The 1153433-nt window shown below is 45.1% G+C and overlaps 3 protein-coding genes and 2 long non-coding RNA genes across 6 annotated transcripts in view; 2 read left to right on the top strand and 3 right to left on the bottom strand.

Annotated features, from left to right (window-relative positions):
• OXSR1 (oxidative stress responsive kinase 1) overlaps positions 1 to 84621 on the top strand; it is a 677967-nt gene extending 593346 nt beyond the window's left edge. The window contains exons 15-18 of the mRNA XM_085628862.1: positions 47536 to 47588; positions 51448 to 51516; positions 79209 to 79273; positions 81414 to 84621. Coding sequence (XP_085484988.1) covers positions 47536 to 47588; positions 51448 to 51516; positions 79209 to 79273; positions 81414 to 81488 — 262 coding nt within the window. The 3' untranslated portion in view covers positions 81489 to 84621. The remainder of the gene's footprint in view (positions 1 to 47535; positions 47589 to 51447; positions 51517 to 79208; positions 79274 to 81413) is intronic.
• A 148684-nt stretch (positions 84622 to 233305) lies between these two features.
• LOC146796337 (uncharacterized) lies at positions 233306 to 234111 on the bottom strand. The gene is made up of 2 exons (XR_014969610.1): positions 233983 to 234111; positions 233306 to 233621 (listed from the first exon to the last, which is right to left on the bottom strand). It is a non-coding gene; the product is annotated as an uncharacterized LOC146796337 (long non-coding RNA).
• A 36913-nt stretch (positions 234112 to 271024) lies between these two features.
• Positions 271025 to 763741, top strand: LOC146796336 (solute carrier family 22 member 13-like). Of its 2 annotated transcripts, none has more exons than XM_085628861.1 (10): positions 271025 to 271432; positions 570551 to 570654; positions 578631 to 578785; positions 594730 to 594898; positions 605330 to 605450; positions 614698 to 614792; positions 694546 to 694760; positions 750318 to 750426; positions 761519 to 761728; positions 762688 to 763741. In XM_085628861.1, the coding sequence occupies exons 1-10, from the start codon at positions 271058 to 271060 to the stop codon at positions 762764 to 762766; spliced, it is 1632 nt and encodes a 543-aa protein (XP_085484987.1). In that variant the 5' UTR covers positions 271025 to 271057; the 3' UTR covers positions 762767 to 763741. The 2 variants fall into 2 exon arrangements, with proteins under 2 accessions (XP_085484987.1, XP_085484986.1); XM_085628860.1 differs by lacking the exon at positions 271025 to 271432 and adding an exon at positions 437938 to 438386.
• A 13962-nt stretch (positions 763742 to 777703) lies between these two features.
• LOC146796335 (uncharacterized) lies at positions 777704 to 799863 on the bottom strand. The gene is made up of 3 exons (XR_014969925.1): positions 799836 to 799863; positions 788786 to 788862; positions 777704 to 777748 (listed from the first exon to the last, which is right to left on the bottom strand). It is a non-coding gene; the product is annotated as an uncharacterized LOC146796335 (long non-coding RNA).
• Positions 799864 to 963197: 163334 nt separating this feature from the next.
• LOC146796334 (uncharacterized) lies at positions 963198 to 1019536 on the bottom strand. Its single transcript, XM_085628859.1, has 3 exons — positions 1019492 to 1019536; positions 1004770 to 1004900; positions 963198 to 966729 (listed from the first exon to the last, which is right to left on the bottom strand). Exons 1-3 carry the CDS (start codon positions 1019495 to 1019497, stop codon positions 963468 to 963470), a joined length of 3399 nt encoding a protein of 1132 aa, XP_085484985.1. The 5' UTR covers positions 1019498 to 1019536; the 3' UTR covers positions 963198 to 963467.
• Positions 1019537 to 1153433: the final 133897 nt, after the last annotated feature.

Genomic DNA, 1153433 nt, shown 5'->3' with positions numbered 1-1153433 from the left:
TGAGGGCCATTCGGAATCCTGTAAGTGTAGTGATGGTCCGGAGGTGAGTGGGGATGCTGTTCCAGGTCTTTGCTGCGATGTAGGAGGAGGAGTGTCCTCCACTTCTGCTTCGGTAGATGTGGGAATATGGGCAAGTGAAAGGGTTGTGGAGGGTAGACCTCAGTAAGTCACAATAGTACAAGCCTTGAATGAGCCATGATATCCAGTTTGTTTCTTCAACAATGGTAATAAATAGCATATTACTCACTTCACGTATGTATAAGTTTGTGCGATGCAGTTTTTCATGTATAATATGTGAAACATCGGAAGAAATATATTTAATCAGAACCACAACACATAAGGCTATATTCAAGCCCTAAATAGGCCTAGTTTTACTTCTCCTGGATGATTGAAGCATGCAATTTGTGAGGAAGTAACCAGTGTTTTCAACGTTAGTTAGGCTATCTTGTTGTAGTGACATAGCACTAAACCTTAGCACTGTAGTTATAAATGGGAGTGTTAAAAATTGGGTTGTTTGGGAGGAGGTGAACCCCATCAACTTAACAATCAGCTGGTTAGGCCAAAGCCCAGTTCAGAGAATCTCTGCTCTACCCCTGATAACCATGGCAGAAGCCACAGGCAATCCCTAGAAAAGTGCATATTAAGTCGAGAAAATATTCCCAAATCAATTTAGAAAAAGAGAAAAGGTTACGGAGCAAAAAGTCATCAAGATAAAGGTGTCCGGTGGATAAGAAGAACAAGATATGTACATTTTTAATGTTTTAAGGCAAAAAAGCGCCTGGAAAAAAGTAAAGCACGAGTTTGCACATCACAATGACCTCAGTGCAACCATGATAGTAGCAGAGGACAAATACATCAAGGGGCCAAAGTTTTTTTTTAAATCTTTAGACTCAAGTCAAAATCTTCGAGCGGGGCAAATGCCAAGGGTGAGGTCAGGAAGGGTTCTTCAATGTCTAATACGTTGTCGTCAATCTCCAGCTGAATCGGTTGGCACCAAAAACTCTGGGTTGGGACAATCCTGGATTTTGTGACAGTTTAGGATGCTTCATTTGACATATTTGCAGACTTGCCAAGACCAAGAGGTTTCCTTCGGATTTAGTCACTTTTTTGGAAGTCATCGCCCAGTGGGGCAAAGCTAGAAGCTGTAGTTGAACAGTGCTCCACAAGGCTAGGTACCTTTTACCGTAAGGTCCCTATAAATCAGTTTTCAGCGCAAAATAAATCTCTGAGCGGGCAAACCTAGTTTTCTTTCTTGCCTTACGAACAACTTCCTTGGTGCAAGCCTCTGATTCATATCTTTCATATCTCTCTGACCCATATATCTGTACTGCAGGGGTCGGAAAACATGACTAGGCTACCTTTCCTTTGGTTAGTCCTTCAACACCTCGCTGATGAGGGCAGGCTTCTAGGCACCAGCTCACTCCAGCCAATTTCCTGCATGGTCCAGTACTCTGTGTTCAGCTGGGCCGATTTAAAGTTGGGTATTCTGCTGTTTGTATCTTTGAAATCAGAAAACGGGAGGCCACCCACTTGACCCTGGGACAACAGTTCTTGAGTCTTTGAGACATATAGTGCGTTCTCTTCCATTTGGAGCTTTCTTTCTCTGAGTGGGTTTTCTTTTTTATCTGTACTCTTTTCAGTTACTGAAATGTTCTGAGGGTGTGGTGTTTGATGTGCCATATTTGTCCTGTGAACAAGCCAGTGATGGGAGGAGCTCTGCCACCCAATCCTATTTTCTTGAAGTCCCTATCGTTTTGCAGCACTTCTTTGCCTCGCTGTAGTATTACCCAGGTGCCCTTGTTTCAGGATGGCATAACCCTTCTGCTACCAGGCAGGCCTGTCTTCGCCTCCTTAGCTACACCTTGGGTAAATAAGCTCGCCTACCATCCAACGGGGTCCAAACTGTTTCTCTCCCCCACTGTGAAAGGAAGCACAATCTCGAGGAGGGCCATAGGAATGTAAAGAAGAAATCCTCCCTAGCCTATCAAACATCTACGTAGGTAGAGCTAAGACTGTCCTTTGTTCCTCCATCTGTTCCTTTCCAATCCCAGATGGCTAATCCTGCTTAGTGATCAGCAGTTAGCTCCCCCTTGTCCTTCCTGTGCTCTGTGGCAGGCCATTGTTTTCTGAACCAGGGCTGTTAACTCTTCTAGCCAAGAATGTGTATTCCAGCTCTTGGAGGCATGATGAGTGACAGAACCGGTTTTAAGCCAGTTGTGGCTCGGACAGCCTAAAGAACAAATACATAGATCTGATGGATACTCCTAATCGCAGATTCCTCACCTTTAGAATATCCCTATGCACCTGAAATCGAGCTAGACATCTCCTATGCCACCAACTGAAGAAAGCCCTTTGTTTGCTATGGTGTTTCGGGAGGCAGCTGAAGCAATACAATTGCAACTGCCATAGAATTGCAGTTACCCATTATAGAGACAAAAACAAATATGTTGGCTGAAATTCTTCAACCAGGGCCAGCTACGTCTGATATCATCTGTCATTTAATGAAGCTCTTACCGTGGTCCTTTTGCCTACATTTTCTGTAACCTTCTGCCTGCCTGTCAGCCTTTTTGTGGCTAAGCGACATACACGGGCCTCCGGTGATCCTGTCTTCCTAACTAAGCACCCTGCACTTGAGAACCTGATTCTATAAGCTTCAACAAGCAAATTAAATCCAAATTATCTAGTATTGGGGTATCTTTAATAGATTCACATGCTTGAATCATTCCCCATCATCAAAGTGGGAGTCCTGCGGTACTAAAATAAAGTAGTCTGACATTTTTTTCCACAGGCTATCATAGTATTAGTTGAAGAAAACAAGGACCCCCTGAACAGCAAATAGTTCTACTCCTAGGACAGGGTAATATACGTATAGTAAAATAAACTCCTAGGCAATCTCCATATAATAAATGACCATCTATCATATTTCCATATCAATACAGGCATAATAAATTTTATTTCTTCATGTTGTTCATTTTTTTAGAAAAAGAAATTTCATATCACATTTTACATACAATATAGGCTAAAAGAAATGGATCAACAATAATAAAAATGCATATACAATACAATACAATATAAAATAGGTGGCAGCTTGTAATAAATAATCGTAATCAATACGATTATTCATTACAAGCTGCCACCTATTTTATATTGTATTGTATATGCATTTTTATTATTGTTGATCCATTTCTTGATGTTTTAAGCATTTTTCTCGTTTCCTTATAACAAAATATGATAGATGGTCATTTATTATATGGAGATTGCCTAGGAGTTTATTTTACTATACGTATCATAGTATTAGGCCATGAATTTAATAGCCTATCTACATCCTTTAAAAAAAGAAAAATGAGGACCAAAGTTTTGATACAACCAATGCATAGCTAGCAACCACTAGAACCTTCCCAAGAGAGGCTGAGTCACTTAGATTTTCCAGCACAAGTGTGGATAGGTAATACCAAAGTATTAGGGAAGCCTTTCAGGGGAGGAGAGCGGCTTGCATGTGAACCTTTGAAAGATGTTCACTGCACCTCATGTGTGATTGGAGTCTCCCTGAACTCTGCTCAGTTTTTCTACTTGTAAACAGTTTTTTAGGTCTCGCCTACGCAGCACGCATGCGCTGCTTAGGAGACCTTTAGCCGTAGTACAGCTTGGGGGAGTGCGCAGCGGCGCGCCACAAGGACGAGAGTGGGCTTTGAAAAAAAGCAAACAGATGTTGCTTAGCGCGCAGGTGCACTCCCCCCACCCCTCCCACTTGTTTACTTCTTCAAGGCTCAATCCCGCCCAGCTACAAGAGTTGTCTCCAGTACCGATATTCCATTATGCAACTTATATAATTGTGCTATGTGCTGCAAAATGGTTTACGCAAAATAATTAACTACAGAAATATACTTAAACAGTTTCCCGGAAAATGACCCTCCAGGCTGTGTATTGTTCCAGTCCAGAACAGTAAAGGGAGTGCCCACGGGTAATTCTGACTAGGATCAAAAGATGCCTGTGCCCACATTCTTCAAAAGATTATCCCAACGCCCCTTCCGCTCACCCCCCTTTCCCACCCGAAGTTTGGTTTTAGGTGCGCATCTGCTGACTTTAATTCCATTCCGAAATTAAAACGCAGCTGCTTTGCAACATGTAACACTTTAAAAATGTAAACATTTCTTCTATGGCGTCTTAGAGCTGAGATGATGCTCGACCGTGACTCCGCAAGGTGTGCTCCGAGAGGCGTCTCTTCTCCGATCCTTTGGTCCAACTCCACCCTGCTTTAACTCTTCTCCAGCCGCATTTATTTCTCCACCTTTCCCTTTCTTCTCCCCCTCATCTCTGCTCTCCGCTCCCCTTTAACTTCCTTTTCGTCCACCCCTTTCTTTCCCTCTTATCTTTGTTTCCCTTTTCAATAACCGTACCACTCCTCTTGCCTGCAGGGCCTTAATTAGGGCAGTTTAGGTGTTAGTGGTGTCTTCCGGGAGGTTGTGTCGTGGGCGTGACCGAGGGACAAACCAGCCGGGGGAGAGAAAGCAGATGGGCGGACTTTTGGCAACTGCGAAACATTAAACAGTTGCATGGCTAATAGAATTTTGTTGCGCTGCTTACAGCGAGCCTATTCTCTACATAATGGCACATTCTTGATGCTAATTTGGCTTTTCCTCCTTCACGGTGGCCCATATTTACGTACATTGAGCTTGATATGGTGAATTTTAATTCTTCCTTCTTTATGGCCCATAATTAACCCATATTGATTTCACTTCCTCAATCATTAGTGGACCTACTTATTGTGAAGCGATTTCCACATACAGTGGTTCTCACATGGCGCTTCTTTACTTGTAGAATCCACTATCCCTTATTGGATCCTCCGAGCAACTATCTTGGTGGCTCACCCCTGGCACCCTTAATGTTTGCGTACTTTCTGCCTCTGGGTGAGACCCTACGCCATTTCCTGGACCCGTACACACACGTGCTTTCTCTCTCTCTCTCTCTCTCTCTCTCTCTCTCTCTCTCTCTCTCTCTCTCTCTCTCTCTCTCTCTCTCTCTCTCTCTCTCTCTCTCTCTCCCCCTCTCCCCTCTCCCCTCTCCCTCTCCCTACTCTCTCTCTCTCTCTCTCTCTCTCTCTCTCTCTCTCTCTCTCTCTCTCTCTCTCTCTCTCTCTCTCTCTCTCTCTCTCTCTCTCTCTCTCTCTGCCTCTCTCTACTGCTCTACTTCTCTCTGCCCCTCTCTCTCTCTCTCTCTCTACCTCTCTCTCTCTCTGCCTCTCTCTCTCTCTCTCTCTCTCTCTCTCTCTCTCTCTCTCTCTCTCTCTCTCTCTACCTCTCTCTACTGCTCTACTTCTCTCTCTGCCTCTCTACTGCTCTACTTCTCTCTCTGCCTCTCTCTACTGCTCTACTTCTCTCTCTACCTCTCTCTACCTCGCTCTACCGCTCTACCTCTCTACACCCCCCTCTCTCTACACCCCCCTCTCTCTACACCCCCTCTCTCTACACCCCCTCTCTCTACACCCCCTCTCTCTACACCCCCTCTCTCTACACCCCCTCTCTCTACACCCCCCTCTCTCTACACCCCCCTCTCTCTACACCCCCCTCTCTCTACACCCCCCTCTCTCTACACCCCCCTCTCTCTACACCCCCTCTCTACACCCCCCTCTCTCTACACCCCCTCTCTCTACACCCCCTCTCTCTACACCCCCCTCTCTCTACACCCCCCTCTCTCTACACCCCCCTCTCTCTACACCCCCCTCTCTCTACACCCCCCTCTCTCTACACCCCCTCTCTCTACACCCCCCCTCTCTACACCCCCCCTCTCTACACCCCCCTCTCTACATCCCCCCCTCTCTACATCCCCCCCTCTCTACATCCCCCCCTCTCTACATCCCCCCCTCTCTACATACCCCCCCTCTCTACATCCCCCCTCTCTACATACCCCCCTCTCTACATACCCCCCTCTCTACATACCCCCCTCTCTACATACCCCCCTCTCTACATACCCCCCTCTCTCTACACCCCCCTCTCTCTACTCCCCCCTCTCTCTACTCCCCCCTCTCTCTACGCCCCCCTCTCTCTCTACACCCCCCTCACTCTACACCCCTCTCTACACACCTCTCTCTCTCTCTACCACTAAGTGGCAGTCGGAGCCTGATATCACTGCTTGTCCTTAAAAAAAAAAAAAAAAAAAAAAAGCATTGGCATAGCCAATAGGTCTTGCCTTTGTGGCCTTATAATTGTTTAACCATGCAACAGTTAATGTTGTTGCACCAAGGATATTGTGCTGCATAACTAAATTCTTATAAGATCCCAAAAGCGAGACCTATTGGCTATGCCAATGCTTGTTCAACTTGAAGTCTACCATGTCTGAGGAGATAAGCCAATTTCGCCCCTGCAAGACCTCTGGGAAAAAGAGGGCCCATATTGATGACCCACACAAAGATTGCATATATTGCCTTCACCCACAGCATGAGGTGAAATGGTACAACATCTGTTGCTCTTTCTCCTTCAAGATCTTGAGGGACAGGGAAGGCAGGCTAATCTTGTGGCCCAAAAAGACGCAGAGAACATCTTTTGATGAAGAGAGTGACAACTTTTCCAAGTCTCGTAAGAGACCCAGATCGCCTGAGGGTTAGTCTGAGGACGACTAAAAACATCAAGAAACCTCCCATCAGACTAAAGAGACTCTTAAAAAGGAGAAGGAGAAACACGGCAAATCTCCTCAGAGCCTGCCTTCCCATCGCATTCCAAAAAGTCTAAGGAAAAGTAGGAGTCTGCCTCTTCTTCAGACTTGTCGAGGCATAAATCCTCTTACAAATTCCCTCTTGGCGTCAGTTTCACCATTGACGCCATGTACATCTACGACAAGCTTCTCGTAGTTGAGACCATCCACAGCGGCAATGTCATTCACAGCGGCCATCGGTGCTCCCATTTCGTTGATGACTGATACCGTTGATTATGACCTAGTCGACGACAACACCATAGTCATCATTATCAAATAAACTTTATTCGGTTTCACAGAAATAAAACCATAAAAGTTGCAAAACATCCAAGTTGCATCAAAGAACATGATTCCATGAAATAACAATCCGAATTAAACATAAATGAAATACATAGCACAACCTCCCATAACAATCTGACAGTAAAGTGCAGTGTTCAAGATCAACTAGAATCCCCCTTTGATCTACACTTCCCCGTAAAATTATCTTGACCCTCAAAAACATTTCTTATCATCATTATGGATTAAAATCTTCATCCTAAGTAACTATTAGTCCAGACAAGCCCTGGACTTCACCGTGGCTTTCAGATAGTCAACAATAAAAAAAAAGTACAATCATCCTTCAGCATTTGGAGGTATAGGAGAGCTGGACGAGCCTGTTTAAAATTCATCTTCTTTAAAATGGGGACTAAAAAGTGATTCCAAGGAACCTCATAAAATTTGCAAAAAAACATAAAATGTAGCATATCCTGTGGGGACTCTCCGTCGCAGCCACGGGGTGCTAGCAACTGGCCTCTACTTCTCCCTCTGGGAATGGCAAACAGAAGGTGAAAAAGATCCATGTGAAACCTGGTCAATAAGAACCGCACGTAAGTGGATTAAAAGCACCATAGTCGAAAAAGAAATCACTGATGATGATGAGCCTGTCGACGATGGACTCATCAGCTACACACCTGTCGACGACAACATCGACAAAGTCTTCTAATGCAGTAGTACCGACAACTGTCCCATCAACACCACCACAACATGGATTCAAGATGAGTACGGAATCTCTACGACCTGAACTCTATCACCAAGCAAAGTTTCACCTTTGCTCCCTAGTCACTTGCTGGTTACAGAAAAAACGGAAAACGATGGTTCTTTTGAGACAGCTCATAGTCCGTCAGAGTTGAACGTAAAACGCCAGGAGGAGGATGAAGACTATTATGATGAGGAGCAATATTACCAGCATTACTACCCGGTTCTACCAAAACAATGCCACCAGTACATGTATTATGTAGATTCTCCTGGACCAAAGTCTCCACAACTGCTACCATCATTGATTCAGAACTTACAAGCTATGTTGACGGAATACAGGAAACGCTTACCGCAACCCCAAGAGGAATATGCTGCAGCACCACCACCGCCACCTATGGTACCTTCTACTCCAGCATTGCCTCCTCCTCCCACTCCTGTGATGACGCCTTGTCCCATCAAACCAGCACCTCCTAGGGATGATCCATCCTCCTCTGAGGATGTCGTGGAAAAGGGCGAAATTCAGGACCTTCCACAGGCTACGGATGAATGGGGCAATTATGTTATGCCCACACCATAATCACCTCCATATTATCCTTCAGTCTCTTCCCGAGGATATAGGAGGTTTTCATAACTTAAATGATAGGGCTGCTTCCAGATTTCACCTGCCGACTATAGTGAAGCAATCAGACTGCTTCCTCTAGGACTATAAAAAAGGAAGTCGGTGCGCTCCATCCCTATTATCAACCGTATCTGGCAAGAGAGTCTTTAAGTTATGAAATCACCAGCCACAGTGGTACCTGTTTTACTTCGTATAGAGAAGAAATATAGGGCACTAGAGGATTCCCCTGCCTGCCTAACGGGGCACCCCAAACCGGACTGTCATTTCTCAAGCGGCACAGCGAAATTTGAGGAATACTTCAACCCCCATCACATTTCCACCTGATAAGGACGGGCGCCATTGGATAGTATCGGAAAGCTCTTTTCATCCATGTCGGCGATAACCGTGCAAGCTGCTAATGCCTTGGCCATTATGGCCGCCAGATATTGTCTAATATTGAGGCCATATTTGGTCTTATCCCTAGGATGAAAGGCAGGAAACTAAAAAGACACTAGCAGAAGACGAACGCACAGCTACTGAAGTTAGTGACTGTCCCATGGACATAGCCACTACACGCTTTAGGCAAATAGCCGGTGCAGCGGTTTTAAGGTGCCTGTATTGGCTTAAAGCAACCGCATTTCGACCCGAGGTGAAATCTGAAGTCCAGGACATGGCATATGATAGCTACACTTTATTCGGGAAACACATTGATGACGCCTAGTTGGCGATTAAAACAGATACGGCCAAATCGCTGGAAATCCTGCAATATCAGTAGGTGCCCTTTTGAGGAGCGCTTGGACTGGGGTTTTTCCAGTTATAGAGGTGCTTACTAAGGCATTCAGCAGTATCCAGACCTATCAGCCACAATATCAACAGGGTTGCCAGCAACCAACAAATAGACAACCATCTACAGCTGGTTTCTTCAGACCGGGCTCTCGCAGTAAGCCACCATCCTAGGGCCGGCGACGCAGTCAAACAGTGACTGCAGTCAGGTGCCAGCTACTGCCCTCTCTCTTCCATTTGGTGCGAAAATCTCCAGTCACATCCATCAGTGTCGGAACATCACTACGGACCAATGGGTACTAGATTTAATAAACTATGGCCATACTCTAGAGTTTTTACAACGACAACTTAACGCTCCGCCAAGGGCATCGCACTCCCCTCATCTTCACTTATTAATCCAGATAGCCAAAATTATGCTCATCAAGGGAGCAATAGAGGATGTTCCTATGGCACAAAGAGGAAAAGGTTTTTACTCCTGTTTCGCCCTGATACATAAGAAATCTGGGAGTGGAGGCCCATTTTAGATCTCGGACACCTCAACAAATTTCTCCAGAACAAAACCACCAGGATGATTATGCTCTCAAATATCCTTCGGCTCCTCAACTGTGGAGATTTCATAACATCCCTGGATCTAGAAGATGCCTATTTCCATATCGGAATCCTGCATTCCGCCTTACCACATGGTGCAACATGCCCCCCATCCACCACTTACCTGAAGCGGAGCACTGCATTCTGGATGTTGGAGTTCTCGACCACCTTGGGAACTACTAGCAGGGGGAGCTTCGTTCTACAGGGCGGAGCTTTCATGATGACCAATAAAAGCGGCAGGAACATTAATCCGATAACGATGGAAGCCACCTGTGAACTTGGGCGCTGAGGAAGGCAGTCATTGCCGAAATGCATTCGCCATGTCATCTGTAATTCAATAAAGGCTTCCTTGAACTTCCCTTCTGGGTCCTGCTCTTTCGCAAGGATGAGATTCGTTGTATTTAGTCTGTGTCAGCCAGAGACACATTTCTGCGACCCCCGCTTCACCAAGGACTGGACCGAAACTGGCGCTGCTTCGGCTGTTCTGTTTACTTCACGGTAGTGAATTGGTTCGTGTCCGCCTCGAGGACTGGGAGCTCCGGAGCAGTGGTGCGGTGATTTCATTGTACTTTGGGCGGCGTGTATCTGCACAGCTGCCCCTGCTGATGAAAATCCTGAGACTTGGGGCTGAAGCGGTGAGGGGGCTCAGGGAAGCGTTTCTTGGACACCACAAGCAGGACATTCTGGTCACCATCCATATCGGAATCCTGCATTCCGCCTTACCACATGGTGCAACATGCCCCCCATCCACCCCTTACCTGAAGCGGAGCACTGCATTCTGGATGTTGGAGTTCTCGACCACCTTGGGAACTACTAGCAGGGGGAGCTTCTTTCTACAGGGCGGAGCTTTCATGATGACCAATAAAAGCGGCAGGAACATTAATCCGATAACGATGGAAGCCACCTGTGAACTTGGGCGCTGAGGAAGGCAGTCATTGCCGAAATGCATTCGCCATGTCATCTGTAATTCAATAAAGGCTTCCTTGAACTTCCCTTCTGGGTCCTGCTCTTTCGCAAGGATGAGATTCGTTGTATTTCCATATCCCTATCCACCCCAAACACCGAAAGTACGTCAGATTCACAGTAGTTGGTACCCATTATCAATTCATGGTCCTTCCCTTTGGCCTAAAATCCGCTCCTCAAATGTTTACCAAGTGTCTGGCCACAGTCGCTGCCACATTACAGAATCAAGTTCATCCAGTATAAACATACTTAGACGACTGGCTCCTATAAGCTCCCAACATCTCTACAAGCCACCAAAGCTACTGAAGCCTGCATAACACTTTTCCACAAGGTAAGCCTTACCATAAACCAACTGAAGTCTTCGGTTACTCTCAGTCCAACAATGATGTTCCTTGGAGCCAAGCTGGACACAGTTCATAGCAAGACCTACCTCTCTCTCTCGAAAGGCAGTATCAATTAGCTCGTTTGGCACAAAACATAATAAAAAAGCACTGTGCTTCAGTGAGGATATACAAGTCGCTCCTAGGCATGCTTTCTTCCGCGATCCACTTAGTTCCTCAAGCTCGTATCCACATGAGGCCCCTACAAGAAGAACTTCAACCTCAGTGGATTCAAGCAGTCGGATCCTTCAAAGATGTGATCTTTATCCCTCCACGAATGAGGGAGGTATTCAAACAGTGGAGCCTAAGTTCCCATCTTTCACAAAGCCTTTCATTTCCACCTTTGGTTCTGGATTTTATCATCACCACAGATGCCTCTTTGGAGGATTGGGGAGGCCATTTACAAGGCCTCCAAATTCAAGGGAAATGGCCTTCGTCCCAACAACAAATGCACATCAACAGGCTAGAACTCAAAGCCACATTCCTCTCCCTGCAGGCTTTCCTGCCTCAGGTAGCTGGAGCCTCGGTGTTGGTCCTTACAGACAACACCACAAGCATGTGCTACATCAACAAGCAGGGAGAAAACAAATCTCTAAGTCTATCTCAAGAAGCGCAAGAGCTTTGGAATTAGCTAACAGATCATGGAATGTCCCTGAAAGGCGAACATGCCCCAGGGCTTTGAAACACATTAGCAGATGCCCTCAGCCGGACAAAGGACAGTTGCTATGAGTGGGAACTAAATCAGTGTCAACTGGGCAAGGCATTCTCAGGTTGGGGTAAACCGGCATTGGACCTGTTGCAACGAACAAAAATACCAAATGGCAGTTTACACCAGCTTATTCCCTTTCCCGGGATCATGGGGGAATGCCCTTTCAATGCGATGGTCCAGAATATATGCCTATGCATTTACCCACATCCCATTGATTACCAAGGTGCTCGCCAAAATGAAGGCAGAATGCTGTCGCCTGCTACTGATCACCCTACGGGTGGCCCAGCAACACTGGTTTTCGGAGCTTCTTCTCCTGTCAGAGTCCAAGTCCTTCTACCTTCAACCAACCCCAACTCTTCTAACCATGAACGGGGGCCAGATATGTCACCCGGAACCAGCATCTCTTCAATTGCATGCGTTGCTCGGAAATTCATTGAATTTCGGGATCTGAACATAACACAAGAATGTAGAGATATTCTCACCTGGTCTCGAGCAGAAAGCTCCAACAAAACTTGTAGATTAAAATGGCGACGATTCTGTCATTGGTGCAGTCAAAAAGATTTGCATCCCTACTTAATACTCCATAGCAAATCCTTCCGTACCTACTCTCCCTGACTAAATCAGGCCTGGTCTACTCATTGGTAAATGTACATCTTTCTGCCATATCTGCATACAGATGCTCACTTAAGACTTCCTCTCTTTGTTCCACCAAAATTGTAAAGCAATTCATGAAAGGGCTCTTCCGAACCTTTCCTTCAGTAAGAGCTCTTCCTCCAGAGTGGCATCTCAATGTAGTTCTATCGCTGCTGATAATGCAACCTTTTGAGGCTATCCAAAGGGCAGATTTCTCATGTAGAAAATTGCTCTTCTTCTAATTCTAACATCCAGCAGGAGAGTCGGTGAGAAACCAGCTTTTACTACCAAGCAACCTTTTCTACACTTCACAAATGACTTAGTGGTTCTCAGAACGAATCCTAAATTCATCCCTAAGGTTCCTTCACAATTCCACCTAAGCAAGTCTGTTCTCAGAACTTTCTTTCCCAATCCTGCCACGCCAGCAGAACAGACTTTGCATATTCTGGGCATTAAATGGTGTCTTAAATCCCACCTGCCAAGGACAAAAAACATCTGCAAGACTGATCGTAGCTTATGGGCAAGGTTGTCAAGGTACCACAATTACTAAGGCGACCATTGCCAGATGGATTGCAGCTGCAATACAATTCTGCCAATGCAAAGCAGGCAAACCTTTGGCATGGAAGGTTAGCGCGCATTCAACAAGAACAGTCTACCTCAGCTGCTATGTTGGCAGGCGTTCTACTGGAGAAGATCTGCAGGGCTGCAACGTGGAAACGCACCCACATGTTCACGCAGCATTACTGCCTGGAATCAACACAGCTTAGTAACGCAACCGTAGGACAGGCAGTGTTATGTCATTTATTCCAATAAGGTGAGCCTCTTTCCTTAGATGCGTTTATTTATGTTTAAGGTTACTTGTGTTCAAAAGATGGAAATCTGACTAATTAGTTAAAAATTAACTTATTGGGTGGTGTTCATAGGAATTTTATTCTGTATTTCTATACATTTTGCATACATGTATATATTTGCATGAGTATATTCATGGAGATATTAGTTTATATTGCTATTTTCATGTGATAATGTTTCCCACCATCCGCAAAGGGTACTTACAATTGTTACAATACTGCTTGCTATTCTAATTCAAGCATGTAAAACTATGAAAGATACCCCAATACTGGAAAAGATATAAGTACTTACCTGTAACTGTAGTTATCCAGTGTTGGTATATTTCATAGATTTACATGCAAGCCACCCTCCTTCCCTGAAACTCCCCTTATGCTATCAGTATTATCTATCCACATTTGTGCTGGAAAATCTGAGGGACTCCGCCTCTCTTGGGAAGGTTCTAGAAGGTGCCAGCTATTAATTGGTTGTATCTAAAGTTTGGTCCTTTTATAAAAAAAAAAAAAAAAAAAATAGACAGGCTATTAAATTCATGGCCTAATACCATGATAGCCTATGGAAAAATGTTCAAACTTCTTTATTTTAGTACTGTGGGACTCCCACGTCGACAATGGGGAATGATTTAGGCATGTGCATCAATGAAAGATACCGATACTGAATAACTGCAGTCACAGATAAGTAACTTATTTCTTACCAGCCTCACAGAGAAAGATTCGAATAGAGTTAATGCTTTCAGAAATTGAATGTTTTCTTTGGCCAATCTAGTACTCACTGGCCCAAACAATGCATGACTGTGAAGACTCTGCCAAGTATGTACTTTGAGTTGGCTTGGATGCTAAAGACTGCATCAGCACAGCTATTGGTCCCAGTGTCATGGTTAGGGAGTATGCTTGGATGCAATCAACCTTGGAGACATACTTAATGGACTAGTCCTTCGAGGGGTCCAGTATATTTGGAGAAAATTCTGATTCTGCTCTAGCATGATTAAAGGATAGTTGTGGATTAAACCCAGATCAGTTGACTCGGGGTGAGTGCTTGCAATGTTCAACACTCCGTCCATCATTTCCTTTGGTTTTGCTAAAGGATAGTTGTGCCACAACACGATCTTATAATCTATTGACACCAGCTAAGCACTTTACCCATCAGTCTTGGTAATTCATAGCTATTCCCAGGTTCTAACTTATAAACCGTGCCAGCCCTCCCAACCTGTACCACAACAGCCAAACTATTTGTTTTGAGTTCGCAGATATGGCACTGACAGAATGTGTTCACACTGACATGGACATCAATCCTACACTGATTCTTCTCCTGCTGCAAAACTACCAAACTATTTGAAATTGTCCTCTCAGGCTCATGCCTTGCTGGTAAAAGGCACCGTATTTCCTCTCCAGCAGGATATCCATTATGTCTGACAGGTGGGGTCTTAACAAATTGATCCGGAGGTCTGCGCCCTGCCATTCATTTCCTCCCCACCTTGCCTTGCTCTCATACTGGAACTGTTGGAGAATAACTCCAATTCTGAAGCAGGAAGTCCACCTGTTGTTCAAAGGTGCTGTTGTGCAAGTTCCACATTTAGAGAAGGATGCAACTCACAATACTTCCTCGTTCTGAAGGGTCAGTATCTAAGGCTTATTTTGCACCTCTGCCAAGGTGGGAGGACAGGTTCAAAAGATTAATTCTAGCACGATCCTGTCAGCTCTATACCCATGTAGGAATATCAGAAGGCATATTTCTGTATGTGTCCCACAGCCCCACAGGAATTACTAGCGGGTCAGAGTTGGCAAGGAGCACTTTTAATTTCCTGTGCTCCCCTTCAGCCTCATCTTCACCCCTCGGTGTTCGCGAAAGTGATGGTGGTGGTCACTGCCCATCTTTGGAGATCAGAATTACACGCAATTCCGTTCCTTGAGGACTGACTGCTAGAAGCTGCCTCATCACAGTCACTTGTAGACCAGCTCTGGATGATTGATGGTAAAACACAATGCTAGGAGTTCAGCAAAGAGTTGAAGTCCCATCTCTGAGCCAAGCAAAGACCAATTCATTTGGGCAAATATGAACATGGTGGAGTTTAGGGCCTTTCCTCTACTGCAGCAAAAATAGGGCATTCAACATATGATTATTATGTTTCTGGGTCAGTCCTTTGTTTCAGTGAAGATGGCTCAGACTTCTGGTCTTCTCGCCTTGTGCATCTTTCTTATCCCAAACGCCAGGTGCCACGTGCAAGCCTTGCAGTGGAACCTTGTATTCCAAAGACAAATCATGCAATCAAACACACAATAGTATAATCATTGAAAGTCCACCTCGTATTGAGTGCTAGGCCGTTGGCAATTAACAGATCCAATCCACTGATGTTTATTTCTTCTTTTACTTCAGTCACAGACAGAAAAATCCAAAACACCACAGCTGTGAAAGAACTAAACTTCAGTGAATTGGATCTATTCATTGCCAACGGCCTATCACTCAATAGGAGTTTGACTTTCAATGATGATTGTACTATTGTGTGCATGAGTGCTTGATTTCTCTTTGGACATTGTGAACCCACCCAGTGGGGTTTGCTAATTAGCACCTAAGGTGACTTGGCGCTTAGCACGACAGCACCATTTGACATTTTTTTGCTTGTGGACATTGTGCTACAGCCCATGATTCTTAATAGATGTGCAGTCATTCAGGACCAATCGCCGAACCTTGTATCCCAGTTGGTCCAGCATCAGGAATGCCTCTCCGACTTCAATCAGATGTCTGACGATACGGCACAGAATTTTCTGTCATGGCTCACAAGTACCAAATTAGCTCACAAGTACCAAATTGGGGAGGCCACTTTCCCTCCCTCAACCAGATTTCATGGTGGTGCATCTTGTCACTGATAGTTTGGGTGAACCATGAGGGGCGTCTTAAGCCCAAGGTGCAGTTTTAACCCTGATGTGCACTGGGGTTTCTGCTAAGGCACTCACTAGGAGACACATTTTGTCTGAATGGAAAGAACACCTGTGTACCTTTCCACCACTATCTCTCTTGCCTTACGGTTTTTTTTCTTTTCTTTTTTTAAACCTTTATTTATAATTGTTGGCATTCGTGTACATTGATACATAGCATTTTATTTATTTATTTATTTATTTATTTTTTGAAACCGTTTATTGCAGTTCGTAAAAGTTACAGGTATGGGCCTACAACCATCCGGCCGGCCGCTAGAATGACAAAAACATATTGCACACATACAATAAAAGTCTCTAGGCAGTGCAGAGCAGTGAAACAGGAGTAATCAATGGTGCAGGCCACACAGCTCCAAGCCCACAGTACGGTTCCCTTTTCTTGAAACAAAACAACACCAAAAAACCACACCCGCAAGGCAACCCGCGATCCAAAATAACAGCACGTGCTCCATAAGTGGGGGATCCAAACCAGCAGCAAAACTCTGGAGAGGGGAATGGGAATAGATCAGGGACTGGGGGACCGCGCGCCCGCGGCTGAGGGAGGGGGGCCGTCTAGGGAGACGGAGCAGGCGAGGCAGCCGGTAGCAGTGGTGGCTCACAAATACCCCCGCGGTAGGCGTTCCAGGGGCCCCAGAGTTTCACCCACGCCCCAGGCTTACCTCTCGCCACATACACCACCTTTTCACGAAACATACACCAATCCATATGCTCTTTCCAGGCCGACACCGCAGGGGGCCTCTGGGATCCCCACAATTGAGCAATGTCGCGCTTGGCTATCATGTATCCCAGAGTCACCCACCGCGTCTGCGGGACGGAATAGTCATTCGGTTCCCATACATTCAGCAAGCATCTCCTCGCTTCAGGCAGCAGCGCAACACGCGTCACCACACGCAGGACCTCATGCACACCACGCCAGAATCGCTCCACCTTCGGGCACTCCCACAGTATATGCATGAAAGTCGCCAACGCACCACAGCCACGCTTACACATTCCATCACCAGCAAAACCCATACGCAGAAGCCTTGGCCCCGTCACGTAAACCCGGTGAAGGATCTTGAGCTGGACGAAGCGAAGGCGAGCCGGGATGGCCACCTCTTTCGGAGAGGCCACCGCGGAAATCCAATCCTCATCGTCCAGCTCCAGCCCGTCGGCAACCCAAGCCTCGCGGAGACTAGTCAGCAGGCACGATCTATCGTTGATCAGTTTTTTGTATATGAGGGAGATCGTGCTGTCCGGGACATGGCCATCTAGGACTCTGTCCTCCAGGGGGGAAGACTCCGGAATGGATGCGACATCCGAGAAGACGGAGCCCAGCGCATGGCGGACCTGTAGGTACCGAAAGTACTCACTGTCCTGCAGCTGGAACTCCGCCTGCAGAGTCTCAAAAGTTTTGAATCCCCCCCTCGTCCAGAGATCTCCCACCGTGCTGATTCCGATCGTGTCCCACTTCTCGAAGCCCTTCGACGTCCACAGGGAGCCCAACCTCTCAGACGCATACAGCGGTGACGCCCGGGTCAAACGGTCCTTCCACCCCATAGCTGCATTAGCCGCGTGCCAGACACGCACCATGACACGCGTCGGTCCCGTCAAACGGGAGTCGGGCGCGCCAGCGTAGAGCGCTCGATTGTAATCGCCACCGGGCAGGAGCATCTTATCCATCTCAAATGCCGGGTTCAGGGCGGGCCCGTAAAGGCCATGATTAATTGCAGCTAGTTGGGAGGCCCAGTAATACCGTTTGATGTCAGGGAGGGCGACCCCCCCATCGTACCACGGGAGCGTCAATTTAGCCAGAGCAATGCGCGGCCTCCCGTCCCAGAACAGGCGCCGCTGGAGGCCCTCCACCTCACGGAAATAGCGTGCCGGGACCAAGTCCATAGTATTCTGGAGGGCGTAGAGGAAGCGTGGCAGGGACATCATTTTGAACAAGGCCGCTCGGCCGAGCGGCGAGAGCGGCAGACGCCGCCAGCGCACCACGTCCTCCCTCAAACGCCGGAGGGGGGGTAACAAATTCCGCTCATAGCGAGCCTCCGGGTCAAGAGTGATATAGATACCCAGGTACCGAAAACCTTGGGAGGCAATCTGGATCGGACAGTCCCGTGGTAGGGCCGGAGCCTCCCCGGAAAGCACATATACACAGGATTTCGCCCAGTTGATGACCAGGCCTGAGTTGCGACCGAATGAACGCAAAACATCAACCAGGACGATCAGTGATTTACGCGGGGAGGCGAGATACAGAAGGATATCGTCAGCATAGAGGGACACACGGTCCTCATGCTCGGGGGTCCAGCGGAGACCACGGATAGAAGGGTGCCACCGCAGCCACTCCGCCAGGGGCTCCAGGGCCAGGGCAAACAGGAGAGGCGACAGGGGGCAGCCCTGTCGCGTACCCCTCCCCAGCGCGAATGGGGCCGAGACTCGCCCATTCACTACCACCTGCGCCAATGGGCCCGAATATAGCAATTTGACCCAGCTAATGAAACCCGGGCCAAACCCGAATTTTGCCAGCATCGCCCAGATGTATGGCCATTCAAGCGTATCAAACGCCATGGTGGCGTCCAAGGACGCCAAGATGGCCGGCTCCCGCACAAATGGGACACGCGCGAGCACCCCGTGCAAGCGCCGCAGATTGAGCGCCGTGTTGCGGTGCGGTATAAAACCAGATTGGTCTTGGTGGACCAAATCGCCCACCACGCCAACCAACCTGTTGGCCAACACCTTGGCGAGGATTTTGGGCTCCGCGTTCAAAAGCGAAATCGGCCTATAGGATGTGACCCGTTCACGGGGCCTCCCCTCCTTGTGGATCACCACAATTGTGGCTAGACGCTGGTCCGGCGGGAGGGAACCCCGCGAGTGGGCCGCAAGGAACATCGCGCGCAGGTGGGGCGCCAACACATCCGGGCGTAGCTTGTAGAGCTCGATGGGAATACCATTGGGGCCCATGGCCTTGCCGGATGCAACCGAGCGGATAGCCAAGGCAATTTCGTCCGAGGTGGGAGGGGCGTCCAGCGAATCCCTGTCCTCCACCGTTAGGGAGGGCAGTGCGATGTCCCGAAGCAGGGCATGGGAGTCTGCCTCCGAGCAGGGGGAAACCGGGGAGTAGACTTCGCGGAAATAATCCGCGAAGCAGGAGACAATGGCTTCCGGCTCAGTGACACACGCACCATCAACACTCTCAATCAAAGGCACCACACGGCTCGCTCTCTCCCTCTTATCCAACCACGCAATCAATTTGCCAGCCTTATCACCCACATCATACAATCGCCCCTGCTGCTCTCTACTGAGGCCCCTGGCCGCCTCCGTGACGAGGGCACGATAGGCCGCCTGCTTTAGGTGTAGAACATGCAACTTGTCGTCTGTTACCCCGCTTCCCAGGTCACCCTCCAGTTCTGCAATCTCGGCCTCTACCCGGGTCACCTCCTCCCGCTCGCGCCGCCGGGCATGGGAGATAAAGGAGAGGGCCTCCCCTCTAAGGACTACCTTGAAAGCCTCCCACAGGGAGATGGCCGAAGAGACCAACCCCACATTCTCAGCGAAATATCGCTGTAGGGATTTGATCAAATCAGCACGAATGGTGGGGTCGCGCAAATACCATGCATTGATTGGAGCCACCCTGCCATCCCCCCTCGGGAAGACATCGAGATGCAACAACAATGGGGAGTGGTCTGAGATACCCCGCGCCAGATGGCGCACCTCCCCCACCCTCCCTGCGTGGGCCGCCGGGACAAGGATGTAATCAAGCCGCGAGAGGCTACCATGGGCACCCGAGTGGAAGGTGTACTGTCGCAATGCAGGATGCTTTAATCGCCAGCAATCCACCAGGCCCAGCGTGTCCAGAAGGCCGGGCAGCCACGCCTGTGCCCGGGGGAGGTCCCTAGGGGGATGGCGATCCATAGACCCAGAGGCTACCGCATTAAAATCCCCTCCAACCACCAGCAGGCCACTCGGAAGGTCCAGAAGGAGGCGCCCCAGGTCCGCAAATGTGGTGGCTTGTAACCCAGGCGGGACGTACACTGATATAAAGATAAACACTCTACCCTCCATTCTTCCCACCAGAACCGTGTAGCGTCCCCTCTCATCATGGCGCACCTCATCAATCTCCAACGGGAGCGAGTTCTTGATCATAATACCCACCCCCCGCGAGCCCGAGGTGAAGCCAGAATGGGCCGCCAAACGATATCCCCGCCGGTTCATTGCATGAAAGGAGTTACCTATAAGGTGCGTCTCCTGCAGGAAGACAACATCTGGTGAAATACGTTTTAAGTACTGCAGGACCACACCACGCTTAATCCTATCCCCCAGGCCGTTAACATTCCATGACAACACAGCCAAATCCCTACCCCCCATCATACGTCGAAACAATCGGTCGTCCCCCATCGAGCATCCTGAAAACAACAACATAGTAGCGGGTTTGCCCTGCGGTGCTAACAAACAACACACCCCCCCCCCCCACCCCCCGGTCCCAACAAAACTCCCCCCTCCCTGCACCCCTGCATGAGCCCAGACAGCCCCCCCAAAGTGCAGTGTGCCTGTCGCCCCATAGCTAAAATACTAACTAGTCCCCCAGAGGAGGAGGGAAGCCCCCAACAGACCCCGCACGACCTCCATAGGAGGGGAAAATACGCAATCAATAAATGGTGAAGGAACAACGTCCAGAGCAAGGCCTATGCAGTCACCCCTCAATTCTGCTCCGGCGGGCCCTCCTCGCCAGCCGCGCCCCCCCCGCCCCCCCGGCCCCGATCTCCAGGCAGAGTGTCCAGCCAGTCCCCAGCCGCCTCGGGCCGGTCGAAGAAGTGAGTGCGACCATCCACCTCTACCCTCAGCTTAGCTGGAAAGAGCATTGAGTACTTGAGGTTCAGGTCCCTTAGGCGACGTTTAACACCAAGAAAGCTCTGCCACTGCTTCTGGACCGCCGGGGTAAAGTCTGGGTAGAAATGTACCTCCATGTTGTCAAGCTTGACCGGTCCCTGTTGTCTGGAGGTCTGGAGGATAGCATCTCTGTCCCGGAAATTAAAAATCCGGGCAATGAGAGGCCGCGGCGGGGCACCAGTCTTAGGTCTGCCCCCGTGGACCCGGTGAGCACGCTCCACCGCAAAAAGCTTACTCAGCCCCCGGGGCTGGAGATGGGTCAGGATCAACTCTTCCACGAAAAGATCCGCCGCCTCCGCCTCTCGTCCCTCCGGCACCCCCACAATACGGACATTATTCCTCCGGGCCCGACCCTCGGAGTCCTCCAGTCGCCGGTCCATCAGGGCGCTCGCCTGGCCAAGCCGGCGCACCTCCTTCTGGAGGGCCACCACGTCTGTCGTGAGGCTCGTTGTGGTGTGGGCCAGGGAGTCGACTCGGTCGTTCGTTTTGGACAAGTCTGCCCTCACAAGGCTCACATCCACCAGGACCGAGTCTATTTTTTGCGCTAAGGTGTCGAAACGCTGGTCCACCGAGGCCTTCATCTCTGCGATGGCGCCCATGACGTCCCGGAGGGTCAGATCCACCGGATGAGCGGATGGCTCCGTCGGGCCCACCGGGGATGCACGCGATGTCTCCGGAGAACCCTTCTGGAGCGTGTAGCGGTCCATACTGTTGGCCTGGAGCGCCGTGCCACGGCGGGTCGTCTTCACCTTCGCCCGGTCGCCATCTTGTTTGGTGGACATGCTGGCTCTTCCACCGTCGTGCCAAGCACCCCAAACGGGCCGCTGTACCAAGTCACGGGTGCCAGGGGGGGGGCAGGGGCGACCACCGAACCGCGGGTCAACCCACCGCCGGCGGGTCATCCGGGCTCCTGGACAAGGCCACACCACCACACCCCGCTCCGCAGTCCGACCCCGCCTGAGAGCTAGGAGGGCGCAAAAGCGAAAGTGAAAGTGCGGGGTACGCCAGTCGCCCAGCCCCGTTCGCCGCTGTTATTCACTTTGTCCCCGGATCGCCCCACTACTACGCGAGGAGAAGGCCACAACCTTCGATCGATGCTCCCACCGGCGTCCGGGGTCCGATTCGAGCCCAAAAAACGGGTGGCGCCTCAGCTCCGGTTCCCCAACACAGTCCCCTCAACAAGGACAGGATATCGCCAGGATTAATTCAGGAGGTCGCGGAGGTCCTCGGGAGCCTCGCACCTACGCGGCCATCTTGGTTGCGCGCTAGGCTCCTCCAGCGATACATAGCATTTTAAATGACAATGCAATTTTACAGTTGGCATCTCGTATATTGACAACACTCTGTACAACATGAGTTTGACAAGCGACATCCACTTTCTGGATCACGCAACCATGGGGCGCCTCATGGGTTGGTGATCGGTTCTCGTTGACACACAACTGACAAAGGGTTCCCAAATGTCACGGGGTCGAAATCTCAAAGGCATTAAGTCCCAGTAATTAGACAGCTGTTCATGGCAGTAAGCAAAGTCTTTTATCCAGTCTCTTATTTTGAACGCTAGAGAGCCACCCCAGCACATTGCAACCCTGCGTTGGGCGAGGAGAAATAGTAAGGTGGTGAGTTTGCAAGAGCTACTGGGTATCGCTGCCATGTGCCCCAGCAGTCCAGTTAAGGGAGAAGGGGACAATTGTAATTGTATAATTTCCCCTATCACCCCGAAGACCTCCACCCAGTATGCTGCTATCGCAGGGCACTTCCAGGCAAGATGAATGAAAACTGCTGAAACTGCATGGCATCGTGTACATTGAGAGTCTAAAGATATACCCATTCTATGTAGCAATATTGGAGTGCGGTAGGTGCTATGTAATAAATTGAAATGAATGAGGCGCAGCCTGTAGTTGGGGGACAATATTTGGAGCTGGCTGTAACAAAACGACCATTGCGCATCTGTGAGTGGGAGAGCGAGGTCTTTTTCTTGCCTTATGTTTGATGGAAGAACAGGACAGACCAGGCCTAAGTCATTCAGATTGCCCTGGACTGGGCCAGGAGAAAGTACTACCTTGTGTTTTTGAGCCTCGAGCATTTGTCCTTCAATCATGCTTCCACTTTGGGAGGAGCTCCCGTCTCAGCGACAGGTTAGGATCGTACATATAGCCTCCACATCCTACACCGCCATGCATGGAGATGGAGTTTAAGCAGTACCAGATAACTCTGTTAAACTTACTGACTAAGGTAATTGATGTCTATCCATGAAATTGATTTATGCTGCACACTTGGACAAATGTTGCCTGATGTGGTGCCCGAAACAGACTACTTAAAAGGAAAGCTTTCTGATATACTTTTGTTTATTCTTTCCTATGTGTAACAACGACCAGCGGTGGGCACAGTGAAAGGGTGTTTATCGGCCCTTTCTATTAATACCTGACCAAATATCTTTACGTCACCGCTTGTGATGCTTTTTTTTATTATAAAAGATTTGATAATCATGTTTTCCATCCCCCACCCCAAGCTATTTGTTATGCCTCAATGTGATCTGAATTTAGTCTTCACATTTCTCATGTGTGCGCCCTTCGAGCTTATGCAGTCCTATTCCTTAAGCCTTTTGAAATTTTAAAATGCCTTGTACTTTGCTCTTATGCTAGCACTCTGCATGAGTGAATTGCAAGTGCTTTCGATGGAACTGCCCTACTCCACCTTTTTTCCAGACAAATTGGTTCTGAGGAACCAGGTGGCCCTCTGACCAAAGCTTGAGACATCTTTCCACATTGACCAATTGATAACGGTCAATATTTTTTACCAGACCTATAACCTTTTTGAAAGAGAGGTTCCACCACCTAAACCTTAAAATGGTGCTGAGATTTTACATTTACTGCATAAAGGACAGTTGCTTGGATGATGAGCTCTTTCTGAGGGTATTCTGGTGCATACAAAAGCATACACAAGGAGATGGACGGAGTGTTGAAACTTTTCAAACACTCACACCCAGTCACAGATCTGGGTTGAATCCATCATCGTTCTTTAGCTCACTCCGCTACCCCAGTTCAGACAAAGCTATATGCAAATCAGTCTTGACCCTGTGCCTCATGGTAACAGTCCAGCCCGAACTGCCAAGCCATGTCTTCCATGGATCGGAAACAAGCATCCTGGCAAAGTGAGCAAGGGACCCAGTCTGGGCATACCCTGCCAACTTAGGGCGAACAACGCAAACACAAGGAGATGATGGACTGAGTGCTGAAACTTTTCAAACACTCACCCCAGTCAAAGATCTGGGTTAAATCGATCATCGTACTTTAGCGCACTTCGCCACCCAGTTCAGACAAAGCTATATGCAAATCAGTCTTGACCCTGTGTCTCATGAGAACAGTCCAGTCCTAACTGCCCGGACGTCGGTCTCTTGCTCACTTTGCCACTGGATTCAAGCTATCCTGGCGATGAGGGGTGTTACCCCGTAACTTGTCCCAGGATGCTTGTTTCCTGTTCAGGGAAGACCTGGCTTGGCAGTTCAGGCTGGACATTGTTGTCCACACCGAGGATCTGAACACCCCAATTGATTCCGCCAGAGAAATGACAACTTTGAATTAATTCCCAGAGTAGGGGGGAAGTTAAAAGCGGAAACGCCGTCTGGATGTTTTCCGACAGTGGACCTGATTATATAGCAGCGCCGGTACCGAAGTGACATCATCTTACTATATAGTTTGAGAGGCCAGTGCGACCAGCAAAGGTTTTTTTATGAGCTGAGCAGCTTGAAGACACACTTGCCTTTCTCCCATGCGCTTCACTGTGCTTTTTCTTTCTCCTGTTGCCCATGGCCTTATGAGGGCCGAATCAGTGGCCTGAAACGCGTCAACCAGAAGAAGAGGAGGAGTCCACATGATTAAAAAATCTTATGTAGTAGTGTACAAATACACACAACACATGAACTAAGTGGAGGGAGAAGCATCCCTCACATTAAAGGACTACCTCCCCTCGGATTTCCTGCATATTTGTGTTGTTTTGCAACCCAGTTAGAATGGATGGGTAGGAAGGGATTGGGAATATTTTTTGAATATTGAGCTTTGTATGTTTTACGTGTAATGTTTTAGGCAGTTTCATAATGCATCACAAAAGACATGAAAAATTGACGTAAAAAATTGTGGAAAGTTCGGTGAGTGGTTGAATTATTCAAAGTAATTACCTGGGGACTAGGCTCACACCTGGAGGAAATAATATAATTTTTTTCCTACCCTGTAATTTTTTCGATCGAGCCGCACACATCCCTTTGTGTTTTTGCTTTCAGTACTACCCTAAGTCACATGACAAGATTAAAGTATTCTTTTTGTGTGAAGATTGTAATTTTAAAGACATTGTAAGAGATTTAATTACACTCTACCCAGTTTGTTATGGTATACATTCCCCATCCCCTCTCGCCTGTCCTTTCTCTATCTGATAGAGACTTCTAGTCACATATTCCTTACCTTAGAATTATCCCCAGGCGTCAGACTGGTTCTGGCATTTTTTTCATGAGCAGCGCCACTTGCGCTTGTAGGTTGCGTTGTTCAGCTCCGTGAGTTGGCGTCTTCTCTGCGGGAATTGATGTGCGCGGTGCCTATAGAGGCGCCACCCCAGTGTGCCGACATAAGTTTCTTTTCATGACTTTCTACGCCAGGAGCGTGGAGCCGTGAAAAACATTGACCACTGGTGTGTGGAACTGGGGCACTAAAAAAGGAAAAGCCGTGGACCTAGGAATTAGTTTGCAGAGCGGGGAGGATGGGTGGGTCCATAAGGAATCTGCGGCTAGATAGTCTCTACCAGATATGGAGTTACAGAAGTATGTAACTTGTTTATCTGATAGACTTCTATCCACAGATTCCTTACCTTTAGAATAGATACCTAACCAATACCTAACCAGAGGAGGGTCTGCGAACCTGATTTAGACCAGAATGTTCTACAGAGTCGAGTGGGCTAGGTGCCCATCCCAATGTACCTGACTGTCCAGGCAGTAGTGCTTGATGAACGTGTGCAGGGAGGCCCACTTTGCTGCCTAGCAGATATCCAGGTCCGGAACTCCATGTGCTAATGCAGTGTTCCCAGGCTTTGCTCTAGGAGAGTGAGCACTCAAGCCCTATGTGGGATTTGTGTCTTGGCCAATGTGTTCAGATCTTAATGTAGAGTACTGTCCATGGGAAGATGTTTTGTTTCTGCAACACCTTCCCTTTCTTGGCTCTGAAATTTCCCAGGAAAAGTTGATCGTCCACCATTTATAGTTTTGTGCAGTCAAGCTAGAAGGACAATACTCTTTTTAGATCCAGCCAGTGGAGTTTGTCCTCTTCCTGAGAGGGATGAGGCAAAGTGTAAATGTTCGGTAAAGTCATGTATTGGCCTACGTGGAATGGGGTGACTTTGGTAACAAGGATGCTCAAGCCCGAAGGACCAGTTTGTCTGGGGGGAAAAAGATGTACAGAGGCTGTGATGACAGCACCTTCAGTTCACTGACCTTCCTAGTAGATGTAAATGCCACAAAAAAGGCTGTCTTGTTGGTGAAGAGCCTGAGAGGGCAGGTATGAAGCGGCTCAAAGGGAGTGCACATTTGAAATGTTAGAGCCAAGTTAAGGTCCCACTGAGGCATTGAGAAGGTAGTTGGAGGAAACCTATATTACAGAACTGCAACAAATCTATTTACAATAGGGGTCTTGGAGAGGGAAGGCTGATTTGGCAGCCACAGAAAGGCAGATAGAGTAGATAAATAACGCTTAAGCATCCCCAATGTGAACCCTGCTCGCCAGGATAAGGATAAACCACAGAACTTGGGAAAGGAGTGCAGGTTAGGAGTCAACTTGTTTGGCTGTACACCATGCCAAAACATTGCTCCAATAGCAGGCATATGCCATCTTGGTGGAGGGACACCAAGCTGCCAAAATACCATTACAGACTTAGGTTGTTGGGTCGAAAGCTGTTCACTGTCGCCACTCAATCTCAGCTCATGAAGGTGAAGCGTTAATGGGTTTGGGTGGAAACCCTCCCCTGCTGCTGCTGCGACAGGCAGTCATCCTGAAATGCAGCTTGATTGAAGGACCAAGCGACATGCTCAACAGCTTGTGATTCCAGACTCTAAGCCTAGTCCAGAGCCAAAAGGATAACTTGGTTCCAGTCGTTCCTGTTCTTCATGAGAACTCTGGGCATGAGAGGTATTGGCGGAAAGGTGTTCAGGAGATTTCCCTGATGCTGGGCCCACTGGAACTTCCGGTCCCACTGCAGAGCCCACATGTGCCAAAAGCTTGGAAGAGTATGGCTCGTGCTTCCTCCGAGACCATAGGCAGCACCTGTGCAACCAAGTCCCAGAGTGAATAGGAGTATAGGCTCTAAAGCCACGCAGTGTTCACCAACCACAGTGCCGGACTTGCAGAAGAAAGCCTCTTCTTTCTCAGGTATCCAGACTCTTGGGGTTTCCTGCCTGGTGGTGTGGTAAGGAATGCGCCCAATTTACTCTGGAAGTGGAGTCTTCGATCACCAAGCTGTCCAGGGTGGGGTGCTGGGTGAGGAAATTTGGGGTCCCCTGGTTTGCGGCAAAGGTGGTGGGCAATAATCGTATTCACAGGAGTCCCTGTGCAGGGCTTGGACCAGGCCCAGAGTAGGTCGTCCGTGAGGGATTTGTTAAACAGGAGAAGCGGTTCGAAAGTGGTGACCCCTGGGTGAAAACCCTCCGTCAAGATGTTTGTTTTGACAGCCACGGGAGGACAACTGAAGGTCAGGACCTCGGCCGCCCTCCTCACCACCATAGAAAATAAAGCTCCTTCCTTCATAGCCAAGGTAGGAGAGACCAAGCCATTATCTGTGGAAGTGTCCAGTCCACTGGCATCAGCCAAATCCTCACCGAGGATGCCCATCCGGCTGCGTATCGGAGTCTGGTTAAGCATAGGGACTGTGCCGCTGGTGGGTGCTGGAGACATCCACAGTAGAGCCGAAGAATGTCGAAGTGGCTCGACTGGTGCCAGTCTGTATCTGTCCATTGATGAAAGGGGCCCTACTGGCGAAGATCAGTAGGGTGCCCTCTCGAACCTGTGGGGCCCGAATGCGCTCGAGAGTGGACAGGGCACCCAAATATGTGGTGCATAATCTCATAATTCACGGGGTGGACGAGGGTCACTCCAGCTCCTGGAAACCCAGGAAGGCACAGAGACTGGCCAGGCACAGGCTTAAGTGTGGAGCCAGGTCTTGAATGCCAACTCTTCCTTTTCTCAACAGATGACTTAGAGGAATGATGTGAAGTTGAAGACCTTCTCGACGACTTGTTCTTCATATGCTTGTGGACTTACCCAAACACCCAGATGACTTCAACAATGAGCACTTGGAGTGGCTCTTCGACCGATTCCGGGACCTTCCTCTCGACTGGGATCGATTCAGTCGCGGCATTGCATGCCGAGTGGCAAGGAGCTTGAGGGACCACTTACTCATATCATTGAGGTGCATGGGGCAACAATCGACGGGGGTCCTGCCGTCATGGTTGCGCTTGAGGTGCCAAAGGCTGACTAGGTATATGGATCTGTCACTGGCATTTGCTGGTGACCGGTTACTCAGTGCTTGAAACCAGCATTCCTTGGGGACAACCCTACCACACCAGGAGACAATTGCTCAAAAATCTTCAACAAAAGGGTTGAAAAAAGGTCAGTCAAAAAGTGACTGGGGGTAGCTCTTCTCTGGATCTGCTCTGAGTGACACAAAAAGAAAAGAACTGACGTCTGTGTGCTGAGGTGGCGCCTATATAGGCATCACACACATCACTTCAGGCACGGACGATGCCACATGGAGCCTACTGATGCCACTTACCGGCACTCAGTGGTAGTACTTATTGAAAAAAATTCCGGATCCAGCCTGGGGATAATTCTAAGGTAAGGAATCTGCGGATAGATAGAGTATCTACCGTATAAGGCATTACCAAAGGAAAGTAACTTGTTCCTGCATCGTCCTCTCCTGCTGTCCCTCCATATTGCCTTATCACACCCGTTTTGTTTCATCCCTCATTCCACTCCCCACAGCTAAATCTATTTAATTTTAAAAAGTGATATGATGCAGCCAGTGCATTTTAACAAAAAAATATTAAAAAATCGCACTGCTGCTTTTTTGGGGGGGGTATTGTTTTCAGCTGCGTTGCAGTACAGCCTGGCTGCAAATCATTGCCAAAGCCAATGACTCTCGTAGGCAAGACCTATATTAGCTTTGGCAAACGTTTATTTTTATTTCAATACAAGTACTTCTACTATACAGTAGGCCGTGCATCAGTGATCCCTGAACATAGCAGCACTAATTTACTCCTCCTCTTCCCCCCCTACAACTAAGTTAAGAATTTACTATTCTCAGTTTTACCTACAGTGGGCGTCATACATTTATTTTCTAACACAAAGAATTAAGCTGAACAAATTCATCTTTTTGGACCCGGGCGTTGTGACCCGAGTAAACGCCCTCCAGGCTGTGGCTCGAGTTCACGGCCCTGTAGAGTTTCTGACCGATTCTCCCAGCTCCAAAGGCCGTGTGCCAAAATCCCACCCCTAGAATCTTTCACTAGTTTCCAGCCCATAAATTTATCTAGAGTTTCCTAAAGCCTGGAGGGTGGGACCCAGGAGAGAGCGCAGCCTGGCTCAGAGGACTCCATTCCACGATTCAGAAGTATTGCTTTGAGGAGTGGAATTTGACTGGTGATGACCTGCTGCGCATCTCTTCCCTGGAGCTGGAGAACCTTGGTGTGCAGAGCATTGGACACCAGGAGCTGATTCTGGAAGCGGTGGAGCAGCTCTGTGCTCTGAACTATGATCTGAAGACAGACAGCCTGGGCTCTCTGACAGAGAGACTGAAGAACGTGTGTGTGACGCTGTGGACCTTCATCCAGAGCCACAGAAGAATCTCTGCCTATGATGGAACAGCCATCCAGCGCCCTCCATCCGATCTCCTTGCGTGTGTGATCCAGCTGGTCTCAGCTGCTAGAAGCTTTTTCTCCTGGTTGAACAGGAACAGACAGGAATTTGAGTAACGCAGATCCTGAAAAAAGAAAGTGCAACCGTATTCCACGAGGGCGTCTGCCGAGCTCAAGTGCAGATGAACGCTTTGATTCAACTTTTCACACCAATGTCCTCCTGAATTCTTCTGGAGCTTGTCAGTACCTTCCGCCAGGGGAGATGCTGCGCTGTCTTGAGAACTGCTGTTGGCGGCCAATTGAGGACTCCAGAACTCAGGAACCAGCGGGGGCCGTGGAGCATTCCGGCAGCCCCTCCCACCTCACCTGGGGGGCTACATCTACTCCTTGCGTCTCCCGCTTCGCGGGAGACGCTGTGCTGTCTTGAGAACTGCTGTGGGCGGCCAGTTGAGGACTCCTGAACCAGCGGGGGCCGCGGAGCTTTCTGGCAGCCCCTCCCACCTCACCTGCGGGGCTACATCTACTCCTTGTGCCTCCCGCTTCACGGGAGACCATGCGCTGTCTTGAGAACTGCTGTGGGCGGCCAATTGAGGACTCCAGAACCCAGGAACCAGCGGGGGCCGTGGAGAATTCCGGCAGCCCCTCCCACTTCACCTGCCGGGGCTCTTTATTTATCCTCCGCTTTCCGCATCGCGGGACGCGTGCGGGCGGTCGCCGGGCTAAGCCCGGGCAAAGGGCGGGCCGTCTGAGGCCGTCAGGGGCCGATGGTGGCCGGGCAGGGCTACCCCTCTTGGCTGGACGAGCAGTGACTGGACTGGATTTCATTGCTGTGGTAACTACGTTATCATTCAGCCAAAGCTTTGCTCTAAAGTGATATTATTATATTGTTTATTGGAATTGTCCATTGGGACCTTATTATCTTTCAGTGATTATTTTTTACCTTTTATTCAATTGACTTGGAACTGTTAATTTGAGCCTCTGTTACCATAAATTTTTAAGATCCCCACATTGAGTACTATGGGCAAAACCAATCCCACCAATCCCTCAAACTCTCGTCCTTTTACAAGGCAAAAAGCAGCCTCAACTACTCCAGTTCCGAGTTTAACGGCCATTGATAAAATGTTACAAAAAACGATAGGAGTGGTTGCGTCGGCTATAGAGAATACTGAAAGACGTCTCTCACTTACACCTGGTTTGCCTCCCTCCTTGCCAACCGGGAACACATCTACACTCATTGCCAATTCTCCGGACTCGATGCTAGTGTCGTCTTATGTTGAGCTTCCATGTGCGCAGACTGTTTTAGATGCTAACTCTCCTATTAATCCCGCATCGCCTTTAGTTCCTCAGCGACAAAGGCATCAAAACCCCGCTCTAGAACTAAGAGGCCGAAATTACCCAAAAAGCCTTCTAAGAGCACTATAATTACCCTAGATGCTCTGGAGGCAGTCAGGCCCCCCTTCTCCATTTTAGCACCTCCGGTATGGGCTACTCATTTACTAATTGATTTCCAAGGCCAATTGGAACAACTTATCTATTCTCACTTTAAAATTTTGATGAGTAGAATTGATAAAGTAGTGTCACTGATAAACAACAAAGTGGAGGAGGAGAACAGCTACCTATTCCAACTGGGAATGCTACTGCGAAAGTGGTCCCAGGTAGTATCAAGCAGGCCACACAAGGCCATAGCCTAAATGATGGTTCTCGACTAGACAACCTGGCCCAGGGATTGGTTCCAATAAATATGCGCAAACGAACCGCTGCCCCTACCGTGCCTGGTCCTGTTCTCACACCCAGGGTGCACCCAGCTTCAGCTAGCTCGACCCCCATCCCCCTCCCTCCCCCGCAACCCACCTCCTGTTCTTAAAGTCATTAGTAAGCAGCGGGCGGACCGGGGCCTGGTGCCTCAAAACCCTGCTCTGAAGGAATCCGGTAATGGATTGCTACAACTTCCACCCTGCCCCCAGTTACCACCTGAGGCCTCTCCGTATGTGGTGGTTTTAACAGGAGTTCCAGTGTTGTCAGGTGAGCGAGGTGAATCATTCCCTGAGTTAAAGAACAAAATTATTTTTTGGCTGGACAGACCATTAATGAGATCGGGCCAGGGGGAACTCTATTTGCTAGAAGAGTTAGCTGGCTGGGGACCAAACCCAAGGATATTGGAGGGGATTGTGTGATTGTTAATTTCAGGGATCCTGGAGTGGTCAATCACATTCTTGAGTGGGGAGGCCCGTGTAATCCGGGACCAATCAATCCTCTCCCCTTGGGGTATTTTTACTCATGGGATTTAGTACTGGGTGGGCTTGTACCAACTTATCTCCATCATGGCCCACAGGAATTAGAATACAACATACCTGTAGCTAACACCTTTAGTGTTTTGAATAACGTGGCTTGACTATCTTATCGACGGGGGCCCATCGAAATGGTCCCCAATGTGGCCGTTTGTTCTGAGGTGGAGGGTGGGAGAGCTGAAGAGGGCCAACCCCAGCGGGCTTTTGGGGCTAAGCAAGTTGGAATGACAACGAACTCACCATCCTCAAGCTCAAACACCAGCCTTTTAGGAGATGGATTGGAGCAGGAGACCCATATAGGATCTCCCTCTTTTAATGTGCTCGAATCCACTATACCTAGGCCCGCAAGGGGTGAATTTCGTAGATCTTTAATTGGGTCCTGAAACGTAGCAGGGCTAGGTTCTAAGTTATCTAATCCAGACTGGGGTGAGTTGGTGGACAAATATGATTTGTGTTTGTTCCAAGAAACTTGGCTGTTGATTGCCCCCTTAAGGGTAGGCTATGCAACATTTCACATCCCGGCTGTGCAGGGACCCAGGGGACGACCTTCGGGGGGATTGTGTATTTGGGTAGCCACACATTTGGGGTGATCAGTCAAAGTAATAGATTTGAACTCTCCGGACATTCTCTGCATTGTAGTTAAATACTTGGATGGTTTGTCGGTGGTGGTTATTAATATTTATTTGCGCCCTATTCCCCAACGGTTGGGGTTATCTATGCTAGAGGCTCTGGACGAACTTCTTTTTATGTTCCCATCACCGTCACACAGAATTATCGGGGGTGACTTTAATTGCCATTTTGAACCCTTGGTCGGGATCCCCTCTGTAACTTTAGATGAGGACGCCAATTGGCACATTCAGGAGTGCTCTATGCACTCGGCAAAGCGCCTAACGCCTCTGGCTCTCCAGATCAATAAGATTTTAGTAACTCACTTCCTCAGAGCCTGTAATGGTAGACTCCCTCCTGATGCCCCTGGGAAGAGCACTTATAATAGAGTGGGTAAAAGCACAACCATTGACTATATTATGGTCAATGTGGAATTTTGGTCCCAAATGAGGGCCTTCACTGTAATTAATAGGGTAGCTAGTGACCATAATCCTCTGTCACTAGAATTAAAACATACATTGGGACGCCAACATGAACTGGGGGTGTTGGAGACTTTCGCTGACTCGAATCTAATCAAAGTGGCGGGGGGCAGACTCATTAGGTGGGTCAAGTTTGTGCTATCTCCTGATAAAATAACTGAGTTATATCAACATATTGCTAGCTCTCTAGCAGAGGCCTTAGAACTCCCGGTTGATAATTATGATCTTTCCTATTTCCAGGAGCTTGAGTATATCCATTCCAACCTTTTCTCTACCCTGGCTGACAATTTTTATACTACAGCGAGCAAGAATCCAGGCCCAATGGTTTAACAGTAACTGTAGGGCGGCTAAACGTGCTCTTGTTAGGGAGGTTAAAACAGGTTCTCTGTCGAGTATTAGAGGGGCTAGACACACCTATAAATGTATAATCTTGGAGTCCAAGTCGGAATGGGAGGCCTTGAGATGGGATAGCATAAAAGAAGCCCTGGAAGGATGCGATTATAGGGCCTTCTGGAACCTAGTTAGATCAGGCTCGGTAGAGGGGTCGTCCGCTATAATACCTAACCTGAGTGAGGAGGTTTGGATTGCCCACTTTAAGCCTCTCTTCACCCACATGGACACCGCATCTCTAGCAGACGTGGCTTCACCAATGAAGGATACATCTGCTTTAGCGCTATCGGATGTAAAGGATTCTGATTATCAACCTTGCACTATCCTCGAAATCCAGGCGGCCCTTAGAAGTCTCTTTTCAGGGAAGGCTCCCGGTTTGGATAGGATACCTGGAGATCTATTTTTGAGTGAACAGAAGGTTTGGGTTCCCTATATTCTGCTTTACTTTAATGCCATTTTACATGGCATGGAGATCCCCCCAACCTGGCGGGGTGCAGAAATCATTCCTATCCATAAGAAGGCTTCCCCACTCGACCCGTCTAATTACCGCCCTATTAGCCTCATCGACACCTTGCAGAAACTGTTTGCCCGCCTTTTATTATCAAGGTTGCAGTACTGGATGGACGAACATCACATCCTAACCTCCCTTCAAGAGGGCTTTCGTGCCAAGGTTTCCACAATCGATCAATTGTTCAGACTCCAGCTGGTCTACTGGAAGACGGTGACCATGGGGGCTGTTAGTCTTTACTTGATCTTTGTGGATCTTCGATCTGCATTTGACTTGGTACAGAGGGATAAGCTCTGGGCGTTACTGTTAGAGATGGGCGCTCCGGTATATCTGTGCCATTTGTTCAAACGTCTGCACCAAGGCACTTTTGCAAGGGTGAGGTATGGGAGGAACGCGCTGCTTTCGGCTCCCTTTGCGGTGGAAAGGGGTGTGAGGCAGGGGTGCGTGCTGGCCCCTAAGCTCTTTTCCTTGTTCCTTAACGGTTTGATCGAACATCTAATGGGAGCAAGGGATCTAGATTCTCCTAGTTTAGCAGCCCGCAAGATACTAGCCCTGATGTACGCCGATGATACCCTTTTGTTATCAAAATCCCTTATGGGTATTCAGCGAACACTGGACGCGTTTTGCTCCTTTTGTAGATCGAGAAATCTGGAGATTAATCTCTCCAAAACCAAATACATGGTTTTTAATGCAAAATCATCTAATTGCCCCCACCTCCATTTGGAGGGTTCCGTGTTGGAAAGAGTCTCCACTTTCGACTACTTTGGGATAACACTCAACGACAGGATGGAATGGGGGTCGCACATGGCTAAGGCAAATATGAAGCTTGCTCAATCATCTGGCGGTATACTAAAGGTTTATAATGAGTGTTCATTTAAATCCTTGGGTCCGCCGGTGGAAATTTATAAAGCACAGGCGAGAGGTGGGGCGCTCTATGGAGTAGAGCTATGGGGCCATGTCAGCGCCACCTCCCTGTCTACTACTGAGAATAGTTTCATCAAGCGCCTATTGATACTTCCCCAGAGCACACCCCTGATCCCTTTACGGTTAGATCTAGGTTTGGCCCCCATACAGGAGATCACCTCAAATCGCCCTTTGCTGTACTGGAGGCGACTCTGGTCTACCCCAGAGCTTCTGAGTTTTAGGGAGGACCTAAGGGATTTTTTGACCATAAGGGGTCTGGGAAAAATCCCCTGGCTAAAACACATTAAGCAGCTCTGTTATGCATTTGGGTATGGGAGACATGTGGCTTTTCCCCGAGGAAACTTGTGCCCTGACCACCAAGAGGTCGTTGGTCGCCACACTCAAGCAATATCGAATGGTTCTTATAACATCAAATCCATTTTTGGGTAGGTTGACCAATAGATTTCTGGAGGTCAAGGAAAACTATTTATTTTAGAAACTCCTGGACGATATCCAGCCCTTACTGGCAAAGAAGTTATATGTCCAATTTAGACATGGAACACTTCCAGTGCGGGCTGTGACAAACAAGTGGTCTAATGTTCCCCATAAACCGAGCTCTTGTCCTGGGTGTGAAAGTGGAGAGGAGACAGATCAGCACGTTCTGCTCTTCTGCCCTTTCTACTCTAAGGCCAGAGCTAAATGTATCGTCCCACTATGTAAGACTAGGGGTCTCCGGGATTATAGGGAGGTATTTCGAATTTTAAAACATGATACTACCCCCTTGATTGTGTTTACTACCTCCAGATACCTCTTCTCTATGTGGTGCGCAAGAGGCGTCAAAATTAAAAAAAAGTTCAATTGTCCGAATTGAGCCACTGTAATTATTGTAATTAAGAAGATACCCTTAACATTATCCAGCGCTGGGACTGACCTATTTTTCTATTTTAATAGCTATAGGATTTTATTACGTTTTTAATAATATATTTTAAGCCATTTTAGGAGTAATGTCTGTATTTTGAGCGTCCAGCATTGTTGTATAATGTTATGTTCGTATTTCAGTTATTGTATATATGTGCTTTTATGGTTTTCAGCCGATATTAAAGCTTTTGTCTGACTGACTGGCCTGGAGTTGTTCCTGTTTTTTGGCCCCTTAAAACTCCAAGGGTATATTAAACAGTGTTGATTTGTACTTCTGGTTTTACATGGGGGTATCCGCTCCCATTTTAAGGATCTGGTACGTTTTTATCTCTTGACTATTTGTGCAGTATTGTATAACTCGAAGATTATCAGTTTTTCTACTTGGGCAACCAGTTACATTAGGCAAGGTCCGATTTTCTTTGTTTGATTTTTTGACACGGGGCGACTAAGTGGTTTATCCTGAATTCCTGGATGTTGAGCCCACGCCGATATTCGAACCTGGTTAAAAAGCCTGCAGCTCCGGCCGCCAGACCACATCTCCCAAAGAGAGAGAGAGATAGACAGAAAAAGGATGAGGAAGGGTTAAGAATCTGAAAGACTGAGATGGGAAGTGTGGTGTGTAGGAGACAAAGGCATGACGTGGAATAAAGATTAGGCAGTCTCTTGGTATTCACCATCCACAGCATTTGACGGCGGCGCATCAGGCTCCTAAGAACAGCCTAGGGTCCATGCGTGTTTTCCCTACAAATGAAGCACTGGTTTTAGGTCTCGCAGCTACCCCGTGTATTCGCTGGAAAGTGAACAGTTCTACTTTTTCTAAATGCCACGTGTAACATCTGTAGGCCTCTTTGTTATATCAGGAGACAAACACACGGACAGACGCTCGGACATACAAACACCCCACCTTCCCATGCCCTACTTTCAACATTAGTATGAACTAGGGTTTTTTAGGGGCGCAGAGCGGTTTTTGTTCTTTTAACACCTTTGTTTGCACGCAGCCCAAGTGGAGAAGATCTGTGTGCTCTTGCTTATACCAGTACCTCATTTCTTAACGTCCAGCGTAAAGGTTCACTCCGTCTTACTTGTTGCTTGTGGTTTATTTTTTAATAATCATGTGGTTTAAGTCTTTGGGCTTTGCTGGGCATGGATCTCATCTCTGGTAATTCCTAACTAGTCTGTAAATCCGTGATCTAACATTAAGGAGGAGTCTTTAGGTCTGTTTGTGCAGTTGAGTTCCAACTAATGTTAAGATTAATGGTTACAAATTTCCAACAGCTGTTCCTTTAAACTTGCACTATTTCACAACCACCAAATGACACTCTGTTCCACCTTTGTGTTCAGCCCAAAGGTTGCAGATCAATGATATATTACAAGGGGAGCACTGTGGAACTCCTTAGTTGCAATTTGGGATGTACACAATGTTTTCTGCAATTCACATGCGGTCATCAGCACGTTCTTGTACAAATGTATGCGTGCCTTTGCTGTTGTATCTGGGGTGCGCTGATTATGCAAGTTGAGTGATCTTGCGAAGCCTGCCAGCTTCCAATTTTCTGACATCCCTTTTCAGTCAAACATTAATGTAGCGACGGGAGCCAACAAGCAATTGAGTGAAGGAAAAGCCCCCACCCGCCTGCAGAGCTCATCAAACCATCACCTTTGGCAACTTAACCCAGACGGTCTAGATAAACTAAGGAGAGAAAGTAGACCAGAAAAATGTAAGATGCTGAAGAACACCAATGTTACACTCTGAGAATCTTCAGGATAAAGATATAGAAAGCCTTCAGGGCGCCAGAGTGAAAACATTTTAGATATACCACATCTTATAACACAATACAGTTATTCTATGATTTAAAGCTAAACGCTAATCGGAAATAAGCATCATTATGTTACATTGGTAAATTAATTTCTGGGACACTGTAGATTGCCGTGCATTCCAACCGTAAAGATTTCAGTGGATTGACAGGCATTGTATTTTTCCATGAAACCTAGCAGGCAGCATCAGGAGAGCTACAGGGTTACAAATAGGAATGAAAAACATGAAGACCTCTTCGTAGGGTTGGTGACCGACTGATGAATTTAAAAACAGTGTTATAGTTCTCATACATTTTACTCTTCAATAAAAGTGTTTAAATGAAAGATCTGTATGCCCGCTGATGAGTTGTCCATTACATTGCAATAAGACTGGAAGGTGAGCTGCAGGCCTTGAAATTCCTGGCCTATAAAACAACCCTCCGATTTTGGGACAAACTGTGGTCCTCGAAGGTACACAAGTCAACATTTATCTGTGCTTCTCAAATTGGAAGGAGTGAGCGGTGCAGGTCAGAAATAGAATAGAGACCATTGCTGGGGCCCTAAAAATAGAGCAATGTAAGGTGGCGGAGGCATACCTCCTGTCAGCAGACGAACTAAATATGGCCTGTAGAAGGGAATCAAGATTGGCAGATATGGAGTATGTAGGTACCAAAGCCTCAGCAAATTATATTCTGGCATCATGGGGAGGGTGTTCCTTGCATATCAGCCCTCCCCGATGCCCTCTTACGCTCAGTATCGTTAAAATTTCAGGTAGCTTTGAAAGTCCGGTACTTTATGGGCTGAGAAATGTAATGCTTTTCTGGATTAGAGAATAACTGCACATGTGGGTTTAGGTTCCGGAATTGTAATGTTCATTTTCTAATTGATTCTCATCATTTTTATAAGATTTGTTGCCAGATTTTAACTGCTTTTTATAAAATATGGTATAAGACATGTGATAATGTACTTTGTACTTTTGTTAAATATGGAGTTTTAGATGTTGCATGTGCTTTGGCAAAATTAAAAAAAATATATGCTTAGACTAGTGATGGAAGACTATTAAGCCGGATATTCTAGAGTGCAGGGGCCAAAAGGAAGAATGGATTTGAACTGATGTTGGGCAAGCAAGGGTAATGTGTGCAGGGATAGGACAAATAGATTGAGCCCTAGAAGGATTGACTGGGTGGTGATTGGGTGAGATTTGCCGTTTTAAAATTGTGTCTTCAGATTTTGTAAATTTGCTCCGACTTTTAAAACATTATGCATTTATGTTTTATATACATTGTCTAAACATTAATAAACTAGAGCAGAGCTGATATTACCATTTTAATTCATATTGAATTGAACATTCAACACTAAAATGGAACTGGTTTCATCTGAATTCTGTAAAAAGAATACTTGAACATTCCTTATTTGTTTAATAGTCGAGCAAAGTCAATGAATGAGTACAAACTAATCCCACTTACAATTGAAGTTTAACGCTAGAACTAAATATTACTACAGACTTTTATAAAACAAACATAAAAAAAACCTTGCATAATTTTGTCAGTTTTTAGAGTAGATAACCTTTAAAAGAAAACACAAGAATACTTGATCTTGGAAGGTCACCTGAGACAGAAACAGGAGATAAAGGTGTGGAGAATGGATCAAGGGGGGTTGTCAAAGAATGGATGTAGTCTTGCGGTAGCACTGATATTCAAGAAAAGGATCTTAAGGGAGGTAGGCAAAGATCAATGTAGGAGGAAGGATTTGAACCATATTAGTAGCGCTTTGCCACAAAAGCTTATGTCATAGTAAAGTGTGTAAGTTAGTCTTTCTTGATCAACAGTTTAAAAGTCTGTCAGATGCGAGTTTAATTAACCAAAAGTATAAAATAGAAACAAATGTTTCTGAAGGAAACTTCTAACTGCTGAAACCTCACCTTGTGAATCTCTCCAGGAGCCAGACTAAATACAAAAACTCTTGCAGATGCTCATGGAGGCTAGGAGGTGGCAAAGTCTCCTTCAGTCACCACTCTGTTGCACCTCTGAACATGACATCACACAGCCACATATGCACACCTTCCTTGCATATTGATGTCAGTGCCTCTTTTTGCTCACTTTATCATGGATTCAAAGCTTGGCTCATACTGCGTTTTTTTTTTTTTTTTTACTGAACGTTTGCATTTCGAAACCTTTAACAGTGTTCAGGTATCTCACTCTTGAAGACGAGAGGCTTTAAATCCTGTCACAAACAGACATTAACAGACCCGCATGATGTTTGCCTATGGTGTCTCGGTACCAAGCATAACATCAAGTCCTGTGACAAATGCTTACTCATGCATCCAAAAGACATTAGAGAGCTTGAAGCTCAACTCTGATCTACCCATTTATGAAATGAGGTTGATCACGGTTCAATGCACTGCCCTCGGGTAAGTCGAAGGCAGGCCAAAGAAAAGACACAAAGAAGTGAAGCGCTTTGACACCAAATTGCTCCCACTTAAGGTAGAGGTTACATAGTCAGCGTTTGATTGGATGTTGACTCCTCAGCATATTGGGTTTTTAACATAGCCATGCTGCAGATCTTCAACTTCACCTTGACACCATGTGGAGTGGCTTCTGGCCCATGTCCCCGTTTAGAACCTCTGCTTGGGTGCCTTTTCCTGGCATCAATTGACCCCGAACAAAGTCAGCCTGCTCTGCCACTGATGGACTGGATTCCACTGCCACAGGTCTTTCCGGTTGTTTTCCCACCAGCACTGCTTGGTCCAATAACATTGGTTCTGCACCTAGTTTCAACACCACCCTTGAATTTGGATAGGCGTTCCCTGAGAGTTTGCCGCATGTCACACTACACCAACGCCCATCCTCAAGTTGAGATGGATTCCCCTCTGGTTCCTCTTCTCAGCAAAGGTAATTCAGGAGGATAAAGGCCAATTTTGGATTTCATTTGGTTGTTTTGCAAGTCATTCAACCAGTCCAGCATTGTGAGGACAATGAGAAGGCAGATCATTTGCTCCCTTCACATCATGCTGATACTGTTCTGTATCTTGATTTACAAAATGTCTGTGACTAATATACTTTACCTGAATCCACCTTGGATTTGCCCCCTGACCTAAGAAGGTACTTTATTTGCTTAGTGGTTTGGAAGGCAGCAGAGGTTTTGGAATTGCCACTCCCCACTTAGAAGACCAAACAAACCAATAAGAAGTATATTTAAACCCAGACCTTCTGCTTCTGGGCCTCTGTTACCATTCATTGAGGCTTTAGTTGACCCTATTTTGGCTGCCTGGTTGAAACCATTTTTGCACAGTGGTGAGTGGTCCGACTGGCTTGTGGCTAAGCTTGCACCTGAGGACCCAAAATGTTTGACCTTATGGCATTGTGATACAGGTTTATGCCTGTGAAGTGAGTCGTCAAATCAGACATACATTTACACAATGGGAAAGCATGGTTTCTGCTCATGCAGTGTAGCATTTAATCCCTTTGAACTCTTCAACCCGGCAATTGCCACACTCTGTGCTGACCATTCAGAACTCAGCTGCCAGATTCATTCTCAACCTCCCCAGACAAACTCGCATCAACCCCACCTCAGGAAGCTACACTGGCTGTCCATTGAGAAGAGATGCCTATTCAAGATGCTGATCCACACCTACAAAGCCCTTCACAACTAAGGTCCAGCATACATCTGCCACGGCATGAACTTCCACCAACTGTCCAGACACCTAGGCTCCTTCTCTCGCACTCACCTACCTGCATCCACTGAAGCTAATGTGGAGGTCGCTCATTCTCTTACGTTGTGGTGAAGTCCTGGAATGACCGTCCCCTTTACCTCTGAACCTTATCTTCTCAGCCGGAATTCAGGAAAGAACTCAAGACCTTGCTGCACAACTGAATCCTCTTTCACCTCTGGGTTCTCAGTGCCTCGAGACCCTCACGGGTGATTAGCCGTGCTTTACTTATTGATTGACTCTTTGGGAAATGGCACATGAAGTTTTGCCTGCTCTTTCAGAGGACCTTCATAACTACTTTGCTCAAGCAGTTCAGGATGTACATGATGCTGCAAGGCCTGGACACCATAGACTTGAGTGCCTAGTTACTGTACCTTTGTTATTAGAGGACTTGCCTGGATGCATTCCACTGGATATTCTGGAGACATAATGCTTCTTTGATGGACATGCCTTTTTTCAGAGCTAGGCTTTTTGGCAAGAAGGCGGACTTGGCCTTAGACTGGTTTAAGAATAGCGGAGGTGCTGCTTGCTCACTGGTCAGTCATCAATAATACAGTAAGTTCAAGGGTTATTCTAGGGCCTTGCGTTCCATCAACATTAGCTTTTGCAGCTGACCCAACAAAGAATGCAGACTATTTATGGTGCTAGTGAAAGAGGGGGTGCCAAGGGACAGAAAAACAATGACATTGGTTTTCCTCCTCTTCTCTTGACACACTTCAGTGTGTTTAGTTCACTCTCAAGCAGAGCAGGTAATTGCTCACAGTTAGGTGCTGGAGTCAACATTGCTTTCTGGACTAGTGCTTAATCATAACAAACCATTGGAGCATACAAAGTGTTCAAGTTAGCTATGTCGGCCCTTTTCTATGCACCCTTCCTTACATACCAATTTCCATAGGTAACACCAGTATGCTCTCGAAGGAGATACTAATGATGGTATCCAAGAGTGTGATTGACAAAGTACCCGAGGCAAAGCAGGAGATGGGATGCTATACACTGTTCTACTTAGTTCCAAAGAAGGATGGAGGCTTGAGACCATTACTAAAGCTCATGTTGCTGTACTTGTTTCTTAATAAGAATTTCAGATTGATAACACTTGCACAAGTTCTGCTGGCTTTTGATCAGAAGGATTGAACGGTGTCCATGGACCTTTATGTGCCGGTCCAGCTGTCACACTGGAAGTATCTCAGATATGCTGTGGGAGCCAACCACTTTAAATTTAGTACCATGGTTTACAGCAGTACACCAACTCTCTCAAATCTGTGCGAAGGTCACGTCAGTAGCCCATCCTCGTAGCCCCATGTATTGACAACTGTCTGTTGAAGCTGAGTTCACTTCCGCAAGTGTCCTGTCACTGGCAGTAGTGTTTTCCATAATTGAGTCTAAATCTTCTGTCCTCTCAAAGACTGCCCTTTATTGGGGGCTATCCTGAATGTCAGCTAGAAGGCTTTTCCACCACCGCAGCGAGCCCAGAACATTCGGCCTTTGATCCCGATGTTAGGCAAGAGCTTATTTGCCAGCCCTGGTGATTCTGAGGCTTTTCGGTCTACTAACATTGCAAATTCTGCCACACTCAGTAACACGGGCAAACCTTTCAATGGAATCTGCGTCCACTCTGGTGTTCGCATTGGGGAAGCCTCCAAGAGAATACCTGTATCATTGCCAAAGCGACTCGGCACTTTCATGTGTATATAACGGGAGGCATTTTGATATGCTACAGGATGTTCTCCTTACCGCGGTCAGAGATCAGAGTGGTGATAGATGCATCCGCTTACGGTTGGAGAGGTATTCGTAGAGATTAGTTGTCTTCAGTCTACAGTGGAGCAGCACCATCGCGTGTGGAATTGTGTGTCATCTGGCTGACTCAACTAATTTCTGCACTTTCTGTTAGATAACCTGTCTAACTGTAGACTCCTCATTGCTGGTTAGGAGTGGCGTGTCAATTTGTCTGCAGTTCATACAGTATTATGAATATTTATACACTCAGACCACAGTGGCTTGAACTCCCCTCGTGAAACCGATCATACACACACACATGCATGCATGCCGTCAGGCCGATAGGATGGTGCAAGTCCTGAGTTGCATTCACGCTAAAGACCCATTGTTGCACAATGCGGCATAACTGTTGGTCGGGAGGAGATTTATGGACCATCTAGATTTATCATGGTATTCACCACACTGTTGAACTTACCTCTAACTGCTTTATCGAATCATTCTCTAACTTGAGATGGTAATTTGCGATCCCACCCCCCCCAATTATGGAGATAGTCAATTGTCCCATCCCCTATCACATTGCCTTGGAGAACATGCATACCGACCTCCACGGACCCCCTTATTACTCAATATACCCACACGTGCAAACATTTCGGGCTGCTATCTCATGATTGAATGCCTCACTGTTGGATCACAGTTTTTTTTCTCCCGCATTCGCAGCACTGAGAGCCTGACTGGAATCTTGTCTTAACATACAGCTGCTGGATGACTGGGATTTTTTACTGGTGGATTTTGATCAAAGATTAAGTGAAGTGCGTTTTAAGTATAGTATTTTAAGATTCTTCACCGCTGTCAGTGGTCTCCAGCTATGTTACACTATGCCTGTCTTAGTGGGCTCACTCTGTTGGAGATGTGGCCTGTCTGATTGCAACATAGTCCATATTGTATGAGAATGTGATCGACTGAGGCCTTCTGGTCGGAGGTTTGGGATCATATGAGACAAGACCTTAGGGTAGCTAGACCATTGTCTGCCCCTATAGTGCTCTTGCATGATACTTATGACCTCCCTTCAGAGACCCAACATGTCCATAGATGGCTTTCCACTGCCATAGGGGTGGCTAAATTGGTTATTCTACATCTTTGGAAATGAAGCCTAATACCCGCTTTTCAGATCTAGGTGGATGACATGTAAGATATGGCATGTTTTGAACACCTCATTTATAAGCTAAAAGTCAAATTATAGATATTTCAAGAGGTTTGGGGTTCTTCCCTTAAAGTTTGATGTGCCGAACCAGCCCATACAACCCAGACGCCCTTGGCGAATCACATTCTACTTCACGTTCAATGTAAATCCCTTTGTTCACTTCCCAACTACCTTCCCCTTCAGATCCCCAGTTTTCGACCCTTTATATCCTCGACCTACACTATAGAAAGTTTGACATAGGTCTTCAAGTTGTACTTTCTTTTGTATGGGTGTATTATCATGCTTCGCCCCCCCCCCCCTACCCAGTCCGTGATGGTTGTTTTGTTCTTCTGTCCCCCTTGTTTATATTATTACTCATTAACTGCTTTATTGGTGATCTGGTTTAGAGATGAATTATCTGATTGTATTTTACTTTATTGATATTCTCGCCCTGTGTGGCGGTTGGTTTGTGCATCTTTATTGTGCCACTCTTGTTACTTACTTTAATTAGAAAACTACAATAAAGAATTGAAATACAATATTCTTTACAGCTAGTGCTGAAATACTGGCTCCAAAACTCCTGTCTTTTTTTAAGGATCCTCATGAGCATAGAACGCGGTTGCACATGCTAGTTGAGGCCTGCATTATTGTGATTTCTGAAGGCATAGAAAAATGTAAAGAGCATGGGCCCTAACACCCACTGTCCTGCCTAATGATACTTACATATTGGCTACTCTGCTCTGAAATGGCTGGAGATTTGTGGTGCCCAAACTTAGTCATCCCAATCAGTCTCGATAACACTCGGGACGATAACCCACTAGCAAGATCCGTAGACTATATGGAGTGAACTGGCTGGTAATGTAACTTGAGGCAGCCTGGTGGTGGCCAAACTTGATTATTAAAAAGCCTTCTACTCCGCATCATTGGCCTATGTGTTGCAGGTTCTGAGCCACTTTGGATTTGGACCCAGCTTCATATGATGAATCACACAACTGTATGTAATTGAGGCCAGAGCAGTGGTGTGTTAAAAAAAATATATTTTACAGCACGGCAAGATACATGGCTCCCCTGTAGTTTGTTCTTACAACTAACACCTCTTTCGATGTGATATTGATGGATGGTTGGTAGTAGGATTTTGTATATGTGACCCAATCACAAATCTCTTTATATTCTGACAAGGTGTGACTTTACCAAGTTGACCCATGCGCCATATTATTTAGGGCTCCGAGTGTCATTATTCACGTTGAGGTACTTGCTAGGCTGATAATTAACTGAAACGTAATTAAAGTATTTGTTTCTGGGGGCTCCTGATCCATTGGTGATTGCTGTAAAGTAGGTTCGAGGTGAACCTGATTTTATCAGGCGATTGTCGTGGAAAGGCATAGGGCAACAGCACTGACACATTTTCCTCCACTTGATTGATGCTGCAGAGAAAGGTAAATAGGTGGGTCAGCTGGCTGTATTTTTGTGCAGCTCATCTAAACCTGGCTATGTCAATTGTTATTAGTTTTTTTTATTGATTTTAGCGTTGTCCCACTTATTTCCAAAAGAGAAATCCTCATTTGCTTTGCTTGTGTGCGGAGGTAGGAATCCTTGAATAGCCAGTTTCATGCCAATGCTTCACTGGAATGTTGGTGAAATTAAAACCCTAAACCTATACTCCAATTTCCTGGCTGCCCACCTTCAGCATGTTCCTTATTAATTTGATGGGGGGACTTTGAGCTGCCTCATAGGTAATAGAGAGACTACAGTTCAGTGTGGGCGATTGCGTTCTCGGCTCTAACTCTGCAGCTGCTAGCCTGATCAAATATTTGGCTAGATTCCTGGTACAATGCACTTTTAGAGTGCAAAAGATTGCCACATATCACCCGAGTCTTAAATCCTCTTGTAGCCCTACTATACCACTCCTTGATTTGCTACCTTTAACACCACTAAGTGATGCGCTGAAGTGTTTTGGTTGGGCTTATAAAAGTATAAACCAATTGGGTAACATATTTGACAACTCAGCTCTTTGACCCAGAGTGGACTTTTAATCCATTGTGAGCTGTTCAGTGGGCATTGTTTCTGAATATACTTGGCTAAAAGCTAGTCTGAAGACCTGCTGAGATGTGAGATCCTTTGAATCTCTGGTTGGATACCCTTCTCCACTTTTTGTTGATGAACACGTATGAATGGCAGTTAGCAACTTATATTTATAGTTCTCTCCATGATCTAGAAGCATGTGATCCTGTTGGGGTTCAAAGGAGTACTATCTGTGAACTCTATTGCGTCCATCAATATTAGTTTCAAAATGATCCTTTATAAACTCACAAGGAGTTTCCTCACTCCAGCTGTAATTGGCAGGTTTCAATAATGATGTACCTCATGCTGTGCTACAAGTAAGACATTTAATGCTGTTTGTTTGCATGTGACATGGCCCTCCCGCTCTTTTGACTTGTTCTAGTCAGTTGTGATGGAGGACATGTTGGAATTTACTGGAGTACAGATTGAAAGGGATTCAAGATTGGCTGTATTGGTCTTCTACTGCCTGTGAAACCAGTTGTGCTTTGTGGTTTTGGTCCTATTACTAGCAAGCAATGCATTGTGCTTCTGTGGATGCGCAGGAGAATGCAATGTTACTTTTCTAAGTTAAGGATTTAGCACTTTGCAGAGGAAGAGAAAAGGCATTATTTGATCTGATTAGAGCATGGTGGTGGTTTCTCTGCTGTGATTATTCAGAGGACCTGTTAGCTGATTGAGGACAAGGGTTAAGGCGAGGGTTAAACACTGGGTAAATAATTGGTCTTTAACTTGTTTCCATTGATTTTTATCAAAGGTATGTTTCTAGGGACGATGTGACTACCACACTTTAATGAATACATACATTAATAATCTGGGTTTTGTTTATTATGCACTATCTCTTTTTAATTCAATGAAAAAGTTGATTTTTTTTTTTTTACTTAGTTAATTCATCCTTCAGCGTTGATTAAATGCAAGCATTTATGAATGGGTCTGTGAAAGTATTTTTTTTTATACTGAAACTTAACTGGAATATAATTTTAAAAGTTTTTGTCAACAGCACAGCTCGCCAAAACTTAAAGTTTTTATAATTCTCTAATATGATATGTAAAATATTGTAACTAACTTTAATCTGTATACATGCATCATACAATGTTTTTCTTTTCAACAGGAATTCAAAGAAAGAATTAAATGATATAAGATTTGAATTTACCCCAGGGAGAGGTAAGCTTGACAAAAGAACATACCTAATTCGGAGTTGCTTCTTAATTGTTATAGTTATTATACATTTCCGCCTTGTGAAATCTGATCATACGAGCCTTACGCTCTGTGCTAGATCTGGTTCTAAAACTAAAGTATCACGTAGTGCACATTTCACAAAAAGGATTAAATCCAGCCGCGGTCAGTGCAGGTAAAAGTGGTGGGGCGGTGAGGCCGTGTAAGGGGGGATTTCGAGAGATGATGCCGAGGGAAAATTATGTATTTTTCCCTCTGCATCGTCCCTCGAAATCCCCCCCTTACACGGCCCATGCTGTTACCTGCACGGACCGCACCTGATTAAATCTACATTTAGAATATATTTCTGACTTTGATAGGCATCAGATCACTAAGGCTCTAAGGAGTACTTGTAGAAATCTATAACAGTTGTAGACCTTCTAGACTACTCGACATTTCAAACTTTCCTTATGCAAATTTTCTACCAAAAGCTCACATGCTCGTATTGGAAACCTGCATGAGAATATTTTGTGGGTGGGATTCTGCCTTTGCACTCATTTTGTCCTGCACAGATTTTTTTTTTTGCTGAAGACAAATTCCTACCCCCCATCAGAACTCTGAATATGGGAATGTTTTCCTTTCCCACTCCTAACACTAACTTAGCCCTAACTCCTGCCTTAAACAGAAGAACATTTACATTAGTTTCTATGGTAGTAAACTGCTTGCCAGAGGTAAGGGCAAACCCTCAAACATAAGAATTTCTCCTATTCCTACAGATCCACCAAACCTTAAATTATGATTTTGTAAAATGTGGCACAAGTTCCACCATCATAGGTGAACTTTAGAAATGTGAAATTACACGAATCCCGATTCTGTGAATCGGGATGTGCATTGATTTACTTTCCACTTGGCTGCACTAAAAAGTTTGTTCAGTGGGCCAGAACAGTTTATAAAATATGGAAACCCAGTAGGTGTTCCTCACTGCTCAGTTTCTATCTGCAGAGGAAATAAAAAAAAGTTTAGTTGACCAAATGAATATGAATTTGTAACTTTATTGTGTTCATAAGAACCGTAGACTACACGTGCTTAGATTGTATTTTAATTGTATTCATATAGCGCTTACTACCCCTGATGGGGTGTCGAAGCACTTTTCGGCACAGTACTCCGTAACCCAAAAGGATTAGTGGTGGATTAGTATTGGGAAACAGGAGTATAGTATTAGTATAGGGAGGTAAAGGTTAATTTGAGCGGAGGACATACGAGTCTGTTAGTTGAATTGACTAGAGCAATGGAGTAACAATAACCAACCAATGAATGTAGAGGGCTGTCAGAAATCCTCTAAGAATATCCCACTTTTAAAATTCTCGCCCTTTTTCCCCCCACTACCTCTTCAATGCCCTGTCTCGAAACCACGCACAAGCCCTCACTCCTTTTCTCGCCCCTTCCTCGGTGCTCTTGCTGCTCCTTCCCCTTCCAACTCACACACCCCACCTAATCGCCACCTGTGAAATACTTACTTTTCTTTGTTTCTCCTCGTGCCCCTGCTTTTCCTCTGCTTTCCTTCACCCATGATCTTACTCTTCCTACAACACCCCTCCTTCCCTTGCGGCACTTCCCCATCTCCACGTATTTTACTCCTTATCTTTTAGAACCTTGCTATTCTTCATCTTCTTCCTCTTCTTGCCCGGCACTATCGGCCTTATCCTTGTCCTCTAGTTCCAAATCTCCATTGAGGTGCGGAGGTTCTTCAAGCAGCAATTGCTGCTGTTTCACTGCCGCCATGTTAAAGTCATGGCAAAGCGCATGTCACTAGCTGAAGTCCCAGGTACTCTACTTGACACACTTGTGTGAAACTGATTTTAAAAAAAACTCTCCATTTTTCAGTTTCTGTATTTGCCAAAGTAGGGAACGCTTGAAAACATGTTAACAGAAGTGTTTAACGTGTTTATCAAGTGCTTCTTCCAAAGATATTTATTATATCTATTGATTTGGGAGGAATTTGATACACGATTTATCAAGGGTTGAATATTAACTATTTTTTCACTTCTGTAAGTTGACGTGCATGTCTCAAGGTGAAGCTGTCTGATGACATATTAAGACCTCGCAGCTTCGTTTATTTTTTAAAAGTTAGCCGTATATTCACTTGATGTGCTTTCGTAACCTGTCACATCGGGGAACACGCAGGAGATAGCTTTAAGTTGATTTTGAAGTGAACATCGTGACGTATTGGCTTCAACCGTTGAATAAACCACTAGAGCAGTGGGAAGACCGATGGTCCATCACGATCCCTGCACACTTAGAAGAACACGAGGCAGAATCAGGCAGGGCCGTGAAAATGTTCCAGACTCACTGGAATAACTCGAACAAAGGCTGAACTCAATGTACTATTTTGTTGTTTTTTTCAGAAGAACAAGGATTTGCACATGGCCTGCTGTCTACTTTCACTTTTTGCAACGCTCTTGAGATTTTAGAAGAAATGTGCAATTTTTTTTTTTTTTGGGGGGGAGAAATGTGCAAATATTAATAGAAATCATTATCTGCTTTCTTTTCAGATTCATAGAAATTAACAGCAGAAATGTATCTACGCGCATTTAGGCTGCCCATTTTACCTCTTTCAGCGGAGACTGTTTTGCCCCCTGTTCCGGAACTGTCTTATGTTTTTTATGGATTTGGTCTATAATATTAATTTTGAAGTGGTGTCTCCGAGTGACGCTTTTAAAAAGTGTAGCTACTTCCACACCTAAAGTGATGATTTTATATTTTGTACACTACCAACGAATGAGAGACACATTCCAAGCAGGGGTTCACACCCAGTGCCAACCTAATTTTAATATTGGCTTGGCCTTTTTAATCCATCTCTGGGCGTCTGACCTGCTCCCAAGTAGATGCGTTACAGCTCCCACGAAGGGATCAGGCAAGAGACAAGTTTCAGGAATTTTATTTTTAGACAAATGCTTGAGACCTACCCTTTATCAACCCTGGGTACTTTAGCATCACCTCTCCTACCGAGTTTCGGTTCTGGGCTAAAAAGGACATTTCAGAACACCAACTGAACAAGGCTGTGTTAGGGCTGCGTTGACTTTTCAAAAAACTATTCTTTCAATTTGCCACAAATCTATTTAGCACTCAGCAGGTCGATATTTTCCGAAAATGTACGTTAATTAGCCTGAAAAATACCATATTGTTAGTTTTATTAAATACTTTAATTGGCCACAGTAGAACTTGGACATGGTTAAAAGATGGAGCTCTTAATACCCCCATCAGAGGTGAAGAGGAAGGAAGCGCTTCACACACTGCTTTAAGCAGAAAGTAGTTTGCTGCTTAAATGTCATCAAAAATAAGTGCCCAAGTATTTTTGTGTTTATTTTTAAGCTGAAGGTACTTTGACATGCACTATCATAAATAAAAAGCTGTATTTGCCACTGAAAGCCCATCAGAAATGAACGCTTCAGCGTTCTTTTCTTTATTTGTTTTTAAACTGAAGGTATTCTTGTGTAATTGCATACAATCATTTTTTTAATGGACCATGGATGTTCCTTCAGTGTGTTCTTCACTTTTTTAATTTTCTATCATTAAGAGTTTACTATTGAAAGAGCAATGAAGTTTACAAATCGTTCTCAGTGTCATATGGTTATTTATCACATTTTTATATTCAGATCATTGTATTTATTGTCATACAACATATATTTTATTTTAAAAAAAAGTTTAAAGAATAAACCTAAATTGTCATCCACGTGGTGGGTGTTGAGTTTAAAAATGAGAAAAAGGAGAATTTTCAGATTCTGGCGTCCTCAAGACTCAGTCCCTTTATTTGTAAGCCCTGTCGCCGCATTATCTACACAGTGACCTTTTTCTCTTGTTTTTCCAGATACCTCAGATGGCGTGTCTCAGGAGCTTGTCTCTGCTGGCCTTGTTGATGGCAGGGATCTTGTGATAGGTGATTGCAAGCCCTTGTTTTTGTCCCTGTCCTGCATTATTTATGTTACGAGGGAATTACATTATTGTTTGTAGTAAATGTTAAAATCCTTTGAATAACTTGTAGCCGGGGCATTCACTGAAACCAAACCTAATATTCTTTTTGACACCTTTTAACTTAGATGAATTTCAGCAGTACTAGTATGTACATTTCTTCCCATTCAAGTGTATAGAACTTTCTCCGGCAACAGCTTTGCTTTGTTTTAGCTGGCTTCAGACTGGGGTGGTCTGAAACAAAACATTATTGCGGAAATGCCTGAATGTTTTTAAATCACTGGTAATTACTGGATGCCTCTTCCATGCCCCTGTTTTCTGTTACGTTTACCGTTTAAGACAGGGGCCATCCATGTGTGCATATATGAAGCTCGACTTTACTCCCCAAAAGTGACAATTGAGCCTGCTAGCCCATCTTTAATGATGGTGTGTAAATATTTGGCCACAGTATTTAATTACAAATGTTACCTTCTAAATAAAGCATTCCCATTCACCAGTTTTTGGTTTTGGCTTTTTGGGGCATATCATGATCTTCATTCTCAAGGAGGCCTACATTTTTTTTCAATTTGTTGTAAATTTGAGAAGAAAAGAAATCTGGAAAATGCTCCTTTTAGGTAGGTCTAAAACTTTCCTGACCCCAAATCATCATTGCTCTGGAAGTTTGCTACATCACCTTAGTTGTATTTGCAAATTTGAGTAATTGTCAAGAGATCACTAAATAAGGGGGTTTGTCACCTTGCCCAGATAGTAGTAATAAGGGAATAGCTTTGTTTAAAGTTTCTTGACTGGGTTTCTCCGGTTTATGAAAATATTCGGTGAAACTTGCCCATGTTTTCAAAATCAAGTGCAAAGGTTTGCTGGTTGGTACAAATAAAAGAAAACCACCAAGCATTTTTTTTTGGGCCTGATCCGCCATGGTCACTATGATGTCTGTTTTCAATCAAGGCTATAGATGCGAGTATTAATTGGCTGCACAATCAAAACCTGGCTCTTTTCAGAATCGTTTGTCCCTGTCTTTCATTGAGTACGAAGATCCGTTTTCCCCTTTATTTTGGGAATGTGTGGTTATCAGCTGTGACTGCGCAAAAATCCCTTGCCTTACTGTATGTGGTTCATCTCCACTGTGGACCCCCCACACGACAGCACCTTCCTTAACATTCTTAAGTTGCAACTGTTTCCTGGTACTCCTCTTTGTGCGGTCCACTTACTCTGCTTGTCACTACAAAATATGATGACAAGTCTATAACTTTAGATATTATTGTTCCCTCTACCCACAATGTGAAAGACAGTGACCTAGTTGGCAGACTGTAGGCCCTACCACAAGGATTGATGCAAACTAATTTGAGCCCGTTTAGAGATGCACTGAATAGACCTGAGTGGTGGCAGTTGTTGTGGTAGGCAGATGGGACTTCAGATTGTTGGCTTTAAGGATAGTTTTTTAGTGGTGTGCCTTTTCACACTTCACCATACCTCTAAAAATGTCAACAACAAAAAACAGAACAACTAGCTCCGAGCTTGGGTGCGAGGCCATGATTGGATTTCTCAAACCAAGTCCTAGAGAACAGGATGTTTCATATCGGAATCTCATCGTTATTTTAGACTTGAAGTTCTTTCTTTCTCTATAGGGAAAGTAGTCCTTGATTTCGTGAATAACTTCATAAGCTTGCTCTTTCAGAATTTAAGAAAAGAAAGTGTACCTGCTTCCATCTTTTCTGTTTATTGCTATATCACTCTCACCGTGCCTCAGAAATTGGTATTGGGGGGGGGGGGGGGGGCAGAGTAACTTTGACAATACCAAGTAGTCTAGGCTCTGGTAAGAGTGCCCAGTAAGGATCAGTAAATCCCTTCAGTTTACTAGTAGATTTATCAATGTTCTCAAACCAGCTTCTACGTATTAATGTACGATAGGGCCAAGCTGTGCACCAACAAGTAGCCCACCATGGTCAGAAATTCATTTTGGATCGCTTGTGCTCCTGGTTAGAGAGTGTTGGAAAACGAGGCAGCATCTGTGAGGCCTGCACAAATAACATGACTACATTTCTCCTTCACTGGGAACCAAATGCCCAATTGTAGCACCTGACTCTCAGAGGGTAGCGTTGCAGAGCAGTCTGAGGCTTACTCAAGGGAGGTGGTGTGGGCTAGTAATCGCCATTTGCAGGTGCGCAAAAATAACACTCAATAATTGATTATCCAGTCTGTACTTTGCTTTATAAAAGTAAGAGTACATTTATTAAACACACACACTACTCAATACTATGGTGGGGTCTAGTACCACCACCACTCCCATGTATGCACATCATCTTGCCCCTAATGCAGTTAGTTGAACGTAGCCTGGAGCGAGGGCCCTGCGGCGACACCCCCCCCTGTATCTCAACAAGCATTTGAATTAGGTAACACTGTCTTGGTGATTCACAACCCTGACTGTGCATTTCCTACTGACCATGAAATATGCACCTCTACATCTTAAGGGCTAGCAGTCTGGGTTCTTCACCTAAGCGCAGCAGCAAAAATACATGTTTAAGCACCACTTTAGAATGATGGTACTCAGAGCATTTGGGTATCATTAAAATGCATGGCAATTACAGCCCCTAAAGGCATCACAGATGAAATCCCAGGATTACGCATATACACACAGACACCCTATCAGGAATGTCTGACAACATAACCCGACTTTGCTTATGACATCACCTTTATCAAGAACTTCAGTCCCTCTAAAAGAAATAACTATTAGTAAATGCATTTCGGTGCAATTACACCTCTTCATCTCCAGGGGATGCCCCTCTCCAGACATCCCCAACTCAGCCCTTCACTCCTTGATGCACTTCTTCCCTACACCCTCAGCTGTAGAACAAAAGTTCCAGCCCAGAAGGTGTTAAAGGCTGGCTGAGCCCTTGAGGGGTTATTCCTTTCAACTCCCCAGGAAACTTAGGGAGGAACAGCGACACATCACTTCCCTGCCCCTGCTCCCTCCTTGTCCAGCCTCTCGGTTTGTTCAAAATTGCCTCGTCCAGGGTCTCTGGCCACATGGTCCCTGAAACAAAACCCAATCCCCCCTTGCTGCCTTCCCTCCTTGGTGAAGCCTGGTGTTGGCACCCAGTGATAGCTGCTGATGGATGAGCCTGTAGCCCCACACATCTTCTCTTCGTGGAGAGGAGGCCTTAGCTTGTGGAAGAAAGGTCATCAATCCATCCAGCTGAGGTCAGCCCTCAGCCCGGCCCTGGTCATGACTGACTCAGAGAAATGTGACACTTCTGGATGACCCAAAAGCAGTACAAATATGACTTTGGACTCTGCAGAATGCTCCTTTTCACATCCGCTACAGTGGACGTTAGTGCTTGTCTGGAATCTGTAGGCCTTAGAAAGGTAATCTAGCCCATGGGCTCCACATCCTCATAGGGGAATAATGACGTGAAACACAGTAAAATACACTGACTTTCCCTGGCATTTCCTTCCCAGTGTATAAAGCCTATTCCATGTCACCACCCAATTCTGCACAAGTCCTGCCACACCCTTCATCTTGAAGCTGCTCCCGACTGCACACGCTAGGAATCTCTCCTGCGCAGCCCCTACATGTGTGCACACGCATGTAAACAGCCCGGTGTCCCTTACTCCAGCTGCTGAGCAGTGGCCTGGTCAAGCCAGGGGGACACCAGTAAAATTCCCATGCAGTTTCTTACATCTTGAGTTCACTGTGGGTGCGTCCCAACTTATGAGGCTCCCCCACAGTAAAAGCTCAACAATTAGGTGCTCAAAAAGCAAAAAATCCGGGCGGCCCATAGTGTCAGAACCACCTTCTAACAGAGAGCATATAGGACCTATCTTTCTCGCTGGGCTTCTGCTTTCGCAATGGACGGAAAATGATTGACATCTGGGGTGTCCCTCTATGTAATGGCATAGACACGCTAAAATGATGGAATTGTACTGATAGTAATATCCAGTAGTTTTGACCCAACCAACACATCACTTTGTTTAACAGCTATAAACATGGGCATATATGTAAGTTATCTGTGCTATTGGAGGTGGGAGTTCAGAAATCCTCTGATGAATTTCTTTGTCCTTCCTCCTGGACAGGCAAGACTATTGAACATTATATTGAGAGAGAAATGATTCACATGTTTGAATCATCATAGTCATTGAGCAGGGAGTTCCACAGTATCATTACAACAGAAGTTTCATACCAAACATACCCTAGAGGATGTAACCATGGCTGTTCAGTAGCTTAGCCACATCATAAAAATAACTAATCTTCAACCAGTCAGAGACCGAGTGAAGGCCATACCCTGAGAGTCCATCATCTTTAGTACTTCTATTGCACATTGGTGTGAAGGAAGTCTCCTTGATCCCTGCTCAAATCACTTCCGATAAGGTATTCTTTGAGATTTGTTCATACTTCTAAACAGTCTTCTATAGAGGTTTTAGAAGTCTTTCTTCTTAAAACGACCCCAAGACATCAGCTACTGCTAAGAAAAGCCTTTTTAAATCTTTTGGCTTTTGTGGGAAAAAAGATGTTCTACATTTTCATCTAAGATAACAGGGATGTGTAATTCCTAAAGCCCAACGCCCAGGACATATTGTTTGGGGTCAAGGGCAGCAAGTTTTCATGTATATTCTGTCCTTTAGACAAGTAGGCCCAGCCCCCTGCAGTAGTTGGCTGCCAGTTTGCAATACCACATTATGGACCAGGGAAGGGCACTGTCAAACTGCTGTTCACCTTGTATTTATGGTTCATACATTGAAAGCCTTTATTATTAGGGTGAGCTCTCCAAGTAAATGTTGTAAGCTCTGACTGCACTACTGATCGTGGTTTCAGTATAAAAAATAGTACACACGTTTTCAAAGTTTAGCAATTTGAGGCTATGTATGATGCTCCCAGAATGCTCTCTGATTTGATGCAAGTATTTGCAGAAGCTTGAAAGCAAGATTGATGATTCTTCGCTTTCAAAATAAAATGTTCCTAAAAAATAAAAGCCGGAAAAGAAAAATTATGCTAAACTACTGTGAAATTTCAGGTACCGTTTCTTTGCAGCATCATTTAGTAACACGTGTTAAAGCATGATAGTATTTCCCCAACATATTCATAATGGAAAATCAGTGTAACCAGTTTCAAAAAGATTATAGAAAACAAAAATAAACCAGCATTGGCAAAGCCAGTAGTTCTGAAATTGGTGTGCAGCTTTTTAGTTCCGTCAATGTGTGAATCGTTTCGGCATGGTTTTTGTAAAACGTTATTGGAGTGTGAGCTGCCGGGCCCTCACCATTATAACAAACATTGGCAATAGCAAAAATTGTTTTTGGTCTGAAAAAGCACACACTGCCACAGTAGTTAATGGCATTGAACAAAACTACTTTGTGTGCCGATATGCTCCTTGTGAAAGACCAGAAGGCTGTCACTCACAGTGAAGCCAGCCGATACAGAGAGAGAGACAGAATTTCATAAACACAGAAGGTCATGGTCAACGCCAGACCAAATTAGGGACTCCATTATTAAAGAAAGTCTCAAAAGTGCACCCATGGTATATATCCTTGCATTAAGTGCAGCTATATGGCTTTCGTGAATTCCCAAGAATTTACAGAAGTAGGAAAAGAAATGGTACTCCTAGAAAATATTTGTGAACTGCATTTTAGCATGAGCAAATATGCATGTGTAGATTTTCTCATGCGAAAATTAGAGTGTTTGAAAGTTCTCTTTCCCTCCCAGCATTTTTTTCTCAATGTTGGAAGAAGGTTTACGTCTGCCATTGTCGGGAATACATTTCCCAATTTCTCAGTATGGGAGAAGAGTTGTTGAAAACCCTTAAAACATGCAAGTTAGTAGGTTTGCACAGACTCAAAAGGGCATTCTAACCCTGGAACTATTGCTTACCACTACCTTCAACCCCATTAGTTAGATCTGCGGAAAAGTGGCAACGTAAGGGGATTGCAAGTATTCAAACCCTACTATGGTATGAGCCCTGTCATAATCAGAGAGGCTATATCAGAGCTATTATATAATGAGATTGCTGCCATAATTTGTTGCTGCACTACATAGCACCAACGGGACGAGTGGATTTTGTTACAGGACAAGTAGATTTATGAAGCAACCTGCCCCATGGACAAGTAGATATTTTATTAAAATCCACACCCCTGAAGATAGAGCGGCAAGAATTCTTAAGCTTCAGAAATCAAAAGAAGCAACTTCCTCAGATTAAAACGGAAAATTAGCACAAAAAACCCCACAAAAACATTCCTGAAACTACCACAAAACAAGCTGTTAAAGTCTAAGCACAGCAAATATCCTGAGGTACATAACACCCTAAAAAAGTCAAACCTTCAACTAGAACCATCCTCTCCAATGAAGTCTCACGATCAGTCCAAAGCTCCTTCCCTGGAGCCCCAGAAAATAAAATTTTCACCACCTGCATTCCCCTCACCTTCATTAAAAGCTTCTTCATCAGCTAAGATACACACTTAAACACCTTTGATGAGAGAACACAGTCTATGGTTGACTCCACAAAGAAATGTACAGTTAGACATCCATCAATGGCTTAGTTGACGTAGTTATCAATGATGCTGGTGTCGACAAGAACAGAAAAAAACGAGGAGACTGCTTTGACCTAAACTAAAATCTCAACAACACTATCTACAAAGAAATAGTCAACATCTCTATCAATGCCACACCTGTCGAATAGATGACCCATGGACAACCTCACCAGTGACAAGACTCCTTCTAGCGCAGATACCATCCATGGATAATGAATCTTCCTCAGATCAAATAACATAAATTTCATAGCCTGGGGTGCCATTAGAAATGATGTATGTAACCTACTTAACACAAAACAATATCTGAACAACCACCCGCAAGACACAAGGGTCAGAGAATGAAGGATCATTTGGCCACGCATGCAATCCTGGACAGCTAAGAGTTAAATGCCAGGAATGTGATGATGACCAAGAGTATTCCATATTGGCACAACATGCAGGAGAATGTGAAGAACCACATTTTTCATGGTCCTACAAGCTGTTGAGAGTCTCTCACCCATTGCACTGAAAATGACTCGTACTATGAGGAACAACAGAACCATGCCTGGACACAATCCAGATTCCAATAGCCCTTTGATCTGAGAAGGATTCTGACATATTAATTTTGGCATTACCAGATGAGTCCCAAACACAAGTTATACCAGGTCATCAAACCCTATAAAGGGTACCACCAACAGCACCTCCTAGACAGTAGCATGCATAACCTTTTACTCAGCCGTATTTTATGCACGAACACAACAACCTACCACCAAAGTAGAGTGTGAGCACAATTTGCCTTTAAAAGCAGTGGTGCAACATAGGGTTGCTACAATGACCTCAGTCTCTAAGCAGTGCAAACATGCAATGATAAAAAGGGCTGCTGGCCTTTAACCTGCTATTCCCCATTATATACTAGGGACTTGAAGGTAATTTCAATCCCCCTGGCCTATTATGTACAAGGGACTTATAGGGTAGGCCATTCCATTTATAAGTGTACCCTCATGTATGTATGTGTTTGCACTGTATTCTCATTGTGTTTTCACCATAAGACTGGTCCTGGGCCTGTCTGTCAGTCACCACCAATACCAGTCAGCAAAAAAATGGGAATGCACAAGGCACACAGGATGACTTTGCAACACCATCATCAATGGCATACTCGAGAACCTCTGTTCCACAACGGTCTGGCATGGTGGGGCCTTGACAGGGGTAGAGAGGCCTCCCGGGGGAGGTGGGAAGGGATATGTCCTCCCTGTGAATAACTAGTTTTACAAAAAGATATCCCTCCTGTAACCTCGAAAGGTCCTATGGTGGTGAAATGGGAAAAAGTAAAGGAAGGGGAGAACAACTATCGGGAAGAGGAGGAGAAGGCACTGACCAACTGCAGGTGCAGGTCACTTCATTCCACATATTACCATGCTATCACCAAGTAGTTTGGAGCATTACCTCTCGCCGAGAATGTTGGAGAAGCATCACATGAGTCCTCGATTTAGTAGACAGTTGACATAGTTTGGAATTTGAGAAACCTCGAACACCTCCAACCAGAATGCAACATCTAAATCTGCAGAGGTTGCAAGAGGAAATTCTCTCCACGATAAAGAAAGTGGCTATAGAGAAGGTCCTCTGATCGCCTCAAAATGCTGGATTTTTTTCTTGTTTCTTTAATCAGGAAAAAAGCTGGAGAATGGAATCCTTTTGTTGACCTTTGCCACCTCAATAGTGTTTTTGAAAAACCAAAAGTGCAGGATGGTATCCTTGCAGGATATACTCCACCTTATAAGGGAATCAGACTTTATGACCACCTTAGACTCGCAGGGTGCATACTTTCCCATTCCTAATCACCCCAACCATTGGGAATATCTGGATTTCCGGGTGGCTGGTTACCACTATCAGTTCAGGGTGCTGCCATTTGGAATAAAGTCAGCCCCAGGGATATTTACAAAATGCATTTCACCAGTAGTAGCACATTTCTGGAACCAGGTCACCTATTTTGATGACTGACTGATAAGTTACAACATACAGTTCAGTCAGGATTTTAACACAGGCATGGTTGAATTTGTTCTAAAGATCGGGCCTCATAGTTGATACTCAGATTGTCAACCAATCTACCACAAAAAAACGAAAAGTGCCTTCTTCCCAAAAGAGAATACAGAGATTGCATGATTTATCAGTTTGAATTTTATCCAAAACCTGGGTCACAGTATGCCAATTCAAAGCCTTATAGGCACAATTTTCGTCTCCTGTATTACTTTAATTCCATGTTGTCAATGTTGGACCTGGCCCTCTCTGGAGTGTCACCCCAATAACTTATTGCCTCCACCCTTTCCTGCTTTGCTGAATTTTTTTGTTCTGAAGGTCCTTCGCCTGCTAGGTCTGTTCGCTTCCTGCATTCTGTTGGTCAACCATGCACGCAGGCACATGAGGGCACTCCAGTGGTGTCTCCGCAGGCAGAGGTATCAACACAACAGATCTCAGGGGGTCAGTCAGGATCGCCAGAGAAGCTGCAGCGGATCTGTCTTGGTGGAACGTGGAGGACAATCTGACTCAAGGAAAGCCCTTTCATCTTCCTCCGTCTGTGACCGCAGTGATAACGGATGCCTCCACCCTAGGGTGGGGTGCTCATCTGGGGGATCTGGAGATCAAGGTCTCCAGAGAAAAGATTCTCATATCAATCTTCTGGAATTGCGGGCTATACGTTTGGCGCTCAAGGCCTTTATCCCTTCCATTCGCGGTCAGTCTGTTCAAGTCCTGACCGACAACACTGCCGTGATGTGGTATGTCAACAAGCAGGGAGGAGTAGGGTTGTACCGTCTCTGCAGAGAGGCCTTGCCGCTCTGGTCCTGGGCTCAGGACCATTGGATTTGCTTGATGGCAAATCATCTGGCCGGAGTGTTGAACGTGCGTGAGGACAGTCTCAGTTGGCAGTTCTCCGCTGACCACGAGTGGAGGCTTCATCCAGCGATAGTCAGACACATCTTCCAGACGTGGGGGACTCCTCGGGTGGACCTGTTTGCCACTTTCGAGAACGCGTACTGCCCGTCATTCTGCAGTCTCCAGTTTCTGATGCAGGGAGCGTTGGGGGACGCGTTTCAGTTGAGTTGGAGCTCACAACTCCTTTACGCGTTTCCTCCCATATCATTGATTCCTCGGGTTCTGAGGAAGATTCGCTAAGACCGGGTCCAAGTTATATTAATCGCCCGTATTGGCCAAGAAGGGTGTGGTACACAGATCTTCTTCACCTCTCGTCGCACCCTCCGCCCCGTCTCCCTCTCAGGGCAGACATCCTCTCTCAGATGGAGGGGCAGGTTCTACACCCCCACCTCCAGAGCCTGCACCTTCATGCCTGGAGATTGAACGGGGCAACCTGAATTCTTTTTCTCTCCCGCCTGACGTGGTGGATGTTATTTTTAGCGGCCAGGCGACACTCCACCAAATCTATCTATTCCTACAGATGGTCGAATTTTGTTAGATGGTGTGGAGAGAAATCTGTTGATCCTCTGAAAGCGCATCTTTCTGATGTTCTTTGCTTTTCACTTCATTTGGCTCAGCAGGGTTGTGCTGTAGCCACTGTTAAAGGATATTTGTCGGCTTTGACAGCTTTTCTTTGTTTGCCCGATCAGCCTTCTCTTTTTAAGTCACCAATAGTCTTAAGGTTCATTAAGGGGCTTACTAACCTGTTTCCGCCCACTCCTTTTATTATGCCCCAGTGGGATTTAAATCTAGTGTTGATTTTTTTAATGGTTTCTACGTTTGAACCTATGCATAGTTGTCCATTGAGATTTCTGACATTTAAAACGGTCTTTCTAGTTGCTATCACTTCGGCTAGGAGGGTCAGTGAGCTCCAGGCTTTGAATTCAAAGCCTCCTTTTCTGACCATACATGCTGAAAGGATGGTACTCAGGACCAGGGCTGCTTTTCTGCCTAAGGTGGTAACTCCCTTCCATCTAGGACAGTCCATTACCCTCCCTACTTTCTATCCTCCCCCTCCCAACGAGGAGGAGAGTCTTCATTGTTTGGATCCAAAGACGGCGATTAGCTTCTATTTGGATAGAACAAAAGACTTCCGCCAGCATGATCAGCTCTTTGTTGGATATGCTGGGCGTATGAAGGGCAAGGCAGTGCACAAGCGCACTTTATCCATGTGGATCATCTTGTGCATCAAGATTTGCTACTCCCTGGCCGGTAAGGAGCCTCCTGTAGGCATTAGAGCTCATTCCACCAGGGCTAAGTCATCTACATCTGCCTTGTCCCGGGGTGTTCCTGTATTGGACATCTGTAAAGCCGCAACTTGGGCCTCCCTCCACACTTTCGCGAAGCATTACTGCTTAGGTTCCGAAGTGAGGAGAGACGGCCATTTTGCGCACTCTGTTTTGCAGGACTTTTTTGGTATAAAAGGGTGGACACCCTCCTCTGGGAGTGAGACTGCTGTGGGATTCTAGTCATAAGGTGAGGAATCCACAGACCGATGTATCCATCAGAAGAACAAGTTACTTACCTTTGGTAAAGCTTTTTCTGGTGGATACAGTATCTGCCTGTGGATTCCTCACTGACCCACCCACCTCCCTGTTATCCACCCTTTTATGCCTTAAAAGATGAGGTATTGGTTATTTGATGTTTTTGTGTACTCAAGATTGTATTACCTCTATTTGTCCATGGTCGATTTAATTGAAATGTGAACTTATAGGAAATGTTTGCTTTCCTTTTTCACTTTACACTGTGTGTGTGTATTTGTGTGAATACTGTGTACTATGTATGCATTGTCTGTATGGTTGGTCCGCCCGTTTTGCCTCGGTGGCACGGAAAAAATGGGTGGAACTGACGTTATCACGCCGACGTGGTTTTCTTATGGCTCCAGTGATGTCATGCGGAGCCGCGTGCGGTGCCATGACGGTGAGACTACCTCGTTGGCACGGAGAGCTAGGAAAAATTTCCGCGGAATGCTGGCGCAGGGGATATTCATAAGGTGAGGAATCCACAGGCAGATACTGTATCCAACAGAAAAAGCGTTACCGAAGGTAATTAACTTGTTCGTTTGGTACGTCTCCATCAAGACAAGATTCTCTAGTAATTCCTTCAGCAGGGTCTCCCACAGAAGTGCCACCTTAAAGACTGTGCACTTCTCCTACCTCAGGAACCCCAGGGAGATCTAAGACTCCTAGGCTGAGATCATGATTTTTCTGTAGCTCACATTCTAGACAACTTGGAAAACCTCAATCTCATCATTTCAAGCTCTCTAGAATATTTTGGTCGTCAAAGATTTTTTCACCACCTACTTCATGAATGCATTACTTGTCTTCATGCTTTTCATTGATATCAAAAGCCAGAAGGTATTATCCAACCTAGGAACATTCACATCCAGCCAGGATTTCTCCCATTAATAAAAACACTTTTCTGGAAATGTTGATTATAGACAGTAATGATTTTACCTTATCTCTACCGACAAATTGTTCTACTACTTTGGTAATATTTAAGCATTGTGCCACCACTTCCACTGGTCGGTGTCTTCTCGACCTTGCAATGAACTCTTCTCCTTTCCTACGAAGGCCACTCCATCTTGACTTCAGCAAAAATGCAATCTACCCTCAGCTCCCTCAAGGAGACAGACTATCTTGAGAACGAAATGAGAATTTTGAGTTCTGTGTCAGTAGGTTCATGACTTAAGATGGGACAATCGTCTGTTGAGGCCATATTGCCAACTAATGACTGGATACACAAGCTGGAGAGTAAGCTTGGGGAAAACAGCTTGTAGGAGGAAGAAGCGGATGGCATAAAAATCTTCCTGAAGTATGCCAACTAAATAGCATACACATGATGGTAATAACCTGCAAAACTTAGTGGAGTCGGGGACAACAAGGAAGAAGCGAAAGAATGAAAAAGGGTAATGAAGGAACATGGATGAAACGGAGAATAACACTTTGAAGCGAAGAGTGGCCAGACAGAACCCGGATGCATTGTGACACTGTCAAGACAGACTGGTTGGTTTAAAAAAGCAAAGCTACCCCAGAAGAGCGAGATGTACACCAGAAACAAATACATCCATGAAGGATTGGCAGCCTATCTTGCTACTAAAGAATATGGTGGCCATGATGGTTTGAACAAGAAACAAAAAGTCCAGGTCAATAGACTTTGCATGAGTTCCCAAAATGACTTCCTGCTTGGTGTTTAGTGAACACCAATCTGTGTGCCTCGAGACACCCATCAACAGTCCCAGAAGATGGCACAAGACAACAGAATACCCCCCCCCCTTTAACCTGAGCCAGAGGAAACTGGACCATGGGGCAAAAGAGGCCAGTGCTCCGCAAAGCGACTGCCAGTGAGTGCCGTTATGAATGCGTTCCTGATACAGGTGTGTTTTTGACAGGCTGAGACGTAGATCTTGAGGATTCTTATCTTTTCATTTGTTTGTAAAGAATTATTGGAATTTTTTTAGTTTCATTTTGGTGAAGCAACACTTCAGGACAGACTTCTTCAACTCCACCTGAAGTCGGCACAAATAATGTTTTTGAAGTGGATGACCATGCTCGTGGCACATCTCAGGAGGCAGAAGATCTTTACAGATCAATATTTAGACAACAGGCATCAAAGCCTATCCTAACAGCTATCTCCTCAGCATTTCCATGTGACCTACTTTGAGTCGTCTGAATCTGCATGTCAATCAGAAAATGTTGAAATGAATTCTTGTGCAATCCATACACAACCTGGGAGTGGTGGTCAACACCCTAAAAGTAAAATTGATAATTTATACGAAAAACTATTGTTTCCCTGTCTAAAGTGTCGCAATCTTCTGAAGACTATTCACATGACAGAGTAAGAGATATTTTGTCAGTATTGCAGTATTTCCCAAACTGTGGGTCATGATGCACTGGTTGGTTGCCATCCAATTTCGGGTGGGTTGAGAAATAGCAATAAATAAAGATGCCCTTACATTTTGTATTTATCTTGTCACATTTGTTGTGCTTTATAAACAGAGGTCAAATATTAGGTTAGGTCCACTGACAAATGTCTGCTTATGTTTTTTAACATGGGGATTGGTGTTTACTTTTCTTTCTCTGAGTGAGAAGAGTTTTTAAAGTGAACAATGTGACGATCCTGCTGAGGTACACAGAGTATGAAAGGAAAGACTGTAGGATGGAATTTTGTGTTAACACAACATTTATAAACCTGTAGGTGAACTATACACATTTCAGAATATATCTATGAACAGAAAAGCAAAAATGAAGCAAATTTGTTTGTAATTCCGAAGTGTTATAAAAACAAAGAATTTAATAGGATCAAAATAAATCAAGACACTTTTACTTGCTGATACACAAATGATAAATGCTCACTGAAACCCAATTCCCACATATTACCGTTTGCGTGCTATATAGGTTTATCAGTAAAACTGTACTGTATGTCTTTGAAAATGTAGTGGCTGTTTCAATGTAAAATATGCTGTCTGTAATTGAGTGTTCTCTTCCAGGGGATCCTCATCAAAGTCATAAGCACTGAATATTCCCACCCATGTGCGGGGACCCCGGAAATAATAAAATTATATATGTAAAAAACATACATATATACAGCTCTGTATATGTATAAACATATATCATTTTTTCCAAGCAAATGCAGCCCCTATAAAAGGCTAGGCAATGTATATATACACATCCAATAACACATATAGGTATAATAATACACCTAAATCTTTTTTTTTTTTATGAGGTAAACACTCATGAGAAAGCAAAAAAAGAGGAAAAACTGTGGGAAACACAGATCTACAAAACATTGCTAGCCTGCAGGCTGCATTGCAATACAATACCATAGAGACTGAAAAGCCCTGTACAGGTAAAAACTGGCACCGTGCCTTTAAGGCAGCCCTGACTTCCATATCCCATCATGCCTCAGGGGTGACAGTTGGGTCAGTTGTTCTTTCCGGCTCCTTCAGTCAGGACCCTGGAATTCAGCTCTCTGCTTTTTTGACTTTTCAGTCCAGAATTATTGCTTTCTAGTATTTTTTTTAGACTTCTTCTTATTAATATCTGTGAGGAAGTTAGTATCCTGTATTTTTCTGACTGATTTCTACAATTTTTCCTGTCAGAAATATGCCTTCTTTATTTATGCCATGTCCATCTTGTGGCAAAAAGAAGGCCACTTCAGACACACATGTGGTGTGTATTGTCTGCCTGCCGGATTCTCACTCTCCAGCTACATGTCGTCACTGCAAAGACCTTTCCAAAAGGACATTAAATGAGAGAGAAAGGATTAGACTCTACGGCTTATCAGAACGGTCGACGTCGAGGCAGCTGGTCCCTGTTTGCTCCCCGTCGGGCTCGGCGTCAAAGACTCCAGCGGCGGGATCGTCGCTGAGAGGTGAGGAGTCCAGGGGTAGTCATGCTGCAAAAAGAAAATCGTCGTCGACTCTAGACACAGCGACGAAGCGGATGCGTTCGTCGTCGGCGACTTCGGCGTCGAGGGATCGGCGTTATAGTTCGACGTCAAGAAGACATCTTTCGACGTCCAGAGAGGATCGTTCGACGTCGAGAACTGCAAGAGAACAGTCGATGTCGCAAGAGGTTCGTAGGCGTTCGACTCCAAAGTCTACGACAACGTCGAGACCAAGATCGCCGTCAAGACCAAGATCGCCGTCGAGAAAAGAACACTCTTCGGCGAAGAGACTTATGACGTCGAGACGTTCGTCGTCTGAGCATTCGACGTCGAGGCAGGCGCCTCCGTCAAGACCGACGTCGAGGCAGGAGCCTCCGTCGGAGTCGACGTCGAGGCAGGTGCCTCTGTCCTCACAGGTCTCCAAGGCTGTGGAGAAGTCATTAACGTCGAGGCGAGATTCCCCGTTGGGGTCTAGACCTCCGTTCAGACTAAGCCCTCCGTCGACGACGAGGCTCTCGACGTCGAGGCAAGAAAAATATCCAAGGATCCACGCGGAGTCAAGTCCCAGGTCTCCGGTGATAGGCCTATCACCGTCTAGGCAGACCTCTGCAGTGGGGTATCAAGAGGTGTCGCATGTTCGCCTAACTATCAAGCCAGTCTCAAGGCGCAAATCCCCTCATAGACTGGTGTATACTACTTCTGAGCATGATTCACCACGTCCCATCTCTATCTCGCCTTCAGGATCAGAGAGCTCGGGATCGAGATCCGAATCACCGGAAATTGTACATCAATCTCCAGTGCCTGCAATAGAAGAGGATAATGCTATACCTCAAAGTCCTGCGAGGGAGATGCCTCAGGACTCAGCTATGTCTTACGCAGTTAAGGCCTCCCTAACAAGGTTGAGAGGCATGAACTTCCCATCGAGAGAGGTCAGATCACATTCTCGAGGGAGAGAATTTCGACGTCGTTCTCGAACACCAAGGAGACGATCCAGATCCTCCTCTCACAGAAGAGAGTCGACCAGATCGGGGAGAAGGCGCCGTAGGACTCCCTCATCCTCTCCGTCGACTCGGTCATCCAGAAGGGATTATTCGCCGACACTCTCGGATATACAACCTTCTAGGATATCTCCGGTGGATGATATCTCTACTTTCCAAGAGGTGTTGTGCAGAGGAGCTACAAAATTAAATATCCCAATGCCGATTCAGGAGACCACCTCCTCCATAATCTTTGAAACCCTGCATGAGCGTGCAGTGTCACGCCCGCTGTTGCCATTAGTCCCTGGTTTACTACAACCAGTAATGGATATTTTTCTCACGCCAGCGACCACCAAATCGGCGCCGGCGCGGATTCTAAAAAAGTATTGTCCGGCTCCGGAAGATCCTCTATTTCTAAAATCAGATCCTCCACCGGATTCTGTCATCAACGCTGCTGCCAGAAAGACACATGCAGTAGCTGGGTCTTCAACGGTGCCCCCAGATAAGGACAGTAAGACGCAAGACTCATGGGGGAGGAGAGTTTGCGGCTCGGCATCTTCAAGCTTAAAAGTGGCCAGCGCCTCAGCGCTTCTGGGGCGCTATGATAGATCATTATGGGACTCCCTCCAGAGGTTTATTGAAAAAGTTCCATCAGAAGACAGACGGGACTTTGAGGAGATTTTGCACGAGGGAAGTCTGGTCTCTAACCAGGTAATAAGTGCAGCAGAGGATGGAGCAACCCTAGCAGCGCATTCCTATGCACATGGAATCACAGCCAGAAGGTCATCATGGCTAAGGTTGACGGCTCTGAAGCCTGAAGCTCAGGCGAGAATACTGAATCTGCCTTTCTCGGGTAGTTCACTTTTTGGGTCTCATGCGGATGAAGAAATGGCTCGCATGAAGGCAGAGCTGGATACCATGAAAGCCGTGGGGCTTGAAAAGAGAAAGGAGTTTCGACGCCGCAGGGGGAACGATAGGCGTAACCTCCAACAGAGGGTTCAAACCCCTCAGTGGCAGAAGAACCAGGACCAGCAAGGTCAAAAGAAACAGCAATACCAGTCCCGCAGACCATCCAGGGGACGTGGTAACAACAGACAATCGAACGCAGGAAACAAGGCTCCAGGGAAGCAATGAGGAACCGCTTCCTCCGATGCTGTCCATTGCTCCGGTGGGAGGAAGTGTTGCTCATCATCTTCCAGAGTGGCAATCCATCACAAAGGACAAGTGGGTCCTAAATATACTGTTCATTCATCTCCGCTTCTAAAACAGCTAAGAGAAGAAGTGGCGACTCTTCTACTCAAATCTGCAATAGAAAAAGTCCCCAAAAAACAAAGAGGAAAGGGAGTTTACTCCAGATACTGATTCAAAAAAGCAGTGTGAAAGTAGAGTTAAGACCCATTTTGGACTTGCGGATACTGAACAAACACATCAAAAGGGAAAAATTTTGCATGCTGGCGCTCCACCAAATATATCCTCTTCTCCGGTTGGGCGATTGGATGTGTTCGCTGGACCTTCAGGACGCATACTTCCATATTCCCATCCTACGGAATCATCGAAAATTTCTCAGGTTTGTGGTGGGGAACTCTCACTATCAGTTCAAGGTTCTACCATTCGGCCTGAAGTCAGCTCCTCGAGTATTCACCAAATGCATGGCAGTAGTAGCGGCTGCACTGAGGCGCGCAGGAGTCTTCGTCTATCCCTATCTAGACGACTGGCTAATAAAGGGTCCATCGCCTCAGAGTGTCCGATCGCAGCTGTCGCTTTGCCTGAACTTATGTCGCAAGCTGGGTCTCAGAGTGAATGCCAAAAAGTCTAATTTCTCGCCAACACAAAGGATCCACTACCTGGGTGCAACTATAGACTCCGTGGTAGGAAAAGTGTTTCCTTCGGAGGAGAGACAGTCATCCATTATCCTCAAAGGCAGACAGATTCTATCCAACAATCTGTCGACGGCAAGACAAATCTCATCTCTGCTAGGGGCCATGGCATCCTGCATTTTCCTAGTACCCAATGCCAGGTTAAGGATGCGTCCTCTCCAGCAAGATCTCGAGGACAAATGGGATCAAAGGAACTCCCTGTGGGAAGAAAAAGTTTGCCTTTCCTCAGCGGCCAGGCAGTCAGTCAAGTGGTGGTTGAAGCCACTAAATCTACAGGTGGGGATTCCCTTCCATCAAGAACCCCCAACTCTGTCCTTAATCACCGACGCATCCCTTCAAGGCTGGGGTGCGCATTTCGGATCTCTACAAACTCAGGGGCAGTGGTCCAGCAGCGAGCAGTTGTACCACATCAACATGCTGGAGCTCAGGGCAGTCCACCTAGCCCTCAAAGCGTTCCTGCCTGTGATCAAGACGAGTACCATTCTAGTACAGACGGACAATACCACCACAATGTACTACCTGAACAAGCAGGGGGGTACTCGATAAAGGACGCTATCGCTGGAAGCTCAGTCCTTGTGGTACTGGATCCTAGCAAGAAACATCTCGATAAAGGCGGTGCACCTGCCAGGGGAACTCAATGTACAAGCGGACTTACTCAGTCGTCACTTCCAAGAACCGGAGGATTGGGTACTCAACGACGAGGTGTTAGACGTCTTCAAAGAATGGGGACGTCCGCAAATAGACCTCTTCGCGGACGAGTACAACACAAAATGCCGAGGCTTCGCCTCAAGGTACCACGACAAGGATCGATAGGGAATGCCCTTTTGATCGATTTGGTCAATGACATTTGTGTACGCTTTTCCGCCTCTCCCACTAATCCCCAAGGTGGTGACCAAACTGCAGAATTCATCTGCCAAGATGATCCTCATAGCACCGGACTGGCCGAGGCAGTGGTGGTACACGGATCTCCTGCACATGTCGATTCGCCCCCACAAACGACTGCCGTGCAGGCCGGACTTGTTGTGCAAGATGCAGGGGAAGATTTACCATCCCAGCCTTCCCTCGCTGAGCTTAACAGCATCGCTCCTGAAGTCCTCCAGTATGGCCATCTGAACCTTCCCCAGGAGTGTATGTCCATACTGAAGGAAGCCAGGAGGCCTTCGACAAGACACTCTTACTTCTGTAAGTAGAAAAGGTTTTACATATGGTGTGCTCAGCATCAGTATGATCCAACAACATGCCAGGAGGATGTAATTTTGCCCTATCTTCTGAATTTAGCGAGGGCGGGGTTGAAATTTTCGTCCACAAAAGTTCACCTAGCAGCCATTACAGCATATAGGCGTTCTCCTACGCAGCAGTCATTCTTTAAGTTGCAGGTGGTGAAGGATTTCTTGCAAGGTCTCAAGAAAGTCTATCCCCCTGTTAGACCTCCCTCTCCTTCCTGGGAGCTAAACTAGGTTCTGTCAAGGCTCATGAGTTCTCCTTTTGAGCCTATACATAAGGCTACCTTACAGCACCTCACATGGAAGACAGCCTTTTTAATAGCCATCACTTCAGCACGGAGGGTCAGTGAGATACAGGCCCTCTGTTCTAAAGAACCCTACACTACGTTTCATCTTAATAGGGTAGTGATGAGGACTCATCCATCATTCTTACCTAAGGTGGTATCGTACTTTCATGTAAATCAAGACATCTCCTTACCAACCTTTTTTCCCAACCCCTCCTCTCCAGCAGAGAGGGCGTTGCATTCTTTAGATGTCAAAAGGGTCCTAAAATTCTACCTAGATAGGACTAAGGCTGTCAGGAAATCTGATCAATTGTTTGTGAACTATGGGGTTGTCCGCATGGGCTTTGCTGCATCCAAACGTTCCATCGCTAGGTGGATTGTTTCAAGTATTAAATTGGCCTACCAGCTGGCTCAGAAGCCATTGGTTGCTCGCCCTAAGGCGCATTCTACAAGAGGGAAGGCGGCTACCGCTGCTTTTCTCAATCATGTCCCACTCTCCGAGATCTGCAAGGCAGCCACTTGGATACCAGACACTATTATCTAGATTCGGACACCAGAGCAGACACTCAAGTAGGACAAGCCTCCTTGAGGAATCTGTTCAATAATTGATTGGTTTTCATATTTTCTTACTCCATGTATAGTACATTTTTCATTTGCCTGCAGGTGGAAGGTGGGCTTGCTATTCTATTCAGTGCTTATGACTATTGATGAGGATCCCCTGGAAGAGAAGGATAAGTTACTTACCTGTAATCCTAGTTCTCTTCCAGGGGTATCCTCATCAAAGTCATAAGCAACCCACCCGCCTCCCCAGGCAAATGAGAGAAGTGTATTATTCAACATGGAAAAGATATATCTTTGTGTTTAGGACTACGGTCCCGCAAAGAACAACTGACCCAACTGTCACCCCTGAGGCATGATGGGATATGGAAGTCAGGGCTGCCTTAAAGGCACGGTGCCAGTTTTTACCTGTACAGGGCTTTTCAGTCTCTATGGTATTGTATTGCAATGCAGCCTGCAGGCTAGCAACGTTTTGTAGATCTGTGTTTCCCACAGTTTTTCTCTTTTTTTGCTTTCTCATGAGTGTTTACCTCATTAAAAAAAAAAGAGATTTAGGTGTATTATTATACCTATATGTGTTATTGGATGTGTATATATACATTGCCTAGCCTTTTATAGGGGCTGCATTTGCTTGGAAAAAATGATATATGTTTATACATATACAGAGCTGTATATATGTATGTTTTTTACATATATAATTTTATTATTTCCGGGGTCCCCGCACATGGGCGGGAATATTCAGTGCTTATGACTTTGATGAGGATACCCCTGGAAGAGAACTAGGATTACAGGTAAGTAACTTATCCTTCTGCTGCATGAAGATTTAATAATATATCTGCAACAATGTGCCCCAATATGCACCATCAGCCACGTACGTACTTCACCCTTTCCACTCTCCTGCTGAATACATTTGCTACACTTTGTGCAAAGCTGTTTTTTTCACAATTCTCATGACTTCATTGATGTCAGCACCTCCACTCTAAATATTGTTCCAGCCCACTGTTACTGTACTATGTCCCCAAGTGCATTTTTAAAACCAACCCCTGCAAATATTCCAAAGTAAAACTCTAGTTGAACCTTTGAGTCTTTGTTGCTGTTTCTATGTCTTCACAAAGCTATTTCAACAGAGAATGTTCTCACTATACGTGATCAAACACAATCATCATACTTGTGTATGACTTTCATACATACATTGAGAAAATGGATGTACTATCCACTTTTATCTGTAGAGCCAGGTTTGATTCCCACTGTTGGTTCTGGGCAAATCACTTATTGTCCTGTACTCAAAATAAAATTAATCTGACCATTTATAATGTTATCTGGTGCTCGGGTACAGCGCTCGGGTGCTTCAGAGCGTTTTTTGTTTTGCTAATCACTTTGGCCCCTTTTTCACAAATCTTTACTAAACTTTCCTGTAAAACGTTCATCCACCTCAGCTCCTTCCTGGTAGGTTTTGAGGAGATCCGTCAAGTGGGTGCTGAGAAAAGGCAAACTGAGTGGGGGAGGGCAGGGGCATGGGGGTGTTGTCCCCAAAACACTAAATCTCCATGCATTTTCCATAGACTTCTTTAAGATAGGTTTCAGCAAAATCGTCTGAATGGAATTATACCAAATTCAGCATTAAGTTTGATCTTGATTTGCAGATTGTGCTTTTTTTTGTTTTGGTGTAAATCCAATCAGTAGTTTTTATTGATAAAAAGTTTGTTGTATATTTTGGCAGCTGGGCTCGTAAGAAGCTCAGGAGCCTCCCGCAAAAGTGCAAAATCACAAATGGAGCCCTGATCGGACGAGAGGCCTGTTTTTCCTATGAGCTTGCACACGAATCAAGTGAGCACTCTGATTGGCTGGCTGTTGGAATGTTACAAATGAAATAGCCGCCATTAATGTTAACTGTGGAAAATTGGAGGTGTTGGGGAGATTACATAAAAAAGCTATATGAGGGGGCAGCAGAAAGGCATGCTGTCCCCCTAGATTTAAGAAAACATATCTAAGGGATAACTGCTGTGAAGAAAATAAATGTATATTGTTTTTAACTAATGTTTATGATCTTGTGAAACTCTCACGGGTTCACAAGAAGTAGATGAGTTTTCAATAGACTATTAGTAGAAATACATATTGTGGCCCCTGTGTTTTTGAGAGTAAGCGTGTAAGAGATAAGTACTGTGATGATTAGACGGTTGAAACCTTTTTTTTGTTTTGAGAATTGTTACTATCTCACAAGACTTTCGCCTGATCATGAAAAGTAGGATGGAATAGCTGAATATTTGAATACTCTGCTATGCACACTTGTTACCGTATGAAGGAGTCTTACTGGAGATGGTGTTTGAGCCTCTACTATTTATGCTCATTGGTTTGAGAAGAGTAGAGTTGAGGCTCATCCAAACACCCTACTACGCGCACTCATCATCTGAGATAGAGGTCTAGAAGGAGAGGTCAGTCTCTTCACACACCCTTCTACGCACTCCTATCATTGCAAGAAAAATGACCTGATATCAGAATTATAATAACTGAGCAAATAATTCCTATTGCAAATGTATCTGTTTAATACGCATACACATTTTAGAAAGATTTTGCAAACTGTGATCCATATCCTGTTTTGATACAATAAAAAAATATTCTTTTACTCAAATAATGTCATAACACAGCCTATTATAAAGTCATTCTACCATACATACACTCAAAAAATAATTAATTTACTTATAAAAAAAAAAACCTAGAAGTTCACTGAAAAAAACAAAGGTTAAAGTAATGTTACAGTTGGATGTAATAAAAATCGATTTTCATTTAAACAAAAAACTGAAATTCACTGAAAAAAGCAAAGGTTTGTTATGTGAGTTTCTCAGTGACAACATTAATGTTTTGAACTAAAAAGAACTACAGAATTACACCAGTTATAGCTAGCAGCACCCTAAGGTAACTAGGACTAGCCCCCGCCTGCATAGTTGTCTCATCATTCGTTTTATAGCAAATGTTGCACTGATATTATCAATGATGTCATAGAAGATGTCATGAGTGATGTAACATGGGGGCAATTAGCAGTTCATGGCGAGGGCACAAATTATAGTTACCTTAGGGCACACGTTATTGTTACTTGAGATAGCTCTACAGCTGTTTAATTCCTATGGTTTTGTGTTTGTAAAATTGAACCTAACTATAATGTCCCTGTAACCTTTGTTTTTTTCAGTGAATGTCTACATTTTTTAATGCTATTTCCTAACTATAACGTCCCTATCGATTCAGTTAAAAAATGTATTTCAGTCACAGACCATAAAAGTCACAAGTCAAAAATACTGTGAGCAAGCCCAATTAAAAGTGCACTAAATAATGAGACCTATTTAGAATACAATGTGGGCTCACTTGAGTGACAACATAACAAATGGCAACCTCATAGGTTAAAATTATGATTAAAATAATCCTAAATTACATGAGAAAATATTCTCAATGTTAAAATGACACATTGGATTTACATATATACTAAATATTTCACCACTATGCATAATGCAAGGAACAATACCCAAATCGACAAGATTGAGCAAATGAGTTAATCTCAGCCAGTAAAGGGTGAGAGTGAGATAACTTTGCGCCAAACTAGTTAAGCCCTCTCTAAGACCTTAGCAATCAAGAACACAGTGGTGGACGAGGTGACAACCCTGCAAATTCTCAGGGCGACCTATGCTGGTGCACTCCTTTCAAAAGAGATACAATTGATGGACGAAATATAGAACAAATCAAAAAATTCAAGAGATCTGGGTTAAATCCATCATTCTTTAGCTTTCAAGCATAAAAGGGGGACGGTCCAGCGCTCACTCTACTTCGAGTGGAAGGCACAAAAAAACAGCAGATGGTAATCCGTTTCTACACACACATTGCATGATAGTCAAAGATTGCTTCCCCCAACCACTTTTCAATTTGGAAGTAAATAAAGGGTGCCAATAAAAACCTTATGTAAAGGGCTTTGGTGGATGGAGGATCAATCTATTCCGAAGTAGGGTTCAAAAGGTTTTGAACCCTATGAAACTATCACTGAGTGACCCTGGGTTTAGATGGTTAATCAGCTTCATCTCCTTGTGTTCCCAGTAAAGAGACTTCAGCTTTTTGGCAGAGGAAGATGTAATGAATAAAGTATCTTTCCAGAGCTCTTGCATTCCTGACCATGTGGCCTACCCCCACATACAGCCAGGACTGGCCTGCTGTCCGTGCCTTTGGCCAACCCCCCAAAGGCAGCCAACACACAGACCCCCACCTTGGGTCTCTTTTGACCCCAGGGACCTCATCCCTGGGGCCCGGCCATATTCTGGAGAGGGGCATTAGCTCACCTCCCCGGGCCTCATTTCAGCCCTGAGGACCTCTGGCAAATTTTGTGGGGGAGGGCAGGTATGCGTTCCCCTCCCTGTACCCCATCCCCCAGGGCACAGCTTATTTGTTTTAGGGGAAAGAGTGCATTGTTTTCAGTGGGCTGTTTTCGGCCCGGGGACCCCATCCTCTGGGGCCCACCATTATACTTATGGGGAAGAGGGTGCGTAGCCCCCTCTTCCCCCCGGGCTTATTTCAGTCCCTGGGACACAGCCTTATGAAAATGTGACAGGGGGGCATGCGGCCCCCCCCCCGCCCGGTATGATTTTGGCCCGAGGACTCTATCCTCCGCGGCCCTGCAAGGTTAAGGGGGAGGGGAAATGCAGCCCCCCTTCCCGGGGCCTGGCCAATGACTAAAGGGGGAGTTTGCACCCCCAGGCATAAGGGGTCAGGAAATTCCTACACTGCCCCTGTGTTTTTTTCCCGTTTTTCTTAGGACATGTCCCAAGGTGGCTGTCAGCACTTCCTGGTTGAAGTGGTGGCAGCCAATCAGATCTCACCATGAGATCTTTCGGGTCTGCGGACCTTCCACGTCGCTAGATATACATAAATTGCTCTTTCTTGACCAAGATATAGCTTTCTGCCATATTTGGTTTAATTCCGTTTAGCGGTTCAGGCTGTAGTCATGATATATCTATATCTTTATCTATATCTATATATATCTACCTACCTACCTACCTACCTACCTACCTACAAGCAGTCTCCAGTAGGTAGCTACAGTTAGGGCCTAGTTTCCATATGTTAAGCGTTTTGTTGTTTTGCTAATATATTGGTTGCCTTGAGTGGTAAAAGGCTTTTGTCATTTTACAGTTTGGTGTGAATCGCAGAGTGTGCTAATACTATGCTTAAAAACTTTGATAGAAAAGCAGATATTTGCGGTGAGCACATTCAGAGTGTCACTGGTGTTGTAGGGTGCTCTATACAGTAGCTGCCTAAACTTGGCAACTAAACAGAGTTCTCTGCTTCTTTTTTGCATGTATATACACACACACACACACGTGTATACACACGTTTGTAGCATGTGTGGCTGTTTTTTCTTCAAAGAAGTCTTTCAAGTCACAGTCTCAGTGACTCCCCTGGATGTAAATGCACATGTTCGCTAACTCCATTGCTAGATTGTTTTTCTCTGCCACTGGGTTTGGTGGTGGTCCGGTGAGCTTCTAGTCTCGAGTTCATCAATTGCTATCATGGTCTCAAGTCCGCTGCCTTCCCCCCATCGCGAGTACATTCTTCGACATGTATCATCTTGACGTTTGCGCCAGTTTCATCCGTCGGTCCCTTCGGCGACGAGTGTGCTGTGCCTATCGGCCCCACGGCCTTTCAGGTTACCGCTTGTTCCCAGCTGCCTTCAGAGAATGGAGATGCTCTTCACATGATGGAATGAATGCCTTTCAAGCGATTACCCCCAGTGTCACTCTAAGTATCCCTGGGTCGACTTCCCTGCTGTGTGCAACTTGTGCCTCTTGCAGGACCACGACAAGACCCACTGCGAATAATGCAAAAAGATGCCACGTCAGAGCCGAGGAATGGTTGGCATACAGCAGAATGGCCCAGTCCACTACAGAGACACCTGACATTATTGGGGAAGCTGATACCCTGGGCGCTGAAAAGAAGCAGCAGGAGGCTTTGAGCGAGTCACCTCAACTACCAGTCAATCCCAGAATATATCGACTCTGAGGCAGATTTATCTCAGGTGGAGGAAGAGAACGCCCAGGTGGATACACTATCTGCTTTGGTCGGCTCTACTCCAGATGCCCCGCATAACTACTTTGCGTAGGTGGACGTATGTTGGAGCTAAGCGCCTCACCTCCGGGGAATGGGCTTTGAGCTGATAAGTCTCACAATACCACGTGCATCCTCACACACTGTCTCACACTACAAGCAGCACTCCCATCCCTCAGACTACCAATGTCACCCTAGCATAGCAGTATGCTCAGGCCTCTCTCAAAATTATCATTCTCACAAAACTGACCGCACTCTGAAATTCCTCACATACTATCAGTCACACATTACTGAAAACATGAACACCCTCACAGACGTGTAGTTTTGCACTACTGACTGCAATCTCACAACACTTAAAGTAGTCATCACAATATAGTTCTTATGCTACTCAGACTAGCAGTCACACTGTAGACAGCACTCACACATCTCTGATTAGTAGTGTCACACTACCACGAGCACTGATACCCCTCATCCACTAGAGACTGCACTCTCACTTCCCCCACATAGTAGTAGTCTCACACAATTGACAGTATTGTAACTCCTCAAACACTAGCTTCACATACTAAGTCACATCACTCACAAATAACCATCACACTACAGATGGCACTTTTACAACCCTCCAAATACCGGATTCTTAATATTGGCAGCACTCGCACCCCTCACAAAAAACTAGTCTCATTCTGCTGATGGCCCCCTTAGTCCCCTCACAAAATAGCAATCTTACACTTTAGACAGCTCCTTTATTGTCCTCAAAATGCAGCAGTCTCAGACTTACAGAATCTTCTTTTAGACCCAGAGCACTAGTCTCATGGACTTGCGCACCTAGCAAACTAGCAGTAACACTACTGACAGCATTGTCTTACCCTTAACACAACTTACCCTTAACACAGAAATAGTCAAAGGCGAGACTTATCTCCTTCATAGACTAGCAGTAATACACTACTGGATGCATCCCACCCCCACACTGACTAGCATATTCACACCACTTTTGCATCCATCACGCTAGCAGTCTCACACTACCATCAGCAATAGCACACTCCTCACAGTCCAGCGGTCTTATACTGCCAAACAGCACTCTAACATCCCTCTCAGTATTGCAGTGACCCAGCTGAAAGCCCTGTCACACCTCACAGCCTAGCAGCAAAACAAATAAAGTGCTGGTTCGTTGATTGATGGGTTTGTATGCGGCAATGTCAAGTTACAGAACTGTGCCACAATTTCCTAGCTAATATGGGAATCTTTCAAGAGACTTAGAATCTGCAGCAAGTAAGACTACAATAGGAATTGGTTGCATAACTCTGGCAATATTTCGGTTGGATTCTGGATTTCCCTGTAGATTCACCATGCCCCCTTGCCACCCCACCCCAACTCACCTCTGGGCTTTTTTGTGTTTTTCTTATCTCTTTTTGGAAGCAAGATTAAGAGGCACCTAGGGCATAGCTCTACTGTGGCACAAGTTTTATCCTGAATGAGGATACTTCAAAAACAAAAAAGCACGTCTAGGTTTTATTTCGTTTCCGTTGGAAACAAAGATTGTATTTTTAGACTTTAGATTCAGTCAAGTGCTTGGGGATTCTCAAGAAAGAAACATTTTAGTTAAGTAAGTAAGCATTTCTCTAACGAAACCGTGCCAGGGCAAGTAGATTTGCATTCATTAAAAAAAAAAAAAAAAGCATAACAATTTCACTGAAATATAGGTACTATGTCTGTCTGGGCTTGGAACTGAATAGCATATAATACTGTGCTGACTTCATAGCAAATTGTGTAAGACATCTTTTAAATTTTGTCTCCCCCCTCCCTCCCCAACCCCCAGTTGCTGCCAATTTGCAAAAAATTGTGGATGATCCTCAAACGAATAAATCGGTCACTTTCAAACTGGTATGTATCTATTTTTTTACATAGTCAACTGAATGTCATGTTTCTTCCCAGTTGAAAGATGTTATTTAAATATGAGACACTTTTCTGATGGCACTAGAGGGAGATGGTAAGTTGCTGAAGATGCGAAGTATATCCTCCTTTAACGCCTGAATTTGTTGCGGAATCAGTTCCTTGGTAGGGGAACAACACCGCAGGTAACTGTGACGTCCTCTCGACGTCTCAGGAGAATAGCAAGGCTGAATTGACAAATGCTTAGACTGTCTGTTTTTATTTTTCAATTTGGAGTGCAACGAGCACCTGTTGCGGGACTCATCACAAGAATGTGGACTGGTCACGAGAATGTGTATGGGTCCCAGTCCATGATTTCAAGCAGCTTGTTTTGTGTTTTCTAACGATGTTTGGCAACATACAACTTGTCTTCCTGCCATAGAAACTAGAGGCACAACCCATGCGGATACATAAGACATTGGTTCGCGACAATCCACACAATGTTTAACTCCCATGTTTTTAGGAGGTGTCCTCCTCCTTGCACACAGCTGCAAAATGATTCTCCACACACCTCTTCGAAATAGTACTGTTTAGATATTCAAGCAAGGATGCTAGCACAAGTAGGTTAATTGGTGCTGACAAATTGGTTCAATTTTGCCCACCCTGAACACAGGAGAGAAGGAACCATTATATAGTCTATGAAAAGCATGTGAATCCAGAACAGTTTCATGCTGCATAAGAAACTAGTTACTTGCCTGCACCAAATTTGTGAACGTGGATCCCGTCTAGACCCATATCCGCCCTCCACCTCCCTAGTGAAGAGAAGGGGCAAATAAACTACTAAACTAGATCAGAGCAAAACAGAACTTGAATAGGGAGACCGTGCACACTCGACCTCATAGACTCCTCCTATTGGTGATGCCCAACATTTTTTTTTTTTTACCAAGTCAGGATTTTCAGGCCCCAGGCTCTCTGTCAGAATAATGTAAAGTGTATGAATCTTGAAGAGTTCTGTGCTTCAACACTACTTTTTACAGGTAAGCAGCTAGTGTCTTGCCTCATTCAAATAGTTCATATGGGGCAGGCATGCACCAGATAACTGTTTCCCCAAACTAGACACACCTTCTTTGGGTCAGCTGGAGCAAAGAGTACGTGATATGGTGAACATGGCTTAAAGCTGAAGAATGGTACCATAACTTCAAAAGAAAACATAAAAGATCCAAAAATGTATTTGCTATGCACCCTGTGTAGAAATTTGCTTACCTTGAATTAAGCATTTAGAGCAAGTTCCATTCAATGGAAAAGGACTGGTATTATAGGAGTAAGAGTTTCTTACATTTGAACTTAAAGGTGGATTGTAGAATGCATTGCTAGCAAATATATACCCACAAACACAGTTACATCCCCCTTTTTGTAATGTTTTTGAATAAAATATAAAAAGTGGTCTGTGAAACCCTGTTCATTCTTTAAGCAAATATTATTCTTTTTTTCGGTGCTCATTCTGCTACCCCAGTACGCTAGGTTGCTTTAGTAAGCCTTTTTCGGATATTCCTAATTTCCCTTGCATTTCACCTAATCATCTTTGATAAAACTTGTCTCTAATTAAAAAAATGCTTGGGTGACTTAATACAAGCACTAGTTGACAGATGATTACATTCATCCCATGCTTGGACCCCATGCTTCACCCTCAACCTCATCATGGATAATGTGGCTTGCAAAAGAGACTATAGGATTCTGAGTTCGAGTTGACTTGATCAATGTTTCATTACCAGCACTACCCTAGCATTTTTTTAATTGCACAAAAGGAATGCTTAGGATCCAACAGCAATGAGCTGAAGTAGTTTAAAGGCCCATAGGGCTTCGCAATTACTGCAGAGAGTTTCTATACTATGCAGGTCACAGGGGCAAGTACAATCCGTGCTGACTCAGATCTGACTAGATACGTTGATTAGTACTTAGATTGGAGTACCAATAAATGTAGTTGTGTGCGTTATGTAAGTGGTCAGTGTTTGTATTACGGATCTATGGAAGATACTGTACTGCAAAGCTAGTGTTGCAGGTAGATAACATTTATTTTCCACTTTTTTGTTTACATGCTGTTTTGATTAGTTTCTGAAATGTAATACCCTGAATTCCTTTTTATTTTACACAGGCATCTGGTGTTGAGGGCTCCGATATCCCAGATGATGGTAAACTTATAGGATTTGCACAGCTCAGCATCAGCTAAGTCCCAGAGCACAAGATGGCCCTATGAGAATCCACACGTTCATCTTTATGACACTTCTGTTGGCCTAAAGAAACCACTTCTGCCAAAGAATTGAACTTCGGCCCCTAACAAGGAGCTGTAGCATTTCTCAAACAGACTCACAAGCTTACAGTGTAACTCAGTTACTCCAAAAGTAAACCATTTTTTGTAAATAAGGAGTGATTGGTAATTAAACGTTGGAATGTGTTTCATGTCAAACAAGCAGAACACACACTGGCAAATGCATGTCACCCTTGCTTGTTATTCCTTTACATTAGAAAAATACTACTGAACATCCAACCAGGATCCCACCACTATTCAAATGTTAATTCCTGTAATGTGGTTTCAATGGCTTGCATTAACCTTGAACTGCAAATAAAAAAGATCAGCAGAACAAATTTCCTGTCATCTCAGATTTTTAGCTGAAATTGTAATGTAAAGTTGTCTGAAACACTGTAACTGTTTTTTTCAGTTTGTCAGCTATGTTATGAAGAATAATACAATCCCAGTTATATTAAGAACTTCCATATCCCAGTTATAGTGATAACTTATTCCTAGAAGGCACTAAGTTATATTAGTACAGCAAGTTCTTTTTTTGTTCACTGACCTTATTGGAAGGAGCTCTTTGAATTATGTTTACCAATGGCATGAAGTGTGCAAACTTACAGTACAATAGATTAGGACCCTATAAATGATAGTCTGGAAAAGGACTAGAAACAGATGTGTCAGGAAATTCCTGCTTTCAGGTTCAAAGAGGCACGTCATATGTTGAGTGTAATATTGTGCAATTTGACACTCAGATTTATTGTTCGGCTAACTAGAGGAAAACTACTAAACAAAGTTAATATTGGATTTAAGTTGTGTTTTATTTAGTTATTGCACATACCTTTGAAGTGGTAATCCATCACACATCATTGAAAGAGTCACTTCAGACATTTAACAAAGCTTGATAAACCATCAACTATTCCATGATGTTTTTAGTCTGTTCAGTATATCAAAATTACTTGAAAGCCAAAACCCTTAATTTGCTTCGTTCCGTCAAAATTGTCATGCATCCAACGTTTTACTCTAATGTGATTCTTCTTTCAGTATGAACAGCAGGTATTTATTTTATATTATGCTCAAATTACAAAAGAAAACTAAATTATTCGAGGTAAATAAAATATTTTGCTCCTTTGTCTTTCATGAAATTCACTATGTTGAAAGTTCGATAACATTTATGGAATACACTGCAACCTACAAGAAAGCTCTCCACAACCAATTTATAGCAATAAGTAGTAGCAAATGTAAAGATGTTATACACAAATGAGTCAAGCCATGTTGTTTAAATGGCTATGGTCCTTCAACGTGCTACCAAAATTCTGTTTGATTGGGATCCTATGCAGATGATCCCACCCTTATGTCTTAATTGTATATGGTTTTCACAAAATTGTATTTAATCATACATCATGCACTTGTTTAAAGAACACACATTTACTACAATGTGAACAATCAGTGGTGGTTATTCTTTTTAAATACTCTGTCTCACAGTTGGCCTTGACGTGTGCAACTAGCTTTGAACTATTTTATAAAATAAAAAAAGCATTAGGAGGTAATTTAACATATAAATAGGAATTTGTTTTGTTTTCGTATAGATACAGTCCATTTTCAAACGTGTTACAATGGGAAAATTGGGCATATTATTTCTTTCTAAGTCTTTAAATAATATATATTTATATATTTTCTCTGAGCCCCTTCGGGAGTTTCCTGAATTGTGCATATTTTTTATACCACAGGTATTTTGAGTCGTTAAGTAAATATTAGATACCTTCCAAATGAGATTTCTTGAAGTATTCTAAAAGCTGAAATTACAAAGTTTTGAACATGTTCTTGTAGATGAAAAGAATTCAAAAGATAGAGTGGGTAAAAAGCAGGGTGAATGCTTTAGCTGATGCTGCCAAAGTGTAACACCATCTCTTACACCTGTAGTAGGTTGGTAAATGTTGTTTGTTATGCATCACTGTACTATTATTGAAGCGTTCTGTTAGACACCTTAATTATTTTTGCAGCACTGTAAAACAACTGAATGATTGAAGCAACTTGATTTCATTGAGAGACCCATCTGAACGTTACCATCAACCCTGTTTCCAGCATGCTTTCTTGTGATTCTTAGCTTTTGTTAGTTTGATACCCAGTGTGCGCTTAAGAAGAGCATTGTCTGAGTAGACCTACAAATCCTATGCCCTCTCTTTACAGAAGGGTCTCATTGAAATGTTTCATCTGAGAGCTAGTCAGTCCAGAGTTCAGTATTACCTTCACTGCCTCGAATGGCATATAGACTCATTTGCTTCTTTGGGCTGAAGTTCTAGGAAATGTTGAAAGGCTGCCTCTGTTCAAGTGAAGTAATGGCTTGCCTATCCTTGTCTGTATTGTTTCTGGACACTAGACCACCTGCTTTTAACATTGGTCGATGTTCAATGTGAGTGAAAATATCACATGGCTTAGAGATGTAGGGCCTGACATATGGTAGCTATCAAAATGTTTTCTTATGTAACTACAGTGCTTGATATTTTGTTATAAAATCAGAGATACAAGTGCCAATGCTGTTCATTACACACAATGTTTTTTTAACAATGCAAACATGTTCATTTTAGTAACCTCTAGCTTTGCCCCTAGAGCTGGTGTGTGTAAATGAATACTTAAGCAATGAATGATTTACCTGCACATTTGTTGAAGGCGTTATTGCAAGGCGTGGGTGATGTTTGAGGTGGAAAGCCACAGTCCCAACTTTTTCAGTCACTAAAGAGGTGAAATAACTGAGTTCGCCCTTGCTTCCTACCATTTCGAATGGATTATGAAATGGCTGAATACTAAGGTGTTTATTAAAATGCATTCTATTTTTTCTGGATAGTATTGGCGTTCTCTGTCCAGTGTTAATTAGTGGTGTATTGCTACTTATGTTCTGAGGCCATTTCATAATGTGATGCAAATAGTATGCAAGACCAGTGTTACACTGCCTGGTGTAATGTAGATTATAATAAAGGATGTAAAATATTCTGCCATTTTTCCTTTTTTGACTTTGTATTTTACTGCATGTTTCTCCTAATTATTTTTAATCAATAAAGAGCAAACTGTCCATTGTTGTGTTGCAGTATTATTTCTCTCTCTTTTTAAGCTTGGATTGCAATAGACAACCCAGTTCAGTAGATATTTTATTCATTTAGAACTTAACTGTGCCAAATGGTCTTCCAAAGGAAATCTTTTGAAATTGGGAATAAAGACAATTTGTTGAGGAACATAAATGACTAGAGTTGTACCTATTTTTTATAAATTATTTCAGTAATTTGTATTTATATCCTACAAAGCCATCACAAAAAGAGTCCTAAACATACTCAACAGGCTGGTCATTGCAAGAAAGTTAACTCTGTTTCATATCATGACCTTTGAAGAACACAACTGCTATGTTGCAAAACAGTGATGGTCTTCTTTTCATCTAATAAATAGGGATTTACTATATCGAAACTGCACACATGATCATCCTTAGGCTGGCTGACCATATGTTTATGGCAGTGGAAAAACTACTGAAGCTTTCACTGTCAGGTGGCCATTCCCCTGAGGTACTTACAGGAGACCATTGGGCATCTGCTCCTACCACATCAATATGGGTCTGCCAGGACCCCAAATCTCCTTGTGTTTAAGAGGACAATTATGGGCCTCATGGAGCGGTGTCTCCCAAATCATGATCTTATTCAATCTTTGAACCCGGTTGCTAATATGTAGTGCTGTTGCATTGTGCCAGTTCTGTTCAGTGTCCTGTTGGACCACAACTAGTTCAGGTTAATGAATGGTTTATATGTATTAGTATGGAGGATCTCCAAAATATGCAGTAATGCAAGCTTTGGATTTAAGAAGACATTCCAATGGCACCTTAATCAGTGTTTCCTCGCTACTTAGCCTGACTGCATTTTTCCAGAATTTTTTTTTTAGGATTTTTTAAATAGAAATTTCCAAACAGGTAAATTCACAAATGAAGAAAAAGATGCAGTTCCCTTGCTCAGTATGTCCCATTGATGTGACATAAGGTTGGGTGGAATAAATAGTGTTAATTGTGTCAGGGCTACATGACCTTTGGTCCTCAACCAGGGCTCACACACTGCAGGTATACATGGCCGTCTTATAGTTAACCTGTAGATCACATCCCACAGTGCACCAGTGGGACAGCATCAGATGCCCCTCTCTCGGGTCTTCGGCCCAAAATGAGTCATATTCCCACCTCCTGTTTATAGGACAGGCAAGGTCCCCGTATGGTCTCACATTTTTGGGAACAACCTCTGCCTTATACGTCTCTCTCAGGGAGAAGGAGCTCATTCACATTTTCTGCATCTTAAGGGTAGGGGTTTCTGGGAAATGTTTTGCTTGGCCACCAAACACCCTATCCCCATTAACGGTCGACAGTGGCTTGGGCCCCTTTCCTCAATCAGTCCCAGCAAGGCCATCTTTGGGTGTAATTGTAGTGGCCTCCACTGTTGCTAGGGTACACTTGACCCTGTACCAGAATTGTCTGATAGATGTGTATTCTCAAGTCACCTGCAGGAGTATACCTCTCTTCTCATCACAGCGGATATAGCAGGCATCTGGTTCCCTCCCCATCCCTCAGAGTCCCACACATGTGAAATATACTCTGTGGAAGTATTTTAATTAGATGAGCCGTAGGCGGGCAGAAATGGGCAAATCTTTCCGAGCTTTTCTGGACTTCCATCGTCTCCTAGGTTGCCTATATCATTCAGCCTTTATTTTTCCAGGTCTTTGAATCAGAGTGAAACTCTGTACTGTGTGATACAAATCTCTTACCCCCCCCCCCCCCCCCCCCCCCGCCACCCCCATTACATGACCATGTTGGCACGTTGATGAGTTCCGTGGCATCTGCTACATTTTTTTTAGGAGTGAAACAAAGTCTGGTGAGATAGCTGAATCAGATTACTGTATAGCTAGTTGAAAAGGCTACTTTCCTTGGAGCTTAAAGGTGTTAAACCAATCTTCTTTGGATAATCCAATTATATCTGCCTCCCTGAGTGGCTAAACTGTGTGCAGTAAGTTTGCTACTGTGGACCTGTACACCTAAAAGAATTTTTGTAGCCACCAGAGTGCCCATTTTTAACTTCAAGTGTGTTATGTTTCGGGATAATGTTTAGGTCTTTGATCAGATGATGTTAGGGAGAGAGAACGTACCCAAGTTGTTGGTACTAGTATAACTGGGCTCTGTGCAGATGCAATTCCTGTGGCTAATCTGGAAGTTTGATATACCACTTTTTTAATCCTCGATATTTCGGTAACGTCCCATAGTGCAAATCCTTGGAGCACTTAGACCTGTGCAAAGTGTGTGCCCGCCACAGGGGGGGTTTCTCATGTCAATCTGTTGCCTAGTTTAATTGCCTTTAAAGACTTGCTGTCAATACCATCATCATGGGAGGAGGGATATGGGCAGGGATGCATACCCATTATGGTAAGTGTAGAGGATGTAGCCTTCAAACAGCCCAGAGCTCAGTTTTGTATGTAGGATCTAAATCCTGCCTTGATGGCACTATCATACATTGAGTTGTATATCATCCCAAGACAGATTTGGAGCACCTAGCCTTTGAGACATCAATGGGCCTCCCGCCCCCCTCCCCCCCGGAAGCTGTGCAGTAGAGCCATCACCAGCTAAACCAGCATTTGCAATGCAATAGGTCTCGCATTTATGCGAGTTTGAGATATTGGCATTGTAAATGACTATGTCTTTTATTTATGTATTGGTTTTTAAAACCTGAATATAAGGCATTGTCATTTACAATGCCAATAGCTTAAACTCGCCTAAATGCTAGACCTATTGCATGACACCTGCTGTGCTGCTGCCATAAACACTGGGGAACTGAATGACAGAGGCCCTCAACCACCAAACCCGGCCTCCGATTGCTCCAGACTCCAGGAAATGCCCTGTGTCATAAATGGCCAAGTTGACCCTGTTTACAATCCTCCACACATATACATAGTCTCTCATGGGTGCGTGCGGTCTGTGCAATGGTGGGAAGTTATTGTCACAATCTCTGGGAGCCGGTGCAGGCACCTCCCTCTATTGTCTGGACAGATCTGTGAAAGAAGCTTGCAATAAATCTCAGGCACACTTAAATCACAGCATCAGCGCTGTGAAGACTAAAGCATGTATACTGCAGTGAAAATAATCCGCGTCCATCTGCCACTGGAACAGGTGCTCGCCTGGATGAGTTCTGTCGCTTCTCTACTCATGGTGGTTCAGAGAGGAGCCCACCCACCAGCAGAGCAAGGCGGGATAGGAGCATCGCCGGTTTGTAGTATACAAACAAGTCAGTGCTAGCATGCTGTCAGAAATGTGTTCTGTGGAATGGGATACTGTTTGTGGTCATCAGTGCCAGGCTTAGATTTTGGAAGGTTGTGAGGGTACCCAACATGCCGTAGGAGTGGTGCATGTCTGTCTGATTTAGATACAGTATGTGTGAACGTCTGTGCAAGAGAGGACGTTTATATAAGTGCAAGAAAGAGAGTGAAACTGAGAATGAGAAAAAGTGGTTTCATTTAAGTGTGTGTGGGTTTAAGAGTGAAAGAGTTAAAGCGACACTGAGTGAAAAAGTGCTTAGAATAGTTTGTGTTTTATGGAAAGAGGGAAGATCTTTTGTAATTGCATCAACAAGGTGTTGCCAGCGATACTGGATGGTCTGGTCAAGCAGCAGGAGGTGTTACAGCCACCGGCTGTACGTGCCGCGAGTGCTTAATGAGCCATGACGGAAAGCCATGCGCGGGGACGCGGGAGTCTGCTCTTTTTACAAAGCACATACTCGTGCTTGTGGCGCGTGGCTGCCAAAGCACATGCTTGTGCGCACTCCCGCAAGCCGTATGCCGCCACAAGTATGTGCTTTGTAAAAAGAGCTGCACGACGGCTAAAGGTCTCCTATGCAGTGCATGCGCACTGCGTAGGTGAGACCTAAAAAGGAACAAGCCATTTTGTACAGATAGTTTTGTAGGGTATACACACATTTTTGAAGACGCACCATTGCAGTCTGGGCACATCTCCCTATTATTGATAAAGGAAGATGGGACCATCGATTGAGATCACCTCCAAGAGTCCAGCACTGGAGTGATATTTAGGTTGTAGCACTGTGCCCAACTTTGAGAGATATATGGTTCAGCTCTAAATACCCCAGCACATCTAAAATATATTTCATTTTGTCTGGAGTTATGAAGTCCATCCTTCTATTTCACCCCTGTTCGAACAGAGAATATTGTGGATTTGGATTAATTTACATGTAGGCGCGAGTACTGCCCATACTGGTTTAGTCAATACATGGCTTTTGGACTAGATGGTTCAGGTCACAAATCTAAAGAAAAAGATCATTAGCATGGAAAGAGACCTGGTCCTCCTCTTTGGATGCATAGGTCAAAATGTCAGTATAAAGCAACCTAGCCTACACTCAATAGCCAAATCAAACAGTAAGAGCAACAGGAAGCTCGCTTGCCTGGTACCAATTGCACTGGGAAATGGGATTGAAAGCACAGTGCTTACCCACAGGTTTGCTGTGGGATTTGTTTTCAACAATCCGATTTATTTCAAGAATGAAGGACCAAAATCCATAAATAGTGCAGTTAATAGAATCGAATACCCTTTAAAAAATTGCAAGTTGTACTGCTTGGGCATTGTTAGTGTGTTGGTGAGGTAGATTATATTGTTGAAAGCAGAACACTCCAGCATTAATCCAGTCTGGCCATGAACCAAATTTCCTATGACCCAAAGTAGATGACTTCCCAGTGCTTTGGTGAGCATTTTTATTACAGTAGATCAGTCTGTAGGATGTGCAAGATCTCCTGATTGTCCAGGCTTCAAAAATACAATGACTGTGGCCTCTTGCGTGTCTGATGGCAGTTCATCATTCGGAATCGATCTTGCAAACGTACTATGAAGATGGTGAGCCACCAATAAGCAAAATAGTGTTAGAAAATACACTGGTAACCCACTAGGACCTGCATTTATGCCCGATTGGAGCTAATGTATAGCCTAATTCTTCAGGGTCCTCTTCGATGACTATCTCTCTATAAAACCCCAAATAGGAGAAGTGGTCTCCTACTGCTTCCTCCAACTTTTGTAGAATCCGGGAAATCAAAAAATATTTTACCTTCAAAGCCTTCATCCAAGTCCTTGCCTTACTCATCTCCATGATAGACTATTCTTTACCCTAGGTCTCCCAATAAGCGTCAACCACAGACTACAAGTACCAGAGAACGAGGCAGCCAGGCTGATTTTTCAACAACCCAGACACTGCCATATTAACCCTGTGATAAGACCGCTACATTGGCTCCCAGTGGATCAGAGTGCATTCAAAACAAGATGTATTATTCTTAAATCCCTTCATAGCAAAAGCCAAGCCTTTATATCTTTAAGAATTACACCCCTAGTCGAAACCGAAGGTTCATCTACTTGAATCTCCTGACTATCCCAAAATTCAAAAGAAAAAAATTGGGCGGAGCTAGATTCTCTGTGATTGTGCCCACAGCACATGGAACTCTTTTCCCCTGTGCATTAGATCCGCACCCAACTATGAGATATTCAGGCCACCCCTAAACACATTGCTCTTTAAACCAGCATATTTCACCTCGGATAGCGTTACGCGTCCCTGTTACCTGAATGGCAAGAAATCTATCTGGTGTACGTGCGCGTTACCAATACCAAGTAACATAGCATTGCTTCTGAGAACGCTGTGGGTGACACCCATCCCAATAATGGACTGGAAATACAGGTGCATCTCTTCCCTGAGGAAGCCAACAAATTTATCAAATGATAATCTGGTATAGAGGTACCACATTGGCCGTCACATGATTCTGTACACCTATGCATTAGTTCAGCAGGCAAGCAGATATGCCTAAGGATAAGATGCGCACATCCTAAACTTGGTGTGAATCAAAGAGCAGCATCAAAACCTAATCAAGGTAGGATAAGGATCTCTTTGGCCTAGAGAAGGTTTTTCATAAGTGGTGAATTGTTGGACCGTGATCTCACCTAGCACTAGTAAAGTAGCAGAACTTGAAGTACTGGGAATTTTAAGCCCAGCGGTGCAGGGGAACACACCCTATGACTTCGGGTTCTTCCTGTTTCAGACCTACAGAAACACAGAGTCTTCTGGGTGAAGTCAAAGATCAGTTTATTGGCTGCAGACCAATTACAGGTATCCAAGAAGTACAACAGCGTGTATGTTCTTAGGAGACTGCTAAAAATCACAGAAACGGGCTTCTCCTTAAATACAAAATATCCTGCTTCAGGCACACATTCCTTGGTTTACGATATGGCCATATAAAGTATACATTACAAACGGAAAGGCAGAGTCATGATGACCATCCCACATTCCAGTTAAGCCAGCCCGCAATTATTTACCCAGCAAGGCTCAGATCCCACATCAGATATCGATAGGCCCCAATAAACATGAGCATCTCCTGTTTGGAAAACAAGCCATAAAGCAGGAACAGTCAGGTGAGAAAGAGATTAGCTGGAGGCTCGTGTTTAATGTAAAGGCTTTATGGTGTGTCAAGCCCTGATGCTAATCACAGGTGGCCAGAGGACGGGGAACTCGTGAGACCGGACTGACCTGGGGCAGCGGAGCCAAGCTGCCCAGGTCACAGAAAAGTCAAAGAAAGGCACATGTGCTCTAAAAGGCCCGTATTTGCTTCATGCTATGTAGCCTATGTGAGGGCAACCATAAGATGGCCACCGCTCTAAAATGGAACCCACGTAGTGATGTATAATAGCGTATACACAGTGCATTCATAGCTAAAACGTTACACAAAGCACTTGTACATACCGCATTAACCATTCGCGGTTCACTAATACCGGGATAGACAGGGGTAGGGCCCTGCCTCCTACGTGGTCCCAAATTCTAAAGTACGACAAACTTCCATGGCAAATAGCTTTGGAGGGACGTTTCGAATGCGGTCTTTGAATGTCACGTGACCAGCTCATTAACCCATTGAGGTTTCCTCCCACAATTACGGGTCCAAATAGGGTCCACAGCAAATGAGAACCATTTTAAAGAAATATGGAAGTTGTTTGATGTGGTGCACACACGTTCATGGATTAGTGTGGGCTTCCTCTGATACTGAGATTGTCAAGTACATACGTGACTGACTATGCATAGTGATAGTGCGGCTTATGTGGAAAGGGGAGTTTTTTTTAATAGTATGGGTGGACGCACTCAAGTCTTCCATTCTCAGGAAGGCTTCTCTCCCTGCCATTAAGCTCCGACTACCCTTTTGCCTGTGGTCTGCAGCTTATTTGCCACCAAACAGGATGTTGGTTGGAACCTCCCCCTCCCAACTGTATAAAGTTCTTATTGTGTCAAAAATAGGTGCTGGTGGTGACTGTCATACAGTGTAAGATATTCAATATAATTCTTGGCGATTGTTTTCTTTGTAAATGTGTTTTAATTTAGGCTTTACACCTATGTGCTATGCCACATATAGATATCATATGTGAGACAGAAGATTGGACTGTAGACTGACAAGGAGTAACATTCACTTGAAGTATAGTTTGGCATGTTATACCCTTCCATGAAGGCAAGCAGTATATGATAGCATTACCTCTTCAATGTGTATCGACATTATCTTAGTTTGCCCTATATGAAGTTCAGCGTGATACTGGCAACACACGAGCGTCCATCCATGAAAATAGCACGGCTGGCAGAAGTGACATCACATGCGTTTGGACCCAAGATAAGATCACAGGGGTTGCAATTGCGTAATCTTTTAATCCAATGACACCACACTAAGTTTCACATCATCTATACCTTTATAGTATGACCCTAATGAACATCACTGAAGTAAAAAAAAAAAAAAAAACACTCAAGTCAACTCTACTTGCTTCACTTATTGACTATTCTGCAGCCACTGATCTGCCAGATGTGCAACAAAGATTTGACAGGAATGCTGCAATGATGTGAGATTGGTGCAGCTACCACATACCCAGCTATCTTCCCGATATACTGAAGTGCAGACTCATGGTCATTCAAAGCCGAAAGCCTGCACAGTCACAGACAAAGATCTTTAGAATCGTCTAACACCCTTCTGATGGTAACGTATTGTGATGATCGTGGTGCGGTGCAATAAAAACAAGTTTAAAAAAAAAAATGTTTAGGACCAGCCACCACATGCTCGGGTACAGCTTTAGATGTACAAGCACTGCATTCCCAGATAGTTTTAAATGACACAGCACATCGTCTGGTGACAAAATACCTTCCAAAAAGCCCAGACAGTTCACCATACCAAGAAAACAATGGACCCCGAATTTTGCACTCAGGCACAAAATCAATCAAGCATTGGCTTCCCAATTTGTCACAAGCTGTATGCTGATGAAGTCTCATAACCAAGTCCATTAAGTTCTGAAGAGGTCTATCAGGCCCTTCCATTCTACCCATTCGTTTATCTGCTGTAACAGCATAGTATATTATTTGTCTTCAGTTGTGTCTTAGCAGTCGCCCTCCAGGTACTGCATGTTTCTGTTTTTATTGATTTTTGTCCCTAAATTCCTGCTGTTATTGACCAGATTGGAGCACTATTTGGCTGTCATAAAGCCAACTTTAATGATCCCCGCACAAAGATGTGGCATATAAAAAAACCTGTATACGCTTTAAATCGTAAGTGTTACTGTTAGCACAACTAAACCGAATTCAGTTTACCAAACTCAGATGACAGAAGGCTGAGTTGTCCTTGTCAGAATGCAAACTTGTGACCTGCTGTTCTCAGTAAGTTCTACACTCACTGATCTATTCTGTTATGTTTCACAGGGTACTCCAAATAGGCCTGAGAATTCTCCTAACCTTTCACCTACATTTACTGTACAATAACACTACATAACAGGTTTTGCTATTGACCTTTTACCTAGTTAAGCGCTGCATAAAATGTGTGGTTTTACCCGAAAACTAGCCTCATTAGTTATGCATGAAGATTCTCAAAATCACAGCAGGATTACCATCTTCTGCATAATAACTATGTATAATAATAATAATAATAAAGCCACTTTTAGAGCGCTTGGTTACACTCAAGACGGTGTGTCCCCGCGCTAAGAAATGCTGATAGCTCCCTGAAAAAGGCCGAGGTCCGGAGCGGAAGATCTAAGGCTACAAGGAACAGAATTACTTAGGGAAAAGGTAAGTTTTTAATTTAAGTCTGAATCTAATTTCGGAAAACTCCATGCGCAAGTCAAGAGGGAGATTGTTCCAGTGCTTGCTCACTAGACAGCGAAAGGAGCTACCTCCCATCCTGGCCCTGCGAACGCGAGGAAGCTGAAATAGCATCGCTCCAGTAGATCGGAGGTTACGGGTGGGGCGATGGATCGTGAGAAGGTTTCGCAGGTAACCAGGACCTTTTATGCGAGAAGGGTATACCGTTCCTCTAGGTGTGCAGTAGTGTGAAGAGTACACTAGTCCCTGGGATTGAGACAAAGTGGAGAATAATGTCTAGTTAGCCTGGGAGCTAATAGCATGTGATGAATGGGGGAACCCACATTGGTGGAACTAAAACCCTCACACACCCAGCAAGCTAGGTGTCATGCTTCATCATCTGGGTTTTGCTCCTCGTCGGGTCGGCGCTGCAATTCCCGACGGGCACCCAAAGATGGGGCTCTTTAGCGGAGATCTTTTGTTCCTTGCCGAAGGTGAGTGCAAGTGAGGGCCAGGTAGGTGTAGACGTTGGTGAGTGTATTTTAAAACAGGGTTGGTTAGTCTGAATAATACATTTTATTCGGTCAGTAAACCACCCTATTAAAAACGAAACGAGAGGCGGTGGTCTGGACACAATGGGTCAAGGACTACTCTGCTCTACTCAGATGGTCAACATGTTTCTTGCCTCAAGGTCAGGGGGATCCGGCGGCAATTCATCAGGACCGGTGAAAGGTGAACTATCTACAAATTGTGAGGGTGTGTAAAAAGATAGTGTCTGGATAAAACTACCATAGGGAAGTGTCAGGAAAACTAAACACTTCCGTATTGGAATGGCCTAGAAGAAAAGGAGAGAGGAAGCAAAAACAGGCCAACACAGCACATTAAAAATACACTTTGTCATATATATACAATTCGTAGTCTGGAGCCAAGGACTCCTCGTATGCATGTCCAATATATGTAGCAATTGTGCTAAACAGGAGTGATCATGCATAAGTGGATGCAGTGTGAAGATACGTGTCAAGTGATAAAAAATCCAATCCACTCAGAATCTCACGTCATGAGGTCTGACAATGCTCACCTAACGTTATAGAAAGTGCCGCTCCAGTCGGTACATGGCGAGCCTCTTGGGATGGCGTGTTAGCCTACTGTGAATAGTAGTATAAATAGTAGTATAAACAAGAGGCTCAAACAGGTAGGTGTGCACGGATACCACACCTGCTAGTGCTAGGTGTTATCTGGGGAACAGGTAAGCAAGGTCCCCCAGTACCACGGTAAGCGGAAACCGCCGCCAGAGGAGCGATCCGACCCCCAGCCCCGAGCGCCACCCAGGAGATAGCACACAGCAGCCTGAGGGCCGGTCCGCCACAACAGCCGCGGTCAGCCGTCCACCGGAAACAGAGGGGATCCCTGACCGTTCAATCTAAAGATGTTGGTCGGAAGGTGGTTACAGTTCTGTCGCCCAAGGGTGGTCTGCAAACCTACCCCGCTCCGCCGAAACCGGGAAGTGTGGTTCGCTTTCCACTCCTCAGTTAAGAACCAATCCGGTAAAGTGTCAGCGAGTTCTAATTGGGCGTCTGCAAACTGACGATTAGTTTCGGAAAAACCCCGCCTACGTAGAGTGACTACGGGCGCCATCTTGGAATGGGGTGCTGAGGCAGCATCAGGTCATGTTTGTGCATCTCAGCGGCCAGGAAAGGGTCCCCGGGAATGTTAATGAAACCCATCAAGTCCTAGTCTTGTGTGTCAATGTCTATACGGGAAGATAAGGGACTAGTTGTGTGCATCCTGCCCAAGACCAGGTAATATGATTGGGTAGTGCGGGTTGAATCATGCCATTACGGGATCACTTGTTGTGTCAGTTCGAAGTCAGTGATATCCTGAAGGGGCTAAAAGGTATGTAGGATCGCTGTCGTATCTGAAAGTCTCAGTCCATCCCTTGTATCCTACGTTTGGTCAGGTTTATTGACAATACTCGGGCGGGTATCGGGATATCAATGTGTTAAGGTACCCCATGGTATATCGTCATTCAGACCTCTCGTGTCAGATGCCAATCTGTGCACCCATCTTTGTTCTAATCTAAACAAGGCTTGTGATGTAATACCTGGATGTGACTCTAGGACGACCCATCTTAAGGAGTCTGGTGTGTGATGGAGATTTTTAAAATGGCAGTACAGTTTCGTGGTCTCCTTTAAGCATCTGATGTTGCTTTTGTGCTCCGTGATGCGTGTTTTGATGGGCCGTGTCATCATCCCTATGTAGTTCAATGTACAGGGGCACTGCAACAGATAGATACAGTTGGTGGAGTTACAATTTGTATGACGTAACAATGTCCAGGTTAGGGTGTCGGACAGGATCAATTCCTTGGTAGTCATCGTCTGTTTGCAGGACGTGCAACTACCACAGGGGAAATGTCCAGTGACAGGTGGAAGCCCCCATAGAGTGCCCTGAGGGTTCTGAGCTACTTTTTTAGGTCTGGTGTGGATTAAGATATCTTTCAGATTTTGAGTTCTTTTAAAAGCAAATCTGGGTTGAGGCAAAGAGAGGTTTCCAGCAGCTAGTATGCCCCAATGTTTTTTAATTACTTTTTTCATGGTATTAGAGGAGGGGGTGAACGAGGTAACACAGGTCAAGATGTCGGTTTGTTCCCGGGTCTTGGTCTCGAGCAATACCTCTCTGGGGTTATTCCTAGCACGTTTCATGGCTTTTGTGATGGTGATGGTCGGATACCCTCTCTCTTTTAAATTGTTTGCTAGAATATCAGCCTCTTTTTTGTAGTCCGACACTGAGCTGCAATTTCTCCTCACACGGAGAAACTGACCGAAAGGTAAGTTGTCCCTCAATGCCTTGGGGTGGTGACTACTATACAGCAGAAGGCTGTTCCTGTCTGTTGGTTTTTTGTAGAGGCTAGTTGTTAATGCCCCGGACGGTAATCTGATGTCCAGGTCCAAGAAGGCAATGTGAGACGGAGAGATGTGGTTGGTAAATTTTAAATAGGGGTTCTGAATATTAATCCATTGACAGAACTCTTCACATCTACTCCAGGATCCCTTCCAAAGGATGAGGACATCGTCTATAAAGCGCCTCCACATGATTAGATTATCGCCAAAAGGATTGGTGGGGCTCTGGATGACCTCTTCCTCGAAAGCTGCCATATAGAGGCAGGCCAGACTAGGGGCAAATGTACTGCCCATAGAAGTCCCTTGGCATTGGTGGAACAGTTCGTTCCTGAATTCAAAGAAATTCTCCGTTAGTGCTAGGGATGCTAGGTCCATAATGAAAGACACAGGAGTGGGTGATGTCCAGTCTTCCTTTCGAAGGGCCTCTTCGATCACTGTTAGGGTTGCTTGTTGTGGGATATTGGTATATAACGCCTCCACATCTAAGGTGACCAGAAGGCTGATCTCCCCATTAGGTTCAAACCCTTCTATTGTTCTAAGGATGTCACTGGTGTCTTTGATGTAGGACGGTATTCTTTGGACCAAGGGTTGTAAAAAGTGATCTACAAATCTGGACAGTGGTTCTAAAACAGAGCCGATCCCGGACACAATGGGCCTGCCTGGGGTCGGTAAAGTTCCTTTATGGACTTTGGGCAAAGTGTAAAAGTATGGTGTTAAGGGATTACGTGTATTAAGGTAATCGGCCTCTTTCTTCGTGATCCACCCATTCGTCTCTGCCTCCAGGGTAAGGCTATTAATAGCGTTCTTCAACCTTGGTGTGGGGTCTAATGTGATGGGTGTATAGTATTTCCGATCACCTAGTTGCCTCCGACATTATCTCTCATAGTCGAGGGTGGACTGGATGACTGTAGCACCACCCTTGTCTGCTTGTTTAATTGTGATCGAGTGGTCGTCAGCCAGGGCCCTGGCCGCATTCATTTCCTCTTTAGAGAGGTTGTAAAAAGTATTAGACCTATCTCCTGTCACGGCTAGATCTTTGAGTATCGCTTTTTCAAAGGTTAGGACTTCTGGGGGAACCATGCCCGCGCTGGGGGTGAAGGTTGATGGATTATGTAGCCCAGTATCTGTGTTTTCTGCATCTGTAGAAGATTCGTTGTGAAAAAGGCTTTTAGGCGAATCTTTCTAAAGAAACTGTGCAGTTCGCATGCTTCCCTGAATTTGTCTACCCTTGGGGTGGGTACAAAACCCAGTCCTTTTCGAATCACTCGCAGCTCAACGTTGTTGAGTGGTCTGTCGGACAGGTTGATTACTAAGTCCTTCTGCCCCTGCGTTGGCTCCGGGTCTCCATCGGGGGCTGGACTTGGTCCTGCCACTGGACATGCTGTGTTCCTCGCCTTCGCCCTCTTCCTCTGCCCCAGCCTCTGCCTAAAAAAGGTTGGGGGTTAGCTCCTGGGTAGAATTGGGGAGGGCACGGTGGAAACATTGGATATTGCCAAAATTGAGTTTGTGGTGGGCCGGGGAACATTGATTCCCCTCGATTATAGAAAGTTCGATTGTTCTTTCTTCTCTGGTTCGGGGTGTCCCAACTGCCAGAGCTCGAGTTGCTATTGTTGGAGTCCCTCCTGCTATTGTTACTCGATTCCTCATCACTGGAGTAATTATTCCTACTAGGTGTGAAATCTGGTTTCAGGTAGGGGAAGATCCTTTCTTTGTCGAATCTCGAGATATCCTTCTGCAGTTTGGTAATCTTTTGTTTGAGAAGATACTCTCTATTCTCTGTTATTTCTGAGTTAATCTCAGCCAACTTGGTTTTGAAAGTGCTGTTAGGTACTGCCGATTTCATAGTAGACTCAGCGGCTTGTATCCGTATTAGCAAGGCATCAGCGAGTCTTTTGGCAGTATTGATTATAAGGACTAGGAGATCACGGGTACATTTCCAAGAGACTGAGGACCAATCCTTCTTGAATGGGGGATCCTCCAGAAATAATCTGGGGACGATATTGACGATCAGTCCATTAGGGGCGATGTTAGCCCTCAAATACTCAGTCATTACGGCTCCGTGCATCGTTATTCTGAGCCATTCTTTTTTGAGGGAGACTAAGTTAGACCAGTCATCCGAGTGGGACACGCTTGCTGTTGTCCCGTCTGCTCCTAGGAGTGACGGTGTTCTAAGGATATCAGTGACTGCATCCTCACCATAACTAATCCCTAATTCTCCATCCATTATGTGGAGTATGGGGAACAATGGCCACTAACCCAACGTGAGGGATTAGTCTGCTGCGGAGTGGGCCTACCAGCGTTAGTTGACACTGTAGGTAACCTCAATACGTTCCTGCGGTTTGTCAGCCGCGCAAGAAATCACAATCAAGCGAAGGAAAATAAAACCGGGTGGGCTATATTTAACGAGGTCCAGTATACAGTGCCCTGAAGTAGTTATGCGAGAAGGGTATACCGTTCCTCTAGGTGTGCAGTAGTGTGAAGAGTACACTAGTCCCTGGGATTGAGACAAAGTGGAGAATAATGTCTAGTTAGCCTGGGAGCTAATAGCATGTGATGAATGGGGGAACCCACATTGGTGGAACTAAAACCCTCACACACCCAGCAAGCTAGGTGTCATGCTTCATCATCTGGGTTTTGCTCCTCGTCGGGTCGGCGCTGCAATTCCCGACGGGCACCCAAAGATGGGGCTCTTTAGCGGAGATCTTTTGTTCCTTGCCGAAGGTGAGTGCAAGTGAGGGCCAGGTAGGTGTAGACGTTGGTGAGTGTATTTTAAAACAGGGTTGGTTAGTCTGAATAATAAATTTTATTCGGTCAGTAAACCACCCTATTAAAAACGAAACGAGAGGACCTTTACCCTGGGCAATGCGATGGGCAAAACAAAGTGCCTTGAACTTGATGCGTTCCTCAATAGGGAGCCAGTGGAGTTTATGTAATGCCATTGTTCCGGATGCCCTGCGTGGAAGGTTAAGTACCAGGCGTGCGGCGGCATTTTGGACGCACTGCAATTGGTGTATGCCTTTTCTACTTAGTCCTAGGAGTAGGGCATTGCCGTAGTCCAAATGTGGAGTGACTAGGGCATGAATCGATGTTTTCCTGGCACTGATGGGGAGCAGGTTGAGGACTTTGCGAAGTGTTTTTAATATACCAAAACATTTTCCTGTGATTTTGCTGACCTGCTGCCTAAAAGAAAGCTCCGCATCCAACCATATACCAAGGTTTCTAACGGAGTCCGCCGGGAGGGGGATCGCACCTAATTCTGTAGGCCACCAGGCCGGCGACCAGGCAGAGGGGGATTTTCCGACCACTAACAGTTCTGTTTTATCGCCATTAAGGCGTATGCAGTTGTGGTTCATCCATCCTGCCACAGATCGCATGCAGTTTGAGAAGTTATTGGCATCTTCTACCTGATTGTGGGTAAGTTTAATTATTAGTTGGGTATCGTCAGCATATGTGACGATATCCACACCAAAGGCTTCCACAATATGGGCTAGGGGCTCCATATAGAGATTGAATAGCGTAGGGCTCAGACTTGAGCCCTGTGGAACCCCATGACTCCGCTTACGAAGGGACGATTTGTGAGGAGGGCAGTGTACCTGAAAACTCCTGTTTTCTAGGAAAGATTTTATCCATTTCAGGGCTGATCCTTCAACTCCCAAGTCCGAGAGGCGAGACAGCAGCGTCGAGTGCAGCACGGTGTCGAAAGCTGCACTGAGATCTAATAGAATCAGCGCTGCCGTCTGCCCCTCATCTGCAAGTTGCCTCAGACATTCAGTGGAGAAGAGAACTGCTGATTCTGTAGAGTGACCTGCTCTAAAACCTGACTGTGTGGAGTGGAGAAGAGAGTTCTCCTCAATGAATTTCATAAGTTGACTATTCACTACCTTCTCCACGACTTTTCCACAGAAGGGGAGGAGAGAGATAGGGCGGAGATTTTGTAGCTGGGAAATGTGTATATTAGGCTTTTTTTTCAGGGGTATAACCTGTGCCATTTTCCAGACGTTAGGCACATGGCACTCCTGAAAAGATGGAGAAATCAGGTGTTCAATCTGTTCGATCATACAATCAAAGATTCCCTTACAGCGAATTGGCGAGATCACATCAAGGGGAGAGCCGGACTGGATACCGTTAACGATGGTAAGTAGATCTAGCCTCTCAGGAACTCTAAAGCATGTCAAAGGGGACATGGTAGCAGCGTCATTTTTCACTACCGAGTAATTGGTCGGTGTGCTACTTGTGATGGTCGCGTGTATTAAATCCACTTTATTTATGAAATAATCTGCAATGTCATCGCATAGATCATTAGAGAAGGTATCTTGGGCCTCTAGTCTGGTTGAAGCCGTAAGCTCCTTATAGATCGAAAAAAGTTCCTTGGTAGGATATTTAGCAGATTCAATACGTTCTTTGAAACGAGCGCCTTTGGCTGCTCTCACGAGTTTGTGATACGTTTTTAATTCATTTTTATAGCTCAGCTTATCCTCTGGGTTGTAGTTTTTCCTCCATTTACGTTCAGTGTTTTTACATTTGGCTTTCGCATCTTTGAGTTCTTTAGAGAACCAGGGGGCGGTCTTAGTTTTCCTGGCGGGGGGCTTGAGTGTCCATGGTGCAACTATATCCAAAGCCCTAGACAACCATTTTTCATAATCATCCCATGCTTTAAGTAGGGTATCGCTGGGAAGCGGGGGTTCTTTAAGTAGAGTGGCTCTGAAGTTTTCCTGCGTAAACTTCTTCCAGTCTCTACGTTTCAGAGGCCTAGGTTTATTCCTGCTGTGTTCCTGAGGGCCTAATTCAACTTCAAATGGAATAACGTAGTGATCAGACCATATAATTTGCATTGGTGTGGCAACTTTAAACCCTTCCCAGTTAGCAAAAATGGGGTCTAGAAGGTGGCCTAGTTGATGCGTCGGGGATATGGATAGCAGTCTAAGCGACTGTGATTTCAGAACGTCTATCACAGCCTGTGCCTCCTTACAATTATGGTCCTCAAAGTGGAAATTGAGGTCTCCTAAAATGAGAAATTTCCTATACCTAAGTGCATACTGAGTTATCAGCTCTGCCAATTTGTTGCAGAACTGAGAAGTCTTGCCTGGAGGCCGGTATAAGAGGAGTCCATTGATAATGTTAGTAGGGTTAGCTTTAATCGTAAAAAAGCCACCTTCACTGTTGGGCAAAATAGCCTTTTCTAGGGTACAGTGTAGGTCACTTTTATAAATCATTGCCAATCCACCACCTCTCTGCTTATCTCTGTCGATTCTGAGCAGGCTGTATCCTACAGGGACAGCTTCTAGAATTTCGGGAGTAGAGGATTCATCTAACCAGGTCTCTGTTAGAAAGAGGACATCGAAATTACCCTCTAGCACAAAGTCATGTATCTCTAATTTGTGCTTTTTGAGGGATCTACAATTTAATAATGTCAGCTTCAAATTTAGCAGCATCAAGTCATCCTTTCTCCCCCCCCCAATGTGAAAGCGGCATGTCGCACATTGAGATGTGAGAGGTGCCATAGACATGGTGTTGCGGCAACTATCTTCCACACTGGGGTGGAGGGCATGTAGGTCACCTGAAGTGTATCTGATATATATATATTATTATTTCTGTTATCAGAGGTAAAAGATGCAGGGGTTCTGGCCCCGTGCCCCGGTCGTCCGTGGACGGGCGCAGACGGGCTTGCCTTTGGCGCGCCGCCGGCGCGCCCGCTGCGCCCGCCCGGAGCGCGGACGGGGACGCGTCATCTTAATATCCAGTGGAATACGCTCGGGAAGCGTCCAACTACTGGACCGCTACCGTATTCCTTCCCCCAAGATGGCGTCCCTCCTCGCCTACCGGCGTCAGCACCTGACTCGGCTGCAGCGATCAGGAAGTGGCATCAAGGGGCCTCGTAGCAGCGTGGAACCTGGTCCGAGGGGTCAGTGGTGCAAGTAGGTAAAAACGAGCTATATAAAATATTTTACAATTTTTTAAAAATAATTCTGCATTCAGCGAGTGGGTGCCCGTGGGCAAAGGGATAGTAAAGAGAGAGCCCCCGGCTGCCGCCTCAGGGGTGAGCAAGAGCACAAGCAAATGTATAAGGGTCTTCCTTGGCCGAAATGACACAGCAAGGTAGAATCCCCTGAGGGTACCTTTTGGGTATATATACACCACATCTTTGCCAAGCAGGCAGAGGAGTAAAGATTTCCATGCTGACACAAGACGCTGAGGTTCCTGCACGCAGACACTCCAGCTCGCAGTAGTCTCGCGAGGTGTCCATCTCGAGATCAAGACAGGGTCCCACAGTCTCTTACTTCAGGTAATGGGGTGGCTTCAGCCTAGGGGGATTCTTGGCTCTACACCTACATACTAGGTACATCTAGTTAGGGTTGTAGCGTTGGAGTACGCACTATTAATGTCATGTATTTATATGATTGCATATATCCATTGTTTTAGCACTATGGTAGAAATCTACCATCCATTTACTCTGTTGGTGCTTATAATCATTTTTATCTGTTTCTGTCTTATGGTTATTTCAGCACACCTATTTTACACTAGAAGGATGCTGGTTCAATAAATGCTTATTGAAAACTTCCCCACTGTTTATTCTGTGTATCTCTCTGAGACAAAGTGAGCACGAGTGGCTGAACGAAAAGTACTGTACAGTTTCCACGATTCCTGATGGGACAGAGTTGTCATGTTCAATAGTTGCCAAGAACTATTCTCTCCTTGTTAAGAGTAGTTTACTGTGGCACTGTGAGCTAGCTAGGTATACAGGCTAACATACTCAGTGGGGGTGTCTGGAATCCATCTGGACACCAATCCCACAGTGTATGTTGTCTAAACACGCAGATCCTAATAGGTTTTAAGAACTACATGACAATTCTGCCACCAAGTTGCATTATAGCTAGGGCATGCGCTGACCTGTATCTGGTAATCTTACATATTCTATGATGTCAACATGTTTGCTTCCTTCTAATGAGACTCATGAAATCAAAACAGCTTTCAATGTATACATAACCACACACCTATTTGTATGAGAAGGTCTGCAGTTATTTTCTTATTTAATGATACTGTGCAGCCGCAACATTTGAGGTTAGCTGTGGATTTAACTCATGTGCCACATAGTGGACCATCTGCTGAACGATGTGCAGTCTAGCCTAATATTACTCAGTTTCTCGATCTGTTTAAAAGAAATAGCACACGATGCAACACAGTGGCAGCATTTAGCTAATTACCGTACGTTCACTGATCTGTCTGTTATGAATTTATGGTACTTACAAAGTACAAATGAATGCCCCAATTGATGGCCTGGTGAGGGCTTTTGTCATCTGCATGAACCCAATCTTTACATATTTTATTGTAATTCAATATGTTGGAAAATGGTCATGAAAATTAAGTGCTTCATTATTTGTGAAAATGTGCTTCACGACATAAGATACTGTTCTCCATACAGCGCATCATTTAAGATGCTGTTCTGAAAGCCACAGTTATTTTAAGGAGACACGCAGAGTACAGAAAAATCCCAACCACTTGGCCCTTCTTTTCAAAGTCTGATGTCTTCAGTCTTTCATTGTCCCCTAACGTGGCGCTATAAAGTCTGATGTCGCCAGTCTTCCATTGCCACCTATTGTGACGCTAGCATTGTACATATCTAATGTGCAGTTCTGGTCCTCCTGCTCATGAAGGACATTGCTTCTCGAGACCCCTAGTGTGGACAAACAGTAAACCTAAAACTGAAGGCCAGTTCTAAAACATAACTGGAAGACGGAAATTAACAGTCACCTCTTTTATTGCGATAAGTGTGCATGTATAGGCTGTTGGTTTTCTGCTGTGTTCACCATCATATATTTAACACAAACTGTTTTACTCTGTCTCTATTTCAAAAAGTGTCTGTTGGTGACCAACTATAGCATGTGGTGAATTTGTGAACATCTATTGCTTAAGAAACCTGTATGTATAGCATAGAGTTTGGATCCATTTTGTTTCAATGTATGTTAAAATGAAAACATAGTCTTACAGTACTGGCAAACAATGACCTACTTAATGATGCAGAATTGTATTTTGATTGCTGTATAATTTATTCAAACTTGCCTCCTAATTTAGGCTTCGATTTGGTCATAATTCCAATGCATGTTGTCAAAGTTAAAACACAACACATTTAAGCAATAATTTCTTTTTATTCAATGAAAACAAACTTTGGGACTTGTGGGTTTCTTTGAGACATGTTTCTTAAACGTTACAGCTGTGATGCATAGAACCAGTTGTGAATTCTATCTTAATTGTCTATGTTTTAAATCATCTGGTGGATTTTAATTGTGTTATGATATAGTTCTTCAAATCGAAATATTGTGTCTTTAATTTAGGCTTTCTTGTTGTCTTAGTATTTCAGTTTAAGAGCACTGTTAAAGGTACTAATGTTACCCGGTTGATTTGCATTGGTGATATTGTCTTCAAATGGAGTCCTCTGTGAAGGACTTAAACCAAATAAACTAAGTTACAAGAAGCGGCAAAATAAGTAATATGTTTAAAACGTTAACTTGTGAAAGTGAGCATAGTTCTTATAGATTCCAGTTAAATTTGTCTTTAAGACTCTGCCTTTCTGACTGCAGCAAGTGGCAGAAAGGACAGTGCCAGGGCTAGCAGGTACTACCTCTGGTGAAGCTTGGTCAATTCAGTTATTTGCACGAATACTGTTTCAAGGTGAAAGTATTATGTGGTATGTAAGGGGTGCCTTACCATATAACATTGTTACAGCAAACAAATGATGGACGGAATGCTGACAATGCAAACATTCTCCCCCAGTCAAAAGATCTGGGTTCATTCCATCGTTCTTTTGCCCACTACCCCACCCCAGTTTGGACCCAGCCATATGCAAATCAGTCTTGACCCTGTGCCACATGGGAAAAGTCCAGACCGAACTGCCAGGCCAGGTCCTCCCTGGACCGGAAACAAGCATCCTGGTACCGGTTTCAGGGTATGTCACCCTTCTTCAGCCAGGCCAGCTTGAATCCAGTGGCACAGTGAGCAAGGGACCCACGTCTGGGCATACCCATCCCACTTAGGGTGAAAAGTGTTACAGCAAACAAATGATGGACGGAATGCAGAACAAATAAAAACATTAACCCCCAGTCAAAAGATCTGGGTTAAATCCATCATTCTTTTGCCCACTACACCACCCCAGTTTGGACCCAGCCGTATGCAAATCAGTCTCGACCCTGTGCCTCTTGGGAACAGTCCAGACCGAACTGCCATGCCATGTAACATTAGCACAATACACAAGATGGAACCCAGGTACGCTCTTGTACACCTTCATTCAGTCCTTGTACAGTAGCAAAGAGCAGACAGGCTATTTAAAGGAACGTGTTAAGTATTTCACATCATCAACATGGACAATAAGTAATTAACATGACTCGAGAGAAATCTGCCACCAATTTATAACAAGCATTTGCAATGCAATAGGTCTCGCATTTACGAGAGTTTGAGCTATTGGCATTGTAAATGACAATGCCTTTTATTTATGTTTTGGTTTTTAAAACATAAAATAAAAGGCATTGTCATTTACAATGCCAATAGCTTCCTCTCGTAAATGCGAGACTTGTTGCATTTTCAATGCTTGTTAGATGAGCTTCAAAGACTTTTGAATGGAAGCATTAAAAGAAAACCTCTCATAACTGTACCAACAAATAGGTCTTTTTTCTCACCAGGCACATGGCATGTATGATTAGAAGCTGTGTAGAAATAGCGCTTCGCGGTACTGTTGTAAACACTAATGTACTGGAATCTTTATTTGAATCCCTTTCGGAGCAGTCAGTAAAAGTGGCAAATATAATTGAAAAATTGAGCAGTTAACATGCACCTTTTGGTTTAATTTTTCCAAAATGATCCTATATAAAATCCTACTGAGCAATGTGCTGGGGGCTACTCACTTGGTGCACATGGGGTCTAAGTTTATACTTTTTGATAGGGCTGTTTTAAATTACCAGTCCGGCCCTGGACGTGTTCCAGAGTCGAGTCAATGACAAAAAAGTGGTCCAAATGCTACGTTCAGAAGGGGGAGGGTGTGGCTTAACGGCCAGTGCAGCCGACTTGGGCGCTGAGAGATCCAGGTTTAAGTCTCGTCGTGTGCTCAACATCCTGTGATTCTGGGCAAATCACTTCCCCCTGCCTACGGATAGCGCCTACAGACCCTCACGGGTTATTAGCGGCGCTATACAAATCCAAGTATTATATTATAGTATAATTATTAAGAAGAGAAAGAGGCAGCCAAAAGACGAGGATCAAATGTCCAAGCAAAATGGAACAAGCATTGGAAATGCAATAGGTCTCGCATTTGTTGGAGCTGGAGCTATTGGTATTGTAAATGGCAATGTTTTGTACTTTGAAAAAGGTCTTGTGTTTGTTGGAGCTATTCACATTGTAAATGGCAATGTTTTTTATTTATCCTTAGGGTTCTATATAGCACGAACTTAACAGCCTCTGTTGTGAATTTCAATTCATCAAAGTTTTGTGAGCCCTGAAATTTGCACAAGTAAAGTGCTAACAGTATAAATATGGGCACTGTTTAACCCCTTCCATGCTGCGCAGATTCCGCCGCTGTGCTGACGGAATCTTGCGCGGGCGTGGTCATGACGGAACGGTTCCGTCATGAGCACAGCTCAACCGTGGCTCATGACGGAACCGTTCCGTCATGAGCACCGAAGGGGTTAATAAACGAAGCCACTGCAATACAAGAGCAAAGGTGACCGAGTGACTGCTTCTGGGTTTACGGAGTTACTTACACTCACTGCCCGTTAAAGCTAGCTAGCCCGCTACTATGAGTTTATCAAACTTAATGCTATGTTTTCTTATGTTATGCTATGCTATGTTTGCTATGCTATGTTTTGTGTATGCTATGCTATGTTTTGTTATGCTATGCTATGTTTTGTGTATGCTATGTTTTGTTATGCTATGCTTTGTTTTGTTATGCTATGCTATGTTTTGTTATGCTATGTTTTGTTATGTTATGCTATGTTTTGTTGTGTTTTGTTATGCTATGTTTTGTTGTGTTTTGCTATGCTATGTGTTTTGTTAGGCTATGCTATGTTTTGTTAGGCTATGCTATGTTTTGTTAGGCTATGCTATGTTTTGTTATGCTATGCTATGTTTTGTTGTGTTTTGCTATGCTATGCTTTGCTATGTTTTGTTATGTTCTGTTATGCTATGCTATGTTGTGTTTTGTTATGCTATGCTTTGTTATGCTATGTTTTGTTTTGCTATGGTATGCTTTGCTATGTTTTGTTATGTTCTGTTATGCTATGTTTTGTTGTGTTTTGTTACGCTATGTTTTGTTATGCTAGGTTTTGTTTAGCTATGCTTTGTTATGCTATGCTATGTTTTGTTATGCTATGCTATGTTTTGTTGTGTTTTGTTATGCTATGTTTTGTTATGCTATGTTTTGTGATGCTATGTTTTGTTATGCTATGTTTTGTTATGCTGTGCGTCGTTATGCTATGTTTTGTTATGCTATGTTTTGTTTTGTTATGCTATGCTATGTTTTGTTTAGTTATGCTATGCTACGTTTTGTTGTGTTTTGTTATGCTATGCTTTGTTATGCTATGCTTTGTTATGCTATGTTTTGTTTTGTTATGTTATTTTTTGTTATGCTATGCTATGTTGTGTTTTGTTATGCTATGTTTTGTGATGCTATGCTATGTTTTGTTGTGTTTTGTTATGCTATGCTTTGTTTTGTTATACTATGTATTGTTTTGCTATGCTATGTTTTGTAGTGTTTTACTATGCTATGCTTTGTTATGCTATGCTGTGATTTGTTGTGTTGTGTTAAGCTATGCTATGTTGTGTTGTGTTTTGCTATGCTATGTTTTGTTATGCTATGCTATGTTTTGTTATGCTATTCTATGCTTTTTTATGCTATGTTTTGTTTTGATATGCTATGCTATTCCATGTTTTTATGCTATGCTATGTTTTGTTTAGTTATGCTATGCTATGTTTTGTTGAGTTATGCTATGCTATGTTTTGTTGTGTTTTGTTATGCTATGCTATGTTTTGCTATGCTATGCTATGTTTTGTTATGCTATGCTATGTTTTGCTATGCTATGTTTTGTTTTGCTATGCTTTGTTTTGTTATGCTATGTTTTGTTTTGCTATGCTATGTTTTGTAATGTTATGCTTTGTTATGCTATGCTGTGATTTGTTGTGTTGTCTTATGCTATGTTTTGTTGTGTTTTGCTATGCTATGTTTTGTTATGCTATGCTATGCTTTTTTATGCTATGTTTTGTTTTGATATGCTATATTTTGTTGTGTTTTGTTATGCTATGCTATGTTTTGCTATGCTATGTTTTGTTATGCTATGCTATGTTTTGTTATGCTATGTTTTGTTATGCTATGCTATGTTTTGTTATGATATGTTTTGTTGTGTTTTGCTGTGTTTTGTTATGCTATGCTATGTTTTGTGATGCTATGCTATGTTGTGTGATGCTATGCTATGTTTTGTTATGCTATACTATGTTATGTTATGCTATACTGTGTTATGTTATGCTATACTATGTTATGCTATACTATGTTATGTTTTGTTATGCTATGTTATGATTTGTTATGTTATGTTAGGCGAGGCTATGTTTTTTATGTTATGTTATGTTTTGTTAAGTTATGGTATGCTATGCAATGGTTGTGTTTTGCTATGCTAGGCTTTGTTTTGTTATGCTATGCTATGTTTTGTGATGCTATGCTATGTTTTGTTTTGTTATGCTATGTTTTGTTTTGTTATGCTATGTTTTGTTTTGTTATGCTATGTTATGTTATGCTATACTATGTTATGTTTTGTTATGCTATGTTATGATTTGTTATGTTATGTTATGTTAGGCGAGGCTTTGTTTTGTTAAGTTATGGTATGCTATGCAATGGTATGCAACGCTAGGCTATGTTTTATTATGTTATGGTATGTTTTGTTATGTTAGGCTATGTTCTGTTATGTTATGCTGTTATTTTATGTTAGGCTAGGCTATGTTTTATGTTATGCTATGTTATGGTGTATTAAACTACTGTGGATTTTATAACATCCAAAAGCTGATGAATGGAGCGGGCTTGCACGTCTTTGGGCTTGTGCGCGCTCCCCTCCCTCCCCCACCACAGTACTTTGCATTTTGCCCTGTGTCTGTGTTTAGTTATGCTACGTTTTGTTGTGTTTTGTTATGTTATGCTATGTTTTGTTATGCTATATTTTGTTATGCTATGTTGTGTTATGCTATGCTATGTTTTATGCTATGCTGTTTTGTTATGCTATGCTTTGTTTTGTTATACTATGTTTTGTTATGCTATGCTATGTTTTGTGATGCTATGCTATGTTTTACTTTTTGTTATGCTATGTTTTGTTTTGCTATGCTATGTTTTGTTATGCTATGCTATGTTTTGTTGTGTTTTGGTATGCAATGCTTTGCTTTGTTTTGCTATGCTATGCTTTGTTATGCTATGCATGTTTTGTTATGCTATGCTGTTTTGTTATGCTATGCTATGCTTTGTTTTGTTATGCTATGCTTTGTTATGCTATGCTATGTTTTGTTTTGATATTTTTTGTTATGCTATGCTATTTTTTGTTGTGTTTTTTATGCTATACTATTTTTTGTTATGCTATGCTATGTTTTGCTATGCTATGCTATGCTAGGCTTTGTTTTGTTATGCTATGCTATGTTTTGTTATGTTATGCTATGCTTTGTTTTGTTATGCTATACTATGTTATGTTATGCTATCAGTGGAAGCAAAGCGTGAAGGCGATACACTGAGGACAAATGAGTGTGTGGCAAAGGAGCAGAGAGTGATGTAAAGTTAACGAAGGACAACATAGGAGGAAGGGAGAGATGGAGAAACATGATGCAAGCGTCGATGTATAGTCATGAGCGAGGAAACATGAAAATCTGCTGCGCGCTGACCACACACGTGCTGAAGACAAAGTTGAAGAAGCACAAGCGATTATCCTTACCATTTGTCTTATTGTGCCTTTACATTTATTTACATGTGTTAGAGGACACGCGCTGTAGATGATATGAAATGAAAGTACAAGCGATAATCCTTCACGCTTGGCTGCATGCTGTTAGTTGAAGATGGGTAAGACTTCCCTTGAAATCGGAACAAGCGCGTATGAATCAAGGCTCAGCAAAATAAAAGAAAATCAAAGGCGGTAAAAGGCTTGAAAAGTTTGTAGCGGCGAAAGTGAAAGTAATCGAGCAGAGCATCAAAGGGCTGGGTGAGAAGGGAGGGGGAATGCAAGGGTCAAAGCAGCTAAAGTGAAAGAAAGCTATAGAGAAGGGAGGGGGGAGTGGGAGCAGCTGCGCACGTGCATGTGATCGTGCACTCAAGGTTTAGGCCAGCCAAAACTGTGGGTAGCACTTTGAAAATCCCACATACAAAATGTCTCTTCGAGCCTTTGGCTCGCGAGACCTAAATAGTGGCCTAGAACGAGACTAGATAAGAGGGGGGGGGGAGAGGAGGAGTGGCCCGAACGCTACTCTTAAAAGCTGATGAAACACAACTAGTAGAAATGGACAAAGTATTGAGGAACTATGTGCAGCTGTTCCAGGCGTTCTGAATTTCCGGTACCAACGGGAATCTCTGTACGCAATTACGAGTTTGCAGACCAAGAATTACTTGGCATAATTCTGCATGGAAAGCTGCATGTTTAAAGCTACAGATCACATTTTTAATGAAACTGCACTACAGCAACAGCGCCGGCCCTGATATAATATTAATGGCCGCCGAGCAGCACGGTAGCAGCAGAAAGCCTTTTAGGCTCTTACGCAACATGTAGCTAAATTAATTATTTGCAGGGAAAGGATCCCATACCCCCGGCAGCCTCCGAGGGATCAGTGAGAGCCGGACTGCGGAGGCGCTCATTAGCGACCCTCAAATGTCCGACACCGGGAGGAAAGAAGAGGCCTGACAGGGAAGGAGACACAGCGACAAAGATCTGGAAGGGAGGGAGCGCGAGAAAGACAGGGACAGCAAGGTACAATGATGGAAGAGGTGGCGACGGAGCGGGCACAAAGAGGGGAGAGGGCGCGAGGTAGACAGGGACTGCAGATTAGACAGGGACAGCGAGGTACAATGATGGAAGAGGTGGCGACGCGAGAAAGGGAGCGGGCACAAAGAGGGGAGAGGGCGCGAGGTAGACGGGGACCACAGGTTAGAGATAGGAAATGATGGAAGGCTCGTGAGAGATAGCAGGATAGAATGGGGAGAGCGGGAGAGACAAAGAGCAGTAAATTCAGACCGAAGAGAGAGAGAGAGCAGTAAATACAGACATAAGCGAAGAGAGAGAGCAGTAAATACAGACATAAGCGAAAGGGAATGGGGTCGTAAGAGAGACAGAGGCATAGGAAAAGGAGGGGAGCCAGGTAGAGAACAAATGCGTATTACGAAGAAAACAAGTCAAGCCCGGCTTCTAAAGTGCTCCGGACGCGAGCGAGTGCCCGCCGTACGAAAGTGAAAGCAAATTTGTCACGGCGATATGCGGCGGAGCGTGGCGCGTGCGCTTGGCGGGGGAGCGCATTCCAGGCGGGGGAGCGGACCCTTTGAAGTATGATGCCGAGGGCGCCAGTGGGCTGAAGCGCTTCCCCAAACGGAGTGCATGGCGGCACGATGCACGTGATTGTGAGCGTGCTCGCCATGCAATCCACTTTTGGGAGCACTTTAAAATGCCCCTCTTACTAGAGTCTCGCATAGCGATTGCGTAAACGCAATAGCTAGGTGAGACCTAAAAATAGCTCTGTTTTTGATATATTTTTAAACACTGAAACGCAATCAATACATACAGGATAATCAGAATTATCAATTTTAAAGTATTACATAAATCATTGCTTTGTAGTGTAAAAAATATAAACATTGCGGTCAATGGAAAAACACATATATGCAATTGGGTACTTGGAGAGAGAGGTCAACTGGACCCACTTGGGGTTGTGGTCTCTTGATTCCCTAGACCAGTTCACAATAGCTAGCACTATTTTACCAGGGCCAGGGTGCAGAGATGCACTTTAGCTGCCAAACAAAGCTGTCAATCAGCCTTGCGGGCTTTAAATGGCTACTTTAGCAAAAAGGTACTTGCGGGTCATGTTGAGCAAAAACTTCTGGAGCTTAAGCAAGGAGTTGGCCCTGGACCAGGAGTCTCCAGGCAAATAGACTCTACCTGGTTCCTAAAAAGTAGGGGCGTATACGTCTTCCCTAAAGATAAGTGATGACAAAGAAAGGGGATATACTAATGTGTAGGAAAGTGGCTCTATATATACTGTTCCCAAATAGGTACAGTGTGTATAGAGTACACAGAGGTTTGGCAGAGGCTAAAGTTAGATATAACCTTACTCTCTAAAGTGGTAGCTTGGTCGAGCAGTAAGGCAGTATCAGAGGACAGTGTAAAGCATTTGTTGTACACACTCAGTCAGTAAATGGTCTCACACACTCAAGAATTGAAATCTAGGCCAATTGTTTGTATATTAAAATATATGGTTGTTTTATTTTAGAACCAACAATAGTTATCAAAATATACTTTCTCAGAATGAGATGCTTTAGTTAAATACTTTGCAATAGGCAATTGACTTTTGGATGCAATAGTTACAGTTTGCTGCAATAGGCAACACAATTTCAAACACAATAATACATTGAGCTCAATGGGAATTTTAAGTTCTATGCAATTGATTACTTTCAGGATTACTTTTCTAACTCCAGGACTGGATCCTAGATTCAGTCCTGGGACAGTTCTTGGAAACAAATGATTAAATAAGTTTTAGTTACTGTTGTGATTTTTTTTTTTTTTAACCCCTTCCATGCTGCGCAAATTCCGCCGCTGTGCTGACGGAATCTTGCGCGGGCGTGGTCATGACGGAACGGTTCCGTCATGAGCACAGCTCAACCATGGCTCATGACGGAACCGTTCCGTCATGAGCACCGAAGGGTTTAAAGAAACCTTTATTACACAATAAAATACATACAAGGGCCTACAACCACCAAGGCCGGCCGCTACAGAGCCCGAGGGCGCGCAATGCAACGCCACACATTCAAATGAACCAGAAGCGAAGCTCCCGGCAGTTCGTGAGCACATGCAACAGGCCGTGGCCATAGGCCAAGAGCAATCGGAAAAAACAGTTTAATTTTCTATTAAATACAAAACACACTCAAGGCAATGAGAGTCTGAAATAGCAGCGTGCGCTTCCCAGGACGGGGGACAACGTACAGTGTCCAAAGCAGTTCTTGACAGGAAGCGGTAGTGGGGGGCAATGGGAAGACAAAGCATTGAACACACCTCACACAATCTCGTTGAATGCGTGGCTAGGGGGACAAAGCAATATCGACCTCTAACGGCAGGGGCGGGGTGCAGATATGTCCACGATATAAATTCCATGGACCCTATACCTTCATCCACTTCCCAGGCTTGCCTCTCGCCACATACACCGTCTTTTCCCTAAACATACACCAGTCCATATTCTCCTTCCATACCGCGATCGTGGGCGGCCTCGGGGAGCCCCACAGCTGTGCTATGTTACGCTTAGCCACCATGTACCCCAAAGTCACCCACTGCGTCTGTGCCACATTATAGTCATTCGGTTCCCAGACATTCAACAAACACCTCCTAGCCTCTGGCAACAGAGCAACGTGCGTGACCTCCTCCATTACGGCGTGGATACCGTTCCAAAATCGCACAACCTCCAAACATTCCCATAGGATATGAAGAAAGGTACCCGACAGGCCACATCCACGCTTACACATTCCATCCCTCGAGTAACCCATACGTAGCAAACCGGGCCCCGTGACATACACTATGGAGGATCTTCAGCTGTACAAATCGTAAGCGGGCCGGGATCGCCACCTCTTTCGGGGAGGCCACCGCCGATACCCAGTCCTCATCGTCCAGTTCCAAGCCGTCGCCCGTCCATGCCTCCCGCAGACGGATCAGCAAGTCCGCGCGATCATTAATAAGTTTTTTGTAGATCAGAGAAATAGTGCTGTTGGGCACATAGCCATCCAACACTCTATCCTCCAGCGGGGAATATTCGGGAATAGCAGCAACGTCCGGAAAGACCGAACACAGCGCATGATAGACTTGTGCATACCGGAAGTACTCTCTATCATTTAATTTGTATTCAGTTTTAAGCATTTCAAACGTTTTGAAAGACCCCTTCGCCCAAAGATCACCCACCTTACATATACCAATCATATCCCATTTCTCAAAGCCTTTCGTTTTCCACAAACAACCCAGCCGCCCGGAGGCATACAACGGCGTCGCCCGAGTCAAGCGATCCCTCCACCCCATCGCAGCACTCGCCGCATGCCACACACGTACCGCGACCTGCGTGGGTCCTGTCAACCGTGCATCCGGGGTCACCGAATACAGCGCCCTATTATAATCCCCACCCGGGAGCAGTAATTTATCCATCTCGAAGGCCGGATTTAAGGCAGGACCGTATATCCCGTGGTTCACCGCCGCCAATTGAGAAGCCCAATAGTATCTTTTAATATCGGGGAGGGCGACCCCCCCATCGTACCAAGGGAGCGTCAACTTGGCAAGAGCAATCCGCGGCCGCCCGTCCCAAAACAGTTGGCGCTGAAGACCCTCCTCCTCACGGAAATAACGGGCTGGCACAACATCTAGAGTATTTTGCAAAGCGTACAAGAAGCGAGGTAGCGACATCATTTTAAACAATGCCGCCCGTCCGAGCGGCGAGAGCGGAAGTCGTAGCCACCTCGCGACGTCGGCCTTCAATCGCTGGAGGGGAGGGAGAAGGTTTCGCTCATAGCGGACCGCGGGATCCAGAGAGATAAAGATTCCCAAATATTTGAACCCCAGTGTAGCAATCTGGATAGGGCAATCCCGCGGCAGGAGGGGGGCCTCGCCCGAGAGGACGTAAACACATGCCTTGGCCCAGTTGATAACCAGGCCAGAGTTGCGACCAAGGGAATTCAATACGTCCACCAATACAATTAGCGACTGTCGGGGAGAGGTAAGATACAGAAGGATGTCATCCGCGTAAAGGGAGACACGGTCCTCAAACTCCGGCGTCCATCTAATGCCCCGCAGCGACGGCTCCCAACGCAACCAGGCGGCTAGAGGCTCCAAAGAAAGTGCAAAAAGAAGGGGTGATAACGGACAACCCTGCCGCGTACCTCTCCCCAGTGCGAGGGGAGCCGACACCCTACCATTCACCACAACCTGAGCCAATGGGTCAGCATACAGTAATTTTACCCAACCAATAAACTCTGGGCCGAACCCGAATTTCGCCAACACGGCCCAAATATACGGCCACTCCAAAGTGTCGAACGCCATAGTAGCATCTAAAGATGCCAAGATGGCCGGCTCACGTATAAACTCCGCTCTAGCAAGCAAGCCGTGCAACCGCCTCAAATTCAGGGCGGTATTCCGATGGGGTATAAAACCGGACTGATCCTGATGAATCAAGTCGCCCATGACCCGAACCAGCCGATTAGCCAATACCTTAGCCAGAATTTTGGGTTCTGCGTTCAACAGCGAAATGGGCCTATAGGAGGCGCAGCGATCTCGCGGCTTCCCCACCTTTGTGTATCACAACTATGGTGGCGAGACGTTGGTCAGGGGGGAGGAAGCCCGCCGCACGTGCTGCGAAAAACATGTCCCGAAGATACGGCGCTATCTTATCAGGACGCAACTTATATAGTTCAATGGGAAGACCATTAGGACCCACAGCCTTACCAGACGCGATCGAGCGAGTGGCCAAAGCGATCTCATCTGACGACAACTTCGCCTCCATCAATATTGCATCAGCCTCCGATAGGGTTGGCAGTGCAATGTCTCTAAGCAACAGATGAGAATCCTCCTCCGAACGCACAGAAACCAGAGAGTATACCCCGCGGAAATAATCCGCGAAGCAGTCAACAATCTCCACAGGGTCAGTCACACGCACTCCATCCATTCTCTCCACAACGGGCACCACCCTGCTCGCTCTCTCCTTCTTATCCAACCAAGCAATCAACTTTCCGGCCTTATCCCCCACATCATACAATCGTCCTTGCTGCTCTCTACTCATCCCTTTAGCGGCATCCGTGACTAGCGCTCTATAATCTGATTGTTTGAGGCTGAGAACGTGCAATTTCTCATCAGTAACACCCCGCTCCAAGTCCTCCCCCATTTCAGCTATTTCAGTTTCCAGGCGAACCACCTCTGCTCTCCCACACCTCTTAGCATGGGAGATAAGTGACAAGGCCTGTCCCCTGACCACCACTTTATAACCCTCCCATAGGGAGACAGCCGACGACACCGACCCCACATTATCATTGAAGTAGTGATCTGTGGACTTGACCAGTTCCGCGCGGATCTTAGGGTTACGTAAATACCAGGGGTTAATGGGCGCTACTCTCCCCTCTGCCTCAGGGACAACCTTCAGTTGCAACCATATAGGGGAATGGTCAGAAATACCTCGGGCCAAATGACGCACCTCCCCAATCATCCCAGCTTGGATCGCCGGCATAAGCATGTAATCAAGTCTCGAGAGACTCCCATGGGCCCCCGAGTGAAAGGTGTATTGCGCCTGTCCCGGGTGCATCAATCTCCAGCAATCTACAAGCCCCAAAGTGTCCAGAAAGCCACCCAACCAGGCCTGAGCCCTAGGGAGATCCCTGGGGGGGCGATGGTCCTCCAACCCGGATACAACAGCGTTAAAGTCACCCCCCAACACCAGAACCCCCCCAGGGAGTCCCAGGACCAGACGCCCCAAATCAGCAAATGTAGCCGTCTGTAACCCCGGAGGCACATAAACAGCAACGAGCGAAACAGTCCTACCCTCCCATCTCCCCACCAGTGCCACATAGCGCCCCCTATCATCGTGAAGCACCTCGTCCACCTCCAATGGGAGAGAGGCCCTAACCAAAATGCCCACTCCCCTTGAGCCAGAAGTGAAACCAGAGTGAGCGGCCCCTCCTATTTAGGGCATGGAAGGAGTTCCCAATCAAATGTGTCTCCTGCAGGAAAACAATGTCGGGCGAAATCCGTTTCAAAAACTGCAAAACCACCCCGCGCTTGATCCTGTCCCCCAATCCATTCACATTCCATGAAAGGATTCTCAATCCCCTACCCCCCACCCCACTCCCGTGCATGATATCCACATTCCGGAAAGCACAACCCGGACAAGTCAGCAGATAACTTCACATTGCCTTGCGAAACAAACAAACAGTCCCCAACACCCCCCCTCCCCCACAATCCCCCAACCACAACTCCCCCCTCCCTGCACCCCTGCTTGAGCCCAAACAGCCCCCCCAACTCGCAGTGTGCCTGTCGCCCTAACATATACCACAAAAAGAACCCCAGAAGGAGGAAAGGGCCCCAATAAGCTCCCCACAACCTCCAAGCATTTGAAGTGCATATTGTGCCAAACTAGAGTCCAGTTGAGCCAAGGTACAAAACGTCACCAGTCTAGTCCATCACCAGGAACCAAGTTCTAGTCCTGCTGCACCAAACCCTCTCCGCTCTCCGCCATCCGACCGTCCCGATCCTGTCCCCGAGGCAGGGCATCCAACCAGTCTCCAACCGCCTCCGGCCGGTCGAAGAAGTGTGAGCGACCCCGGAACTCAACCCGCAGCCTAGCCGGGAATAACATCGCATATTTCAGCTCCATGTCCCTCAAGCGCCGTTTGACGCCCAAAAATCCCAGCCGTTGTTTTTGGACCGCTTGCGTGAAGTCCGGGTAAAAGCTGACATTAGAGTTCTCAAACTTCAGCGGCCCGGCCACCCTCGACGCCTAAAGAATAGCATCCCTGTCCCGAAAGTTAAAGAGTCGGGCGATTATAGGCCGCGGGGGAGCACCCACTTTGGGCGCACCACCCGGAATCCTGTGGGCCCGCTCCACCGCGAAGAACTTGCTCAATCCCTTGGGCGCGAGACGATTGATCACCAGATCCTCCACAAAAAGGTCAGCAGCAGAGTCCTCCGATCTTTCCGGCACTCCAATGATACGAACATTGTTCCGTCTAGCCCTGCTTTCGGAGTACTCAAGTCGACGGTCCGTCAGGTCACTGGCTAGCCGCAACCTACGGACCTCCGTCTGCAGGGCAGCCACGTCCACAGTTAGGCTCGACGCAGCTTGAGCCAAAGAGTCGACCCGCTCGTTAGTTTTGGACAGGTCTGCCCTGACCAAATTCACATCGATCAGGACCGCGTCCAATTTATGAGCCAGGGTATCAAACCGCTGACCCACAGTAGCCTTCATCTCCTCAATGGCGCCCATGACGTCCAGCAAGGTCAATTCTGACGATGGGCCCGAGACCTCTTTGGACCTCTCAGGCAATTTATGCGAGCCACTGGGGATCCCTTTGTCTGCGCATAACGATCCATGTTATTGACCTGAGTATAGGCTCCCCTCCGGGTTGACTTGGGTTTCGACTTGTCTCCGTCTAGTCTCGCCGCCATCGTCCGGAGGCCACCAAGGTTGGCACCCGCCAGCCCCAGGAACAAGGACCAGGTAGCTAATTCAATTGAACACAGCAGTCGCAGACAGGAAGCCCGTGTATAGTCCGAAAGTCAGGCCAGACACTCCGCCATCCGCGCTCCACTGAAACAACAAAGTCCCTCAGCCGATATCAGAAAACAAACTTGAAAACGAAAGTGAAAGTGCGGGGTACGTGGCAGGTCAAGCCCAGCATGCCGCTGTTGTTCACTTCGTACCCGGGCACCTCCCCAAATCGAGATCGGGACCAAGGCAAGAGCAGGCCGCAAACTTCGGAGCGCAACCATTCCGGTTCCCGGCGTCCGATCTGAATTTGGAAAACGGGTGGCACCTCAGCGCAAGTTCATCAGCAAAAGCCCCTCAAATAAACCAGGATTTAGTCAGGATAGACGTGGGAGGTTGCGGAGGCCCTCGAGAGCCGTAAGCCTACGCGGCCATCTTGGTTGCGCGCTAGGCTCCTCCCCCACTGTTGTGATTTTTAAGCAATATTTTGCTATTTTAAAAGCCCAGGGCACACTCAGTCATTACCAATGTTATCCTACGGGAGGAAATTCACTTAGCAGGTAAGTGGGGTTATGGTTACTTTTTCTAGGTCAGTGTTGGATCCTGGATCCAGCACTAGTGTACCACCTGTAAGCAGTTGAGAAACTGTGTTTAAGATATACAGGTGATTTTGAACGAATATTTATAAGTTTGCAAAATCGACACAAGAAATTTCACAGAAAAACAGTCAATAGATTCCTATGGAAGAAAATTAAGTTAGTGGTAAGTACAGTTGTAAGTACTTTTCAGGGTCAGTGCTGGGCACCAAGATCCAGCACTGGGACCTCTCCTAATAGCAGGTGAGTATTTCCGTTTTCGTTACTCGGTTGATTTTAGGTGAATATTTTAAAGTTTAGAAACTCCACACTTAGAAGAAATTTCAAGAGAAACCAGTCAATGTTGCCCTATGGAAGAAAAGTGCGTTATCGGCTTTTGGGTAAGTACTCGACTGGCAGAGTTAAGGTTCTGGGCACAGACTCAGGGGTCTCCCAGGGTCAGGTAAGTACAGTTGTTACACCCTCAGTGTTATCCTATGGGAGGCAGGGGGCCCTTGGTTGGTGGCTGCTGACTAGCAGGGCATGCGGCTGTGGGAGCTGGGCTCCTGGTCACTTGCTCGGGGCAAATGGGGAAGTAGGTAGGAGTAGAAGTGGCACTGCCAGGGCCACTCGGGCAGCTGGGTGCAGGGTGGTTTTGAGCCTTCGGGCGCTCAATGGATTGCACTGGAAAAGCTCAAGGACGAACAAAGGCTGCAAGCTCGGGGCGGAGATTCTTCAGGTGTGACCACCACTTCGAGAGGTAAGGTGGGTAGTTAGAGGATAGGTAGGTACCCAGGAGTTGGGCACAGGGGGCTGCATAGCACCGGGTGCAGGGGTGCCTTTTGGTGTCGGGAAATCTTACCCTCTGTTGATTGCGGTTGGGGGGGTCCCTGGTTCTGAGGCTGCAGGCGTCGTCAGGAGCATCGAGGTGGGTCCTTGGGTGCCGGATTCGGGGTCACAGTTGCCCGGGGGTTCAGGGTTCGCGGTTCCTGACTGATGCCAGGGGTTAGTTACTTGTTTTGAGCAGAGCCACTGCTCGTGGGAGTCCCAGATGCTCAGAGTCGCAAGGTAGCCAGGTCCTCCAGGGTTTGTGAGGTTGCTGGCCACAGGAGGTGCCGGGATTTAGCAGGAGCGGGTTTGAGGGTCGACAGGCCGGTAGGGCTGGGGCCAAAGCAGTTGGTGTCTTCCTCTTCTTAGCAGCTGCACGGCAGGTCTTCTTTATTCTTGATCTTCTTTGCTGTTTCAGAATCTGGAATCTGAGGAAGCAAGGTTCAGGGTGCCCCTAAATACTAAATTTAGGGGCATTACAGGTAGGTAAAGGGCAGGGACCACTGGGTCCCTGTCCTGGGGTGGGTACCCCCCCTATCCTGCCACTCTCCTGTGGGAGGGGGGCAGTGGCCTAGTCCTGATTGGGCAGGGCTCCCCATCTTCAAGATGGCAAGAGCCTGGGGATGTGTTTCACCTCGCCTCCCCCACCGGAGGGGTGGGGTTGGCAGAGGCTGGCACACCCCCTATCCTTCCTTGGGGTTTCCGGCCAGTCTTCCCACCAGAGTGGGGGTTTAGAACTGGTAGGGGCCAGTTGCTGAGTACAGCAAGTGGCCTGGAGAAGCTCACAAAGGCGGCATGCCTTTGAAGCTTCCCCTGCCCATCCTGGGGAGGAGACCTAGCACCTCGCCCAGGATGTGCATTGTTGTAGGCCCAGGAGAGCGGATGGCTCTCTACCCAGGGGTCCAGCAATATGTCTGCTGTGTGGCAGCCTAGGCAGCCCCTCAGACCAGACGTGGATTGTAGGGTAGGTTCAGGGGGCATCTCTAAGATGCCCTCTGTCGTGCATTGTACATTAAATCCTGCACTGGCATTGGTGCGGGTTTAATGTGCTGAGAAGTTTGATACCAAACTTCTCAGTCTTCAGTGGAGCCATCATGGTGCTGTGGAGTTCGTGTTTGACGAGCTCCCAGCACCATATACTCTTAAATGGCAGCACTGCACTTACAGTGCCCAGGAATGGACCTGGGTACTGTAGGGGCACATGGCTCATGCTCCTGTGCCCACACCACTGGCATAGGGCACCCAGCTAGAGGGGTGGCTGATGTATGCCAGGGCAGTGTATGTTGTGGGCATGGCACACAGGGATGTGTGCCATGTCAACTCTCTGTTTTGTCCTGTACCCTGACACTCAGCCTGCAAGGGCAGTGTGTTTGTGTTAGGGTGCAGGGCCTCGAAGGGTGGCACAATAAGTGCTGCAGCCCTTAGAGGCCTTCCCTGGTCACAAGGCCCTGGGTGCCTAGGGAACCATTTACCAGGGGCTGACATGTGGCCAGGGTATGCCAAACGTAGGGGCACACCATGCAAGAAAGATGGCACTTTCTCACATAATGTAAAACACTTTCCCTCATAATTCTAATGTCCCCTTATGAAATAAATCAAAGTCAGAACTCTACCGTTTTTACCCATACTATTTCATCATCTATTTAAAACAACTAAAGAAGACTCAACAAAGGTAGAGTCCTGACTTTGATTTATTTCATAAGGGGACATTAGAATTATGAGGGAAAGTTTTTTACATTAGTATATCCCCTTTCTATGTCATCACTTATCTTTAGGGAAGATGTATACGCCCCTACTTTTTATCTACACTGTGTGGCCAATGTGAGCAAAGCAGCCACACCAGAAGAGGAGACAGATCCCCCTAACCATATTGTTGTATCGTTTTCCAGGTGGGTAACATCCTCGAGATACAATAAAGTGTGTGTTAGATTATTGATGCTGATTGAGTGGGTTAGCTGGATATTGACACATAATCACCATGATGGACCAACATTGTAATATAAATGTTTATTGTGTTCATGAATGAATGTGTTTTTATTGTGTATATTTTGACATTGGTTAAATAGAAGATGCTATGCAATGCACTACATGTTTATTGATAAGGATAACATTTGAAAAGTAATTTTTGAGTAATGTCTTTGTAGATAGTGTTGGGAGACTCTGAATGGTATTTGTAAGCCTGAAGAAGGTGGTGGATCAGACTATACCACCAAAACGCGTCGCTTTGTGTTGAAAGTGCACCCAAGCACTACCCGGTTTGATTAGGAGAAAATAACTTGGAGAAGTGTTGAACGAGGGTTAGCAACCTCAGTGCATATGTACTTGGTGTGCTTACTTGATTAATCAAGTTTGTGATGTTTTTATTGTCATATTCTCCCAGGTTGTTTTTAAGAAATGTTTTTATCAATGTGTATATTTAAAGTGTATTTATGATGCATATGTTGTTTTAAATATCGCTTTCATAAATTCTTTGCATATTTTGAATCGCATAAGGATCCTAAACAATAAAAAATACATTACACTCTTTATAATATTTTTTTGGTTTCTATTCGGTGTTGGTGATTTGGATAGTGTATGTATAACAGTAATGTGTATGCACAACAGTAGTGTGCATGCACAACAGTAGTGTGTATCTGTATGCTTAAAAGGAGCCAAAAGGGATCTTGTTTTTGGCAGAAGTGTCTGTGGGAGGAATTACAGAAAGGTGAAAAGTCTCCATACAACCAATACCTAAAAAAAGCGTTATTACATACTTGTACACGTGAGCTCTGGGAAACCAACTTGTCGGATTCATCCTTTAAGCAAGCCATAAATAAATCAGCAAAATTTCACTCCTTGCTAGTAGATAAAAACATCCTCCGTAAGAGAAAACATACTTGGATGGTAATCACCAATTATAAGACACTTAACCCAGCGCTGTATCTAAATATCACATTCTCGGCCTATCAAAAGTTACAAATAATGGCCCTGCTTCTAGACCAACTGTCGTCCATCGTGGATCAGCCAACTTGGGTCCATAAAGGGCCGAAAGAATGCAGACTATGTGGGAGCAGCAAAGAGGATTTCATCTTATAGTCTGCATTTGTCCTTAACTATCACAAGCATGAACCACTTTTTTAAAACACGCCATGAACACCAGAGGTATAAGGACATGCAGATCCGCAATTATAGCAGGCTTGGACCCAACAGACATCTCACTGAATGGTCATCTAATAAAGTTCCTTTCTGTACACGCGCATGTATTAAAAAATTAGTCTTGAGCATTGTAACCTAACATTAAATAAGACTGATTGGTCTTGAGACAGAACTTTGTATTTTGAAAATAATGGAGAGCAGGGCATGTGTTAATCAATGCTTTGGTCTAATTAATTGTAAATGATGTACTTTTGAAAACTTCAGTATATTATTAAGAGATTTGTTAATTGATTCGTGATATTTTATATGGAGTTGAGAGCTAACAACTATCAAACAAAAGATTTTTATGACTTTTTTAGGATTTATACAAACATTTTTTTTAAACTGTTTATTTTTATTGTTTTTCCATCAATATAAAACAGTGACAATAAGAAAAGGAGGATCACTATGACATTCTTCCGATATGACAAGTTGAGATACAATCAATGACAGTGGCACAGACCGTGAGTTCATATTGTACAGTGCATATACCTGACACAGGAGATCCATCCTCCATGCATGTACATTCAGTACTCTCGATAACTCTAGCTAGGCGGCTGTGGGAATTAAGAACATTAGATAACGGACCAGTGGCAGGTTAGCATATGGGACATCACCATCATTGTTTCGACCGTAACACAGGTGCTAGGGAGTAAAGAGACACTATATATCTCACAATGAGAAAAACAAAAAAACCGGCATCATGGTGATAGTACACATCAAAAAGTTCGGTCTGCATTATTGACTCATGCGTGATATAAGCCTGACATGTACATATCTTTAACGGTCCAATGTCGCCAACTCTTGAGGCAGGGATTCATCAGCTCGAGCGAGGAGGTAGCTCTGCAGGGGGCTCCATATATTTCTGGGTTTCAAGGCCCTGGGTATCGTTTCAGCATACAGAATTAATTGATCTTGACAATATATCAAATCATCTAGCCACTCCTTGAACTTTGGCGCACACCCCCTACCCCAGCGGCAGGCCACCCTACGCTTATCTAGCAATAATGCAAGGGCGAGAAATTTATGATAGGGCTTTGGAATGAGTTTAGTATAGCCTAACAATGCTAGCAATGGTGTGCACTCCAAAGGAATAGGAGCCATCTGACATAGGGCATCGAAAATTTGGGACCAGTACTCACTAACTCTAGGGCACTCCCAGGCCAGGTGTAAGAAATCAGCCCAGGCTATTACATCTATCACAACTGTCTGTGGTTCTCAAATTGAATCGGAACATTTTAACCGGGGTGTAATAGAGACGTTGCAAGAATTTGTAATGTGCGATGCGGAGTCTAGAACTGGCAGAGATCTGTTCGGTTTGGAGACAGCAGTATAACCATTGATCATCATTAATTTCAGACCCCAACTCCTGACTCCATTTAATGCGAAAGGAACTGGGGGAGTTTGTCTGTTGTGCGCGTATCGTGTGGTATAGTGCAGAGACCAGATGTCCCGGGGATGAAGCGCGTAGCAACATGTACAAGGGGGCAAATGTTGGGGGTTCCTGAGGGAATTTAGGTGTGATAGCCCGCATGCCCTGGTGTAGCCTGACATAGAGAAATATATCCAGTGATGTTGGTTGTACCCCTTGAAAAAGGTTCTCTGAGGTGCGGAATGTCCCATTTTGGTAGAGGTCACCCCAAGTGGTGATATTGGTGTGTTCACACAATTTGCGGAACCCCGTTTCTTGTAATAGTGGCATGCGTGGATAATAGGAGAGTGGGAGGAGCGGTGAGTATAACAACGGGCATTGAAGGGGAGTCAAGATGCGACGCCAGGCACCCACTGTGCATGTGATCGTGGAAGGCTCAACGTTGCGTGTGCCATTTAGTGGGATTGGGTCCGCCAACCAGTGCTCCGCTGCGATTTGCGACATATACCTGGGGGGATGGATCCAGTAAAATGCATAGTGAGCTTGCGCACATATATAATAAAGTTCAAAATCTGGTATGTCGAAACCTCCCTGAGCATACGGTTGAGTGAGTACTTTACATTTCAGACGAGGTTGCTTGCCCCCCCCCCCCCCCCCCATATCAGCCGCGTCATTTCGGATTGGAGTGTTTGGAAAAAATACCGCCCTGGATGGTATGGAATATTTAAAAACAGGTATAGTATTTGTGGCAGAACCACCATTTTGATCAGTGACGCTCGACCTGCGAGGGTTAGTGGTAATGAGATCCTTCGGGTAACATTTTCAGTGATCCGATGTGTTGGAAACGGGTAGCGTGGTGCAGAGCGGGTGGGCCAAACTTCGGAGGAAATGTGTAAAGCATCCACGCAACACACAGGCGACACACAAGGCACACTACAAAAAAGAGACCACACCAGTTTAGGTGAAAAACAGTATGTGTATTGTAAAATAAACACATCAGAAGGGAATCACAAGTGCGGATAAACTGTGCCAGCCGGCACCGGGTAAAAATTCACAGGGGGAGACTATTTTGCAGGGCAGGGCCAATCGGGCTGCTGCCAGAACCATCATGAGTCCACGAATAAATGAAAGTCCATAAGCAGTAATGTCTCACCGGCCGTACCTACTGGAGAGAAGACATGCACTTGGCATAAATCACTTTAGGCATTTATCAAGGTAGGCCTAAACATAAACCCAGCCACGTAGGCATTACGGAAAAACATTAAGCATAGAGACATTAGCATAGGGCATACTCATGTGAGCACCGAGGCATCATTATTATGAAAGCATTAGGCGTACCCAACTTGGCTCAGGCAAAAACCTAGAAATAACTCTTAGGCATGGAAACACAATTATGCAGCCTACCAGCTTACGTCACCTTGGGCCTAAACTCCTGAGGCATAAAAGCAAAATCACTAGGCATCAGTCATGAGGCATCGGTCACATTGGGCATAACATAACCTTGGGCATAACCTTATGCATATAAGCACATTATACTTCATACCCACACAAGTACCTTGGGCCTCTCCTCAATGTGAACATCAGGCCTACCAACAGTGTAAGGCATCAGGCATAGAATAAAAACATTAGACACAAATCCCATTAACAGTGGGTATAACATTAGCGTAAGTCAGAGCAGGCCTAAACCGGTGCATGGGGCATTTCCTTAGGCGTAAAAGCACATTATGCATTTTATCAGCATACATGAAACATGAGGCAGGCCAACATGGTGCAGAAAACACATAATGCCAAACATCAGTAGTGTGTCATGGGAATACCACCTGGGTGTATAACCCACCATGCGTCCAAAACCATATGCCCCTCTTGGCAGCTGCCCACTGTCCAGCGGGGCAGTTGTGGAAATTAAATGAAGCGCTGTCCATGGGATGCAGGACTAAGAGTCCTGGGGGCTGGAAAACAGTTGGAGCACTTCACGAGGCACTAGACAGCAAGCAGAGCACAGTCAATGCAAATATAGCACCCTGGCAGCACAGCGCTGCAGGAACCACGCCCCTTCTTCTCCTGGGCAGGGGCTGGAGGCAGCACTCACGAGCCGCTAGACAGCTCACAGTCCCAGGGTCCCACCCGAGGGAGTAGCGCCCACCTCCTGGGCAATGGAAATCTAGCGCTCCAGGGACAACAAGATAGCGCCTCTCTCTCCTGGCACTCCACATGCAGCGCTTACGAGGCGCTAGGGCCCAGAGGCACACAGTCCCACACACCAAAGTAGCGCCCACACACGCCTCACCTCCTGGGAGTGCAGTCTAGTCCCATATAGCGCTCGCCTTACGCAGGGCACACAGTCAGGGTCCCACGAGGCGCTAGGGTGCAGGCAGGGAGCACAGACCAGTCCAGTATAGCGCTCTTCTTATCCAGGTGCAAGGTAGCCGAGCAGCAGGCACTACTGGGCAAGATCAGCAGTCAGTGGGTACTCATCAGAACAGGGCTGTAGGTCCTAGGAACCATCATCCTCTGCAACGTGGCACTCCTGATACAGCAGCCTCCACTCCAGCAGCGGGGCTCTCACTAGCCCTGTGGACAGCAGAGGGTTTGCAGTTGGGCACAGGGGCCAGCACACAGGCCCAGGTGGCGGTACCTCCTAGCAGTAGGTCCCCTCACATTCAGGTCCACGCTCTGACTGAGCACATGGCAGCCCAGCTCCGCCTACCAGACAGTGCCAGCAGCTTCTAGAAGCGTCTGGGGAAACCGGGGACAGGGGGAGGTGTCCAGCACCCTGGGTGCCAGGCTTCCCTCCAAAAGCTGGGGTTGCTGGGAAATAACAACTAGACTGGTAACCCAGCTCAGTCAGGTGGCACAACCACACAGCCATGGCATCCATTTTAAAAGTTACATGTTTAAATAGGGAAACTCAGTCTGCACACGCCATTGCACAGCACGTCTTATGGCATCTCACACCACACATGGCCTATACATTTCTCTACCATGGGGGAGATAAAGGTGCGTACACCAGTGCACAGCATTTAACATTGGCGTTTAGCACGCATTTACATAGCATGTGGTTTCCCACTTTGAAAATCCCACATACAAAATGTCTCTTCGAGCCTTTGGCTCGTGAGACATAAAAGTGGCCTAGAACGAGACTAGATAAGAGGGGGGGGGGGGGGAGGAGGAGTGGCCCGAACGCTACTCTTAAAAGCTGATGAAACACAACTAGTAGAAATGGACAAAGTATTGAGGAACTATGTGCAGCTGTTCCAGGCGTTCTGAATTTCCGGTACCAACGGGAATCTCTGTACGCAATTACGAGTTTGCAGACCAAGAATTACTTGGCATAATTCTGCATGGAAAGCTGCATGTTTAAAGCTACAGATCACATTTTTAATGAAACTGCACTACAGCAACAGCGCCGGCCCTGATATAATATTAATGGCCGCCGAGCAGCACGGTAGCAGCAGAAAGCCTTTTAGGCTCTTACGCAACATGTAGCTAAATTAATTATTTGCAGGGAAAGGATCCCATACCCCCGGCAGCCTCCGAGGGATCAGTGAGAGCCGGACTGCGGAGGCGCTCATTAGCGACCCTCAAATGTCCGACACCGGGAGGAAAGAAGAGGCCTGACAGGGAAGGAGACACAGCGACAAAGAGATCTGGAAGGGAGGGAGCGCGAGAAAGACAGGGACAGCAAAGTACAATGATGGAAGAGGTGGCGACGGAGCGGGCACAAAGAGGGGAGAGGGCGCGAGGTAGACAGGGACTGCAGGTTAGACAGGGACAGCGAGGTACAATGATGGAAGAGGTGGCGACGCGAGAAAGGGAGTGGGCACAAAGAGGGGAGAGGGCGCGAGGTAGACGGGGACCACAGGTTAGAGATAGGAAATGATGGAAGGCTCGTGAGAGATAGCAGGATAGAATGGGGAGAGCGGGAGAGACAAAGAGCAGTAAATTCAGACCTAAGCGAAGAGAGAGAGAGAGCAGTAAATACAGACATAAGCGAAAGGGAATGGGGTCGTAAGAGAGACAGAGGCCTAGGAAAAGGAGGGGAGCCAGGTAGAGAACAAATGCGTATTACGAAGAAAACAAGTCCAGCCCGGCTTCTAAAGTGCTCCGGACGCGAGCGAGTGCCCGCCGTACGAAAGTGAAAGCACATTTGTCACGGCGATATGCGGCGGAGCGTGGCGCGCGCGCTTGGCGGGGGAGCGCATTCCAGGCGGGGGAGCGGACCCTTTGAAGTATGATGCCGAGGGCGCCAGTGGGCTGAAGCGCTTCCCCAAACGGAGTGCATGGCGGCACGATGCACGTGATTGTGAGCGTGCTCGCCATGCAATCCACTTTTGGGAGCACTTTAAAATGCCCCTCTTACTAGAGTCTCGCATAGCGATTGCGTAAACGCAATAGCTAGGTGAGACCTAAAAATAGCTCTGTTTTTGATATATTTTTAAACACTGAAACGCAATCAATACATACAGGATAATCAGAATTATCAATTTTAAAGTATTACATAAATCATTGCTTTGTAGTGTAAAAAATATAAACATTGCGGTCAATGGAAAAACACATATATGCAATTGGGTACTTGGAGAGAGAGGTCAACTGGACCCACTTGGGGTTGTGGTCTCTTGATTCCCTAGACCAGTTCACAATAGCTAGCACTATTTTACCAGGGGCCAGGGGTGCAGAGATGCACTTTAGCTGCCAAACGAAGCTGTCAATCAGCCTTGCGGGCTTTAAATGTCTACTTTAGCAAAAAGGTACTTGCGGGTCATGTTGAGCAAAAACTTCTGGAGCTTAGGCAAGGAGTTGGCCCTGGACCAGGAGTCTCCAGGCAAATAGACTCTACCTGGTTCCTAAAAAGTAGAGGTGTATACGTCTTCCCTAAAGATAAGTGATGACAAAGAAAGGGGATATACTAATGTGTAGGAAAGTGGCTCTATATATACTGTTCCCAAATAGGTACAGTGTGTATAGAGTCCACAGAGGTTTGGCAGAGGCTAAAGTTAGATATAACCTTACTCTCTAAAGTGGTAGCTTGGTCGAGCAGTAAGGCAGTATCAGAGGACAGTGTAAAGCATTTGTTGTACACACTCAGTCAGTAAATGGTCTCACACACTCAAGAATTGAACTCTAGGCCAATGGTTTGTATATAAAAATATATGGTTGTTTTATTTTAGAACCAACAATAGGTATCGAAATATACTTTCTCAGAATGAGATGCTTTAGTTAAATACTTTGCAATAGGCAATTGACTTTTGGATGCAATAGTTACAGTTTGCTGCAATAGGCAACACAATTTCAAACACAATAATACATTGAGCTCAATGGGAATTTTAAGTTCTATGCAATTGATTACTTTCAGGATTACTTTTCTAACTCCAGGACTGGATCCTAGATTCAGTCCTGGGACAGTTCTTGGAAACAAATGATTAAATACGTTTTAGTTACTGTTGTGATTTTTAAGCAATATTTTGCTATTTTAAAAGCCCAGGGCACACTCAGTCATTACAAATGTTATCCTACGGGAGGAAATTCACTTAGCAGGTAAGTGGGGTTATGGTTACTTTTTCTAGGTCAGTGTTGGATCCTGGATCCAGCACTAGTGTACCACCTGTAAGCAGTTGAGAAACTGTGTTTAAGATATACAGGTGATTTTGAACGAATATTTATAAGTTTGCAAAATCGACACAAGAAATTTCACAGAAAAACAGTCAATGGATTCCTATGGAAGAAAATTAAGTTAGTGGTAAGTACAGTTGTAAGTACTTTTCAGGGTCAGTGCTGGGCACCAAGATCCAGCACTGGGACCTCTCCTAATAGCAGGTGAGTATTTCCGTTTTCGTTACTCTGTTGATTTTAGGTGAATATTTTAAAGTTTAGAAACTCCACACTTAGAAGAAATTTCAAGAGAAACCAGTCAATGTTGCCCTATGTAAGAAAAGTGCGTTATCGGCTTTTGGGTAAGTACTCGACTGGCAGAGTTAAGGTTCTGGGCACAGACTCAGGGGTCTCCCAGGGTCAGGTAAGTACAGTTGTTACACCCTCAGCGGCACAGGGGCAGCCGTGTGCAGAGTGAGTTAGGCCCAGTGTTATCCTACGGGAGGCAGGGGGACCTTGGTTGGTGGCTGCTGACTAGCAGGGCATGCGGCTGTGGGAGCTGGGCTCCTGGTCACTTGCTCGGGGCAAATGGGGAAGTAGGTAGGAGTAGAAGTGGCACTGCCAGGGCCACTCGGGCAGCTGGGTGCAGGGTGGTTTTGAGCCTTCGGGCGCTCAATGGATTGCACTGGAAAAGCTCAAGGACGAACAAAGGCTGCAAGCTCGGGGCGGAGATTCTTCAGGTGTGACCACCACTTCGAGAGGTAAGGTGGGTAGTTAGAGGATAGGTAGGTACCCAGGAATTGGGCACAGGGGGCTGCATAGCACCGGGTGCAGGGGTGCCTTTTGGTGTCGGGAAATCTTACCCTCTGTTGATTGCGGTTGGGGGGGCTCCCTGGTTCTGAGGCTGCAGGCGTCATCAGGAGCATCGAGGTGGGTCCTTGGGTGCCGGATTCGGGGTCACAGTCGCCCGGGGGTTCAGGGTTCGCGGTTCCTGACTGATGCCAGGGGTTAGTTACTTGCTTTGAGCAGAGCCACTGCTCGTGGGAGTCCCAGATGCTCAGAGTCACAAGGTAGCCAGGTCCTCCAGAGTTTGTGAGGTTGCTGGCCACAGGAGGTGCCGGGATTTAGCAGGAGCAGGTTTGAGGGTCGACAGGCCGGTAGGGCTGGGGCCAAAGCAGTTGGTGTCTTCCTCTTCTTAGCAGCTGCACGGCAGGTCTTCTTTCTTCTTGATCTTCTTTGCTGTTTCAGAATCTGGAATCTAAGGAAGGAAGGTTCAGGGTGCCCCTATATACTAAATTTATGGGCGTTACAGGTAGGTAAAGGGCAAGGACCACTGGGTCCCTGGGGTGGGTACACCCCCTATCCTGCCACTCTCCTGTGGGAGGGGGCAGTGGCCTAGTCCTGATTGGGCAGGGCTCCCCATCTTCAAGATGGCAAGAGCCTGGGGATGTGTTTCACCTCCCCTCCCCCACCTGAGGGGTGGGGTTGGCAAAGGCTGGCACACCCCCTATCCTTCCTTGGGGTTTCCGGCCAGTCTTCCCACCAGAGTGGGGGTTTAGAACTGGTAGGGGCCAGTTGCTGAGTACAGCAAGTGGCCTGGAGAAGCTCACAAAGGCGGCATGCCTTTGAAGCTTCCCCTGCCCATCCTGGGGAGGAGACCTAGCACCTCGCCCAGGATGTGCATTGTTGTAGGCCCAGGAGAGCGGATGGCTATCTACCCAGGGGTCCAGCAACATGTCTGCTGTGTGGCAGCCTAGGCAGCCCCTCAGACCAGAAGTGGATTGTAGGTTAGGTTCATGGGGCATCTCTAAGATGCCCTCTGTCGTGCATTGTACATTAAATCCTGCACTGGCATTGGTGCGGGTTTAATGTGCTGAGAAGTTTGATACCAAACTTCTCAGTCTTCAGTGGAGCCATCATGGTGCTGTGGAGTTTGTGTTTGACGAGCTCCCAGCACCATATACTCTAAAATGGCAGCACTGCACTTACAGTGCCCAGGAATGGAGCTGGGTACTGTAGGGGCACATGGCTCATGCTCCTGTGCCCACACCACTGGCATAGGGCACCCAGCTAGAGGGGTGGCTGATGTATGCCAGGGCAGTGTATGTTGTGGGCATGGCACACAGGGATGTGTGCCATGTCAACTCTCTGTTTTGTTCTGTACCCTGACACTTAGCCTGCAAGGGCAGTGTGTTTGTGTTAGGGTGCAGGGCCTCGAAGGGTGGCACAATAAGTGCTGCAGCCCTTAGAGGCCTTCCCTGGTCACAAGGCCCTGGGTGCCTAGGGTACCATTTACCAGGGGCTGACATGTGGCCAGGGTATGCCAAACGTGGGGGCACACCATGCAAGTAAGATGGCACTTTCTCACATAATGTAAAAGACTTTCCCTCATAATTCTAATGTCCCCTTATGAAATAAATCAAAGTCAGAACTCTACCGTTTTTACCCATACTATTTCATCATCTATTTAAAACAACTAAAGAAGACTCAACAAAGGTAGAGTCCTGACTTTGATTTATTTCATAAGGGGACATTAGAATTATGAGGGAAAGTTTTTTACATTAGTATATCCCCTTTCTATGTCATCACTTATCTTTAGGGAAGATGTATACGCCCCTACTTTTTATCTACACTGTGTGGCCAATGTGAGCAAAGCAGCCACACCAGAAGAGGAGACAGATCCCCCTAACCATATTGTTGTATCATTTTCCAGGTGGGTAACATCCTCGAGTTACAATAAAGAGTGTGTTAGATTATTGATGCTGATTGAGTGGGTTAGCTGGATATTGACACATAATCACCATGATGGAACCAACATTGTAATATAAATGTTTATTGTGTTCATGAATGAATGTGTTTTTATTGTGTATATTTTTACATTGGTTAAATAGAAGATGCTATGCAATGCACTACATGTTTATTGATCAGGATAACATTTGAAAAGTAATTTTTGAGTAATGTCTTTGTAGATAGTGTTGGGAGACTCTGAATGGTATTTGTAATCCTGAAGAAGGTGGTGGATCAGACTATACCACCAAAACGCGTCGCTTTGTGTTGAAAGTGCACCCAAGCACTACCCGGTTTGATTAGGAGAAAATAACTTGGAGAAGTGTTGAACGAGGGTTAGCAACCTCAGTGCATATGTACTTGGTGTGCTTACTTGATTAATCAAGTTTGTGATGTTTTTATTGTCATATTCTCCCAGGTTGTTTTTAAGAAATGTTTTTATCAATGTGTATATTTAAAGTGTATTGATGATGCATATGTTGTTTTAAAATCTCGCTTTCATAAATTCTTTGCATATTTTGAATCGCATAAGGATCCTAAACAATAAAAAATACATTACACTTTATAATATTTTTTTGGTTTCTATTCGGTGTTGGTGATTTGGATAGTGTATGTATAACAGTAATGTGTATGCACAACAGTAGTGTGTATCTGTATGCTTAAAAGGAGCCAAAAGGATCTTGTTTTTGGCAGAGTGTCTGTGGGAGGAATTACAGAAAGGTGAAAAGTCTCCATACAACCAATACCTAAAAAAAGCGTTATTAACATACTTGTACACGTGAGCTCTGGGAAACCAACTTGTCGGATTCATCCTTTAAGCAAGCCATAAATAAATCAGCAAAATTTCACTCCTTGCTAGTAGATAAAAACATCCTCCGTAAGAGAAAACATACTTGGATGGTAATCACCAATTATAAGACACTTAACCCAGCGCTGTATCTAAATATCACATTCTCGGCCTATCGAAAGTTACAAATAATGGCCCTGCTTCTAGACCAACTGTCGTCCATCGTGAATCAGCTAACTTGGGTCCATAAAGGGCCGAAAGAGTGCAGACTATGTGGGAGCAGCAAAGAGGATTTCATCTTATAGTCTGCATTTGTCCTAAACTATCACAAGCATGAACCACTTTTTTAAAACACGCCATGAACACCAGAGGTATAAGGACATGCAGATCCGCAATTATAGCAGGCTTGGACCCAACAGACATCTCACTGAATTGTCATCTAATAAAGTTCCTTTCTGTACACGCGCATGTATTAAAAAATTAGTCTTGAGCATTGTAACCTAACATTAAATAAGACTGATTGGTCTTGAGACAGAACTTTGTATTTTGAAAATAATGGAGAGCAGGGCATGTGTTAATCAATGCTTTGGTCTAATTAATTGTAAATGATGTACTTTTGAAAACTTCAGTATATTATTAAGAGATGTATTAATTGATTTGTGATATTTTATATGGAGTTGAGAGCTAACAACTATCAAACAAAAGATTTTTATGACTTTTTTAGGATTTATACAAACTTTTTTTTTTAAACTGTTTATTTTTGCTGTTTTTCCATCAATATAAAACAGTGACAATAAGAAAAGGAGGATCACTATGACATTCTTCCGATATGTCAAGTTGAGATACAATCAATGACAGTGGCACAGACCGTGAGTTCATATTGTACAGTGCATATACCTGACACAGGAGATCCATCCTCCATGCATGTACATTCAGTACTCTCGATAACTCTAGCTAGGCGGCTGTGGGAATTAAGAACATTAGATAACGGACCAGTGGCAGGTTAGCATATGGGACATCACCATCATTGTTTCGACCGTAACACAGGTGCTAGGGAGTAAGGAGACACTATATATCTCACAATGGCAGAGATCTGTTCGGTTTGGAGACAGCAGTATAACCATTGATCATCATTAATTTCAGACCCCAACTCCTGACTCCATTTAATGCGAAAGGAACTGGGGGAGTTTGTCTGTTGTGCGCGTATGGTGTGGTATAGTGCAGAGACCAGATGTCCCGGGGATGAAGCGCGTAGCAACATGTACAAGGGGGCAAATGTTGGGGGTTCCTGAGGGAATTTAGGTGTGATAGCCCGCATGCCCTGGTGTAGCCTGACATAGAGAAATATATCCAGTGATGTTGGTTGTACCCCTTGAAAAAGGTTCTCTGAGTGCGGAATGTCCCATTTTGGTAGAGGTCACCCCAAGTGGTGATATTGGTGCGTTCACACAATTTGCGGAACCCCGTTTCTTGTAATAGTGGCATGCGTGGATAATAGGAGAGTGGGAGGAGCGGTAAGTATAACAACGGACATTGAAGGGGAGTCAAGATGCGACGCCAGGCACCCACTGTGCATGTGATCGTGGAAGGCTCAACGTTGCGTGTGCCATATAGTGGGATTGGGTCCGCCAACCAGTGCTCCGCTGCGATTTGCGACATATACCTGGGGGGATGGATCCAGTAAAATGCATAGTGAGCTTGCGCACATATATAATAAAGTTCAAAATCTGGTATGTCGAAACCTCCCTGAGCATACGGTTGAGTGAGTACTTTCCATTTCAGACGAGGTTGTTTGCCCCCCCCCCCCCCCTTCCCCCATATCAGCCGCGTCATTTCGGATTGGAGTGTTTGGAAAAAATACCGCCCTGGATGGTATGGAATATTTAAAAACAGGTATAGTATTTGTGGCAGAACCACCATTTTGATCAGTGACGCTCGACCTGCGAGGGTTAGTGGTAATGAGATCCTTCGGGTAACATTTTCAGTGATCCGATGTGTTGGAAACGGGTAGTGTGGTGCAGAGCGGGTGGGCCAAACTCCGGAGGAAATGTGTAAAGCATCCACGCAACACACACAGGCGACACACAAGGCACACTACAAAAAAGAGACCACACCAGTTTAGGTGAAAAACAGTATGTGTATTGTAAAATAAACACATCAGAAGGGAATCACAAGTGCAGATAAACTGTGCCAGCCGGCACCGGGTAAAAATTCACAGGGGGAGACTATTTTGCAGGGCAGGGCCAATCGGGCCGCTGCCAGAACCATCATGAGTCCACGAATAAATGAAAGTCCATAAGCAGTAATGTCTCACCGGCCGTACCTACTGGAGAGAAGACATGCACTTGGCATAAATCACTTTAGGCATTTATCAAGGTAGGCCTAAACATAAACCCAGCCACGTAGGGATTACGGAAAAACATTAAGCATAGAGACATTAGCATAGGGCATACTCATGTGAGCACCGAGGCATCATTATTATGAAAGCATTAGGCGTACCCAACTTGGCTCAGGCAAAAACCTAGAAATAACTCTTAGGCATGGAAACACAATTATGCAGCCTACCAGCTTACGTCACCTTGGGCCTAAACTCCTGAGTCATAAAAGCAAAATCACTAGGCATCAGTCATGAGGCATCGGTCACATTGGGCATAACATAACCTTGGGCATAACCTTCTGCATATAAGCACATTATACTTCATACCCACACAAGTACCTTGGGCCTCTCCTCAATGTGAACATCAGGCCTACCAACAGTGTAAGGCATCAGGCATAGAATAAAAACATTAGACACAAATCCCATTAACAGTGGGTATAACATTAGCGTAAGTCAGAGCAGGCCTAAACCGGTGCATGGGGCATTTCCTTAGGCGTAAAAGCACATTATGCATTTTATCAGCATACATGAAACATGAGGCAGGCCAACATGCTGCAGAAAACACATAATGCCAAACATCAGTAGTGTGTCATGGGAATACCACCTGGGTGTATAACCCACCATGCGTCCAAACCATATGCCCCTCTTGGCAGCTGCCCACTGTCCAGCGGGGCAGTTGTGGAAATTAAATGAAGCGCTGTCCATGGGATGCAGGACTAAGAGTCCTGGGGGCTGGAAAACAGTTGGAGCACTTCACGAAGCACTAGACAGCAAGCAGAGCACAGTCAATGCAAATATAGCACCCTGGCAGCACAGCGCTGCAGGACCCACGCCCCTTCTTCTCCTGGGCAGGGGCTGGAGGCAGCACTCACGAGCCGCTAGACAGCTCACAGTCCCAGGGTCCCACCCGAGGGAGTAGCGCCCACCTCCTGGGCAATGGAAATTTAGCGCTCCAGGGACAACAAGATAGCGCCTCTCTCTCCTGGCACTCCACATGCAGCGCTTACAAGGCGCTAGGGCCCAGAGGCACACAGTCCCACACACCAAAGTAGCACCCACACACGCCTCACCTCCTGGGAGTGCAGTCTAGTCCCATATAGCGCTCGCCTGACGCAGGGCACACAGTCAGGGTCCCACGAGGCGCTAGGGTGCAGGCAGGGAGCACAGACCAGTCCAGTATAGCGCTCTTCTTATCCAGGTGTAAGGTAGCCGAGCAGCAGGCACTACTGGGCAAGATCAGCAGTCAGTGGGTACTCATCAGAACAGGGCTGTAGGTCCTAGGAACCATCATCCTCTGCAACGTGGCACTCCTGATACAGCAGCCTCCACTCTAGCAGCGGGGCTCTCACTAGCCCTGTGGACAGCAGAGGGGTTGCAGTTGGGCACAGGGGCCAGCACACAGGCCCAGGTGGCGGTACCTCCTGGCAGTAGGTCCCCTCACATTCAGGTCCACGCTCTGACTGAGCACATGGCAGCCCAGCTCCGCCTACCAGACAGTGCCAGCTGCTTCTAGAAGCGTCTGGGGAAACCGGGGACAGGGGGAGGTGTCCAGCACCCTGGGTGCCAGGCTTCCCTCCAAAAGCTGGGGTTGCTGGGAAATAACAACTAGACTGGTAACCCAGCTCAGTCAGGTGGCACAACCACACAGCCATGGCATCCATTTTAAAAGTTACATGTTTAAATAGGGAAACTCAGTCTGCACACGCCATTGCACAGCACGTCTTATGGCATCTCACACCACACATGGCCTATACATTTCTCTACCATGGGGGAGATAAAGGTGCGTACACCAGTGCACAGCATTTAACATTGGCGTTTAGCACGCATTTACATAGCATGTGGTTTCCCACAAAAAGCGAAAAAATTCAGGGAAAAGGGCCAAGTCCAACACGATGCATCGCAGTGCTATAATTGAGGCGCAATTGCTCGTCCCTATCTCTAGTGATTACCACCCCCAAATAGCGCAGGTCCGAGTCGCACCACTCCAGCGGAAAGTCAAGGGGGAAACGCGAAGCCGCAGCGGTCAAGGGCAAAATTTGAGGTTTATTCCAATTTATATGTATCCCATAGAGCTTACTGAACACTATGAATTCCCTCAATAAGGGGTTTAGGTTGTCTTGTGGATGCCTTACATATAGTGTTATATCATCCGCATATAAAGATATGAGGATGTGTCGCAAGTTACAGCGAAGTGCCTTATCTTGATGATGCTGTCGCAACTTTGACGCCAATGGTTCGATGGCTAGCGCGAAGAGCAAGGGTGAGAGCGGGCACATCTGTCGCGTGCCCCGGGATATGTGAAACGCGTCAGATAGGTGACCATTGATTAATACCCTTGCCGTTGGTAGCTGATATAGCAGCCGTATCCAGGACAGGAACAAGGCGGGGAACCCCATTCGCTGCAATACCTCATAGAGATAGTCCCACTCGACGGAGTCGAATGATATGGTGGCATCCAGGAAGACTGCCGCCATTGGCAGCTCCGGAGCCACATTCTGCAGCACAGAGAAGAGGGTGCGAAGATTATGTGTGGTTGCTCTGCCAGGGACGAAACCTGCCTGGTCGGGGAGCACTAGCTTTTCCCTCAACAAGGCTAGTCTGTTAGTGATAACCTTTGCCAGTATTTTGGCGTCACAATTAATTAGGGACAATGGTCTGTAGGAATCGCAATGTATTGGCGACTTACCAGGTTCTAGTAATTAAGTGATTAGCGCCTCTCTCATAGGTGGGGGAAGTCTACCAGCTTCAAGCGATTCCTCATAGAGTTCCTTTAGAATGGGAGTCATCAGGTCAATATAAGTTTTATAAAACTCGGCAGGCAAGCCATTGAGTCCACGGGCCTTCCCAGATTGCAGCTGCATGATGGCCTCCTGTATTTCATCGAGTTCCAAGGGAGCAGAGAGGAATTCCGTTTGCGAGTTGCCCAACCAGCCGAGAGCAACATCACCTAGGAAGCTGTCTAATTCAAAATTATCCCTGCGTTGTGAGGTGTAGAGTGACGCGTAGTGCGTGGTAAAAGTAGCGAGGATGTCAGCAGAGTCGCGGTGCAGTATCTTCCCCTGGCCCTGTGATCTCTAATACACAATTGGAGAATCGTGGAGGTCTTATGGTGTCAGCTAGTGTCTTCCCTGGCCTCTCTCCATATCTCCGTGCCACCCAGTATTTCCCTCGAAATTTCACTTCATGATCTGCGGCTTCTGTGTATTCAGAAAGTTTCACCCTGAACTCATGCCTGATTTCTTTATCCCCACTCAACTTCATCCGCGCCTCTAGATTTTTGAGGTCAGTTTCGAGCCGTCGAATTGTGCCTTTCTGATGGATACATCTGCCAGTGGATTCCTCACCTTGTGAATATCCCCTGCGCCAGCAACATTCGGAAACTTTTGTAGCAGTCCACGCCGATGGGGTCGAAGATGACGTCACAGAGACACGGCTCCGCTCGCGACTCCACTGACGTCACCGGCTCCATAAGAAGACCTCCTCGGCGTGATGACGTCAGTTCCCTTTTTTCCGCGCCGACGACGCCAACGGATTTCGGGAATCGTTACTGGTAGCTTTACCTGTTACTTTGTGTTTATTCCGAAGTTTCTCTGTCTTTCTTCGAGAATGTCGGCAAGGAAGTCTGGTTTCAAGCCTTGCCATGAATGTGGCAAACACATGTCCATCACTGACCCGCATGACGACTGCGTTTGGTGTTTGTCATCGGACCACGATGTTGAAGGATGTTCGTGTTGCAGGAAGATGAGCTCAAAGGCTCTTAAGGAAAGAGAGGCAAAGCTCTTTATCGCCCGGATGAAGAGAAAGGAGAAAAGAGGTAGAAGAAGATCCAGGTCGAGGTCGAGGTCGGCTTCCAAGTCGACGTCGGGACATGCTTCAAAGAGCAAGAAGCATAAGAAGAAAAGGAGGCATTCGTCTCATCACAAGGCCTCGACGTCGAAGTCTAAATCGCCTGCTCGGCGTCGAAGGGAGTCAGTGTCTCCTTCTCCTGTTCCGGCTTCGCCTCCTGTTCCATCTTCTCCTGTGTTTTCTCCGGCTCCGGCTGATTCGCCGGTGCCGGCGTCCTCTCCGGCGCCGATGGCTTCTCCAGGTCCTGCAGGTCCTTCGGCTCCGTCTCCGACTCCGGCCCAGGATGAGGATGATCAGGCTCCGGGTGAGTCTGTGACGCCGCAAGTTCCACCGTCGGCGCCGGCAGGCCCGAGTCCGGTGTTACCTGACCAGTATCCAGCTTTCCCTAATCCAGGTCAGGACCCCTCGCAGTATCTCAATGCGATGTATGGGGTGTTCTCACGGGCCATGTATTCCTCTGGTGCACCTATGGGTCCGATGGGTCCGATGGCTTTTAATCTGGGAGTGCCGCAGGTTTATCCTCAAGCACCGTTTATGCCTTTCTTCCCAGCGACGCCGTCTTGGCAGATGCCGGCGCCGAAAACATCGACGCCGCTTCCCTCTTCACCGGCGCCGACTCGACCTCGTTCGACGCCGGCTGCTCCAGCTGATCCGCGTTCGACGCCTCTGCCGGCGCCGTCGGATTCGATCACGGCGCCGCCGACGCCGCAGGTGCGGATCCGTTCCAGGAGAGAGGCGCAGAGAGTGCTGGAGGAGAGGAGCTATCTTATGGATGAGGCTGAAGAGGGAGAATTGGTCGAATCCGATGAGGTGTTTGACGAATTGAAGGAGGCAAGTGGGTTGGATTTGTCTCCGGAGTGGGAGATCACTCCTCCTTCAGACGAACCTTCTAAAGACGCGGCTCCTTATCATGCTGTGATAAGAAAGGCTGCAGAGTTGTTGGACCTTCAATTGCCATCTGTTGAGTTCAAGTCTAATATCTTGACTGAGGTGTTGCACTCTCCAACTGCGGTGTCAGAGCCGCTGTTGCCTTTTAATGAAGCAATATTGGAGCCTGTGTTGGATGTGTGGCGCAAGCCTTTTTCGGCTCCTGCGGTGTCCAAGGTGGTTGCAAGGAGATATAGGGTGGCTCCGGGGGATCCTGAGTTTTTGTCATCACACCCTTCACCTGAAAGTCTGGTCGTTCAGGCTGCTTGTTCTGGACGTTCAAAAGGTGCGTTTCCTCAGGTCCCAGGGGACAGAGAGGCCAAGAAGGTGGACCAATCGGCCAAGAAAGTCTTTTCTTCAGCCAGTATGGCATTAAAGTCTTCTAATGCGACTTGTTTATTGGGGCGCTATATCCATGCGCTTATGGATTCAGCTAAAAAGTTGGCACCGAAGCTGTCGGAGGTGGATAGGGCAGGCTTCAGTGAAGTACTGTCGGATGCCCAGGCGGCTGCTCGCCAGGTTATACAGAGTGGCTTGGATACAGCAGACTCAGTTGCCAGGGTCATGGGGTCTTCAGTTGCCACCAGGAGGGGAGCATGGCTTAAGTCCTCCGAATTTTCTTCGGATGTCCAGTCGACCTTGTTGGACTTACCTTTTGATGGGTCTGGTCTGTTTGGGAAGAAGGCTGATGCTGCTCTCGAGCGCTTCAAAGAAAGTAAGGCTACGGCTAGGTCGTTGGGCCTTCAATCCCAGCCGAGAGGTACTTTCAAGAGGTACAGAGGTTTTGGAAGGGCGAGTTTTCGTTCTTATAGACCAGCCCAGCAGCAGCAGCAGCAGCAGCAGCAGCAAAGCTCCAAGGGATATAGAGGAAGGCTTAGGGGTCGCTCACGTGGCCGTCAACTCTCCTCCTCCTCTTCCTCTTCCTCAGCCCCTCCCACCACCGCAAAACAGCCCTAGATTCGACATTCCGGATCATGCTGGTCCTGTGGGGGGCCGGCTTACCCATTTTCTACAAGATTGGGAATCGGTTACTACAGACCTTTGGGTTCTGGATCTTGTAGAGAATGGGTACGCCCTTCCCTTTCGGGAATTCCCTCCAGTTTACCCTCCTTGCCAAGGTGCTTGCTCGGAGGACCACCGTCTTCTCCTGCAGGAAGAAGTCCTGAAGTTGTTTCAGAAAGGGGCGATAGAGGTGGTTCCGGAGCAGGAGAGGGGTCAGGGATGCTACTCCCGGTATTTTCTGATCCCGAAGAAGGACGGCAGATTGCGTCCGATTCTAGACCTCAGAATCCTGAACTTTTACCTGAAACAGGAGAAGTTCAAGATGCTCACCCTTGCGCAGGTTCTTCAGGCGCTGAATCAGGAGGACTGGATGGTGTCGCTCGACTTGCAGGATGCGTATTTTCACATCCCCATCCTGAAGTCGCACAGGAAGTATCTCCGTTTCACGGTAGGGTCGCAACATTATCAGTTTGCGGTCCTTCCGTTTGGTCTTACTTCGGCACCTCGAGTCTTCACAAAGGTGATGGCAGTGGTGGCAGCCCATCTCAGAAGATCGGGAATTTCGGTTTTCCCTTATTTGGACGACTGGCTGATCAAGGCGGAGTCGTCGGAGAAGGTGCTGTGTCATCTGCAGGATACAACTCGGCTGTTGTACAGATTGGGTTTTTCGATCAACGTGCCCAAATCTCACCTGGTGCCCTCTCAGCGCAACCTGTTCATAGGTGCGGTACTGGACACTACTGTGTGTCGAGCATTCCCTCCTCCTCAAAGGATTCTCGACATACAGGAAATGATTCCTTTGTTTTTCAGCGGAGCGGTTGTTCCAGTTCTGAAGGTCCTTCGCCTGCTCGGTCTGTTCGCTTCCTGCATACTGTTGGTCAACCATGCACGCTGGCACATGAGGGCGCTCCAGTGGTGCCTCCGCAAGCAGTGGTATCAGCACAAGGGAGATCTCAGGGAGTCTGTGAGGATCTCCAGAGAAGCTGCAGCGGAGATGTCTTGGTGGAGCGTGGAGGGCAATCTGTCCCAAGGGAAGCCCTTCCATCTACCTCCATCGGTGGCCACGGTGATAACGGATGCATCCACCTTAGGGTGGGGTGCTCATCTGGGGGATCTGGAGATCAAGGGTCTTTGGTCTCCAGAGGAAAGGTTGCTTCACATCAACCTTCTGGAGTTACGGGCGATACGCTTGGCGCTCAAGGCCTTCCTCCCTTCCCTTCGCGGTCAGTCTGTTCAGGTTCTGACGGACAACACTACCGCGATGTGGTATATAAACAAGCAGGGAGGAGTGGGGTCTCTTTGTCTGTGCAGAGAGGCCCTGCGTCTATGGTCCTGGGCTCAGGACCATCGGATTTGTCTGATGGCAAATCATCTGGCCGGGGTGCTGAACGTTCGTGCGGACAGTCTCAGTCGGCAGTTCTCTGCCGACCACGAGTGGAGGCTCCATCCGGAGGTAGTTCGTCACGTCTTTCGGACGTGGGGAACTCCTCGGGTGGATCTGTTTGCCACTTTCGAGAACGCGCACTGCCTGTCATTCTGCAGTCTCCAGTATCCGATGCAGGGGGCGTTGGGAGACGCGTTTCAGTTGAGTTGGGGCTCACGACTCCTTTACGCGTTTCCTCCCATACCCTTGATTCCTCGGGTTCTGAGGAAGGTTCGCCAAGACCGGGCCCAAGTTATATTGATCGCCCCGGATTGGCCAAGAAGGGTGTGGTACACAGATCTTCTCCACCTCTCCTCGTGCCCTCCGCTCCGTCTCCCTCTGAGGGCAGACCTCCTCTCGCAGTCGGAGGGGCAGGTTCTACACCCCCACCTCCGGAGCTTACACCTTCATGCCTGGAGATTGAACGGGGCAACCTGAATTCTTTCTCTCTCCCGCCAGATGTGGTGGATGTTATTTTATCAGCCAGGCGACACTCCACCAAATCCATATACTCCTATAGGTGGTCTAAGTTCGTTCTCTGGTGTGGAGAGAGGTCGATTGATCCCTTGAAGGCTCGTTTGTCTAGCATTCTGCAGTTTGCTCTTTCTCTTGCCCAGCAGGGCTTTGCTGTGGCCACTGTAAAGGGATATTTATCGGCTTTGTCGGCTTTCCTATGCCTGCCGGATCAGCCGTCCTTATTTAAGTCACCTATTGTGCTTAGGTTTCTCAAGGGCCTTACGAATAAATTTCCTCCTACTCCCTTTATTGTACCTCAGTGGGACTTAAACCTTGTACTGACTTATCTTATGGGTTCTCCTTTCGAGCCCTTACATAAGTGTCCCTTGAGACTGTTGTCTTTTAAGACGGTTTTCCTCGTTGCAATCACCTCGGCAAGGAGAGTAAGTGAGCTTCAAGCTCTTAGTTCAAAACCCCCATTCTTGACTGTGCATGCTGAACGAATGGTTCTCCGGACCAGGGCTGCGTTTTTGCCTAAGGTGGTAACTCCCTTCCATCTGGGGCAGTCCATTACCCTTCCTACCTTTTATCCTCCCCCTCACCCTTCCAAGGAGGAGGAGAGACTTCACCGCTTGGACCCTAAGAGGGCGGTGAGCTTTTACCTGGACAGGACTAAGGACTACAGGATTGATGACCAGCTCTTTGTGGGCTTTGCTGGCTGCAGAAAGGGTCGTGCGGTGCACAAGCGCACCCTTTCAAGATGGATTGTGCTATGCATCAAGATCTGCTACTCCCTAGCTGGTAAGGAGCCTCCGGAGGGTTTAAGAGCTCATTCCACTAGAGCAAAGTCTTCTACCTCTGCTTTGTCTAGGGGTGTTCCTGTGGAGGACATTTGTAGGGCGGCAACTTGGGCCTCCCTTCACACCTTTGCAAAACATTATTGTTTAGATTCTGAGGTGAGGAGGGACGGACATTTTGCCCGTTCCGTCCTTCAGGATTTTCTGGTATAGGGGGATGGACACCCTCCTCCGGGAGCGGGGACTGCTGTGGAATCTATTCACAAGGTGAGGAATCCACTGGCAGATGTATCCATCAGAAGAACAAGTTACTTACCTTCGGTAACGCTTTTTCTGGTGGATACAGTATCTGCCTGTGGATTCCTCACTGACCCACCCGCCTCCCCGTTGTCCATCCTTCTATTCCAGTGACTCTATGACGGTAGTTCTATTATTAATTTCAAATGTATTTATGACTGTCAAGGACATTGGGTTATTTCTAGTGCTTTGATGTTTCTTTTCCACACTGTGTGTGTTGATATGCATATTGTGTACTGTGTATGCTGTTTATGTACATATTGCTGTCAGTCCGTCCGTGTGCCTCGGAGGCACGGAAAAAAGGGGCGGAACTGACGTCATCACGCCGAGGAGGTCTTCTTATGGAGCCGGTGACGTCAGTGGAGTCGCGAGCGGAGCCGTGTCTCTGTGACGTCATCTTCGACCCCATCGGCGTGGACTGCTACAAAAGTTTCCGAATGTTGCTGGCGCAGGGGATATTCACAAGGTGAGGAATCCACAGGCAGATACTGTATCCACCAGAAAAAGCGTTACCGAAGGTAAGTAACTTGTTCTTTATGTCCTTTAGCACACCTGAACCATTTTTTGGAGCCACAAAACCCTGAAACGGTTACCTTAAAGGTAAAGGTAAAACTCGAATTTCATCCCCCAATTCACTGTGAAATACCATATCTAGAAGCATCAGAGGTTGTAGTCTCCACGCGCGCCGCGGTTTGTTATATCCTGGGGGCAATTGTGAGCTTGACCGAAGAGTGATCGGAGTATGTTCTAGCTAGTTGTGTGACATCTTTCAGTAGGGGGCCCATCCCTCTAGACAATAAACAATAATCTAATCGTGCCCATGAGGCGGACTGCGCCGTGAAATGGGTGCCCTCCTGTTCAGTTGGGTGTGTGTGTCGCCATGCGTCTAATAATTCCGTTTTCATTTGAATGCCGTGGAGGACATGGTAGGACTTGTTGTAATGATGTGGTGCGAGGTTTGATCTGTCTTCAGCTGGGTTGAGAGCTATAGTGCAATCCCCATCCCATATTATATGCGTGGAACCTATGTCAAGTATTTTCCCCCATAATACAGTAAAGAATTCGGGAGAGTCGTCGTTTGGGCCATAGCAGCTCACCAGTGTAACCGAATCTGTACCTAGCCGTCCCCATGCAATGGTGTATCTCCCATTATGGTACGTCAGCGTACCCGCTAGGACGAACGGTGTCTGCTTTTTTATAAGAATAGCCGTGCCTCTAGGATAAGATGAGTACGAGGAAAATAGCCGATGATCAGCCCATTTCATTGCAAAGGTGGAGGGGCGCAATGGATGAACATGTGTTTCCTGAAGTAGCGCAATGTGCATATGGTGTCTATCTAGATATGCCAACAGTTTTCGGTGCTTACGTGGGTCCCCAAGCCCCCGTACATTCCACGTGAGTATCTGTAGGGTCTGATGGGATAGTAGGTCAGTCAGGTGTATCTAAGATGTACAAGAAGTGATGACATGCCTACAGTGCACTGTGTGCCATTAACATTAGAATGCCATGCGTCTGTTTGTCAGAATACAGTGTAGTTAAGAATAACAAACTTGTCTGACCCCCCCCCCACAACCCCACCCTCCCACGATAGCACCCCAATTGTGCCGGAATGCAAATCCCCTCCCAAGTCCCAACATTTCCCCAATTAATCAATGCGGTCAACCCAGACCAATGTGAAAGAGAGATGTGTGGGGGATCACCCATAAAGGGGGAACCGCTGGTGGGTCACAGTCACCTCCCCATTCCCACCGTACCCCCCCGTCCGCCGGAGTGGTAGGGGAGCCCACAGGAGTGATAACAGGAGGGTGCTCGGCCCTATGCCGTGGAGGAGAGGTACCATTGTCCGGTTCTCACAGGTGACCCATTGTATGACCGGTACCCACCTCAGGAGTGTGATATTTACCAAGCCAATGTCTCTTAGCGAACCATAAATCCAATCTCCCTTAGATGCGATCAGACGCTCCTCTGTTGCGTGAGGTAGGCAAAGGGGGGGGTCCGTCGAGAGTCAAACCCGCTCACTGCAGGTCATAATCACCACCAAGCAACCAGTGTTTCACCCCTTCTTCCTTGCGACTCTTCTGCCAGCTCCGGAGAGCGGGACAACGAAGAGCCGTCATCTGAATTCTGGCGAGGTGAGCGTCTGTTGATACTTTTAAGGAACTCTTCTACTTGTTGAGGATTCACAAATATCTTTTGTTTGCCTTGGTGCGTGACCCTCAGGCGAGCAGGATATAGGAGGGCAAAGTCAATCTGCGCCTTGCGAAGTTGTTGTTTCACATTGATAAATTTGCGGAGCGCTTCCTGTACCGCTACCGTGAAGTCTGGGTACATGGTGAAGTTCATACCTTCATACGACAGTGTCTTTCTTTCACGTGCTAGACGAAGGGCGGTGTCCCGATCCCGGTAGTTAAGGATCCGGGCAATGATGGGGCGCGGAGCACTGCCCGGAGGAGGGCGAGGTCCGAGAGACCGATGGGCCCTTTCCACTGTCAAGTGCGCAGAGAAGGCGTCCACACCAAAGGTGTCACGTAGGAGTCGTTCAATGTAGTCCTCCATGCGTCCAGTATTTGAGGTTTCCGATATGCTGAGGATTCGAATATTGTTTCTGCGACTTCTAGCTTCAAGGTCCTCGTTCTTGAAGGTTATTACTTTCCGGATTTTATCCAATTGTGACACTTGTTTTTGCATATGAGCCGCAGCGTCTTCCGAGTCTGAAATCCTCTGTTCCGCGTCCTTGATCTGTTCATCATGTTTGTCAACTTTCAGCACTAAAAGTTCTAAATGGTTATTCATCGTGTCCATTTTGCCAGACAGGGAGGTGAGACTTTGCTGCATTGCCAGGAGTAACGTTTTGACCTAGTCATCAAATGTGTTGGATTGTGTCTGAGACGGACCATCCAGCCCCTGTGTTTGCTCCTCAGAGCTTCAGCGAGTAACTGTCTTTCTGACATCGAACACAAGTTGAGACTGTCGTCCCTCTGGCTTCCCCATCTTTGAAGCCCCGGGATAGAAGATGTCCGACGCCAGGATACGCTACCTAGATCTTGTGCGGAGTGTAGTGTGCAGTGGCCAGCAGCAGCAGCGTCAAGATTTGGGCGTATGAAGTCACCACCCAGGCCCACCAGGTCGTTCAGGATGCAGACGAAGGGGCGCTCTGGGGCACCGCAGATGGCCCTTGTGTCGCTGACAGCTCCCCGCCCAGCAGTCAACCGGGGCAGAACACCGCAGAAAGAGAGACCGACCAGCTACAGCGCCTACGGCAAAGAAGACTATCTGAAGACCCGGCTCAAAATCAGTGGCGTTGCTCGCGTTGCAATGGAGAGGAAGGGCTCCGATGCAGTGCGCACAGACCCTTCTCAAAGCGTGGCGGTGCACAGCACTCTGTTGCTTGCGGCGCGCAACGTCCCCAAAGCGCGCCGCCTCAGGGGCCCGATAGGAGGATACGTGAAATGATGGTCAGAGGCGTATACTGCAGCCCTCAATTATGCTCCCCAGATCATCGTCGCATTATCTTTCCAACCTGCGTAAGCCTCCAACTGGGGTGCAAGCGGTGATGGGGTCCCTCAGTCACGCATCACACAGCGGGGAGCGGCGCCTCCAATCCTGTGAGCACTGCAATGCCCGCACCAATAAGTACTCAACATCTAGGTGCAGCCGTTTCAGCTATTTGCATCCGCCACCTGTAGCGTGCGCTTGCGCTCCTCTGTGAAGCATACAACATGCCTTCCGCTTCAACTGTCCGCTGGACCCCGTGGTCTCCAGTGCTTTACAGCATCCTACTTGAGCACAATTATCAACTAGGGCCTCTAGGAAGGTCCCGATCAAACGCCTCACCTGAGGCCAGGAGCCCACTTGGAGACAGCAATCAAAATGGGCCCCCTGCAGCGCCCCACCTGCAGCGCGGGTTTAATGCTTGGCGTCGCAGGCAGACAAAATGCCGGAATTTCTGTGCAATCAACTTTGGGCCTGATATGGTTCTGCTCCGATGTGACCTCCTACTCGTGAGCCGCTGCCCAGCACGTTAGCGGTATACTCCGTGCTCGCTATTGCCGTTTCTTTTGCCTCATGGTGTCAGAGCGCTCACTGAGCTGGAATTGCCACTTTGTTCAGTTCCGTTTATCTGCCTCCGCTTCTTGAGGATGAGGCTGCGGGACGCCCAACGGCAATCTGGTACCCCACCAGGGTCCGCCGAGTTTTTGGCGCCAGTTCGCTTCCCAGGACCTCGGCCTAGCACCTCATGTGAAGCCGGCAGCTCGCGTGCCAGCGCCCGCCGCCCTCAGAAGCACTGCACGCTCAGTCAATCACCCGCAGAACGCAGGCATGAAGTACTGGGAATTTTAAGCCCAGCGGTGCAGGGGAACACACCCTATGACTTCGGGTTCTTCCTGTTTCAGACCTACAGAAACACAGAGTCTTCTGCGTGAAGTCAAAGATCAGATTATTGGCTGCAGACCAATTACAGGTATCCTAGAAGTACAACAGCGTGTATGTTCTCAGGAGACTGCCAAAAATTACAGAAACGAGCTTCTCCTTAAATACAAAATATCATGCTTCAGGCACACATTCCTTGTTTTACGGTATGGTCATTTACAGGTATACATTACAAACGAAAAGGCAGAGTCATGATGACCATCCCACATTCCAGTTAGGCCAGCCCACAATTATTTACCCAGCGAGGCTCAGATCCCACATCAGATATCAACAGGCCCCAATAAACACGGGCATCTCCTGTTTGGAAAACAAGCCATAAAGCAGGAACGGTCAGGTGTGAAAGAGATTAGCTGGAGGCTCGTGTGGGATGAAAAGGCTTTATGGTGTGTCATGCCCTGATGCTAATCACAGGTGGCCAGAGGACGGGGAGCTCGTGAGACCGGACTGACCTGGGGCAGCGGAGCCAAGCTGCCCAGGTCACAGAGAAGTCAAAGGAAGGCACATGTGCTCTAAAGGCCCGTATTTGCTCGTAATATGTAGCCTATGTGAGGGCAACCATAAGATGGCCACCGCTCTAAGATGGAACCCACGTAGTGATGTATAATATCGTATACACAGTGCTTTCATAGCTAGAACGTTATACAAAGCACTTGTACATACCGCATTGACCATTCGCAGTTTGCTAATACCGGGATAGACAGGGGTAGGGCCCTGCCTCCTACGCGGTCCCAAATTTCAAAGTACGACAGACCCTCCTTTTGCCCTTACATAGGCAATAACTATACTCACATCAATCCGAGTCTAGGTCAATATTCACGAGGTCATGGAGATGTTGCTGTAGCATCATCCTATTACTTAGCTCGTCCCTCGATACAGGTTTCCTTACACATAATGTAGCACAGAGGCCACATATTGCAGGAGCACACTGTATGCACAGACAGAACAGGAAAAGGATGGCTAAGATCATTCCAATGACCATCAGAATCTTCCAACCCCAGGCAGATATCAGTTCCCAGAACCACCCCACCAGTGACCAATCTCCCTTATCCACGTGTATGGATTCAGATATTTTATGCAGTTTGGAGATGGCTTGATAAACTGTTGGAGCGTTATCTGGTATGAAAATGCAACAACTAGATTGGATAACCTTACATACCCCACCGCGGTCTGCAAGTATAACGTCTAGAACCATACGGTTCTGCAAAGTCATGAGGCGATCCGCTTGGAGCTCAGCTGTTAAATTACCAAGGGCACCAGCCGTAACATTAACGGTGGATTCAACCACATGAGTCAGTTGTCTCAGGTTCCTACTATTGACCATAGGTCCCCAAAACAGCAGGAAACCCAAAAAGAAGTCTCCCGCTTCCTGACCGGCAGTATCCTCCTTACTAATCACGCCTCTCACAACTCTGGTCTTGTGATAGTCAGAGGCAGCAGTAAGTGTCGGCGGTAACAAATTTGCAATATAACATGTGCCCGAGAAATCAGGGGGCAACCATGTATATGCTCGGTCATTGCAGACAAAATATGTACCCTTGGCAGCCAAAAACGCAGGGGAAAACTTTGACGGAAAAGTGTACGTTTCAGTACAGTCACTTCTCCCCAGTTGAGCTCTTTGATTCTGACCATTACCTTGTAAACAGAACCGACCTATGTGGGGTACGACCCAAATTGGGGATGAAATTTTCCACTATCTTTCACCCAGACTAATACTATACCCCGTCGCGTTCCACCCTACATAAGCTCTCAATTCTTCCTTGGGTATAGATGAGTATGCGTCGACATCTCTGCTCATATCGGCAACTCCTTTCATTAAAGCTTTATTATTTGTGCTAGGTCTGATGGAACGCGGTTGTCGCGGGGAGTAGGCATCTAGTGCAAAGAGAAACATGGTCTGGAATGCCCATAACGACCCATTGTAATTAAACGGCAGCACTAGATAAGGAATACCCTTATTAATGGTATGTGGCATTAAACCACACACCCAGCAATTGCTTGTATTCATAACTAGTTGGTGCTGGTGCAGGAGCTGAATAAACGAGTTGTTCACAAACTCTGATCGTCTAGCTTGTTCATGTTCAGGCAGAGGGTGAAAAGAGTGTGAGGAGACAGTAGGAGGAGGTATAGGCTGTACAGTGGGTGCAATGGGCTCTTGAGAGGAGAAGAATACAAATCCTACGGTAAACACTATCATACTACATAATATAAACAGACATAATAATACAAAACGTTTGCTCTTCATTATTTTACACATTCTCGTTTTCAAGTTCATTTCCTCAGCGAGTCTCTCCATCTTGAAAAACTCCATCCTCTAATCGTGCCGCTCGCGGCGGGTGAGTATCTTCTGCTAAGGAGTACGCCTGTCGGTCCAGGGAACGCCCTAGACCAACCAGGACCGTTGACCTAACGTCTTCGGCCTGTACCCCAAAGTCTTGGCACCGCGACCCTGCGGCTGAACCCGGATGGTGGTTCGAAAAACAAAAATCAAGAAAGTCCTTCAGATGGGAGAGCTATGATATCAAAAACAAAACGGTAAGGGAAAAGAATATTTATTTGTCCATAGACCTTGGTCTTAAGTTATAGCGGAAACGGCCAGGTACTGTCTGATCTTGAAATAAGAGTTCAGGCTCTGTAGTGTCCAATCGAATTGACGGTGGCACAGCTTCTTGCAAAATATCGTCACTCTGTTGTGCTGAAGTTGTGCCTCTTACGTGTGCATCACTGAACGGCACAAAACGAGGTACAGTGTCTGTTTCAGAGTCAGCGATACCCTCCTGGACCCACCGGTCATATGGTAGAGGCAAAGGGATCCTCTTGATATGGGCGCCGTGGATCCAATTCTTTTTCCCCTTTACTCGAACAGCTGATCTTGTAGACAGAAGTACGAGGTGAGGGCCAATCCAACGGGGCTCATCGTTGCTTTTGCGCTGGAAATTCTTGATGAGCACCCATGTGCCAGGGTCGATAGGGTGTCCTGGAGCTTCAGAGGCCTGGGGGAGAGTATCATGCACCTGTTGGTGTAAAACACGCAATTTAGCCGTCAATTCATACAAGTAATCAAGCAGTACTGGATGTTCGATTTCGCTGAATTTCGTCGGTCTTGGCACACCCCATACATTGGCCGGGCGGCCAAAAATTGTTTCATATGGGCTAAGTCCCACTCGTGAGTGTACGGTCATTCTGGTGGACAGGAGCGCTAGAGGCAGAGCGTCAGGCCATTTAAGACCGTAGCTCGCCTGGATTTTGGCCAGCTTGAGTTTTAGAGCGCCATTGTAGCGCTCTACTAATCCAGCTGATTGGGGTGATTTGCAGCGTGGAACTTCTGCTTGATCCCTAATCCCTCACACACATTCTTCATCACTTGACCCACAAATTCACTACCATTATCACTCCACACCATTCTTGGCATTCCAAACCTAGGGAAAAATTCCTTCACAAGGGCTTTGGCTGTGGATAGAGCAGTGTTGTCCTTTAGGGGATATGCCTCTATCCATTTTGAAAAAGCGCAAACAACCACCAATACATATTTCAGGTTGTTGCACCTTTCCATGTGGATAAAATCTAGCTGCAAAACTTCAAATGGATATGATGGAGGCGCAAAATGACCAGCTGGAGTTGGGGTTCCCCTACCAGGGTTGTACTTCAAACATACCATACAATTCTTGACCACATTCTCTGCACACTTGGGAATTCCAGCATTCTGCCATACTGGAGCCAACAACTTACAGATTCCTTTCATACTGATATGTGCCATTCCATGTGCCATAGTAACCACTGGAAGCACATATGCATCAGGTAACAACCATCGCCTATGTTCTGACAGATCAATCCAACAACCATTCTCATCCAATTTACTCGTACTTTCTCTCCACTTGCTCAACTCTTTCTCTGTGGCTTCAGCTTGAAGGGACTTTACACTCTCTATCGTGTTTTCACACATTCCAACATCACCAACCCATCTTGCAGGGCCTGCAACATACATTCGAGTCTTCACATCTTTTGCTGTTTCTTTCGCGACTCCATCAGCGAACGCATTACCACGACCAACATCATCAGTGATTTTCTTGTGCGCACTGCATTTCATGATCGCAACTTGTAACGGTAGGGTCAGTGACTCAAGGAGATCATTCACCAACTTGCCATTCTGAATTTTAGCTCCATGCGAAGTCAGGAACCCACGTTCTTTCCACAATCGCCCAAAACTATGGGCCACGCCAAAGGCGTACTGGCTATCCGTATATATGTTCACTTTCATTCCTTCAGACAACACGCATGCTCTCGTAAGGGCAATCAATTCTGCCGCTTGAGCCGAATTTTGTGGCACACGTGCAGTTTCAACAATCGTGTGCAAAGTAGTGATAGCATATGCAGCAGTCGTATCACCATTTGGAAGCTTGAAACACGAACCATCCACCCATAAGGTACCATCACACTCAGTCAGGGGAGTATCTTTAAGATCTACTCTCCCTTTCGTCTCTTCTTCTGTTCTGAACAGACAATCATGTTGCTCAATCTCATCTAGGTCTGCTGGAATCGGTAATAATGTAGCTGGATTCAACGTGTTGCATCTCTTTATGTGTATATGATTTGTTAACAGTGTCAACTCATATCCGGATAATCGTGCACTAGTTAAGTGCTGTGTCTTGGTCCTGTTTAACAATGTGTCCACAGCATGTGGAACCATAACAATCAATGTATTATCCATCATTAGTCCAGCAGATTGTCGAATAGACATAGCTGCGGCGGCTGTAGCTCTCAGACAACTTGGCAATGCCCTCGCTACCGGGTCCAAGGTTGATGAAAAATATGCGCATGGACGCGGTCTGTCGCCAAAAGGCTGTGTTAACACTGATAATGCGCAACCATTCTTTTCGTGAACATACAATGTAAAGGGCTTGCTGTAGTCAGGGGTACCCAACACAGGAGCTGAACAGAATGCATTGCGCAATTCCACAAAACTTTTCTGACACTCTTCAGACCATGGAATAGGATTCGGTGTGTCTTTGCATGTTAATGCTAACAAAGGTTTTGCCAGCAAGGAAAAATTGGGAATCCAATGCCTACAGTATGAAGTAGTGCCCAAGAAAGCACGCACTTCTCTCTGTGTTCTTGGCACACTCAACTGTGCAATGGCTTGAATTCTTTCTGGGGTCAGTTTCCTTCCCTCCTTCGATAAGAGATGACCTAAGTAGGTCACTTCTTGTCGACAATATTGCAGCTTTGAGAGAGATACTTTGTGATGGAAGGCAGACAAATGACGCAACAATGACAATGTAGCTTCTTTGCAAATCTTTTCAGTATCCGCGGCGATTAGCAAATCGTCAACATACTGAATAAGGATAGCGCCACTGGGTAAAACCAGTGCATCAAGCTGCGCTTTTAAAGCCTGACTGTATATTGATGGACTTTCACAGTAGCCCTGGGGAGCGCGTTTAAAGCGGAAGCTGCGACCTCCTAAACTGAAGCCAAAAATGTCTCTACTCTCCTCTGCAATTGGGATGCTAAAGAAAGCATTCTTTAAATCGATCACTGAGAACCATGCAGCGGAGGCTGGAATCATGGTTGACAAGGCAGTTATATCAGGGACAACTGGAAACTGTGGCACAACAATCTTATTAACCTCTCTAAGATCAATCACGAATCTGTAAACAGGTGGCTGTGAAGGGTCCGTTCGTTTTAAGACTGGTAAAACAGGACTATTGCAAACGTTGCCTCTTGTCTCTTCAATTACATCCTTTTTAATCAAATCGCTGACAATTGCTAACAACGCTTTCTGACCCTCATTGGAGATCTTGTACTGGGGAATGCGTGGCAATCTGACATTGGCTTTTAAAGTTACCACATATGGCGGTATTTCCAGAAGACCCACATCATTGGGACCAGTAGCCCAAAGGACATCCGGAAGGGATGACAATTCAGGTGGCATTGCATTCTTAGACAAATACATCGGGGAAATCACTTTCTTACCTAATGTAAGTTGTACTCCTGAGGGAGAACAATATAGTGTTGCATGCAATCTTTTTAGCAAATCTAATCCTAGCAAATTTTCACCACAACCTGTCGTTAGGATGAGGGGTGCTTTTAACTCGCAAGGTCCAACAGAAAGTGACATAGGACTAGAAATCGGGTTCCTAACTGGGGTGCCAGAAAAACCTACTGAAACATTCATTTCGCCAGACAAAGGCGCGCCAAGGAGTTTTGAATGCATGATTGAACTCTTTGCAGCACCAGTATCCAGCAGAAAGGGCTCCGTTACATTTGCTGTAGTTACTTTAACATAAGGTCCGCTCTGATCCACTGGCACTGAAACAACTCCCTCTCTCTGTCTACGGCTGTCCTAGTAATCATCATCTTCTACATTGTCGTCTTCTGCATAATAATCATTATTGTAGTACTGAGCTGTATTACCAGTCGCGTTGGCTTGCTGATCAAAGCTATTTATGGTATTTTGAGGCGGAAGAGGACGCGCGTTCTGGGGAACATTTCCACGCCCTCTGCCTCTAGGAGCTTGCTGACCACCTCTACCTCTTGCGCCATACGCATTACTGTTACGCTGCATTAATTTAGGACAACTATATTTAAAATGACCCTCCTCTTTGCAATATGAACATTGGTTGGGACCTACAGGGATGCGTGGTTGATAATACCCATTCATTTGCTGATTATTCTGAAACTGTTGGGGCTGCTGATAGATATCTTGGGTTTGCCTATAATTATTCTGTCCTCCACGTGGCGGATAAGCCTGCTGTAAGAGGGCCTTTGTTTTCAGTTCTTTCGTTTTCTTATCTGTTCTATCCTTCTCATCTTTGTCTCTATTTTCATAATACTGTGCAGTAGCCAGTATTTGTGCTGAAGAGGAAACAGCCCAAGAACTTTCTGAGTCTTTTAATTTCTTACACAACTCGGGAAGTAGATTCTGTACAAATTTATCCACAAATAACCGTTGGCCACCTTCAGTGCTCATGTCTTGACCACTGTGGTCGATAAACGTTTCTTCAAACCTGGTAAAGAAATCGGACACTGTCTCATCTTTCTTCTGCTTGCATGCGGACAGTTTATCCCAATTTACGCGCATCGCAGGCATTATAGTCTTCATGTATGTGATAATTCTACCAGGGAGTTCTGCTACCAAAGGGTCAGGCTTCGCGCCACCAACTTGTCCAGCATCTGCAGCAATAATATTAGCCTATGTGTTACCCAATTCTGCAGCGTGATCTAAATTACGAATGGATCCCCATAAAGGCTGTGGAACCACATTCCCAAACAACATATCTATGTCAGCCAGATTCATTACACACGATTCTGCAGTTTGTGATAACTCCTTATAATATCCTGTAGGGTTTTTACAGGGGTCAGGCAATGTCTGTTTAAGCGCTAACACTTCAGATCGCTTCCAAGGGACATGCACCCAAACACGCTGAAAATATGGCTGAACAGGTGGGTTAGCAGCCAAATCACCAGGTCTCCAAACTGGAGGAACCTCACGCATTGGATATTGGCGTGCTTTTACCTTCTTCCCCACAGGGAAATCCTGCTCAAACAACGATTGCTGACAATCATCATTTCTGAAGGACAGTAAAATTGCAACTGCTTTATCTACATTGGGACCCACAATTGTACCTGTTTCAAAATCAAATCGCACTCGACACAATTCCTGTGGGTTTGGGTTTGCACCATTATCCTCCAATTCCTCACAGAGGAATTCACACATTTTGTCAAAGACATACCTCTGTTTCGGGGCATCCCATTGGTGAAAAACTTTAACAACTGATTCCACATTATAGAGTGAAGGGAAACCAATCCACCTATGCGCCAGATGATCTAACACCTCTTTCTCGTCAGGACCAGGCAGCTGACTACGCAATTGCTTACGTTGTAAACCAGGAGTTGCACTAGATGACCCAAAGAGAGACGACATTAAACTAGTAACTACATTAGCTAGTCGTTGTCGTGCTGAAGGAGAAGTTGAGGCGAAAACGGGGGGATAGACAGAGGGAAGAAAAACGGATTCAGATACAGGTACCGGGGTAGTGCAAGAAGGAGCGCCAGGGGAGGCAGCTGATGTGCTAGGCAATGTCGCAGGAAGCGCGGGGGAAACAGGTAACAAAACGTGGCCCTTGAGAGGGCTGCACTGCAGGGATAGGAGCCAGCTGAGGAGGAGCTGGCGGCTGTGGGAAGGCTTGCGGCATATTCACTGGAGGCTGCACATTTACAAGCTGTGGAGGTGCTGTGGCATTTTGCGCATACGGGGGTGGCGAACTTAGTAAATGGGAAATTAGGGAATCTTTTTCTTTCTCTTTTGCTTCAGGTTGCACAAGGGGTGACAAAACAGGGTAACATTTATCGATCCCTAGTTTGCGCTGTCTATGTAACTGTTCATTCATTTGTTCCTCCTCATTATCTTTAAATTGCACAGCTGCTTGCATCACTGACATACCTCTTTCTCTCTTATTCCTTTTCGCTAGCTTAATTTCCTTCTGTTTGGCTTCCTTTCGCCATAGGCGGAAAGAATCAAACATCGCCGGCCGGGCTTTCTTTTTAAACAATTTCACTTCCAAATTATCTAAGATATCTGTATCGAAACTACCATTTTGGGGCCATTTTAAAACACTGTCCTTTCTGGTGTATCGGATCCATACTTCATTATATGCAATGGGGCCCACGCCATGTTTTACATAAAGCTCATAAATTGGAGTTCCAATTGGAGGAACCGGACATGAATCCTCCAACTGGAAATCCCTTCCACAACCCAAACAAAACAATCTTCCAAATACACTAGCACCAGGCATCTTCGCTCACTAGTCTAGTTCCAAACTTCAAAGGATTATCGATTACGATAGTCTCGTGAATACACGAGTCCTCTGGCTTTGGCGTTTGCAAACTCCAAATCAAATTGATCCCGAAGGATACCAAATTCAAACTAGGAGACGCTCCACTTATACTTAACTGAATATCGATGATCAATAGCGTCACCAGAAGACTCTCTCGATTGTTTCGCTCTACCAAAATCGTCAAGGGTCCAAAACAGGGCGATTAATCAGGGCAGCAGTCCTTCGTAGCCGTCGGGACGCGGAGAACCTCGCAGAAAAGACTTTCGGACCACGTCGACATGCAGGGGTCGATGAAGTGGCGGCCTTCCTCCAGAATGTCCACACGAAGCTCCTCACGAACCTCTGGCTTGGACCGGTACCGCTGAAATCGCCCCGAGTTGGGCGCCAACTGAAGTACTGGGAATTTTAAGCCCAGCGGTGCAGGGGAACACACCCTATGACTTCGGGTTCTTCCTGTTTCAGACCTACAGAAACACAGAGTCTTCTGCGTGAAGTCAAAGATCAGTTTATTGGCTGCAGACCAATTACAGGTATCCTAGAAGTACAACAGCATGTATGTTCTTAGGAGACTGCCAAAAATTACAGAAACAAGCTTCTCCTTAAATACAAAATATCATGCTTCAGGCACACATTCCTTGTTTTACGGTATGGTCATTTACAGGTATACATTACAAATGAAAAGGCAGAGTCATGATGACCATCCCACATTCCAGTTAGGCCAGCCCACAATTATTTACCCAGCGAGGCTCAGATCCCACATCAGATATCAACAGGCCCCAATAAACACGGGCATCTCCTGTTTGGAAAACAAGCCATAAAGCAGGAACGGTCAGGTGTGAAAGAGATTAGCTGGAGGCTCGTGTGGGATGAAAAGGCTTTATGGTGTGTCAAGCCCTGATGCTAATCACAGGTGGCCAGAGGACGGGGAGCTCGTGAGACCGGACTGACCTGGGGCAGCGGAGCCAAGCTGCCCAGGTCACAGAGAAGTCAAAGGAAGGCACATGTGCTCTAAAGGCCCGTATTTGCTCGTAATATGTAGCCTATGTGAGGGCAACCATAAGATGGCCACCGCTCTAAGATGGAACCCACGTAGTGATGTATAATATCGTATACACAGTGCTTTCATAGCTAGAACGTTATACAAAGCACTTGTACATACCGCATTGACCATTCGCGGTTCGCTAGTACCGGGATAGACAGGGGTAGGGCCCTGCCTCCTACGCGGTCCCAAATTTCAAAGTACGACAGGCAGCGCCCCATGTGTAGTTCCAGGCATGCAACTGGGTTGGAATTTCCACCAAGGGTAGCGGGCACTTTACTTTTTAATCGCCTGGCTCTGTGGTCTCTTTCCTCCATGGAAAGCAGGAGAAATGGAGGATATTGATGCTGAGTTACCGGAGACTCACTGAGAAGCGGCCATTCCGGTTGTGCGCCACCTAGCGCCCCCCCTACAAAACAAATTTCTTATTGCAGTTTTCTAATTTATTAGAAAGTGTATTGTTGTGGTTTTAGGTAACTTAAACAATAAAAATAAAATGACATTTTACATCATGGCCTTTAATAATTTCCACAAAAAATGTCATCATCTGGCTCCCCATGTCAAATTCATGCAGTCATGTGATCCTTAATCTGCAACAACAGCTGAGATCAGACTGTGTCACAGTGTGTCCTGGATGAAGATCATCTTTTCTAGACATCTATGCTGCTGGACCGTTCATTTCAAACATCCACAGAGTAATGCACTGTATACTATATTTGGAAACGGATATGTGGTTGCTGCCTCAACAACGATGAACCTCAGAATTGATGACACTACTCATGTTGACTGGCATGCAGCATGCTATGTAGTACTAGCAGGGTGAACTACACCTCGGCTTATTTATCAAGCATACATGCACCTACCTTCAAAACGTTGACTCTTGGTTTTGTGTGCATTGTTCAATCTATGCCATACAAAACAAAGCTACAGTTTGATTACAGCTAATTAGTCCTCATGATAATGGACCAAGGATTCATTAGAGCATCATGAATTAAGTCTTACAGAGTCAGGACTGTGAAGGCAATTTGTGAGTACAAGATGTGCCACACTTGTGTTAATACACAATTAAATATTGTTCTTGACACAGCACAAGGATTACCCCATCCAAATACATAATGCAGACTACCATTCCTATAGCTCATTTGCATACCAATGAGTATGGTCTATGGATGTCTTTTTAAAGTGCGTCATTAATCAGGTATTCCTAGTACGATACATCAGACATTTGAGGCTTGGATGACAAATAACAATCAGATAACAAAGCTTGTTCACACTTAAAAAGCTCAAATCATGAAGAGACATATGACAATGATGGACACTGAGCATGGCTAGTTTGTGCTTGGTTGTTCTCTGTGGTATTACATTGACTATATGCAAAAAAGCATTGCAACCCCTGTAATTCCCTAGACCAACTGAACCCGACCTTGCACCCTCACTACAACCCAGGAACACCATCCTGTTCAACGATTGGGCACAACAGCACTACCCACATGTAGTGAGGACTGTGGTAAGCATACCTTCCTCTCTAAACATCATCCATCTGATGCTGCGGTCACCACTTGGCTTCTGCTACTCCAGTCTAAGTGGCGATGAGCACTCCATTTTGCATTGTGGATTGAGGGAAGGTCTGTCTGACACTTTCATGGCTTTTAATATGTCCAAACACAAGGAGATGATGGACGGAGTGCTGAAACTTTTCAAACACTCACTCCCAGTCACAGATCTGAGTTGAATCCATCATCATTCTTTAGCTCACTTTGCCACCCCAGATCAGACACAGCTATATGCAAATCAGTCTTGACCCTGTGCCTCATGGGAACAGTCCAGACCGAACTTCCAAGCCATGTCTTCCCTGGACCAGAAACAAGCATCCTGGGACCGGTTTCGGGCTAACAGCCCTCATCAGCCAGGCTAGCTTGAATCCAGTAGCAAAGTGAGCAAGGGACCCACGTCTGGTCATACCCTGTCAACTTAGGGCGAACAAAGCAAACACAAGGAGATGATGGACTGAGTGCTGAAACTTTTCAAACACTCACCCCCAGTCACAGATCTGGAATGAATCCATCATCATTCTTTAGCTCACTTTGCCACCCCAGTTTAGACACAGCTATATGCAAATCAGTCTTGACCCTGTGCCTCATGGGAACAGACCAGACCGAGCTGCCAAGCCATGTCTTCCCTGGACCAGAAACAAGCATCCTGGGACGGGTTTCGGGCTAACAGCCCTCATCAGCCAGGCTAGCTTGAATCCAGTAGAAAAGTGAGCAAGGGACCCACGTCTGGGCATACCCTGCCAAATTAGGGTGAACAAAGCAAACACAAGGAGATGATGGACGGAGTGGTGAAACTTTTCAAACACGCACCCCCAGTCACAGATCTAGGTTGAATCCATCATCATTCTTTGGCTCACTTTGCCACCCCAATTCAGGCTGGGGGTGAGTGCTTGCAATGTTCAACACTCCGTCCATCATCCTCTTTGATTTTGCTTTGTTCGCCCTAAGCTGGCAGGGTATGCCCAGATGTGGGTCCCTTGCTCACTTTGCCACTGGATTCAAGATAGCCTGGCAGATGAGGGTTATGAACCCGAAACTGGTCCCAGGATGCTTTATTCCGGTCCAGGGAAGACATGGCTTGGCAGTTCGGGCTGGACTGTTCCCATGAGGCACAGGGTCAGACTGATTTGCATATGGCCATGTCTGAACAGGAGTGGCGGAGTGAGCTAAAGAATGATGATGGATTAAACCCAGATCAGTTGACTGGGGGTGAGTCCTTGCAATGTTCAACACTCCGTACATCATCCCCTTCGGTTTTGTTTTAATATGTCAACACGTCTCCACGCAGTACAACATTCACAATGTGTTTCATCATGGACTTTGAACTTTGATAGCGTTCAACAAGTTGAGACTGCAGCTGGATGTAGTGATCATACTATAGTTGCCCACATACAGAGTCAAGCTTCCATCCTTCCACACCACTAACATCACAATCAAAGATGAATGATACTCACTGGTAGCGTTGGGGGTCATCAAATGTGTCGATCTTCCCCTGTGTATATGGCTGTGGTCCACCTAGGAAACATGAACAGATGTACAATCATGTTGGAATTCCGGACATATGTACATTCTATGCAAATTAAGCGTTAGCGTGACACATGCAGGTAATTACCAGACCATATAACTCCTTTCACATTAAGTACAGCAATGTTGTGCCACCTACACCTGGTCATTGTAAATGATGGATCAATTCCACATCACAGTTCACTGAATGTGAAACAAATATGTGTAGCATTCCTGTGAATTGGCATGTGCTTCGACAGATTCATCAGACTTGCCCTTACGCAGACACAATTGCACAATGATGTAAGGATGTCTGGTCCAACAAACTGGCTTGTGCATGCACATGTGTACACAGTTTTTTAATGTGATGACTCACAATACTTCTTTGACTCTTTACATGCTTGCAGCATGTTACACTCAATCTTGTTGCCTGATTGCACACTGATTGGACCTTGCTTGTGACTTTTGCATTGTTTATTGCACATGTCTTGTTTTTCTTTTGACTGCCAGCTTCCCCCTCCGTTCCTGCTGCTGATGCACCCGCAGTGCCTCCACCCTTACGATTCCAGAGTTGCAGCTGCGCATCCATAACCCCTTCCCTATTTGATGGTGTTTGATGCATGTCCACACAGCAGGAATGTATGACGTGACAATGCATACATTTACAACGCATGTCTTTACAATGCAGTTTTTACATTCCAACATCCTTTACAACGCATTCTTTTACATTGCATGCCATTACATCGCATTTTCAGAAACTGCCTTTACAACGCATTCCATTACATCGCATTATACCTTTACAACACATACCATTACAATGCATACCATTACATCGCATTTAAGGTAAGTGTTGGATAGTGTAGGGGTAAAAATTACTATTCTAACTCCAGTGAGTGCGTTGTAATGACATGCAATGTAATAGCTGTGTTGTAATGACTGCTATGTAAAGGTAGTGCGATATAATGACTGCGTTGTAAAGGTTGTTTCCCCACGGCAGGCATGCACAGTATTTGCTCAACAGCCAAACACCCTGCAGCCGTCAACAACCCAAACACAACCAGTGCCAGAGGTCATGGATCTCCCAAATCCATCATCTATGACTCAGCAAATGTCCTTGCACTGTACCAGTGAAAAATGTCACAAATGCAACCTGTACACACAGAGCAACAACCATGGACAGTAATCCTGACTACTCTGCCCCAGACCTTCACCACCGAATGCACACACACAAACTACGTACACATCAAACTGCACCAACTTGTGATCCCTGAAATGCATCCTCCTCAACGTGTCCTCCCTGCACAGACTAGCCATGGAGATCTGGATCATCATCAAAACCCTTGCACCAGATGTTGCGTTACTCACAGTAACCAGGGAAAATGCCACCTTTGCCAACAACATTGCCAACTGCATCACCAAGCCATATAAAAATATGAGGAAGTGCCTGCCTCTGTCAAGAATTCCTGTCATACAAGGGAAACACGCCCTTATGTAAACAGGAGAGCTGTTACATAACTCAAGGAAAACACGCCCTTATGTAAACAGGAGAGCTGTTACATAACTCAAGGGAAACACGCCCTTATGTAAACAGGAGAGCTGTTACATAACTCAAGGAAACACGCCCTTATGTAAACAGGAGAGCTGTTACATAACTCAAGGAAAACACGCCCTATAAAGGGAGGAACCGGGAGGTACAACGCTGTCGGATATTGTGTTCACACCGACGTACCTGCTTCGTGAAGAGCAGTGTTCCGGAGTGGTGCTCCAGTAAGGCAAGAACGGAGGTAGGTCGAGTCGTTACTCCCTGGGCCGTGTCTTGCCCCATCGTCACCTGTGAAGGACCCGGAAGCTCTACCGGTCAACCATTGAGCTTCGCTTTTTGACTCGGCTGAGTCCAAGCGCAGTGGCGCTTTTGCTGGTTGGAGTCGTAACTCCCAGCCCGACCAGAGACACAGGGACTGCCAGCTGTAACGCACACCAGGAGGTGTTTGCCGCGTTACAGACTCGGAAGTCCACAGGATCGATCGAGCGGCTGCTCTCGGTTCAGTCTTCTTGCTTGTGATTGGGGTATCGGTGACGCATCACCAGGAGGTGACTCCGCGTCCCGGTGCAGTCTGAGGAAGAGGTTGAGCGGCTGCTCCCTTCAGGTAGAGACCCCGGCTGGGTGTTTCCCTGACTCCTCGATTCTCCCCAACACTCTTCGTGCCCCTCACAGCCTACCGATTGGCATTGTCGGCCATTTCATTTCTGCCCTCTGTTGGCATACGCCGGGACCGGCGTATATGCAGAGGACGGTTAGGACCATCCGTGCTGTGGGCTGGTAACGTACTTAGCCTGGAGGATTCCAGTGACTATAACTTGTTTATTCTTTGTATTATATTTGCCTTCATTAAAACAACTAACCCTTCACTAGTGGTTGCGTCCTCATTGTCGTGTCTGTTAAACGATCCTGAGACGTTCAGGGCGTTACAAAATATCCGACCTTAATAACACTAACTGTCTCCCGGTCGATAACAGACATGGCAACACTTGATGATGTGCTGGCTGCTTTAGCGGCCATGCAAGTTGAAGTGGCTGCCTCTAGGCAAGAAACAGCCGATGTAAAAGCCAGACTGGATGCTATCCAATTGGACCCGCTCACGCCCAGCACCTCCCTCACGAATCAGACCCCTGCGGTAGTAGTGGAAATGCCGGTAGCCATCCCCTTGGCGACACCAGAGAGGTACAGTGGGGATCCTAACACAGTGCAGGTATTCCTCACACAAGTGGCGCTACATTTATCGTGCAAACCAAAGGCGTTCCCCACGAGTCAGGCTCGTGTGGCTTTCCTTATATCCTATTTGGCTGGAAACGCGGCACAATGGGCCGTACCTCTGGTGAGCAGGGACGACCCCCTCTTATGTGATTGGGGTGCTTTTCGCGAGGAATTCCTGAAGGTATTCGACAGAAGGGCTGACTCGTACACGGCGGACCGTGAAATGCTTGAGTTGAGACAGGGATCCAACGACCTGGTGCAGTATCTCAACGCGTTCCGAAGGCTGGTTGCGGAAACCAAGTGGCCTGTTGCTAAACAGACGGCGCTCTTCCATCAAGGGCTGTGCGATGAGCTCAAGGACGCCGTGGCTCATATTGACCCTCAACCCAAGACATGTGAGGGCCTTATCAACCTGGTATTACGGCTGGAACATAGGCTAAGTGAAAGAAAGGGGGATCATGGGAGAAAAGGAAAATCCCTTCCATCCTATGTGACGGTGGGAAGTCCTGAAACTTCCACCGCATCCAAGGGAGAACCCATGGACATCGGCGCAATACGAGCGAGCCTCACAGCCACGGAGAAAGAGTCACGCCGTAAACAAGGATTGTGCCTATATTGTGGCAAAAAAGGCCACTACGTACGTGAATGCCCTGCCAAACCGAAGACGTCACGTTATCGGGCCAACCGGTCGGTAACAGCCGTGGTGGACATACCGGCGGAAAACTAGAGGACTCCAAGACCAGAGAAGGGGCATCTCGGAGTCACTCATCCATCCCTTCACTTTCCAACTCGGTCACTAAGGGACAACGACACCTGTTTATCACGGTGCACGTGGGAGTGCATGACCAGTGGATACCCGTTGTGGCCATGGTGGATTCAGGGGCCACTGGCATGTTTATGGACCACAACGAGGCATGCAGGCTAGGGCTAGTGCTTCTTCCCAAAGCTGTACCCGAAGACGTCTATGCTGTAGACGGAAGGCGATTGGTGACGGGGCCCATCGGGCAGCACACGGGGGTCCTTCCGATGAGATATGGGTGGAACCATTTGGAACAAATCGATTTTAACATCATCCGAGCGCCCCAATATGGCGTCATATTGGGATTGCCGTGGCTACAGAAACACAACCCCTTTGTGGATTGGCCAACACATCGCATCGAAATGACGTCACCGTATTGCATCCTGCATTGTGGAATAAGAACGGAATCCCTTGACGCAGATGAGAGCGGGAGTCAGACGGTGGCTACAGCGGCAGAAAAAGATGTGGCTCTCCCCCAGGCTTATCACAGTTTTGAGGATGTATTTGATGAGGTGAAGGCGGAAGTGCTACCACCACATAGACAGTTTGACTGCCAGATCGACCTGGTGCCAGGGGCCAGCGTTCCCAGCGGCAGGCTGTATGCCCTGACGGAGCCTGAAAACGTGCATCTCCGGGGGTACCTGGATAAACTCCTCAAGCTAGGATTCATCCGCCCGTCCAAGTCTCCGGCCGCCTCGCCACTCTTCTTCATCCCGAAGGCTAATGGGGAGCTGAGAGCCTGTGTGGACTTTAGGGCATTGAATGCGATAACCATAAAAAATCGGTACCCCTTGCCTCTCATCAGTGTACTTCTGGAACAGGTCAAGAAAGCTCGTATCTACACCAAGTTGGATTTGAAAGGGGCATACCATCTGGTGCGCATGAGGGACGGAGACGAGTGGAAGACCGCCTTTAAGACCAGGTTCGGCCTTTTTGAGTACCTCGTCATGCCGTTCGGTCTGTGCAACGCCCCGGCAGCCTTTCAGTACTTTTTGAATGAGGTATTCAGAGAGGAGTTGGATATCTACGTGGTCGTATATATCGACGACATCCTCATCTATTCGTCCAGTGTGGAGGAGCACGTACACCACGTCAAAGCTGTGCTCCAAAAGCTGAGGGAAAACATGCTGTTTTGTAAACTCAGCAAGTGTGACTTCCACGTCACATCCGTGGAATTCCTCGGAGTGATGCTGAGTCCAGAGGGACAGGAGATGGCAGAACGAAAGATCAAGGCGGTGAAAGAATGGCCGGTGCCCCAAAGCGTGAAGGACGTCCAAAGTTTCATTGGCTTCACCAACTTTTACAGGCGGTTCATAGATGGATTTTCAGGAGTGGTGGCCCCAATCACACAGCTACTGAGGAAGTCCAAGGAGTTTGTCTGGTCCCCTGAAGCGAACAAAGCCTTTGAGGCCCTGAAAAGCGCCTTTGGTAAGGCGCCGGTGTTGGCTCACCCCGATCCGGATCTCCCCTACGTGGTGGAAGCGGACGCGTCGGATGTGGCGCTGGGGGCTATCTTGTCCCAACGCAACCACGACACAGGGGTGCTTCATCCCGTTGCGTACATGTCCCGCAAACTCAACGACGCCGAACGCAACTACCATATTGCGGAGAAGGAGCTTCTCGCAATCAAGGACGCCTTCACCGAATGGCGGCATTGGTTGATGGGGGCAAGACATGTGGTATCGGTGTACACGGACCATCGGAACCTACAGTTCATGACTGCCACTAGACACCTTTCTCCCAGGCAGCTGCGGTGGATGATCTTCTTTGCGGGGTTCAACTTCCGCATCACATATCGGCCGGGGACGGAAAACCGAAAGGCGGACGCCCTGTCCCGTCAATCTGCAGTTAAGGAACCATTGCCTGCGACCGAGCGTTCCATCATTTCCCCGAGGATGGTATTGGGGGTTATCCAACCGGATACTTTCCTGAGGGGAATAAAGAGAGGGATCAGGTCATTCGCATGGCGGAGGTGGCTCCTCAGTCACAGAGAATGGCAGCTGAAGGACGGGATACCCCTGAAGGGCAGGTGCCTATTGATACCCACGCCTAGGCTAAGGAAACAAGCATTCATCTGGTGCCATGACTCTCCATGCGCAGGTCATTTGGGCTTTGAAAAAACGGTGGCTAGCATGGGACGGCATTTCTGGTGGCCAACCATGAGAGTGGATGTCAGGAGGTGGGGACAGGAGTGTCCTACGTGTGCTACCATGAAGGCCGACCATGGCCGAACCCAAGGGCTCTTACATCCACTTCCAACCCCGGATAGACCATGGGATAGCATATCACTGGACTTCGTGGTGGGCCTACCGGTAGACCAGGGGATGACGGCAATACTGGTGGTGGTGGATTACTTGACGAAAATGGGGCACTTCATCCCCTGCAAGAGAGTCCCTACGGCCGGGGAATTGGCGTCACTACTCCTAAAGAATGTGGTACGACTGCATGGATTACCTGGGGTGATCGTGTCGGACCGGGGGTCGCAGTTTACTGCGCAATTCTGGAAGACTTGGTGCACTGCGCTGCATGTTAAGACCGCCCTGTCCACCAGCTACCACCCTCAAACGGACGGCCAAACCGAGCGCCTGAACCAAACGCTCAAACAGTATCTGCGATGTTTTGTGGACCAGGGCAGGGAAGAATGGGTCGACTTGCTATGGGTTGCAGAGATAGCCTATAACAACGCCACTCACAGCTCCACACAGTCATCTCCGTTCTATAGCAACTATGGCCAACATCCCAGGTTCTTGCCATTTCTACATCCGTTCAGAGAGGACAGGATTCCCGCCACAGCGGACAGGGTGGCACACATAAAAGACACATTGATGCGCTCAAGGGCTGTCCTAATAGAGGCCAAGAGAAGATACAAGGCTGCGGCAGATAGGAAGAGAAGGCCCGGGCCACTGTACCGCACTGGAGACTACGTCTGGATATCCACAAGAAACATGAGGTTTCGAAAGAACAGTGTGTTCCATCCCAAGTACATGGGCCCCTATCGAATTACCAAGTGTATGGGTCCCGTGAACGTGAAGGTGTGCTTGCCCCAGTCATTGCGGATACACCCTGTCTTTCATGTATCATTGCTCAAACCAGCACCCTCCAAGCCGTCTGGGACACCTCGGCCGGTATGCGTGGAGTCGGAGGTGGAGTATGAAGTGTCGGGCATACGGGCGTCCAAATGGCGCAGGGGGAAGCTGTGGTACCTGGTTGCGTGGAAAGGCTATGGCCCGGAGGAGCATTCATGGGAACCGGCTGAAGGGGTTCATGCTCCGCGCTTGGTCTCCTTGTTCCATCGGCGTTTTCCTGCCAGCGCTGGACCCGTGGGGAGCCGCTGAGAGGGAGGATGTACTGTCAAGAATTCCTGTCATACAAGGGAAACACGCCCTTATGTAAACAGGAGAGCTGTTACATAACTCAAGGAAAACACGCCCTTATGTAAACAGGAGAGCTGTTACATAACTCAAGGGAAACACGCCCTTATGTAAACAGGAGAGCTGTTACATAACTCAAGGGAAACACGCCCTTATGTAAACAGGAGAGCTGTTACATAACTCAAGGAAACACGCCCTTATGTAAACAGGAGAGCTGTTACATAACTCAAGGAAAACACGCCCTATAAAGGGAGGAACCGGGAGGTACAACGCTGTCGGATATTGTGTTCACACCGACGTACCTGCTTCGTGAAGAGCAGTGTTCCGGAGTGGTGCTCCAGTAAGGCAAGAACGGAGGTAGGTCGAGTCGTTACTCCCTGGGCCGTGTCTTGCCCCATCGTCACCTGTGAAGGACCCGGAAGCTCTACCGGTCAACCATTGAGCTTCGCTTTTTGACTCGGCTGAGTCCAAGCGCAGTGGCGCTTTTGCTGGTTGGAGTCGTAACTCCCAGCCCGACCAGAGACACAGGGACTGCCAGCTGTAACGCACACCAGGAGGTGTTTGCCGCGTTACAGACTCGGAAGTCCACAGGATCGATCGAGCGGCTGCTCTCGGTTCAGTCTTCTTGCTTGTGATTGGGGTATCGGTGACGCATCACCAGGAGGTGACTCCGCGTCCCGGTGCAGTCTGAGGAAGAGGTTGAGCGGCTGCTCCCTTCAGGTAGAGACCCCGGCTGGGTGTTTCCCTGACTCCTCGATTCTCCCCAACACTCTTCGTGCCCCTCACAGCCTACCGATTGGCATTGTCGGCCATTTCATTTCTGCCCTCTGTTGGCATACGCCGGGACCGGCGTATATGCAGAGGACGGTTAGGACCATCCGTGCTGTGGGCTGGTAACGTACTTAGCCTGGAGGATTCCAGTGACTATAACTTGTTTATTCTTTGTATTATATTTGCCTTCATTAAAACAACTAACCCTTCACTAGTGGTTGCGTCCTCATTGTCGTGTCTGTTAAACGATCCTGAGACGTTCAGGGCGTTACAGCCTCAACCGCCCTGTATGAGGCCTTTCCATTGCACTTCAGAGCTAACTCCGACTCACAAACTCAAGCTCAGGCAACAGGCCGCTCAACACCAAACACCTACACTTCCAGATCCAAGCCAAACAAGGACAACCCTGCGAGGGACCCTTTGCTCCAGACCATCCAGATTTTGAACTGTGTACACCACCTACATGCCGTTGCATACATGTACTACATACTTATAACATACCTCAACTCACAGCTTGACAACCTCAGTGTCAACAAATTTGCCAGCCGCATGGAAAGCCTTGCAAACGTCTGACAAAAACAACTTGTTACCACCCACAACCACAAGTCAGGGCAGAACATCACCACATCCAATACAGCCAGCCCACCTAACCACCATGGACTGACCAGCACGGCGTACACCTCCACGTCAACAAAGCATCTGCAAACAAAAATTCCTAAATGCACTCCATAATTGAACTGACACAAGATGAACATAGAACAACTTAAATCAGCCACAAACCAAAATGCCACCAGCACCTTGAACAACACAGACTTTACAGAAAATGGACCCCACAGATGGATCTCAAAATGTGTAGATGAACTTGCACCAGTATGTAACACTAACACACAGCAGCACAGGAAGCCAACATGGTTCAAGGCCAACCCACATCAATCGTGACGCACATGCAGACACCTTGTGGAGAAGCAGAGTAACAGCAACTCCCCTGAAGACGGATCTAACTACAAGAACATCATATCTGGATTCCACCCACACATCAGACTTACCTAAAGGAACTTAATCCCACACTCGATCCTCACAAACTCCAGCAATGCAAAGGAACTATTCAGCATCATCAGTTATTTTGGCAAAAAACACATGGATAATGCAGACATCTCTCCCTCCCAGGACCACTACAAGAAGCTCCACACAGATGTCATGTGCCTCCAAGACAAGTTCAAATACTAGACACAGGTCTCTGAAACCACACAATCTTCAAGCAACACCAGCTACCCCTCCATCACATCCCTGACAACAATCCGCACCCAAGACAACGCATCTACCATGAGAGGCATCCACTCATGATCACAAACGGACTCCTGTCCCACACCTCTTCCACAAAGCTGCTGCAGCCATCACTCCAGCATTAAAAGATAACACCACCGTCAATAGTGGCATTTTCCACGAAGTGCGCATGACTCAGACCAACATTCAATGATCTAACAATCAACAGCCTGCGCAAACCCCACCCTGCACATCTTCATTGCAACTGCTGTAAAGACCTGACTCTTCAACTGCACGCAGATTCTCCCCCCGCACATTCAGACCCTCACATGTGAGTAGCGCACTTATAATTTCAATTATTGGTTGGTTGGTTGGTTGATTGATGCCTCATGCTTACATAGACATCCAGATTTATGTATATCATGAGATTTACACAGGCTAGGGCCAGATTTCAAAGAGAGTGCCGCAGTGAGGCACCACAAGCCCTTTGTCTGCACCACACTGTGCAACTTTCTGAGCACTTGAATACAACGGGCCCAATTTCCAAGCCCCCTGTGCCACCAGTACTTCACTTGTGTTGACGTTCTGGTGGTGCCTTGTCCTGCTCAATATTTGCAAGGACATGAAAATCCACCCTGCATGACTTTCCATGCCCTTTTGAATATGCCCCCTTTACATGCAGTAGTTTGCATGGAAGGGATGTTCCATTGGTGTTGCTGCGAGTGTACCCACGCAACACCCATATCCACTGATGCATTGCCAGACTTACAATGAATCGTACATCTGGAAATGCAACGCCACCTTAGGGGTGGCGTAGCGGGGTGCATCTCTCAATGCCTGCTGCATTCTACAGCACACATTGGAAGATGAAATCACCTCAATTGTTTCTTTTTTGTGCTGGAAGGTGCCCCCTTCCTGCACAAAAACAATCTCCCCATGACGCAGCCAGCCTTGCACCTTGGTGCAAGTTGGCCTGCGCCGGCACATGGCAGCAGTTTGTGTGCCAGCGTGGGGGGAAGCACAGAGATGCAACATATTGTTGTAAATATGTTGCATCCCTGCGCTTCGAAAGTAACGCAGCTTGGCGCTGAAAAATTACTTGCTGCACCGTGCTGCTTTAGTTTCTTGTAGATCTGCCCCATGGTTTATAGCTTCACAGAAATATTTCCACCTTGGCACTGGTGCTTGTGTGTGTGCGCAAATATACCATTGAAAAGTCAACATCAGATAAATTGGTTACGACATACGTGTCTGTGACCACACAACATGCAATTAGTTCCTTGAGGTCAGATGCATTTTCTCCGGCACCATTGCAACACTACTGAATCTATCTGAAAATATGGACAGTGCAATGTATGCCATTGCTGTACACCTCTTACAAAACCAATATGACTCATATTATACATTTACTTCCCAGGTGGCCCACCGACCTCCAGGCCAAGATGGTCCAGCAAGTCGCCCTCTCGGTTGATCACATCCTGCCAGCGGTGTTTGATTTGGTGGGGTGTGCGTTGCACGTCAAAAATCCTTGCAAGTTGGTGCTGGACCCTGCCCCACCTCTGCTTGCGTTCAGGTGCTGGGTAGCCCTTGCTCACCTGGCCCCCGTGCTGATAATTCTTGGTAGGAAATAATAAGTTAGCCAGATGAGGCCACCAAACTGCCTGTTGGACAGGTTCATGGACATGCTGGAAATGCTCACCTATGAGTAGTTAGTGTAAATGAAACGTAAAAATAGTTTGAAATGAAACTTATTGAAAAATAAAATACAGAAAAATCAATTTACCCCACCCATATAATACTCCTACACCTAACTATCCCCATTAAACACACCCCCCAAAATACAACTATTTAGACCACACACAATACTTACAAGTGACAAAAGACGGACCAACAAATGTTAAAACTACACACAGGACTGACCAAACACACTCCAAAATCCTATCACAATCTCAGCACTCCACACAAACCTCCTCCACCAAGCACACTCCTGGAGATAGTGAGCTAAAGTGAAAGTAACTGTGTACTTCCTGGTTTACAACATTCTAGAATCATTGCATCATTTCCTGCTTAGATGCGACAAGTTTAGACGTTTTGCGTCATATTTCAGACGATACGTTGTGTTTTTGACTCAATTGCCATTTCATTTCACATCTGCATGCGTGACGTTTCTCTGTTTTGCGTGTGCTTCCTGTTTGTTGCGTTTGGCCCCATATGTTAACATGCATTTCTCAATACAAAGCTTGACGGCTTTAACTTTGGGTCGAGTTTTTTCCTGATGCTACCCGTTTTTGATTATTTGTGACACTTTACGGTCGGATGCGACATGTTTTAGGGGGTCTGAGTGAGTCAAGGCAGATTTGAAGATGCTTTATGTTTGTGACTTTGTGACACTTTACGGTAGGATACGACACGTTTCAGGTGGTCTGACACTTTACGGTCAGATGCAACACGTTTCAAGGGGTCTGAGTGATCAAGGCAGATTTGAAGGTGCTTCACACTTGTGACTTTGCAACACTTTATGGTTGGATACGACACGTTTCAGGGGGTCTGAGTGAGTCGAGGCAGATTAAAAGATGATTTACGCTTGTGACTTTGCAACACTTTACTGTTGGATGCAACACGTTTCAGTGGTCTGAGTGACTCAACCCAGATTTGTTAGTGAATAGATGGAATAATGTGGTGTTGTGCAAGAGATGTGTCACATAAAGTACATGTGTGTATCAACATGTTGCATGATTAATGATGAGTTGTGATGTTTTCTGTCACCAACATTCACGTACATCATGAGATATGTGTACATATTATTGGGAAAATTGATTAGTTTGTTTGTGGTACTTTTAACTTGCACTTGCACAGCAGGTGGATAACAATGCATCACGCATTGTTGGCACTACCTGCAGTACAGATGTTACCATGTCACAGCGAGGAACCATGTGGCTTCTTTTCAGGTCCCTTGCGGCACTGGTGCACCACTTTTCACATGTCAAACGTGACACATCAGTGGCACAAGGGGCTTTTGAATTTACCCTTGTGTTTTAGTGAGTGATGGAAGGTGCAGCTATGCATGTCATCCACACTACACAGACATCCTTAGATCATGGTGCAAGGGTGCCAGAACCACCGCATATCAGCTGTTTGGGCACAGTTGCAGGGTAGTACACAACAATGCAACATATCATTGTGATAATTGTAGCATTCCTGTGCTCCAAAAGTTCATCAGCTTGTCACAGTCAAAGTGCTTGCACTGGCATGCAGTGGCAGTTTCATGTTAATCTGCACATATATATTTGTATCTTATGACCTGTGAAGCAAATGGACACAAAGTTGATGCTCCTACTTTTTTTTTTTTTTTTTTTTTGGTTGAAGTGGAGTGTTTATTAGGAATGACATTTCTAATCTTTTTAATTTTTAAAACAACAGTTCTCAAGTCTTTTTTTTAACAAAAACATAACAACCATTCCAGAACATATAATAGCGACTTCCGGGTCCCTCTGGCTGAAAGGGAAGAGTGGGGGTCTCCTGTTCTGTCAAGCCAAGAAAGAGACTGAGAGTAAAATAATAAACAAACCTTCTCCAGGGTCCTATCATCTGACATAAATGTGCACAATTGGTTAATCAGCAAATCTGAAGGCCTCCTGGGAGCCAGTATTTGGCTTTACTTCATGGAGTAATTTGAGGCTTCATGTTGACAAAGGTTTATTGTTTGAGACTTTTTTTTATTTTATTTTTTATTTTGTTTATTCAGGTCAGCAAATACCGAACATTACAGTTAAATATATGCAGAGCCATGGCAAAAGCAGGCAATTACTGATACAATTTATCACTGTAACGTAGCATATAGATACCAATCAGTGTTTTTTTTACACCTAAAGTCGCCAACAAATAAACCATAACAAAAACAAACAATGGTACAGATGGAAGGTATCAACACCCTAACAGTTCGCACTATCGATTGATGCACGACTCCTGCAGAGGGGACAGCACGTTCGGAGAAGCACACAGCTAGAGTAATCACATTTGGACACACACCCCAGCGAAACGGGACCTAAGTGGGCTTCCTTCCCGCCTCCCGCCGACCCGGGGAGCTATCCACCCTGTCGCTCCACCCCGCAGACCGCGAGGCCCAGCTGCACCACCCCGACATCTGACCAACCCCCACCGCTTATAGTGTCATCCAGAGCTCAGCGGCACATGCGACCCCACACACACCTCTGATCAACCTTAACCCATATCATCAGATATTTCACCAGACAGTGAACCTGTGGCTCGTGGGGATTCCGCCCTCTCACGGGACCAGTGCAAAAAGGGCTCCCAGATGTCCCTAGGTCGGGAAGTGACCGGCATAGATTCCCAGTAGCATTCAAGTTGTGTGTTGCCATATGTAACGTCTGCCACCCAGTCCTCAAATTTAGGCAAGCACCTGTGTCCCCAACGTACCGCCACCTGTCGCTTAGCATAAAGGAGCAACAGCGCATGCAGTTTCCTAGCTTTTGGTAGAGTATTTTTGACATAACCTAGTAGCCCCAGATGTGGAGACGGCGTGTCGGCTCTATGGAGGATTTGGTTAATAGCTACAAAAATGCTCGACCAGTATTCCTCCAGGCGGGGACAGCTCCACGCCACATGTAGAAAAGTGGCATTTTCAGCCCCACACTTCCAACAAGTGTCGTCTTCCCTGAGGCCCATACGGTGCAGCAGCCGAGGTGTACGGTAGTATCTAAGTTGATGCTCCTACTTAATTTTTTATTGTGATACACAATTAGTGAAGGTGGATGGACTTCACTTATGTCCTTCAGAGCATCTTGTATTAGGAAATATCACTAAGACACAACTCAGCGCGAAACTATTCCCAACCATCCTTCTGTTCCTTGCCAATTACATGTTGTGTTTAAAGTTGGTGGTCAGAATTTCGTGCCCCTTGCGTTGACATTATGTCACTTTTTGTGACGCACTGGCAGCGCATTACACTGCCCCATATTCTCAAGGAAACGAAAAGCCACCCCGCGTACAATAAGTGCCCCAGGGGCACATCGGGCATTTACGCCCCCTGGCACTTTGGTATTACAGGAGGGGCTGCAGATGCTTGTGCGGGCCTTTCTGTAATACCGATAGCACTGGCGCATTTAAAGTGTCAGTGCTACCATCAGTCAAAGACTGCATCTGCCTGCAAGGGGATCTCTAATCCCCTTTAAAAGTGCAGGTGGGTTGGCGCCTGTACAATGAAAACATGGAGCGGCTGCTTTCCATCAATACGCTGCCCCTAGGGCAGCGCAAGTTTACGGCTGCCCTAGGGAACGCGCATTCACCATAATGGGGCGCATTGTCATTGGAGTTCCATGACCTTATAAAGGAACTCTGTCTCCGGCCTCGTTCCACTATATGGTTATGCAACACTTTTTTTTTTTGGAAATCTCTTTTTATTGTTTTGTTTTAAACAAGAACATTCTTTGGCAATTGACACAATAGGTAAGTAGAGAATTAAAAACATAAGTGGGGGAGCACCCCGCATCAGGATCAATAACTACTACGTCATGGCCTGCAATCAGGCTTATTTGTGATCACTGTCCCCAGCAGAGCCAACTACAGTCTCTTTGGCAGTCCCGATGTAGTCTCATCAGTGTTAACAGTATTAACCGTACCTCAGCCAGGTTCCGTGTCTATGCGCGGGTGCTCCCCGCCTCATTCAGGTAGTGAAGGACAGGCAAAATACCCGCAAGGCCCAAAGATTATACAGAACAAAACCTTAACGATGGCAGCATAAACTGTACATACAGGCTCAATACCCTCCCAGGTGTCAGTAAGCCCCCCGCCCCTCCACACCCCCCCGAAGTACCCCATGTGTGTGCCTCGGCTGTGAACAACGCTGTGCAAGTGTGGGTGTCGTGGCGCCAGGAGAGGAAGCAGTTAGAGGCATATCAGCTTGACAGAGGGGCATCCCCCGATCCGCCCCCACCCACGCCAGCTCCGTCGGTCGCCCCCTGCAACTCCGCGCAACGCTCCGCGCCTAGGTGTCTGAGCTCCCCCAGCAGCTGCTTCCAGCGGTCCGCCATGGGTTCCCTCCGCAGGCCCAGTGTTTCCTCCCTCTGGATGGCGGTCCCCTCAGCCCCGGGCCATGCCTGAAATGAGGCATTCCAGGCCTGTACACGCGGCGGGTCATGCGCTTTCCACCGTTTTGTAATGAGGCGCGCCGCTACCACTAGCCCCAGGTCTATGAATCGAGACGTCACCTTATCCTTACGCGATCGTTTAAAGTGGTGCAATATGTGTTCGGGCCAGTCGAATGGGATGCTGCGGCCCACACTCTCTAGTAGCAACCCACTGACCGATCTCCAGTAGGCACCCAACCGTGAACAGCTCCACAACATATGCAGGAAACCCGCCCCCGGCTCACTACATCTGGGGCACACTGCGTCTGTACGGTGAAAATACCGATTGATTAACTCCGGCGTGAGGTAAGCTCTGTGCACAATAAATAACTGGATTTGGCGGAACCGCAAGTTTCGGGGTATACGCACCGGGCCCTTGAGTATCCTTTCCCACTCCCTGTCCTCTAGCGGTCTTCCCAGGTCCAGATCCCACTTAGCGCGGAGGCTGTCCAGGCTAATGGACGACAGCTCCCTCAGTGAAGCTGCAAACCAGCGGATCAAGTGCCCTCCTCTCCCCATAACATGCAAGTATTGCATGGTCAGATGCAGGGCGGGTTCCGAGGCCATATTTCCCCACTGGGCGGACATGCTCGCTATCAGCGAGCGATGCGTCAGGAACCCCCCGGGCGGGAGCCCGTCCTCCGATACCAGGGTATCGTATGGTATGAGATCGCCCTCCCGGTACAAATCCCCCAACGTGCGCACATCGGCTCCCCACCAATCCGCCAGCATGGGGGCCGTGAGCACCCCTCCTCCACCGGGGGAGCCCTCCAGCGGTATTGCCGGCGCATACGGGACAACAGTACGCGTGAGGAACAAGGCCCTCCGGAAACACCTGTGAGCCACTTCCAGAAGGAGCGGTAGCGGACGCGTGATCCTGTGAAGGGGGTGAAAGGACCTGGTTATTCGCTCCAGGGAGTAAGGTGCCAACCCCGAGGCCGTGTCATCCCTGCCCCTATCAGCGAGCCAGCGGGCCACCCATTGCAGTTGAGCGGCTAGGTAGTAGTGCTCAAAGCAAGGGGCGGCTAGACCACCTCTGTCTGTCGGTAGATACAACTTCGCGAGCGCCAGTCTGTGTCTGGCATTGCCCCAGACAAAGTCCCGCAGCAGCTGACTAAGCTTACCAAAAAATGCGGGGGAAATGTACATCGGGAGGTTGGCGAAGTAATACAGGAGGCGGGGGAGCATGACCATTTTGGCCAGCGCCACCCGGCCTGTGATCGTCAGCGGGAGTGCGCTCCAGAAGCGTATCTGCGACCTGAGCGCCGTGACCGCCCTCCCCAGATTCCCATCGAAGAGGTCGGCCGGGCAGCGGTAGATTTGGATCCCCAAGTAGCGGAAGGTGTCTTCTTTCCATTGGACCAGCGTGCCATCCAGGCAGTATCTCGGGTCGTCAATACCGGCGCTAAAGGCATACAGGCATGATTTGGCTGCGTTCACACGTAGCCCCGAGACGGCGGCGAACGTCCTCAGCAGCCGCGGCAGCTCCTCCGGGACACGTCCCACATCTTGCACATAGACCAGTAGGTCATCAGCATAGAGCGACACGTGGTGGACAGCGTCCCCCAACTGTATACCATCTCCCAGGGTCGCCCGCACAGCCACAGCCAAAGGCTCAATTGCCAGGGCGAACAGGAGCGGGGAGAGCGGGCACCCCTGGCGGGTGCCCCGGCCCACCGGTATCGCCTCCGAGACGTGAGGGCCCAGACGGACGCGGACCGTGGGTCGCCTGTATAACAGGTCGACCATCTGCAGGAATTCCCGGTCCAACCCATATCGCATCAGCACCTCGGCTAAGTAACCCCACTCCAGGCTGTCAAATGCCTTCTCGAAGTCCAAGATGAGGCACCCCGCCCTGGGCCACCTGTGCACTGCCTCAGTTGCTACCCTGAAGTATCGCCGAATGTTCAGGGACGTTGACCGTGCCGGGACAAAGCCATTCTGGTCGGTGTGCACCAGATGGGGGACCACCGGCGCCAGCCGCTTCGCCAGCACTTTGGCGAGGATTTTGTAATCCACGTTCAGCATCGCTAAGGGACGGTAGGAGCCCAGCTCTGTGTGGTCTCTGTCAGGCTTAGGCAGGGAGACCAGGAACGCCTCCCGCATGGAAGGAGGGAGCGACCCCACCTCAAGTGCTTTATTATAGAGCTCTCTCAGCAGCGGCGCCAGGGACTCGAGGTATGCTTTGTAATATTCCGCGGGCAGGCCATCCGGCCCCGGCGTCTTCCCAGATGCCATTGATTGAATCGCCTCCCCTATTTTCTCCAGAGAGAGGGGTCCGGCGAGTTCCCCGTTGTGTGCCGCCGTGACCTCAGGGAGCTGGACAGAGGCCAGAAAGTCCCCAAGAAGCTGCGGGGGGCCAGTTCCCCTCGCTTTGTACAGTTGCCTATAGTGGTCAGCAAAGGCCCAGTGTATTTCACGCTGTGTGTGGACTAGCGTGCCATCCTCTCTGCGGATCGATCCTATAGGGGCACGCCGGTCCTCCTGTCGTATGAGCCAGGCCAGGAGGCGGCCCGCCCTATCCGCCCTATCCGCCCTAGCGTGCGTCCTGGCTGTGTGCGCAGCGTAGTTGTGGCACCGGTGCCGCTCCAGGAGATCCGCGTGCCTTACCCGAAGGTCTGCTAGGGTGTGTGAGTGCCGACCCCCTCCCTCTCCCTCTCTCTCGTGCTGCAGGAGGTCATTTTCCAGGCTTGTCAGAGAGTCCGAGAGGCCCCTGCGTATGTTCCAGGTGGCCCCCAGGCAGTGACCGCGAATGGTCGCCTTATGGGCTTCCCACTCCACCAGTGTATCACTCGCAGTCCCTTCGTTTGCTTCAAAGTATGCCAGAATGGCCGTGCCAAGGGAAGATCTAAATTCCGGGTCCTCAAGCGCGCTTGGCTGAAGCCGCCAGGTGGGCACCGGCTGCCGTTCCACCACCCAGCTAAGCTGGAGCCACAAGGGGTTATGGTAGGAGTGCGTGCGGCCCAGATACTCAGAACGCGCTATAAGTGGGAGTAACGACTGCGAGCCCACCAACCTATCCAGCCGAACGTGAAGATCGTGCACCGCCGAATAATAGGAATATATCCTGTCTCTCGGGTGGAGGGTGCGCCACAGGTCCTGCAGCGCCCAGTGCGCAAGCCAGTCTCCCAGCACCCGAGCGTTGGACTCCACCATCACAGCGCGCAGAGGAGGGAAGGATCTGTCCAGCTGGACATCTAGCACCATATTAAAGTCCCCTCCCAGCAGCCAGGGGAGCCCCGCATAAGGGTGCAGGATTTGTGTCAGGCGTTCCAGGAAAGACGGCTGATCCACATTGGGCGCGTATATCGACCCCAGCAGGATCGCCTGCCCGTTCAATTTTCCCCGCACCAGCGTGTACCTGCCCTCACCGTCCACCACTACCTCCTCGCACCGGAAGGGGACCCCCGCTCGCACCCATATCAATGTGCCGCGCGCATGTGCCGAGTAAGTAGTGCCATATGTGTGCCCTCTCCACCGCCTGGAAAGCCTGCCCAGTTCTAGCTGTGACATATGCGTCTCCTGTAGGAGGGCGATCCCAACAGAGTGGCGTTGTAAGTAGGAGAAGATGGAGTAGCGCTTTGACGGTGTGTGCATGCCCCGTATGTTTCAAGTCACAACATTAGTGTGCGCCATCGTAAAGGTGGGGAAGCCAGCCGGGCTGGAAGTAGAGCGTCCGCACCCGGGGAGGAGGATGTGGGGTCGGCCACACGACCCAGGGGATCATATAAATGCGCTGCCATGTGAACAGTGTAACTGTCGTGAACAGTAGAACAAAAAGGGCGTATTCCCAACGGGGCATCCGTCCAAACTTCAAGGAAACTGATTAACAATGCAATGTGTCAGTACAGTGTCTGATGGGGTACGCGCGGGAGTGTCGACTAGCTGGCACAGTGTCCCCCCTCCCCAGTCACCTCTAAGAGAAGGGAAAAGGCAGCAGCATATCTAGCATGGAACTGTCGCGCTGTCCGGGCTCTGGGGTGCGGTAGTAGGGACCCCCCACTGTAACATCCAGCGGCGCGCGCCACGGTCGAGCCGCCCTGCACTACCAGGCGCCCCCCACGCTAAGCCTGCACCCCTCGTGGAAGAACCCCTTCTCCCTCAGGTCCCCGTCCCCCCTCCAGTTGCACAGTTGCAGGACAATTGCGTGGGCTTACCCACCCCGCATGGCTCCCACCTCAGTGCGGTGCAGCAGTGTCCCATCACACCATCAAGTCAGCAGTCTGTGGGGTCACCACCGGTAGAGCCAGTTCCTCCGAAATCACCGTGGACGGGGACGAGGCACCACTAGTCCCCGGGGCACTGCACGCTCCAGTCTCCATGCAGTCTCCACCTGGCGGCGTTCCCAGAGTCGCCACAGCATCAAGGACCTCCTGTCGCTCCACTCTAATCCGCTCAGGGCTAGGCGCCGCCAGCCCCATCCGCGTCTGCTGTCGGGCCCCCCGCCTCCTGCGCCTCCTGGGTCCTCTCTCCGGGCGGCCATTAGGCGCCGCGCCCGCGGGTCTCTCCCCCGTCCATTGCCCCGTCTCCTCCAGCCAGTCCCAGACATCCTCCGGGGAGTCGAAGAAGCGGGTCCCCTCCTTTGCCACCACTCGCAGACGGGCCGGGAACAGCAGGGAGTAGGGCAGCGCCAGTTCCCGAAGTTGCCTCTTCACCGCCAAGTAGTTGCTCCTGCGCCGTTGCACCGCCGCGGTGTAGTCAGGGAAGAACATGACGCGACTACTGCCAACCATCGGGTCCCCAGATTTGCAGGTTTCACTCAGGACCGCGTCTCGGTCGCGATAGTTCAGGAGCCTGAAGAGGAACGGGGCCGGGCTCCCGGTTTGGGTTGCTGCATCGGCACCCTGTGTGCTCGTTCTACCACAAAGTGCTGGGATAGTGCCCCCTGCGGCAAGAGGTCCTTCAGCCAGCGTTCAGTATACTTCTCCGGGTCCCTACCTTCGACGCCCTCTGGGAGTCCCACGACGCGTACATTATTGCGACGGGAGCGCCCTTCTGCTTCATCGACCCGGTCTTCAAGTGCATTAACCCTGTCCAGCACATCCTGTAGCGCGGCCCCATGGCTCTGGGTAATTGGCTGGAGTTCCCGAAGCGTCTGGCCCTGGATCGTGACCCTCTCAGCCAGCCTGCGGTGGTCCGCATGGAGTAGCGTAAAGTCGGAGGTGACCTTGTCAATCCTGACTTCCAAGGACTCTCTCGTCTGCTCCAGACTGGCGCCGAGTTTCTCCACCGCCGCCAGCATGATGTCCATCTTGGTCGACAGGGCCGTCGATTGTGACTCCGCATCCCCCCCTGGACGGGACTGCGTGGCGTCCAAGCTCCCTGTGCGTGACTGTCCCTGCAGCGTTTTGTCACGGAGCCGGCCCATCACGTATTGTTGAGCCGTCGGCATCCGCAGGCTGTGTCCTGGTATCGCGGACGCGGCTCGATGGTTGCAGCTCTGCTCCTATTCGGTGCACCCCTCTGCGCGGCCACCAGTGCGGGCAAGCAGCAGGCCCCGAAGTCCGCAGGGCTCCTGGGCCAGTGTGTCGTGCCCTTCTCCTCAGGGCAGCGCACCACTGCCCTCCTTTCCGGGATGCGCCAGTCAACGGGGTTCCCTGTGGCTCTCCTCACCGGTGCCGGCCGCGACCAGCCAGACTTCCACCCGTCACTCTCCAGCCGCTCCGGGTACGCCCGACCGGCGCCCGCGGCTCCCTTCAGCGGCGCCGGCTGCGTGTAGGCCGGCGCCTCTCCGACGTCGCCGGGTACACCCGACCGGTGTCCGCCGGTAGTCTGCTGGGCCCCCGGGCACGTGGAATGTCACTGATCCAACCCGTTGGCCACCGGGGGCGTCTGGGGGCCCTCCCACGCCCAGCACGCCTCACTCAGCCACCCAGAAGTTCTCCAGCCGCCCGGGCGCCAGGGCTGCACTGTTGTTCTCCACGGTGGGCACCCTCTCCCAGTGGGCTGCCGCCGGCTCTCCCAAAATGGCGTCCCTCGCAAGATGGCGCCCGCTACCGCCCACACCAGTCCACAGGCTCCCGGCAGCAGGCGTCCCCCAGCCTCCGGCCCCTTCGGGCTGTCAGGTCGCTTCTGCACTCTGCCCCTGTGTCCCTGGGTCAGCCGCTCCGCTCCACCTCTCCCGAAGTGCACCTGCCCAGGCGCGGGCACAGGCCGTCTCTCCCCCCGCAACGGTGGCGCAGGCCGCTTCGCAGGCACCGCAGCCCCCAGCCACTCACTGTCCGTCGTGGCGCCTCAGCACTCGTCACCTCCGCGGGGCCCACAACGTCCCAGGGCCCCCAGCTCTATGTCCGCCATGTCCAGGCTGCAGGCCTCACTGCATGCGGGCTGCTCAGGCCAGCCTCGTTGCTCCCCCAGGGCATAGCTCCGCCCGCCGCCGTCACTGGAGTCCTCGCGGGCCGCGACACCACTCCTCCGCGCTCTACCACAGCAAGCCCTCCGCCGTACCGCAGTCTCCAGTCGGGAGCCCCCACCGCAATCGCGCGGGGCCTCGTAGAGCACTCCAGAGCACTCCGCCCTCCGTCCTCTGCTCGCCCGGCACGTCCTCAAGCCGGCGGCCACCGCTAGTGATCAGCTCCGCCGCGCGGGCTGCCTCGTGGATCGCGTCCAGAAGCGACCACCCCGCGGCTCCCGGACCTCAGGGATCGTCCCCGCCGTCGTCCCACACCCGACCAGCGCTGTACGGGTCAGGGCTGCCCACTTCCCAGGAGAACTGACAGGATGAAGCGGGGGTAACGGCCGGAGCCTCAAGCACTGGCGTCCGCCATGTTCGCCAGTTGGCCACGCCCCCCCATATGGTTATGCAACACTTTGGTGACTTGCAATATCCTTTTAATATATGGCAGGGATAATCTGCTCCATTTAGATAATCAAATCTCCAATAAACTGGAAAGAAATAATGAAGCATACCCACGCAAAAAGATTCTGTGTGTGCATGCAGTCGTGTGAGGGACCACTGTATGCAATAAATTCACTTAGATTCCCCATCACACAAAGACCCACGTTGACACTAATTCCCACCTCATTTTCAATGTACTAACCAGGCGCATGAGCCCAAGAAGATAGTGGGAATCATGTGTGTGTTCTTCTATATGGGGCATCAGGTGTTTGTCTGTTGCACATTTGCACAGGTCGCAGAACACCCTCCCATTTCCACTTACCTTCCTTCTCCCTCTCCCACAAACAACATACCAAAAACTCACAAATAAAGATAAATATTTTCAGACTAACACATGCGAATAATTAGACACACATACTGTACCTAAGTAACACTACAGCCTGCATGAGGTCTGACTGAGGATGCATTGTAAGCAGTACACAATCAATCGCCACCATCAGGACATCGCACCCCGTGAGTAAATATCATAACTTTTAGAGATGGGACTATAGAGAGATTTCACAAGGTATGTGCCTAATGCACTTATGAACACTTGCTACTCATTTTGATGAATGACATTTTATTAAAAGTTATTTACAAGTAATGTGTATGTCAACGCTGCCTGCAAAACTGGGTACAGTGCATGAGTTAATCTGAGTCTAAGTGATAAAACAGATTTACATTCATATAGTCAGCTGGGTCCGGTGGTTCAGTGGATTAATGTATCCATCCTAAGGAATCGGTGTTTGACCTAATGATCAGAGGTTCAAGTCCTAAAGTGTCCACTCATCCTTTTGAGGTCGAGAAAAATGAGTAGCATTGAGCTGGGTAACAATAAACATCTGTTATTTCAGCACCAGGAGACTACTTCAGTGCAAGAGATACAAGCTGTGGCCTTAAATAACAGGGGTCTCCCAGTTTTCCCTTTTGTAAAGCAGTGCAACAAAATCCATTTCCCATGATTATGTCAAAGTCCCCTTTGAGTCAAGGTTGGGAGTGGCTGAGCTTGCTGCTCTCATGAAAATTAAACAAAATTATCTGAAACATTTGAAGACAATCAGTTTAAGGCTGATGGCTTTCATATGCTTCCTGGTGAGTTCAGGCTCTTCAATCTTGTGTTTGGGGAAATAACACATCAGTTCAAACGGTTTCATAAACAGTCACTATCTTTTCAACGCTTTGCTTTGCCTTCCCTAACCTGATATTACCTTCCAAGGGGTTGTCTTGTTTAACCCTGAGCGTAGTTCGCGAAGGAGCGCTACGCGTAGCTACGCAAAGTGCACTTCGCACTACGCGTAGCACTTCGTGAACTGCGTAGTACCCTGTTTGCACTGTGCAAGATGCCGTTTTCAATGATTGCACAGTGCGGACAAGCATCCGGCACTGTGCAATCATTGAAAACGGCATCTTGCACAGTGCGAGCTGTAGTTTTCTGCAGCTCGAGTAGATTTTTACTCGAGCCGCAGCTTTCTCAACGCGGACTTGTAGTTTCTCATCGCGAGCGGTCGCAATGAGAAACCTGACCTTCCCGCGTTGAGAATCTCGCCGAGAGGTTTATTTTCCACGCTCGCGATCACCAACTTGATGTTGCTGATCGCGAACGAGGCCACCCGGCGTTTAGCAAGCACCAAGAGCATCGCGATGAGTTTGCGGATAGCATTGGGTACGTGCTTGACGAAGCCCAAAAGACAACAAGGAATCGGGTGCAATTTTGCTAATGGCATTACACACCTCCAGCCAAAACAAGGAAATCTTGGGACACAACCAAGCCAAGTGGCGAAATCCGCGCCAGGTGCCGAGCAACGCGCGCATCTGTCTCTGTTAGGTAGGCCCATTTTGTGTAGAGATATAGGGGTGCGTAGAGTCTATGCAAATATTTAAAATGGATAAGCCGCAAGCGATAGTTGGGGAGAGGCGCTTAATTTGGTTGCAGCAGTATTGCCAGTGTTCAGGGGAGAGGTCTATTTCCAGGTCTGCACCCCTTATCAAGCAGGGCAGCGTTTTCACGACGGGTGAAGAAGTTTTTGTCGGGGTAGATGTTAGCCATAGTGCGAATGCCCAGGTCAGCAGCATGGCGGGACATACCTGCAGTCTGCAGGGGGGAGAATGTTGACAAGTTGTATGGATGGCGCATAAAGCAGCCAGCGCCGGTGTACTTACGTAGCCCATCCCAGGCCAAGCGGAAACACTCGACCGTGTCGATCTCACCACGTGGGACTTTGTGTGGCAGAATTAGAGCAGTATGCAGCAAGCACGGGGAAGCAAGGTCCGCCTCAACCACCACGTGAGGCTGGAAAGGCGTTGGGTGTATCCAAAAGTGGAGAAAACTGGCCTGGGCGCACAACGCATAGAGTTTAAAATCGGGAGCCCCCATGCTGCCCGTAGCCAAGGGTAATGTTAAAATGTCAGAGGTGATTCTGGGCTGGCGTTCAGCCCAAATCAGTGTATTGATGTTAGAGGGAAGCTTTCGGAAAATTTGTGTCGTGAGCGGATGGGGAATGTTCAAGAAGAGGTAGAGGAATTTAGGGAGTACAACCATTTTAGCAATGGCGATGCGCCCGGCCAGCGACAGAGGGAGTCCCTGCCACATGCGCGTCTTGGTCTCAAATCAGTCCATTGTCCTGCAAAAAATTGGACTTCCACAGTTCGTCCACATCCCTGCTTAGCCAGATATCCAGGTATCTGGTAAGGCCGGTCGCCCAAATGTAAGGGTAATCCGGAGTAAAGGGCTTGGTCGTGTCAGTGAGTGGAAAAAGGACAGATTTGCTCCAGTTGACTTGGACTCCAGAGAGGCAGCCAAAACAGACAACCTCCCTGGTCATGGGTGCGAGATTCTCCTGAGGCTCGTGAATGTACATCGTGAAATCGTCAGCGTACATGGAAGTGACAAGGGCACGGGCCGGGAAACCGATACCCAGGTGCGAAATATGTTCACGCAGCCACGCCGCCAGGGGCTCCATAGCAAAGGCGAATAGCATAGGGGAGAGAGTGCAGCCTTGCCTGGTGCCCCTTAAGATGGTGATGAGTTCAGTGACCTGTCCGTTTACCTGGATGTGCGCCATGGGAAGAGTGTAAAGCAATTGAATCATGCGCAGAAAATTTGGACTGAAGCCTAATCGAGGGAGAAGATAGAAGAGGAATGGCCATTCCAGCGTGTCAAAGGCCTTTGTGGCATCCAATAATGCGGCCACGGCCGGAAGTGCAGGGTTGATCTAATGGAGGACCGAGAATATAGTGCACAGATTGTGCGAGGTGGAACGCCCCGGGATGAAACCTGACTGGTCAGGACGGGCTATCAGCGACATGAGAGGAAGGAGACGGTTGGCCAAAAGTTTAGCATAAATTTTGTTTTCGGTGTTTAACAGTGATAATGGGCGGTACGAATCGCAGCTCTCAGGGGGGTTTGTCTGGTTTCAAGAGAAGGGTAATCAGAGCTTCGCGGAGGAAAAGGGGGAATCTACCTTATTCGAGAGAGTCTTTATACATTTCGGCCAGATGCGGGACGAGAAGGGACGCTTACTGTTTATAAAATGCAGGGGTGCGCCCGTCAGAACCAGGGGCCTTGTCGCCCGGAAGTCCTGCAATAACTGTAGAAATTTCCTCCTGGGTAAATGGTTCATCTAGGTACTCCCAGTGACTGTTACCAAGCCACAGCAATTCAATTGAATCAAAGTATTGGTCCATAACCTCGCGTGAAGCTATCATGCCAGAAGTATATAATTGGGAATAAAAGGTGGAAATTCTGCAAAGGATCTCTGTAGGGGAGGTGGTTCTGCCAGCGGTATCATCGCTCAACGCTGTGATATAGGAAGCGGCATGCGGCTGCCGGAAGAGATTCACAAGAGTTTTGCCAAGGCGATCACCCTCGCCATATTGTCGAGCACAGGTCTCCCTACCTAGAAATGCGACCTCTCTATCAGCCTCATCGTGGAACTCAGTGAGCTTGGACCTGATCGATGCGAGCGTGGCAGGGCTAGGGTCGCAAGATTGCTTAAAGTCTAGAGCTTTAATGTCGTTTACCAGGCGTTCGAGGGAGCCCCTGATAGACTTCAACTCCCCGGATTGCTTAGCAATACATTCCCCCCTAATCACGACCTTAAAGGCCTCCCAGAGGGTTGAGGGTGACTCAACTGAGCCAACATTGTTTTCAAAATAGGCGATGATGGCGCAGTGAATGTCCTTGCGGAAGGCAGCATCACGGAGAACATTGGGAGGTAGGGGCCATGCGAACATATGGCAAAGTGTGAGTGGGAAATGTAGGCATAGGCACACAGGGGCGTGATCAGACGGGGTGCAGGCCATATGGTCCACGGAGGTGCCCCAGGAGGTGATATCTCGTGTAGTGATCCAGAGGTCAAGACGGGACCAGGAGCCACGTGAGCCCATGACACAGGTTCCCTTGTGCTCGCTGGGGTGCGCATGTCGCCAGACAACCAACAGAGAGTTATCAGCAATAATTGAGTGGAGGGCAGAGGTGGCCTGCAGGCGTTGGATGTGGTCCCCAGAGCTGTCAGGCACCTGCGAATGCGCTTTGTTAAAGTCGTCGTCCCAGATCAAGGGACAAGGCCCCAGAGAAGATATGAGTTGCCAAATATGTGTGAGGAAGTCGGGGTCACCTGAGTTGAGGCCATAAAGTGCAGCTAGTATCAGCGGTTGATTGTACTTTGTGCCCGCGTGGATCACATGGCGACCCTCCGGGTCAAGGAGAGAGTGAGTATTGTGCCAAGGAAGGCCCTTCCTGAAAAGGATGGAGACGCTACATGAGTGGTTAGAATAGAAGGAGGTGTATGTTTTCCTCCAGTGGCGAATTAGCAGCCGAGTTGCGGTAGCAGGAAGAAGGTGCGTCTCCTGGAGAAAGCAAACGTCCACTTGATGTTGGACCAGGTGCGCATGCATAAGGCGTGCCTTTCGGTAATCGTTCAGACCCCTAATGTTCCAGGTCCAGAATGTGGTGTCAGCCATGTAGCAGCATGGAGTGGGTGTGTAGTGAAGTGCCTACAGTTCATGGAAGGAGTGTCGAGAGTAAGTGCAGTAGTGTGCGGTACAGTGTGGAATACATATTGTAACAACATGCCAGAGATAGAACAGAACAGGAAACAATACAGGCCTCTTGCAAGATGCGCACGTCTTGGAACCCTCCCACCCTCCACCCACTCCAACCCCCCAATTAGGTTGAGCGTCTAGACCACCCCCACCCAGGGAACCCCAACTTGGAGAATTGAGTATGGGATTGGGAATTATCCTAGCGGGGTGCGTGGGCTCAGACACTTCCCCAGTGCCAAGTAGGCCGGGTGGCTGAGCATGATATATCTCAGAGGGAGTTAAAATAGAGGAGGAGACTTGCGCCTATGGCGGGCTATCTTACCTAGGGGGGCACGATCCCCGCGGAACAGCGCATTGCCATCCGCCATCAGTCATTGAAGGGCAAAGAGATTGCAGATGCCCTTATCCAGAATGGAGAAAGAAAACAAGGGGTAAATTGGTAAAAGGTAAATTGCAGCAACATTGCGTATTAGAAGAGCCAACATATGACATACGTGGTAGGAATACAAAGTTGGGCATGAGCGTCTCAATCATTGTCACTGGTGTGGCGGTCTTCTGAATTTTATACCCTAAGTTGCAGGGTATGCCCAGCCGTGGGTCCCTTGCTCACTTTGCCACTGGATTCAAGCTGGACTGTTCCCATGAGGCAGAGGGTCAGACTGATTTGCATATAGCCATGTCTGAACTGGGGTGGTGGAGTGAGCCAAAGAATGATAATGGATTAAACCCAGATGAGTTGACTGGGGGTAAGTGCTTGCAATGTTCAACACTCCGTCCATCATCCCCTTTGGGTTTGCTTTTTTTGCCCTAAGTTGGCAGGGTATGCCCAGACGTGGGTCCCTTGCTCACTTTGCCACTGGATTCAAGCTAGCCTGGCTGACGATGGCTGATTAGCCAGAAACCGGTCCCAGGATGCTTGTTTACGGTTCAGGGAAGACATGGCTTGGCAGTTCGAACTGGACTGTTCCCATGAGGCAAAGGGTCAGACTGATTTGCATATGGCCATGTCTGAACTGGGGTGGTGGAGTGAGCTAAAGAATGATGATGGATTAAACCCAGATCAGTTGACTGGGGGTGAGTGTTAGAACCGGCGGTCTCTAGTTGGCAGAGGTATACACTCCTGACAAATAGGGACCAACCAACTCTAGTCAGGGAAAGGGGATTACACACTCAGATAACCCCTGCTACCCCCTTGGTAGCTTGGCAGAGCAGACAGGCTTATCTCAGAGGCAGTGTGTTAAGCATTTATGACCACATACAGTAATAAAGTGAATACACTACAGATGGACACGACACAGAAGTTATTATAAAAATAGTATTTTTATATAAGGCTTAGCACAAGACCAAATAACGACAAAAATATACCACAGTCTTAATAAATACTCTTTGGAAGGAAAAATAATAGTTCAAGTAAGGTTTCTTCTCGGCAAATAGTTCTTTAGCAAAGTATTCTTCTGAGCACAGTTCTTTGGCAACAATGTAACCCCCACAGGAGTCACACGACGTCGAGTCTACAAGATTCCCAAGGTTCGGCGTTGACCGCGAGGAGCGCTACGTCGAGCCTGGAGTCGCAACAGACCCCACAAGTACAGTACCTTGAGAAACGACGAAAACGAGGATCCACGGCGTCGAGATGTCGGCGTCGAGGTCGGCGTTGATCGTGCCTCGGAGTCGGGTCAATCCGCAGCGGTGTCGAGGGATGTCGGGCCGGAGTAGCGCTCACGGCGTCGAGAAGGGCGTCGAGTCGATGCGATCAGCAGCGGCGTCGGGACGGGGTCGCCTGGAGGTGGAGCCGATACTCACTCCTCACTGGCGTGGATACCGGCGTCGAGATGGGGTCACTTGGAGCCGGGGCCGATACCCACTGCTCACTGGCGTTGCTGCTGGCGTCGAGACTGCAGATTTTCCCTTGTGTACTGGAAACAACACTTTCCAGCAATTCAGCAAATGGTGAAGTCCTTTGGCCCTGTGACTTCAGCAGGAGACTGGCACTCTTCCAGCCCTTGGAGATTTCCTAGCAAGTGTTCAGAGAGTACACACCAAGTTCCTCTCTCCTTGTTCCTTGGCAAAAATAAAGAAGCAGCTTTCAGGTTCCTCCACAGCAAAACAGCACTCTGGCAGAAAGGGGAGGCAAGTCCTTAGATCAGCAGGCTTCTTGTCCTTGGTACAGGTTTCCTTGTCAGAAGTGATCTGAGTTCTTGGTTCAGGGGTCCTTCTCTTATACCCCTTTTTCCCTTTGTTCCCTTTGTCCAAGCAGGGAGATTCCCACCATCTCAGGTTTGTTGTGGGTGTTGCCAGGCAGAGGCACCTGGCCTATTCACTGAGCAGGGCAGAGTCCTCAGCCGCCCAGCAGGAGGCGGAGCCAGTATTGTCACTGGCAGGAGCAGGGCTATCAGTCGCCCAGCAGGAGGTGGAGCCAGTATTGTGTCAGGCAGGGCAGGCTACTCTTCCCTCACTCTATGTGTAAACGCCCCATTCACCCCACACTGACTCATTCAGACCTCTGGAGCCACCCAGCCCCTGACACACACACCAAACCAGCAGAGACCGGTAGATAGTTGGACAAGAAAATAGCCACTTTCTAAAAGTGCTATTTTCAAACATAGAATTTAAAAACCATCCATCCTAAAGGGTGTGTTATTAAATTCTGAGTTCAGGGATACTAAACTCGACTTGCTACCATGCTCCCTGAGTCAGATAGATTATAATGGAGTTAATAATCAGTCTGCCCAGTCTGGCCTATTGGAGGCAGGTAGCCCTTCAATAGTGAAAAACTAAAATGGCTGTAATTCACTATTAGGTCATGTCACACACATCAGGGCATGACCTACCTTTTACCAACAATGCACCCTGCCCTAGGGCCTACCATAGAGGTGTCTGAAATGTGGCAAAGTGAAGGTTTAGAGACTGGCAAGTAGGTTTCCTTGCCAAGTCGACATGGCAGACAGGGACTGCACGCAGGCGCTGCGGTGGCAGGCCTGAGACACATTTTACACGCTGCTTCTGTGGGTGGCACAACCAGTGCTGCAAGCCCACCAGCAGCAGTTAACTTACACGCCCTTGGCACACGCAGTGCACTAGACGAGGGTCTGAACAGTAAGTCAACCAAGCCAATCATGGTAACACCAATCAATGTAACAATTTAACATAGGGAGCACTTGCACTGTGGCACTGGTCAGCAGTGGCCCAGTGCCCAAAGCAATAATCCAGCAAAAACATCATAAACAGAGGAGGCAACAGAAAAAAATGGAGGAGAGACTCATGCCAATGATGCCAGGTCTAACACGTGTCCCCTCCAGCTGAAATGTGGGGAGAACTACCCTTCACCCAGGGAGTCCTCATCACTAAGGCGGAAAAATCTGGACAGACCATCAGCATTGGCGTGATCGGTACCAGGGCGGTGTTCCACCGTAAAGTCCATCCCCTGTAGGGAAATGGACCACCTCAACAGCTTTGGGTTCTCACCCCTCATCTGCATTAACCATCTGAGGGGCCTGTGGTCTGTCTGAACCCGGAAGTGAGTCCCAAACAGGTAGGGTCTTAGCTTCTTCAGCGCCCAGACCACAGCAAATGCCTCACGCTCTATCGCACTCCACCTTTGTTCCCTGGGAAGTAACCTCCGGCTGATGAAGGCTACAGGTAAGTCTCGGCCCTCCTCATTCATCTGTGCTAGAACAGCCCCCACACCATGCTCTGAAGCGTCTGTCTGGACAATGAATTCTTTTGAAAAATCGGGTGCCTGGAGGACCGGTGCTGTACACATTGCAGTTTTCAGGGTGTCAAAGGCGTTCTGACAGGCGTCAGTCCAGATCACAAGTCTCGGCTGCTTCCTGGAAGTCAGCGAGGTCAAGGGGTGCACAATGTTGCCATACCCCTTGACAAACCTCCTGTAGTAACCCGTGAGACCCAAGAAGGCTCTCACCTGAGTCTGGGTTTTGGGCGGTTCCCAAGCCAGGATGGTATCTATCTTGGGTTGCAGGGGGGCCACCTTGCCGCTCCCTACTTGGTGCCCCAAGTACACCACTGAACCCTGCCCAATCTGGCACTTACTAGCCTTGATTGTGAGGCCTGCTCTGCGCAGGGCCAACAACACTTCCTGGAGGTGGCGCAAGTGTTCCTCCCAGCTGGCGCTGAACACTGCTATATCGTCCAGGTAGGCGGCGCTGAAATCTTCCAGCCCAGCCAATACCTGGTTAACCAACCTCTGGAATGTGGCAGGGGCATTCTTCATCCCAAAGGGCATCACACGGAACTGGTAGTGCCCATCTGGTGTGGAGAATGCAGACCTCTCTTTTGCCCCATCAGTCAAGGCGATCTGCCAGTACCCAGACGTTAGATCAAACGTACTAAGGTACCGGGCAGCCCCCAACCGATCGATGAGCTCATCAGCTCTGGGGATGGGGTGCGCGTCAGTCTTGGTGACCGAATTGAGTCCTCGGTAATCCACACAGAACCGAAGTTCTGGTGAAGCACCAGGCGCTGCAGCCTTTGGGACCAAGACCACTGGGCTGGCCCAAGGACTGCTAGAGGACTCAACCACCCCTAAGGCAAACATCTTGGAGACCTCCTCCTTGATATATGCTCTGACCTTTTCAGTCACCCTGTAGGCCTTGTGCCTCACAGGAGTGCTGTCCCCAGTGTCCACATCATGGACACACCACTGAGTGACACCAGGGATTAAGGAGAACAGATCAGGGAATTGTACCAACAGATGGCGACAATCTTGCTGCTGCTCAGGGGTCAGTGTGTCAGAGAGGACAACACCATCCACTGACCCATCTTTTTCTTTTGCACACAGGAGGTCAGGAAGAGGCTCACTCTCCTCCTCCATCCCAGCATCTGTGGCAAGGAGCATGCCCACTTCGGACCTTTCTAAGTGGGGCTTTAACCGGTTGACATGCAGGACCCTTAAGGGGTTCCTGGGAGACTTCAAGTCCACCAAGTAGGTGACATCGCTCTTTTTCTCCACAACCTCAAATGGTCCAGTCCACCTGTCCTTGAGCGCACAAGGTTCCACAGGGGCCATGACCCAAACTTTCTGACCAGGTTGAAGCTCAACCAGAGTGGCATTCTGATCGTACCACCGCTTCATCTCTTCCTGGCTGGCCTCCAGATTTGCCTGAGCAAGATCTCTGAAGCGCAGAGTCTGGTTCCTAAAGGCCAGCATGTAACTATATACATCCTGGGGAGGTTTCCTGGGAGATTGCTCCCAGCCTTCTTTGACCAGACTCAAAGGTCCTCTTACCGGGTGACCATACAAAAGCTCAAAGGGGCTGAACCCTAGAGACTTCTGTGGCACCTCACGGTAAGCAAACAGCAGGCATGGCAAGAGGACGTCCCATTTACGCCTCATTGGTTCTTCAAGACCCATGATCATGCCTTTTAGGGTCCGGTTGAATCTCTCAACCAGCCCATTACCTTGAGGGTGGTAAGGAGTGGTAAACTTGTAGGTTACCCCACACTCCTTCCACAGAGACTTCATATAATTCGAAATGAAGTTGGTGCCCCGGTCTGACACCACCTCTCTGGGGAACCCCATGCGGGAGAAAACACCCATCAGTGCCCGTCCCACCACGGGGGCCGTCACTGTGCGGAGAGGGATGGCTTCCGGGTACCGGGTGGCATGGTCCACCAAGACCAGGATAAACCTGTTGCCCATGGCTGTCTTGGGGTCCAGTGGCCCCACAATGTCAATTCCCACTCGCTCAAAGGGGGTACTGACGACGGGAAAAGGTTGGAGGGGAGCCTTCTGCTTCCGCCCACTTTTCCCACTTGCCTGGCAAGTTTGACAGGTCCTACAATGGATATCTGAATCCCTTCTCATCTGGGGCCAATAAAAATGGGTGACAAGCCTTTCATAGGTCTTGTCCTGCCCCAGATGTCCAGCTAACGGAACGTCATGAGCCAACCCCAGTAGGAAGGCTCTGAAGCGCTGGGGTACCACCAGCACACGGGCTGACCCAGGCTCAGCAGCCTTAGGCTCGCTATACAGGAGGTCGTTCTCCCAGTAGACCCAATGTGATCCTGACTGATCACCTGTCGTTTGGGCTGAGGCCTGCTGCCTCATACCCACGAGAGAAGGGCACACTTTCTGTTCAGCACAAAATTCCTCCCTGGAGGGACCACCATCCTGCTGCCAATGGGTCAGCTCGGGCAGGTCTCCCAGTTCGGCCACTTGTTCTCCTGTCGGTTCCAGGGCATCCCCCTCAGGGTCTGCTCCCTCCTGGACCGCGGGAACGATGGGGGACGGTTTCCCGCGCCCCCTGCCTCTTCTCTTCACGGTTGGGACCTGGGCCATACTTTCAGGCTCCGGGCCCCCATCAACACCCTTACTAACTGACATGGACCGGGTGGTCGCACACACCCACTCAGGCAGACCCAACATTTCCAGATGCGCTTTTCTCTCCACCTTAGCCCAAGGGGAGTCCTCCAAATCATTGCCCAAGAGACAATCAACAGGCATGGCGGGCCTCACAGCAACCTGAAGAGTACCTGAGACCCCCCCCCACTCAAAGGGAACTTGAGCTACCTCACACTGACTCTGTGAGTTGTCAGCAGCTACAACGGGGTAGAATGCATGAGGGACCACCTGCTCTCTGGACACCAAGTGACACTTGACAGCTGTCACACTCGCTCCGGTGTCTCTGAGAGCTTCCACCCTATGGCCATTAATGGTCACCCACTGCCTATATTTCTTAGTGTTACTAGGCAGAGGGGTTGGAGGGACCATTTCCACGTCTCCTAAAGAGACCAGGGACATTTCTGCGGGACCCCACCCACCGGGGGCACCCATCTCCTCCCCTCCCAGGGCTACACTCGCTACCTGACGAGGGGGTGCACGCGGCGGTGCATTCGAATCCTTCATGGGACACTGGGGATCATAATAGCGGTGTCCCACCTGCTTACAGGCATAGCAGGTCATGGGGCCCCTGTGAACAGGTTTACCTGTCGGGGCCTCTGGCTTCTTTACAGGGGGAGGCTGGGAACCCTTCCCTTGGTTCCCTTGGGGACTACTTTGGGGCCCTTTCTGAAACTCCCTCTGTTTACCCCTGTCCCCCCCACTCTTCTGCTGGGGACCCTGCCCACCTTTGGCTGAGTCTCCCACTGGACCCTTGTGGACCCTGGTACTGACCCAGCGGTCCGCCTCCTCAGCAAGTTTTCTAGGGTTAGATAGCTTGCTATCAACAAGGTGCTGGCGTAGCTCTGGAAAACAGTTATTAGACAAGTGCTCCCAAGCAAACAAATCATAAAGAGCATCATAACTATCAACCTTGCTACCCTTTATCCAACCATCCATGGTTCTGCAGCAAAAAGACACATATTCAACCCACGTAGTACCAGGCAACTTCTTACATTCTCTAAAGGTTTGTCTGTACTTTTCTGGAGTTAAGCCATATCTCAGCATTAAAGCATCTTTCATATGAGTATAAGACATCCTATCCTCAGCAGGAAGGCTCAACAAGGTATCTCTCCCTTCATTTGTAAAGCGGCTCCACAACCCCGTTCCCCAATCTTTCTCAGGGACCCGGTGGGCCAATAACGCTAACTCATATGCTTTAAACCATTGGCTAATATCTTCATTCTTACTGTAATCTTTGATCACATCTTTAGGAAAATAAAACCTACTTTCTGCAGGCACAGATGGAGTGCTGCCACCAGAGGGATTCAACTCTAAACTCTTAGTTTTAAGCTCCATCTCCCTCACCATCTTCTCACGTTCAAACGCTAATTTCTCTCTCTCAAAATCTAATCTTTTGCTCTCCATTTCAGCTTCTCTCTTGCTTCTTGCATTCTCTAATTCCAACTGCCCTCCTAATTTAAGTTTTGCCATCTCTAACTTGTATTCCCTCTCCTTCTCCCTGTCTTCCAACTCTTCAGGAGAAAGGCTCTTAGAGGAAACACTGCTGCCTGGAGATGACACTGGCCCACCTGTGGGCTCTTCCTCTTCCTCTTCTTCTTCCTCCGGGTCAGAGGGATCTCTGGCCTCTAACCAGGCCTTCAGCGCTTTGAGGAAGTCGCCTCTCAATTTGAGACCTGTGGTAGGAACTTTAAACTGCTTGCAAAATCCTCTTAGATCCTTTAGCTTGTAGGAATCTATCTTCTCCTGATCAAATTCCCCCACAACAATCTCCACAGGTGTAGCAGCTCCGGCATTCTCCATGGTCAAAACTGGCAGTGTTTAAAAAATAAGTTCCAGGAAAGCGGAGAACAAAAAAAATAGAATATCCTACCAAACAGACTGTGGCTGTGTTATGGTCTGCTTTCACTATGTAGCGTACACTAATCACTGCACATGAGTCATAAATGCAAAGTTCAATCCTCACCGCTGACCACCAATGTTAGAACCGGCGGTCTCTAGTTGGCAGAGGTATACACTCCTGACAAATAGGGACCAACCAACTCTAGTCAGGGAAAGGGGATTACACACTCAGATAACCCCTGCTACCCCCTTGGTAGCTTGGCAGAGCAGACAGGCTTATCTCAGAGGCAGTGTGTTAAGCATTTATGACCACATACAGTAATAAAGTGAATACACTACAGATGGACACGACACAGAAGTTATTATAAAAATAGTATTTTTATATAAGGCTTAGCACAAGACCAAATAACGACAAAAATATACCACAGTCTTAATAAATACTCTTTGGAAGGAAAAATAATAGTTCAAGTAAGGTTTCTTCTCGGCAAATAGTTCTTTAGCAAAGTATTCTTCTGAGCACAGTTCTTTGGCAACAATGTAACCCCCACAGGAGTCACACGACGTCGAGTCTACAAGATTCCCAAGGTTCGGCGTTGACCGCGAGGAGCGCTACGTCGAGCCTGGAGTCGCAACAGACCCCACAAGTACAGTACCTTGAGAAACGACGAAAACGAGGATCCACGGCGTCGAGATGTCGGCGTCGAGGTCGGCGTTGATCGTGCCTCGGAGTCGGGTCAATCCGCAGCGGTGTCGAGGGATGTCGGGCCGGAGTAGCGCTCACGGCGTCGAGAAGGGCGTCGAGTCGATGCGATCAGCAGCGGCGTCGGGACGGGGTCGCTTGGAGGTGGAGCCGATACTCACTCCTCACTGGCGTGGATACCGGCATCGAGACGGGTTCACTTGGAGCCGGGGCCGATACCCACTGCTCACTGGCGTTGCTGCTGGCGTAGAGACTGCAGATTTTCCCTTGTGTACTGGAAACAACACTTTCCAGCAATTCAGCAAATGGTGAAGTCCTTTGGCCCTGTGACTTCAGCAGGAGACTGGCACTCTTCCAGCCCTTGGAGATTTCCTAGCAAGTGTTCAGAGAGTACACACCAAGTTCCTCTCTCCTTGTTCCTTGGCAAAAATAAAGAAGCAGCTTTCAGGTTCCTCCACAGCAAAACAGCACTCTGGCAGAAAGGGGAGGCAAGTCCTTAGATCAGCAGGCTTCTTGTCCTTGGATACAGGTTTCCTTGTCAGAAGTGATCTGAGTTCTTGGTTCAGGGGTCCTTCTCTTATACCCCTTTTTCCCTTTGTTCCCTTTGTCCAAGCAGGGAGATTCCCACCATCTCAGGTTTGTTGTGGGTGTTGCCAGGCAGAGGCACCTGGCCTATTCACTGAGCAGGGCAGAGTCCTCAGCCGCCCAGCAGGAGGCGGAGCCAGTATTGTCACTGGCAGGAGCAGGGCTATCAGTCGCCCAGCAGGAGGTGGAGCCAGTATTGTGTCAGGCAGGGCAGGCTACTCTTCCCTCACTCTATGTGTAAACGCCCCATTCACCCCACACTGACTCATTCAGACCTCTGGAGCCACCCAGCCCCTGACACACACACCAAACCAGCAGAGACCGGTAGATAGTTGGACAAGAAAATAGCCACTTTCTAAAAGTGCTATTTTCAAACATAGAATTTAAAAACCATCCATCCTAAAGGGTGTGTTATTAAATTCTGAGTTCAGGGATACTAAACTCGACTTGCTACCATGCTCCCTGAGTCAGATAGATTATAATGGAGTTAATAATCAGTCTGCCCAGTCTGGCCTATTGGAGGCAGGTAGCCCTTCAATAGTGAAAAACGAAAATGGCTGTAATTCACTATTAGGTCATGTCACACACATCAGGGCATGACCTACCTTTTACCAACAATGCACCCTGCCCTAGGGCCTACCATAGAGGTGTCTGAAATGTGGCAAAGTGAAGGTTTAGAGACTGGCAAGTAGGTTTCCTTGCCAAGTCGACATGGCAGTCAAGGACTGCACGCAGGCGCTGCGGTGGCAGGCCTGAGACACATTTTACACGCTGCTTCTGTGGGTGGCACAACCAGTGCTGCAAGCCCACCAGCAGCAGTTAACTTACACGCCCTTGGCACACGCAGTGCACTAGACGAGGGTCTGAACAGTAAGTCAACCAAGCCAATCATGGTAACACCAATCAATGTAACAATTTAACATAGGGAGCACTTGCACTGTGGCACTGGTCAGCAGTGGCCCAGTGCCCAAAGCAATAATCCAGCAAAAACATCGTAAACAGAGGAGGCAACAGAAAAAAATGGAGGAGAGACTCATGCCAATGATGCCAGGTCTAACAGTGAGTGTTTGATTTGCTCAAGCGCTCCGTCCATCATCCCCTTTGGTATCGCTTTGTTCGCCCTAAGTTGGCAGGGTATGCCCAGACGTGGTTCCCTTGCTCACTTTGCCACTGGATTCAAGCTAGCCTGGCTGATGAGGGTTATGAACCCGAAACCGGTCCCAGGATGCTTGTTTCCGGTCCAGGGAAGACATGGCTTGGCAGTTCGTGCTGGACTGTCCCCTGATTTGCCTATGGCCATGTCTGAACAGTGGGAGGACAGCGGAGATGAGGAGAGGCCCAGGGAGCGCTGCTATAGTAGGGCGAAGTCACAGGCACAAAGAATGAACCGGCCAGGCGGAACAGCAGGAGGGTTGAATGAAGCTGCACCCAGACGTGCTCCTGTATGTGCCTCAATGAGTTGCGGAAGGTGCACAGGAAGGCCAGAGCATGCCGTCTGGGAGACCGCTGTTGTTAAGCGATGGCACGTCAAGCAATGTCTTACAGCTCCTGGACACCCTCAGCCGCAACCATCAAGCCAGAAGGGGCACAGGATGAAGAGCACAGATGTGGTGGGGAGAACTCGGCATCAGCGCAGGTCCACATGCACTATGCAGTGAGCCCCTGGCAGGAAAGGTGTCCCCAGATGCAGGCACCCTTCCGCTCGGCCTGCAGAAACAGCAGTGCGTGTCTAGCCAGGGACCGGAGGCGATCAGGCACCAGAGCAAGAAATGTCAAAGGGTAGCCGGGCTGTGGTCATTGAGGGAGGAGCACTATGCCCGACGTCGCCACGAGCACCCAGGCCCCCTGTACTGTGCGAGAATGGAGGCAGTTAGGCCGGACCCCAATCAGGCCCGGCTCCAGGAATTTTTATTTGGGTGGGCCAAGGGTACATTTGGGTGGGCCACTGCGGGCTCGATTTGTCGCATATATGTCTAGGCAGGTCTGCTTCAGGGCCCTCCTTTATCTCTTCTTAGTCTTACAAGGCCCAGTAAAACGCACTCTTTTCCAAATCTCTTTCTAAATATTATCACTCTCAAAAAGTGTTTTTTCCATGTAATGTTCCTTTGATGGGAAGAGGAGGTTTCTGAGGTGGGAGTATCAGGCAAGTGACACTTGTCGGGCTCCTTCTGTGCGAGCCTTCAGGGAGAATCCCTCTTCATTACTACCTCCACCTCTCCCCGGACTCTGCAACGCACACTTCCTTACAGGCTCCCTCTGTGTGAACCTTCAGGGAGAATCCCTCTTCATTACTACCTCCACCTGACCCCGGACTCTGCAACACACTCCCTTACAGGCTCCATCTGTGCAAGCCTTCAGGGAGAATCCCTCTTCATTACTACCTCCACCTGACCCCGGACTCTGCAACGCACTCCCTTACAGGCTCCATCTGTGCGAGCCTTCAGGGAGAATCCCTCTTCATTACTACCTCCACCTGACCCCGGACTCTGCAGCGCACCCCCTTACAGGCTTGATTATCCACTACTCCTCTCCAGTGCACCTCATCTCACAGCTGACCTTGGGCCCCAGCCCCATATCAGGCACCATTGGGCTCCACTTTCATTTTTCCCGGTAAAAACATTAGTAAAATCACCTTCAAACTTAAAACATTGAATATAGCGGTAAATATAATTAGCCACGCACTTTAAAGTATGGTCCACAGTAGCCCTTATGACCCGACTGCTAATTAAATAAACAAAAACAGAAAGGCCATGACAGGGCCGGCTTCAGCGCTGATGCAAAAGTCTTTTTTGGCACCGCACCAATAACCTCTTTCTCCGTAAATAGCCTTAACTACCACCTTCCACCAGTGCCCCTCGTCCCTCCATGGCCCCCGCTATTGACCTCCTCCTAGGATTCCCTCACTGCCACCCTCCACTAGTGCCCCTCATCTCTCTGTAGCCCCTCCCCCTCGTGACCTCCTCCTCGGATTCCCTCACTGCCACACGCCACTAGTGCCCCTCATCTCTCTGTAGCCCCTCCCCCTCATGACCTCCTCCTCAGACTCCCTTACTGCCACCCTCCAGCAGTGCCCCTCATCTCTCCCTAGCTCCCCCCTCCATCCCATGACCTCCTCCTCGGATTCCCTCACTACCACCCTTCACCAGTGCCCCTCATCTCTCCCTAGCACCCCCCTCCACCCCATGACCTCCTCCTCGGATTCCTTCACTGCCACCCTCTACTAGTGCCCCTCATCTCTCTGTAGCCCATCCCCCTCATGACCTCCTCCTCAGACTCCCTCACTGCCACCCTCCAGCAGTGCCCCTCATCTCTCCCTAGCTCCCCCCTCCACCCCATGACCTCTTCCTCGGATTCCTTTACTGCCACCCTCCACCAGTGCCCATCATCGCTCCATAGCCCCTCCCCCTATTGACCTCCTCCTCGGATTCCCTCACTGCCACCCTCCAACAGTGCCCCTCATCACTCCATTGCCCCTCCCCCTATTGACCTCTTCCTCGGATTCCCTCACTGCCACCCTCCAACAGTGCCCCTCATCGCTCCATAGCCCCTCCCTCTATTGACCTCTTCCACGGATTCCCTCACTGCCACCCTCCAACAGGGCCCCTCATCTTTTCGTAGCCCCTCTCTCATATGCATTTCATTTGTTGTACAGCTCTACTCATATCAGTGTAGTGAGTGTCAGTACTTTACACCACGCACACATTATACAGGGACAATGAATCCTACAAGTATATAAATCAGTCTACAGGGAATGTCACATAAACCAATGAGGATTACAAGGTATATGAATCACATGTCATCCATACTGGTGGGCAGTATATTTTAAGAGGGTTTGGTCTGGGGAAACAACCTTAGTATTTAAAGAGTATTCCATGCGGGTCAGCTTTACTGATAAAAATGTATATCTGCCCAAACATACTCATTTTAGCAACATTAGAATAATGAAAGACTGGGGAAGTTCTAACTATATCAGAAAAAAAAGCAAAGTTCTAACTATACCATTCATGTTTGTATGCAGCTCTTTGGTGACAGTTCATTGGTCACTGTCCTGTGTTAGGATTGTAACTTCTGAACTGCAAGTAGCACAAGGATCTCTGTGACAAAGGCAGTAACCCACTGAGCTTCCACATAAAATACATCTGCATTTAAAAACTGCTAACAGACAAATGATTGCTGTGCAGCAGGATCATTTATCACCAGCGTTATCTGGGCATTTTGTATTGTTTTATTGTTGTCCTGCATCGGCCATGATAATGATAAAAACTGTTTAAATGAAGCGCACACGAAGTATGTGTCCTGCTGGGCCTGCGCAGATTTAAAAAAGAAAAATAATTAGTAACACATTCTCTCACCTACTCTGTTAGTCAAACTTTGTGTCACGGACTGATGTGATAAGCAGCTGCAGGGGTCAGGAAAGGTGACAGGAATAAACAAACTTCTTTTCTCCTGCACTGCATAGAAAAAGAAATATCCACGCAGCAGAACATTGTCGCCTTTTCCATGTGGAGATGAAGGGGTGAAAAAATAAACAAAGCCTCGTTAACACGTAAATGGTCTTTTAAAGACCTGTGAAGTACTCGGGTGCGGCTGTGATAATCTCTAAAACTGTCTGTGTGTGCGCACCCGGGAAGCAGTCTCGGCCCGGGTTGACACGCACGAGGTGTGCTTGCGCGCCTGCCTTCAAGTCCCCACTGCGAGGGCCAAGGCTCCTGTTTGGGTGGGCCTGGCCCACCCGGCCCACCCGCTAGAACCGGGCCTGACCCCAATGCGCGTAGAAGTCTCACTTGATGAGAGGTGCTGGAGTCCAGATGAGGCCGCAGCATGTAGACATGTACCTGCGTGCCGGCCGACTCTGGAGCTAGGTGGGCCGAGGGGAAGTCAGGCATGTTCACATGGTCAGTGACTGGCTACCGCCCTCCCCCTATGACCACACCACCCCCGGACACAGCACCCAGACGTGGTATCTTTGGAAGGCGGGGGGTCGCGAAACCCCCCGGCCGTATTTATTAAGTACAAAAACAATAAATTTCAAATTTGCATGATAAACGGTTATACAAAATTCAGCAGGACATTAGATACATAATTGTCAACAGGTGTGAGTGTCTATCCTTAACAAAGACTCTAATACAAATTGTTTCCTAACCGAATCTAACATCCTCCTCTGCAATTTTGTATACTAACATTTCTGGGCCATATGGCAAGGTCGCTAACCGGTGTCAGGTCCTACTAGCTGCGCCTCCCCTACAGGTGTGCGCATGCGCAGCCGGGCCCGGTAATTACCCGGTCCACGCCGTGAACTTCATTTACCCACTAAAGGAGGGCCCTTACTCTGCGCCATCCGGTGACGTCATGAGTATGCGCGCGCGGGGTGGCTACCAGCCTAAGGAAAGCGTGACTCCCCAACCCGCGCCCCTTTGAAGCACCAGTTACCTTGCCCCTGAAGTTCTAGGAGGGGCCAATGGCCCCTCCCCCTGGGCGGGCACCTCCGTAGGATGATGCCCGCCCCCTCAGACCTTCAAATAGTTGCTCACCGGTCATGACCTTACCGCATGCCCCTCATACCTAATAAATACGACGACCTAAGGGAGAAAATTCTAAAGGACAACTACACTGACTAAAAACACAGGTCATGTATAACATCATAAAGCTACTAGGGAAAGAAAAGACCTAAACACGACTGCAACAGTTTACACATAATCCAAAATCAATTGCTACCTTGGGAGAAAAAGGCCTACAAAAAGCATAGTCAAAAACATAACTGCACAATACCATATTGATCACTACAATGGGAGAAAAAGTCCTAACAGAACAACCTCATCAGAAACTAACATTTCATGACAATTACCCGCGCCCAAATGCCCGCTAGTTGGGCTAACAACACATCAACCACGTACTCCAGGGATGGTGGGTGGGGAAAAGTTATCTGCCCCGAGCGCCGGGGCACGTCCTATGTGGGGGAGCGTCCAGGGAACAAGGGGGTCACCTGGGCGCTCCCCACCGCTTTATCCCCCCCCCAGTGGCCCGCCCCCCTCCCTTCCGACCCGGATGTCGATTAACGACATCCGGGTCATCCAGGCAGCCAATCGGCGGTAGGGCGCGCCCCCTAGTGACGCGCCCCACCACCGAGTAGTCCAGGGGGAGGTCGCCGCACAGCCATGCAGGCGGGGGGGCCAAAAGCCCCCCCTTTCCAGGAGAGGCGGGCCGCGAGGGCTAGAGACGCAGTGATGGACGGGTTTGTCACCAGTGTGCTTAGCCTTACTTGGGAGGAGGCGTTGGAGGTCCCAGTGTGGCTGCAGCAGTGTCCCCATACATGGGTCAGGTCCAGGGGCGTCAGGTAGGTACAGCCGGATGTCGTGGATGGCAGCAGGCTCACCAGGGTGGCGTCCCCGGTCCGGCCTCCAGGCCGCGACCAAGCAGTCGACCCCGCTCTAGAACAGCCGGAGCAATAATCCCTGGGGGGGGGGGGGCAAGCACAGCACCGGGCAGGCAGTCGCAGCGGGCAGTTAACCCCTCCTTACACGGCAGAGGGGTGCCCAGCAGGTAGAGCGGGCCGGCGCAGGCATCACGGCACCACACAGGAGGTAGGCAGATCGGTAAGGCCCCAGCACGGCACACACCACAGGCATCGCTCCTCGCGGCTCCCCTGGCACCACAATCAATTTACGCAGTGCAGGGAGGCAGTTTGGCAGATGGATGCCTCCCCCTGATGGCGGCTGATGTAGGATTTCTTAGCTCAGCCGGCAGAGCTTGCTCAGCGTGCAGCCATCTTGCCGCAATCGAGACCACGCCACCTCGCCATTTGTGAATGTTTATGTGCGGGAAGGGACACCTTCCTGCACATAAACAATCATCCCCTCAATGCAGGCACCCTTGCACTATGGTGCAAGTGTGCCTGCGTTGGTGCTAGGTAGCTTAATTTAGCGTCAGCACTAGGGAAAACGCAGGGATGTACCGTATCTTTGTAAATATGGCTCATCCCTGCGTTTTCCGAATGGCATAACAAGGTGTTAGCATTTTGTGCTCAAGGCCATGCTCCTCCATTCCCATGTAAATATGCCCATAGATTGCTAATCAATCAAGGAGACAAGTCTCTATCTTAAAATGCACTCGGGAACTAACTCAGAGTCAAAACAGTCCAGCATTATTCTGATGGGTATATCCTCTGCATGGTAAATAGGCATGCATCCCCTTCCAAAGTGCCCGACTGTAAAGATCCTGTCCGTAGTGCCACCATATACCCAGCACTATGAAACTGCTGGCCCAGTACATTGCCCTATTCTCAATTTTAGTGTAGCACTGACTACTGACTGTATAACACTGCAGGCCCAATACAGAGTGCTATTCCCACTTTGGGTTCAGCGTTGAACATTGCCTGTTTTGGCTTTCTCTCTATCCTTTTGTTTTTGAGGCTTTGTAAGGAGATCCTAGTCTTTTCTGCCTAAATTGTTGCCTTCACAATATTTGTTCAAGCACAATTGGGCTCAGATTATTGCCTCCATTATCCTAGATTAGGCATGAGATCGCAAAGTCGTAGATCTCACAAGGTCTCCAAGTTTCAATCTTGGGTGGGGCCCCATATCAAAGGCGGCTGCCAAATGATGAAGCTGAATTGCCCTGAGGGCTTTAGGAAAGATAGAAGCATGCAAAGGAATAGTTGTGAGACTAAGCAGGTTATCATTCAATTCCTAGCAAGAAAAACTAAGTTTTCAATCCTGCACTAAGTGAGCTAAGCAATCTTTGTAAAAGCAAACATTTGGTTATAATAGTGGATAACCAGAGATATCTTTTGAACAAATGTTTCTGAACAATAATGCAGAACTTGAAAAGTTCGAACTATTGCTGTACTTATTTTTAGCTAGTTAGTGGTAGACAAAGTATGTTTACTTTGAGCTCTAGAGCAGCACAAGAATGGAGAACAAATCGACCACGCCAATCCTTGGTCTGAGAATAACTCCCACAAAGCAAAACCAAGTTCTCAAGAACATTTAAAGGTGCATGTATAACCTTCATGAGAGAAGTATTGATAACTGTAAAAGAATTGTTAAATTGTAGGTAACATCATTAACCACAATGTTTACTTTTTCAGTGTAGAAATTCATGATCTCAGCATTTGTGAAAGTTTGTTGAAAGAAACCAATATCCTGAAAGAGATACCAACCTGAGAATTTTAGCACCCCTGCATAGGAGTAAACAGAGGTGATCCATTGATGGGCACAACCAGAGAAGTGACTATGATGGGTTTAGCTGAATCTATAGAAAGGCGAGAGCAATATTCCCCCTGTTCCTTATTACCTTTGACTAGATTCAGGATTCTCCTGGAGTGGTGACACATTTTCAGGACTTTTCTGACCACATCAATCATCCCATCTCCCAACCCTATCCCCTGCTCAAGGAAACATCTGTTTTCCCCTCTCTTCAGTATTCCAAATGGTGAAAGCATTATTTGGACTGAGTCATATTTAGTTCTGCTGTGAGAATAAAGTCCTGAGATCAATATTACGTTACTGTGTCTGTTGGTTGGCTGGGGAGGCGTAGCATTTTGACCACTAATGGCAAATATGGGAATACTCCCAAATCCCTGGATGGGTGAGTGGGAACACCCATGCTTCACTTACAGAACGCCTCCCTGGGGCAGAGTAATGGAAGGCAATTTGTGCTTTATTACACCATAAGCCACCTGTATTGTTCTCTTGTTCTGCGCAGCTTTAAATGTTTTTTATTTTATTACTTTAGAAAAAGTCTTTGTAGCAACAACTCCCAACTGTTCATCATTAATAGCACATTATTACTGCTGGTTATACAATACATTCTCCAGGACGGGTGACAATAATTAAATGACACATGGACAATATTCGTCAGTGTTAGATGTGAGGAGGAAGGGACAATCTCCCACTCCATCAGAGGGAGCAACCCCAATGTGCCTCTCCTCCATGTGTGCCCCTTCGGTATTCGCATCAGTGCTCGATGGGGGGGGGGGGCAGGATTTTTTCGAAGCCCCTATCAAGCCTGTGGTAAGTGTCAGGGAACAGCTCCGGTCCCAGGCCCCACCATGTCTCATTTGAACCCACCCACTAGGCTCCTTGGTTGCCCATGTTTATTATCCTTTATAGGGTTTTAAATACTGCATCTACATTCACTACTGCAGGATTCTATTGGTTGTAGCAATGCCTGTTTAATTCAACCTGTAAATGCCAAAGCTTGTTTAATTGTAGCAATGCTTGTTGCACGGCCTTCATTATGACATGTGATAGCGAACCCTCATATTGGTGGGTGTGGCAAGCCTTGTGCAACTGCATGTGGAGGGCCGTGGTTTGGCTCATGCTGAGGGGCATGATTTGCCATGTGATAGCCAACCGTCATATTGGTGTGTGTGACAAGCTTTGTGCAATTGCATGTGGAGGGGCGTGGTTTGCCGCATGTTTACAAGCACCTGTCCTGTTGGTTTTATAAGGGAAAGCCCTGCACATGCCAGTGCTTGCCATATTTCCTGGATTCCTGCAGGTTGCTGTCTCAGCATCTCTCAAGTGACAACGCCTGATCTGACTTCTTCGATTAGGCTTCCAAGAGGATTACTCACGCGTCGGACAAGCTAAGTGCTGCACATATCTTCCGCTTGTCTTTTCATCTTGTCTGGGACTTCTTGACCTTGCGCTTGGCTACTTCTTTCGTGCTCGGTGTAGAACATTAACCAGTGACTCTCTGAAGTGGCAACATTGTTTGAAGGAAATTTTCTTGGTTTCTGTCTAACACCCAAATACAAGACTTTTGAGAACAAGAAAACAAAGACTTTTAGTGCGCTAATTGCCCTTTAGGAATTAACGAACAGTGTTTGTATTCAGTATTTTTTATAGATAGTATTGTGGCATAATGTGCTGTACTTTCCTGTGACGAATTCAGAAATTGGAAACTAGTGCACGTTATGAATAGTGATATTTGTTCTTGAAAAACAAGTGCACGTTATGAATGGTGACATATGCTTTAGTCCTTTTATTGTTCAGTTCTGTCTTATTTTGTTTTCCCTTTGAATCTTTTATTTTGAAATACTTACTCCTGTTAAACCGAAGCACGAAGTATACTATAAACAGAAATCATATTAAATTCATATCTACCACCCCTTTGGATTATAAATTGATACTTGTATAGCACACTACTCACCCGCAAGGGTCTCAAGGCGCTTGTACGAATACCACTGTGGAACCCATCCTGGCTTTCCCTGTGAGGCGTCCACTCCTGGGCACCCCCAAGGTGGAGGCCAGGCATCCTTAGCGTTGTGGGGGCTGTTGTGGAGATTAAGCAAGCTATTGCCCAGAGTTGCAGAGTGGGACTCCATGATTGGAATGGCACCGAGGCGAGAATTATCAGGTCCGTGGAATTTTTGAGCCCAAGACCAGCCGAGGCGGGGAATTGAACCCTGGTCCCGGGCTAGCCCTCTGCATCGGGGTCTGCCGCTCTAATCAGTGAGCCACACTTCTCCACATATAGATATTAAGAGACTGCAAGTAGTCCTTGCATAAGGTGAATACATGTTTATTATATGACATTGATATATTTAAACTTGTGAGTGTGATTATGCGCGGAGAAGTGTAGCTATACTCATCCTTGTGCGCGGAGAAGTGTAGCTATACTCATCCTTACTATTTTTAGCATCAGAGTATTCCACAAACACTCTGGATTCCTCAGAGACCCAAGACGTGGTGCTCGGCTGGACCAGGCAGAGTGAAGAAGCAGTGTTTTTCTCTTCTCTTCTTTCTCATCCACTTCCCCTTCTGGATGATCTGCCAGTGTGACAGTGTTCTAGTCACAGCACTGAGAGGTGTTCTAATTGGGAGCATTCGTCATTCATCGCTCCTGCAGACATCCTGAGATTTCAGGTGAGTGGCCACGCCACATTCTTACAGTAAGATAGCCAACACCCCACACCTTGCAAACTTCTGTGGGCATCTCTTGGCTTTATACAGCACTAGTTCTGCCTCTATATAGTTTTGAACCTGCCACCAACATGTGTTTGGTGGACACCCGGGGGCTCCCCTATTGCTTTGCTAAGTCTCTTTTCACCCGTGTGAAACCCCAGTGTGCAGGAGTTCCATGCAGCTTTTAGTCTTGAAAGGGTTTTCAGCAGTCTTTATAAAACAAAGGCAAATTGTCCTGAGGAAATCACAGCAGAGTTCCTGTATTTTCTGCTCTAATCTTTGCAAAATGATCCAGTTCCTGTCCCATATATTTGTGGCACAATTTACCCCATTATGTGTTCCTCTCTAGTTTTAAAAAACAAATGGCAGAACTGAACTTGCTCTATAATTTCCCCCACTCTTTTCTGTTTCCTTTGGATCCTGTTTCTAGGATAAAAGCTGAACTTGACTAAATATTTCATGAAAGTCACCTCTGATGCATCTCCAATAAAAATCCATGTTGACAACTGATTGGATGCGGGTGAGGTGGGAAGATGCTAGGAGGAATGGGCGAGGTGTGCTAACTGTCTGTCTCCAGAAGGCTAAGGACAGATCTGAAAGGGCTCTGGGAGAGTTAAAGGCAAAAGGGTGATGAATGGTGGTCAGAGAATAAAATGAGAGGGCACTGAAACAGGTGGGTAGAAAGAGAGAGAAGGAAGGAATGTATTGAGGAAGAGAGAGAATGGTGGGGAGAAGGGGAGAAGAAGGGTCACTCCTGACAGGATGGAATTTCTGTAATATAGGTTTGGTATCAGGTGGATTTGGAGAGGAGATTTGATGGAAGAAATGGAAGAGAGCCATGTTGGGAGGGGGATGTGAGTTTGCCGCAGACCGCGGCACCCACAGGGGGCCACTAGAGCGGTCGGCACTTTAGTATCGCCTGGGCACCGGGTACCCCTCCCCGCCCCCCCTGGGGGGCAGGAACTCCGGTTGGAGTCCCCCCCTCTTCCTGCCCAGTGGTGACGCGAGGGGCGTCACTTCCGGGGCTTCTTGTTCTGGGGGGAGGCTATATAGCCCTCCCCCACCATGTTGGCGACCTCTTGATCGCCTCGCACGCCTCATTTGTGAGGTTGTGCTGTTGGTCTGCCGCTGGATATGCGGTCGAGTCGGGAAGTGAGGTGAGTTGCTTGTCCTCCCGCCCCCTCCTGGGTCCTATCACATATGACTATGGCCCGTATGAGACCCTGTCCATGTGGTAGATTCTCTGGCCCGGCCGCCCGTGGGAGATCCGCTGGTGCTGGCACCTACGGGTGGGATTGTGTCAAGGGTTTGGGACGGGGGCAGTGAGTGGGGGCAGGCTTCTCGGCCTCATGTGGTAGGTCAGTTCGAGCTCCTCTTATGAGTACCATGGCGCGTCCCCTTCCGGGAGTAGCCCCCTGAGGGTTGCGGGAGCGATGCGGCCAGGGGCTATAGGCAGCCCAGTGGGTCCGAACACGAGGGGAAGTACCGCGATGGTGGGTCGGCCGCGGCTGCCATTTGGGAGTTCAGTGCTGTTATTTTTTTTTCTGAGTAGTGTGGCTCCTGCACTCGGCGATGTCACCCGAGGTTTTAGTGGATTTCTAGCGCTAAGTGTATATAGCGCATTAATAGTGAGGCTGCAGTTGAAAGGTGGTGGCTGACTGCTTGGTTTGGAGCTAGAGCAGTCCTAAATTGCGTTGGTTTGAGACTGCTCTGGAGAGATGAAAGCCCGCCTTTTCTCAAAGACTCCATTGCGGTGGGATGAGAGCAAAACAATGGGTTTTGGAGAGGTGGGAACCTTCGAGTTTCCTTTTAGTGTGGCTTTTACTCAGATTGTACATAGTGCTTTCCTAGCGCTGATTGTAGACAGCACCGTCGAAGCTCTTGCGCGGCCTGGGGACAGGGAAGGGGTCGTATGCTTGTGGTGTGAGGTTCCCTGTGCTCACGAGTTACTGGGGGTGGGTCAGAGCGCCCTTGCCGGCGGGAGCTGTTCACCGCCGGCCCGCATCTCGCCCGCTTAGGGCCGAGCTGGTGGCTGCATCTGCCCAGTTCTTGTGCAAGTTTTTCAGGCTAGGAGCCCCCCTGGTGCTAATGAGCGGGGGGACAATTGGATGGATTAATTTGCCGCTCCTGCACTCAATAGGAAGGCAGGAATTAGAAATGTGATGGTGGTTTTGAAGTTTATACATGTATATGGGTGTTTCACTCAGAGCAGTCAGGAGCGCCTGGATGATCAGCAAGCTGTCTACCTTTTCGGAATGGAAGCCACGTCCTGACCGGGTAAGGATGGTTGCAATAGGCAAGGGCCTTTTCGTTCTTTCTTCTGACCCCCGGTTTGGTATGCATACAACTTTTCCATATTAGTTTCGGCTGGGCTTTCTGTTTGTCGCATGGGGCCTTCTGGCTGTCGGAGGGTCCCTAAGTGGCACGCTGCGCTTTGATGGGCTGGAGGCCCCTGCTCATAGGCATGTTTAACAGAGGTCGCCGCTGCCCCCCCACCTCCACCTCCATCTCAACAGGGTTACTGGTGGCGAGGGGGAAACGTGCCGGCGTAGACAAGTGCGGCGAGTGCAGCCACCGGTAGTGTGCAGAGGCGCGCTGCCGACAGGTGCAGGGGTAACTGGCCCCGCCATCAGTAAACCCTCTCATGAGTAGGGCCTGCCCGGACCAATTAACTGGCTTGGCCCTCAGACTGGTTTTGGCCGTTTCCGGGTCAAGGCCCTGGGTCTGGAGTTCCGCAGGCGTCGGGTTGCCTTGGTGAAGTGCGGGCCTCTGGTCGCGTGAATCGGAGGGGGGGGGGATACCAGCAGCACGGGAGCTGGACACGCTGTTCAGGGATGCAGTGAGTCGAGCAGAGGCAGACAGTTTTGTTTTGTGGCTTGAGGTGAGCAGTCTTGGCATTTTCGATTCTCGGGTCAAGTTCTTGCTTGTAGCGCTTTAAAGCGCAAGCAGGCACAGGTCTGATGGTCATATACCCTGTTTCAGTTGGTTGGAGCATCACATCAGCATTGAGCCCTCTGAGGTGGCCTGTCCACCCGGCCGCGAGGCATGTGTTACAGCTTCAGATGGCTACTTCAAGGCTTAGGATGTAGCATAACAGCCTGAACCACCAACGTTGGGCTGTGAAGCTTTCTCATCTTGTATTGTTGGGGAGGAAGATCGTACCAGCCGGATAAATACCTTGCGGCGCGGAACGGTGCGAGGATGCACTGGTTAACATCGTTATTGCAGCGTTAACGGGGGCCACGGCTGCGAGCGGGGCATTGGGGACATTTTGTGAAGAGGGTGCCACGCTCACTAACACCAGTCTTTTCGGCATCCCAAAATCAGGATGCAAGGTCAATTTGGGAAGCTTTTGCAGGGTTTCTTGCCATTGATTGTGCCGTGGTAATTGTAAACATTGTGGTAGATGTGTTTAACATAACCGGCGGCTGTGCGTAGGAAAGGGCAAAAAAATGTGACAAAAACAGCGGATACAAACCGAATGTCATAGCTTTTGAACCAGGGGAGTATCAGGACAACACCGTGGGCTCACGTACCAACACCCTATTGTTCATGTATGTTTATTCCAGCTATGAGGTGTTAACGCCACTTGGTGGCACTGTCCCACTGTTTTGTTGTTTCTCCCTTCTCGCCAGGCTTATACTGGTATAAGGCCTCGCTGGTCTTGGCATGAGTGGGTCTATGTGCTTGCCGGCGTGCTTGGGTGAGCCTGGTGGTAAAGGAACTTTGTCATTTAACAGAAACTATGCTTGAAGAATTTGAAGGTTGCACACCCTTCCTTTCAAGATAGGTGTGCTGTGCTTGTTTTGTTGGATATATGGACCGGCTGGTTGCATGACTTTGTATTCTTTGTAGCCTGGCAGAGAACATTATAGGGGGGAGGCTGACGTAATTTATGCCACGTCCTCAACTTATCACTGGCGGAGAAGAAAGCCTGCATCCAGTTAAGAATGCTTTTATGTAGAATGCTTATGAAAAACATTGTTATTTAATCTTCATTTAATTGTAGCAGCGCCTGGTGCCCAGTGAACCCTAGTGGCCTAAGCCTGCTGCTTATATGGTCAGTTATTGGCTTGCGTTCTCATATAGCACATGCCAGGTCAGGAATAGGTGGCCAAGTCCCTTACCTATACGTTAAGTACAGTGACATCAAGTGTAATGCCCACTTTGGGAAAAGTTACTGACTGCACGTACACACTCTTCTTCCAATTTCTAAATGTGTTTGCATACAATATTCGGGGATGGTGACGTGTTTTCAATACGGTAACACAGCAGCAGCTCGCTAACATTACTAAAAAAAATACAAAATTTTAAAAAAATAGGTGACTCTACCACTTGGCATATAGGAGGTTCTGTTTTGATCTAAAAGAAACCTTTTAGTGATGTTGTAAGTGGGGAACAAATGGCCCAAGCGGCGCATGGTGAAGCTTTGCAGGGAGGCATACCGGGGTCGGTAATCGGAGCGCTGTGGGTCATTAGTGCGACCATTGGTGTTAGTTTTGCTCTCACAGGTTGAGAAGAATAAAAAGAAACTTGTACTTGGTTGATGCAGGGGTGTAACAAAGGCCCCCGCAGTGCGGGGGGCCCGAGCTCCAGGGGGCCCCCTCAGCAAAGTATGCAGGCCTGAGAGCTCCTGAGTGAGCCGGAAGGGAGCCCCTCCATGTACTTTGCTGGGGGGCCCCCCTGGAGTTTCGTTACGCCACTGGGTTGGCGCCAATTTGATAAGGGAATTTGTTCTTTGCAAGCACATGGAGCTTACGCCGAAGGGTGTGGATTGTCTCATGACTTCAGCTTTGCGAGGATAAACTCCTGAGGAGTTGCCTCGGTTCAGTGGTCTTCATTTACTTAGCCTTCATGGCTGCAGTTCCAGAGTTTTCATTTTCCGTTATGTTCAGGTATAGCTCGCCACCAGCCAAGGTCACATGACTCCAGATGATGCGAAGGCAGGTAAAGAAAGCACCTTATTGGAGGTTCCCTCTTACAGCAAGAGCCTTTGCACCGCATGGAACTGTCACAGTTGATATACCTCTTGTTAAGTCACTTGGCATCCTGTTAATGATATCGAGCCAAGCCAAGGTCACATGACTGCAGATTATGCGAAGGCAGTTAAAGAAAGCATCGTATTTGAGATCCCCTCTTATAGCAAGAGCCTATGCACCGCGTGGATCTGTACAGTTGATATGCCTCTTTTTAAGTCACTTGGCATTCTGTTAATGAATATAGAGTTTCAGGTAGAAGGGGCAGGTTGTCTAGTATCGGATACGTCTTTATAATGCCCCAGATAAACTGCTTCTAATGGTTTCGTCTGGCTATGGCTGGGGTTTACACACATTTACCTGTTTTACAGGGGGGTATGGTTTATTTCAGTTGATTGGTGGTGGTGTTTAGTGTAATGGTTCCATTTGCGGTTGAGCTTGCTATTCATTGAAGGGAGACATTTAATGCAATGTTCAACACATAAAGGTGACAGTCTCACCATTTCAGAATGAAAGCATTTTCAATATGCTACGCAGCCAAGCCAGAATGGTGGCTTCAGTTATCTTATACTACCAACAGGCATGGTTAAAGCCAATGGTACTGGTGTGTTGTAGGTGTAGTGTGGTTTTGTAGTATATATACGGAGGCAATGACAGATGCCGCAAAACACCAGCTGGCAGCACACTAAGCTTAACACGAAATAACAGCGTACGGGTCAGCCATGTCAGTTTGCATTGACCGCGCAAACAGGAGGGAGCCTGTGGGGCACTGTGCTGCCAGAGGACTGAGGCTGAGGTAACACAGGCCTTGTGGGAGACAACTGCTGCCCATGTAGAGTGGTCTCATAGGCGGGGCGTGCCTACCATCGACAGTGAGGGCTTAAGAAGCAATGAATGCTTGGTCTTCTCGCATTGGCAGGCGAATTCTGGGTGGGCTTACCTCGGCATGTCACCTTGCAGTGGTTGCACTGACTCTCTGTACCCTCGTACGGGGGATCATCCTGGGACATTAGGGTTTCGTCACCCTTGAATGATACGCACAACTGGCACACATCATGTCAGGGTTTGTGTCACACAGAACTGGGGGATGTCTCAGGGGGCACACTCACTGCCTGTGGTCATGCTGTGGGATAATTATTGTTTTACTCTAGGAAACTGATCTTATGCCCAGGGTCTGTCTGTGTTTGCCACCGGTTACCAGCCCAATGGTGGGAAGTATAATTTTGTACTTATTCTGGAAATTACAATGCAATGAGAGGCGCTGTGAAATGCTGAGCTGCTTTGGGCAATTGGGCACGAGGGCCTTCATGAGGAACATCTGCTGGCACCATATAGAGACAGGTACCATGTACTCTGGCTAGGCATCCCTCTGCAACCATGGGCAGGTTTCAGGTCGCTTCAGTAAGACATATTCACCCGCGCTTTAGCCAGGGCAGCAGGCTGGTGGTGGTAGTTGTCATCTAACAAGTGTGCTGCGGTGCATAAAAGGTTTGGTAAACACTTCGTTAGAGCCAAATGGCGACGGGGTATTATTGACCTTGGCATTACCTTTATTCAGGAAAAGGGCAGGTAGTTGCACAGAATGTTCCCCTCTGGTTCCCACAGACTTGCCTGCCCCATGGGTTATCCTTCTATGGGCTAGAACCTGAGATTTGAAGGGGCATCTTCTGCTACCATTGTCCCAAATACGTTGATGGTCAACGCTGGGGTAGATGTACCATGAAGGGCATGATTACTACTTGGGTTTTCCCTAAGTTTTGGGGTCCAACTAGGTTGGAGCATTAATTCTACAGTCCTTAGGAAGCATCCAGCTTTCCTTCAATCCAAGTAAGGGCAGTTGGCAATAGATAACTAACAGCGAATGGGTAACAGACACCGGCTGTTCAGTGACATCGTGCCCCGGGGGCACGCGCGCTTCACAAACAGAGCTACAATCAAAAGGGTGCCAATTGGCTAAAACCAGAAATCAGGTTTAAGGTGTGTGCCTCTTGCCTTACAGCTGTGTGAAGCCAGTATCATTTTGAGGTACGCCCAGGTGAAAATTGGGTGCTTCTTAATGTTCTCATGACCAGTGCAGTTTGTGGTATCTCCCAGCGGATCCACTGAAACTGTACTGCAGCTAACATGAAACTGGGAATCTGTGATTCCGACACTGTTACGAGTTTAAGCATCCAGGGTCAGAGAAGGTTAGCAGGCATTGGCATCAGTGACCCAACGTCAGTTAAGCAAGCGAGGTGCACTGCAGAAGTTGTCATGACATGAAAGGGTGAGGTGTCGCCAATAGCGGGCATAATACATTCAAGGTCAAACCAGATTTCACAACAATAAGGCGTTCACCAGGGTTAGCTCCCAAAGGGGTCTATGCAATTGTCTTGTCAACAGGGGGAGGTAAGTGCACCCCAGTGCACTTACTTCCCTAAGTCACTTTACTAAGTGACCTGTTCCTGCGGTCAAGCTCAAAAGCCCTGCACGGTCAGCTAGATTAGTCATGCTTGGTGTGGACGCGGTCAGCCAACATAGTGTGCTGCCGTCCCAACAAAGGGGGTAATAAGGTGTCAAGCACAATGGGCTAGTATTGCAGACAGTGCGCATTGTGCAAATCAGACAGATTCTCGAAGAGGGTATTACTATGGGGTTTCACCACAGAAGGAGCTGAGCTGGTGAAATTCCCATAAGGAAGGCAGGGTAAGTGCTGGAGGGCAGCTTTGCTCATTGTCACATACTTCTAGTTATGAACATTCCTGTGCGTCATGATTTCGAAAGCTAAGGGAAATCAGTAGGGATGGTTCTCTTTCATCTAGATTTGCAGGAGGCTCTAGACAGGAGAGGTTGCGGGTAAGACTATAGCTGTTTTGGTGGGGGGCTCTGACGGCGACGGTGGCCGCCTCCAGAGCTGTGGCAGAGTTACAGGGCGATCTGGAAGCAGGCCGGTACCAAGGGTACCTCTGCGCGGCACCATAGGGGGTGCCAGAGCTAAATCTGAGGAGCCTCATGGGAGGGTCCTGGAAGCCGTGTCGGCGCCCCGCTAGTCCTTCGGGCGGTTGTGGGACTGAACAACCGGGGGTTTGCTATGCGACGCTCCGACCCGGGAAGAGGCGTGAGTAGAAGTTACCAACGGTCACGTGATCCTGTAAGAGAATCACTTGGAGGGCAGCAAAGGCGGGGTTCGGCCCAGTGCTGCCCGACTCATCAGGCGGGCAGTCGGCCCAGTTGGTTGCCTGCCCTTGGATCGCCCATAAGATAACCCACCTATTACATAACGGTGTATGTAATAAACCTGCAGCAATTGTACCCAATCAAACAGTCTGTGTTGTGTGTTTATTATTGGGAAATGTATATTGGTTGGAGGGGTGTACAGAGGGATGCCAATGCCGATACTATGTCGCTGACCGCGGCACCCACAGGGGGCCACTAGAGCGGTCGGCGCTTTAGTATCACCTGGGAACCGGATAGCCCTCCCCGCCCCCCCCTGTGGGGCAGGGACTCCGGTTGGAGTTCCCCCCTCTTCCTGCCCGGTGGTGATGCGAGGGGCGTCACTTCCGGGGCGTCTTGGTCTGGGGGGAGGCTATATAGCCCTCCCCCACCATGTTGGCGACCTCTTGATCGCCTCGCACGCCGCATCCCTCCCTACCGCTTACCCGGCGTGGTGGTGGCTGAGAATATTGTAATGTTTTCTTTTTTCGTTGCAGGCGGAGTTACAAGGCGATCTGGAAGCAGGCCGGTACCAAGGGTACCTCTGTGCGGCACCATAGGGGGTGCCAGAGCCAAATCCGAGGAGCCTCATGGGAGGGTCCTGGAAGCCATGTCGGCGCCCCGCTAGTCCTTCGGGCGATTGTGGGCCTGAACAACTGGGGGGTTTGCTATGAGACGCTCCGCCCCGGGTAGGGGCGTGAGTAGAAGTTTCCAACAGTCACGTGATCCTGTAAGAGAATCCCTTGGAGGGCAGCGAAGGTGGGGTTCGCCCCAGTGCTGCCCGGCTCATCAGGTGGGCAGGCGGCCCAGTTGGTTGCCTGCCCTTGGATCGCCTGTAAGATAACACACCTATTACATAACGGTGTATGTAATAAACCTGCAGCAATTGTACCCAATCAAACAGTCTGTATTGTGTGTTTATTATTGGGAAATGTATATTGGTTGGAGGGATGTACAGAGGGATGCCAATTACGATACTATGGGTTAGAGAAGAAAGTAGGATGTGAGGGAGAGTTTTTAATGAAAAACAAAATAATATAGTTACAATGAATGTGCAGTGTTAGTGTGCAAGCATTAATGAAAATAAAATGTGTTTAAGATGCAAAAATCTGTACAAAGCCATGGGATTTAGTAGTAGGCTTTAAATGGCTAAAGTCACACTGCTTGAAAAGTTGATTTGCTTAGAATGCTTAACAAGCACAAAACGTTTATTTCTTGTTCAGGAGCTGTCTCAGTGCTACGCTCTACGTCAACCATCAGCTTCAGGTGTCAATCGTCAATCGAAGGATGCTGCCAGGTCTACCAGGCCCGCTCTCCGCAGCCCTCGCTCCAACCGATCTGTTCTTGCTAGGCTAACGGAGCAGAGCAACTCGGATTTCGGACCGGACTGGACCAGATTTTTTACCGGCGCTGGCGCTCTATCTTCACTAATGTAATGTCGTGCCTGTGACGCAACAGGCACGCCACGTTTGGGTCATGTGACCCGTGGTTAATAAATACGGTCTGCACGCACGGACACCAGTTAGGCGATCGGCGAGCACGACTACCAAGCACACATCGGCTCCTGAAATCATTAGTGCACCACACCTGGTAACCACGGCTCCAGTAATTTACGGAGCGCCAGTAATTAACGGAGTGAGGTCGCTGTACACCCACGACGCTCGCGACATTACATTGGCGATGAGGGGTGGGCGTGCCCGGTACTCGCACTGAGTGGCCGCCGCGAGGGCGTCCTACCTGCCCTGCGGTGCTCGTGCCACGGTGCGCAGGCATTTTCAGTGTGGATGCCGCCGCATGCCGTGCCTGCCGGATAGATCAGACGCCGCTGAAGATCCCCGACGGAGGTGAGCTGCTCCGCTCCCCATCGCGCACCGGTGCACACGCGCGCACCCGTTCACGTGCGCTGCGCTGGGCCCGGCTCCACTTCAGCTGTGTCTCCCAGCACTGTGAGGGCTCGTGAGGGAGGAAGAGCGTCGTGCAGCGTGAAGAGCACTGCAATGCACGCGAGGCCCTGCAGGGAGTAACCACATTCTGGCCAGGCTGGAGGCAAAACAAAAGTGAAAGGCACAGGGGCTGCCTGGGGAAAAGTAGCTGTCACAGCTAAGGGACTGAGCTTCTACTGCAGGTCTGGGGGGCCTCAGAACATCATTGTTTCAGTTCACAAGCAAAAAAAAACAAACAGAAGGGTGGTAATGCCATTTACCCTGCGCCCTGACTAATCAGGCTAAAACAAAAAAGAAGGAAAAAGAAAGAAATACCACAACACACTCCAGACAAGTGAAAGCTGCGAAGCAGCAGGGGACAGTGTGAGGAAAGTGGGGTGAAAGAGACAGCAACGCCGGCAGTTGGGTGAGCGCCCCACAAGAGCGCCTCTTCACGATATAAGCACCATAAAACACTGCTCCATCGTCAGTCACTGCAGGGCATCATGTCCACAATTCCCCCAATAGAACCTTTCATCGTAGAAGGCTCCCTGTCTTCGCTCGCCCCTAAATGGAAAGACTGGGTGGAACGGCTACTGATCTTCTTTGAAGCCACCAAGGTACACCGAGATCAGAAAAGAGCAATGCTATTACACCTCGGTGGTAAAGATATACACAACATTACCAAGACGCTCAATGAAGCCACGCCAAAAACCCACAACACCCTAATAGTTGCTCTCAATGGCCATTTTGAGCCGATGGCCAATCAGGACTATGAGCGGTTCATTTTCCGGCAGGCGCGTCAACTCCCAGAGGAGTCCCTCAACACGTTTCACGCCCGCCTCAAGAACCTGGCGGCGACGTGCGGATTCTGAGATGAGACAGAGGAGATTCGGGGACAGATCATCCAGGGTTGCGCATCGGCCAAGCTCCGCGAAAGAATCCTGGAGGAGTCAGGAAAACCCCTACAGGACATACTAACACTGGGACGCACAAAAGAATTATCTAAGGCTCGGGCGGCGCACATGGAGGTGGCGCTACAATCCCCAGTCAAGGTGGAACCAGTGAATGTCGTAGCAACGAAACCGACAAATCGCTGGACGAGAAAGGAAGTGGGCACGGGCCCCCAAGGGCAGATGAAGACATGTGGCTATTGCAGAGGACCACCCCAAAGAGCAGCGGACTGCCCAGCAAAAGGAAAAAGGTGCTCAGGATGCGGGCGATTCAACCACTTTGAAAAAGTGTGCAGGTCAAATCGATTTCGGAAACCTCGTCAAGTGGTAAACATGGTTCCGGAAGAAGAAAAGGGGCCCAGTGACATGGACGATGATGAGGATGAAGAACGAGTAGTCCACAAAGTGCACATGATCGGCACTGCTACCAGGAAGGTGAGACGCCTACCCCAATGTCACATCCAGATAGACGCTCAGGATGTACTAGCAGTGGTGGACACCGGGGCTACCATCAACCTCATGGCCTCGGCATTGTATGAAACCATGCAACCAGTGCCCCCATTACGCACACAGGCATTACAGTATTTGCCTATGGACAGGACTCACCCCAGAAGATGCGAGGCAAGTTTAGAACTCGAATAGCTCATGGGTCTCGCTCAATCGCTGCTAATGTATACGTCACTAAAGAAGGACAGGGCATGCTCTTAGGGTGCCGGGTCGCTGAAGACCTGGGGGTCGTCAAGTTTGCATTTGGGGTACACCAGGAGTCCGTACAACACATATTGGAGGAATTTGCAAGTGTGTTTGTAGGGATTGGCAAATTCAAAGGCAAAGAGGTGCACTTAAACATCTACCCCACCGTACAGCCGGTAGCCCTGCGCCACAGGCAGATAGCCTTCCACTTACGTCCTCTGGTGGAGGAAGAGCTGAAAAAGTTAGAAGCAGCAGGCATAAGTGAGAAGGTCTCGGGGCCCACCCCGTGGGTTATCCCAATCGTCGTCACCAGAAAACCAAAACAACCGGGCGCGGTGAGGATCTGTGTGGACATGCGGCTACCAAATGCCGCCATTAAGAGAGAACGGCATATTACCCCGACTATAGATGACCTTATTGGGGAAATGGCGGGAGCCCGTTGGTTCTTCAAATTGGACCTAAGGTCAGGGTATCACCAACTCGTGCTGGACGCCTCCTCTCGAAATATAACCACCTTCTCCACTCATATGGGCCTATGACGATATAAACGCCTGAGCTTTGGGGTATCAAGCGCGGCGGAGGTATTCCAAAACACGATACATGAACTGATCATGGACATACCAGGCGTCATAAATGTCAGTGATGACATCATGGTGCATGCCACCACCATACCCGAGCACAATGCCAGGCTAATTCAGGTGCTTCATCGCATTCGGGATGCTGGGCTGACACTTCACAGGGAGAAGTGTGAATTCCTAAAAACCAAATTACAGTTCTTTGGATACACCTTCTCGGCCGAAGGTGTAAATCCGGATCCCGAAAAAGTTTGTGATGTCAAGGATGCTGTGGCACCCACCAATGTGACGGAAGTCCGAAGCTTTGGTATGGTAAATTATTGTGGTCGCTTCATTCGTGACCTCACCGCACTCACCCAGCCATTGAGAGAGCTCACGAAAGAGTCCACGCTATGGAAGTGGGGTCAAGAACAAGACAAGGCGTTCAAAGATATCAAAGAAGCGCTGTCCAAAGCCACCACCTTAGCGTTCTTCGATCCGAGGAAAGTGACTCAGATTGCCATGGATGCTGGCCCCACCGGGCTAGGGGCTGTACTTCTACAACGACGAGGCCCCGAAGAAGACTGGGCCCCCGTGGCTTTTGCCAGCAGGTCTCTCACGGACACAGAACAACGCTACTCGCAAATTGAAAAAGAAGCCATTGCAATACATTGGGGCTGCCGCCATTTTCCCCTATATGTATATGGCAAACCTTTTGTAGTTGCAACTGACCATAAACCGCTAGTTGCTCTCTTCTCCGGGACATCGTCCAAGCCGCCGCCGCGCATTGAGAAATGGATGTTGCAGCTCCAAAACTATAACTGCAAGGTGGAGTATCAGCCAGGATCCCGGAATCCTGCGGATTACTTGTCACGGCATCCCCGGGCCGCCACGGCTCAAGAACAGGAAGAAGCTGCGGATACGGAGGAGTATGTGAGGTGTCACGGCTCGATCCTGCCCCATTCCTCTCTCCATGAACGATCTGAGAATTGAGACGGAGAGAGATGACTGCCTGCAACGAGCCAAGGTGGCATTGAGGCATGGACGCTGGCAGCAAGCCAAAGAAGAGTGGAAAATTCTGACTGTGGAGGCCCAGCGGATTATGGACAGCTTAAATCACGTTCAAGATGAACTCACAGAGGACTCCTCAGGGTGCATGTTGAGAGGACACCGGCTGGTGATCCCAACTGCCCTTACGGAGAGGGTTGTCCAGCTAGCTCATATTGGCCATCAGGGGATGGTTAAAACTAAGTCCAGACTCAGAACCAAGGTATGGTTTCCTCTCATGGATGAGATGGTAGAGGCCACCGTTCGGTCTTGTCTATTATGCCAGGTGACGGGGGATGCTCCTCGCCCTGCTCCCATCATTACGGAACCACGACCCTTGGCGCCCTGGACCTGTGCTAGCCTGGATTTCGGCAGCCTACCCGATGGACGGCACCTATTTGTACTTATCGACGACCACTCCAAATATCCGGAGGTTGAGATTGTAACATCCCTCAGTGCCACGGAGGTAATTCCCAAGCTTGAAAAGGTAATGGCTACCCATGGCCTCATTCAGGAGTTGAGGACTGATAATGGACCCCCTTTCCAAGGACAAGAGTTGATGGGGTACCTCAAATCATTGAACATTCGACACCGGAGGATCACCCCACGATGGCCCCAGGCCAATGGGGAAGTCGAAAGGTTCATGCGAACCTTAAACAAGGTAATAAGAATTGCGTCGGACAAAGGACAGTCCCTAGAACTCGCAATTTTCTCATTCCTCCAGAGTTACCGTCAGGCCCCCCACACCACTACGGGAGTGGCTCCCGCACACTTGATCATGGGTAGGGTTGTTCATGATTCCATCCCCCATCACCCGCAGTGGCACCCTGATGTTCCTGATGACAATCGCGTGGATGCCAGACGTCTCCGAGCTCACGCTCAGGTTAGTGAGAAACGACGGGCGAAGGCTAGATGGCTGGCCTGTGGGGATATGGTGTTGCTCAGAAACCGAGTAATGGGTGGCAAATTCCGCCTGCCCTATGAAAAAAGTCCATGGACCATTGTGGGTGTCAGAGATACCCGAATTACTGCGAGGCGAGGAGGAGAGACAGTGACCAGAAACATGTCATTCTTCAAGCAGTACCAGCCTCCGCTCTCCCCGGTGGAGACCAGACCTGGGGATCCAGAGTGGCAAGGAGTAACACCCACCGTCCCCCGCCGGGACCTCAGTGCTAGGTCGGTCTTTCAGAATGGTCAGAATAAAGAACCGGAAGGTAATCCTGCTCCGGAGGGTGAGTCCAGATACGACACCTCGGAAGACGAGATCAGCACCGCTGCCAGCGGACCCGTTGCCCTCCCGGCTGATGGGACTGTTGGAGAGGCTGAGGGACGTAGCCAGGTCCGGTATCGTCTGCGAGAGAATCCTGAGCCCAGTTGTCGGTTGAGGGACTACTTCACGTAAGACTGATCTTATTTGTGGGAGTGAATTGGTGTTTCTAGAAAGTTTTTGGAGAAGGACAAACTTTGAACTGGGGGCGTTGCCATTAAGAATGTTTTATTGGTTTTGTGTTTGTTGGGGAGGAATGTAATGTCGTGCCTGTGACGCAACAGGCACGCCACGTTTGGGTCATGTGACCCGTGGTTAATAAATACGGTCTGCACGCACGGACGCCAGTTAGGCGATCGGCGAGCACGACTACCAAGCACACATCGGCTCCTGAAATCATTAGTGCACCACACCTGGTAACCACGGCTCCGGTAATTAACGGAGCGCCAGTAATTAATGGAGCGAGGTCGCTGTACACCCGCGACGCTCGCGACATAACTACCTCACCCGAACCAACTCAGCAGAGAAAGAGGTGCGGGCACAGACGAGGTGGAGTGAGGTGGAGCGTGTGCACGGAGTGGTGCGCAGCAGGCAGCAGGAGGCACGCAGGAGGTAAGGCTTAGCGCTGCAGAGCCCCCAGGCTGAGCGGAGCGGGCAGCGGTAAGTTGGTGCTGCTTGCTCTCCCTGTAGAGGCCCAGCCCTGCCCTGCCCAGCCCCCACTGTTATGCTCTGCTTTACGGTTCTACTGCTCCCAAGTCTGAATTATCTTGCAGCGCTAGACCGGGTCCAGGTCATATGTCTCATCTACGGCTACGGTCATGATTATCTACAGCTGCATCCTCTTGCTACTCCTCCACTTCGGGCTTCCTGCATCGGGTCTCTTAGGGGCCTCAGGCCCCGGGTGCCTGGGGAGCCTTGGTCATCTGCCAGCCACCCCAGCTCCCTTAACCCATACAGTCTCTGGCTATTGACTGTGAGACTAGAAGGAGACCAAAAGGACTGGGGCTGGGGAATGGAGCAGAAAAGAAAAAAAGAGAAGTACGGGTCTATTGTCAAGCTGATCCTGGCTCCAGGCCTGCCGAGCTGCTGCTGAGCTTTTGGTATTTGCATTTTGGAATCTGGCTGTGGTTTCAGCAGTAACTGCATCGATTTTAGTCCTTAACCGTACGTTTTTCACTGGGATAGTTACGCTGCAGATCCCGCTTAGCGGCCAGGCAGTGGTACGGTGTACTTTCCTGTTGTTATCTTGTTGCTCCTGATGATATTTGTTGCTTCTGATTGTATTATGTCCTGGCCTGACATCAGCGTTAAAAGGGCTAGCAGTCTACTACCTTGTGACCTTATGTAAGACCCTGCGACCACTGTGACCACTAGTGTCATCAGCTGAACCCCTGTGTCCCCTAGAGCTTCGGTGCATTGCTAAAGCGAGCTAAGAAAAGGGGGCCAATTAGTTGCTTTGCAATCCAACTGAACTTCTGCTTGCCGGAGGCAAATCGTTATACTATGAGGTCAGGTCGTCCAAGATGGTCCTTACAGCCACAGTCACAAAAGAGACTGTTAAGAAAAACCAAACTCAAGCCCAAAAGGACACATCACTTGGTAACGAGTTGGAACTTGAGGAAACGCTGGCCCATATAGAGACAATATCAAGTACGGAATATCTGAAAATGGCCCCTGATCAAGCGTCTAAAACTGTTACTGACTTTGGAGCACAGCTCTCCCACACCTGTATATTGGGCTATTTTAGACGATCAGATAAAGTTCAACGCAAGGGTGGGATGCCTTTGTCCACACATGCTCTAGTAACTTTATGCACACCTATAGGTCATGCTGTATGCGATGGTGAGTTACTTCAGGGAGGTGAGACAAGGGATTGTTCGCAACAGTCTGCTGATACTATAATCTCATGTTTGGTCTCATTCTCATAGTGCGCTTCCTCTGATAAACTCGTATGTCATTTGTTTGCCCTAGAGCCCTGCATGGCCCAATTGGTCACACTACTGTTTTGCAGGCTTGCAATGCATAGCATTTACTTCAATAAAAAGATTTAAACCATAAAAGCTTCTCCTGTAAAAGATATTCTATCTGAAAGAGGGCATCCTCAGGTAATAATGGTAAAAGCCCAACTTCCTTTTGAGCCAGTTCCTGAGTTTGCCAACTAAATAAGCCAGCAGTTCAAATTATGCTGCCAGCTCAAAAGATCCATCCTATACAGGCAGAAGGTAAAGCTCAGGTTGTAACCGACTGTTACAAGGACCCAAGTGAATGTGAAGTCTCTGTCATTTGTCTGGACAATATGCAGTCAAATCATAGCTTTTTCAAATCTCCTATATCTAAGAACGTGAGAGTCTGCAAGAATCTAGGAGAGTCTGGTAATCAGTCACTAACCAAAAAAAACAGGTTTGAATCCATTTAGTCCCGTAATACGTGATTGTGATTAATTTTTGTATTCACAGCCAACTTTAATCCCGCAAAAATGTAAACTTAGGAACTCTGACCAGGGGCTTAAGAAGACTGATCAAATAGAGAACTCTTTGAATTCAGCAGATCTTTTGTTTTTGGATAAAAATTATGTACTCATTTTAGTGGAAGAGTATCCCCTCAAACATCAAAGTTCAGAAAATAATGGTGTATCGCGAAATTTGATGGGTATAATGGATGCAGTAACAACAGCGTTAAATGTTCATTCTAACAAACTCGATATACGGGTGGATCTATTAAATAACCTAGCGGTATATGTTACAGGGATTGATACAAAGTTGCACAACCTAACCAACTTGGTGGTAAGAGCCCAATCTGATGTTAATACCCAACTAATCAAATGTACGTCTTCACATATTTTTGATAATGTGTCTGGACTCCCAATTATAGTAGTGTCTTTTATTGAAGAAGTTAAGAAACTACTTGTGCATCCGAATTCGGAATTACCTTTAACTCCCCATATTAGTTTCGGGTTAGGGGTAACAAGTGTGAGTACAAAGCTTCAACACGCTCATGTTTCTGCTCCGACAACTAGGGTTTTAGCCGGGGAAGCTAAGAAGTCAGAATCGGGTTTGGGCTTCGACACTGCAACAGATGGAAGTCCTATTTTATTAAGGAATGCTAATATAGAGAGAAGTCAAGTTTTAAATTCCCCAGCCCTAGGTGATAGCATTATTGGGAACCCCCCCGCGAACAAAAAGGCCAGGAAAAGGCTGTGGAAGGCCCTGAAAAAAGCTAAGAAAACTAAAGACTTAGGGCCATATGTAGGTAGCTAAATACCGGTCGGTAACGGCCGAAATTCGGGAAATATCCCGTTACCGACCGGTATTTAGTCAAGTGAGATGTAGGAGGCCAAAAACCAGTTTTCGGTAAATATGAAGCGGTAAATACCGATTCATATTTACCGATTTCTAAAATTCCGATTCAAATTTACCGAATACATATTTTCCGAATCGGTAAATATGAAGTGGTAATTATGAAGTGGTAAATATGAAGTGGTAAATATGAAGTGGTAAAACGGAAAAAGACATGTAGGTAAATTCGGTAATTAAGAAATCTATGAAATTCGGTAATTAAGAGTCGGTAATTAACACAGATTGAAAGCAGGTGGTAAGCATCAACAGTGCACATAAGCAATCCCAAAATGCAACAGCGTGGACAACATGGCCGCTCTGTATGTCATTGCAAGGCGCCTACGTCTACAGGCAGCAGGTCTGAGGATTTGGAGACGGGAGGAACGCATCTACAGACAGCGCATCACACTCTTCCAACAGACTGACGCAGAGATACATGAAAGGTACAGGCTACACCCACAAACCATCATGGACCTGATAAGGGACCTGCACCCATTCCTGGACCAGCCAACAAGAAGGGCGCATGCCATACCACCACATGTGCAGGTGCTCTGCAGCCTACATCTACTCGCATCTGGCAGTTACCAGGGGGTGATAGCTGCTGTGGGCGGTGTATCCCAGAGTTGCCTGTCCCGTTTCTTCAGGAAGTTCCTGGATGCCATGATGCAGAGAATGCACCACTACATCAGCTTCCCAAACACACAGGCTGAACTGCAGAAAACTAAAACTGACTTTTATCACATGGCACAGTTCCCCCATGTCATTGGCTGTATTGATGGCACACACATCCCAATCTGCCCACCAGCTGCCACTGAGCACATCTACAGGAACAGAAAGTCCACCCACTCCATCAATGTGCAGGTAATCTGCGATGCAGGGAACATCATCACTGATATTGTTGCGAAGTTTCCAGGGAGCACCCACGACTCATACATCTTCCAGAACAGTGGGATCTACACACGACTGCTTGCCGGAGAATTTGGAGAGGGATACCTGCTAGGTAAGTAACAGTGACGCCCCATGAAACTTGCAAATCAGAGTGTATTGAGGCATGAGACTGATGGTTCCCTTTTACTCACCTAGGCGACAGTGCATATGCCGTGCGGTCATTCATCCTCACTCCCTACCTACACCCAGCAACCCAGAGTGAGAGACGATATAACATGGCACACAAATCTACACGCAACGTGGTGGAGCGCACGTTTGGACTATTGAAAAGCAGGTTCCGCTGCCTCCACAAGAGCGGAGGCGCACGCCAGTACACACCCATCATCTGTTGCAAGATCATTGCCACTTGTGCAATGCTGCACAACCTTGCCACGAAGAGAGGTACAGAGGTGGAACTAACAGATTTTGAGGACAATGAGGATGATTCAGGTCAGCCAGAGGCCAACGCTGCTGGAGTGCCAACAGCAACAGATGGGAGAGAGAGACGGGCAGAGATCACATGCAACTATTTCTGAGTAAGTAAGGGGACACAGCCAGTTGTGGTATGTCATGACGTAGTTTTAATGCGGCACTACGCCACACCACCAAGAATATGCCATTCTGGCAACATTGCGTAATCACAAGTAGTAAGTCCAGGGTTACGTCACCCAATAGTCTTTGGCTATGCGGTGCTGCATTAATGTTTGCGGCCACACGCTACAGTGTGGGATGGCACGGATTGAGCCTCCTCACTAGTGCCAGCCCCAAGCCGCCTGCTGCTCCTGCGGGTATCTGGGACCGGGGGTGTTATGCTGCTGCTGGTGTCGATGCTTTCAGCAGCATCCCCTTCACCAGTTGTGGCCGCCTGACTAGTCAATAGCACCTCAAGTGCACTTGTGACCTGCACCATCCCCCGAGACACGTCGCTGCTGCAGTGTGTCAGGCCCTCCTGCATAGACACAGAGCGCCGGCAGAGTAGTGACGTGGCAGTTGCCAGCCGGTTGAGTGCCCTGGTGTGACTGTCCCTCCTCTACCGTTCCCGGCGCCGTGCAGCTCTGTCAGCATCATATTTGCTGCACAACAGCTTGATGGACTGGGACATGTCCTGAATGCCCGCTGCCATGTCACCCATCCCCACCGCCATTGCGCTGATGTTCCTGTCCATGTTGACAAAAGTGGTTTTCAGTCCCCGCATATGTCGCTGCACTGACATAACTGCCTTTGTTTGCAGGCGCTGTTGCTTCAGCATGTTGCCCTCGAGCCCCGAGAAGACCCCATGGCTGTCGACGTCTGCTGGTGGACTCTGCACCCGCGACCTGCGGCGCCGTCTTGCACCCGTGTGTTCTCCCTGTGAGGTGGAGGGCACAGTGGCATGGCTCCCATCCTGGGGCATAGTGTTTGGCTCCGGGCCCCTGCTGTCGTCAGATGAGGTGTCTAACGCTCGCAACCTGGCAGCAGCACGCCTCCTCGACCTCACAACTGCAGGCGGTGATGTGGCCGGTGACTCAAACATGAGTGGCGATGCTGGCTGTGGTAGAGGTGACGCTGGCTGTGGTTGAGGTGATGCTGGCTGTGGTAGTGGTGATGCGGGCTGTGGTGGTGGTGATGCTGGCTGTGGTAGTGGTGATGCTGGCTGTGGCAATGCTCCCTGGGCAGAACTTGTGCTGGCCAGAGCTGACCTGTCTTGCCGATGTGCCCTCTCTCCTGTAGCTTGTGCAGTCCTGCGCGATGTTACATCTGTGGACAGAAATGCAACATCAGCTCAGTGTACCTGAAGCCCTGCATTGCTAGCATCACAATAAATTTATGTAACACTCTCACATTGTCCTCTGCCTGCTTTTGGCTAATGTGTGTACCATGCATTGTTGTTCTGTGCTATTCAGTTCATGGTTGGGGTTTCCCTGACTACATCTCCCATAATGCATTCCCTGTCTGCACTAACACATGGACTGGAGTGGGATACTCATTTCACAATGGGGGATGTGGGATAGGGGTAGGGGGGGCTACATTGCTGTGCATTCGTCTTACCTTGTTGGGTGGCGGCTCTGGTAGAGCTGTCGGCATCCCCAAGCCCCACGACACTCTCGGGCTCTATTGTCGACTCCACCAGCTCCTCCAGTTCGGTGAGTGCAGGTGCCCTGTTAATTCCACCTCCTGTCCGGCTGGCCTCCTTCTGTATTTCCCCCATCTTCCTCTTTGTGACGATCCTCAGGTCGTACCAGCGCTTTTTAAGTACCTCTATGTCCCTGGGGGTCACTCCAACAGCATTGACCTGCGCCTGGATTCCCAGCCATATATTGCACTTCTCTGACTCTGGCACTTGCAGGGACTGCCTCCCAAACAGCTTCTGGTGCTGCTTCACCACCTCCTCCACTAGCACCTGGAGTTCCCTGGGGCTGAACTTCTGCTTCCTCCTCCTTTCCCCTTCATCTCTCTGTGTCCTCTGGCTGGACATAGTGATTTTGAGCTGCACAATCAGGCACTGGCTCCCTGCCTCTCCTCTGCACTCCCAGCCTCTCCAGGGTCTGTTGATCGTGTGCACCTGCCTGGGTGTGGCCACTTCCTGGTTGGGTGGGGTGTGGTTGCACAGGATTGGCTGTTTCATCCAGTCATGTGTTTTCGGTTTTCCGATTCGGTAAATACCGATTCGGTATTTACCGATTCAGTAAATACCACTTCGGATTTTACCGATCAGGTAAATACCACTTCGGAATTTACCGATTCGGTAAATACCACCTCGGTATTTACCGAATCAGAAAATTCCGCTTCTTGAATACCGAATGTTACCGATTAGGTAATTATTACCGAATTGATACCTACATATAACTTACCGATTCATAAATACCGATTCGGTAAAGTTCGGTATTTAAGAATCGGTAATTTATATTTACCTACATGAGGCCCTTAGTGGCTAAACCCAGGGATTGCTATTCTATCTTCAAATCGTCCAGTTGTAAGTTACAAAGGCAGGATCATTTCCACAAGGGTGCAGAACCTCCCCTTGATACGACTCAGACAAATCATTTGAATTCCCAATTGAAGGGCCAGGTACAGAACCTTCCAAGGGGCAGTAAAAAAGAGCCAGCAACCGTTACTGGCATTGTGGGTATCAACACTGGGACTGTCTCTAAGCAAAACGACAGCGGTACTCAGAATCGGCGAGACAGCAAAAAAGTCATGGAAACTTTAATAGAGAAATAGACTGTCATATACAACCAAAGACTGAATCAATAGCAAATAATCTGGCTATGTAATTGTCGCAAGATCACGCAACTCAGACTATATATGGGGCATGTCTGGCTGATGGGAACAGGTCTGGTGTCACCCAGAGACCACTATCTTCTGGAGGACATCAAACAAACTATCTAGCCAGTGATGGTTCAACCAGACCCAGCAATACCTTTAAGGGTCATGCCGGAAAATCAAACATCTAATATCGCAAAATTAGTTTTGCACTCCTTATACGAATCTAGGGCATACATGATAGTTTGAACTGGAGTTCAATTCTAAAACTAATTTCAACCATTCCTGAGCTATCATTTATTAAATCTACTGATCTCCTTTTTATATTGTTTAAACAAACACATTTAATTTAACCCCTTCAGCGCGGCGGGAATTCCCCCGCGGTGCTGAAGGGTTCGAGCGCGGGCGGGGCCATGACGGAACGGTTCCGTCATGAGCACAGCGCAACCGATGCTCATGACGGAACCGTTCCGTCATGGGCATGGAAGGGGTTAATCTCATGAGTCCACGATAACAACGTGGACTACCAATGAAATAGAAAATAAAATTATAGATTGAAGGTTTTATTTTTTGGAATGGGGCATCGAGGGTAAGAAAAGTACCTCTTCAAAATATCCTATTTTAGAGGCATTATTTCCAAGAGCAGAAAACAAAAGAAATAAGGTTGATAGCAAAAAGTCAGTTCCTTAACAGAGAGGTGCTACTGCCCCATTGAATTAACCACTTTGCAACACAGGTTTTCTAATTACCAATACATTAAAAGGAGTGCGCACCTGTGAATTGTTAACTAATAACAAAACGCAATTCGATGACTGGACATGGCTTCCAGCAACCCTTGCAAATGTGCCCTTAGAAGATTAGGACTGAATTTTGCCTGCTGCAAGTGGAAAAGATATACAACTGAGAATATGTTCTTGGAATGTGTATGGGATGGCCCATTTGTTGGCCAAACCTGATACTCTCTAATTTTTTTAATGTTTATGTTCCAGAAATCATGGAGAGAACAAGTAACTCAACAGCTTGGGTTTAGTGAATTTAATCTCCCTGCCATACACACTAATAAACTGGGCCGAGTGAAGGGCGGACTCTCATGCTATATTGCCACAGAATTGAATTTTACAGTAGAAGCAGCTGGTATGGTTACAATGAGTTCTGTTACAGTACAATTGCTATATGATGATAATGTTTATTTAAGTGTGAGGAAAAATAAGATGAGAACACGAGGGAACCTCATTGCGATTCCCATTAAGCTGCACAGCCTATTAGAATGAATTCAATGAATTAAATTCATAATCAACTATATTTTTCTTCAACTATTTTGTCCATTATTAATAATCCTTTTTTCTCTTTCAATTTCTTCAATCCATTGTACCCATTCGCTTTTTCTTGCAGTTCATAAAAACGCAGGAGAATGACTGTTTCCACATGTCACGCTTTTATTAAAATCACCCAATGCATTTCGGGAATGAATCCCTTCTTCGGGGGTTTCTAAGATACAAAAAAAATTTAATCGTTGTCAATTACATAATAATGCTCATAATTCAATGAACCAACACACCACGACCATATTTAACAGATGTTACAAAAACATTTTTTCTGAGGCTCTTGTATTAATTCCAACGTTGTTCACACTCAGTCAATGACTTCACATGCCTGAAATCAAGTTAGCAATAATATAAACGAATCCCTCGCTTTCTATACCTCCTTAAAGACTGATTAAGCTCTCAGAAATAGCAATCCTCAACTGCGCGCTAACTGTGACACATGCTGCTAAACTAATCCCTCACTTTCTATGCCTGCTTAGAGCCTATTAATGATCTTAGTAAACAATCCTCCACTGCGCGCTTACCGTGACATGTGCTGCTGAAATCTTGGAATCACGGAGCTTGGCTGCATCTCCGGTTTCATTTTGTTCCAGTACCTCTCTATGAAGCGCCCACGCGCTGTTAACTTTCCCCTTGATAATAAAGACTCAAACTGACTGAGAAAAGGTGAATGCTCACGTTAATGAAAATAACTGCCATCAGCTGGAATGTCACATGTCTTCTGGGATAAACTAAACTCCGCACTGGATTACGAGAGTTTCTATGCAAGTCACTTGAATACTGCTAGCGAGACGGACTGCTTAGCCCATAATGCCCCTGTGTGAAATAGGTAATCCACATTTACGAGACTGCCTAATGTTGGTATTTTGGACAAGAAAATATACAAGCCCTCAAAATGAAAAATTAAAAAACAGAATTAACTGCAATATTTACACATTTGCTTTTGCATGATGTTCACAAAATCTCACTGCTCAATGGTCACGGTCATATTTAAAAACAATATTCAGAACAATTTCTTTATGAACACAATGTTGCATGGCAGGGAAACACAACTCCTGCGTTAACGGTGTAGTGAACGCAATTTAATGTACTATTTCCACTCGTAGTTGCGTCCTGGGTGCAATCTCAACGGTTGGGGCAGAAAGTTCATTCAATATCACTGACATGGTGTTGAGATGCACACCGTTGTACTCTGTTCCTTTGAAATGTAAGCAACTACGAGTGGAAATAGTACATTAAATCGCGTTCACTACACCGTTAACGCAGGAGTTGTGTTTCCCTGCCATGCAACATTGTGTTCATAAAGAAATTGTTCTGAATATTGTTTTTAAATATGACCGTGACCATTGAGCAGTGAGATTTTGTGAACATCATGCAAAAGCAAATGTGTAAATATTGCAGTTAATTCTGTTTTTTAATTTTTCATTTTGAGGGCTTGTATATTTTCTTGTCCAAAATACCAACATTAGGCAGTCTCGTAAATGTGGATTACCTATTTCACACAGGGGCATTATGGGCTAAGCAGTCCGTCTCGCTAGCAGTATTCAAGTGACTTGCATAGAAACTCTCGTAATCCAGTGCGGAGTTTAGTTTATCCCAGAAGACATGTGACATTCCAGCTGATGGCAGTTATTTTCATTAACGTGAGCATTCACCTTTTCTCAGTCAGTTTGAGTCTTTATTATCAAGGGGAAAGTTAACAGCGCGTGGGCGCTTCATAGAGAGGTACTGGAACAAAATGAAACCGGAGATGCAGCCAAGCTCCGTGATTCCAAGATTTCAGCAGCACATGTCACGGTAAGCGCGCAGTGGAGGATTGTTTACTAAGATCATTAATAGGCTCTAAGCAGGCATAGAAAGTGAGGGATTAGTTTAGCAGCATGTGTCACAGTTAGCGCGCAGTTGAGGATTGCTATTTCTGAGAGCTTAATCAGTCTTTAAGGAGGTATAGAAAGCGAGGGATTCGTTTATATTATTGCTAACTTGATTTCAGGCATGTGAAGTCATTGACTGAGTGTGAACAACGTTGGAATTAATACAAGAGCCTCAGAAAAAATGTTTTTGTAACATCTGTTAAATATGGTCGTGGTGTGTTGGTTCATTGAATTATGAGCATTATTATGTAATTGACAACGATTAAATTTTTTTTGTATCTTAGAAACCCCCGAAGAAGGGATTCATTCCCGAAATGCATTGGGTGATTTTAATAAAAGCGTGACATGTGGAAACAGTCATTCTCCTGCGTTTTTATGAACTGCAAGAAAAAGCGAATGGGTACAATGGATTGAAGAAATTGAAAGAGAAAAAAGGATTATTAATAATGGACAAAATAGTTGAAGAAAAATATAGTTGATTATGAATTTAATTCATTGAATTCATTCTAATAGGCTGTGCAGCTTAATGGGAATCGCAATGAGGTTCCCTCGTGTTCTCAATAATTTGCAGCGCAAGTGGGCAGAGCGCGAAGTGAGCGAGCACGCCGACAAAGTAGAAACAGTGGAGTACATTACAACATGAATAAACATTTCAAAGGAACAGAGTACAACGGTGTGCATCTCAACACCATGTCAGTGATATTGAAAAATAAGATGACCCAGCTGTATATCTTATGGGATATCATAACCTCATTAGCAATTAGGCATCCAGATGCCGGTTTGACCCATCTCTGTTGAATGTAACTTACATCTGGTTGCTGTTAATCCTTTAGATAGAACGATTAATGGTATCGCAAATACGTACAGAAACAATCTGCACCAGCTTGGGTTTATTTTGTTAAAGGAAAAATCCTTGCAGAAATAAAGGCCAGTTCTATCTTTTAATCAGTCCAAGCATGGCTCAATAATCTATTACAAAAAGAACAATTGATGGCCAGAATGCAGAACAATGTTATACATTTACCCCAGTACAGAGATCTGGGTCTAAATCCATCGTTTTTTTTGCTCCTCGTGCCATTCCAGGTTGAACCCAGCCATATGCAAATCAGTCTTGACTCTGCACCCAATGGGAACACTCCAGTCCGAACTGCCAGGCCCTCTATAATATTAAATAATCTGTTACACCTTTATCTCAGATAAACTGGGCTAAAAAATTGCTGAATTTAAGGTGACTTCTCAACTGGAAAGTGACCATTATTCCCAAATATTAACGTTGCAACTTCCAATAAGTTGTAACCCCAAATTTAATGAGTTTCTTATTATGGTTCATTCTTCACATAATTTGAAAAGGCTGGTATGGCATTCGGATAAACAAGTAGAAATAATTATTAAGTTTGTCGAAGCCTTAATAAAGGATATTGATCAGTGCCAGGTGGGGTTAAAGTCAGCGCTAGATAAATGGAACTATATTACCTCATCTTTGGCGGGAAAATTTCCAGCACCAATAAAAAACAAACAAACCCATCTCTAACTTCCCCTAATAAAGGGTATTCATCTCAGCTATATAAATTAAAACGATCCCTCAATAGAGCTGTACGGAAAGCTTTTTCCCGTTGATACCAGCAATCTTATTATGCCCGTAAGGATAAAATGATGTTACTAAGAAGGTTATATAGACGAGTAGTGTGCTTGGCTAAATCAAGTTATCAAACAGGGCTATGGCATAGATTCTTACATGCAGCTAAACTAAATAATGTAAAAACATTTTGGGAGATCATTAACGATCTCGTAAGGGGAGGCAATAGGGCTTACAGTATTAATATTAAGGCGGATGATTGGGTAAGGTTTATTACCAATTTGTATGGTGTGTGCCATTCAGATGTAAATAGGCTAGAATTGTGCTGCAATTGTGAGAAAATCAGTTAGACAAATATAGAGAAAGTGAGCAGCTCAAACCTGGCGAATAACTTGGATTCTATAATCAGTACTTAGAAATCTAGTAAGTCATGAATAGAGCAAGTGAGCAGCCCTAACTTGGAGAATAAGTTTGATTTTATAAGCACTACTGAATCAGGCACTCTCCTGCGCTACCTTCGATCAAATGGGGCGCCTGGCCCAAACGGGCTTACTAATGCCATATTCCGTGCCAATATTGATATGTGGGCTGAAGTGTTGATTCCAGTGTTTAATGAGATATTGGCATTGAATATCGCCCCCATGTCCTGGCAGAGTAGCATTGTGCAGCCAATTTTCAAAAGCAGCCCAGTCCCCAACCCTAACAACTACCGGTTAATAGCCCTAACAGATGTAGACGCTAAGGTTTTGCCTCCCGTCTATTGATCGATTTGGAAAACTGGGCAGCATTGCCGGGTATAATCACAATTAACCAAACAGGTTTTCGTAAGGACTAATCCACCAATACCAATTTGCTGGCCCTCACTTTGCTAGCTGAACGGGCTGTTTTAAAAAAGCAAAATCTATATATTTTTTATATAGATTTGAAAGCTGTCTTCGATTCGGTTCCTTGAGCTCTACTATGGAAAGAACTGGTAGGATGGGCATTCCACGAAAACTGTTGGATGCCATAATACTGCCTTATACCAACACTTGGGTCCTGATCAAGTTAGTGGATGGTCATACTCTATCGCAAAAAATTAAAACCTCTAACAGTCTTAAACAAGTATGTGTCCTCGCACCCTGCCTTTTTAAACTATTTTTGTCAGACCTACTACATCACCTTGAGCCTGTAAATGCTCATCCTCCAAAAATTGCTGAGGTGCATTTTCGCTATTTACAATATGCAGATGATACCATTTGTTGAGTCAAACCCGATGGGCCTACAAATATTGATTAATGCTGTCAATGATTATAACTTAGTGAATGGCCTGGAATAGAAGGTTAAAAAAACTAAAATTATAAAAATCGTCCCGGTGAAACCTAAGACTGGTTCATGGAGGGCTAGAGGTGGGCCAATTGAAGTAGTGAAGACGTATAAATATCTGGGTATTTTATTTGACAACAGAGTCTAATTTAAAAGTCATTTTAAAGACTTAAGGGCAAAAACCTCAACTTTAATTTATGCCTTTAAATGGTTACATAAATCATTGAGGTGCCAATCGTATGACCATCTCTTCAAAGTCATGAGAGCAAAGTTACAGCCAACCATTACATATGGCTTGCCTATTACCAGGGGTAAAGATGCGTAATTACTGGACCTACTAGTAATTAAGGTCTATAAATCAATCTTTGGGATCCCCAGGTCAATTTGCCAAGCCAAAATTAGATTGGAGTTTGGCCTCCAAAGACAGTTTATGGTGTCGCAAGCGTCATTTTTGAAATGTACGTACTCCCTGTTTTCATCTGACCCTGATTCTTTAGCTAATACCTGCTGGCATGAAATAATTTGTTCCTTCTATACAAAGTCCTGGCGATCCCGCAGTATAACATGCCTCCAGAGTTCTGATCTGCAGATAGGACTCCCAGGATTGACAATGTCCAGTCTTCAACAAATCCTACAAAAAAGATTAAAACTAACTCATTTAGGGCCTCATGTAGGAAGCTAAATACCGGTCGGTAACGGCCGAAATTCGGTAAATATCCCGTTACCGACCGGTATTTAGGCATTTGCGATGTAGGTGGCAGATTTTCTGGATTCGGTATTTACCGATTCGGAAATTAAGAAATCGGTAAAATACCGATTCAGTAAATACCGAATCCAGAAATGCTATGTAGGGGGTACTCAAGTGAGTGCATCATTGGTGTCTGGATTCGTTATTTACCACCAACTACTAGTTGATGGTAAATGACGAATACCTTTCAAAAAGCATTTTTGTGCTATTTGAAAAGTGCAATGTGGCAGACATACATGCCCTTAGGGCATGTATGTGCGCCACATGTGCACACATGCACGAATCAGGGGTGCAACAGGGTGTCAATGTGACACCCTGCCACCCATGATAATGCCTCCCCTATTACCGAATCGGTATTTACCGAATCAGTAATGGTAACTGGCTTCCCATTCTTTCCTATGGGCCTCCAGGCACATAGGAATGAATGGGAAGGGATGCATTACTACCGATTCGGTAAATACCGATTCTTAAAAACCGATATTTACCGAATCGGTAATAATTACCGATTGGTTACCTACATTACATTTACCGATTCATAAATACCGAATCGGTAAAATTCGGTATTTATGAATCGGTAAATGTGATGCTACCTACATATGGCCCTTAATGCGGATAAGACAGCTTTAGTGGCAAAAACCCATGCATGGTTTGAGATTAATTCACACCAGTCTTTGCGAATCCAGCCTTATCTGAATGCCTACTTCTCGGCTCAACTGAAAGAAATATTTTTTTAAATCAAGACTGGGCACAAATCCAACCAAGGAGGGCACGATGACTTGGATACAGCATTGGCCAAGTGCAAAATGTAGACTGTGTGGGTTGACACGTATAACCTTATTGTACATAGTATGTGCGTGTTTAAAATTGCTTAAAATACGCAGCACACTTTTAAAACCCTTATTCCCCACAGCTGGGGTAAGATCAGCTCATCAGGCCCTTATTTTATGTCTATCAGGCAAGTCAATTCTATTGTTATGTAAAATGATAAAAATGTTAGCAAATGCTGAAAAATTGCTGGTCTCAAAAAGCGAGAGAGGGGCCCTTTAGAAACCAAAGAGGTGGGGCACTGGTAAAACCAAGGTCAAATAAAATCCCCTTTGTTTCAGTCAGTCACTCAATCTCCATACACCCCATATCACCAAAACATAAAGGTAACATAGACAAACACATAAAAAATGAAAAAATATTTTCACTATTAAAAAAAGACAATTTATTCCGCCAGTATATACAATATGCATCTTTAAAAAAAAAAATCACATTGTACATTAAAACTTATTTAGAATTTAAAAACACCCAATTGTAGAATCACAAACAGTGAGCATATGACGTCGCAAATAATACAGTATACAAAAATCATTACACCTTCATTAAAAAACAACAACATTGTGGGAGAACAAATCAGACAAAATATAATGTCATTAAATCAGCACTAGTCTGTGTCCAATCATTTGTTTCCTGTCGAAACTTCAATGCCTCTTGACTCAAAAATGTCCCAAAGTTCTAGCGTCCTAAGGAATGGCAAAGCATTGACGTGTTTCGGTGGGTATTATAATATCATAGCCACCTTCTTCAGGAATTAGATATCTCCCAGCAACAGTTTGTTCACTCAATTAACGTCAAAAACAACTTCAGGCAGGTCTTGATATAACTAATAAAACCCAACCAGTGGGGTTAAACACCATAAATGCTGTGAATTATAATCGCACAATGACCTATTTTAGACGTTCACTGGATGTAAATTACGGTGATAGGTTGATGAAAACTCCGATATCTGTAACTTAAAGTAGGTTAACTGTTGATTCCCTCAAATAAAAATCCAGCGAGGGAACATGTTAAGACAAAGAGAGGAAGATTTCTCTTAAAGGATGGGTCGCTCCTACCTCACCATCAGCCCACTTGTTATCTTCGAAATCTAGAATTGTCTGGGGCAAAATCCTCAGTATTCTATCCAAAAAATTGCTGGTGACTGCAACCTAAGGGCCGTTTTAACAGATTTGAAATTAAAGTTGTTCTTTTTATGTTACTAACACTTTGAATGATCTTGTTTTGAAGCTACTATGATAATCAGGTTCTAAAGAATAAATGAAAACACAGAAGCACTTTCATTGCTTAGTTGCAGAATAGCATACAATGTTCAAAGTTTTGGCCCTTAGGTAATTTCAAACAACAGGCTTCAAAGCGTTTAGATGCACTTTATTGCTTATTTGCACAATGGTTCATAATCTTTAAAGCTCACGCACCTGGGCACTTTAAAGCTTATGTGCACCATGTTACATATTGTTTAAAGTTTTTATTGCATATTTCTGGGAATGTAACCATACTATGTTATTAGTTTTATGATTACAGTGCGACCGTGATAAAATATGTTTATATGTGTTATCAATGTAACAGTATGGCATGTAACCATTCTTTTTGCACAGGTGTACATTGTTCAAAGAAATGGGAATTGGGTCTTTTTATTCAGGATTTTAATGTTGTAATTGTAATGATTTTTGTTAATCAAGAAATTAAGAATTATTATTATGATAAAGAATGCAGAGATAACTGAAATGTTTAACTCTTGACCTTCCCTTGAAAATGCTTTTCATAATAAGTAAAAGTTACATAAAGGTTTCATATATTTCTGTAAAATGTTTCTACTTATTGAAACCTCACTGTTAATAATTAGTTTTTGTCATTTAATGGGGAAATAAAGGATTCAAACATGTAGATTCAGCATTTAGGGGCATATGTATCAAAAACCGTATTTGCGATTCTCAAATGGCGATTTTTTGAGAATCGCTATTTGAGAATTGCAAAACGGGATGTATTTAAAATTCGCACATATTTTGAGAATTCTTAATATTCCTTAATTGCGATTAGCAAATGGCGAAATCGAAATTAAGGAATACCTGGCCCATAGGAATGAATGGGAAGCCATTCTCAAATTGCGATTCGCAATTTGCTAATCGCAAATTCAGAATAATTTTAAAGGTGCAAGGGTGTCATGATGACACCCTGATGCACCCCTGAAATGAGCATGTGTGCGCATATGGCGCACATACATGCCATAAGGGCATGAATGTGCGTTACATGGCACCTAGAAAAAAGCCAAAAAGTACATTTTTGAAAGAATTCGCAAAATACCACCAACTTGAAGTTGGTGGTAATTTGCGATTTCTTAAGGAGAAATCGAACAACTTGGGTGCTTGTTACATAGCATTTAAGGAATCGCAATTTGCGATTCCTTAAATGCTTACGCAAAATTAAGGAATCGCAAAATTAGCGATTCCTTATTAGTGCGATGCGAAAAAGGCTCATACATCGCGTTTTGCGATTTTCTATTCGCAAACGCTGTTTTCTTGCGAATCGCAGCGTTTGCGAATACAAAATCGCTTGATACATATGCCCCTTAAACTTGATCTTGACCCGTTCAACTAACATGTATTTCTTTTTTCCAATGAATGGTGGATATGCTGAAATATTTTTTCTTCTTCATTATATTGATGTTTTATCATCCACATAGACTATTGTTTAGGAACATGATAATTTAGAAGGTTAATCATCACAGCTACAATGTAGTTTCAAACTTAACATTATCGTCTGTGGACTATTGAATTTTGGTGAAAAGATGAGGAGTGATCCTGTTCCCAGGGGAGCGTTGAACACTGATTGGATGATTGAAGGTGGAAGAAACAAAATTTTGTAAAGCTTTGTGAAATGTGTAATATTACCCGGGGGGGGGGGGGATAGATGTTCCATCCAGCCTGTCAACTGTAGAACTAGAGGGCCTGACGTAGCTGATGGGCTTTTAGGAGCCAAATTGTTTTACAGGCTGATTCACTGTGCCACTCAGAAAATTACAAGCCTGTGCAGTTACCTCAGGATATGGGAAAAAACGCACCCAGATTGTTCCCTGTAGTATTTCCATTAACCAGGATCTAACGCATCTGGCACTAGCCTCATGGAACATAGCGGGCCTGCCCTCCAAGATGTCATCTTTGGATTGGATAGCCTTCATAGAGGATCAGGATATACTGGCTTTTCAGGAAACATGGGCAGTCAACCCAGTTTACCATCATGGTTGTCTTAATTTTTCTAAACCAGCACTTGGTGGGTGTAAAGGTAGACCCTCAGGTGGACTTACCATCTGGGTTAGACAACGCTCTTGTTTTAAAATTGAGGAGATCCCGACTGACCATCCGATATCTTAGCAATTCTTGTATGCTTTAAACACCCCCCACACCTAATGGTGATTAAAGTGTATGCGAGAGGTAATGTGGGAAGTAGAATGACTACGACAATTTCCTTACTCAATAGCTTTCTAGATAAAAATAGAGGCTTAAACAACCTGGTTATAGTAGGTGATTTCAATACCACATTCGAGCCCCTCGACTATGAGGATAGAAACCTCAGTGTCGATGAAGATGAACCATGGGGCATCCCCCTACTGGAGTTGCCACCAGTAAGGAAATGGACAGAGGCCGCCCTTCAGCTTAAAGCATTGAGTCTGTAGAGGGGCATTAGGGCTGCGAACGGGAGAAAATCCTCAGATCATCAGGGCTCTCACACCTACTGTAATGGACTGAGATGTAGTCGTATTGATTGCATTTTTATAAACCTTGAGAACTGGTCGTCTCTTATTGATGTGGCGGTGTGCCCTAGAAATGAAAGTGATCACAACCCGCTCCTGCTAAAGATGTCAGTCTCAGGCTATGTAACAGCACAATCTCAAAACTCCGAAATGGTGACCACTGATGTTATTAAGTGTAATGATATGAGGAGGGTCAAATGGTCAAGGATTGTACAAAATGAAAGTTCACTTGCCCAGATGAAGGACGTAGTAGAGAGCACATTAGTTGACCTCCGAAGGTTTTCTACCCAGGTTGAACTGAACGCTAGTACAACTCAAGTTCACGAGGACATGTTTGGAAAAATTAAGAGCTTCTTTATTAAACCCCTTAAAACCTGTAATAGGCCTCTCCAAAGCATGATCATTGGTATAATAAGCAATGTAGAGAAGTGTGTAAGCAACTGACTCAAGCTATCAGATCTAAAGGTCTGGGAAATATTAAAGTTAAACGGAAAATGTATAAAAATACACACGTTTTAATAAAAAAGACCTGGGACGAGTCAAGATGGTTGGAACTTTTGGAGGCCAGCAAAGAGAAAAATATGCAAAAATCCTGGCAGAGGAGGAATGGGCCATGCACCCCTAAACCATGTTGCCCAAATAAGTGGGTTTCCTTCTTTGAGGAACAATTTGCTGTTGTGGTCAATGACGCTGGTGATGACTTGTCTCAATTACCAAGGCCAGATTCGACTCTGTTTTTGCAAAAGGTGAGGTGGAAATTGCCCGGAATGCAGTACCAAGGGGTAGGTCCCCTGGCCCTAATGGGATCCTGCGGACTTGTTTATATATGATAAATTGGCTACAGTATATTCAGCTGCATGTGAATGCGACAGCTAGTGGAGCAAACATACCCGACTCATGGCGAGAAGCTGAAATTTTACCTATCTACAAAAAGGGGGATCGATCCAGTCCCAGTAATTATAGGCCAACGAGTCGAATTGACTCCACACAAAAAATCATGTGCAGGTTACTGTTAAATAGAATACTGTCATGGATTGAAGAAAATAGCATACTATCACCCTTACAGGCAGGATTTAGGGCACATGTAAGTACCATCGATCAGGTCTTTTGTTTAATTTAAATTTATTGGCGGGTCGTAATTTTAGCAGGTGGCAATATTTATGCCGCCTTGTTGATTTAAAATCAGCATTCGACATGGTCCCACATAACAAGCTCTGGACAGTTTTAAAAGACCTAGGTATGCCCTTGGAGCTCTTATCTCTTGTAGCCAAATTACACAAGTTCAATTTTGCGCCAGTTCGAAGGGGTGCACAGGGCAATACTACTCCCAGGTTTTCGATTTTAAAAGGGGTACATCAAGGGCGTGTTCTGGCCCCCACATTATTTTCCATGTTTATAAATTGGGTTGTAAATTATTTTTTAGCACGTCCCACTGATGGCTCAATGGTTCCAATACTTATGTTTGCTGACGATACCCTAATTATATCAAAAACTCAAGTGGGGTTGCAGCAAGCGCTTTGTCGCTTTGAGGCCTTTTGCAGAGATTATGAACTGGTGGTGAACGTGGACAAAACCAAATTTATGGTTCTGCATAAGCAGAAGGCGGTTAAGGGCAGGGTTCTCATTAATAGGGTCTCACTGGAACAAACAGACGTATTTACCTACCTGGGGATTACATTGGGTAGAAAGTTAGACTGGAACCCCCAGATAGACCTATTGGCACTTAAGCACTCACAATTGGCAGGAGTACAACTAAACGAGCATAGGCTTTCTCAGACCAAGCCGATAGGCCCAGTCCTAAAGATTTACAAGACAAAGGTCTTGGCATCCACTCTCTATGGAGTAGAACTCTGGGGTTTTGAGAATGTTTTACCACTTACCTTAGCCCAGAACAAATTTGTGAGGAGTCTCACTGACCTTTCTCAGAATACACCACTTACACCCCTATATTCAGATTTGGGATACAACATACTGGTTGAGGTTGCAAGATTTAGACCTCTTGCTTTTTGGCCAAGATTATGGTCAATCCCGGAGCTGTCACATTATGCAAACCCGCTCAAAGATGTTAGAGACGCTGATAAGTCACATAAGATAATATGGCTGCAAAAGATAAAATGCTCCCTGGTGAATATGGGCATGACCCATTTATGGGAAGATCCGGTTGGTAACACGTTTCCCTACAAAAAAGCTTTTTAGGAGGCCAATTGGACCATGATTAAAGAAAATGACATGCTATCCACTTGAAACCACATATTGACCAGTACCTTTTTGGAACATAAGCCAGAGTCTATGTTTGAAAACTTTTGGGACTATATTACTAAGCCTGGTGATAGGAAACTTTTTTATCAGTTTCGAGTGGGTACTCTACCAATTAAATCCTTTACTTCCAAATGGAAAAAGATCCTAGATAGTGAATGTGTATTTTGTCAGGGCCAGGATGAAACGTTACCATATATTCTATTTGTATGCCCGGCCTACAACTCTCCACGGAGCAAATGGCTAAAACCAATATGCTCTAACATCGGTGCTAGTACATGTACTACTGCTCTAAGACTATTGAAGAACAGTACCCAAGAGCCCATTGTGATAGCCCTAGCAAACATTTTAAGTTGGATATGGAGAATACGGTCCAATTCTTTAAAACTAACAGCTGCCATGGATTAGTTCTAACCTTATGTATGATGCTCTGATATTTGCCTGTATTTTTTAGTCTGTATTGGGCTCTCTTTAAGTATGATGCACAAATGAAATGAAAAGTTAAATTACTCTTGGTGTAAAGTGCAGCATACTATGAAGATATATTAAGCAGACAGAGTGGGTTTCAAACACAGGAAGTAATGGCGCTCAAATGGTAAACGTATAGGATTAGATTGCATGAAATATTTGCGAAAGGTGCAAACTGTAGGGGAGAAAACCCTAAGCCCCTAAATTGGTGCAGGAAACCTGACACTCAGTGAAAAGTATTGCAAAACAGTGCACACAATTCTTATTATATATGGTAAATAAAGTTCAAAAAACAGGATGGATCCCACGGAGATGTCAATTCTTCTTGATTGAAAAGTTCAAGCAACAGCCAGCCGACACGTGTTTCATCATAGAGATGATCTCTGAATCTTCAGGGCTGGAGAAATATAAAATCGTGACTAAAATCACAATTTAAAACACAGTGTCTATACATATAAATCAGAACCAAAGACATCCCCAAACTAGTGCATGACCTACATTAGAAAAGAAGACCAGAACAGGCAAAAAAGTGGCCTAGAACTAATGAGTTAAACCCCAACAAAAGTTTGAACAATTCTGTACATCATATTTACAAAATATTGCTAGATAGCCATCCAGAAATAAGATTGCAACAGGAGCATGTGACAGTGTGATCAGATTGATCTCCACGTGCGGAAACCATCACCCATATTGCAGACCAGAATTTAAAGTTTCAAAGGAGTAAGAGAGAGTGTATAGCCACGAGACACCCAAAGTGACGAATATATATATCCAAAACACCGTGAACATATTCACATGAAAGAGTTGAAGTGAAGAGGGAACACAGTATCTAATGTAGGTCATGCACTAGTTTGGGGATGTCTTTGGTTCTGATTTATATGAATAGACACTGTGTTTTAAATTGTGATTTTAGTCACGATACTATGAAGATATAACTTTTATAATGAATTATGTGCATTTTTCAATTGACGGTTTTATCATGTTTTTATACTTTTGTGTATTACCAACTATCATGATGTATTATTTCTTACTATTTTAGGAAACATGTTTTTACCTAAGATTATTTATTATGTTATTGTAAATATTCGGTGTGTCTTTTATGATCAGAATGATCGAAATAAAGACTAAATTGAATTGAATTGAATTGAATATTACCCCGGGCCGCCAATATTCACCACTTTGGCATGAAATGTCAGAGTGGAGAATGTTGACAGCAGACAATGTGGAACAGTTAAACTGGCAGTGGGAAGGTGCAAGCTGCAGAGAGGGCCCTTCCTGCCTTACTGGAAGCTTCTGTTATGACTTACTTATAAATGCAACAGTGTCCAGCTTACCTAGCCTCTGCATCCTGTTGATTCTAAACGATCACTATAAAATGTGTAGACTTAAATTATGTGTGTTCCTAGAGTAGACTCAGAATAAGCCTTTTTACCCACCACTTACCACACTCTTTTCCAGACATTAGTTCAGGCCCATTGATTCTTGTTTCTTTGAGACTCTACTGAGTTTCCTGAACCTCTCTTTATGGGAAGTTCTGCTTTAAATAATTTTGATCTATTGAGCTGACTTGAATGCTAAAGCTTTATGCTTTTCTCTCACTCTTTTGAACTAGAACTCTTTATGGGATCTGACTGACTCCTTTATCCCATATTCTTAAAATAGGAATTCTTTCCTTTATGGAATTTGCTTAATGCATTTTATTCAATCTATTGCTTATTGATTGATTTCTAATAAGATTGTAATGAGTAAACTATGAATTTATTTTGTGATCTTAATAAAGATGATCTACTAAAAGATTTGATTAATAAAACCCTTTAAGTCATACCAAACTCTCTTTATTGATTGGAAATAGACTAATGATTGTGATGATAATTTGAGATGTTCAGCTCTCCTCTTCTCTAAAACAAAGGCGAAGATCCATATGGCCTCAAGAGGTAAATCAGAGTTGGAATTAGCCTGTGTGATGGTAAACCGACAACTCTTAAATTAAAAACAGATTCCCACTCCAGCAGATGTGGATTTGTAAAAGAGAGCTTTTAAGATAGATTGGAAGGAGTTGTTTGAATGAGAGAAATATGAATTACTATTAAAGTGGGGGGGAATAAGGACTAGGGGCCATAAATGAGAGTGAGATTTGTTTGAAAGGTTGAGTGGTATAACGGGAGATGTCAGGAAGAGGGGGAATACAGTGAGCAGGAGAGTACAGGAGATGTCAGGAAGAAAGAGAATGCAGCGAGCAGGAGAGTACAGAAGAGTGTTATTTTAAGGATTTTTAAGGTCCCGGGCAAGAAATATTTTAGGGCCCCCTTTTCGAAATGACTTTGAATTTAATACCCATTTCCTGCTCATTGCAGTTTGCAAGATGCCAAACATTATTGAATTATGTGTTAAATTGTCTGAAACAGAGAAAATACATCTTTGCTGGTGTCCTAAAATCGTTCAGATGACACTACGTAGAGAAAGACAGAATTTGAGGAAGAAGTAGGCAGACTAAACAGAAGAGGTTGAGTATATAGACATAGATTAGATATATAGAGAAAATCAATTTCCCAGGGTGTCTTTTTGGAAGTGGGAGCCCTGGGCAACTGCCTACTTTGCCCATGCCTTAAAACATCTTGGAATAGGGAAGCCTGGGAGGAGGTGGTGTAGAGATGAGTTTATGGATTAAATCCGGAGGATAAGATGTCTCAGGGACATGTGAGGACATACTAGAATGTTGTGCAAAGTTCTATCTGCTAAGGGCCATTGTGAGGAGATGGGTGTCTGATGAGATTGCAGAGTCTGGGTAAGGTAGAAAAGCAATTGATGGAGGACTCCACTTTCAGAAAGGGAAGTTTTGAGGGTTAGTAGTTAAAAAGCAACAGGAGGTGCCACCCATGGAAGAGACAGTTTTCGAAATCACCCAAGATTACAGGGTGCGCCATGGACTGTTAGAGATCCAACATGGTAAAGATGTAGCATCTTAAAAAGATTTACAGAGATTACAGAGCTAACGGCTGTGTGAAAGATGCATGTTTTCGGTGTGCATTGGTGCTGCTTTCATTCCTTTATGTGCGATACTTTATTACTAGCGGAACTTGGAATAGATAGAAAGCAAGATAGATAGATAGATATATAGATAGATAGATAGATAGATAGATGAATCTCCCTTCTGTTCAAGTACTAAGTGGACCTAAAACTGAAATAAAACCCAAATTTATAAATTTGATCTTTACATCACTAACACAGACACTCCAAAAAGGTGAAGAGAAAAGGAAGGTGAGACAAGAAATAAAACTTCCAGATGATGCTGCACTGTCACTGTGAGTGCTTCCAGTGAGTTAAAGTAACACCACTGGGAGAGCAAAAAAGCCAATCACTGTTGTAGACAGAGCCAAAGGACACAGAGATTAGCATTTCCAATTTCCATATGAATTGTTTATATAAGTTTGCTCCTCTCTGGTCCTTCCATGCATCTTGTCATTCCCCGCATCTCCAAAAGTGTGTATCTAGCGTTGCGTTTTTAACTCCTGTGTGGTGTATGTACCTTTTCTCTATGAGAACTTTGTAGGATATGCAGTTAGTTTTCTATTACCTCTCCCCAGGGAAGAAGAGCAGTTTCCCTTCCACATACATGGTATGGACTGTGAACAGTTTCCTCTTCTTCCATGCCTCACAAAACACGTATACAGCATGTCTTTACAAGTTGACAACTGACCCAATTTGCAAGCATGGGCCATTTTTTAGCAATCTATTTCCCTAATGGGAGCCACTTTTATTTTGGTGCCCAAACCTATTTTTTGTTCCACACCCTGCTCTGAGTTACTGGCCTATGAGTCACTGTAGATGCAAACTTTCTGCTGATTGGCTGTCTGTGCTATCAGGGTTGGAGCAAAAGATAAAGCACCGAAAAACATATTTTTATAGAGCACGTGCTTATCTGATTTGCGTGAAAAAATCTGGAATGTTGCGGCAATTCTGGAAAGTTCTCAAAATGCATACATTAGTTTTCAATGAGTGACGCTAGGCAGGGCTCTGTGCGGTAACTTCTCTTTCCTTAATTTTAATACAGGAATGTCCCTGCATGGTAAATTGCCATGTCCTTTGCCCAGAGTGCCTGACTGTGTGTATCTGGTATCAAAACATTTGGAGTTTTAGCTCTGGTGGAACCCTAATCTAGTGTGTGCTTGCAAGCCTAGGCCTGTGCCTCACTATGAGTAGTCCCTGGACTTGTCCAACCAGGTTTGTCTTCATTTGCTGACAATGGACTACTGTCCCTGTCATGGGTTTAACATATAAATAATGATGACAGCATACCATGTTTTGAGAATTAATAGTGAGACAAGACATTTGCTTATCTAAGTCGGTGGAATAGAGTCCAACTTGTGTAAAATTCGATTTTGTGCACTTACCCTGTCCTTAGCACTAACATTTTGAGTACATGTTAAGTGTGCTGAAGTGATGAAGTGAGGAGAGTGTACACAGGACTCCTTTAGATTTTCAATGATGTTTTTTGGTTGGCACGGAGAAGCTGTTTAGTCTACTGAACCACTACCATTTTGTGAATGGTAGAGGTTGGTGTGGTATGGGAGTGTAAACTCTGCTGTGAAAGGTGAGGAAACCTTTATGTGAGACCTGCCTTTTTGTATTTCTCTGATTATCCTATCAGTTGGACTGAGGATGGCATGGTGCGCAACGCTCACACCGCTTTGTACTTCTGTTGTGGGTGCTCCAGGATGAAGACAATCCTGTTCATATAAGTATCACTTTACACAAAGGCTTTGTCTGGAGAATATTCTGGAAAGGACACTTGATAGGAGACCATCCAAACCAGTTCTGCAGCTTCACACAGTGGATCCACATTGGTCTGGTGGTTGTGTATAAAAGTAGGACCCACTTGTCTGTCCAGTTCTATGCCCTTTATGCCTGTAATGCGATGTGTTCTGCCCATTAAATCCGCCTGGATTGTTTTACTTTTTGACCACCTGGTATGTGACCTTTTTACTGTGGGTGAGCCTCACAACTGGTGGCTCACCCATGATAAATACACAGTAAATGGACTGCACCTGTTTACTACCAGTGTCTGCCTTTTAAGATAAGGCTGCTGCGAGGCAGCAATGGTAAGGGGCACCTGACTGGTTACATGTGAACACAACTGAGGAATGCGTGTGGGAGACTCCTGTTGTGTGTAGCCCGATAACTGCACACAGGTTGCCTGGCACAAAGGGGACTCTGAGGATTGGACATTCCCCCGGGGAAGGCCTCATTATGTTGGTGTACACTCATCGGGAAAGTCAATGTGGTTTACTGTCTTGTCTGCATTGACACTCCATCATACACCTCTGGGGAAGACTGCCTTAGAGTGCAGTTCCACTTTGTTTTGTCCTACTGAGACCAGTGAAGTATCAAACTGGAGTGAAATCTGCATGCCAAACCAAATATAAGATTTCCAGGAAGATATATGTACAGCTTATGGGTCATCCAAGGGTGTCATATTTCTCTGGCTCATCTCAGGATCAGAGCCCAGGCCTTTCATCACCCTGCTGGGCTAAATTAATTGCAATTCTCTCCAACAGCAGGAACAATGGCCTCCCCACACAAAGGGAGCAATTAACAGTGCTTCACTCAGCTCCTAAGAAGGTAATGGGTGGGATTGAAGGATCTGCAGCCATCAATTAGCTGTCACACTGTACCACTGAACAAATGAGGGAGCCCTGACCTCTGGAACCAACACAGAAAGGGGCTCTACTTTAAAGATTTGATGGGAACGTCCCTAGCAGTGATGTCAGCCAGAGGCAGAGTGGAGGCTCCAGAAGAGCTCTAAATAGTGATTCCTGCATGAAACCAATTTGAATTGTCCCAGGAGGGTTAAGGCAGGGGCAGAGCGGTGATGTAGCACCCCAGGATTGGCCAGATGTGCTTCGCTTCGAGGACGTTCTGCCCTCACTTAAAAGGTCTTGTGCAAGGGGGGAGAGCTCTCTCTTGGTTTTGTTTTCTTGCTGGATACTGGAACTGGAGATGGCAGCCATAGACAACTGACTACAGTTGCCCCTGGGACCAGTGGGACTCTTTCCATGACGGTGGAAGCTGATCCACTTACGTCCCCTGAGGACTAGTTGGAGGGAAGAACTGGGCTTCTTTGCCAAGGAGGAGAGAAGCCCCAGAGGAGAAAAAGGAGGTGCTGGTGCAGGGAGTCAGAGGAACCAGCTCCCTGCAAGGTTTGGCACCTTAAAGTTAAGGAGGCCTAGGGAAAGTGCTCCAGGTGTTAATGGCGCACCACCAGGAGCAAAATAAGCTCAAGAAGGATCAAAAAGGCCCAACAGGGCCCGCTATATGGAATTGGAAAGGAGAAGGATTTCAGCTTTGAACCACCCAGCCCCCCCCAGCGAGGAGCTCCATTGCAGAGTCTTGGATACCCCCTGGGGTGGGCCATTTTACCACGGTGGGCTTCCTAGGCTGTCCCCAATGATTGGAGCATGTGTGGGTACCCAGATGTGACCGCGCACCCCCTAAATGAAAAAAGGAGAAAACAAAAAGTAAATACCACATGACGCCATGCAGCACATTGAAGCAAGCAGGCTAGGCTGCTAATATAACATCCACGCTTCCGAGGGAGTGCCCTGTAATGCGGGATCAAATCAATCAAAGCATCATTTTCCTGCTTGTGGTGTCCCTAGGATGGTGGGGCTACCACCAATAACTGATAAGGAGAGTGAGGAAGCTGCAGGAGCACCACAGCTCCCTCCAAGGAAGCCAAGACCCATTTTCAAAGATTATTTACCTGAAGTATGGAGGGTATAGAAAACAACGACCAACCCAGGATTTCCTTTGGTCCCTCAAGCACTCCACAGGCTGGAGCAGGAATTGTACCGCTGGGTGAGTGGTGCTGTGCCCTCTAGGTTCTGACTTTATGGCTACCAACTGTGTGGCCTAAAGATTGTTAAAAAAGGCTCAGACACATTATATATTGGAAAATGCTTCATTTAAACGTGTTAATTCAAAATGGTGATGACAATGCCTTATTTAAAAAGTTGTTAATGCCGATAGCAATCCTTATTCCTGAGAGGTTGCACTGTTATTGTTGGTAATGCAGGGATGTTATCCCTGATTACTGATAATATGAGCACATTATTCCAATGCTTGCCTATTCTTAATATGTGCAGTTTTGATTATGGTTATGGAAGTCAGTGATGGGATGAAGTACTACCATACGAATCTTGAACTGCGACAACATTGACCTAATGTAAACTGACACCTCCATATATTGTTATATGCTGTATTGTATGTGAAGGGAGTGTACTGTGAATTTCGAGGCTATGACTCTTTGGGGAACAAATGTAATGTCGCAAAGGTATTTCCACCAGGATTATGTATAGTTGTAAAGTACTGCGTAGGATTTAGTAGCGTGTCCCCCGCCCAATGGATTCTGATACACACATATTGGAATCATGAGTCCCACTGCAAACACCTCACCAACACATTTTCCGGATTGGAATTTAGTCAGGTCAAACCTGATGATGTTTGGTGAGTGGAGTAATGCCTGGTAAATATACAAAATCTGCATGTTAAGTCCCACATTCAGGGAAAAACCTTCAATTGCTGCTACTTATTGCATCCAGTAAATACCGATGTTCAGGGTTTCATAATGTATTGAGTGCGATAAATAACCCACCAATACCGGGAAGTAATATTTGTTGCCTATGAGACGCAGTTGTATGACCTGAAGAAGACAGCTTTTTACAAGTGTCAAAGATTGTAGCACATACAGAGTCCACCAAGGAGTCACGGAGGGTTACCTAATAATAATAATAAACCAAATGTATAAGGCCATGGTTGCGCCCAAAGGCATGTCCCTGTGCTGGAGACAGTCCTAACTACTAACAGCCACCTCAATCACTGCTGCTGCTTTTGTGAGCACAAGACCACTGTGCCATTTGGGGTGGACATATGGAGGCACAGTCCGTGCTCCTCAATACAAATAGCTGAAAATAAATTTTCAGGAGGATATTACGGTTACCTCAGAGTGTTCCCTCAGAGATTGTTCAGAAGGAGCTTGAGATTTGGTACATAGAGAATTTTGTGAGACTACGACCTATATTAATATGTTTTTTGTTTGCTTAAAATGTTACCTAGATTTTAACAGGAAGAGTTTAAGGGACTACTTGGGAATGGACCATTGTTTACAGATACCGTGGCCGAGGTACATAAAGGCCATGGTGGAGGTGTTGGGTAAAGCTCAACTGTATAGTGATCCTGGGATGATCTCTCATACCGATATTGCTTGGGTCAAGGAGGCTTTTGTAGCATATATGCAGGGGGAAAGGGACAAAGGCGCTTTGATCAAAAGCATGTGCACTCACCATGGGATGGTGTCTTCCCTGAGTAAAATAGAATTATATCTTACGGTAGATACGCCGGTTTTGCACAGAAGGCTTTTAACCTATTTTCACCGAAATATGTTTCCTCAACTTTTAGAGTGCTGGCACAGATCCTCTGTTTCTCTGACCTGTTCATGTTATATGGGTGCTGCACAACACACCTCACATATTACCCTTGATAGAGTGGAAATTCGTATCCTACATGGAGTACCTGTGAGGGGTGCAATATAACCATGTGTAGTCCACTCCTGCATATTATTTAATGTGTGGTGAAATTAGGTGTTAGGAAACGTGTCAACCAATTAACATGTTCTCGTAAAAACTAAACCGATTCCATGTGCAGCTTTATTTTTTGGTTCGTAGGAATGTAATGAACACGTATAAACAATGCAGCACTCTTACATAGGGGAAATTAGTGTTGTGATGTACTGACATATTTAATGCATTCTGAATGTTTATTTGGCCAATTATGTAATTAAATTAATGTATTAATATAGCTACTGTACTCGCTTACTGAAATGTGAATGACTTGTGCAAACCCTTGCTGCATGTATAACATTGTGTGCTTGTTAGTTTAGCTTAAAGTGTAGGCCTAAGGCCGCAGCACAGCTGAATGATTGTTTCTGAAATTAATGCTTAGATTCTCATGTAGATTGTAGAATGCTGTTTCTGTCTCATGTTTTGTATTTCAGGTGGGCAAGCATTTGCTAGCGAAGAGTAGGGCATTCGTTCTTTAGCTAGTTGAGGAACACAGAAAGTTGTTAGCATGGCCAGCGTATGATAAGGTGAAAGGAGGTGATTTCACATGGGAGAAGGAGTAGGACCCAAGGAAAAATTGTCGCGAGGGGAGTACATGGAAAAGAACGGGGAAACGTTTGGCGTCATGGAAAAGTTTGTGATTTTACCTAACGTGGAGTACGTGAGAGAAAGGCATTATGGGACACTTGCAACATATGATCTTGGATATATGATACTTTGACAAGGACAGTTGCCCATTCCGACTTTGCCTTTTTGGACAGAGAGCACTTATGAGCTAGCTTGCTCTTTCCTTGAGAGTGTCTTTATACAGCTTGAATCATCTAACGGTAGTGAGATCTCTTAGGGAGACTTCATCGCTGACACCTTTCCCTTCTTTTGAGCTTCTTGGTTGAATGCTAAACTAGGGATGCCACTTTTAGAGTTGGAGTAAGGATAGCGAATGACCAATGATTTTCTCTCATGAAGTGCTGATGAAGGAGAATGTTGATTCCTGCTTTCTAATTACCTGCATACTGATTACAGAAGTGAAGGAAGTGACCCGATTAGGGCCACCTGGGTCACTCGTGACCACCTCTCAGCCTTGATAACAAATAAAGAGTCTGTCAGACAGTAGAGAATGCAAACCAAAGTATTTATTAGTAATACACTCGAGTGGAGTCCGGTCTGACCAGCCTCCTTGGATTGCTGCAGAGGGACTGATCTCTACCAACTGGGTAACGTATAATGTACATTTTCAGAATCACTGAAGATACGCCCAGACTGGAATTTTCCAGTTGGTAGCTAGTGAACAAAGAAGATACACAAAGATGTGTTGCAATCCCAGGATTGGGTACATGCTATCACAGGGTCAAGGTTACTCTGCCCGTACCAGCCGCTCCAAGGGTGGGAGCAGACCTATCTAGTGAGAAAGGTATGTGATGGCAAAAACAGTCTATTCATTTAGTACAGCGGAACTTAACCTTGGAGAAATACAAAACACAATTGCAGCACCTTTCTGCTGAGGCAGATAGAGTGAGACAGAAGTTAGCTTCAATCATAGTTCAAAATGGCAGCTGAATACAAGATGGTGCAGCAAATGCTAACTTACATACAGTAATGCAGTAGCAAAATGCATGCATACATTTACATTTCAACAGACCCTCCTTTTAGCATGAGCTAACCATAAGAAGTTGAGTAAATCGAGAGTGCAGCATAGCATATACACAACAACAATTTTCAGCATTTAGAACACTCCATGTATTCATCATCAAAGGAAGAAGAGTCTTCAAATATTTACTCGTCTATCTGCATAAAGCTATCTTTCTCCTTCTGAGTCATAATCACAGCTTTAGTATCATGGATGGGCGTCTTCTGCTTTGGGGTAAGGAATGTGATACAATAAGAGCAACAGGCCAGGAGACATTTTAAACAGAGGCAACATGTGAAGAAAATATCAGCAACTACCGCCAGGAAAGCAAGGATTTTCCACCCCAGGACTGAATATACCCCAGAACCATCCAGGGAGTGTCCAGGTACCGTTTTCTTGGTGTATGTTCGAAGAAAGCCTATGCAGCTTCTGTATGGCGGCATATACATTGGGGGCGTGGTCCGGCATGTATACACAACAGCTACCGCCAGTGACGCGACACCTCCCTGGTCAGCAAGGATGACGTCTAACACCATCGGTTTTGTAAAGCAGCAAGCCTCATAGCCTGAAGCTCAGCTGTGATATTCGTCAGAATCCCTGCTTTCGTAATAATGACCATTTGACAACTCTTGTGAGTCGATGAATATTAAGGATGTTGGACATTGGGCCCCAAAAGGCTACAATACCTTTAATGCCGTCTGTGAATTGTTGCAAAGTGGTATCTGTCTGATCCATATATTCTGTATTAATAACCCTTTGAAGTCGGGGCAGGTATGCACTCCTACGCTGCAATCAGTGGTCCATATGGTAATTGAACTGTGCCATATACCGTAGGGGAAGAAGAAAAGCGAGATGACATATACCGGACCACCCCCTAGGAAGTCACACATAAGCTTGGGATCCACAAACAAAATAGACATTACATGGCAGAAGCAAAGGCGGGCTACTATTCGTACTCAGAGTATATGTGTAATTGCAATTACTCTCTCCCACTTTCACCTTCCCAATGCCCTGAACACAGAAATCAGCAGTTGTGTTGACTACTGACACTGCCATTGCTTTGTCCGTAGTAACATTGCAAATTTGGAAAGATCGGAAATATTCCGTGTCATTGAACCCTTGGAAATCTAACATTTTATTTCGAAGCCATGTTTCGTTCTGTATCTGCTCACATACATTCATGCAAGCTGTTGGAGACAATGTACCAGGAGTCCCTTGTTCTCCTAACCCCGAGGGAGTAAACCCTTGATGGAAACATATATATTCTGTAACAGTGCAGGTGTCAGCAGATGTCATATTTATAGCAGAGAATCAAAAGTGATAATGCACCATAGTAAACAGTTCAAACCACCCCTCACAACTTCCAAGATAGGATAATGGCATTGATAATAAAATATCACTCTTATGTGTAACTGAAGGGAGCAACCCACAGATCCAGCAATTAGTGGCATTGGACGTATAATGGGCCTGATGCAGTGCTTTGTTTGTAAAATATTAAGTGTCAGGGCTCTGACCAGGAGGCCACTGCAGCTTGCACCACCCATCGCCCTTGTCATCGCTGCCAAAACAACTACCAACTATCTCTCTCGCGTGTAAATGCAACAGTTCAGATTATTCCAGGTCCCCAAAGCTAAAGGAATGGCTGGGGAGGCAGGTATTAGCAATTTTAATGTATATTGTATTCCTAAACTACTGCTGTTCTGCTCATCTCTAAGTTAGATGAGCAGCACCACCATGTGGTAGACTGTTCTAAGTATGGTGTTGACAATTAGGTGCCGGTGCCGGAAAGCCCCGGCTCCAATTAAGCACTGGCCTGATGCAACATTTGTAAAAATACATAGTCTACATATGTTTTTCGATGTTCTCCTTTGTGAGGAGCCAATGTAACAAATGTGTTCAGGGGGAACAAGAGTTGTCCCAACCAAGGAGCCTACAGGATACTTTTCCTCTAAAAGCCAAGATATTCCCAATACAAACATTAATGCAATTGCAACTATTACTGTGAAAATGATTTTGCTTTTTGTGGACCATCCCCGCTCTGGGAGCGGAGGTGTAAATGGCTGTTCTTCCTTAGCAATGGGACGACCAAACGGACACATTGTGAAATAAGAGGGTAAAAAGAAACGGAATAAGACTAAAAGCAAAGGCAAAAGTTCCCGGTGTCCGTTAGAGCCTCATAGGTAGACCCCTATTGTTTATCAACGTTGGCGCTATTGAGCACCGGTGGTGGAGCTGTACAATCCTTGCTGTTGAAGAAATCCCACGTTGCACAGAATACCGTACCTCCCACCAGGGAAGCACGTTCGGTCTATCCTGTCCAATGCACCAATCTCTCCCCTCCCTATAATACCATTGGTACCATAGGCAAGGTACACCCTATTCTGCACAGTCCATCCCTACTAATCTGACTTCTCCTTTAGTGCACTGTTCCTCCGTCGGGGCGCAAATTGTACCTAGCTACTCCAGGCACAGAGGGGTTAGGAAAAAGGGTGTCAGACACAGAGGGGCCAGTGGAAATGGGCTCCAGGTGAGCTTAGCGTTCGAAAAGGAGACGAAACGTGGGACTTGCTCCTACTCCAAGTCCCCAATGCCATCCTTGACCCATTGATTGTAGGGTAGGGTAGGGGCAGAGGCACTCTGCAGCAATGCTGGCTGTGAATATGGTACTTTCCGCCACTGACTTTCACTGCGGTGCGGTGCGGGTGGCAAGGAGCACCTGGACTGGTCACTTCCACACTCCTTTTTCTCTGAAAGTTGCGAACGAGTACGTAATCACCAGGCCGAATATCATGTCCTGGCCCCTCGGGTACTGGATCTGTTGCTGAATAGAATGCAGACTTTTAGTTAACTAATACAGATAGTCCTCTAACAGAGGATATTCAATTTCAGAAAACCTACGAGGACGTGGGATGCCCTATAAATATGTCGAACGCCCGAACATGACCTCGCTGGGTGACAGTCCTGTCCTAGAGTGCGCTGTAGCACTTGTAGACAAAAGGGCTAATGATAAAGCATCTGGCCACTGCAACCCTGTGCTCTCCTGAATCTTTGCCAATTTCAGTTTGAAAGTACCATTGTACTTCTCAACCAAACCTGCTGACTGGAGATGATTTGCAGCATGAAATTTCTGTCTGATATGTAGTCCCTCACAAACTAATTGAATAACTTTCACTTTGAAGTGGCCTCCGTTATCACTCCAAATCAAATGAGGCAAGCTGAAGCGAGGAAAGAACTCCTTCAGGAGCACCTTTGCAGTCACTTTGGCTGTGTTTTCTTTCGTGGGGTAAGCCTTAACCCATTTACTGAATGCACAAACAACCACCAACACATATTTCAAGTTGTTGACTTGATCCATCTCTATGTAATCTAACTGGAGGACCTCAAAAGAAAATGTGGGAGGTGCAAAATTACCAGGCGGTGTAGGGGTATCCTTTCCAGGATTGTGTATCATACACACCATGCAGTATTTGACCAAATGGGCGGCAGTCTTTGGGATGTTATCATTCTGCCTTACAGGGCCTAACAACTTACAAATACCTTTAGCACTAATGTGAGCTGGCCCGTGCGCCATGGTGACTATGGGAAGAACATTTTCATCTGGTGGGTACCCGGCAGGGGTGTCCACTGTCTCCCCTGCTCTTCACCCTGGAGATCGAACCGTTAGCAGCTAAATTGCGGCAACATCATCGGGACAAAGCATTACGGTGCAACCTGCGTCAGATCCTCATATCTCTTTATATGGATGACATCACCCTTTATGTCAGCACAACATTAACCCACTTTTACAGGAATTTATTGTCTTTGGAAAATTGTCTGGGGTCCATATCAATTGTGGGAAGTCACAAATATTTCCACTTACACCCGCGGCCACTCGGTTTCCCCTAGATTTCCCATTGGAATAGTGCGATACCGTCCTGCGCTACCTAGGGATCCGTATCTCGGGAGACAGGGAGGAACTGATGCGCCTTAACTATGGCACTACTATGGACCGTATTACAGGGTGTGTCACTCGCTGGATCTCACTGCCGCTTGCTCTGGCGGGACGCGTCTCCTTAATAAAAATGGTGGTGCTTCTGCAACGACTGTACCTATTTTTAAATATCCCACACAATCTGGGACGACATTTTTTTCAAGACACTACGGTCAGAAATGATCAGGCTGGTATGGGGGCAAACAGCCGCGACTACAATGGAACATACTCATGAGGCCCTACGCGCAGGGAGATTTCGATGTTCCGGATTTCGAGCTTTATTATACATGCGCACAGGCCCATTACGCTTATTACTGGTTCCATCCCCCCAGGTATATGCCACAGGTCGCGGTGAACCAATGGCTGGCAGACTCCATCCTCCTTTATGGTGTGATATGCGCCACCACTCGTACGCAAGACACGACACCCACCGCGATTACATGCATGGTTGACACCTGGAATCGTATCTTGACTCTCCTTCAATACCCTATGCTGTACTCGCCGTTGCTTCCACTTTCATACCACCCCCGCATGCAACTGCTCCAAGAAAAGGGGTTTCTTAAACTCTGGGAGCACACCCAAATTGCAACATGGGTGGATCTATATCACAACGGGATGTTACGGTCGTAAGACCAACTCTTCCATGGGATGTAACCCTCTTCTCTGGACATGTTTCTCTATGTCCGGCTCCACCAGGGCATGCGATCTATCACTCTGGAGTTCCCTCAGGAACCCCCCAGTTTCGCTCCCTTACATCTGATGCCACGAGCTGACTCTCCGGGACACTTGGTTTCCACCCTTTATCATACAATACACACTCAGCAGATGGAGTCTCCCTGCCCCTTTCGTGCACATTGGAACTCAGAACTAGGTTCCGAGCTGACGGATGAACAATGGACATACTGTTGTCTACAAACAGAGCAAATATCTGCCAGCGGTAGATTGCACATCACTCACTTTAAATTTCTGCAAAGCTTCTATTACACCCCAGTTAAAATATAAAGATAAGATATAAATTAAAAGATATAGAATGTTGCGAGAGCTGTGGCATTTCCGGGGCTGACTTCCTTCATTTAGCCTGGGACTGTCCACGGGTGCATGAATATTGGGTACAGGTTTGTGATGCTATGGAACAGTTGACAGCAATCTCCTTAGAGCGCACTTCTCTGATAGCTTTGTTAGGTTACACCAAACTCATCCCAAAACCATACCGTCGGTACCTCACCAATATTCTGTTGCTGGCTAAACGTCAAGTGGCTTGTAGATGGGGCAGGGGACGGGCGCCAAAGTTCAAGGAGTGGCTTAATGACTTACTATATTGCCAAGAACAATTGACTACTTATGCCGAAACACTCCCTATAATCGGCCTAAAGACATATGGGACCCTTTCAAGAGTTATCTTCTAGTGAATACACCAGATGCCCCGTCTGACACTCTGGAGGTGGTGGCACCATAGCGGGGTTTACATTGTGGGAGTATGGGGTGTGCCTGAGGCATATGTCGGACTGATCACTTCATCTTGCCTCCCTCCGTGACAAGCCTAGTGATGTGTTGCATTATATCATACACCAGTACTGTGATGTTGATGATAGGTTCTATCATGCTGATAGTTTCTTCGATTCATGTGTAATCAAAGCCAAGATCACTGTTATTTTTCTGCTTACTGTAAGACCTGCCTAGATGTGTAGTGAGTAGTAAGAGGGCAGGGATGATGTCCTGGACTGCACTACTACCTCCTCACATTGCAAACTGTTTTTCTGAGAGAAGGTGACATTGTTTATATTCCTCCATACTGTGTCTGTTAGTGTACGTTAATGCTTGTACTGTACTTTTTCACTGATTGGAAAAACCAATAAACACAAGTTAAAAAACAAAAACATTTGCATCTGGTAGCATCCATCTCTGCTTCCCTGACTTTTCAGTCCAACACCCATCCTCATCCAAAAGTGCTGTGCTTTCCTGCCATATCGCTAATTCCTCAATAGTTGCCTCACTTTGTATCTCCTTGACATTTTCCAACGTATCCCCAAACATGATGACCTCAGGCACCCACCTAGCGGGACCTGCTACAAACACCTTTTTCATCTTCGTTCGGGCTGTCTCCTTAGCTGTCTGGTCTGCAAATGCATTCCCCTTACCCACATTGTTAGTAATTGCCTTGTGGGCGCTGCACTTTATTATCACTAATTTCTTGGGGAGCTTCAAAGCAGACAAAAGCCTATGTATAAGAGGGCCATGTTGTATTTTTATCCCATGGGAAGTGAGAAATCATCTCTCTGCCCAGAGCCTCACAAAATTATGGGCAACTCCAAAGGCGTACTGGCTGTCAGTATGGATATTGACTGCCAGTCCCTCACAAAACTCACAGGCTTGAATAAGGGCAAGGAGCTCTGCAGCTTGGGCCAACTGATAGGAAACTCGTGACGTCTCAACTTCCGTGTGCAGTGTTGTGATTGCATACGCAGCAGTTGTAGTGCCATCTGGTAACTTAAAACAAGAGCCATTGACATATAGTTCCCCTTGAGGGTCAAACAAGGGAATGTCAGTCAAGTCTACCCGTCCTTTTGTCTCCTCCTCCGTTCGGAAGAAACAATCATGTATATCAATTTCCTAACTCTCAGAAGGGAGGGGTAGCAGCGTGGCTGGGTTTAGAGTAGCACATCTTTTAATCGTGACATGTGATGCAAAGAGAGTCAACTCTTAACCGTCCAGAGGTGCACTGGTGAGGTGCTGCATCTTGGTGTTATTCAAAAGTGTGGGGTACCATAACTGTGAGGTCAGTATCAAGTACGAGCCCAGCCGATTGCCTTATAGAGACGGCTACTGCCGCAACAGCTCTTAGACAGCTCTGGAGGGCTCTTGCGATGGGTCATGAAGAGCAGAAAAATAAGTACACAGCCGTTGCTTACCTCCAAAGTCCTGTGTTAAGACAGAAAATGCACAACCAGACGCCTCTTGCAAGTGCAGCACATACAGCTTCGTTTAGTCAGGCGTACCAAGCACAGGCGCAGAGCAAAGCGCAACTTTTAATTGCTCAAAAGACTGCTGACATTCAGGTGTCCAAGGCAAGGGTTCATGCAAATCTTTAGTGGTTAATGCCAGCAAAGGCTTGGTTAGAAACCAGTAGTTAGGGATCCAGTGCCGACAATAAGAAGTAATGTCAATAAAAGCACGCACATCCTTTTGAGTTTGAGGGATAGACATTTTAACAATGGTACTGATGTGCTCAGGCGTCAATCTCCTACCCTCCTTCGACAGTAGGTGACCTAAGTAGGTGACCTCCTGTCGACAGTATTGAAATTATGAAAGGGATAACTTTTGTCCGTGGTGTGCCAAATGCAGCAACAATTTAACCGTACTGTCTTTGCAACCCTTTTCAGTGTCGGAAGCGATGAGAAGATCGTCTACATATTGAAGAAATACATTACCTGAGGGAAGCGTGAGGAGTCCAATTGGGCTTTAAAGGCTTGGCTATATATACTAGGGCTCTCAGTATAGCCCTGAGGACCTCAACAGAAGTGCCTGCTGTCTGGATGGATCGGAATACTAAAGAAGGCATTTTTCAGATCAATAACGGAAAAGTATTTAGCAGAGAAAGGAATCATCATCAGAAGGACAGTAATGTCAGGGACCACTGGGAACTGAGGAACTACAATTTTAGTAACTTCGGGCAAGTCAATTCCAAAACAATAAACATCGGGGTGATCATGGGAGGAACCTGAAGGTGCCCTCTTAAGGATGGGCAGAATAGGGCTATTACACACATTAGCAGTCGTCTCTTCAACAACTCCTGACTTAATCAGATCCTGTATAATCCGCAACAAAGCTCTCTCCCCTGCTTGCGGTATTTTGTACTGAGGAATATGAGGCAAAATGGTATTGTCTTTCATTTGAATGGAAACTGGAGGTATCTGCAAGAGTCTTACATCCGTGTCACCCGTTGCCCACAACATGGGCCGCACGTCCTTAAATTCAGCAGGGTGGGTGCTGACCACATTCGGACCCATTGTCATGTAAACACTTTCCGGGGAACAATAAATAGTAGCATGCAAATTTTTTAATAGACCTAAGCCCATCAAATTTTCTCCACAATTAGATGTCAACAAAATTGCTGAGTCCACAGTAAAATGACCCACGGTCAGTGTAAGAGATTTAGAAATGGGCTTACAACCGGTACACCAGAAAATCCTCCTGAAACATTATTATGGCAAGACACAGCTGCCCCTGGGACCAGTGAACGAGAGATAGAGCTATTCATTGCACCCGTATCCACCAAAAATTCCTTAGCTGAGCCATGCAAATCTGCAGTAACATAAGGACAGTACTGATTTACAGGTATCTGAACTGGTCCCTCACTCTGTCCCTGGCTGTCTTAGCTGTGAGACATCCCTGTCACCTCGTCCAGATCATAGTCACTGTGATAATACTGTCCACCCCTATTGTCATCAATGTAGTTACCATCCGGACGATACTGTGAGGTGGCCGCATGCTGAGCTCTGTCCTTTCCACCAGCCCCACGACCCCGTCCACGAGAACTCCCTCCTCAAAGGGCCATGACTTTCTGCAGTAACACCGGACACTCGATACGCCAATGTCCCTCCTTCTTCCAATACGCACACTGATTTGGCCCTACAGGCGTAGTAGTCTGGCTAGTATGAGGTAGCTGGTGGGCCGTACCACCACGTCCCCTACCATTCCCTCGAGAAGCCTGCTGTATCAACACCTTTGTCTTCAATTCTTTGTACTTTTTCTCCACCTTCTCCTTCTCATCATTTTCCCTGTGTTCATAATACTGCGCCATACTCAATATTACAGAAGGGGAGGAGGTGTAAGTGCTCTCCGAGGCCTGCAACCGAGTTGCGATTTCAGAAAGCAGGTACGTAACAAATCTGTTAACGAACAATCGGACACCCCCTTCCACCAACAAATCCTGTACGCTAAAATCCCAAAACACACCGTCAAATCGAGTGAAAAAGTCAGACACACTATCATCTTTATTCTGACAATATGCTGTTAACTTGTCCCAATTTACCTTTCTCTGTGGAATAAGAGAGTGCATATAGGTAATAATTCGGCCAGGCAAAGCTGGTCCTTAGGCTTCTCACCAGGCTTCCTCTCCTGGTCCCATGCTCTAATCAGTGGTTCCCAAACTTTTGACTCCTGAGGACCCCACTGAGTCACCACTGGAACTCGGGGACCCCCAAGCAATTTGTATGATTTAAATTTCAAACGTTAAAACAGTAATTCGAAAAAAATAAACACATGTGCACACAAAACAAATAGTCGAAATACTAAGGATTTTAGGCGCATATTTACAAACCCCTACCACCATGGAAACATCACTTTTTGCAACGTTTGCGTGTCGATAGGGGCTTCGCCTTATTTACAAGGCAGCGGTAAACCACTTAATATGGTTTAACGCTGCCTTGTAAATAAGGCCCCCTTTCGCGCAATGCTTAGCGTGAAAGGGGTGGGTAGTGGGTATTGCAGTGGGCATTCCACCGCAAAACCCATTGATTTTGATGCTGCCCCCTATTCACAGGGGCAGTGTAAATAGGAGGCAGCGCAAAATTTCACACCAGGGAAAACCAGGTCTTAACTTGGCAAAACAAGGAGAAATGCTTTATTTCTCCTCATTTTTGCTTTTTCCATGTGTGCTGCCTTGTGGAGCACACATGGAAAAAGCAAAACGCCTTTAATTATTTATGTTCAGGAAGGTGACCCTTCCTGTACATAAACAATCATTAAAAAAAATTGCATTTTGTAACTTTCATGTGTGCTGCATTAAGCAGCACACATACAAGTGACAAAACCCAATTTCAAGATTGTTTATGTGCAGGAAGGGTATATAAACAATCTTCCCCTGCACGCAGACACCCTTGCACTGTGTTGCAAGGGTGCCTGTGTTGGCGCTACACTTCTAAGTGTAGCACCACCACAGGGCAAAATGTAGGGCTGCACCATATTCATGTAAATATGGTGCAGCCTTGCGTTTCTGAAGTGGCGCCGCGTGTCGTTAAGCCACAGAGGCTAACAACACGCTCCACCACTTCTTTTGTAAATATCCCCCTTAGTATTTTATATTGAAAGAATTTGCAAAAAACTAACATTTTAATGGGAAGGTTGGTGTTGCATCTCTGTGACTAACTTTTAAATGGTTGGTTTTATTTCGCAGTACGAGGCTCCTACTCCTGCCAGGGCCAGACTGGAAACCCAAAGCAGCCCTGGCAAATGTTTTCAGACCAGTCCCCATACGGTGCACACCAAGTGCATTGAGTGTGCCTGACCACTACAAAGGGGGCTTTGGGAGGCTCTCCCCCAAAGAAATTTAGGAAACAATGGTGCAGTCTACAACACGTTTATCACTTTACATCACACACATATAGAGACAATTAATCATAAGTGTAAATCAGTGTATAGAAAATGTTACATCAGGCAAAGGGAACTACAAGGTGTAGGATTCACATGTCATTTATACTGGTAGGCATTTTTAAAGCGTGCTTGGTCTGGAGAAGCACAAAAAACTCGGGATTCAGAACATAAGACAGTGGTTAGCATTGACTTTAACAGTAAAAATGTATTTCCACCCTAATAAACCTTTTTAGCAGCATCGGGATAATGAAAGACAGGGAAAAAACATAAGTTACTAACTTGTACCATGCAGTTTGCAAGCAGCTCTTTGATGACAGTTTATAGGTCACTGTGCTAGATTGCGGTTGTCACTTATGTACTGCGCTGTAACAAAATAATCTTTGTGACAAAAGCAGTAACTCACTCGCCTATGCACATAAAATACTGTTATTTAAAATGCACAGTTCACGTTCTTTGCAATAGGCATATTAACCCTCTGTGCTAAATTAGATAACTCAAAGCTGCCACAGGACAAAACTCTCATCTCTCCAAGCAGGTGCATTAATCACTGGTGTTATCTTGACACTTTTATTGTTGCTGGAAAACTGCTAATTATACAAGTGCAGTGCTTTTTAAACTGCTGCCTGCGGACCCCCTGGGAAAGTGTCAAGGACCCCTGGGGGTCCCCGGACCACAGTTTGGGAAACACTGCTCTAATCTGATCCCAGGTACCACCCAATTCCACAACGTGGTCCTGTGTGTGCACCTGCCTCCAAATACCAATGTGCACCAATAAACCAAAGAACATTTCAAATTCCGCAAGCGTCATCACTGTTGAGAAAGTGGCCTCAGTCAATTCCTTCTAATATGCAGTAGGCATTTTCCTAGGATCAGGCAGCTGAGTCTTAAGGGACAAAATCTCACCCCTTTTCCATGGAGTATAAATCCATTGTTCCTGGAACTGGGCCTCTACCCGGGGTCTAGTAACAACGTTATGCTGATCCCGTAGCTCTGGTATTTCAGGGTGATATATGGGGTGGACTTTCCTCATCGGTAATTGGGATACTGTCTTTGGGCTCTTCTCAAGCAGCCTACTTCAATAAGCGACCAGTGTTGGGACACTACCAAAAACCTCACCACGGGCCATACCGGCAGCATACACATTGTCCTTAATTTCTTAAATAATCTGGGGTGATACCTCATTGAAACACTGTTCCCACAGTCCAATCAAAGTAACCGGCATGTGCTTAAGGGCATGCTGCTGCACAAACGGCTCATAATCTTTCATCACACTCCACATAGCCTCCAATCTGTAAATGGGGTGACGAGGCCACTGAGCAGCCTGATTGGCTACCACCTTTTTCTCTTCATCTTCCACCTCAGACCGTAACAATATCCATCCCAGTCGCTCCCTAGCAGTCGCCCAGTCTCCGTCCCCTGTTCCGCGTACGGGCGTTCCGCTACTCAGTAATGTTGGGCAATGGAGGAACAGGGAAGGAGTAGTAACAGAAGGAGCAGGCACCAATGTTGCTAGTGACTGTATCGTAGGTGTGAGGGATGGCGAGAGAGATGGCGAAACAATAGGTGTAGCAGGGAGACTGGCAGTCATAGTAGCCATAGAAGGTGAAGCCGAAGAAAGGGCAAGAGGCACCGTGACCAACACAGTTTCATCCATAGTAGAAGAAACAGATGACTGAGGCTGCGGGATAACAGGATATATTTTCTGCTGGGCGTATGGGGGTGGAGGTCGAGTATCTAAAAATTCCCCCACAAATGTATAATTTTCTCCTCGGGCAACATAATACTTTTCACATTGTAATTGAAATTTTCTATCAGCACACTCTATTCCTTTTTCTATTTTCTCTCTATCATGCGCTACAGCTTTGTGAGTCACTGTCTGCCTTCTCCCCTTCCGGGCCTCTTTCTCTGCTTTCGTTCATCTCTGTTTAGCCTCCTTTTGCCATGTTCTGAGGGAATCAAACATCGATTGCCTACTTCTTTTCCAAACAATATATCCTGTAGAAAATTAATTTTCTGTTCATCAAAAGTGGACGGCCACTGCAACTCGGCATTGTCCCTGGTATATTTGTGCTATAACGTCCTAAACATAATAGGGCCAAGGCCATGTTTTACGTACATGTCGACATTTGGAGTGCCTTCTGGAGGCGCTGGCTGACTTTCTTCCAATCGATCATCAGCGGAACAACAACGACAGCCCACACAAAACATCTTACCTAGACACGGCATTTACAAAAGAAAACAGGTTCACTATTTATGCCGAGCAGATATTTGCAAATATATTACCAAAATTGGTCCTCAGACCTCATTAAATACAAACCAAGTGGTACCATGTTCACAAAGAACTCAAACAAATTCAAGCGCTTGTCCAAAGACAGTCCTCAGACAGTATCAAATACAAATCAAAGTGGCGCCATATCCACAAAGAACCAAAGCAAACTCACCTGGTGCACACAGATTAGGCGAAATTATTCTCAACTGTCGACTCTTCGGACTAAACGGTCAGATCCAGGGTTTCGCCATTCAGGACCTAGTCAGGATGATCCTTGGAAGAGGCACCGCCCGATCAGACAGATGACACAGCTTCGAGTACAAGACTCTCTTGTTCAGGGATCCCCGGTCCGCCCGCCTGACCCGACGTGGCCCTGACCTCCTCACTCAAGGATTGGCTACCCGATGGAGTCCCTGTTTGGGTGCCAATTGAAGGAAGTGACCTGATTAGGGCCACCTGGGTCACTCGTGACCACCTCTCAGCCTTCCTTACAAATGAAGGGTTGGTCAGACAGTAGAGAATACAAACCAAAGTATTTATTAGTAATACGCTCGAGTGGAGTCCGGTCTGACCAGCCTCCTTGGATTGCTGCAGAGGGACTGACCTCTACCAACTGGGTAACATATAATGTGCATTTTCAGAATCACTGAAGACAAGCCCAGACTGGAATTTTCCAGTTGGTAGTTGATGAACTAAGAAGACACACAAAGATGAGTTGCAATCCCAGGACCGGGTACATGCAATCTCAGCGTCAAGGTTACTCTGCCCGTACCCGCCGCTTTACGGGTGGGAGCAGACCTATCTAGTGAGAAAGGTATGTTATGGCAAAAACAGTCTATTCATTAGTACAGCGAAACTCAACCTTGGAGAAATAAAAAAAAATATTGCAGCTGCTTTCTGCTGAGGCAGACAGAGTGAGACAGAAGTTAGCTCCAATCATATCTCAAAATGGCAGCTGAATACAAGATGGTGCAGCGAAGGCTAATTTACTTAGAGTAATGCACTAGCAAAGTGAATGCATACATTTACATTTCAACAGAAGTCATAGTTCTTTTCTTACTGCATCAAGTAAACATGTTTCGGATTTCTATTGTTTCCTCTGTACTTCGACAGCCTCATGCCCAACTATTTTTGGCTTTGTCATAAATTCTGACTAATCTTCATCTGGCTGTCGATCTGGATTATTGCGGAGCTGTACTGAGTTACACTGTAGCTTACAATTGACGAACAAGAATGTTCTCCCCTTTACGCTTTTATGCTGCTTTAAAGAACCATGGGAGATTTGACAAGGGAGGAGATCTGCGCCCTTTCACCCTTATTCGCCCTAGGTGGGCGAGCCTACCACATAAGTATGTTCGACCCCCTCTTTTACCATCATTTTAAACAAGCCCAGCCGCCAGCACTTCTCTATTTGCAATTTTTAGAGAATTTTGTCATATGTTATTATGTCACACGTTTTTTATCTGGTGAGTATCATGCTAATCTATGAATTTTAAAATGACACTGTGAAATTATTTGTACTGTACTTTGTACTGTTATGATTTGCTTAATCAAATAGAATTAAATGAATCTGATGATGAGTACAGCCTAGCAAATTAATGTTCACTTTGCAATCACTGTCAACAATGTCCCCACGTTGTGCTTGCAGTCTTTCAACCTAACATAAACTAAAAAACAAAAACAGAAAAATAAATTGGGGTGAAAAGAGGAGCAGTGACTCGACATATGTGCATGTTTTGTCAATTCACGTCGACCAACGACACATGACACGTATAGCTTCTGCACGCTAATTGCACGCTAATTACCCGTGTCTTGCTTTAACGCGGGCAATAACTCTGAACGCCACTTATCCGTGCTGATAATCTCCCTCTATAGGGTTTAAATATTAATTCAACACCACATAAAACAGGCCACCTTTGCACCAGCCTTCTCAGACCAGGATCAGGATGGCAGACGTTGGAGAGGTCTTGAAAGCTGCTGGCGAATTTGGGCGCTTTCAGAAGCTGATAGTCGGGATGCTGTGCGTCCCATATTGTCTCCTTGCCCTTCCCATGTTTGGGCAGGTGTTCATGGGAATCTCCGTGCCCCACCACTGCAACACCAGCTGGATCCTCGCCCTTAGCCCAAACCTGAGCACCGAGCTGCAGCTGAACCTCACCATTCCCAGAGACGCGCGCGGCTCTTACGAGGAATGCTCCATGTACACTCCTGTGGACCGGGATATTGACTCCATCCTCAAGTACGGCCTCAACGCCACTCAAAGGTGCCAACATGGATGGGTGTATGACACAACGGAACATAAATCAACACTGGTCACCGAGGTTTGTGGTGCTTGAGTATTTAAATGCGTTTTGGATTGTTGATAGGTTGTTTTTTGCTTGGACAGAGGGCCATGTGAGATATGTTTGTAAAGCCAGCTGTGTCTTTCTCCTGCTGTCCCTTTGAAGTCACCTGTCCCTCACCTTTGTGACTAAGTGAGCACACATTCAGCCTTCTTGCGAACAATGAGAGCTTCTAAACGAGACAGTTTAGCACTTAATAACTTGTGAGGGTAAGACAGGGTGCCAGGATCTGAATAAGGCACAGGAGGCCCTTTCTCACTAACCTGAAACACATTAACTGCGAGTACCTATTTTAAGTCTTGTAACAGCACTCAAAATAAGCATTCAATGTTTGCAGGTGCATATGTTAAAGTTTATTTTGTAAATGTACAGTTTTGGGTGACAAATTATTTTTGAAAAGTGATGATTTTTATGATGAATCTAGTCGTAATCGATGAATTATTAATGTTACACTTGAAACGATTTTTAGTAGACATTTAGAAGTATGTTTTTTTAATGGAGGTTAGTTGCGTCCCATTTTTGCAAAGACCCCATTTTTATTAATATCGAAGCTGGTTTGGTGTTCTGTTTATTGTGTGATTAGAGGTATGTTTCAAATGTTTAAAAAAAATATATTTTCTGCTTACCCTCTTGATTTATTTGTTGAATTATTTTATTTATCCACCGCTCTCCTACCCTCACAAGGCCCCAAAAAGTCTGTTGAACAGTCAAGTGAATAGCTTTCCTTTGCAAGGTTGGCAGAGTGTTAGTTTCAAGTGTGAACTGTGAGTAAGTCGTTTCTGCTGTGCATGACGTATTGAGGTGAGCTTCAATTGCTTGTAGCAGCGTTTATCCATGGAGGTGAACGCAAAGGTGTGTGAGAGACATCCAGCTTTGCAATTGTTTTCCTAGTTTTGATTTATTTTTACTCTGCCACTGTAGCTTAATTTAACATTTTATCCCTGGGTGGGTATTTATTTTGGGGGTCCGCGAGATCCCCGAGTCAAACATAACCCCCAAGGTTTGGTTTTTTACTACTTCTGAGGAGACAGGTTGCTGTCCCATGGAATAGAGTTCCACTGTGCGATGGTACTTTTGGTAAGTAGGATTTCCCTTTTAGATGTATTACATTTTAGACGATTTGCTTTCATGCAGCTACGTACCTAATTGAGATCTCGAGTAAAAACTGCTGGTAGAGAATCATCCCCACCCCAAATTTAGTAGTATTTGGGAATAATCTCCATATATGTAGAATGACATGCCTACAACATGTACCAGATGTGCAAGAAGGGACATCAGACAGCAGGTAGTGCTGGGAGGCACATCTAATTTATTTGTTGCAATTCCTGTAAAATGTACATTTTCCTATTTTGCTACTTGTTAAAATCCTTACTGGTCTCTGAACAACGTTGTCAGTATGTGGCATCACAACCACCAGGGCGAGAAGCTGTGAGGAGCATAACAACTTGGAATGACAATGGTGGCGTAGCGGGGAATTGATTTTGGGGGCGGCAGCCTCCCCCCGCCCGCTCTTACATGCGTTTACCACAGGGAGGCAAACGCAGTAATCGCCACCCTCCGCTCTTACATGTATTTGCCGCGGTTTGGCAAAAGCAGGGACCGCCACATGCAGCAAAGTGGCTAGCTACGCCACTGAATAACAAAATCAGATATATTTGAATGTCAGAACCATGGAACTTGTGAAGAGGGGGAGCAGCACAGACTACTGACACCATGTTTATGTGAAAAATGCTGCTTTATTGAAACAGGTGCACATTACTAACAACCTGGGCCTGTGCCCTACAAAACTAGCACCTCACTATACAACGTTGATCACCTATGTTAAGCTACCCCACCCCAAAATTCCCTCCCCCATAACAACTTAATTCAGTAACAATGTAGTTGCTCCAGAGCTGCTTAACTGCAACTGTGACCTTTAAACTCCTCTCCCTCTTTTGCACCACTATTAACCTCAAACTAACTACACTTCCTACAGAACCTTTAAGTTCCTGGCTCATCCATGCGTGAACCTGTCTACCCCTTTCAGCCTGAATTGCCGCTGTCAACAACACTAAACTTTGGTATAACATGGCAACTTCTCAACCAACCGCCTATGCACCTGCTTCAAAGTGACAACCTAACATGTAACATCACTTTCTGCCCACCTGTTCCAAACAAACACCCACGGGGGCTCCAAAAAAGAGGGGGACAACCCCTTCCTCTAAAACCTCAAATTAAGGAGGTGGGAGGGCGGGTAAAAACTTTAGCTACAAGGTACCAGCCTTGTGTCACCAATACAAAATGGTAGATGGTCACCCAAAATGTCCTTCTTTATATCCCTTGGGCTACAAAATGTACCCCAAACATAGCCCACCCTGATCAGTCGTCTGACTGCTCCACTTCCCCAAATTACCTGGGGGTGAAGACCTCCCTATGGTTGGCTGCCACCCAAGTCCCCATTGGGGAAGAGGTAGAGCAGCACATACCACTGACACCAGGTTTGTGCGAAAAAGACCGCTTTATGGAAACAGGTGCACATTACAAACAACTTGGGCCTTTGCCATACAAAACTATAACCTCACTATACAACGATGATCACCTATGTTAAGCTACCCCACCCCTACATATCCCTCTCCCACAACTTACTTCGGTATCAATGTAGTCGCTCCAGAGCTGCTTAACTGCAACTGGGACCTTTAAACTCCTCTCCCTCTTTAGTACCACTATTAACCTCAAACTAACTAAACTTCCTACAGAACTTTTAAGTTCCTGGTTCATCCAGGCATGGACCTGTCTACCCCTTTCAGCCTGAATTGCCGCTGTCAACAACACTAAACTTCGGTAAACTATTGCAACTGCTCAGCCAGCCCCCTACTAGAAAAGGGGGAGTGGCCCTCGACAAACCTTTTTCTGCGCCTGGCCTGATACTTAATGAATAGTCAGGGCCTTGGCCAACTCAAGTTTCATCCAGAGCAAATACAGTTCCATGACCCTGAAGGACAAGTAAACTCTGTCCCCCAGAAAAACTCTGTGTCTTCATATGCAAATCGGAATGTGCCACTCTACCCATACCAAGTTCCCTACAGAGGAGCGCATCAGCTTAGTCAGCTGCCCTCTAATTCTATCTATCGCTGCCAGCTTGATGGCAGTGCGCAGGCCCTTCTGGAAACAAATCCGTCCAAAGCACATGGCAACCGGACCACTAACGCTTGATTAACCTCAAATCCTCCTTCATAGCCTTTATCAATGCCAGTCTCGTTTGTACACCTTAAGTCATTCTCCACTAAATGTATCAACAATAGATCTGGGAACCTACCCCCAACCAACACTCTATTCGCACCGATGATAAGCTCCGTCCACCTCATACCCCTTTGCCATTCCCATTAAGTGAATACATGTCTACATTAAGCCCAAAATCGCCCCATGACTGCTGGCTTTGGCGTGTCTTTCCGCTCATTTAATGAAAGAATGGCCTGCAATCCAGATATTTAGCGGTTGTTAGGGGCCCGGGCACCAAACCTGAAAAGAGAAACGAGCATGACCCACTGGAAAATGACTACAACATCCCCCCCAACATCTCAAACATAGCACTGGAAGCAATTGTATGACCATGTCCCCAGGCCAATGATACTCTCTCTACTCCAGCCCAGCCTCCCACCTGTTCGCATGCTTATGTGGAATGAATGTGTCCCAAGACCCTGTGCGTCTAAACCCTGCAGTGCTAGCGCTTGGCACAGAATTGCCAGTAGCTGAAATGCTGTCATCGGCTTACCCTTCTCTTGGCGAAGAACTCTTCCCCCCCCAGCAGATTGTGAGGCCAGGGGACTTTCCCCCATTAGACCGGGCAATACTTATCTATTGGATAGGCCTTTGACAGTATGCCCCTGCCCTGTCCTCTCTGATCAGTTTTGGATCTATAATGCCAAACCCTCAAGTCCTCTTCACATCTGCATACTTTCCCCCAGATCACCCCGTCTCTCCCTACCTCCCAAGAGTTCTGATGCCCGAATAATACCAAAGAACAACCAGGGCCTTAGTGAAGAAAATAGGATGAACTCTCCTTCATTTTATCAAATCCTGGAAACACAACAAGTACGTTCTGCAACAAACCCATAGTGAAAGGTCTCTTCTCCATGCCACCTCAGCCTCCTTCCCTATACCAACCTTCTGAGCATCTCTGTCCCAATTCACCAGCTGATGGAGAATAACACTAAGAGGGTTTGCAAATAAAAAGGCTGTGCGTGCTCGTTTTCATGATATGGTTACCCTTGACTGGCTTTTTGCCCCCCAAAATATCATAATAAATTGGACCACAATGTACCCCCGCGCCCAAGTATCCAACCTCCTTTGAGCTCCACTCACTAAGAATTCTGACCCTGCCTGGGAATACGCTGACCTCGTAGACACTGCTAATGAATTTACTACTAACTGGGGCATCTTCTGTCTCCTATTGCCCATAAGCCCTGAGGCATTTGGGTCCTTATTTTGTCCTCCTCTGTGCCCAGCCCATGGAACCTCTTCCATTGTGAATGAGACAAAGCATCGGCAATGCCGTTGTCCACCCCTGACACAAGCCTGTCTCTAAAAAACAAAGTCAAGCTGTAGACTCTTCAACACCAAAAACCTTGAGTGGTTTCAAAAGCTGTGCATCCTTTGCAGATTAGTTACTGACCACCTGCACTACTGACATGTTATTGATTCGAAACAGAACTCGCTTGTGTGCCAACTGATCTCCCCCATAGTCCTTGCTACCACCAAAGGTAAAATTCCAGATATGCAATGCTGTGGCCACCCTTCTTCCACTCCTGAAGCTATGCTTCGGCACTCCCTGCCAATCAACACCAAAAACACAGCTTCCGGCTGCGTCTGAAAATACCTGTGCTTCCCAGACCACTTTTGTCAATGCTGCTAGGAGAAACCCTTTATGGAATGAAGAAACACTCACTACAACCCCAGGTCCTCTTTGACCCCGCTCATAGCTTCACATATTGATGTGGTAAAGGCAACCCTGACAGTGCCAGCCCCAGTCTACTACAAAACTTCCTCCCTGCTGTCACCACCCTGCATGCGTAGTTCAAACGGCCCAGCAGCACCTGCACATCCTTCAACGTGACCTTTGCCTTAATCAACCTTGTGTCAAGTAAACTCTTATTTGTCAGTTTTTTATCCTTTGTTAATATGGCTCCCATATCCTCAAAGTTGATCTCAATCCAAAGAAAAGACAGCACCATACTGGGCCCCACTGTCATTTTGGTGCCAAAGTTACCCCCAAGAATCCATGACCTCCTAGAAACTTACCAGCAACGCTGGCAGTCTGTGAAAATAGGGTACCCCTCAAAAGAAATTGTCCAAATAGTGTGTGATACATTTGTGACCTGTATATTTAGTGAAAAACCATTGCCGAAGTGTGCTGGAGCCTCAAAAGGAGCACACAAAATCAGCCCATTGGGACCACTTTATCTGCATACCATTTACCTTCAAAACATATTCCTTGAAGCTGAAAGTTGGCAGGGTGTCCCAGAAGCAGACGTAAAGCCGACTTATTGTCACTCTTTGCCATAAGCGCCCCCTGTCCCATGCTCTTAACTGATGCTAGGGCCCTCTCAACTGATGAATAGGTGACTGCAATTTGTACTCTGAAATGAAATCAGTAATGGACTGTCCCTCAGGCCAAAAGAGGTGTTGTAGCAATCTAAATTGACACAGTTCCTTTAAGGAATCGCACTTATGGGGGATACACTTAGATCATCCAACGGCCAATCCTCAAAGGGCCTGCCATCCTATAGAACCCTGGGCGTAGTTTGCGTAGTAGCGCTACGCGTAGCTACGCAAAGTGCACTTTGCACTACGCAAGCGACGTGAACTGCGTAGTGCCCTGTGCAAAATGCTGTTCACACTGATTGCACAGTGCCGGATGCTTGTCCGCACTGTGCAATCATTACAAACGGCAACTTGCACAGTGCAAGTGGTCGTTTTCTGCAGCTCGAGTATATTTGTACTCGAGCGGCAGCTTTCTCAACGCGGACTGGTAGTTTCTCTTTGCGAGCGGTTGCGAGCATACACGACCACTTGCAATGAGAAACCTGACCTCCCCGTGTTGAGAATCTCGCCGGGAGGTTTATTTTCCACGCTCGCGATCGGCAACTTGATGTTGCTGATCGCGAACGAGGAAAAAAGTCTCGCCAGGATGTTATTTTGCTCGCTCGCGGTCGCCAACTTGGCGTTGAGGGGCGTGAGCAAGCAAAAAATGCCCGCTACGCAACGCATTTTGCACTGTGCTACGTGCAATTCGCGTAGTGCGTAGTTGTGCAAACTACACATACTACGCGAGCGTAGCGTAGTCCTACACCCAGGGTTAATCCTGAATCTCTTTGTCTAACCTGTCTGGTACTGCCTGTCTGTGTCTCCCTTGTGGTCATATTGTGAAAGCTAGAAGCTCGACCTGCCCAATCTAATCGGTGTGTAAGCCCTTGCCACCATTCACTGGAATCTCCCCTCCCTGTTCTATGCCTCGCCCTCCGCCCCTGTTGCTGTGGACCTGGATGTCTATGTTGCAGGCCCTACTGCTGAATAACTGTGTTGGCCGCCTGCTCTGTAGCAGTAGCCCAATGCATGTCTGCCCGCACCATTGGAGCACTCATGCCGGAACTTGTAGTTTTCCTGCGTGCAAGACCCGTTATTGAACTCCCAGCATGCTCCACTCCTCTCACTTTGCTGTCCCCATAGTATGCTGCCATAGGTCATTTCATTTCAATTCAAAAATATTTATTCAGGTACAAAAGTAGCTATGACAGTGTATATACAAGACATAAATAAATCTTGAAAAACATTCATACGCTTTTGTTTCATTGCCATTCTGGAATAATAGAAACAGTAAAATTACCATATCATTCTATTATTAAAACTAAAAAGCGGTCATGGTAAGCCGGGCCCTCACAGCTATTTTCAAGAACAATCCGACATGGAAAATGCATTCCCCATTGTTCAACTGGAGCAGAGTATTACATGCTTCTCTAAAGTAGGTAATGCATTGCCTCTTGATGTGTGGTTATAAAATGCTTTTAGTATACAATAGATAAAAATCACGGAATAATAAAATACTTAGCATTGATTGGCCCGATATGCCATTACACCGACAGGGAAAGGAGTCTAAGTGTGTTTGAAAGCCCAGTGGCAAGCTTAGCACATACTTAACTGTACCTGCCCTAAAGCGAAATAAAAAACTATGATCTCATTGCCCTATTGGACTTGTCAAATACCTTTGAATTGGGGTGTGCCCTTCCGAATTTATATTCAAATAAGCTATTACTCTTGACTCTGGAGACTTGTTCTTCAGTCTCTCTGCCTGTGTTAAATTAAAACCAGGTGGTCTGCAACTATATTTTGCAAATAGTGTGAGGGCCGCCTGGATTCTCAAACAGCTGTTGACATCCTACCTTATGCATGCGGGATTCTACATGCGCCAGCCAAGGGATATTTCTACCTTTATTACAAGAGAGGCAATCTTTGATGATGTCTCTAGTGAGGCCTCCCTCCGTGTTCCTCCAAATTGAAAGCCATAACAGCAATGAGTGGGCACTCATATAGTCCTCAAAGAAGTGGATATTCAATTCGCTATGACATATAAAATTTGAACTAGAAATTGGTGCCCCCAGGATTCTTCTGCAGAATCTATGATATTCCATTTGGATTGGGTGACTCTTATCAATACCCCAAACTTCAGCCCCATAGTTAGTTATTGGGAGACAATGTGTTTCAAAAATCTCCAATGAAGAAACTAGGACTCCACACCCCTTCCTGGGTCGTGGCAACCTAAATAATGAGCTGATGGATCTGGAGAATTTGTTCCCACTATATGCTATGTGTGCTTTCCATGGACCATTATCAGCGAAAAACATTCCCAGGTATGGAAAAGTGCTTGTGCATGTTAGACTTGATTCACCCACTTTTAAAATTGCCAAGTTATGCTTCTTTGGGCCACATGACAATAAAAGATTTGTTAAAATTAGTGTACAAATCTAGTGATGTCATAAAATTTACAAAACCACATACTAGAAAACAAAACACCTTCGAGGTGTGGGCCATCAACACATCATTGTCAGAATATAATAAAGCTGGTAAGAAAGAGCCTTTAATTTTGGGGACATCGGGTGTAGTGGTAAATAAAACGGGGTGGAGATCTTTAATATTTAAGATGAATAAGAGTGGGACTAAAACGCATCCTTGTTTCACACCTCTGAGGATGTCCACATCTCCAGATACCTCCCCCTGAATATTAGTTATTTTTCTTGCTTTCATGCCCCTGTGCAAATATGCCAGAAAGTGCACCAGTACTTCATCCATTTCAAGAGATATCAAGATAGACCACAGCTTTGAGCTGTTTACACTGTCAAATGAAGTGGTCAATACCATAAAAGCTAGGTATATTGGGGAATTTTTAGCTATAGTGTATTTTCCTATTAGCAGGTTGAGGTTAAGGCTCTTGTCCACCGTGCCAACCTTAGACCTGAAGCCATACTGACTGGGATAAAGTATTGACTTCTCTTTTGTCCAATCCTTTATACAGTTGCATACGCCCTACCTAACATTTTTAGGGTTGTGTCTATTAATGATATGGGCCTATAGCAACTGGGCTGATAACAATTGCCCTTTTTAAAAAATAGGCACTTTTATAGAGGTTGACCATGTGCGGGGTGGGGGGAGCGCAAAAGCAAGGCTGTTAAAAACTTTCAATAATACAGGTACCCAAAAACCGGGTTATATTTGAGGAGATCTACTGGGACCCCATCGGGCCGGGGGCCTTGCCCTCAACACTCTGGTTTAGCGCCTCTTCTACATCCTCCAAAGACAGTTGTACTACAGCAAAGTTTGGATCTGGCAGGGTATCACTATTGGAACATTCCAGGGCATATACCTTAGTAAAGTGTGCCTCCCAGGCCTGGCTTGTGATATTGCAGCTAATCTTTGTCTGTTTCTGATTCGATTGCTTCATCTCTTTTACAGCAGCCCTAAAGAGTTTGCTGTTTTTGTTGTCTGCCACTAAGGAGTCCCATTGCTGGTTTAATAGTTCTGCCTTCCTGGCTGAGATAACCCGCTTATATTGTTTGCCAGATTTGGCCACAATTTGGGGGTTCTTTGGGGGATGCCTTAAGTGCCCGCCGCAGCTGATGACTAACAAAAGAGCACTCCCGATTAAACCATCTAGGCCTATCAAGCGATGGTTTAGTCAGAACCATGAGCTCTTTTTTGATATTATCGCAGAGATGAACAAAAGCTACAGCTCCGGGATTAACGGTGTCGGCTTCAGTACGGCAAAACTGTATCAGGGATAGGTTCTCACTAATCACTTTCTGAAATAATTGTGAAGGTGCTCCAGCTCTCCATTTGAATCTCAATCTGTCAGATGAGGGATTGAGGTGCCCAGCCCTGATCTCCCTATTGTATAAGGGTTTTGGGGCCATAATAAATGTTACTTCAATAGGATTATGGGTGCGGTAACTAGAGGGGATCACTTTGCCATGTAAAAAAAAAATCTTCAAGGTTGGAAGATATGAAGATATAATCTATTGTGGTTGTTTGTCCTCAAACCCCGAATGCAGGGAGTGGTTGAGTACCACTACATGCAATGTCCATAACATTTTCTAGGTCATGGGGTGCCAGGAGAGGTGCTAGCTTGTGTCCTCTTATGTCAGAGCTATCTTGTACATTAGTGATATCTATGGTATTGGGATTAAGATCCTTTGCATATGCTAAGGGGGAGGGGGGTTATTGGACTGAGTCTTGCGTTTAAATCTCCCCCATGCCGAAACCCTCAAACTGACCACTGTCACTTGCAGTTTTTTGAATGGAGGATATGTATTCAAATAGGGATAACAATTTGGTGTTGAGCACAGTACTAAAATCATTATTGTAAAAGTTAGTTAGATATATAGTTGAGTCTCTTTTATACCTCACTATCAATAAATTGGCATCAACTATCTGAAGAGACTTCACACTGCTGCCTGCTTTGATGTTCACCCAAATCGCCAACCCACCCATTGCAAGCCCGTACCTTCATGGGGTTGCTAGGTTATAACAGCATACAAAGCCATTTATGTATGCATCATGCATCAACCAAGTCTCCTGGATCATTAAAACATCATACTGGCTAATAAATGCCAGCTTAGATTGTAACGTGGCTACGTTCCAGCTCAGGATTTTTTATGTGTGAACATTCTGATTTCCTGTTGTGCTCGGGCCAGATGTAACCTGCGAAGCTAGTTCAGGAGTCTGCTTATTAGACTCCGAGCTGAGCCTGCCAAAAGGAATATACCTTAGTCAATCCAGCCTTCTAAACCCTCTAAGATATCTGACGTATTCCCTTGTGTAGAGTTTGGGTGGTTTAATAGTTCTGCCTTCCTGGCTGAGATAACCCGCTTATATTGTTTGCCAGATTTGGCCACAATTTGGGGGTTCTTTGGGGGATGCCTTAAGTGCCCGCCGCAGCTGATGACTAACAAAAGAGCACTCCCGATTAAACCATCTAGGCCTATCAAGCGATGGTTTAGTCAGAACCATGAGCTCTTTTTTGATATTATCGCAGAGATGAACAAAAGCTACAGCTCCGGGATTAACGGTGTCGGCTTCAGTACGGCAAAACTGTATCAGGGATAGGTTCTCACTAATCACTTTCTGAAATAATTGTGAAGGTGCTCCAGCTCTCCATTTGAATCTCAATCTGTCAGATGAGGGATTGAGGTGCCCAGCCCTGATCTCCCTATTGTATAAGGGTTTTGGGGCCATAATAAATGTTACTTCAATAGGATTATGGGTGCGGTAACTAGAGGGGATCACTTTGCCATGTAAAAAAAAATCTTCAAGGTTGGAAGATATGAAGATATAATCTATTGTGGTTGTTTGTCCTCAAACCCCGAATGCAGGGAGTGGTTGAGTACCACTACATGCAATGTCCATAACATTTTCTAGGTCATGGGGTGCCAGGAGAGGTGCTAGCTCGTGTCCTCTTATGTCAGAGCTATCTTGTACATTAGTGATATCTATGGTATTGGGATTAAGATCCTTTGCATATGCTAAGGGGGAGGGGGGTTATTGGACTGAGTCTTGCGTTTAAATCTCCCCCATGCCGAAACCCTCAAACTGACCACTGTCACTTGCAGTTTTTTGAATGGAGGATATGTATTCAAATAGGGATAACAATTTGGTGTTGAGCACAGTACTAAAATCATTATTGTAAAAGTTAGTTAGATATATAGTTGAGTCTCTTTTATACCTCACTATCAATAAATTGGCATCAACTATCTGAAGAGACTTCACACTGCTGCCTGCTTTGATGTTCACCCAAATCGCCAACCCACCCATTGCAAGCCCGTACCTTCATGGGGTTGCTAGGTTATAACAGCATACAAAGCCATTTATGTATGCATCGTGCATCAACCAAGTCTCCTGGATCATTAAAACATCATACTGGCTAATAAATGCCAGCTTAGATTGTAACGTGGCTACGTTCCAGCTCAGGATTTTTTATGTGTGAACATTCTGATTTCCTGTTGTGCTCGGGCCAGATGTAACCTGCGAAGCTAGTTCAGGAGTCTGCTTATTAGACTCCGAGCTGAGCCTGCCAAAAGGAAAATACCTTAGTCAATCCAGCCTTCTAAACCCTCTAAGATATCTGACGTATTCCCTTGTGTAGAGTTTGGGTGGGGGGGAGGGTAAGAAGCCACATTGCCAATGGTTTGTAAAAATAACCTCAGTGGAGGCAGAAAATGTTAGAATTAAGGCTGCTAGTATCTTCTACTGTTTTAGTAAATTATGCGCAATGGAAGGCCTTCGAAAGTTAGCAATGATGCAGTTGCCTTCAATTTTTTTTCTAGAGTGACCAACCCACCCCACCATCCATATGTTGTTACTATGGGCAGGGTTAAAACTTTTGTGTTTGCTAAACCAGTCAACACATTTTGTAGTTTCTCACAAGATTCTCATTGGGAAACCCTCAATGGCAGTACGCCACCTAAGACCAAAATATAGGGGCCGGCTGCCAGTGGAAGGTCGAGGATATCAGTGCTAAACATGGCCTCTCTAACTTCTGTGGGTCAACCTGCGTTACTACAATTTGGATACACTTTATATCTCTCTCCACAAGTGTTACCAGAGGCAGATTCCTTCTGTAGGGATTTGGTGGCAATTGTTGTACCATTCCCCTTAGGGTCTTGTTCGGCAGGTAGGTCCAGTTTCAGTTGTCTATACTGAGTAGAATCAGTTAAATCGGTGCCAAATGTTCTTTGCGGTGCTAAGGCATGGGATGAGTGTAGTCCATGAGATGCAGTTGGAGGGATGACATGAGTTACATGGGCAATATCCTTATTGGTAATAGGCAATGAGGGAAGAAAGCAAACAGAGCCCAGTTTCCTCTCTAAGATCTCCAATCGATCCATCAGTGGTCTAAGCTTTTCATCCAGAATATTGCTGAATCATCTGCAAAGGGCTTCAAGTTGTAGAGAGTCAGCTGATGAGGCATCAATGGTCACGCTACTTGGCGTGTTCATTGGGTAGGGTCTGTGGTTGTGGTTGGGGCTGAGGGACATTTGCAGACTGAGGAGGTTGTACCCATGAAAGCAGTTGGTTATTATTGCTTGCTGTCCTGGCAGGTTGTTTCCTTTTATAAGCTGGCTGTTTGTTGGGTGGTCTTTTTCATTTTGCTGCTGTACTTTTGGGAAAAGTGGAGTCCACGTGTACTGTTGTACAACTAGGCAAATCAGGATTATCACTAACGCTTGGTGTAAGATTTGTGCTTATATTTCTGCAGGGCAGAATGTTAAGCGGTGGCATCTCCTCCTCGGGTAAAGAATCAATGGCTGCATTTTCCCCTGTTCCCAGTGACGTTGATAATGCCCCATAGTCTAGTGACAAACATTGCTCTGTTAATTCGTTCTCTTGGTAACAATTCCCACTCCTCTTTCCGACAGGGAGTCAATGGAAACAGAGGGGCGGAAAACAACGCAACCCCTTTCATTCCTCCTCTTTCCCATAGAGGTGAATTTAATATCTTCTCACCTGACTATTACAATTTTTTCAGATGGATGCCAGCGGAAATGCAGAAGCCCAGAACCAGGAGGGGGGGGGGGTCCGGCCCGGCCTCACACAGCTGCGGGCGGGTGCAGACGGACCTGGTCTTGGCACAGGACACGCCTGGGCATGACCCGCGTGCATCCTGCGATGAGGGACACCTCGGGCGGTTAAATGGCGCTCCAGCACCTACGATGGTCATTGCAGCACTTTTCCGGGCCAGGGCAGCTGGGGGTTGGAGTCTCCACTTCCCCCCTGTGAAGCAGCAGGTACAGGTGTACAGCTGGGGGCTCACGGGCCGTGGTTGAATGCGGTCCAACTGCTGCAGAGTATCCTCGCCGGCTCTCGTCTCGCCCGCAGATCTCTTTGTTTAACTTGTCTGACGCTGCCTGTCTGTGCTCGCTGGCAGATTTCAAATTAGCTGCCCTCGCTACACCCTCAGACCCTCATAGCCCAACCTAAACCCTCAAGTGAAATCATGCAGCAAAAGTCTGGTGTCTCCCTTGTGGTCATATTGTGAAAGCTAGAAGTTCAACCTACCTGATCCAATCGGCGAATGAGCCCTTGCCACCAGATCCCTGGCCTCCCCTCCCTGTTCTATGCCATGCTCCCTGCCCCTGTTGCTGTGTACCTGGATGTCCATGTTGCTGGCCCTGCTGTGGAATAACTATGTGGGCCTCCTGCTCTGTCTCAATGGCCCAATGCATGTCTGCCTGCCCCTTTGGAGCACTCACGCTGGAACTTGCTGTATTTCTGCTTGCTAGACCCCTTATTGAAATCCCAGCATGCTCCACTCCTCTCACTTTGCCGGCCCCATAGTATGCTGTCGTGGGTCAATGTCAATCTCTCCCCATTGTGCCTCCGGATCTAGGGCCATTGGAGCCTTGAACTCATCGACTTATTGGGGCCAATCATAACCACCTTAATGCGCCTAGATATCTCCGCATGATTGTCGCGCTTTACAAATTCTGTTTTCATTTAATTTAATTTCAATGTATTCGTTCCTTTCTGATGACATACATATATTTACATAATGCAACAAACCTCTCCAGGTACGGTTCGCAGTATACACTAGCACAAAAGAGAAATGCTGCTCTCCAATTCTCCATGGTCACGGGCACTTTCGGGTACGTGGACAGCTCGAATTGGATCCCTCCTTGTAAGTAAATCCCTATGAAAGAGCTGCAGCATCCCCACCTACCCCCTTCCATAGTCTTTCCTTATTTAATAGAATTTGATGTGCCCTTAATGGCTTCAACGTGCCCATGTATTGTGGATTCTTGAGCTTAACTCTTTTCTCTCCATTTTTCCTGATTTCTTAGTATCCTCTACCTCATTGTCCCGCTTCTTTGCCCCTACACTGGCAGTCTACCCTGTCACCTTAATATCGGCCTTTGATTGTTCTTGACCTGTCCCCTCCTTTTCTATGTATCCTCCTGTTTGCTGTTTGCTTCCCACAGCATTTTTCCCGACACTGTGTTCCTCTGTGCCAACACAAGTTTCCTTCACATAAATACCCTCCTCAAGTGGGCCTACCCGCTCACCAAGGCGCAATTGCCCCTATGCCCACCTATACCATTGTGGCGGCGTTCGCCCTGCGCTATCTTTCCAGGTGCCAAAGCCGGTGCCCTCTCAGTGGCCTGCCATTTCGCCAAGCCGCCCTGTCGCAAGGTTCCACCGCTTCTGGTTTGATTGTGCCATGAACCTGTATCCTGCAAAATACTACGAGCAGAAGGATTAGTGGACCCCCCAGCCCAGAGCCTTGTTGCCCCAAACTCTCTTCCTCAATAATCCAGCATGTTTGACCCCCACGAGTCCTGAAGAATCAACCCTTGCACAACCTCATCATTCCACTCTTGCATGTCAATATCCTGCAGTACCACGACACTTTCAACCAACTTACACTGGTGGGCCTTACCTTGTCTTCCTAGCCTCCTCGACGTTACAGGACGACTTGTCCTGTGCTCCGACCTGTTGGAGTTGTGCCTAACCTTCCAGCGTGTTGCACCGCCAAAGTTACCTAAAACCTTCTTGGGGCGGTGATAAAGTCGCCAACCGTCACTGTCCAAAGGGCCACACGGGGCGAGCCTTCTCTTCCCCTCAGGGCCAAAATGCCACACCAAGCTCTCCTGAGTCAGCTACCCTTGGTGCCTCGCCGACATGTGGAGAGTAAAAAACTGGCCGGGTGTGCTGGTAACAGCCCTAAACTGCTACTCGATTGCTGCCAACCCACGTAACTCTCCCGCATCCCCCTGCTCTTCAGACCTACTGCGAAGAAACCTGGGCTGAACCTCCCTGTCTGGGTGGCTCATATGCCAGGACACCTCTCTGAACCCCCCGATGACCGCTGATGCACCCCAGCGTGACCAAAAACTGCAATATACCCCAAAGGGGGCCCTCATACTGGTGTTGTCTGTCCCAAGACCTCCTGAGTAGTAAGAATGAACCCCTTTTCAAATTGCCCCCGCGGAAAATGCTAATGGAAAACCTGTGCTTGTGACCATACCCGGTATGCTACTCTCCTCTTCCTACTCCCCCATCGATCACTGGGCCCTGACTCCCGCCTGATCTGTGAGCCAGCTGATGGTATCCCAGTCTATGGGATTCCATCTCTCGTCTTGGGCCCCATGTAACCCTGTCCCCTGAAGTGCTTGCAGCATCCTCCTCCCTTAGCTGCTCATAACTAGCTATGCAATCCATGCTGTCTGCAGCCACTTCATGTAAGCTATGCTGCTGTCCTCAACAAGGCCTCTGACATTCCCTCCCTCCTCTGCTGCGCTCCTTCCACTCCACAAAGCCTCCCCAGCTGCTGCCTCGCACACCCACCTTACCTCTCCCCATTCCAGGGTCCGCTCCCGCGTCTGCGGTGGCCCCACCCCTTCACACAAAAGGCAAGGCCTCACCAACATACAGGGAGGCCTTGCGAATGTCACCGAAAACCTGGCTTCGCAGTCAGGGGATTTTCCATTTCCACCCATTATAAATGAAGCCCTACTTCAGGTACAAACATTTAGTGACCACTTCACTTTATCATTCGAAATGTACATCACCACAGTATTTACATTTTTTATGGTTCAAATTGTTTGACTAACGGAAGCCCAAGGAGAGGAAATTAAGACACACCGTATCCTCAATACAAAAGTGAACATTTGGCATAAAGCCCAAAGTTTGAAGCTTGAAATATCACCAGTTTGCGTTAGCCTAGTAAAATACTCAAACCTCTAAAAAAAGCAAATTCTCCAAAGAAACAATCTCAGTGGAGGAGGGGTGGGCCATAAGGACAGAAGCAAACTCCCACAATTAGTATACGCTGAATGAGGGACTACTACAAAGAAATTAAAACAAGAGCTCAGTGGGAGGGGCAGTCAGACCAAGTCACATATAAAAAAGCCAAAAATAATCACGTAATCAACTTGAGTGTTCATGGCGGATCTCCACTGCTCCTGCCTTCATCCAGCCTCTTTACTGAATTTAGGTATTCTCTTGCAGGACCTGGTTTGAAAACATGTATATTTTTTCACTGTCCTTTACATGCAGCCACTCAGGAAACCAAAGGGCGGCTTCTTAACCTAAGATCAAGATGTCCCTTTTCAGAGGTTGCAAATGTTGCCTTCTATTTAAGGCTGTAGGACTCGAATCTTAGAAGAGGTGGTCCTTGAAAGTGCCTGCTATCATATCTCTCTTTTTTAACTGCTATTTTTGTAAATCCTCTCCCTTTGCTGTGATCCGTTTCCCAGAGCTATAGCGCCTAGACACCCCAGGGTAGTAGAGCGCTCTATGAATTTAATTTCATTCAATTTCATATATTTCCCAAATCAACCAGCGCAGTATCTGTCACTTATACCCTTCACTGCCTTGACCACGTAACAATATCCTACTGACAAGTCTTCATTGGTGGAATGCCTAGAACTCTTTTACATCCTTCAGGTGGTCCTCTTCATCTCAACAGCATGATGATGGGGAAAGGAGAACTTGGGGCAAAAAAAACAATCCAAAAAAAGTTTGTTCCCCCCCCCCCCCTTCAGTATTTCTTCTTTTGGAAGCGACAAGTAGAGTGCTTCCTCAATAACACCCACTGTGTACTTCAAGTGGGGACCAGAGGACCAAGACCCACTTACTCTGTCCCACCACACCTCCCGCACTGCTTGTTCCCTCTCCACATCCTGTGCCACAAGAAGAAGCTAGTTTCACCCACCGGCGAGTAAGACCACCGCAGGTGTTGCCACGTCATCTGCGTCGTTGGGACCAGTATCAGCCATTGTTAACGGCACATAGCACAAATGAAGATGCCTTTTGGTGCTCATTATTAACATGCTTGCAGAACAGAAAGCTTCATGACTCTTGCACAATGGGCCGCAACCATCATCTAAAGTCAACCAGACAGTCTAAACCAGGGAGAGAAAAATTCTAAAGAAGCAGCCAAGTGTTAAGCTTTTTTAAAAAAAAGGATACAATGGATTGCAGCTGCCAGAGGTACAACGAAACAGAAATCCAGGGGTCCACTGCTTGAGCCTTGAGGATGCTGCATCTGGTTTGGACTTTCTTTAACATCCGAACTTGCAGGAGGTTTTGACCTGCAGAACATAGATTCCATATGGGACAAAAAGGGCATAGTCTCCTGATGTGAGATACTGGTGCTATCACCCAACAAGCTTTATACACATAGCCAGTGGAGTTATACAGGAGGGATGGACCAATTTATGCAGAAATAAATATAAATGGTGCATAAATTATGTTGCACCTGTGTCCATTGAAACATCTCTGGAACCATATAGTACGTGTTATATCTACATGTCTTTCTAGTCTACGGGGTGTTTACCATTCAAGACCTGAGACCTTGAAAAGCCATTCTGCATGTTTTTGATTCTTCTAAAGTCTGAGTGTCCTGTATTAATAACTGCAGCTTTGAGAACAGTATTGTGTGTACATAAATTTGCGTTAGTATAAAAAAATCATGACAAATAAGCAATCATTCTACCCTCCTCATGTGAAATCGATTTAAATAGTTACATTTTTTACTGACCCATACAAAAGACTTTTCCCAGTCCATCAAATGAGGATGTTAATAATATCTGAAAACTTCTGAATATATGACTTTTCCATCAATCTTAGTCTCTCTCCCTTTACTCAGGCTCCCTTTTATTTGTGATGACCCATTCCCTATCGCACCGGGGTGACATGTGGGGTCTCAGAGTGCATTTGAATTGCAGTTCACTCACTGAATATTTTCACCTAGTTAAATGCTTGTTTACAGCACTCAACAGCTGTAGGTGACCAGTTAACTTGTCTAAGTGTCAGGAAAATCATTCCACCCTTTGTGCAGCAATCCTAATATCGTTTGATCAGTTGGAGCTGGAAACTATCAGGTTGTTCCAGTGGTCGTACTCATACACCACACTTAGAGCACTGCACTGTATGTTCTGCTGCAGCAGCAGCCAATGCCAACACAGATGTAACAGGATCATACCACTGGGTGTTGGTGATTAGCCCAGCATTGCTCAAATTAGAGCCTGCCACCTGCATGTGACTTAAAGATCTTTACACTAAGCACTTAACTTTTCTGTCCCTGTTGAGTAAATTACCTCTTTGTCTTTTAAACCACCTTTCAGCCATACCTACAAGGGGCTTAGGGAGACACTTGGAAGTGAAATAATATATGTAAACTTACTGTACTCTGAGTTAGGACTAGATTTATCACTTTGGTATTGAAAAGGCTTGTGTAATGGAACTTCAATCTTTAATGTGTTCTGAGTACTTTTAGCTTCTAATTCAATGGTGAGTACTCTGTTTGAATGCAACAGTCCTCCCCTGGACCGGGAATTGTATCTTAGAAGCTAGCAACCTTTGGCACATTCCTAAGATACCTAATGAACTATCTGGACTGGTTGATAACACAACAAAAGCATAACATGTCGTAATACTAATATCTTAAAAAGTCACACTGTTTATCTAGTACCTAACTGACGTCCAAGGAACATTTGAATTGGCCTATCAGTTTTCTGGGCAGTAGCATATAATGCACTTGTTTGCCACCTAGTATGTGGGCGGGGTAAGACCTCCAGAAAAGGCAAATGGAATATCCCTTTCCCATTCTTTCTATGTATACTAAATCTTACCTTATATCTTATTTTGTCAATATGGTTAGGTCTGTCATCTCCACAGTTACAAAATTACATTATGCAACTGGAAATGCTTCAAATAACATTCCCAGTCTGTGGCTCTTAACCACCTATGAATGTTTGTCACAGACTAACTAATTAAGACATTAAGGACCGTTTAAGTCCTCCTTCTAGATGTTTCTGCATGAGCTCTCTTGGGTAGAGCCTCAACATTGATGTTAGTCTTAGCAGGGCAATACCAAATCTGGAAATTATACAAGGATAAAGTAATGATGCATCTGTGTTCAATTGCTTCCAACTAAGCTCTTGTCAGCACATACATTGTCAGTTCTACCTGTGACCTTGAAGTGGATCATGAAACTTCTTATTTAAGATGTACTTGAGTGATAAAATCTCTGGATTATGAACTGGGTAGTTTTCAGAGACATACAAGCCCCTGCTTGGGAAGGCATTCTTGATATTAAGGTACGAAGTCCATCTTTACCAGGGTCATCGTGGAGAATGTAATGTAACAATCCATCATCAGAAACCAACACTAGGGCTGTTGTAGCTTCGACATCGAAAGATTGAAAGCTTGTTTTCATTGTGCAGTCTATCTGCAGGGAAAGGTTTCACTTACTTTGTAATAAGGTGTTTCAGATTTCTTACAATACTTCACCCTCTTTCCGGTGTTAAGTGTGTAAAAGGATGGAATACTTTGAAAAGCCTGGTGCAAATCTTCTTTAGTACCCACAAAACCTAAGACAATTTGCAACTCCTTTAAAGAAGAGTCTTGCATATATGGTTTAATGGCCTCCACATTGGTAAGGTCAACGTCAATGTCTTTTGCTGATAAAATGTGTCCAATGTTTTTGAGACTGCTTCTGTGAAGTTGGCACTCAACCAAGTAAAAACTTTAGACTTATGTTTGAGTCATACTGGCACTTTCAACAATCTCTGCCTGGGATATTCATGAGTCCTACTACACACTATGATGTCGCCAAGATGTACCACCATATCTAAAACATGCATGTCTTCAACAGTCTTTCTACAAATTGCTGGATTGTGTACAACAGCCCTATGGAGAAACGGTAAATAAATACATAAATTATATCGTACAAGTCACTTCTACTTAATGTTATGATAGTGCCTCAGCTTCACCAAAAATTAATTTACCCGTAGAAAGAATTCTTAAGCTGTACACGTGCCAAAAAGAAAATAGTTTCATGCAACGTATGCTGGGTGTAAGCATTCTACAAATTTAATTCAAACTAAACCTTTCTCTTTATATCACTTGCTATGACATTCATTTCTTAATCAGCTCACAGGAAGCTTATTTTCCTTTCAAACCATTAGATTACTGACATATCATTGGAATCAAAAATATAGTATAACAGAAATATCATGTCAAAAATATTTTTTAACCACCATATCGATTTCTATCCTTATAATGGTAAATACAAAAATATTTTTTTTAATTAGTTTCAAACACCATTATCATTGAAAAACGTACAAAATATGGTTTCTTAATATATATATTGTTTAAAGTAGTAAATCTTATATATTTTAATATATGCCATTAATATAATGTAAAGGAAATACACCTCACTAAATGTAATAGTATAAATAAATTAATGCTTATATGAACACACATACATATATATAATAATGTAATACAATTATTGAAAAATACATATTTTACATTATATACTTTTTTGTTTAATTCATTAAATCTACGACTATAAAAAGCACATTACATATATATATATATATATATATATATATATATATATATATATCCACTCACGAGCCTTCGTACGTGGGAGCTCATGACCCTGCAGGGCAGCCTCTGACAGCGACGGAAACGAAGCATTCCGCTCAATTGCATCCAGCAAAGTAACAAAGAAAAGTCGAGGCACTGGTAGCATGTGACAGGCATTTATAATACCATTGGGCGGCAACATGGTGATTGTTCTGACGCGTTTCAGCTGGAATAGCCTTAATCATAGAACACTGATGCAGCTTGCCAACAGGTCTCATAGTCCCACAATGCATCACTTTGGTAAGTACCAGTTCAGGCAAAGTGCTTGTGATTTAAAATATCTTGCTGCTACATGATGTTGCCGCTATGCCGCAGTAAATGTCTCGTAACATGATTACAAGGGGCGATGAAATACCCCCCCTGGCATCCCTTGCTCCTTATCTTTGTGTCGAGTGACTTTCGGGAAATCCTGAAGTCGGAGCGGGTCAGTCTCCCCACATTAACATCCACTCACGAGCCTTCGTACGTGGGAGCTCATGACCCTGCAGGGCAGCCTCTGACAGCGACGGAAACGAAGCATTCCGCTCAATTGCATCCAGCAAAGTAACAAAGAAAAGTCGAGGCACTGGTAGCATGTGACAGGCATTTATAATACCATTGGGCGGCAACATGGTGATTGTTCTGACGCGTTTCAGCTGGAATAGCCTTAATCATAGAACACTGATGCAGCTTGCCAACAGGTCTCATAGTCCCACAATGCATCACTTTGGTAAGTACCAGTTCAGGCAAAGTGCTTGTGATTTAAAATATCTTGCTGCTACATGATGTTGCCGCTATGCCGCAGTAAATGTCTCGTAACATGATTACAAGGGGCGATGAAATACCCCCCCTGGCATCCCTTGCTCCTTATCTTTGTGTCGAGTGACTTTCGGGAAATCCTGAAGTCGGAGCGGGTCAGTCTCCCCACATTAACATCCACTCACGAGCCTTCGTACGTGGGAGCTCATGACCCTGCAGGGCAGCCTCTGACAGCGACGGAAACGAAGCATTCCGCTCAATTGCATCCAGCAAAGTAACAAAGAAAAGTCGAGGCACTGGTAGCATGTGACAGGCATTTATAATACCATTGGGCGGCAACATGGTGATTGTTCTGACGCGTTTCAGCTGGAATAGCCTTAATCATAGAACACTGATGCAGCTTGCCAACAGGTCTCATAGTCCCACAATGCATCACTTTGGTAAGTACCAGTTCAGGCAAAGTGCTTGTGATTTAAAATATCTTGCTGCTACATGATGTTGCCGCTATGCCGCAGTAAATGTCTCGTAACATGATTACAAGGGGCGATGAAATACCCCCCCTGGCATCCCTTGCTCCTTTTCTTTGTGTCGAGTGACTTTCGGGAAATCCTGAAGTCGGAACGGGTCAGTCTCCCCACATTAACATCCACTCACGAGCCTTCGTACGTGGGAGCTCATGACCCTGCAGGGCAGCCTCTGACAGCGACGGAAACGAAGCATTCCGCTCAATTGCATCCAGCAAAGTAACAAAGAAAAGTCGAGGCACTGGTAGCATGTGACAGGCATTTATAATACCATTGGGCGGCAACATGGTGATTGTTCTGACGCGTTTCAGCTGGAATAGCCTTAATCATAGAACACTGATGCAGCTTGCCAACAGGTCTCATAGTCCCACAATGCATCACTTTGGTAAGTACCAGTTCAGGCAAAGTGCTTGTGATTTAAAATATCTTGCTGCTACATGATGTTGCCGCTATGCCGCAGTAAATGTCTCGTAACATGATTACAAGGGGCGATGAAATACCCCCCCTGGCATCCCTTGCTCCTTATCTTTGTGTCGAGTGACTTTCGGGAAATCCTGAAGTCGGAGCGGGTCAGTCTCCCCACATTAACATCCACTCACGAGCCTTCGTACGTGGGAGCTCATGACCCTGCAGGGCAGCCTCTGACAGCGACGGAAACGAAGCATTCCGCTCAATTGCATCCAGCAAAGTAACAAAGAAAAGTCGAGGCACTGGTAGCATGTGACAGGCATTTATAATACCATTGGGCGGCAACATGGTGATTGTTCTGACGCGTTTCAGCTGGAATAGCCTTAATCATAGAACACTGATGCAGCTTGCCAACAGGTCTCATAGTCCCACAATGCATCACTTTGGTAAGTACCAGTTCAGGCAAAGTGCTTGTGATTTAAAATATCTTGCTGCTACATGATGTTGCCGCTATGCCGCAGTAAATGTCTCGTAACATGATTACAAGGGGCGATGAAATACCCCCCCTGGCATCCCTTGCTCCTTATCTTTGTGTCGAGTGACTTTCGGGAAATCCTGAAGTCGGAGCGGGTCAGTCTCCCCACATTAACATCCACTCACGAGCCTTCGTACGTGGGAGCTCATGACCCTGCAGGGCAGCCTCTGACAGCGACGGAAACGAAGCATTCCGCTCAATTGCATCCAGCAAAGTAACAAAGAAAAGTCGAGGCACTGGTAGCATGTGACAGGCATTTATAATACCATTGGGCGGCAACATGGTGATTGTTCTGACGCGTTTCAGCTGGAATAGCCTTAATCATAGAACACTGATGCAGCTTGCCAACAGGTCTCATAGTCCCACAATGCATCACTTTGGTAAGTACCAGTTCAGGCAAAGTGCTTGTGATTTAAAATATCTTGCTGCTACATGATGTTGCCGCTATGCCGCAGTAAATGTCTCGTAACATGATTACAAGGGGCGATGAAATACCCCCCCTGGCATCCCTTGCTCCTTATCTTTGTGTCGAGTGACTTTCGGGAAATCCTGAAGTCGGAGCGGGTCAGTCTCCCCACATTAACATCCACTCACGAGCCTTCGTACGTGGGAGCTCATGACCCTGCAGGGCAGCCTCTGACAGCGACGGAAACGAAGCATTCCGCTCAATTGCATCCAGCAAAGTAACAAAGAAAAGTCGAGGCACTGGTAGCATGTGACAGGCATTTATAATACCATTGGGCGGCAACATGGTGATTGTTCTGACGCGTTTCAGCTGGAATAGCCTTAATCATAGAACACTGATGCAGCTTGCCAACAGGTCTCATAGTCCCACAATGCATCACTTTGGTAAGTACCAGTTCAGGCAAAGTGCTTGTGATTTAAAATATCTTGCTGCTACATGATGTTGCCGCTATGCCGCAGTAAATGTCTCGTAACATGATTACAAGGGGCGATGAAATACCCCCCCTGGCATCCCTTGCTCCTTATCTTTGTGTCGAGTGACTTTTGGGAAATCCTGAAGTCGGAGCGGGTCAGTCTCCCCACATTAACATCCACTCACGAGCCTTCGTACGTGGGAGCTCATGACCCTGCAGGGCAGCCTCTGACAGCGACGGAAACGAAGCATTCCGCTCAATTGCATCCAGCAAAGTAACAAAGAAAAGTCGAGGCACTGGTAGCATGTGACAGGCATTTATAATACCATTGGGCGGCAACATGGTGATTGTTCTGACGCGTTTCAGCTGGAATAGCCTTAATCATAGAACACTGATGCAGCTTGCCAACAGGTCTCATAGTCCCACAATGCATCACTTTGGTAAGTACCAGTTCAGGCAAAGTGCTTGTGATTTAAAATATCTTGCTGCTACATGATGTTGCCGCTATGCCGCAGTAAATGTCTCGTAACATGATTACAAGGGGCGATGAAATACCCCCCCTGGCATCCCTTGCTCCTTATCTTTGTGTCGAGTGACTTTCGGGAAATCCTGAAGTCGGAGCGGGTCAGTCTCCCCACATTAACATCCACTCACGAGCCTTCGTACGTGGGAGCTCATGACCCTGCAGGGCAGCCTCTGACAGCGACGGAAACGAAGCATTCCGCTCAATTGCATCCAGCAAAGTAACAAAGAAAAGTCGAGGCACTGGTAGCATGTGACAGGCATTTATAATACCATTGGGCGGCAACATGGTGATTGTTCTGACGCGTTTCAGCTGGAATAGCCTTAATCATAGAACACTGATGCAGCTTGCCAACAGGTCTCATAGTCCCACAATGCATCACTTTGGTAAGTACCAGTTCAGGCAAAGTGCTTGTGATTTAAAATATCTTGCTGCTACATGATGTTGCCGCTATGCCGCAGTAAATGTCTCGTAACATGATTACAAGGGGCGATGAAATACCCCCCCTGGCATCCCTTGCTCCTTATCTTTGTGTCGAGTGACTTTCGGGAAATCCTGAAGTCGGAGCGGGTCAGTCTCCCCACATTAACATCCACTCACGAGCCTTCGTACGTGGGAGCTCATGACCCTGCAGGGCAGCCTCTGACAGCGACGGAAACGAAGCATTCCGCTCAATTGCATCCAGCAAAGTAACAAAGAAAAGTCGAGGCACTGGTAGCATGTGACAGGCATTTATAATACCATTGGGCGGCAACATGGTGATTGTTCTGACGCGTTTCAGCTGGAATAGCCTTAATCATAGAACACTGATGCAGCTTGCCAACAGGTCTCATAGTCCCACAATGCATCACTTTGGTAAGTACCAGTTCAGGCAAAGTGCTTGTGATTTAAAATATCTTGCTGCTACATGATGTTGCCGCTATGCCGCAGTAAATGTCTCGTAACATGATTACAAGGGGCGATGAAATACCCCCCCTGGCATCCCTTGCTCCTTTTCTTTGTGTCGAGTGACTTTCGGGAAATCCTGAAGTCGGAACGGGTCAGTCTCCCCACATTAACATCCACTCACGAGCCTTCGTACGTGGGAGCTCATGACCCTGCAGGGCAGCCTCTGACAGCGACGGAAACGAAGCATTCCGCTCAATTGCATCCAGCAAAGTAACAAAGAAAAGTCGAGGCACTGGTAGCATGTGACAGGCATTTATAATACCATTGGGCGGCAACATGGTGATTGTTCTGACGCGTTTCAGCTGGAATAGCCTTAATCATAGAACACTGATGCAGCTTGCCAACAGGTCTCATAGTCCCACAATGCATCACTTTGGTAAGTACCAGTTCAGGCAAAGTGCTTGTGATTTAAAATATCTTGCTGCTACATGATGTTGCCGCTATGCCGCAGTAAATGTCTCGTAACATGATTACAAGGGGCGATGAAATACCCCCCCTGGCATCCCTTGCTCCTTATCTTTGTGTCGAGTGACTTTCGGGAAATCCTGAAGTCGGAGCGGGTCAGTCTCCCCACATTAACATCCACTCACGAGCCTTCGTACGTGGGAGCTCATGACCCTGCAGGGCAGCCTCTGACAGCGACGGAAACGAAGCATTCCGCTCAATTGCATCCAGCAAAGTAACAAAGAAAAGTCGAGGCACTGGTAGCATGTGACAGGCATTTATAATACCATTGGGCGGCAACATGGTGATTGTTCTGACGCGTTTCAGCTGGAATAACCTTAATCATAGAACACTGATGCAGCTTGCCAACAGGTCTCATAGTCCCACAATGCATCACTTTGGTAAGTACCAGTTCAGGCAAAGTGCTTGTGATTTAAAATATCTTGCTGCTACATGATGTTGCCGCTATGCCGCAGTAAATGTCTCGTAACATGATTACAAGGGGCGATGAAATACCCCCCCTGGCATCCCTTGCTCCTTATCTTTGTGTCGAGTGACTTTCGGGAAATCCTGAAGTCGGAGCGGGTCAGTCTCCCCACATTAACATCCACTCACGAGCCTTCGTACGTGGGAGCTCATGACCCTGCAGGGCAGCCTCTGACAGCGACGGAAACGAAGCATTCCGCTCAATTGCATCCAGCAAAGTAACAAAGAAAAGTCGAGGCACTGGTAGCATGTGACAGGCATTTATAATACCATTGGGCGGCAACATGGTGATTGTTCTGACGCGTTTCAGCTGGAATAGCCTTAATCATAGAACACTGATGCAGCTTGCCAACAGGTCTCATAGTCCCACAATGCATCACTTTGGTAAGTACCAGTTCAGGCAAAGTGCTTGTGATTTAAAATATCTTGCTGCTACATGATGTTGCCGTTATGCCGCAGTAAATGTCTCGTAACATGATTACAAGGGGCGATGAAATACCCACCCTGGCATCCCTTGCTCCTTATCTTTGTGTCGAGTGACTTTCGGGAAATCCTGAAGTCGGAGCGGGTCAGTCTCCCCACATTAACATCCACTCACGAGCCTTTGTACGTGGGAGCTCATGACCCTGCAGGGCAGCCTCTGACAGCGACGGAAACGAAGCATTCCGCTCAATTGCATCCAGCAAAGTAACAAAGAAAAGTCGAGGCACTGGTAGCATGTGACAGGCATTTATAATACCATTGGGCGGCAACATGGTGATTGTTCTGACGCGTTTCAGCTGGAATAGCCTTAATCATAGAACACTGATGCAGCTTGCCAACAGGTCTCATAGTCCCACAATGCATCACTTTGGTAAGTACCAGTTCAGGCAAAGTGCTTGTGATTTAAAATATCTTGCTGCTACATGATGTAGCCGCTATGCCGCAGGAAAAGTCTCGTAACATGATTACAAGGGGCGATGAAATACCCCCCTGGCATCCCTTGCTCCTTATCTTTGTGTCGAGTGACTTTCGGGAAATCCTGAAGTCGGAACGGGTCAGTCTCCCCACATTAACAGCCACTCACGAGCCTTCGTACGTGGGAGCTCATGACCCTGCAGGGCAGCCTCTGACAGCGACGGAAACGAAGCATTCCGCTCAATTGCATCCAGCAAAGTAACAAAGAAAAGTCGAGGCACTGGTAGCATGTGACAGGCATTTATAATACCATTGGGCGGCAACATGGTGATTGTTCTGACGCGTTTCAGCTGGAATAGCCTTAATCATAGAACACTGATGCAGCTTGCCAACAGGTCTCATAGTCCCACAATGCATCACTTTAGTAAGTACCAGTTCAGGCAAAGTGCTTGTGATTTAAAATATCTTGCTGCTACATGATGTTGCCGCTATGCTGCAGTAAATGTCTCGTAACATGATTACAAGGGGCGATGAAATACCCCCCCTGGCATCCCTTGCTCCTTATCTTTGTGTCGAGTGACTTTCGGGAAATCCTGAAGTCGGAGCGGGTCAGTCTCCCCACATTAACATCCACTCACGAGCCTTCGTACGTGGGAGCTCATGACCCTGCAGGGCAGCCTCTGACAGCGACGGAAACGAAGCATTCCGCTCAATTGCATCCAGCAAAGTAACAAAGAAAAGTCGAGGCACTGGTAGCATGTGACAGGCATTTATAATACCATTGGGCGGCAACATGGTGATTGTTCTGACGCGTTTCAGCTGGAATAGCCTTAATCATAGAACACTGATGCAGCTTGCCAACAGGTCTCATAGTCCCACAATGCATCACTTTGGTAAGTACCAGTTCAGGCAAAGTGCTTGTGATTTAAAATATCTTGCTGCTACATGATGTTGCCGCTATGCCGCAGTAAATGTCTCGTAACATGATTACAAGGGGCGATGAAATACCCCCCCTGGCATCCCTTGCTCCTTATCTTTGTGTCGAGTGACTTTCGGGAAATCCTGAAGTCGGAGCGGGTCAGTCTCCCCACATTAACATCCACTCACGAGCCTTCGTACGTGGGAGCTCATGACCCTGCAGGGCAGCCTCTGACAGCGACGGAAACGAAGCATTCCGCTCAATTGCATCCAGCAAAGTAACAAAGAAAAGTCGAGGCACTGGTAGCATGTGACAGGCATTTATAATACCATTGGGCGGCAACATGGTGATTGTTCTGACGCGTTTCAGCTGGAATAGCCTTAATCATAGAACACTGATGCAGCTTGCCAACAGGTCTCATAGTCCCACAATGCATCACTTTGGTAAGTACCAGTTCAGGCAAAGTGCTTGTGATTTAAAATATCTTGCTGCTACATGATGTTGCCGCTATGCCGCAGTAAATGTCTCGTAACATGATTACAAGGGGCGATGAAATACCCCCCCTGGCATCCCTTGCTCCTTATCTTTGTGTCGAGTGACTTTCGGGAAATCCTGAAGTCGGAGCGGGTCAGTCTCCCCACATTAACATCCACTCACGAGCCTTCGTACGTGGGAGCTCATGACCCTGCAGGGCAGCCTCTGACAGCGACGGAAACGAAGCATTCCGCTCAATTGTATCCAGCAAAGTAACAAAGAAAAGTCGAGGCACTGGTAGCATGTGACAGGCATTTATAATACCATTGGGCGGCAACATGGTGATTGTTCTGACGCGTTTCAGCTGGAATAGCCTTAATCATAGAACACTGATGCAGCTTGCCAACAGGTCTCATAGTCCCACAATGCATCACTTTGGTAAGTACCAGTTCAGGCAAAGTGCTTGTGATTTAAAATATCTTGCTGCTACATGATGTTGCCGTTATGCCGCAGTAAATGTCTCGTAACATGATTACAAGGGGCGATGAAATACCCCCCCTGGCATCCCTTGCTCCTTATCTTTGTGTCGAGTGACTTTCGGGAAATCCTGAAGTCGGAGCGGGTCAGTCTCCCCACATTAACATCCACTCACGAGCCTTCGTACGTGGGAGCTCATGACCCTGCAGGGCAGCCTCTGACAGCGACGGAAACGAAGCATTCCGCTCAATTGCATCCAGCAAAGTAACAAAGAAAAGTCGAGGCACTGGTAGCATGTGACAGGCATTTATAATACCATTGGGCGGCAACATGGTGATTGTTCTGACGCGTTTCAGCTGGAATAGCCTTAATCATAGAACACTGATGCAGCTTGCCAACAGGTCTCATAGTCCCACAATGCATCACTTTGGTAAGTACCAGTTCAGGCAAAGTGCTTGTGATTTAAAATATCTTGCTGCTACATGATGTTGCCGCTATGCCGCAGTAAATGTCTCGTAACATGATTACAAGGGGCGATGAAATACCCCCCCTGGCATCCCTTGCTCCTTATCTTTGTGTCGAGTGACTTTCGGGAAATCCTGAAGTCGGAACGGGTCAGTCTCCCCACATTAACATCCACTCACGAGCCTTCGTACGTGGGAGCTCATGACCCTGCAGGGCAGCCTCTGACAGCGACGGAAACGAAGCATTCCGCTCAATTGCATCCAGCAAAGTAACAAAGAAAAGTCGAGGCACTGGTAGCATGTGACAGGCATTTATAATACCATTGGGCGGCAACATGGTGATTGTTCTGACGCGTTTCAGCTGGAATAGCCTTAATCATAGAACACTGATGCAGCTTGCCAACAGGTCTCATAGTCCCACAATGCATCACTTTGGTAAGTACCAGTTCAGGCAAAGTGCTTGTGATTTAAAATATCTTGCTGCTACATGATGTTGCCGCTATGCCGCAGTAAATGTCTCGTAACATGATTACAAGGGGCGATGAAATACCCCCCCTGGCATCCCTTGCTCCTTATCTTTGTGTCGAGTGACTTTCGGGAAATCCTGAAGTCGGAGCGGGTCAGTCTCCCCACATTAACATCCACTCACGAGCCTTCGTACGTGGGAGCTCATGACCCTGCAGGGCAGCCTCTGACAGCGACGGAAACGAAGCATTCCGCTCAATTGCATCCAGCAAAGTAACAAAGAAAAGTCGAGGCACTGGTAGCATGTGACAGGCATTTATAATACCATTGGGCGGCAACATGGTGATTGTTCTGACGCGTTTCAGCTGGAATAGCCTTAATCATAGAACACTGATGCAGCTTGCCAACAGGTCTCATCGTCCCACAATGCATCACTTTGGTAAGTACCAGTTCAGGCAAAGTGCTTGTGATTTAAAATATCTTGTTGCTACATGATGTTGCCGCTATGCCGCAGTAAATGTCTCGTAACATGATTACAAGGGGCGATGAAATACCCCCCCTGGCATCCCTTGCTCCTTATCTTTGTGTCAAGTGACTTTCGGGAAATCCTGAAGTCGGAGCGGGTCAGTCTCCCCACATTAACATCCACTCACGAGCCTTCGTACGTGGGAGCTCATGACCCTGCAGGGCAGCCTCTGACAGCGACGGAAACGAAGCATTCCGCTCAATTGCATCCAGCAAAGTAACAAAGAAAAGTCGAGGCACTGGTAGCATGTGACAGGCATTTATAATACCATTGGGCGGCAACATGGTGATTGTTCTGACGCGTTTCAGCTGGAATAGCCTTAATCATAGAACACTGATGCAGCTTGCCAACAGGTCTCATAGTCCCACAATGCATCACTTTGGTAAGTACCAGTTCAGGCATAGTGCTTGTGATTTAAAATATCTTGCTGCTACATAATGTTGCCGCTATGCCGCAGTAAATGTCTCGTAACATGATTACAAGGGGCGATGAAATACCCCCCCTGGCATCCCTTGCTCCTTATCTTTGTGTCGAGTGACTTTCGGGAAATCCTGAAGTCGGAGCGGGTCAGTCTCCCCACATTAACATCCACTCACGAGCCTTCGTACGTGGGAGCTCATGACCCTGCAGGGCAGCCTCTGACAGCGACGGAAACGAAGCATTCCGCTCAATTGCATCCAGCAAAGTAACAAAGAAAAGTCGAGGCACTGGTAGCATGTGACAGGCATTTATAATACCATTGGGCGGCAACATGGTGATTGTTCTGACGCGTTTCAGCTGGAATAGCCTTAATCATAGAACACTGATGCAGCTTGCCAACAGGTCTCATAGTCCCACAATGCATCACTTTGGTAAGTACCAGTTCAGGCAAAGTGCTTGTGATTTAAAATATCTTGCTGCTACATGATGTTGCCGCTATGCCGCAGTAAATGTCTCGTAACATGATTACAAGGGGCGATGAAATACCCCCCCTGGCATCCCTTGCTCCTTATCTTTGTGTCGAGTGACTTTCGGGAAATCCTGAAGTCGGAGCGGGTCAGTCTCCCCACATTAACATCCACTCACGAGCCTTCGTACGTGGGAGCTCATGACCCTGCAGGGCAGCCTCTGACAGCGACGGAAACGAAGCATTCCGCTCAATTGCATCCAGCAAAGTAACCAAGAAAAGCCGAGGCACTGGTAGCATGTGACAGGCATTTATAATACCATTGGGCGGCAACATGGTGATTGTTCTGACGCGTTTCAGCTGGAATAGCCTTAATCATAGAACACTGATGCAGCTTGCCAACAGGTCTCATAGTCCCACAATGCATCACTTTGGTAAGTACCAGTTCAGGCAAAGTGCTTGTGATTTAAAATATCTTGCTGCTACATGATGTTGCCGCTATGCCGCAGTAAATGTCTCGTAACATGATTACAAGGGGCGATGAAATACCCCCCCTGGCATCCCTTGCTCCTTATCTTTGTGTCGAGTGACTTTCGGGAAATCCTGAAGTCGGAGCGGGTCAGTCTCCCCACATTAACATCCACTCACGAGCCTTCGTACGTGGGAGCTCATGACCCTGCAGGGCAGCCTCTGACAGCGACGGAAACGAAGCATTCCGCTCAATTGCATCCAGCAAAGTAACAAAGAAAAGTCGAGGCACTGGTAGCATGTGACAGGCATTTATAATACCATTGGGCGGCAACATGGTGATTGTTCTGACGCGTTTCAGCTGGAATAGCCTTAATCATAGAACACTGATGCAGCTTGCCAACAGGTCTCATAGTCCCACAATGCATCACTTTGGTAAGTACCAGTTCAGGCAAAGTGCTTGTGATTTAAAATATCTTGCTGCTACATGATGTTGCCGCTATGCCGCAGTAAATGTCTCGTAACATGATTACAAGGGGCGATGAAATACCCCCCCTGGCATCCCTTGCTCCTTATCTTTGTGTCGAGTAACTTTCGGGAAATCCTGAAGTCGGAGCGGGTCAGTCTCCCCACAGTAACATCCACTCACGAGCCTTCGTACGTGGGAGCTCATGACCCTGCAGGGCAGCCTCTGACAGCGACGGAAACGAAGCATTCCGCTCAATTGCATCCAGCAAAGTAACAAAGAAAAGTCGAGGCACTGGTAGCATGTGACAGGCATTTATAATACCATTGGGCGGCAACATGGTGATTGTTCTGACGCGTTTCAGCTGGAATAGCCTTAATCATAGAACACTGATGCAGCTTGCCAACAGGTCTCATAGTCCCACAATGCATCACTTTGGTAAGTACCAGTTCAGGCAAAGTGCTTGTGATTTAAAATATCTTGCTGCTACATGATGTTGCCGCTATGCCGCAGGAAAAGTCTCGTAACATGATTACAAGGGGCGATGAAATACCCCCCCTGGCATCCCTTGCTCCTTATCTTTGTGTCGAGTGACTTTCGGGAAATCCTGAAGTCGGAACGGGTCAGTCTCCCCACATTAACATCCACTCACGAGCCTTCGTACGTGGGAGCTCATGACCCTGCAGGGCAGCCTCTGACAGCGACGGAAACGAAGCATTCCGCTCAATTGCATCCAGCAAAGTAACAAAGAAAAGTCGAGGCACTGGTAGCATGTGACAGGCATTTATAATACCATTGGGCGGCAACATGGTGATTGTTCTGACGCGTTTCAGCTGGAATAGCCTTAATCATAGAACACTGATGCAGCTTGCCAACAGGTCTCATAGTCCCACAATGCATCACTTTGGTAAGTACCAGTTCAGGCAAAGTGCTTGTGATTTAAAATATCTTGCTGCTACATGATGTTGCCGCTATGCCGCAGTAAATGTCTCGTAACATGATTACAAGGGGCGATGAAATACCCCCCCTGGCATCCCTTGCTCCTTATCTTTGTGTCGAGTGACTTTCGGGAAATCCTGAAGTCGGAGCGGGTCAGTCTCCCCACATTAACATCCACTCACAAGCCTTCGTACGTGGGAGCTCATGACCCTGCAGGGCAGCCTCTGACAGCGACGGAAACGAAGCATTCCGCTCAATTGCATCCAGCAAAGTAACAAAGAAAAGTCGAGGCACTGGTAGCATGTGACAGGCATTTATAATACCATTGGGCGGCAACATGGTGATTGTTCTGACGCGTTTCAGCTGGAATAGCCTTAATCATAGAACACTGATGCAGCTTGCCAACAGGTCTCATAGTCCCACAATGCATCACTTTGGTAAGTACCAGTTCAGGCAAAGTGCTTGTTATTTAAAATATCTTGCTGCTACATGATGTTGCCGCTATGCCGCAGTAAATGTCTCGTAACATGATTACAAGGGGCGATGAAATACCCCCCCTGGCATCCCTTGCTCCTTATCTTTGTGTCGAGTGACTTTCGGGAAATCCTGAAGTCGGAGCGGGTCAGTCTCCCCACATTAACATCCACTCACGAGCCTTCGTACGTGGGAGCTCATGACCTTGCAGGGCAGCCTCTGACAGCGACGGAAACGAAGCATTCCGCTCAATTGTATCCAGCAAAGTAACAAAGAAAAGTCGAGGCACTGGTAGCATGTGACAGGCATTTATAATACCATTGGGCGGCAACATGGTGATTGTTCTGACGCGTTTCAGCTGGAATAGCCTTAATCATAGAACACTGATGCAGCTTGCCAACAGGTCTCATAGTCCCACAATGCATCACTTTGGTAAGTACCAGTTCAGGCAAAGTGCTTATGATTTAAAATATCTTGCTGCTACATGATGTTGCCGCTATGCCGCAGTAAATGTCTCGTAACATGATTACAAGGGGCGATGAAATACCCCCCCTGGCATCCCTTGCTCCTTATCTTTGTGTCGAGTGACTTTCGGGAAATCCTGAAGTCGGAGCGGGTCAGTCTCCCCACATTAACATCCACTCACGAGCCTTAGTACGTGGGAGCTCATGACCCTGCAGGGCAGCCTCTGACAGCGACGGAAACGAAGCATTCCGCTCAATTGCATCCAGCAAAGTAACAAAGAAAAGTCGAGGCACTGGTAGCATGTGACAGGCATTTATAATACCATTGGGCGGCAACATGGTGATTGTTCTGACGCGTTTCAGCTGGAATAGCCTTAATCATAGAACACTGATGCAGCTTGCCAACAGGTCTCATAGTCCCACAATGCATCACTTTGGTAAGTACCAGTTCAGGCAAAGTGCTTGTGATTTAAAATATCTTGCTGCTACATGATGTTGCCGCTATGCCGCAGTAAATGTCTCGTAACATGATTACAAGGGGCGATGAAATACCCCCCCTGGCATCCCTTGCTCCTTATCTTTGTGTCGAGTGACTTTCGGGAAATCCTGAAGTCGGAGCGGGTCAGTCTCCCCACATTAACATCCACTCACGAGCCTTCGTACGTGGGAGCTCATGACCCTGCAGGGCAGCCTCTGACAGCGACGGAAACGAAGCATTCCGCTCAATTGTATCCAGCAAAGTAACAAAGAAAAGTCGAGGCACTGGTAGCATGTGACAGGCATTTATAATACCATTGGGCGGCAACATGGTGATTGTTCTGACGCGTTTCAGCTGGAATAGCCTTAATCATAGAACACTGATGCAGCTTGCAAACAGGTCTCATAGTCCCACAATGCATCACTTTGGTAAGTACCAGTTCAGGCAAAGTGCTTGTGATTTAAAATATCTTGCTGCTACATGATGTTGCCGTTATGCCGCAGTAAATGTCTCGTAACATGATTACAAGGGGCGATGAAATACCCCCCCTGGCATCCCTTGCTCCTTATCTTTGTGTCGAGTGACTTTCGGGAAATCCTGAAGTCGGAGCGGGTCAGTCTCCCCACATTAACATCCACTCACGAGCCTTCGTACGTGGGAGCTCATGACCCTGCAGGGCAGCCTCTGACAGCGACGGAAACGAAGCATTCCGCTCAATTGCATCCAGCAAAGTAACAAAGAAAAGTCGAGGCACTGGTAGCATGTGACAGGCATTTATAATACCATTGGGCGGCAACATGGTGATTGTTCTGACGCGTTTCAGCTGGAATAGCCTTAATCATAGAACACTGATGCAGCTTGCCAACAGGTCTCATAGTCCCACAATGCATCACTTTGGTATGTACCAGTTCAGGCAAAGTGCTTGTGATTTAAAATATCTTGCTGCTACATGATGTTGCCGCTATGCCGCAGTAAATGTCTCGTAACATGATTACAAGGGGCGATGAAATACCCCCCCTGGCATCCCTTGCTCCTTATCTTTGTGTCGAGTGACTTTCGGGAAATCCTGAAGTCGGAACGGGTCAGTCTCCCCACATTAACATCCACTCACGAGCCTTCGTACGTGGGAGCTCATGACCCTGCAGGGCAGCCTCTGACAGCGACGGAAACAAAGCATTCCGCTCAATTGCATCCAGCAAAGTAACAAAGAAAAGTCGAGGCACTGGTAGCATGTGACAGGCATTTATAATACCATTGGGCGGCAACATGGTGATTGTTCTGACGCGTTTCAGCTGGAATAGCCTTAATCATAGAACACTGATGCAGCTTGCCAACAGGTCTCATAGTCCCACAATGCATCACTTTGGTAAGTACCAGTTCAGGCAAAGTGCTTGTGATTTAAAATATCTTGCTGCTACATGATGTTGCCGCTATGCCGCAGTAAATGTCTCGTAACATGATTACAAGGGGCGATGAAATACCCCCCCTGGCATCCCTTGCTCCTTATCTTTGTGTCGAGTGACTTTCGGGAAATCCTGAAGTCGGAGCGGGTCAGTCTCCCCACATTAACATCCACTCACGAGCCTTCGTACGTGGGAGCTCATGACCCTGCAGGGCAGCCTCTGACAGCGACGGAAACGAAGCATTCCGCTCAATTGCATCCAGCAAAGTAACAAAGAAAAGTCGAGGCACTGGTAGCATGTGACAGGCATTTATAATACCATTGGGCGGCAACATGGTGATTGTTCTGACGCGTTTCAGCTGGAATAGCCTTAATCATAGAACACTGATGCAGCTTGCCAACAGGTCTCATAGTCCCACAATGCATCACTTTGGTAAGTACCAGTTCAGGCAAAGTGCTTGTGATTTAAAATATCTTGCTGCTACATGATGTTGCCGCTATGCCGCAGTAAATGTCTCGTAACATGATTACAAGGGGCGATGAAATACCCCCCCTGGCATCCCTTGCTCCTTATCTTTGTGTCAAGTGACTTTCGGGAAATCCTGAAGTCGGAGCGGGTCAGTCTCCCCACATTAACATCCACTCACAAGCCTTCGTACGTGGGAGCTCATGACCCTGCAGGGCAGCCTCTGACAGCGACGGAAACGAAGCATTCCGCTCAATTGCATCCAGCAAAGTAACAAAGAAAAGTCGAGGCACTGGTAGCATGTGACAGGCATTTATAATACCATTGGGCGGCAACATGGTGATTGTTCTGACGCGTTTCAGCTGGAATAGCCTTAATCATAGAACACTGATGCAGCTTGCCAACAGGTCTCATAGTCCCACAATGCATCACTTTGGTAAGTACCAGTTCAGGCAAAGTGCTTGTGATTTAAAATATCTTGCTGCTACATGATGTTGCCGCTATGCCGCAGTAAATGTCTCGTAACATGATTACAAGGGGCGATGAAATACCCCCCCTGGCATCCCTTGCTCCTTATCTTTGTGTCGAGTGACTTTCGGGAAATCCTGAAGTCGGAGCGGGTCAGTCTCCCCACATTAACATCCACACACGAGCCTTCGTACGTGGGAGCTCATGACCCTGCAGGGCAGCCTCTGACAGCGACGGAAACGAAGCATTCCGCTCAATTGCATCCAGCAAAGTAACAAAGAAAAGTCGAGGCACTGGTAGCATGTGACAGGCATTTATAATACCATTGGGCGGCAACATGGTGATTGTTCTGACGCGTTTCAGCTGGAATAGCCTTAATCATAGAACACTGATGCAGCTTGCCAACAGGTCTCATAGTCCCACAATGCATCACTTTGGTATGTACCAGTTCAGGCAAAGTGCTTGTGATTTAAAATATCTTGCTGCTACATGATGTTGCCGCTATGCCGCAGTAAATGTCTCGTAACATGATTACAAGGGGCGATGAAATACCCCCCCTGGCATCCCTTGCTCCTTATCTTTGTGTCGAGTGACTTTCGGGAAATCCTGAAGTCGGAACGGGTCAGTCTCCCCACATTAACATCCACTCACGAGCCTTCGTACGTGGGAGCTCATGACCCTGCAGGGCAGCCTCTGACAGCGACGGAAACAAAGCATTCCGCTCAATTGCATCCAGCAAAGTAACAAAGAAAAGTCGAGGCACTGGTAGCATGTGACAGGCATTTATAATACCATTGGGCGGCAACATGGTGATTGTTCTGACGCGTTTCAGCTGGAATAGCCTTAATCATAGAACACTGATGCAGCTTGCCAACAGGTCTCATAGTCCCACAATGCATCACTTTGGTAAGTACCAGTTCAGGCAAAGTGCTTGTGATTTAAAATATCTTGCTGCTACATGATGTTGCCGCTATGCCGCAGTAAATGTCTCGTAACATGATTACAAGGGGCGATGAAATACCCCCCCTGGCATCCCTTGCTCCTTATCTTTGTGTCGAGTGACTTTCGGGAAATCCTGAAGTCGGAGCGGGTCAGTCTCCCCACATTAACATCCACTCACGAGCCTTCGTACGTGGGAGCTCATGACCCTGCAGGGCAGCCTCTGACAGCGACGGAAACGAAGCATTCCGCTCAATTGCATCCAGCAAAGTAACAAAGAAAAGTCGAGGCACTGGTAGCATGTGACAGGCATTTATAATACCATTGGGCGGCAACATGGTGATTGTTCTGACGCGTTTCAGCTGGAATAGCCTTAATCATAGAACACTGATGCAGCTTGCCAACAGGTCTCATAGTCCCACAATGCATCACTTTGGTAAGTACCAGTTCAGGCAAAGTGCTTGTGATTTAAAATATCTTGCTGCTACATGATGTTGCCGCTATGCCGCAGTAAATGTCTCGTAACATGATTACAAGGGGCGATGAAATACCCCCCCTGGCATCCCTTGCTCCTTATCTTTGTGTCAAGTGACTTTCGGGAAATCCTGAAGTCGGAGCGGGTCAGTCTCCCCACATTAACATCCACTCACAAGCCTTCGTACGTGGGAGCTCATGACCCTGCAGGGCAGCCTCTGACAGCGACGGAAACGAAGCATTCCGCTCAATTGCATCCAGCAAAGTAACAAAGAAAAGTCGAGGCACTGGTAGCATGTGACAGGCATTTATAATACCATTGGGCGGCAACATGGTGATTGTTCTGACGCGTTTCAGCTGGAATAGCCTTAATCATAGAACACTGATGCAGCTTGCCAACAGGTCTCATAGTCCCACAATGCATCACTTTGGTAAGTACCAGTTCAGGCAAAGTGCTTGTGATTTAAAATATCTTGCTGCTACATGATGTTGCCGCTATGCCGCAGTAAATGTCTCGTAACATGATTACAAGGGGCGATGAAATACCCCCCCTGGCATCCCTTGCTCCTTATCTTTGTGTCGAGTGACTTTCGGGAAATCCTGAAGTCGGAGCGGGTCAGTCTCCGCACATTAACATCCACTCACGAGCCTTCGTACGTGGGAGCTCATGACCCTGCAGGGCAGCCTCTGACAGCGACGGAAACGAAGCATTCCGCTCAATTGCATCCAGCAAAGTAACAAAGAAAAGTCGAGGCACTGGTAGCATGTGACAGGCATTTATAATACCATTGGGCGGCAACATGGTGATTGTTCTGACGCGTTTCAGCTGGAATAGCCTTAATCATAGAACACTGATGCAGCTTGCCAACAGGTCTCATAGTCCCACAATGCATCACTTTGGTAAGTACCAGTTCAGGCAAAGTGCTTGTGATTTAAAATATCTTGCTGCTACATGATGTTGCCGCTATGCCGCAGTAAATGTCTCGTAACATGATTACAAGGGGCGATGAAATACCCCCCTGGCATCCCTTGCTCCTTATCTTTGTGTCGAGTGACTTTCGGGAAATCCTGAAGTCGGAGCGGGTCAGTCTCCCCACATTAACATCCACACACGAGCCTTCGTACGTGGGAGCTCATGACCCTGCAGGGCAGCCTCTGACAGCGACGGAAACGAAGCATTCCGCTCAATTGCATCCAGCAAAGTAACAAAGAAAAGTCGAGGCACTGGTAGCATGTGACAGGCATTTATAATACCATTGGGCGGCAACATGGTGATTGTTCTGACGCGTTTCAGCTGGAATAGCCTTAATCATAGAACACTGATGCAGCTTGCCAACAGGTCTCATAGTCCCACAATGCATCACTTTGGTAAGTACCAGTTCAGGCAAAGTGCTTGTGATTTAAAATATCTTGCTGCTACATGATGTTGCCGTTATGCCGCAGTAAATGTCTCGTAACATGATTACAAGGGGCGATGAAATACCCCCCCTGGCATCCCTTGCTCCTTATCTTTGTGTCGAGTGACTTTCGGGAAATCCTGAAGTCGGAGCGGGTCAGTCTCCCCACATTAACATCCACTCACGAGCCTTCGTACGTGGGAGCTCATGACCCTGCAGGGCAGCCTCTGACAGCGACGGAAACGATGTCAACGAGAGATGTGTAGTTCCTGCAGGACAGGAAGTCTGCAGGGAATAAAGTATTCCAATTCAGACTTCAACCTAATGAAAGAAAGTGCACAAGGGAAGGGAATCCCTTCAGGGTGGAACTAAAACCCTCACACACCCAGCAAGCTAGGTGTCATGCTTCATCATCTGGGTTCTGCTCCTCGTCGGGTCGGCGGTGCAATACCCGACGGGCACCCATACAGGGGCTCTTTGTCGGAGATCTTTTGTTCCCTGCCGTATGGTGCGTGCGTGTGAGGGCCCGGGAGTGTAGATGTAGGTGATTAAAAAGGTTGGTTGATCTGAAATTGAAGTTTATTGGCTCAGTCGACCACCTAGTTAAAAAAGGGGGGGTGAGTGGCGTAAAAGCTATATGTGCTCACAACGGATGAGTGGCTAGCTACGCTCAACTCTTATGGTCAACATGTTTCGCGCACATTGAGTCAGGAGGATCTCGCGGCGCTTCGTCAGGACCTTAAGTGAAGTGAAGTGTGCTCGAATAAAACTATCTACAGTGGGGTGAGAAAAGTAAGGGTGAGAACAAATGTTGGTCAACCCTTAATAGGCGCCCCTACCTTACGTATTTGATTTAAGAGGGGGTCACCAATTTATGTTAAAAAGAGCTCCTCATCAGGTGCATGGCGCGTCCACAGGGGGAGAAACACATTCGTTCCTGCACAGATATCCCCTGGAGGTTATTTAACCTGCCCGCGTCGCCGAACCCGGAAGCTGCCTCTGACAGCGACGGAAACGAAGCATTCCGCTCAATTGCATCCAGCAAAGTAACAAAGAAAAGTCGAGGCACTGGTAGCATGTGACAGGCATTTATAATACCATTGGGCGGCAACATGGTGATTGTTCTGACGCGTTTCAGCTGGAATAGCCTTAATCATAGAACACTGATGCAGCTTGCCAACAGGTCTCATAGTCCCACAATGCATCACTTTGGTAAGTACCAGTTCAGGCAAAGTGCTTGTGATTTAAAATATCTTGCTGCTACATGATGTTGCCGCTATGCCGCAGTAAATGTCTCGTAACATGATTACAAGGGGCGATGAAACACCCCCCCTGGCATCCCTTGCTCCTTATCTTTGTGTCGAGTGACTTTCGGGAAATCCTGAAGTCGGAGCGGGTCAGTCTCCCCACATTAACATCCACTCACGAGCCTTCGTACGTGGGAGCTCATGACCCTGCAGGGCAGCCTCTGACAGCGACGGAAACGAAGCATTCCGCTCAATTGCATCCAGCAAAGTAACAAAGAAAAGTCGAGGCACTGGTAGCATGTGACAGGCATTTATAATATCATTGGGCGGCAACATGGTGATTGTTCTGACGCGTTTCAGCTGGAATAGCCTTAATCATAGAACACTGATGCAGCTTGCCAACAGGTCTCATAGTCCCACAATGCATCACTTTGGTAAGTACCAGTTCAGGCAAAGTGCTTGTGATTTAAAATATCTTGCTGCTACATGATGTTGCCGCTATGCCGCAGTAAATGTCTCGTAACATGATTACAAGGGGCAATGAAATACCCCCCCTGGCATCCCTTGCTCCTTATCTTTGTGTCGAGTGACTTTCGGGAAATCCTGAAGTCGGAGCGGGTCAGTCTCCCCACATTAACATCCACTCACGAGCCTTCGTACGTGGGAGCTCATGACCCTGCAGGGCAGCCTCTGACAGCGACGGAAACGAAGCATTCCGCTCAATTGCATCCAGAAAAGTAACAAAGAAAAGTCGAGGCACTGGTAGCATGTGACAGGCATTTATAATACCATTGGGCGGCAACATGGTGATTGTTCTGACGCGTTTCAGCTGGAATAGCCTTAATCATAGAACACTGATGCAGCTTGCCAACAGGTCTCATAGTCCCACAATGCATCACTTTGGTAAGTACCAGTTCAGGCAAAGTGCTTGTGATTTAAAATATCTTGCTGCTACATGATGTTGCCGCTATGCCGCAGTAAATGTCTCGTAACATGATTACAAGGGGCGATGAAATACCCCCCCTGGCATCCCTTGCTCCTTATCTTTGTGTCGAGTGACTTTCGGGAAATCCTGAAGTCGGAGCGGGTCAGTCTCCCCACATTAACATCCACTCACGAGCCTTCGTACGTGGGAGCTCATATATATATTAGCTACTGGCGGTCGCCAGTAGATAGTTATAGTTAGGACCGTGTTTCCATAGGAAATCTCAAAATTCTATTTTGAATAACTTTGGCGCCGGTTGACGAATCCTCGTGAAATTTTCAAAACTAATGGGGCGCTCCGTTCAGCTCCTACCCTGAAAGTCTCGGGGTGATTCGTCAAGCAGGGGCTGAGAAAAAAGGGGGGTCCCAAAACACGTTTTCCCCATGCATTTTTCCATAGGACCTTTAGACACAGCTACAGCCCGAACGGCTGAACAGAATTACTTGAAATTTGGCAGAGAGGTAGCCATAAGGTCAAGGAAGTGCCTTTTGCAGGTGTGGTGTAAATCTGTTCAGTATTTCCTGAGAAAATAGCATCTAAAAGCATATCAATATCTATACGCGCGTACCGTGCGCGCACTGAGCAAGCCCTGTGCGCGCACCTTGCCGTGCGCGAGCGTAATTCTGATTGGTTGTTAGATGTCAGTAAATATTCGAATCGGTCGAAATCAGGAAGTGTCGGCCGCCATTTTGTCTGTCGCACTAAAAAGGAAAGGTGGAGACCGTGAACAGGGGGCAGGGTAGGGAGTTCTAGACCCCCTAGTCATTGTCAGGCGGGCACAGTAGGACCACAAAGGGCAAAAAAAAGATTTTAATTTGTTAAAAAACATCGCGAGGTGCGCGCACTCTACGCGTACCCGAAAAAACCTTAAAAACATCACGAGGTGCGCGCACCCAGCGCGCACCCGAAAAAATGAATAATTTTTTTTTAAAAAAAATCACTTTTAAGTGTTTAGATATTAGGTTACTCTAAAAAGAGCCCTTGTGTTCATTAAGTGTTTTTTGGTACCTACAAGTAAGTACCGATGCAGAGTCTAAAGTTCAAGAGGAAGACTCTGTTCCCTTCATCATTGAAATGTACACGTCTCCTCTATAAATGTCTTGCATGTTGTAACGCAAGTTGTTGTGGTATATAGAACCCATACCATAGTCTCTGAGGAAAGCAGAAACAGACTTATTGGCGTGCTTTCTTGCTTTGTCAATCTGCGGACAAAATTGGTTGGACCAGTTCCACTTTTGCCTTTGGCATATATTAGAATATACAAAGGCAGTTTGTGGAAAAAGTGACATCAATTGTCAGGTGTCCTTAATAAGCATTTCCAGACCTACCCCAGTTAAAGTGCCTAGGTCATTTCCACCAAAGTGCAAAATAATAAGGTTAGGCTGTGGGAGATGTAGAAAGGTTTTCACCAAAGGCATTAATTGGTGCCACTTTAACCCTCTCTGACCAATCCATTTAATGTCTACATTTGGCAAAGCAAGGTCTCTCACCATACCTCTTTTTTCTGCAAATTTTTCACTCCAGAAGACATAGCTGTGACCTACAATCCACACTGTGAACATCTTTTAAGGAGAACAGGATGCACTCAGGAGGTGTCTTTCAGTAGAATGGCAATATGAAAAGAAAGACAGTTGAAAAATGGAGGCATACATACTTTTTTTTAATAAAAAAGAACTCATTGGCTGTTTCAAACCATTCTACACTAAAAACTAGGCTGTATGTTTACATTTATTTTTAAAACCATCTTTTGGATTGGTTCAGAAAAATGTGTTCCCACTGAACATTACTTTGGATTAGCTGTTAGGTTTGAAAAGTCAAGCAGTCTTGCTCTTTGGATTTGAAACATTGTCTGCTGAACTTCTGACCTCTCTGCTCACACCTGTGTTCCATGAGCTGTTGCTATGGTAGCAGGCAGAAGTCATGTTGGGGGAAGGGATGATTTGCAAAGGGGTTGAAAGTAGCAACCAATAGAAATGTGTGATTCCATTTGAAAAAATGTGGGAAGGACTGTGATTTTTACATTAACATGTATATGTGGGAAAAAAGAGAGGGAAAAATTGCCATTTACTGGTTGTGGAGAGAGGAGAGAGGTGTACAGCTCTGAGATTCTGGATCTGATAATCTGCTGTTTGAGTGCCACATTTCTTTCTCAACTAATTAATTTTAAAGGTGAGTTATGAGTTTGAGAGGGGAAGTATGTGGTGTATTTTGATGTAAATAATAGAATTGTCATTCTTGTTTTAAAGTTGTGTTTTACATTTTGTGGTTTAGAAGATATTTAACTATCTTGAACTTGTAAGATATTATGGAGTATGTCTTCACTGTAAGTTAAGGTGTAGTGGTATCAGTGAGGAATATTGTTTTGTGACTAGAATTACATCATGAGTCTGCACACAGGATTTGTTGACAGAGATTTAATTTGTGTTGCTTTTGTTCTGTTAGCCTTGCACTCGCAGAAAAGGGGTAGTTTGTTATCTTGAAGTGTGATGGTTAGCATTCAGCAGAAATCATTTACTGACCAATGAGAGGAAAATGCAAACACATTTGAAAATAGTATGGTACATTTTCCTACCACTTTAAAAGTTGTGTTTTACATTTTATGTTAAGGAAGATATTTAAGTGGCTTGAACATGTTATATATTATGGAGTATGTCTTCATTATAAGTTAATGTGTTCTGGTATCACCCAGGAATACTGTTTTTTACCTATAATCATACCATGAGACAGTGAGCACACAGGAAATGTAAACAGAGATTTCATTCCGGTTGGTCTTGCACTATTACCCTTGCACTCGCAGGAAAGGGGCAGCTTGTTTTTTGTAACACTCTAGTCTAATCAGTCATCCTCTAACACATGGTCATGGACTCAAGGAGCTGTTAGGACATGTGCTCCTTTGTGCTTATCTAAACTAGAAGGAACATGTGTCAGTCTGTTACAGTAATTATCACTTGCTCTACCCCAGTAGTAAATGTGCTTTCAAATTGCCAAAGGAAATATCGCTTTCTGCCTAGAAGGAGACCATGAGTCTGTGTGCATACAGGAATTGTTGTCAGCGTTTTAATTTGTGTTGCTGTTGTTCTGTAAAACTTGCACATTCAGGAAAGGCCTAGCTTGTTTTCTTCCAATGTGTTGGTTAGCACTCAGCAGAAATCAGTATTTCAAAAATGTGAGGCAAATGCAAACACATTTGAAAATAGCATGGTAGATTTTTCAACAATTCTTGCAATGGCTGAGGTGGTTCCTACATGTTGAAAACTCCAATTAACCCTTACCACACATGTACTCTTACACACATGTCTGTACTCTTCATGCAGTTGTGGGAGTCTCCATGCAGATCTCTCTTGCAGCTGACAATACACAGTCTCCAGAAACACACTCTTTGCACACACGCAGCAGCTTCTGCTACACTCCCATGCGTAATAGTCAGCTCTGTGTGGTGTTTCAGATAGCAGTGTGTAACGCAAACAGATTCAACGTCACCAAGGCTCATTTCCTTTGCTCTAGTCTAATCAGTCACCCTCTAACACATGGTCATGGTCTCAAGGAGCTGTTAGGACATGTGCTCCTTTCTGCCTGTCTAAACTAGAAGGAACATGTGTCAGTCTGTTACAGTAATTATCACTTGCTCTACCCCAGTAGTAAATGTGCTTTCAAATTGCCAAAGGAAATATCGCTTTCTGCCTAGAATGAGACCATGAGTCTGTGTGCACACAGGAATTGTTGTCAGCGTTTTAATTTGTGTTGCCGTTGTTCTGTAAAACTTGCACATTCAGGAAAGGCCCAGCTTGTTTTCTTCCAATGTGTTGGTTAGCACTCAGCAGAAATCAGTATCTCAAAAATGTGAGGCAAATGCAAACACATTTGAAAATAGCATGGTAGATTTTTCATCAATTCTTGCAATGGCTGAGGTGGTTCCTACATGTTGAAAACTCCAATTAACCCTTACCACACATGTACTCTTACACACATGTCTGTACTCTTCATGCAGTTGTGGGAGTCTCCATGCAGATCTCTCTTGCAGCTGACAATACACAGTGTCCAGAAACACACTCTTTGCACACACGCAGCAGCTTCTGCTACACTCCCATGCGTAATAGTCAGCTCTGTGTGGTGTTTCAGATAGCAGTGTGTAATGCAAACAGATTCAACGTCACCAAGGCTCATTTCCTTTGCTCTAGTCTAATCACTCACCCTCTTACACATGGTCATGGTCTCAAGGAGCTGTTAGGACATGTGCTCCTTTCTGCCTGTCTAAACTAGAAGGAACATGTGTCAGGCTGTTACAGTAATTATCACTTGCTCTACCCCAGTAGTAAATGTGCTTTCAAATTGCCAAAGGAAATATCGCTTTCTGCCTAGAATGAGACCATGAGTCTGTGTGCATGCAGGAATTGTTGTCAGCGTTTTAATTTGTGTTGCTGTTGTTCTGTAAAACTTGCACATTCAGGAAAGGCCCAGCTTGTTTTCTTCCAATGTGTTGGTTAGCACTCAGCAGAAATCAGTATCAAAAAAATGTGATGCAAATGCAAACACATTTGAAAATAGCATGGTAGATTTTTCATCAATTCTTGCAATGGCTGAGGTGGTTCCTACATGTTGAAAACTCCAATTAACCCTTACCACACATGTACTCTTACACACATGTCTGTACTCTTCATGCAGTTGTGGGAGTCTCCATGCAGATCTCTCTTGCAGCTGACAATACACAGTCTCCAGAAACACACTCTTTGCACACACACAGCAGCTTCTGCTACACTCCCATGTGTAATAGTCAGCTCAGTGTGGTGTTTCAGATAGCAGCGTGTAACGCAAACAGATTCAAAATCACCAAGGCTCATTTCCTTTGCTCTAGTCTAATCAGTCACCCTCTAACACATGGTCATGGTCTCAAGGAGCTGTTAGGACATGTGCTCTTTTCTGCCTGTCTAAACTAGAAGGAACATGTGTCAGGCTGTTACAGTAATGATCACTTGCTCTACCCCAGTAGTAAATGTGCTTTCAAATTGCCAAAGGAAATATCGCTTTCTGCCTAGAATCAGACCATGAGTCTGTGTGCACACAGGAATTGTTGTCAGAGATTTAATTCATGTTTCTTCTATTTTGTAAGAGTTTGACTGGTAGGAAAGGATCAGCTCATGTGATAGGATTTGAAAAGTTTTTTTTAAAAAAATGTAATGAATTTAAATTACATAAAGGTATTTTTTTTAGTTTTTGCAGGTATTGGTGAGCAACAGTGAAAAAATATAAAGATGCCTATAAAGTCAAGAAAAGAAAAGAAAAGAAACAACAACTATATTTGAAGATGACTGATAAAAAAAAAATAGGAGGCGAAGCACGTGTTGGAAAACAGAAAAAGTCTTCTGGTAAGCAAACTAAAGAATTTTTAAAAAATATCTTCAAAAAAAAAAAAAAATGATCGAAAGATACATTCAAACAGTGTTTCAAGTACAAAACAACAACAGAGTCGACAGCAAAAAGAAAATGCTAATATAGACTCAGAAGTTAGGAAGAGTGACTTAACACGGAAAATAGATTTTAAAAACATTCGTCGAAAAATGTTTCAGAGAAGAGTGATGTTAAATTTGCTGAAGGATGTGAAAAAATATAAGAAAAAAACAAAATTTTATAAGAAAAAGAAATTTATTGAAAGTATTGTTATGAAGGCTTTAGAAAAAAAAACTATTCATTTTAATTTTAAACAGGATGCGTAGATTAGATAAATTAGTGAATGCAATGAAGTCACAAAGCAAAAGGAAAAGAGAAGTAAAAAAAAAAACTTTTGTAAAGTGTTCTTAGGAGAATGGAAACATAGTTCAAGTACTGAACCAGTTTTTAATGAAGAGAGTTATCTTCAAAGTAATAGTTTGTTGCATGCAGTTGACACCAATGGTAGAGCTTATGAAGTTAAGGATGGTTGTGTAATGGAAAAGGAGAACATGGTTCCAAGAAATGAGGAACAAGTGATGGCTGATGAGGTTATGGGAAGACGTCCTAAAGCCCCAGTGTACACTTGGAATTGTAGTAGTATTTGTACTGTGCGTCAGGAATCTATTGATAAATTACATGACTTTCTAAGAGAATATAGTAAAAAGAGTGTTAAACAGAAAATTAAGGTGCTTCAAAGACTAGATCCATGCAGAGTGAGAGAGAATACTGGTTTGCAAGGACATTCTCTGGCTTGTCTATCTAGGAAAGTGTGTCAAAGTGTTTATCACCATTTTAGGATGCTGGCTGTTCATCATACTTCTAATGAGAAAGTTTGTGAGAACATTGTATTTTGCTAAAAGTCCAGCACTAAAGTTAAATGATTTGAATAATGCTCTGTTCCGTGGATCTGTATCAGATGTAGTGAAGGTTACTGATGAAATTCAGTTTTGTTACTTTGGTCCAGAACAAGAAAGTGCAGAAAATGACGGTTATTGATGAAAATGTGGAAGAGAATGTAGAACTCACTGTTAGTAAAAATTTTGATGATGAAATGACAAAATTTGCTATCATCTCTAATGAAAGACCAAATATTACTTGCATATGTTGCCGGAGAAGCCATTACAAAAATCAAACAAGGAATGTTGATCTGTATAAAAAAAGTGAAAATGAAGATAATTATTAGTGGAAAGATTTTGCAACATATATATTTCTGGAAAATTGTTTTGATTTGGGTGAAGATCAGCGTATTTGTAAATACTGTTATAACAAGTTAGAAGAAAATAGAATGCCAGCTAGAACTGTACATAATAATTTAGAATTGGTTGATATTCCTCCAGAACTTTCTGATTTAAATACGTATGAGTCTATACTCATTCAATGTGTCCATCCGTTTCAGACCATAGTGCGTATGGAGCCAAAAACTGGTAAATTACCACCTTCGGATTTACAAAGAGGTTTAAAAGGAAGAGTTGTCTATTTGCCATTAGATTTGAAAAAAAATATGGAAACAATTGATGCAGATACTTTGGAAACTGAACCATTAGTTATTCTGGTTAATGGTGTACCTACAAAGAATAAGAAAATTTGGCAGGAGCTGGTGGATGTACGAAAAGTACAAAGAGCAAATTTGTATTTGAAAAAAATAAATAAATGGTATGAAGCCATTTATATGGATGAAGATGAAGAAGAAATACTAGAAGACACAGGAATACCAACTGGGCAACTTGAAAAAGTGGATAAGTCAAAAGAAGAAGAAATTTATGAACATTTCAGCATACATCCTCTACATTCTAAAGAAGTTATGGGAAACGCTATTTATCTGTTTCAGATGAAGAAAGCACAAGGAACTCCCGTGAGTGTATGGGAGGAGAGCTTGGAAGCTCGTTGTTTTCCCCAGCTGTTTCCTACAGGAGAAGGAGGACGATATGATGAACGTCCAGTACAGATTCCTGCTTCTGAGTATCGGACTACAAGACTATATGCAGAAGATCCGAGATTTCGTCAAAGTATTCCTTATTTGTTCCATCTTTTATTTGAAAGTGACTTGTCAGCACTATCTTATGCAGTAAATCACATTTTGAAAACTGGAGTACATCTACGTAATGTGACTGCAAAGGATTTTATGAACAAAGTGCAACAGCGAAATGATCATTTGGAATCTCAATTGATCAATTTGATGGCTTGTCAGCGTGGGACGAATGAATATTGGTACCGACGCCATGGAGAATTGAAATGTATGTTACGGAATTTAGGAACTCCTACATGGTTCCTTACCCTAAGCTGTGCTGAGTACGCTTCGGATGATCTTCTGGATTTTCTTCGAGAGGCAAATTCAAATATTGAAAACATCCAATACAAGACAGCAGGAGAATTGTGCTCATTGGATCCAGTTAATGTTTGTAGATATTTCAATCATAGATTTGAGGCTATGATGTCCTTCATCTGCAATAAAAAAATCCACCTCTTGGAGAAGTTGTGGATTTCTTTAGGAGAAAAGAGTACCAAGCCAGAGGTGCTCCTCATATTCATATGCTGTTGTGGATCAAGGATGCTCCAAAATTTGGAACAGATTCTCATGATGCAGTTTTAAGTTTCATCGAAGGATATGCAACATGTGCTATACCTAAAAGCACAGAAGAGAAAAATTTAAAAGAGCAAGTTTTACGTTTCCAAATTCATCGGTGTGGAAAATACTGTCGACGAAAGTATAAGAGTAAAGATAAATTCTACACAAAATGTCGATTTGGATTTCCACGACCTGTTCTTTCAAAAGGAAGAGTAAACAGTTTTATGTCAGCTGTGCCACATACTATTACAAGAAAATCGCCTAAGAATACCTACAACCTAAGAAGAAAAGAAGAGTCAAAATATATAAATGACTACAACCCAGTCATTTTATCCATGTGGAATGCTAACATGGATATACAGTATGTGGCTGACAATTCTATTGCTGTTGCTCGCTATGTCACATCTTACATCACTAAATCTGAGAAAACGGAATTGAAGGAAATGTGGGAAGAGATTTCTCACGAGAAGACTGTCAGTAAGAAGCTGTACAGTTTCAGTTTAAAGATGTTATCGCATCTAGAAATTGGATCCTACGAATGCTCAGATAGGTTATCATCTGCAAGTCTGTACTCGAAATCCAGAAGAATAATTTGGGCAAGCTTAGGCCTTGCAGGAATGCGAAATCGGGTACTGAAATCTATTCGAGAAATTGAATATTTAGCAGAGTTCGAACCAGAAAGTACAGACATTTTAAGAACAAACATGTTGGACACATATTATCCACAAAGAAGTCATCACCTTGAGAACATGTGTCTCTATGAAGTGCTGCAGAATTTTTTTTTTTTCAACGGAATGTCACAGAAGATATCATCAATGGAAAATATAAAGTCATTGGTGAGGAAGGATGTTTGGTGAAGCAAACAAAAGGAAGTTTGATAAATCACCGGAAGCTGAGTTGCGACACTCCTGATAAAAAGGAATTTTACTACTTGGCACTTTTGCAGCTGTTTAAACCATGGCGTTCAGAGGAGGAACTACTTGGAGAATTTCAGAGCTATGAAGATTCCTTCAATGCTAGCAAAGATACCATAGAATGCAGTGCTTTCACAACTTATGTTCAAATGTTAAATGAAGAAATTGAACAAGAAGCAACAATTGCAGCTGAAGTAGCTAGAGACAGTTCTCAAGACAGTCAAAGTTCTGGGACATTCAGTCAAGATCCTCTAGGACAACCGATCATCGAAAATGAAGCAGCAATAGCTATGAACGAAGTGGAAACAGCTATGAATCAAGCTCAGGAAGATTTAGTAGACTTAACATATTTGGAGGAGCAACTGAATGAAGAACAAAAACAAATTTATGAAGAGTCAGACAAAAAATTGATCACGGATTACTACATGAAAATAAAGAGTGCTCATGCACATCTTTTGAACCAATGAGAATGTATGTAAGTGGACAAGCAGGAACTGGAAAAAGTTTCTTAATTAATGTAATTAGAAGCTACCTACAGAAGAAAATGGATTCCATTTTGTCTTGTGTTGTTACTGCTCCAACTGGGTTAGCAGCGTATAACATCAAAGGAGTTACCTTACATCGTTTGCTAATGTTACCAGTAGAGCATGAGAACAAAATACAGTACCACAAACTAGCAGGAGAAGCATGCTTGGAAGTTTCAAGAGTATTGAAGAAAATGAAAGTACTCATTATTGATGAGGTAAGCATGGTATCAAACTTAATGCTTGCCTTTGTGCATTTAAGAATGCAGCAAATTCTGAAGACAGACTTTGACGTCCTATTTGGAGGAAAACACATCATAGTTTTTGGAGATCTTTTGCAACTTACTCCAGTTAAAGGACAACCGGTATTCCATACACTTACACATGAAGACACAAAAAAGTCATTAGGAAGTATAGGCAATGTAAATATTTGGACATATTTTGAGTATAAGGAACTCATTTGCTTTCAACAGAACAAATAGTTCCAGAGAAAATATACAAGGAAATTGCAGAAAAAAATACTGTAATCTGCTTAATGCCAACACTACTTGAATGTTCTGTATTCAATCAAGAACTTTTGAAATTGGAAAATGAAGAGATTATAAAACTGGAAGCTGTGGATAAAATAGAACATGAACGAATAACTGTTATATTGGCAGGCAAATTGGGTACTAAATTGGATTCTCTGGAGAAAAACATTTCAAAAACAGCAGGTTTGGAAAAGAATCTTTATGTGTGTATGAACTGTAGAGTAATTTTAAGACGGAATTTGGATGTAGAGAAAGGTTTAGTGAATGGAGCTATGGGAAGAGTTGTGGGTTTTATTAATTACCAGAAAAAAGTTGGAATTGAATGTTTAAAAACAAAATTTGATCAGATACAAGAGGTTAAAGACATTTGTCGTTGTTCAGTTCGTTTCTTGCTTGTGAAAGACTTATATGTGCGTAGGAAGCAGTTTCCATTTTCTCTAGCATATGCTGTAACTATTCACAAGTCTCAAGGATTAACTGTAGATAGTGCTTTTGTAAACATTGGATCTAGTGTGTTTAAAGAAGGTATGGCATATGTTGCTTTGTCACGTGTGAAAAAATTATCTGGTTTATTCATGATAGACTTTGATGACTCAAAAGTAAGTGCTGATGCAAACTGTGTAAAGGAGTATAATAGATTAAGAAGAAGCTATGCTCCTCATTTAGGTCAGTATCCTGTGTTTGAAAAACGTGTTGTTTGTCGGAAAAGGAGATTTGAGGATATCTGTAATGAGGATGTACAGAAGAGAAAACAAAAAGATAGTGATGTGACTGCAAGCAAAAAGAAAAAGGACAGTGTGGAAGAGGTTGTTGGTTGTTATTTTGAAAATAGCTCTGGTGTCAACTGCTACGCAAATGTAGTGCTGAATGTTGTATTTTATCTTGAATTTTTGCAAGAGCAGATAACACTAAATCATGAAAAAAGATTCTGTTCTTTGCTTAGTCTCCTCTATGAGAAGCTGAGTAATTATAAAACTAAAATAGAAAGTGCTTCTGATGTTAGAAATCTTTTAGATGTATGTTCTGGACGTACACAGTTTACACAAAATGTCCAGCAAGATGCACAGGAATTCTTGATGTATATCCTGATGGTACTGGAAGATGAAGGGGTAGAAGTAGAAAATGTATTTGGTGTCTCTTATAAATGGGAACATTGTTGTGATAACTGTATGAACACAAGCAGTAGTAATGTTGATTCTGAAAGGTTCCTATATTTACCATTACCAGAGAGTAAAACAGTGACTTTTAGTAAATTAGTTAAAGATGCTAATCACAACATGGAATGTTCTCAATGTAAATCAGACATGTTGTCAACGTTATTTTTAAAGAAATATGGACAGTATGTAATTTTAATGATGCAACGTTGTAGAGCTGATGGTTCAAAATTGGACACTTTAATAAAGAAGTTTACAGGACAACAATTATCAATATCTGGAAAAACTTTTGTTGCAGTTGCAATAATTTTTCATGATGACCTTCTATAACTTCTGGTCATTACACAGTTTATCTTAAATGTGAAAAAGGATGGACACTGTGTAATGATTCTCAGTTGATTTTCAAGCAACGTTTGCCTTATGATTTACCCAATTGTTACCTAATTTTTCTGAAACCAAAATTTTAAATACTAACATCATCATTGGAAGAAAGCATTATTAACATTTAAAAGGATTTAAATTTGATATTTCGCTCAAAAGAGATTTTAAACTTACCATTTGGCCGTAAGGAAAGGTAAAACAAACAATTATGGACTTCTTTGACAGATATTATTTTGGAAAATGTTCTTTTGCAACAAGGTTTACAGACGTTATTTTTTGGAAATTGTTATTCTTCTTAAAAGGTATTTTTAATATTTCTATTAAAGTATGTTTTAGTGAGGATACATTTGGGGCTTTTTTAAACAATCTTTCAGATTGTTTTTTTTTTGCCCGCTGTTAAATGATGAATACAATTGATTTCACTATTTTCAGTGAAAATCAAAACATTCTGAAAACAGCAAAAAAGGGCAAAAAATTGCTTTGCTAAATATGAAAAAACATGTACTGTTTAATAAAGTGTATTGTTGAATATTAATACTTTTTTTCTTTTTTTCAGAACTAGAAAAAATTTTTAGAAGATGTTATTCAGTTATCTTTGCAACTAAATAAAATGATGGTCAGGTAAGTTTAACATATCTGTATGTGTCACTGGTTTCGTTTCATGCTTCCTTTTCTTCACCTCTCCTTACTCTACTTTTCTCATTTCTCTTCTCATTCTCTCTTCCTGCTTTACTACTCTTTTGTAACTTCCTCACTCCTTCTATACTACTCCCCTACCTTTACTACCTCCATCACCAATTTTTCATCCATGTTTCTTTTTCTGTATCCATATGTCTTAGTCTTTTTAACTGCCTTACTCCTTGTCAGTTGTTTGCTCTCTGTGTCTGTATCTGTCACTCTTGGTTTGTCTGTTTTACCCTTAATTTCCTTAACATCTCTGGGGCACATTTACAAGCCACCTGCGCCACCACTACGTCAATTTTCTTGACGAACTAGTGGCGCAGGGTGCTCCTCCATATTTACAAGGAGAGGATAAGCCTCGTGTGTCTTTTCCTCTCCTTGTAAATACAGCCAATTCAAATGCAGCACTAAAATGAGCTATTATGTTTTTTGGGTACCTATACATAAATACTGATGCAGAGTTTAAAGTTTAATAGGAAGACTGTCTTCCGTTCATCTGTGAAATGTACACCATCTCTTTTTTAATTACTTTGCCACTCCCCGCTCTTTCTCAGGGAGTTCCTGAAGGTTTACTAAAGGTGGAATTTTTTTTTTAAAAACCCATTGGGTGCGCGCTGGTTGCGCGCACTCTAAAAAAAAAAAAAGAAATAGATTGTAAAAAACAAGTTGTGGTGTTTTGATTTTAGGTGGCTCTAAAAAGAGCCCTTGAGTTAATGTAGGGATAGAGGAAGAGAAAAACGAAAAAAAAAATAAGAAACTTATGGCCTCTCGCAAGGATGCTCCTCAAATTTTCTTTGAATGAGATCAATACTGCTCTCACCCAAAGTAATAAGACGACCACAATCCATGCAGTGTGTACTCATCCTCAAAAAACAAGGACGAATATCCAGAGGTGTGGTAGAAGGTGAAGGCACCACTGCAGAAGAAGTGCTTGCCTGAGCTGCCGAAGATGTGCTCGGCTGAGCTGCTGCAGATGTCGTCGGCTGAGCAGGTGGAGGGTTTGCTCCAGAAGCTCGACGAAAAGTCACTGGATGCATTTTCTCAACGTGCCTCGTCATAGTATGAATACTAAAAGAATACTTCTTGTTAGGATTCCCACGTGACAAGACGCGCTGACACAGTTTGCAGGTGACCTTTGGTGCATTCACCTTCTTTTGTCCCTCTGGAAAAGTGAAAAACTGCCATATAAAGGAGTCTTTCTGCTTCCTCTGCCTCTGTCTCTCAAGAGTGTCCTGCTCACTCTCAGAAGATGGCTGCTGCTCTGCCATTGTATCTCAACACACAGATTAGCTCCTTCTCCTAGGGAATCAGAACTAACAATGAGGGGGGTGGGTGTGATTTTGGAAGAATCTGGAAATTAAAGTACTTTGAACCAATGAAAAGTGATGTTTCTGGATCACATGACTTGCCATGAGGGGATTGGGTGTGGTGTTGAAACAATCTGAAACTGAAAGTAATGAAAACCAATTAGAAGTGTTGTTTTATTCATCACATACCCCGAGGTGCGCGCACCGAGCAAGCTCCCTGCGCGCACGGTACAATTCCGCATGCGCGTACGCGTATGCGCGCATGCGCTTACGTACTATGCGCGTACGTAACGCGCATACGCAGCACACGCGTATGCGTAAACGTCAGCGCGCGTACTCTACGCGTATATGGAAGTGTACCGCGTGGAGTACGTACGACGCACGTAAGCATGCGTACGTACGCATGCGTACTAGGTGCGCGCTCCTAGCGCGCAGTAAAACGTATGTATGCGTACGTAAAAAACGTACGCCGGAATTCATGAAAAATGTACGCAAACGTACTAGGTGCGCGCTCCGAGCGCGCAGTAAAACGTATGTATGCGTACGTAAATAACGTACGCCGGAATTCATGAAAAATGTACGCAAACGTACTAGGTGCGCGCTCTGAGCGCACACCCCAAGAATTTATATAAAAAAAAAAAAGTGGACATAACTTAATAGAAGATATTAACTATGCTGTTCAACTTTATCTTAATTAAAACTTAAAAAAAAATGAGCCACACCAAATTAAAGGATACAGATAATATATAAATGTATACATAGGGAAGTTTTAAAAAAAGAAATATTTAAAAAATATAAGTAAAAAATACAAAAATTAGCTTTTAAAAAAACGTACAAATTCACTGAAAAAACCATAGGTTTCACACACGTTATAGTTAGGAATTAGCATTTAAAAAACCTTGCAAATTCACTGAAAAAACCATAGGTTTCACACACGTTATAGTTAGGAATTAGCATTTAAAAAACCTTGCAAATTCACTGAAAAAACCATAGGTTTCACACACGTTATAGTTAGCTGGACATTTTACTCGTAAAAAACCAATGAAATTCCCCCGTTATAGTTAGTTCAGCTAACTATAACTCGCGCGCCCGCAATCCACTGCTGATGACGTCACATATTACATCACTCATGACATGGTCAGTGACATCACTGATGACATCACTGATGACATCTCAAATGACATCACTGATGACATCACTGATGACATCATCCTTGTGATAGAGTAGCACATCTTCTCACACTCTAATATAACCTTTGATACACCGAGTAAAAATTTAAGATTTTCATTCTCAAAACCATACATACTGCAATACCAATAACTACATACCCAATTATTAACTCTTAGGTCTACATACACCTCCACACACTCACCTGTACAGTCACTCATACTTACAGTCACTCCATACAAAAGTATCATATGAATTTATACACACACCTATATAGACACTCACACACTACCAATCATCCATAGAGGTACTCTCACACTTACTCAATCATGCAAATAATCACACTCCCATTTACTCATCTAGGCAGTGAAACACACTCAAGTTCACTTACTCATAAAAATAGTATCACATTCTTACGCTCTTAGAGAATCATTGATTCAAGCACACACTCATCCATACAGTCACTCTCACAATCACACACTCTCACATCTACCCACTTATATACTCTTACACGCATATATACTGCCTTTCACATATGTAGTTAGTCACACATGTACCACTGAGATATACATTCAATCCCTAACACACTCATACATACACTCACCCAACCATACAGTCCATCACAGTTGCACTCTTAAAACCATGCACCATAGAATCACCCACTCACACATCTATGCACAGAGTCACACACACCCTACCCACACAAACACTCAGGCACCCATACTGATACTGAGACAACCAATCAATAACCCATATATACACATTCATATAGGTATTCACAAAACCATGCAGCCACTTATACACCAACACACAGACACATACAGACATTCACACAGTTTAGTCACTAGTCTGCAGTAAGATACATTTAATGACTCACTTATAGAGTCAGTAACACACCTAGAAAATCATCCATTTAAACACTTGTACACCCACTCATTCTTAAACAGGCCTTTCCCTATATATATTAAACATATTGAAATTTTTGAAAAACAGATACTCACTAGATGATGTCATCAGTGATGTCATCAGTGATGTCATTTGAGATGTCATCAGTGATGTCATCAGTGATGTCACTGACCATGTCATGAGTGATGTAATATGTGACGTCATCAGCAGTGGATTGCGGGCGCGCGAGTTATAGTTAGCTGAACTAACTATAACGGGGGAATTTCATTGGTTTTTTACGAGTAAAATGTCCAGCTAACTATAACGTGTGTGAAACCTATGGTTTTTTCAGTGAATTTGCAAGGTTTTTTAAATGCTAATTCCTAACTATAACGTGTGTGAAACCTATGGTTTTTTCAGTGAATATATATATATATATATCTATATATATATTCTCTGAAAAAACCATAGGTTTCACACACGTTATAGTTAGCTGGACATTTCACTCGAAAAAAAACATTGAAATTCCCCCGTTATAGTTAGTTCAGCTAGCTATAACTCGCGCGCCCGCAATCCACTGCTGATGACGTCACATATTACATCACTCATGACATGGTCAGTGACATCACTGATGACATCACTGATGGCATCATCAATGTGATAAATTACTGCATCTTCTCACACCCTAATTTAACCGATGATACACCGACTCAAAATTTCAGACGTCCATTCTCAAAACCATAGATACTCCAATACCAATAACTACATACCCACTTATTAACTCTTAGGTTTACATACACCTCCACTCGTTCATATATACAGTCACTCATACTTACAGTCACTCCGTAAAAGACTATCATATGCATTTATGCACCTACATAGACACTCACACACCACCAATCATCCATAGAGGTATTGTCACACCTAGTCAGTCATGCAAATAATTAATCACACTCCCATTTACTCACCTATGCAGTTATACACACACAAGTTCACTTACTCATAAAAATAGTACCACATTCTTACGCTCTTATACAATCATTGATACAAGCACACACTCATCCATACAGCCACTTTCACAATCACACACTCTCACATATACCTACTTATATACTCTTAAACGCATATATACTGCCTTTCACATATGTAGTTAGTCACAAATGTACCACTGAGATATACATTCAATCCCTAACACACCCATACATACACTCACTCAACCATACAGTCCATCACAGATGCACTGTTAAAACCATGCACCCATGGAATCACCCACTCACACATCTATGCACAGAGTCACACACAGCCTACCCACACAAACACTCAAGCACCCATACAGATACTCAGACAACCAATCGATAACCCATATAGACACTCATATAGCTATTCACAAAACCATGCAGCCACTTATACACCAACAGACAGAAACATGAAGACATTCACACAGTTTAGTCACTAGTCTGCAGTAAGATACATTTAATGACTCACTTTTCCAGTCAATTACGCACGTAGAAAATCATCCATTCACACACTTGTACAGCCACTCATTCTTCCATAGGCCTTTCACTATATATATATAAAACATATTTAAATTTTACAGAAACACACAGTCACTGGAGGATGTCATCAGTGATGTCATCAGTGATCTCATTTGAGATGTCATCAGTGATGTCATCCGTGATGTCACTGACCATGTCATCAGTGATGTAATATGTGACGTCATCAGCAGTGGATTGCGGGCGCGTGAGTTATAGTTAGCTGAACTAACTATAACGGGGGAATTTCTATGTTTTTTTTTTAGTGAAATGTCCAGCTAACTATAACGTGTGTGAAACCTATGGTTTTTTCAGTGAATATATATATATATATACACTGACGAAGGCTTATGCCGAAACACGTCTGTTTTTGATTTGAGTGCACACAATAAATCCTGATCCAGATTTCGTACTAACGTGAGTGCTGGTCCTTACTGTTTTGAGTGATAGTGGAGCGTGATATATATATATATATATATATATATATATATATATATATATATATATATATATATATATATATATATATATATATATATATATATATATATATATATATATATATATATATATATATATATATATATATATATATTCACTGAAAAAACCATAGGTGTTTTCAGCAAAACTTGTGGACGAGTACGATGAGTACAAACACGGCGCCCCCCCGAGCGAAAACTACTGCCACTGGGCCGTTATGTTTGCGAGGGGAGAAAGGAGGCAGCGCGTAGCTGCCTGAGAAGGATGCGGACGAGGATGTGAGCTGAATTGACACACCCAGGTGGAATATGCAGTTTGAAGTCCAGCGCCATGAACTGTGGGGCATTAATAGGTGTCTGTTTTCCCGTCACTGTATGAGGTACCACGTTGGACCACCAGTACCATCATGCAGTTCTCCTGGAGCCCAGCGGCACCGTCTCACTCACCTGACTGTAGTGGGAGGAGCTGAGAGACTGCTTATCAGGACAGATCTCTAAGCAAACAGTTGAATTCACCAGCCTGTGATACCGGCACTGATGACGGCCACGGAGGCCAGAAACGCGTCTGCCATTGCTTCACGGACTGTTTAGCCAAAGCTGGAAATTTTGCTCATTAAATTCTTTTCCGCATCCGGAGCTGTGTCCTGCTTGCTTTTGTGTTTAAGGTGAGCGTTGGATTGTATATATATATATATATATATATATATATATATATTCACTGAAAAAACCATAGGTTTCAGGGGTGTTATAGTTAGCTGGACTTTTCACTTGTACAAAACCATTGAAATTCCCCCGTTATAGTTAGTTCAGCTAACTATAACTCGCGCGCCCGCAATGCACTGCTGATGACGTCACATATTACATCACTCATGACATGGTCAGTGACATCACTCATGACATCACTGATGACATCTCAAATGACATCACTGATGACATCACTGATGACATCATCCAGTGAATGTGTGTTTTTCTGAAAATTAAATATGTTTTATATATGTATATCTCAAGGTCGATGGAAGAATAAATGGGTATATAAGTGTCTAAATGGATGATTTGTTTTTGAAAAATTGATTGTGTAACTGACTGATTAAGTGTATCATAGTGAATACATGGCTTAGTGAGTAATGTTTAAATATGTAAATATCTGTATCAGTCTCTCACTTTGTGTATAAGTGGCTGCATGGGTTGGTGAGTAGCTACATGGGTGTCTATATAGGTTATTAGTTGGTTTTTTGAGTATCAGTCTGAGTGTCTGCATGGTTCGGTGGGGGTATTACGTAGTGCATAGGTGCATGAATGAGTGACTCACTGTTTGTATGTGTTGAACACAGCATGTGTGCAGGACTGTATGGGTGGATGAGTGTGTGTATGGGTGTGTTAGTGAGTGAATGACTGTCTCAATAGTGTCTTTATGAGTAACTACATATGTTTTAAACTAGTATATGTGACTATTGGTGTATATATGTGAGTATATGTGAGAGTGACAGATTGAAAGAGTTCCTGTATGAATAAGTATGTGTTTCTATAAGTGATTGTTTAAAAGACTAAGTATGTGTAAGTTTCCGTAGAAGTAAGTGTGGTGGTGTGTGTATAACTGTATATGCAAGTAAATGTATGTTTGATTCTTTATTAGCATGAGTGACTATGTGTGTGAGTAACTCTATGGATGAGTGGCATTGTGTAACAGGATGTATAGGTGTATGAGTTCATATGATGAGTGAGTACATGTATGAGTGACTGTATAGGACTGTTGGTGAATGAGTGGATGTGTATGTGGATCTTAGAATTACTAAAGAGGTTGTTGTAACTGGTATTGGTATGTCCATTGTTTTGAAAATTTTAGTCTCTATTTTTGAATGTGTGTATCAAAGGTTATATTAGGGTGAGAGGAGGTCTGCCACTCTATCACAAGGATGATGTCATCAGTGATGTCATTTGAGATGTCATCAGTGATGTCATGAGTGATGTCACTGACCATGTCATGAGTGATGTAATATGTGACGTCATCAGCAGTGCATTGCGGGCGCGCGAGTTATAGTTAGCTGAACTAACTTTAACGGGGGAATTTCAATGGTTTTGTACAAGTGAAAAGTCCAGCTAACTATAACACCCCTGAAACCTATGGTTTTTTCAGTGAATTTCTGAGGTTTTTTAAATGCGAATTCCTAACTATAACGTGCCTGAAACCTATGGTTTTTTCTGTGAATTTCAAAGGTTTTTTAAATGCTAATTTCTAACTATGCCTACAGAGATAGGACATGTGAAGAAAGAAGAAAAAATGCACAGAAAGAAACAAAAGAAGTGCAGAAAGAAGCAACAGAAGTCCTCAAATACGAAGATAAGTGCAGGAAGAAGGATAACGTGCAGAAAGAACAAAAAGAAGAGCAGAAAGAAGCCTTGTTGCAAATTCATCCTGTACCCTCAACTTTTTCAGACGGATACTGGTGGTAACTGAGTCTGACTAACCAGTCCTAGAGCCAGTGCTATGTTAAAAGACACTTAGAATACAGTGAAAACACCTACATACACTAGGGAACATTATGCGTTGGGGTCCCCCTGTGATTAGCATGACCTCCTCTGTAAGCCCCTAGTATATAATAGGGCATGGGGATTAAAACTACCTCTTAAAACAGGCCACAGGGCGTTTTTGCACACGTTAACTCAGGCCCCGTCCCCTCCCTTCACCACTGTGTAAACACGCCCTGTGTCCGTTTTTAGTTGGGAGATTACGTTCATTTGAATCCTGAGGGTCCCTAGGGTCCAACTAGCCCACTAGGTACCTCCAGTAAGTGCCACAGAGCTGCGTTGCAGAGAGGTGTAAAAAGTGGCACGGCCTGGACCACCTCTCTGCAATGCAGCTCAGTGGCGCTTAATGGAAGCACTTGGTGGGCTAGTTAGCCCCCAGGGGCCTTCAGTTATGAAGGGAAATTATATCCCCAATTTAAAACGTGCCATAGTGCGTGTTTGCACACGTCACCTCAGGCCCCGTCCCCTCCCTTCACCACTGTGTAAACGCGCCCTGTGGCTGTTCTAAGTTGAGAGATTAAGTCCCCTTGAATCCTAAGGGTCCCTAGGGTCAAACTAGACCACTAGGTACCTCCAGTAAGCGCCACAGAGCTGCGTTGCAGAGAGGTGTAAAAAGGGGCTTGGCCTCAGAACACCTGTCTGCAGCGCAGCTCCCTGGCGCATACTGGAGATGCCTGTTGGGGGCGCGTTTGCAGAGTGCTGCACGGAGGGGGCATGGCCTCCGGCACGATGCCAGTCTTTTATTTATTTTAATTTTTTAAGAAGGGGGGCTGTGTGGTTCCCCTTCTTATTCTAATTTATTGGCCCTGATGACCCCATCCCCCAGGGCCTGTCTCCTAATTATATTTTTTTGACCCCAATTCCCAGGGCCGGCCACTGTTTTTTATTATTTTTAAAAAATATATATTTATAGACACACCTAGGACATGCTGGACAAACCGTACGTACCTATCACCATGACGATTTGCGTGATATTCATTAAAAGGCGACTGTGCATGCAATGAATCCACGTGGAATGTATTTACACCACTAGTGAAGCTCTGACATGTCTGATGCCCTACCGTGCCTAATCCCGGTAGACACCCTTGTAGTTTATTTATACAAACATGGGTAGCTATTGACGGGCACATTTAATACACATGCACACCAAGCCATTCAAAGGGGATTCGACAAAAATTCGACCAAAACTATGCAAGAAACCCCCCTCACGGTTAATTAAACACACATCCACTGCCGGATGTGTAATACTTTTTATTTTACTCTCTGGAAAGGGGACGAACATCACTTGAGAGTCAGAGCGCTCCTGACAGAGCCCAATGCTGTGTTACACCCACCATTGCCTGCCGAGTACAACACACCTCTGTGTTGTATTCCACTAGCTAGTGCATATGCTATGACACTCTCTAGCCCATGTGCACTGTAACACCACCCCGTGAATATGTCATGCCACACTTGTCTTCGCACGGGTTATATTGCCCCATCTAACGTGCCTTCCTCGATGCCTATGTTATAAAGCACAGTCCTATGCCATACATATTACAATCTGGAATCCATATCTTTGTCACAGTGCATATGCAACGTTTCACTCCCCAGCACATATTTTATATTACAACTTTAGAGACTAGTTAGGTTACACAACACTGCCCTGTGCATATTACACTCCAAGGCGCATATCGCATAGCACGCGCTAGTGCCTGTGCTATCTCGCGCTCTCCAATGAATCTGTCATTGCGCACAATGTATTGCATATTATATTTCACGCCCGGTTCATCTTATATCACACTTTTTGGTGCATAGCTTATACCATACACTATATCTAGTTTTCATTTTCAATCGTGCTCTCAGGACTATGTTCTATATAACACTGTGTTCACCTACCCTTTTCACGGGCATTACATTTTGCGATAGGGGGTGGAGGGTCAGGGGGTGTTTCTGCCAAGTGAGCCCGGAGTCACAGTCACAAACGTCCTCTTCTTCCTGAATAAAAGTGAGATTATGCTGCATACTTGTTCATATTTTAAGTAGTTCGCACAGACACAATGTTTTAAAAACAATAAAGTTCCTAATACCCGCCTTCTCTAAACAGTTAGCTTGCTGCCCCATCCCCCTCCTCCCTATCCTCTGTTGTGTGAATCCATGGACTAGCCTCCTCCCTCCTGCCATGCATGGTCTGATGTGCTGACACTGCCCCCAATTTAGTATGATGTACCAGTCCACTCCTCCTGCCCTCCATTGCCCAATTCTATGCCCCATCATTGACCTCCTGCTTAAACTCTGTGCTTAGCTTGCTGCCCCTATTCTCCTTCCCCCTGCTCTCCGATGTCTTTGTGCATGCCCCTGCTCCATCCTTTTTGCCCACCATGTCCCATGGACCTGCCACTCCTATCTACTCTGAGTGTTCTGTTGAGCTGCCACTCCCCTCCCACCTGCCTAGCATTGTCAGATGACTGTAACCTGTCCCTGCCACCTCCACCCTGCCTGTCCACATGCCATGCCCCTATCCTCTTCCTCCTGTCCTACATGGTCCATTGTACTGCCACACCCTTCTGCCCTCCCTGGTCTGTTGTGCTGCAACTGCTCCTCCTGCCTGCCCCGTGTGGTCTGTTGTGAGGCCCCTTCCCCTGAACTTTCTTGTCTGTGCACAGGTCCTGACCCTCCCTTCTATCCTCCATCGTCCTTTGTGCATGCCCCTGCACCCTCCTTCTTGCCCATCATAGCCATTGTGCTGCCACTACCCCTCCCACTTGCCATGCATGGTCTTCTGTGCTGCCATGGCCCCTCCCACCTTCCCTGTGTGGTCAGTTAGCTGCCCCTGACCCCCTCCCACCTTCCCTCCATGGTCTGTGTGTATGCCATCACAGTCTCACTGTTGCTCTTCATGGTGTGTCTTGCTTCTAGTGCCCATCCTGCCTGACCTCCATGGCTATCTTGCTGCTCCTGCCCTACCACCTTGCCCCCAGCCCTCTGTTTACATGTGCAGACCCCTACTCCCTCCCTCCTGGCTTGTCTGTTCCATTGTAATGCCCCTGATCCGTCCCTCCTGCCCTTTATGGTCTGTTATGCTGCAGCTTTCTCTCCTGTCTGTCCATTATGGTCAGCTAGCTACCATTGCCTCTTGCCCCTCTGTTCTCTGTTGTCCATGTGCATGGTCCTGTTCCCTCCCTCTTGCTTTCTATGGATTGTTGTGCTGCACTCCCGTCCTGCATGCCCTGTGTGGTGTATTGTGCTGCTGCAAACCCTGATGCCTGCCCTGCAGGGTCAGTTTGGTGCACCTCTCCATGTCCCTCCTGTCCTCTGTTATCCAAGTCCATGTCCCTATCCCATTTCCTTCCATGATCCAATGTACCATACTTGCGAACATTTTGAACTTGGTAAGAGGGAGATTATTCCCTTTGAGTTACATTGAAAAAGAGGATATTGTAGACAGGAGACAGATCAAATAAAGCCCATTTGAGCTTAAAAACATTGGACGTTTCCTGGCTGAATCGGGTCTGTTGGCATGTATGGTTGTACTACCATTGCCTCTTCCTTCTGCCCACAATGGTCTATTACATTGCCACAGCTTCTCTTGCAAGTCCTGTATTGTTGGTTTGTTGCCCCTGCCCCCCTTTCCACTGCCCTCCATAGTCTGTTGTGCTTCCACGGCCCTTCCTGCCTGCTCAGTGTGGTTAAATTGTTGCCTTTGCACCCTCCTACCTGCCTTCAATTTTCAGAGTCCGTGCCCCTGGCTTCTGCCTCTCAACAGTATCCTAATGAACAACTAGATTGCTAACATTCTATATTTATTACAAAAGTGTGGAACGCCTGACGTCATCTTGATGTAATCAAAACTGTAATACCTAGATCATTTCCTTTAGAAATTACATATATGAGAGGGTCTTATTGGCATCAAAATTATGGTTAGTGCTCTAAAAGACTAAAATAAGGACATATTTTCTGAGTTTTCAAATAGCTACAAAGCACTTTTAAATTATTTGTTATCTTTATGTTTTTTTATCCAGTTGACCACTTGATTAAATGTTGCACTTAGGGGAGAGGATGTGGTGTTACTTCCAGAACTGCAGACTTTGCAACTGGGGAACCAGGTTGAAGTTTCTGCTTCAGCTCGACATTCTGTGATTCTGGTCAAATCACTTAGTCTCCCCATGTCTACAACCAAAATGAATTTGTTCTTGTGTGATGTAACCAATGCTCATGTAAAGCACTCCAATACCTGACAAGTCTGCACTATATAACACTGCAAAAACACAAAATAATAAGTGTTTTGCACATTTCTGTCATTGGGCTATATTTGGGCTACATCTGGGTGATTTTGGGCTACATTTGGGCTCTTTTGTCTCCGGTGGCCATCTTGGGAGATTTATTTGTTATGAAGTTTCCTAATTTCCTCATGTACTGCAGTCTCCTCAGTAGGAAATACTTTCAGTTTTTTACTTTGATTTCATCAAGAAGGCATTCAGATGTGTCACACATTTGCCATAAATTCAGAATGTTAGCACTCTTTTTGCTCATTAGATCACTGTAGTAAAGCTACTGCTCACCAGGGAAAACTGCTGCTGGTATTGAAAGTGCATATTTCAGTCTGCATGTCAGAATTTTTTAATGAAATAGAAGAGGATTTGAGAAGTCACTCAAAATGTGCCCTAATTTTTCTTTCTGCAGCACTAATCATACTTTTTATGGAAAAATGAACCCCCTCGTTTTGTTCCTTTTTAAATGAAATGTTTTAAGAGTTACCACTTTAATCCAAGCAAGATGGCTTCAGGTGTGCCATACGTTTATCATAAGTAGGACTGTTAGCGCTCTAGTAGTTCTTTGGAACACTCTGGGAAGCTGCAGTAGAACACAAAGGAATCAACTGACAGTCTCTGCCCTTGTTGGATGTACATGTTTTACGGAGAATGTCAGACTTCATTCTCACATGACTGAGAAAGATAATGTGAATTTACAGAAAATAAGCTCTCAGTTTAGCTTATAGATCACCTTCCAAACCTCTGTGGGAAAAGCATGAGAAAATATTTTTCTCTCAATCATGATATCCCAGCAGAAGGCTTTTTCACATGGTGAAATCACCTTAGAACATACCACAATTCCTAAAATGAGTATGGTACCATCAACAAATGATTTATAATGTAACTAAAGTCTTAAAACCTTCTATTAACTGCAATGCTTTTTAATGAGGTGCTATCATGTATATTGGTCCCAAGATGGCTGCCAACACTTCTTGGATGAAGTGCTGACAGCCAATCAGATCTCAGGATGAGATGTGTGGTTAGGCTCCGCCCACATATATATATGATTTTAAATGCTATTTTCTCAGGAAATACTGAACAGATTTACACCAGATCTGCAAAAGGCACTTCCTTGACCTTATGGCTACCTCTCTGCCAAATTTCAAGTAATTCTGTTCAGCCGTTCGGGCTGTAGCTGTGTTTAAAGGTCCTATGGAAAAATGCATGGGGAAAACGCGTTTTGGGACCCCCCTTTTTTCTCGGCCCCTGCTTGACGAATCACCCCGAGACTTTCAGGGTAGGAGCTGAACGGAGCGCCCCATTCGTTTTGAAAATTTCGCGAGGATTCTTCAACCGGCGCCAAAGTTATTCAAAATAGAATTTTGAGATTTCCTATGGAAACTAGGTTGTAACTATAATTATCTACTGGCGACCGCCAGTAGATAATATATATATATATATATATATATATATATATATATATATATATATATTACATCCACAAACAGGGAAATTCCAGGAGTGAGCCCGTGGTCAGGTGGTGGCTATTAAATTCCAACACTTTTCTCCAGATAAACGCACTCTCAAAGAACATGGTGCTCCAAAGAAAACCCTTTATTGCTTGCTACGCGTTTCGACAAATTAATGTCTTGATCACATGAACAGAATAGCAACATGAGCGTGCATATGTAACCAAAGAAAGCGACAAAGGACTACATTGATTTAGTCTCAAAGCCTGTCCCAAAATTTGGGCCATCTTGTAACAGTCAAGTAAAGCTTATAAATATAAGCACATTACTGTTTATATTGCATTTAAATAATGAAATTTCATCAAATGCAGACTTATTCACATTTCATTATGTACATAAAAAGGAAGTCATAAGTAAATAAATACTTGACATTTATATCGCACTAGTGGCTAAAATATCGACATACAAGTGCAGTAAACAGATTGGTAAATTGCATTTTTTGCATTTTTCTTGTGTACTCGAGAATTTTGCACGAGGGCATACGCATACTCAGTTTTGCTGTCCGTGTTCACATAAATATTATACTTAGTGAACATAATAATTTCTATCGCACTAGTGGCTTTATTACAGCGTTTAAAATGCAAAAACTATTACATCCAAACTTAAAGATATAAGAGGTTCATAACAGACTGGTTGTATAAGTAATAGTTACATCTATAGTATACAAGCTCATGTCAGAGACTATAGTATAATCATGATTGTATAAGTGCACTAAAAAGTGCATCCATCTAAAATTCAGGTAAGTATTATATGGTGCCTGGTATTTTGGATGTATCTCTAAGATAGATTCCTGCACCTAGTAAGTCGAAAATTAATGGCCTACATAAAGTACAAGTACTAGAGACAGGGTTACTAAATTCGGCATATGCCTACTAGTGAAGGTCCTCGTCCAAACTAAAGTGAAATAAAGTGAAAGTGATCAAAGTACGAAATTATTTAACATAAGATAAAGGTTAAAAGGTCTCTTATCTTGCTTCAATGTGTATCCAAGCCCGGGGAAGAAAAGGGTAGGGTACCCGTGAATTGACCATGCAATACGGTGGGTCCCTTCCTTTCTTCCTGTGAGAATAGAGAAGATAAAAGACAATAAGTTCACTTTCAATAAAAATTTGATTCATAGTCAAAGCATAGAAACAGCAAAGTACATGTAGTCTAGTTCACATAACAGAATCACAGTAAAAGTTTTATTCCCATGGAGGTGTGTTGCTAGTTCATCATCAAGATTATGGCCCCCAGGGAATTTAGTTTCTAAATCAAGTATCCATTAAGACTCTTTCTTTCTAAGAGCTAATTCCCTGTTACCCCCTCTATTGCCTTGACTTACTAGCTCAATCGCATATAATCGAAGTAAAGAGCTATTAGATTGATGGTATTTTTGAAAATGTCTGGCAATGGGGTAATGTATGTCAACATTAGTGATTGCTCTGAGATGTACCATAATTATTTTTTTGACCATACATGTGGTACTCCCTACATACCTGAGTTTACAGGGACATTCTAGGACATACACTATGAAAATGCTGTTGCAAGTAAGCAACTGGTGCATTCCAATTTCGTACACGTCCAGGAATACTAAATTCCTTGACTGACTGGCTAAATTTGCACGATCTACAGTGCCCACATGGGAAAAAGCCTTTGAGATCATGAAAAGTGTTTTTCTTCATTTCTGTAATATCCCCTTTAACAAGGATATCTCTAAGACTTCTCCCTTTTCTATAGGTAATGACAGGCCTCTCCCCTACCTCTGAACCTACAATGTTGTCAGCCTGGAGAATATTCCAATTGTCAGACAAACTTTTTTTTAATTTTCTTGGAGTGACTATTGTAAGTAGTTATCACTCTGGTAACTGATTTAGTTGGATCCGATTTCTCTGTCTGATCCAGTGATTCTTCTCTGCTAACATTGGGAACCTTCTCCAATGCTTTCTTCAAAACCCATTCAGGGTAGGCTCGTTCTCTGAATCTTTCGAGCATTGTTTCCTGTTCTTGCATGTATTTATCAGTGGTACTGCAATTCCTCCTTGCCCTCAGTGATTCCCCATATGGAATGTTCCATTTAAGAGCCTCCGGGTGGTCACTGAGGGCATGGAGAAGGCTGTTTCCGGCAGTTTCCTTCCGGTACAGACTCGTAACTAGGTTGCCTTCCACGACTTCGATCCTGGTGTCTAGGAATTCTACACAGTTTCTGCTGATTTTATGGGTTAAAACAATGTTATACTTATTGTTGTTAAGTTTCTCGATACATTTTAAGGCTTCTGATTCACTTCCTTTCCATAGTATCAGTAAATCGTCGATATATCTGAGCCAAGTAACTACCGACTTAAAATCATCAGCCATGTTCATGTCAGAATGGATTTCCTCTTCCCACTTTCCGAGGAAGAGGTTCGCGAAGCTCGGCACGAAGCACGTACCCATTGCCGTGCCCTGCACCTGCTTGTACAGTACCCCATCAAATAGAAATATATAATTTTTAAGACACAGTGATATTATGTCTGCTAGCATATGTGTATGTTCCAAATACATATTCCTCGAACTCAAGAAGTGCATATATGCTTCTATGCCCTGGGCGTGATCTATGATGGTATAAAGTCTGTTCACGTCCAGGGTAATGAGAGAATAATCCTCTTCCCAGACAAAGCCTTCAATTTTGTTAAGAAAATCCTTAGTATCTTTAACATAAGATGGGAGTTCAATGACATATTCAATCAAAAATTGATCGACATTTTTTGAAATATTCTCCAATACATTTCCTACTGAAGATACTATGGGCCTCCCCAGAGGGGTAGTGGGATGTTTATGAATCTTAGGTAAAAGATATAATACAGGTAACTTCGGATAGTCTCTTTTAAGAAAACAATATTCGTGCCACGTAATAATGCCCAATTCTTGCCATTCAGAAAGTTTTTCCCATGTAGTGGTTATACTAGCATTGTAGTTGGTTGTATCACATATAAAATAAAACCTTACATCATTTAATTGTTTTTTGGCCTCTTCTATATACAACAGCTTGTCCCACAAAACTATGTTTCCCCCCTTATCAGAGGGGCGTATAACCATGCTACTATCCTTTGCCAAGGACACAATCACATTCCGTTGTTTAAGTGATAAATTATAGTTTGCGAAGTTGTTGTTGCTCAAACTATGCGTTTGTTTCTTCAATTCCTTAGCAACCACATCATGAAAGGTATCAATGGAGTCATAAGGTAAATTAGGATAAAAGACAGATAATCTGGGATCATATCTACATCTGATAACCCTAGCAATATGAGCCTTACAGTCGGTGATGCTAGCATTCTACACACAGTACTAGACCTGGGGGCCAACACAGAGAAATCAGCCACACAGGAATGGTCAGACATTGTTACTGGGATCATATCTACATCTGATAACCCTAGCAATATGAGCCTTACAGTCGGTGATGCTAGCATTCTACACACAGTACTAGACCTGGGGGCCAACACAGGGGAATCAGCCACACAGGAATGGTCAGACATTGTTACTGACAGAGCAGCTTGTACTTCATTTAAACCGCGATCTGTCTTTTATCCTAATTTACCTCATGACTCCAGTGATACCTTTCATGATGTTGTTGCTAAGGAATTGAAGAAACAAAAATATAGTTTGAGCAACAACAACTTCGCAAACTATAATTTATCACTCAAACAACGGAATGTGATTGTGTCCTTGGCGAAGGATGGTAGCATGGTTATACGCCCCTCTGATAAGGGGGGCAACATAGTTTTGTGGGACAAGCAATTGTATATAGAAGATACCAAAAAAACAATTAAATGATGTAAGGTTTTATTGTATATGTGATACAACCACCTACAATGCTAGTATAACCACCAAATGGGAAAAACTTTCTGAATGGCAAGAATTGGGCATTATTACGTGGCACGAATATTGTTTTCTTAAAAGAGACTATCCGAAGTTACCTGTATTATATCTTTTACCTAAGATTCATAAACATCCCACTACCCCTCCGGGGAGGCCCATAGTATCTTCAGTAGGAAATGTATTGGAGAATATTTCAAAATATGTCGATCAATTTTTGAAGGAATATGTCATTGAACTCCCATCTTATGTTAAAAATACTAAGGATTTTCTTAACAAAATTGAGGGCTTTGTCTGGGAAGAGGATTATTCTTTCATTACCCTGGACTTGAACACACTTTATACCATCATAGATCACGCCCAGGGCATAGAAGCATGTATGCACTTCTTGAGAAATATAATGTATTTGGAACATACACATATGCTAGCAGACATGATATCACTGTGTCTTAAAAATAATATATTTCTATTTGATGGGGTACTGTACAAGCAGGTGCGGGGTACGGCGATTGGTACTTGCTTCGCGCCGAGCTTCGCGAACCTCTTCCTAGGAAAGTGGGAAGAGGAAATCCATTCTGACATAAACATGGCGGATGATTTTAAGTCGGTAGTTACTTGGCTCAGATATAGCGACGATTTACTGACAGTATGGAAAGGAAGTGAATCAGAAGCCTTAACATTTATCGCCAAACTTAACAACAATAAGTATAACATTGTTTTAACCCATAAAATCAGCAGAAACTGTGTAGAATTCCTAGACACCAGGATCGAAGTCGTGGAAGGCAACCTAGTTACGATTCTGTACCGGAAGGAAACTGACAGGAACAGCCTTCTCCATGCCCTCAGTGGCCACCCGGAGGGTCTGAAATTGAGCATTCCATATGGGGAATTACTGAGGGCAAGGAGGAATTGCAGTACCACTGATAAATACATGCAAGAACAGGAAACAATGCTCGAAAGATTCAGAGAACGAGGCTACCCTGAATGGGTTTGAAAGAAAGCATTGGAGAAGGTTGCCAATGTTAGCAGAGAAGAATCACTGGATCAGACAGAGAAATCAGATCCAACTAAATCAGTTACCAGAGTGATAACTACTTACAATAGTCACTCCAAGAAAATACAAAACATTTTGTCTGACAAATGGAATATTCTCCAGGCTGACAACATTGTAGGATCAGAGGTAGGGTAGAGGCCTGTCATTACCTATAGAAAAGGGAGAAGTCTTAGAGATATCCTTGTTAAAGGGGATATTACAGAAATGAAGAAAAACACTTTTCATGATCTCAAAGGCTTTTTCCCGTGTGGGCACTGTAGATCGTGCAAATTAAGCCAGTCAGTCAAGGAATTTAGTATTCCTGGACGTGTACAAAAATGGAAAATACACCAGTTCCTTACTTGCAGCAGCACTTTCATAGTGTACGTCCTAGAATGTCCCTGTAAACTCAGGTATGTAGGGAGTACCACATGTATGGTCAAAAAAAGAATTATGGAATATCTCAGAGCAATCACTAATGTTGACATACATTATCCCATTGCCAGACATTTTCAAAAATACCATCAATCTAATAGCTCTTTACTTCGATTCTATGCGATTGAGCAAGTAAGTCTAGGCAATAGAGGGGGTAACAGGGAATTAGCTCTTAGAAAGAAAGAGTCTAAATGGATACTTGATTTAGAAACTAAATTCCCTGGGGGCCATAATCTTGATGATGAACTAACAACACACCTCCATGAGGAATACAACTTTTACTGTGATTCTGTTATGTGAACTAGACTACATGTACTTTACTGTTTCTATGCTTTGATTATGAATCACATTTTTATTGAAAGTGAACTTATTGTCTTTTATCTTCTCTATTCTCACAGGAAGAAAGGAAGGGACCCACCGTATTGCATGGTCACTTCACGGGTACCCTACCTTTTTCTTCCCCGGGCTCGGATACACATTGAAGCAAGATAAGAGACCTTTTAACCTTTATCTTATGTTAAATAATTTCGTACTTTGATCACTTTCACTTTATTTCACTTTAGTTTGGACAAGGACCTTCACTAGTAGGCACATGCCGAATTTAGTAACCCTGTCTCTAGTACTTGTACTTTATGTAGGCCATTAATTTTCGACTTACTAGGTGCAGGAATCTATCTTAGAGATACATCCAAAATACCAGGCACCATATAATACTTACCTGAATTTTATATGGATGCACTTTTTAATACACGTATACAATCATGATTATACTATAGTCTCTGACATGAGCTTGCATACTATAGATGTAACTATTACTTATACAACCAGCCTGGTATGAACCTCTTATATCTTTAAGTTTGGATGTAATAGTTTTTGCATTTTAAACGCTGTGATAAAGCCACTAGTGCAAAAGAAATTATTATGTTCACTAAGTATAATATTTATGTGAACATAGACAGCAAAACTGAGTATGCGTATGCTCTCGTGCAAAATTCTCGAGTACACAAGAAAAATGCAAAAAATGCAATTTACCAATCTGTTTACTGCACTTGTATGTCGATATTTTAGCCATTAGTGCGATATAAATGTCAAGTATTTATTTATGTATTTACTTATGAGTTCCTTTTTATGTACATAATGAAATGTGAATAAGTCTGCATTTGATGAAATTTCATTATTTAAATGCAATATAAACAGTAATGTGCTTATATTTATAAGCTTTACTTGAATGTTACAAGATGGACGAAATTTTGGGACAGGCTTTGAGACTAAATCAATGTAGTCCATTGTCGCTCTCTTTGGTTACATATGCACGCTCATGTTGCTATTCTGTTCGTGTGATCAAGACATTAATTTTTCGAAACGCGTAGCGAGCAATAAAGAGTTATCTTTGGAGCATCATATACTTTAAGAGTGCGTTTATCTGGAGAAAAGTGTTGGAATATATATATATATATATTATCTACTGGCGGTCGCCAGTAGATAGTTATAGTTAGGACCGTGTTTCCATAGGAAATCCGCAACATTCTATTTGGAATAACTTTGGCGCCGGTTGACGAATCCTCGCAAAATTTTCAAAATAGGTGGGGCGCTCCGCTCCTACCCTGAAAGTCTCGGGGGGATTCGTCAAGCGGCTGCAGAGAAAAAAGGGGGGTCCCAAAACGCGTTTTCCCCATGCAATTTTCCATAGGGACCTTTAGTCCAAGGTACAGCCCGAACGGCTGAACAGAATTACTTGAAATTTGGCAGAGAGGTAGTCCCCAGCTCAGGGAAGTGCCTTTTGCAGGTCTGGTGTCAATCTGTTCAGTAGTTCCTGAGAAAATCAAAAGTAAAATCATATATATATGTGGGCGGAGCCTAACCACACATCTCATCCTGAGATCTGATTGGCTGTCAGCACTTCATCCAAGAAGTGTTGGCAGTCATCTTGGGACCAATATACATGATAGCACCTCATTAAAAAGCATTGCAGTTAATAGAAGGTTTTAAGACTTTAGTTACATTATAAATCATTTGTTGATGGTACCATACTCATTTTAGGAATTGTGGTATGTTCTGAGGTGATTTCACCATGTGAAAAAGCCTTCTGCTGGGATATCATGATTGAGCGAAAAATATTTTCTCATGCTTTTCCCACAGAGGTTTGGAAGGTGATCTATAAGCTAAACTGAGAGCTTATTTTCTGTAAATTCACATTATCTTTCTCAGTCATGTGAGAATGCAGTCTGACATTCTCCGTAAAACATGTACATCCAACAAGGGCAGAGACTGTCAGTTGGTTCCTTTGTGTTCTACTGCAGCTTCCCAGAGTGTTCCAAGGAACAACTAGAGTGCTAACAGTCCTACTTATGATAAACGTATGGCACACCTGAAGCCATCTTGCTTGGATTAAAGTGGTAACTCTTAAAACATTTAATTTAAAAAGGAACAAAATGAGGGGGTTCATTTTTCCATAAAAAGTATGATTAGTGCTGCAGAAAGAAAAATTAGGGCACATTTTGAGTGACTTCTCAAATCCTCTTCTATTTCATTAAAAAATTCTGACATGCAGACTGAAACATGTTCTTTCAATACCAGAAGCAGTTTTCCCTGGTGAGCAGTAGCTTTACTACAGTGATCTAATGAGCAAAAAGAGTGCTAACATTCTGAATTTATGGCAAATCTGTGACACATCTGAATGCCTTCTTGATGGAATCAAAGTAAAAAACTCAAAGTATTTCCTACTGAGGAGACTGCAGTAAATGAGGAAATTAGGAAACTTCATAACAAATAAGTCTCCCAAGATGGCCACCAGAGACAAAAGAGCCCAAATGTAGCCCAAATATCACCCAGATGTAGCCCAAGTATAGCCCAATGACAGAATGTCCCAGAGTGTTCTTAAAAACAACTAGAGCGCTTACTGTCTTCATTATGACAAAAGTATGGCACACCTGAAGCCATCTTGATTGGAATAAACTGGTAACACTTAAAACATTTAATTTAAAAGGAACACAATGAGGGGGTTCATTTTGCCATAGAAATTATGATTAATGCTGAAGAAAGAAAATGAGGGCACATTTTGAGTGACTTCTCAAATCCTCTTCTATTTCATTAAAAAATTCTGACATGCAGACTGAAACATGCAATTTTAATAGCAGGAGCAGACTTCCATGGTGAACAGTAGTTTTACTAATGTGATCTAATGAGCAACTAGAGTGCTAACTTTCAGAATTTATGGCAAATGTGTGACATATCTGAATACCTTCATGATGGAATCAAAGTAAAAAACTGAAAGCATTTCCTAGTGAGGAGACTTCAGTACATGAGGAAATTAGGAAACTTCATAACAAATAAATCTCCCAAGATGGCCACCAGAGACAAAAGAGCCCAAATGTAGCCCAAAATCACCCAGATGTAGCCCAAATATAGCCCAATGACAGAAGTGTGCAAACCACTTATTATTTTGTGTTTTTACATTGTTATATAGTGCAGACTTGTCAGGTATTGGAGTGCTTTACATGAGCATTGGTTACATCACACAAGAACAAATTCATTTTGGTTGTAGACATGGGGAGACTAAGTGATTTGACCAGAATCACAGAATGTCGAGCTGAAGCAGAAACTCCAACCTGGTTCCCCAGTTGCAAAGTCTGCAGTTCTGGAAGTAACACCCCATCCTCTCCCCTAAGTGCAACATTTAATCAAGTGGTCAACTGGATAAAAAAACATAAAGATAACAAATAATTTAAAAGTGCTTTGTCGCTATTTGAAAACTCAGAAAATATGTCCTTATTTTAGTCTTTTAGAGCACTAACCATAATTTTGATGCCAATAAGACCCTCTCATATATGTAATTTCTAAAGGAAATGCTCTAGGTATTACAGTTTTGATTACATCAAGATGACGTCAGGCGTTCCACACTTTTGTAATAAATATAGAATGTTAGCAATCTAGTTGTTCATTAGGATACTGTTGAGAGGCAGAGGCCAGGGGCACGGACTCTGAAAATTGAATGCAGGTAGGAGGGTGCAAAGGCAACAATTTAACCACACTGAGCAGGCAGGAAGGGCCGTGGCAGTACAACAGACTATGGAGGGCAGTGGAAAGGGGGGCAGGGGCAACAAACCAACAATACAGGACTTGCAAGAGAGGCTGTGGCAATGTAATAGACCATTGTGGGCAGAAGGAAGAAGCAATGGTAGTACAACCATACATGCCAACAGACCCGATTCAGCCAGGAAACGTCCAATGTTTTTAAGCTCAAATGGGCTTTATTTGATCTGTCTCCTGTCTACAATCTCCTCTTTTTCAATGTAACTCAAAGGGGAAAATCTCCCTCTTACCAAGTTCAAAATGTTCGCAAGTATGGTACATTGGATCATGAAAGGAAATGGGATAGGGACATGGACTTGGATAACAGAGGACAGGAGGGACATGGAGAGGTGCACCAAACTGACCCTGCAGGGCAGGCATCAGGGTTTGCAGCAGCACAATACACCACACAGGGCATGCAGGACGAGAGTGCAGCACAACAATCCATAGAAAGCAAGAGGGAGGGAACAGGACCATGCACATGGACAACAGAGAACAGAGGGGCAAGAGGCAATGGTAGCTAGCTGACCATAATGGACAGACAGGAGAGAAAGCTGCAGCATAACAGACCATAAAGGGCAGGAGGGACGGATCAGGGGCATTACAATGGAACAGACAAGCCAGGAGGGAGGGAGTAGGGGTCTGCACATGTAAACAGAGGGCTGGGGGCAGGGCAGGAGCAGCAAGATAGCCATGGAGGTCAGGCAGGATGGGCACTAGAAGGAAGACACACCATGAAGAGCAACAGTGAGACTGTGATGGCATACACACAGACCATGGAGGGAAGGTGGGAGGGGGTCAGGGGCAGCTAACTGACCACACAGGGAAGGTGGGAGGGGCCATGGCAGCACAGAAGACCATGCATGGCAAGTGGGAGGGTTAGTGGCAGCACAATGGCTATGATGGGCAAGAAGGAGGGTGCAGGGGCATGCACAAAGGACGATGGAGGATAGAAGGGAGGGTCAGGACCTGTGCACAGACAAGTTCAGGGGAAGGGGCCTCACAACAGACCGCACGGGGCAGGCAAGAGGAGAAGTTGCAGCACAACAGACCAGGGAGGGCAGAAGGGTGTGGCAGTACAATGGACCATGTAGGACAGGAGGAAGAGGATAGGGGCATGGCATGTGGACAGGCAGGGTGGAGGTGGCAGGGACAGGTTACAGTCATCTGACAATGCTAGTGTTCTGCTCGATTTTCCCAGTCTTCTTGTATTAACAGGTGATTGAATGTGACTTCAGTCTCTTACCATTCAAGCCTAAGGGTTAGAGTAGTGGATGGAGCCTATTTACTAGGCACTTCGACATGATTCTGTGCTCTTCCCCATAGATCAGGGCTTGCACATGTAGCCTAGGGGATAGATTCGTTAGTATTAGGGATAACCTGCCCTGTAGTGAGGGTATTTCATAGTGTGCTGAATGCAGGCCTGGTAGGCCTCAAACGGGAGAGACTCCATCTTTCTTTCTGCTCCGGCAGCTTGGGATTCTTCTAGGTCAAATGTGGTGTTTTAGTTATGAGGTGTTATTCGCTTGGAGAGAACCGGTTCAGGCCGGCCCTTATCGAAGGATTGTATTTTTCTTCATGCCGAAGACACTACATCAGGCCGGCTGGCTGGGAACGTGTCCTTGGTACGGGGAGGTACAAGAATTTGGTGGGCGGCAGGTTACGGGCCGGAATTTTCCATGAGGAAATGCACCTCTATATTAGTGAAAGTCTGAGGCAGTTACATGTTCAGTCCGTAGGCGGCATCTAGCCGTTAGCAGTAAAGCTACTACTTATTCCAGGGAAGACAGACGCCATCTTGAGGGCGGAGAAGAACTGAGAGATAGATGCTTTCCTAACAGAATAACCAGAGAGGAGAGAGTAGCCGATAAGGAAGAGGTCCCAGTGACTCGGAGAAGGGTGATTCCAGGCGAGCCGAGGCACAGACGAGAAGGGAGCCTAGATGACCACTGAGTGCAGGCTACATACTACTAAGGTGATGTCGACCCTTTCTTATTAGAGTGTACAACTTAATCTTTCACTTTTCTTTGCAGGTTATGTGTTATATCGTAATGTTATGTGATTGTATGTGCAATGAGTAATAAAGTATCCAGTTTGTAGTGAACCAACATATGCTGTGTGTTCTTGTATAAGAGGGTAGCCTATTCTTCTAGTCAGCTGCGGCTACATGAACAGATGTTAACCCTGATCAGGTAAGTGGTAACTGAATAAGGGAAAGAGGAGCCCCTCAAACCTGAGAACAGGCTATGCCCGAACTGGCAATCCTTGTGTGATCTGATGAATAGTGAGACTGATTCCCTTTTTGTATGTTATGGTGATCATAGGATGACCTGTCGTATAAGACTGCCGTCTAGGTAGAGAGGTCTGGATTCGTAGGGGATCGCGAGGCCGCCAATTGTGCTGAGACTGCCGTCTGGGTAGAGAGGTCTGGGTTCGTATGGGACCGCGAGGCCGCCACTTGTGATACTGTCGTATGGGCAGAGAGGTCTGGGTTCGTATGGGACCGCGAGGCCGCCACTTGTGATACTGTCGTAAGGGCAGAGAGGTCTGGATTCGTAGGGGATCGCGAGGCCGCCGATTGTGCTGAGACTGCCGTCTGGGTAGAGAGGTCTGGGTTCGTATGGGACCGCGAGGCCGCCACTTGTGATACTGTCGTATGGGCAGAGAGGTCTGGGTTCGTATGGGACCGCGAGGCCGCCACTTGTGATACTGTCGTATGGGCAGAGAGGTCTGGATTCGTAGGGGATCGCGAGGCCGCCGATTGTGCTGATACTGTCGTATGGGCAGAGAGGTCTGGGTTCGTATGGGACCGCGAGGCCGCCACTTCTGATACTGTCGTATGGGCAGAGAGGTCTGGGTTCGTATGGGACCGCGAGGCCGCCACTTGTGATACTGTCATATGGGCAGAGAGGTCTGGATTCGTAGGGGATCGCGAGGCCGCCGATTGTGCTGATACTGTCGTATGGGCAGAGAGGTCTGGGTTCGTATGGGACCGCGAGGCCGCCACTTGTGATACTGTCGTATGGACAGAAAGGTCTGGATCCGTATGGGATCGCGAGGCCGCCGATTGTTAGATCTTGGTATGCATAGTAGGAATCCCCTGTCCTTAGGTGATAGATATATGTGGTTGTAGGATTGTAAATAGGTTCTAGGGAGGGGGTAACGTTCTGGCTGGGTTAGTGAGGCTCTGATGAGCGAGTTCTATCTGATCCGAAAACCCAAGCAGAACATTTGGCGTCACGAACCGTTTACGAAACCTGTGTGCGTTGTGGTTGTATTGTGTTTGTCTTCGGCGTGTGCGTGGTTTTGTTTCTATATTATTTGTATATACCTGCGTGTAGTTTTCTTTTCTCTTTCTTCTTTTTCTTTTTCTCTTTTTCTTTCTTTTCAAAGATGTTTTCTAGAAAGTTGAAATCTACTTTTAAGTTGCCCGTTGATATTCCCGGCTGGGATTCATCGCCTTATGAAGCCTTAGCCCGTGAGTGGGCTGATTCTACTGGTTTGAGTGAGAATTGGAATTCTTTTTTGGAGCTGGCGGAGCCGGCTAATGTGATTACTTGCTTACAGAAGGCGCCGGTATCTAAGGGTGATGAGCTTCCCGTTTTAGGGCGCAGAGGTTGGATTGTTCTGTCTGCGTACAGGATTCTCCATGAGAGGTTGTTGAAATTGCAGAACTTGCATAAGGATTTGGAAGCGAACTTTGTTGAAATTCAGAATGCTCATACTTTGTTGCGGTGTCAAAATAAGTTGCTTGCTGACAAACTTGAGACGTACCAAACTATTGCAGAGAGAGCGGCTGTGCGAATTGCCCGTTATAAATACAAAAATCGGCGTGGTCGAGTTTCGACGCGGAAGGTGCGTCTGGTCGTGGCGAAAGCTGGACTGGATTGGAATCCTGATGAATGGGATGGTAATATCTGGAACTCGAGTGATTCTCCTTCCTCGGGTGAGGAGTCTGCCAAGCGCGAATCCTCTCGCTCCGGCCGTGCTTGTAAATCTGCTTCTTGCGCCTCTGATGGTGCACCCCGTGATTGCGCTCGTCCTTCGAGCGGGGTCGATGCTTCTTCCACTGATTGTTCCTCTACGTGTACTGGTCGAGCTCCTTGTGATGCTCATCCCGCGGTCTCGGCGCATCCAGTTTTTCGACGGAAGGTGCAGCAGGCTCCCGGTGCTCCGAATGGTATTGCTTTAGACTCTTTGGAGGATTTTACTCAACAAGAAATTAGTGATATTTTGCAGCGATTTCGGCAGCGAGTTGGTGAGCCCTTGCTCACATGGATGGTGCGCCTTTATGAACTGGGCGCTGCTGGCATTATGTTGGATGCTGGCGATTGTTTGAAGTTTTGCTCCTTGAGTTCGGATTCTACTGTACAGGATCATTTTCGTAACTTTAATGGTGGTGGTCAAATTTCTTTGCTTCAATTGGCGACTGAGGGTTGTAATCAAAAATATCCTACTGAGTCTGACTGGCCTGTGAATGACAAACCGTGGTATACTTTGCGCGATGCTGCGCAACGTCTCAAAGAGGAGGTGATGTAAACGGCAATTTTTCTGAATACTGCTGACCGGTTGCTTGATGCTTTCTTGACATCTTCTGTGCGGAATCGTATTATTCGTTCTTCCCCTGTTGCTTATAAGCAGGTCATGATGACTTTATTGATTAATCAGACTGGTAACATGTTATCTGTGGTGCTGGAATCGGTACGCCAACTCGGTGAGTTGGGTGAGTGGTTTAAACCTGAACGGCAGTCCCGGCCTGACACTCGTACTCCTGGTGAAAATAAATTTACTAGACGTGATATGTTTCTTGCTCTTCTGGCTGATGGTGTGCGTAAGGAGGACATTGATGGTGAGACTACTTCTCGTTTGTGGGAAATGTTTCGCAAACGTGGCTTGGATCGAAAGGAGGGTGCCCGGCGTGTTCGGACAACTGAGTGTGATCGTGGTTTTTCTGACGGTAGCGGTGATGACGACCGCCGTGGGCGCTCTGATCGTCGTGATGATCGCCGTTATGCGCGTGATTTGTCCCCCCGTCGTGAGAGAGACAGGGAGAGAGAGGCAGAAAGAGAGAGGGGGAGAGATGATTATGTTAACAGCAGACGTAGAGATGATAGGGATCAATCCCCTGAGTTGAGAAGGAGAGAGGATCGACACATATTGGCCGATCGAAACCCGCAGTACAATGCAGGGAACAGTAATCCATTTCGTAATGGAGATGGATATGAACAGGAGGTATCGATACCTAGGAACCGTGAGAGTCTTTATCCTGATTTATCCTGGTACACAGAACACAATAAAAAGGACTAGGAAATAGGTCAAGCTCCAGTACACAGATGGGCTCACAGAGATAATAGACCCTATGTAGATATTGATATTTATTGGAGACCTCGTAATATCCAAAGGGCCCGAGCATTGGTAGATACAGGAGCGGAGGCCACTCTTATTCATGGAAAATCAAAGAAGTTTAAAGGTCAGCCTTTTACAATTACCGGATTAGGTGGAAAGGAAACTCCCGCAGTTCAAACCTTACTTGAAATGAGAATAGGTAGAATTCCTAGAAAAGAATACTCTGTATTAGTGGTGCCACTCTTAGAATTCATAATTGGAATTGATATTTTGAAAGGAATGACTTTGCACTTAGATGATGGATGTTACCAATTTGGAACTAAACATTATATATCGTCCAGGCCTGTACGGGTTGGTCGTTTAAGAATGCCCCCCATAAAAGTTCCTCAGGCGACAAAAGTGGTTCGTCAGAAGCAGTATCGTATTCCAGGTGGTCATGAAGAGATTAGTACCACTATTCAGGAGTTGGTGGATGCAGGAGTTATAACCCCAGTTACTTCTGCTTGGAATAATCCTGTTTGGCCTGTACGTAAGAGTGATCGCATGACTGTTGATTATCGAGAATTGAATAGACACACACCCTCTTTGACTGTTGCAGTACCGGATGTTATTACCCTAATTGAAAGAATCCAGAAACATCCAGGTAAATGGTATGCATCCATTGATATTGCTAATGCTTTCTTTTCGATTCCGATTGCCCCTGAGTGTCAGGAACAATTCAGTTTTACGTGGAACGGGCGTCAGATGACGTTTAGAAGTCTTCCTCAGGGCTATGTGCATAGTCCTACGATATGTCACCGGCTGGTGGCAGAGCATCTGTCTGAGGTACCAGTTCATCCACAAATTCAGATATGTCACTATATTGATGATATTTTGATCCAAGGTGAATCACAAGAAGAAGTTCAGACCCAATTGGATAGAGTCATTGAGTGCTTGTGTGAGAAAGGTTGGGAAATCAACCCGGATAAATTACAAGGTCCATCCCAGGCTGTGAAATTTTTGGGTATTAATTGGCATGAAGGGCACCGAGAAGTGATTCCTCAGGTTAAACAGAAAATTCTTGATTTTGCAGTTCCGAGAAATAGGAAAGAAGCCCAAAGCTTCATTGGTTTGTTTGGATTTTGGCGCCAGCATATTCCTCATTTGAGTCAAATATTGGCTCCTTTGTACCAGGTCACTCGTAAAAAGAATGCATTTGAATGGGGTAAACCACAGCAAGATGCGTTCAGTCTAGCAAAAGAAGCAATTCAGCATGCTCTGGATTTATGGCCTGTATGTGATGGTGATGTGGATTTGAATGTGTCTGTACAAGGCCTTTATGCAAATTGGAGTTTGTGGCAGAAACAAGGTAAGAGTAGAGTACCGTTAGGTTTCTGGACCAAAAAGTTACCTGATGCTGGTGAGCGTTATACACCTTTTGAGAAACAGCTACTTGCATGTTATTGGGCTCTGGTGGATACCGAGCAATTGACTTTGGGACATGATATAGTTTTGCGACCTGAAATTCCTATCATGCAGTGGGTTATGAGTTCGCCGAAAACTCACCGAATTGGACACGCTCAAGAGGCGAGTGTGATTAAATGGAAATGGTATATACAAGACAGGGCACGTGTGGGACAAAAAGGAGTTGCATCTTTGCATGAGCAGGTGGCACGGGCGCCATCAACTGAAACTGAGAGTGAATGTTCCGTACCCTTAGTACAGGAGTCTCCTGTTAAGTGGGGTAAACCTTTTGATGATTTGTCTGCAGAGGACAGAAACCATGTCTGGTTTACGGATGGTTCAGCAAGGTTCATAGGGACGAAACGGCATTGGAAGGCAGTGTCCTATAATCCGATCACACAAAAATTGCTGAGTACAACTGGTGAGGGTAAGAGCAGTCAATTTGCTGAACTCTATGCTGTTTATCAAGTTCTGAAACAAGAGTTACCTGGCACATGTCATATTTTTACTGATTCTTGGTCTACTGCCAATGGACTGGCAGTTTGGTTACCGACTTGGCATTCCCATAGTTGGAAAACCCATTCCAAGGAATTGTGGGGAAAAGAATTATGGCAGGAGATTTGGGAAATGCTCCCACAGAGTACTGTTACAATCTTCCATGTGGATGCTCATACCCCGATAGACTCTCTTGACAAATTCTTTCATAATATTGCAGATGAGAAATCTAAAATTGCTGAGGCAGTGGTGGACACGCAAGATTCTGATATTACGGGATTGGCGAAATGGGCCCACCAGAAAGCAGGACACTTTGGAGAGAAAGCCACTAGCAGGTGGGCTGCTGATCGAGGAATTTATATTCCCCTAGATTTAATTAAAAATGTTATTCTACATTGTCCCATTTGTCAGCATATCAGGCAGCGCAAAGTGCCCCAAATTGTTAAAGGTCATTTACATCGCGGGAAATTGCCCGCTCAAATTTGGCAGATTGATTACATTGGTCCACTTCCTATGAGTAGGAATTGTCAATATGTTTGCACCATTGTTGATACATACAGTGGCCTGTTGGTGGCCCTTCCCTGTAAGCAAGCTACCCAATTGAATACTATTAAAACATTGGAATTGATTATGATGTATTATGGTGTGCCATTCCAAATTCAATCTGATAATGCATCCCATTTTCGTGGAAGATTGGTACAGGAATTCTGTGTGGAAAACAATATTGAATGGGTATTTCATATACCATATTATCCACAGGCCTCGGGTCTTGTGGAGAGGTTGAATGGCCTGCTAAAAGACCAACTTCGCAAATTAACAGATGACAAGTATAAGAATTGGCGAGATTTTTTGACTCAAGCGCTATTGATTTTGAATAACCGTCCTTTTCTAAATGCTGAATCCCCACTTATGCGTTTGTTTCCTCCGAATGTTGATGCTAAACCTAACGAGATCAGAGAGACTGTGATGTACTGGGAGATTACTCCCGGAGCTTTGGCTCCATGCAGAGCGACCCCAGGGTCGGCAGGTTTAGACTTGCATGCCATGGATGACACCATTATAAAAAGTAAAGATCGAGTCATCATTGAGACAGGTGTTGGTGTTCAGATACCACCTGGAAATTTCGGATTAATTGCCCCTAGATCGGGGCTGGCTGTAAAAGGCATTCAGGTGCTTGGAGGAATCATTGATAGTGATTATCAGGGAGAGATTAAGGTGCTCCTGCTGTATAGCAGTGAGGTTGACTTACTGATACATAAAACTGACCGAGTGGCTCAATTGCTAATAATGCCTGTCTTCAGTGGTGAGATGGTAAAAGGCACTGCCCCAACGTTGCTAACTGTATGAGGCCAGAAAGGTTTTGGCTCTACAGATAATCCTGGGGCCAGAGTTTGGGTGCAGTCGCCTAAGAATCCCCCTGAACAAGCAGAGGTCATTGCAACCGGTCAAGATAACACCATTTTAGTTATGAGACCAGGGAAAGATAGCTGGGAAGCAGTCCCGGCTGACAAATGTTATTTACGAGAATGAATAATGCCTGTATTTGATTCTCTTTCAGATCATTCTTTGGACTGTTGCTGCAGGATGTGTCGGCGTCGGACTGTTTTCGGGCTGGTGCGACGAGAGAGGAGGGATCCCATCAACCCGGGATGAGTTGAAAACCCGAGTGTCGCGTTCCTTCGCTGCGTGGGATTCGTCGCCAAACTTTTGGGTTACATTGGCCAAGCAAGTGACGAAGACCCCTCATTTCTGCTTGACACAGATGAGATCGGTAACTGATATATTAGCAACCTGTTTGGTTGCTGTCCCTGCTTCATTGGAGACCCTGACTCATATTTTTAATATAACAAATGCTCGTCCCAATGTTCTTCTGGGCGATTTCGCTGCCCATGAGTATTGCCCCTTGTGTACTGTACTGTCAGACCCGATACCGCCTGTCCAGTCCCAAATAGTTACCTATAATATCACACAAGGCGATTTATGTTTTTTCCTTACTTGTGATCCTAGTGCGATTTCTGAATGTATGCGTTTAAAATTGAAAGGTGCCACCTCATTCACCGCTCATGAACGAACTTTGTGCTTTCAAAGGACACCGAAAACATGTACTTCTGTTCGGAACAACATGACTTGCAAGAGTATGGTAGTTACCCCCAGTCACTATCGCACGATGTTACTACCTGCCGGATGGCTTTTCTCATGTGGTAATACTTCCTGGCCATATATCCCCGCAAATATTTCTGGAGGCCCTTGTGCCATTACTAGACTGAGCTTGTTAATGTTTTCCTCACATCCCAATGCCAACTCTCGTGTGATCCGAGATACAGTGAGGTTACAGGAGGATTGTGACTCATCTTTGCATTTATATTCCAAGTCTGAATACCTTAGCCTGGCTGTTTCAATTGCTGGTGTTCCTGCTTTGGCAGTTTATAATGCCAAATCTATTGGGAAAATGGCCTGCTGGATGGTAAAATCCATCAATCATACTTCTACAATCCTGTCTGACATGCTATTAGACGCCCAGGGTGAACGAAGGGCTATCTTACAAAATAGAGCGGCTATTGATTATCTTTTGCTTAAACATGGACACGATTGTTCTGATTTTGAGGGTCTTTGTTGTTTTAACTTGTCGGATCATACAAAATCCATTCAGGTTCACATTGACAAATTACATGACTTGACAGAAGAAGTTAGAAAACACATAGACCAGGGCTGGTTTGACTGGCTCTTTAATTGGTTACCTGATTTACATATGTTACGTCAAATATTAGGAGGTATTCTGATTACTATCGCCATTTTGATTTCCATCTGTTGCTTTATTCAGTGTATTCCTTCACTACTTCAATTCTGCACACCTGGTACTAGACATAGATCAGTTAGTCTTGTTTCATATTATTCTTCCACAGATGTTAGTTCTGTTTAATGAATGTATAATAGACTGAAGTCAAGGGTGAAATGTTCTGCTCGATTTTCCCGGTCTTCTTGTATTAACAGGTGATTGAATGTGACTTCAGTCTCTTACCATTCAAGCCTAAGGGTTAGAGTAGTGGATGGAGCCTATTTACTAGGCACTTCGACATGATTCTGTGCTCTTCCCCATAGATCAGGGCTTGCACATATAGCCTAGGGGATAGATTCGTTAGTATTAGGGATAACCTGTCCTGTAGTGAGGGTATTTCATAGAGCCGTGCTGAATGCAGGCCTGGTAGGCCTCAAACGGGAGAGACTCCATCTTTCTTTCTGCTCCGGCAGCTTGGGATTCTTCTAGGTCAAATGTGGTGTTTTAGTTATGAGGTGTTATTCGCTTGGAGAGAACCAGTTCAGGCCGGCCCTTATCGAAGGATTGTATTTTTCTTCATGCCGAAGACACTACATCAGGCCGGCCGGCTGTGAACGTGTCCTTGGTACGGGGAGGTACAAGAATTTGGTGGGCGGCAGGTTACGGGCCGGAATTTTCCATGAGGAAATGCACCTCTATATTAGTGAAAGTCTGAGGCAGTTACATGTTCAGTCCGTAGGCGGCATCTAGCCGTTAGCAGTAAAGCTACTACTTATTCCAGGGAAGACAGACGCCATCTTGAGGGCGGAGAAGAACTGAGAGATAGATGCTTTCCTAACAGAATAACCAGAGAGGAGAGAGTAGCCGATAAGGAAGAGGTCCCAGTGACTCGGAGAAGGTGATTCCAGGCGAGCCGAGGCACAGACGAGAAGGGAGCCTAGATGACCACTGAGTGCAGGCTACATACTACTAAGGTGATGTCGACCCTTTCTTATTAGAGTGTACAACTTAATCTTTCACTTTTCTTTGCAGGTTATGTGTTATATCGTAATGTTATGTGATTGTATGTGCAATGAGTAATAAAGTATCCAGTTTGTAGTGAACCAACATATGCTGTGTGTTCTTGTATAAGAGGGTAGCCTATTCTTCTAGTCAGCTGCGGCTACATGAACAGATGTTAACCCTGATCAGGTAAGTGGTAACTGAATAAGGGAAAGAGGAGCCCCTCAAACCTGAGAACAGGCTATGCCCGAACTGGCAATCCTTGTGTGATCTGATGAATAGTGAGACTGATTCCCTTTTTGTATGTTATGGTGATCATAGGATGAACTGTCGTATAAGACTGCCGTCTAGGTAGAGAGGTCTGGATTCGTAGGGGATCGCGAGGCCGCCAATTGTGCTGAGACTGCCGTCTGGGTAGAGAGGTCTGGGTTCGTATGGGACCGCGAGGCCGCCACTTGTGATACTGTCGTATGGGCAGAGAGGTCTGGGTTCGTATGGGACCGCGAGGCCGCCACTTGTGATACTGTCGTAAGGGCAGAGAGGTCTGGATTCGTAGGGGATCGCGAGGCCGCCGATTGTGCTGAGACTGCCGTCTGGGTAGAGAGGTCTGGGTTCGTATGGGACCGCGAGGCCGCCACTTGTGATACTGTCGTATGGGCAGAGAGGTCTGGGTTCGTATGAGACCGCGAGGCCGCCACTTGTGATACTGTCGTATGGGCAGAGAGGTCTGGATTCGAAGGGGATCGCGAGGCTGCCGATTGTGCTGATACTGTCGTATGGGCAGAGAGGTCTGGGTTCGTATGGGACCGCGAGGCCGCCACTTCTGATACTGTCGTATGGGCAGAGAGGTCTGGGTTCGTATGGGACCGCGAGGCCGCCACTTGTGATACTGTCGTATGGGCAGAGAGGTCTGGATTCGTAGGGGATCGCGAGGCCGCCGATTGTGCTGATACTGTCGTATGGGCAGAGAGGTCTGGGTTCGTATGGGACCGCGAGGCCGCCACTTGTGATACTGTCGTATGGACAGAAAGGTCTGGATCCGTATGGGATCGTGAGGCCGCCGATTGTGAGATCTTGGTATGCATAGTAGGAATCCCCTGTCCTTAGGTGATAGATATATGTGGTTGTAGGATTGTAAATAGGTTCTAGGGAGGGGGTAACGTTCTGGCTGGGTTAGTGAGGCTCTGATGAGCGAGTTCTATCTGATCCGAAAACCCAAGCAGAACAGCTAGGCAGGTCGGAGGGGAGTGGCAGCTCAACAGAACACTCAGAGTAGATAGGAGTGGCAGGTCCATGGAACATGGTGGGCAAAAAGGATGGAGCAGGGGCATGCACAAAGACATCGGAGGGCAGGGGGAAGTAGAATAGGGGCAGCAAGCTAAGCACAGAGTTTAAGCAGGAGGTCAATGATGGGGCATAGAATTGAGCAATAGAGGGCAGGAGGAGTGGACTGGTACATCATACTAAATTGAGGGCAGTGGCAGCACATCAGACCATGCATGGCAGGAGGGAGGAGGCTAGTCCATGGATTCACACAACAGAGGATAGGGAGGAGGGGGATGGGGCAGCAAGCTAACTGTTCAGAGAAGGCGGGTATTAGGAACTTTATTGTTTTTAAAACGTGTGTCTGTGCGAACTACTTAAAATATGAACAAGTATGCAGCATAATCTCACTTTTATTCAGGAAGAAGAGGACGTTTGTGACTGTGACTCCGGGCTCACTTGGCAGAAACACCCCCTGACCCTCCACCCCCTATCGCAAAATGTAATGCCCGTGAAAAGGGTAGGTGAACACAGTGTTATATAGAACATAGTCCTGAGAGCACGATTGAAAATGAAAACTAGATATAGTGTATGGTATAAACTATGCACCAAAAAGTGTGATATAAGATGAACCGGGCGTGAAATATAATATGCAATACATTGTGCGCAATGACAAATTCATTGGAGAGCGCGAGATTGCACAGGCACTAGCGCGTGCTATGCGATATGCGCCTTGGAGTGTAATATGCACAGGGCAGTGTTGTGTAACCTAACTAGTCTCTAAAGTTGTAATATAAAATATGTTCTGGGGAGTGTAACGTTGCATATGCACTGTGACAAAGATATGGATCCCAGATTGTAATATGTATGGCATAGCACTGTGCGTTATAACATAGGCATCGAGGAAGGCACGTTAGATGTGGCAATATAACCCGTGCGAAGACAAGTGTGGCATGACATATTCACGGGGTGGTGTTACAGTGCACATGGGCTAGAGAGTGTCATAGCATATGCACTAGCTGGTGGAATACAACACAGAGGTGTGTGGCACTCAGCAGGCAATAGTGGGTGTAACACAGCATTGGGCTCTGCCAGGAGCGCGCTGTGACTCTCAAGTGATGTTCGTCCCCTTTCCAGAGAGTAAAATAAAAAGTATTACACATCCGGCAGTGGATGTGTGTTTTATTAATCGTGAGGGGGGTTTCTTGCATAGTTTGTCGAATTTTTGTCGAATCCCCTTTGAATGGCTTGGTGTGCATGTGTATTAAATGTGCCCGTCAATAGCTACCCATGTTTGTATAAATAAACGACAAGGGTGTCTACCGGGATTAGGCACGGTAGGGCATCAGACATGTCAGAGCTTCACTAGTGGTGTAAATACATTCCACGTGGATTCATTGTATGCATAGTTGCCTTTTAATGAATATCACGCAAATCGTCATGGTGATAGGTATGTACGGTTTGTCCAGCATGTCCTAGGTGTGTCTATAAATATATATTTTTTTAAAATAATAAAAAACAGTGGCCGTCCCTGGGGATTGGGGTCAAAAAAATATATTTAGGAGACAGGCCCTGGGGGATGGGGTCATCAGGGCCAATAAATTAGAATAAGAAGGGGAACCACACAGCCCCCCTTCTTAAAAAATTAAAATAAATAAAAGACTGGCATTGTGCCGGAGGCCACGCCCCCTCCTTGCAGCACTCTGCAAACGCGCCCCCTGGCGAGTTGTAAGTTGGGGAATTAATTCCTCTTCAATACTGAGGGTCCCTGAGGGCCAACTAGCCCAACAGGCATTTCCAGTATGCGCCAGGAAGCTGCGCTGCAGACAGGTGTTCTGAAGCCAAGCCCCTTTTTACACCTCTCTGCAATGCAGCTCTGTGGTGTTTACTGGAGGTACCTAGTGGTCTAGTTTGACCCTAGGGACCCTTAGGATTCAAGGGGACTTAATCTCTCAACTTAGAACAGCCACAGGGCGCGTTTACACAGTGGTGAAGGGAGGGGACGGGGCCTGAGGTGACGTGTGCAAACACGCACTATGGCACGTTTTAAATTGGGGATATAATTTCCCTTCAATACTGAGGGCCCCTGGGGGCTAACTAGCCCACCAAGTGCTTCCAGTAAGCGCCACTGAGCTGCATTGCAGAGAGGTGGTCCAGGCCGTGCCACTTTTTACACCTCTCTGCAACGCAGCTCTGTGGCACTTACTGGAGGTACCTAGTGGGCTAGTTGGACCCTAGGGACCCTCAGGATTCAAATGAACCTAATCTCCCAACTATAAACGGACACAGGGCGTGTTTACACAGTGGTGAAGGGAGGGGACGGGGCCTGAGTTAACGTGTGCAAAAACGCCCTGTGGCCTGTTTTAATAGGTAGTTTTAATCCCCATGCCCTATTATATACTAGGGGCTTACAGAGGAGGTCATGCTAATCACAGGGGGACCCCAACGCATAATGTTCCCTAGTGTATGTAGGTGTTTTCACTGTATTCTAAGTGTCTTTTAACATAGCACTGGCTCTAGGACTGGTTAGTCAGACTCAGTTACCACCAGTATCCGTCTGAAAAAGTTGAGGGTACAGGATGATTTTGCAACAAGGCTTCTTTCTGCTCTTCTTTTTGTTCTTTCTGCACGTTATCCTTCTTCCTGCACTTATCTTCGTATTTGAGGACTTCTGTTGCTTCTTTCTGCACTTCTTTTGTTTCTTTCTGTGCATTTTTTCTTCTTTCTTCACATGTCCTATCTCTGTGGGCATAGTTAGAAATTAGCATTTAAAAAACCTTTGAAATTCACAGAAAAAACCATAGGTTTCAGGCACGTTATAATTAGGAATTAGCATTTAAAAAACCTCAGAAATTCACTGAAAAAACCATAGGTTTCAGGGGTGTTATAGTTAGCTGGACTTTTCACTTGTACAAAACCATTGAAATTCCCCCGTTATAGTTAGTTCAGCTAACTATAACTCGCGCGCCCGCAATGCACTGCTGATGACGTCACATATTACATCACTCATGACATGGTCAGTGACATCACTCATGACATCACTGATGACATCTCAAATGACATCACTGATAACATCACTGATGACATCATCCTTGTGATAGAGTGGCAGACCTCCTCTCACCCTAATATAACCTTTGATACACACATTCAAAAATAGAGACTAAAATTTTCAAAACAATGGACATACCAATACCAGTTACAACAAGCTCTTCAGTAATTCTAAGATCCACATACACATCCACTCATTCACCAACAGTCCTATACAGTCACTCATACATGTACTCACTCATCATATGTACTCATACACCTATACATCCTGTTACACAATGCCACTCATCCATAGAGTTACTCACACACATAGTCACTCATGCTAATAAAGAATCAAACATACATTTACTTGCATATACAGTTATACACACACCACCACACTTACTTCTACGGAAACTTACACATACTTAGTCTTTTAAACAATCACTTATAGAAACACATACTTATTCATACAGGAACTCTTTCAATCTCTCACTCTCACATATACTCACATATATACACCAATAGTCACATATACTAGTTTAAAACATATGTAGTTACTCATAAAAACACTATTGAGACAGTCATTCACTCACTAACACACCCATACACACACTCATCCACCCATACAGTCCTGCACACATGCTGTGTTCAACACATACAAACAGTGAGTCACTCATTCATGCACCTATGCACTACGTAATACCCCTCACCGAACCATGCAGACACTCAGACTGATACTCAAAAAACCAACTAATAACCTATATAGACACCCATGTAGCTACTCACCAACCCATGCAGCCACTTATACACAAAGTGAGAGACTGATACAGATATTTACATATTTAAACATTACTCACTAAGCCATGTATTCACTATGATACACTTAATCAGTCAGTTACACAATCAATTTTTCAAAAACAAATCATCCATTTAGACACTTATATACCCATTTATTCTTCCATCGACCTTGAGACATACATATATAAAACATATTTAATTTTCAGAAAAACACACATTCACTGGATGATGTCATCAGTGATGTCATCAGTGATGTCATTTGAGATGTCATCAGTGATGTCATGAGTGATGTCACTGACCATGTCATGAGTGATGTAATATTTGACGTCATCAGCTGTGCATTGCGGGCGCGCGAGTTATAGTTAGCTGAACTAACTATAACGGGGGAATTTCAAATTGAAATTAAAATGACATACTGTCCATATTTCTTTAAAAATAACGTTGATAACATTTCTGATTTACATTGAGAACATTCCATGTTGTGATTTGCATCTTTAACTAATTTACTAAAAGTCACTGATTTACTCTCTGGTAATGATCAATATATGAACCTTTCAGAATCAACATTAGAGCTGCATGTGTTCAAACAGTTTTCACAACTATGTTCCCATTTATAAGAGAGACCAAACATATTTTCTATTTCTACCCCTTCATCTTCCAGTACCATAAGCATATACATTAAGGATTCCTGTGCATCTTGCTGGACATTTTGAGTAAACTGTGTACATCCAGAACATACATCTAAAACATTTCTAACATCAGAAGCACTTTCTATTTTAGTTTTATCATTACTCAGCTTCTCATAAAGGAAACTCAGCAGAGAACAGAATCTTTTTTCATGATTTAGTATTATCTGCTCTTTCAAACTTTCAAGATAAAATACAACATTCAGCACTACATTAGCGTAGCAGTTGACACCAGAGCTATTTTCAAAATGACAACCAACAACCTCTTCAGCATTGTCCTTTTTCTTTTTGCTTGCAATCACATCAGTCTCTATTTGTTTACTCTTCTGTACATCCTCATTACAGATATTTTCAATTCTCCTTTTCTGACAAACAACACGTTTTTCAAACACAGGATACTGACCTAAATGAGGAGCATAGCTTCTTCTTAATCTATTATATTCCTTTACACAGTTTGCATCAGCACTAACTTTTGACTCATCAAAGTCTATCATGAATAAACCAGATATTTTTTTCACGCGTGACAAAGCAACATATGCCATACCTTCTTTAAACAAACTAGATCCAATGTTTACAAAAGCACTATCTACAGTTAATCCTTGAGATTTGTGAAAAGTTACAGCATATGCTAGAGAAAACGGAAACTGCTTCCTACGTACATATAAGTCTTTCACAAGCAAGAAACGAACTGAACAACGACTAATGTCTTTACACTCTTCAATCTGATCAAATTTTATTTTTAAAAATTCAATTCCATCTTTTTTCTGGTAATTAACAAAACCCACAACTTTACCCATAGCTCCATTCACTAAACCTTTTTCTACATCCATTACTCGACAGTTCATACATACATAAAGATTCTTTTCTAAACCAGCTGTTTTTGATATGTTTTTCTCTAGAGAATCCAATTTAGTTGTCAATTTGCTTGTCAATATAATAGTTATTCCTTCATGCTGTATTTTATCCACAGCTTCCAGTTTTATAATCTCTTCATTTTCCAATTTCAAAAATTCTTGATTGCATATAGAGCATTCATGTAATGTTGGCATTAAGCAGATTACAGTATTTTTTCCAGCAATATTCTTGTATATTTTCTCTGGAACTATTTGTTCTGTTGGAAACAAATTACATAGCAATCGACTCTGTAAAGCTTTTCTGCCATGTTCTGTGAGTAGTCCAATTCTGATATCTTTGAGAATACTTGCATAATCATCATCATTTGCTTGCCGCATATTGGTAATGATTTCTTTGTACTCAAAGTATGTCCAAATATTCACATTACCTATACTTCCTAACGACTTTTTTGTGTCTTCATGTGTAAGAGTATGAAATACTGGTTGTCCTTTAACTGGAGTGAGCTGCAGTAGATCCCCAAAAACTATAACATGTTTTCCTCCAAATAGCACGTCATAGTTTGTCTTTAGAATTTGCTGCATTCTTAAATGCACAAAGGCAAGCATTAAGTTTGATACCATGCTTACCTCATCAATAACTTTCATTTTTTTCAATACTCGTGAAACTTCAAAACATGCTTCTCCTGTTAGCTTGTGGTATTGTATTTTGTTCTCATGCTCTACTGGTAACATTAGCAAATGATGGAGGGTAATTCCTTTTATGTTATATGCTGCTAACCCAGTTGGAGCAGTAACAACACAAGACAAAGTTGAATCAGTTTTTTTCTGTAGGTAGCTTCTAATTACTTTAATTAAGAAACTTTTTCCAGTTCCAGCTTGTCCACTCACATACATTCTGATTGGTTCAAATGATGTGCATGAGCACTCTTTATTTTCATGTAGTAATCCATGATCAATTTGTTTTGTGACTTCCTCATAAATTTGTTGTTGTTCATCATTCAGTTGTTGTTCCAAATTTGGTAAGTTTATTAAATCTTCCTGAGCTTGATTCATAGCTGTTTCCACTTCAGTCATGGCTATTGCAGCTTCATTTTCTACGATTGGTTGTCCTAGAGGATCTTGACGGAGCGTCCCAGAACTTTGACTGTCTTGAGAACTGTCTTTAGCTACTTCAGCTGCAATTGTTGCTTCTTGTTCAATTTCTTCATTTAACATTTGTACATAAGTTGTGAAAGTACTGCATTCTATGGTATCTTTGCATGCATTAAAGGAATCTTCATAGCTTTGAAAATGTCCATGAAATTCATCCTCTGAACGCCATGGTTTAAACAACTGTAAAAGTGCTAAGTGGTAAAATTCCTTCTTGTCAGTAGTGTCGCAACTCAGCTTTCTGTGATTAATCAAACTTCCTTTTGTTTGTTTTACCAAACATCCTTCCTCACCAATGACTTTATATTTTCCATTGTTGATGTCTTCTGTGGTATTCCGTTTAAAAAGGTAGTTCTGCAGCACTTCATAGAGACACATGTTCTCAAGATGATGACTTCTCTTTGGGTAATATGTGTCCAACATGTTTGTTCTTAAAATGTCTGTACTTTCTGGTTCGTACTCTGCTAAATATTAAATTTCTCGAATAGATTTCAATACCCGATTTCGCATTCCTGCAAGGCCTAAACTTACCCAAATTATTCTTCTGGATTTGGAGTACAGACTTGCAGATGATAACCTATCTGAGCATTCGTATGACCCATTTTCTCGATGCGATAACATCTTTAAACTGAAACTGTATAGCTTTTTACTGACAGTCTTCTCGTGAGAAATCTCTTCCCACATTTCTTTCAATTCCGTTCAGATTTAGTGATGTAAGATGTGACATACCGAGCAACAGCAATAGAATTGTCAGCTACATACTGAATATCCATGTTAGCATTCCACATGGATAAAATGACTGGGTTGTAGTCATTTATATATTTTGACTCTTCTTTTCTTCTTAGGTTGTAGGTATTTTTAGGCGATTTTCTTGTAATAGTATGTCGCACAGCTGACATAAAACTGTTTACTCTTCCTTTTGAAAGAACAGGTCGTGGAAATCCAAATCGACATTTTGTGTAGAATGTATCTTTACTCTTGTACTTTCGTCGACAGTATTTTCCACACCGATGACTTTGGAAACGTAAAACTTGCTCTTTTAAGTTTTTTTCTTCTGTGCTTTAGGTATAGCACATGTTGCATATCCTTCAATGAAAGATAAAACTGCATCATCAGAATCTGTTCCAAATTTTGGGGCATCCTTGATCCACAACAGCATATGAATATGAGGAGCACCTCTTGCTTGGTACTCTTTTCTCCAAAAGAAATCCACAACTTCTCCAAGAGGTGGATTTTTTTATTGCAGATGAAGGACATCATAGCCACAGATCTATGATTGAAATATCTGCAAACATTAACCGGATCCAATGAGCACAATTCTCCTGCTGTCTTGTATTGGATGTTTTCAATATTTGAATTTGCCTCTCGAAGAAAATCCAGTAAATCATCCCAAGCGTACTCAGCACAGCTGAGGGTAAGGAACCATGTAGGAGTTCCTAAATTCCGTAACATACATTTCAATTCTCCATGGCGTCGGTACCAATATTCATTAGTCCCACGCTGACAAGCCATCAGATTAATCAATGGGAGATTCCAAATGATCATCTTGCTGTTGCACTTTGTTCAGAAAATCCTTTGCAGACACATTATGTAGATGTACTCCAGTTTTTAAAATGTGATTTACTGCATAAGATAGTGCAGATAAGTCACTTTCAAATAAAAGATGGAACAAATAAGGAATACTTTGACGAAATCTTGGATCTTCTGCATATAATCTTGTAGTCCGATACTCAGAAGCAGGAATCTGTACTGGACGTTCATCATATCGTCCACCTTTTCCTGTAGGAAACAGCTGGGGAAAACAACGAGCTTCCAAGCTCTCCTCCCATACACTCACGGGAGTTCCTTTTGCTTTTTCATCTGAAACAGATCAATAGTGTTTCCCACAACTTCTTTAGAATGAAGAGGATGTATGCTGAAATGTTCATAAATTTCTTCTTCTTTTGACTTATCCACTTTTTCAATTTGCCCAGTTCGTATTCCTGTGTCTGCTAGTAAAACTTCTTCATCTTCATCCATATAAATTGATTAATACCATTTATTATTTCTTTTCAAATATAAATTTGCTCTTTGTACTTTTCGTACATCTACCAGCTCCTGCCAAATTTTCTTATTCTTTGTAGGTACACCATTAACCAGAATAACTAATGGTTCAGTTTCCAAACTATCTGCATCAATCGTTTCAATATTTTTTTTCAAATCTAATGGCAAATAGACAACTCTTCCTTTTAAACCTCTTTGTAAATCTGAAGGAGGTAATTTACCTGTTTTGGGCTCCATACGAACTATAGTCTGAAACGGATGGACACATTGAATGAGTATAGACTCATAAGTATTTAAATCACTAAGTTCTGCAGGAATATCAACCAATTCTAAATTATTATGTACAGCTCTAGCTGGCATATTATTTCTTCTAACTTGTTATAACAGTATTTACAAATACGCTGATCTTCACCCAATTCAAAACAATTTTCCAGAAACAAATATGTAGCAAAATCCTTCCACTTAGAATTATTTTCTTTTTCACTTTTTTTTATAGAGATCAACATTCCTTGTTTGAGTTTTATAATGGCTTCTCCGGCAACAAATACAAGTAATATTTGGTCTTTCATTAGAGATGATAGTACATTTTGTCATTTGATCGTCAAATGTTTTACTAACAGTGGGTTCTACATTCTCTTCCACATTTTCTTCAATAACTGTGTCATTTCCTGCACTTTCTTGCTCTGGACCAAAGAAACAAAACTCAATATCCTCACAAACCCTCTTCACATCTGATACAGATCCACGGAACAGAGCACTATTCAACTCATGTAACTTTAGTGCTGGACTTTTAGCAAAATACAATCTTCTCGTTTCAGTATGATGAACTGCCAGCATCCTAAAATGGTGAAAACACTTTGACAAACTTTCCTAGAAAGACAAGCCAGAGAATGTCCTTGCAAACCAGTATTCTCTCTCACTCTGCATGGATCTAGTCTTTGAAGCACCTTAATCTTCTGTTTAACACTTTTTTTTTACTATATTCTCTAGAAAGTCATGAAATTTATCAATAGATTCCTGTCGTACAGTACAAATACTCCTACAATTCCAAGTGTACACTGGGGCTTTAGGACGTCTCCTCATAACCTCATCAGCTAACACTTCTTCCTCATTTCTTGGAACCATTTTCTCCTTTTCCATTACACAACCATCTTTAACTTCATATGCTCGACCACTGGTGTCAACTGCATGCAGCAAACTATTACTTTGAAGATAACTCTCTTCATTAAAAAATGGTTCAGTACTTGAACTATGCTTCCATTCTCCTAAGAACACTATACAAAAGTTTTTTTCACTACTCTTTTTCTTTTTCTTTTTGACTTCATTACATTCACTAATTTATCTAATGTACAGATCCTGTTCAAAATTAAAATGAATAGTTTTCTTTTTAATTCCAAAGCCTTTGCAACAATTGATTCAATATGTTTCTTTTTCTTATAAAATTTGGCTTTCTTCCTATATTTTTTCACATCCTTTAGCAAATTGAACATCACTCTTCTCTGAAACATTTTTCTATGAATGTTTTTAAAATCTATTTTTCTTTTTAAGTCATTCTTTCTTACTTCTGATTGTACATTAGCATTTAGTATATTCTGTCGATTGTCTTGTTGTTTTCTACTTGACACACTATTTCCAGTGGATATATTTTTTAAATTTTTTCTTTGCTTGAGGATGTTTTTTATAAAATCCTTAGTCTGCTTACCAGAAGGCTTTTTCTTTTTTCCAACATGAGGTTCTTCAACTAATTTTTGTTGTCCAGTTGTCTTCAAATATAGATGTTGTTGCTGTTCTTTTCTCTTTCTTGATTTTATAGGCATCTTTAATTTATTTCAGTGTTGTTCAGCAATACCTGAAAGAAACAAAAAAAAAAATACCTTTATGTAATTTAAATATATTACTATATTTTTTATGAGCTTTTCAAAACCTATCATATGAGCTGTCCCTTTCCTACGACTGCAAGTCTTACACAATAAAAGCTACACAAATTTTAAATCTCTGACAACAATTCCTGTGTGCACACATACTCGTGGTGTGATTCTAGGCAGAAAACGATATTTGATTGGCAATTTCAAAGCACATTTACTACTGTGGTTTTGCAAGTGATAATTACTGTAACAGCCTGACACATTTTCCTTATAGTTTAGAGAGGCAGAAAAGAGCACATGTCCTAACAGCTACTTGAGAGCATGAGCATGTGGAACCTGGGTGAGAGATTAGACTAGAGCAAAGGAAATGAGCCTTGGTGATGTTGAATGTGGTAGCGTTACACACTACTATCTAAAATAACACACAGTGCTGAATACTTAGCATGGGAGTCCAGGAGAAGCATCTGCCTGTGTGCTAAGAGTGTGCTTCTGGAGACTGTGTATTGACAGGTGCAAGAGAGATCTGCATGGACGCTTGCACAACTGCATGAAGACTGCACAGATGTATGTAAGAGTACATGTGGGATAAGAGTTAATTGGAGTTTTGAACATGTAGGATCTACCTCACCCATTGCAGGAGTGTAAGGAAAATCTACCCTGTTGTTTTCAAATGTGTTAGCATTTGTCTCTTATTTGTGAGATATTGATTTGTGCTGAATGCTAGCCATCACAGTTCAAGAAAACAAGCTGGCCCTGTTCTACGAATGCAAGTCTTACAGAACCAGACCACCACGAATTAAATCTCTGACAACAATTCCTTTGTGCACACAGACTCATGGTGTGATTCTAGGCAGAAAACGATATTTGATTGGCAATTTCAAAGCACATTTACTACTGTGGTTTTGCAAGTGATAATTACTGTAACAGCCTTACACATTTTCCTTATAGTTTAGAGAGGCAGAAAAGAGCACATGTCCTAACAGCTACTTGAGACCATGAACATGTGGAACCTGGGTGAGTGATTAGACTAGAACAAAGGAAATGAGCCTTGGTGATGTTGAATGTGGTAGCGTTACACACTACTATCTAAAATAACACACAGTGCTGAATACTTAGCATGGGAGTGCAAGAGAAGCAGCTGCCTGTGTGCTAAGAGCGTGCTTCTGGAGACTGTGTATTGTCAGGTGCAAGAGAGATCTGCATGGACACTTGCACAACTGCATGAAGACTGCACAGATGTATGTAAGAGTACATGTGTGGTAAGGGTTAATTGGAGTTTTGAACATGTAGGATCTACCTCACCCATTGCAGGAGTGGAAGGAAAATCTACCCTGTTGTTTTCAAATGTGTTAGCATTTGCCTCTCATTTGTGAGATATTGATTTGTGCTGAATGCTAGCCATCACAGTTCAAGAAAACAAGCTGCCCCTTTCCTACGAATGCAAGTCTTACAGAACCAGACCACCACTAATTAAATCTCTGACAACAATTCCTTTGTGCACACAGACTCATGGTGTGATTCTAGGCAGAAAACAGTATTCCTGGGTGATACCAGTACACCATAACTTATGGTGAAGACATACTCCATAATATCTTACAAGTTCAAGGCAGTTAAATATCTTCCAAAACATAAAATGTAAAACACAACTTTAAAACAAGAATCACATTTATATTTTTTATATCAAAATGCACCACATACATCCCCTCTCAAATTCATAACTCTCCTTTAAAAGTAGTTAGTTGAGAAAGAAATGTGGCACTCACACAGCAGATTATCAGAGCCAGAATCTCTGAACTGTACACCTCTCAGCAGAACCAGTAAATGGCAATCTTTCCCTCTCTTTTTTCACACATATACATGTTTCAAATCACAGTGCTTCCCACATTTTTTCAAATGGAAACACACATTTCTATTGGTTGCAAATTTCAACCCTTTTCCAAATGATCCCTACCCCCAACATGACTTCTGCCTGCTACCATGGCAACAGGTCATGGAACACTGGTGTGAGCAGAGAGGTCAGAAGTTCAGCACACAATGTTTCTAATCCAAAGAGCAAGAGTGCTTGACTTTTCAAACCTAACAGCAAATCCAAAGTAATGTTCTGTGGGAACTCATTTTTCTGAACCAATACAAAACATGCTTTTAAAAATTTAAACATATAGCCTAGTTATTAGTGTTGAATGGTCTGAAACAGCCAATGAGTTCTTTTTATTTAAAAAAAGTATGTAAGCCTCCATTTTACAACTATCTTTCTTTTCATATTGCCATTCTACTGAAAGACACCTTCTGAGTGCATCCAGATCTCCTTGAAAAATGTTCACAGTGTGGATTGTAGGTCATAGCTATGTCTTCTGGAGTGAAAAGTATGCAGAAAAAAGAGGTATTGTTTAAGACCTTGCTTTGCCAAATGTAGACATTAAATGTATTGGTCAGAGAGGGTTAAAGTGGCACCAATTAATGCCTTTGGTGAAATCCTTTCTACATCTCCCACAGCCTGACCTTATAATTGTGCACTGTGGTGGAAATGACCTAGGCACTTTAACTGGGGTAGGTCTGGAAATGCTTGTTAAAGACACCTTTGTGCAATTGATGTCACTTTTTCCACAAACTACCTTTGTATATTCTAATATATGCCAAAGGCAAAAGTGGAACTGGTCCAACCAATATTGTCCGCAGATTGACAAAGCAAGAAAGCACGTCAATAAGTCTGTTTCTGCTTTCCTCAGAGACTATGGTATGGGTTCTATATACCACAACAACTTGCGTTACAACATGCAAGGCATTTATAGAGGAGACGGTGTTCATTTCACAGATGAAGGCAACAGAGTCTTCCTCTTGAACTTTAGACTCTGCATCGGTACTTACTTGTAGGTACAAAAAAAACACTCAATGAACACAACAGCTCTTTTTAGAGCCAACCAACATCTAAACACTTAAACTTGATTTTTAATTCAATTTTTTTATGGGTTTTTTGCCACCGTGCGCGCACCGTACGCGCACCGTGCGCGCTCCCCGCGATATTTTTAAAAAATTGTTTTTTTTGTGTGACCTAAGGGGTCTTTCATGGTCCCCCTGAGAAGGCCTAGGGGGTCAGGGACTCTTTACCCTGCCCCCTTTTCATGTTCTCCACTTGTGTTTTTAGCTCTCTTCTGCCTCTAAAACTCAAAATGGAGGCTGGGGGTGCGCGCACCGTGCGCGCACCCCGCGATTTTTTGAAAAAAAAATAAAATTTTGAGATTTCCTATGGAAACACGGTCCTAACTATAACTATCTACTGGCGACCGCCAGTAGATAATATATTCCACCAAATGCCACAAACGCTGCCGAGCAGCTTGCGGGCTGGTGCCTCGGTTCGGACTGCGGTCATCATGAAAACATTAACCACCAAAATCCCATACCAGGAAATTACGGAGCACTCTATGGTTCACAGTCTTCACTTTAATTTGACAGACGCGTTTCAGCAATTATGCCTTTTTCAATGCCATAGTGTTCCCATTAACCATTTCACCACTTTTAAAACACTCCCGTCTCCTCTTCATTGGACAGGAAAAAGTGCGTAGGAGAAAATGGACTGCATTCTGCTCAATGTTATTTATTTACCCAGTCCGCCATTATGAGATGCATAGTTCCTTCATAATCTCTCAGTGAGTATACTGGTAAATCTCATTACAGTAACGATAGTCACTTAGTAAAAACGAGTCAGAGCACGGTAGGGCGATGTACTAAGTCTTCAATGTGCCACATTGGTGAGTGAAATTTCGTACATGCAATTGGATATATTGGTGCTCTGAATAACTTGTTTCTACTAATTGACTACGGGCTATTGGCTGATCCTCCTCATTAATCTGCCTACCAAAAAGATGCATAATGGAACAAAGGAAAAAGCAAAAAAATTATAAGAGATATAAGTGTTCCAAGTGTCCATCAGAGCCTCACTGGTACAGGCTCTTATCGTCCATCAGTTGGCACTCTTGAGCACCGGCAGTGGAGCTTGCTCCGTCCTAAGCTCTTTCCTAATCTATCCCATGTCGATAAAGGTGGTATACTTTTCGAAGTATACTTTCCTAACTAAGTTCAAACAACAAAAGAAAAACAGAGGCAATGGTTTCATTTATCCACTCCCTCGTTGGTACTGTTACTCAGCACTTTCCTACCTTGTGCAGCCCATCCCTAGTCTTTCTTTTGCTTTGACTCAGTGGTCCTCAGCTGAGGACGTAAGTTGTACCTGGCAGCTCCAGGCACTGTATGATCACTGAACAGAGGCTCCGGGATAGCTCGTATTTCCGGTGGGACAGCCTCATTCAAAACATCATCGTTCTCTTTGTCTGTTTGGGTCCAAACCAACTGTACATCACTGAAATTAACAAATCTGGGCACCTGTTCACATTCAACGTCTCCTATTTCCTCCTTGACCCACTGTTTGTAAGGCAACAGCAAAGGTATTATTTTGCAGTGGGTCGCGTGAACTCAATTTTTTCGACCAGCAACCTTTACAGCCGTCTGTTTAGCCAGAAGGACTTGCTCAGGACCTTTCCATCTGGGCTCCAAATTCTTCTTCCTCTGAAAGTTACGAATAAGCATGAAATCTCTGGCCAGGACCCTCTTGTTTAGGAGGTAAGGAGTCTTACACCTTTTGGTGAATAGAACACAAACTATCCATCAATTGCCCAAGGTAATCAAGCAATGCAGGATATTCAATATCAGAGAATTTTTCTCGGCCTAGGGATCCCCCAGACATTTGCTGGGCATTAGATAATCTTCTCATAGGGAGATAAGCCTACTCTAGAATGTGCAGTAGTCCTAGTGGACAAAGGAAAGGCATCTGGCCATTGCAACCCTGGCGTCTCCTGAATTTTTTGCCAATTTCAATTTCAGCGTCCCATTATACTTCTCAACAAGGCCCGCTGACTGCGGGTGATTGGCAACATGGAATTTCTATTTAATATGCAAGCCTTCACATATTAGCTTAATCACTTTCCTATTAAAATGAGAGCCATTGTCACTCCAGATAACTCTGGGCATTCGAAATGGAGGAAAACACTTTTCAATAAGTACCTCTGCTTTTGTGATAGTCATATTGTCTTTAGTAGGGTAAGGCTCCACCCATTTACTGAATGCACATATGACCACTAGAACGTACTTGAGATTATTACAATGTTCTAACTCAATGAAATCCCTTTGAAGGACTTCAAAGGGGAATGTGGGTGGTGCAAAGTTACCGGATGGTGTAGGGGTACCTTTCCTAGGATTGTGCATCAAACAAATCACACAGTTTTTCACTAAGTGTGCAGCTATTTTGTAAACATTGCCAGAACACCAAACTGGGGCTTAGAGTTTACAAATACCTTGTGCACTGATATGAGCTGGGCCATGAGCCATAGTAACCACAGGGAGTACAAATCCATCAGGTATCATCAGTTTCTGCTTTCCTGAGAAATCAATCCAACACCCTTCTTCATCGAAACGTGCTGTCCTCTCTTGCCACACAGCTAATTCTTCTATCGTGACCTTGCTTTGTATATCTTTCACACTCTCAACTGTGTTTTCAAACATAGTGTTCTCTGGAAGCCATCTAGCTGGGCCTGCAACAAACATTCTCTACATCCTACTCTGAGCCATCTCTTTGGCTGTCTGATCAGCGAACGCATTCCCTCAGCCTACGACATCTGTCACGTTCTTGTGGGCACTACACTTCACAATAGCCATATTCCTAGAAAGTGCTAGTGCAGATAATAATTGTAATATCAATTGTCCGTTTTGTATCTTAGTACCATGCAAAGTAAGCAACCCTCTCTCCGCCTACAGTTGCCCAAAATTGTGTGCATCCCCAAATGCATACTGGCTATCTGTGTAAATATTGACATCTAATCCTTCACTCAATGCACAAGCTCATATAAGGGCAGGAAGTTCTGCTGCCTGGGTAGATTGATAGTGAACTTGTGATGTCTCTACAACTGTGTGTAATGTAGTGATAGCGTAAGCTGCAGTGGTGGTGCCATCTGATAATTTAAAACAAGAGCCATTGACTTATTGTTCTCCTTTGGGATCAGATAAGGGAACATCAGTCAAGTCTACCCGTCCTTACGTCTCTTCCTCTGTTAGGAAAATACAATCATGTATGTCAACTGCATCATTCTCGGAAGTGATGGGTAGTAACGCGGCTGGATTCAGAGTGGAACATCTTTTGATCGTAATATATTTGGCAAACAATGTCAATTCATAGCTGGTAAGACAAGCACTGGTGAGGTGCTCTGTCCTTGTTTTATTCAAAAGTGTGTCCACAGCGTGGGGTACCATAACTGTGAAGTCAGTATCGAGTACGAGTCCAGCCGACTGTCTGATGGAAGTGGCCACGGCTGCGACCACTCGCAGGCAACTCGGGAGGGCCCTTGCGCCAAGATCAAGCAAAGCAGAGAAACAAGCGCAAGGTCTCCGTCTTTTGCCAAATTTTTGAGTCAAGACCGAGAGAGCCAAACCAGCCAAACTGTGGATGTCTAACACGAAAGGCTTGTTGTAGTCAGGAGCGCCTAGTACTGGAGCAGAGCAAAGCGCAGTTTTTAATTCTTCAAAAGATTGCTGAAAATCTGGCGTCCAAGGTAAAGGCTTATGGGCTTCTTTCGTTGTTAATGCAAGCAGGGGTTTGATTAGTAAAGAATAGTTAGGGATCCAATGTCGACAGTAGGAAAGGATGTCTATAAAAGCACGCACGCTTTTTGAGTTCACGGACAGGGCATTTTATTCATGGTACTGATGCGTTCTGGCGTTAACCTTCTACCCTACTTCGACACAAGGTGACCAAAATAGGTGAACTCCTGTTGACAATACCGAAACTTCGAAAGAGAAACCTTGTGACCATGGTATGCCAGATGTAACAATAATTTCACCGCACTATCTTTGCAACCTTGTTCAGTATCAGAAGCAATTAACAAATAATCAACATACTGTACCAATGCATTGCCTGGAGAACGTGAGAGTGAATCCAACTGACCTTTCAATGCTTGACTATAAATGCTAGGACTTTCAGTATAGCCTTGAGGAGCTCTACAGAATCTGAAACGTTTGCTAGCCAGTGAAAATCTGAACAAATACCTGCTGTTTGGGTGTATGGGAATGCTAAAGAATGCATTTTTTAAATCAGTGACAGAGAAAAACTTAGCAGTAGATGGAATCATTGTTAAAAGTGTGGTGATATCAGGAACCACTGGGAATTGCGGGACCACTATTTTATTGACCATGCGCAAATCAATCACAAACGATATACATCACCAGCACTGTTGGGAGAGTCTATAGGCACCCTTTTTAGGACCAGAAGAATAGGACTATTGCAGACGTTACCAGTGGTCCCCTAGACAACTCCATTATGTACGAGGTCCTGAACAATATCAAGGAGAGCTTGTTCTCCTGCCTTTGGTATTTTATACTGGGGATTGCTTGGTAGTATGGCATTGTACTTCACTCAGATAGAAACTAGGGCTATGTGCAATAAGCCCACATCAGTGTCACCAGTGGCCCATAATGTGGGTGGTACTTGATCAAATTCAGGTGGATGGGGAACATCTTTAGATAGGCATTGTTGAGTAGCCATGTCAGGCCCCATGGTAATATAAACACCATCTTTGCGAACAATATATGGTAGCTTGCAACTTCTTTAATAAGTCCAAGCCTATCAAATTTTCACCACAATTAGATGTTAAAAGGAATGGGGAATCCACTGTAAACAGGCCAACAGTAAGAGCAAGAGAGCGCGAGATGGGGCTCACAACCGGTACTCCTGAAAAACCGACCAAAACATTATTATGGCCAGGCAGGGCTTCCCCAGGGACCATCTGTCGGGAAACAGAGCTCTTTGTGGCACCGTGTCAACCAAAAATTCCTTGGCAGATTCTTGCAGATCCACTTTGACATAAGGGCCACGGTGTTCGTAGGTATGTGAACTGGTCCCTTACCCTGTCCTTGGCTGTCCTAGCTGAAAGACATACCTGTCACATCATCAACGTTATAATTGTCACTATAGTACTGTCCTTGCCTGGTGTCATCAAAGTAATTGTAGGAATGGTCTACAGAAGCAGTGGTATGTTGTTGTCTATTGGTCCCACGACCCCTGTTTCCAGGACCCCTTATTCTAGTGGACGAAACATTTTGCAAAAATACATGGCACTGGCTACACCAGTGACCTTTCTTGCAGTAGGCACACTGGTTCTGTCCCAAAAGTGTCATGAGTGGCAGTCTAGTGCATGGAAGTTGTCGTTGGGGTCCCCGCCCTCTAGTGTTACCTCAATATGCCTGTTGCAATAATACCTTTGTTTTCAGATCCTTATTTCTTTTATCAGTTTTGACTTTTTCTTCATTGTCCCTATGCTCATAATATTGTGCCATATTCAAAATCACAGAGGGGGAAGACGTGGACCAGGTGCCTTCAGATGCTTGAAGTCTAGACATTATTTCGGGAAGGAGATTAATGACAAACTGATCCACAAATAAACGGTCTCCCCTTCTGTAGACATATCCTGCCCACTATAATCCAAAAATATCTCTTCAAACCTGGTGAAGAAATCAGAAACACATTCATCTTTCTTCTGCCGATAGGCAGTCAGTCTGTCCCAATCAACTTTCTTAGGAGGGATGAGTGTTTGCATGTATGTTAATATGTGACCGGGTAAGGCAAGTAACTCAGCACCTGGTTTGTCTCCTGGCTTTCTATCTCGAGCCCAACCCCTAATGTGTCCCATGTTCCACCCAACTCATCATACTAGAAGAGGCAGCTTTTGTCAATTCTTTATAGTAAGCAGTAGGATTTTTCCTAGGATCGGGCAGGCTAGCCTTCAGGGCCAGAACCTCACTTTTTTCCAATGGGTATAAACCCATTGTTCCTGAAAGTGGGCAGCCACAGCCTGTCTGGTAATCACCCTATGTTGATCAGTCACTGCAGGGATTTCCGGGTGGTAAATTGAGCAAACTTCTCGCATTGGGATCTAAGTTATGCGAGTAGGACTCTTATCATGTTGTCTGTCTCTATACGTAACTAGAGTGGAAATATTCCTGAACACTTGGGCCGGCTCCATGTTAATTACATAAGCACCTTCATTATTATCAAATAGGATTTGGGGTGCTTCCGTTTCCATGTGCGTGCACCAAAGGTCAATTAATGTGGCGTGTTGCTGTATAAAAGGGTTGAAGTCTCAGATTAATTGCCATATGTCCTCAAGACTGTAAATTGTGTTGCAAGACCACCATATTGCCTGATCTGCTATTAGTCTTTTCTCTTTATCCCCACACCAGATCGCATTAAAGGACCTAACCGTTCCCTGAATCCAGTTAAATCTCTATCTTCCGGACTGTGTGCTGGTGTGCCAGTGACTAGTGTTAATAAAGGATGAGTGACTGTAACAAGAGTAATGGGAATCTCTGCAGCCATATATTGGGATGTAAGGGGAGGAGTATGTTAACTGGGGCGGTAGGGGCTATTTGCAGGTATGACGAGCAGTGTGCGACCTATTTCGTATTTGGGGCGGTAGGGGTAGTGGCTTCAGAGACTGATGCACCAGGTGTGGGTTGTTGTTGCTGATGGTGAGCAACGAGATATATCCGTTCTGGGGCATATGATGGCGGGGGTCGGGTATCTAATAAGGTCTCCATAAAAGTATCCCCATCTTCCTGAGCCATATAGGACTTATGAATGTGCAACCAAAATCTTCTGTCTTTGTGTTCCATTCCTGTCTCCGACTTGTCTTTATCATAAGCTACAGCCTTTTGTGTAAGGGTCTGCATATTTCTTTTTCTGGTCTCTTTCTACATTTTTAATCGCCTCTGCTTGGCCTCTTTATGCCAAGTACGAAGGGAGTCAAACATAGACTGTCTACTACGCCTTTTAAACAACTGTTCCTGAAGAAATTCTATCTTCTGTTCGTCAAAAGAGCCTGTCAAAGGCCACTGTAACTCTGCATTGTCCCTCGTATATTTGTGCCATAACGTACTACACATAATAGGGCCAAGGCCATGTTTCACATACATATCAAAATTAGGACTGCCCTCAGGAGGTGCAGGCTGGGATTTTTCCAACCGTGCATCTTTAGAACAACAATAACAGCACAAACTCTGAATCTTACTGAGACCAGGCATTGTAAAGAAAAGAGAAACAAAATTCTTACTTTACCTGGCAAAGTATTTGCAAACACTTTTCACCAAAACAGTCCTAATCCTGAAACAAAACCCATTTACAGTGGTACCACATAAACTGCAACAGACTCACCTGGGAAAGCTATGCACTAGCACTAACAAAACTTAGCAAGGAGCATTTCTCGGAATCCAGCAGGATTAGTTTCGAACAGCAGGAAAATGGCGTCTAAAGGAAAATGGCATAGCGAATGCTAACTTATACATGGCATAAAAAGCATCAACGAGCATCATCTAACAGATTAAAGATTGTAGTGAATGACTGTTTCTCATATATGTGTGATTGATTCTTAATATGATCTATGCTAACTCTAAAGTGTATGCTATAGGCTTAGTGTTGCATTTAATGCTTGTTTTTTACACCTAAGTGAATTGTATCTGTTGTGGCAGTAGTAATGGCTAATGTTCTCCTGAGCTATTTTGTAGTTACTGTCAGACCTCTAATGCCATATTAATCTATAGAACAATATGCCACAAAACGAAGTTTAGATTATGTCATCAGTGATGTCATCAATGATGTCATAAATGATGTCATAGAACATGACATGAGTGATGTCATATGTGAGGTCATAAGTAGTGCATGGCGGGGGTGCAAGTAATAGTTGGTGCTGAATTTCTGTGTTTTGTAGTTCAAAATTTTAATGTTATCACTGAAAAATTCACCTAACTATAACATTACTTTAACCTTTATTTTTTTCAGTGTACTTCTAAGTTTTCTTTAAAAAACAAAAACAGATCTTTTTATCACACCTAAGCATAATGTTAATTTAACCTTTGGTTTTGTCAGTTAATGTCTAGTTTAAGTAAAAAAAAGAAATTCTGTGTATGTATGGTAGAATAACTGAATAATATGTTCAGTGTGTGAACATTATTTTGAAAGGAAATTGTTTTCATTTTGTAACTTAACAGGAAAGGGTGCACACGTTGCAAAATGTTTTAAAAAATGTTAGAGTACAAACAGAGTAATACAACAATATTTGTGTTGAGACTGCCTATTTCCTCAGTTATTCTGACTCTCATATTAAGATATTTTCCTAGCAAGTTCATTAATATTGTAATAGCATACTTTTCATAGCCTTTGTATGTGTTTTTGCATTAAAGTTGTGATTATAATTCAGAAATAGAATAATTAGTTTATTTTATTATTGTATAGTATTACGTTTCATTATATAAATCTATTTTTTAAGTATGTGATTCACTCGTGAGATGCTTGCGGGCATCGAACACACAATCCCCTGTGTGGACTCCAAGTGGGCTGTACTTCTTTTTCAGCTCTCACAATCTACCTACTAGGTTGTGTATTTTAATTAGGTTAATACCAGTGTTTCCTTGTAATTCTAAACAAATTAGGACATTAAAGATGCTGATTAGCTTGGTAAAAAAGGGTTTTGATGTGTTCTAGGAAATATATAAAGCAATAATATTTTTATGATTTCTCGAGATGCTCACTGGTATCTCGTGGGAGGTCCATGAGAGGAACCACGCCCTAAGGAAGGATTGTGATTGGTTCATATGGATGTCTTTATTTAGAAAAAGAATAATCCATCCTTTTTGCTTTATTTCCCTATTGGATTTTGGTGAGGGTAGGTATATCTGGCTAGCTCTCCTTTACCTTTTCACTTCCAACTCAAAGATGTCTTCATCAGATTCTGATGAGCAGCCAGGGGCTGCACCAGCTCAACCACCTCAGCCTCCCAAGGAATCCTTGGTGGGGCAGTACATTGGCGAGGTCGCAAGAAGGTTTCTGCAAAGAACGTTATCTGTAAACTTTGCAAGAAGGAGTTCAGCCGGGCGAGCAGAAATAAACAGTACAGTGTGAGTATCACAGGCATGTGAAGGTACCGCAGATCTATGCATATGCAAAGGCTTACTCGCACAGAATTGGCTTGTGCTGTGGAGCTCGACAACTCTTCAGGGGCTTCTACATCATTTACTCCACGAGATACTGTGCCTGCATAGGTAGTAAGTCCAGTAGCAGACAATAATCCTGATTACCTAAATAAAGCACTATTTTGCTGCTTGTGTAAGGAGATCATTTTTTCATCAGAAACAAGCAGGTCTGCCCAGGAGAAGCTTGTCCAAGATCACAAATGCCCCTCTAGACAGTAGTTTATCTTTTTACTGTTTTTTCCAAATGTGTCTCTTTTTTGTTTTTAAGGAGCTGTTGCTGGTGCTTGTTTCACACCTAAAGTTGTAGGTTTTTGTCCTACCCTATTGAAAAAGTTTTAAAATCAAACAATGTTAAACGTTTTAGAAGACAATTCTTTTTATACTTGTAGAAAACGGTTAACAAAAACTGCTCTTTTCAGAGCCAGAAAAGCCCACTGTAATTGGCGACTGTCGCAAGCCACTCACAACATATCACGAGAGCTCCTGAGAGCCGGGGAGGCAATTCCACATTTGCAGTCTAAGGAGGCAGTGCTTCCAGGTTTGTTCTCTCTAACCTCTCACAAGACCGCACTTTTTATAATGGAGTTTGCATTTACACTAAATATATCACGATGTAATATTTATAATTTATATATACCGGACTGGTAACAGTGTGCATAGTTTAACGAGATGCACTCCATTATATAATTGTGCGGAAAAATAAATCACTTCGATTTATGAAAAAACACATGTTTTGTATGCATGAGCCCAACATTGGTACAAAGCACACATTGATACTCATTTGTTTTAAGTCTGTTAATTACTAATAGAAAATGTTCAATCATTATATAGTTGCTATCCTTGGTGGGCTACATACTGACTATAAATATGAACTTGAATGCTTTTTCTCCATTTATATCTACATAGAAGTTGGCAAATATTATTTCTTCTAGAACTTTGATGTGGAAATATAAGATAGGAACTTGGAAGTTTCCAGGCTAATCTCTGCTTTACTGTTAGAGAATCATCATCCCATTCAGTCCTGCCAGATGAACTTTAAGGTAGACTGTGTAGTGACCAGAGTTGATTGAGTGTCCATGATGGAACATAATAGCCACAGCAGTGTATTTTTTCTTATGAATTGATATCTGACCAGCTATAAAGGTTGTGATATCAGTATTGATTTTGCTACCAGTGGCTTTGCATCTTTGTTGCATGAGAATGAGATATTTCCAACTATGTCTTACCACTAATGTAGATAACAGTTCTGATCTGCATTCTGGACAGGAGTTGTTCTGTAGAACACTTACAAATAGTTTTTCAAATGACACTAACTTGCAATATGGTACTGTAAGGCACATAAATTGCTCTGACTGAATGTCTGTTCTACATGAATAGTGAAAATTGACACATTCATGCTTCCATGAATAGTTTGTTGTAAAGAAATTATTAATTGCAATTCCCTCATTTTCTAATACATTTAGAGCTACCATTAAAAATTCCTGTACATCTTGTTGCATGTTCAAAGTGAACTGTGTACCATCATTACAGTGGCAAACTATATCACATATAAATGCAGTAGAATTAAACACATGTTTTTCAGTCTGCACTAAACTGAAGAGAGCTGTCAAAGCTTGACCTAAAGGTTTCTCTTTGTTTTGAACAATGTTTTCAACCACTGGCTGTAGGTGGAATAGAACATTAACTACTTAATTACAATAACATCAAACTCCAGAAGTATTAGAAAATGGAAAACCTACTACATTACTGACTTCATTAGTTTTTAGCTTCTTCAACGTCTTTCTAGCGTCTTGACTGTGTTTTGAAACTTTTGAAAAATCTACAATCCCAGATCTTTTATGTTTTGTATAACTTGGATGTTTGTCAACAATGGGATATAAGCTGCAATGTAGAGTATAGATCCCTTGCAAGTGATTGCCTTCTATCACACATGATGAGTCAGCATTGACTTTTCTCTCATCAAAATCAAAAAGATACAACCCTGACAATGTCTTCACCCATGATAAAGCAACATAAGACATTACTGCCTTAAAGACTTTGTGATCTATAATTATCATAGCTGCAGCCAAACCTAATCCTTGAGATTTGTGAATGGTGAAAGCACAGGCCAAGCAGAGAGGAAACGGTTCTCTTTTCACAAACAGATCATATTTAATCAGAATATATTCATACTCTTTTCTGTTGGGATATGTAATAAAGCCAAACACATTCCTCATGCACCATTCACTAATGCCTTCTCGCCATTCAGATTTTGTTGCAGTTTTTACAGAGCTTTTGTGTCTTCTCTAAACCAGCAGTATGTGAAATTTGCTTCCTCTAGTGCTTCTAGTTTCTTCGACACGGATTGACATAGTGGTAGTTTAAACCTTGATGTTTCATTTTTTCTTTACTAGTAAGAGTCACTATCTCCTGCTTTTTAAATTAAGCATTTCTAAGTTAAATCATTTGCACTCATCCAATGTTGGCATTAGGTAGACAATCTATTTTTGAGTTTTCATAATGTGTTGTAATATTGAAGCTGGTGACTTCTCGTGTGAGAATAAAGATCTAACCATGTAAAAAGCAACAACTTTTCCTAATTATTTCTATTCTCATGTTTTTAATATATTCGCATACTCTGTCTCATATTTTGTGTCAACTCAGCGTACTGGAAATGTAACCATATGTTAGCATTTCCAATACTGCCTAATGATTTTTAGCTTCTTCATGAACGCGTTTTTAAAAAACTGGTTGAGCCTTGACTGTAGTGAGCTGTAGAAGGTCACCAAAAGCTAGGACATGTTTACCACCAAACAAAGCATCATAGTTGGTTCTAAGGACTTCTTGCAGATGAATGAAAGCTAGCATTAGGTTTGATAGTATGCTAACCTCATCAAAAATCAGAACTTTCAGTTTCTTGAGAACTGTGGATTCTTCATGACAAGCATCACCAGATAACGTTAGGTATTCTAATTTGTTGTCATGTTCCACAGGAAACATAAGCAGTCTGTTCCATGTAATTTATTTAATGTAGTGAGCACCTAATCCAGTAGGAGTAATCACAATACAGGATCACTCACAGCTAGTTTTCTCTGAACAAATGCAGTCAGCACTTTAATCAAAAAAACTTTCCCTGTACCTACCTGAGCACTAACATAGAAAAGCGTAGGCTTGAATGTTTTACAAGGACATTCAGACTCACTATGTAGCACTCTATGCTCGACAATTTTTGTTAGTTATCAAACATCTTTAGCTGTTCTTCATTTAGTTGTGAGATCAAACCTTCTAAGCCAATGCTCTTACTCCTTACATGACCTATAGCATTTTCTACTTCATTCATAGCTATTGATGTCTCATTTTCAATAACAGGTTGGCCAAGGGAATCGTGACTATTAAGCCTTGTGCTTTGACTATCTCTTGAGCTGCTGTCCTTTGCAAATTCTACAGCAATCGTTTCCTCCTGTTGGATTTCATCATTTAACATTTTCTGATAAGTGGGAAATACTTCACATTGAATGATGTCTTCGGCTGCATTGAAAGCATCTTCGTAGTAGTCATAGTCACCTAGCAGTTAGGTTTCTGAATGTCAAGGTTAAAAAAGTTGCAAGAAAGCCAGGTAAAAGAATTCTTTTTTCTCACTTAATAATAGTAATAATAAATGTTTATTGTTTAGTTAATCAAAAGCTTTTAAAAAAAAAGTTTTTTATTAAGTTTTAGATACATTGCCATCATACAATTATGAGATAACAACGAGTGGCTTGCTGCACTTACAGAAACGTTATCGCCCCCTGCCGGCAGGTGAGGGTATATGTCCGTAATAATGGATAGTCAGTATTTTTCCATGGAACTGTACACAGCCTTAGTCAACAGCAGGCAGTTGTGTGTCCCGCATTCTCAGGCAGTCCAGCATTGGTGTCCAGATGTCTTTTGGTCTGGAAGGTGGCGGTAGCGCCTCAGCATACAGTGACAAATTGTCCTTGCAGTAGACTAACTCTTTAATCCACATCTCAGCCTTAGGAGAAGCCCTGTCCTCCCAACAAATTGCCACCCTTTGTTTTGCCATATTTAATGCAATTTTTATAAATCTACCAGTGACACCTTTAAGCTTAGGTATGATACACAGCAGGCATGCTTTGGGGCAGCACAGAAGCTCAACATTCGTCATAATTTTCAACCTAGCAATCACGTCCACCCAGAATTCCTGTATCCGCCCACAGTGCCATGCGAGGTGCATGAAAACAGCTCCCATGGGAGAACATGGCGGTTAGCGGGTCGCGGGAGGCCCCGAAGGGTCCGGGCGGTTTACCGTGTTTACCGTGTGTACAGCCTGTAACAGCTTATAATTGTTCGTGGAAGTTTATCGAGCCTTGCTGGACTAGTGAGAGAAATTTAATCTTGTAGGTCTGGGGTCTATTTTTGCGTTAACCCTGGAGGACGGAGTGCACCTTGCTGGCGAAGCCGTGGGCGTGTTTTCAGCCCGGTGCGGTGGACGCGGTGGAAGAATTGGTAATGTGCTGCTGACAAATATCGGATCGGGCCCAGGCGCTGCGGTGTCTTTTTTGGCGTGATTCCCCTGGACCTGCGGCGGAGGTGGCGGGGATAGCTGTTTTCGCTCCCAACGCGGCAGCGCTGGCAGCCGCAGGCGAGAAGTTGGACAAGAGTCAGGGAGTGCAGGTTGCCCTGTGGTCACGGGCGGCTCTGGGGGTGCGTCGCGGGCGAAAGGGGATAGCGAGATTCCCCATTCACAGCGGCAAGGGCAGAGGAGGTGGATGCGAGAGACTCGAATCCCCACAATCCACCAGAATTGCACCGGGAAGCGGAGAACAAGTGGAGCTGCTGGAAGAGACGGTTACAAAGCAGCAACAAACAGTAAGACTTAATTGTATGGAACTGGGGAATTTGGGAGGTCTGTCAGAAAAGAGGTCACTAAGAAAAATAAATGAGAATCAGCAGGCACTAAAACAGTACCGCGGTATGCCTTAAGAAGTATAGGCAGGAATTCACTAGATCATTTAAAAACAACTGATTTGGATGTTTCAGATTATAAGACTACCATTGGTTGTGAGGCTTCGAACACCAAGAAGCACATCAAAATAGCAAAATCTAAACCTAAGAGCAAGAAAAAGGCGAAGGCATTAATACAAAATCAAACAAAGGCAAATTTTATGCCCTCATTAAGAGATTATTTTAAAGCAGTGCCTAGTACACTGATATTAAAACCGGTAGACCATATGTCTACACATAAAGAGAGCAATCCTAGTAGCTCTTGTAAGGTACTTCAATTTCCTGAGGGTATATTAAGTCCCAACAAGTTTCAGCCATTAGTAGGTATGTCAGCAGAAGAGGGGCCGGAAGAATTTTTAATGCCAGATAAAGGCGGCGATACATTAAATCTGACTGAGGATGGAACTTCTTCAGCGTATAGCCACATTCTGGATAAGGAAGCAGAGCACACTGAAACATCAAAAGAGGCCATAACGAATTCACCCATGCCTTGGTCAGCTCTAGATCTTTTACAGGCCCTAACGGAGGAAGTGAGACGCAGGTTCAAGGTGTCAGAAAAAAACCAAGCTGAAATTAAGGTATTCTGCGAGAAAATGGAAGATAAGTTAGATTCATTGACAGCGAGAGCCGCAACTTTAAAGATCACGGTGGCGGAGCTAACAGTAAAAGCAGATGAGAATGCAAAAGACCTTACTAGATTAAAAGAACGTGAAATTGGCATTTAGGATAAGTTGGAATCTATTGAGAACTCTCAGCGGAGAAATAATCTTCGGTTACTTAAAGTCCCCGAGGGAGTTGAAGGAGACAATATCAAAGAATTTGCAGTAAAACTGATTAAGCAAACAACTAAAATTGACTGTTCAGAGCAAGTTCTTGCTGCTGATATTCAAAGGGTGCAGAGGGACCCATTCAGACTAAGTCCAAACAAAACCAGACCCAGAAAAATCTTGGTTCACTTCTTGACTTATAATTTAAAAGATGAAATACTGAACAAAGCACTGAAGTCGAATGTGCTAAGTGCGGAAGGGTTCTCCTTTCAAATTCGGTCTGATGTCTCCTCCATAACAGCGTCTAAACAGTGGAAGCTGGGAAAGGTATTAGATCCTTTCAGACAATTAGGTGCAACAGCACAGCTTAAATTCCCAGCCACATTAAAAGTGATGTTCAACAAAATGCACGTATTTAGGCGGGTGGAGGAGGCAGAAACCTTTTTGCAGTTTATTTCAGGGCAAGGTAGTGGACCACTGGCTCGATAGCATAGCGAGTCCTTTCTGCTTGAAATTTCCAGGGTAATTCCGTTAAAAAAATTAGGGAGACTAGAAGAAGACCTTTAAATTAACCTTTGAAAGCACTAGCAACAACATTAAGAGCTATGGATTTTTAACAGTCCTGACCAATGAGAGGAAAGCCTCAAAGGCCAGGGTAGGGTCATAAGAGGAAGAGTGGGGGTTCTGCAGGGGAGCACAGGGGTGCGTGGAGGGGGGGTAAGGGGACGGTCACTGGGTGGGGAGCATAAGGGGGAAAAAAAAGTCCAATTCGCCAAAACAAATCTCATAAGCAATTTATCATTCACATAAGAAGAGATGACACAGGCTACAGTTGATAAGGCAATATATTTGAGGATGATGTCATGGAACATAAATGGGATGAGGGTAAAACATAGGATGAAGCGGATATTCCAATACTTGAAAGATACTCCAGAACAAATTCTTATTCTCCAGGAAACACACTTAACCGAGAAAGAGATGAGGAGTCTGTGCAAAACTAAAAGCTGGATTCACGAAGTTATATGCACTACACAACAGATAACAATAAAGGGGCTGACTATAATCATAAAAAAATATCCTGCTTTATCAGTGGAAGGTTTCAAAGTTGACAAAATGGGAAGATGGGCTATAGTTAAAATAAGGTTCCATACATATAAATTTACACTAGCAGGATATTACGGCCATAACCTTGACGACCCAGCTAATTTAAAGAATCTACTGGCTGAGATACTGCTTTTTCGAGATCCCTTAATACTGGCAGGTGACTTTAATTTGGTCTAGACCCTGTAATGGATAGGTATTTAAACAGCAGAACACCTCAGAATTGTAAAATTAGATCTTTATTGAAAAGCACGATGAAACACCTTGGGTGGATGGATATATGGAGAGAAAGAATGGGACAAGGCATTTGACCGGGTCAACTGGACCTATCTAACTCATGTATTGAATAAATGTAATTTGGGGGAAAATTTCTGTAGGGCAGTTTCTTCGATTTACCAAACTCCAACAGCCAGAATTCTGATAAATGGCAACCTCTCTTCTTCTATAGCAGTTCAGAGAAGAACAAGGCAAGGATGCCCTCTCTCACCTTTGCTTTTTAATTTATATGTAGAGCCTCTCGCAGAAAGGATTAGAAGGCACGAGGATATACTCCCTTTTAAATGCAAAAACTGGGGAAAAAAGTATCGTTATATGCTGATGATATGATGGTACATACGTCTGACCTCACGACAGCTATCCCTATCACATACAGTTTAGCACAGCAATGTGGTTGTATCTCGGGGTATGAGATTAATCAGTCAAAAACTGAGTGTATGGCCTGGAATATGAACGTTTGTTCCCCTACATTGAAAATAGAAATATGGTATCTAGGCATTAGAATTACCCAGGATATTAACAATATAGTTGATACAAATCTACATAAAAAGTTGGGCATACTTAACTCTGACACTAATAAGGAGAGTTAACTTGGTAAAAATTATGCTTTTACCAAAACGTATTTTTCTGTTTCAAAATATACCATTAGCTTTTAAAGAAGAAGGTCTAAGGAAAATACAGGCAAAAATAAATTCCTTTATATGGGCCTCCAAAGGAATAGGAATTTCGTATAAAAATCTTCGGAGAAAGAAGAATAAGGGAGGGTTATGTATGCCTGATATAATCTTTTATGCATGGGTTTTTCTAATGAGGACAGGGAAAATGCTCATGAGTGAACCAAATGCCTCAGATATAGGGAAAATGTTTAGGGAAATGTTGCAGGATTTAAAAGGAGGAGATCATGCTTTTTTATACAAATTTGGAGATACACGCTTCTTCAAGAAGGTACGTCTGAAGTCTCTAAAGGATTTAGTTAACACTTGGTTCAAAATCAGGAAGCTCTTAAAGATCAGCTACTACAGTGAAATGTCTCCTATCTGGGATACACCAGGCTCACCTGAGTGGACTAAAGATTTATTAGTAACACCGCTAAAATCAGCCGGGATAAATTCTTGGGCTCAACTTATTCCTGAAGGATGTTTGTTATCTTGGGAAGACCTGAGGGTAATCACGGACAATCAACTATCCAAATTTAAATATTTACAAATAAAAAGTTGGTCCTAGGCGATTGGTATAACGGTTGGCTACACGAACGATTTAGAGAAGGCCTTAAGAATGAGACAACGAAATAAGAAAGAGGTGGCAAATCTGTACTGGCTTCTGATAGATCTGGCAGATGGAGATTTCACCCTTCCATCGCAGCTGTGGGGCGAGTGCTTAGTGGGTTCCAGTACAGAAGCAATATGGCAAGTATCTTATGATTTACTATACTCTAAGCTTTCTAAGTTTACGAAGGGAGCTATCCCATGCTGTCTAAAGTGTCAGCAGGAAAAAGCAGACGACGATCATATGTTCGTAAGTGTCCTAAATTACATCAATTCTGAGGTTCTGTGAGGTATGGAAGACATATTTGGTTTTGATATCTAGGTGAGCACCTCTTTAGTATTCTTTGGTATTTTTTCAAACTATGAACTATTTTCTCTAGATAAAAATAAGCTGTGTTTTTACCTAATTCTACTTGCTCAGAGAGAAATCTGTAAATGCTGGATTAAGTGCACGCCTCTGACTTTTTTAGATTGGATAAATTCCATTAAGTATTTAATGAAATTAGATAAAGCTATATGGGAAAAGAAGAGCAAGAGAAAGAAAGAGTTTTGGTTGCCATGTAAGGTTTGGCTGGATAATTTATGAAAGCTGGGGAATATATGTCCAATGATTATGCCTCTACATAGAAATACTTCACCACTCGGGTCTGTTCTGGGGGCCAATCAGAGTTGAACAGACCGAATACGAGAGGTTCTGTCTAAAGTGCATCCATTTAGACCAGAGTTCTCTTGCTGGTGCCAATCAACTGTGGGGCCACAGAGTAGATCAAACCAGCTCTGGATACATCTAATGGGGTATGAGGACAAGAAAAAGAAAAAAAAAAGAAATCAGCTCCCATGGTGCCACACCTCTTACATTCATCTGTTTCCCTGAGACCATATCTCCGTAAGCCGACAGGCGTAAAATACATTTGATGCAGGTATCTAAAGTGTATAATACGTAAATTTCCATTTGGGGTATGGGCCTCAATTAGCTGAGAGGTATATTCCCACTCCTTCTGCGTGATTTGGAGCACTAATTGTTAATTCCATCTAGCTAAGCTACTATTGTCCCTAGCTGCGCGATAGAGTCTAGTGATAAGTTTGTGTCTTTTTGGGCTTAAAAGTAGCATGTGTAAAGTATGCAGCGTTTGAGGTTTGTGTGGGAAGGTGGGATAATGTGCATTTACCGCTTCTTTTAGTCTGCGATATGTAAACGGGAAGAGCGGGATTTGTTTTGTTACAGTGTAGTCCCTCTAACGTTAAAAAGGTGCCCTGCAGAAACAAATCTTGCAGTTTATCTATGCCTGCTAACTGGAGTACACGGGCAGCCCCTGCCTCTTGTCTGACCGATAGTGCTGCATGATGTGCGAGAGGAAGCAGAGGCAGCTCCCCTCACCCTATCCCACCCACAACAGCATCCCAATTATGCTGAGGACAGTGTTCCCCAATACCCCACCACTGAGAACCAACTAGAGAGAAAAAGAACTATAACGGGGATCACCCAGTGGGGGGTCATAAGGAGCCCGGACTCCCTCCTCACCGGAGGTGGCCAGGCAGTTCAAGGTACCAGTCAATCCCATTACTAATATTGATCAGTCAACATCAAGGTCATGTGCCCAGTGCATATACTTATCAAAGAATGGCCACCATCTTCAGTCTGAGTCCGCCGGGTCCTGTGAGCCCTGAGACCATGTTCTCTTTTGCGCAGTTTTCAAGAAGTCTTGTACAGCTATGGGGGTGTTGTACATTTTCATATTCAATTTGCAACCTTGCCGTATATAATATGACATATGTGATGTTGGCCTTCTGCAGTTGCTTTTTGACCGCAGTAAATTCTTTCCTTGCCGCTTGAACACTAGCCGTGAAGTCGGTAAAAATGGCAACCCGGAATCCCTGGTATTGCAATTCAGCTTTCTTGCCGCCCTGCCAGAGCACCGTATAGCGGTCTTGGTAGTTTAAGAGTTTTGCAATCACTGGTCAAGGGTGTGTGCACGGTGGCGGTCTGGCCGCAAGAGTTCTGTGGGCATGCTCGACCCCAAACATTGCTGACAGGCAATCACGGCCAAATAGATCAATGAGCAGTTGCTCCACGTACAGCTCCATCCTGCATGTGTTGGTGGTCTCCTGAACACCCAAGATGCAGCTATTGCAGCGCCTAGAACGCGCTTCTAGGTCTTCGTTCTTGGCTTGAATTATGTGTAGAAGTTTTTCCATATCCGTATACTTGCTTGCTATGGGTTGGGCTACATCCTCCACGATGGAGATTCTCTGCCCTTCCGCTGCGATTCTAGTTGCTTGCTTTTAAAGTTTGGTGGACATGGAGTCCATACGCTGATTTAGAGTGTCTATTTTACTGTCTATGGACAGGAGACTTTGCTGCACGGCTTGAAGCCTCGTCGCCAGTTGCATGAGGTCTGGCATAGCTGGGGCCTGCTCCTCCAGTTCGTCCTGCCCTCTCTGCGCAGTTTTTGTGATTTTTTTAGCTTCAAACGTGAGCCAGGCTGACTTTTATCTGGTTTGCCCATTGCGCTTCAAAGCTGTTAGGGTCGCTGAGTGGTGCTTCGGTATAACAATCGCAGCACAACGCGGTGGCTTATATGCTCAAAATTGCAGCGTTTGGGGGCTAAGTTCGATGGCTCACCAGCACAATGAGCGATCCTCCTGGAGTCAGTTCTAATTACTGCAGCCGCTGCTCAGTACCTCCCAGGTGGTGCAAATCTAGTCACAGCTGAGGCCTGCTTAATGGTTGTTTAGCTGCGTGGGAGTTTAATTTTGTCAGCAATCCGGTTCAAGCGCCTGGGAGTGCGGCCAACCCAGCGCCTCTTATTTAGCCTAGCGAGTGGGGAATGCCATGGAAGCCGCTCCTCCTCGGTGCAGTCACAGCAGAGACGCGCGCACCCACCTCAGGTCTGTCGCTTTAGGCCTCAGGTGCCTGTAGTCAAGATGGCGTCCGTACCAGACCGCTGGAGGCTGCAGTTAGCACTGCTGTGTTATGCAACTATTCCAGTATGTGCTACGGACAGAATGCACAGTTTCAGAAGGCGCCGATACACCGCCTCCCAGCACCGGCGGTTATGTCGCTCGTTGGTGCCCTCCACTCACTTCGCATAGGGCTGTAGTCGCTTATCGGAGTTGTGTAGCACTGTCAATCTTGCACACGGCGCTCGTCTCGCAGCCTCGCAGTTCCCAGCAAGGGCAGCTCACCAGTCCCACCTACCGCAGCGGGTCACATCGCTGACTGTCTCACCATTGTAGGGTTGATGTGTTACAAGAAGCGGGGTTGTAGCTCAGTGGATCATCAGCTACAATTGCGGTTAGTCGCACAGGCTGCGCGGACACCGCCAGGCCTCGCCGGTCCACTCACTCAGTCGCAGCGGTCCAGCGCCACCAAACGACTCCACCGGCCAGGATCTGCTGCTACACCTCGTCCGCAAGTATTTTACCGCTTTTGAAGCTGTGGGTGCTGGGATGAAAGGATTATTAACGGATAGTGTCCACCTGGCCAGGGGAGCTGCACTAAAGCACGGTCATCTTGCGCCGGGCTCTCCAGCCCCCCCCCCCAGTTAATTAAAACCTTAATTTTTCTGCATGAGTAAAAGTAAGCAATAAAATGTGTTTTATTTTTATATAAAAAAAAATAATAGGCTTTACATTCTCAATTGTTATATTTAATGATGTTCATATGCGCGTAATGAGGTTCCTGGCATGCAATTAAAACCTTACTAATTCATAAAATTTCCCCATTCTGCCGCTCAGTTAAAAGATCACTTTTCAGGCCTGCTTATGAGTATACGAGCATTCTCCACTTGCGTGTCCTGAACAATAGTGTTTGTTGTCAGTTCGTAGTTTTCTCTTTCTACTTTGCAGATAGCATTTTATTTTGCAGTTCCTGATTGTGAAGTTTGAGAAATGTTATCAATTGGCAGTTTATTTGAGGATCTGAAGGGTGTAGCCCTGTTATTATGGTGGCTGTACATGTCCTTATACTTCTGATATTTAGAGCTTTTCTTAGTAATGTGACTCATGCTGTATGAAGTTTGGGGCATGTGCAAATTAGATTAATAAAGTCCTCTTTGTTGGTGCTGCAGAGTCGGCATAGTGTAGTCCCTTTATGGACCCAGGTTGGCTGGTCTGCAGTTGATGGTAGTTTTCCAAAGCGAAGAGCCATCAGTTGTCTTTTTTGATAAATCGAAAATTTAATACTTAAATAAGGTGCTGGTGCTATCTCAACCTAAAGATATTTTTGTCCACTAACAAGAAATGCAGTTTTGCAGTTTTGTTTAATACTTGCTTAAAGGTTGGATAAGACAGGTTGTTGTTCCATAGCTCGCCCATCCAAGTAGATGTTAGGGCTCTTTGAAGATATTGATTGGGGGTGATTTTTTTATCATTTTCAAATTCCGTCCAGATGGCCCTGTTGTCACTTGATTGACAGCTTAATTTACAATGAATAATGAGACATGGTTTTCCATGTCTCATAACACATCTGTTCCAGCCAGTCACCTCAAACTTAACTTGCTCAATGTTCTCATTTACGTGATTCCTGTATGTACAGTACTGCAGTACTTCATACAGACAGATGTTTTCTAGATGGACACTTCCAATAAGGTAATAAATGTCCATCATATTTGTTTTAAGGAGCTCAGTGCTTTCTGGATAACATTGAGAAAGATACTTAATTTCAGTAAACCATCTCAACACAGTTTTTGTGTTGATGCCAGGCCTAAACGAGCCCAAATTATTTATTTAGACTTCCCGTTTAAGCTTGAAGAACTGAGTTTGTCACAAGTGTCATAAGATCCAATTTCTCTGTGTGAGAGCATCATTAAACTGAAACTGTAAATCTTTTTACTTAAAGACTTCTTGGCTGATATGAAGTGACATACCGTGCTACTGCAGTAGCATTGTCTGCTACAATTTGAATATCCATGTTGGCATTCCACGTGGACAGGATTACCGCATTGTAATCATTGCTAGGTTTTGAAGCCTCACTTCTTCTCAGGTTACATGTATTTTTAGGTGAGTTCCCAGTAACATTGTGTATGACTTCAGAGATAAAACTGTTCAATCTTCCTCCAAAACTACACAATGGGGCATATTTACAAGGGGATATCGCCTCCAGAATGTCACTTTAACAACATTCTGGTGGAAATATCCCCTTCTCCTTAGTTGCAAAGTAGAGCTAAGCCACTTAACGTGGCTTGACGCTGCCTTGTAAATAAGTCCCCTTTTCACGGTTCACTTAGCGTAAACAATCGCCCCTGCAGCGCATGCTCCCTTGCAACATAGCACAAGGGTGTCTGCGCTGGCGCTAGGAGCACAGTATTTTTTGTAAATACGGCGCATCCTTGAATTTTAAAAATGTCAGAGCACGGTATTACTAATTTTGGCATAACACTAAGCTCTGACATTTTGTTGTAAATATCCCCCTTAGTGCAGTATTTCCTTTTGCTCTGTATCTCCGCCGACAATATTTGCCACATTTATGCATTAGCTTGCCCAAGAAAGTCATGAAGATCATCACAAGCATACTCTGCACAGCTCTAAGTATCAAACCATGTAGGTGCACCTTGATTGCCTATCATACACTTCAGCTCACCATGACGATGAAACCAATATTCATTGGTACCACGTTGGCAAGCCATAACATTCATCAAATTACTTTCTAGTACCTCACCTTTACCATGTACGTTTTCCACAAAATCTCTCCCAACAATGTAATTCAACCGTGTGACTCTCAATCAAACTGTGGAAAATGTATGGTATATTTTGCCTAAAGCGGGGATCTTCAGAATACAATCTACTGCATCTATATTCTGATGTAGGAATCTGTAGTAGACATTCATCATATCTACCAACTTCTGCTGTAGGAAAATGTTTTGGAAAACTCCACACTTACTGGTTCTCATTTTGCTTGTTTCATTTGGTAAATTTCTAAAGCATCACACATCATATCTCTAGAATGTAGAGGGTGAATACTGTAATGTTCATATATTTCTTCTGCTTTGCCTAAATCAACCTTTTCAAACTGAATAGAAGGAGCTGAGGTATAACTTTCATGTAACCCTATCAATGTTCATAAGTTCCTGCCAATGTTTTTTCTCTTTAGAAGGTACTCCATTTACTAGAACCACTAGTGATTCTTCTTTTAAATATATAACTATAGTTTCGATAGTCAAAGGCAAATACACAACTTTAATTTTCAGACCTTTTAGAATTTCAGAAGAAGGTAATTTCTTATTTGTAGTCTCTATTCTAACAATGGCTTGGAAGGGAAGTACTGTTTGTATGAAAATAGTGTCATACACATTCAGATTTTGAAGCTCAGCAGGAATTGGAAAAAACTTCCAATTTGTTATGAATACCTCTAGCAGGCATTTTCTTATCATCCAGCTTGTGAATACAATATTAACGGGCAATATGGGTTATGCACAAGTCAAACCTATCTTAAGTATTCAAATAAAGAGCAAGTTTAAACCATTGTGCTACATCACTCTCTTCTGTTTTTTTCACAAATATGAATTTTCTTGACTTGTGATTTGTAGTGAGTTTGACTGCAACAAATACACCCTGTCTGGATATTCTGCAGTTGTTCTTGAAAATGCATCAATTTCCTTTCTTAAATTCTCTAACACTGTGCTAATATTAACATGTTCAGTGTTGTTCTCTACAACCATCCCACTCTCTTCACTTGGCCTTTTAGGACCAAAATATTGCATTTGAATGTCATCTATTACAAAAGTGACTTCAGAATGAGTACTTCTTAATAGAATATCATTTAGTTTTTGAAGATGAAGAGCTGGACTTTTTACAAAATACAATCTTCTTACAAGATCACGCATTTTAGTGTGGTGCAGAGACAGCATTCGTGTATGATGGAAAGTACTGTCACAAAACTGTTGTGTTAATCAAGCCAATGAATGTCCTTGAAGGTTTGTTACTTCCTAACTCAAACGGATCAGGTCTTTGGAGTACTTTTATTTTTTGTTTCACAGTTTCATTGCTGTATTTTTTTAAGAAGAATCTAAGTTTGTCAATAGACTGTTGTCTTATGATGCACACATTTCTACATTTCCACTTTAAAACTGGATTTTGAGGACGTTGACCTATTATTATTATTTTTTATTTTTATTTGTTTTATTAGGTCTTGATTACAAAGAAAACAAAACACATTAAAGCTTTCCATACGACATAGCAAGGACAGTTTCTTCCGGACCATTTAGACATGACGTAACCAGTGACATATTGATGTTTCTTATAGCATATAGCACCCAGCCACGAGAAGCTATACCAGATCAGTTTCTCAGATAAACCAATGTCCCAGTAAGCCCCTTTACACCATCCCCAGGATTCTTTTATCAGTCACTCCCTGTCAACGGTGGACAGGCAGGGTCATCAATCTCACCCCCATCTGTTTCTGGTTGTGCCAGACGGTATAGTTTCAAAGGTCCCGTATTTCTCGTGGACGGGATGATGGCGGCATCAGTTCAGCATATGTATTTAGATGTGCTTGACAAAATATGAGGTCATTTAACCATTCTTCAAATTTGGGAGCTCTCCCCATCCCCCATCTTCAGGCGACCCTACGTTTGGCCAGCAGGAGCGCCAACGAAATGTACCTCCTGGACCGTACATCGAGGTCTTTTGTATATCCTAACAATGTGATAAGTGGTATGTCGGTATGTGTAGTCCAGTCATCTGATCGAGCGCCTCTAGCACTTCAGCCCAGTATTTCCGGACAGGGGCGCAGTCCCAGGCAAGATGTTGGAAGTCAGCACCCCCCCTTGCACATCTGTCGCAACAGTCAGTGTCTCTCAACTGAAAGCGCAGAAGTTTTGCAGGCGTGTAATATAGGCGATGCAAATATTTATAGTGGATAATTTGCAGCCTGCTGCTGGCAGATATTTTCTCAGTCTGTTGACAACAGTAAGTTCACTGATCGTCTGTTAAGGGGAGATCTAGTTCTTCATCCCAACACGCTTGCACTGCAGCGGTTTCGTGTGAGCTGTCTGCTTGGGTGGTTTGATATAGCATAGATACAACGTGTGTGGGAGTGGCATTCTGGAGAAGGGCATGTAATGGGGTCATGGTGGGAGGTTCATGTGGGAATTCTGGGATAAGGGCCTTAATGTCTTGTTGTAGTCTAACATACATGAAGAGTTGTATAGCAGTGGGTTAGCTATCCAAAGAATTCCTCTCGGGTGCAAAATGTTCCATTCTTGTATAAATCCCCCCAGGTCAGGGCTGAGAATTTCCAGAGCATTTGCTGACAACCTCTCTCCTCTGTGACGGGGAGATCTAACCCCCCTTGGAGAGGCAGCAGGGCGGAATACATTATGTTAAGTTTAAGGCTGTTGGCCAAGTCTCTCCAAGCACTGTTCATGCAGTCGACTGTAGTCGAGGAATAACGTTTGCGGGGGTGGGCGAGCTTAGATAGGCCGAATAGAGGGTTGGAGCCATGTGCCCATTCTCAATTGCTAGGTGGGGCATGTATGGCGTTGGAGTCATCCAATACGCAGCGTAGTGGGCCTGGGAACAGCTGAAATAAAGTTCCATATCTGGAATTTCAAACCCTCCGGTGACAAATGTTTAAGTCAGGGCTCCCCATTTTAATCTAGACTGTTTACCCCCCCCCCCCCCCGAGTAAGTCTGGTGAGCTGGGATTTAAGAGTTTTAAAAAAGTGTCTAGGGTCATATGGGATGTGGATAAATAAATACAATAACTTAGGGAGTATTACCATTTTTATCAATGATGCTCTCCCTGCCATTGAGATTGGCATGGCAATCCATCTGGTAATCTTGTCTGTCAGAATGTCTAGCACCCGCCCGTAGTTAGCTCTCATTCATTCCTCTTTATCTCTTGTCACCACGATACCCAGGTATGTGATTACGCCATCACACCAGCCGAGGGGATAGTCTGGATCAAACTTGGTGGCTACGGCTGTGAGAGGAAATATTTGAGATTTGCTCTAGTTTATGTTAATTCCAGACAACCTCCCAAACTGTATTAATTTACACAATATCAGATTGAGGCTGTCCTCTGGGTTGCGGAGGTATAGGGTGAGATCATTGGCATATAATGAGATTAGAATTTGTAACTCGGGATAGATGATGGCATGTTCTCGATGATGCTGACGTAGTTTAGCTGCTAGTGGCTCCATCGCAAGCACGAAGAGGAGGGGCGATAAAGGGCATATCAAAAGCAAGAGAGCGAATACCATTTATTAGTATGCTAGCCTGTAGATTGGTATAGAGTAGTTGGATCCAAGCCAGGAAGGCTATGGGGAATCCCATCCGTCTAAGAACACAAGCCAGGTAGTCCCATTCTAGGGAGTTGAAGGCTTTGGCAGCGTCTAAAAAGACTGTCACCGTGTTCGCTTCAGGGTCAATGTTCTTCGGGACAGCAAATAAGGTTCAGAGGTTATGCGACGTCCCTCTGCCAGGCATGAAACCCGACTGGTCTTGCAACACCAAGGCAGTCACGAGGGGGCTGATGAGATTCGCTACTATTTTGGCTAGAATTTTAGCATCGACGTTGATGAGGGAGAGTGGCCTGTACGAGTTGCAGCGATCTGCTGGCCTACCAGGTTTTAGGAGGGGTATGATGAGCGTTTCGCACATTGTCTGGGGAAGGACCCCAGTGTCTCTCACCTCTTCACAAACCTGCCTAAGAATTGGGATGAGGGTGGAGCTGGATGCTTTATAAAACTCAGCTGTAAGTTTGTCGGAGCCAGGGGCTCACCAGACTGTAGTTGCATGATCGCAGCTCTTATCTCGTCATCTTCAAAGTCTGCCAGGAGAAACTCCCTTTGGGCATCTCACAGCCATCCTAGCGCTGTATCTTCAAAAAATGGGACACAACCTATGGGTTGCGTTCTGTGGGATGTATATAGTGTGCTGTAAAATGTGGCTTAATAATAATAATAATAATACAGCAGCTTATAGAGCGCGACAGCTACACCCGACAGGTGTGTCCCGGCGCTAAACCTCAGGCACTGCAGCAAACGAAGAAGGAAGAGAGCCACCTCAAGAGTGTTAATCTGATTTGAACAACCAGGTCTTCAGGGCCTTCCGGAAGCCAGGTTCTGTGCTAGCCTGACGAAGGTAGCCTGGCAAGGAGTTCCATAGTGTGGCTGCACTAACCGTGAAGGTTCTCCCACCCAGGCGAGATTTCCTAAAGTGGAGGGATTGTAGCAGGTTTTGGGAGTTTGAGCGCAACGCACGGGTCTGTTTATAGGGGCGCAATCTTTCTTTCAGATAGCTCGGGCATTTACCGCTTAAAGCCCTGTAAACCAGGGTCATGGCCTTAAAAACGATTCTCTTCTCTACTGGAAGCCAGTGGAGTTTCAGAAGATGCGGAGAGACATGGTCTCGAGAAGGCAAACGACAGACCAGTCTCGCAGCCGCGTTCTGAACCATCTGGAGTCGATGAATCGCATATTTTGGCAGACCAAGGTACAGTCCATTAGCATAGTCAAGCCTTGAGGAGACTGTTGCATGGACTACAGTTTTCCGGCAGTCTTCTGGTAAATACAGCAGTATTTTCCGTAAATTTTTTAATTTACTGAAGCAAGTAGCTGAGACTTGCTGTATTTGAGCTAAGAAGGAGAGATCTGTCTCCCATCTCACCCCTAGGTTCCGGATGCATTTGGCGGGGGAGGGAGGTGGACCCATTTCTACCGGCCACCACAACTCTGCGTCAGGGACACCGCCCTGACCGAAGAACAATACTTCGGTCTTACCCGCGTTCAGCTTTAATTTGTTTGAGTTCATCCAAGCCGCAATATCCCGTAAGCAGCCTTTGAAATTCTTAAAAGCCTCCTCCGTCTGCTCCTTGAAAGAGAAAAACAACTGGGTGTCGTCCGCGTAGGAAATCGCTTTAACACCCCAGTTGGCGATCAAAGAGAAGAGCGGCGCGATGTATAAATTGAAGAGTAGGGGGCTCAAGGCCGAGCCCTGCGGGACACCACACCACAGCTGTTTCGGATCGGACTCATATGGCTTAAGGGCGACCCTCTGAGTGCGGCCCCTCAGATAGGATGTCAGCCAGGACAGAACTTTACCCTCAAATCCCGCGGCGTGTAATCTCTGGATCAGTATAGAGTGGTCCACGGTATCAAACGCCGCAGATAGATCCAAGAGCACCAGCATTGCCGAGGCTCCTGAGTCCAGAGCCCATCTAACTGACTCTGCGACCTCGAGGAGCGCGGTTTCTGTACTGAAACCGGCCCTGAAGCCTGATTGTGTATCATGCAGTGACCCTCTGAGCTCGATGAAGGAGGTCAGTTGAGGTTGCACCAGTTTCTCCAGCATCTTGCCTGGGGCGGAGAGTAAGGAAATCGGTCTGAGATTACTAAGATCGTCCGGGTCACCATTCGGTTTCTTTCGTAGTGGTAGGAGGGTTGCATGTTTCCAAGAGTCCGGGAAGATTCCCGTGTCCAGCGATGAGTTCCATAGCTGGAGTAATGTATCCGCCATAGGGGCGGATATTATTTTCCATAATTTAGGTGGGCAGGGATCATCAGGAGCGCCTGAGCGACATTTCTGAATTATGGCTAGAGCATCCGTTAATAGTATAGGCGTGAAATTGATAAGCATGGGAGAATCTGACGCGATTGTAGATTTGTCTGGCGCGATAGTTGGCTCCGATGGTACAAAGGAGTCATAGACCTTTAAAATTTTGTTTTCAAAGTGATTGGCTATTTTGCCACACAGGGCTGGGGTGGGTCTGACATTGGTCTCCAGTCCCTTAGGGTTAAAAAAGGATTGAACTACTTTAAAAACCTCGCGACCGGAGTGGTCTGCATTCTGGATGCGGTTGATAAAGTAATCTCTCATAGCTGCTTTTATGTCCTTATGATAGTCTTTTAATGCTTTTTTGTAGGAAGCCTTGGTTGAGTCGCTATAACTCACTCTCCACTGGCGTTCCAATCTTTTGCACTTACTTTTTGTGGCTTTAAGGGCGCAAGAGAACCAGGCGGCAGTCGGGGACAATCTCGTGGATTTGACTACTCTAACCGGCGCTACCGCGTCTACTGCAGAGGCAATCCATTGATGGATGGAGACTGCGTCTACATTTGGGTCAGAGGATAGGTGGGGACGAGTAGCTTAGGCCAGCTTCAGTCAGGTTTTTCCAATTTCTCTTTAGCGTCCAGCGGGAGCCCTCCGCTTGCCCACCATTTGGCAGGGTAAAGCCAAAAGGGATCAGATGATGATCTGACCACGTTAACGGAATTGGACTCTCCATATTTAAATCAGTAAGAGTGGTAAATACTAAATCTAAGGTGTGGCCTGCAATGTGCGTGGGCGAGAAAACCTGTTGAATGAGATCAATGCCAGCTAAAGCAGATATAAGTTGACCTGCTTGTGCGCTGTTAGCATCGTCAGCATGTACATTAAAATCTCCTAGAACTATAAAATTGGTGTACTTTACTGATTTTTGGGCAATTAAACTGCATAGATTCTGGAGAGCCGTTGAAGCACAGTCAGGGGGTCTGTAAATAAGGATGCCAGCAAGGGCAAAAGTCGGATTGAATTGTATGCAGAAATTAAAACCCTCAATGCCCTGCTCAGCCAGCGAGTCCGAGGATGCCATCTCCCACGAATCCTTGAGGATAATGGCCACCCCACCCCCTCTCTTTCCGCCCTCCCGATTGGCGTAGAAAAAGTTAAAGCCAGAGGGTATAGCCAGAGCAATTGATGTAACCGGCTTAGATGTCCAGAGTGTTTCTATGCAGTTGTCTATGCTTGTCAGCTACTTCGAGTATAGTAGTCAAGAATCTAGGTGGTTGGGTCAATGCTGTGAGCACCTTCCCCGGCCCTTCTCCCTCTCCGTTCTGTCGGTCTTGGTGATATTTCCCCCTGAATTTACATTCTCTCTCTGCAGTTTCTTGGTATTCTGTCACCATCTCTCACACTTGTGCCTGCAGTTCTGGGGTAGATGCCTCCTGCATTTGAGCGTCTAGGTGTTTTAGGTCTTTTTCCAGTTTGTGAAGTGTGTTCCGAATGTCTTTTAATATCCCTCCACCCTTGGCTATGCATCTTCCGCGGATGGTTACTTTGAACGCCTCAGACACCGTGGAATATTGTGTCACTGAATTTGTATTCCATGGGAAGAATTCCTCTACCTCTTGTTCCAGTTCAGACTTAAAGACGGGGTCTAAAAGTGCATGTGCAGGCAGGTGCCAAGACCTGTATAGTGAATCCTCGTAAGGTGAAGTAATAGTTATAAACACAGGTGAGTGGTCTGAATAGGTACGCGACAAGTGTATTGCTTGGGTTAGCCATGATTTCAGTCCCCTGGATAGGACCCACCCATAAATACATGACCATGAGGAGTGCACTGTAGAATAGCAAGTGCCTTCTCTAACGTCAGGCATCAATCAACCTGTGCTCCATGGTGATATTTTTTAAATGGCGTTGGGCATTTGAATAGTGGTGTGGTTGCGGGTGTGAGCGATCCACGGCCGGATGCAGTGTGGTGTTGAAGTCCCCTCCCCAGATCACATGCATAGAGCCAATGTCTAGAATTTCCCCCCACAGGATGTGGAGGAATTCGGGATTATCAGCATTGGGGATGTAGCAGCAGACAAATGTTATGGATTGGGAGGCCAGATGTCCCCATAAGATGCAGTAGTGCCCTAGAGGGTCTCTGTATGAACCCACGGCTGTGTAGGGGCGACTGTGCTTGATTAGTATTGCAGTGCCTTGTGCATATGTGGAATACGAGGAGAAGCAGCGATGTGCTGTCCAGCGGGCTGCAAATGTGTTTGGCGCGGCAGGGCCAAGGTGTGTCTCTTGTAGCATAGCACATTGTATAGTATGCCTGTCTAAGTATGCTAGAATATGTCTGCGCTTGTGGGGGTTGCCTAGGCCACGCACGTTCCATGTTAGGATATAGTAACTAGGGGGACCGGGGCGGTTCATCTCGAGTGTGTGAGTTAATCTGTGCATTGGGCGTCGTGGTCATGTCATGTGACCGAACTGCGTTAGGTTGGCGAGTTGTCGTCGTGTTGTCATTTAATGGTGCAGGAAGATCCTCCCCACCTCCCCCCACACACATCAGCTGCCCAAACTTGCTGTGGCGTAAGTACCACCCGTCCCACCCAACCACCTCCGTAACAAAGTTCCCAAAGATCTAGATCATATTGGGGATTTCCTATTGGGTAGAGTCTAAAGGGCGACAGTGTCTCCTCGAATGTATGAAGGTGCTCAGGAACAAGTATGATGTCCCAAATGGCCAGGTGACCCGTCGTCTTTCTGTGGGAGAATTCGCGTGCTAAGTCCACACATAGCGCCACTGATAGCAAAGGTGTGTTTTCTGCTGTGTGGGCCCAGAGTGAAGTTCGTGTGTCCCACAGCATTTGCACGAGGCTGTATCCACGGGCGGTCTGCAAGAGTGTTTTAATGCTTTTTTCATTCTATATTTGATAGAGCAGCAGTGGCGTTATTTGAGCATAAGGGAGACGTTTGTCCGGAGGATTTCTTAGGTATGGATTTCAAAAAGTCGTTGACATGTTGGGGGTTAGTGAAACAGTGCTGCTTGCCTTGAGATGTGACTTTTAAGCATGCTGGAAATAACATGGCATAAGCAATGTCGGAGTTTCTTTTTGACAGAGAGAAACTTTTTACGAGCTTCCTGGACCGCCATGGTAAAGTCCAGGTATATAGCTATCTCTGTGCACTTGAACGATAGCATCTGTTTCTCTCTCGCCAGTCGCAGAGCGGCATGTTGGTCCCGGTAATTCAGTATTCTTGTGATTATTGGCCTTGGAGTGGTTCCCGTGGGGGTCGGGAGGCCAGTGATCGGTGCGCCCTTTCCACTATCAGCATCGTGGAGAATGCTTCTCTGACAAATAGCGTGGTGAGCAGTGGTTCAACATACTCCTCCATTTTACCCGTGTTTTTAGATTCCGATACACCAAGCATTCTAAGATTATTTCTCCATGACCTGGATTCCAAGACTTCGTTCTTTGCTGCTATCACTTTCAGGACTTTTTCCATGTTTAGTAACTTCTCTTTATTTTCAGTGGAGGTATCCTCTAACTCCGAAATGCGCTGCTCCTTGTCTTTAATGCGTTCTTCATGCTGATCGAGTTTGTCTGTGACATTATCTAGTTGTGTACACATGGAGTCCATTTTGGCCTCTATTGAGGTTAGGCTAAATTTCATAGTGAGGAGAAGTTCCTTCAGATCCTCTGTCGAGGTGGGCACTCCTGTGATGGGTGCATCTGTTGTGTCTTCTTCCACGTCAACCTGCGTTCTGGAGGACTTATGAGCTTCAAATGGTAGTTTAGTTTGTTTCCCATCTGCCTTCCCCATGGTGAACTCTGTGCGTTGAGTTATCCAGCTGTTTACAGTAGAATTATTTGGGGGGAGAGGCTTGGTAGTGGAAGATTAGGTATGTGTCTGTCGTTGTTGTGGGACAGTGGCAAAGGTAACGCTGCCTACTCTTCAAGAATGCAAGCGGTGCTTAGCAGCCACCCCGCAGGGTGTCGTTGGCTAGTTGGTTCGCACCGTCTGGTTAGGGATCATGTGGTCATAAGTGCTTGAGGAAGTGTCAGCCGCAGGTTCTTCCTCATGGGAGGTGACGGCGTCCAATACCAAGAACAATCACCGAGTAGTAGGTCCGTAATGCTGAGCTGCGGTGCACGCATCGCATGTTTCACTCTCACTGGCTTTTCCGCAGGAGGTGATGCAAGGGGTCTATTAGCATTGGCTGCAAGTGAGCAGGGCTTTGGCGTATGGAGCAATGGTTGTTTAGTTATCCCCCCTGTGATTCGATGTTTCCTAGGCCTTCTAGGGTGAGGGTTGGTCCTTGGGAGCACCTGTTCAGGGCAGTAGGATCTGAGTAGTGCAGTGCAATCACTTAGAGTGGTTGGGCTGTTGTAGCGCAGTGCTGCATGAGTAGGCGCATTAGCAATAACTGTCAAGGTGTGCGCTTCAGGTCTGGTGCTTCCACTGTGATGACCACAGTGTCCATTGCATTCCCCTCTGGACGCGCTTGGCTTGTGTCCGCTTCGCAGCCGTGAGTCCCGGGCTGCAAGCAGGAGTCTTGAGCAGGGGGAAGGGCGGCCGACTTATTGCAGTTCACCTCGCCGCCTGCGGCTCCCAGGTCTCAGATCGGCCAGTAACAAAAAAGTGCATGCACCCCCGGGACTTAGCTGAAGTCGTTGGCCTCAGGGAGAAGGGGGGGAGGCAGTAAGCGCGCCTTCGTCTAACAATGCAGCACCCCTCTCACTGCACCCGTGACGCTGCGCATGCAGTGTCTTCAGTGTTGTTGGCAGCGGGTGGAGATGTAGTCTGCAGGTGCCGCCGGTGGTGGTCTCGAGCCCCCGTCTGATGCTGCAATTCAGGATTGGATTCGTTTATGCAGGCGTCCACGGGGTTTGCTAGAATGCCTCGCTCTAGTTCCCCGAGCGCCGCTGGGACTTGAACGTGTGTATCTTCCTCTTCAAGCAGGTCTGCCGACCTGTGCTGGTCCGGTTCTCTTCCACACATGGCACCACCCGCAGGCGACACCACGGTGGTAGTGGTTGTTAGAAAGTGCGCGCGCCCGCCATCTTGGGAAGTCTAGAAAACCAAAGTAGGGTTCTGGCTCAATTGGCAGCAAGGCCAAACCAATTATCATCAAAAAACAAAACAAAAGCCAATGCTGCATTCAACTCACCTACACTTTAGATGGTGAACTGAGTGAAACAGTATCACTAACAACCACTTTTTCCGTTGGATTTAATCCAGAAAATATTTCACATTTTACATTAGATGAATTTTCAGTTATCAATACATATTCATTACAAAAACAGACAAAATAAGCAACATTACAACAACAATATCGACATTTTGACTAAATTTTGTACAATTCGACACCACAACATACAAACTGCACTCAACCAAATAGACGTCTCAATCATACCACTCAAACATCCTCACTAGGCAATATACATGATAAAATATTGATAAACAATTAATGAACAAACAGGCCATCAGTAGACAAAACTTAGCATAGTTATGAATCACTACACTGTATTATTTAGAAAAGATTGGCCAAAAGCGGAAGGGTCTACACGTTTCGAATCCCTTTATGTGGAGGGATTCTCATCAGGACCAACACTTTGCTGAAACAAAACAGAAAAAATATTTTACTAAAGTGACCCCACTCTATTGTATTGTGGCTGCACACATTGTGCTGAGTTCTTACCTTAATATAAAAAAGCCGAATTTTTCAAAGTTGTTGCTACTTCAACTTGTAGCCTAAATGAATAAAGAACCAACAATTTGTCACCTCTTCATGACTCTATGACAAAGGAACAGACCATGTATAATCGCCATCAAAGACTATCCCATCTTACTTGTAAGGCTGTGGTGTGCGCGAGAGCTTGGAGGGTCAGAAAGTCTTCTCTCCTCACTGTGCTTCATACAACAACAAACACTTAATAGGCAATCAGTCTTACTTCCGTTGGAAAACAAATCTCGACGTGAGCTCAATCTGAAAAACGAACAACGCGAACTGCTCAGTATGTCTTTTCATATTCCGTAATGTAATGCAGGGCTGTCACAGTGGCTCTTAGTCTTACCTCGAAGAGCGTAGGCATGGAGGGTCTAAAGATCTCCTTTCTTTGCTGTGCTTCATACAACAGCGAATGCTCAAATGGGCGGAAAAGGGAACTCTGACTGTCGTGGAGAGTAAATATCGGCGTGAGTTCAGTCTGGAAAAACGAACGGTACGGACCGATCAGTGTGTCCCTTCATATTAATTAGTATCTTACAAGGCCGTCAAGGAGGTGGAAGATCTTACCTCAGAGTGCGTAAATGCTCAAGTCTTTTTACTTCGGTGGCCAGCCTCCATACTGGTACGAGCTGCAAGAGACCATTCCCAGCAGTCATTTAGGCATTCTGACGCGCGCGAGCGGCTGGACTACAAGTCTCATGGGAATTGTAGTTTTCACAAGATCTACAACTTATGATCGTGTACATTTGTTGCTTATATCAATTAAACTGATAAAGCTTGTTTCAGTTCTAGCTTTTTTGCCTTCCAAAAAGAAACGCAATGAAACATCTTGTGAAAACTACAATTCCCATGAGACTTGTAGTCCAGCCGCTCGCGCGCGTCAGAACGCCTAAATGACTGCTGGGAATGGTCTCTTGCAGCTCGTACCAGTATGGAGGCTGGCCACCGAAGTAAAAAGACTTGAGCATTCATGCACTCTGAGGTAAGATCTTCCACCTCCTTGACGGCCTTGTAAGATACTAATTAATATGAAGGGACACACTGATCGGTCCGTACTGTTCGTTTTTCCAGACTGAACTCACGCCGAGATTTACTCTCCACGACAGTCAGAGTTCCCTTTTCCGCCCATTTGAGCATTCGCTGTTGTATGAAGCAAAGAAAGGAGATCTTTAGACCCTCCATGCCTACGCTCTTCGAGGTAAGACTAAGAGCCACTGTGACAGCCCTGCATTACATTACGGAATATGAAAAGACATACTGAGCAGTTCGCGTTGTTCGTTTTTCAGATTGAGCTCACGTCGAGATTTGTTTTCCAACGGAAGTAAGACTGATTGCCTATTAAGTGTTTGTTGTTGTATGAAGCACAGTGAGGAGAGAAGACTTTCTGACCCTCCATGCTCTCGCGCACACCACAGCCTTACAAGTAAGATGGGATAGTCTTTGATGGCGATTATACATGGTCTGTTCCTTTGTCATAGAGTCATGAAGAGGTGACAAATTGTTGGTTCTTTATTCATTTAGGCTACGGGTTGAAGTAGCAACAACTTTGAAAAATTCGGCTTTTTTATATTAAGGTAAGAACTCAGCACAATGTGTGCAGCCACAATACAATAGAGTGGGGTCACTTTAGTAAAATATTTTTTCTGTTTTGTTTCAGCAAAGTGTTGGTCCTGATGAGAATCCCTCCACATAAAGGGATTCGAAACGCGTAGACCCTTCCGCTTTTGGCCAATCTTTTCTAAATAATACAGTGTAGTGATTCATAACTATGCTAAGTTTTGTCTACTGATGGCCTGTTTGTTCATTAATTGTTTATCATTATTTTATCATGTATATTGCCTAGTGAGGATGTTTGAATGGTATGATTGAGACGTCTATTTGGTTGAGTGCAGTTTGTATGTTGTGGTGTCGAATTGTACAAAATTTAGTCAAAATGTCGATATTGTTGTTGTAATGTTGCTTATTTTGTCTGTTTTTGTAATGAATATGTATTGATAACTGAAAATTCATCTAATGTAAAATGTGAAATATTTTCTGTATTAAATCCAACGGAAAAAGTGGTTGTTAGTGATACTGTTTCACTCAGTTCACCATCTAAAGTGTAGGTGAGTTGAATGCAGCATTGGCTTTTGTTTTGTTTTTTGATGATCTTGGGAAGTCAGCAGTGCCGAACATGGATGGGTCTTCTACATTGTCTGAGCCATTTTCGCTGGTGTCTCTGGCCTCAAATCGTAGCGGCAGTCATCCAACAGTGCTATTGTGCGTTTTTGTGTCGGGTACTCGGCATATGAGGAGGATGCTGATGATTATGTTCCCTAAGCAGCAGGAGCTTCACGCAAGTGCGGCCATCTTGCTTGTGCACCCTCTAGCGCCCGATGTTGACCTATTATTTTAAATGAAATTAAATGAAACAGATTAAGAGGAGCACGAACAAGATGCAAAAGAACGGTTAGTTCAGACCAGAAATACAGTAAGAAAAACGGAAAACCATCAAGAAACAATCAATTTCACTTAAAGAGTAAAGAGACAAGTTTTCAAGGCTTTTCGAAAAGGGGCATAAGCCTGAAATGCGGTTGACAGATAACGGGAGAGAAATTCTAGAGCTTGGCTGCTGCGACTAAAAAACCTCTAACTCCTCACCTTCCCTTCTGGTATTTAGGAACAACCACACAATATAGGTTTGCAGAGTGGAGCTGTAGAGAAGGAATATACCAATGAAACAGTTTTCTCATTCCTCTAGGTCCAGTATTGTATAGTGCCTTATGAACAATACATGAAGCTTTAAACATAATTCTCTTGTTTATTGGTAGCCAATGGAGCTTCAATATCCCAGCTTCATTAGTTACATCTTCTTCTACATTTCTAGGCACTATGAGGGTCATTACGATTGCGGCGTCATGGTGTGTGGGACCGCCCGCATGTATGGTGGCTGTTCCGCACGTAGAATCACAATGCAACCACCACCGTGGCGGTCGCATCTTGCATCTTTACCATTGTGGCGGGTGCTACTGGCTGCAGCACCTGCCACAATGTGAAAAATGCATGTAGTGCGTTTCCCTGCGCTACATGGCAGGCACCACGTGGTGCCTGCCACTTTTTGCAGGCAAATGTAGGGGGTACCATAGGTGCCCCAAGTGCACCACCAGCTCTACCAACCCAAGGTGAGCTCGCAATGGGCCCCCAAAACCAATCTCCGCCAGCCTTTTTAATGGCGGTTTACCCACCATGGAAAGGCTGGCTGCGACCAGCATTGTAATTTGGCCGACGGTGCCTGCTAGGCACCGCCACCACTTTACAGATGCTGACCGCCCCTCCAGGCTATCAGAACGATTGCCTCTGGCGGATCCGTGGCTGGCAGTCTTTGCGCCCTCCACGGTGGCGGTCAGATTCCCCCCGCCAAAATAATTTGGCGGTGGGAAAATCGCTGTCCGATGGCAGAGGGCCCGCCACCACACGGCTGGCGGTGGTGGGCCTTCCGTCATCGTAATGAGCCCCATGGTATTCTTTTTCAATTGATGCACCTTCATTGATTTCATATCACAGCCATCGCTGTCAATTGCAAACACTAACTGATTTTCCAGTAAATAACTTTCCTCATTAAAAAATAGCTCACCACTGGAAGTGTGTTGCCACTCTCCCAGGAAAAAAGTGCAAAAGTTTCAGCCGCGGCCCGTGCAGGTAAGAGCGGTGGGGCCAGATTGGGGGAGATTCGACAAATGGCCACGAGGGAAAATTAAATAAATAATTATTTTTCCCTCGTCGTCTGTCAAAATCCCCCCCCCCTCTTACCTGCAAGGGCTGCTGCTGAAAAGTTTGTTTTACTAACTTGAACCTTCTGTCGTCATTTGTTTAAAGGGAATTGACTCGCCTATCCAAACATCTCATTCTCTTAAAAAAATTAGAATAAATTGCTTTCTCTTTAACGCAAACGCTTTATCTACTAGACACTCAACAAACTCTTTCTACTTTTGCAATGCTCTTCTGCTTTTCACTATCTTTATGGATCTCATAATATTTGAGACTACTCTTCTTTGCCAGAACTTCTGATGAAGTTCTTTGAATTGCTTGTTTTTAAACCTGTCTGGTTGGTCTTTTCTTTTTCTGACATTATATATTTTTTGTAATAAATAATACAGTCTTTTATTACATGCTGACATATCTTCAATACTAGCTACACCTGCAGAAGAAAGTTTACATGTTGTTATTAATCTTTTTATAAAGGACTGCATGCTCTTACTTGATTTTAATCTTTATTTACCCATGTTTCCTTCCTGTGGATGTGTTTCATGTTTGGAGTCTTCTTTATAGTAGTTTTGTTTTCTCCTCTTGTTTTTCTGCTCTTTCTTTAGCATCTTTAATCAACGTCAACACCTACACAGAAAATAAAACACCTATAACATTAATTTGTATTTCACATAGAGTTATTACAAAAAAAAAAAAAATCTTCTATGGTTCAGTTTAGTAGCAAGAGTCTCTGTACTGACACATTAAACAGATTAAAGAGGGTGTTTGGTTCAGCTCTGAAACAGCTATTTGTCTAATGACAGTTCTGAAGAGGATAAAGGTTGTGTGTAGAGGGATCCATGAAATTCTGTATGCTTCACTTTGAGGAAAGAGGTGTTTCTTTTTTATAACAACATAGCCTCTCTGTTGAGACATCCATTCACAGTGAAGGATGGGTGTGAAAGGTTTTTCCTGTAAGTGTATCCGGGCTGAATGCTTCCTTTTTTATGCCAGCATAGCATCTCTGTTGAGACATCTTTTCAGAGTGAAAGGTGGGTGTGAAAGGCTTCACTGAGAATGTCATCCCTCTGTAAACATGTTTTGTTTGAATGAATAAGTAGTTCAGTTCAGTACAGTAAGGCCACAAAGGCAAGGTGGCGTGAATGGGTTTACAGACCGCAACGTCTCTACTGATACCTTTGAAGACAGTAAAGGGTTAGTGTACAAGGTTGTAAGCAAACACTAGGCCCTCTCCTACCTGACTTAAATTGGGTACAGTTTGGCTGTGGTAGTGTTTATGAAACAGTTACTCTTTTCTTATACAAGTCCATACAGAGTGAATGATTCACTTTTATACCAGGACACCATCTCTCCTGATACCCCTCTTCAGGTTATACAGTGTGTGTGAAGGTCTTTACTAATAAAGCCATCTGTTTCTACAGACATTTCCTGTGAAGGAAGAAGGTATTTGGTTCAGGTGAGAAACAGCTATCTGTCTACTGACATTTCTGGAAAGGATAAGGAATGTATGTAAAAGGATCTATGCAAATACTAAGACTTACATTATCACAGCTGAACAGGGCACGTGTTCTGTATTGTTGAGTTTGAGGAGAGAGGTAGTACTTTTTCTATAAGTTTACACAGCCTAAATGCTTCTTTTTTTTAACAAGATAGACCCTCTGTTGAGACATCTATTCACAATGAAGGGTGGGTGTGAAAGGCTTTACTGAGAAAGTCATTCCTCTCTAAAGATGTTTTCAAGAGTGAATAGGGTGTTCAGTTCAGTACAGTAAAACACCCTCTGTCATAATTTCTCAGAGCAGAATAGGCAGTTTGGGTAGAAGCATTCAGAGAATAATTATGACTTGTACTAGTATATTTCACTATTCTATACATTCTGCATGGCACAGGTTCATGAAACAGTAATTCTATCTCATACTAAGTGACAGTTCTACAGAAAGCTAATGATTTGGGTAGAGCTAGTACCTGCAGTTAGATGGCTTTATAAACAGCAAGCTGTCTAGTGATATATTTGGACAGACTAAAGGGTGTTTGTAAAAGGCATCAGACAAACTAGCCCCTGTGCTACTACATTTAATCAGAGGCAATACGGGGGATAGCAAACTCATGGGTACAGTCCTGCCTGAACTGCCAAGCCAGGTCTTCCCTGGACCGGAAACACGCATCCTGGGACCGGTTTCGGGGTAACACCCCTCATCAGTCAGGCTAGCTTGAATCCAGTGGCCAAGTGAGCAAGGGACCCATGTATGGGCATACTTTGTTGCAAGTCAGATCCGAACTAAGGTTCTGGTGTCAGGGGTAGCCCTTAAATCCCAGATTTAGGGACATTAGCGGTGTGGGTACTAGTGGCCAATGAGCTACTAGCCGCAGCGACTATTCCACCCCTAAGGAGACCACATGTGTGGGTGTAGGTCACCTCTTCTATGTAAACAAAGGGGATGAAGAGCTACATTTTTAATAAGGTCCTACACTTGTGCTCCTCCTAGACTAATGTACTTCAAAACATTGACTGGAGTAGTTCCTCTCTCTGGAAAAAGGTATTCCCTAGGCTCAGTGGAATCATAGACCCGGTCAAAGACATTCAAGGGGATCCAAATGATCAGAGCTTAGTGCCCTCACACACCTAGTAGGGTGTCCTGCTTCATTATAGGGCGCTCCTCATCAGGCCGGATCTGCAATGCATGGGCCTGGGGTCTCTTTATCAGAGATCTTTTGATCCGTAACGCTGTTCAGATGAGTGCAAGTGAGGGGTTATCGCAAAACATAGGGTGGTGAAAAAGTGAACATCAAGAGTGAAAGAGTCTAAGGGAACGAAGGGGAAATTTATGAGGTAGAGTTCACTTGAAGCAGTAAAAACGATGGAGCTATCCTGAGGTCACAATGTACCCTGCTAACTAGAATGAGAGAAATAAGGTGGGGTCGACATGTTTAACTCCCATGTTGCCAGGAGGGTCAACTGGCATTTCATCAGGACCTAAATCAAATCACTTCTACCCTATATAAGTCTGTGGACCCTGCTAAAGGTCAAGGGAACCCACTTGAACATCAAATACTCTACCTACATCTATGCAATGGGGCTGAATCCACCTAAAGGAGAAAACAAAAATGAGAAAGAAAGAAAAGTAATACTTTGCTTTTGGGAGCACGTTACCTCCAGACTTTCATCAATCATAGACCGATTTGTAATTGTCATCATTAAGCCACCGTGCTCCCTTGTCTAGGGGAGCATAGTCTCCTAATTGGAGTTTCAAACAATAAAAATATCATTATCCACACATCTCGGGTAACACATCTCATTTGCCAAATATACTGAGAACAGTGGTGCAGTAAAGCAAAAGGAAAACATGTCAATTGCTGAAGCAGTATCCATGCAATAGAGGCTTCTTAATAAAGACATTTGATTTCAAGTGGTTAATGACTGACTATATGTAGTGGTAGCCTTTATATCTCTAAGAGGGGAGTTGTGTAGTGACAATGTGTTATTCTGGTGAACATCAGAAAGTGTCTGCCTAGACGTCTTACCCGACAATCCGAATAAAGTTATCCCTTAGCTAAAGCAGAGGTCTTCCCGATAGACTAAGGGAGAAACTGATAGAGAACAAACAATTCAGATAATATTAAGCTACTATCCTCTAAACGTGAGACATAGTGATACAATGAATGACTGCAGGAAAGTGATGAACCAACTCTAAAATAGAGTAACACTAACGTGAAATTCGTGGGAGAATATCCCCGGACCTACCCTCCTATGTCAACCTGTATGTGCAGAATGAAGGTAAACCGTTGGATTATGTAGCATTTAGTTGAACACCACGTGATGTGATAATTACTGCCGGTTGGGGATGTCGCTCCAATGGTCGCGAGTGAGGAAGAACGTTCCTTAGCTCCCCGATAATGTAGTGATGAGTTAATATTTAAATTAGTTCTGTTTTATTTTACTGGGAGGGGCGGCAAAAGCTTACTCACTATATTGGAATCCCAGAGAGCAACACAATTCCAATACTCGCCATGGGCGCATCAGCAGCTTGCATCTCCTCATACCAAATGTGATATCAGGATAGGAAGAGACGATGGCGGACATCTTGGAAATCTGTCTTTTGTCATTGTGTTTATCAGAAGAGTATGAGAAAGAATGACCCTGCTCCTGCAAACCCTATGAGAGGGATATCAATGAGTGGATAAAGAGCGGGGTGATCATGACTATGTACCCTAATGAGTTGCTACTTATCAGAAATTGTCCAGGTTGGAAAACAGGACCCAAAGAATAGACCAGATGGGTGAATATACTGAGATGTGGGTATACTCACTCATGGTTTAAATAAGTAGGGGCAAGCAGTTCTGTTCTCTAATTTACTTGGAAGGTATCCAATCTAACCCATGGGGTGTGTCCCCTCTTGTGCTTGGTCAGCAACTGTGTCAGTTATTAGTGTAAAAGTGAGGGAGATCTATGTTAATGATCAGGATCATTCAATGGAATGTCATCGTTGAGTCCGACCACATTAGTGGCAAGTCAGAAAATCCAGCATTGTTCTTTTTGGAAAAGTGTTTTCTTACTCCACTGGTTGTGTGCCTCCAAGATGGTCCACCTCATGTCATCTGGATTATGGTATTTTTCAACAAAGTGAGAGCTCATTTGTGTACCTACCCCGCATGAGGATACCTTTCACTTGAAAAAGGAACTACACAACTTTTTCTGAAAACTCCGACTCATAGCATAGTTTAAGGACAAGACAATGCCTGAGACAGAGGACTCTAGCTTATGACCGCCTTCCAGATTCGAGGAGGTAAGAAGACGTTCTTCCTCACACGGTTTTCAAGGAAGGAGACCAAGTCCTGGTCAAGCAAAAATAGAAATGCAAGTCTGATGCTCCATTTGATGCTGAACCTATGAGGTTTGTGACGAGTAAAGGACATATGGTAACTGCTCAATGTCCCGGAAAGTCTATCACAAGAGATTTGTCACACTTCAAGCACCTACCTCAATGTACGTTGGCTCCAGATGTCATAAGTGAGATCTGCCCACTTGAAAGTCCAGAGAGCCCACCTTCCATGCCTTTCTCTGCATCCCCGGAGCCTGAGGCAGGCTCTGCTCCTCCCCTTCATCAAACTCACACGACTAGGTCTGGAAGAATGGCTCAAGCATCTTGACAACTCATTCAAGAACTATGATGTATGTATGTAATCTTTGTACTTTTTATTTCACAGATGGGGAGATGTAGTGTCTTGTAAATAGCAATAGTGGGACCCTGATGCACTACTTAGGAGAATGACGTAATCGTTTGAGTGTGGTTAATAAAATTCCTGATGCAGTGCGTCTGGTGAATGGTTGCACTCTGAAGAATAAAGACATGCACTGTAGAGCTCCGTGTGTGGCGTGGTCCCTTGCATGCTGCCGGGCTGGGGAGGACACTACTACGGACACTACTATGTTGTCTTGGATCCACTGTGTGCATCTTTAATCCTCCTCCAGTCATTCTCTGCCTCTTCATTTCACACTTGTAGGTTCTGTCTCATCCCAGCTTTCTCCCTTTATCACATCAATCAATCAATCAATCAATCATAGTACTTATATAGCGTGCTACTTACCCGTGAGGGTCTCAAGGTGCTGGGGGGGGTGCTGCTATTGCTCGAAGAGCCAGGTCTTGAGGAGTCTTCTGAAGGTGAGCAGGTCTTGGGTTTGTCGTAGGTGGGTAGGGAGGGTGTTCCAAGTTTTGGCGGCGAGGAAGGAGAAGGATCTGCCACCGGAGGTCGTTCGTTGGATGCGGGGGACGGCGGCGAGGGAGAGGCGGGTGGAGCGGAGCTGGCGGGTGGGGGTGTAGAAGCTGAGTCTGCTGTTGAGGTAGGCTGGTCTGGTGTTGTGGAGTGCTTTGTGAGTGTGGGTGAGCATCTTGAAGGTGATCCTCTTGTCGACTGGGAGCCAGTGAAGGTCTCTCAGGTGGGGGGTGATGTGGCTGTGGAGGGGGACGTAGAGGATCAGTCGGGCGGAGGCGTTTTGGATGCGTTGCAGTCGTCGCAGGTGTTTGACCGGGATTCCTGCGTAGAGTGCGTTGCCGTAGTCCAACCTGCTGCTGACGAGGGCCTGTGTCACCGTTCTTCTTGTCTCGGTGGGGATCCACTTGAAGATCCTGCGGAGCATGCGGAGGGTGTTGTAGCAGGAGGAGGAGACGGCGTTGACCTGTTTCGACATAGAGAGGAAGGAGTCGAGGATGATTCCTAGGTTGTGTGCGTGATCGGTGGGTGTCGGTGCTGTTCCCAGCGTGGTCGGCCACCAGGAGTCGTCCCAGGCTATGGGGGTGGATCCGAGGATGAGGACCTCCGTCTTGTCCGAGTTCAGCTTGAGTCGTCTGCCTCTCATCCATTCGGCGACGGCCTTCATTCTCTCATGGAGGTTGGTTTTGGCGGTGTGCGGGTCCTTGGTGAGGGAGAGGATGAGCTTGGTGTCGTCGGCATAGGAGATGATGTTGAGGTCGTGCTGGCAGGCGACGTGAGCGAGGGGGGCCATGTAGACATTGAACAGCGTCGGGCTGAGGGATGAGCCCTGGGTTACGCTGCAGATGATGTCGGTGGCTTCGGAGCGGCAGGGGGGGAGGCGGACGCTCTGGGTTCTGCCGGAGAGGAAGGATGTGGTCCAGTCCAGGGCCTTCTCTTGGATTCCGGCTTCTTGGAGTCGTGTCTTTAGTGTGCGGTGGCAGACCGTATCGAAGGCGGCTGACAGGTCCAGGAGGATGAGGGCTGATGTTTTGCCGTTGTCTAGTTGGATCCTGATGTCGTCTGTGGCGGCGATTAGGGCTGTCTCCGTGCTGTGGTTTTTTCGGAATCCAGACTGGGATGGGTCTAGGATGTCGTTGTCCTCGAGGTAGCGGGTCAGTTGCGTGTTGATGATTTTCTCGATTACCTTCGCCGGGAACTGGAGCAGGGACATGGGCCAGAAATTCTTGAGGTCCTTGAGGTCTGCCTTAGGCTTCTTGAGAATGGCGTTGATTTTGGCGTGCTTCCAGCTTTCCGGGAATGTAGCTGTCTCGAAGGAGATGTTGATTACTTTCCGTAGTTGGGGTGCGATGGCTGCATCTGCTTTGTTGAATATGTGGTGTGGGCAGGGGTCTGACGGTGATCCTGAGTGGATGGAGTTCATGGTCTTGCGTGTTTCATCGTTGTTGACGTTGGTCCAGGAGGTCAGGCGGTTGATGCGGGTGGGGTTCGTAGAGGGGGTGGGGTCTGACGATGTCGGGGTGGTCGTGGTGGTGTTGAAGCTGTCGTGGATGTCAGCGATCTTGCGGTGGAAGAAGGTGGCCAGCGAGTCGCCCAGTTCTTGTGAGGGCGGCATGTAGTTGGCGTTGGCGCTGGGGTTGGAGAGTTCCTTCACTATGCCGAAGAGCTTTTTGCTGTTGTGTGCGTTGTTGTCCAGGCGGGCTTTGAAGGAGGATCTCTTGGCTAATCTGATGAGATGGTGATGTCTGCGGGTGGCGTCCTTGTGGGCTGCGTAGCTGTCCGGTGTTCGTTCGTGGAACCATCACTGTTTTTCTGTCTTTCTTTTCTGTCTTTCTTTTCCTCTTTGTCTTGCTCGGGATTGAACTCTGCTGAGGAATAAGTGTTGTCTCCAAAAATAAGTTCCGGTGGGCCCCACCTGCCTCTGCTGGATCAAATTAAGCACTGTATACATCCCACTGCACCATAGCCACAAAGTAGTTGAAGGGGGAGATTTACTAAAGATTCACGCAAAGCAGCGCAGCTCCCCGCGAGGCTGCGCTACATTGCGCGACAGGGAGGGAGCAGGAGAGTGCCATATCTTCAAAGATATGGCTCTCGCTTCCCCATTCCCATGCACAGGCGCTGATTTCAGCTGCCGTGCGCCATGCACACACCTTGGCGCCACAGCGCTAGGGTGTGTACATGAGTGTAGCATAGGTTTTGTACAGGAAGGGTACGCCTGCTGTACAAAATACTATGCTACACACGAGGGAATGCTTTTCCCACTTTGCATGCATGCTGCACAGTGCAGCAGGCATTCAAAGTCAGAAAAGGAAGGAGAAATAAAAGCATTTCTCCTGACTGGTGCCTATTTGAAAAGGGTGCAGTTTTCTCTTTTTAGTAAATTGGGTTTAGAGTGAGAAACCTTGGGTGGTTGCATGGGAACGCCGATGCACCACCCCTCAGTACGCCCCCATAGCGCAAAGTAATGCAAAGCAGCGCAATGTGCTGCTTCGCATGACTTTTACGTTATTTCCAGCGCTAAACACGTTTAGCGCTGGAAAGTTAATTAGGGAAAAAAGATTTTGCACCATTTTTCGTCACTTTTGTGATGCAAACGCGGCGCAAAATCTTAGTAAATGTCCCCCGAAGTGTTTTGAATCATAAGACCCACGCTAAACTGAGCAACTGACAGCAATACACCTGAGTGGAATGAAGCAAACAACATTGGGGCATAATCTCAAGGCTATATCGCCGCGTTAGCTGCACTTTTCTGCCACTAAAGCGTGATATTTTTATCGCCCTATTCACAAGCTGTCGCTAACAGCTTTCTGGCAATAGCGGCCGTTAATAACATCGGCAAGGATTTTAGCGACAACTAATGCTAATCACATGCAATGTAGGTGTTACCATGTTAAAACGCACGCTAACCTCACTTCGCTATATTCTCAACGATCGCCTGGACCGGCGATGCGATAAAAAAACACACGCTAAGGCCCGTTAGCTGCTGGAATTTAAGACCAGAAAAAAGGAGCTCTTAAAATATGGTAATATATAACAGTATATAAGGTAGGCTAGCCCAGAGCCTCACCTGAAGACCCACTGATGCAATGGAGGTACTAATCATGCAGCTAGCAGCACCAAGAAGGCCACAACAACCACCGCCACTGCCACCTCCCCCAGGACCACCACAGAGGCTGCGCTGAATAAGACAGCAGGTCCATCGCCGACGCCTCAGCCTCACAGATTAACGCCAGAGGATGTCATTGCCCACTACAGGCTCAAAACTCACTGTTGCAAATATATATATCTCGCCTTCATGGACCTTACCTCTGCGTTTGACCTCGTCAATAGGTAACGCCTATGGTCCATTCTTTTAAAACAAGGCCTGGATGAAGTTCTAGTCCACTTATTAGCGTATTTGCACAGAGATCTGCATGCCCAGGTGTGGATCAGCCAGGACGGGGATGTATCAAGTGACATCAAAATTGATAGAGGAGTTAGACAGGGGTGCATTCTGGCACCCCTTCTTTTTATTTTATATATAAACGACCTACATGATTCACATGTAAAAGTCACCCATGATGTCCCGAGAATAAACGGTAATACACTACCCACCTTATTATATGGGGATGACGCGGTTTTAATGGCACGCACCCCAAACGCCCTACGCATTTTAGTACAAGGTTTTGTAGATTTTATGGTTGTTTTAGATTTAAGGACTAATTTTAAAAAATCGGTTTTAATGGCCTGCGGTCCGAAAAAGCGCCCTATTAATAAATTCACTGTCAATTTGGATAGTTTACAAAGCACTTGCACTTTTTCTTATCTTGGGCTAGTTTAAGCTACAAATGGCTCTTGGTCCGACCACGTGGCACACAGCAGAAGTAAGCTGTCACAAAGTATTAACACAATTTTGGGTCTACCCCAACCCAAAAGGTCTGAAGTAGTTTTAGCCCTCAAAAAATCTTCAAACTACAGTGTGCCCCCGCCGCAACCTATGGAGCAGAAATCTGGGGCTTTACCAAATGTAGTAGCATTCAACGTAAAGAAAACAGACTATTCAGGAAACTTTTGGGAGCCCCGATGTCCTCTGTATATGTGTGCCACAAAGAACTGAAACTCCCCTACATTGAAGATTATATTAGGGCTCGTCCAGCACTGTTCTGGGTTGCAATTTGGAAGAACAGTGTGGCAACCCTCACCAGAGACATAATTATTGATTGCCTTAGATGTGAGAGGGGTGGGGACATACCATGGCACGCCGCCGTAAAAGAGAGCCTTAAGAGCGTGAACCACATGTGCATCTTTTTAAACCCAATTCAATCCAATTAACAAAAAGGTGATACAAGAGGCACTGTATAAAAAGTATAGTGATGAAAGGTACCAGAGAGAGACCAAGAAAACCTCAGTTGTAAGGTATATGCCCATAGAGGATTGTTCTCACTTGCTTCCCAGATACCTTTTAAAACCTATAGGACACTGGGAAAGAGGGTTGCTATTTCGCTTACGGGCAGGCACTATGAAATATTTACTATGTTTCCCTCTGGGCTATAATGCCGATCTTGATGCATTGCCCTGCCCATGCTACGCACTTAATAACCAAACAATGTTGCACTTTTTATTCTTTTGTAGTTTTTACTCCAAATTCACAAAAGGTTTTTTGATACCTTTCTTTAAAAAAACGCGCCATTTTCGACTTCAGGGCAGCCTGCACGGAAGTGTTCAAACTGGTGGAAAAGGAATTAATTTTCCACGTTGGATCATTCCTGAAGTCAGCCTTACGGTCACGCAGAACTATGTGTGCCCAATGAAGGACGTTAGAACTGTATATCATTGTAATGTTGTTAAACACACCCTGTCGATTTTTAATATATGATATATCCTGTAAATTGTGGCCCATTTTAGTCATTGTTATAAATGAACTGTACTTTTTTGCCTTGATTATGTTGCTATGTATGGATTGGTTTTAATTGTGCTTTTATGGATATTATATATTCAAATAAAGATATTTTGAATTGAATTGAAAATTGAAATTTAGGGTATCTTTTGGGGTGTATTATGAAATTCAGGGTGTCATTTGGGGTGAATTATGACATTAAGGGTGTCATTTAGGGTCAATTATGAAATTCAGGATGTCATTTGGGGTCAATTATGAAATTTAGGGTGTCATTTGGGGTCAAATCTAGCTTTTTATGGGGTTCTTCGGGACAAGAAATGAAACTTCCTCTAAGACTGTTCATCTGTGTAAGAACTTGCATTTCCGAAAAGGTGATGTATTTTTCATACTATGGATGGAAAAAATATCGCTAAACACATTGAACTGTACGAAATGTTACCCCAAAGCCTTTTTGAGCCTTTTCATCGCTACGTCAAAAAATGGGCAGCAAACACACAGGAAGTGATGTCTGCATGCTTCTTATTTACTGGAGGAGTGCTGTGCACTTTCACTTTTTCTTATGAGCACGTTGCTGGTGATTGTGGAGAGTGCTGGAGGTGTTTGGTGGTGTGTGCTGCAGATTGGTGTTTTGGAGAGTGTTGCTGTGTCCTGTCGATAGTGTCCCTGTGAAGTGTGGTGTACCTGTTTTTACGTGTTTAATTGTCTCTTGTCCTCAATCTTGTTGGATGTTTGTCTTGGGGTAGTTAACTTTTTTTGTAGTTGTTGGGTCTGTTATATTGGGTTTTGATTTGTGCAGAGTGTTTAAGTGTGTTCAGGGAGATGGTGGGTGTGGGCAGGGAGGGCAGGATGTCCGGGGGGGGGATTGGGGGGCTTCTTCTGGTTGAGTAATTTTTACTTGCCCCGGATTGTGGAGATGGGAGGTCGTACCCTCTCCGGATATGACGTCAAGGTGCGGAAGGTCAGGTGGGAGCGTGTTCGGGCGCAGATGATGAGTGTCTTTGGGGTGGACCGGACTGTGCGCCAATGGAAGCACCGCTGGCAGGATTGCCTGGCCCGTGAGAGTGACCTGCTGGACCACCTGGGAGTCATCTTTGGCCTACAGTGTGGTAAGTTTAAACTCCAAATTTAATTATGAACACTGTAATGAAAAGCCAGAATCTACGTGTGTGACACACTGGTGTCCAAGTGCTAAAATGTGGCAGAGTGAGGCGGGGGACGTCATGCGTTCACGCCTAACGCTGGCACATCAGAAACACAATGCTGCTTCATATTGACAAGCATAGGGTGCAGGTTGGTGTTATCCACTGCACTGGCGCAACACTTAGCACTGTAGTGCCAAGGCTGGCACCATTATGCAATACTGTGTGCAGGACGCAGGACAAAGATTGTTTGTGCACAGGAAGGGTGACTGTACCTGAACAATCCAAGGCATTGTTTCTGGTACATGTGTGCTGCACAAAAGGAAGTGTACAAAGGCTGTGCACATGAATATTTGTACGTTTTCTACGCTTCCATTGTACATATGCTCTGTGTGACAATCTTTGAAACATGTACAATAGCTCATAGGTAATAGGACATCCCCACAGTGTCATACACCACCACCTGTGAAACAGCTTTGTGCGATCGGCAGCAATGCAATCGTACACAGAGCATGTATAACATCATGTTGCGTGTAGAAATGGGGCCTTGAATGTTTCCCACAACTAGAATGCGTAAGTTTCCTAGCATTGTCGTCTTGTCTGGCCAGACTCAGCATTCATAGGTCTTGAGTGAATGGCAGGCAAAGTAGACCCAATCATTTAACAAACATGTCACGCAACTGTACAGTTACGGAGCATTGTCTGTAATGGTGATAATATGTAAGATGAATATGACACATGTAATTTCACGTCTGATACCAACACATTGGGTTTTATGTCTCACATCTGGAAGACCTCTCATCACGCAGAGGGATATCAACAAGGTCAAGAACCCACATGCCACTGGTGAGTTTGAACATCATATATCGGCATAGTGCGGTGTAATGAATGGCTGACTAAAACAAGCAATGGTGTAGTATGTAGTATGGGTATGTATCAAATGTACCTTGCATACAGTGTGATGATGTTTTGTTGAAGTCATAAGTGTGTATGAATCAGTAGGTTAAGGTGGAGCTCTGCATTTGTCTTCCAGTTTTTACTTTGCACATCCCCAGTCAGTGATACACATGTAAATTAGGTCTATGGGTTTGGTCACTACAGCACATGCATGTGGAAGACAGAGCGCACTGATAGGATAGGAGACATGTAAGTGGTGTAGCTGATGAGTATTAACAGACATGGAATGCATGTTCATCCTTGACTGCGATGACTGTGCAGGTGTGACCAATCATGCACAAGGAGGCTGTGGTTTTCAGGCCGTGCGTGCTCAGACACAGGTCGGCAAAGTTATTTCGCAGGTATGCTGCATACCAGCTTCACAGAAGTGACAGTGCGTAGTTCTGAGCCTAGCATATTAATGGCACGTTCCACAAACACCCAGCAAAGATGGCCCATAATATCACATAGGCATGTTTGGCCACTACAATGGTGTTGTCATGCTTCCTCCTTGGGGTAGTTCCTTGGTCGATTCTGGCTCAGGCGAATGAGCCCCTCTGTACAATTTGGTGACATCACTCTGCATGCATTTACCACGCATGCTTTAGTCCTACAATCATTGCCGTGCCATATATTTAACAATGCAGGCCTCTACAGCGCTATCTGTGAGAAAGCATTGCCCATTATGACACAATAACCATTATGACTCCAGGTTGACGTTACAATGGGGAATGCCTTGTAACAGTTTGCGTTGTGAAGGACTGCGTAGTGAAATTTACTACAGAGTGACAAAAGTAGATCCAAGACATGCATGGTTGACAATTCATATGAAACGATGTTTACCCCTCTGGGCAGCAACGCGTCACCTATTGTAAAGTAGTGGTGGAGAGAGGCTCAGCGCCTCATGTACAAGTCAGTGTTCAGCCACCTGACGTGTTTCAATGTGTGCTGTATGATGCAGCACAGATGAAAGTGTGAGTGGGGCTGTCCCAGTATTGCTCCTGTGCCAGTAGGGTAACCTTCCTACACATTAACAACCCCCCCTGCACACAGACACCCTTGCACTCTTGTACAAGAGTGCCTGTTTTTACGCTGACTTGATGCACTGCACATGGTCGCTGGGGGACACGCAGGGCTGCACATGTGCATCATGAGTATGATGCTGCACTGTGTTGCAGGAGAGAAGGAGTGTGGTGCTACACACGGAAGGAGATTGCCTCCCACCTCCGATTCCTTGTAAGTCACCCTCAGTCAGGGTATATCACAGCACCATCATTTTACACTGACGATCTCATTTGGTTGTGACTGTATATGTCCTATGCCATGCACTGGCATGTCAGTCTCCCCAGCATGTAGTCACTGATCTTGGATTCAACATTTTGTTGTGTAGGTCACTCTCTGAATACACATAGTTACGAACAGAGTGTAGACTCCCATTTTAAGTGATCGTGTATGCCCAGTTTGAATGAAGAACATTGACATAGTCCAAAGGACTCACAATTTTCCATTGTTCATATTTTACAGACAACATGATGCCAGAGGAGTCCCACGCCTTACAGGTTAGGAAAGACCAGTACTTCCACATTAAGAAGGTCACGAAAGGGTACCGTAGCATGGAACGGAGGTACCAGGAGGACAAGGAAACTGGCAATTGGAAGTCGGTGCCCGAGGTAGCAACACGTGGGAGAAAAAGTGGCACACAGGCCATCCCAGGACCCTCTGGCGTCAGTGGTGGGTCCCAGCATGGACAGGCAGTGTCCCATCCCCCTACAACCTCACACATAAATGGGACAATGCCACCTGCACCTGCTGATCAGGTTGAGATTTTCACTTTGCAGGACAGGAGGACTCTGATGGACAACAACGTGATGCTGGCAGAGATTAGGAGGGAGATGTCCGAGCAGACCAGGTTCATGGAGGACATGAGGAAAGCCCTGGGACTACCATGATGCCTGGCCATGTTGAGCCTGTAGGAGAGTAGGATCTGCACTTGTGTTGCCCCCACTTTTTTTCTGATGTATACACTGGTTTCTGGCTATAGTCTGGCTGGGTCCCTGCTAATCAGGGCCCCAGTCTAACTGATCTCTCTAAACAACTTGGTGTGTATATTAGATGCACTAGTGATTGGATACTGTGGTACCTTATGAGCCTCTAGTATATGGTACCTTAGGTACCTAGGGCATTGGTACTTCACAGGCCTACCAGGGGCTGCAGCATGTACTATGCCACCCCTGGGAAGCACTCATAATCTGACACCACAGGCCTGCTACTGCAGCCTGTGTGAGGTAGTGTTAGCACTCCTCACTGAGGTATAGGTTCCTATATCTCACCATACACACACACATATAAACCTATCAGTCACCCCTATGGTAGGCCCTATCAATCCCAAGGGCAGGGTGCTTGGTTTACTATGTGAGGGGGTGCTTCTGCCTGAGCAGGACCCCTCTGCAGCTGGCAGAGTCTATTCTCTGCTGCTGTTTGTGGATGCGGTTAAACCATATACTCTTAAGTGCATTATAACCTCGCGGTAAATGCTAACTTTGGAATGACTGCATCAAAACATGTTGTGTTTGGTGTCAAACAACTTGGAATCCTACCCCCACACCAATAGCTGGTGTGGGAGTAGGATCCCACCCTTCTAGAGGGGACGACATGTACACACTGTACTACACGGTAGAAATCATCTAGAGCCCTGGCATCACAAAATGGATGCCACCAGCACAGACACTGGGCTGCCCTCCTGCTGCTGACCGAAACTCGCAGTGGAGGGAGCCCATCAAAGGGTTTCCTGTCACAGGGAGGTGTCACCACCTCCCAGACAGGAATTAGTGTATTGGAGCTGTGTGGGTGCACTCTTAGAGTGCTTTGAAGTCCTGCACTGGGGGAGCAGTAGGCTCCTCTGTGCATATGCCAGCTCAAACCGGTTCAGGGGCTACCTGCCCCTGCTCTGGCGTGAAACTGGACAAATGGAAGTGGGTGTAACCACCCACTACCCTAACCCTCCCAGAGGAGTGGTCATAGAGCTAGTCCCTCCCATCTTTTCACTATAAGATACCACACATTGCCAATGCAATTTGATTACACCTGGACGACGCTCTACGAAGAAGAATCCTGGCCCTTCAACTTTCTACTATCTCTAGAAGACCGAAGGATCTCCCTTGGAGTCAAGGAGTGACTCCCCTGCTTGGCAGGCACCAAAACTACTGAACTACGGTTGCAAACATTACCGCTCCCGCCGGAGCCCGAAGTCCCTGCGTCCCCTGAAGTGGATTTCCTGACCTCTCGACGGCCATTTTGAGTCCCCAGCGAAGCTGTGGCATCTGGACCCCACGAGTGACGAGGAACAGCAATACCAGGGAACCGTGCACTGATTTCGAGTGCAAGCCCTAAACTACGTCCAACGAAGTTGTGCTTTGGACCACTTGTTGTCCAAGTCCCGAGCAGATCAGCGGCCTACCTTGTCCCGAGTGACCGTGGGTTGTTGGTGAACTTTTCCTGCAAAGGTGTCTTCGTGGTTGCTTGCCCGTTGGCTAGTAACTCTCCAGAAGACTTCCACATCACCTTCAAGGGCTTGCCTGGTTGCTCTGGGCCTGCCCTTACTTACCCTCGCTGGATAAGTCCATCAGACCTTGCTGGTCTGCTCCATCGACAATCTTCCATCCACACAAGACTTGCAGTTGCCAAGACTTGTTGGCTCCAAACCGAGTGCCGACACCGTCAACAGCTGCAGACGTCATGGGACCTTTTGAATCCAGCTGCTGGTCTTCATCAATCCCTCCTGGTCCTCGTGAGCGAAGAGACAAAACGACATCAGCGACCCGAAGAGACGCGACAGCTGTGGTCATCCATCTTGCTGGCCACCGGTCACTGGCAAGTGACTTTGAACTCTGTCCCCTCAATTTCTAGGTCTTCTGCAACTCCAATCCATCTTCGGATTCCAGCGGACACTTCTCTCGACGACGCAAGCAGCAAGTCTTCAGTGATCTCCATTGAAAACAGCATCGCGACCCGACACCAAAGGACACGTATGCACCCGGCTTCCCTGGGTGAGGTAACTCTTGCATTACGGTGCCCAAGTGTGCATTGGCTCTCGAAGTACTTACCCTGTAAGTTGTTTGCTTGTTGTCCACTCCGAAGTGCCCTAGAACTGTAAAATACAAACCGCGACACTTGCCATTGAAACGCATTGAAAACCCGCGTGTGTGTTTAGACACTGCACGCGTCTCCTGTGGGCTGATTACTTACCTGCTAACACTGCAAAAGTGAAGCCCCAGCGATTCCCAAGGCCCTAGGACTTTTACTTTTGCAAGTCGAGTTTGTTAAACCACTATTTTAGTATATGGTCTGGTACGCCCCTAGGGCTACAGCCATATTTGTGCTTAATTTATTGAGAACTGTTGATCTTTTGACTGTTTACCTGGCTCTAATCTCATAAAGAGATTAGTAGAGTATATTTAGAAATAAATACATATATATTTGATATATATACCTGTGTGGTGTCTTTTCATTTGGTAATTCAAGAGATTATAAGGTAAAACAAGCTGCTTTACATTCCTCAGAGACTTAGCCTGAAGGCTGCTCTCCACAGCTACCACTAGGATAGCTTTCTTTAAAAGGTTGTCTTTAAACCTATCTACCAAGAGTCGAATTGGACTGGTGCAAGGTGGCCACTATAACTAGTGACCAGCATATGCCAGGCCAACTTCTCACAGAGCTCCATCCCCCTCTTCTCCCTTCCCCAATGTTTAATATAGTATTTTCTGTAGTGTTAGGTAAGTATTTTAATTGTTAGGTAGTGTAGTTTTAGTGTAAGCATAGGTAGTGTTAGATTTTAAAGTAGATTTAGATTTTTGTTGTCATATAGTATTTGGGGATAAGTTTCCTTTTCCTTTGGGTGGGGGGTTGATGTCTTTGTTGTTTACATTTTTTTTTTTAAATATACAAAAAAATATATCTTTGTGTAGGTTAAGTGTGTAGTTAGTTTGTGTGTAGCTTAGATGTCTTTGTCCTGTCTCATGATGTGCCTTATGGGTGGGAGGGTGGTTGATGTATTAGATATGTTGTTGCGTGTTTAGGATTAGTTAGGGTAGTTAGTTCAGGGACGTTTGCATTTTATTTGAGATAGTTTAGTTTAGATTAGTAGTAGTTATGATTATTGGTAGTTTAAGAAAGATAATTTGTGTAGTTCTATAATAAATGGTTACTATTTTTGAATTCTGCGTGCACTTATGTCCGGCGTGATGTGGTGGAGTGTGGCTTTTCCCCTTTAATGCATCTCATATCATCACTGGACACTCCGTTGAATGTGTAAGTGTGGTCATGACATGTTAAATAGCAGGATGGATTGTGTCAGGATACCTTAGATGTGAGCACAGTAATCTTGCATGGTTAACAGGGTTGCAAGTTGGATGTATGGCCTAGTCTAGGGGCAGTCGTTTGTGAAGTTACACATCTTAAGTGTGACTCGCAGAGTTGGACAGCACATTATTGCCCATTTACAATACAACGTAGGGACATAGCATTGAGAGGATATTGTAGTAATTAATGTTATCCATCATGGAGATGAATGTATATGGTGGGTACCACAGATTGCGTCATAGCCCTGCATCTCACATGCTCCTGGCACTGAGTCCATCTACATTGCACAGACCTTGGATCACTTGCTGCGTAGTGCAAGTGTGTCAGATTCATTTAAATTATATGTTCCTGTGCATGGAGGCTGAACCTCCGGGCCATGCAAGTAGTAGTCTTCATGTGGGTCCATTGTGAACTGCATATGGCAGAACAGTGGGCCTGATTCACATAAGTCATCTGAGAGTAAGTCATGAGTTTACGTTTTCCGGTATTCACAACTGGCATTTCGAAGTAGTACAGTTAGATGTACTGACTTCACTACTCCTAAATGCCTTCTGTGAATCACAAATTTTAAAAGTCATGATTTTGTCACCTTTCACGTTTTTGTGCATGAACACAGTTCTGCTGCACACAAGAGGTGAAATATTGCATTACTTCCTGTAGTGCCAGAGACATGGCCACTTCCTCCAGCTGTCACCATTTGGAATTAGTTCATAGTGATGCCATGCTTTAAATGGTGGCACTGCGTCAGACTATATGCTCAGTGCAGTGCACCAAACATCCCTTGTCACATTGCCCTAGCCGCTCACAGTGGTCACAGCATGTGAGGGTTCCAAAGTCAGTAAGCATTGTTCGTCCACAGGAAGGGGCTGACTGATGCCTTACACTTTGGGGTGAGTCCCTATTCCCAGCTCTACTTGACTGAGGCAAACATTGTGGTTCAATTTGTGGCTGGTAGACATGTGCCCTTACGTATCTTCATCAATGTGTATATGGTGTGCACCATCTTGGGATGTGAAATGCAATGTGCACCATCACAACAGGCTTTGTCCACCCTGTAGAGTGTGAGTAGATATGCCAGGAGATATTATTTTTGAAATTGTAAAGTGGGACACTACTTGTGACCTGCAACAGACTTTGACTTTTTTACACACATTCCTATTTCCTTCATGGATATGTGGCTAACTTGGGATATTGCTAGATTATTGTATTGGAGCAATGGGGGCACAGCTGGTTCACACATACCCGCTCATCTGACTGCATATCTGTATCACAGTAAAACATGTACATTTGGATCATTTCCCTGGGTGTACCTTTTGGTGGATTCACTGCTGCTACATTTTAACAGACTGCTATACTGGATTGGTCATGGACAACAGACATCTGTGTGAGTTAAATATATTTATTCACATGTCCATTGACATAGTTGGAGACTGGACCAGTACTTGGCCATGCAATCCCCACATTACATTGATGCCCAGTGGAGGGCCAGACAGAGTCCTTTAGGGTTGACAAGTCCAAAGGATGAGGAAGAGTTCAGTCAGCAGTCTGATTGCTGTGTCATTGGTAACCAGACAAAATATGGCAGTCCATGTCGAGGTCCAAGGGGAGTGTTGCAGAGTGTATCGGTGGCCAGTGGAAGGGGATATTCCGGGGCATGATGCTGAGCCCAGAACCAGGTAGAAACTGGCCATTTGGCAAAGATGAATGCTACCGCTTCCTTCTTTGCAATAAGGCAGATTCATCCACATCTTCATCCTCGGATGTGTCATGTGCCTCACATGTGGGTGGTGGAAGATTGGCAGCAGCACTGTGAGGCACTGACACATCAGGGGGCAGAGATGTGGATGCAGAAGCAGCAGCAGCAGCATTCATCTGCGCCAGATCTGTAGGGCATGGAAGATTCGAGCTACATCTTGCTGGTGTGCAGCCGTGGCAGCCATTTGTTCCGCCTGCATCTGCTCCATGTTCTCCATTATACTCCGCTTGCGGCCCAACTCCTGGATGCCATTGCTGGAGCCACTCTGACTGGACGGGTGTTCCTGTCTCTGAGTCATGACTCCAGCGATGTCAGCCATGGAGTGTTGGAGAGCATTGAGTGGATTTTGGGTGTCCGTGAGTTTTTGTAGGTGGTCCTGGATGGAACTCAGACACCCACTTACGGAATCAAGTTTGGCCACCAGGTTGTCAAACCCCACCCCCACCTGATGAGCCATCTCCTGCTGGACCTCTAACACACACCATTGGAATGCCAGGTGTGGGTCCTGGGAGACAGCTGTGGCGGTAGGTGCTTGCTGCTGTGTGGTGTGTGCAGGGGGTGGGGGTTACACAATGCAGCTGGGTTGCCTTGCTCCTAGAGATGGGGTGCTGATGGAGTCTAGCAGTTGTTGGAGGGTGTCCGTGTTGATGGTGGTGAATTCCTCCTCTTCATCAGTGAAGAGTGGGACAGACTGCTGTTCAGGAGGTGATGTTTTTCCCTCTGCAATGTAAAGGGGAGATCCGGTTTAACTGTGTGTTTAATGTATGATCATGCATTGGATGAGTTTACAAGCAGACTGCATGATGATGTACATTGTGACTGTTTGGGAGGAGATGCCTATTTGTTGAGGGATGTTTTTCCTACTACATCATGGATGTGAGGTTGTACTTGTACATTGTCATCTCACAGTTTACAGCTATGACAAATGTGATTGGCCAGTTTATACACACAAGGTGTTACTACCCCTTATCCCTTTCAGGCAGTGAGCCTTCACTTCTGTGCATTTACAATGCTGAGATGTTGCAAGATATGGTATATATGTGTCTTGGTCAGAGTTGGGACACTTGTGCATTGTTTGTCAGCAGATGTCAGGGGTTGTATGTACACGAGGTTGTGTCAAAGTGTGACCTGCTCCTTTAAGGATGTGGTCCACACTCAGCCACCTCAGTGACGTGGCCTGCACCATGTTGAGATGTTTGGGGTGCAGGCATGCTATTCATCATGCACTGTCACTTGCCTTGTCAGTGTGGCTCACAGACCCGCACTTTGCTGTGTACTGCACATGTGCATGTGTTTATTGCGAGATTAGTTATGTGTGAGGAGGGCCCCCTTTAGGCGCATTGGCTATCAAGGCCTACTTGCTGTTTCAATGTGTGCTGCACTTTGCTGTACACGTGTGCATCCAGGTAGCTTGGTCTAATGTGATTTGTCTTGCATGCATTGCTTACTGCCCTCCTGTTGGCTTACCCGTTGTGAGTATGGTGCTGTGTGAGTTTCTATTGTTGTTGCTGGCTGGACAGACAGTGTCAACACCCATTACCCTCAACGTTTATCCCACGCGTGGTGTGTAAGTGGGGCTTGATTTGATGGATGTGGATTTCCTAATGCGTATTTGTGGTGCTCCGGCCTCGTCACCGCCGCCCTCCCAACAGATGCAAATGGCAGGGTGATGTGTGTTTGTGTAGGTGCCACGCAGCTGATCACATGGATGATACATGCTGTCCTGGTTATGAATGTTCAATGCATGGCTTTGCGTGTGGTTGATAACAGCCATGACTGCATATTTGTTCACTGACACAGTTGACTTACCAAACAGATAGGTCTACATGCACATAATGGTGTAATGGGCAACTCATACCAGGACTGATGTGGAATGGTGTTTTCTGTATGGCAGATGTGTACACTTGAGAGTGGAGGTGTGCAAAGCGACCTAAGGGGTGAGTGTGCCATTTGGCTAGTTGTCATTATTTATAGCATCTTTGCTATCCTTGCTTGTTGTCATAACTTTGGTTGTCTTACTTCTTTACAGGAACATTGTAGTTCTGTGAGTCTGGCACACAGACAAGTCATGCAGTACAGATTTGTTTGACACATTCCTGATATGCATTGTCCCCACACTGTGGTGTTCTGGGCATAGCCCCCCCTGCTCCTTGTATTACATCACCTTTTGAGTGAAGTCTGCTGTTTGTGCGCATTGTGAGATATGCACCTTTGAGCCAGTAGGCTGCATGATCAGTTTGTTGTGACATTGCATGTGTTTCTGGTATGCAGACTCACTAGATGGTTTCTCACTTGGTGTACACACAGTGACAGCTCACAGTGTGATTCCTGCGGGGCGGTGGTGCGGGGTGGGGGAGGGGCAGGACAGGGGGTAGTGGAGTTGGACACAAGATGGGCTGGAGTTAGGTAAGTAAATAAATGAATTAAACTATTTTTCTTGCACTTGCTGCATCGCCGGGTTTGCGATGCAGAAAGTGCAAGGTAAATAGTTGGAATTATTTATTTACTTACCTAACTCCAGCCTGTCGTGTGTCCAACTCCACTACCCCCCATCCTGCCCCTCCCCCACCACCGCCCCGCAGGACTCACACTGCGAGCCGTCACTGTGTACACTGGACTGCATCTCATGGACAGGCTGGCGGGCACATTTACTGGAGATGTTTCAGGATGTCTACATGGCCCCCTTGCCTCAACAACACACATATACAAATCATCTGCACAGGGCCCCATCGCTCTGATACTAAACATGAGGATGCACTGTGTTTGTGACTGATCATGTGCATGAGTGGGCATGCCACCAACAATGTCAGCAGAGATGCAGCATTGTGCATGTTTGTCTGCGTTGTGCGCAAGATTGTGTATGTGCAGTTGTGTCACCCTTGCTGCACATGCACATTCTTGCACACAACTGACATACGGGCACATGCATATGCGTGGTGTTGAGGCAAGGGGGCCATTTTGACAGCCTGCCGCATCTCCAATCAATGTGGCCCTTATCTTGTGGTCTGATATGATACTTGGACTATATTTGTTTGACTTTTCTTTGCACATTTCCAGGTCTGTGAGCCCACCAATATGTGTCTTGCAATGTATTGGTTGAGTAGAGTGATATGTGTCTATGCCACCAGGGTCAAGGGGATCCGGGACATGATCCGCAGTCATTGTGGGCGTGCACTGCGATATATTTAATTGTGCATGAGTGCCAGTGGGCCCATCTCCCCCCCCGTCCCCTCAGTCCCTGGTTGGTACTTACCCTGTTGCTGTTGTGTCTGGTCGTGTTGAGCAGTATCCTGTCCAGGAACTCCAACCACCGTCTCTCCTCACTGATGACTTGGGACACCTGTTCCTCCAGTGAATCCAGCTCCTCCTGTGGCACTGGACCCCCACCTCCAGTCTGCATTGCTGCTTTCAGGTTGGCTGCAAGTTTCTGCTTGGTCTTGTGCTTAGCATCATGCCAGCTCTTCTTGGAGTCATACACTGTCCTCCTCACCTCTCTGACAGCATTCACCTTGGCCACGATGGACTGCTATATTGCATTTTTGGTTGCCATTGACACAGTGGAGCTGACAAAAAGTTGCTGTTGGTTTTCTGTCACCTCCGCAATCAGGGCCTGGTTTTCCTGCTGACTGAACCGCATCTTCCTCTTCCTCTTGCCCTTGCCCTTTCCCTGGGTCTCTGGCTGGTCCTCCTGGGTGTTTGTGGGGTTGTTGTTGGCCTCTGTGCTGGGTCCAGCTTCCTCCATGGTTCATCTCAAATGTATCTTCTTTTTTTTGTGTTTGGGCTGCTTAGTGGGCATTTTATAGTGATTTTCCCCGCATAACGTAAAAAAAGGTGCGCTGACGCTAATTAGTGTGCCTTTCCTGGTCGCTAATTGGCACATCGCCACTTTTTTCACGTTAGCGTGACGAGTTTTATCGCCGTGACGCTAATCTTATCGCCGGACATTTGACCTGGTGGGGGAACCTTGGCCTGTTAGCAGCGTGATGTGAATACGCCGCTAACATGGCGATAGTTTCTCGCGGTACACGGCGATAAGAAAACGCACACTAACTGAGGTTAGCGATAGTTTTTCACCATTTGTAGAGAATATCCCACAATGTCTTTCTGCACTCACATACATGCACATAATACTACTCACAGATCGATAAGAGGATGTTAGCCGGCCTATATAATCCATCACTAAAAAATGCACCAGTACATTCTACTCTCGCCCACAATTAGCCAACATGACTCACCACTACCCAAAATATAACAAACCCAAATAGACTGGGGCCAGGCATCCTTTCTTCCATCTCTCACCAGATCCCAACCTGTCCTACAGAGCCTGCAGGATGGACAGAGTTCATTGAGACACGGAGGGGCTTATTTACAAGCCCCTTGCGCCACCCATACATCACTTTTCCTATGTTAAAAATGACGTAAAAGTGGGGCAAGGGTCTTGTAAATAAGCCCCGGTGTACACATCCGTGCACAACACATTCAATGAACCACTCATCCTCTCCAGTGGCGTAACAAAAGCCCCCGTGGTGGGATGGGGGCCCCGAGCTGCGCGGGCCCCGAGCTCCACGGGCCCCCTTAGGCACTGGCAAGTCCCTGCCCAGAGAGCTTCGGACTGGGTCCGGAGCGTGTGGGGCCAACTGCATGTACGTTTAATACATTCGAGTAACTAGAAGACGTGATTTGCCCAACTTTACTAATGGGGTTGATTTTAGGAACTTCCAGGCAAACTGGAAATGTCCATTTGGTTTATATAGTGGTAAACAATCGAGTTTATCTTATTTCTTAGAAGTCTCAAAAGTGTCAGAAAATGAAAGGGGAGGAGACAGTAGCGAGTTCCACCAGATCACACAATTTGTTTAAGTAGGGAAGCTAGGATTTGGAACCCACATCCCGTTTGACAGAAGTAACCAACGGATCACCTCTCCTTGTAAAGCTAATTGAACTTTCGAATGCCTTCTCCGCCAATTAAAGTTCACTTCACAGCCAGCAGTGTCCTCGGCGTTAGTTTTGGCACAAGAAAAAACAAACAAAAAAAAGTGGATGGGTTTTTAAGGTCATCGCTCGCTCCAATACAGATGGCGATTACGAAAACCACTTACCTTTGCTAATGATCTTCACTGAAGTAGTTTAAACATTAATTTTCACCACCTAAAAAGCCCACCTTTGCACCAGCCTTCTCAGACCAGGATCAGGATGGCAGACGTTGGAGAGGTCTTGAAAGCTGCTGGCGAATTTGGGCGCTTTCAGAAGCTGATAGTCGGGATGCTGTGCGTCCCATATGGTCTCCTTGCCCTTTCCGTATTTGGGCAGGTGTTCATGGGAATCTCCGTGCCCCACCACTGCAACACCAGCTGGATCCTCGCCCTGAGCCCAAACCTGAGCACCGAGCTGCAGCTGAACCTCACCATTCCCAGAGACGCGCGCGGCTCTTACGAGGAATGCTCCATGTACACTCCTGTGGACCGGGATATTGACTCCATCCTCAAGTACGGCCTTAACGCCACTCAAAGGTGCCAACATGGATGGGTTTATGACACAACGGAATATAAATCAACACTGATCACCGAGGTTTGTAATCTTGCATATATACACTGTCTTTATGTTTTTATAAATGAGCACGTGCACTAGGGTTATACGAATATTTTGACTGCTGCCACCTTTCTGTACTTCTATCGTACAACCTGTATTGTTTACCGTTCGAATTTATTTAACTCTTTCTTACGCCTCAGCAACTTTGTATTCCATATGGCCAACCAGCACTCGGCAGGCTGCTCTGTGCCTATTCCAACCGCACATATATACATGATGTTAATTGTAAAAGTAATATGGTACTGCTCCCCCTCATCAACCCTCGCACCTCGTATGACTCAAGTACAAGATTGACTCTGCAACCATTACCCCCTTTATATTATTTTTTCCTTATTACTTCAATAACGTATTTATTTATTTTTCTAATCATGTTTTACCAATGTATATGTTTTTACTTAAATGCTTATTCACGGTTTTTTCTCTTTAAAATCAATAAAAAGATTTGAAATTATTATTATTACTTTTTTTTAAATGAGCAAGTGCGCGGCATGGTATATGTGTTTTCCGGTATAGGCCAGAGAAGGAAGAGTTGAGGTTCAACCAAATGGCGTCTCTCCAGTGGTTTAACGTTAAATGGTGGAGCCCCCCTGCAGACCGTGACGGGGGGTCGGAGTCTCCCATAGCTCACAGACATTCATCTGGCTTTGGCAAAATGGGGCCACATGAAGCGTTGGGGCCCTGGACGGGCTGTGCCCCCTTCTCCCCCGCAGGTGCATGCGTTACACCACCACCGCGTCTCTCTATCTGACTGTTCCTTAAACCCCTGCCAATAACTGCTTAGAAACAGATCGACATGTCTTTGAAGGCAAAATCGCAGATCTTTTGTTAGTGGCACCCTCAACTAAAGGTATCCAAAATGCCACAAAATAGTTTAATATACAGAGACCTGACAGTCGACGAGGGCTTTCGGCCCTGGGGTCATTTTTCGGGCACTCTTCCTGCTGGAGGCCGCACAGTATTTAGTTCTTCTCCTCACTTGTCCACCAACAACAATTCTCAGAGCCTGTACAACTGCGTCTTAAATATTCTGCTTATAATACGTGAACAACTGGCGAAAACCATCTTAGAGTCCAGTTGTGCCACAACTACATGCCGATAATAGACAAAAAAAGACACAGCTACTGCACTAACCTATTACTGTTGAGATGTGTCGTCATACCGCCGTTGCGAAGCCAGCAGACAGTGGGAAAGACACATCACTGAGCAAGATTAAACAGCTGCTAAACCAACAAGCATTGACAAAGCCAACAGGTCTCACCTATGCAAAAGCTTTTGGCTTTGCCAATGTGTTTTAGCCATGTTGTACACCAGGGTGGCTGCTGTTCAACATGGCTAAAGGTTAGTGACATAGAGGGGTGTGGAGTGGCATGGAGTGGAATGGCGAAGACTGGAGTACAATGCTGTAGAGGGGAGTGGCATAGAGCGGAGTCACATTGAGTGCAGTGGCATCAAATTCAGCGGTTGAAAATGCAGCGTTGTAGAGGCAGTGGTGTAGATTAGAGGGTCGCATAGAAGAGTGAATTGGTGCAGAGTGCCAGAGTGCAGTGTTTCAGAATATAGTGGCATAGAGTACAGTGGCATAGAATGAATTGGTGCAGAGTGCAGTGAGTCAGAGTGCAGTGGTGCAGAATATAGTGGCATAGAGTACAGTGGCATAAAATGCAGTGGTGCAGAGTCAGAGGCACAACTAGAGCCAAATTTCGGGAGGGGGGGCTAAGAAAAAATTTCGGGGGGTGCTGAATCTTTAAGCAATTGGCAGAGTTGAGCTGCAGGAGCTCTTAGAAGGGGTGAAACAACAGCAAGGCCTCATTAACATGCAAATGGTATTTTAAAGACCTGTGAAGTGCTCGGGTGCGGCTGTGTGTGTGCCCGGGAAGCTGTCTCATCCCGGGCTGCCACACACGACGGGGGGTATGGAGCCCTTTGAGTCCAATGGGTGTTGCATGCCTGTGCAGAGTAGAGTAGAGTGGCACAGAGTGCAGTACCGTATAGTGGTGCAGAGTGGAGTGGTGCAAAGTGGTGCAGAGTAGAATGTAGTGCCATGGAGTGCTATGGCGTAGAGTGGAGTGATGCAGAGAGCACTGCTATAGAATGCAGTTGTGCAGAGTTGAGTGGCGTAGAGTTCAGTGGCAGAGAGTGCAGTGTTGCAGAGTAGAATGTCATAGAGTACAGTGGTATACAGTGGCGTAGAGTGTATTGGCGTAGGAGTGCATTGGTATAGAGAGCAGTAGCGTAGAGAGTTGGGACGTAGAGTTCAGTGGCGCAGAGTAGAGTGCAGTGGTGTAGAGTTCAGTGGTATAGAGTGAAGTTATGTAGGGTGGAGTAGAATGGTGTAGAGTGCAGTGGCATAGATTGTTTCAGAGTATACTGAAGTGGTGTAGAGTGGTGTGATGCAGGGTGAGTGCAGTGGCGTAGAGTGGCGAATAGTAATGTGGTGAAGAGGGCAGTGGTACAGAGTAGATTAGAGTTGCATAGAGTGGATTGGCGTAGAGTTAAGTGTTACAGAGTAAGGTGCATTGGTGTAGTGTGTATTGGCTTAGAGTGCAATGGCGTAGACTGCAGTGTTGCAGAGTGGTCAAGCTTGGAGTGTCATAGAATGGAGATGCGCAGAGTAGATTTGAGTGGCCTAGACTGGAGTGATGTAGAGTGCAGTGGCAAAGAGTGCAGTGGCTTAGAGTTCATTAGCATAGAGTAGAGTGGTGTAGAGTAGAGTAGAGAGGCACAGAGCTATTACTGCACGGCAGGTTAGTACACAATTTACCCCAACAGCTGTTTTTAAAAGTGACTAAGATTCAACTGCTTTACTGGTGTGTCTGCATCAGTTTACAAACTGCATATCAGAGTGTCCACAATATTAAATCCATTTTATTCTACACTGTATGCACCACAAGATGGATTCCATAAGACACAAAAAACACAAGTGGGTTGTGCATTTTAGCAGGTGGACCGTCAGGTCAGCGGAAGTTCCAGGCTATGTTTCCTTGGCACATCCCCATGTTGTGCATCTGTCGGTGCAGTGGATTCACTGAAGACAGATCACTTTGCTTCAGTGCTTAGATGGCCAAATTCTAAGTGAAGAACGCGTCAAGGCAGTTGTCTGTTAGTCCAGCGGAGAAATGTCTGTTGGGAATGCAAGTGGATAAAAAGATATGGATGAATAAAGTCATGTAATTTTGATGTATCGTATGTTGCGCAATTTTTTAGCGAGTTGGCGATCAATTGTGGAATTGGTGCTGAATTCTCTTGACAATTTCCTGTTTGTTGATGTGGATAACGATCATGGATAGTGTGCTGGGATGTCGCAGGAGTTTCTGTTTAAGAATGTGGTGGTGACTGTCAAGCTGGACATGGAAAATATGAAGACTCAGTGAAGGTTTTGCTTTTCCTGGGCATCGATCTGGATCTGCGGCTGATGGAGAGCAAGTTACCCCTGGACAAAGTGAGAAGATGAGTTGATAGAATGGAGAGATGAACTGTTTGAAGACTTGTGAATTTCTGAAGGCTCAAAGGTTTTGGAGAGTTGGGAGAGATTTCTGTACTTGAGAATGTATTAGGTTGGATGAGGAGTTGAGAAGTTGGCAGGTTGAATCCGACTCAAATGCACCCGGTGCAGTTTTTTGATGTGCACTACAAGGGAGCTTTATGTGCGCAGCCGTGGCAGGAAGAGTGAATGAGGCAGTGGCACAGCATGGAGTCTCTGGAATTTTGTCTTCTTTTGGTGGCTTTGGAGACTTGGGATGTACAGTTCCCTATTTACAGTTGTGTTTAGAATTGAAAATGAGACGTCTGTGCATCTGACAAATAGGGAGTCTGCACAGGATTAGTTGCTGAGTAAGCTGTTGAGAGATAGTGTTTTGTATTGGCTCTAGAAATTATTAACGAAATAGCTAATGCACAGCGTCATTTGCACTGGGCAAGGTTCTGAGATACAGCACTGGTATCGGAAGATTTACACACTGCATGCTCCAGTATCTGTGGAAGATAGGGTGTTGACTAGCGCATGTTTTCTGGAGGTTTCACTGGTTGCTTCATTACTGGGTAGCTTCAGAACTGCTTCAGTCAAACTTGTTTTGTGGGAGCTTGTTTTAAGCAGGGTGACATTGAGGATAGTTTACTGAAGACAAACCATATGGAAAGATATGGTTTGAACTTCACAGGCAAAGGATTCGTGTCATCCATGACAGCTATAAAACTGTTGGATGTGCATTTCTTATGTGGATATGAGCTACCAGACTGTTGTGGTGACTTGTGAAGAGAATGTTGAAAGATTTAGGAAGGTTAAGAGGAAGGGGAAATATAGGTGGCTGCCAGTCCCCAGTTTGGTGCTACAGGCAGACAGAGTCTGCAGGGATAAACCAAAGTAGTTGAGGAGGGAAACAGCGTTTACAACGCTGTAAACACAACATGGTAGTTTACAACGTGGTCGTTACAACGACCGCGTTGTTACCACGCGTGCCATTACATCGCAAGTCGTAACAACGACTTGCTGTAGGAGGCGTGCAACACCAGGGAATGTGTTGGATTTCAAATCCAACACCTTCCCTGCTGTTGCACAAACTGGAGTAGGAATAGTAATTAATACTATTCCTAAGTCCAGTGCGCCCCCCTACAGCAAGTCGTTGATATGACTTGCGATGTAATGGCACGCGTGGTAACAACGCGGCAATTTTAACGACCGCGTTGTAAACTACCCTGTTGTGAATGCACGCGTTGTAACGTGCTATATTCGGTTGAGGATTTTTGCCTCTGGTGTCTTGGGGTCTATCCTCCCTTGGCTCTGCAATCTGAGCTAAGTACACCCTTTCCATACTTGGGCTTCTCAGGGAAGCAGTCTGGGGAAAGAACCCTGAACTCAACAGGCAGCCAACAGACACAATAATATACGGCCCAGTATAGTGATTGTCTTAGAAAAGAGCTACACTTTAAAGGCACAAGAACATTAATTATTACACATAGAAATGGGCTCTGTTACAGGGTTCCCCAAAGCTAACTTCCAAAATCAACTGATGTTCCTAGCTCAGGAGCTGTAGTTCTCTCCCTGCTTCAGTGATCTAGTGTCATGGTGGTAGTTCCCTCCTATCTACAGGAACTTAATGATGAAGTGAAACTGAGCAAGAACATTTAAGGGGGGGCTGCACCTCCTGGTTTTTGCTGGTGATTACCCAATAAAGGAGTTGTAGGTCAGTTCAGTGTGTGTTGCTGTGGAGTTTGTAGTGGTGCTTTCCTTTACAAGGGGTTGTGGTGCAAGACACAGTATCTCAAAAATAACTTTGTGTTTGAACAATCTAAGTGGAGCATGGCTTAACACTGTGATCATTCTGATGTGCTATTTTCGAGCACAAGGCAGTGTCTCAGGCAGTGGGAGCAGGGTCTCACTGGCAGCCTCGCCTCTTGGATCATGTTTTTGCAGATACGACAGGGCAAGCCCAAGTCCTTCTTCAGCACTTGTGATCTCCTCGTTGATGGAGACTTCTCCGGCTACGACCAGCAGTGGTGTTTGGATTCGCAGCTGATCAGCGTCAGAACGCAGGCCCTATGGGTCACAGCAGAGATGTCAGCCAGCACGCTGATACTAGGGATTTGTGTCACTTCACACAGTTTGCCAGATAAACCATGTAGGCAGGTTGGTGACTCCTCTCAGCTTGGTTGGGTGCCGACCATCCTCCCAAACATCATTTTTTTGGAAAACATAATTGTATTGTTTTACTTTGGAAATAAAATCCCGGAATAACACCAACAATACCGTAAATTCCATTTTTTTTCTGCCACATTCATCAGTAATCAGTTATGTGGGGAGTCATTGGCCAAACTAGTTAAAAACCAATCTAAGAAAAATGAAGCTATTTATACAAGAGCAAATACCAATATCGTCACAGTTATGACTGTTTTGCAATACATCACCTTTTCCTAAATGTATTTCTTGAAAAGGAATGATCTTTTCAAGGCTTCTGTCCTTAATTGTGCCAGTCAAGGCGAAGGCAATTTATACCGTGAAAGCGTATGCTGTGTAGACAAAATTCACGGATGAAATAGGAATGCTTGTTCAGTTTGTGACACTAAGGAGGAGATTAACCAAATCTCCATGCAGCGCAGACCTCTGCGTGGCTGCACTGCGTTGCGCAACAGGGAGGGAGCAGGAGTGCGCCATATCTTCTGAGATATGGCTCTCTCCTCCCCTTTCCCTTGTGCCGGCTCTGATTACAGCTGCTGTGCGCCACGCACCACCTTAGCGCCATAGTGCTAAGGTGCGTGCCTGAGTCTAGCAAAGGTTTTGTACAGAAAGGTTACTCTTCCTGTGCAAAATAGTATGCATAGACACGAGTGAAATCTTTTCCCACTTTGTATCGCGTTCATGCTTGGTCCTAGCAGATACACCGTTCTTAAACTATCTGCTGGGACAAAGCACAGACGTCTACACACCATACACTTTCACAGTTTGAATTGTCTTTGGCTTGACTGGCACAATTGAGGACTTAAGCCTTGAAAAAGTTGCTCGGATGAAACACGTTTTGGCTGTGTTTCCTTCTCAGGAAGCCCTATACTTGCAGGATCACCTTCTCAATGTTTTATCTGTCTGTGCATTTTCTGTAAGAAATCTTCAATCTGTCTAAACACACTTTTATTCTATTGCCAAATACGATTGATGAAACTGTCAACAGCATGTGGTGACAATACCACAGTATTGGTCCGATTCAAATACCTCATTTAGTGCAATCAATGCTGGATTTACAGTGGACATTTTAAGACTTTCTACAATACTGTGTTCATATTGAGACTGGTATTAAATACCAGAAAACCCATATCCGGTTGTGGATGTTTTTCGACTTTCACGGTGTGCTCTGGACTGTCTCTATATTGGATTGGGTGTGGTGTTTAACCACTCTTTGTTGTGTATCCTTTGGGTAGCAAGTATTACTTGTCATAGGATGGGCAGTTAGCTCAATTCACTGCTACCAAGTGTAAAGTTAAATCTACAAGTCACCTTCTTCTCATTTTGGTGTAGATATGAATCAATGCTCTATGTTTTAATTGTATCATAATTGTATTAATATTTTTTTAACATCACTGTTTTAATGTATAGTATGATTTTACTGGGCTTAGAATACTTTTTATGCCGTTTTATTAACTGGTGAAATAGAGTGATTTTGCCTGACTGTCTCACTGGCATCCAACAGGTACACCTCAACAGTACAGTAGATATTCCTGCCTGTAGCTTGTTTAACCAATAGTGCAATCTGTGTTCTGTATGCCTTCATTTGTGGGCATCCCCATGTCATATGGTAGAGATTTGCATTGGGTTCCCTAAATCTAGGACACTCTGCCCCAGCATTAGGAAAATATTTATTGAGGTATCCTTTCCTGCACAAAAACAATCATCCCCTCAGCGCAGGCACCCTTGCAAAATGACACAAGGGTATCAGTGCTGGCACACAGCTGCTGTTTGTGCGCCGGCACAGGGGGAGGAAAGACAGGAATCTCATGGATGATTCATTGATGGATTTTTGTACATTGGACTGCTGCTTATGTTTTGAGTTTTGTATTCACAGTGTTTAAACTAGTTTACTATTAGTATCGAATCAGGTATACACTCTTTGAGTGAACAACAGTAGTGCACCTTGCGTCTAGGCACAGGCCCTAGTTTTTCCTTTCCACTTTCTAAAAGTGGCATTTTCAAACACAGAAGTTAAAAAGGTGTGTTAATAAATTCTGAATTCAGAGAGCCTAAACTAAATTTTTCTATCTTGTCCCTATAAAGCTACACATGTAAAATGTTAAAGCGCAGCCCCAATGATAAGTCTATAGGACAGATAGCCTTTCAATATCAGAATCCTATAGCCAACAAAAACAGGGTCAGAAACATAGGAGGCAAAAGGCAAAACGTTTGGGGATAAACCTGTCAAAAGGGCCAGGTCTAACATCAAGCATTTCCCAAAGAGTAGGTACAGCAAATAAGCCATCCCCATTTCAGCAGGAGAGTGGTAAATGCGTGGAGTGTAATCAATTGTGCATTTTGGAGAAAACTATAGCAAATATGTTACCGAGTCATGATTTAGTAGCACAATGTTATTTACAGACAGCTGTACTTTAAAATGGCCACACAATTATCACATGCAGTTTTACTGATAAAACTAAATAGCACACAAATGATAATGTGTGGAAATACGGTTTCTGCAAATATTTATCATCTACACAAGACCAAGTAAAGTGCCTTGCTTTGCTTTGATCCTATTCAAATCTTTGTTCTCATCACACTTCAGAATTGCAAAATAATTGCTTCATTTGTTCTTTACTGACTGCTCACATATTTTGAAATATTTGCACAGTTTATTTATAGGTATTTATATGTTGCTGTGTGTTTTAAAAAACTGACATCATACAGCCTTTCCTTTAACACTCTTTGTACCCCAGCAACACTAACACCACAGAAGACTATGTAAACATGGTATCTCAAGGAGCCTGTCCACACACGCTTACCATTAGAGAAACCAGTGAGGCGGCCAGAGTTGATCTGGTCATGACAAGAATCATGAATGCCCTCCAACAAGGCTCATGGTACAACTTCTTATGATATGCCAACAACTGGCATGGCCCAGATAAAGAGCACCTTGGGAAGATTCGGAGGGGGCATGATGACCTAAGTGACATGGCAGACGGCCTGATACTGCGAGGGTCTCGCATTCTAATCCTTGAAAGCCACCAGCCCCACGTGACGACCCTTGCCCATGGAGGCCATCAAGCAACTGTTCAGATTAACTCCTGGATGAGGGAGAAGATCTGGTTCCTGAGACTGGAAGCTACTGTAGATCACTTTGTGCGACAATGTCCAGGCTGACAGATGACAAATGCTCAACAATCCCCAGCACCCATCATCACCAAAGAGTCATGCATGATCCCCTGGTCCCAGATAAACCTCAACTTCGGGAGCTTTCCAGATGGAAGAATCACTGCGGTGATGATTGACACCTACTCCAAAAATCTGATTGTTGAGGTAAAGGAGTCTACAGCATTCACAAATGTTACCCCGGTGCTAGAGAAGACCTAAGCTCTATTGGGATCCCCCAAGAGGTAAAGACTGACAACAGACCACCATTTCAAGTTGCTGACTTCAGGGATCTTCTCATATCCCTCAGCATAGGACATCCCTGCATCACCCCACAGTGACCCCAGGCCAATTGCGAGGCCGAACTCTTCATTTCTATGCTGAATAAAGCACTAAGGATCGCAGTGGCAGATGGCACCATTCCTGAGATCAGCCTGCACCAATTCCTGCAAAATACAGAGGAACACCAAACTGTACCATGCAACGGTCCCCATGGTCTTTGATGTTAAAAGGACATCAATGGGACACTCTCATTCGGCATGGTGGACAGAAGAGGCCACTCTGCCACTGCAGAGCCTGCACCAAGTAAGATAGGAGCTGTCCGTAACAGCAGAAGGGTGTCTGATGCGAGGCCACCAGCTATTCCTACCTCATAGCCTTTAATAACAGCCACCCACCTAGCCCATGGAACTCACCAGGGGATAGTGAAGACCAAAAAACAGACTCCACAGGTAAGTCTGGTTACCTGGCCTAGACCAAAGAGGAGAAGCTGTAGTGAGAGACTGTGCAGCTTGCAAGGCCAGCAATCACCCAGACATACCATCACCCATCATCACAGGGCACTCACACACATGCTTGTATGGTGGACGACTTTTCCTGATACCCCGAAGTAGACATAGTTGCTTCCACGTCAGCAGCCGACGTGATTCCCAAAATGGAGAAAATCATTGCAGCGCAAGGATTGATCAGAGCTGTGTACGGAAACGCTCCCCCAGTCAAAAACCATGAAAGGGCCAACTATCTGCTCCCCAGGAACATAAAGTACTGGTGTATCACCCCGTGATGGCCTAAGCAAATGGAGAAGTAGAACAATTTATGAAGGTAATCATAAAGACGATCCACATAGCCACAGCCGAAAGGCCAATGTAGAAGGTGCTATCAACTCGTTCTTACAGGAATACTGAGTGATTCTGCACTTCACCACCAGGATATCCCCTAGCCGGTTCAGCCTAGGACAAGAGGTCCAAGATGTGATCTCACATCACCCCCAATCAGTCAGAAACCAGGAGGGCACGCAACAATGATTATGCCTCACAAAGGAGACGGGCTCTGTCACAACGTCTTCACCCAGGTGATTAGGTGTTAGTTTGTGATCTACACCCTGTGCAAAAGTTCAGATTGCCTTTTGAGCCACTCCCATGGGAAGCTACTGCTGTGAAAGGCTCAATGGTCACTGCCAAACGTGGAAGTGATCCAGTCATCAGGAATGTGCCACACTTCAAGAAAGTGAACTGTAGGCTGGATGAGAGAATGGCAAGCCTCGAGCTGTCTGAAAGTGGCCAAGGGAGAGAGGATGAATGGGTATCTGAAAGGTCCCCACTTCCCCAGGGTGCTCCAAGACCCCTACCTGTTCCTACATCGGCAGCGGTGCCGACAGGCCCTGTCAGGGGGTCAGCTTCCTCTGAAGATCCCATGCTGTGAGATCACCCAGATTCCCAAGAGTTGAGCCAATGAGGAGGAAGCCAGTGATACCAACTTCAGGCTTACCCCACTCTGTTCCATCGGTTAAGAGACTTTGTGTCAGACTAGGACTCTCAGTTCCGCAGAGCCCCCTGTTGAACAGCTGGTGCAGCCACTATTCTAGGCTGGAGGGTCCTGAGTATTATGTTGGAGGAACAGTCAGTGTGGGTTCTAAGTTTGAAAAAGTAAATGGCTGGGTATCGTCCACTTCTATCACTTAGCCATTCCTACCACTCCTCATCAGATGAACTATCTTTCTTTTATGACCATAGCCTACTCTCTGATGGATACTTTTAACAGTAGATTCCTCACCTTGTGGATATTCCCCAGGCGTCAGACTGGATGCGGAAATTTTAAAGAAGTGCTCCTCCACACCGGTAGGTGGCATCATGTGATTCCAATTAACATTATTCTGCTCCAGAAGTGACAAGTGGAGCCTCGTTTAAGCACCACCCATGCACACTAATGTGGAGAGGTATATAAGCACCATCCATGCACATTGATGTCAGTTCTGTTCTTTCTATGGCATCAGATGTGGATGTAGAACTACAGCTTAGTGTTTTCAAGACCCTTTTTTCTCAAACATTTTGCCAGTGTGCAAGGGAAAATGTCACCTCCAAGACAACGGGGTTCAAGCCATCTAGGGACTATTGCAAATAGATGTCTGTGACAAACCCTCACAAGGTATGCCTATGTTGTCTGGGGTCGGAGCATGATTCTAAGACTTCTGACAAATGCACCCAGATTAATCCAAAGGACCTAAGGGACAGCAAAGCTCTATGTCACCAAACATCAGAACATTCCACACTGTTATTAGTCCAAAGTAAGGTATCTTTTCTTCAGCAGATCATCATTGCGGTCAAGGTCTTTGGCTGTGCCCAACAAGAAGCCAAAATAAATTGAAACAGGAATCTGTCTCTTCCTGCCACCCTTGAACTCCCGATACCCCTTAGCCGATTGTGAGTTTGGTCCTGATGTTAGCTAAATTTACAGGTGTTAGAAATGCGGGGTCTCTAGTTGGCAGAGGTGGGTACCTTTGTCCAAATAGGGACCCTTCTTCCTAGTCAGGATAAGGGAGTTACACTCCTAAAATAACCCCTGCTCACCCCCTTGGTAGCTTGGCACCAGAAGTCAGGCTTATCTTAGAGGCAGTGTGTAAAGTATTTGCACATAATCAACAGTAATACAGTGTAGGCACTACAAAAGGACACCAAACCAGTTTAGAAAAAAATATCCAATATTTTTATATACTTAAGACAAGACCAAAAACGATAAAAATCCACAATACTGTACTTCAGTTATCACAATAACCTTGAAATACAATTCCTTGAAGTCGATAGCTCTGTCCGTGGCTATCACTGCGTCGTGAACAAAAAAATCCAAAGAGCTCTGGCTGACCCCGGCGTCGTGGACCAACTACGGTGTCGGGAAGACCAGCAAAACGGTACCGTTAGAAATGCAGGGCGCCGGCGGCATCTTGTTGAGCTCCGAAAGCACGGCACCCGCAGACTTGCGGAGCCAGGGTCGGAGGTCGATGAAGAAGTCGTCGGGCCCTTGAAGTCACACGTGTTGCAGATCGAACTCCTCGCGGTTGAAGTCAGGAGCGCCGGTGTCGTCAGGCGTCAGGTGCTGCAGTGCGAAGTGCAGCGGTGCTTGTCACGGTGCTGGCAGGTCACGGTGCAGGCAGCATCATTGTGAAGCTCTGTCATTGGCTGACGAACTGAAATCGATGGCGCTTGCATTGGTAGGCCAAGGCTGTAGTGCAGGATGAGGACGGTGCATTGTGTAACTTACGAGCGGTGCCCTCGAACCACGGTGCCTGCAGCGGTGTCGATTTCAGCATGGAGCGTCGTCGTCAGGGATACCAAGGCGGTGTTGTGAACTGAGGCGGTGCAAAGTCCAGTGCCTACAGGTCACGGTGCGAGCAGCGGCTCAGTGGTGGCGTCAGATGGCGTCATCGGTGAGACCAGGGTCGCGGTGCAGCATTGCGGCGGCGCCTTCTGCGGTGCCTTCAGGACACAGCTGTTGGCAGCGGCATCGTAGATGGCGTCAGGTTGCTTTTTCTTCTGTTGCAGCACAAAACACACTGTGCCGATGGCAGAAGAACTTGAAGTCTTCGCTGTTCCTGAGACTTCTTGAACAGGGAGCAAGCACTACCTCAAGTCCTTGGAGATACCCAAAGAAAGAAGTTGCAGAAATTTCAGTCCAGTCCTTTCACTGCCCAAGACAGAAGCAGCCACTGCAGGCCAACACAGCAAAGCACTCAGCAAAGTGGTAGTTCCTTCTTATAGCTTCTCCAGCTCTTCTTCTTGGCAGCCTTCTTGGTTCAAAAGAGTTCTAAAGTTCAGGGGTTTGGACCCCACTTTTTATAGCCGAAAATCCTTTGTCCTCTCAGGCAGAGTGTCTGTGCCTAGCCGGAACCAGTTCTGTCCTCTCTGGTGTAGCTTCCTGGCAGGAGGTGGAGACGGCATTGTCAGAGGCAGACCAGGCCGATTCAGGTGAAAGGAAGTCTCCTCCCCTTACTCTAAATGCAGCCCAGGTCTATTCAGCCCTTCACTGACCCATCTAGACTCTCTGGACCCACTGCTCCTCTCCAGCCCCGGTCATCCAAAACCCAGACAGTCAATCCACAACCCCAACAGTGGCCTACTGGATGGCTGAGCAAGAAAATACCTACTTTCTAAAAGTGGTATTTTCAAACACAGAATGTAAAAATCACTTTCAATAAAAGATGCATCTTTAGATCCTGAGTTCAGGCATACTAAACTTTATTTTTCTACCTTGCTCCCAGGGCCAGTTATGTTTATAAGATGTTATAAACAAGCTCCCTATTCTGTCCTATGGGAACACGTAGCCTTGCAACAGTGAAAAACAAAATTCACTATCAGGACATGCCACACACCAGGGCATGTCCTACCTTTCACATACATTGCACCTTGCCCACAGGGGTACTTTGGGCCTAGCTAAGGGGTGACTGACATGTAAGAAAAAGGAAGGTTAGGGCCTGACAAGTGGGTACACTTGACAAGTCGACATGGCAGTTCCAGACTGCACACAGACTCTGCAATGGCAGGGCAGAGTTACATTTACAGGCTGCTTGGGTGGGTGGCACAATCCAGTGCTGCAGCCCACTAGCAGCATTTGATTTACAGGCCCTGGCACACTCAGTGCACTTTACTAGGGACTGACAAGTAAATCAAACATGCCAATCATGGAAACACCAATCTGTGATAACAATTTACAACAGGAACACTTGCACTTTAACACTGATCAGCAGTGAGAAAGTGCACAGAGACACTAAACAGCAAAAACAGAGTCAAAACCTGGAGGCCAGAAAGCAAAAACTCAGGGGAAACATGCCAAAAGATGCCAAGTCTAACAACAGGTCCTACCATGACATCAAAGCAAGTGGGGGCTTTCGGGGGGAGGCCTTGCTGCTCATTTTTGCCACTTTACTGATTCCTTCTGATCCATGTTCGGGCCCCATGAATCTATAGGAGCCTTCGGACAGACTTCCACTGACTGGTCCGCCCTCTGCACTATCTGAGCCCCTCAAACCCACTTTGGGTTCTGCCCTGGAGCTGGACCCAAAGAGGTATCGACACCGGAGGAGGATTTGCAGCCCATTGTGCTTTCCACCTCAACCGATGCCGCGCCATACTACAACTGGACCAAAGCAGACCGGCAATCCTGCTGCTTCGGATTTCTTTCTATTACCACGTAGTTGGGTTCAGACTATACACAATCTTTTTGTCACTGACTCGGACATGGACAATTTTGATGAGGGAGAGGATTTTGTCCCCTAGCATGAGGAAAACTGGTATGAAGAACTAGAGGATGCCTTTGACCTGAATAATTCTCTACATGCTGCCTTGTTTCTTCTCCTGGCCCTGCACCAAGGATAAAGCCTACTTCACTGTTATGTGGAGGGCGGCAGAAATATTAGATGTACAGCTCCCCACAATGGAGAGAAAGGCTAATGTTCTGACAGAGCCTGGTCACATGCCTACTGAACCTCTATTACTATTTAACAAGGCCCTCATAGACACTCTTTTGGGCACTTAGATGAAACCATGTTCAAGACAACCAGTTAATAGGCAGATGGCTCAGTGTATTAGACCAGTCCTGGGCGATCGTGACTGTCTTACACAACATCCCACGCCATAGAGCTTGATGGTGCAAGAGTCAACCCATCAGGTTACTCCCAACACCTTCTCCACCACCCCACTTTCGTGAGTCTGGGAATAGAGACATTTGGCTAGCAAATCCTTTGCCCCACAAGTTGTGTTCTGGGATCAGTGAACACCAGCTGCCTACGAGACTACTCGTAGAGCACAGAGTTCTAATACCAGCCACAATAGGCTGATATGTTCAGCGAGGGTGGATGTGGTGTAATATAGCCCTTTGCTGCTGGGGCGGGTCATATATTTCATTTGTGAAATCTGGCTGTACTAATAGTTGTCTTCTTCGTTAGGTTAATGATCTTTAATGGTTTTGTGTAAGTAGCAGGGAAGGTCCAAAAGTCCTAGTAGTGTAATATCTTTACTACTATTCAACTTCCGGCCTGATTTATTTAATGCTTATTAGTGTGCTCGGATAGCATGGATGTGGTGTAATAAGTTTGTAGATGTCAACTAAGAGCTTGGTGCTGTGTGGTTTACAAGTGCTGAGTGCTGTTGTATGTGGTTCTTGTTGTCAGAGGGTTTGCTGCATAAGCTGTTTGGGCTAGGGTTCTGATAGCCTACTAGTGCTAGGGTTTACTATTGGATTGGGACTTTGGGTTTGACTAGCTGTTAAGGCCAGGGCTGTGACTGGTTATTAGGGGCAGGTCTCCCATTCACTCTAGGGGTTAGGGTTCTGATTGGTTAGGATTAGGGCTTGGGTTCCATTGGCCAATAGGGCAATTTAAGCATAGGGCTCAAAGTGTCGATGCTAAGTGCGTATAAGACAAGAACAGTTGCCTGTTTGGGTCTGTTCGAGTGAGGCCTAGGGCCAGATATGGTTCCCAATTTTCACTTATGAGCTACCCCCTTAAGCCCTCCAAATCAACCAACATCCAAACACAATATCAGCAAAGGCATTCTAGTCATGCACCACAAACAAACCTCCTATAGATTTCAATGTGTATCGATCCACTACAAAACCCCACAAACCACACCTACACACAATTCTACCCCTTCTACAATACTATGACACCTGCCTTCTTACACAAAACACAGACTGTCTTATAACTCTAATGCATCCACACAACACAAAGCCACATTATACATAACTTTAATGCATCCAGACACACACAGCCTTTGCAAATAAAAAAACAGCCCTATCCTCTGCTTGCTCCTAACAGATCCCCTTTTATCATAACAAACCCTAAACTACACACATTACCTATTCCAGTGATCAAATCTAACACAAACACTCATAACTCCTGTCCACCCCCTCTTACAGATCACATACTCTTCTCCAAAACACATCATCCTACCTGCACTTTTAAAAAACCACTCGCCAGCAGTACTGCACATAAAACTCTTCCGCAGAAAACCACTACATCAATATCTCCTCTTACTACTCCACAAAAACAAAAAATGCAAATCTCAATATAATATATTCCTTACACATATATTCCCTTACTATGTAATCATGTATCTATATATTTATCGTTTTAGTCCTATTGTACAAAATAATTACTATTGAAAGCTTTACTCTGTCCTACCATCAACCTCCACCTCTATCAATGTATCCTCTATTTACACTCTCTCATCCCAAACCCTTTCTAGTACTATGATCTTCCAAATAACCCTTCCTAAGACTCCTCCCCCCTCTACACCTCCTGGCTCACCCCAGACATCGCTTTACTACTATGATCACCCGAACAACCCTACTAAATTCTATCTCATTATCACTCCTATGATTCATCCCAAATCTCATGTTTCTACTGATTCTTATTCCCTAATCCCTTTCTACAGGCTATTTCCTCCTCCATTTCTCCTTTACTCATCCCAGACCTCTACTTACTATTATGAAATGTCAATCAACCCTTTTGGTTTTCCTCTTTCTTCTATCCCTCCATTATTATATTCAATTCAACTAACAGACTCACATGTCCTCTGCTCAAATCAACTTGTCCCACCCTATACTAATGCTATACTCATATTTCCCTATACTAATCCAACACTAATACTTTTGGGTTCCTGAGGAGCATGCTACTCGCTGAAAAGCGCTTCGATGCCTCATCAGGGGTAATAAGCGCTATATAAATACAATTACAATGTCTTGTAAGGCACTTTATCGAGTAAATGTTTACCCAGTTTCAGTACTGTTGCTGACATAGGGCTGATTTCTGTAAACTACAATATCATTGCCTATCATGAAATAGTGAATCAATTTCCATCTTTGTTTCATGGACTAGGAAGACTTAGACTATGAAAGTGCAACTTCGCATAAATGAAGACATCCGTCATTTTGTCAAAAACATCATTGACTTGCATTTCATTTGCAAGAGGCTGTTGAGACATGAGATACCATTAAAGCATTATATCATTGAGTGATCACTAGTCCGACGCAATGGGTATCACCTATAGTGGTAGTGCAGAAAAAGGATAGTGGAGGAGCCATGCGCATCTGCGTTGATATGCGCCAAGGGAACAAGGCGATGGAAAGAGAATGACATTGTGGTACGCACATTGCAGATATGATTGCGCAGCTAAATGGAGCCAAAGTCTTTTCCTGCCTTGATTTGAACAAAGGGTATTAGAAATGGGAGTCTCTAGCTGGCAATGGCTTGCACCTTTGTCCAAGTAGGGACCCTTGCTTCTAGTTAGGATAAGGGAGTTACGCCCTTAGACAACCCTGCTCACCTCCTTGGTAACTTGGCAAGAGCAGACAGGCTTGTCTCAGAGGCAGTGTGTAAAGCATTTGTGCACACATACAGAAATACAGTGAAAGCACTACAAATTGACACCACACCAGTTTAGAAAAATAAGTAATCTTTATCTAAACCAAACAAGACCAAAATGGCAAAAATCCACAATACATATACCAAGATATCCTCAAAAATAGGTTATTTACACAAATAGAGCTTGCAGCAACAAATAACTCCACCTGGAGCTATCACGACATCCTGACGGGAAAATCCACAGTAGAGTGCCAACCGTAAGGTGCACGGCGTCAAGCATGGAGTCACACAGACCTCCCAAAGAACAGTACCTTGGTAAACGATGAAAGCAAAGATGGTGCATGGCATCGGGGAGGTGATGCTTTGTTCGTGCTGGTTCCTTACGACCACAGGGGAGGTGATGCGTTGGTTCCTTATGACCCCAGGGGAGGTGAGGCCTCATTCCTTACTGTGATGCAGGGGAGGTGAGGTGTTGGTTCCTTATTGTTGCTGAGGAGGGGATGTTGAGGTGGCGCGAAGGCATCAGTTTCTTACAACGGTGCACTGTCGATGGGTTCAGGAGGTCACCCACGTCGGGTATCGGCTCCGCCATGATGAAGCACCAGAGTCGATGAGGTCGGGGCTGCGGTGCAAGGCAAGGCAGTGCATTGTGAGTGTCACAAGCGGTGCCCTCAGCTCTGGTGCAGGCAGCAGCATCTGTGATGGCATTTGAGTTGATACGGTGTGGTGTCCGCAGGCGTTGGGGCTGCGGTGCAAGTCAGGGTGGTGTGTCGTGCTCTTCGCGAGCGGTGCCACGGCTTCATTGTAGGTCATGGCCTTGCTCGCCGGCGTTGCAATTTCCCTCTGTGGCAGCTGTAACAGCAGTTCCAGATGAAGGAGAACAGAGGAAATTAAGTCTTTGTGTCCCTGAGACTTAACAACAGGAGGCAAGCTCTACACCAAGCCCATGGAGATGTTCTTCAAGCAGGATACACAGCACACAGAAATGTCTTGGTCTTCCCATCCCTGGAAACACCATGAAAACACCAATCCATAATAACAATTCGCACAGGAAACGTATGCACTTTAGCACTGATCAGCAATGGTAAAGTGCCCAGAGCACTAAAACCACCAAAAACAAGGTCAAAAATAGGAGATCAAAAAGCAAAACGTCTGGGGATAAACCCGCTGAAAAAGCCAGGTCGAACAAAGGGTATCACCAACTGAAACTCAAACGAAATTGCAAGTACATTACTACCTTTTCGACTCATGCTTGATTATTTAAATATAAATCGCTATGTTTCAGGATGTCATTCGTCATATAATACAGCCAGTCACAAATGCTTCAATTACAGTGATGACATTCTAGTTTTTTGGAGCCACACAAATGGAACATGACAAAGCTCTTATACAAGTGTGTTGTATATTTGCTGATCCAGGTCTCACTTTAAATGCGGCAAAGTGTGAGTTTCACCAAACCAAACTCAAATTCCTTGGTTATGTCTTTTCTGATTGGGAATAACTCCGTATCCAAGTAAAGTACAGGTTTTGTCATCAACATTCCCTACAAGATGTGACTATGCTGTGATTCTTCCTTGGTATGGCCAGTTGCTGTTCACAGTATATTTGTGACTTTGCCACTGTAAGTGCCCTATTGAGAGACTTAAATAAACAAAATATCTATTTCAATGGCCAAGTAAATGCGAACAAAGCTTCCGAAAAATCAAGTATGCAATTGAAAACGCCACTGAAATGGCATACTTTGATCCGAAATTGCAGACGGAGCTTGTTGTTGTTGCAAACCCAATATGGCGTGTGCCATCCTTGCTCAGCACACTGGACATCATTGTGTAAGGAAGACCAGGCCCATTCAGGTGCAGGGAAATCTCCTCCCACTGCTCTAAATGCATCCCAGGTCTATTCAGCTCAGCCCTAACTCATCCAGGAGAGGCAGGACACACCTTAAATCCCCAGTGGCTGTATGAGAGAATGCACATCCCCAGTCCCTGTCACTCCAAAGCCAGACAGTCAATCCACAAACCAGCAGAAGCACCCAGAATGGTTTAGCAAGAAAATACCCACTTTCTAAAAGTGATATTTTGAAACACACAATATAAAAATCATCTTTACTAAAAGATACATTTTGATATTCTGAGACCAGGCACACTAAACTCCATCTGTCCATCTTGTCCCAATGGGAAGTTATACTTATGAGATCTTATAAGTAAACTCCCATTCTATCCTATGGGAAAGATAGCCTTTCAATAGTGAAAAAAGAAATACACTGTATTGCTGATTCAGGTCTCACTTTAAATGTGTCAAAGTGTGAGTTTCACCAAACCAAACTCAAATTCCTTGGTCATGTGTTTTCTGATTGGGAATGACTCCGTATCCAAGTAAAGTACAGGTTTTGTCATCAACTTCTCCCCCACAAGATGTAACTATGCTGTGATTCTTCCTTGGTATGGCCAGTTGCTGTTCACGGTATATATGTTACTTTGCCACTGTAAGTGTCCTATTGAGAGACTTAAATAAACAAAATATACCATTTCAATGGCCAAGTAAATGTGAACAAAGCTTCGGGAAAATCAAGCATGCAATTGAAAACGCCACTGAAATGGCATACTTTGATCCGAAATTGCAGCTGGAGCTTGTTGTTGTTGCAAGCCCTGAAGGGCTGGGTGCCATCCTTGCTCAGCACACTCGACATCCCAATGCCACAAGACACAATGTGGCTTATGCTAGTCAAAGTATGCCATCAACCGAATGTGCTATTCACAACCTGAAAAAGAAGCCTCACTTTGGTGTGAGATTGTGAGCATTTTTATGTGTTACTATATGGAAAGCATTTAACAGTTGTCAATGCCCACCAAGCATTGCACACCATATTCTGCAATCCTAAAGACAAATGCCCCCTTACATTGAGATTTGGAAGCTGAGACTGCTGGAGTATTATTATGCGATCGTACATCGTCCAGGAAAAGATTGAAACCCTCAGGGGCAACTGGTGTTCATGGGCAACAGGGGTGCTGCCTTGCCACCCATGTGGGAGAAGCAGGAACCGGGAATATAAACACATCGCAGCTGAAAAGAAATTACTGCTCTGAGGCTGTGTGCTGACTCACCTGGGTGAACTCTAGTGAACTATGCAGATGTTCTAAGTGCAAGCACCAGCCTGGCAAGGTTTTCTTCGCCCTGCCGGCACAAGTTAGAGCAGTGACATCACATGGGAGGGATTGCTGAATAAGCATGCCATGGATCTGGTTGCTTTTAGGGCGCATGAACGGTTGGCCCTGGGAGGAGTTACAAAACTCCATGCCCTTCAGTGACTTGGGGTAGGGCAGGCCGATCAGGACAATGAGGGATCGGGTGGCAACAATTTGTTGATTATCACGGATAGTCACAGATAGGCTGTTGGAGGGTGTGAAGGGTGCTTCTCTCCTGGCAGTAATACGTGTTTAGTACTGCATTTGGTTTCACTTTGGAAAAAACTTTATGGAGCCGAGTGCACAGAGCACTCCTTATCTCTGTGGTAGAGGCCCAAGAGAAGGAAGGAACCAGCAGCGGACAAGAATTGCTCTTGTGGACTAAGAGGTAAGGGTGCAGTGAAGCCTCTGAATCAGAGGCATCATCATCCCCCCCCCCCAACCCCACTCCGCTTCCTGCTTTAGCAGCTATAGAGGGAGTGGGGTTCTTGATAGGCCTCTTCTGTCTACAGCTTGGCAGATACAGCCTCTAATGAACTTGGGTGGGTAAGTGAGTGAAAGGAATGATGGGTGGGTAGATAGATGGATGGACTGGTGGATGGATATATGCATTAGTGAGTGAAAGGGTGAATTGAAGAATGGAAGAGTGAAAGGGAGAGAGGGTGCAGGAGTGAAATGGAGGATGGATGGATGGACGGATAAGTGAAAGGGTGAATGGATGGAGGAGTGAAAGGATGGATAATGTGAGAAAGGATGGATAGATGGAAGAATTAGTTAAAAGATGGATGGATGAGTGGAAGTGTAAAAGGTGTATGAGTGGATGGAGAGGAAATATGGATGGATCACAAAAGGATGGATGAGTAAAAGGATGTATTTAAAGATGGATGAATTAAACAATAGATGGGTGAGTGAAAGGCAGGGCAGATGAATGAAAGGATGGCTGGATTGATCAGTGAAAGGGTGAATTGATGGATGAGTGGGCGAAAGGATGGATGGCTGAGTGAAAGGGTAAATGGAGGGATGTATGAGTGGATGGATGGATGGATGGATGGGACGAAGGTTGGATGGATGGTGGCTTAGTGGACTAATGCGCCCACTTTAGGGGCCTGTGTTTGATCTCATGGTCACACGTTCAAATCCTGTTGGGTCCATTCAGCCTCTCATCTTTCTTAGGTTGAAAAAATGAGTACTATTGATTTGGGTAACAATAAACATCTGTTATTCCACACCAAGATACCCTTAGGTGAAGGTGCGCTTTAAAAAAATACACGTTATGTTATGCTTTAGGTCACCTTGGCTGACTCTTACCTCACACCACAATGCTTATGGCTAACTATACGTTTCTCAGTTCTTTCAAATGGATAAACTGGCCAGGCGAGAGCCACAAGAACAAATTTGCTCCTTCCTAGTCCATAGCCCCAGCTCCTATTAATATGCATTATAAAGTTCAATACAAATAAATGACCCTTGAATTGTTTTTTTCAGCCCTACAGTTCAATGAGATTCTTTAATATCACAGTTCTCAGAGGTGACCTGCTGGCTCAAACATATATTCACAGAACCTCAAGTTACCCAGTTGTATGAATGAGTACCTCATTTAATCCAGGCATTTTGTTACATGCTTGGATTTGTTTAACCCTTTATGAAACCGGACTATCATTTCCAGAATTCAAACAAATTCCTGTCCTGTATAAGCTACCCATGCATGGAATGGGAATCTTGAGAGCGTTGATTTTAAAGATCAAAAAGAAACTGCATTTGTTAGTACCATCAGTGTAACTGTATACCTTTAGTGCCTAGCCAGATCGCAGGAATGCTGTACATTCACATATATCTTCCGAAATGCCCCATGTTACATATAATACTTTCAGCCAGCCCAAGCTTTTTAGCCACCATCAATTTGAATTCTTGGACCTGTAGGATACTTTCTACGTTTATAAGCCTAAAATTAAAAGTCACAGTCGTCAATGTGTGATTGTATAAAAAGCTATTGCTGGCTGAAGTTGTCACACTTCATGTGCTGCCACTCGATTCTATGCACACCTCACCCTATATGGCTGTCCATGATATTCTCGTATCTGGAAAAAGCGTTACTGCCTATGCTGTGCCGGCTTTGTGAGGAAGGCGCAGCTCGCAGTGTACTTGTGTGTTTTGAGAAGTAGAGCTTGCCACCTTCCTTACAACAACTGTTTTGTTTGAGGGAGTCTTGCACAGCTGCTCTCTCCTGTATCTTTTCTGGGAAAGAAGCTTGTACTGCTGTTTGCTTCCTGGTCTGTAACTCTTTTGTGAAGGAGGTGCAAAGCTTCTGCCCACTCTTTTCATTTTTAGGTCGAGCCTCAACAGCACTTGTGCTGTCTGCAAGACCTGTTGCATCTCTTCTGTGGGCTTTGGCACACCCACCGATTGCTATTAGTGTTTAACTGTAGCATTCAGAAATGCTGGCTTGTTATTGGTACATTTGTGTAAATGTCCCTCCTTTGTGTGCTGAGCTCCCTCCCCGGCGATTCCACTAAGAAAAACATTTTGGTTGGCAATCACACTGTACAGGGTGTGATGGCCCCTTCTCCCGTAGTCCTGCGATGTCGATCGCAGTTGTTGTTTTTTTTGGGATAGGATATTGGTTTGATTTTGGGCTTCCTTTTAAGGGCGTTGGGCTTGGTTGTATGGCTTGAAAGCAACTGGTGCTGATGCCGTATCTGAGCACTGTTGGAGCAAACAAACACTGTAGAGGAATGTGGAGAGTGCTCTGGATGCCAAAGAAAGAGGTGCATTTTTTAAGAGGCAGCTTGACTCGGGTACAAGTAGTTGTATCCATTATGTAATGACAGCAGAGGAAGGGAAAAAAGTGGCCATAAGCCACCCTCTACCCGCAGTAGGGAGGAAGTTAATTCTACCTCGCAGCCTCCCTGTGAGTCTCATAGTCCCTCGTCTTGGTCTGCCACTCCCTCTTCCTCTCGAACAATACTTTTTGCATAAGTTTTTAGGTTGAGCATTCGGAGACCTCTTGTATATACTTATATACATTAGTAAATACTTATATGTGTATGTACCTGGTGAGCTCTGGGTAGGACTTGGAGAGATTTGGACTATACCATTTCCCCCTGAAGGGCAATATTTCCCTCCATGTGCTCCCATTCCTGGCATGTCACCCAGTTTGGGGCTTACTTTCCCTCCATGTTAAAGAACAGTAGATGTTTCAGCACACAGGCTAAAGTGCTGTATAGCTAAAGACATATCAGGTCCCAAAGGCGAGACCGATTGATTGTATTGCAAATGCTTGTTGTAATGGTCAATAACCACTAAGAACATTCCCTGCCTTGTCTTAAGCGAAGCCTCATTTTACCTGTGTTCTTATTGTCCCATCGTTCTTGTTCGAGTACACCACTGTTTTTCAACCTAAGCTATGATTTTCTCTCCATGGGGACCACATTTCACCAAACTTTCCTTGGACAGCATTTACCTGTCTTGATTACTTCTCTCCTTCCACTTGTTTCAGCTCCATTCTTGTAGCTGCTACATCTTTCTTCTGTGTCTCTTCTTACCGTTAATAAGTCTAATAAAAAAAATGGTACTGAATAATATCTTTGAGAGGTGCTCTGTCCTCTCCGCTTCCATGGCGGAGGAGAGGAAGCCTGCACCAGGAGCATTTGTGGTCAATATTGGAGATGTTCAGGGTCCCCTAGGCCCTAGCACACACAAGTTTTCAAGCTTACTCCAGGGCGTGCTGTTAAAGGTTTGCTTCCCCCTTGTGCCACAGTGTTTTTCAGAGTTTTTGTGGGGAGCTGCCTGAGGGAGACATGCACGGTGTTCTGAGTGTGCGGGGAGGTAAATTGAGCTCCCTGAAACTTTGCCTAGATTTTTATGATTTTTCCGATAATGCTATGACCCTGTATGGACCCCTGCCAGTGTAATGTGCCTGAGTTTGAGATACTGGATGCCCTTGCTGATGCTTCTGCATATAGCTCCAGGGGCTCTGTAAGTGTAAAAGCAGGTCAGGAGGTGAACGAGTACTGAACAGTGATGCTCTGACTATTCCTGGTGTTTTGACTTACTCTTGGATTCAAGACTTTGGTACTGCCTACAATATATTGATGCACACTTGGCCGATTGCTGGGAGCAGGACTGTCCACCCCAGAACTCTGTCTTGCCAGGAGATGGGGGCACAATCACACCGCCGAAAGTGCGCATTTAACCAGCTGGCGAAGACATGGGTCTACTGGGCCTAGAACGGGCCAAGACCGGGGCTAGAGCAGGTGCTGTTATACTGTCAATTGATTGTGGGACAGACTTAGTCAGGCATAACCCCATTCTTTGTACATGCAGATATTTACAGCAGCCTGCCTTCAGATACATTCAAATTTATAGCAGATAAACTACCAGGAATTGATGAAAATAAATACATACAGCCTCACATTTTAGATCTGTGACAACAGGATTTGGTACACTTGGGTCACTGTAGAACAAAGCTAAGCACAGAATGACCAGTTTCTTTATTTTCTAAAGGGACTGCAGCTGTGGGATAACTCCGTAGGTGAATGCATCTGTTGCTTAAATCTGCATGCAACCTACAATACATAGCTTTAAATATGGTAGGTCCAGCAAGTATTTTCATCCTTCTAGGTCAATACTATAAGGACCAGGCTCACTATTTACAGCAAGCTTTGCAAAGCCACTAAGCCTTGCATATGTGTGACCTAATCTATTATGGCTACCGGGCAGTGGCAGAGATAATGGGCAAGCCGTTAAGTGACATCATCAATGCCATTGACGCTGCTGGAAGTGATTGCAATGGGCTACAATTCAACTCTACACATTTCCATCCCACACCACACAATTCGACAACAAACCACATATTTCAACTCAACAACACAATTACACAATACACCACATACATCCGAACCACACCAAAGAATTCCACATAATTTCACAAAGTTCAACAGCACACCACATAATTTAATTCCAAAACATACCACTCCACAACACAAAATGCCATTCTGCATAGTTACACTCTATCACACACAATCCCACTCCACATAATTCCAGTAGCTAGAAACAGGGAGGAGAGAATGAGAGGTAGTTAATTTATGTGATATGATGCATTGTGGATGTATGTCACAAGATAGGACTGAGGTGTGAGAATAAGAGTGAGGTTTGAAGGTGAAGTAGGGTGAGGTATGGAACCTGAGAAAGATAGCATGGCAGAGTAAGAGGTAAGAGGGATAGATGAGAGGAAGGTGGGGAAGAATACAGTAGTAGTTGAGGTGAAAGGGATACTGGTGAGGCGTGAGACCAGTAGAGATGTGAAATAAAGAGAAATGAGCTGATATGGTAGTGAAAGATATAGACTTAGAGATGAGAGCAGAAGCAGGCAGGATTAAATAAGACATTGGAAGATAGAGATTACCTGTCACAAAGTGAGGTGATGCATTACAAAATGCTGTAGCTTAGTGTGATTAATGAAGTACTTCTGGCCTTGAATGTACTACTGTATATCGATGCCCAGAATATCGCTTTACAAGAATATCGAGGTACAAAATATTGGAATGTAAGTGCATGTACAGAAGTATAGATTTACTATTCCTAACTCCACCTCAATGTACCTTGAAGACATATATACCACATTTATGTCGAGTTAGGTATAGAAAATCTAGATTTACTCACCTATCGATAATATCTTTTCTTGGATTTTTTCTCCTTGATACTGTATTTTATCAATATCCTGGGGTCGATATTCACGGTGCACACCTTCCAAGCCCCATATACATTTATGTCTGTATCGTCGTACCCTAACATTTCATTTGTGCTTGCTGCTATGACTGCACTTGTAACTTTATATTTCAGGCTCCCCAGCACCCCCATCAGGAAGATGAAGCACAGGTCAGCTTTCCTTAGGTCAGGCCAGCATCTTAGAAAAATACCCTCACTTTAGGAAGAGATTGGTAATTCTGTCAGTGCTCCAAATATACATGTTATGTATTTTAATATGGTTTTATTAGAGTGGTAACACACATTTACGTATCATAAGGCATACAATAAGAGGGAAAAATGTATTAACAACAACCAGTCTACAATCATACAGGAGACTGTACCTGTGTTGCTGATGCTTTTTGTGCACACTGTGACGTGTAATAATCTATGGAGGAAGCTTAGAAACTGGAAAATTCTGGACAATCTCCTGAATGCCATCATCTCCCTCAACGGTGGGACCTTGTTGAAAGTAAAACTATCTGGGGATACGGTATCCCCAAAACTCCACACAGATAGGGGGTAAAACAAGGATGTGTACTTGCCTCAACACTCTTCAATTTATACACTGGGGATCTGGGCAAGGAGCTGCAAAGTGCTACTCTAGCTGCACCAAAGATAGGCCATAAGAAAGTATACTTATTGCAGTACACAGATGATTTGTTGCTTTTTGACCACACAAAAACAGGCCTCGAGAAGGGGTTTGAAGCCTTACACATCTGTAATGAACGAAATGATCAATTTGCAAACACAAATAATCCCAAAGTGATGGTGTTCAGTTGTTATGCAAGAAAGACATTGCACAAATGGAGGATGGGCTCCCAGACAATAACATCTGTAAAAAGAAGCAACTATCTTGGGGCATGGATCAGTGATACGGGAAAGTGACCATATATCGCAGAAGGATGAAGACTAAAGCCCAAGCAACCATATATGTCCAAGGTAAATTGCACAGAAAAGCTATACAGCACGACTGTAGCAATTAGAAGGGTTATAAAAGGCAAATTGCAGTCTACAGTAGGCTACCTTCTAAAGCATTTCCACAGCAGTATGAGATTTTAATTGAAAAAAACCAGTGTCAGGCGCATCTTTTGGCTACCAAGATATATACACAATAGCCTGGTACGACTGGAGTTTGGCCTTACCCAGCAAATTTATGAATGCTTGGGCACATATGTGAAATATTACTAATGGATCCTGAATGCACCAGAAGAATCCATGAAGGAGGCTCTAAAGTCAATATATGCAGCACCACAGCATCATGTCCTCCATATACTCCGGGGTGCCCACCGACCCCAGCCCCCATGTCTATTCATCCTTGGAACCAACCCAATCAGCATGGAACTCGCCAGCATCATCAATACCGCCATATCCAAGCAGCTTTCCCGTACGTATGGAAACATGCAGTGGTAAGACTCCTCCTAAAGAAACCCTACACCAACCCTATCGAACTAAAACATTATCGACTGATCTCTCTGCTTCCCTACCCAGCCAAAGTACTCGAGAAAGCCATAAACTAACAGCTCGCAGAATACTTGGAAAAAAACTACCTACTCAATGCCTCATAATCAGGAACCACAGTACTGAGTCTGTAATGAGCACTGCCACAGATGACATCAGAACTCTCCTCGACTGCAGAGAAACTGTGACCCCCATTCTCCTCGACCTCTCTGCTGCATTTAACATTGTCTCCTACCACGCCCTCATCGCCAGACTCCACAACATCAGCATACAGCAAAACGCCCTCAAGTGGATTGACTCTTTTCTCACAAGACGCACACACAGAGCATCCGTCTGCCTCCCTTCACCTCCGAACCAAAGGTCATCACATGGAGAGTACACCAAAGATCATCCCTCAACCCCACTCTGTTCAACACCTACATGACCCGCCTGGTAGACGTTGTCAGATCCCAAAGCCTTAACATAATCTCCTATGCAGACGACACTCAACTAATCCTCTCACTCACCGAGGACCCCTCCAATGCCAAAACCAACTTCTGTGATGCCCTGACCAATGTAGCTAACTGGATGAGATGCAACTGCCTTAAACTCAACTCCGAAAAGACGGCAGTAGTGATCTTCTGGAAGAACATCTCCGTATGGGACAACGGTTGGTGGCCAACAGAATTCAGACCAACACCCACACCTCCAAATCATGCACGCAACGTGGGCATCATCCATGACAGCGAGCTGACCATGAAACAACAAATCAATGCAGTGGCCTCCTCCTGCTTCATACCCTCTGCAAGCTCTGTTGGATCTTCAGATGGATCCCAGTCAACACCAGAAAGACAGTCACTCAGGCCCTCGTCACCAGCCGCCTCGACTATGGCAACGCTCTTTAAGCCGGCATATCCATCAAGCTCCTCAGAAGACTCCAACCATACAGAATGCTGCAGCCAGACTCCTCCTGGACCTCCCCAAATGGACCCACATCATCCCCTACCGCAGAAATATCCACTTGCTCCCCATCCAGAAAAGATGCCAGTTCAAGATCCTCACACACACCTACAAAGCTCTACACAATCAAGGATTGTCGTACATTAACTATTGACTGAACTTCCACATACCCACAAGACACCTGGGCTCCTCCTCACTTGCTCACACACGCACACCTTTTGCATGCATCGCAGCCTTAGTGGGGGCCGCTCCTTCTCCCGCATTGCCGACCTGCTACTCCACTTCCGAATGGCACCATCCCTGGCGGATTTCAGAAGGAGACTCAAGACCTGGCTTTTCGACGGAGACCTGACACCCTCAGCATCCAGATACCCCTAGGGGTAAGTGTGCTGCGCTATATAAATGCTGACTGAATGATAGTTTTATTAGTCACTAATCTGAATGAAGGTTATAACATTTTGTATAGCTGTATGATGGAGACTCCGTGCTTTGTCTCGGCAATCTGCATTGCTCAAAGTTGCTGGCTGAGGATCACTGCCACTTACCAAAATTCAATTTATTTGGAAGACTATGCCACCCATCTTGCTTTGGTGCATTCAGACCTTGCACTTTATCCTGCTCATTGCCACATTTTAAGTTGGTAGTCGTTGTCCCTCTCTCTGTCTATACCTGCTGGATATGAAAGTTTTCATGAAATCTTGCGATGTTTCTCTTTTTATATAAAATATTTAGTGACATGTATGCTTTCACACTTGCATATTCGATATGCACAATCTGTATAAAAATACTGCACCATGCGTGTTGTACAAGTGTTTTTATATACTTTTTTTATTACTACTTATTGTTGCGATTGTATTGATTGAAGAATTGTTATGATTTTAATTAATTTCGCAGTAAAAATTAATTAATTCATTCCCTGTGACATGATGGAAACTTGCATGTCAATGCTTGCTGTGTTTTGGATTATGGAAAACAATCATCAAGGCAATTTTGAAGCCTGAGGGCTAAAACTACTGCATGAGTAACCCGTACGATTTTTTAACTTTTATTTGTTGAACCTTTTATACAAGGTAAATGTGGCCCAAGAGCACTAGAGAGCTTTACATGAGCACCAAATTACATAACACAGGTTTTTCGTTTTAACGTGGGGATTTTTTTTTAACATGGGGAGACTAGGGGGCATATGTACAAGGACTGGCGAAAACTAATGCTAATACTAGTTAGCGGCAGTTTTCTTACCGCTGGAAACTATCGCCTTGTTTGCGTATGTACAAGACGTCGCTACATGGCGATAGCTTCAGGGATCAAAAGTGAAAACTGCCGCTAACATTAGCATGATGGCGATAGGAATTCCGGCGTTAGCGGACGAAAATCAACGAAAGACCCATTAGCGGCAAAAAAATGCACGTTAGTCAGCCCAACGTGAGTTTGTTTTGCCTCTAATGGAAACAAGCATTTGCAATGCAATAGGTCTCGCATTATAAAAGTGTGAGCAGTTGGCATTGCTAATATTAATGCAACACTAGCTATTGGCATTGTAAATGATAATGGCATTTATTTATGTGTTTGTTTTATAAAATAGATAAAAAAAAGGCATTGTCATGAACAATGCCAATAGCTTAAACTTTTGCAAATGCGAGACCTATTGCATTGCAAATGCTTGTCTTTGTTTGCTGGAGTTATCCACAATCGTCGGCCCACGCACCCTTGTCATTGACATCATCAGATACGTCATCCTCAATGGAGATCACCCAAATACTGATTTTAATATAATTTCTCTTTGGGCTTTTAAACGTGTTTCTGTCTGCTGGGGAATGTAGATATTTATTTTTCCTACTATAATGTGATGAGTGCACATTGGTATTACTGTCTGCAGGCCTGCGGTGTTGGTGCCAACGTGAGAAACATTTAAACAGTGTCACAACGCGTTTGTAGATCGCCTCAATGTTGGCAATCTTTATTACAGCTGGGATTTTGGTGTTTTTTTTTAGGTCTGCGCAAATGTGCTTTTTTTCCAACCTTTGCAAAAGTTTGTAGCAACGTTCAATGAGTTAGTGAAGGTTTAGCTTCGTGACATTAGCATAAACATCGTGACACTGACAACATATTCTTTTTGGCCGCTAAAACTGTTCTGAAGAGGCATTCTTTGCAGTTTCTAGTTAGGGTTCTTGTTTATATTTGCCTTTTACATAGCTGTGAGCTAGTGATTTTCCCGAATCGTGATTTGTTCTCGACTTCATCTTGTTGCCTTCGCCCTATTAGAGAGCTCTTTTCAGCTGTCTGTGCAGTGCAAGTGATGCCTCTCCCATCGTCACATGAGGCTGCAGGCCGACCCTGATTGACTTCACCGGACCACCTAGTCTCCGTGCTTAGCCATCTGTGTGAATGCGACAGGGCAGATGTGACATAATAGGGGAGTGGGTTGGATGTGGCCGACCACGTCTGATGCTGACTCCCAATGACAGATACATGAGCCAGACGCACGTCAATAGAGATTGCAAGTGACTCTGCCGGCGCTAAAGGTACAGAAACATTCTCAGCTGCTCTTCAGGTATCCTGGACACAGAAGAGAGTTTCAATGGTAAACCTCATAGCCAATAGGTCCCGCCTTTGTGGCCTTATATGTGTTTAGCCATGCAACCGTTGATGTTGTTGCACTAAGGATATTGTGCTGGTTAATCAAACACTTATAAGGTCCCAAAGGCGAGACCTATTGGCTATGCCAATGATTGTTTTTTTTGTTTTGCTCTCCTTCTCTCGGGCAAAGTTTGTTGAGGAAAAATTAGTGCCATTGGCCCCACCTGCAACCACCGATTGAAATTACACCCGGTCTCCATTTCAGTGCCGCACCTACCCTCACATAATTGCATACGTAACACAGTATATTTTATGCTCAGTTGATTTTGCTTCTGCGCTGGAATGTTGGACTCATCTTGAAAAGGGATTATTTATAAATACGGGCCCAGCGAGATAGCAGCGGTTTGTGTGTTGTTTATGTCAACGTTTCATCTTGATGTAAACTTTCGTGTAGGTTTCTGACGGTGCCTTTAATCAAATCTTAATTAGGCAACAATTGTGCTTCCACCCCTTGGTTATTACCGACACTTAATGACTGGTTTGCGAGTTTACAGCCAAGGGGAAGGCATGGGTGACTGAAGTTTGAAGAAACAGTTTGATTTAACTGCAGTGGAGACTGATTTAAAGGGGGCGCTCAAAAAAAGAAGGCTGGGCAGATTGATGTGCTTAGCAGAGAGATGCAAGTGTCTGGAGCTCATTTGAGGCCCAGCTGCATAGGAAACGTCTCCTCGCGTTGTACTCTGTCGGTTTACCATGTATTTTCTTACCGGTAATAATACAAGACATTCCCTCGGTTAGTTTTATTACGGGAACTGTATCGCTTTGATCCAAGCCGAGATCTAAAAGACAGCCCATCAATATAGCGTGAGAGAAAATTAAGAGCACAACAACCCAGCAGCATTGTTAAGATGAAAAACGTGTTAACGTGCTGACTATGTGTCATAATTTGCTCATAAATGAGGAGAAATGTATTTCCCCCTCGTGCAACCCGCAGGAAGTTTGTGTTCTGAATACAGTACCGGCGGCATGAGGTGTGTCTGAGCATTTGTAGGATTATTGGATCAAAGTGGTCGACCTCCTGTTGGCAGTCGTATGCTGATCCCTCCCGCCTGCCCATGTTCAGAAGCGACTTCCTAGTCTTTTAATGAGGAGACCGTGCTTTCCTTTCTCTAGGTCTGGCTGGAGACTTCTTTGGTAAAACTAACCTAATCACACAAAAAAGGAAATAAAAAGCAGTATAGCTATATGGGCTTTGGTGGCACCCCTTTGTTGAACATTTCTTTAGGAACATGTGATTAGGCAGCAGTTATGTCAGTCTGCCCGTGAAGTAGATTCCTGGCTCATAAATAGTAAAATATTGTTAATGCAGACCCCATGTTCAATACAGGAATGAGGGTCTTTTTATGTAGTTACTTCGTAAACAAGAGCGCACTGAAGCTGACGAGGAGGGAATGGGAGGGGGGAGTGGGGGCGGGCACAGTGGTGCGGGCCGCAGTTGTAAAAGGCAGGGAGAGGGTGAGATTGAGAAAGGGAAAGATAGGGATCAAAGGAAACAAGGACGACACCTAGATAGACAATAACAAGCAAGAAGGGGGTGGCAAATGGTGTGCACTTTGATGTCCTCAGTGGCCGCGCATCTCACTGAGGACATCAAAGCGAAAGTGATCAGGCAGTGCTTTTCAGGCTGCCAAATGGTGCGCGCGCCCGGCCGACGCACATGCACTGTATTTGGAGGCCTGAAAAGCACTGTTTGCACTTCCAAAACTCGCTTACTATAAATCTCGCCAGAGCAGCGCTAAAGCGCTGTCTCAGGCGAGACCTAAAAATAGCCTATCAGTCGACCTCCAATAGGAAATAGGCAAAAAAAACAATGAAATACAGAATGGAGCAGCCAGGGCCAAGTACAGCACACATCAACAACCCCCTCAAGACACCCAACATCCAGGATGAGAGCCTGGATGCCACGCTGGACCTGCGTCTGGAGCCTGGATGCCTTGCTGGACCTGCGCCTGGAGCCTGGATGCCTCGCTGGACCTGCGCCTGCAGCCTAGATGCCTTGCTGGACCTGAGTCTGGAGCCTGGATGCCTTGCTGGACCTGCATCTGGAGCCTGGATGCGTCGCAGGACCTGCGTCTGGAGCCTGGAGTGGGATGCGGAGGAGCTGTTGAGTCGATGAGCCGTGGCGGTAGACATTGAGGTGCGGCGATTGCCCGTACCTGGTGGTGCAGTCTGGCCGGTCGCATGGAGACACGTTGCTGACCTGTGTGAGAAGACCGCCTTGCGCCCCTTGGAGCTGTGAATGGTAGAGGCTCTCCTGCGCACCAATGTAGGGAAGTCTGGTTCGCATACTACGATCCACCACTACACCGGGGTGCACAGAGAGAATTACCAACAGTGGGCGGCACCTCTCTGCATCACAGGCTGGATGAGGTTGCGCTGGCTTGACGCTGTGGAGGGTGAGGCCCCTGAGCTGTGCTAAACTTGTGTTGTGGGAGCGCTGCAAGTTTACGCATAAGGGGGCCCTGCTGCATCAACTGCATCGGGAGGTTCACCAGCAGACTTGACGGCGACTGCTGTGCCCACGCTTCTGAAATCCCACCTGGCTGAGGCTCCTGCTGGCTGATTCACAGATTTTGAGAGAGTTTAGCAGATTGCACCACAGTGTCAATGTCCAGGTAAGGAGAAGGTGGGACACGTAGCGGAGGAGGCCCGGGGTTTGGGTCACCCAGGCCTAGCACCTATAGATGACGCACCCTCAGTGTCGGCTCATCCGCTGTGGCAGAAGAGAGTCGCCCCACTGCTTCCAAGCAGTGCAAGAAGAGGAACAATCATCACATGATGATAACTTCCTGATGTTATCGTGCCATGTTTCCTTTGTGGGCAGGGGGGTGGGTAGGGCTGCTCCATTCACGGAGCAGGGCAGGGGCGTAGTGGCATGCCACTCAAGTGCGCAGTGACTGGTTGGTTGGCCCGCTCAGGCCGCACAAAGCAGTCATGCGTACTGTCTTGTTTGCAATGCAGCCTGCATGGAAAACATGCCGACACCTCCAGACCCTGACTGAACGCCTCATCCGGGCGCCAATGACCAAAGCCGCATTGCAACGTTGTGATTGGCTTAGGGGAGTGAGCCTGGCTGCCTACTTCCTGTCCCTGGAAGCAGACTCAGGAGAGCCGGAGCAACGAAGACACGGGACCCAGCCTCGGGGTAAGAGTTCTCTCATCTAAATATTTACAACACCTGCTCACACCCCCCCACGTCCACGCCCCATCCAGTATTCTTTCCGGCGTTTCCCACCTCCCAGCTGTCCAGTCCCATCCGCAGCACTTCTCAATGGCGGCCGCTGTGCAGCCATGTGTAACGGGCGTACCACTGGTGTGCCAAAGGAATATATGGAGTTACGACGCATACCATTATATTGCATTCTATTGCAATGCATACTAATACTAGGCATATTGCAACAGTAGGGAAGGTGTTGGATTGCGGAGATGTAAACATTACTATTCCCACTTCAGTGAGTGCAACCCTAAGACTAATCCTTACACCCCAAAGCAAACCCGAAACCCTAAAACTCATCTTTGAGACCCCAAACCACACCCTAAAAATCATATTTGACCCAAATGCACACCCCACTTTTCATGATTGACCCCAAATTTCAGATTTTACCCCATAATAAACCCCACATTTCATCTCCGACACCCGAACCCAATACCCGCCCTAAAAATTAAAAATTTGCCATTACTAAGCTGACCATGCGTTGTAATGGAATGCGATGTAAAGGCACCTGCGTTGTTGTATTTGCGTTCTAAAGGCATTATGATGTAATACCTGCATTGTAATGGACGTCTCCCTTGCCGAAGGAAAGCAATAGGCAAGCCGTCTGCGTCCGTCTGTCCCTGGACCGCGCACAGTACCAGGGACCCTTCCTCTCAGACACTCCACACCTACGGCACCAGCACCCTCCTCGCCATAAACCCTGGATGTCACATCGCTTGCCAGGACCAACATCTGCTCCAGACCGGACATCGCCATCGCCATCGCTGATGGTTACTAAATCACCCCGCAAGGACCACCCTGACCGTCCAGGAGGAGGCATTGCCATCACCTACAGAAGCACACTTCAATTGACCACGCACACTAATGACCCAACGGTGACCATGGAACACCCCAACTTCCGAATCCGGACCAACCCCATCCTCTGCGGCACCCTCATCTGTAGGCCCCCCGGGCCATGGACACTCATTCTCCGATAACATTGGAGACCTCATTGCACACCAGGCTCTCCCATCCACTGTCAACATCCTACTTGGCGAACTCAAGTTCCACCTGGACAACCCCAGTGACCAGGACACTTCCCCCTCCTGGCGTAGCTCCCCAACATCAGACTCAAGCAGCTAGTCACCGCACCAAGCCACATAGCAGGACACACAGTCGAGCATGTCTCATCCACCATCGGGACCTTCATCTACAGCCACACCACCGGACTCTCCTGGACCGACCATCATTGTATACCTCACGTCTTCACCATGCCCACCATGCCCACCGTACACAACCGCCATCACCCCCTCGCAGCTGGATCAAGGCCACTGAAGTATGTCTCGTCAACTCCCTCAGCACCACCAACGCTTACAGACGGTGACACCACAGCGCACAACCGCCACCAATGAATCTCCAACTGCGCCGACACCCGGGCACCCCTCAAGGACGGCACTGCGTCAGTATCTTACGCCTGCATGATGGCAGGCGTAAGGGTGATGCAGTGCCACAGGTATAGGCTGGCCTCATTCTTTGCTGGAGTTGCGTCATGGTTGTGACACGACTGCAGCAATGGGTGACTTTAGCGCAGACAGATACGTCAGGGTTCCAGACGTATCTGTCATTACTTGCGTCATGGAGTGCTGTCTAGTAAATACAGCGCATCCGTGGTGTCGCAAGAAGGGGGTAGTGAAAAGTGTTGCAATGCTGTTTTGTCGCAGCGCTGCAACACTTTTCATGAGTCTTATTGACGGTGCGCAGTCCTGCCCTGTAGTTTTGTTGAAGGGCAGCGCACCAACATTGCTTGCAGCGCGGTCCAGCAACAAAACCTGCTGAAATGAGGCCCCAAGGGTTATCTCCATTTTTAAGACCAGCTATATTCTGGTCTTAAAATAATTGCCTCTAACTGCAGTTAGAGGCAGTTTTTTTGGTCCTCCAAACTTAAGGAATCCACTTGTACATATCGCTAAGTGAGGTTAGCGGCCATTTTTGCACGGGAACGCCTCCCTTGCATGTCATTATCGCTTACAGAAATGGCAATCTTTATAATGGATGCTTTCATTGGAAAACTGCCGCTAACAGAGGTTAGCGGCAGCTTGTACTTAAGGCGATAAAAATCTCGCTGCAAAACCGTCAGTAAAGTGCTGCTAATGCGGCATTAAGTCCTTGTACATATGCCCCTAAGTGGTTTGCCTAAGATCACAAGATGTGTTAAGACCCATCTCCCTTGTTCCTTGAAAGTAATCCCTAACAGCAACAAGCCACGGCACTCTCAGCAGCTACAATCCAAATAATCAGTAGAGATATGGAGCTAGATGTACCAACATTGGCAATGGTGATTTTCAAATAGCAATTTATTGTGAATCGCTATTTTTAATTGCTATTACTAATGTATAAAGGGGTTATCTAGCCCCTTTTCCCTTAATAGTGATTCATAGTGGGTCGCAAATAGACCTATCTCATGAATAATAATGAGGTAGTTTGCAATTTGTGACCCACTGGGATTTACTGACATCACAGGAATGGCAGCCTGCTGGGGCCAGCAAACCACCATATCTGGTATTGTTTTTACATTAAGCAATGTTTTTTTTTAATGTAGCCCGCTTTCCTTAAAGAAAAACGGGATGCGTTAAAAAATCCAAATGCATGGGTTAAAGCTAACTTTCAGTTGGTAGTAAAGTGCGAATGTTCTCCAACTGTCTTTCAGTTGCAAAACATTGGTACATACCATTCGGATTCCCTAATTGGAAGGGACGCCCTGAACACCCCCCCTTCCAAATAGTGATTCTGTTTGTGTTCGCAAATCCAAACTGCGATTTGGTAACAAGTTACTGAATTTCAATTTGGAATTTGTACATTACAAAAAGCACTTTTGTGGCCGCAAACACCCCAAATCTGAGAATCGGCCTGTATGAGACAGCAAAAATGCTTTGCATATCTAGCCCTTATTGTATTAATACCCACAGAATAATGACCTTTGCACGAGGCCTAGGTAAATATATAACCCTTTCTGGAATGATTGTAGTTTGTGATTGGTCACAAATGTACGTGTTTGTAGACAATCACAAATGTCCAAGGTTAACAACACCTTTGGGGCCCATCAATAAGTGCTGCAGCCTGACATGCAGAGCTGGACCAATAGCAAGCCAGTAAGAAAGAATGCCTGGTCACTCACCGGTAATCATCATGACTCCGAGTCCTGGTCTTCCCTTTCCATTCCTCCCAAGTGAGCAGCTTGTCTGCTCTACAGAAACCTTATACATAGCAAATAAAAATACTCCCCCAAATATGTTGCTGCCTACACTGTATGCATGCATTAAGGGGAAAGTACGACATAACAACATCATGAGAATGCCAAAGAAACCCAAGACAAAGAAAACATAAACAATCATCTGAATAAAAAAAAACAGGGAAGGAGGGATGGGCCAGGAATAGAATGGGAAGACAGGACTTGGAGTAATGAAGATCACCTCCTCGCACGTCTTCCCGTTCCATTTCTTACAAGTAAGCCCATACTCAAGCAGAAAGGTGATTGAAAACACAAAGATCAGATCAGAAACAGTACAGATCACAAATCATGTACAGCAGAAAAAACATGAGAGCCAAAAGCAGCAGATGCTGCCATCCTTAACTGAAGGTGGTAGTTGGATAAAAGAGTATGGGGAGAGGCTCAAGTAGCAGCAATACAAATATCCCGCAAGGAGGTACCCTTAAACATGGCCCAGGAGGAGGAAACCCCATGAGTGAACCGCCCCTGGACGGAAGAAGGAATAGGAAAATGCGCAGTCTTATAGGACAGGACCACAGCACACTTCAACCACACAGTCAAAGTGGACAGAGAAGGCTTCAGACCCATTCCAGACGGCTGTAGGTAACAAAAAGAGAATCCACCTTACGAAACTCACAGGTATGGTCCAGATAGATGCGAAGAGTCCGCAACACATCTAGGGAATGCAGAACCTCCTCCGCGGGGGAGGAAGGATCAGCAAAATACACAGGAAGAACAATATCCGCCTGACAGGGGAAGCAGATAAGACTTTGGGCATAAAATAAGACTAGGCCGCAAGATCACCTTGTCTGAACAAAAATGCAAAAAGGTGGAGAAGCCAACAAAGCACCAATCTCACCAACCCTCCTACCCAAAGAAATGGCCACCAAAAAAAGGAACTTTAGCCGAAAGGAACCTATGGTCAACAAAATGCAGGTGCTCAAACAGGGGACCAGTCAACGCCTGAAGCACCAACGGAAGATCCCAAGTGGGAACCAGAGAGCGGGAGACAGGCTGCTGAACCGAAAAACTCAGCAAAAGGTGAGACACCAAATGAGAGACAGATGCCACCAAAGAACCCCGGAATGGAGGAGCCAAGATGGCGACCGGAGCAGACGCTTGAGCGCCCGGCTCCGTCGGCCCGTGGCCTCGGACTACTATCCTGATGCCCATCCTCGCCGAATTTCGAGGTGCAACGTATGCGAAGGCGCGCTGACCGCGCTGCCGCTTTCCCGGAGTCTCAGCCCGCCCGGATGCCCGAGTTGTGGGTGCTTTTGTCCTCTGCACTAAAACCCCTGCGCCATTATGGCCTTTGCCGGCCCCCTGGAAGCTCCGCAGTTACCGGACCAGCTAGCGCTAACCTGAGCCCCGCGGTCCCGATTTCACCTCGCACCACGGATCGTTGCCGGATGAGCCCGGGGAGAGACGGCCGGACACCTTCTGCACCCTGTGCCTGACGGGCTGGAGCTGTGGGGTGGGCCCCGGTGCGGCGGGTCTCCTGCCCCGCTCTGAGGACCGCGCTGTGGGAGGCTGCTGACCCCCTTCACCTATTGCCTAGCCAGCGGCAAAGAGAACCTGCGAGAAGAGAAGCGACTGTCGGCCTTCCCTGCTGCGGCGTATACCTGAGGGGAATTGACTCCTTGCCACGACTTCCCCCCTGGCCTTTGCAACGTACAGCGGCAAAACATGGCGTTGAGTGCCTGCTCGCGGCTGGGGGGTGATACTCCGGTCTCGCCCGCTGCCCACTTTGCCCTACCTCTTCCGGACACCAGCTCCACAGTGCCGTCCCGGATTGCTGCCGATGTGGGGGCCCGGCTTCCACTGACATGCGGCTCCGTTCTGGCTGTCCTGCGGGACCTTCAACTACAAATGTGCGCTGGCCTGCAGGCGCTGAGTGAGCGGTTTGACCCCATACTGTCGGCTGCGGGTCGTGAGCGCTTTGTTTCTCATCCACAGGGCGTGGGTCTCCCGGTGCTTTTGTCCTCTCGCGGGGACACAACGGCGGTGTATGATTGTGCTACACTGGTGCCTTCATCCAGCGTTCCCGGCACCCGGGACCCACCGCTCCCCACCTCAACGGCGGATACTTTGTCCCCCTGGTCATGGCTGCCTGCTTCATTGTTGCCTGCCTCACCGCGTCCGCAAGAGTATCCTGCTGAGCGACACCTAACGGCTTCGAGGAACCGTCCGCGGTGGCCTACTGCTTCCTTTTTGTGGAACTCCTGTTCTTTACCTGCCAGGTTTGGATTTTATGTGGTGCAAAGAGGGACCTCAATAGATGGTCGGCGGCCATTTCGTGACCCTACTTTACCATCTTCTCACAAGCGGCCATCTTGTCTTTGTCTGCTCGGGACACGGGGCCCTCATGTAGGGGCTGGTTTAATCCCAAGCCCGCGATCGGGCCAGGGCTAGATTGACTTCTATCGCCAGGGTTCATGGACGGGCTGGCCTGGGACTGGAACTGTATGTATGTTTTGTGCGCACTCGTCGCGACTTGTCTTCCTTCGCTTAAATTGTGGTGACATGGTATCTTCGCATGCAGTTTTTTGGCGTAGTGGGCCCTCAGTTTATGGAGGCCATAACTGGCTGATGGTTTGGGGCGCTCTGGTGTCCCGTGGGCTCCTCCCCACCTTCTTTTCTGTTTTCTTAATCTCTTTACTCTATTCCTACTTTCTCTCTTGTCTATATTTCGGGTTCATTGGGCGACAGGCACTATGCCGGGGGGGGGTAGGCCGTAGCCTCCGCATTGGTGTAGGGTGGGGGGGTAATACTCTGTTCTTAATTAGTTCTATGGGCCTTTTTCTTTTATGTCTCTGTGCTCTACTTGCCTCGATTCGGGGTCCGGGTGTGGGGTGGATCGAGTGGGGGCGGCTCTGGAGGGGTGCGTACTTGCTTATGTGACTATCCTATTATATCTCTGCACCGCCTCACTGCTTGAGATTTTATTTCCATTGCTGTTTTTAATGATGTTGCTGCTCTCCCGTGTGGTGAAGCTATTTTGCGGACCCGAATCTCCTTTGTTCTTATCCTTCACTAACCTTTTTTTTCCCTGATAAAATTATCTTAAAAACTTAAAATTAACCTTCACTTCTCCTTCCCCGGGTGTCAAAGATATCTCCAGTATGTAACTCATAACTCGTTGCTAATCTTGACCGTTGACGCACGGGGGATGTAATGTGGGTATCAGTGCTTTACTGTATCGTGGCCGGCCTGACGGTTGTAGGCCCGTATTTGTTCTTTTAAGATGCACGAATAAAGGTTTTTAAAAAAAAAAAAAAAAAAAAAAAAAAAAAAGAAGCATCCTTTTCAGTGGGAAACTAGCGTTTAGCATAAACGCTGACGCTACCCAATGAAAATGATGGGCGGGGCTTCAAGTCCCCTTCTGAAATCTCCTGATCACATTACCTCTCGCAGAGTGAACAGCGCATGCGCGCTGCAATGCTAGATGAGACCTAGAAATAATGTTCGGTGGAATGCTTCAAGTTAACTCAGTCACTGATTATTACTTTTGGTCCTGTTCCGGTGTATCGTATTTCTGCAATCAGCAAAATGAACTTTAACTGGCAAAGCAGGGTGTGAGAGGGATATCTATATTTGTGTTACTGTCGCAGCACTTGGACTGCTACTTCTAACGAGTATTTGTTATGGAATGAATCACTGAAATCCTTGTCCAAGTATAAAGACAACTAACTACACACCACAAAGTGTTTTTTTTTTTCGCTTTGCTTTAGAGGTGTCCTCATTGAACATAGAACTCACTAAACATTAGAAGAGCTTAACTTGCCAATGTCATTATTAAAGGAATCAAAAAGGTCATCGATGTAATGTCTAAATTAAACTCTTGCACTGTTAAAAAAAAAAAAAAAAAAAAAAAAAAAAAAAAAGAACCCCGGAATGCAGGAATGGCAGCCCATTGAGCAAGGAGAGTGCAGACAGCGAGACCCAACACAAAACCATTCCGCAAAAAATCCAAGGCCCAAACAGGATCACAGGAAGAAGACAAACCCCACTCACTTCAGCAGGAGTCAAAGTTCTACCAATGCCGCATGTAATACTTCAGGGTCGAAGGCCTACGAGACAACTGAATACTCTGGGCAAACACCAGTAAACATCCCTGACCCAACAAATTCAACCTCTCGAGTGCCAACGCCCCAGCCAGAGGCAAAGAAGAGATGTCCCGCTGAGAAGGGTAGAAAGCTGAGGAGATGGGGATAATGGAAACCGCCAATGGGGACATATGGCCAAACCATGAAGGGTGAGTAACCATCGCCTCCAAGACCATTCTGGGACCACCAGAAGCAGCTCCATCCAATACAACCAGACCTCAGAAATTTCTGATCCTCTGGATGGACTGGAACATGCAGGTAAGCATCAATCAAGTCGAGGGAGATGAAGAAGGACCCCTGGTGCACCAGTTGAAGAACTGAATGCAAAGTTAACATCTTGAAGCGGAGATGTGGAATGTGCAGATTCACACCCTTCAAATCCAACACAGGGCGGAGGTCAGTGGTATTTTTCTTCGAAATCAGAAAGAGAATTGAATAGTACCCCTGCACCCTTTCCAGAGGCGGACCCTCAATGGCAACCTGTTTCTCCAAGAGAATCTGAAAACCCTCCAGCAAGGCCGCTCGCCTCACCGGATCCCGTGGCAAAGAAGTCTCCTTGAAAACCTGAGCCGACGGAAATGAGAACTCAATCCGGTAACCAGAGACCACTGTCTGAACCGCCCAAGCATCTGAAAGACCCTGCCAGTGGTGAAAAAAGAAGCAAAGGTGACCCCCGACAGGGAAAGGTGGACGGTCATTGCTTCAGAACAGGAGTGGAGGAGGCAGCGGAGAATAGAGACTGGGACTTGTTACTTCCAAGCCTCCCCCCGGCCACAACCCCTGCCTCAAAGGGGCAGGTGAGCACCTCTAGACTGAGGAACGGCAAAAGCACAGCAATAACCAAAACCCAAAACTCCGAGAGGGAGGGTGAGCAGGAGCCACCAGCTTCCTGTTCTCAGCCGGCTGTTTAATCATATCCTCCTGCTGAGGGCCAAACACCCTGGCACCACCAAACAGCAACTTCAGAAGAACCGATTTCTGTGAGTACTCTGCTTTCTGACTACGCATCCAGATATGGCGACGAGCAGCCATAGAAGCCCCAGAAGCCGCAGCAGCCACACACAAATTATCGAAGAAGCTGACCGATAAATACCGAACCTGGAGTTCCATTAGGGCCAACAGGGAGGGGGTATCCTCACCCTCACTCGATTAAAGAGCCAGGGCCTGGAAGTCCTTCAAAAGGGACTGGACCATACAATTTGTATAGGCAGTTGACCGAACCGAAAAATTGGAGGCTGAGGAAAACTACTTAACCTTCCTATTAATGGGGTCGGAAGGAAGGGCATCATCAGAAAGGACCATGGCCTGTGAAGAGAGACCAGCCATTAAATTATCTACTTTCACAGACTAAGGGAATTCTTCAGAAAACCCTCCAAGTTGCAATGTTTTCCCAAAAAGCTGGGAAAGGAGTCTTGTCAAAATCACGCCACTCATGTGCAAGAACCTTGTGGAAAGCAGAATGGAACAGAAAGGAGTCAGGGTCATGCTGGTGGTACTGGGTGAAAAAATCCCTCTCCACCACTAACATGGGCAAACAAGTCAGGGAGATCAACTCTCTGAAAAAAACAGCCCCTCTGGCACTCATCATCCTCAGGATCCTCCAAATCAGCAACAGGTTGAAGCCAAGGCACCTTAGCAGGAGGGCCAACCACCTCCTGTGCCTGAAAGGCAGCCTCCACCACCTCATTGATCAAAACATGGAGGGCATCCAAAGTAGGTACACTCGAGGAGCAGCCAGCAGCAGACTCATCATGCAAACAAAAATGATAGGGACTTCCTGCAGCAGACCAGTTTCTAAGGATACAAAGTCTTGTGGCCCGATCTCTCACAGGAGGGGCCAGCCAGCAGGAGGCCATAGGAGTAGTAAAAAATAGACCAGAAGGGTGGGTCCAGCATGAGGAGGGAAGCCGGAATAGAAACTGGAGCAGGCAAGCTTTGCAATGCCACCCGCCAACATAAACCAATGCCCGCTATAGCAGGGCAAAAAGGCATGATAACATGACAAGTCATCACGACTGCTAAAGCGAGCAGCAACCCTGTAATCTATGAACAAAGGCAGCACAGCTTCTAAAGCAAGCTGCAACACCATAAACAGAAAAACAAAAGCAGCCCATCCGCAAATGCAAGCTGCATCCGTAGAAGTGAGAGCAAAGGCTGCTAATTCAAGCCGTGCGCAGAACAAACAAGAACAAAGGCAGCGCAGCTGCTTATGCAAGCTGCGCCACCAGTACGAACAAGAAAGGCAGCGTGGCTACAAATGCAAGCCGCACCCGCTGAATAATCAATTAATAAAGAACAAAACACCTAGTCCTCCCTGGATTTAGTTTAAATGACACAATTTTTTATATACCCTTTCATGAATTGAAACACAAAAGATGGGGCTTTATAAATTGCCTATTATTCAAAAAGTTTTTTATTTATTACACATTCTTTTATTGTGTGATGGAGACAAACGTAACAAATACAAACATCTATATACAATATAAATGACAATACAATACAATGAACAGCACCCTAGGCAATTTAAACATCCAATCATCTACCATACTTGGCCAAACCATTCATACCAATAGGCTGACTCATACTCTACTAAACTAGAAGGCCCTTCAACAACTACTCCCTTTTGGGACACAGATAATTTATCCGTGTCAAACTTTTTAAGACAATTATTTTCTTATTAAACACTTAGAACCCGAAGAAAACATCAAGGGCAGGACTTTTTGTGTGGAGTGTGTAAAGGACCAACTGGTCGACTGGTCTACGCGTTTCAAACCTCTAACATTATGAGGTTCTCATCAGGACCCATAAATTCTGAAAAGAAAATCAAAAAAAAAAGAATAAAAAATGATAACTCTCAATTTTTATTTGGCATTTACAGAACTTGAGCCAGCCCCCATTCTCAGCCTGGCATACCCACCTTATGAATATTTATGCACGTGTGGTCTTAGCCTGCTTAATATCCAAAAGATTATTCAATCAGCTAGTGCCTGGAGCTGAAAACAACGAAATATGACAATAAACCTACTCGTCAAATACTTCACACACACAATGGACAGACGCACAAGGACAAGACAGTAAGTAGGAGAGTTGCTCACCCTACGATTTCAAATGCTTCCCAAATAGTCAGTTGGTCTAGCGTTCATGTGTCCCCTTTGTTGGGCGTAATCGGGCTTTTAATAATCCGCTGCCATCAAAGACTGTGAATGGAAAGAGCGAAGCGGTGAAGCTTGCGTGTGTAATAACGCTGTTGAACTAATGTGCCGATTTGAGCTTCCACATAACGTGGACTCAATAGATCATCGCCTACCTGGTGATTGCTTCTTCTCGCCATTCTACGGAGCCGTATACCTCAACCGGGGATTGCTTGAGTGACCAGGAAGTGAATTAGATCCTTAACGATAGGTGATGCGCATAGCATCATGGGAATTGTAGTTCTTTTCTTGGGAGCAATGGGAAATGTAGTTCCCATCTAGTCCATGATGTTGAAAACTTTATTAAACAGGGATTAATATCAATGCAAACGATTAGATCGTAATTATGCGATGAACTGTTGATGTGAAAAAATATAGTTTCCATTGGACCAATGTTACAAACGCTTAGTCAAAAAATATTTTATGTTTTGTTGAACGAATATATTGTTGGAAAAATCCCCCAAAAGGCAGATACCTTTGGTGAGATACAGAAATGTGAATTTATACACAGGGAGAAGTCCACTGATCCTATTCAAGTCGTGAGCGGTCTATATATTTCAGCTATTTCATTAAGACCGTTGGTCGTTGTGTTAAATTTCATAATTAGAAATGACTCTCTTTGACTCAAGCGACCTTCCAAGTCACCACCACGTGGATCTTGCTCAATTTTGGACAAAACTGTCCACTTCAGATCTTCCTCACGGTGTTTCAATAGGCTCCAATGACTCACTAGTGGAGCATTTTCAACTTTCCGTCGGATCCTCGACTTATGTTGAATGATGCGTTGTCGCACTTCCTGGGTAGTCTTGCCTATATACAATTTAGGGCATGGGCATGTGACTGCGTAAATCACATTTTTCGTCCTACAATTAGTAAAGGCATCATGTTTCCAATAGATGTTATTAAAGGTGAATGTATCGCCTTCTATAGTTTGTTCGCAGCAAATGCAGGATCCGCATCTGTGATGCCCGACGATTGGAGGCAAAGCTAATAGTCCTCTCAACGTGGGGGGCTGTGGTTTAGGCAGAGCTGCTCTTACGATGAAGTTAGCTATGCTTTTTTCTTTTTTGAACGCGAATAGGGGTGGTGTGGAAAAGTCATTATGGAGATCTTTGATCAGGTGCCAATTTGACAAGACTAGTTTGCGAATTTGATGTGAATTGGGACTGAATGTTGTCACACAAACCGGTCTATTCGCTGTCTTCTTCTTTCTGCTTGTCAATAGGGTTTCCCTTGGTGTCCACCAGGCTCTTTTTAGGGAATGTTTGAGTAGTTTTCGTGGGTATCCTCTCTCAAGCAGTCGGTCTTTAAGTTTGTTGGCATGAAAAAAGTATTCTTCTTTTTGAGAACAATTCCTACGGATCCGTAGGAACTGTCCGTACGGTAAATTCTGCTTTAGGCTCCGAGGGTGATTGCTGGTGTAATGCAATGCCTTATTTCGATCGGTTGGCTTCCTAAAGAGTGTGGTTTCTAATTGTCCTGATAGGTTTTTTACTTGAACGTCCAAGAATGTTATTGATTTGTTGGAAGCCGTGCAGCTGAATTTGATGTCTCTCGTTCGTTCATTGAGCCATCCTACAAATTCATCCAATTGTTGTTCAGTTCCAGTCCAAATGAGAAAGATGTCGTCTATATATCTCATATAGTTAGAAATGTTAGTCGAAAAGGGGTTGTTTTCATAAATGAAATTATTTTCATATAGTCCCATGAAAAGCACCGCTAGCTCAGGGGCGAAAGGACACCCCATCGCCACGCCTTTTATTTGAAAGAAGAACTCAGAGTCGAAAGAAAAATAATTCTTCGAAAGTGCAAATTTGGCGAGTTCTAGAATAAAATCAGATGGAAACTGGACTGGCCGTTCTCTTTTCTCCAGGAACCATGTCAGTGTCTCTAGTGCTTGGTCCTGAGGAATCTGGGTGTAAAGTGACACCACATCTAGTGTCACCATTAGTTGATTTTTACTATCAAATTTGACTGATGTTATTCGGTTCAAGAAAGCTGTGGTGTCCTTCAGGTGGGCAGGGATGTCGTTGATGAAAGGTTTTAAGAAGAAATCTATATATTGAGCAACTGGTTCAATGAGCGACTCACACCCTGAGACGATTGGTCTACCAGGGGGGTCGATCTCGCTTTTATGTAGTTTTGGTATAACATAAAAGACTGGTATCCTAGGATTTTTATTTTGTAGAAAAATCCGTTCTTTTGGGCCGACGAAACCTTGTGTGTACCCTTCCTCAATAATTTGAAAAAGTTGACTTTGTAGCTCCTTGGTTGGATCCCTTGCAATTTTCCGATAACAGCTGTGATCCTCTAGCTGACGTAGCGCTTCTTTTTTGTATTTGTTTAAGTCCCAAATGACCACTGCTCCTCCCTTGTCAGCTTGTTTGACTACCACTGACCTGTCATTTTTAAGTGCCAGCAGAGCATCTTTCTCTTGTTTGGCAAGATTGTAACTGACGAAATTTTTCTTCTTTTCCATTGTTTGTATCCCGGAAAGAATGGTCTTTTCAAAAGTGCTGATGTCTTTAGGGATTTTTGGTCCTGATGGACAGAATAAGGATTTTCTCCTTAATCCTGTTATCTCTATTGGGGAGGTTTCTGGGGCATCCTGAAAAAATATTTTGAGCCGCAACTTCCGACAAAATTCAATTATTTCTAGCTTCAGTTTGACAAAGTCCGTTTGCCTGGATGGTACAAATCCTAATCCTTTGGATAGTACAGATAATTCTGCTTCTGTTAAGATTTTTTCAGATAAATTGAACACAGGTGAAGGAGCTAGCTCCTGTAGTATTGACGTCGAGTCCTCATTTCCCATGGCTGTGAGTAACGTAAGCGGCCTCTGCCCTGCCGCTGGCCTCGGGCTAAAAAACGCGGCCCTTGGTTAATTTGTTGATCCTCGTTTTGTTGTTTTAACCTTGGATTTATGTTTGTCCCTGTGTTGTCTTCCGACTCACCCCCTGAGGATGAAGATGTTGTGTCGGAGAAAGTAATAAATTTCTTTCTTGAACGTCCTCGATAGTTTTGCAAATAATTCCTCGATTCGTTGTTACTGTAGAAATCTTTGTTTAAGTACGGGTATGTGGATTCCAAAGAAAAATTCTTTTTGTCCGCCTCAAATTTGTTGCTTTTTTGAATAACCGTGTAGTCTTTAAACTCAGATATCTCCTTATCAACTTTTTCAAGTAATGTTTTGGCGTCAGTAAGACTTTGGTTGTTTCTAACTTCTGTTTCCAAGTCGGCTATTTCTTGTAATTGAACCAGTGACAACCTATGGGCTGTTTCAACAGTCAACACCATTAAATCCCGACTACATTTAGTCTCAATACAACTATAGCCCTTCTTGTATATCGGGTCGTCGATAAAAACTACTGGAATATTTCGTATTTGTAACCCTGATGGAATCGTTCCTTCTTTAAGGTGTTGTAATAGAAAATGACCATGTAAGTCTGTCCTAATTTGTTTTTTGCGTAATCGAATAAGTTTGTCAGATTCGTTCTGAGTTTTTGCAGTGGCACTCAAGGTGGCTGAAGCGAAAACAGGGGGTTCTCGGATCAAGTTCTGGATATGTTCCTCACTGTAAGCGAAGGCATCTTTTTCTGCCATCGTACAGCTTACTCATAAGGTGAAGTGACAAATGTGTTTGTACAAAAAACAGCCAATGAGACAAAAATACATATAAACAAACATATAGTACACACACCGCGCTTGTCTCTGAACAACAAAAGTTGTCACAATTACGTGGTAACTAGCTGACTACTACCATAAATGCAGCCTCGCGAGCCTGCGCCCGCACAACAAGCAACAAACCAAAACTGGGCTTTGGCTCAAAAAACCAGCAGAACTGAGCCGGAAATACTAAAGAACAAAACACCTAGTCCTCCCTGGATTTAGTTTAAATGACACAATTTTTTATATACCCTTTCATGAATTGAAACACAAAAGATGGGGCTTTATAAATTGCCTATTATTCAAAAAGTTTTTTATTTATTACACATTCTTTTATTGTGTGATGGAGACAAACGTAACAAATACAAACATCTATATACAATATAAATGACAATACAATACAATGAACAGCACCCTAGGCAATTTAAACATCCAATCATCTACCATACTTGGCCAAACCATTCATACCAATAGGCTGACTCATACTCTACTAAACTAGAAGGCCCTTCAACAACTACTCCCTTTTGGGACACAGATAATTTATCCGTGTCAAACTTTTTAAGACAATTATTTTCTTATTAAACACTTAGAACCCGAAGAAAACATCAAGGGCAGGACTTTTTGTGTGGAGTGTGTAAAGGACCAACTGGTCGACTGGTCTACGCGTTTCAAACCTCTAACATTATGAGGTTCTCATCAGGACCCATAAATTCTGAAAAGAAAATCAAAAAAAAGAATAAAAAATGATAACTCTCAATTTTTATTTGGCATTTACAGAACTTGAGCCAGCCCCCATTCTCAGCCTGGCATACCCACCTTATGAATATTTATGCACGTGTGGTCTTAGCCTGCTTAATATCCAAAAGATTATTCAATCAGCTAGTGCCTGGAGCTGAAAACAACGAAATATGACAATAAACCTACTCGTCAAATACTTCACACACACAATGGACAGACGCACAAGGACAAGACAGTAAGTAGGAGAGTTGCTCACCCTACGATTTCAAATGCTTCCCAAATAGTCAGTTGGTCTAGCGTTCATGTGTCCCCTTTGTTGGGCGTAATCGGGCTTTTAATAATCCGCTGCCATCAAAGACTGTGAATGGAAAGAGCGAAGCGGTGAAGCTTGCGTGTGTAATAACGCTGTTGAACTAATGTGCCGATTTGAGCTTCCACATAACGTGGACTCAATAGATCATCGCCTACCTGGTGATTGCTTCTTCTCGCCATTCTACGGAGCCGTATACCTCAACCGGGGATTGCTTGAGTGACCAGGAAGTGAATTAGATCCTTAACGATAGGTGATGCGCATAGCATCATGGGAATTGTAGTTCTTTTCTTGGGAGCAATGGGAAATGTAGTTCCCATCTAGTCCATGAAGTTGAAAACTTTATTAAACAGGGATTAATATCAATGCAAACGATTAGATCGTAATTATGCGATGAACTGTTGATGTGAAAAAATATAGTTTCCATTGGACCAATGTTACAAACGCTTAGTCAAAAAATATTTTATGTTTTGTTGAACGAATATATTGTTGGAAAAATCCCCCAAAAGGCAGATACCTTTGGTGAGATACAGAAATGTGAATTTATACACAGGGAGAAGTCCACTGATCCTATTCAAGTCGTGAGCGGTCTATATATTTCAGCTATTTCATTAAGACCGTTGGTCGTTGTGTTAAATTTCATAATTAGAAATGACTCTCTTTGACTCAAGCGACCTTCCAAGTCACCACCACGTGGATCTTGCTCAATTTTGGACAAAACTGTCCACTTCAGATCTTCCTCACGGTGTTTCAATAGGCTCCAATGACTCACTAGTGGAGCATTTTCAACTTTCCGTCGGATCCTCGACTTATGTTGAATGATGCGTTGTCGCACTTCCTGGGTAGTCTTGCCTATATACAATTTAGGGCATGGGCATGTGACTGCGTAAATCACATTTTTCGTCCTACAATTAGTAAAGGCATCATGTTTCCAATAGATGTTATTAAAGGTGAATGTATCGCCTTCTATAGTTTGTTCGCAGCAAATGCAGGATCCGCATCTGTGATGCCCGACGATTGGAGGCAAAGCTAATAGTCCTCTCAACGTGGGGGGCTGTGGTTTAGGCAGAGCTGCTCTTACGATGAAGTTAGCTATGCTTTTTTCTTTTTTGAACGCGAATAGGGGTGGTGTGGAAAAGTCATTATGGAGATCTTTGATCAGGTGCCAATTTGACAAGACTAGTTTGCGAATTTGATGTGAATTGGGACTGAATGTTGTCACACAAACCGGTCTATTCGCTGTCTTCTTCTTTCTGCTTGTCAATAGGGTTTCCCTTGGTGTCCACCAGGCTCTTTTTAGGGAATGTTTGAGTAGTTTTCGTGGGTATCCTCTCTCAAGCAGTCGGTCTTTAAGTTTGTTGGCATGAAAAAAGTATTCTTCTTTTTGAGAACAATTCCTACGGATCCGTAGGAACTGTCCGTACGGTAAATTCTGCTTTAGGCTCCGAGGGTGATTGCTGGTGTAATGCAATGCCTTATTTCGATCGGTTGGCTTCCTAAAGAGTGTGGTTTCTAATTGTCCTGATAGGTTTTTTACTTGAACGTCCAAGAATGTTATTGATTTGTTGGAAGCCGTGCAGCTGAATTTGATGTCTCTCGTTCGTTCATTGAGCCATCCTACAAATTCATCCAATTGTTGTTCAGTTCCAGTCCAAATGAGAAAGATGTCGTCTATATATCTCATATAGTTAGAAATGTTAGTCGAAAAGGGGTTGTTTTCATAAATGAAATTATTTTCATATAGTCCCATGAAAAGCACCGCTAGCTCAGGGGCGAAAGGACACCCCATCGCCACGCCTTTTATTTGAAAGAAGAACTCAGAGTCGAAAGAAAAATAATTCTTCGAAAGTGCAAATTTGGCGAGTTCTAGAATAAAATCAGATGGAACCTGGACTGGCCGTTCTCTTTTCTCCAGGAACCATGTCAGTGTCTCTAGTGCTTGGTCCTGAGGAATCTGGGTGTAAAGTGACACCACATCTAGTGTCACCATTAGTTGATTTTTACTATCAAATTTGACTGATGTTATTCGGTTCAAGAAAGCTGTGGTGTCCTTCAGGTGGGCAGGGATGTCGTTGATGAAAGGTTTTAAGAAGAAATCTATATATTGAGCAACTGGTTCAATGAGCGACTCACACCCTGAGACGATTGGTCTACCAGGGGGGTCGATCTCGCTTTTATGTAGTTTTGGTATAACATAAAAGACTGGTATCCTAGGATTTTTATTTTGTAGAAAAATCCGTTCTTTTGGGCCGACGAAACCTTGTGTGTACCCTTCCTCAATAATTTGAAAAAGTTGACTTTGTAGCTCCTTGGTTGGATCCCTTGCAATTTTCCGATAACAGCTGTGATCCTCTAGCTGACGTAGCGCTTCTTTTTTGTATTTGTTTAAGTCCCAAATGACCACTGCTCCTCCCTTGTCAGCTTGTTTGACTACCACTGACCTGTCATTTTTAAGTGCCAGCAGAGCATCTTTCTCTTGTTTGGCAAGATTGTAACTGACGAAATTTTTCTTCTTTTCCATTGTTTGTATCCCGGAAAGAATGGTCTTTTCAAAAGTGCTGATGTCTTTAGGGATTTTTGGTCCTGATGGACAGAATAAGGATTTTCTCCTTAATCCTGTTATCTCTATTGGGGAGGTTTCTGGGGCATCCTGAAAAAATATTTTGAGCCGCAACTTCCGACAAAATTCAATTATTTCTAGCTTCAGTTTGACAAAGTCCGTTTGCCTGGATGGTACAAATCCTAATCCTTTGGATAGTACAGATAATTCTGCTTCTGTTAAGATTTTTTCAGATAAATTGAACACAGGTGAAGGAGCTAGCTCCTGTAGTATTGACGTCGAGTCCTCATTTCCCATGGCTGTGAGTAACGTAAGCGGCCTCTGCCCTGCCGCTGGCCTCGGGCTAAAAAACGCGGCCCTTGGTTAATTTGTTGATCCTGGTTTTGTTGTTTTAACCTTGGATTTATGTTTGTCCCTGTGTTGTCTTCCGACTCACCCCCTGAGGATGAAGATGTTGTGTCGGAGAAAGTAATAAATTTCTTTCTTGAACGTCCTCGATAGTTTTGCAAATAATTCCTCGATTCGTTGTTACTGTAGAAATCTTTGTTTAAGTACGGGTATGTGGATTCCAAAGAAAAATTCTTTTTGTCCGCCTCAAATTTGTTGCTTTTTTGAATAACCGTGTAGTCTTTAAACTCAGATATCTCCTTATCAACTTTTTCAAGTAATGTTTTGGCGTCAGTAAGACTTTGGTTGTTTCTAACTTCTGTTTCCAAGTCGGCTATTTCTTGTAATTGAACCAGTGACAACCTATGGGCTGTTTCAACAGTCAACACCATTAAATCCCGACTACATTTAGTCTCAATACAACTATAGCCCTTCTTGTATATCGGGTCGTCGATAAAAACTACTGGAATATTTCGTATTTGTAACCCTGATGGAATCGTTCCTTCTTTAAGGTGTTGTAATAGAAAATGACCATGTAAGTCTGTCCTAATTTGTTTTTTGCGTAATCGAATAAGTTTGTCAGATTCGTTCTGAGTTTTTGCAGTGGCACTCAAGGTGGCTGAAGCGAAAACAGGGGGTTTAAAGACTACACGGTTATTCAAAAAAGCAACAAATTTGAGGCGGACAAAAAGAATTTTTCTTTGGAATCCACATACCCGTACTTAAACAAAGATTTCTACAGTAACAACGAATCGAGGAATTATTTGCAAAACTATCGAGGACGTTCAAGAAAGAAATTTATTACTTTCTCCGACACAACATCTTCATCCTCAGGGGGTGAGTCGGAAGACAACACAGGGACAAACATAAATCCAAGGTTAAAACAACAAAACCAGGATCAACAAATTAACCAAGGGCCGCGTTTTTTAGCCCGAGGCCAGCGGCAGGGCAGAGGCCGCTTACGTTACTCACAGCCATGGGAAATGAGGACTCGACGTCAATACTACAGGAGCTAGCTCCTTCACCTGTGTTCAATTTATCTGAAAAAATCTTAACAGAAGCAGAATTATCTGTACTATCCAAAGGATTAGGATTTGTACCATCCAGGCAAACGGACTTTGTCAAACTGAAGCTAGAAATAATTGAATTTTGTCGGAAGTTGCGGCTCAAAATATTTTTTCAGGATGCCCCAGAAACCTCCCCAATAGAGATAACAGGATTAAGGAGAAAATCCTTATTCTGTCCATCAGGACCAAAAATCCCTAAAGACATCAGCACTTTTGAAAAGACCATTCTTTCCGGGATACAAACAATGGAAAAGAAGAAAAATTTCGTCAGTTACAATCTTGCCAAACAAGAGAAAGATGCTCTGCTGGCACTTAAAAATGACAGGTCAGTGGTAGTCAAACAAGCTGACAAGGGAGGAGCAGTGGTCATTTGGGACTTAAACAAATACAAAAAAGAAGCGCTACGTCAGCTAGAGGATCACAGCTGTTATCGGAAAATTGCAAGGGATCCAACCAAGGAGCTACAAAGTCAACTTTTTCAAATTATTGAGGAAGGGTACACACAAGGTTTCGTCGGCCCAAAAGAACGGATTTTTCTACAAAATAAAAATCCTAGGATACCAGTCTTTTATGTTATACCAAAACTACATAAAAGCGAGATCGACCCCCCTGGTAGACCAATCGTCTCAGGGTGTGAGTCGCTCATTGAACCAGTTGCTCAATATATAGATTTCTTCTTAAAACCTTTCATCAACGACATCCCTGCCCACCTGAAGGACACCACAGCTTTCTTGAACCGAATAACATCAGTCAAATTTGATAGTAAAAATCAACTAATGGTGACACTAGATGTGGTGTCACTTTACACCCAGATTCCTCAGGACCAAGCACTAGAGACACTGACATGGTTCCTGGAGAAAAGAGAACGGCCAGTCCAGGTTCCATCTGATTTTATTCTAGAACTCGCCAAATTTGCACTTTCGAAGAATTATTTTTCTTTCGACTCTGAGTTCTTCTTTCAAATAAAAGGCGTGGCGATGGGGTGTCCTTTCGCCCCTGAGCTAGCGGTGCTTTTCATGGGACTATATGAAAATAATTTCATTTATGAAAACAACCCCTTTTCGACTAACATTTCTAACTATATGAGATATATAGACGACATCTTTCTCATTTGGACTGGAACTGAACAACAATTGGATGAATTTGTAGGATGGCTCAATGAACGAACGAGAGACATCAAATTCAGCTGCACGGCTTCCAACAAATCAATAACATTCTTGGACGTTCAAGTAAAAAACCTATCAGGACAATTAGAAACCACACTCTTTAGGAAGCCAACCGATCGAAATAAGGCATTGCATTACACCAGCAATCACCCTCGGAGCCTAAAGCAGAATTTACCGTACGGACAGTTCCTACGGATCCGTAGGAATTGTTCTCAAAAAGAAGAATACTTTTTTCATGCCAACAAACTTAAAGACCGACTGCTTGAGAGAGGATACCCACGAAAACTACTCAAACATTCCCTAAAAAGAGCCTGGTGGACACCAAGGGAAACCCTATTGACAAGCAGAAAGAAGAAGACAGCGAATAGACCGGTTTGTGTGACAACATTCAGTCCCAATTCACATCAAATTCGCAAACTAGTCTTGTCAAATTGGCACCTGATCAAAGATCTCCATAATGACTTTTCCACACCACCCCTATTCGCGTTCAAAAAAGAAAAAAGCATAGCTAACTTCATCGTAAGAGCAGCTCTGCCTAAACCACAGCCCCCCACGTTGAGAGGACTATTAGCTTTGCCTCCAATCGTCGGGCATCACAGATGCGGATCCTGCATTTGCTGCGAACAAACTATAGAAGGCGATACATTCACCTTTAATAACATCTATTGGAAACATGATGCCTTTACTAATTGTAGGACGAAAAATGTGATTTACGCAGTCACATGCCCATGCCCTAAATTGTATATAGGCAAGACTACCCAGGAAGTGCGACAACGCATCATTCAACATAAGTCGAGGATCCGACGGAAAGTTGAAAATGCTCCACTAGTGAGTCATTGGAGCCTATTGAAACACCGTGAGGAAGATCTGAAGTGGACAGTTTTGTCCAAAATTGAGCAAGATCCACGTGGTGGTGACTTGGAAGGTCGCTTGAGTCAAAGAGAGTCATTTCTAATTATGAAATTTAACACAACGACCAACGGTCTTAATGAAATAGCTGAAATATATAGACCGCTCACGACTTGAATAGGATCAGTGGACTTCTCCCTGTGTATAAATTCACATTTCTGTATCTCACCAAAGGTATCTGCCTTTTGGGGGATTTTTCCAACAATATATTCGTTCAACAAAACATAAAATATTTTTTGACTAAGCGTTTGTAACATTGGTCCAATGGAAACTATATTTTTTCACATCAACAGTTCATCGCATAATTACGATCTAATCGTTTGCATTGATATTAATCCCTGTTTAATAAAGTTTTCAACATCATGGACTAGATGGGAACTACATTTCCCATTGCTCCCAAGAAAAGAACTACAATTCCCATGATGCTATGCGCATCACCTATCGTTAAGGATCTAATTCACTTCCTGGTCACTCAAGCAATCCCCGGTTGAGGTATACGGCTCCGTAGAATGGCGAGAAGAAGCAATCACCAGGTAGGCGATGATCTATTGAGTCCACGTTATGTGGAAGCTCAAATCGGCACATTAGTTCAACAGCGTTATTACACACGCAAGCTTCACCGCTTCGCTCTTTCCATTCACAGTCTTTGATGGCAGCGGATTATTAAAAGCCCGATTACGCCCAACAAAGGGGACACATGAACGCTAGACCAACTGACTATTTGGGAAGCATTTGAAATCGTAGGGTGAGCAACTCTCCTACTTACTGTCTTGTCCTTGTGCGTCTGTCCATTGTGTGTGTGAAGTATTTGACGAGTAGGTTTATTGTCATATTTCGTTGTTTTCAGCTCCAGGCACTAGCTGATTGAATAATCTTTTGGATATTAAGCAGGCTAAGACCACACGTGCATAAATATTCATAAGGTGGGTATGCCAGGCTGAGAATGGGGGCTGGCTCAAGTTCTGTAAATGCCAAATAAAAATTGAGAGTTATCATTTTTTATTCTTTTTTTTGATTTTCTTTTCAGAATTTATGGGTCCTGATGAGAACCTCATAATGTTAGAGGTTTGAAACGCGTAGACCAGTCGACCAGTTGGTCCTTTACACACTCCACACAAAAAGTCCTGCCCTTGATGTTTTCTTCGGGTTCTAAGTGTTTAATAAGAAAATAATTGTCTTAAAAAGTTTGACACGGATAAATTATCTGTGTCCCAAAAGGGAGTAGTTGTTGAAGGGCCTTCTAGTTTAGTAGAGTATGAGTCAGCCTATTGGTATGAATGGTTTGGCCAAGTATGGTAGATGATTGGATGTTTAAATTGCCTAGGGTGCTGTTCATTGTATTGTATTGTCATTTATATTGTATATAGATGTTTGTATTTGTTACGTTTGTCTCCATCACACAATAAAAGAATGTGTAATAAATAAAAAACTTTTTGAATAATAGGCAATTTATAAAGCCCCATCTTTTGTGTTTCAATTCATGAAAGGGTATATAAAAAATTGTGTCATTTAAACTAAATCCAGGGAGGACTAGGTGTTTTGTTCTTTAGTATTTCCGGCTCAGTTCTGCTGGTTTTTTGAGCCAAAGCCCAGTTTTGGTTTGTTGCTTGTTGTGCGGGCGCAGGCTCGCGAGGCTGCATTTATGGTAGTAGTCAGCTAGTTACCACGTAATTGTGACAACTTTTGTTGTTCAGAGACAAGCGCGGTGTGTGTACTATATGTTTGTTTATATGTATTTTTGTCTCATTGGCTGTTTTTTGTACAAACACATTTGTCACTTCACCTTATGAGTAAGCTGTACGATGGCAGAAAAAGATGCCTTCGCTTACAGTGAGGAACATATCCAGAACTTGATCCGAGAACCCCCTGTTTTCGCTTCAGCCACCTTGAGTGCCACTGCAAAAACTCAGAACGAATCTGACAAACTTATTCGATTACGCAAAAAACAAATTAGGACAGACTTACATGGTCATTTTCTATTACAACACCTTAAAGAAGGAACGATTCCATCAGGGTTACAAATACGAAATATTCCAGTAGTTTTTATCGACGACCCGATATACAAGAAGGGCTATAGTTGTATTGAGACTAAATGTAGTCGGGATTTAATGGTGTTGACTGTTGAAACAGCCCATAGGTTGTCACTGGTTCAATTACAAGAAATAGCCGACTTGGAAACAGAAGTTAGAAACAACCAAAGTCTTACTGACGCCAAAACATTACTTGAAAAAGTTGATAAGGAGATATCTGAGTTTAAAGACTACACGGTTATTCAAAAAAGCAACAAATTTGAGGCGGACAAAAAGAATTTTTCTTTGGAATCCACATACCCGTACTTAAACAAAGATTTCTACAGTAACAACGAATCGAGGAATTATTTGCAAAACTATCGAGGACGTTCAAGAAAGAAATTTATTACTTTCTCCGACACAACATCTTCATCCTCAGGGGGTGAGTCGGAAGACAACACAGGGACAAACATAAATCCAAGGTTAAAACAACAAAACCAGGATCAACAAATTAACCAAGGGCCGCGTTTTTTAGCCCGAGGCCAGCGGCAGGGCAGAGGCCGCTTACGTTACTCACAGCCATGGGAAATGAGGACTCGACGTCAATACTACAGGAGCTAGCTCCTTCACCTGTGTTCAATTTATCTGAAAAAATCTTAACAGAAGCAGAATTATCTGTACTATCCAAAGGATTAGGATTTGTACCATCCAGGCAAACGGACTTTGTCAAACTGAAGCTAGAAATAATTGAATTTTGTCGGAAGTTGCGGCTCAAAATATTTTTTCAGGATGCCCCAGAAACCTCCCCAATAGAGATAACAGGATTAAGGAGAAAATCCTTATTCTGTCCATCAGGACCAAAAATCCCTAAAGACATCAGCACTTTTGAAAAGACCATTCTTTCCGGGATACAAACAATGGAAAAGAAGAAAAATTTCGTCAGTTACAATCTTGCCAAACAAGAGAAAGATGCTCTGCTGGCACTTAAAAATGACAGGTCAGTGGTAGTCAAACAAGCTGACAAGGGAGGAGCAGTGGTCATTTGGGACTTAAACAAATACAAAAAAGAAGCGCTACGTCAGCTAGAGGATCACAGCTGTTATCGGAAAATTGCAAGGGATCCAACCAAGGAGCTACAAAGTCAACTTTTTCAAATTATTGAGGAAGGGTACACACAAGGTTTCGTCGGCCCAAAAGAACGGATTTTTCTACAAAATAAAAATCCTAGGATACCAGTCTTTTATGTTATACCAAAACTACATAAAAGCGAGATCGACCCCCCTGGTAGACCAATCGTCTCAGGGTGTGAGTCGCTCATTGAACCAGTTGCTCAATATATAGATTTCTTCTTAAAACCTTTCATCAACGACATCCCTGCCCACCTGAAGGACACCACAGCTTTCTTGAACCGAATAACATCAGTCAAATTTGATAGTAAAAATCAACTAATGGTGACACTAGATGTGGTGTCACTTTACACCCAGATTCCTCAGGACCAAGCACTAGAGACACTGACATGGTTCCTGGAGAAAAGAGAACGGCCAGTCCAGGTTCCATCTGATTTTATTCTAGAACTCGCCAAATTTGCACTTTCGAAGAATTATTTTTCTTTCGACTCTGAGTTCTTCTTTCAAATAAAAGGCGTGGCGATGGGGTGTCCTTTCGCCCCTGAGCTAGCGGTGCTTTTCATGGGACTATATGAAAATAATTTCATTTATGAAAACAACCCCTTTTCGACTAACATTTCTAACTATATGAGATATATAGACGACATCTTTCTCATTTGGACTGGAACTGAACAACAATTGGATGAATTTGTAGGATGGCTCAATGAACGAACGAGAGACATCAAATTCAGCTGCACGGCTTCCAACAAATCAATAACATTCTTGGACGTTCAAGTAAAAAACCTATCAGGACAATTAGAAACCACACTCTTTAGGAAGCCAACCGATCGAAATAAGGCATTGCATTACACCAGCAATCACCCTCGGAGCCTAAAGCAGAATTTACCGTACGGACAGTTCCTACGGATCCGTAGGAATTGTTCTCAAAAAGAAGAATACTTTTTTCATGCCAACAAACTTAAAGACCGACTGCTTGAGAGAGGATACCCACGAAAACTACTCAAACATTCCCTAAAAAGAGCCTGGTGGACACCAAGGGAAACCCTATTGACAAGCAGAAAGAAGAAGACAGCGAATAGACCGGTTTGTGTGACAACATTCAGTCCCAATTCACATCAAATTCGCAAACTAGTCTTGTCAAATTGGCACCTGATCAAAGATCTCCATAATGACTTTTCCACACCACCCCTATTCGCGTTCAAAAAAGAAAAAAGCATAGCTAACTTCATCGTAAGAGCAGCTCTGCCTAAACCACAGCCCCCCACGTTGAGAGGACTATTAGCTTTGCCTCCAATCGTCGGGCATCACAGATGCGGATCCTGCATTTGCTGCGAACAAACTATAGAAGGCGATACATTCACCTTTAATAACATCTATTGGAAACATGATGCCTTTACTAATTGTAGGACGAAAAATGTGATTTACGCAGTCACATGCCCATGCCCTAAATTGTATATAGGCAAGACTACCCAGGAAGTGCGACAACGCATCATTCAACATAAGTCGAGGATCCGACGGAAAGTTGAAAATGCTCCACTAGTGAGTCATTGGAGCCTATTGAAACACCGTGAGGAAGATCTGAAGTGGACAGTTTTGTCCAAAATTGAGCAAGATCCACGTGGTGGTGACTTGGAAGGTCGCTTGAGTCAAAGAGAGTCATTTCTAATTATGAAATTTAACACAACGACCAACGGTCTTAATGAAATAGCTGAAATATATAGACCGCTCACGACTTGAATAGGATCAGTGGACTTCTCCCTGTGTATAAATTCACATTTCTGTATCTCACCAAAGGTATCTGCCTTTTGGGGGATTTTTCCAACAATATATTCGTTCAACAAAACATAAAATATTTTTTGACTAAGCGTTTGTAACATTGGTCCAATGGAAACTATATTTTTTCACATCAACAGTTCATCGCATAATTACGATCTAATCGTTTGCATTGATATTAATCCCTGTTTAATAAAGTTTTCAACATCATGGACTAGATGGGAACTACATTTCCCATTGCTCCCAAGAAAAGAACTACAATTCCCATGATGCTATGCGCATCACCTATCGTTAAGGATCTAATTCACTTCCTGGTCACTCAAGCAATCCCCGGTTGAGGTATACGGCTCCGTAGAATGGCGAGAAGAAGCAATCACCAGGTAGGCGATGATCTATTGAGTCCACGTTATGTGGAAGCTCAAATCGGCACATTAGTTCAACAGCGTTATTACACACGCAAGCTTCACCGCTTCGCTCTTTCCATTCACAGTCTTTGATGGCAGCGGATTATTAAAAGCCCGATTACGCCCAACAAAGGGGACACATGAACGCTAGACCAACTGACTATTTGGGAAGCATTTGAAATCGTAGGGTGAGCAACTCTCCTACTTACTGTCTTGTCCTTGTGCGTCTGTCCATTGTGTGTGTGAAGTATTTGACGAGTAGGTTTATTGTCATATTTCGTTGTTTTCAGCTCCAGGCACTAGCTGATTGAATAATCTTTTGGATATTAAGCAGGCTAAGACCACACGTGCATAAATATTCATAAGGTGGGTATGCCAGGCTGAGAATGGGGGCTGGCTCAAGTTCTGTAAATGCCAAATAAAAATTGAGAGTTATCATTTTTTATTCTTTTTTTTGATTTTCTTTTCAGAATTTATGGGTCCTGATGAGAACCTCATAATGTTAGAGGTTTGAAACGCGTAGACCAGTCGACCAGTTGGTCCTTTACACACTCCACACAAAAAGTCCTGCCCTTGATGTTTTCTTCGGGTTCTAAGTGTTTAATAAGAAAATAATTGTCTTAAAAAGTTTGACACGGATAAATTATCTGTGTCCCAAAAGGGAGTAGTTGTTGAAGGGCCTTCTAGTTTAGTAGAGTATGAGTCAGCCTATTGGTATGAATGGTTTGGCCAAGTATGGTAGATGATTGGATGTTTAAATTGCCTAGGGTGCTGTTCATTGTATTGTATTGTCATTTATATTGTATATAGATGTTTGTATTTGTTACGTTTGTCTCCATCACACAATAAAAGAATGTGTAATAAATAAAAAACTTTTTGAATAATAGGCAATTTATAAAGCCCCATCTTTTGTGTTTCAATTCATGAAAGGGTATATAAAAAATTGTGTCATTTAAACTAAATCCAGGGAGGACTAGGTGTTTTGTTCTTTAGTATTTCCGGCTCAGTTCTGCTGGTTTTTTGAGCCAAAGCCCAGTTTTGGTTTGTTGAATAATCAATTAAGGCAGCACGGCTGCTAAAGCAAGCCACGACCATGCCAGAAAAATAGACTTACCTGATGCTAGGTAAATGGCAATGCAAAGTAGAAAAAAATTAACAGGATGTTGTTATGCGGAACTTGCCCCTTTATGCATGCCGGACAATGTAGGCGGTGCCATATTGGCGAAAGTATTTTCATTTGCTATGCTTAGAGGTTTCTGTAGAGCACACAAACTGCTCACTTGTAAGGAATGGAATGGGAAGACGGGCGAGGAGGCAATAAAGGCTGAAGATAAGCTGAGGTGGGGGAGGTAGGAGACAAGACCTTGGCCTATTTGCTGTACAGAGTTGTGGTCATTTTGTCGGAGCTGCTGCACTGCCTCATTCAAAGCGCACAAAAGCCATGCTGCTAGAGAAGTCATCGTAGGATAGCTACAAAGCCCCCAGAGGTCTTTCGTGTTGGCAAGGGCCTTGTTGATGCAGAAGCTGAGAGCAGTAATCAGGCAAGGCAACAGAGGCCAACGAGGGAGAAAGCTGGTGTCCACAGCAGGATGATAGCGTCGACACTCAGTGACAACAGCAAATGCCTAGCAGGAGCAATGTGGTGGAGGAGGAGCTAGGAGTGTATAGAGAGCCACCCGGGCTCTCCCCAACAATGTAACAAGCATGCACTCCTCAGGGCGGGCTCAACCCGAGGAGATATAATAAACGGCGAGAGACCGCTCGGGGTCTTCGTGCCAGCACATAACTGATTGCGTGGTGTGTCCTCACTTCAGCGCTGCGCAGTCCTTATCATTCCCCAGGCCCCGCCATCCTACATTGGCGACGAGGCTGGTCGGACTCCGGTGCAACACGATGCCAGCTGCTGAGTGCGCAGAGCCCACCCGTGACACTCCTTCACCCGAGAGACAGTGGAGCATCGCCCCCCTCTTGTGCCTGCTGTCGGCGGCCTGGGCTGCACTTCTGGTGCCCTGCACTGCAGCCCAGCTGTGCCTCACCTCACCTCACTTTGCCTCTGGCACGTCTGGTGTCGACCTGCTCCGGTGGCAGTGCACTCTGGCTCCGCAACGCCGCTTTCTAGGCGCGGCTCCGCGCTCTGCCCTGAGCGGCATTTGCGGACACATCCTGCACCCTGCCGGCACGCTTCCCGAAGTCGACGGGGAGTGTGCTCAAGTCATCGGTGCGCGCACCCGGTGGAAGAGGACTCACGCTCTGGTGAGTTGGCTCAGCAACGGGGAACCGCTGTGGTGACACGCTGCTGCGTGACAGGGCTCAGGCGCCTTTTGACTTTGGGGAAGTCGCCTCACTTGACCAGCGCCTCCTGCTCTGTACAGTGGAAGACAGCTAAGCGCATCAGAGAGCCAGTCAGGCCTAGCAGGCTTTGTTTATTGAGGAGCGCTCAGAACGTTTTCAGCCCACTCCAACGAAAGCTCTCCAGGCCCAACAGACCCCACATCACCCACACAGGCTGCCACTGCCACAACCCAGAGGACAGGCTGCACACTGCCACAGCCCAGGGGAAGACCGCGCAAGGGGACAACCCCCCTTTTCAGCAACACAGCCTACTAGGCCACAGTGCCACCTCACCAAGGAAAAGAAGGCCAAGGGCATCGTATATACTCAGGCCAGCAAGTCAAGTGGCCACCCGCCACCTTACGCCACGTGCCCAGGGCCCCTAGTGGAGATGCCGCGCCACGGCAACTGCGCTCGAGCACACCGATGCTATGAGTACGCCGTCCACAATAGGTGCAGATGGCCAGCAGGCCGGAGCGAGTGGGCCACGCAGAGGTGATGATGGCCCATCGCCGGGTCACATCCATGCGGTCGTTTCACCACTGCCGCCCTTCAGCGAGACAGCTGGCCCGGCTACAGCGGCCCCATGATGAAAAGCCACTATTTTAGGGGTACTAGGGAGACGGATGGTGCTGTGAAAAGGTTGCTGCTCATATACCACGGCGGCGCTGAGATCTATGATCTGTTTGAAACATTGCCCAACATAGAGAACGATGATGACTATGAAGTGGCGGTCATCACGCTCAACAGGCATTGCAACCCACAGCTCAGCCCTGACTTCGAGCATTTTAAATTCAGACAAGCGTCACAGTCAGACACAGAATCTGTGGACATATTTTATGCGCGGCTGCACAGGCTGGCAGGCACGTGTGCCTTCACGGACCAAAGGGAAGAAATATGCAGCCAATTCATCCAGGGATGCCGCTCAGCGCTGCTAAGGAAACCGATCCTTCGACAACCGGGAATCTTTCTTGACGTGATCCTCATCTTGGCCAGGTCCCACAAACTCTCAGATGCACAGGCGGGCGAGATGTGAGCCGCCCTGCAGAGAGATGCAGCTGTGTCATAGACACTGAAGTATGTGCCCATTAAGGAAAAAAGAGTTGAGGCCATACAACGGATTAATTCCCCTGATGACACCACCTTGCGAGTGCCTCGCACATCTAAGAGAATTATCCCCTGAGTTAACCACGCTTGTTGGGGTTCTCCTTCTCAGCATAACTGCTTTTGAGTTCCTCTCCTCGCTCCTCGCGGCTTTCTCAAGTTCCTCGCATACCCACACAATACGGGTAGCTACCACTTGACCCTCCTGACCACGGGCCCTTTTTACTCCCGCCGGGACCCATACATCGGGCTCCGGTTTCTGTTACCACACTGACACCAGCGCTTCACAGCGTCTCAACTACGCCGTTCTTCCATCTAACCTGACCCCTTGTGGCTACATCCAATTCTACATGCTCACACCTTGTTTGTCCTGATGATGATCTCTAATTTTTTAGATCGAAACGCCATCTACCATTACAACCTAAACTCCCTACTGCTCATAATTTAATTTGGAGTTTTGTTTTTCTGTTGTTGTCAATGCGATGTTAATTTTAATTTTAAGTGTCACCAGCACCTCTCACTTCACGCAGTTTTACGTATCTGTGTGAGCACCAGAACTATTACTTTAAACAACGAATGATACTCCATTTATGATGTGAATAAATGCGATTTCATTCAAAACCTTGTGTCCCTTCATACATTATTTAACAAGTCCCTCCTGGACTTTTGACGTTGCTGCATTTGACTAACGTTGCTTTAAAATCAATTGTAGCCTAGGCTACCAGAGTACCTTAGTGGCCTCAGATAGACCTGTGTTCCCTTTAACCACGATACACAGGCGTGACGTGACCTCCCCACAAGGACACACAAACAGAGCGTCAGCAACAGGGAGCAGCAGAGAGCAGGCTCGGAAGCCTGATTGTTCAGCAGTGACAAGGGTGGCAAAAGGAGTGGCAGGGCCCCACACTGCAAGCCGGGTCATGGTAGGACTGCTCCAGAAGCTCGAAACAAGGAGGAACCAAGGCCTAAAAGCAGAAGCCAGTGGGCAACAGCAGCAGATCAGAGGTTCTAGGAAACCACGCCTACCGCAGCTCAAGCGCAGCCAACAGCAAAGCACACACATAAAGGGCTTAGGAAAAAACAGAAGAGAGCAGTAATGCCACCAATCCGAAGTTAGCTGTCAGACGGGCAGTGGCACACAAGTGAACACCCCCCGAAACAAGCATTAGCAAATCGAAGGGAAACAGCCAAGCAGCCACATTGGTGCGACAACAGAAGCGGAGGCAAGGTCTCACCCTGAATGATTAACTAGGATCAGGCATTGCGACCTGCAAAGCAGACAACCACAAGAGCATAACAGGAGACCATGACAGGATGCGGCCAGCAACAGCAAAGGGGCAGCAGCAAGGAGCAACAGGGCCAGGATGTGATCAAAGCAACCAAGGAGTTGAGGAGATGGAGTGACTACTGCAAATTGTAAGGGAGGCCATATTGAAAATGAGGGGAGAGAGAGCTTTTTGCAGAAGCTATTTGGTGATAGAGCACCGAGCAACTAGGCTCCCCGAAAGAAAGGGTCGCGAACAACTTCACTGCCACAAAGGGAGAGGAGCAGCAGAGCTGGTGGTGCCTAGTAAACAGAAGTCAGATGGAATTAAAGCAGCCACCACAGAAGGAAATTAACCGGGAAAGAGAAAGGGACCAGGCAAACAGAAAATCCAAGAGCAAGCAAGTGATGCCTTGATGTCTGCAGCCACAACAGTGACAGCAGGAACCAGTTTGGCTGTGCACCGCCCAGCCTACAGAGCATATCAAGGGCAGCCATCTATGGTGGCCAGGGCTATAAGGCTACCAAGCTTGATACCCAAGTCTGTTAAACAAAGGATCTGGAGAAAGTAATTAATTAACATGTTCTCTTTCCTGGTGGTGCAATTGGAAGGTTTTGACTTGCTCAATCATGACAAAAAAGAGGCAGAAAGGAAAGAAAGGAAGCTGGTGAGGAAAGAGAAGAATATTGAAAATTGGCTGGATGCCTTCTGGGCAATTGCTTGCATAGTAGTGGTGGAGAAATCCTCACACTATGCAGCTGATCTATGGTTATATGAGTTGCACAAAGAATGTATGGTGGAAATGGCAGCATGACCCAGGTTTCACTGTAAAATGCAAACATGGTCTACACTGGAGTGGGATCATGAGGATGTCTCAGGTTAAATACACAAGAAATGTGGCCTTTATAACAGGCAAAAGGCCCTTGGGGAACAAATGGGCAAAGCTACACGAAGAGCCCCAAAGCCAAATGTTGGAGATATGAGAAAGGCGAATGCCCCTGGGGTATGTAATGTAAATTTGGACATGCATGCAACACGTGGGGGAGGTCACTCAACTACAGAATGCAAAAGAGACATAGAATGTTTGAGGAAGAAAGAGCAGACCAGGAAGTGAAGAGAGATACCTCACCATGGGCCAGGACACTAAGAACAATGATACTAGCAAAACCCCTACAAAGCATTAGATTTTCCACTAGCACAGACACTGATAGACAAAGCCATGCTTAGATACCACCTAAATACTTACCACAGGCAGAAGAAGGCCAGTATTCTTATGCCAGGATTCGAAGAAGGATTCAGATTCCTATATAATGGCCCAAAGAGGAGCCGGGACTGCAGGAACCTCAAATCTGCCATAGAACATCCGGAAGTGGTCAGACAACAAAATCAGGAAGGAACTGGATATGGGCAGGAAAGAAGGCCTCTTTGCGGACACCTCCCCTGCCAAACTTTATAATATCCCCATTGGAAGTAGTACCCAAAAAAGGAACCACGATAGTTTAGGCTCATACATCACGGCTTCAACAAGGAATGCAAGGGACACTTCAAAGGTTACTGTCAACTGGTTCCTGCAAGAAGAAATAAATGAATACATCAGTATAAAGCGATTGGAACTCAATAGAGCAGAGACTCCTCAAAGAACCACCAAGAAGGCTTTTGCTGTTTTCTGAAACCTAGCAGGGTAAGCCCGTCTTGCGCCTTCTGTCAGCACATGTAGTCTTGGCGACTCCTAGGTCTTTGACTGCATGTTGAGAGTGATTGCATCAGATATAAATAAATGCTGCCACATGGTGCAATAGAGTGAGCACTTGCCCCACACATGGATTTCGCATTTACCACTATTATAGTCAAGGCTCGGATTGGCACCTTTTAAGCAGTTGAGCACCACCAGGTTGACACAAATATTGCCATTTTGGATTGACAGACGCTCACTGAGGCAAGGCTACTCACTGTAAGGTTTGGTAATTCAACTACTTAGAATCAATTTGCGCAGTGTTCAGCTGACACATTTGCGGTTCCATCCAGGCAGCTTACAACCATAGTTACAATCAAATGGGAGTTCAGACAGTCAACCACAAGCCATTATGAGTAGGGTGTCATATGTGAAAAAGGGCCAATGTGTCGAATCCTTAGTGCCAGAGTTGTAACGGATCTCCCTCTAGGGAATATTTATCAGTCCCGTTGTGTCGCTCTGGCACCATGCAACGTGGTGCAAGAGCGATGCAACTTAAAAATGAGATCTTTGAAGCAACATAAGGCCCCCTTGCGTGGCCAAGGTGTCCCTGCATGGCTCCATAGATCTCGAGTAAAGCTATACAGTGCAAATCACTGCGTTGCCTTACTCTGCATTAGGGAGGGTGTTCCATGGGCCTTGTGTGGGTGTTCCCACGCAACTCCCATGATTTTTGACTCATTTCCAGATTTGCCAGAACTGGTAAACTTGGGAATGCGCAAAAAAGATATGACTTCCCAGGAGAGAGGCGTAACGGGGAGAAATATCTTGATTTCTCCTCGTTACTTCCTCTTTCTATTCTGCAGCACACATAGAAAGAAAAAAAGCCTCTCAGGGTTGTTTTTGTGCAGGAAGGGGCCTTCCTGAACAAAAACAATCCTGCATACAACACATGCACCCTTGCACCATGGTGCTAGGCATCCAAAACGGTGCCAGCGCAGGGGAAAAGGCAGGAGTAAGCTCTATTCTTTTAAATTCAGCACATTCCTGTCTGATGACTTGCTGAGCTGTGTTGCGTTACTTTGCCATGAATATGGCCCACTGTAAATAAGCAGTATACCTTTGATTTTGTAACTTTGGAGCGGCATCCATCTGTCATGTTTCTCCTAGGGAGATGCGCAATTAGTTATTTATTACACAGTTCGAGGCCTGTTTTCTCAAAGAGTTCACCCAGAGGGATAACAGGGTTTGCTAAACCCTCCCTGGAAAGTAGAACATGAGTAAGTAGCACCAAAGATAAGTAATACTGAAAATAAAAAGAAAGAACCCGCATCATAACAATAGTAGTGCATGCAGTCTGTTCGTTTACACGCCACATACTATGGCAATTACACTTTTCGAGGCGTTTCAATAGTGTCCAAGCCCGTAGGTTAAACAATTACACTGTGCTAGTCTCTTGTCGCTGACCCTTACGATGGAATCATGCTGACCCTACACCTTGCAGACGCAGCAACCCAGGAAGGTTGTTCAGGAAAAGAGATTTTCTTCCATTATTGGTAGCTCTAACTAACTAACTAAATAACTAACTAACTAACTAACTAACTAACTAACTAACTAACTCTATAAATACTGAGGCTAATCATTGGCATGCTTATTTTACACATTGGGCAGGGACAGGATGATGCTATCACAAAGGAGCTGATTGCTTGTTAAAGAAATCTTGAATGTTTAGAAAAACGTCTCTAGTAGGCATTTGAGGAAGAGCCTAGGGGCAGTGGCACTGGCACAACAAATAAGCTACCAGTGATGAAGGTTCCAGCAGCACGCTGCTGTCTCCATGCCCTCCCCTACATCGTGGACTGACAGCAGCGTTTAGTGGTTCTGGCGTAATGAGGCATAGAGAGGTCACACGTGAGGTCACGCAGTGACGCAAGGCAGTGTCACACCTACGATCATGGACCAGCACTGAAAGTTACAACCAGACATCCTAGCGTGGCGTAGCGTGGCCGTGCGCCACTGGCACTGTAGTTTCATTCACGCCGCCTGCATAGAGAGTATTTAGGTTGTTATATCCCCAAAGAAATGTGATCTTTAGTAAGTAGTTGGGTACAGGTGCTTTCAGTCGGGTATGGTGAGGATTCTGACACACATACCCACTCTCTCTCTCCCACTCGCTCACTTTCCTCTCTGTTTTGATGTTCTTAAAGTCCCGCTAACAACCCGCAATGCCCTCCCTTTCCACTGCCCCTGAAGCCCTCCTCGTGTCCTGCTTCTCAGGTAATGTATTTTACCATTACCCAGAGCCCACCCTCCCCGTCCCTCGTGGACACGTTAGGTAGCAAGTATTTCTACAATGTTTATTGTAGAGCAAACTCCCTGCCGCTCACAACGCTCCTCCAGCCTTCCTGACAATGTTTTTTTTCTTCCTGTCTCGGACACTTTGAGGGTAATTGAAAAAGTTACTGATTATAATGTAAATGTTGTTTTATGATAATGTGCTAGAGCAGGCCTCTCTGTGTCAATGTAGATAGAGCAGGCCTCTCTGTGTCAATTTACAGTCTAATTTAAGAATGTTTACAAGCATGATATGGCTTGTTAAAGCTGTTTAATGGTTTGTTCAACACACTCCAGTGACCCTGGCTGCCGAGGGCACAGAGGACAAGTTTGTCTATTGAAGGGAAGAACTTCAAACCGAAAGCTGTCTGATAACATGCACTGAGATATTTATTTAGGGCTCATTTACAAGCCCATTGTGCTGTCGGTGCGTCACTTTTTTTGACACACCTGCAGCGCATAGTGTAGACCCATATCTGCCAGACCACACAAATCCACTTTGTGTGGCTTTTCATAGCCTTGTAGATTTGGAGTAAGGCACAACAGTGCAAGTCTCTGCGTTCCCTTACTTTGCGACAAAGAGGTGATCCATGGACATTGCAGTGGGTGTTTTGACGCATTCCCAGATTTAGAAAGGTCTTGTAAATCTGGGAATGCGTCAAAAGCCTACGCCTCCCCAGGCGGGGCGTAATGAAGAGAAATAACTTTATTTCTCCTTTTTTTTTTGCTCTTTCTATGTGTGCTGCATTCTGCATCAGACATACAAGGAGGAAAACACCTCCAGTGATTGTTTTTTTGTGCAGGAAGGTGTCCTTTCTTGCACAAAAACAAGAATTCCTACAATGCAGAAACCCCTGCACCATGGTGCAAGGGTGCCTGTGTTGGCGCAAGGCAGCTAATATAGCGCCAGCACAAGGGAAGAACCATGAATGCACTGTATATCATAAATACAACACATTCCTGCCCTTTCCTTTTGACCTACTGTGCTGCCCTGCATAAGAGACGTGCAAATGAGGCCCTTAGTGTTTAATTTCCCTTTACTGACTAAAGAGCAAAGAGTGCAGGCATGCTTTCCCATTCCATGTCCATGTACTGGGCTGGGACATGGGGGTTTCACACTAGGTTTCTGCTTTATTAGGTGCAAGCCCACCAGACAGCACAGCTGTCAAGTTTGCTAATGAGGTCTTGGGGACATTCAGAAAGCTTCCCTGGGAATGCATTCCACCTGTTTACCAATGGCTTTTTGGTTGGTAACTCACATTTGCTTGCTTTCTATTTGATGGCTTTATTTGTTTTAGGCTGTTCAGCTTGAGGTAGTCTCTTCCCTTGCTCAAACTCTATTTACAGTACTGAATTTTTGTAAATAGCCCTTTAAATCCTGTTCTTATCTTGTCGCATTTGGTGTGCATTCAAAGACAGAGGTCAAATGTCAGGCTCTGTCTTCCAGGGAACCAATGTGTTTACTTTTCTTTCTCTGATTTCAAAGTGAGAGGATTTATGTGACAACCATGCTGGATATTCGGGGTGTACTGTACACTGTTATTTTTTTCTAGTAAAAAACAGAATCTAAATGTCTGTAAATGACATGTGCAGATATTTCAGAATATCGAAATCACAAATGGAGCACATTTTTGGTAATTCAAAAGTGTTGGTAGAGACAAATACTTTAATACCATTGAAATAAATCAATATACTAGGTCATGACATTTCCACACATTATCGTTTGTGCGCTGTATCATTTAATCAGTAAAACGGTATGTCTGTGTAATTGTAATGATTAGTTCAATGATAAATGTGTTGTCTGTAATGGCAGTGTGCTATCACACCATGCATCACTCCACACTACGCCACTCCACGCCACTCTACACTGCATCACTGCACTCTACATCACTTCACTTGATGCCTCTCTACTCTACACCACTCTACCCAATGGCAATGCACTGTACCCCACACTACACTACTATCCACCACTGCACTCTTTGCAACTGCACTCTACGCCAATCCACTCTAATCTACACTACACAACTGCACTCTACAACACTGCATTCCACGACACTTCACTCTACTCAGAAACAATCTACTCTATTCCCCTGATCTGTATGCCACTCTATACAACTCTGCGCCATTCCACTTTAACCCACTGCAATCTACCTCTCACCCTTCCACTCCACTCTGCCCCACTGTACTCTATTCCACGTTGCAGCACTCTGCATTGCTGCCCTCTACGCCACTCCACTGACACTCTATGCAAATCCACAACACTCTACTCCACTCTATGCCATTCCACTCTCCTTCACTACTCCACTATACACCACTCCACTCTACGGCAGCCTACTCTGCTCTACCACACTCTACTCTACACCACTCTACTGCACTCTTCGCAACACCCTCTACGCCACTTCACTCTTCTCTTCTCTACACCACTCCACGATACTATGTCACTTCACTCTACAATACTCTACTCCACTCTGACACTCTACTCCACTGAACTCTATTCCACTGTACGCCCGTTTACTTTATGGAACTTTACTCACTCCATGACACCCCACAACACTCTACATCACTCTACTCTAAGTCACACCACGCCATTCATCTCTACTCTACACCACTCCATGCCACGACTCCCTACACCACTTCATAACAATCCACTCTACTCTATTGTATGACACTCCACTCTTCTTTACCTCACTAAACTTTAGCCATGCTGAACAGCAGCCCAAATGTGGCTGAAATATATTGGCAAAGTCAATAGCTGTTACATAGGCAAGACCTATTGGCTTTGCCAATGTTTGTTTTTCCTGTTCTCTCTGCTTGGCAGTGAGGGAAATGAGCCCTTACCTATATTGTCTCGGTGGAGTGCAGAGGAGTATGAGGAGGCAAAGCACTGCAAGCGGAGCCATTTTAAAGTGACAAAATCTAATGAGATGAGTTTTTCTCAGTATATTGAGACCCACCTTGTCCCAGGATAGCTGACTGTACTTCAACTAGTTGATGGCAATTCGACTTTGTGAGGATGATTGCAGCAATGGAGCACAGCAAGACCACCCAAAAGAGGCACCATATACAGGGAGAGGAAATAGATGAGAGTGACTTGGTGAACTTATCTGGAGCTTACCTCACGCTTATGATGCAGGGTCAATCTCATCTGCGCTTCATAAGCCTGGGGTAAAGACGCAGTGCATGGATCCTGATAGAGAAATTGGCAGAAAAGGTAAGTGTGTGCAAGGAGTTCCTTTTCTGCAAATGCTGGTGCACATTAGAACACTTTTGAAGTTTGAGCCTTGAGTTCGGGCAAAAGTTTTCTTGCTCAATATGAGGAACATTCAGTAGAGCAACTTTCTTTTCATGAAGTTCTTAAGAACATGGTCCTTGAAGAATAGAAGGATATTGACAGATCTGCAGTTCCTCGCTTCCAGAATAGAATATATTCATTGGAAAAATCTGACTCAGAATTTCCTGAAATTCAAAAAGTAAATTCCATCCTCTCAAGCATGGCTTAATCATCATAGGAGAGCCCCTAAAAACGAGTTTTCACAACAGTACATTTTGAAATTAAAACTAGTTCATGTGAAAGGATTTACAGGCCCTTCTTGATTGCCTTGATGGGGGAGACGATCTTACCGCGATATTGGATAATATGGAACTATTAGCGACGTTTTTATCAGGCTCAACATTTGATGCTTTATGGACAGCAACAATTGCGGCAGAGGTTGCGGTGGCAGCAAGGAGATTGCTTTGGTCAAAACTGTTGAAACTGGATCCTTTCCAGAGGGATTAATTCAAAACTTCCCTTTATAGGACATAAACTGTTTGAGGAGGAACTGAGGGAGCTGGTTAAGAAAAATGCAGAAGAGAAGCAGATGCCAGTGTTTACAGTTTTAACCAAACCATTCAAGCCTTTTCTGCAAACAAATCTTTCTTCCAAAAGAAGTTGGCAAAACCTAGGCAAACTTAATTTCCCTTTCATAGTCAAGCTTGAAGTCAGGGCTGTGCGAGGAAGTAAAGCCTGACCACAAACTTTGTAGTCTCAAGGCCTAGGCTAACAGTCCTGATTATAAAGGGAAAAAGTTGGTGCGAGACCCGTTTACGGCAAGTGAAAGAGCCCAGTCGCAAACAAGTGGGTGTTGTTAGTCATACAAAATGGCTATAGAACTGAAAGAATGGACCAAGCCTTTTTTTCCATCAGACGTGGTCTCAAAGAATGTGGTAAAGAAAAATTACCTCTGAACTCTTTGCTGTTGAATGGTGCAGCATTGGAAGTCCCAGTTCCACAGAGAGACCAAGGTTTTTATTCAGTCTTGTTCCTGGTCCCAAAACCAGATGGTTCCTATTGTCTGTTGATGTAGTTAAAAGGGTTACATTGCCATGTTCAAAAAATTCCCTTCAGGATGTTGTCCCTTCAGGAAGTGGTGTCATCTGCAAGCAGAGGAGAATTTGTGATTGTAAGAAAATGCCTCTTATGCATGTTCACCTCCACATTTTTTGACTGATGATGTTTTTTCGACTCTGAGGGTGCACTGAGGCCTGCCAACCAGACCTCAGTGCCAGTGTTCTAACCCCTTACAAAGTGTATGTCGAATTGGCTACCCCCAATTCGCAGAAACTGACTTACTTACTCTAGTATATGGTACCCAGGGTACACAAAGAATGCAAGGCTGCAGCACTGATTATGTCACCCTGTGTGTGATATGGTACAAAATGGCTCTCCGCCTGCCAATGCAGACTGGAAGGGCAGTGGTAACACTACTAGTTGGACTTTGCCATTCAAACTAATGGCAAAGCCCTCACTTCCCTTAACAATTTGTGTAAGAATCCCCTAAAGAAAGTCTTCTAAGTCATAAGAAGGAGAGCTGTAAATTATTAAGAAGGACATATTTTATAAATATCTTACCAGCAACACTTCTGAACTCTAAACTTCTTTGCTTTGAGAGAGTTAGTAGCCCCCTTGGCTAACATAGGTTTACAGGCTGACTCCTCAGCTCAGCTAACGTCTGAAATTGACTACTTAGTTGGAAACTGTATGGTATAAAATGAATTGTGGCATTAAACCCAACTTGTTCCAGGTCAAATTTAAAGTCACTATTAAAGAAATGAAACTTTTAGAAAGTTGCCCCTCTGTGACCCAGTTTGTACAGTGGCCTCACTCGGTCACTGGCCACCAGATAGCTTTTTGCTCTCCTTGGGAGCTGTGGGAATAACTCTGAGGCTTAGGTACAATTGCAGCCTGCTACAGGGTGAGGTGTCCCCTCCCCTTCACAGGAAGCCACTCAGGGCGTTAGCCCTAAAGGCGAGCTTCAAAGGGGAAGGCCCCTTTAATAGGCAAATGGCAATCACACATCCGAGGAGCTATCATTTGTTCAGGTAGACATGCTAGTTACAGGGACAGAGAGGGGAGACTCGTGCCCAAACTGACTTTTCCTTGGGCATTTAGCCTACAGGTAGCCAGGTAGTCACAATTCTAGGGTGGGGTATCAAGCTTCTAATACCTGAGGAATGGGCCTGACATCTTGAGAGTAGGCAGAAAAGTGAAATCTGGGATAGCCAGGTGCCACACATAGCCGAAAAGTTGTCTCCAAGAGGAAAGGGATCTAATAACCCATTGGCTAGTGACCGCATCATCCTCCCAGGGAACTTTATGGGGCTAAATATGGCACGCCTGGCACCCTGGACCAGAGATCACATCAGAACTGGAAAAAGGACCCAAGAAGGGCTTCCCTGCTGACCCCTGGACTTTGCAATGAGAGGCGGCACTGTCTGCTGGACTGCACCTGCCACACCTTGGGCTAGCGAAGAGAGGACTGTACCTGTGGCTCCCGACTCAGGGAAAAGTCATGCCCCAGATCAAAAAAGAAGTGACTTCAAGGGTCAGTTGGTAGACCCCCTTGAACCAGCACCAGGGCCATCACAGCTGAATGAGCCCAACTCAGCAAGTCAGTAGCCGCGTCAGAAGAATCTCCACTGACTGCCGCTGGGCACCCCAAGAGGCCAATCCTCCATTGCCAAAAGTTGGACTCGAGTCAGCCGTACCTGGGAGTGTCATCTGAGTCCATATTGGTTGCCCAAGAGGGACACCAGCCTCTACTAAAGAATATGACTGGGACCGCTGGGTACGGAGACCGATATTCAAGCCACAACTGGTCTTTCATTGTCTTGAAGAGAACTTTGATGGACCCCAGCGTCGGTGGCTAAGTCACCCCACATGACCCATGAACCAAGAAATAACCTCAAAAGCAACTCCTTTGGCCTCTCAGCACCCAGAGCATCCTTGCACATCCTCCATCTACTATACCTTGAGCATCAAGACCACTCCATTAAAGTCTATGAAGGTTGTGCTGTAAAGTTTGGAGCTGGACTGGAAAACGCTTTGGTGGCCAGGTAACTCTCCATTTTCTCCTTATTGGCCCCCCAGACCTTTTCCCTGTTGGATTTGATCACTCAAGCAGGGCTATGGTAGTCTAACTGAGCCCTCACAAACTTTTCAAAAGTTTACAAACTTTACAGGTACCATAGTTTGTTTGCCATTACACTGAGATTTAAGTTTTCTTGAAAATCTGTATCTCTGGAACCCTCTGGTGGATTTTGCACATCTTAGACTCAAAAAACGAAAAAAAAAGGATTCAATTTTTTATAAATCGGCGTTGGGTTTCTTTTGTGTTGTGTGACCTACTCATTTCATTGTTTGGTATTGTTAAATGCTTGACATTGGTTCCTTTGTTTCACCTTTGCTACTCAAAGCCATAGCTACCCAGGGTTGAGCTAAAGGTTTCACAAAGGAGCCTGACTGGACCCAAGACAGTTTTTGCGAGTGTATTACACAATAAGGCCATACAGCCATACCATGTAATACACCAAAATCCACAGTGTGATGATATTGGATCTTCAAGATGCATAGTTAAATTTATCTATACATTATGTAAGTCAGCATCTGCTTCACTTTGCTATTGACAAAAGGCATTATCAATTCAGAGCATTGCCTGTGGCTTCTCCTCGTGTATTCACAAAGATATTGACTGCAGTAATAGCATTATTCCATTTGGAAGGTATCCAGATTTTGCTGTACCTGGATGATTAGTTAATTGTCTCCTCTTCTCTTTCCAAAACGTTATCCGATATAGAGGGAGTGGTCAATTGCTTCACTGAGGTGGTTTTCTTTCTTAACCTAAAGAAGTCCCAATTAGTTCTATCACAACAGAGATTATTAATCGGAGCTCTACTGGACACGATGGAAGCAAATACTTTTCTTCCAGACGCAAGAATTTGGATATTACCCTGTCACATCTATTGGTTTGCCTGGAAACATCAGCAAGGAAGTTCCAGAAGGTTCAGAGGCTTAAGCCAGCAATGACAGCAGTAGTCCCTTGGGCTCATCTGCATTCGAAACCCCTGATCAATCACATCTTGTCTTGTTGGGATCCAGTATATCAGATTTATGAGAGCTTGATTCCAATATCTCAATCTCTAGCAAAGGATCTAGTCATGGGGCCAGTGGGTGACCCTGAGGGAAAAGAAAGTAAAAGGTGAATAGTCGACTGTGGATGCATCCACTCTTCAAACTTAAGAGAGTTGGTGATTTTAGAGAGGGTTTTGTTGTTCTTTGCCCCTCAGATTCTTCAGAAGGCATTAGTGGTCAAGACAGACAACCAGGTGTCCAGAAGTTACATGAACTGCCAGAGGGGCACCAAAGTATATGCTCTGAAGGTTTTGACCAAGATAGTATGTAGGTGGGCAGAGACTCATTCGTTCTCTTTGTCAGTGATGTATATTCCAGGCAAGGACAACTTTCAAGCAGATTCTTTGACCCTCATCAGTATATTTTTTACTCAGTCCGGGAGCATTCCAACTTGTGATGGAGAGGTTTGGTCTTCCTTGGTTTGACTTCTTTGCCTCCCCAAACAATGCGCTTTTACAGAATTTCTGCTTTGATATCACAGACCTTAGAGGTTGGAGGGGAGATGCTTTTCTCTTCAGGTGGCTGCGGGAGATGCTGTATGCCTTCCCTTACTTCTCCTCCTCCACAGGGTGTTGATGAAGATTCACACTGAGAAAGTGTTATCATCCTGGTAGGCCCTATTTGACCAAGATGGACATGTTTTCCTTTACTTTCCCAACTATAAGTACAGGAGAGTCTTGTCTTTCTAATATCTATACTTCCAATCAGTTACACTCTGCTTTTAACTCACTGTCTCCAAGTTATAAAACTTTTGGCTTTGAAGCTGAGAAATGGGGTCTGCATGCCTTATATTGCTTCAGGAAAGTTGTGCTCTCAACTCAGGAGTCCTGGAAACCGTCCACACTATTAGCTGATTCAAAGCACTGGAGTATATTTGAAAAATGGTGTTCCCCTAAGGACTATAGTTTATCATCTATTGATCCCCTTAGGATATTAAAGTTCCTACAGAAAGGATTTAATAAGAGGTTGTCTCCTTCATTATTATACTCCCAGTGGGTGGCCATTAAAGGGATGGTGAGTTCCTTTGCGGATTTGTCTAACATTTTTACATTTGGTGAAAAGATTATTAAGGGGGTTCAGGATTAAGAGGCTGTTAATATCTCCAGATGTTCTGCCATGGGATCTGCCAACAATGTTGAAAGGTTGTCAAAAACCTCCTTTTCAACCTTTACAATCAGCACCAATTTAATGGTTGACAATTAAGGTGGTCTTTGGCTGCCAATCACATCAGCAAGATGATTGGGAGAATTAAGGAAGCTTCTAGCCTTGGATCCCTACAGGTTAATTTTAATGTTGGATCTAAACATTTCTCCCAACATTTCAATCACTATTCCACAGACAGGAGGAGGTGATCCTTCCAGTGTTTTCTTTTGAAGATAGGATTCCATTGGGCCTGGATGTTAGGAGGGCTTTATTGGGGCATCTAGATAGGAAAAATGACACTTGGAAGTCTGGCTTTCTTTTGGTGGCCGTTGGCTCAGCTAACAGAAGTATAGCTGCCATAATCTGCAACGTCCTTGCAACATTAGGGGAAGATCCACTGGAGGATTTCAGCCTCTTGGGTAGAGATAAATGGTGTTCCCTTAAAGAAAATATGTAGGGCAGAAGTATGGTCGTCAGAAGTCACTTTTTTAAACATTACACGTTGGGACTGGGTGAATCCATGAATTTTGGATTCAGAGTGTTTCAACCTGCTATTAAGGAATAGCAGCCACATAATTCAATTAAACGTTAAAGCAAGATACAATTGTAATGGTATCTATGTTTTTTCTACCCATAAGGAATAGCAATTTTGCTTGAGTAGTTCCTCGTAAAGTAAGATCTGGGATGCGGAGGATGTGCAATACATTACCCGTAATTTTCATTATCAGGAGCCATAGTCCTCCCAATTCCAGGCCAGACCCCTCCCTCCAACCTTAGATTTTCATTCTTCAATGCAACTTGGTATGGAGCAGTAGGGAAATTATGATTGGCAGAGGAGTGTGTTCTACAATTAATATTGTAGAAACACTTGCTACCTAGCCTGCTAAGGAGGCATGCTTCCTTATACAGTAAGGACTGGGACAGGGAGGACTAGTCTTGCTTGAATATGTTTACTCTCCCACCAGCGATTATCCAGAGATTTCTCTACAGCTGTATGGAAGATGATTTAAAACCAATACCACTATCAATTAATATGCGGGAAAGGAATAGTTGCAGGGTAAAGGATCCAGTGCATGGTTTTGACATTACAGGGTGCTAGTTAGATGCCATTTAGAGTCGGTCCACAAGTGAACATGTATGTCATCTGTAAGGCGGCTGTGCTTCATATTACAAATTATTCAAGGTAGCCAGGCAGGAGACTACGGGGCATATCAGCAAGGGCCGGCGATAATTATCGCTAAGCGCACTTAGCGCGAGGATAATTATCGCTGGCTATCGCTGGGATAGCGCGCTATGAGCGACGCTTATCTCCACAGTGATAACATTCCAAGCGCAAGCTGCCAAATGTGCGATTATCGCTGGAAATCCAGCAATAATCGCACAACGTTTGGCGATAGCTTGATGATAGGGCAGGGTAGACTTAGCCATTATATCAACCTTCAATTGGATATAATGGCTAAGTCAGACTGAAAGCAGGCATAAGGAAAACAGCAATATGTCCTTGATAATTGGAGAAATGTCGGTTAGCGACAATCTCCACGTTAGTTTGGCAGGGTACGCCCACTTTGCATCTCATTGGCGATGCAAAGATGGGCGTTCGGGAAACCGGCGCTGAGGCATGGGAACACGCGTTAGCGTGTCCATGCTAATAGGGCGATAAAATTATCGCCGCTTTTCGTCCGAAAACAGACGCTAAAGCGGCGATAATTTTAGCGTGGGGCCTTGATGATATACCCCAAAATACCTGAGGGTGGGAATTCAAGCTGCTGAATAGTAAAATGCATACAAGTAGGTCAGGAGAGGATAGCAAAACATGCATTCTGGTTAATCTAGACTTAAAGCAACGCAGGTGGGAGACTCGGGGTGGTGGTATGACGCCCTGAGCCTTGTGGGGTTAAAGGGCGATGCTGATGTAAGAAGTACATAACACCCCTAGAATGGAGATGGGGCAGTAGCCTTGATGTCCTCAGGTCACAGGGTCCCTGAGAAGGAAACGATGGCAACCACGTAATCACTTAAAGGCTGGTTGGCATCCTAACAACAGGGGGTTGTCCAGTACTCAGGTTGTCCATTACTGTTACCAGTATGGGAGGAAAAACTGCTAATTATTTTATGAACATTCGCAAAATTCAGTGCACTTTTGTGAAATTCACATGCTGGTATCAAACTTGGAAAGTGAAACTGATGAGACCTCGCTTTCGACAGTTATGGAAAATATGGACAGGAGGTTGTCTGCATGTTTCACGGGTGCAGCAGCTCAAGAATTACGGAGATTGACAATTCTGAGAGCAGTTTAAAAGTATTTAAATAAGTCTGCTCATTGATATTGTAGGGTCTTGGGCCCTAGGCCCGCGTGCAGCACAAAGGACCACGCCTTGCAGAATTGGGGTTCTTGAAACTGGCCTCGGGCACGTGCGCCCGGCCCCTTTTGTTCGCAGGGTCACATGACCAGTGACACCTATGATGGATGGCTGTGGGGTGAGTTAGTATGACAGGCCAGCCCTCAGGGAGTGGCTGGAAAACTAGTATAAGGCTAAACACTCGAGCGTGTAAAGCAGGACACTACATCCCTCCCAAACTTTATTGAAAGAAAAAAACAAGTCCAACCTGGAAAGAATGAACAACAAAGTAAAACACCACTGAGTCTTTTCAGGCAGTCCGCATTACATGAGGAAGGGACGAGAAACATCCTCTACTCCGCATGCGTTACAACGCATGTCATTCACCCCGCATTTTTTACTCCGCAAAAACTTTGACAACGCAGGGCTTTACACCGCAAACCATTACAATGCATTCCCCATTACAGCGCCCCGGTGGAGTTAGAATAGTAAATTGCGTTGTAATGGATTGCGTTGTAAAGCCCTGCATTGTAAAAGTTTTTGCGGAGTAAAAAACGTGGGGTAATGGCACGGGTTGTAAATGCGTGTGGAGTAAAGTGTCCTATTCTGAAGGGACAGGTGCAGCTGGGAGCACCCAACATCACAGCACGCATCCGTGACTTAACCACATGACTCTGGGCACGAAATATAGTGTTGATGGAGTTCGGATCGCTCAATCGTGTCTTTGGAGTGTCAGTCCACCTGGGTGATGTTGTTTGATCCCGCCTGGTCTCACAGTGTTGGAGTCGATTTACATAGTTCAATTTGGGGGATGCATCAGGAGCAGTTGTGGAGTCCACTGAATAGATTTCTTTGGAGACACATTGGCTTCGTGAAAAGGCAAACCTGCAAAGACGCGGATGACAGTGCGGTGGTATGACGTCTCCCCCTGAGGCCTCAGTGCCTCCTGGTACCTGTCATGGAGCAGCTTCAGACTCATCTCTCGTTCTGGAGCCCTCACTCAGGAATTCCCTTGAGACTCATTTCTCTCAATTGTCACAGGCCTGCGTGGGCTGCGTGAGGCCTCTCGTAGGCCAAGCAAAGGGGTTGCTGCAGAACTCCCACCGTAGCCGCATCCAAATTGCTTGTGCAACCACAAAGGAAGGCGATCTAATTGTTGGGTCTGCTCTCTTCAGAAGACTCAGGTGCACGTGGGTCTAACAGATGGTCTCCCATGGTGCTAGGAATGCCTCATTGGTCTCCTGATTTTTCACAGACATAAGCCTGCACTCTGGTAGTGCGATGCTCTTTAGGTGGTTCTGGTGATGCAAAAAATAGTAACGAAGACGATTTTACTATCAGACAACTTGTGCTCCAAGTGGGGATGTCTTGCTTGTGGTGAGGGTGACTGGAGGGATTTCGTGGCCACTTGTGGTTCATCTTCTTTGGCTTATGCAGTCACTAGCAGGGATGCCATCTATCTCAAGCAACCAGTGACAGGTGTCTAGACAGTCGAACTGTCTCAGTCTCCCTTCTAGCTTACCTGGGCTCAGGTATGTCATGCGGGTAGGGGCAGTAGAGCTTTTATTGATGCCTCTTAATGCCACTGCTCCAGGTGAGGTCATGGGCATTGCTGGGTCTCCAGTTAGGGCCATCATGTGGTGCAGCAGAGCGGCCGCTAGGTGGTGCTGTTGCAGACATGACTGAAAGAACAGGCGAGAAATAGAAGCTGCACACCATCACGCATACAATGCGGTTCGGGAAGTGTTGAACCCACTAAACGGCTTCACTTTCACGCAACAGCGGCAGTAACAAAATCGAGATACCGATTGAACCTCTGATTCAAGTCAATCCACATTAGTCCGAGGCCTGGGACCTTACCGATCCTCGCATGCCATTAAAATAAACAGTTGAATACTCAGCAGATTATCCAGAATTGAAACCCGTTGTTAAGATTAAACTACTACATGAGCACACCATTGAACTCAGTTTTCAACAGTCGCTTCCAATTTTAAGGCAATCCCTGATTTCTCCAACTCATTATTGTCCGACCCCGTCCGGATCCTGAGGAGAACCCTTAAAATGTATTGGGTTCAGAAACGAGTCGACCCCCCTCACAGCTAGTAACAGCCACCACCAGCTTATGAAATGTATTATATACAAACAGGACTTTCTGTCTGTTGTAACCTCTGGTTGATCTAGTTGTATCTCGCATATTGCTTATTTAATAAGGATTCATTATTTGCACTGCCCCTGAAATAAGGACTGGTCTGATGTTTGTCACACTGTTTTTTGTACACACTGCTCCATTGATGTGGTTCTTTAATGTATTTTTGTTTGAAATGTACCTGATGTCAATGTTTATTTGGTGTTATTAATGTAGTGTAGTGTCTTTCTCTATGACATGATTCAAATGTCGAACCATTTTGTACTTTGAATGAAATAAGAAAAGGTGGAATAAAAGCACCACAACCACGTAATGATTAAAGGTGGTGTGTTCTGAAGGTATCACGTAATAGTGCACGTCCTAAACATCCCCTCTCTTTCCCTTAGCATGAGGCCATAGCAGCCTTTCTTGAAACCTCAGGTCATTCGGAGCTGGAGTTGCAGGTGCGGGGGGCATGCAACACCAGTGCGGGCTGGGGCTTACTATTTCTGCTTCCCCACTACATTCATCCCTGGTAGCCGGTCTGGGTGGAGGCATACCACGCCTCACTATCCCATACATGGGGCCCACTCTAGCAGGTTGTTGACTGCGGCAAAGCCGCTTTATTTGCATTCACTGGCACGGCCCTGGCATGGTGCAGAAAGCAGCCAGCCATCACCGATGCAGACGTCTCTCTTGACAGGCCGTGGCAGTCTCTCCTCCGACGACAGGCCAGTATGGTCACTAGATATGCCGTGCGGGGCTTCTGTGTAGCACTGGTGTGGGGGATTATTCAGGGCAGCCTTTACAGAATACGCCAGCCTTTGCAAGTGAGCATTTAACTCTTGCTAGGCAGCCTTTTTTCTGCCATGTGCTTCACACTGCTGGGGTTTGGCACTCCCCATAGGGGCAGCTGGCAGCAACTTTATGCGGAGAGTCGTTTCTCGCCCAGGCAGCAACACTTCATCGCAGGCCCCGCGAGGGGCTCAAGATGTGGGTGGCAGTGCTCACGCTGGCAATGTAGTGGTAGGGTCGCAGTGCGCAAGTCACTTGATGGTGGTGCTTCCACTTCAACTGCAGGGGCTACTGCAATTGCTCCGTACTGCTTCAAAGTTCTCCAGCCGCAGTGCTGGTTTCCCTCATAATGCTTTCTGGCGGGCAGGTTCTGCTCGAGCTGCCCTTTTTTAGGTCGAGCCTAGAGCAGCGCATGCGCTGCTTGTTCGACTTGTAGTAAGGGGGTTTTCAAAGTGCTACCAGAGGCTTTTGCTGGCCTCAAGCTTGCGTGCATGTGCACGTGAACGCGCGCAGACGCCATCTGCCTTTTCTCCGTCGCGAGTAATTAAGTGCATCGCGAACACTTTAACTTTCGGCGCCCGCGCGGCCACTGCTTTTCGCGCGCGCTTGTTATCTCTATCTCGAGCTCTTAACTTGCATGTTGGTGTTGAAGTGTTTATGCTTGTTTTTGTTGTATATAGGTAAGCTTTATTATGTGCAGCTGCTCCTGTTACATTCCCGCTCTGTTTGTTGCTCTCCTGCTGTGCTTTCACGTCCTCCGTTACACTCCCGCTCCTTTTGTTGCTCTCCCGATGTGCTTTCACGTCCTCCCAGTGCATCGGTGCTGCCAATGCTTGTTTAATGTTGCAGAGTGTATGTGCAGCTGCTCCTGTTAGACTCCCGCTCCGTTTGTTGCTCTCCCGATGTGCTTTCACGTCCTCCGTTACACTCCCACTTCGTTTGATGCTCTCCCGATGTGCTTTCACGTCCTCCCAGTGCATCGGTGCTGCCAATGCTTGTTTAATGTTACAGAGTGTATGTGCAGCTGCTCCTGTTACACTCCCGCTCTGTTTGTTGCTCTCCCGATGTGCTTTCACGTCCTCTGTTACACTCCTGCTCCGTTTGTTGCTCTCCCGATGTGCTTTCACGTCCTCCCAGTGCATCGGTGCTGCCAATGCTTGTTCAATGTTGCAGAGTGTATGTGCAGCTGCTCCTGTTACACTCCCGCTCCGTTTGTTGCTCTCCCGATATGCTTTCACGTCCTCCGTTTGTTGCTCTCCCAATGTGCTTTCACGTCCTCCCAGTGCATCGGTGCTGCCAATGCTTGTTTAATGTTGCAGAGTGTATGTGCAGCTGCTCCTGTTAGACTCCCGCTCCGTTTGTTGCTCTCCCGATGTGCTTTCACGCCCTCCGTTACATTCCCACTCCGTTTGTTGCTCTCCCGATGTGCTTTCAGGTCCTCCCACTGCATCGGTGCTGCCAATGCTTCCAATGCTTGTTTAATGTTGCAGAGTGTATGTGCAGCTGCTCCTGTTACGCTCTCGCTCCGTTTGTTGCTCTCCCGATGTGCTTTCACGTCCTCCCAGTGCATCGGTGCTGCCAATGCTTGTTTAATGTTGCAGAGTGTATGTGCAGCTGCTCCTGTTACGCTATCGCTCCGTTTGTTGCTCTCCCGATGTGCTTTCACGTCCTCTGTTACACTCCCGCTCTGTTTGTTGCTCTCTCGATGTGCTTTCACGTCCTCCCAGTGCATCAGTGCTGCCAATGCTTGTTTAATGTTGCAGATTGTATGTGCAGCTGCTCCTGTTACGCTCTCGCTCCGTTTGTTGCTCTCCCGATGTGCTTTCACGTCCTCCCAGTGCATCGGTGCTGCCAATGCTTGTTTAATGTTGCAGAGTGTATGTGCAGCTGCTCCTGTTACGCTATCGCTCCGTTTGTTGCTCTCCCGATGTGCTTTCACGTCCTCTGTTACACTCCCGCTCTGTTTGTTGCTCTCTCGATGTGCTTTCACGTCCTCCCAGTGCATCAGTGCTGCCAATGCTTGTTTAATGTTGCAGATTGTATGTGCAGCTGCTCCTGTTACGCTCTCGCTCCGTTTGTTGCTCTCCCGATGTGCTTTCACGTCCTCCCAGTGCATCGGTGCTGCCACCAGTCTGACTGTTCCAAGTCAGTCATTTTGTTTGCTTTTATACATCATAAGTTAAAACCGTTTCTGCCGGATGCTGTTGAGTTCTACTGGTTGTGCTGTTTTTATTAAATTACTCAAACACAGGTGAGTTCACAAGTACAGAAAGAGAAAACCGAATACTACTGCCAAACAGACAGGAAATTGTAGTAAACCTTGCAAACTGAACCACGCCTACTGCCCAATCAGCTGTCCTGACCTGAAATAATAAAATTGTTCAACCGAATCTCGGTGTTGTCACTCTTGTCTAGAAAAGGCATGCGACCAGCAATGGCTTTTACACGGAAATTTCCTTCAAGAAATAACACTGGAAGCTAAACTTGCTCTCGCTTGGAAGCCAAAATGTAAACAAACTTCTGGTGTTAAGTTGAATGCCCCCTCTATTTTTTAAACAATTAAATGCACTTCTACAGCCATGACATCTTTTCAGCATTTAGTAGAGTCCTGAACACCTCTCGTGATCCTTCTCCTCATGGGACCAAATCAGTGGTACCCCCACGCCCCCTCTCGTATTCTGACCTGGGATCACGGGGAACCGGTCAGGGCCCTTATTTATACCACCGACCCACGCAATATGATTTTTTCGCTAAGGACTATGGAACTTGAAGTTCCGTCTGCACATATTTGCTCTTCATATCTTTTGCACGACTCCAATAAAAGCAGCACTGTTCATTTTTGCCACCTCCTTGGTTGTTGGAGGCTTCGTTGTGTATACATAGCCGTTGGGGTGCCAGACATGCTTCCTTGAGTCCAAAAGTAATATCCACACATTTTTGGTCTGGCATAGGCAGCACGTGTACTGCCATCTTCATACAGTAGACGGAAAAAATGCACTGCATGAAACGCCGAGCTGTGTGCCTAAACCATAATGATTTCCTCTAACCGCTGCAGCCATCTGTATTCATCAGGAAAAAAACAGCATCTTTTTCACAACCAAGAAGCAGCTTCCTAGCACAGGGATTTCAGTATGATTTGCGTGGAGACAAAGTATTACACAAAAATCACAGGTTTTGTTTTATTTCTCCCTCTCGTATTTCTCTTTCTTTCTCTTTTCTTCTCGTTTCTCTTACCCTCTAGTTTTGTTTTTCTCTTCTCACCCTCTCCTTTCTCTTTCTTTAGCTGCCGTTTTTTTCTGCCTCTCATTTCTCTTTCTCTCCCTCTCATTAACCTAACAGTTCACTTTCTTTCCATCTCGTTTCTTTCACTCTTGTTTTGCTTTCTATCCCTCACATTTTTTTGCACTCTCGTTTGTGCATGATCATGCCGTTTATATTTCTCTTGAACTATGATCCCTGCTTTTTCTCTCTTCGTTTCCCTTTCACTCCTCATTCTGCTCTCTATATATTTGTATTCTTTCACCTTGAGTCTCTGCCCGTTACTCTTCCTCACTCATTTCTTGTTCTGTCTAACTCACTTCTCTCCTTTCTTCACCTTGTATCTATTTCTCAACACTTCCTTGTCCCTCTGTCTTCCTAGTTTTCTTTCTCTCGTTTCTATCTTAGTTTGCACTCCCTGTCCTCTCCCGCTCTGATTTTTCTCCCCTATGGTTCCCACTTTCTACCTTTTCAGGCTTCGCCTTGGACTGTTGCATAATGTGCTGTATAGCTAAATACTTATAAGGTCCCAAAAGCGAGGGACTGGCACATAACTTTGCACAGACAAACGCAATTTTGCTCTAACATTTGCACTGATGGATTGATGCAATAAATGTGTTTTTGTTCCAAACAGCTCATGCACATCTTGTTTTTTGCACGTGTTGATCGATGTAAACTGTTATGCAAAATTGGCATTTTGTTGCAATCTGCACTGAATCAAATTAATGCATTCATATATGTTCATGTACAGTCCTTGCTACAGTTGTCAATGTAAATGCAAGGTGTCTATCTAAAGCGCTCTGATGCCTTTGGACAAAGTTTGCGCTATATAAAACTGCAAGAAAAGTCCCTAAGGTCTATCATCATTATGTAGAAACAAGTTGCCAGCATTGCAAGAACAAAAGACAAGCATTGGCATAGCCAATAGGTCTCGCCTTGGGGACCTTATAAGTGTTTAGCCATGCAACAGATGATGTTGTTGCACCAAGGATATTGTCCTGCATAACTAAACACTTATAAGGTCCCAAAAACGAGACCTATTGGCTATGCCAATGCTTGTCCTTTCTTGAATGTGGTCAACTCTGAGCCCTATCTTTCGGCATTGCAGGCTGATCTGGGCAGGCCACCTTTCACTGTTGCGGACTGACCTCCTGGTGAGCGCTTTTCAAACCGCTGCGGCGTGACGAGGAATTGTCTGCATACTTGAGTCTCACTTTCATGGGAAAGCGCTGCTCATCTCACCTCTCTGCGCTCTCTGCCCACATGCACCTCTTCCAGTAGGCGAATGGCGCAGCCTATTCTCTGGTCGGTGCGATCTCTTCCCCCACACGGACACTTTAGGAGAGTTCTTCTTGCCTCTTGCAGTGAGGGTCGGCAGCATGGAGGCACCTCAAGCGCGGTACTGGCTGTAACACTTTCCCCCCCTTACACTACTCTCTGCACCTGTGCTGGCAGCAGGTGCGGGGGTACCCTAGACATGGGCTACCCCTCTCCCTGTGAGGAACTGCCGGGTGGCTGCCAGCATCCATGCGGGGTCAGACCGCCTAATCGCCATTGTAGGGTCTTGGGCCCTAGGCCCGCATGCAGCATAAAGGACCACGCTGACACATAGTTGAGGCACTCATAACTGGCCCAGAGCATGTGCACCTGGCCCCTTTTATTAGCAGGGTCACCTGACCGATGACACCTCTGATGCATGTGTATGGAGTGAGTATGACAGGCAAGCCCTCGAGGAGTGGCTGGCAAGCTAGTATGAGTGCAAACACTAGAACGTGTCTAGCAGGACACTACAGATATGTGCACTGCTGTTCGAGAATTGTGTAATTTTGGAGAGGGTTTGAATTAGGTGTTTTTTCCTTGTACAAAATGCAGCGTTACTTTAGAACTTAGTGCAAAAAGAGGCTATGAGTGTTCCTCTTTAGAAAATGAATGCATTTAGCACTTTTGTGAAGTGGATAAAAAGTCTGCGCTTTAAACATTCTGCGGAAATAATGTATTACACTATAGCTAGAAAAGAAATTGGTAAGAGTTGAATCATTGGAGTACAATTTACTCCATGCGCAGTAGTACTTTGCTGTCCAGAGAATTGTAAAAAGGTGTTTGTTGACTGCACTACGCACTGACTTTGTGATTAAGGCATGCGTGTGAAATGCTGATAGGTAACTTTACGACAAAGCCGGTGCTTCATTTATTAATATCACAATTAATTTTTAACTTTACGATGTTTTATCACTTGTCAGCGCCTAATTGGTCAAAGAGTAAGTGCCAGGGCTTCAGTTTTTCGTGAGGAGCCAATGAATGTCGGCTTACTGAATACCAAGGCTGTACTCTTCATTCCACGTCACGCCTCTTTAATTCACCGCCAGAAACTCCCTGCCACCTTGTCTCACTCTTGCAGGTTGATACTTTCTTCCTTTGTCACGTTTTCTTCATCTTTCTCTTCCTCCGTCTTACCCCCTTGTGTGTGTTATCCTTCTCTTGCTCCAAGTCAAAGTCGATGAGGTAAAATAAGTGCTTCGCACCAAAATGAGCAGACCCAACAGTTGATGGACAGAATGCGGAACAATGTCATACATTCACCCCAGTACAGAGATCTGGGCCTAAATCCATCGTTTTTTTGCTCACCATGCCATTCCGTTTGAACCCAGCCATATGCAAATCAGTCTTGACCCTGTGCCTCATGGGAACAGTCCAGCCCAAACTGCCAAGCCAGGTCCTCCCTGGACTGGAACCAAGCATCCTAGGACCGGTTTCGGGGTTTCACCCCTCTTCAGCCAGGATAGCTTGATTCCAGTAGCATGGAGAGCACGGGGACTCACGTCTGAGCATACCCGTCACACTCGGGGTGACAAATGCAAAAACAACAGTTGATGGACAGAATGCAGAACAATGTCATACATTCACCCCAGTACAGAGATCTGGGCTTAAATCCATCATTCTTTTGCTCACCATGCCACCCCAGTTTGAACCCGGCCATATTCAAATCAGTCCTGACCCTGTGCCTCATGGGAACAGTCCAGCCCAAACTGCCAAGCCAGGTCCTCTGGAAACAAGCATCCTAGGACCGGTTTTGGGGTTTCATAATGAGTGCCAGTGGGCCCCAAAGGCAGCCCCCGGTTTAATTAAGCACTGTTCCTAGTGCATTGTGGTATTATCCTAAGGCTGCGAGGCAAAACATTAAAACACTGAAATCCAGTGTGATTTCTGACATTGTGTGAGAGGAAATGATCAGCACATAGAGGGATTCGAGCCTCTGGTTATCATAACTCGTGAATTTGATTTCTTTATATTTTACATCTTAAAAATGCAGCTGCAAATGAAGATATTTAAGCAGATCTCAATGGCTTCTTATGGCAAATGTTATTTTCACTTAAAAGCTTGAACGCTTAAAACAATAACTTCAGTGAAACTAGTGTGTTTGTTAGTGAGTCAGACACAGAGATTAAGGGCCATATTTACGACTTAAGAGGCGCAGGGCAGCGCTCAAGTCACCTTGCTGCTCTGTCCCGTGTCACAGGGCAGGAATGTGCCGTATTTATCCAATACGGTGCATTCCTTTCCTTTGCGCTGGCACCATTTTGTCAGCCTAGCACCAACGCAGGCATCCTTGCACCAAGGTGTAAGGGTGTTTGTTCACAAAACAATCCTGAGAGGCTTTTTCCTCTTTCTGTGCGAGCTACAGAATACAACCCATAGAAAAAGAGGAAAACAACAAGGAGAAATAAAGATATTTCTCCTCCTTATGCCACCCCAGGGGATGCTTATGTTTTTGGCCCATTCCCAGGTTTACAAGTTCTTGTAAATCTGGGAGTGCGTCAAAAACCATGGAAGTTGCGTGGAAATACTCATGTAACACCCATGGAACGCCTACCCAGGGAAGAGAAACGCAATGCATCTAATTACGCTGCATTGTGTTAATCCATATTTTTGGAGCCACTCAAAGCCACGCAAAGTGGCTTTACATGCCTTCAAAAATATGATTTAAGGTTTGTGAAGCTCTGCAAATATGGCCCTGAGTTTTCTATTTTTGCTATAGGAAACTGTGCTCTACCCTGCAGCAAAAAAATCTACTGAATGGAATTACATCAAACATGACACTAGAACTTTTTCAAGAGAGTGATTTTACTTGGGGTGGGGTGAATTCTTTTCGTAGTTTTCAGCATTTGTGTTACAAAAAATGTTGAGCAGGCTTTGAAGGGTAACTTTTAGAGATATCTGAACTGTTATTTCATGAAACCAAAATCTATAAAATAGATGAGTCCCATTGGCTGATGGAACATTATCTCCTCTTGTCCAATGGACGTTCATGGGCACAAACCCGGGTCTGTGAAACGGAGAGCTCTGATTGACTGGTCATGGCAGGAACATTTGTTTTTAGGGTGCCATTACATAACTTGGTGCCAATGGCATTTAAAAACAAGCATTACAAATGCAATAGGTCTCGCATTTTTTTGTGAGTTAGAGCTATTGGCATAGCTTAACAGCTACCGGTAAGAAATTGCTACTTTTCAGGTGCCGAACACAGCATTGCTCTGTGAAACGGCCTGAAAGCCTAAAACGACGTTGAAAGCCTACAATATAAAAAGGCAGATCAGGATGACCAGGAGGAACCACAGACGTATTGGGATGGCCAACGCAAGCAAACAATGAGTGAAATCGCCTGGGCGTGACCCAAGCATGCAAAGGCGGGAGAATCAGACCCAATGCACCAATAAAAACCCTGCATTTCTAAATGGCACAACAACAAACAAATGGCAATTCATGGGCATGCCAAAAGCAGATAGAGGAGATAACAACAGGTCTATCCTGAACAAGGGGGTGTACAGGAAAAGGCTAGACTCAACCCGATGACCACCAAGGCGAAAGAATTTAAAAAACCCTTTTTTTCTTTCTGGGTTTGTAATTCCAGGTTTTCAGACGTGAGGGTTACTTGAGGGTAAGAGAGTCCCAGCTGTTCCCGTAGTCTCTGGACCTAGCATTAGGAGCGGCAAGCCTAAAGGTTCACCCAGGAATATTGACCCTTGGTTGTCTTTGAATCTACCAATGCAGCCAGAGTGTCCATGAACCTAAAAAGAAAGAAAAACAAAATACACCATACAGCTGCATAGACAAAGCTGCCCATTTTCATGATGGGTCGTCATGCAGCCAACCCTCACACCGGACAGTCTCTTGCTGGTCAGAGCAGGGTTGATTGCTCATGCTGTCATGAGTGCAGGCCTGGCAGAAGGCCATTCCCTGTAGCAAACTCCACCTGCTCCGAATGCCTGTGCAGTCAGTCTTGGCTGCTTGGTGGGTTGGCTTTAGGGCCTGGTCAAATACTCCTGTTCATTGAAGTGAAATCTGTGGAGAGCAATGTGGATGTGTGGGCGGTGCCTTTTATGTCCTGGTTGGGCCCAGGATATCTGTCATTTCCCAAAAAGAATTTGACCTCATGCAAGACAAAGTCATTCACTGGAGCTGAAGTAGGAGGAGGTAGAAGAGTAGCTACTTAATACATGACTCACAGGGGGAGATTTACTAAGATTTTGCGCCATGTTTGCATAACAAAAGTGACGCAAAATGGTTCTAAATCTTTTTTTCCTAATTCACTTTCTAGTGCTAAACTTGTCTAGTGCTGAAAATAACGTAAAAGTAATGTGAATCAGTGCATAGCGTTGCTTCACATTACTTTGCGCCATGGGGGCATGCCAAAGGTGCTGAATGGGTGTTCCCATGCAACCATCCAAGGTTTCTAATGCTAAACCCAATTTACTAGATATAGTAGATTGAATTTAGAGTGAGAAAACTGCGCCCTCTTAAACTAGGCACAAGGAAGGAAAAATGCTTTAATTTCTCCTTCCTTTTCCCACTTTGCATGCGTGCTGTACTGTGCAGCACACATACAAAGTGGGTAAAGCTTTGCATTGTGTCTGGGCATCGTATTTTGTACAGGAAGGGTACCCTTCCTGTGCACATCCTATGCTAGACTCACACACATACACACCCTTGCGCTATGGCGCTAAGGTGGTGCATGACGCACAGCAGCTGTAATTAGCACTGTCACAAGGGAAAGGGGAGGAGAGAGCCATATCTTTAAAAATATGGCACTCTCCTGCTCCTTCACTGTCGCGCAACACACCGCAGCCTCGCTGGGGGCTGCGCTGCGTTGCATGGAGGTTTGGTAAATCTCCCCCCAAATCTCCTTTGCTGCCCTAACATTCCTGTGCCTGGTGTTCATTGTTTCTTTGCATCCTGTTTGGCCTCTCTGGATCATGTGGGCTTTTAGTTGTTTTGGCAGATAGGCCCAACCTACTCTGTGTGGCTAAATGACATACGGTTTGCTAATACTACTTCCTGCACATTCTTAGGCTTCTTTTTAAACAAGAATCTGAACTTATAAGAACACATCAACTCATTGGCTAAAGGACTCAATGTCAGCTCAATGTCAGCTTAGGTTGATATAATGTATTACAACTTTCTTCCCAAAGAAAGATTTCAGGCATGTGATTGAAACTCTTGTCCTATCAAGTCTGGATTAGGGAATCTCTCTACTTTTAGGAATTCACAAACTACACCTAGCTCCTTTCAAAGTGGCATAAGATGCAGTGGTTACATTTGCACAAGAAAATGTGAACATAGTTCTGTAGTTAAAATCATATTGAGATATTTCCCATATGAGGCACAAAGTGTATTTACACTTGACCAGAAACTGTTCAACAAACGGTACCAGTGGCAACCCCTGAATATGGACATCATTCTTCTTGAAATCCTGTACTTCCAGACGACAAAAACATTATAGCAAACCTTCTCAGGGAGTGCCCTCAGAGCAGGTGGGAGGGGGGGGGGCATTTCACTCTCCCTCAAGACAATCTCTTTGTATGAAACCTTAAAAAAGATTTGAAAGCTCTTGCATTCCCTTAGCAGTTATTTAATTATGTTTATTGCCAAGTGTTGCCTTATGGCCCCATCAGAGCCCAATGCAGATCAAATGTAAGGTTAGATTTGTGGAGTAGCAGGAGTCCAAACAATTAGGACATGACCTCTAGTCAATATTTCTCGCTCTCGCTACCATCTAGTCTTTGACCTAGTGAAAGGCTTTTCTAAATAGATCAGTTTTTAAGATCTGCCCTCAAGGCTGGGTGCAGAGCATATTACAGTGGGAAACAGAAATAGCGACTACGGCCAAACCACGCGTTGCCTTTGCAACGCTGTCAGAACAATGATTGCGCCTTAACCACGCATGTTGTTACAATGACATGTCTTAGGTAAAACGGCGTTGGACTTTAAAGTCCAACACTTTCCCTAATGACAGACTCAAGTTGGATTAGTAAATTATACGGTTCCAAAGCCCAGCGCTTTCCCTAAGTCAAGTCATTGTAAAGACTTGCATGGTGAAGGAATGCGTGGCTAAGACACATTTGTTGTTCTGACCACATTGGTAAGCTACACGTGGATTAACAATGCGTGGTTCTGTCATACAACCTATAACAGCATAGAGCCCTGAGCTGCCATGGATCTACTGATGTGTTTTTTCCTCTTGAATGTTTGCTGGATGATCCAGTGCCTGGTCTAGTTGGAATATCACAGAGTGCACAATTCTACATATACATGGGCCCTTCTTCTAGCATGTTTATGTGCTGATGGGGCTGTATTTCATATTCTAAATTTACTTAGGAACACTTGGCCGAGGTTCTTTTTTGCCTGCTAATGAGTGTCCTGTCTGACTAAGGACTACAGACTCTGAATTCAGGTTTTGTTGATTTATTACAAGGCCAAAAACAACAATATAGACACACCTCAAAATCAGAGTGTAAAGATACATGAATACTAATACAGAGCCCAATCTACTAATAGAGTTCATCAGGCACAATAGGCACAGAACAATGAATTCCAAAATCAGAACACAGCTAAGTACAGACACTGCATACAAACCCTTTTCATTTGTATTTCTGAAATAAAAAAATGATCTGACCCTACTCTACTTATAAAGTGGCATCCCTTTCTAATTTCCCAGAAAAGTTTCCCCAAACGCGTCAGCACGTGTTACCTTCCTAAGAAGTGCACTCACGTTAAATGGGTCACGTAGCGTAAAGCTACAGAGCTCGTTCTAAGATGCTCTCCTTCCTAAGTCAAAAGCAGAAGTCCTGCTAATCTGTCCCTGTGCCTAATACAAAAAGACAAAGTTACACCCCTAACAGGTCACATGGTAAGTCATTTTGTGAACACCTTCTTTACATAACTTTCCACAGACTCTAATTAAGTTGAAGTCTTCTTCGCTGACCTTGGTTCCCAGGTTTCACCAGGCACGGAAGGTGTCCTTCCTTCATGAGGTCGAATTCATGCACCTGTAGTAGGAGCAAAAAGAAAACTTTCTACACACATAAATGTTAATAAACTCCCAACTCGATCGCAAAGGAGAAACAAAGCTGAAGGAAAATGAAAGTTCGGTCTACAATTGGCTAACCTAAGAACGTTCTTTAATGTGCACCCGTTACACAAGCCTCTATATGAATAATTTATAACAGTGAATACATTTTTTTACCTAATAATCATAATCTATATAAATGGTTACATGATTTCTCTAAACACATGTGAAATCCTGATTAGTTCTGTAAATAGCATCACAATTTAACATTACTGATTTTAATATGGTGATATAAACTTCATTCTAAAATTCACAAAATTCAACCAAACAATAGAATATATGTGAGTGGAGTTCGTATATGAATATAATGCACCTTTACAAATTTAAAAATGATGGGCGCTCTATCAGTACCATAAAGAGAATGTCAAACTTATGCCATATTTTGTCACTCTATTTTTTCCATGTTGTTTTACATGTAGCGATCACTAGTGTAACCTGGAATTTGATTTCTGATGATTATATGTTGTCTGTTACTTAAGGTCTGAGCTACATAAAACTGTTAATAAAATAGATATATAGTCCACTGACTTCTTCATCAAACTTTTTTTTTAAAATTGTGCATACATATGTAAGTTCTCTCATGGTATCCCTGAACAATGAGAGAGATTCAAAAAAATTAAATATATATTGTTCTCCTCTCAGTTTGTATAAACCCTTACTGCTCTGTGAGGGAGAACAAGAGCCATGGAGACACTGATAAATTTGCCCACTATTTTTAAAAACATCAGGCCGATTTACAAAACTACTCTGAGATAAAATCCTAAATGTACTACTTTTGGTATTCACAGAAGGCATTTAGTAGTAGTAAAGTTAGGACTCCTAACTTTACTACTACTAAACTGAGACAAAATCCTAACTTTACGACTTTCGGTATTCACAAAAGGCATTTAGTAGTAGTAAAGTTAGGAGTCCTAACTTTACTACTACTAAATGCCTTCTGTGAATACCACAAGTAGGAAGTTTAGAATTTTATCTCAGATTAGTTCTGTGAATCGGCCCCATCATTGTGGGAAGATCATCCAGGTGAAAGTGCGGAGTTGGAGCAAAATGTAAATAATATGGTTCAACCTTGCCTTACCATCAATTTCAGGGTTAAGCCCGATTTCCTGCGCTAACCTCCGAGTACAACTTGCTTCAGGCGACGGATCTTTGCCACCATGTTTTGAATATGGAGCTATTTTATCATCATAAGTTAAATCACAATGACAGTTCCATGTTCAGTCAATGATGATACTTTCAATTAGTTTTAAAAGTTTATTTCTCATTAGGAAATTAGTAAGATTATTTTTGTTCTTTATCTTCAGTTTGGACCATAATTTTAAGTAAGTTTACAGAAATCTCATTAAATAATGCTTTAAGTGTGTTTCATAAAGGACAAACATGTTATGTTATTTTAATTTACAACACACACAAATCACCCCGGGAGGGGTATCGCTGTGAAGACCTGGAACTTCCTGCCCTTGCAGCTCAGTCAATCACCATCGCTACCGTAATTCAGGAAGGACCTCAATACATGGCTCTTTCACTGAACTGTAGACCCCCCTCCATCTAAGTGCCTTGAGACCCTCACAGGTGAGTAGTCGCGCTTTATAAGAATCCCGATTGATTGATTGATCCCGGCGCAGCCATGAAACATAGGTAAAAAGCAGTAACTAAATTAGAACTGAGTGGTGTCAAGTGCATTCCCAAAGAGAAAGTATTTTGAACTGGTTCAAATATAATGCAGCAGCTTGTTCCAATGGACAGGGGCTAGGTAAGAGAAAGACCTACCTACAAGCTCCTTTACATGAGTAACAGTTGACAAAGCTTTTCCCTAGATCTTAGCAGTATGGGCGGGCAATCATGACTAAACTTTGAAGCTAGATAACAAGGGCCTTCTCCAGTCAGGAATTTATGTGTAAGGCAACACATTTTAAAAATGATTCTCTTCCGGACCGGTAGACAATGTAAGGCATGCAGAAGGGGAGCAGATGCCGCCCCTGATGGAAGGTTGCAAATGAGGCGAGCTGCGGTGTTATACACAACTTGTAGTTTAGATAACAACGTCTCATTTGCAAAAACCTATAGTACATTACCGTAGTCCAGATGGCTAATCACAAGTGCCTGAACCACCGTTTTCCTTGCTGTAAGTGGGAGGAATGTAAAGGTTCTTCTCAGTAAGCGCATGATTTGAAAACAGGAGCCTGAGATAGACATCACCTGCTCTGTCAAAGTAAGAGGTTGCCCAAGAAGAACACCCAAGTTCTTAACCACCTGTTTAGATGTGGGAGCAGTGCCCAGTTCCGCAGGCCACCAGTCAGAAGCCCACAGCTGTGGGGCCTTGCAAAACAGTATAATCTCAGTTTTTCCAGCATTCAGCTGGAGACAGTCCTCTGTCTTCCAGGCAGCAATTGCTGTCATCCCAGCTGAAAAATACTCTTTTGCTTTGAGCAGGTCTTTATCAAGGGTGATTATAAGCTGTGTGTCATCCGTGAACAATACTATTTTAAAGCAAAAGGCTTTTACACTCTTGCCAGGGGTACAACATAAATGTTGAAAAGCAAAGGGCTGATTAAAGAGCGCTGGGGCGCTCCCTTGTTTAGCATCATAATGCAAGACTTAAAAGAGCCCAAAGTAACAGTTTGGCTTTTGTTGGAAAGAAAATTGCCAAGCCAGTTCAGCACTAACCCATGAATTCCAATCTCCTGTAACCTACAGAGTAGCTTGTGATGAGACTCACTATTGAACGCTGCAGACAAGTCTAGAAGCACTAGCATAGATGGTAAGTTAGTGTCTAAAGAACCACTGGTCAATGACTGCTATCAATGCTGTCCTGGTACTGTGTGAAAGTCTAAAACCCGATTGGGATGGGCCCAAGATCTTATTAATCTCTAGGTACTCCGAGAGTTGTTTGTTTATTAGTCCTTCCAGGAGCTTACCCAATAAAGGAAGCAACGAGATTGGACAATAGTTTGAGAGGTTGGAAGGTAGATAGGTTAGACTATTTTTAGATTGGCCTAACCTGGGCTGGCTTCCGGTTCACTGGTATTTTCCAGTATTGATGAAGAGATTGAACAAGGCACGGATGGCAGGGGCCATCTGGTTAGAGAGAGCAGCAGAGATCTTGGGAGGACAAATGTCTAAGGGAGATCCCGATTTGGCTAAAGCAAGGGCTAACTGAATTTCCTCCAGAGAAACTGCCTTAAACTTTCCCAAACTGGAAACACTGCTGGAGGAGGGTAAAATAAAATTGATCTCCTCAGGATTGACATCTGTATGTCCTGAGAGCATGCTCTAGGGTTTATAAAATCATTTAGCACTTTAAATAGAACTTTAGACACATTTTTAGCCTGGGCAATTTGATTAAAGATGTACGTTTTCTGGTTAATCTTTATTTTATGATGGTAGTGCATTAAAGCTGCTCAATACGCCTCCTTATCACAAGCATTGTTTGCGTGTCGCAACTGTCTTTCTAATTTATACACTACGCTTATTCTTTTCTGAGGGCTAACGTATACCAAGGCGCAAGGGATCTGTGCGTGGAATTAGGACACAATTTGAGAGGGGCAATCATATCAAAAGCCGAGCTTAAAGCACTATGATATTCTAAGAGCGCTTGCTCCACATCCGAGGCAGCTGCTGTGATCAAACTTCTTAGTGAAAGAGTTCGCAAATGTCCAAAAGTTCAAAAAGTTTTTCACAACTTTAGATGTTTTAGCAATATTAGTTGTCATGGGATTTCTGAAGCTGATCAATAAATGGTCTGTCCAGAGTAAAAATTGCGATTGTTCACTGTAGAAAAATAGAGTTCATAAAAATTAGATCTAGTGTATGTCCTGCAGAATGTGTTGGCCCATTAACTCTGTGGTGCAGGCCAAGTGTGTCTAAGCCAGCAATCAGCTGACTTGCCTCCAATTTATCAGAATCTTCTGCATGGTGATGGAAGTCCCCCAACAAAAGAAACTGTTCACATATGGGAAGAGTATATACACATTACTCTTCAGTCTATGATACACATGCACACATATATTATTGGTTGATGTTGGGGGGGGGTTAGGTGCTAGGGTTGTGGCGTGTACACATCTCCCCAAAACATATTCTGATCATTCCCCTGTTCAACTAACGCTTGAATACAGATTGCCTAGTGTTGCGGCGTTCACCTGGCGATTCCCCCCATACTCACTGCTGCACACTGTCTCTAAGGCAGATCTGACTAACGCAATTGAAGAGTTTTTCACAACTAACTTAGACTCGGTTCCTCTGTTTGCCACGATATGGGAGACCTTTAAGGTGTATATCAGAGGGGTAGTGATCTCCAAACATGCAGGAGTCCTCCGGTCCATACGTAATCGGTTAGGGACCCTCGAGAAGGACATAGGGAAGATGGAGGGGGCTCTAGCCGGGGGCGGGGGCCACATGTAGCCTCAGAACTTAAAAAGAAACTGGCCGAGTTCCAAGACTTGGCAAATGATGAATTTAAACATATGGGAAAGTATGCCACTGCACGTTGTAATGGGGAAAGGGAGAGGACAGGTGCCACATTAGCGGGACTTTTGAGACCCAAGAGAGAAATAGACAAAATGACAGACATGACAGATGATGGTGGCTGCCTTTGCATGCTCCTGAGGATATTATTTACCATTTTCGCTCCTATTATCAAACTTTATACAAGTCACAAATACCAGCTAATAATGACGCACTAGATGACTACTTGTCCCATATTAAAATGCCATGGCTGGCGTCAGAACATAGGGAACATTTGATGGCTGCATTGACATCAGATGAAATTAGGGAGGCACTGCAGGGTATGGCATCTGGCACGGCTCCGGGCGTGAATGGTTTATCGGTGGCATTCTACAAAGAATTTCAGGATCTCCTGATCCCCCATCTTAAGACTCTATATGAAGAAATGTTGGAAGCTGGTATGATGACTCCTTCGATGCGGGAGGCAGTGATAGTTACACTATTGAAGGTAGGCAAACAGCCCAATCACTGCTTATCGTATAGACCACTTTCTCTACTTAATGTGGATACTAAAATTTATGCCAAGATCTTGGCTAATAGGTTGGCTGCATTACTGCCAGGTATTATTCGACCGGAACAAGCAGGGTTCGTCCCGGGCCGTAACCTGACGCAACATTTAATGACGCTGTTTGGCGTTTTTCAGGGACTTCATCCGGAAGTCGAGGCTGTCGTGGTATTTCTTGATGCCAAAAAGGCGTTCGACTCTGTGGAGTGTGATTTATTTTCGCTGTCCTACCGAGGATTGGGGTGGGGGACATATTCATACAGCTGGTCTCGATTTTATACACATCTCCAATGGCTAGGGTGAGAATTGGGGAAGCGGTCTCGAGCACATTTACCATTACTAGAGGCACCAGACAGGGGTGCCCCCTGTCTCCCTTGCTGTATGCGATACTAGCTGAGCCACTGGCATGTGCAATACGCAAATATCATACGCACAGAGGACTGGGGTTCCCAGGTTACACTCTTAACATATCCGTGTATGCGGATGACACCTTGCTGAACATTCGAGATCCAGATGTGAACCTGTCCACTTTGCCTCGTGAGGTTGTCCAGTTTGGTGGGCACTCAGGACTACCGATCAATTGGGACAAATCCATTATATTACCCCTTATCACGTCCACTACAGCTCTGGTATTGGAATTCCCCATGCATTGGACCACAGATTCCGTACGATATCTAGGCATCAGGGTCCATACTGATCCAGCAGTGGTTATTTGTGCTAACTATGGTACAGCAGCACAGAAATTGTCAGAAGACATGGACAGGTGGATCATGCTCCCTCTGTCTCTGATGGGCCGAATCGCGATTATGAAGATGGTGGTTCTATCAAGGTTTATCTTTCTCTTCTAAAATATACCGATCCCCCTACCGCAAACTCTTTTTAAACAATTACGTTCGTAACTGATCAGGTTATCCTGGGCGGGGAAGCAGCCTCGTATCTGGTGGGATTCCCTCACATTACCGTACGACATAGGTGGGCTGGTAGCTCCAGATCTCGAAAAGTACTATAGAGCTGCACACAGTATATTTGCGCATTACTGGATGCATGGCCCCGATGATTTGCCATACTTATATCTGGAGAGAAATGCAGCAGATCCGCTCACCCTGCCTCAGACTTTATTTAAACCACTGTGTAGGCAACATTAAATATTCAATTCCCTGGCCGTCATAACACAGGCGTGACATGCATTACTACAAATGCAGATGGGTGCCCTACTGTAGTCTCCTGAGATCCCACTGAATTGGTGCTTGTGGTTTCCCTTGAGCAGGACTGTGGGGCAAGGCAGGCGCTTCAGACTGTGGGCGTTCGAAAACAGGGTGACTTTTTAAGACGGGTCAGTACGTAGCTTGGAAGATCTTCAGAGTCCGGATACACGGCCATCTGGTACAGCACTCTTTCATTTTTTTAGGGCCCGGCACACATGGCATGCACTCTTAGGGAGGATATAATCAAACCCCAGGCAATGGCTGCCCTCACCAATCTCATTAAGGTGGATGACCCCTCTAAATTGATTACCAAATTTTATACCAGTATGCAAGAAACCCGTCGATCTGAAGTATTAAAGGTCAGACTGGAGTGGCAACAGGAACTGGGTGCCCCCCTGAGTAATAAGGAATGGAAATACTGTTGTGCCCTCACTAAGGCTGTCTCTCAGAATGGGAGGCACAGGCTTATTCATTACAAGTTCTTGCACACGGCCTACTGTACCCCTGAAAGGCAGTTTCGCTACGGGTAATCGACAACTCTAGATGCTACAGATTGTGAGAAGTTGGCCTGATATATGCTGTCCACTAGTTCTAGCGGGCACCTTGTATCAGTCCAAACAACCCCTTATTGGTTATAGGTTAAAGACAACCTTTATTGAAAGCTATCCTAGTGGTAGCTATGGAGAGCAGCCTTCAGGCTAAGTCTTGAAGGAATGTAAAACAGCTTGTTTTACCAGTCTATAATCTCTTGAGTCACTAAATGAAAGATATCCACACCAGGTATATATATAAAATATATGTATTTATTACTAAACACACCCTCCTAGTCTCTTTATGAGACTAGAGGTCAAAACACATAAGTTACACTTCAATAATCACAGTAAAATAGCACAAATACACGTCAGGCCCTAGGGGCGAGCCAAACCATATACTAAAATAGTGGTATATGAACCACGACTTAACTATACACAAGGCCTAGAGCCCATAGAATCGCTGGGACCCCAAGGAACCACCCAAGGTAGTGACACAGGGGACACACGGGGGTCGTGTACAGTGTGTGAACACAGCCGCGAGCTCCCGTTAGCTTCTATGGGGAAAGTCGCAGTTAGATTTTTAAAGATTAGGGACACTTCGAAATGTGTCAGTACCAAACCCTTTTGGACTTAGGAAGTTCTAGGGCTAGCACTCACGGGAGCACTGGAGTACTTGTGTTACCTCACCCAGGGAAGCCGGGTGCATAGGTGTCTTTTGGTGTCGGGTCGCTTCGTCGATTTCAATTGGAGCTGGCGAGGAAGTGCTGCTGCCGTGAAGATGTGAAGTGTCCGAAGAGATCCAAGCCTGGATTGAAGATGAGAAGAACCTGAAAGTAGAGGGGACAGAGTCTGGGTTACTTGCCAGTGACCAGGAAGGTGATGAGCAGATGCCCACTGATGTCGGGTGATTGGAGGTGAAGCTTGACTCTTCAGCCACGAGGTCCAGGAGGCGTCGAGGATGACCAGGAGCTGGATTCGAGCCGTCCCATGAAGGATGTCAAGTGCTGCAGTGTCGGTGCCCAGATTGGACACAACAAGCCTTGGCAACAGCAACCCACGCAAAAATGAGAAAGATGCTTCGGTGCAGACCAGCAAGGTCTGTCAGACTCACCACTTGGATGGGAGTCAGGGCACATCTGGAGCAATCAGGAAAGCCCAAGGAAATGCAAAGTTACCCCCTCAGGGACCCACCAGTCAACAGACCAGGGATCACAAAGGGACCTCAAGACGAAACACAAAATGGCAGCCCACGGGTCACTCAGAATGACCAGGCCAACAATCTTCGGTGGATTCAGTGCTTGAGGTGGGGGCAACAAGTCAGCCCAAGCACGACTTCGAGATGTCGAGAAGTCAGTGCACTTGCAGAAATGCACAATGACCAGGAGTTCTGGTTCCATTATACTCATGAGGGCTGCGGGTCTCAGCTTTGCTGGGGAGTTGGGTCGACCTCTGAGATGTCTGGAAACCCTCTTCCTGGGCTGCAAATACTTTGGAGTCTGGCGGGAGCTTCGAAGATGCAGACTGGCAAACTGCTTTGTTGGAGCCTGCCAAGCAGGGGAGTCACTCCTTGACCCCAAGGGAGATTTCTTCAGTCCTCTGGTCTTGAGCAGAGCGTCAAAGGTCCAGGATTCAGCATCAGAGTTTCGTCCAGGGTAATCTAAAGTCATAAGGACTGGGCTTCCATACTTATACTAAGGTAGGGGGTTGGACATACTCTGGGGACCCACCTCTGGGAGGGTTTGGAAAGAGGGGTGGCTACCCCCATTTCCTTTGTCCAGTTTCGTGCCAGAGCAGGGGCTGGAATCCCCTGAATCGGTTTGAGCTGGACTATGCACAGGGACACCAAATATGCCCCCAGTGCAGGACTTCAAAGCACTCAGAGAGTGCTCCCACCCAGCCCCAATACACATAAGCCTGTCTGGGAGGTTTTTGTACCTCCCTGTGACAGGAAACCTATTGTTCAGGCCTCCCCTGCCGGAGTTTCGGTCAGCTGCAGGAGGCCAGACCTATGTCTGTGGCTGCAGCATCCATTTGGTGATGCCAGGGCTCTATTATGTTTCTACCAGGTATACCAGTGCTGTCATGTCTCTCCCTCTAGAAGAGTGGGATCATACTCCCACACCAGTTACTGGTGTGGGGGTATGATTCCAAAGTGTTTGACACCAACAACGACATGTTTCAGTGCAGCCAGTCCAAAGTTAGCATTTACCGTTTGGTTATAATGCACTTAAGAGTATATGGTCAGGCTGCACTACCAACAGCATCAGAGAAGGATCTCCGAATGCTGCAGAGGGGCCCTGCTCATACACGGGCACCCTCTCCCATAGGAACCAAGCACCTTGCCTTCAGGATTGTTAAGGCCTGCCATAGGAGTGACTTATAGGTTTATATGTGGGTATATGGTGAGCTATAGTGAACCTATATCTCTGTAAGGGGTGCATGCACCACCTTACCCAGGCTGCAATAGCAGACCTGTGGTGTCATTTTGGGTGGCTTTCCAGGGGTGGCATAATAATGCTTCAGCCCCTGGTAGGCCTCTGGGGTACCTATGCCCTGGGTTCATAGTATACCATATACTAGGGGCTTACAAGGGCACCTCAGTTCCAATCTGAACTGTACCTAAAGTACATGGAATCATTTTTGAGAGGAAGCAGCTAGGCTGGGGCCCTAAATAGCAGGGTCCCAGCCAGACTAAAGTCGAAAAACAGTGAAACACCAGCAGAAAGTGGGGGTAAACATGTGAAGCATATCCTACTCTCCTACACAGATGTTGCAGTGAGGGCGCAGGATTCTGGCATCATGCATGGCAATGCGCCGGTGTCTATTCGTTCTGGTTCGCAGTGTTTCACGAGCTGGGAGTTATCATAAGTGCTGACCTAGAACCTGATCCTAGAATGGCGCTGCTGGGTTGGGATCTTTGTGTTGAAAAATCAGTGCGCCCCTTGAGAGCCATTTGGCTTTTCCTAGCCAAGCACCGAGTGGCAATCAGATGGGCAGGGGGACCCCTACCAACAATAACAGAGCGGCACTCTGATATGCTTTATTGTAATACACAGTCGGAGGCGTATAACGAAGTGCTACCTCCCGCTAACACGGCCCATGAGCAGTTGGAGGCCCTACCAGGCAGATCTCCTCAGTAAAGACTCCAATGTAGATTTCAATGTCACAGATGCCGCTGGCACTGCTGTATCACCAGGTCAGGGGGTTTTAGTTAACACTATGTAAACTGAAGATGGGGGTGCTTGGGAGGAGGTGGTTTATTGTGCCATAGTGGATATGTGAACGCCACGTGCTGGGACAGTAGCCATATAAGGTTAACAATGGATATGCAGGATTGCTGACATCATGATTGTACTCTCCTTGTTTGGTGTGAAGGTGAATCGAGGTTGGTCTCTTTCTTTCTGCATGTCCCTTATGTTATGCATTAGAACAGATGATGTATTCTACACTGTTATGCCTGGTCACAATGTATCTGACTGTATCATGTCGTTTACTTGAAAAATGTCTCAATAAAAACCTTAAAAAACATTTTTTTTTAAAGAATTTTTTTTTTTCTAGTACATGTTAGGCACTGGCTTTATGGCTATGGCACTGGCTATATATATATTAAAGTACCTTTTCAACAGTCCTTGGAAGAACGTGCAAGTTTAAATATGCGTATCTATGCCCAGTTCACTGGAGAAGAGTCTATAATAGACAGTTTAATGGAGTTTTGAAAACATAGTTGCAATTCCACCACCCTATCCTGCCCTCCCTATCCAATCTAAGCCTAGAGCAGTGGTCCGGGAGAGCGAGTGTGATGGGCGATGAAGAGGATGGGCTCAATCAGATTTCAGTTAGAAAACACCCCTCAGGTAACCTCGAAGAAAGCAGGTCCCAAAGTTCTACTGCATGTTTAGGTAATGACCTGACATTGATTAGGAAGCCCTATAAGCCCTGGGGAACTAAGGAGTTAACAGGAGAAGCGGAGGTGCATTGAAAACCATTAGGAGTGTCAGCAATCCAAGTTGGCTGACTGGTATCAATTAAAACCTCATGAAAACACTGAATCTACAATGTAGACAGGCTACTGGGCCTTCTAGAGATTGGGAAAGGCCCGTTACAAGAGAAATATAAAGGAACATAGGCTCTATACAGGGTGGCAATTTTATGTAAGGCTGCCAAAGAGTAGGAGCTTCTAGTAAAATACTGTGGTTCTGATGTGGGAGAAGCAGGAGCCCTGGCGACGGTCGGTGAACGGGAGCGGACGGGCACGGACAGGCTTTCTTTGACGCACCTTCGGAGTGTCATCAGCGTGCCCACTGTGTGCCAACGCCAGCATCGGATGTAAATAGCTGGCCGGGAATGCGCTGCTAGATAGCTAACCTACTTTCCAGCAGCACACGGGAAGTTTGAAAAGTTTAAAGCTTTCTCCACGCAATCGCAACATCTGCAGTGGACCAAAAAGCCAAGCGATGCCTAAAGTGAGGTAAATAAAAGAATTCAAAGCAGTGAAAAGGTAAAACTTCAAGTGCCAGGTTGAAAACAACTCAAAGTGACTGCATGCCTGAAGTCTAATGGCATCGTGTCAACTCCGGCATCGGATCTAATTAGCCAGCCAGAAATGCGCTGCTAGACAGCCACCCTACTTTCAAGGAACACACAGGAAGTGTGAGAAGTATAAGGCTTTTTCCACGCACATGGCACAAGCCACAGTGGGCCAAAAAGCAAAGCTATTCCTAAAGCAAGGAAAATGGAATAATACAAAGCAGAGCAAAGTTAAAACATCAAGTGCCAGGTTACAAACAACTCAGAGCGACTGCTTGCCTGAAGCCTAATGCTATAAATAGCCAATTCTAAAGAACAGGACCAGAATTATAGAGTTAGTAGAACTCATGAAGAGTTCCAATTCAAAGCAAAAGATTGAGATAAAGAGAGCATGAAGCTCAAAATCCAATTAAAGCAGTTGAACTTCCCATGAAGAGTAGTTCATGAAACTTAGCTGAGTCTCATTAATTTGACCAAATAAACATACAGTCGCAGTAGCAATCTGTAAAATTCGACCAATGATAAGGCAAAGGATAAACAGAAAATAGAAAATATGGGTGTGTGGGAATCGCTATGTGGAATGAGTATTGAGCTACAATAGGAACATGCACTAATATAAAAGGCAAGCATAATGTTGCAAAAATCGGCAGCAGGTCTTTCCTCTTCGGATCCAATCAGGCAAAAGAATGCATTTAAGAGTGAGTTCAGATCTTCCTTTCCTATGAAATAACATGCTGCTCGCAAAGCTTTTTCACAAAGTTTGGTAACGACATCTTACGTATGTAGCCTCTTGATTCATATGCCTTTGTTCCCATAAGCATCAAACACAGTTTAACTTTCTAATGATAAATGTTTCATTTGCGTAAACAATACACAGGGCTAAAGAAGAGAAACATCAACTTGCAACAATACTATTTAGTAATGTATTTCATTAACGCAACAAGAAATACTGTTTTAAAATATACAAGCATTATGCGAAGGATGTGGTAAATAGGAAGTTTAGTTATCACAATCAGATGTTTCTTAACAAAATGTAATACATTTGTTAAACCTGAACATTCTGCAGTTATGACGAATATTTGTAAGCATGTCACATTAAGGTCAGATCTCCAAATTCCAGTATGCACATTTCAGTATTGTCAAGTTCACTTCTAGTTAAAAGAAACTTGCATTTAAGCATTTCTGTTGCCCACATGAATAACTATATCTGCCTAGTGCAGTTTGCACGTTTAAAAATGGCATTCCTTTTAAAAAAAACTATTTATGTTAATCATTGCACATATAACTGTTATTCTAAATAATTTGCATCTTAATTAACTAGCTTATTCAATTCCCCCATCTGATGATTATCTTAACCATCACATTATCTTGATTTCAGATGTGAGTTCTGCTCAAAGGGCACTTTCATCGTCAGTTGAATCTTGTCGTTTCCGTTTTGAACTTTAACATTTTATTGACTTTCTGTAATCCACATTCATGGGATGATTTAATTCTAATTATTTTTCAAATATTTTATTTCTTTTTCTGCCCTTTCTCTTGTGTAATATCTACAGCCTTTAAATTAAGGTAATAAAAATAATAAACAAAGCTGTACGATTAGTAGTGGCATGAGTATAGCTTTCAAATTACTTCCTCCTGCTGTTGTGACTAAATTTCAATTGTACCAATACCTTTTCCCAAATTTTCTAAAATGCTAGGTGTTTCAAACCCTTCAAATTCAGGTTTCAAGTCTGAAATGTTCTTTGCAAATTCCTCTATTTTCTTACTCTCTCTAGGTATGTATGAACAACAGTGAATTAAATTGAGCATCTTGCAGACTCCACCTTTTCTGCGAGTAAAATGTCTAATGCTCAGCGATCCTGCAAAACTATGGATCTAATTGCTACAACCTATCAGCAATTCCTGGCGTTAGAAATATCGCAGCTTTTGCATCCTTTTTCGGGCAAAAAGCGGCGATAATTCTATTGCCTTCTCAGCATGGACACGCTAACGCGTGGATCCATGCCTTAGCACCCATCTCCTTAGCGCCTCGCTTCACATCGCTAATGAGATACGAGGTAGGCGTTCCCGACAGAAATTCAGCGAAATTAATCGCTAACCCGGCTTCTCCCTATCAACAAGGGAATCGCTATCCCGCCTAGCGACTCAAAATGTAGCGCTAACTGAGTATATCGCCGGTTTCTTACACCTGCTATTTTTAGTACTGAGCCATATGTGTCATGGGAAGTGCATTGTCATGCTAAGTCCACATCTCCCTATTTACAATATTATCCTAACGCTGTGTTTGATCGCTGGAAATGCTGCGATATTGCCGAATTACACCGCTATTGCCGGGATTTCTATCGCCTTGGCGATGCGCGTTGCTAATAGTGCGCTAACCGGGCGATAGAATCCGGCGATAGGCGGCGTTAGAATTGTGCACGCTAAACACGGCCAGCGATAATTATCGCTGGCCGTTGATGATATGCCATGATATGCAATCAAGTATCATATCATCTGTGATGTTCACAACTGCATTCCCAGGTAAAGCAGGCAGTCTCATTGCTCGTCCCTTGAGAATCTTATGTGGTGATAGACCAATTTTTCAATCAGGGATTCTTCAAATACTCATCAGCACCAAAGGTAAAGCATTTAGCCATTTCAGTGATATTGAAGCACAAGCTTTAGCTAGTCAAGACTTGATAGTCCCATTCAGTTGCTCGACAATACCTGCAGCCTCAGGTGGATAGTTGTAGTGCAGTCTTTGCTCAATCTGTAATGCTGCACAAATCATCTTCAGGACCTCTTTGCTAAAGTGGGTCCCTCTACCTGATGCTAGAGAAAACGTCATTCTGTATCTGTGATCAGTTCTCGTAGTAACAGTTTTGCTATGGGGAGACTGTCATTTCTTCTGGTTGGGTAAGCTTCAACTCATCGCTAGAAGGCACACACCGTGGCCAGGACATATGTCAGCTATTTTTCATCAGGCATCCTCATAAAGTCCATCTGTATTCTGTTGAAAGGACTACCTGATCCCCCTATGTGACTCAATGTATCTTGCGACCCTATTCCTACATTCATTTGTTGACATGTTATAAATCGATGACACAATTCTTCTGTAAGCATCCTAAACTTTGGGTTAAACCAATTCTGTCTCAAAAGTTGTGTCATGGAATCCCTCCCTAAGTGTGTGTATCGATGAAAGTATCATGTCAATGGAAAGAACAAACTATCAGGTAACACTGGTCTCCCATCAGCTGACATCCAAATGTAATTTGCGTTTTTCTCACACCCTGCTCTGATCCAACTTTGTTGTCCAGCTCTGAAACATTTTCTTGTATTCCCTTCAATTCATTCCAAGTATCTGTTACTGTCATCAACATAAAAAATAAAGTGTTCCCCTTAGACTCACATGCGAAAGTTCCATTAAATTTCCAGGCCAGCAGGGCACAATACCATGCAACTGAATCAGCATATTTATTTCCAATGGCAATGTTGATGTTACCATTTTGATGGGCTGCATTTAACAACTGCAATTTCTGCAGGTAACTGAAGCGCTTCCAACAAATGTAACACATGCATTCCATTTCTAATGGGGATTCCTGATGAGGCCATACAACCTTTGTAACCACTACTGCCCAAAATTATGGACAATGCCAAAGCTGTACTGCCTATGTGTAAATATAGTCACCTTTATTTGAACAGTTAAACTGCATACTCTGGTAAGGGCAATAAATTCTGCAACTTTTGCAGAGGTAAACCCTTGAAGCCATGAACCTTCAATGACATAATGTATTGTACACACAACATAAGAGCTCTCAGTGTACCTTCATTGTTACTCAGACATGAGCAATCCACAAAAATTACATATCTGGCTCATTCAGGGGCTCATCCTTAACAGCAGGTCTAGGCTTTGTGCATAAATGCCTACATCTAGGCAATCATTTTCAACTTCATCACAAACAGTGTCATTTTCCAGCAGTAACGTAGATGGGTTAAAATCTTGGCTTCTTTATAACACAATATTCTCTGATGACAAAATCTTCTGCTCGATTTTGGTGAGTCTAATATGAGTCATGTATTGGGTCTTGGTTTGTGTAAATAGTTGTTCAACAGAGTCAGGGACCATTACAGTTAAAGGGTATCCCATCACTATGCTCTCACTCTTTTCCAGACTAGTGCTCACTGTGGCAATTGCTTCGAGGCAGCCCAGCAGTCCTGCGGCAACAGGGTAAAGGGTGGGCGAAAAGTATGTCATAGGTTTTTGAGCCCTACCGTGCACCTGAGTAAGCACTAAGAGAGGGCAGACCTCACTCTGACTGCAAAACAATGTACAGCCTTTAATGTAATCTGTCATTCCTAGTGCTGGGCCATGAAAAAGGTTTGCTTTCAGCTCTAGGAAGGCTTTCTAATAAGCGTTGTCCCAAGAAAGCAGATCTGACTCATCCTTGCATCTCAGCCTCGGTAAAGTCTTTGCTACTAGGGAAATGTTTGGTATCCACTGTCTAAAGTAGCCAAACATTGCTACAAACATTCTGACTTCTTTCTGAGTTTGCGGTGGATTCATCTGAAGAATTTGTTTCCACCCTTTCTGGTGACACTTTCCTAGCTGCTTTTTCAATGATTTGTACCAGATACTGAACATCTTTTTGACAGTACTGTGGTTAATCTGGAGACACTTTATGTCCATTCTCACCCAGGTGATTCAATTGCGCAATGGTATCTTGCTTAAAAGCTTCTTGTGTTTCTGATGCCACAAGTAGGTCTGCATGAATACTGATCTGTAGGGCATCTGTACTGACTCTAAATTATTTTTCAAGATCTGTTAAAAAATAGACAGACTCTCTGTGTACCCTTGTGGGACTCTCCTGAAATAAAAAAGAAAAAACAAATTGGCTATCTTCATGCAATGCCACTTAGAAGAAAGCCTGACAAAGATCAATACCAGTAAACCATTCTGCAGTAAATAGAATTTGTAGAGGTACTTTGGCTAGATTCAGTATCATGGAACAACATGGAACAATACTTTCATTGATTTTTCTTAGGTCCTGCACTACCCTATGTGTTCCATTTGGTTCCTGTAAACCCATGATCAGAGAGCTACATGGACACCCAATAAGTTCCCTCAAAAGTCCTTTCTGTATCATGTCTTCTGTTACAGGTGTTATTCCTGCAATTGTTTCTGGGGATAAATGGTATGGTGGTATTCTTGGATACACTGCATTTGCCTTTAAGGTCATTTGGACTGGTTTTACTCCTTTAATTAGCTCAAAATCTTCCCCTGTGAGATCCCACTCTTCTAGTTTTACAGTTTCTCTCAAATCAGTAGGTAATTATTCAATTGTCCTCAATGAAAACAATCCTACAGCTGTCTACTGTTGAGCAATTTTAAATTCCACATCCTCATCATGAGTCTGGAATTTGACACCACCAGGTGTACAGTACATTGTGCAATTTAACTTGCACAATAAATCTCTCCATATCAAATTTACAGGACTTGTATCACACACAATGAGCTGGTGACTTTCCTCAACTGAGCCTAATTTTACAGGAACCTTTTCTATGGCTGGATTTGTAATTTGTTTATGTGAAACTCATATGCCTTGGATCTTCTTTCCCCAGAGGGATTGGTCCGGGGCTTCCAAAGTTCTAACAGAGGATCTGGTAGCACCTGTATCAATAAGGAACATTACGGGGTGGCCATTCACCTCACCTTCTATGAATGGACCACTCTGGTTTGCCTCTAAGACTTCACCCAGCACACAATCTTCCTTACCCTTCAGGCACCATCATTGGGAAATATAGGAGCCTGAACTGTCATTATCGAAAATAGGAAATTGCTGGAATGTATTTTGATTTTGTTTCTGCAAAGGGTTTCAATTTGCTTTTTGCATTTGGTTAAAATTAAATCTTGGGTTTCCCATATGTTGTAGGATCATTTGGGCTTGTGGGACCTGTAACTGTGGCACTTGATTTTGTATTGGCATTTGCATCTGTTATACTGGTATGTTTTACATCTGTACATTTCCATTTGGGACATCATGATTAAACCTACACCCCTCTTCCAATGCCCAACCCTGTTACAATGGTGACAAGGGGTCATTGTCTTCAATGTTAATCTATTCCTTAACCTGGATCAATTGGAACATCTCTGCCTCTACCTTGTAAAACACCAAAAACTCCCCTGGGCTACCCTAAAAACCTACTTGTGGAACAACAACATTTTGCATATCTCCTTGATTTCCTGCAAAAGAAAAAATCTAAAAACCTTCTGAGCAAGCTTTGTCTGAGCCAACATGAATTTTTCTTCGTTTTCTGCTTCATCTCTTGTTCATCACTACAATATTTCACATACCTCAGAATTTCATCAAGTGATTTGTTTTGCCAGCAGAGTACACTTTGCTGGATATGCACACTAATCGCTGGTCTTAACCCTGGTGCAAACTGAGATACAAAAATACCCATGTGACTCTCATCCAGATATTCTATTCCACTGTGCTGCTGAAACACCTGCAACAACCGCTCATAGAACTCATGCACTGATTCCTTTGTTTCTTGTGTAGTTTGTTTGATTTCTAACCAATCAAGATTTTTCACAGGTACACTGCCTTTCAGGAAAGTAATTACTGCTTTATATTTCTTCATAACTACAGGAAATTTTGCTTTAGTGCGTACCATTCTCGCTTGGCTCATCATGTGGCCATTGCCAGCAGTCTAACATTCAGCCTAAATATCGCTTAGCACCACAATATCAAAGAACGTATTCAAATCAATCCACAGCACTTTTGGAATATTTACAAATTGATCAACTTGTGTAAGTAAGTTTATTGTAGATAGTTAATTAAAACTGATACAAAATTTGCAATAGAAAGAGCGTGACGATGCTCATGTGTGACTAAAACAAGGAATTAAAACCAGATGAAAAACATATCGGGCCTATTCACAGAACTAATCTGAGATAAAATCCTAAACTTACTACTTTTGGTATTCACCGAAGGCATTTAATAGTAGTAAAGTTAGGACTCCTAACTTTACTACTACTAAACTGAGACAAAATCCTAACTTTACGACTTTCGGTATTCACAAAAGGCATTTAGTGCCTGCAGGATCTTAGAGTTTGCCAGTTTACCCCAAAGTTTGGCTCTCACAATATTAATAAAGGCTGCCTTATAGTCTACAAAACACAGATGAAGTGACTGTTTTGTTGCTGTTGCTTTGTCCATAAATAATGACAATGCTAAGATAGTGGTTAAAGTTCCTGTGTGTTTATCGAAGCCGGTTTGGTTGTTCAACTTGGTGTACACTGCACAGGCTTGTCTCTTAATTTTGGCAAATTGTACATAATAGCTGCAAGATCACCTCTGCTCCGAAGCATATGGACATACACTCCTCTCACTATTCCTCTTAGTGGCTAAGCTGAAGCTCCCTCCTCACCTTGTTCATTATTTTAAACTCGGGTTGTTTCCTTTTCTTGTCATGCTTTCTTGCCCATATCTTTTCTGATTTTTCAAAAAAATCACTCCATTTGCGAATGCACTTTTATTAGTTCAGTAATGTGCAACCACATTCCTAAATAAGGCATTGTTTCAACTGTCGCGGGGATTCCGCTTTGTGACAGAACTATGCTTGGAACCATAGAACAGCAGTATGTAGGGACTGAGTCACCATACCACCTCCATATCCATGAGCCTAAGTCCGACTAGCTATAGTGGCACCCCTAGAACACAACACTCTACCCTCTCAGGAATTGCTATAACAGGACCCACCCTTCCGCTCTTTCACTTGTACATGTCTACAATGAGATAACAAGGAGACACAAAGAAAGTTTAGAATATTTATTCAAACTCTTGTGCTCTGAAATGCAGTTTATGTGCCACAATTAGGAAACAATTGAATAATAAAAATACTATCTGCGTGCATAAAAATCCATATGCCATGAAAATCCCTGTAATTTTATAGGACAGAGTATCCTACCCCCGTTCTCTGGTACTAAAGCTTAATGATTATATGAAAGATCTCTGGGATTATCGGCAGACCCGGTACCTCAGCATACACAGATGAATGCTCTACATCTCAGCAGACGCAGTGCTCTTGTCTCAGAACTCTCGTTCCATGTGTCTGTTTGTAACTCATTTACTCATCTATAGGATAGTATATGTATGCACATGCACAACAGCTGCATTTTTGTGTTATGTCTAGGTGCTAATGTCTGGCCAGACCGAATAACAAGGGAGATTGTTGTTTGACCATGTAGATTTTGTTCAGACTAAATCCCAGGAAAAAAGAGAACGCATAAACATATGCAGGTTCAGTGTGAAATAAAAATATGGCACAAAGACAAGCATGTTGATATAGTACTGTACGCAAAAGAAAATGAGGCCTACAAAGTGCAAAGTTAGGATAACATCGGGAAAACTACAATGCCCATGAAGGAAAAAACATGACACAACTGCTTCATCATCTAATTGAACCCTGTAATTTCTCTGCAGAGGATAGCTCCTATAAAGATCAACCTCATATTTCTGGGCCAACCCGATCAACTTATCATGTGTAATAGCTACTCGTTTTGTAATTTCTATACATAGGTAAATCAATTCTTTCTCTTGATATAGATCCAAATCTAATCATACCCTAATGAGCTCTTCTAGTTCAATTTGTATTTAGGGAATATTTAGTGGCCTCTCTTTCTCAGGTTCCGTGTTAATCATTTGCACAGTGTTCTCTGTCTTTTTAATCCCTGCGGCTTCTTCAAACCGTGGTGGAAAAATTCCTTCTTCAAACAAATGTGTTTCCCTTTGTGCTATTGATGTTGTAAAACCAATCCTTACCCAATCTCCTAAAGCTTGAATTGTGTAAGGTGGCCTCCATGCAACAATCTGTGAATTCTGATAATTTGGAATAAATTCTGATGTAGGTAAACCTCCTACAGATCCTTGAGCCTCTGGAGTCTGGTTAACATTTATTGAGGCATTTGCAATTGGTCTAGGCATTGTTATCACAGGTGGATTAACAGTCTGTGGTTGAGCAACACATGGCGGGACAATCTGAAGTATTTGAAGAGATTTCTCAGCTTGCACAATGCTAGTTGCTACAGGGGCAGTAGTTATTGTACTGCTCTTAATGGCATAATTTCCAGTACTAACAGTTTGGTTTGCATAAGGCTAACATTTCCTTTAAAATATCATCCCCTGAACCACGATCTGTCTAATTTCCTTTTTTACTTATCTCTTTGTCTTTTTCCTGTGTCTTGTTCCCTTTCTCTGGCATTTCTGTAAAAATACCTGGATACAATCTAGTCCCTTCTACTGTGGCCTTCCACCACCTCTGCTGTTCTTCATGCCGATAGAGCATCTGCATAATTACGCATTGCTTTTTTCATCTTGTTCTGATATTTTTCCCTTTCTTTCTCTTGTCCAACTTTCTCCCACATATTTAAAGCTTCATATTGATTGGGTCTAGGGAGCGGTTTAATTTGGCACAATTTTTCTTTCAACTTCTCAATAATCCTAGTCTAAAAAGTACCATATTTTGGAAATTTTAATGAACCTTCATTGTCAGTAATCATTCACCATTGACAAAGCAATAAACATGTATGTAATCCCAATTCAGTCATCATGTAATGTGCAGGCATACCCTCAGTAGGTGCCTCTTAACCTTCCTGTATCAGAACTGTAACTTCACCCTTCACAAAACTCCTAAATTCTTTGAAGCATTTCATGATTCTTAAACTCATAAGGCGAGCAATCGCAATTCAATATTTTGAATCTGTTCCATAAAAGTTGGATTTCATTTACTCTAATCTTGTCACAGATCTCACTCCTTGCAGCAGCTCACCCTCAACAATAATCTTTAAAACATCTTGTTTGCTCTGCTAAAGAAAACGATAGTACATCAACAACTGGAATATTAAGATTTTTATACCCTCTCACTTGTGCCTCACAAAAATAATTTCACATTTGTAAGTGAAATGTCGACCAGCCTGAAATCACTCTAATCAATATAGCTTCACCCTTTGCGCAATCAGGTTCTGCTAACATCAATCAATATTAGAAAAATCACAACAGTTCATAGTGTACCTATCTCAATTGTTTAGGTGATGGTACCTCACACTCTACACCACAAAAGCTTGCAAACAAGAAATACCATTTGACGATGGCTACTTAAGCATTTTCTACACTTTTTCTCAATATCCCAGGATCGAAGGCTCGATCCAGCCTTAAACTCTTCAACTTCTTCATATATAAACACTAAACATCTCTATCCATCCAACCATTCATTCTCATCTCAATAATAAAATACAATGCAGTAAACACAATTACAATAGATGACGCATCACCCTATTTATACTCACAACTCCAAAACAAAACAGCAACCGCCTTCGAAAATCGCACCTTGTCAGTTCTTCAAAAGTCTGGTCATTGGATTGTTTTTTTTATTTTAACTTGGGCAATTATTATTACTATTGGACAATTACAATTAGATCATTGTTCAGGGTTATGGTTCACGGTGTGAACCATAACTCTGCTACCGGAAAGCTGATAGCGCTGAGTTGGGGCAAAATTGAAATAATATGGTTCAACTTTTTCTGACCATCAATTTCAGGGTTAAGCCCCATTCCCATTCAGGCTTCCAAATACAAGTCTCTTCATTTTTATTTTTTAAATATCTTTATTTGCATTTAAAAACCATAAAAGGAGCATACATCAGAGGTCCACCGACCCAAAAATGTAATCATTAACTCATAAAAGACAAAAGAAACATAGGAGCTGATCAATTATTCAGTTAGACATTATTCACATAGAAAATGGAAACTGTGCAAATTAGCTACATGTATATACTTAAATCATTAATGTTGACACTTACAAAAAATGTATGAGTTCTCCGTACATACATGTATGAATTATGAACAGATTGGAATGTTTAATAATATATTCTGAAGTTATATGCTAGTTTCATATTGACGTGCGATTCACAATTTAATATGATATAGTCGTATAAATAGGCAAATTTCATATAGGCCTCATTTTCACTTTCCCTTTTCAGTGAAGTCGTGGACTGAAAATTCTAAAGCGTATGGGAACTTCTTGAAATATAGCAATTTGTATTGAAATGATAACGGTTTCCTTTGACATCCCTGTATTGAATAGGTACTTACAACACATTGTGTTACACTCTGGAACAGCTGCTTGAGAAAGAGCACACATAAATTCTTAGTTTTCTCTGTATAAATGTCCTATTCAATGTGTCCTATGCTGAAATGACCTAAGGAAGCTGTATAATTGATTTATGAATTTGTTTTCGGATTTGTATCTATTTTCCTGCTACATCACCCTAATCTTACTTTAGACTGCCCAATGGAACTGAGTGGTCTGACAATTTGGTGATACCAGGGGGTGTCACCCCAGAATCCTTTCAAGTATATTTGCTCAACTTAAAGAGAACTGTGAAGCTAGCTCACTGTGGCTGCCTTTCGTGTAATGGGTTTCTGATCTTTGATGTAGATTCCAATTCTGCTTTTAGGACTAGGACTCGTTGCTGCTGACCGGTATCCTGACATAGATTGAACCTTTTGGATGAAGGGTTCTTGTAATGCTGTTGTGACTCTCGTTGTTACAGTGACAAACTGAGACAGATTGCTGTCTTGACGAACTGTAACTGGCTACTTGGAACTTTACTGAACATTCCTGAGAGTCTTTACAAGGCTCTCCTGGCTTTTTATCGACACATACCCTGTACGTGTCCAAATCTCCATCGGCTGAGGAAGATTTCCTATACACCCATCATATTCTTCCTGAATTTCAGAGGCTTGGTATATTTAATTAAATCCTTCACTAATTGATTATTAGGGCTTCAAATTCTTAATCTGATTCTGCTGTTCTGCCTCATCATTCCTTGTGAGCGATTTATTGGGTTTGGGTTACCTATGATAATAGTCACTTTGAGAGCTTCATCTAATTGTAATGTATTTGAGTTGAAGATACTGTTATCCTATTCCTGGTCCTCATTGGGTAGCTGTCCATCTTCCAAATATTCAATCCCTTTCAGCACAGAGCAAAATCCAACAGAGGACAACTGTACATATAAGGTATTCAGAGGTTAAGAATATATATGAGAGTATTTATACAAGGGCCAGTAGAGCAACGGCTGTCAGTAGAGGGCAAGGGAAAAATAGAAGAAATGGGTGTCTGGGAATTGCTATGTTGAATGAGTGTTGAGCTACACTTGGAACACACACTAATATAAAAGGCAAGAATAATGTTGCAAAAATGCTGGTCTCTCCTCTTTGGATCTAATCTGGCAACAACATTCATCTGAGAGTGAATTCAGCTGTTCCTTAACTACAAAATAACTTGCAGCTCGCAAAGTTTTATCACAAAGTTTGTCACAAACATGGCATCCGACAGGGATGCCCTCTATCCCCACCCCTCTTTGCCATCGCGATGGAGCCCTTGGTGGTTACGTTTAGAAACAAAATTGAGAGATGGGGGATCCGGCTGGGAGACACGAACCATGTCATCTCCATGTACGCAGACAACACGCTAGTGTACATTTGTCAGCCTAAGAAGCAGTACTGGCGCTTATTGCAGAGTTGGAGAGGTTTGGGGAGATGTCCGACCTACGTCTCAATCCAGAGAAGTCCAAAATGTTCCCCATGAGGAGTCTGGTGGACAGAAACGACGAAGACCTGCCAAGAGTGGGGATGAAATGGGTGTGGGACAAAGTACAGTATTTAGGGATCAGACTGAGGCACACACACACAACATACCTAGATAGCAATATAGGAAGGAGCGCGGAGGGCATAAAAAGATCGGTCACCTTCTTGAAAGAGCTCCCACTGTCTCTCATGGGCAGAGTCGCGCTGATAAAAATGGTTGTCCTACCACGATGCCTGTATGCACTTCAGAATTCCTTATATGGAGTCCCGCATGGATATTTCCTATAACTAGGGCGCCTAATCGTAGAACTGCTGTGGGGAGCCAAGAGGAAGCGGATACAACTAAGCACTCTACAAAGAACATGGGGACAGGGGGGATGGAAGTCCCACAACTAGAATTATACTACATGGCTACACAGCTCCAACATGCTGTACACTGTTTGGATGAACAGAATAACTGGGAGAAACAGCTGTTGGCAGGTACACACGAGGGAACTTCTCTCCCAGAACTTCTCATATTAGGCTCCGGAGTGCCCGAACACTTCCCATACATTATAAAACACGTGGCCAAAGTCTGGGAAACTGCGGTTAAAAAGGTGGTTAGGCAAGCACCCTATGCCCCAGATACACCATTGTGGATTGTAAAGCCCTTCAAAATGATAGGACAAACAATGGCAATTAATAAATGGATAGAGGGAGTCAGTCACATGATGGGAGATTTGTATAGCCCAACCAAAGGGGATGATGGACGGAGTGTTGAACAATGCAAGCACTCACCCCCAGTCAACCGATCTGGGTTTAATCCATCATCATTCTTTATCTCACTCCGCCATCCCAGTTCAGACATGGCCATATGCAAATCAGTCTGACCCTGTGCCTCATGGGAACAGTCCAGCCCGAACTGCCAAGCCATGTCTTCCCTGGACTGCAAACAAGCATCCTGGGACCGGTTTCTGGCTAATCAGCTGTCATCAGCCAGGCTAGCTTGAATCCAGTGGCAAAGTGAGCAAGGGACACACGTCTGGGCATACCCTGCCAACTTAGGGCGAACAAAGCAAAACCAAAGGGGATGATGGACGGAGTGTTGAACAATGCAAGCACTCACCCCCAGTCAACCGATCTGGGTTTAATCCATCATCATTCTTTAGCTCACTCCGCCACCCCAGTTCAGACATGGCCATATGCAAATCAGTCTGACCCTGTGCCTCATGGGAACAGTCCAGCCCGAACTGCCAAGCCATGTCTTCCCTGGACCGGAAACAAGCCTCCTGGGACCGGTTTCTGGCTTATCAGCCAGGCTAGCTTGAATCCAGTGGCAAAGTGAGCAAGGGACCCACGTCTGGGCATACCCTGCCAACTTAGGGAGAACAAAGCAAAACCAAAGGGGAGGATGGACGGAGTGTTGAACAATGCAAGCACTCACCCCCAGTCAACCGATCTGGGTTTAATCCATCATCATTCTTTAGCTCACTCCGCCACCCCAGTTCAGACATGGCCATATGCAAATCTGTCTGACCCTGTGCCTCATGGGAACAGTCCAGCCCGAACTGCCAAGCCATGTCTTCCCTGGACCGGAAACAAGCATCCTGGGACCGGTTTCTGGCTAATCAGCCATCATCAGCCAGGCTAGCTTGAATCCAGTGGCAAAGTGAGCAAGGGACCCACGTCTGGGCATACCCTGCCAACTTTGTGGGAGTAATGAGCAGTTTATAATGAGAGAGGAGGCAGAGACCACATTTGAGCTGGGCAGAGGGCAGTACGTTCAATATGCATACATTTCGGTGGCTGTGGCCCGGGAAATATGGCCTATATTCCCACAGGAACCACGCACCACAACACTCCTACAGATGATAACCACCCTGGCAGGAGGTCGTAGGCTAGTCTTGCTAACACTGAGGGAGGATCTCCCCAACGGGCCCCTCCCAATACACATGAAATGGGACAACGCAATGGACGAACCCCTAACTGAAAAGGAGTGGGAGAAAGTCCATGAAGGGGTCAAACAGGTAAGCTCTAACGCAAGGTTTAAGCTTATACAATACAATATAAAATATCAGGCATATTTAACCCTGCGAGTACTACTTAAAATATACTTGGAATGCACAAATCACTGTCCTAGATGCAGATATCAAGATGCTCATTTTATACATATGGTGTGGGACTATCCTGAATTAACACAATACAGGGGGAAAGTAATAGACAGCCTTCATACAGTTACGATGTGGAAAATATCATCCACTATACAAGTGGTGATTCTGGGGCTCCTCCCCATGCAAAAGAACTAAAACTTAGCAGAAAATGTGTGCATCTGGGCGTTGTCTTAGCAAAAAGGAGCATAGCATTTTGATGGTTGAGCTCAGATCCTCCTACAGTCGAGAGATGGATTATAGACGTTAATGAATGGGCCACAGCAAAGATGACTCACAGGAAAAAAGTCAGACGAGATGATAAGCTAGAAGAATACGTGAGGGCCTGGTACCTCATGACAACAGAGATACTCAAGCAAGGAGATCCTTGGACAGGGAGGTAGAACTGACAGAGTCAGAGCAGGAAGAGATAGAAGCAGTGGTAGTGCCCAGAGTATCTCCAACAACCAGGAGTAACTAGAGAGATAAGGTACAAACATAAGAAAGACCTCTGTGCAAAGGATGTGGCATAGCACAAACTTATGGGGGGAGGGGGGATAAGTTAAATGTTGTTGTTATACAAGGTTGGAAAATGATATATGTACAATTCGTATTCTAAGCATCGCAGAGGAGGCCCTGAGGACGTGAAAGTGTGATATCTGAAATATATATTTCTGCAGTGTGGAGAGAAGGATTGTGGAAGTTGATATGACATGCATGTATGAAAATGTACTGTTCTTACGCAAAATGCCAATATATATATATTTTTTAAGTTTATCACAAACATCTTAAGTATGTAGCCTCTTTATTCATAAGCCTCCATTCCCATAGGGATCAAACAAAGTTTAACTTTCTAATGTTAAAAGTTTCATTATGTAAACAATCAACTAGGCTAATGACGAGAATTATCAACTAGCAAATATACAGTTTAGTAATGCATTTCATTAACACAACAAGAATTAGTGTTTTAAAATATACAACTGTAAATAGTACTTTTAGCTATCACAATAAGAATTTAGTACTTTGTTAAACTGGAACATTCTGCAGTTATGATGAATATTTCTAAGCATGTCACATTAGGGTAGGTCTCAAAATTCCATTATGCACATTTCAGCATTTTCGCGTTCACTTTTAGTTAAAAGAAAACTTGCAATTAAGCATTTCTGTTGGCCATACGAATAACTATATCTGCCTAGTGCATTTTACACATTTAAAACTGCGTCATTTTTTTCTAAAAACCATTTACATTAATCATTGCACATATAACTGTTATTCAAAATAATTTGAATCGAATTGGCCCTAATAAAAAGGCATGGTATTCCCAGGAACTTAGACTGCTTAAGCAATCCTGTAAACGTTTGGAAAGGAAATGGAGGAAGGGTTTTTCTGAGGCGAGTAAGACCAAGTATAAAGAGTCACTTAAGCTCTATAAAAATGAAATAAAGAACGCGCAAGCCTCCTATTATCACCGAAAAATTGCCTCTGCATCCAATTCCCCTAGGGAAATCTTTAAAATCATGAATTCCCTGCTCACCCTTCCATCTCCTCTCATTGCCCCGGGGGACGCTCAAAAGCGGTGTGAGGAAATAGCTGATCTTTTTCGAATAAAGATTGATAACATCTACTCTACTTTTCCTCAGACATCTGCGACGATAAGTACCCCATTGCCTATCGGTCAGGTCATGCTGGAAGACTTCTCCCCGCTGACTCTGCCGGATTTACAGATGTTTTTGCGAGAACTTAAATCTGGGTCCCCAGCTGACCCTGCTCCTCCATCTATTCTTAATTTGGCTTGGGAGACTGTTTCCCCAGTCATTCTGCAGGTAGTGAATTCCTCGCTTAGAACTGGGCAGGTGCCGTTGCTCTGGAAGCAGGCCAGAGTTAAAGCCCTTCTTAAAAAACCACATTTAGATCCTGAAGACTGGGCAAATTATCGTCCCATTTCTTTGCTGCCGGGGATCGGTAAGATAGCTGAAAAATATGCCAACTCAATACTTGCAGGTTTCCTGGAGGAGAATAATCGCCTCCACCCCACTCAGACAGGTTTTAGGCGTCATCAGGGCACGGAGACGGCCTTGCTTGCCAATGGAGGCTGTGCTGCGATCATTTTATTGGATCTCAGCGCAGCCTTCGACACGGTGAATCATCAAATTATGATCCAGAGGCTTGGGGAGATAGGAGTAGCGGGGACTGCCCTTAAGTGGTTGCAGTCCTTTTTGGTTGATCGGTCATTCGTGGTTTTTGAGGAGGACGCTCTCTCCAGTCAGATTCCTCTGCGCTGTGGGGTTCCCCAGGGCTCCTCTCTTAGCCCTACCATGTTTAATATCTACATGAGGCCCCTCGCGGAGGTGGTAGCCCCGTGGGGAATCCACACGGTTATGTACGCCGACGACACCCAGTTGGTCGTCTCTCTCAGTCATCAAGATAGAGGTAAGTCTACTTTTACTGCCTGTCTGGAGAAGGTCTCTCAGTGGATGGAGTTATCCTTCCTTAAACTGAATGGGACCAAGACGGAAATTCTGATCTTAGGCCATGCTCCTCCTGCCAACTTGGACGCAATGTGGCCTAGCTGTCTTGGCCCCCCCCCGGCCCCCAAGATTCAGATCAAAAGTCTGGGTGTATGGTTTGACTGCAACCTAAATTTTACAGCCCAGGCGCGGAAAGTGGCGGCCACTTGCTATGGCCTCCTTAGGTCATTGAGGAAGATTCTTCCCCTTCTCCCGTTCGAGGCGAGGCGGCTACTGGTCCAAGCTTTGGTTCTTTCACGGCTGGACTACGCAAATGCAATCTATCTGGGAGCGCCTTTAAAAACTATACAGATTCTTCAGACCGTTCAAAATTGTGCAGCCTGCCTCCTAATGAATGTCCCTAAACGCAGCTCGGCTAGGTTAGCCATTAGGCAGTTGCACTGGCTCCCAGTTCTAGAGAGAATTAGGTTCAAGGCCATGTGTATTGTCCACAAGTCACTTGGAGGCGCCGGTCCCCCTTTGATTGAGCCCATGGTACAGCTATATTGGACTGATAGAACTCTTAGATCCAGTAACAAACGACATCTTGTGGTCCCTCTTATTAAACGGTCAAGGATGGGGGGGCGCCGGTTTCCTTTCCATGCTGCAATGTTGTGGAACCAGCTCCCACACATCTGGAGCAGGACTATCTTGGTTTTAGGAGGCAGCTGAAGACTTTTCTCTTCCCGTAAGTAGTAGTTAGTGAGAAGAGGTCACAGGAAGCGCTGGGATGCCCTCGGGTAGCCATGCGCTATATAAGTATGTATTCATTCATTCATTCAATTAGCTTCTTCAATGGCGGGGGCATTATTGCTCAGTACTCCAAATGGTAATTTTATGTTCTTTAATGCCTGGATTTATTGATCTTTAATGTCAAGGCACTTTAATACACATTACTACTTGCTGTGAGCGTCAACTCTTCTTACTGCTTGGTGACACTGATATTCATTACAGCATGGGGCCATTAATGCTCATCGATGCTCATCAAGTCCTGGGGCATTTCAGGCATATTAATACATTTGACAATTACTATTCCATACAAGCCTGGGGCAGTAATTTTTAATACTGTCATGGGTCTTTCGAGTCTCTTACTGACTGGCCAATAATGGCAAGGCCATATTGGCTAATAAATGCATGGTGCAGTTTAGCTCCTTCCTACCAGGTGAAATATATTGTTATTAATGCCTTGGTGTATTTTTGCTGCATGATTCGGATTTGAAACCTCAAAAAACAACTTAATTTACTGTAAAAATGTAATGTTAAGGTTTAGCTATGGTAAACAGGTAACACCTTATCTTCCACCCTCATTATGAAAAAGGCAGTAAACATATAGTAATAAGAGACTGAGGGGTATATTCACATGAACGTGTGATAACTACCGCAAGAGTAGCTTAACGCAACTCTCAACATCGCAGCCTATTGCGGGAAAATTACGCCGTGCCAACCAAGTATTCACAACGCAGCGGTAGCATGCGATAGTCATCAGATAACGCGTCAAATGTCAGCGTTAAAATCAACGCCACGACGCAAAAATGGAAAACGCAAATGCAAAAAATCATGCAATGAGGCCAATCGCGGTACAAAAATTTGCGAAAACCAACCACAGGCCTGCAAATCTCACGCGGTTGGTGGGAAAATGCACTATAAAAGAAAGAAAAAAACCACCAAAACCAATTCAAACTGCGTAGCACCATGGATGCACCCAGACCGAGTGCAGAGGACAAGCCGAACTCCACAAGACCCTCGAAGGACTAGCATGGAACCCCGTGTTCGGGGAAGGGCAAGGAGAAGAGGAAGACTGGGTTCAGTTCACCGGAAGAGCAGGTCATCGTCACGGAGGTGATAGAACACCATCAACAACTGTTCGGAACCTCCACTGGCAACCCAAATGGAAATATGGCAGGCCATCGTCACCAACGTCAATGCAGTCGGAGTGTCGAGGAGGTCAATGGAGGAGGTCAAGATGTGCTGGCATGATGTGAAAAGGCAGACCAAACTGAAACTCGCCGCCAACAGGAAGGGAGCAACGGCGCCTGGAGGTGGGAGTCCTGTGACACAGGAGGAGCTGGATGAGCTGGAGGAAATGTTGGCCACAGTCAGCAGTGTGGAGACGGTGGCAGGATTTGGGGGCCTGGACACAGCCCGGTACGACCTGACCCAACAGCAACAGGGTGAGTACACATGCACAATTATGAGTTGCACTCTGCACACCCACAATGATCGTGGAACATGTCCCTGATAGCCTTGGCACACTGCAGCACACATAGAAACACCAAGTAGGCCCCCTTCCACAATGTGCACAAAGGGGCACCCCTCCCTATCACCAATATCACAACCTACCCTTGCACATGTGCTGAATCCAGCAAAGCAGCAGCTCAGTGAGCCACAGTGACTATGCAAGTGACACTGCATGCCCAATAGCATGGCAGCAGCCAAAAAACATGACATGGCCCTCGAATCGACATGGAGGTGGCCCAGTGCGGATCACATCCGTAAAGGAGCAGGTCACACTCTGACATATCCATATGCACCCACAACCCATGCCGTACAATACACGCAGCAGACGAACAATGCACCAGGCCACAAAATTAGTCCGAGAGCACATATGACCCAAGTCAAAAACAATTCAGCCCCCGAAAAGCACACAATTCAAAGGCACCCCGCCTCAAAGGGAGAAGGGTACACAAAATCAGAGCTGCAGGGGCAACTCCCCCACAATGCAGCACACACACATTGCAATCACAGAACATCAGCAATGACGGCAATGTAGTACAAAGTGCAACACCAACACCACAGGACTAAGCCCACAACAGGTTCCGCTCGTGCGTATAAACTGTCCACTCACATCTGGCATTGACTGACACTGTGTAATGATAATGTACGGGTACTACCACACATTTGTCATGAAGTCGAAAAACACACTGACTGCCATCAAATAGCCAGCTTTACCAAAACAGTCACAATGTACATTGGCATGCAGTCTGAATGTAAACATCTGCAAATCTTCAACATACATGTGAAACTCTGTTAACCTGCATCTCTCCTTTACATTGCAGAGGGACAAGCAACACTTCCTGCAGAGCACACCACACTTCTCATCATTGATGATGAAGAGGATAACCTGCACATATGTCAAAACACCCTCCAACGGATAATGGACAGCCTCCCACCCCATCCCCAGGAGCAGGGCATGCTAGCGGCCTCGAGGTTACCCCACCACATGCACAGACCACACAGCAGGAAACACACACCACCACGGCTGTCTCCCAGGACCCCCCGACCAATACATGGAATTCCAACAGTGTGTGTGGGGTTGCCAGGTGGAGTTGGCTGAACGGCTACGGGTGGGTTTCAAGCTCGTGGCAGCCAAACTCGATGCCATACGTGGGTGTCTGAGTCCCATCAGGGACCACGTACAGTCTCTATCGGACACCCCCTGTACGCACCATGCTCCACCACAGACCTTGGTTGACCTTGCTGGGGCCATTAATCGGATACAAGAACTGTCTGGTCAGACTGGCACCAGCGATGACAGCACAGAGTTGGCACAGATGCGGAGGTCAATGGAGACCATGGAGCAGATGCAGGCTGGAAGTATGGCTGCCACGGCTGGACACCAGCGAGTAGAAGCTGGGAACTTCAATGCCCTGCAGTTCATCATCTTGCCATTGCTGCCACTGAGCCATTCCCAGATATCTGCAGCGGGAACATCGACACAGAGCTCAGACCCCTGATGTGTATGTGGCACACAGTGATGCAGCCCATCACCTTCTCAGTTTGATGTGTCAGTGGCACACAGTGATGCAGCCATTACCCTGCCACACACACCGGACACAGAACCCGTATCAGGGGAGTAAGATGGGGATGGTAATTACTGTGTGAGGAAGGAGGCAGTAGCATCCATCACCGCTATCTGGCCTGTCCCTGCCTGGTTCTGACCTACACATCATGCCCTGGTACAATACCTCCCACTGACCCACAGAACGCTCTGCGACATTCACCCGGATCCCGACACGGACTGCTATATATTCACTACTGGACAATTACACAGCAGTTCTGCTACGGACTGCATTCCCCCTCTTCCAAATCACTTTTTAATCCCCAAAGGACTTCCATGTAATGTGGACTTGGATGGCCATGTACAGCTCCAGCTCCGTCAATCACCTGAATGTGAATAAAACATTATAAATCACACAGATGTGTCATGACTATGTTCACTCACGTATGGAAGTATGGCTGGATGTGGGGACAATGATTGCACATGAAGGTACACCCTGGTAACTGACATCTATGCGCATGTGTATTCCTGAGACACATGGCCAATTGGATGACTGTGAAGGTGAGTACTAGCTGTGTCCCCATTGCACATCAACAACAATCTCACAACCCCCCAACGTAGGCACACGTACATGTATTGAATAGGGCTGTGTGTAGGAATGACCAAATCGGTAGCAGGCCAAAAGTGGAGTCCTACATCACATGTGACAACCGAACTTCACGTCGCATACCTACCCATAGACATCTGTGTGGACACGTCCTGTTACAATTCATTACATTGCTCCACATGGTCTGAGTTTGGACACCATACTCACATTGCTGAAGTCACGTAAGTGCACAGGTCGGCCAGCAACTATCCCAAAACAATGTCTGTCTCACAGAGGTGGAGCTTGCAAAAGGGAGCCACCCCTATTGTACATGCATCAGTCAGTTTCTCCCTGTGTAGGGACAATGCTCATTGTGGCACACGAGTGGACAATCTAATCAACACTCATCACAGTTAGACACCAGTGGAGTTGCATTGACTTTATTGGCATGTGCGTGTCAGTACGGACCAGGCAAAGGCCACAACAGGCAGGAACATGCTTAAGACACTTACACGCAGCATGGGAACATGTTGAGGTTCAGAAAATGGTGAGGCAAAAATGGACAACAATCATCACAGATGGCAACGGTCTCAGCCCACCTAGCCGTGCTGGATGAGTCACGTGTTGTTTGGGATCTGCCAATTGCCCCATGTGAGGGGGCACGACTCACTGCCTATGTGGTCCGTATAGTGCTCTGCCACCGGAGTGCGACGACTGTCTGCTCTGCTGACAGTGATCAGGTGAAAGGGTCCGACAGGTTCACATGTCGAACTACATTGCCATGTGTGTACTCTCCCCCCAGCAGTGTGTCCGAATTGGTAACGTTGCCAAACGACGCTGTGTTGCTCTGACCATGGCCCTGCATCACCTTGCACAGGTGTGTGTACACACGCGTAGTTCCACACACATGCATCCAGAGTCCTGACGAAGGCAGACATGTCCTCTGTTGTGGTGGGATATGTGAGCATTCCCCACGATGTAACAAGTTGTTGGGACCTGTGCTGTGGGTGACAATCCGATGTGGCTGCAGGAACGTAGTTACTCGTCCATGAATGCCCGTGCAGCTTCATGTGCGATGTGTTCCAATAGTACGTCGTTGTCGTGTTCAAGGAACACCAGGGTGAGCCAATCCATTAACTGGTTCAGGCAGGTGTGCTCAGCCCACGCCTTTTCACCAATCCGAAACACAGCCCAATAGGGGAGCGCCTCGATGTGGTCACTGCACACAAGGAATTGTGCAATCTCCCATGCACAACTGCTAATACATACGCAGTATGTCAAGGCATCCCATGCACAGCTGTCTCAGTTACACTCCTGATCCAACAAGGGGCGCAGACACAAGTCATAGTCTAATTCATCTACGGTTGTGTTGGATAGGCAGACATCCATGGGACACTCAAATGTGCATGTTCAGCAGTGGAACCATGGCTGGACGCAGGTGACGTAGGCAAGGCGGAAGCTCAGCCGGTAACTGATCCACAGCACTGCCAGTGCACCCAGTAAATGCAGCATACGTGCACTGTTCTGTTCTACGTGACGGGGGTTGTGCATGTGCCCGGGATGGCCTGCCATTGCGTTCGTGCGTCTGGTGGAACCGGAACTCTTCTGAACTGCAGCAGTTGTGTGGAGGATATGCCACAGCTCTGAGCAATGATTCGAATGTGTGTGCAACGTTGGGGAGAATGGGTTGCTGTTTCCTTGAGTGTCAAGGGCATCCCATGCGTAGGTACCTCAGGCAGGGGCTTCTGTGTGTGGGGTGTGGATAAGTTGGATAATTCATTTGCACAATGCGTGGTGTGGGAGTCGTCCCCATCTGCCATGGCATCTCTCTCAGGGTGTTCCAGCCGCGTTCAGGCCCAAGGTCAGAGGTGCAGGTGTCCTCCCGCCTTCTGCATTGGAACAAAGGAGCTTTCATCCCTAATGTTTGTCTGACTACTACTTGAGTTTTCGGAATGTGATGTGGCTTTGGCCCTGAGGTTGAGACAAGGCCTTGGGCTCATGGTGTACCGATGGCGATACACACACACATGTTGGCATGTGGAACCAGGAGCCCGAGAGGCCTTGCGCTGCTTGTGCAATCTCACTCCGTCTCTCTTCCTCGCTCTCTCCCTCCCTCTCTCCCTCTCTCTCCTTTGTTGGGCGCATGGCACACCTTCTTCTCTTGGATTTTGTCTTTCAGGCTATGTCCTACAGATTGTCCAGTGAGGACCCGCTGTTTGAATGGTGTTTTGTGTTGGTGATTGCATTGCTGTATGACTGAGTCTCCATTTTCTGGCCACGCATGTATGTTGATTTTCCAGCTTGTGCGACATCAGGCAAAATATTTTGTTTTGGGATTCGTAGGTTTGTTGTGCAGTTTCTTTCTCCGGGGTTGGGGGGGGCACGGGAGGGGGTTGCGGGCCTGGGTGTGGTGTCGGTCGGTGTTGTGGCCTTCTTGCATGGGCAGTTGCTCGGGGGCATCTGTTGATCTTCATGTGTGGCTATGGGCTGTGCTCCCTTGTCTGGTGCAGGTTGTGGTCCGACTTTGCACCAGGTGAGAGCAGGTGTTAATTTCCTGGTGCTAACGTGCCTTATCGCATGTTTTATGTTTTTATCGCAGATCTGGCTGGTCGTTGGGAATGTTGCAGAGTGATGTTGCTTCTGCTTTTTGCTCGGGAACGCCTACTCTGCATCTCATTAGCGATAGTTGCTGGGGTTATTCGTGGCGATGTTTGTTGCGGATGCTAACGCCGGAAAAGTGGTGCTGTAGGCTGTTTGCACCGGCTTGTGAATGGGGCGGTAAATTTATCACGACTTTGGCTGCGCTAAAATGCCATTAAATCGGAGATAGCTACTTGAGAATATGGCCCTGAGTGAGTGGGTTGCTGAGTGTGTGAGACGTTCAAAGATTCAGTTAGTAATTTGATGCACTGAGAAATAAAGGTTTGTAATCTAATGAACACATTTGTCAGTATAGTTAATATAATATCATCCCAATAAAGCATTGTGTCCCACATATCGATAAGCAGATTTATGGTAACTATGATTAGACACATGTAGATTTAATAACCATAATGCAAGATCCAAATACTTTGGAGATACATATTGTCAAGGTATATTTTTGTGGTGTTAAGTATATTAAACTTAAACTAACCTACATATTTTTACCTTTAGGTTATCTCGGTGGAAAATATTTTGGCAGTTGATATTTCCGCTATATTTTTAGGACACTAGTTCGTCCACCATATTCTTGTAGTTTAGACTAATTTTCATGGAAACATTTTTGAGAAGAAAGAGTTGAAAAGCTAGTTAGAGGAGTCATTTTCTTATTACAGATAATTTGTGAGGTCACATCTAGACTGTAAAAAGAAATTTAGAGGCCGGCTTTTATATGGTGATTGCAGAATTCCATGTTTTAGAAATGATTACATGAGAGGAGTGTTAACTCTTACGCATTGATTTTAGAAAATATAATTTATGCATAGTTTTTTTTATATGGAGCAATATTGAAAAGTTATGACTTTTTGGATAACTTGTGATTTTTAATATGGTGTTCTTATTGTTTTAAAATTGTGAAATAATTTAAATGACATCATACCTGTGAATTATAGCCTATAAATCACGGGTTTTTACATCATATCCATACATTAAATGGTTTATATACAGGTATTCAACCTTAAGCATCAGTTATATGAGATGATTTGAGGTGAGTTATATTTACAATTATTTTCTCCTATTCTCTTTAGTTTGACCTGGTATGTGACAAAAAGGAACTGAATGACATCTCGCAATCCATTTTCATGCTGGGACTTCTTCTTGGTGCCTTGATATTTGGTCCATTAAGTGACAGGTATGAAAAACAAAAATACACTTATAGTGTGCGGCTAAGATAAAAGTTTTATAATGGAGGCTGGAACTTAGTACCTAAAATTGAGTGTTGGGGACTAGGTAGCCAATCAGAATATGAAGGGGCAGATTTACAAGCCCCATGCGCCACCAGTCCGTCACTTTTCGTGACATACTGGTGCCTCAGGAGCCTCCTCCATATTTACAAGGACAAGAAAAGCCACTCTGCATGACTTTTCCTCTCCTTGTAAAAAAAGCCCCTTCACACGCGGCACTTTGCGTTGAAGGGGCGTTGGAACACCCATGGAACAATACACATCTTCAGATTTATGAGAAATCGTAAATCTGGAGATGCGTCTGAATGTTACGCCACCCTGGAGGTGCAACGAGGAGAAATGTTTTCATTCATGTTTTAATTTCTCCTCGTTTTTTCCTCTTTCAAAGCGTGCTGTATTCTACAGCACGTATTGAAAGGGGAAAATGCCTGTAGTAATTGTTTTTGTGCAGGAAGGTGCCCCTTCTCGCACAGAACAATCTCTCCACGACGCAGGTATCCTTGCACCGTAGTGCAAGAGTGCCTGCGCCAGTGCATGGCTGCAGTTTGTGCGCCAGTGCAGGGGGAAGCACAGAGATGTGACATATTCTTGTAAATATGTCGCATCCCTGTGCTTCGGAAGTGCCGCAGGGTGGCGCAGCCAAAGGGCTTGCGGTGCCACGCTGTGGCACTTCCTTGTAGATCTGCCCCTCAGTTTGCAGGCTATAACTACCCAAGGCGTGTTCTGGGAGAATTCAGCAAATGCCAGTTCCCAGTTCCTCAGGCATACTATTGGGCTTGGACCCGGCTAAGCCACTCTGCTGCTTTACCTTAGGCCTTAGAGGTGAAAGGTGCCCGGAAAGAGGCTTTCTTATTCCACCGTGCTCCTCTGGCTTTTTTTTGCGGATTCCTCGGCTGACTGAAAAGTTGCTCTCTAATGCCGGCTCTGAATCTTGCTCTGCTGAGGAAGAAAGCACACCTGATCAGCCACAGTTCTTTCTAAAAGAATGTACGCTTCATAAAAACCTTGGCACAGCTTTTCAAAGATTTTGCGAGGGATTCGTGCACTTTTTTTGACGTAGGGCTGACGAAAAATATATTATGGTGTTTACAAAGCAACTCAAAGGCTGTTTTGGGTTGCTTTGTTAAAAAAAAAAGAAAAAGAAAAAAAGAACTCAAGGCAGCACACTGCGCTGCCGGCCATTACATTGTCTTACTTGGCATCCTATGGGTGGCGCTTGGGCGTTCCCGTGCATCCACCCATGGATTTTGATGCACACCCATATTTACAAATTACTGTAGACATGGGGTTGTGCCAAAATAATGTGCCTGCCTGAGGCTGGCGTTACGAGGAGAAATATCTTAATTTCTCCTTGTTATCTCATCTTTTCATGTGTGTGGCATTCTGCAGCATACCTGCAAAGATGAAAAAGCCTTGAATGATAGTATGCAGAAATATACCCATATCTAAACTATTTTGACCACAACTCAGACACCCTTTGTTAGAAATGGTAATATTGGTTGACTGGGGTGTACGCCTTGGTCAAGCAGCGACCACAGTCCTAGTCAGGGTAAGGTAGAAGCAAACCCCAAATTAACCTGTGCTCACCCTCTGGTAGCTTGGCCAAGAGCAGTAAGGCTTAACTTAGAAGTAGTTTGTAAAGTCTTTGTGCAACACTTTAAACTGAAAATATCACACAAAATGATTCCACACCAGTTTAGAAATATAGCTCTGGTTTTAATAAATAAAAAAAGACCAAAATGACAAAAATCCAGTACTGGCGATATTGTTTTTTAAAGGTTATAGTGAAAAATAGCGCCAAAAAGCACAAAGCTCTATTAGGGATATCTGGTCAGGCAGGAACGGGACAAAGTCACAAATTGAAGCAGACCGCGATAGAGAGCGGGCCGTCTACAGGGACCCTGTTAGGCCTGCTGAGCAGAGTACCTTAAATCCTGGTTGGTGAGCTTTGCGTGCATCCACGTTGAAGATGCATCGCGCAGCCGAGGCAATGCATTGGTTCTGAGATGGGTGAGGCTGCTGTTCGAGCTCATGTTGCGTTGATGTTGAGGATCCCTTTGATGGGACTTGCGATGTGAAGTCTAGGTGATGTGTCAGTTCTGATGAGCAGTGAAGCTGCAATGCAGAGGTTCAGTGTCATCGTTGAGGCTGCTGTCGATGAGGGATGCGAGGAGATGTGCCTTGGAAAGCATCGTACAGTGTCGGTCCCAAAGAGGATGCACCAGTCCCAAGATGCGGGTTGCAGTGGCGATGCAAGTCTTTTGTGACGGGCCCAAACCATGCAGCAGCGGTGATGCAGCAGTTCTGGGATGGGCCACTCAGCCAGGAGATGCATCAGTTCTGGTTGGGGATGCATAGCTCAGCGGAGAAGATGCATCAATTCTGCTGGTAAGCACCTTAGGCCCACTTCCAAGGGTCCAGAACTGGGTTGGCACCGCTTGGCGTGGTAGACTCGCAGATGGCAGCGTCCAGGTGCTGATGCAAGGTTGGAAATCTGTTAAGTCGCTGACAGCAAAACCAGGTCAGAAAAATGGAAGGAGGCAGGCAAAAAGCTGGAGGAAGACCACCCTAAGGCTGTCAGGTCTAATACCCTTTGACTTCTAAAAACTCACTAGTTGCAGACTCATTTGAGCAAGGGCTTCATTCTAGGACTTTTTCATGTGTTCAGATCTCAGTCTCTTCTTAACTAGGTTTGCACTCTACAAGTACCAAAACATATATGCATAAAACTAGATAGAGGCGTAGTTGTTTCTTGTCTAGAAAGCTAATATTTGCTGTGAGTCTGACTGAGCACAAAAGTTCATAGTTTGTCTGTGGCTCAGGTACAGTTATATGAGTAGTGCTAGTGTTGAATTTTTAGGATATTTTCTGATCCTAACCCGCTAGATGTCCCTTGGCCCTCAGACAATTACAAGTAGACTGATTTACCAGTTTGAGTGGGAAACCACACAAGTTATGGCCCATAAGCCTCTCTCAATTAACCTGAGGGGAATACCAATTAGGAAAGTAAAACCCGCCTGAGACCATCAGGTATTTGATCCAAAGCCCACAAATACAGTCCTCACAGTTTCAAACACTTTATTAAAGCCTCATTGTAGCGTAGAGTATGTGTAAAACTATTGCTGATATGGGACTGATTTTATCGATCATGAAAGAACAAAACATAAAAATTCTGAAAGCAAGCACCCATTACATAGTAATGGATCCCTTTTTAATATATTTCTCACTAATAAGCGTTTTAGCAGTAAATGTCTGCCACTCTATGAGGGTTCAGAATTTGTTTGTTGTCACATAATTGAACTTTTTTTTCAAACATATTTTTATTAGCATTTAATTTAATATCTGACAAATACATCAGCTCATAACATTACATGGGGTACAATTGCAGTATCCAGGTATAGCTTGGCCGCCATTTCCAACGTTTAGCATAGCGCTTATCCTACAACAGCCTGATGTGTGGCATAACCTCAGGAATTAGCGTCTGTGGCCATTCTTGTATAATCATTGCAGCCCAGAACATTTGCCTATTATATATGCAATTTGTAATTTATGTTTATATGCAACCTGGTATGAGAAAGGAGGCATCTAGGGAAAATGACCCAGAATATAACTCAGAGAAAAAATAACTATTAACTATTATTCTATGCAGGGTGGTGCAGTAACACAGGAGTCAATCAGGGGAAGAGAAAAAGGCCCAGGGGGGACATCGGGCAAGGGGGGGCACATGTCAGCTCCAATACACCTTAGCCCTCCAACCAGTTGTTGGGTGAGTCTACCCAAGGTGCAGGCATGTCAAGGAGGTGGTTCAGCAGGGAGGCAGCACTCACTCTATTCATAGGACTGCTGCGTACTTAATTCCTTTTTTTGGTATTATGTTGTTTCCCACACACATCATTATCCCTATTAGTGTCTCAGGTTATCTGATTTTGGTCTCCATCTGAGTGATAGATGTTTCCACCGCATCCAACCCCACTATGATATCTCTCAGGGTGTTCCGAATTCTCAAGAATCTCTCTCCAGGGTTATGCCATGGGATGTCGTCACAGTCCCTGCGTGTCCTCTGTGGTCAAGGCCCTTTGCTCTGCCCCCGCCCAGTGGGTTACGTCCCACTTCTAGTCTTCAATTGTGGGACCACAAGCAGAATTTCAATTTAATGCCATCCTCCTCCTAGCCAGCAGTAAGGCTAGGTCCAGAAATGTTGTTCCCACTTTACGCTTGGGTGGTCAGGGGAACAGTCCCAGCAGACAGGTTCCAATCGTGGGTTCAAGGGTGGGCCCTACTGCTGCACTTGCCATCTTCAAGACTTCCTCCCAAAACCTGTTTAATATAGCACAATCCCAGGTCATCTGGATGAAGATATCATCGCTATAGTTACACCTCTGGCAGTTACGTATCTCGCTACCGTAGGCAACACAGAGCCTGTGGGGTGTCATATATGTCATATGGGCATAGTTGAATTGTGTATATTTCATCCTGGTGTTGCAAGACTGTAGCACTGCGTGTGTCGTGGGTTCCTCTCGTCCGTTACTCCACAACACCCTGAATGTTCGGGTCAAGGGCACGTACTGCAGGAACTGCCATGACTGAAGCCCGAAGCTCTCAAACAGATCCTCCAATGGGGCTAGGATGGATTGCTGATAGCAGTCCCCCACTGTCTCCAGTCCAACCTCTATCCAAGCTGATAGTTGTTATGGGGTGAATATCAGATGGGATTGCTGTGTGGGAAGCCTATCAGGGGCAGGGCTGGGTGGACAGGAAAGTCCCCGCCTTTTTAGCCATGCAGTGTTTCCAACACTGCAGAGCAGTGTTCTGTTTCAGTGATTGATGAGGGATTACCACCGTTGGGTTGAGAATTCTGGCTAGCAATAGTGACGGGTGGTCACCAGAGTCTGTCAAGTCTGTCTCTTCCGGGCCTATGCCTTCCAAACATTGTGCCAGCAACTGGAATTGAGAAGCCACCATCCGTCATGGGACGTTGCAACGTCGCCATGGACACCCTCCGACACCCCTTTTCCCATATAAGATCTTGCAATTAGACATCTATTTGCTTGAACCACCCAGCAGGCACTATGGTCGGAAGATTAATAAAGAAATACAGTAGACGTGGCAACATGACAATCTTAGATAGGGAAATTCGGGCCATAATTGGAAGATGCAAGGAGCAACAGAATCGAACAGATGATCCAAGGGATCTTTGCACTCTTCCCAGGTTCCCTTCTCTCAAATCCTCTAGTGAATGGAAGATGTGTATCCCTAAGTATTTAAAGGTGGAGAGGGCCCAATTAAGATCCAGGGGAAGGTCTATGGGGTGGGGAAGGTTCAAGCCATGGGCAACAAGTAAGTCTTATTTTTATTTACCTTTAAGCCTGACACATGTTCAAATCTACTCAGGAGGACAAGTGTCACTGTAGAGCCTTGCACAGCATCGCTAAAATAGATCAGCAGGTCGTCAGCATAAATTGAGATGATATGGACATGTCCCCCAACTGTCAGGCCCACACCTTCGCCTCCCTGATGAAACAGCATCGCCAGAGTTTCGATCGCCAAGGCAAACAAGAAGGGTGACAGTGGCCATCCCTGTCGGGTGCCATTAAAAACTCGATATTGCGTGGAGACCATTTTCCTGTCTTGACACTGGCCATGGGATGTTCATAAACTACCTTCACCCATTTCACCCAATCATCTCCCAGCCCCATGTTTCTCATGGTTTCGGACAGGAAATCCCACAGTACAGTGTCGAAGGCATTCTCCAAGTATATTAACAGGAGGGCCGCCTGGGGGAAAAGCCTCACTCCAGGATGATAGAGCAATGAATACAGTCTGTGTAGGTTAAAGGAGGTAGTCCGGGTTGGGATAAAGCCATTCTGGTCTGGGTGGATTAACGTACATGTGTGGTAGTAAACGGAGCACCAGTATCATGCTAAGGATTTTGAAATCCATAGAAAATGGAGAGAGGTCAGAAATCTGTATTGTGGGCCCCCTTAGAGGTCCTATTGGGAAGCGGGATCACCAATGCGTCTCTGGTAGACGTAGGGAGCTACCCAAGCCACAAAAATTCTGTATATAGGGTCTCCAGGTGGGGAACCAGTTTCGTCAGATATCACCAGAAATTCAAAATAAGCATTTCAGAGTCCCAATGATATTCGTCACATGAACGTATATGGGATTGATATGAACAATGGAATATCCATGACCTATGCATATTAAAATATCTAACTTTGCACCTTGGGAGTCAAATCATTTTTTGACACATAAGTGTGTGCATTACTGTTAAACCCATTTCCTTGTGGACCTTTGCTGTGCTCAGGGGGATGTCCCCTACATAGGTGACGCTTGCCTATCGATTCACTTTACACCCCTTGACCAGAGGGTGATACCCCATAAAACACGCTACAACCTGACGATTGGTACAATTTATGGTGTGCGCAATCCTACTCCGACTTTTTTCATGCATAGAGGACCCAGACGTGGAGGATGGGAGTTAAGCTGGTCTAATCTTGGGGCGAGATCAGCCATAAACAGGTTAAATAGGTGTGGAGCTAAGACACAGCCTTGCTATAGACCTACCCCTGTCTGAATTTCCCTTGACAGTCTAATGCCATCAGCTATTTCAACTCAAATCCACATGCCTGTATACAACTGTATTATAGCTCGTAGTATTCTTTCAGGAAGTCCCCATGCCTTTAGTTTACTTCACAGCAATTTCCTGTCTACTCGGTCAAAAGCTGCTTTGAAATCTAAAAAGGATAGTTGTAATTTCCTCCGCAAGCGCTTGCACTTATCCCCTAACAGAGCAAGTGCTAAGATGTTTTTGGTTGTGCCAAACCCTTTGCAAAACTCTGTGTGGCTGAGTGGATCCAACTTGTTTTTATTTGACCATTTTACCAGTTTGTCCAGGATTAATGTTGCATTTAATTTGGCTTCGGAGTCAATGAGTGCTATTAGCCTGTAGTTTGTCAGGTCCGACCTATCACTACCCCTATTATAGCGGGTTTATTATTGATCCTCTCAAACCCCTGGGAAGTGTGTCTGATGTTCCCACCTCTTTGTATAGCTCCAACAGCAGAATTCCACAGTACTCCAGATCACTCTTGAAGATGGCCTGATGGGATGCCATTTGGTCCAGGGGCCTGTCCCTTCGTCCCTTCATCCTTAGATTATTACTTTGTATACCTTCTCCACTGTATGGTATACAGTCAGTTTTCCCTGTTTGTTTTGGGGCATTGTATGAGAATAGGTAACTTCTGGTTGATTACTTTTGCAAGTAATCTAAAATTGCATTTCAACTCGCTTTGTGAGCACCTTGCCCTTTACTCTATTTATAGACTGCTATTTTATAGCCCCTATAGGAGGTCAAGTGAGACAACTGGAGTCCCAATATTTGTCCCTACTGTCACTAATGTATAAATATATATAGGAATGTGCCAGGCGTACAACAAAAATTCAAATGAGTACTGAAGTTTTACTATGAGTATGTGTGGTTTACTCTTGTGGTACACATGTGTTTACTCCTCGAGTAAGCTAGTAGTACTACAAGTTAGCTCATCCCTCCTGACAGCTCACACAAGTAGAGACAACGCTGATGCTTAACTTGGCAATGACACTATGCATTCAAGAACTGCCTTTTTAATAGATATTGACAGTACATTGTAGCTTCATAGTCCGTGTCACTGTAATCACACTCAGATAGGACCGCTCTTTAGTGAGCAGTTTAAAGATTTAACCACACTGCCCTGAGTAAGCAGTATTACGTTTCAAAGATGGCAGTTTTTTTTTAAACTACCTGAAACCTCTTTGAAGACATTTAATTGTCCAACAAACATCTTAATTGTCAATTCCAGAACTAATAGAAATGTTTTGTTACTTTTGATTGTTTTTTTAGTACTCCTATTGCAACCACATGCATTTTTATCTTTGTTTCTAGGATTGGCCGTCGCCCCGTCATAATGATTTCTGTGCTGTTGGAGCTGGCTTTTGGTGTGGGAACAGCCTTTGTCCAGGATTTCTACATTTACACTGCACTAAGATGTGTAGTGGGCATCGGCATATCAGGATTTTTGATCAATAACCTTGTTTTAGGTAAAGTAGGAAGTTCTTGTTGTTTCCGAATATACTGTACATTTGTTTCCTTCTTAAGGGTTTTTTGCCAAGTGAACATAGTAGAGTTATTGGCTTTTACTTCTTTTTCCTTTAATCGTATTGCCTTAAAACATTTATCAGGGATATCAGGTTACACTGAGTAAATCAGTTCAGAACAATGTTTATTACCTTAGAACATCTAAACACTAGGGGGCGACTGGAGTGTTAATAGCTCCCGGGGCACGTCCTCCCAAACTGTAATTAAATACAAGAAGTAGGCAGGATATAACAAAAAAAATCTGAAGATATCTAATGCAAGTCCTACAAAACATTGCAGATGATCTGCATGCTCATGTTTATAGGACAAAAGTCCGCACCCAACCAGAGGTGGCATGCTTCATCATAGGGCCCCTCTCAACACTGAAAGAGACAAAAAAAAGTTCCTAGCTATTGTGAAGGAAATTTTCAATTCCATTAAGGAAGCAAAGGTGAGGATTATATTTAGCTTTCTTTATTATTTTTATAGCAGCCCAAAAAAATGCAACTACCATCAATCTAGTTTCTATGACATGTTAACACGTGACATCAACAACCAATAACAGTGTCCATGGGAGCATAAAGTGGCATTCGTTCAGCCAATCATCCTCTTTCTTTGTATGGAGGATAGCCATACATTCTCCTTGCTTGTCTTCTTTGCTTGTTAAGTACTTTCTTTTTCTCAGTGAAAACAAAACATCAATTAGACTTCTTAACCTTGTACCTGCCCAAGAGGTCCACAGTATCCTAAAATGCAACTTTATGTATGTTAACACAATTCTTTATGTAGTACCATTACAATACTTGTTAGTTTGTAAAAGCTATCCGAAAATGTGTATATTTATACCCAATGTATTTTCCAAAACACTAAAATCCCTGGGTGGGCCTTCTCAAACAGACTTTGGGTCATAATCCTCTCCTGTGTGTTCTTAATAGAATTGAAACTTTCCTTCATGATAGCCAGGAAGTGTTTTAATCTATGTCAGAATCAGATGCTCTGATTATGCGTTTTTAAAGCTTACTTACCTTCAACATAGCTAACAGTGCCACTGGTTTGAAATAGAACGTTTTGAAGGTGGAGTTAACTGTTTTTAATATATCATCCAATCTGATCCCTAGAAGGAAGGTCTTAGACAACATGGCTCTTCTGGCTCAATGAACGCTAAACAATGAAACATCAACATCTGCTTCCTGCACACCTACCTAACCCATCTATCCATGGGGGTGAAGGGACTGCCTTATGGGGTTCTGTGACAGAAATCAGCAATTGATTGACCCTTCTGGATCAGAGTTCATGTGAAACACTCTAATACTCATCCAGACATCCTACTACACACACTTTTGGATTGGAAGGACTCTGTGGTATAGGGCCCCCAGAATTATCATCTGTATAGACAATGATAGTAGTCCCATCACTCTGGAGAGAGTCCCTATGGAAATCAGTTCTGCATCTATCACCTTCCTCACTGACTTCTTGATCATGTTGATCTTGGTAAGGGGCTATCTTCGGGTCTAGTTCGCGCTATGTAAAACAAGTAACAAAAAAAGGGGCAGTTCCAAGGTTGCCCTCTGAAATTATATAGTGAAACCTAGAAGTTCCATTCTTTGCTGCAGTTCTAAATATGACCTGCTCTGATTGATCATAAATCCCAGATCCCACAAAAGAGATATGGTAAACTCAGCTTGATTCAGCAGTGATTGCCTGTCCTGTGCAAAGAGAACCATATACACAAGCATACCAAAAGTGGATTTAGGAGTTTCAAGAAATACTATGGGGTGGAAGAGAGTTTGAAAAGAAATACCTTGAACTCCCATATCTGCTCCCACAAGAGAAACTAGAGAAAAAGTCCTTGAAGTGGAAAATGAGGGATCATGAGGTGAGCGTCCTTTATTTCCAGTCGGATGATCCAGTTCCTGCTTTCTGAGAAGATCCCACATGAGAGGGAGTCCTTCCATACTGAAGTGTCTGGAAACTAGCCATCCATTTAATTCCCCCGGTTTATCATGGGCCATACTCCTTTGTCCTTTCTTTTAACTATGAAAATATTGTTTAAAAATCTTCTCAGATGGAGAAAGGATCTTTTAAATGCCCCTTTGCGCTCTATGTTTTGCATTTCCTGGCCTATTATAGAACAGATCTCTTCCAAAAATATAATTTGAGGAGAACTTACCGCTTGTCTCGGGGGTCTCCAAAATTCCATCCGGAACCACTGCATTGTTTGTAGGACCCATGCATCAGGGGGAATCTCCACCCACTTGTACAGATACTCTTTCGTTCTGGCTCCCTGGTCCCTGCTTTACTAGAGAATAACACTTTATTCTTAACTGAGATATTGGCTGTCCCTTTGCTGCCACCTCTTCCAGCATGTCCTCTGTTGACTTTATTTCTTGAAGGGAAGAAGGGCGAGTATACATTTTTATTAAGCCCTGTCTGATTGCTTCGGTGCTTGGTTTCCTCTCGAACTTCGGTTGAAAAATTGCCCGGCCAAATGTCCCCATCTACTCCCATGCCCAGCCCACCCTTAAACACTGGGGATAAAGGGGAAACAACCTTTACAACTCAGTCATTACATCGCACTACCTTTACAACACAGTCATTACAACGCAACATCCTTTACATCGCATTTCATTACAACGCAGCTGTTACATTGCATGTCTCTACAACACATGTCATTACAACACATGTCACTACAACGCAGGCATTACATTGCATGTCATTACAACACATACCATTACAACGCATAGTACCCCTACACTATCCAACACTTACCCTACTGTTGCAGTCACTGGAGTTAGAATAGTAATTTTTACCCCTATACTATCCAACACTTACCCTACTGTTGCACTCACTGGAGTTAGAATAGTAATTTTTCCCCTTCACTATCCAACACTTACCGTACTGTTGCACTCACTGGAGTTAGAATAGTAATTTTTACCCCTACACTATCCAACACTTACCTTAAATGCAATGTAATGGTATGCGTTGTAATGGTATAATGCGATGTAATGGAATGAGTTGTAAATGTAGTTTCTAAAAATGAGTTGTAATGGCATGCGATGTAAATGTTTGCGCTGTAACGTCATACATTCGGGAAAAAGACCCACTTTAGGGAGGATTGTGTCTTATTTAAAGTGGTAAAGGCTTGGACAGATTTGGAAAGGTCCTTTAAGAAGGCATCTCTGAATAAGTTCCCTTTTGCCTTTGGGCCTGACTCCGAAGAGTCCAACTCATCCAGTATGGGGTCTAAATTCAGAAAACTAGATTATCTGTTCTCAGAAGACAGGGCACAGTTGGTGGTGCCCAATATGTATATTGCATGTTGTTGGGCCCAGCCTGAAAGAAACACCAGGTCAATCGCTTTGCCCAAGCACCTGGCCCCCTCTGCCATCTCCATTGTTTTTGTTAGGGGTCCATTTATATCCATTCATTTGTCCTGGCATGAGAACCAAGATCTATCGGTACCCTGCTTGGGGTATTTTATGTTTTTTCCAGGAAGGTAACCAGGAAGGAGTCAAGCTTGGGAGTGGCAGCAACTTTGCCCTAAGGTGGAGGGATACAGGCATTCCACCGTAATCTCATTTGGACCTCCTTGTCCATGGGCTACCTCAGTATACCGGATGTTTGGAAGGTTTACCATCTTAGACTTGAGCTTTTTCCTGTCTCCACTCTCTGAAGGATGTCCCTCCCTCAATCTTTTCCACTCCTTATCTGAGTCTTTTGATGTGGAGGATCTGTGTCCCCTAAGTCTTGAAGAGATCATATGTCAATAATCAGTCTCTTGTCTTGGATGCACAGCTTAGTAGGGCCTGCTCTTTCCTGTGAAAGGTCTACTTAGGATGTCCGTAGGACTTGTCTGTTTTTCAAATGAGCCTGCCAACTTACTTGGCACTTTATAGCTTGGCTCTCTACTCATGACCCCACTTGCACCTGGATAATGTGCCTGTGCAAGATCACGCATGGCCCTTTGGGATGCTGGCACGGATGTCTTGCCATCTCAACAATGCCTTAGACATTGCCATCTCAATAAATTTGGAAACTGCCTTATCGATAATGGAGATGAACTCCAGGTCTGATTCACAAAATTGCCGGCACAAACTTTCTAGGCAGAAGAGCTTTCTCCCAGAGTGGACAGAGCTACTGGATCCCTCATGCCGGTAGGCGCTCAGGCTATGAGCAAAGCTCTTTGCTGTCTGAGCCACACTCAGTTTATGCTAGGCTGTCCCTGTCCCTCCCAAGCCAACCAGCGCCTCCCTTAGCGATCGGAACATGGCGCCAGACACAGGGTTAGAGCGTTTCTCTAGCGTGAAGGAAAATAAAATGTCATCGAAAAAAGGCAGGGTGCACCCCCATGTATAAAATTTAGAATTCAAAAACACATTATATTTTACAAATATATATTAGGATAAAACAGTCACAATTAGCATTAAGTAACTGGGACGAATCACTGCCATAAGCAGTAAAGAGAGAGGAGGAGTGGCTGAAGGAAAGCTTCTATACTACTTTGGGCACTAATATTGGTTGTTGGTGTCACATGTTAACATGTCATACTTATTGGATTTATGGGAACTGCAGTTTTATTCTTGCCTGCTGTGAAAATAGCAAAGAAAGTTAAGCATAATCTGATCCTCCTGTCCTGACACAAAATTAATGTGGGGGTTTAACCCGGAGATCAGGGGAGCTCTTGAGGTGGGAAAATCCTGAGGGTGGAGGGGTAACCAATGTTTCTAGTGTGGGGCTAATGTTGATGAACTGCAGAGGGGGGAAAAGAAATAAAACTACTTACTGGCACAATAGAAAGGATTTTATTGATACCTCAAGTGGGTAGAGTTAAAAAAGAAGGGGGCTATTTTGACCCTTATAGAGAGGTCAAAATGTATTTACAACTTAGAGATATCTGTGTTTTTATAGGCTCCCTTCACCTTTGCCTACATCCAAGAGTTGAGGCATTAATAACCCAAAGATGGAGTTAGGAATGTAATAGTAGCCTATGGGGCAACATTCATTAGTGTAGGGTGTGTATTATGTGCTCTTGTTGTCTCATCATTTTATATTTAACTTCCCTATTAGGTGTCTAGGAGATAGAGCACTTTGACCCACGCTAGGATTTTTTGTTCTTAATACAGTTCCAATCACATCTATTTGAGTGAATATTTCTCATAGGGTGTGGTCCTAAAGAGGGTCATTTCACCTATTAAGGATGATTAATTGGGCAGAAACATGTTGACCGCTCTATATGGGTGAAAATATTCCTCTTCCTTTTGAACTCTACATACTGGCGAGGCCAATAAAATCCTTTTTAGTCTACCAGAAGGTAGTTTCATTGTTTTCCCCTCAAGATAAGCTTTCCATCAAGATAAGCCCACACAGTTAACAGTGAATCTGTTACCCCACAATTCTCAGTAGTTTTCCACCTCAAGAGCGCCTGTTTCTTAAGGCAAGAGGCATCATGAGATTATTTTCTTCTTAGCCTGGGTACTCCTTGTATTCACATATCAAGTTAGCAAAGCAAGCCTTTTAACATTCTTTTAAAGTACTTGAAGCACTAGAGATATAGATGAAGGGGCAAATGTACTATTTTATAAAGAAGAACAGCAACCAAAGTTGCTGGCCTTCGTTCTGTGAAAGGGAGAAAACAGGACAGCACCATATCTACTGAGATACAACACTGCTGCTCTCTTTCCAAATCCTGGAACATTTTGTGGCAACCTAGCGCCATGCACATAACCTTGCACCTTATTACAAAGGTGTCTACGTAGGTCTAGAGTATGTTTTGTACCGGAAGGGTATCTTTCTTTTGTAAAATACTGTGCTTAGACCTACATTATTCCCACTTTGTTTGTTTGCTGTACAGTGAAGCACACATGCAAAGCTAGAAACATTTGGGGAAAAAAAGGTTCTATTCTTTCTGCTTTCCTCAAGAAATCTTAATTTTTGGCACAGATCCCTGTAGGTAGATAGGGCTTCTCATCAAAAACCCTGGGTGGTTTGATAGCAACAACTAGCTCTTCTTGAACCCTTTAGTGGAAGAAAAAGATCTAATAAAAGAATTAAGTAACGAAAGAAACAGAATGTCATGTTCCAACTTTATTGCACTTTTTTTTTTTTTTTTTAATGTGCGACCAGTTATGCTAGCAGAAACTCTCCAATATACTCCAATATACCCCGTGGCCTAAAGTAGCTCAGTGAATAAGTATTCTCCAATAACATCAGTTGTAATTTTGTGATAGCAAATTTGAATCTCAGCAGTATCCACTCAGCCATACAACCTTCTGAGGTTAGAAAACTGAGTACCATTACATTTGGTAATAGTAAGAACTACGTATTATTGTTTCAGTATTTTTCTAAAACAATGGGCATGTTCCAAACAGTGCATTAATCTGATTACCTCATAAATCTATAATTTCCTTGGAATTCTACATGTAGCATCAACTGTGTTAGAGCATATAATTTTGGCCTAGAGGTCACACCTGAATGCTTATTATTCTTCCAACTAATTGCAGACGTGTAGGATACTTTTGTAAGTTGTTATGTCCTGTGATCAAGCCCAGTTGATTTGAGTGAGGATAATTGACTGGGCTGCAGCAGGTTGACATCTGGGCATCCTTTGCAGCCAACTCATGCAGCATAAAGACTGGTTGTTTGTCCTGGACAAATACTCCATCTCAACCTTAGAAACTTTGCACAGGTTAAGGATCTCCAGTGGGGAAAGCAAAGATCTGTTTTTTAGAAGTTCTGTGCGAGGCTGGCTGTCTCTTCAGTAGTCCTGCTAGAGCTTCGAACATCATGCCAAACACCACTAAAGAAAAGTCACCATGGTTGTGTCTTTCTAAAGTAGTCTTGGAGTGCCCTCTGATGAAACTCTTCTAACTCCCCTTGTTAAAAAAAATCTTCTGTTTAAAAAAGTCTCCAAATCTCCACACCAATGTCGTCAAATAAGTTTCCAGCGGGCGAACGAGGCTGGCATTCCCTACAATTTCTATTCTGGTCCACAGTAAAATGTTCATTTCCAAAGGTTCCCCAATATTCTTTGTAGCATCCACTTTCCACAGGGCCGTCTGAACTCCCCTGCCACAGGAGATGTACCAAAGGGGCAAGCTAGAAAATGTCCTGTTTAAGTGGTCCACTGGTTTACTTCTAGTCAATGTTCCAGAAGGTTAACAGTTGCCTCTGCAATAATACCTTCTGCAACCTATGGCTACATGATGGAAGTTCTACAGGGGCAAGCAGGCTTATCTGGCAGGTTTTTGGACCCAAGACCCTTGTTGGATCAGCTTGATGCAATTGCCACTACACGGAGGCAGTATTGAACCTAGAGATTCAAGCTAGAATATGGACATCACCCTCTTCAATAGCTAGGGTGGCAGGTGGTGATTATTCAGTGCAGCAAGAAGTGAGGTTCTCTTGTCTTCATCTTTTCCTGGCATTTTACTCCTGACAGTTGGATACTCAGGGTATTTTAAAGGGTAAAACTACCCAGTAATTGGTGGTGTCCCTCAGCAAATGCAACAATGATAGCTAGATTTCCCCTCTTACATTTCTTTCCAGTGTGATCCTGTTTCATTCGAATTGATACATGTGCTGTCACAAAGCTATGTCACATTCCTCTGCACCACAAAAACAATGTGTTGCTTCCTTTATTGAGCTGTACCTAGCTCTATCAATGTAGTCCTCCAGCCTTGGTGCGCCCAGTTACACCCACTAAGCTTCAATGAAAATATCCACCACTATGTCCCCATCCGCTACAGGTCTCCTGTGTGGCAGAGCTCCAGAGTTTGGTCCCTGCACCACAACCTGAAAAGAGAGGGGTGCAGGAAGGGCTATTCAGAGGCAAATGTAATGTGAAAGAGCAGGGGCTCATCTTTACTTACCACCCTAGATTTGATTCTGCTTGTTGCTGTTTGTGGATGGGCAGAGGTGTGACGTAGGTGTAAAGTAGCAGGCATCCCTTCCAATGTTCCCTCTGTTTTTTCCCTCTGTGTAAGGTCTATGAGCATTGCAGCTAAGGCTATGTGCGCCAAGAAACTGCAGCTGAATACCACTCCAAACATATGTTTACAACAAGGGTGAAAAAGATGCATTTCCACACATACAGCTCCATGTAATAGGGTCTTGAGATAGTTTTGCGATGTAGATACACACGCCATGACATGAATTGTTCACACAGGCATTTACACTACAGGTTTAGAAAATGGCAGTATTTCAAAGGTTGTACTATTATATAATTTTACTGAACATTCTCAACTGGAGCACTGTTTACTGAGTGGGAAAATGCCTGGAGCCAATGCAAGGTAACATATGCACAGGAATGTGCACAATTACATAATCCATTTACAATTTAATTCACAGTTAACTGAGTAATGGCATGATCTCCTTGCTGAGAGGTAGTCTGTGAAATCTGTGAAATGGCGGCAAACAAGTACCATCTCTAGATTTGTGACATGTTTGCTTCCCATGTCAGTCCTTGAACTTTTTCTGGCGCAGATAAACTTTACCAAGGTCAACTTTCCCATTCAAGAGGTAAGACTTTTACCTCATCAGCATATTGAAATGCTTCTCCTTGCTTCTGTTACTCACTTTAGACTTGATATTGTTCATGCGACTGAATCCTCATTCACAACCTTCACCTAACACTTGAAATGTTGTGCAAACATCAACTAGTTGAGAATCCACATTATATTGAGCATCACGTCTTGCAATGTGGCAAAAACCCCACTCTTCACCTGTTCTTCCATCACATACTAATATTCTCTGTATTGTCGAACAACATCATCTGCTGTTTCACAATCACCCAAAACCAAGACTCTCTTATACTTTTAAACAGGTCTTTGTACATTCTTAGTCCCAAAGTCGAAGAGCAATTGTGCTACTGTGCAGTTGCCTGAAATTCAAAACTTGCCTACCGCTTCGGTTCATCTTCAGGGAACCTTCTATGCATGTGCTCACAAAGCAGGGAAACAAAAATACAAACGTGGATGATTGTTGAACTTTTGGTCTTCCTTGTACAAAGCCATCAGATCTCTTACTGTGCATCTCCAAAAGATAGTGCCACTCAAATACTGTTCCTTAATTTGGCAAATCGTTGCTCTTTCATACTGTACAACTTTAACAGTGGTCAAAGAGCTTTTTTGGAACAGTGTGACCAAAATGAAAATTCATCCACAATGTTACTAAGTACTCCAAGTGAAATATGGTAGTTTGAGCCAGATAGCTTTTTTAGCAACATTTAGCACCTGGGCCAGTCTCTTCAACTTTCTCATGCTCAAAGTACTTAAGAACAACCTCCTAATTATGCACTAGTGCACCAATTGCAAAATGCCTTGAAAGCCTTAGCACTTCAATCAGTGGCTGAATGGAGACCACTGCATATTCAATGACCAATCTGATTTCATGTGCTTGGATATCCTTACAGGAGATCTGGACAAGACACTGAAGACATTCAATAATGTCTCTGTCTCTATTATCATTTGCACCTTCTTCTCAGCATCATTAATCTTCTTGGTGAGTGACACAATGCTGCTAAACTAGATGTGGAAGAGATTGTTTAGGCAAGTAGCAACACTGTTGTCTTTGCCCACCATCACAGATGCACCATCTGATGCACCATTTTCATAGGGTCCAGCTGATGGGCAATTTAAACGTTTTTCAGAGCTGTAGTGATAGCCTCAGCACTGCAGTAGTCAGCTTCTCTATTCGCCCAAACAGTGTTTTGTGGTCTGTTTATGTTACAGACCAAAACGTGAAGGTGATTATGGATGTTCTAAACAGACTTCTTTGAATCGTTCAGTCTGATTGCCAGCAACACATTGTTAATAAGGTTCTTTATCAACTCAGGAAGGAATCTTTGCTGTTCAATGAGTTCTAGTCTGCTTGTACTGTCAGTGGCAGTTTCTGTCAGCATTGTGCACATTCCAAAACCAAATCTGGAACCAGCACTTCTGTTTCTCACTAGCACCAGAAGAGATTCATCAACGTTGCTACTTAGATGGCATTTCAGGTAATCTCATTTCCAGCCATCACTCCATTTCTTACCTGGAGAAAAGTCCCCAAAAATCCTTGCTTCGGCAGATACTGTATCTTAGACTTGCTATCTTTTGGCGAGTTTCCCCTGAGTTTCTGCTTTCTGATCTCTCGGTTTTGACTGTTTTTGCTGGCGTAGTTGTTCTGCGCACTTTCCTCACTGCTGATCAATAGTAAAGTGCAAGTGCTCCTGTGGTAAATTGTGTTATGGATTGGTGTTTCCATGATTGGATACTTGATTTACTTGTTAGTCCCTAGTAAAGTGCACTGAGTGTGCTAGGGCCTGTAAATCAAATGCTACTAGAGGGCCTGCAGCACTGGTTGTGCCACCCACGTGAGTGGCCCTGAAAGGGTAACTCAGACCTGCCATTGCCTGTCTGGGTTTCGGATGACAGAAGGCTGGGTAGCAGGTGTGGCTCCAGATAGTCTAGGTGGTTCAGGAAAGGGCTGCATAGACCTGGGCTGCAATTGGGGAAGGGGGAGGAGATTTCCTTGTGCCTCAAGGGCCTGGTCGACCTCTGACAATGCCGTCTCCCCCTCCTGCCAGGAAGTCACACCAGAGAAGGCAGAACTGGTTCTGGCTGGGCACAGACACTCTCTGCCTAAGATATCAAAGGATTTTGGGATATAAATATTGGGGCCCAGACCCCTGAACTTTAGAATTCTTTTGGAACAAGAAGACTGCCAAGAAGAAGATCTGGAGAAGATGTGAGGAAGAACTATCACGTTGCTGTGTGCTTTGCTGTGTTGGCCAGCAGTGGCTGCTTCTGTCTTGGGCAGTGAAAGGACTGGACTGATTTTTCTGCAATCTAATTTTGAGGTAGAGCTTGCCCCCTGTTCAAGAAGTCTCAGGAACAACAAAGACTTCAAGCTCTTCTGCCCTCAGCACTGGGAACTGTGTGTTTTGTGCTGCAACAGGAGAAAAGCAACCCGACGCGTTTACGATGCCGCTGCCAACTCTGTGCCCTGAAGGCACCGCAGAGGGCACTGCCGCAACGCGACCCTGGTCTCACTGACGACGCCTGCTGACGGCGCAACCGAGCCGCTGCTCGCACCACGACCTGTGAGCCCCGCACTCCGCACTGCCTCGCTTCACAACTACGCCTTGGTATTCCCAACGACGCCGCTCCATGCCAAAATTGATGCCGCTGCTTGCACGGTGGTTCGCGGGCACTGCTCATAAAGTTACATGATGCACCGCTCTCATCCCACACCGCAACCTTGGCCTACCGACTCCGGTGCCATCGACTCCAGTTCGTCAGCCGACGACATCCCTTCAGCAACGATGACGCCGCAGCTTGCACCGCGACCTGCCAGCACCACGACGAGCACCACATTCGCTTCGCACCACGACCCTGGTCTCACCGACGACGCCATCTGATGCCGCCACCGAGCTGCTGCTCGCACCGCGACCTGAGGGCACCCACACGCCGCACCGCTGCAATTCGCACCACAGCACCCAATGCCAGCGCTCCTGACTTCAACAGAGAGGAGCTCGATCTGCAACGCATGTGACTTCGAGGGCCCCGATGACTCCTGCACCGATCTCCGGATCCGACGCCTGAGGACACCGTGCTTTCGGAAGCTCAACGAGAGGTCGCCGTCACCCTGCATTTTTAAAAGGTACTGTTTACTGGCCTTCCCGACACCGTAGCTGGCCCGCAGTCAGCCAGAACTGTTTGGATTTGTTTGCTCACGATGCCGTGATACCCCCGGACGGAGCTATCGACATCATGGAACTGTTTTTTAAGCAAATTTTGTTAACTGAAGATTTTTAAGTACTGTATTGTGGATTTTTGATCGTTTTTGGTCTTGTCTTAAGTATATAAAAATATTGGATATTTTCCTGAACTGGTGTGGTGTCCGTTTGTAGTGCTTACACTGTATTACTGCTGGTTATGTGCAAATGATTTACACACTGCCTCTAAGATAAGCCTGACTGCTCGTGCCAAGCTACCAAGGGGGTGAGCAGGGGTTATTTTAGGAGTGTAATTCCCTTATCCTGACTAGGAGGAAGGGTCACTATTTGGACAAAGGAGCAAACCCTTGCCAACTAAAGACCCCCATTTCTAACACTGTACAAATCAGGCCCATGTATGGGCTGTTTTGAAACAGTTTCCAAAATTGTATGCAAGCCTTGCTTTGTGTAGTTCCTGAGTCTCAGCTTTCACAATTTCCTTCATCCATTATTCTTTGAATACAAGGCAATATGTATTTCTTTGTGGTAAAGCACCACCCTCCACAAAAGATACAGCTTTGTGTTTGAAAACGTTGATAATAGCTGGTCTTAGCCTGCTAAGCTATAAACCTTGCAAAAAAGGTTACAATTGGCACCTACGCTCATGAATACAGCCTGTCACACAGTTGTGAGGCATCTCAGAGAAAATGTAGCAACTAATTTCTTGAATATTTCCTGCTTGTTCTCCCTCTTGTCTGTCCAAACCCATATGTAGTACGGTCTGTAAAGCGGGCAAAAGAAAATAAATTGGTTAAAGCATATTGCTATATTACAATGCACCAAGTGGACCACAAGGAACGGTCAAGCAATTGTCATTTATTTCTGCTTGCACTCTCGTCTGCTCTTTCAAAATGTATGTGTAGTACTGTCTGTAAAGCCTGCAATAGAAGTAAAGATGGTTAAATCACATTGCTATATTGTAGCATACCAGGTGCACCACAAAGAAACTCTACCAAACAGGTACCTGGTGTTGTGCTGGTACTGAGGTATGCCCATCCATTCAAGTATTTGATACTATCTGCAAAAACTGCAATAGACGAAAAGATGATTAAAGCATGTTTTTATATTGCAATGTACCTGGTGCACCACAAGGGAACTCTTCCCAAAAATTACCTGTTTTATTTGCCGGTACCCACTCATGTATGTGTAGTACTGGCCTTGAAACCTTTAGTGGAAGAAGAGGTGTAGATGAGAAACTCAGTTTACCAGGTAGACCCCAAATCCCACCAGGAGCATCTATAGAATGACCTTGCCTTTGCAGGTACTCATGTGTTCCTGTTCAAATCCTAATACCTTACAGTCTAGCAAACCTGTAATCAAAGACAAGATATTTAGTAAAGGCTGTAAGAGCTACGCATACAATGTACATAACGGTTCCTGAGACCCCAATAGGAAAAGCAACTGAATAACTACCTGGGTATCCAGTGTAGGCCAAAATGGCATCTGCTTGCCTGCTTCTTTATTAGTATCCATTATTTTAGGCAGGTGTATATACCTGCATTGTGTGTTACACCTTCTGTGATGCAGCTTTTCTTTGGCATTCATACTGCTCAAGTGGTAAGCTGAGCAAGCTAGGAAATTCACATGGAGGGTGGAGCAAGATATGATCCTTAAGAAGATCCCACATGAAACGATACAGCAAGTGGCTTGTTAAAACTATGATAAAAACTCTTTCTAATGTAAACTACGCTATTTCCCTAACACTTGCATTTCAATTGATTTGTAGTACAATAGATAACAGAACTGCAAAATGAGGGTGACAGAATGTGACAACGCCATAAGAAATGAACAGCAGACTGCCACAACCCTAAAACCTGAGAACCAACTGTGACATTACACCAAAGACACAGTAACAGAGTGCAACCCCAAGAGCCACTCTTCAGAATAAAACATCACTCTTGACACTTGAGAAACTGAAATCAGACCAGATTCCAGAGACCATATTATAATAAAACTTCAAGCTAATGACACAAATGAGACATCACTTCACTAAATCAACATCACGTTGTGTTTTTTTACTGCACTGTTATTTTTATATGTCAGACTATGTTACATTCCTTTAGCAATTAGGATATCAAAAGTAAAGTTGGCGTAAGAATTTTACCTCATATCAAAACTACAGCAGAAAGATAGAAGCTATGTGTTTCTGAACAGGCTGTATTAGCAGAGATAGTGGGTATCTTCACAGAAGAAAGCCATAAATGAACAATGAATATGTCATCTTCGTAATAAAGTAAATACTTAAAATAATATACATTGAGTCTGACTTACAAGCTGCACTTCATGTTGCATCTGTAATCTGACAAAAGGGCTGCTTGAACCCATCATCCAAACCCAGTGGGAACACAAATGGGCCAATACACCCACCCAGAAAAAATGCCATGGCCTAGATTGAAAATCCACCCAACCAATGGCAAGCCATAAACAAAACACAAAAGACAGTGTTTGAAGTGAGCTGATTCAAAGCACACTCTATGTGTATTACTTCTGAGATATACTTTTTATGTGTTGTGGTATGACGGATAGTGATTTGCTAAAGCCACTATCCATCCAAAGCAGACCAAAAGAACATAACTCATGAAAGATCACAGAAACTATCTAACTAACAGCTGATATTCTATTGGATACTGCTGACCTTATTGACCTCAAAACGATGACTGATTTAATTAGCACCAGGGAGATTCAACCCTGTAAGGTGCAGGTGATGTACACACCTCTCCGGTGAAGGGAAAAGGCCTTTACAACATGGGCAGAGCCACGCATGCCATTTACCCGCAAGCACAACCAAGCTTCTCTTAACCCCGCATATGCCACCACGAAGACAGTTCGAGGTCTAGACTGTGGGTGGTTGGGCACGGGAAGAGGAAGGATCGGGAGAGGACATGGACTGGGAAGTGGGGCTGGGTTTTAGGGGGATGGAGGGTTAGTTTTATAGGTGGGGGTAGTTTTTAGGGCTCGGGGGTCAGAGTTTTTTATAGAGCAGGGAATCAGGTTTTAGGGCTCAGGCTTGTGGGGGGTCAGGGTAGTTTTAGGTTTTAGGAATGTGGTAGTGTTTATGACTCGGGGGATTGGGTTGTTCACAGGGCAGGGGCCAATGTTTTAGGGCTCAGGGCAGGGGAGTTGCGGTAGTTTTAGGAGTGGGGGTAGTTGTCCACACTTTCATCTTGGCCCTTCGGTGAGTCTACAGACAACATGGGGTACCATTCCCTGCAAAGCCAGTTCAGAGGGAGTCTTTACAGGATTGCATATATGCAGCAGTGCTTCAAGTGGCCTGAAAATGCTGAGGGATCTTTAAAAAGTTCATGGCAAGAGCAGCAGAGCTGGGAATTATTTCCGAGAAGTACGGCTGAAAACATGTGCACCACACTCAAGACACCAGCCAACCTAACCCATATTTTAGTGCCGCTGAGTTTTCTGTTATACACTCATACATGACACAAGGGGCCTACGCTTAAAATATGCCAGACCTGTTGACTTTACCAGTCCTTGCTATATGTATCAAATAGATGAGTAACAATGATTTTGTTGTGACAATGTGACCTGAAAATTCCTGCACTTTACATCAGCTTTCTCTTCAGTCTCTCACTCTTTTAGACACTTAGGCCCCTTTTCACCCCACATCCTTCTGAAATCCTGCATCCGCATATCACTCTCTCCTGCACATAGTACCTCTCATCTTCTCTCCTTCATCATCTCCCGCACACAATACCCACTCACTCCTTCTTCTGTAAGCACTGCATTTGTTTCCCTTTGGTGCTGCCTTATTTTGAAAGCTGAGCAACTCCTCCATGCTCTTTTCCAGTTACAATTTGCACATTTGTGACCATTGCTGTCTGTGGTCTGTAGAGCGGCCAAAGATTGGAGGAGGATGTCATCTGAATATCTTTAGGACCCACTGACTGGCACTTACAATATCTTGCTTTGTCTCTTACATTGCCTCTTCCAACCTGTCTCTCAACGTCTCTGTGAATGCCTCCTCAGATGTTTTCCCCAATGTCACTTCCAAATTTTCACCAAATATCTCCTCCTTGCTCTCTTCCAGTTTCTCAACCAAGACCTTAGCCACTACCTTTAGCAGCATCTCTTACAGAGCCTCTTTAAATAGCTCCTGAAGGACTTTCCAATGTCTCTTTATCTTTTCCTATGCTTCAGTTGCTGAATGGGTTGGAGTCTCCCAGCGAGCATATGCCACGATTACATCACACATCTTCTTTGCCTTTGGTCTGATGGCTTTGGCCGGACTAGCGTATGGCATCCGCAACTGGAGATTGCTGCAGTTGGTGGGATCAGTGCCTATGGCTCTGTTTTTCTTCTACATTTGGTAAGTCAAAAATGTTGATGCAATCAAGTTTAGTAAACAATTCCTGTTAGAATTATGCGTTAAGTCTTGGGTATATAACTGAATGGTAAGTACATTTGATTCATGTGCATAGTTCTCCCCTTCAGGTAAGACACTGGCAGCCTTTTCTGATAGGCAGTATACACTTCAGATGTAGGCACATATATAGCTCACTATGTAATTATTTGCCTCTAGGAGCTAATTGCGATGCTGGCTTGTGTCTACATTAGGAGGCTCCTAGTACCTTGGATGTTCTAGGCTACTATCATTGATGGCAATCTGAAGACCTTTTTGTTTTTTCAAATATTCTGAAGAGTATTAAGAAGCAAAAAGATTCTAGTGATAAACAATATTGAATCATGAGATAATTACAGAAGGAAGTGGGCTTTGAGTGTGTAGAGGATCACATAACCTTGCCCAATTTTGCTATGGGTTTCTGTGCTGAGTAATCAAGAAGCAAAATTGAAGAGGGAAAATGTATCCGATTGTTTTTCCCCTGAACATTGATATAAAATTCCCTAGCTAAAATATATTAAGGGTGTATATTTAACATTGGGCAACCTAATTATTTAATAAACCTAATCAAAAGTTTTAATCAGATAAGAAATGGTTTTAAATTCTCTTTTTGGCTGGAGATCAATAGGGTGAGATTGAACTGAAGCATCCCCATCTCCGTAGTCTTATCAGGTGTGGGCTTGCATCAGAGGGCAATACCCTGTTTAGGAGGTCGCACCTCAACTAGTCCCAAGATTGCACCCCAGGTCAAAGGTTTCATCTGAGGTCTTCAATAGAAGTGTATGTACCCCATTCACTCACTTGCTGGCAACAGTCATGGGGAGAGATTTACAAGAAAATGCCAGAGCGCAGTGTTACGCCAAATTTGGGAATGCAGTGCTCCGACATAAAAAAAAAAGCAAGGATGAGCCGTATTTACAAAAATACAGCGCACCAGTGTGTTTCCGTTGGCGGTAAAAAAGCTGCCTAGCGCCAGCGCAGGCACCCTTTGCCACGTTGCTAGGGTGCCTGTGCTGCAGGGGCGATTGTTTATCCGCAGGAGGGGACCCCATCCTGCACACAGACAATCAATAATGGCGATTTACTCTTTCAAAGAGCAAAAAACGAGGGTAAATTAATAATTTCTGCTCATATCACCAATCTAAGACCTGGTTTTTCCTGACCTTAGTTTTTGGCGCTACTCCAGCCTTGTAAATATGGGGCAGTGACAAAAAGCAATGGGTGTTGTGGTGGAACGCCCACAACACCCATTGCCCACTCCTTTGCTACAACAGACTGCAGCGGAAAGGGGCATATCTGCAAGGTTGTGTTAAGCCACCTTAAGCGGCTTAGTGCCACCTTGTAAATATGGGGAATGGCTCAACGACGATGAGGATAATTAGAAAATGTTTTACTTTTCCCTCGTCGTCTGTCAAGTCCCCCCTACCCCGCCCCATTGCTCTTACCTGCATGGGCTGCTCCTGCAGAGATTATAATAATAGTATTTATTGCTTAATTTCGTTGTGATTACATGAGTAAAAAAATATTTAAAATATCATTGCAAACATCAACTCATTACACATAATTTAATTGCAATAATATACATCAGCACCCTGGATGGAACGCAGAGCACTAGCCAACCAGAGCTAAAGTTACAGACCTACAAAGCTAGCACTCTGTGGCTGGCAGCTCCCTATTCTTGTGATGCCCCTTATACTGGTGGATAGCACCCTAGCCCCCAACCTAACGGTGCTCCTTATATTGCTTCTTTGGACCGGGAAACATCGTTTACAACGCGGGGATTACATCGCAATGCCATTACATCGCGGTTTTTACAACGCAAGTCGTTACGACGACTTGCGCTAGATGGCGCTCTAGGACAAGGAATAGTATAATTTACTATCCAACACCTTCCCTACTGTACGTAGACTGGAGTTGGAATAGTAAATTATACTACTCCTAAGTCCAGCGCCCTCTAACGCAAGTCGTTGTAACGACTTGCGTTGTCAAAACCGCGATGTAATGTACCGCGATGTAAATGTATGCGTTGTAACGTCATACATCCCTTTGGACCATTTCATCAGCAGCTCTCTCTTTTGAAACATTGCTTCCGGGTACTTCCGGCTACTTCACAGTAGCCCCTCCCCTTCCAAGTCAACAGGGCAATGTAAAGCCAAATGCCCCAGTACCTTAGAAAAATATAAACAAACTGCCATGCTTGTTTTTTGTACAGCTCTGCAACCTTTGGGCTAACATTTCCCCTTTGATAAGGAAGAGACGGGACCTGCACACAGTGGCAGGAAAAGAGGTTTCACGAGAAAGGCCTGCTGCTGCGGCGGTCCAGAGGAGCAGTTAACCCTTGCCTCCCTGGTGCAGTGAATTCATTGGGGGAATAACGACGCGTTAGGGACCTTGCCTGTGGCTCAGGTACATAATTACAGGAAAGGTAGTTAGTTAACAGTTGCTTATATCTAGGCAATAGCCCAATGAGCAAGTATTTAATTAATTCACTGCAGGATTAACTCCATAGGAATATTAACTGCATGAATAAAAGTGCAGCCAAAGTGGTATCTCTGATTCTACAAAATGGCTACTGCGCTGGGAAAGCTGGGGCCAAAGAGAAGGAAACATTTAGTGTGTTTATTACCTTGCTTGTTTCCTAAATATCAATATCAAAAAGATGGAATCAATACTTGTTATATGCAAAATGAGAAAGACTTTCTCCACATACACCAAGGGCCCTAATGGAACGAGCATTGGCACAACCTATAAGTCTCAGTTTTAAAAAGGCTGAGCTATTTGCTTGGCCAATGTTGCAGCCACTGCAGGTGAATGCATTGATCAAAGCATCTGCACATGCATGGCTGGCAATCTTGGATAAAGGGAGAGAGCAAGGAAACAAGAAATCTCATGGAGTGCTCACCAACAAATACAAAACAAGTCCCCTCAAGTATACTGTGGAAGGATGCGACTCATACAATCAAGACATAGTAAGATGGAAATGCTCCTAGGTAGAGCAAACACAAGAATAGGGCGGAAAGTGATAAAATCAAGAATGGATAAGTGAGCTGGCCAAGAAAACAGCCCAATCATGATAAATGACCAGACCCAAAGGCCTATCTAAGTATATGTTATGTATTGGAAACAATGTATCTACCGAAAAATAGCAAAAGGGGGCTGAATCAGGCACTGTACTGACAAGGATCAGTCAGGTGATGCTTAGGGAAGGGTAAATTTAACTCCAACTTTCCAAAAGAAGTGACGTAACTAATGATTGGGAAGTGAAGGAGGCTAGTTAGGTCTGATAAAGATGGAGAAATTAAGCGGTACTCTCCTTCCCTTCCGCTATGACAGACAACATTCCTAAGGCTGAATGAGTTGTAGGAGGCTGTGACAAAGCATTTCAATGGGACTAAGAAGGTCTGAAAAGCGTGTGGCAGTTGTTTTGGGCTGGACGGTAAAATATGTTTGATGGTTCTAGTGATGGAACATCAAAGTGGGGCACATACCCGTGTGGAAGCCTGGGAGAGAGCTTAAGTGTACTGTCTCTAGGTCTGATCAGATCTAAATACTGGCAGAACTAGCCCATGTTCAATACCTTGTAGTAATTGGTCTGTGAGTAGCTATATCCTTTGGATAAAGGCTGACAGCGATGAAATAGATACATGAGTTTCAGATCTGTGCACATACTGGGCACACTAACCTGTTTTACACTTCATATTGGTGCAACCCAACATCTGGGAGTTACTGATGGTGGGTAGTGTGAGTGTAGGTGAAAGTTAGATAAAAGTTATTTGAGAGAATTGTCGGATAGGAGAAGGAAGGCAAACCCAGCCAAGCATGGGTCTCTACATCCTAATGCAAGAGGGGTTGTTGTGTAGTGTTGCTCGATCAAGAGACAGATAATCAGAGAGGGTTGGTGAGATGGATCTAAGAGGGCAGCAGCGGAAAGCTTACCTCAGTGGGATCTTTGTGCATTAACCCACAAATTAGAATTTTTACTTTTCTGAAGTTCTTGTACAAAGGTAGACGCTGTCTCGCTTGTCCCTCTCTGTGAAATGTTCCTTAATGTAATGTAATAGACATTAATAGAGCGCACTGCTAACTAAGAGCTGTCCCGGCGCAGCAGCCGACTAATGAGAGGATTTACCAAGAGCCTATGCCTGAATAAAGAGCCAGGTTTTAAGGCCCTCCTAAACTTTAGTTCTGACTCAATCAGGTGCAGGTGGACAGGCAGAGATTTCCAGAGATTTGTTATCTTTTCTGGAAAGGACCTGCCACCTTGCCAGGCTTTAGAAAAACGTGGAACACGAAGAAGCCGTAGGTGGTTGGATCTTGGGGCCCGTTCCTGATGATTTAGGTGCAACCTCTGCCTGAGATACCAAGGGCCTATGCCTCTAGTGGCTCTAAAAGCCAGGGTCAGTGACAACTCTATCCTCCTGATTACTGGAAGCCAGTACAACTGTCTCGATTGTGGGGAGATATGATACCGGAGGGGTAACCGCCGAATCAGCCTTGCCGCAGAATGCTGAATTATTTGTAGCCTGCGAGTCAGATAGGCAGGTAGCCCCAGATAGAGGCTGTTGGTATAGTCCAGCTGTGAAGTCACCAGAGCATGAACCGTAGCCTTACGGCATACCTCCGGCAGAAAGCGTCTACATGTCCAAATGGATCCCAGCTTCCAGAATCAAGTAGAAGCGATGTGACGGACCTGTGTTGTGAATGATGGATCCTTATCCAGCCTGATTCCGAAGTTTATTGCTGAATCTGCCAGAATTGGGGGCAGATTCAGCTCAATGGGCCACCAGAGATTTGACGGGGTGATGCTTGACTGAAGAAGACTTCAGTATGTTCTACATTCAGTTTCAGGCAGTTCCCATTCATCCAGGCAGCCTAATATTTCAGGCATTCCTTGAAATTATGAAAGGCCACCCCCGAATGTTCTTTAGAAGAGAACACCAACTACGTGTCATCCACATAAACCTTAAACAGAAGAGTTAAGCTCTTTCAAAAAGGAGATGAGCAAGGGGTACATTACATCCACAGTGTGAGGTGTTTCCATGATCAGGAGATACAGCCTGTGAAACACTGCCTTAAAGATTCTGGCCTCCTGAGTAGTGAGATTTGCAGGTGAATCGCCTCATAGCTTCACATTTATTGTGGACATCTAGATAAGGAAGGGTTTGTGAGGACCAAGTAATCCATTATTAGAATGCTGCAGGCAATCACTTGGAAACTAGTGCATAGCATCCAGAACTGGAGTGATATGGTCTAGTGTAGTGTCCTAGCATGGACACGTTCTAGTGTTCCAATGTGTGTGTAATACACTATACACCCACCCACCACCTACGTCACTGGGTCAGGTGACGAGGATAATAAAAAGGCCGAGTGCACATGCTCGAGGCCAGTATCCCAATACCCCAACCATGTGTCCGTGTCAGTCCTGTCACAGAGCATGAGGGCCTAGAGCCCAACATAACAATGGCGACGAGGCGGGTACTTCAACCCGCGTGTGCAGCCCCCGATCTGCGCAACGAAGAAAAAAAAACAAAGAGGGAGAGAGGACTGCCCCCAGTGAGGACACCCCCTCTGCATGAAGGCGCGATGCGCCGAGAAGCCTGCAGGGCGAGTCGGAGCCCGCAGCACGTCCCGTAGTGACCGGGAGCACCACGCACCGTGAAGGGGAGGAAGTCGGGTGCCCACCCCAACCCCATCGAGCCTGCCGCCGTGCCCGGGTGAAGAGTGGTCCGAGCGGAGCCCACCCGCGTCGGCCACGACCCCCGCAAGTGGAGCGCACCACGCGGAGCCCAGCCGCGTGGGTGAACAGGCACACCAAAGGGAGGGTAGCCAAGCGGGTGCCCACCCCGCAGCAGCGGTGCCCACCTGCGCCGAGGATCTGACCCGCCGGCTGAGATGGGGCCGTAAAGAAAGGAGCTGCAGCGAGAAGTGACGCTGCTGCAGCGGGATCCGACCCCACTACAGCGCGACGGTGAGTGACCACCAGCGGGGGGCCCACCCCACTACGAAGTCAAGCGGTGCCCGTTGTACCCGCCCCCACGAAGAGCAGAGAGCTGGTGGCAGTGTGAGAGAACAAAGCTGAGCCCACCCGCAGTCGAGCTAGGACAGTAGCACCCCCTCCCCGCCGCGCAGCGTATGGAAGGAGAGGCTGCTGCGGCGGGGTGTGGGAAAAGAAAAGGAAGTGCCCGGCCCGCGGCCGGAGAAAGAAGCGGCTCACCAGCGTAGAAGAGGAGCCCACCCTCAGACGCCGCATCATGGAGAGACCCCGTCTCCCCGCCCGCTCCCCGCGCGGCATGCAGGCCAGGTGAGGCTGCGGGAGCGGGGGTGGGGGGGGGGAAAGGACAAATCAGCGCGCGGCCCGAGGCCGTTTGAAAACTTAGTACAGGCGGCGCGGGAAGCCTACATGGTGTATGCTGCCCCAACGAATAGTGTCGGCATTCAACACTGACCCTCCCCCCCGCCCCGAGCAGCGTGATGACAAAGGAGTTGCTGCGGGCGGGGAGAGCAAAATGCACACGTGCGGGGGCCTGAATAAAGGAGCGCGAGGGACACCCAGGCGGCCGAGGGGAGCTGCAACGGCCCCCCCCACACGCGGCCTGCGAAGGTGGAAGGCCTGCGGCAAGGGGCGGGAATAGTGGAAACAACAGGATGGTGCCAGCACCGCCAGGGAATGAGCTACAGAGCCCACACCCTCCTGCAATAACTGAAGCACATGGGGTGCAAACTGAGCCCCAGCCCCATCCACACGAGGAATAAACTGTGCCCCATGGAGTGATGCCTCGCCCTCTGAGCAGCCCACTGACAATGCCTGGGCCCTCCTGCCTCCAAATAAATAAATGCAAAAGACTTACCTGCTGTCTGGCCCCGTGTCCTGCACTCCACTGCTCTGCTGTGGCTCCAGCCCTTCTGCACGGCCCACCGAAGCCTGGAAGAGTGAAGGGAAGACAACACGGTAGAAAGTTCTGGCAGCAAAGAAGGTTGCCACTGAGTGAAGAGGAAAGAAACACTGCCATCTAGTGGCCGCTTCCAGCAACTGCACTGGAAGGAATGGGACAGCATGCTCAATGTCTGAAAAAAACAAGGGGAAGACATGGAGGAAGACGACAGTGTGCCAAAGGGATGCAGCGCCATCCCACAGCAACAAGGAGAGAAGGAAAAGGGTCAAGCCTCGTCCACCCCAGCGAGGACTGCGCTGTCGCCGCATCAAGTGGAGCGAACCCTCGAGAGAGCGAACGGACTCAGCGCAGATGTACCCCGGACGCGGAAGGTACACAGCAGCGCCTACAGGAGAGGAACCCACTGAAGAGGATGGGCGCAGCAAGTATCCAACACTGATGGGTAAGGATGCAGAAGCACACCCAGTGGCGCCATGAAGCCACCACAACATCGGTACAAGGAGCAATGCTACACTGAAGATGTACCACGACGGTACGAAGAGTAGCACGCACCAGCGCCTGACAAGGCAGAAAACACAGGTAGTCACACGACGTGGCGCACCTCGTGAACACAGGTAGTCACACGACGTGACGCACCTCGTGAAGCCGACCAGCCAAATGGTCGCACCACAAAGGCCAAATGGTCGCACCACAAAGGCCAAGCCGACCAGCCAAATGGTCGCACCACAAAGGCCAAGCCGACCAGCCAAATGGTCGCACCACAGAAGCCAACCCGCCAGGGGTTGCACAAGGAGGTGACCGACGCACGTGTCAGTGAATCTACGAAACAAAGGTCTGACGGAAGGTATCCTGCCAGTGATCGGCAGCGCGGACCGTCAAGTGGTCCAAGAAGCTCCAGAAGAACGAAGAGGACCAAGAGTATGGCCCCCCGAACTTCAACAACCAAAGTAACTGGTGAAAAGGAGAAGATGAAGAGAAGGTCACAACCCTAACTCGGAATGCTGAGGAAGATGGAGAGAGTGCACTCGGACGAGGACAAGACCAGGGGGAACACGTGCAGAGTGTGTGCGCTGCATGGAGAAGCCTGGCCAGACCAAGTGGAGAACAGAAACGGTCTAGAGTAGGTCGTGAAGCGAAGGGAAGAAGATATCGGAGTGGCACGTTTGCCACTACAAGAAAAGAAAGAAGATGACATCGGAGTGGCACGTCTGCCACTAAAAGGAAAAAGGGGAAAGAAAGAGATCTGAGTGGCACGGTTGCCACTGCAAGAAGAAGGAGAAGAAGTCAGAGTGACTCGACACCCTCACGGAGAAAAGAATCGAGGAAAGAGAGAGGAGTGTGGCAAGACTACTCACACCCCGAAGATAAGGAAGGCGACAAGTGCCAGAACATGGAGAGCAAGTCCTGAGAACACCTGTGGCACGGAGAGAACACCATCTGCTTGACGATGCTTTCAGCACACCTGGGATCTGCAGAGGTGAGCAGGCCGGACCATCCACCTTTAGGGTCACGCGGACACTGGACAACGCCAGCCGTGGTGACTCAGGGGCAAAGGCCTCAGGGATACCAGTGAGAGAGAGCATCCCTGCGACGAGAGATGGTCATCAGCCGCCCTTCAGCAAAGGTCCCAGGAGGATGAAGACATCGCGCGCAAAGACAGGAGCCAACAGCTACCCTCCAGGTCTGACTGCGGAATCTGAGGTGAGACTTGTCGTCTCCTCCGCACCCGCACTTATCGGCATGGGAGTAACACGATACAGGACACTCAACCCAGGACAGATCTGATGAAGAGGGCCTCAGGGATATCCCGTGGCAGGGGAACACCTGCGAGAGAGGCATCATGGTGAGAGGGGTGTCTTGCAACCAATCCCTTTTTTTCCCCAAAACAGAATACACGCCACCGATGAAGAAGAGGACAGGACGGAAAGATGAACGGCAACAGCTAGCGGTGAACCACAAGAACTTCAACTGCGTTTGTCGCCATGGAAGTAAAGTGAAGAAAAGACTGTGAGTACCACTTCAAGGCAGAGTCGTCAACGGACTGGATCCATCGAGTACCCATGGCTGATGCCACAGTAAACTGGTGGTCTCCGCGACAGGAAGAACATCGTCTGTGACCCCAAGCAGCGGAGGCGTAAGAGACTCTACAGAAGTTTTGGTCACTGTATTACATATGTATGGGTTTTCTTTCTCCCACAGGTTTAACTTTGACTTTGGGTTTTTGTCATTAAAAATTGGGAGGGATGTAGTGTCCTAGCATGGACACGTTCTAGTGTTCCAATGTGTGTGCAATACACTATACACCCACCCACCACCTACGTCACTGGGTCAGGTGACGAGGATAATAAAAAGGCCGAGCGCACGTGCTCGAGGCCAGTATCCCAATACCCCAACCATGTGTCCGTGTCAGTCCTGTCACTGAGCATGAGGGCCTAGAGCCCAACATAACAGTCTAGGATGGTGTCTGCTGCGATTGTGTAGGTTGTTGCACATTGCACTGATTTTGGAGAGTGGAGCAGATGAATGCTGGGGGTGGGGGGAACTGGGAGCAGGGCATTGCCATTGCCTAGCTGTCACATTAGCAGGGCCTGAATTATGGTTTGAAGTCACAATTGAGGATTAACTTTTTATGATCCTCCGCATAAGTAGTTCAAATCGAGACCACTTCCTAATGGTGCTGATTTGTAGAAGATGACATTTTCCTTTCAGGATAAAGCCTAGCAATTAGGTTTTTACGATGTGGCTAGGAGTAACTCCTGGTGTAATAAGACAGTTCATCGACAGTGAGAAAGGAACAAACTGCTCAAAGTGTTCTCTGGATTTAGGATGTGCTCAAATAAAGAAGGTAAGTGCACAGTGAAAGGGTATTTGTGTGCTGTTGTGATATATGAGAACAGGGCTGGATCATTTGGATAACTGCTTCAAATAAAACTGCTTTAGATGCCTTCTTTAGCTACTGAGATTGGTGCTCCTGTACTCCTTCCTGTACTCCTTCTTAATGCACTCATGCCTTTTATCCAACTCTTAGGCCATCCCCATCACTGATCATCCCTCACTGTTTTGCAGACACCACACATACATCAGGAACATGCCCAGAATAATGTCCTTTGCCCTGTTCGATGCCTTGGATTGAGAGTATCGGAAGGTTCTAAGGGCTGGAGGGGGTGGAAAGAGTGATGCAGTGCAGACATTTAGCACATTCACGTTTTACAAGGATTATTGACTGTGGAGCCAGTCAAGAAGATTAGTTCTTGGCACATACTCCTCACATGCACTCTCAACTTTGGGCTGGATCCATAAACCATAAACACAATTCAAGGGCATGCTAGAGTTATTGACGAGCTCCACAGACTTTCATTGCTCAATAGAATTGTTATCAACAGCCTCAGTTCAAAATGTACATGTCCAGTCACTTATTTTTTTCACTACCAAACTCTTTTGCTTCTAAAGTGCTGATTTTGTAGTTAATTGTTTATTTCCTTGCTTTATTTGTTCTCTCCAATAGGGTTCTTCCGGAGTCGCCTCGCTGGCTGTTAACACAGGGGAAGAGCCAGGATGCTAAAAACCTTCTCCAGAAGGCAGCCAAAACCAACAAGAGAAAAATACCAGAAGAACTGCTTGAACAGGTAGAGAGCACAGGCATGATAACTGTCGATTTGATCTTCCTTGCGTGCATTACGGGTGGTCACACAACTCAACACCACTAATTCATTGAAAATCTGGGGTAGTGCTTCGAAGCCTTCACGAATTCAAACCCATAGAATGCAGAATGCACGGACATCTTTGCAACCTTGGCGCTCAACTCACTTAGCTCTAAGCAAGGATGTTAAACAGGCATTCATTAAAAAAATATATATATATTTTTTGAGAATTATTAACCCTATTAAGGCCTCACATTTATACATTGTGACAGGGATGAGCATATGTCTGGTGCTTTAATACTGCCATCCTTGTGTAAACAATACGGCTGCAGTAATAGTAGTCATGTGACTTAATTTGAGAAAATGTTCTCAGGTTCACCATCTCTTCATTGAGAAAAAAAAAGTAATACCGTCCCTCCTACACTCAGGGTTTGTGTATTGTAATGACTGCGATCTAGTTGTTGTAGCGACATCGAACACACACCCCTACATCCGCAGGTCAGGCGTGGCCTGCGGGGAGCCAATAAAGGGAGGCAGCCCGCTCGTGGGCAGGGCTTCCGACTATAGCACTGAGTGTGGGTGATCTGTACTCTCCCCGGCCCCTATACCCTGTCACCTCAGACCGTGTATACCAGCAGCCCCCCTAGAACTACGGAGAACGGGACACTGGCGACGAGGGTGGGATCCGGTTCCACGCACACCCACCCAACAACGACAAGCTGATAAGGTCGGGGTGGCACCGGGGACTCCCACGACCCAAAGCACTATCGAGAGGAGAGCGGGCCCGAAGGTCACACGGCCTGACCCCAGTGAGCAGTGGAGGGTCCAGAAGGGCAGACGAGGTGCGGGGAAGACGCCACGAAGCGGGAAAGAGCGGAACCGCCGCGCGGAGCACGACCCACACGATAAGGAGCTCTGCGCGCATGCGCAGCAACAAGCGGCCTACCAGTATACACGCGAGCAGCGCGAACAGGAGGACGGGCCAGCACGTGGCAGGGGGAGGCGCGAAAGAAAGGAGGAAGGCGCGCGCGACAGCGAGGACAACCCCAGGGCTGCAAGGAGTCAGCAGGCGGCCCAGAGGGTCCGAAAAGGAGGAGGAAAAAAAAAAAAAACAACAACAAACATTGGCCAACACAAGTCGGTTACAAACAAGCATTGGCCAAAGTAAATCGTCGCTGCCACTCCCCGATTTTGCCCAATCACCCCACAAGCAGGAGACACTACAGCCAAACGCTGAGCACTTCACACCAGGAAGGGGCGAGACGACCCTCATATCGGGCCACGGAGGAGCAGGGAGCCACGTGGGAGAAGCGCAGCAAACTCGACGACACACACAAAGGGAGTCAGGAGGAAAGGACCGGAGCAAGTCAGAGGGAGTCAAGCCATGGCCGACAACGAACCGGCGACCCCTGCCCGCATCCCATACCAGCACGCCGCATCGGGAGTCCTGCCACCTTTTAGCGAGGTTGAAGATCCATCAACCGCGTCCCCCAGGTGGAAACTCTGGCTGGAGCGCCTAGAGAACTACTTCATGGCATCCAGGGAGACGGATGGGGCGATCAAGAGGTCGTTGCTACTCCACTATGCAGGGGATGAAATCTTCAAACTTTTCAAGCACTTACCTAATACTGGCATGGTGAACGACTACGATGCGGCTGTCCGGGCTATCAATGGTTACTTTGACCCGCAGTTGAATCTGGATTTCGAGGTATTTAAACTGGGGCAGGCACGGCAGCGTGAAGGTGAATCCATGGACCGATTCTACGCGCGGGTGAGGGAACTCGCAAGTACATGCACCAACGAAGATCAACCCAAAGCCATACAAAGACAGATCATTCAAGGATGCAGGGATAAGACGCTAAGGGGTTTGATCCTGAGAAAACCAGGCATCTCGCTTGAAGACATACTCGTATTAGCTCGTTCGCACGACCAATCAGCGGTGAGGGCCACCGCCATGGACCAAGCCCTGAACAAACACTCGGGAAAGAGCGACAACATCAAGACGGAAAAAGTGGATGCGGTAAAGACGACGGCAAAGCACAGATACCACAGGGACGCCCGGAAGGAAGGTTCACGGGCAAAATGCGGATACTGCGGATATGAACCACATGCAGCCAAAGAATGCCCCGCACAGGGGAAAACGTGCACGAATTGTGGGATCCCGAACCACTTCGCATCTGTCTGTCGACGGCGCAATCACACCAAAGGACAGAGGAAACCCAAATCATTGCCAAAAGCAGTGCGACAACTATCTCTAGGTGACCCGATGCCCCCGGAAGGAGCCAGGGTGGCCCAAGAAAGATACCTACCAACGGTGGACGAATATTCCGATTCCGAGGACGAAGAAGTACACATTATATCTTTCGCACAGGAGTTGAAACGTAGGAGGAGGCCACAACCGACGTGCACTGTCCAGTTGGGAGGGAATGAGATAAAGGCCATAATCGACACCGGGGCCACAGTGAATGTGATGGGACTGCAGCAATTTAATCAATTACGTCCCAGGCCACAGATAATACCGTCCAGGACAAGGATCTTTGCGTATGGGGCCCATACCCCTCTCCCACTGAAAGGAAAGATGATTGTACCCATCAAAGCTGATGAAGTCGAAGTAACAGCAACAGTCCACATCATCGACAGGGAGGCAGAAACACTACTGAGTAGCCACACGGCAGAGGATCTGAAGCTAATAGCCTTCGCACATCGGGTCCGAACACACCAGGTGGATGAACTACTGGCTCAATTTCCAGAACTCTTCAAGGGCCTGGGGTGCATCAAGTGTGACCCGATGCGATTGCACATCGACAAGACGATCAAGCCAACTGCGTTGAGGCATCGCAGAATCCCGTTTCATTTGAGGCCCGTGGTGGAAAAAGAACTGGAGAACCTGGAAAAACTGGGAGTTATCGAAAAAGTCTCGGGGCCCACCCCCTGGGTATCACCCATGGTGATTGTAGAAAATCCGCGTCAACCTGGAGCAATTCGGCTGTGCATCGACATGAGACTGCCAAATCGTACCATCAAGAGGGAACGCCACCTAACCCCAACGATGGACGATATCATTGCCGATGTAAACGGATCACGGTGGTTTTCGAAGATTGACCTGAACGCCGGCTTCCATCAGCTGCCCCTGGCTGAGGACAGCAGATTCATAACCACATTCAGCACCCACATAGGGCTCCGGCGGTACAAAAGACTTAACTTTGGGATCTCCTCGGCGGCCGAGGTGTTTCAAAATACCATCCGGGAGCTGCTGTCTGGATTGCCGGGAGTCATCAATGTCAGCGATGACATCCTCATTCACTCGGCAACGGCGGCCGAACATCACAAACACCTGCGAGACACCCTTGGGTGATTGAGCGCTCATGGTGCGACGTTACACAAAGACAAGTGCCAGTTCTTTCAGCCAAAGATCGAGTTCTTCGGCTACGTGTTTAGTCAGGAAGGGATTCAGGTGGATCCTCGAAAATCCAAAGCTATCAAGGACGCTCCCGCCCCGACGTCACCCACGGAGGTCAGGAGTTTTCTTGGCATGGCCACCTATTGCGGCCGGTTCATCCCGGGGTTGGCGACGTGGAGCGAGCCGCTTCGCGCCCTGACGAGAACAGACACCCCGTGGAAGTGGGGACCGAAAGAGGAGGAAGCTTTCCAGGGGATTAAGACGGCACTACTGGAAAAGGCCACGCTGGCCTACTTCGACCCCAAGAAGCGGACAGAAGTACTAGTTGACGCGAGCCCCGTAGGGCTGGGTGCGGTACTTACCCAAGAACAAGGGCCAGTGGACGGCACTAAGCTTTGCCAGCAAAGCCCTCACCCCAACCGAGGCAAGGTACGCCCAAATTGAACGTGAGGCGCTCGCCATTAAATGGGCGTGCAGCCATTTCCATCTATACCTACGAGGGCATCCGTTTGTAAAGGTCACCGACCACCAGCCACTGGTGCCCCTATTCAAAAGAACCGCACCCCATCCGCCCCCGCGGATAGAGAGATGGGCGGTCCAGCTGCAACCGTACGAGATGGAAGTGGTGTATCGCCCGGGGGCCAAAAACCCGGCGGATTTTCTATCCCGTCACCCACCGGTCCCAGATCAGACGGGGACAGATGAAGAATGCAATGAGTTTGCTCAGTGGGTTGCCCTCACTGCATGTCCCCAGAACATGACACTGGATGACATCAAAGAGGGGGCTGAGACGGATTCAGTGTACATGAAGACCTTGAAAGCGGTTCAAGAAGGATCAAGGACGGGATACCTACACCAAGCAAACGCATGGGCGCAAGAAGACAGAGAATCACTCACTCAGATGTGGCGCATCCGGCACGAATTAAGTGCCACAGAAGATGGCATACTGCTACGCGGCCCAAGGCCAGTCCGCCCGTCGACCCTGAGGCAGCGAGCGATCCAACTTGCCCACGGGGGACATCAAGGGACCACAAAAATGAAGGCCAGAATCCGAGAGAAAATGTGGTTCTGGAACAGATGGTCGAGGAACATGTCTGAAGCTGCCTGGCCTGCCAGCTCACGGGCGAGCCGGACCGACCCCAACCCATCATCACGGAGGACGCCTGCCTAGTACCCTGGGAAAAAGTTAGCGTGGACTTTGGGAGCTTCCCCGGCGAGGGGCACACTCTAGTGGTGGTAGATGCGTACTCCAAATACCCCGTGGCAGAGAAAGTGAGGTCCACGGCTTTTGGACAGGTGGGGCCCGCCCTTGAGAAGATATTCTCCATGTTTGGTTACCCCAAAGAACTCCGCAGTGACAATGGGCCACCGTTTCAGGGCGCTGAATTTGCCACCTATCTCAGCCAAAGAGGGATTCGGCACAGACGCATCACACCCCAATGGCCTCAAGCCAACGGGGAGGTGGAACATTTTATGCGCACCTTAAACAAGACATTCCGCATAGCCATGGTGGAGCAGGCTGACCCAGAGCAACGACTTCATGAATTCCTGAGGGAATATAGGAGCACGCCACATTGCACCACCCAAAGGAGCCCGTGGAGCCTCATGTTCCAGGGGACCAGGAGGGACCTCCTCCCCAGTAGCCCGGAGTGGACATCGGTGCCCGTCGACCAGGAAGGGACCCAGAAGAGACGCAAACAAAGCAACCGACGAGCCAGTCACCACCGGAGGGCCGCATCCAAGATACCCTCGCTGGGAACGCAGGTGGTCATTAAAAATAGGCGGCCCGGAGGAAAATTTCAAACCCGGTTCGAACCCGGCCTCTGGACTGTCGAGGCCGTAAAGGGGACCATGGTCACCGCCAGGAAGGGAGGGGAAACAGTGACAAGAAATGCTTCCTGGTTCAGAGCAATTCCACCGGTGGATGGTAGAGGGGGCACCGAGGAAGGGCTGCTCCTAGAGGACGCCGCGCTGGAAGATGAAGAGGAGACCACGGTGGAAAATACGACAGTCACACAAGGGGAGGCTGTGGCAGCACCCATGCCCGTGGCAGCCACTGGTAGCCCTCGGTCTTTGACGTCGAGCGAGGGACCCCGCTCGGGGAGGTATGGATTGAGGCCAAATCCCCAGCCCAGCCAAAGACTGAGAGACTTTGCATGCCGGCTGAGACCCAACCACCGACATCAGGGGAGAGCGCAAGTATCCAAAGAATGTGTAAAGTGATTGTTATGCATGTTAAGTTGTTATACATGTTTCAGAGTATTGTTGGGGGAGGAAGAGAAAAGGCCCCGGAGTTTGGTAGGGATGTAATGACTGCGGTCTAGTTGTTGTAGCAACATCGAACACACACCCCTACATCCGCAGGCCATGCGTGGCCTGCGGGGAGCCAATAAAGGGAGGCAGCCCGCTCGGGGGCAGGGCTTCCGACTATAGCACTGAGTGTGGGTGATCTGTACTCTCCCCGGCCCCTATACCCTGTCACCTCAGACCGTGTATACCAGCAGCCCCCCTAGAACTACGGAGAACGGGACATGTATCTTCTGCATCTATGAACAAGTAAATGTCGTAATGGAATAGGAGTCAAGTCAGTGGCTGCATATAGTAGTTAAAGGGTAATCACTAAATATCCTGGCCCTGAGATCATCTCCATCTTATTGCCCTAATCACAGGTTCAAAGGGGAGGTCAGTGCTACTCATGCAGTTCAACTGGCAAGAAATGAGTCAGTTTCATGGCAGGACTGTGGGTGCCCAGTCTCGACAGACATCAAAAAGGAAATTGATGTAGTTGAAAGCAGCTCACAAGAGCAGATGTCTCTTGCATCAAAAGACCCTCAGGAAGTTCAGTGGCTGGCGTTCTTATATTCCGCCCTATAAAGGGTTTAATATAGTGACCTTGTGAAGCCTGATCAGTCAACTATACGTCCTAATAAAATTATTAGTTCTGAAAACCAGGAAAGGCCATGCACAGCTGGTTCAGGTGGCACAGGCGGAGGGTGGATGGCGTGGTCTCTTACTAAACCTTGTAACCAGAGCTCTCATGGGCACTGGAACAGGACACAGGACAAAGAAAGAGGGTACACCCTTTATCCAAAGCTTGGTGCGCACAGTCAAAGGCTATATGCAATGTGCTTTAGGACCCAGGTGGTGGGGTGCTTGGGCCGCGCCCTTTTGCCAAAGCCATTGGCTGTGTGCATTGGATCGAAGTACACATACCGTGTAACCATGGCAACATTGGAGGTCATGAACAGTGCGTTGGAGGTCGTTATGAAAAAGTTGATCATCATAGCTTGCAAATTCAGTCATAAATTTCAGTCATAACTTTGAGGTCCCTTCAACCGAAATTATTAGATTAATTGCTAAATTGCCATGGTTGCCAAAGGGTTCTCACTAGTATATAAAGAGAAGGAAAGGAAGAGACAGTTATGTGAGATCAACTAGTTCATAAGAAAATCCTTTGTTTTATTTTGTAATGTCCCTTTTAACAAGTCTGTTGATTCTTTCCCAAATTGTGCATGGTCCTAAATTTAACTTTAGAAAGTTTTGTGAAGATTGACGAGAGATAATTTTTATTGGGAGACCTCAAAATGTATATTTGCCATTTAAATTCCCAGAAGAGTGTTTCGTGGAAAAGTACCATAAAAAAACAACGGCTGGTCGCCACTACAAACAGTATGCTAGTTTTCTGTGTGGTTTGTAATTGGGTTTGTTTACGTCTAGGGAATTCTGAAATATTGAGCCCTGAAAAATCTGTTGATACTGGACAACCTGATTCATTAAACTTTTAGAAACTGAAACCTAGCATGCAAGGCTTTAAGTGAGATGAAAAAAACTGGGGGTGTTCTCTCAAATGGGCGTGGCCGCTGTAATTAAGGGCGTGGCTTAAAGCACGAAGCTGAAAAACTATGCTTAGCATAGTGAGCCGCTTCTGTCATTACATCCAGATATATATAGCATAACATTCAACATTACACTTACAACAAGCCAGGCCTATTAGATTCTTCAATGGGTGTTAGTTGCATAACATGACTAAGCAACAACTATGGCTTCACTGTAAACAATTTCTAAAATACTTCAGTTCTGAAATTAAGAGACTGTGAAAGACCCGTAACGAGTCCCTTTGAAGTTACATCAAAGGCAGTGAAGTCTGGTACTTCTGCAGAGGTAAGATTTTTTTTTCGTCCTGAGGGTGAGGGCAAAAATGGAGTGCCCGATAGTGACTCGTTTCAGAACCTGCTTTTTAGAACTGCCGGTGCTGAGCACCGGCAAGAGCCGGCCCACTTAAAGCCCTGCCAGCATGCAAATTAGTCTGGAATTGGCTTCTCGAACGAATAGTTTATGGGCTACTGTTAGCTCTCCAGCTATCTCTAAGTCGCTCCCCTATTAAATTAGAAGTTTTTGCTTTGTTGAATTAACATGTGTGTCATAATTGAAAAGCAAGTATTGGAGATGCCAATGTGTGTGCTTTTAGGGCTCATAAGTTGTTGTTATGAGAATAAATGTTGAATTTCCAAAATATATTTAAAACTGATATTTGACTGATTAATCAAACCCCACCTTCATGACAGCCAGTAGCCAAAGTATGAAACACAGATGAGGATTGCTTTCAACATAATAAGGACTGGGCAAATAGCTTTCAGCAAGCCACACCCACTGCATGAGTGCAAGGGTTAGAGAATGAGTGGGCGCCTATGACCCATTCTACCACTACTCATGCACATGCATAATTAATGTTAATGTATATGATGATATCTATTGTTAATGAAGGAGCCTTTGTTTTCTATATACTTATGACTTCTGAAATTGCACCAGCGATAACATCATTAAGCGTTGACTGCAGTGTTGTGATTGGTCAGGGGAGCCTGGGTGCTTACCAATCACAATGCTGCATTGCAGTGTTGTGTTTGATCAGTGGGGCTGCTTCCGGTTTCTCGAGTTTCACAAGGAGAGCAGGAGCTGAGACGCAGGACCTAGCGGAAAGGTTTCATATGCATGACCCCCCCCCCCAAGCGACTCCCCCCACTGTCAGACACTGTGCAGTGGCCTTCACCCCTCCTTAGTAATCCTACATTCCAGCAGGTGTCATGGCGCTTGCACCCAACCATCATATATCGGGGAATATTATCAACGGCCAGCAATAATTATCGCTGGCCGTTAATAGCGATAGAAAAATTATCGCCAGCTATCGCTGAATATTATCACCATGATAACGCTATATTTACAACACATAGCACTATGGCGATAATATTTCAGCGATAGCGGTGTTTTCAATGGAACATCGCTGGTTTTCTACCGATGTTCCATTGAAAACAGCTATAACATTGCTGATAGGACCCTGTGGTCCTATCAGCATAATCCATATCCCATTAAAAGTATGCCTTAGTCAGGAATTTAACAGGTGTTAAATTTCTGAGTTAAGGCTGAGGTAGCGCGATTTTTTTTATCGCTGCACCTCCTTGTTAATATCGCGAAGCTGCCTTCACGATATTAACATGTGTTGTTTTCACAGCCACGCCTCTTTTGCATCTCATTAGCGAGGCGAGGCGAGGCTGTGAAAAAACGGGCTCTACATCAAGGAAACACGCGCTAGCGTGTCCTTGATGATATTGTAATATAATTATCGCCGCTTTTCACCCAAAAACGGACGCTAAAGCGGAGATAATTATATCGCCAGCCCTTGCTAATATGCCCCATCATCTGATTAGACATGTGAATGTTTTCGTGTCGAAGAAAATAAATCGACCATGCCCCATTCTGTCGGCCTACATTTATTTAAGTCAGCTTGCCCATTTTCATTATTTTGGTAGTGAACTCTACAATTTTGCTTTGTTGAAGCTATCTGAAGGAAAGAAAACTGCATCAGGAAACATGCTGGACCTCTTCAGGAAACCACGCCTAAGGAAAATAACGATAATCACATGTTTTTTATGGTAAGCACAACATTTGTATCATAGTGCTAGATTTAAACTGTTTGTACAGAGTCACTTGATGACATCATCCTCCCCACTGCTTGTCACACTTCAGTTTATCAGTGGCCAGGACGAAGACTCCATCACTAGACAAATAATTGCAAGACAGCAAACACGCCGAAAAGACGGCAGTGCTTTTTTCATGACGAAAATACAATGTGCATATATAGCTTTGCTTATAGATTTGATTGTTACTAAAACATTGCATTCACCTTTATTGACCACTGACCTAAATGCCAAACTCTAGTAGATGGATGAGAGATATAAACGTTTGACCAATGTACCAAGAAATATGAGGCATATGCTGAGGTTGAGGCATTCACATAGCTGCATGTTTATATATAAAACGTTCTGGAAATATGAAGGCATTGGCCAGAAATTTGCTTTCACTGACAATACTCTTATGGGGGAGCAAGAATTCAACTTTTTGGGCAATTCATAAGTAATTTCAGTAGAGGTCTAGGAGATCTGTGACAGTTACTTGTTTCCAGGAGTACCCAAGCGTGTAAGTATTTCTGCATTCAGAATTGTAATCAGGCAACTGGTTGAGGTCAGATATTATCGGGTTGGGAAGTTTGGGCTTGCAGTCAGACTCCTTTCGATCTTGGTTTCTTCTGGCCCTCATATCCGTCAAATAGATTGCTTTGATTTTAGTCCCCTGACAAGCAATCTTTGATCCCCCTCATTTCTACCTTTTATAATTTCCCACTACTTCGTAGCTATTGGACCTCATATTTGTCATAACAGGGTCGGCTTAAGGGTAGTGCGACTGGTGCGGCCACACTGGACACTGACCTGTGGAGGGGGCGCTGACCTCAGGGGGGGAGGTGCTGTGTTTAGCAATAACTTATGATTGGAGAGATGAGGGGCACTTTTGCATGGTGGTAGTGACAGAATTCAAGGAGGCAGTCATAGGGTGTGGAGGCGCTAATAATGATTGTCGCACCAGGCGCCACCAGTGCTAAAGCCAGCCCTGTGTCATAATGTCCAGTCTTGTGTCTTTGTTAGAAATGGGATTTTTGTTCGGCTAGGGCATGTGCCAAAGTAGGGTAGAAACCACCACTCTAGTCAGGATAAGGGAGTTACACTCTTAAAATAACCCCTGCTCACCCCCTTGGTAGCTTGGCACGAGCAGTAAGGCCTATATTAGAGGCAGTGTGTAAAGCATTTGCACATAACCAATAGTAATACAATGTAAGCACTACAAAACGACACCACACCAGTTTAGAAAAATATCCAATATTTTTATATACTTAAGACAAGACCAAAAACTATAAATATCCACAATACAGTACTTAAAAATCTTCAGTTATCAAAATGTGCTTGAAAAACAGTTCCTTGATGTCGATAGCTCCATCCGGGCTATCGCGGCGTAGTGAACAAACAAATCCAAACAGTTCTGGCTGACCGCAGCGTTGCGGGCCAACTGCGGTGTTGGGAAGACCCGCAAACAGTACCTTTTAGAAATGTAGGGCATCGGCGACCTCTTGTTGAGCTTCCGAAAGCATGGCCTCCGCAGGCGTCGGTTCCGGAGGTTGGTGCAGGAGTCGTCGGGCCCTTGAAGTCACACGCATTGCAGATTGAACTCCACTCTGGTGAAGTCAGCAGCACTGGTGTTGGCAGGCGTCCAGTGCTGCGGGGCGAAGTGCAGTGGTGCGGCGTGCGGTGCCCTCAGGTCGCGGTGCGAGCAGCGGCTCGGTGACGGCATCAGATGACATCGTCAGTGAAACCAGGGTCGCGGTGCGAAGTGAATGCGGTGCTCGTCGCGGTGCTGGCAGGTCGTGGTGCAAGTAGCGTCGTTGCTGAAGCACTGTCGTCGGCTGACAAACTGGAGTCGATGGCTCTGGCGTCAGTAGGCCAAGGCTGCGGTGCGAGATGAGGGCTGCGCATCGTGTAACTTTACGAGCGGTGCCCTTGAGCCATGGTGCAAGTAGCGGCGTAGATTTCATCATGGGGCGTCATCGTCGGGGATATCCAGGCATCGTCATGAAGCGAGGTGGTGCGGAGTGCGGTGCCCACAGGTCGCGGTGTGAGCAGCGGCTCGGTGGCGGCATCAGCAGGCGTCGTCGGTGAGACCAGGGACGCGGTGCGTGGTGCGGTGTTGCGACGGTGCCCTCTGAGGTGCCTTCAGGACACGGAGTCAGCAGTGGCGTCGTAGACATCGTCGAGTTGCTTTTCTTCTGCTGCAGCACAAAACACACAGTCCCTAGTGTTGAGGGCAGAACAGCTTGAAGTCTTTGCTGTTCCTGAGACTTCGTGAACAGGGGGCAAGCTCTACCTCAAACCCTTAAAGAAACTCACAAAGTAGATTGCAGAAAGTTCAGTCCAGTCCTTCCACTGCCCCAGACAGAAGCAACCACTCTAGGCCAACATAGCAAAGCACGCAGCAAAGTGGTAGGTCCTTCTCACAGCTTCTCCTGCTCTTCTTCTTGGCAGTCTTCTTGGTCAAAAGAGTTCTAAAGTTCAGGGGTCTGGGCCCCAATATTTATATCCCAAAATCCTTTGATCTCTTAGGCAGAGAGTGTCTGTGTCCAGCCAGAACCAGTTCTGCCTTCTCTGGTGTGACTTCCTGACAGGAGTTGGAGCCGGCAGTGTCAGAGGCAGACCATGCCCTTTGAGGTGCGAGGAAATCTCCTCCCCCTTCCCCAATTGCAGCCCAGGTCTATTCAGCCCTTTCCTGACCCACCTAGATTATCTGGAGTCACTCCTACTCCCCAGCCTTCTGTCATCCAAAACCCAGACAGGCAATCCACATTCCAGCAGAGGCATACGGGATGACTGAGCAAGAAAATACCTACTTTCTAAAAGTGGTATGTTCAAACACAGAATGTAAAAATCACCTTCACTAAAAGATGCATCTTTAGATTCTGAGTTCAGGCATACTAAACTTTATTTTCCTACCTAGTTCCCATTGCCAGTTATGTTTATAAGATGTTATAAACAAACTTCCCATTCTGTCCTATGGGGAACAGGTAGCCTTGCAATAGTGAAAAACGAAATTGGCAGTAATTCACTATCAGAACATGACACACACACCAGGGCATGTCCTACCTTTCACATACACTGTACCCTGCCCACAGGGGTACCTTGGGCCTACCTTAGGGGTGGCTGACATGTAAGAAAAGGGAAGGTTAGGGCCTGGCAAGTGGGTGCACTTGCCAAGTCGACATGGCAGTACCAGACTGCTCACAGGCTCTGCAATGGCAGGCCAGAGACACATTTACGGGCTTTTTGGGTGGGTGGCTCAATCCAGTGCTGCATCCCACCAACAGCATTTGATCTACAGGCCCTGGCACCCGCAGTGCACTTTACTAGGGACTGACACATGAATTAAACAGGCCAATCATGGAAACACCAATTCATAACACATTGTACCACAGGAGCACTTGCACTTTACCACTGATCAGCAGTGACAAAAGTGTGCAGAAACACTAATCCAGCACAAACAGAGTCAAAACCAGGAGTTCAGAAAGAAAAAACTCAGGGGAAACACACCAAAAGATGCCAAGTCTAACACATGTCCCCTCTAGCTAAAAGTAGGGAGAACTATCCAACCTCCTGGGAGTTCTCTTCACTAAGGTGGAAGAACCTAGACAGATCATCTGCATTGGCGTGTTCTGTGCCAGGGCAGTGTTCCACTGTAAAGTCCATTCCCTGTAGGGAGATGGACCACCTCAGCAGTTTTGGATTTTCACCCCTCATTTGCATCAACCATCTGAGGGGCCTGTGGTCTGTCTGACTCCCAGTAGTGAGTCCCAAACAGGTAGGGCCTCAGCTTCTTCACTGCCCAGACCACAGCGAAAGCGTCCCTTTCTATGGCACTCCACCTCTGTTCCCGGGGGAGAAGTCTCCTGCTAAGGAAGACCACAAGCTGGGCTAGGTGCCGTGTACATGGCGGCCTTCAGAGCATCAAAAGCCTTCTGGCAGGACTCAGTCCAGATCACCTTCTTGGGCTGCTTCCTGGAAGTCAGCTCTGTTAAGGGGGCAACAATGGTGGCATACCCCTTAACAAACCTCCTGTAGTACCCGGTGAGTCCTAAGAAGGCCCTCACCTCTGTCTGGGTCTTGGGGGGCTCCCAAGCCAGAATGGTGTCAATTTTGGGTTGTAGGAGCACCATCTGGCCATGTCCTAGCAGGTGAACCACCGAACCCTGCCCGATCTGGCACTTACTGGCCTTGATAGTGAGGCCTGCCCTCTGCAGCGTCTTCAACACTTCACCCAGGTGCTGCAAGTGTTCTTCCCAGCTAGGACTGAACATGGCAGTGTCATCCAGGTAGGCGGCACTGAAGTCCTCCAGCCTAGCCAACACCTGGTTGACCAACCTCTGAAAGGTGGCAAGGGCATTCTTCAACCCAAAGGGCGTCACCCGGAACTGGTAATGTCCTTCTGGGGGGAAAATGCTGACCTCTCCTTGGCCCTATCGGTTAAGGCAATCTGCCAGTACCCAGACGTTAAATCAAACGTGCTGAGGAACTTGGCAGCTCCCAACCGATCAATGAGCTCATCAGCTCTGGGGATGGGGTGTGCGTCAGTCCTGGTGATGGCATTGAGCCCACGGTAGTCCACACAAAACCGCAGTTCTGGAGTGGCACCGGGTGTAGCAGCCTTTGGGACCAAGACCACTGGGCTGGCCCAAGGACTGTTGGAAGGCTCGATCACCCCTAACGCCAACATATTAGAGACCGCCTCTTTAATGCTGGCCTTGACCCGGTCAGTCAACCTGTAAATCTTGTGCTTCCCAGGAGGGCTGTCACCGGTGTCCACGTCATGGGTACACCAGTGAGTAACGCCTGGGGTCAGAGAGAAAAGAGGGGCAAACTGTCCCAACATCTGGTGACAGTCGCTCTGCTGCTCTGGAGTCAGTGTAGGAGAGAGGATCACACCTTCCACTGATTCATCACGTTCCTTGGTAGAAAGGAGGTCAGGGAGAGGTTCACTCTCCTCTTCCACACCATCATCTGTCGCCAGGAGCATGCTCACTTCGGACCTCTCAAAGTGGGGCTTGAGGCGGTTGACGTGGAGGACCCTCAAAGGGTTCCTTGGAGTCCACAAATCCACCAGGTAGGTGACATCACTTTTCTGCTCCACCACCTCAAATGGCCCAGTCCACTTGTCCTGCAAGGCACAAGGTTCCACTGGGGCCATGACCCTTACTTTTTGTACAGGTTGAAATTCGACCAGAGTGGCATTCTGGTCATACCACTTCCTCATTTCTTCCTGGCTGGCTTCTAGGTTCGCCTGAGCGAGCTTTCTGAAGCGGGCAGTTTGAATTTGGAAGGCCAGCATGTAACTAAACACCTCCTGGGGAGTTTTCCTGGGACCTGCCTCTCAGCCTTCCTTCACCAAACTCAGAGGTCCTCTCACAGGGTGGCCATACAGAAGCTCAGAGGGACTGAACCCAAGAGATTTCTGTGGTACCTCCCTGTATACCAAGAGAAGGCACGGCAAGAGGACGTCCCACTTACACCTCATGGGTTTTGTTAGACCCTTAATCATGCCTTTCAAGGTCGGGTTGAATCTCTCCACCTTACTGTTACCTTGGGGGTGGTAAGAGGTGGTGAACTTGTAGGTTACATCACACTCCTTCGACAGGGATGTCATATACTTGGATATGAAATTGGTCTCCCTGTCAGAAATTACCTCTCCGGGGAACCCTACTCGGGAAAAGATCCCCCTTAACGCCCGGCCCACCACTGGCACCGTCGTTGTCCTGAGAGGGATTGCCTCCGGGTGGCATGGTCCACCAAGACCAGGATGGAAAACGTTGGAGTGGAGCTTTGACCTTCCTCCCACTCTTACCACTTGCCTAGCAAGTTTGTCAAGACCTGCAATGTCCATCTGACTGTCTTCGCATTTGGGGCCAGAAGAAGTGGGTGACAAGCCTGTCAAAGGTCTTGTCCTGCCCCAAATGTCCTGCCAAAGGCACGTCATGAGCCAGACCCAGTAGGAAGGTCCTGAAGCACTGGGGTACCACCAGCACACGGGCTGACCCAGGCTTAGCGACCTTTGGCTCGCTGTACAGGAAATCATTCTCCCAGTAGATCAGATGTGATCCGGACTGATCACCAGCTGCCTGGTCTGTGGCCAGAGAAGGGCACTCCTTCTGCTCCTTGCAGAATTCCTCCCTGGTGGGACCCCCTTCTTGCTGCCAATGGGTCAGCTCAGAGATGTCCCCCAGTTCAGCTACCTGCTCCCCTGTAGGCACCGGGGTGTCTCCCTCAAGGTCTGCCTCCTCCCAGTCCGTGGGAACTTCAGGGGCCAGTTTCTCTTGGCAGGGAGTTGGGCCACTGTTTCAGGCTCCAAGTCCTCCTGATCACCCTCTCTGACTGCCATTGACCAAGTGGACACGCATGCCCACTCTGGCAACCCATGCATCTCCAAGTGAGACCTGAGCTCAACATCTTTCCATAAGGACTGCTCCAGGTCGTTACCTAGCAGACAATCTACAGGCATGGAAGGGCTCACAACCACCCTCAAGGGACCTGAGACCACTGTTCCCTGTAATGTGTGCGCTCGAGCGCCTATGTCTCCCAGAGCCCGCAGTGTAATATTCAAAGAGCACACACGCAGCTGAGGACAGTTCGCGTCGCCGCTTTTAAAATGAGTGCGGCGCGAAAGGCGAAGGGACACCATCCGAAGTTCGTCAGCAAGTGGCTCCTGCTGCATTTCTTTTGTTTAAAAGGGTTCGGCTGTGGGGAAGATTGTATGCTTTTTTTAAAGTAATCATGCTAAACACAGCACCCGTGTGCGCTGTAATTAACATGAATACTTTCACAAAGGCACACAATCTGCCCGCAGCTGTGCCCTATTAACACATGAAGGACAGCAGGTCAACAAGCTTGACGTGTGCTTTCAGGTGTTTCTAAAAGCACACGTCCTGCCTGTAGACTTGCTGCATTTCTTTTGATAACAAAGCGGGGCAGATTGTGTTCTGTGCTCTATTAACAAATGAAATGCAGCAAGTCTACAAGCATGACGAGTGCTTTTAGAAACACCTGAAAGCACACGTCAGGCTTGTAGACTTCAGAGACGTTTTGAAGGCTTTGCTGTGGGAGGGGGAGGGAGGAGGGGACACACCCTTGAAGATACCCAGGAAATCACAGGCTTTCGTTCTGCCTTCACATAAATGTTGAGTCAAACCTTAGGGTTTTAAGACAGTGAACTAACAAGGGTGCCTTCAGACAAGCAAGAAACAAAGTTCTCTTACAGTCGCAGTTTGGTAGCAAAAGGAAGCCATACTTGGGTAAGGTGGGTCTCTCAAGGTCCTGTGCCCAGTGCAACTGCACCTGCTGCACTATCGACAGCTCCACCCTGCATTCAGTTCGCGGAATATTTTCTCAATGCCATCCACATTTCCTCACAATAGCTAAAATGATATTGTTTTCTGTATTAAAAACTTAGCTGCTTTGGAGTAAGGTAAAATGTAGGGGATAATTGCTTCACCCAACATGGACACAAGGATCACATGCACAGCGCTCTCCACTGTTAACCTCCTAGATGGACGTGTGTTGTATAAAAACTGTGTAACATAACTTATACCTCTCAACATAGCCAGGCCATGCATGACCATAAAGTACTGGGGCTCCTCCACTAGGGTGGGCTCGAGCTCAAACATTCCTATTAAGGCAAAGTTGGGTTATGCTGGTCGAGCCACCAGATAGTACCATTCAGCTAGGATTTTAGAATATCCACTATGAAAACATCTGAGAAAAATGTACCTTGCATACATTTCATTGGAAATAATTTGCATATTTGATAGCTATCCCAAAGTCGGATTGTGTGTAACTAACTATTCGATGGATCAAGAAAACCAGCCAGTGCTTAAGTTAATTTGTAAAAAAAATAATATATGCCAGGGCTCCCGTCAGGTGGCCACTGCAGCTTGCACCACACATTGCCCCTACCATGCTGCCAATTAAACTAACAATACAATTACTAACCATCACACACTTCCTACAAATGTGACAATTCGGACAATCACAGGTCCCCAAAGCTTTAAGAATGGCTTGGGCGGCAGGTAATAATAGTTTACAACGTATATTGAATGAATAATTAACTGTTGTTGTGGTCATCTCTAATTAGCCAGACACTGCCACCTTGTGGCATCCTGTCACAAGAGCTGGGGTTGACAAGTAAGTGTGTTTGCCAACACTGGAAACCACCACCTCAAATTAAGCACTGAACCCAGCACTAATAAGATGGCAAGCCATCTTTTTCGAGACTCTCCGCTTGGACACGTGGACAAGTGCCACACTGTCAGGGATCCAATAGGGCTGCCTGCTTTCGAGGAGACCACAAGGAATTTAGTGTGCCCAACAAACCACTAAGGAGAGCTTTGGCAAAACCCACAACAGCATGCAAGTAAATATACACAGAAGCACAGATGGTCTCATAATCTATGAGAATGTTACAGTTTCACTTGGATCCCTCCTCCTTGCATCTGGATCTACACCTTTGTTTGAAATATCATTAAGCACTCATATGTGTTGTATAATATCTCACAATTGCTTTACTTTTCAGCGGACCCTACTGCAGAGGGTGGCCGATGTACAGAAAAGTAGGTATTTAATGCACATAAGGGCTGCCTACTATAAATCTACAGACCTTGCTTTCTCTCCAGATCTAGGATTGTTGGGGTCTCGCCTACCACACAGTTCAATCTGTCTGGTTGTAAAAAGACCTATGGTAAACTTGCAGTGGTCTTAGACGCTGCCCACTGCTTCCCATTGGTTGGCTTTATTTTCACTATCAACTTACTCATTATTAATTTCCTTGTGTGGGCTTACCTTCCTTTCCTGTTTTCCCTCCACTTAGAACATAGCATCTTTACTTCCTTGAACCACTTACGTTTCGGGAACTGAATGTTTCTTTTTGGTTCAGCACTCCAAGAGAGTGCATGTGTTTTCCAGCTGTCTCGCTCGTGTACTTCTCTTCCATATTCTGCTATGCTCCATGTTGCCCTCTCTTGCCCATGTGTTTCCTCCCCTCTATGTGTTTCACGCATCTTCGTGTGCTATTCTACCACTTTTTCTTCTACACTTGTGTTCTTCTGCCACAAGTGATATCTTCCCCAGCCGCTCCCCACTGCTTCCCACCACACTCCTGTTCCCCCAGGCTATCTCCTCCTCCCCTTCCAACTTAAAAGCACTTTTGTGCTACCTCTATTCTATTTTTTTTTAAATCTACTATTCTAACTGAGATCTGTAAACATAAAAAAATGTTTAGGCATGCATGCGCAATGCAGCATACTGGTGCCTACAAAATAGCATGGCTGCATAATAGTACCTTCCATTTTTTAGCCTTCCATTATGCTGCACAGCATCTTGATAATGCTGAATAGCATAGCTAATAGGTTTTGGCAAAGAGGCTGTAAAAACAATACATATTGGCTTTGCCAATGCTTGTTATTATGTTGCTACTTTTGCTGCAAAGACATTCCAGGCATTTACTACACATTCTGAGCTACTCCTCAACAAATTCTGATCTATAGAAATGCTTCCCCTTGTATATGATGGTCTCTTCAACTGTATTTATATCATTGGGTATTTTACTGTCTGCCTCATCTTACTCCTCGCCTCCACCAAATATGTATCGATTTTATGTCTGAATGGGTCCTCCAAAAATTGAAGAAAACGTGAAAAGCAGTGCAGTGCGTTACATAACCAGTGAAACCATTTTAGTTCACGTGGAGACTAGGGGGCAAGTCAGAGTGTACGATGGAAGGAGAGAGTTGAGTGGGACAGAGTTTCTTCATAGTTGGGCTCATAGACAGAGGAGCTTGGAGGTCCTTATCGATGCCAGATGTGGTGATCACTGAAGAGAAAAGACTTTAGTTCCTTTCTGAACTTCGAGAGTGATGTGGTGACCCTGAAATCCAGAAGGGGTTTTCTTGGAAGTCCTGGTGCGTACACTGTCTCCAGTTTTCATTCTTGCATTTCTCCATCTGAAGTCTTCCAATGTCATGATTTTCAAGCAGGTGAATCAGTGGACCTGTTGTTACTGATTTGTAGGTTCAAGCCTTAAAGTCGATGCAGTCTTTGATGGGCAGCATTTGCAGATTCATCACTCTCGCTGTGATGTGTTATATATTGAACCCAGTGATGAGATGGGCGGTGGCACATTGGATGCAATGCCATGGAGCGAATGAGGAGTGATGGAAGCTGGTGAGTGGGACATTGCCACCACCCAGGTGAGATAAGATCAGAGCTTATGCATTACTTCTTACTCAGTTAGAGCTGTGACTGAGTTCTTCAATGTCTCTCGGGAATTGAAGAATGTATCCAACCAACCACTGTTCCCTGTAAGGTGACCTTACACTGCCACACACAGAGGAATACAATTAGAGGGAGCATTGGTCGCTGCACCCACAGGGGCGGTCTGGTTCCTGGCGCACATAGCCTTGGCTGCAGCGCACAGAGACCTTACATTGCCGCACACAGAGGAAGGAAATTAGAGGGAACATTGCCTGAGACCCCCCCACTCTAAGATAACCTGCGCCACCAGACACTGGCACTCTGAATTGTCTGCAGCAATTACTTGGTGGAATGCCCCTGAGACTACCTGCTTCTCAGAGACCAGGTGACACCGGACTGAGGTCACACTGGCTCCAGTATCTCTGAGAGCCTCTACCCTTTTTCCATTGATGGTCACCCAGGTGCTGTATTTCTTTTTGTTAGGGGGCACCTGGTTTCCTGGGACCATCTCACTGTCCCCTAGAAAGATGAGGGTCAGTTCTGCGGAATCCCCACCCTCCTGTGGGTACTCTTCCTCCCCAAGTGCTACACTAGCCAACACCTTGGACTGCCCACCGGTGGGTGGCTGTGCCACCTTAGGGCACCTGGGGTCCCCCTTCATGTGACCCATCTGGTCACATGAAAATTACTTGAGGGTCCAGTCTCAGCAGGCTTTCCTGAAGAGACACCTTGCTTCTTATCTCCGGGGGGATGGGAACCTTTACCCTGGGTGTTAGTTTGGGGCCTGTTGGACCTGTCAGCCCTAGGGTGGTCTCCCCTTCCATGTTTGTATCGTGCCTCATTTTTTCCACCCTCATTTTTATGTTGGACTAGGTCTCCGGGCGCCTTTTCATTGCCAATCAGTGGTAAGGTGCAGGTGCTCCCTTCTCCCAAGATGGCTGCCACAGGCCCCTGCTACTGCAGAGTGGTCTTTCATAGTAGCACCCTAGCTGCCAGGATCTGGCTGGAACCCCACAACAATGTTGCGACTCCAGCCCGCCTTTTTGTCCCATAGGTAGAGTGGGGAAGCTCCTGGAATGTGCTGGAACCTTCTAGAAGGGAGGTGTGGTTTTTCTTTTGCCGCCTTGGCTAGAGGTCACCTGACCTAGGGCTACTTAAGAGAGGGAGGGAAACTTTTGTGGTGAGTTGGCCATTGGGGTGAAGCAGAGCTGGAAGAATCCACCAGGAGTGTAGGCGGTAGGGCCTAGCCAGGGACTTATGCCTCTGAGAGTGACAGGATTTAGGTGCTGCCTCTTAAGTGAGTGAGGGACCCTGTGAAACCCACTGATCTTGCCCAGCAGTAGGAGGACCCAGAGACTCTCTGCCAGCCTGACTAGGAAGGATCTAGTCGCCCTCTCCATTCCTAACCCCCTGTAACAGAACCCCTTAAGGGCGCCAGATACATCTGCGCCAATAAGACTTCATCTAACAGCTGAAACCTATTCACCAAGCACTGAGACTGCGTGTCCAGATTGAACTCTGAAACCTATTCACCAAGCACTGAGACTGCGTGTCCAGATTGAACTCTGAAACCTATTCACCAAGCACTGAGACTGCGTGACCAGACTGACCCCTGAACCCTGATGCAAAGCTGACTGGAGAACCACCGGGGATCGACCAGGTATTAACGCTGTGACCCCTGCGCTTCCTGCCCTGGTCTGGGACCCCCGGCAGCATGCTCCGCTGAGCACAGAACCCCATCTTTAATTTGAGCCCCCCCCCCTGTGACGGCGACGCCAGCGTGCTCACCGCTGTGGCCTGGAGGCCTGGAGAAGTGCCCTGCCGTGTCACGAGGCCCGCGGAGAAGCCCGGGGCCCCGTCGCTGCCGTCGCAGCTGCGTGAGGAGGTGTGCAAGGCCGGGGCCGAATTCCCCCATCATCGTGAGAGCGGACGCCTGCTGACGCCGAGATCGAGGTAAGCCCGGAGGCTGAAATCGCCCCCGGTGCGCCCCCTGCGGGTTGGGAGCCACACCGCACCCTTAGCCGGGATTCCTCTCCGTGGGATTCCCCCCCTCCTGTCTTCACGACGGAAGAGACCCCGCCGAGGGATCCTTCCCGTGTGCCCCCTCGAGCGATACTGAAGCGTGGTGCCCAACGAACTGCACCGGAGCTCCCCGCTGGAAGCTCCGTTTCAAAGTACTGAGTGTCGTTGATTACGAGTGCCGCTTGATGCTATGTGCTCCGTTTCAAAGTACTGAGTGTCATTGATTACGAGTGGCGCTTTATGCTATATGCTCCGTTTCAAAGTACTGAGTGTCATTGATTATGAGTGGCGCTTTATGCCATATGCTCCGTTCCAAGGTACTGAGAGTCATCAATTACGAGTGGCGCTTTGTGTTTACATGCCCTGCCTTAAAGTGTTACGTGCTATCAAGTCCGAGTAGCGCGCTGTTATTCATGAGCCAGGTCAAAGTGTTACGTGCTATCAAGTCCGAGTAGCGCGCTGTTATTCATGAGCCAGGTTGAAGTGTTACGTGCTATCAAGTCCGAGTAGCGCGCTGTTATTCCTGTGCCATATTGATGTGTTAAACGCTATTGATTACGAGTAGCGCTCTGTTATTTATATTCCCTAATACAGTGCTATGTGCCAGAGATCACGAGTAGCTCTCCATGCTAGGTGCCCCGTTCTGAGGTCGTCACCGGGTAACGCGCCCCACGCGTCCAATAAGGAAAATGGTGGCAGCATACCTAAGGAACCTCAGGAATCAAAGTTCTACCTACCCAAAGAGGTAATTGCCAATTACACAGTGGGGGACGACATCATGAAATGGTTGGAGGCATACGAGGTAGCCTTGACGGCCCATGGGGTACCCGAGAGTAATTGGGGAGGTGGTTTATACCGGTATATACCTCCCAATGTTAGGGACACCCTGTTATATTTGGCCAAGGCGGATCAGGTAAGGTATGCCCCCATGAAAGAGGCCTTGTTAAAGAAGTTTGGTCTCAACCCCGAGAGGTACAGGCAAAAGTTTCGTGGCAGCCATAAGCTGTCCACCCAGACATGGGTAGATTTTTTTGATTATGCGAGGAAGGCACTAGATGGTTGGGTGCGTGGCAGCGAGGTGCAGGACTACCAAGGGTTGTACGATCTTTTTTTAAGGGAGCACCTCTTGGATAAGAGCTTTCCGGAGCTGCGCCAACATCTGGTGGACCGCAGGTTGATGGATCCCCGTGAGCTTGCGGAGGAGGCAGATATTTGGGTGAGCACCCGGGTGTCTCACAAGGGCCCCGGGGGAGATGGCTCGAAAGGCGGACAGGGTTTACCCCAGAAGAAAGAGGGGGGAGATAAAAAGGTGGAGTTCTCGAAAGGTCCCCAAAATAAGTTTGGGAAGGGAGTAGGAACCCCACCCCCGTCCAATTCCACAAGACCCACTTATCCTGACAGGAGTCAGCAGCCTAGGATTGTGCGGTGCTACGAGTGTGGGGAGATTGGACACTACAGGGGAGATCCCAAGTGTCGTAAGCGACCACCAGCCCCAACGGGCGGGAAAAGTCCCGGGGTGAGTAGTATAGCGCTTGGGGTGGAGCTGCCCTTAGATAGGGAAGGGGAGTGGACAGGCTTGACGCTGGTTTCACTCGGGGATAGAGAGGTGGTCCCCGTAGTGTCCCTGCCCCCGAACACTGCTAAATATCAGAAGAGGGTGAGAATTAATGGGGAGGAGGTGAAAGCTCTGAGAGACACAGGGGCCAGCATGACCACTGTCGTGCGGCGGCTGGTGTCCCCAGACCAAGCTCTATTTGAGTGGGGAGGAGTCAGAGGCCTACTGAGAGTTGCTGTGAGCCCTGCCTTGCCTGTGGGGTGTTTGCTAGGGAACGACCTGGAGCACACCAAGTGGAAAGATGTCGAGTTTCACGCTCACACCGAGATGCTGGGATTACCAGGGTGGACTTGCGTGAGCACGCGGTCCATGGCTGCCCGGCATGGAACTCACCCTGGGTTGGAGCCTGGAATCATGGCCCAACCCAAAGCCCAACGTGGAAGGAAGAAGGTGGTAGAGGACATGCCTCGTGAGATGGATGGGGAGGCCGCAGAGGTGCCCCCGGAGTCCGCGGAGGTAGATGTCGTTCCTGTGGAGGACTTGCCGACCCTTGCTGACTGGCATGTGGAAGGAGGGCCTACCCGGGAAGAATTTTGTCAGGCACAAAGGGCGTGCCCCACTCTTGAAGGCATGCGGCGGCAGGCCGAAGCCCAAGTGGCCAGTCAGGAACTGGGAGGTTATCACGTGTATTGGGAGGATGGTCTCCTATACAGTGAGCCCAGGGTGCCAGTACATGGATCTTCGAGGGCCATAGTGGTTCCCCAATGTTACCGGGCCTTTCTGCTGGAGTTAGCGCACGAGATACCCTTGGGCGGACACCTGGGTCAGGACAAAACCTTTGCACGGTTGGTCCCCCATTTTTATTGGCCCAGGATGAGGATTGCATCAGACACCTTTTGCAAGACCTGCAAGTCTTGTCAGGCTAGTGGCAAGACGGGGACTAAGTTGAAGGTCCCGTTGGAACCGCTCCCCGTGGTCGGGACCCCTTTTGAGAGGGTCGGTATCGATATTGTTGGGTCATTGGACCCTCCGACCGCAGCGGGACACCGGTTTTTCTTGGTTTTGGTGGACCACGCCACAAGGTACCCAGAGGCTATTCCTCTGAGGACCATCACTGCACCGGTGGTGGCGCGGGCACTGTTGGGGATTTTTACCCGAGTGGGATTCCCCAAGGTCGTGGTGTCGGACAGGGGCACCAATTTCATGTCGGCCTACATGCAGGCCATGTGGAAGGAGTGTGGGCTGACCTACCGGTTCTCCACTCCTTACCATCCCCAGACGAACGGACTTGTAGAGCGCTTCAATAAGATATTGAAGGGGATGATCCGAAGCCTACCAGAGGGCTTGAGGCGTAAATGTGACGTCCTCCTCCCCTGCTTGTTATTCTCCTATCGGGAGGTACCGCAGAAGGGAGTCGGGTTCAGCCCGTTTGAATTGCTCTATGGCCATCCCGTTCGGGGGCCCCTCAGTTTAGTGAAAGAGGGGTGGGAGAAGACTTCACAGAAGCTTCCCCGTGACATTGTCAGCTACATGCTGGCGTTCCGTAGCCAGATGGCCAAGCTGTGGAAGGCAGCCACAGAGAACCTGGAGGCTAGCCAGACCGTGATGAAGGAGTGGTATGACCGCAACGCTCGGACGGTCGAGTTAGACGTGGGACAGAAGGTGTGGGTTATGGAACCTGGGGAGCTTTGTGCCCTCCAGGACCGGTGGACTGGCCCGTTCGACATTGTGGAGCGGCGAGGCCAGACCACGTACGTTGTGGATATGAAAACCCCCTGTCAGCCCCTCAGGGTGCTCCACGTCAACCGCCTGAAGCCGCACCATGAGCGATCAGAGCTTGCTCTCCTTATGGTGACGGATGGGAGCGAAGAGGAAGAGAGTGAAGCTCTTCCTGACCTTCTAGCGGTGCAAGAGAAGGATGGTTCGGTGGAAGGTGTAGTCCTCTCCCCATCCTTGACCCCAAAGCAACAGAGGGACTGTCGCCATGTCCTGGGACAGTTCGCCTCGTTGTTCTCCCTCACGCCTGGAATCACTCATTTGTGTACCCATGATGTGGACACAGGGGACAGCCCCCCGGTGAAGAACAAGTCTTACCGGCTCTCTGACCGAGTGAAGGATAGCATCCAGCGTGAGGTGGCAAAGATGCTGGAGCTGGGGGTGATAGAACCTTCCAGCAGCCCGTGGGCTAGTCCAGTGGTGTTGGTGCCGAAAGCGGCCCCACCGGATATGACACCGGAGCTTCGGTTCTGTGTGGACTACCGGGGGTTGAACTCTGTCACGAAGACAGATGCTCACCCCATCCCACGTGCAGACGAGCTGGTGGACCGGCTGGGAGCAGCCCGGTACCTCAGCACCATTGACCTGACATCCGGATATTGGCAGATTGCCATGGCCGATGGAGCAAGGGAGAAGACAGCGTTCTCCACCCCCGAGGGCCACTACCAGTTTCGAGTGATGCCCTTTGGGCTCAAGAATGCTCCGGCCACATTCCAGCGGTTAGTGAATCAGGTACTATCTGGCCTGGAGTCCTTCTCAGCGGCCTACCTGGATGACATAGCTGTCTTCAGTGGCACCTGGGAGGACCATCTGCAACACCTCCAGGAGGTATTGCAGGCGCTGCAACGCTCTGGCTTAACCATTAAAGCCAGCAAGTGCCAGATTGGACAGGGATCTGTCGTGTACCTGGGACACCTGGTGGGCGGAGGTAAGTTGCAACCCCTCCAGGCCAAAATAGAGACCATCTTGGCTTGGGAGCCCCCCAAGACCCAAACAGAGGTCCGAGCTTTCCTTGGCCTCACTGGGTATTACCGCCGGTTCGTCAAGGGATATTTATTTATTTATTTATTTGAAAAGTTTTATATAGCGCTGGCTAGACCCAGAGGTATCAGAGCGCTTTACATGAGGAAGTACATTGTTTCAGAACATAGTTACAAAGTTACATCAGTTGCTGCAGTGTCGCATAACATAGAAAGGGAAACAGTATATTGTGTATAATGTAGATACATGAGTTACAAAAGCATAGAATAAACATTAGAAAAAAAAAAGCAAGGGGGAAAGTAGTTAGGGGAAACAGGAAAGTCAGGCTGGAACAGGAGAGGCAGACAAAGAATCATGGAGGGAGGAGGCGGGGGAGGGGAAAGAAACACAATGGGGAGGCGAGGAAAACTGTGTCCGATGTTCGGCTGGGTAGGTGACGGCCGAGTGGTGAACCGGAGCCAAACTCATCTACAGCTGCAAAGGACAGCTCCACCGGTCATTGGCCAAGGTTGCTCGGGCACCGTAGTGCGCAAAGAAGGTTCTGGATTCCGCCTAGGGGGCATCGTCAAAAGTTTCATCGAGAGCGCTGGCCACGGTGCTGTGCTCCCAGTGGTAGTGGTGCCTTTGTGTATTGGCCCACTGGCTCCAAACCGTCCACTCCCTATTGTTAAAACTGCAAAGAGGGTGAAGGTTTTTCTATTTATGCTAATTGTGAATGAATATTCCCATTTAATCCCAATTTAGATGTTCTCGGGCCCAATGCACAGAGGCATTTATGAGCACGTAAAAGAGTCCCACAAGATAACCACTTTAAGTACTCCAAAATGTCTTTGTGAGTAGGCTCTGTGCTCTGACGTCTCACTAGTGCCAAGTCACAGCCAGGTGAACTGGTGCCTTGTAAACAAATTAAAATAACATGCTAACATCTGGCCACTTCTACACTGAAAGTTCAGAACTGGAGACAAAGAGCTCTGAGGGGCGTATCCATCAGTAGTGCAACAGGTGCAGTGGCAACAGGGCCCAGGGATGCGATGCAGCCTCTCTTCCATAATCATGGCTGTCTTTTACAACCCAAACGTGTTGGGGGGGGGGGTGAGGGTCCACAGGGCCTCTGGCATCCCTGAAAAGCTATTGGTTGTCTATATTAAGAGGCTAGCCCAGTATTCATTATGACAACTTGTTTTTTATGTATACTTTGTAACTCACTTCTGCCGTTTCTAAGCACTGCAGATAACACGTGCTACTATTTCCCTCCTTGCCTCCAGGGATTCAACCATGTGACTTGCTTTTCACATGCATGTTTCAGCAACGAGCGCTGAACTATCGAGACATTTTTGCATTAATTAGCAGCCCTTCCGGTTTCACAGATGCCCCCATAAACAGTGAATTAATTTAGTATTTTCAAAGCCCAGGCAGACACGTGGTGCCTGCTTCCGGATGAGATCAAAGGCAGGAATGGCTTTTGCATGTATTAAATTCTGCACCCAAAGCTCTTTAAAGAGAAGCCCACACATTATCTGAACATTATGTGCAGCTGTGCGGTGACTTCTTTAATTTATGTTTTTTTAAGACAGAGCCTCGAGTGCAGCGATCTGAGGGGAGGCACAGATCCAACAGGCCGGTAGGGTTGGGACAGAGTCAGCATAGAGCTGTATTTATATGTAAAAATCCATTTAAACGGAAAACCGGGAGCCCTATTCATAATGTCTCCCTTTCATTTTTTTGTAAAGCGTATTCAGCTTTGGATGTAAAGTACGAGTTACTTACCTTCGGTAACGATGTATCTGGTAGAGACGATTCTAGCCGCAGATTCCTTCACGTAGAATTATCCCTAGGCGTGAGACTGGATCCGGAAAACTTTTTGCCCAGCATCCCTGCGCGCTGGGGGGACCGCATCACGCGACTCCGCCCAGGCGTCGTCCTTGCACGTGACGTCAGCGAGGTCACATAAGTCCCACCCCGGCGCGCCTATGTCAGTTTTCTTCAGAGAACTTTTCCGCGCCACAACGCGGAGCCAACAGACAAAACTGTCAGAGTATAGGAACACTGTGCAAAAGAGCAGAAAAAGGAATGGTGAGGAACACCACCATAAAGAGCAGTGCCCGGCACTGCAGTACCTAAAGGCAGGGAAAGAATAAAGAACAGGGCAGCAACCCTGCCAGTACAGCAAAAACCCCGCACGAAGCCAATCAAGCAGCCAGAGGGGAAATGTAGATGGCCCAATCACAGGCCCCGCATGGTCTAAAAAAAACAAAGGAAAAACACACAGTAAAAAAGGGCTGGCCAGCAGCCAACAGAACCACAACAGAACGAGCCACCGGATCACCGAAAGCTGGTCGAGCCCAGGTGCCCAAAAGGGCGTCATAAAGAGACGCTTCAAAGGGCAGAAGGGGCTCCGCATTCCCTGACCCATGGTGAAGGACATCAAGCAGAGGGTCCACAGGCAAGGGGAATGAAGGGGGCTGCATGTTTAGAACACGAGTGGCTAAGGAGACTACTCGAAGAAACGCCGCCCCAGCCTCGGTAGCCCTCCGAGGAGGAGACAGCAACTCATCTGTAGGTGAGGGCTGTAAACCAACTCTTCCAATACACTGAGGGTGCGACCAATGTCCAAGGGAAGGAAGCCCCATTGACGAATGGGGGTCCTATGGTACCATCGTAGCCCCCTTGACGGAATTGACCTCAAAGAAGCAACCTCGCAAGGTCATATGGACAGCTGCATGCCAAGAAGCCTTTGACACGCTGAAACAGGCCATGTGTACCGCTCCAGTACTAGCAACACCAGATTTCAGCAAGGAATTTATTGTACAGACAGACGCCTCAGAGCACAGCATAGGTGCGGTGCTCTCACAACTCAATACCGAGGGCCAAGTTCAACCTGTGGCCTTCATATCCAGAAGACTCCTCCCTCGGGAACGGCGATGGAGCACCATTGAGAGAGAAGCCTTCGCGGTGGTCTGGGCACTGAAGAAGTTGAGGCCATACCTCTTTGGCACTCACTTCCTTATTCAGACCGACCACCGGCCCCTTCGCTGGCTCATGCAGATGAGAGGCGAAAACCCCAAGTTGTTGAGGTGGTCCATTTCCTTACAGGGGATGGACTTTCGGGTGGAACACCGGCCCGGAGTTGACCACGCCAATGCTGACGGTCTCTCCAGGTTTTTCCGCCTTAGTGATGAGAACTCCCTAGAGGTTGGGTAGCTCTCCCCTCTTTCGGCTGGGGGGGACGCATGTTGGACCTGTCAGCCCTAGGGTGGTCTCCCCTTCCATTTTTGTATCGTGCCTCATTTTTTCCACCCTCATTTTTATGTTGGACTAGGTCTCCGGGCGCCTTTTCATTGCCAATCAGTGTTAAGGTGCAGGTGCTCCCTTCTCCCAAGATGGCTGCCACAGGCCCCTGCTACTGCAGAGTGGTCTTTCATAGTAGCACCCTAGCTGCCAGGATCTGGCTGGAACCCCACAACAATGTTGCGACTCCAGCCCACCTTTTTGTCCCATAGGTAGAGTGGGGAAGCTCCTGGAATGTGCTGGAACCTTCTAGAAGGGAGGTGTGGTTTTTCTTTTGCCGCCTTGGCTAGAGGTCACCTGACCTAGGGCTACTTAAGAGAGGGAGGGAAACTTTTGTGGTGAGTTGGCCATTGGGGTGAAGCAGAGCTGGAAGAATCCACCAGGAGTGTAGGCGGTAGGGCCCAGCCAGGGACTTATGCCTCTGAGAGTGACAGGATTTAGGTGCTGCCTCTTAAGTGAGTGAGGGACCCTGTGAAACCCACTGATCTTGCCCAGCAGTAGGAGGACCCAGAGACTCTCTGCCAGCCTGACTAGGAAGGATCTAGTCGCCCTCTCCATTCCTAACCCCCTGTAACAGAACCCCTTAAGGGCGCCAGATACATCTGCGCCAATAAGACTTCATCTAACAGCTGAAACCTATTCACCAAGCACTGAGACTGAGTGTCCAGATTGAACTCTGAAACCTATTCACCAAGCACTGAGACTGCGTGTCCAGATTGAACTCTGAAACCTATTCACCAAGCACTGAGACTGCGTGACCAGACTGACCCCTGAACCCTGATGCAAAGCTGACTGGAGAACCACCGGGGATTGACCAGGTATTAGCGCTGTGACCCCTGCGCTTCCTGCCCTGGTCTGGGACCCCCGGCAGCGTGCTCCGCTGAGCACAGAACCCCATCCTTAATTTGAGCCCCCCCCCCTGTGACGGCGACGCCAGCGCGCTCACCGCTGTGGCCTGGAGGCCTGGAGGCCTGGAGAAGTGCCCTGCCGTGTCACGAGGCCCGCGGAGAAGCCCGGGGCCCAGTCGCTGCCGTCGCAGCAGCGTGAGGAGGTGTGCAAGGCCGGGGCCGAGTTCCCCCATCATCGTTAGAGCGGACGCCTGCTGACGCCGTGATCGAGGTAAGCCGGAGGCTGAAATCGCCCCCGGTGCGCCCCCTGCGGGTTGGGAGCCACACCGCACCCTTAGCCTGGATTCCTCTCCGTGGGATTCCCCCCCCCCCCTGTCTTCACGACGGAAGAGACCCCGCCGAGGGATCCTTCCCGTGTGCCCCCTCGAGCGATACTGAAGCGTGGTGCCCAACGAACTGCACCGGAGCTCCCCGCTGGAAGCTCCGTTTTAAAGTACTGAGTGTCGTTGATTACGAGTGGCGCTTGATGCTATGTGCTCCGTTTCAAAGTACTGAGTGTCATTGATTACGAGTGGCGCTTTATGCTATATGCTCCGTTTCAAAGTACTGAGTGTCATTGATTACGAGTGGCGCTTTATGCTATATGCTCCGTTCCAAGGTACTGAGAGTCATCAATTATGAGTGGCGCTTTGTGTTTACATGCCCTGCCTTAAAGTGTTACGTGCTATCAAGTCCGAGTAGCGCGCTGTTATTCATGAGCCAGGTCAAAGTGTTACGTGCTATCAAGTCCGAGTAGCGCGCTGTTATTCATGAGCCAGGTTGAAGTGTTACGTGCTATCAAGTCCGAGTAGCGCGCTGTTATTCCTGTGCCATATTGATGTGTTAAACGCTATTGATTACGAGTAGCGCTCTGTTATTTATATTCCATAATACAGTGCTATGTGCCAGAGATCACGAGTAGCTCTCCATGCTAGGTGCCCCGTTCTGAGGTCGTCACCGGGGAACGCGCCCCACGCGCGTGTGCAGCTACGTGAGTGGTAGTTGTGCCCCAGGCAGTACTGTCATTTCAAAAATTGCATATGTGGTAGAAACAGCCTGTATAGCTCATGACCGATATGTACATCGCTAGCTATTGTATTATTCGCATATGAAATGTACTGCTACCTCATGAACTGCATTTAACGTGACCTACTTGGATAAACTTGAGTATTTACATAATTCCTACAGTGTGGCGTCACTTATTGTGTGTGTTCCTCGTCGCATGTGAGGTGCGTGTTGTATGGTTGCTTTACACACAGACCTTTGGTGGCCCGACCGCTCGTGTCACGTTACCGCCCCATAGGGCCTGGAAACCCCAGGTCCAACAGGGCCCTTTAGAGAACTCCTGTGCTTTATTCTTGCCCCCCCTACTTTTCTGCTGGAGACCCTGCCCACCTTTGGCTGAGCCTCCCCCATACGCCTTCTTCTGGACCCAGGGACTCACCTAGCAGTCCGCCTCCATAGTAAGCTTCCTGGGGTCAGTCAGCTTACTATCGACTAGGTGCTGGCGCAGATCTGCAAAACATAGACTAGACAAGTGCTCCAATGCAATCAAATTGTAGAGCCCCTGATAATCTGTCACATTACTGCCCCTCACCCACCCATCCAATGATCTACAGAACGAATCTGCACATTCCAACCAAGTGTTGGCATCAGACCTTTTACTGGACCTAAACTGATCCCTGTACTTCTCAGGAATGAGTCCATACCTGGTGAGGAGGGCGTCCTTCATGTCAGCATAGGTGAGGTTCTGCCCCTTACCCAAAGCTATCAGGGTATCCCTAGCTTCTTACGGAAAGAGAGGCCACAACCCTGTCCCCCAGCTCCTTTCAGGGACCCCATTCATATGAATACCCACTTCGTACCCTTGAAACCACCTTGTCATCCCCTTCTGGTACTCTTTACCTACATTCTTGGGAATGTGCACAATCCTATCGGCCTGCACTGAAGAGTTGCTGCCACCATCTACGTTCCCTTTAAGGCGCGCGCGCACCTTCGCCGACGTCACCGCGCACTCCCGGATTTGGAGCGCGTATAACGATTTTAGGACGTCCCGGCGGAGAGGCGCCGGCCGCGCCGCCGCCTTAGGAAGCGAGCGGCGCGAAAACCAGGCACTTGTTCCAGTGGTGCCGGCGAGGAGTCGTGGAGAGTGCAGGTAAGGGGGCTTGGGGGCTTGTGGCGGGCTTGTGGTGGCTTGGGGGGGCTCGGGGCGTGTGGCTGCAGAGCGCGGGACTGATTGTGGCCTTTTGTTTATGTATTGATGGTAATCACAGCCCGTGAAGGGGCTCTGATTACCATCAATACTTAAACAAAAGGCCACAATCGTCCCCGCGCTTTAGCAACAAAACAGTAGAGTCGGTTTAAAATCACAGCGTGTACCAAAGTACACGCTGTGTTTGTAAACTGGCTCTACTCTTTTGCTAGTAAAGCGCGGTGTGGGGAACGTAGCCTACAGCCCCTAATGGAACACCTTTTTAAAGCACGGGATAAAGGTGTTTTTTATTTGGAATAGACAAGCTTTAAATTATCTGGTTTGTACTTTTGAAAGCATTACTACTACAGCTCTCTAACAATCACTAGAGGTGTGCAGCGTACAAATAAAAATTAAATCGCTGTTCGGATAACGAGCAAAAACGAGGATTTGTCACCCCATTCCCACATCTCAACTGAAACCTTCACTACTTTGACTTGGGCAGGATAGATGTGAGCGTCTGAGACTTAAAACTATCAGGAAAGTATAGCACTCGTTTGACAACGATTTGGAGACCCACAACCGGACTGGAATTTCTATTCTAAAAGTCCATATACTGCAATTCATTTCAACGCAGAGTTTAGCTGGGCAGCATTTCAGTCACAAATGTACCGCTGCGAAATGGGAGATGCTACGAGTTTACTATGGGTAAACAAAAATCCCACAATACTTTATTGTTTAAGCACAAAACCTAGGACGAGTTCAGCTTTAGAAATTACAGCGAATGGCTATCAGCTAAGCATTTGGTCATCGTCACAACTTAGGCAGGTTGCGAGGCATGCTCCTGTTAAGCAAAGATATGCAACTGTATTCTGACCTACACGTGTACATATAGATAAAAGCACAGAAAGGGCTCCATTAGACTACCTATGAATAAAAAGGTGTGGTGCCCTGGAGTTTGGTGTCACTTTAGCATACTCTTTCCCCCCTGTGGTTATTCTAGCTTTATTGTCAGTTACAGAACTCATTAACCCTATACGTGTATGCCACACTGTCTGTCTTCATTTATTTTTTTGATTTATGAAATAAAAAATACATATTTTAAAAAATCCTCTTAAATTTGCCTGTTGTCAAACGTTTTAAAAGAAAGTCTCTTGGGTTTTGAACCATGTGACTGTCCCACCCCACCTGAACCTAAACAAGTACCCTCAACATTAGCAGTGATCCGTTCCTGATGTTCCACATCATGGGTTTCCGTTCTCTCCTTTCCTAGAGCTGTAGTTTAAATCCCCACAAATACTGAACACTCTTTTTGCCATCCGATCGCCCATACAGCAGTCTACATGAAAGGTCCCGTAATAAACGTATGTTTTTTGGACAAGCAAAGAACTCCATTAGGAATGTTACCTACAGATGTTTCCCCCTCCTATAAAATTATCCAGATACTTCCAATGCTAAAGACACCCATGATTCTTCCCTCCAACTTTACAAAGTCTTCCCACATCACCAGCCCACTTTAAAGTTCTTGAAAAAGCAGTTTCACTCCAACTTCAAAATCACATTGATTTTCATAACAATTAGCATGACCATTTTGCCCCTACTATTTCTTGGCCTACTTCTGTAAATTCTAGTGAATTCACGGAAACTGTATATATGCACTTATTGCAAGGATATATACCATGGATGCACTTTTGAAACTTTTAATTGGGCCTTTAATTAGGCCTTGCGTAAACCATGACCTTTGTGTCAATGTGTGCTTTTTTTTGGAGACCAAAATCTATTTTTGCGTTTGCCAATGCTTGTTATAATGGTGAGGGCCCAGCAGCTCCCACACAATAAGGTTTTACAAAAAACATGCCTAAACAAGTCACGCATTGACAAAACCAAAAGGCTGACCACACATTTCAGACCTACTGGCTTTGCCAATGCTTGTTTATTTTTTTCCCCATAATCATATTTCAACTGGTCACACTGATTTTCCATTAGGAATATTTTTGGGAAATACAAGCGTACATCAACATGTTACTAAATGATGCTGCAAAGATATGGCACCTAAAATCTTACAGTAGTTTTGCAAAATGGTTTTTTTCCTACTTGCATTTTTTGTGAACATTTTATTTTGAAAGCAAAGAACCATCACTCTTGCTTTCAAGTTTCTGCAAATATTTGCATATAAACAGAGAGCGTTCTGGGAGCATTATACATAGCCTCATATTACTAAACTTTGAAAACGTGTGTACACATTTATACTGGAGCCCCCATCAGTAGTGAAGGCCGAGCTTACGGCATTTACTTTTAATGCTCACCCTAATAATGAATGCTTTTCATTAATGAACCATAAATACAAGTTTGAACAGCATTAACACATGGACACACATATTACCTTAACTGTAGACAATGGCCTTTCCTAATCCATAATGTGGTACTGTAAACTGGCAGCCAACGGGTTTGTGCTGTAGGGGGTTGGGCCTACTTGTCCCAAGGACAAAATACACACGAAAACTTGATGCCCTTGACCCCAAACAATATGTCCTGGGTGTCGGGCTATAGGAATTCCACATCCCTGGCCTGTGACTGCACACACCCTTTGTGCAATGTATAAAAGTAATTTTACATTCATTTCAAGTCACAAATGGACTTTTATGATACGTTTGAAATCACGAGCCCCCTATTTAAGAGTCGCTATGGTATATATCAATGGTTTCAGTGTGAAATCTTTTTTGAATTCCGTGTGCATTTAAGAGATACAGACAGCGCTAAAATACGTTCCCCTTCCCATTAGATGTTCCCGTTTTTGGCAAACTCTTCCAATATAAAATACTAAAATCATTAGTAATTAGAGTTTGTTTTTCTTTTCACTTATTGAAGAAAACGTTCTGAGTGACATTTGGCGCCGCGCACACACGCGCGGTGTGGTTCCTGGCGCACATAGCCATGGTTGCAGCGCACAGAGACCCTCCACTGCCGCACACAGAGGAAAGAAATTAGAGGGAACATTGGCCACCATCCGTGCTGGATTTACTTTTCAATTCCAGCTCCTTGAGCCCACGCTCATAGTCTAATACCATCCTCTGTGACTCCATCTTGAGCCTCTCAAGCTCTATCTCGTGCCTCCTAGCTTCCCGTCTGTCCTCCAGCTCCTCTGGGGACAAAGCACTGCTACCTGGCCTGTAGGGATCCCCCCCTGCCAAAAGCACATCCACCCTAGGAGTAGGCTCCTCTGCCTCTTCACTGAGAATACCAGATGGCTCGCTGGCATGTCTGGCTGCTACCAAGGCCCTCAGTGACTTTTGTTGCTCCTCCTTCCTAGTGAGGCCTTTAACGTGGACTTTTAGGTTTTTACAAATCGCTTTCAACTCCTTCACGTTGTAGGATTCCAACCTATCCCCCTCAAAGGCAATTTCCATGGATGCAACAGATGATGCTCTTGATTCAGGCATGATGAAGGAGCAAGTTCAAGCTGGCAAGGTCAAAAATAGGCCAAAAACAAAAGTATGTGGTACGTAATTGTCTGTCATATGGTACTAGTGCACACCAATCACTGTAAGTCAAGTGGAAGCGCAAGTCCTATCCTCACCGCTGACAACTGTTGTTAGAAATGGGATTTTTGGTCGGCTAGGGCATGTGCCAAAGTCGGGCAGAAACCACCACTCTAGTCAGGATAAGGGAGTTACACTCCTAAAATAACCCCTGCTCACCCCCTTGGTAGCTTGGCATGAGCAGTCAGGCTTATATTAGAGGCAGTGTGTAAAGCATTTGCACATAACCAAAAGTAATACAGTGTAAGCACTACAAAAAGACACCACACCAGTTTAGAAAAATATCCAATATTTTTATAAACTTAAGACAAGACCAAAAACGATAAAAATCCACAATACAGTACTTAGAAATCTTCAGTTATCAAAATGTGCTTGAAAAACAGTTCCTTGATGTCGATAGCTCCGTCCGGGGCTATTGTGGCGTAGTGAACAACTAAATCCAAACAGTTCTGGCTGACTGCAGCGTTGCGGGCCAGCTGCAGTGTCAGGAAAACCCGCAAACAGTACCTTTTAGAAATGCAGGGCGTTGGCGACCTCTCGTTGAGCTTCTGAAATCACGGCGTCTGCAGGCGTCGGTTCTGGAGGTCGGTGCAGGAGTCGGCGGGGCCCTTGAAGTCACACGTGTTGCAGATCGTACTCCTCTTGATGAAGTCAGGAGTGCTGGCGTAGGCAGGCGTCGAGTGCTATGGGGCGAAGTACAGCGTTGCGGTGCCCTCAGGTCGCGGTGCGAGCAGCCGCTCAGTGGCGGCATCAGATGGCGTCGTCGGTAAGACCAGGGTCGCGGTGCGGAGTGTATGCGGTGCTCGTTGCGGTGCTGACAGGTCGCAGTGCAAGCAGCAGCGTTGGCGTTGCTGAAGCGCTGTTGTCAGCTAACAAACTGGAGTCGATGGCGCCGGCGTCGGTAGGCCAAGGCTGCAGTGCGGGATAAGGGCGGTGCGTCTCGTAACTTTACAAGCGATGCCCTCGAACCGCAGTGCAAGCAGCGCCGTAGATTTCAGCGTGGGGCGTCGTCGTTGGGGATACCCAGGCGTCGTCATGAAGCAAAGCTGTGCGGAGTGCAGTGCCCACAGGTCGCGGTGCAAACAGTGACTCGGTGGCGGCATCAGCAGGTGTCGTCGGTGAGACCAGGGTCGCGGTGCGGCGTTACAGCGGTGCCCTCTGCGGTGCCTTCAGGACACGGAGTCGGCAGTGGCGTCGTAGATGTTGTTGAGTTGCTTTTCTTCTGTTGCAGCACAAAACACACAGTCCCCAGTGCTGAGGGCAGAAGTGCTGGAAGTCTTTGCTGTTCCTGAGACTTCGTGAACAGGGGGCAAGCTCTACCTCAAGCCCTTGGAGAAACTCACAAAGTAGATTGCAGAAAGTACAGTCCAGTCCTTCTACTGCCCAAGACAGAAGCAGCCACTGTAGGCCAATACAGAAAATCACGCAACAAAGTGATAGGTCCTTCTCACGGCTTCTCCGGCTCTTCTTCTTGGCAGTCTTCTTGGTCAAAAGAGTTCTAAAGTTCAGGGGTCTGGGCCCCAATATTTATATCCCAAAATCCTTTGCTCTCTTAGGCAGAGAGTGTCTGTGTCCAGCCAGAACCAGTTCTGCCTTCTCTGGTGTGACTTCCTGGCAGGAGTTGGAGCCGGCAGTGTCAGAGGCAGACCATGCCCTTTGAGGTGCGAGGAAATCTCCTCCCCCTTCCCCAATTGCAGCCCAGGTCTATTCAACCCTTTCCTGACCCACCTAGACTATCTGTAGCCCCTCCTGCTCCCCAGCCTTCTGTCATCCAAAACCCAGACAGGCAATCCACATTCCAGCAGAGGCCCACAGAATGACTGAGCAAGAAAATACCTACTTTCTAAAAGTGGTATTTTCAAACACAGAATATAAAAATCACCTTCACTAAAAGATGCATCTTTAGATTCTGAGATCAGGCATACTAAACATTACTTTCCTACCTAGTTCCCAGGGCCAGTTATGTTTATAAAAGATATTATAAACAAACTTCCCATTCTGTCCTATGGGTAACAGATAGCCTTGCAATAGTGAAAAACGAAATTGGCAGTAATTCACTATCAGGACATGCCACACACACCAGGGCATGTCCTACCTTTCACATACACTGCACCCTGCCCACAGGGGTACCATGGGCCTACCTTAGGGGTGTCACATTTACGGGCTGTTTGGGTGGGTGGCACAATCCAGTGCTGCAGCTCACCAACAGCATTTGATTTACAGGCCCTGGCACCTGCAGTGCACTTTACTAGGGACTGACATGGAAATCAAAAAGGCCAGTCATGGAAACACCAATCCATAACACATTGTACCACAGGAGCACTTGCACATTACCACTGATCAGCAGTGAGAAAAAGTGTGCAGAAACACTAATCCAGCACAAACAGAGTCAAAACCGGGAGGTCAGAAAGAACTAACTTGAGGAAACACGCCAAAAAAGGGCAAGTCTAACAGTCTTCCTCTATCTTTCTTTCTAGTAATCTATTTGTCTAAGGCTGGCAACTCAGTATGCACTATGTTGTGCCAGCCAGTGTGATACAATAGTTTTGATGCTGCTTATTGTATTCATAGGGCTCCTCCCTCATTTTCTCTCCCCGGCCTCACCGTTTCTCTCCTCCACCAAGTGCTTTTAGATTTCCTGAGTTCAGCAAGGATGGCACTAGCTAATCTTATGCTGTAAGACTTTGCTGCGAAAATGGCAAAACACCTTGTCACTTTCTAGCTCGCAATAGATGGCACGGTGCTAAATAGACATTTAGGGTGAGCAGATTCAGAGTGTACACAGGAGCTGCTGTCCACCTACTGACTACTGGTGAGAAGAAAAATCCAGCCCAAACAATAAACTGGCAAATTAATCGGCCTGGAAGCATTCGCCCAACAACGCCTCCGGCTACTAAATTTCATGAGGCACAGACTATGACTAATAGCGAGGGACAAGAATGCTTTTCTGTCCAGAATACATCTTGAAAAGCCCCTTTGATATTTTAAACAGAGGTAATGTTTTGAGGCTCACTCACTTGACTCCATCTCAGGGGAATGTTTTGTCAAAGGACATTTGCTCAATTGAGTTCCTAAACTCCTAGGGAACCTTAGTAAACACACCAGAGTCACTTGGGACTATGAAGAACATGGCACAGAGGGTGCTAAAGCAGGTAGAAATCTTTAAGAATTGGGGCATTTCAATATCTGTCCCTCTGACTACCGGGCATCCTCACCTACTCAAGCGATCTAACAATGAGGAATGCCCCAAGTATATCTCTAGTACAGATCACAAACTTGGCCAGAGAGAAAACCCCGAAACCCACCAACACAAGAGCATCGAACCGGAATCGGGCTGGCTAGCAGGAGCACTCAACACAACCAGAAAGCTGCAATGACAAGGAGAAGATAAAACTTTACAGGATAACAACTCACTACAAATATGTTCTTGGAATATTAGCAGCCTCGCCAGCAAATTGGATGATCCACAGACCATGCAGTATTTACATTCCTGCCATGAGGTGTTCTTGAAGGAGACCTGGGCATTGAAAACTGTGCCCCTGGATGGTTTAACAAAGTTTACCATCCTGGCAACTGAAGTCCTAAAGCACGGGCACCAAAAAGGTGGTCTCACAACCTACTTATCAGCAACTACCACAATTGAGGGAAAATAACTCGAGGGCAAACAGGAGGGACTGCAATTTGTATAACCCGCCCTGAAAATATCTGCTGGTCTCCCTGTCACCATTGTATCAGTGAATGTTTACATCCAGGCCAGTAATAAAGCAAGATTGGAGCACTCAGTAACCCTGATGTAAAAGCTTTCGAGATTAAAATGTGAGCAAGGAAACATCCTTCCCATAGTCTCGAGCGATTTTAAAATGTGTCTGATGGAAGCTGCGCAACCAAATGAAATTCTGATAGCTCAAGAGCGGCATTGGGGCATAAAGCACTAAGAGGGTTTGACACGGCATAAAAACGACGAGAAAGGCCAGCTGTTATTAGGGAATCTGGAGCATCTCAGGCTTTGTGTCCTGAATGGTAGCTTTGCTGGTGACAAACCCCCAGGGATGTAAATTCATTCTAAAGCAGGAGCATCCCTGATAGACTGTACTTTTCTGTGCTTACCCCTAATGCAACAAATAATCTCCTTTGTCCTCGGCGAAAACAATGACAGCAATCACCGTCCACAGGAGATAGTTCCATTGATCTCCCTAGGAGAACACAAGCCCCCAGTTGAACAGTAGGCAACATCTTACACAATCAACAAGAGAATTAAATATACACGTGCTTCTCTGCCACACCTTATCCAAGGAGGCAAGGAAATACTTGACACGACACAGGCATTGCAGGATCTCCTGATGAACTGGGAACAATTAACAACTGAATTTGCTGATCTCTCTGAAACAGCAGTAGCTGCTTGTAGAAAAGGCCCTGGACATAAAGTTCCCTCTTTCAGCACCCTGAGGAAGAATCACTTCATCAGGTGGATAACAAGGCGAGTTAACCAACTTTGAAGGGCATTGAGAAGGTCTTTTGACCTAGGAGAAATGCTTTCTGGGCAAAATGGCTGCACAATATAAAGAGAAATAACTCAGCCAGATTTTGACGGACAGTGAACATCATCAACAACCCTTTTCACAGGGTGGCAAGCTCAAACATCTCTGAAGACACCTGTGCCTGCTTCCTAGCTACACATTTCAATTCAATAGACAGAGCCCACTCAAAGAGAGCCTCACAGTCACCTATAGAACAACGAAGCAAGAGCCATAGTTTGCGTCCTAGGTACGCATTGCTGTTTGGGACAAAGGATAAGAATGGCCAAATCAGGATGAGGAGCAACACACATGGGTAAACAGCGCAACAGGCCCAAGAACAACCACACCAACAAAGTTAATGAATACTGTATTGAGATAAAGCATTCCCTCTAAACAACTCATTAAGGGCGTGAAACAGGTGCACAAAACAGACTGCCTCAGGAAGTACACTTTTAACAAAGTTTGCCACTCATCTACAATAGATTACATCCTGGTAGAAGCCAGGATGTGGTATAGGGTCGTTGATTTTGCTGCCCTGCCTCAGCACAACAGCGATAATAACGCATTGATCCTGGAGCTGGAGCTACAGGTTTCTCGAATTAGTTCTGTTATAAAAACATCCCTAGATGAAAGGCTAACACTTACTAATAACAGAAGAAGAATACGGTGGTCGGCAATGCAACAATCCCCTAGCCGGATGGCTTCCCTAAATGAGGCTTGTCCCTACAGGATGTGAATAAGCTTGTATCAGAAGAAGGTGTAATTACCTCCATACCAGGGGTTGCAGAGATTCACAAAGCATTGTCTTCCATATTGGCCAATCTATTTTTCTCAACAGGAGGTCCCAGTGGAAATAGAAAGTCCCAGCAATCCTGCTTTGATGGTAAATGTCGAGAGGAAAAATCAGTGTTGCTAGAAGCTATTAAATCCAAAGATAGGCTACAAATTAAATCAAAGCGGGCTCTATATAGGGAAGCCATTGCTCTAGCAAATAAAACATGGGAGCTGGACAAATGGGACTACATGCTGCAGTGAAGGTAAACAGGCCCACGAGCCCAATATTGCGGCAGAAACCTGAAAAGTTCATTCTGGACCTTATATACCACCCCTGAGGCCAAAGGAACCAACTTAAGCCCAATAAAAAGCCCACAGCAGATTTTTAAGGAATCGCAATTAAGGAATTGCAAAAGCCTATGCATGTAGGAATCGCTATAAAAATAGCGATTCCTACAAATTCCTTAATTGCGACTCGCAAATTGTGAGTCGCAATTAAGGAATGCCGTCCCAATCATTCCTATGGGCCTCCAGGCCCATAGGAATGATTTGGAGATTGCATGAGCAAATTGCGAGTACCAGTAGGTACTCGCAAATTGCTCATGCAATTTCAAGGGTACAAGGGTGTCAAAATGGCACCCTATTGCACCCCTGAAATTGATCTGTGCACATATGTTGCACACACACATGCTCTAAGGGCATGTGTGTGCGCAACATGAAACTTTGAAAAATGCACAAAAGTGCATTTTTCAAAGTTTTTGCAAATTACCATGAAGTTCAACTTCATGGTAATTTGCTCCCCTATTAGCGAAATCGCTAATATTTTAACTTTAATGCATTGCATTTAAGGAATCTCAATTTGGGATTCCTTAAATGCAATCGCAATTTAAGGAATCGCTATTTAGAGATTCCTTAAATTGCGATTTTTGCATTTGGGATGATGCATCCCAAATGCAAAAATACCGGTCGCAAAAGGGCAGATTCTGCTAATCTGCCCGTTTGCGACCAATTTTCTCGTTGATGCATGTGGCCCTAAGTGCCCTAAGCAAAATAGCCCCTCAAAAAACACTGTGGCTAGATAAAATGCCGGGGAATCTCTTCCACTCAGAACTGTCATTCTGGGGTACATATCTGTGGGCTTTATTTAATGCAGTATTACAGGCTATGTCAATCCCCACAACTTGGGCTGGTGCAGAAATTCTCCCGGTCTACAAGAAGGGATCCCCAATTTAGACTCCTGAAATATAACACCCAACAGCCGATTGTATTTGCAGACTCACGCTTCCTATTTTCTATGTGGTGTGCGTGCAAGTCTCTCCTGGGCTCTAACATTTAGATTTAAGATAATTGACATTTAATTCTGGGTTAGACCAGGCCACATAGTGAGGGGGCAGGAACTTTAGTGGGAGCTTTGAGGTGGTTAACCGGTGCTATTTGAAACCAGCTAATGACTAGCCTGCCATTGGTCCATGTTTTACATCCCACCCGTCACCAGCAGGGTATAAGTACTCTCCAAGACCTCATATTCCTCACCTAGGCCCAATGATTATCCCCTCCCTAGTGGGTTTTGACCAAGATGGATCATAGCTCCACCAGTTCTAGCAGGGTCATGAAACCTAATGGGCAGGATTTTCAGTCGGAATCACTTGGACACATTGTAACCACTTTATGGTTAAGGTGGTTATAAAGGGGTCATAGGCCACTGGCCAATTTTCAATAGTTCAACACCATAATTAGGATTTTAATTTTCTTTTTTATCTTTGAGGGAGATTCGGACACTTAGTTTTAAATACTTTTCAATAGGGCACATCAAATTAGGTTGAATCCATAGTGTTGTAGGCATATGCTGTCGTGAGGGTCCATTAACTGTGGCGGGTAACATTATATGTAATTAAGGACATCTCTGGGTCATTTGAATATGTATTTTAACAACGGTTATGTTAATGTAATGCAATTTAAGATTTTATTGCACTTACAGTTTTATGGTCTATCGACCGAAATAAAGTATTCAAATGATATTGAGATATAAATGCTCTTATAGCCCCCAAATGCCAGCTAGAACCCAATTTATACATTTTCGCTCAAAACATCAAAAAGCAAACTGGACCAGCATTCTTTAAGGAAGAACCATCCTGCTGGGCAAAGAAGTTAGAACCACTCAACAATTTTGTCCTTGACAACGGCAGAGTTCCTGCCTCATGGAATGGCTCGGTGATCTTGCCAATTCTGATAGGGGAGAAAAAGGAGAGCCTGATAATTACCACCTAGTGGAACTGATATACAATGAAGCAAAATACTTTGCAGGAACCATTCTGGAGAATTTACAGACTTAGGGGCATATTTACTACTAAAGTGGCAAAGTGTGGCATTAAGCCAAGAAGGCTAATGCCATACTCCGTCAGTTTAGAAATGCAGCACACATAAAAACAGAAATAATGAGGAGAAATAAAGCATTTCTCCTTGTTGGGCCCAGTTAAGACCAGGTTTTCCTTGGTCTTAAGTTTGGCGCTGCCCCATATTTACGTCACCCTTCTAAATATGGGGCAGTATCAAAATCATTGTGTGTTGAAGCGGAACGCCCAGGGCAACACCCATTGCATGCCCCTTTCACGCTATGTATAGTGGGTAAGGGTGCCTTATTTACAAGGCGGTGTTAAACCACGTTAAGTGGCTTAACATTGCCTTGTAAATAAGGCGAAGCCTGTATTGCCATCACAGCGTAAACAAAAATGACATTCTAGTGGTGATAGGGGCTTGTATATATGCCCCTTAGGCTGAGGAAAATCATAAAATATCAATGCATCAGACTGGTTTCACCAACCAAACCGGGTCAGTAACTAACATTATGGCCCGCTCCCTGCTGAGTGACTTCACAATGTCTTTCAAACAGCCTGTCCATCTATGTTTTATAGAATATAAATCCACATTTGGCGGGGTAAGCCACAGCAAATTGTGGTCAAAACTTGCGGCTTGGAATGTGCCTGGCGGCATTCTAAGGGCACTATAAATGCTGCATACAAACACATGGATTAAGATTAAATTGGTGGATGGCTTCCAAGCGTTCAGAATTATACCAACAACTGATGGACTAAAGCAGGGCTGTGTGCTGACCCTGACTCTTTCTAACCTGTTCCTCTCCTATCCTCCTCCCTTATTAAACAAAGCCAACAGCCATGCACCAAAAATGGAGGGATTTTGCTATCAAACATGCAGATGACTTAGTTCTGGCCAGTGGTACAAAAGTGTGGCTGCAACATCTTCTGGACTCAGCCTTGGAATACTCCAATAGCAATGGGTTGACCATAATATGAAAAAAAACCTCTAACAGTTCAAGAGAAAAAAAAAACAACTACAATTGGCACCTGGGAAGTGAAAAAGTGGAACCATCCAATGTGTATAAATATCTTGGAGTAGTATTTAATTCTAATGGAAGGTTTGCTGCTCAAATAGAAGAAATTAAAAGGAATTCAAAGCACTTACGGTCAGACTCCGCTCGCTGCACAAGAAGACAAAGGGTTCTTTGCTCTGTCTGATCCTGCAGGTGGCACAAACCAAAGTTCTCCCGTTGGCTTATGGGAGCGAGGCTCTTAGGAGCTAGGACAGCATTGTACTGGAAAGCGCAGTCTCCAAAATCTGTAAATCCATTTTCCACCTTGCAGTGTACACGTCTCCTTCACAATTTAGGCTGTAGTGAAGCCTGACTAAGCAAACTTTAGGCAGGCAGGAGGCTTTTGTGAACTGCTGCCAAAGCCTTAAACTCACAAAGCAGGGCTCCTTGGGCCACCATCTCTGGCTGAAAATACAGGGAAGGAATTGCTCATCTATGAGAGTTTTTCTACAAAAGTCACTCATCACTCTTATTTATTTATTTATTTATTTATTTATGTTTGTGTTTTATAGGGCGCGAACTTGACCCGTTAGGGTATCAGAGCGCTTTACAGGAATCATAGAAAAGTACAATAGGCTTTGAATCACAGTAATATACAAAAGGTAAAGAGGGGCAGGGTGCAGGATATATGAAGGATAGACACGTATGTACAATTTGCATTTTATCGTTACCCGAGAACAAGTCCCCAGGATTCTAGGAGCGGTGACTAGGTAATCCGAGGGGAGGCGCTAGTCAGGAGTTGATCAGGGTCTCTGTGCTGATTGGAGGCAACATTTAACCGAGGAATTTACCCATAAGGAAGGTTTTGGCCTCCTTTTTGAAGCGTGCCAGAGAAGGGATTCTTCTGATGGCGGGCCGGAGAGAGTTCCATATTCTTGGAGCGGCCCCAGAGAAAGCCAGATTGTATTTTTTTTTTTCCAGAATCATGCAGGTTGAAGCAGGAGGTCTCTGGCGGATCGGGGGTTTCAGATTCCTCCGGATACCACCAGTTTCTGTGGTCTGTGCAAGATAAGCAGGGGAGTTTGAGTATAAGGCCTTGAGTGTGATGCAGGCCAGTTTAAGCTGTATTCTAGCCTCAAGAGGAAGCCAATTCAAAGCTTTCAGGTGTGGTGAAATGTGGTCGAATTTTCTTGAGCTGGTAAGAAGTCTGGCGGCAGTGTTGAGGCAGGCTTTTAAAGGTGCCAGGGAGACCTTAGGTAAACCCGAGAGGGCAGAGCAGCCATATTCCAGTCTGGAGATGACAAGTGCGTGGACTGCCATTTTTAGGTCGGCAGTGTCGACGAAGGGTTTCAGTTTCTTAAGGTAGCACAGGTGGAATCTGGCTGATTTGGCTATCGCGTTGATGTGGTCCTGCATGTTCAGATTGCTGTCCAGGGTAATTCCCAGAGATTTGGCCGAGTCCACGATGGTCGGTGGGCAATCTAAGGCTGTGATAGCATTAATCCATGCCTGCTTCTCAGGATTGTTTTTTTGGGGGGAAATTAGGTGAAATTATGTTTTCTTTGCATTGAGTTTGAGTTGATTGGAGGCGAGCCATTGGACAGTCACTTTCAGGGCCTCATTCAGGGAGAGAATCTCCTCGAGGGATGAGGTTTTGATGTAGATCTGAGTGTCGTCAGCGAACATATGGTAGGAGATATTCGCTGTGTGTAGAACTTTGGCAAGAGGTTCAAGGTAGAGGTTGAAGAGGGTAGGGGACAGGATTGATCCTTGAGGGACTCCAACCGTGACCAGAGAGGGAGCCAATAGATTGCCGTTGATTAGGAATCTCTGTGATCGGTTTTGGAGGAAGGACCTAAACCATTCTAGAACAGAGCCATCCAATTCCATCCTGAGACTAAGGAGTTCGAGTAGTTTTACATGGTTGACTGTGTCGAAGGCCGAGGATAGATCTAGGAGGATTAGGAGGCAGGTTTTCCCTTGGTCAAGGGCATGGACGGCATCGTCAACGATGTGGAGCATGGTCGTTTCGGTGCTGTGCCCGGGTCTGAATCCAGATTGGAAGTCATAAAGTAGGTGGAAGTTGTTGATGTATTGACTTAGTTGCTGTTGTACACATTTCTCCAACACTTTTTCTAAGAGAGGGATGTTGGAGATAGGTCTGAAGTTGTCGGGGGAAGCTGGATCAAGCAATGGCTTTTTAAAAATGGGGAGGACTTGGCTGGCTTTCAGAGAGTCAGGAATGGATCCCTGCTGCAGAGAGGCGTTAATTATTGCAGTCCAGCTAGGAATAATGGACTGGGCGGCGGCCACTAGGCAGTTGGGGGGAGAGGGTCATTGAAATGGTTGTTCGGATTTAGGGTCGATAAGATTTTAGCGACGGAGTCTTCGTCATAGAGTTTGAAATCGGTCCAGAGTGCTTGATTTTTAGGTGAAGTCTGTGGGGGCAGCGCCGGAGGAGGAGGCGGGTCATGAAGGAGTAGAGAGCATGTGGCGGCACTAAGTTCATTTCCTAATGCTGTGGCTTTGTCAGCGAAAAAGGAGGAGACTTGGGGGTTTCTTTCGAGGATTTGGCTAGTTTATTGGATTGGTGTTTGACCAGTTTGAAGAGCTTGCGGGGTCTGTTCTTGGCGTTCCCCAGTTCAGATCTGAAGAATTCTTTTTTGGAGTTGGTGATGTTCCTGTTGTAGGCATTTCTGGCCTGACGGATAATTTTTAGATGTGCTACAGAGTGGTGCTGTCTCCAGATTCTTTCGGATTGTCGGAGGGCTCTCCTCTCATTGTTGAGGGATCCAGTGAACCAGGGGTTCCTGTCTTTGATTCGGGTTCTCTTTAGTTAGTGGGGCTAAGTCATTCAGAATGTTCGATATAGTTGTAGAGTAGTGGTCATTGAGGTCACTGACCGTTGTGATATGCGAGGGTGGGGAAGGTCTGATTTGCAGCGAGCCTCCAATTCCCTGTGGTCCAGGTTTTTAGTGTCTCTGACCCAGCATTTAGGAATCACTGGTTGCGGTGCCCTTGTCTTGTAGGTGCCAGGTAGTTGGAAGGGGATGGCGTGGTGGTCAGACCAGTCGCAAGGGTCTATAGAGATAAGCTTGACTGTTGATTCCTTAGCGATGATCCAGTCAAGGGTGGCCCCTTTCGTATGTGTTGGGAATGAGCAGGCTTGGGTCAGGGCTTGATCGGCCAAGAGGTCTTTGATGGCATTGACATGCGGATCCTTGGGGCTGTCCCAGTGCACGTTGAAATCACCAAGGAAAATATCTTTAGCATTGGAAGAGATCTTAGCTGTGATGAGTTCCATGAGGTGGTCAGTAAAGGAGTCGTTCCTGCCTGGGGGGTGGTAAAAGATGTGCAAATTGCACAATTGGGTGGAGTTGCTGCAAATGGAAAGGGCGATTTGCAGGAGTCGGTGGTATCTGCCAGAAGTTCAGTGACAAGGAGGTTAGAGCGGTAGATGCATGCAATGCCTCCTCCTTTTTTGCTAGATTGCCTGTCCAGTCTTACAATGTTGTAGTTGGGAGGGACTAAGAGGTCCAGGCATGGAGATGAGGAATCGTTGAGCCAAGATTCTGTTAGAATTGCTAAGTCGAAGTTTTTGTTCAGGATGAGATCAGCAATATCGGCGGCGTACTTAGAGGCCGATCGGCAATTGATTAGGAGACCAAATAGAGAGGAATTGGCAGGAGTGTTGGGAGTCAGGGCGGACAGGAGAACTGGCGCTAGGTTGCTTTTGACCACACTTCTGTTGCGGAGGGTAGCCGATCTGTTGGGGTTGAGAGTGACCATGCTGATGGCATGTTCGGCACTCATGTCTAGAGGACAAAGGGTAGCTGGGGTATAGTTGTAGTCACAGAGGATGGCAAGGATTTCCTCTTCAGCGAGGTCTAGCAGACTTGGGGTGTCAAGTGTAGAGTTGTAGGAGAGGATGAGAGCTAGGATTTCTTCCTCCGAGAGGTGGAATAGTTGCTTGTGAGGGCGGAGGTGTCTCTGGGATAGCGGTAGTGGGTGCATGGGGGCTCTGTGGTGTGAGGGGCGGTGGAGTTCCGCTGGGCGTTGAGGTTGGCGAATTAGAGTTCAGCGAGGTGAAGGAGGTTCATTAGATCCAGAATGGAGATATGGATGCTCTGAGTTAATTTGGCAGCTCTTGAGTGCAGGGTTTCGATATCCATATTGGAGGGAGGCGTTAGAGGGCAGGAGGGTGATATTTCAAGAGCAATACTATCGGCATGCAAAGGGGGTTGGGTGGGTTTTGGTGGCTCGACTTGTATCGAAGGTTTTTGGAGGCAAATTGGTCCCACAGCTAGCGTGGGGAGCTAGCGGGGAGGAGATCACAGGTCTAGGGGTGAATCTGTTGGCAAGGCTGGGAGGTGTGCAAGAGGGGTTAGGATGATCTGTGTTGGAAACCCATAGAGGGGTGGTTTGTGGGTGGCTAGGGACGCTAGACAGGCTGGTCGGCGGGTCGGAGGGGCGGGTGTTGGTTGCCTTGCTAGTGTTGTGCACATGGTTACTGAGGACAGTATAGAGGTTCGCAGATTTGTTAAGGTTTTTGGTTGAGGCTTGGATCAGGACAATTACATTTTTGTAGAGGGTGATTGTGAGGTCAGCTCGCAGGGTTGCGGAGGGCACTATTGTAAGCTTAGTGCCATGAGGAATGTTCCAGGTTGCGCGTACATTGAGGAGGTGCGCGAAGGTTTTGCGCCAGGAGGAGGTTCTTCTGGAGTAGAAGATAAGGTTGTTAATGACTGTGCCATTGTCCACGCTGTAACGCAGGTCGGAAATCAATGCCTCAGGGTGACTTTTCAGGGTGGAATGCTTGAAAGATTTTGCAGCGGTTTTGGAGAGGTTGGGAGGGTAAACCAGAGTAAAAGAGTTTTCCCCTGTAGCAGTTAGGCTGGGACTTGCCATGGTGGCTGGGGTGGGGTACTATAGGAACGACAAGAGACAGTGAAGCAGCAGCGAGACAGGGCCGCCACCTACCAAGGCGTGGGGGAGTTAAAGTAGGCTAACTTAGCTTGGTCTCTTCAAAGCAGGGAGGTAGGGTAGCCACATCACAGCCATGTTATGGAAAGAGAGGTGTGTCCCAAGGTGAACTGTCATGAGTGAGTGAGCTGTCGGAATCGTTGGGGCTAAGGCCCAAGCGTACTTGCAATGGTCTGACGAGGTCGTCCGCGAGGCTGCAGTAGAGAATGAGAGGCTGGGCCAGTCACAGCGCCTCAGTCCTGGGTGATGACAAGGCAGACCGGGGCCAGTAGAGGTCAGACTTTTTTTTTTTAGAGATCAGAAATCAGGTCCAGGCTTCAGCAACCAAATTGGGCTTGGCATGGAGTAACCCAAGTGAGGAAGCAGTATAGTAAAATAGCGATTCACAAGGAGACTGCTACTCTCGGTTTGCAGCTGTAGGGGTAGCTAGCAGGGTGAGGATAATCATGTTGATTTATTGCCGCCACCATTTTAAAGTCAGGCACTGTAAGGTAATTGCATGTCCACGAACCGCCGCCATTTTAGGGTCAGGCAGGGATCAGCTTGCGATGCATTTGAAATCGACCCCAATTCTGTATCTCACTCACAGAGGCCAATGTCAGCAATGCTTCCGAACAACGTCCACTTATCATCCTGTCAAAGTATGTGGCGGCATCAGTGTTGAAAGGAACCGTAATCCCCGTATTAGTGAGGCGCCACCATTTTAGGTCCAGGCAACCCTCAGCTAATGCTCGTCTTGATAATCCATAAGCCAGAAAATAAAAGCGGAAGGAAATACACCTGATGTGGGGCACTCCCCGGATCACCGGAGGGGCAGGACTCCTCGCTCAAGCCACCTCCCACCAAATCTCCGGCAACGCTGGCAGGGAGAGAAGCCGCCGAGAGACGCCAGCTCCAGGGGAGGTTGCCGTGAGGAGAGCCGGCAAACGAGGCTCACCCGCTAGCCCCCCAGGAATTCGCCCCAGCGGATGCGGGTCTTTGCGTGCACATCCCTGCAGCGAAGCTCCAAGCAGGAGGGAAATGAAGTCGAAAGAGGATGTGGCACAGAAGGAGCTGCGCCGGAGGTTAGGTGACTGGAGGTCAGTCCCGTGCCACCGGGCTCCGGGCAGGACTGACCGGACCAGGACAGAGCCCGTTAGAAAACTGGAGGACACCTGATGTCAGTGACCCCAGTCCATCGAATGGGTTCCAGGCAGGACGGAGGGGCAGCAGCGTTAGAGGCTGCAGGGAGGGGTCAAAGCCGTAGAGGAGCCGGAATCCTGACACGTAGATCGCCGTTAGCAAGCCAGGTCTCGTTGGCCACTCCACATGTGCCTTAAACCTGAGGTGTAGCAAGCTGAAAAGAATAACAAAACTAAACACCAAAGTACTGTCTCTTCTGGAAGACAAGCAGTAGCTGGTAAGGAGGAGCAATGAATGACTAACGCTCAGCAGTTATATGAAGGTATTCCCTCAAGGAAGTTTAGCGATACCTTATAGCAATTACACTAAGGAGCAGTTTCTAAAATTCAGACAAGGGATACTGCCTATATAAAAATATCATCTGCCTTAGAGAAGATAGGAAAGCGGGGTAACTTTACAGTCTTTGCGGACAAGCACTAGAGGACATCATTCATGTGCTGTGTCTCTGCAAAGCCATTCTGAAGGATTGTCAAAAAATCCTATGCAAAGACTTCATCAAGAGTGGGATAAGATCATGCAGAGAGGTTGCTGTTGCGTCTTTCAATCCTATGGGCTTATAACTGAACTGTGCACTATTAAAATTTCTTAGGACAGTGGAGAAAAAAGTACTGGTCGTAGAACACAAAAAAGCAGAAATGCCCAGCAAGCAGGGTGCGACTTAGCTATTGGGGCACTACTGGCATCATTAAAGAGGTGAAATGCCCTGGCCACTGTCCCATGGATCCGAAAGGCCACAGCTGGAGGAAGATCCATCTCCTACCTCGCTGCGAAGACATGGAACTCCCTGCCCCTGCACCTCAGGGAATCACTATCGATGCCGCAATTCAGGAAGGACCTCAAGACCTGGCTCTTTGACTGAACCGCAGACCCAGCTCCTCCCCCCTCTCAGCACCTTGAGACCCTCCAGGTAAGAGAAGTTGCACTTTGTAAGAACCTGATTAATTGATATGCAAGGGCTTTACAAAGCTTAGGCACATTTGCACTTTCGTATTGCGATCACTACTTAATTCGCCATTAGTTAGGAGTTAGTTAGAAATTATTGTAAGGCAATGAAAACTCATCTTGCGGACTGCCATTAATGCACTTCTAATCAAACTCCTTTGCACAGCATGCCTCCTTTACTGGTAGAGAGTGCTAGCAACGTTTTCCTACTACTTTAAAGATCTAATCTGCATAGTCCAAGTAGCCATTCTGGGTGATCCCTTGTGTCTGGACAAAGCAACATTTCAAATTACTCTAAGTAAATTTTATAACTCCCATTTTTACTTATGTATCACCTTTAAATTAATGTCACTCGCGGTCCTCCGTAAACAATCTTGTCACCACACTCACCAAACTGCATTAACTATAACTCGGCCCTTCTCCATGCACTAGCTATACCCTTGGACATTACATAAGTTATAGCATGTGAAATCGTTGCATTAATTAAAACGCTTATGACATCTGAAATTAGACTATTTGCAAGAACACAGTGCATGATACAGTGGCGAGTTATAGTTAATTTAGTGTGGCGAGTGAGGTGACAAGATTGTGTACAGAGGTTCACGAGTGCACAAGTGGTATTAATTTAAAGGTGGTGGGTAAGTTTAATTGTGAGTAAGAAGAAAGACTTAAATCATTTGAAAATGGTGCCTAAATAATAATTGTAACATATAACTACTAGTTTTGAATTTCCTATGTATATGTAGTTAAGGTTGGGCTTGTCACAAATAATAAATAAATAAGTGTGCAAGTGGTGTGTAAATCATAAATGTAGATATAACTGTACCTTTAGAATATTCAAATGTATGTGTAGTTTAATTGAGTTTGTATACCAAACATAAATAAAGTTTTGCAAACTGTAACTTATCTTTAACCTTTGATTTCTTTGTGAATTTCAATGGTTTTTATAATGTTAGTAACAAATTTGTCATACTCGTACAGTTTAGTCTTATGGATTGGAGTGTTATTAAGTGGAGTGTGGTACAATGTAGTGGAGGATAGTGTTGTAAAGTGTATGGTGGTACAGTATATTGTGACATAATGGAGTGGAGTAAAGTGCAATGTGGTATACTGGAATGGTATACACTGGAATGACATACAGCAGAGTGGCGTAGAGTGTAGTCGCATACAGTGGAGTGGCGTAAAGTGAACTTGAATACAGCAGAGTGGCATGCATTCCAGTGGCATAGAGTATATTGGCGTACAGTGCAGTGGTACACAGTGGGATAGCATAGAGTGGTGTGTCAAAAAGTGGAGTTATGTCCTGTAAATATTGTAGAGTGCATTTGCACACAGTGTACTGGCATACATTGTAGTGCAATACACCGGAGTGTTGTATAGTATAGTGCCATATATTAGAATATTGTACACAGAAATAGAGTACAGTTGAGTGGCAGACAGCGGAGTGTGTGGTACAGTGAAGTAGGGTATACTGGAAGAGCATAGACTGTAGTTGTGTACAGTGGAATGCTGGACAATGGAGTGGGGTAGAGTTCAATTGTGCACAGTGGGCTTACCTAAAGTTGAGTGTAGTATCGTGTAGTGTTGTAAAGTACAATTGCATATTGTAATAGAGTACAGTGCACTAGTTACAGTGGAATAGCATGGAGTGGAGTGTGGTAAAGTGGGATTATGCCCTGCAAATATTGTAGAGTGTATTCACGTGTACTGTACTGGTGCACAGTAAAGTGCTATACACTGGAGTGTTGCACAATGTAGGTGCATATATTGGAATAATGTATACTGAAAGAGAGTACAGTCGAGTGGCGTAGAGTGGAGTGTGGTACAGTGGAGCATAATAAACTGGAATAATGTACATTGGAGTGGAGTACAGTGGAGTGGGTTACAGTTCACTGGTGTACAGTGGGCTTACGAAAAGTCGAGTGTGGTGAGGTGTAGTGTTGTAAACTAAAATTGCGTTAAAGTTGAGTGCCGTATAATGGAGTTCCGTACAGTGTAGTGGTGCAGAGCAGAATAGTGTGCACTACAGTGGGGTACTGTGTAATAGGGTAGAGTGCAATAGCGCATAGTAGAGTAACATAACACCATACAAGGGAGTAGCATAGAATTGAGTAGTGTTCAGTGTTACAATATAAAGTTTAGTGGCGTTAAGTGTTCAGACATACATTGGAGTGGCACATAGTAGACTAGTGTACAGTAGAGTGCCGTACAATTCAATAGAGTTAATCATAGAAGCATAGAGTCTAGTGACGTACAGTGAAGCGTTGTATGGTGGAGTGACAAATGCAGAAAGAACAATTGATGGACAGAATGCCGAACAATGTCATACATTCACCCCAGTACAGAGATCTGGGCCTAAATCCATAGTTTTTTTGCTCACCATGCCATTCCAGTTTGGACCCAGCCACATGCAAATCAGTCTTGACCCTGCGCCCAATGGGAACAGTCCAGCCCGAACTGTCAGGCCAGGTCCTCCCTGGACTAGAAACAAGCATCCTAGGACCAGTTTCAGGGTTTCAACCCTCTTCAGCCAGGATAGCTTGATTCCAGTGGCATAGAAAGCACAGGACCCACGACCGGGCATACCCATCCCACTTGGGGTGACAAATGCAAAAAGAACAATTGATGGACAGAATGCAGAACAATGTCATACATTCACCCCAGTACAGAGATCTGGGCCTAAATCCATAGTTTTTTTGCTCACCATGCCATTCCAGTTTGGACCCAGCCACATGCAAATCAGTCTTGACCTTGTGCCCAATGGGAACAGACCAGACCAACCTGCCAGGCCAGGTCCTCCCTGGACTGGAAACAAGCATTCCCCTCTTCAGCCAGGATAGCTTGATTCCAGTGGCATAGAGAGCACGGGACCCACGTCTGGGCATACCTGGCTGATGAGGGGTGAAAGCCCGAAACCGGTCCTAGGATGCTTGTTTCTGGTCCAGGGAGGACCTGGCTCGGCAGTTCGGGCTGGACTGTTCCCATGAGGCACAGCGTCAAGACCGATTTGCAGAAGGCCAGGTCAAACAGGGGTGGCATGGTGAACAAAAGAATTATGGATTTAACCCAGATCTCTTGACGGGGGTTGAATGTTTTGATTTGTTCTGCATTCCGTCCATCAATTGTGTGTCCTATGGTGGAGGGGCGCAGAATGTAGTCTTGTAAAGAGAAATTGTGGTACAGTCCAGTAGCGTATACTGCTCTTTAGTAAAATGGAGTGCTGTAGAGTCAAGTAGTATACACTGGCATAGTGTACACTCCAGTAGTGTACCATCAAGTGGGGCATAGTGGAAAAGCATATAGTGGTATAGCTTAAAGTGGAGTTGCATTCAGTGGACAAGCATACAGTTGCGAGCAGTATAATTCAGAGGCGTCCAGTAAACTAGCATATACAAAAGTGTAATAGAATACAGTTGTGAACAGTATATTAGCACTGAGTATAGTGGTGTAGACTTGATTGGCATACAATGGAGTTGTGTGGAGTCCAGTTGATTAACGTACACTGGATTAGCGTACAGTTTAGCGGCGTATACTGGAGAGATGTAAATTGGAGTAGCATACTGTAAATAGCGTACAGTGCAGTGGCGTCATGCCTACTGTTATACAGTGGAATGGTGTACATTGGAGTGTGTATGTGAAAGGAAACATACAGTTAAAGTGTGTGAAAACATGTCAATGTTACATCTCCAAAATATATTATAGTATGTAAACGTAAAGTTTCCCTGTTTGTGCTCTTGTGGGCATGGGAAGACAAATTGCTCCTGCCCAGAGAGAGCAAGCAATAATAGCTGCTCCCTCTGGGTAGGAGCAAAGTCGGCTCCCGATGTACCTGAGATGGGTGCATGTGGAGAGCACGCTGGCCACAGGGGCCCAGAGGTTCACGCTGCAACCCCAAAAATACTACTCTGTGGGCACCCAGCTTGGGCACTGGAGCACTAATGTAAGGCCCCAGCTCTGGGAGAGGGGCAGTGCACCCCTCCCCTAAAAACATAAAGGCCTTGGGGAATGGTCACTCAGGGAGGGGGCAGCACAGTCTACTCTCCTTTAAATATTCCTTTTGGACCCAGGGGTTGGGATCCCTAAAGGCTTGGCGAGAGGGGCCCTATGCCCCCTTCCCAGCATTTAAAAAAAACTAATTGCCTTCTACCTCTGGCACCTATTAATTCCATGACCCAAGGTGAACTTACCATTTTTTTTACGAACACTGAGCTGGAGAAAAACTCAGAAAGATTGGCTTTATTTAAAAAAAAAATCAGCATGCTTGAGTTATTCTTTTAACATTTTTCAGCGCCTCAACTGTAAACAAACAACGTTAAAAAAAGAACTCACAACCATTTTGATTACTTTTTTTATTAAAACTTTATTAAACATTGCATTGTGTGAATTACTGAAATAAAGGATTGAATAAACATATTTGTGAGTTTTGGAGAAAGCTGATACATCTGCAGCCAACACCACGTCATGCACGGCCATGGGTTGGCTGCCCGCCTGCGGGGATTGGACACAGGCCTTGTGGCCAACCGAATGCTGTGCATGGCCGAAGAACGTTTGCAGCATGGGCTTGACATTGTATATGGTAATAATATTGCATTAATAAAATATTGGAAATTCACTGTGGGGAGTAATTTTATTGATAGTTTAATAAAAACCATTGCAATAAAAGAATATGCAAAAAGTGGTGCGATAAGTTCAAGCCCGCCTCATCTAAAAATCTTTTGTTACTCAGTACTTAATGTAGCTTGCTCTGGCTGATCAATACAGCTGTGAAATGGTACGTTAAGAAGCTGAGTCATTGCGATTATATCTATATATCTATATATATGTATCTATATATCTATATATACATATATATATTCACTGAAAAAAAATAGGTTTCAGGGACGTTATAGTTAGTTGGACATTTCACTCGTACAAAACCAGACAAATTCTGCCGTTGTAGTTAGTTCAACTAACTATAACTCGTGCCCCGGCAATGCACTGCTGATGACGTCACATATTACATCATTTATGACATGGTCAGTGACATCACTGATGACATCATCCAGTGACTGTGTGTTTCTTTAAAGTTTAAATATGTTTCATGTATATGCCAAGGTGTATTGAAGAATGAGTGGGTGTATAAGTGTCTAGATGGAGGATTTAGTAGGTGCGTGACTGACTGTTTAAGTGAGTGATTAAATGTGTCTTACTGAATGCATGGGTTAGTGACTAAACTGTGTGAATGTCTGTATCAGTTTGTCTGTTGTTGTGTAAGCTGCTGAATGGGTTGGTGAGTAGCTACATGAGTGTCTGAATGGGTTATTGATTGGTTGCCTGAGTATTTGTAAGGGAGACTGAGTGTGTGTGTGGGTGGGTGGGAGGTATGTGACTGTGCATAGATGTATGAGTGGTTGATTCACTGGGTGTATGGGTTCAAGAGTACATGTGGAAACAGCTGTATGGGTGGGTGAGTGTGTGTATGGGTGTGTTGGTGAGTGAATGGATGTCTCAGTGGTACATGTCCAAGTATCTACATATGTAAAAGGCAGTGTATGTGAGAGTTGGAGTATATAAATGACTATACGTGAGAGTCAGTGATTGTGAGAGTGGCTGTATGGGTGAGTGTGTACTTGTAGCAGTGATTATATAAGAGAGTAAGAATGTGTTAGTATGTATATGAATAAGTGAGGTGGTGTGTGTATAACTGTATAGGTGAGTAAATGGGAGTGTGATTGATACTTTGCATGACTGACTAGGTGTGTGAGTAACTCCATGGATTAGTGGCGGTGTATGAGTGTCTGTATAGGTGTATGAGTGCATATGATAGTGTTGTATTGATCAGTGACTGCATGTATGAGTGATTGAATGGGTGAATGAGTGGATGTGTGTGTAGACCTAGGAGTCAGTGTATGTAGTAACTGGTATTGGTGTGTCGATTGTTTCGAAAATGGTAATCTGTATATTACAGTGGTGTATCAAAGTTTATATTAGAGTTTGAGGAGGCGCATCAGATTTTCATGTGGATGATGTCATCAGTGATGTCATTTGAGATGTCATCAGTGATGTCATCAGTGATGTCATCAGTGATGTCACTGACCATGTCATGAATGATGTAATATGTGACATCATCAGCAGTGCATTGCGGGGGTGCGAGCTATAGTTAGCTGAACTAACTATAAAGGCGGAAGTTCTCTGGTTTTGTTTGAGTGAAATGTCCAACTAACAGTAACGTGCCTGAAACCTATGGTTTTTTCAGTGAATTTCAATGTTTTTTTAAATGCCAATTTCTAACTATAACGTCCCTGAAACCTTTGGTTTTTTCAGTGAATTTCAAAGGTTTTTAAATGCTAATTTCTAACTATAACATACCAGTCGCATTTCCAGAGTGGTGGAGAAAGGTGAGCGTGGCCTCCGAAACACCTTTTAGCAATCCCACTGTGTGGGATTTACTGGAGGTAACAGGAGGAGAAGTTAGCCCCCAACGTCAACCTTGGGGGCCAACTGTCCCTTTTATTACCACCAGTAGGTCCCACACAGCAGGATTGCTAACTTCTTATATCAGGCCACATCCCCTCCCTGCACCACTGTGCAATTGCGCCCCCTAGCACATTGTGATTTGGGGATTAAGTCCCCTTGAATCCTGAGGGTCCCTGGGGCCAACTAGCCCCCAGGGACCCTCGGGATTTGGCACAGAGCTGCTTTGCAGAGAGGTGGTCCAAGACCATGCCCCTTTTTACACCTCTCTGCAACTCAGCTCTGTGGCGCTTACTAGAGATACCTGGTGGGCTAGTTGGACCCAAGGGACCCTCAGGATTCAAGGGGACTTAATCCCCCAACTTAAAATGCAGCACGGAGCGCGTTTGCACACTTCTCACATCAGGCTCCGCCCCCTGCCTTCACCACTGTACAAACGCGCCGCATGGCATGTTTTAAGTTGGGGGATTTAACCCCCTTGAATCCTGAGGGTCCCTGGGGTCCAACTAGCCCACCAGGTATCTCCAGTAAGTGCCACAGAGCTGCGTTGCAGAAAGGTATAAAAAGGGGCGTGGCCTCGACCACCTCTCTGCAATGCAGCCATGTGGCACTTACTTGAGGTACCTGGTTGGCTAGTTGGCCCCCAGGGACCCTCAGATTGAAGGGGAATTAACCCCCCAACTTAAAATGTGCCACAGGGCACGTTTGCACAGTGGTGCAGGGAAGGGGTGGGGCCTGATGTCACAAGTGTGCAAATGCGCCCTGTGGCGCCTTTTAAGTTGGGGATTAAGTCCCCTTGAATCCTGAGGGTCCCTGGGGGCCAACTATCCCACCAGGAACCTCCAGTAAGTGCCACAGGGCTGCGTTGCAGAGAGGTGGTCTGAAGCCACGCCCCTTTTTACACCTCTCTGCAACGCAACTCTGTGGCGCTTACTGGAGGTACCTGGTGGGCTAGTTGTCCCCCAGGAACCCTCAGGTTTCAAGGGGACTTAATCTCCCAACTTAAAACACCCCACAGGAGGTGTTTGCACACATGTCACATCAGGCCCTGCCCCTTCCCTTAACCACTGTGCAAACGCACCCCGTGGTGCGTTTTAAGTTGGGGGGTTAAGTCCCCTTTAATCCTGAGGGTCCCTGGGGTCTAACTAGCCCACCAGGTACCTCCAGTACGTGCCACAGAGCTGCGCTGCGGAGAGGTGTAAAAAGGGGCGTGGCCTCAGACCACCTCTCTGCAATGCAGCTCTGTGGCGCATGCTGGAGGTACCTGGTGGGCTAGTTGGCCCCCAGGCACCCCAGTATTCAAGGGGAATTAATTCCCCTACTTACAACGTGTCACGGAGCGAATTTGCAGAGTGATGCACTGAGGGGGCGTGGCCTCCGGTGCGATGCTGGGTTTTTTAAAATTTTATTTTTTAGAAGGGTGCTGTGTGCCCCCCCCCCTTCTTTTCCTATTGTTTGGGCCCTGTGGACCCCATCCCCCAGGGCCTGATCCCAATTTTGTTGTTTTTTAAAAAAAAATACAGGAAGGGGGCTGTGTGACCCCCCCTTCTTTTCCTTTTTTTTTGGCCCTGGGGACCCCATCCCCCAGGGCCTGACCCCTATTTTGTTGTTTTTTTAAAAAAAATACAGGAAGGGGGCTGTGTGGCCCCCCCTCCTGAGGCCTTTTTAGGTCCCGGGGAACCCATCCCTCGGGGCATGGCCATTATTTAAAATTGTATTTACAACATTTGGAGGGGGGGCTGCATGGCCCCCCTCCTCAAGCCATTTATGGCACCAGGGACCCCAGCCCCCGTAGCCGGCCTTTCCTTTTTCAAAAAAAATCTTTTTGGGGGGAGGAGGGGGGCCACGTGGCCCCCTCCCGGGCTAGCCCTGGGGACCCCATCCCCCGGGGCCTGGCCACTCCGTTGGGGACCATGGGGGGAGCCCCAATGCCCCCACGGTCCCCTTGGCTCCCTGCCTCCTGCGGGAGCAGGCATTGCTTTTCCACAAGGGGAGCTGCTAACATGCAGCTCCCCTTGTGGAAAAGCAATCTGATTTGGATTTTGGGAGCGAGAGCAGGAAACCTGCTCTCGCTTCTAAAATCCAAACCAGTGTTTGCTATGGCAGGAGCCGCAAGGCTCCCGCCCTACCATGCGAACAGTAGTGTCCCGGTGGGCACCCCGGTACACTGCATTTTTCCGACCATGGGGGTAGCAGTTCCCAGGGCCATCAAGGGCTCCAGGAGCTCCCTACCAGTACAAAGCCCCAGGGAGGTGGTGGTCCCCGGGGGTCCGTAAATGACCCCCACCTTTCCATATTTAGTGCCCCGGGGAGGTGGTGGTCCCGGGAGTGTGTGGGGGGCTCGAGCCCCTCACCCAGGTTTTTTTTTTTAAATGGAGCTCCGGGGATGTGGTGGTCCCCGGGGCAGCGTGGGGGGGATTGCGACCCCCCATGAATTTTTTTCACAGCCCCGGGGAAGTGGCGGTCCTCGGGGCTGTGGGGAGCGCATGCCCCCCTGCAATTGTTTCTGAAAGCCTCGGGGAGGTGGCAGTGCCCCCGGGACCTGGCCCACCCCGTGGGGTTTTTTAAAACACGGCGTGGGAGCCCGTGCTTCATTTTTTTTGTAGTTTGGCGGGATTCGCGACTACATCGCGATTTCCGCTGAAATTATTTTAAAAATGCTTTTTTTGGCCCTGGGGGGTCCTTGTGGGTCACGGTGTTTCTACCCTGCCCCCTTTTATTGATTTTTAACATCTTTATTCTGTTTTCTTGTGACTCGGTTCTGCCGAGTCACAAGATGGCTGCCAACAATTCCTGGTTTGGAGTGTTGGCAGCCAATGAGAATGAAGCTCGTGCTCGGGTGGGTTTGCGAATAAACCGCGTTCCTAGATAGCAAAATATTTTCTTTTTCTAATTTCTCAGGAACTACTGAACGGATTTACACCATTTTAAAAAAAAGGTCGCTTTCTGAACCAAGACCAACCTTTTTGGCACATTTGGTGTAATTCCGTTCAGCAGTTCGGGCTGTAGCTTTGTCTAAAGTTTCCTATGGAAAATAAATGGGGAAAATGTGTTTTGGGACCCCCCTTTTTTCTCAGCACCCGCTTTACGAATCACCCCGAAACTTTCAAGACAGGAGCTGACCGGAGTGCCACACTAGTTTTGAAAGTTTCGCGAAGTTTGGTCAAACGACGCCAAAGTTATTGAGAAAACAAAAAACGCTTTTCCTATGGAAACTAGGTCCTAACTATAACTACCTACTGGCGACCGCCAGTAGGTAATATATATATATTACCTACTGGCGGTCGCCAGTAGGTAGTTATAGTTAGGACCCTGTTTCCATAGGAAAACCGCAACATTCTATTTTGAATAACTTTGGCGCCGGTTGACGAATCCTCGCGAAATTTTCAAAACTAATGGGGCGCTACGCTCCGCTCCTACCCTGAAAGTCTCGGGGGGATTCGTCAAGCGGGGGCTGAGAAAAAAGGGGGGTCCCAAAACACGTTTTCCCCATGCATTTTTCCATAGGACCTTTAGACACAGCTACAGCCCGAACGGCTGAACAGAGTTACTTGAAATTTGGCAGAGAGGTAGTCTACAGGTCAAGGAAGTGCCTTTTGTAGGTCTGGTGTAAATCTGTTCAGTAGTTCCTGAGAAAATAGCATTTAAATCAATATATATATCTGTGGCAGCTTACCGTGCGCTTACCGTGCGCTTACGGTAAGCTTACCGTACGCGTACGGTGCCGTGCGCGAGCGCGATTCTGATTGGCTGTTAGATCTTAGTAAACATTCGAATCGGTCGAAACCAGGAAGTGTCGGCCGCCATTTTCTCTCTCGCACTCTGAGGGGGGGAGGAAAAACAAAGTTGGATAACATGAAAAGGGGCAGGCTAGACAGCTCCTAACCACATAGCCATGGTTATGGTGTCCCAAAAGAGCCCCCAAGGCCAAAAATTCAATTTTTTTTTTTTTGAAAAAACGCGGATTACGCTTACGGTACGCGTACGGTAAAAAATAAATAAAAAATAAAACAATATCCACATTTTCCCCACCCCGTGAGCAAAAGGTGCATGGCATATGCTTTCAAAGAACAATTAATAGATAACCTTTCAGAACGAAGCGCATAATATGTCCTCCGTGTGCGGACGGTGCGCGAAGCGCATCGTGCGTACATGGCCCATCCAGCATAACGTGGGCATGCGGTGCGTGTAGCGCACCGCGTGCCCACCGTGCGTGCACAGCACTAACTGCGTAAAGTGGGTGCGCGAAGCGCACCGCATGCTCAATGTGCGCGCACAGTGCGCGAAGCGCACCGTGCACGCACGGAACGAACTGCGTGAAGTGGGCGCGCACGCCACGAACGGCGTAAAGTAACTTAGCATTTAAAAAACCGTACAAATTCACTGAAAAAACCATAGGTTTCACACACGTTATAGTTAGGAATTAGCATTTAAAAAACCTTGCAAATTCACTGAAAAAACCATAGGTTTCACACAAGTTATAGTTAGCTGTACATTTCACTCGTAAAAAACCAATGAAATTCCACGTTATAGTTAGTGCAGGCAACTATAACTCACGCGACCGCAATCCTCTGCTGATGACATATGTGTCTTTATGAAAAAAAAATATTTGTAATATATGTATAGCTAAAATTTAATGGAAGAAGACATGGGCAAATAAGTGTCTAAATACAGTATTAGCATCAGCAGAGGATTGCGGTCGCGTGAGTTATAGTTGCCTGCACTTACTATACCGTGGAATTTCATTGGTTTTTTACGAGTGAAATGTACAGCTAACTATAACTTGTGTGAAACCTATGGTTTTTTCAGTGAATATATATATATATACATAAAATACAGTACAATAAGTTCTACCTTCCCCATCTAAAATAGACTTTTGTCAAATTGACTTATGCTTCTGCTGAGCAATGCAATATCAATGTAATAGTGAGATGCCGCGTTCAGAGGCTGTCAATACGTAAGTGTCTTGTGCTTAAGCAGCTCGATCAAGTAATATTACTATAGCTTTGAGAATCTAAACATAATAAATCCACCTTTTCCGACTAATAAAGTAAAGTGACCTATGATGCAGCAGCATAATAAAAAAATATTTTAGCAAGTTCAAGATTATAGACAAGTTAAATTAACCTTTAAAGACTCCCATGCAGATCCAATGAAGGACGGTCTAGAACAGCACAGCTAGTTAGTCCATTGGAATTACTGATCATCCATAGTAAGAAAATTACACCAGGGAGATTCAGGTGGGCGGTTGCCCAATACTTTATAGTTCAGTGTTCGATTATTCTTGAGGCATGCCTCGCAATGCAAGATTTGCATTTGCCTTCTCTACTTGGACGACTGCTAGAGCTAACATTTTCAGTAGTCTTATCAAAAGCTGCACATCCAGGTGCCATATGCCATTATTGTGATAAATTTTGAGAAAATCTTCTAGCGCTTTCCATATCAAGCTTTTTAGAATCTCTTCACGTGCTATTCTCAGCCTCAGCCTCTGTATTTAGTGAAGCATAGATCCACTAATGTGGTCATATCCATTAAGCCGAACTTGAGGCTTAGCTGACTTGCCGGCATGCTCTTCGGCAATATGACTAAAGGCATGATTGCTCCTGAAAATAGTTTCTTAAGGTTATTGTAGAGCATAAATGCCCAGATTGGAGACCCATATAAGATTGCCGGATCACTTTAGCTCTGAATATTTCCAAAATATAGGTGCCTTTAAAACTGTTTAGTTGGTTGGAGATTTGCCTGAATTGGTTTTGGAGAAAAGTGCAGCAGGTGGTCAGTGCTCTGAGCTGAAGGTTGAACTTTAATTTTGAGTTAAGCCAAAGCCATAGGTATAGATAGGCCTCTCTTTTTAGTATACTTTGGTTGTTGATGCTCCAGTTATATTAAGCTTTCCACTTCAGAATTGCAGAATTTCTGTTTTCACCACTTTAGTTACTTTTAAGTCATTCTTACATTTATAGCTATGGAGACATTTAGGGCCCTTTGTAGGCCAATTGGCTGTTTGATCAAACAATACTGTATTGTCAGTATACTGTAGTAGATGGCACATGCTGGCCACCTAATTTGGGAGCATAGATGCTCATACGGGACAAAGGTGGCAATATATCAGCTAAGTAGAGATGTAAAAGCTCAGGGGCCAACGCATAGCTTTCTTTTAGGCCCGATTAGTGTGGATTTTCTTTGAAATTGCTGAACCAGTGCCCAGTTTGATGTAAACCCATGTGTTTATGTGTAGAAGTCAGATTACTTTATATAACTTCTCCAGAATACCCCAGACTTTCAATTTTCCCCACAAAGTGTTGTGGTTTACCTTATTGAAGACTACACTGTGGTCCAGAAAGCAATCGTATAGCGACACATTCTGGCTAAATGCATTATTCGCTAATAGGCTCATGGCAGAGCTGTTGTCTAAGGTTTTACAGCCTTTACTAAACCAAGTCTGAAATCTTGGAAGGATGTTCAGGCAGCGGCCCAGTATTCAAATCCACCTAATAGTATCCTGGCAAAAGCCTTTGCCTCTACATCCAGGAGGGCAATGCTTCTGTAGTTTTGCGGGTAGTTTTATGGCCCCTCCTTATGAATGGGTTCAAGTATTGAGCCTCGTCAATTGTCGGGAATGTTGTCATTGGATAATATCCCCATGTAAAGAGTTAGCAGCAGAGTTGCCCAGCTTGTTACATCTTGTTTGAATACTGCCATGGGGACTTAGATGAGAGCTGGGAGCTCCCTTTGTTTTTGATGCATTTACCGCGGTGACTACTTTGCCACTTGTGATAAATAATGGAAAATTGTGCACGTTAAGCCGCTCATTCAATGTCATGTGGATATTGATGTTGTTGGCTCCTGAAATTTGGTCTTTGAAGAAAGAATTATGCTTGCTATTACTAGGGTCAGTACTTTTATTTGGCAGGGTATAAATATGCTAAAGGTTTAGGGCCAGATGTATGACGGGATTTTGCATGCGCAAACGGGTTTGCAACCCGTTTGCGCATGCAAAAATCCTGTGGGCCATGTACTAACACTATTATGTGATTCACACATAAATTGCGACTCGCAAAATAGTGTTTAGAGATTCGCTATTAGGAAGGGGCCTTCCCTTCCTTATAGCCACCCACCAAGACATGTACAAATGTTTTGTAACTGCAATTGCAGTCGCAAAACACTCGCAATTTACCGCCCTCTTCAAGAGGGTGTTAATGCAATCGCAAAAGGGAAGGGGCCCCCAGGGGACCCATTCCCCTTTGCAAATGCATGGGAAAATATTTTTTAGGGCAGGCAGTGGTCCCAGGGACCACTACCTGCCCTTAAAAATGAAACAAAACGTTTCATTTATTTTTTTATTAATACATCCTGTTTTACTTTAAGGAAAACGGGCTGCATTTTTTTAAAAAAACTGCTTTATTTAAAAGCAGTCCCAGACATGGAGGTCTGCTGAGCCCAGCCGGCCACCATACTTTGGAGGGCCAGCCATTCTCAATGGGGTCTAAAATTGTGAGTGCCTCATGAATATTGATGAGGCATGCAATTTGTGAACCCATTGAGAATCGCAAATAGTGTCTCTGACACTGTTGTACATGTCATTTTGCGAGTGGCAAATTGCGACTCACAATTGAACGCAATTTGCGACTCGCAAAATAACATGGTCATAAATCTGGCCCTTAGAAGGTAATCCTCCCATGTCCATTTGCCAATTGAATTTGCTGAGGGCTCGTGTGAAATTAATTTGGGTATCAGCTTCCAGAATGCCATGGAGTCCCTGATATGCACCCATTTATTGATATCAAACGATCTTCTGGCTTTGAATTCTGCTTTCCCTTACTATCGTTTGGACTTATAGATTTTAGTTGTTTCTGTAGGCATGGAGTTTTTGTGCGCTCAGCCTGCACTTCAATTTTACTTTATCTGTTTAGTTTATTATTATTATTTAGTTTTTAGGAGCTCTTTTAGATCTGTAAAGTACTAGGTGGTAGGTGTGACATTTTTACTTTTCTCATTCATGCCCCATACCATTAGTTGTTTTCGGTATTTCAAACTTTGCTGATGGTCTACAATTGATTTCATAGTTTTGACTCACCCAGATTTGATCAAATCCTCTGTGTTCATTTGGACTATGCTTACTAGGAGAATATTGCCTGCTTCCACTCTTGGTACTTAATTTGAGAACTATTATTTCATTTTATTTTGCACTGTCGGTAGATGGTCTTCTCCAATGAAATTGTTTTGTAGTTGTCTTTAATTTCCATTGTATTTAGGAACTTGATAAGAATGATCACTTTTATCACTGTGAACGATTTACAAAGGCAATCTGAGACAAAATTCAAACTTTATGACTTTTGGTATTCACAGAGGTCATTTATAAATCGTGTCTTTACATCTGCAGTCAAGCTGGAATCTCTGGCTACAGCCGTACTCTCCGGCTCGGGCCGTAATTTCCAGCTAGGACCAGATGATGTGTAATCAATTGGCCGGAACGCAATTTTTACTAAACGTAACATTAGGAACGTGAGATAAATGGTAGAGGAGGTCATGAAAATCAGTATGAGCAGGGAAAAGGGTGTGGCCAGACACTACTTCACATCCCAGAAAATTATGCTCCTTTGCATCATGGTAAATGCAGTCCACAAATTTGCGCTCCCCTCAGTGTTGACTTTGTGAATCGGGCCCTAAGATCTTTGTTGAACAGTTTGGCACATGAGTTGACCTGGCTGGTATTTCCAGTTTAAAGTGACCATTTCAATTTATTAGAACCTGATTGAATAAAGATGCCCAGAACTAGTTACTGCTATCACTTTGGTTCGTAGCATTAAATACTGTATCTAGAATGCAATAAAAGTTATTTCATTCATGGAGGGTTGGAGATTACAACACTTCTAAAGACAGCACCTCATTTAGGGCCCTGGTTACAGAGATTTCATGGTCAGAGAATATTGTTCCTTGACTTCTTCGGTGAAGTAGTGTATTCTGGGTAAGTCCCTTTCTTACCAGGTCGGTTGGGACATAAACATTGTAAAAAAGGAGCTCTTGCCTTAATGTGTCATATGGACCTTCGCTATCATATAGGGGCAGAAACAGTACAGATCGGCTGGATACTGACCCCGCAGGTGATTATGATCATAACATTCATTGGGGTGAAGTTTTGTCTGGCTCACATTCTCAGACTGATTAATTGGACCTGCAACTTTGTTGCCTGGACTGGCAGATGCATTTTCTAGTTCAAGTTCACCACTATGTCCTTATAACTGCTGTCCCACATATGGACTTGTCCACCTCGCCCACAGCGTTTCTGACATGTCACCAAGAAATTGGGCCTTCAAACATTGGACCTTCTGTTGGATCATTAGTTGGACGATCAGGCGTTCTCCTGGGCTAGAGAGGGGGCGCCTCTCAGGGGTTACTTCCCGCTGTTAAGTTTGGACTAAACGTTTTGGCTCAGCTAACCAGCTCCCTAAAAATTGGGACGATTGGAATAAGATTACAGGCTTCTGCAACATTGTCATCGGTGTAGCACGTCTTTCTTTTTTGCATGCCACATTGCCCTCATGTACCTGTTTGTACTGGCTGGCATTGTGGCAGTTCTTTTACAGTAGTTTTTCAGGGAGGTTTTAGTGCCATTGGGCCTCATAAATGAGGTCCCCGCCCTTAGGAGCTTTGCATGGGCTATTTTTTGTCGCATCTTGCCTCTTCAATGGATGATGCCTACCTAACACTTGTGGGTGGAGTAGTGTTTCCTAATGCTCAAGGGTGGACTGGTACACCAGTCTCCGTGACTGAAGATGGATAAGTTATGGAACTTTCTCACTGTTTCTACAAACCTCCCCAGCTGGGTTGGATAGCCTACCATTTTGTCCAAATGGAGGGGGAGCTGGAGGGGGTCAAGGGATCCAGGGAGTCTAGGAGTCCAGGGAGTCCCACACAAATCTCTTTTTTGGTCCTCTGGTAAATGACTCTATAAGGTTCTGTTTTTTTCCAAATTAATTATGCAGGGGACAGGGGATGATACTATCACCAGTACTTCTAATGGCCTCTGCACATCCTCTTATTGCAGGTGCCATATGTGGCCTTGTGGTCCAGTGGTGTGCTAATACTTGTGGTGAGGTATAGCGAGATGAGGGAATGTTAAGGGTGAAGGGGTAGACATTGTGGGTAGGGGCTTACTGGTTGAAACAAGAAAGCCACACCAGTAACTAGTCTGCCCACTTCCGCAAACACCTCGGTGGCACCCCACAGAACCGCAGACTAACGCTTCCAGTACTGCTGTAGCCTACAACCACCATTCCTGCCCAAAAACTCCTTGTCTTCCCCACTTCTCCTCTCCTCAGCTCTGATGCCAAGTGATGCACTGGATCATGTCGGAGCTCATTGAGGGACGCTGTAGGGACACTCTAAGCACCCTGTGTTTTCAAGTGGCCAGGCCAGGAGCCGGAGGCCCGGGGTCCAGAGGGCCAATTACAGGCTGGTCAGAGTGAAAGCAGACAACATTTTCTAGTCAACTGGTTCCGGTGGCTCGCGCTGTTCTTGAATGGGGCTCCAGCAGCTCAGGGGCCAATGACTACACCCTCTCCTACGACTCCTATGACTGCATGTCTAACTGCTATACAGGCGCCTTCCTCCACAGCGTATGCAATCAAAGTGGACACAATGGAAATTCACTGGAAAAAAAAACAAAGTTAAAGGAATGGTATAGTTTGGTGGAAGTGTCATTAAAAACATACTGTTGTAAATTAACAAAACCACTAAAATTCACCAGTTATAGTTATCTCAAGTAACCATAACTTGCGCCATAAGATACTATAGATCGCCCTCTCGCCATGCACTGCTAATTACCCCACATATTACATAACTTATGACATGTTATATGACATCATTGATATTAACACTGCAACATTTGCAATCACATCAACAATGACAAAACTGTGCATGGCAGGGTTGCAAGTTATAGTTACCTTAGGTCATACCTTATAGAAAAAATAATTGCTAGCTCACAGATGGGTATTGGCAGGGGGCTGGCAGGGCTGCGGGTACCCTGGTAATCCCCCTGCACCCAGAAGAAGAAAAACAATCTGCGTGTAACAGGTGGGCTCTGTAACACCCAAAATATAAAACAAAAAGGAACAAAAACATGAATAATAAATGAGTGGCAGAAGCCACTCATTCATTATTCACTGCTCCTAGCTATGAGGGTCCCATATTGCCCTAGGGCATTTCAACAAAATACATTTTGCTTGTGGCAGCCATAGGAGAGGCAGGGTGACCACCAAACATTTGTTTTAATGTTGTGGGGGGACTGCAGGGAGTGCAGCAGCCCCCCAGCAACATAAAGAAGGAAGTCTCCGGGCTCATTGAATCCATGACCCTAGAGGAGGGTACCATATTCTCAAAGACATGTTGATGGATTTCTTTTAATAAATCTTTATTACATTTTCAATCATTTTTATTAAACAAACTGTGTGAATTAATGAAATTTACATTTTATTATAATTATTGGTCATTTTCTGACAAAGACAATATTTATGCCTGATATATTCTGACCCCATTATAAAGCTAAAAGGCGTATTTTTATATTTTGGTGTTCTGACCCTTTGACAAATTCACTAGCTCTGCTTTACTTAAAATGACCCCCTAAAATTCAGCTATGTGCTCATGCAGAAGTTTGGGTGCCAGGCTTGGTGCCCAACCCCCAGTGCACATGGCTTGTGTGTAGCGGGAGTTTGGGCACCAGCAGGAGTTGGATGCAGGGCATGGTACGCGGCCAACTGCATGCCACACATGGCCAAAGGCCGTACACAGAGGGGGGGTTGGGTGCCCACAAGCAGTTGGTTACATGGCACACCGCACACGACCGAAGCTCGTATGAGCAGTGGAGCTGGTGTTAGATACGATTATAAAATATTGCTTTATGTAAAAAAAACTAGAAAGTTACTAAGAAAACAAAGATAAAGGTGACTTTATAGTTAGTTATGGTAATAATATCTTACTTTCCATTAAAAAAACTTCGAAATTCACTGAAAAAGTCAAAGGTTAAAGGGATGTTATAGTTAGTTGAAAATGTCAGTTAAAACATAGCAATTTAAACTAACAAAATCACTGGAATACACCAGTTATAATTATCTCAAGTAACTTTAATTCATGTCCTAAGGTAACTAAAACTTGTGCCTTCGCCATGCACTGCCAATTTCACCACATATTACATCACTTATGACATGAGCCATGACATCATTGAAAACATGACTGCAACATCTGAAATTACATCATTGATGACAAGACTGCATGGCAGGGCTGCAAGTCATAGCTTCCTTTGGGAACAAGTTATAGTTACTTGGGACAATTACAACTGGTGAATATCAATGGTTTTGTTAGTTTAAAATGGTATGTTTTAACTGACACCCCTTTAAACTTTGTTATTTTCAGGTTGCCATGAGGTAATACAGGATTATATATGAGAGGTTTGTGTCTCCTGAGCGTCACTTTTTTTAACGCTTTGACTGCACAAGACTCTCACTTATATCTATGACACGACGCAAAGCCACTGTGCATGGAATTGCATGGCCTCATAGATATGGAGTGAGATAAAGCAGTGCAAGTGACTGCCTTTCCTTACTCTGCATCAAGGAGGTGTTCCATAGGTGTGGCTGTGGGTTTTCCCATGCAAAACCCATGGATTTGATGCTGCCACAGTATTAGTTAATCACGGAAACCTGGGGCAGCGCCAACATCTTATGCCTCCCCAGAGCAGGCTTGACGAGGAGAAATATTTGTATTTATTCTCGATGTTTCCTCTCTTTCCATATGTGCTGCTGCAGCACACATAGAAAGAGGAAAATGCCTCTCTAGATTGTTTTTGTGCAGGGAGGTGCCCCTTCCTGCACAAAAACAATCCTGCCTGCAACTGAGTCACCCTTGCACCATGGTGCAAGGGTGCCTACTTTGGTACTAGGTAGCACATTTTGTGCCAGAGCAGGGGGAAAGGACAAGAATGCATAAATACAGTTCATTTCTGCCCTTTCATTTCGGAGTAGGGCAATGCTGAAAGAAGACTTGCGGTGCTGCACTATATCAATTCCTCATGAAGTAGGCCTCTAGTTTCCAAGGGAAAAGGGTTTTTTGCTAATAATTTTGGTCTCGTTTGACTAATCTTCACGAAATTTTCAAAACTAGTTTTCCACTCACTACAGCTGCTGTCTGGACAGTGTTAGGATGATCCATCAAGTGGGATCCGAGAAAAAAATGGGGTCCCCCTAAATATTTTCCCATGCAATTTTCCATAATGATGTTAGACACGACTAAAGCCCGAACATCTGAACGGAATGACGCCAAATTTGGCAGAAAGCTAGATCTTGGTCTAGAAAGAGAGCTTTTTGTAATTTGATGTAAATCTGTTCAGTAGTTTTGGAGTTATTAAAGAAAAAAGATTTATGTATATCTAGATAAGCGGATCCACCACCAACAGCAATGCTGTGATTTGCTGCCCAAAACCTGAGAGGAAAGTTGTGGCCGCCATTTTGTATATCAGGACTCAATTGCCGGGTAGGAAAAATAAAACATAAAACTGATAGAAGGGAAACAAAAATCCGATTGGCCGCACTCTGCTAGTCCTACCAGCGTGTTACCCCAAAGAATTGTGGTCCATGAAGTAGCGTTGGCGGGTACGCCTATGCCAAAAGTTTAAAATGAAAATAAGTGTCGCGTTAGCCATCCCTGGACACGTGTTTCGAGGTAGTTGCCTCTCGTCAGCAGGGAGTAGGTATGTGTGTAGGGTTGCTGCATAGGCTGCCAAAAATATTCTCAGGTAAAGTACCACTCAAGGCGCGCAGGTGCGTAGCCATGGGCTCGTCAGCCCCACCGGCTCAAGGGAGCCTGAATGTAAACAAAAATCCGATTGGCCGCACTCTGCTAGTCCTACCAGCGTGTTACCCCAAAGAATTGTGGTCCATGAAGTAGCGTCGGCGGGTACGCCTATGCCAAAAGTTTAAAATGAAAATAAGTGTCGCGTTAGCCATCCCTGGACACGTGTTTCAAGGTAATTGCCTCTCGTCAGCAGGGAGTAGGTATGTGTGTAGGGTTGCTGCATAGGCTGCCAAAAATATTCTCAGGTAAAGTACCACTCAAGGCGCGCAGGTGCGTAGCCATGGGCTCGTCAGCCCCACCGGCTCAAGGGAGCCTATATGTAAACAAAAATCCGATTGGCCGCACTCTGCTAGTCCTACCAGCGTGTTACCCCAAAGAATTGTGGTCCATGAAGTAGCGTCGGCGGGTACGCCTATGCCAAAAGTTTAAAATGAAAATAAGTGTCGCGTTAGCCATCACTGGACACGTGTTTCGAGGTAGTTGCCTCTCGTCAGCAGGGAGTAGGTATGTGTGTAAGGTTGCTGCATAGGCTGCCAAAAATATTCTCAGGTAAAGTACCACTCAAGGCGCGCAGGTGCGTAGCCATGGGCTCGTCAGCCCCACCGGCTCAGGGGAGCCTGACTGTAAACAAAAATCCGATTGGCCGCACTCTGCTAGTCCTACCAGCGTGTTACCCCAAAGAATTGTGGTCCATGAAGTAGCGTCGGCGGGTACGCCTATGCCAAAAGTTTAAAATGAAAATAAGTGTCGCGGTAGCCATCCCTGGACACGTGTTTCGAGGTAGTTGCCTCTCGTCAGCAGGGAGTAGGTATGTGTGTAGGGTTGCTGCATAGGCTGCCAAAAATATTCTCAGGTAAAGTACCACTCAAGGCGCGCAGGTGCGTAGCCATGGGCTCGTCAGCCCCACCGGCTCAAGGGAGCCTGAATGTAAACAAAAATCCGATTGGCCGCACTCTGCTAGTCCTACCAGCGTGTTACCCCAAAGAATTGTGGTCCATGAAGTAGCGTCGGCGGGTACGCCTATGCCAAAAGTTTAAAATGAAAATAAGTGTCGCGTTTGCCATCCCTGGACACGTGTTTCGAGGTAGTTGCCTCTCGTCAGCAGGGAGTAGGTATGTGTGTAGGGTTGCTGCATAGGCTGCCAAAAATATTCTCAGGTAAAGTACCAATCAAGGCGCGCAGGTGCGTAGCCATGGGCTCGTCAGCCCCACCGGCTCAAGGGAGCCTGAATGTAAACAAAAATCCGATTGGCCGCACTCTGCTAGTCCTACCAGCGTGTTACCCCAAAGAATTGTGGTCCATGAAGTAGCGACGGCGGGTACGCCTATGCCAAAAGTTTAAAATGAAAATAAGTGTCACGTTAGCCATCCCTGGACACATGTTTCGAGGTAGTTGCCTCTCGTCAGCAGGGAGTAGGTATGTGTGTAGGGTTGCTGCATAGGCTGCCAAAAATATTCTCAGGTAAAGTACCACTCAAGGCGCGCAGGTGCGTAGCCATGGGCTCGTCAGCCCCACCGGCTCAAGGGAGCCTGAATGTAAACAAAGGGGTCAGGAGGTACCCGGACCCAATAGGAGAGATGGAGGGGTCTGTGAGGGACCCTCTCATGGGCAGGAAATTGCCCAAAAATGGCTACCACAGCGCTCACCGCAGCCGCCTCTGTGATTCGGTGATGGTTCCGAGGATCCAGACCCCAGTTAAAAGAAATACACAGACTTACTCCCACACTATCTCACACCCCCTCACACCTACTCACACATCCATACAGTGACTCACACACCCTCATTCACACCCATACAGTCACTGACAAATCCACTCAGAGAACCACTTACATACCCACTACAAGGCCATACAACCACTCACATGCCCCCTCAAACATCTATAGACCCACTCACACACCCAGGCACACACACATGCAGTCACTCACACACCCTCTCAAACACCAATACAGCCACTGATATATCCACTCAGAGACACAGAGAACCACTCACACACCCATACAGACACTCACACACCACCCACCGTTGCAACAGCTCTTCGGATCCAGACCACAATAAAAAAAATACACCCCCTAACAGACCCACTCACACACTCTCTCACACACCCACACAACCACTCATACATCCTTGCACCCACTCACACACGGACTCACACACCAATACAGTCAATAAATTAATGTACTTTGTATAGCACTGAGCTGCTTCAGAAGAAGCTCAAAGCAAAGATTGAGAACAAGACCGAACAGTCAAATCTAACTTTGATCAAAAAGTCAAGTTTTAAGTTCCTTCCTGAAGCAGTGTTCCGACTCGGCCATGCAGTGTTTAATGGGAAGAGTATTCCAAAGTTTTGCAGTCAGTACTGAGAAAGATCTACCACCTTCACTGACTTTGGCAGATCTGGACTGTGCATAAATCGGAAGTGGTTTGATCGCACAGATCTCTCCTCATGGTACACGCAGAGTCTATTTCTGAAGTGTAGAGGCCTCTTGCTGGCAAAGACTCTGAATGCCAGTATCAGAGCCTTGAACTTGATCCTATTTGGCACAGGAAGCCAATAATGCCTCAGATGCAGGGAGATGTGATGGTGAAAGGGACCCTTGGGATTAGCCTCACGGTCTCATTCTGTATGATCTGGAGCTTGTGAATCAAATAAACAGGTAGACCCAGATAAAAGCTTCCTGACTTATCTGACTTTTGAGAAGCAAATAGAAGAGATTAGCCTGATCTGGGAGGCAAAGGCAAGCTCAGAATCAAACAGTCACTCACACACCCTTACAGTCCCTTAGATATCTACTCAGGGGCCCAGAGAACAACTCACACACCCAATCACAGAGCCACAGAACCACTTCACTCACCCACTCATACCACTCATACACCCATGCAGTCACTCACAAACCCTTTCACACACTCACAGTCACTGATTCATCTACTGAGAGACTCAGAGAACCACTAACACATCCACTCACAGACACGCACAACCACTCACACACCCACTCACACATCCATACAGCCAGGGCCGGAACTGGCCATAGCTGGCACCAGGCTTTTTCCTAGTTGGGCGATAGGGTGGGGGCCGGTTTTTGGCCTATGGGGGCCAGTCTTCTGGCTAGGGGCTGGTTTTGCAGCAGTGCTGCAACATCATCCCCCTGTAACAAAAGCAGTGCTTGTGCCTGACACTACATACAGTCTCTCAGACACCCTCTCACACACCCATACATTTACTTATACATCTACTTCGGGACCCAGAAAAACACTCCCACACCCACTCAAAGGTCCACACAGGCACTCACACAGGCACTCACACACCCGCATAGATACTCTCATACCACTCCCCATGTAATTCCACAACAAATGCACTGATCCAGACCCCAATTAAAGAAATTCACTCACTCATAAATCTACTCACTTGCTCTCTCACACCCCCACACAACCACTCGCACACCCACTCAGACATCCATACATCCACTAACGCACCCACTCAGACATCCATACACCCATTCATTCACCCATACAGTCACGCACACATCCTCTCATACATCCGCTCATATATCATCCTAAATCTGTATTTTTGCATCATAACCTGAGGGTTTATGTGTCTATCCAGTGTCTCAACCTATAAATATTCTTTAGTTGAAGTCACCAGCAAATGCTCCTTGAGAGTCTGGCGAAATATTGTCATTTCTAGTGTGATGTCCAGAAATGCTATTGCCCAAGTCCTGTTCCGCAGAAGTATGCTTAGCCTTCAAGGCAAGCTTTTTTCACTAAACCAGCTACTTTATTTCTCTAAAAATGTTTCTTTTTTTATAAAGAAATTTTATTAGATCTTCAAATTTCATTAACACCAAACATAGTACAGCCGGACAGGGCTCAGCATTGTGTGGTAGCGCAGTATTGCATACAACACATGTATCTCTTATGAGGATTTGGGTGTTCTATATGATATGGCTGTGGAGCATTATCGTGGAGTACATTTGCAAATACCGTAATGGGTCCAGTCAGTATTGTTTACTTAACCTTAGCTCAACCCTGGGTAGCTGTGGCTGCAAGCAGTAAGGCTTGGCAAAGGAACTTAGTGCAAAGTATTTTAAGCTTTAAAAGTAAAGTTTATTAAGTAGGAAAAGGGAAATAACATAGAACAGGTTCACAATATAATATAATAACAATGTACTCAAAAGTTGTGAAAAATAATAAGATACAACACGAAAATATGTGCAATTATATGTAGAAAACAGGATAAGGGGGAGGAAAAAAGAAAATAGAAAGGACAAAAATAAAAGCACTTCTCACGTAATGAAATTAGCATAATTTTAAATAGTAGTGGAATTACAAAATTCATATAGTCATATTATCACGTAAACAAAAAAGCAAAACATATCACTGTTAGAATAGAAGCTCTAATAAGAAAAATAATGTATTAAAGGAGGTTTTTTGATACTTCATCAGTTAAGGGTTGATGTATGAAAGTCTTAAGAACTGAGCAATCTAGAAAAATGGTTATTGTAGACGAGAGAAAATTTTGTTTATTAGTTAGAGACATTGGGCCAGTATACCTCTACCTAATCTGTGATTATAACAAACACCAAAGCACCATGCTTGAAAGGAAATATGTAGATCATTCTTCCAATTTTTTCTAATCTGTTGAAATGGGACAGCAATTATTAAATCTACAATTTGTATGTTAAAAGTACAACAATGCGAATCATCAGAAAGACTACCTAATAAGAAATCAGTAAAAGAGAATGGTATTTACTTTTAATCAAAATTGATAGGTGGTGGGACATTCAAATAAAAATGATTAATATCAGAAATTGATGCAGAACAGGACCAACCAGATGATGGACTGGCACTATCAAACTTGTGTAAAGAAGCAGGAGTGATTAGAAAGCAGTTATAAAGAAAAAAGAGTGTTTGAGTATGTTAGCAGTACGTGATGTCTTTGAGTAGTTTAAGACATAATTAGTTCCACAAGGGAATAGAAAAGTAGGTGTGAAGATCTCCTTCCCATTGTAATTCTAGGGTTGATTTTGGTCTATCCACAGGGGGAGTTTTAGGTGGACATGTATACGAGAAGCTGTAGGGGCAGTTAGCAGTGATGTTGGTATACGTGAAATAGAAATAGGGGGATAGGTAATGGATAAAGTGAAAGGTATGTGGTAGAAATAGAAGAAATCAATGACTGAAATTTGTGTTGAATTAGGAAAGTGAAAGATGGATTGACCCTGCAAAAAAGAGATAGGTTAGTGGTTATGTATCAATTGATGAGTCCATAATAGACATTTATTTCTCCAGGCATTCCAAAAGATAGTTTTATTATTAATTTTAATGAATGTATTATACCAAATCGAGGATTGAAGGAATTGATCTAGAGGTGAAAGAGAAGAAAAATAAAATGGACGTAATATTCTTCATGCATTTTTGAGACTAGGAAGAGACATGGAATAAGAGCATTGAGTAAAGGATGACAATTCTGCAAAGGATAAAGGTTGAATAAAAGATAACACCAATTCTGTCCATAGGGGAGATGGAATTGTGGTTTGACCATCTTGAAAATGTATTGACTGTTTTAAAAAGAAATCATTTGAGAAGACTGAAAATGAGGAAAATTAACTCCCTTTAGCTCTTTTGTTCTTTTCAATCTGAACAAAGATATACAATGCTTTTTATTATTCCATAAGAATGCAGTGAGAATAGAATACATTTTTTATAAATTAGAGGTGGGTATGTTAATTATAAGTGCCAAAAGATAGAAAAGAATGATGGGGACTAAGATCATCAAAATAGAATCAAACCTATCCCACCAGGAGAGAAATAGCAGATTCCACCTTGAAGTACGGTTAGATAAAGTAGACATTAAAGTAGTAGTGCTGTGTGATATTGTGTCTTTTACAGAAGAAGTGAACCAAGGACCCAAATATTTAATATTTGTTGGGCTTTAAAGAAATCCTATTGTGAGGAAATCATGTTTGTTACGTGGAAGGATTTCACATTTGTCAGAATTAAGTTTATAACCTTAAAGCGAGGCAAAAGTAGAAACTGTATTTAAAAAGGGTTGTAAAAAGAAATCAGGAGAGGCCATGCATAAACAATGTAATCAGCGTAGACTGAAAATATTTTTTTTACTTCCATATTTGAAACCTTGTATGGCACTATTTTGTCGAGTTTTAAATAGAAAAGGTTTGAGAGCCAGAATAAAAAGACGAGCAATAGGGGACAGCCTTGTTCTCATCTCTGTGTAAAAGAAAAGGAGAGGAGATTAGGTCATTGGAAAATATAGATGTGGAAGGGGAAGAATGTAAAAGAGAGACTAAGTTAATGAACTTTTCCCCAAAGCCAAACCATGAAAGTGTAGAGAACACAAATTTCCAGTGTATCCTATCAAAAGATTTCTCAGCATCCAGTGAAATGGCTTCTAAAGAATGTTTCTAAGCTTTAGATTTACTCAGAACGTCTAAGAAAAGCCTGGTATTATCAGAGAGTTGTCTACCTTAAACAAAACCAGCTTGTTCACGACGAATTAAATTGGAGAAGAGAGGATCAAGGTATAACGCCAAACATCTTACAATCAAAGTTAACTAAGGAAATAGGTCTATAATTTTTGCATAACTTATGATCTTTATTATCTTTTGGTAAAAGGCATATTAAGGTTTCTTGAAATGTCACAGTAGCAGAATTGGAAGAAGTAAAGAAAGTAAATAATTGATGTAATTTTGGGATTACTTGTTTAGAAAAATGAAGGGACAATTCATTAGGAAAACCATAAGGCCCAGGAGTGTTACCTTTTTTAATAGCGTTATTGGCAGTACAAATATTATAAGTTGTATTATCAGCATCAAGGGAAGAAAAATCTGTAGTTAAATCAAACTCCTTATGAATAGAAGAAAGATATGACCGAATATCAGATTGTAGAGGATCTAATTCTGGTGTATAAAGATTTTGATAGAATTTAGTGAATTCATTAAGGATATCATTATCTCTAAAAAGAGGTATGGAATCATCTCTTAAAATAGTTTCTATTTTAGTTTGTTCCTTTTTAATTTTAACATAATTTGATAAGACTTTACCTGCTTTATTTTGACCACAATAGTATCTGGAACTAGATTTAAGGAGATAAGAATTAGCCTCTTTCGTGGAGACTTTATTGAAATAAAATTTGGCCTTAATTCAATTATCTAAACAAGTCTTAGATTTGGATATAAAGTAAGATTGTTCTAAGGATTTATTATGTTTCATTAAATTCAGTGTTTTTTTCAAATGTATTTTCTTTTTGCTGGAACCGTAAGCAATGATAAAATCTCTAGAAGCAGCTTTGGAAGTATCCCAAATGAATGGAAAGGCTAAGCAGGAGATTCATTCACAGAGAAACATTCTGTTATAAAAGTATCAAACCGTTGTGTGAAAGAGGTATCCAATAAAAGAGAAGTATTGAAGCGCCAATGTCTAACTTTGGGGGGAGGTAAGGAGGTCTAGATCTAGAATTACTGATGCATGATCAGAAATTAAAATGTTGCCTTTCTCAGCTCGTAAGATGTATTGCGATAAGAGTTTAAAAACAAAAACGTGATCAAGCCTAGAATGAGAGAAATATACAGGTGAGAAAAAAGTATATTGTTGTAAATAGGGGCTGCAAATTCTCCAGAATCAATAAGTGATCTTTGTTTGATGGCTGCTGTGAATTGTTTGTGAATGTTGGAAGGGACAAAAGAAGACCTGGAGGAGCGATCTAAAAAAAGATCCATCACAAGATTGCAATCCCCATCAAAAACTAAGCAGTCGTCAGAAATAGACATGAGATTGGGTGTAATTGAGGTACAAAATGTTTATCCGGATGTATGGGTGCATAACTAATAAAAACAGTAATTGGTGTTTTGTTTACTTGTAATCTTGTAATCTTATGAGAAGCCACAGATATTCTTGATCTGATTTTTGTGATAACAAGGTAACATCCAAAGATTTCAATTAACAGGTGAACCTAACTCTTTCACATTCCAAGTAATAATGTGTAAAGTTGTGAATAAAGAATTGCAGTGAAATTAGCATACTCCATAAGTGAAGAATAAAATTGACGTAAATTGTTTAATGTAGTAAAAAATTATTTAACCATGCATTTCTTAGCAGATAAATATGAAAGAAAATAACACATCGAAAGAGAAGGCGCAAGATGAAGAATATGAAATATAGAAGAGAGAAAACATAGGCGAGAGTATGAAAATAGAAGTAAATTAAAGGAAATGCAGATAGAGGAAAGAAAACATGAAAAGGATAAAAGAAATAAGAATGTTGATAGAAACTTAATTAGAGAAAAGACATACCAGATACCAGGACAAAATAATCAGTCTTGTGACTACAAAAGGGAAGATGACAACCACCGGATTCCAGATGCAGCCGGAGGGGAGATATCCAGACCATAGCTATGGGCATAAAAATAGGAGTATTTGCTGAACACGACAGAAAAAGAGGGTTCCTAAGAAGTGAGGAAAAAGATATACATAATTATCTTATACAAAAATGTGCCTTTAAAAGACTAATAAAACATGAAGTTAAAGAGTAGGTTAACCTACACATTACATAATACAGTAACAACAACGTGAAACATAAAAAGAAAATTTTATAAAGCCTTCAAGTGAAAGGGTATTTAGAATTGCTTCCATTTTACAATTGTCGATACATTTCTGCAGCATGGAGGGATCTTTGTACGTTGTCTTTTTTTATTGTAAGTTATTTTAAAGAAGCACAGATGGAAAAGACCAAGGGCCTGATTATGAGTCTGGTAGTCGTAAGACCGCCAGACTCGCGGTGGCGCTCTTTGCATCGGAGGACCACCGGTGGTGGCGGAGGTGTGCCACAATGTAACATGCTGAGTGGGACTGGCGCAATGGTGATACATTCAGGGGGCACAACATGAGACCCCTGTCTGTATGCCCCCAAAGTTCCAGAATGGCATGGACGTCACTGTTCATGCCGTGCCGGAACATTTTTGTCGTTCTCGTTGCGCTGCCTGTTTTCCATGCACCGCCATGGGGAGGTAAAGGACCATTCGCCTTACACGTGTTCAACTCATAATAAGGCAGGTGGTCCATGCACAGCGTTGGCGCAGCTGTGTAGGCCTCTGCCTACACAACTGCGCCAAAGTCATAATCAGGCCCCAAATCTGGCATCAAGGGAACGTAACGCAGGTCACATGTCTAGAAATTTCTTCCGTCTGCCTGCTGTAGATTTAGACAGGTCTTGAACAAATTGTAATGGTTTTCCTGACCAAGTAACAGGTCCTTTGGTTTGTGCTGCTTTGTTAACTGTGAGCAGATCACGATATTCCAGAAAACACATTATGACACCCGAAGGTTTTTTTGTGATGAGAAGGCATGTTGAGATCGATGACCAAGTCTATGAGCGCATTGTATGTTAAGCTTAGTGTATTCAGGCATGTCCAAAACATTTGGGAGAAAACTGCGAAAAAAGAAATTGTTTGAGAGCCCTCCATTTCCTCTGCAAGGCTATAAATATGAAGATTATTGCTCTTATTGCGATTTTTTAAATCTTAATTAATTTTCTTAAGATATGACACTTCTGCTTTGAGGTGCACATATCCTGAATAGAAAGCATCTGATGTTCAATGTTCGCAACTCTTTTTTCCATTAGAGACCATTTATTGTCCAGTCGCTGAGGCTTTGTATTAGTTTCCTCCATATAGGGCTTTAAAACGCAGAGCTCATCTGGAATGAACTCCATAGAGACAGAGGAAATAGGTTTAACTGGTGATGGAGGATCTTTTTTTGTCCTTTTATTTGCTGTTAGCGAAGCTGTGGTTGGTATTTTAGAGGGTTTCTTAGAAGCACAGGAGGAGGAGGACTAATGAGAATCATGAGATACCATGTCAGAATGTTCCATATTGGATCCCAGTAAAGATAAAGAGTTTTTAGTATTCACTGTATCCCGAGAGTGCCCATTCCTAGTTTTCTCCATACATAAATATAAATGATAAAATAAAGGAAAGTTGTATATGGAATGATCTCCAAATGAGGTGCAGTAAAAATGTGACTACAACAGTCTCATATGGCAGTCTATTGCAATGCTTCAGAAAATAGAAATGCTGACTTGAAGAGATAAACTGTTGAAAATGAAATTTCCCAGGAAGTCAATTGCAATGCTTCAGAAAATAGAGCTGCTAACTTGAAGAGATACATTGTTGAAAATGAAACTTCCCAGCACACAGAAAGATTTATGAGGCATGCAGGGTTAACATGTTTTGCCATTAGTACCAAAGCACTGATGTGTGCTCAGTTTACATATACATCTTGTGAGGAGATAAGGTGGGGGAACCGGAAAGCATTAATCTCAGTAGAGATTATGAAGAGCCCATTAAGCTGTCACCTGTGAATGCGGACGTGTTCCAAATGCATTCTGCTTCATGTGGCAATTAAAAGCAGCAGTCTGGTGACAAAATTGTTGGTATGTGATGAACAATACCGCACAGCTGCGACGTAGCCTGCCACCTAGTGTAAAGCATTTGAGAGCACCAAACAACGAAATTAGGAAGTCACACACCAATAAAGAGACACAATAATAATTTATTAGAATAGAGCGAAGTTCTATTAGTTTGTAGAGACCTTGATCATCAAAAGATTCAAAGATACAGATTTTAGAAATGTTTATCACTTTTAAATGCAACCGCATACAAGCATTGGTCACTACAAAGTGTGTAAAGTTTTGGAAAGTTTGAAAGAGTTAATGCAAGTTCTCTGGCCCGGGTTAGGCGTCCAAATCTGACATGGGAAATGTATGGGGTCCAGAGAGGAAACTGTGGGCAGTTACCTGACCACCACAGTGTTTTTGAAGCTAGTTTCAAACTTACTTACAGGACAACCACCATTGACTTCAGTGGAATGCTCCTGATGCTGGGGATGCAGGCACAGGATGCTCAAAGGATGCTTCTGATGCTTGGCGGTCGATGGGGGTGAGTTGCGGTAGAGTCCTCGGTCCATGGGTGAGGGGAGGCGACTCTGTCTACGGAACTCGGGGTCGCACGACGTCCTCTCAGCGAAGGCAAAAGGCCATTTGCAGCTTACTTACCGCTCTCCCAATACAATGGTCAAAGCTGAAATCTTTGGTGGGGTCTAGTGTCCCTTGGGTACAACAAATCCAGACTTTAATAGCACTCCTGAGTCTGGCAGACATGGGTGCAGGTTTGGCTATCTTGGATTGTTGGTCTCGGATGGGTTGCGACTGGTAGTGGCAAAATGCATGCGGTGGCTACCAACTTTTCGGTTTGGGCTTCTTCAGCTCTTGTATCCCTACAGCTGGTTCCAGGGGATCAGCTGACTGATCTTTGGAGTCACTGCTGTGGGTGAAGGCAGGAAACCAACTTTTTCTTGAGTCAGGAGCCGTAGGCACAGTCCAAAAGTGCAGCAGGTGCTGTCCTCTTGATGGTGCAGTCTCTCTTTGTGTAGGTTAAGGGCAACAGGGCAGTCCTTCTTCATTCCTCTCTTCGATTCCACATGATCTGAGTGGCAGGATGTCAGGGGTGCCATATTTGTCCCAAGAAAGAGCCCCAGTGGGACCACGCAGTCACTAGTCAATGGGCTACTGGGTCTTTTCCTATCTATTGACATGTTTTCTGTGATGTGTGGCATCTGTTTATCCCACAGTGCCCCATTCATGCTCCGTTCAAGATGATATGACCCTTCCTTGGTCATCAGGAGCAGGGTAGCCCACCGTAGAGGTGTGACTACCAGTGGGCACACGCCCAAGGGAAAACTATTTTGGGGACAGGTTTTGCCTCCCTGGCTCTGTCTCTTAATTGTCTGCAGGAACAAAAGGCATCCTGCTCAGGGGTGTTGTCCCAAACAGCCCTTCGAAGGTGGTTTCCCCTGTGAAGCTCCCTTCTTGGGCTAACACCATGAGTGAGCATCCTGGTGGAGGAGGTGACATCTTGCCCTGTGGCAAGTTCCTTTGTTTCTGAGAGTCATTCACACAGTCGACCCCAAAGCGGCCAGAACTCTGTCCGTTTGCCAGGGCCTTTGTGAGGTTGCTGGACTAGCTAAAGTGCAAAGTGGCAACTTTATAAGGTTGCTTAACTTTAATAGTGACTTTATATTCGACCTGGCCCTCAGATTGGATTGAATGCCACAATTATTTGATACCACACATGACCCTCCAGGGAGGACATGGCTTGGTAGTTCGGGCTGGACTGTTCCTATCAGGCACAGGGTCAAGACTGATTTGCATATGGCTAGGTTCAAACTGGAATGGCATGGTGAGCAAAATAAAACGAGGGATTGAGGCCCAGATCTTTGTACTGGGGTGAATGTAAGACATTGTTCTGCATTCTGTCCATCAACTGTTCTTTTTGCATTTGTCTTCCATTCTGCAGTTGCAGGTTGGGGTCCATCTTGTCCTTTGTCACATCCAGGGTGGCACAAACTGTGCTGAAGTCCTGGCTGGACACACTGCCCTACCTGACCTTGGTACCCTGGGTACCGTATACTAGGGACCCATAAGTAAGTCAGTACCTGTCAATTGTCCAATTAAACATATTTTTGGTATAGGGTTTGAACACTTTCACTGAGGTCAGGTTAGCAGGTCTCAGTGCCCTCTCAGTCAAAAAAACAGCAGCATCAGCCCAAAAACGTGAGGGTGAACATGCAAAAAGAGGCATTTCCTTACGCTTGTATATTCAGGCTAGTATGCAGAAAGAAAAAAGAAGAAAGGATTGTGAATATTCCCACTTGCTCCACAAGCCTTGTAAGCCTATTCTGCCATCTTCATGCAGAAGTTCATATCCCTCATCCACTCCTAATGTGGAGCTTCTGCATCCAGTCAATGACGTGCAAGATCTCTCTTTTTTGCCACCAGAAAGCCTGTGGCCACAAATTAATTGGTAAAACGTGAGCCCCCTACTTTCTCCAGTAAATCCAGCAGAACCAGCCAAGCTTTTGATAGGGCCCTGCACCCAATCACCCGACCAAGTGAGGGACATGTAGCACCCCAGTCGCTCACCACAATTGGTCATGTCCATATCTTATGGAAAAAAATCTCTTACTGCAGACTTATATCTGATACATTTAGGTGTTTCCACCCACCCATCTGCCAGAGGCACGTTAATGAGTAATAGTGTTGTGCAAGTATTTAGTTGTATGAGACGCAGTTGTGATGATACTGCAAGACACTGCGGGGAATAATAGCTTCCATTCAATTATCACCATCCAGCTGGTCCACATCTGGTTCCCACCTACTACAGACCTGTGTGAGCGGATGGGAGCATTAATCACCAAGGCTCTGTGGACTAAAGACATATCCTTCTCTTCTAATCTGTTTAATACTAATTTGTCTTCTAGTGAATTACTATCTTGAATCATCCCAGTTTGTTCCTGTGAAAAGATAAAGCATGTCTCAATTGAAGGTATTGGAACAACTGTGAGCTATGTAGTGAGAATCTCACTGTTAAATCCGCAAAGGATGTGATGTGGTCATGACCATTCACCTCATAGAGTCACAATCCCAATCAAGATCCACTGCTTGAGTAAAAAAGGGGTAGATGCTACACCAAGGGGAGAGAGTTTGGAATTACGCCCCCAAGCATCATATGGGGTAGACCATGCTGATCAATGCCATACAGTTCTACTTTTTGCAAGTGGTAATTTCTGTCATAATGTAGCCAATCATTGATTAGAATTATGTGTGCGAGTCAGTAATATAGTTCTATATTCGCCCAGACCAAGCCTGCTTAATATGGAGACCGGTGACATTTCAGGACTAAAACCTGTGGGATAGCCCCTGCCCATAAAAACCCAGAGGTCATAGCTTGAACTTTTGTAAAAAAAAACCAGAGGATTATGTATGGATATCTTTGAACAGCATATTAAAAGTGGGGAAGAGTTATCATGTTAAATATAGCTCCCCGTCCCATCGCATTTCACATTTGCTACAAGGAGGGCAATATTGAACTACCAGTATCTATTCTGTGTTTGGGCCATTTCTATACCTTAGACCCGAAAGTGGTCACCCGCCAACTGCAATCAAACGGCTGCCAGGCTTGGGGAGATATCTCCCTAAATAGGGATATAGGTTGATTTCACACAGTTTACTTGTAATCCTGTGGCATCACAGTAAAAACATTAAGGATCTCTGTTTACCTTGTCCGCGAGGTATTTGGGTTCTTGATATATAGGAGCGAATCATCAGCATGTAATGATATTCTGTCCTCATGGCCATCATTCCAAATCAGACCATGATCTGCGTGTCCATGCAGATCCATTCTGCTAATGGTTCTATGGTAAGCACAAATAATAAGGGGGAAAGCGGTCACCCCTGCCTAGTATCTCTTTCTGTTGGTAAAGGAGCTGATAGAGTGCTGTTAACCCTCATTTGCACTTACGGTGAAGTGCAGAGGGTGTCCACAAAATGATTAAAAGGGGCCTGAAACTCATTTTAGCTAGCACCTGGTGCATGAACGGCCGGTGTACTTTGTTGAATACCTTTCTGAAATCTGGGTAAAATAAGGCCATGGGTCCTCTCAGCTCCTTAGCTTGGAAAAGAATAATGTCCAAATGCCAGAGGCAGTTGCATGTACTCCTGTTTGGCATGAAAATATGTTGATGCTGGTGTATCAAAGAGTGCACAACTTTGTGCAATCTCAAGCCCAAGATATTTGCGAGGATTTTGGATTTTATATCCATTAAGGTGATCGGGTGGTAGGAGGTACATCATTACCCCTCATAAGTCACATGGTAACACCTCTTCAAATAGCGTTTTTAAGCATATTGCTATGAGGAAGGCATATTTCTTAAAGAAATCAACTGGGATGTCATTGGGACCTGGGCTTTTCCTTGAAGCCATCGCTATGTTAGCCCCTCTTATCTCCTTCACAGCAATGGAAAGGTCAAGCTTATCTCCGCTTTCCCTCAGTAACCTACGCATTGGGCGATCTTTATTAATAGAAATCTGATGTTCCACTGGGGGAGGTAGGACACACAATATAATCTTCTATAGTAGCAGGCAAACGCCTCCACTATTTTGGCTGGAGGGGGCGATCTCCGTGATGTAGTCTTTGTTTGCCAGCCAGCATAACAACTTGCCTGCTTGTCAACTTGTTCGTACAACCTACTTTAAGAATTCAGCAAGCATGTCCATGCTCTATCTAGTAACTGTAGCCTGCTGGAGGGGATGCCTTTGATTGGTCGGTGAATCGGCCCCTCCCTTTTCCAGGTGAAGAATATAGTGCTCAAGCTGTGCAATGTCTTTCAGTAAGACTGACAATCTGCCACCAACCACTGTCTTAAACACCTCCCAAACCATTGTTGCAGAGGAGACCAAGGGCTCGATTCACAAAGGGACTTACGTGTAGTAAAAATACGAGTGCGGAGTGTCCGCACTCATGGCAGATTCTCCGCACTCGTGGCGGAATCTTCAGACTCATAACTTTACTACATGTAAGTCCCTTTGTGAATCGAGCCCAGAGTGTTCATTATTTGCAAAATATGTGCTTATTTCATCTCTCAAAGCAATACCAAAGGTGATGATGGACCCCGAAACCGGTCACTCCTGTGATTTGGCATGTGGTATAGATGGGGATTTTTGTGATTATGGAGTTCGGCACCCACCACGGTGAAAAGTGATATGCTGGTGACAACAAAAATATTTCCATCTACCAATTGTATATAGGTATAATTTAATGTGTAGTGTTTGTTAGTGTGTATAAGAAAAGTGCTTTTCCTTTTTAAAAGAAAAAGCACTGGTTGGACAACACTTTATTGTTATTTTTGCTGCTTGCTGGCTAATCGGGATTGTTAGCCCACACCATCTCACCTGAGAATGTCTTGGACTGCTCTGCTTCACTACCCTGAGAGGGTGAAATAATATAATACACACCTGGTTCCCAGTAACAAGACAATTGCGGATCTCTTCTGAAGGGCTCACATAAATTGCATCAAATAACCCAATTTCATACAATGTGCATTTACAACGAAGGCTACACCACTCCCTGTATTAGTAACATCCCTAGCCAAGTTGTACAATTGGTGCCTTGAAATGTAACCTTCACAATACAGACTCAAAACTTGAGATTCAAAACTGAAATTGAAGTGGTGATTAAACCTTTTATAAGTCAAGCACCTGACAAAGGTACAGCAGAGAGGGCACCTGAGCACATGTCTGAACTGAAGGAAGTAAGCAATATTACATTGGATGTCTCCACTAATAGTAGAAATTGGTATCATCTGTGTCACCAAAAATGACTTCATGATTGAGAAGATCCCCCCCATGTTGGGTGCCACTGAATGGTTGTATGTATTTCTTCTAGAGAATACAGCCCAGAAATGAGTTTTCTAGACCCTCTGGCACGAAAAGTTAAGTCAATATGCCAACCGGATACAGAAAACTCAGTGGACTGCAACCACCCCTAAGCCCACTCAGCATTAAATGAGTGAAGCGTGTTCTAGTGACCAGTCCTGTGAGATTTCACTGGGATAGTAATCTGTCATCATGGTCAGGCACACTCAAGAACACTAGGAAACAAAGCATACACTACCAAAATCTATTAAAATCAAAACTATCTGTCATCATGGTCAGGCACACTCAAGAACACTAGGAAACAAAGCATACACTACCAAAATCTATTAAAATCAAAACCATCTGTCATCATGGTCAGGCACACTCAAGAACACTAGGAAACAAAGCATACACTACCAAAATCTATTAAAATCAAAACCATCTGTCATCATGGTCAGGCACACTCAAGAACACTAGGAAACAAAGCATACACTACCAAAATCTATTAAAATCAAAACCATCTCCGATGACGCTTAATGGGCCTGACTGACAAGGATAATTTACACTTTTGAGTAATTTACACTATTGATAAAGCTTACTACTTTTTGGCTATTCACAAAACCTAAGTGTAAATTTACTGTAATTCTGTCAGTTAAATGCCTCTACTAAATTGAGCGACCTGGGGGCTATTCACAAACTGAAGGGGCTATTCAGAGCTATAGCTTCGACTGATGAGTAAATTACATTTGCAGTTTACTCATATGTTTTTGAGTCATGTTACACTTAGATTTTGTGTATAGCCAAAGTAGTATAGTTACTAAAAGTGTAAGAATAAATCACATGCTATTCTAAAGAGTGTGAGTAAATCATCAGGTTTCTTAATTCACTTCACTAATTGAAGTGAATTCAATGTTTATCACCTTACACTTTTGTCTATGAAATGTTGTGAATTCAGGGCATTTACCCAATGACTCTTGTTTTCATTTGGTTTCAGGTTTGCAAATTCCCTTTCATATTATGGCCTGAGCCTCAACGTAGGAAGCTTCGGTTTAGACATCTACTTGACGCAGCTTGTTTTTGGCATCGTGGAAATACCATCTCGTGTGGGATGCATCTTCCTTCTGGGGCTGGTAGGAAGGAAGACATTACTAGCTGCGTGTTTCCTGTTGGGTGGAGCTTCATGTCTGATAATTATTGCCATTCCAAAAGGTAATGTATTTATTAGAAGCATCCCAAACTATTATCTTTAGAAAGCAACAAATTAACTTTCATTGTTATTATGGCAAACATACAAGCAAATATGGAGCTAATCACAATCTTGTTAATGTCTTAGAGATATTTCCACCTCTAGGGCAACCATTATGAGTGTCCTGGAGGAGGTACCAACATGTAGTTCAGACTGAAAAATCTCATACTATGGGATTCGATATTTACTGCCTGCAATAAATGTCACCTATAACGTGTTTTCTTAATGTGGATATGGTGTTTATGATGTATTTTCCTGACCTTTATCCCCTGTTACGTTTCCACATGTTTTATCCCAAATGTAGCTGTGGGTGTGCACTTTATCACAGCCGGTAAGAGATATATACATATATATATTCACTGAAAAAAATCATGTTTCAGAGGCGTTATAGTTAGCTGGACATTTCACTCGTACAAAACCATTGAAATTCCCCCGTTATAGGGGCATATCAACAAGGGATTTATCTCTGCTTTTTTGGCTTTAAAAGCCGAAAAAGGAGAGATAAAACTAGCGCCCTATCAACAACAGGGTGCTAACATGCAAATTTGCATGTTACCACCCTTTTACTCTACGCTTCCCCTTGCATCTCTAATGAGATGCAAAGGGGGCGTTCCAGAGTAAAATAATAGGAGAAATGTCGCTAAGCGACATTTCTCCTATTATCAAGAATGTCGCTAATCCTGTTAGAGACAAAAAAAGCAGCGCTAACCGCGGTTAACGCTGCTTTTTTACGTCTGGTATTTTTCTGACTTAGCCATGATATCCTATGGAAGGAGGATATCATGGCTAAGTTTGCCTGTCCCTATCAACAAGGTAACGTGAGATTATCGCTGGGTTTCCAGCGATAATCTCACGTTAGCCTGTTAGCGTGAGGATTTTTATCGCTATTGAGATAAGCGTTGCTAATAGCACGCTATCTCAGCGATAAAAATTCACGCTAGCCGGCGATAATTATCCTAGCGCTAAGTGCGCTTAGAGATAATTATCGCCGGTTGTTGTTGATATGCCCCCAAGTTAGTTAAGCTAACTATAACTCGCGCGCCCGCAATGCACTGCTGATGACGTCACATATTACATCACTCATGACATGGCCAGTGACATCACTCATGACATCACTGATGACATCGCAAATGACATCACTCATGACATCATCCAGTGAATGTGTGTTTTTCTGAAAATTACATATGTTTTATATATGTATATCTCAAGGTCAATGGAAGAATAAATGGGTATATAAGTGTCTAAATGGATGATTTGTTTTTGAAAAATTGATTGTATAACTGACTGATTAAGTGTATCTTAGTGAATACATGGGTTAGTGAGTAATGTTTAAATATGTAAATATCTGTGTCAGTCTCTCACTTTGTGTATAGGTGGCTGCATGGGTTGGTGAGTAGCTACATGAGTGTCTATATAGGTTATTAGTTGGTTTTTTGAGTATCAGTATGAGTGTCTGAGTGTCTGTATGGTTCGGTGGGGGGTATTACGTAGTGCATAAGTTCATGAATGAGTGACTCACTGTTTGTATGTGTTGAAGACAGCATGTGTGCAGGACTGTATGGGTGGATGAGTGTGTGCATGGGTGCGTTAGTGAGTGATTGACTGTCTCAATAGTGTCTTTATGAGTAACTACATATGTTTTAAACTAGTATATGTGACTATTGGTGTATATAAGTGAGTATATGTGAGAGTGAGAGATTGAAAGAGTTCCTGTATGAATAAGTATGTGTTTCTATAAGTGATTGTTTAGAATACTAAGTATGTATAAGTTTCTGTAGAAGTAAGTGTGGTGGTGTGTGTATAACTGTATATGCAAGTAAATGGATGTTTCATTCTTTATTAGCATGAGTGACTGTGTGTGAGTAACTCTATGGATGAGTGGTGTTGTGTAACAGGATGTATAGGTGTATGAGTACATATGATGAGTGAGTACATGTATGAGTGACTGTATAGGACTGTTGGTGAATGAGTGGATTTGTATGTGGATCTTAGAATTACTGAATAGGTTGTTGTAACTGGTATTGGTATGTCCATTGTTTTGAACATTTTTGTTTCTATTTTTGAATGTGTGTATCAAAGGTTATATTAGGGGGAGAGGAGGTCTGCCACTCTATCACAAGGATGATGTCATCAGTGATGTCACTGACCATGTCAAGAGTGATGTAATATGTGACGTCATCAGCAGTGCTTTGCGGGCGCGTGAGTTATAGTTAGCTGAACTAACTATAACGGGGGAATTTCAATGGTTTTGTACGAGTGAAATGTCCAGCTAACTATAACGCCCCTGAAACCTATAGTTTTTTCAGTGAATTTCTAAGGTTTTTTAAATGCTAATTCCTAACTATAACGTGCCAGAAACCTATGGTTTTTTCAGTGAATTTCAAAGGTTTTTTAAATGCTAATTTCTAACTATGCCTACAGAGATAGGACATGTGAAGATAAAATAAAAAACGCACAGAAAGAAAAAAAAGAAATCCAGAAAGAAGCAACAGAAGTCCTCAAAGATGAAGAAAAGTGCAGGAAGAAGGATAACGTGCAGAAAGAACAAACAGAAAAGCGGAGAGAAGCCTTGCTGCAAAATCATCCTGTACCCTCAACTTTTTCAGACGGATACTGGTGGTAACTGAGTCTGACTAACCAGTCCTAGAGCCAGTGCTATGTTAAAACACACTCAGAATACAGTGAAAACACCTACATACACTAGGGACCACTATGCGTTGGGGTCCCCCTGTGATTAGCATGACCTCCTCTGTAAGCCCCTAGTATATAATAGGGCAGGGGATTAAAACTACCTCTTAAAACGCACCACAGGGCGTGTTTGCACACGTCACCTCAGGCCCCGTCCCCTCCCTTCCCCACTGTGTAAACATGCCCTGTGGCTGTTTTAAGTTGGGAGATTAAGTCCCCTTGAATCCTGAGGGTCCCTAGGGTCCAACTAGACCACTAGGTACCTCCAGTAAGCGCCACAGAGCTGCGTTGCAGAGAGATGTAAAAAGGGGCACGGCCTAGACCACCTCTCTGCAACGCAGCGCAGTGGCGCTTACTGGAAGCACCTGGTGGGCTAGTTGGCCCCCAGGGTCCCTCAGGATTGAAGGGGAATTATTTCCCCAACCTAAAACACGCCACAGGGCTTGTTTGCACACGTTAACTCAGGCCCCGTCCCCTCCCTTCACCACTATGTAAACACGCCCTGTGGCCGTTTTTAGTTGGGAGAGTAAGTTCATTTGAATCCTGAGGGTCCCTAGGGTCCAACTAGCCCACTAGGTACCTCCAGTAAGCGCCACAGAGCTGCGTTGCAGAGAGGTGTAAAAAGGGGCGTGGCTTCAGAACACCTGTCTGCAACGCAGCTCCCTGGCACATACTGGAGATACATGTTGGGCTAGTTGGCCCTCAGGGACCCTCAGTATTGAAGGGGAATTAATTCCCCAACTTACAACTGGCCAGGGGGCGCGTTTGCAGAGTGCTGCAAGGAGGGGACGTGGCCTCCGGCGCGATGCCGGTCTTTTATTTATTTTATTTTTTAAAGAAGGAGGGCTGTGTGGCCCCCTTCTTTTTTCTAATTTATTGGCCCTGGGGACCCCATCCCCCAGGGCCTGCACCCTAATTTTTTTTGTTGAAAAAAATTAATTTGGCCCTCCCAAGGCCATAATCGGCCCCGGGGACCCCAACCCCCGGGTCTTGGGCTTTTTTTAAAATTCTTTAGGAGGGGGGCTGCGTTGCCCCCCTCCTCAGGCCACTTATGGGCCTGGGGACCCCATCCCCCGGGGCCGGCCTTTGTTTTTTATTATTTTAAAAAATATATATTTAAAGAAACACCTAGGACATGCTGGACAAACCGCATGTGCCTATCACCATGACGATTTGCGTGATATTAATTAAAAGGCGACTATGCATACAATGAATCCACGTGGAATGTATTTACACCGCTAGTTAAGCTCTGACGTGTCTGACGCCCTACCGTGCCTAATCCCGGCACCCCCGCCGGTGGGTACTCTCCAAGTAGACACCCTTGTCGTTTATTTATACAAACATGGGTAGCTATTGACGGGCACATTTAATACACACGCACACCAAGCCATTCAAAGGGGATTCGTCAAAAATTCGACCAAACTATGCAAGAAACCCCCCTCACGGTTAATAAAACACACATCCACCGCCGGATGTGTAATACTTTTTGTTTTACTCTCTGGAAAGGAGACAAAGCACACTTGAGAGTCACAGCGTGCTCCTGGCTGAGCCCAAAGCTATGTTACACCCACCAGTGCCCGCCGAGTGCCACACACCTCTGTGTTGTATTCCACCAGCTAGTGGTTATGCTATGACATTCTCTAGCCCATGTGCACTGTAACACCACCCCGTGAATATGTCATGCCACACTTGCCTTCGCACGGGTTATATTGCCCCATCTAACGTGCCTTCCTCGATGCCTATGTTATAACGCACAGCGCTATGACATACATATTACAATCTGGAATCCATATCTTTGTCACAGTGCATATGCAACGTTACACTCCCCAGCACATATTTTATATTAAAACTTTAGAGACTAGTTAGGTTACACGACACTGCCCTGTGCATATTACACTCCAAGGCGTATATCGCATAGCACGTGCTAGTGCCTGTGCTATCTCGCGCTCTCCAATGAATCTGTCATTGCGCACAATGTATTGCATATTATATTTCACGCCCCGGTTTATCTTATATCACACTTTTTGGTGCATAGTTTATACCATATACTATATCTAGTTTTCATTTTCAATTGTGCTCTCAGGACTAGGTTTTATATAACACTGCGTCCACCTACCCTTTTCACGGGCATTACATTTTGCGATGGGGGGTGGAGGGTCAGGGGGTGTTTCTGCCAAGTGAGCCCGGAGTCACAGTCACAAACGTCCTCTTCTTCCTGAATAAAAGTGAGATTATGCTGCATACTTGTTCATATTTTAATCTTGTTCATATTTTAAGTAGTTCGCACAGGCACACATTTTAAAAACAATAAAGTTCCTAATACCCACCTTCTCTGAACAATTAGCTTGCTGCCCCATCCACCTCCTCCCTATCCTCTGTTGTCTGAATCCATGGACTAGCCTCCTCCCTCCTGCCATGCATGGTCTTATGTGCTGCCACTGCCCTCCATTTAGCAAGATGTACCAGTCCACTCCTCCTGCCCTTCATTGCCCAATTCTATGGCCCATCATTGACCTCCTGCTTAGCCTCTGTGCTTAGCTTGCTGCTCCTATTCTCCTCCCCCCTGCCCTCCGATGTCTTTGTGCATGCCCCTGCTCCATCCTTTTTGCCCACCATGTTCCATGGACCTGCCACTCCTATGTACTCTGAGTGTTCTGTTGAGCTGCCATTCCCCTCCCACCTGCCTAGCATTGTCAGATGACTGTAACCTGTCCCTGCCACCTCCACCCTGCCTGTCCACATGCCATGCCCCTATCCTCTTCCTCCTGTCCTCCACGGTCCATTTTACTGCCACACCTTCTGCCCTCCCTGGTCTGTTGTGCTGCAACTGCTCCCCCTGCCTGCCCTGCGTGGTCTGTTGTGAGGCCCTTCCCCTGAACTCTCTTGTCTGTGCCCAGGTCCTGACCCTCCCTTCTATCCTCCATGGTCCTTTGTGCATGTCCCTGCACCCTCCTTCTTGCCCATCTTAGCCATTGTGCTGCCACTAACCCTCCCGCTTGCCATGCATGTTCTTCTGTGCTGCCACGGCCCCTCCCACCTTCTCTGTGTGGTCAGCTAGCTGCCCCTGACCCCCTCCCACCTTCCCTCCATGGTCTGTGTGTATGCCATTATAGTCTCACTTTTCCTCTCCATGGTGTGTCTTGCTTCTAGTGCCCATCCTGCCTGACCTCCATGGTCATCTTGCAGCTCCTGCCCTGCCCCCTTGCCCCCAGCCCTCTGTTTCCATGTGCAGACCCCTATTCTCTCCCTCCTGGCTTGTCTGTTCTATTGTAATGCCCCTGATATGTCCCTCCTGCCCTTTATGGTCCGTTATGCTACAGCTTTCTCTCCTGTCTGTCCATTATGGTCAGCTACCTACCATTGCCTCTTTCACCTCTGTTGTCCATGGGCATGGTCCTGTCCCCTCCCTATTGCTTTCTATGGATTGTTGTGCTGCACTCCCGTCCCGCATTCCCTGTGTGGTGTATTGTGCTGCTGCAAACCCTGATGCCTGCCCTGTAGTGTCAATTTGGTGCACCTCTCCATGTCCCTCCTGTCCTCTGTTATCTGAGTCCATGTCGCTACCCCAATTTATCCTGCCTTCCATGATCCAACGTACCATACTTGCTAACATTTTGTACTTGGTGAGAGGGAGATTTTGACAAAAAACTGGGGTATTGATTTTCCCCTTTGAGTTACAGTGAAAAAGAGGAGATTGTAGACAGGAGACAGATCAAATAAAGCCCATTTGAGCTTAAAAACATTGGATGTTTCCTGGCTGAATCGGGTCTGTTGGCATGTATGGTTGTACTACCACTGCCTCTTCCTTCTGCCCACAGTGGTCTATTATATTGCCACAGCCTCTCTTGCCAGTCCTATATTGTTGGTTTGTTGCCCCTGCCCCCCTTTCCACTGCCCTCCATAGTGTTGTGCTGCCACTGCCCTTCCTGCCTGCCCAGTGTGGTCAAATTGTTGGAGTGTCAATGGTTTTGAGAAAGGCAGTCTGTAATTTATAGTGGGTGTATCAAAAGTTATTTTAGGGCGTGAGAAGATGCATGAAATTTTCACATGGATGATGTCATCAGTGATGTTATCAGTGATGTCATTTGAGATGTCATCAGTGATGTCATCAGTGATGTCACTGACCATGTCATGAGTGATGTAATATGTGACATCATCAGCAGTGCATTGCGGGGACGCGAGTTATAGTTAGCTGAACTAACTATAACGGGGGAATTTCACGGGTTTTGTAAGAGTGCAATGTCCAACTAACTATAACTTTCCCTAAAACCTATGTTTTTTTCAGTGAATTTCTAAGGTTTTTTCAGTGCTAATTTCTAACTATAACGTGCCTGAAACCTATGGTTTTTTCAGTGAATTTCAAAGGTTTTTTAAATGCTAATTTCTAACTATGCCTACAGAGGTAGGACATGTGAAGAAAGAAGAAAAAACGCACAGAAAGAAGCAAAAGAAATGCAGAAAGAAGCAACAGAAGTGCGCAAAGATGAAGAAAAGTGCAGGAAGAAGCAAGACATGTGCAGAAAGAACCAACAGAGGATCAGAAAGAGGCCTTGTTCCAAAATCATCCTGTGCCCACAACTTTTTCGGACGGGTACTGGTGGTAACTGACTCTGACTAACCAGGCCTAGAGCCAGTGCTATGCTAAAAGACACTTAGAATACAGTGAAAACACCTACATACACTAGGGAACACTATGCGTTGGGGTACCTCTGTGATTAGCATGACCGCCTCTGTAACTCCCCAGTACATAATAGGGCAGGGGGATTAAAATGACCTCTTAAAACGCGCTATGGGGGGCGTTTGCTCAGTGGTGAAGGGAGGGGGGCCTGGGGTGACATGTGTGCAAACACGCCCTGTGGCCGTTTTAAGTTGGGAGATTAACTCCCCTTGAATCCTGATGGTCCCTGGGATCCAACTAGCCAACCAGATACCTCCAGTAAGCGCCACAGAGCTGCGTTGCAGAGAGGTGTAAAAAGGGGCATGGCCTTGACCACCTCTCTGCAACGCAGCGCAGTGGCGCTTACTGGAAGCACCTTGTGGGCTAGTTGGTCCCCAGGGGCCCTCAGGATTGAAGGGGAATTAATTCCCCAACTGAAAACCCGCCACAGGGTGTGTTTGCACATATCACCTCAGGCCCCGCCCCCTCCCTTCACCGCTGTGCAAATACGCCCATGGCACGTTTTAAGTTGGGAGATTAAGTCCCCTTGAATTGTGAGGGTCCTTGGGGGTCCAACTAGCCCACCAGGTATCTCCAGTAAGCACCACAGTGCTGTGTTGCAGAGAGGTGTAAAAAGTGGCATGGCCTGGACCACCTCTCTGCAACGCAGGCCTCTGGCGCTTACTGGAGGTACCTGGTGGGCTAGTTGGCCCCCAGGGGCCCTCAGGATTGAAAGGGAATTAATTCCCCAACTTAAAACGCGCCACAGGGCGTGTTTGCACACATGTCACTTCAGGCCCTGCCCCTTCCTTCACCACTGTGCAAATGCGCCCCGTTGCGCGTTTTAAGTTGAGGGATTAAGTCCCCTTGAATCCTGAGGGCCCCTGGTGTCCAGCTAGCCCACCAGGTTCCTCCAGTAAGTGCCACAGAGCTACATTGCAGAGAGGTATAAAAAGGGGCGTGGCCTGGACCACCTCTCTACCACGCAGCCCTGTGGCGCTTCCTGGAGGTACCCGGTGGCCTAGTTGCCCCCCAGGGACACTCAGGATTGAAGAGGAATTAATCCCCCAACTTAAAATGCGCCACAGGGTGTGTTTGCACACATGTCACCTCAGGCCCCGCCCCCTCCCTTCACCACTGTGCAAACGCGCCCCCTGGTGCGTTTTAAGTTGGGGGATTAAGTCCCCTTGAATCCTGAGGGTCCCTGGGGTCCAACTAGCCCACCAGGTACCTCCAGTAAGCGCCACAGAGCTGCGTTGCAGAGAGGTATAAAAAGGGGTTTGGCCTGGACCTCCTGCTTAGCCTCTGTGCTTAGCTTGCTGCCCCTATTCTCCTTCCCCCTGCCCTCCGATGTCTGTGTGCATGCCCCTGCCTCATCCTTTTTGCCCACCATGTTCCATGGACCTGCCACTCCTATCTACTCTGAGTGATCTGTTGAGCTGCCACTCCCCTCCCACCTGCCTAGCATTGTCAGATGACTGTAACCTGTCCCTGCCACCTTCACCCTGCCTGTCCACATTCCATGCCCCTATCCCCTTCCTCCTTTCCTCCATGGTCCGTTTTACTGCCACAACCTTCTTCCCTCCCTGGTCTGCAACTGCTCCTCCTGCCTGCCCTGCGTGGTCTGTTCTGAGGCCCTTCCCCTGAACTCTCTTGTCTTTGGCCAGGTCCTGACCCTCCCTTCTATCCTCCATGGTCCTTTGTGCATGTCCCTGCACCCTCCTTCTTGCCCATCTTAGCCATTGTGCTGCCACTTACCCTCCCGCTTGCCATGCATGTTCTTCTGTGCTGCCACGGCCCCTCCCACCTTCCCTGTGTGGTCAGCTAGCTGCCCCTGACCCCCTCCCACCTTCCCTCCATGGTCTGTGTGTATGCCATTATAGTCTCACTGTTCCTCTCCATGGTGTGTCTTGCTTCTAGTGCCCATCCTGCCTGACCTCCATGGTCATCTTGCTGCTCCTGCCCTGCCCCCTTGCCCCCAGCCCTCTGTTTCCATGTGCAGACCCCTATTCCCTCCCTCCTGGCTTGTCTGTTCCATTGTAATGCCCCTGATATGTCCCTCCTGCCCTTTATGGTCCGTTATGCTGCAGCTTTCTCTCCTGTCTGTCCATTATGGTCAGCCACCTACCATTGCCTCTTTCACCTCTGTTGTCCATGGGCATGGTCCAGTCCCCTCCCTATTGCTTTCAATGGTTTGTTGTGCTGCACTCCCGTCCCGCATGCCCTGTGTGGTGTATTGTGCTGCTGCAAACCCTGATGCCTGCCCTGTAGTGTCAATTTGGTGCACCTCTCCATGTCCCTCCTGTCCTCTGTTATCTGAGTCCATGTCCCTACCCCAATTTATCCTGCCTTCCATGATCCAACGTACCATACTTGCTAACATTTTGAACTTGGTGAGAGGGAGATTTTGACAAAAAACTGGGGTATTGATTTTCCCCTTTGAGTTACATTGAAAAAGAGGAGATTGTAGACAGGAGACAGATCAAATAAAGCCCATTTGAGCTTAAAAACATTGGGTCTGTTGGCATGTATGGTTGTACTACCACTGCCTCTTCCTTCTGCCCACAATGGTCTATTATATTGCCACAGCCTCTCTTGCCAGTCCTGTATTGTTGGTTTGTTGCCCCTGCCCCCCTTTCCACTGCCCTTCATAGTGTTGTACTGCCACTGCCCTTCCTGCCTGCCCAGTGTGGTCAAATTGTTGCCTCTGCACCCTACTACCTGCCTTCAATTTTCAGAGTCTGTGCCCCTGGCCCCTGCCTCTCAACAGTATCCTAATGAACAACTAGATTGCTAACATTCTATATTTATTACAAAAGTGTCGAACGCCTGACGTCATCTTGATGTAATCAAAACTGTAATACCTAGAGCATTTCCTTTAGAAATTACATATATGAGAGGGTCTTGTTTGCATCAAAGTTATGATTAGTGCTCTAAAAAACTTAAATGAGGACATATTTTCTGAGTTTTCAAATAGCAACAAAGCACTTTTAAATTATTTGTTATCTTTATGTTTTTTTATCCAGTTGACCACTTGATTAAATGCTGCACCTAGGGGAGAGGATGTGGTGTTACTTCCAGAGCTGCAGACTTTGCAACTGGGGAACCAGGTTGGAGTTTCTGCTTCAGCTCAACATTCTGTGATTCTGGTCAAATCACTTAATCTCCCCATGTCTACAACCAAAATGAATTTGATCTTGTGTGATGTAACCAATGCTCATGTAAAGCACTCCAATACCTGACAAGTCTGCACTATATAAAACTGCGTAAATACAAAAAATAAAAAGTGTTTTGCACACTTCTGTCATTTGGCTACATCTGGGTGATGTTTGTGCTGCATTTGGGCTCTTTTGTCTCTGGTGGCCATCTTGGGAGATTTATTTGTTATGAAGTTTCCTAATTTCCTCATTTACTGCAGTCTCCTCAGTAGGAAATGCTTTCAGTTTTTTACTTTGATTCCATCAAGAAGGTATTCAGATGTGTCACACACTTGCCATAAATTCAGAATGTTAGCACTCTAGTTGCTCATTAGATCACTGTAGTAAAGCTACTGCTCACCAGGGAAGTCTGCATGTCAGAATTTTTTTATGAAATAGAAGAGGATTTGAGAAGTCACTCAAAATGTGCCCTAATTCTTCATTCTGCAGCACTAATCATACTTTCTATGGCAAAATGAACCCCCTCATTTTGTTCCTTTTTAAATTAAATGTTTTAAGAGTTACCACTTTATTCCAATCAAGATGGCTTCAGGTGTGCCATACGTTTGTCATAAGTAGGACTGTTAGCGCTCTAGTTGTTCTTTGAAACACTCTGGGAAGCTGCAGTAGAACACAAAGGAATCAACTGACAGTCTCCGCCCTTGTTGGATATACATGTTTTACTGAGAATGTCAGACTTCATTCTCACATGACTGAGAAAGATAATGTGAATTTATAGAAAATATGCTCTCAGTTTAGCTTATAGATCACCTTCCAAACCTCTGTGGGAAAAGCATGAGAAAATTGTTTTCTCTCAAACATGATTCATGATATCCCAGCAGAAGGCTTTTTCACATGGTAAAATCACCTTAGAACATACCACAATTCCTAAAATGAGCATGGTACCATCAACAAATGATTTATAATGTAACTAAAGTCTTAAAACCTTCTATTAACTGCAATGCTTGTTAATGAGGTGCTATCATGTATATTGGTCCCAAGATGGCTGCCAACACTTCTTGGCTGAAGTGCTGACAGCCAATCAGATCTCACAATGAGATGTGTGGTTAGGCTCCGCCCAGATATATGTGATTTTACTTTTGATTTTCTCAGGAACTACTGAATGGTTTACACCATTTAAGCAAAAGGCACGACTCTGAACCAAGGTCTACCTTCCTGCCAAATTTGGTGTAATTCCGTTCAGCAGTTCGGTCTGTAGCTGCGACTAAAGGTCCCTATGGAATACTGCATGGGGAAAACACGTTTTTGGCCCCCGCTTGACGAATCACCCTGAGACTTTCAGGATAGGGGCGGACCGGAGCGGGCCACGAGTTTTAAAAATTTCGCCAAGATTTGTCAACCGGCGCCAAAGTTATTCTAAATAGAATGTTGCGGATTTCCTATGGCTAATAGGTCCTAACTATAACTACCTAGTGGCGACTGCCAGTAGGTAATATCCAAAACACAGTATTCCACCTGGGGCCAGCCGAAATCGCGGCGGGTGCAACCGGGAAGCGGTGGTGGAAACCGCTTATGAAACAGTAAAAACAAGGAGTTCATGATACTCCCAAGGTCCGGTGCACTCACGGGGTATTTGTCGGCTATAAAACATCCGCAGACGCGTTTCAGGCTCTTGCCGTCATCAGTGCGGAAAAGCCATCAATAAAACGACACAGTCATTTAAACGGTTCTGGCATATGGTTGGTGGATCCTTGGCCAATGAAGGGCCTGCAATGGGGCGTCACCGTTTTCATTGTTTATTCCTTAACCCCTTCAGTGCCCGCCCCTTTCCCCGCCCTGTGCCGGCCGTTGCATTAGCGGGCGGGGTCTATGACGAGCTGGACTCGTCATGGGCACAGCGCAACCGCGGCCCATGACGAGTCCAGCTCGTCATGGGCACTGAAGGGGTTAATGCAATGTCTATGGCGCTCCCATCGCTAAAAATGTTAATTGGCAGCCATAATAACTGTGCATGTACATCCGCTCGCCTGCTGCTAGATTAAAAACGAAAACACTGTGAGTGTCCCACATATGGTGAAACACTGTAGCTTTGTATAAGCCATAACCTGAATAGGTCAACAGAGTCCGTAAGCGGCGGTTCAGCAGCTCAAATTGAATCTAAAACACAGTATTCCACCTGGGGCCAGTCGAACTTGTGGCGGGTGCAACCGGGAAGCGGTGGTGGAAACCGCTTATGAAACAGCAAAAACAAGGAGTTCATGATACTCCCAAGGTCTGGTGCACTCACAGGGTATGTGTAGTTTATAAAACATCCGCAGACGCGTTTCTGGCTCTTGCTGTCCTCAGTGCGGAAAAGCCGTCAATAAAACGACACAGTCATTTAAACGGTTCTGCCATATGGTTGGTGGATCCTTGGCCAATGAAGGGCCGACAATGGGGCATCAACATTTTCATTGTTTATTGCCTAATGCAATGTCTATGGTGCTCCCATCGCTAAAAATGTTAATTGGCAGCCGTAATAACTGTGCCTGTACATCCACTCGCCTGCCGCTGGATTTAAAACGAAAACACTGTGAGTGTCCCACAAATGGTGAAGCACTCTAGCTTTGTATAAGCCACAACCTGAATAGGTCAAAGGGAGTCCGTAAGCGGCGGTTCTGCAGCTCAAATTGAATCCAAAACACAGTATTCCACCTGGGGCCAGCCGAACTCGCGGAGGGTGCAACCGCGAAACGGTGGTGGAAACCGCTTATGAAACAGCAAAAACAAGGAGTTCATGATACTCCTAAGGTTTAAATGACTGTGCCGTTTTATTGACGGCTTTTCCGCACTGATGACGGCAAGAGCCAGAAACGCGTCTGCGGATGTTTTATAGCCGACACATAACCCGTGAGTGCACCGGACCTTGGGAGTATTGATCCAGCGAGAGACCAGGAAAACGGGGAAACCAACATATACCGATATCCTCCCTGTGTCGCAGACTCGTCGTCACTCACACTCATTCATACACGCATTCATTGGTGGGGTCCATAACACCAACTCACACACGAAACCATTCACGAGTCTACACATACAGGAGGGATGAGTAATTCAAGCGCTGGACATGTGGAGGGGAAACACCTTATAACCTATAGGGAGAGAAAAGTTATTTTACAAAATATACATTAACATCTGTCGCCTATAGATCCCTAATCCTAAACATCAAGGCACTCCTCCCACTTGGTCGATGGACCAATTAGTTGGATTGGTTGATGGTGATTTAGAACCAGCTAAAGCACATTTAAGACTCAGAATCCTTATTTCCCTTAATGAAAAACACAAACTCATATTTCTTGTTAATCAATATTCGTTTATCTAAAATTTCATAATGATTTATATTTGCACTTGTCTCGTCAAAGTTTAGAATATCTAGATCAATTCAAATAAATCGCAGAACATCATATTTACCTAATTTGGTTATTTGGGATCCTCTAATTCTTTGGCTCTGCATAACCGAATCTGTCGCAAATTGTCCGAATAAAGCAGGCCAAAGCACAAAGTCCTCTGCTCACCACGTTACAGTCCCCAATTTATCAAAGGACCAGAAATCGTACAAGCATCTATCATAGCCCGTGGATTTGGAAAAAGTTTGCAGTCATCAAGCGGTCGGGCAGCATCTGGACCATCAGGAAAGGCGTCACGAACAAAGCTTACCTCACTATTTACCACCCTTTTTTATAATGATTTCATGTTAAAGAAGATACATTTTAGGCTTAGGACAGTTGTGATTGGCTGGTTGGGATCGTCCGAATTTATTCCCAGATTCTCAGTACAGTCCGAGGGGTGAGGTCACTTGTTAGCCAAAGTGTTGGCTTGTTCCGGTTTACTGTTAAGGTTGATTGTTCCCCTATCTTGGCGAACCACCAAATTCATAGCCTTGACCGGGAACATGATGAGCAAAGGTCGCTAAGAGGTTCAGGATACTTGTTCGCGCTTGCGCAGTTCACTCCGCGCCTCACAAGACAGTGGCCACTTCTGCATGCGATGTCAGCGGCCATATTGGATTTAGGCCCAGATGTCAACATAGGCGAAACCAACAAAAAAGAATAATAATACATAAAAATGGTGACTCTAATGTTAACCCCTTACTTATCCCTCTATGTGCTTGTATTTATCTAGCATATAGCCACATTCAAAGCCATTATATTCACCTTTTTCAGTCCTCCTCGATGATGCAACGTCACAAAGCAACATATATCATGCAATATTATATTTCCACATATACTACTCATTAATATGCGTACAGATTTTAGTTATAAAAGTTATTTGGCCATGCAAATAGCAAATCCCATGAGTAGTTTTAAGTTTTAATAATGTTGATTAGTATACATGCAATCCACATTTAATAATATTATAGTTAATAGATTATATAATTAGTACTTTCATGCAAGAATAGAGGAGGTATACAAAATGTTGCACCTTCTGCTCCATCAATCCCCCATTTAGTGCTTATATCACCACAATACCTAAAATTTAGTAAATTTATTATAAAAGAAAATGAATTCATTTATTATTAGTTCACATTTCTGTTTCACCAATTTCTTCTCTTCTTGCTTTTCTATACATACTATCTTTCATTTCTTCTACTTCTACTTCTTCAAATTCTCTTTCTCGTCTTTTACTTTCTCTCTTTTTCAAAGGTTCTCTTTTCACATTTTTCTGTATTTTCTTTCTTTTACAACATAAACATCCTAGTCTTAAAATGAATACTAGAAAAATCACACAGGTTAATGGAAATAGGATCGTACCTATAAATGTACTACCTAATTATAATAGGAAACTTTAATAAAGGATAATTTCTTCCCAATCTTTTCCCAAACACCTTCAACCTCCAGTGGTGTACTTTCCTCATACAAATCAGTTATATTTTTAATGTATGTCTTTAGATCGTGACTTTCGTCAGGAATATAAGTACAACAATGTTGAACTTTCAGAATTCCACAGACTCCACCGTCTTTTGCCAAAATTATATCAAGGGCAAGTCGATTTTGCCTTACCATGGCACACATGGCAATCATCTCAGTATTTACCAATAAAAATCCTCCAGCGGTGCTTGTTAACAAGCGATCCACTGTTGATAATTTTCTAATTTTGTGTGCATTCAGAGATATTCCCACTGCTGGTATCAATGCTCCAAAAATGTCTCCCACAATTTCTGACCAAGATGTACACCATCTCTTCCTCTTCCCACATGGAATATCTTTGGGAAAACCAGGCCTACATAACATGTGCCATACCAATGATCTGGCAAACGATAATATCCTTTGTTCCCGCAGATAAAATATAATCCAGGAAAAACTGGATCATTTCCTCCTTTAAATCCCCATCCACCCATGATTCGATATGTATCATTGTACCTACAAAATAATTATCATATGCAGTTTGATTCCTTCTAATGCACAACCTTCCTTTCTGGGGCCAATCTAAAGCCATTGTTGGACTAGCTTCTCCTTTCAAATGTTTTTCTTTTTCAACATCCCAGACTGTCTTTTCTACCTCTTCCTCAGGTACTTCCTTTTGCATTTTCAATCTCCTTTCTTCAACCATATCCAAGAACACTTTCTCCTCCTTCTTTAAGCTGCAGGTTAAATTATTTCTAAATATGGACTCTAATGTTAGCTCTTTGGTTTCTAAGAAAAATTCACCTTTGCAGGTTTTACTTTATTTAATTACAGGTACTTGTGAAAATATGTTATCTACATCTGAAAAGTAATATTCTAATTTCCCTATTTTGTAAAGCAAACTTGCTATTACCCTACATGTTATTCCATACGTTACTGGGAGGTGATGATAGGTCACTCCCTCAGACACAGATGCAGGTAACTGCATGCAGACGTAGCAGTCCCTTACGTCCATCGTCTTTACATATTCATACAGTAATTTTGAAAATACATTGTTAGAAAAATCATTTATAGACCTGTCTTTATGTAAATAATTTCTAACTATTTTAGTCGGGTATACTTTCTGAATCTTTTCTACATTAGTTTTATTTTCACTATGTCCTTCTATTGTTTCTAATGTAACTTTAAATGAAATCAATAAAGTCAACGCTCTCCATAGAAGCATTAGTAGTCCTGTACAACGACAACACAATTTAAACCATCTTCTAAGAAATACACATTTAGGTTTTCTACTTTCGGTGTTTGCCATTTCGATAAATGATCAGTGTCTTTTGACTTAGCCTCTCCTACTTCACAACTAGTTTTGTCTAACCCAAGGCTCTAAGCACCTACTTGGTTCTATTAGTTATGTCTTTTCGAGTAAATTATTGTCTTTCCATTGGAATCACTTTTGGTCTTTTCAGTTTGGCATTTGATCGTCTTTTACTTTTCTTTCATAATCTTGATACAGAACTTCCTGAACATCCGTTTCTTCTCCAATGTCGGACAAGATAACTCTCAGGATTTCCGATTCTTCGTCTTCCTCAACCACTTCTGGTACAGTCACCTCTGGATTTTCTTGGCTATCCGCCTCTTCTTTTATTTCAGGCAGCACCACATATGACCATTCTGGCGACTTATACTTCTGGTTAGGTTTTCTCGTTCTCTTATTTTCCTCTGCTGTCGTTTTTCCCTCGTCTTTCAATTGCTCTTGACTAGATACTTTATTCACTTGTTCGCCCCAGATGCATTCACTCGTGTCAATCGGTATCTCAATCTCTTTATTTTGTTTGGTCAAATTTCATCTCTTGCTGATCTTTTCAATTTATTTCCTTTATCATTTTTCTCAGCTCTCCATGCTCTCTTTCTCAGGACTCGACCTTCTGGTACTTCTTCATCACTGCTCTCCGATTCTGTTGCAACTTGACTTTTACTTTCGACTGTTTTTCTTTCCACCTCTTTTTGTATTTTCTATACTTCTGTCCCTCCCCGTGTTTCTTCCACACAATCTTCCTGCTGACTAACCGTCCCTTCCTCTAACTGGATGTTTGAATTCCCTACAACTCCTCGGGGGTCTTCCGCAAAAATCTTTCCCTCACTTTCTGTATCTGTCACCTGACCATCTGCTTTTGTTACTTCAGGTGGAATTTCTCTCAACTTTCCATCAGGAACTTCTTTATCGAAAACGTCTTTAATTATCTCTTCACTGCTTTTCTCTTTTCCTGTATGTACCTGTGCTTGTTCAGTCTCTAAGTCTGAGCTGGTGTCAGAAATCTGTAACTTCCTCCTCAAGGGAATATTCTCCGGGGCAATGGTCAAATTTGGTTCTGACTCCCCCCTTTCAGGATTTTATCCTGTTCTGGCGTCCTCAGTATCAGATTCAGAGCTAGTTTCTGATTCTTCAAAATACTCTCCTTTTATCCACTGGGTTTGGAATTCGCAAGGTATGACTAGCATGGATCCAGTTCTTTACTCCTGCACACTTCACAGCTGTTGTCATAGTTAAAATCACTTGTCGTGGTTTTCCCCAACGTGGGACCAAACAGTTCCTTCTTCTGTGTACTTTAATTCTCACCAAGTCACCTGGGCTTAGATCATGAGCTGGCTTCTTTTCAAGGGTGGTGGCATCCGATCCAACCTGATGAAACACAGACAACCCCTTACAGTAATCCAACACCAAGTCATCAGAGATAGGCAATAACTTGTTGACTGGTATGAATCCATGCCTCATTGTTCTTCCCATCACTATCTTGTGGGGACTCAAACCTGTGTTCCTATCTGGAATTGATCTAATAGTCATGAGTACCAGAGGCAAGACATCAGGCCATTTCAATCCTGTGGCTAAACACATCTTTCCTAATCTGTTTTTAATAATGCCATTTACTTGTTCCACCACACCAGAAGCCTCTGGGCGATAGACACAATGTAGGTTTTGTTGTACATTCAATGCCTCCCAAATTAGCTTCATGATTTCATTATGAAAAGGTTTTCTTCTATCTGACTCAATTGTGACTGGCAACCCAAATCTAGGGATGAACTCCCTCAAAAGCAGTTTTGCTACTGTAATTACATCACTTCTTCTTGTGGGATATGCTTCTACCCATCTAGAAAATAGGCAGACCATCACTAAAACATACCTCAACCTGTTACAGGGGGGCATCTCAATGAAGTCGATTTGCATTCTGGTGAAAGGCCCTCCTTCTCGACCTATCGTTCCTAGACTTACCACTGTTTTCTATCCAGGATTGAACTGTTGACATATATGGCATCTTTGACAAAGGCTCTCAGCTACAAGTCTGAATTTTGCATTGTACCATGTCTGCTTAAACAACAGAAGCATTGCATCTCTCCCTACGTGTGCTTGTCCATGATACTTTCGTGCCATGGCGGACACCATGCTATCAGGCATAACTGGTCTTCCATCCCGATAAACCCACACATGATCTGTTTCCCTTGGTGCACATCCTGCCTTTACCCACTGTCTCATTTCCTCATCTCCTGCTTCTTCCTGTAACTGCCTCACTTCTTCCCATGTATTCACAATATTAGTAAACAACAAGGGACATGAATTCTTTTCTTTTGCCCAATTCACTGAATTCTGATTTCGCGCACAATATTGAGCCATATCGTTTGCATACTGATTCCCTGCTGCAATGTATTTGTCCAGTCTTCGAATGTGCAGCACACTTTACAACAGCCAATTGCTTAGGCAGCTGTATCACCTCAAGCAATTTCCCAACCACTTCAGCATTCCTTATAGGGGTTCCACTTGAAGTCAAAAATCCTCTCTGTGACCATATTTGGCCAAAATCATGCACTACACCGAAGCCATATTGACTATCGGTTATCACAGTCACTCTTACATTCTTTCCCAACTTACATGCTCTTGTTAATGCAAAAAGTTCAGTAACCTGGGCTGATTTTACTCCCTTTAGGTAAGAGGCTTCCATTACCGCTGCCACTGTGCATACTGCATATGCTGCACTCAGAATTCCTTCGTCTGTTCTCAAGCATGACCCGTCCACAAACATCACATATTCACTTTCTGTCAAAGGTACATCTTTTATATCAGGTCGTGGTTTGGTACAGAAATCAAGCACACCCAAATAGTCATGATCCACATCATCTCTGACTTCCACATTCTCAGCATCTGGCAATAACGTTGAAGGATTCACATTCAGACATCTTACAAGGCTCACATTTGTTGCACCTAATATGACTTTCTCATATTTAGTCAGCCGACTATGCGTCATGAATTGACTAAAAGGATTGCCACATCATGAGGTACAAACACTCGCACAGGATATCCCATCACAATTCCTTCACTCTGTTCCAGACTCTTACAAGTGGCTGCTACAGCTTTCAAACAACCAGGCAATGCTACAGCTACAGGATCGAGTATAGTTGAAAAATTTGCAATCGGTCTTCTCAGTTTTCCATGTTTCTGTATTAATACAGAGAGTGCACATCCATTCCTTTCGCTGCAGTATAGTTCGAATTCTTTCTCATAATCAGGCATGCCAAGTGCTGGTGCCTCACACAAACTGTCTCTCAATTGTTTAAAGGCTGTTAATTCTTTCCTATTTAATTCAATGGGGTCTTTTACATCACTTCTCATCAGGCGTATCAAAGGTTTTGCAATCAGGGAAAAGTTACTTATCCACTGGTGACAATATCCAACCATTCCAAGAAACATTCTCACTTCTCTTTGGGTCATTGGGGCACTCATTCCTTTTATTATCTTGATTCTCTCTGCAGTTATTTTTCTCAGTCCTTTTTCAATTTTGTGGCCTAAATATTGTACTTCTTTCTGACAGAATTGCAATTTCGATGGAGATACTTTAAGTCCTCCATCTGCTAGATGATTTAGCAATGCTATGGTATCCACTACACAAGCTTCTCGTGTTTTTGACGCCACAAGCAGGTCGTCGATGTACTGTACCAGTACTGAGCTCTCGGACATCTCTAGATCTTCTGAAGACTTTTTCAATATCTTGTTAAATATTTAGGGGCTCTCTGTATACCCCTGTGGGATTCGGCACCATGCCAAAATACGTTCGCCAAACCGGAATGCAAAAATCTGCTGACTGTATTGATGCAATGGGATGGAAAAGAAAGCATGACACAGGTCAATTACTGTGTACCATTCTGCATCATGTGGAATCTGATACAAAATCACAGATGGATTTGGTACAATAGGACAACATGACACGACAATTTTGTTTATTTTTCTCAAGTCTTGCACTATTCTAAATGTTCCATTAGGCTTTTTCAGGCCCATAATTGGTGAATTACATGGATTACTCATTATTTGTCTCAAAATACCTTGTTTTATCATTTTCTCTATTATAGGAGTAACTCCTTCAATTATTTCGGGTGTCAATTTATACTGAGGAATATTTGGGTAACTTATTCCTTCCTTTACAGTCACTTTTACAGGATCTACATTTTTCATTAATCCCACATCTTCTCCTGTGAAATCCCAGACTTCTGCTTTTACTGTCTTTTTCAGTTCTTTTGGTAGTTCTTCAGGGTTATATACAGCAAATGCCTCAGTAATCTCAGGTTCCATATTAGCCATAGTCATTTTTATACAGTACATCTTCATCAGGGGTCTCAAATGCTATACCATCGGGAGTGCAAAATATGGTGCAATTCATTTTGCACAGTAAATCTCTTCCTAACAAATTTACAGGGCTTGAATCACACACGACAAAGCGGTGCATTTCAGAAGATTTCCCTATGTTAACTTTTACTGGTTCAGTGAGATACGTTTTAATCTGTCTGTTGGATACTCCAACTACTTGGATTGTTTTTCATCCGAGAGAGGAAAGTTTTTAACATCAGCTGACCTGACAGTTGAACGAGTAGCACCAGAATCTACTAGGAAAGTAATATTTGCATCATTTACCTTTCAATCCACAAAAGGACCTGTCTGGTCTACTTCTAGAGTTGCGCCAAGTACGCACTCTTCTTCCTCCCCTCGGCACTGTAAATAGCTTTTTTCTGACTCACTCTCATCGCGTTGTAGCCAATACTGCGAAACAGCACTAGCACGCGGCAGCTTAGTTACCTGTTCTTCGTTGTAGAATCCTGTCTCATTACTGTATTTCTGAGGATTCACGCTCTGTGGAAAAGGCGGTTTTGACGCCTGATTCTGTTGGGCAACAACCTGCTGCTGTCGCGGTGGTTGACAACTCACCTCTTTCTGCATCTGCGAATTCAATAATGCATTATCACCATTAGTACTTGGGGGAAATTTACACTCGGATTTCCAGTGCCCTATTCTTCCGCAATTATGACATGGCCACTTCTTTTTGGCTTCTTCTATATTAAATCGTCCCTTTCCTTTTCCAACATTAAATTTAGGTTTCATACCTGCACCATTTGCCTGTTCAATCAATTGAGCTTCCTGTCTTTCTGCCACTTTTACCTGTGCCCACATAGTCTTTTCTTTTAATTTACGCTGTTTGGCTTCAATTTCATCACTAAAATATTTTGCATGTTTCAGTACTTCATCTATTTTCTTATTTTGCCAGTCCACTGTATGCTGTTTAATCATTTCACTTATTTCAGGACGCAGCCCATATACAAATCGGTATACAAAGTGACTTAAATCCTTTTCACTCAAATTTTCATCACCACTAAACTGCTTAAAGGCGAGAATTAACCTCTCATAATAAGCGTGTACCGATTCCTTAGCTTCCTGATGAGTTTTTACCCAATCAGTCTCCTTGGGAGGTACTTTGTTTTTCAGAAAAGTAATTACCTGTTCATATTTTTTCATAACTTCAGGATCATGGGCACCCGTTTTTGGGTCTCTGGAGTACTCTTGTGTAGGCCAGTTTATCATAATCTTGCATTCTGTCCATAAATCTGCTGGTACTATTATGTCAAATAGACTATTTAAATCAATCCATAAAACTTTGGATAATTTTACAAACCTATCTACCTGCCTATACCACTCAACTGGCTTTTCGCATAGTCGAGGTAAATCATTAGTAAATGACAAAATAGCTTGTCTAGTCCAAGGGACATGTACAGATCCTCCTCCTGGAATCTCTCTTATGGGACATTATGTTACTACCTTTTCCTTTTCTCTTACAGGGAAGGCTGCAAACGTTTTGTCTGAGACATCATCATGTTTTCAAAACCACCTACTCTTCCATTTATCTACATCTCCCCATTTTCTTAACAAAATGATTATGTCTTTAATCTGAGTTGTTCTTCCTGCGGTGTTCAGATTTTCAATATCTTTTTCAGAAAAATCTACTTGGTAAGGTTTTTGTAAAGCTTTTACTCTTTCAAAGTCTTTACCCATTTCATTTGCCACTTCTTCTAGTCTTTCGTGTAGATTCCTTGCTCTCCAGGTTATACTTTTACATAAAAATAGTAATTCTTCATCCTGATGGGTTTTTAACTTCTCCGTGGGGATAGTTCCTACTATTAATTCTTCCAAAACAATCTTCAGCTTGGCCACATCTATAGATTGGGATTCTGTATTTTTCTGCTGTAAACTCCTCAGCCATTCACTTAATTCTTCTGAAGTAGGCACTACACTATTTTTCTCAGTATTTTGTTGTGCCAAACTCTGCTATGATCCTGGGACTGATTCTGTCGTCATTATTATTCTATTCACTAAACTTTGATTTACTGTCAATTTTTAACGTCCTTTGTTCTGAAATACCTGCTGTTTGTCTCCATGGGTTCTCATCTGCTATTTTTCCTGGCCTCTCGGTTTGTTTATTACTGTTATAAGGAATCATCAGACGATGCTCACTATCCTTCTTTTTATAAAAATAGGCATTACAGGTCCTATAGTTACTGGAACGGTTACAGCTTCCAAATTTTTTGTTAATTCCCTAATCTTTTCAGTTAACTCTAAGGTGGTTTTCGCTAGCTCAGTTGAATTTTCATTACCCGTTTTACCATGTTGTGTTATCTATTTCTCTAAAAGGATTGTTTTTTCCCGCTTCTTGTGGTACTGATTCAAATTTTATATTTGATAGAGTCTCTCTTATTGGGGCACTTGGTGTCAATAATGTGGAATCTGATTGATATGGGGATGGATTTTTATAAAAGATGTCGTCAAGAACATCATCCTCTGATTCATGCACACCATACCCTCGTGACTCGATATTATTTCTCTTTTCCATACATTTTCTATTGCTAATTTCTTCAGCATCTCTCACAGGAAACAAACCCTCAGTCATATTTGCACTTCGCCATCTCCTCATTCTATCATCATATTTCTCCTGTCCATAGGATCTACCAAACATATATTTGTACCTTCCGCCACTCCTCTGTCGTTTTCTGTCATGCATCTCATCTTCCCATTCTGTCAATGCTTCAAACTGTGTTGGTCTAGGTCTCGGTTCTAGATTCATCATTCTCTCTCTCAAATTTCTCAAAACCGCTAAATTAAATGATCCATGTTCCGGAAATGCTAAGACGCCATCATCTTTTGTATATTTTGCCCAATTGTCCAACCAAATACAAGTATGATATCTGTATTTCACAACCATATAGGATGCGGGTGATTTTGGTGGGGAAAGCAACTGTCCCTCTCTAGTCACAATCGGTTTGTCCTTTTTAAATAAGCTCTTTATTTTTCCAAACCAAGACTGTTTCTCTTTTTCTGGTGGATTGTAATACATCATTTTGTCTTCCGTGTATCGCTAGATTTTCCCTACGACTAGTCTGTTGTTTTAACCAATCGTAGCGCGACTCACTCTAACGCACCTATCCAGAGTGTTTATGTCACTTCTGTAATTCTCCAATCTCAGCGCGGCATACACTAATGCACCAATCCGGAGCGTCTACGTCACCCTGCAATTCTCCACTCTCAGCGCGGCATACACTAACGCTCCAATCAGGAGTGTCTACGTCTCTTACTGACTGGCCAATCCCAGCGTGGTCTTTCTGACATCAGCTTTTCTCGCTACTCCTGCTTCTGCTGACCTCTCCTTTACAAAATTTATCGGCAAACTTTCTTACGTCCTTTCTGACTTACAAATCTGTTAGTAACGACATAAAAACGCCAGCATTATCTGTTTCGCTAACAAAAGGATAGTTAATGACCTTTCTTACAAGAATTCCGTCTTTCCCGAGAGCAGCGCTTACCTCTGCCCTACTACGGAATCGTTACTTCCGTTGATAAAGTAGCACATCCTCTACCAAGCATTAGCTAACTGTTTCTCTAGACTTAAGACACCTAGTTGGAGACGCTCTGCTCCTGAGAAATAAAACCAGAGGTTTACAATTAACCTGAATGCTATTTCATTCACGCACTTTCATACGGAAAATGTAGTTCATTCACGTAGAATTCTGTCTTTCCTGAGAGCAGCGCTTACCTCTGCCCTACTACAGAATTATTTCACTCGTTAATAAAATAGCACTTCCCTCTACTTTATCCTTCTAACAAGCTTAGTGAACACCTATTACCTTTCCAGTGATAAGCGTAATGCCTTTTGGATTCCTGGTACTTAAGACCAAAATTTCACAGGTGACCTTCGCTATCATACATTTCTCTCATACAGAAAATGTCCCTAGCAGTAACACACAACGATGTTACCAAATCGAACCCAGACAATGCGTTGTGCAACTTCAATCGTCACACGTTTTCCCTGGTACCTACAGGGCAACAACAACAATTCCGTCTTTCCCGAGAACAGCGCTTACCTCTGCCCTACTACGGAACCGTTACAAACTTCCGACTTCCTACATCCCAGAAGTCGTCAACAACATAGAACTCGACGCGACCCAACATAGAGTGTTAAAAAATATCCCAATACTTATCCACAACCAATAATCAATAAGCAATTTACAAGCAATAATCACCAAACCAAAACAATAAAACCATAACTCTGCTACCAGTAAAACTGATCCAGCGAGAGACCAGGAAAATAGGGAACCAACATATACCGATATCCTCACCCATCGTCACGCACACTCATTCATACACGCATTCATTGGTGGGGCCAATAACACCAACTCACACATGAAACCATTCACAAGTCTACACATACAGGAGGGATGAGTAATTCAAGCGCTGGACATGTGGGGGGGGAATCACCTTATAACCTATAGGGAGAGAAAAGTTATTTTACAAAATATACATTAACATCCGTCACCTATAGATCCCTAATCCTAAACATCAAGGCACTCCTCCCACTTGGTCGACGGACCAATTAGTTGGATTGGTTGATGGTGATTTAGAACCACCTAAAGCACATTTAAGACTCAGAATCCTTATTTCCCTTAATGAAAAACCACAAACTCATATTTCTTGTTAATCAATATTCGTTTATCTAAAATTTCATAATGATTTATATTTGCATTTGTCTCGTCAAAGTTTAGAATATCTAGATCAATTCAAATAAATCGCAGAACATCATATTTACCTAATCTGGCTATTTGGGATCCTCTAATTCATTGGCTCTGCATAACCGAATCTGTCGCAAATTGTCTGAATAAAGCAGGCCAAAGCACAAAGTCCTCTGCTCACCACGTTACAGTCCACAATTTATCAAAGGACCAGAAATCGTGCAAGCATCTATCATAGCCCGTGGATTTGGAAAAAGTTTGCAGTCATCAAGCGGTCGGGCAGCATCTGGACCATCAGGAAAGGCATCACGAACAAAGCTTACCTCACTATTCTACCACGCTTTTTAATAATGATTTCATGTTAAAGAAGATACATTTTAGGCTTAAGACAGTTGTGATTGGCTGGTTGGGATCGTCCGATTCTTTTTCCCAGATTCTCAGTACAGTCCGAGGGGTGAGGTCACTTGTTAGCCAAAGTGTCGGCTTGTTCCGGTTTACTGTTAAGGTTGATTGTTCCCCTATCTTGGCGAACCACCAAATTCATAGCCTTGACCGGGGAACATGATGAGCAAAGGTCACTAGGAGGTTCAGGATACTTGTTCGTGCTTGCGCAGTTCACTCCGCGCCTCACGAGACAGTGGCCACTTCTGCATGCGGTGTCAGCGGCCATATTGAATTTAGGCCCAGATGTCAATTTAAGCGAAACAAATACAAAAGAATAATTAATACATAAAAATGGTGACTCTAATGTTAACCCCTTACTAATCCCTCTTAGTGCTTGTATTTATCTAGCATATAGCGACATTCATAGCCATTATATTCACCTTTTTCGGTCCTCCTCGATGATGCAACGTCACAAAGCAACATATATCATGCAATATTCTATTTCCACATATACTACTCATTAATATGCGTACAGATTTTAGTTATAAAAGTTATTTGGCCATGCAAATAGCAAATCCCATGTGTAGTTTTAAGTCTTAATAATGTTGATTAGTATACATGCAATACTCATTTAATATTATTATAGTTAATAGATGATATAATTAGTATTTTCATGCAAGAATAGAGGAGGTATACAAAATGTTGCACTACCTGCTCCATCAGTATCACGAAATCCTTGTTTTTGAGATATATATATATATATATATATACATATATATATTTTTTTTTTTTTACACAGTGACAGCCTTCTTTGTGTAGTTACAGTTGGATCATAGTTTTGATTTTTGCTTCGCTAATAACTTTGGTGCCATTCCCCAAAACAAGTTCTTCCACAGCAGCTTCTTCCTGGAAAGTTTCGGGGTAATCCATCAAATGGGGTCTGAGAAAAAATGTGGGGTTAAATATGTTTTCCTCATGAAATTCCCCATAGGAATTTTAGACAGTGAAATAGAACAATCAGACAACTAGATCTTTATTCTGTGTGCTTTATGTGAATGGGTGTAATTTCTTTGAGTTGTTTTTATGAAAATAGGGTTCAAAATGAACAATATATTGACAGTACCTAGGGCATATAAGGCAAAGTGTCCACCCAGGGCTGCAGCAGTGGGTGTGCCACCCTGGGTAAACTATCTGCAAAATCACTTCCAGCCCGCCACTGCAGACTAGAAGGGCAGTGGTAACACTGCTAGTTCGACTTTGCCATGTAAGCTAATTGCAAAGTCCACACTTCCCTTATCAATTCATGTAAGTTTCGCTTACAGAAGGTCTACAGAGCCCTAAGGCAGGAAGCTGTTTATTATTAGGTAGGGCATGTATTTTCATATATGTCTTAACAGCAACACTTCCAAGTTGCCATTTTGCTGTGGAAGGGCTAGTAGCCCCATTGGCTAAAAGAAGGTTACTGGTTGACCCTTCAGCCTGACTAACTTCTGAATGGGACTACCTAGCTGGGTGCTGTAAGGTAGCAAATTAATCGTGGCATTAAACCTGACTTTATGCCCAGGTTGAATTTAATGTCACCATTAAAGAAATGCAACTTTTAGAAAGTCGCATCTCTGTGACCCAGTTGTCCAGTAGACTCACATGGGCACTGGCCAACAGATAGCCTTCTGCCCACCTGTGAAATCCTGTGAATGACTCCCAGGCTTAGGAGCAAAAGCAGCCTGCTACAGGGCGAAATGTTACTTCCCCTTCGCAGGAAGCCACTCAGGGTGTTAGCCCAAAAGGCAAATGACATTCACACTCCTGAGGGGTTGCCTTTTGTTCAAGGAGACAGGCTGGAGACGGGTACAGAGAGGGTAGACCAGTGCCCAAACAGGTTTTCCCGAGTGCGTGTAGCCCACAGGTAACCACCTCTAGGTTGGCCAACCAAGCTCCTGACATCCGAGGAAGGGTCCTGACATCTTGAGAGGGGACAGAATAGTGCACTCTGGGATTGCTAGATGCCACACACTGCCGGAAAGTCGACACCAAGAAGGAGGTGACCTGGTAGCCTATTGGCTAGTGATCACATGATCCCCCAGGGCACTTTCTGGGAATGAATAAGGCACCCTTGGCACCCTGCATGTCAGATCCACCGGATCTGGAACAAGGACCGAAGAAAGACTTCCTTGCTGCCCCCTGGACTGTATAAAGAGAGGCCTCACTGTCTTCTGGACTGCACCTGCTGCACCTAGGGCTAATGAAGAGAGGACTTAGACTGTGGCTCCTGGCTCAGAGAAAAGTTGTGCCCCAAACCAAAGGAGTGACTTAAATTAACAGTGAACTGACCCCCTGGAACCTGCACCAGTGTCAGCACAGCTGAAGTAGCCCACATCGGCAAGTTGGTAGCCACTGCAGAATATTTCCTACTTGCTGCTGCTGGGCACCCAAAGAAACTGATCCTCAATGGGCAAAAGTTGCACCTGAGTCAGCCGGACCTGGGAGTGCCATCTGAGTCTAGATTGGTCACCCAAGAGGGACACCAGCCCCCACCAAAGGATATAGTTCTGACTGCTGTACAAAGGGACAGGTAGTATAGCCACAGCCGGCCTTCTACCGTCTATTTGTTTTCTTTTTTATTGATCTGAATCACATATAGAAAAATATAATTCAAGTGAGATAAGAATACCTATCCAAATTATCAGCAGAATATAAAAATAGATGGTCAATCACAGAATCTAGGACAGCCGATCCATTAAAAAACGATACACATATAGCACATTCTATCCAACAATAAAGTGCCTTTGTGCCAGGATCACCACCTTCACAGTTACTTGTTCCTTCAATGGTAAGAAAATTATACAGTACAAATATAATAGTAGCCATCAGAAAATATGCCATTGTGCCTTGTTAAATCCCCCGCCACCATTGGAATTGCTTTGAACCCTAAGTAATTACCAGATGAAAGTATACATTACACTTGCACTGCTGCTGCAGCAGGGCCCACCTTTTCTATTATATCCAAAAACTGACATGAAACATTAAATCCCTTTACAACTCCCACCCGTCTTGCATAAGCCTCCTCAAACTTTTTCATCCTAAGAATTTTATTGTACCGCTCTTGGTATCTTGGAGCCCTAGATGTTTTCCAGTTATGTAGAATCAATGCACAAGCAATTAAAAAAGCTATCAATATAAACACCTGTCCCTATTTGCCAAAGTCAGAGCCCTGACTCTTACTAACAAACCTAAAAAGTGCCACACAAGCCTCCAGGTCCATATTAAAAGCAGAGAAAACCTTTTACAAAATTGTGACAATATTTGGCAGGTAAAAAAACATGAAGCCAACCTCTCATCCCCTGTTCCTGACAACGAAAGCAGTGATCCTGCAGTGCCAGGGACATTCTGTTGAGGGCCACAGGAGTATAATATGCGATCCAGCGAGCTAGGAGGACATCCTCTTCTACCATCTCAAAGAGGACTTTGAGGGACTCCAACATCTCTGGCAAAAGTAGCCCCACTTTACCCGCAGACCAGGTAATAACTACAAAGAGACCCCTGTCGACTGCACAGCACCCGGAGCATCCTTGAGCATCTTCATCTCCTGAATCAGGACCACTCCGTTGAAGTCGAAGGCGATAATGCTGTAAAGTTTGGAACGAGACTGAAAAATGCTCTGGTAGCCAGGTAACTGTTCAAATCTACCGCATTTGCTCCCCAGACCTTCTTTCTGTTGGATTTGTTTACCCAAGTCAGGCCGGACTAGTCAAATTACTTTTACAAACTTTTCAAAAGCTTTCAAATTTTATGGTTGCTATTGCTTGTTTGCAGTTGGATTAAAAATTAAGATTTCTTTAGAAATTTATATTTTGGAACCCTCTGGTGGATTTTGCTCTTTTTGGACTCTAAAAATTCATAAAAATATAATCTATTTTTTTTAAATTGGTCTTGTATTTTCCTTTGTGTTGCGTAGATTTCTCATTAAGTTGTTTGTTACTGTTAAATGCTTTACACTAGTTCCTTTGCTCAAGCCTTGCTGCTTGAAGCCATAGCTATTGTGGGTTGAACTTAAGGTTGTACAAACGAGCCTGACTGGACCCAAGACGGTTTTTATGAGTGTGTTCCATGATAAGGCCAGAGTAATACCATATAATGCACCCAAATCCTCACAAAAGGTAACAGAAAATAACATATAAAGGGGCAGGGTACGGGTAAATTGATTGCTTTACAGTGATAGGGGCTGCTAGTGGAACCACCCTAGGGGTAAAACAAAAAATATATATATTTGGTACGCTAGTTCTGCAGTACACCAGCCTGATTCAGTGTGGTCCCTGGTGTGACCTTGAAGAAGTACTGTAGGACCATAAAAAATAAATTTAAAAAACACACAACTCATTAGGTGTCCAAGCCCCTACTACGCTACCCTTTGGCTTGTACCAGCCACTTTGCAGGTATGTGACCTCTTGTGCAAAATAAATGCCATGCGGGTGATCAAACCCCTACAACACACAGTATATATCTTGTACAGAAGTGGTGATGGAGAACACACTTCCTGGAGACACCCAAGCTTCCTTCTGTGGCCAAGCCTTTACTACGCACACCCTTTTCCTTGTACCACACCCTTTGTGAGTATGTGACCTCTTGTGCACAATCTACTGGGACCGGGTCACCAAACCCCAACAACGTACTGCCTACACCTTGTACATAAGTCTTCACGGAGAGGCCACTCCCTCCATATACCCAAGCCCCATTAGATGCCTAAGCTCCTACTACGCACAGACTTCACCCTGCACTGAACCACTTTTGAGTAGGCGACCTTTTGAATGCAATCAAAAAGATGTGAACTGCCAAGCCCGTACAATGCACCCCATTCACCTTGTACAGGAGACTTCAAAGATAGACCATTCACTCCAAACACCCAAACCTTATTAGGTGGCCAAGGCCCTATTACATGCACCCTTCACCTTGTAGAGAAGGCTTCATGGAGACCCCAACTTCTTCACTACACCTAAGACCCATTAAGTGGCTAAATCCCTTCTAGGCACACCCTTCTTCCTGTACCAGACCCTTTGCAGGTTCAGAACCTCTTGTGCACAATCAATGAGCTGCTGTTGGCCAAGCCCCTGTAATGTACATTCTACACCTTGTACAGAAGTATTCAAGGAAGCCCACTCCCTGCAGACATCCAAGCCTACTTAGGAGGCCAAGTCCATTCTATGCTTTCCCATTGCCCTGTACCAGAACCTTTCGGGTACATGACCTCTTGTGAGCAAACAATGTGACACGGGAGCCGAGCCCCTACAACTTACAGCCTATACCTTGTACAATCATCTTCATGGAGAGGTCACTTCCTCCAGGCATACAAGCCCCCTTAGGTGACCATTATTATTATTATCATTCGAATTTGTAAAGTGCGCGGCTACTCGACAGACTGTCCCGGTGCTGGCAGAGGGAGGACAGGTTGCTGGGTCGGGGTTAGTCACTGCAAAGATGGGTTTTAAGTTTCTTCTTAAAAAGTTCAATATTGTCTATCAGCCTCAGGGACAGAGGAAGACTGTTCCACGTGCGGGGACCCAAGTAAGCAAAGGATCTCTCACCCATCCGAAGACGGTTACATCGAGGGACCTTTGCCAAATGAGTTGAGGAAGAGTTAAGAGTGCGGGCAGGGATGTCAGGGGTAATTCCCTCCTTAAGATAGGCAGGACCCGTCCCGCTCAGAGATTTATGCATTAGAACCATGGCTTTAAACATCACCCTCTGTTTCATGTGAAGCCAATGGTGGGCCCTTAAGTGCGGAGTCATTTGGGATCTCGAGGGGAGAGAAAGCAAAAGTCTAGCTGCAGCATTCTGCACAACCTGGAGTCTGTTAAAAAGGTAGTCCGGAAGGCCCAGGTACAGTGCAGTACTGTAGTCCAGTCTAGATGTAATTAGAGCCTGTATCACCTTTCTGCCTGCTGCTTCAGAGAGAAGAGGGAGAAATGTTTTCAGCATGCGAAGCATGTTGAAGAATGTCCCCGCCAAAGCTAGGATCTGTGGGAGGAAGGATAGAGAGCTATCAATTTTAATTCCCAAATTCTTCACACAGTTTTTAGGAGAACCTGGGTGACGGCACTTGCTGGGCCAACAGTCCACCACCGTTGTGTGGGACATCTCCAAAGGTCACAATTTCCATTTTCTTGAGGTTGCATCTGAGGTGGTGGAATTCCATCCACTGGAAAACACCAGAGAGGCACTTGGCTATTAATTTCTCGTCTAAATCCTTGTCTTTATCACATGAGAACAGCAACTGAGTGTTGTCTGCGTATGAGACAACTTTAGCGCCAAGAGACTCTGCCAATGTTGCAAGAGGGGTCAGATACACATTGAAAAGCGTGGGGCTGAGAGCCAATCCCTGTGGCACTACCACCCCCAGAGGCCTGGCCTGAGCTGTAAACGGAGGCACCCACACTTCTAAGGACTGTCCGTCCAGAAAAGATGCCAATCAATTATGAGCCTGATGTCTAATGCCTATTTCATGTAGTCGTTCCAGCAGCTTGTGGTGAGGAACTGTATTGAATACTGCTGTAAGGTCAAGCAGTATCAACATTGCCTTTCGTCCGCTGTCCAAAACGCTATGAATAAACTCCGTCACCTCCAGCAGTGCAGTCTCAGTGCTAAATTGAGAGCAGAAGCCAGATGGCGTGGCATGAAGGATACCGTTGGCCTCCAGGTAAGTTGACAGTTGGCGGTTTACTTCCTTCTCAAGAATTTTGGAGAAGGCTGGGAGTTGCTAAATGGGCCTATAGTTAGTAACTAGCATAGGGTCTGCTGTAGGTTTTTTCAGCAGTGGCAAAACTTTCGCTTTTTTCCACAGACAAGGACCCGTCCAAGATGTCAAAGAAGAGTTAAAAATATGGTTTATTACTAGGTTAATCATAGGTGCCACCATATTTAAAATTGAAACCGGGCAAGGGTCATGATGGGAGCCCGATTTAAGACATTTTAATGCTGCTAAAGACTGAGTCATGCCCCTCCTATGCACAGCCTTCACCCTGTACTTGACCTTTTGGGGATAGGCAATCATTTGTGCCCAATCAATGAGTCATGGTGGCCAAGGCCCTTCAACACACAGTATGTGCCTTGTATAGAAGTCTTCTTCAAGAGACCACTCCTTCCGGACACCAAAGCCGCCTTAGGTGTCCAAGCCCCTACTACGCATGCCCTCAGTCCTGTAGCAGACCCTTTGTGGGTAAATGATTTCTTGTGCACAACCAATGAGATGCAGGTAGCCAAGCTCCTGGTACGCACTTATTTTGGCCTGTGACATCTCAAATGACACCATTGATGACATCACTGATGGTATCACACAATTTACTGCTAGTCAATTTACTCTACAAACCTGCACAGCCTTTGAAATATGTAAATAAGTACTAAATGGCAGAGAATCATGTAAAGCATAAATACATAAACGTATGTTCTTATATAAAATAATTATACTGTAGACCATGTTCTGTAGATACAGAAGCTCCATCAGGTGGCTAAGCTCCTACTACGCACAGCTTTCGCCATGTGCACAAGTTTTCACCGAGAGTACACTCCCACCAGAAACCCAAGCCCCAAGGTGCCCAACCCCTGCTACACTCAGCTTTCAGACTGTACACACCTCTGCATGGAGAGCCATTGTTCTCTAGACACCTAGCCCCATTTCGTGGCCAAGCACCTACTGTCGACAGCCTACGCCCTTTGCACACGTTTCCACAAGAGTTCAATCCCTTGAAACAGAAAAGCGCCATTAGGTGGCTGTAAGTAATTTGGTTAATAGTTAGGCAGGATGTAAGGCAAGTGCAAGTAATAGGTCAACAATGTATCCTTACTGGGAATGAAATACCCCAGTATAGCACTTGACTCTCCCTGGGTAGCAAAAAAGAGCTGTTCATGACCTACTCAGGGGAGATGGTGTGGGCTAGTAATTGGCATTTGCTGGAAGGCAATAATACTACTCAATAAAGAATTGTCCAGTCAGTGCTTTTTTAAAAAAAAAAGAAAAGTACTTTTATTGCACACACACACGCTACTAAATAGTACTTCATTATTTATAAATATATATACATTAAGTAGATGGAATTACCTTTGGTTACATTCTAAAATCATGTTTGACCTTTACTGGGTCATATCTCCCAAAAATCACAATATTCACCCATCCATACCAGATCGATCAACACAGTATGGGGGAAGGGGGTGTCATGTTAAAATAAAACAGGCCTATCGGCATTCCCAAGGGGTCACCACTTTAAAATGTAAGGTAAGCCTATTGACTTTGTCAAGGGGTCACCACAGTATAAAGCACAATAACCACATGCTAAATATCACCATTATGTCACTGAGCCCATATCAAGGGTGAAACCAGTCCTGGGTTGCTTGTGTTCCGGTTCAGGGTGGACCTGGCTTGGCAGTTTGGGCTGGACTGTTCCCATTGGAGCAGGACCAAGACGGATTTGCATATAACTGGGTACAAATTGAGGTGGCACAGTGTGCAAAATAATAATGGATTGGGATGCTGGCCCAAGTAATTATCGGTGGCTGAGATTAAATCAAGCATTTCATCCATCACTTTTTTGCATACTTTGAACTTTCTAAAAGAGACATTTCTAAATGTATTTAATATCCGGCCTCACCATTTAAGAAATTTAAATTCCAGTACTAGAAGTTTTTTTCTAGCTGCTACCAATTCAAATTTATCATTTATTATATGCAACAATGGAGCCCAGTGATTCCCTAGGGCAACAGCCAGCCCTGCTACAGTGTAAATCGTTTGGGGGAATATTTCATTATAAGGGCTTGTTCAACATTAATTTCTACATCACCTACTTTTAAATATCTGCACCCTGCCTTTATGGTCAATAAGGCATACATATTGGTGACTTAGTAATATTAAAAAAGGAAGGTTTAGGCCTGTCAAAAGGGGATATTTGCTAGGTCAAAATTACAGTTCAAACCTGTCACGGGCAGGCTACCTGCGTGCAGCTACCAGTCTCTGTACAACTGTAGTTTATCACGGGCAGCCTATATCCATGTGCACACATGTATGCACACATGTTTATGTGTAACTAGTACAGTGCCCCTCAAACTAGCTTTGGCGGAGAGGCTTTTCTTAAAAGGTAGACACTGGTGGTAAACACGCTTAATCCAATTTACCACGGATATACTGGGAGTAAAACTCAGGTAGGGAGACTCACCCACAATAAAGGTCCAAAACCAGGTGATTAAAAAGCAAAAGCTCTGGGTGTTCTAAATCGATGGAACCTACTTGCAACATTGGAGGAGACTTTTGGTGCTGAGAGCCGGTCGAGTGTTGCAGACAGTTGTAGTTGTTGCATTAAGATTTAATCATCGCGGGAGTTTAGTGTTGGTGGTCTTTGCGGCGGTCCTTGCTGTAGGGTAAAGTACAGATCTTGAGATGTCAGTTGTCACGGACGGTGGCTGTCGTTGTGAACCGAACTCTTTGCACCAGACTTGAGAAGATAACTTTTCAGCTGGACTAACATGGTCCATTTATCCGACCCACACTCCATCCTTGTTACCCTGAATTTGTCACTTACCCGGCCTAGCATGGACAGATAACCTCGAGTGGCACTTTCTGCTTCCTGGCGCTAATCTCACTTGAAGCTTTTTAAAAAATTGAGTCTTTGCAACAAGATATAACAGGGCACATATATTTGCTGGTTCCGATATCCATCCATACCTCCGTAGCACACAAACAAGTTCAATCTCTGTAGTTCCTCTGAGTTTCCCTTAAAGGGTTATAAAGGGAATGTGAATACCCCCTGCATCCCAAACCCTCAGTCCGGAAGCTGAAGCACAGCATTCCATGATTACCCCGCAGCCCACACTGTAATGTTGTCTGGGGTTGGTCAGTATGGTAGACCATCCTCTTCTTAGGAGAAATGCTTGACTTGACTGTATAACCGCCCTGTCAATATAGGACCTCACGTTGGTCCCCGAAATTGGGGAACAAAATGTGATTATGGCTGTTCTGTAGTAATGCTGTCAGAGTCTTCCCTCAGGTATGTCAATAGCGGGTCCCATATGTCGTTCGGTCTTGAAGTCAAGGCCAGTAGCTCGGCACACTTAGTTAATTGTTCTTTGCAATATATGTAATCGTCCAGCCAGTCTTTCAATTTGAGAGCATGCCCTCACCCCCACCTGCATGCCACCCTCTGCTTTGCCAGGAGCAACCCCAATGATATGATTTTTCTGTAGGGGGTGTCGAGGCCCTCCATCTAACCTAGCAATGCCATGACTGGGTATACGTGAATGTGGGTGTCCACCATTTGTGGCAGAGCAACAAGGACCTCTGACCAGTATCTCTGTATCACTGTACAGCCCCATAAAAGAAGCAGGACTCCTGCCCCCCTGATGTCCACACCTGTCACAGCAATCATCGGAACACAATTTGTACCTGCCTCAGCCTCACCAGTGTGTAATAAACCTGATGTATAAACTTAAAGTGTATAACCTGCAGGCAGCTGCTAGCTCTGATCTTGCCTGTTTGTTGACAACTATAGAACCATTGCCTATCTATAAGTGGTATGTCCAGGTCTGAATCCCAGCTAGCTCGTGAGTTGCTTAGGACCTCAGGAATCTCTGGGCAGCCTGGTAGAGCAGAGAGACCGCATGTGTGGGTTACACAGCCTGCAATAATCCGTGTAGTGTATGTAGTGTGGGGGGGTTCTTGAGGGAAAGTGGGGGTGGTAGCCTTAACGTCATACTGAAGCCTAATATATAAGAATATCTCCAGTGGTGTAGCCACCTCACCATTTAGCAATGTCTTGCGGTCCTTAAAAAATCAGTTGTGGTCACAATCCCCGCAGGTAGTTATATCCCATTTTTGTGTGACAGGGGTTAAATGATGGTATGGGAGTATGGGTTGTTTCAGTTTCATGGCAAGCACTCGTCACGCAAGTGTAGTGCATGCCACTATGGAGAAAGAATTGCCTTCTCCAAGGACCTTCGCCCCCAAAAAGTAAGTAGTGGGGATGAGAGCCATTAAACCCTGTTCAATCGCTAGGTGGGGCATAAAGGGTAGCAGTCAGAACCAGTATGTTGTGAAGTAGGCCTGAGCGAACAGGTAGTATACCTCCATATCCGCAGCTTCAAAATCTCCCCTCGAGAAGGGTTGGGTAAGCATTGCCCAACTCAACCTGGGCTGTTTCCCACCTCATGCCAGCCGGGTCAGCTGTGTCTGTAGAGTATGAAAAAAATGACATCCCGGGGGTATGGTATGTTCCTAAATAAGTACAGTATTTTGGCAGGACAGCCATCTTGATCAGAGAGATCCGTCCTGCCAGCGATAGTGGCGGTGAGATCCAACATGAAATGGATGCTGTGAAAGAGGCAACAGCAGTGCCATACTTTGCTTGCAGAGTTTCCTCTCTGTCCCTAAAAATCACATTGCAGCACATATTCCCTATGATGTTGTCGGAGTTTCACAGCCAGGGGTTCCATTGCCAATGTAAATAGGAGGGGTAATAGGGGGCAACCCTGCCTGGTGCCCTGCGAGATAGAGAACGGCCAGGAGCAGCAACCGTTAATCTGTACTGTGGCCTGTGGCACACAGTACAGTAGGGTCATCCACGATACAAAAGAAAATAAATCCCCTGCAACACTTCATACAAGTAGTTCCATTCAAGGGAATCGAAGACCTTGGTAGAGTCTAAAAAAAATGTGTCCGCTGCCAAATCGGGATCTATGCAGCGTGAATAGGGTGCGCATATTGTGGAACGTGGCCCGTCCTGGTATGAGCCCAAGTGGTCTGGCAAGACCGAGCTTTCCATTAACTAACTCAGCCGATTGTCCAGTACTTTTTCTATTATTGTCGCATCACAGTTTATTAGGGATAATGGCCTGTAGGCCTCACACTGGGTAGCTGCCTTTCCCGGCTTGGCAAGGGAAATGATCGTGGCCTCCAGCATAGAGAGTGGGAGACTCCCCATAGTATTTGCTTCCGTGTACACCTTTTTAAGAGCAGAGAATAACGATCCCCCAAAGCATTCATAAAAATCTGCTGGTAGGCCGTCAGGGCCCAGCACGCATCCAGATCTCAATTGCATTATAGCTGCGCATAGCTCCTCCTCCTCTATTTCGGCAAGAAGGAATTCTCTGTGCGGATAGCTGATTTAGGCTAAAGGAATGTCTTCAAGATATGGGGTCACATCAGTTGGTTGAGCTCTGCGCGTGGTGTAAAGGATGGAGTAGAAGGCAAAGAGGACATCCGCAGTGTCTCTTTGTAGAGACCCATCAGCGCTCTCTATTTCCAGAAAGTAATTGTCAAATCTGGGAACCTGTATTGCCTCAGCCAAAGCACTCCCTGGCCGTTTGCCCTCACCATATTGGCAGGCTCGAAGATATTTATATCGGAACAAACATTCTCACTCTGCCGTTAAATGGTACTCAGTGACCAAGTCCCGGAAGCTAGCCTGGGAACTCCCCTCGGGGTAGCCGCAATTTGGGCCTTGGTTAACTTAATGTCAGCCTCTAGTCTCTGAAGTGTCCCTCAAATGTCACGCAGAATGCTACCTCCGTTTGCGATGCATATGCCCCATATCCTTACCTTAAAGGCCACCCGAGCCCATGTTCCTGGTAATTTTTTTTGCTTATTTCTTGTTTTAATTCCTCATGAAAGCGTGCATCTAGGAGAGTCGTAAAGAGAAGCCTCCACAACTGGTAGGGGGGAGCAGACCTCAGTGGTTACAACTGTACTAGCAATGAGGAATGGCCAGAGTATGTACGTGCAAAGTGCTCTGCTTTGTTTAGCCAGGCTCCAAGACAACGCAAGAGAAGACAGTATCTAAACATGACCAGCTAGAGTGTACACTGAAATGGAACGTGCCCTCTTTTTGGGTGGCAAAAGACACACAATTGATGGACGGAATGCAGAACAAAGCAAAACATTCACCCCCAGTCAAGAGAACTGGGTTAAATCCATCATTCTTATGCTCACCATGCCACCTAAGTTTAGACCTGGACATGTGCAAATCAGTCTTTACCCTGTGCCTCATGGGAACAGTCCAGCCCGAACTGCCAAGCCAGGTCCTCCCTGGACTGGAAACAAGCATCCTAGGAGCGGTTTCGGGGTTTAACCCCTCTCCAGCCAGGAGAGCTTGATTCCAGTGGCACAGTGAGCCCAGGACCCACGTCTGGGCATACCTGGCGCACTTAGAGCAAGAACGCAAAAGACACACAATTGATGGACGGAATGCAGAACAAATCAAAACATTTATCCCCAGTTAAGAGATCTGGGTTAAATCCATCATTCTTTTGCTCACCATGCCACCCAGTTTAAACCTGGCCATATGCAAATCAGTCTTGACCCTGTTCCTCCTGGGAACAGTCCAGCCCAAACTGCCAAGCCAGGTCCTCCCTGGACCGGAAACAAGCATCCTCGGACTAGTTTCTGGGTTTCACCCCTCTTCAGCAAGGATAGCTTGATTCCATTGGCACAGTGAGCCTAGGACCCACATCTGGGCATACCTGGCTCACTTAGGGCAAGAAAGCAAAAGACACACAATTGATGGACAGAATGCAGAACAAATCAAAACATTCACCCCCAGTCAAGAGATCTGGGTTAAATCCATCATTCTTTTGCTCACCATGCCACCCCAGTTTAGACCTGGCCATGAACAAATTAGTCTTGACCCTGTGCCTCATGGGAACAGTCTAGATGGAACTGTCAAGCCAGGTCCTTCCTGGACCGGAAACAAACATCCTAGGACCGGTTTCGGGGTTTCACCCCTCTTCAGCCAGGATAGCTTGATTCCATTGGCACAGTGAGCCTAGGACCTACATCTGGGCATACCTGGCCCACTTAGGGCGAGAAACCAAAAGACACACAATTGATGGAAGGAATGCAGAACAAATCAAAACATTCACCCTCAGTCAAGAGATCTGGGTTAAATCCATCATTCTTTTGCTCACCATGCCATCCCAGTTTAGACCTGGCCATATGCAAATCTGTCTTGACCCTGTGCCTTATGGGAACAGTCCAGCCTGAACTGCCAAGCAATGTCCTCCCTGGACCGGAAACAAGCATCCTAGGTCCGGTTTTGGGGTTTCACCCCTCTTCAGCCAGGATAGCTTGATTCCAGTGGCACAGTGAGCCAAGGGCCCACGTCTGGGCATACCTGGCGCACTTAGGGCGAGAAAGCAAAAGACATACAATTGATGGACGGAATGCAGAAAAAATCTAAACATTCACCCCCAGTCAAGACATCTTGGTTAAATTCATCACTCTTTTGCTCACCATGCCACCCCAGTTTAGACCTGGCTTTAAGCCAAGCAGTCTTGACCCTATGCATCATGGGAACAGTCCAGCCCGAACTGCCAAGCCAGGTTCTCCTTGGATCGGAAACAAGCATCCGAGGACCGGTTTCAGGGTTTCACCCCTTTTCAGCGAGGATTGCTTGATTCCAGTGGCACAGTGAGCCCAGGACCCACGTCTGGGCATACCTGGCGCACTTAGGGCGAGAAAGCAAAAGACACACAATTGATGGACGGAATCGGGCACAAATCAAAACAGTCACCCACAGTCAAGTGATCTGGGTTAAATTCATCATTCTTTTGCTCACCATGCCTCCCCAGTTTAGACCTGGCCATATTCAAATCAGTCTTGACCCTGTGCCTCATGGGAACAGTCCAGCCCGAACTGCCAAGGGTGGGGCATAACGTTCTCCAGGCATCTAACAGTTGGTGTTCAGCAATAACTTCTCTTAAGTGTCTCCCCACCCTGGTATGCGGTCCTGATGTGGAGTGAGATTGGTCCATACAAGGGTTTAATGACATATTAAAATCACCTCCCCATATTAGGTGTGAAGCTAATATCTAAAATGAGTCCCCGTAATTTGTCAAAAAAGGACGCATCTTCTATGTTGGGGCCATAACAATTGACCACAGTCATGGATTGCACAGGGCTGCATCCCCACATTATACAGGAGCGGCCTTGTGGATCCTTGAGTGAGCCAGGGAGGAAGTATTGAACGTCATGTCTGATCGAAATGGCCATTCCTCTGGCAAAGGTAGAGTATGAAGCAAAGCATCTATGGGCCGCAAATTTTGAAGAGAAGGTGGTCGGCGTAGTTGGGTCTAGATACGTCTCCTGCAACATTGCAATATGGATATTGTGCCTTTTGAGATACTCAAGTATGTGTCTACATTTTCGGGGGTCACGTAGTCCACTCACATTCCAAGTCAGTAAGTTATGTATGGGACTATCAGGGGTTTGTGACGTGGTCATGTGCCAGAGTCAACAGTGTCTGTAGCAAGGTGCGTGAATTCATTATGGCGAGCTCAGACCAATATGACCATGACAAGAACTATTTGCATAATAGTAAACAGCAGCCGTGAGTCAGATAGAACTAAGATAAAATAAAAATTGCTAATGAAAACTAGAGAACGAGAGGAAGGCCAAGCGTAGAGAGAATTAGAGGAGGACATATAAGAAGAGAATAAAAATAGAAAGAGTAGAATCGTACGTCGTAGCATGGGATGTCGCCAGAGATCCTGGCAGGTCTCCTTGAGTGAACGAGGGTGTCTGGTAGAGAGAGTGAGTCTTTCTTGCACTCGATCAGTTCTAAGGAGCTGGTGGGACTACTTTAGCATGATAGGTATGTGTTGTTCCCAAAGGAGAATCAGCTGGATTCAGCAGGCCTAGCCAAGTTCCGGAAGCGGGGATGTAGATCTAGGGCTATCCACAGTTTTCTTGGGCGGGGATGTGTGACGGTTCTATAGTTTAAGGAATTCTTGGGCTTGCTGCGGGGTGTTGAAGCTGTGCTGTTTCCTCAGGAAAGTGATTCGCCGTCTACCTGGGTACAGCATGGCATAAGGGACATTGGCCTGTTACAGTTTCTGCTTTACTTGAGGGCTTCCTGCACCACTAAGAAAAGGTAGATGAAGATAGAGCACCCTTTAATTGATTAGATTGCGCTTTTCTCTGGCTAGTCACAAGACGGTGTTGTGGTTGCGGTAATTCAGAAGCCTGGCAATGATAGGCCTGGAGGTAGAGCCTGGCAGGGGCCTGGTAGTAAGGGAACGGCACATCCTCCCTACCACCACCAGCCTGGAGAAGGACAAGGCATCAAACAGCTCCACCAGCATGCATTCCACATATTTCTCCATCCACCTGGCGTTTGTGGACTCGGGGACGCCCAGGATGAGGAGGTTGTTCCTGCGCGAGCGCGCTTCTAGATCCTCATTTTTTGTGGTGATGACTTTGAGTAGGCGTTGTTTGCTTTGTAAATGTTCCTCTATCGTTTAGAATATGTCCTCCACACTAGAGATAAGGTGCTCAGTTTCTCTAATGCCCCATCATGTTTCTCAAGTCTTTGCATAAAGTCCATACGCATACTCATGGGGGCCGATTCACAGAACTAATCTGAGATAAAATCCTAAACTTACTGCTTTTGGTATTCACATAAGGCATTTAGTAGTAGTAAAGTTAGGACTCCTAGCTATACTACTACTTAACTGAGATAAAATCCTAAACATACTACTTTTGGTATTCACAGAAGGCATTTAGTAGTAGTAAGGTTAGGACTCCTAACTTTACTACTACTAAATGCCTTTTGTGAATACCGAAAGTCGTAAAGTTAAGATTTTGTCTCAGTTTAGTAGTAGTAAAGTTAGGAGTCCTAACTTTACTACTACTAAATGCCTTCTCTGAATACCAAAAGTTGTAAGTTTAGGGTTTTATCTCAGATTAGTTCTGTGAATCAGCCCCACCAAGTCCATTTTAGCCTTAATTAATGTGAGGCTTTGGCGCATGGTGAGAAGTAGGGAGCGCATATCAGTATCATCAGGTTGTGGTCGTGATATATGCCCGTCATCCGTACCCGGCCTTGCGCTCATTTTTGGGTTTCAAAGGGCAGTTTGGCCTGCTTGCCCTCCGTTCTGCCAATAGCCACAGTATAGATTTGTCAGTGGGGGGCAGCGCAGATAAAAGTTAGGCTGATCTGGCCAGGGGGAGCGGCAGAACTTTTAACAGGGGCCCGGTTCACAGGCAGCAAGTGGGAAGCAGCGATGTAGGCCGTTTTTGGTGGTAGTGCTTAGGGAAATCTGTGCAGGCCCCCAGGAGGGCAAAGGGGGTCCCCCTGCAATGAAAATAAGCATCTGTCTCCAGTGAGCACCTCTCACTGTCAGCAGCACTATCTTGCAGGGCCCGCACTATCAGCCTCCAACTCACTCACTCCGGTCTGATAGGCAGCTCACAGATGCATGTGGCCTCCTGGTTGTGCGTCCCCTGAGCAGACCTATGCAGCTTCCCAGCAGGCATCCACCCCAGCAGGCCAACCACCCCAGGATAGTGTCAGGTTAGCTCCTCAGGCAGAGCCTCCACAATTGCGGTGTCACCGTTCCTTCTCACGTTCAGTGGCAGTCACAGGCGGAGAAGCCCTGATCAGGGCCTGCAGGACCACAGGGATTGCGGTGTCAGTCTAGTCCAGCCAGAGTTGGGCCACACTCTCCCGGTATGTACAACATGGCGTCCCAGCTGCCTTCCCCAGCTCCGGGGCAACAAGTCACAGCAGCAGCCAACGCCAGTCCGGGCATAGTACCTTTTGGCCACGCCTTGTCTCCAGTGACCATGTATGAAAATACAAGAGACACCCTACTCACACGGATCCAGGGTACTTCACAGTTTAGAAGAAAACAACGGTTCCTGTGGACGATCAACAATTAATACTTAATATGTAATAACACAATCACAATAATCGAAGGCAAAGAGATGTCTGAAAAAGAAAAAGGCATATAACACAAATTATGTATGAAATCACGTTGTTTATAAAAAGTAATCACATTATTTTAAATCCAGTGCATGGTGTCCCAAGTGGGTGTGAAACCTATATTTAAAGGTTGTGACTGTTTGTGACATAAAGTTGATGTTTAAGCATATTGTACAAAGACGACCATTAAATTAATACATTTTAGGTACTTGCAGCCTACTAATACAATGATAGTGGCTGAAAAATGGTTTGCTTCAAGTAGTCAACGACGTTTCGACCCAACTATCGATACGGGGTCTCATTAGGACCTAGCAATGAAGGGGCACCTATAAAAATGATAACCATTGTATCAATAAGGAGTTTTTTTTGAGAAAATAAGAGAATTGCATCAAAAAATTACATATACTTTCCAGTCGGTACTCATACCTGGGGATGACTGTCAGATCGTGTGGTATGCACCGTGTGGCAGTAAAAAGGAGGAAAGGGCACTCACATAGGGCGCAGCCGGGCACTGTGGGAATGAGAAAAGAGGAGTATTTACAATAAGCACGTGTGCAAGGAGTTACCACAGGTTGTTGTAGGAAGGTAGGATCTGACTGCATGGTTACCCCCACTTTTTGCCTGGTGTTTTGCTGGTTTTGACTAGTCTAACTGGGATCCTGCTAATCAATATAGGAGGTGATATTCTGGTAAAACAAGCTGCTTTACATTCCTTCAAGATTAAGCCTGAAGGCTGCTCTCCACAGCTACCACTAGGATAGCTTTATAAGGTTATCTTTGACATCATAAGGGTCATTTGGACTGGTGCAAGGTGCACACTTTAGTTAGTGGACAGCATATACAAGGCCAACTTCTCACATTGGTGTGCGGCCTTTGGGATTCAAGCCTGCATTGTTTTACCAGATAAATCTCTTTGTACTGATTAACTGTAAACCACTAAAGTATTAGGCACATATAATACTTAAGTTTAGAATAAGTACGTTCTACTGAACTTAAGGTTGGGTAAGATAAGGGTCTAGCACACCCTTTCTCCAACCTAAGAGAGTTTAGTTCCCACTAGGTTAGGTAGGTGCATACACCACACCACACTTATTTATGTCTTCTAAAGGAGAAGCCGGTGGCTCTCTGCCTTCTAGGTACAATGGATTTGCATTTCAGGAATTGAAAGCCATGTGTGTTTCTAGGAAGCTGAAGACAGGGAGAAATGCAAACACCCAACATCTCATTGTAGTGTTACTCTTGGGTGACCTTATGAAGACCCCTGGGTCAGATGGGAGAGACAGAGTGGGTGGGGCAGGGAAGGAAGTGATATCTTTATGACCTAGACTCAAACCCTGGCCAGGAGGATCAAGATGATTTCCACCTGGACAACTCAGATCTTCAGGAAGAGGGTGGAGAAGTCCCTAGTGGCCCTCTCTTTACTCCTCTTGGAAGAGTGCAGAGTTAACATAGGAGATCTAGAGCTCCCTCTGCAGAATCGAACCATTCAGGATAGTCTGTAGGGACCTCCAGATCTAATAAGAGAGATAACTCTTATGACAGACAGTGCAACTTTCTAGAGCTTGAGAAAGGTAAGCTTAGGCTCAGGCAAGAGCAATTGGCCCTAGATAAGGAATCCCCGGAACTCCAGAAGGCTAGTCAAAGATTGGGACTAGAGTCCCATGGTGGCAGCAACAGTGTCCCTAGAAGTAAGGAATATACTTATGATCATAGGAACCTGAGCAAGATAGTCCCTTCCTACCATGGTGGGAATGACATCCACAAATGGATAACTGCTTTGGAGAGGGCCTGTAAAGTACAGAAGGTCCCTCAAGAGCAGTGGGCAGCTATCTTGTGGCTCTCCTTTGCTGACAAAGGTAGAGATAAGCTTATCGCTGTTAGAAAAGATGATGCTGACAACTATTCAGCCCTGAAGAGTGTTCTCATTGATGGGTTTGGCTTAACCACTGAACAGTACAGGATTAAGTTCAGAGACACCCAGAAGACACAGACTCAGGACTTGGTAGACTTTGTAGATGGTGCTACAAAGGCTCTGGAAGGTTGGATACTTGGCAGCAAAGTGCATGACTATTTAGGATTGTATAATTTGATTATGAGGGGGCAGATCCTTAATAGTTGTCAAAAACAGCTTTTGCACCACTACCTGGTGGACTCAGATCTGACTTCTTCCCAAGAATTGGGAAAGAAGGCTGATAGATGGGTCAGAACCAGGGTGAAACAAAAGAACCAGGGTGGTGACCAGAAGAAAGATTCTTCCAAGACCCAAGAGAAAGGTGGGGAAAAACCAAAAGATAAGTCCTCTGAAGGGCCCCAAAAATCCTCTTCTGGGGGTGGGTCCCAAACTCCTTCCTCCCCTGAAAAGAAACCTTATTGCTTTGTTTGTAAGAATCCAGGCCACTGCAAAAATGATGCCATTTGCCCTAAGGTCAGCAATATGGAAAATATTCCTCCAAACACAACTTCTACACCTCCTGGTACTACAAGTAGTAATCCCCCAGGTGGTGGTAGTGCACCCAAAACTTTATTTGGGTTTTCTTGTCGAACTGAAGTGGACCCTGGCCTAACCAGGTCCCCCACACAGGCCACTTTAGTCTGTGATGGTGACATGGGGTTTGCCACTTTTACTGTCAGTCCCAATTCCATGGGCAAGTACAGACAAGAGCCTCTGATCCATTGTCAGACAGCTGTAGCCTATAGAGACACAGGGGCTAGTGTCACCATGGTGACAGGAACCCTAGTGCCGTCAGCTCAGCTTCTACCTGAGTTCAAGTACTAGGTGACCAATACTGATGGTGTGAGGACAGATCATCCCATGGCAATAGTCAATCTCAGCTGGGGATAGGTCACTGGTCCAAAGAGAGTAGCTGTGTCCCCAAACTTGCCGGTAAATTGCCTCTTGGGTAATGATTTAGAAACTTCAGCCTGGGCTGAAGTAGAGCTGAAGGCCCATTTACAAATGTTAGGCCTCCTTGAGAGAGTTGGTGTGACTCCTAGGGACTCAGCCCAACCCCAGGAAATTTTGGAGTAGTGGAGCCTGAAACAATGGTCCACTCTGCTCCACCAGCGAGCACAGGGAATGAAGAAAAGTCTTCTTCCCTCCGGACTATAGGTAAGGGTCAGCTTCCTCAGGAAACTGATCCTGCCCCTTGTGAAGGAACTGCCCCAGAGGGTGTCAGGCCTGTCTTGGCAGAACCACTGAGGGACCCTTCCAAGGAGGTACCCAGTCAGGAGCAAGTATGCTGCCCCTCTCTACCCAGCCCTAGTCAGCCTAGGGCTACAGAGGTCAGGGATGTCAGTGGACCCCTAGGGGCCCACTGTCCAGAGGAACCCCCTCATCATCAGATTAGGGACACCCAATCTAGTAGCACTAGCCAGGTGAATATTCCTCAACATTCTAAGGGATTCCTCTTACCCTTAGGTAGTGACATCCCCCAGATGGACTCTGATGGGCAAAGGAAAACCTGAGACAAAACTGTCCCCAACCTTCCCTGGCCCTCCATTGTTCCAACCAGAGGGACTCAACCCCCAGTTGTAGGCATCCAAAGGATGATCCCTAGGGCCAGATATAACTCAGTCATGGAAAGAAAGGCCTCCATGGTGACCAGTGCTCTGAGGAAGCTGAGGCCAACCCTATTAGGGCCTCACTTCCCTACTCAGGCACCCCACCAGCCTATTTCTTTACCAAAGCAAACTACAGGTAGTCATCCCAAACTTTGGAGAGCATCTAAAACCATTCAGGGCAGGGACTCCTTAGAGGTCCATAAGACAGGGACCCACCGTATATGGCCAATTAGGAAATAAAGTCTCAACTGGGCAAGGTTAGCCTTATCTCCTTTTGCTTGGCGGGGTTATGTAGGAAGGTACGATCTGACTGCATGGTTACCCCCACTTTTTGCCTGGCGTTTTGCTGGTTTTTGACTAGTCTGCCTGGGTTCATGCTAATCAAGACCCCATTTTATCTGCTTTCTCCCTAAATTGTTATGCATGTACTTTGGTACACTCCAGATTGGATACTGGGGTACCCTTTCAGTCCCTAGTATATGGTACCCATGTTCCTAGGGCATTGGTACCCCAGAGACCTCACAAGGGCTGAAGCATGTTTTATGGCACCCCTGAGAGGCCATGCAAAATGGAACTACAGGTCTGCTACTGCAAACTGTTTAAGATTGTGCTTGCACCACTTACTTTAGATATAGGTTCACTATATTTATAGGTCAATACACTTAAAACTTATAAGTCACCCCTATAGCAGTCCTTAACAATCCTGAAGGCAGTGTGGTGGGTTTTATGTGAGAGGGTGCCCCTGCATGAGTAGAGTCTCCCTGCAGCCTTCGGAGACCACCCTTCCGGGTTGTCGGTGACTCAGCCGGACATATAGGTGGAGGTGCATTAGAACCTTGCGGTAAATGCTATTTAAAAAACGGTTGCATAGAAACCTATTGTGTTTGGTATCAAACACCTTGGACTCATACCTCCACACCGGTAACCGGTGTGGGAGGTATGATTACACCCTTCTGAAGTGAGCTTCGTGGGGTCACCGGTCTATCCGATGCCAGCCTTCTCAACCCGGTCAGCACAAAATGGATGCTGCCGACCAGAGACACATTTCTGCCCTCCTGCTGCTGAGCCAAGCTTGAGCAGAGGAAGGCAGCACAATAGGCATCCTGTCAGAGGGAGGTGTGACCACCTCCAAGACAGGAGTAAGTGTATTGGGGCTGGGTTTGGGACTGTGGGTGAGTGTTTGAAAAGTTTCAGCACTCCGTCCATTATGTCCTTGTGTTTGCTTTGTTCACCCTAAGTTAGCAGGGTATGCCCAGATGCTTGCTAACTTTGCCACTGGATTAAAACTAGCCTGGCTGCTAAGGGCTGTTAGCCCGAAACCGGTCCCAGGATGCTTGTTTCCGGTCCAGGGAAGACATGGCTTGGCAGTTCGGGCTGGACTGTTCCCATGAGGCACAGGGTCAAGACTGATTTGAATATAACTGGGGTGGCAAAGTGAACTAAAGAAATGATGATGGATTCAACCCAGATCTGTGACTGGGGGTGAGTGTTTGAAAAGTTTCAGCACTCCGTTCATCATGTCCTTGTGTTTACTTTGTTCGCCCCAAGTTGGTAGGGTGTGCCCAGACATGGGTCCCTTGCTCACTTTGCCACTGGATTCAAGCTAGTCTGGCTGATGAGGGTTGTTAGCCCGAAACCGGTCCCAGGATTCTTATTTCCGGTCCAGGGAAGACATGGCTTGGCAGTTCACGCTGGACTGTTCCCATGAAATTTATTTTATTTATTTCATTTATTTATTTGGAAAGAAAAATGATCAGTAAGAGGCCAAAAGGGTCCTCGTGTAGCCTAGGCTACTGAAATTCCTTTAGAACAGTGTTACTCAGAGGAGTTGTTTGAGGAAAGTCCAGGCGGGACTGGTTATGCAATGTATGCAGGGACACAAGGTTTGGTCTGACATCACATTTATTAACAGCATAAAGGTAGTATTATCGTATGCTTTTACGGTAATAGTTCCAGTGCTCACACAAAAAGTGAAAGGTGCGTGAAGTGAAGGGTGTTTGTGACATTCAAATTTACATCGCATTCACAACAACAACAAAAAACTCAAAATTAATTAAATGCAGTGGAGGAGTTTTTGGTTGAGGAGGTCGACAGCGTTTCGATCTCAATAAGGCAAGATCATCATCAGGACGAAACAAGTGTAAGCAAGTGGAATCTATTAAGAAGAAAACCAGAAATCAAACAATGGTCCCGAGAAAAGTAGGTAAAACACAATTTAAAACAGTATCATTTACAGAGCTAATCTGTGAAGCAAGGAGATTACAAAACAAGCAATAATAGACAGTGGAATAAGTCAGAGTGCTCTATGTGGACCTTGTATAAGTAAAGTCTCCAGAAGGATGAGTACAGTGAATTAGGGACGGTAGGATCAGGATCCAAGTGTCTATCAGATCTAATCTGTGTAACAATGTGAAAGAGAGTTGCCTCCTCATGACGGTGAGTGCAGAGAGGATGGTCCGTTATATCCAGAGGCAAGTTGAGGATAAGTGAACCTGGTGGAGTGACACTGGTGCCATTTAATCTAGGGAGAACAAGTTGCTTACTTGCGACTAGAGTAGTAACTGGAAGGGACCAAGTAGCTGGAGGTACGTGCCCTGGAAAGCTGCGGAGCCAGATGAAGATATGATGGATCCGAAAAATGAAATAAATCAGGTCCAGTGGCTGCAGGTAAAAGGAAGAATGATGACTAAATTCAGGGTGGAGAAGGCGCGTTAAGCAGGAAGCAGTACCACAAGGGGGACTTACTTTGTATAATGAACAGGTCTGGGAGCCCTGGGTGTCCGTGGACACAAGCGGTGCAGTAAATGCATTCCTATGGTCAAGGGGAGGGGGTTAGTGGTCGGCAATGGCAAGTGGTGAGCGCGTGTGGGCAAGATGGTGAAGTGTGCACTCACTCTGGAGGCCACGGGGGGCTACATGAAGAGGGAGACCTGTGATAAATCATGTCGTGGGGCGATCAGCCTCAGCCGAAAGAAACAGCGAATCCTCTGAAAAAAACGAGAGGCTCATGAGGGAACGTTGCGAGGGGGACGGGGATCGGGGTGCAGGGCAGAGTGTGTCTCCAGGCAATGACTTACTTGTATGAAGCTTGGGGAGCCAACTGAAGCAGCAAAATCCACGGACGGTACACAAGACGACCGGTGGAGGTGGAAACAAATCACCGATAACAGCTTCCCTGGAAGAGTGGCATAGTTATACGTAGTGCGCAAGCATCGCACATGGGTAGTGGCGCTGGGTCATGAAGACCTATTCTGTGGAAAAGTGGTGTCCATGTTGGGTGAGTGCCCATGAAATTGGTCTGCTAATTCCGATACAGCAAGAGGAAAAGAGGGTATAAAATCATAAATGCATGATGGCGTGCATCTTTAGAATGATTAAAATGGAAGGTATTAAAGTGAGCTACAGAACTATGATGGATTCAACTCAGATCTGTGACTGGGGGTGAGTGTTTGAAACGTTTCAGCACTCCCTCCATCATGCCCTTGTGTTTGCTTTGCACTCTGAGAGTGCCTGAAAGTCTGCTCACATTTGGTGTCCCTGTGCATAGTCCATCTCAAACCAGTTCTGGGAGCCATTGGCCCCTGCTCTGGCGCGAAACTATACAAAGGACATGGGTGTAGCCACCCCTCCCCTAGGAGGGTCCCCGAATTTGTCCAACCCTCACCATTGGGTACAAAAAGGCTTACCTGGCTGTAAGACGTTAGATTTTACATGAACAAGACTGCCAACATCTGTGCTACTTATAACTGTTCTATTGCTCCCGTATTGTGTGTTTTGTGTTCTATCCTCGTGTAGAGGATACTAGAGAGTGTTATATTAATAAATATATATTTTTATATGACTACTGTGTGGTTCTCCTTTCATTTAGTCAATATAGGAGATGATATTCTAGTGATAAAAGCTGCATTACATTCCTTCAAGATTAAGCCTGAAGGCTGCTCTCCACCGCTACCACTAGGATAGCTCTCTAAAGGTTATCTTTGACCTCATACATCATAAGGGTTGTTTGGGCTGGTGCAAGGTGCCCACTTTAATTAGTTGACAGCATATACCAGGCCAACGTCTCACAGTTGTCACCGGCTATACATGTAAATTAAACTTACCCTATAGCGGGGAGGGGTACTGGCAGTCAGGAAGGCTCAAGTGTGCTGGCCTGAATAAATTTGAAGGAGCGATAAACTGTTTCCCAGGTAGATTCCTGACAAAAGGGTCAAACACCCAGTAAATAAGCAATTTGCAATTGTGGTCACTGTATTGAAATGGAGTGGAAACTCTCTTACATGTGGTGACTGGAGGGACTCCAGACTCTTAGATCCTGGTAGGTTGGCAAACGACACAGCCAGAGAACTCCACACCTGGATTTCCAACTGCGCAGAGAAGCTCGCCCGCTATGCAACCCCAACAGACAATGCCCCAGGAAAGCCGCCTGGTTCACCACTGCTCTCCAAGAAGCCAGGCGCACCTGCAGATGCCTGGAGAAGAACTGGAGAAAGACCAAGACAACCGAAAACCACACCACCTACAAGGACGCCATGACGGACTACCATAACCAGATCAGAGCCACCAAAAGGAACTTCATCCACAACAGAATCCTGGCCAACTCCACCAACTCCAAGGAACTTTTCAGTGTCCTTCAAGAATTCACCAACCCACGCAGCGAAGCCACAGACATCACCCCATCCCAAGACCTCTGCGACAAGCTTGGAACCTATTTCCACCTCAAGATCAAAAACCTCTACGACAACTTCATTGACCATCCACCAGGTGCCACAGATGGCCCCCCACCCCCCTGAAGACACCGCCTCGACTATGGAAGCATCCACTCGGGGGCCCCCACCAACCCCTGCCCCCCTCACATCTACCACAGAGCCGCGGCCACCATCGCACCTGAACTACAACGCACCATCAACACCACCTTCACAACAGGCACCTTCCCAGACGACTGGAAGCACGCAGAAGTCAGACCTCTGCTCAAGAAGCCTACAGCTGACCCCACCGACCTCAAGAACTATCGGCCCATCTCGCTCCTCCCCTTCGCAGCCAAATTTGCAGAGAAAACAGTCAACAGCAAACTGACACGATTCATTGAAGAGCACGCCATCCTCGACCCATCCCAATCGGGAATCCGAAGCAACCACAGCACAGAGACCGCCCTACTCGCTGCCACAGACGACATCCACACCCTCCTGGACCAAGGCCACTCTGCAGCCCTCATCCTACTCGAATCAGTGGCCTTCGACACCACCTCCCACCGCACACTAGTCGACAGACTACATGACGCAGGCATACAAGGAACAGCCCTAGACTGGATCCAATCATTGCTCACCGGAAGAAGCCAAAGGATCAGACTCCCACCCTTCCTCTCTGACCCCTTGAAAATCACCTGTGGAGTCCCACAGGGTCCATCCTTGAGCCCCACCCTCTTCAACATCTACATGGCCTCCCTCACAGCCATCGTCTGACAACACGGCCTCAACATCTTATCCTACGCCGACGACACCCAGCTCATCCTCTCCCTCACCAAAGGCCCGACCATTGCGAAACTCAACTTCCAGAAAGGAATGCAAGACGTCGCAGTCTGGATGACCAACAGCTGCCTGAAGCTCAATGCTGAGAAGACAGAAGTCCTCGTCCTCGGCACCACCCCTTCTGCATGGGACAGCACCTGGTGGCCGACCACCCTCGGAAGCCCACCTACCCCCTCAGACCACACCAAGAACCTCGGCATCGCACTCGACTCATCACTCACCATGAACCGACAGGTCAACACCGTCACCTCCAGCTGCTTCAACACCCTCCGCATCCTCCGCAAGACCTTCAAGTGTATCCCCCCTGAGTCAAAGATGACAGTCACCCACACACTTATCACCAGCAGACTGGACTATGGAAATGCACTCTACGCCGGCATCAACAACTCCCTACTCCGCAAACTCCAGACAATACAGAACACCGCCGCCAGACTCGTCCTTGGCATCCCCCGACACAAACACATCAGCCAACACATACGAAGTCTCCCCTGGCTCCCCGTGGAGAAAAGAGTCACTTTCAAGATCCTCACTCACGCCTACAAATGTCTACACAACATTGGACCCAAATACCTCAATGACAGAATCAACTTCCACGTACTTAAAAGAAACCTCCGATCTTCCAACCTCGCACTGGCTGAAACCCTGCGCATCCACAGAGCCAGAACAGCCAGAAGATCCTTCTCTCACATTGCAGCCAAGTCCTGGAACGAGCTACCAGCAGACATCAGACGTGCCCCCTCCCTGAACACCTTCAGGAAGACCCTCAAGACCTGGCTCTTTGGCTAAACAGATCTGAGGACCCTCCCCCTCAGCGCCTTGAGACCCTCACGGGTGAGTAGTGCGCTTACAATTTCCTGAATGATTGAGTGATTGATTGATTGAAGCCTCTACTACGCACATCCTTTATCCTGTAGACAGATTTTCCCAAAGAGCCTATTTCATCAACACCTTTATAATACCTAATATTTCATTGCACTAAGACTTGTCATGCTGGAAAACACTGCTATAAATAGTGTAAAGTATAGCGTCTATCTCACAAAACAAGACCTACCATTCTTACACTGAGACAGTGAGCAATAATTCTCCTAAAAATATTGTTTTAAATATAAATGGCAACCAGGATAAGTTGCGCTCTGTAAGATCAAAACATGCATTGGCTTCCATAAGACTCCGCAGACCTACTAACCTACAAAGACACAGCACATCTGAATCTAAAGACATTACCAGAGTTGACAGGTCATTTTACATTGGAGAATAGTGCTTTCTAAAGTGGGATTTGTGTGCTTTTGCTTTTCCAACTAAGGATGATGAGTTTTAGTGGAGCTCATACCAAGTCACGAATTAGAGTACCTGTGCCGCACTAAGACTGTGTAGAGCGCCACTAGATGACTATTTTGTAGAAAAGCTGATGTTAGATGTCAACATGCTTCAGCATGCAATTGTCTGGGTATTTAAGGGTAGATTGAAGTGAAATATAGCACACATGACATTGTTGTGGCTGGGGCAGTACCAAAGGTTTTCCACCACATGAATGGTAAGACCTTGTCCATTCTGTATCCAGAACTAGACCTCGGATTTTGTGACATTTAAGAATAGGAAGCTTTTTTACACCTTTAGTAGTTAGGGCTGCACGGTTTGTGATGTTGGCCTGGGTCCATAACTAATTTTTAAGGTTGAGCTGGATCTTGTTGTTATCTGTTTATACAGATAATTCTAGGTGGTAATGTTTGTTTGCCTGTAAAAGTGGGTGCAAATAAATACTGAATTGCAAGAGTGAAAGAGTTGGCTGTATTCTGATCTGATGTTGGCCACAGTTTTGGAGTAATGATTAGATCCAATGTAGAGTCTTGCCATAGGTTGACATCAAGTCTATCAACCGTTTAAGCAAAATGTCACATGGTATTCGAACAAAATATTGTGTAAAAATATTATGAGACATAAATATTGTATAAAAATAGTGTGATATCAAAAATATTATGGGCCAGTATCTAAAAGGTAAGAATATCCTTTTTAAAGTATGTTAACAAGACAGCCAAGTCCAGAAGGGATAAATCAAGTTGACTTAGCTGTAGGAAGGAAAGTGTTGCATGTGTGCCTAAATTAAATTCTTTCTGATAGTTCTTAAGACAGATTTTGCATCCCCTGTGAAAATGAAAGCAAATTGGTAACCGTGTAGAATGTATATCCATTTGGGATACTGCCGGTAAAATATTGTGTTTCAATAATCATAATTGTGTTAGCATGCATATTTGTATTATTCAACATTGAATGTGGTAATGAATGTTTACATGTTCAAAGCGCAGTGTTGTTTCCATAGAAACTAAAATTTATTTTAAATGCTTCTATGGATGTGACTAGAATTGAGATTGCACACTACAGCTATTTATATCCAATTGAATGGGGCTATGGTATTCCTCAGACTTGTCCGAGTACCCGAAATTGTAAATGAATCAAGGCATAGCAATGACAAACAAGTAATCTGTACGATAAAATGATTTGAATTATCCATCATCCATTTTAGCATTTCCCGTAGGTAATGCATTTGTCCTTTGTACTCTGTGCTCTAGATTTGCCCATTGTGATCACGGTTCTTGCTGTAATTGGAAAAATGCTAATAGCATGTGCCTTTTCCACTTGCTACGTCTATGCTGCAGAATTGTTCCCAACAGTTATCAGGTACGTGTTTATTATTCCTTGAGACTTTATACAAATGGTTGAGTCAAGTTCCATAGTCAATAAGTAGTGCTGGGCACAGTTCAGGATACAATGGTCAGTGCCACCAATGGCGACCTTCCACTGGTACCCATCATCTTGCCGATGCTATGCCACATTGCACAGGCATTGAAAGGAGCTGCAGCTTTCATTGTTTGCACAGTATGGACTCATAGTCTGGTAAGGATCAGCAGCAAATACTTATTAATACACTCTTAAGCTACGTGCACTTTAATAGAAAGCCATATTTAATTCAACTCTGTTTTTTATAAAGTGGATGCTAAAGAGGCTAAATGAAATAAAATGATAGAATGGAAAAAGGATTTCAATGTGGAAAAACCCTCCTTCATCAACTTTTTTCTCAAACCTTGTGGTTGGCATTTGTGCTAATCCCATACAATACCTAGACTAACGGCGGCTTTGTGAGATATACAAAACGTTGTTCAAACTACTTATTTCTTCTCCTATTTGTATGCTTCTAAAGGTGTGTGGGGAGGTTGAGAAGGGATCTCCATGTAGCTAAAACATAAAGCAAAGGAAGTAGAGTGATGCCTTCCCTCCTCTTCCTGCTCTTTTCACTTGTGTGTCCATTGAAAGTCTGTTGCAGCCTGATCCACGTCAGTTGTTCTGGATGTCCACACCATGTATATTTCCATAAAGTTAATGTAAAAGGAAATTATTGGCATAGGCATGGTGTAATAGTGGCAAAATGAATAATAGACTTGAAGATTTATAAGACGTTAAGAGGTATACCACTCACACCAGAAACGGAGAGATTCGGGCCAAATGACTTATGTCAGAACTCCAGGAACTACAAAACAAGATTCTTCATTCCAAGTGACCTACTAGCAATAACCTTCTTATATCACCTCTCAACTTCCCCTCTGAAGATTAAAAAGAAGAAAAACACTAAAGTGATACAATACAAAGAAGAATGTTTACCTAGAACACAATACATACAGTAACATACATATTCGACTAAACTGTATTATAGAAGAAACGTATCCAATATCACAGCTAGAACGAATTCAGAAAAATATAACACAGATGATAAAACTGATCCAGCACGAGACCGGGGAAAAGGAAGAGAACACATTTACAACTATCCTTCCTGCATAACAGACCCAACGTCACACTAGCTCATTCACACATGCACTCATTGGTGGGGCCCATCACACCAACACTCGCACGTCTCCACTCACGAGTCTGCACACAGGAGGGATGATGAAATAATCAAGCGCTGGACATGTGGGGGAGTACCTTATTACCTGTAGGGAAGAAAAGTTATTTTACAGAAATATATATTAGCATCACCACCTCTAGAATCCTAACCTTAAACATCAAGGCACTTCACCACTTGGTCGACGGACCAACTAGTTGGACTGGTTGATGGTGATTTAGAACCAGCTAAAACACATTTAAGACTCACAATTCTCTACTCTCTTCACTGAAAAACCACAAACTCGTAATTTTCTGTTAATCAAATATTTGTTTATCTAAATATTGTTTGCAATTAATATTAGCATTTTAGTCAATCAAAGTTAATAATTTTGTTCAATCAGCACAAATCGCATGACATTTATATTTACCTATTATTGCTATCTGGATTTTCCCTAATTCGTTTGACTCTGCATAACCGAATTTAGCCGTTAAATTGTCCAAATAAAGCAGGCCAAAGCTCAAAGTCCGAAAGTTCTTTGCTCAGCACGTTACAGTCCCAGAGATCTCCAAAGGACCAGAAATCGTGCAAGCATCTGTCATCGTCTCTGGGGTCGATAGGGGTGTGCAGTAATCGAAAAACGCAGAACGCCTAGAACGCCTCTCCCTATTCTACTACCCTTTTTATAATAAAATTGGGGATAGCATGAAGCATTTTTAGGCTAAGAAGGCCGATGATTGGTTCATTGGAAACGTACGATGTTCACGTTATTGAGGTTCTCATGGATTTTGCTGGTTCACTTCCTCTGTCCATGTTGCCCTTATGCAACAATGTAAAAGGTTTGCTTGTATGTCCCAATTGTTCATTTAGACCAGATTTTACTGACTGAAGTTGGGCAGTCCTCCATGTTCCTATCCTTGACCAGGAACACTGTGACTTGGGGTCGCTTGGAGGTCTACAGAGCCATCTGAGTCTGCGCAGTAGGCATCGCGCTCACGAGACGGTGGCCACTTCTGAACTCCATTTCGGACGCCATATTTTGGTAGGCCCAAATGCCAACTTAAGCGAAACAAACACAAAAGAGGAATTAATACAAAGAAATGAAGATTCTAATGTTAAACTCTCACTAATCCCTTTATGTTTTAGTATTTTCCTAGCTTATAGCGACATTTAAAGCAATAATACTCACCCTTACGGTCCAAAACGGGAACGCAAACATCACAAAAGCAACATATTTCATGCGATATCCTATTACCACATGTACTACTATTAATATGCGTACATACTTTAGTTATTAGAGTTATTTTGCCATGCAAATAGCAATAAGTCCCACGTATAATTGGTGTATGCAAATGGTTCATTTAGTATGACACAGCAACCCGTTAGTCAAATTATAATGTAAGTAGGTTATATAATTAGTATTTTCATGCAAAATAGAGGAGGTATACAACATTTTGCTTTACCTGCTCCATCAATCCCCCCTTTGGTGATTTTTAATATCACCACAAATCCAAAAAATTTTGATAAAATTTGTAAATAGAAATGAATTCAGTTCTCTTAAATTTTTGTTAGGTCACATGATTGTTTCCCCTGTTTCTTCTTCTCTTGTCTTTTTATACATATTCTCTTTCCATTCTTCTAATTCTACCTCTTCAAATTCTCTTTCTTTTCTTTCTTTCTCTCTTTTCTTTACAGTTTCTCTTTTTATGTTATTTCGTATTTTCCTTCTTTTGCAACATAAACATCCTAATCTCATGATTAATACTAGAATAATCACACATGTTACTGGAAATAAAATCTTACCAATAAAGGTACTACCTAATTTTAGTAAAAAGTCTTTAATAGTAGAAAACTTTTTTCCAATCTTTTCCCAAATTCCTTTAATTTCCAGTGGAACAATCTCCTCATGCAAATCAGTTATATTCTTTATGTACGACTTTAAATCTTGACTTTCCTCAGGATTATAAGTACAACAATGTTGAACCTTCAGCATTCCACAGACTCCACCCTCTTTTGCCAAAATTATATCAAGGGCAAGTCGATTTTTCATCACCATGGCTCTCGTGGCAACCATTTCGGTATTTACCAATACAAATCCTCCAGCAGTGCTTGTTGACAAGCGATCCACTACTGTTGATAATTTTCTAATTTTATGTGCATTCAGAGATATTCCAACTGCTGGTATCAATGCTCCAAAAATGTCTCCTACAATTTCCTCTACGTGTTAGTTGTCTACCTATCTTGTGTGACCATCTTTTCCTCTTCCCACATGAAATATCTTTGGGAAAACCAGGCCTAGATAACATGTGCCATACCAATGGTCAGGTAATCGCTAATAATCCAGGAAAAAACGGATCATTTCCTCCCTTAAATCCCCATCCACCCATGATTCTGTAAGTATCATGGCAATCTATGAAATAATTTTCATACGCAGTTTTATTTCTTCTAATGCACAATTTCCCTTTCTGAGGCCAATCTAGAGCCATTGCTGGACTAGCTTCTCCTTTCAGATGTTTTTCTCTTTCAACATCCCAAACTGTCTTTTCTTCTTTTCCCTCAGGTACCTTCTTTTGCATTTTTATTCTCCTTTCTTCTACCATATCTAAGAAAGCCTTCTCCTCTCTTTTCAGACTACAAGTTAGATTATTTTTGAATACTGACTCTAATGTTAATTCTTTTATTTCTAAGAAAAATTCACCTAACACTTTACCAGGTATTACTTTATTCAGCTTATGGACTACAGGTACTTGTGAAAATATGTTATTTACATCAGAAAAATAATATTCTAGTTTCCCTATTTTGTAAAACAAACTTGCTAATACACTACATGTTATTCCATATGTCACTGGAAGGTGATGGTACGTCACTCCCTCAGACACTGATGCAGGCAACTGCATACATACATAGAAGTCTCTCACATCCATTGTTTGTATGTATTCATATAGTAATTTTGAGAAAACATTGTTAGAAAAATCAGTTATGGACCTATCTTTATGTAAATAATTTCTATCTATTTTAGTCGGATAAATCTTCTGAATCTTTTCTACATCATTTTTATTCTCACTATGACCTTCTATTGTTTCTAATGTCACCTTAAATGAGACCATTAAAGCTAACACACTCCACAAAAGCATTAATAATCCTGTACAACAACAACACATTTTGCACCATCTTCGAAGGAACACACGTGTAGATTTTCTACATTCTGTGTTTGCCATTTCGGAAAATGATCAGTGTCTTTTGATTTAGCCTCTTCTACTTCACAACTAGTTTTGTCTAAACCCAAGGCTCTAAGCACCTACTTGGTTCTTTTCTGTTATGTCTTTTATTTAGTAATTTTCAAAATTCTCCCCTTTAGATCACTTTTGTCTCTTCAGTTTGGCATTTGATCATCTTTCACTTTTCTTTCACAACCTTGATTCAGAATTTCCTGAACATCATTCTCTTCCCCGATGTCGGACAAGATAACTCTCAGGATTTCCGATTCTTCGTTGTCTTCAACCACTTCTGGTATAGTCACCTCTAGATCTCCTTGGCTGTCTACCTCTTCTTGTACTTCAGGAAGTGCCACATACGACCATTCTGGTGACTTATACTTCTGGTTAGGTTTTCTCATTTGCTTGCTTTCTCCTGATGGTGTCTGTTCTACGTCTTTTGATTTCTCTTGGCTAGACACCTCATTCACTTGTTCAGCTCTGGATGATTTTACTCGTGTCAATCTGTATCTCAATCTCTTTATCTTGTTTGGCCAAATTTCATCCTTTGCTGGCCTTTTTAACTTACTTCCCTTTTCATTTCTCTCAGCTCTCCACGCTCTTTTTCTCAGGACTCGACCTTCTGGTACTTCTTCGTCACTGTCCTCAGATTCAGTTCCAACTTGACTCTTACTTTCAGTAGTCCTTCTTTCCACCACTTCCTTTTTCTTATCTACTTCTGTCCCTCCACATGATTCTTCCACACAATCTTCCTGCTGACTAACTGTCCCTTCTTCTACCTGGATGTATGGTTTCCCTACATCTCCTCGGGGGTCTTCCGCAATAGTCTTTCCCTCTCTCTCTGTATCTGGTACCTTACCATCTATTTCTGTTATTTCAGGTGGCATTTCTCTTGACTTTTCACACGGAACTTCTTTATCAAGAATTTCTTTGACAGTCTCTTCACTGTTTTTGTTTACACTCTTATGTGCTTGTTCCGGTTCAGTGTCTGATTCTGAGCTGGTGTCAGAAATTTACAATTTTCTTCTTAATGGTAGATTCTCTGGTGCTATAGCTGAACTTGGTTCTGACTCCTCCCTTTCAGAAGTTGGTCTTGCTCTTATTTCTTCTGTATCTGATTCGGAACTTGTATCAGATTCTTCAAAGTATTCTCCTTCTTTGTTATCCACTGGATTTGGAATTCGCAAGGTATGACTAGCATGAATCCAGTTCTTCACTCCTGCACATTTTACAGCTGTCGTCGTAGTCAGGATCACCTGACGTGGTATACCCCACCTTGGGACCAAACAATTTCTTCTTCTATGCACTTTTATTTTCACCCAGTCAACTGGGCTCAGATCATGAGCTGGCTTCTTTTCAAGAGTGGTTGCATCCGATCCAACCTGATGAAACACAGAATGAACGGAATCAGCCAACCCCTTGAAATAATCCAACACCAAGTCATCAGATATAGGCAATAGCTTGTTGACATGTATGAAAACATGTCTCATTGCTCTCCCCATTACTATCTCATGAGGACTCAAGCCAGTATTCTTATCCGGAATAGATCTTATTGTCATGAGTACCAGAGGCAAGACATCAGTCCATTTCAAACCTGTGGCTAAACACATTTTTCCCAATCTGTTTTTAATGGATGGTGCCATTTACTTGTTCCACCACACCAGAAGCCTCTGGGCGATAGGCACAATGTAGTTTCTGTTGTACATTCAATGCTTCACAAATTAATTTCATGATTTCATTATGAAAATGTTTTCCTCTATCTGACTCGATCGTGACTGGAAAACCAAATCTAGGAATGAACTCTCTCAATAGTAGCTTGTCTACTGTGATTCCATCACTCCTTCTAGTTGGGTATGCTTCCACCCATCGGGAGAACAGACAAACCATCACTCGGACATACCTCAACCTGTTGCAGGGGGGCATTTCAATGAAGTCAATCTGCATTCTTGTGAAAGGCCCTCCTTCTCGTCCTATTGTTCCCAGACTTACCACTGTTTTTCTTCCAGGATTGTATTGCTGACATATAAGGCATCTTTGACAAAGGCTTTCAGCTAAAAGTCTGAATTTGGCATTATACCATGTTTGTTTGAAAAGTACGATCATAGCATCTCTTCCTACGTGTGCTTGTCCATGATACATCCGTGCCATGGTAGAAACCATGCTATCAGGCATGACTGGTCTTCCATCCTGATAAACCCACACATGATCTGTTTCCCGTGGTGCACATCCTGCTTTTACCCACTGTCTCATTTCCTCATCTCCTGCTTCTTCCTGCAACTGCCTCACTTCTTCCCATGTATTCACAGTGTTAGTAAACAGCAAGGGACATGAATTCATTCCTTTTTCTCTTCCCCGATTCACAGAGTTCTGATTACGTGCACAATACTGAGCCATGTTGTTAGACCGTTGCCCGCTGAAATGTAATAAGCAGACTTGGAATGTGCAGCACCCTTCACCACTGCTAACTGCTTAGGCAGCTGTATCGCCTCAAGCAATTTTCCAACCACTTCAGCATTCCTTATAGGAGTTCCACTCAATGTCAAAAACCCTCTCTGGGACCAGATCTGGCCAAAATCATGCACTACACCGAAGCTGTACTGACTATCGGTTATCACAGTCACTCTCACATTCTTCCCCAACTTGCATGCTCTTGTTAATGCAAAAAGTTCAGCAACCTGGGCTGATTTTACTCCTTTCAGGCAAGATGCTTCCCATACAGCTGCTACCATACATACTGCATACGTTGCACTCAAAATTCCCTCATCCGTTCTCAGACATGATCCATCCACGAACATCACGTAGTCACTTTCTGTCAAAGGTACATCTTTTATATCAGGAGGTGGTTTGGTACAAAAATCAAGCACTTCCAAACAGTCATGATCCACTTCATCTCTGACTTCCACATTCTCAGCATCTGGTAACAGCGTTGAAGGGTTCACATTCAGACATCTCACAAGGCTCACATTCGTTGCACCTAAGATGACTTTCTCATATTTAGTCAGGCGACTATGCGTCATGAACTGAGTGCGGCTCCTTGTTACAAGGATTGGCACATCATGAGGTACAAACACTCTCACAGGATATCCCATCACAATTATTTGATCAACAAGTGTGTCCAAGTACTGCGATTATATAAAACCCTTTCGTCCCTATGCTTCCAGAGTTCAGGCTTCTCGATTTCTATGTCAACATTAACAGCCAAAATTCTATGATCACTCATGCTTGTTGGAAATACCTTACATTGTGAACATACATCAAAAAGTTGGTAAGATACCACCATGGAATCAATTAATGAATGGCCATATAGGCCCCGGTAAGTATAGGAGGTTGGGGAATCCTCTGGGAATCTGCCATTTAACATTACTAGGTCGAACATTCTCAAATTATGAAAAAGTAACATTAATATTAAATGATCGGGTGGTAAAGAATCAGGAATGGACCATACTTCCTCCAACTTGAGATTTGAAAAAGACACCGTTGGATATTTTAGCATTAAAATCACCCACCATCATAATGCGCGAGGATTCTTCAGTGCTACTTATCCTTTGCACATAGGTACAAATTGAATCAACCAGTGAGTTGGATGCTCTCCCTGGGGGGCTATGCACGTTTACCAAAAAAAGAAAAACGGCTTGCCCTGATTTATCTTCACCCATCCTCAACTTCACTCCCATACAACACTTTGAGGGATGAATGTAAATCACAGGATCCCATCTTATGGTATAGTTCGTTAAACCAGCCCATTTTCTGCAGTAGGGTCCTGCTCAACAAGGACCGGAACATCAGGCTGAAGAACTTTGCTTTTCTTTTCTGTCACCACACGTGAGTAGCACCTGAGTAGCAATGGGGGCAATGCATGGCAGCAACTTGGCTAAGTTATCTCTTTACTAGCTCCCAGAGGTCATTCCATTGTTCTACTGTGAATGGAGAGGTGAGATGCATGCTTGGACGCTATATAGGCGCTAAAACTAGTCAACAGATTAATTGGGAAACTGACGAGACTTTTTGATCTATCTTACCGTCACCTTTTGGAGAATTAAACAGGAATATTATATTTACGATTGTTTGGCATATTTAGCATTGTTTTAATTATTTATGTATCACAGATAGTATTTTTAATTATTGTAATGCATATTTTAATATTTCTATGCAATAAAAAACAATCTTACTGTTGTCGACAGATAAGGAAAAGAGTCAGAAAAGAGATAGATATTGCCTAACTTGTGACCAGAATTGTTCTAATTATGCAATTAAGTGAAGGATAAAAGCCAGGAACCTGAATGGATGATATTGTATAAGACTGTTGTTACACTCAATAGTCTTAATGTTTATTTTTATACCTTTCAAGTGGAGCAGAAGTACATAGCCATCAGTCTGAAAACATATTGACATCGGATAGGAGACTCCCAGATTGATAGAAGTGCCTTACAATACTTGCCCAATCACTCATATTCAGCAAGAAAGTGCTGGGGAGATAGATACAAAATTGACACTTTAATAGTATTTTATACGACAGGACTAAGGAGATTTGTAAACTCATTGGAGCCAAAGAGAATGCAAGTGGGGAGACGTTTGTGGCTTCCTACGAGCACCTATACAAGTTGTTTCAAGGTACCTCAAGATGACTCTCCTTTGTTGATCTCTTGTTACCTCTTTGTGCGGGGAAAAATGAAAATAAATATGGGAACTAATCAGCCCCTGCAGGTAATAGCGGTGGGGTCGGTTGGGGGGCAGGGATTTCGAACGACGACGACAAGGGAATTAATTTTCCCTCATCATTGTCCGTCAAAATCCCCCCGGCCCCACCCGGCCCCTCTGCCCCACCACTCTTACTTGCACAGGCCGTGGCTGGAACCAATGACACGGAGAAAAGTTATAGGAACCACAAAAGGAGTGTACATTTTTCTACATCTTGGCCCTGATTAACAACACAATTCAGCACAGCACCCAAAGTTGCTGCGCTGCATTGCGAGATAGGGTGATAGCAGGAAAGCACCATATCTATAAAGATATGGCAGTATCCTTCTCTCTTCCTAGTGCCGGAACACAATCAGGCTGCTGAGAACCACGCTCATAGTGCTAAGACATCTGCATGAGTCTAGCATAGATTTTGTACTGGAAGGGTGCCTTTCCAGTACAAAATACTATGGCTAGACAACTTTTCCCTCTTCTGAAATGTGCTGTAAAGCCCCACACACATGCAAAGTGGGTACAGCTATGAAAAATAAAGCCTTTTTCCTTTTTAATGCCTGCCTTCAAGTGGCATTTTATTTGCTGCAAAACCTACTATAGTTAGATAGGGTTTTGCGACAAAAACCATGGGTGGATGCATGGGAATGCCTTTGTACCATCCTTGTAACGCCACCTTGATGCAGAAGAATGAAGAGTAAAGCTAAGTAGCACTTTGCACTGCTTTGCTTTACTTTTAGGCAACATTCCAGTGTATAAAAAAATTAAACATTATTCACAGGTTTGTATCACTTTTATAATGCAAATCTAGTGCACAATGTTTGTTAATCTGGGACAGAGAATTTAAGTTCAATAAATGAATTAATTGATGAAGTACACTCCTTAAAATATATTTTCCGCTAATGTAACTTGATACTTATATAGCGCACTACTCACCCACAAGGGTCTCAAGGCGCTTGTACGAATACCGCTGTGGAACCCATCCTGGCTTTCCCGGTGAGGCATCCACTCCTGGGCACCCCCAAGGTGGAGGCCAGGCATCCTTAGCATTGAGGGGGCTGTTTTGGAGATTAAACAAGCTATTGCCCAGAGTTGCAGAGTGGGACTCCATGATTGGAATAGGCACCGAGGCAAGAATTATCATGTCCGTGGAATTTTTGAGCCCAAGACCCGCTGAGGCGGGGAATTGAACCCTGGTCCCGGGCTAGACCTCTGCATCAGGGTCTGCCACTCTAATCATTGAGCCACACTTCTCCACTAACCACTTGTAAGTAGTAATATATCTCTGTTGCTGCCACAGCCCCTGTAAGAGATTTAGAGACAACAGCTTGCTTTTTCTTTGTAGCCTAATGAGCCACTAAAGTATGTAAATATATGTATGTCCTGATAATGTAAAGATTCATAGTTGCTTTTGAAATTGCAGTGGCTACTCATATTTCAATTAATTGCAATAGTAATAAGGAATATAAGAAAGGTGATGGGTGGAATGCTTTAATTTATCTAAGGCGCTGTCAAATTCTACTGGCCGCATGCTAGTGTGTCATTTTGTTTGCCTACTGGGCCACTCCAGACAAGAACTACCCTCATGCAAATCAGTTTTGGTCCTACTCCATTAGGAACAGTTTATCCCAAACTGCTTGCATGCATCCCATCTGAATGGGAAAAGAAGCAGTCCCAGACCATTTTCGGCCTATTTGGGTCTCATCATTGATGTGCCATTTTTCAGTTAGCACGTGAAAAACAATGGACTGGAATTACGTGATTGCCAGTGGCTGTGATTAATTCAAGCATTTCTTACAACATTTTGTTGTTTATTGTTTTAATTAAAATTGTAAAACGTGACATTTCAGCACAATAAAATGTTCGGATAATCAAAGGCCCAATTTTCTTACGAAATATTCAGTTGTCATTAGCAGTAATAAACCTGTATCAGGGCACCCAATGGGGTGGTCTTCATTCTGCAGTTACATTTAAAGCTCTTTTTAATTTCCAGGCAGAATGGTGTGGGCCTTGCTTCAACATCCGCCCGTGTTGGTGGCATTATCGCCCCATTGCTTTCCCTCTTAAATAAGTACCATGAGGCCATTCCCATGGCTATCTATGGCAGCTTACCCATCGTTGGCGGGCTCCTCTGCTTCCTGCTTCCTGAGACACGCAACAAGGAACTTCAAGATTGTACTGATGAAGGCATCGATGATCAGAGGTGGGTGTGCTCACAACCACAGAACCACTTCCATCCAAGCATAAGCCACAATTCTCTCTACCATACACACAAAACTGAGGGGCCTATTTATGAGGCCGTTTGCGGTGCTAGGGTGTCGCAAACCTTAAGACAGATTTTTTTGAAGCACTGCAAAGCCACTTTGTGTGGCTCTGAATGGTTTAAAAAACTTGAGAGTAACGCAATGCAGTGCTAATCACTGCGCTACGTTACTCTGCCCTGGTAAGGGAATCTATGGGTGTTGCATGGGTGTTCCCATGCAACCCCCATGGATTTTTACGCATCGCCAGATTTACAAGAACTAGTAAATCTGGAGATGCGCCAAAATCTTACACCTTCCCAGGGAAGGCGTAACGAGGAGATATATATGTATTTCTCCTTGTTTCTTCTTTCTATGTATGCTGCATTCTGCAGCGCACATAAAAGTGGAATATGCCTCCCAGGAATTTATCTGTGGAGGAAGGTGTCCCTCCCTGCACAAAAACAATAATGCTTGAGTTGGTGTAATAGTTATAGTGATAGTAATTTAAGTTTCTAAAGAGAGTAAATACCCAAATACGAAATAAAATGAAAGATACTCAGATGTGCGAAGACATAATCATATGATGCTTCAGGAGCAGACTTAGTAGAATTCTTTGAGAGTTGAAAAGTTTAATTACTAAAGATTGTCAGAGTACAGTTGTTTTCAGTATGTCACCTTTTAGCAAAATCCTTATATGACCGTGGACAATGAACGATGTTTTCAACCCAGATTAGATTCAAACAAGAGGCCACAAAGAATAATAAGATCTAATGTTTTCAATGCAATACACATTTATTACTTTGTATTTGTTTGGACACTGTGAGATGAGCAAAACAAAAGTTGATTATGGAAAGTTGATTTTGAATGAGTCAATGAAAACCCATTCAGCTGAGACAGATGTGTTTTTTGTATCACTTAGGTCTGTGAAATCTGGGAAAGGATGCCTGGAAAATGGAATTGAAAAACAGGAAGTGCCCATGAAGATCACTCACTTTTAACATAGCAATCACAAATTATAGAGTTTGGACAGTCAACAATGATGACATAACCCCTTGCAGAGAACTGTCCAACCAATAGGATTGGTTGAGACAAGGTCGATCACCTGTTACATTGCTGTGTCGTTTGCACAGCCATCTGCGACTCCCTGTCTTGCAAAAGCCTGGAGAATTGGTTGGTACAGACAAAAGAAAGACTTACAGCGTATATTACACAGCATGCTTCCTTGCCTGTTTTGCTTTCCTCATGCCACAATGCTGCCAGATTTATGGGATTCAGAAACTGTATTGGGTGAGCGAAAACTTGCATTTATCCATACCAAATGTTCAGCAGCTCCTGGGAAGTTAATGAGAGGGCATATTTTTCTGCCCATTCTGATAAAAAAAGAATCAGCCATTTGGAGCGAGAAGAACGTCAATGTATGCAGCGTGTTTAGAGTGCTTGTTCTTTGATAAGTTCTTTTTACTTTTAAAACTCTTTAATAAACTTTCTTTAAACTGAAAAGAAAGACTTTCAAAACTTGTTAAGTAGCCAAAGTTCTCTCATCAACACAATTCCTGTCCGATTGCCCAGGTCAAACAGGATTACTTTAGAGGTCATCCCAGAGTCATTGGATGATCATTCAACTACCATACAAGTAATTTTCCCATTGTCAAAAATCATCAAGCTCTCGATCAGCAAAGTTTAGAAACTTGAGCTTGATGAATTGAGGATGAATTGAAAATGAGTATCTAATGACTTCACAGGGTGTTACTATTCCTGATGACTTCAGGAGGATTTAAGAGTGCATACCTGATGACTTCACAAGATGTGACTATTCAGAGTGACTTAATAAGGAGGATTTAAGAATGAGCATCTGATGACTTCACAAAAGTGACTATTGCTGATGACTTCAGGGGGATTTAAGAATGAGTATCTGATTACTTCATAAGATCCCATTGTGCTTGATAATTTGAAAATAAACATCCAAAACTTCACAAGGATCATTTCTTTTTAACATGATGAAAATGCTCCTGGTGTTTTGAGAATGATTTGCTGATTACCCTGAGCATGCACCCACCATTTTGGTTACGTTGTTTGTCAGAAAAGTCCAACCTGCTGTGTGATTTTAGAATTATTTGCTGATTACCACTCAGTGAACATTATTAAGGTTTTACATGAGTTTTCTCTAAATGCAAATTAGCATACAGTGTGCTTCATAAGATATGTAAAAACAGTCACAGGTAAATACTTTTGAGTTTTTTTATTTTACATTTTTATTAATTATAATTAATATTAAAAAATGTATTTTGTAATAAAATGTTAAAAACATGTTAATTTTGATTCCAATGTATCAGTTGTAGGTAGGACCAATGGAATTAAGCAGCAATGGAGTATGAAACTATGAGGCAGTATTGTCTAAACCATGCAGCTGGGAAAAACAAATTATAAATTCAAAGAATTCAACTTTTACTGCACTTTCTTTGAAATTTAGCTACTTGACATTTTAACAAGGGGTTGCAAGCTCAAGTAACTTGAAAGTTTAAATGCTTTGTTTAACTGTGCCAAGTGTGATACTGCATAGTAAAAAAATAGGGCAGTTTTGGCGTAATTCTACAGCAGTGAGAAGCCATTCCTGCTATGGTGACTTTCAATGGGTGGACTGTTGCCACTTGGCTGTCGTCTCAATCTGAGACCATTCCTGAAACATGTTTCCTAATCAGATTCTGAGTGAAACATTATGCACCATCTCCTGTTACCGACCTAAATCACTTGGTATTATGCCCTCATAGATATTGTTGTAAGAGCTTGAGCATCACCCCAGTCCCCACCCTTTCACTGTCAACTGTCCTACCTTGGAAAGCCAAAGACTGGGACACCCTGAGGCTGGAAAATAGCCCAATGAACAAACTTCAGGTCAAGTGGTTAAAACGTTGTCTTGGTGGAACTTGGAAGCATCAGCACCTTCACAGATGATGAAGTTTCCTGGCTTGGTGGGTGAAGGGTGAATCTTCACCTGCCTCTATTTTCAACACATACATGTATGGATACAAAGTGCATCTTATCGCTTTACATAACTATACAGATACTCATCCACCAATTGCAAACTCATTACAAACAAGTTCATGAGGAGAAAATACTTTTCTTCTCCTCTAAAATTAAATCAGCAGCAAACAAAAATAAGGACATTTTTAAAATAGTAAGAAAATTCTCTTCCCCTGTAGCGGCGGTCGGGCCATTTACCCCCTCTGAGGCATGTACATGCCATATGGCCTCCTACTTCTATGATACAATTAAAAATATTCAAGATACTTTCCCTACAGTGCCCTTTGGGCACAGAGACAGTACAGAGCATGAGCCTCCCTCAATTCCAGTAAGAGAACCGTCTTTCATGCAGTTTCCCCTTGTCTCCATGGTTAAATCTCTGGAAATCATGAAAGGCCTCGGATCAGGCTCCCCCTCCGACCCTTGCCCAGCCACTGTTCTGGCATCAATAGCGGAGATTATTAATCCGGCGGTAAATCAGATTCTTATCCTCTCTATGTAGAAGGGGCTGGTCCCTGACAGGTGGAAGAGGGCGAGAAAATCCTCCCCTTATTAGAAAAGCCGTCATCTGATCCAGAGATAGCCACAAATTACAGGCCAATATCTCTGCTTCCCTTTTTTTCCAAGGCCCTGGAAAAATTTGTGAATCTTGTTACCACCTCATTTGTTGAATCTAATCAAGTACTCCACCAATGCCAGTATGGATTCAGGGCAAATTTCAGCACTGAAACAGTGCTCTTGGAAGTTTTGGAGGCCATAAAGGATGCTTTGGACAAGGGAGGCAAGGCCGTATTGATATTTCTGGACTTATCTGCGGCCTTTGATACCGTCCCCCACGACCGACTCCTGCTGAGACTCCAGGAGTGCGGTTTTGGGGGTACGGTACTCAATTGGTTTGCCTCCTTTCTAAAGGATCGCCAGCAAACAGTTTGGTCCCTGCCATTTGCCGCCCCATCCCCCCTCTGGAGGTGGGAGTTCCTCAGGGTTCAGTTCTGAGCCCAACACTTTTTAATATATATATGACCCCCTTAGCAAATCTGGCAGAGGCCCACGGAGCAAAAATATTATCGTATGCGGACAATACACAGCTACTCTTTACCTGCGACAAATACCCGTATTTTAAAGGCGATGTGATTAATTCCTGTTTATCAGAGGTGTTCTCCTGGCTCCTATCAAATCAACTTAAATGTAACTGAAAAATCGGAGATCATCGTTTTTTGGCCTCCCCCTAGCAATGTGTGGTGAAACTGGTGGCCAGTGGACATGTCCTCTCCCACAACCTCTGTAAAGACAGTTAAATACTTAGAACTGAAGTTGGATGATAATCTTTCCATGCAGGCCCAAATTCAGGCAGGTGTTGGATCATGTTTTGGCATGTTGAAAATGCGAAAGCAGTTCTTGTCCCATCTGCCTGTTACACACAGGAAAACAGTGGTCCAGGCACTGATAGTCTCCAGGTTGGACTATGTAAATGTCCTGTACCTAGGGCTGCCGGAATATCTATTGGCACGACTGCAGGTGGCTCAGAACGCAGCAGCCAGAGCAATACTCATGCTTGGCCCGAGATCACTAATGTCTCCCCATCTGAAATCCCTACGTTGGGTGCCAGTCCGCAAGAGGATCCATTTTGAAGCAATGGTCCTGGCTTTTAAGGCTCTCCATGGCACAGGTGCCACGTATATAAGGAAGAGAGTCCAGTTCTATTGCCCGCACAGAACACTGAGGTCCTCAACGCTACAGTTGGCACGCACTCCTAAATATCACCGAGCGTGGTTAGGGGGAAGCTCCTTCCAGGTGCAGGCATCTCAACTCTGAAACACCCTGCCACTGGAACTGAGACAGATCCAGGACCTCCTTGATTTTAGGAAGTCATTGAAAACCTGGTTATTTCAGCAATAGTACTCAACCTGGTTCTGACAGCACACGGCCAGCTCCGTCACAAGGTTCTCAGCGCCGGGACACTCTATCGAGTAGCTGTGCGCTTTATAAATACTTACTTAACATAACATAACATAACATAACTTTATGAATCAAAACTCAGACTTACTGACTTTACCACTGCTTGCAATTAACACTACATTCTCTATCTTTCACAAGAAAATAGTCTGTCTTCTGAATTTGTTTAGACTACTTACACAAAATTACGGCAAAATTGCACAAAATAGTGTTTAATTATGTGAAATGCAAATCCATCATTTTGCACAATACTGCAGTGTGAAATGAGTCGATTTTTGATGCAAGGACACATTTACACAAATGGACCCTAAACAACAGCCAATCAGTTCTGTTATTCTCATGAATTCGCAATACATTTTTTCCACAAATTGCACATTCAATGGTGCATACTTTGGTGTAGGAAGCGCAATGCAAATTTCCCAAATGGACGTGAATTATGCCGACGTAATTAAAATTTTGTCCAGGCCAAGTATAAATATGAAATGTTTGTAAAGTGCAAACCTGGGCAAAGGTTTGAAAGGCAAAAATGCAGTCAAAAGATTGATTTGAGGGGAAAGCTGGTTTCTTGTAGTAAAGGTAGATTGTTATCATCATGATGTAATGTTCTTTAAAGAGGTGAATCTTCAGCTCTCTCCTAAATTGAATCATGGTTGGAGGGGTTCTGGCGGCTCTGGAGATGTATGTGGCATTTGTTTTTATACTACTTCATGCCCAGGCTCATGGTGTCTACACTGCAGGTGTGCAGAGAATAATTGGAGGTGGTGAGCATGTCGGCCAGTTAGGAGTGATTGCTTCGTAGATGTGTCAGCTAACTTTGAAGATGGTACATGTTGGCAAAGGGGAACCAATGGAGTTCTGTCAGGGAAGGAGGTGATGTAGTCTATTTATTGAGGCTCACATGAGGCATGTCGAAGCATATATTTGATGGCCGTTGGGATAGAGGGGCTGTTGGGGGCAGTGTGGAGTCTTGAAGGCCATTGAGTAGGGCTTCTTTATTAACAGCCACATGGATGTAAGAGTACAAGCACAGGGACAGTTGTTCTGAAGTCGCTTTCTCTGAAGAATGTTTTCACTTTCTTCAGTACAGAGAGATGGTACACAACCATCTTGGTTTTTTTAAGGATGAATTAATTCAGGGTGAGGTCAGTGTCCAGACTGAATCCGAATGACTTGGCATGGGTGTATTGTGGAGTTGAAAATATGTCCATGTACATGTCACTGTGCTAGCTTTGTACTACTTGTTGTTCTTGATGAATAGTGGGGATTCTGTCTTGGTGGGAATGAGCTTCAGGTACATTCTGGACATCCAGATCTTGCTGATGTGAAGACAGTGGTTAAGGTGTTATATTTTCTTTGGGTTCCATGGGAGTGAGCTTCTACAACACATACCTGTAGTTGTTGTCATTAATCACTAGTGTCAGACCCACAAGTACTGTTGGATAACCATGTTATGCCGATTGAGTGCCTCACTCTTCAGGAAGTAAACCGGTCAAGGCATACTGCAGGAGATGGCTGCAGGTTAGGCACTTAGACAAATCATTAGAAATTAAAAAACACAATATTTTGAACTCCTTACTCTGTCACTATATTTTATGATGATAACAAAAATGTCTGTTCCTAATCAGTTAAAAGTATATGCACTATACAAGAGAAACATTTTGCAGGAAAAACTTGAGAAATGTAACATCTGGTAAAAGTGTACAGTCTTAGGGAATGCAAAATTAATTATTATTTAAATATGGAATGTAAACAGGGACTGCATCACTAACATGGATCGCCTTGGTGGAAAGGTGTAATATTGTTCTATGCACTATGTACAGAAGCAAATGATTAGATGAGCATGTGGCCTGAAACCTTTACGACCCACCAACATGCACTGTGGGAAACTCTTACTGCCTTCTGCTTTAACTCCAGAGTTCCTAATGGTGCCCTGTCATGCACACCCACCCACAACCAGAACTTACTCAGACACCTACAGATGACTCATTTCATAGTATGCAATATACAATAGTCAGATGTTGCATGGGAAAAAAATAGAAAGATACGTCTGGAAAAAGCATATACACCTAGGATTGCAAGGAGAAGTAAAACATAAAATGAAAACGAATGCATATTTGCACAGTGGGTATGTAATTAAAGCATTTTGAATGCAATAGGGAATTGCAACCAAGAGTAGATTTTGCTAGACTGTAGACTTGCGATATTTATTTGGTGTGAAGTTGGTGAATTTATGGGGGTGAAGGAAAAATTCTGAACTGTTTGTTCTTTTTTAAACTCACTTTTGTTAATTGTTTACCTGATTTAATCAGTGATAAATTTCATTAATAGCTGCCAAGATTTCAGAATGCATAAGTGTGAAATTTCGATGGTTTCGGTGAACTTCTGAGTGACAGTCACAGACTAAATGAGTGACACTTAGGGCCCGATTACGATGTCCGATGGACCAGAGACTGTCCAACATCGTTTGGGAACTGGAACCAAAAGACGTCTTGTTGTTGGTTTCCAGCCCAGCAAGCATGATGTGACCGAACCCTGTTCGGTCGCAATAATATACTTTACAATGGGAGCATGCAACGGAATGCATTCTCTCATTGTAAAGAGCAGAGGTGCAGTTCATTCCTGCACCCTGTGGCAGGTTCCTCAAGGTGCCTGCCACCGGGTGCAGGGATCAACAGGGGTGCCCCCTAGGCCACCATTCGGCAGCCTTGCACCCATGGAGGCCCTGCTGGGGGACCCAAAGGCAGATTCCCAAAGCCTTTTTGTGTTGAAAAGGCCAGCACAGAAAGGCTGTGGGATTCTGCCATCGTAATCCCCCGGAAAGAGCTGGCCGAGGGATTACTGAAGGCTTTCCGTATGGCGGGTGGGCTCTCTGAGCCGGTCGGAGGCCATAGGGAAATCTAATTTGGATTCCTTTCCAACTAACCCCATAAAAATGGGTCGGTCGGAATCCGACCAGCCAATTACGAAGTGGTCTGAAGGGCTCCGACCGACGGTCGGAGCCATTTCAGCCCACATCGAGTGACACTTTTCCGTGAATAAAACCAAACAACAAAGTGATAGATATCAGAAATTACACTCTTTTCTGCAATGAGAAGCTCTGTAAGTATTTTGTAACTGCTGCAAACATCTAAAATAAAAAGCCACTAACCTACTACCCCTTAATGTCGCGACTACAATACAAATTAGGAAAATCGCCATCAGTTGGTATTTTTCTCCCTGTCTGTACATACTTTAACAGTAATTCTGAGGAGAGATTTCTTTAAAATGTGTTCTGGAGCAGCCTCAAACTGATAATTGAAGTAAAAAAAGGCAGAAAAGACATGCTAAAAATGAATACAGATTGGTATATTTAAAGTTCTGTTTAAGTATAATGTCCAGGCCTTTACAGACTGTTTGACCATGAACTTATCACTAGTATTTTCCCAGGGCAAGAAAACAACCCTAATCTCTGCCTCAAAGTACAACACACCAGATATTGATTAAGTCGCTGTGGGGCCATTACACCTACTACTACAATAACAAACTGCCATGTAACCAAATTCACAATTACACAAAAATAGCTCATTCTCATTATAGGACTTTTTTGCCTCTAGGTCAACTGCCAACAGAAAGAGGACTATGCTCACCAACTGAGGATCGACCACAAATGCTGGTATACACACTTTTTCACGTGTATCGACTCCAGAATGTGTCCTCAATGCTGATACACTGTGCTGGTGGTGTAACTGTGCCCAAGGTGCTCTAGGCGGGTGAGATGCCACACTCTTTGGGCTCTATGCACTGTTGTAAGTCAGTTGATCCAGACTTCTTGTCATTTTCTAAACAGGGTGGGGCCCAGGTGGGGGCAATCTACCCAGGATGAAGGGGGAACTGCTGAGACAACCAGAGCCTGCTGCTGCAGGACTTTCAGAAGTATTCTGCCTCAGTCCAACAAGTATGTGATCTCCACCCCCATGTGGAGGGCAGGTGAAAAGTTCTAATCTGTCCATGGTGGCTGGGTAGTGGCTATCTACCTGGAGAGAGCGGGGCTGCTGAGGCAGATAGCCCAAAACTGCCGCCTTTCTGTTGTGCCAGCCAATCAGATCTTGCGTGGACAAGTGGGGCTGGCGCCTTGCAGAAATTTAGAAAACACTACATGCTATGCCCCGCTCCTGGATCCATGCTAGGGGCCAGTCTCTGCCTGCAGGTCCAGATTATAGGGCACTATTATTGCATGAATAATACACGTTATTGCTGTTTTGTGGACACCAGCACGAAAATACATTAGTAACCCTTGATGCATGGTACTTTCCAGGGCTCCTTTTTACACATCTATTTAATTCTCATTGGTTCCAGTGAGTGTGGCCTTTAAACTGTGCTTCTGAGTCATTTAAGAGTGTGAACATTTATTCTTTAATAAATATTGCACAGATTTCTAATGCAAGGTGCAATAGGATGTTGACATGCAACTTAAAAAATGATTGAAATGTTTTAGGTTTCTGAAGTTCTACTTGTTATTGTAGATCAATATTTTCTCTGTTCTAATCTGCCATTTATGAATTAATTATTTGGCTATATATTTGCAGTAAGGCTGTTTCAATTGAAGTAGAAAGTGAGTTTTTGACCTAGTTCCGGACAAAAGATGTGGCTTAAGGAAGGGCTAGGTACATATTTTTACAAAGTGCTATGAAGGCATTATACTTCTATTAAAAAAGTGTACATGCTGGAGAGTCGCATGCACAGCGACCCAAGATGGCCGCCTGATGACAGAGCTTGCCCTACCGGAAGCTACTTTCTACATCCCTCATTTTCATAGAGACATGACAGAAATTGCAGATGACTCCTTACCTGCCTAGCGGCTGCCATTTTATTTTTCTTCCTTCAGCTTTTTCTCTTCAAATCTCCTCACATGGCGGTTTGGAAGTAAATTTTTCGACGTTTTCTTTATTTTGTGCACATTTTCTTTGAATGAGCATTTCTTAACATTGGAGGATCTGATCTAACTATATGTCGGAATTGCTGTATTTTGTGAGGTAAATCTGCCCTCTTTCAAATATGATGCCTACCTTCATAGCCTCTTTGTGAGCTTTTCATATCACGTTTCATGGGTAGGAGCAAATACCTACTCCATCATACTAAGAGACAGAAGTCCAACGCTCCTGCAGCCTGTTGTACCAAGGATACTGCTCCAAATAATTCCTCACACCCACTTGAGGTTTTGACGCAAGAGGCTTGTTCTTCTAACACAGCGGGTCCTATGATTATGACCGTGGCATCTAAATCACAATTACCTTTAGCTACCGTTAGGAGACTTAAACAAGATCCCCCTCTCCTCCTAAGTCTGTTTCTCCGGTTTCTTTGGATATTGTTCAGGAGGAAATCCCCGCCCTCCGACCCTTCATTGAGGAAACTAACTCCCACCTACAGACCTTGGACAATAAATCGTCATCTATGGAGTTCCGCCTCACTGTGGGAAAGCAACAGCATAATGAGGTACAGGATTCATCTTCTAGAATGTCCTCTTTGGAGAAAGAGGTCCTAAAACTGAGAAGATCGACTGAGGACTTCGAAAATAGAAATCTTTGTAATAATTTACACATTTACGGACTTCCTGAAGGCCTTGAAGGGGATGACCCTGTTGTGTACTTTACTTCCTTTCTGCCACAGTTCTTGGGTCTCCCTTCTTCGACCAAATTGAATATACAATGAGCACATAGACTGGGTCCACGTTTATCCTCCTCAGTCACTCCATCTAAACCTTGTGAAATAATTATTTTATTTCTGCAATTCACTGGCCTTCTGCAGGTGCTGGGTGCCGTTAAATCCAAAAAGCAACTGTCTTGGCATCGTACAAAAGTATTTATTTTTCAGGATGTTTCTTCGGCCACTGCCAAATTTTGAAAAGAATTCCTGGATCTTCATCCAGCTTTTCGCTCCTTGGGTGCAGGATATGGTTTGTTCCACCCATGCCTGTTTAAGGTCACCTTCTTAGACAAGACTTCCACTTTTGAAGATCCGTCTGATCTCAGAAGGTTTATTCAATCTCATTCTACTGCCTCAATGGAGATTGTTCCTCCTCCTTCTGGAACTTGACTGTAGTGCTTCTTTTGTTATGCTACTGCTTTGATTTTGTTGCTATAGTTTTATGTTATTTTGACTCCATTGTTCTTCTTGCTTTTATCTGCATAACGCTTTGTTTCCTTTTACAGGTTCATTTAAAGTTTACTGTGTTCCTCTCCATGTTCCCGCTCCTGTTCATGTTTAATTGATGTCCTGGTGTGGTGTGTTGTCCTTTTTTGGGTGTGCTGTTTCCATTGTCTGTTGCCGCCTCTCATCCTTTCCTTTGTCCTCCGTAAGGTACGAACCACAGTCATCATTTTGACATGTACTGTCTTCACTTATTCTTATTCTTTCTCGTCCTCCATTCTTTCCTCTTTTTTGTATATTCCCCTCTCTTTCCTTGGCTGTTTTACATCCTTTTTCTTATGTTTCTTTCTTCATATGACTTCTTAACTTCCCTCTTTATATTTTTTCCTTTCTCCCTGACTCTCCTCCCCTTTCTCTCCCTCTATCTCTTTCTTCATTATTTCATTGTTGCATATTTATCATTGATGTTTTTGCATTCAGAGTTATTTCCTGGAATGTGAAAGGCTTCATTAACCCAATTAAAAGACAGAGAATGTTATCACATCTTCCCTCTTACAATCCTGATTTGGTTCTCTTACAAGAGACTCACCTTAATGAACCTGAAGCATTAAAATAAAAAAAAGGTTGGGTTGGTTCAGTTTTAGTCTCTTCTACCTCCACTAAGAAACATGGTGTTATAATTTTATGCCACAAGAAATTGAATTGTTAAGTTATATCGCAAGAAATTGATACGGATGGAAGATGGTTCCTGGCTAAATTGTTAACTAATAATGTTTCTTTGACTGTATTCAATGTTTATGGTCCTACTCAACCTGACTGCTCCTTTTGGCCTCAGATCACAGAGAAATGTATTCAGTTTAGAGATGATCTCTTTATCCTAGGAGGTGACTGCAATCAAGTTGTTGATCCCATTCTTGACCGTCAATCTCAGGTACGCTTCATTACTCATAAAGTCCATAAATAATTTCTTGATACTATTTCCCAAACACATCTTGTAGATGTTTGGAGACTCTCTCACCCTGATTCTCTTGACTTTTCTTTCTTCTCTCCTCCTCACAACTCCCTTTCCTGTTTAGACTATATATTTCTCTCTCAGGCTTTATCTCAAAATCTTTTATCTTCATCTATCAAACTCATTGTCATTTCCGACCATGCCCCTATTGTGGTTGACTTTGATCTGCTCCCTCCACATCCCAGGTCCTCCAGATGGCGTTTTAACAATTCTCTCCTTCTTGACCCTCTTTTTTCTTCTTCTTTCACCACTTTTGCTAACAATTTTTTTGAACTAAATAATGATCCCAACTCTCCCCCCCATATACTATGGGACTCCTTTAAGGCTACAGCGAGGGGTTTTAGTATAGACTTCATCTCAAAAAAGAAGAAACATTGCCTTCAACAACATAAAGCTACTCTAGCAAATATTAAGGCCTTAGAACACAAATTCTATACTTCGCCGACAGACTTGGATTTACAAGCTCTTGTCCGTGCCAAATTAGCCTTTAACAAAACTACAACTGATAATGCATCATCCATACTTCTCCATAGCACTGCTCGATATTAAGGAGGACGCAATAAAGTTGGTAAACTCTTGGCGAATTACCTCAAATCTCGTAAAGACCCTACTCCAATCGACTTTATTTATTCTTCAGACGGCCAGCCCATTCATAAAGATCAGGACATTCTCAATGAATTTATGTTATTTTATAAAGACCTTTATACCCCAGAATCTCCTCCTTCCACTTCTCCCATTCAATCTTATCTTAACAAACTTCCAACCCCATCTAATGATCACCTTAACATATCTAAACTTGAAACAGACCTTTCCCTAATTAATTATCCAATGTTTTAAATGTTTTAAAGAAACACACAGATGGTGTTTCAGTTGAATTCTATTTACATTTCTCTAACTTATTACTTCCTAAACGCTTACAACTTTTTCATTCATTTTTTCACTCTGGTAACACAGACGGCACCTTTCAAGAAGCCACGATTTGCTTGATTCATAAAGAAGGTCGGGATCGCCCGATTTCCTTGGTCAAAGTAGACTATAAATTATTCGCCAAAACATTTGCTTTACGCCTAGATCCTCTGATGCCTCATTTGGTTGGTAAGGAGCAATGTGGCTTCGTCAAGGGCAGGTTAAATTCGGACAACTCTCATCATTTTTTTAACGTCTTGAATAAAATTCCTTCCCTTTCCACATCCTTAGCGGCCATTTCTGTCAATGCGGAAAAAGCATTTGATAGAGTTGATTGGTCTTTTTTATTGGAATCTTTGAAGTAGCATGGTTTTGGTCCAAAGTTGATTTCGCTTATCTCTTTACTGTATTCTGCCCCCATAGCTTCGGTGTTAGTCAATGGCTGCGTTTCTTCCTACTTCCCTCTTCAACGTAGAGTTCGTCAAGGCTGCCCTCTCTCCACTGTAATACAAATGATTCAAAACGTAATTTGGATTGCGCCTCATGTTAATAACCACTTTTTTTAGCCTCACAGTGACCACAATTGCCATTTTTACAGACTTTTCCTCCTACCCTGCAGTTTCTATGTTGAAGAATTTCAGGCAGGAAAATTACTCTAAACACACTTATATTAGTTCCAAAAGTGATAATTCACACGCAATAGTCATTTACAGTCAAAAGATTAAACATTAAAAAATGACCATTTCTGGCCATCTGGAGAAAATTCGACAGGTCTGTGGTCACCGTTTTTCATCAGAAAATCAATTTTTTAGACTGTAATAAAAATGATTCAAAATGTAATTTGGATTATGCCTCATATTTTATTGAGTTTCTTATTTTCATTTACAACATTATGATCTGTACAGCTTGCATCATTGTTTACACCTAGATATGAACACATAAGTCCACTGCAGCACTTTACTGCAACCCAGTTACATATGACATCGTAATGCAGCTGCCGAATCAACTGTCAAGGAACTAAATGAGGATGTGTGTTTGCGATATTCACGTTTCCACAATAATATTTCTAACTTTCCCCAACTCCCCTCTCCCCTCCCACCCCGGTCTCACGCGTACTGCTCTTTCATGTCTCATGTTAATAACCAATTTTTAAAGCCTCACAGTGACCAAAATTTCCAGTTTCAACAGAGTTTCCTCCTATTCAGAAATTTCTATTTAGACCAATTTAGGAAGGAAAATTATTCTAAACACACTTATTTTAGTTTCAAAAGTGATAATTCACATGCAATGGTAATTTACAGTCAAAAGAGTAAACATTAAAAATTGACCATTTCTGACAATCTGAAGAAAGTTCGACAGGTCCGTTGACAGTTTTTCATCAGAAAATTGTTTTTTTGGACTGTACAAAAAATGATTCAAAATGTCATTTGGATTGTGCCTCATGTTAATAAGTACATTTTAAAGCCTCACAGTGACCAAAATTTCAATTTTTACAGACTTTTCCTCCTACTCAGAAGCCGCTATTTTGAGCAATTTTGGGCAGGAAAATTACTCTAAACACTCTTATTTTAGTTCCAAAAGTGATCATTCACATGCAATAGTCATTTACTGTCGAAAGATTAAAGATTAAAAAATGACCATTTTTGCCCATCTGGAGAAAGTTAGACAGGTCCGTGGTCATCGTTTTTCATCAGAAAATTGATTTTTGGACTGTAATAAAAATGATTCAAAATGTCATTTGCATTCTGCCTTATGAAAAGTAACCACATTTTAAAGCCTCACAGTGACCAAAATTTCCATTTTATAGACTTTTCTTCCTATTCAAAAGCTTCTATTTTGACAAATTTCGGGCAGGAACGTTATTCTAAACACAATTATTTTAGTTTCAAAAGTGAAAATGTCAATGCAATAGTCATTTACAGTCAAAAGATTAAACATTAAAAAATGACCATTTCTGACCATCTGGAGAGAGTTCGACAGATCTGGGGTGCTCATTTTTCATTAGAAAATTTCTTTTTTGGACTGTACAAAAAATGATTTAAAATATCATTTGGATTGTGCCTCATGCTAATAAGCACTTTTTAAAGCGTCACGGTGACCAAAATTGCCATTTTTACAGACTTTTCCTCCTACCCAAAAGCTTCTATTTTGACAAATTTCGGGCAGAAATATTACCCTAAACACACTTATTTTACTTTCAAAAGTCATAATTCACATGCAATAGTCATTTACAGTCAAAAGATTAAACATTAAAAAATGCCCATTTCCAACCATCTGGAGAAAGTTCGACAGGTCCGGGGTCATGTTTTTCATCAGAAAATTGATTTTTTGGACTGTACAAAAAATTATTCAAAATATAATTTGGATTGTTCCTCATGTTAATAAGCCCTTTTTAAAGCCTCACGGTGACCAAAATTGCCATTTTTACAGACTTTTCCTCCTACCCAGAAGCTTCTATTTTGACAAATTTCAGGCAGGAAAATTACCCTAAACACACTTATTTTAGTTCCAAATTGTCATAATTCACATGCATTAGTCATTTACAGTCAAAAGATTAAACATTCAAAAATGACCATTTCCAACCATCTAGAGAAAGTTCGACAGGTCTGTGGTCATCGTTTTTCATCAGAAAACTGTTTTTTTGGACTGGAATAAAAATGATTCAAAATGTCATTTGGATTTTGCCTCATGATAAATAACCACTTTTTAAAGCCTCACTGTTACCAAAATTTCCATTTTTACAGACTTTTGCTCCTACTCAGAAGCTTCTATTTTGACCAATTTCGGGCAGGAAAATTATTCTAAACACACTTATTTTAGTTCCAAAATTGAAAATTCACATGCAATAGTCATTTACAGTCAAAAGATTAGACATTAAAAAATGACAATTTCTGACCATCTGGAGAAAGTTCGACAGGTCCGGGGGTCATCATTTTTCATCAGAAAATGTGTTTTTGGACTGTAATAAAAATGATTCAAAATGTCATTTGCATTCTGCCTCATGATACATAACCACTTTTTAAAGTCTCACAGTGACCAAAATTTCCACTTAGTACAGACTTTTCCTCCTACTCAGAGGCTTCAATTTTGAGCAATTGTGGGCAGGAAAATTATTCTAAACACACTTAATTTAGTTCCAAAAGTGATCATTCACATGCAATAGTCATTTTCAGTCAAAAGTTTAAACATTAAAAAATGACCATTTCTTTTTTTATTTTTTTATTTTTTTTATTTGATTTTTTAATTACATACCTCCCGTGGTGGTGGGACAGGAATTGACAATAAAGCATAATCATACAAGCTAGAAATCAATAGAAAATTATACAGCAGGAAGACATTGTAAACAAAAAAACTAAAGGCAGACTCCTATTATCATATAATCATAGGAAAAAACCAGTACATATGCTGAGATGCTCTATTAATTTTGTAACCATTCTTGAAAAGGAGCCCAATTCTTAGAAGCAATTAGGTGTCGTCTTTTCCCTTTGAACTTTTGTACAGCAGTTTCTAGTTTAAACCATGCCAGCATCCTGGCCTGCCAATGAAAAAAAGTAGGAGATTCAGGATTTATCCAAAGAGAGGTAATACAAAGTCTAACCATTGCCATTGCAATAAACAAAAATGAATGCATATATCTTGATCTCTGAGAAGTCATAGAAAACTGATACCCAGTGATTACCATTTCTGCAGTAATTTTAATTGAAGACTGAGTGATCTGTGTGAGAAAAGTTTCAATTTGATTGATAAAAAGAGACAGTTCGGGGCAATCGAAGAACATATGGAGGGAATCAGCAGATGAAAGTTTACATCTTGCACAGAATGAGCTTTTACCCCCGTTAGTGGTCCCCCATCTAACCAATTTTGCCGGAGTGTAGTACAAATTAAACATAGCCATATAACTTTGAGTACGGAGAGTGCCAGAGACCAAAACGGTCCTGGCTAGCATCAATGGAAGTTTCAAGTCGATGGAGGGTACTCCAAATTTAGTTGCCCACTTATTATTATGATCAGATAGGTCATCTGGATATTGGGATTGGAGAGTTTGATATAAAATCCCAATTTTTGCTTTCTTTTTAACTAATTCAATAATTAGAATTTTATCAAACAGAATTAGGTTTGTCAGAGCTTTTTTAGCTAAAAAGCTTCTGATTTGTAAGTATTTGAAAAAGTGATTAGCCTGTAATTGAAACTTATATTTTAAAAACAGAAAAGAGGCCATCCGGCCGGAATCAGCAAAATCTCCTATTTCCCTCAGGCCCTGAGAAGCCCAAATGGAGACTACACCCTCTTGAAATATTGCTGGAAATAGGCCAGAGGCATTTAATGGCGTATAGTAATTAAGCTGAGGGATGGAAAAAAGGCGGCGTATTTTTTGCCAAATCGTAAATAGAGCCCATGCGACCTTAAATCTCGTTTTTTTAAAATAACTTGGCTCTAGGATGCGTGTTAGTATTCCTTTTGTGGCATCTCCTAATGCAATTGACTATATTGATGGCGCCAAATATGATGGTATCTCAGTAATCTCGTCTGATAGTGGGAAGGCAAATTGCTGGATCATAGTTGCCCAGTAGTAATTGACTAAATTCGGGACAGACCAGCCACCTCGATCCTGTGGAAGGCAGATCCATTTAATAGCTCTTCTTGGCTTGCGGTATGCCCATAAAAATCTTTGACAGATCCTTTGATCTCTTATTAGGATAGAATTAGGAATTAATAATGGAATGGATCTAAATAAATATATAAATTTAGGGAGAACGAGCATTTTAAGGACATTGCAACGCCCATATAAAGAAAGATCGAGATGATTCAAACGTTCTAACTTATTGTGAAGCAGATCAATAACAGGGAGATAATTCAGGTCAGAGATCTGATCGACTTCGGCCGAAATCTGAATGCCCAAGTATGTTGCCTGTGTGCTAATGGGAACCTGAGATATTGGCATAGCTGATGTTTGTAAAATTTGTGGGGGGAACTCTGATCTTGCACCAGCACGGACGCCACTCACCTGCCTGAATTAGAACGGCGCATTCTTGACGGGGCACCCACGCTGTTTGTCTCCCCCGCTGCCCTGACGACATCGAGGGCCGCGGTGGGGGGAGACTACAGCTCCCGTGAGCCTCCACTGCCACGCCCCCTTCCAGGAGATTGCGCGCCCGGAGGCGCTTTAAAATCGGCGGCTCCCTCGGTGGAGCGGGGGAACTCTGATTTTGCACCAGCACGGACGCCACTCACCTGCCTGAATTAGAACGGCGCATTCTTGACGGGGCACCCACGCTGTTTGTCTCCCCCGCTGCCCTGACGACATCGAGGGCCGCGGTGGGGGGAGACTACAGCTCCCGTGAGCCTCCACTGCCACGCCCCCTTCCAGGAGATTGCGCGCCCGGAGGCGCTTTAAAATCGGCGGCTCCCTCGGTGGAGCGGGGGAACTCTGATCTTGCACCAGCACGGACGCCACTCACCTGCCTGAATTAGAACGGCGCATTCTTGACGGGGCACCCACGCTGTTTGTCTCCCCCGCTGCCCTGACGACATCGAGGGCCGCGGTGGGGGGAGACTACAGCTCCCGTGAGCCTCCACTGCCACGCCCCCTTCCAGGAGATTGCGCGCCCGGAGGCGCTTTAAAATCGGCGGCTCCCTCGGTGGAGCGGGGGAACTCTGATTTTGCACCAGCACGGACGCCACTCACCTGCCTGAATTAGAACGGCGCATTCTTGACGGGGCACCCACGCTGTTTGTCTCCCCCGCTGCCCTGACGACATCGAGGGCCGCGGTGGGGGGAGACTACAGCTCCCGTGAGCCTCCACTGCCACGCCCCCTTCCAGGAGATTGCGCGCCCGGAGGCGCTTTAAAATCGGCGGCTCCCTCGGTGGAGCGGGGGAACTCTGATCTTGCACCAGCACGGACGCCACTCACCTGCCTGAATTAGAACGGCGCATTCTTGACGGGGCACCCACGCTGTTTGTCTCCCCCGCTGCCCTGACGACATCGAGGGCCGCGGTGGGGGGAGACTACAGCTCCCGTGAGCCTCCACTGCCACGCCCCCTTCCAGGAGATTGCGCGCCCGGAGGCGCTTTAAAATCGGCGGCTCCCTCGGTGGAGCGGGGGAACTCTGATTTTGCACCAGCACGGACGCCACTCACCTGCCTGAATTAGAACGGCGCATTCTTGACGGGGCACCCACGCTGTTTGTCTCCCCCGCTGCCCTGACGACATCGAGGGCCGCGGTGGGGGGAGACTACAGCTCCCGTGAGCCTCCACTGCCACGCCCCCTTCCAGGAGATTGCGCGCCCGGAGGCGCTTTAAAATCGGCGGCTCCCTCGGTGGAGCGGGGGAACTCTGATTTTGCACCAGCACGGACGCCACTCACCTGCCTGAATTAGAACGGCGCATTCTTGACGGGGCACCCACGCTGTTTGTCTCCCCCGCTGCCCTGACGACATCGAGGGCCGCGGTGGGGGGAGACTACAGCTCCCGTGAGCCTCCACTGCCACGCCCCCTTCCAGGAGATTGCGCGCCCGGAGGCGCTTTAAAATCGGCGGCTCCCTCCGCGACGCGGGACGCGCGCGGGCGGCGCCGGGCTGAGCCCGGGCAGAGGGCGGGCCGTCTGTGGCCGTCAGGGGCCAAAGGAGGCCGGGCCGGGCCATATCCCTTTCATCCAAAACATAACTTGTCCAGGAGGATGTCCTCTCCAGGACTTTGCAAACCGACTGCCAGGGAAGGGGGCTGTAATGCGGGGACATTGGACAAGTACTTTAAACCTACTAAAGATGATGTAGGTAAGGAAAAATCACTGGAGAAACGCAGGGTTGAGCGGCGGCGCTCCATTGATTCCTTGAAGAATACGCCCCTGCCAGAGATCATCCCGTATCCTATTACCCAAGAGGATGATACGCCCCCACCTAGCTTAAAATCTCTGACCCCTGAGGATTTTCCTCTCTTATTGCGGGACATCCCCACTTCCCCTGAGCTGGCCTCTGGAAAACCCCCAGATACAACCCCTTCTGGGACTTGTCCTACTTTTGTTAATCTGGTCACCCAAATCCCACCCTCGCACGCAGCCAAGAAATGCAAGCCTAAACAAAGAGTTGAGGTAGAGCTGCACAAGCCCCCACCGAGTAAACGGAGTAAAAAGTCAACGGGGGGCAGGGGGAAAATCAAACCGACGCATTTAGATTTCGGTAAAAAACTTACACTTGTACCCCAACCTGGGAGGGATAATAAGAACGCTCCCACTGCTCTTCTCTCAAAGGTCTCTAGTTCAACTAGAGCCCCTATTCTAAGCACCCCAGTGGCTGATACACCTAACCCTCATACAGCTATAGGGAGCTTAGAATCGCTATTGCGTTCTCTTTTACAGCCCATTAGCGATAGTCTGATAAAAGTAGAGAGTAGTGTGGAAATATGGATTTTCCTGATCAGTTATGTCCCCTATCTTGGACCCCAACGGTTCTATGTGCATGTCACAAGTACATGTATGATCCCTCCAGTTCCAGTTTCCAAAACGCAAACATATGTGCGTCCACCGTCAACATGTTCTCTGTCAGATCCGCCATCAATGGGCTGGATATTCGATTCCTAAGTATGACAGGCCACCGACTTTATATGGCTAAGTTACTCCATTTTTACAGTTCAGGCAAGTAGGCCCGATTCTGTCCTCAAAGCCTTTCCCTGCTCTCTGTCTCTGACAGCTTCAGCTTGAGCTCGCATCTGTATCCATGAACTTTGTCCTACTCCCTGTGCAGCTAACGGTGCCTGCCTCGGCCAGTTTTGCCTGCCTGCCAAGAAGCTGTATTTCACCTTCGAATTATCTACTTTGCTCTCCAGCCGATGCATTCCTGTCTAGTGATTTAGGTAAACATCTCCTTTAGCTCACAAGCAAAGGACTCGGCCTTTCCGTCCTTCTGCAAGTAATTCATAGCCCTGTTGCCATGGAAAGTTTTCTGCCCCTCGCATCTCATATAGACACTTAGACGCTTGTACACGCACACGCAGTCAGTGTAGAATAGATTCCTGTCCGAGAGTCTTTCCTTGTGGATAACATAGTTCTCTAAACATAGGATGTTAGATATGATTTGGGATTAGGTTGACTTGACCCCCCAGACTTCTCGTCTCCACATGTAGAGCTAAAAGTCAAGTCCCCTTCACCCCCTAGTTGCACGTCAATCACACGTCATGCTGCTGCGCGCGCATCTATGTTAAGTATTATCTTATAGATCCACCTATGTATGATAATCAGAACCAATCATGTTTCTTTTTTGCTCCTTATTACGCCTAGTTTCGATTACGTATCACTATGTCATTTCTCTTATCAATTGTTACGCCTTTTGCATTCGTTTCATTGTAATGTATGACCTATAAAAGTTACTTCTTGTCAATAAAGTGTTGTACTTCACTTCCTGAACCCTCGTGGTGACGGAACCTGAAGGCCGCCACTCGAGTCGGCCATTTTGGAATAAAGCCCATTCAGAAAATCTCTTATACCACGGATTCTGCCTCTTGTTATTCTGAGCTATTTTATTTTATTTTAGATTCCGTATGAAATTCAGTCTAGGTAAAAAAAGAATATTTACCACATAATGGCGCCCGAACAGGGACACTTTCTCATCTCACGCGCCGGCGGTGCGTTGCAGGCCCGGTCTCCTGCCACAGCTGGACGGACCATAAACGCGTACCAGCAGGATTTCCTGTAAGCTCCCTCCGGTCAAGCGGGGGCGACTGAGGCTGCGATCAACCCAGACGAGGCGGTGAGAAGTGCGAAGTATCCCGACCAGAGCCTAGCTGAGAGAGCAAGATCCGAGGTGTACAGAGGCCCACCAGGTTTTCGAAATCCCGATGTCCAGAGGGTCCGCTGTCCGCAGTCATCGAGTCCCGTCCATTCTCTGAGGCCTTCCGTTTCAAGGAGCTACTCGGTGAGTACCGTCGCCGGGGAGGCGTGTTGACGCGCACATAGGTTGTGCCGGTCAAGACGGATTTGGGTACACAAATCCGGTCTGCACTGTTTAGCAGTGTATATGTACTGTTTAGCAGTATATCAAGTATTCCGAAGTATTCAGTTATTGTCAAGAATTCAGCTTGGTGATTAGTTATGCAGACTGTCATCATTGTCGGTCATTTTTTAAAAAAAATGTTTAATGTTTAATGTTTAAAGTGTTCAAATGTCTTGCATATTGTGGTATGAATGATTGTTCATTGTTCACCGTTCATTATTGTGTTTTTCGTATTAAGTGAATTCAAGAGTAAGTATCAGATCAGTTGTCAAGATGCCGCTCTTCTCGAAGTTAAGACAGATCACTACCAGAAAAGGGGTGCTTGAAGAAGCAGTTCCTATTCCTCCTAGGGACACTCCAGGGCATTTTATGTATCACAAACATGGCTTAGATGCCATATTGTTTCTTGATCTATGGGTAGATTATACCAAGGGATTGCCGGAAAGTCAAAGGTGGCCCGCAGCGGGAACCTGGGATGCAGAGTGCATCATGAAAGTGGAGGAAGAGTTATGGAAAAGAAAAGTCAGACAGTCACAGAAAGACGCTGTTGAGTTATGGCGTAAAGAATCTCATAGACGTACAGAAAAAGCACGTAGACAAAAAGAGAGGAGTAAAGAGAGTTCAAAGGAAGTTCAAGAAAATCTATTAATTGAGGAAGGTATCCGAGTGAAATCAGAACAAGTAGATAGACAAAGAAATGCTCTTATGAGTGGTATGTATCCCCTCCTAGCCGAAGGACTACCTAAGGCTGTTCCAGAGATGCCAAAAGATTTGCCGCCCCCATTATTTCCAATTAAGGTACATCAAAAAGGGCATCCCAGAACCGCAGAAGATGTTTTTCTTTCCTCATATCTAGATGACGCAGCTCCCGAGTATGCTAACCCCACACCACATAGACCGTCTGGCGGAGGGGTTCAACGTCAGGATCAGGTATCTGTCCCCGGGCAACAGCAAGTCCCGACACAAGCTCCGGCAAGCACATCTGTTTCCGCATCTGTCCCCGCAATCGATTCTACAGTGGTATCGACACCTATAGTTGCTGTGTCACGTTCGACGAATCCATTCACACCCGACGCCCCTGAAGGGGCTACGGGAGGTGCAAGCAATACTTTTACGCCACCTAGAATAAATAAACTTGTTTTTCAAGAATCAGCGCATTCACGTACACCCAAATTCGTAAGTGAACGTACGCTTAAGGAACTGCTTATAGATTGTAGATATGACCCGGTGGTCGGTAAAGAGGACGAAATGGTCCTGGCATCATTACGTATCAGACGAGCCGCAGAGTATTTAGCGAGGTTACCAGGAATGACTACGCATCTAGATAAAATATATCATTTTGTCCAAACAGGGCGAGACCCAGAATGTATTAACAGAGCTATGGAATTCCAGAAAGTAGAGATACAGGGGGAACTGTTACGTTTCCTCATAAACTGTGTGATCAGAAATCAAGACCGTCCGGGGGTAGACCCGAATGCAATGCTTATTCTTACAAGATGGAGCCAGAATATATCAGAAGGGAGACACGATAAGAAAAACTGTATAATAGCCATGTGCCGAAAAATCCGTAGAGAAATAGAACGTATTCACGAAGAAAGATTGGAAACAGACGAGTTCGAGCAAGATGAAGTATCCGAATCAGGGAATTCCGCAAGACAGTCAGAAACCATAGCATACGTAGGCAGAGGAAGATCCCGTGATAATACTAGATGCTTTTCTGATCCCATACACTCTGAATGTCCAAATAATAGCAGAACGTATCCGACGCCTGTAATAAATTTAAAGTCTCCTGAACATTTGTTTCAAGCCGCAGATAAACTACTACGAGAACGAAGGGGTCACCACCTCCTCGATTCCATGGATGAGCAAGAATTGGCCAGATCAGCCATTCACTGGATTGACAGTCCTGAAAAATACGGTGATGAGACCGTAGCACATACGTTTTTTAACCTTAGTGCAGATGAACAACGTTTAGCTGGAATCTATATGATTCAGCAACTCCTTATACTATATAAGAGCCAACATGCTGACCCTGGTCCTTTACCTGATATATTAACGGAACTACTCACGAACAGGTGGAGAGGTTCCAGTAACAAGTTAATTAAAGAAATATTAGTGTCACGTAAACAGTATGTCCTTTTTGTAAGTCCGGACTCTTTCTCGCTGCATCGCAGAGAAAGAACACCGTATTATATGGATAGACAAAATCCCTTACGAGAAGTGCACCCAATAAAAGGCGAAGACAATCAGTTTCACCGTGTATTTGTATACACACCCATATCAAAAATTGAATTGTTAGAAATGAAGAAAGTAGTACCAAGTCATGACAAAGACCCAGCGGGTTTCCACCGAGAAATTAAGGACATGTTACTGATGGGAGAGTATACCTATCCTGATATTATGACGATATTAAAGGTGCTATTACCTGCTGGCATTTATGAAAAACTGAAAGAAAAAGAGTGGGAAGTGGGCGACCAAAAAATAGATTGGACAGCATTAGAAACGGAAGAAAAGGACCGAACTGCAGGTTCAGGGCTCGGGGATAAAGTCAAAGCATTACCAGGTTTACTAGTACAAGTACTGCCACGTTTATTAACTACGAAAAAGGAAGATTGGGGTGCAATCACGGCCTGTAAACAAAAGCATGATGAAGACACAAGTGATTATTATGCCCGATTTGAAAAATGTTTTGGAATAAATAGTGGTATAAAAACAAGTAGTGAGTCGTATCCACACTTATTTGTGACAAAATTAGTAGAAAATGCATTACCTCCAGTAAAGAATAGAATATTGAAATTCGAGAGTACCTGGCAAAGTAACACTCCGTCACAAATGCTACAAATGTTACAGTATCATCACAATAGAATTAGAGATGAACAAGAACACGAACAAAGACGTATGAAAGATACAAAAATGAAAATGCTAGTGTCTCAGACAGTACCGGCTGAAGGACATAAAAAGGGTATGACACAGTCCGATTCAACAGGACCGGTAAAAGGAACATGCAATTATTGCAAAAAGCCAGGTCATTACGTACACGATTGTCCAGTTTTAAAACATAATATCGCCATAGGTAAAACACAAGAAAGATCACGGCCACTCAGACAAGATCAGAATGAACAAGGAGCTATGCCGCATCCCCAGGCCATGCCAGCCGCACAACAGCCAATACAGTTTGTGCCAGCTGCACCACCGTTGCCTGCTACTGCCACACAAACCACAACACGACAAATGTATCAGACTGCACAGTATGAATATCCTGAGTATCAGCGTTACGCATGAACAAGCCTAGAGAGGGAAGTTGACTTACCGCTTATCGAGATTCCTGTAGATCAAGAAGGACCTTATGTACATAGTAAATTATTAGGTCAAGATAGAAAATTCTTACTCGATACAGGGGCAAGTCGAACAACTATAAAACGTAGTGAAGTTCCAGGGGCACCCCTCTCAGGCTCTCAAAATGTTTCCCTTGGTTTTTCAGGAAAACCTATTGTTAATGAAGTATCACAGCCTCTTCCATTTACGATAGGACCTTTGACACGAACTACAGATTTATTGCTTACTAAATCATGCCCAGAAAATCTGTTAGGAATTAAAACTCTGAAAGCCCTAGGAGCCATAATATGTTGTTCTCCGGAAGGAGTAAGGTTGTTTTTACGTGATTTTAAAGGTCACTATGTGTCTAGAGACATGGATCTCCGACTACAGACTTTACCAGCACATCTATGGGCACAAGGCCCTACTGATGTTGGTTGTATGAACATTACACCATACCGAGTCACACTCAAGGCAGGAGTGGTATTACCACGAATGCGACAATACAAGTTACCGCAAGATGCTGTAGTGGCTTTGCTGAAAATCATTGATGAGCTAATTGTCCAAGGAGTAGTTGTAGAAACAGACTCCAATGTATGTAATTCGCCGATAATTCCGATTCTTAAACGAACTGATCCTACTGCTCCGCCAGTATACCGATTGGTTATTGATTTGCGTGAACTAAACAAGTGCATTGTACCACAATTTCCTGTGGTCCCCGATATATCATCATTATTGACAGCAATTGATTCCGAAGCAACATTCTTTACTGTAATTGATCTCAAGAATGCCTTTTTCAGCGTCCCAATAGATCCGGAAAGCCAATATTTGTTCGGATTCAGTTTAAATGGGCGCAGCTTTAAATTCTCACGCGCTCCCCAAGGATTCACAGAAAGCCCCAGCATCTACAGCCAAGCACTGAAACGAGAACTTGACAGTATCCACATGCCAGTCAATACTGCACTGCTTCAATATGTCGATGATCTGCTGATCACCGCGAGAAGCGAACCTGAATGTGAAAAGGCTTCTCTGACAGTTTTACATTTTCTAGCCGACAAGGGGCACAAGGTGTCTCCTTCTAAGCTGCAATTCTGTGTCCGGCGAGTTATTTATCTTGGTCACTCGCTGTCCAAGGAGGGAAGGCAGCTTACACCAGATCGCATCCAGTTAATTGCTAACATGTCAATACCCCAGACACAAAAGGAGGTGCGGGCTTTCATAGGCCTCACTTCATATTGTAGGCAGTGGATCCCTCAGTACGCATTTCTAGCAAAACCACTCATTCAGTTAACCACACAGGAGGCAGCCACATCGACTGTTCTCCCTTGGACTCAGGAACATACACAAGCTTTTGAAAGCCTAAAGGAAGCTTTATGTCAAGCACCTGTTTTAGCAACACCATGTTATAGCAAACATTTTACACTCTTTGTTACAGAACGTGAAGGTACTGCCTTGTCAGTACTCACTCAGGATCAAGCAGGATCACGCAAGCCATGTGCTTATTTTTCCAGTACATTAGATCCCGTAGCTCAGGCTTTGCCTGCATGCCTGAAATCAGTGGCAGCAACAGCTTTAGCAATCAGACAAAGCGATGCCATAGTGTTAGGACATCCATTGACAGTACAAGTACCACATGCAGTAGAAGTTCTTGTGAACCGAACACAAACACAACACTTGACCATAGCAAGACTTACCGGTTATGAACTGACATTGTTTCAGCCACACATAGAGATCCGACGGTGTAATACATTGAATCCTGCTACGCTATTACCTGTAATTGGAACAGACCCACTAGCTCATGATTGTGTTGAAATCATTGAAATAAAGACGAAACCTAGACAAGACTTGACAGACGTTCCATTGTTAGATCCAGACCTGACGTTGTATGTAGACGGATCGTGCATGAGAGCAAGTACAGGAGATTTAGTGGCCGCGTATGCAGTCACAACAGACACTGAAGTTATTGAGACAAATTGTATAGATACTTTGTCAGCCCAAGCAGCAGAACTTATTGCTCTAACACAAGCCTGTATTCAAGCCACAAATAAGAAAGTTAATGTATACACTGACTCACGTTATGCATTCGGAGTTGTACACGACTTCGGCGTGCTGTGGCGAGAGAGAGGTTATTTAACCTCCCATGGTGCCCACATTCAGCACGGACCCCTCATTCATGCCTTGTTAGACGCAATACATCTACCCACTGCTATATCGATTATGAAATGTAAAGCACACACGAAGGTTACTGATATCATTTCTCAAGGCAATGATTTAGCTGACAGAACAGCTAAACAGACTGCTCAGAATCGCACATTAGACATGACAAAGCCAATAGTTCAGACACCAACACAATGTATGACAATTAAGGATCCCGCACTTGACGTAATTGATATACAGACACATGCTACTGCAGAAGAATTAAAGAAATGGACTGAACTAGGAGGGATCCAGACAGATCAGGGATGGATGACGAAGGAGAAATCTGTATGGTTTCTTCCTGACTCCATGGTCCAAGCCATTATAGCTACAATTCACAGCCCAGCGCATTTAGGAGAGAAAGCTATGCTAGATAGCATTCAACACATTTGGTTCAATAAACATTTACGAGCAGCAGCTAAACAAAAAGTCCGTACCTGTATGATATGTTGTCAGTTCAACCCAGGAAAAAGTGTTCCCGTAGAACAGGGTGGATTCCAGACTCCTAATCATCCTTTTGAAGTGCTCCAAATGGATTATATCCAGATGGAACGATGTCGAGGATTCAAATATGTTCTTGTAGTTGTCTGCGCTCTCTCCCGATGGACTGAGGCGTACCCAGTATCAGATTACACGGCCCCGACTACTGCCAAACAGTTAGTTCGAGAATTCTTCCCACGGTACGGTTTACCACGTGTTGTATATTCAGATAACGGCCAGCCTTTCTCATCCGAATTAATGAAACATGTCTCACTTTTGTTGGGATATCAGTGGAAATTCCACTGTGTCCGACACCCCGAGGCAGCAGGTCTCGTGGAACGACATAATCAAATTTTGAAAATCAGATTGTCTAAAATATGTAAGGAGAAAGGTGTTGACTGGATAGTAGCCTTACCAGTTGCACTATTTTACATAAGAATGGTAGCACACTCTCGAACAGGGCTATCCCCGTATGAGGTGATCCTCGGAAGGCCACCAAATATCTGGGGGACACCTATACCACGTAAAATAACTGATGTTAATTGTAATATGCTGACAGATTACTTGGCTTCCTTGATGTCTGCACTACAATCTTGTCGTTCACAGGTAGCTGCAGCTTTTCCTGACAACACTGGGGTGAAACCCCATGACGTTGCTCCGGGAGACCTGGTGCTTGTGAGAAATTTTGATCGGAAGACCCAGTTGGAGCCCAGGTGGAAAGCACCGAAGCTAGTCCTGCTGACCACAAGAACAGCCGTGAAAGTTGAGGGCCGCAAGGGATGGATACATTCCAGCCACATTAAGAAATTTCATGGACTATCCTCGGATATGGACACTGTGCCCTGCACTCCCTCACAGACTGATTCAAAACTTCCCTTTGTTGAACAGAATGACTCTCAGTGCTATAAATTAAAGCTTAGGCCCAAACAGTCGAGCAATTTGATTGTTTAAGTCCTCTCCAAGGTGAAGCGGTTGAATTGTCTCTGACATGTATCCCTTGGACCTGAGTAGAGAAAATACCGGAGAAATGTTGAAACGACAGGCGTATTGTAAATCACTGCGTAGCTACTGTATGAGGACATTATTAATTCTGTTTTTATTGAGTGTTTTAATAATTATTACGAGTGTGATTTTGCACATATATCATCCTATTTCTAGACATGTTTATAGTGTTGCTGCTGAACATTCTTTTAGTGACCTACCGCCACATGAATTATCTTATAGACTTGCGCTGCGCAATAACACCTTCATTAGTATGTTACATCATTCCCATCAGACTAGTAATGCCACCAATTGTTGGGTGTGTGGCCGACTCCCTCCCTATCAGAATAACAAAGGAGTTCTGCCTTTCTTTCCACATCCGTTCACACACAATGGCTCCTGTGGAGCATGGTTTAGTTTACTAAATTCCATAGACCCAGACACAGCAGTTTATCAACAACATTGGATATGGGGAAATCTGAATCTAGTTTTATTCAAAGTCTGTCATCCTAATAAGGAGGGTCACCCCAGTAGAACAGGAACTGATCTAGAAAATGAAGTGTATAAATTAGGTAATTTTACACCTAATCTTATGATTCTGAATGTCAAATCCGAAGTTGAACTAATTCTGCCCACTATGTCAGTATTTCCAGTTAAGGGTGAATTATGTGTAAGAAAAGTTGGTTCCATACATATGGGCCATAGCCAATGCGTTACTACAGTAGAATATAGTGATCAAGGTAAATCTTCATTCAGAGCTTCTCGCCATTCTTACTTTATATGTGGTCAGACGGCATATATGCGTCTGCCTCTAGATTGGGATGGTACCTGTTACATAGCATTCCTTTTGCCACCTGTTTTCCTAGCTCCCCCTGATTATCATCGAAATGTTCATTTAGTACACAATAGAGAGCGAAGAGATCTCCCAGTTGTCGATTATACTGAGACGGCATGGGACAAGTATGTAGATTTCAATAAAGGTATCTTTCCCTATATAGGTACAATATCAAATAGTAAGCTGATACGCAGACTAACCAAGACTCTTGAAGCTGTAGTAAACGAGACTATAGCCGCCCTAGGCAATCTGACAGAGGAACAATCAGTGATGAGAATTGTTGTTCTCCAGAATCGTCTTGTCCTTGACGTCATCCTGGCCGATAGGGGCGGAGCTTGCAGGGTCATCGGATCCAGCTGCTGCATATTCATACCAGAAAATTCGCCATCTGTATATAAAGCTATAACACGCCTTCATAAGATTGTAAGCCAGATACACGAGAATCCAGGCACTTGGACGTGGTCCGGGTGGTTTTGGAGTGTGATATCAGCCTGGGGATGGAGAGTTCTATCCTTCCTAGGTATTGGCCTTCTTATGCTCTTCAGTTGTTGTTTATGCCTACAATGTGGACCAGTGATTTGTGGTCTGTGTGCCACATCATGCATTCCATATCAAAGTTCTCGTTCAAAATGCCGGAAGAAGAAGGAAGAAGAAATGATGCTCCATGAGCAAATCGATGGAATAATGAAGATTGATATCTCTTGAAGGGCAAGTAGGGGACAAGGAGGGAATGTGGAAATATGGATTTTCCTGATCAGTTATGTCCCCTATCTTGGACCCCAACGGTTCTATGTGCATGTCACAAGTACATGTATGATCCCTCCAGTTCCAGTTTCCAAAACGCAAACATATGTGCGTCCACCGTCAACATGTTCTCTGTCAGATCCGCCATCAATGGGCTGGATATTCGATTCCTAAGTATGACAGGCCACCGACTTTATATGGCTAAGTTACTCCATTTTTACAGTTCAGGCAAGTAGGCCCGATTCTGTCCTCAAAGCCTTTCCCTGCTCTCTGTCTCTGACAGCTTCAGCTTGAGCTCGCATCTGTATCCATGAACTTTGTCCTACTCCCTGTGCAGCTAACGGTGCCTGCCTCGGCCAGTTTTGCCTGCCTGCCAAGAAGCTGTATTTCACCTTCGAATTATCTACTTTGCTCTCCAGCCGATGCATTCCTGTCTAGTGATTTAGGTAAACATCTCCTTTAGCTCACAAGCAAAGGACTCGGCCTTTCCGTCCTTCTGCAAGTAATTCATAGCCCTGTTGCCATGGAAAGTTTTCTGCCCCTCGCATCTCATATAGACACTTAGACGCTTGTACACGCACACGCAGTCAGTGTAGAATAGATTCCTGTCCGAGAGTCTTTCCTTGTGGATAACATAGTTCTCTAAACATAGGATGTTAGATATGATTTGGGATTAGGTTGACTTGACCCCCCAGACTTCTCGTCTCCACATGTAGAGCTAAAAGTCAAGTCCCCTTCACCCCCTAGTTGCACGTCAATCACACGTCATGCTGCTGCGCGCGCATCTATGTTAAGTATTATCTTATAGATCCACCTATGTATGATAATCAGAACCAATCATGTTTCTTTTTTGCTCCTTATTACGCCTAGTTTCGATTACGTATCACTATGTCATTTCTCTTATCAATTGTTACGCCTTTTGCATTCGTTTCATTGTAATGTATGACCTATAAAAGTTACTTCTTGTCAATAAAGTGTTGTACTTCACTTCCTGAACCCTCGTGGTGACGGAACCTGAAGGCCGCCACTCGAATCGGCCATTTTGGAATAAAGCCCATTCAGAAAATCTCTTATACCACGGATTCTGCCTCTTGTTATTCTGAGCTATTTTATTTTATTTTAGATTCCGTATGAAATTCAGTCTAGGTAAAAAAAGAATATTTACCACAGTAGGCTCACCTTATTGGAAACAGCTTTTACTAATTTGAACATCATAGTTAGCAAGCAATCAAATAATATGGGACCCTATCCCCCCACAGGAAATCTTACCAAAAAGGGAGGTACGAAGGGTAACAATAAAGTCTCCCCCCAGAGAGTGACTACTGCCCCTCCTCTACAACCATTAATGGCTGTTTCAGACCATGTACCGCGCTGCAACGCACCCAATAGGCCCAGAGAGACATCAAACTCTGCCTCTCAAAGTTCCCACTTGGGGATTATTGACGGCAACTTAGAAGCTGGTGGTATCTCTCTACCATCTCCGGGTCGGCTGGCCCCAAGTCCACGGAGACCAGACTTGCCACCAGAGGCTAATAGTCTAACGGTGGTTTTAGCAGGTGCCCCCCGCTTAAGACTAGGGGAGAACGAGGACTACCAATCACTAAAACATAAGGTCATTAAATGGCTGAATTGGAATCGACCCCTACCGTCCCATTTTAATAATGAGATTATTATGGTAAGAAGGGTCTCCTGGCTAGGTAAAACTAGGAAATCTATAATAGGGGACTGCATCCTGACAAGCTTTAAGGATCCGGGCACTGTGCGGCATATTTGTAAAGGAACAAACAGGTCATTGGATTCCACTATCCAGACCATGCCAGTATCCTTTTTCTTCCCCCCAACCCATATGCATCATACTCCGACATCAGATGAGTGGGTGAGGGTGGAACATAGACATAGATATAGGGATCATGCACAACGTCCAAACTTTCAGGTGCAAGACAGGCCCTACTTCCATTTTAATCATTTTAATCGTTTTAATTGCCTGAATGGCTTGGATGGGGTCGATTGACTCTCTAGTGATAAACCAATGGCTGTGGATTGTGGTGCCTGCAGTTCTCTTAAGCCACCTACCTTGACTGCTGTTGTATTGGATGGGCCACTGAATAATCGGGCTGTTTTGGATAATTTATCGGCCCATAATGTTACCAACGCTCTTGGAAGTTCGATCAACACATCATTGGTGGAGAATGTCTGTAGCAGGCCCTTTGACTCACCGGCCCCTAGTGTTAGCATTACATTAGTATCTCCGATATTAGTGGGGCCTGGAACTACATTTTTCAATACTATCCCATTTCAACCTATGGCCACACAGCCTACTACTGACAAATCCCGAGCTGTATGTGAGGACGCAACATTAACGCCACAACCTAATTACAAGCAGACCACCAGTGTTAAACACCTAGGCAGGCAAAGTGGTTATGATCTGTCCATCCTTAGCTGGAATGTTGCAGGCATCGGATCAAGACTGTCTGACCCCCAGTGGGTCCAGCTATTGGATGGCAAAGATGTCATTATGTTTCAAGAGACTTGGGCTACAGGGAATGTGTACCTAGAGGGCTATCACTGTTTTAGTGTACCCGCCTCTAAGCCCGCCCATGGTCGAGCAATGGGAGGACTCTTTATAGGGATCAGAATATTGGCTGGCGGCACTTTTAAGGACCTATCATTGGGGAACCCAAATATCCAGGTCCTCGAATATAAACGAAAGACCTTGATTTATTTAATCAATTTTTATAATAATGATTTTAATTCGATACCAAATAGGAATTATGCAGCACTTTCTAATTTATTGGTACACCTTGATGCAAATATGAATATAGGCCCAGGCGAGAAGTCAGGGATCCTTATTGGGGGTGATTTTAATGCAAAAATCTCAAGTAAATACCAAGCAGAGGACAAAAGCTGCCCCGATCTAGCAGATCGCAGAGGTATTGAGCTTGTTAAGATTTTAAACGACCACATTCTTAGTAATGTTATGGAAACAAGCCAATCCCCAGGACTGACCCACGCCCCCACGTTTAGAGGGAGAGATTCAAAATCAACGATTGATTTTATTTTTACATCCCCCCACTTAACAGACTGTGTTACTGACTCAAATGTGGTAGAGACCCTATATGGAGATCATAATCCTCTTACAGTCACCTTGTATTTGGGCCCCAGCCCAATATATGCTAAATTCAATGGCGCAAGAGATATCACGCCATCGGGTGACGGTCTCCGTCTTAAATGGAAGAGAATTGACTGTGAAGCCCTACTTGACCGCGTAAAGAATGATCACCTAGCATTGGTAAACTCCTGTCTATCAATGGATGAAGATTGTCACAGAATAGTCGCCGATTTTGGGAAATTATGCGTGGCAATTAAAAATTATCTGTTAGTCCCTATACCCCCTGAGACGAAGGACCCTAGATGGTTCGATTCGGCTTGTTCTATGGCAAATAGGGAATTACGTAGGGCACTAACCACCAAACCAAGGAACACAGCGGAGGTACAAACAGCTAGGAAATTTTACAAACAAAAAATAGCTGAAAGGAAGGCGGCACTTCTGATGGAACAGTGGGAGTCCCTGGTTGATAGCGCCAATTTAAAGAGCAGCGGGCAATTCTGGCCCGCTGTTAGGAAAATGCGCGACATGGGTAAAAATGTATCCCCTATTGGCTGCAATATAACTGGCCCTACCTGGGAAGCCCACTTCTCCAACATTTATGCTGCTCCCGCTGAAGAAATAATCACCTTGGATCTGAAACAGTTGGGAGACTTACGGTTTGATCTCCCTGAGGTGACGACAGCCATTAGAGAGAGTCTAGGTAATAAGGCCCCTGGACCAGATGGCCTACCTATAGATTTTATAAAACACAGCACAGACCTATGGGCACCAATTTTATATAATGTTTTTAATAGTATGACACGAGCGTCCATCCCCGAGACATGGTCCCTTAGTATTATTGTTCCAATCTATAAAAAGGGCGATAGGTCAGATCCAGCAAACTACCGACCAATTTCGCTTTTGGATAATACTCTAAAAATACTTGGGCGAGTTATTTACAATAGGGTGGTAGAGTGGGCTGAAGATTCTGACCTACTGGATCCATGTCAGATGGGATTCAGGAGTGGGGTGGGCACGGTTGAACAATGCTTGAATTTAAAATTAATAATTGATAAGTATACCGTTGCCCGATCCTCTCCTATATATCTCGCTTTCATGGATCTCTCATCCGCATTTGATCTGGTAAACAGATCAAAACTGTGGTCAACGCTTCTCAGTTATGGACTGGACGAGCCCTTAGTACACTTCCTGGCATATCTCCATACCGATCTTAGGGCACAAGTCAGGATTGGGTCAGGAGGAGAAGTCTCTGGTGCTATAAAAATTGGCAGGGGGGTCAGACAGGGGTGCGTTTTAGCACCCCTGTTGTTCATCATTTATATTAATGGCATAGCAAAGGCCCTAAAACAAGTAACCAGAGATGTCCCAACTATCCAGGGGCACCCCTTGCCAGTTCTATTATACGCAGATGATGCGGTCCTTATGGGCCGCACCCCTAATGCCCTCCGTGTGCTTGTGAAAAATTTTGTACATCATATGGAGGGCTTGGACCTGCGTGTGAACTTTAAAAAATCCTTTGTTATGTCATGCGGACCTGGTAAACGGAAACTTAACACCATTCATATCGGGTCTGACAAACTTGACTCCGTAAACTCTTTTATATATCTAGGGGTGGCCTTCGCTGCGAACAACTCGTGGAGTGGGCATTCCGCCCACGCCACGAGCAAGTTCTCGAAGGCCATCAACTCAATACTGAGTCTCCCACGCCCTAAGAAATTAGGTGCAACCAGTGCTATTTTAAAAATTTTTAAATTACAGTGTGTTCCTGTTGCCACCTATGGGGCCGAAGTTTGGGCTACTGCTAAAAATCCCGGCATCCAACGAGAAGAGACACGTTTTTGTAGAAAAGTTTTGGGTGCCCCAATTTTGTCCTCTGAATTTATCTGCCATAAAGAGCTAAACCTCCCTTACGTTTGTGATTTCATTAGAAGCAGACCAGTTCTATTCTGGTTGAGAATTTGGAGGAATAATGCAGCCTCGCTAACACAAGACATAATCAAAGACTGTCTTAAATGTGATCATGGGCTTTTAATCCCATGGTTAGCGGGAGTTTCAAAATCATTAAGCGCCGTGAATAAAGGTGATCTCTTTGTAGATCCCTCCAGTATTGGATGCCAAGACAAGGTAGAGGTCAGACAAGCACTATATGCACTTTATGAGGCAGAACGGTTGGAAAGGGAAACATTGAAAGCTACGGTTATTAGATATATCGAGAATGACCTGCCCAGGCAACCTCTCCCACTTTATCTTACCCTACCTATGACTAGTTGGGAGAGGTCTCTGTTATTTCGATTAAGGGCCGGCACCATAAAATTCATGCTGGGTTTCCCTTTGGGTTACAATTTAATTATTGACCGCAACCCGTGCCCCTGTGATAGCACCAGTAAGCAGAATGAGTTACACTTTTTATTCTTTTGTAAATTTTACTTAAAATATATCAACTGGTTTTTAACACCCTATTTTAGGAAACACAGACCCCTTTCTCTTATGGAGTCTTGTCAAATGTTACTCTCCCTGGACTCTGAGGAACTGATTTTTCGTACTAGCACCTTTTTAAGACTAATAATCCGTGTACGCAATATGATGGAAAATCCCTGAAAGATTGTTGTTTTAATTCCTTATAAAAATTTTTAGAGATATTGTGTTGTATATTGTAATGATGAATTGTTTTTATGTCTGTACTTTTATGAATTCAAGTAATTCGAATAAAGGTCTTTTGAATTGAATTGAATTGAAATTTGTGTTTTTGCAATGTTTAACTTATAGCCCGAAATTGAGCCAAATTGAACTGCTAGAGTCTCCAATGCCGGGAAAGAGTCAGCAACATCAAAAAATGACCATTTCTGACCATCTGGAGAAAGTTTAACAGGTCCTGGGGTCATCATTTTTCATCAGAAAATTTATTTTTTGGACTGTACAAAAAATGATTCACAAAGTCATTTGGATTGTGCCTTGTGAAAAATAACCACATTTTAAAGCCTCACAGTGACCGAAATTTCAATTTTTACAGACTTTTCCTCCTGTTCAGAAACTTCTATTTTGACCAATTTCAGGCAGGAAAATTATTCTAAACACACATATTTAAGTTCCAAAAGTGAAAATTCACATGCAATAGTCATTTACAGTCAAAAGATTAAACATTAAAATATGACAATTTCTGACCATCTGGACAAAGGTCCTCATTTTTCATCAGAAAAATTATTTTTCGGACTGTAAAAAAAATGATTCAAAATGTCATTTGGATTTTGCCTCATGATAAATAACCACATTTTAAAGCCTCACAGTGACCAAAATTGCCATTTTTACAGACTTTTCCTCCTACCCAACAGCTTCTATTTTGACCAATTTCGGGCAGGAAAATTACTCTAAACAAACTTTTTCAGTTACAAAAGTGATCATTTACAAGCAGTAGTCATTTACAGTTAAAAGATTATACATTAAAAAATGACAATTTCTGACCATCTGGAGAAAGTTCGACAGGTCCGGGGACATCGTTTTTCATCAGAAAATTATTTTTTGGACTGTGATAAAAAAAATTCAAAATGTCATTTGGATCTAGCCTCATGATAAATAACCACTTTTTAAAGCCTCACAGTGACCAAAACTTCAAATTTCACAGACTTTTCCTCCTATTCAGAAACTTCTATTTTGACCAATTTCGGCAGGAAACTTATTCTACACACAATTATTTTAGTTCCAAAAGTTATCATTCACATGCAATAGTACTCTACAGTCGAAAGATTAAACATTAAAAAATGACCATTTCTGACCATCTGGAGAAAGTTCGACAGGTCCGGGGGTCATCATTTTTCAACAGAAAATGTATTTTTTGGACTGTACAAAAAATGATTCAAAATGTCATTTGCATTGTGCCTCATGATAAATAACCACATTTTAAAGCCTCACAGTGGCCAAAATTTCAAGTTTTTACAGACTTTTCCTCCTACTCAGAAGCTTCCATTTTGACTAATTTTTGACAGGAAAATGACTCTAAACACAATTATTTTACTTCCAAAAGTGATAATTCACATGCCAAAAGTCATTTACAGTCAAATGATTAAACATTAAAAAATGACCATTTGTAACCATCTGGGAAATTTTCGAGACGTCCGGGGTCATCGTTTTTCATCAGAAAATTGATTTTTTGGACTGTACAAAAAATGATTCAAAATGTCATTTGAATAGTGCCTCATGATAAATAACCACTTTTTAAAGCCTCACAGTGAACAAAATTGCCATTTTTACAGACTTCTCCTCCTGTTCAGAAACTTCTATTTTGACCAATTTCAGGCAGGAAAATTATTCTAAACACACTTATTTAAGTTCCAAAAGTGAAAATTCACATGCAATAGTCATTTACAGTCAAGAGATTAAACATTAAAATATGACCATTTCTGACCATCTGGACAAGGTTCGACAGATCTGGGGTCCTCATTTTTCATCAGAAAGTGATCATTCACAAGCAATAGTCATTTACAGTTAAAGGATTATACATTAAAAAATGACAATTTCTGGAGAAAGTTCAACAGGACCGGGGACATCGTTTTTCATCAGAAAATTGATCTTTTGGACTGTAATAAAAATGTTTCAAAATGTCATTTGGTTTCTGCCTCATGATAAATAACCACATTTTAAAGCCTCACAGTGACCAAAATTTCAATTTTCACAGACTTTTCCTCATATTCAGAAACTTCTATTTTGAGCAATTTTGGGCAAGAAAATTATTTTAAACACACTTATTTTAGTTCCAAAAGTGATAATTCACATGCAATAGTCATTTACAGTCGAAAGATTAAAGATGAAAAATGACCATTTTTGACCATCTGGAGAAAGTTAGACAGGTCCGTGGTCATCGTTTTTCTTCAGAAAATTGATTTTTTGAACTGTAATAAAAATGATTCAAAATGTCATTTGGATTGTGCCTCATGATAAATACCCACTTTTTAAAGCCTTGCAGTGACCAAAATTTCCATTTATTACAGACCTTTCCTACTACTCAGAGGCTTATATTTTGAGCAATTTCGGGCAGGAAAATTATTCTAAACACACTTACTTTAGTTCCAAAAGTGATCATTGACATGCAATAGTCATTTTCAGTCAAAATTTTAAACATAAAAAAATGACCATTTCTGACCATCTGGAGAAAGTTCGACAGGTCATGTTTTTTCATCAGAAAATTGATTTTTTTGGACTGTACAAAAAATGATTCAAAATGTAATTTGGATTGTGCCGCATGATAAATAACCACATTTTACAGTCACACAGTGACCAAAATATCAATTTTCACAGACTTTTCTTCCTATTCAGAAACTTCTATTTTGAGCAGGAAAATGATGCTAAACACTCTTATTTTAGTTCCAAAAGTGAAAATTCACATGCAATAGTCATTTACAGTCAAAAGATTAAACATTAAAAAATGACCATTTCTGACTATCTGCAGAAAGTTCTATAGGTCTAGGGTCATCGTTTTTCATCGTAAAATTGATTTTTTGGACTGTACAAAAAATGATTCAAAATGCCATTTGGATAATGCCTCATGTTAATAACCACTTTTTAAAGCCTCCCAGTGACCAAAATTGCCATTTTTACATGCTTTTCCTCCTACTCAGAAGCTTCTATTCTGAACAATTTCGGGCAGGAAAATGACTCTAAAGACACTTATTTTAGTTCCAAAAGTGATAATTCACATGCAATGGTAATTTGCAGTCAATAGATTAAACATTAAAAAATGACCATTTGTGACCATCTGCAGAAAGTTCAACAGGTCCAGGGTCATGGTATTTCATCAGAAAATTGATTTTTGTAACTGTACAAAAAATTATTCAAAATGTCATTTGGATTGTGCCTCATGTTACATAACCACTTTTTAAAGCCTCACATTGACCAAAATTGCCATTTTTACAGACTTTTCCTCCTACCCAACAGCTTCTATTTTGACCAATTTCGGGCAGGAAAATTACTCTAAACAAACTTTTTCAGTTACAAAAGTGATCATTTACAAGCAGTAGTCATTTACAGTTAAAAGATTATACATTAAAAAATGACAATTTCTGACCATCTGGAGAAAGTTCGACAGGTCCGGGGACATCGTTTTTCATCAGAAAATTATTTTTTGGACTGTGATAAAAAAAATTCAAAATGTCATTTGGATCTAGCCTCATGATAAATAACCACTTTTTAAAGCCTCACAGTGACCAAAACTTCAAATTTCACAGACTTTTCCTCCTATTCAGAAACTTCTATTTTGACCAATTTCGGCAGGAAACTTATTCTACACACAATTATTTTAGTTCCAAAAGTTATCATTCACATGCAATAGTACTCTACAGTCGAAAGATTAAACATTAAAAAATGACCATTTCTGACCATCTGGAGAAAGTTCGACAGGTCCGGGGGTCATCATTTTTCAACAGAAAATGTATTTTTTGGACTGTACAAAAAATGATTCAAAATGTCATTTGCATTGTGCCTCATGATAAATAACCACATTTTAAAGCCTCACAGTGGCCAAAATTTCAAGTTTTTACAGACTTTTCCTCCTACTCAGAAGCTTCCATTTTGACTAATTTTTGACAGGAAAATGACTCTAAACACAATTATTTTACTTCCAAAAGTGATAATTCACATGCCAAAAGTCATTTACAGTCAAATGATTAAACATTAAAAAATGACCATTTGTAACCATCTGGGAAATTTTCGAGACGTCCGGGGTCATCGTTTTTCATCAGAAAATTGATTTTTTGGACTGTACAAAAAATGATTCAAAATGTCATTTGAATAGTGCCTCATGATAAATAACCACTTTTTAAAGCCTCACAGTGAACAAAATTGCCATTTTTACAGACTTCTCCTCCTGTTCAGAAACTTCTATTTTGACCAATTTCAGGCAGGAAAATTATTCTAAACACACTTATTTAAGTTCCAAAAGTGAAAATTCACATGCAATAGTCATTTACAGTCAAGAGATTAAACATTAAAATATGACCATTTCTGACCATCTGGACAAGGTTCGACAGATCTGGGGTCCTCATTTTTCATCAGAAAGTGATCATTCACAAGCAATAGTCATTTACAGTTAAAGGATTATACATTAAAAAATGACAATTTCTGGAGAAAGTTCAACAGGACCGGGGACATCGTTTTTCATCAGAAAATTGATCTTTTGGACTGTAATAAAAATGTTTCAAAATGTCATTTGGATTCTGCCTCATGATAAATAACCACATTTTAAAGCCTCACAGTGACCAAAATTTCAATTTTCACAGACTTTTCCTCATATTCAGAAACTTCTATTTTGAGCAATTTTGGGCAAGAAAATTATTTTAAACACACTTATTTTAGTTCCAAAAGTGATAATTCACATGCAATAGTCATTTACAGTCGAAAGATTAAAGATGAAAAATGAACATTTTTGACCATCTGGAGAAAGTTAGACAGGTCCGTGGTCATCGTTTTTCTTCAGAAAATTGATTTTTTGAACTGTAATAAAAATGATTCAAAATGTCATTTGGATTGTGCCTCATGATAAATACCCACTTTTTAAAGCCTTGCAGTGACCAAAATTTCCATTTATTACAGACCTTTCCTACTACTCAGAGGCTTATATTTTGAGCAATTTCGGGCAGGAAAATTATTCTAAACACACTTACTTTAGTTCCAAAAGTGATCATTGACATGCAATAGTCATTTTCAGTCAAAATTTTAAACATAAAAAAATGACCATTTCTGACCATCTGGAGAAAGTTCGACAGGTCATGTTTTTTCATCAGAAAATTGATTTTTTTGGACTGCACAAAAAATGATTCAAAATGTAATTTGGATTGTGCCGCATGATAAATAACCACATTTTACAGTCACACAGTGACCAAAATATCAATTTTCACAGACTTTTCTTCCTATTCAGAAACTTCTATTTTGAGCAGGAAAATGATGCTAAACACTCTTATTTTAGTTCCAAAAGTGAAAATTCACATGCAATAGTCATTTACAGTCAAAAGATTAAACATTAAAAAATGACCATTTCTGACTATCTGCAGAAAGTTCTATAGGTCTAGGGTCATCGTTTTTCATCGTAAAATTGATTTTTTGGACTGTACAAAAAATGATTCAAAATGCCATTTGGATAATGCCTCATGTTAATAACCACTTTTTAAAGCCTCCCAGTGACCAAAATTGCCATTTTTACATGCTTTTCCTCCTACTCAGAAGCTTCTATTCTGAACAATTTCGGGCAGGAAAATGACTCTAAAGACACTTATTTTAGTTCCAAAAGTGATAATTCACATGCAATGGTAATTTGCAGTCAATAGATTAAACATTAAAAAATGACCATTTGTGACCATCTGCAGAAAGTTCAACAGGTCCAGGGTCATGGTATTTCATCAGAAAATTGATTTTTGTAACTGTACAAAAAATTATTCAAAATGTCATTTGGATTGTGCCTCATGTTACATAACCACTTTTTAAAGCCTCACATTGACCAAAATTGCCATTTTTACAGACTTTTCCTCCTACCCAACAGCTTCTATTTTGACCAATTTCGGGCAGGAAAATTACTCTAAACAAACTTTTTCAGTTACAAAAGTGATCATTTACAAGCAGTAGTCATTTACAGTTAAAAGATTATACATTAAAAAATGACAATTTCTGACCATCTGGAGAAAGTTCGACAGGTCCGGGGACATCGTTTTTCATCAGAAAATTATTTTTTGGACTGTGATAAAAAAAATTCAAAATGTCATTTGGATCTAGCCTCATGATAAATAACCACTTTTTAAAGCCTCACAGTGACCAAAACTTCAAATTTCACAGACTTTTCCTCCTATTCAGAAACTTCTATTTTGACCAATTTCGGCAGGAAACTTATTCTACACACAATTATTTTAGTTCCAAAAGTTATCATTCACATGCAATAGTACTCTACAGTCGAAAGATTAAACATTAAAAAATGACCATTTCTGACCATCTGGAGAAAGTTCGACAGGTCCGGGGGTCATCATTTTTCAACAGAAAATGTATTTTTTGGACTGTACAAAAAATGATTCAAAATGTCATTTGCATTGTGCCTCATGATAAATAACCACATTTTAAAGCCTCACAGTGGCCAAAATTTCAAGTTTTTACAGACTTTTCCTCCTACTCAGAAGCTTCCATTTTGACTAATTTTTGACAGGAAAATGACTCTAAACACACATATTTTAGTTCCAAAATTGATAATTCCCATTTGTCATTTACAGTCAAAAGATTAAACATTAAAAAATTGCCATTTCTGACCATCTGAAGAAAGTTCGACAGGTCCGGGATTATCGTTTTTCATCAGAACATTTCGTTTTTTGGATTTGGATTGTACAAACAATTATTCAAAATGTCATTTGGATTATGCCTGATGTTGAATAACCCCTTTTTAGAGCCTCACAGTGACCAAAATTGCCATTTTTACAGACTATTCCTCCGACTCAGAAGCTTCTATTTTGACGAATTTCTGGCAGGAAAATGACTCTATCTAAACACACATTTTTGTTCCAAAAGTTATAATTCACATGCAATAGTCATTTACAGTCAAAAGATTAAACATTAAAAACTGCCCATTTCCAACCATCTGGAGAAAGTTCGACAGGTCCAGGGTCATGTTTTTCATCAGAAAATTGATTTTTTGGACTGTACAAATAATTATTCAAAATATCATTTGGATTGTGCCTCCTGTTAATAAGCACTTTTTTAAAGCCTCACGGTGACCAAAACTGCCATTTTTACAGACTTTTCCTCCCACCCAGAAGCTTCTATTTTGACAAATTTCGGGCAGGAATATTACCCTAAACGCACTTATTTTAGTTCCAAATTGTCGTAATTCACATGCATTAGTCATTTACAGTCAAAAGATTAAACATTCAAAAATGACCCTTTCCAACCATCTAGAGAAAGTTCCACAGGTCTGTGGTCATCGTTTTTCATCAGAAAACTGTTTTTTTGGACTGGAATAAAAACGATTCAAAATGTCATTTGGATTTTGCCTCATGATAAATAACCAGTTTTTAAAGCCTCACTGTCACCAAAATTTCCATTTTTACAGACTTTTGCTCCTACTCAGAAGCTTCTATTTTGACCAATTTCAGGCAGGAAAATGATTCTAAACACACTTATTTTAGTTCCACAATTGAAAATTCACATGCAATAGTCATTTACAGTCAAAAGATTAAACATTAAAAAATGACCATTTCTGACCATCTGGAGAAAGTTCGACAGGTCCGGGGGTCATCATTTTTCAACAGAAAATGTATTTTTTGGACTGTACAAAAAATGATTCAAAATGTCATTTGCATTGTGCCTCATGATAAATAACCACATTTTAAAGCCTCACAGTGGCCAAAATTTCAAATTTTTACAGACTTTTCCTCCTACTCAGAAGCTTCCATTTTGACTAATTTTGGGCAGGAAAATGACTAAACACAATTATTTTACTTCCAAAAGTGATAATTCACATGCAAACGTCATTTACAGTCAAATGATTAAACATTAAAAAATGACCATTTGTGACCATCTGGGAAAATTTCGAGAGATCTGGGGTCATCGTTTTTCATCAGAAAATTGATGTTTTTGGACTGTACAAAAAATGATTCAAAATGTCATTTGGATAGTGCCTCATGATAAATAACCACTTTTTAAAGCCTCACAGTGAATACAATTGCCATTTTTACAGACTTTTCCTCCTGTTCAGAAACTTCTATTTTGACCAATTTCAGGCAGGAAAATTATTCTAAACACACTTATTTAAGTTCCAAAAGTGAACATTCACATGCAATAGTCATTTACAGTCAAAAGATTAAACATTAATATATGACCATTTCTGACCATCTGGGCAAGGTTTGACAGATCTGGGATCCTCATTTTTCATCAGAAAGTGATCATTCACAAGCAATAGTCTTTACAGTTAAAAAGATTATACATTAAAAAATGACCATTTCTGGAGAAAGTTCAACAGGTAGGGACATCGTTTTTCATCAGAAAATTGATTTTTTGGACTGTAATAAAAATGTTTCAAAATGTCATTTGGATTCTGCGTCATGATAAATAACCACATTTTAAAGCCTCACAGTGACCAAAATTTCAATTTTCACAGACTTTTCCTCCTATTCAGAAACTTCTATTTTGAGAAATTTTGGGCAAGAAAATTATTCTAAACACACTTATTTTAGTTCCAAAAGTGATAATTCACATGCAATAGTCATTTACAGTCGAAAGATTAAAGATTAAAAAATGACCATTTTTGACCATCTGGAGAAAGTTAGACAGGTCTGTGGTCATTGTTTTTCATCTGAAAATGAATTTTTTCAACTTTAATAAAAATGATTCAAAATGTCATTTGCATTCTGCCTCATGATAAATAACCACTTTTTAAAGTCTCACAGTGACCAAAATTTCCACTTATTACAGACTTTTCCTCCTACTCAGAGACTTCAATATTGAGCAATTTCGAGCAGGAAAATTATTCTAAACACACTTAATTTAGTTCCACAAGTGATCATTCACATGCAATAGTCATTTTCAGTCAAAAGTTTAAACATTAAAAAATTACCATTTCTGACCATCTGGAGAAAGTTCGACAGGTCCGGGATCATGCTTTTTCATCAGAAAAATGATTTTTTTGGACTGAGCAAAAAATGTTTCAAAAGGTCATTTGGATTGTGCCTCATGATAAATAACCACAATTTAGAGTTCCACACTGACCAAATTTCAATTTTTACAGACTTTTCCTCTTAATCAAAAGTTTCTATTTTTACCAATTTCAGGCAGGAAAAATTTTCTAAACACACTTATTTAAGTTCCAAAAGTGAAAATTCACATGCAATAGTCATTTACAGTCAAAAGAATAAACATTAAAATATGACCATTTCTTACCATCTGGACAAGGTTCGACAGATCTGGGGTCCTCATTTTTCATCAGAAAGTGATCATTCACAAGCAATAGTCGTTTACAGTTAAAAGATTATACATTAAAAAATGACAATTTCTGAAGAAAGTTCAACAGGTCCGGGGACATCGTTTTTTATCAGAAAATTGATTCTTTAGCCTGTAATAAAAATGTTTCAAAATGTCATTTGTATTCTGCCTTATGATAAATAACCACATTTTAAAGCCTCACAGTGACCAAAATTTCAATTTTCACAGACTTTTCCTCCTACTCAGAGGTTTATCTTTTGAACAATTTCGGGCAGGAAAATTATTCTAAACACACTTACTTTAGTTCCAAAAGTGATGATTCACATGCAATAGTCATTTTGAGTCAAAAGTTTAAACAATAAAAAATGACAATTTCTGACCATCTGGAGAAAGTTCAACAGGCCGGGTCATGTTTTTTCATCAGAAAATGGATTTTTTGGACTGTACAAAAAATGATTCAAAATGTCATTTGCAATGTGCCTCATGATAAATAACCACATTTTAAAGCCTCACAGTGATCAAATTTCACAGACTTTTCCTCCTATTCAGAAACTTCTATATTGACCAATGTCGGGCAGGAAAAGTCTTCTAAACACACTTGCTTTAGTTCCAAAAGTGATGATTCACATGCAATAGTCATTTTCAGTTAAAAGTTTAAACAATAAAAAATGACCATTTCTGACCATCTGGAGAAAGTTCGACAGGTCACGGGTCATCATTTTTCACCAGAAAATAGTTTTTTTGGACTGTACAAAAAATGATTCAAAATGTTATTTGGATTGTGCCTCATGTTAATAACCACTTTAAAAGCCTCACAGTGACCAGAATTGCCTTTTTTACAGACTTTTCCTCCTACTCAGAATCTTGTATTTTGACCAATTTCGGGCAGGAAAATTACTCAAGACATACTTATTTTAGTTCCCAAAGTGATAAATCGCAGATCAAATCAAAAGATTAAACATTAAAAAATTACCATTTATGACCATCTGGAGAAAGTTTGACAGGTCCGGGATCATCGCTTTTCATCAGAAAATTGAGTATTTTGGATTTGGATTGTACAAAAAATGATTCAAAATGTCATTTGGATTATGCCTGATGTTGAATAACCCCTTTTTAGAGCCTCACAGTGACCAAAAGTGCCATTTTAACAGACTATTCCTCCGATTCAGAAGCTTCTATTTTGACGAATTTCTGGCAGGAAAATGACTCTAAACACACATTTTTGTTCCAAAAGAGATAATTCACATCCAATAATCATTTACTGTCAAAACATTAAACATTAAAAAATGACCATTTCTGACCATCTGGTGAAAGTTTCACAGGTCCAGGGTCATCGTTTTTCATCAGAGAATTCATTTTTTGGACTGTACAAAAAATATTTCAAAATGTCATTTGTATTGTGCCTCGTGATAAAAAAACACTTTTTAAAGCCTCACAGTGACCAAAATTGCAATTTTTACAGACTTTTTCTTCTACTCGGAAGCTTCTATTTTGACCAATTTCGGGCAGAAAAATTATTCTACACACTTATTTTAGTTCCAAACGTGATAATTCACATGCAATAGTCATTTACAGTCAAATGATCAAACATTAAAAATTGACCATATCTGACTATCTGGAGAAAGTTCGACAGGTCCGGGGTCATCGTTTTTCATCATGTTGTTGTGTAAGCTGCTACATGGGGTGGTCAGTAGCTACATGAGTGTGTATATGGGTTATTGATTGTTTGCCTGAGTATTTGTATGGGAGACTGAGTGTGTGAGTGGGTGGGTTTAAGGTTTGTGACTGTGCATAGATTTGTGAGTGGTTCATTTACTGGGTGTATGGGTTCAAGAGTGCATGTGGAAACTGCTGTATGGGTGGGCGAGTGTGTGTATGGGTGTGTTGGTGAGTGAATGGATGTCTCAATGGTTCCTGTGTGAGTAACTACATATGTAAAATGCAGTATATGTGAGTGATGGTGTATATAAATAACTATACGTGAGATTGAGTGATTGTGAGAGTGGCTGTATGGATGAGTGTGTACTTGTATCAGTGATTATATAAGAGAGTAAGTATGCGTTAGTATCTGTCTGAATTAGTGAGGTGGTGTGTGTATAACTGTATAGGTGAGTAAATGGGAGTGTGATTGATTCTTTGCATGACTGACTAGGTGTGTGAGTAGCTCTATGGATGAGTGGCGGTGTGTGAGTGTCTGAATATGTATATGACTGCATATGATAGAGTTGTATTGATGAATGACTAAATGTATAAGTGAATGAGTGGATGTGTGTGCAGACCTAGGAATCAGTGAGTGCATATGTAGTAACTGGTATTGGTGTCTCCATGGTTTCGAAAATGGTAGTTTGTATTTTACAGTGGGTGTATCAAAGGTTATATTAGACTGTGAGGAGGTGCATCAGATAGTCCTGTGGATGATGTCATCAGTGATGTAATTTGAGATGTTATCAGTGATGTCATCAGTGATGTCACTGACCATGCCATGAATGATATAATGTGCGACGTCATGAGCAGTGCATTGTGGGGGCGCAAATTATAGTTAGCTGAATTAACTATAACAGTGGAATTTCTATGGTTTTGTACATGTGAAATGTCCAGCTAACTATAACGCCCCTGAAACCTATGGTTTTCTCAGTGAATTTCAAAGGTTTTTTAAATGCTAATTTCTAACTATAACATCTGTAAAACTTATGTTTTTTTCAGTGAATTCCAAAGGTTTCATAAATGCTAATTTCTAACTATAATGTCCCTGAAACCTATATTGTTTTTAAGTAAATTTTAAAAAGACGTACGTACTTTTTGTAGTGAAAAACTAACTGTAACAGTAGTCTGTTATAAGTTATAATTTAATAATGTTTGAAACGTAATTAGCAATAATTAACATATAAGTGTGGAAAAAGTGTGACGCAGCAGCTATGATACCTGACTCCGAACAACAGCGTTCACAGTTTGATTCCCAGCTCCAGTGGCACGTTAGCCCACCACTATGTCACTGTGAGCAACACCTCGCTTAATCTTTCCAATGCCCCCGAGCGCCAGCACACCTTTCCAGTGGTAGCTGTACTCTTTACAAATGCTCGCATATTTTTAATTTAAAACCATAGTGATGAGAAATATTAGCACATCTTTTTTTTCTTCTATTTTGAAAGATATTTTTTTATGCATTCTATTTAGAATTACGGCAATTAATAGATGTATTTAGTCATGAGAATGGAAATGGCACAGTTTGCTGGGTTCATGTTTTTAAGCTCTCCAACATATGTACATATTAAGGACCTTATACATGTTAGGATCGATATCGAAACCTTTACCGCTTCACATTTTGTAACTTTTCCCAACACGTGCACAAGTTAAACAGTTAAAACGTGAGCACATGTCAACTGTAAAACGTGACATCTAAATGGGCGGAGCCGCATCTTCCTTCCATAGACTACTCAATAACCAAAAAGTATATAAACCACACCCGTTGATTGATTAGTTTTGTTTTTGCGAGTTATTTACTGGTGTCCATTCAGTGATGCAGGTGCTCTTTTCTAGAGTTGGATTCTTCGTTTGCGGCCACAAAATATAATCCAGAGTTGTAAGTTGTTTGATTATGGCATAGTAGATATTTATAATACATAGCTATTTGTCAATATTTAAACACTTGTATTTCGAAAATAGTGTTATTGATTGTTTTTGCCATTTATATGTAACGTCAGCAGCTTGTTTTCAGAAACAGACAGAATACAGCAAACATTGTTCATTATCTAGCTCCTTTGACCTCATATAGTGTGACTTGGTATATTATAATATTGACACTGAACTTGACGTCAGAGGTGTTGGTGACCTGTCGGCACGAAAACTAAAGATTTACATGTAACGTCAGCAGCTTCTGTTTCTTCCTTTGTTTCCCCCTTGGGATCATATACTGTGAAAATTTATTTTATAATATTCACAGTCATTATGATCTCAGAGTAGTTTATGACCCGCCGACGTGAAGTCTAAAGATTTATATGTAACGTTAGCAGCCTCTTGGTCTTAGTCTGTTTCCCCCTTGGGATCATATAGTGTGAGTATGTATATTATAATAACCACATATTATGATCTCAGAGGAGTTTATGACCCGTCGACGCAAAGACTAAAGATTTATATGTAACGTGAATAAGATTGATGTATTCCATGATCTAGTGGTGGCAGAACTAGATGAAATGAAAAACATTTCAAGTAATAAAAAACAGGAGAACCTAACTCGGAAAGAACGTGAAGCAATAAATACACTTTAAACCAATAGGTTAATTGAAATCAAACCTGCCGACAATGGCGGTAATATAGTAATAATGGACAAACAATATTACATAGAGGAGGCAATGCGTCAATTATGTGAGGAAAAAAACTATCAAGTACTGAATAAAAATCCCATCAATGAATTAACAATGGATCTAAAAAAGAAACTAGAATTTTGGTATGAAAAAGGGCTCTTGACTGAAGATGAAAACTTTCCTTATGGTAGAGAATCCAGTGGTGCCTACCATATATTTTCTGCCTAAAGTACATAAAACTTTAAAACCACCAGGACGCCCAATTATATCCAGTTGTGGCAGTCTATATGAGAACATATCAACGTTTGTAGACTTTTTTCTAGCACCAATTGTCCCAACATTGAGTTCCTATATAAAGGACACTGGAGACTTTCTCAGAATCCTGATGGATACTCAATGGCAATCTGACTACCTACTTGTAACCATTGACGTGGTGTCTCTATACACCTCTATAGACCACAATATGGGTATAAATGCCATTCTGTACTTTCTTAAGCAGAGACCGATCAGTCAATTACAACACACAAATATGTTAATCGAAATGATGACATTATGTCTGAAAAATAACATCTTTGTCTTCAATAAAAAGAACTATTCACAAAAATGCGGTACGGCAATGGGAGTTTCAGTTTCTCCAAGCTATGCGAATCTCGTGATGGGATGGTGGGAGAAGAGCATAGCTTGTAGAGAGGAAAACGACCTACACACAAGCAATATAGCCCTTTGGCTACGATTCATTGATGACCTTTTTCTTTTGTGGAGGGGGACAAAGGCACAATTTTTGAGCTATTTAGCAATCCTTAATGACAATGATATAGGATTAAGATTTACCCATAATATCAACACAAAAGAAATAGACTTTCTAGATACCAAGATCTACATAAAGTCAAACCAAATACAAATGACAGTGCATCGGAAACAAACTGCAACGAACAGCTTATTGCACGGATCAAGCTTCCACCCACAATCTCTAAAGAAAAGTATACCATACGGAGAGTTTCTAAGAATGAAAAGAAACTGCTCAGAACAAACAGAAATGGTGAGAAAATTTGATGAAACGAGATGACGCTTTCTGGAAAAGGGATACAGCTATGCGGACATCAAACAAGGTGAAGAAAAAGCAAAAGTGAAAATAAGAGCACAAATCCTTGTGGACAAAAAGAAGAAAAATAATAAGGACAAAGATAACAAAGAACCAAAAGAGGAACCACCACATCTAATATTGACTTACAGTAAAGAAAGCTATAAAATCCAGCAAATACTAGTCAAGTATTGGAATGTCCTACGGAAAGATCCAGACATTGACAATGTATTTGGAAATCGACCGATGGTATCCTTCAGGAGAGCACCAACATTATCGGACTCTTTGGTAAACAGCCACTTTGGAGATAAAAAAACGGAGACATGGTTACAATCATGGGCAAAAGGATTTACCAAATGCGCAGTATGTAAGGCCTGCAAGATTGGGAAAAACATGAAAATATTAAAGGACCCGAAAGGAAAAACCTTTGAAATAAAAGAAACTATAACATGTGAATCAACGTATGCTGTATATGTATTGGAGTGCTTCTGCGGCAAAAGATACATAGGAAGCACCACCTGTCCTCTAAAAAAATGCATATTGGAACACACTAGGGCAATACAAAATTCAGATCACACATATGCGATTGCAAAACACATGAGTACTTATAAAGACAAAACATGGCTGGATATTAAATATTCAGTACTAGCAAATATTCCACAACACGAAAGGGGAGGAAATATAACTCAGAAATTAAGACGCCTAGAATCCAGACTTATAATAAGATTCAAGACAAAGACCCCTTTAGGACTTAATGGGGATGAAGAAATGCATGTACATTTATAATTATTCAATTTACAGAAGATTATGAATGAATTATGTAGAAATGCCACAAGAAACCAGTCCCGAAAACTATATGCCCTATATTGCTCTCCTGCCCCCCTCTCACCCCTTGTCCCGACCCTGCCCCTGCATCTAAGTCTTCCCCAAGTTTGAAGCATCTTTAGATTTTGTCTCTGTCTTGAAGTATCACAATTGGATCGTTGTATCTAATATTAACAATGTGAGGAAATCGAATAGTGTAAATAGAAATTGTCATACAGTTTTCCTCATTTAAATTCCTTGTGATGATCATTGGTTAATACTTTGCTGGTTTTAAGCTTCGTTGTCGGGCTGTGGGTTCTAATGATATAATCAATCCATTAGGTAGGCACTCAGCCTTATAAAATTCTGGTGAGTAATGTTTAAATATGTAAATATCTGTATCAGTCTCTCACTTTGTGTATCAGTGGCTGCATGGGTTGGTGAGTAGCTACATGAGTGTCTATATAGGTTATTAGTTGGTTTATCAGTATCAGTATCAGTATGAGTGTCTGAGTGTCTGTATGGTTCGATGGGGGGTATTACGTAGTGCATAAGTGCATGAATGAGTGACTCACTGTTTGTATGTGTTGAAGACAGCGTGTGTGCAGGACTGTATGGGTGGATGAGTGTGTGCATGGGTGTGCTAGTGAGTGTCTCAATAGTGTCTTTATGAGTAACTACATATGTTTTAAACTAGTATATATGACTATTGGTGTATATAAGTGAGTTTCTGTGAGAGTGAGAGATTGAAAGAGTTCCTGTATGAATAAGTATGTGTTTCTATAAGTGATTGTTTAAAAGACTAAGTATGTGTAAGTTTCTGCAGAAGTAAGTGTGGTGGTTTGTGTATAACTGTATATGCAAGTAAATGGATGTTTGATTCTTTATTATCATGAGTGACTATGTGTGTGAGTAATTCTCTGGATGAGTGGCGTTGTGTAACAGGATGTATAGGTGTATGAGTACATATGATGAGTGAGTAAATGTATGAGTGACTGTATAGGACTGTTGGTGAATGAGTGGATGTGTATGTGGATCTTAGAATTACTGAATAGGTTGTTGTAACTGGTATTGGTATGTCCATTGTTTTGAAAATTTTAGTTTCTATTTTTGAATGTGTGTATCAAAGGTTATATTAGGGGGAGAGGAGGTCTGCCACTCTATCACAAGGATGATGTCATTTGAGTTGTCATCAGTGATGTCATTTGAGATGTCATCAGTGATGTCATGAGTGATGTCACTGACCAGGTCATGAGTGATGTAATATGTGACGTCATCAGCAGTGCATTGCGGGCGCGCAAGTTATAGTTAGCTGAACTAACTATAACGGGGGAATTTCAATGGTTTTGTACGAGTGAACCGTCCAGCTAACTATAACGCCCCTGAAACCTATGGTTTTTTCAGTGAATTTCTAAGGTTTTTTAAATGCTAATTCCTAACTATAACGTGCCTGAAACCTATGGTTTTTTCAGGGAATTTTTTAAATGCTAATTTCTAACTATGCCTACAGAGATAGGACATGTGAAGAAAGAAGAAAAAACGCACAGAAAGAAAAAAAAGAAATGCAGAAAGAAGCAACAGAAGCAACAGAAGTCCTCAAAGACGAAGAAAAGTGCAGGAAGATGGATAACGTGCAGAAAGAACAAACAGAAGAGCAGAAAGAAGCCTTGTTGGAAAATCATCCTGTACCCTCAACTTTTTCAGACGGATACTGGTGGTAACTGAGTCTGACTAACCAGTCCTAGAGCCAGTGCTATATTAAAAGACACTCAGAATACAGTGAAAACACCTACATACACTAGGGAACACTATGCGTCGCCCTGTGATTAGCATGAACTCCTCTGTAAGCCCCTAGTATATAATAGGGCAGGGGATTAAAACTACCTCTTGAATCCTGAGGGTCCAACTAGACCACTAGGTACCTCCAGTAAGCGCCACAGAGCTGCATTGCAGAGAGAGGTAAAAAGGGGCACGGCCTAGACCACCTCTCTGCAACGCAGCTCAGTGGCGCTTACTGGAAGCACCTGGTGGGCTAGTTGGCCCCCAGGGTCCCCCATGATTGAAGGGTAATTATTTCCCCAACTTAAAACACGCCATAGGGCGTGTTTGCACACGTCACCTCAGGCCCTGTCCCCTCCCTTCCACAGTGTGTAAACACGCCCTGTGACCGTTTTTTAAGTTGGGAGACTATGTCCCCTTGAATCCTGAGGGTCCCTAGGGGCAAAATAGCCCACTAGGTACGTCCAGTAAGCGCCATTGCAGAGAGGTGTAAAAAGGGGCACGGCCTGCACCACCTCTCTGCAACGCAGAGCAGTGGCGCTTACTGGAAGCACCTGGTGGGCTAGTTGGTCCCCAGGGTCCCTCAGGATTGAAAGGGAATTATTTCCCCAACTTAAAACGCGCCACAGGGCGTGTTTGCACACGTCACCTCAGGCCCCGTCCCCTCCCTTCACCACTGTGTAAACGCGCCCTGTGGCCGTTCTAAGTTGAGAGATTAAGTCCCCTTGATCCTAAGGGTCCCTAGGTTCAAACTAGCCCACTAGGTACCTTCAGTTAGCGCCACAGAGCTGCGTTGAATAGAGGTGTAAAAAGGGGTGTGGCCTCAGAACACCTGTCTGCAACGCAGCTCCCTGGAGCATACTGGAGATACCTGTTGGGCTAGTTGGCCCTCAGGTACCCTCAGTATTGAAGGGGAATTAATTCCCCAACTTACAACTGGCCAGGGGGCGCGTTTGCAGAGTGCTGCAAGGAGGGGGCGTGGCCTCCGGCGCGATGCCGGTCTTTTATTTATTTTATTTTTTTAAGAAGGAGGGCTGTGTGGCCCCCCTTCTTTTTCTAATTCATTGGCCCTGGGGACCCCATCCCCCAGAGCCGGCCTTTGTTTTTTATTATTTTTTTAAAAATATATTTATAGAAACACCTAGGACATTCTGGTCAAACCGTATGTACCTATCACCATGACGATTTGCGTGATATTCATTAAAAGGCGACTATGCATACAATGAATCTACGTGGAATGTATTTACACCACTAGTGAAGCTCTGACGTGTCTGACGCCCTACCGTGCCTAATCCTGGCGCTCCCGCCGGTGGGTACTCTCCAAGTAGACACCCTTGTCGTTTATTTATACAAAGATGGGTAGCTATTGAAGGGCAGATTTAATACACACGCACACCAAGCCATTCAAAGGGGATTCTACAAAAATTCGACCAAACTATGCAAGAAACCCTCTTCACGGTTAATAAAACACACATCCACCGCTGGATGTGTAATACTTTTTATTTTACTCTCTGGAAAGGAGACGAACCTCACTTGAGAGTCACAGCGTGATCCTGGCTGAGCCCAATGCTGTGTTACACCCACCAGTGCCCGCCGAGTGCCACACACCTCTGTGTTGTATTCCACCAGCTAGTGCATATGCTATGACATTCACTAGCCCATGTGCACTGTAACACCACCATGTGAATATGTCATGCCACACTTGCCTTCGCACGGGTTTTATTGCCCCATCTAACGTGCCTTCCTCAATGCCTATGTTATAACGCACACAAAAATAACAATTGATGGACAGAATGCAGAACAATGTCATACATTAACCCCAGTACAGAGATCTGGGCCTAAATCCATCATTTTTTTGCTCACCATGCCATTCCAGTTTGAACCCAGCCATATGCAAATCAGTCTTGACCCTGTGCCCCATGGGAACAGTCCAGCCCGAACTGCCAAGCCAGGTCCTCCCTGGACTGGAAACAAGCATCCTAGGACCGGTTTCGGGCTTTCAGCCCTCGTCAGCCAGGAAAGCTTGATTCCAGTGGCATGGAGAGCAAGGGACTCACGTCTGAGCATACCCTTCCCACTCGGGGTGACAAATGCAAAAATAACAATTGATGGACAGAATGCAGAACAATGTCATACATTCACCCCAGTACAGAGATCTGGGCCTAAATCCATCATTTTTTTGCTCACCATGCCATTCCAGTTTGAACCCAGCCATATGCAAATCAGTCTTGACCCTGTGCCCCATGGGAGCAGTCCAGCCCGAACTGCCAAGCCAGGTCCTCCCTGGACTGGAAACAAGCGTCCTAGGACCGGTTTCGGGCTTTTAGCCCTCGTCAGCCAGGATAGCTTGATTCCAGTGGCATGGAGAGCAAGGGACTCACTTCTGAGCATACCCTTCCCACTCGGGGTGACAAATGCAAAAATAACAATTGATGGACAGAATGCAGAACAATGTCATACATTCACCCCAGTACAGAGATCTGGGCCTAAATCCATCATTTTTTTGCTCACCATGCCATTCCAGTTTGAACCCAGCCATATGCAAATCAGTCTTGACCCTGTGCCCCATGGGAACAGTCCAGCCCGAACTGCCAAGCCAGGTCCTCCCTGGACTGGAAACAAGCATCCTAGGACCGGTTTCGTTATGTTATAACGCACAGCGCTATGCCATACATATTACAATCTGGGATCCATATCTTTGTCACAGTGCATATGCAACGTTACACTCCCCAGCACATATTTTATATTACAACTTTAGAGACTAGTTAGGTTACACAACACTGCCCTGTGCATAATACACTCCAAGGCGCATATCGCATAGCACGCGCTTTCCACTGAATCTGTCATTGCGCACAATGTATTGCATATTATATTTCACGCCCCGGTTCATCTTATATCACACTTTTTGGTGCATAGTTTATACCATATACTATATCTAGTTTTCATTTTCAATCGTGCTCTCAGGCCTATGTTCTATATAACACTGCATCCACCTACCCTTTTCACAGACATTACATTATGCGATGGGGGGTGGAGGGTCAGGGGGTGTTTCTGCCAAGTGATCCCGGAGTCAAGTCACAAACGTCCTCTTCTTCCTGAATAAAAGTGAGATTATGCTGCATACTTGTTCATATTTTAAGTAGTTCGCACAGACACACATTTTAAAAACAATAAAGTTCCTAATACCCACCTTTTCTGAACAGTTAGCTTGCTGCCCCATCCACCTCCTCCCTCTCCTCTGTTGTCTGAATCCATGGACTAGCCTCCTCCCTCCTGCCATGCATGGTCTGATGTGCTGCCACTGCCCTCCATTTACCATGATGTATCAGTCCACTCCTCCTGCCCTCCATTGCCCAATTCTATGGCCCATCATTGACCTTCTGCTTAGCCTCTGTGCTTAGCTTGCTGCCCCTATTCTCCTTCCCCCTGCCCTCCGATGTCTTTGTGCATGCCCCTGCTCCATCCTTTTTGCCCACCATGTTGCATGGACCTGCCACTCCTATCTACTCTGAGTGTTCTGTTGAGCCGCCACTCCCCTCCCACCTGCCTAGCATTGTCAGATGACTGTAACCTGTCCCTGCCACCTCCACCCTGCCTGTCCACATGCCATGCCCCAATCCTCTTCCTCCTGTCCTCCATGGTCCATTTTACTGCCACACCCTTCTGCCCTCCCTGGTCTGTTGTGCTGCATCTGCTCCTCCTGCCTGCTCCGCGCGGTCTGTTGTGAGGCCCCTTCTCCTGAACTCTCTTGTCTGTGCCCAGGTCCTGATGCTTCCTTCTATCCTCCATGGTCCTTTGTGCATGCCCCTGCACCCTCCTTCTTGCCCATCATAGCCATTGTGCTGCCACTAACCCTCCCGCTTGCCATGCATGGTCTTCTGTGCTGCCATGGCCCCTCCCACCTTCCCTGTGTGGTCAGCTAGCTGCCCCTGACCCCTCCCACCTTCCCCCCATGGTCTGTGTGTATGCCATCATATTCTCGCTGTTGCTCTCCATGGTGTGTTTTGTTTCTAGTGGCCATCCTGCCTGACCTTCATGGTCATCTTGCTGCTCCTGCCCTGCCCCCTTGCCCCCAGTCCTCTGTTTCCATGTGCAGACCCCTATCCCCTCCCTCCTGGCTTGTCTGTTCCATTGTAATGCCCCTGATCCGTCCCTCCTGCCCTTTATGGTCTGTTATGCTGCAGCTTTCTCTCCTGTCTGTCCATTATGGTCAGCTAGCTACCATTGCCTCTTTCCCCTCTGTTCTCTGTTGTCCATGTGTATGGTCCTGTCCCCTCCATATTGCTTTCTATGGATTTTTGTGCTGCACTCCCGTCCCGCATGCCCTGTGTGGTGTATTGTGCTGCTGCAAACCCTGATGCCTGCCCTGTAGGGTCAGTTTGGTGCACCTCTCCATGTCCCTCCTGTCCTCTGTTATCCGAGTCCATGTCCCTACCCTAATTCCTCCGGCCTACCATAATCCAATGTACCATACTTGCGAACATTTTGAACTTGGTAAGAGGGAGATTTTGAAAAAAAACTGGGGTATTGATTTTCCCCATTGAGTTACATTGAATAAAGAGGAGATTGTAGACAGGAGACAGATCAAATAAAGCCCATTTGAGCTTAAAAGTATTGAACGTTTCATGGCAGAAACGAGTCTGTTGGCATGTATGGTTGTACTACCACTGCCTCTTCCTTCTGCCCACAATGGTCTATTATATTGCCACAGCCTCTCTTGACAGTCCTGTATTGTTGGTTTGTTGCCCCTGCCCCCCTTTCCACTGCCCTCCATAGTCTGTTGTGCTGCCACTGCCCTTCTTGCCTGCCCAGTGTGGTCAAATTGTTGCCTCTGCACTCTCCTACCTGCCTTCAATTTTCAAAGTCCGTGCCCATGGCCTCTGCCTCTCAACAGTATCCCAATGAACAACTAGATTGCTAACATTCTATATTTATTACAAAAGTGTGGAACGCCTGACGTCATCTTGATGTAATCAAAACTGTAATACCGAGAGCATTTCCTTTAGTAATTACATATATGAAAGGGTCTTATTTGCATAAAAATTATGGTTAGTGCTCTAAAAAACTAAAATGAGGACATATTTTCTGAGTTTTCAAATAGCGACAAAGAACTTTTAAATTATTTGTAATCTTTATGTTTTTTTATCCAGTTGACCACTTGATTAAATGTTGCACCAAGGGGAGAGGATGTGGTGTTACTTCCAGAGCTGCAGACTTTGCAACTGGGGAACCAGGTTGGAGTTTCTGCTTCAGCTCAACATTCTGTGATTCTGGGCAAATCACTTAATCTGCCCATGTCTACAACCAAAATGAATTTGATTTTGTGTGATGTAACCAATGCTCATGTAAAGCACTCCAATACCTGACAAGTCTGCACTATATAAAACTGCAAATACACAACAAATAAGTGTTTTGCACACTTCTGTCATTGGGCTACATGTGGGCTACATCTGGGTGATATTTGTGCTGCATTTGGGCTCTTTTGTCTCTGGTGGCCATCTTGGGAGATTTATTTGTTATGAAGTTTCCTAATTTCCTCATTTACTGCAGTCTCCTCAGTTGGAAATGCTTTCAGTTTTTTACTTTGATTCCATCAAGAAGGTATTCAGATATGTCACACATTTGCCATAAATTCTGAATGTTAGCACTCTAGTTGCTCATTAGATCACTGTAGTAAAGCTACTGCTCACCACGGAAGTCTGCTGCTGGTATTAAAAGTGCATGTTTCAGTCTGCATACCAGAATTTTTTTATGAAATAGAAGAGGATTTGAGAAGTCACTCAAAATGTGCCCTAATTTTTCTTTCTTCAGCACTAATCATAATTTCTATGGCAAAATGAACCCCCTCATTGTGTTCCATTTTAAATTAAATGTTTTAAGTGTTACCAGTTTATTCCAATCAAGATGGCTTCAGGTGTGCCATACTTTTGTCATAAGTAAGACAGTAAGCGCTCTAGTTGTTCTTAAGAACACTCTGGGACATTCTGTCATTGGGCTATACTTGGGCTACATCTGGGAGATATTTGGGCTACATTTGGGCTCTTTTGTCTCTGGTGGCCATCTTGGGAGATTTATTTGTTATGAAGTTTCCTAATTTCCTCATTTACTGCAGTCTCCTCAGTAGGAAATACTTTCAGTTTTTTACTTTGGTTCCATCAAGAAGGCATTCAGATGTGTCACACATTTGCCATAAATTCTGAATGTTAGCACTCTAGTTGCTCATTAGATCACTGTAGTAAAGCTACTGCTCACCAGGGAAGTCTGCTGCTGGTATTCAAAGTGCATGTTTCAGTCTGCATGTCAGAATTTTTTAATGAAATAGAAGGGGATTTGAGAAGTCAAAATGTGCCCTAAATTTTCTTTCTGCAGCACTAATCATACTTTCTATGGCAAAATGAACCCCCCTCATTTTGTTCCTTTGTAAATTAAATGTTTTAAGTGTTACCACTTTATTCCAATCAAGATGCCTTCAGGTGTGCCATACTTTTGTCATAAGTAAGACTGTTAGCGCTCTAGTTGTTCTTTAGAACACTCTGGGAAGCGGCAGTAGAACACAAAGGAATCAACTGAGAGTCTCTGCCCTTGTTGGATGTACATGTTTAACTGAGAATGTCAGACTTCATTCTCACATGACTGAGAAAGATAATGTGAATTTACAGAAAAAATGCTCTCAGTTTAGCTTATAGATCACCTTCCAAACCTCTGTGGGAAAAGCATGAGAAAATAGTTTTCTCTCAAACATGATTCATGATATCACAGCAGAAGGCTTTTTCACATGGTAAATTCTCCTTAGAACACACCACAATTCCTAAAATGAGTATGGTACCATCAACAAATGATTTATAATGTAACTAAAGTCTTAAAACCTTCTATTAACTGCAATGCTTTTTAATGAGGTGCTATCATGTATATTGGTCCCAATATGGCTGCCAACACTTCTTGGATGAAGTACTGACAGCCAATCAGATCTCACGATGAGATGTGTGGTTAGGTCCCGCCCAGATATATCTATCTTTTAACTCTAATTTTCTCAGGAACTACTGAACGGATTTACACCATTTAAGCAAAAGGCACAAGTCTGAACTGAGGACTACCTCTTTGCCAAATTTGGTGTAATTCTGTAGCTGCGTCAGCAGGTCCTAATGGGGAAAAATGCATGGAGAAAACGCGTTTTGGGACCCCCCTTTTTTCTCGGCCCCCGCTTGACCAATCACCGTGAAATTTTCAGGATAGGAGCAGACCGGAGCTGGCCAAATGTTTGAAAAATTTCGCGAAGATTCATCAATCGGCACCAACGTTATTTCAAATAGAATGTTGCGGATATCCTATGGAAAATAGGTCCCATCTATAACTACCTACTGGCGACTGCCAGTAGGTAATATATATATATATATATATATATATATTATCTACTGGCGGTCGCCAGTAGATAGTTATAGTTAGGACCGTGTTTCCATAGGAAATCTCAAAATTCTATTTTGAATAACTTTGGCGCCGGTTGACGAATCTTCGTGAAATTTTTAAAACTAATGGGGCGCTCCGCTCAGCTCCTACCCTGAAAGTCTCGGGGTGATTCGTCAAGTGGGGGCCGAGAAAAAAGGGGGTCCCGAAACATGTTTTCCCCATGCATTTTTCCATAGGACCTTCAGTCGAAGGTACAGCCCGAACGGCTGAACAGAATTACTTGAAATTTGGCAGAGAGGTAGTCCTCAGGTCAGGGAAGTGCCTTTTGCATATATGGAGTCAATCTGTTCAGTATTTCCTGAGAAAATTGCATTTAAATGCACATACATATCTATAGCCGCGCACCGGGCGCGCACCGTACGCGCACCGTGCACGCACCATTACGTGCGCGAGCGTAATTCTGATTGGTTGTTACATGTCAGTCAACGTTCGAATCGGTCGAAATAATGAAATGTCAGCCGCCATTTTGTTTTTTTTCAGTGTGAGAGTGGAAAAGGAAGGTTGCGAACATGAAAAGGGGGCAGGGTAGAGATTTCCTGACCCCCTAGCCTTGGTCAGGGGGTCCCTGAAGGACCCCAAAGGCAGAAAAAAACATTTAAATTTTTTTTTTAAATCGCGGGGGTGCGCGCACAGTGCGCGCACGGTGAAAAAACATTAAAAAAATAAATAAATTTAAAACCTAGTTTTTGGGGAAAAAAATATATAAAAAAATAATGAGACATACATAACTTAGCATTTAAAAAACCATACAAATTCACTGAAAAAACCATAGGTTTCACACACGTTATAGTTAGGAATTAGCATTTAAAAAACCTTGCAAATTCACTTAAAAAACCATGGGTTTCACACATGTTATAGTTAGGTGGATATTTCACTCGTAAAAAACCAATGAAATTCCCCCGTTATAGTTAGTTGAGATAACTATAACTCGCGCGACCGCCACTCTATCACAAGGATGATGTCATCAGTGATGTCATGAGTGATGCCACTGACCATGTCATGAGTGATGTAATATGTGACGTCATGAGCAGAGGATTGCGGGCGTGCGAGTTATAGTTATCTCAACTAACTATAACAGTGGAATTTCATTGGTTTTTTACGAGTGAAATATCCACCTAACTATAACATGTGTGAAACCTATGGTTTTAAGTGAATATATATATATATATATATATTACCTACTGGCGGTCGCCAGTAGGTAGTTATAGTTAGGACCTATTTTCCATAGGAAATCCGCAACATTCTATTCCCAATAAGTCTGGCGCCGGTTGACGAATCCTCGCAAAATTTTCCAAACTTTTGGCCAGCTCCACTCTGCTCCTACTCTGAAAATATTGTGGTGATTCGTCAAGCGGGGGCCGAGAAAAAAGGGGGGTCCCAAAACGCGTTTTCCCCATGCAATTTCCCATAGGATCTGTTGTCGCAGCTACTGCCCGAATCGCTGATCGGAATGACACCAAATTTGCCAAAGAGGTAGTCCTCAGTTCAGACTCGTGCCTTTTGCATAAAAGGTGTGAATCCGTTCAGTAGTTCCTGAGAAAATTAGAGTTAAAAGTACATAAATATCTATGGCCGCGGAGGATCCGCGGACCGTGCACGCACCGTAAGCGCACCCTCGCCGAACCGAGCGCGTACCCTCCCGATCGCGTGCTGAATGCTAATTGGCTGTCGAGTGTCTCTCTTCATTCGAAACCAGGAACTGTTGGCGGCCATTTTCTGCCTCAGTAGAAGCGAGGCTGAAGAAGCAAAGGGGAAAAAGTGTGTAAAACATATAAAGGGGGGCAGAGTGGAAATACTCTGACCCTCTAGAGGTGCTTAGGGGGTCCCAGTAGGACCCCCTGGGGCCCCCCTTTTTAAAAAAAAAAAAAAACGGCAAAATGCGCACACGGTGCGCGCATCCTAACGCGTTGGGTGCACGGATTCTCTCGTGTTGGGTGCGCAGATCCACGGAAATGTTTTTTGAAAAAAGACAAGAAATCATTGGTGGTATGACTACTTTCTACACTGAAAGGTAGGGTGTATATTTCTGTTTTTTAAAGGTATGATTCTTATTGGTTAACAAAAACAGATTGTAAGGAACAGTATATATGATTAGCTGATATGTTGAAAAGTGAAGCACACTTCCTCTCTTGTGTAGGAACATTGTGTGCTGAACTTCTGACCTGTGTGCTTAGTGCAGTGTTCCATGACCTGTTTCTATGGTAACAGGCAGAAGGCAGATTGGGGGAAGGGTTGAAATGTCTTTCAGTTGGAAAGGGTTGAAATGTTTAACCAATAGAAATGTGTGTTTGCTTTTGAGTTTATGCATGAAGGATTGTGATTTGATGTTTACATGTATATGTGTGGAAAATTAAAGGGAAACTTTTCCATTCTTTGTTTTTGCTGAGAGGTGCACAGTGCAGAGATTCTGTAAAAGAAAATATGGTGAGTGACTGATATACTTCTTAATCTACAAAAGAACTTGAAAGATGAGTTATTTAATTGTGAGGGGATGTATGTAGACTATTTTGATTTTAATCAGACTAATGTATTTCTCCTGCTAAAGTGTAGGGAGTTCTTTTTTTCTCTACAATCTTATTGACAGTGTGCGTGCATGTAGAAACCATTCTGTGATAAGCATTTGTGTTTTTCATGTGTTTACAGACAGATAGCTGTGCTGTTTTTATATTTTGGTAGAATTAGAAATCAGTCATTGTTTATGAATTTGTGAAATGAGTTATGTTATGTTTCTATACTAAAATGTAGTACTACTTCTAGATGAAGAAATGTGTTTTGGTATAGTGCAAGGGATAGTGTTGTTTGTCTAGAATCACACAGTGAGTCTGTGTGCATTTGGGAACCACTGTGAGAGAAGCATTTGGTAACATCGTGTATTTGCTGACAGATAACCGTTTTAACCTGTCATGTTGTGAAGTTTTAGTAGCGTTAGAAGACAGTTATGGCTTATGATTTGATTAAATGAGTCAGGCTTTGACAGAAAAGTGCAGTCCTGAAATATGTAGATTGTGTGCAGTTCCCTTACCACTTGCACTGTAGTGAATGAGTTTTGGTAAACTCCTAGGGATAGTGGTGCTTATCTAGAATCACAGTGTGAGTTAGTGTGTTTTTGGGATCAGTGTGAGAGAAGCATTTGGTGACATCATGTATTTGCTGACAGATAACTTTTTTAAAACCTGTCATGTTGTGAAGTTTTAGTAGCATTAGAATCCAGTCTTTACTTATGCATTGATTAAATGAGTCATGCTTTGACACTGATGTGCTGTACTTAAATATGTAGATTGTGTGCAGTTCCCTTACCACTTCCACAGTAGTGAATGATTTTTGGTAAACTCCTAGGTATAGTGGTTGTTGTCTATAATCACACTGTGAGTCTGTGTGCATTTGGGAACCACTGTGAGAGAAGCATTTGGTAACATCGTGAATTTGCTGACAGATAACTATTTTAAAACCTGTCATGTTGTCAAGTTTTAATAGCATTAGAAGCCAGTCATTGCTTAGGCGTTGATTAAATGAGTCAGGCATTGACACTAAAGTGCAGTCGTGAAATATGTAGATTGTGTGCAGTTCCCCTACCACTTCCACTGTAGTGAATGAGTTTTGGTAAGCTGCTAGAGATAGTGTTGTTTGTCTAGAATCCCACTGTGAGTCTGTGTGCATTTGGGAACCACTGTGAGAGAAGTGTTTGGCAACATTGTGTATTTGCTGACAGATAACTGTTTTAAAACATGTCATGTTGTCAAGTTTTAGTAGCATTAGAAGACAGTTATGGCTTATGCTTTCATTAAATGAGTCAGGCCTTGACAGTAAAGTGCAGTCGTGAAATATGTAGATTGTGTGCAGTTCCCTTACCACTTGCACTGTAGTGAATGAGTTTTGGTAAACTCCTAGGGATAGTGGTGCTTGTCTAGAATCACGCTGTGAGTTAGTGTGTATTTGGGATCACTGTGAGAGAAGCATTTGGTAACATCATGTATTTGCTGACAGATAACTGTTTTAAAACCTGTCATGTTGTGAAGTTTTAGTAGCATTAGAATCCAGTCTTTGCTTATGCGTTGATTAAATGAGTCATGCTTTGACACTGATGTGCTGTACTTAAATATGTAGATTGTGTGCAGTACCATTAACTCTTCTAGACTAGTGAATGAGTTTTGGTAAACTCCTAGTATAGTGTTGCTTGTCTAAAATCACACTGTGAGTCTGTGTGCATTTGGGTAAGGATTGTGAGAGAAGCATTTGGTAACATTGTGTATTTGCTGACAGATAACTGTTTTAAAACCGGTCATGTTGTCAAGTTTTAGTAGCATTAGAAGCCAGTCTTTGCTTATGCTTTGATTAAATGAGTCAGGCTTTGATACAAAAGTGCAGTCCTGAAATATGAAGATTGTGTGCAGTTCCCTTACCACTCCACAGTAGTGAATGATTTTTGGTAAACTCCTAGGTATAGTGGTTGTTGTCTAGAATCACACTGTGAGTCTGTGTGCATTTGGGAAGCACTGTGAGAGAAGCGTTTGGAAACAGATAACTCTTTTAAAACCTGTCATGTTGTCAAGGTTTAGTAGCATTAGAAGCTAGTCTTTGCTTATGCATTGATAAAATGAGTCAGGGTTTGACACTAAGGTGCAGTACCATGTACTATTCTGTTCACTGTGGCAGAACTGAAAATTTTAAAGTTTTACCTAAGCACTGTCCTAGAAGTAGTCTGATTATTTAGTCAGTTTCTAAGTACCAAATAGATTGCTTCAAATGTCTATGCAGTATGCATGTAGTGTTCTAACATACTATACACTTGTCTTTTACACCTTCAATTCCCTAGTCAGTATCCATACACTTCCAGGAAACACCCTGTCACTTCCTTTGCAGTCCTCTAGAGACCCATTCAACAGCATGTACTAATCCATTCACTGTGCCAAAACCCAAACACTTATAAATTCACCAAGACACTATCTTTCCAGTACTCTAATAATTCAGTCACTGCCTAAGTATTCATGCACTGAGCCAGGTCTTAGCACATGGACTTCTTCAAACCCCTATCCACTATGCATGCAGTCCTCTAACCACCTACACACTTGTCTTTCACACCTTCAATTCCCCAGTCAGTATCCATTCACCCTGTCACTCCCGTTGCACTCCTCTAGTGACCCATTCAGCATCATGTACTAATCCATTCACTGCGCCAAACCCTAATTAATTCACCCAGGCACTATCCTTGCAGTACTCTAATCATTCAGTCAGTACCCAAGTACTCATCCAGTGACCCAGGCCTTAGTATATGGACTGCTTCAAACCTCTATCCACTATGCATGCAGTCCTCTAACCACTTACACAATTGTCTTTCACACCTTCAATTCCCTAGTCAGTATCTATACACTTCCAGGAAACACCCTGTCACTCCCTTTGCAGTCTTCTAGTGACCCATTCAGCATCATGTACTAATCCATTCACTGTGCGAAAACTGAAACACTTATAAATTCACCAAGATACTATATTTGCAGTACTCTAATCATTCAGTCAGTGCCTAAGTATTCATGCACTGAGCCAGGCCTTAGCACATGGACTGCTTCAAACCCCTATCCACTATGCATGCAGTCTTCTAACCACCTAGACACTTGTTTTTCACACTTTCAATTTCCTAGTCAGTATCCATACAGTCCAGCAAACATCTTGTCACTGCCTTTGCACTCCTCTAGTGACCCATTCAGTACCAAGTACTAATCCATTCCCTGTGCGAAAAGCCTAGCACTTATAAATTCACCTAGGCACTCTCCTTGCTGTACTCTAATCATTCAGTCAGTACCCAAGTAGTCATGCAGTGAGCCAGGCAGTGAGCCAGGCCTTAGCACTTGGACTGCTTTAAATGCCTATGCAGTATGGATGCAGTCCTCTAATCACCTACACAGTTGTGTTTCACACCTTCAATTCCCTAGTTAGTATTCATACTCTTCTAGCAAACACCCTGTCACTCACCCAGTGTGTCTCCTTATAGTACTGTAATCATTTAGTCAGTTAGCATGTAGAGTTTTAGTGAGGTAGGCTTTAGGGCATGAACTGCTTCAAAGTAGTATGCACTATGCATGTAGTGTTTTAACCATCGTCACACTTGTGGTTCAGGGATATAGTCTCTTAGTCAGTATTTATATAAAATGTGTTTGTACAGTAATGGAATAGTATAAGTTTGAAATTTATTAATATACATTTATTTGTGATTCTTTTTTACAGATACAGAATAGGAGTGTTTCTCATCTGTTTGCACTCTTCTCGTGCAAGATTGTTCGGATGAAGGGTCCTTAGGTGTTTCATCATTCTTGCCGTGCCGTACGAGTATTTCTTGTTAGGATCCCCTCGTGACAGAACTCTTTTGCAAATCTTGCACGTGACCAAGGTGGAATTGGTCTTTGTTTGCTCCTTGGGAAAAGTAAAAAATGTCCTCACCACTGAAGAAAAACGTTGTGGGCGTGGTGCCTTCTGCAAAAAAAAATCCTCAGATTCTGTAAATATTTTAAAGCGGCAACATTTACAGTTTTTGTAAGTTAAACTTATAAAATGTTGTTAGCTGTATGCATTTTATATATCTGTGATTTGTTTATTGTGGTATTTTGTTGAGAATAGCATGTTGTTGTTTTTTTCACAATCTTTCTGATTTTCCAGGTCTGTCGTCGACATCCATGGTCCCCACAGGAGTGTTCCGCCTTGTTGTTTTGTATTATTGTTGATACATTTAGTTTATTAGTTTATCGTTCATATATATGTTAATAAAAAAATAAAGTCTGAAAATAGTTTATCGTTTACATATTTATGATTATAAAAAATAAAGTTTGAAAAAAAAATTAATAACGTTTTTGGTTGTTCTCTTAACTGCTGTGTGACTCTTTCTTGTTCTTATTACTGTTATTTGATGGAGTCCACCATGGTGATAAATTTTGGGGCACTTATCGCTGGAATACTGGTGATATCTGCAGTTTGCACCAACTTCTGAATAGAGTGTTAGATTTATCTCAACTTTACTTCCGTTAAAGTGCTGATAATGAAATGGAGACTAGCCGTTCCCGTGCAAAAAGACACGAGGTGCACCTGTCCGATTTATTCTAAATACTAAAATCCTGTATTGAATTGCACTGAGGTATTGGCTGCACTTACAGTGTACACACAAAATCTATTAAGAAATTTCATTGTATTTATATTCATTGAGAATAGTGCGTCAGGTGCTGGATCTTGACGAGATACACTGCTCAGTTCGTATATTGTTCTGCACACGAAAAAAATCACATCACAACTTTCACACCAATTGCAATGCGAAACAAATTCCGGCTGTTGGACTTGGCCCTTTTTCCCTCATTTTTTTCGTTTTTGCGGTGGTAAGGTGCAGGTGCTTACTTCTCCCAGGATGACTGCCGCGGACCCCTGCTACTGCGGGGTGGTCGTTTTTCGTAGTGGCACCCTGGCTGCCGGGGGCTGGCTGGGACCCACGGCGGTGTTGCGATGCCAGCCCGCCTTTTTGTCCCGTGGTTAGAATGGGGAGGCTCCTGGAGGAGGCTGGAGCCTTCTGGAAGGGAGGTGGGGTTTTACTTTTGCCGCCTTGGCTGGAGGTCACCTGACCTGGGGCTGCTTGGGAGTGGGAGGGAGGCTTGTGTGGTGAGTTGGCCATTGGGGTGAAGCAGAGCTGGAAGAATCAACCAGGAGTGTAGGCGGTAGGGCCTAGCCAGGGACTTATGCCTCTGAGAGTGACAGGATTTAGGTACTGCCTCTTAAGTGAGTGAGGTGCCCTGTGAATCCCACTAATCTTGCCCAGTAGTAGGAGGACCCAGAGACTCTCTGCCAACCTGACTAGGAAGGATCTAGTCGCCCTCTCCATCCCTACCCCTGTAACAGAACCCCTTAAGGGCGCCAGATACATCTGCGCCAAAAGACTTCATCTGTCAACTGAGAACTGAAATCTAACTTTAAGAACTGAGACTGCATGACAAGAGCGAGCTGTAAGCCTTGAATGCCAGAGCTGAGACTGCGTGTCCAAGCTACCCTAGTGAACAAAATACTAAGCCGATTGCCAAGACACCGGGGATCGACCAGGTACCAGCGCTGTGACCCCCGCGCTTCCTACCCTGGTCTGGGACCCCCGGCAGCGTGCTCCGCTGAGCACTTTACCCCATCCTTAATTTGAGCCCCCCCCTGCGACGACAAAGCCAGCGCGCTCACCGCTGCGGCCTGGAGGCCTGGAGGAGTGCCCTGCTGTGTCGCGAGGCCCAGGAGAAGCCCGGGGCCCCGTCGCTGCCGTCGCAGCCGAGTGAGGAGGTGCGCAAGGTCGGGGCCGAGTTCCCCCAACGTCGTGAGGACGGACGCCTGCTGACGCCGAGACGGAGGTAAGCCCGGAGGCCGAGATCCCCCCTGGTGCGCCCCCTGCTGGTCCGGAAACCGCACCGCACTTGGCCCGGGTCGTCCCCTCCGTGGGAATCCCCTACCCTGCCTGCGCGACGGAGAGACCCCGCCGAGGGATCCTGTCCGTGTCCCCCCTTCTGTAATACTGAGCGCGGTGCTCTGTGAACTGCACCGGAGCCTAGGGACCCGCTCCTCAAGTCCGGTCACCCTCCCCACTGGAAGCCGCCCAAAGAACTGACTGACATTACCCTCGTGTGGCGCTTCACGCCACCGACCCTGCTTCCCCAGCCGGAGAGACCGGGACTGCGAGTGGCGCACTGTGTTATATGCTCTGCTCGAAAGTAAATTACATGCCAAGGAATGCGAGTAGCGCACTGTGTTATATGCGCTGCTCGAAAGTAAATTACATGCCAAGGAATGCGAGTAGCGCACTGTGTTATATGCTCTGCTCGAAAGTAAATTACATGCCAAGGAATGCGAGTAGCGCACTGCGTTATATGCTCTGCTCGAAAGTAAATTACAGGTCAAGGAATGCGAGTAGCGCACGGTGTTATATGCTCTGCTCGAAGGTAATGATATGCAACTGATTACGAGTAACGTGTTGTGATAACTGTTCTACGCAAACGTTTCCACATGCAACTGATTGCGCGTAGCGCTGTGTTTTATATGCCTTGCTTCACAGTACTAGGGGCCAGTGGTCACGAGGAGCGCTCAGTTCGACAGGCGCCATGTTGATGAACCCAATATTCCCCCTTACAAGTATTACGCTGTGTTAGACGGCCTATTCAGGGACAGACTTTACATAAGCGCGCACAGCGCTAGAATCTCCTGCATTTAACCAGCGGGCGTGGGTACATGAACGAGGTTAGGCACTGCATAGATATCACCCAGAGTGTCGCATGTACTGAACGATGGTATTATGATTCATGTATTACCTTGTTATTTCCTGAACTGCAACTGACCAGCTATACTTGGATAAACTTGAAGTATTTGCATAATTTAAACGGTGTGGCGTCCCTTATTGTGTGTGACTCTAGTCCATGAGAAGCGTGTGGTGTATGGTTGCTTAACACATAGCCCTCTGGTTGCCCGACCGGCTCGCGCCACGTTACCGCCCTTAGGGCCTGGTGACCCCAGGTTCCTACATTGTTGGCCAGCGGTGGGATCCTTGGGACTTGTGACCATACAGCACCCTTCCGTGAGGCGAAGGGCGCCACAATTAAACGCCTATCCTACATTTTTTTTGTTCCACAGCTCAGAAACCATTGTTGCTGGATCATTAGTTCCACTGTCCAGGTAGAGAGTGCGAGAAGCCTGGTTAGCTATTGACTGTTGCCTACACCCTAGGAATTTTCTCCTTAGAGTCTAGGTCCCCACCTGCCAGAATGGAATCCCGGCTAGCGGACCTCGAGGGGTACACCGTGAGGCAGCTGAGGGAGTTCGCGCAGGAGTTGGGGGTGCCTGGGATGCGGAGGGCCAAAGCGCCGGAACTCCGTACCGCCATTAGGGCATGGGTAGAAGCCCACCCAGAAGGGAGAGGGGATGAGGGACAGGAAGCGCCAGACGCACCTCAGGAGGAGAGCGCCCAAGAAGTCCTAGACATTGTGAACATAGAGGAGTCTGAAAATGTGCCCCCAGGGAAACGTTCTGGGGCCAGTAGTAGGACAGGGTCTAGGAGGAGCGCGTCTCCGGAGGAGTACGAGGACAGGAGGAAGGAGAGGCGGTTAAAATGGGAGCTAGTCAGATTGGAACATGAGAAAGAATGGGAGCTGGCTAGGTTGGAACGAGAAAGAAAATGGGAACTAGCCAGATTGGAACGAGAAAGAAAATGGGAATTGGCCAAATTAGAGTATAAAAGAGAGAGCAAGAGATGGGGCATGGAAGAGAGGAGGATGGCGCACGAGCTTCGGATGAAGGAGTTGAAGCTGCGTGCCCTCCAGATGAGTGTGTCCAGTGAGGACACTGGTGGCAGCATACCGGAAGCTCCACAGGAGCTAGGAGTTTATTTACCCCAGGATGACATCACCAGGGTGTCTGAGGAGGCATTGGGGTGTGAACCTGAAGGGGGTGGTGCGGGGATCTCCCAACCCAGCGAGGTGGGAGAAGTGGCAGATAGCCCAGCTAGGTCCCAGGGAGAGAGGGTTGTAGGGCCTCACGACCTATCTATAGGAAGGCGTGAGACGGGGAGGTGTCCCGAGGTGCCCCAACCGCAGTCTCAGGGCCTGGAGAGTTCCGCAAGGGAGCCCCAGGTTGGGAGCCTAGGCTGTCCCGATGTGCCATCCAGTGCAGGGGAGCCCCTAGTGTCAGGAGGACCCAGGGCGACTGTAACCAGCGCGCCTGAGGTTCTGGGGTTGGCCCAGTTTCAGGGTTTAGATCCTGTGCTGGGGTGCCAGGCTCAGGGGTTGCCTGACCTGGCGGGTGGGGCCTCTGCTAACAGGGTCCCCCCGAAATTGACTTCCAGGGGTACCTTTCCAGGTGGGAGGGTGCGGAACTCTGGAAGGGGGTGCAGAGGGAGGAAGGTCTCACCTCGGGCACCGGCTCAGCCACAGGGTTTAGGTCCTGGGCTGGGGTGCCAGGTTCAGGGGTTGCCTGACCTGGCGGGTGGGGCCTCTGCTAACAGGGTCCCCCCGAAATTGACTTCCAGGGGTACTTTTCCCGTTGGGAGGGTGCGGAACTCTGGAAGGGGGTGCAGAGGGAGGAAGGTCTCGCCTCGGGCACCGACTCAGCCTAAGGGTTTAGACCCTAGGTTGAGGAATCAGTTGAAGGGTCAAGGCCCTGTACTGAAGAGGAAGTGGTGGTCTGAGGGTGCCTCGCAGGGTAGTGTGAGGAACCCCAGAAGGAGAGTTAGGGGGAGGAGAACCTCGCCCCTGAAGGCTGGTCAGCCTAAGGGTGTGAACCCCAGGAGGAAGGACCAGAGGCAGTTTAGGACTGCAAGGAGCAGGACCGGAGTGGTCAACAGGCACTACAGGCCTGGGGCTACTGCCCCCCACTCCGCGAGATCACCCGGGCCAGAGACATCTGGACGGCCCAGGGGCCGGTCCTGGCCACAACTAGCTAGGGAGCCCCAGTGGGGTGGTTTCGTTGGTCCAGGGAGGTTTGTGAGGGAACCATTGGGTTCCAGAGCGGCGGAGAACCTGCGGGTGCTCCTGCCGTTGCGGGCCTGCGTCCACCTTTTCTCGCCCCAAGCAGGGAAGACCATCAAGGCATTGATCGGTCTACCCTGGCTTTCGGCTGGAAGGGGGTTATGTTGGACTTGGCCCTTTTTCCCTCATTTTTTTCGTTTTTGCGGTGGTAAGGTGCAGGTGCTTACTTCTCCCAGGATGGCTGCCGCGGACCCCTGCTACTGCGGGGTGGTCGTTTTTCGTAGTGGCACCCTGGCTGCCGGGGGCTGGCTGGGACCCACGGCGGTGTTGCGATGCCAGCCCGCCTTTTTGTCCCGTGGTTAGAGTGGGGAGGCTCCTGGAGGAGGCTGGAGCCTTCTGGAAGGGAGGTGGGGTTTTACTTTTGCCGCCTTGGCTGGAGGTCACCTGACCTGGGGCTGCTTGGGAGTGGGAGGGAGGCTTGTGTGGTGAGTTGGCCATTGGGGTGAAGCAGAGCTGGAAGAATCCACCAGGAGTGTAGGCGGTAGGGCCTAGCCAGGGACTTATGCCTCTGAGAGTGACAGGATTTAGGTACTGCCTCTTAAGTGAGTGAGGTGCCCTGTGAATCCCACTGATCTTGCCCAGTAGTAGGAGGACCCAGAGACTCTCTGCCAACCTGACTAGGAAGGATCTAGTCGCCCTCTCCATCCCTACCCCTGTAACAGAACCCCTTAAGGGCGCCAGATACATCTGCGCCAAAAGACTTCATCTGTCAACTGAGAACTGAAATCTAACTTTAAGAACTGAGACTGCGTGACAAGAGCGAGCTGTAAGCCTTGAATGCCAGAGCTGAGACTGCGTGTCCAAGCTACCCTAGTGAACAAAATACTAAGCCGATTGCCAAGACACCGGGGATCGATCAGGTACCAGCGCTGTGACCCCCGCGCTTCCTACCCTGGTCTGGGACCCCCGGCAGCGTGCTCCGCTGAGCACTTTACCCCATCCTTAATTTGAGCCCCCCCCCTGCAACGACGAAGCCAGCGCGCTCACCGCTGCGGCCTGGAGGCCTGGAGGAGTGCCCTGCTGTGTCGCGAGGCCCAGGAGAAGCCCGGGGCCCCGTCGCTGCCGTCGCAGCCGAGTGAGGAGGTGCGCAAGGTCGGGCCGAGTTCCCCCAACGTCGTGAGGACGGACGCCTGCTGACGCCGAGACGGAGGAAAGCCCGGAGGCCGAGATCCCCCCTGGTGCACCCCCTGCTGGTCCGGAAACCGCACCGCACTTGGCCCGGGTCGTCCCCTCCGTGGGAATCCCCTACCCTGCCTGCGCGACGGAGAGACCCCGCCGAGGGATCCTGTCCGTGTCCCCCCTTCTGTAATACTGAGCGCGGTGCTCTGTGAACTGCACCGGAGCCTAGGGACCCGCTCCTCAAGTCCGGTCACCCTCCCCACTGGAAGCCGCCCAAAGAACTGACTGACATTACCCTCGTGTGGCGCTTCACGCCACCGACCCTGCTTCCCCAGCCGGAGAGACCGGGACTGCGAGTAGCGCACTGTGTTATATGCTCTGCTCGAAAGTAAATTACATGCCAAGGAATGCGAGTAGCGCACTGTGTTATATGCGCTGCTCGAAAGTAAATTACATGCCAAGGAATGCGAGTAGCGCACTGTGTTATATGCTCTGCTCGAAAGTAAATTACATGCCAAGGAATGCGAGTAGCGCACTGCGTTATATGCTCTGCTCGAAAGTAAATTACAGGTCAAGGAATGCGAGTAGCGCACGGTGTTATATGCTCTGCTCGAAGGTAATGATATGCAACTGATTACGAGTAACGTGTTGTGATAACTGTTCTACGCAAACGTTTCCACATGCAACTGATTGCGCGTAGCGCTGTGTTTTATATGCCTTGCTTCACAGTACTAGGGGCCAGTGGTCACGAGGAGCGCTCAGTTCGACAGGCGCCATGTTGATGAACCCAATATTCCCCCTTACAAGTATTACGCTGTGTTAGACGGCCTATTCAGGGACAGACTTTACATAAGCGCGCACAGCGCTAGAATCTCCTGCATTTAACCAGCGGGCGTGGGTACATGAACGAGGTTAGGCACTGCATAGATATCACCCAGAGTGTCGCATGTACTGAACGATGGTATTATGATTCATGTATTACCTTGTTATTTCCTGAACTGCAACTGACCAGCTATACTTGGATAAACTTGAAGTATTTGCATAATTTAAACGGTGTGGCGTCCCTTAATGTGTGTGACTCTAGTCCATGAGAAGCGTGTGGTGTATGGTTGCTTAACACATAGCCCTCTGGTTGCCCGACCGGCTCGCGCCACGTTACCGCCCTTAGGGCCTGGTGACCCCAGGTTCCTACACCGGCGATAAGACACGTTAGCACCAGGGATTTTACACTTGCTTTCTGCTGGTGTTAAGCAGGACAACTACCTGCACAATGAAAGGGAACACAGCCAAGAGCCACACCAGAACACCCACAGGTGGCATAGGTGCCATAGAGTCAATGAGCATGATACAGGGATACCCATGAGGACCAGAAGACTCATCTCAACAACTCCAGGACCGCCAATGCCCCCCAAACCCACATCTTAGCAAGTGTGTCCCTGTGGTCATTGTCTTAGCATGATAGGCACGAGCCCTGCAACATCACAGTGTGCTGTCACCTCAGCGTTGGCAGTGAGCCTGGACGTGTAGCTACGCACACATCCTCCTGCATGCACAACTAGTGTGTGCTGGTCTGGGGTTCACAGGTCAGTGCAGGGGTGTGCCTATCCGGCAAGGGGAACGGGGTGTCTCGGACATGTCCGTGTACAGGAAGTGCGGTAAGTGTGTCTTTGTGTTCTGGTGTGGCCTGCTACAAGAGCCGCAGCAGTTGATGTTGTAAAGTGGCATGCACCACCTCCAAACTGCACTGTGATGGTGTAGTTGGAATGTAGCAGGACATGCGCAAATAGGCATTACAATGGTGTGCCGTACGAGTGCACGAGATACAACAGCGCACCGTATAAAAGTGTGGGGGCTCGTGGGAGGGAGGAGCAGCTGTTTGGCAACATAACACACAGTGAACTCGACCATTTGCCACATGCTGGGCATCTCATCCATGATGACCACGGTCGCAGACATCCCACAACACCAACAACTGGCCTTTGTACACATCCTGTATGAATGCAGCGTGGTTTTCACTTCTATGCTCGTTCAGTGGTGTGATGTTGGCGGGTTGTGTGACTTGTGCTCCTTGTTGGTGTGTTTCATTTTGGCCATTGTTAGTCTATATGTGTGTTGTACTTAATTGTGCATGTGTGCCATTCTGCCCATCTCCCCCCCTCCCCCCACTCCCTGCTTCTTCCTCTTCCTGGTGCTGTTGTGTCTATAATTTTGTTGCTCCACACATAAATACATGTAAAGAATAAATTAGAATAGTTCCTTGATTCTTTTAGGTTTCAAAACTTCTCTATTGGTTTCTTTTTAATTTTCCATATGAACTGTTTTTTTCAATATTCAACAACACATAGAAGTCAGAAGTGCAACGTATTCTATCAACACACTTTCTAGAACATTCTACAACACATGCAGGTTAAAAGTTCATAAATTTTTTAAAACTTAACGATATTTTTTTGCAACATTTTCTTGAACATTTAAAGACACGTGCAGGTTAAAAGTTCACGATTGTTTTAAGTTCGAACAGTGCCTTCCAAATGCAAGTAGCAGGTGTGGTTGAGCTGAGCAAACTTTATCCTATGATATGTACTCCACGTTGAAACTGCTTTTTCTTAACCAATCACAAAGATGCTTTTCCACAAAACTAATGTGCACCCTACTTTTAAAAAAGAATGCTTTTCATGATATCTTTAGAGATAAGTTATAGATAGGAATTAGCATTTAAAAAACCTTTGAAATTCACTGAAAAAACCATAGGTTTCATGCACGTTATAGTTAGGAATTGGCATTTAAAAAACCTTTGAAATTCACTGAAAAAACCATAGGTTCCAGGCACGTTATAGTTAGGAATTAGCATTTAAAAACCTTAGAAATTCACTGAAAAAACCATAGGTTTCAGGGGCGTTATAGTTAGCTGGACATTTCCCTCATTCAAAACCCTAGAAATTCCCCTGTTATAGTTAGTTCAGCTAACTATAACTCGCGCCCCCGCAATGCACTGCTGATGACGTTACATATTACATCACTCATCACTCATCATGGTCAGTGACATCAGTGATGACATCACTGATGACATCTCAAATTACATCACTGATGACATCACTCATGATATCATCCATTGAGTATGTGTTTCTGAACAGTTTTAATATGTTTAATATATATAGGGAAAGGCCTGTTGAAGAATAAGTGGGTGTACAAGTGTGTGAATGGATGATTTTCTAGGTGCGTAACTGACTCTATAAGTGAGTCATTAAATGTATCTTACTGCAGACTAGTGACTAAACTGTGTGAATGTCTGTATGTGTCTGTGTGTTGGTGTGTTGGTGTGTAAGTGGCTGCATGGTTTTGTGAATAGCTATATGAGTGTCGATATGGGTTATTGATTGGTTGCCTGAGTATCTGTATGGGTGCCTGAGTGTTTGTGTGGGTAGGGTGTGTGTGACTCTGTGACTAGATGTGTGAGTGGGTGATTCAGTGGGTGCATGGTTTTAAGAGTACATCTGTGATGGACTGTATGGTTGGGTGACTGTATGTAAGGGTGTGTTAGTGATTGAATGTATATCTCAGTTGTACATGTGTCAGTAACTACATATGTGAAACGCAGTGTATATGTGTGTAATAGTATATAACTATCTACATGTGAGAGCGTGTGATTTTGGGAGTGGCTGTATGCGCCATAGTGCAAGGATATCTGTGTCATGTGCTCTTTGTTGTTCTGCGGGAAGACACAGAATTTGTTAGTATTTTTATGAGTAAGTGAACTTGAGTGTGTTTAACTGTATAGGTGAGTAAATTGGACTGTGATTAATTATTTGCATGACTGACTAGATGTGTCAGTACCTCAATGGATGATTGGCGGTGTGTGAGTATCTATATAGGTGTATAAATGCACAGAGTGACTGTAAGTATGAGTGACTGTACAGGTGAGTGAGTGGACATGTATGTAGACCTAAAGGTCAATGAGTGGGTGTGTAGTTATTGGTATTGGAGTATCTATGGTTGTCAAAATGGCCATTTGAAATTTTGAGTCGGTGCATCAAAGGTTATATTAGGGTGTGAGAAGGTGCACTAATTTGTCACATGGATGACGTGATCAGTGATGTCATCAGTGATGTCATTTGAGATGTCATCAGTGATGTCATCAGTGATGTCACTGACCATGTCATGAGTGATGTAATATGTGACGTCATCAGCAGTGCATTGCGGGGGCGCGAGTTATAGTTAGCTGAAATAACTATAACAGAGGAATTTCTAGGGTTTTGTACGAGGGAAATGTCCAGCTAACTATAACGCCCCTGAAAAGTATGGTTTTTTTCAGTGAATTTCTAAGGTTTTTTAAATGCTAATTCCTAACTATAACGTGCCTGAAACCTATGTTTTTTTCAGTGAATATATATATAGATATATATATAGATATTACCTACTGGCGGTCGCCAGTAGGTAGTTATAGTTAGGACCTAACTTCCATAGGAAAATACCTTTGGCGCTGGTTGACGAATCTTCGCGAAATTTTCAAAACTAGTGGCCCGCTCCAGTCAGCACCTGTCTTGAAAGTTTCGCGGTGATTCATCAAGCGGGGACTGAGAATAAATTCCCAAAATGCGTTTTACCCATGTTAGTTTCCATAGGAAAATTTAGACAAAGCTACAGCCCGAACTGCTGAATAGAATTGCACCAAATTTGGCAAAAAGGTAGCCCTTGGTTCAGACAGAGCCCTTTTTTTTAAATGGTGTAAATCCGTTCACTAGTTTTTCAGATATTAAAAGAAAAATATATTTATATAGGTGGGCGAAGCCTAACCCCCCAGCACGAGCTTGGCTCTAATTGGCTGCCAATACTTCAAACCAGGAAGTGTTGGCAGCCATCTTGTGCCTTGCATGAAGTAAAAATATATATATATACATACACTCTCCTCTGCCACGCACAGACTCCCGTAACGTACTCCTTTCTGGCAGACATACTGCTGCTTCTGGCCCTTCAGGACAGAGCTCGCTCGCAGTGCCAGGCGGGGTCATGGGGTGCCAGTTGGCCCAGAGGGGGCACACGGTGCAGAAGCTGCAGAGATGGCATGGCAGCCAGAAATCACAACTCAGGTTAGGTTGAGCAGAACGAAGGCTTAACTGCTTTGAAGAAACGCTCCGTGATTTCTAATTATATTTTATAAATATGCATCCCACCTTGGAGACATACTGCTGCTGCTGGTCCTTCCGGGCAGAGCTCACTCGTAGTGCCAGGCGGGGTCACAGGGTGCCAGTTGGCCCCGGAGGGGGCACACGGTGCAGAAGCTGCAGAGATGGGATGGCAGCCGGAAATCACAGCTCAGGTTATGCTGAGCAGAACGAATGCTTAACTGCTCTGAAGAAATGCTCAGTGATTTCTAATTATGTTTTCTAACTATGCATCCCAACCCCCACCTCCTCCCTCAGCCGTGAAGCCTCTGAGGTGCAGATATCTCCTTCATGACAAAGCAGCTAAATTTGGAAGAGTGCAAGAGAGAAGGGAGGTAGAGGCGAAGGAAATTTGCTAGAGGCAGTGTGAGAAGATTGATTGTGAAAAGGGAGAAAGGCAAGAAAAGTGACAAACAGAGGAAGGAAAATAGAACTGAGAAAAGGGGGAAAGAAGGGTGACATGAAAGCGGGAAATTGAGCGAAGACAAGAAAAGAGGTGGATGAGAGTTGTCAGGAGGGACGAGAGAAGGGAAGGAGCTGGGAAGAGAGAGTTGGAGTCTAGAATATTGAGTAGAGAATAGTGTTATGCCTTAATGCTGTACCCAAAATATGGAGGACAAAAATTCAAAAGGGAAGTGCTATATAGGGAAGTATAGATTTACTATTTGTAGCTCCACATCTCTGCACCTTAACGAGACATATCTTTAAGGAACACAGGTTTAGAAAATCCACTCATATTTCCTGTTGATATTTTCCGCTTCTATATTATTGCTAAGATATTAGGGCATAAAGATATTCCCTGAACACATTCAGGACCCGCACCAGAGGGGAGCAATACTACGAGAGGGTTAGGAAGGGCCTGGAGAGAGAGAGAAGAGGGAGGTTTGAGGGGTGAAAGAGAACAGGGAGGGGCAGGTCTAAGAAGGGAGGAAAGAGAGAGCCAAGGAGAGGGAAGATGAAATGAGAAAGACACAGGAAATAGACAAGAGGGCGCGTCTTGGGGTTGAAGGGAAAATGGAATTGAAAAGTGAGGAGTAAAAACAGGCACAAGATAGGGGACGGAGGAAATGAAGGAAAGATAGGAGCAAACAGACAAAAGAATGGGAGTGGAAAGATGGACCAACAATAAAGAGTAAAAGGCTTGAAAAAGGAAGGAAACAAATACATGTAAGGCAGGGAGATGAGAGAAAGGAGGAGGATAAGTATGGAGAACAAATATACATGAAGGTGTTGTGAAAAGGGGCAGTGATAAAAATGGAACAGGGAGCCAGAAGAGCAAACAATTGAGATGGAACTGCAGAATAAAAGGGAGAAAGTTGGGGGAAAATGAAAAACAACAGGAGCCAGAGGAATAAAGAGACGGGCCAGAGGAAGAAACATTAAAAAATCAAGAGATGAGAGAGCTGAATGAAAACAGAAAGATAGACAGACAGACTACAGACAGACAGGCAGGCAGGCAAGCAGGCAGACAGGCAGACAGATAGACAGATAGACAGACAGACAGACAGACAGACAGACAGACAGACAGACAGACTGACTGACTAACTGGCGGACTGATGAATGACAGGTTGAACAGACATACATAGAGACAGAGTCCCCACGCGTCTGGGGGAGCACAACCCTAGAATCAGGAGTGATACATACATAAACACATACACAAAACCCTAAGGACTAGAATTACAGCTCACAAACAGAGGAGTTGGTTGAATTGCTCAATGTGTTTGATATGACTCCGGACACAGGGAGTTAAATACTACAGGATGACTTCATATCTCAGCGGAACCGTTGTATGTTGTGAAATGATCATGCAATTTGCACAGGAAAACAATTGTTAGCTCTGCAGGACTTTAAACCTAAGTTGTCATCACTTGGCTAATGTTACACAATAATGAAAGAATCTCTTTTCCTGCTGCACACTTCCTTATTAACTATTTATCAGTCGAAACAGGTAGAGTTAATTTCCGTGAACAACTCTGAATCTATAACTCATGACAGCTTTGTTTTTGATGCACTAGTTCACAGGTTCTGCTACCACTTATATTTCTCATGCCAATAGCTCCTATATAATATTGAATTGGTCTACTGCATTGGTGCCACTGTAGCGGTTCTGCACCATTGAATTCACTTTGTCTGAATTGTGATATTCCAGAACTTGGATGCCTTGTAGCATTTCTGAGTGGTTGTGAGTCATTGCCTTGAATATTTCATTGCAAGCTGGGACCAGCGTGCATAATTGGTAGTGCATGTGGTTGGAGGGAGACCTTAGTTAGAAGGAGTAATGTTGTGCATTAGGTCACATCAAATCTTCTTTTGGTTGGTGCATTTGTATGCCAATGAATGTGCAAATACACACTTTTCATACAACAGATGCCACAAAATACATGCATATAATATTCAATTCTAAATAACGTTCACAGGCTCCTAGTGAAAGCAGAATAGCTATTAAAGAACTGGCAGTTCGTACAGTTCTAATGCATGAAATAATAATTCTGAAAGTAATTCTAAAAAACACAAATGGCTCAGTCTTACATGCACTGGAACAGTGACTGAACAGGTTTTCCCTGGTGACTGGGCAATTTTGCACCAGCATTTTCACATTCTGGCCAGCATACCATTACATTTTCACTATAAAAACAAGTTTAAGAATGGCGTTTGAACTGACCTAAAAGAAAAAGTGAAATGTAGATGCCCAATTGTCTGGTCACTGGTGCAAGACACAAAGGATGTTTAATAGGGCCCATGGGAGCAGAAGCTTCTCCACACTTACCTTTAGAAGCTTGGCTTGTTCCATTATGAAAGACGCCTAGAAAAAGAGCCCCAGACCTTTCTTTAAGATGGTGGTAAAGTGAGGATTACATAGAAAATCCACACTTCAGTCTCAAGGGCAACTCTCCTTGCATTCCACTGAGTGCACCAATAGTGGATTTCTCTGCAAATGATCTATGCAGGCAGAGGATGGCCAGGGACAAAGATGCACAGAAGGAATGGATTGCTGCTTTGAATGCTGCTGCCCCCTCTTCTACCACTGATCCTTTGGGAAGGGAGGAGAAAATATACATTTTGTTTCTTGTTTGAACTTTCCAGAACTCCCAGCATAGTCAATCAATCAACATGCAAAAAAGCTTGCCTTGTGGAAGGGACATTTAGGATGGATGGGAGAGGTGGGCCTATGAAATGTTCCATTGCGCTCCCTCTTACAGCAGGCCTTCTTTCTTTACACCCCAGAGATATGTGCCATTTTCTCTCTCCGAGACCCTAGCATTAATGCACAATGTAGGCCTTCATGAACAGATCTCTCATTCCCACTGTCTTAAAGCACACATGGCTGCTTCGGTTGACCATGCTCCTCTTCCTTTGCCCCCACAATGACCGAAACAGGTAGTAAAACGTATCAGATGTGCTGGGACAGTCGCAGTTTCGACATGTGTCTTGACAATTTTCACTTAATTTAGCACATGTCCTGGTTTTCATGTATTCCAGAACCTAACAGACAGCAGTTTAGTTAACACTGAAGATATTGTGTTTAAAAGTTGCATTTAATTCCTCTTGATGCCAGATTATCTGTGTTGGTGAGGGATGTCAGCTAAATAGGTCCATGCACTTCGATCGAGGCAAAAATGTAGTCCTACTTCTATAATTGTGGAATGTTCCAGTTTTTGGGTTTCAAAACCTGGTCGCCCTAAGTATATTGAAAACATGCTTTGTGTACACGAACTCTCCTGCATCACTCTGGAACCCGGGCTTATCATGACATTAAATGTGCACGCGCCTAAAGCTTCTGTGTTGATGCATTTGAATAATTGTACACATACATCTATTTAATATGTCCTTATGCACACTAAAGACACACATTTACACATACACACTTTTCTGCCTCAATCACACACAGGCACACACACTCAGACCACATCATCTCCTGTCTCAACACCCCTGCATCACTCGCGTCAATGGCGCCAGCGGGCCTAGGGTGACCAACTGGCATGGGTGCAAATTCAGGACGGTGAGTGTAAACATTCAGGACAAAGGGTTCAAATTCAGGACAAAAATTCAGGACAGCAGGTCAAAATTCAGGACAAAACTTTGGGACGAAAGGTAAGTTTTACAGACACATCAGAGGAGGTCGCGCAATAGTATATAAGTAAGGAGACAACTAACATAAGTACAAGTCAAAATAAGTTTATATTAGGTTGAGACAATTGTGCACTTCACAGTTTTTCACGCAGCTTTGAGCAACTGTGAAGGTCTTTTTGTATCGGGATCTATTTCTATGGTTCCTGCACTGGGTGGTCCAGTCCGATATTTCGTTTACAGTTCATGGTCCTGAGAAGGCATGATTGGTGACAGAAGTGGTCGGGATGATCTGCTCGGATAGACTTTGTTACTAGCATCTCATATCTGAGTGCCATTGTGAGATGTAAAGCAGCACGCATAGAATGCAGCTAATTGGTACCTGCAGTGCTGGACTAGAATGCTGTTTTCACACTCACTTCTCGTAATTGGCATGATTCGCTTTTGTTGGCTTTTAGAAGTGCATGCTGGTGAGCTGTCCTTGAATTGATACTCGTGCTTATATGGCCGAAAAGAGCCTTTGTCATCAAATAGGACACCAAGATATTTCTAGTCCTTTACACATTTCAGTTATTGAACTTGTTAAAAATACACTTAACTTTTTCTGTTTTTTTAATTTATTTATTGTCTTGCAGTTGTTTATCAAGTATCTGAAGATTTTGTCAATAAGATGCTGTAGGCCAACATTGTCCGCGTACAACAAATTAGAAATGTGGAAAAATCATAACTTAGGGGCACAAGAATTTACCTCATTCAGAGCTGGGGATATGTTGGTCAAAAATAAATGAACTATGTACGGTGCCAGCACAACCCTTGATTTAGGCCCTGATTGGTATATATTTTCTTTGATGGAGAAATGCCATCACTGATTTATATTCTTATCCAGGTTTCAGTGTAGAGCATCTGTATTGCTTTTAAAAGGCATGGAGGTATTGCTTTAAAAAAGCATGGAGGTATACCCCAAAATAACATTCCAAAGAAGGTTGCGTTGCACAGAGTGGAATGTGTACTTGAAATCCACAAAGCACAGATAAGTCTGTTGGTTACTTGCTGTCATCTTGTCGATTATAATTGAGTGCCAAGATATTTGTGGACGTGTCTGTACCTTGTGGAAAGCCATTCTTTAGGAGGGTGATGAGCCGGTCATTTTTGGGTTGTTGCTGGTCCTCTTCTTTAAAAAAATCGGGCTATTTATAGAACCCTTCCAAGATTGCAGGGCACTGTTTAAAACCCTCATCATTTTATTAGCCCAGTAATTAGGGTTAAAGTGAGATTCATTTTATACATGCCTGTTCTGGTGGCTTAGTGAACTAATACGTCCACTGCAGGTGCTTGTGTTTGACCTCATGGTCACAGGTTCTAATCCTGGAGGGTCCATTCATCCTTCTGGAGAAGTGTGGCTCAATGGTTAGAGCGGCAGACCTCGATGCAGAGCACTGGTCCGGGACCAGGTTTTGATTCCCGTCGCGGCAGGGTCTCGGGCTATAAATTCCGCGGACCGGATATTCTCGCCTCAGTGCCTATTCTAATCATGGGTCCCACGCTGCAACTCTGGGCAATAGCTTGCTTAATCTCCACAACGGCCCCAACAGCGCTGGGATGCCTGGCTTCACCCTGGGGATGCCCAGGAGTGGACATTTCACAGGGAAAAAGCCAGGAAGGGTTCCCTAGCGGTATGAGTACAGCGCCGGGAAACCCCGAACCGGGGTAGCTGTGCGCTATATAAGTACAAGCACATTTACATTTACATTCTGAAATAGATCAAATAAGTGGCACTGAGTTGGGTAACAAAAAAAATCTATTATCCTTGGGTGAACATGCACTCTCCAAATACATGTGTTATGCTACAGTGCCTGGTGGATGTCATTTAACCTTGGAGCTCCATTGCATCGACTCTCCAGTGTCAACTTGTATATTTGCCCTTCAGTGAAAATTAGAGTTTCATCCCCATTGGATCGCCTCATATTGGTTGTTGAGGTTACACTCACTAGCCCAACCTCAGGATTTGCATGTTCTTCTGCATCCTGTGGTGGTTCAGCAGCAGGAGTCAAAGGGTCGTTCACACTGTGCCACTCTTTTTTTTTTTTTATTTTTTTTTTAGCTTTATTCGGTTAAAAATTTTAAAACCATCAAAGCATACGACGATATTTCAAATTGCAAATAGTTACAATTACAGTAATCTAAAAAATCCATTAATACAATACCAAAATAAACACAATTAACAAAGTTTCATAAATAATGAATAATACAATATGATTGGCAAACAACACAGTAAAAAGTATGTCAACCCAGTGATTCTATAATTTTTACATCTCCATAAAACCAAATCTAATTCATTAATCCACGTTCTCCAATAATCAGACAAAACTAGTAGTGAGGGAGGTGCCCAAAGGACTACACCCGATTTCTACACCTAATGGCCCCTATGATGTAACTGGCTACCCCGAAACATACCAGTGGTGACCCTAACATTTGCAAATAAACCAATGCAGGCCTCACTTGCTCAAAATTACAGTTCTTAAGAATGGGGCAGATAAATGTCTTGTGCTGCGAAGTGTAAAATTTACAAAAGAAAACCATATGCAGCGTATTTTGTTCTGAGGTGCCATCACAAGGACAGGGCCCCAGGGTACCCTCTTTGAAAAAACCCTTCGGGTACGCTAACAGCCAAGGGAGCATGCCATGCTTGAACCTTATTAACAAGAACAGGTGGAATGGTTTGCTTATATATGTCAGGTATGGCTGGATCTCACTGCCTGTACTTAACATGACAAATCTCCCTCAGCAACATTGCTCTACTCATAAACTGGGTCTTGATGGCCTTTATTTCTAATTTGCTCATCACGCTTGGTTTATCAAATAGATCGAGATAACCAAGTGACTCCAGATTAGATTTGATGTATCGCAGCCAAGGAATACGCATGGCTTTATCAAGAGACAGGCAATCTTGAATAATAAGTTGATTTAGGTTCGGAGGTTGCTGGGCCCAAACTCTTAGCCAGCCTAATAGTGGGGCCACAGAAATTTGATCAGTTAGGTAACCTACCCCCAGGTCTTCATGAATATTAAAAATAGGAGCAGATGAGGAGAGTGACAGCAATTTCTGAAAAAAGGCACTTTCTACTGATTGGATCTCTGTCGAGGCCTTGTAACCCCATACCTCGCTGCCATATAGGGCCATGGGAACACACTTGGCACTATATATCTTCATGACTGCGGGCAGGGGTTTACAACCCAGACGTTTTGCAAAGCCCAACATGGCTCCTGTAGCCCTAGCAAGAATATTCTTTTTCTGGGCACGTTGCATGACCCAAGTTCTCCTATCATCAAAGAAGATCCCCAAATATGGGAAGGTCTGCACTTTTGTAAGCTCTTGCCCATTACAGTAGAATTTGACCTTTTTCGCCCCCCCCACACCCGATTGACAAGGAATGAGATTCTTTAAAATGTATTAATAGGTCTAAAGAAACCATAAAATTGTTAAATCCATTTAAAAGGGCTTGAAGGCCTCTCGCGGTTCTTGCCAGCAGAACAGTGTCGTCCGCGTACAATAATGCGGGGATCAATTTAGAGCCGGCTCTGGGGATATCCTTGGTGGTCGAAATTAAAGCATCACCCAGATTGTTAATATAGAGCGAGAAGAGCAGGGGAGCAAGAATGCACCCTTGTCTTACCCCTCGCTTCACCTGCCAAGCTTCTGACAGACTCCCGTCATCACTGTAGCGGACGACAGCGGTGGTGTCCTCGTGAATGAGTGCCAGAAAGGCAATCAACACCGGGTTCAGCCCCAATACCACTAGGGAGGCCCACAATTTTTGGCGATTTACAAGATCGGAAGCAGTGGACAAATCCATAAACGCTAAATGTAAATCCCCCTGCTTAGCGACCGTGTACTTCCCAATGATAAGATGTAGATTGAGGCATTGACCCACCGTGCCCTTTCCTTGTCTGAACCCATATTGTAAATCTGAAATAATAGATTTATCCTCCAGCCAATTTGTTAATATCGCGAGGACTACTTTGCCCATTATCTTCATAGCAGAGTCCAAGAGAGAGATAGGCCGATAACATGCCGGATCCTCTCTTGAACCTTTTTTAAATAAAGGTACTATGACTGCTTTACCCCAAGAACTCGGAGCGCCCGCCTTGGACACTGCATTAAAAACAGAAGTTAAAAGCTTCGCCCAATACCTTGAATCTGCCCTATAGAGGGCCACGGGAACGCCATCCGGACCTGGGGCTTTGCTTTTTGCCATTGACTCAATTGCCTCCTGGACTTCTTCTTCATTAAAATGCATTTTCGAAGTCAAGTTTATGTCCCCATAATTCACTGGGTTTAGTTGGAGAATTTCAGAATAGAGCCCACTAAAGTGAGCCACCCATTTATCTGGTGGAATCAGACAGTCTTTGATTGTGTTCTCCAACTCATTAAAAAGTGGGCTATTAATTACTTTCCAAAATTGAGTACTATTTTTTAAAACACTTGCTTCTGACAATTCCTCCCAGGCCAAATTCTTTAACTGAATTTTCCTTGCCTTTATTGCTTTCTTGTAGGTCCTTCTTGCCTCCACAATCTTCCCTGTGTCTTTCCCATTCTCTTTTAATGCCGTTTGAAGTACAGAATGCGCACTAGAACATGCTTGATCAAACCAGTTTTTAAATTTCTTAGGCCTTGGTCTCCCATGGTAAGTTAAGTTACCCGCTACTTGTTTAGTTATTCTCTCGAACGCACCAAGGATTTCAACTGGTTGTGACTCTATTGATAAACATATACTTAAGTCCACCATGTTGCTATTGTAGAGATTCCCAAGGAAATCAGCCGGGGTAATAACGTCCCATCTCAAGCGTCTACCCTGGTGAGTAGGGACTAGGTTTAAATTAGCAATCACAGGCAGAGGGTTTGACCTAGACACAGCATTTATATTAATTTCCATACTCAGAGGATTATGATCACTTAAGGCATTTTGAGTGACACAAAAAGAACCTATGAGGTCCTTCAAAAGACAAGAAATAAAAATGTAATCAATAATACTATAATGGCCCTGTCCAGTGAATGTAGGGACAGGAGATAAAGAATCTTGTACAGGAGCAAGTAAATGAAAATGTGCCACTCTTTACACATTTAAACCTCAGAAGCTGACAAGTGATGCTTCATATGCCAGGAGATCTTTTGAAGTATTTTTGCTTCAGGTATATTGCAGGTGTGCCCTTTATTAGCCGTTCTTAGTTGCACCTGATCTCGTTTTTCTCTTGCTATCTTATTAAGGACTAGTTGTATTTTGGTGCGCAGTCTCGGAGCAACTCCTGCCCCAGAGTTATAGGACTGGCAGTGTCCTCCTGTTGTTTGGCTGAAATGCACACCTAAGTAGTGTGCCCATCTTGATTTGGTAATGTTTGAATTGTTTATAATGTTTAGGTCATTCACCAGTTTCCAAACATCCATTGAGTTTGCATTCCTGCTGAGATATAAAGACTTTGCTAAGGTAGCTTGTTCTGACAGCCTTCTTTCCTCCCACAGAAGCTTCCTGTAGGTTTTTAGGACTTCACAGGTTTAGTTGGAACACGGAATTATTTGGGTGCTGTCGCAAGTTCTCTGACCTTTGTTGAATTTCCTCTTTGCTACTAAACATGAGATGAATCAGAAATATGCTTCTTACTTACCGATTACTAAATGTTTGTATTTTCCGTCTGCTTGTGAGGAAAATACAGTTTTCCTTTTCTTGTCAAGAAGATGGACGTTGCCCCAGAGGGGCGTGCGCTATACAAATATACATACTACTATATGTTACAATTTCATATGAGTCAACTCGTAAGGAACACTAATTGTATTTATGTACCAAAAACGAAAGGCTTGAAACATGCTCTGCACATCATGGTCCAGAAGTATAATGGCTGGGTACCTTAAAGCTGTTCTCATTGGCCCTGAAGCATCAGGTCCAATGAGAACAGTCTTGCAGTTGCCGAGCGAGCTCTAGGATTGGCTGATGGCTTTCAAGCCAACCCTAGATAGCTTTGTTTGTTCTCCTCAGCACCTTTTGGTGATTCAAAGGATCCATATGATTAGCTGTCACCCAACAGAAGTTAAAATTATGGACATCCTCAACTCAAAAAAAGAATTCTTTAGATCTGAACTGGGAAACGCCAAGAACAGACCACACAAGCTCTTCGAATTGGTCAAATACCAATCTAATAAACTGGCCAAAACACTAAAAGAAACCCCCAAGTCTCTAATATCATCTAAGGAATTCTCTTCTTTTTTCATTGACAAAACCACAGCCTTAGGAAACAAACTTAGCTCCCCCACACACTCGCAACCCCCTCCTGAACTGCCTCCCCCTTCTGCGCTGCCCCCACAGGCTTCACCTAAAAATCAAGCACACTGGACCAACTTCAACTTCTACGACGAAGACTCCGTCTCAAAAATTCTATCTACCTACACCCGAACAACCATTTTAATGACCCGCTCCCCTCCAACTGCCTAGCTGCCGTCGCCCAATCCATTATTCCTAGCTGGACTGCAATAATTGACGCCTCTCTCCGGCAGGGATCGATTCCTGACGCTCTGAAATCCAGCCAAGTCTTCCCCATTTTGAAAAAAACGTCGCTGGATCCAGCTTCCCCTGATAACTTCTGACCTATCTCCAACATCCCTCTCTTAGCTAAGGTGTTGGAGAAGTGTGTGCGACAGCAGCTAAGTCAACACATCAACAACTTTCACCTACTTGATGACTTCCAATCCAGATTCAGACCTGGGCACATCACTGAAACAACCATGCTCCACATCGTTGATGATGCCCTCCAAGCCATTTACCAAGGCAAAACCTGTCTCCTAATCCTCCTAGACCTATCCTCGGCCTTCAACACGGTCAACCATGAAAAACTACATGAACGCCTCAACTTCAGGATGGGACTGGATGGCCCTGTTCTAGAATGGTTTAAGTCCTTCCTCCAAAACCGTTCACAGAGATTCCTAATTAACGGCAACCTGTCTGCTCCCTCTCCGGTCACGGTTGGAGTCCCTCAAGGATCAACCCTGTCCCCCACCCTCTTCACCCTTTACATAGAACCACTTGCCGAAGTACTACGCACAGCGAATATCTCCTTCCATATTTATGCTGATGACACTTAGATCTACATTAAAACCTCATCTCTGGAGGAGATCCTCTCCCTGAACGAGACCCTGAAATTGATTGTCCAATGGCTTGCCTCCAATCAACTCAAACTCAACGCAAAGAAAACTGAATTTCTCTTAATTTCCCCTTCAAAAACCAACCCTGAGATTCAGATATGGACTAAGGCTATCACAGCCTTAAATTGCCCACAGACCATCGTGGACTCGGCCAAATCTTTGGGAATAACCCTCGACTGCAAATTGAACATGCAAGACCACATCAACTCGATGGCCAAATCAGCTAGATTCCACCTGAGCTATCTTTGGAAACTGAAACCCTTCCTCGACGCTCCCGACCTAAAAATGGCAGTCCAAGCACTAGTCATCTCCAGACTGGAATATGGCTGTTCTACCCTCTCGGGTTTACCCAAGATCTCCCTGGTACCTTTAAAAACCTGCCTAAACACGGCCGCTAGACTACTTACCGGCACAAGGAAATTTGACCACAATTCGCCACACCTGAAAGCTCTGAACTCGCTTCCTCTCGAGGCCAGAATACAGCTTAAACTGGCAAGCATCACACACAAGGCCTTGTACTCTAACTCCCCTGCATATCTCACACAAAAACTTGTGGTATCCGGAGGAATCAGAAACTCCCGGTCCGCCAGAGACCTCTTGCTCCAACCTGCACGCTTTCTGAAAAAAACCTTATAATCTAGCTTTCTCTGGGGCTGCAACAAGAATATGGAACTCACTACTGCCCACCATCAGAAGAACCCCTTCCCTAGCACGCTTCAAAAAGGATGCCAAAACCTTCCTCATGGGTAAATTCCTCGCTTAAATTTTTGCCTTCACCCATCTCAGAGACCCTGATTTACTTTCGACTAATGCCTCCCCTTGGATTATCTAGTCACCCCACCAACAAACCTGAGGCCTTGTCTTGAGTATTTGTAAATGTAAACTGTATATACGTGTCTTGCTATCCCTTTTGTATCCAGCACCTCGTCCCCTCCTAACCTATTGCATATTCTTGCGATTCCTAGCCTTTTGTACACTTCCATGATTCCTGTAAAGCGCTCTGATACCCTTACTGGTCAAGTCCGCGCTCTATAAAACACAAAAAATAAATAAATAAATAAACAAATGGCGTCCATTGAAGAATCCTTCACCTGACAACAGACAGATGGCCAAATTTACGGACTGTCCGTGAAATTTATGGACGGCTGCTGAATAGGAACCATCAAGACAGATCGAGAACAGAAAATGTTGCTTGTGTGCAGGACACCCTGACTTATGTCATGATGCGTTCTCACCAGGTGGGGCTATTGGGAGGCGAGATGGGTTGACTGAATCCCATCTTGGTATTATCTTGTACCCTACCAGACTGGTTATTCTTAAAATCCTCAAAAGTCAAAACCACCCTGCAATGGAAAAGGTTCAAACACAGGTTAACGCAAATCTACCCACCTCCCTCGTTATCTCCATAGAAAGAGGACCTCATCAGTTACCACATTCAAGATCTTCCGTATCTACAAGACAGTAAAAAATCCCAATGTTAAGTTGTTAAAATTCACAATGTTAATTTCATTATGGCAGCCACAACCTCCACTGGCTCCCCAATGGCTGTCCTGATCTTTTTGTAGCCCCCAGTTTTCACTTCTATACCCCACTACCCACTCCTCTATGAGTGGATCTGGTTGGTGCTAACCCATACAGGGACAGGCAAATGTATTAGTCTATGTGGAACACAGTACTTAATTTGAGCCAGTGGTTGCAGGTGGCCCCGCCAGTGCTCGTTTTTGGGGACCAGTGCTTATTTTTTCTCAACAGATTTTAATTAAGAGCCAGAGAGAGACAACAAAAATGGGGGAAAGAAGGAGGAAACAAAAGACGGAAAACAGTGGCAAAGAGAGAAAGGAGGAATTTAAAAGAGCCCGCAAGAGTGAGATGATGAGGAAGAGAGTGTCTGCTGATGAATTAAAGAGGCAGTATTTGGCACCCGACCTTCTGTAGCACCAGTCATGGGTTTCTAAGCAAGATATTGGCACTTATTCTTTTACAAATTAAGCACTGGTGATAGTATTCCATAATGGCAAATCAGGTTTAATGCGCACCATGTTTCACAACAAAGACCCAGCTGAAGAATACAGGCCCCAGCTAGGCCCGCAGAATACAAGGGTTCTCTCTCCTGTAACAAAAGTTAGAAGGAAGTTGGCACGGAAACTGCAAATACAAAGACAGAGTTTATTAACCCTTAAGGGTGGTCCTACAACCTATACAACACTCTTCAGTATTGCATAGAGTAGCACAAAGAACTTGTGTACGCGGTCCCCTTTTATACACAACAGAGGGGCTCATAAGTGGGTGGATACAACATGAGGCAAAGTTCTTTACCTTTTATGGGCATTTTCGATACAGAATCAATATGTGGGCGGAGACGACAATGTCCTGAGCCCGCGAAAACATGGTCAAGCAAGGACTAACTGATAACAGATGTGGTCAAGTCTGGGCATGCGCCAGACGGACAAAGGAGCTATTTATAGACTGTTACTAGGCAGATTACAAGAGCAACTAGCGAGAAGGTAGGACTCTTCTCGTGCACAGCACGTGGAGACATGACAATACAAGATGGAGTCCAGACATTAGTCAACATAAGACAAGAAACATGTTTTAACTAGAGAGAATTCATGTCTTTAGTGAATGCTTAATCATACCGCCGTTTTAGTTTTCAACAGACGACCCTTTCAGCATTTACTGAAGACATTCGGCTTATTAGGATAATCATCATAGATATCAATTTTCATCATCTCTTCCACCTCTTTGGTTAAATATTTCTGGTGGGTGACATTGGCAATAGTTTTCTTATCAGGAATACAAAATGACACACATAAAGAACAGAGTAAAGGACCACATTGGACACAGATGCAACAGGAAAACAGAACTGCTACAATAATGCAGAGACCAGTTAAAACTTTCCATCCCCATGTAGTGATCAATGCCCAAAACCATCCAGAAAAGGTCCAAGTACCATTTTCTGTATGAATCTCAGCTGCGATTTTATGCAATTTATTGATAGCGTTGTAAACTGATGGCGTATGATCAGGAATAAACACACAGCAACTACTTCCGATAATTTTACATGCTCCGCCTCTATCAGCTAACATAACATCTAATACCATACGATTCTGTAATGCAACGATTCTAGTAATTTGTAATTCTTCCGTAAGATTCCCAAGAGCAGCAGCGGTTTGATTCGTCACAGCCTCTACAACTCTCGTTAACCTTCGAACCTTCCTACTATTTAGGGCAGCTCCAACAAAGAAAAACAATCCTAAGTTAAAATCGATATACTGCTGTAAGCTAGTATCAGTTTGATCAACATCATCAATAGATAGAGTACGTTTATACCTATTCACAGTTACATTGTTCAGCAACTTCAAATCTTTATGATAGGATGCAGGTGCTAAGAATACAGGAGGTAATAAAAACGCTACATAACATACTCCGGACCAGCCGGCTGGTAAACGATAATAACCCTTATTCCCACATATGAAGTATGTATTATGGGAGGCTAAGAAAGTACTATTATTTAGCCCATCTATATTCAATACAATAATGCAATCGCTAACACCAACAGGAATATAACCCACACTCTGGACACACAGGTCCGCTTGAGCTTGTGCCACTTGAATCACAAATTGTTCATTCCCAATAGTGTCTCTGGTGTTCGTGAAGATGTAGGGGATCGATTCATTGTCTGGTCGATATTCTTCCCATTCCCATATTGTCCCATTCGCTTGTGGATAGCCATCTTTATCTTGATGACATTCCCTATTAAGTCTGAAAAGTAATCGTCCCACGGTGGGTTTCCGTGTGGCAAAAAGCAAAGTGTACCATGCTCTACAAGAGCCATTATGGGAGAAAGGAAGAGGTATGAATGGCGTTCCTCCTTTCTTCTGATGAGCTGGCATCATACCACATATCCAACAGTTCGTAGCATTCGTAGCAACATGGGTATGATGCAACATCTGGATAAAAGTGTTATTCAAATAAGACTGACGATGCTTCAATTCTTGATACGGAAGGGTATAGAAGTAGTGCTCCTCAGGCACTGGAGTGGTCAAAACAAGCAACTCACGGGCAGGAGTCACATCCTCAACAAACCATGTGGTTATACCAACAATAACTACAATGAAAAAAAAGCTTGTCGCACAAAGAATCTTCTTCTTTTCCATCTTGCAGTAAAAAGTCAGTATCTTCCTGAAACTAAAAGGTTGTCAGAACTCTTCCCCTTAGGCACCCGTTGATTTCTTCACCAGCGGGCCAAGACGGGTGTCACTACACTAATGCAGGGCTGATCCCCCCCCCCCTTGCCTCATTGGCTCTCCGTTTCACTAACCTAAGGGCCGTTCTGACAACGTATCTGGGTAGAGAAAAAGAAAAATCACTTCCTCGGTCGAAGATGATATCTCCCTCCTCCAGGGATCGCTTGGTCCGGGAAGAGCTCCTCAGTGTTGTTCGGTTCCACAGCACGGCCTTTCTCCGCAGTCAGGATTTCTCGATGGTCGGTCAACACAGCAGGGTCCACCAATCCAGGCGGCACTTTACGACAGTGCAAGGAGTGGATCCAGTTCTTCTGATTGGAAACTCGCACAGCTGTCCTCGTTGCGAGCAAGACTTGCTCAGGACCAACCCATCTCGGTTCCAGACTGTTCGTCCTTTCGAATACCTTTATCATAACCTGATCGCCAGGTCGGAGGTTATGACCTTCACCTGTGGACCGATCAGGGAGCGCTTCTCCAACCTGTTGATGAATAGAAACCAAATTATCCGTTAGCTGTGCCAGATAATCACTCATCATTACACAAGGTACATCATACACTAAGTGCGGTTTTGGTGGACCCCAAATATTCATTGGGCGTCCAAACACGATCTCGTAGGGTGTGAGACCGGTCCGAGAATGCGGTATCGATCTAATTGACAATAATGCCAGCGGTAAAGCATCTGGCCAAGTCAAAGAAGTTGAAGCTTGGATCTTAGCGATCTTAAGCTTCAGAGTACCGTTATATTTCTCAACCAATCCCGCAGACTGAGGGTGAAACACTGCATGGAACTTCTGTGTAATGCCTAGGCCTTTCAGGACATACTTGATAACATCTGCTATAAAATGAGGCCCGTTATCACTCCACAGCAATCTGCAAACACCATATCGAGGGAAAAACTCCTTCAATAGCATCTTCGCTGTAGTCATTGCAGTATTGTCTTTCGTAGGGTACGCCTCAACCCATTTACTGAAGGCACAAACCACTACTAGAACATACTTCAGATTGTTACAGCGCTCAAGCTGAATGTAATCCATCTGCAAAACCTCAAAGGGTGCAGTGGGTGTCGCAAATCCTCCTGCTGGAGTTCGTGTACCCTTTCCTGGGTTATACCTCAGGCAAATCATGCAGGTCTGCACTACCCTCTTTGCCGTACTAGCGATCTCCGGATGCTCCCAAACTCGTGTGAGTAATTTGACAATTGCGGAAGCTCCGACATGTGCTAGTCCATGTGCCATCTGAACCATAGGTTGTACGAAAGCTGTGGGTAACTTCCATTTATCCATCTGCTTACTTCTCCAACACCCTTCATCATCTAATTCTCCATCATTGGACCATTGCTCCCGTTCCTTATCGGAAGCGGTCCTCTGTATCTCCAACACTTCTCTCCTGGCATCGTGCCATTTTTCTGTCTGCGATTTCACAACATACATTGCAGTAGCACCAGGCTGCATCGCAGTCTCTCGCGCCACCCGGTCTGCTAAAGCATTCCCTTCTCCCACTTTATCAACCACCTTCTTATGGGCACTACATTTAACTATAGCAATCTTCTTTGGATATGTTAGTGCCATACATTATCTGTGCTCCATGTGACGTTAGAAACCCTCTCTCCCTCCAGAGTAGGCCGAAATCGTGCGCTACTCCGAAGGCATAGCGGCTATCTGTATAAACATTCACACACAATCCTGTACTGAGCTCACATGCCCGTGTTAATGCTATCAGTTCCGCTGCCTGAGCTGATTTCTGCGGTATGCGTGCTGTCTCCACTATTGTTTGTAATGTGGTAATTGCATACGCTGCTGAAGTCGTACCATCTGGTAGCTTCAGGCATGATCCGTCCACCCACAGTTCTCCATCCACATCTGTAAAGGGCGTATCCTGGAGATCAATACGACCCTTTGTCTGTTCCTCAGTCACAAGAATACAGTCATGTGTTTTTCGTGCTTCAGACTGAGTTTCCGGAAACGGCAACAATGTGGCTGGATTTAACATTGCACACCTCTTTAACGTAATATGAGGAGCCAAAAGCGTCAACTCATATCCCGTTAAACGAGCCTGGTCAAATGATGCGTCTTTGTCTGATTAAGCAGGGCATCCACAGCATGGGGAACTAATACCAACAGTTTGTGAGATAACACGATTCCCTCGCTTTGGCGTATTGACACAGCTGTCGCCGCAACCGAGCGAAAACACCCTGGTAATGCTCGGGCAACAGGATCAAGTACAGCCGAAAAATATGCACAAGGGCGCTGCTTGTCGCCGTGCATCTGCACTAAAACTGATAATGCACATCCATCTCTCTCATGCACATACAGTGAAAAGGGCTTCGTATAATCAGGGGTACCTAACACTGGTGCTGAGCAAAGGGCTTGTCGTAATTGCTGGAAAGCAATTTCACACTCATTTGACCAGGGAAGAGGAATCGGAGTGTCTTTTGTCAAAAGTGCTAATAATGGCTTAGCTATGTGTGAGAACCCCAATATCCATTGCCTACAGAAAGAGGCTAAACCCAAGAATGCACGCACATCCTTCTGTGTGGAAGGTACTGGCGTGTCCAAAATTGCTTGAATACGATCTGGTGTAAGTGCACGCCCCTCCTTAGACAAAAGGTGACACAAATAAGTCACCTTTGGTCTACAGAATTGCAATTTCTTCCTCGACACTTTGTGATTGTGAGATGCCAAAAAAGAAAGCAAGGATAACGTACACTTCTCACACAGCTCAGGAGTGTCGGCCGCCAACAAGATGTCATCGACATATTGTATAAGGGCGACACCATCAGGCAGAACAAAGGAATCCAATTGTCTTTTCAATGCTTGACTATAAATACTAGGGCTCTCTGTATAACCCTGAGGGACTCTACAAAATCTATAAGACCTATTATTCAAAATAAAACCGAAAAGGTATCGGCTATCAGGATGGATAGGAATCGAAAAGAAAGCATTTTTTAAATCAATGACTGAAAACGTGGTCGCCGTTGGCGGAACCAAAGTGAGTAACGTCGTGATATCAGAAACCACTGGGTACTGAGGTATCACTATCTTATTCACTTCTCTTAAGTCAATGATAAAACGATAAACCCTGGTGTCAGTATCTTTCTTCAAAATAGGTAAAATAGGGCTATTGCAGATATTGTAGGGAACTTCCTCCACTACTCCCACCTTAATCAAATCCTGCGCAATCTGTATGAGTGCCTCCTCCCCCTCCTGGGAAATACGATACTGAGGGAGGCGCGGTAACACCGCACCCTCCTGGACACTAATGTGGACAGGCGGAATCACCATCTGTCCCACATCAGTATCCGAAGTGGCCCACAAAGAATGAGGGAGGGAAGCTAATGCAGTATCCTCCGCAACCACACACATCCGGTCTGTCAGGGGGTGATTATCGTTTAAGATCACGCGTACTCCAGTAGGGGAGCAGCGGATCGTAGCTCTGAAGTACTTAAGCATATCAAGACCCATAATGTTGTCGGGCGTGTTCGGAGCGAGCAAAAACGGACAGGGTGCAGAAAAGTGATCAACATGAAATGCAAGGGGTCGGGATAGAGGGCTTCGAGAGAGTGTACCATCAAACCCTACCGATGTAACCATTAAGCCAGATGGGGGAGCCCTCGGAACCAATTGTTTAGACAGTGCACTACGAGTAGCTCCAGTATCAACTAGGAACCGATCAGTAGAACCCAAAACACTTGCTGAAACACAAGGACCCTTCTGATCAACCGGTACTTCAACTGATTCCAACCCCCATCCAACGCAATCCTATGCATGCTGCGAATCATGGTACCCAGGGCGGTCATTCCCAGACATTTGATACTGATTTTGCCGATCAAATACGTTAGGTCTATCTCGTTGCTGCACGTTAGAGTCAAATCGAGCACGATCATTGGGATTCCCTCTGAAATTCGAAAAGCCCCCTCTACCTCTCGGTGGTCCCTGACCACGTCCCTGACGAGATGCATATAATACCGGACAATCTCTAGCCCAATGACCCGACTGTTTACAATACGCACATTGATTTCTATTAACATCTGACCGAACGGAAGGGGGACCATAGGATCCTCCTCTACCTCTGTCGATACCCCGACGAGGCGGACCATACACTTGTGCTAACATCACCTTAGTTTTCAAATCTTTCGATTTCTTCTCTTCATGCCCCTTCGCTTCTTGTTCCTGACGCTCATAATACTGAGCCATAGTCAGGAGGGATGCCGGAGACGAAGTGGACCAGGAACTTTCACTCGCTTTTAAACGAGCTGCTATTCCTGGCAATAAATTCGCCACGTATTTATCAACAAAAAGATGTCGACCCGTATCATCCGTAAGGGACTGACCACTGAAATCATGAAATGTCTCCTCGAAGCGCGTAAAGAAGTCTGAAACCGATTCATCAACCTTCTGTTTACACGATGCTAACATGTTCCAATCAATCTTTTTAGGGGGAATAATTGTTTTCAATTTAGTCAAGATAGCAGCAGGAAGATCTAAAATAAGCTGGGGTGTTTTTTGCGCGGGTTTTCTCTCCCTATCCACATCCTCAAACTCAGACCATTTGGCCGTGAAAGCGGCTTGATCATCCACCTTCCGCACAGATCGCCACATATCCGGTGGTAAAATAAGCCCAAAGAACAAATCTATATCTGCTAAAGTCATCGTACAAGAATTCAAGGCCCCTTCGACCTCTTCGTAAAAGGCCGCTGGATTCTTGCGGGGGTCAGGCAATGCATTCTTTAATGCCATAACATCAGCCCTATGCCAGGGAGTATAAACCCAATTATACACAAAATATCCCCTAGCATCGGGGGAAGATGTATCTGAACTATTTCCTGCTCCTTTAGGAGGAACATACAAAGGTGCCGCCTCTCGCATCGGTTTAGCATGCACTGGTTCACTCTTATCTGAATGGGAGGTAGATGATTGGTCGCCGCCGATATGTGAATCCGATTGCTCCTTCTCCGCTGCCTGTAGGCGCGCTCTCTCTTTAAGTTCACTCGCCGCATCCCGTAATGCAAACAGTCGTCGGACCGCATCGGGTACCTCAGAGGGAGAAAAAACACCGTTACGTAATGCTTTAGAATCCGATACTACATCATCAGGCTCGAAAACATCAGAATATTTCCGAAAGGCAGCAATCACGTCATGAGAAAAGGTTTCAAGAAAATACAGCTGCTCTTTATCCCGCCAATGTTCCAAAGATTCCAATAATTCAGAAAGAGATAGCTTGCCCTTAAGCGCACGAAGAGAAATTTTCCGAAGCTCACCCATACGCTCAGTTGATAACATGGACCGCGTGTCTACCTTATCCGAAACCGATCCAGAATCCTGTGATCTCGGGGCGGATGCGCCAACATAAGGGGGCGGAGAGCGATCTAATAAATAAAAATCATCTTCAAGATTAGTAAGGACAGGATAAAGGGGCTGGCGGACAGCATGGCGGACAGCATATTGACCCGAGACTTGCAACCTACGCTCTTTCTCTTGTCTCTCCGCCAGTTCTCTTTCTTCCCGACGCTTCGCTTCCTGCGCTCTCACATGATCATTTTTCCGTTGCTCTTTATCAAACAGCGCTTTCTCACGTTTCTCTCGCTCACGCACTTCCTTTACCCATAACCGTACACATTCAAACATGTCTTGCCGAGCACGCCGTTTACACATACACTGTTCCACATACTCAATCTTACGCATATCAAACGAACCATACAAAGGCCATCGCAACTCAGGATCCTTTTTGGTGTATTTCCTCCACACTGTGCTGTACATTATAGAGGAAAGACCATGCTTCACATACATATCCCTATTAGGAGTCCCCTCTGGGGGGGCTGGAGCAGATTCCTCGAGATTTAACCGGTTTCCAAAAAAGCAGCACCACTTACGGAGTGCGCTGAAAGCAGGCATGGTCAAAAATAATGCAAAATATTCAGTATTATCAAAAATGGCACTTAAACTTTGTGCCGTTCAAATTTTCACAGCTCCGGAGAAATATCTCCACATTACCTGCCTATATGTGTTGCAACGCATATATTCTCACAGTAATCAATACAAAATATGACCGGTCATCACAAATCAAACTCAAATAGCCAACCCAGGCTTCAAAACTCGGAGCAAGTACCGTACAACGGTTCTTACCAATCAAGAGTGTCCAGATTCCAACTGCCAAGTTCCAAAATTCGCCCAAACGGCTGTCGCAGCAAAACCGACAGAAGAGGTCTCAGTCGAGGACCGGCGCCACCCGGAAGGTCAGTTCGGAAGGGAAGGAAGAAACCTCGGGATGCCAGGACTAAAAACGCCGCTGGCAGTGATCACATCCCCGGCCAAATTCCTCACCTTCGTCACGACCAATCCTTCGAGCATCCGAGTCGCCGATGAGCCCCACGTGACGGGCGCCAATTGAAGAATACAGGCCCCAGCTAGGCCCGCAGAATACAAGGGTTCGCTCTCCTGTAACAAAAGTTAGAAGGAAGTTGGCACGGAAACTGCAAATACAAAGACAGAGTTTATTAACCCTTAAGGGTGGTCCTACAACCTATACAACACTCTTCAGTATTGCATAGAGTAGCACAAAGAACTTGCGTACGTGGTCCCCTTTTATACACAACAGAGGGGCTCATAAGTGGGTGGATACAACATGAGGCAAAGTTCTTTACCTTTTATGGGCATTTTCGATACAGAATCAATATGTGGGCGGAGACGACAATGTCCTGAGCCCGCGAAAACATGGTCAAGCAAGGACTAACTGATAACAGATGTGGTCAAGTCTGGGCATGCGCCAGACGGACAAAGGAGCTATTTATAGACTGTTACTAGGCAGATTACAAGAGCAACTAGCGAGAAGGTAGGACTCTTCTCGTGCACAGCACGTGGAGACATGACAATACAAGATGGAGTCCAGACATTAGTCAACATAAGAAAAGAAACATGTTTTAACTAGAGAGAATTCATGTCTTTAGTGAATGCTTAATCATACTGCCGTTTTAGTTTTCAACACAGCTGGCTCTATTCTGGTTGTAAATGTAAATGTAAATTTGATACTTGTATAGCGCACTACTCACCCGCAAGGGTCTCAAGGCGCTTGTACGAATACCGCTGTGGAACCCATCCTGGCTTTCCCTGTGAGGCGTCCACTCCTGGGCACCCCCAAGGTGGAGGCCAGGCATCCTTAGCGTTGTGGGGGCCGTTGTGGAGATTAAGCAAGCTATTGCCCAGAGTTGCAGAGTGGGACTCCATGATTGGAATAGGCACCGAGGCGAGAATTATCAGGTTCGTGGAATTTTTGAGCCAAAGACCCGCCGAGGCGGGGAATCATTGAGTCACACTTCTCCACTGTGGGCCTAGAAAATGCTACGACAGCAACATATTCACTCTTTTTGTTGCTAACTCATAGAACCTTTCCAGGAGTACCACTGGAAACCTATGGCTGTCTGATGATTCCTAGTGTAACTTGGTAAAGGTTTGTGAATTTTAAAAGTGAGTGTATATATGTGAGGTTGTAAACCTCTTGGTGCTGATTTACTCATTTATTTGAAAGTTTGGCCACAGTTTTTATGTAGCCCACCACCCTAGGCCAAGACCCGTCAGAAGAGCATCTACATCATTGAAGTAATGATGGATTCTGTTTTTTCTTTTAAGTCCTAAGTCACCAGGATCAAAGAGATCACCCATTTCAAGATGTTTGAGAAACAAGCTCTGATCACAAGAAAACCCCAATAAGAGTCGTAGCTGGAAGTAATTAGTACTAGTGCAGCTTCCCCTAGAAGACGAACCTTGATTTGGCATTTTTTGAACTTAAGATATGTTATATTAACTAAATGAACTATAGACCCCCTTAAAAACTAAAACTAAACCACAAGTCTTACATATTAGGATATCAATAGGTTAAAGAATGCTGGCCAAGATAAACCTACTCTTTGGCATTCCGTAGAATAACAATGAAATGACTGTGTACTGCACAAGTCCTACTTGTCAATAAGACCCTGCTGTCTCCAAAATGTGTTCAAACCAACACTGAGATCGTCAATTACACACAAAATTGAAATTGATTTATGCATGTTTTCACCTACAGGAGGTAGACATTTATAATGTAAAGTCTATGATACAGAGAACCTCTTTTTACACTTTCTAAGACACTATCTGATATTTGAAACACAGAAGAGAGCTCAAGACACCTTTCTTCCTGTATTGATTTGTCATTTGAACTTCCCTGCACTACAGATTCAATGACACTTAGAATTGTGATCTTGTAGTGTACCTCCGTGCGACTGTACTTGTCTATGCTCTGACTCTGTGTTTGCTGCCCTGACACATGGAAAATAGAAAGGAAACTGTTGACTTTTCCCCATCGCTGAATTCCCTATCGGCTCCATTCCACTGGTGATTTACTGGTAGTCCTGGCAGCAGTTTCCTTCTGGACCTGTGTCCAAGGTAGGATGCAGGCAAATGAATGGCACTGACCCCTGTTACCATTAAAAATAGCAACAGAAGCAGACCTCACAGTTTACAGGTCAAAGACCTCCTGCATCCTCCATAACTGTGTTACCTGCTTCTGGGAAAGCAATCGAACGCCCACCAATTAACAATTAAAGGAGCAAGAACAAATAATAATGGAGTAAGAAGGGAGATAGGTGGGTCACCCTTCACATGACGTAGAGATGCTTTCTAAGTCAGGCTTGGGGGATATGGGAGCCTACCTGGCAAGCAGATCACTTCTTGAATGACACTGTAGGGAAACAGGAAATGGTGCAATTGCCACTGTCGAAGTGGAAACCTGTACCCCAATATTTAGGACTGTACACCAAATATCAAGACACCCCAGCATTTTAGGAGAGCACCATTTACCTCAGGGGATCCACTCCGGGTTGACCTTGCATGAAACAACACTGCACCCACCCAACATCAGTTTAGCAGAGTATCAAAAATAAGTACCTGGGACCACTCAATAATTGAGTCCTCGATCAGAGAAAAGCCAAAGGGTTTTGTTACAGAAATATCAAAACTAAAGCAGTACAGAATAAATGCCACGAAGGCTCAAAAATGCAAATGCAATACAGAGTAGTCATAATCAGAAATCCTTCTAAGTCTCACATGAGCAGCAAAATCAAGAAGAGGCCGTACAACATCCCCAATAGACAAAAAGGAACATCTGTAAAATCTGTCTCACCCCTAGAATCAAGGGGTCCTAACTTCTTTTACACAATGCTTGCATAGAAAATTAGGTAAAGCACAGATTCAGCATGGTATGATCCCATGGGTCAAAGCTTTGGTGATTTAGAGTAATTGACGTCAGCGGCATTATATGTTAGCACTATCCCATTTCTAAGAAACCATCTTGCTTTTCTGCAACATTGTCATACAGAGAGTTTTTTTAATCAGAATATGCACTATTAAACAAAGGCAATTCATGAATGCACAAACTAAACTGTACAATGGAAATACATGCGGAAGAGTCCTTGAATGTTGCAGCTTATTTAGTACACTAAAAAGTTCATTAAAAAACCTTTGTATTCATTGTGGTTAGAAAACATTACATCAACTGTCTTCGCTTCTGCGTAGGCTGTGGGGAAAGAAAATGAGCCGGGGAACCAGATGGGAGGGGCTGAATCTGAGCTTGGAGAACAGAGACAGAATCAGCATCTATTATACCCGACATGGTGTTTTTATATCACCAGAATGTGGCATAACTAAATCATGTTAATAAATAAGGTTCTAATCGTTATGTTAAACTCAATTTAAGTACGCTCATACTTCATCATTTGGGTATCATAGCTAACAAAAAATTATTACTCAGTATTATTTGTAACACAAAAAAATGAACCTTAAAATTACCATCACAGACAATTGTCCTAGAATATTTGGGCACCGACATGACTCAATACAGGTGCGTAGTAAGCAAGTACAACAAATAAATGGTTAGACTCTGAAGTAATATTATGCTAACCTTACATCTTTCTCCCTCATCAGTGTTGCACTGCTTGCGAGGTTGATCCAGCGGTAGGCCAGGGATAAATACTCCACACACAAATATTCAATAGGGCCCATGCACATTTACCCACATCTCATCAGGTTTCCCTGGGTACCGCTGGGGGTCAAGTTTATATTTCACTCAAATACAGATTATTTACTTTTCATATTCTCGAATTTTAGAACAATGCTTGATGTCTAACTAATCTTTCACCGATCAACACTCTTTCCTTTGATCGATGGACCATTAGTTGAGTTAGTTGATGGTGATATTAACAGCTATCTTAACTAATTCATAAATTTCAGTGAAATAACCACAGACTCTGGGTAAGATTTATAAGTTGTATCTAGAATTCAGTCATTTGGGTGAACGCCTTTCAGTACAAGTACACAGTGCAAACACCATCATTTTCACGTGGGAGTGAAAAATCATTAGCAGATACAACAAATGACACAAACTGACATACCAAATCAATGCAAAAGAGTGGATAGATAAAGAGACAAAAAGGTTCAAAGACAAAATACAGTTTGCAAAGGAATATGCACATTTTGAGTCTGAATAATATTTACCTATTGGAAATGCAGAAAACCACCCCTCTAGCCAAAGGACTGGTAGGGGTCCCCTGAAATTAGTATCAGGAGACAAAGACTATAGGACAGGATAAGGATAGGACGGATACTTACTGGACTTCTCTACAAAAACCCGACGAACAATGGCGCATCTCTCTTACACTCTCTCCCTCGTCGATGTTCTTCTGAATTCTTCGAATCTAATTAGGCTGTTATTCGGATCCGAATCTTCCCAGTCTGCTCTCTCTTCTCTCGATCTCCTTTTCTCGACTCGTATGGCTGCACCCAATTTCGCATCAAGTCACCCAGCTTGACTAACTAACCTTCTAAAATCCCTCTAGTTATAGTCTACATTTCTACATGTTCCACCCTTAATAGTTGCAAATTTAATAAAATACGGAATATGATTGGGGCTAGGGGAGTCTTCATCACGCTATGCTGACCTATTCATTTTTAGGTCTTGACTAGCGTTGCAGCGCATGCGCTGCTCGCTTTGCGAGGCATGCAGTATACAGCCGCGGTCGGTAGTAGGAGTAACTGCAGGGCGGTGACGTGGGGAGGGGGAGGGGCAGGGTGGGGGGTAGTAAACTATGAATTACGGAGGTTTACAGGTAAGTTAACATATACATTAATAAAACGAATTTCGTTGCGTGCACTGCATCGCATTTGGGAATGCAGTGGACGCAATGAAATTCGTTTTATAAATGTATATGTTAACTTACCTGTAAACCTCCGCAATCTATAGTTTACTACCCCCCACCCTGCCCCTCCCCCTCCCCACGTCACCGCCCTGCAGTTACTCCTACTACAGACCGCGGCTGGCAGTATACACTATAACTGGGGGAAGCTCCGCCCCCTTTCCGTCCATAATTTTCATTGGCTTGAATCATAAATTCAGCATTGTGATTGGTTTTTGGCTTCTTAGTCCCGCCTCCTGACGGCCATGTCGTCATTTTTGTTCTTCCGAGGTTATCAGCCCCTTTACTTTAAATACCGTTTTGTTCCCCTGCCTCTCCCTGTTCCCTCCCACAGTCCATAATTTTTTTTACCACAACCAGCCCTCCACCCAATCCCATTCGTGCCTTCTTTAATTCCTGCACTTCCGTTTAAAATGCAATAGGGCTCTCGTAAATACGAGCCCTATTGCATTTTCAATGCTTGTTTGTTTTTTTGATTGGTGGCGGACTTTGCACTCTTTGTCTCTCATGCGCGCGATGCCTTACATCGTACGCATGCGTGACAAAACAGTGGCATTTTTCCAAATCACTGAAGGAGGCAGAGACAGCACAAGCAGCGAAGTGGCAGACAGCCTGCCCAGTCACCAGTCGGCGCTCTCGGCGCACCTGCACCCTTCGCAACGATCCCTGCCTGCAGTGAATTACATCGCGTGAGCACAGTAGATTATAGTAATAAGATTGTCGGAATAACACAATGTTGTGGTGTACGATAGCTCGGGCACCCCTGACGTTTGCTGTGGGTCATTTAATCTTACAGTCTTTAATAGGTGCGCCTGTGTCACTGTGCTGATTAATGGCCCTTGGAGGAGAGAGCCGCAGTTGTTATGGTTTAATAAATGACCGTTTTTTTTCTTAATTGATGGCGTTTATTACCACTTTGTCAATGTAGTGCAGAATGAGAATTAGACCGCAAACAAAAACACAACATCGTTTTTGGTAAGGTTACTTGAATCTATCCTATAGAGGCAGGGGTGGCAGCTCTGCCTGACATGAAATTTCCACGTAAAACTTTGCGGTGCCAGCTGCAAGTGACACGTTATGTCATTGTGCCTTGTTTACCTACTTACTGCCCTAATAAACAAGCATTTGCAATGCAATAGGTCTCGCAATTACACGAGTTTAAGCTATTGGCATTGTAAATGACAATGCCTTTTATTTCTTTTTAAAACAAAAACAAAAATAAAAGGCATTGTTATTTTCAAAGCCAATAGCTCAAACTCGCGTAAATGCGAGACCTATTGCATTACAAATGCTTGTTTGTAGGTGCAGGGAGAGTGACAGTTCTGCCAAGAATCATAAGGCGTTGTGCCAACGCTGAGACTCCAACCCGGTTCCCCAGATTCAAAGTCGACAGTTTTGTCCGTTACGCTATATCCTCTCTCTCCCCAAAAATTGAAGAGGGTTGAAAAAAATAGTGAAAGTGGAGCAAACAATGAAAAAGTAGGGGCGGTTAATCGTAACGTGTGAATCCGCAGCTGCGGTGTCTAGTATAGTGTTTACGGTTGGAATGTGTTAACCCCTTCAGCGCTGGGCGAATTCCGCCGCGGTGCTGAAGGGTTCGAGCGCGGGCGGGCTCATGACGGAACGGTTCCGTCATGAGCACAGCTCAACCGTGGCTCATGACGGAACCGTTCCGTCATGAGCATGGAAGGGGTTAAAGTGCAGGCGACATCTGTACACACAAACTGACGGGGGTGTATGGATTTAAAGTCCAGTGATTGGGCACGAGCGTAAATTGAATGAATGCATGAATTTAAAGTGTAAATCAAATGAGTAATGTGCTTTGAAAGGGTTGTGGGGTGTACGTTTAAATATATTTCTGAATAACGCGCAGCTGACATAGGTGCACTTAAAGTGCCGAAGGATGTATTCATGTAAAGTGCTGTGAGAAGGGAGCCAGGTCCTTCACCTACAGAGAAAGTGCGTCCATTAAAAGTGCAACGAATAATGTTTGAGGGTGCAGTATTCAAAGTGCAGCATGGGTGCATGATTGGTAATCCAAGGCGCATCGCAGGCTCTTCGAGGTCAGATTTGAACTTGGGTCGGAGCCTTTGATTTCTGTTTACTTTGGGAGAACATCACAGGATTTTTATTGAAAATGTTTGCGTGAGGGCGGCCGTCTCGTGAGACTTCTCCTGCCCAACCGCGCAGTGCCTAGAAGTTTGGGAGGCGCTTTTCTTGGATCTCAGGGCTGGGATGGCCGCCGCTCGCTTCATGTGGATTTGGGCCTGTGCCCTGCTGCTGCTGGCGGAGAACCCGGGCGGCCAACTTCCTGCACCGCTACAACCTGTACACGGGCAGCGTGGCACCGCAGAACCATGTGCAGACGGCGCAGGGCATGTCCCAGCTGCAGAACGGGCACCGCGCTGCCAACCGGCACAGGTAAGGATGGACGCGTAGCGCCGTACTGGGGAGCAACGCTTCTAAGCGCTTCTTGCTCGAGGAAGAGCGGGGGCTGGGGGGGGCAAAGCCCCTGGGTGAGTGCGTGAGTGAGGAGCTTGTGTAGCGTCCTTTAAGGAATAAGCCGTTTCTTAGCGCTTCTTGCTTGAGGAGGTGCGGAGACAGGTAAAAGCCCTGGGTAAGTGCGTGAGGAACGTGAGTAGCTTCTTTAAAGAAATGAGCCGCTTCTAAGCGCTTGGTTCTCGAGGAAGTGCGGGGACTGGCAAAGCCTCTGGTGGCGCTGGGTGAGTGCGGAACTTGAGTAGAAATGACTCGCTTCTAAGCGCTTCCTTCTCAAACAAGCAAAAGAGAAAGCAGCTCCATATCCGGGCCGGGAAGAGACCTGTGAGAGAGGGGGCTGCCCGCGCATGCGCGGTACCTGTAACTTTCGCGTGTTCTGCGGCTCGGGGCTCCTGTGAGCAAAACGGAGCCCCGCGTGTTGCTGCAGTGACCGGCAGGAACAGCAGAGGAGCAGCGCAGAGTCCCAACAGTAGCCGGTAAGTGCTTGGAGCGCGTGTGCCCATTTAAAAAAAAAAAATGAAATTGCATGAGGCTGCTCAGGACGGAAGAGGATAGGAGATGTGCACACCGCGTGGCTGTACGTGCGCGTACACCAACTCAAATCCGCTAAAGCCTGCGCGTGCCCATCTCCTGTCCCACTTCCAGCGCGAGTCAGCAACAATAGATCTCGCTGGCGACAGCAGCGCTTCGCGCTGCGTTCGCCAGGCGAGACCTAAAAACAGATTCTAGCGGGATGCGCCTTGACGCTGCCCTGTCTGCCTGAGTGGGCCCCCTTTTCTCTTCTCTGTGTGTTTTGAAAGTGTGTAGAAGACGGCAGGGCCGAATGCAGCACTAAACCTGATCTACAAGGCAGGAAGTCATACATAAGCATTGTGTGTAGTGTATTATTAGCAGACACACGTACATATAACACTTGTCAGCAGCTGTATACAGACAAGCACAGTTACGCACACCTGCATTTTTTTTAATAGGCTACTGTGAAGAGTGCCGCAACATGTGGTGTGATGCGTGGTACCTTGATTCATGCACTATCACTCCATACGTTAAAGTGTCACACTGTGTAGTAGGTTACTGCAGTTAGATAATGGACTGGAGACAGACAGAGGGACGGAGCTGGAAGGGCATACTCATACTTTTTCCAGTCTTTTTTGTTAGTAACGGGCTTTGATAGTGTTCGGCACACCCCTGTTTTAGAAGTTAGGGGACGGGGTGTACACAGCATTCGTCAGGTGTGTGTGGGGCAGTCTTGGACACGTTTTTCAGCATGCACACAATCAAAGAATGTGCATGAGCACCTTGTTTGAGTAAGTCCTGGCAGAGAGTGCACGGACCTATGCTATCCTCTTTCACCCACTTACTGCCCTATTAAACAAAGGGGCAGATTTATGAGCCCCTTGCGCCACTTTTGCGTCACTTTTAACATGGGAAAAGTGACGCAAAAGTGGCGCAAGGGGCTCATAAATCTGCCCCAAAGAGTTTAGCAAGATGCGCATGGACGCTGCTTGCGGCCCTGTCTCTTCTCCTCTCTCGCTCCCTCCATCAGGACGGCGTGCCTGCTTCTGAGCGCCATTAATCATACAGTAAACTATGTTGGAGTGCATAACAACTAATGGTTAAAATGTCCATTAATTACAGCACAGTAAGTAATAAATACCAAGGGGAAGAGAAAGGTGAAGGCAAAAGCCTACAAAGTTCATATCTGCTAAGCCTGCCTTAGTATTTATAAGATGTGTTAAGATGGCATCATAAGTACGGCCGGAAAAGAAAAGAAAATATAAATGGCTGTAAGTTTAAAAACAGTGCTTTGGTGACTGATGGAACTTAGTGACAAACGGAAACGCTGCTACTCTGGCGCAGGAGCTTGCATTCCGGCTGGAAGAGGCGCGCCCTGAGGGCCCTGTTGATGTCCTGGTGTATAAGTGTTGTCTGGTATTGCGTTAATTGTAATAAAAATAAAAAACAATTTGATGTTGTATTACTTGTACCTAATAAATGTGTGATATTTGCGTAAAACAAGCGTGTAGTTGTGCAATATACGATATTCTATTTGACTAGTATATGTTTTGCAGGCTGCAGTATTAATATAGGTGGTGTGTGCGGGACTGGTTTTCAGTGGCAACTAGTTATTTAATAGTCTATGTGAGAAATGTTTAATTGCTACTGTCCATGGGTATGGGAGTTGTTTGTCTAATAAAGTGTGAAGTGCTGTAACTGTGTGAAGGGAGCTCCTATTAGTAACTTAATGAATAGAGAGGGCACATTTTACATTGTGCACGCTTCTTATGTATTTGTTTTGAGGTAAGCTTGCATTTTCCTATAACAGCTTTGTGTTAAGGCCTCTAATACACAGACATAGGACCTGGAGAACTTCAGGTTTTGTAACAAAACACTTGTTAACTTTTCACCACCTCCCTCACACCCAGAGAAGCATATCTGAGATCAGAGATAAAAAAAACATAGTCCAGAATATAAAGTTTATACCCCTAATTAGATTACTGCCCTTTAAAAACCAGAGCAGCTGGTGGGAAGTCGACCCCTGGCAGCATTTCACGTTGTCCTCCCTATAATGAACGCCTCACCTCGCAATCGCAAAAGGCAGGTTCAGAGGCGCCCTGAGTCCAGCTTCAAGCGCAAAGAAGAAAAGATAAAATTTGCTGCGTAAACGAAGTCTAAACAGCTCATATGAATGGCAAATGCCTGCACGTCTGGATGTGTGTATGCATGTGCTGAGCCCCTGGAACAGAAATGCAATGCAGGGGTTGCAGCTAATGGCACAATGTGATTTAGTAGTGGTTTAGGAGATATCAGTGTTTTGGGATCAGATTATTGAAATTTGTAAATCATGTTGTTCGAATTGCTGCTGTGAATTGGTTTATGAGTGATTTGAAATATTTTTATATTTTCTACAACTTCTATGGTCTTTGACCGAAATAAAGTTTTCAAATGAAATTAAATGAATTAGGTTGTGTCTCAACGATTAAATACCCAGCCTCTGATCAGAGAGGGTTCTATGCTTAAAGTTTAACGGGACAATTAAGGTGTGGTGATGTATGTAGAGACACTGAAAGGCAATGCTAACTAGCGAGGACACAATCACACAGAAAATAACTGTTTCAGCACCCAGGCTAATGTGCTGCATAGCTAAATACATATACGGTCCCGAAGGCGAGACCGATTGCATTGAAAATGTTTGTTTATTAAGGTACCATTGTTTCGCAAACCCTTCCTCTTTAGCTCATTCATACATCCCTTCCCATACACATACTGTTACAATTGTAATAACACATTTTTAATACAGGTTCCATTGGAAAGGCATACACATGTAAATTTTCCCATGTCTTCCTGTCCTTGGTACTTGGTAGTCATTCATCTTTTCGGTCATCGGGTCACATTCTGCGTCTATTGAGCATGCGCAACTCATCGTCATTCGACTCTATTTTCTTTTTCGGTCATATGCCAGAACAGGCCCAAATGCACACTATTGATAAAAGAATCATAAACAGATGTTACTTTCTCAAATATATAATGCTCACTGTTCACCACCCACTTCTACTCTGCCCCATGCTATTATTATTTATCTGAGCAAAAGCTTTAATGTAAGCAGCCTTTCTTTAAATTCAGGCAAGCAAATGCCAGGCATGTGGTTCCGCAAGACCACATGTTAGTCACTTTTGCGCATGGGTAAAGCCTTTTCCCTCCCAAAGCGAGTTAGTCACGTTATCTCTACGTAATTTTAGCTCGCATATGCATATAAGTTTCGTCTAATCTACAAGTTTTAACAGTTAGTAAAAGTTAATGAGGGATTTCTCCAAGCAAGTTTTGTTTCCCATGAATCCTTGCTCCATCAATCGCCCCTCTGATGGCATTTTTGAGCCATCATAAAATACCCATCATTACCAAGTGCCAACTTTTTCTATCTACAATTCAGTGTCTTTTTCTCTTTCTATGAGTCCTTCATTTATTTATTTCATATCTAATTCTTTCATCTTATCCTATTTACTTCCTTTCATTTCTTCCAGTTCTATTTTGTCCCTTTTTCTCTTTCTTCCTTTTCTTTTATCATTTGCTTCAGTCACTATTCTGTTTCTGGATTTATCCTTGCAACACTTGTAGATCATCATTATTATTAGGGTTACTATAGCCACTGAAACCATGGGTATTAGTATTTTTCCCAATAAACTACACCCAAAGTTAGAAAACCAACTACCTATAGAGGAAATACTTTTACTCAGCCTTTCCCAAACACCGTCAACCTCCAGTTGAATCAAATCGCGCTGAGACACCCCATCGCTGGGACACCCCATCGCTGGGACAGCTATGCGCTATACAAGTCCGACAAATAAATAAATTACTGCCCTCTCGCCAGCCACCCTCATTGTCTTTGGTCGCACTGGGATGCCCCATCGCTGGGACAGCTATGCGCTATACAAGTCCGACAAATAAATAAATAATAAATAAATAAATCTTCATGTAACTTTGTAATATTCTTAATATATACCTCAATACATTTACTTTTGTCCGGGATATATGTACAGCAATGTTGAATTTTCAACATGCCACAAACTCCACCCTCTTTTGCCAATAAAATATCAAGGGCAAGTTGATTTTGCAAAACCATAGATCTAATTGCAACCATTTTGGTGTTTGTTAGAAATGGGATTTCTGGTTGGCTAGGGCTTGCGCCAAAGCCAGGCAGAAACCACCACTCTAGTCAGGGCTGGGGAGTTACACGCCAAAGATAACCCCTGCTCACCCCCTTGGTAGCTTGGCACGAGCAGTCAGGCTTATCCCGGAGGCGATGTGTAAAGCGTTTGCGCGCGCACCCAGCAACAACACCCAAGGCCCACCACAAAAGAAACTCCACACAAAGTATTATATAAAAATAGCCTTTGTATTATACCAAACACATTAGATAATATTCACACAATTTACACTGTGCCAACTGGCACTGGGCAGAATTTTACAAGGGATTATATGTACAGGGCCACATGGACCAACGTCAAGAATTAGCACTTTTAGAACTTAGCACTTAGAACATAGGATATAAAATTACTGTAGCACAAAATAACACATGTAGCGCACAACCAGTAATTACTGGTAACAGGTAAGTACCACCTACGCAACCCTAACCACCTTAGGAAAATATTACGCATGGAACCAGGACCTCACTAGCACCACCTGTACTAGGAGAAAACTACCACCTAACTATCACAATACCTGTAGGGGTATAAGCACATTACACATGATGCATAAAAACACATTCAGAGGTGTAAACACAAGGCACATGACGCATAAAAACACATTCAGAGGTGCAGGTTTAGGAACAATAGCGCAAAACTCACATTAGCCACCACCTGTGGCCGTCCCTAGGCCAACTGGCCTTGTCGGGGCTAGGACGCCCTGTGTCCAGCAGAGTCAGGGCAAGACTGCGCAGGCTGCGCAGGCCAAAACATAAAGCAACAGGGCACAACCTAAACGTTGCAGCTGCCCACTAAGTGCTGGGCAGCTGGGGAAAGGAACCTGGCACCGGCGTGCCTCTTGAGCCCTCTCTGTGCTCTGGAATGCCCCAAACAGTGTGGGCTCCCCGTGGGCTCTAGGACTCAACTGGAAAGAAAGGCGCCCCAGTTACGTGGAGCCTCGTGGGCTCTTTAGCAATGTCGCCCTCAACGTGGGAGCGACCTCGCGCTCAGTGCAAACAACGCTGTCCGTTGGAGCGCCCCAGCGCTCGAAGAAAATAATGCGGGCCGTGTTGGAGCCTCACTTGGCTCTTACACTCCTGCCCCCGATGTTGGAGCGGCCCACTGCCTTCCGGGGCCGCTCTGGTTATCAACAGAATGCCCCCGTCGGAGTCTCTCGGGGATCAGGAGCAAAGATTTCCCCTGATGCGCTGCCGCTGCCCACTGTCAGGCGGGGCAGCGGAACAAAGAGGAATGAGCCCGGCGCCCGCTGCTCGGACGTTACTAGGGGGACGGGGCAGCACCGAGAAACGTGCCCTGTCTCGCTCCCCGCCACCCAGCAGCTAAGCCCCGCCCACCGGGATGAAGACGCTGGTCCCGGTCACCGGCAGCGCTACGGTGGAGTCCCGCTTCTGGGACTCAGGAAACCTCCGGACGCCGGCACCACTCCCCGGATTCTCCTGACTTCCTCCCTCACCGTCCAGTGCGGGGTGGGCTCCCGCCTGGATTCTTCACTTCACGGAGCAGCGACTCCACAGCTTTTCCTCCCGGGCCAACAACGCGGGTGAGGGCTTCCGGACTCCGGTTAGGCCCCGCCCATGTCACAGGCCAGTTTGCCTGACTTCCTGATCGTCCGCGGCTCGGGCCGCTGCGGTGATTATTTCGTCGGGTGCAATGCGGGGTGGGCACTGTTGGACCCGGCCTCGTGGCGTGGTCCTGGCCCCCTTTTCAGGCCGACCGGGGACCCCTTCACCGTTCGGGGTCCCCCCTGGATTGTACACATCTGCCCACGCCGGCCAGCGTGACCCGGCCTCCCCCCGGCCGCGGCCCCACGAAACCCCGACATCGAGGCACCAAGATCCGGCCAGGGGGCACCACGTGACCAATCCCCCGATCCCGGAGGAGGGGAGTGTCGATGGGACCCCCTACCGTTCTCCAACGCCTGAGTGCAACCGCTCTCCGGCCTCCCTGGGCACTGGCGCCTCTCCCGCTGGGCATCTGGCCTCTCCCAGCCCGGCCTCACCGCCCCTCCGGACGCAAGGGGCCGGACATCAAAGGGCTCCAGACCTATATCTGGGGCAAACCCTCACCAGGACAGTAGTTGTATCCTGGAGTCGAGAGCCCTGCTGATCGGATCGCGGCTGACCCTACGGAGAAAAGACTCTTACCTGGAACTGTACCTCGAGCCCTGCTGACTGCGTCGCGGCTCCACCTTGCTGAGAACAAGACCCTCACGGAAACATCGGAGCCCTGCTGACGCCGTCGCGGCCCAACCTCGCTGACCGACCATCGGAGCCCTGCTGACGCCGTCGCGGCCCAACCTCGCTGAACGACCATCGGAGCCCTTCTGACTTCGTCGCGGCTCAAGCTAGCGGAACTGACCCGCAGAGCCCTTCTGACTCCATCGCGGCTCAACCTCTTCGAGCTGCCCTTGTCTTCGGCACCCGACGCTCCAACTCCCGGAGCCCCTCCCCGCTTGAGGGTTAATACCTGGGCGCAGGGTACCCCCATACCAGGCTGAAACTGAGACTGTCCCGCTACCCCTTCCCCACAAAGACATTGAGACTCTCTTGCGGATCCCTCGATCCACCTGTACATATTGCCAAAGAAACCTACGATAATTACTGATAAAGATATATGAGAACTGATACTCGTGTCGAGTCCTGTGTGGTGGTGTTACTGGGCTAGTACGATTATAGGGGAAGGACCTCTCCTCGGAGGCTTCTCAGCGGCGCTCGGCTACTTCCTTGCAGTAAGGAGGCCCACTGGGTGGTCCCGCCGACTCCCCAGCGGTCCGCCTTCTAACATTTGGTGGCCAGCGACGGGATCCAAGCCGGACGCAAATCGTACAGCAAGTAACTCACCCGCTACCTAACCAGACGCAGAATAACCATGAGCAGCCAGGAGACCACCACGACCGCGGGGTTCCAACAAGAACGGTTGGAGGAATAAACCCACAAAGAACTCAAACAATTCTGCAAAGACAAAGGTATTTCGACCACCGGATTAGGCTCAAAAGAGGACATGCAGAAAGCCCTAAGAGCCTGGGTAGAGTCCGAAGCAGCATCGCCCCAAAACGAAGGAACGTCAGAACTAAACATAGCCTTGCAGCCAACCACGGCCCCGGCAAATGGGGGGAGAAACCGCGTAGAAGCCGGCCTATCCCCAGAAGAGATACGGGAGCGGGAGAGGGTCCGAACCCATGAATTAGTACTCGCACGAACTCCTGCTGGCGGAAAAGAAGTTGGCCCTAGAGCAACTACGGTTGCAAGAAGAGATTGAGGAAAAAAGGGGGAGACCGGCACCCCCGGAAACAAGGACACTCCTCCGCCGACAGAGGCGAAGGTACATATCCCCAAGGATGTCGTCAAAGAATACTACAAAAACGACGACATCCAACAATGGTTCAAAGCCTACGAAGTGGCCATGACCTCCCATCGGGTACCCCGGAATGATTGGGGTGCCGGCCTATGGGGACGATTCCTCAGCGAGGGTCGAGACACCCTGCTACAGCTCCCGGACGACGTAATGACCTCGTACGATCACATGAAGGAGGCCCTGCTCACCCGCTATGGCCTCACCGCCAAAATGTACCGCCAGCGCTTCCGAGACTGCAAGAAACTCCCCGGTACCACTTGGGTGGAGTACATCGACTTTTTTAGCAGAGCCCTGGAAGGGTGGGTCAAGGGCAGCAAGGTCACCTCCTACGAGCAGCTGTTCGACCTCATTGTCTGGGAGCATCTCTCCAACAACTGTTTCGTCAAGCTAAGACAGCACCTCCTCGAAAGCAAACTAACCGAGCCACGGAAGCTCGCCGTCGAGGCCGATCGGTGGGTGAACACCCGGGTCCCCAGGAACTCAATGGGGGAGTACCAGCGGAACGCCACAGGACCCCCCCGCCAGCGCGGCGGAGGAGGGGGATCAAACCGGAACCGAGACTTTACGGCAGGGCCGCCCCGGAGTCCTCCTCGGGGGCCGCCCTCGAACCGCACGTCCCCGACCCTAGCACGAAGGGGGACAACCCCAGCCCGACCTGGACCTTGGACAACGGTAACCTGCTACAGCTGCCAACAACCAGGACACTATGCCAGTGACCCATCCTGCCCCATGAACCGACGAAGCGGGGCCACCGGGCCCCCGTCCCGACAGCTGGCGGCCGCCGCCCTGGGGAAAGGGGAAGAGGAGAAAGAGAACACCGATGCCGGGTCCACCGAGTGGGAGCCGGCCGCTATGTCCCTCGTATGCCTGGGCAGCCGAGAAATGGTGCCCCAAACCCCCATCCCGAGCAACACCCAGAAATACCAGCAGTGGGTCACCATTAATGGACGCCGGGCCGAAGCCCTCAGTGACACTGGAGCCAGCGTAACCGCTATCCGCTGCCTCCTGGTGACCTCCGAACAGATCCTGCCTCATGTACTATGCCCCGTCCGGACGGCCGACAACACCGAGAGCATGTGCCGGATGGCCCGGATTCCATTCGAGTGGGGAGGAGTGTCAGGCCTGCTGAAAGTGACCGTCCGCGACGACGCCCCGGTGGACTGCCTCCTGGGGAACGACCTGGAAAGTTCCCCATGGGCCCAGGTTGAGCGCCGGGAGCACCTAGGGATGCTGGGACTGCCTGAATGGGCCTGTGCCACCGCCCGGTCCATGACCGCCCAGGCCCACCGACCAACCGTAGCGGCGGCCCCCGACGAGCCCGAGGGGCCCGAACCCCCACCTCCTTCGGTCGAGGAGGAACCCGACGCGGATGCCGGGCCGTCCAAACATCCCCAGAACGAGATCGCCTCCCTCGGCGAACTCCCTGAACTTGCACAGTGGCGCCACGACGGGGGCCCCACCAGGGAACAGTTCCAGCAAGAACAGAAAACCTGCCCCTCCCTCGAGGGGACCCGACAGCAGGCGGCCGCCCAGGCCGCCGGTGACCAAACAGGAACGCACTGGGTCTATTGGGACAATGACCTGCTCTACAGCGAGCAGAAGATCGCAGAACTAGGGGCCGGTCGAGTACTGGTGGTCCCCCTCCGATTCCGTGGATTCCTCCTCAATTTGGCACATGATGTGCCCCTCGCCGGGCACCTGGGGCAAGACAAAACATACAGCCGCCTGGTGACCCACTTCTACTGGCCCCGAATGCGTAAGGACGTGGATAATCACTGCCGGACCTGCCCGACCTGCCAGCGGGAAGACTGGGGGACGGGTCAAAGCCCCTCTCCAGCCCTTCCCTGCCGTCAACACCCTGTTCGAGCGAGTGGGAATCGACATAGTGGGGCCCCTGGACCCCCGAACCGCCCTGGGTCACCGCTTCATCCTCGTCCTAGTCGACCACGCCACCCGATACCCTGAGGCCATCCCTCTCCGAACTGTGACAGCCCCCGTGGTGGGCCGGGCCTTGATGGGAATCTTCTCGAGAGTGGGATTCCCCCGGGAAGTGGTGAGCGACCGAGGTACAAACTTTATATCAAAATACATGCGGTCCCTATGGCAACAATGCGGGGTCACCTACAGGTTCACCACCCCGTACCACCCCCAGGGGAACGGACTAGTCGAATGTTTCAACAGAACACTGAAAGGGATGATCAAGGGCCTGGAAGAGCCCCTGAGACGGAAATGGGACGTCCTGCTGCCCTGCCTCCTATTTGCCTATCGGGAGGTCCGACAGAAGTCTCTAGGGTTCAGCCCCTTCGAACTCTTATACTGACACCCTGTCCGAGGTCCCCTCAGCCTGGTCAAGGAAGGCTGGGAGACGAACATCCGAAATGCCCCTCCCGACGTCTACCGGTACCTCCTGACTCTGCGGAACCAAACTCGGAGGTTCCGGGCACTGGCCGAGGCCAACTTCGAGGCCAGCCAAGAGGACATAAAACGCTGGTATGACCAGAACACCTCCTCCATTGAGTTCGAGCCGGGCCAGCAAGTCTGGGTCATGTCACCCGTGGACCCCTGTGCCCTCCAGGACAAATGGACCGGGCCCTTCAAGGTGGTGGAGAAGAAGAGCCCCGTCACCTACCTAGTCGACCTGGAGTCCCCCAGGAACCCCCTCCGGGTTCTACACGCAAACCGGCTCAAACCCCACTTTGCCCGAACGGAACTAAGCCTGCTGCTGGCTACCGACGATGGGGGCGAGGGCGACTCCGAGCCCCTACCCGACCTCCTGAGAACCTCCGAACAAGACGGCTCCATAGAGGGCGTCAACCTCTCCACCACCCTGACCTCGGAACAGCGCCACGACTGTCAACAGCTGCTGCAACCCTTCGCTGCCCTCTTCTCCCTCACTCCCGGGGTCAGTCCCTGGTGTGTCCACGACGTCGACACCGGGGACAGCCCCCCCGTGCGACACCGGGCCTACAGGGTGCCCGACCGAGTGCGTGCCTGCATCCAAGCCGAGGTCGCCAAGATGCTAGCCATCGGGGTCATCGAACCTTCCAACAGTCCCTGGGCCAGCCCGGTGGTCCTGGTGCCGAAGGCCGCCGCCCCAGGCACCACCCCAGAACTCAGATTTTGCGTGGACTACCGAGGGTTGAATGCCGTCACCAAGACCGATGCCCATCCCATTCCTCGGGCCGACGAACTCATCGACCGCCTAGGACCCGCCCGCTACCTAAGCACCTTCGACCTCACTGCCGGATACTGGCAGATCAGGCTCACCCCCGGCGCCCGTGAGCGATCCGCCTTCTCCACTCCCGATGGGCACTACCACTTTCAGGTGATGCCCTTCGGCATGAAAAATGCCCCGGCGACCTTCCAAAGACTAGTGAACAGGGTCCTGGCCGGACTGGAAGCGTTCAGCGCCGCCTACCTGGACGATATTGCCGTATTCAGCAGCCACTGGGCCGAGCACCTGGAGCACCTCGGGGAAGTTCTGGCCACCCTCCAGAGAGCCGGACTCACAGTAAAGGCCAGCAAATACCAGTTAGGCCAGGGATCCGTGACCTATCTGGACCATCAAGTGGGGAGCAGCCAGGTGGCTCCCCTCCAGCCATCAAGGCCTGGGAGCCCCCAGCCACCCAAACCGCTGTCCGGGCCTTCCTGGGCCTCACGGGCTATTACCGGCGGTTCATCCAAAACTATGGGAGCATTGTGGGACCCCTCACGGAGCTTACGTCCAAGAAGCAACCCAAAAAGGTGAACTGGACACCCCGCTGCCAGGCGGCCTTCGAGACCCTCAAGACAGCAATTTGTACCGCTCCTGTGCTGCAAGCCCCCGACTACAGCAGGGAATTCATAGTACAGACCGATGCCTCAGAGTACGGGCTGGGGGCGGTCCTGTCCCAAGAAAATTCGGAAGGCCTTGACAGACCCGTGGCCTTCATCAGCCGGCGACTCCTGCCCCGGGAGCAGAGATGGAGCACTATCGAGCGAGAGGCCTTCGCCGTGGTATGTGCCCTCAAAAAGCTCCGGCCCTACCTCTTCGGCACCCACTTTCGGGTCCAAACTGACCACCGGCCCTTGCGGTGGCTAATGCAAATGAGAGGAGAAAACCCGAAGTTGTTGCGATGGTCCATCTCTCTGCATGGGATGGACTTCACAGTAGAACACCGGCCCGGCAACGACCACGCCAATGCCGACGGCCTGTCCCGTTTCTTCCGCCTTGGCGAGGAGAACCCCCAAGGAGATGGGTGACTCTCCCTGCCTTCGGCTGGGGGGGACGCCTGTTGGAACCGGCCTCGTGGCGTGGTCCTGGCCCCCTTTTCAGGCCGACCGGGGACCACTTCACCCTTCGGGGTCCCCCCTGGATTGTACACATCTGCCCACGCCGGCCAGCGTGACCCGGCCTCCCCCCGGCCGCAGCCCCAGCGAAACCCCGACATCGAGGCACCAAGATCCGGCCAGGGGGCACGACGTGACCAATCCCCCGATCCCGGAGGAGGGGACTGTTGATGGGACCCCCTACCGTCCCCCAACGCCTGAGTGCAACCGCTCTCCGGCCTCCCTGGGCACTGGCGCCTCTCCCGCTGGGCGTCTGGCCTCTCCCAGCCCGGCCTCTCCGCCCCTCCGGACGCAAGGGTCCGGACATCAAAGGGCTCCAGACCTATATCTGGGGCGAACCCTCACCAGGACAGTAGTTGAATCCTGGAGTCGAGAGCCCTGCTGATTGGATCGCGGCTGACCCTACGGAGAAAAGACTCTTACCTGGAACTGTACCTCGAGCCCTGCTGACTGCGTCGCGGCTCCACCTTGCTGAGAACAAGACCCTCACGGAAACATCGGAGCCCTGCTGACGCCGTCGCGGCCCAACCTCGCTGACCGACCATCGGAGCCCTGCTGACGCCGTCGCGGCCCAACCTCGCTGACCGACCATCGGAGCCCTGCTGACGCCGTCGCGGCCCAACCTCGCTGAACGACCATCGGAGCCCTGCTGACTTCGTCGCGGCTCAAGCTAGCGGAACTGACCCGCAGAGCCCTGCTGACTCCATCGCGGCTCAACCTCTTCGAGCTGCCCTTGTCTTCGGCACCCGACGCTCCAACTCCCGGAGCCCCTCCCCGCTTGAGGGTTAATACCTGGGTGCAGGGTACCCCCGTACCAGGCTGAAACTGAGACTGTCCCGCTACCCCTTCCCCACAAAGACATTGAGACTCTCTTGCGGATCCCTCGATCCACCTGTACATATTGCCAAAGAAACCTACGATAATTACTGATAAAGATATATGAGAACTGATACTCGTGTCGAGTCCTGTGTGGTGGTGTTACTGGTCTAGTACGATTATAGGGGAAGGACCTCTCCTCGGAGGATTCTCAGCGGCGCTCGGCTACTTCCTTGCAGTAAGGAGGCCCACTGGGTGGTCCTGCCGACTCCCCAGCGGTCCGCCTTCTAACAGGCACCCGCTCAATTAAAGATCCAGGAAGCGGGGTGAGCACCTGCTAGTGAGCATACCAGCGGGGTGGGCACCCGCAGATTAAATATACAAGAATAAGCAGGGTGGGCTCCTGCTCGATAATTAAAAAGGAGCACCAAAGGCTGCCAAAACGCAGTAAAATAAAGAGGCAGGGTGAGGGGAAATCCCACACCTTGCAGATTTGCGCTGCAGGCCACCAGCAGTCCTCTTGGCCAGAAACACAGCGCTCCTCAGCACCAAAGTCAAGGGCTCCTTCAGAATGAGAAATAAAGCGCTCCCAGGTGCTGTAGGCAAAAGTCCAGGAAAAGTTCTCCCCTGCATGCAGCAAGGCGGGGGGGGGGGGGGGCAAGGCTGGGCCCAGAGCTAGCTCACTGGGCCTCCAGGCAGGGAGGTAGTCCAAGTGGCGGTCCTCTGGCCCAACAACAGCAGCAGCCCCCTCAGGCAGGATCCTGTAAGAGAACATTTTTCATGGGGTCACAGCCCCTTCTTATACACAGAACACCTTTGTCTCAAGGTGCAGGGGAGGGGCGAACCAGATGCAACTGGTTCTTGAGCACTTTGTTTTGCTCAGCCCCTCTCCCTATTCACAGGGCAGGCCAGGGTCATCAGTCGCACCACAGGGGGCGGAGCCAGCATTGTGTGGGGAAAACCCAGCCCTATTCAGGACCCAGGTGTACTCCTCCCACCCATCTAGCTGCTGATCTCCCTATTCACCACTGGGTGACTCCTCCTGACTCTGGGGATTCCCTAGCCTGTCACATGACCTCAGCCAGCCAATCGCCAGACAAGGCACACATTTCACACTGCACACAGAAGCGCCCACTTCTAGAAGTGGCACTTCCATACTAGGTACATGCACGCCGCACACATCATCGCGCAGCATTTCATCACACGAGTCCGCACATACCAGACTCGACCCTACACACCCCACGCATCAGGAACTACCAGGGGCACATACATTCCCCATGCATTCCTATGGGAGGGCAGGCCTATCTCACCACATGCACTCAGAGTGCGCACGCACTTTACTCTGGGACACAGGGAGAGTGCACAGAAACCAAAAATCACTACCACCAGGTCCCCAGTAAAAGCAAAAAGTTTAGGGGTGAACCTGCCAGAAGGGCCAAGTCCAACACAACCCCCTTCCAGCCAAAACGCAGGGCAGACCAATCACCAGTGTGATGGACTTCCCTGCTTGGGGCGATAGAACACGGACGCGGGCCCGCAACTGCAGGGACACCCTCCTGTTCTACGCCACGGTGAACCTATGGGATTCCTTCTAAAACCACTGTCCGGACCAACTGGGCTACCCCACTGGTACTCCCAAGTTGTCCGCAGCCAAGACCAGGCCCTAGGCCACCCAGGTGCTACCGGTCCTTGCCTAATCACAAAGTGGGGGGTAGTAACCCCTGGCACATAGCGGTCATTCTCCACTCTTCCTGTCTGCAAGACAGGACTAGACTGCCACTGGTTCTCCAGCCTAGGGTCTACAACCTCAGGCGGACCAGGAGTCTCAGGGAAGGCTCTCCTCCCCCTACCTCTTCTCCTAGGGTTCCTCCTCCTCTGGCGAGGGGTACACCTAGAACGCCATTCCAACCCAGGGTTTAACCCCTCAGGTTGCACCGGGGTCAGAGGTGGGCTCTCCCACCCTCTGCACCCCCTTCCAGAGCCCTGCTCCCTACCAACTGGGGCGGTACCTCTGGAAGAAGAACCGGTCGGGACGCTGGTTACAGACGTCCCACCCTTCAGGTCAGGCTGATCCTGAACCTGGCCTTCCAACCTCCGGCCTAGAACCTTTGGTGGAATAATCGCCTGACATTCCAGGACTTCTGGTGATTTACACTCCATCCCCCTGAGGCTAACAAACTACACATATGTCGTGTGACTGTCTGTCTGGCGCGGATCTCCCGCCCCCTGTCCACCTGACAGTGCGCAGAGATCCCCCAGAACAGAAGTGGTGTCACCATGGTCACTACACGGGATCCTGGCCCAAATGGGTAGTCCCTGACCCACTGGCTCTTCCCCTGGGGAACTCATCCCCCAATCACTCCTCACACTGGACTCCTGTACCCTCCCTACCGGAGCGGCACTGCCAGACTCTAGAACCATAGGAGCCCTGTTTACAGGCGCTCCAGGTCCTCTACTCACTAAGAGATATTCCTCAAGTGGAGTAACAGGACAGCCTAGGTCCCCAACTTGGTGTTCCCTCATGAAACCATCCAAGTCCTGAGGCAGGGTTTCGTGCGTCTGGGGACCCTCGGTCACCCTCTCACTCCTGCTCCACTGAGCCAGGCCGTGAGCCCCTACACCCTCCTCGCTATCATGGGACCTAGCTGGGCTACACTGAGCCTCTTCCACCACGCTGGGATGGAAGATACCTGAATCACTACTTTTGGAGTCACTCCCTAATGACTCTAGAGAACCTCTAGCACTTTCCCAGCGCTCTGCTTCCTCTGCAAGTTCCCAAGGGCAAAAAGAGTCATACCTCAACAGGTGTTGGCGCAACCCTGGAGAACAACTACTGAGCATCTGCTCTTTGATAAACAGATCATACATGGCGGAATAACTGCGTTCTGGGCTAAGATCCACCTAATCGTCCAGTGCATCATCACATTCATCCGCAAACTCCTTCCAAGTCTGGTAAGACAGCTTCCTACTGCCCCGGAATTTCAACCTTAACTCCTCCTCCTGGGAAACAGGTACCAGACTGGGGGGACTGGGACTGGGATTTCCTACACTGAAATCTATATAGCTGCCACCACTGGACTCAACCCTCCCTGGGGAGCCCAGAAAATTAAAACTACGCGCAGGGGGTAGCCTACCCTCCAGAGCTACTTTGCCTCTGGTGGAGGCCCTCTCAGCCTCCTCTATCCTCTCCTGCGCCAAGACCCTCTCAGTCTCCAGCTTGGCATGCTCTATCCTGAGCTTCTCCATGGCCAGCTGGTGTTCCCTTTCTTCCCTCCTATCTTCCCACTCCTCTGGGGACAGGGAAAGGGATGAGGCGCTCCCTCCTACGCTAGACCCAGCAAGGGACTCCCTACCTATGGGGTCTTCACTCTCTACTGGCGTCCAGGTACTTGCATCTTCTTCCTCCTCTTCTGAATCTTCAGGGCTCCCCACAGACCCACCACCCTCCAGGTGTGAGGCCCGGGCCCTTTCCCTACTGAGCTCAAGATCCCTTTGATCCTTAACCCACTGGATCATGTGGTCGCTAAGTTCATACAGAGTGTCTGACTCTCACCCCTATGTCTCTCTCTCTACAGAACCTTTCCAACTCCTGCATACTGTAAAAAACTAGATCACTGAGATCAAAAGCTGGTTCCATTTTGGCGGACGTTCTGGTGAAAAGATGACACAGGGAACCTAGGGGTCTGAGCTTAACAGGAGCACACAATTCACAAAAAGAATGCAGCAAGCTCTCTATCCCAGAGAACTCACACTCACTGTCTAGTGCCACACACCATTCATCCACACACAACCCTCCCCTCGGACTGGTAAGGCAGTTTCTACCACCCCTGATTCCTCAACCTGACCACAAGTGACACAGGTACCAACTCTGGGCGCAGGGCGGGGAACAAATGTACTGGACACTATTATCCTGCCACCACTGGATCCCACCTTCTGGTGAATCCAGAAAACACACTGCACTTAGGGGGATGATCTACTCTCCCGAGCTAGGGACACCTAACTCATAGTGCACAAGAAACACATTTCCAAAGAAATTACATTTAAGAACAAACTTAGAACAATAATCCCTATACCATGTGACTATCTAAATGCAGAGTTTTGTGGTGCAGCCAGTTGCTGCTGCGGTACAGCGCAAACACAAGTCCTAATCCCACCGCTGATCACCAATGTTAGAAATGGGATTTCTGGTTGGCTAGGGCTTGCGCCAAAGCCAGGCAGAAACCACCACTCTAGTCAGGGCTGGGGAGTTACACGCCAAAGATAACCCCTGCTCACCCCCTTGGTAGCTTGGCACGAGCAGTCAGGCTTATCCCGGAGGCGATGTGTAAAGCATTTGTGCGCGCACCCAGCAACAACACCCAAGGCCCACCACAAAAGAAACTCCACACAAGGTATTATATAAAAATAGCCTTTGTATTATACTAAGCACATTAGATAATATTCACACAATTTACACTGTGCCAACTGGCACTGGGCAGAATTTTACAAGGGATTATATGTACAGGGGACAGGGCCACATGGACCACCGTCAGGAATTAGCACTTTTAGAACTTAGCACTTAGAACATAGGATATAAAATTACTGTAGCACACAATAACACATGTAGCGCACAACCAGTAATTACTGGTAACAGGTAAGTACCACCTACGCAACCCTAAGCACCTTAGGAAAATATTACGCAGGGAACCAGCACCTCACAAGCACCACCTGTACTAGGAGAAAACAACCACCTAAGTATCACAATACCTGTAGGGGTATAAGCACATTACACATGACGCATAAAAACACATTCAGAGGTGTAAACACAAGGCACATGACGCATAAAAACACATTCAGAGGTGCAGGTTTAGGAACAATAGCGCAAAACTCACATTAGCCACCATCTGTGGCCGTCCCTAGGCCAACTAGCCTTGTCGGGGCTAGGACGCCCTGTGTCCAGCAGAGTCAGGGCAAGACTGCGCAGGCTGCGCAAGCCAAAACGTAAAGCAACAGGGCACAACCTAAACGTTGCAGCTGCCCACTAAGTGCTGGGCAGCTGGGGAAAGGAACCTGGCACCGGCGTGCCTCTTGAGCCCTCTCTGGGCTCTGGAATGCCCCAAACAGTGTGGGCGCCCCGTGGGCTCTAGGACTCAGCTGGAAAAAAAGGCACCCCAGTTACGTGGAGCCTCGTGGGCTCTTTAGCAATGTAGCCCTCAACGTGGGAGCGACCTCGCGCTCAGTGCAAACAACGCTGTCCGTTGGAGCGCTCCAGCGCTCGAAGAAAATAATGCGGGCCGTGTTGGAGCCTCACTTGGCTCTCACACTCCTGCCCCCGACGTTGGAGCGGCCCAATGCCTTCCGGGGCCGCTCTGGTTATCAACAGAATGCCCCCGTCGGAGTCTCTCGGGGCTCAGGGGCAAAGATTTCCCCTGACGCGCTGCCACTGCCCACTGTCAGGCGGGGCAGCGGAACAAAGAGGAATGAACCCGGCGCCCGCTGCTCGGATGTTACTAGGGGGACGGGGCAGCACCGAGAAACGTGCCCTGTCTCGCTCCCCGCCACCCAGCAGCCGGCACCACTCCCTGGATTCTCCTGACTTCCTCCCTCACCGTCCAGTGCGGGGTGGGCTCCCGCCTGGATTCTTCACTTCACGGAGCAGCGTCTCCACAGCTTTTCCTCCCGGGCCAACAACGCGGATGAGGGCTTCCGGACTCCGGTTAGGCCCCGCCCATGTCACAGGCCAGTTTGCCTGACTTCCTGATCCGCCGCGGCTCGGGCCGCTGCGGTGATCATTTCGTCGGGCGCAATGCGGGGTGGGCACCCGCTCAATTAAAGATCCAGGAAGCGGGGTGAGCACCTGCTAGTGAGCATACCAGCGGGGTGGGCACCCGCAGATTAAATATACAAGAATAAGCAGGGTGGGCTCCTGCTCGATAATTAAAAAGCAGCACCAAAGGCTGTCAAAACGCAGTAAAATAAAGAGGTAGGTTGAGGGGAAATCCCACACGTTGCAGATTTGCGCTGCAGGCCACCAGCAGTCCTCTTGGGCAGAAACACAGCGCTCCTCAGCACCAAAGTCAAGGGCTCCTTCAGAATGAGAAATAAAGCGCTCCCAGGCGCTGTAGGCAAAAGTCCAGGAAAAGTTCTCCCCTGCATGCAGCAAGGCAGGGGGGGGGCAAGGCTGGGCCCAGAGCCAGCTCACTGGGCCTCCAGGCAGGGAGGTAGTCCAAGTGGCGGTCCTCTGGCCCAACAACAGCAGCAGCCCCCTCAGGCAGGATCCTGGAAGAGAACATTTTTCATGGGGTCACAGCCCCTTCATATACACAGAACACCTTTGTCTCAAGGTGCAGGGGAGGGGCGAACCAGATGCAACTGGTTCTTGAGCACTTTGTTTTGCTCAGCCCCTCTCCCTATTCACAGGGCAGGCCAGGGTCATCAGTCGCACCACAGGAGGCGGAGCCAGCATTGTGTGGGGAAAACCCAGCCCTATTCAGGACCCAGGTGTACTCCTCTCACCCATCTAGCTGCTGATCTCCCTATTCACCACTGGGTGACTCCTCCTGACTCTGGGGATTCCCTAGCCCGTCACATGACCTCAACCAGCCAATCGCCAGACAAGGCACACATTTCACACTGCACACAGAAGCGCCCACTTCTAGAAGTGGCACTTCCATACTAGGTACATGCACGCCGCACACATCATCGTGCAGCATTTCATCACACGAGTCCGCACATACCAGACTCGACCCTGCACACCCCACGCATCAGGAACTACCAGGGGCACATACATTCCCCATGCATTCCTATGGGAGGGCAGGCCTATCTCACCACATGCACTCAGAGTGCGCACGCACTTTACTCTGGGACACAGGGAAAGTGCGCAGAAACCAAAAATCACTACCACCAGGTCACCAGTAAAAGCAAAAAGTTTAGGGGTGAACTTGCCAGAAGGGCCAAGTCCAACAGTGTTAATCATCAAGAATCCTCCAGCAGTATCTGTCGATGGACGATCAACTACTGTTGACAATTTACGTATTTTGTGCAAATTCAGTACGACTCCAACTGACATTATCAGTGCACCAAATATGTCACCTACTATTTCTGAAATACTTGCTCTCCTAGTTCTTTTTAGTCCTTGACTCACTTCATTGATTCCATTGTCTTTATTTACATGATAGACCTTCGGAAATACTATTCCAAAGTAACAACTATCATACCATCGTGCAGGCAAACTATAATAGGCATTTTTGCCACACACATCATAAAATCCTGGAAAAACAGGATCAGTTCCACCTCTTAGTCCCCATCCCCCTATTATTAAGAAAGTATGTTCACATTGACTGGAACCAATGAAGACGTTATTATAATCTGTTTTTGGTCTATGTAGACAGTATTTCCCAATTTTTGACAAATCCAGGGACATTGCAGCCTGAGTCTTGCCTTTCTTATAGTCCCCCTCCCTATTAGCCCATGGCAGTGCATGTAACTCTGTTCAGCAGCGTTCTTTTGGAAATCCTGACTTCTCTCTTCTACTAAATTTAGAAAATCTTTCTCTTCATTATGCAAAATACAAGTGAGGTTATTCTTATGAGCATGGGTTATACCTATAGGGCTTGTTGTTAAGAAGAACTCGCCCATAAATTCTGCATCCTTACTACAAAGTATTGGGTTCATTTTTCTTCGTACAGGGATTTCCGAAAATACTAAATCCATATTAGAATAGTAGTACTGCAACTTGCCTGTTACATAAAACAAACTGGACACAACACTCCATGATACACCATATGTTAGAGGAAGGTGGTGATATGTCACCCCCTCCGAGACAGACAAAGGTAATTTCATGCATACATAACAATCAATCACATCCATTGTATCAACATATTCAAAAAGGAGTTTAGTAAACACATTCAATGATGAATCATTATTTGCTTTGTCATGGTGATACATGCTTTCATCCATTTGTTCTAAAGTATTAGTAACAGTTCCTTCAGTAACTGCATTCACTCTTTCACTAGTATTCGTGTTATTTCTGTTATTTGTTACCATTAGAAGAGGTATTACAATAGTTAATAATAACCACATCAATATTAGTATAACGACAGTACATAAGCAAGCTTTAACACATCTTTGTTTGAAACTAGATTTCGAATGTTCAGTCACTTCTGTTTCTGCCATTTTTACAATCTAAAAAATATAAAAATATAAAAATTATCCTTGTCTAATATAATTCTAGGAAAATAGAATCTGAAATGTATACTAAGCCAAAATCTATCAAAAATCTGTGTAATCCTACACTTCAAGGCTTTCGTCTTTGACCCCTTTTTCTTTATTTTTCTTTTATTTTCTTCTTTATTTGTTTGATAAATTTCAACCCTTAGTATTCAGAGTATTTTGTTTAAGGTGGTTTTCATTTGCTTTCATCAATTCTTTCAACAGTGAAACTTTTTGTTCGTCATTCAGATCTAGATTCTCAAAGTCCTCTAATATTATGTACGTCCACTCAGGAGCTTGTTATTTTCTGCTCGGAATTCTCACTCTCCTTGATTTTCAAAAGTTTTACTTCTTGATTGTTCTTGGTCGGTTTGACTTGAAACCTCATTTACTTGCTCTTGTTCTTTCCCTGTTTTCCTTCTCAGAAAGTATCTCAGTCTTTTCACTCCACTTGGCCAAAGATCACCTTTTCTGACTCTCTTAGGGGCATATCAACAAGGGATTTATCTCTGCTTTTTTGGCTTTAAAAGCCAAAAAAGCAGAGATAAAACTAGCGCCCTATCAACAACAGGGTGCTAACACGCAAATTTGCATGTTAGCACCCTTTTACTCTACACTTCCCCTTGCATCTCTAATGAGATGCAAAGGGGGCGTTCCAGAGTAAAATAATAGGAGAAATGTCGCTAAGCGACATTTCTCCTATTATCAAGAATGTCGCTAACCCTGTTAGAGACAAAAAAAGCAGCGCTAACCGCGGTTAAAGCTGCTTTTTTACGTCTGCTAATTTTCAGACTTAGCCATGATATCCTATGGAAGGAGGATATCATGGCTAAGTTTGCCTGTCCCTATCAACAAGGTAACGTGTGATTATCGCTGGGTTTCCAGCGATAATCACACGTTAGTCTGTTAGCGTGTAGATTTTTATCGCTATTGAGATAAGCGTTGCTAATAGCACGCTATCTCAGCGATAAAAATTCACGCTAGCCGGCGATAATTATCCTCACGCTAAGAGCGCTGAGCGATAATTATAGCCGGTTGTTGTTGATATGCCCCTTAGTTTGTACTGCTTTTTCACATTCTTCACCTATTTCGAGTGTTCTCTTATTCTCTCTTTCTTTTAGCTGAACTTGCTTCAAATTTTCTAATCCTTCTCTTTCTGTTGACTGAACTGGTTCTGAATCTTCTAGTCTTTCTTCTTCTTCTGACTGAGCTGGTTCTGGACTTTCTGTAGCTTGTTCTTCTACTCTTTGCTCAACCTGTTCTTTTCTTTCTGGTTCTTGCCTTTCCTTTGTTCCAATAGCAGTCTCACGAGACCCAGTGACTGGTGCCTACCTTACTTGACTTGTACTTGGTAGTTCATCGTCGATGTCTTCTTCAGAATCTATTACTCTAGATTCTTCTACTTCACAATTTTCAGCTTCTGGTTCTTCACTTTGTTCTACCAGTTGCTGCTCTTGTCATTCAGACGGACTTGGGACTCTTCTGGTATGACTGGCATGAATCCAATTTGGCAAGCCAGCACACTTCACTGCTGTTGTTGTGACAAATAAGACTTGATATGCTCCTCTCCATCTAGTTTCTAACCATGTTTTCCTCAAGGGTTTCTTCAGCAGGACCCAGTATCCTGGACTTAAATCATGAGCTTGATTCGGCTGTGTTGTGGTTGCGTCTTCTCCAACTTGATGAGACACAGAACGCAGCAGATCAGCTAGTCCTTTGCAATAGTCTAACACTAGATCATCAGTTATATTCATCAGTTTGTTTCCTGGTATAAAAGCTTGTCTCATTGCTCTTCCCATGAGGACTTCATGTGGACTCAATCCCGTCCTTCTGTCAGGAATGCTTCTAAGGCTCATTAATACAAGGGGTAAAGCATCAGGCCATTTCAGTGCTGTGGATGCACACACTTTTCCTAGCTTAGATTGTATTGTGCCATTGAGCTGCTCAACCACTCCAGAGAGTTCTGGTTGATAGGCACAGTGAAATTTTTGCTCAATTTTGAAAGCTGCACAAATTAATCGAATTATCTCATTGTTAAAATGAGGTCCTCTATCTGATTGCAAAGTGACTGGAAATCCAAATCTAGGGATAAGTCTCTCAATAGTAGCTTGGCAACCGTGAGGCTGTCATTCTTTCTCATGGGATAGGCTTCTACCCATCAAGAAAACAGACACACAATGACAAGGACATACTTCAAACCATTGCACTGGGGCAACTCTATGAAGGCAAGCTGCAGTCTGGTAAATGGTCCTTCTGCCTTTCCGTTTTTCCCCAACTGCAACTATCCTGAACTTGGGATTATACCATGTTTGCCTGAAGTGTCTAATCATAGCATCTCTCCCAATGTGTGTAGCACCATGATATACCCTCGCCATCTGTGAGATTAAACAATCTGGCATTATTGGTCTTCCATCTGGATACACCCATACCTTATCGCTTGTTCTCCTCATGCAACCTGATTTGATCCAGAGTTCCTTTTACCTTGCATCTGCCTCATCCTGTAACTGCATAACTTCATCCCATGTTTCAAAAGATGAAAAGAACATTAGAAGGCAATTGGTATCTTCTTTTTCCAACCCTCTGTTCAAAGACATTGTATTTCGAGCACAAAATTGTGAAACTTGTTGACTGACAGAGAGAGACTGACTGACTGAGAGAGACTGACCGAGAGAGAGAGTCTGACAGAGAGAGAGACTGAGAGAGAGACTGACTGACACAGAGAGACTGATTTACAGAGAGCCTGACAGAGAGAGAGAGACTGACAGCGAGAGACTGACTGACTGAGAGAGAGAGACTGACTGACAGAGAGACTGACTGACAGAGAGAGAGAGACTGACTGACAGAGAGACTGATGGACTGAGAGAGAGACTGACTGACAGAGAGATTGACTGACTGACAGAGAGACTGACTGACTGTCAGAGAGATACTGACTGGCAGAGAGAGGCTGACTGACAGAGAGAGCGAGAGACTGACAGAGAGAGAGAGAGACTGACTGACAGAGAGACTGACTGACTGAGAGAGAGACTGACTGACAGAGAGAGACTGACTGACAGAGAGACTGACGGACTGAGAGAGAGACTGACTGACAGAGAGATTGACTGACTGACAGAGAGACTGACTGACTGGTAGAGAGATACTGACTGGCAGAGAGAGGCTGACTGACAGAGAGAGAGAGAGACTGACAGAGAGAGAGAGACTGACTGACGGAGAGACTGACTGACTGAGAGAGAGACTGACTGACAGAGAGAGAGAGATTGACTGACAGAGAGAGACTGACTGAGAGAGAGAGACTGACAGAGAGAGAGACTGTCTGACTGAGAGAGACTGACTGACAGAGAGAGAGCCTGACTGACAGAGAGAGTGACTGACTAAGAGAGTGACTGACTGAGAGAGACTGACTGACTGAGACTGACAGAGAGGGAGACTGACTGACAGAGAGACTGCCTGAATGAGAGAGAGACTGACAGAGAGAGACTGACTGAGAGAGAGAGAAACAGACTAAGAGAGAGAGAGACTGACTGACTGAGAGAGAGAGAGAGAGAGCGAGAGAGAGAGACTGACCGACTGAGAGGGACTGACTGACAGAGAGAGAGACTGACTGACAGAGAGAGTGATTGACTGAGAGAAACTGATTGACTGAGACTGACAGAGAGAGAGAGACTGACTGACAGAGAGACTGGCTGAATGAGAGAGAGACTGACAGAGAGAGACTGCCTAACAGAGAGACTCACTGACTGAGAGAGAGACTGACTGACAGAGAGAGAGACTGACTTAGAGAGAGACTGACTGACTAAGAGAGAGACTGACTGACAGAGAGAGAGACTGACTTAGAGAGAGACTGACTGACTAAGAGAGAGACTGACTGACAGAGAGAGAGAGGCTGACTGACTGAGAGAGAGACTGACTGACTAAGAGAGAGATTGACTGAGACTGACAGAGAGAGAGAGAGAGACTGACTGACAGAAAGAGAGTGACTGACAGACTGAATGTCAGAGAGAGACTGACTGACTGAAAGAGAGATTGACTGACTGAGAGAGAGACGGACTGACAAAGAGAGACTGACTGACTGAGAGAGAGAGAGAGAGAGACTCACTGACTGTGAGAGACTGACTGACTGAGAGAGAGACTGACTGAGACTGACAGAGAGAGGGAGAGAGACTGACTGACAGAGAGAGAGAGACTGACTGACTGAGAGAGAGACTGACTGACTGAGAGAGACTGACTGCTGACTGAGAGAGACAGTGACAGAGAGAGAGAGAGAGAGAGAGAGAGAGAGAGAGAGAGAGAGAGACTGACAGAGAAAGACTGAATGACTGAGAGAGGGACTGACTGACAGAGAGAGACTGACAGAGAGAGACTGTAGGAGAGTAGGATCTGCACTTATGTTGCCCCCACTTTTTTCTGATGTTTACAATGGTTTCTGGCTATAGACTGGCTGGGACCCTGCTAATCAGGGCCCCAGGCTATCTGTTCTCTCTAAACAACTTGGAGTGCATATTAGATGCACTAGTGATTGGATACTGTGGTACCTTATGAGCGCCTAGTATATGGTACCTTAGGTACCAAGGGCATAGGTATTTCACAGGCCTACCAGGGGCTGAAGCATGTAATATGCCACCCCTGGGAGTCAGACTAAATCTGACACAACAGGCCTGCTTCTGCAGCCTGGGTGAGGTGGTGCTAGCACTCCTCACTGAGATATAGGTTCACTATATCTCTCCCTGCACACACATTTAAACCTATCAGTCACCCCTAAGGCAGGCCCTATCAATCCTGTGGGCAGGGTGCTTGGTTTCCATGTGAGGGGGTGCCTCTGCCTGAGCAGGGCCCCTCTGCAGCTCTCAGAGTCTATTCTCTGGGGCTGTTTGTGAATGCAGTTAAACCATATACTCTTAAGTGCATTAATACCTCGCGGTTAATGCTAACTTTGGGATGGCTGCATCAAAACATATCGTGTTTGGTGTCAAATGCTTTGGAATCATACCCCCACACCAGTAACTGGCGTGGGAGTATGATCCCACCCTTCTAGAGGGATAGACATGTACCTCCTGTGGAAACGTGGTAGAATCCTGAAGAGCCCTGGCATCAATAAATGGATGCTACCAGTCACAGACACTGGGCTGCCCTCCTGCTGATGACCGAAACTCGCAGTGGAGAAGGCCCAACAATAGGTATCCTGTCACAGGGAGGTGTGACCACCTCCCAGACAGGGTTTAGTGTATTGGGGCTGGGTGGGTGCACTCCTAGAGTGCTTTGAAGTCCTGCACTGGGGGAGCACTAGGTTCCTCTGTGCATATGCCAGTTCAAACCGGCTCAGGGGCTACATGCCCCTGCTATGGCGCGAAATTGGACAAAGGGAAGTGGGTGTAACCACCCACTCCCCTGACCCTCCCATAGGAGGGGTCATAGAGCTAGTCCCTCCCTTCCTTTCAGTATAAGTTAGGGAACCATTGCCATTGTAAACTAGATATCCCTGGACGATGCTCTGAAGAAGAATCCTGGACCTTCGACATTCCATTACCTCTGGAACACAGAAGACTCTCCCTTGGAGTCAAGGAGTGACTCCCCTGCTTGGCAGGCACCAAAACTTTGCATCAACGGTCTCAAACTTTCCTGCTCCCGCCAGAGTCCGAAGTCCCTGCAGCCCAGGAAGAGGATTTTCCTGACTTCTCCAAGGTCATCGTGAGTCCCCAGCGACGCTGAGGCAAGTGGACCCCAAGAGTGATGAGGAACCGCAATCCCTGGGTACCGTGCACTATTTTTTGAGGGGAACCCCTTCACGACGTTCTACGAACTTGTGCATTAGACCATGTGTGGTCCAAGCCTCCAGCAGGACCACCAAAGATCAGAGGCCTACCCCGTCCCGAGTGACCGTGGGCCCCTGTTGAGTGAATCCTCCTGAGGCGTCTTTGCGATCCCTTGCCGGTTGGCTTGTGGGTCCCCAGAAGACTTTTCTACAGTTCCAAAGGGCTCTTCTGGTTGCTCCAGGCCTGCCCTGACTTGCCCTTGCTGGGTGAGTCCCTCAAACCTTGCTGGTCTGCACCGCTGACTTTTTACACTTTCCACAAGACTTGCTGTTACCAAGGCTTGTTGGCTCCAATCTGGTCATCGACACCGCAGTAAGCTGCAGACTTTGTGGGACACGCTGAATCTAGCTCCTGGTCATCGTCGATGCCTCCTGGACCTCGTGGGTGAAGCGTCAAGACACCAGTGATGACCAGAAATCACCCGACGACGGTGGGCATCCAGCTTCCTTGCCCCGGGTCACTGCCAAGTGACTTTGAACACTATCCCCTCTGCTTTCAGGTCTTCTTTCTTCTGAATCCAGCCTTGGATTCCACCGGACACTTCCTCTGTCTTCACAAGCAGCAAGTCTTCTTGGGCTCCTATTGAAAACGACGCCCCGACCCGACACCAAAAGACACCTATGCACCCAGCTTCCCTGGGTGAGGTAACTCCAGCACTATGGTGCTCCTGTGTGTGCTGGCTCTAGAACTACTTACCCTGTAAGTGACTTGCTTGTAGACTCCCCCGAAGTATCCTAAAACTCTAAAATTCCAACCGCGACTTGCTCCATTGAAGTCAATTGGGATCCGCGGCTGTGTTCTCACACTGCGTGCGTCTCCCGTCGGTCCTTTACTTACCTGCCTTGGGTGGATTAGTGAGGCCCCAGCGCTTCTGAAGGCACTAGGCATTGTCCCTTCTCAAGTCGTTATTCCTAAGTCTCTTTTTTAGTATATGGTCTGGTACGCCCCTAGGGCCCCAGCCATATTTGTGCTTAATTTATTGTGAAATGTTGATTTGTGCATATGTTCCTGACTTCTAATCTCATAAAGAGATTAGTAGAGTGTGTCTAGTAATAAATACATATATATTTGATATATATACCTGTGTGGTGTCCTTTCATTTAGTAATTCAAGAGATTATAAGGTAAAACAAGCTGCTTTACATTCCTCTAAAGACTTAGCCTGAAGGCTGCTCTCCATAGCTACCACCAGGATAGCTTTCTTTAAAAAGGTTGTCTTAAACCTACTACCATAAGCGTCGAATAGCACTGGTGTAAGGTGTCCACTTTAACTAGAGAACAGCATATACCAGGCCAACTTCTCACAAGAACATTTTACAATTAACATATTTAAACATGACATAAAATCAAACAATTTCCTACTTGTCCTGGTTCTTACTAATTACTAGCCTGTATGATAAAATAATGGTAGTTTGAATCAGATGCTAATTGAATTTGTATATAGGCACTCCAGGGCCCTATGAACCTTGAAATATAGCCTAATCAATCTAAAGAGGTGGACAATTTTTATATGTGCTTACAGTGGTGCTTATGTATGCATCTCTCATATGTGTACTTTTTACATATTCAGAGGTACATAGTTTACAGTAGGCCACTCCTAACATCCTTATGGAGAGAGGGGAAGGGGGCTTCCTCCTTAGGGATGGTATTTGCTTAGATTTATGTTTCCAACATTAACAAAATAGTGTTGCAAACTTCATCCATGAACACCTCTCATGCATCCCTTTGTGGATAGCCGCCCTCTTTGCCTCCACATTAATAGGTCAGCCATATCTACCCTTTTCTTCGGAGTCTTCGGAGATGTGTGAATCTACAACCTGCCTTTGATTTTTTTGATCTCTGTATGTAGTCCAGCAGACATGCTGCTGGTATGTCTTCCAATACTCTATTTGTTATCTCTGACACTATAGTACTCTGCAATTGTCTTGCCACCTGGCAGTGCCTAACAATTGATAGAAAGGTTCTGCGGAACAATCAGATCCCAGGTTCATTTAGACTGACCAAGATGGAAAAAGATATGTCTGATGCATAACAAGGGCGAAACTGGTCCTGGATTGCTTGTGTTCCGGTTTAGGGAGTACCTGGCTTGGCAGTTTGAGCTGGACTATTACTATTAGAACAAATTCAAGACTGATTTGTATATAGATGGATCCAAACTGAGGTGGTATGGTGTGCAGAATAAAGATGCTCTGGGATGTGGCAACGAGTAATTACTAGTGGCTGAGATGAATTCAAACATTCCATCCATCACTTTTGTATACTTCAATTGCCCAGGAACTCCACCTTTAAAGAGGGCCCATGGTAAAGCTATTTCTCTCTCTCATCTCTGTCAGTTTCTCTACCTCCTCTACCTATACCTGGCTACTACTATTTATGTCTCTTCCTACCCCCGTCAACCTTTTGTCACTCCTCACTGTCTACTTCTCTTTCTACCTCCCTTTAAATTGCATTTCAACTCACCTCCATGTCTATGTATCTTCACTCTCTAGCTCGCACCTTTCTCTCAGCCTCCCTTTTCTCTTTCTTTACTTCTCTACCTCGTGGTGCCTCATGTCTTTACCTCCAATCTCTAAATCTGCTACCTTATCTCTCCTTCCCTTCTCCACCAACTCCACTCTCTGTTAGTACCTACAATACCCTCTACATCTTTTTTGTGCCTCACCTATCTGTCTCATAGCTCACACCATACTTCACCTCATCTCTGCATCCCCTGCGTCTTTCCCTCTCTCTCTCTACCTATCTTTACATATCTATGTAGCTATGCCATTCTCTCTATGCAAGCAGTGGCACCCAAAGGTTTTCTTGCTTGGGCACCCAAAGATCCATAAGATTACCTTGCCTGTTGTACATATGTCTGATTCTGGCCATGGGTGTCTATACCCTGTTAGCGCAACTTAGCAAAACCTTGGGAGGCATCACAAGAGGATGATGGGTAAATATGCTGTAGTCTTGTATAGCCTTCTCAAACAATGTCTGGCTGTACTTACCACTTTCTCAGTAGAAAGACTGATGTTTTAGTGGATGCTATAAATTGGGTTTCTGGTTGGCAGAGTATACACCCTATCCAAGCAGGAACCACAATCCTAGTCAGGGTAAGTCAGATACACAGCAAAAAGTAACCTGTGCTCACCCTCTGATAGCTTGGCAAAGAACAGGCAGGCTTAACTTATGAGGCAATGTGTAAAGTATTTGTGCAGCACATCAAACAATAACACAGTGAAAACATCACAAACAGACTCTACACCAGTTTCAATTAAACAAAGAGATTATTAGATTTCAAACAGAACAAGATCAAAACAACAACAATTCAATAATGAGAAGTCAAGATATGAGTTTTTAAAGAGTGTCAAAATAACACTTTGAAGCAAATATCTCTTAAGGGGTTCAAAATGGTTGTGCTGGTCCGGGACAAAGTCAAAACTTCAGGGCGTCCGCGATGGAGCACAGACCAGCTACAGGACCAACGCAGGTCCCACTGAGCAAAGTACTTGAATCCTTGTTGCATCAAAAATTGCGGGATGTGATGCGTCGATGATCCTCACGCAGTTGAGGCTGGACCGGATTTTTCCACGCAGTAGTGATGATGTATCGGTTTCATGGGCGAAGTGTCGATTCTGGAGTGCAGTGGTTCCGAAGGTGATGCGCCTTGTTATTCTAAGCAGGAGGCAATGCGTCAATCTTCTCCACACGGTGGCGGCGATGCATTGGTACCTGATGTGGTGATTCCGGAGGTGATGCAGCGATTCCTAGTGTGATATGCCAATCCCAGTCCCCGAGGCGGCAGTGATGAGTCGATCAAGCAGCAGGTAATGCGCTGGGTTCAGTCCTTGCAAAGGTGTCCATGCACAGGTTCTTGCCAGATGCACTTCTTTAAATTCACTTCCAAGGACTCTGCACTGGATTGACACCACTTGGCGGCACAAGACAGTAAGTAAAGTCCAGGTGCTGAGCTAAAGAAAGAGGTGAAGTCTTTGATATCCCTTAGAGTTCAGAGACAAAAGCCAACAAGCCCTTGGAGAGTACCTAGGTTCTGGGATATAGAGAGCAGGTCAAGTCCATCTCACTCCCAGGCAAGAAGCAGCAGGCCAACACAGGAAAGCAGTTCAGCAAAGTGACAGTCCGTCCTACAGCACATCAGTCCTTCTTCCTGTCTTAATGTCCTCAGATATAGCAGTGCTCTGAGGTTGTTTCCAGTACTTATACCCAGTTTGGTCTTTGAAGTAGGGAGACTTCAACTAGATGCTTTGAAGTGCACAAGACCCTACCTTTTCTGCCCTGGCCCCAGACTCAATCCAGGAGTGTATGCAATCCTTTGTGTGGGAAAAGGACACAGCCCTTTCAGGTGTAAAGTGTCAGCTCCTCCTCCCATCCTGTTCAGGATGACCCACCAACAAGCAGATGGCTACTCAGTCACACCTACCCTTCCTTTGTGTGTAGCTGTCTACAGGGAATGCAGGAATCTAGCACTCACCCACCCCAGACGTGTATTTCAGAGGCAGGTAGAAGACACCAAATGGTTGAAGTAAAAAACTGCCAACTTTCTAAAAGTGGTATTTTCAGACCTGCAATTTAAAAACCAACTTCACCATACATTGTGTTTTTAAATTGTGAGTCCAGAGACACCAAAGTTGGAGACTCCACTTATAAAATGTAATAAGGCAGTCCCAATGTTATCCTATGGGAGAGATAGGCCTTGCAGTAGTGAGAAACAAATTTAAGAGTATTTCACTAACAGGACATGTAAAACTTAAAAGTACATGTCCTACTTTTTAAATACACTGCACCCTTTATATGGGCTGTCCAAGGCCTTCCTTAGGGGTGACCTATATGTAATAAAAGTGTAACTTGCCAGGTCAACATGGCAGGTTAAAGCTGCACAGACAGGCTCTGCAGTGTCAGGCCTGAGACATGTTACTTAAGTGGGTGGCCCATTTAGTGATTCAGGCCCACTAGTAGCATTTGATTTCTTGTCCCCAGTCACTTGTAGTGCACTTTACCAGGGACTTATAAGAAATAAAATATGCCTATTGAGGATAAACCAATGTTACCATGTTTTAGATACAGAGCGCATGTGCACATTAACACTGGTTAGCAGTGAAAAAGTGCACAGATTTCTACAAGTCAACAAAAACAGGCTACCAGAAGGCAAAACATTAGAGGAAACCACACGAAGGATGCCAGGTCTAACACATGTCCCCACCAGCCACGGCACGTGCAGGTAAGAGTGGTGGGCCGTGTGGGATTTCGGCAGACAACGAGGGAAAATTTAGTATTTATTTAATTTTGCCTCATCGTCATCTGTCGAAATCCCCCCACCCAACTCCACCATTCTTACCTGCATGGGCTGTGGCTGGTCCCCACCAGAGGAAAGTGGGGAGAGTTTTCCGACCACTTGGGAGTTCTTTTCCCCAACGCAGAAGAACCTGGAGAGACCATTAGCAAAGGCGTGGTCTGTGCAAGGATGGTGTTCCATTGTAAAGTCCATTCCCTGTAGGGAGATGGACCTCCTCAAGTTTAGGATTCTCACCCCCTCATCTGCATTAACTGTCTGAGGGGCCTGTGGTCTGCCTAAACCCAGAAGGGAGTACTAAACAAGTATGGCTTCAACTTCTTCAGTGCCCCGACCATAGCAAAAGCTTCCCTTTCTATTGCGCTTCACCTCCGTTCCCTGGGAAGGAACCTCCTACTGATGAAGGCTACAGGTTGATCCAGGCCCTCTTCATTTAGCTGTGAGAGCACTGGCCCTATGCCATGCTCTGAGGCATCTGTCTGCACCACAAATTCTTGGGAGAAGTCGAGGACCCTGAGCACGGGTGCCATACACATAGCCTCATTCATTGTGTCAATGGTGTCAAAAGCTTTTGGGCACGCTGCTGTCCAGATCACCTGACGTGGGTGCTTTTCGGAAGTCAGCTCTGTCAAGGGGGAAACAATGGTGCGATACCCCTTGACAAATCTCCTGTAGTATCCAGTGAGGTCTAAGAAGGTTCTGACTTCTGTCTGGGTCTTGGGGGTTCTCAAGCCAGAATAGTTTCTATCCTTGGCTGCAGGGGATGCACCTTGCTGCCTCCTACTTGGTGTCCCAAGTATATCACCTTACCCTGCCATATCTGGCACTTACTAGCCTTGATAGTCAGGCCTGCATTCTGCAGAGGCCAAAGCACTTCCTCTTCCTAGAGGTGGCACAAGAGGTAATCCCAACAGGAGCTGAAGACCGCAATGTCATCTAGATAGGTGGCACTGCATTTCTCCAACCCATCCAGGACCTGATTGACCAACCTCTGGAAGGTGGCAGGGGCGTTCTTCAACCCAAAAGGTATGACCCAGAACTGGTAGTGCCCTTCAGGTATAGAGAACGCTGATCTCTCTTTTGCCCCCTCGGCCAAGGCAATCTGCCAGTACCCAAACGTTAGGTCAAAGGTGCTGATGAATTTGGCGGCTCCAACCCGATCAATGAGCTCATCAGTTCGGGAGATGGGGTGCACATCAATCTTGGTGACCGCATTGAGCCCACCTTAGTCCACACAGAACTGGAGTTCAGGTGTGACACCTGGAGGAGAAGTCTTAGGGGCCAACACCACTGGGCTGGACCAAGGGCTGCTTGCAGGCTCAATAACCCCTACCACAAGCATCTTAGAGACCTCTTCTTTGATGCTGGATCTCACCTTATCAGATAACCTGTAGATGTTTTTCTTAACAGGCATGCCAGTAACAATATCATGGGTGCACCATGCAGTGACTCCTGGGGGGGAAAACATAGAGGCAAAATGTCCCAGCAACTGGTGGCAGTTTCTCGGTTGATCTAGGTTCAAAGTAGGGGAGAGGCTCATACCCTCCACTGACCCATTTTGCTCCTTGGAGGAAAGGAGGTTGGGGAGAGACTCACGCTCTTCTTTCACCCCATCATCAATAACCAAGAGCATGGTAATCTCAGACCTCTCAAAGTGAGAATTAAGGTGATTGACAAACAGGATACTTAAAGGGTTCCTGGGAGCCTTGAGGTCCACCTGGTAGGTGACATCAATCTTGCACTCCATCACCTCACAGTCTTGCAGGGCCCAGGGCTCCACAGGCTCCATTACCCACATGTTTTGACCAGGATGAAACTCAACCAGAGTGGTATTCAGGGCCTATCATTGTTTTATGTCGTCCTGGCTAGCTTTCAGATTCTCCTGTGTGAGTTTCCGGAAGCGGGCTGTCTGTTTTAAGAAGGCCAGCATGTAGCTCATTACATCCTGGGGTGGCTTCCTGGGAGCTTGCTCCCAGACCTCCGTCATCAAACTGAGAGCTCCTCTCACAGGGTGCCTAGGCAGAAGTTCAAAGGGGTGGAAGCCAACCCCCTTCTGTGGTACCTCCCTGTAGGCAAATTAAAAGCATGGCAGAAGGACATACCACTTATACCTCATGGGTTCAGGTAGACCCATAATCATGCCTTTCAAGGTTCAGTTGAACCTTTTAACCAACTCATTGGTTCAGGGGTGGTAAGGAGTGGAGAACTTGTAGGTTACACCACACCCCTCTCCCATGGCCTTCATGTACTCAAGACCTGAAGTTGGTACCCTGGTCAGATACCACCTCCTCGGGGAAACCCACATGGGTAGAGATCCCCATCAGTGCCCAGACCACTGTGGGCATAGTCACAGTCCTCAGAATGATAGCTACTGGGTACAGGATGACATGGTCCCCCAAGACCAGAACTAATCTGCTGCCCATGACTGTCCTGGGATCCAGACGCTCCACAATCATAATTCCCACCCTCTCAAAGGGTGTGCCATCAACAGGGAAAGGATGCAGGGGGCTCTGCACTTTGGCCCTTACTTGCAACTCACCGGACAGGTCGGACAGGACCTACAGAACTCACCCTCATTTGAGGCCAATAGAAGTGGGTGACAAGCCTGTCAAATGTCTCGTCTTGCCCTAAATGACCTGCCAATAGCATATCATGAGCCAGCTGCAGTAGTAAGGTCCTGAAGCACTGCGGTACCACACATGTTGCGCCAAGCTCAGCAGCATTATTCTCCCAATAAATCAGGTGTTTGCCAGAGGTGTCACTAGCTGCCTGGGTCTCACCCTGCTGCCTCAAGAGTAGGGCACTCCTTCTGTACCTTGCAGAACTCCTCTCTGGAGGGAACTCCTTTCTGCTGCCAGTTGGACAGCTCAGGCAGGTTCCCCAGTTCAGCTACATCCTTCCCTGTAGGTACCAGAGTGTCCCCCTTGGAGTCAGGCTCCTCCCAGACTGTGGGATTTTCAGGAGCGGGTTTCCAGCACCTCCTAGCCTTTTGTCTTCTTCACAGGCACAAGGGCCACTCTTTTAGGCTCCAGGTCCTCTTGATCACCCCCTTGAGCTGCCATGGCCCGTGTGGTCAAGCGCACCAACTCAGGCAACCCCAACATCTCCACATGTGACCTGAGCTCCACCTCCCAGCAGACAGTATGCTCCAAGTTGGTACCCAGCAGACAATCCACAGGCATGAATGGACTCACAGCTACCCTCAAGGAACATGAGATTCCCCCCTCCCCGCTCAAAGGGAACCAGAGCCACTGGGTAGTGGCTCTCATCATTGTCAGCAGGGACAACTTGGTTTAACACATTAGAGACTACCTGCTCTGAAGACACCAGATGGTAGTCATGCTGACTCCTGTGTCTCTCAGAGCCTTCACCCTCTGTTCATTAATGGTGACCCACAGCCCATACTCCCTAGTATTACTAGGCATGTGGGTTCTCTGCACCATCTTTCCATCACCCAGGGACACTAAGGTAATCTGAACTCTGCCCTCCACGCTAGCTGGGAAAAATTCCTCTCCAAGCGCTACATTAGCCAACCCCAGTGACTGCCCCAGGTGGGGTGCTGTGCCCACTTGGGACACTTGGCATCCCCTTTCTAGTGTCCTTCTTGCTGACACTCATAACACTTAAGGGGAGCCCTTTCTGCAGATTTACTGTCAGGGGACTACTTCCTTTTCTTATCATCAGGGGAATGGGAATCCTGACCTGAAGAACTATTTTGGGGCCCTTTAGAGAACTACTTGCTTTTGTTTTTGTCCCCACTCCTTCTTCAGATGGGGACCCTGCCCACCCTTGGTATTATCCCCCCAGATACCTTCTTGTGGAACCTGGTGCTGACCCAGTGGTCTGCCTCCTTAGCAAGCTCCCTGGGGTCAGAGAGCTTACTGTCAATCAGGTGCTGGCACAGCAATGTAAAACAAAGACTAAACATGCTCTGTTGTGAGCAAGTTATACAGCCCTTGATAATCCTTCACATCACTGCCCCTCACCCAACCATCCAGTGGCTTGCAAAAATAATCCACGCAATCTACCCAGGTCTGTGGGGTCAGTTTCCTACTGTCCCTAAACTTCTTCCTGTACGTCTCTGGGGTCAAACCATCCTTCCTGATTAGGGCTTCCTTCATGGAGGGACCCTCATGTTAGGACCAGTAGTGTGCCACTACCCTCAGTAGTGATATGCTTCTACAGACTAGCACCCCAATATCCCTCAGAAATCTTGTGCATTTGTAAAGCAATCACAGACACCTCAAACCATCTGTCTATGTCATCTACCACTCCATAATCAGGGACCAAACCCTTGAGTATGTGTAATCTCTTCTCAGAGGACACTGAAGAAATGCTGCCACCATCACTGCTGGACTCTGCACTCCTGGCCTTAATGACCAGTTCCTTCAGGCACCACTCATGAGCCAACATCACTTTTTTTCCTCAGTGACCAGTTCTTTTCTTCTAGAGCTCTTTCCTTTTCTTTCAGCTCTTTTTCTTTTTCTAGTTTGAGTTTAGTCAACTCTAGTTTCAACGTTCTCTCCTGTACTCCAGCTCCTCTGAGAACAGGTTCCTGGACGATATGCTTCTCCCTGCCCTTGGGGAACCATTGATTCTGGCAGGTTGTTGACCCCCTGCCCCACAGGCAGCCCTGGGCCCTGACCCTCCAATGAGTCAAGGTTTATTTCCAGCTCCTTGCCCTCATCCAGATTCTCTAGATCCTCATCTTCCTCTGGGGTTACAGATACTGTATCACAAGCTTCTACACAGGACCTCATCTCCTTTTGTAGCTCCACCTTCCTTGTGAAGCCCTTTGTGGAAAGCTCAACCCCCTTGCAGAAACCCCTGAGCTGGGCCACAGTGTAGCTCTGAAGTTTGGCCAGCTCAAAATCTACTTTTGCAGGTGTAGATACGATTCCTCCAGTTATAAACATTATTTAAGAGAAAACATAAAAAAAGCCACTTGGGGAAAAATTAAAAAGGTTCTAATTGGTCTACAATATGGATAGTAGTGTACACAAATTACTGTATGGCACTGCACACAGACAAGTCCTATCCTCACTGTTGATCACTAATGTTAGAAAATGAGTTTCTGGTTGGCAGAGTGTAGGAAAGTAGGATCTGCTTCACATGGGTACCCCCACTTTTTGCTGGTGTTTCACTGTTTTTCGACCTTAGTCTGGCTGTGGCCCTTCTAATCAGGACCCCAGCCTAGCGGCTTCCTCTCTAAAATAGTTTCCATATACATTAGGTACATCTCTAATTGGATTCTGGAGTGCCTTATAAGCCCCTAGCATATGGTATACTATGTACCTAGGGCATAGGTACCTCAGAGGCCTACCAGGGGCTGAAGCATGTATTATGCCACCCCTGGGAAGCACTCCAAGATTACACCACAGATCTGCTACTGCAGCCTGGGTAAGGTGGTGCCTGCACCCCTTACTGTGGTATAGGCTACCTATATAACTACCATTGCACACACATATACAACCTATAAGTCACTCCTATGGCAGCCCTTAACAATCCTGAAGGCAGAGTGCTTGGTTTTTATGTGAGAGGGTGCCCCTGCATGAGCAGAGCCCCTCTGCAGCGTTTTGAGTACCTCCTCTGATTCTGTTGGTGGTGCAGCCTGACCATATACTCTTAAGTGCATTATAACCTCGTGGTAAATGCTAACTTTAGACTGGCTGCACGGAAACATGTTGTGAGAAGTTGGCCAGGCATATGCTGGTCACTAGTTATAGTGGCCACCTTGCACCAGTCCAATTCGACTCTTATGGTACATAGATTTAAGACAACCTTTTAAAGAAAGCTATCCTAGTGGTAGCTGTGGAGAGCAGCCTTCAGGCTCAGTCTCAGAGGAATGTAAAGCAGCTTGATTTACCTTATAATCTCTTGAATTACCAAATGAAAGGACACCACACAGGTATATATATCAAATATATATGTATTTATTACCAGACACACTCTACTAATCTCTTTATGAAATTAGAAGCCAGGAACACATTCAAATATCAACGTTTCACAATAAGTTAAGCACAAATATGGCTGGGGCCCTAGGGGCGTACCAGACCATATACTAAAAAAGAGGGCTAGGAAAGTCGACTTGCAAAATGACAAGGCCTAGGGCCTGTAGAATCGCTGGGACTTCACTACTGCAGTGAAAGCAGGTAGGTAACAGACCCATGCAGTGTGTGAACACAGCCGCGGGTTCCCTATTGATTATAATGGAGCAAGTCGCGGTTTGATTTTTAAAGTTTTAGGGTACTTCGAGGAAGTCTACAAGCAAGCCACTTACAAGGTAAGTAATTCGAGGGTCAACACACACTAGGGCACTGGAGAGCACGAGTTACCTCACCCAGGGAAGCCGGGTGCAAAGGTGTCTTTTGGTGTCGGGTTGCTGCTTGCGTCGACTGAAGAAGTGTGCGGTGGAATCCAAGAGTGGATTCGAGATGCAGATGACCTGAAAATTGAAGGGACAGTGTTCACAGTCACTTGCCAGTGACCGGGGGCCAGGAAGCTGGTTGCACACGGAAGTCTGGTGATTTCAGATGATCAAGGGTATTTTGACTCTTTGCTCACGAGGTCCAGGAAGGATCGACGATGACCAGCAGCTGGATTCGGAGTGTGCCACGACGTCTGCAGCTTACTGCGGTGTCGACAACTGGATTGGAGTCAACAAGCTTTGGCAACAGCAAGTCTTGTGTAGAGTGAAGAAAGTCGATGGTACAGACCAGCAAGGTCTGAGGGACTCACCCAGCAAGGGTAAGTGAGGTTAGGCCTGGAGCAATCAGGGGAGTCCTTTGAGCTGATAAGAAAGTCTTCGGGGGACCCACAAGCCAATGGGTAAGGGATCATGAAGACGCCTCTTGAGGAAATGCTTCAGAGGAGCCCACGGTCACTCGGGATAGGGTAGGCCCCTGATTTTCATGGCAGAACCTGCTGGTGGCTTGGGCCACAAATGGTCCAATGCACAAGTTCGTAGAACATTGTGAAGGGGTTGCACTTGACAATAGTGCATGGTACCCAGGTATTGCTGTTCCTCGTCACTCGTGGGGTCCACTCGCCTCATCTTTGCTTGGGACTCACAATGGCCGTCGAGAAGTCAGGAAATCTACTTCCAGAGCTGCAGGGACTTCAAACTCCAGCAGGAGTGGGAAGGTTTGCGACCATTGATTAGAGTTTCTGGTGCATGCCAAGCAGGGGAGTCACTCCTTGACTCCAAGGGAGATTATTCTGTCTTCCAAAGGGTTATCTGTTTTGCAATGGCAAAGTTTGCTATCTTATACTGAAGATAGGGGAGAGACTAGCTCTATGACCACTCCTCTGGGAGGGTCAGGGTAGGGGGTGGTTACACATGGTTGAACCTGGTCTCCACCTACAAGGTGGCCCAGGTACACAACCTGACTCTGCCCTATCTGGCACTTAGTGGCCTTGAAAGTGAGGCCTGCTTTTTGCATGGCCTCCAAAACATTTCTGAGGTGGACCAGGTGATCCTGCCAGGTGGAACTAAAGACAGCAATATCATCAAGATAAGCTGAGCAATAGGTTTCCATACCAGTCAGAACTTTCTTCACCAACCTCTGAAAAGTGGCAGGTGCGTTTTTCAAACCAAAGGGCATTACCACAAAGTGATAGTGCCCACCAGCGGTTGAAAATGCTGTTTTGGCTTTGGCATCATCAGCTAACTTGATTTGCCAGTAGCCAGCTGTTAGGTCAAATGTACTAAGATATTTGGCTGAGGCCAAAGTATCTATAAGTTCATCTGCCCTGGGGATTGGATAGGCATCAGTCCTGGTGACTGCATGGAGGCCTCTGTAGTCAACACAAAACCTCATTTCTTTCTTACCACCCTGGGTATGGGGTTTAGGCACAAGGACTACTGGACTAGCCCAAGGGCTATCTGAAGGCTCAATAACACCTAGTTCCAACATTTTCTGGACTTCAGTCCTGATACAGTCCCTGACATGGTCAGGTTGCCTGTAGATTTTACTCTTTACAGGTAGACTGTCTCCAGTGTCCAACTCATGGGTGCACCAGGAAGTCTGACTTGGGGTCAGGCTAAACATATGTCTGAACTGCTGCAGAACTTGTCTGCACTCAGTTTGCTGATGGTCAGAGAGGCTGCTTGCCAAAGCAACACCATCAACTGACCCATCATCAGGGTTCTGTGAGAGCAGGTCAGGGAGAGGGTCACTCTCCTCCTCCTGGTCCTCATCAGTTGCCATGAGCAAGCCCATGGCAGCCCTGTCCACATATGGCTTTAATCTGTTGACATGGAGCACACTAAGATGGCTCCTGGGAGTTCCAAGATCCACCAAGTAGGTGACTTCTCCCTTTTTCTCAACAATTGTATGGGGGCCACTCCATTTGTCCTGGAGAGCTGCTGGGGCCACAGGCTCCAACACCCACACTTTCTGGCCTGGCTGATAAACAGTCAGGACAGCCTTTTGGTCATGCCAAGCTTTTTGTAATTTTTGGCTAGCCTCAAGGTTTTTAGTTGCCTTCATCATGTACTCTGCCATCAGGGAGCGGAGACCAAGTATATAGTCCATCACATCCTGTTTGGGAGGTTTGAGAGGTAACTCCCATCCCTCCTTCACCAAACATAATGGGCCTCTGACAGGGTGCCCAAACAAAAGTTCAAAAGGGCTGTAGCCAACCCCCTTCTGTGGGACCTCCCTGTATGCAAACAGAAGGCAGGGAAGTAAGCTTTTCTAGGAGGCCTTTAATCATTCCCTTTAGGGTTTTGTTGAACCTTTCAACTAACCCATTGCATTGTGGGTGATAGGAAGTAATGAATTTGTAGGTGACACCACACTCCTTCCACATTGCTTTTAGATACCCTGACATGAAGTGTGTCCTCTGTCAGATATAATCTCCTTAGGGAAACCCACTCTGGAGAAGACTCCAATGAGGGCTCTTGCCACTACAGGGGCTGTAGTGGTCCTGAGGGGAATTGCTTCTGGGTACCTGGTGGCATGATCCACTACTACCAGGATAAACCTGTGCCCAGATGCTGTTGGAAGGTCAAGGGGTCCAACAATGTCAATCCCTAACCATTCAAAGGGAACCCCCACCACAGGTGGTGGTTCCAGGGGGGCCTTTGTTGTGCCACCTGACTTGCCGCTGGCTTGGCAAGTGACACAGGAGCGACAAAACTCCTTGGTGTCCTCTGACATGTGTGGCCAATGAAAATGTGGAACAAGCCTGTCCCAGGTCTTGTTTTGGCCCAAGTTTCCTGCCAATGGGATATCATGTGCTAGGATCAAGAGGAACCCCCTAAGCTTCTGAGGTATTACCAACCTCCTGGTGGCTCCAGGGGTAGGATCTCTAGCCTCAGAATATAGGAGTCCCTCATCCCAATAAACGTTATGGGACCCATTAGCACTCCCAGCAGCCTCAGCAGCAGCTTGCTGTCTGAGGGGTTCAAGAGAGGGGCAGCACTGTTGCTCCTTACTCAGATCTTCCCTGGAAGGTTCCCCTGCCCCCAAGAACTCAACCTGACCAGGCTCAAGTTCCTCTGGAGCAGTTCCTTCTTCAGGCTCTGCTTCTCCTCCCTCAGGAGGGGAATCTGAGATCTGAGGCAGAGGGGAGGGCACAGCCTTGACCCTACTGCTCCTCCTCTTGGGTAGCATCTGGTCCATAGTTTCAGGATCCAGAGCTGGTTCAGCTTTATGCATTTTGGCCTGTGACCTGGTCACAGCAAATACCTCTGCAGGTATGCCCAACATCTCAGCATGAGTCCATAATTCCACTTCATACCAGGCTGACGTCTCCAGATCATTGCCCAACAAAAATTTGACAGGGAGGTCTGCACTGACTACTACCTTCCTGAAGCCAGTTACCCCTCCCAAGAAGAAATTCACAGATGCCAGACTATGGTTGGTCCTGACATTGCTTGCATTGGTAACCTGGTACATTTCACCCAGGATGATCTGTGCAGGGTCCACTACATCCTCTGCCACCATGGTGACACTAGCACCTGTGTCCCTAAATGCCAAAGCCTGTTTGCCATTTATTATAGGCTGCTGTTTGTACTTGCCCAGATTACTGAGGCTCACTAGGAAGGACATAGCAAGGTCTCCCTCACAAACTAGCAATGCCTGTGTTGGTACTCTGACTAGGCCAGAGTCCACATCAGAACCCAGGGTCAACCCTACTACACCCTTATTCTGATTACCACCTCCACCAATGACCGCACTAGGGAGAGCAGGTGCCTTAGGGGCTGGAGTGGTGGTGGTTTGGTCTTTGGACTTGGTACAATCAGAAGTCCAGTGCCCTCTCTGTTTACAGAATTTGCACCAGGTCTTCTTTTGGCCTTTTCCCTTTGTAGACTGTGAATCCCCACCAGATGCAGATTTTTGGGGCCCTTGTGAAGACTTCTGGTCTTTTGCCTTATCCCCACCTTTATCTGAGCCTTTAGGATCCTGCTTCTTAGTGTCACCCCCTTGGTTCTGGGTTTTCTGCCTCACCCTGGTTCTGACCCATTTGTTTGCCTTCTTTCCCAATTCTTCGGGAGAGGTCAGATCAGAGTCCACCAGGTACTCATGCAACAACTGGTTTTGGCAATTATTAAGGATCTGTTCTCTCATCATAAGATTATACAATCCCTTAAAATCAGTAACTCTACTACCAACCAGCCAACCTTCCAGAGCCTTGGTTGCACAATCAACAAAGTCAGTCCAATCCTGAGTCTGTGTTTTCTGGGTATCTCTGAACTTCAACCTGTACTGTTCAGTGGTTAAGCCAAACCCATCTAGTAATGCACTCTTCAGGGCTTCATAGTCATTAGCATCCTCTTCTCTAACAGTGAGGAGCTTGTCTCTACCTTTATCAGAAAAGGAGAGCCACAAGATTGCTGCCCACTGTTTCTGGGGGACCTGTTGAACTTTACAGGCCCTCTCCATAGCAGTTATCCATTTGTGGATATCATCCCCACTCTGGTAGGGAGGAACAACCTTGGACAGGTTCCTATGGTCTGGAATGTAATCTCTGCCTCTAGGGACACTGTTGCTGCCACCAGGGGTATCTAACCCCTCTTTTCTAGAAGCTCTCTGGAGCTCAAAGGCTTCTCTATCTAAGGCCAATTGCTTGGTTCTGAGGGCAAGCCTAACTTCCTCATACTGGAGCATCGTGTACCTTCTTTCAGAGGAGGTCTCTCTATGTAAGTATGAGTTCCTCTGATGGACAGAATCCTTTTCAGAGTGATATGAGTGGTTAGATTCCCTTGAAAGGGACCTAGGCCTCTCTTCCACTCTGCCAACTCTCTTAGGGAGAATGCCTCTGTCCTGTTCAGACCTTTCTGGGTCTGGCCCTTCAATCACAGACTCCAGGTCATCTTGATTTTCATCATCAGACCCAGAGACTATGGCTGACCCACCCCCTGATGCAGATCCACTAGCTCCTATAGCTAGTCTAAGATCATCTGCTACTAGTAGATTTATCAGGTGTTGTGTGGAGGGACTCTGTCCTAATCCCAGGTGTCTTGCAACACACATGGCCTTCAAGTCAAAGAAGGTCATGTCCTTATACTGGGGTTGGGTGGACCCACTGGCTCCATCCCTTGAGGACATTCTAGTGTTGTGCAGTGTTGCACTACCTACACTAGTTTGTGGCCTACTGATCCTAGCTTGAGCTGTAGCAAGGGTTGTGCTATCCCTTCACAAACAACTCTAAGTTCAGTAGAACTTATTGATACTAAGCTTGACTTTTATATGTACTTTGAGTACCTTTAGTGGTGTTCAGTTAGTAATTCAAATAGAGATTTTCTGGTAAAACAATGGCAAGCTGGAATCCCACACGCTGCCCACCAATGTGAGAAGTTGGCCTGGCATATGCTGGTCACTAGTTATAGTGGCCACCTTGCACCAGTCCAATTCAACTCTTATGGTAGATAGGTTTAAGACAACCTTTTAAAGACAGCTATCCTAGTGGTAGCTGTGGAGAGCAGCCTTCAGGCTAAGTCTCAGAGGAATGTAAAGCAGCTTGTTTTACCTTATAATCTCTTGAATTACCAAATGAAAGGACACCACACAGGTATATATATCAAATATATATGTATTTATTACTAGACACACTCTACTAATCTCTTTATGAGATTAGAAGCCAAGAACACATTTAAATATCAACGTTTCACAATAAGTTAAGCACAAATATGGCTGGGCCCTAGGGGCGTACCAGACCATATACTAAAAAAGAGAGTTAGGAAAGTCGACTTGCAAAATGACAAGGCCTAGGGCCTGTATAATCGCTGGGGCTTCACTACTGCAGTGAAAGCAGGTAAGTAATAGACCCACGGGAGACGCATGCAGTGTGTGAACACAGCCGCGGGTTCCCTATTGATTATAATGTAGCAAGTCGCTGTTTGATTTTTAAAGTTTTAGGGTACTTTGAGGAAGTCTACAAGCAAGTCACTTACAAGGTAAGTAATTCGAGGGCCAACACACACTAGGGCACCGGAGTGCACGAGTTACCTCACCCAGGGAAGCCGGGAGCATAGGTGTCTTTTGGTGTCGGGTCGCGTCGCTGTTTTCTATGGAGACCAAAGAAGACTTGCTGCTTGCGTCGACTGAAGAAGTGTCCGGTGGAATCCAAGGCTGGATTCGAGATGCAGATGACCTGAAAATTGAAGGGACAGTGTTCACAGTCACCTGCCAGTGACCGGGGGCCAGGAAGCTCTTTGCCCACGGAAGTCGCGTGATTTCAGGTGATCAAGGGTATTTTGACTCTTCGCTCACGAGGTCCAGGAAGAATCGACGATGACCAGCAGCTGGATTCGGAGTGTCCCAAGACGTCTGCAGCAGACTGCGGTGTCGGCAAGTGGATTGGAGCCGACAAGCCTTGGCAACAGCAAGTCTCGTGTAGAGTGAAGAAAGTCGAGGGTGCAGACCAGCAAGGTCTGAGGGACTCACCCAGCAAAGGTGAGTGAGGGAAGGCCTGGAGCAACCAGGGGAGCCCTTTGAGTTGATAAGAAAGTCTTCGGGGGACCCACAAGCCAACGGGCAAGGGATCACAAAGATGCCTCTTGAGGAAATACGTTACAGGAGCCCACGGTCACCAGTTCGTAGAACGTCGTGAAGGGGTTGCACTCGACAATAGTGCACGGTACCCGGGTATTGCTGTTCCTCGTCACTCACAATGGCCGTCGACAAGTCAGGAAATCCACTTCCGGGGCTGCAGGGACTTCGAACTCTGGCGGGAGTGGGAAAGTTTGCAACCGTTGATTAGAGTTTCTGGTGCGTGCCAAGCAGTGGAGTCACTCCTTGACTCCAAGGGAGATTCTTCTGTCTTCCAAAGGTAGTGGAAGGGCCAGGATTCTTCTTTGTAAAGCATCGTCCAGGGTTATCTATTTTGCAATGGCAAAGTTTCTATCTTATACTGAAGATAGGGAGGGACTAGCTCTATGACCACTCCTCTGGGAGGGTCAGGGTAGGGGGTGGTTACACCCACTTCCCTTTGTCCACTTTCACGCCAGAGCAGGACAGGTAGCCCTTGAACCGGTTTGAGCTGGCAAATGCACAGAGGAGGCTACTGCTCCCCCAGTGCAGGACTTCAAAGCACTCTAGAAGTGCACCCACCCAGCTCCAATACACTAAATCCTGCCTGGAAGGTGGTGGTACCTCCCTGTGACAGGATGCCTTTTGTTGGGCCTCCTCCACTCCGAGTTTCAGTCAGCAGCAGGAGGGCAGCCCAGTGTCTGTGCTGGTGGCATCCATTTTGTGATGCCAGGGCTCTTTCAGATTTCTACTGTGTTACCACAGTAGGCACATGTTGTCCCCTCTAGAAGGGTGGGATCATGCTCCCACATCATGGACTGATGTGGGGGTATGATTCCGAGTTGTTTGACACCAAACACGACATGTTTTGATGCAGTCATTCCAAAGTTAGCATTATCATGCACTTAAGAGTATAGGGTTTAACGGCATCCACAAACAGCCACAGAGAATAGACTCTGCCAGCTGCAGAGGGGCCCTGCTCATGCATAGGCACCCCCTCACATTGTAAACCAAGCACCCTGCCCTCAGGATTGATAGGGCCTGCCATAGGGGTGGCTGATAGGTTTATATGTGTGTGTATGGTGAGAAATAGAAACCTATACCTCAGTGAGGAGTGCTAACACTACCTCACCCAGGCTGCAGTAGCAGGCCTGTGGTGTCAGATTGAGTCTGCTTCCCAGGGATGGCATAATACATGCTGCAGCCCCTGGTAGGCCTGTGAAGTGCCTATGCCCTAGGTACCTAAGGTACCATATACTAAGGGCTCATAAGGTACCACAGTATCCAATCACTAGTGCATCCAATATGCACACCAAGTCGTTTAGAGAGAACAGAGAGACTGGGGCCCTGATTAGCAGGGACCCAGCCAGACTATAGCCAGAAACCAGTGTATACATCAGAAAAAAAGTGGGGGCAACATAAGTGCAGATCCTACTCTCGTACACATGTCGTGTTTGGTGTCAAACACTTTGGAATACTACCCCCCACCAGTTCTGGTGGGGGGGGGGTAGCATTCCACCCTTCTAGAGGGAGAGACATGTTCACACTGGTCTACCCGGTAAAGACTTTCTAAAGCCGTGGCATCACAAAATGGATACCACTGCCACAGACACAGGTCTGGCCTCCTGCTGCTGACCGAAACTCCGGCAGGGGAGGCCTGGACAATAGGTTTCCTATCCCAGGGAGGTGTAACCACCTCCCCAGACAGGCAGATGTGTATTGGTGCTGGGCGGGAGCACTCTCTGGTGCTTTGAATTCCTGCACTGGGGGCACGCTTGGTGTTCCTGTGCATAGTCCAGTTCAAATCAGTTGGAGGGGCTACCTGCCCCTGCTCTGGTGCAAAACTGGACAAAGGAAATGGGTGTAACCACCCCTCTTTCCAAACCCTCCCATAGGGGGGTCCCTAGAGTATGTCCAACCCCCAAACTTAGTATAAGTATGGGAACTCAGACCTTGAGACTTTAAATTACCGTGGACGAAACTCTGCAACATATATCCTGGACCTTCGATGTTCTATTTCAACTAGAAGTCTGAAGAAATCTCCCTTGGGGTCAAGGAGTGACTCCCCTCCTTGGCAGGCACCAAAGAAGCAACTGTCCGGTCTGCAACTCTGAAGCTCCTGCCGGACGCTGAAGTCTTTGCATCACCAGAGGTGGATTTCCAGACTTCCTTGAGGCTACCCTGAGTCCACAGGAAAGCTCAGGCCCGTGGCTATTGTGGGTGACATGGAACCGTGACCCCTGGACATCATGATCTTTTGCTGATCCATCATTTTCCTGGTCTTCCTCGAAGTTGTGCTTTGGTCACCGAGTAGCCCCAGCTTTGAGCACCTCCTGCACTGAAGATCTCTGGCCTCCACTCTACGAGTGACCCTTGGGCCAGTTTCAAGTGTGACCGCTTGAGGCCCCTTCGCGATCACTAGCCAGTTGGCTAGTGGGTCCCCACAAAGGCAACTCCTCTTCTGATTGGGCTTTCCTGATTGTTCCAGACGTGCCCTGACTTGCCGTCACTGGGTAAGTCCCCCAGACCTTGCTGGTCTGCTCCAACGTCCTTTTTCTATTTCCACATGACTTGCCGTTGCCAAGGCTTGTTGGGTCCAATCTGGTTGCCCACACCGCAGCACTCGACAGACTTTGTGGGACAGCTCGAATCCAGCTCCTGGTCATCATCGACACCTCCTGAACTTCGTGGCTGAAGAATCAAGACACCCGTCAATTCCCCTGAAGCACCCGACATCTGTGGGCATTGGACTATCGTGCCCCTGGTCACTGGTAAGTGACCCAGACTCTGTCCCCTCTGCTTTTAGGTTCCTTCCATCCTCGATCCAGGCTTGGATCACTTCGGACACTTCTCCTTTTCACGGCAGCAGCACTTCTTTGCCAGCTTCCATTGAAAACAGCGACGCAACCCGACACCAAAAGACACCTATGCACCCGGCTTCCCTGGGTGAGGTAACTCAAATACTCCGGTGCTCCCGTGGGTTTTGGCCCTAGACACCTCTAAGTCCAAAAGGGTTCGCTTGTAGTCATCCTCTAAGTGTCCTTAAACTCTTAATTTCCAACCAAGACTTTTCCCATAGAAGTTAACGGAGATTTGCGGCTGTGTTCTCACACTGCACGCATTCCCCGTGGGTCCCCTGTGTCACTACCTTGGGTGGTTCCTTGTGGTCCAAGCTCTTCTACAGGCTCTAGGCCTTGTGTCTAGTTCAGTTCTTATACCACTTTATTGGTATATGGTTTGTGTGGTAATGTAGTACGCCCCTAGGGCCCAAACGTGTATTTGTGCTTCTACTGTTGAATACTGACTTGTAACTTAAGTACTTTGAACTCCAACCTCATAAAGAGACTAGAGGGGTGTGTTTTATCTTAAATACATATATCTTAAATATATACCTGGTGTGGTTGTCCTTTCATTTGGTCATTCAAGAGATTATAGACTGGTAAAACAAGCTGCTTTACATTCCCTCAAGACTTAGCCTGAAGGCTGCTCACCATCGCTACCACTAGGAAAGCTTTCAATAAAGGTTGTCTTTAACCTATCACCATAAGGGGTTGTTTGGACTGATACAAGGTGCCCACTATAACTAGTGGACAGCATATATCAGGCCAACTTCTCACACAGAGTACACACCCTGTCCAAGAAGGAAACACAATTCTAGTCAGGGAAAGTCAGATACACAGCAGAAATTAGCCTGTGCTCACCCTTTGGTAGCTTGACACAGAGCAGGCAGGCTTAACTTAAGAAGCAATGTGTAAAGTATTTGTGCAACACATCAAACAGCAACACAGTGAAAATACCACAAAAAAGACTCCACAACAGTTTAGTAAAATAGATTATTATAGTCTGATCAAAACATGACCAAAACGTCAATATATCCAATAAGTAGAAGTCAAGAATAAGTGCCAAAACAGTGCTTAAGTGGCAAAAATTGCTGTGCTGCACCGGGACAAAGTAAAGAGTTCAGGTCGCCCGCGATGAAGCACAGGCCGGCTACAGGACCCAAGCAGGACCTGCTGAGCAAAGTCAGTTAATCCTTGTCATGACACGAAATGCGGGGTGTGATGTGTGGATGCTCCCCAATCAGTTGAGGTTGCACCAGCTTTCATCGCACATTAGTGGTGATGAGGCGATTCCCTGGATGAATTGTCAATTCCAGTATGGGGTGGTTCCAAAGGTGATGCGCCAGGTCAATCCATGCTGGAGGCGATGCATCGATCTTCTCCCTGTAGTGGCGGCGATGCGTTGGTTGTGATGCGGTTATTCCAGAGGCAGAGTGCGATGTGCCATTCCCAGTCCCCGCAGCAACGGTGATGCATCAATCCTGATCTCGTGCAAGGCGATGCTTTGATTCCGATCAGTGCAGCAGTGTAAATATGCAGGTTCTTGGCAGATGCAGCACTTGAACTTCTCTTGGCAGAGCAAGACTTACAGCAAGTAAAGTCCAGGTGCTGAGTTGAAAAAAGAGGTGATGTATTTGATATCCCTGAGACTTCAGAAACAAGAGACAAGCCAACAAACCCTTAGAAAGTACTTAAGGTTTGGATGTAGAGAGCAGGTCCAGTCATTTTAACCCCCAGGCAAGAAGCAGCAGGCCAACACAAGCAAAATAATGAACACAATGCTGAACAAATCAAACATTCACCCCCAGTCACAGATCTGGGTTTGATCCATCGTTTTTTTTGCTCACCGCGCCACCCCAGTTTGGAACCAGCCATATGCAAATCAGTCTTGACCCATATCCCCATGGGAACAGTTTAGCCCGAATGTGAGAAGTTGGCTTGGCATATGCTGGTCACTAGTTAAAGTGGCCACCTTGCACCAGTCCAATTCGACTCTTATGGTAGATAGGTTTAAGACAGCCTTTTAAAGAAAGCTATCCTAGTGGTAGCTGTAGAGAGCAGCCTTCAGGCTAAGTCTCTGAGGAATGTAAAGCAGCTTGTTTTACCCTATAATCTCTTGAATTACCAAATGAAAGGACACCACACAGGCATATATATAAAATATATATGTATTTATTTCTAGACACACTCTACTAATCTCTTTATGAGATTAGAAGTCAGGAACATATGCACAAATCAATGTTTCACAACAAATTAATCACTTATATGGCTGGGGACCTAGCGGTGTACCAGACCATTTACTAAAAAAGAGGTATAAGAAGAACGACTTGAGAAGGGAGAGGCCTAAGGTCTTCAAAAGTGCTTGGGCCTCACTAATCCACGTAAGGCAGGTAAGTAAAGGACCCACGGGAGACGCATGCACTGTGAGAACACAGCTGCGGATCCCAATAGACTTCAATGGAGCAAGTCGCGGTTGGAATTTTAAAGTTCCAGGGTACTTCGGGAGAGTCTACAAGCAAGTCACTTACAGGGTAAGTAGTTCTAGAGCTAACACACTCAGGAGCACCGGAGTGCATGAGTTACCTCACCCAGGGAAGCCGGGTGCATAGGTGTCTTTTGGTGTCGGGTCGCGGCATCGTTTTCAATGGGAGCCAAAGAAGACTTGCTGCTTGTGAAGACATGAGAAGTGTCCGGTGGAATCCAAGGATGGATTCTGAAGAAAGAAGACCTGAAAGCAGAGGAGACAGTGTTCAAAGTCACTTGCCAGTGACCTGGGCCCAGGAAGATGGATACCCACAGTCATCGGGTGATTTCAGGTGATCACAGGTGTCTTGACTCTTCAGCCACGAGGTCCAGGAGGTGTCGACGACAACCAGGAGCTGGATTCGAAGTGTCCCACAATGTCTGCAGCCTACTGAGGTGTCAGCAACCGGATTGGAGCCAACAAGCCTTGGCAACAGCAAGTCTTGTGGCATGTGAAGAAAGTCAGCGGTGCAGACCAGCAAGGTCTGAGGGACTCACCCAGCAAGGGTAAGTCAGGGCAGGCCTGGAGCAACCAGGGGAGCCCTTTGGTTTGATGAGAAAGTCTTCAGGGGTCCCACAAGCCAATGGGCAAGGGATCGCAAAGACGCCTCGTGAGGATTCACTTCACGGAAGCCCACGGTCACTCGGGACGAGGTAAGCCTCTGATCTTCAGTGGAAATCCTGCTGGAGACTTGGACCACAGGTGGTCCAATGCACAAGTTCGTAGAAAGTCGTAAACGGATTGCACTCGAAAACAGTGCACGGTATTGCTGTTCCTTGTCACTTGTGAGGTCCGCTCACCTCAGCTCTGCTGGGGACTCTCGATGGCCGTTGAGAAGTCAGGAAACCCACTTCCGGGGCTGCAGGGACTTCGGACTCTGGCGGGAGCGGGAAAGTTTGCGACCGTTGGTTCAAAGTTTTGGTGCCTGCCAAGCAGGGGAGTCACTCCTTGACTCCAAGGGAGATTCTTCAGTCTTCCAAAGGTAGTGGAACGTCGAAGGTCCAGGATTCTTCTTGTAGAGTGTCGTCCAGAGATATCTAGTTTGCAATGGCAAGGGTTCCCTATCTTATACTAAAGGAAAGGGAGGGACTAGCTCTATGACCACTCCTATGGGAGGGTCAGGGGAGTGGGTGGTTACACCCACTTCCCTTTGTCCAGTTTCATGCCAGAGCAGGGGCAGGTAGCCCCTGAACCGGTTTGAGCTGGCATATGGACAGAGGAGCCTACTGCTCCCCCAGTGCAGGACTTCAAAACACTCTAGGAGTGCACCCACCCAGCCCCAATACACAAAATCCTGTCTGGGAGGTGGTGACAACTCCCTGTGACAGGATGTCTATTGTTGGGCCTCCTCCACTGTGAGTTTCGGTCAGCAGCAGGAGGGCAGCCCAGTGTCTGTGCTGGTGGCATCCATTTTGTGATGCCAGGGCTCTTTCAGGATTCTACCGTGTTTCCACAGTAGGTACATGTCTACCCCTCTAGAAGGGTGGGATCATACTCCCACACCAGTTACTGGTGTAGGGGTATGATTCCAAAGCGATTGACACCGAACACGACATGTTTAGATGCAGCCATCCCAGAGTTAGCATTTACTGCGAGGTTATAATGCACTTAAGAGTATATGGTTTAACCGCATCCACAAACAGCCACAGAGAATTGACTCTGAGGGCTGCAGAGGAGCCCTGCTCAGGCAGAGACACCCCCTTATATCTAAAACCAAGCACCCTGCCCTCAGGATTGATAGGGCCTGCCTTAGGGGTGACTGATAGGTTTATATGTGTGTGTAAGGTGAGATATATGGAACCTATATCTCAGTGAGGAGTGCTAACACTAACTCACCCAGGCTGCAGTAGCAGGCCTGTGGTGTCAGATTTAGTCTGCTTCCCAGGGGTGGCATAATACAAGCTTCATCCCCAGGTAGGCCTGTGAAGTACCTATTACCTTGGGACCTAAGGTACATTATACTAGGGGCTCATAAGGTACCACAGTATCCAATCACTAGTGCATCTAATATGCACTCCAAGTTGTTTAGAGAGAACAGAGAGACTGGGGCCCTGATTAGCAGGGACCAGGCCAGACTATAGCCAGAAACCAGTGTTAACATCAGAAAAAAGTGGGGGCAACATAAGTGCAGATCCTACTCTCCTACACAACCCCCCCAAACGCAGGGACACTAAACTAACCTTGACCAGTTGAGTCTTCGTGTTCTAAGTGGAAATACCTTGAGAGTCCATCTGCATTGGCATGTTGGGTCCCAGGTCTATGTTCCACTGTACAGTCCATCCCCTGTAGGGAAATGGACCACCTTAAAAGTTTTGGGTTTTCACCTTTAATCTGTTTGAGCCATAGGAGGGGCTTGTGGTCAGTCTGAACTATGAAGTGAGTGCCAAACAAGTATGGCCTCAGCTTCTTCAGGGCCCACACCACAGCAAAGGCCTCCCTCTCTATAGCTGACCAACGTTTCTCTCTAGGGGTCAACCTTCTGCTTATAAAAGCTACTGGCTGGTCTTGACCTTCATCATTCAGTTGAGACAGTACAGCTCCCACACCCAGCTCAGAAGCATCTGTTTGGACAATTAACTTTTTGGAGTAGTCAGGACTTTGCAGAATGGGAGCAGTGCACATGGCCTGCTTTAGGTCTTCAAATGCCTTTTGACAGCTAGCTGTCCACTGAACCTTTTTTGGCATTTTCTTTGTGGTAAGATCATTTAAAGGGGTCACTATAGATCCATGGGCCATATGTAGGAAGCCAAATTGCGATCGCAAATGCTGAAATTCGCAGAATTTCACCGTTTGCGATCGCATTTTGGGCAGTGTGCTATGTAGCACACAAAAACCCACACGCAAAATAAGGAATCGCAAAATTTGCGATTCCTTATTATGCGAATGCATTTAAGGAATCCCAAATTGCGATTCCTTAAATGCAATGTAGGAAGCACCCAAGTTGTGCGATTTTGGCTTAAGGAATCGCAAATTACCACCAGCTTCAGGTTGGTGGTAATTTGCGGTTTCTTAGAAAAATGCACTTTTTTGCATTTTTCAAAGTGCCATGTGGCGTACATACATGCCCTTAGCGCATGTATGTGTGCCACATGTGCACACATGTTTATTTCAGGGGTGCAAAAGGGTGTCCTATTGACACCCTTGCAACGTTGAAATTGCATTCTCAATTTGCGATTCTCTAATTGAGAATCGCAAATTGAGAATGTCTTCCTATTCATTCCTATGGGCCTTCTAGCCCATAGGAATGAATGGCAAGGTATTCCTTATTTGAGAATCTCAATTTGCGATTCGCAAATAAGGAATAGGTGGGATTCGCAAAATATTTTGCTAATCCTACCTACATTGCATTTTGCGATTCTCTAATTGCGATTCCCTAAAAATCGCGATTTGAGAATCGCAAAACACGTTTTACGTACATATGGCCCCATATCCCTTAACAAACCTCCTATAGTACCCATTCAGGCCCAAAAAGGCTCTCACCTGTGTCTGGGTTGCTGGAGCAACCCATTCATTGATGGTTTGGATTTTGCTCTGCAAAGGCTGAACCTCCACCTATAAGGTGGCCCAGGTACACAACCTGACTCTGCCCTATCTGGCACTTAGTGGCCTTGATAGTGAGGCCTGCTTTTTGCAGGGCCTCCAAAACATTTCTGAGGTGGACCAGGTGATCCTGCCAGGTGGAACTAAAGACAGCAATATCATCTAGATAAGCTGAGCAATAAGTTTCCATACCTGTCAGAACTTTGTTCACCAACCTCTGAAAAGTGACAGGTGCATTTTTCAAACCAAAGGGCATCACCACAAAGTGATAGTGCCCACCAGGGGTTGAAAATGCTGTTTTGACCTTGGCATCCTCAGCTAACTTGATTTGCCAGTAGCCAGCTGTTAGGTCAAATTTACTAAGATACTTGGCTGAGGCCAAAGTATCAATTAGCTCATCTGCCCTTGGTATGGGATAGGTATCAGTCCTGGTGACTGCATGGAGGCCTCTGTAGTCTACACAAAACCTCATTTTTTTCTTACCACCCTGGGTATGAGGGTTGGGTACTAGGACTACTGGACTAGCCCAAGGGCTATCTGAAGGCTCAATTACACCTAAATCCAACATTTTCTGGACTTCAGTCCTGATACACTCCCTGACATGATAAGGTTGCCTGTAGATTTTGCTCTTGACAGGCAGACTGTCTCCAGTGTCCACCTCATGGGTGCACCAGGAAGTCTGACTAGGGGTCAGGCTAAACATATGTATAAACTGTTGCAGAACTTGTCTGCATTCAGTTTGTTGATGAGCAGTGAGGCTGCTTGCCAAAGCAACACCATCTACTGACCCATCATCAGGGTTCTGTGAGAGCAGGTCAGGGAGAGGGTCACTCTCCTCCTCCTGTTCCTCATCAGTTGCCATGAGCAAGCCCATGTCAGCCCTGTCAACATATGGTTTCAATCTGTTGACATGGAGCACCCTAAGGGGGCTCCTTGGAGTTCCAAGATTCACCAAGTAGGTGACTTCTCCCTTTTGCTCAACAATTGTATGGGGGCCACTCCACTTGTCTTGGAGAGCTGCTGGGGCCACAGGCTCCAACACCCACACTTTCTGCCCTGGCTGGTATACAGTCAGCACAGCCTTTTGGTCATGCCAAGATTTATGTAGTTCTTGGCTGGCCTCCAGGTTTTTGGTTGCCTTCTTCATGTATTCAGCCATCCTGGAGCGGAGACCAAGTACATAATCCATCACATCCTGTTTGGGAGGTTTGAGAGGTAACTCCCAGCCCTCCTTCACCAAACATAATGGACCTCTTACAGGATGCCCAAACAGAAGTTTAAATGGGCTGTAGCCAACCCCCTTTTGTGGAACCTCTCTGTATGCAAACAGAAGGCAGGGAAGTAAAAGGTCCCATTTTTGCCTAAGCTTTTCTGGGAGGCCTTTAATTATTCCCTTTAAGGTTTTGTTGAACCTTTCAACTAACCCATTGCATTGTGGGTGACAGGGAGTAGTGAATGTATAGTCTACACCACACTCCTTCCACATTGCTTTTAGATACCCTGACATGAAGTTGGTACCTCTGTCAGATATGACCTCCTTTGGGAAACCCAATCTGGAGAAGACTCCAATGAGGGCTCTTGCACCCACAGGGGCTGTGGTGGTCCTCAGGGGAATGGCTTCTGGGTACCTGGTGGCATGATCCACTACCACTAGGATAAACCTGTGCCTAGATGCTGTTGGAGGGTCAAGGGAACCAACAATGTCAATCCCTGCACTTTCAAAGGGAACCCCCACCACAGGTAGTGGTATCAGGGGGGCCTTTGTTGTACCACCTGACTTGCCACGGGCCTGGCAAGTGACACAGGAGTGACAAAACTCCTTGGTGTCCTCTGACATATGTGGCGAATGAAAATGTGGAACAAGCCTGTCCCAGGTCTTGTTTTGGCCCAAGTGACCTGCTAAAGGGATGTCATGTGCTAGGGTCAAGAGGAACCCCCTAAACTTCTGAGGTATTACCAACCTCCTGATGGCTCCAGGGGTAGGATCTCTAGCCTCAGAATATAGGAGTCCCTCATCCCAATAAACTTTATGGGACCTACTAGCACTCCCAGCAGCCTCAGCAGCAGCCTGCTGTCTTAGGGGTTCAAGAGAGGGGCAGCACTGTTGCTCTTTGCTCAGATCTTCCCTGGAAGGGCCCCCTGCCCCCAAGAACTCAACCTGATCAGGCTCAAGTCCCTCTGGGGCAGTTCCTTCTTCAGGATCTGCTTCTCCTCCCTCAGGAGGGGAATCTGAGATCTGAGACAGAGGGGAAGGCACTGCCTTAACCCTACTGCTCCTCCTCTTAGGTAGCACCTGCTCCATACTTTCAGGATCCAGAGCTTGTTCAGTGTTATGCATTTTGGCCTGTGACCTGGTCACAGCAAATACCTCTGCAGGTATGCCCAACATCTCAGCATGAGTCCATAACTCTACTTCAGACCAGGCTGAAGTCTCTAGATCATTGCCCAATAGACATTCGACAGGGAGGTCTGCACTGACTACAACCTTCTTAAGGCCAGTTACCCCTCCCCAGGAGAAATTCACAACTGCCAGACTATGGTTGGTCCTGACATTGCTTGCATTGGTAACCTGGTACATTTCACCCAGGATGATCTGTCCAGGGTCCACAAGATCCTCTGCCACCATGGTGACACTAGCACCTGTGTCCCTAAATGCCAAAGCCTATTTGCCATTTATTACAGGCTGCTGTTTGTATTTGCCCAGATTACTGGGGCTCACTAGGAAAGACATATCAATGTCTCCATCACAAATCAGCAATGCCTGAGTGGGTACTATGACTAGGCCAGAGTCCACTTCAGAACCCAGGGTCAACCCTACTACACCCTTATTCTGATTACCACCTCCACCAGGAGCTGTACTAGGGGGAACAGTTGCCTTAGGGGCAGGAGTGGTGGTGGTTTGGTCTTTCGACTTGTTACAGTCAGAAGTCCAGTGCCCTTTCTGTTTACAGAATTTGCACCAGGGCTTCTTTTGGCCTTTTCTCTTGTTGGATTGTGACTCCCCACCAGATGCAGGTTTTTGGGGCCCTTGTGAAGACTTCTGGTCTTTTGACTTATCCCCACCTTTCTCAGAGCACTTAGAATCCTGCTTCTTAGTGTCACCCCCTTGGTTCTGGGTTTTCTGCCTCACCCTGGTTCTGACGCATTTGTCTGCCTTCTTTCCCAATTCTTGAGTAGAGGTCAGATCAGAGTCCACCAAGTATTGATGCAACAACTGGTTTTGGCAAATATTAAGGATCTGTTCTCTCATCATAAGATTATACAATCCCTTAAAATCAGTAACTCTACTACCAACCAGCCAACCCTCCAGAGCCTTGGTTGCACAATCAACAAAGTCAGTCCAGTTCTGAGTCTGTGCTTTCTGGGTATCTCTGAACTTCAACCTGTACTGTTCAGTGGTTAAGCCAAACCCATCTATTAATGCACTCTTCAGGACTTCATAATCATCAGCATCCTCTTCTCGAACAGTGAGGAGCTTGTCTCTACCTTTATCAGAAAAGGAGAGCCACAAGATTGCTTCCCACTGTTTCTGGGGGACCTGTTGTACTCTACAGGCCCTCTCCATAGCAGTTATGCATTTGTGGATATCATCCCCACTCTGGTAGGGAGGAATAACCTTGGACACGTTCCTATGGTCTGGAATGTAATCTCTGACTCTAGGGACACTGTTGCTGCCACCAGGGGTTTCTAAACCCACTCTTCAAGAAGCTCTCTTGAGCTCAAAGGCTTCTTTGTCTAATGCCAAGAGCTTGGCCTTAAGGGCAAATCGTGCTTCCTCATACTGCAGCAGTTTGTACATTCTGTCAGAGGAGGTCTCCCTTCTAGGAAGGTGTGAGTTCCTCTGCTGGACAGATTCCCTGCCAGAGTGATATGAGTGGTCAGACTCCCTAGAAAGGGACCTAGGCCTCTCCTCTACTCTGTCAGTTCTCTTAGGGAGAATTCCTCTGTCCTTTTCAGATCCTTGTGGATCTGGCACTTCAACCACAGAGTCCAGGTCATCTTGATTTCCATCATCTGACCCAGAGACTATGATTGACCCTCTCCCTGATTCAGATCTATTAGCTCCTAGAGCAATCTAAGATCATCTGTGGTCAACAGATCTATCAGGTGTAGTGTGGAGGGACTCTGTCCTATCCTCAGGTGCCTTGCAGCACACATGGCTTTCAGGTCAAAGAAAGGCATGTCCTTATACTGAGGTTGGGTGGACCCACTGGCTCTAGCCCTTAAGGACATTCTAGTGTTGTGCAGTGTTGTACTACCTACACTAGTTTGTGGCCTACTGATCCCCTAGTTTGAGCTGTAGCAAGGGTGTGCTATCCCTTCACAAACAGCTCTAAGTTCAGTAGAACTTGTTGATACTAAGCTTGACTTTAAATGTACCTTGAGTACCTTTAGTGGTTTTCAGTTAGTAATTCAAATAGAGATTGTCTGGTAAAACAATGGCAAGCTGGAATCCCACACGCTGCCTACCAATGTGAGAAGTTGGCTTGGCATATGCTGTTCACTAGTTAAAGTGGCCACCTTGCACCAGTCCAATTCGACTCTTATGGTAGATAGGTTTAAGACAACCTTTTAAAGAAAGCTATCCTCGTGGTAGCTGTGGAGAGCAGCCTTCAGGCTAAGTCTCTGAGGAATGTAAAGCAGCTTGTTTTACCTTATAATCTCTTGAATTACCAAATGAAAGGACACCACACAGGTATATATATAAATGATATATGTATTTATTTCTAGACACACTCTACTAATCTCTTTATGAGATTAGAATTCAGGAACATATGCACAAATCAATGTTTCACAACAAATTAAGAGCCAACACACACAGGCGCACCGGAGTGCACAAGTTACCTTACCCAGGGAAGCCGGTGCATAGGTGTCTTTTGGTGATTTGGGAAAAAGGGGGTGGTGATGGACAGAGTTTCTGAATGATGCAGAATACTCTTACCAAGTCAAGAGATCATGGTTTTAATCCATCACCGTTTTTTAGCTCACTGCACCATCCCAGCTCAGAACCTGGCTACATGCAAATTAGTCTGTACCTGTCCCAGTGCATGATGGAAACAGGGCTAACCAAACTACCAAGCCAATTCTTATACTGGGAAGGAAACAAGCTTCCGGGGACCGGTTTCTGGCATCACAGCCTTCGTCGGCCCGGCTTGCCTGAATCCTGATGGTGCAATGAGCAAGGGACTCACGTCTGAGCATACCCTCCCACACTGAGTGTGGATAAAAACGATTTGGGAAAAAGGGGGTGGTGATGGACAGAGTTTCTGAATGATGCAGAATACTCTTACCAAGTCAAGAGATCATGGTTTTAATCCATCACCGTTTTTTAGCTCACTGCACCATCCCAGCTCAGAACCTGGCTACATGCAAATTAGTCTGTACCTGTCCCAGTGCATGATGGGAACAGGGCAAACCAAACTACCAAGCCAATTCTTATACTGGGAAGGAAACAAGCTTCCGGGGACCGGTTTCTGGCATCACAGCCTTCGTCGGCCCGGCTTGCCTGAATCCTGATGGTGCAATGAGCAAGGGACTCACGTCTGAGCATACCCTCCCACACTGAGTGTGGATAAAAACGATTTGGGAAAAAGGGGGTGGTGATGGACAGAGTTTCTGAATGATGCAGAATACTCTTACCAAGTCAAGAGATCATGGTTTTAATCCATCACCGTTTTTTAGCTCACTGCACCATCCCAGCTCAGAACCTGGCTACATGCAAATTAGTCTGTACCTGTCCCAGTGCATGATGGGAACAGGGCAAACCAAACTACCAAGCCAATTCTTATACTGGGAAGGAAACAAGCTTCCGGGGACCGGTTTCTGGCATCACAGCCTTCGTCGGCCCGGCTTGCCTGAATCCTGATGGTGCAATGAGCAAGGGACTCACGTCTGAGCATACCCTCCCACACTGAGTGTGGATAAAAACGAAGACGGCTGAAATGCCAGAAACCGGTCCTAGGAAGCTTGTATCCGGTCCAGGGAAGGCATGGTTGGCAGTTCGGGCTGGACTGTTCCTATGAGGCACAGGGTCAGACTGATTTGCATATGGCCATGTCTGAACTGGGGTGGCAGAGTGGGCTAAAGAACGGTGATGGATCAAACCCAGATCTGTTGACTGGGTGTGAGTGTTTGATTGGTTCTGACGCTCCGTCCATCACCACCCCCTTTTGTACCGCTTTGTTCGCCATAAGTTGGCAGGGTATGCTCAGACGTGAGTCCCTTGCTCACTTTGCCACTGGATTCAAGCAAGCCTGGCTGAAGACGGCTGAAATGCCAGAAACCGGTCCTAGGAAGCTTGTATCCGGTCCAGGGAAGGCATGGTTGGCAGTTCGGGCTGGACTGTTCCTATGAGGCACAGGGTCAGACTGATTTGCATATGGCCATGTCTGAACTGGGGTGGCAGAGTGGGCTAAAGAACGGTGATGGATCAAACCCAGATCTGTTGACTGGGTGTGAGTGTTTGATTGGTTCTGACGCTCCGTCCATCACCACCCCCTTTTGTACCGCTTTGTTCGCCATAAGTTGGCAGGGTATGCTCAGACGTGAGTCCCTTGCTCACTTTGCCACTGGATTCAAGCAAGCCCAGATCTGTTGACTGGGTGTGAGTGTTTGATTGGTTCTGACGCTCCGTCCATCACCACCCCCTTTTGTACCGCTAGGTGTCTTTTGGTGTCGGGTCGCGGCGTCGTTTTCAATGGGAGCCAAAGAAGACTTGCTGCTTGTGAAGACAGGAGAAGTGTCCGGTGGAATCCAAGGATGGATTCTGAAGAAAGAAGACCTGAAAGCAGAGGAGACAGTGTTCAAAGTCACTTGCCAGTGACCCGGGCCCAGGAAGATGGATGCCCACAGTAATCGGGTGATTTCAGATGATCACAGGTGTCTTGACTCTTCAGCCACGAGGGGCAGGAGGTGTCGACGACAACCAGGAGCTGGATTCGGAGTGTGCCATGATGTCTGCAGCTTACTGAGGTGTCGGCAACCGGATTGGAGCCAACAAGCCTTGGCAACAGCAAGTCTTGTGGAATGTGAAGAAAGTCAGCGGTGCAGACCAGCAAGGTCTGAGGGACTCACCCAGCAAGGGTAAGTCAGGGCAGGCCTGGAGCAACCAGGGGAGCCCTTTGGTTTGATGAGAAAGTCTTCAGGGGACCCACAAGCCAACGGGCAAGGGATCGCAATGATGCCTCATGAGGATTCATTTCACAGGAGCCCACGGTCACTCGGGACAAGGTAGGCCTCTGATCTTCAGTGTAAATCCTGCTGGAGGCTTGGACCACACCTGGTCCAATGCACAAGTTCATAGAATGTCGTGAAGGGATTGCACTCGAAAACAGTGCATGGTACCCGGGTATTGCTGTTCTGTTCCTCGTCACTCGTGGGGTCCACTCGCCTCAGCTCTGCTGGGGACTCACAATGGCCATTGAGAAGTCAGGAAATCCACTTCTGGGGCTGCAGGGACTTCGGAATCTGGCGGGAGCGGGAACGTTTGCGACCGTTGGTTCAAAGTTTTGGTGCCTGCCAAGCAGGGGAGTCACTCCTTGACTCCAAGGGAGATTCTTCAGTCTTCCAAAGGTAGTGGAATGTCAAAGGTCCAGGATTCTTCTTGTAGAGCGTCGTCCAGGGATATCTAGTTTGCAATGGCAAGGGTTCCCTATCTTATACTAAAGGAAAGGGAGGGACTAGCTCTATGACCACTCCTATGGGAGGGTCAGGGGAGTGGGTGGTTACACCCACTTTCCTTTGTCCAGTTTCACGCCAGAGCAGGGGCAGGTAGCCCCTGAACCGGTTTGAGCTGGCATATGTTCAGAGGAGCCTACTGCTCCCCCAGTGCAAGACTTCAAAGCACTCTAGGAGTGCACCCACCCAGCCCCAATACACTAAATCCGTTCTGGAAGGTGGTGACACCTCCCTGTGACAGGATGCCTATTGTTAGGCCTCCTCCACTGTGAGTTTCGGTCAGCAGCAGGAGGGCAGCCCAGTGTCTGTGCCGGTGGCATCCATTTTGTGATGCCAGGGCTCTTTCAGGGTTCTACCGTGTTTCCACAGTAGGTACATGTCTACCCCTCTAGAAGGGTGGGATCATACTCCCACACCAGTTACTGGTGTGGGGGTATGATTCCAAAGCATTTGACACCAAACACGACATGTGTTGATGCAGCCATCCCAGAGTTAGCATTTACCGCGAGGTTATAATGCACTTAAGAATATATGGTTTAACCGCATCCACAAACAGCCACAGAGAGTAGACTCTGAGGGCTGCAGAGGGGCCCTGCTCAGTCAGAGGCACCCCCTCACATGTAAAACCAAGCACCCTGCCCTCAGGATTGATAGGGCCTGCCTTAGGGGTGACTGATAGGTTTATATGTGTGTGTAAGGTTAGATATAGGGAACCTATATCTCAGTGAGGAGTGCTAACACTACCTCACCCAGGCTGCAGTAGCAGGCCTGTGGTGTCAGATTTAGTCTGCTTCCCAGGGGTGGCATAATACATGCTTCAGCCCCTGGTAGGCCTGTGAAGTACCTATGCCCTTGGTACCTAAGGTACCATATACTAGGGGCTCATAAGGTACCACAGTATCCAATCACTAGTGCATATAATATGCACTCCAAGTTGTTTAGAGAGAACAGAGAGACTGGAGCCCTGATTAGCAGGGACCCAGCCAGACTATAGCCAGAAACCAGTGTTAACATCAGAAAAAAATTGGGGGTAACATAAAAGCAGATCCTACTCTCCTACACCGAACCATCAGGCCTGGTCCTCCCTGGACCGTATACATGCATCCTGTGACCGGTTTACAAGTATCATCCCTCATCAGCCAGGCTAACTTGAATCCAGTGGCACAGTGAGCACAGGAACCACGTCTGTACATACCCTTCCAACTACGGGCTTTAAAAGGAAAAAGAGCAAATGATGGACAGAATGCTGAACAAATCAAACATTCACCCAAGTCACAGATCTAGTGTTTGTAAATTGTGAGTCCAGAGACACCATGTTTGGGTTTCTCATCTTTTCCAAACTGGAAACTCCACTTATGAAGTGTAAGAAGGCAGTCCCAATGTTATCCTATGGGAGAGATAGGCCTTGCAGTAGTGAAAAACAAATTTAAGTGTATTTCACTACTTGGACATGTAGAATTCAAAAGTACATATCCTACTTTCTAAATACACGGCATTCTGCCCATTGGCTGTCCAGGGCCTACCTTAGGGGTCACCTATATGTAAAAAAAATGAAGGTTTGGGCCTGGCAAGAAGGTTAAATTGCCAGGTCGACATGGCAGTTTAAAACTGCACACTCTGCTTTGGCAGGCCTGAGCCATGTTTAAAGAGCTAGTTTGGTCGGTGGCATAATCATTGTTTCAGGCTTACTAGTAGCATTTGATTTCTAGGCCCTGAGCACACACAGTGCACTTTACTAGGGACTTATAATTAATCAAATATGCCAATTGGGGATAAACCAATGTTGCCATGTTAGAGATACATAGCACATGCACTGTAGCACTGGTTAGCAGTATAAAAGTGCACAGATTTCTACAACCAGCAAAAACAAAGTCAGCAAAAAACAAGAGGTCAGTAACAAAGTTTGAGTTTGATAGTGTCTATGGAACATTGCGATGTGGTCTAGAACATTCCTTACTGCACACCTTGGAGGGCAGTGTTTCCTGCGTCTCTAGGGGACTGAGCTTGTTGGGTATGGTGATCCACTGGGACGGACCTGGTGGAGTCCCCTGCTGGGACCCGCGATTGTCAGCCCCATAACAGATACTTTTTGTTTTCGAAGTGTGGTGGGGAGTTTGGGGACTGTTTCATGTTTCTCTTTGTTTTGTGTTAGCTGACCTGCCATGTGCCCTTTCCCCCTTTGTACCCATTGTCTTAAACAGAGTTCCACCCTAACTCAGTATGAGCAATACAGCGATGGATAATGTTGTTGGCCATCTCCGTGTGGTGGCGGGGAATGTCCGTGACATGCTTGATAAGATTAAGCGGAGGGGCGGTCTTGAGACATGCTAAGGGGCTTTGGGCTGACATCCTGCTGCTGCAGGAGACTCATCTCTTGGGCACCAAGGTTCCTTGCTTGACCAGGGTTGGCTACACTGAGATGTTTCATCAGGATTTATCAGGGGTTCCAGGGCTACAGGCATCCTGATTCAGCATTGTATCCCTTTCCAACATGTTAAAATCTGGGTGGACCTTCAGGGTAGGTACACAGCCGTCACAAGCACATTATATGATGAGCCCCTTACATTCTTCTGTGTTTATGACCCTCCCCCTCTTGGTCAGTACTTCATCGATCTAGTAGCGAGCCTATGGGCCGATCTCCTGGAGTGACTCACAGTGCTGGGAGGTGATTGGAATGGTGTGATGGGTGGACGGTGGCACGCTCTGAGACCCTCCATCAGGGCCATCAGGTCTTATTTGTCCTCCTTTGCATCTGCCTTGAGCCTATTGGATGTCTGGTGGACACACCATTCCTCTAGGGAAAGATAGACATTTTTCTCCACAGTGCACAGTTCTTTTTCCTGCATTGACTACCTCCTTGTTCCCAACCTGTATATGCATAGAGTCTCTGATGTTACTATCCTAGCGGAGGGACTCTCTGATCATTCCCCAGTAGCCATTAGACTCGGTATCAGGCAAACACGGGCGGCATTTTGTTGGAGTCCCTTGCTGTGTGATTTGGAGAGCCCTGCCTATCGTATACTGATTGCACAATCTATTGAGGAGTACGTTACACATAAGATTAGTACTGTGTCATCTAAAGCGACGTTGAGGGAGACCTTGAAATCCATGCTGTGGGGGGTGAATATTAGTTATTGCGCCGGTGAGCGAAGGCGTCTGGTGCAAGACTAGATAGACTTTGAGTCCCAGATGAATGCCTTGGAAATCCAGGGCCACGGAGAGGATGGGCAGTTGGTACTGCTGTTGTACAAGTCCCAGCAGATCCTGCTGGGGAAGGCCAAACAGTCTTGGCAATATCAATGTGGAGACAAATCCAGTTTAATGCTAAACAGATTCTGTCAGGACACCCAATACTCTCCATCAGTCCCTCTGGTTCGGGACTCACTGAGCGTACAGCGGGACTCATTGAGTGTACCGCTTACAGTCCCCAGGGAGGTGGCACACAGCTCTACTGTACATTTTTTAAGCTGTATATTCTCGTAGTGAGGTCCTATCCCTAGAACAGATAGCTGACTTTGTGGATGGCTTTCCTCTTTGAACCCTCTCATCCATGGATTGGGACCAACTGGAGGGTGTGATAATGGGGGAGGAGCTCTCGTCTGCCGTGGCGGAGCTGCGATCTGAGAAGGCACCTAGGCCTAATGGATTCCCTTGTGAATTTTCAAGACTATTATGCCCCAGCTCAGGCATCATCTGGTGGGGGTAAGCCACTGTGCGACTGCTGGTGCAGCCTTGCTTCTTGACTGGCAGCATGCATAGATTGTAGTGTTTCCCAAGGAGAGTCGACCTCCGGAGGACAACTCCTCTTATTTCCCAATTTCCCATTTAAATTTGGAAATTAAGCTTTTAGAAATCACGCTGGCAAATCGACTGGTGCATTACATCCCTGACCTGGTTCACACTGATCAGGCTGGCTTTATTCTTCCCCGTGCCACTCGCCATAAAATCCGATGTGTCTACAACACCTTATCCCTCACATATTGATTAAGGGGGCCTGCGGCGGCACACCTGGCAGATATAGACAAGGCATTAAACTCCTTGAGCTGGGAATATTAATTCCAATTACTCCGCCCGGTTGAACTTTGACCCCAAATTCCTTTCCTATGTCAAACATCTTTATATGGACTTGACTGTGCATGTGGTCGGGCCCAATCAGATCCCTTTCTGATACAGCGGGGGAAGAGGCAGTGTTGTCCCCTGTCCTCCCTATTGTTTGCCTATGTTATGGAGCTTCTGGCAGTGTGGGTAAGGATGGATGTTCAGATTTAACCCTTTCGCCGTGGGGGTAATTCCCCCGCGGTGCGGGGGGGGGGGGTGGCGGCGCTGTGCTCGTGACGAGCCCAGCTCGTCATGAGGCACAGTGGAGCTCTGCTCATGACGAGCTGGGCTTGTCACAACTCCACCCACTGATTGATTCTCCCGCACAGGAGGGGAATCAATGACGCGTGGGTGTGGCGCGAACGTTATGACGAGCCCAGCTCGTCATGAGCACAGCTCCACTGTGCCTCATGACGAGCTGGGCTGATTATGAGCATACAAGGGGTTAAGGCTTTGAGTGGAGAGAGGGACTATCTGACAAAATCACCCTATAGGCAGATGATGTTTTGTTCCTTATGACTGCCCCAGAGATTTTGTGATTGCATATTTTGAAACATCGGGCCTTTACCATAATATGTCAAAATAAATAGTGTTTCCCAGGGAGACTATACACAAGACATTGAATGGGTGACTGGATTGACGTTTGCAGTGGGGGGCGTTCAAGTACCTAGGCTTCTTTGTGTCCCCAGATGCGGCACTGGCATGGTTCCATAACTTAGAGGTGAACCTGACCCGCATGAGGGAGGAGGTGAAGGTTTGGTTGGTCCTGCCCTTGTTGCTGAACAGTAGACCTGCATTTTTTTTTTAAATGGTATTGTTGCTTCGGCAGAAATACCAGTTGCAGAACTTTCCATATGACATCCTGCAATCCTGGTTCATCCCGCAATCCTGGTTCGCGGAAGCTCAATTCCATTCTCAACGGATTCCTCTGGGAGGGTGATGCTCTGCGTATTGCCTTTGGTAAATGCTTAGAGTCAATCTATTGTGGGGGTATCGATGTGGCAGATATGGGCTCCTATAACTGTGGATCGCACCTGCTAGTTATTGATTGGTGGCACATCCTCCGAAATGACCCAGCCTATCCGTCTGAGAGATGAGCGCTAGGGGACACCCCCCTTATCACCTATTTGTATGGTGGGGGTAATGTGAGTGCCCCCCTTTCTGCGACTCAGCTGGTCTTGAATCTATGGAAACGGTCCCTTTGTTGGATGAGTTGGTGGGGGAAGTTGACAGAGTGGACACCGCTGTGACAGGGAAGCATGCTGCAGCTGGTGGCTATACTGGGGGGTTTCAAAAGTGGGACCTTATTGGGATCACCACCCTAGGGGACATCATAATTTGTTCAGTTCTTAAGTCATTCCAGGACATGCAGATAGAGTGTCAACTCCACCGTAGTCAATTTCATCTCTATCTTCAGCTCCGCCATGGGCTGAGTCCATATATTTCGGCTCTACCTGATCTCCATGAACTTGACCCATTGGAGGGTAAACTGTTTTTAGACAATCTGGGAAATCACAAGATAGCCACAATTTATCAGACCCTTGTCTCTAACAGTCCAGACACATTTCTCGCTCTCAGGGGGGCATGAGAGGCGGATATCAGGGTCCTGGAGAACGAGGATTGGACTGAGGCTCTAGGGGCAAAACTGCTATTTTGTCTGCCTTAGTTTAATCCAACTTAAATACCTTCACAGGGTGTACTACACACGTCATCGTCTATGGCGTACGGGGGTGATTGCCACCCCAGCCTGCCTCCACTGCCATACGGAAGATGGAACCTTCCTACATACAGTGTTTGGTTGCTCTGTGTTGGACCGGTTCTGGCGCGGGGTGACACCTTGTCTCAGTGAAGTCTTGTCCTGGTTAATCCCACTGGACCCAAAACGTATCCTCCTCCTTCTGTGGGTAACAGATATAAGCTATTGCTCCTGTTTTTGGGACTGACCTTGGTGAAGCAGGACATTGCTAAGACATGGAAGGCTGATGCCCTCCTTCCCTTGCAGCCTGGAAAAAAGGGATGGATCACTGCATGGGCCTGGAGGTGGAGAGATACGAGGTGAGGAGATGTCTGCAGAAACACCCCAAGATTTGACAGGGGTGGGCGGTTTACAGAGGTATTGTGATGGGAAGCCGAGGGAGGCGCGGGGCTCATACTCAAGTTAATGTCAGTGTCATTTATTTTCTTATTGCATTGGGGTGGGGGATTGGATGAGGTTTATGTATATTTTGACATTGTCCTCCTTTGTTTATTTGTCGCCCCATCAGGCTATGAATCTCTGTCAAAACTCAATAACATTTATTTTGAAAAAACAAAAAAGGAGGTCAGAAGGCAAAAAGGGGAAACCATATCAAGGAGGCCAGGTCTAAAAGTGGAACTCAGCAAAATCTCAAGTAAAGTGTGATTCATCATTTCAGCTCTCAGTTCTTAATCCACTGGGTCATCATTTACCTCCGACCATCTAGTTAGCCACTCTAATCGTGACACCAGATAAAAGGCCTGATAATTGGGAGTGGCCATTCTATTAAAAATTAATGCAAATCATAAAAACCAATTAGACAATCACATACAGTTCAAATGGAGTGCTCCACATTCTAATGTACTATTATGGATTAAAGTGAGCATTTTTCCTTCTGTATGATTTTGTCAGTTTGCAGTGATGATCAGAGTATGATGATACTCAAAATACCGATCCTTGTATTATTCCTGGAGACAGAGAGCTAGCTAATTAATAGAAACTAATCTGTATTTAATCTGCTACAGTTCTTAGAGCCAAATGGTTTATGTGAGCAAAAACAATTGAATAACGTGAGATTTTTTAAAGATACCGTTTTCTAAAACTTATATTAAAAATGGACATGAAGCCAGGTTTCTTAAGGATGGATTTATGGAAGAACAATATAAATATAAATTTAAAGAAAGGTCTGACTCTTGTATTGGTGCATCAGAAATTGAAAATCCGTTACCCGAGGTGTTGGAAAATGGCCCTCTCTGAAGGATCACGCCAAACTTTTTGGCTTCCTCCGCCTCTTTTTCTGACTTTTGTTAGCTTTAGGACTCTGAGCACTTTACCTCTGCCAACCAGTTCTAAAGTGAATGTGCTTCTCCCCTAAACATGATTGAATTGATGTATCCACAATCTACACATTTAATTTACCTGTAAGTCCCTAGTACAGTACACTACGGAGCATATTCTCAAGGATCTATCGCCAATTTATCGGCACTTGACTGCCGCAAAAGTGGTGATAGTGTTTTCGCCCTGTTCTCAAGCTGGTGCTAACTGCTGATATCGCCAGTTCACCAGCGATAGCTGCTGCAAAAAAACATCGCCACGGATGAGAGCGACAACTAACGCTAATGATATGCAGAGTAGGCGTTTCCCTGCAAAAACACCACTTTGCGATATTCTCAATGACCAGCCAGATCAGCGGTGCGATCCAAAACCAGGCGATAAGGCGCGTTAGAAGCAGGGATTTAACACCTGCCTGCTACTGGTGTTAAGCAGGACGACAACCTGCAGAATAAAAGGTAGCCCAGCCCAGAGCCACATCTGAAGAATAACACATGTCATGGAGCTACTGATCATGCAGCTTGGAGACCCAAGAGGGCTACAACACCCACCGCAACCACCCCCAGGACCGCCCGGACCACCCCCCTGAACTCCCACTGATGCAGTGCAGAACAAGACAGCTGACCTTCAGAAGACGCACCAGCCTCATAGACTTAACGCCAGAGGATGTCATTACCCACTACAGGCTAAAAAGGACAACCATCCTCCGCATCCTGACCCACATTGCCCACAGGCTGACGGTACCAACACAGCGGACAACTAACATTCCTCCACAGACAAAGCTGCTGGCTGTGCTGCACCTGTTGGCCTCTGGTACCTTCCAACCAACAACTGCCAGAGTCTCACAGCCAGCCCTATCAAAGTTCCTCACACCTGTCCTGGATGCCATCATCAGCTTGGTACCGTAGCACCTTCACTTCCACCACACTGTGCAGGAACAGCTGGAGACCAAGCAAGGCTTCTACGCCATAGCTGGCTTCCCGCACGTGTTGGAGGCAATTGACTGCACACATGTCCTACTTGTCCCCCCTGCCGACACTGCACACAATCACCACAGCAGAAAGCACACGCATTCCATCAATGTGCAGGCAATAGTGGACCACCGGGGACTCTTCACCAACGTCGTCGCCAACTACCCAGGCAGTGTGCATGATTCCTACATCTTCCGACAGTCCATCATCAACCAGCGCTTCGAGGATGGCACCTATGGAAATGCACTGCTCGTTGGTAAGTACCAAATGAACACACCACACACCTCAACTCCACAATCATACAACTCACAACTGTGGGAATGCCCACTTTACAAAATTACATACAACATGTCAAACAACATGCCCACCTACCAGACACGACAATACAAGTAACTGTGGTAACCGTGGCCAGCCATGTAGACAAGCCATCCACGGAATGGCACCTCTGCCACACAATTGTAGAATGTGGGGAGAGGTGGGAACCAAGTCTATGTGAAGGAGGCAAGTGACCCATAAATAAGAATGTATACAATGCCAAGTGTGGCGGTGATGTGCTGGACAGACTCCAGTATGCAGAGCACAGAACTGTCCATGTGGACATATGGTGTATGTAGTGTTGTAGATAGTGGACACAATCATGTTACCTCAGGCAGTGGGGAAGACCTTGGACATGTAGCTATGTCGTCGTCCTCTGTGAGCGGAAGTGGAGTGGGCTAGGCCGGCATATGCCAGTCCAGCGTAGTGGGAAAAAATACCCGGGGCTCTGGGTGTGCTTCATTTCCGGGATGGCCACAAAGGTAACTACTGCGTGTGTCTCTGTGTCCACCATATCCTGGCCATAGGCCTACGCACACTTGGCCGACCACCATCAACGACCAATTTCACAATGTCGTTGTCAGGCTTGTGGACATGCGCAAACAGTCATGACAATGGTGTGTCTTAGGAGTGCAAGTGATGCAAGCTCGCAGCGCACACAAGTAAATAGGCTTGGAGGAGTGAGGGGCAGCTGTGAGGCAACATAATACACATTGATGCCGCCCATTTGCCACAAGCAATACATGTTAAACATGAATCACAAAGTCGCACACATCGCACACTACTAAACTAATAAGCCTGCTAACACACAATGCAGAACCACCTATTGACACATATCTCTCTCGCCTGTCACAGGTGACCAAGGATATGCACTCTGCCCGTGGATGATGACACCCCTCCGAGACACGAACACCCAGGCCCAGAGGCAGTACAATGCGGCCCACAAACGCACCAGGGGGATTGTGGAGCGCACATTTGGTGTCTTGAAGTCACGTTTTAGGTGCCTGGACATCACAGGTGGAATGCTCCTGTAAAGTCCAGAAATAGTGTGCAAGATGATCATTGCATGTTATGTGTTGCACAACATAGGTGTACGCACCAATGCACCATGGATCCCAGTACCAGATGCACCGGACGATGATGATGAAGATGAGGCAGGTGGACCACACCCCACTGCAGCTGCAGCAGGAATAGCCCGAAAGAACACAATCATTAACAATTTGTTCACTTGAGCACGTCACATTGTGACTCTGCTTAGCAATCATGGGACAGGACTAAAAAACCACAGGCACATTATGTGCAAATAAATTCATTCCAACACACATCCCCTGTGTGCATGTCACTCCTCTGCATAAGCACACCACTCTGACAAGTGTAAGTGAAACATTTAGTGCTAACAATCCCACAAATGGCAAGTAGATGGTGGGTGTGCCACCTCTGTACAGAGGGGCTGTTTAGGGTGCCAAGTATTCAAAATGCCATTTCAGGGTGTCACAGATAGTACGTAATCCCACTAAGCAGTGTGTCACATATGTACAAATTCATTACATCAAGGCTTTCATTTGTGACCAAGGAAAGTCAACAGGGCGTCTTTTGGGGTCAAATATGTACCACCATGATGCAGAGAGTTGCACCCTGTGACTCAATCCCCACAACATTAGCAACATGGACATGAGTGGGAATCACTGCCCCTACATTCATCCATACTTTCATACTTGATTGATCATAGACATGACACATCTGTTGGAGTTGGAATGTTTTATTCACATTCTGGGGAGTGTTGAAGCTGGAGCAAGACGGGGCCATGCAAACCCCTCTTTGCATTGTTGCCCCATGGAGGGCCAGCCAGAGTCCTTTAGAAATTGACAAGCTCATCGGTAGAGGAAGGGTTCAGTCTGCAGTCAGATTGCTGTGTCATTGGTAAACAAACAGAATATGGCAGTCCAAGTCGCTGTCCAAGGTGAGTGTCGCAAAGTGTATTGGGGGGCAGTGGAAGGTGATGATGCAGAGGGCAGAACCAAGCAGAAACAGACCATATGGCTGAGATGAATACTACCGCTTCCTTCTTACCACTAAGGCAGAATCATTCTCATCTTCGTCTCATGTGCCTCACATATGGATGGTGGGGTTTTTTCTGCAGCACTGTGTGGCACTGACACATCAGGGGGCCAGAGATGTGGATGGAGTAGTAGCAGCAGCATTCATCCGCGCCAGGCCTTGTGGAAGCAATGTCATGATGAGGGTCTGCAGGGCATGGAAGACCCCTGCTACATCTCGCTGGAAGGCAGCCGTGGCAGCCATTCTTTCCGCCTGCATCCGCACCATGTTCTCCATGATCCTCCGCATGTGTCCCAACTCCCGGCTGACATCGCTGGAGCCACTCTGACTAGACAGTTGTTCATGTCTCGGAGTCAGGACTCCAGTGATGTCAGACATGGATCGTTGGAGAGCATGGAGCGGACTGTGGGTGTCCGTTAGGGACTGTAAGTTGTCCCTACAGGCTCTAGGCCTTGTGTCTAGTTAAGTAGGGGTTCTCATACCACTATTTTAGTATATGGTTTGGCTCGCCCCTAGGGCCTGACGTGTATTTGTGCTATTGTACTGTGATTATCGAAGTGTAACTTATGTGTTTTGACCTCTAGTCTCATAAAGAGACTAGGAGGGGTGTTTAGTAATAAATACATATATTTTATATATATACTTGGTGTGGATATCTTTCATTTAGGAACTCAACAGATTATAGACTGGTAAAACAAGCTGCTTTAAATTCCTTCAAGACTTAGCCTGAAGGCTGCTCTCCATAGCTACCACTAGGATAGCTTTCAATAAAGGTTGTCTTTAACCTATAACCAATAAGGGGTTGTTTCGACTGGTACAGGGTGCCCACTATAACTACTGGACAGCATATACCAGGTCAACTTCTCACAGTGGTGTGCAGCATGTGGGATTCCAGCTTGCTATTGTTTTACCAGATAATCTCAATTGAGTGACTAACTGAAAACCACTAATGGTACCCTAGGTACATATAATACAAGCTTTAGAATACAGTAAGTTCTACTGAACTTAGAGTTGTGTGTTAAGGGCTTAGCACACCCTTTCTACAACTCAAGAGAGTTTAGTAGGCCAAACTAGAATAGGTAGTGCAATTCACCACACCACACTGGTAATGTCCCAGTATGATAACCTTCCATTCATGAAACTGAGAGCATTATGTACAACTAGGAAACTAAAGACAGGCAAAAGTCCAACCACCCAGCATCTCATAGAGGTACTCAGGCTGGATGAACTTAGCAGATCTTTAGGATCTGAAGGGGTAGGCAGAGTGGGTGGGACAGCACCTGAGGAAAGGCCTAGGGGTGTAACTCCCCATGCCCTACCCTCTGAGGCTGGCCAAGCAGATGACAATGATCTGGACCTAGAAAATCCAATTCCCCTAGACAGTGGACCCCTTTTTGTCCCTCCTGGGAGAGTTGGTGGTGGGCCTAGAAGGTCAAGATCTTCCTCCAGGGAGTCTAACCATTCTAACTCATCCATAGGGACCTCAATCTCCTCTCATAGGAGGGAAACCTCTCAGGAGAGAAGGGAGAGACTGCTCAAGTATGAGGAAGCTCAGCTTGAAATCAGAAGAGAGCAGGTAGCTCTAGATAGGGAGGACCTGGAGCTCTACAGAGCTAGAAATAAGGTGGGACTAGAGTCCCATGGTGGCAGCAACATCCCTAGAGATAGGGAGAGGTCTCATGACCGTAGAAATCTGAATATGATTGTCCCTCCCTAGCAGAGTGGGGATGCACTGGAAAGGGCCTGTAAAGTTAAAAGGGTCCCCCAGGGGCAGTAGGCAGCACTCTTATGGCTCTCCTTTGCAGACAAAGATTGAAATAAACTGTTAGAGAGGAGGAGGCAGATGATTACAACAGTCTGAAGAGTGCCTTAATTGATGGGTTTGGCCTAACCACTGAGCAATACAGGTTACGGTTCAGGGATACTCAAAAGGCACAGAATCAAGACTAGGTAGACTTTGTAGAGTGTGCTACTAAGGCTCTGGAAGGTTGGTTACTTGGCAGCAAAGTGCATGACTATCAAGGATTTTACAATTTAATTATGAGGGAGCAGATCCTTAATAATTGTCAGAATCAGCTGTTTCACCAGTAACTGGTAGACTCAGATCTGACCTCTCCCCAATAATTGGGAAAGAAGGCAGACAAGTGGGTCAGAACCAGGGTGAGGCAGAAGGTACAGAACCAAGGTGGTGAACACAAGAAGCAAGATGCTAAAAGCTCTGACAACGGTGGGGAGAAGGGTAAAGACCAGAAGTCTTCACAAGGTTTCCAAAAATCTTCTTCAGGTGGGGATTCACAGTCTAACAAGGGAAAAGGCCAAACAAAACCATGGTGCAAAATCTGTAAGCAGAAAACTCACTCGACCAGTGCCTGCACCAAGTCCAAAGAATCTACTCCAGCCACCATTGCCCCTAAGGCAACTGTTCCCCCTAGTGCAGCTACAATTGGTAGTGGTAATGTTCAGAATAAGGGTGTAGTAGTGTTGACCCTGGGTTCTGAGATGGACTCTGGCCTAGTCAGAGTTCCAACTCAGGCTGTTCTAGTCTGTGATGGGGGCATGTGTATGTCCCCCTTTGTGAGCCCCAGTAATCTGGGCAAATACAGACAACAGCCTTTGATAAATGGAAGAGAGGCTGTGGCATTCAGGAACACAGGAGCAAGTGTCACAATGGTGACAAAAGATCTTGTGGATCCTGGGCAGATTATACTTGGTGAAATTTACCAAGTGACCAATGCTAGCAATGTCAGAACAGACCATTCTCTGGCAGTTGTTAACTTCTCCTGGGGAGGGGTAACTGGCCTTAAAAAGGTTGTGGTAAGTGCAGACCTACCAGTACAGTGCTTGCTTGGCAATGATCTAGAATCTTCAGCCTGGGCTGAAGTGGAGCTCAGGACACATGCAGAAATGTTAGGGATCCCTGCTCATGTCTTTACTGTGACTAGGTCACAGGCCAAAATGCCTAACACTGGACAGGCCTTGTATTCTGGAATAATGGACCATGTGCCTCCCAAGAGGAGGAGCAGTAGGGTTAAGGCTGTGCCTTCCCACCTGACTCAGAATGCAGATCAGTCTCCTCAGGGAGATGATCTTGAGCCTGAAGAAGTAACTGTCCCAGAGGAGCTTGAACCTGACCAGGTTGATTTCTTAGGGACAGGGGGCCCTTCCAGGTCTGATCTGAGCCAGGAGCAGAAAACCTGCCCTCTCTTGAACCCCTCAGACAGCAAGCTGCTGATGAGGCTGCTGGAAATGCTAGGGGCACCCATAAGATATATTGGGATGATGGACTCCTTTACTCAGAGAGTAGAGACCCCAAGCCTGGTGCATCCAGGAGGATGGTTATACCTCTGAAGTTTAGGGGCTTCCTATTGACACTAGCCCATGATATTCCCCTAGCAGGACACCTGGGCAGAAAAAGACTTGGGACAGAATTGTCCCTCACTTTCACTGGCCCCACATGTCTGAAGACACTAAGGGGTTTTGTCGCTCCTGTGTGACCTGCGAAGCCAGTGGCAAGGCAGGTGGAACCACAAAGGCCCCCCCGATACCACTACCTGTGGTGGGGGTTCCCTTTGAGAGGGTTGGGACTGACATTGTTGGTCCCATGGATCCTCAGACAGCATCTGGGCACAGGTTTATAATGGTGGTGGTGGACCATGTCACCAGGTACCCAGAAGCAATTCCCCTAAGGACCACTACAGCACGTGTGGTGGCAAGAGCTCTCTTGGTTGTATTCTCAAGAGTAGGCTTTCTTAAGGAGGTAGTATCTGACAGGGGTGTAAACTTCATGTCTAGTTACTTGACTGCTTTGTGGAAGGAGTGTGGAGTGAACTACAAGTTCACCACACCCTATCACCCACAATGCAATGGTTTAGTTGAAAGATTCAACAAAACCTTAAAGGGCATGATTAAAGGTCTCCCAGAGAAGCTTAGGCGGAAATGGGACATTCTTTTGCCCTGCCTTTTGTTTGCCTACAGGGAGGTGCCACAAAAGTGGGTTGGTTACAGCCCTTTTGAACTTTTGTTTGGCCATCCTGTTAGGGGTCATTTGTGTCTGGTGAAGGAGGGATGGGCGTTACCTCTCAAACCCCCTAAACATGAAATAATAGACTATATACTTGGTCTCCGCTCCATATGGCTGAGTATATGAAAAAGGCACCCAAAAACCTTGAGGCTAGCCAAGAATTACAAAAAGCCTGGCATGACCAAAAGGCTGTACTGACTGTTTACCAGCCAGGTCAGACAGTGTGGGTGTTGGAGCCTGTGGCCCCAGCAGCCCTCCAGGAGAAATGGAGTGGCCCCCAAACAATTGCTGAACATAAAGGGGAGGTCACCTACTTGGTAAACTTGGAACCCCTAAGAGTCCCCACAGGGTACTTCATGTCAACAGACTAAAACCATATGTTGACAGGGCAGACATGGGCTTGCTCATGGCTACTGATGAAGGAAAGGAGGAAGAGAGTGACCCACTCCCTGACCTGCTTTCTCGGAACCCTGATGATGGGTCAGTTGATGGTGTAGCCTTGGCAGGCAGCCTCACTGCCCAGAAGCAAACTGACTGCAGAAAACTTCTCAGTCAGTTCAGATATATGTTTTCTCTGACTCCAAGTCAGACTACCTAGTGCACTCATGAAGTGAACACTGGGGACAGTCGGCCTGTGAAGAATAAGATCTACAGGCAACCTGACCATGTCAGGGACTGTATAAGGACAGAAGTCCAATAGATGTTGGATTTGGGAGTCATTGAACCCTTAGATAGCCCCTGGGCTAGTCCAGTAGTCCTGGTACCTAAACCTCACACCACAGACGGCAAGAGAGAGATGAGGTTTTGTGTGGATTACAGGGGTCTCAATGCAGTCACTAGGACTGATGCCCATCCCATCCCCAGGGCAGATGAGCTTATAGATACTTTGGCCTCAGCCACGTTTCTAAGCACATTTGACCTGACAGCTGACTACTGGCCGATCAGACTAGCTGATGATGCAAAGCCAAAGACAGCATTTTCTACCCCTAGTGGGCACTATCAATTTGTGGTAATGCCCTTTGGTTTGAAGAATGCACCTGCCACTTTCCAAAGGTTGGTGAATCAAGTCCTTACAGGCCTGGAAGACTAGTGCAGCATTTCTAGATGATATTGCTGTCTTTAGCTCCACCTGGGAGGATCACCTGGTCCACCTAAGGAATGTTTTGGAGGCCCTGCAAAAAGCAGGCCTAACTATCAAGGCTACTAAGTGCCAGATAGGGCAGAGTCAGGTTATATACCTGGGCCACCTTGTAGGTGGAGGCCAGGTTCAACCATTGCAGAGCAAAATCCATACCATAATGGACTGGGTTGCTCCAACTACACAGACTGAGGTGAGAGCCTTCTTAGGCCTGACTGGGTACTATAGAAGATTTGTCAAGGGGTATGGATCAATAGTGACACCCCTGAATGACTTAACCTCTAAGAAAATGCCCAAAAAGGTTCAATGGACAGCTAGTTGTCAAAAGGCATTTGATGACCTGAAGCAGGCCATGTGCACTGCTCCCATTCTGCAAAGTCCTGACTACTCCAAAAAGTTAATTGTCCAAACAGATGCATCTGAGTTGGGGGTAGGGGCTGTACTGTCACAGTTGAATGATGAAGGTCAGGATCAACCAGTAGCTTTCATAAGCAGAAGGTTGACCCCCAGAGAGAAACGTTGGTCAGCCATTGAGAGGGAGGCCTTTGCAGTGGTTTGGGCTCTGAAGAAGTTGATGCCATACTTGTTTGGTACTCACTTCATTGTTCAGACAGACCATAAGCCCCTCTTATGGCTAAAACAGATGAAGGGTGTTGGACTTGGCCCTTTTTGCAGGGTCATCTCTGAACCTTTTGTCTTCCTCCTATATTTTTTCTGACCGGTTGTTGGCTGTTTTATGACTCTGGGGACTTTATCACTGCTGATCAGTGCTAAAGTGCATATGCTCTCCCTATTGTAAATTGATGTATGGATTAGTGACTCCATGATTGGCTGGTTTGGTTTACTTGACAGACCCTAGTACAGTGTACTGAGAGTGCCCAGGGCTTGTAAACCAAATACTGCTGGTGAGCTTGCAGTACTGGTCGTGCCACCCACAGAAGCAGCCTGTAAAAGTGTGTCTATGGCTTGCCATTGCAGAGCCTGTGTGCAGTCTAGTACTGCCATGCTGACTGGGCAAGTGCACCCGCTTGCCAGTCCCTAAACCTTCCCTTTTCTTTATATCAGACACCACTATGGTAGGCCCAAGGGCAGGGTGCTTTGTAAGTATAAGGTAGGACAAGCCCTGATGTGTGTGGCATGTCCTAATAGTGAATTAAAGCCATTTTCATTTTTCACTATTGCAAGGCTACCTGTTCCCCATAGGCCAGAATAGGCAGTTTGATTATTACATCTTATAATCCTAACTGACTCAGGGAACATGGTAGAAATTCGAGTTTAGTATGCCTGAACTCAGAATGATAAAATACATCTTTTAGTGAAGTTGGTTTTAACATTCTGTGTTTGAAAATACCACTTTTAGAAAGTAGGTATTTTCTTGTCTAACCATCCAAACCTGCCTCTGCTAGGCTGTGTATTCCTTGTCTGGAGTTTGAGTGACAAGGGCTGGGGAATTCCAGGGGGCTGGGAAATTCCCGGAGGCAGGGTGAGTCAGCACAGGGCTGAATAGGGCAATCTACATGTAGAGTGGTGGGAGGAGTTGCACCTGGGACCTGAATAGGGCTGTGCTTTCCCTCCACAATGCTGGCTCCACCTCCTGTAGTGCGTCTGATGGCCCTGGCCTACACTGTCAAAGGAAAGAAGTAGTCTTGTCAACAGAGTGCTCCATGACTGACCAGAACTGGTTTGGACTAGGCAAGGGCCTCTCTGCCTTTAGAGAACAAAGAGAAACTGGGTATAAATATCGGGACCCAAACCCAAGAACTTTAGATCACTTTGGGAAACAAGAAGAAACCTTTGCTGAGGAGTGGAACCAGAAGTAACTGAGGAGAGACTATCCCTAAGCTGAAGTGCTGCTTGGGGGATTGGCCTGCAGTGGTTGCCTGACTGCCAAAGAAAGGAGAAAGGACTTTGTGTGCATTTTCATTCAACTTGTGTAAGGATCTCCATGGGCTTGGAAAAGAGCTTGCCTCCAGCTGAAGTCACAGGGACAACAGACTTCAACCACCAGCTCCCCAGAGTTCTTTGGAAGTGCCTGCTGCTGTTTTGGGCCTTCTGAGGGACTGCGTGTCGCAAGGAGCTGGAAGCGAGACTCACGGAGAAGAAGCGTGTTGCCGTCACAGCAGCTGCCGTAGCGTCAACTGAACAAGGGTGTCGCCGCTGTAGCTGTCGCATTGCACTGCACCACGAGAAGCGTTCCGCAACACCGAAGAAGCGTGTCGCCGTCGCACCCGCTGCCGTCGCATCACTGAACAAGGGTGTCGCCGCTGTAGCTGTCGCATGGCACCGCATCACGAAAAGTGCCTCGCATCCACGGAGAAGCATGCTGTCGTCGGAGCTGCTGCCATCGCATCACTGAACAAGGGTGTCACCGCTGCAGCTGTCGCATTGAGCGGAAGCGTCTCGCATCGTCGGAGAAGAGTGTCACCGCCAAAGCCGCTATCGTCGCATCACTGGACAAGGGTGTCGCCGCTGCAGCTGACGCATCGAATCGAGTCTTCTCACAACATCGGAGAAGCGTGCCGCATCAGGAAGATCTTCACGTCTTTATTTCTTTGCACCAAACTTTCATCGCATCACCATCGTTGCAACACTTTCGTTGCCCAGCTTGTCACATCTAAAGGTACATTGACTCAAAGTGTCACATTTAAGAACTAAAGAGAACTAAGCTAAAACTCCAATTTTTAAGTTACAGTATTGTGGATTTTTGTCATTTATGGTCTTGTATTAAATCTATATAAAGAATACTTATTTTTTATATAAAACCTGTGTGGTGTCCATCTGTAGTGTTGTCACTTGATTACTGAATGTGTTCACAAAGGCTTTACACACTGCCTCTGAGATAAGCCTGTCTGCTCGTGCCAAGCTACCAAGGGGGTAAACAGGGGTTATTTCAGGAGTGTACCCCCTTACCCTGACTAGAGGCAAGGGTCCCTATTTGTCACAAGTACCTACCTGTGCCAACTAGAGACCCCCAAATCTAACATTGGTGGTCTGGACTTGCATTTGTGACTCATGTACAGTGATTGGTGTACACAACTAGTGAGTGCAGACCAAACGCAACCACATACTTTTTTTCTGCTTTATGGTGTCCTCCTGGAGGTATTTTTGATACTATGGCTCTGGTTAATTGTTGCAAAATGGAACTCGACTTCTGGCACATGTTTGTCTACACAATGAAGGAGCTACGTGTGTTTTGCAAGGAAAGGGGGCTGCCTGTGAAGAGAAGGTCCAGGGAGGATCTAGAGTCATCCCTATTTCAGTATGAGTTACCCAGCTGGAAGGCAACACTACCAGTTGAGTCTGAGAAGGAGGAATTCCCTAAAAGTGAGGGAGAAACAGAAAAAGATAGCTGGCTTCTCACTCATGAGCAGAAGCTGAGAGAAATTGACGAAGAGTTGAGAGAGATTGATGAGGCTCAGAGGGCCTTAGCCCAAGAAGAAGACATTTGGGCAGCTCAGAAAGTGAGCTTTGCTGAGTTGGAGGTGGAGTCCAGCTCAGATGGTGGCAGCAACAGGGAGTTATCTAGTGCTGAGGGAGCAGTACATATACTCAGAGATGTGGTGCCTGACTTGAAGGAGGGGGTTAACATACACCAGGAGGTTCAAAGACGTGAGGTAGCTCCAGTACTGCGCAGTGTCCCTGAGGAGAATGGGGAAACTGAAGCAGGGGTTCATGGTCCTAGTGGTGGGAGGGACACTCTACTGACTCTAGATGAGAGGTGCAGGGAGAGGGATTCCCCCAAGGATGAAGTCCAGGTATGTGAGTGTGAAGACCGCCCAGAAGAGTGTGGGTTGAATGACAAAGACAGTCAGATACTGTCTTGCCAATCTCAAGAAAGTGGTGTGGAGTACATGTGCGAGGCACTGGATGGAGAGGTGAAGGATATTTTGGTTAACCCTGCTAGGGGGCTGTGTGATCCAATCGTGGGAGAGCATATTGTAAGTTCCTGTTTTCCAGAGCTATGCCAACACCTGTTGTCTAACAAAGGGTGAAAATCCCAAATTGCTCAGGTGGTCCATTTCCCTACAGGGGATGGACTATACAGTGGAACATAGACCTGGGAGTAACCATGCCAATGCAGATGAACTCTCCAGATATTTCCACTTAGAACACGAAGACTCAATTGGTCAAGGTTAGTTTAATGTCCCTGCATTGCGGGGGGATTGTGTAGGAGAGTAGGATCTGCTTCACATGTATACCCCGACTTTTTGCTGGTGTTTCACTGTTTTTTTACTTTAGTTTGCTGGGACCCTGCTATTCAGGGCCCCAGCCTAGCTGCTTCCTCTCTAAAATGTTTCCATGTACTTTAGGTACATTACAGATTGGATCTGAGGTGCCCTTATAAGTCCCTAGTATATGGTATACTCTGTACCCAGGGCATAGGTACCCCAGAGGCCTACCAGGGGCTGAAGCATGTATTATGCCACCCCTGGAAAGCCACCCAAAATGACACCACAGGTCTGCTACTGCAGCCTGTGTAAGGTGGTGCTTACTGTGACATAAGTTACCTATATCACTATATATATATACACACATATAAACCAATAAGTCACTCCTATGGCAGGCCTTATCAATCCTGAAGGCAGAGGGCTTGGTTCTTAGGTGAGAGGGTGCCCCTGCATGAGCAGAGCCCCTCTTCAGTGTTCAGAGACCCTTCTCTGATGCTGTTTGTAGTGCAGCCTGACCATATACTCTTAAGTGCATTATAACCAAACGGTAAATGCTAACTTTGGACTGGCTGTACTGAAACATGTTGTGTTTGGTGTCAAACACCTTCGAATCATACCCCCACACCAGTAACTGATGTGGGAGTATGATCCCACCCTTCTAGAGGGAGAGACATGGCAGTACTGGGTTACCCGATAGAAACTTAATAGAGCCCTGGCATCACAAAATGGATGCTGCAGCCACAAACACGGGTCTGGCCTCCTGCTGCTGACAGAAACTCTGGCAGGGGAGGCCTGGACAATAGGTTTCCTGTCACAGGGAGGTGTAACCACCTCCCAGACAGGATTATGCGTATTGGGGCTGGGTGGGAGCACTCTCTGATCGCTTTGAAGTCCTGCACTGGGGGCACATTTGGTGTCCCTGCGCATAGTCCAGCTCAAACCGGTTCAGGAGCTTCTAGCCCCAGCTCTGGCATGAAACTGGACAAAGGAAATGGGTGTAGCCACCCATCTTTCTAAACCCTCCCATAGGTGGGCCCCCAGAGCTAGTCCAACCCCTTCCTTAGGTATAAGTAAGGAACATCTGTAACCAGAACTTTAGATATCCCTGGATGAAACTCTGAAGCTGAATCCTGGAACTTCGACGCTCTACTCAAGACTAGAGGACTGAAGAAATCTCCCTTGGGGTCAAGGAGTGACTCCCCTGCTTGGCAAGCACCTATGAAGCAATTTGCCAGTCTGCATTTCCGAAGCTCCCGCCGGACTCTGAAGTATTTGCAGCCCAGGCAGAGAATTTCCAGACATCTCAGATGCCGACCCGAGTCCCCAGCAAAGCTGAGACCCACAGCCCTCGTGAGTAGCGTGGAACTGGTACTCCTGGTCACCGGGCATTTCTGCAAGTGCATTGACTTCTCGACGTCCCTTGAAGTCGTGCTTGAGCTCACTTGCAGTCCCCATTTCGAGCACTGAATCCACTGAAGATTGTCGGCCTAGTCACCTTGAGTGACACGTGGGCTGCCATTTTGTGTTTTGTCTCAAGGTCCCTTTGTGATCCCTGGTCCGTTGACTGGTGGGTCCCTGAGAGGGTAACTTTGTATTTCCTTGAGCTTCCCTGGTTGCTCCAGACGTGCCCTGACTCCCAACCAAGTGGTGAGTCCCTCAGACCTTGCTGGTCTGCACCGACGCATCTTTCTCTTTTCTGCGTGGGTTGCTGTTGCCAAGGCTTGTTGTGTCCAATCCGGGCACCGACACTGCAACACTCGACTTCCTTTGTGGGACAGCTCATATCCAGCTCCTGGTTGTCCTTGACGCCTCCTGGCCCTCGTAGCTGAAGAGTCAAGCTTCACCTTCTTCACCTGAAATCACCCGACATCGGTGGGCATCTGCCTATCGCCTTCCTGGTCACTGGCTAGTGACGCAGACTCTGTCCCCTCTGCTTTCAGGTTCTTCTCATCTTCAATCCAGGCTTGGATCTCTTCGGACACTTCGCATCTTCACGGCAGCAGCACTTCTTCGCCAGCTCCCATTGAAATCGACGACGCAACCCGACACCAAAAGACACCTATGCACTCGGCTCCCCTGGGTGAGGTAACACAAGTACTCCGGTGCTCCCGTGGGTATTAGCCCTAGAACTTCCTAAGTCCAAAAGGGTTTGGTCCTGACTCAATTCTAAGTGTCCCTAATCTTTAAAAATCTAACTGCGACTTTCCTCATAGAAGCTAACGGGAGCTCGCGGCTGTGTTCACACACTGCACACAGCCCCCTTGGGTCCCCTGTGTCACTACCTTGGGTGGCTCCTTGGGGTCCCAGCGATTCTACAGGCTCTAGGCCTTGTGTCTAGTTAAGTCGTGGTTCTTATACCACTATTTTAGTATATGGTTTGGCTTGCCCCTAGGGCCTGACGTGTATATGTGTGATTATTGAAGTGTAACTTATGTGCTTTGACCACTAGTCTCATAAAGTGACTAGGACGGTGTGTTTAGTAATAAATACATATATTTTATATGCTTGCTCCAGCGGAACCAGCACATTGCCGCTGTTGTGGGAACAGAACCAGAGCATCACACTTGGAACCAGTGCATCACCATTGGAACTGCCACATCGGAACAGCTGCATCGCTGCCACTGCTGAAGGATTATCGACGCATCCCTTCATTTGCCTGGAGAAAACCAGCGCATCAGCTTTGGAACTAATGCATCTTAGAACCGGCGCTTTGTCTTTGTAACCAACGCATCACCATGTTGGGTGGTAAAACCAATGCATCTCATGTTGCGACCAGAAATAAGGTACTTTTACTTAGGGGGCCCTGCTTGGGTCTTGTATCCAGCCCGCGTTCCATCGTGGTCAGCATGAATTCTTGACTTTGCCCCTGTCCATCACAACCAATTAACTCTTTAGGCGCTTACTGCTTCCAAGCACTAATTTCGCATTTAATCTTTCAAAAATCATATCTCGACTTCTACTTATTGGATTTTTTGCCATTTTTATATATATATATTTTTTTATAAAATCATAATCTATTTTTCTACACTGTTGTGGAGTCGTTTTGTGGTGTTTTTACTGTGTTCCTGTTTGATTTGTTGCACAAATACTTTACATATTGCCTCTTAAGTTAAGCCTGACTGCTCTGTGCCAAGCTAACAGAGGGTGAGCACAGTGTAATTCATGGTATCTAACTTACCCTGACTAGGATTGCGTATCCTACTGGGACAGGGTGCATACCTCTGCCAACTAGAAACCCAAAAATCTGGTTTTAAAACTGTAAATGACAAGAAGTGCACTAAGTATTTGAATCAAGCAACTGTTGCAAGTTCTGAATGTTAGCTAACAAAGGCTTTAAAACTCTAACCACATTAATCAAGTTCAACATGGCAGAAGGAGCAAAGTATTTCATTTTTCATCCACTTGCATAGTACTCTGATCCAGAAAATACAATGCACTCCTTTTTAACCATTTGTTTGTACACTGGGACCCTGACTCTTGCCCATACAAATGAATTCCATTCCTTCTTGATCAAACATTTTCTTTCCAAAAACTCCTCTCCCTAACTGCCCTACTGAACTTGATTATAACATAAAGTCCTCATTTACACCCCTACAGATAATGCCTTTTCCTAATTTTATTGTCCTTTCAATGCTCATGACGGCATGGGGGGGGGAGCAGAAAGCCCACTAAAAAACAGGTTTTTTTTATTGACATTGAGGCTGCCCAAAAAGGGCATGACAATGCCCCCCCAGGGAAATGTCAGTCTTTCTGCCCCCCAGGGGGTCAGATGGGGCAGAAAGCCCACTAGACACCAGGGATTTCTTTTTTTATTGTTGTTGGGGTGGGGGCTGCCCAAAGAGGGCATGGCAATGCCCCCTCCACAGAAATGTCAGTCTTTCTGCCCCCGGGGGGGGGGGGGGGGGGAGATGGGGCAGTAGCCCCCAATTTGCCTTCCCGGGGGGCAGAAAGGCCACTAAAAAACAGGGATTTTTTTTAATTGATGTTGGGGTGGGGGCTGCCCAAAAAGGGCATGCCAATGCCCCCACCCCCCCAGAGAAATGTCAGTCGTTCTGCCCCACAGAGGTCAGATGTGACAGTAGCCTCCAATCTGCCCCCGGGGGGCAGAAATCCCACTAGACACCTGGGATTTTTTATTGACATTGGAGCCTCCCAAAAAGGGCATGGCAATGCCTCCACCCCCCACACAGACATCTCAGTCTTTCTGCCCCCTGGGGGGCAGATGGGGGCAGTAGTCCCCAATCTGCTCCCCGGGGGCAGAAAGCCCACTAAAAACCTGGTATTTGTTTCAATTGATGTTGGTGTGGGGCTGCCCAAAAAGGGCATGCCAATGTCCCCACACCAGAGAAAAGTCAGTCTTTCTGCCCCCCAGGGGGCAGACGGGGGCAGAAGCCCCCAATCTGCTCCCCGGGGGGCAGAAAGCCCACTAGAAAACAGGGATTTTTTTAATTGATGTTGGTGTGGGGCTGCCCAAAAAGGGCATGACAATGCCCCCACCCCCACTCCACAGAAATGTCAGTCTTTCTGCCCCTCAGGGGGCAGACGGGGGCAGTAGCCCCCAATCTACCCCGGGGGGCAGAAACCCCACTAGAAACCAATGAATTTCTTTTTTTTTTTAATAATGTAGGGGTTGGGGCTGCCCAGAATGGGCATGATAACGCCCCACCCCAAAAACAATTACCACAGTCTTTCTGTCCCTCCCCAGGGGGCGGAGGGGGGCAGTGGCCCCTGATCTGCCCCGAGGGGGCAGAAAGCTCAATAGGCGTCAGCAATTATGCTGGCTTTTTTATGCGTGGGGGTGGGGGCTGCCCAGAATGGGTATACCAATGCCCCCACCACCAAAAAATAGCCACAGTCATTCTGCCCCCCTTGGGGGCATATAGGGCCAACCCCCCCCATTTCCCCCAGTGCGGCAGAAAGCCCACTGGGCACAGACTTGTTTTTAGCAATGTGCCTAACTGTGGATTTTGAACCCTAGCGCAGCCGGCACATAGGAACACCTAGCAAACCTGTACATTTTTTAAAACTAGACACCAAGGGGAACCTAGGATGGGGTGACTTGTGTGCCTCTCACCAGGTTCTGTTACCCAGAATCCCTTGCACACCTCAAACTTAGTTTTAAAAAAACACTTTTTGCTCACAATTCTGTGATGAACGTTCTGGGATCTGCGTGGATCCACAAAATTCCACCCACCCCACATTACCCAAAGTCTTCTGAGAAAAATGGCACCTCACTTGTGTGCGTAGTCCTTGTGCCCGTGACAGGAAATGGCCAAAAACGCAACGTGGACACACGACATTTTCATAGTGAAAACTGACCCTTTTTTGCAAAGTGCCTAGCTGTCGATTTTGAACCCTAGTTCTGCCAGCACCTAGGGAGACCAAGCAAACCTATACATTTTTTAAAACTAGACACCCAGAGGAATCCAGAATGAAGTGACTTGTCTGGCTCTCACCAGAATCCCTTGCAAACCTCAACATATGTAAAAGAAAACACATTTTCCTCAAAGTTTTGTGGTGGAAAGTTCTGGAATCTACGTGGATCCACAAAATTCCACCAAGCACGCATTACCCAAAGTCTTCCGAGAGAAATGGTACCTCACTTGGTGGGTGGGCCAAGTACCCGCGTCAGGCAAGGGTCCAAAACCTTTTGAGGCAACATCAAAATTACCTATTACAAAACAACCTGGTTTTGCAAGGGGGGGTCCCATGAGTTTTTGGCCCCGGGCTCGGCGGTCATCTAGGGAAACCTACCAAACCCACACATTTCTGAAAACTAGACACCCTAGGGAGTCCCGCAAGGTATGGCTTGTGTGGGTCCCCCAAAATTTCCATACCCAGAATCCCCTGCAAACCCTTAAATTTTTTTGAAAAAATCTATATTTTCTCACATTTCTGTATGAGAAAGTTGTAGGTTCATGAGGCTGACATAAATTTCCTACCACCCAGCGTTTCCCCAGCTCTCCCAATAAAAATGGTACCTCACTTGTGTGGGTAGGCATAGTGGCTGCAACAGGAAATGGCCCAAATCGTACTGTGGAGACTTCATAATTACCTATAACAAAACTGCCTTGTTTTGGCTGGGCCTGGGGTTTTGACCCCGAGCTCACCACCATCTAGGGCAACCTACCAAACCCACATATTTCTGAAAACTAGATACCCTGGGGAGTCCAATGAGGTATGGCTTGTGTAGATTCCCCAACGTTTCCCTACCCAGAATCCCCTGCAAACCTCAAATTTAACTGAAAAAAACACATTTTCTACACATTTTTGTGTGGAATCACCGTGGCGGCACAAATGTCCTACCCCACAGCATTCTCCTTAGTGTCCCGAGTAAAATGATACTTTACTTGTGTGGGTGTCAAATGCAGAATTTTCAAAAAACATATTTTAAAAAAAATGTAGCGCTTAGAATTCTCGGTGCTATACCCTTATTCCCTATGTTTTGGTCTCTTCCCAGTCACAGGTCGTTGCCCCACCCACACAAGTGAGGTATCATTTTACTCGGGAGACTGGGGGAAACGCTGTGGAGTAGGACAGTTGTGCTGGCACGGTGATTCCACTCAAAAATATGTGGAAAATGTTGTTTTTTCAGATAAATGTTAGGTTTGCAGGGCATTCTGGTGTCCATGTTGTGTTTTGCACCGTTTCCTGACGCGGGCACTAGGTCTACCCACACAAGTGAGGTACCATTTTTCTTGGAAGACTTTGGGGAATGTGGGGTGGGTGGAATTTTGTGGGTCTACGCAGATTCCAGAACTTTCCACCAAAGAAATGTGAGGAACATTTTTTTTTTGTGACAATATTTTAGGTTTGCAAGGGATTCTGGGTAACAGAACCTGGTCAGAGCCAGTCAAATCACCCCATCCTGGATTCCCCCTGGTGTCTAGTTTTCAAAAATGTATAGGTTTGCTAGGTTTCCCTAGGTACCGGCAGAGCTAGGGTTAAAAAAAGGGGTCATTTTTCACTGTGAAAATGTGGTGGGTCCACTTTGCATTTTGGGCCGTTTCCTGTAGGTGGCACTAGGCCTACATGATCACAGTGGATGGTATCAGTTCCTTCAAGGAAAGGGAAATACAGAAAGCAGATAGGCTGTAAATAACAGGGGATGTCTCCATAGGCTAGGTGAGTGTGCAAAGAGGAGAGAAAGTACTCCTATGTATGATTCATGGTACCCTCACAAACCCTTACGAGTGTATAGCATCATCATTGGGCAAATTGCTCCTCGTGGGGGTGGCGCTGCAGTCCCTCACGGGCCCTGTTCAGGGGCTCTCTGGCGGAGATCTTTACAGGAGTTGCCGCATTTGTGTATGAGGATATGTGGGTTGGGAAGTGATAGTGAGTGCTAATTAAAATGAGCCAGGAAGGCCTAAACAGTTTATTAAGAGGTCCCCTGGTTCAGAGTAAAAAAATCACGGGGATGGAGATGCACCGTAGTGCCACATTGAGAGGGGAAAAGAAGACCAAATAGAATCCCACTACTCTCAACCCGTGTAGTGTATATCTAGAGTGTTTTGAAAAGGGTCGACATGTTTCGCGCTGTAAGGTGGTCCCTAGTGGATCCTAGAGCACTTCATCAGGACCATGCAGAAAACTGAGACTAGGGAATCAGGGAAAGACACCCTATATTCCCATATATAACCTATTGTCAGGTTCACTTGACAAGTATTGTCTTGGGACACGTTCTTATACGTAAGTCCTGTCCAAAGCCCTCCCCGAAACGAAGATGGGCTCCGTCAGCTGTACCGCGGAGTGAGGTAGTGGTCCTTCCTCACGGAACGGGAAACCTACCCGTCCTGCAGTGCCGCCGGACCACTACCTCACTCCGCGGTATGGCTGACGGAGCCCATCTTAGTTTCGGAGGGCTTTGGACAGGACTTACGTATAAGAACGTGTCCCAAGACAATACTTGTCAAGCGAACCTGACAATAGGTTATATATGGGAATATTGGGTGTCTTTCCCTGATTCCCTAGTCTCAGTTTTCTGCATGGTCCTGATGAAGCGCTCTATGATCCACTAGGGACCACCTTACAGCGCGAAACATGTCGACCCTTTTCAAAACACTCTAGATATACACTACACGGGTTGAGAGTAGTGGGATTCTATTTGGTCTTCTTTTCCCCTCTCAATGTGGCACTACGGTGCATCTCCATCCCCGTGATTTTTTTACTCTGAACCAGGGGACCTCTTAATAAACTATTTAGGCCTTCCTGGCTCATTTTAATTAGCACTCACTATCACTTCCCAACCCACATACCCTTATACACAAATGCGGCAACTCCTGTAAAGATCTCCGCCAGAGAGCCCCTGAACAGGGCCCGTGAGCGACTGCAGCGCCACCCCCACGAGGAGCAATTTGCCAAATGATGATGCTATACACTCGTAAGGGTGTGTGAGGGCACCACGAATCATACATAGGAGTACTTTCTCTCCTCTTTGCACACTCACCTATCCTATGGAGACACCCCCTGTTATTTACAGCCTATCTGCTTGCTGTATTTCCCTTTCCTTGAAGGAACTGATACCATCCACTGTGATCATGTACTACTTTTAGGAGCATTGGTTGAGGACCTGTTTCTATCTAGCTCCTTGTCCCCCCTCTGATATTCTATTTGGCACTAGGCCTACACACACAAGTGAGGTACCATTTTTCTAAGAAGACTTTGGGGAACATGGGGTGGGTGGAATTTTGTGGATCCACGTAGATTCCAGAACTTTCCACACAGAAATGTGAGGAAAATGGTTTTTTTTACAAATATTTAGGTTTGCAAGGGATTCTAGGTAACAGAACCTGGTGAGAGCAAGTCAAATCACCCCATCCTGGATTCCGCTGTGTGTCTAGTTTTCTAAAATGTATAGGTTTGCTAGGTTCCCCTAGGTGCCGGCAGAGCCAGGATTAAAAAACTACAGCTAGGCACTTTGCAAAAAAAGCGTAATTTTTCACTGTGAAAATGTGGTGTGTCTACGTTGAGTTTTGGGCCATTTCCTATCACGGGCACTAGGCCTACCCACACAAGTGAGATACCATTTTTCTCGGAGGACTTTGGAGAACACGGGGTGGGTAGAATTTTCTGGATCCATGCAGATTTCAGAACTTTCCACCACAGAAATATGAGGAAAATGTGTTTTTGGACATTTTTTTAGGTTTGCAAGGGATTCTGGGTAACAGAATCTGGTGAGAGCCAGTCAAGTCACCCCATCCTTGATTTCCCTCGGTGTCTAGTTTTCAAAAATGTATAGGTTTTCTAGGTTTCCTTAGGTGCCGGCAGAGCTAGAGTTAAAAAACTACAGCTAAGCACTTTGCAAAAAAAGGGTCACTTTTCACTGTGAAAATGTGGTGGGTCCACGTTGCGTTTTGGGCCATTTCCTGTCACAGGCACTAGGCCTACCCACACAAGTGAGGTGCCATATTCCTCAGAAGACTTAGGGGAACAGGGGGTGGGTGGAATTTTGTGGATCCACATAGATTCCAGAACTTTCCACCACAGAAATGTGAGGAAAATGTGTTTTTTTGACAATTTCTTAGGTTTGCAAGGGATTCTGGGTAGCAAAACAAACCTGGTGAGATCCAGTCAAGTCACCCCATCCTTGATTTCCCTCGGTGTCTAGTTTAAAAAAATGTATAGGTTTTCTAGGTTTCCCTAGGTGCCGGCAGAGCTAGAGCTAAAAAACTACAGCTAAGAACTTTGCAAAAAAAGGGTTACTTTTCACTGTAAAAATGTGGTGGGTCCACGTTGCGTTTTGGGCCATTTCCTGTCGCGGGCACTAGGCCTACCCACACAAGTGAGGTGCCATATTTCTCAGAAGACTTTGGGGAACAGGGGGTGGGAGGAATTTTGTGGATCCACGTAAATTCCAGAACTTTCCACACAGAAATGTGTGGAAAATGTATTTTTTTGACAAATCTTTAGGTTTGCAAGAGATTCTGGGTAACAGGACCTGGTGAGAGCCAGTCAAATCACCCCATCCTGGATTACCCTGGGTGTCTAGTTTTAAAAAATGTATAGGTTTGCTAGGTTTCTCTAGGTGCCGGCAGAGCTAGGGTTAGAAAACTACAGCTAGGAACTTTGCAAAAAAAGGGTCATTTTTCACTGTGAAAATGTTGTGTGTCTATGTTGCGTTTTGCGCTGTTTCCTGTTACGGGCACTAGTCCTACCCACACAAGTGAGGTACTATATTTATTGGGAGACTTAGGGTAACACAGAATTGTAGAGCAACTGTTATTACCTATTGACTTTTGATGCATTTCTGCCTTCCAAATGAAGGCAATGTGTAAACAATAAGTCATTTTGAAAAATGACCTATAATTCTCATGCTAGTATGGGTAGCCCCAATTTCGTAAATGTGCAAATATCTACTGTTTCTAAACTCTATATTTTGTTCCCATTTCAGAAATACATAGGTGTCTTTCATACCGATTTTTCCATGTATACATTTTCCCAGAATAATTGCCATATACCCGGTACATAATAAAAAACCATTGCAAGTCGCTGCTCAGTTATTGGCTCTGGGTTCGACGGGTTCTTGGTGAACCTACAAGGTCTATATATCCCCACAACCACAAAGGTCCAGCGGATGTAACGGTACATTGCTTTCAAACAGCTGTCATAATTAGAAGAAGTTACAGGTAAAAACGTTGACACAGATAACTGTTTTTTTTCAACTAATTTTTAATTTCTCCTATATTCAACGGTTAGTTTCTATAAAGAAACCTTAAAGGATATACACAAATGAACCCTTGCTGAATTCAGAATTTTATCAACGTTTTCAAAATGTATAGCTTTCCAGGATCCATTATTGCTTTCATACCCATTTCTACCATTAACTGAAAAGCACAACAAATAGCAAAAATAGGCTATGTCCCAGAAAAATGCCAAAACTGTGTAAAATATTTTGGTTTTCAGATAAAATTCTGCTTGTCCCTAAAAGCTGGGAAGATGGTGATTTCAGCACCACAACCCCTTTTTAATGCTATTTGCAGGGGAAAAACCAGACACTTTCATCTGTAGCCCTTTTTTCAATTTAAAAAAAAATTTAAATGTAGCTGTATTTTGGCTAATTTTTGGTTATCCTCCAGGGGAATCCACAAACCCTGGGTACCTTTAGAATCCCCATTATGTTGGGAAAAAGGCCGCAAATTTGGCGTGGATACCTTATGTGGTCAAAAAGTTACAGGGGCCTAAGCTTGAACTACCCCAAATAGCCCAAAAAAAGGCTTAGCATAGGAGGGGGAAAGGCCTAGCAGTGAAGGGGTTAAACCTATTCTGGGCTAAAACGCCATCTACACCAAAAATAAATTGAACCAGATAATCTTTGTCTAAACTATGCTTGTTGGATGCATATGATTCCTTTTCGACCAACTGTATGGCTTTCTTATAAGTTTTGTGTCCACTGTGTTTTTTGTATAAAGACTGGTTACTTGTATGTTAATTTGTCAAAGTTTGAGCATCTGGGCCCAAAGCATCTGTTTTTGCACACAAAATACAAAAATAATATTGATTCAAATATGTTAATTGATTCTTTATTTATATTTTCTCATTTTTGAATTGTTTTTATGAATGATTATGACTTTCATAATTTTGTTTACAGCATGTGCAGATCCTAATTCTGAACAAATATACAACTCTCAGCCATTGTTGTTTCAATGCATACTGAAGATTAAGAGCCAAGTGTTTCTGCTTCCAGACTGTAATGCAGGTTGAGATATACTTTCACCATTCATCCAGCTGGTCAGACATGATCCACATGGTTGGACTAAATACATGGTGCTTATCCAAATGGGTCATTACATGCTGAAGGACCTTGAAACTGTGCATTGCTTTGTTCCATTAATGCTGTGATAAGAAAATTATTAGTACCTTCAATTTCACTTAGCGTGCCAGTGGTGTCAGTATCATGTGGCATGCCAGTGATGTTAAGTTCGCGTGGCATGCCTGCTGTATCAACATTGCATGGTGTACCTGAGGCAGTGACTAAATAAGGGGAAAAACAAAGTAACGGAGTTACATCATTAACATGCAGTAGGCTTTCACTTCTTTCATCCAACTCTGAGTATAAGTATTGCTGATCTCTGGGCTGTAGCATGTACACATTTTCACTAGAGGGAGGATTGAAATTATTGAGATATGTGCCAGGATCATTTATATTACTAGCGAGAACATTTCTTTCAAAATTGCAAGGCAATATGAGCATTTCATCTCCTAGAAGATTTAGGTTATCAGAATACAATCTTGGTTCTTGGCGTTCATTAATTCTTAACTGGTCAAATGTTGTATCAGTGTGAACTAAAGCATCTGCATGCCCGTTGTCTAATGGACTTGTCCCTTTATTCTCAGATTGCAGTGTTGTTTGACTTATTTGTCTGGTGGTGACCGGTTCGATGATTCCAGGTCCACAATGAGGAATTAGTGAGTCAGATGAAATACCACCATCGAATAGTCCAGGAAGACTATTTTGTAAATCCTTCATCTGTTCTGGCTTTGATTGAGTCTGATCTTGACAGACGGTTTGAAGATCAGTAGGGCTTTGGATCATCTCTGAAGGATTTGTTCTTTCATATTCATTCTCCATGTGGCTTGAATTTTTGGGTCCTGCAAACTTTGTGCTGTCTTCAGATTCTAAAATACGGTTGCATTTAAACTGCAGCAATCCTTTGCTTGGAACATTTCCTGTTTTACATTCAGCATAACAAAATGGGTCAACTATTTGTGATTCTTGACACCTTTCTTCTAGTGTTTTGCTTTCTTCCTGTGTTCTTTCATTCTGAGTTACCACACATGTTGTCTCTGTTGTCACTGGATTTGTGGTATCTTCTAAACCTGTATAATGTTTGAATGGTCTTCCTTCAAACTTACTATTACAATCTGATGGCTTTTGTGCCAACTTTTTAGTTTCTAATATTTGCTCTTCTTTTTTTAGAGTGCCTGCAGATAATCCAAATATTTTACCTAGGGCAGATTGGGGTTTTGCTAAAGAAACCCTCTTGTTTCCTGTGTTTTCTTTTTTTAGTTTACTGTCTTTAACATCCAAGGGAAAAAGTCTGGAAAAGGGATTTTTGTCAAAACCTGTTGGTTTTAAAGATTGTTCTTTTCTAGCCTGCCGTTCTCTGTTCTCCTCTATGACATCACATCTTTCAGGCCCAGGTGGACTTTCACAAACCAGCATGCCTTTTTTGCTGATACTGGCAAGAGAGTGTGTTGATTCAGCAATTTTCTTTTCAGATGCATGCTTTTGAATGTTGGTCACTTCCAGCATTTTACTTGACCCATATGTCTGGAAAGTTGCATAGTCTGCATTGGAGGGCAAGCCCAGTTGTGCTACTGCTGAGGCAGTTACACATTGACTTGAGCCAATTGTAAGGTTTGCTGGACTAGGTTGCAACTCATTGTCCCTTGTCATGACAGTGAGTCCTATTTGCTTGTGATGCTTCTGTGCAGTTTCTTGGTTCAGGGTGTTACCAGAGTCTGAAGAATCAATATCTTGGTGATATGATTCCTTCCCGTCAATATTTGAAACGTTTGGCTCCAATGTATGAAGTGTTTTGTTTTTCTCTGCTGGATGTATGTGCTCAACATAGTATTTGTCAATTTCCAAAGTGTTTGATTGATTTAATTGATTATTCTCTGATCCAATGCTTACTTCATCAGACAGAAGTAAATCTCCATCTTTGACATTTGTTTTGTTCTGTGTTAGATGTTTGGTGTTGGATAAAATGTCATTCTCTTCATTGATGACCTCTGGGTCATCACTTGCTATATCTATTTCTTTTGTTACCGTGCCGAGATTCAGCCTTCCAGACTCTTCTGCTCTTACATCTGATACTAGCATAATGTCAGGGAGGAATGTCTTTCCATTTGTTCTGCCACATGTTCCTTGTACTGTGGGTGCACAAGTCACAGGCTGGCATGGCTGTGAAACACAATCAATTTCTTCTATGTGATCAGACCCTGAATCAGCAAACAATGCAGAATCTTCCTGAACATCAAGGGACCCGTTTTTGCAAATGCCTGCATCTGCTTTATCCTCTTTTTGTTTCTCTAGGGTTGTTAAAGGACCAGCCAAAACAGCTGTCAGGTCTGGTTTAGGATCCATTTTCAACAGGCCTGAGTACATGACTTGTTGGTTTAATGTGATCAGGGTATTATTACTGGACGGAGTCAGACAGTCCATATGTTCATTCTTGATATGACTTCCATCAGAAGACACACTTAACCCGCTCTTTATTTTGGTCACAGGTTTGGGATTAGTGGGTTTTGTTACTTTCAGGATTTTTAGGTGAGGAGAGAGGGAACTGAATGACACTTTTGTTGCAAGAGAAAGGATCCTGTTAGTATTCTGGAACACAGCATTATTTTCTACTAGCTTTCTTCCATTGTTGCCTACTTTTGCTGTATTTCCATTATGAGACTTTAACTTCTGTGTAAGCTGTTGGAGTGTTCTTCTTTCATCTCCAGGTGCATTCTTAGCAAAAATGCTGCTGTTTTCTGTAGAAAAGGGAACATTTGACACAGGTATTGTATGTCTTTCTACATCATTCTCAGTCATCGGTTGCCCCATTGGTGGTTTATTTGTGGTCAAAGCTAGTTTAATGGGAGCTATTTTGTTAGTTTGCAAGATTCTTCCACTATTAAGGGGAGGGCATTGTATAGTCACTAGTCTATTATTATTTGATTTGATATCTTTAATAGGTGTTTGTAAAGGGGGCCAGTGAATTCTCAGCTTCTTTCCTTGGTCTGAATGACTGGTCACAACACTCCCTGATTTCCTGCTTTGACTGAATAACTTTATGTCACCCTGTAAGTCTTTATTTTGTTTTCTTTCAGCATTTTCCATCTTGTGGAAGTTAGGCTTCTCCTGGCCATGTTTCCCTCTGATGTCTGTCCCTAGATTTGACTGTCCAGGTTTAGTCAGCTGATGTTCTTTTTGAAGTTTTCTGTTTAAATTTTCAATGCTGCTTTCTTTGGCTTTCGTGAGAAGGCTATGATGATCTTTGCAGTAAACATTTCCACGGTATACACCATAGTTATGTAGGCTACAAAACATAAATAAGAATCAGATATTTTTCAAATCTTCAAGGATAGGTTACATATATAAGCATGTGCAATCATGCGTTTTCATTTACGTATGTACCATCAGGGTCATATGAATGTTGTATTTATTTATTTTTTACTTCTCAGAGAATTTAGATATTTAGAGCTTCTTGAATGTGAATGTTAGACCAGACCTGTCAAGTAAGTGACATTAGCAAATGTAAACATTTCAGAGATTTCTGATTGATTCATCCCAACCAACCAAAACCGTATGTACTCACAAAATAACTTTGATTTTAATTCATAAATGCTCAAGCTACAACAATAAACAAAACTTTTATGTCCAGTCATGAATTAATTAAACTGATTTCTAAAGGTGTAAAACTTAATTAAAAATGTAGCACTAAAGGACGCCTATACCTCAATTGTAACTGACCATTAATTTGATCTGACCCTTACCTCAATTTTGCAATCACTTTAGTGGGTATATGTGCTATCTTTACTCAATTTATAGTCTATTTGAGTGCAAAAGAGCTGGGAATTATTGTTGGTCAGCTAAGGTAATGGTTAGCTAGAGTTAACAGGATTCGACAATGTGTGGTCAAAGTATTTGGCTCATTGAGTTAAATATTGGTTAGAATCCCCAAACGTCTAGATTAATATATACTTCATCAGTCTCTATTTGATAGGAGATGCACAGACCAAATTTGTTCCAATCATTCACTGGTATACATGTAAAAACCTAAGGGGCCTATATATATGTTGGAAAAGAGGGAACTCTGTCGCACGGGCGACGGAGTTCCCTCACTTCCAACACAGTGATCTGTCCACCTGATTTATATGCAGGAGGACCATAGGTTTGACCATAGCAGTGACTATTCTATCACTTTCATAGCCAAACTTCTGCAAATGGCTGACGGAGTAAGGGCTGTCAGAGGATCGGCTATATGCCTGTCTGCCCAGTTAGGATGGTAAACGCTGGTGGTAAGGGATACTAAAAAAATGTCCCTCTTGTCAAGGGAGATGACTCCAGTGGCAATGGGGGCATTATCTTTTTGATTGCTGCCAATGCTTTATAAATGGCCGCCAGTTTGGCAGTCATTTATACATTAGGTGGGTTGCATCTTCATCAGGGAGGCAGAGTAATTTACTCTGTCATCCTGGTGGAGAAATGGGCTATCTACCTATAATTAAATCAAGCCCTAAATGAGGTTACATTGGCATAATGCGCTCTGGGTTCATATCAATATCAGCATATGCATTGCTCAAAAAATAGTAACATAAATAAACAAAGCATTACATTCTACACTTAATTCCATCTCAGACATTCAAAATATGACATTGACAGCCTATGGGAATTGCAGTAGGATTCAGGAATATCAAGTATCTCATAGGCAAATGGTTGACTCATTCATATAGTTCTTTTTTGCAGTCCTGGGTTGCTGTTATAATGGCATCCTGGTGCTAGTGGGTGGCAAACACACATACAATACAAATTGGAAAGCAATGCTTTTCCCCTAGGAGGGATACCTCTGTGGTGGAAGTACTCAGGAGGGGAACTTTGAACAAAAATGTATTTGGGGCGATAGGTGGGGTCTCTCGTTTTCATGAATTTTTTTACCTAGAGACAAACGTAGCACAGCAGCGTAATAGTTTCAGTTTGATATGTCTGGGGATCATGGGTCACAAAGTGGAGGAGCACTAAGGTTGAGTGTAACTCTTTCCTGGTCAAAGGTCTGGAGGACGGAGGGACACGGAATTCTGGATTCCACATGAGCATTCTGTGATTAAAATTGATATCACTTGTCAAATTAGGTACCTTTGCAAAACAAGAGTGGGACAGTTATGTGGGCAGCACAACCCTCTAGGAAACATTATATACATTTAGAATTTAGTTTGCTTGTGCATATGCTGTAGAATTGTTAATCATTCCAAACTCACAATACAAACCATAAGGTTGGTCAAAGTGCTGCCGAGGGATTTGTTTTGCATTTGGAAAGTTTCTATATTGCTTGCTGTGCATGTTTTATTGGTCTTAATTGACTAAATCAGAAAACTTGCTAAACAAAATGATTACAGCCACGGAAAATGGATATGTTCTTATTGCAAAATTACAGAAAATTTGGTTAAGTTGACCCAGTAAATTAGCCGAAATAGCAATGTTAAGTAGAGCTCAGCACATACTCTCATTGGGCCAGTAAATACCTCAACAATTGTTTCAGTTTCTATTATTTTTACATTTGTCCGTTTTTTGTTTTCTTACTGGAGGAAACTAAAAGAAACAAACACCTTAATGCTGAATGTTTCTACAAATCAATATTGATCCTTTTCATAAAATGTTTCTTTTTGTAAGTAAATACATTGTTGGCATTATATTTATCTAAAATGTTGACCACTTTACAGTAAGATGAGCACTTATTAATTCAAATGTCTGGTAAAGTAATGTTTGAAGACTTCGGGCAATTGAAAACTGGAAATTTAAAAGCTGTTCCTGAACTCTGTCATATCAAAGAACTTTAACAATGAGATCAGAAGAGTACCTTAAACTATCTCTCCCATGTAAACCCATCATCTTAACTTGTACCTTCCTCGCATTTGCATCAGAGTCTGAAAATGTTAACAACCCACTGTGCAACCATGTATACATTTGAAACACTATATAACCAAAATTGTAAACTACTTGCAATTTTCATTGAGATTGGAGCATTTAAAGATGGCAACTGGGTGCATAATATTATGTGGAAAACCACCAGGCTAAGGATAGTTGGAGCAATGAACCTCAACCGAATTTCTACCAAGCTGTATTTAAATCCTACTGTTTTTCAAAGGTCATAGCCTCTAGATAATATAGACTACATTCTAAAAGCTGAAGGATGTGCAATGATATTCTGAGTTGACTTTGGCCAACTTCCATATACATTTCCATGGTACAGCCATGGAAAACAAATGTCCACAAACTCGGTGTTCATCAGCGGAATGCCTTGAAATTGATCTTGAAAGGCTGTGCTTTCTCATGCTAGTTATGGCAGGGAAAACTGTCATAATATCGGAATCAACAATATCGTGTGGCAGAAATATAGTGTAAAAAATATCACTTACAAAAATATCGATTGCCTATCCTTATAAAGTCGAGAAATATCACAAAAAAAATCGTTTCACACTATTATTGTATAAAAACATACAAAAATAGTGTTTCTTAATATATATATATATAGTTTATAGTAGAAAATCTTTAAAATGTTAATATATACCAATAATATAACGTAAAGAAAATAAATCTCACTAATATTTAATACCATATATAAATATATACTTAAATAAACACACATACATACATATATGTTTAGATACATACATATATATATATATATACACATATATTTATATATACACACACACCATTATTAAAATACATATTTTACATTACGTTAATTTCTTTATTTCATTCTTTAAATGTACTACTACAAAAAGTAGATTATATACATATATATATATCTGCAGATGCGCACATTAAGCAATTGATCTTGAGTTGATATATATGTATATTCACATGTAAAAGTCTTTCTTTGCTGTCCATTGTGAAATACTGGTTATATGACCTTGTTACTCTGCTGTTTTAAAAGTGTGTTGATGAAGTAGCGATCACTGTGTGATCAAGGCAGGAATTGCTTAAACGCATCGCAGCATAATTCTGAATTAAAGATGGTATTGCCAAATGCTTCCCTCGTGTCGGTGTCCGGTTTCGTTCTGAGTAGTCGGATGTTGTGTTCGTGTTGAGCCGCTACGTGCCGGAAAAGTGGCAACACTGATGCAGCCTCGGTCTGGTGCTTCTATGGGTATCTGGCAATTGATGGAGGAAAATGCATGAGGCAGAACGAGAAACCCCCCTGTGAATCCAATATTGGAGAGAGAAATGCGAATACTGACCGCAAGGTGAGAAGCCCCCCGGAGACGATGCATCGGTGGAGGCCTGGTTTTCCGGGACACGCTGCACCAGGAAGTGCGGTACGTTACAGAATCTCAAACAGGGAGAGGAGCCGGGGAGGTTACCCGGCGTGGAAACATCGCGAGTCAGATAATTTTCATTCAGGCTACAAAGTAGTGTGTTTTGGTGATCGCTCCTGGTGTGAACTGCACTGAAATGGATAACTGGATGAAAGAAAGAGAGGAGGCTGCAGACTCAGTATTTAGTGAGGGACCTGAGATTCTATCGGAACACAGTCAAGAACTGAAGACCACGTCGACTGAAACCAATGTTGTAATGAGAAATTAAAGCGCAATGAGGTGTCTAAGTGGTGGAAAGTAGTGGGAAGTGAAATCCCTGAGCAAATACCTAGATGTGGGGAGAGTCCCCCATGGATTAAGGGTCCTCACAGCCCCCACCTACGAAGACCCAGACCCTGAAGTGCTTCAGGAGTGGGATGTGAACAATGCGCTATCATCGCAGAATATGATGAACATTCTTATCAAATATGCAAATAAAGATTGTTACAAAATACTAGATGGAATCAAAGAGATTGAGATGGATCTAACGAGAGTGGCAAAGGAAGACATGCTGAAAAAGTTTGGATCAGAAATGTATACCCGTTTAAAAAAGCATGAGCAAATAATAAGAGAACGGAAAGCCACTAAATTCCAAAGAAGACAGGATGGATTATCAGCGTGGGCAGATATATGCATTTGCCCGCCGGTTTGACAACATGCGGAGGCAGAGATTGTCCAAACTCACCAGCTCTGATAAAACAAGAAAAGATGAGCAACTGACAGACCTGAGCTCAGAGGCGAGTTCGTTGGTGAGCTCTGATATAGAGACAGGATCGGAGGAAAGTAACAGAACTCCCAAACGACGTGAACCTCCATCAGTCATTGAGGAATTTGTTTTTTTATACATGGACCGGAATACAAGGCCAAATCTGCAAAGGAGAAAGAAAAAAGAGTTCAAACGAGGCGAAAAAACTGACGGCATGGGTATGGAACTGAGATCAGGTACACAGACAAAGGAACCATACCAACGTCGATGATGGAAGATGGTACAACCATCATCAATTTAATGGATCTAAAGTTAACAGATAAAGAGAACCAAATGTTGTCACTAGGTTTATCATTCTGTATACGCGCAAATTTTAACTATACGCAAACCTGTATTGATTTCTTTAAGTATGTCAGGAAACTGCAACTTAGAAAATGCTTCTACAATAGGAGACAGATTTCCGAGAACCAACGAGACAAAGAAGAAACAGGAAACTTGGAAGTTGGGGATATGGAGGTACTGTGTGATTTACAACAACTTGAATTTGAGGGAGAGGGGTTGTCAAAAACTGTGAATATAAGTGAAATATAAGTGAAACGGTTGATTTATTGGGTTTGGATATTTTTGACATTACCATGTCTGGGTTTAACCCCAAATCAACCTTTACCCCCAACACCCCAAAAGATGCAATTGATTTGTTTTCGGATTGGGTGATTAAGGACCTTAAAGAGTTATCACTCACCTCCAGTAAAACATTCCTGAAAGAGTACAGTCAATTTGAGAAAGAATACCAGAATATTGTAAAAAAGATAAAAACCAGAAAGGATATTGTAGTTAGACAGTCGGACAAAGGTGGGAATGTGGTCCTTTGGCCACTAGATGCATACAATACGGAGACAAAGATGCAACTAAGGGACCACAAGGGACCACAAATGCTATCTAAAAGTACCCCAAAGCAACCTAGTAGAGGTAAAACATAAATTCTTGAAGGATCTAGCTCGTTGGAGAGGGATGAGGTTGTTAATCCAGGCAGAATATTTATTCATGAAGATAGAACATCCTGTCACCCCCATCCTCTATCTAATTCCTAAGATACATAAAGACAGGGAAACCCCACCAGGCAGACCCATAATATCTGCAATTGGGAGCTTATTTGAACCCACGTCCAGATACCTAGATTCCTTCCTGCAGACATTTGTCAAAGCACTCCCGCAATACATTCAGGACACTAGGGATTTCCTGAACAAACTTTCTAATGTGGTTTCGAAAGAATCTTATTTCCTGATCACGTTGGATGTGACCAACTTGTTCACAAGCATAGCACATGAAGATGGCCTTCGTGCAATCCGCCACTATCTTAACAGACGATCCATTAGCTTTTACCAACACTCAGGGATGCTAGTGGAAATGTGTAGGTTATGCTTGACGAACAAGTACTTTATGTTTGGGGGTGAGACATATAAACAGCTACAAGGGACGGCGATGGGCACCTGCTTCGCCCCCAGCTATGCTAATTTGCATATGGGCTGGTGGGAGGAGCAGGTGCTCAAAGTCAAGCATGTTAAGGAATGGGATGAAAACATCATAACCTGGGTTCGAATTATCGATGATGTATTTGTGATCTGGGATGGGTTGTGGGACTCAGCGAAGAAATTTGTGCAGGACATTAATGAAAATGATCTCAACCTGAGGTTTACAGATAACATCAGTGAGACTACGGTATCATTCCTAGACCTAGAGGTATATGTAGAACATGGGATGATCCACACTCGGACATTCAGAAAGCCGACAGCAGGAAACATCATCCTCCACGCTGGGAGTTTTCATCCTCAGAGGCTCAAAATGAGTATCCCTTATGCTGAGCATCTGAGGATGAAACGCAACTGTAGTGAGGCACTAGCGTTAGCAGAAGCTCAGAACTCCCTGACTGAAAGATTCATTCAGAGAGGCCATAATCTTGTAATCCTAGATCAAGCATGTAAGAAGGTTAACAAAATAGAGAGGCAGACACTTTTGAAACCTGATACTGAGAAAGTAATAATGAAGAAGGCAAATACAGGAAATCAAATAAGAATGATCACTGGATACAGTGCCTACCAGTCTAAAGTGAGAGATAGCCTGTGTAGGCACTGGCACTTAGTGCAAAGAGACCCTATTCTCAATGGGATGATATCACGCAGACCCATGATCACCTTCAACAAAACCAAATCTATGAAGGGTGATCTGGTAGTTAACAGCCCTAAAGTAAGCAAAGTGGAGAGTTGGCTGAAGAGCGGCCCAGGATTTTACAAATGCTCCAAATGCAAAGCTTACAATATTGGATGCAATGAAAAACAGGTGATGTCACCACTTATGCACAGTGCATAGAAAATCAGGTGCTCCCTAAATTGCAGAAGCGAATACGTTATATACATTTTGCAGTGTACATGCCCAAATATATATGTGGGCAGTACTATTCATATGGTACATATTTGCATTCTGCAGCACCTAAGGGCTGTCAAGAACAACAATGAAAACTATGTGGTAGCTCGGCATCTAAATGAATTCCATAAAGGTAATTTAAATGATCTGTCCTATTTTGCAATAACCCAAGTCCCTAAACTGAGGAGAGGTCGTGACAGAGAGAGTAAACACCCCCAACTTGAGTCTAGATATGCTATGTTATTTAACACAAAGACTCTGTTTGGACTAAATATTGAAGAAGATTTATATGTCTATCTACTTTAAATCAGTTATCCAGATTCAGATTTTTTAATGGTATTTCAGCAGAGTTACATCTTTTTAGACCAGCTTAGATTGACGAGACTCATGTGAAACGTGATAAAAGGATGGAGGTAATACAAACATCAGAACTGTATAGTTTTCACTAAAAGGATTCCTGTTAAGGGGGTTAACTTTAGTAAAATTTTTAGAGCTTTGTTTTATTATCAGAGGAGATTTTAATGAGGATGTTTTGGAAATCCATGAAGAAGAATAGATTTGAAACATATTAATTTTGGGTTTAAGAATCTATTGTCTTTTAATTAAAATCAGAGTACTGTATTGCATTTGCACTTTATCGTAAAAAGTTTTTGCACTAATATAAAGATCAGTAGGACATATCAGGTGATGCACTTGCACTGAATGTTCAGGTACTGGCCGATATATAATTGATATCATAGTACTGTATTGCACTTGCACTTTATTACACAATTTTGCACTGGCATATTGACGATGTTTTAAACCCAATACTGAAGCATCTCCACTTTCTGATTAACCCATAGATTCTACAACACCCTTATTGAGAAAACATCAGAATCACCCTATGAGGCGATCGGAGGCTCAAATCTAACAGTGATTCAGCACTTTAATGTACCACTGTTGATAAAGGTTTAAAAACTATACTGTATTGATGTTTATTGCCAATTACCCCCTTTGGGAAGAATATTCACATATTTGGAAAGTAATTATTGCATTCAATCTCAGTTCTAACATAATTCAAATTGGTAAAAAGTATTTTCATGAATTTTAATGAAGTCGATATGCACATATTTCTTTGTAGTAGATTAATCTGACTACAATATAGAATGAGATGTATCATTTTATTGTAGAGTTTTTCAATGTGAAGATTTTTAACATTGGAAGTCAGGCACTTGGCTTTTATGCCATAATGATTTATGAGAAGTTGAAAGTACTATGCACAGGCACTTTATGATGAATAATGAAAAAGGAAAACAATGAAGGTATAATTGTTACTTTTCCTACAAACAAGTCATGAAAACACATAAATGAATTGTAATATTAACCCCTTCCATGCTCAGGACGGCTCCCAGCCGTCATGAGTCACGGTAGTCGTGTGCTCATGACGGCCGGGAGCCGTCCGACCGTTGTCGCTCCGCCCACGCGCGGCAAATTCCCCGCCTGTGCGGGCGAATTAATTAGTGGGCGGAGTTCGGACGGCTCCCGGCTGTCATGAGCACACACCCACCGTGATTTATGATGGCCGGGAGCCGTCCTGAGCACCTGAGCGCCACGCCCAGCCCCGCCCCCCCTCGCACCGCGGCGGAATTTGCCCCGCATGGAAGGGGTTAAAAACAGTTCGTTTTTAAACAAGTGACTTAATGTGAGTGTTTGGTGCCGATAATATGCACATGTAAAAGTCTTTCTTTGCTGCCCATTGTGAAACACCGGTCATGTGACCTTGTTACGCTGCTGTTTTAAAAGTGTGTTGATGGAGTAGCGATCACTGTGCGATCAAGGCAGGAATTGCCGAAACGCGCCGCAGCGTAATTCTGAATTGAAGCCGGTATTGCCAAATGTTTCCCTCGTGTCGGTGTCCAGTTTCGTTGTGAGGAGTCGGATGTGGTGTATATATATATATATATATATATATATATATATATATATATATATATATATATATTACCTACTGGCGGTCGCCAGTAGGTAGTTATAGTTAGGACCCCTTTTCCATAGGAAATCCGCAACATTCTATTTTGAATAACTTTGGCGCCGGTCGATGAATCCTCGCGAATTTCTCAAAATAGGTGGGGCGCTACGCTCCGCTCCTACCCTTAAAGTCTCGGGGGGATACGTCAAGCGGGGGCTGAGATAAAAGGGGGGTCCCAAAACGCGTTTTTCCCATGCATTTTTCCATAGGACCTTTAGAACGAGCTACAGCCCGAATGGCTGAACAGAATTACTAGAAATTTGGCAGAGAGGTAGTCCCTATGTCAAGGAAGTGCCTTTTGTAGGTTTGGTGTAAATCTGTTCAGTAGATTCTGAGAAAATAGCCTTTAAATCAATATATATATCTGAGCCCGCTTACGGTACGCTTACCGTACGCTTACGGTAAGCTTACGGTACGCGTACGGTGGCGTGCGCGAGCGCGATTCTGATTGGCTGTTAGATCTTAGTAAACATTCGAATCGGCCGAAACCAGGAAGCGGCGGCCGCCATTTTGTGTGTTTCACTCAGAAAAAAAAGAGTGAAAACAAGAAAAGGGGGCAATGAGGAGAGTTACAGACCCCCTTACATTTGTGAGGGGGTCAAAGAAGGACAGAAAAGTACAAAGAAAACATTTATGGATTTTAAAAAAAATCACGGGGTACGCGTACGGTAAGCTTACGGTAAGCGTACGGTAGAAAAAAAAAATAAAAAAATAAATGAAATTCAGATTTAAGTGTTTAGATATTAGGGGGCTCTAAAAAGAGCCGTTGTGTTTATGAAATGATTTTTTAGTGGTACCTACAAGTAAGTACCGATGCAGAGTCTAAGGTTCAAGAGGAAGACTCTGTTCCCTTCATCATTGAAGTGCACACCATCTCCTCTATAAATGTCTTGCATGTCATAACGCAAGTTGTTGTGGTAAATGGCACCCATACCATAGTCACGGAGGAAAGCAGAAACAGATTTGTTGACGTGCTTTCTTGCTTTGTCAATCTGCGGACAGAAATGATTGGACCAGTTCCATTTTTGCCTTTGGCATATGTTGGAAAACACAAAGGCAGTTTTAGGGAAAAGTGAAAACAGTTGTGCAAAGGTGTCCTTCATAAGCATTTCCAGACCTACCCCAGTCAAAGTGCCTAGGTCATTGCCACCACAGTGCACTATTATGAGGTCAGGGTGTTGGATTTGCATGAAGGATTTCACCAATGGCATCAATTGGTGCCACTTTAACCCTCTCTGACCAATCCATTTAATGTCTACATTTGGCAAAGCAAGGTCTCTCACCATATCTGTTTTCTCTGCAAACTTTTCACTCCAGAAGACATAGCTGTGCCCTGCAATCCACACTGTGAACATCTTCAAAGGAGAACTGGATGCACTCAGGAGGTGTCTTTCAGTAGAATGGCAATATGAAAAGAAAGACAGTTTGGAAATGGAGGCATACATATTTTTTACAAAACAAAAAGAACTGATTGGCTGTTTCATACCATTCTAGAATAAAAACTAGGCTGTATGTGTAAATTAATAGAAGCATGTTTTGTATTGGTACAAAAAAATGTGTTGGCGAACTTCTGACCTAACTCCACACAGCAGTGTTCCATGAGCTGTTGCTATGGTAGCAGGCAGAAGTCAAGTTGGGGGAAGGGTACTAGGCAGAATTCAAGTTGGGGGCAGGGTACTTTTGGAAAAGGGTTGGTTTTCAACCAATAGAAATGTGTGATTACATTTGAAAAAAAGGGGGAAGCACTGAGATTTGAAACTTACATGTATATGTGTGGAAAAATAGAGGGAAAGTTTGCCATTATCTGGTTCTGCTGAGAGGAGAGAGGTGAACAGAACAGAGATCCTGGCTCTGATAATCTGCTGTTTGAGTGCCACATTTCTTTCACAACTAACTAATTTTAAAGGTGAGTTATGAGTTTGAGAGGGGATGTATGTGGTAACTTAAGAAATGAATAATAGAAATGGAAATTCTTTTTGTTGAAGTTATGTTTATCATTTTCTGTTTTGGGAGAAATTTAAATGTGAGGAACATGTAAAAATATATGGACTATGTTTTCACAATAAATTAAGGTGTACTGGAAAAAAAAAGAATAGTTTAAGGGTTTGAGGTTGGACTCAGTAATGCAAATACATTCAGCATCACTAAGGCTGGTTGCCCTTGCTGGAATGTAGGCAGCCACCCAGGTTAAACATGGTGGTGGTCTGAAAAAGCAGTTTGGACATGTGCATTTAAGAAAATCAAAAAAGTGGTTTCATAATGTGTCAGTCTGTAAAAGTGATTTTCACTTGCCAAAAAAAAGAGCAGTAAGTGTGCTTTCAAATTGGCAAAGAAATTTCGTTTTGGGACTAATGTGAAAACATGACTCTGTGTGCAAAGAGGAATTATAGGCAGAGATTTATTGCGTATTGCTCTGGTGATTTCACAGTTGCATTAGATGGAAAGGGGGAGCGATTTTTTGGGGGAAGAAGCAGACTCTTAGCACACACCCATCTGCTTGCCATGTATAATCATGCACAGTATTCACAAGCGAGTGGGGTTTTCAGGTTTCAGTCTGTAATGCAAATACATTCAGCATCACTAAGGCTGGTTGCCCTTGCTGGAGTGTAGGCAGCCACCCAGGTTACACATGGTGGTGGTCTGAAAAAGCAGTTTGGACATGTGCATTTAAGAAAATCAAAAAAGTGGTTTTATAATGTGTCAGTCTGTAAAAGTGATTTTCACTTGCCAAAAAAAAAAGAGCAGTAAGTGTGCTTTCAAATTGGCAAAGAAATTTCGTTTTAGGACTAATGTGAAAACATGACTCTGTGTGCAAAGAGGAATTATAGGCAGAGATTTATTGCGTTTTTTTCTGGTGATTTCACAGTTGCATTAGTAGGAAAAAGGGGGAGCGATTTTTTGGGGGAAGAAGCAGACTCTTAGCACACACCCATCTGCTTGCCATGTATAATCATGCACAGTATTTACAAGCGAGTGGGGTTTTCAGGTTTCAGTCTGTAATGCAAATACATTCAGCATCACTAAGGCTGGTTGCCCTTGCTGGAGTGTAGGCAGCCACCCAGGTTACACATGGTGGTGGTCTGAAGAAGCAGTCTGGACATGTGCATTTAAGAAAATCAAAAAAGTGGTTTCATAATGTGTCAGTCTGTAAAAGTGATTATCACTTGCCAAAAAAAAGAGCAGTAAGTGTGCATTCAAATTGGCAAAGAAATTTAGTTTTGTGACTAATGTGAAAACATGACTCTGAGTGGGTATGGTAAGTCAATAATAATAATTGTAGTCTCTCAAGGACCTTGTAATGTGATAATTGATTTTTAGTGTTTTTTTAAAAAAAAAAAAAAAAGTACGCGCACCGTACGCGTACGGTAAAAAAAAAAAAAAAAAAGTTTTTAAAAACATATGTAAAAAAAAGATGAAAGATAAGGTTGGCTCTTAAAAGAACCGTTGTGTTCATGCAGGGACAGAGGAAAGAAAGCATGGGAAAATTATTCAAAGCGACAAATGTGCTGATCTATTTTGTTGTTCACTAGGGAAACACTGGTCTCCCTATGGCAAATTAGATCTTGACAAAAGGTGCATCGAATATCAACCCTTCGAAATCGAGGGTTCATTTCCAGAGGGCCAGCAAAAGGAGATTCTCCCCCCACAGATGAAGGGCTCACCTGACCTGCAGAAGAAGGAGTCAGCTCTGCAGATGATGGTCCAGGCTGAGCTGCTGTGGATGTACTTGCTTGTCTTTCTGAAGAGTTACCTCCAAAAAGATGACCATGTGTCCTTCTGTGTACATCCTGGAGGTGTCTCTTCATGGTATGATTCCCAAAGGAATACTTCCTGTCAGGATTACCTCTAGAAAGTACACGCTTACACAGCTTGCAAGTTACTAAGGGTGCATTCACCTTTTGCTGGCCTTCAGGAAAAGTAAAATAATCCCATACATAAGAGGGCTTTTGTTTCCTCGCTCTCTGCCTCAAGACAGTGCTGCTAGTGCTAGCCTCACTCTCAGAAGAGCTCTGCTGTTCTGCCATCGTATCACAAAGACAACCCAGCTCCTTCTCCTAAGGGATCACAAGCAGAAATGAGGGGAATGGGTGTGGTGTAGGAGAGTTCTAGAACTGAAAGTAGTTTCAACCAATCAAAAGTTGTGTTTCATGATCACATGACCTACCGTACGCTTACGGTACGCTTACGGCAAAAGTGCGCATGCGCGTAAAAAAGACACGCGCTTGCGCGCATGCGCATAACAGTCACTCCCCGACACTTCCGCGTAACGTGCGCGTGTAGCGTACACGCGTACGCGTCCCACGCGGAGTACGCGCGGCTACGCAAATTGCGTAACTATACGCAAGCAGCGTAAAAAAATTACGGGCGTTGCGTAAACCGTACGCTTACCGTGAGCTTACGGTACGCGTACTAAAAAAATAATAAAAAAAATAGAAAAAAAGTACTGCTAATAAATTTTACATGTTTATTTTAAAAAATATATTTAAAAAAACATATTAAAGAATTTTAAAAATTTAATCATAGTCTTTATAAAAGGTAAGAAAATTAAAATAAAAATATGTTAGAAAAAATAGAAGAAAAAAAAAAAATTAGCATTTAAAAAACCTTGCAAATTCACTGAAAAAACCATGGGTTTCACACACGTTATAGTTAGGACTTAGCATTTAAAAAACCTTAGAAATTCAGTGAAAAAACCATAGGTTTCACACACGTTATAGTTAGGAATTAGCATTTAAAAAACCTTCGAAATTCAGTGAAAAAAACCATAGGTTTCACACATGTTATAGTTAGCTGGACATTTTACTCGTAAAAAACCATTGAAATTGCCCCATTATAGTTAGTTCAGCTAACTATAACTCGCGCCCGCAATGCACTGCTGATGACGTCACATATTACATCACTCATGACATGGTCAGTGACATCACTCATGACATCACTGATGACATCTCAAATGACATCACTGATGACATCATCCTTGTGATAGAGTGGCAGACCTCCTCTCACCCTAATATAACCATTGATACACACATACAAAAATAGAGACTAAAATTTACAAAAGAATGGACATACCAATAACAGTTACAACAACCTCTTCAGTAATTCTAAGATCCACATACACATCCATTCATTCACCAACAGTTCAATACAGTCACTCATACATGTACTCACTTATCATATGTACTCATACACCTATACATCCTGTAACACAATGCCACTTATCCATAGAGCTACTCACACACATAGTCACCCATGCTAATAAAGAATAAAACATACATTTACTTGCATATACAGTTATTCACACACCACCACACTTACTTCTACGGAAACTTACACATACTTAGTCTTTTAAACAATCACTTATAGAAACACATACTTATTCATACAGGAACTCTTCCAATGTCTCACTCTCACATATACTCACTTATTTACACCAATAGTCACATATACTAGTTTAAAACATATGTAGTTACTCATAAAGACACTATTGAGACAGTCATTCACTCACTAACACACCCATACACACACTCATCCACCCATGCAGTCCTGCACACATGCTCTGATCAACACATACAAACAGTGAGTCAATCATTCATGCACCTATGCACTACGTAATACCCCCCACCGAACCATGCAGACACTCAGACTGATACTCAAAAAACCAACTAATATCCTATATAGACACCCATGTAGATACTCACCAACCCATGCAGCCACTTATACACAAAGTGAGAGACTGATACAGATATTTATATATTTAAACATTACTCACTAAGCCATGTATTCACTATGATACACTTAATCAGTCAGTTACACAATCAATTTTTCAATAAGTAATCATCCATTTAGACAGTAATATACCCATTTATTCTTTCATCGACCTTGAGATATACATATATAAAACATATTTAATTTTCAGAAAAACACACATTCACTGGATGGTGTCATCAGTGATGTCATTTGAGATGTCATCAGTGATGTCATGAGTGATGTCACTGACCATGTCATGAGTGATGTAATATGTGACGTCATCAGCAGTGCATTGCGGGCGCGTGAGTTATAGTTAGCTGAACTAACTATAACGGGGCAATTTCAATGGTTTTTTACGAGTAAAATGTCCAGCTAACTATAACATGTGTGAAACCTATGGTTTTTTTCACTGAATATATATATATATATATATATATATATATATATATATATATATATATATTCACTGAAAAAACCATAGGTTTCACACACGTTATAGTTAGGAATTAGCATTTAAAAAACCTCGCAAATTCACTGAAAAAACCATAGGTTTCACACAAGTTATAGTTAGCGGACATTTTACTGATAAAAAACCATTGAAATTCCCCCGTTATAGTTAGTGCAGGCAACTATAACTCACGCGACCGCAATCCTCTGCTGATGCTAATACTGTATTTAGACACTTATTTACCCATGTCTTCTTCCATTAATTTTTAGCTATACATATATTACAAATATTTTTTTTTCATAAAGACACATATGTCATCAGCAGAGGATTGCGGTCGCGTGAGTTATAGTTGCCTGCACTAACTATAACGGGGGAATTTCAATGGTTTTTTATCAGTAAAATGTCCGCTAACTATAACTTGTGTGAAACCTATGGTTTTTTCAGTGAATATATATATATATATATATATGTGTGTGTATATATATATATTGGCACAATATGCCATTATTAACTTTTTCGCATCGAAGCGGCAGAATGAATATTCATTTAGGCTAGATAAAAAGGTATTCAACCTGGCCATAAGCTGCTATATTGATTTTTGACCTTCTGATGGAAGTCAAATGAGACTGACATTTTTGATTACCCCATCATGAAATGTGTATATGTATACATATTTCTATTTTCTTAACCACTTGTAAATAGCTGTATATATAACTTTTGAGTACTGATGAATTTATTTGAATTCGTACTGACTCCGGAACAAGTTCTAAGATGGCCGCCATGTATTCTGTATAATGCAGTGAATTTACGAGGCCTTCTTTGATTTTGATGTTTTCTTTTTTACTCACGTAATCACGTTTAGCACTTTAAATATGTGTCATACACTTGGGGAAACTGACATAGAAAAAGGCAGATTGCCAAAACGCGCCTGTCAGTGCGGGGGGGTCTTTGCACCAATAAATAACTTTTGATGAGGACCTGTGAGTGCTCTCCTATTTACGCTGCTGAAAATCGCTGTGCGTGTGGACAAAAAGATATATATTTTATATATAATACCAGTAGGTGGTTATAGTTATGACCTAGTTTCCATAGGAAAAGCATTTTTTGATTTGCCAATATCTTTGGCGCTGTTCAGCTCCTGTCTTGACGTTTCGGATTGATTCGTCAAGCGGGGGCCGAGAAAAAAGGGGGGTCCCAAAACGCGTTTTCCCCATGTTAATTTCCATAGGAATTTTGAAACAGGTTACAGCAAATTTGGCAAAAGGTGGGTCTTGGTCTAGAAGGTGTGCTTTTTTTAAATGGTGCAAATATGTTCAGTAGTTTCTAGGACATTAAAAAATAAGAAAATATTGATATCTGGGCGGAGCCTAACCACACATCTAACTGTTTAATTATATGCGGGGGGCCTCATGGCCCCCCCAAGCCCCGGGGACCACCACCTCCCTGGGGCACTAATTATTTGAATGCTGGGGTCCGTTGCAGACCCCGGCGCCGGGGACCACCACCTCCTACTGGAGCCCTCAATGGCCCTGGGGAATGCCACCCCCCCCCAGAGCTGGCTCTTGCAATGTCCTGGGGTGCCCACCCCGGGACATTGCTGTTTGCTATGGCAGGGTGGGAGCACGCCTCCCTCCCTGCCATAGCAAACCCTGCTTTGCTTCGTTGAAGCGAGAGCAGGAAAACCTGCTTTTGGTTCAACGATGCAAAGCAGGATTGCGTTTGAGCAAGGGGAGCACCATGTCAGCAGCTCCCCTTGCTCAAAAGCAAAGTCGGCTCCCGCAGGAGGCAGGGAGCCGGCAGGGACAGTGGGGGGCATTGGGGCTCCCCCTAGTCCCCAACGCAAAGGGCCAGCCGCGGGGAGGGGGTCCCCGGGTCCAGGAGTGGCATAGAAGGGGGGCCAAGTGGCCCCCCCTCCCTTTAGTTAAAAAAAGAATTGCCTGGCCCAGGGGGATGGGGACCCCGGGGCTGAAATCTGCCTGGGGAGGGGGGGCGTGCGGCCCCCTCCTCAAAAAGCTATAATTTTAATAATGGCCAAGCCCCGGGGGATGGGGTCCCTGGGGCCAATAGTGGCCCAGGGAAGGGGGGCAACGCAGCCCGTAGCCCTTCAAATATGTATAAAAAAAGGAGGCAATGCTTCGGAGGTGGGGTCACGAGGGCCAAAATCGGCCTCGGAGTGTTGCGGGGCAGCCCCCTTCCTGGTTTTTCTCCATTGTTTTAAAAAAAAAGGGGCAGGCCCTACGGGATGGGGTGCCGAGGTCCCCAAAAATATTAAAAGAAGGGGGCCACACAGTCCCCTTCTATAAAAAAAAGCCTCCTCCCTGTGCCACTCTGCAAACGTGCCTCCTGGCGCGTTCTGAGTTGGGGGATTAAGTCCCCTTGAATACTGAGGGTCCCTGGGGGCCAACTAGCCCACCAGGTACCTCCAATAAGCACCACACAGCTGGATTGCAGAGAGGTGGTCTGAGGCCACGCCCCTTTTTACACCACTTTGCAAACGCGCCTTTTGGCACACTGCTGGTGGGGCAATGAGGTCCTCTTGTGTCCTGAGGACCTCTGGACACAAGTGGACTTCATCCCCCAAGCAGCAGTGCCCCAGCAGGCACGTTTGCAGAGTGGTGTGAAAAGGGGTCAAGAAGCCCTCCTCATACCTCCTGTAAGTCCTTCGCAGTGGAATTCCTGAGCATTGGTCGGAGGCCCAGCCCCCTTTCTTCACCACTCTGCAAACGCGACTAGTAGCTAAAGAAGCACTTGCAATGTAATACGTTTCTCATTTGTGAGAGTTAGAGCTATTGGCGTTGTAAATGTAAAAGATTTTTACTAATGTTTTTGGGAGTGGAGTGGATGTATGTTGTGTGTAGTGGAATTATGTGGTATGTGGTGCAGTGAAATTATGTGGCTAGAAAGTATGTGGTATTTAGTGTATAGGAATTACGTAGAGTGGGATTATGTGTTAAAGTGAGTAATTATGTGGTATGATAGTCTGTGTTGTGGAGTGGTAACCTCAGGTTTAGTCTTCCTCGTTTCTATAGAAGTTAAACTATAAACTCAATGAGACAAAAAAAAAGAAGGAACCATTGAGGAGCACTTCCGGACCTAGTCAGAGGTATGAGCAAGGCCACTGGAATTATGCGACTGTTTGGCTGCACTGATTTTCACATAATTATCAATTGTCTGCTTTTGCCACATAATCCATAATCTATATATAAAACATATTTAAACTTTACAGAAACACACAGTCACTGGATGATGTCATCAGTGATGTAATCAGTGATGTCATCAGTGATGTCACTGACCATGTCATGAATGATGTAATATGTGACGACTTCAGCAGTGTATTGCAGGGGCGCGAGTTATAGTTAGCTGAACTAACTGTAATGGCTGAATTTCTCAGGTTTTGTACGAGTGAAAGGTCTAACTAACTATAAAGGTCCCGAAACCTTTGTGTTTTTTCAGTGAGTATAAATATAAATATATATATTTATATATATATGTATTACCTACTGGCAGTTGCCAGTAGGTAGATATAGTTAGGACCTATTTTCCATAGGAAATCCGCAACATTCTATTTGGAATAACGTTGGCGCCGATTGACGAATCTTCGCGAAATTTTCCAAAGTTTTGACCAGCTCCGGTCCGCTCCTATCCTGAAAATTTAATGATGATTCATCAAGCGGGGGCTGAGAAAAAAGGGGGGTCCCAAAACACATTTTCCCCATGCATTTTCCCATAGGACCTGTTGACGCAGCTACAGCCCGAACTGCTGAACGGAATTACACTAAATTTGGCAAAGAGGTAGTCTTCAGTACAGACTCGTGACTTTTGCTTAAATGGTGTAAATCCGTTCAGTAGTTCCTGAGAAAATTAGAGTTAAAAAGATAGATATATCTATGGCCTCGGAGGATCCGCGCACCCTCCCCGCACCCAGCGCGCACCCTGCCGTGCACGAGCTGTATTCTAATTGGCTGTCAACACTCCAGATCAGGAAGTGTTGGCAGCCATCTTGTGCCTCGGTAGAACCGAGGCACAGAAACCTATAAAACAAACGCGAAAAATGCGACAAGGGGGCAGGGTAGAAACACCCTGACCCCCTAGACCTGCTCAGGGGGTCCCACAAGGAACCCCAGGGCCAAAAAAAGCATTTTTTTTTTTTTTAAATCGGTGAGATTCGCGCACCCAGCACGAATTTTGGCCGAAACAACATAAAAAAAGAAGCGCGGGCTCCCGTGCTTCTTTGGTAATTGGCCCCCGGGGGGCCAAATCCCGGAGGCAGAATTAAAGAAAGTGTGGGGGGTCCCAATCCCCCCCACACTGCCCCAGGGACCGCGCCCCCCTGGGCTCAAAGATACTATATGCGGGGGCTCACGCCCCCCCCCCGCAGCCCCGGGGACCGCCACCCCCCAGGGCTTATTGAAAATGAGTGGGTGGGCTCGAAGCCCCCCCAGCCCCGGGGACCGCCACCCCCGGGGCTTAAAATTATTTGGGATGGGGGTGCTCAGGCCCCCCCCAGCCACGGGGACCGCCACCCCCTGGGGCAACTTGTCAGTGTGGGAGGGGGGCCACGTGGCCCCCCTCCTGGAGCCTTGAATAGGCCCTGGGGACCGCCACCCCCCAGAGCCGGCTCCTGCAGTGTCCCGGGGTGCCCTGTCATTGCAAACTTCTTTGCGTCATTGAAGCGAGAGAAGAGAAACCTGCTGTCACTTCAATGAAGCAAAGCTGATTGCTTTTCCCCATGTGGAAAAGCAATGCCGGCTCCCGCAGGACGGGGGGAGCGGCTGGGACCGTGGGGTGATGGGGTCCCCAGGGCCATATGTGGCCTGGGAGGGGGGCCACGCGGTCCCCCTCCCCAATTAAAAAATAAAACATTTTTTAAAAACAATGGCTGGCCCCGGGGGTTGGGGTCCCCGGGGCCTTAAAGTGGCCAGAGGAGGGGGGCTACGCAGCCTCCTCCAGGGCAAATTATGGCCTCGGGAGGGGGGCCGCGTGCCCCCCTCCCGATTTTTATTTTTTTTATAAACATAAATTGGGGGCAGGCCCTGGGGGATGGGGTCCCGAGGGCCAAAAAAATGGAAAAAGAAGGGGGGCTACACAGCCCCCCTTCTAAAAAAAAAAGAAAAAAAAAGACCGGGATCGGGCCGGAGACCACGCCCCCTCCTTACACCACTCTGCAAACGCGCCCCCTGGCATGTTTGCAGAGGGGGAACTAATTCCCCTTGAATACTAGGGGTCCCTGGGGGACAACTACCCCACCAGGAACCTCCAGTATGCGCCAGGGAGCTGCGTTGCAGAGAGGTGTAATGAGGCCACACCCCTTTTTACACCTCTCTGCAACGCAGCTCCGTGGCGCTTACTGGAGGTACCTGGTGGCCTAGTTGGCTGCTAGGGGACCTCAGGATTCAAGGGGACTTAATCCCCCAACTTAAAATGCGCCATGGGGCCATTTGCACAGTGGTGAAGGTAGGGGGCGGGGCCTGAGGTGATACTGTGCAAACACACCCTGTGGCGCGTTTTAAGTTGGGGAATTCATTCCTCTTCAATCGAGAGGTCCCCTAGGGGCCAACTAGCCCACCAGGTACCTCCAGTAAGCACCACGGAGCTGCGTCACCTTAGGCCCAGCCCCCTTCCTTTAGCATTGTACATTGAGCGTCCGACGGGCGGAGAGGCAATGGAGGAAAAATTACTGTCCTTTATTAAAAACTCACTTCCTCACATCACTGGCCAAATATAAAATAGAAATTCTCGCTGCAAAAACCGCCCATTTCTCTGCAAAAATAACGGCCGCTGAAAATAAACCAAGGGAAATTTTTGGCATAGTAAATGACCTGGCATTTTCAGATCGAACCTCACCCCAAATCCCCCCCTCCCAGCCTCTTTGTGATCAACTCAACACCTACTTCCTGGATAAGATTGTTACCATCAAGGCCAACATTCCACCACCTTCACCTGCATTCGTTGATCCTTCCCCTCCCACCGTTCAATGCCCTCTCACCTCCATTCCCCTCCTTTCTCAGGAATCATTTCTGGAGATCCTTCCCAAAGTGAAGTCGGGGTCTCCGGCGGATGTCTGCCCGGCACGTATTCTGCAGCAAATTTACTCCTGCTGTTCTGAACCCCCTATCGCCTTCCTCAATAGCTCCCTAGCGCAGGGTGTAGTGCCCCCCGCGCTAAAGGCAGCTACTATAGTACCCATTTTGAAGAAACCTGGCGCGGACCCTTCCATCTCGGCCAACTATCGCCCCATCTCCTTGCTGCCCTTCTTGGGCAAGGTGATGGAACGCCACGTCACCGCGGTACTCAGCGCCCATATTGATACCAATGGGGGGCTGGCATCTCGCCAGGCCGGTTTTCGCCCCAGACATTCGACTGAATCGGTTGTGGTCTCAGTCCTAGATAATCTCAGAAAGGGTTTGGATGATAACAAACACCAGGCACTGGTCCTCCTTGACTTGTCCGCCGCCTTTGACACGGTGGACCATACCATCCTACTGTCCCGTGTCAGGGCGGCTGGAATCGGGGGATCAGCCCTGGTTTGGCTCTCCTCCTTTCTGAGGGACCGCACCCAGGCAGTGCGGCTAGGCATCTTCTCTGCCACTCCCCTCCCGGTCACTTGTGGCGTTCCCCAGGGATCCTCTCTTTCCCCCCTGCTCTTTAATCTCTATATCTTCCCTCTTATCTTCGCGCTTCAGCAGCTGGAGGTCACCGTGTACAACTACGCGGATGATCTCCAGCTCATCTTTGATCTGTCCTCCTCTCCCCTTTCTGTCTCTAATTTCCAGTCTACCATGACATTTATCAGGGACTGGATGAACCACAACCACCTTAAGCTGAACCCGGATAAAACCGAGTTGGTTCTCACCGGTGGTTCATCCAGCCCCTGGGACTCTCACTTTTGGCCCCCCTTTCTTGGGCCCGCACCTTCCCCCTCAACCACGGTCAAAACACTGGGTGTCAAAGTGAATAATCACCTCACCCTTCACCCGCAAATCAGCTCCGTGGTCTCCTCTTGTTTCCTCACTCTCCGCACCATCCGCTCTGTTTCCCGCTTCTTTTCCCCTCAGGCACTCAAGATCATTATGGCCGCCCTGGTGATATCAAAACTGGATTATGCCAACGCCCTCTATCATGGCATTCCAGCTTACAGCCTGCGAAGACTTCAGTCGATCCAGAACCAGGCGGCCCGGCTGGTTTACGGCCTCCCACGCTACCACCATTCCACCCCCCTTCTCAGGGAGCTTCACTGGCTTCCCGTAAAAGAACGCTCCCTTTTTAAGACGGGCTGCATGGTCTTCCAGGCCCGCCAAGGCACTGCCCCCGCCTTTATCTCTTCTTTAATCAAATCCTATGTTCCCACAAGAGACCTCCGGTCTTCCTCTAAGTCCCTTCTTCAGATTCCCCGCTTCACACGTAAAAAGTGGGGTGGGGCCAACTTTTCCACCTTGGCTCCAACCTTCTGGAACTCCCTTCCTGACCATCTCCGTTCTGCTACCCAGTACCTCTCCTTTCGCAAAGATCTAAAAACCTTCCTCTTCAAACAGGCTTTCCCCGCTTAGCTCTCCATTCTTATCACTCTTGTCTCTCCCCTCAGTTGCCGATCCTGCCCACTAGCGCCAAGAAACCGCATGGTGTACGCTGCGCTTTAGAAATGTTTTTTAAATTAAATTAAATTAAAATATCAGCCGAACTACGAATTCCGATTTACTCACCTGTTATCAGGAGAGAACCCAGGGCTGCATCTTTTAGACCAGCACTGACCCTGAAAAGTAATTCTAAGCATACTTAACAGTAACTTGTATTTCCTTCCATAGGAATCCATTGTGTGCTTTTAAGTAGAAAAATTTCTAAGTGTCTATTTTCACAAACTAAAAATATTCCTAAAAAATCGTCTGTATGACTTAAACACATTTTTCAACTGTTTACAGGAGATTCACCTGTGCTGGATCCAGGATCCAACACTGAGTAAGAAAAAGTAACGATAACACTACTTACCTGCTAAGTGAATTTTCTGCCATGGGATAACATTGGTGATTCTATGTGAAAAATTTTCTGTCAACTTTTAAAATACAGTAATAATCCTTAAAAATCACTACTGTAACCAAAACGTTTTTACTCAACTGTTTACAGGAGATGTCCAAGGACTGAATCTAGCATCCAGTCCTGTGGTTAGAAAAGGAACATGGGTTCATGCTTTGCCCCGAGTTTCGCTAATCTTTTCATGGGGTGCTGGGAGGAGGTGATACATGCCAACCCTGAGTACACGCATTACTTTGAACACGTGGATGCGTTATATCGATGATTTGTTCATCGTTTGGAAAGGGGATGAGAAAGAAGCACATGAATTTATCAAATGTCTTAATACCAACCACAATAACATTGTCCTCACAGGCCATGTGAGTGGAGTAGGGGCCGAATACTTGGATGTCAAGATAGACATCATTGACAACCAAATACGAACTACGCTTTTCAGAAAGGCAACAGCGGGAAACAGTATCCTCCATGCACTCAGCAGCCATCCCGAGACTCTCAAGTGGAGTATACCCTATGGTGAGCTGTTGAGGGCTAGGAGGAACTTTAACACAGACGAAGCTTTTCAGCAAGTCAGTCAAGAGATGTTAGAACGATTCAAAATCAGAAGATACCCCAAATGGGTACTCCTCAGAGCAAGAGATAGGGCCAACAAGATCTCTAGACCATCTACCTTGTTGGACAAACCGACACAGGCCATGACGGAGGATGAAGACATCACACGTATTATCATGACGTTTAACACTAATTCTGACAGTATCAAGAAAATCCTAGTCAAGAACTGGGACATTCTCAAAAGTGATAATATAATTGGCACTAGCATTCCCAACCGGCCTAGCATCACGTATAGAAAAGGGAGAAGTATCAGAGACATGATGGTGCACAGTGATGAGACCACATATCCCCAGAGACATGAGCATGGCCTTCAGGGATTTTTTCCCTGTGGCCATTGCAAGGCGTGCAGAAAAAGCACCTTTCTCAAAACGACCTCCTACAACAGGGTTGATAAGACCATCGAGCAATTTCTCACATGCAGTACCACTTTTGCAATTTATGTAATCGAGTGTCCATGCAAATTGTGGTAATAGGTAGTACCACTCTTCAAGCTAAAAAACGGGTACTAGAACACAGCAGGGCAATCACGCATGTAGATGAAAAATACCCGGTTGCACCCTACCTTACTCAGATTCTTCATTCTTGAGCAAATCACGAACAATCCCAGGGGAGGTAACAGGGTGCTGAGGTTGAGACAGAGAGAATCAAAATACATCGTGGATTTCCAGACCAAGGACCCGGGTGGTTTAAATCATGAGGAAGAATTGGCCATACATCTGAGGGACTAAACGTACTTAACTTATTCAGATAGTCTGCACATGGGAAGTCGGCATTCTTTGCCGAATTCTAATCTTAACTGTTTCTTTTCTTCTTTCTTCTTTTCTTCTTTCTTCTCTTCCTCTTCCATCAACATTATGTATGAGTTTTATTAACTGCAATAATGTTTATATACATGTACGGAGTGTTTAATGACTTCAACAATCAAATAAGTTGGTTACATGGTTTTTAAATTTTAATTAATTTTCTTTTTAGGAGGAAAGGAAGGGTCCCAAACACCAGCACTCACCTTTCACGGGCAGCCTACCCTTTTCCCCTTATCAGCACTTTCATCACTGCCTGTACCATGCGATTGGGCACTTGTGAACTCTGGACTACCATTTATTCTTCCAATACGGTCAGCCTTTATAGTTTTTGTTGATGTAATTTACAACATAGTTTTTCCAATAGTTCTTACAACAGTTTTTCTACATTTGCAACCTCAACAGTGTGCACATTTAAAAGGTATTACCCTTTTCAAATGTGGTTAGATAATGTGAGACATTCAGGGGCACTTGCCCGGATAACGTGTGTGGTTTAATGCAGACCTGTTTTGAAATATTGTTCTCATTTGATGTTCACACTGTCTATACATTTAGGTCATTGGCTCTATTGTAGAATTGGAATGTGACAATACCGCTTGCTTTGTGGCTTATATATATTTGGGCACTTGTCCAATATTTACATCATGCAGACAATTTCTTTTCTGAATGGTAGCAGATAACATTTGATTTGTCAATTATTTGTCATAATGTTGAAAGAGCTTTAGTTATATATTTCTTGTATAGGTAATATTGATGGTGTACCACACCAATCACTTTACAGGCTTAGACCGTTCTAAGATGTCTGCCGTACTTGCAAGGTTGAATTTCAGTTTGTCCTTGGTTCATTTCTGTGCCCAACAGTACTTAGTAGGGCAGTGATACGAGCACTTTATTCACGTGATCAAGACTTTTTTAAAGTTGAAACGCGTTGTGAATAAACACCCTCAACACCGTACTTTCTGCCTGTGGAATCTTTGATACTGAGAGCGTATGACTACTGGCATTTACAGAATTAGGAATTTTCCGGCGCACTTTGCCGGCAAGTACGTCAACTCCCACGGGTCCTAAGGCAGTCAGAAGGAGCATCCTGGAAACGTATATATATATATATATATATATATATATATATATATATATATATATATATATATATATATATAGATATATAGATATATATATCTATATCAGGCTCAAGCTTTCACCAACAAGGCAGCTTCTAGATCGAAGATTGGGCTGCAGCTTGAGGCCCGTGACCATGTTCGAGTTCCTCCTGCCTGTTGGTGCAAGCTTGAGCCTGATATATTAGCGGCCGCCATGCCGCTGGGAGAGAACCACCCCAAGAACCTGGGGGCCACGGAGGTGTGCATCCAGCTAGCCTTAGTATGTGGGCTCACGGACACTGAATACAGAACCTACCTGTTTGTCAAGGCCCATCGGAGGGCCTCAATTGCCAGCAGACCATTTTCACGCACTTTGAAAGGGGATATCTATATCCCTCCGGACTGCAGGTACAACAATGCAATGCGCAGACTCATATGAGCAGCTGATTAACGGCGCGCAATTAATAAAGTTTAAATTCCGCAGGTCTGGCATATGTGTGTTTTCTCCTTCTCCTAAGCCTCTGATGAAGATTGTTCGAAACGCGTCAGGCAGTGGTGATTGGGACTGCTAAAAGGATTTTACAAGCAGGCAGCTTCTAGATCGAAGATTGGGCTGCAGCTTGAGGCCCGTGACCATGTTCGAGTTCCTCCTGCCTGTTGGTGCAAGCTTGAGCCTGATCTATTAGCGGCCGCCATGCCGCTGGGAGAGAACCACCCCAAGAACCTGTGGGCCACGGAGGTGTGCATCCAGCTAGCCTTAGTATGTGGGTTCACGGACACTGAATACAGAACCTACCTGTTTGTCAAGGCCCATCGGAGGGCCTCAGTTGCCAGCAGACCATTTTCACGCACTTTGAAAGGGGATATCTATATCCCTCCGGATTGCAGGTACCACAATGCAATGCGCAGACTCATATGAGCAGCTGATTCACGGCGCGCAATTAATAAAGTTTAAATACCGCAGGTCTGGCATATGCGTGTTTTCTCCTTCTCCTAAGCCTCTGATGAAGATTGTTCGAAACGCGTCAGGCAGTGGTGATTGGGACTGCTAAAAGGATTTTACAAGAAGGCAGCCTCTAGATCGAAGATTGGGCTGCAGCTTGAGGCCCGTGACCATGTTCGAGTTCCTCCTGCCTGTTGGTGCAAGCTTGAGCCTGATCTATTAGCGGCCGCCATGCCGCTGGGAGAGAACCACCCCAAGAACCTGGGGGCCACGGAGGTGTGCATCCAGCTAGCCTTAGTATGTGGGTTCATGGACACTGAATACAGAACCTACCTGTTTGTCAAGGCCCATCGGAGGGCCTCAATTGCCAGCAGACCATTTTCACGCACTTTGAAAGGGGATATCTATATCCCTCCGGACTGCAGGTACCACAATGCAATGCGCAGACTCATATGAGCAACTGATTCACGGCGCGCAATTAATAAAGTTTAAATACCGCAGGTCTGGCATATGCGTGTTTTCTCCTTCTCCTAAGCCTCTGATGAAGATTGTTCGAAACGCGTCAGGCAGTGGTGATTGGGACTGCTAAAAGGATTTTACAAGCAGGCGGCTTCTAGATCGAAGATTGGGCTGCAGCTTGAGGCCCGTGACCATGTTCGAGTTCCTCCTGCCTGTTGGTGCAAGCTTGAGCCTGATATATATATATATATATATATATATATATATATATATATATATATATATATAATACCGCAAAAGTTACCTCTATTGCGAGAGCCCACACATGGGTGAATAGTGCTTCAAAATGTATTCATGGCTACAGCGCAACTCCGTAGGTAGTGAAAAGTCCCTCAATGAAGCCAGACACGTTTCGTGCCCCTGCCCTTAATCATTGGCTTTGGACAACTGGGAATGCAAAAAGCTGATGGTGCACGTGTAGTTGTTTAAAATCCCATGCCCCCGTGGGTGCGGCCGCTTGCACGGCCTCCTGGGACTTGAAGTTCAGCTTAGCGTTACTCATTTGTGCCTCGCTGCAAACCAGTAGTAAGTTCATCAGTATTCCCCAAGTGGGTCACTTTGCAGTCCTCGAAGATTTGCGCAAACACCTTTCTGTCACGAATACCAGCTCCCATCCTGCTTTGATGGCTGCCGGTTGGCGTCATCCAAGTCTGCTAGAAACGCAGCAGGACTCTCTCACAGCTAGGAAGGCCGTTTCAACATAATACCGCAAAAGTTACCTCTATTGAGAGAGCCCACACTCGGGTGAATAGTGCTTCAGAATGTATTCATGGATGCAGCGCAGCTCCGTAGGTATTACAAAGTCCATCAATGAAGCCAGACGCGTTTCGGGCCCCTGCCCTTAATCATTGGCTTTGGACAACTGGGAATGCAAAAGGCTGATGGTGCACCTGTGGTTGTTTAAAATCCCACACCCCCGTGGGCGCGGCCGCTTGCACGGCCTCCTGGGACTTGAAGTGCACCTTAGTGTTACTCTTGTGAGCCTCGCTGCAAACCAGTAGTAAGTTCATCAGTATTCCCCATGTGGGTGACTTTGCAGTCCTCGAAGATTTGCGCAAACACCTTTCTGTCATGAATACCAGCTCCCGTCCTGCTTTGATGGCTGCGGTTTGGTGTCCAGGTTTGCTAGGAACACAGCGGGACTCTCTCATGGCTAGGAAGGCTGTTTCAACATAATACCGCAAATGTTACCACTATTGAGAGAGCCCACACATGGGTGAAAGCAATACCTACCTATGTTGGGCTCTCTCTTTGAGGTAACTTTTGCGGTATAATTTGAACCACTTGCCGAGCCGTGAGAGAGCCCCGCTGCAGTTTCAGCAGACCTGGATGTCACCAAGCAGTTGCCATCACAGGAGGACAGGAGCTGCTGTTCATGACATGGAGGTGTAAGCACAATGTAACGAGGAGTGCACAGCCACCCACTGGGGGACGATTATTGAATTCACTACTGGTACAAAACAGCTCACTCGAGCAACACCGAGGTGCACTATAAGTCCCAGGAGGCCATGTATGCGACCACGCCCACGGAGGCGTAGGACTTGAATAAATCACAGGTGCACCAGCGTTGTGTTGCATCCAGTCTTCAAAAGCCAATGATTAAGGGCAGGGGCCCAAAACGCGTCTGGCTTCACTGACGCACTGTTAATTTCCTACGGACTTGTGCTGTAGTCATGAATAAATTGGAAAGCAATACCTACCTGTGTTGGGCTCTCTCTTTGAGCTAACTTTTGTGGTATAATATATATATATAGCGTCAGCTGTTCTTCCGCCAATGGGAGTGCCTGAGGATATTTAAAGGAGGGAGCAGGTAACAGCGAGTAATCAGCAGCATCTGAGGAAGACGTGAGTCGAAATGCATTATGCTAATGTTGAATACCAGTGAATAAAGGCTTCCACAGAATACCCGCTGTGTCCCTGGATTTCTTTGCACATAGGAGGTCGTTTTTGTGAGATATATATATATATATATATATATATATATATATATTTTATCCAGTGGCACTCGCCACTGTGTAGTTATAGTTTTTCCATAGGAAATTCATTTTTTGTTTGTTGCTAATAACTCTGGTGCCAATTGACGAATCTCCACAAAACTTTCCAAAAATGTGCTACCTCTTGATCCAGAGAGAGCGCTTTGTGATTTTGTGTAAATCCATTCATTAGTTTTTTGAGCAATTAATGCCTAAAACTTTGTATATGTAGGGATGCGTAGCCTCTGTGTATCTTACCAGATCTCAAGCTGAGATCTGATTGGCGCCCACCACCTTAACCATTAAGTGGTGGCAGCCATCTTAAGATTCTGGACTCATTTCTTAGTCCAGAAAAAATGACATAAGGGGACAGGGTAGGGATGCTCTGAAGCCCAATGCCTGGTGGTGAAATCCCACACCTAGGGCCATTTACATTTTACTGCAAATTCGTGTAGTATCTGCGAATCTGTGGCAAAAAAACAAGAGTTACAAACCCCACCAGAGTGGGCCAGGGTGGACAAGGCATTTATTGTTTGGTGGAAGGGGGTGCATGTGGCCACCCTCCCCAGGCTGATTTAGGCCCGGGGACCCCATCCCCTAGGGCCCAAAGTCTTTTTTAGGGGGAGTGGGGCACAACGCCACCATCTCAAGGCTGTTTTTGGCCCCAGGGATCTCATCCCCTGGGCCTGATTTATTTTTGAGAGAAGGAGGGTGCCCGGCCCCCCACCCGTGAGGCTTGCGTCCCTGGGTACTCCTCCCCCGAGGGCCCAAAGTTGGCTTTAGGGTAGTGAGGCATTCAGATCCTTCCACAGGGTACATTTGGCCCCGGGGCTACTGTATTTTTCAAAGGGAGGGGGCCACAGGCCTCCCTAAACTGGCCTCTAAAGGACCCAGGGATTCTATTCCCCTGAAGCCACCAAACATTTGAAAGGGGGGGGGGGCCCTCCCTGAGCAATTAATGGCCCGTCTTCCGGGGCCAGCCCACTAGCTATATCGCAGAGAGCCCACCCCTGGGACATAGCAGTTTCTTTGCCTCCACCGGTGCAGGCAGGAAAACCTGTGTTTGCTACCACTTGGCGGGAGCATTTTCAAAACTCCAACCACGTGGGAGCAAGCACAAAGTCTGCTCCCAGCCAGCATGAGCTTTGAAAATGCTTCCGCCTGCTGGGAGCAAACTTTTGATCTGTTTCCCTGCCCTCAGTAATGCGGGCATTGAAACAGATCAAAATATTGCTCTCAACCGTAGGGGGCAGAATAAGTAGCTGCTCCCTGCGGGCAGTAGCAATGCTGACTCCCACTGCATGAGGGGAGCCAGCTTAGGCCTCAGGGGCCTGGGGCTTCGCTATGGCCCCCAGTGACTATACGGAGGGTACCCTGGGTGAGCCCCAGGGCACCCACCTTTAAGAAATGTGGGCCCTGTGGGATGGGGTCCCAAGGCCAATATCCGCTCAGGGACGGGGGCCTTGTGTGGCCCCCTCCCCTTTATTTTTAGTAGTGGCCTTTGTGGATGGGGTCCCTAGGACCTACTAAGGCTTGGGGAGGGGCCACCCGACCCCTCCCCTTTAATAAAAAATAGCCCCGGGGAATGGGGTCCCCAGGGCCAGATTAAGGCTTGGTTAGAGGGCCAAGTGCCTCCCCCACCCCTTTGATTTAAAAAAAATGGCCCTAGGGGATTTGGTCCACAGGGACTAATAAGTCTCAGGTGGGGGGGCACACTTAAAATAAATATGGCCCTGGGAATGGGTTCACCAGGGCCTAATGAGGCTCCCGTTAAAATATATATGGCCCTGGGGGACGGGGTCCACATGGCCATATTCGGTTCTGGGTGGGGGACCGTGCAGTTCCCCTCCCCTTTAAAAAACAAAAGGCCACGGAGGATGGGGTCCCCAAGGCCAGGTCCTGTGGCCAACTCTCCACCGTGCATGACTGAAGGCAATGCACAGTGTGGAGATAACTGTATGCAGGTGGATGGCCGCAGGGCCAGCTATGAGCAGCACGGGGGTGTTGGATTTAAATATGGTAACTAAATCTTATTTTACATTAAAAAATCATAGAAATTCACTGGAAAAAAAACAAATTTTAAAGAAATGCTATAGTCAGGTGAAATGTTCAGTAAACACGTAACATTTTAAATTCTGAAGACCAGGGAAATTCACCAGTTATAGTAATGGTTATCTCAACTATAACTAACTTGTTCCATAAGGTAACTATAACTCCCGTCCTAGCCATGGACTCAGGACATCTCCTACAACATCATTGAAAGTATCACAGCAACATTTGCAGTGAAATTATTGATGAAAAAACTGTGCACTGCAGGGACACAAGTTATATTTACCTTAGGGCATGAGTTATAGCTGCGTTTGTGAATTTCAGTGGTTTTTACATTTTAAAATGTTACGTTGTTACTGAACATTTCATTTAACTATGAAGTTACTTTAAACTCTGGTCTTTTCAGTGATTTTACACATATATATTTCACAAAACAGAAAAAATATTGACAATTCAGTTCCAAAACATTAAATAAATTACCAACCAAATAAAAAAAGAAATAAAAAAAACATTTATTAAAAATATTATACAAATTCTTCTGAGGGGTTAAATATATTATGACCACTCCAAACAGCACAACAGTAGGGAAAAACATTGGTCTTCAGAGGGGGTACATTTACTATTCCCACTCCAGTCTGTGCAATAGTAGGGAAAGCATTGTATTGTATTGTATGGTACTTACATTTATATAGCGTTTACTGCCCCTGACGAGGCGATGAAGTGCTTTTTTGGCGAGTAGCACGCTACTCCGGAACCCATAAAGGATTAGTAGTGTATTATTATAGTGAAATATAAAAAGTAATTTGAGTGATGGATATGTTAGTGAGATTTTTGGATTGAGAACGATAGTGGAGGGATAGAAGAGGGAAAAAAGCTTCGCATTTATATAGCGCTTGCTACCCCTGATGGGATGTTGAAGCGCTTTTTGGGTGAGTAGTACGCTACTCCAGAACCCATAAAGGATTAGTGGTGAATTAGTATAGTGAAATATGAAAGCAATTTGAGTGGTGGACATGTTAGTCTGGTATTTGGATTGAAAAGGATAGTGGAGGGATAGAAGAGGGGAGGATTTAAAAATATTCTTTTTTTTCCTTTTTTTGTTTGTTTGTTTTGGAGCTTATAGCAGTAGAAGGAGGCTTGGGATGAGTAAAAGGTAGGCGGAGGGGAAGAGTCAGAGGGAAGAGTTTCGAAAGGCTTGTTTTGGGGAAGTGGAATTGTAAAAGAGGTATGAGATGATGCAAGGAGGGGTAGAGTAGGGAAGAGTCTAGAAAGGATTATTTTGGGGATCACAGTAGTGGGTTTTGGGTGAATGAGAGAGTGGAGGTAGAGAACATATTGATAGAGATATAGGTTGAGAAATAGGGTAGTGCATTGGAAAGGGTAGTAGAAAGAGGCTTGAGATGAGTCAGAGAGTTGAGGTAGAGGATAGATTGGAGGTATAGGGTAAAAATAGGGTAGTGCATTGGATTTGCTGACTTAAAAGAAAAGTAATAAATATATGGATCCATAAGTACATGGACTGTATATAGATGCACAGAGGAAGGTAGTATATGTAGATTAGAGATGCATTAAGTAAACTCCGGCTTGCATGTTTTGTTGTACTTAAAATAAATTGTATTTATATATATTTTTTGTAAATAAATTGTGAAGGTAGGGGACATACAAGGTCAAAGATGGAGGGGGTGGGAAGGAGTGGGCATGCAAGGACAAGGTGGGAGAGAGGGGGCATGCAAGGATGGATCGGAATGGATGAGGCATGCAAGGACGAAGAGGGATAGGGCAAACTAGCACTCTATCAGAGTGTATGGGTTTTAAGGCCCTCTCTATCCCTCCTCATCCCTTCCATTCACCACCTGATCTTGTTACTTGCCCTATCCCTCTTCGCTCTTGCATGCACCATCCATTCTGCTCCATCCTTGCATGCCCCCTCCCCCCACCTTGTCCTTGCATGCCCACTCCCTTCCACCCCCTGCCTCTTTGACCTTGTATGTCCCCTACCTTCACTATTTATTTGGACTTCGGAGCGGTTAAATTTACTATTCTTTCTCCAGCCTGTGCAACAGTAGGCGAAGCATTAGACTTTGGAGGGGTTCAATTTACTATTCTCACTCTAGTCTGTGCAACAGTAGGGAAAGCGTTGGACTTCAGAGAGGTAAAACCTACTATTCCCACTCCAGTCTGTACAACAGTAGGAAAGTGTTGGACTTCAGAGGGGTTACATTTACAGTTCCCACTCCAGTCTGTGTGACAGCAGAGAAAGATTTGGATTTTGGAAGGGTAGGATTTACTACTCTCACTCCAGTCTGTATAACAATAGGGAAAAGGTTTGGACTTTGGAGAGGTTAAATGTACTATTCCCACAGCAGTCTATGCAACAGTAGGGAAAGAGCTGGACTTAGATGGGGTAAGATTTAGTACTCCCACTCTAGTCCTTGCAACAGTAGGCAAAGCATTGGACTTTGAAGGGGTTAAATTTACTATTCACACTCCAGTCCATGCAACAGTAGGGAAAGCATCGTACTTTGGTGGGGTTCTATTTAATATTCCTACACAAGTATGTGCAACAGTAGGTACACTACTTCACTTCAAACACATTCAATACTTGAATAACCCTATTAATTTGGGGATTATATAAATCTTTAAATATAAACATTAATACTTAACAAAATATATGTAAAAACGAAAAATGAATAACAATTATCCAATTTATGAAATTCATAAACAATTTAATAATGAATTTTTCAATTAAAAAATAATGCTTATTTAATTATTATGTATTTAAGATTCCAACCTATATCCCTAAAAACCTAGCCACCCATACTTACAATATAATGAAAAGAAATATGTATAAAGCAATTCAAGTCAAGTTCAAGTCTTTATTTCGATTTATCATCATAAAAGACACATAATAATAAACAATTTTAAAATAGATAGAGGGGTACAGAAGGCAAAAGAGGGGACCATAGTTACAACGTAGACTGCAAATAGAGCATACATGGCAGCGGGAATTATAAATAAATAGATATCTCATATATTTAAAATCCATAAAAAAAATTTAAATTTGTCAAATGATCAGACGAGGCGTAATTTATAAGCACGAATGATCCAGATCCAATGGAGAAATTTTGAAACAGCAATAATCAGAGATTGAGATGTGTTTGTCTTGAGACACCGCAAAGCCTCAACCCCTGTCCAAAAACCAAGTAAAAGACAGATTGGTTTGATCCAAACCTGTCTTGGTGTTTTGTACTCCGGACAAATGAATAAAATATGCGCAATATTTTCCTGGTGAGCGGGGCAAAAAGGACAATCGGGTTTTAAGTCTTTTCGCCATTTTGCGACAAATGTATTGATTGGAAGGGTGCCCACCCTAAATTGGTGATATCGCTTTCTATCCTCCACAACAGCGATACAGTCCCAATAATTTTCAAACGAGGGCTTATCCTTGAGTGCCAAAAAATCCGAAGTTAGAGACGGACCAATGCTTGATCCAAATCTTCTTTCTGAAACCACCCGCCAATACAAGTCTTTTTAGGGTTTTCCTGGGGGGAAAAATATGTACTGTAGGCTCCTCCCATAAACTTGCTAGGCCCATTGCAGAATACAATAACCTGACCTCCCTCATCCATAGAATCTTATTCCCCTTATCAAACCCCCTGACATCCAGAAAAGCCCGGGCGTATTCAGAGAGTTCAGGGGTAAGCCAAAGCCTCCTCCAATAAGCCACTGGTCTGTATCTTGCGATATCCTCAAGGCATGAAACCCCCAGGTCATAATACAGGGGGATTAGAGGAGTTGAGGTCGGGAGGCCAGTAATCAGTCGCAAGAACTTATTTTGGGCCCTAGTCAGTTGGATAAGATTACTAAATCCCCAGAGTTCTGCCCCATAAAGACTTGCCAAACCTATCTTGGCTTCATATATTTTAAGCGCTGGAATCATAGGTTTAGTATGGGACAAATGTAATTCTTTTATTAGGGCACCAGCTAACTGTGCATGCTTAATTGTCACCTGATCTACATGTGGTTTCCATTCTAACTTCGATGCAAGAGTTATGCCCAAGAATGAAAAGACCCTGGTCTGTTCTAGTTTTATTCCATTCATCAGCACGGTCCCTCTAACGTGTTTGGTCTTATGCAAGACCATAAACTTCGTTTTGGTGACATTTACGATAAGTCCATGGTCTTTGCAGAAGATCTGAAACACATCTATGGCTTTTTGAAGGCCCTGCTGTGTCTTGGAAATTAATAAGGTGTCGTCAGCAAACATCAACAGAGGAATCAACTTGCCATCCAATTTTGGGGCATCAGTTGGTGTTTCCTTAAAATAGTTGATAACTCTGTTGATGTATAAAGAAAAAATTATTACTAAAGTAACTTTCTATCCTACAACCCTACAAACCCAGGAGCCCACACCAAAAATATAACAAAAATATATAATTATTACACAATGTGCAGAATTATTAATCAATTAAATATTTAATTATACATTATTATTTATTATTTTTTTAATTATTATTTAATTCACTTTCCACCATATACTTCTAGAAGCGTAGCAATCTACAACACAACTGAAATATCACTAAAATAAATCAATATTATCTAATGTACATAATTAATAATCAGTTCGATAATTAATAATACCTTATTACTAGTTGCAAATAAATTAATTCCCTTAATTAACTTCCCACCCTGTACCCCTACAAACCCAGAAGCCTGCTCCTAAAATATAACTAATATATATGATCTTTACACAATGTACATAATTAATAAAGAATTCAATAATTCATAATTAATTTTAAATTAATTGTCAATTAATTATTACCTAATTAACTTCTCACCCTACACCCCTACAAATGTAGCAACGCTCTCCTAAAATATGAGTATAATAAATTAATATAACATAATTTACATAATGAATATCAATCACATAAATACTTAGGGCCTGATTTAGATTTTGGCAGATGGGTTACTCCGTCACAACCGTGAATGCTACCCCGCCCACTGAAATCTAAATCTCATTGGAAATAATGACATTTAGATTTCAGCAGGTGGGATATCCATCACCGTTGTGATGGACGGACCCATCCTCTGAAATCTGAATCAGGCCCCTAAACAAGATTAATTAATAATTCATTATTACCTAATGAACTTTCCTCATCTGCCTACAAACCCAACATCCCGCTACAACACTATAAATTACTATTAACAAATAAATGAAAAAATCGAAATCACTTAATAATGCAAACTATATTTTTTTTAAATTTATAACAATTGTACAAACCATACTAACTCATAAAATTAATATATAAGCTAATACACAGTAAATTAATTAAAGAACAATATTCTTTACAACTATATTATGGAAAACGATATTTACAACACCGATATTCTTAACCACGATGTTACTTACCTGAAAAACTATATTCTTGACAACAATATTTCTCCATCACAATATTTTTGCTTCACAATATTTTTTTCAGCTATTTCTGTTTGCTTATATTTACAGCTTCTATATTTTGCCTAAATACCTGTTTGCAGACCAGCAATGAGCATCAGTAGCAATTTTGTTGCAAGAACTAGAAATGTTTGAAAATACAGAAGACCATTTAGACTTTGGCATGTACATCACCAAACGTCTTAGCTGGTCAAAGCCCCACCTCGACTATCTAGCAGCAGCCCTCTTGCCTTTTCTAGAGTTCCTTACGGGTCTGGTAGACATGTTTTCTACCACAGTGCTTTCACCGACACACCAGAAGCATTCTTGACAAAATCACACAATGCCCGCTAACCCACTATGCCATGGCAGACTGGCTGAAATGTTTCATGTTTTCAAAAGAGAAATCAATCAAAACAGTGGTCTGTTTACTGAAAATGCTAAATCGATGCACTACACACGCTGTGTGTTTTCACCCAAAATATGGTAGATATTGTCTTTTATCCTGCCCAGACCACCATAGTTCCCCACTGTGTTTAGGGGCTGGAAAAAACACAGTAGACATGTTGTTTAGTGCACTGCTCTAAAAACGCTGGGGCTTCTGACACAATGTTGGTCACCAAATGTTGATAACTCACCCACTGAAGACAGCTCCACACTCAGAAGCACAACCAGTGCTTAATTTGAGCTGGTGGTAATTGTCAACACCGGCACTTATGGCAGTCTCCCACATGTTTAATTTACAGATGAGCACAAGAAGAGTTGTTTATTAAAGGAATGTGCATTAACAAATTGAAATACCTACCGTCCAAGCCATTTTTATGGCTTTGGGGGCCTGCAATAGTCAGAATTGTCACACTTGTAGGCATGTAATGGTTAGTACTTGTGTTGGTACTTTCATTAGCCACACTGATAGGGGCAGAGGGTTATGCATGCTTCAGTGACCTCCCGAAAAAGGGCCCTCGCACTTATTGTTTCACAAATTAGCCACTGAGCACAACAGTTCTTCCACTTCTCAGAAGTGGAGAAACCATGAGTTGGGCGGGAGGAACCTCTATTTTAAAGGACACCCTGTTACTATCCAGCTCTAAATAAGCCTTATAACTTTACACAGCTCCCTTTGAGGTCAAGGTACATAATAGGAACACAAAAACATGTAACATTATGTGGCAAAAGCTGTTCATAATCTTCCAACCTCAATCATTTATTCCTCACCTTAGCTTCTTGTTACAGTGCTTACAGAGAAAACACGTTTGGTGCAAAACAACCTTATCCAATACCATGCGCTCCATAGAGTATACAGGCTTGAAGCATGCAGGGCAGATCTCTCTAGCTGCAGACCCATGCTAAAAATTGAAGAAACATTCTCAGATTATCAATAATAATGCATCTCAGTATGGACATTTGCATAACACCCATGAAGAATAATTAAAATTAATATCTGACATTTTTGTAAAAACATGTATATTTAAATGTAAAACAATTTTCTTGGCAAAACCTAGCATTTTTAACGAATGAAAGACACACTTCGTTCATATTATTTCCCTTTATGAATGTAAGGTAAGGATAAAAAATAAGGGAACATATCTGTCTGGAACATGCCAACCTCCTGTACCTTTGTGGCACATTTTATTCTAGAAGTAAGGTACCACAGAAGTCATTATCGTTTCACGAGGTACGTCTTTGAAGTTACTTCACTTGACTGCAGGCTTTCAGTCATTCACAACTCATCAACCAGCTTGAAATCTTCAAGGCAGTCAGACTTTGCGGATTAAATATGTGTGAAACGTTTAAACAAAATAACTGTACCATGTTCTGAAATGTTACTGTAAAGAAAAGCAGTTTTCGAACAATAGCATATTCATCGATTTCTAAATATGTTAATAGCTTCAAAATTATACAAATCTCTGACCGTTTTGTGATTGTTTCCCTGGCTAAATTAGCATGTTCTGTACATGCTCCAAAGGCCTTTTGGGAAAAATACCATCAATGTAAATTATTTCCCTGTGAAGCCTAAAAGTAGATCAAATTCACAAGGAAGGAACTGCAAGTACCAAGATGTGCAGTAAAAAACTAAATAATCTTTATAATCACACCACAAGACTACATCACCGTACCTTGGCAGCCCCTCGTAGGTTTGGATTTACAAACATTTTATGCTGGGTTTGTGCCACAAAAGTTTTGCAAACAGCACAAAATGTTAACTTGCTATGTACTTTACAACACAAAACTTGTTTTACACAGGAAAGTTCCCTAAAAGTAACACACAGCAGCATGAAGCACTGTTTTGTGCTATTCAGCATCAAAGGGGCGTTACATGGGTGGTAAATGGCCACTTCCATGCAACCCCCCATGCTTTTTGACACAAAACCCTGGGGGATATTCTCAAGAACGTGTGATAACCATCGCAAAAGTAACCGAACGCAACTTCCAACATCGCAGTCTATTGTGAGAAAATTACGCCGTGTTAGCGAAGCATTCTCAACACGGCGGCACCATGCGATATTCCCCAGATAACGCGTCGACTGACCGTGTTAGAAACAACGCCACGCCGCAAAAATGTGAAACATGAATGCAAAAAAATCTGCGATGAGGCCAATCGCGATACAAAAATCTGCGAGAACCAGCGACAGGCCTGCAATTCACACCGTCAGGCGGGAAAAATTACCATAAAAGTAGAAAAAAAACTGACAAATGCCAAACAACAGCCAAGCACAATGGATGTTGCCGGAGCAAGTACGGAGGAGAACCAGAACCCCAAAAGCCCCCCGGAGGACCTGCCTGGGACCTCGGGGTCAGGGAAGGCCAAGGAGAAGAAGAGTAGGAAGAAGCGCTCTAGTCCGCTGGAAAACAGGATCCTGATAACGGAGGAGGTTGAACAACATCAACAACTGTTTGTCACCTCCACTGTGTCATTGGCAACAAAAAATGTACTATGGCAGTCCATCGTTGACAAGGTGAATGCAGTCGGAGTGCTGAAGAGGACAATGGAAGAGGTCAAGAGGTGCTGGAATGACATCAAGCGCAAAACCAAGCTGAAACTCGCCAACAACCGGAAGGCAGCAATGCAGACTGGAGGTGGGAGTCCTGCGCCACAGGAGGAGCTGGACGACATGGAGGAAATGGTGTCCACAGTCATCAGTGGGGAGACGGTGGCTTGAGTCCGGGGACCGGACACTGCTCAACATGACCGGACACAACAGCACAAGGGTGAGTAACGACCAGGGACTGGAGGGACGGGGGGAGATGGGCGCAATGGCACACATGCACAATTGAGCTGAGCACATCTGCGGACAAACCATGCCCCAGACCCCAACTCCCACCAAGAGAACAATGTACCCAGGTATGCTACATGTCAGCACTGTACAAGCACTGAAGTCAAAGGCACGCCGCATGAAAGGGATAAGGGGCAGCAAAACAGAGCAGCAGGGGCCACCCCCCCAATGCAGCACACACACATAACATGCAGAGCAAATCAACACTGACAAAAAAGTGGCACACTCCGCAACACGTCCACAACAGAACACAGGGCACAACTGGCGCCTACTGGGTGTAGACACTGGCCAATCACAAGTGGCATTGCAGGGAAATGTGAGTAGACAATGTACAAGTTCAAACACACATCTGTGATGTTGTTGAAATGTCCACTGTCCCGCAGCAAATAGGCAGCCCCTCCAAAACAGCCACGATGTACACAGTCATGAAGTCTGTATGTGAACATGTACAATCCGACAACACACATGTGAACACACTGTCAAACTGCATCTCCCCTTCACATTGCAGAGGGATAATCAACACCTCCTGCAGAGCAGCCCCAAGCTCTCTTCCCTGATGATGAAGAGGACCACCACAGCTTCGACTCCGACGTCCTCCAAGAGTTAATTGACAGTCTCCGCGGCCCACGTCCAGGAGCAGGGCAGCCCAGCTGCAACGGGGACATCCCACCCCCTGCACAGACCACACAGCAGGCAGCACCCACCACCACGGCTGCCTCCCAGGACCCCCACAAAGAACACATGGCCTTCCAAACCCGTGTGTTAGGATGCCAGGAGTAGCTGGCTGAACAGGTGCGGGTGGGCTTCGACCCCATGGCAGACAAACTAGATGCCACACCTGGGTGTCTAAGTTCCATCAGGGACCAATAACAGTCCCTAACGGACACCCACAGTCTGCTCCATGCTCTCCAATGAGTCCTGACTCTGAGACAAGAACGACTGTCTAGTCAGAGTGGCTCCAGCGAGCTCGCCCGAGAGTTGGGACTCATGCGCAGGCTCATGGAGACCATGGAGCGGGCAAATGCGGAAAGAGTGGCTGCCACAGCTGTACACCAGCGAGAGGTATCTGGGTTCTACAATGACCTCAAGACCATCCTCATGGCATTGCTGCCACAAGGCCTGGCGCCGATGCATGCTGCTGCTACCACTATATCCACATCTCCGCCCCTGAAGTGTCAGTGCCACACAGTGCGGCAGACATTCCACCTCCAGCCCCTGAGGTGTCACTGCCACACAGTGCTGGAGAAAGGCCAGCACAACCCACAAGTGAGGCACATGAGACAGCAGAGGACGAAGATGAGGTTGAAACCGCCTTACTGATACGGAGAAAACTGTAGCATTTATCTCCGCCATGTGGCCGGTTTCAGCTTGGTTCTGCCCTCTGGATCATCACCTTCCACTGTCCCCCGATACACTCTGCGACACTCACCTTGTACCTTGTAATGGACTGCCATATTCTGTTTTGTTTTATCGCCAATGACACAGCTAACAGACTGCGGACTGAACTCTTCCTCTTCCTTTGGACTTGTCATTCCCTGAAGGACTCTGGCTGGCCCTCCATGGGCCAACATTGTAAAGTGGGCTTTGCATGGCCCTGTACTGCTCCAGATGCAACTCTCCACTGAATGTGCATTAAACATTCCGAATCACACAGATGTGTCGTGTCTATGGTCTTTCAAGTGTGGTAGTATGGACGAATGTAGGATCAGTGAATTCCTCTTATTTCCATGTGGCTCATGTCATGGACTTGGGTCACGGGGTGACACATTGCCGAATGTTGTCAGGGTGGCGCCGATGCAACAACGGCGACACATGCATTTGTTACTTCCTTGTCCAGCCCCATACGGAACAACGCCCAGAGCCCCGGGGTCATTGTTCAAACCCTTATGCTCGACTGGCATATGCCAGGCCAGCCCACTCTGCTTACGCTTACGAGGTGGACTACAACGCTACATGTCCCAGGTCTTCACCGTAGGGATATGCTTATCACAGGTCTAGTTGTTAGCATGCCACAGCCACTCCCTCACGGCTGGTGTGCACCCACATCACACCCATCCAGCACACACGTCACAGCACATGTGACTCTGCCAATAAAAAGGGCCGGGCGCACATGCTCGATGCCATTTCCAAACTCTCTTGGGGTTTATCCTTGTGGTGTGCATGTAGGCATGGGGGCCCAGGGGCCTGCGACATCACATTCCGCATGCCCGGGGGTGAGATGATGGCGTCTGCACCACGATAGCCAATCATAGAGGGTCCATGACTTGCGGGGCACAGACTTGGTGGCACCGGATACATTGCGGCCAGCACAGGCACACCGGCACGGGACGGTGACTTTCAGTGCACTGAGGTAGGGGTACTGTAAGTGCTGAGCGGGTGTGCAGCCTGTGATGATGTCCCGTCCCAGCAGTCCGGACTGCTCAGGTTCTGTGTGCCTTGCTGGACCACAGTGTAGATTTTAAGCAAACAGTGGTCCTCAAATTTGTTTAAGGAATGAGGGGAATAAATATAGTACAGAATCGAAACTATATTTAGGAATGTCCAGCCGGACATCCAGTTTAATTCTTCAATGAAAAAGCAAACAATAATCAACAGCAAAACATAGGTGGGACACAGTCCTGTATCCGTTGGGGGAAGAAGACAAATACAAAACAAACAGACATTACAGGCAAGGCAAGCGGAGCTTAATTACGAAATCCAATGTTTTAAGCTTTTTTTCTACAAACAGTGCACTTTTTTACATAATAGATTAATGTGCATGCTGTATAGATTGGGGTCGACGACGTTTCGATCCTATTACAGAGATACAAGGATCATCACCAGGACGAAACAATGAACAAGCCTGGTATTGAAGGAAATTGCCTGTGGAAAATCAAGAATATGAAAAGGAGGAGAGAAAGAAAGAAAATTTAAAGCTGGGATATGGCAGCGCGGAATATACATCCGTGATAGTGCTCAGTGCACATGCCACATGTGACTTCATGCAGTTTGACTGTCTCTAGAATGCTAACGGGTGAGCTAGTGAACTAGACAGGACGAAATAATCTCCACGGAGATGCAAGCATTAGTTTAGCGCCGGTGGTGGAGTTCTACCGTTAGAACGTAAAACCGGGGGGTGGCAAGGCGCGGAGTGTGAGACCGCAATAATTATAGCTGAGAGTCAAGGCTGCCGGTCTGAGAGAGGTTCGCTTACCAAGGACAGTCGACGTGGTCAAGTGCCGGAATATATAGATCGCGTCACAGTGTAGGCCTGAGCCAGCGGACAGCGGGGGCCTACCACGACGTGGCATGGCCTTGCGGGTCACAGAGTTAGTGGCACCTCAAGGGCTGAGTGGGTGTGCAGCCTGCGATGACGCCCTGTGCACTGGTATGTCCTCTGCCATGGCGAAATCAAGACCCGGCATCAAAAGTGAGACCTGGTGGCCTGCGGAGCGGGGCTGCAAGATGTGGAGGGTGCCATGTTTGCGGGCCCCGGGCTTGTGGCTTGCAGGGGCACGTGGTGGGCCCTCTTTTCTACACACTGGTGGCAGAAGGTGAGCAGTGAGGCCTGGGTGCGCAGAGGCGGGCATGCACCGCTTGGCGGCGGGAGGGGCTGGGGTGCATTTGCCTGGGTGCGCAGAGGCGGTCAGGCGATGGTGTCTTGTGCCATTCATGGATCTGGACTCTGTTTCAGATGACGGGTCTGTCTCAGATGTGGGACCTGGGGAACTGCACTACATTCCGGCATGTGGTTGGAGACACACTGGTGGCAGCAGGTAAGCAGGTTGGCCTGGGTGCGCAGTGTCGGTACTCTCTCTCCCTGTCCCTCTCTTCTTTTCTCTCTCTCTCTCCCCCTCTCTGTCTGTCTATCTCTCTCTCCCCCTCTCTGTCCGTCTATCTCTCTCTCCCCTTCTCTGTCCATCTATCTCTCTATCCCTCTCTGTCTGTCTATCTCTCTCTCCCCCTCTCTGTCCATCTATCTCTCTCTATCTCTCTCTCCCTCTCTTCCTGTCTCTCTCCTTCACTCTCTCTCTCTGTCCCTGGATGTGTGCAGGACACGCCTTCTCATCATGATTTTTGTCTTGCAGGCTGTGACCTACAGATTGTCCCGAGGGGAGCCGCCATGTGTCTTCATTTCTGATCTGTGTTTATTTTAATACATTTTCATTTGTTGCTTCGAAGGTGAATGTATGATGCTCCTTTTTGTGACGACACATGCATGTCACCAGATGTGACTGTGCGACATCAGGCGGATTATTTGGTACATGATTCCGTGTAGTTGATGTGGCATATCTTTGGCTGGGGGGGGTGCCGGGCCTGGGGGTGGAGGCGGTGGGTGTTGTGGCCCTATTGAGTGTCCGGCACGCATGTTCAGTGGCTCCATGGCATCTGTTATTTTTCAGGTGTGGCTCTGGGCTGGGCTCCCTTTTGTGGTGCAGGCTGCTGTCCGACTTTACACCAGGTCAGAGCAGGTGTTAATTTTCTGCTGCTAATGCGCCTTCTCGCATGTTTCATGGTCTTTTCGCCGATCTGGCTGGTCGTTGAGAATGTTGAGGAGTGGTGTTGTTGCGGCTTTTTGCAAAGGAATGCCTACTCTGCATCTCATTAGTGATAGTTGCCGGGGTCATCTGTGGCAATGTTTTTTGTGGCTGCTATCGCAGGAAAACTGGTGCTATGGACTGTTAGCACCAGCTTGTGAATAGGGTGATACATTTATCGCGACTTTGGCGGCAATAAAGTGCCATTAACTTGGCGATAGCCCCTTGAGAATATGCCCCCCTATCTACTAACAATAGTAGACAGGGGTTTTTCGCTAAAAATTAACTGCACTTGAATACAGGCATAAAAAAGAAGAGATGTTTTCATTTCTCCTTTCCTTTCCGACTTTGCATTATATGCTGTCCTGTACACCACGCATACAAAGTAATAACAGTTTTAAAACTGGTTTAGGCATGGTATTTTGTACTGGAAGGGAACCCTTCCAGTACAAAACATATGCAAGACTCATGCACTCACCCATGCACTATGGGGCAAATGTGTGTGTGTGGCGCTCAGCAGCAAAAGGTTGCACTGGCGCTAGGGAGAGTGGATGAGAGTGCAATATCTCTGTAAATATGGTGTTCTCCAGCACTCTCCCTGTCACAAAACAGAATGCAGCATTTTTAGCTGCTATGCTGCTTTGCATGACACTTTTGTAAATCTGGCCCATAGTGCCATTTTTTTCCTGAAAGCCAGGCAAAAGCAGAAATTGGACACATAAATATTTACAAAGAATCACCCACTAACTCAAATAATTTGTGGAACAGAAAAACACTCTTGTGCCTATTCTCACACAATAATATAAACAGAAAAATTGCAAATGTAGGGCCAAATTTATCAGAGAGTTGCGTTGCACAACACAACGTGGCGCAGAAGCAATACAACTCTTGAGTTCGATTTATCAAGCCACGCAAGGCCACCTTGCATGGCCCTGAGTGGCTTAATAATTCTGGAGTAACGCAAGGCAGTGCAAATTACTGTGTTGTGCTACTCTGCCCCAGGGAGACGTTCCATGGGTGGAGTGTTGTTGTTCCCATGCATCCGCCTATGGAATTTGGCACATTCCCAAATTTACAAATATTGGTAGACCTGGGAATGAGTCAAAATGCTACGCATCCCCGGAAAGATAAAACGAGGAGACATAAAGATATTTCTCCTCCACACGTAGAAAGAGAAATATGCCTCTAAGGATTGTCCTGCAGAAACGCAATCCTGCATGCAGGAGAAACCCCCTTGCACCATGTTGCAAGGGTGCCTGCGTTGGCACTAGGCTTCCAAATCGGCACCAGCACGGGGAAAAGAGCAGAAATGAACTGTATTGCCTTAAATATGGTGCATTACCTCCCTTTCCATGTCACGCAGAGCAGTGCAGCAAGGTGACTTGCTGCGCTACGCTGCACTGCGTGACCCCCCAGATGTCTTTCTATCAGTAGCGGTCCATGGAGGGAATTCCGTGGGGCGGTGAGGCGGGGCGGGGGAGGGACAGGGTGGGGAAATGTAAACACCGGAATATGGATGAACGAAGGTAAGTACACATTTAAATGAATAAAACAAATTCCTTTGCGCGCGCTGAATCGCAAAATGCGATGCAGCGCGCGCAACGAAATTCGTTTTATTTATTTCAATGTGTACTTACCTCCGTTCATCCATATTCTGGTGTTTACATTTCCCCACCCTGTCCCTCCCCCGCCCTGCCTCACCGCCCCACGGAACTCCCTCCACGGACCGCTACTGCTTTCTATGTAAGATTATCTCCTTTACAGGAGGGTGAAATGGTCCCGACACAGTCAGATCAGCTGGCAGGGTGGTGTTCAGTTGATATTGAAAGCTGGTAGCCTGGGCCGTGCCCTCGGGAAAAATCCAGAGACTACCAGAATTACAAAGACATCTCCCTTGCACCTTGACTGATACTAATCCATGAACACACCGTCACAAGGGACATAGGGCTTTAAGGGAATGTTCTGCATCATTGTGCACAATAAGCTGCATGGATGGATGGACAGAACAGTATGGACTGACCAGGAGACTATGCTTTCTAATGGAAGTGTAAATACAGGACTACAGCATTTGCAAGTGAATTTCTCTATTACTATTAAATGTACCTTATTCTGGGAATTCGTGTAGTTATTCTATTGTGGCATCCTGTCTCAGTGTGTTTGCCCACAAAGCAAACGATTGGACATTTTGAGGTTCTTTACAGCGTTTGTCTTCCTACAATCACCCAAGGGTGACAGAAACCAAACTGAATATTACAGTATCAAGAACAAATGAGATTGGAATAATCTATGACGTTTGAACCTTGTCACATTAAGGAAGAGGTGCAAAGAAGGTACTTCACTTCAAAACGAATTACTCCAGTTTCAACTGTAGCACTTAATATTTTTGGTGATTAGTAAAAAATGTGGATGCAGGAGTACAAAATCTACTTTAGGAGTCAGTTGCTGCTAAATATGAAGTTTACCTAGTCTCAGACCTCATGCTTCTTTCTTCCCTTAACTACATTTCCTATTTAACTCTTGCAGACTATTTTTCCCCGTTTTTTTCCTGTCTATTTATCTGTTCCAGATTCTTTTTCATTCCTGCCTTCTCCCTTTGTCGATGTTTTACTGTCTTTCTCTTCCATCTTTCTGCCTTTTCTGCCTTTCTCTGTCTTCTTCTGGGACAAAATCTGATGATAAAAAATAAGACCAGGTCCCTCCCAAAAAAGGGCGCCTGTGTCCACCACCCGCAAGCACTGGCACAAATGAAGCCTGAGCTCAACAGAATATGTATTTCACATTGCAAGTCATATAGCTTTGAGACCCTCCCCGTTCTATGAGGTTTACTGGGGATGGATGTATATCACCAGAATCGTGTACATACATCTCTCGCAGAAGCCGTGCCATCTCCAAGGGTGGTAATGCTCCTCGAGCAGTGACTACTCCAGTGCCCATCATCAGTGGGCAAGTAAACAATCCACCACAATTTTATCTCCTAAACAGGAACATAGATTTACACCAGAGGATGGATCTGCAGATTTGAGTAGATGGATTTTAGATCAAAGAGACTCAATGAACGAGACAGTGTTGGCCTCACTGGCAAATATGGAATAGTTGGTGCGGTGCGGACATTAGGACCCTGCAGCACAGCATCCTCACAGATCCACCGCTGTTACACTGGACACCACTTCCTGTTGCAAAGACTGAAAAGAAGTATGGGGAGGAGCAGGGCACTCCAGATGAAGACAGAGCAGGGAACTGCAATGGGGGGAGACCACATCCCTCAAGTGTAGAAGAACACATATGGATAAAGGGTATTTCCAATAAAGCATAGTTTAGCCGACTTGCCTGCTTACCATTCTTCTGTTGCCACCAAAGACAGAACACAACAGTTGAGACAAGACCACAGTGACAATAAGGATCGAAGCACAAAACACCTTGGACAACCCACTAGGTGGAAGAAGTCGAAGTAATGGCAGGGAAAAAAGTACCAATTGTTTATCTTAAAAGGCAACCTCCATGAAGCTATCGGTATATGAGGAAGTGCTCAACTAGGGATGTTTCTAAATACTATGATGGAGGCTGGGATTATAGTCCTGTCTAAGCTACGCAAATACCCAATGTTGTGCGAATGTACTATGACTTATGTATCTACTAGTCAAAACAAGGAAATCTAGTGACCATTATGCTGCACCATTACTAGATGCAAATAGTTGTTTCATTATTGAGCTTCTTTTTCAGGGACTACAAAGGATGAACTTCAGCCCAAATTTGAATAATTGTGTTAGACCACTTTAAAACTAACCAATGAACAGGATTTTGCAAGGTTTATTTTTATACTGAGGAACTCAACCCAAAAGAATTAGAGCGCTTTACATGTGCATCAGTCACATTACTCAAGAACGCATTCATTTTTTTTAAACAATTCTTAGGCAAGGGGATATTAGGTGATTGGCCCAGAATCACAGGATGTTGAGCCGAGACTCAAACCAGGTTCCCCAGTTCCAAAGTTGGCAGATATGGCAGTTGTGTCACATCCTCTCGCATTTAGCCTGAGTGAATACTTTTACAAGTTATCTCTAAACCCAGCAAATCATAAGAGCATATTTGACAGATCCCATAGGCCCAGAAGTTCACCTACTAAAATAAATATTTCCATCCCAACACAGTAGAAAGATGCAGCAGGATCAGGCTTTGACAGGTACTTGGTCCCATAATTTTAACTTCTGGAGTTGTGGAGTGCGCATCACCAGGAGAAACATCAGGAGTAGATCCATTTAGGAAATAGGTCTTGTTACAACTTAAAGCTTGATCCATCACAAATTCTTACGTTGTCAAATGATCACTTCCTTTCCAGTGCATGGACTATGAAGCATCTATTCAATGGTATAGTGATCCCTCAAATTTGTTTAGAAATAAGGCAGAACCCTCCTTGTAATGTCAGTTTGCATTTGCTGAGACGACCGTCCACCAACATTTTAGTTTTTCAAAAACAAACCCTAAAAACTAATGACCCTTACACCCAGGCAGTTGTTTCTTGGGTACGGAGGGTCATTATTTTAATTTTTCTATTCGTCACTGCCAGGTTTTCCGTGGTGGTAATGGTCAGAAAAGAAGGACATCACACTGTCAGTACCAAATAGGGCAGTCAGTGTGATGCCCTTACTCAGATGGCCAGCACAGGCTGTCGGAGTAAGCTTTCCACTGACGGAGCCAATGGGAGCACAGGTGATGGAAAGCTGCCATTCCCTCTGCTCTTCAATTGGACGAGAACCAAGAGTTTTTCAGTAGCCTTGCCACCATGAAAAGAGGACCTTCAGGTAGGTTTAATGCAAATCCTCCATTACGGAATTATGAATGATGAGCTTTGGAGGTCTCTCCTTTGCCAGATAGGGTGAGCCACAGGTTCGACTTTCCTTTTTTATTGCTGACAAAAATATTTTTTTTAAAGCCGGCTTGCTGTGGTGAAAAAAAAATAAAGAATATTGTTTTCTATATGAAATGCATTAATGAGATAAAGAATTGGATGAATCATCATTCAGTGTACTTTTGAGTTATGAAATAGCCCCGTCTGAATTGCAGTACAATACTTCCAAAGGAGGCAGAAAGATACATCAAACAGCCAATAGCATGAAGTCAGAAGGTATTACTCTTCTGGGTGGAGCCAAATTCCACTCTTTGAATATATGAAAGAATTATTAGCAGATGTCTGCAGACAGCTGTGCTATTAAGCCAGACCTAATAAAAAGCTTGCAGTACAAGTGTTTACACTTCAAGGTAGGGCAGCAGAGGAGAAAGAGGCAGCACCGGAGTAACTGCTCCTCTTTGAGTGTGGGCATTACAAAGAGAGCAGATGTTAGCCCACTCCCTATCTATGGTGTCCCTATTTTCCTCAGTGTGATGATTATTTTTCTTCAGTCTTCTTTTTTATGTATTTTTCTATTTATGTTGAGGCTTGAGATAAATAGCCTGTGCATGAATCCAATGGTGAAGTTTTATTCCTCCTCCTCTGTCATGCCTTCCCAAGCTCATTCTCCACAAACAATGCCAAGAACAAAACACCCTGATTTGAGGCTAAGAAGCACATGCACCATGAAGTAGGACAACAGAGGAAGATTGGTGTTGGGGAAACAGTTTTCTTCAGGGGTGAGAATGGGCTACTATTGTGACTGTTGACCTATCCATGGCGTCCCCCATTTAGTGGCCATGATGATTTGGTGCCCTTGAGGATTGCTAGGTGCCTTGAAAGTGGACCACTAAGGATGTGTACATTTTAAGACTGGGTGTTGAGAGTAGGGCTTTCAACTAAAGTGGTGGGGTAATGTCACTAGACCTTCCACCACTCCCTTGCAGTCTTAACTGGAGCACCATCACATAAGATGAGATACTAAAAAGGGAGTGGACTTTGAAATGTGAGTTCTTGCTCTCAAAACACACTGAAATTCTCACCAGCTTTGCCACCTACCACATCTATAAAAAGAGGAACCCTGTGGGCAGTGGCGGCTGGTGACATTTGAAGGTGGTAGGGTGTAAAATGTGCGGTGGAGCGAATCACAGCGCGCAAACGTATCAATCTAGCCTGAACGACCTAAAGAGGCTTGGGAGTTCCCCCTCCGAAAAAAAATTGGAGAAAATAGTGGGCAAATGGTGCATTTTCAAGCAAATTTGAGAAAGCAATGTAATGTATAAATCCTGCCAGTTCCACCAGTACTAGACATATTGTCAATTTGTTTTATCACCACACAGAGGTTGAGATGATGTGCATGTCTCATCCATGTGCTAACCACACCTCACCCCATCCGCTTTTTCCCAACTGCTGCTTATTCAAATCTATACATCTTATGTACTACGGTATTGTACTGTTGTTCTTCACAGTTAGTTGTTTATTCACATACGACTGCAAATGTATATACCCCTAAATGTCCTAGAGTTAAACTGATGCCAAACCACAAATGTCTAAGCTCTCACTTGCTTTACTAATGTATTTAATATAGCATTTATCTTGCACATGCATTTCTCTTCAACATGCAGATGTTGTGCAACTTCTCATTCTATGACACTTATTGGGAAAAACTCTTCCATCTTCATGTCTAGCAGCACTATAGTATAACTTTAAAATAAAATAAAAAACAAATCCTCTGTAAATGGGCCCTGATGTACCAGTACATAAGACATAAATCGCAATCGAAATGTTGATGGGTTTTTAGATTGCGGGGAGCTGAGGTTTGATGAGGGATGACATAGTCACTCTGCCTTACCATAGTATGATTGGATGTCTATACACAAGCTGTTTTAGAAATTGCAAGTGCAGTTGGTAATCTTTAGTACTATTGCAGACAAATGGGTTCTCATTGCAAGTCTTATGTTCTGTCTTCTGGTAAGCTCAGTCCATACACACAGAGGTGGGAAGGTATGAGCTTGCAGCACTGCATAACAGTCCTGTTGCCCAAGCGGGGTCTCAAATGGGAAGAAGGGCTTGTGGGCTGAGTGACAGCATTTGCATGAGAGCGATTAAGGCCCCCTTTCTGTGATCATCCAAAAATGTAACCACAAAGCAAGAAGGCACACTACAATACTGAAATGCTTGTAAATGCTGCGCAGATGCGCTTGTATTGCTGAGGGAAAGGTAATTTCTTTAGCACTCGAGATGGCAAGGCCTAGCATCAGAAACATTTACGAATGTCTGCAACTCTGGGCTAGTCTGCGTTTCCGCTATATAAACATTAACACTCTTGGAAGTGCAGAGTCACTTGGCACTTCAAAGACTGTTAATGTTTATATAGCGGAAACGTGACCCGAATCGAATATATTAAGAGCTGCAGCAGCTGGCTGCTTTACATCCTGGAGTGTGGATTTGACAAAGTCCATGATCAAACATCGAAGTGCAAAAATACTTTTTAATCACTTAATAAAATTAAAATCTTAATCTCCGTGCCCAACGACCGGATCACAGGATGTTGAGCTAATGACGCCGGTAGGGCCTGATACTAACTCAAACCTGGCTGGTTTCTTTCAGGTGAACCAGGTTGTTCGAGTCTCAGGATTGCCGCATTGATGGCTCAACATTTTATCGTGCGATGTATTCTGCAGCAGGGTTCATGGCCCATGAACTCTGCTGCACGATAAAATGTGTGTTGAGCCATCGGATCATGGGATCAATCATGGCCGTAATGCTGGCCAGAGCAAGCACAGCGGAGCTGCCGACTTTGGAGGGGGTGTTGTGTGTGCGACATGTGCACTGTAGTAATGGCGGCGTTGGGTGCAGAGCAGACCTGATGACTTTGGAAGCACCGAAGTCGGCAGCTCTGCTCTTGCCATGATATACACACTAGCATCGTTTTCAGAGGTTTCAGGGCGTGTTCCACATCCGAGTCAGATCAGCGCGTGAGATTGGACCCCCGTGGCCCTGGGCCGGGCCCTCAGGGTTATTTATGATCATATCAAACAAGTCTCATTATTACAAGTTACACACGCTGCTTATTTCAGCGCATCCGCCCCGGGTGCATCACAAAGAGAAATGCATGCACGTGTGATCCTCTGCACCCGAACCTGTGGCTCCGCGGCAAGTCTTCCAGGAATCCTGGCTCCTGCTTTGCTCAGTCGCAGCTCGCAATACGCGCGAGGGTGGGGGGGGGGGGTAAAAATAAAGTAAAAAGCTTAACTGACCACCATGACCGGGTCCGTGCCGTCTCTGCTGTCTTCAATGCGCGTTCGTCTTCTGTTCTGCTAGTGGCTGGTGGCAACCCCTCTCAGACAGCCAATCCAGACGCTGCTCCAGCAGCGCCAGGATTGGCTTGAGCAGGGACTGTCCCTGCCCATAGGAGACCGGGGGCTGCGGCCACTGGCCAGTAGCAGCCCTCGCTACCTCTCCTAAAGTGCAGCAGCAGCACTGCAGGCAGTACTAGTGCGCATGTTCGGACTGGTCAGAAAAATGACCACCCAAACCCGAACATGCGCACTGGGCCTGCCTGCCTGCCTGCTGTCAGTGCTGTGTCAGTCAAACAGTTACGTCACAAACCCAACCTGCTCCAGTGCTGCCCCACCCCCTTCCGCGTCCTAACTGACAGACTCGGGATTTCGAGTCAGGTCTCAGCCTCAGGACGTGGACGGTGAAGTCACGAAGAAGAATGTGGCCATGCTGTCTAGTGGGGCAACACCCCAACGCCCCCAATGGACACACCGCCACTGCCTGTGGGTGGCCTCACAGCTTCCCCAGGCATTTGGGGCTGCGAGTTCTGGGACGGGAGTCTCTCAAAGGGCTGGTACTGAAAGACACAGCTCCACCATGGTACTTGGTTTGGTGGTTTATGTTTTTACCTGCACTAAATTACTACTAGGCAGCCATTGCAACACACAAATTGAGTGGGCTGTATGTGACTATTTCTCCCACCACAGTTTGGAATACTATGATTTCTTAAGTTTAATTTCAGATTATCATAATTTTATCCTAGTAGATATTCATAGTATTACTTAGGATTTCAAATTTATTTATTTTAAATTTTAATTCTTTTTTATCATATATTTATAGGTTGTCAGTCAGAATATCGAGCACAACGAATGAATGAATTAATTTTATTTTTATTGCACAGTTATTTAAAATCATTTGCAATATGACTTACATACGTTTTAAAAGAAAAATTTAAGAACACAATTGTTTAAGACATTAGTACAAAAAGAGTTCCCATACGGCGTTATCTGTACCCAATAAAATAAGATATGTTATATACATTTAAAATGGGTAAAAGATTGCCAGTTCAACCTTATTGCTAGTTTGATACATGTAAAACAGCGTCATCACGAGCTAGTTGCCAGAGGCTGATTATTTAACAGACAAGATTGCCTTTTGTATTGCCAGGCCCCTCTTCTTTGGTAAGCCTAAGACGCCGCTCAGCCATGTATCTCCCAAATCTGGCCAAATCTGATGGTAAGGTGCAGGAGAAAAGAACCAAAGCTGCATCTTTCACTGTCTGGACTCCGTTACGCTGCCATATTTGTTTTAAGAGATTCTTACGGGGCTGTAGCATGCCGGGACAACAACAAATCAGGTGTAGCAGAGATTCAGATTTAAAGTTGCAAATTCTACTTCTGATTTTGTGTTCAAGGGACTTCCACCCTGGGTTTAATTCTGTAAATGAGAGGGGCACAAATCTGGCCCATTAAATGTTTTTTAGTGCTTTCCTTCCCAGTGCTTGGCTAAGCTAGGGCTGGGTTTTATGCCCTACATATGATGTTATCAGTCCAGGTGGACCTCTTCCTGTTTCATAATCTGCTGGATCATTTTTATGTGACAGTTGGTAGCATTGTTTATTAATTGAGTTTTTAATGACCAGATAGTTTATTGCTCCTTGATCCCAGTTTTGAATTGCTAACCCCAACGTTTCCACTGCTTCATCCATATAACATTGCCAAGGGTTGGTTGACCCCCCCGTAAATCGGCTTCAGTAAGCTCTTTAAACTTCCGGCTGGGGCTGTAAGTACTTGATAGTAGTATTTCGCATGCATTCCCAAACATTTTATGGTGTGTTGCCTCAGTCCAAATTCCAAGCGAATTAGGCTGTTGAGAGTGTATTTGTGCTTTGTCTAACATTGATTCCATTTTACCCGGGAATGCCTGCTGTGCATTCCCCGCAGTTGCCCTGATTTTGGCTTGTATTACTTTTCTGATGGGGACTGTCGTTGGACTTTGCATTAGCTCATGTAGTTTGCATAGGGGCAAAGGTTGTTGACTGTGCTCTGGCTTTCATTTTGTGCAGATGTAGCGTTGCTTTACCCGTTTCACTTAGTCAGCACCCAAGGTAATTGTAGGATTTCGCAGTAGAGATGATCTCTTTGCCTACATGCCATCTCAATAGTGCATTTTTTGGAAAATGACCAAAAACTACTACTTTGATTTTTTGAGCGTTTATTATAAGTTTATTTCTTCCGTTGTACTTGTTGAGGGCGTCTAGACCCCTTTGTAGTCCGATTTTCATGTAGTCCATCACCACCAAATCATCTATGTATTGTAAAATTTGAAGTTTGTTAGTTCCGATTTTTGGAGTTACCAGACTGGCATTGTGAAGCTTCTTTCCCAGATCAGCGGTATATAAGTTGAGCAATGTAGGGGCAAGTACACATCCCTGTTTTAAACCACGGTTAGTCAGGCATTTCTTCGTTGTGGTGTTGTCTACTAGCTTAACTTTGATCCAGGTGTTACTGTGCAACGAGATAATGACGTTAAGAAGACCTGCTGGGATATGCCAGCTGCGCAGTTTGGCCCAAAGCTTGTATCTAGGCACCCCATCGAAGGCAGCTGAGTAGTCTACGAAGCATGCAAAAACTGGTTTATTGTTTTCACTGTTTGCTTGCAGGCTTAGATACGACATGGCCACAATGTTGTCAATTGTGGAGCATCCTTTGCGAAATCCAGTTTTATAAGGGGGAAGGATTTTGATCATCTATTTAATTCATTCAGTAAGGTGCTGGCGTAGGCTTTTCCTTCACTATCCAAGAGGGCAATTAGTCTATAATTTTTGGGATCTGTATTGTCTCCTCTCTTGAAAATTGGATGTAAAAATGACCCTCGCCATGAATCGGGCACCTTTGCTTTCAATTGACATTCAATAAACAGATCGGATAAGATTTTTCCCCAGTATGCTGGGTTTTTTCTAAAGATTGCTCCTGGAAGACCATTAGGCCCGGGTGCCCCATCTCTTCTTATCTTTTTATTACTTTTTCGACAGCGATACAGTCTTGTTCTTTGCCCATAAATTCCACTGGGACCTCCTCGTCTGTGTTTGAGCTCGCCATGGGGTAGACCCCATTGTTTCCAAGGTCAATGCAGCCAACCTTTTCAATATAAATTGTAGAAACATGTCTCAGCCACGCATCTGAGTGTACGGAATTACGCCTATCTACTTTACCTTTCTCCAGGCTGGCTATAAATTGCCAAAGCTGACGTTTTTTGTGAGGATTTGAGAGCTCATGAATCGTTATCCAGTCTTTCTCTATTTTATTTTGTTTAAGAGACCATAGCAGATGTCTGCGCTTTTTAGATAGATCTTTAAACTTTTCCCTTCTTTCGTGGGTTCCTCCAATCCTATGTGCTCTTTTGGCCCTCTTCGGATTACGTATTATTGTACTTAGTTTTGTGTTGTTATGTCTAAGTTGTGAGGTATACCTCTTCGTTCCATGTGGGCTGACTTTGTTGTTGTTGATGAGTGTAGTTTTAAGAGCACGAATCCACCTAGTCCAGTTATCCACACTAGGTTGGTTTCCGGGGAACTTACCTTAGCACTCTTGTTTTTCTTTCCATGCATTAAATGAAGTGGCCGGGTGCTGGTTCCATTTTAACCTTCTAAATAATGTGTGTTCCTCAATCCCTGTTGAATGGGATAATATAGCCGCTTGTTCCCTCTGTATGATGCTGGTATTTAATTCAACCTGCAGCAATGTGTGGTCACTAGTTTCGTGTGCTTTTACTGCAAAGTTAACTATTTTCTGAGTAAGAAGGTTGCATAGAAAGATGTAATCAATTGTGGAACAGTTCTTAAATGTGGCCATTCTGGAGTGTTTGGGATCCAAGTTTTTCCCGGTTTCATTGGCGGATGTTAAACCATAGTTTTGCAAGAAGGAATTAAAAATTCTTTCCGAGTTAGTTGGACACGACCTGTCACTCATATTTGTTCCCAGATGGTGCAGATTGAAGTCTCCTACAATCACTTTAGCTGATAGTAAATGAGTGTGGAAGATTTCCTGTATAGAAGTTATAATGTTTTTTGTAGCTTCCAGTTTTGACGGACCATGTGCATTTAAACATATGTTTATAACTAGGATTGAGGAATTATCATCTCTATCTCCTTTTCCCTCGATTACGAGTGCCTGTAACATGTCTGACTCCGTTTTTACCCTTTTTGCTGTTAACTGTTTTAGGTGTTTTACATAAATTGAGATTCCGCCTGATGGTCTACCATACGGATTATATTTGATTGCTAGTTTGTGAAAACCGGTGTAGCCTACAAGGTGTACATGATCTGTGGCCCATGTCTCTTGTAGGCATATGATGTCTCCTTCCTGCAATATATTCGTTACTGTTACATGGTTGAGCACTTTGTGTATGCCTGCCACATTCCAAGAAATTATTTTAAGATTGGAAGGGGATTTTTGGTTGGGGCAAGATGTACTAGACTTTTCTGGAGTTTTCTGAGGCCCGTCTTCTTTTACTGTCCTTATTATGGTCATGTCCTCCTGTCTTCTTACTGATATGGTGAGGTTCTTATAGTTTTGGTCTAGATGTATTTTTGATGTGCCTCTCAGTGTCCCTTATGAGTGATCTTGAACTTTCGTAGTGTGGTTTGATGTATTGGCCGGCTCCAATAGAATTAATGGATACTTTTCTTGTCAGGTGCAGTTACGACAATACCCCAGTTTTTAAAAATGTCTTTTTCTCTGAGCACTGCTTCAGACATGTGATGGTTTGACCAAGTCACTATAGTTTCTTCTTTAGAGATGTCTTCCTCTTTAGGTTCAAACTGAACACTAGCTATGTCTTCACTTTTTGTGTGTGACAATGAGGGTATGTGTTGAAGGACCCCTAAAAAGTTCCCCCTGTTCAGTGTGTCATATCTCCCCTTTGATTTGTACTGTGGTTGAAAAATGGTTTTACTCGTGTTTCTAGTGTGGGCGAAGAGTGGTGTTGTGCCCAACACGGGTTGAGGGTGTGTTGTTCCTTTGCACTGTGTCTCCAGGTGCATTGACTGTATTAATGCGCACAGGTTGTTGATTTTTTGATCCACCTCCCGTTGTCTCATTAAACAATCCACATTTGGTTTTGTCCCTAACAGTTTCATTGGTTGTTTGTACAGTTTTCTTTACTACTCCACCGTTTTCAGTGGGCATGAATTCCTGAATCGGTGGTGGGTTTGAAGTAATGTTTTCTGTCTGTGAACCTTCACCCAAAAAGTTGTTTTGTTTTTGGGTCTTATTGAATATCGGATATAGTTTGTTGGATAAATGCCTTTCCTGGTTTTGTGGGGAGTTAATAGCGGACTCAGTTGAGACATGCATAGACTGACCCCAGCTCCTTCTGATTTGTGTAGTCTTTTGGCACTTCAATTGTTTTTTTTGTTTTTTCTTCATGCGTCGTGACAGGTTTGATTCGGTAGCGCTTGTTGGATTTTCATATTTGTTTTCCTTATCTGTCTTTCCGCTATTTACTGTTGGTTGAGTGATGGTTATTAGGTCAGTATTTGTGATTGTATTTATATTTGTACTACCCATTTTTGGAGTTTTTTCTTTAGTCATTTGCTCGGTTGTTGCAGATGTTCTATCGCCTACTATTTGAGCTGATTGTATCTTTAGATCTTCGACAAGGGTAGAAAGCACTTCCGGGATTGATGCTAGTTTGTCGATTGTTGGCCCACAGGCGCAGTCTGTATTTAATATAGTTGTATATACTTGGAACCGTGTTATTAACGTGTTCAGATTAGCCAGTTTTTAATCGATCCCTGATATTGTTTTTGCCATGCTGTTAAGCAAATCCACTTGGACATCCATCTTATTCGATTGATAGTTTAGTGCATCAAGTGTCAGTTGAGATGTTTTAAAAAAAATATCCCATATTGTTCCTGAGTCTGTTCTTACTACTGGGTGAATGATATCAGGGTTTTAGCAATGCTTGTCCATTGCCGGAGTGTTATTAAGGGATTCACTTTCAGCTATTGAGAAATTTTGTATGTTGTCTTTACTGTGTGGTAACCTATGTTCCGATGTTTGAGCCAGCATGGTGTTGGCATCGACTCCCCCTCTGCCTTGGTTTTTTCCTGCCAATCCCTTATTTATTGTGATATTTCGTGAACTAGGCGACAGTGCTGTACAAGTCAGTGTTCCTATTTTACTTTCGATTTGACTTATTTCCGCATGTTGAGTGAGGTTTGAGGGATATTGTTGATTTTTACTTGTACCTCAATTGGTTGGTGGGCCCCAGTGCTCTGAAAGTGCTCTTGAGATTTTTGTGATATTTGTTTAACGGGTGATTCAATAGAAAGTATGTCCTGTTGTAATGAGTGGTCTCCGTTTTTCAGGAGTGCCTGATCCATAAAAGACCCCCATGATTGGTAAATTTTTTCTTTGGGTTCTTGATACTGCTGGGACCCATTTAGATTTATGGTCCCTGTATTGTTTTGATCGTTCTTTGAATTTGGGTTCCCTATGCGAATTGATGGTGGGATAGGTGATGGTAGATGATAATCCCGTCCCTCCTATTCCTCGTAATGGGATAGCATTGCATCCGCTGGATCTTTTAAAAAGTTGAATTTGTTTGGTATACTGATCGATTTTGCAAACATTCCATATACTGGCGAGATTAAAGGCTGCACCACTCCCTCTGATGTTGCTTTATTGTTCTTTGTGATTGAACCTTGAGATTTTCTTTTTCCTTTTTATTGATGGGAGCGTGGCTCTCTCTCACCCTGACCTCATGGTTTGTTCAGAGTGTCTATATTGCCCTTTTATTTATCCTTTTTACTTTTGATAAAAATTGATTATGCCTTAGCTGTAAATTTAATAGATTTTGTCATTATTAACAGCACCGCAGTCCTGATATTAGCCACCCGCCCTGTATGGCGGCGATTGCAGTAGTCATTTTCCTCCCTGACAGTACAAGTTGTTTCTCAGAGTATTTTCACCCAAATTTAAAGCTACCTGCTTTTGTATTTTTTTGACACCACTACAGGCCATGAGCCCAGCCAAGCCAGACCAAACGCCTGACCTCAGTTGTGCTGTTTGGGTTTTTTGCACTTTGCTCTTTCTCCAAAGGCGTGAGTGGCCTGTGTAGTTACACTAGCCTCCTTCTTCTTGCAGGGCCCCTGTGTACTACTGGGCAATACACTCCCCCACACTCCCCGTACAGTGGTTGACAGCACCTGCGCACCTCTACCCCTCAGAAACCACTGCCACTGCGGTACTGCGTGCTGCGTGCTGTAGGCAGTAGGCTGTGTGCTGTGGGCAATGGGCTTTAAACTGCTATGACCACACAATGCCAGCACAATGCCAGCTCCAGGGGACGAAATGGGGGGTGGCTCACTCAGACTTGCCACTCACCACCATTCACTGGTCACTGGCTTGCTGGCCACTCTCCGCCTCTCACTGGTCGCTGATTGCCAGATTTTGATTTTCAACAGACCCCTCCAGGCGCCCTCCAAGCGCTGCCTGACCGGAGTGCTTTCTCGGCTGTGCTCTGCTGTCCTCTGCTGCTCTCTGCTCCTCCAGTACTCCTCCAGTGGTTCGTGTGTGGAGGCTCAGTCGGGGTGAACAGTTGCGGGACAAGGAGCCAAGGAAGCCAAGGAAGACACGACTACTGCCGCTGCCACAGCTCCAGACCGAAAGGGTCACGGCCGCAATACACCGCAACTTGCTCAGTCCCCCCGCCACCCGCTCATGAAAGCTGGGGGCCAAAACCAGGGCAACCGGGTCAAGTGTCGATGATATCACCGGCGCCGGGAGCTGGGAGCTGTGAGGCTTGTGGCGTCTTCCTCACTGTCTTCCTCGCGGTCGTGGTCGGCGTGAAATCACATAGCTGGATTCGCTACTCTCTCTATATATCGAGCACAACAATATCGTGACATAAGAATATTGTGCTAAAATATCATCTAAAAAATATAGAGTAAACATACTTTGTATGCAAACTACAAAAACATCAAGTCAAAAATATTGTAGAACACAATATTTTTCAAAAACAGGTGAGCGTATTGAAATATTCATACATACACCATTAGTTGTAATTTCTGTAAAATATTAAAATAGAAAATAATAGTTTGATTAAAATGTAATAGTTTTAGTTGGTAATGTAAATTAAACATATACATATCTACATATATCCATAAACTGAATAAATTTGAAGCATTACATTAGGAATTAGGAATAGTAACAATAACTTAAAAGTAAAAATTAAACAAATATATATATATATACACACAAACAAATGAAACCTCACTTGAAAAACTTAAAATAAAAATAGTTGTAAATACTAAGTTGAAATATTGTGTGAGCCACCAGCTCACACAACATGTTGCACATATTGATCAAATATGCGTGGGAAGATAGAGAGAAAATTATCAAAGAGATAGCAGAATTTGAAGAAGAATTTCAGCAAAACACCGATCAAGACACTATAAAGAAATTTAAAGATGATCTTAAAGGAAGATTAGCAAAACACAAAGAAGATATCAAACTCCGCAAGCAGAGAAAATTACATTGTGACTGCATTGACTATGAGGATGGGCGCATCCTGATCTATAGTCATAAGTATGACTATTTGTACAACATTAAACCATCTAACCCTGATCCAGTACTGCCAACTGAGACTAGACAAGGCCCTCCTCGAACAACCATGACAAGTGACTCTGATACAGACATATCGGTGAACACAGCAAGCTCTTCCTCTGATATTGAGGTCCTCACCAAACCAGCAACTTTCTTAGATGAAAACCGGATGTTAAGAAGAGGTCGTCTAACAGGAAGAACATTACCAACTCCAACACCACCACAGAGAGGACGGGGCAAAGGCCGTGGAAGAGGAAGAGGCAGGGGTGCAGTAGACAAAGTAGAATCAGACAAAAACGCAGGACAGAGAAACACAGAGCTTGTGGGAAGCAAACGGGGCAGCTCCTACAAGAAACAGCGATGGTGGACGACCAAACGGTAAACAGAACTATCATAAAGTTGTCCACCCGTCCCCTTTCCATATATGAAAAGAGAACTTTGTGTCTAGGAATGACTTTCGGTCCTACTGAAATATTCAACTATGCTGAAACACGTGTGGACATCTTTAAATTTGTGAGGAAGCTGAAGCTTCAAAAATGGCACAGTTTAAAGAACAGTAGACCACCCAATAATGATGACAGTAGGTCATACCTACAATCAATCATGTCTAACCTTATGGTTGATGATGTTGACACTTTACAGGTTATGCATGATCATGAGTCTTCTCAATGTATGGACATTGTTGATAACCCTTCCCATGGCAGTAATATCGATGTCATAACGGACAGGGCAGTATGCACAAGCTTCAAACCCCGCTCTGTTTTTTACCCTAATCTCCCTCATGATTGTATAGATATGTTCCAGGAGGTAGTCACACGTGAGCTCCTGAAACAAAAACATCTTAAAAGCGTTAACAGAACTGAAGGTTACATCTTATCAGGCAGACAGAGAAACATCATTTTGTCTTTATCTAAAGACAAAAATGTGGTTATCCGTCCGTCTAACAAAGGCGGCAATATTGTATTAATGAGCAAACAGTTGTATGTCAATGAGGCCAATCGACAATTGAGTGATGATAGATTTTACTGTCCTTTCAACACCAGAACATACAATGAAAGTATTACCATGACTTGGAGTAAGCTTGCAGAATGGCAACAGTCTGGCATCATTACATGGCAAGAATATTGTTTCTTGAAAAAGGATTATCCAAGACTGCCCATTCTGTATCTTCTCCCTAAGATTCATAAACATCCCACCGTTCCACCAGGTAGACCTATAGTGTCTTCAATCGGAAGTGTTTTTGAAAATATTTCAAAATATGTTGATTACTTTTTGAGAGAATATGTAACCTCCTTACCTTCACAGGTCCGTGACACCAAAGACTTTATCAAAAAAATAGAAGGCATTATTTGGGAGAAGAATGACATCTTGATCCCCTTGGACGTGAATTCGTTATACACTATTATCGATCATAGCGAAGGGATCAAAGCGTGTATGCATTATTTGGGCACTAGGCACATAGGTTATCTAGAAAACACTATGATGCTTACTGACATGATGCTCATGTGCCTCACAAACAACATTTTCATGTTTAATGGAGAGTTTCACAGACAGGTACGCAGCACGGCCATGGGGACATGCTTCGCATCTAGTTTAACGAACCTCTTCCTAGGCATGTGGGAAGAAGAGATTCGCACAGGCCAACTACTGAAATCAGACTTTGAAAGAGTAAGGGTCTGGTTAAGGTATATAGATGACTTGTTCATCATCTGGAGAGGAAGTGAGTGTGAAGCCATTACCTTCATTGAGAAACTCAATACTGACACCCATAACATAGTACTCAGTCACAATATGAGCAGACAGAGCATTGAGTTCCTTGACATCAAGATTGAAATCATTCAAGGCAGTTTGACCACTAGCCTGTACCATAAGTAAACAGCAGGTAACAGTCTTCTTCACGCCCTCAGCAGCCATTCTGATGCTCTCAAGTGGAGCATCCCCTATGGTGAGCAGCTGAGGGAAGAAGAAACTGTAGTACTGATGCAGCATATCTCAAAGAACAAGAGATTATGCTCTCAAGATTCAGAGCATGTGGATATCATGAGTGGTTTCTCAGGATAGCCGTCGTGGAAATAAGCCAGGTTACAAGACAAGAAACCATCGAAGCACAAGTCAGAGACAAGAAAAAGTCTGGGAGCAGAGTAATCATGACATTCAACAGACAATCTCAGAAAGTACAGAAAATACTAGCTGACAATTGGGACATTCTCAAAACTGACCCTATTGTGGGGCAGAACCTCTGCGATAGACCAATGGTCACGTACAGGATATGTTAGTGCATAATGACATCACTGAACCACGTCTATCAAATACACACAACCTCAAGGATTTCTTTCTGTGCCGGCATTGTAAAACATGTAAATTTAGCCACATGGTGAAGGAATTCAAAATACCAGGACATAGTAAGAACAGAAACATTACTCAGTTTCTCACATGCAGCAGCAGTTTTGTGCTTTATGTCCTGGAGTGTCCGTGTAGGAAGAGGTATGTTGGCAATACGACCTTAATAGTCAAAAAGAGGATCCTAGAACATCTTAGGGCTATTACTAACATGCATATGTATTATCCGATAGCCTGACACTTCCAGGACCATCACCAATCAAATAACTCCCCACTACGCTTCTTTGCCATTGAGCAGATTAATATGGGACACAGAGGCAAAAACAGAGAACTAAGGTTACGCAAGCAGGAATCCAAGTGGATACTTGAGGTCGAAACCAGATTCCCTGGAGGTTATATTTAGACGAGGAAATAGCAACACATTTGCATGAAGACTAATGTAGTCCTTTTCTCAGCTAAACAAATTTAGTTTATTCAAGTGATTGGTCTCTCCATTGTTAATTTGATGTCTGCATTTTAACATGTTTGAAATGTATGTATTAACTAACTTTATCTACTCACAATAGGGTTTTTCACAAACATGTGTTCATTGTTTCTTTTCTTGTATCATTTTCAGAGGAGGAAAGGAAGGGACCCACTGTACTCGACGGGCAATACCTGGCAACAGGCTCAATCCCGGGAGGAGCTTGCTTTTCTGGGATATATATATATAGTTATAGTTCGGACCTATTATCCATAGGAAATCCGCAACATTCTATTTGGAATAACTTTGGCGCCGGTTCATGAATCTTCGTGAAATTTTAAAAACTGGTGGGGCGCTCCGGTCCGCTCTCCTGAAAGTCTCGGGGTGATTCGTCAACCGGGGGCCGAGAAAAAAGGGGGTCACAAAATGTGTTTTCCCCATGCAATTTTCCATAGGAACCGTTAATCGCAGCTGCAGCCCGAACTGCTGAACGGAATTACACGAAATTTGGCAAAGAGGTAGCCCTTGGTTCACATTCGTGCCTTTTGGTGTAATTCCGTTCAGTAGTTGCTGAGAAAATAAAAAGTAAAATCACAGATATATCTGGGCAGAGCCTAACCACACATCTCATCGTGAGATCTGATTGGCTGTCAGCACTTCATCCAAGAAGTGTTGACAGCCATCTTGGGACCAATATACATGATAGCACCTCATTAAAAAGCATTGCAGTTAATAGATGGTTTTAAGACTTTAGTTACATTATAAATCATTTGTTGATGGTACCATGCTCATTTTAGGAATTGTGGTGTGTTCTAAGGTGATTTTACCATGTGAAAAAGCCTTCTGCTGGGATATCATGAATCATGTTTGAGAGAAAACTATTTTCTCATGCTTTTCCCACGGAGGTTTGGAAGGTGATCTATAAGCTAAACTGAGAGCATATTTTCTGTAAATTCACATTGTCTTTCTCAGTCATGTGAGAATGAAGTCTGACATTCTCAGTAAAACATGTACATCCAACAAGGGCAGAGACTGTCAGTTGATTCCTTTGTGTTCTACTGCAGCTTCCCAGAGTGTTCTAAAGAACAACTAGAGCGCTAACAGTCCAACTTATGACAAACGTATGGCACATCTGAAGCCATCTTGATTGGAATAAAGTGGTAACTCTTAAAACATTTAATTTAAAAAGGAACAAAATGAGGGGGTTCATTTTGCCATAGAAAGTATGATTAGTGCTGCAGAAAGAAAAATTAGGGAATATTTTGAATGACTTCTCAAAACCTCTTCTATTTCATTAAAAAATTCTGACATGCAGACTGAAACATGCACTTTCAATACCAGCAGCAGACTTCCCTGGTGAGCAGTAGTTTTACTACAGTGATCTAATGAGCAACTAGAGTGCTAACATTCTGAATTTATGGCAAATGTGTGATACATCTGAGTGCCTTCTTGATGGAATAAAAGTAAAAAACTGAAAGTATTCCTACTGAGGAGACTGTAGTAAATGAGGAAATTAGGAAACTTCATAACAAATAAGTCTCCCAAGATGGCCACCAGAGACAAAAGAGCCCAAATGTAGCACAAATATCACCCAGATGTAGCCCAAGTATAGCCCAATGACAGAATGTCCCAGAGTGTTCTAAAGAACAACTAGAGCGCTAACAGTCTTACTTATAACAAAAGTATGGCACACCTGAAGCCATCTTGATTGGAATAAAGTGGTAACACTTAAACCATTTAATTTGCAAAGGAACAAAATGAGGGGGTTCATTTTGCCATAGAAATTATGATTAGTGATGCAAAAAGAAAAATTAGGGCACATTTTGACTTCTCAAATCCTCTTCTATTTCATTAAAAAATTCTGACATGCAGACTGAAACATGCACTTCGAATACCAGCAGCAGACTTCCCTGGTGAACAGTAGCTTTACTACACTGATGTAATGAGCAACTAGAGTGCTAACATTCAGAATTTATGGCAAATGTGTGACACATCTGAATGCCTTCTTGATGGAACCAAAGTAAACAAGCATTGAAAATGCAATAGGTCTCGCCCTCGTTTAAGTTAAAGCAATTCTGATGGTAATTAGGTGGCTTTTTAGCTTTGCTTATATTAGTGTTTTTCAAACTTTCATGCACATAACCTACCTATGTATGCATATATGTATATGTATATGTATGCATGCATTTATATACATAGATATGCAGATTATATATATGTTTATATATGTATGTATTTATAGACACATACATATATATAAATGCATCTGCATATATATGCATATATATATGTGCATATGTGTGCGTGTGGAGAGAGGTAGAGAGAGGTAGAGGTAGAGAGGTAGAGGTAGAGAGGTAGAGAGTAGTAGAGAGGTAGATAGTAGAGGATGAGTAATAGAGAGTAGAGAGTAGGGAGTGAGTAGTAGAGAGTAGTAGAGAGTAGTAAAGAGAGCAGCGGAGAGTGAGTAGTAGAGAGTAGTAGAGAGAGTAGTAGAGAGTGAGTACTAGAGAGTAGTAGAGAGTGAGTAGTAGAGAGTGAGTAGTAGAGAGTAGTAGAGAGTGGGTAACAGAGCGTGAGTAGCAGAGAGTAGTGGAGAGTAGTAGAGAGTGAGTAGTAGAGTGAGTAGTAGAGAGTAGTAGAGAGTGAGTAGTAGAGAGTAGAAGAGAGTGAGTAGTAGAGAGTGAGTAGTAGAGTGAGTAGTAGAGAGTAGTAGAGAGTGAGTAGTAAAGAGTAGTAGAGAGTGAGTAGTAGAGTGAGTAGTAGAGAGTGAATAGTAGAGTGAGTAGTAGAGTGAGTAGTAGAGAGTAGTAGAGAGAGAGTAGTAGAAAGTAGTAGAGAGTGAGTAGTAGAGAGTGAGTCGTAGAGAGTAATAGAGAGTGAGTAGTAGAGAGTAGTAGAGAGTGAGTAGTAGAGAGTGAGTAATAGGGAGAGAGAAGTAGGGAGTAGTAGAGTAGTAGGTAGTGAGTAGTAAAGAGTTAGTAGAGAGTAGTGGAGTAGTAGACAGTGAGTAGTAGAGAGTGAGTAGTAGAGTGACTAGTAGGGAGTAGTAGAGAGTGAGTAGTAGAGTGAGTAGTAGAGAGAAGTAGAGAGCGAGTAGTAGAGAGTAGTAGAGAGTGAGTAGTAGAGTGAGTAGTAGGGAGTAGTAGAGAGTGAGTAGTAGAGAGTGAGTAGTAGAGAGTAGTAGAGAGTGAGTAGTAGAGAGAGAGTAGTAGAGAGTGAGTAGTAGAGAGTAGTAGACTGAGTAGTAGAGAGTGAGTAGTAGAGATAGAGTAGTAGGGAGTGAGTAGTAGAGTAGTAGAGAGTGAGTGGTAGAGAGTAGTAGAGAGTAGTAGAGTGAGTAGTAGAGAGTAGTAGAAAGTGAGTAGTAGAGAGAGTAGTAGAGTAGTAGAGAGTGAATAGTAGAGATTGAGTAGTAGAGAGTGAGCAGTAGAGAGAGTAGTAGAGAGCAGTAAAGTAGTAGAGAGTGAGTAGTAGAGAGTAGTAGAGAGTAGGTAATAGAGTTTGAGTAGCAGAGAGTAGTAGAGAGTAGTAGAGAGTGAGTAGTAGAGTGGGTAGTGGAGAGTGAATAGTAGAGTGACTAGTAGAGTGAGTAGTAGAGAGTAGTAGAGAGAGAGTAGTAGAGAGTGAGTAGTAGAGAGTGACTATTAGAGAGTGAGTAGTAGAGAGGAGTAGAGAGTGAGTAGTAGGGAGAGAATAGTAGGGAGAGAGAAGTAGGGAGTAGTAGAGTAGTAGGTAGTGAGTAGTAGAGAGTGAGTAGTAGAGAGTAGTGGAGTAGTAGACAGTGAGTAGTTGAGAGTAGTAGAGAGTGAGTAGGAGAGTGACTAGTAGGGAGTAGTAGAGAGTGAGTAGTAGAGTGAGTTGTAGAGAGAAATAGAGAGTGAGTAGTAGAGAGTAGTAGAGAGTGAGTAGTAGAACGAATAGTAGGGAGTAGTAGAGAGTGAGTAGTAGAGAGTGAGTAGTAGAGAGTAGTAGAGAGTGAGTAATAGAGAGAGAGTAGTAGAGAGTGAGTAGTAGAGAGTAGTAGATTGAGTAGTAGAGAGTGAGTAGTAGAGAGAGAGTAGCAGAGAGTGAGTAGTAGAGTAGTAGAGAGTGAGTGGTAGAGAGTAGTAGAGAGTAGTAGCGTGAGTAGTAGAGAGTAGTAGAAAGTGAGTAGTAGAGAGAGTAGTAGAGAGTTGTAGAGTAGTAGAGAGTGAGTAGTAGAGATTGAGTAGTAGAGAGTACTAGAGAGCGAGTAGTAGAGAATGAGTAGTGGAGAGTAAGTAGTAGAGAGTAGTAGAGAGCGAGTAGTAGAGAGCGAGTAGTAGAGAGTGAGTAGTAGAGAGTGAATAGTAGAGAGTGAGTAGTAGAGAGAGAGTAGTAGAGAGTGAGTAGTAGAGAGTAGTAGAGAGTGAGTAGTAGAGAGAGAGTAGTAGAGAGTGAGTAGTAGAGAGTAGTAGACTGAGTAGCAGAGAGTGAGTAGTAGAGATAGAGTAGTAGGGAGTGAGTAGTAGAGTAGTAGAGAGTGAGTGGTAGAGAGTAGTAGAGAGTAGTAGAGTGAGTAGTAGAGAGTAGTAGAAAGTGAGTAGTAGAGAGAGTAGTAGAGAGTAGTAGAGTCGTAGAGAGTGAATAGTAGAGATTGAGTAGTAGAGAGTGAGCAGTAGAGAGAGTAGTAGAGAGCAGTAGAGTAGTAGAGAGTGAGTAGTAGAGAGTAGTAGAGAGTAGGTAATAGAGTGTGAGTAGCAGAGAGTAGTAGAGAGGTATAGAGAGTGAGTAGTAGAGTGAGTAGTAGAGAGTGAGTAGTAGAGAGTAGAAGAGAGTGAGTAGTAGAGAGTAGTAGAGAGTGAGTAGTAGAGAGTAGTAGAGAGTGAGTAGTAGAGTGAGTAGTGGAGAGTGAATAGTATAGTGACTAGTAGAGTGAGTAGTAGAGAGTAGTAGAGAGAGAGTAGTAGAGAGTGAGTAGTAGAGAGTGACTAGTAGAGAGTGAGTAGTAGAGAGGAGTAGAGAGTGAGTAGTAGGGAGAGAGTAGTAGGGAGAGAGAAGTAGGGAGTAGTAGAGTAGTAGGTAGTGAGTAGTAGAGAGTGAGTAGTAGAGAGTAGTGGAGTAGTAGACAGTGAGTAGTTGAGAGTAGTAGAGAGTGAGTAGGAGAGTGACTAATAGGGAGTAGTAGAGAGTGAGTAGTAGAGTGAGTTGTAGAGAGAAATAGAGAGCGAGTAGTAGAGAGTAGTAGAGAGTGAGTAGTAGAATGAATAGTAGGGAGTAGTAGAGAGTTAGTAGTAGAGAGTGAGTAGTAGAGAGTAGTAGAGAGTGAGTAATAGAGAGAGAGTAGTAGAGAGTGAGTAGTAGAGAGTAGTAGAGTGAGTAGTAGAGAGTGAGTAGTAGAGAGAGAGTAGCAGAGAGTGAGTAGTAGAGTAGTAGAGAGTGAGTGGTAGAGAGTAGTAGAGCGTAGTAGAGTGAGTAGTAGAGAGTAGTAGAAAGTGAGTAGTAGAGAGAGTAGTAGAGAGTTGTAGAGTAGTAGAGAGTGAGTAGTAGAGATTGACTAGTAGAGAGTGAGCAGTAGAGAGAGTAGTAGAGAGCAGTAGAGTAGTAGAGAGTGAGTAGTAGAGAGTACTAGAGAACGAGTAGTAGAGAATGAGTAGTGGAGAGTAAGTAGTAGAGAGTAGTAGAGAGCGAGTAGTAGAGAGCGAGTAGTAGAGAGTGAGTAGTAGAGAGTGAATAGTAGAGAGTGAGTAGTAGAGAGAGAGTAGTAGAGAGTGAGTAGTGAATAGTAGAGTGAGTAGTAGAGAGAGAGTAGTAGAGAGAAGTAGAGAGTGAGTAGTTGAGTAGTAGAGAGTGAGTCGTAGAGAGTAGTAGAGAGTAGTAGAGTGAGTAGTAGAGAATAGTAGAGAGTGAGTAGTAGAGAGTTGTAGTAGAGAATAGTAGAGAGTAGTAGAGGGTGAGTAGTAGAGAGTGAGTAGTAGAGAGTAGTAGCGAGTGAGTAGTTTAATTTAAAAGGAACACAATGAGGGGATTCATTTTGCCGTAGAAATTATGATTAGTGCTGAAAGAAGAAAAATTAGGGCACATTTTGAGTGACTTCTCAAATCCTCTTCTATTTCATTAAAAGAATTCTGACATGCAGACTGAAACATGCACTTTCAATACCAGCAGCAGACTTCGCTGGTGAGCAGTAGCTTTACTACAGTGAACTAATAAGCAACTAGAGTGCTAACATTCCGAATTTATGGCAAATGTGTGACACATCTGAATGCCTTCTTGATGTAATCAAAGTAAAAACTGAAAGTATTTCCTACTGAGGAGACTGTAGTAAATGAGGAAATTAGGAAACTTCATAACAAAGAAGTCTCCCAAGATGGCCACCAGAGACAAAAGAGCCCAAATGTAGCACAAATATCACCCAGATGTAGCCCAAGTCTAGCCCAATGACAGAATGTCCCAGAGTGTTCTAAAGAACAACTAGAGCGGTAACAGTCTTACTTACGACAAAAGTATGGCACACCTGAAGCCATCTTGAGTGGAATAAAGTGGTAACACTTAAAACATTTAATTTGCAAAGAAACAAAATGAGGGGGTTCATTTTGCCATAGAAATTATGATTAGTGCTGCAAAAAGAAAAATTAGGGCACATATTGACTTTTCAAATCCTCTTCTATTTAATTAAAAAATTCTGACATGCAGACTGAAACAGGCACTTTGAATACCAGCAGCAGACTTCCCTGGTGATCAGTAGTTTTACTACAGTGATCTAATGAGCAACTAGAGTGCTAACATTCAGAATTTATGGCAAATGTGTGACACATCTGAATGCCTTCTTGATGGAACCAAAATAAAAAATTGAAAGTATTCCCACTGAGGAGACTGCAGTAAATGAGGAAGTTAGGAAACTTCATAACAAATAAATCTCCCAAGATGGCCACCAGAGACAAAAGAGCCCAAATGTAGCCCAAATATCACCCAGATGTAGCCCAAGTATAGCCCAAAGACAGAATGTCCCAGAGTGTTCTTATGAACAACTAGAGCACTTACTGTCTTACTTATGACAAAAGTATGGCACACCTGAAGCCATCTTGATTGGAATAAACTGGTAACACTTAAAACATTTAATTTAAAAAGGAACACAATGAGGGGGTTACTTTTGCCATAGAAATTATGGTTAGTGCTGAAGAAAGAAAAATTAGGGCACATTTTGAGTGACTTCTCAAATCCTCTTCTATTTCATTAAAAAATTCTGGCGCCCGAACAGTTCAATCTCTTTCCCCACACGCCAGAGATGAGGGTCCAGTTTTGCCCCCTTCCATAGCCGTGACGGACTTCAAGCGCGCACGTCGCGGGTCTTCCCGCCAACTCCCTCAGGCCAACGAAGGGGACGGACTGCGACCAGGCATCCAGACGAGGCGGTGAGGAACGCAGATTGTCCTACCCAGAGCCCACCTGCGAGAGAGCTGTGTCCGAGGTATACAGAGGCCCACCAGGTTCCAAAGTTCCGAAGTACCTACGTCACGAGTCCGGTCCAGTCCAGTTCAGAGTTTCCGAGGCCTTCCGTTCCGTGCTTCCCGGTGAGTACCGTTGCTGGGGACGCATCTAGACGTGCGCATTAATTTGTGCCGGTCAAGACGGGTTTGGGTACACAGACCCGGTCTGCACTGTTTTAGCGGTGTATCTGTACTGTTTAGCAGTACATCCAGTATTATGCAGTTAGCTAGTTTTATTCTAATTATCGTTGTTCGTTTTAAAATGTTTGAATGTGTTTTAAATGTCGTGGTATGAGTGATTGTTCGATCTTCATTACTGTGTTTATTGTATTAATTGTGTTCAAGTCCGAGTAAGAATCAAGTAGCAAGGTTTAAGATGCCGTTATTCTCAAAATTAAGACAGATAAAAACTAGAAAAGGAATACTCAAGGAAGCCGTTCCCATTCCACCTAGGGACACTCCAGGGTACTTTATGTACCATAAACATGGCCTAGATGCCGTATTATATCTCGATTTGTGGGTGGACTACACCAAGGATTTAGCAGAGAATCAGAGATGGCCCGCTGCTGGGACATGGGATGCAGATTGCATCATGAGAGTAGAAGAAGCATTATGGAAAAAGAAAGCCAGACAGTCACAGAAAGATGCCATTGAATTATGGCGTAAAGAATCGCATAGACGCACAGAGAAAGCGCTCAGAAAAGAAGAGAAAAGTAGGGAGGATTCAGACAAAGCCCGAGAAAACGTATTAGTTGAGGAAGGTATCCGAGTAAAAGCAGAACAAGTAGACAGACAACGAAACACTCTTATGAAAGAGAAAATGTAGACCAGCTCGGAAGGATGCCATTGAGTTTTGGTGCAAGGAGTCACATAGGAGGACAGAGTAAGTGTTTCACGAAGCAGAGAGAAGTAGACTGGAGTCTGGAAAAGCCAAGGAAAAGATGTTACAGGAGGAAGTGGAGCAGGTAAAATGAGCGCAGGCTGACAGAGAAAGAAATACTGACGTTGCTGGTATTTATCCCGTCCTTTCAGAGGACCTAGCAAGAGTGGCCCCAGTAGAAAGACCAGTTGGAGTGCCACCGCAAGTACCCCGATACATATGATAATGATATAGTAGCTCAAGTGTTCTTGAGCCTCCCGCCAAAAGATCGGCGCATGGCTGGTGTTTACATGGTCCAACGATTGATTACGTTGTTAAAAGGGAATTGAGAGGGGTGTAGCTAGAGAAAGAGCACCACCTGTGATTTGATGACACCCCTAATGTACAAAGTGTTAACGAAAAATAATTAGTGTTCCATTAAGGGTTTAGCTTGAGAAAAAAAATTGTGGGTATTTCGAATTTGCAAATTGTTCAAGAATACAGGTTTGTGTTCTTGGTGGTCCAGTGAGCCAATGTGCTGGGTCAAGTCGGTAAGATTATGACCCCCTGAGAGCAAATTGTATGTAAAAATAATTTTTCAATTGGGCGAATTATTGCAGTTTTTATGGAATTGAGTAGTCTTTTTGTCTTTGACAGCTTCAGAGTGAGGAGAAGGTGGGGGCTGTGTAGAGCAGAATGTGATGCAGAAATCGGAGACAGATTCTGACCTTGTAGCCAGTGTAGGTGGGGGCCGGTAAAGGAGCAGAACAGAGGCACTGCTTAGAAAGCTTCTCTGACATAGCATCTGTGTGATGCCTGCAGCCGGAGAGCCTTGAGGGCCAGGAGTAGATAAAAAAAAAAAAAAGATGGCTGGCAGCCCATGCTCAAGCCGCGCTGAGGGGCTATTTTTAGCTTCTCTGATAAGACAGGGCAGCTGAGAAATGTAAGTCGAGAGAGATTCCCTTGTTCTATTCTGTGCAAAACCTGTGCCCCGAGGAAATGTCTATGGAGAAGATTTGTTTTATTTTTTAGCACATATTATATTGCTTCTGGCCAGAAAGTAAAATGTTGCTCTTGCTTGGAATTTTAAGGGCTATATGCCTATATAAAAACGATTTTCAAATTCAGACATTTTTAAATTGTGGCCACAAGCTGCTACCAGTTGAAATGAATGTATGGTCCGGTGGTTGCAAGTCTGTGAGGAAAGATGAGTGATGCATCTTCGACTGGGACATGAGGGTACATTGTGTACAAAGATGCATAGCTCATTTTTATTAAAAAAAAGACAGGTTCGTGTGTTCTTCATTTTTGATTATTGTTGCTGATCCTGTGTGTCAGACTTAACACGGTGATTTCAGCTGACAGCTGGTCATCATTGGGATGACCCACTGTCAGATGGGGGTGTATAGGGCAGGTAAATCAGTTATTGATTATAAGCCTGACAAATTAAGCAGGCCAGAATGTTCGCCTCTGAGCTGTAGGTACAGAAATTGGGCGTCACTGCTCATTTATATATGTTAACGTAATTTGTCTATGCTTTCTGTGCTTGGTATACTGATGGCTTGGCATATGTATTTTATATATGTTTTGTTTTTGTGTTGTATTGACCAGTCTGTTTAGCGTTTAATACAAAGTTCTCCTGTGCAGTACAGAGATGGTCGTGACGACGGCAATCTTTGCACAGCGCTTGGCTGGAACTTGTTCACAATTACTAAATTTCACAGACATGATATTACCATTATCATGCTGTCAAAATAGCAGACAACACGTTATCAGTGTATGTCTAATTGGTGTTGGAGATGAATGAAACAAAAGAAAAAGGCTATGCAAGACTAAAATATTTTTCACATAACTGCCTTTCTCTTATAGACAGGCAGCCTCGGTCATATGTTTCCAGATTGGACATTAAGGAACAATTATGATCTGTACACTCGCATCTTAGCTCTTGAAGAGCCTGTTTTAGATAAGGACTGCCACCCCAGAGTGACAAATGAGGCTCGGTATTTAGGGTAATGAGAGAATATCTGACAGGATTTCCTTTTTAAAGTTTGCTTTAGTAAGCTCATTCTTGTAAGTGGTGGCCGCAAAAGTTGACTTGTTTTTAAATTAGGCTAGTGGGTTTGGGCTTCTGAAGAGAGACGTTTGAATATGAAAGGCGAGGGATTCAGTTTATTGTATAGGTGGAAATTATTGCTGAATGGCTGGTTTCTTTAGCAGATAAATTATTAATTATCAACATTAACAACTGTTCTTAAACTTGGTTTTCCGAATATTTAGGTAATTTAGCATTCCTATTAGGGCCTCCTAGCATTAATATTGACTTCAGGTTGGTGTAGGTTCACATAATAGGGACATTTGCATATGAGATGTCATTTGGCCAGCCTATGAGCTCACACAATGAAGTTTGTACATTTGCTGGAGGGATTTCTCTTGAATTTCAACTGCGCTGTGCATCTCCTATAATTTTGCTTACGCCCAGTTGCTACACGCAGGGTTTGGTAGTGTTTGACAGCAGTGGAATCTGTTTCAGATTTCCTCCTGTCAAAAAAGGGGGGAAGGAGGAGAATATTGGCTTTCTGCTGGCCCCTGAGGAGGTTCGCTTCCCGCTAGCCCCTTAAGAAATTAAGCCCCTTAGAAATTAGCCCCCTTAGAAATTAAGCCGAGGAAATAGGTATGGTGCTTTCCCCTTTTTCTCATGTTTTATTGTGATCTTTCAGGGGAATTAGTTGTGGGCACCGGAACGTATTCAATTGATTTCTGGTTTTTCACAGCCCAAGACACAAAAGGAGGTATGTGCATTCATTGGCCTCACTTCATATTGCAGGCAGTGGATTTCCCAGTATGCTTACATAGCCAAGCCCCTAATACAGTTGACGACACAGGAGGCAGCTTCTACTAAAGTCCTCTCTTGGACACAAGAACACACTGTGGCATTTGAAGAATTAAAGAGAGCTTTATGTCAAGCACCAGTTTTAGCAAACCCTGATTACAACAAATCGTTTATGCTTTTTGTGACAGAGCGGGATGGAACAGCACTATCTGTCCTAACACAAGATCATGCAGGAAAACACAAGCCCTGTGCTTATTTTTCTAGTACATTAGACCCAGTAGCACAGGCTTTGCCTGCGTGCCTAAAATCTGTTGCAGCAACGGCCTTAGCCATAAGACAAAGTGACTCGATAGTGCTGGGCCACCCCCTGACAGTACAAGTACCGCACGCAGTGGAGGTTCTCTTGAACCGGACACAAACACAACACCTGACTGTAGCTAGACTGACAGGCTATGAGCTAACGTTATTTCAACCACACATAGAGATCAGACGATGCAACATACTGAATCCCGCTACCCTTTTGCCCTCCAGTACAGAAAGCGTTTCACCACACGACTGTGTTGAAGTAATACATACCGTGACTAAACCAAGACAAGACTTGACAGACGTTGCACTCCCAGACCCTGACCTAACACTATATGTTGACGGCTCATGCATGAGGACGGGGGCGGGAGAATTAGTGGCAGCATATGCAGTGACTACTGATACTGTAATAATAGAGACTAAAAGAATAGACATATTGTCAGCACAAGCAGCAGAGCTCATCGCCCTGACACAAGCGTGCATAAGAGCTAAGCACCTGAGAGTAAACATTTACACCGATTCTGTGGCGAGAAAGAGGTTTCTTGACCTCTCATGGGGCCAAGATACAGCATGGCCCCCTTATTCAAGCCCTACTGGAAGCAATACATTTACCAACAGCCATAGCTATCCTAAAATGTAAAGCACATACTAGAGCCACAGATACCATTTCCCAAGGCAATGATCTGGCAGACCGAACTGCTAAACAGACAGCTCAGACCCCACTAGACATGACAAAGTTACAGGTTCAATCAGTGTCCAACGCCATGACAGTTAGGGATCCTTCCAAGGATGTACAAGACATACAGACACATGCTACTATGGACGAATTAAAGAAATGGTCGGAACAAGGAGGGGTACTGACTGATCAGGGTTGGATGAATAAGGGCAAATCCACATGGTTTCTTCCTGATTCGATGGTACAAGTGATTATAAATACCGCACATAGTCCTGCACGCTTAGGAGAGAAAGCAATGATAGATAGCTTACAGAATATATGGTTCAACAAGCACCTGCGTGCAGCAGCGAAACAAAAGGTCAGAACATGTATGATCTGTTGCCAATTCAATCCAGGTAAAGGCATTCCGATGGAACAAGGTGGATTCCATCCACCTGACCACCCTTTTGAAGTGCTCCAAATGGATTATATCCAAATAAACAGATGTAGAGGTTACAAATATGTCCTGGTACTAATGAAGCAGGTGTCCCTTCTGTTAGGGTATACCTGGAAATTCCATTGTGTGCGACATCCTGAAGCAGCAGGCCTTGTAGAAAGACATAATCAGACATTGAAAATTAGACTAGCAAAGATTTGCGCAGACAAAGGTGTAGATTGGATGGTAGCCCTGCCGGTTGCCCTCTTTTACATGCGAATGGTAGCTCATTCTAGAACAGGCTTATCTCCCTATGAAGTGGTCTTTGGTAGACCACCGAATATGTGGGGCACTCCGATGCCTAAAAAGATTACTGATGTTGATAGTAACATGCTGACAGATTGCCTGGCTTCCTTGATGTCTGCATTACTCTCTTGTTGTTCGCAGGTTGCTGCCGCCTTCCCTGACAACACCCAGGTCAAAGAATACTCCATCGCTCCTGGATGGAAGGCGCCGAAGTCAGTGCTCTGGACCACGGGGACGGCCGTTAAAGTCAAAGGGCGGAAAGGATGGTTGCACCTTCACCACTCTTTTACAAAGGAAAATACCTTTTTCAGACTTTGAACACCATTTTCTAGAGGAGACTCCACAGCAGTTTCCTCAAGGCTAAACTTAGATCTAAAAAGTCAGAACCCGTTTGATCAATTAAGTCCACTAGGTGGTGAAGCGGTTGAACATGTATTCTGGCTTGCATAAGATCTTGGACAATAACATTAAAAAAAAAGAGCAAGATAAGAAGCAAATACTGTAAAATATTACGTGGTAGATGTATAGTGACTGTGATTTTTCTATCTCTTCTGTGCATCACGATAATATGTATCAGCTTAATACTACATGCTATTTTTCCTCCTATTGCCTCACTCTTATACTCCTCCACTAATGATACCATAAAGCACACATTTAGTGATCTGCCATCCCATGAGTTATCATATCGACTTGCCTTACGCAGCAATACCTTTATTCAGATGCTGCACCATTCACATCAGGTTAGCAATGCTACAGACTGCTGGGTCTGTGGCCGATTTCCCCCGTATCAGAAGGTAAAGGGAGTGTTGCCTCTTTTCCCTTTTCCGTTCTCCCATAATGGTTCTGGCGGAGCATGGTTTGCCTTAATGACATCCATCAACGGTGATGCCAAAGAATGTCAAGACAAGGAGTGTAGGGGCGAGTGGGTATGGGGTAACTTGAATAAAGTCATGAACAAAGCATGTTTCCCAGATGAAGAGGGACTTCCCCAAATGAAAGGTACAGATCTAGAAAATGAAGAGTATCTGCAAGGAAATGCGACCCTCGATTTTATAGTGTTGAACGTAAAGCCCCAACACATGTCAGGTCCGCCTTCAATTACTGTTCTGCCAGTGAAAGGGAACTTGTGTGTCAGAAAAGAAGGCTCAGTACATTTGGGGCACAGTGAGTGTGATACTATAATAGTATTCAAAGACAAAGGAAAGTCCTATTTCAGAGCATCACGACACACCTACTTTATTTGTGGCCAGACAGCCTATGTGCAGCTGCCCTTGGACTGGGGTGGGACGTGCTACATATCATTTCTTCTACCACCTGTTTTCTTGGCCCCATCGAGCTATCATCAAGATCTTCGGCTCACACTTGTCAGACACAGACGAGGGCTCGATGCCTCTGGCATTGACCAGACTGAGACAGCTTGGGAGCAATAGACAGATTTCAATAAAGGATTCTTTTTCTTCATAGGTCCCGTCCAGAATAGTAAACTTATCCGAAGGCTAACAAGGCTTGTAGGGTCATCGGTTCTAGCTGTTGCGTTTTCATACCTAATAAAGGCACCATCTGTATACAAAGCACTAACAAGGCTCCACAAGATTGCCCAAAGCATACATCAAGACCCAGGCACGTGGACATGGTCCGGTTGTCTCTGGGGATTAATATCGGCTTGGGGATGGAAAGTGTTGACCGTCTGTGGGTTGATACTATTAATAATATTCAGTTGTTGCCTGTGTCTGCAGTGTGGCCCGGTCATTTTTGGCCTGTGTGCTACTGCATGTGTTCCACATCCCCATTTACAGAGCATTGAAAATGGAAAAATAATGCTGCAAGAACAGATCGACTGTCTCATGAAAATAGACGTTACATAGGGGGTTCACTAGGGTACAAGGAGGGAATGTGGAAAATAAAAATCTATGAGGCCTATGTGTCCCCATGTGCCCCCCCCAACGCTTATGTGCACATACATGTAACCTATGTATTTCCCCTCCATGGCCTTTCTATCATGATGCTTATGCTATAACGTGGCCTGCCATCATCCAGTCTCCCATGAGAGAAACGACAAATCTGTATTGAGGCCTACACGTTTTTCATCATGTTTTCCTGCATTTTCATGAAGCCCATGTTTATGGCTCAGCCAGAGCCGAAAAGAGGTTTCAGGCCTCAGAACGCTCTGAAAGCTGCAGCTGCGTATCCTTGGCCTTGCACACTTGGGCCTCAGCCAAAGGGGCCCCGACCGAGGTGCCGAGACAGTATTGAGCACGGTTATCTGCTTACTCCTACTGAAACCACATTCCTGCCTTGAGAAGGAGGAATATAAACATGACCCATCTGCAAAGGAGAAAGCCTAGCCTTTCTGTCTCTTTTTGTGTGATTACAAAGCTCACGTCAGTGAAAAGCCCATAGCCCCCGTGCAAGACTTCAGCAGTAAACGAAGAAATAAATGCCACATTGGCTCTTGGTGATGGGCAACCTATGTCACGAATCAGTCCCTGCTCCAGACATCAGATATCAGATAAAACAAGATGTGCTGGTCGTCCTGACACTGAAGGCCTCACTCACTGAAGGCCTCACTTCCAGACTTGTCCGGTTGCATAGAAACCCTCCCCACGTCAGTTACACGTCATGCTCGAGTTGAGCACAAGTAAGGCAAAGTTCCAGTACAATTCCAGCAGATCACGCAACCCCCTCCAGGTATCCACCCACACATGACAAATTACCCATTATCATCAAGTGGATGCCCACATGGACGCCCACCTTCACACCCTATTACACGCCCACATGCTCTTATCTCACTCTCTTTTGCTCTTTTCGTTTCCGATGTATATATACTGTACTCTGTGAATAATGTTTTGAGAATATTGAGAATACTTTTGAGTCCCTTCCAGATCCCTTGTGGTGATGGTAATATTCTCCCTTTGACTCGAGTTATTGGAATAAAGCCCTTTATGAACCTGATACCACAGACTCAGCCTCTTGCTTTATGCATGATCTTATTTATATACTGAAATTCTGAGAGCGTAATATTTTATTTACGACAATATGCAGACTGAAACATGCACTTTTAATACCAGCAGCAGACTTCCGTGGTGAGCAGTAGCTTTACTACAGTGATCTAATGAGCAACTAGAGTTCTAACATTCAGAATTTATGGCAAATGTGTGACATATCTGAATACCTTCTTGATGGAATCAAAGTAAAAAACTGAAAGCATTTCCTACTGAGGAGACTGTAGTAAATGAGGAAATTAGGAAACTTCATAACAAATAATTCTCCCAAGATGGCCACCAGAGACAAAAGAGCCCAAATGCAGCACAAATATCACCCAGATGTAGCCCAAGTATAGCCCAATGACAGAATGTCCCAGAGTGTTCTAACGAACAACTAGAGCGCTAATAGTGCAGACTTGTCAGGTATTGGAGTGCTTTACGTGAGCATTGGTTACATCACACAAGATCAAATTCATTTTGGTTGTAGACATGGGGAGATTAAGTGATTTGACCAGAATCACAGAATGTTGAGCTGAAGCAGAAACTCCAACCTGGTTCCCCAGTTGCAAAGTCTGCAGCTCTGGAAGTAACACCATATCCTCTCCCCTAGGTCCAACATTTAATCAAGTGATCATCTGGATAAAAAAACATAAAGATTACAAATAATTTAAAAGATCTTTGTCGCTATTTGAAAACTCCGAAAATATGTCCTCATTTTAGTTTTTTAGAGCACTAACCATAATTTTGATGCAAATAAGACCCTCTCATATATGTAATTTCTAAAGGAAATAGTTTAGGTATTACAGTTTTGATTACATCAAGATGACGTCAGGCGTTCCACACTTTTGTAATTAATATAGAACATTAGCAATCTAGTTGTTCATTGGGATACTGTTGAGAGGCAGAGGCCAGGGGTACGGACTCTGAAAAATTGAAGGCAGGTAGGAGAGTGCAGAGGGAACAATTTGACCACACTGGGCAGGCAGGAAGGGCAGTGGCAGCACACCAGACTATGGAGGGTAGTGGAAAGGGGGGCAGGGGCAACAAACCAACAATACAGGACTGGCAAGAGAGGCTGTGGCAATATAATAGACCATTGTGGGCAGAAGGAAGAGGCAGTGGTAGTACAACCATACATGCCAACAGACCTGTTTCAGCCAGGAAACGTCCAATGTTTTTAAGCTCAAATGGGCTTTATTTGATCTGTCTCCTGTCTACAATCTCCTCTTTTTCAATGTAACTCAAAGGGGAAAATCAATACCCCAGTTTTTTTTCAAAATCTCCCTCTTACCAAGTTCAAAATGTTCGCAAGTATGGTACATTGGATCATGGTAGGCAGGAGGAATTGGGGTAGGGACATGGACTTGAATAACAGAGAACAGGAGGGACATGGAGAGATACACCAAACTGACCCTATAGAGCAGGCATCAGGGTTTGCAGCAGCACAATACACCACACAGTGCATGCGGGACGGGAGTGCAGCACAACAATCCATAGAAAGCAATAGGGAGGGGACAGGACCATGCACATGGACAACAGAGAACAAAAGGGAAAAGAGTCAATGGTAGCTAGCTGACCATAATGGACAGACAGGAGAGAAAGCTGCAGCATAACAGACCATAAAGGGCAGGAGGGACGGATCAGGGGCATTACAATGGAACAGACAAGCCAGGAGGGAGGGAATAGAGGTCTGCACATGGAAACAGAGGGCTGAGGGCAAGGGGGCAGGGCAGGAGCAGCATGATGACCATGGAGGTCAGGCAGGATGGGCACTAGAAACAAGACACACCATGGAGAGCAACAATGAGACTATGGTGGCATACACACAGACCATGGAGGGAAGGTGGGAGGGGGTCAGGGGAAGCTAGCTGACCACACAGGGAAGGTGGGAGGGGCCATGGCAGCACAGAAGACCATGCATGGCAAGCGGGAGGGTTAGTGGCAGCACAATGGCTATGATGGGCAAGAAGGAGGGTGCAGGGGCATGCACAAAGGACCATGGAGGATAGAAGGGAGGGTCAGGACCTGGGCACAGACAAGGGAGTTCAGGGGAAGGGGCCTCACAACAGACCGTGCGGGGCAGGCAGGAGGAGCAGTTGCAGCACAACAGACCAGGGAGGGCAGAAGGGTGTGGCAGTAAAATGGACCATGGAGGACAGGAGGAAGGGGATAGGGGCATGGCATGTGGACAGACAGGGTGGAGGTGGCAGGGACAGGTTACAGTCATCTGACAATGCTAGGCAGGTGGGAGGGGAGTGGCAGCTCAACAGAACACTCAGAGTAGATAGGAGTGGCAGGTCCATGGAACATGGTGGGCAAAAAGGATGGAGCAGGGGCATGCACAAAGACATCGGAGGGCAGGGGGAAGGAGAATAGGGGCAGCAAGCTAAGCACAGAGGCTAAGCAGGAGGTCAATGATGGGCCATAGAATTGGGCAATGGAGGGCAAGAGGAGTGGACTGGTACATCATGCTAAATGGAGGGCAGTGGCAGCACATCAGACCATGCATGGCAGGAGGGAGGAGGCTAGTCCATGGATTCAGACAATAGAGGATAGGCAGGAGGTGGATGGGGCAGCAAGCTAACTGTTCAGAGAAGGTGGGTATTAGGAACTTTATTGTTTTTAAAATGTGTGTCTGTGCGAACTACTTAGAAGTATGCAGCATGATCTCACTTTTATTCAGGAAGAAGAGGACGTTTGTGACTGTGACTCCGGGCTCACTTGGCAGAAACACCACCTGACTCTCCACCCCCATCGCAAAATGTAATTCCCGTGAAAAGGGTAGGTGGACGCAGTGTTATATAGAACATAGACCTGAGAGCACGATTGAAAATGAAAACTAGATATAGTATATGGTATATACTATGCACTAAAAAGTGTGATATAAGATGAACCGGGCGTGAAATATAATATGCAATACATTGCGCGTAATGACAGATTCATTGGAGAGCGCGAGATAGCACAGGCACTAGCGCGTGCTATGCGATATGCGCCTTAGAGTGTAATATGCACAGGGCAGTGTTGTGTAACCTAATTAGTCTCTAAAGTTGTAATATAAAATATGTGCTGGGGAGTGTAACGTTGCATATGCACTGTGACAAAGATTTGGATCCCAGATTGTAATATGTATGGCATAGCGAAGTGCGTTATAACATAGGCATCGAGAAAGGCACGTTAGATGGGGCAATATAACCCGTGCGAAGGCAAGTGTGGCATGACATATTCACGGGGTGGTGTTACAGTGCACATGGGCTAGAGAGTGTCATAGCATACGCCCTAGCTGGTGGAATACAACACAGAGGTGTGAGGCACTCGGCGGGCACTGGTGGGTGTAACACAGCATTGGGCTCAGCCAGGGGCACGCTGTGACTCTCAAGTGAGGTTCGTCTCCTTTCCAGAGAGTAACATAAAAAGTATTATACATCCGATGGTGGATGTGTGTTTTATTAACCGTGAGGGGTTTTTTTTGCACAGTTTGGTTGAATTTTTGTCGAATCCCCTTTGAATGGCTTGGTGTGCGTGTATATTAAATGTGCCCGTCAATAGCTACCCATGTTTGTATAAATAAACGACAAGGGTGACTACTTGGAGAGTACCCACCGGCGAGGGCGCCGGGATTAGGCACGGTAGGGCGTCAGACACGTCAGAGCTTCACTAGCGGTGTAAATACATTCCATGTGGATTCATTCTATGCATAGTCGCCTTTTAATGAATATCACGCGAATCGTCATGGTGATAGGTACATACGGTTTGTCCAGCATGTCCTAGTTGTTTCTATAAATATATATTTTTTTAAAATAATAAAAAACAAAGGCCGGCCCCCGGGGCCATAAGTGGCCTGAGGAGGGGGGCAACGCAGCCCCCTCCTAAAATTTTTTTTTTAAAAAGTCCATGACCCGGGGGTTGGGGTCCCCGGGGCCGATTAAGGCCTTGGGAGGGCCGAATTAATTTTTTGCACAAAAACAATTAGGGTACAGGCCCTGGGGGATGGGGTCCCCAGGGCCAGTAAATTAGAAAAAGAAGGGGGGGCCACACAGCCCTCCTTCTTAAAAAAATAAAATAAATAAAAGACCGGCATCGCGCTGGAGGCCACGCCCCCTCCTTGCAGCACTCTGCAAACGCGCCCCCTGGTCAGTTGTAAGTTGGGGAATTAATTCCCCTTCAATACTGAGGGTCCCTGAGGGCCAACTAGCCCAACAGGTATCACCAGTATGTGCCATGGGAGCTGCGTTGCAGACAGGTGTTCTGAGGCCACGCCCCTTTTTACACCTCTATGCAACGCAGCTCTGTGGCGCTTACTGGAGGTACCTAGTGGGCTAGTTTGACCCTAGAGACCCTTAGGATTCAAGGGGACTTAATCTCTCAACTTTGAACGGCCACAGGGCGCGTTTACACAGTGGTGAAGGGAGGGGACGGGTCCTGAGGTGACGTGTGCAAACACGCCCTGTGGCGCGTTTTAAGTTGGGGAAATAATTCCCTTTCAATCCTGAGGGCCCCTGGGGGCTAACTAGCCCACCAGGTGCTTCCAGTAAGCGCCACTGAGCTGCGTTGCAGAGAGGTGGTCCAGGCCGTGCCACTTTTTACACCTCTCTGCAACACAGCTCTGTGGCGCTTACTGGAGGTACCTAGTGGGCTAGTTGGACCCTAGGGACCCTCAGGATTCAAATGAACTTAATCTCCCAACTAAAAACGGCCACAGGGTGTGTTTACACAGTGGTGAAGGGAGGGGACGGGGCCTGAGTTAACGTGTGCAAACAAGCCCTGTGGCACGTTTTAAGTTGGGGAAATAATTCCCCTTCAATCCTGAGGGACCCTGGGGGCCAACTAGCTCACCAGGTGCTTCCAGTAAGCGCCACTGCGCTGCGTTGCAGAGAGGTGGTCTAGGCCGTGCCCCTTTTTACATCTCTCTGCAACGCAGCTCTGTGGTGCTTACTGGAGGTACCTAGTGGTCTAGTTGGACCCTAGAGACCCTCAGGATTCAAGGGGACTTAATTTCCCAACTTAAAACGACCACAGGGCGTGTTTACACAGTGGGGAAGTGAGGGGACGGGGCCTGAGGTGATGTGTGCAAACACGCCCTGTGGCGCGTTTTAAGAGGTAGTTTTAATCCCCTGCCCTATTATATACTAGGGGCTTACAGAGGAGGTCATGCTGATCACAGGGGGACCCCAACGCATAGTGTTCCCTAGTGTATGTAGGTGTTTTCACTGTATTCTGAGTGTCTTTTAACATAGCACTGGCTCTAAGACTGGTTAGTCAGACTCAGTTACCACCAGTATCTGTCTGAAAAAGTTGAGGGTACAGGATGATTTTGCAACAAGGCTTCTTTCTGCTCTTCTGTTTGTTCTTTCTGCAATTCACTGAAAAAAACCATAGGTTTCAGGCACGTTATAGTTAGAAATTAGCATTTAAAAAACCTTAGAAATTCACTGAAAAAAACATAGGTTTCAGGGGCGTTATAGTTAGCTGGACTTTTCACTCGTACAAAACCATTGAAATTCCCCCGTTATAGTTAGTTCAGCTAACTATAACTCGCGCACCCGCAATGCACTGCTGATGGCGTCACATATTACATCACTCATGACATGGTCAGTGACATCACTCATGACATCTCAAATGACATCACTGATGACATCATCCTTGTGACAGAGTGGCAGACCTCCTCTCCCCCTAATATAACTTTTGATACACACATTCAAAAATAGAAACTAAAAATGTCAAACAATGGACATACCAATATCAGTTACAACAACCTATTCAGTAATTCTAAGATCCACATACACATCCACTCATACACCAACAGTCCTATACAGTCACTCATACATGTACTCCCTCATCATAAGTACTCATACACCTATACATCCTGTTACACAACACCACTCATCCATAGAGTTACTCACACACATAGTCACTCATGCTAATAAAGAATCAAACATCCATTTACTTGCATATACAGTTATACACACACCACCACACTTACTTCTACAGAAACTTACCCATACTTAGTCTTTTAAACAATCACTGATAGAAACACATACTTATTCATACAGGAACTCTTTCAATCTCTCACTCTCACATATACTCACTTATATACACCAATAGTCACATATACTAGTTTAAAACATATGTAGTTACTCATAAAGACACTATTGAGACAGTCATTCACTCACTAACACACCCATGCACACACTCATACACCCATACAGTCCTGCACACATGCTGTCTTCAACACATACAAACAGTGAGTGACTCATTCATGCACCTATGCACTACGTAATACCCCCACCGAATGATACAGACACTCAGACACTCATACTGATACTCAAGAAACCAACTAATAACCTGTAACCTGTATAGACACTCATGTAGCTACTCACCAACCCATGCAGCCACTTATACACAAAGTGAGAGACTGATACAGATATTTACATATTTAAACATTACTCACTAAGCCATGTATTCACTAAGATACACTTAATCAGTCAGCTATACAATCAATTTTTCAAAAACAAATCATCCATTTAGACACTTATATACCCATTTATTCTTCCATCGACCTTGAGAAATACATGTATAAAACATATGTAATTTTCAGAAAAACACACATTCACTGGATGATGTCATCAGTGATGTCATCAGTGATGTCATTTGAGATGTCATCGGTGATGTCATGAGTGATGTCACTGACCATGTCATGAGTGATGTAATATGTAATATGTGATGTCATCAGCAGTGCATTGCGGGCGCGCGAGTTATAGTTAGCTGAACTAACTATAACGGGGGAATTTCAATGGTTTTGTACGAGTGAATAGTCCAGCTAAATATAACGCCCCTGAAACCTATGATTTTTTCAGTGAATATATATATATATATACATATATATACTCACACATCGCTCAAATACTCTCACACCCAGTCACATGCCCATAGAGACACTCACACACCCAGTCACACACCCACACAGTCACTCACACACCCACTCACAGACTTAGAGACAGTCACACAACCCCTCCCAGACTCACACAGATACTCTCACATCCACTAACAGACCCAGAGGTGCACTCACACACCCACTCACAGACCCACAGAGACACTCATATACCCAGGCAAACACCCATAGAGACACTCAGACAACAACTCACAGACCCACACAGAAACTTTCACATCCACTCACAGACCCACAAAGACATACATACACCCAGTAACACACCCACAGAGACATGTACACACCCACTCACAGACCTATGTAGAAACTCACATACCCATACAGACACTCACAGACCTACTTACACACCCACACAGACACTCATACACCCAAAGACGACCCAGAGACTCTCTGACACCTACTCACAGACCTACAGAGACACTCTCACACCCACTCACAGATCCATAGAAACACTCACACACCCAAGAACAGACCTACAGAGACACTCACACACTTATACAGACACTCATACATCTACTCACAAACACATACAGACACTGACACCACCAGTTACACACCCATAGAGATACTCACACACCCACTCACATATCCAGAGGGAAACTCACGGACCCACATATACAGCCATACAATCACATACAAGTGATTCCTAAATGTGCTGGTTTGTATTGATTGGGTGCTTTTGTTTTGCGGAACCATGATGGATCTAGGGAGTCGAGATACATTTTTAAAAAAAGATTTAAAAAGAAGATGAACCAGTTTTATTCACATGTTTCCTGGATTTGTCTATCTGTGGACAGAATTCAGTTGACCACTTCCACCTCTGCCTTTTGCAAATGTTGGAGAACACCAAGGCACCATGAGAGAAAGGGCCATTAATCGACCAAAGGTATCCTTCATTAGGATTTGCAGTCCTACCCGAGTCAGTGTACCTAGGTCATTGCCACTACAGTGCACAACCATGAGGTCTGGATGTTGGCAATAAGCAATGCTTTCAACCAAAGGCAGCAATTGGCACCACTTGGAACCTCTCTAGCCAACCCAAGCAATGTACAAATTAGGTAGCCCATGGCCCTGTCAATGGCACTCTTTCGAGCACACTCTCTGGCCTAAAAACACAAAGCTATGACCCACAATTCACACTCTTACCATTTTGAAGACAAGGAGGAGTAGAACACAGGAGAAGGCTGGCACTGAAAAATACAGTTTTCAAAATGAAAGGCAGTTGAAATGGTGTGCAGCATCTAATTTTAAAAATAAGAAATTTCACTGGATGATGTAAATATGCTGTTGGCTAAAAGTAGGTAGTGATTTTGAGTGCGCCCGCAATGCACTGCTGATGATGTCACATATTGCATCATTCATGACATGGTCAGTGACATCACTGATGACATCTCAAATGACATCGCTGATGACATCACTGATAACATCATCCACGTGACAATCTGATACACCTCATCATACACTAGTATAACTTTTCATCACTCACTGTAAAATACGGAGTACCATATTTGAAACCATTGACACACCAATACCAGTTGCTACATACCCACTCACTGATTCCTAAGTCTACACACACAACTACCCATTCAACAACAGAATAATTTATACATGCAGTCACTAATTAATAGAACACTATCAAATGCACTTATACACATATATAGACATTGACACATTAGCAGTCATCTTAGTCAGTTATGCAGTCATCCTACTCACTCATGAAAAAAATTAATCACACTTACATTTACTCACTTACACAATTATCCAACAACACCTCATTTATTCAAACACATAGTAACTCATAGTTAATATGTTAAGAAATCACCATTACAATTATACACTCATTCATATAGTTACTCTCACAATCACTGACTCTTACACATACTTATTCATATACACCAACTCTCAAATACAATGCCTTTTATTTTTTTACTTTGTTGAAGATGTACAACTAAAACATATATTCGCTCACCAACACACAAATAAATACACTCAGTCACCCAAACAACTGTTTCCACATGCACTCTTAAACCTATACACCCAGTCAATCAACCATTCACACATCTATGCATAGAGTTACACACACCCCATCCAACCACACACAAACTTAGTGTCCCATACAAATACTCACCCAACTAATCAATAACTAATATACACACTCATGTAGTTAGTAAACAACTGATGCAGCATGTTATACAACAACAGAGACAGTGATGCACACATTCACATAGTTTAGTTACTAATCCATGTATTAAGTGAGACACTTTTAATTACTCACTTAAACAGACAGTCAGACAGCTACTAAATTCTCCATCCAGACAGTTATACATCCACTCAATCTTCAATAAAGATTGGTATATATATAATACATATTTAAATTTCAAACTAAACCACATTCACTGGATGATGTCATCAGTGATGTCATTTGAGATGTCATCAGTGATGTAATCAGTGCATTGCGGGCGCGCGAGTTATAGTTAGCAGAACTAACTATAACGGAGGAATTTCTATGGTTTGGTACGAGTGAAATGGTCAGCTAACTATAACACCCCTGAAACCTATGGTTTTTTCAGTGAATATTACCTACTGGCAGTCGCCAGTAGGTAGTTATAGTTAGGACCTATTTTCCATAGGAAATCCGCAACATTCTATTTGGAATAACGTTGGCATCGATTGATGAATCTTTGCGAAATTTTCCAAACTTATGGCCAGCTACGGTCCGCTCCTATCCTAAAAATTTGACGGTGATTCGTCAAGCGGGGGCCGAGAAAAAAGGGGGTCCCAAAACGCGTTTTCCCCATGCATTTTCCCATAGGACCTGTTGACGCATCTACAGCCCGAAGTGCTGAACGGAATTACACCAAATTTGGCAAAGAGGTAGTCCTCAGTTCAGACTCGTGCCTTTTGCTTAAATGGTGTAAATCCGTTCAGTAGTTCCTGAGAAAATCAAAAGTAAATCACATATATATCTGGGCGGAGCCTAACCACACATATCATCGTGAGATCTGATTGGCTGTCAGCACTTCATCCAAGAAGTGTTGGCAGCCATCCTGGGACCAATATACATGATAGCACCTCATTAAAAAGCATTGCAGTTAATAGAAGGTTTTAAGACTTTAGTTACATTATAAATCATTTGTTGATGGTACCGTACTCATTTTAGGAATTGTGGCGTGTTCTAAGGTGATTTTACCATGTGAAAAAGCCTTCTGCTGTGATATCATGAATCATGTTTGAGAGAAAACTATTTTCTCATGCTTTTCCCACAGAGGTTTGGAAGGTGATCTATAAGCTAAACTGAGAGCATATTTTCTGTAAATTCACATTATCTTTCTCAGTCATGTGAGAATGACGTCCGACATTCTCAGTAAAACATGTACATCCAACAAGGGCAGAGACTGTCTGTTGATTCCTTTGTGTTCTACTGCAGCTTCCCAGAGTGTTCTAAAGAACAACTAGAGCACTAACAGTCCTACTTATAAAGTGCAAACAACAAATGGTACAAAAGGAAGAGATAAGGAAATAACTTTGGTCAAGAGCACGCTAATTAACTCTATATCTAGTTTATTAATCTAGACAGATTTTATCAAAATATTTAGACTTTCCTGCATCAAAAAATGACAACGGACCTTGATGGAAGCAACAAAGCAAAAATTACAACATTACAAATATACATAAATTGAACATGTGCAGAACGTCACAAATATAGAAAGACTTATACACACAAAAAAGTTAACCCCTAAACAAACATATAATTTTCTGTTAGTGTCCTCCTAATAATTTCAGGACGAACCACTGGAAGGTAGTCCACAGAGCGCGCTGCGACTCAACAAATTATTGTCGGACTTTCTCAGCACACTCAACAGTGAATAACCACACTGTGCTTATTTTCAAGGACTCCTCCTTCAAAACCGGGTCTACTCAATTGCGTTTCGGCCATACATTTTCCTCGGCCTCCTCAGGACAGGGTTAATACAAGGAATGTACACACACTACAAAAAAGAAGTATATACACGTATAAATATGAATATCAAAATACATCATCTTGCCTACACATGAACTTAATCACAAGCAAAGTCGTAGCAGTTCTCCATGCCGCCCAGCGGGGAGCCTGTAGTCGGTGACCGTCACCAAGGGGCACAAGGGTGAACCGGGGACTTACACCTGAAAGTGATACCCGAGGGGAATCTGTATATTCATAGCAAAGGGACTATAATTATATGACCACCAGCGTGTCAATATCTAAGACTGGCGGAAATAGTGTCACAACACAGACCCAGTGCACAGCCCACCGTTGCAGGTGGTGCCCCCACCACAAGGAGTGCAAGGACCTCGGGGGAACCCAATCTCAATCTCACGTTCTCTCACCCATGGCTAAAATACACCGTCAAAAAGCACGCATGCTTAGTGCTACTACTACGTGTCTCTTAGGTGTAGACAAACATATGGCACTCACAGAGACAAGGTGGCCCAATGGACGCTCCAACGTGCGGGTCATCCGGGTCCCCAGATACCCAAAAGGGTGCCGAACCTATCGACAAGGAAACCAGAGGCTAAACACACATGGCGGCGCAATTAATGTAAATAAGGGGAATACACTATGGGGTACTGAGTCCGAGGGGGCTTACCTTCCTTCAACAGGAAGTCCTCCCTGATCACACTGGATGTTGACGACTTGTTTAATTTTTCCAATAGGATCGCTACCTACAGAGGCAAAAAGCCAAAAACCTTAGAGAACTCGTCGGGGGCAAACAGAACACATAAGTCCAAATCCCGTTCAACTAGCGTGACGGCACTTACTTAGACAGTTATCCGACTAAAAAGTCCGGAACACACAGCCACTCCACTCGACATTCCCTAAGGCGCCGGTCTGCGTGAGGCTGCGAGCTGCACCAGTTCCTATATTACCGGCGCTGGTCGAGGGGAATAAACATAGAGAAAGGATACCACTAGTAAGTAAAACGTGTCGGCCATCTTAACACGGAGTTAGTCTAAACTCGCGATGCCCTCTACCTATGAAGAGTGAATCAAAGGAGGGAACACAAAGGTCATCTAAACAGGGGGTGCATCTCTGCTGGCGCTACGATCTACCTCTAGGGTATGAATCACAAGACAACATCAGATCGTCAGAGATAGAAGTGCAACACAATCACAGAACTGCCAAGAGAAGAGGTATTCCCATACTGTTCACAGAGTCTATTACTGGGGACAAGACCGTATAAACAATATCTAGGGGTCGACATCCCACATGGCACCACCACCGCAAACTACTCCCCATGGGCAACACAGGCGACCGCTCAGACAATGCTTGATCAATGCACAATCTATTAATACAAAACAAATAAATAAAAACATACTAAAATGTGTAACGGGAAATGTAATCGGGCATTCGCACTAGTCTGGACCTTGTAATACAAGGCCCATAACCCTATACTAGGTACAGTATCGAGAGGACAGAGATACGGGACTACGGTACTTATATCAACGCCCAGATTTCATCGCGGTCGTTTAAACCTAATCTGGATGTGTGATAACGTTCGATCATTCGTGCCTCAAGATGATTAAGCTTATTTTGTAGTGCTGTTTTAGTGAGGGCTTTCACCACCACTAACACAGTCCAGTAAAGGTCATCTTCATTGTGATTCATTTCAATGAAATGTTGTACCATAGGAGCCCCTATGGTTCCACATCGTATACGGGATTTATGTTGTAAAATCCTCATCTTTACGGCCTGAGTCGTCTGTCCAATGTATGTTTTTTCGCATGGACATGTGACTGCATACACCACATTTTTGGTGTTGCAATTAGAAAAACTTAGCTGTGAATGCACTACTTTATTGATTTCCACACACTTAGAGTTTTTTGTTTGCATGCATACCCCGCAACCATTGCACCGGAAATGTCCGATGAGGGCCGGAAGGCCCATCATTCCTCTCAGGTCAGTGGGTACCATGGAAAGGCGGGTGGCTTTAACTAGATGATTTCTAAGATTCTTCCCTCTGCGGAACGCAATTAATGGCTTAGAGATATTCAAATGTTCCACCAATTTGAGGTTTCTTAGAATAATCTGCTTGATCTTATTAGCCTTAGGGTTGAATGTAAGTACACAAACCATTTGCTCATTTTCCTGTTTCGTTTTAGGTACAAGGAGTGTTTCCCTCGGGGTGTACCAAGCTCTCTTTAATGCTCCCTTAACCAATTTCTTTGGGTACCCTCGTGCTATAAGTTTTTGTTGGAGCATTTTGGCGTTTCTGAAATAATCATCTTTATTAGTGCAATTACGTCGCACTCTCAAAAATTGGCCGTAGGGCAAGTTGTCTCTGAGATTACGTGGATGTCCAGAGGTATAGTCTAATAGTGTGTTCCTATCGGTGGGCTTGATGAACAAGTCCACCTCCAGTTTCCCCTCTTTTTCAAAAATCCACACATCCAGGAAGTTGATACGTTTATCACTTGATGACATAGTGAATTTTAAATCAGGTGTCCTTGCATTGAGCCAAGAATGGAATTGTGTCAGCTGATCCTGTGTACCCTTCCATATCATAAACACATCGTCTATGAACCGCACCCACTTCAGGATATGATCTTTAAAGGGGGACAGGACATCAAAGATGTGTGACATTTCAAATTGATTCATAACCAAATTAGCAATTTCAGGGGCGAAACAACACCCCATCCCTACGCCTTTAATCTGCAAAAATAAATCTGTTTTGAACGTGAAAAAATTATTTTTTAAACAAATCTGGGCTAGGGCAACTAAAAATTCAGTGGGCACCTGATGCGGTCGGGGCCGTTGATTAAGTACCACCCGCATGACTATCAAGGCTTCGTCTTGTGGTATGTTAGTGTATAAACTCTCAATGTCGAAGGAAACCAGCAGCTGCTGGGTTCCATCGAACATTGAGAGTTCAATTTTGGAAATGAAGTCCATGGTATCTCTGATGTATGCTTGTGTAAGAGGAACAAATGGCTTCAGAAATACATCTATGTATTTTGCCAGTGGCTCCAACACGGACCCACAGGAGGCAATGATGGGTCTCCCGGGAGGATGGGAACTGTTTTTGTGTATTTTCGGCAATACGTATATGTTAGGGATCTTTTGGTCGGTGAAGTTAAGATATTCATATTCTTTTTTACAAAGAAAACCCAGGTCCATTGCTTCAGTAGTCAGATATAATATTTGAGCTTTTAATCTGGCCGTGGGATTCTCTGTAATGAGACGATAATGGTCTCTATTATCCAGTTGGCGCTGGATCTCCACATCATATTGTTCGCTGTCCCACAATACGATCCCCCCACCCTTGTCGGCCGCTTTAATGACCGTCAAAGGGTTCAAAGCAAGTTGTTTTAAAGCCACTAGTTCTTGTTTGGAAAAGTTAGATTTGAAACTGATTTGTTTGGTATTCAGTTGATCAACTTCCCGCAAGACCTGATCTTCAAACATAAGAACCTCCTCAGGCATAGCCATGCGTTGAGGGCAAAAAGTAGATTTTTTCTTTAGCCCGCTGATATTGATTTCATCAGTATCATTATACTCCGAAAAAAAGACCCTAAGTCTGATTTTTCTGAGAAATTGTAGAACTTCAATTTTAGTTGCAACAGGATCCTGCAACACTGTAGGGACAAAGGATAAGCCCTTTTGCAATACTTTTATTTCTGTTTCTGATAACGAATGTTTCGACAGATTGTAAATTGGCAAAGTGACTCTCTCTGGATAATGCTCTTCCATATCACTCGGAATTACCTCCTGTAAGTTCTGTGTCGGGTCCTGAAGAACCCCTGTTCCTGGTTCTGCTGAGGCGGGGGTTGCCATCCCCTTCTGAAACCCCGTCCCCGGTGCCCGCCTCTGTCTAAAAAAGGTGGGGGGGGCTGGGTTCTAGGATATTGATAGTACGGCTGCTGTGGCGGATACGGTGGATAAAAGTACCCGCTTCCTTGATCTGAATCGGAAGATGAGGATTCAGAGAAGGTCACAAATTTAGTTCGAGACCTTCCTCTGTATTGTAGGTTCAGACTGCTCGGATTATTATTCTTAAAGAAATCTTCTTTCAGGTAAGGGTAAACCCACTCTAATTTAAAGTTCTTAATGTCTTTCACCATCTTTGATGTTTTTAAATTTACAGTATGCGTTTTGAAGTCAGCTAAGGTTCTCTCTATACTTTCTAGCAGTGCCTTCGCATCTGATATTGAGGTGTCTCCTCCAATTTCCTCTTCTAATTGTTTGATTTCTTTTAACTCTTCTTCGCTTATTCTTAATGCCGTCTGAATTGACAACACGATCCAATCGCGTGAACATTTAGTTCCCACCCCACTGAAGTCCACCAGATATGCTTTATCGTTTATGAAGATTACTGGGATGTTTTTAACCTGTAATCCTACAGGTATGGTGTTGGATTTGAGGTATTCCAACAAAACTTGGGCATGGAGTTGGGTCCTAGTATTCTTCTTTTTGAGTTGAATAAGGCGTTCCCCTTTGTCTGAATTATAACTCAGATTGCTAGTCCCTGAAGTGTCACCCCCTAATAATGACGGGATCTGTTTCAGCTTGTTAATGTCCTCTTCTGAATAACTGACCATGTATGGTTCAGACATTTCTCTGTACACAAATCAAATTTACATACACTCCACATAGAAAAACTTAAACAAAACAACAACAATAAATATATACAATCCAACAATGATCAGCGGTCACTTAGTGCAGGATGATTAACACATTTTATCATGTACCGTATACTGATATTTTAAATCACAACCTCACACTTGACGAAGTGTAAAAGACATCTGGCAAACAACAGGGTTATACCCAATTGACCCTTTTAATACCTGGGTAAGGAACAATAAAGTGCAAACAACAAATGGTACAAAAGGAAGAGATAAGGAAATAACTTTGGTCAAGAGCACGCTAATTAACTCTATATCTAGTTTATTAATCTAGACAGATTTTATCAAAATATTTAGACTTTCCTGCATCAAAAAATGACAACGGACCTTGATGGAAGCAACAAAGCAAAAATTACAACATTACAAATATACATAAATTGAACATGTGCAGAACGTCACAAACATAGAAAGACTTATACACACAAAAAAGTTAACCCCTAAACAAACATATAATTTTCTGTTAGTGTCCTCCTAATAATTTCAGGACGAACCACTGGAAGGCCGAGGAAAATGTATGGCCGAAACGCAATTGCGTAGACCCACTTTTGAAGGAGGAGTCCTTGAAAATAAGCACAGTGTGGTTATTCACTGTTGAGTGTGCTGAGAAAGTCCGACAATAATTTGTTGAGTCGCAGCGCGCTCTGTGGACTACCTTCCAGTGGTTCGTCCTGAAATTATTAGGAGGACACTAACAGAAAATTATATGTTTGTTTAGGGGTTAACTTTTTTGTGTGTATAAGTCTTTCTATGTTTGTGACGTTCTGCACATGTTCAATTTATGTATATTTGTAATGTTGTAATGTTTGCTTTGTTGCTTCCATCAAGGTCCGTTGTCATTTTTTGATGCAGGAAAGTCTAAATATTTTGATAAAATCTGTCTAGATTAATAAACTAGATATAGAGTTAATTAGCGTGCTCTTGACCAAAGTTATTTCCTTATCTCTTCCTTTTGTACCATTTGTTGTTTGCACTTTATTGTTCCTTACCCAGGTATTAAAAGGGTCAATTGGGTATAACCCTGTTGTTTGCCAGAGGGAAACAGTCCTACTTATGACAAACGTATGGCACACCTGAAGCCATCTTGGTTGGAATAAAGTGGTAACTCTTAAAACATTTAATTTAAAAAGGAACAAAATGAGGGGGTTCATTTTGCCATAGAAAGTATGATTAGTGCTGCAGAAAGAAAAATTAGGGCACATTTGGAGTGACTTCTCAAATCCTCTTCTATTTCATTAAAAAATTCTGACATGCAGACTGAAACATGCACTTTCAATACCAGCAGCAGACTTCCCTGGTGATCAGTAGTTTTACTACAGTGATCTAATGAGCAACTAGAGTGCTAACATTCAGAATTTATGGCAAATTTGTGACACATCTGAATGCCTTCTTGATGGAACCAAAATAAAAAATTGAAAGTATTCCCACTGAGGAGACTGCAGTAAATGAGGAAATTAGGAAACTTCATAACAAATAAATCTCCCAAGATGGCCACCAGAGACAAAAGAGCCCAAATGTAGCCCAAATATCACCCAGATGTAGCCCAAGTATAGCCCAAAGACAGAATGTCCCAGAGTGTTCTTATGAACAACTAGAGCGCTTACTGTCTTACTTATGACAAAAGTATGGCACACCTGAAGCCATCTTGATTGGAATAAACTGGTAACACTTAAAACATTTAATTTAAAAAGGAACACAATGAGGGGGTTACTTTTGCCATAGAAATTATGATTAGTGCTGAAGAAAGAAAAATTAGGGCACATTTTGAGTGACTTCTCAAATCCTCTTCTATTTCATTAAAAAATTCTGATATGCAGACTAAAACATGCACTTTTAATACCAGCAGCAGACTTCCGTGGTGAGCAGTAGCTTTACTACAGTGATCTAATGAGCAACTAGAGTTCTAACATTCAGAATTTATGGCAAATGTGTGACATATCTGAATACCTTCTTGATGGAATCAAAGTAAAAAACTGAAAGCATTTCCTACTGAGGAGACTGTAGTAAATGAGGAAATTAGGAAACTTCATAACAAATAATTCTCCCAAGATGGCCACCAGAGACAAAAGAGCCCAAATGCAGCACAAATATCACCCAGATGTAGCCCAAGTATAGCCCAATGACAGAATGTCCCAGAGTGTTCTAACGAACAACTAGAGCGCTAATAGTGCAGACTTGTCAGGTATTGGAGTGCTTTACGTGAGCATTGGTTACATCACACAAGATCAAATTCATTTTGGTTGTAGACATGGGGAGATTAAGTGATTTGACCAGAATCACAGAATGTTGAGCTGAAGCAGAAACTCCAACCTGGTTCCCCAGTTGCAAAGTCTGCAGCTCTGGAAGTAACACCATATCCTCTCCCCTAGGTCCAACATTTAATCAAGTGGTCATCTGGATAAAAAAACATAAAGATTACAAATAATTTAAAAGATCTTTGTCGCTATTTGAAAACTCCGAAAATATGTCCTCATTTTAGTTTTTTAGAGCACTAACCATAATTTTGATGCAAATAAGACCCTCTCATATATGTAATTTCTAAAGGAAATAGTTTAGGTATTACAGTTTTGATTACATCAAGATGACGTCAGGCGTTCCACACTTTTGTAATTAATATAGAACATTAGCAATCTAGTTGTTCATTGGGATACTGTTGAGAGGCAGAGGCCAGGGGTACGGACTCTGAAAAATTGAAGGCAGGTAGGAGAGTGCAGAGGGAACAATTTGACCACACTGGGCAGGCAGGAAGGGCAGTGGCAGCACACCAGACTATGGAGGGTAGTGGAAAGGGGGGCAGGGGCAACAAACCAACAATACAGGACTGGCAAGAGAGGCTGTGGCAATATAATAGACCATTGTGGGCAGAAGGAAGAGGCAGTGGTAGTACAACCATACATGCCAACAGACCTGTTTCAGCCAGGAAACGTCCAATGTTTTTAAGCTCAAATGGGCTTTATTTGATCTGTCTCCTGTCTACAATCTCCTCTTTTTCAATGTAACTCAAAGGGGAAAATCAATACCCCAGTTTTTTTTCAAAATCTCCCTCTTACCAAGTTCAAAATGTTCGCAAGTATGGTACATTGGATCATGGTAGGCAGGAGGAATTGGGGTAGGGACATGGACTTGAATAACAGAGAACAGGAGGGACATGGAGAGATGCACCAAACTGACCCTATAGAGCAGGCATCAGGGTTTGCAGCAGCACAATACACCACACAGTGCATGCGGGACGGGAGTGCAGCACAACAATCCATAGAAAGCAATAGGGAGGGGACAGGACCATGCACATGGACAACAGAGAACAAAAGGGGAAAGAGTCAATGGTAGCTAGCTGACCATAGTGGACAGACAGGAGAGAAAGCTGCAGCATAACAGACCATAAAGGGCAGGAGGGAAGGATCAGGGGCATTACAATGGAACAGACAAGCCAGGAGGGAGGGAATAGAGGTCTGCACATGGAAACAGAGGGCTGAGGGCAAGGGGGCAGGGCAGGAGCAGCATGATGACCATGGAGGTCAGGCAGGATGGGCACTAGAAACAAGACACACCATGGAGAGCAACAATGAGACTATGGTGGCATACACACAGACCATGGAGGGAAGGTGGGAGGGGGTCAGGGGAAGCTAGCTGACCACACAGGGAAGGTGGGAGGGGCCATGGCAGCACAGAAGACCATGCATGGCAAGCGGGAGGGTTAGTGGCAGCACAATGGCTATGATGGGCAAGAAGGAGGGTGCAGGGGCATGCACAAAGGACCATGGAGGATAGAAGGGAGGGTCAGGACCTGGGCACAGACAAGGGAGTTCAGGGGAAGGGGCCTCACAACAGACCGCGCGGGGCAGGCAGGAGGAGCAGTTGCAGCACAACAGACCAGGGAGGGCAGAAGGGTGTGGCAGTAAAATGGACCATGGAGGACAGGAGGAAGGGGATAGGGGCATTGCATGTGGACAGACAGGGTGGAGGTGGCAGGGACAGGTTACAGTCATCTGACAATGCTAGGCAGGTGGGAGGGGAGTGGCAGCTCAACAGAACACTCAGAGTAGATAGGAGTGGCAGGTCCATGGAACATGGTGGGCAAAAAGGATGGAGCAGGGGCATGCACAAAGACATCGGAGGGCAGGGGGAAGGAGAATAGGGGCAGCAAGCTAAGCACAGAGGCTAAGCAGGAGGGCAATGATGGGCCATAGAATTGGGCAATGGAGGGCAGGAGGAGTGGACTGGTACATCATGCTAAATGGAGGGCAGTGGCAGCACATCAGACCATGCATGGCAGGAGGGAGGAGGCTAGTCCATGGATTCAGACAATGGAGGATAGGCAGGAGGTGGATGGGGCAGCAAGCTAACTGTTCAGAGAAGGTGGGTATTAGGAACTTTATTGTTTTTAAAATGTGTGTCTGTGCGAACTACTTAGAAGTATGCAGCATGATCTCACTTTTATTCAGGAAGAAGAGGACGTTTGTGACTGTGACTCCGGGCTCACTTGGCAGAAACACCACCTGACTCTCCACCCCCATCGCAAAATGTAATTCCCGTGAAAAGGGTAGGTGGACGCAGTGTTATATAGAACATAGTCCTGAGAGCACGATTGAAAATGAAAACTAGATATAGTATATGGTATAAACTATGCACTAAAAAGTGTGATATAAGATGAACCGGGCGTGAAATATAATATGCAATACATTGCGCGCAATGACAGATTCATTGGAGAGCGCGAGATAGCACAGGCACTAGCGCGTGCTATGCGATATGCGCCTTGGAGTGTAATATGCACAGGGCAGTGTTGTGTAACCTAACTAGTCTCTAAAGTTGTAATATAAAATATGTGCTGGGGAGTGTAACGTTGCATATGCACTGTGACAAAGATTTGGATCCCAGATTGTAATATGTATGGCATAGCGAAGTGCGTTATAACATAGGCATCGAGAAAGGCACGTTAGATGGGGCAATATAACCCGTGCGAAGGCAAGTGTGGCATGACTTATTCACGGGGTGGTGTTACAGTGCACATGGGCTAGAGAGTGTCATAGCATACGCCCTAGCTGGTGGAATACAACACAGAGGTGTGAGGCACTCGGCGGGCACTGGTGGGTGTAACACAGCATTGGGCTCAGCCAGGGGCACGCTGTGACTCTCAAGTGAGGTTCGTCTCCTTTCCAGAGAGTAACATAAAAAGTATTATACATCCGATGGTGGATGTGTGTTTTATTAACCGTGAGGGTTTTTTTTTGCACAGTTTGGTTGAATTTTTGTCGAATCCCCTTTGAATGGCTTGGTGTGCGTGTATATTAAATGTGCCCGTCAATAGCTACCCATGTTTGTATAAATAAACGACAAGGGTGACTACTTGGAGAGTACCCACCGGCGAGGGCGCCGGGATTAGGCACGGTAGGGCGTCAGACACGTCAGAGCTTCACTAGCGGTGTAAATACATTCCATGTGGATTCATTCTATGCATAGTCGCCTTTTAATGAATATCACGCGAATCGTCATGGTGATAGGTACATACGGTTTGTCCAGCATGTCCTAGTTGTTTCTATAAATATATATTTTTTTAAAATAATAAAAAACAAAGGCCGGCCCCCGGGGCCATAAGTGGCCTGAGGAGGGGGGCAACGCAGCCCCCTCCTAAAAAATTTTTTTTTAAAAGTCCATGACCCGGGGGTTGGGGTCCCTGGGGCCGATTAAGGCCTTGGGAGGGCCAAATTAATTTTTTGCACAAAAAAAATTAGGGTACAGGCCCTGGGGGATGGGGTCCCCAGGGCCAGTAAATTAGAAAAAGAAGGGGGGGCCACACAGCCCCCCTTCTTAAAAAAATAAAATAAATAAAAGACCGGCATCGCGCTGGAGGCCACGCCCCCTCCTTGCAGCACTCTGCAAACGCGCCCCCTGGTCAGTTGTAAGTTGGGGAATTAATTCCCCTTCAATACTGAGGGTCCCTGAGGGCCAACTAGCCCAACAGGTATCACCAGTATGCGCCATGGGAGCTGCGTTGCAGACAGGTGTTCTGAGGCCACGCCCCCTTTTACACCTCTATGCAACGCAGCTCTGTGGCGCTTACTGGAGGTACCTAGTGGGCTAGTTTGACCCTAGAGACCCTTAGGATTCAAGGGGACTTAATCTCTCAACTTAGAACGGCCACAGGGCGCGTTTACACAGTGGTGAAGGGAGGGGACGGGTCCTGAGGTGACGTGTGCAAACACGCCCTGTGGCGCGTTTTAAGTTGGGGAAATAATTCCCTTTCAATCCTGAGGGACCCTGGGGGCCAACTAGCCCACCAGGTGCTTCCAGTAAGCGCCACAGCTCTGGGTTGCAGAGAGGTGGTGCAGGCGGTGCCCCTTTTTACACCTCTCTGCAATGGCGCTTACTGGACGTACCTAGTGGGCTATTTTGCCCCTAGGGATCCTCAGGATTCAAGGGGACTTAATCTCCCAACTTAAAAAACGGCCACAGGGTGTGTTTACACAGTGGGGAAGGGAGGGGACGGGGCCTGAGGTGACGTGTTCAAACACACCCTATGGCGCGTTTTAAGTTGGGGAAATAATTCCCCTTCAATCCTGAGGGCCCCTGGGGGCTAACTAGCCCACCAGGTGCTTCCAGTAAGCGCCACTGAGCTGCGTTGCAGAGAGGTGGTCCAGGCCGTGCCACTTTTTACACCTCTCTGCAACACAGCTCTGTGGCGCTTACTGGAGGTACCTAGTGGGCTAGTTGGACCCTAGGGACCCTCAGGATTCAAATGAACTTAATCTCCCAACTAAAAACGGCCACAGGGTGTGTTTACACAGTGGTGAAGGGAGGGGACGGGGCCTGAGTTAAAGTGTGCAAACAAGCCCTGTGGCACGTTTTAAGTTGGGGAAATAATTCCCCTTCAATCCTGAGGGACCCTGGGGGCCAACTAGCTCACCAGGTGCTTCCAGTAAGCGCCACTGCGCTGCGTTGCAGAGAGGTGGTCTAGGCCGTGCCCCTTTTTACATCTCTCTGCAACGCAGCTCTGTGGTGCTTACTGGAGGTACCTAGTGGTCTAGTTGGACCCTAGAGACCCTCAGGATTCAAGGGGACTTAATTTCCCAACTTAAAACGACCACAGGGCGTGTTTACACAGTGGGGAAGTGAGGAGACGGTGGCCTGAGGTGATGTGTGCAAACACGCCCTGTGGCGCGTTTTAAGAGGTAGTTTTAATCCCCTGCCCTATTATATACTAGGGGCTTACAGAGGAGGTCATGCTGATCACAGGGGGACCCCAACGCATAGTGTTCCCTAGTGTATGTAGGTGTTTTCACTGTATTCTGAGTGTCTTTTAACATAGCAATGGCTCTAGGACTGGTTAGTCAGACTCAGTTACCACCAGTATCTGTCTGAAAAAGTTGAGGGTACAGGATGATTTTGCAACAAGGCTTCTTTCTGCTCTTCTGTTTGTTCTTTCTGCAATTCACTGAAAAAAACATAGGTTTCAGGCACGTTATAGTTAGAAATTAGCATTTAAAAAACCTTAGAAATTCACTGAAAAAAACATAGGTTTCAGGGGCGTTATAGTTAGCTGGACTTTTCACTCGTACAAAACCATTGAAATTCCCCCGTTACAGTTAGTTCAGCTAACTATAACTCGCGCACCCGCAATGCACTGCTGATGACGTCACATATTACATCACTCATGACATGGTCAGTGACATCACTCATGACATCTCAAATGACATCACTGATGACATCATCCTTGTGACAGAGTGGCAGACCTCCTCTCCCCCTAATATAACTTTTGATACACACATTCAAAAATAGAAACTAAAAATGTCAAACAATGGACATACCAATATCAGTTACAACAACCTATTCAGTAATTCTAAGATCCACATACACATCCACTCATACACCAACAGTCCTATACAGTCACTCATACATGTACTCCCTCATCATAAGTACTCATACACCTATACATCCTGTTACACAACACCACTCATCCATAGAGTTACTCACACACATAGTCACTCATGCTAATAAAGAATCAAACATCCATTTACTTGCATATACAGTTATACACACACCACCACACTTACTTCTACAGAAACTTACCCATACTTAGTCTTTTAAACAATCACTGATAGAAACACATACTTATTCATACAGGAACTCTTTCAATCTCTCACTCTCACATATACTCACTTATATACACCAATAGTCACATATACTAGTTTAAAACATATGTAGTTACTCATAAAGACACTATTGAGACAGTCATTCACTCACTAACACACCCATGCACACACTCATCCACCCATACAGTCCTGCACACATGCTGTCTTCAACACATACAAACAGTGAGTGACTCATTCATGCACCTATGCACTACGTAATACCCCCCACCGAATGATACAGACACTCAGACACTCATACTGATACTCAAGAAACCAACTAATAACCTGTAACCTGTATAGACACTCATGTAGCTACTCACCAACCCATGCAGCCACTTATACACAAAGTGAGAGACTGATACAGATATTTACATATTTAAACATTACTCACTAAGCCATGTATTCACTAAGATACACTTAATCAGTCAGCTATACAATCAATTTTTCAAAAACAAATCATCCATTTAGACACTTATATAACCATTTATTCTTCCATCGACCTTGAGAAATACATGTATAAAACATATGTAATTTTCAGAAAAACACACATTCACTGGATGATGTCATCAGTGATGTCATCAGTGATGTCATTTGAGATGTCATCGGTGATGTCATGAGTGATGTCACTGACCATGTCATGAGTGATGTAATATGTAATATGTGATGTCATCAGCAGTGCATTGCGGGCGCGCGAGTTATAGTTATCTGAACTAACTATAACGGGGGAATTTCAATGGTTTTGTACGAGTGAATAGTCCAGCTAAATATAACGCCCCTGAAACCTATGATTTTTTCAGTGAATATATATATATACATATATATACTCACACATCGCTCAAATACTCTCACACCCAGTCACATGCCCATAGAGACACTCACACACCCAGTCACACACCCACACAGTCACTCACACACCCACTCACAGACTTAGAGACAGTCACACAACCCCTCCCAGACTCACACAGATACTCTCACATCCACTAACAGACCCAGAGGTGCACTCACACACCCACTCACAGACCCACAGAGACACTCATATACCCAGGCAAACACCCACAGAGACACTCAGACAACAACTCACAGACCCACACAGAAACTTTCACATCCACTCACAGACCCACAAAGACATACATACACCCAGTAACACACCCACAGAGACATGTACACACCCACTCACAGACCTATGTAGAAACTCACATACCCATACAGACACTCACAGACCTACTTACACACCCACACAGACACTCATACACCCAAAGACGACCCAGAGACTCTCTGACACCTACTCACAGACCTACAGAGACACTCTCACACCCACTCACAGATCCATAGAAACACTCACACACCCAAGAACAGACCTACAGAGACACTCACACACTTATACAGACACTCATACATCTACTCACAAACACATACAGACACTGACACCACCAGTTACACACCCATAGAGATACTCACACACCCACTCACATATCCAGAGGTAAACTCACGGACCCACATATACAGCCATACAATCACATACAAGTGAATCCTAAATGTGCTGGTTTGTATTGATTGGGTGCTTTTGTTTTGCGGAACCATGATGGATCTAGGGAGTCGAGATACATTTTTAAAAAAAGATTTAAAAAGAAGATGAACCAGTTTTATTCACATGTTTCCTGGATTTGTCTATCTGTGGACAGAATTCAGTTGACCACTTCCACCTCTGCCTTTTGCAAATGTTGGAGAACACCAAGGCACCATGAGAGAAAGGGCCATTAATCGACCAAAGGTATCCTTCATTAGGATTTGCAGTCCTACCCGAGTCAGTGTACCTAGGTCATTGCCACTACAGTGCACAACCATGAGGTCTGGATGTTGGCAATAAGCAATGCTTTCAACCAAAGGCAGCAATTGGCACCACTTGGAACCTCTCTAGCCAACCCAAGCAATGTACAAATTAGGTAGCCCATGGCCCTGTCAATGGCACTCTTTCGAGCACACTCTCTGGCCTAAAAACACAAAGCTATGACCCACAATTCACACTCTTACCATTTTGAAGACAAGGAGGAGTAGAACACAGGAGAAGGCTGGCACTGAAAAATACAGTTTTCAAAATGAAAGGCAGTTGAAATGGTGTGCAGCATCTAATTTTAAAAATAAGATATTTCACTGGATGATGTAAATATGCTGTTGGCTAAAAGTAGGTAGTGATTTTGAGTGCGCCCGCAATGCACTGCTGATGATGTCACATATTGCATCATTCATGACATGGTCAGTGACATCACTGATGACATCTCAAATGACATCGCTGATGACATCACTGATGACATCATGCACGTGACAATCTGATACACCTCATCATACACTAGTATAACTTTTCATCACTCACTGTAAAATACGGAGTACCATATTTGAAACCATTGACACACCAATACCAGTTGCTACATACCCACTCACTGATTCCTAAGTCTACACACACAACTACCCATTCAACAACAGAATAATTTATACATGCAGTCACTAATTAATAGAACACTATCAAATGCACTTATACACATATATAGACATTGACACATTAGCAGTCATCTTAGTCGGTTATGCAGTCATCCTACTCACTCATGAAAAAAATTAATCACACTTACATTTACTCACTTACACAATTATCCAACAACACCTCATTTATTCAAACACATAGTAACTCATAGTTAATATGTTAAGAAATCACCATTACAATTATACACTCATTCATATAGTTACTCTCACAATCACTGACTCTTACACATACTTATTCATATACACCAACTCTCAAATACAATGCCTTTTATTTTTTTACTTTGTTGAAGATGTACAACTAAAACATATATTCGCTCACCAACACACAAATAAATACACCGAGTCACCCAAACAACTGTTTCCACATGCACTCTTAAACCTATACACCCAGTCAATCAACCATTCACACATCTATGCATAGAGTTACACACACCCCATCCAACCACACACAAACTTAGTGTCCCATACAAATACTCACCCAACTAATCAATAACTAATATACACACTCATGTAGTTAGTAAACAACTGATGCAGCATGTTATACAACAACAGAGACAGTGATGCACACATTCACATAGTTTAGTTACTAATCCATGTATTAAGTGAGACACTTTTAATTACTCACTTAAACAGACAGTCAGACAGCTACTAAATTCTCCATCCAGACAGTTATACATCCACTCAATCTTCAATAAAGATTGGTATATATATAATACATATTTAAATTTCAAACTAAACCACATTCACTGGATGATGTCATCAGTGATGTCATTTGAGATGTCATCAGTGATGTAATCAGTGCATTGCGGGCGCGCGAGTTATAGTTAGCAGAACTAACTATAACGGAGGAATTTCTATGGTTTGGTACGAGTGAAATGGTCAGCTAACTATAACACCCCTGAAACCTATGGTTTTTTCAGTGAATATTACCTACTGGCAGTCGCCAGTAGGTAGTTATAGTTAGGACCTATTTTCCATAGGAAATCCGCAACATTCTATTTGGAATAACGTTGGCATCGATTGATGAATCTTTGCGAAATTTTCCAAACTTATGGCCAGCTACGGTCCGCTCCTATCCTGAAAATTTGACGGTGATTCGTCAAGCGGGGGCCGAGAAAAAAGGGGGTCCCAAAACGCGTTTTCCCCATGCATTTTCCCATAGGACCTGTTGACGCATCTACAGCCCGAAGTGCTGAACGGAATTACACCAAATTTGGCAAAGAGGTAGTCCTCAGTTCAGACTCGTGCCTTTTGCTTAAATGGTGTAAATCCGTTCAGTAGTTCCTGAGAAAATCAAAAGTAAAATCACATATATATCTGGGCAGAGCCTAACCACACATATCATCGTGAGATCTGATTGGCTGTCAGCACTTCATCCAAGAAGTGTTGGCAGCCATCTTGGGACCAATATACATGATAGCACCTCATTAAAAAGCATTGCAGTTAATAGAAGGTTTTAAGACTTTAGTTACATTATAAATCATTTGTTGATGGTACCGTACTCATTTTAGGAATTGTGGCGTGTTCTAAGGTGATTTTACCATGTGAAAAAGCCTTCTGCTGTGATATCATGAATCATGTTTGAGAGAAAACTATTTTCTCATGCTTTTCCCACAGAGGTTTGGAAGGTGATCTATAAGCTAAACTGAGAGCATATTTTCTGTAAATTCACATTATCTTTCTCAGTCATGTGAGAATGAAGTCTGACATTCTCAGTAAAACATGTACATCCAACAAGGGCAGAGACTGTCTGTTGATTCCTTTGTGTTCTACTGCAGCTTCCCAGAGTGTTCTAAAGAACAACTAGAGCGCTAACAGTCCTACTTATGACAAACGTATGGCACACCTGAAGCCATCTTGGTTGGAATAAAGTGGTAACTCTTAAAACATTTAATTTAAAAAGGAACAAAATGAGGGGGTTCATTTTGCCATAGAAAGTATGATTAGTGCTGCAGAAAGAAAAATTAGGGCACATTTGGAGTGACTTCTCAAATCCTCTTCTATTTCATAAAAAAATTCTGACATGCAGACTGAAACATGCACTTTCAATACCAGCAGCAGACTTCCCTGGTGATCAGTAGTTTTACTACAGTGATCTAATGAGCAACTAGAGTGCTAACATTCAGAATTTATGGCAAATTTGTGACACATCTGAATGCCTTCTTGATGGAACCAAAATAAAAAATTGAAAGTATTCCCACTGAGGAGACTGCAGTAAATGAGGAAATTAGGAAACTTCATAACAAATAAATCTCCCAAGATGGCCACCAGAGACAAAAGAGCCCAAATGTAGCCCAAATATCACCCAGATGTAGCCCAAGTATAGCCCAAAGACAGAATGTCCCAGAGTGTTCTTATGAACAACTAGAGTGCTTACTGTCTTACTTATGACAAAAGTATGGCACACCTGAAGCCATCTTGATTGGAATAAACTGGTAACACTTAAAACATTTAATTTAAAAAGGAACACAATGAGGGGGTTACTTTTGCCATAGAAATTATGATTAGTGCTGAAGAAAGAAAAATTAGGGCACATTTTGAGTGACTTCTCAAATCCTCTTCTATTTCATTAAAAAATTCTGATATGCAGACTAAAACATGCACTTTTAATACCAGCAGCAGACTTCCGTGGTGAGCAGTAGCTTTACTACAGTGATCTAATGAGCAACTAGAGTTCTAACATTCAGAATTTATGGCAAATGTGTGACATATCTGAATACCTTCTTGATGGAATCAAAGTAAAAAACTGAAAGCATTTCCTACTGAGGAGACTGTAGTAAATGAGGAAATTAGGAAACTTCATAACAAATAATTCTCCCAAGATGGCCACCAGAGACAAAAGAGCCCAAATGCATCACAAATATCACCCAGATGTAGCCCAAATATAGCCCAATGACAGAATGTCCCAGAGTGTTCTAACGAACAACTAGAGCGCTAATAGTGCAGACTTGTCAGGTATTGGAGTGCTTTACGTGAGCATTGGTTACATCACACAAGATCAAATTCATTTTGGTTGTAGACATGGGGAGATTAAGTGCTTTGACCAGAATCACAGAATGTTGAGCTGAAGCAGAAACTCCAACCTGGTTCCCCAGTTGCAAAGTCTGCAGCTCGGGAAGTAACACCATATCCTCTCCCCTAGGTGCAACATTTAATCAAGTGGTCATCTGGATAAAAAAACATAAAGATTACAAATAATTTAAAAGATCTTTGTCGCTATTTGAAAACTCCGAAAATATGTCCTCATTTTAGTTTTTTAGAGCACTAACCATAATTTTGATGCAAATAAGACGCTCTCAAATATGTAATTTCTAAAGGAAATACGTTAGGTATTACAGTTTTGATAACATCAAGATGACGTCAGGCGTTCCACACTTTTGTAATAAATATAGAACGTTACCAATCTAGTTATTCATTGGGATACTGTTGAGAGGCAGAGGCCAGGGGTACGGACTCTGAAAATTGAAGGCAGGTAGGAGAGTGCAGAGGCAACAATTTGACCACACTGGGCGGGCAGGAAGGGCAGTGGCAGCACACCGGACTATGGAGGGCAGTGGAAAGGGGGGCAGGGGCAACAAACCAACAATACAGGACTGGCAAGAGAGCCTGTGGCAATATAATAGACCATTGTGGGCAGAAGGAAGAGGCAGTGGTAGTACAACCATACATGCCAACAGACCTGTTGCAGCCAGGAAACGTCCAATGTTTTTAAGCTCAAATGGGCTTTATTTGATCTGTCTTCTGTCTACAATCTCCTCTTTTTCAATGTAACTCAAAGGGGAAAATCAATACCCCAGTTTTCTTTTTCAAAATCTACCTCTTACCAAGTTCAAAATGTTCGCAAGTATGGTACATTGGATCATGGTAGGCAGGAGGAATTGGGGTAGGGACATGGACTTGAATAACAGAGAACAGGAGGGACATGGAGAGGTGCACCAAACTGACCCTATAGAGCAGGCATCAGGGTTTGCAGCAGCACAATACACCACACAGCGCATGCGGGACGGGAGTGCAGCACAACAATCCATAGAAAGCAATAGGGAGGGGACAGGACCATGCACATGGACAACAGAGAACAAAAGGGGAAAGAGGCAATGGTAGCTAGCTGACCATAATGGACAGACAGGAGAGAAAGCTGCAGCATAACAGACCATAAAGGGCAGGAGGGACGGATCAGGGGCATTACAATGGAACAGACAAGCCAGGAGGGAGGGAATAGGGGTCTGCACATGGAAACAGAGGGCTGGGGGCAAGGGGGCAGGGCAGGAGCAGCAAGATGACCATGGAGGTCAGGCAGGATGGGCACTAGAAACAAGACACACCATGGAGAGCAACAATGAGACTATGGTGGCATACACACAGACCATGGAGGGAAGGTGGGAGGGGGTCAGGGGCAGCTAGCTGACCACACAGGGAAGGTGGGAGGGGCCATGGCAGCACAGAAGACCATGCATGGCAAGCGGGAGGGTTAGTGGCAGCACAATGGCTATGATGGGCAAGAAGGAGGGTGCAGGGGCATGCACAAAGGACCATGGAGGATAGAAGGGAGGGTCAGGACCTGGGCACAGACAAGGGAGTTCAGGGGAAGGGGCCTCACAACAGACCGCGCGGGGCAGGCAGGAGGAGCAGTTGCAGCACAACAGACCAGGGAGGGCAGAAGGGTGTGGCAGTAAAATGGACCATGGAGGACAGGAGGAAGGGGATAGGGGCATGGCATGTGGACAGACAGGGCGGAGGTGGCAGGGACAGGTTACAGTCATCTGACAATGCTAGGCAGGTGGGAGGGGAGTGGCAGCTCAACAGAACACTCAGAGTAGATAGGAGTGGCAGGTCCATGGAACATGGTGGGCAAAAAGGATGGAGCAGGGGCATGCACAAAGACATCGGAGGGCAGGGGGAAGGAGAATAGGGGCAGCAAGCTAAGCACAGAGGCTAAGCAGGAGGTCAATGATGGGCCATAGAATTGGGCAATGGAGGGCAGGAGGAGTGGACTGGTACATCATGCTAAATGGAGGGCAGTGGCAGCACATCAGACCATGCATAGCAGGAGGGAGGAGGCTAGTCCATGGATTCAGACAACAGAGGATAGGGAGGAGGTGGATGGGGCAGCAAGCTAACTGTGCAGAGAAGGTGGGTATTAGGAACTTTATTGTTTTTAAAATGTGTGTCTGTGCGAACTACTTAGAAGTATGCAGCATGATCTCACTTTTATTCAGGAAGAAGAGGACGTTTGTGACTGTGACTCCGGGCTCACTTGGCAGAAACACCCCCTGACTCTCCACCCCCCATCGCAAAATGTAATGCCCGTGAAAAGGGTAGGTGGACGCAGTGTTATATAGAACATAGTCCTGAGAGCACGATTGAAAATGAAAACTAGATATAGTATATGGTATAAACTATGCACTAAAAAGTGTGATATAAGATGAACCGGGCGTGAAATATAATATGCAATACATTGCGCGCAATGACAGATTCATTGGGGAGCGCGAGATAGCACAGGCACTAGCGCGTGCTATGCGATATGCGCCTTGGAGTGTAATATGCACAGGGCAGTGTTGTGTAACCTAACTAGTCTCTAAAGTTGTAATATAAAATATGTGCTGGGGAGTGTAACGTTGCATATGCACTGTGACAAAGATATGGATCCCAGATTGTAATATGTATGGCATAGTGAAGTGCGTTATAACATAGGCATCGAGGAAGGCACGTTAGATGGGGCAATATAACCCGTGCGAAGGCAAGTGTGGCATGACATATTCACGGGGTGGTGTTACAGTGCACATGGGCTAGAGAGTGTCATAGCATACGCACTAGCTGGTGGAATACAACACAGAGGTGTGAGGCACTCGGCGGGCACTGGTGGGTGTAACACAGCATTGGGCTCAGCCAGGGGCACGCTGTGACTCTCAAGTGAGGTTCGTCTCCTTTCCAGAGAGTAAAATAAAAAGTATTACACATCCGACGGTGGATGTGTGTTTTATTAACCGTGAGGGTTTTTTTTTGCATAGTTTGGTTGAATTTTTGTCGAATCCCCTTTGAATGGCTTGGTGTGCGTGTATATTAAATGTGCCCGTCAATAGTTACCCATGTTTGTATAAATAAACGACAAGGGTGTCTACTTGGAGAGTACCCACCGGCGAGGGCGCCGGGATTAGGCATGGTAGGGCATCAGACACGTCAGAGCTTCACTAGCGGTGTAAATACATTCCATGTGGATTTATTCTATGCATAGTCGCCTTTTAATGAATATCACGCGAATCGTCATGGTGATAGGTACATACGGTTTGTCCAGCATGTCCTAGTTGTTTCTATAAATATATCTTTTTTTAAAATAATAAAAAACAAAGGCCGGCCCCCGGGGCCATAAGTGGCCTGAGGAGGGGGGCAACGCAGCCCCCTCCTAAAGATTTTTTTTTTAAAAGTGCATGACCCGGGGTTTGAGGTCCCCGGGGCCGATTAAGGCCTTGGGAGGGCCAAATTAATTTTTTTCACAAAAAAAATTAGGGTACAGGCCCTGGGGGATGGGGTCCCCAGGGCCAGTAAATTAGAAAAATAAGGGGGGGCCACACAGCCCCCCTTCTTAAAAAAATAAAATAAATAAAAGACCGGCATCGCGCTGGAGGCCACGCCCCCTCCTTGCAGCACTCTGCAAACGCGCCCCCTGGTCAGTTGTAAGTTGGGGAATTAATTCCCCTTCAATACTGAGGGTCCCTGAGGGCCAACTAGCCCAACAGGTATCACCAGTATGCGCCAGGGAGCTGCGTTGCAGACAGGTGTTCTGAGGCCACGCCCCTTTTTACACCTCTATGCAACGCAGCTCTGTGGCGCTTACTGGAGGTACCTAGTGGGCTAGTTTGACCCTAGAGACCCTTAGGATTCAAGGGGACTTAATCTCTCAACTTAGAATGGCCACAGGGCGCGTTTACACAGTGGTGAAGGGAGGGGATGGGTCCTGAGGTGACGTGTGCAAACACGCCCTGTGGCGCGTTTTAAGTTGGGGAAATAATTCCCTTTCTATCCTGAGGGACCCTGGGGGCCAACTAGCCCACCAGGTGCTTCCAGTAAGCGCCACTGCTCTGCGTTGCAGAGAGGTGGTGCAGGTCGTGCCCCTTTTTACACCTCTCTGCAATGGCACTTACTGGACGTACCTGGTGGGCTATTTTGCCCCTAGGGATCCTCAGGATTCAAGGGGACTTAATCTCCCAACTTAAAAAACGGCCACAGGGTGTGTTTACACAGTGGGGAAGGGAGGGGACGGGGCCTGAGGTGACGTGTGCAAACACGCCCTATGGCACGTTTTAAGTTGGGGAAATAATTCCCCTTCAATCCTGAGGGCCCCTGGGGGCTAACTAGCCCACCAGGTGCTTCCAGTAAGCGCCACTGAGCTGCGTTGCAGAGAGGTGGTCCAGGCCGTGCCACTTTTTACACCTCTCTGCAACACAGCTCTGTGGCGCTTACTGGAGGTACCTAGTGGGCTAGTTGGACCCTAGGGACCCTCAGGATTCAAATGAACTTAATCTCCCAACTAAAAGCGGCCACAGGGTGTGTTTACACAGAGGTGAAGGGAGGGGACGGGGCCTGAGTTAACGTGTGCAAACAAGCCCTGTGGCACGTTTTAAGTTGGGGAAATAATTCCCCTTCAATCCTGAGGGACCCTGGGGGCCAACTAGCTCACCAGGTGCTTCCAGTAAGCGCCACTGCGCTGCATTGCAGAGAGGTGGTCTAGGTCGTGCCCCTTTTTACATCTCTCTGCAACGAAGCTCTGTGGTGCTTACTGGAGGTACCTAGTGGTCTAGTTGGACCCTAGAGACCCTCAGGATTCAAGGGGACTTAATTTCCCAACTTAAAACGACCACCAGGCGTGTTTACACAGTGGGGAAGTGAGGGGACGGGGCCTGAGGTGATGTGTGCAAACACGCCCTGTGGCGCGTTTTAAGAGGTAGTTTTAATCCCCTGCCCTATTATATACTAGGGGCTTACAGAGGAGGTCATGCTGATCACAGGGGGACCCCAACGCATAGTTTTCCCTAGTGTATGTAGGTGTTTTCACTGTATTCTGAGTGTCTTTTAACATAGCACTGGCTCTAGGACTGGTTAGTCAGACTCAGTTACCACCAGTATCCGTCTGAAAAAGTTGAGGGTACAGGATGATTTTGCAACAAGGCTTCTTTCTGCTCTTCTGTTTGTTCTTTCTGCAATTCACTGAAAAAACCATAGGTTTCAGGCACGTTATAGTTAGGAATTAGCATTTAAAAAAACCTTAGAAATTCACTGAAAAAACCATAGGTTTCAGGGGCGTTATAGTTAGCTGGACTTTTCACTCGTACAAAACCATTGAAATTCCCCCGTTATAGTTAGTTCAGCTAACTATAACTCGCGCACCCGCAATGCACTGCTGATGACGTCACATATTACATCACTCATGACATGGTCAGTGACATCACTCATGACATCTCAAATGACATCACTGATGACATCATCCTTGTGGTAGAGTGGAAGACCTCCTCTCCCCCTAATATAACTTTTGATACACACATTCAAAAATAGAAACTAAAATTTTAAAACAATGGACATACCAATATCAGTTACAACAACCTATTCAGTAATTCTAAGATCCACATACACATCCACTCATACACCAACAGTCCTATACAGTCACTCATACATGTACTCCCTCATCATATGTACTCATACACCTATACATCCTGTTACACAACACCAGTCATCCATAGAGTTACTCACACACATAGTCACTCATGCTAATAAAGAATCAAACATCCATTTACTTGCATATACAGTTATACACACACCACCACACTTACTTCTACAGAAACTTACACATACTTAGTCTTTTAAACAATCACTGATAGAAACACATACTTATTCATACAGGAACTCTTTCAATCTCTCACTTTCACATATACTCACTTATATACACCAATAGTCACATATACTAGTTTAAAACATATGTAGTTACTCATAAAGACACTATTGTGACAGTCATTCACTCACTAACACACCCATGCACACACTCATCCACCCATACAGTCCTGCACACATGCTGTCTTCAACACATACAAACAGTGAGTCACTCATTCATGCACCTATGCACTACGTAATACCCCCCACCGAACGATACAGACACTCAGACACTCATACTGATACTCAAAAAACCAACTAATAACCTGTAACCTGTATAGACACTCATGTAGCTACTCACCAACCCATGCAGCCACTTATACACAAAGTGAGAGACTGATACAGATATTTACATATTTAAACATTACTCACTAAGCCATGTATTCACTAAGATACACTTAATCAGTCAGTTATACAATCAATTTTTCAAAAACAAATCATCCATTTAGACACTTATATACCCATTTATTCTTCCATCGACCTTGAGAAATACATGTATAAAACATATGTAATTTTCAGAAAAACACACATTCACTGGATGATGTCATCAGTGATGTCATCAGTGATGTCATTTGAGATGTCATCAGTGATGTCATGAGTGATGTCACTGACCATGTCATGAGTGATGTAATATGTAATATGTGATGTCATCAGCAGTGCATTGCGGGCGCGCGAGTTATAGTTAGCTGAACTAACTATAACGGGGGAATTTCAATGGTTTTGTACGAGTGAAAAGTCCAGCTAACTATAACGCCCCTGAAACCCATGGTTTTTTCAGTGAATATATATATATTTATACATATATATACTCACACATCGCTCAAATACTCTCACACCCAGTCACATGCCCATAGAGACACTCACACACCCAGTCACACACCCACACAGTCACTCACACACCCACTCACAGACTTAGAGACAGTCACACAACCCCTCCCAGACTCACACAGATACTCTCACATCTACTAACAGACCCAGAGGTGCACTCACACACCCACTCACAGACCCACAGAGACACTCATATACCCAGGCAAACACCCACAGAGACACTCAGACAACCACTCACAGACCCACACAGAAACTTTCACATCCACTCACAGACCCACAAAGACATACATACACCCAGTAACACACCCACAGAGACATGTACACACCCACTCACAGACCTATGTAGAAACTCACATACCCATACAGACACTCACAGACCTACTTACACACCCACACAGACACTCATACACCCAAAGACGACCCAGAGACTGTCTGACACCTACTCACAGACCTACAGAGATACTCTCACACCCACTCACAGATCCATAGAAACACTCACACACCCAAGAACAGACCTACAGAGACACTCACACACTCATACAGACACTCATACATCTACTCACAAACACATACAGACACTGACACCACCAGTTACACACCCATAGAGATACTCACACACCCACTCACATATCCAGAGGGAAACTCACGGACCCACATATACAGCCATACAATCACATACAAGTGAATCCTAAATGTGCTGGTTTGTATTGATTGGGTGCTTTTGTTTTGCGGAACCATGATGGATCTAGGGAGTCGAGATACATTTTTAAAAAAAGATTTAAAAAGAAGAAGAACCAGGTTTATTCACATGTTTCCTGGATTTGTCTATCTGTGTACAGAATTCAGTTGACCACTTCCACCGCTGCCTTTTGCAAATGTTGGAGAACACCAAGGCACCATGAGAGAAAGGGCCATTAATTGACCAAAGATATCCTTCATTAGGATTTGCAGTCCTACCCAAGTCAGTGTACCTAGGTCATTGCCACTACAGTGCACAACCATGAGGTCTGGATGTTGGCAATAAGCAATGCTTTCAACCAAAGGCAGCAATTGGCACCACTTGGAACCTCTCTAGCCAACCCAAGCAATGTACAAATTAGGTAGCCCATGACCCTGTCAATGGCACTCTTTCGAGCACACTCTCTGGCCTAAAAACATAAAGCTATGACCCACAATTCACACTCTTACCATTTTGAAGACAAGGAGGAGTAGAACACAGGAGAAGGCTGGCACTGAAAAATACAGTTTTCAAAATGAAAGGCAGTTGAAATGGTGTGCAGCATCTAATTTTAAAAATAAGATATTTCACTGGATGATGTAAATATGCTGTTGGCTAAAAGTAGGTAGCGATTTTGAGTGAAAGTAAGTTCATGTGTCATTGGCTCTGGAGAAATAACAAAAAAGAAATGGTGTTTAGGATATGCTTATAATTCCAAACACTCAACCACACCTGCTACAGTTGGTTTAGAAGTTAGCATGCTGCTCTCAGAAAGTGTTGTGAACTTGTGGCCTACTGCTAGCAGGGAATGCTTCAAAATTGGCTACCATAGTAACAGAGCTACAGGAGCATGGAGGAAAGGAACAAAAAAAGTAGACTGTGAATGTGCAGGGAGAGCGTTAATAGAAGAAATCTGATTAAGGAGTGAAGCCACCGCAAAGTTACACAGGGTACCGGTCTAAGCACTGCAATGGGTTCATGGCTGTGTGGAAAAAAAATCAGCAAAATTGGGTTTCTTCGCAGAAAACATGGAAAGGGTTAAAGAAATACTGACCATTTGGTATAACAAAAATGAAAGATGAAAGGAAGCATGTGATTTGTTAACTAGAGTAGCATAAGTAAGAACACATGGTGGAGGGTAGCCATTTTAGTTGCTTTTCTACTGAGAGCGGAGGTGATTTGCAGGTGTTCTGACTGGAGATTTGAAATGAAAACAAATATTACCAGACATCGAAATAAAACTGACAGAACAGCAAATACGTTTTTACAGGTATGCTGATTAGGTTGTAGTATATAAAAGTAGATTTAGATAACAAATAGTGAGTGTGTGTAAGCTGAAAAAATGTGTAGCTTCTAGACACTACACTACAAGGGAAAATAGAAGGGTGCTTCGATGAGAATAGTAACTAAAAAAACAGTGAGCAGGAAAAGAGAAAGAGGAATTGGTATACTGAATGTATATCAGTTTTACCATGCCAGTATGAATGAATGTGTTTCAAATTAGATGTGGGTGCTTGCTTATAGTATGAAATGTAATAGTATGTAATTTGGACATGCCCACACAGTGAGGCAGGCACTTAGAGACCGAGTTACACTTCTACAAAAGCACTTATGTACCCATCACTTATATAGCCAGATAGTGACTGGAACACTCAGTTACACACCTATAAAACTTTTCACACACCCATTTGCTCACCTGTACGTGAACGTTTGAGTACTAGTTTTCCCTTAGAGGTTGGGAGGGCATCCGCAGAAAGCAATCTGCACCACAGGAAAAGTTTTGTGAGGACTACTTAAGCACTCTTGAGAAGAGAATATCCTGATTGCAGTTGGCCTTAGAATCAGGACCCTTACGTTAAGATGCTCTGAGAAGGAGGGAAAGGAGCAGAGAAATGACTGGGCAAAGGCTCTAGAGGAAAGAAGAGATACCCCCACAGAGAGAGAGAGAGTTCATTTTGTATTTGATAAAGGAAGTACTGTCTCCTCCCAAACCCAGTCCCCTGAGGAGCTCAAGGACAGACATGCTGAAAGAGACCTGAGGCTGCAGCGGGTCCAGCTGGCTGCAGAGGAGAAAAAAGCTGAGGCAAAGAGACCCTTGGAGGAGAAAAGGATATTGTTGGTTCATGAAGTGACTGTCGAGAAGGTGGACTTGAAGGCCAAAAAGTTGTTAGAGTCTAGCAAAAATGGTGAAAGCAAAACTACTGCACCCAGTGCAAAAGAAAGAGTCCATATACCAAGAGACAGGAAACATCCTTTACCCCACATGCGTTACTATGCAGTGCCATTACCCCGCAGTTTTTACACCGCAAAATCTTTTACCGTGCAGGGCGTTACACCATAAACTATTACAGCGCATTCCCCAAAGTAACGCCACGGTGGAGTTAGAATAGTAAATTGCGTTGTAATGGGGGATGCATTGTAACAGTTTGCAGTGTCAAGCCCTGCGTTGTAAAAGATTTTGTGGTATAAAAACTGCGGGGTAATGGTACGCTTAGTAAAAGCGAGCGGGGTAAAGTGTCCTATTCCAAGAGACTTGGTGCCTGACTGTAAAAAGGGGGGTGATAGAGGCAGGTCGTTTCAGGAATATGAATATAGCTCTAGAGGTACAAAAGATCTCTGAGGAGGTTTGGAGGACTAGCCATTGGAGTCATATTCCTGGTGATGGAAGGAATGGCCTACTGGCCCCAGAGAAGGGGGAGAAGTTGCGGTATCCCATCATGAAGGAGGCCCTTGTCAGTAATTATGAATTCACCCTAGAGGAGTATAGGTTGAAATACTGGGGCAGTCAGAAACTGTGTCAACAGTCCTGGGAGAATTTTGTCGGGTAGTTTTGAAAGGTTTGTAAAAAGTACTGTTGCTTTTTAAGAAGGTTTTTCTAACAGTTAAATAGTTTTTCTTTTTTTTTCAAAGAGAACCGGGAACAAGGAACAGGCTTCAGGCTGTAAAAAACATTTAGGTTCAATGGAGAGCTAAAAAAATAATTAAATATTTCTACTAACAGCACTTTCCATATCTATGTGATTGGAAACGCAGTACTTGCTGCTTTATTTTGAAAGATGCTACAGCAAAGTTTTCCTTGTGAGTTTGATGTCTTTAATGTTATAGTTTGAGTGAGAAAGTTATGTAAGTTATTCCATATAAACTCTCTGCACAGCTTAGAGTTAGAAACCTGGTTTTGTGGGTTTTATGTACAATATGTATGATCTATTTTTCTCCACTGTTCATTGATAATTGGCGGAGGGGCTGCTAATCGTCGAAAAAAATTCCACTGGTATGCTCCCACTAGAAGTCTTAGATCAGCTAATTCTGGTCTCATCTGTGCCACGAAAGTTCGTAGAGCCAGATGGGGTGGAAAGAGTCTATCGCACTGTGCAGTTAGGCTGTGGAACCAACTACCTATCACAGTGAGACTCCAACCAAACAGGACAGTGTTTAGGAAGCTAATAAAAACATGGCTATTCCCCAGATCCTAAGCTGTCGGCTCTGTGGATGCTGATCCTCCCTCTCTCTCCCCCTAGCACCAAGACGCCTTGGCATTCGTGCGCTCTACAAATGTTAATCCTATCCTATCCTATAATTCTTACTACAGTACATCACTTTTGGTGTATGAGTACAGAGGCTGAGAACAGTAAAAAAGGGAAATTGCACACACAGAGGATATTTTTATGGTGATGAGCATGTGGCATTTTGCACTGTGAGTGATCATCTCACATACATTTATGAATGTGGGTGAGATTAAAATAACTGCAGCTGAAGGTGGTAATGCCATAACGAAACTTGAGGGCCCACCCCAACAACGTTGCTAGAGGGCCTTCCCCTCCAGATGAACTCAGGATCTCCTAAGCCAGGGTACTGTGCTGAGGGGGCTCCCTGTTACACCACTGGATGGTGGTTTTCCCAAGGGTGCTGTTCATGTGGGCTATCTTTCTGCACCTAGTTTCTCCTGCATCATCCCTTTCTGGAATTGTTTTTAAGTGCTTCCACGTGAAAGTTGTCCTATGTAAATAAGTTTTTTGTAGTGCCCCTGTATAATTGCTTGCTGCAAGTACTGCAGTGCATATTTTACATATATTTTATCTGTAACCTTTTTTCCCTTGACGGTATTGTAAGATGCTTCAAAACTTCACTTTGTTTTGTGCTTCCTGAAGTACTTGTGCAGAAAAGTGTATTTGTAAATAGTTAAATAAGATTTGTTATGTTTATTTGTTAATTGTTTGATTTAAATTGTTTTGTAATATGTTAATAAAATGTATTTGTAAAGTTAAAGAAATGTATATTAGTAATTTAACTTATGGGTCTCAAACACACCCATACATGTACTTGTACATGAACTCGCACAGCTATAGAGTCATTTACACAGGTTCTGACACTCTCACACATACACTCATATAGCCACTAAAAGTCTCATACAGTCAGCCACACGCCCAATTACACATGCAAACTGCTTCTTAGATAGACTAATACAGCCATTCACACTCCCACTCACAAACTCATACGGTCACTCACACCAAGCCACACACTGATACAGCACTCAACACACAGTTATATACTGATATACCCACTCACAAACCCCAACACATACAGCAATATAGCTACTCACATACCCAGTCATACACTGATAAAACCACTTACAGACTGACATATCCATGGACAGACCAATGCAGCCACTGACACACACAGGCACTCACCAATACAGCCACTAAGAGACCCAGGTTCACACTGATACAACCTCTGACACATCCAGTGACACACCGATACAGCCACTGACATACCCAGACACACACTGATATGACTGCTGATACACCCAGCCACACTCCAATACAGAAACTGACACACCCAGGTACAAACCTATAGAGGCAATGACACGCCCTGTCACATACTGATACAGCTACTTAGATGTTCAGCCAAACACTGATACAGCCTCTCAAACACCCATAAACATACTGATACAGCCAGTGACACACCCAACTGCACACTAATACAGACACTAACACACCCAGCCAAACACTAATGCATTCAGTAATACACCCAATAACACACTGATACAAACACTGACACACACAGGCATATACTGATGCATAAACTAACACACACAGCCAAACACTAATGCATCCAATACACACTTAGGCTCACAATGTTACATACACTGACACACCCAGGCATACATCAATGCAGACATTGACACAGCCAGACATACATCAATGCAGACACTGACACCGCCAGGCATACACTAGTGCATCCAACAAGAAACCGAGGTACACACTGACACACACACTGATACACCCATCCATACACCGATGCATAGACTGACATACCCAGACATACAGCAATATAGACACTGACTCAACCAGCCAAACACTAATGCATCCAATACCATACTTAGTCACACATTAACGCATACACTGACACACCACGCTATATACCAGTGCAGACACTGACACACCCAGGCATACAGCAATACAGACACTGACACACCCAGCCAAACACTAATGCATCCAATAACACATCCAGGTATACACTGATGCACACACTGATACAGTTACTAACACATTAAAAACACAGAGTTAGCTCTTTGTTTGACAAGATGGTGGTTCTAACAAGAACAGATTTATTTCTAGAAGGGTTTTTTAACAGTATTTAAAAAAAATCTTGTTTTTTATTTTTTTAACAAAAACTGAAAAGGGTAGTAAAAGTGTAAGGATGTGGAAGTGTAACTTGCTTCTGTCTTCAAAAAAAATTATGTGGTTCCTGGAAGCACAAAAAAACAACTAACAGTGATGCTTCTTCACTGTGTCAAAGATTAAACCCACAGAAGACATTTTTACAGCAACAAGCATGTTGCATTTTGCACAATGAACAACTATCTCACTCAATTTTTCACAGCCAGCTGGTATTGTGAACACTGCAGCTGATGATGGTTCTCCAAAGTGTACTGTAGCGGTGGCCTGTACTGCTGCACCTGCTCTCTCCCGAATCATCTGGTTGTAGACCCTTTAATGAATTGTTTTTAAGTGCTTCCATGTGGAACGTGTCCCATGTGAATACTTCTTGGCAGTGCCTCTGGATAACTTCTTGCTGCAAATATTGTACTGTACATATTTTGCTGTTACCTTTTTTTACCAAAAAGGTATTGTAAAGTATTTCCAGACATCACTTAGTTGTATATCTTCATTTTCATCAGTTTGTGGATGTTATTACGCACAGAAGATGTGGCTTCAGCCATTCTGTAAAAGCAGAGCACCACTGGTTTTCTGTCTTCCTTCTAGAGACTTCACTGGAGAACTAACTGTTTTAGTGTGTGGCTTTCCATGTACATGGGTGGGGTCCTTATATATCCAATGAAAAAACAAGGTTTGGGTGTGGTTTTGAGAGAATTCGCAAATCCGGTGCGTAGTTTCACGGATTCACAAAACTCATAAAATGGGTAACTTTGTTGACTAAAAGATATGAGCCATTTGTTGATAATATGATTGCACTGATGTTATTAATAACAACGGAAGGGTGTAGATATTAATAAATAATTTACACAATTTTCAGTAAATCCACAGTTTCAGACTCATGGATTCATCCCAATCACGTGATCGAGATCAAAAACCATGCAGTATTAGTTCTGTCTATGTTTTCAGATCCGCAGAGGTACCTTGGGACCCAAAAAAGAACGTAATTTCATTAATAAAAATGTAATATAGTTTACATCAAGTACATATGTGAGTTTTATGTTTTTAAACACATATTAAAAAAGTGCAGTTCAAAACACTAAAAACTAAATTAAAATCAAAATTAATTGTAGTACATTTAGTATTAAAAAGAAACTCTACAAATTAACTAAAAAAAACTAAATATTACAGGGACATAACGCTTTAGAGATGGAATTTGAAAAACCTTAGAAATTCACTGATAAAACATAGGCTGCAGAGACATTACAGTTAGGAAATAGAATTTGAAAAACCTTACAAATTCACTGAAATAACCAAAGGTTACAGGCACATTATAGTTAGGCTAAGATTTTACTCATACCAAATCGTATAAATTCAGCAGTTATAGTATCATGAGTGATGTAATATGTGAGGTCATAAGCAGTGCATTGCGAGGTATGTAAGTTATAGTTAGCTTAGGTAACTATAACTGCTGAATTTCACTGGTTTTGTAAAAGTGGGACCTGACCTAACTATAACGTCTCTGTAACCTTTGTTTTTTTCAGTGAATTTCTAAGGTTTTTAAACACTATTTCCTAATTATAATGTCCCTGTAACCTTTTGGTTTTTAGTGAAATTTAAGGTTTTAAAAAAAAAATATTTCCTAACTGTAACCTTTGAGAGTGGGTGTGTGAGTAGCTGTATAGGTTGGTGAGTGGGTGTGTGAGTGGCTCTATGGGTCTGTGAGTGGGTGCTCGAGTAGCTGTGTGGGTGTGTGAACAGTTTTGTGAGTGGCTGTTTGGGTCTGCGAGTGGTGTGTGATTGGATGTAGGGATCTGTAAGTGGGTGTGTGATTGGCTGTATGGATCTGTAAATGGGTGTGTGGGTAGCTGAATGGGTATGTGAATGAGTGTGTGAGTAGTTTTCTGCATATGTGAGTGGGTGTGTGGGTGTGTGAGTGGGTGTATGAATAGTTATATGTGTGTCAGTGTGTGAGTGGCTGTATGGCTGTGCAGGTCTGTGAGTGGCTGTGTTAGTGGTTTTGTAGGTGTGTGAGTGGGAGTGCCTGCGTGGGTCTGTGAGTATATGTGAGAGTGGCTGAATGGGTGTGTGATTGGGTGTCTGAGTGTCTGTGTGGGTATGTCAGTAGTTATGTGAGTGACTGGGCCAGAACAGAACCTCACTTGCCCCTTTATCAAACAAGAGTCCATAGTTTTCCACCAAATGTCTACCCAACTGGAGTACTTTTAACTGGTTAATTAGTAAGTGCTATCTCATTGGGTAATAATTAGTGCATATTCTACACTCCAGCTGCATATTGGACCACAAGGACATTTTTCCACTGACCTTGTGTGCATGTAATTTCAACAATGTGATTGATCCACAAATCTGTGATAACATGAATCCTTGTTTAGAGAACAGGACAAGACTACAAAGAGTGGAATCTCCACCAAACAAGGGTACTTCCTCCTAACTATATGAAGTAAGTGCTTGTTTGTTTGGTGGACATGTCCCTGTATTTCTCTACATCAAGAAAGTGTCTCCAAAATCGGTGGGAAACGCGCTCAAAGGCCTTTTGGTAAACGGTCCATCAACGTGGGAAAAGGGGGGAAGACCTTTGCATACTGCTAAGGAAAACGGGGTGGGGCCAAACAAGTAGAGCTTGCTGAGTATTTTCGGCATTACACAGGGTAATTAAAAGGGATTTACCATGAACTCTCCTTTCTTATTTACACAAGGGGAGGGGGTGCTGCACAGCCCCCTTCCTGGGCTGATCTCAGGCCAAGGGACTTCATCCCCCAGGGCATGGCCTCTTGATCCTGGGTGCTCTGTCTGCAGCGTTGGTGACCGCGGTGGGAGCCTTAATGCCCCTGTGGTCCTTGCCTGCTTCCCGACTCCAGCAGGAGCCAGCATTACTCCCACACGTAGGACACGGCCAATTGCTGCTCAATTCATGTGGGAGAAATCCTTTAACGAACAGATGGAAAAGTCTGCTCCCAGCGAACAGGAGCTGCTTTCCTGCTTCCATCCGCTAGGAGCAGACTTAGGGCCAGGTGTACGACCGTTTTTGCAGTTGCAGCAGGGTTTCAGACCCCTTTGTGACCACAAAAAACGAGTTGGCCATGTACTATTCCCATTTTGCGAGTCGCAAATTATTTACGACTTGCAAATTAGGAATAGCGTGTCGCTATTAGGAAGGGTCGTTCCGAGGGCATCCCTTCCTAATAGCGAGTCCTCCAGGTATGTATGACACTTTTGCAACTGCAATTGGGGTCACAAAACAGTCTCAGTTTACCAGTGGTAAAGCACTCGCAAACGGGCAGGGGTCCCCAGGGGACCCCTTCCCCTTTGGGAATGCAGGGGAAAATGGACCACTACCTGCCCTTTAAAAAAAAAAATTATTTTTTAAATGCATCCCGTTTTCCTTTAAGGAAAACGGGTTGCATTGGGAAAAAAAAATGCTTTATTGAAAAGCAGTCACAGACATGATTGTCTGTTGACACCAGCAGGCCACCATCCTTATGAGGCTGGCCATTCCCAATGGGGTCGCAAATTGCAAGTGGCTCATGAATATTGATGAGCCTCGCATTTTGCGACCCCATTAGGAATCGCTAACAGTGTCTCTGACACTGTTGTACATTGGATTTAGCGCCTCGCAATTTGTGACTCACAATTTGTCGTAAATTGCGAGCCACTAAATCCAATGGTCATACATCTGGCCCTTACTGATTGATTTCACTTGGCAGGAGCTGTCAAAACCCCTGCCAAGAAAGAACAAACAGCTATGTCCAGCTATGTCCTGGGGTGGACATTGGGTGTAGGAGGGGGTGGCGGTGCCCCCCTCCTTTCAAATCGAAGAGCCTGCCCTGGGGAGGTGGTGTACCAGAGGTCAAGAACGGCCCAGAAGGGGGGCCAGGTGCCCCCCCTTGTGAACATTTGACCATGCCATGGGGAGGTGGTGGTGCAAGGTGCCGAATATGGCTGGCAGGGAGGTCCCCCTCCTTCTTTCATAAATGCATTTTGCCCCAGGGAGGTGGTGGTCCCTGGGGCAATCTGTCTGTAAGGAGGGGTCAGCGTGGCCCCTCTCTTATTTTATGACGAATCCCCAGGGAGGTGGTGGTCAATGGGGCCATAAAAGGCCTTCAGAAAGGGGTCACACAGCCCTCCTCCTTTTTATTTTTGGTTTCCCTGGCCCAAAAAGGTGGCGGTCCCAGGGGCTCATATCGACAATGGGAAATCAGACACCGTGACCTAGCCCACCTTGGGACGATGTTTAAACAATCGTGGGAGACTGCGTTTAGGTTTTGTTTTCACTGGGATTTGTGAATCATCGTGATTTTCCCTGAGAATATTTTTTTAAGTGCTCTTTGGCCATTTCTGGGTCCTTGGAGGACCAAACCACCGGGCCGAGGTTGTCAGGGTAACCCTACCCTGCCCCCTTCTCATTTTTCTAAAAATGTTCTTTGGGACTCAGCGAGTCCGGGTCCCAAGATGGCTGCCAGCACTTCCATGTTGAAGTGTCGGCAGCCAATCAGATCTCTGCACGATATTGGTAAGATTTACAGAGGGTCTGCGCTTCTAGATATAAAAATTTAGTTTTCCTTTAATATCTCCAGAACTACAGAAGAGATTTACACTAAATAACAAAAATGGCTCTTTCTGAACCAAGAGATAGCTTTCGGCCAAATTTGGTGTAATTCCATTCAGCACTTTTGTCTGTACTTGTGTTCAAAATTCCTATGGAAATCGACATGGGAAACACACTTTTCTTGACCACCCTTTATTCTTGGATCCCACTTGATGAGTTGCCACTGGGTAGTTAAAGTTAGGTTGGCGTTTCCTTACAAAGAGCTTTTATTTTTTGTTTGTTAAAAACTGTGATGTCGCTCACAAAACTTCCCTAAAAAAAGATCATCCACCTCAGTTCCTTCCTGGAAAGATTTTGGGGAGATCCGTCAAGCGGGATGCATTTTACATACACTTTTTTTACCAGTAGTACCGCAAGAACTGCTGAGCTGAATTACACTAAATTGAACAGGAGGCTAGATCTTGGTACAGAAAGGGGCCGATTCCGATTCGGGTCGGAAGGGCACCGAACGCGAGCCAGCCAGAAAAACTACGAGCCGTATGCGTGTTTTCCGCCCGACTCGTACAGCTGTATGAGCGAGCGAGTGCGATGCGAGCTACATGAAAATCACCGACCGAGTCGTTTCCGGCTCCGAACCGCTCCGTACGTCTCGGCCGTAACCTAACCGTGGCGTGCAACGGATGGGAAGTACGACCGAGCCAGTACGATGCACGTGTTGGACAGCCGGTACGAGCCGAAGTGTCCAGCTCGCAAAATGTCCGGGAAGTTGCCTTTGGGGGTCCATGTCGGACCCCCTGTCACCTGCGACCCTACGACTCGGACACAGGGGGAGACCCAAGGGTCTCCCCAACACAGGCATGTACGGTGCGGATGGCACCGATATGTACCCACTGTAGGAGGTGCCCTTGCACGAGACGTACCCATTCAGTCAATGGGAGCCCATGTACGCATCGTACGACCGCCTCCCATTGACATCTATGGCAGTTCGACCGAACCGAGTCCGGCAGCATACGGCCGCATCGTACTCGCTCGGTCGGGCTGCAGGACTCCGGCTCGGTCGGAAAATACTCTGGATCCGGCTCAGTCGGAGAACTTTCCGACCCAGATCGGAATCAGCCCCAAAGTGTGCATTTTGGGATTTAGGGTAAATCTGTTGAGTAGTTTTTGAGATATTTATAATCAAAAATATTTTTATATCTGGATAGTTGGATTAGAGGGACTCTTGCACAAGCCCCTCAAGCCCGATTTAAAAAAACTAGATCATTCTGATTGGCCTAGGGAGCTTTTTCCACTTGGGCCTCCTTGCCCCCATTGGGAATAAAACTAACACAGTGAGTGCGCTCCTTGGCTGCCTGCAACATGAGAAATCATTTTCAGGATTCAAGGACTTAGTCCCCAGTCCTAAGAATATTTAATAAATAAGATATGAGGGCAGGGTAATGATACCCAGCCCTCTTAGCCCTTGTCCCTAACCCCAACACCAAAATAAAAAATAAAAATCTCATTGCATCATTAAAAAAAATAAAGAAAAAAAGAAAGGAAAGAAAGAAAAAAATAAGGGAAATGTTGCCAGGCTTTTTTAAAATAGTAATATGACTTCCATAGTGGGTGGGCATTTATTTAAACATATTTGGGGAGAGGCCATAAGTGGGACCCTACTCCCTCAGCTACAAGGTCAAATGGACATTAAAAGGAGGGATGCATGCAGCAATACTCCTAAAGCTTCTATTAGGCTCCAGAAACCCCATCTTCTGGAGCCAAATATTAAATATAGGGGAGGGTGTCATGCGGCCCCCATGCCCAAGCCACTAAAGGGCCCCAGGGAATATTAAAAACAGGGGAGGGGTTGCTGGAACCCCATCCCATAGCTGTCCTCATACAGGAACGGAGACTCCGACACCTGAAACCGTGACACTAAAAGCATCACTAGCCTACAGTAGATACTACCATAGACTACAATGGCAATGAAGGGTTTTAGAATGTTAAGCTCTGAGTCGTGAATCACAGCACAGCACAGTTCAGAAAGTTGATTTGTTGCCTTGCGTTCATGTCTTGCCTCAGAGCAAGACGGAGCACACAGCCTGGGTCAGACAGCCCTGACTTAAATACATCGATATGTTTAGAGATGCAATCATAGCTCTAGATAAATCAATCTATTTAATATTTGTTCAGAAATGTGTAGGAATTTTAGTGGGGCACAGCATCAGAGGCCTAATGGAGAAACCACCCCCTGTGTTAAAGTAGACGTTTGTGTTGTGTTGTGTTGTTGCGTTAATCTTGTAGTTATTATGGATTATCAGTGACGTCAATTACTGTGATGTCATCAGAGTTAAGGTCTTGTGACATCTCTTCCTGGAATATTAAGGTTAAATCGAGCATGATGTCACTTCCTCCACCTGAGGCATTTGGTGAATTGACATCCATGCAAGCATTCACACTGTGACAGAATTAGCTTTAATTATGTAATGTGTTTCCAGAACAGTTTTCTGTGAATGAGGACTGTAAAAAGTACAGGTCACCAATGTGAACTAACATAATCTCATTGTGGAAGGCCTTGTAATGCCATCCCCAAACCTCTTCAAACAATTGGAGAGTCATTGATCTTTTCTCCTGGCAGTTTCCTCTGTTAGAGCACAGGTTTTGCTCTTTTATTTGTAAGGGTGCATTTTTACTCTTGGGTAATTTGCACCTGTATATAATCTCTTAAAGTGTTAACATTGGGTCATTAGAATGTGAACTGTAATGACGTGAAAAGTGAAGTGTTAGGGATGGTTCAATGTAAACGTAAAGGAATTAACGTTGCAACTACTCATGATAAGACGAAAACATTAACGCGTAAAAATATGTACATGTTGCTAATGAGTATTCACACAATTGATGTGTTTATGTAACGTGTTAGCTTAGGAGTGCTTTGAAATAATGTTCATCTCATACGTGTATTTCCATGAGGCTATGTGCTATTTCTTATGTTGACCGATTTCTCTAGACCTGAATTGTATTTTTCCCCTGGAATCTCTCACATTAGCCTCACTAGTGAATTTCATGTGCACATTAGATTTGTTATTTGTCGCATTCCTCCGTTATTGTCTTAGCCTCCTTTTGAGCAACATTCAGGGCTGTCTTAGTAGCTGCTAATTGTTCCTCTACTTGAACAATTTCATCATTTATCATTCCCATGGCACTTTTCAAACAATTTGTGATCTGTACTATTTTACCAACGGGCTTCCCTTTATTTGTAGCTAGTTTTCTTTTTCCCATTTTTCCCGTAGCACTCCAAACCAACAGATCAGGGTTAAACAGCTCCTTACCAGTCTGCTTGGCTTCAGGATCGTCAGGCCAAGATTTTCAAGCGCCTCCTGGTGCTGTGTTTGGCAGGGGCTGGAAGGCGGCTCCGGCCGCGGGAAAAACACCAAAGGCTGACTGCGGGACCCGTGCTGCTGGAGCCCGCGTCCTGATTTTCAAGTGCCTCCTGGGGCTGTGATTGGCAGTGGCTACAAGGCGGTTCTGGCCATAGGAAAAACCCCAAAGGCTGACATGCGGGCCCCGCGCTGCGGGAGCCTGCTTCCTAATTTTCACGCGCCTCCTGGTGCTGTGATTGGCAGTGGCTGCAAGGCAGCTCCGGCCGCGGGAAAAATACCAAAGGCTGATTGCGGGACCCACGCTGTGGGAGCCCACTTCCTGATTTTCAAGCGTCTCCTGGCGCTGTGATTGGCAGTGGCTGCAAGGCGACTCCGGCCGCGAGAAAAACACCGAAGGCTGACTACAGGACCCGAAGCTACTGGAGCCCACTTCCTGATTTTCAAGAGCCTCCTGGCGCTGTGATGTACAGTGGTTGCAAGGCGGCTCCGGCCGCGGGAAAAACATCAAAGGCTGACTGAAATGTATTATTTACTTTATTTTACATTATTTTTTTAACTTAAAAAAACGACATTTTTAACGATATTTTTGACATCGATATATTTGTTCGATATTTTTGTACTTACCATAATGTAGATAGGATGTTGATATTCTTGACTTCAATATTCTTGCTGCGATGTTTCTGTAGGTTGATATTCTGACCATCGATATTCTGTCAGTCATTCTGATAATATATACTTGGAATGTTTAGCTAAAAGTGAAATGTGTAACTGACGTCTGTGTCACTAAGTGCTTCTAGAATCAACCTAGAAAAAATAAGATTGTACACTAATGAAGGGTGCGCATTTAGGATAAGGGGCATCTAGTTATTAATTGTGGTAACATGGACTGGTACGAGTAATTGGTTGTGAATCAATGTTTGTTCTACACAATGATTTGGCTTATAATTAGGGCTCCCGGTATATGGTATTTACTTTTCTGCCATTTCCGTCTGTGTTTATCCATATTTATTTTTTGCTAATTTTATCTGTATTTATCCATATTTATTTTGGGGTTTGTGGAAAATGTAAGCAAAAATTAGCATATTTCCCCATTTATTTAACTGATAAATATGCAGTCATGCTTGAAGGTCTGCCAGCTTTCAGTGCTGTGAACACCCGCAGAAGATAAATCAATGCACTTATATGAAAAAATTCAAATTTCACTATCAACTTTGTGCATATCTACTGCTGTTTAAGCCTCTTTACTAAAATTCCTTTCTTTTTTAACTCCCTTAGCTATCAATTCACACATCTATTGGCCAGTATTTAGAATTACTCCAAAAGCAACTCAATTTCGGTTTTTATCCACATTTAAAAATAAATACAGACAAGAAAATGAATGTTTTCTCTCTGTATTTATCTGTAAAAATCAGTTAAAATGGAAAACAGGGAGCCTTACTTATAATGTAATGCTTATAAACGCATTACAATATATTTAAAAAACAGAAAGGTTGTACCTTGGTTTTGGATGGGAAAAGGAGGAGTCATGTGAAAGGTATCCTAAAGCACAGGGCTCCAAAAACAATGTACAATTTCCTTTACAGAGTTTAGAATTATTAACAAACAGTGCAAAGCCAATCGGTCTAGCTTTAACGTGCTAATTCCTGGAGACATAATTATACACAAATGTAGTGTTTTCATGCATTAGCACATTCAATCCAGACCTATTGCCTTTACCAATGCCTGTTTGCACCTACTGCTGGTGACATCCCTCTTGACCTGCTTACACAGTACATAAATCTATTTTAACCACATTTAAGCTAAGTAGGCCTGTGAGGAGTTCGCGAAGCTCCGCAGAAATCAGCGCTAACTGCACCATGCAGACTTCCTGTTTGAGCAGCAGCTTCCTTAATGTGAACGGATGGTTTCTCAACACGAGCGGTCGCAACCACCCATGTTGAGAAATCTCACTGGGAGGTGGTCTAGCGTTAGATGTTCTTTTGTCACTAACTTAACATTGGCGAGCGAGAAAAAAACTCCGCTCTGGTTCGTGGAGTGTATTTTTTCGGGACTCCGCATGCTCCGCTGAGTGCGGAAAACACAAACTCCGCAAACGGAGTGGAGTTCACCACCCAGGCCTAAATTTAAGATCTTTACTGAGTTACTAGCAAACTATAATAAATTCGATTGGTGTGGTGTATTATTGTAGGCTCTGTACTGTTCCATTATTGCAAGTTTTTAATGATTTAAATGATTTTTAAGGTGTAGAGCTGTTAAAAAAAAAAGAACTGACAAACTATTTTGGACTGACGGACTGTTTTTCCTTGGGTCTCTTAAACTTGAAGATGCCAGATGTTTATAGGTATGCGATGTGTTTGGGCTCCCTACACAGTCTGAACCCGATACAGGGCTTGTGGTCGGTTTTAAAATGCAGTAAAGGAGAGCTCAAGGCTCCTGTCCTTTGGATACAGTTAACAATTCCAGGATCACAGGACAACTTATGAAACCTATTGTCGGTATTCTGCTTCAAATGCCTTACAGAGAAACTGCAAGGAAAGTGCCTAGTTTCAGAACTTTTTCCCACTATTTCCCCTAAACTATGGGGCAGATTTACCATTCTATCATGCAATGCAATGCAACGCAGCAAGGCTGTTTGGTGAACTGTGTAGTGTGACAGGGAGAGAGCAGAAAAGCTCCATAATAACAAAGATATGGAGCATTTCTGTTTTCTCCTTACATTTATGCACTGTAGTGCAAGAGTGGCTGCATTATGGGCAGGCTTTTTTTTGTGCAGAAAGGGTTACCTTCCTGCGAAAAAACAATCCTTAGAGGCATATTCCTTTTTTCTATGTGTGCTGAAGAATGCAGGACACATCAAAAGAGGAATTAAAGAGGAGAAGTAAAGATACTTTTCCTCGCTTTGCCTCTGTCGGGTAGGTACACAATTTTCTCACAAATCAAGATTCACAAATCATTGTAAATCTGTGTTTGTGTCAAAATACATGGGTGGACGCATTGGCACGCCCATGCTTCCCCCAAATAACGCCTACCCAACGCAAATTAACATAAAGCATCGCCATGCTCTGTGTTGCATTACTTTGTATTTACTCAACCACGCACAGCAATGCAAAGAGGCTTTACATGGCTGAGCAAATCCCAGTTAAGGACGTTCGTTGCCGTGCAATGACTTGCGTCACGTAATGACAAATCAAGACCTTGGTTAATCTGACCCTGAATTTTCTTTCATTCTGAATCACGTGCCTTCCAAAGGTTACACATTCATGTGCTGCCGGGTCTCTTTAAGGGGCAGATATGAGCCAAGTATAGATTTTTAATTAGTTTTGGGTTCCTACTTTTGCTCAGTTGGATGGAGCACTTGTGGTTTCAGAAATACTAGTGTGGGCTACTGTTTTTCGGTGACAGATGGTGGGGAGAGGAGTTGGCCTAACGGCTAGGGCGGTCGGCCTTGAATCTGGGGAACCGGGTTCAAGTCGTGGCAATGACAGTGAAAATCTTGTGATTCTGGGCAAATCACTTAATTTCCCCGTGCCTAAACAAAATGAATGTGTCCTCGTGTAACGCAACTGGTGCTCATGTAAAGCGCTCCGATACCCGTTACCTTCGGGTCATGTTTGCGCTACATAAAACTCTGTAAAAAAAAAAACGACACCAACCACTCAAAAAACAGAAACATAGCAACACCATAAAGTTTCAGATCCTGCAGAACCAAAGTTGTCCCTCATTGTGAAAGACTGGCTGGAAGACTGCAAAGAAATGACTGTTCCCAAAATGTGCAATAAAATGATAACTTCTCTTCAGCCCACCGCAATTATGAGCACTTCTTTGGTAATTTTCAATCCGCCTTATGCAGTGCTTAATTTGTATTAAAAAACTAAGTGCCGGATCCCTCGTCACTGCTTGCACCACCCTTTGCCCCTGCCAGCACTGTCAATGACAGTACCAACACATCTACTAACCATCACACCTTACAAGTGTGACAATTCAGAATATTCCAAGCACTCAAAACCATAAGAATGTCTTGGGTGGCAGGTTTTAGTCCTTTTAATATACATTGAATGAACAAACAACTGTTGTTGCGCTCATCTCTAAATTAGACAAGCAGTGGCACAATGTGGCAGACTGCCATAAGTGCCAGTGCTGAGAATTAAGTGTCGATCCCGAGCACCAGAAACCACCGGCTCCAACTAAGCACTGCCCTTATTTGTCTTTTGAGTAATTCTCAGCCCTCTGTTTTTTCAGGAAAACAATCCGAGTACCTCTTCTAACTTCTAACTTTTCTCATTATGTCCATCCTAAAAAAATCTAGTATTGGGCGCTAAAGATATTTTTCGAGTGGTCTATTGAGTGTCTGACCTCGGATGTATGACGTTACAACGCACACTATTACAACGCATGCACTTACAACGCATTTTTTACAACGCATAATCCATTACAACGCATGACATTACAACGCATGACACTACAACGCATTTTTAAAAAATACCTTTACAACGCACTACCATTACAACGCATACTACCTTTACAACGCATACCATTACAACGCATAATATTAAATTACATTTAAGGTAAGTATTAGATAGTATAGGGGTAAAAATTACTATTCTAACTCCAGGGGGTGCAACAGTAGGGTAAGTGTTGGATAGTGTAGGGGTAAAAATTACTATTCTAACTCCAGGGGGTGCAACAGTAGGGTAAGTGTTGGATAGTGTAGGGGTAAAAATTACTATTCTAACTCCAGGGGGTGCAACAGTAGGGAAAGTGTTGGATAGTATAGGGGTAAAAATTACTATTCTAACTCCAGGGGGTGCATCAGTAGGGTAAGTGTTGGATAGTATAGGGGTAAAAATTACTATTCTAACTCCAGGGGGTGCATCAGTAGGGTAAGTGTTGGATAGTGTAGGGGTAAAAATTACTATTCTAACTCCAGGGGGTGCATCAGTAGGGTAAGTGTTGGATAGTGTAGGGGTAAAAATTACTATTCTAACTCCAGGGGGTGCATCAGTAGGGTAAGTGTTGGATAGTATAGGGGTAAAAATTACTATTCTAACTCCAGGGGGTGCATCAGTAGGGTAAGTGTTGGATAGTATAGGGGTAAAAATTACTATTCTAACTCCAGGGGGTGCATCAGTAGGGTAAGTGTTGGATAGTATAGGGGTAAAAATTACTATTCTAACTCCAGGGGGTGCATCAGTAGGGTAAGTGTTGGATAGTATAGGGGTAAAAATTACTATTCTAACTCCAGGGGGTGCATCAGTAGGGTAAGTGTTGGATAGTATAGGGGTAAAAATTACTATTCTAACTCCAGGGGGTGCATCAGTAGGGTAAGTGTTGGATAGTATAGGGGTAAAAATTACTATTCTAACTCCAGGGGGTGCATCAGTAGTGTAAGTGTTGGATAGTGTAGGGGTAAAAATTACTATTCTAACTCCAGGGGGTGCATCAGTAGGGTAAGTGTTGGATAGTATAGTGTAATATTATGCGTTGTAATGGTATGCGTTGTAATGGTAGTATGCGTTGTAATGGAATGCGTTGTAAAGGTAGTTTTTAAAAATGCGTTGTAGTGTCCTGCGTTGTAATATCATGCGTTGTAATGGATTATGCGTTGTAAAAAATGCGTTGTAATGGTAGTGCGTTGTAAAAGTTGCGTTGTAAAGGTTGTTCCCCGTCTGACCTCACATGTGAAGAAGCATGCAGTGGTTGAGGTCTGTTTCTGCACATAGATTACACTCTTCCGAAGAGTCCAGTGAATTTGGTTTGTGCCCATCTATTTCATCAAACTGAGAGCGCAGGTAGTAAAACCATACATTTTCTAATTCTGCCTTTTGAATTTATCGGTAGGGTATAGACAACATTGTGAGTGAATGTGGGTGTTTGTGTCTGCGCATTTGTGTCCATGTGTACATATCAGTATCTAGTCTATGTCTCTGTCTTTATTTATTTATTTATTTGAAGAGTTTTCTATAGCGCTGGCTAGACCTGGAGGTATCAGAGCGCTTTACATAAGGATCAGTGAGTTACAAGTTACAAATTACATCCGTTGCAAGAGCATAGTAAAACATAAGGAAAAATAAAAATTTTACGGTAATTCGTCGGCGGGAGGGGGAGGAAGGAGACACGGCAGTGAGACAGGGAGAACTGTGCCCAATGTCCGGCTGGGTAGGTGACAGCTGAGGGGGTGAACCAGGGCCGATCTCCTCTATAGCTGTCAAGGCAGCTCCACCGGGCATCGGCCATATTGCTCGGTCTCTGCTGTCAGGATAATGATCATGGTTAATCTGAAAATGTCTAATTAAAATGCAGAACTTGGAGAGATGAGAACCGCAGTCAAATCTAAACCCTGGTGTGAATGGGAGACCAAGAAGGGGGTGTAGCTTCCAGGGGATTGAAGCCTAAAAGGCAGTCCCTAGCCGAGAGGTTCCTGGCCGTAGCTTATCATCTGTTGGCCATTTTGAAGACATCCTTTAAGAGCTACATTGCGGGACAAGCTGGTAACTGGCTGACTTCTGGTGTTTTGGCGGTACAAGAAAGTTTGTTGCTGTGTATGCTACGCGGCCAGGGGATAGGGACTAACGTATCTATCGATCCGTCCTGGGCCTGTAAGCCCCAGTACCCCACTGGCGATGTCTCCTCAGACCCACACCCACAGCTGCCACTGGGCCCTTGCAGTGTCTTCTAACGTCGTCCTGGTGATCCCTCTTATTCCACTGCCGCTCTCTCCCACAATGTGGTGGACCGCTGGCTCAGGGACACTTCAGATCAAAACCCCTTCAGGAGTCTTATGGTGTATGTTCTCAGAAAAAGGGGGTAGTGCATAGATCTCGCACACCTCCTCCTGCAGCAACGCTATGAGCACTCTGCTCCAAGCACCAATATTCAGGGTGGGGCCCAGAGGTTCCTGCAGCACAGCTTGATCGGGGTGTCTTCTATAGCCTATCGGGCCTTCATATATAACAGGAGGCCCCCACTAAGGGCCAGCGCTGTCTCCATACGCTACTTGGTTCTCCCCAGAGGTGCCCAGGTCACCACTGGCCCCCAGGGTGAGCCGTCGCATCTCCTCGGACTGCTCCCGTCAGGCGCCCCACCAGCAGACTCACACTCCTCACCTCTGTCTGAGTGCCGAGTCTCCTCGCAACTCGAGGCTCACTTGTTGTCACGTCCCAGACCTCCTCTCGCCTTCAATAATGCCAAGATGTGCCTCCTCAATTTGTGGTCGCCATCTTGGCTCTGCCTGCGTATCTCCGAGCCAGGGTGAGTTTCGTCAAAAAATGTTAGGCATGGCTGGTCTGCAGGCTATTGTAGGTACACAAGTTTCTAAGGCTCATTCATGCTGAAGCATTTTTCCATAGACTCAGAATGGGAAATATACCTTTGATATATCAGGCCTTAAATGTGTACAGCTCTCTTGGTACATGTATTCTGTGGTTGCTGAGGCTAGTGTATGTCAGAATACAAGTAAGGGTTATGCATGCAAAGATTTCTTAGAAGATGCTTGTAAGTGTAAGTTTCAGTATGTGTGTTACTTCTCTTGTGCAGAGTAGTGTTTGTAGGGTGGTGTTTGTGTGTTAGTAATTACGGGCCTCATGCTGTAGGTATTTTGTGAATACTGGAACCCTTGCACATGTGATAATCTGAGTAGAGGGTACACTTCCACCAATTATTTATAAGTGGTTTGTAACAATGTTTCTTTGGTATGTGTTATCTCTAGGATTGTGGCTTTGCATGGCAAAGACATGTTTGTATGTGTTAAGGGATTTTTTTTTTCAATGAGTGTTTGGTAAATAAGTATGCATGCCATTAATAACCTTTTGGTTTAAAGCACTGGCGCACATATGCAGATCAAACATCCCATGCATATAACAATTTTTAATGGATGTTCTTTTTTCTCTCAATATGCTTGTGTAAGGTGTGTGTGTTCAGGGGAGATGTAAATAGGCTAGGAATGGGCACAGTTTGTGTAGTTCCTCAAGTGACCCAAAAACTCGCTACAGGGAGTCCCCTAAGCGGCAGAGTGCGTTAGTTCGCCCCGTTCGGGCTGTTATTTTAGTGCCGGGTGTTTGTCCCACGTTTGAATTTCAGCACAAACTCCACCATATGCAGCGCAAGAGGGTGCTGCCTCTTTCTGCCGTTTGAGTAGAAGTGCTACTCGAGTGGCAGCTTCCTCAACGTGAATGGAAGGTTTCTCAACGCAAGTGCCATCTGCTACCGCCCACGTTGAAAAATCTCACCAGGAAGTGGTCTGGAGTAAGATTTTCCTTGCTCACACTCGGCAATTTAATACTATATTGTGGAATTTCATGCCCAGGCCTAATATAGATGACTGCAGACAAAGGGCCATATTTATGACCCGGGTTGCGTCGTGCTTGGACAATGCAACGTGTTATATGCACAACATAACTGAAAAATGAGATTTATGAAATCACGCAAGGCCACTTTGCAAGGCCCTGAGTAGCTTCATAAATCTCTAGTAAAGCAACGCTGTGGAAATTGCTGTGGTGCCTTACTCTGTCCTAGAGAGGCATTCCAAGGACAGTGCGTGGGTGCTTCCATGCAACTCCACTGGTTTTTGATACATTCCCAGATTTACCAGAACTGATAAAATTGGGAATAAGCCAAATAGATACGCCTTACCAGGAGAGGCGTAACTAGGAGAAATATCTTTATTTCTCCTTGTTATTTCCTCTTTCTGTGCAGCATTCTGCAGCACTCATAGAAAGAGGAATGTGCCTCTAAGGATTGTTTTTGTTCAGGAAGGTGCCCCTTCCTGCACAAAAGGAATCTTGCCCACAACAGAGTCACCCTTGCACCATGGTGCAAGGGTGCCTTCATTGGCTCTAGGCAGCCGAAATGGCACCAGTGCAGGGGAAAAGGAAGGAATGTGCTGTATTCTTTTAAATACAGTGCATTCCTGACATTCCCCAGTCACACAGAGCTGTGCAGCAAGGTGACTTGCTGCGCTGCCCTATGTGACAAATCTCATAAATATGCTCCTCCGTTCAGGAAGTAGGCCATGTACTTTTGCATGGCTTTTTAATTTTGTTGGAAGAATGGTTATGGATTCAAGCACTTGTGTGAATGTCACTCATTTATTTTAAATTTTAGAGTGTATGTAACACAGTGCTTATTTTATGCAATCTATCTAACACTATTGGCTTCCACCCGCTTTCCCCCATGCCCCTCCCAGTGTTTCACGGTCTTCAATCTCTAGCTGTTTCTCTCTCATATCTCTACCTTTCATTTTCCACCTCTCATGAGTTTTTGATGTATGCCCATCTTTTTCTTTTTAATCTTTATTCCTTTAGGATCTCAGTATTTCATGTTTTTTTCAACCCTGTCTCACTCACCTGGATGGCAGTGAGCTTCTTGTTCTCTTTAGGATAGTCTTTGTCTCTCTCTTAATGTTGTACCCAGGAAGTTTTTGTTTACTTTCTCTTTTACTTCTGTTTTTCTCTCACAGTGTGCTCTGGCTTTCCATCCCCTGGCTCTACTTTCTCTCAGTATCTCTGATATGCCTCCATCTATTTGATCTCCCTATGATTCACAACTCCCCCGCCACTCCCCCACTCTTCTACATCTTGTCTCTTCCTTTCCTTTGAGACTTGGCTGTGTCTCTCCTGTGTGTGGTTCAACTCCTACCTTCAGTGAATTTGATCTCCTTCCCCTTTGGGTTTCCCATTTCCCTTATGTTATGCGTTTGATCTCTCTAACTCCATGATTTTGTTTTCCAATCCTCTCATCTCTTATTGTACACTTGTGTTGCTGATAGATCCCTTACTTGTGTGTCTGAGTTCCATGACCTATTATCTTTACACCACTGTTAGTTCACACGAAGCACACATCATTTCATGATCCATGTTATCACACTCATAATTGTCAGTTCCCAGTAAGAGCACACCTTTGCTAATTCTCAGTTAGCAAACTCATAATTACTGGTTTACCATGTATTGTTGTGCACTGCCAGCTGTTAGAAAGCTCCTGGTGTTTAGTGGCTAGAAGTGTAGGGTGCTCAAGTTGGCCCTCTGGCACTTTTTAAACCAGGTTGAAATGTTTCCTACCAAACCGCTCTTTGAGCTCTCCTCATGTTCCAGTGAGCTATTTAAAGGCCAAGAGATGGGGCTAGGAAATTAAAGGACAAGAAGCGGTGTCAGAAATTCAATTTTCAGCTTCCAACACCAGAAAGACCTCTCCCACTCCTGACACAAACTTGCACATTGGCATGTGGACCAGGTCAGAGGAAGAGGTCATGTCAGTGGTGGAGGACACACTTACTGACTACACTGATTTTCCACAGAGAATCTGGTATGGTGTAGTGACCCTGTACAGCAGCATTTATGTATATCAAAGTCTAATAGGGGTAATGGATAAAAAGGGCTGGAGTGTAAGATGAGGAATTGTGGTGTTTATCTTTAAGCCTTATAATATTGTATTTAATTTGGAATGTTTTCTTCATGTTCTATTCAGTTTAGAATGCAGATGAGTTTATGTTTCAAAGGAATCAGTGGTGGCAGCTGATGTGTTGGTGATTAATGTGAATCTAGGATAAAGAGATATGTACTTACCTTCTACTGCCTTGTTGATTTGTCCACAGAATATTGGCTTAGCTGCCAGTATCAAGCACCAGGAATGGAGCATTTCTTCTTTAGAGTCTATTTTCAGTAGAAAGTAAGTTAGATCTTGTTAGAAATAAAGGTTTCTGGATGGCAGAGGTGTGCAACCTGTCCAAGCAGGAATCACAATTCTAGTCAGGGTAGGATAACACACTAAAAGTAAACCTGTGCTCACCCTCTAGTAGCTTGGCACAGAGCAGTCAGGTTAAACTGAAGAGGCAATGTGTAAAGTATTTGTGCAACACACACAGTAACACAATGAAAACACCAAAAAAAGACTCCACACCAGTTTAGAAAAATAGAAAACAATTGATATCCTTGATTCTCAAGCAACAGGAGGCAAGCCCATAAGCCCTTGGAGATCACTCTAGGTTCAAGGTAGAGTCTAGCTCTCCCTCAGCAAGGTCAAAGAGCAGCAAGTAGTAGGGCAGCATGCAGAAAAGTAGTTCTTTCAGAGTAGCAGTCGGGCAGAGTGACAGTCCTTATAGCAGCACAGCAGTTCTTCTGATAGAGGTTCTGTACAGGTCCCGAAGTGTTTGATTTGGTGGGGTTAGGGACCCATTAATTATACCCAGTTGTTCCTGTGAAGTGAGGATGACTTCAAAGAAGGGTCTTTGTAGTGCACAGAGGTCCTTTCTTTCCAGCCCTGAGGCCAGACTAACTACTGGAAGGTAATCAACCCTTTTGTGGGGACAGGACACTGCCTATTCAGGTGTAAGTGTCAACTCCTCCCTCCCATCCTGCTCAGGATGAGCCATCAGGATGCATATGGGCACTCAGACACGCTAACCTTCCTTTGTGTATGGCCTGTCTAGATGGAATGCACAAAGTTAAGGGATCACCCACCCCAAACTGGTATTGCAGACAGGCTGCAGGCCCACAGAGCTTTACGAGAAATGTCCACTTTCCAAATCTGTCTGTCTAAAATAATGATGCTAAATCCAACGTTACCAGTGAGAAGGATTTATGATTACCATTCCAAAAATATAAAATATGATAGCGCTGCTCCTTCTCAACCAACAATTACAGCTTAAAAGTGTAGTAAGGAATTCCCAATATTAACCTATGACAGGAGCAGGCCTCACAGTAGTGAAAAACGAATGTAGGTGTTTTTCACTACCAGGACATGCAAAACTTAAAATTACACGTCTTACTTTTTAATTACACAGCACTCTGCCCTATGGGCTGCCTAGAGCCTACCGTTTCACTGAAAGAATATCGACTACAAAAATATAGATGTAAAAAATATCGAGGTATAAATATAGAATACAAAAATATTGACTCCCTATACTTAAAAATGTAAGTAAAAAATAGTGAGAAAAAAAATATTGTTTACAAAAAAATAGTTGTATCAGATTAAGATTTTAAAATATATATAATTTGAAAAGTTTGACTTTAATTAATAAACAATGTATAATCAAATGTATATTTTATCAATTGCAACAAATAAACTTCCTTTTAATACATATATATATATATATATATATATATAATTATTTTTTCAAACATAAAAAATACGTACTATTTAGTAACGTGAGGCAGGCGACACCAACAGTGTTTCATGAAATCCTTGATTTCCAGGCAAACAGAAGGCATAACGTGTTTCAACTCATGCGAGTCTTTGTCAAATGATAATGTCCGTTAGCCAGGTTTATTGGTTCTTTTAAAAAATACACAGCTGGAAACATTGAGAACGGACTAATAGCCCACATGTTAAATTTGAAGCAGCAGTGAGTAACATTTTACCGAGTCCTACATGAGTTCATTTTGGCAATGATGGTAAGTATTCATTACAATTTCGTTTCAGGTTAATCCTTTATAAATATAGCATATTCATAATTTCATTTTTCATCACTATATGCCTTCAATTTCTTTGTTTAGCAGTCATTTCGACTACAACAAACATAATGCTCCATTTCTGCTGCTCGTGCATCTTTCATCATTTATAGTTTGTTCTCACATAGCCTTAAGCTTGTTTTTACTGTGTGCCATTTGGCTTCAAAACGCCTTCGCAAGAAAGTTCCATACACTGGCAAAGGTCACAGTATTTACAAAAACAGAACCGCTCCAACTTTGTTCTTAACTGATTCATACTTGCCTTGAAAAATAGTGTTCATGGAAGCACGAAGTGCACAGGAATTCCATACGCAAACACTGGCTGATTAAAAGTCCATTTCCCAAAATAGAAGCGGGCCTCTCAACAGTGGCCCTGCCATCGATACTCTGTTGATGTCCAGTTTTGCAGCCAGTAGGTGCTCCGTTCAATGAAGCACAAAGTGCACAGGAAATCCATATGCAAACCTTGGCTGATTAAAAGTCAATTTTCCAAAATAGAAGCGGGCCTCTCAACAGTGGCCCTGCCATCGATATTCTGTTGATGTCCATTTTTGCAGCTGGCGGGTGCTTCTTTATCATATGTTCCAAACGACCTTCTGTAGTAAGGAGCACCACAGCCTCTCGGGACGGGGCCCACCCAGGTGCGTCAGACACCTCCAAATATTCCTATAAAAGTTTGGGGGTGATTCATCAAGCGGGGGCTGAGAAAAAAGGGGGGTCCCAAAACGCATTTTCCCCATGTTAATTTCCATAGGAAATTTTGAGACAGGCTACAGCCCAAACTGCTGAACGGAATTACCCAAAATTTTGCAAGAAGTTAGTGCTTGGTTCAGAAAGCAACCTTTTGTTTAAATGGTGTAAATCCGTTCAGTAGTTGCTGAAAAATTAAAAAAATTAAAATATTGATCTCTATGGCCACGGTGGATTCGCGAACCATCCTGACCACGAGCTTTATTCTAATTGGCTGTCAACACTCCAAACCAGGAAGTGTTGGCAGCCATCTTGTGACTCGGTAGAACCGAGTCACAAGAAAACAGTGAAAAGAATGTTTAAAAACAAGAAAAGGGGGCAGGGTAGAAACACCCTGACCCCCTAGGCCTGCTCAGGGGGTCCCACAAGCATTTAAAAAAAGAAAATCGGCCAAATTCGCGCTGGGGTCGCGGATCCGGTGAGAAAATTTTAAAAAACGAAGCGCGGGCTCCCGCACTTCATTGTATTTAAGCCCCCGGGTGGCACAGGTCCCTGGGGCACTGAAAAAAATGCGTGGGGAGGGCGCGAGCGTCCCCACATGCCCCGGGGACCACCACCTCCCCAGAGCACTGTATATTTAAATCTGTGGATCCATTACGGACCCCCGAGCCCCGGGGACCACCACCTCCCCGGGGCTTTGCACTTGTAGGGACGGAGGCTACGCGGCCTCCCTTGTGGAGCCCTTTATGGCCCTGGGGACCGCCACCCCCCAGGGCCGGCTTCTGCAGTGTCCCGGGGTGCCCAACCCCGGGACACTGCTGTTTGCTATGACAGGGCGCTAAGCACTTCCCATGCAGACCTCTAACCACCTACACACTACTGATTCACTCCTCTAATTACCCAGGTAATATCCATGCACTTCAGAAATCCCTCTGTCACTACCTATGCACTCCTCCAATCACCCAACCAGCCCTATGTACTTATCCAATCACTACGCCAAAACCCAAGCAGTTATAAAATCACCATGCACTGTCCTTGCAGCAATCTAATCATCCAGTCACTACCCATGTACTCATACAATGACTCAGTCACTAACACATGCACTGCTGCAATCCATTGAGGACTACCTATGCAGTCCAGTAATCTCCCTGGTACTACCTATGCAGTCCTCCAATCACCCAGCCAGTCCTATGTCCTTATCCAATCACTGCACCAAAACCCAAGCACTTATAAATTCATCATGCACTCTCCTCGCAGTACTCTAATCATCCAGTCACTACCCATGTAGTCATGCAATGATCCAGGCAGTAACACATGCACTGCTACAATCCTTGTGTACTACCCATGCAGTCCTCTAACCACCTACACACTCTCATTTGCTCCTTCAATTCCCCTGGTAGTACCCATGCAGTCCAGCAATCACCCTGTCACTTCCCGTGCAGTCCTCCAGTCAACCAGCCACTACCATGTACTAATCCAAGCACTCCGCCAGTGATGTCACTGAGCATGTCATGAGTGATGTAATATCTGACGTCATCAGCAGTGCATTGCGGGGGCGCGAGTTATAGTTGGGTATACTAACTATAACGGCCAAATTTTTATGGTTTTGTACAAGTGAAATCTCCAACTAACTATAACGTCCCTGAAACCTATGGTTTTTTCAGTGAATTTCTAAGGTTTTTTAAATGCTAATTTCTAACTATAACGTGCCTGAAACCTATGGTTTTTTCACTGACTATATATATATTAATTGAAAAAACCATAGGTTTCAGGCACATTATAGTTAGAAATTAGCATTTAATAAACCTTAGAAATTCACTGAAAAAACCATAGGTTTCAGGGGCGTTATAGTTAGTGGGACATTTCACTAATACAAAACCAGAGAAATTTCCCCGTTATAGTTAGTTCATCTAACTATAACTCGCGCCGCCGCAATGCACTACTGATGACGTTGCAGCGTGCACAACAAAATTCGTTTTATTTATTTCAATGTGTACTTACCTCCGTTCATCCATATTCTGGTGTTAACATTTCCCCACCCTGCCCTTCCCCGCCCCGCCTCACCGCCCCACGGAACTCCCTCCACGGACCGCTACTGCTCATGACATGGTCAGTGACATCACTGATGCCATCACTGATGAGATCTCAAAGGACATCACTGATGACATCACTGATGACATCATCCATGTGATAATTTGATGCATCTTCTCACACCCTAATATAACCTTTGATACACCCACTATAAATTACAGACTGCCATTCTCAAAACCATAGACAATCCAACACCAATAACTATATAGCCACTCACTGATTCTTAGGTTAACACACACATCCACTCACTCACCCGTACAGTCACTCATACTTATGGTCACTCAGTGCAAGACTATCATATGCACTCATACACCTATATAGACACTCACACACCGCCACTCATCCATAGAGGTACTCACACACCTACTCAGTCATGCAAATAATTAATCACACTGCCATTTACTCACCTATACAGTTATACACACACCAGCTCAATTACTCATACAAATACTAGCACATTCTTATGCTCTTACACAATCACTGATACAAGCACACACTCATCCATACAGCCACTGTCACAATCACACACTCTCACTTATAGCCATTTATATACACCAACACACATATATACTGCCTTTCATATATGTAGTTACTCACACATGTACCACTGAAATATACATTCACTCACTAACATACCCATACACGCTCACCCACCCATACAGTCCATCACAGATGCACTCTTGAAACCATGCACCCAGTGAATCACCCACTCACACATCTATGCACAGAGTCACACACACCCCACCCACACAAACACTCAGGCACCCATACAGATACTCAGACAACCAATCTCTAACCCATATAGACACTCATGTAGCTATTCACAAACCCATGCAGCCGCTTACACACCAACAGACAGACGGATACAGACATTCACACAGTTTAGTCACTAACCCATGCATTCAGTATGATACGTTTAATCACTCACTTATAGAGTCAGTCACGCACCTACTAAATCATCCATTCAGACACTTATACACCCGCTCATTCTTCAATACGCCTTTCCCTATATATATTAAACATATTTAAACTTTACAGAAACACACAGTCACTGGATGATGTCATCAGTGATGTCATCAGTGATGCCATTTGAAATGTCATCAGTGATGTCACTGACCATGCCATGAGTGATGTAATATGTGACGTCATCAGCAGTGCATTGTGGGGGCGCGAGTTATAGTTAGCTGAACTAACTATAACGGAGGAATTTCTCTGGTTTTGTATGAGTGAAATGTCCAACTAATATAACTTTCCCTAAAACCTATGGTTTTTCAGTGAATATATATATTATCTACTGGCAGTAGCCAGTAGATAGTTATAGTTAGGACCGTGTTTCCATAGGAAATCTGAAAATTCTATTTTGAATAACTTTGGCGCCGGTTGATGGATCCTAGCGAAATTTTCAAAACTAATGGGGTGCTCCGCTCAGCTCCTACCCTGGAAGTCTCTGGGTGATTCGTCAAGCGGGGGCTGAGAAGAAAAGGGGGTCCCAAAACGCGTTTTCCCCATGCATTTTCCCATAGGACCTTTAGTCGAAGGTACAGCCTGAACGGCTGAACAGAATTACTTGAAATTTGGCAAAGAGGTAGTCCTCAGGTCAGGGATGTGCCTTTTGCATATATGGTGTCAATCTGTTCAGTATTTCCTGAGAAAATTGCAGTTAAATGTACATAAATATCTATATGCGCGCACCGTGCGCGCACGGTGCCGTGCGCAAGCGTAATTCTGATTGGTGGTTAGATGTCAGTCAACATTCGAATCGGTCGAAATCAGAAAGTGTTGTCCGCCATTTTGTGTGTGACAGTGAAAAAGAAAGGTGTAGAACGTGAAAAGGGGGCAGGGTACAGAGTTCCTGACCCTCTAGCTTTTGTCAGGGGGTCACTGAAGGATCATGAAGGGTGAAAAAAACATTATTTTTATTTTTTTAAATCGCGGGGTGCGCGCACCGTGCGTGCACCGTGCGCGCACCGTTGCGAGGTGCGCGCACGGTGCGCGCACGGCGGAAAAAAAGTCATAAAAAAATAGAATTAAAAATCCAATTTAAGTGTTTAGATGTTAGGTTAATTGAGGAACAGAGGAACAAAAAAATGAAAAAAATTATAGGGTGCCGCATGTGTGCTGCTGTATCTTGCTCTCTATTCAGACCCACAGGATTTCGCGATTTCGCGATTTGCAAAAAAATCGCGAAATCGGCACTTTTGTAAAAATGCCGCGATTTTTACAAAAGTGCCCGCGAAATCCTGGCATCCAGAGCAGACCCGCATCCAGAGCAGACCCGCCCCCTCCCCTCCGCCCCCTCTCCTCTTCTATTGGCCCACCAGTGGCTCTTGCCACGGGGCCAATAGAAGGGGGGTCCTCACAGCAGGCAGGCGCAAGGTGTGATGTTTATCTACACCCCTCACCTGCCTGCTGTGCTGTTCTTTCACTGCTGCTGACGACTCACACGACTCACCTGGTCTGGTTGGACCTGCCTGGCTGGTGCTGGACTCGGGAGGCAACGGGAGGCAAAGGTAAGCTGCTGAATGGATGGTTGGGGGCCCGCCGCGTGCCCAGTGTGCGCCGGGCCCTCGGGAGGCATTTCTGCCGGGGCCCGCTGCACAGAGGGCACGCGGAGGGCCCCGGCTGCCAAAATTTTTGTTGTTGGGGGCCCGCCGCACACAGGGCACGCGGCGGGCCCTCAAGGGGGCATATTTAAAAAAAAGACACTGTGTTGGGGGCTTGCTGCGTGCCCAGTGTGCGGCGGGCCCTCGGGAGGCATTTCTGCCAGGGCCCGCTGCACAGAGGGCACGCGGCGGGCCCCGGCTGACAAAATTGTTGTTGTTGTTGTTGGGGGCCCGCCGCACACAGGGCACGCGGCGGGCCCTAGGGGGCATATTTTTAAAAAAGACACTGTGTTGGGGGCCCGCCGCATGCCAGTGTGCGGCGGGCCCTCGGGAGTCATATCTGCCGGGGCCCGCTGCACAGAGGGCACGCGGCGGGCCCCGGCTGGCAAAATTGTTGTTGTTGTTGGGGGCCCGCCGCACACAGGGCATGCGGCGGGCCCTCAAGGGGGCATATTTAAAAAAATACACTGTGTTGGGGGCCCGCCGCATGCCCAGTGTGCGGCGGGCCCTCGGGAGTCATTTCTGCCGGGGCCCGCTGCACAGAGGGCACGCGGCGGGCCCCGGCTGGCAAAATAGTTGGTGTTGTTGGGGGCCCGCCGCACACAGGGCACACGGCGGGCCCTCAAGGGGGCATATTTTAAAAAAATACACTGTGTTGGGGGCCCGCCGTGTGCCAGTGTGCGGCGGGCCCTCGGGAGTCATTTCTGCCGGGGCCCGCTGCAGAGAGGGCAGGCGGCGGGCCCCGGCTGGCAAAATTGTTGTTGTTGTTGGGGGCCCGCCGCACACAGGGCACGCGGCGGGCCCTAGGGGGCATATTTTAAAAAAAGACAGCTGTAACTCCTTTTTCTTCTTTTTTCTTCTTTTGTAGAGTCCCGGAGGCAAGGAGCTGCTGGTTCAAGATCTGGTGCAGAGCGCAGGTAAGTTTTGTCCCCGCCGCGTGCAAGGTGTGCGGCAGGTCCAGGTGCCATTCTTTTGAGGCCAGCTGGTCATGCGGGCCCAGGGGCACAAGGGGGGTGCTGTGGTTTTTAGAGCAGCGTAGTGGGGGGGAGTGCCATGGGAAGGGCTAGCAAAGCCAGCTGTAACTCCTTTTTCTTCTTTGTTCTTCTTTTGTAGAGTCCCGGAGGCAAGGAGCTGCTGGTTCAAGAGTCATTGGGCAGTCTGGCAACTAATATATGCTTTCTGCTGCACAGAACTGGTAAGACTAAGTTTTGGTTTCTGTATACTTCCGGGGAGATGAATACCACATATGCTAAATATTTGTGAAGTTCTACTTGCGATGGGTGGGAGCGCTGTGCATGGTTTGGTGATGGGATTCTGCGTGATCATGTGTGTTTCATAATTGTAATTTTTGTTTTTTGTATGTCTTGGGGCTGGATTGGGGCTGTCTTGGGGTTTTCCCACAGACTCCCGGTAAGCACTGCTGGGTCCCGCCCCGAGTGTAAACGCCGGGCATATGTGCTCCTACAACTAAAGTTGTACAAATTTGTTTCGCGCGGTTAGGTTTCACTTTCTTTGCAGGTGGCTCATCCTTCCCCTTCTTCCCATTTTTGCCCAAATGTGATTTTTATGTTTTTGATGTTTACCTCGCACCCCCACTGCCCTCCACAGACTAAAAGTTGCCGAGCGGGACCACACAAGTGTGCCATTTCCCTTCGAAGGACCTCTGCCTACCACGTTTAACCTATGTTTGCTTAACTTTCCATCCAACAACTGCAATGTCCTTTTCCCCTTTGGAACACATCTAGTAACAACAAATATATTTGTAGGTTAGTAACGCGAGTGTGCCACAAGCCAGAGATCTTTTGGATTCCAAGCGGCCAGCAGGCCACCACAACAAAAGCACGATGGAGAAGTTTATGCAGCCTTTGAAGACTGTGAAGCACCGATCACATCTACCCACCCATATAACTGCAGCAGATCGGGCCAAAGAGTACAGCGCTGTGATGCATGCAGATGGTGGTGTGCTGTTTTGCAGTGTGTGCAATGTCGCGGTGGACCACATCCGGAAACACACGGTTGATATGCATGTGAAGTCCCAAAAACACTTGAAGCGCTGTTCAGATGATCCAGATCCTCACTCTTCGCCAAAACGTGCCCGTCAGATGACTGTCAACTCACTTTTCACAAAGAGTACAGCTGCCGGTGCCTCAAACCAGGAAATTATAAGTGAGTGGGTCAATGTCTGCACAGCGCTGAACATTCCGCTGAGCAAAACCGACCACCCTGTGTTGCGCAAGTTTCTCCATGAGCGAGTACGAAATGGTGGAGCAATACCTGGAAGTCATCAGCTTCAAGAACGTTATCTCCCAGAGAGATATATAGTAGCAAAGAACGAGCTGAAAGAACACTTGCAAGATCAGTAGATCAGTGTTATATTTGATGAAACACCTGATGTTGAAGGGCGTTGTGTATTGAATGTGTTATTTGCGGTGGTCTCTGCGCAGGGTGGCCGTAAGATCCACACCCACCTAGCAGACACAGTGTTCCTCTCACAGTGCAACCATGGGACTGTAGCGCAAGCAGTTGTGAAGGTGCTCACAGAGTACAGCATAGCCTTTCAGGACGTTATTTCCTTTAACACTGACAATGCGGCATACATGCTCAAGGCATACAACACTGTTTTGAGAAATCTGTACACAAACTCCATACATATCACCTGCTTGGCACACATAATGAACCTTATTGGAGAGTCATTTAGGAAGCCTTTTGTGGAGCTAAATGCTTTCCTCCTTTACTTCTCGCGCATCTTTTACATGGCCGGGAGCAGAAAGAGGCGGTACCTGCACCATCTTGCTGAGAACCATGGGATGAAACCACGGATGATGCCTGATCCTTGCAGTACCCGGTGGAATTCTTGGTTTGCTGCTGTCCAGTACCATTGCAAGTATTTTGAGGCCTATGCTGGGTTTGTTGAGTCTGAGATGCAACTCAGCAAGTCTCCCCCAGATTCCCTTGAAAATCTGCAAAGGATTTTGAACAGCGACCAAAGAAACTGCATTAAAGTGCAATTGGACATTGTGGACGAAAAATGCCAAAACATTTTGCATCTGATGGACTTATTCCAGAGTCAGACACCAGTGACAATGAAGGTGTATGATTATTTGGAGGACCTTCACATAGACCTAACAAACAATTCAGTCCTCACTCTGGAGTCACTACAACCATTTCTGCAGACGACTGCAGGGGCTAAATTAACTCTGACACAGAAAAAAAAGATAACAGCCCAGCTCAATGAAGCTTTTGAAAATTCTCTGAAAAAGGCGGGCAAATACATGGGGGAGGCCCAACCGGGCATTGGGTTCTTGAAGCAAGTGCGCCTTTTCAATCCTGCACGGCTATGCATCCTGCCTAAGGACAAGAGTGCATATTCTGCCATCCCTGGTTTCAGCGAAGTCCCCGATCAGGAGCTTTGCCTCTACTTTGAACATGTAGGCCCAGAAGCAGTACAGGCATCTGTTTCTGGGGTGATTGACACTGACCTCTTTTGGTGTGGGATGGCTGACCGCATTCCAGTCCTTTCACAGCTTGCAGCTGTGTACAAGGACTGTGTGACCAGTTCTGCAGATGCTGAAAGGAGCAACAGCATCTACAAAATTATTTTGTCAGCCAGACGTCGGTGCCTCTCAGAGCAATCCATCCGGGCATTATTGTTCCTGCATTATAATCAGCAGCACAATTTTGGGCAAGATTTGGACTGCTCAGAAGAACTGCAAGATTAACACGACAAGCATACAGGTTCCCTGGGCATGTATTCAGTAACAGGTTTATGTCCTATATGTAGTCTTGAAGACAAAGTGTCTACATTGTAAATAAACCAAATATACATAGCTTCATGTTGTTAAATAACTCAAAAAACAAAGAGATCTGTGTTTGCTGTAGGTAAAACTGCCAAATAAAACGCCGCTAAATTGCCGCTAAATTTCCACATTTGTGCCGCTAAATTTCCATATTTGTGCCGCTAAATTTGCTAATCCATGCCGCTATATCCTGGGGGTGTCCCCATAAGAGAGAAGAGCATTGCATGCATTGCACCATATATGCAACCTCTTGAAAAGAGGGTGTATATCCAGAGGAACAGAAGAAGGTGAAGCTGCCGCCGCAGATGAAGTGCTCGGCTGAGCTGCCGATGATGTGCTCAGCTGAGCTGCTGCGGATGTGCTCGGCTGAGCTGCTGGAGGGTTTTCTCTAGCAGCTCGAGCATAAGCCACAGGATGTACTTCTCTAACGTGCCTGATCATAGTGAAGATACTAAAAGAGTATTTCTTTTTAGGATCTCCTCTTGATAAGACACCACCACAAATAGTGCAGGTGACTTTTGGAGCATTCACCTTCTTCTGCCCCTCTGGAAAAGTGAACAATTGCCATATAAAAGAGTTTTTCTGTTTCCTCTGCCTCTGTGGTACAAGGGTCTCCTTCTCACTCCCAGAAGATGACTGCTGCTCTGCCATTCTCAAGTACTGGAGTACTGGAAAAGCTGCTCAGCTCCTTCTCCCAGGGAATCAGAAGTAATAATGAGGGGAGTGGGTGTGGTGTTAGAAGTTTCTGGAACTGAAACTACTATAAACCAATGAAAAGTGTTGTTTCTAAATCACATGACTTGCCGTGCGCGCACAGAGCACGCGCGCATGCGCGTATGGAGCACACGTGTACGGGGCACGCGCGCACCCGCGTACTGAGCACGCACGACGTACGCATGCGCACATGGAGCACGTACGCATGCGCACACGGAGCACGTAAAAATAATAAGAACAATTTTAAAGTGTTTATAAGTTTATAGAAGATAATAACTATGCTGTTCAACTTTATCCAAATTAAAAAAAAAAAGCTGAGCCATTCCATATTACAGGATAAATTCGATCTATAACTATATATATAGGTAGCTTATTGTAAAATAAATATTTAAAAAATATAATAATACATTCATAAATTAGCTTTTAAAAACCTTGCAAATTCACTTAAAAAACCATAGGTTTCACACACGTTATAGTTAGGAATTAGCATTTAAAAAACCTTGCAAATTCACTGAAAAAACCATAGGTTTCACACATGTTATAGTTAGCTGGACATTTCACTCGTAAAAAACCAATGAAATTCCCCGGTTATAGTTAGTTCAGCTAACTATAACTTGGGCGCCCGCAATCCACTGCTGATGACGTCACATATTACATCACTCATGACATGGTCAGTGAAATCACTCATGACATCACTGATGACATCTCAAATGACATCACTGATGACGTCATCCATGTAATAAATTACCACATCTTCTCACACCCTAATATAACCTTTGATACACCGACTCAAAATTTCAGAGTTCCAGTCTCAAAACCATACATACTGCAATACCAATAACTACATACCCACTTATTAACTCTTAGGTCTACATACACCTCCACTCATTCACCTGTACAGTCACTCATACTTACAGTCACTCCATAAAAAACTATCATATGCATTTATACACCTATATAGACAGTCACACACTACCAATCATCCATAGAGGTACTCTCACACCTAGTCAGTCATGCAAATATTCACACTCCCATTTACTCACCTATGCGGTTATACACACTCAAGTTCACTTACTCATAAAAATAGTATCACATTCTTACGCTCTTATAAAATCATTGATACAAGCACACACTCATCCATACAGTCACTCTCACAATCACACACTCTCACATCTACCCACTTATATACTCTTACACGCATATATACTGCCTTTCACATATGTAGTTAGTCACAAATGTACCTCTGAGATATACATTCAATCCCGTACACACCCATACATACACTCACTCAACCATACAGTCCATCACAGATGCACTCTTAAAACCATGCACCCATAGAATCACCCACTCACATATCTATGCATAGAGTCCCACACACCCTACCCACACAAACACTCAGGAACCCATACAGATACTGAGACAAGCAATCAATAACTCATATAGACACTTATATAGGTATTCACAAAACCATGCAGCCACTTATACACCAACATACAGACACATACAGACATTTACACAGTTTAGTCACTAGTCTGCAGTAAAATACATTTAATGACTCACTTATAGAGTCAGTTACGCACCACAGAAAATCATCCATTTACACACTTGTACACCCACCCATTCTTCAACAGGCCTTTCCCTATATATATTAAACATATTAAAATTGTTCAGAAACACATACTCAATGGATGATGTCATCAGTGATGTCATCAGTGATGTCATTTGAGATGTCATCAGTGATGTCATGAGTGATGTCACTGACCATGTCATGAGTGATGTAATATGTGACGTCATCAGCAGTGAATTGCGGGCGCGCGAGTTATAGTTAGATGAACTAACTATAACGGGGAATTTCATTGGTTTTTTACGAGTGAAATGTCCAGCTAACTATAACATGTGTGAAACCTATGGTTTTTTCAGTGAATTTGCAAGGTTTTTTAAATGCTAATTCCTAACTATAACGTGTGTGAAACCTATGTTTTTTTCAGTGAATTTGCAAGTTTTTTTGAATGCTAATTCCTAACTATAATGTATGTGAAACCTATGGTTTTTTAAGTGAACAACGCTCGTCCGAGCCGAAACGCGTATCGACGACATATGGAAGAATAAACACTGCAAGCACTTACTTTGGGTCTGTGTCCATCCTTGGGTTCGTCTACAATTGGAGCCTTGCTGGAAATAAGTGATATATATATATATATATATATATATATATATATATATATATTTATATTACCTACTGGCGGTCGCCTGTAGGTAGTTATAGTTAGGACCCTGTTTCCATAGGAAATCCGCAACATTCTATTTTGAATAACTTTTGCGCCGGTCGACGAATCCTCGCGAATTTTTCAAAATAGGTGGGGCGCTACGCTCCGCTCCTACCCTGAAAGTCTCGGGGGGGTTTCTTCAAGCGGGGGCTGAGATAAAAGGGGGGTCCCAAAACGCGTTTTTCCCATGCATTTTTCCATAGGACCTTTAGACACAGCTACAGCCCGAACGGCTGAACAGAATTACTTGAAATTTGGCAGAGAGGTAGTCCTCAGGTCAAGGAAGTGCCTTTTGTAGGTGTAAATCTGTTCAGTAGATTCTGAGAAAATAGCCTTTAAATCAATATATATATCTGAGCCAGCTTACGGTGCGCTTACGGTGCGCTTACCGTACGCGTACGGTGACGTGCGCGAGCGCGATTCTGATTGGCTCTTAGATCTTAGTAAACATTCGAATCGGCCGAAACCAGGAAGTGGCGGCCGCCATTTTCTCTCTCGCACTCTGAGTAGGGCAGCATAAATGAAGCCCAAAAATGGGTAAAGGGGCAGTATATTGAAATAATAATCACCCAGCAATGATATACGGGCCCCCAAACAACCCACAAGGCCCAAAAAATTTTTTTTTTTTTTCGAAAAATCGCCGATTACGCTTACCGTACGCGTACGGTAAAAAAATAAATAAATAAATAAAAAAGTATCCACACTCTCCCCACCCCATGTGCAAATGGTGCCCGAAGTGCGCGCACGGAACGAACTGCGTTAAGTGGGCGCGCACGCCACGAATGGCGCAAAGTAAGTTAGCATTTAAAAAACCGTACAAATTCACTGAAAAAACCATAGGTTTCACACACGTTATAGTTAGGAATTAGCATTTAAAAAACCTTGCAAATTCACTGAAAAAACCATAGGTTTCACACATGTTATAGTTAGCTGTACATTTTACTGATAAAAAACCAATGAAATTCCCCCGTTATAGTTACTGTAGGCAACTATAACTCACGCGACCGTAATCCTCTGCTGATGACATGTGTCTTTATGAAAAAAAAATATTTGTAATATATGTATAGCTAAAATTTAATGGAAGAAGACATGGGCAAATAAGTGTCTAAATACAGTATTAGCATCAGCAGAGGATTGCGGTCGCGTGAGTTATAGTTGCCTACAGTAACTATAACGGGGGAATTTCATTGGTTTTTTATCAGTAAAATGTACAGCTAACTATAACATGTGTGAAACCTATGGTTTTTTCAGTGAATATAGATAGATAGATAGATAGATAGATAGATAGATAGATAGATAGATAGATAGATAGATAGATAGATAGATAGATAGATAGATAGATAGATAGATAGATAGATAGATAGATAGATAGATAGATAGATAGATAGATAGATTATCTACTGGCGGTCACCAGTAGATAGTTATAGTTAGGACCTATTTTCCATAGGAAATCCACAACATTCTATTCCCAATAAGTCTGGCGCCGGTTGAAGAATCCTCGTGAAATTTTCCAAACTTTTGGCCAGCTCTGCTCCGCTCCTACCCTGAAAGTTTTGTGGTGATTCGTGAAGCGGGGGCCGAGAAAAAAGAGGGGTCCCAAAACGCGTTTTCCCCATGCAATTTCCCATAGGATCTGTTGTCGCAGCTACAGCCCGAACCGCTGAACGGAATTACACCAAATTTGGCACAGAGGTAGTCCTCAGTTCAGACTCGTGCCTTTTGCATATATGGTGTGAATCCGTTCAGTAGTTCCTGAGAAAATTAGAGTTAAAAGTACATAAATATCTATGGCCGGGGAGGATCCACGGACCCTACCTGCACCGTAAGCGCACCCTCCCCGAACCAAGCGCGCACCCTCCCGATCACGCGCTGAATGCTAATTGGCTGTCGAGTGTCTCTCTACATTCGAAACCAGGAACTGTTGGCGGCCATTTTCTGCCTCAGTAGAAGCGAGACTGAAGAAGCAAGGGGAAAAAATGTGTAAAACATATAAAGGGGGCAGAGTGGAAATACTCTGACCCTCTAGAGGTGCTTAGGGGGTCCCAGAAGGACCTCCTGGGGCCCCCCTTTTTTTAAAAAAAAAAAACGGCGAAATGCGCGCACAGTACGCGCATCCTAATGCGTTGGGTGCACGGATTCTCTCGTGTTGGGTGCGCGGATCCACGGAAATGTTTTTTGAAAAACGACAAGAAATCATTGGTTGTATGACTATTTTCTACACTGAAAGGTAGGGTGTATATTTCTGTTTTTTTTGTTTTTTTAAATTATTTTTTATTTTGTCAAAGATAACAACAATAAAGCAGAGGTTTTCCGTCCGTTGGTTATACATAACAATCAGCAGCAGTACATAATTCCAACATTTCGCTGCGAGAAAGCACAATACATTATATTCACACCCCATAACACCTGTCGACCATCCTCCACCCTCCTTAGCAGTCCTCATCAAGGCTCTCATCCGCTTGTTCCATTTTTTAGGGCAGCCCCAGTTGGCAAACACTGTCCTCTCTGCAATCATTGTCGTGTTCATATCGTTGCACCATGCGCTAAGCCACGGCACCTCCTCCGCCCCCCATCTCTGCGCTATGTTGCGCTTAGCCATCATAACCCCAAATGTCGCCCAGTCTTGCGCCAACTGTGTTAAGTCGTTTGGTTCCCAAACATTTAGCAAACAACCCCTGGGCTCTGGCAAGAGGGACACCCCCGCTACCTGCGAAATCGTCCTCATCACTTTCACCCAGTAGACCATAATCTTCGGGCATTGCCATATGGTATGATAAAAGGCGCCCTCCTCCCCACATCGCCTAAGGCAGTATGGTTGCGAGGCTCTACTCTACCCATCCTAAACATTATGCATCTGGTATAGTAGGTTCGATGCAAGATTTTGAGCTGCACCAATTTGAGTTTCGAGGGTATACCCACTTCCCTCGGGGAGGACAGCGCCTCCTGCCACGCTGTGTCATCTAGATCACCCACATCGCGCATCCATTGGTCCCTGAGAGGCATCGTGGGGTCCGGCCGGTTGTTAACTAACTTGCGGTAAGTAAATGACGTAGCACGCTTATGCATATAGTCTGTCAACAACCTATCCTCCATAGGGGAAGCCTCCGGGACCGCAGTACCGGGCGGCAGGGCCGTCGTCAGTGCGTGCTTTATCTGCGTGTATCGGTAGAGTTCAGTGGGTGCTAATTCGTACTGTTGCTGGAGGCGCTCAAAGGTGACCACTTCCCCCTTATGCCACATGTCCCCCACTGTGGATATGCCAATGGCATCCCACTGATCGAAGCCCTTACTATTCCTAAGCCGTCCCAGTTTCCCCGTGTCCCACAGAGGAGTGAGTTGGGTTATGACCCCATGCCAGCCCAGTTTTGTCTGCGCTTCGTGCCATATGGAAACTGTATGTTTCGTGGGCCCTATTAGTGTACGGGTGTGCTTCTTATTATAGAGGGGGGACAGCAAACTTCTTGTTACTAGGAGGAATCTGTCAGCCCTAAATGCAGGATCCGCGTGTGGTACGTGTACCCACTGATTAATCACCTTCAGTTGTGCCGCCCAGTAGTATAGTTGTATATTTGGGAGTGCTATCCCCCCATCATACCACCCCCGTACTAGCTTAGCCTGCGCTATGCGTGCTGGTTTGTTTCCCCACATTAAGTTGGAGACCTGGGCCACAATTGCTTTGAAGTAACTGGGATGTACCGGGAACGGGGCGTTTTCCAGCACATATAGGAATCGAGGAAGGGCCATCATTTTAAAAAGTGCTGCTCTCCCCAGAAGAGTCAGCGGCAACAACCCCCAGTGTGCCACGTCCCGTTTTAGGCACTCCAGTGGGGGCATCAGATTTCTTTTAAAGAAGTCATCAGCGTCAGCCGTGACATAGATACCAAGATATTTAAACGCGGCGTCCATAATCTTAAGCGGGCAGCCTGGAGGCAGCTGTGGCCGCGGGCCGTGCAAGACATATAAGTTGAATTTGGACCAGTTAATGGTGTACCCAGACACCCGTCCAAAGAGCTCACATACATTGAGGAGAACCATTATGGAACGCCTGGGGGAGGCCATATATAATAAGATGTCGTCCGCATACAAAGAAATGCGCTCCTCCCACCCGTCCGTCCATCTGAGACCTCTGATCGTTGGCTCCCACCTAATCCATGCCGCCAATGGCTCCAATACCAGGGCGAAGAGCAGCGGGGACAGGGGGCAACCCTGTCGCGTGCCCCTCGTTAAAGGAAAGTCAGTAGAGATGTGCCCATTAGCTGTAACATGCGCCACTGGCTTGGTGTATAAAAGGCGGACCCACGCACAGAATATAGGGCCAAAGCCCATGTGGCGAAGAACTGCAAACAAAAAGGGCCACTCGACCATGTCGAACGCCAGTCTGGCATCCAGGGAGAGCACAACCGCCGGTTCCTGTAGATATGGAATACGGGCCATTACTCCGTGCAGGCGCCGCAAGTTCAATGCTGTACTCCTACCTGGCATGAATCCGGACTGATCCGGGTGAACCAGGGTCGCCAGGTGCGGCGTTAGCCTCAATGCCAATAGTTTTGCCAAAATGTTTGCCTCTGCGTTAATTAATGATATCGGACGATATGAGGTGCAATCGTCGGCAGGTTTGCCTGGTTTAGGTATTGCCACTATCGTGGCAGTTCGCTGGTCCAGTGGTAGCTCGCCCTTCGCAAAACAGTCGGTGTACATCTGTAGCAAATGCGGGGTTATGGTACCTTTTTATAAAGCTCAACTGGAATGCCATTTGGTCCCGTTGCTTTGCCGGATTGCAATGACCCAATTGCCAGCTGTATCTCCTCTACCGTGAGGTCCTTCTCCAACGAAAGGGCTGCCTCCGGAGTAAGCCTAGGCATGGGTATATCCTGTATATATGACAGTGCCACCTCTGGTGTCATCGCCGACGACGATTCATACACCTGCTGAAAATGGTGCGCCAGGGTGTTCACTATTATGCGTGGATCCGTTGTGAGTTGTCCCTCCCTCGTCCGGATTCTCGCTATCCATTTACTACCCCGCTCCCTGCCATCCAGCCACGCCAGAAGTTTTCCGGCTTTATCTCCGGTTTCGTATATCTTATGTTGCGTGGCCGTTAGACGCGATCGGGTTACACCTTCAAGGTATCCCCTATATTGTTGCTGCTTAAGATGCAGCTTCTGGGCTGTATCTGGTGTTGGGTCGCTGGTGTGTTGGGCCTCTGCGTCATGCAGCTCCAACTCCATATCATGCAGTTCCCGCTGCTTTTCCCGTGTGTGCCCAGCGATCGAAACTATGGCATGCCCCCTAAGGACAGTCTTATATGTCTCCCACAGAATTGTCGGGGAGTCTACCGTCTGCACATTCTCCTGAAAATAGTGTTTCGTCACCTTAGACACAGCTGTCTTGATCTCTGGGACCTGCAAATATCCAGGATAGATGGGATAGGTACGTCGCCTAGCCGTATGGTGGTATGTGTATGTCATCTGCACCGGGGAGTGATCGGATATCCCCCTGGGTCTTATCTCGATATTAGCAACGTGTTTTAAGCAAGCCATCGGAGCCAAGAAGTAGTCTATTCTGGATAAACTGCGGTGCACCCCAGAGTGGATGGTGAATTGCCGTGTCACGGGGTGGTGCCATCTCCACACATCGGAAAGTCCCAGCGCCTCCAGAAAGCTCCCAAGGCGGGACGCACCGGGCCCAGGAGCTCTCGCTGGATGGCGGTCCATGGTGTCATCTACAGTGGCATTAAGGTCCCCCCAATCAAAAGGTCCCCCGCCGGGAGACTCAGCAGGAAGTCACTAAGAGCTGGGAGCATCACTGTGTGTAACGCTGGGGGAATGTATACTGACACTATATTTACAGATCGGCCCTCCCATTGACCTATTAGGGCCGCAAAACAGCCGCGGTCATCCGTTTTAGTATGGTGCACTATCAGTGGTGATTGTTTTTTAACTAGGATACCCACGCCTCTAGAGCCTGAGGAGAATTCAGAATGTGCTACCATAGTAAACCCCCATCTGTCCATTGCCTTACAGGCGATGCCAGTAAGGTGCGTTTCCTGGAGCAGGGCCACCGCTGGGGAGCATCGTTTCAAGCATTGCAAAACCAGTCCCCTCTTTATTTTATCGCCAAGACCATGGACATTCCAGGTAATCAGGGACAATGGTTTGTAGTAAGGACTCCCTTAATACGTACATACATTGTTAAGTTAGCATAACCACGTTAGCGGTTAGAAAGCCATCTTGCTGCTTTTGCGCACGACACTGCGTTCACATGTTATTGCTTAAACAAACTGCTGACTCGAGTTTTGCCTCACACGAGAGCAATCTGTTGTTACCATCCCGAGCTCTGCGCAGCGACCTTGGTCTGCACACGATGTGACAAACAGTCTGAGTTGTTAGACAATGCATGTTTTCCACTCTAGGTTGATCGACCCACTATTTAGTCATAACACATGAGCAGCTGCAAATACCTGAAAGTTGGTGCTTTTAATATCACAGACATCATGTTTATTATTCAGACCGAAGACGAGCCTTCCTGCGAGAAGACTCCTGATGCTCCTGTGATGTGATTTCACTAAGCTGATCTTTGAGGTATGGGGTCCCCTATTCAAGCCTAAGAGACCTTCTATTAGTCTAATAATAATATTAGCTTCTTAGTAAAGGGAAGGTGGTAGTATCCACTGTCATTATAACATGATCACCCCTTTTATATTCTATGGAATTGTAACGATGTTGATGGTTTTGATTTTAATCATTTGTCTGCTTGTATTAGCCAAAGTACTGCATCTTAGGACACGTGGTCTATAAAAATAAACTCTTTTTATTTTCAGCGTGTCTCTGTTGATTATTGTTGTGGACTGATGTGAGAATAATATACGAACAGGTATTTCCGATTCCCACCATTACTGAGAGTATACTGAGTCGCTTGTTCTGGGTTGTCTTTTCATTGGGACCGCCGAGCTAAATCTCGGATAACGAATGGGACACTTATGCTAGCCGGATACTGGATTCTGGGTTCTGAGGTGAGTTTCTGGTACACCACAATTCACTGAGGTCCTGGGGTTCTACGCATAGTTCTGTGTATAAGCAGAATCCCTGCAACATGGCGCACCTAACGTTTGGTCTATGAGTTGAAAAGCCTTAGTAGTGCTTGTATTAGTCCACAACACCCTCATTCTTGTTTCCGGATAACAAGTCTGACGGATTTAAACCTACCTAGTTCTATTGATATAGGTTCCTTCAAGCTTGATCATTAAAAAGGTTATTGAACCCTTGTGCTACTGATAGCTTCGAGTGTGTGTTGTCCTAATGTCGGTGGATATTGCGGCGCATAGCCGTGCAGCTCTGAAACATCATTTGACGCAGTATGGGGTGCCGGACACTGGTATGAACGTCATCTTTGTGGTGGGAGCCGATGCGGCTCATCCCTATGAGTTGTTCTACTCTTGGGTGACGATTCCGGCGGTAAGTGAGGATGATAATACCTTTCATTCTTACACTGCCGCTGCCGTGCCAGCGAACTATACGCCGTATAGGACACAAGAAATACCAATATCTGCTTGGCAGCATCTTATTTGGTTTAATGGCGCCCTTCCCCATGTGGTTATACCGCCAAGAATGGGCCCTTTATCAATTGCAGGGGCCACTTGGCCGGTACTAGCCGGATTTACGCCTCATCCCCGTTACCTCACGGTGACGGTGGCTGAGTTGCGTGTACTGCACACTGCCCTAATTACGGTATATAGGGCGTTAGTGCAGTACGTGTTGCACAATGTGCAGGCGGGGGCACCTGCTGTTGCGGGGCAGCCTACTGACCACCATGCGGTGGTCATTAGTCCTGTTATGGTTAATTCTGTTATGGGCAAGCGCCCCCAAACTAGGGATGATTTCCCCTTTTGGCTTGCTGAAAAATTTGACCAAATAGAAGCGGTATACCCGAATACTTCTCCTGTGGAGAAACACAGGATCCTCACCATTAGTTTGCCTAAAGACTTGGTCCCCCACATAGATGATTGTGTAAATTGGGGCAAGGTCTTTGCAGCGACGTATGCGCAGTGCTTTGGCACTCCGTCTATGTTGCAGCTGCCCTCCATTATCAAACGAGTTCAAGAGAACCATGGTGCGGAGTCTGCGATAGAATTAGGGATGCGGCTCCTCGGACAATTTGACCTGGTGGCTACCATGATAATGGGAAACCTTAAGGGTGATGCTTTGCATTTCCAGGTTCGTAATGAACTGAAGCGAGTTGCTGAAGAGGACAAACCGCAGGAATTTGCGAAAATAATCGCAGAGGCTTACCGGGATTTGGGTCGTAGCTCTTTAGGAGTTAAGCCTGTAATCAAGAATCCCGATCTGAAACAGCAGGGTAAGGCAGAAACCTCTGGTAAGGACGACCGACCAAGTTTTCCAAAACAAAATTGGCGGTTTAAACAACAGGGAAAGCAGCAGCAACAGAAACAGGGCTCTCGGCCTGCCTCTCCCGTACAGTCAAGTAGTGAACGCACTTATGATCTGCGCGATCGTGCTACTATTAAGTCTCCTGATAGATTTCAGGTTTCTGAACAGTGTTCTCCTCGTTCTTCACAGGAAACATCGGCTACACAGTCCGGTGGCGGAGGCGGTGGCAAGGGTCGGGGTGCTCCACAACAGCGTGACCAAACCCGACAGACTGAGGGTAAAGGCAAGCAGGACGAATTTGCACGACAAAGACCCCCATTTCAGAAGAAGAAAGTGGCGGCTCTGACGGCAAGGTATGCCTCAGATAGTGCGGACACAGCTTCGGAACCGGACATGGGCGCTGACGCTACTGGACAGCGCAGCGGAAATTACCATAGTCCGTCAAGCTCTGCGTCCATTTCTGGCGGTGACAGCAACTGATATATTAGTTACTGTTGAAACAGCTTACACCAGAGTGGCTCCCCCTGACAGACTTTATGAAATAGTATTATTAATTGAGGGTGACATTCAACGTACAATAAAAGGGTGTTTTTGGGATAATCTGACCACCACCTATGATATCCTCCTAGCGGAGGCAGATTGGCCTCCAGCTTTCATTTTAGAGGCTCCTAGAGGGGAGGAAGTAATCCTCCCGTCCTTTGCGCACACAGTGCCTAAGGACCAAGCTGAAGTGTATGCTGGGGAGTGGGCGCTTGCGCTTGCGCCGGCGGTGTATCGTACTCAGGTGGGATGGGACCGATTGTCCCCCTGCCATGAGATTCCATTGCGGTCTATGCCCCAGCCTCAACCACAATATCCCATGCGTCGTGAAGCTAGACCCCACGTCGCGGCGATCCTTGAACAATTGGAATATCAGGGTGTTATTGAAACATGTGTGTCCCCTATGAATAACCCTTTATTCACTGTAACGAAGCCTGACGGCTCGTACCGTTTAGTTTTGGATTACCGGCACCTAAACTCCCATTGCCGGACCTGCGCGGTACAAAATACACATAGCTCGGCTTTAGTCGACAGTCTCGTGCGTAAAAGGTTTAAAACGACACTTGACATTTCCAATGGCTTTTTTAGCCACAACCTGTCCACACTGAGTAGCCAGTGGACGGCGTTTACTTCGGGCGGCAAACAAAAACAGTTTACAAGATTAGCCATGGGTTACAAAAATAGCCCTGGCATCTTTTCTGCTCGCGTGGTTTCTCTCTTAGAAAGAATAGACCCCGACGCATACTCCTATGTTGACGATATCTATCTTACGGATGATGAGCTGATGCCACATCTGTCTCGAGTCGACAATATTATCGTGAGTTTTGCTGACTATGGCTACAAATTCAATTTTGCGAAGTCTCACATCGCAGAATATACGGTGTTGTTTTTGGGCTACGAGCTCAACAATGAAGGTAAGGGGTTAGCCCCCCACTTTCTGGAGAAGTGTGCACGCTTAAGTGCTCCTACGACACTGAAGAAATTACAATCTCTGCTGGGCTTTCTGAATTTCGGCCGTACGTACATTCCTGATTATGCCCAGCGTATCAAGCCGCTTTACGCCTTGGTACAACCTTCGTTTTCGAAGTCTAGCTGGCAGCTAGAACACTCTGCAAGTTTACAGTCTTTACAGGCTGACCTTCTTGCTTCACAATACTTGCTGATAACCGCACTAACCTGGTAATACGAATAGTGCCAGGCGCCGTGGGGTTCACGTATTTGACGTTTAATGAGGGCGATACAGTCCCCATTGCGTACAAATCCCACTTGTACACCTCTGCTGAATTACGTTTTTCCACGGTCGAAAAAGTTCTGACTGCTGTGCAGATGGCGATCCTCAAGGAACGCGCACTGTCGCATGGGAAACAGATTCTGGTTGTAACACCATATCCTGCCTTAGAGGCAGTGACTAAGGCAAGTGTACCAAATTCTAAAGCTTTGCATCCACGGTGGATACAATGGGACACAACACTGACGTCGCCAGATGTCACTTACATCTTTGATGCATCATTACAGACTGAAGAGTACTTGCAGTATGAATTCGTTCATCCGGCACCTCTGTCTTTGCGCCCGCTCGAAGAATACCATTGTGTCATATACACTGACGGGTCTGCGCAGCCCGCAATTGGATCAAAGCACGCTTATTCAGCGGCTTGCGCAATTGTCGTAGGTACATTCGTAAATGGTGAATTCCAATCTGATGCAGTGCATACGCAGTCATTGGGTGATTGTACCGCGCAATTAGCGGAGCTTCGGGCTCTGGTGCTTGCACTGGAGTTTGCTGATCCCCGAGTCACTACTCTTATAGTGAGTGACTCCTTCTACTGTGTCCAGTCCTACAATGACAATTTACACTTCTGGTCTCAGAATGATTATCGAGACACGAAAGGTAGCACAATTAAGCATAAAACGCTTTGGGTTCGAGTGGCAGACTTTAAAGAACGTCTCCCTCTCGTGAATGTTATTCACACTCTTGGTCACCAACGACTTGGTGTCCATGCTGTCGGCAACAGCTTAGCTGACGAGGCAGCGAAAACAGCAGTGGCTACATACTTAGTGGCAGCAGTTACAAGATCCAAAAGTAAGATTGATGATGACATCTTGGCAGCTATTGCTGCTACAGAGAAGGGAAGTGATTACCCGAAGGGTTTTCCCTCTCGTTATATTTATCATTTGAGTCCTGATAATGTCCCATTAGTGAGGATTAACGACGTTGGTGACAGAATTATTCCCAACGCGGACTGCAGACCAGCACTGATCCTAGCTGCGCACGAGGGGTTGGCGTCAGCCCACGCCGGTGTGTCAGCTACAATATCTCTGCTACAACAACGTTACTGGTGGTTTGGTTTATATAAACAAGCGCGCGCATATGTTCTTGATTGTGACATTTGCCAACAGATTAAACCTTCTACTGTTGCGCGCCCACCACAGACACAGCTGTACATCTCTAATAAGTCATTTGGTTGTGTTTATTTAGATCACTGCGGTCCTTTTTCTTCTGATACTGCGTACAAGTATATCTTGGTTGCAGTGGATTCGTGCACACGTTTTCTTTGGGTATGGCCACAAAGGAGTGCTGACTCGCAGACTGTCATCAGGGATTTGCGTGTCTTTGTGGGAACTTTTGCGTGTGGTACCTTCCATTCTGATCAGGGCCCTGCGTTCGCCTCAAAGGCTTACAAGGAGGCTATGAGAAATTTGGGGGTCCTAGTCAAATTTTCGTCCCCCTACCGACCTGAGGGTAATAGTGTGGTGGAGCGAATGAACCGTGACTTAAAGCAATCATTGACAGCACGTGTTTTAGGCACAGGCCGGAACTGGCTAGCCCATTTGTATAACGTCCAACGTGCACTTAATAATCTCCCTAGAAGGTCTCTGGGTGGGCGGACCCCGTACATGATGCTCTTCGGAATCAGAATGTTTGTTCCAGACCTTGATGGTCTAGACATTGCGGCGTCGACCGCACCCTTTGACGTAGATGATCACTGTGCTGTTTTGCAGACTCTACAAGAAGCCAGAGACTCTCTTTCGAAAGAACACTTGCCCTCCACATCTGAAGCTGAGGTTCAGATTCCGGTAGTCGGCTGGCTACCCCGAGTTGGAGATCTGGTCCGTGAGAAGGTGGAGAACAAGAAGGAGTTCGGCCCCTCTTATCGTGCACCAGTTCCAGTGCTTGGAGTGCAGGGTACAAGAACAGTCATTTTACCTCCACTTCCTGGTCGCAAAGAAAACAGGTACATCTCTATTGACAATGTCAAACTTCAGCGAGTGGCCGATACTTCTTAGTATGACTCCGGCAGTTTCATGCCAGACAATGCAAAGAAATTCAATGTTGGGTCCTGCTTCTAACACCTTGTCTGATGTTGCCATCGAGATGCATTCAGTTACTGATCCCTTGCTGATACCACCGGCTGGTGGTTTGCCCGAAGAAACTGAGTATGCTTATCCTACACGTGGACCCTCGCCTGTTTTACAATCTACAGCACTTGGCCAGTCCCGTTTCTCCTTTGACACTAACTCTTTGCCCTCAACTCCCCCATCGAACATTGCTGTTTTTGTAAGCTGGTTTAAGAGACATTTTTTGATAGCCCCTTGGACATACATCTGGTTGCTGCTTTTCAGTATTTTTTTGTTTATGTCCATTGGATTTGTTATAGTTTTTTTCCGTTTGGTGGATGGCCACTATCTCAAAGAGAGATCGACAATTAGACTTATCGATGGAACTTTGGCCCCCCACTCCTCGTCCCACATCATGAAAAGGGACCAGACTTTTGTGAATATTACTGCCTGGCCCGTCATGGATGGAATCGCATGGGATGCAGTTAAATTTCAAATTCATGGGCCTACAGAGGACATTAATGTGCCTAATGTATTTCGTGTTTCTATGGGTGATGTAGTTAAACAGAACATATGTTCTGATGATTGGGATGTACACGCCATTGAGGCACTGTTTTCAGATTTGAAATATTATGCCGCTTTTGATGCTGAGGATTTGTATGACAATGCGGCTAATTATGCAGAACAGTATTGTTTTCAGCATTATGGCAATCACTTCCTGCATAAAGCGAATACATTTAGAAATTTTGTAAATTTTACCCAATGGGAACACTGTCCCACCCCCTCGTTTGGCAGTTCACATACATTAGTTGATAAGTTTACTTATTTTACTGATTTCAGTGTTTCAGCCCCGGCATCCTTTTATTTTAAAGTTAAGCCTGAGTCTGCCTCCAAGGTTAGACTGACACACACCAAATTGCTTTATTCTAAGTCCTTTATGGATGAGTTGTCAATCAAAGGTTATGATCTATGGAAGGCTACTATTGATCTTAAGTCGGTTTGGGGTTCCAAACCGTGGCAGGTTCAGGGAACTGAAGCTTTACACCGTGCCTGTCTAGTACCAAATCATATGTTGTTTTTAAATTCAATCATCTTCCAAACCACCTGTTTCGGATTGGCCACTTCTAAAAAACTAAATTCGCCTTCTGTGCCGGATCTGGGCGCTTACCCAAATTGGGATAACCACACAGATCTGTCCCTTCCTGCTTTGCAGTTATTAGTTTCTAATTCATCTTTCAATATTTCGAAATTTAGTAATGAAGGATGGTTAATTTGGCAAAGCAGTTCTGATACCTGTCAACGTCGTTTTCTAGGACTGAAACCGGGGTATACTCAGGAACGCGTAGACCCTCGGTTTGAGTCGTCACATACAGTAACTACATACTCTGTAGGGAAATTATGTCAGTCCTGGCTGCGACATTCCACCTTGGCATCTGTCAAAGTTCATTTATCAAAATTACATGACAAAATAGATTTGAATGATTTTGTTAAAGGTCCTGTGGGTGGCAGATCCAAGAGATGGGCGTATGCTATTTACAACGAGGTATGGAAACTGTCGCAAATTGAGGCAGCTTCACGATTGAGAGCTATTGATCAGGCTAATATGGAAAAAGTATTAGCAGTTATTGATAACAGCATTAGCACTCTTTCTTCTCGAATTTATACATTAGATAATATTGTTTCTTCAATTGTTGATATTGTGCATGATGATATGTCTGTATTGTATCATGGTCAACACCAGTTGCGTTCTGTTATGCAGTTTGCATGGACATTACAAACATTGAAGGCAGGGAAGGTCCCTTGGGACTATCTGAATACAACATCGTTATTTCTTCCCTTTAACCTTACTGACAAACAGCAGTTCATGTCCATGAAAGATGCTTCATATTCCTTGCTACATATTGAAAAATTGGAGCCGTTACCTTTCTCTGTAGCGGAAGTAGATTCAGCAGTGTGGCTCTTACACGGATTGATAACTCTCCCGTTCGCACTTTTTAAGTTTACCTCTTGTATGAAACACTATGCTCTGGGTAGATATTAACAGCTGGGTACCGCTTTCATACATGAAGTCTGGTCCCTCCCCTTTACGTATAGATGTACAAGGGACGGTACTGAGGTTTATCTGAAGGGTGAAGAATGTACAACGTCACCTGATCATTCTGTTGTATGTAGGCACATTCAGTTGCACGGAGCTTGTAATGTACACGCCCCGAATTTGGCCTGCGTCCTCAAAGGTATCCCGGTACCAGTGATTACGCCATATTTCACGCTGCTTGCAAACGGTAGTTATTTAATTTTAAATAATGAAGCTTGCTGCGGGATGTTAGTGGGGATCCCATATATAGTAACGGTATCGCAGAGGGTTGTCTGCTGCAATAACGTTCTGTTTCCTCCCCCGCATGGGAGGCTGGATGCTTCCATCTGGCCTTCGATTCCAACCTTGAAAGCAGAGTTCAACAAGATGAGCAGAATAAGAGCGCTATTGTCCCAAAAGGAGGTGCCATTGACTTCCTCCCGGAAAACATTTGTCCTTCACGTAGCAAATACGCGCACTGAGGTACAGGCGCTTTTGAATACTGACCTCCCCCTGCATTTTGGAGCTTTGATCCAAACAATTTTCAATGCCTCGTCCACGACTGGCCTGGCTCATTTTTTTAAACTTGTGGGCTCGGGCCTCGTGACCTCTTTCCAAACTATTTTTGGTGTGATTCCGGCATTTTTTCATTCTATTTTCTCGAGCGTCTTTGGCGGTGTCCCTTTAATTCTGGCGCTAGTAGCAGGTGTGCTACTTTTACTTTTCATCTTACGGAATGGCTGCTCTTTCTGTGCCACACGACGGCCTGTCCCGTCTGCAGCTTCTTCATGACAGGATGCTTGAATACTATGGTGTCCTGCCATTGGCGACTTTGAGCCTGGCATATGGATTATCCTTCCGGTATTCCTACTTCACCTGCGTGCAACCTGTCTTCCACTGCCTAGATTGTCCCTTTGAATGGCCTATGGATTTGTGCTTAACCAACATGGTGTCTCCGGACCCGGATTATGATCGACTGATGAGGCCCTTAGTGTCTCACGAGTCCGTCTGTTCTGGTGTTCGGATTATGGCCTGCGGTGCGGCGCATGGTATCCTGGGTAATTGGGACATCGCGAGAGCGGCATATGACTTCTTGGATATGAGTTATTTGGAAGTACACGCTGGTTGCCCTGGGATGGTGCTAGAGGCTCCGCTAATGGAAGAACATGTATGTTCCTTTTCTTTGATTAACTGGATGGCTGAAACCTTCAGTGGCCGTGCCAATGATTTTCTGCTGGAAGCAGTGGCCACATATGCTGCATATACTTTCATGGATTGAGTGAACTATCGTCCACTGTGTTTTCCTCACGTGTCTTGAACAGTCTCTGTGCGTCTGCACTTCTGCCCGGTGAGGCGTTTTTTCCTTTTTTTCACCCCCCACTGCACGTTTGAGGTTTTTTGTTTTTTCTTTCCACTTTTGGTTTTTTCATACTCGGACTTTGCCTGAACTGACCATTGTTTTTTAAATTGTATACGCCTTGTTCTGCTCAGTCGCACTTGAACTCTGCGTTCTCTCTTTTCTTGCATACTAAGTAGTGCTTCGATCAAGGGGGCATGTAGTAAGGACTCCCTTAATACGTACATACATTGTTAAGTTAGCATAACCACGTTAGAGGTTAGAAAGCCATCTTGCTGCTTTTGCGCACGACACTGCGTTCACATGTTATTGCTTAAACAAACTGCTGACTCGAGTTTTGCCTCACACGAGAGCAATCTGTTGTTACCATCCCGAGCTCTGCGCAGCGACCTTGGTCTGCACACGATGTGACAAACAGTCTGAGTTGTTAGACAATGCATGTTTTCTACTCTAGGTTGATCGACCCACTATTTAGTCATAACACACGAGCAGCTGCAAATACCTGAAAGTTGGTGCTTTTAATATCACAGACATCATGTTTATTATTCAGACCGAAGACGAGCCTTCCTGCGAGAAGACTCCTGATGCTCCTGTGATGTGATTTCACTAAGCTGATCTTTGAGGTATGGGGTCCCCTATTCAAGCCTAAGAGACCTTCTATTAGTCTAATAATAATATTAGCTTCTTAGTAAAGGGAAGGTGGTAGTATCCACTGTCATTATAACATGATCACCCCTTTTATATTCTATGGAATTGTAACGATGTTGATGGTTTTGATTTTAATCATTTGTCTGCTTGTATTAGCCAAAGTACTGCATCTTAGGACACGTGGTCTATAAAAATAAACTCTTTTTATTTTCACCGTGTCTCTGTTGATTATTGTTGTGGACTGATGTGAGAATAATATACGAACAGGTATTTCCGATTCCCACCATTACTGAGAGTATACTGAGTCGCTTGTTCTGGGTTGTCTTTTCATTGGGACCGCCGAGCTAAATCTCGGATAACGAATGGGACACTTATGCTAGCCGGATACTGGGTTCTGGGTTCTGAGGTGAGTTTCTGGTACACCACAATTCACTGAGGTCCTGGGGTTCTACGCATAGTTCTGTGTATAAGCAGAATCCCTGCAACAGGTTTCACCGGTGTCACAGGGTGCGCGTCAGGTTTAGGGGTAGTCTGAGTTTGTGCTGCCATACCTGATGTTAGGGGTATGTGAGATCACGGAGGTATCCCTATACTGCAGCTGCCTGATGTCGTGGAAAAGTACCCTCCGCCTTAAAACTTCCTTAAAATCAGTCAAAAAACATAACCAACAGAACATATTCACCCCTCGCTCCCCCACCTCTACCCCCTCCCAAACAAAAAATGCCAACGTTCCCTGTACCTCCCTTCCCTCCTCCTCCCTAACCCGGGATCATTCCTTATCAAAAAACGAGTTATAATTGTACGAGCTGCAAAGTCCAGTGTTAGGTACACTCTCACATATTCACAAAATTCACCCGGCCTTACGGGCCTCTCATATCTCACCCCCAGGAAAGGGCAGATATAAATCTCAACTCCTTGTATCTGTGCTCGCACAAGTTTGTCAGCTACAATAGTCAGCAAAATAAGGTAGAAACCAATCATGATTAAAAACAGTAAACTTCCCTTCATACCCACCCCCTCCCTGCCTCCCTGCCAGACGGATCCCCAACTATCTGCCACCCCAACATAGCAGAGTGCTTCAACCCCTTCAACAGTACTTGCGTGTGGGGGAGAAGAGAAGTCCGTGAGATACCGCAGTTCATCCCCTCCTCAGAGACAGTCTAGTAGTCGTAGTATGCCACAGCCCCTTGATTAGGCCCATCACGTTGGGTCCGAGCCCAGCCCCTCCGAGCGGGAGGGTGAGTAAATCCTCTATAGTGCGGTCAGGAACTCAGTTCCCCTCGTACTTATGGCTAGGTTGTGTCAGCCATGCCCCGACAATGCTTCTCTTAATCGGTGTACGCCGCTGTCTCTCAATCCTCCTCTTCAGTCTGGTGCGCACCGGCCTCCTCACCGGTCTCCACCCGTCCCGGGCTACGTTCCACGGAGCCCACGGCGTCTCCAGGGCGTCGCTGCCGCCTCTCTTTCCGCCGGGACCCTTCTGCTCGAGCCAGTCATGGGCCTCCTCTGGGGAGTCGAAAAACCAGGTTTTACCATCCGCCACCACTCGCAGTTTTGCCGGAAACAGCATGGAGTATGATAGTTCCCTGCGCCTCAGTTCTTTCTTTACTTCAAGGAAACTCTGGCGTCGTTTTGACACCGCCGCCGTATAGTCCGGAAAGAAGGACACCACCGCGTTCTGAACTCGTAGTGGAGGGGCCACCCTCGCCGTTTGGAGTATTACGTCTCTGTCGCGATAGTTGAAAATGCTGGCCAGGATCGGCCTGGGGGGAGCTCCGGGTTTGGGTCTGCCCCCTGGCATCCTATGCGCTCTCTCCACAGAGAAGAAATGTGAGAGTCCTCTGGGCTGTAGTTTGGCTTTTATGAGCTCTTCAACATAGAGATCCATAGCTGGATGACCTTCGCTTTCAGGAACGCCCGTAATTCGTATGTTGTTACATCGCGCACACCCTTCCTGGTCGTCCAACTTCTTTGCCATACTCCGATTTTCTGCCTCCAGATGGGTGACCCTATTGAGTAGAGCGGCGGTGTCTTGCGACAGAGATTTCGTCAGCTGTTCCACCTCGGTGACTCTGGCGGTCATTTTTTGGAAGTCCGCTCTCAGGAAGGAGACATCAGTTGAGATAGTGCCCACCGTCGATTGTACATTAGTAAGGGCCGCCATAATATCATCCAGCGTCACTTTCGTCGCCCCTGACTTCTCGGGGTCTGCATGAAGGCTGTCCCCGTGAGCAGGCCCCGTGGGAGCACTCTTATTATATGCGTATTTTTCCAGTTTGGCCTGCGAGTGCGTGCGTGGGCCCCTGCCCCCGATCTTCGCCACAGCGACGCAGCTCCGACTGGTAGTCCCTGCCGCAGGAGCGCCCTCCTCGCGCAGCCTGTCGGTTTTCCCACCGTGCTGTCTTCCCTGTGCAGGTGGGGATCTATGTCCGTCCAACCGGGTCAGTAGAAAAAAGACTTTGTGGCATCAGGGGCACCACACCACCCAGACTTGTTTGGTCCCTCGACAGTCACCCGGCGCGCCAGCCGTAGACTCCGCCGTCGAAGGAAGTGGTGATGCGAGCCTTGCCGCACTCCCTTGTAGGTTGGGTTGTAGGGTCAGAGAGCCCGCCAGTCACTCCTTGGAAGCCGGGGGCTCTCCAGCCCAGCTATGCAGCCCCCTGTGCCTCTATCTGTCCCCTTCTCCAGCCACGTACAGCGGTACCACAGACCCAATGTGTGCAGATCCAGTGTCAGTAGCCCCCGCAGGCCATAAACCTTCAGTGCCATGGATGAGGCCCCTCGGACCGTCACCTGCTCCAGCAGCCCCCGGAGCAAGTGAAATGGAGCTCTCCCGCCCCTCTCCGCTCAACTGCACGTTTCAGTGCAGGCTGGGTCGTAATGTGCGTCTCGCCGCCACCTCCAGCCCCCAGGCGTGCCCGGACGCCCGGTACCACCAGCACTTCAATCAGGGGGGGGGCACGGGTTCACCCACCATGCTCAGATGCGGGCCGCGATCCTACCGCAGCAGTCACTGGCAATGCGGCCGCTCACCGCACCTTCCACCGCCCCCGGAGGTACCGCCACTTCCGGCCGCTTGCTGCCCACGCCACTCCCCGGCTTTCAACGGGCCGCCAGGCCGCACTTCGCCTTGCTTCTCCCTCAGTGCCGATCGCGTCCCCGCCAGACACGGAGCGACACAATCGGTGCTACCAGCGTGGCGCTTGGTAGTGGAGTCTCTGAGGCACCGTAAATGACCGGATTACTGTTCGGTTGTATCAGGGATCCCGCGTCTCCTCCCGGAGCTTCTCTAATTTGCGGCCATTAAGCTCGGCTGCTGGCCACGCCCCCATATTTCTGTTTTTTAAAGGTATGATTCTTATTGGTTAACAAAAACAGATTGTAAGGAACATTATATATGATAAACTGATATGTTGAAAAGTCAAGCACACTTCCTGTCTTGTTTAGTAACATTGTGTGCTGAACTTGTGACCTGTGAGCTCAGTGCAGTGTTCCATGACCTGTTTCTATGGTAACAGGCAGAAGGCAGATTGGGGGAAGGGTTGAAATGTGTTTCAGTTGGAAAGGGTTGAAATATTTAACCAATAGAAATGTGTGTTTGCTTTTGAGTTTATGTGTGAAGGATTGTGATTTGATGTTTACATGTATATGTGTGGAAAATGAAAGGGAAACTTTTCCATTCTTTGTTTTTGCTGAGAGGTGCACAGTGCAGAGATTCTGTAAAAGAAATATGGTGAGTGACTGACATACTTCTTAATCTACAAAAGAACTTGAAAGATGAGTTATTTAATTGTGAGGGGATGTATGTAGACTATTTTGATTTTAATCAGACTAATGTATTTCTCCTGCTAAAGTGTAGGGAGTACTTTTTTTCTCTACAATCTTATTGACAGTGTGTGTGCATGTAGAAACCATTCTGTGATAAGAATTTGTGTTTTTCATGTGTTTGCAGACAGATAACTGTGCTGTTTTTATATTTTGGTAGAATTAGAAACCAGTCATTGTTTATGAATTTGTGAAATGAGTTATGTTTCTACACTAAAATGTAGAACTCCTTCTAGATGAAGTAATGTGTTTTGGTATAGTGCAAGGGATAGTGTTGTTTGTCTAGAATCACACAGTGAGTCTGTGTGCATTTGGGAACCACTGTGAGAGAAGCATTTGGTAACATCGTGTATTTGCTGACAGATAACTGTTTTAACCTGTCATGTTGTGAAGTTTTAGTAGCATTAGAAGACAGTTATGGCTTATGATTTGATTAAATGAGTTAGGCTTTGACAGAAAAGTGCAGTCCTGAAATATGTAGATTGTGTGCAGTTCCCTTACCACTTGCACTGTAGTGAATGAGTTTTGGTAAACTCCTAGGGATAGTGGTGCTTGTCTAGAATCACACTGTGAGTCTGTGTGCATTTTGGAACCACTGTGAGAGAAGTGTTTGATAACATTGTGTATTTGCTGACAGATAACTGTTTTAAAACCTGTCATGTTGTCAAGTTTTAGTAGCATTAGAAGCCAGTCTTTGCTTATGCGTTGATTAAATGAGTCAGGCATTGACACTAAAGTGCAGTCGTGAAATATGTAGATTGTGTGCAGTTCCCTTACCACTTCCACTGTAGTGAATGAGTTTTGGTAAACTCCTAGGGATAGTGGTGCTTGTCTAGAATCACACTGTGAGTCTGTGTGCATTTGGGAACCACTGTGAGAGAAGCGTTTGGTAACATTGTGTATTTGCTGACAGATAACTGTTTTAAAACATGTCATGTTGTCATGTTTTAGTAGCATTAGAAGCCAGTCTTTGCTTATGCATTGATTAAGTGAGTCAGGCTTTGACACAAAAGTGCACTTTTGAAATATGCACGTTGTGTGCAGTTCCCTTACCACTTCCATAGTAGTAAATAAGTTTTGGTAAACTCCTAGGGATAGTGGTTGTTGTCTAGAATCACACTGTGAGTCTGTGTGCATTTGGGAACCACTGTGAGAGAAGCGTTTGGTAACATCGTGTATTTGCTGACAGATAACTGTTTTAAAACCTGTCATGTTGTCAAGTTTTAGAAGCATTAGAATCCAGTCTTTGCTTATGCTTTGACACTGATGTGCTGTACTTAAATATGTAGATTGTGTTCAGTTCCATTAACTCTTCTAGACTAGTTAATGAGTTTTGGTAAACTCCTAGGATAGTGTTGATTGTCTAAAATCACACTGTGAGTCTGTGTGCATTTGGGTAAGGATTGTGAGAGAAGCATTTGGTAACATCGTGTATTTGCTGACAGATAACTGTTTTAAAACCGGTCATGTTGTCAAGTTTTAGTAGCATTAGAAGCCAGTCTTTGCTTATGGTTTGATTAAATGAGACCGGCATTGACACAAAAGTGCAGTCCTGAAATATGAAGATTGTGTGCAGTTCCCTTACCACTTCCACAATAGTGAATGATTTTTGGTTATCTCCTAAGTATAGTGGTTGTTGTCTAGAATTACACTGTGAGTCTGTGTGCATTTGGGAACCACTGTGAGAGAAACATTTGGTAACATCGTGTATTTTTTAGCAGATAACTCTTTTAAAACCTGTCATGTTGTCAAGTTTTAGTAGCATTAGAAGCTAGTCTTTGCTTATGCATTGATAAAATGAGTCAGGGTTTGACACTAAGGTGCAGTACCATGTACTATTCTGTTCACTGTGGCAGAACTGAAAATGTAAATGTTTTACCTAAGCACTGTCCTAGAAGTAGTCTGATTATTTAGTCAGTTTCTAAGTACCAAATAGATTGCTTCAAATGTCTATGCAGTATGCATGTAGTGTTCTAACATACTATACACTTGTCTTTTACACCTTCAATTCCCTAGTCAGTATCCATACACTTCCAGGAAACACCCTGTCACTCCCTTTGCAGTCCTCTAGTGACCCATTCAACACCATGTACTAATCCATTCACTGGGCCAAAACCCAAACAGTTATAAATTCACCAAGACACTCTCTTTCCAGTACTCTAATGATTCAGTCACTGCCTAAGTATTTATGCACTGAGCCAGGCCTTAGCACATGGACTTCTTCAAACCCCTATCCAGTATGCATGCAGTCCTCTAACCACCTATACACTTGTGTTTCACACCTTCAATTCCCCAGTCAGTATCCATACACTTCCAGCAAACACCCTGTCACTCCCCTTGCACTCCTCTAGTGACCTTATTAAGCATCATGTACTAATCCATTCACTGCGCCAAACCCTAATAAATTCACCCAGGCACTCTCCTTGCAGTACTCTAATCATTCAGTCAGTACCCAAGTACTCATCCAGTGACCCAGGCCTTAGTATATGGACTGCTTCAAACCCCTATCCACTATGCATGCAGTCCTCTAACCACCTACACAATGGTCTTTCACACCTTCAATTCCCTAGTCAGTATCCATACACTTCAAGGAAACAGCCTGTCACTCCCTTTGCAGTCTTCTAGTGACCCATTCAACACTATGTACTAATCCATTCACTGTGCCAAAACCCAACACTTATAAATTCACCAAGATACTTTCTTTGCAGTACTCTAATCATTCAGTCAGTGGCTAAGTATTCATGCACTGAGCCAGTTCTTAGCACATGGAGTGCTTCAAACCCCTATCCACTATGCATGCAGTCTTCTAACCACCTAGACACTTGTCTTTCACACTTTCAATTTCCTAGTCAGTATCCATACAGTCCAGCAAACATCTTGTCACTGCCTTTGCACTCCTCTAGTGACCCATTCAGTACCAAGTACTAATCCATTCCCTGTGCGAAAAGCCTAGCACTTATAAATTCACCTAGGCACTCTCCTTGCTGTACTCTAATTATTCAGTCAGTACCCAAGTAGTGATGCAGTGAGCCAGGCCTTAGCACATGGACTGCTTTAAATGCCTATGCAGTATGGATGCAGTCCTCTAATCACCTACACAGTTGTGTTTCACACCTTCAATTCCCTAGTTAGTATTCATAGTCTTCTAGCAAACACCCTGTCGCTCACCCAGTGTGTCTCCTTATAGTACTGTAATAATTTAGTCAGTTAGCATGTAGAGTTTTAGTGAGGTAGGCTTTAGGGCATGAACTGCTTCAAAGTAGTATGCACTATGCATGTAGTGTTTTAACCATCGTCACACTTGTGGTTCAGGGACATAGTTTCTTAGTCAGTATTTATATAAAACGTGTTTGTACAGTAATGGAATAGTATAATTTTGAAAGTTATTAATATACATTTATTTTTGATTCTTTTTTACAGATACAGAACAGGAGTGTTTCTCATCTGTTTGCACTCTTCTCATGCAAGATTGTTTGGATGAAGGGTCCTTGGGTGTTTCATCATACATGCTGTGCCGCATGAGTATTTTTTGTTAGGATCCCCTCGTAACAGAACTCTTTTGAAAATCTTGTGTATGAGAAAGGTGGTATTGGTCTTTGTTTGCCCCTCGAGAAAAGTAGAAAATTTCCACATCACTGAAGGAAAACATTGTGGGCGTGGTGCATCCTCCAAAAATTCAACTTTAGATTTGGTGAATATTTTATAGCGACATCATTTACAGTTTTTATAAGTTAAAGTTAAAACATTTTGTTAGCTGTGTGCATTTTATATTTCTGTGATTTGTATTTTGAGAATGGCATGTTGGTTTTTTTTTAACAATCTTTGAGATTGTGTTTTTTTTGCCCGCTGTTAAGTGATGAGTACTATTGAAATCACTATTTTTAGTGAAATTTAATATATTCTGAGAACAGCAAAAAAGGCAAAAAAATTACTTTGTGGAAATTATGCTGTGTTGTATAAAATGTATTATTACATGTTATAATTTTTTTTCCTTTTCTTTCACAGATCCAAATTTTAAAATAAGCAATTTATATGAATTTATATTTGAATGAAAAACAGAAAAAATGTATACCATTTTTTATTCCTATTACTGTGAAGGTAAGTGTAACTAAGTCTCAATATGCAGAATGAAGAGGCCTGCAAGAAGCTACAAAGTTGAAACACGTTTCTAAAAACACTCTGTTTATGTAGTTTTGAAATCTGACCATACTCAGATATCATGTGACCTGCAAAAAAAGAGATTTGAGGGGTTCATAATATTTCACCTTTTTAGCTGTTGAAGGACCGCAATTATTTCAATCATTCTTCTTTGAACATCTTTTCAGACAAAACTCTGTGCTTACCTTCTATCATTCGCAAGGAAATTTAAAAACGGAAATATGTCACTTTTTGTAACATAGTTATTGTGCAAGATACTCTTTTATATTTACAAAGAGAGGAAAAGGCACTCTGTGCACTTTTTATACTCCCTGTAAATATAACCTCATCATGCACACCACTTTGTGTTAAAAGGGTGTTCTATAAGTGTTGTTGTGCATGATTGCACTTAATACTCATAGAACAAGACATGTCTAGATTTATCAGAAATCAGAAATCTCGATATGTGTGTGAATGCTGCACCATTCTAAAATTGGTGTAGGAAAGCACAACAAGGAAAATTGTTTTCATTTCTCCACAATTTTATATCTTCAATGCATGCTGAAATGTTTAGCATACATTGAAGGACAAAAATGCATTTTCTCGTTGTTTTTGTGCAGGAAGGTGTGTCTTCCTGCAGAAAAACAAACAGCACATGACACAGATATCCTTGCAGTATGGTGCAAGGGTGCCTGTGTCACCACATGGCTGCAGTTTAAGCAGCTGTGCAGAGAGAAGCATAGATTTTCAACATATTTATGTACATATGTTGCATCCCTGTGCTTCGGAAGTACTACAGCACACTGCAGTTAAAGAGGTTACTGTGTGATGCTGCAGCACTTCCTTATGGTTCTGCACTTAAACATTCACCATACGCTACTAATGCATTCATTCAGTCAATTATATACTACACATACATTCATCTAAACTAACACTAACAAAGAAATTTAGCTCTTTTTTTAAACCAGGAAAGTTAGTTCTTACAACAAATTTTTTTTTTCTTCTTTCTTCCTTTATAATTTTTGGGGGGTTTTCTGAACAATTTTTAATTTTTTTTGTTTTTTCTGCACAAAAAAAAAAAAACAGGAGAAACCAAACAATGAACTTCAGGGAACAATAAAAAAACAAAAAAAACAAATAGCAAATGTGACTTTCTTGGTGGCGGCAGATCAGATCGATCGATTGCTCATCATAGCACAAAGTCGCATTGCACTTAGTGCAGAGCACTTTTAAAAATTGAAATTGAGGACGGATGTCCAAGGTTTGGGCTGATGGATGCACTCTTGATGTGCTCGGCTGCGATGAGGTGGATGGCGCAGGAGCAGGAGTGTTTCTCATCCGTCTGCACTCTTCTCGTGCAAGATTGTTTGGATGAAGGGTCCGCAAGAGTATTTCTTGTTAGTATCCCCTCTCGATAGTACTCTTTTGCAAATCTTGCACGTGACCAAGGTGGCATTGGTATTATTCTGCCCCTCGGGAAAAGCAAAAAATTTCCACACCACTGAAGAAATTTTTTTTGAGTGGTGCCTCCGGCAAAAATTCATCCTCAGAAGTATGAGGTGATGCAGGTGATGCCTGCTGCCTTGAAGCAATTTTTGGTTGAAAAAAGTTAGAGCTAAGTGTAAAGTCTAAAAAATCTTCTTCTCTCCAAAGAGATGGTGCTCTAAAGAAGGTCAAAGAAGAATGATTGAAATGGGTGGAGTCTTTCAATAGTTAGAAGAAGAAGTGTAATGAACCAATCAAATCTCTTTTTTTGCAGGTCACATGGGATCCGCGCACTGTGCTCTTACGCAGCACGCACCCAGTGCGCATCTGCGTAATTGAATTAAAAACAATTATAGGATTAGATGTAAAAATATATTCGTTTTAAGACTAGTTTAGAGTTTGTCTTCAATTAATATTCACATGAAATACATATATATATGTTTTTTTAAATGTTAAATATTTCGCGGGATCCGCGTACCTATCGCGTCATAGACGCAGATGACGCGTCGCGGAAGCGCGTAAATGTCGCGTTACGTACATCGAACGTGTCGCGTATAGGCTGGGAGTCGCGTCCCGGTCGCATTGCGATCGCGCACTAAACACGTACCCAACTCGTACCATGCGCGGATGCTATCACGTAGGGATCGAGAACGGTGCGTATAGGTAGCGCGGATCCAAAAACATTGAAAAATGTATATATATAAAATAAAGTTTTGCACATATAGTTAAAAAAATATTTTGAAAAATATAATAAACTGTGTTTGAAAACCCCATTAAGTTCACATAATATTTTTTAATTTTTTAAAGAATTAATTGAAAAAATAAGTTTAAAAAATGGTGATAAAAAAGTATTTTAAAAAAAATGTCATTAATGAAATTGACACACTGAATTTGAAAAATATAGAAATCCAATCAAAATCATTAAACATGATATCTTCAGAGATAAGTTATAGATAGGAATTAGCATTTAAAAAACCTTTGAAATTCACTGAAAAAACCATAGGTTTCATGCACATTATAGTTGGCATTTAAAAAACCTTAGAAATTCACTGAAAAAAACATAGGTTTCAGGGGTGTTATAGTTAGCTGGACATTTCCCTCGTACAAAACCCTAGAAATTCCCCTGTTATAGGTAGTTCAGCTAACTATAACTCGCGCCCCCGCAATGCACTGCTGATGACGTCACATATTACATCACTCATGACATGGTCAGTGACATCACTGATGACATCACTGATGACATCTCAAATGACATCACTGATGACATCACTGATGACGTCATCCATGTGATAAATTAGTGCATCTTCTTACACCCTAATATAACCTTTGATACACCGACTCAAAATTTCAGACGACCATTTTGAAAACCATAGATACTCAAATACGAATAACTACATACTCATTCATTAACTCTTAGGTCTACATACACCTCCACTCACTCACCTGTACAGTCACTCATTCTTACAGTCACTCCGTACAAGACTATCATGTGCATTTATACACCTACATAGACACTCAAACACCACCAATCATCCATAGAGGCACTCTCACACCTAGTCAGTCATGCAAATAATTAATCACACTCCCATTTACTCACCTACGCAGTTATACACACTCAAGTTCACTTACTCATAAAAATAGTACCACATTCTTACGCTCTTATACAATCATTGATACAAGCACACACTCATTCACACAGCCACTCTCACAATCACACACTCTCACATATACCCTCTTATATACTCTTACATGCATATATACTGCCTTTCACATACGTAGTTAGTCACACATGTACCACTGAGATATACATTCAATCCCTAACACACCCATACATAGTCACTCAACCATACAGTTCATCACAGATGCACTCTTAAAACCATGCACCCATAGAATCACCCACTCACACATCTATGCATAGAGTCACACACACCCTACCCACACAAACACTCAGGCACCCATACAGATACTCAGACAACCAATCAATAACCCATATAGACACTCATATAGCTATTTACAAAACCATGCAGCCACTTATACACCTACACACAGACACATACAGACATTCACACAGTCTAGTCACTAGTCTGCAGAAAGATACATTTAATGACTCACTTATAGAGTCAGTTACGCACCTAGAAAATCATCCATTCACACACTTGTACACCCACTCATTCTTCCACAGGCCTTTCACTATAAATATATAAAACATATTTAAACTTTACAGAAACACACACACTGGATGACATCATCAGTGATGTCATCAGTGATGTCATTTGAGATGTCATCAGTGATGTCATCAGTGATGTCACTGTCCATGTCATGAGTGATGTAATACGTCATCAGCAGTGCATTGCGGGGGCGCGAGTCATAGTCAGCTGAACTAACTATAACAGGGGAATTTCTAGGGTTTTGTACGAGGGAAATGTCCAGCTACGTATAACACCCCTGAAACCTATGGCTTTTTCAGTGAATTTCTAAGGTTTTTTAAATGCCAATTCCTAACTATAACGCCCCTGAAACCTTTGTTTTTTTCAGTGAATATATATATAGATATACATATATATAACCACATTAAAAAAATGTTTCTACTAAATAAATATAAAAATAATTACTCCAATCCAACACAAAACAACAGTAACAAAATATTTTACATCAAACAAAAATAAGATTTACAATTCTAACTACAATAAATATAAAATTACACAAAATATAACATTACAAAATACTGCAATTTACTATTCCCACTACACTTAACACAACAATAAAATGTATAATTAACAAAAAAGCAATTCCCACTCCAGTCAGTGCAATAGTAGGTAAAGCATTGGATTGCGGAGGGGTAAAATTTACTATTCCCACTCCAGCAAGTGTAATAATAGGGAAAGCGTTGGATTGTGGAGGGGTAAAATTTAATATTCCCTCTCAAGTCACTACAACAGTAGGGAAAGTGTTGGATTGCAGAGGGGTACAATGTACATTGCCACTTCAGTCAGTACAACAGAAGGGAAAGTGTCGGATGGCGGAGGGATAAAAATTACTTTTACCACTCGATTCAGTGCAACTGTAGAGAAAGTGTTGGATTACGGAGGGATAAGATGTACTATTCCCACTCCAGTCAGTGCAACAGTAGGGAAATTGCTGGATTGGGTAGGGGTAAAATTTAATAATTCCACTCCAGCCAGTGCAACAGTAGGGAAAGTGTTGGATTGCGGAGGGGTACAATTAACTATTCCCACTCCAGTCGGTACAACAGTAGGGAAAGTGTTGGATTGCAGAGGGGTAAAAATTCCTATTCCCACTCCAATAAATGCTACAGTAGGGAAAGTGTTGGATAGCAGGAGGTAAAATTTACTATTTCCACTCCAGTCAGTTCAATATTAAAAACAAACAAAATATCTTCAACAAAATCTAAATATTTTAAAATCATAGTAAATAAAAAAATATATAAATATGTTGGAAAAAATATATATATTTAATATAAAAAAAATCAAAACATAAAAACATATTATAATATTAAATACATATCACAAATACCTACAAATATTATTAGAAATACAATACAAAAATTATGTTCATACTAATAAATATATTTATTTAGAAATTATTTATTAACAAAAACATTCATTATTACAAAAAAATTGTTTAGTTACTTCCCACCCTATAACACCACAAAACTCACAACCTGCACTTAAAAAATTATTTACACTTTTAATATCAATATTCATCAACAAATTAATTTTCATTAATTAATAATTCATTATAATTAATGCACTGTCAACAATATACCCCCGCAAAACACACAACACAATGAATTATTACATTTATAATCATTATTAGTTAAAAATAAATATTAATTGCTTAAAATTGACTTACTTCCCACCCCATACCCTTACAAAACCCACAACCCACATCAAAAATGTCAAGAAAATAAAAACAATTACCATAATTAATTATCAATTAAACAAATATTATTAATTAAAAAACAAATTATAATTCATTAAAATTAATCAACTTCCCACACTTAACCCCTATAATCCCCACAACCCACACCTAAAATAGAACTTTAAAAACATTAATTACACAATTAAAATTAATTTTCAATTAAATAACTAATAGTATTTAACAACTAATTATAAATTAAGCAAAATTACTTTATTCCCCACCCTTCATCCCTTTAAACCCAAAACCCACACCCCAAACAAATGTAATTAAACAATAACGTAATTAATTGTCAATTAACATTAATTATTAATTAATTAAAAATAAATGACTTTCCACCCTTTACCCCTATAAACACCAGAACCTGCACCTAAAAAATAATTACCATTACACAATTACCATAATTATTTGTCAATTAATTAATTAATATAATTAACAACGAATTCATAATTATTTCAAAATAAATTACTTCCCGCCCTTTACCCCATAAATCACACAACCTGCACCTAAAAGAATTACACAATTACCATAATTAATTAGCAATGAATTACTTAATATTAATTAACAACTAATTATCAATTAATTACAAATACTTTACTTCCCACCTTTTACCCCTATAAAACCCACAGCCAACACACAAAATGTACCCCAAAAAATTAAAAGCACACTTAACACTAATAAATATCAATTAAATAAATATAATTAAATAAAAAATAATCATTAATTTATTATAATGAAATTACTTCCTACCCTATTCTCCTATAAACCCACAACTCACTACGGAACTAAAAGACGCAAAATTGTATTAAATTCAATGTAATAACTACTAGAAACCTAACACATAAATTAAAAAACATAAAGAATACTTATACAAAAGAATTACATCACATACATATAAAATATATCTTAAAATCCATAACACTAATTAAAAAATCGATATTTTAAACAACTATATTTTTGCAAACAATATTAATGACGTCTATATATTTAAAATGGATATTACTTATCTTCAAATCAATATTCTTGACAATGATATTCTTGTACTCAATATTTTCATTCCACGATATTTCTCACTCGATATTAATGAAGTTCAAATTTTTTGCATCGATATTCTGTCTCATTACCGGGCCTACCGTAGGGGTGATAAATGTATAATAAAAGGGGAGTTTAAGGCTTGGCAAAGGGTTTTTAATGCCACGTCGAAATGGCAGTAAATCTGAACACACAGGCTCTGCAGTGGCAATCCTGAGACATGTTTAAAGGGCTTCTTGTGTGGGAGGCACAATCAATGCTGCAGGCCCACTATTAGCATGTATTTTACAGGCCTTGGGCAGAGGTAGTGCAGTTTACTGGTGGCTTACAAGTAAATTAAATATCCCAATTGTGGATACGTCATCAAATCATGTTCAGGGGAGAAGCACATGCCCTTTAGCACTGGTCAGCAGTGGTAAAGTGCTCAGAGTCCTAAGGCCAATAAAAAGAATCAGCAAAACCAGGAGGTAAGCAGGCACAAGGTTTCAGGAAAGACCACCCTAAGACTGACAGGTCTAACAGATCTTGACAAAAATCAAAACATTTAGGGCATCATTAGGATGGCGGGCGGACTTTGCCCGCCCGCCATCCCGGTGGAAAACGGGACTGCCCGCCATATGTGCAGCGGTCCCGTGGGGGATAATAGGATGCGCCCGCCACACTGGCGGGCGCATCACGCATATTTGACATTGCGGCGGCCGGTGCTTTCAGCAGCACCCGCCGCAATGCCAAAAGTGCATGTTGTGCATATGCATGCACAACGTGGCAGGCACCGCACGGTGCTTGCCATGGTGTGCATGCACATGCAAGGGGTACCATAGGTACCCTCATGTGCCCCCCCACCCCCCAACATCCTGGGGGCCCGTAACAGGACCCCAACTCAAAGATCCGCATGCCTTTCCGTGGCAGCAACGCCACCACCGAAAGGCTGCTGCCTGCCTGCATCCTGATATGGATGGCAGTGTCTAGAAGACACCGCCACAATATTAAACCCTTTTCCGCCCGGTCGACT

The sequence above is a fragment of the Triturus cristatus genome, chromosome 10 (assembly GCF_964204655.1).
Source record: "Triturus cristatus chromosome 10, aTriCri1.1, whole genome shotgun sequence".
In the NCBI taxonomy this organism is placed as follows: domain Eukaryota; kingdom Metazoa; phylum Chordata; class Amphibia; order Caudata; family Salamandridae; genus Triturus; species Triturus cristatus.
Note: the sequence above shows the minus strand (reverse complement) of the source record. Positions and strands in the feature narration are given on the sequence as shown.

Excerpts from the sequence above, each read along its gene's own strand:
- LOC146796336 (XM_085628861.1), top strand. The coding sequence starts at position 271,058 with ATGGCAGACGTTGGAGAGGTCTTGAAAGCTGCTGGCGAATTTGGGCGC. Across the intron at positions 594,899-605,329 it reads CTGTTTTTCTTCTACATTTG|GGTTCTTCCGGAGTCGCCTC; the intron begins GTAAGTCAAAAA and ends TCTCTCCAATAG. Across the intron at positions 750,427-761,518 it reads TTGTTCCCAACAGTTATCAG|GCAGAATGGTGTGGGCCTTG; the intron begins GTACGTGTTTAT and ends TTTAATTTCCAG.
- LOC146796334 (XM_085628859.1), bottom strand. Across the intron at positions 966,730-1,004,769 it reads CACTGTAACAAGAAGCTAAG|CCTACATAACTATGGTGTAT; the intron begins GTGAGGAATAAA and ends TATGTTTTGTAG.